The sequence below is a fragment of the Anabrus simplex genome, chromosome 9 (genome assembly GCF_040414725.1).
Source record: "Anabrus simplex isolate iqAnaSimp1 chromosome 9, ASM4041472v1, whole genome shotgun sequence".
Taxonomy (NCBI): Eukaryota; Metazoa; Arthropoda; class Insecta; order Orthoptera; family Tettigoniidae; genus Anabrus; species Anabrus simplex.
This window is the reverse complement of record NC_090273.1, coordinates 143985548-145138980: the sequence shown is the minus strand read 5'-3', so window position 1 is coordinate 145138980 and position 1153433 is coordinate 143985548. Positions and strand designations below refer to the sequence as shown.

The 1153433-nt window shown below is 39.4% G+C and overlaps 4 protein-coding genes and 1 non-coding gene across 8 annotated transcripts; 3 read left to right on the top strand and 2 right to left on the bottom strand.

Annotated features, from left to right (window-relative positions):
* The first annotated feature begins 9242 nt into the window (after positions 1-9242).
* LOC136880971 (uncharacterized) lies at positions 9243-212220 on the top strand. Of its 3 annotated transcripts, none has more exons than XM_067153539.2 (4): positions 9243-9748; positions 121193-122035; positions 163373-163501; positions 211864-212220. In XM_067153539.2, the coding sequence occupies exons 1-3, from the start codon at positions 9569-9571 to the stop codon at positions 163460-163462; spliced, it is 1113 nt and encodes a 370-aa protein (XP_067009640.2). In that variant the 5' UTR covers positions 9243-9568; the 3' UTR covers positions 163463-163501; positions 211864-212220. The 3 variants fall into 3 exon arrangements, with proteins under 3 accessions (XP_067009640.2, XP_068085393.1, XP_067009639.2); XM_067153538.2 differs by having other exon boundaries at positions 9245-9748; positions 121193-122151; XM_068229292.1 differs by lacking the exon at positions 163373-163501 and having other exon boundaries at positions 121193-122151.
* A 169258-nt stretch (positions 212221-381478) lies between these two features.
* Positions 381479-928033, top strand: mv (lysosomal-trafficking regulator mauve). Its single transcript, XM_068229176.1, has 44 exons — positions 381479-381875; positions 390905-390990; positions 395434-395599; positions 403327-406087; positions 444314-444427; positions 454189-454355; positions 489024-489358; positions 490890-491137; positions 502214-502323; positions 508059-508293; positions 519858-520111; positions 523255-523357; positions 546533-546684; positions 561642-562001; positions 563143-563221; positions 586310-586506; positions 596756-596929; positions 620372-620677; positions 644783-645062; positions 657032-657159; positions 661627-661998; positions 673802-674047; positions 688121-688440; positions 693044-693245; positions 703103-703307; positions 711790-712014; positions 719316-719620; positions 740441-740661; positions 750970-751191; positions 760129-760241; positions 773671-773897; positions 789827-789979; positions 801064-801308; positions 817660-817726; positions 820399-820549; positions 834471-834611; positions 856075-856292; positions 856371-856532; positions 861709-861901; positions 883254-883390; positions 887465-887703; positions 895765-896016; positions 911654-911725; positions 916022-928033. Exons 1-44 carry the CDS (start codon positions 381807-381809, stop codon positions 916149-916151), a joined length of 11142 nt encoding a protein of 3713 aa, XP_068085277.1. The 5' UTR covers positions 381479-381806; the 3' UTR covers positions 916152-928033.
* On the bottom strand, positions 531634-531707 carry TRNAS-CGA (transfer RNA serine (anticodon CGA)). The gene has a single exon. It is a non-coding gene; the product is annotated as a tRNA-Ser (tRNA).
* Positions 928034-949502: 21469 nt separating the features above from the next.
* LOC136880965 (carbohydrate sulfotransferase 11) lies at positions 949503-1008391 on the bottom strand. The gene is made up of 6 exons (XM_067153523.1): positions 1008374-1008391; positions 987673-987894; positions 976872-977020; positions 968554-968725; positions 962287-962558; positions 949503-949845 (listed from the first exon to the last, which is right to left on the bottom strand). Exons 2-6 carry the CDS (start codon positions 987868-987870, stop codon positions 949512-949514), a joined length of 1125 nt encoding a protein of 374 aa, XP_067009624.1. The 5' UTR covers positions 987871-987894; positions 1008374-1008391; the 3' UTR covers positions 949503-949511.
* Positions 1008392-1020755: 12364 nt separating this feature from the next.
* On the top strand, positions 1020756-1044508 carry LOC136881103 (F-box/LRR-repeat protein 20). Of its 2 annotated transcripts, none has more exons than XM_067153733.2 (3): positions 1020756-1020965; positions 1025373-1025516; positions 1043061-1044508. In XM_067153733.2, the coding sequence occupies exons 2-3, from the start codon at positions 1025487-1025489 to the stop codon at positions 1044504-1044506; spliced, it is 1476 nt and encodes a 491-aa protein (XP_067009834.2). In that variant the 5' UTR covers positions 1020756-1020965; positions 1025373-1025486; the 3' UTR covers positions 1044507-1044508. The 2 variants fall into 2 exon arrangements, with proteins under 2 accessions (XP_067009834.2, XP_067009833.2); XM_067153732.2 differs by having other exon boundaries at positions 1020756-1021268.
* Positions 1044509-1153433: the final 108925 nt, after the last annotated feature.

Sequence of the window (1153433 nt, the reverse complement as noted above, 5' to 3'; positions counted from 1 at the left end):
ATTCTTCTTTCACCAGAATGAAAACTCCCCCTCCCACCTTTCCTATCCTATCTCTACGATACACTCTCCAGTGCCGTGAGAAAATTTCTGCATCCATTATATCATTTCTCTGCCATGATTCAACTCCTATTACAATATCTGGTAAATATATATCTATTAAATTACTTAATTCTATTCCTTTCTTTACAATACTTCTACAGTTCAACACTAACAATTTTATGTCATCCCTACTTGATTTCCAGTTCCCTGTTCCCTTATCACCGCTCCCTAGGCCATCCCGTTTCCCTGAATGTACCTCCCTATTACCCTTCCAAACAAATTTCCTAACTTATACGAACCACTGCGGTTTAAATGAAGGCCATCCGAGCGCAGATCCCTATCTCCTACCCACCCATTAGGATCTAGAAATTTCACTCCCAGTTTCCCACATACCCACTCCATAGTCTCATTTAAATCCCCAATCACCCTCCAGTCAGTATCCCTCCTACACAGTATTCCACTAATAACAATCTCCGCTTTCTTAAACTCCACCCGTGCTGCATTTACCAGATCCCACACATCTCCAACTATGTTGGTACTTATATCAGCTTGTTGGTACCAACGTGAAACACTACCACCTTCTCCTTCCCCTCCTCCCTCTCTTCTACTTTCCTCAACATCTGCCTCAACCTAATTCCTGGATAACATTCTACCCTGGTTCCCTTTCCTCCACACACTTTCCCCGCGTGTCTAACGATGGAATCCTCCATGACCAGAGCCTCAACGCTACCCACCTCATTTGATCCCCTCCCCTCCTGGTCAGCCCTATCTTTCCTGATAGCTGCAGAAGCTACTTCCTCCTCCCTTTTCTCCTTCCCATGACCCTGTTCCACCTGTCTTTTCCTATCCTCTACTCTACATTTCCCCTTCCTACCTTTTCCCTTCCTCCTACTTCCACACATCTCAGCAACTGTTCCCTGTCCCTCATCTTCCCTCTGTTGTTCTACCTGGAGTGACTCGTACCGATTTCGCACAAACACCTGTCCTGAATTCTGATCCTAAATAGAGCCCTTAGCCTGCAATCTCCTTCCCCTTAGAACATTAGACCACCTGTCTTCTACAACTCCTCCCTTTCCTTCCCCTCCCTCTTGTACACCTACTGTAACCTGTACATTGTTTGAGGGAGTCCTATCTTCCTTCCTGTCTTCTGTGAGAATCCTAATTATCTCCCTCAATTTTTCCAACTCCTCCCTCACACCCCTCAATGCCTCACCACACCCACAATAAGTACACTCGCGCTCCTTAGCCATTCTTTACGGGGGGAAAATTATAAATTAAAAAAATAAAGTATTTTATTTGCAAAAAAATAAATGAACGGAGGGATATATTGTCTGGGATAGTACACAACAATAAGGTGATTAATATAGGACTACACTACAATACTACTTAGTCGTGCTCTATTTTTTTTATCCTACAACCCCTAACAGGATAAAAACTGCTGTTAATTACTGAATATCGAAAATAATACACAAGAACTACACAATTCCAAACTGCAATTAAGCCTATCCTAATTTCAACAATATTTTAGTAAGAGTTTCTACGGATACCTCTACTACACCAGTACTACACAAATATTTTACAATAATAAAATAAGCACACTAAATTCTAATAGGATATTACTCATATACTACTGTACAGTACACTACAGTAATTTTTAAACTACTTTCAGACGTATCCTAATCACGATACCGGTACCGTACCGTATGTCACTACTAAGCCCAACAGAAATGAAATTTGCAAGAACTACTGTACTCAAAGATTACCAACGAAGCTAAATGCTTAGACAAATTATTATTAGTATTAGGGTCTAATAGATACACACGAAAGATAACACACGAATATAGCAGGCAAGATACGGCACTATCTAAATGTACTGTATCTATACTACAATGTATCTACACTACACTACATTGCGTTTCGTTAAATGCTGAAGTATCAAAAGGATTGCCGTACACGAAGAAAAACACGAATATAACTGGCAAGATACTATCTAATATATTATACCTTATCTTCACTACAATTCTACTGAAATGTGGTTATGTGATTATTACAGCTGGTGGATTACTATTATTTTCCCTACTCCACGGGACGGAGAAAAAAAAGTGTCCTTAATTAGGCCTACTGAAAAATACGAGGTTGTCTACAATAATTTCTCAAATATTTCTATCAAAACTACTACTACTACTACTCCAGGGACTTGAACTGCAATTACTGGGATATATGAACTTTATTATTATTAGCTAACCGCTCATAAATACTGAAAGATCGAAGGAGCGAAATATAAATTACGGATACTAACTACCTACTCAGAAGTACAAATGAATGGAATACAAGGTCAGCTGATTTTTATTTATATTTACTTGACTACACTACACCCTTTGTTCACGACTGTAGCCAACAATGCAATATTTGAATATGAGGAGTGGCAATAATCAATAACAATACGACTGTTAACTATTACCGTGTAATCTCTTTAACTTCTTTTTAAATGGAAGTTTACAGGCGTATCGTATTTTTTAATGTAGTAAATTATTACCTTCGCGATAGTTTGAACGTATATCTATACGAAATACCGGAGAAGTTGCTGCAGAAGTTACGGTATTATTCCTTATGATAATCTGCCTTTGTAAGTACAACCAACGAACCTACAGATATTTACAAATATTTTTAAAGTTAATATTGTTACCTAAAGTATTACCTAAACCTAAATTCGAAACAAGGTGCACCTAGCTAGCCTACTTAACCTAGAAAACGTAATTTACTGAAGACCAACTGAATTACTTGTTACAAAATTTAAATAATTATTACTACTCCCAATTTCTACCAACAAGCACTAAACACCACTATACAAACAGCACTAAATGAATCAGATATACACAAAATTAAGCTATTTCAATAGGTTTTCACTACTTTATCACTACAATAATGCAAGAGCTCTCTCAACAGCCAACCGTTCTCAAGCGCATCCAACAATAATGAAACCATTGTGCCTAAAGAGATGGCCAATTAATTGGTCTCTTCTCTTTCTTATTGTTGCTAAAAAGGATCCTTTTTCACCTATTCGTCTAAGATTTTCTTCATTGGTGAGATTTTTGCCCATGAGATCTTTTCCATCCTCCTCTAGCACCACATCTCAAATGCTTCCAGACGTTTCTTATCACCTGCACTAATAGTCCACGTTTCTGAACCATACAAGGCCACACTCCAGACAAAGCACTTAATAAATCTCTTCTTGGTCTCCACATTTAAATTCCTTGATGTATGTAGTATCCTTTTCTTGTAAAAAGCAATCTTTGCTTGGGAAATTCTGCTCTTTATGTCGACTGAACTTTTGCCATCTGGAGCGATTTTACTTCCTAAGTAGGTAAAGACATTTACTTGTCTTAGTTGTATATCATTAATTCTGATGTCGACTGCAATATGCTGGCGGTTGCATACCATAATTTCGGTATTTTTTGTATTAATTTTCATGTTATATTTATCTCTCAATATCTTATTCATTCTTATTAATGCACTTTGTAGTTTTTCTTCGTTCTCCTCTATGATAACTATGTCATCAGCAAATCTTATCATTTTGATTTCTACTCCATTTATCTTTATCCCTTCCATATTCTCTTTACATTCCTCAATGCCTTTCTCAATATACAGGTTGAACAGCAATGGTGACAAATTACATCCCTGCCGTACCACTTTCTTTATTTAAGCCTCCCATGGTTCACCATTTATGTTTATGATGCCTCTTTGGTTGTTATAGAGTTCATATACTATTCGTCCATCTCTAAAATCTAGACCAACACTAGTCATAATCTTCATTAACATATTCCAGTTCACATTATCAAAAGCTTTTTTCTAAATCCACGAATGCAATGAACAAAGTTTTCTAACGTCTAGCATTTTGTCTATAACCTGTCGTGACGTTAGAATAGCTTCTCGTGTGCCTCTATTTCGTCTAAATCCAAACTGATCTTCAGCCAAACGTGGTTCAATTTTATTGCTTATTCGGTTATGTATTATTCTTCTCAATATTTTTGACATGTGCGTCAATAGACTCAAAGTGCGATGTTCTTCACATTTTAGAGTTCAAGGTTTCTTTGGTATAGGGATTATGAGAGACTTTTTAAAATCTTCTGAAATATAGCTGTAAATAATTGTTGTAATGATGGCAAGCTGGACACAAATTGTTGGTTTGAAGTGATAGGCCTATTGTTTGTTGTGATTGTAATTGCACAGGAACAAGCATTTCAAATATCTGTGAAACATTAGGGTTAGAAAGATACTGTCTGTAGTTTACATGAAAAGGAATGGAATGAAATGGCGTATGGCTTTTAGTGCCGGGAGCGTCCGAGGAGGACAAGTTCGGCTCGCCAGGTGCAGGTTTTATGATCTGACACCCGTAGGCGACCTGCGCGTCCTGATGAGGATGAAATGATGAACACGACACAAATACCCAGCCCCCGTGCCAGCGAAATTAACCAATTATGGTTAAAATTCCTGACCCTGCCGGGAATCGAACCCGGGACCACTGTGACCAAAGGCCAGCACGCTAACTATTTAGCCATAGTGCCGGACACATGAAAAGGAAATTTTCATAAACATCATACATTTCATGTTCCTTTTCTTACTTGTTTTGAAAGACAGTTATTCACTTTCTTTGGGAGGTTTCCTATTATATGTCAAGGACTTGGGTGGATTAGGGACGTTGAAAATTGGGATGGAATTCCACTTGAGCAGTTTTCGTCCATCTGCCCCCTTTAGTTCATTTTGCGATTCTTAAAAATGATGCTAGATAAAAATACATAATAAGACCTATACATATAAAACATCGTTCATATAAACATATTATTATTCAGGAATAATACGAATGTATAACTTCACTAAACTCGCACAAGACGGAATTATCTGTAGGTTGCCATTTGTCACGTCTACAGTTTTGTACCCGCGGAGCTCTCCTTTGCTTATCTCTCGGGAAGCGAAAACACACTAATTCAGTCAGTTGTCTTATTTTGACAATTTGGTGCGGCGCAGTATCCCATTTTCTTTCAAAATAAAAGTAATAACTCACATCCTTACATCGAGGACGCCCACATAACATTGATATTTAAGACCCAATATGGCCGCCACCGCAAAGGATTGTGGTAGCGTGACCAGACCTCCCTAGACCGACCTTGAGTCAGAACGATTAGCAGTTGAAAGCAATATTGCGTAGGCACGACGCACTGTATAATACTGTTTGCTTATGAATTGAGTATTGTTATTAAATGTAGTCAGCATCATGCCAGGCTGTTTTCTGTCAGAATATAAATCTTAAGGTTTAAGTTACATCAATCCTAAGGTTTTCTAAAGATGAATACAAAGTTCGCGATGCAGCTTTTTGTAAGTTCAATTGCGATAGGTCTGGCATTTTTATAGAGCACCTAGTCTGCATGGCTTCGAAAATAGAGAAGTACTTGAAATATTTACACGTGATAAGAGCAACATTTCCGATGCTATTTATTTTTCTCATCTCCTTTTGTGTCGGCATATATGGGCTGTACGCAAGGCTGTACGTTGTCGTGAGCCTAAGGACTCGGCAGGCTGAGGATTATGGGTTCGGATTTTCGGGAGTTCGATCTTTAACAAGATTACCTTTTCACACTCACATTCTTCCCTTCACGTGTATTGAATAGAAAGACGTGCATTACATATACACAACTAAGAAACATAAAACCCTTTATACTCTTGGTTAGATAGTCCTTTTCAAGTCTTTGATCAACCAATTACATTGCATCACCTAATACAATAAGATCGTACCGTACAAGCTTGGTAGTTACTGAGCTTTTGGATTGAAGATTTCTTCACTCTTCGGCGTCGTCTGGTCTCTTGAATTCTTTTCTGAGCCAACGATTTCGTAGTCGCGTTGAATGATGTGATGTTTGGCTCACGCGGACGTGTAGCTTGAGGATTCGAATACAACACCCTCGAACTCCGTCGTCGACCAGGTTAGTCTTTCTCCCAAACAGTTTTTTTTTTTTTTTTTTTTTTTTGCTAGGGGCTTTACGTCGCACCGACACAGATAGGTCTTATGGCGACGATGGGATAGGAAAGGCCTAGGAGTTGGAAGGAAGCGGCCGTGGCCTTAATTAAGGTACAGCCCCAGCATTTGCCTGGTGTGAAAATGGGAAACCACGGAAAACCATTTTCAGGGCTGCCGATAGTGGGATTCGAACCTACTATCTCCCGGATGCAAGCTCACAGCCGCACGCCTCTACGCGCACGGCCAACTCGCCCGGTCCAAACAGTTCTGACCACTAGGTTAGGTTTACTGATAGGAAAGGTTCGCTATGATGCTCAGCCTTCCTGTCAAACAGTTCGATGTTTGTGTTATTGCAGCTCAAGTCTTTATACATTAGCAACCTGATAATTATGCTGTACACAGTGTTTCCCTCACTGCCTCGCGGAACTCGTTACAGTTTCTAGACGGTTTGCTAAGCCACACTCAACTGATCCTGCGGCTCACTGCTACGTGGATAACCTACAAGTTCTGAACTATTCTGTCTTACAACCACACACAATACTTGTATGAAGCTAGACAGTTTTTCTTTCTCGTGGCGCTCAGCCGCTCAAACACGTTGCTTTCACGGCGGTCCAACAGATTCCCTCTTGTGGCGCTCAGCCACAAACACACAAGTTGCTACAACGGTGGTCAGTCAGATTCTCCCCAATCTCCGAAATATCATTCCCTATATCTTACGCTCCGACGTTTCTCGAATCTTTTCCCTCTCTACTCCCGTAGAATAAGACGTTTTTAAGCCTGACTGGTTCACGAGCTTCTCCCACTAACCGAAGGGGAGTGTTATAGAATTCACTCGAACAATTTTGCTTGTTGCTGCGTAAACAATCTACGCGATATTTGCTTCGATTTGCTTCTAGAAATACTTACAGAACTTCTTTTGCGTTCTCTGATTTACACTGACGCCGTGTAGCTGACTATTGCACAACGTTACACACTTGTGTTACACCAACTTGCTTCAAGTAAAACTTATATGAAGTCTTATGCTTTGAATACCTATAACTCTCTTCCACTTAATTAAATTATCATTTAATATTTAAAACACTATAACTCCTTGCCACTGTTACATGATCATATTAATCTTATATCAGTACTCAATATCCTTAGTCTCGGAGGTCGCGGATTCGAGACTCGCTCGATTCCGTTCGCTCGGCACTGAGACATGAAAGGGGCGCGTCGCGACGCGCGGTCGTGACAACGTACCATGAAAGGAATTATTTCCGTGGTGGATACAGACGAGTTTCGGATTTAAAAATGGATGTAAGAATATAAAACCTGTTATAAATTAGTTTTTTCCTTTGATTACATGTAAATTGGTTTTACCATAACCTGCGAATTATGAAATAATGTGAAGATATATATATTTGGTTATCTATAAGCACTCGGTTTCCATATATTGTGAGCAGTTGCAATGGCATTAAGAACAGACTATATGGCAAAATCATCATAGGCCTAATCAATTTTTCAGCCAGTAGGCCTAATTTAGGGTACCTAAGCGTAAACAAAGTAATATAATTTAGGCTCTTTCCCTAAGTCTTTAGGCTTTTTCAATCGTGAAATTACCAGCGTTTCGCCCCAGTGTATCAGTGGGCTCATCAGTTGGATTGCTACACTTTTCCAAGACGCTGGCACTAGCGCGCCGTTGGGACACCACTGCCAGCCTCCTATGTAGGACAGTGCAGTGACGGTGCACTAGGGGAAGCATGTGCCTCCACTTAGTCAAAGTATGGCGGTTCCACAAGTAACATGCGTGTCCTGACCTGTGTTTGAAGACCAGTAAATCGCTTGTAGTGACATCTGTCCCTTAGAGTTAAATCTATTTCCATCAGAGAGTTCGTAAGTTCTGAGAGCTGGCGGATGATTTGAACAACAGCTGGACGGGCCTAATTCATGGTTCAAGTATTAGTAATAGTAGTAGTATTAGTAGCAGTAGTAGTACTAGTAGTCGTAGTAGTAGTACTGTAGTAATACTACTACTAGTAGTAGTAGTCGTAGTAGTAGTAGTAGCAGTAGTAGTACTAGTACTATAAAAGCCGTTGTCATCGTTGTCACGAATTTCTGCGCTCCTTATAATATAATCCTTGCCGAAGTTTGGAATCACACTACATCACCGTAATAATTTGTTTTTCGGTACCATAATCTTCAGATCGTTGCCTAAATAATGAGCTAATCCTTTATTTATTTATTTATTTATTTATTTAAACTCCAAGGTTGGTTTTTCCCTCGGACTCAGCAAGGAATCCCACCTCTACCACCTCAAGGGCAGTGTCCTGGAGCGTGAAACTTTGGATCGGGGGATACAACCGACAAGGAGGACCACTACCTCACCCACGTGGCCACACCTGCTATGCTGAACAGGGGCCTTGAGGGGGATGAGAAAATAGGAAGGGAAGGAAAAGAAACAGAGAAGGAAACGGCCGTGGTTTAAGTTAGGTACCATCCTGGCATTTGCCTGGAGGAGAAGTGGGAAACCACGGGAAACCATTTCGTGGCAGAGCCGAGAATCGAAGCCGGGTCGACAAGGATGGCAGCTAATAGCGTTAACCGTTATGCTACGGAGCTTATATTTTCGTGGAAATGTATAATTACTCGCTTGTAACATAAAAAGCAACCCTTTTCGAAAGATAGTAGAACGTTACTTTTACTTTTAATTCTTCTTTTTGGTCTTTTTTCCAGTTACCGGGAGTAGGCTTTAATGTGGATTAAGCCCAGTTTTCCAGCCGGATGCGCTATGTGGATGGAGAGGTATATTCATCATTGTATGTTTCTGTGGTGGTTGGTACTGTGATTTTGTATGTTGATGTGTATTAAGATGATCGCAAACGGGGGTCGAACTCGGACCCTCTGAAGCGAAAGCCACTATGCTGACAATTCAGCCTGGGAGCCGGACGTTACTTTCACTTTCAATTAAGAAATAAAATTCAGGAGGGGTCCATACAATAAAATTCTAAACGGTTTTAGGTGAATTCTTTATACCCACTGTGACCCGAACCATCATCGTTAATATATTGCTATATTGTTTATCTCTTGTCGGGCGGTCTCTGTGATGTTAGTTGCAGAACCAATTGAGCTACAGCAAAGATCTGACCCTTCCCGTTCCCCTCTCTCCTCGTCCCGCTTCTGTCGTCCACACTATTTTGATTTACGCAACTATGATACAATTGTGCAAGTAGACTTCAGTATGATACCATAAAAGAAATGACCGGCTAGTGGATGCTGGTGAGAGAAATACGTTCTGGTTCTTAAACCCTATGCAGAGAATAGTAGCAACAACCAAGAAACCAACCAGCCCGTAATGTATTAGAGTCGGCAAACTTCAAAGGTCAGCCCGAGGAGACAGCACGGTTAAGAAAGAGAAAACATCCCGGTCTGAAACACAGGCAGCACACACGCACAGTCGGAAGTGGGTTGACTAGCAAGACACATGCAGATGAAACATAAAAAAGAGCAATCTTGTGGTGTTCGGTGTTATACGTGAAGATGAAAGTAAAGACTTGTTTCTATCCCTCCATTAAACTTGGAGTACTCCTGTTAATATCATCGTGCTGCGGTCGCGAGGTGACACACGTCGGTGTTCAGAAGAGTAATATCGCCGAAGTGACCACGGGACCTTTCGATGGAGAAAACCGGACTCGGAAGTTGGAGTCGAGTCAACATAATGTAAGTGTTCCGAAAAATGTTTTGCATTCTTAAAACTATCTATAAGTAATGGTCTTCAGTTTGAGTAAGAATAAAGTCTAAATTAATAGGGTACATAATAAGGCAAAATCATTTCATCTCTTGTGTACTAGAAGGGGTCCACCTCTGTGGTGTAGGGGTTAGTGTGATTAACTGCCAACCCCGGAGGCCCGGATTCGATTCCCGATTCTGCCACGAAATTTTGAAAAGTGGTACGAGGGCTGAAACGGAGTCCACTCAGTCTCGGGAGGTCAACTGAGTAGAGGAGGGTTCGATTCCCATACCAGCCATCCTCGAAGTGGTTTTCCGTGGTTTCCCACTTCTCCTGCAGGCAAATGCCGGGATGGTACCTAACTTAAGACCACGGCCGCTTCCTTCCCTGTTCCTTGTCAATCCCTTCCAATCTTCCCATCCCCTCACAAGGCCCCTGTTCAGCATAGCAGGTAAGGCCGACTGGACGAGGTACTTGTCCTTCTTATCAGTTGTATACCCCCGATCCAAAGTCTCATGCTCCAGGACACTGCCATTGAAGCGGTAGAGTTGAGATTCCTCGCCGAGTCCGAGGGAAAACAACAACCCTGGAGGGTAAACGGATTAAGAAAGAAAGAAAGAAAGAAAGAAGTATACTACAAGGGAAAGTTGTGAGTAAAAAGGGAAGAGGGCGGCCAAGACTTTTGTACATGAAGCAATTTAGTCAATGAATTGCAGTTAGTATGACGAGCTGAAATTCCTAGTTAGTAACGTGGTTACAGCGATAAGGCTTAGCCTTCAGAAGTAGATGATGAACAAATGAGAATAAATTAAACATCAGTATGGGTAAAAATGTATTGGGTAAAATGTATTGGCGTGCTCAGTTCACCCGTTGCCGTGTCAGAAGTCGAAGAATTTAGAAACAAGATTTCACTTCTACAGAGGCAAATCGCCCTGCGGTTCACTCAGACTACAATACACATAAGAACCAGGTTAATTTCTTGGGCAAAGGTGGCCAGTCGTAGAGCTAACGACTCAACTCCAGTCAGTGCCGAAGTTACGGTTAGTGCAAAACTTTACCTTCCATTCTTACAAATTTACTTCATGGCCTGTTTGGAGATGACTTTGGTGTGTAAAGTGTCTATCCGTTACTCCAAGCCGCAACCTGTTCAATACAGGAATAATAATAATAATAATAATAATAATAATAATAATAATAATAATAATAATAATAATAATCCTGTGACCTTACGTATCGTTTTCTAAGCATTTCGATTTGACCTCATGTCAATGCGTGTCAATTTCGAGGTTTCATTTTTCTCTACTAGACGGCAGTGAAACGAATCTATGACGGGCAGTCAATGGCTGACTTTTAATTAATTATGTCGTCCTCCTCTTCCTCTCGAAATAATTAGTATTAATCAAAATCCTGCGACAACGTAAATGAAAATGTAAAATTAGGCCTATGTTGTTATAACAGATGACAAAAGTAGGGGCCAATATTTTGGATAGACTGCCACGGCTAAGCTGGATAAATTATACAAGTTGTTATAAATTACCGATCAGCCCCGTGGTATAGGGTTAGCGCGACTGTCTCTTAACTGGAGGCCTACGCTTTCGATTCCCGGCCTCAGCTGGAACGAGGTTCACTCAGCAGTGGACCTGAACATGAAAGCCAAGCAATATGCTGAAGAGTCGACACGGTGACCAGGCCATCTGGTTGGGCAGTAGAAGTTTTGGTATGTATGAGCTGTTTCGAGTTTGTTTTGTTATACATTATTGAGGTAGTTCTTTGAATTCCATTGGTTCTTGAGAACCACTGCCTTCGCAATATACAGGCCGTACTGTAGGAAGCGTGCCAAGCCTATCAGCTGAGGGATTGAGGAGAACTGAGCGAATGTTATGAGTTGTACTTGGGAATTTGATACATAAGGACTGGGAGCATTCTTTGGGTAACTGTAGCTTTTGAATAACAGACCTTTATTTTGAAGTATATCGCATGCTTGTTCTCCTAATTTATCACATCAAGATTTACGTAAACAGCTGTTCTTAAGATAATGAGACCTCAGTTTAGGCTAGGTATGTTATCTTCATGTGGTAAGTAATACACAGTACATTCAAGGGACATCATACTTCTCTTGGAATTTATTAACTGAATTGTTACCGTATAGCACGTTTTTGTGAAAATATGAATATAATGTGCTGCGAGTTTAAATACAGTGAGTGAAAGTTCACAATTGCGACTATGCTAAGAAGTACGTACCACGACAAAAATACGACTATACAAGTAATTTGAATTTCCTTCGAATGAGGGCAGAATACATTTATGAAAGACGAAAATCCCAATCGAGAATGTAACTGTTACGAAGAATACAGGAGTAGGCTATGTTTCACTCATTTTCCCGAGAGGATGGTGCGTTCTACTTTTGACTTTCTTCTTGTTATACAGATTTATAGCAGTGCGTATTATTATTTATACGGAACAAGCATAAAAGTAACATAGATGCTCATTAACCAAGTGAACGTAGTGAACGTACATGAGTGTTATTTCTTTAGGTAAAATTCAGAACGCGCGCTTTTTCTCCCAAAAATCAATGTAAAACCCAGTCTAAAAATGTATAAATAAATGCTGTTTATAGAACCTAACCTTCTATTAAATGATTTTGGCAATATTATACATATATTTTAAAATTAAAACTAAGTAGATAACATGCAAGTGTTAGAAGCAATGCAAGGTAATTCCTCGACAAATCCCGTGAAGCAAGTATATGAGATCGATAAGATCTTGCTGGTCAGCGCTTTATCATTTGCGTAAACTTGGTTTATTCCTAAAGAAAAAATATGCAAATGCTTGTGCGGAAGAAAGTAACTCAGAAACGTCTTTGAAGGATAGTGCCAGAAGTTCCAAGAAAAACTCCAACGAAAGTCGTTGTATTTATGGCCATCTATAGGTATGGTGGTGTGGTGGTGATTATTGTTTTGAGAGGAAGTACAACTAGGCAACAATCCTCTATATAACACTAATCCGAGAGAAAGGCGGTAGAGTCATTTTTATTAGTAGTAGTAGTAATACCATATTGTACATTCGTTGTCTCCATATTTGTATTGAAAACCTACGACCTGTTTTCCAGTCTTTGACCGGGTCAGCGATGTAATGAATGAACCATATATAGGTTGTTAAGTACGACGGGGTCGCCACTCCAAAAGTGATTTATTAATGACTGATAGATGCAATGAAATGAGAATGGAGAGTGTTGCTGGAATGAAAGATGACAGGGAAAACCGGAGTACCCGGAGAAAAACCTCTTTATTTTGAAGTACACTGACTGAGCAAATGCCATGGGATAGCGGAGCACTGATGCGCGGGCGTGCTGTCTGCGCACCACACGCCCCCTATGCCAGCGGCAGTTGTATAGGAGACCTTGTGAGCAGTGGCTGTGCATGTGACAGGTGTAACATGGAACGTCGTCGTGAGCTGACACCGTTCGAACGGGGTAGGTTGGTCGGTGCCCGACGGATGGGAAGTGCGATTTCGGAAGTGGTGCGGGAATTCGGCTTCACACGATCAACTGTGTCCAGGGTCTATCGTGAATGGTTGAATGCGTCCACAACAGACGAACGACCGGCCGTCCAGCAATCCTCGATGACCGTGACCAGCGACATCTGAGACGGATTGTCAATAGTGACAGACGGGCAACCGTGCAACAAATCACGGCTCAATTCTACACAGCCCGTGCTAGACACGTCTCCCAGTGGACAATCCGTCGGAACATGGGTTCTATGGGGTACGGGAGCCGGCGCCGCACACGGGTGCTACTGTTAATCCAACGTCATCGGGCACAACGACGCGCATTTGGTCGTCAGTCACCAGGGATGGACACTGAAACAATGGCTTAACGTGATATGGTCGGATGAATCACGATTTCAACTGCACCATGCCGATGGGAGGCACCGTGTATGGCGCAGACCACATGAAGCGATGGATCCCGCCTGCCTCGAAGGTGTGGTGTCTCTGTTATAGTCTGGGGTACATTTTCCTGGTATGGAATGGGCCCCCTAGTTGTTCTGGAAGAGACTTTGAATGGTACGCGGTATGTTGAGCTGCTCGGAGACCATCTCCACCCATTTTTGGCCTTCCAGCGCTAGACGGTTCTGCGGTGTTTCAAGATGATAACGCGCCGCCACATCGCCCCGCGTCGCCCGGGAATGGTTCCTGGAACATGCAGCGGAGGTCCAACGGCTGCCAAGGCCACCCAGGAGCCCCGATATGAGCCCTATCGAGCATATCTGGGATGTCCTGGAACGCAGGCTCCGTGCCATGGATCCTGCACCCACGAACAGTCCAACATTGGCGGCCGCTCTGCAAACGATTTGGTGTCAGCTGCGTCCAGAGGACTACCAGGGACTTGTCGACTCACTTCCACGGCGTCTCACTGCAGTTCGCAGGGCCAGAGGATGCCCCACACGTTATTAGGTGACTATCCCATGACATTTGCTAAGTCAGTGTATATCGCATGCTTGTTCTCCTAATTTATCACATCAAGATTTACGTAAACAGCTGTTCTTAAGATAATGAGACCTCAGTTTAGGTTAGGTATGTTATCTTATGTGATGTACATTCAAGGGACATCATACTTCTCTTGGAATTTATTAACTGAATTGTTACCGTATAGCACGTTTTTGTGGAAATATGAATATTATAATGTGCTGCGAGTTTAAATACAGTGAGTGAAAGTTCACAATTGCTACTATGCTAAGAAGTACGTACCACGACAAAAATACAACTATACAAATAATTTGAATTTCCTTCGTATGAGGGCAGAATACATTTATGAAAGACGAAAATCCCAACCGAGAATATGACTGTTACGAAGAATACAGGAGTAGGCTATGTTTCACTCATTTTTCTGAGCGGATGGTGAGTTCTACTTTTGACTTTCTTCTTGTTATACAGATTTATAGCCTTCTTGTTATACAGATTTATAGCAGTTATGAAGAATACAGGAGTAGACTATGTTTCACTAATTTTCCCGAGCGGATGGTGAGTTCTACTTTCGACTTTCTTCCTGTTATACAGATTTATAGCAGTGCGTTTTATTATTTATACAGAACAAGCATAAAAGTAACATAGATGGTCATTAACAAAGTGAACCGCTTTAACCAGCACAAATCTCACATAGAGTAACCGGGATTTGAACCACGGTATCCAGCGGTGAGAGGCCGGCGCGCTGCCGTCTGGGCCTCGGAGGCAATCCATATTTGTATTAATGCATAATATTTATTTGTTGGATGCATTGATGAGTAAAGTAATCGTTATGCTTTCACCGTGTGGATCACACTTTAAACCTACTTCTAAAATTACATAGCCCTAACTTACAAGATATGAAACGACCACAGATGTCAATGATCTCACCTGTTATATTAATGCAACATTTATGAATAATTCGTGACTAAAAGGCACAGACGTATCCTGTGCTTGCATTGCGTGGGTCGGGCCACAGACTTATAGATTTAAGGCTAGTACACACCAAGCGACAAAGTCGCGGAACACGTGTATCGCGACAAGTCCCAGGGATGTCCTGCGACATTTTTTCCGTGTTTGGGACTGTCGCGATACAAAAGTTGCATGTCGCAGGTCTCCCATTCGAAATGGGATACATGATACAAGTGTTGCGCAACATGATGTAGTCTGGACGTGTCGCCAGACAAAGTCCCGGGACACACCGATGCCAGTGTGCAGATAGCCGCCACGTGTTGGTGTTGTGTTTCGTGTTCTGTTGTTTTGCGATGGAAACTACTCTAAAAATCATTGAGGATTTACACACCCTCCCTTGTCTTTGGGATGTTATGTCTACCGAGTATTAAAACAGAGACAAAAGGAGAGAAGCAATGGAGTCTCTGGCTAAAATATTCACTATGTCCATTCACGAGATGGAGAAAAAGATTCACAACATTAAATCACAATTTAGGCGAGAGCACAAAAAACTTACGGAACCAAAAAAGTGGCTCTTCCCCCAAGAAGTTAAACTGGTTTGGTTACCAGCCTTTAATCTTTTTACTGCAAGGGATGGAATCGAGAGGAAGCAGAAGCACTGAAAGGAAATGTCGTATGGCTTTTAGTGCCGGGATATCCCAGGACGGGTTCGGCTCGCCAGGTGCAGGTCTTTCTATTTGACTCCCGTAGGCGACCTGCGCGTCTTGATGAGGATGAAATGATGATGAAGACAACACATGCACCCCCACCCCCGACCCGGCCGGGAATCGAACCCGGGACCCTCTGAACCGAAGGCCGGTACGCTGACCGTTCAGCCAACGAGTCGGACAGCACGTTCACATTTAGCAACACTTATTACAAAATAGGTAATGTTCGAACAACTGAAATAAATTTTATAAGAATAAAAAAATAATTTATATTCCTATACAAATATAATGTAAATATCATAACGGCGCTTTCATAGATTGTTTTGCCATGGTTACACTCCTCCTGGAGACATTAAATAATCTCTAAATTCATCTCTAATGTTATGCACTTGGGTGAGTGCACGTACAGGCATGTTTTGTAAAGTTATAAACCACCTTCTAATTCAGATCTCCATTGTCCCTGTATCAAATTACCATCTGGATCTTCCAGATCAAATGATCCTGGAGGAGTATAAAAGCTTCTTGATTCAGAATTACTCCTTAAAAAGTTTTGTATGTCAATGATAGTTAAAACCACTGCTTCCACTTTATCAGGGTAAAGAGCAATAGGTTTCCAGAGTACTCTAAATTTGGAACTTATAATACGAAATATATTTTCAATAATTCGTCGCACTCTAGATAACCTGTAATTAAAAATCATTTCTGCTGGTGACACACACAATCGACCGGGATAAGGTTTCATTACATGGGTGGTTAATGCAAAATGCGACAAATACATACGGGACAGAGGTCGACCTACTTGGCAAAGCTTTTTCTGGGGGGATATTTAATTTATTTTCTACCATTTTCTTATAAAGAGATGTAGATTTAAAAAGACCGCCATCCGATATTCGGCCTTGACACCCTACATCTGCATATATAAAGTTGTAATTGGCATCACCAATTCCAAAAAGCACTATACTGAAATTTCCTTTGTAATTATAATACATGCTGCCACTATTTTCTGGGGCCACATTCTGAACGTGTTTGCCGTCCATACTACCTACACAGTGAGGAAAATTCCATCTTGCTGAGAATTTCCCCGCTACTTCTGTCCATTCAGATTCAGTTTTTGGGATCTGAAAATCAAGAAGCACATTGCAATACAATAAAATCAAATATAATAAAAGAACAATAACAATAAATTATTACAAAATAAAATAAAATAAATTGAAATAACTTGTTTGTCACCAGGAGGTCAACAACGATGAGGAAGAACAAGGAGATCAAGCAGCAGAAGAAACTGTTCACCTCAAAAATAATTTAGAAGTCCACCGATACCCAAAAGAAAGAAGAACAGCGTTGAGCAAAACTACATCGCGAAGGAAACTGTTAACTGCATGAAAACATTAACAGAGGCGGTTACTCGAAGAGATGAATTTTCGGTTTACTGTGAGCATATTGCTTATAAACTAAGAAACTGCGGAAAGAGTCCAGTGGAAATTTCATTAACTCAGCTTGAAATCGATGATATAATAATTGAATTGCAAATGGGAAAGTAAAGCACAGACCAGTCAACTTGGGCAACGCTGGACGTTTTAACCCATCCAATCAATAGTTCCATCATCAACAACCCGTAGCATAAATAGCAACCACTCAGTCTATTCGGGTTCCTTTTTCACCATCTTCTGAAAGTGCCCCTACTCCAGATTCAGATGCGATGGGACAAGACTAAACAATAGACACTTTTTAATCGCTTTTAAATGATGAAATACAACTAAACTTGTTACCAATATTGCGTAAGTTGGCAGACATATTTCATTGATTATCATGTTAATTAATTATTATGTTCAGCATTGTTTTTCATTAGCGCGGACAGAATTGAGTTAATTTATTGGTACCAATATTGTGTTATTTTGGATACATATTTGCTTCATTATTAAATACAAATAAATTACGTATATAGCAGGTGAATAAATTTTTTATTATATCTTACCATTACAATTCCTTTTAGAGAAGTAATCACGGCCTCGCAGACTTCTGGAACGATACGTGAAATAGCTTGTTTTGAAATTTGAAAGGTATACATTAAGCTGGTAAAAGATTCACCACTAGCAAGGAACCGCAAAGTGACAGCACAGCTAGCCTCACAGAAGCTGGAATGGTATCCCGAAATACAGTCTGATTGTTTGATATCTTTCCTCCAACCATTTGCAAAAGGATTTCAAAATCGGTGGAGTTCATCATTAAAAAATTACGATATTCCATGCCATCTTCTAATTTCAATTTTTCAAGATTAATGCCGACGGCAATGCCTCCCGAAAAAAGGCTTCTCCTCCAGTACCGCTTACGTTTTCGTTTTTTCTTTATAAGGACAATAAGTAGGTTAAGCGCAAATTAAAAGCACATAAAGCAATTTCTTGCTCCATTTCGCGCCGATTCCTGTCGTGCAACTGGCTCTATAGGTGTGGACGCGGGACATTGCGATGTCCCGCAACTTTGTCGCTAGGTTTGTACTAGCCTTTAGACTGGCAATGGGTAACAGGATTCTGAAGTCGGAAGCGTGCGGCCGCCGCCATCTCACGTCACTGCACTACCCCGATGCATTAATGTAAAATAGTAGTCGAAACGAGAATATTGGACAGGAGATTATTAAAATAATTAAAATCACATCGAAATAATAACAACACTGATTAATTAGACCTATTATGCCCCTTATTTTACTGTTAAAAAAGAAAGATTGGTATATCAATTTACCAGTGTTTAAAAATAACCAACCTGTTTTAGACCGATCATTGGTCAAATCTGTTTTCATTCAACTCTCCTACAGCATGACTTACACGTATTTTCAGGTTTTTTCGTTTGTCCAAACCTTGTCCCGTTTCTCTATGGGGTTGGGTATGAGGTGAGATGAACCTGTCGTGGCGAGTTTTTATGGTAGGATACCATTCCTGACGCCAACGTCAGCAGAGGAGTTAATGAGATTAAATGAATCACGTGATATGCGATACTAGGAAGGGAGAGGGTGAAACCCTGTGCCGGAACATAGCCTACTCCTGTCGATTAGCACATATGGGTCTGCTCACGGTTTAACGTTTCCATCCGACGGACGAATCACCATCAACAGCGTCGTCACTCCATATGAGTAGCCTATTGCGGAGGGGTTTGGAATGTAATCAAAGCTTTTGTCACGCAATTTAGTGATTATAAATTATATACCACCACCTTTCCTACCCTGCCGGCCAACATTCTGATGGTGAAATTATACTAGTAAGGCGATAAATGTGCGTGTCCTTTGAGTTTAAGTCTAAAGTATGAGAACTTAAAAAAGTTACATACAACTAAGCTGTGACTTCATTTGGTAGGTTCCGTTTCATAACTGAGCTTAAACCATTACATGTATTCCCTCCGAAATACATCTCAGTAAGTTTGCACACATAAATATATTTCGTAGGAACATAGAGATTACCTCTATTCTAGAAAAAAATGAATGGATGAGGATTTTCTAATAATAATGTTATTTATTTTTCGTCCTACTAAATACTTTTACGGTTTTCGGAGACGCCGAGGTGCCTGAATTTTGCACCGCAAGAGTTTTACGTGTCAGCAAATGTACCGATACGAGGCTGACATATCTGAATACCGGTACCTTTAAAATACCACGGACCGAGCTCGATAGCTGCAGTCACTTAAGTGCGGCCAGTATCCAGTATTCGGAAGATAGAGGGTTCGAATCCCACTGTCGGCAGCCCTGAAAATGGTTTTCCGTAGTTTCCCATTTTCACACCAGGAAAATGCTGGGGATGTACCTTAATTAAGGCCACGGCCGCTTCCTTCCCAGTCCTAGCCCTTTCCTATCCCATCGTCGCCATAAGACCTATCTGTGTCGGTGCGACGTAAAGCAAATAGCAAAAAAAAAAAAAAAAAAGAAAAAAGAAAAATACCACGAGACTAAGCCAGGATCAAACCTGTCAAGACGGGGTCAGAAGGCCAGCGCCTCAACCATCTGAGTCACTCCGCCCGGCTAAGGATTTTCTTTTTGTACAACAGCTTCCTTACATGTATCACATTGTAGAGAACTAGCTAACATCTTTACCACAAATCCTGAGATATATTCAATAATATTCTGTGATAATAAACCTAACACCCTATTTCGATTGATGCAAGCTTACCAATCATTCCACTCTAATTTTAACAGTAATTTTGATATCATCCTTTTAATGTATCTTTAAAGATTAGAAGAGACCGAGACCGCTGTTATTCAATTACTAATACCAGCAAAACAAAAACTTAACTTGTAACCAAATGTTGTAGTAACATTATTATTATTATTATTATTATTATTATTATTATTATTATTATTATTATTATTATTATTATTATTATTATTATTATTATTATTATTATTATTATTATTAGGCCCTATGCCGCACTCCATCACAAGGGGGGTAACGCCAACAAATATACACCGGAAGGAAGTGAATTAGGCATCCTTAATTGTAAACTGAACTGCATTATTAAGTAGGCAACCAGTGTACATGAGCACACGTACGCCACTTATCGGTGTATTTAAACTCCTATTCCTTCCTTATTCTTTCTTCGTGAATAGGAAAAAGCACACCCAAACTCTACACGTCTACACAGTAGTTTGTACATAAAAGCACCATAAAACAAAATTGCACGTTACAAAGTAACTTGCATGTTTACAGTGAATCTGTAGTGGCGTAAGATGGCGGCGGCCGCAAGTTTCCGGCTTCACTAGCACCAATGCTACGAGATACTGCGCTGCCTGTCTATTTACTGTAATCTGTGGGTCGGACGGAGGAAACAGTTCGCCCCTTTGCTTGACGTCATCTGAGGTACAGTACACGAAGGCCGTGCTGAGAACCAAGCTTTAGAAATGATTTTACGTAGTTTCTCTCAAAGGAACAAAACTTCAAATTATGACCGCCTTCGATCTCGAACATGAATCTGTTACCCCTGCGAAGGTATTTTCACATAGGTATTCCACCATGACAACAGATGCAGATACCGACCGACCGACCTAAATGAAGTACAATATAAACAGCCCTTTTCGAAGTCAAATAAACAAAGCATTCTTTGGAAACGAGTAGGTATGAGACCTTGCCACAAGCAACGTAATAAGCGGTAACCAAAAAGAATGTGAAGCGTACCGGATCAGGATTCGCATCTGCCTTTCTTATTCTATCATATACTGGCTTCTCAGTAATCATGGGATGGGTTTTTTCCAGAGCTCAGGACACGAACGGCAGTTTACGGCCTATTCGGAACCTGTTCCTAGTCTTCATATACACTTCCTTTTCTAACTGAAGTGTTATTCACATTTGTGATCGTTTTAAGAGTTCACTGAAGTTTCAAATATTGAATTATCATTAGCGCTAGCGATTTCTGCGGTCTTACTTTGTACTAGGAAGCTGTGAACACTTACAAGAATGCTTGCTAGGGCTGGAGTCAAATCGAATCGTCCATTCACTGCCAGCCCGGACGGGTGACCTACACCTTGCTACTTCAGCCAAGCTTTCCATACAATGCTTCGCATTTGGAATGCATGGCTATCCACCTTTAATGTAATGAAAAATGTTAATCCACAGCCTGTTTCCAGTCATTCGACCGGGACAAGAATGGAATGAATGAAGCCCCCATCTAGCTGCGAGGATAGGAATTGTACCGGCTGTTGAAGCCAGTCGCACTCCTCGGGGCAATGATTAGTGACTGACAAATTAAATGATATTGGAGAGTATTAATGGAATGAAAGATGGCAGCGTAAACCTGAGTACCCGGAGAAAAACCTGTCCCGCCTCCACTTTGTCCAGCCTCACAATATAATATCCTTTTTAATATCTCCGCTTCATATCTTACCAGCGTTCATTTTCCATTCTGCCCATTGGCGGCTCGTGCTGAATTGTGTTGGTGGTTCTGCACTGTAACGCTCCTCAATCCATTACAGGAACCGTAATAGACAAATCTAAATTCATACTGCATACGGTAAGTGCCAACTGAGCTCGTGTGCATTCGTCCTCCAACCCCGCAGAAACACCTAATGTATGCCCATGTATCTCCATGTCCTATCAGATTTGAAGTTCCCGCAAATGTACTGCAAAAATACAGATAAACGTACATCTCAATTTGTAAGACTTCCTGATTTCGACTGACTTTGATTATAATTATAAACAGTTGACTTGTACAAAAAACTGTTAGAAAGGTACAAAGAATAAGGCATTTCTTCCCTTTATAGAATATTCGAAAATAATTTACTTAAGTTCCGAGACCTGAATTCAACACTTAATGAAGAGGGAAATCGTCATCTGATGATACTAACGTTCCTATTTTAATTTTTATGACTACCTAACTTCGAAGAATTCACCTTCATCTGTAGCATTAAGCATAAGAGAGGGCCGTGAACTCTAACTTCGCCACATACAAGGGCATAAAATAAATAAATAAATAAATAAATAAATAAATAAATAAATAAATAAATAAATAAATAAATAAATAAATAAATAAGCCAATTACGGAGAAACATCTTCATGATTACATGCAGAATTTTCATTCAGGTATTTCACGTAGTTATTTTCATCGCTTGTCTCATCTAGCCAGCTGTATTACGAAGAGTGAAAGCCTACCTACTGAAACCTTAGTCGAAAAAATGTCTATTGAAATACTGTAATTGTTCGCCACAGCGCGATCTAATAGCAAAATGCCAACCCGGAGCAATGACATTTCAATACAAATCGTCAATTCAGGTTTAAAGGCCTTCCTTTCCTTTCACATCCTGCTAGGCAAGGTCGTCCCAAAGAGAGTGATAATCCAACAGTGGAGAGGATGTGATTTACGGGCGCGCGCCTCTTTAACTACAACTTTGGCGGCCAAGTAAGCTCCTACGAATCCATCCTAAAGTGCTGTCCAAGCAAGGTTCCCAGATCACTACTAATTGAATGGGTATCGATCTTTGGTTCAATAACAACACACGGTATGAAGCATTGGATCGCTCGTCGCTTTATATCTTTCATTCTGGTGGTTCCGCAGCTCTACATATAGTATTGCGAAACCGCGCCTGATCCAACCACAATGGATCACTTCGCGCAACCTATTTACTAGCTCTCATAAGCGACAAATGGCACGCAACAAAGAGTATGTCTGTGGAATCTTGGCGAGAAAATACGAGTATATCGTCGTTGCGCCTCGAAATACCGTTATGTGACAATGTTGAGAGGGAATATACCGACCCGCAGCACGTAGCTTCTATCGAATTCTTTTCATGGCTGTGAGAGCAAAATACAGCTGAGGTATGCATGATGCCGAGTGATGACAGTCGGAGCACGACTAGCGCACTTATCATTGTTATGAGAGGTGCTGCTCGTCGAGCCAGTCGTGCTACAATAGCAATTTCTCGCTCAGTGAAGAAAGCAAATATTCCGCGTTATGTCTTGTACGCCTCGTTATACCGCCGCCATCGGCATTTTCGATATTCCTGTGACCGCACAAACTTTAGTGGTACTGTTTGAGGATTAACTGATAGACATTACAACAACAAGAAAGTCCACGATAATTAAGAAAGGCTTCCTGCCAAGCGATGAGTGAACAAGCACCTTTCAAGTACCGAATATTTATCAACAGGGACCTGACCTAATTCTAGAGCCCAAAGTAGAGTAATTAGTTGGCTAATCGATCCGCAACAACTCAAGGTAAATGTACGGCAGTAAGTAAACTCGATGCGGTCTAGTGGTTACGGGTGACAGCCCAATATTAGCGGCTTCAAAAATAATGCTTTTTTCGTGCTTTTCCATTTTCACACTTTAATTAAGGCGCTGGCCGCTTCCGTCCCAGCCCTAGCTCTGTGACGCTAAACCAATAGCAAATGAAAAAGGAACTCTATAGGGTGCTAACTTTTCACCAAGTTGGCCCGGATTGGATTTCTAGTTCTGCTACGAATTTAAGAATGGTTTGAAGGACTGGAACGGTGTGAACTTAGCCTCAGGCATAAGTGGTTTTGCGTCATTTCCCACTTCAACACTATTTCAGCCAAATGCCGGGATGGTACATAAGATAAAAGCCACGACCGTTTCCTTCTTGGCTCTAGCTCCAGTTAATCACACATACAGACACGGGTTACTACATAGAATTTTATACACATTAAGGCCGGGCGCAAACACAGCCGCTAGCCATCGGCACCGGTGATTGCTACAAACTGTGTTTTGCATTTTGTACGCATTTACGCATTTTTAATAGACCCAACGCAGACAAGGCGTTCGTAGTAGTCAATTCGGACCACTCGCTACGGCACTGGCGGTGTCTTGCTACTAGTGGTTGCGTTCGACCACCGTTTATGGCTGCCACGGCCAGTGGATCCCCAGGTGGCATCAAAGCTAGCAGAAGGGTCTTTGAAGCACCGTCTTACCCATTCTCCGACCTTACAGGCCCACCCTCGAAGTCTCGCAGGGGGACTTCTCGAAACAAGCGGTTATACTAAACTATGTGGCCAAAAGTCTTCGGACACCCCTAGTTCGTTCCAAACAAGCCAGTCATACAACTAATAGCGTGTAGGACCTCTTTTTGCAACTATGATATCGTTCAATCTTTGTGGAAAGCTTTCCACTAAGGTCTGACACACTGAAGGTGGTATTTGTTTCCATTCTTCCTAACGCATAGTAAACAGTTGTCGGGTCGTTGGGTGAATTGATCTGGTACGTAACCGACGCTCTAGTTCACGGGTATCAAAGCTCGCCCGCCGTAAGCGCAGTGCCCGTACTAGAAATACGCGTAAGTCTCTTCTCCTCAGTCGACTTGTACTTCCCCAGGTTGTTGACTCAGGGCTGTGATAGGCTCCAGTTACCTGCAAAGGCTGCGGCATAAGGATTGACACAGTAATTTGTTAATGTGTGTTTGTACCTGTGTATTTTTGTATCGACAAGGTTGCTTGAAGAAATGCTACTTTCATCGTGACCGCGCGCGCGCGCGCGCGTGTGTGTGTTTTGCTACAGTAGCGATACAGTAGCGGCATAATATTCTGTATTATTCTGCTTCATAATTGTTCGTAAGAGAGTTGTGCATGTTAGGCCCCTGACAATAAATGCCTTTTATTGTATATTTTAATGCTTATGACAACCTTTAAAGTAATTATTTATTTTCCTGTTACACGGTGATTTCAAAGCATGTTGTTTCGCGCATTGTATACAAACGCCATGTTGCACACTTTTAATTATGTACGTCCTTATATGAAAGAATACATAGCCGCCTACATGTAATGCACGGAGTACTTTAGTTACGAACGCGTAATGTCCACCCCTCCAGGCTTGCACTATTAGATAACATCATGAACTAGCGCTCGTAACAGCTGTTTCTCGTGCACGCAGGGCTGTCAGCTCATTATTAAGATGTTCGATGACGTTCATGTCGGGGCTTTCTCCAGCCCAGTCGATCACACCAAACCGATTTTCTTCGAACCACGATGCAGTGGTCTTTATTTTACGGACTGGAGCATTGTTATGCCGATACTGAAAAGATCCGATTCGAAACTGTTGCTACAGTGTGGAAACCATGCAATTGTCTAGAATGGTTTCAGAAATACCAGCGTTCATATTGTCTTCGCCCAGAACTAACGGTCCGAGCACATACCAAGAAAAATAGCGCCAGACCATCGCACCATCTTCACCGAATGTTACTGTCACTACACCATACTCAGATAAATACCGCTGGCCAGGTGGTGGTGGTAGTGATTAATGTTTTAGGAAGTACAACTAGGCACCCATGCATCCGCCAGGTCCACATACCCCTATCTGAGAGCCACACCTGCTGTGTCTCATCACTCCATGGACCAATGACAGCGTTGTTTGCATCGCTCTAAGTGACGTCGCGCTTTCATTCTTGTGATCAGTGGCTTCCGAGCAGCAAGTTCGAATTCTATCTTCTCTCGACGGATCGTCTTGTCACTGATCTCTGTCCCTGACCTGTAACGGAAATCCTCTGCAATAGTTGACAAGGATGTCTGACGATTGGAACGTACAGTACGCCTAGGCCCGTTACACAGCGAAGCGGACCTCCGCTCTTAGCGACACACACGCGGACATGATAACGTTGTACTCACATGAACACAAATGGAGTCCCGACATGAACAATCAACACTGTCCCACTCCAGTACCGAAAAGGAGGGGAAGGGAGTGAACGGGTAGTGCTGAAGGCGCAGTGTGTGTATTGCTATACATCCACTACTGTGCCCATTTCAATCACGACAAAGTGTTGTAGCGGGATGTCTACCTGCAGCAATGCGTTACGCGAGGAGTGAGAGGACACCGTTCTTTGATTATATCGGGACACCGTTTCTGTGCATGAGTGTACGTATGAAAGCTTACACAGCGAAACGGAGTTAACGCGACGGATGGGAGCTCTCCGCGCCTCCACTCGTCGGCTATGGGTCACATGATTTCAGTGCGTTAAATTGAAGCGTGCAAAGCTAGGCGGGCTCCGCATCACGGAGTTATCACTTGTAATAAACAATATAATATTATAGGCTACCATTCGACTTATTTAAAAACTGCTCAAGTTTGTGTTTATGTATACGATAATGAAAGGCTAAAAGGTATAGTGCCTATACTCCGTACGGCTCTACTTCTAAATTGACGTTTTAGCAGATTTTGGCTCTGTCTGGTGGTTATGCGCTGAAGCATAGACATCCAACCAATCCCAAGCTGCCATTCATACCGATTTATATCGGCAGAGCACGATCTCGAAACTTAGTTGCCAACTCTAATATTTACATTCGCCACGTGGTTAACCTATCTCGCTCAGCGTGTTTGGTATTCGGTACGGTTCGCATCTTTTGCATTTTCCTTCAATATTTAGGGCGTTTTTCATATTGTTGGAGGGTTCCAGCGACTCTGAGATCAGTAGAGTGTTCCTTTGTAGGCCATAACCTCCTTTCTGTGCCAGTCATTAGCCGTTAATGATGTGTTATTTCCTCATTCTCTTTTATTGTTAATAATATATTCTCTTATAGTGCCAGATATTGTTAGAAAGTGTAGTTCTTGTGAATTTGTTTTCAATCCATATTCATTCGTTTTTCTGAGTACTGTATTACAGTTTAAAAGGGCTGTTTATCGCGGTCATATTGCATCAGCTGTTCTCGCAGGCGTAGCGCGCTGGCAACAGAGGGAAGGCGATGCTCATTTGTTTCGCGAAACTTCTATTTAGAAGTAAGGCCGTGCGGAGTATATAATAAGTTTATATATTCTTTTTCTTCTCGTCCTGTTTTAAATCGCTATTAAGCTAACAGACGTCATTAAAATTAAATTGCTTTTGTAGAAACAAGAACTTACTGTAAAGTAACAGCTAGGCGCTCCACATGACATACTGAAATTCTATATACGTCACAACATCCTAATTTTTGAGGTCCAATCGTCGCAATCAACTCATCGAACGATCGAACAGATATGCTGAAGTAGTTTGGAAACTTGCTTTCATCTGCACGTAAGTCTGTGTCGAGAGATGTAAAAGCACCCTTCATTGTTGGTTGTATCCAAACACGTCTCCTCATATTTTGTGATAGATCGTAAGCAGATACTACTTCAGTATGTAATGCGTTCATTTTGAAGTACTAGATCAGACTGACATCCGTTAACCGCTTCGCTGTGAAAGACAAATCAACCGTCGTCCACCGTGCTACGTTCGCGGTAACGCGTAGGCCTGAAAGAGTTCAGCGCTTCCCAGCAGTTAATTTCTTACGTCTACCAGAGCGATGATTGGGTTCAGTACTTCCCTGACGTTTCCACTTCATAATGACATCGCTGTCCGGCTCCATGGCTAAATGGTTAGCGTGCTGGCCTTTGGTCACAGGGGTCTCGGGTTCGATTCCCGGCAGGGTCGGGAATTTTAACCGTAATTGGTTAATTCCTCTGGCACTGTTGTCTACATCATCATTTCATCCTCATCACGACGTGCAGGTTCTTACGGGCGTCAAATCAAAAGACCTGCACCTGATGAGCCGAAGTCCTCGGACACATCCCGGCACTAAAAGCCATACGCCATTTCATTTCAATGACATCGCTAACAGTGGACTCCCGTGAAATCTCTGTGCAGAAGTCCGGCTCCATGACAGGGTTAGCGTGCTGGCCTTTGGTCACAGGGGCCCCGGGTTCGATTACCGGCAGGGTCGGGAATTATAACCATCATTGGTTAATTTCCCTGGCACGGGGGCTGGGTGTATGTGTTGTCTTCATCATCATTTCATCCTCATCACGACGCGCAGGTCGTTTGCGGGCGTCAGACCAAAAGATCTGCATCTGGTGAGCCGAAGTCCTCGGACACATCCCGGCACTAAAAGCCATATGCCATTTCATTTCTGTGAAGAAGTGCCCGAACGTGTGGGCTCCTACAATCATACCCCCGTTCGAACTCACTCAGTTCTTTACGCTGGAAAAAAAAATGAAATGGCTTGTGGCCTTTAGTGCCGTAATTGTCCGAGGACAAGTTCGGCTCGCCAGATGAAGGTCCTGTGTACTTTTATTTAAGTCCGTGTATTGGTTAGAGTACTTAGTTCGTGCGTGTTTTAGCATGTCTCAGTGTAGTTCGGAAAAAACAAGTGGCAAGAAAGTGACTCTGGGATCAGTGGAGTGTTCTCTTTGTAGGCCATAACCTCCTTCCTTTGCGAGCCAATAGCGGTGAGTGATATTTTTTTTTTTTTTTTTTTTGCAAGTTGCTTTACCGACACGTCGACGATGGACAGGAAAGGGCTAGGAATGGGAAGGAAGCGGCCGTGGCCTTATTTAAGGTACAGCCCCAGCATTTGCCTGGTGTGAAAATTACCATCTTCAGGGCTACCGACAATGGGATTCAAACCCACTATCTCCCAGATTCAAGTTCACAGTTGCGCACCCCTAACCGTACGGCCAACTTGCCCGGTGCGCTCCTGGTCTTGTCTGCTCAAAGTGTGAGAACGCGCTCTGTTTGGAGTGCTTTGTACCATTTCATACACATTGATATTGCTCTGTAATTGCAATGGTGGCAAAGTAAGTAGCCACCATCCACATATTTAGCCACCCCTCCAACTATATATATGTTTAGTAAAAAACGAACACATAATCCATTCTAAAAGCATTCCCGATCCATAAATCACAAAACACAAAAAGTAGTTTTGTGATGAAGAACAGGTTTCTTGTCCTATAAAGGGTTAAAGAATGTTAAGGGACAAACTGAAGTGTTCCGCCATAAGTCAAAGACTGCTGGCTGGAGATCCAATGGCGTTGGCGAATGTAGCAGCCACTCGTATCCTCCACGCCATCCCTAGCTTCTCAATACGGCCGGCAACCCAGTCAGGTTGTTGTACTAAGCGTTACCCGGCAATTCATTGAATGTTGTCAAACTCATCCGGAAATACTTCAAACTAGTGGACATGTGCTGTTCTGCAGCACTGCTTACAAATAGGCCAAATAACCCGTCTTGATATGCCTGTCGTAGTCATATTGTTTTGCCTGCCCTTTTCAATAGTTTTATGAACATTTAATTCCGGTACATAATAAATAATTTATTCGTAATTTAGTTTATATCACTCCTTTCCATACAATATTGTTTGTGCTTCGACCTTTCGGCCGTATCTGCATCTTAACATTTTCGAACGATCTTGTCCGAGATTGTCCAACATACAATTAGCCGTGGCTGAATACTGGCTCGGATAAGTAGAATACCCACTCTTTCAAGCGTTTGTTCCTGCGTTTTATTAATGGTCATACAGAAGGCTTGTCGACTTGATACCTTCCCGTCTGTATGTACGCAGACTGTTTTCTCTTGCCAGCATGTTAGTTATTAGGAACGTTCTGCATTTCTGTTGAGTATATTCAGAACCTGGGGAAGATCAGAGAATCAAATAGTATCAGCAGAGAATAATATTCTTCCAACATAAGAGGAAGTGTATAATCTCTCTGGCATTATCATTAATTAAAATGTTAGTCGCTTAGCAACCTGCTAAGTACAGAATGTATTGCGGGTTAGGGTAAGCCTTCGCCTGCAATTATTGGGGTGTCATTTAATGATTTGATCTTAAATATAAATATATTTCCGTTGATTTTTCAAGAAATGCAAGGATTTGTCTGTACTATGTTCGTGTTCGCGGTGGCTAGTGCCTCCGTCAGCGCCCAGCCCAAGTTCACGGGGCTGATGATCTCAAGCTCGTAGGATGAAGCAACAAGAACAAAACTATATACTGCCGATAACGCAATCGTCTTTTAGGTGGGATGACACTCATCACTCAGGGACTGTTACTTTATCATATTAATGAGGGCATGGCTTCAAAGAAGAGAAGATTCTATCAATAACAGATAAGTGCTCGATATGAATTAATATTTCCTCTCGTGACATCTGGGAACAAGCTACAGCGGCGTCTTTCATCTGCCATGTGTAATGAATTTCGAAATGATAAACAACCGTAAAACAACATGTCATTTGATGTGACCCCATGACATGGTCTTCCTTTAAGCAGCACGTCCGCCGCTACTTCACGATAAACACACACATATTGATGTCTTCGCTCTCCTGGTATTCTACGTTAACACGAATTCTTGGATTATCTATAAGATCCTCTTTTTCTCTCTGAAGTATATTTGTTATTAACATTATCGGGGGTTTGTATATCAATAAGTTATTATTAATTAATGTACCTTAGAAAGTGTACAGAATATTGAAAATAACTTAAATTTCTACGTAATAAAAATTATATTACTTCGTCTGATACTCTGTCCGAGGTTACAGAATTAATAAAAGCCTCGGAAAAACCGACCGGCACAGAATCGAAATTGGATAACGAACGATATTGAACCGGGAGGCAGAGAGAGAGGAATAACTTACTGATGATGATGCTTGTTGTTTAAAGAGGCCTAACATCTACGTCATCGGCCCCTAATTGTATGAAATGTAATGGCAATTTAAAAGTCCAAAACTCATCCACTGACCAGAATTCAAAACGTGATGATGAACGAAAGAATATTAATTTAAAATAATCAGCGGATCCAGCTCACATTGATGAAAGTTACAAATCATTCCAAAATTTCCACTGACTAGAATTAAAAAAAGACGATGAACAATGATTATGAATTTTAAACAGTGGATTCAAAACGCAATGGCCCACCTTCCCAAAAACGATCTTAAAACAATAGCGTATACTGACCGAGGAACTGCTTCCAAAGCACAATCCTGAATCGAAGATGCTTGTTGTCTAAAGGGGTCCAAAATCCAGGTCAACAGCTCCTCATAATGGTATTTATCGCTAGGAAAGTAAGAACCATGGTATTTATCATGTAGCGGCACTAAGCATAAGTAACGTAGACTTACGGTGTTCAACACATTGCGGTACTACTCATAGACAATGTAATACGCACAGGTAATGCAGACCTATGGTGTTTCTCACATTACGGCGCCACTCATAGGCAACGTAAACCCATGGTGTTCCTCACATAGTAGGTACTAATCATACGCAAGGCTGACCCACGGTGTCGCTCACATAGTGGCACTAATCACAGGCAACGCCCAGACCTGGTGTTTCTCACAATGCTACTAATCACAGACACCTTCAGCCATGGTGTTCCGCATATAGTGGAACATTTTTTTTTCCAAGTTGCTTTACGTCGCACCGACACAGATAGGTCTTATGACGACGATGGGACAGGGAGGGGTTAGGAGTGGGAAGGAAGCTTTTTTTTTTTTTTTGCTAGTTGCTTTACGTAGAGCACCGACACAGATAGGTCTTACGCCGACGATGGGATAGGAAAGGCCTAGGAGTTGGAAGGAAGCGGCCGTGGCCTTAATTAAGGTACAGCCCCAGCATTTACCTGGTGTGAAAATGGGAAACCACGGAAAACCATCTTCAGGGCTGCCGACAGTGGGGTTCGAACCCATTATCTCCCGAATACTGGATACTGGCCGCACTTAAGCGACTGCAGTTATCGACTCTATATAGGGTCAAGTCTTGTAAAACGGCTATATTTCGTTCTTTCAAATCTATCGGCTTCCTATCTGGTGAGGAACCCGACAGTGTGTGTTAAAAGCATTGGCATACTTTTTCGGCTTCCAGAAGTTACTGTTTGGGGAACCCCGAGGGGGTGCCTAGTGTAGTGCCAGTACTGGTGCGCATTAGTTACGCTCCTCTGCTGGCCTGTTGTGAAAAATAAGTATAAGAATAATAAATTTATAGTTGTGATAATAATAATAATAATAATAATAATAATAATAATAATAATAATAATAGGTGAGAGTGATATCTGTATCGTAATTACGGTAAAGTGAGTATTGGATTAAAGTAACTTTCGCGACCGTTTCTGACCATGTCTAGATGTTAAATAATATTTCTAAATTGTTTTGTGCCAGCGACAAGAGTAGGGCCCGGGTGGTCACCCATCCAAACCCTAACAACGCCCGGTGTTACGGTATTTTAACCGGGCCTTGCCGCTGGATTGTTTACTAGAATATAGTTATATTCATGTGTATCGGATGTTAGTGATAATTTAAATTTAGAAATGGCAGCATTTGAAATTCCAGCTTTTGTGAAATTCCCGCCTCAGCTTCCGGATTGTTTCCAGTGCTTCGTTGAAGGTTGTGGTGTTTCGGTTTTGTGAGGTTGTGCTTGTTTACATTGAGAGTTTGGCTATATTAGGATGTAGGCCCTACGTAGTAGGTTGACTGTTGATGAGCAGGACCATTTTTTGAGGAAGTGAGAGTTCTCTTGGCTCTTCGCCTGGACTTGGTGGGGTTGGTTCCTTTTGGGTGGGTCTTGAGCTTGAGGGGGTGGGTATTGAGTGCATTGGTCTGAGTTGGGTCAGGAGCAGGTTCCGTAATAATTGAAGTAAGGTGTTTGTGTCTGAGGTAGGTGGGGCAAATGGGGTAGTGACTGGTCGTGGGTTCGGTTGCAGAGGGGGTGGAAGTGGAAGACTGAGTAGTGGGGGTGAGTAGTATAATTGGATGGTTCGGCCGCCTCCTCCCGCGGGAAATTTGAATTCTGGCGGGAAATTTGAATTTTGGCGGGAGATTTGAATTTTGGCGCGAGATTTGAATTTGTAAACAAAACCACGTGCTTTTTGACAGCTGTCATCGACAACAACGCATCGCTAACCTCACTGCTGCCATCTTGACGGACCTAAACCTTAGTGGTACCAACTTAACCTAACTAGCGCGTGGTAAACAAAGCCACGTGCTTTTTGACAGCTGTCATCTGCCATCTTTAAACTACAGAGCACTGTGCTGCCCTCTTTATCGTAGTAGATGAAAAATTCGTCACCTGTCATCGGCAGTGCTGCCACCTTGGCGGGCCTAAACCTTAGTGCTACCAACTTAACCTCACTAGCGTGAGATAAACAAAGCCACGTGCAGCTGACATCCGCCATCTTTAATCCAGAGAGCACAGTGCTGCCCTCTTTAGCTACTTACCTTTGAAATGTGGTACGTCACAGCTGTCATCCGCCATCTTGCATCCGAAACCTCAGTGCTGCACTCTTTAGCTGAAATGTAGTGGCGGCAAATTCTTTATGCTCTTGTTTGGAAACAAAGCCACGTGCAGCTGTCATCCGCCATCTTTAATCTAGAGAGCACAGTGCTGCCCTCTTTAGCTACTTACCTTTGAAATGTGGTACGTCACAGCTGTCATCGGCCATCTTGCATCGCAAACCTCAGTGCTGCACTCTTTAGCTAGATACCTTTGAAATGTAGTGGCGGCAAATTCCACGTGCTCTTGTTTGGAAACAAAGCCACGTGCAGCTGTCATCCGCCATCTTTAATCCAGAGAGCACCATGCTGCCCTCTATAGCTACTTACCTTTGAAATGTGGTACATCACAGCTGTCATCCACCATCTTGCATCGCAAACCTCAGTGCTGCACTCTTTAGCTAGATACCTTTGAAATGTAAAGGCGGCAATTTGAAAAATTCCTTATGCTCATGTTTGGAAACAAACCTATGCGCGTTTTTTTTTGTCAGCTATCATCCGCCATCTTTAATCCAGAGAGCGCCGTGCTGCCCTCTATGTGGTGGTGGTAAATTCTACACGCTTTACAAACCCATGTGCTTTTCTGACAGCTGTCAACCGCCAGAGAGCACCGTGCTGCCCTCTTTGTGCCGGTGACAAATTCCACATGCTTTTTGACAGCTGTCATCCGCCATCTTGCATCACAAACCTCAGTGCTGTACTCTTTAGCTAGATACCTTTGAAATGTGGTGGCGGCAAATTCCACGTGCTCTTGTTTAGTAAACAAAGCCACGTGCTTTTTTGACAGCTGTCGTCCGCCATCTTTAATCAATAGAGCACTGTGCTGCGGGTAATTTCGTCAGATACAAGGCTCCTTATGAGACACCCTAGGGATGCTTGCGCAAGATGGTGGTTGCTCTTATGAGGCGGCTTAAGGATCCTTGCACAAGATGGCTAGAGACGCCCTAAGGATCTTGCGCAAGATGGCGGACGCAAGATGGCGGTTATACATAGCTCCTTATGAGACAGCCAGTACTCGATACAACATGTGATCAGAACATTGATTGATGTGTTCAGAACACAAAATAAGTGATCAAGACTAGAATCGAACACTGTACTCGATGTCGTTAACTTCAACATGTGATTAAAACATTGTTTGGTGTGTTCAGAACACTACATAAGTAGAATCGAACGCTGTACAACATGTTAGGGGATACCTTTGTTCTAAGAAGATCAGATTGAAACATAACAAGACTAGAATAGAACACTGCACTCGATGTCGTTAACCTTAACATGTGAACAGAACATTGATTGATGTGTTCAGATCACTAAACAAGTAGAACCGAACACTGTACAACATGTTAGTGGATACCTTTGTTCTAGGCAAATTAGATTGAAACATAACAAGACTAGAATCGAACACTGCACTCGATGCAACATGTGATCAGAACATTGATTGATGTGTTCAGATCACTAAACAAGTAGAACCGAACACTGTACAACATGTTAGGGGATACCTTTGTTCTAGGAAAATTAGATTGAAACATAAGACTAGAATCGAACACTGCACCCGATGTCGTTAACCTTAACATGTGATCCGATACAACATGTTAGGGGATACCTTTGTTCTAAGAAAGTAGTATAATACAGGGATTCTGCCGCCTCCTCCCGCGGGAAATTTGAATTATGGCGGGAAATTTGAATTTTGGGGGAAATTTGAATTTTGGCGGGAGATTTGAATTTTGGCGCGAGATTTGAATTTGTAAACAAAGCCACGTGCTTTTTGACAGCTGTCATCGACAACAACGCATCGCTAACCTCACTGCTGCCATCTTAACGGGCCTAAACCTCAGTGGTACCAACTTAACCTAACTAGCGTGAGGTAAACAAAGCCACGTGCTTTTTGACAGACAACAACGCATCGCTAACCTCAGTACTGCCATCTTGACGGGCCTAAACCTTAGTGGTACCAACTTAACCTAACTAGCGCGAGGTAAACAAAGCCACGTGCTTTTTGACAGCCACGTGCTTTTTTGACAGCTGTCATCCGCCATCTTTAAACCACAGAGCACTGTGCTGCCCTCTTTATCGTAGTAGATGTAAAATTCGTCACCTGTCATCGGCAGTGCTGCCATCCTGGCTGGCCTAAACCTTAGTGCTACCAACTTAACCTCACTAGCGTGAGATAAACAAATCCACGTGCAGCTGTCATCCGCCATCTTTAATCCAGAGAGCATCGTGCTGCCCTCTTTAGCTACTTACCTTTGAAATGTGGTACGTCACAGCTGTCATCCGCCATCTTGCATCGCAAACCTCAGTGCTGCACTCTTTAGTTTGAAATGTGGTGGCGGTAAATTCCACGTGCTCTTGTTTGGAAACAAAGCCACGTGCAGCTGTCATCCGCCATCTTTAATCCATAGAGCACCGTGCTGCCCTCTTTAGCTACTTACCTTTGAAATGTGGTACGTCACAGTTGTCATCCGCCATCTTGCATCGCAAACCTCAGTGCTGCACTCTTTAGTTTGAAATGTAGTGGCGGCAAATTCCACGTGCTCTTGTTTGGAAACAAAGCCACGTGCAGCTGTCATCCGCCATCTTTAATCCAGAGAGCACCGTGCTGCCCTCTTTAGCTACTTACCTTTGAAATGTGGTACGTCACAGCTGTCATCCGCCATCTTGCATCGCAAACCTCAGTGCTGCACTCTTTAGTTTGAAATGTAGTGATGGCAAATTCCACGTGCTCTTGTTTGGAAACAAACCTATGCGCTTTTTTGTCAGCTATCATCCGCCATCTTTAATCCAGAGAGCACCGTGCTGCCCTCTTTAGCTACTTACCTTTGAAATGTGGTACGTCACAGCTGTCATCCGCCATCTTGCATCGCAAACCTCAGTGCTGCACTCTTTAGCTAGATACCTTTGAAATGTAGTGGCGGCAAATTCCACGTGCTCTTGTTTGGAAACAAAGCCACGTGCAGCTGTCATCCGCCATCTTTAATCCAGAGAGCACCGTGCTGCCCTCTTTAGCTACTTACCTTTGAAATGTGGTACGTCACAGCTGTCATCCGCCATCTTGCATCGCAAACCTCAGTGCTACACTCTTTAGTTTGAAATGTAGTGACGGCAAATTCCACGTGCTCTTGTTTGGAACCAAACCTATGCGCTTTTTTGTCAGCTATCTTCCGCCATCTTTAATCTAGAGAGCACCGTGCTGCCCTCTATGTGGTGGTGGTAAATTCTACACGCTTTACAAACCCATGTGCTTTTCTGACAGCTGTCAACCGCCAGAGAGCACCGTGCTGCCCTCTTTATGCCGGTGGCAAATTCTACATGCTTTTTGACAGCTGTCATCCGCAAGAGAGCACCGTGCTGCCATCTTTAGCTAGATACCTTTGAAATGTGGTGGCGGCAAATTCCACGTGCTCTTGTTTAGTAAACAAAGCCACGTGCTTTTTTGACAGCTATCATCCGCCATCTTTAATCAATAGAGCACTGTGCTGCTATCATGCGGGTAATTTCGTTAGCCGTCATCCACCATCTTTAATCTACAGAGCACCGTGCTGCTCTCTGTAGTAGCGGGCAATTTGAAAAGTTCTGTTACTTGTCATCCGTCATCTTTAATCAACTGCTATCTTTAGCTACATACATTTAACATGCGGTGGCGGATAATTAAAACTTCCGTTAGCTATCATCCGCCATCTTTATTCAACAGAACATCGTGCTGCTATCTCTAGCTACATACATTTAACATGTGGTGACGGCAATTTGAAATTCTATCTAGATGCCATCTTTAATCAACAGAGCACCGTGCTGCTATCCCTTTGAATTGTGGTGACGGATAATTTGAAATTCCGTTAGCTATCATCATTAAACATTAGTGAACATTGAAAATTTATTGAACATAACAGGCGACATCGCCCCTATACATGTTCACATACAGAGAAAAGGAAAAATAAACAATAGAGAATACAAATTTACTAACTACCGCAATAATAATAATAATAATAATAATAATAATAATAATAATAATAATAAACCACTCAGATCACCAAAAAAAGAAATAGAAGAGAAAATTATCGTATCCCCTGGGCATGTCATAAGGCTCGTTTGGACACTCCGGAAACGTGAAACCCTTAAAGTAGAGCCACCACAGCAGTCATCCTCAGAGCCTCGTGCCATGCCCCTCATTCCGTAGAATTAACACCCCAGAATCAAGAGAGTAAAACTAAAAAAGAGAATCATAGTAATAATAATAATGAAAGTAATAATAATAGTAATAATAATAATCTATGTATAAGAGTATTATTCGTAACAGTCGTTTGCTGTAGCAGTCTCTTATTCAATATTCAAGCATGCTCATCAAGTGTCCTTATTTCGTTCTGCACTTTCGTCACTTTATTGTTACTGACCTACACCTAATCAATACTGCAAACAACACCACTCAGCATTTCAACACTTGCATTCCCACCAACTCTAACACAAACAGAAAGACCTTGCCTTCATGTAATCCCATATCATTACCCAACTCCCCATACTCAACTAAGTACACAACTCCTATCTTCCCTAGCTCATTTGAATCTTATCATACTATCCCCTTCCCTTATATACCCACTCTTCCCATATACATACAAAACTATTCCACCCCCCTACTCCCTTGTCCAACCTCTACTCAGCCTCCTTAATAATACTCTCGCAGGCCTTTTTTGCCGCGCATAAATATCTGTTCAATTCACCCCCTTTTTCCCACTGCTTTATAATCCATCTCAAGATTGCTTTCTCATCCCCCCTTCCCAATATTTTCCGATGCTCTTCACTCAATAATCCATGTCTTATCTCCCTCGTTTCCTCGCAATCTCTTAGCAAATGAAATTCATCATTTCCTGCTCCACAAAGTATACATCTTGTCTTATCCCTCCCCTGCATCCAACCTGTATTCCTTGGCAAACCTAACAACCACCACATCATTCCATATCGTTTTGACCTATCAACGTATCTAATATTCAACCCTGCTATCTCCTCTATATTCGTCAAAACCTTTAACGAATTTCTCAGTCTGCTTTCCCCTAATAATTTCTGCCTATGGATATCTCTAATCCTCCTTTCCAGTATCTTCATCCCTCTAACTTCTGTCTTCGACCATACCTCCCCCCACAGATGTCCTACTCCTATCATCTCCACATATCCCTTTATTTTTTCTAGCCAGCCCCCCCTATACATGCTCTTACATTGCTGTTCATACGCTGCCTGCACTATCTTCCCTCCTTCCTGTCTTTTTAAATTCATCCAGTATCTCACTATTCTTTTTACCCCCTCTGGTTCCATATCCTCCCCACACATTAGTTCCGCCCCTGCATTTGCTGTGCACCTCGGTAAGCCTATTACTAACTTAGCAAAACTACTAACAATCCTTCTTAGTTCCTCTCTTTTCTCATCCAGCCCCCAAACTTCTGCGCCGTACAATACCCTCCCAAAAATTACCGACCTTAACACTAGCCTCAGGGTTTTGTAGCTGATACCCGGATATTTGGTTAGCATGTTTCTGACTGAGGCTAGGGCTGCCAATCCCCTATTTTTCGCCCTTCTGATCTGGTCAATCCATTAAACATTAGTGCATTCGCTAACCTAACCTCTCATCTACTATCTTGAAGGAGATTATACGACACCTCCTCTACCTCCTGCTCTTCCTCCTCCTCCTCCCACCCTACCACCTCCGCCTCCTCCTCTGTCAAGGCATAACTTTATCGAACACGCATCGCGAAGGCAAGAGTGTGCAGCGATATGCATGTTTAGACTTGCGGATTACGAAAGAAACATAACAAGACTTGCATCGAACCCTGCACTCGATGTCGTTAACTTCAACATGTGATTAAAACATTGTCTGGTGTGTTCAGAACACTACATAAGTAGAATCAAACGCTGTACAACATGTTAGGGGATACCTTTGTTCTAAGAAGATCAGATTGAAACATAACAAGACTAGAATTGAACACTGCACTCGATGTCGTTAACCTTAACATGTGATCAGAACATTGATTGATGTGTTCAGATCACTAAACAAGTAGAACCGAACACTGTACAACATGTTAGGGGATACCTTTGTTCTAAGAAAATTAGATTGCAAAATAACAAGACTAGAACCGAACACTGCACAACATGTTAGGGGATACCTTTGTTCTAAGAAGATCAGATTGAAACATAACAAGACTAGAATTGAACACTGCACTCGATACAACATGTGATCAGAACATTGATTGATGTGTTCAGATCACTAAACAAGTAGAACCGAACACTGTACAACATGTTAGGAGATACCTTTGTTCTAAGAAGATCAGATTGAAACATAACAAGACTAGAATCGAACACTGCACTCGATGTCGTTAACCTCAACATGTGATCCGATACAACATGTTAGGGGATACCTTTGTTCTAAGAAAATTAGATTGAAACATAGCAAGACTAGAATCGAACACTGTAAGAACATTGTTTGATGTGTTCAGAGCAAAAGTACAACTTCAATGATTTACCTAGAGTAAAACACACACTGTGCACATATCGCATAGCTATCTCGCCTATCACTTGCCTAGTATGAAAATCAAAAACACACTGTGCACATATCGCATAGCTAACTCGGCAACACTTCAAATGATTTGCTTAGTACGAAAATAAAAAAATCTATACCGCGTAGCTAACTCGTTCATCACACTGCTAAGACGCTTAGTAATAGCAAATACACTGATATATGTCATACGAAAATCAAGAAAGCATACTGCGTAGCCAACTCGCTCGGGTCACTCGCTTAGTAATTGCAACACGACTAGAACACTGATACACACACGGATAAGAATGTTCCGAGATACTACATACTTACATGTTTTCTTTAAAAAAATATTGGGGGGTGAAAGATCATAAATTATACGTACACATGTTGTCTCCTCCAAGTTGTAAGACGAAATAGACGCAGTACTGCGAGTTTCCGCTCTAGCTAGCGAACGGAAGTAGCATGATATCTCAGCAAAAAAAAATACGCGTGAGCTTGCAAGTCAGACACAACGATGGATACCGCGATTCAAATCCTGGCAACTTATGCCGTCAGGAAGGGCATCCGGCGAGCATCTAGCTGTAAATCCCCGATTCTCGTGTTAGAAATTGTAAAACAGTTTCTTAATCCGAGTTCTTTGACGTCACGAAGGGCAGCTGGTCGAAAACAATAGTGTATGATGTAAGAGGCTAGATACTGCTAGTTTTGTGTCAGGAAGGGCAACTAGTCTTAAAACAAATTCTTGCGATTTAAAATCTTAGTTTTGCGTCAGGAAGGGCATCCGGCTGTAAAACAATAGTTCATGATACAGTGATTTAAAATCTAAGAAGTGCATCTAGCTGTAAAACCCCGATTCTTGTGTTAGAAAGGGCAAGTAGTTGTAAAACAGATTCTTAATCCGAGTTCTTTGACGTCAGGAAGGGCAACCGGTCGAAAACAATAGTGTGTGATGTAAGAGGCTAGATACTACAAGTTTTGCGTCAGGAAGGGCAACTAGTCTTAAAACAAATTCTTGCGATTTAAAATCTTAGTTTTGCGTCAGGAAGGGTAACCGGTTGTAAAACTATGGTGTATGATCTAAGAGGCGGGGTGTGCAAAAAAGCCAGCATTAAGTAAGGGCTGTTGATAGGGGGCGTTAAACCTTGTGCAGACTCCTTCGAAAATGATTTTGAGTACAAGGCGTTGATGGTGATTCATCTGTCACATGGAGGCAATAAGCCTTGTGCAGGCTTCTTCGGTAGGAGTAGGCTATGTGCCGGTACCGGGACATAGTTATAATACCCGCTACAACAAATTTATCGCGTATACTACGATTTAAAATCCTAGTCAGGAAGGGTAACCGGTCGTAAAACTATAGTGTATGATCTAAGAGGCGGGGTGTGCAAAAAAGCTAGCATTAAGTAAGGGCTGTTGATAGGGGGCGTTAAACCTTGTGCAGACTCCTTCGAAAATGATTTTGAGTACAAGACGTTAATGGTGATTCATCTGTCGGATGGAGGTAATAAGCCTTGTGCAGGCTTCTTCGGTAGGAGTAGGCTATGTGCCGGTACCAGGACATCTAGTTATAAAACCCGCTATAACAAATTTATCGCGTATACTGTGATTTAAAATCCTAGTCAGGAAGGGCAACCGGTCGTAAAACTATGGTGTATGATCTAAGAGGCGGGGTGTGCAAAAAAAGCCAGCATTAAGTAAGGGCTGTTGATAGGGGGCGTTAAACCTTGTGCAGACTCCTTCGAAAATGATTTTGAGTACAAGACGTTGATGGTGATTCATCTGTCGGATGGAGGCAATAAGCCTTGTGCAGGCTTCTTCGGTAGGAGTAGGCTATGTGCCGGTACCGGGATATCTAGTTATAAAACCCGCTACAACAAATTTATCGCGTATACTGCGATTTAAAATCCTTGTCAGGAAGGGTAACCGGTCGTAAAACTATGGTGTATGATCTAAGAGGCGGGTGTATATGCCAGCACTGTGTGTTTTAACCTCTCCGTACAATCATGATAATTTATGTTAGGAGCTTACACGGTGAGTTACAAGTCGCTCATCAGCACACCGCGTCTTCGTTCAAGGTTACACAAGCCGGAAGATACGTGTACAATTTCAGCTAACACATGCATTCCGCGCCTCGCTCTGAATGACTGCGCCGATACAACTTCAAACATAGTGTTCTATGTAGTAGAACAGAAAATGTAACCCATAACCCGTTCCTAAAGCTTAAAACTGTAAATGTTTGAAGCTCCTGTTTTTACAGCTAGATGTGGTTCCTAACGTAGCAGGACCGGGATTAAAAATATGTTTTAAAGCCGAGTGCCTCCTCCTGACGCAGGAGTTTAAATCGCAAGAATTCGTTTTACGACCGGTTGCCCTTCCTGACGCAAAACTAAGATTTTAAATCGCAAGAATTTGTTTTAAGACTAGTTGCCCTTCCTGACACAAAACTAGCAGTATCTAGCCTCTTACATCATATACTATTGTTTTCGACCGGTCGCCCTTCCTGACGTTAAAGAACTCGGATTAAGAATCTGTTTTACAACTTCTAACACGAGAATCGGGGATTTACAGCTAGATGCTCTTCTTAGATTTTAAATCGCTGTATCACGAACTATTGTTTTACAGCTGGATGCCCTTGCTGACGCAAAACTAAGATTTTAAATCGCAAGAATTTGTTTTAAGACTAGTTGCCCTTCCTGACACAAAACTAGCAGTATCTAGCCTCTTACATCATATACTATTGTTTTCGACCGGTTGCCCTTCCTGACGTCAAAGAACTCGGATTAAGAAACTGTTTTACAACTTCTAACACGAGAATCGGTGATTTACAGCTAGATGCTCTTCTTAGATTTTAAATCGCTGTATCACGAACTATTGTTTTGCAGCCGGATGCCCTTCCTGACGCAAAACTAAGATTTTAAATCGCAATAATTTTCATTAAGAATACTTGCCCTTCCTGACACAAAACTAGCAGTATCTAGCCTCTTACATCATACACTATTGTTTTCGACCGGTTGCCCTTCCTGACGTCAAAAAACTCGGATTAAGAAACTTTTTACAACTTCTAACACGAGAATCGGGGATTTACAGCTAGATGCTCTTCTTAGATTTTAAATCGCTGTATCACGAACTATTGTTTTGCAGCCGGATGCCCTTCCTGACGCAAAACTAAGATTTTAAATCGCAAGAATTTGTTTTAAGACTAGTTGCCCTTCCTGACACAAAACTAGCAGTATCTCGCCTCTTACATCATACACTATCGTTTTCGACCGGTTGCCCTTCCTGACGTCAAAGAACTCGGATTAAGAATCTGTTTTACAACTTCTAACACGAGAATCGGGGATTTACAGCTAGATGCTCTTCTTAGATTTTAAATCGCTGTATCACGAACTATTGTTTTACAGCCGGATGCCCTTCCTGACGCACAACTAAGATTTTAAATCGCAATAATTTGTTTTAAGACTAGTTGCCCTTCCTGACACAAAACTAGCAGTATCTAGCCTCTTACATCATACACTATTGTTTTCGACCGGTTGCCCTTCCTGACGTCAAAGAACTCAGATTAAGAATCTGTTTTACAACTTCTAACACGAGAATCGGGGATTTACAGCTAGATACTCTTCTTAGATTTTAAATCGCTGTATCACGAACTATTGTTTTACAGCCGGATGCCCTTCCTGACGCACAACTAAGATTTTAAATCGCAAGAATTTGTTTTGAGACTAGTAGCCCTTCCTGACGCAAAACTAGCAGTATCTAGCCTCTTACATCATATACTATTGTTTTCGACCGGTTGCCCTTCCTGACGTCAAAGAACTCGGATTAAGAAACTGTTTTACAACTTCTAACACGAGAATCGGGGATTTAAAGCTAGATGCTCTTCTTAGATTTTAAATCGCTGTATCACGAACTATTGTTTTACAGCCGGATGCCCTTCCTGACGCAAAACTAAGATTTTAAATCGCAAGAATTTGTTTTAAGACTAGTTGCCCTTCCTGACGCAAAACTGGTAGTATCTAGCCTCTTACATCAAACACTATTGTTTTCGACCGGTTTCCCTTCCTGACGTCAAAGAACTCGGATTAAGAATCTGTTTTACAACTTCTAACACGAGAATCGGGGATTTACAGCTAGATGCACTTCTTAGATTTTAAATCGCTGTATCGTGAACTATTGTTTTACAGCCGGATGCCCTTCCTGACGCAAAACTAAGATTTTAAATCGCAAGAATTTGTTTTAAGACTAGTTGCCCTTCCTGACGCAAAACTAACAGTATCTAGCCTCTTACATCATACACTATTGTTTTCGACCGGTTGCCCTTCCTGACGTCAAGGAACTCGGATTAAGAATCTGTTTTACAACTTCTAACACGAGAATCGGGGTTTTACAGCTAGATGCTCTTCTTAGATTTTAAATCGCTGTATCGTGAACTATTGTTTTACAGCCGGATGCCCTTCCTGACGCAAAACTAAGATTTTAAATCGCAAGAATTTGTTTTAAGACTAGTTGCCCTTCCTGACGAAAAACTGGCAGTATCTAGCCTCTTACATCATACGCTATTGTTTTCGACCGGTTGCCCTTCCTGACGTCAAAGAACTAGGATTAAGAATGTTTTACAACAAGTTGCTCTTTCTAACATGAGAATCGGGGATTTACAGCTAGATGCTCACCGGATGCCCTTCCTGATAGCATAAGTTGCCAGGATTTGAATCGCGGTATCCATCATTTTGTCTGACTTGCATGTATGCAAGCTCACGCGTATTTTTTTTTTTTTTTTTTTTTTTGCTGAGATATCATGCTACTTCCGTTCGCCAGCTATAGCGGAAACTCGCAGTACTGCGTCTATTTCGTCTTACAACTTGGAGGAGACAACATGTGTACATATAATTTATGATCTTTCACCCCCAAATTTTTTTTTAAAAAAAAACATGTATGTATGTAGTATCTCGCAACATTCTTATCCGTGTGTGTATCAGTGTTCTAGTCGTGTTGCAATTACTAAGCGAGTGACTCGAGCGAGTTGGCTACGCAGTGTGCTTTCTTGATTTTCGTATGACATATATCAGTGTATTTGCTATTGCTAAGCGTCTTAGCAGTGCGATGAACGAGTTAGCTACGGGGTATAGATTGTTTTTTATTTTCGTACTAAGCAAATCATTTGAAGTGTTGCCGAGTTAGCTATGCGATATGTGCACAGTGTGTTTTTGATTTTCATACTAGGCAAGTGATAGGCGAGACAGCTATGCGATATGTGCACAGTGTGTGTTTTACACTAGGTATATCATTGAAGTTGTACTTTTGCTCTGAACACATCAAACAATGTTCTTACAGTGTTCGATTCTAGTCTTGCTATGCTTCAATCTAATTTTCTTAGAACAAAGGTATCCCCTAACATGTTGTATCGGATCACATGTTAAGATTAACGACATCGAGTGCAGTGTTCGATTCTAGTCTTGTTATGTTTCAATCTAATTTTCTTAGAACAAAGGTATCCCCTAACATGTTGTACAGTGTTCGGTTCTACTTGTTTAGTGATCTGAACACATCAATCAATGTTCTGATCACATGTTGCATCGAGTGCAGTGTTCAATTCTAGTCTTGTTATGTTTCAATCTGATCTTCTTAGAACAAAGGTATCCCCTAACATGTTGTACAGTGTTCGGTTCTACTTGTTTGGTGATCTGAACACATCAATCAATGTTCTGATCACATGTTAAGGTTAACGACATCGAGTCCTGTGTTCAATTCTAGTCTTTTTATGTTTCAATCTGATCTTCTTAGAACAAAGGTATCCCCTAACGTGTTGTACAGTGTTCGGTTCTACTTGTTTAGTGATCTGAACACATCAATCAATGTTCTGATCACATGTTAAGGTTAACGACATCGAGTGCAGTGTTCGATTCTAGTCTTTTTATGTTTCAAACTAATTTTCTTAGAACAAAGGTATCACCTAACATGTTGTACAGTGTTCGGTTCTACTTGTTTAGTGATCTGAACACATCAATCAATGTTCCGTTCACATGTTAAGGTTAACGACATCGAGTGCAGTGTTCAATTCTAGTCTTGTTATGTTTCAATCTGATCTTCTTAGAACAAAGGTATCCCCTAACATGTTGTACAGCGTTTGATTCTACTTATGTAGTGTTCTGAACACACCAAACAATGTTTTAATCACATGTTGAAGTTAACGACGTCGAGTACAGTGTTCGATTCTAGTCTTGATCACTTATTTTGTGTTCTGAACACATCAATCAATGTTCTGATCACATGTTGTATCGAGTACTGGCTGTCTCATAAGGAGCTATGTATAACCGCCATCTTGCGTCCGCCATCTTGCGCAAGATCCTTAGGGCGTCTCTAGCCATCTTGTGCAAGGATCCTTAAGCCGCCTCATAAGAGCAACCACCATCTTGCGCAAGCATCCCTAGGGTGTCTCATAAGGAGCCTTGTATCTGACGAAATTACCCGCAGCACAATGCTCTATTGATTAAAGATGGCGGACGACAGCTGTCAAAAAAGCACGTGGCTTTGTTTACTAAACAAGAGCACGTGGAATTTGCCCCCACCACATTTCAAAGGTATCTAGCTAAAGAGTACAGCACTGAGGTTTGTGATGCAAGATGGCGGATGACAGCTGTCAAAAAGCATGTGGAATTTGTCACCGGCACAAAGAGGGCAGCACGGTGCTCTCTGGCGGTTGACAGCTGTCAGAAAAGCACATGGGTTTGTAAAGCGTGTAGAATTTACCACCACCACCACATAGAGGGCAGCACGGCGCTCTCTGGATTAAAGATGGCGGATGATAGCTGACAAAAAAAAGCGCATAGGTTTGTTTCCAAACATGAGCATAAAGAATTTTTCAAATTGCCGCCACTACATTTCAAAGGTATCTAGCTAAAGAGTGCAGCACTGAGGTTTGCGATGCAAGATGGCGGATGACAGCTGTGATGTACCACATTTCAAAGGTAAGTAGCTATAGAGGGCAGCACGGTGCTCTCTGTATTAAAGATGGCGGATGACAGCTGCACGTGGCTTTGTTTCCAAACAAGAGCACGTGGAATTTGCCGCCACTACATTTCAAAGGTATCTAGCTAAAGAGTGCAGCACTGAGGTTTGCGATGCAAGATGGCGGATGACAGCTGTGACGTACCACATTTCAAAGGTAAGTAGCTAAAGAAGGCAGCACTGTGCTCTCTAGATTAAAGATGGCGGATGACAGCTGCACGTGGCTTTGTTTCCAACCAAGAGCATAAAGAATTTGCTGCCACTACATTTCAGCTAAAGAGTGCAGCACTGAGGTTTCGGATGCAAGATGGCGGATGACAGCTGTTACGTACCACATTTCAAAGGTAAGTAGCTAAAGAGGGCAGCACTGTGCTCTCTGGATTAAAGATGGCGGATGTCAGCTGCACGTGGCTTTGTTTATCTCACGCTAGTGAGGTTAAGTTGGTAGCACTAAGGTTTAGGGCCGCCAAGATGGCAGCACTGCCGATGACAGGTGACGAATTTTCATCTACTACGATAAAGAGGGCAGCACAGTGCTCTGTAGTTTAAAGATGGCGGATGACAGCTGTCCAAAAAGCACGTGGCTTTGTTTACCACGCGCTAATTAGGTTAAGTTGGTACCACTAAGGTTTAGGTCCGTCAAGATGGCAGTACTGAGGTTAGCGATGCGTTGTTGTCTGTCAAAAAGCACGTGGCTGTCAAAAAACACGCGGCTTTGTTTATCTCGCGCTAGTTAGGTTAAATTGGTACTACTGAGGTTTAGGCCCATCAAGATGGCAGTACTAAGGTTAGCGATGCATTGTTGTCTGTCAAAAAGCACGTGGCTGTCAAAAAACACGTGGCTTTGTTTACCTCACGCTAGTTAGGTTAAGTTGGCACTACTGAGGTTTAGGCCCGTCAAAATGGCAGCAGTGAGGTTAGCGATGCGTTGTTGTCGATGACAGCTGTCAAAAAGCACGTGGCTTTGTTTACAAATTCAAATCTCGCGCCAAAATTCAAATCTCCCGCAAAATTCAAATTTCCCGCCAGAATTCAAATTTCCCGCGGGAGGAGGCGGCCGAACCATCCAATTATACTACTGGGGTGGTGCTGGATTGGCGTGTAAGTGGCGTGACTGTTTGTAATGTGCTTTAATTGCTTCTTTGATAAAGGGGCAGCCAGGAAACGAAGCGGCGTGGCTGCCGTGGCAGTTGGCGCACTTCGCCTGGTCCCGTGGTACCTTGCAATCTGTGTGGCGGTGGGCACCGCCACACCTATTACAGCGGGTGACATCAGAGCAAGAGGCTGCTGCGTGATTTAATTTTAAGCAATTAAAACACTGTGTGATGAGGGATGTGCGTGTGAGTGGGTTTGATTCTGAGGTGGTGTTTTGTGTGTGCGTGGTCGCGGAGCAGGTTTTTTACGCCTGCTCCCCGTCTGTGTGTGTGTCCGTGTGGGTTGGTCTGGGATTGGGTGGATTGCGTGGTTGGCGGTGGTGGGGGTGGTAGGGGGTTGGTTTAGGAGCTGGCGTGATTTACCTCTGTATAGATTTCGGTAGTGAAGTTTGAAGTTGACTGATAGCGGACTGGATTGATCAGAATAGGTGTGGGTAGGCCGGCGGCTTGGATGGTTTCTAGGATGGTGGCAGTGAATTTGTTTTTCCTAGGTGTGATCATGAGTAATTTATTGTGCGATTCTTCTATTACTGCAAGGAGGTCTTCTAGGATAAGCTGTAGGGACTGTGGTGTGTCTCATGAGGGGTACTGGAACCGGAATATGGAGCGGTAGGATTATAACGTCACATTTTTCGGCTTCCCATATGTCCGTTTGGACACCCCCGAGGGGGTGCTTAGTGCGGTGCCAGTACCGGTGCGCAATGTTGCGCTCCTCATCTGGCCTGTTGTAGAAAATAAAGTATAATAATAATAAATTTATAGATGCTGATAATACTACTACTACTACTACTACTACTAATAATAATAATAATAATAATAATAATAATAATAATAATAATAATAATAATAATAAATATGCAAGCGAATGTCTGGCATTAAACTATAATTTAGATAAACTAGAAATACTAGAAAGGCGAATCATGAGGAAAATATTAGGCCCACAAAACACAGCAGAAGGTTGGAAATTACGAAGTAATGCTGAAATATATCAAAAAAATAGAAAATATATCAGATGTAATGAGGAAAAGGAGACTTATGTTTTTTGGACATTTATATCGAATGCAAGATAGTAGATTAACCAGTAAGATTTTCAGATATTTGTGGGGTAAGAAATCAACGACAAGCTGGGTCAATGAAGTAAGAAAGGATTTAGAAAAAACAATATAACAACAGAAATAAATAATAGAGAAGGCTTTCGGGAATAGGTATTGAAAATAGAAGGATTCCAAGGTAGGAAAGTAAAAAAGACTGGTTCAAAGTGGTCTGAAGACAGAAAGAAGAAACATAGTGAACAGATGAAAGCGAGCTGGAAGAAAAGGAAAGAACAAAGAAGAAGGAATTGAAATTGGCACGTGGTCCTCTGGTGGCCCATTCGAAAGTAGAAGAAGAATAAAATAGTGAGATTGTTTACTGTATTGTGAGTTTTGTTAATGGTGAATATGGTAAGAACGCAACATTATTCGTTGTGTGCCACGGCTGTTTTAGGAGGATATCTAAAATTTTTACGGACCAGCGAAAGGGGCCGAGCCTGACCACGCCCGATGTTACTTAACTGTATCGGGCCCTGTCGCTGGATTGTTTACTGGAATATATTTATATTATCGCGTATCAGGTGTTGTTAATACGTAAATTGTCTCCATAATAGAATTTAGGTGGGTTTTGAAAGCAGCATTTATTGAGGTGCACCCGCCGCGGGGTCCGGTTTCTGGTGTTATGAGAAGAGGTAATTTACTGGCTAAGAAGGTACTTGACTAGGAAGTGAGTTTACTTGGCTTGGCAGAGGAATGCATACTTGGTGGGGTAAGATGGGTTGTTTAAGAGTGCGGGGTCTCGGCTACTCGCTCCACATAGGGGGGCCCCGCCGGAAAAGTCGAAATTTAGTGGAAGGTTAAATTTTGTGAGGAGTGGTTGAAATTGGAGGTTTTGTGGTCGGGACGGGGGGGGGGGGGGGGGGTGGCCCGGGAGGGATGACCCTTCGGAGGGAGGCACTGTACCCGGCATCACGAACGCGACGCATTGGTCGCGACGCCAGCCAGCTACCTACCCCACCGGGTGCCATCTGGCACCCTTCACGGGGGGGGGGGCTCCGATTGGGAACGCAAAGCTTCCACCCACGCTATGGAATCGCGACGCATCGGCCACAACGATGGAGTAGTTGAAGAGCACGCCCGCACGGGATACCGCCATCATCATCATCATCATCATCATCATCATCATCATCATCATCAAGCAGTCATTTCATTCCCACCACAAGAGGGTGGGAGGGCCATCAGCTCAACAAGGAGCTCTTCGGCCATATGGAAAGACAATAAACAGTAAAACTGAAACGGAGAAGGCATGTGTAGTACACACCGAAAAGGGAAGATAGTAAGTGAAATGGCGCAGGGAAAACCGTGGCAACAAGCCGGGAGGGAGGAGCCGCAAAGCACCCGATCGAGCGAACCCCCGCAAACACCAGCGGGAAGAGGGACGAGAAATTTATTTACAGAGCAAAGCATCTCGGGCGCGCATTACAGAAAAGTAAAGATGGTACAGAGAGAGTGAGTGATACAAACATGACAGAGAACTACGAAAGAAAGTGTTACAGAGTGTGAGGCGGGGCAGGTTGTGGGTACGGTGGGACAGCAGTGAAAGGAAGACACGAGGGGTAAGATTGGAGGAGGAGATAATAGAGAGTGGTGGTGATATTGGTGACGGAGGTGGCAAGTAGACGGAGAAGTTCTAGAAAGGAAAGAGGCGGTGGGCTGGAAGGTGGGTGCGGAACAGGAGGGTAAATAGCATGCGACGGGCGGTCGGGTGGCGGTGGTGGGCGAGAACGAGGAGAGGGGGGACGGGAAGGTGATCGCACGGCGCGGGGGGGGGGGAGCGAGAAGGCTCCACACGATAAGTCCGCCGGTGAGGATGGACGCCGTTGTTGAGCAAACGGTGGACGTCTTCATTGGTGGGGAGCTGAAGGCGAACCATGTACGTCGGCCCATTGACGTTGACGCCTGCCTGGTGGAGGTCGAGCAGGATGTCTTGCTCAGTAATAGCAGGGTCAACGCCACGAAGAACACAGCTGAAGGATGTAGGCGGGTGATGTGCCGTAGTAGCGCCAGGCTCTCGAACGGAGGCTGGCTGAGTGACGTTGGTACTTTCCACGGAGTCGGCAGGGGGCCGGTGGGGACTCATAAGAGTCGTAGATATAGAGGAGACGGTGGGAGATATCAACGGAGAGGAATGACTAGACGTAAGAGTGGGGGTGGAAGAAGACGGGGAAAGATGAACGGAAGCAGTGACGGTAGTGGTAGTAATAGTAAGAGGAGGGGAGAGATGATGGACGGGAGTCGAGAGGGGAGCAGCGGTAGAAATAGGGAGGGGGGACGGTACAGAAAGAGGGAAGTCAGGATCAGAGGCCAGGTGCTGTAAAATATGGGCAGGAGTAGGAAGAACTTGATGCGGGACATGAGAGATCAGTAAGTCGCCACGAAGCAGGGCCAAAGATGCCAGTTGCGGATCGCGAAGGAAGACCACAATATCAGGAGAAGGCTGGCCAGAGAAAGCATCCTGGAGACGAAGTACCACTCGAACGTCGGCCCCGTTGTCACGAAGCCACTGGCGAATTGCTGCAGGGGAAGAGGCAGTGTCCACATTCTTCACGATACAGGAGGAAGACATGGTGGAGAGGCGACAACCAACTAGGCGTCTGCCCGTTTGCTTGTTCTTGGGCCGGCTGAGGATGCGAAGAGATGAGTGCCACCCATCCGAAAAAATATGTGGACATACGAAGAGATCGATGGAGTATGACCGCCATCCGATCCGATCCGACGTAAGTTATTTCATTCCCGCCACAACAGTGGCAGGCGGGCCGTCAGCTGAACGAGCAGCTCTTTGGCCATAGAAGAAGAAAAGAAGAAATTATGTTAACAGGAAGTATGTGTCGTACATACTAAAAAGGAAAGGTACACAGAAATGGCGCAGAGGATAAGCAACCACAAGGAAACCCCCACGGAGAGAACCACCATCACACGCGCCATGGATCGAACCCCCACTGGTCGCTCGTGTAGTGAAAGATTGCATAGAAAGAAGGGCAAGCCAACCCGGACAAATACCAGAGGGAGGAGCGAAAGGAAGTGAGTTTACAAAAACGCAGGGTATCTCGGGCGCGCATTACAGAAAAACTCTACATGGTATGCGAAACATGTTACAGCACGGGGTGTGGAAGAAGACTGGGGTGCGAGAGAACATTGGAAGACGGAAAAGGATAATATTGCATGAGAAGGTAGTAAAGCGTGGTGGTCATGTTAGTGACTGAGGTGGCATAAAGACGAAGAAGGTCTAGGATCTGGAGAGGAGGGAGGACAAAAATGGGGGGCGAAGCGGTGAGAGTAACAGGGGGCGCCGGGGGGGAGGCGAGACAAACGGTAAGGGAGGAACAGAGGGTTGAGGAGACTGCGGACGAGGGCGTGGCGAGGAGCGAGAAGGCTCCACACGATACCCCCGCCGACGAAAACGGATACCATTGGCGATGAGTTGGTCGAGGTCCGCATCAGAGGAAAGTTGCAGGCGCACCATGAAGGTCGGTCCAGCGTCGTTGAAAATGCGGATCGCCCGACGAGCGGAGACGCCATTCCGATGCAATTCCTGGAGCAAGTCCCGTTCGGTGACACCAGGGTCGAGCCCACGGATGACACAACTCGTAAGGGGAGCGGAGACGTCTGCACTGCCAGAAGAGACTGGGGAAGCTGTGATCGGGGAGTCCGTAGAATGGGTGGAGGACGAAGTCAGAGGTGGAAAATCAGGGTCATTATCGCGGACAACGAGAGAGTAAGAAGAGGGCTGTTGGTGTGCGGAAGTAGCTGCAGATCGATCAGCGACAAGAACCTGAATAGAGGGATCAGGAGGTACGATAGGGTGCGGGGTAGACATAATAGGAGAAGGGTGACTGATTGTGGTAAGAACGGTGGAAGTAGTCAAAGTAAGAGTAGCAGCAGTGGTGAAGGAGGAAGTAGTAGGAGTAGTGGTGGTGGTAGTAGTGGAAGTGGGAGGAGAAGACGGGCCGGTTTTGGGCGGGAAACTAGAGTGAACGGCGACAGGGGGGACGGGAAGATGACGAAGATCCCGGAGTAACTCCTCAGGAGCGGGGACCACGTTATAGCGACGACCCTTGAAAGCGAAGCCATTGGAGATCAAGCAGGATGCTTCATGTGAGTCGCGGTAGAGGAGCAAAACATCTGGTGAAAGTTGCCCCGAGCGCCGGTCCTGAAGGCGGATGACATCCGAAAGCGATGAGATAGGAGGATCACCAGTAATGTGTTGATAAATGAAGGACTCGGAGAGGGATGTGTCGACGCCCTTGATCAGAACAGCATACATAATGAGAAGGAGGGCGACATCCAACGAGGCGTCTGTCCAATTATTATTGATTGGCCCGGCTGAGATGGGTAAGTGTAGAGAGCCACCCAGCCGCAAAAAGAAGAGGCGTGACAATAGTACGACGATGGATGGCCGCCATCATCAGGGAACCAGTAGGGGGAGGTCGCGTCTGCTATTGTCATATGTCTGTTTAGTGCTTTTCTACGAGAGATTATATAACATACACATTCTAAAGGTAAGTGTGACGAAGCCATTTTTATGTTTCGTGTTCGTGAAATATAATTCACTGTAGCAGTGCGAGTTTTAAATTATAAAATGTGAACATTGCCTGTTAAAGCATGGTCTTCAGTGAAGAGAAGCGTAGTTCGTTACGGTAGATTAGTGCTACCATCTTTGAGATAGGTCGTGAATTATTTGGAAGTGTATGGTCTTGTAACACGGCCAGCAACCTGACAGCTGCAGCAACGATGCCCTACGCCGTCTGTACCAAGGAAGAAAAACACAGGCAGAAGACAAAAAGCAACAATATTGACTTCCCCACAACACATAAGAGAACGAAGAGAAAAGAAAATGGCGAAAATGAACCCGAAAGCGAAAAATGGATCCGCACGAAACACTGATGATAGCAGGTGTGGATATTATGATGGACTCTTCAGCGAAGACCACGACGGGCAAATCTGGGTGTGTTGTGTGAAGTACACTGTGTGGTGTCATGAGAAATGTGCAAATGCACATTGTGTAAAAGATTTTGTGTGTGAAAAGTGTACATAAACAGAATTTTCCATGGACGGCCATCTTCTAATAGGCCGTTTTGCAATGCTCGTAAATAAGTTGAAGTAAATTCATCTATAATACAGTTGTTTTGAATTCCTGCATGCTAAACATTTAGTAGTTATGTACCTTTCATTTCCACTTTAATTTGTCTGTGTACTCCTTTTCACCTTCAAATAAAATATACGAATATACTTTGGTGGCCGTATTTGAGAACCTGACTCTATAGTGGAACTAATCACGGATACTGTAAAACCCATACTGATTCACGCTCTGTTGCTACTAATCACAAACCTATTGTGTACCTACCTAACGTAGTGGTACTACAGTAGAATTCCATTAGTCCGGCATCCAACAGTCCGGAACGGCCGATGGTCCGGCATCATTCCAGGATTTTTAAATATTATTATCTCTCAATAATTATCTCTCGTGAACAAATTGATGTATTATTTGTCGAAATCAATCGAAGTGTATTTTTTTATTATTTCCAAGTTAACTGTGCAAATGTATCTGATAAAATCCATTTGTTATGCATTGACTCACTTAAATATCTCTACAGTATCTCTGGAAATATTCAGCCTAGAAGGCTGTGTGTATACTAAATACTAAACAGGATCAGGACAGGTCATGGAAAGTGCAGGGATTCTCTCTACAAGTGGAACTTTGTACCATCTCCAGAATGTGACTGTGGAGCCCCTCGCCAGACTATTCCCCACATTGTAAGCGAGTGTCAACTGCGGGCTTATCCAGGTAGTTTGGAAGACTTCCTATCTCCAACAGCGGAAGCACTACAGTGGATTGAAAAGTCAGACATTCAGATATAACACTAATGCCTGAAGTGAAGCAATGTTTTTGTTATTGTGTATATATTGTATATTATGTATATAATTTCCTTGTCATACGCTAATAATAATAATAATAATAATAATAATAATAATAAATACTATCTGCGCACTTTTTAGCGATAGATTTACACCGTAGTGCTGAATCGGTCGACTTCGGTTATCTTCGAGATTCGTATTGGCAACCTATGAAACACAAACTAAGAATCGCTTATCATCGCTGTGCGACATCTGGCGTACACTTTACGTACTCGTACTGTTGTTGTTTACACAGCAAAGCCAAACTATAGAATTCATGCTAGGAACACGTTTCGCATCGGGAAATATTATATAGTATTATATATTGTGTGTGTGACACAGTTGTTGGCGTTAAGATAATAAAGGTTTAGAAAATTCATATCGATCGATCATATTATCGATTCAATTCAGATTTCACTTCCATTCAGTTGGCAGTATTTACGGAACCAGCAGTGCTCCCTTCTTACTCCACACCGAGTAAAAAAATCTAGCACTAAAAATTGCGCGTACAGTACTACATACATACATACATACATACATACATTATCATTATAGACTGTTATGCCTTTCAGCGTTCAGTCTGCAAGCCTCTGAGAATTTACTAAACGTCGCCACAATCCTCGATTTGCAACTAGTGCTGTAGCCTCATTTAGTTCTATACCTCTTATCTTTAAATCGTTAGAAACCGAGTCTAACCATCGTCGTCTTGGTCTCCCTATACTTCTCTTACCCCCCATAGCAGAGTCCATTATTCTCCTAGGTAACCTATCCTCCTCCATTCGCCTCACATGACCCCACCATCGAAGCCGGTTTATGCGTACAGCTTCATCCACCGAGTTCATTCCTAAATTAGCCTTTATCTCCTCATTCCGAGTACCCTCCTACCACTGTTCCCATCTGTTTGTACCGGCAATCATTCTTGCTACTTTCATGTCTGTTACTTCTAACTTATGAATAAGATATCCTGAGTCCACCCAGCTTTCGCTCCCGTAAAGCAAAGTTGGTCTGAAAACAGACCGATGTAAGGATAGTTCCGTCTGGGAGCTGACTTCCTTCTTACAGAACACTGCTGATCGCAACTGCGAGCTCACTGCATTAGCTTTACTACACCTTGATTCAATCTCACTTACTATATTACCATCCTGGGAGGACACACAACCTAAATACTTGAAATTATCGACCTGTTCTAGTTTTGTATCACCAATCTGACATTCAATTCTGTTGAATTTCTTACCTACTGACATCAATTTAGTCTTCGAGAGGCTAATTTTCATACCATACTCATTGCACCTATTTTCAAGTTCCAAGATATTAGACTTGCAGGCTTTCGGCACAGTCTGCCATTAAGACCAAGTCGTCAGCATAGGCCAAACTGCTTACTACATTTCCACCTAACTGAATCCCTCCCTGCCATTTTATACCTATCAGCAGATGATCCATGTAAACGACGAACAGCAAAGGTGAAAGATTACAGCCTTGTCTAACCACTGTAAGTACCTTGAACCAAGAACTCATTCTACCATCAATTCTCCCTGAAGCCCAATTGTAAACATAAATGCCTTTGATTGATTTTAATAATCTACCTTTAATTCCACATTCCCCCAGTATGGCGAACATCTTTTCCCTCAGTACCCTGTCATATGCTTTCTCTAGGTTTACGAAACATAAACACAACTGCCTATTCCTATTGTAGCATATTTCAATTACCTGGCGCATACTGAAAATCTGATCCTGACAGCCCCTCTGTGGTCTGAAACCACACTGGTTTTCATCCAACTTCCTCTCAAATACTCATCGCACCCTCCCTTCCAAGATGCCAGTGAATACTTTGCCTGGTATACTAATCAGTGAGATACCTCGATAGTTGTTGCAATCCTTCCTGTTCCCTTGCTTATAGATAGGTGCAATTACTGCTTTTGTCCAATCTGAAGGTACCTTACCAACACTCCATACTAATCTTATTACTCTATGAAGCCATTTCATTCCTGCCTTCCAACTATACTTCACCATTTTATTTCATCTATTCCTGCTGCTTTATGACAATGGAGTTTATTTTCCATCCTTTCCACTTCCTCCAGCGTAATTTCACCAACATTATTTTCCTCCTCCCCATGAGCTTGGCTGTTCGCCACACCACCAGGAAGATTTCCTTTTACGTTGAGAAGATGTTCAAAATATTCCCTCCACCTCTCCAGTGTTTCCCTGGGATCTATTACGAGTTCACCTGAATTACTCAAAACACTGTTCATTTCCTTTTTCCCTCCCTTCATTTCTTCATTACTGTCCAGAAAGGTTTCCCTGCTGCTTGACCTAGCTTTTCCAGGTTATTAGCAAAATCTTCCCACGACTTCTTTTTGGATTCAACAACAGACTATTTGTTTCGCTCTGTTTCTTTCATCTACGCACAATTCCCTGTCTGCCTCGGCCCTTGTTTGGAGCCATTTCTGATGAGCCATCTTTTTACGTTTACAAGCTGCTCTCACTTCTTCATTCCACCAAGATGTTCGCCTTTTCCCATCTTTACACGCAGTTGTTCCTAGGCATTCCCTTGCTATTTCTACTACAGCATCCCTGTATGCCACCCATTCACTTTCTATATCCTGAACCTGCTTACTGTCTACAGTTCGAAACTTCTCACTAATCATATCCATGTACTTTTGTCTAATTTCCTCGTCCTGGAGATTTTCTACCCTTATTCGTTGCAGACAGATTTCACTTTCTCTACCCTAGGCCTAGAGATACTTAGTTCACCACAGATCAGATAGTGGTCTGTATCATCGAAAAATCCGCGGAAAACTCGTACATTCCTAACAGATTTCCTGAATTCAAAGTCTGTTAAGATATAGTCTATTATGGATCTGGTACCCCTAGCCTCCCATGTGTAGCGGTGAATAGCCTTATGCTTGAAGAATGTCTTTGTAACTGCTAAACCCATACTAGCACAGAAGTCCAGCAAACGCTTCCCATTCCCATTAGCTTCCATATCTTCCCCACATTTACCAATCACCCTTTTGTATCCTTCAGTTCTATTCCCAACTCTCGCATTGAAATCGCCCATTAGCACTATTCTATCCTTGCTGTTGACCCTGACCACGATGTCACTCAATGCTTCATAAAACTTGTCAACTTCATCCTCATCTGCACCCTCACATGGTGAATACACGGACACAATTCTTGTCCTAATTCCTCCAATTGACAAATCTACCCACATCATTCGCTCATTTACGTGCCTAACAGAAACTATGTTGCGTGCAATGGTATTCCTGATAAAGAGCCCTACCCCAGACTCTGCCCTTCCCTTTCTAACACCCGTCAAGTACACTTTATAATCTCCTATCTCTTCCTCGTTATCTCCCCTTACCCGAATATCACTTACTCCTAGCACATCCAGATGCATCCTCTTTGCTGACTCAGCCAATTCTACCTTCTTTCTTCCATAAGCCCCATTAATATTGATAGCTCCCCATCGAATTCCATTTCGTTCGCCAAGTTGTTTCCAAGGAGTCCCTCGCCTGTCAAATGGGAGTGGGACTCCATTACTTCCATAGGTCCGAGGCTTGCTTAAAATGTTCTGAGCTCGGTAAATTCATGAAGCAGGATGCTACCCTACTTGCACATAGTCTAAGTGAGGATCTCTCCTCTAACGGGTTATGGACCACTGGTGAATTGTATAGTCCTAGCCGCCTGACCACGAGGAGGGCCACGACTCAGAATATGTCCGAGATGCCCACTCCCATTCCATAGCAACTGGTATCCCGACTCTCAGGACCACTTACTAGGCCACTAAGCCGTTGCCCATGGTTCACGAACTAGGACGTGACTACAGTAACCCACAAACATGAACCATGCGTACAGTACCAAGTACTGGAAAATTGAATGTATGGGCCACGTTCAAAAACGGATGGGAACATGCCTTCAAAAACTGAAGCGGACAGAACGAAAAGAGAAGTTGTAGATGGAAAGACTCTAGATGGTAGAAGAAGACATACAGATAAAAATATCGATGAACTCCGGCATTATTATGGAATGGTAATAAGAAACAACACTTTTGAAAAGAGGAGTGTGTTATTAAACTAATGATTCTGCTGATCAACATTTTACTGCAAAACGCCGTGTTACAGCTGTTTTCGCTGTACGCCATAACCTACATCGTAGTAAGAGGAACCGCCCGATAGTCCGGCATTTTCGGTAATCCGGCACCGGGCCGGTGCCGAACGCGCCGGACTATCGGACTTCTACTGTACTCGCAAGTAAAGGCAACCCACGGTGTTCCTCGCGTAATGATACTAATTACAAGTAGTCTCACGGTTCTTATTCAGTCATCCCTTGGTCGCACCTTTTAGTCGCCTCTTACGACAGGCAGGGGATACCATAGGTGTATTAACCTCTGAGGTTAATGTTTAGAATAATACAAACCGAACGAGTGGCTACGCGGTTTGCGTCATACAGCAGTCAGCTTACATTCGGAAGATAGTGGGTTCGAACCCCACTGTCGGCGGCCCTGAAGATGGTTTTCTGTGCTTTCCCCATTTTCACACCACGTATCTTAATTAAAGCCACGCTTGCGTCCTTCCGACTCCTAGCCCATCTCCGCCATAAGACGTATCTGTGTCGGTGCGACGTAAAGCAATTCTCTAGAATAGAAGAAACCTAAAGATTGTCATTAGGGCCGTTAGTTTCCTTTAACGTTGTCATCTTTAGGCTTATCAGTCCACAGACCCATGTCCATGCCTGCCTATCCAGTGCTAACATTTCCAGTTTTACATCGTTATCAAGGCCTACATCTACTCTATTGATTCCCTTTATAATTATTCAAATATAAGCGGAAATCCTGTTGGCAATTTAAGGATCATATTTATATACACTAAGTTGCTGTGTTCATCGCTGACGAGTCAGTATTTTGTAGAATTGCCGAAAACTTATCTTCATATATATCACAGCCAGCCCCTTGGTTTATCAAGACCGAAGACCGTGTGTCTATCTCCACCCACAAGTCTTCAATACCAGAAAATCATGACCGGAAACCTTTATATTTTGCAAGCTCACACTCGGCTATGCGATAGGAAACGGCCAGGACTTGCAAGGTAAGCAGCTGTAGCATTATAACAGATTTTGCCTGGTGTGAAAAGGAGAAACCATCTCCAGGTTTGCCGATGTGAGATTCTCCTCAAACTAGTTTATGAAATTTTGTGTTGCTTCTAGATGTCTTGAACAAGGCTCCACACCGCTGGCTGCGCAGAAGCGTGTGACTGGGGAAGATATGTCCATGCGCGTACCGCCATGTTGCGGGCACTCCACAACTCGCTGTGGAGACCGTAGTATGTAATTCATGCATTAACTTACATTTCGCACATATGAAAACACCTACCCTAGTAAATTAATGACAGCCTACACAGACTATCATGTACACACGCAATAAATATACATAATATCAAGATTGCGATAAAATTAAAAAATACTTATGTATAAAAACTGAACACATTTTGCATTGTACTGAACAATCTACACAAATCCTTTGGATAGCGTATAAGTGGCCCACATAAAAGAAAATTTAAAAATAAGAAAACCTTTAGCAGACTGAATAAGAAGACTGAAAAATACACCACTAAAAAAAATGCATAACTCCTATTTGAAATTCAGTCCCCGAAAACAGAAAAAAAGCAGTATATAGGCCTAGCGGTACTTAAACATAATCATGTCGCTCATTTTAATATAAGGGTCATGTTTGTAACTGATATGTTTGAACATTCGGAACAGATACATGTAATTGAAACCTAGGCTCTACACTTTAGCTTTATTGAGAATACGAAGGCATGTTCAAATGACAGCGGTCTACAACTTAAGTACGATTACATATCGCGAGAGAAAATTGTCCGTCTCTCAGCAGAATGGAGAACACATTAGTTAAATATTTACAAACTCCTGTACCGATAACAATAATCTTCAGTATCAACAAAAAGAAACCTGTGAAATAAAATATTTATATGAACGGTAGGCCTACATAGCTTATAATTCCTCTCTGATAAGTCATTACAGCAAATTTTACTCAAGTCTCTGCACACTTTGTTTAAAAAGCACATAACTGCGAAAATCTTTATAAAATATTAGATACATTTATCATTTTCTGAATATGAAATACCGGCTCCGCGGTGTAGGGGTAGCGTGCCTACCACTTACTCGGAGGACCCGGGATCAGTCCCCACCCAGGTTAGAGAATTTTACCTGGATCTTAGGGCTAGTTCGAGGTACACTCAGCCTACGTGATTGCAAATGTGGAGCTATCTGCGGGTGAGATAGCGTCCCCGGTCTAGAAAGCCAAGAATAAGTCCGAGATGATTCGTCGTGCTGACCACATAACACCTCGTAATGTGCAGGCCTTCAGGCTGAGCAGCTCTCGCTTGGTAGGCCATGGCCTTTAGGTTTGGTTTGGTTTATATATGACATAACGTAATGGTATGAGTAGAACTTAAATTATCATTTCTGTGTGATTTGGATTTAGGAGAACTTAAGATATAAGTTACGACACCAATAAATCATTTTTCAGATAACTGATGATAATTTGAAGCAATACCTTACCCTAATATTAAAAAGGTTTTATCAAGCTATATCAGTCATATCTTACGGATTCTAGGCCCAAGTTTACCAAATTTGTAAAACCGGTACACAGTCTGTACGAAAAATATGTGTGCTTTTTCAGAACAGCTGTTTAGTTCTAAAAAGTTATCCCCGATGAATTGGAAAGAGGCGAAGAGGGAAAAGAGGAAGCCTAAAAATTCTAAATTTAATGTCCATACGTTGTCTGAATCAACCACCTTGTAACCTGTTTAGTTTTCTAATATGGTCATTGAAAGTCATTTTATAACAGTTCAATTTTTACTCACATGTGAAAAGAAATACCAGATCCCTTCTGATAGCGATCTGTTCAAATAAAGGTTGCACACGAATTCACCCTGGTGAATACGGTACCTTTCCATTCCATGCGTAAGGCCTAACTTAATTCCATTTAATATTCCCGAAAAATTTAACTAGTGTGTCGTACAAGTTCTCACATTCCTTGACGATATTTGACAATATAGTATCGCTCCGTCACATATAATACTACAACAGATCCACTAACAGACATGACTCAAAACGAAAACATGCAAGGGACAGTAAACATTACCACCTGCTAACCATGCATTCGAAGCTGAAGCGCCCGCAACATGGCGATGCGCGAATGTGTTCAATATTCCGCATAGCTTCAGCGCGCTATGTGAGTCTAGATAAGTAATATTAAAGTCTTTGGTCTTGAATGCCTTTAAATGACTTCTCAGTAGGCCTATTGCTACCGAGTTCAAATGCTGAAGGTAAAACTTTACTAACGGGTGTGTGAAAGAGAGGTTAATATGGGATGACAGAATGGACACAATCAAACACCTGGATTACAACGAAGAAAGGACTTTCAACTTCCCAGTGGACTAATGGCATTAAAATGAAGTGCAATGTGATAGCAGTCCGAAGTGTTCCCGGTAGAAACCAAGAAAACCGTTGCCGTCACTGCAACGAGATAGAAACTCTCCCTCATGCTCTTGGTTTCTGCTCGAAAGGGGAACTATTGAGAAATAAGAGGCACCGGGTCAGGAGCAGAACTTCTCAAAAAGTCTGGCAGATTTTAAGTCTTTGAAGAAGTGCACTGTATATCTAGCGATGGATCCAGTAAACGTGCAGACATTGTCCCGATTGACAGGAAGAGAAACATCGGCGTGGTTATTGATCCAACAATAAGGTTTGAGAGTAACAGTTCACAGGCCAAAGAAGTTGATTCTGAAAAGAAGAGACACTACGAACCCTGTTTTAAGTACCTTGAAGAAAAGTATCACATGTCCGCCAGTTGCTGGGAAGTAGTTGGGTTACTCTTCGGTGCGCAACGATCTGTCACAAAATTTTCAATGAATTTCTTCCTTCGTTCTGGTATTCCCGTTTCGTATATAAAATATATTTGTTTAGATGTTTTACGAGATTCATTGGCAATGGTAAATCATCATTGGTACGGTATGTATAAAGAAAAATAAAATTTTCCTGATCGGGCATAGCTGTAAAGCTACAACAGGGGAAATTCAAAATTATATATTATCCCAAGATAAATAGTGCGAAAATTATTATCTATTTGATGCTGTTACCGTGCGGTACCCCTTGTTCTAGGGCAGCTATCCCTTGTGGATTCTCTCCGTATCTTTTAGTCACACTGTTACTATAAGCAGGGCCACCCAAAAATGGAGAGGTGGGGGAGGCGTTTGCAGAGGGAGGGGTTTGTAGAAGGGAGGCTATATTTCAAGAGTCCAGGAAGTTTAATGGAAGCCCAATAAAATATGTCTGCTAAAATAATTCGCGTATTTAGCCTAATATTTCATTTCATCACATGTATCATAACATGATCCTTAACCTCTATTTAATCGTTTTAAAGAATGCTAAACCAGATAGTTACCGAATTATTTATTTCTTGTCTTGCCAATTAGTGTAGCTTCCGCTCAATCCGCTGAGAGAAGTGTCAGTAAATCGTCCCTCATAATGAATTATGTAAGAACCATTTAGAATATGAGAAACCAAAGTCTTTACGGTATCTGTTTTGTCCATAGAATATAAATTTGGCATCAGACGTATTCTCAGACGTTATGTACCTGCCGAAATGAGAAAATTCAGAATGCCGCCATATCGAATATTTAATACCACATCAACATGCCATTAGATGGGAATCCTCTATTCAAAATCTGCAAATGGGACAGCGCAAAATATTCACGATTCTCAGATGTATGAAGTTATCATCACAACCCTATGCAAGTCATATGGAGACAGAGTTCTGCATTTGGTAGATAAGAGATTAGTAAGACTCCACCCCAAGGTAATCGGTGTAGGAGTGTTAATAAATCACTAAAAATAATTCGCAAAGGTTACAGTATCAGTTAGGTCTACAAATAATGGCCTCAAAAATGTAAATGAATACAATTACTATGGATTATCCTAATCTAAAGCACCTAACTATATATTATTATTTCTTATTAAATTCACTAGCATTCTTGTAACTATCGAATAGCCTTGATGAAAATTGACTGGGATGTGGTTTCGGATCGAACCAGTTTCCTACGTGGACTTTTGAATTTAATATGGAACTTTCCCCGATTTAAAACTGTAAACCAAGCCAAACCCCATGGCGCAACAGCCCCGAAGGACCACGGCCTGCCAAGCGACCGCTGCTCAGCCCGAAGGCCTGCAGATTACGACCTGTCGTGTGGTCAGCACGACGGATCCTCTCGGTCGTTTTTCTTGGCTTTCTAGACGGGGTTTAAATGAAAAGGTCAAGGGAAAAAACAGATGTCAACTTTTTGTCGTAATCGAGTTAGCGGTGATATTTTGGGCATCGGACCAAGCTTAATTCGGTTTATTACAATTCGAACTTCAGTTATTCAAAGCATACGATTTTGTAACATTTTATTTGTTTATATAGTAGCATTTTGCAATTAAAATTTCGTTTTTCTAAGTTCTGAAGGAAGTTGATTTACCTGTTCTTTTCCACCGACCCTGCAATTACTCAGTTGTCTTACAAACAATCCCAATCACAAGTGCCTTCATTCTATGGAGAGAAATATGAGCTGTTTCGGTATGAACCTGCTACGTCACGCTATAAAGCGCATTTACTTTCCGGTTGCTAACTCTTAATTTGTCTACATTGGCGTAGGGGTGGGGGTGGCTGCCGAGCTTGAGCTTAAAAAGGAGCCGCCGGAGATGGGGAGAGGGAGGCCACACACCACGCCAGGGGATAAAGAACTGCGCAGCAGGGTAAATCTTAGGACCGGAAGGACTGGTTCCTGGGTGGCCAATTTAGCCACTACATGACTAGATCTGGTCATTTCGACTATCGATATTAACATACATACATACATTATCATTATAGACCGTTATGCCTTTCAGCATTCAGTCTGCAAGCCTCAGTGAAATTTCTAAACGTAGCCACAATCCTCTATTTGCAACCAGTGCTGTGGCCTCATTTAGTTCTATACCCCTTATCTTTAAATCGTTTGAAACTGAGTTTAACCATCGTCGTCTTGGTCTCCCTCTACTTCTCTTACCCTCCATAACAGAGTCCATTATTCTCCTAGTTAACCTATCCTCCTCCGTTCGCCTCACATGACCCCACCACCGAAGCCGGTCTGTACGTACAGCTTCATCCATTGAGTTCATTCCTCAATTAGCCTTTATCTCCTCATTCCGAGTACCCTCCTACCATTGTTCCCACCTGTTTGTACCAGCAATCATTCTCGCTACTTTCATGTCTGTTTAACTTATGAATAAGATATCCTCAGTCCACCCAGCTTTCGCTCCCGTAAAGCAAAGTTGGTCTGAAAACAGACCGATGTAAAGATAGTTTCTTCTTAGAGATGACTTCCTTCGTACAGAATGCTGTTGATCGCAACTGCGAGTTCACTGCATTAGCTTTACTGCACCTTGATTCAATCTCACTATATTACCATTCTGGGAGAACACACAACCTAAATACTTGAAATTATTTACCAGTTCTAGCTTTGTATCACCAATCTGACGTTCATTTCTGTCGGATTTCTTACCTACTGACATCAATTTAGTCTTCGAAAGGCTAATTTTCATACCATACTCATTGCACCTACGAGTATTTTCAAGTTCCAAGATATTAGACTACAGGCTTTCGGCACAATCTGCCATTAAGACCAAATCGTCAGCATAGGCTAGACTGCTTACTACATTTCCACCTAAATGAATCCCTCCCTGCCATTTTATACCTTTCAAGCAGATGATCCATGTAAACTACGAACAGCAAAGGTGAAAGATTACAGCCTTGTCTAACCCATGTAAGTACTCTGAACCAAGAACTCATTCTACCATCAAATCTCCCTGAAGCCCAATTGTAAAAATAAATGCCTTTGATTGATTTTAATAATCTACCTTTAATTCCACATTCCCCCAGTATGGCGAACATCTTTTCCCTCAGTATCCTGTCATATGCTTTCTCTAGGTTTACGAAACATAAACACAACTGTCTATTCCTATTGTAGCATATTTCAGTTACCTGGCGCATACTGAAAATCTGATCCTGACAGCCCCTCTGTGGTCTGAAACCACACTGGTTTTCATCCAACTTCCTCTCAAATACTCATCGCACCCTCCCTTCCAAGATGCCAGTGAATACTTTGCCTGGTATACTAATCAGTGAGATACCTCGATAGTTGTTGCAATCCTTCCTGTTCCCTTGCTTATAGATAGGTGCAATTACTGCTTTTGTCCAATCTGAAGGTACCTTACCAACACTCCATACTAATCTTATTACTCTATGAAGCCATTTCATTCCTGCCTTCCAACTATACTTCACCATTTTATTTCATCTATTCCTGCTGCTTTATGACAATGGAGTTTATTTTCCATCCTTTCCACTTCCTCCAGCGTAATTTCACCAACATTATTTTCCTCCTCCCCATGAGCTTGGCTGTTCGCCACACCACCAGGAAGATTTCCTTTTACGTTGAGAAGATGTTCAAAATATTCCCTCCACCTCTCCAGTGATTCCCTGGAATCTATTACGAGTTCACCTGAATTACTCAAAACACTGTTCATTTCCTTTTTCCCTCCCTTCATTTCTTCATTACTGTCCAGAAAGTTTTCCCTGCTGCTTGACCTAGCTTTTCCAGGTTATTAGCAAAATCTTCCCACGACTTCTTTTTGGATTCAACAACAGACTATTTGTTTCGCTCTGTTTCTTTCATCTACGCACAATTCCGTCTGCCTCGGCCCTTGTTTGGAGATATTTCTGATAAGCCATCTTTTTACGTTTACAAGCTGCTCTCACTTCTTCATTCCACCAAGATGTTCGCCTTTTCCCATCTTTACACGCAGTTGTTCCTAGGCATTCCCTTGCTGTTTATACTACAGCATCCCTGTATGCCACCCATTCTCTTTCTATATCCTGAACCTGCTTACTGTCTACAGTTCGAAACTACTCACTAATCATACCCATGTACTTTTGTCTAATTTCCTCGTCGTGGAGATTTTCTATCCTTATTCGTTTGCAGACAGACTTCACTTTCTCTATCCTAGGCCTAGAAATACTTAGTTCACTACAGATTTTTCGATGATACGGACCACTATCTGATCTGTAGTGAACTACCGGTATTAAGTTAGCCATCATTTTTTTGAAAAAAAAAAACACTAGTGCCATTTTGGCCGCTTTGTTTTCGTTACTCGGCCATTTCTAGTAATATTTACTCTAGACGTTCCAACGTGATTTTCAGTGTAGTAATAGGTTTTAATATTTCTAGTTTTGGCATTTTGTTAACTAATTATTATGTTAATGATAAACGTAATTGAACATCTCTGTTTCATAGGCTAAATAACCACCACAATTTCCGATTCGTCTCCGTTGGTTGATTGAGAATGAAATGAAAAATTCCAGTATTTCACATGACACCAAGCAGAATACTAGAGAAAGTGTATACATTTTTTAAAATAGTCGAAGAAGTTGAAAATTGGGTGTCTAACAACTTCGAAATCCTCTGAAAAATATCATTAGGCCTACTCAGTGAAGTTTTGAAAAAAAAGTTTAAGACCCTGTCACAGACTTAGCTTTTGAGGTTTGAAAGGAATGATGACCAAGATACAAATTATTGGAAATAGGTCCTCCAGACTGAATTTCGAATAAATTTAATCAATACAAAGATGCTGCAGTAGAAAATATGTATTTAGAATGGTCTCGTTTGCTCTTTCGTCTTTAACTTTGCCTCATTCAAATACAGAAGTCGAGCGTGTGTTCAGTCAGGTTAACATCGTACAAAACGTACTAATAAACAAGAGCTTAACGTTGAAAAAATAAACATAGGACATACATAACCATTTTGTTCAAGAATTCGTGTTCTCCTATCACAATTAAACTGTGTTTACTGAAATATCTTTCAGCATCTACACGCAGAACTGCTTGGGCTAACTCTGGATGTCTGAGGTTAACAGCCAACAGTCCAAGGAAGCAGAAACCCCTCGGTTCGAGTTTCTTTGAAGAATAAGTAGAAGAAAAAGACACTAATAAAGTTTTATTTGGAAAATCGCCGGTTTCGTATTTATAACGCATTTTAGTAAAATGTTTGCATTTTTGAGTAAATTTTGCATTTTATCTCGTACACAAAGCACATTACAAGAGTTTGGAAGGTCGTAGGAATTAAAATACACTCATGTCCATATAAAAGCAGAACACCATGGAAGACTAGAGACAGGAAGTTCATATTCACAGGACATTTTCATTAGTATGTTCTACAGAAAATACTAGCATTTCAGCATGTGTCCTGTTGTCTAGTAGGCATTGGGTCCTCCATTGTCACTGACAACTTTTTCTCCATGCGTGATGGCGTCGACGCATATGAGGCGCGAATGGCGTCCTGGGGGTATAGCCATCCATGCTGCATTCACCTGGTCCATCTTTGGTGGGTGGCACTGGATCACAGCGCCGCACCCGTCGTTTCACCATATCCCACACATTTTCGATTGGCGACAAGTCCGGTGATCGGGCGGGCCAGGGCAACAGTCTGACATCCTGTGACAACAAAAAGGCACGTGTTCGTGCAGCAACATGTGGTCGCGCATTGTCCTGCTGAAATATGGCATCTGGGGTGTCGTTCAGAAAGGGTATGGCTACGGGGTCTCAGGATGTCATTCACGTAGGCCAAACTGGTCACAGTGCCCTGGACACGTACCAACTGTGATTTGTGGTTGTACTGAATAGCACCCCACACCATAAGGCCTGGAGTTGGCGCTGTATGTCTTGTGCGAATGCAGTCAATGTGATGCCTCTCCCCCTGTCTGCGGCGAACCAAAATGCGGCCATCATTTCTAAACAAACATAACCTAGATTCGTCCGAAAACACTATCTGCTGCCATTCCTGTCCCCAGTGACGTTGTTCTATACACCATTGCAGTCTACCATGTTTATGCACATTAGTCAAAGGTAGGCGGAGAATTGGACGACGCGTCGGTACTCCAGACCGTAATTAACGACAACGGATGCTCACTCTTGATAGTGTACGATGTGTTGCACTGTTGCGCCAGAGCCAAGGAGGACGCAGATCTGTCCTGCAATGCCATTCGGATGAGGTGTCGATCTTCTCGGGGGGTGGTCTGTGTAGTACGACCAGACCGATCTCGTCGCGTTCTACGGCCTTCTGTGAACCATTCTGTACACACCCGTTGCATTGCCGACAAACTTCGTCCCACACGAGCAGCAATTTTCCGGATGGATGAATCACGTTCTCTCATGTCAAACGCACTAATTTGACGGTACGGTTCTCGCATACGTCTACCAGGCATCCTGCACGTCTGCTGAAGTCACACTGATCCACTACCTTCGGTTTATATCGACAACGAGAGTCGCAGGCACATTTTACCAGTCGGTGGTGGTGCGCCGAGATATAGATGTGAACCTTGAACCTGAGGGTCGACATGGTTCAAATGCTAATCGTTTCTTCAGAACATACCTACCAATGCACATGTTCTATCTCTAGTCTTTCAAGGTGTTCTGGCTTTTATGAACATGAGTGTACAAACGTACAAACCTTTATAAATTCTTCTTCCTGGCATTCTTCCTATCTTATTTAGGGTCAGCCTTTTTTTCTTTTTTTTTTTTTTTTTCGCCTTCCATTTTGTCCAGTCCTTAGCGTCGGCAGGATGAACACCTGCAGCTCACATGTCCTCCCACACGCAGGCCATCCATCCCTTTTTAATGTCGGCCTCGAGGCCGTCGGCCATCTGGGCTGAAAGTGCTCGCTTCGCGATATATTCTGCATCACCTCTGGCCAAGTGACCATACCCCGCCGATCTTGCCTCTTTCATTTTGTCGGGAATCGGAGCAACTCTAAAGGTCATTATACACGTTCCGGACTACCTGTCAAATTCGCCTGTACAGGCGCACCTGTGCAAGTCTATCTGAATACCCCCACGCGAGCACACGCTCAGGTGTACCTGTGTTGGTTGCAGTACGCCATGGCATCTACGGATGACGATGTTTTAGATCTAGTGGGCTTATTATTAACAACAAATTGCTTCAAACGCAAAAGAAAGCGCACATTGTGGTGCAAGGAGTGGTTGAAGAAAAGAAACATCTATTCGCATGTTAACCTGTTAAGCGGAATGAAGGTGGTTCCAAAAGACTAGTCTATATATATAAAATAAGAGTTTTGTCTGTACATTGCTCAAAATTTAAAAAGGATGGTATTTCTGTCCATAGTAACAAGAAAATGCATTTTTTAACTTTGCGTAATGTCTGTCTGTCTATCTGTCTGCCTGCCTGTCTGTCTGTCTGTCTGTCTGTCTGTCTGTCTGTCTGTCTGTCTGTCTGTCTGTCTGTCTGTCTGTATGTATGTATGTATGTACACGCATCACGAGAAAACGGCTGAAGAGAATTTAATGAAAATCGGTATGTAAAGTCCGGGAATAAGTCGCTACAATCTAGGCCATAATTAATCTTTTTCACTCTGAGAGAAATGGTAATTTAGGGGAAGGCCTAAAATTTAATTCTCAAATATTTATGTTATTAGCGGTCCTATCTTAATGAAAACCGGTATGTAAAGTTCTAAAATAAGTCGCTACAATATAAACTATAAATAATCTTAATCACTCTGAAAGAAATGGTAGTTTAGGGGAAGGCATACAATTTTATTCGCAAATATTTATGTTATTAATGGTCCTATCTTAGTCCGACTCGTTGGCCGAATGATCAGCGTACTGACCTTCGGTTCAGAGGGTCCCGGGTTCGATTCCCGGCCGGGTCGGGGATTTTAATCGCTTCTGATTAATTCTTCTGGCTCGGGGACTGGGTGTTTGTGTCCGTCCCAACACTCGCCTCTTCATATTCACACAACACACTACACTACCAACCACCACAGAAACACGCAATAGTGATTACATCCATCCATAGAGGGTTGGCGTCAGGAAGGGCATCCGGCCGTAAAACAGGGCCAAATCCACATGTGCGACATAGATCGCACCCGCGACCCCACAGGTGTGGGAAAAGCGGTAGGAAAAGAAGAATTAGTGGTCCTATCTTAATTAAAATAGGTACGCTACAGTCTACGCCGTAAATAATCTTATTCACGCTGAGAGAAATGGTAGTTTAGGGGAAGGCCTAAAATTTAATTCTGAAATATTTATTAGTTGTCCCATCGTAAATAAAATCGGTATGCACAGTCGGGGAATACGTCGCTACAATTTAGGCCATAAATAACTTTATTCACGCTGAGCGAAATTGTAGTTTAAGGGAAGGCCCAAAATTTAATTCTCGAATATTTGTGCTGTTAGTGGTCTTACTGACAATTACTATATAAATAAAGTGACATAGTATTGAATTTCCGATCATTTATGTCTTATGCATTTTGACCGTACCGGCTATGATAACGGAGATATTCATGAATATGGATTTTTGTTGCTAAGATCATATCAGCGCCGTCACGAGAAAATGGGTAAACAGAATTTAATGGAAATCGGTATGTAAAGTCGGGGAATAAGGAACTACAGTCTACGCTATAATTAATTTTATAAGACGCCTTATATTACAGAGTCGAAATAGAACTGAATGTGAAGGCCTAAAATACAGAAAGCTCATAACATTGATCAACAATAACATTACATTGACCATTGTTTGTTGTGAGTTGCTTTGTGTCTCTGTTGCCATTCATCTCCGATAGATGGGATTACTGCTGTATACCGAGTTTTTTTTTAATTTGCTCTACGTCGCGCCGACACAGATAGGACTCATGGCGACGATGGGATACGAAAGGGCTAGGAGTGGGAAGGAAGCCGCCCCTACGTTAATTACGTTACAGCCCCTGGTGTGAAAATTGGAGACCACGGAAAACCAGGGCTGTCGACAGTGGAGTTCGAACCCACTACCTCCCGGATCCAAGCTCACAGCTATGTGCTCCTAACCGCACAGCCAACTCACCCGGTCGTACCGAGTATAACAGCCTGCCTGAAAATTGGCGGGAAGTAGATGAGGAGTTCGATAAATTTCTGATACTACTGATACATAACAAACTGGTTCATCATAGCATTCGAGCTATTCAATTCCTACTCTGAGGCACTGATTGGAATGAGCAGTGTGCATATTTAACGGAATAATGGCAGAGAAGTGTTCACGGCTGCCTGCGGTCTGGTCATTGCAGCACTGGAACTTTGGACTGTTAGATCGGCACCGTAGTACTGTTCGTTAAAAGTGAGAAAATGTGCGGTTTATTAATTTGATCGAGTATTTTATATAACATTGCTTTTAATCACTACATTCCTTCTGACTACTTCAGGTAGGAAAACCACAAAGACAGTCTTTCTGAGAATCCCGTAGCGAAGCACGGGTACATCAGCTAGTATAATTATATGCGTATGAATGAAGAAACGTACTTGAAGCTCTTTTCTTTTCACCGCACGAAAGAATGACTGCAACTTTACGATATTTGGCTATTTGCCTACGCAGACTGAAATGTACTCGTTTAATTTCACCTCAGGCTCTCTCCACCATTATACCAGAGACATGTGATGCTACATACGAAGTTCTACATAAGGATTATCTAAAAAATCTTGCATATGCTGGATCCCTTTACAGACGATTGCTCTTAATTTTTTACAAGCAAGGTTCACTATGGTACATTTCTATGAATTCTTCGATGCACTGTTTGATATTGGCTCTCGACGCCATTGCGGTTGTTAACTTGCATGACAACTTGGCGCCTTTCTCTGCACTCGAACCTGAACTGAGATGACGCTACACACTCTCCGGTTTGCCTGCGCATGTAAAACTGGACAGGGGTGCCGAATGCTTTTTCGATTGTGTTCCGCAGCCTGTTTACCACGGGCGGCCGTACCTTATGTGCTGAAGTGCTGCAGCACATTGCCTATTTGAAAAATAAATTACTTTAAAAATATGATCTGCAATCATATACAGTGCATTGAAAAAGACGTCAGCCAAAGAACAGGAAATTATTCAACTCTCCTCACAACCAGGTAGCTAGATAATCGTGTTCTCCACGCCGGGTGGCTGTGCTGGGCTGTGCGATCACAGCTCAGCGAGAATTTCTAAGCTTTTTGCCAGAAAGCAAGAACTCTGCCTTCTGCGCATGCATGCCCAACTTTTCTAATAGGCTGTGGAAACAACAGCCAAGACCGCCAAGACATCACTTCACAGCGATTCTTCGTTCGACCACAGAGAGGCAGCACTAGTCACACTTGCATTACGACCGAAATGAGAACGTGGCAGGTGGTACCCTCTTGACTCAGCGATAGCATTTAAGAGGGGATCGCTCACAGCAAACGGGAAAACAAAATACTGTACAGCTGTCCCCGCCAGGTATTTTAATACCAAATAGGATAGAATACTCCCAACTTATCTATTCCTTAGTCACATTTGGAATCGAACTATAAAAATTGTACTTTTTATGTTGTCAAAATGAGGGCATGATACTGTGAATTTCTTTAATTAAAAATGTCTAGTTTATAAATGTCACTATAAAAACATAACATGTAATTTTGCATTACGACGTTGCTGGTTTTATTTCAATGATTTTGGTAACACTGGGAAGATCTGTTTTTGCGCGCTCACACCAAGTGTTTGAGTTCGTGAATATTTTGCCATTGCAGGTGTTATTGTGTGTTTAACTACACAGTTTTATAGTTTTTTTAATGATGAATTTGTATATGTGTTGGGGTTGTTTGCGCGTTTGTTCAGTGTGGAAATCTCAGTGGAGAGTCTCCTCAAAGCCGCATACTGGTATGTTTCTAAATATTTTTATTTTTTGGAGTGGGGATGGGTTACAGCACACCACTGATTTTCTGCACCAGCCGCCACTGCTGTTCACGTGACAATAACTGCGCAGTATTATCATCCATACGCTCCGGCAGACCTGCATAGGTGTGCCTGTACAGGCGAACCTGACAGGTAAACCGAAACGTGTGTAGCGGCCTTAAGAGTGATCCTGACATCTTCGCTCTTAGTGTGGTCTTGTCGCGTGACTCCCAGCGCCCATCTAAGCATGCGCATCTGCGTTACGTGCAGTGCCTGCTCGTGTCTTTTTGTAGCAGGCTGACATTCCGCACCCTACAGGATCACTGGACGAAAGACTGTGCGGTAGATCTTTGATTTGAGAGACAGCGTGATCATGCGGTCACAAAGGACGCCCGTGACCTGGCGTCACTTCAACCAGGCGCCGTTAACTCGTCCTAGAACATCTGTGAGTGTGTCATCGTCAACAGTCACGCAGGGGAGTCAAGGTAACGGAACGCAGGTATCTTCGGTAGTGAAATTTCGTGTGACGAATATTGTGCCATTTGTCTGGATGCCGCACGCCATGTAGGCCTATTCTGTTTTTCCGAGTTTTAGCCGCAATCCAAATATTCCCAGTCTTGTTTTCCACTCACTGGGTAACCAATTCATTAATCCGTACAGGCCTTTATAAACATTTCACGCAGTTTCTTTATTGTAAAAAATCAGCACCCCTATAGATGGGCTGTTGCAGTGCGTTGCTGCACACACAAAGGTCGTGTATTGCCACTGGGTAAAAGCAAAATATATTTGTAGATATTTTAATCAGCGTTCAAGTCACATTTTCTTTCAAAGTGACAAAGTACAACATTTTGTGAACGGTGTCAACATATGTACCGGTACTTCCGAAGCGGTGTAGAGATATTTCGACTTTCCTACCCACGAAAGATATCCGACCGTTACAGGCCTACACTCAGTAAATGCTCAAGGAGTCTATTTTACAGCAAACAACACCTGAGAAGAGGAAAGACACCTTTTCTGATGCTGCTTTCTATCACTTGTGTGATGTGCAATATTTAATATTGTGTTTTCCGCTATTTTTTTACTTACCTTCTACTGTCCGGCTCATGTACAGTATCTGCCTTTCTCCATTCAAACTACTGTCACTTGCTCCCTCCGATTACATACTGGCCGCCATACTGAATGATCAGCTGACTCTCGCCCCTTCTCTCTCCATGACGTCAATTCTCCGACGTGTTTATTCGTCTCCCCTACATTCTAGAATGACTTTGTGGCATATAAACACACGCTACCTTTTCTGATGGGAGGTTGAATCAGAGTATGATTGTAAGTGGCTGCTCGAGCATAAAGGACTTCATCGGAGAGAGCTGGTTCTCTCCTTCAAAATCTTCGTTTGTTTTCGTCGGGTGAGATATATTTATATAAGACATAATCTTCACTCTGAGATCATTTCTAGGGAATAGGGGGAGTGATTGGCACGAAAGACCATGATTGTGTTATGGACAGTTGGAATTCACTCACCGGGCAGAACCAATTAAGTCATTTATGTTAACGCAGATTACTGGAATCTTCAAGTGTAGAACTCATAACCTCCGTATAGATTGAATTACTTGTGATAGTACATATATCACTCCCCCGAATTATATGTAGAAGTTAGAGATATTATTGTTAGTATTCGATTTATTATTATTATTATTATTATTATTATTATTATTATTATTATTATCAGTATTTCATTTGTATATTTTGCCATTTATATTGGTAAGCTGGAAGATATCCACATATGTAGGTATGAGTAATTTGTTTTGCACGAGTGGGAAAACATTGCTTTAGTAACTCTGGTCATTTGAATGAGTCATATGGCTACCCCAGTGTGTGTTGTGATGTACTTGTGTCAGGGAATTCCATTTGTCATGTATATATCCCAGCCTGATGAGATGAGCTTGTTGTACCAGGGAAAGTTTGGTGATTCATGAAAACTCCCCAGAGCTTGTTATTGTCTTGGGAGGAAGAAGTAGTTCAGAGCAAGGTCTTGAGAAGAGGTTCACTCATGATTGGTGGGCAAGCACCAATCCAGACGTCTCATCTGAGAGGAGGGGGATGTTGATGAGCTGTTGGATGTTGCATTTGTTGGAGAAGCGAGATCTTGGTTTCAAGTTTACAGACAGGGTATTTCGAGTTTGGAGGAATTTAGGGAGAAGTTTAGTTCTAAATTTTGGAGTGAAGCTATTCAGGGAAGGGAAAGAGATCGCGTGCTATTTGGCAAGTATAAACCTCAGGAAGGTGTATCTATGACGGAGTATTTCTTAGCGCATGTTCTGATCAGCCAGAATATTGAAGGTCTAGCATCGGAGAGAGATACAGTCCGCCAGATGTTGAGGCATTTTCCTGAGAAGGTCGGATTAGCTGCATGCATGCAGAATATTGTTACGATCAAGGAATTAGAGCAGCTGTTAGAGAGGTTTGATGCTTTGGAAGGGCAGGGGAGGACTAGGCAAAGTGAAGGTAAGAATTACGGGGATAATGGGAGACAAGGTAATCAGCTAGGAGGAGATAGGAATAATCAGAATTTCAGTCATTCTAGGCAAGGGAATCAGGGTGGTAATTCCGGAAGGGGAAACAGACAGTCTAATCAAGGGGGTAATCACCAGGAATATTATGGCAGAAGTCCTAATCAAGGGGAATCAGAAAGTAGGGGGCGTACGGATCAGAGACCTCCAGATCAAGTGCAGAGACATGATAATAGTGAACAGTCCATGTCAAGTAATTTAAACCGGAATCGGACTTCTTAGTTGGGTCAGATAGGCAGTCCGATACCGAAATTCCTATTCACGTGATGAAACAGGTAAGTTATGATTTAGACGTGAAAGAGGAATTATTGTATGGCCATGTGTTTTGTGTTCAGGGAGATTTTGAGAATAGGGGGCGTGATGAAAGTAAGAAAGATGTGTCGGATGTCTTACTTTGTGCTAGTGGTGATGGTAATAGCGGTGTTGCGATCGATAATCTTGTGGAAGTTTCTGAAATTGAAAGTGAAGTTTTTTGTGAAGTTGATGAAGGTTGTTTTGTGAGTGAAAAGTGTTCACGGAGTATACATCATGAGGATGTTTTTGTTGATTTAAGTGTACGTGAGGAGAGTAAAGTTAGGTCCATTATGTGTGAAAATGGTGACTTTGAGATTAATGAAACTTCTGATAAGAGAGTCGAAAGTAGCAGTGTTGTTGGCATGAAAGTGGTGCAAGTGGGAGCTGATATGGAAGGTGGTGACGGTGGACTAATTGTTGGGTCATTAAGTGGTAATGATAGCAACATTAAAGTGTATTATGGTAAGAATTTCAGTAATAGAGTGAGCGTGTGTGAGAATGGAAGTGTGCGTGAGATGAAAGAAAGTCTATCCAAGCGAGTGCGTAATGTTTTATTTAATCCTGAGAGATGTGTGAATAATGTGAACGACGTGCTGAGTGATAGCGATGTGGAATGTGTGAAAAAGTATGTGATTTGTTTGCTTGCATTAATTATGAGTTTGTGGAAGAGTAAACGTAGTGAGATTCCCGCGCATTTCAGAAAGAGGGATTTCTTGGTTATGAATGTTCCGAATGAAAGCTTGTATGATTCTTGTGTGACCGAATGGGATGAATGTTTGTGTGTGAGATAGAGTGTATTCCAGACGTAGTTAGTTTTATTACGGTACGCATTCCTCGCTTATCGATGCCAATGTTAAGCTTATGTATAGTGTTTTTTCATTTAGATCAGGGTCCGTATACTATGGACAGTAGAATAGGCAAGTGTGCTTATAGGCTCCTAACCGCTGAAAATAAGGTCCTTGGGACATTTAATATCTATAGCCTTCGCAGATATAAGAGATAGGATCTGCACCTTGGATGTATATATTATCAATTTTGAGTTAAGCGTACTGTAGTAAGAAGGGATTGTGTTCAATGCTATATGAAACAATCGGAGTTGTGTGTATATAGCCATATTATTATTATTATTGTTTGGACAAATTGTATTTCGTGTGTGCGAATACAATGCAGTAGACGCAATGTATATATCATTATTACAGTAAATTATGTGTTCAGTTATGCCATTATAAGGTTATGTATGAAGTTCTGTTTTATGGTGAATCATAATATGTGATATCATCGATTCACCAAGGGGGCGTTATGTGATAGTACATATATCACTCCCCCGAATTATATGTAGAAGTTAGAGATATTATTGTTAGTATTCGATTTATTATTATTATTATTATTATTATTATCAGTATTTCATTTGTATATTTTGCCATTTATATTGGTAAGCTGGAAGATATCCACATATGTAGGTATGAGTAATTTGTTTTGCACGAGTGGGAAAACATTGTTTTAGTAACTCTGGTAATTTGAATGAGTCATATGGCTACCCCAGTGTGTGTTGTGATGTACTTGTGTCAGGGAATTCCATTTGTCATGTATATATCCCAGCCTGATGAGATGAGCTTGTTGTTGTACCAGGGAAAGTTTGGTGATTCATGAAAACTCCCCAGAGCTTGTTATTGTCTTGGGAGGAAGAAGTAGTTCAGAGCAAGGTCTTGAGAAGAGGTTCACTCATGATTGGTGGGCAAGCACCAATCCAGACGTCTCATCTGAGAGGAGGGGGATGTTGATGTCTATAAAGGTTGGTGATACGGCGGCAACCAGGAGATTGTATGAGAGATTGTAAGGAACATTGTAAGGGTGATTGTGAAGGTGATTGTATAGGAACGAGAAGGAAGATAACTACAACTACAACTGACGGACTGTACGGGAAGGAAGTGGTGCTGAGACACGGTACTGGATTGACACGGCTGCAATGGACTGGACTTCAAACGTTCGTGGAGCGTAGTATTGGTATGTTTGTGGAAAGTGGCTGATTGTGGAGAGTGCTCGCGCATTAAGTATTGTAGCACTTGTGGCGGCCTAGCATTATATGTTGGTGAAAGCTATCTCAGACTTTCCATAAATTTATATGTTGAGGATCGACAGACGTGTGTATATATCTTTACAACAAGTGTTAAAATATATGAACACAGTAGTACAAGGTACAGTATCTGTGTGATGTGATAACTGCCGATTATGAGAATCAGTAAGTCGAATTGATAGAGACAGTGAAGGGTATTTATCTTCATACATGTACATTGTTCATCGGACTATTTACAAATGGTAACTTAGTTCTCGCTTTCGTTTTCCCACGATTTTCATTATTATTGTTGTTGTTGTAAATATGGAGTCTTCCAGCAATATTTATGTGTGTATTATATGTATAATGTTGTATGTTGATGAGGTGCTCATGCACGGAATTTGTTAAGAATATAGTTAGCTATTTTAGAATCAGTGTTATTGATGAACCTAGGTGTAGTTCCTACCTAATTAGTCGTTTTCAGGAGGTTAGGTAAGGCCTGCAGCAGATGTAACAGTACGCAGCATTATGTACACGCCCTGGGATATAAAGTTTATCATGCTCTTATCCAAATTCGAGGGATCCATTCTGGTGAACTCTGGCGCCCATACTACGGACATTTCGGTTAATTATGCTTATTAATTTTATTAAGTTTTTTAGTAATATTATTCATGATTTTATTTATTTATTTATTATCATCATAATAGTTACATACTATTACTCTCCATGTTGTGTGGTTTTCGGGTTCGTTTCTTGCCCTTTATCCCCACCTTTCTTTATTCAAGTTTGTAATATTTGTATAGGTTAATATAGGTATGATCCCTTACAAAGTTTTCTTGTAATGTTATGTGTATCAGACGAAAATTAGGTTGTGTATGTTCACTCTCGTTGTTTAACCTCTCTATAACAGACGGATTGACGTAAATTATTATCTCTTATTAATCCCTTAAAGTATGTTGTATCATAACCTGACTCTATTTTGTGTGGACACGATTATTTGCTTACTTTATTGAGAAAACGTACTTAACTGTGGGTTGTTAATATTTATTTTCATCTTTTCAGTTTACTAATGCTATTATGTCTTTCTCTTGGCGAAACGACTTATTATATTAATAAACTATTTTTATGTGATCTTTGAGGAATGAAATGTGTAAAGATTGAAATGGTAAGATCAATATCACGACTTTCGAAATTATTGGCTCGTTAAGGTTTCCCACTTTTAATTGAGTCAACATCCACTTGGGTAAACCTTTCTTCAGGTTAGAGAACTACTAACTAATTTGTCACAAAATTTACTTGTAACACAGTTAAGTATTTAGGCTATATTTTCCATGTTGTAAAGATGTTGTTATTTTCCGCTGGATGGAAATGTATATATTTGAGTAAGTGAGAATGAATTGAAAGTGCTACTTGCTTTGACTTATCCCAACCTTTCCTGTTATTTCACTATGATACCGAAATTCTCCAATAGTTTGGCCTACGCCTACTGTTATAAATGTTCTTGTATTTCACAGCGCATGCATTTGTGAGGATTTATTCCCGTTGGAATTTGGGTTATGCTGCCGAACCCTCTTGTATGAATCTTATTTTATTCTATTCAAATTACTCTGATCTTTGTACATATTTTTTCTATCGGCGCTCATATGCTTGGTAAATAATGAAATGGCGTATGACTTAGTGCCGGGAGTGTCCGAGTACAAGTTCGGCTTGCCAGGTGTAGGTCTTTTGAATTGACGCTCGTAGGCAACCTGCGCGTCGTTATGAGGAAGAAATGATGATGAAGACGACACTTATACCCAGCCCTCCTGCCAGCGGAATTAACCAATTATGGTTAAAATTCCCGACCCTGCCGGGGATCGAATACGGGACTCCTGTGACCAAAGACCAGCACGCTAACCATTTAGCCGTGGAGCCGGATATACGAGTGGTAGTAACAGAAAAGAAAGAACGATAACGTTACACTTGCCGTCGAAGTTGAGAAAATTATTCGCAATCATTTTAGTGTTCTGTCATTGTCTCGACCCTCCGTATTCCGGAAAACATTTAACGAAATTTTTATCAGACCTTCTTGATATTGTGGAACACATTTTAAGAAAACGTTGAAGATATTCTTCATAGAGAACGTCGTCGATTCAATTAACTTCACATATTTGACAGCGAAATTCAATCAAGGTTTCGTTGAATTAGAAGATAAGTTTACGGGAATAAGTGAGAAACGTTAGGTTGATTTCAGACTGTGGTCACCAACCCGCAATCAGCAAAATGCCAGCGAATCATACCAGACTACTTATGAGACCAAAGAAATGTTGCATTACTTGCACGATAATCTGCGTAAATTGGATCCTGATTAGTGACAGGTATTCCGCTTGATTATTGATAACATTGATAATAGGCCTAATTGCGGCAAAGTATTTTTATTGATTTTCCTGTCAGGACTAGAAGTACTTCTGATGAAGTACTGGTCTGGTCAACATTATTTTGGCCGTTGTATCTCCTCTGCGGCGACTGTGTTGAATATGTCTCTTCGACAAGGCAGTGAGTGTTCCATCCGTAAAAACGGCCCTCTCGGAAAATGAATCCTAGAAAGCATATTTATAATGAGGGATGAATGCACGATGATTCACCGGACCAGATCGAAGTCATCGACCGAACCTTAAAATATCTAAACTGTTGTAATATACTAATCGGTGACGTCACGTTTATGTGGGATTTTTTCTTTTCTTGGAGACTTCTGGCAAACCCTACCAGTCATCACGAACGGAACTCTGGCAGACGCTGCCAAAGCATATCTTAAATCATCTTGTGTATGAGAACAAACATGAGCGTACACCTTGGTAGAGTTGATCCCGATCAGGGATGAAAATGAAAATGAAAATCCACAGCCTGTTTCCATTCATTCTATCGGGTCAGGAGTGGAATGAATTAAACCCCCATCTAGCGGCGAGGATAGGAATTGCGCCGGCTGCCGAAGCCTGTCGCACTCCTCTGGGGCATCGCCCTCTACTATGGCTGCGCTAATACGCCTTCTCATTCACCCCGTCGCACATGCAAACGAGCGAATACGGCATAGTTACCCGTTCAGGCGTTTGGAGCGCTGAGAAGTGACATTAGTCTGCTTGACGAGACTAGCTCAGTAATCATTGCTAAGAGTGTTGGTGTAATTTAGCTTGTGTTTACCTTATTTGGTTTGTTTCTTTGGTCGTGAACCGTTTTAATATTTGTGCACATAATATGGTTTACTACTGTGTACCTTTATTTAAGAACAAAAGCAGATCAGGGAATGGGATTCCGTTCCATGAATTTCCTTTGAATTGACAATAACGTCAAGAATGGCTAAATGTTATTTCAAGAAAGGATTTCTCGCCGAATTTCAATTCGAGATCATCGAAACTATAATATGTTCTCCATGACCATTTGGCCATTTATAATTTTGTATGCTTCTGATTATTAATTGACTTGATGAACTGAACTTATACATTTAAGACAAACACAAACACCCAGCCCCCGAGCCGGAGATTTTAACCAGACGAAGTTAAAATCCCCGACCCGGCCGGAAATCGAACCCGGAACCCCTGTGACCAAAGGCCAGCACGCTAACCATTTAGCCATGGAGCCGGACATTCAATAGTGACTCCATAGAGAGAGTTTTTAGCGCTCTGCGGCAAATGTCAGGCACCAATAATATGCTGAATGCTAGAGCTTTCATCTTCAGTCTCAACCGATTTCTGAAGACGGGAATCTTGGCTATTCCTGCAAGCAGTAACGTGGAAGTGGAGCCTGGCACTTCTGTGATTGTAAATGCTGAAAATAATCTTCCAAACTCGCCCCAAAGTCAGCACAGTGCAGTGCATTTACCACTTATATCCTTGAGGATCTGCACAAGTCCCCTGATAAGTTACTTCTATACTTACGCCGGTAGCTAATGTTTTAAATGTATTGTTCTTCATTATTGCTCTGATACACGATTTAAAATCCCACGGTTCCCTCTTTCTGCTCTGTGCTACTTTTCTAGGAAGTTAGCATATTTGTCGTACAGTATATAGGAGGTTCTGTTGATCAGAAAACACTCCTGGAAGCCAAGTGTGCTAGCTGCTTGATTCTTTTTGACAAGACGAAGGTGTTGATCGGTGCTAATGGATCAGTATCCATCTTATTTACTGCTGTGGGTTTTGGAAGTTATCGGTATTCATTATTTTGTATTGAAAGCACAACTATGTGTGCACAAAAGTCCTGGTGCTTCTATGTGTGACTTTTTAGCGCATTCCCTTAACTTCAGCTGTCTTGAAATCGGACATTCACAGTTATTGAGTGAAGTTATTATTTGAGTGTATGCTCCTGTATTCTTAAATAACATAGCCACATCAACAACCGAGATCTCTAAAAGGACCGAAATATCTGAACTCTAGAACGCGAAACCTTCAAACAGAAAGGCATTGCGTATGTAGGTCCAAAATAGAGAGGTGCGTAAAATTATTTATTTCCTATAGTATTTACTACTGTTAACATTATTTTGTATGGAATTTTTGCTACGGAGAGACAAGCACCTCACTGAACTTCTTTATAAAGGTGTAGGTGTGATTTAAATACGTTTATTGAGGGATTGGTAGTACATTTAAACAGAAGTATAAAAAAATACTTTACGTGTATTGTAATGAACAGTCGTGTTTCAATGCCAGTGATACGACGCTCGGCGGTTAAAATGGAAAGTAGGCCCGTATGGCCCATCCTGCTGCATTAGGAAGGCGTATTAGCGCAGTCATAGTAGAGGGCGAGTCTGGATCAATGATTCATGACTGACAGATGAAATATTGGAGAGTGTTGATATAATGAAAGATGGCTGTACCCGGAGAAAAAAATCTGTCTCGCCTCCGCTTTGTCCAGCACAAATCACACATGGAGCCACCGGAATTTGAACCACGGAACCCAGCAGTGAAAGCCGCGTGTTGCCGCCTGAGCCACGGAGGCTCCACGTGGATGACAATATGTCAAATGAATATATCGTCGTTGAGCCTGCGAAAACCGCTATGTGAACTATTTCACAGCTTAGAACTTGGTTCAATATTATGCGACTTATGTCACAGAATTCTCGCTCTTGATAACATATAATATACGTTGCGGGTCAGTATTTCTCTCACATTATCACATAGCGATTTTTCCAGGCTCGACGACCCATATAAACATTACAAGTAAAATAAATAATGTATCTCTTTTTGTGACAGTACAGTGTCAAAGTAAAACTCGTACAGCAACCATCAAGAGGAAACAAATGCAAGCAAATGAAAGAACAACTTCTCATTCCTACTCAGTCGTGCTCCTTTGAAGACGTGCTTCATTCTAGGAGGGAATTCCTCATTTACAACTATCAGCAACTGTCGAAGTTCCGTAAGTGAACGTGAGCTAATCACCGACCGTTATCGTCAGAAATATATTCAAAATAAATTACTACATTGGTGGACAGATCTCATTCCACTGTACGAGATATCATAAAGCGATTTAAAGAACGCAAAACAATCATAAGCAAACCAAAAATGAGCTCTAAAAATCGTTAGTAATAGGGATGATTCAACAATGCAAAGACTGATCCAAAATGATTCGAACCTAAGTTGGCTTTAGGGGCTAAAAAGTGTGTAGACAAGAAATATAATCCTGAAACAGTGAGAAATATGTTGAGAAAACACAACCGGCACGGCCGAGTATCTAGGAAATCTTTCACTATTGGTGACGTTAACCAAATACAGTCGTTAACTTAAGCAGAAGAGAGGAATATAGTATCGAGAGACAGAAGAGAAGCTATGATCGTCGACATGGAGCGCGACTGCTGAGCCAACTCCCTATGGAAACAGGGTCAAATCGTCAATCAGCATGAAGCTTCAAGATGGTACGTCGTAAGGACAGATACAGGAGGTGAACAGGCCTTCCTTCACCCCTTACGGAAGTCGTACTCTGATTCTACCTCAGAAAACACTTGGAATCTACCAGAGGAAACAACTCAACCGCCAAATGAAGAGCAAATGGAGAACACACAGACCAGCGACGACTCCCGACCTATGACGGTGTCATCTCTACGACCCAGCAGCTAGTTAACCCTAGCGCCAAAGGTCTCCGACCGGGCGAGTTGGCCGTGCGGTTAGGAGCGCGCAGCTGTGAGCTTGCATCCGGGATATAGGGGTTCGAATCCCACTGTCGGCAGCCCTGAAGATGGTTTTCCATGGTTTCCCATTTTCACACCAGACAAATGCTGGGGCTGTACCTTAATCAAGGCCACGGCCGCTTCCTTCCAACACCTAGCCCTTTCCTATCCCATCGTCGTCATAAGACCTGTGTCGGTGCGATGTAAAGCCACTAGCGAAAAAAAGGTCTCCGAAGAAGTACTCGGGAGTGGAGACCCGTCCAGCGCCTTGATCTAAAGAGGCGAAATGTATAGTGACGCCACATCAGTTTGCCGAGCTATTGTCTCTTTGGAATGAAAATAATTGCTAGTACTGTAATATGTTAAGATGCTAATGTTTAGAAAAATACAGGTTGTTCATTAATGTTTGATTGGGTATTCAACCCAAGCACATTACAAGAAGAACAGAGTTTGCTGTGCAGCAAATAAACAAGGACTTTCAATTTTGGAAAACGGTTCTTTTTAATGATGAATGCAAGATAAACCTCTTTTATTCAGAGAGGGAGTTCATTGAGAGTACCATGGACCAGAATGTAAACGTAAGCATTTTAACAAAGAATGCGAATCCTAGGCGCGGAAATTAGGGATAAATAACACAGTCATATTTTATCAGGGCAATGATCCTAAACATAACGGCCTGGCTTCTTTACAACTGCCCCAAGGTGTTCGAAACCCCGCTCTAGTCACCAGACATAAATGTAACAGATATCCATGGTCTGAGGGGAGAGTTAAAGTTCACCAGCACTCTATATGGAATGCAGAATACTTGAAGAAAACAATACTGGAGGGATGGTCGAAGATTCTTGCATCTTACTGTGAACATTTGGTCAAATCTATACCAAAAAGATTGAAGAAAAGTATCAAAAATAAAGTTTTCTTCTAAAAATATTAACACATTTAAATTGGAGCCTACCTTCAATACTTACTTTAGCAAAATGTAATTTTACTTGTTGTAATCAGAGTGGGTACGGATTTTATTTTGAAACAGAAAACGTTCCACTGAAACAAAACATTTCTCTTTTCTAGTCTTGTTCCAAGAAATGAATCTGAAATATGAAAGTGAGTATTGTAAAATATAAACTTTACATAATTTACTGAGTGTAGGCTAAATACACTAGTTTGGTAGTTCACTGTACGAGTTTTATTTTAAGCCACTGTAGCTCTATTGGTCAGAAAATGTGGAAAGTTATGAAGACTCCAGCGGAGTAGATTGCTGGTGTTTGTCCTTATATCGCAAATCTATTGCAGAAATCACACCACTGGCTATGCGAAAGAGTGATCCTTTCACCACGTAACACATTCCCCGGCTGGATAAACAAAATTTTGGAGATGTTCGATGATGAGTCACGTGAATAAAGTTCGTAGACACTATAGTAACCCCAAAGATGCTGTACACTATCCGCAAGACTCCCTGCTCCCTTATACAGCGTGCATTCCGCCATACAACCTCAAACAACAGGGAGGAACTTAATTATGCAGATACGCAACCTGAATCCATCCAACTTGGTGTAATGGGACCAGGTTGAGTTGCTGACCGCTTGTCCCTTAACACCTTTGAAAGGTAATAATGGCGCGTGCCTGGACTTACAGAAACACGTTATTACCAAGCTGGCCCTTGACAGCTCACTTCCGCAGAAAAGCCATGTTTATAGACGCATTTTAAAAAATCTCGCTTCCACAATGAACCTAATTTCCTAAAAAGTTATAAAAACACTAAATAGAATTAAAACACTAGCGTACTACGTTGGATACTATATAGGATAAACAGAAGTCTTTGCGTAAGGGAAAATATATTTGACAACACTGCTTGTTTCGAGTAAGCCCACCTGTGTCACTTAGAGGGTGGATAGGATCTTATTTCAACCTTCTGCTCGCTTCGATGTCGGCTGGGGAGTGGGGATGCAATGGCCATGACGATTATGAAAGTGTTGCTCAACATCACTGAAGCAACCATCCTTATTGGATCAGCAACAGGAGAGCTCGCCTACAAACCTCGCATCTCAATGTCGCCAGCACAAATCACAGGGTCAAACCTTGAAGAATGTAGGAATATATTAATTTTGCGTTTCGAATGTTTTCCATATGGATAATATTGTACATGAGACTTTCGAGAACTGGAAGCGCATAAAATTAATTTCTGTTAATGCCCAATTTAAATAAAACAAAAAAAAATAATTTGTGCAGCGGTACAGCAACCTTATCTTCGCGCAATCATCACTATATCTTAAAAGATCGATCTAAGATACAAGTTACCGGGCGAGTTGGCCGTGCGCGTAGAGGCGCGCGGCTGTGAGCTTGCATCCGGGAGATAGTAGGTTCGAATCCCACTATCGGCAGCCCTGAAAATGGTTTTCCGTGGTTTCCCATTTTCACACCAGGCAAATGCTGGGGCTGTACCTTAATTAAGGACACGGCCGCTTCCTTCCAACTCCTAGGCCTTTCCTATCCCATCGTCGCCATAAGACCTATCTGTGTCGGTGCGACGTAAAGCCCCTAGCAAAAAAAAAAAGATACAAGTTAATCTCCATCATCCTCACCTCTTTTGCATGCTAATAAAATATTCTGTATTCTCAGTACTTCAGTTTGTCCATCTCTCATATATACACGTTCCAAACAATTCCCTCCCAGCAAATTCCTGTACCATTTCTTGAAGATTCATATAAAATTATCAGATACTCATTGAACGAACTTATCGCTGATATGTCCGGAAACATGCTATACAATTCTAGGGAATTCAAGGGACTAGGACTATTGTGTTCATGTTGGAAGGCAGTACTTCAGCGCTTTAATGTCTTTAGAGTACCGTACTCGTTAATTCCAGAGATCCTTACATGTTAAATACAAGGGAACCAAAAGAAGACAACCTAACTGTTCGAAAAGACCTCATTTAACACCAAATGACAGCGTGTTCACCAGGAACGACGGGTTTTTTAGACTCCGAGAAAATAAGAACGAAGATGAAAGAGGTCGAATTTAATAAGTGGTGTGACCTCCCACAGAAAAGGAAAGGAAACGAAATGAAAGGAAAACAAAGGAAAAGAACCATGGATAATAATCGTCCGCTGCCACAACGCGGCAACACGTCTTTGGTCACTGCTCTTGTGGCGAAGCCCTACGAAATACAGCACATCATAAAATACGATCCGCCATTGTTCAAGCGATAAGGAACTCGAGTTTTACTGTCTCCGAGGAGGTTTATGATCTCTCTGTTTCAGGCAACACCCGTCAAATTAATATCATAGCCTTTAAGGATAATAAAAAGATCTTCATAAGGAATCCGACGATCAGTTTTGAAAAACAATCTCATGAAGTTCACGAGGATAAGAAAGCAACATATGAAGCAACCATCCCGTTCTATCGACAAAAGTACCAGTTGGATAACATCGATGTCATTGGAATAATGGTTGACGCTAGAGGAACTATTCCTCTCCTTTTCGTCAAGTTCTGCAAGTCATTTAACCTCGATCAGACATTAATAAGAGACGGTGCAGTGACTGCCTTGAAATATTCAAACCAAATCCTGAAGAATCGTATCTCCGAAACTTTTTAACGAAACCACATAGACTGTCACTTAATTTTCTTAAACCAATATTTATGTAATCAACTCATCACAATTACTTTTAAATTTTCTCTTGTTTTACTGTATACTGTCCTCAGATGCCATCTTCAGCTGGGCAAAGCTAACATAAATAAATAAATAAATAAATAAATAAATAAATAAATAAATAAATAAATAAATAAATAAATAAATAAATAATATCGAATTACTACATTACAACGCATTTTAAATTTCACCCCAGTAAACCTGCTGGCAATAACTATTTGTTTACAAGGTTGACTTTAACTCGCGCGAATCGCGACGCAGGACGAAATTAAAAGTATCCCATACATTATAAGCTGTCAAACCATAAGGATTTTGTAACACAAGTACATTAATAAAAAGTAATATTCACCATAGTTTACTTACCGCAAAGCCGGCCCGAGTCATTAGAGAGCTGCATCACTGAAAGCATACAACGAAATACTGTATTACTTCAAACACTCGGAAGCTCTACATGTCCTTAGTCATAAATTACAATACCAACTCACACAACAGCTATTTTACAGCACGGTAAATCGCTCGTTATTTGTAGTTGTGGCTAAATGACTAAATGATTATGATGATGATGATGATGATGATGATGCCATAGGAAACATATTACAACAGTTAGTTAGGAATGCATTCGCACTTTACCAATACTAACATCCCCTGGATAACTTGAAAGGATAGTCAGCTTTTCAATTCCCTGCAACTGGTTCGAATTCTAGCAGTTGTCGGTTTTGTTACTAGCCCAAGTCACGGCTTGAAAGTGGAGGTCTCGCCCACACATGCTAGAGAGCCATCCATGGTTCCTCCACATAGGTGATACGGTGGTTAAGGTGAAGTGGGGCTGGTGACTGAAGTGAAGGCTCACTGCGGGGTGCTGGAACCAACACATCACTTTGCTCTACGTAGCCCGGACGAGCCGCGGGTTGGGGAAGGGGCGATCCCAACCTAGGGGGAAAGTCATGGCTGTGAACTCAGTCATGATAATGCCAAGTGGAGACCACGTGAGTAGGCCTACTGAAGATGGGAACAAACCTGGCTAGATTCAGGCCAGAGGCGGACCGCTCGATGGACGACTGAAGGGCGTGGTCTCTGCTACGGAGAGCCTGAGGACAATGTCTGGCTGTATGCCTCACCACGGATGGTGAGAACGACGCTCAGGACCCTAGAACCCTATGATTGATTGAAATATGGATGCCTATAAAGAACCAACTTCAAAAACTTCGACATCAAGGGAAGCCATGGAAGCTCCAGTAGAGCAGATCCGGGAGCAAGCCCAAGATGAAAAAATGGAGACAGAAGTCCCAATTGGACAGGCTATCACCGACTCGGAACAAGAAATGGAAACAGAAGCTCCAGTTGAGCAGACTGCTACCACAAACAAACCAGGAACGTCCGTAGAGACACAACTGAGATTTCTGCATCGAAAATCAACATTTCATATCGACAGACCACCTCGCAACAGTGCATATTACAAGGAAAGGAAGAGAGCGAAGAAGGAAGCCAAAATAGCGGCTGAAACTTGGACGGAGAAGAAGCCAAGGGACAGGGATCGGCGAGAGACTATCCCTCCGACAACGCTCAAAAGGCCAAGGTCGGGGGATAGTACGCCATCAAGTTCGGCTACAAAACCGTCCGCCAAGAAACAGAAAGAGACGGTCATGTCCTTTTCTGGAAAGACTAACTTCAATCAAGGTAGCAATAATACCTAAAACCTTTCCAGACGGGAAACTGAAGGAGGAAGACGTGAAGGAACATTCATCTGCTCTGATAGCGCACGTGAAACCGCTGTTGGACGGATGCCTTCCAGGCTTCCTCGAGTCTCCAAGGCTGGAAAGTGGAGCAATGGTACTGATCTGTGCAAATCCAGAAACTAAAAGCTGGCTGGAACAGACAGTGGCCAATTGCAACCCTTGGAAAGGGGAGAATTTGGAGGTGGCAGAAGCCAAGAAGGTGCTGAATACTATAAAGGTCATCACCAAGTTTCCTCGTCCATTTAACAAGATGAAGATTGATGATGTGCTTGTCAGGATACATCAGAATAACGCCAAACTTCTGACGAAAGAGTGGAGAGTGCTGAATGCAACAACTACTGATGACACAGGAAGGACAATTGTTTTGGCCCTTAATGAAAGAGATTTTGAAGAGCTCAAGAAGAAAGGCCTTAAGGCCAAACTTGAACTTGGGCAGATCAAATTTCAAGTAATTAAGGGAAAAACAAAACCTAGCGTTGGCAAGGATGGTACTGAAATTTCTACAGGCCAACCTACAACATAAAAAACCAGCTGTTGCAAATTTCGCCAGGAAGTTCAAGTCCGAGGCTATCGATGTGGCTCTTATACAAGAGCCATGGGTAGTTAAGGGCAGAGTAGCTGGACAGGTGGAACCTGGAGCTAAGCTAATGTACGATACTACATCGAATGTGCCTAGAACATAATTACTTGTGAGCAGAAAACTAAAATGCCTTCTGTTGCAGGAACATTGTTCGAAGGATTTAGTGGCGACCAAGATAAAACTTGGAAATTGGGAAGGTCCCAAAGAAATAACCATAGGCTCTGCATACTTTCCATACGACTCAACTAATCTGCCCATATCAGAAGAATTTGAGAACCTAATTTGCAACGCAAAGAGGAAAGGCGAACACCTAGTCCTTGGAGCAGACGCAAATTCACACCACACGGCATGGGGCAGCACGAACTGCAATGCAAGAGGCGAGTCTTTACTAGAGTTTATTATTGGGGCAGAGTTGACAATACTAAACCTAGGAAACAAGCCTACATTTATAAATACAAATCGTATGGAGGTAATACTCGTAGATATTACACTAAGCACTACGCATATTGCAAATTTTATTAATTCCACCAGCACATCCAATTTGCAATAGATGCGAGACTATGTGGGATTGAGATGTACAGAGACCCAAAAAGAACTAACTGGGATAGATACAGAGAAGTTCTAGGGAAGGCTGTACAAGAAATTCCAACTAACGTCAGAGGACAGACAGAACTGAATGAGGCAGTGGAACTATTAGAAGAGGCCATTATAGACTCATTCCATGACAACTGTCCTCTCAAAGAAAAACACCCAAAAAAAGTACGGTGAAGGAACAATAAACCAGCCAAAATGAAAAAAAGAGGTTAGGATATTGTATAGAATATCATCTAGAAATGGTATGTGGGACGTATACCATAGGAAACTCACTGAGTATAACCTAGAGATACGGAAAGTAAAAATAAAATCTTTGAGACTGTTCTGAGAGAAAGTGGAATCACACACTAAAACAGAAAGGCTCCAGAAGGTTCTGAAAGCAACCCATATAAATCAGGTGAGGACACTGGAGAAACCAGATGGGTCGTTTATTCAGGCGGGGAAGGACACGGTGGAGATGCTAATGGCGTGTCACTTTCCTGAGGCTGAGGAGATGGCAGAAGAAGAAACGGTTGGAACAGAGACCAGAGCTCGAAGAGCAGACTGGAACTGTGCCAAAAGAATAATAAAACACAACTACGTAAAATGGGCAATCGACACGTTTCACCCTATAAAGGCTCCGGGGCCAGATGAGATATTTGCGATACTCCTATAGGAAGGAGGGGAGATACTCGTCAATGCCCTGACGGAGCTCTTCAAAGCTAGTCCAGCTTTAGGGTATGTGCCGAAATCATGGTCTGAAGCTAAAGCAGTATTCATACCTAAACCTCAAAGGGCAAACTATGCCCAAGCCAAAGCATACAGACCATTATATTTAACCTCCTTCATGCTGAAAGCAATGGAGAAAATTCTGAATGAATATATCAGACGAACGGTGCAACTGAACTCAACGTTACATGAAAATCAATTTTCATATAGACCTGGCAGATCCACTGAAGTAGCACTCCACCAGTTGGTTTGTAAACTAGAGGGAAGCCTAGAATATAAAGAAATTGCACTGGCGGCATTTCTAGATATAGAAGGAGCCTTCAGCAATACAAGCTATGACTATGATCAAAGCATGGGAAAAGAGCAAGGTGACTAAAACCGTCGTCAAATGGATTAAATCCATGTTAGACGGAAGGAAGATAAAAGCAACCCTGTTTGAAGAAACGCTGACGATTAAGGCCACCCGAGGCTGTGCTCAGGGCGGAGTTCTTTCGCCTTTGCTGTGGAACCTCTTGGTGAACAAAATCATAGCTATGCTCAACGAACATGGTTTTTATACACAAGGATACGCAGATGACCTAGTGATTGTGGTACGAGGTAAGGTGATGCGTGTTATCCAGGACCTCATGCAAAGATCACTTAACCTTGTTGAGAACTTGTGTCGGGAAGAACAATTATCAGTAAACCCGAACAAGGTAACTCTGGTCCCTTTTACAAGAAGGAGAAAATCAGAGGGAAAGAGATCACTAAAGCTATTTGGACAAGATATATATATATATATATATGGAAGAACAGGCACTGCACCTAGGTGTAGTGTTAGATAAAAATCTAACCTGGAATCCACATATAGAAAGGAACATAACCCGGGCCAAGAACTTGCTGTATGCATGTAAAAGAGCCGTTGGGAAGACATGGGGCCTAAGGCCATCAGTGGTAATGTGGATATACACAATGATCATTAGAGCGTTGATGGCCTATGCTGCAATCTGGTGGCAGAAAGTAAGTCAAGGAAAAGTCGGCAGTAGATTCGATAGCCTACAGAGAATGGCATGCATAGCCATAATTGGAGCTATGAGAACTACGCCGACAGAAGCCTTGAATACTTTACTAGACCTCCCATCACTATGCAATTTCATAAAAGGACAGGCTAGAATGAGTTCATATAGATTGGCACAATCAGAGTGCTGGAAGGCACAAAGACCCAATCTAGGACACTGTAAAATTAACAGAGTAATAACAGAGGATGTTCTACACATGCCTTCTGATCATATGACACCAAAGAACGACTTTGAAAAACCGTTTTAGACCTAGATATTAAAAAAAAAGACTGGGATATCAACAAATGGAATACTGAAAAGAAGATATAGCGTGGTGGACTGATGGCTCAAAGACTGTGAATGGCACAGGAGGGATCAACGGGGGAAGGCCTGAGAGATCAGTCCAGATGAGCCTGGGCAGACACACTACAGTCTTTCAAGCTGAAATGATAGCTATCACACATGTCTTGAAGAAAATCTGAAAACGAGCTATAGGAATAAGAACATTTCCAATTTTACGGACAGCCAGGCGGCCATTAAGGGACTAAAGGCAGTCCGGATAATATCCAGAATTGTATGGTATTGCCACTCACTTCTCCTGAAGCTCTCAAATTACAACATTGTCAAAATAATATGGGTACCAGGGCATGCAGGTATAGAAGGAAATGAAAAGGCAGATTAACTGGCCAGGAAAGAGGCAGAAACACATTTTGTAGGCCCAGAACCTGTATGCGGGATGTCCTATTGAAAGGTTGCAAAGGAACTGATAAAAGGACCAAATAAGAAGCATACCAAAGAACTGTTAAAACTCAGCAGAGAAAATATAATATGGGTAGTAGGACTTTTGACAGGACACTGCCATCTGAAAAAACACCTACGTAGAACTGGAGTAATAAGAAACAATATACATTACGTAGGAAATGCAATGAAGCAGAGGAATCAGCTGAACACATACATTTCGAATGTGAGGCGCTGGGTAGAATCAGACTCTCGACTCTAGGAATACCAGGTGAAGAGAGAAAAAATCCAAGAAGACCCAATAAGAACAAAGCTTTGTGAAGGAAGCAGGTATATCTAGGTGGGAATGAAGGAAAAACATGGTAGCAAAAGATCTTAGAGGTCGACGTTAATTAGGAACTAATATTTTGAGGCCCCATGAAGAAAAGCAGAAGAAGGAGAAGAAGAAGTTGTCGGTGATAATTTGTAGGAAAAGATTTTCCTTTGATTCACTCTCTGTCCCTGCATGCTTATAATCGTGCGGCAAGAGTATGATATGAACAGCTCGTTAGGTGAACACGAAATATCGGTAGCCAAAGAGTTTGACCCATTACACGGCAAGATCGGTAGATGCAGGGTAGGTCTCGGCCCATAAGTGGCCACGGCTGGTCCATGGTCCGAGAGCTCTGCACTCCGACCGGCCAACCGAGCAGAAGAGCGGCGGCCACGGTTCTACCGTGGCTCTACACCTCTGCATTCGGGAGACGGAACAGGGCTGAACTTCACGGGTGGCCCAAACCGTCGGCTGTCCTGAGAATGGTTTTCCGTGTTTTTCCATTCTCCTGCACTAAGGCGAATGCCAGACAGTTCCTAGTATAGGCCACGACCGCCAACCCCCTCACCTTCTCCGAGCATCTCCTTCACCGCAACAAATCTCCCGGCCTGAGGGACGGCGTCACCGTCTAAGAGGCCCGCCTTCCCCTTCAGGGGAGGAATGAAAACGTTTTAGTAGTAGTGGTACACGGCAATCTTAAGCGCAATTAATGGGGAGTACCGCTCAATTGGGGATGACCAGTGCGAGTCTCGTCTAGATTCCCGTCACATGGACTGACTGATACATCGTCGCCGAGTCAAAACTACTGGATATAAAGAAATGAAATTTTAGGGATACATTTATATTAGAGTGTAGGTGCTCAATAAGGGAGGATATTTGGATATTCCGTTGCGAATAGGGTGGAAAGGGGGGAGAGTGAATTGTTTAAACGAGCATATCTATATCTCAAAAACTTATAAGTTTGCAGACGCAAAAATTGCTATTTTGTATCTCCTTTAAAAATAAAGAAACGCGTATTTTTTTTGTTTCCAGAAAATTCTCTTAAGGGGGTGAAAAGTGGAAAATTGGTTGAATACATTTTATGAGAATACCTATAATTCAAAAACTGAAGATATCACAGACTTGAAAATTGGTATTTGGAATCTCCCTTAAAAATAAAGAAAAAGTAAAAAATAAAAATATCCCCTTAAGAGAGATGACAAAAGGTGAAAAAGGGGTTGAATATCTTTTATGGGGATACTTATAATTCAAAACTGAAGAGGTTATAAACATGACAATTATTGGTATTTCGAATCTCCTTCAAAAATAAGGAAACACTTTTATTTTGGAAAATCCAATTAATGGGGGGTGAAGAGGAGTGACAAAGGGGGGTGAATTAAAAATACTATATCTACTGTATATTTCAGAAACGTACATTGTTATACATGCGAAAATTGGTATTTGGAATCTCCTGTAAAAGCAAAGAAAAATACAGTAGATGATTTATTTTCGGAAAATCCTCTGAAGGGGAACTAAAAAGGGGGTGAATTTTTAAAATAACTGCAGAACATCTCATAAAAATTAACATGTTACGGACGTGAAAAGTGGTATTTTAATCTCTTTTTAAAATAAAGAAACATGAATTTTTGTTTTTAGAAAAAAACACTTAAGTGGGGTGGAAGGAACTTAAAAAGGGATTTGAATTATTATTATTAGGGTAGTAATATCTCAAAAACTGAAGATGTTACAGATGTGAAAATCGTTGTATGGAGTCTCCTTTAAAAATAAAGAAATACGCATTTCTTTGTTTTCGGAAAGTAGAATTGGGGGGGGGGGTTGAAAGAATTGAAAAATTAGTTGAATTCTTTTTGTTGAATTATTTGTATGAGAATACTTATATCTAAAAAACTAAAGATGTTGCAGACGTGAAAACTGGTATTTGGAATCGCTTTTAAAAATAAGGAAACACACATTTTGGGGGGTAAATCAACTTAACTGGGGCTAGGGGGTGAAAAAGGAGTTGAATTATATTTATGAGGATACTTATATCTCAAAAACTGAAGATGTTGCAGACATGAACATTTGTATTTGGAATCTTCTTCCAAAGCAAAGAGACACGTATTCTTTTCCTTTCGGAAAATCCACTAAAGATGGCGAAAATAATTGAAAAAGAGGGTGAACCTTTAAAATGTGTACTGGTATATCTACAATATATGTCAAAACTTAACATGTCATAGACAAAAAAATTGGTGTTTGGAAAGCCCTTTAAAAATACAGGAACATGTATGGTTTTGTTTGTGGAAAAGGCACTTAACGGGGGTAAAAGGAAGTAAAAAGTGAGTTGAATTGTTTTTTATCAGGATATTTATATCGCAAAAACTGAAGATGTTACAGATGCGAAAACTGGTTTTTGGAATCTACTTTAAAAATAAAGAAGCATGTATATTTTTGTTAGAAAAATCCACTTAGGAGGGTGTGGGGTTGGGGGATGTTATGATAAAGGGGTTAAATTCTTTTTATGGGGATACTCATATCTCAGAACTGAAGATGTTACAGATGTGGAAATAGATAATTAGAATCTCTTTTAAAAGTAAAGAAACATGTTGTTTTTTTCGGCTTGAGAGAAGACTGTTTCTCACATGTACAGTTCTGTGTCGCATGGTCATCTTAGCCCCAAAAGGCAATACCACAAACATTTTCTGGGGTTAATGAAACTCAATTTTTCGGCGAGTTTTTATACTTTAGGGAATTTCAGACAATATCTTAGTACTATGCCTCTGCTGGTGTTTACAGTGCACTATGTATTCTGGTATGGGCCAGAACAATTTTGTTACTTTCATTGACCTGTCTCAGTCTCATTCTTGGCTTTGACAATATGAAAATGACTGAGGTATGAGTGTTGCTAGTAATGCTATTCCTTATGCAGCCAATCCCTGCTATGTATGGTGTGAAAATATTGCTCATAAGGTCGGTTGGTGCATGCATTTCAGTGGGCTTGGCAGACTGATATGTAATGGCAACCTCTGGCTCGGTGAGGAAAACAACGGAAACTACCTCACTCTTCATTTCCCTAGTACGCCTCTTCAGTGATGCCTATGCCATCTATGACAGTTAATGGTGAAGCTGTTGAGGATTCAACCAGCCTTCGGGCTGAGGACTGAACAACAGCAGTACCGAGGAACGATTACTTTTAACAAATTTCGAAATCCACGCGAGCTAAGCCGCGGGTAAACTGCTAGTTTTTAGTAATGATTTGTCAGATGAGATTAACAGATTTATAAAAACTGTAAGACAGCAGTCTACAAACTTATTTTTTAAGCAGTTAAGCCAACATTAAAATATATATATAAATCTGCAAGCATAGGTAAATACCGTATAAGTCAGAAAATCGTTGGAAATAATTTCATATACGATAAATGTGTAAAGTAGTGCCCAACTGTACGATTTTATTTGACAAAGCCGTCAGTATATTTCTTCAGAATGATGTGATCAGTTTTGGCAAAGTAAATAACCTACTTCGCACAATAATTCGCCATAAGTTTACAAGTCCCAAATCAACAATACCGTCATCTTTCAACACATCATTTGGGCCTATCCGTAAATAGGCTATAAACCGTCATTGCTTTGTGCTGTGATGGCTTACACTACAAAGAAGGGTGTTGAATTCCGAATAACTTTTGAGCATAAAAAAACTCGAGATAAGTTAATTCTTCTTCTTCCTTTAGGCCTGCTGTGGACCACGTTATGTCAATCGTATCCATCCTTGAGCTTTAATTCTTCCCCGGTATTCCCGCATTCGCTTTCTGTGAGCCCCCTTTCTTTCATTATTCATCAGTTCACTTTTTTCTTTACGTCGCACAGACACAGATAGGTCTTATGGTGACGATGGGATAGGAAAGGCCTAGGAATGGGAAGGAAGCGGCCATGGCCTGGTGTGAAAATGGGAAACCACGGAAAACCATCTTCAGGGCTGCCGACAGTGGGGTTCGAACCCACTCTCTCCCGATTACTGGATACTGGCCGCACTTAAGCGACTGCATCGAGCTCGGTGGTTCACTTCTTGCCTGTTTTCAACTTTTCTTGGAATGGCTACAATGCTTGAAGTTTCTTCTGGACAGGAACACGTTCCTGGATGTCTTCATGTGTGTTTCCTATATCCCGAAGGCCTTTTTTCCTATTTCTCTAAACCAGGGTCCTTTTGGTTTTCTTGTTTATAAAGTAGGAAAATAATAATAATGTTATTGGCATTACAGTCGTCTTTGAGTCAGCAAGGAGTGCGGATGTGCTGAGTTGAGTGCGATTGGGAGCTGTCACTGTGGAATGGAAAGTAGAAAGGAGAGAAGAGTGAAGCTAAATGGTCCTCATACCGAGGTGGTGCAGCCCTTTTCAGGCACACCCCCAATGAAGGTGAGCTGCATGTGCCATTTCAACCACATAGCAGTCCTCCTGCCATTCTTAAATTTCTGGCAGTACCGGGAATCGATCCCGGGCCCCCGAGGACGGCAGCTAAAAATACTAACCGTTACGCTACGGAGGCGGACAAGGTAAATGAAAAAAAAGGGGGATGTTGGCTGCTCTACTGGTGGCGGCGGTGGTGGCTGTGCTGGTTCAGGTCCAGTGGGTTCCATTGGATGGGAAGAGTTCAAAACGATAAGAGAGATGATAAGATAGGCATGTTAGACGGAGCAAATAAGAGGAATGTTTCGAGAATTATCTAAGGAGTTTAAGGACTTAAAGTTGACTATTAAGGAAGATGTGAGGAAGATAATGGAGGAGGAAGGGTGTAATAAAGATGAGCTGGATCTATTGAAGCAGAAGGTAAGAAGTTTGGAGCAAGACCTGAGAGAGACGAAACGATTAGTAGAGAGGGGTGAGCAAGAAAGTGTGAGGAAGAATATTTTCATATATGGTGTGCAAGAAGAAGAAAAAGAGACTGAAGTGATGGAAGTGGTTCAGAATAGGATGAAGATCAACTTTAGTGAAGTTGATATAGACGATGTGCACCGTGAGGGGAAGTTAAGGGAAGGAGGCCCATCAGAGTGAAAATATTATCTACATTGATGGCGGACATTGTGATAAGGAATGCGAGTAATTTAAAAGGCGGGTGTGAATAAGAAGGGAGATGAGCAGGGAAGCCATCAAGGAGAACAGAATCTTGAGTAGGCATTTAAGGGAGGCAAAAAGGCAAGGCCTTAAAGCATATATTATATTAGAGGGAAACAGCTGGTTGCTGGGGACGGCAGATGGTCACGTATACGGGTAGTGGGCCGGCTAAAGAAACTGGATGAAGAACATCAACAGCAGCAGAAGGTGAGCCCGACGGCAGAGGGAGAAGTGACGAAGGGCACACGCAGAAGTGGCAATGAAGTAGAGGACAGTGATATTACGGAAGTGAGCGAAGTCCACAGCACACCAAGATCGGGAAGTGGAGAACTGCTGAATAGTAGTGTCAGCAAACAGATGGTCGGGAATGCAGAGACCTTGGTGAGCCGGGACAGCGCAGAGGTGAGTGAAGAAAGAAGAATGTCACGAGTGGTGCACAGTGAAGTGAAAGGGGTGAGAGAAGACAATAGGAGACAGCGTATTGATTCAACCTCACCGAGCCGGGCTGAGTGGCTCGGACGGTTGAGGCGCTGGCCTTCTGAGCCCAATTTGGCAGGTTCGATCCTGGCTCAGTCCGGTGGTATTTGAAGGTGCTCAAATACGTCAGCCTCGTGTCGGTAGATTTACTGGCACGTAAAAGAACTCCTGCGGGACAAAATTCCGGCACCTCGGCGTCTCCGAAAACCGTAAAAGAGTAGTTAGTGGGACGTAAAACAAATATCATCATCATCATCATCATCATCAACCTCACCGAGTAAAGGGAATACAGAAAGTAAAATGGGGAGGAGACAGTCGCAAAATAAGGGAAGATAAATAAGTTTGAAAGATTAATCGGGAGGGAAAAATGCTCAGGTACGGAGAAAGGAAAGGAGGAGGAGAAGAAGAAAGAAAACGAAGAGGAGAGAGATGGTGAAGGCTTGCATGGAAGGGGTGGAAGTGGAGAAACACAGGATCGGAGAAGGGATGGGGAGGAAATAAATAACTAGATATGACGATAGGGTTGTGGAATATTGAGGGGTTGATGGGAAAGCTAGAGAACAAAGAAATTGAGGAATTAGTAAAGGAGTTTGAGATAATTGCCTTAGTGGAGACGTGGGTAGGGAAAGGTGTAGAAATTGAATGGGACGGGTATAGAGTAGTCAACGTGATAAGAAAAAAAATGGGGAGGATGGGAAGAAACCCAGGCGGGATAGCAGTTTTAATAAAAGATGACATAGCGGGGAGGGTAGAGAGGATATAGAGTGAGGTAGAGAGGGTGGTGTGGTTTAGAATTACAATGGGAAGTGACGCAAAGGAGGCAATTTGTCTGGCTCTATGTATATAATTATCCTAAGGATTCAGTTTATGCGATTTTTTTTTAGAATCTGAAGAAATAAACAAAATTAAGGGGCTGTGTGTGGAAGATGGAATGATTTTAATGGGGGATTGGAATGCCAGGGTGAGCAATAGAGTAACAGATTATGGGAGAGAGGATACCGAAGTGAGAGGGTACAGAAGGAGGAGTAAAGACAAAGGTACAAATAGTTATGGAGTAACGTAGTTAGAGTTATGTGCTATAGAAAATGTATATATTTTAAACGGGAGGATGAAGGGAGATAGCAAGGGGGAACTGACGTACATCACATAGAATAGAGGGAGTGTAGTAGATATAGGAGTAAGCACGGAGACTGCGTTAAGGAGAATGATAAGTTTTGAGGTGGCAGAAGGTGGGGCAACAGAAAACGTGCCCATTAAGATAAAACTAAGAGGTGAGGATGATGAAGGGAGGAGAGAGCTAGGAAAAAGGGAGAGGAATAAGGAGGGATGGAAGTATATCTGGAATGATACTACGAAAGAGAAAATGAGATTAGAGCTAAAAGAGAGGGGAGATATTTTAAGGGTAGAAATTGAAAGAGCATTGGAAGGAAATGACATGGATAAGGTTCTAAAATTAATTGAACTCCCAGTATGGAGGGTGGAAAAGAAAGTGAAGATAAGAGAAGGGAGAAATAATAACAGAGACACGGGGTGGTTTGATGAAGACTGTAGGAGGACACGAGAGGTTGTAATGACAGCTCTAGCGGAGTTTAAGAAGGAAGGGAACAAGAAAACAGGCAGGAATATTGTGAATTAAGAAGAGATTACAAGAAGTTACTGAATGAGAAAAAGGCTGGAAAGAGGCGGAAGCAGAAAGAATAAACGGATATTGCAAAGAGAAGGTATTTGAGTGAATTTGGGAGTCTATAAATAAGATAAAGAGAACGAGACCAATTGGGAAGGAAACAGATATAGTTGAAAATGATTGGATAAGATAGTTTAGAAGTCTTTTGGGAGGAGATAACTAGCATGGGGAAATGGACAAGACATATATCGTAAGAGAACTAGAAGTAGGAATACAGATACTAGATGAGAAGATAAGCCAGGAAGTAAATAGGGTGTTAAGTAAGGCAAGAACAAATGCAGCAGGTGGTGTGAACGGTATTACGAAGAGGGTATGGAAGGAAGTAGGGGCAAATGAACCGATGTTGAAGGTGATGGTTATTTATTTTAAGAGGATGTTGGAAACGGCGAAATTTCTTAGTGAGTGGAGAAAAGGGGTATTATGTCCAATTTATAAGAATAACGGGGTTAGAAGTGATCTTAATAATTATAGAGGAATAACATCCTTGACTCGTTGTCGAAGGTGTATACAGGGATCTTAGCCAATATGATTAAAAATTGGGCAGAGCAGTATGGGAGGATATCGGAGTTATCAGAATGGGTTTAGGAAAGGGAGGAACACGGTGGATAATGTATGGATTTTGGATACTTTGATTACGAAGTATGTGAGAATAGCAGGGATGAGATTATACTCGTATGTATCAGCGATTGATTTAGAAAAAGCCTTTGATGCAGTGAGTCGGGAGACGCTATTTACTAGATTAAGGCAGATAGGACTGCCGAAGAAAACGAGGGCGGCAATAGAAGGAATATACGAGAAAGTGCTGGTGATGATTAAATTACAGGGGCGAGGGTTGAGAAAGAGTACTCAGTCGAAGAGGGGAGTAAGACAAGGTTGTAAGCTGTCACCTATATTACTTTTATTGTTTATAAATAATATTTTAGAGAGACATGGAGGAGAGAGTTGGCAATGTCCTTGGATAGGGAAGCGGGAGGTATCGCGCCTGCTATTTGCAGATGATCCATTGATCTTGGCACTAACAGCAAGTGGGTTGGAAAGAGGGTTAGATGAGGTTGTTGAATATACTAGAAGATTGTCACTTAGAGTAAATGTAAGGAAGACGCAGATAATGGTATGTAGGAAAAGGAGAGCTAGGAAAGTAAAGAAAGTTTGGATGGTAGAGCAGGAAGAAATGAGACCTGGGAAAAAATTGAGTGCTTAGGTGTAATAATTAGTAATAACGGATCATGGAAAGATCAATGTAGGAGGGCCAAATTAAAGAAAAGGGGATACTTGCAGCAGTAGGGATATTAGAAAATAAATTCCCAGGTATAAAGTACAAAATTCAAAAAATGGTGTTCCGATCACTGGTAAAAGGCAAAATGTTATTTGGGGTAGAAGTATGAGGATTGGAGGAGGGTAGGAAGGAACTAAACCAAGTGGTGAAGAAACTTAGTAAGATTATGATGGGTGTTCCAGACTGTACTGCAAATGTGGGAGCTAGATTAGTATGTAAAGAATCGATGGAAATTACAATAGCTAAGAGGGTGATTAAGTATTGGATACGATTAGAAGAAGGGAACGGAGGAGAATTACTTCAAGAGGTGTATAAGTTCCAGAAAAGTATGGAGAACGAAGGATACTGGGTGTATAAGTGTAAAAATTTATAAAATTTAGGGTTAGGGGAGTTAGGGTGTACGGGAAGGGGGAGGAAAGAATGGGCATGGAAAAGGGTAAAAGGGAGAGTATCATTTATAGAAAGACAGGGTTTAATAATGGAATGTAAGGAGAGAGATTCACTATCAGTATTAAACAAATTGGTGGAAACAACGAACCCGAACACCGAATTTGAGGGCAGAAGGGATAAAAGAGGTCTATTAGAGTAAATTAGTATGTTGTAATCTACAGTATATATTTAAAGAGTTTACTAAAAACAGATATGGCGATTCTGTCCGTCCGTTCTACTGGACCGATATGCTTCATTTTCGTTTTATTCTCTCCGGAATTACCTGCCGGTGAGTAATGAGACAGTTATAGTTCAGCCAACTATGAGTACTCATGAAATCAAATTATTAAATGATCACTCCAATAATTGCAGGCGAAGGCTTACCCTAACCAGCAATACATTCTCTATTTAGCAGGTTTCTAAGCGACCAACGCTTTCATTAATATTCTGATACATGTTATTTTCATCCTTAGTAATGTCACTGCATGCAGCCATGTTTGATTACTAGGGAGCGGATTTTTATGTGCTAAAATGTGAAAAATATTTCTTTTTTATGTGCTGAAAAACTTTTAAAAATGTGATAAAAATTGAAATTATTTTCCTTTAAATATCACATAACTACTCGCGCTCAAGAAGTAAATAAGTATAATGTTTTGTATTAGAATATTGTGCTACCAAACGTGCTCCTTAAGGCAAAATGATGTCTGTGTATGGAAACGTGCTGTATGGTATATTAATTTTTGATATTCCAGAGTAGATATTACGAATGGTTTTTTTTAAAGGTAATGATTTGCTTAAATATGGCAAAAGCAACCTATCATCTTTGAAAAAATAGTACCAGTTCGTACTCACCCATCACACGCTGGAATATTAGTTGCTAGTAGTAGTCTCAGAATTGCAGTGAACAACAAAGGTCACCTCCAAATTGTCCATCACAAATGCATGCCGATTATCTCTAAAGAACGCCTTATACTGCGAAAACGATCGCTCCACATCACAGGAAGTCAGACGAGCATAGTTAAAGAGAGGAATGTCACCAACAATAACGCCATCAATTTCGGCAACATGAGCACCCTCTAATACATTAGAAATTTGGCACATTGTTTGAAATCCTCTGTTTTTCCTGAACAAATTTTGATATTTGACCTTTAACAGTCCCTGTACCTGCGAAGCCGGGAGTGAATCTAATTTATTTTCAACAGCGCGCACTGCCTTCACTGTTTCGGACAACAGGTTAGTGGATTTTTCAAGTGTTTTACACAAGAAGCTTAGATTGGCAGATATAAACGCCAAGTCATTTTTCAAAGAGCTGTCTTTTAGTATCTCTTGAAGCATCTCAATTGACGACGCGTCGTTTTTATCTAGCACGTTCACAACGGATGCAAAACTTTCGAAATTGTCTGCGTAGTATACCACAGCGCTAAGCCAGGTACCCCACCGCGTAACAATAGGCAGAGAACGAAGCGCAAGATCCGGGCTTTTCTCTTTAAAGAGATCGATTCTTGAGGGTGCTTTTACGAAGACTTTTTTGCCATTAGACACTAATTTATCCACTTGAGGATACTGAGCCCGCAGAGTTTCACATAACCTGTGTAGAGCATGAACAACGCAAGTTACGTGTATCATTTTCGGAAAGCTCACAGAAAGGCCTTCGGCTGCCTTTTTCATGTAAGCTGCACTGTCAGTAAGGAAAAGCAATACATGGTCGTATTTTATACCTTTTGAATAAAGTAAGTGCATGACTTCATTGAATAACCTACCTACAGTGACGTGGTTTGCAACAAGCATTTCTTTACACGCTAGCAAATAAGAATGTTCGCAAGCAGTTTTGTCATTCTTCAACACACCAACTACAACATTTCCTACTTTTCTGCCACTTGAATCAGTGGTTCCGTCAATGCTCACCCACAGTTTTTCGCTATCACATACTGCCCGAATTCTCCGTAAATTTTCTTCGTAACATTTTGGGAGATAGTTTTTCCTTAATGTGGATTCGTCTAGAGGCTCAAAATTAATGTACTTTGTTAGGAAATTTCTCAGTCTCGGATTATTTATTTTACCAAGAGCAATGTCGGCGCAAACAAATGCTCTGCACACATCTAAATAATACTGGGAATTTTTAGATGGGCCTGCATTTGAAGTAGCTGGTTCAGCTATTAGTAACTGTCGCGAACACACACGCGAAGCAACCGCAGTATGCTTATTTCCAGAAAAATGCTGGATTACTTGAGAACGTTGATCTGCACGTACTGTTTTACCACACGGTTGGCAAAATAATACTTTTCCATCGGTAGTGAAAATGCTTTTAAATTCCACTACATATTGTTGAAGACGCGACCTTGTACTCGACTTCTCTTTTGACATTATTTTGCAGGTTACGACACACGCATTTACGGTGAATCACTGTTTCAATAAAAAGAATAGCAGCGGACACTGAAGGAAATATTTCTTATAAATCCATACAAAATCACACGACCACGGGAATGATATATGGACCCGAACACCTAACCTTACTCTTAGGAGTGACGAAATTCCACTACCTAATGGTGGGGCAATATTCTTCCGAGTCTCCCATGTCGTAACGGAATTACGTCACCTTATCTCTCCGTGATTGCCTTTCGCTGATATTCTATAAACAAAACCCGAGAGGACTGACTCATAAAGAGTTGGAATGACATCATGCAAGGAAACATCTTGTGCAGCAAATCAAATCGCTGTCTAAATGTAACGACGTAGCCAGTGACCAGCAAGTTTTAGAACTTATGGAGGGAAGTCCATAAATAGCCGAAACATTCAGATACATTGCGTTAAATACACTGTTAAAAACAATACCGTAATCGTAAAATGAAAATATGAGCACTGTTTTATAACACAGAAGCATTTTAAATTTTATTGATATTGGCGATTTATGTGCTTATTATAGATTTTCTTAAAATATGTATTTACATAAAAAATTGTGAAAATATGTGTTTTTATGTGAAATAAGATTCAGTTTTTACACTTGGGGATGCACAATAGGAATAACGAACTTCGTAACTTGCGTTAAAACTTACGCAAAAAAAATATATGTAATTACATAAAAATCCGCTCCCTATTGATTACTACCTATCAAGCCAAATAATATACACTTCCTAAGATCTCGGAAGAATACTATTCCCTGCTAGATACTCTTTGATTCTCTAACCTTTCCCAGCTTCCAAACATATTCAACAGATGGCAGAGCGTTCCTATTAACTATCACGCTGCTAAGTGAAAAAATTTACGTACTAACAGACCGCATCATTACATACGCCTTAGACATTATCTGGGAACACCTATCGAAGGATAACTTAGGTACACTAGAAAGAGTGAAGGTTATGTATTGAACCCATGACCTTTGTGCCCTAAGAACATTATGCATAATGTAACAAACTAAAAGTTGGATTCTTGATAGCATGGATTTGACACGTGACGAGGGGGTGATTACCTTCGGTCCCACGCTCTGGGGTACGTGACGTCAACCACACGTGTCGACGGCGGAAGAATCTCAAGTCATTTTTATGAACTATTTCAAAGCGCGTGTACATGGCGTGACCACGCCAAGTCAAAAAAATATAGTGCCTATCACAGGAGGTCAATCATCTCACAAATCGAACCCGTAAAAATTTTAAATGTCCGTGAACACTACCGCCAGAAATGTAGCAAGCATGTAGTCACTTTCAAAACTCTTGAAATTGCAGTTTAGGTAAGTCAGAAAATTTATAGAAATTTTCTTGGCGGCAAAGGGAGAGATCCGAAGAGAGGGGGTAACTGCTATAAATATGAAGGGACGCCATGACGAAGCTCCTTCTCCGGCATTTGTGATACAAAGCGGACGAAAAATTGTTGAGCTGCTCTGCGAAATCAAACCAACGAAAGTAGACTGAGTTCAACTGCAGATTTTAGCCATTGCGGCTAAGTCTTGACTCCATGAGGAGATAGTTTTCTTGAGTGAAATAATTGTACCAGATAGGACGGTCAAAGTACTGAATAAATTCTAATGTGATTAAGTAATTCGTGTGCGTAAATAACTATAGTCCATCGTGTGCACTCAACAAACAAGTGAAGGGTATTTTCTTTTTTTTATGCTTTATTCCAGGAAACCTGAAGAAAATTAATAATGAACTGTGAAGCTATGAATGTAAAAATGGCTAAATAAAATGCCAGGGTCACAGGTGAGCCCTATGACGAATACTGGCGTGACGACATGAGGTAGGTGACTTTCCATCTTACTACCTCTTATATCTTGTCTCGTGATTTCTTGTATTTGAATGGGGATATGTGACGCAGTGGTCACCCCTACTAAGTTTTGTAAGTGTGAGAATACGACTAAAAGAGTCATTTGTTTTATTTTCCGCTTGGATAAAATTTTGAAGTCTTGCGAGGGCCGTATAATGTTGTAAAAGTTATTGCATAGGGTTCCGAAGTGATATCACGTCCAATGTAGATCGTCATCCGTGTGAGTGTACTGCCCATATTTTGTGATGTCAAATTAAGATGTTCATTCGACGTAAAATTCTTCTATCTGCAATTTGACGTTAATAATAATAATCCGTGGTCACTCATTTTCAATCGAGTGGAAGCGCGCTGTCGGGTGAGAACCTAGGGTGATGAATTTGGTCATGGAGAGAAACGTTTTTTTTATTTAATGCCCATTTTAAACTGTGTCTGTTTCAGTCATTTTTCGTAAAAATCAAGTTATTAAATACGATATCATTTATGCGAAGATATTAGACGTCGGGATTTCTAGTGAGGATTTTATTCCAGTTCTTTGTCGATGATAATTGTGGAGCTGGGAAACAGAGGTTAGTTTTGTGAATCAGGTTGGACCTGTCATTGAAGCCGGGACACGGAAGCCCGAGGAATGTTTTATATGAGTTGAGATGAGATGTGCGAATCAGGTTAGAGTCCTGTCATTTGAAGCCGGGACATGATAGCCCGAGGAATATTTTATAATGTTTGGAATGGAAAGAAATTCATAGAAATCCATAGCGGTATCAATTGGCGACGCGTATAATTAGTGTGGGCATCTTGAAGCATAACCTGTGCATTTTGTTGGTTAGAATATCGTATTTGTTTAATTATGTCGGCAGAGTTTAAAGGGAGCATTTTGAGAAGTCAGTCAACTGTGAATAAACCAGGTGTTTCCTGTAACTGCCAAGCGAGCTTGGGGGATGAGAGGCCTCAGCTATGATAGCGGGAAAGGAGTGGAGTTGAGATTGTACTGTAATTCTCGGCCAGGGGAAACGTTAAAATGCTGGATTTAGTTGAAATTCATAGCCGGTAATGATCTGAGTATTGTGAAATACTGTAATTGGGGATGTAATGAACTTTTGAAATCACGAACTTTGAGTATAAGGAACAGAGTAACCTAATTCAGGGTTGTCCAAAATATAGAGCGATGGTCGTGATGATCGGTTTGTCTGTGAGGGGTGTGCAAAATTCATAATGGTAATGACGAGATATGACATCGTAATTATATGGCGAGTTGTTTGGTTTGTACGTAGATTATTAGGATATCCAAGTGTTAATAACGGTTAGGACTAGGTTAGATTTTTAAGCATATCACGAGACAGGATATATATAGCTGGACATGAATTATGTAAAATTCTTTTCCAGCCAGATAAACATCGCAATATTGAACTCACATCACAGCTGCGTAGAAATTTGTGAAGAAACCAGAGTCCGCGGAGATAAAATTTGTTGTTCGTTAATATTTCGTTAAATCATTTAAATTTATTTAATTATTAAATTCAGTGAAACCGCATTTGAAATAACTTTAATCAAGCGAATAACTTGGAGATGCATTCTGGAAATTTTAGTTTGTTTTCTGGGGAAGGTTAACATGTAAAGTAACGATTAAGGGGACATATCCGAAGGAAATGGATTTTACTGCCACAAAGTTTGTGAGCATTGCTATTGTTGTAATTATTGAACTTTGATTGATTGAGCAGTGAATGTGCTGGGGATAGTAAAGTGGAACTTTGGTCATAAACCGACGTAACTTAATTGTGTTTAGCCTTCAGCCTAGAAACTTGGATGGTCAGGGGGTCATCAACCTCAGTGACTTAGATTAGGGCCATATGCCATTGTAGCATCATTTCCTTGCGGTCATCATCCACAATGACTTTAAAGTAACTTAGAAGAGTAGATGTCGGTCCATGACATAGACGCAGGTCACATCGATTCAATTAAGGGTCCATGCCGTAGAACCACTGTGTGGCACACACCGATTGGACGGCCTTAATTATTCCCAGAGTCCAGAGTTCGTGTTACGAGGGCTGGACCATAACGAATCACTATGATGGTACATGTGGTCTCACATGGAAGCCGAATTTTAGGATTTCCAGACTTTCCTTTCTTAAATGATTAATAATTGAGACAATGGTTTCTAGTAAGAATGCCCGTCAGGCAGTTACGTTAAAGTCTCACACCAGTGTTCTGACATTTATGTAAAATGATTGTGGTGTCCAGTGGACACAATTGACTATGACACCGTTGACATAGTAAATTACTTCAGATTTTCCTGAATAAATAGGAATCTTTTAAACAGACCTTTCATTCCAGTAGATAGATTAGAATTACTGAACCCTACCTTTACCTCAGCAAGTGACGAAGAACCCGATACGACCCAAGAGACAGATCTCATGAACTTTGCTGATAGGTAAGGAAGGTAGGTATCCCTCAATATGGACCTAAAGGGTTCAGTATCTTAAAAAGTTCTCTGCCTGGCAAAAAAATGCTCCTTCGAGACTAACCTATGAGTTCACAAGATAACCGTTTCATATAGAAGAACTGAGATTAAAAATACCATTGCCTTCTACGACACAGTACAATGTTTACATTAAGAACTGAAGGATAAAACAGCGAATATATGGATATATTTTTTACCAAACAGACGACATGATGACATCAGAATGGATGAATTCTGACTACGAACTGAGGCGTACCACAACGTGCTTCTTATTAAATGTTCATAAAACCATTGAAAATGGCATGCAAAACTATGACAAGCATATCAAGGCGAGTTTTATGACCTATTTATAACGAATGCTGCGGAGCGGCACGGGTCCTCTAGTTTATATTGTACCAGGAACGCTGGTCCAAGTCGGAGTCCCCACCAATTGAACTCGAACAACGCACCGTGCGCTAGCTCACAGCGGACTGCAGCAGCAGGCAGAGTGCGACGTGGAACGTGTGACTTCACATACCACCTTATCTTGTCACAGCTGGATTACGTCAGCCGGTAGAACATACGAAACGTTCTATTGCTAGTAACTTTTTTGTGTTAAGGTAAAATTAGAGCACAACATAATCGTGTTAACCAATTTTACGTCCCCATTTTCACCAAGTTTGAAGAGAGTCCGACCAGAATGGAGGGAGATATTCAACAGAATACAATAACTTAAATTCCCACGAGGGCCAGTGACCTCTCGATCACGGACGTATAATCTTTGTCTCAGCTCCAAGTTTTTTGCTCGGCCGGGTGGCTAACATCCTTATCTCTCTACCTCGCCGACCTCAAGAAACCAAATAGGCTGACACCGCGTTGGGAGTCGGCCTCCCCAACAATGTACACCTGTCTCATTCCCGATGTTGATCTGGCCCTCTCTGAAGATGACATCTTCACCGACCTTCGCACAGCAGGCGTCCCAGTCCATGATGTCGTCAGGCTGGTGGACGGCACTACACCCTTATCATCAACGACGGCTCTACTATATCTACGCCGCGAGGACGACATGCTCCGCCTCCAAGACACCGGTGCGACTCTTCACAACAGATTCTACCCAGTGGTAGCTACTCCTCAGACCATCCTCGATCAACTCTTCGCAGACTCCTCTATTCCTTCCGTCGTCAATGCATCTCAACCCAGGACAACGCCCTCTTTTTCTACTTACCCCACCACTACCACCACTACTACCACTACAACGTCCGCCTCTACCCCTTTCCATATCCCAGTTACAACAGTCACGACTTGTCACCCTTCGCCTCCCCTGTCATCATCTCTCTCCCTTTCTCTGACCCCGGGCCAACATAGTCCCCAACAACTTCCTGCCCCCCCCCCCAATTGGATTCAACAACAGCAACATCGCCATCGCTTTCGTCATCGTTTCAAGAAGACGCAGCAGCAGTAGTAACGTCATCACCGTCAACGCAACCCCCTACATCTTACCACGGTATGCCCAGCTGTGTGATCCGCGGCATAGACCCTTCCATTTCTAGCCAGGACATTCTCCGTAAACTTCACACCGCAGGAATTCCCGCCCGTCGTGCATTTAGAATACAGACCAGCTCCGGTCCAATATACATGGTACGACTTCATCTTCCGACTACAGACGACGTCCGAAACCTTATTGCCTCCGGCGCCTACATATATCGTCATCGCTACAGAGTGGAGCCTTCCCGTTCCCCACCTCAACCAGCTCGCTATCCTCCTAACAACTCCTACCGCCGCCCCCGGCCAGCCCCTCCTCCTATTCCACCCCCTCAACCCGTTGGTTCAGCCCCTCCTCCAACTAGTTTCTTCCCTCCACCATTTCCGACACTAGAAATTTTTCGACTTCTCACCACTTCCCTTCGGAATATCACAGCTACTCTCCACCTCCTAACACTTCATCTACAACCTGGAACTCTCCTATAACCTTCACACCACGCACTTCTCACCTCTCATTTTCTTTACACACCTCCTTACTCATCTCCTCAACCCCGTCCAATCTCCTGGCCAGAGAGAGGGCGTTATCCTTTAGATGGCATGCCCCATCTTTCAGGGTGGGGAATGAAAACTCTTCAAGCAAGCAGGTAAAAATCAGTCAAGTACCACAGTCGACACCGGACGGTCGGCTTGTGGCATAATTCGTCGCAAAACTACGGTTTCACCGAATGTCAAGTGTTGATGAAGTTCTTCGTACTTAGAAAACTTTAACTCCACGGTAACATAAATTGGCCTTATAAATTTTCAGTGTTATCCATTAGCGAGTGATAAAACTCTTCAATATGAACTTGAACAGTGTAATTTAACATGGGTTCATTTCCAACTGACTAATCATATCTTTAATACAAGTTATGTGTTTCTGGGAAGTGTATTATTTTCTACCCAATGCTTAGGTTTCAAAGTGATTGATATATTTCGTTAAATAACCGAGTGCTTACATTTCAAATTCATCATAAAATTTATTCGAGTGATAGACTTCGAACAATGCATTAAAACCTAAGTTTTCATCGAGTGATCGAAATGTTTTGACAAAGTATAACATTATAGTTGAACTTAGGATTCCTCGAGTGATAGACGATTGAGAGAGTACACTGAATGTCTCACTGAACTTGTATTTTCGCGAAGTGGAGATTATTTCTCACATACTTCCTATACATTCCGTAGGTTCTTAGCTACGAACAGTATATTTGAACTTGTGCTTCTGTAAACAGTATTTAATTTTCGTGCAGTCGAACCAAGGACAGCCTATAAACGGACTCAACTCCATTTGTGTTACGATATTCTTTGTGATTAACTAAAGTGAATGAGGCTAATTTCACAGGATTAATGCTTTCGTTGCTAATTATTGAAGTGATTACCTTCAAATTTGTAAGATATTGTGTAAACTTATGAATAATCACCGAGTGATAAACTTTTATTTTGCCAAGTATCGCGTTATTTGTATTCCTTCCTAAGTCGATTCCAGTGACATTCGACAGTGAAAATTACACAATTACACAGTTTTCTGAGTGGCTATTATATTACGAATTCGATTCTATTTGACATTCGACTCAGTCTACTAACATTTCCAAAAACAATGTCGAGCTGCGTGTACAATTTTAGTGACAGTCTACCGCATTCAATCTCTTCCAAGTGGTTAATTTCAGAACACGAGTCAGATTTGATTAACATTCTGTCGAGTGAAATTCATTAATTAATTCTTTGATTGCACGATCTGTAAGTTTTGCAGATCATTCTGAGGCCATTCCCATAATAATTTTCATCTGGGCAGAAGCTGTTTGTATAACTCAAACACGTCCAGGGCGCAAGTGCGGAGTACATAAGCTCGACCAACACTCATATCACGTGAACTTCCAGACCACCCAGAATTTCTAGAACGTCTAGACCATCCAGTATTTCTAGAACTTCCAGATCATCCAGACCATCTAGACCTCCATCGAAAAGCGTCCCAGGGTCAAACGAGAACCGCAGCCGGACCACAACGAACTTTGCCAGCCCAGGGCGAAGAGAAGGCATATCCAGTATATCTTCTCTTTTTGCTGTTAATAAATTCATCAGCTCTCTTTGAATTCCATTATACGTATTTTAAGTAAACCTCTCTCTCTCTCTCTCTCTCTCTCTCTCTCTCTGTAACACTTCAGATACGCACACGCCCTGCGTGGGTCTTATGCTCTTCTAGCCACCAAGTGCAAAAGTTACGGTTACAATATACAGTATTAAAAAGGTTTACTGAAAACAGCTTTGTCCAGTTCGTCCGTCCGTCCATCCGTTCTACTGGACCGAATTTTTAAATTATTTTTTATTCTCTCCAGAATTACCTGGTCAGGCATTGGTGGGTCTCTAAGTTCAGTCAGCTTTGAGTAATCCTAAAATGGTATTTTTAATCGCAGTTCTTCTTGTGAGCTCATAGGTTAGTCTCGAAGGAGCATTTTTTGCCAGACAGAAAACTTTTTAAGATTCATGGCCTTCACTCTTTCTAGTGTACCTAAAATGGCCATTCTATTAATAGCAGGAGAAGGCTCACCCTGGTCCGCAATGCATCTGTACTTAGCGGGTTGCAATCAGTTAAGGCGCAATTTATTTACGTAAAGATAACTGCGAAGCTAGACGATTAAAATGACGGCGACTATAGGCAAATCTGCAATATTTCAACCAAACTTGGTACACATATGAATTTATACTACCAGTATTTGGATAGAAATACTGTGGGAGTAAGACACACCTAGCACCCCTAGGGGTAGAGTGGTGAAGGAGTGACCTAAAAACATAATCGAAAACGACCTATATTGGTGTTGAATTGATAGTTTTAAGGGGTCGCTGAGAATAGTGACACTCCAGATGACATTTCGTTCCTAGTTCAGCCACCATGGCCATGGGGGTGAGAAGGGGTAAAGAAGAAAATGTCCAAAATTACCGAGATTGTGTGTGTGTGTGTGTGTTTTCCCAGCACAATTTTCAACCAAGCTTAGTACACATATGACCTACTATTTGGGGAAAAATACTCTGGAGTCAAGACAACCCTGCACCCCTATGTTTGGGGGCTGGGAGGGACTGACATGAAGAAAACATCGAACACGATCAATATTAGTGTTGAATCCACAGTTTCTGGGGTCGCTGAGATTAATAGTCACACTCCAGATGGCATTTAATTTCAAGTACAGCCACCACTGTCATGGTGAAAAAGAAAAATGTCCAAAATTACCGAGATTATGGATGTATGTGTGTATATTCCATCAAAGCTCAACCACACTTGGTACGCGTATGACTTGCTATCTGGAGAAAATTACTGTGAGAGTAAGACATCCGTAACACCCTTATGGTTGGGGGTGGGAGGGTGTGAAATTTTAAAATCATCGAAAGCGGCCAATGTTGGTTTCGAATCCACACTTTTCTGGATTGCTGAGAATAATAGTGACACTCTGGATCCATTTAAGCTTCCATCGGTCGGCAAGGGTGGGGAGGGGGTTAAAACGGGTAAAAATGTCCAAAATAGCCGATATTATGGGCGTATGTGTATATGTTCCAGCATAGCTCTCGATCAAACTTCGTAAACATATTACTTACTCTCTGGAGAAAAATACTGTGGAGGTAAGACCCCTACGGTTGGGGGTTGAGAGGGAGTGACATGTAATACTAATCGAAAACGACCAATATTAGCATCGAATCCATGCTGAGATGAATAGTGACATTCCGGATGCCGTTTAAGTCTCCATCGATATGGGGGGCGAGAGGAGGTAAAAAATAAAATGTACAAACTTTTTTTTTTTTTGCTAGGGGCTTTACGTCGCACCGACACAGATAGGTCTTATAGCGACGATGGGATGGGAAAGGCCTAGGAGTTGGAAGGAAGCGGCCGTGGCCTTAATTAAGGTACAGCCCCAGCATTTGCCTGGTGTGAAAATGGGAAACCACGGAAAACCATCTTCAGGGCTGCCGATAGTGGGATTCGAACCTACTATCTCCCGGATGCAAGCTCACAGCCGCGCGCCTCTACACGCACGGCCAACTCGCCCGGTAAATGTACAAACTGACGGAGATTATAAATGAATACGTGAATGTTCCAGCATAGCACTCAACCAAACTTGGTACACATATGACTTACTATCTGGGAGGAAATACTGTGGGGGTAAGACGCCCCCTAGTACCCCTACGATGAGGTCTGGGAGGGAGTGACATGCGAAACTAATCGAAAACGGCCAATATTAGTGTGAAATCCATAAATGTTGGGCTCGCTGAGATGAATTGTGAAACTCTGGACACCGTTTGAGTCCAAGTTCAGCCAGCATTGGCATGCGGGTCAGAGGATGTGGAAAAGAAAATGTCCAAAATGACCGATATTAGTGTTGAACCCACAGTTTTCGGGGTCGCTACGCTGATTGGTGACAGCCCCATTGACAGTTGAAATCGTGTACATCATCTCTATAGCGCAACGCGTAAATACGTACAGTTATCACTTAATTTTATTCTTTATTTGAAATTATCAATTACTTCCCAGAAAATCTGGGCTGCCACAAAGACAAAATCCCACGCAAAAAATCTCAAATTGAACATACACTGACTGACAGAGCAAATGCAACACCAAGAAGGAGTGGTCAGAACTTTATGCCAATTGCAGGGTAGACTGACGTCACTGAGGTATGCTCATGATGTGAAATGCGCCGCTGTGCTGCGCACGTAGCGAACGATAAATGGGACACGGCGTTGGCGAATGGCCCACTTCGTACCGTGATTTCTCAGCCGACAGTCATTGTAGAACGTGTTGTCGTGTGCCACAGGACACGTGTATAGCTAAGAATGCCAGGCCGCCGTCAACGGAGGCATTTCCAGCAGACAGACGACTTTACGAGGGGTATGGTGATCGGGCTGAGAAGGGCAGGTTGGTCGCTTCGTCAAATCGCAGCCGATACCCATAGGGATGTGTCCACGGTGCAGCGCCTGTGGCGAAGATGGTTGGCGCAGGGACATGTGGCACGTGCGAGGGGTCCAGGCGCAGCCCGAGTGACGTCAGCACGCGAGGATCGGCGCATCCGCCGCCAAGCGGTGGCAGCCCCGCATGCCACGTCAACCGCCATTCTTCAGCATGTGCAAGACACCCTGGCTGTTCCAATATCGACCAGAACAATTTCCCGTCGATTGGTTGAAGGAGGCCTGCACTCCCGGCGTCCGCTCAGAAGACTACCATTGACTCCACAGCATAGACGTGCACGCCTGGCATGGTGCCGGGCTAGAGCGACTTGGATGAGGGAATGGCGGAACGTCGTGTTCTCCGATGAGTCACGCTTCTGTTCTGTCAGTGATAGTCACCGCAGACGAGTGTAGCGTCGGCGTAGAGAAAGGTCAAATCCGGCAGTAACTGTGGAGCGCCCTACCGCTAGACAACGCGGCATCATGGTTTGGGGCGCTATTGCGTATGATTCCACGTCACCTCTAGTACGTATTCAAGGCACGTTAAATGCCCACCGCTACGTGCAGCATGTGCTGCGGCCGGTGGCACTCCCGTACCTTCAGGGGCTGCCCAATGCTCTGTTTCAGCAGGATAATGCCCGCCCACATACTGCTCGTATCTCCCAACAGGCTCTACGGGGTGTACAGATGCTTCCGTGGCCAGCGTACTCTCCGGATCTCTCACCAATCGAACACGTGTGGGATCTCATTGGACGCCGTTTGCAAACTCTGCCCCAGCCTCGTACGGACGACCAACTGTGGCAAATGGTTGACAGAGAATGGAGAACCATCCCTCAGGACACCATCCGCACTCTTATTGACTCTGTACCTCGACGTGTTTCTGCGTGCATCGCCGCTTGCGGTGGTCCTACATCCTACTGAGTCAATGCCGTGCGCATTGTGTAACCTGCATATCGGTTTGAAATAAACATCAATTATTCGTCCGTGCCGTCTCTGTTTTTTCCCCAACTTTCATCCCTTTCGAAGCACTCCTTCTTGGTGTTGCATTTGCTCTGTCAGTCAGTGTATATACATACCGTACTTCATTATAGACCGTTATGCCTTTCAGCGTTCAGTCTGCAAGCCTCTATGAATTTACTAAACGCCGCCACAATCCTCTATTTGTAACTATCGTTGGGCCTACGAGAGTTGAAGTCTGACATTTGAGCGGCGAAAGCAGTAACTACGAAGTACGCTGCGTTGTCATAATTACCTGAATCTGCGGCATATCAACCTTTCGTACAGGCTGTTGGCGTAATGCAATTCAATAAACTTTGACCCGTTCCTAAGCTCGTGCTAATAATTACGGCATTTAAGACAGAATACGTCATTGCCGATAAATATGAGATTTTATATTCACTAAACTGAAAATAAATAAATGCATATGTTAAATGCACTGTACAACTAGCCACTGATTAACTTACAAAAAGAAACCTAACAACGAAAATAATATTCAGGAAACAAACACGTCAATAATTGCATAAACCAGCAACAACTCACACAGTACCGCTTCGAATAATATCACAAAAGCGACTGAGAGCAAGCCAAGCCACGTAGCCTATGTGGCGACAGCTTCCTTAAATGTGACATCTCTGTTATCGTTACCATAGCATCAGACCATTTTCGAACAGGGCTAATAAACTTTTTCTCGCCGGTGGCACTAAGGTCAGACTTCAACTTTCGTGGGCCCATCTATAGTTCTGTGGCCTCGTTTAATTCTATGCCTCTCATCTTTCAATCGTTAGAAACTGAATCTAACCATCGTCGTTTTGGACTCCCTCTACTTATCTTACCCTCCATAACAGAGTATATTATTCTCCTAGGTAATCTACCCTCCTCCATTCATCTCACATGACCCCACCGCCGAAGCCGGTTTATGCGCACAGCTTCATCCTTCGAGTTCATTCCTAACTTAGCTTTTATCTCCTCATTCCGAGTACCCTCCTGCCATTGTTCCCACATGTTTGTAACAGCAATCATTCTGTCTGTCACTTCGAACTTATGAATAAGATATCCTGAGTCCACCCAGCTTGCACTCCCGTTGAGCAAAGTTGATCTGAAAACAGACCGATGTAAAGATAGTTTCGTTCGGGAGATGGCTTCCTTCTTACGGAATACTGTTGGTCGCAACTGCGAGCTCATTACCTTAGCTTTACTGCACCTTGATTCAATCTCACTTACTATACTACCTTCCTGAGAGAACCCACATCCTAAATACTTGAAATTATCTACCTGTTCCAGCTTTGTATCCCCAATGTGACGTTGAATTATCTTGGTAGTGACTCCCAACTTTAAATTAAACATACAACAATAAGTTTAAAATTACAAAATAGTTCGTAAAATACCAATCACAATAAACAAATCTACAAAAATTTACTTCACATATTATTGATTAACAGAAAATACAAATCCTAAAATTAAACACTGAGAATAGTACGCGGACAGCGCATGGAGCAATATTTCATATAAGACCTATTTATAACAATGCCGCGGAGCAGCACGGGTTTTCTAGTAATTATAAATACATTCTAAATAGTTACGTAATACTGTAGCTGAGTGTGTTACATTAAGACTATGAATTCTACGACGTCACAGCGCTTCAATATGTCATTTGTTCATGTAACAGTTTTGTGTGTGTGTGTGTGTGTGTGTGTGTGTGTGTGTGTGTGTGTGTGTGTGTGTGTGTGTGTGTGTGTGTGTGTGTGTGTGTGTGTGTGTATTTTTCTGGCAATAATCGTATTAATTAATGTACTGCTAATTTTACTCTTAATTTGCTTAAAAGCAATTATTATCTTCCATTTAGGACAAACAATATAATGAAATTTCATGGATACGATTCGTTCACTTACTCCAAAAATGTATCTTATTCTTAAAATTGACCCGTTTTTGAAATGTAAATTTCAGTGATGTTTTCAAAATAAAATCAATAAAAACTCAGTCGAATGGATTGCAATGTAATATCTAAATGAAGTCAAAAGAGGGGTTTCATGATGATTTTAAAGGAAAATAACGTATGGCACACTAGACAGTAAAAAGTGATAAACAAGACATTAACTGGCACACTAGCTGGAAACGGTTTGCCATCCCTGTACTATACAAACAGGATATCATTATACTCCGCAGTGTATGATCACAAGGTTCGTGAATTCCAAATAATATTATACATGCTTTTATAGAACAGCAATGATAAACACATAGCAAATTGTAATTAGCAAAAAAGAAACCTAGAAAAACCGACAAACATACGCTATAATTCAATATGAAAACAAAGTTAAAAAATGAGAAATGATCTAAAGACCAGAAAAGAAACATGAAAAGTACAGGTGATGATGCAGGATGCTCAAATAGTCCTTGATTACATCGGCTGTGATGTCTTCCACAATGCTATGCCTAATTCCACATTCCTTCAAGATGTCCCAAGTATATTTGGTCGCACTACATCCGCTACTCGACAGCAGTTCGTCTGGTCGTATGCTGTAGTGCTGGCTGAGGTTCATAAATGTGTCTCTTCTCGGTGTCAAATTCTGCGGCCTGATCTGTATCATTTTCAAAGCATATCGTATGGTCTAGGACCACAGCCGTGCATGTCAGCTTTCCTTGTAGATCTGGTGAAGATACACAGTGGACTTCTTCATAAACTTGCCACGTCAGTTTGCGTAATGCGTTGAATTTATGGTATCGGATATTTCTTTGCAGTGCTCCATTTCAACAGATAGATACTCAGCACGTGTGCAAGAGTTTCGATCTCGCCACAGCCTGGTGGCGGCAGCAAGTTGTAGCCTATTCTAGCATCCGCCAGGGACTGTACGAACCGCCGAGATGTTGGCAGACATGTTAAGTGCATTCGTCCACTCTGACGAAGAAATAATTTTGCGATTATTCACCCACTGGTTTGTTTTGGGACAGTCAGCATACACAGCAACTCCTTTTCCTCTCGGCGAGTGTGAACACCATGTGTTTCCCTAAGAACCTTTCATTAAACAATGTTTTTAAAACTAAATTGTGTGATAAGTGTGCGCGGAAGTATTGCAAATGTTTTTCGGAATGTTCTCTACCATAATTATGTCCAGGCTTTGTTTGAACAGTGGCACGCAATTGGTTTCGTCTTAAACAGCAAAAATGCATTATAAAAAGAAGGTCTTAACTGACGAAAAACTTGAAGATATGTAAACCAGACTTCAGATTATCCCTCATAAAACATCTGGCTATTAAAACAGGAGTATGGTATCTCGCTCACCTCAGTGCTGAGAAGACTGAAAATTTAATTTTGACATAGCTTACTTCTAGCCTTATATTGTCCACCATATGTAGCAGTGATCGGTTTGTAAGAGATGGAGGGAATTAAGCTAAGCCTTGTAATAAAGGACTCAGATTTAAATGATATGAGTTGAAAATTTGTTTTAGAATTTAAGAATTAATGAGACTATTGAGGCCAAATTTAAGAACTAAATGATTTAGTCATATGAGAGGATAGATTTCAATGCTAGGAGTGTGTAATATATATTAAAATAATATATTATTTAACCAGTGCATAACAATGAACCATTTATGTTCCTTTATAAGAGCAAAAATAGCAATCTCCAAAATTTACCAGCAAACCTGGCAATCTCCGAATTTTAATTGTAATTTTCCGAACTACTGAGCAATGCATTAGCCTCTATTTATGTCCGAAGGTTTATAATATATTTTCGGATAGAAGTACATATTTTTAATTGAAAATGAGCATGTACTATACCTGATATAATTTTTGGCTTATATCTCAAAAGATACAAAAGTGGAGATTGCTAAGTTTACTATTAGACCCCTCATGTATGCATTTAAGTTTTCTTATAAATGTTAGATCAGTTAATATGTTAACATTTTACCACTTCTTTTCCAGCATACTCAATTGCTGACCATGAGGGATGATAACAGTCAAAATAACATGCAGAGGAATACTTCCACGCCTTCACAAACTACAAGACCAGACCTGCACAGTCACCATAACCGCAATAACAACCGAAGGCGAGGTGGGAAAAGTAGGCAGCGTGGTAAAGGAAGAAATAGAAACAAAGATAAAACGAACAGCAACGACCTCCATAGGAATCATAACCATTTTATCCGAAATCTTGAGAAACAAGCGTTAGTGCGAAACAGAACGCTCGAACTTCTTGGGGGACACCTAAACAACATTTTAGGAGCAAACATCAACAAAATGCAAACTTCCACCGAAGCTATAATGTCAAGTTATTCAAATACAACAGTAGAACTAATTGATAAGTTTAATTCCTCTTTGAAAGAAGTGAATATTATCTCTGTTGGAAGCCAAAAGCATGGGATGGTTGAGTTTCTGGATCCTGGACGAAATTACCAGTACGATTATGAATTTGGAACTCTTCCGGGGTTAAATCCAAGTGATATGAATAGTGGATTTCTACAGGATAATGTAAAAGATTCATCTGTAAGTAATGGATTAACTTATGCAGAAGAAGCAAATTCTCTAGATGAGTCATTAAAATCTGCCATTGTCAACGTTGTGAGCCTGTTAAATGATAAAGAAATTGAAAGTACTCCAATGGATGATCCTTGTGAGAGATGGATGGAATGTAAAGATAAACTGCAGAGGGCTTTCCTAAATTCCCCTGATGCACTGCCATCTTGCCCATGTCAATATCCGAGTTCTATATTTTATGATGATAAAATATGGGACAAGAATCAGAAGAAACACTTTCGATGGAAAGATGTAAGTGGAGCAGCAGAAAGGCTGGATGTTTACAAACCAGGAGCAAAATTTTGTATCCGTTCATTGCTGGCTCAGGGCAGTTCTTCATTAGCTTCCCAACATTGTTGTTATGACAGGTGATATTTATATTATGTTTTATTTCCATTTTCTTGGTGTTCTCTCCACAAAAGATGTTAAATATCTTAAAGGTGCATGAGAAAGTAGTTAAGAATCAAACCAATTCATTTTTTAATAATTATGTTTTTATGTTGTTTTACTGAGCATGCTATGCTTACATGTGAGAATCTCATGTCTGTGGATTTATTATTATACTAGCAAGATATCCGTGCTTCACTACGGTTTTAAACTGAAAGTTATTATTCAAAGTTTTACATTTTGGAGAGTCCGCTGTCAGTTGAGCCTGTAAAATACGTCCTCAGTTCGTACGTCAAACAATTTTGGGGGAATGATTGTTTATTTTCTGATTTAACACTCATTTGAACCCCATACGGAAGAATTTGAATGTTTTAAACCCTATCTTCTAGTATGTAAAAGGACCAACCTGTGAAATTTTGATTTTGTACGTCGAACAGTAATGGAGGAATGAATACTTTATTAAGGAGTGAATGTTTTTAAATATTTATTTACATCTAGGGTATAGAAGACCACCCTTCGTACCTGAAATGGTTTCGGAAGAATGGATATTGTGTTTTTGAGTCTCAACCACCACCTAAACCACTTAGGGGAGAAATATTTTTAAGTACCTATACGATACTTTACACCTAGGACATAAAAGAAGACCCTTCTCGTATAATTACAACTTTGTACGTCAAACGGTTTTGGAGGGATGAATAATTGTGTTTACGGAGCTAACCTCATTTAACACTTTAGGGGTGTAACGTAAAAAATGTTTCCTGTTTCACACCTAGGATTTAAAATATATACCGCTATTTGGAATGTTGTCTTCATACGTTAAACCGTTTCGGAAGAAGGAACTAATACATTTATTTTCGGATCTTAACCTCCAATTAACTCCCCGAGCGGTTAAATTTGTTCGGATCTTTACCTCCAATTAACTCTCCGAGCGGTTAAATTTATTTCACACCTTCTGTTATTTAACACCTAGGATATTTGAAATTTTAATTTCATAATTAAAACGGTTTCATATAAATGCATATTTTCGCCATCATTCCTCACCCTCGCCCCCCTGTCAAAAACCCCTTAGGGGTCTACTGTTTTAAGTCCACTTCTTTTTTCAACTCCTTTTAAGCCCCTTAAGTTAATTCCCCTCTCCCTCCCCTGCCACAAAATACGTGTGCCTTTATTTTTAAAGGAGCTTCCAAATACCAGTTTCCACGTCCGTAACATCCTTCGCTTTCGAGGTATATATAAGTAACCTCAAACAAAGAATTCAACTCATTTTTCAATTCAATTATCCCCCCTCCCCTTAATTGGATTTTCCGAAATCATAGGAATACGGTGCGTGTTTATTTTTAAAGGAGATTTCAAATACAAATTTTCATGCCAGTAACTTCATCAGTTTTTGAAATATAAGTATCCTCATAAAAATAAATCATCCCACTTTTCAGGCCTTCTTACAACTCCCATCCCTTAAGTGTTTTTTTCGAAACAAAAAATACGCGTTGCTTTATTTAAATATTAAAAATACCAATTTTCACGTCAGTAATATGTTAAGTTTTTGAGATATACTGTATACATGCTCATTTTAAAAATTCACCCCTTTTAACACTTCCCCGTAAGTGGATGTTCCGAAAAGAAATTATGCGTGTTCCTTTACTTTTACATAAGATTCCAAATACCAGTTTTTACGTCTGTAACATGTTATATTTTTTAGATATATTGTAGATATACTCAGTTCAAAATTCATTTCCTTTGTCACTCCTGTTTAACCCCTCTTAAGTAGATTTTCCAAAAACAAAAAATACATGTTTCTTTATTTTTAAAGGGGATTCCAAATGCCAATTTTCATGGCTGTAACATCTTCAGAGTTTGAGATTTAAGTATCCTCAAAAATGGTATTCAACCCCTTTTTCACCTTATGTTCACCCCTCACCCCATAAAAGGATTTTTCGAAAACATAAAATATGTGTTTCCTTATTTTTAAAGAAGATTCCAAATACCAATATTTACGTCTTTAAACTTTTAAGTTTTTGAGATATAGATTCACCCATTTTTAAAATTCACCCCCGTTTTCACCCCCTTAGCGACGGAATATCCAAATATCTTCTCTTAGTGAGCACCTACATTGAAATATAAATGTAATCTTCAAAATTTCATTTCTTTATGTCCAGTAGCTTTGGCTCGGCAATGGTCGGTCGGTCAGTCAGTCAGTCAGTCAGTCAGTCAGTCAGTCAGGACATGTTATTTTATACATATAGATTAGTGAACCTTATTCAGGGCAAAATTAACATCTCATAAACTATCAGCAGGTAAAGGGACATTACATTCTAATTCACAATACAGAAACTTCCTAACCTGCCAGTTTTGCACTTTGATATGGTACAAAGACTTTTTCTGAGATTTAAGAGAACGATAAAATTCTTAACCAAGGGTGTCATCTTCTAACAGAAAATAAATATAGTATTAAGAATATAAAAATATTCTTCTAGGAAATTTCTGCATCAGACGTCTTGCACAGAAAGCAGGAGTCGCTAACTTTTCAGCCTGTAAAACAATTCAAGTTTTATTATTGAAACTTTGTGTTCATAGTCCAAGAATTACAGCAATGCAAGTACCTATTGTGAAATTTCTGTAATTGGATTTGGCAGAACATTATTGATGGTATTGTCAATCCACAATTAATATATTTTTCAGACTAAGCACGGTTTCATTTACACCGAATAATAATAAGTACTACACAGAAGCAAACGTGTTGATGTATCCACCTTACAGTCTCAACCTCTCAGTCCCTTGCTTATCCTGAATTAAGAAACTTGATCAGGTCAGTGATTTTCAATATTTGGTGCCAGCTGCAATGAGTTGCAATACCAGAACATAGTTGGTGTGAGTGCTTCAAGAAATGGTTCCAGAGGATGGAGCAATGTATTCAGTGCCAAAGGAATACTCTGAAAAGTTGTGACAACAAAACTTCTTTGAGACTCTAACTTATTGAGTATCTTAAAATGTATCTAGTGATCGTTGTACATTAGTGTACCATCATTTTAAAGGAGGTTTTTGCTCAGTTTCACAATGACCTTTCTTTTGACCTTATTATTTCTTGGCTGGAAGACAGAATTGTGTCTTTGCTACATTCATTTTTAATTGAGTTTGACTGTATAACCTTGCAGGTTTACCAAAGTAGAACCAGTCTAATTTTTAAAATGTTTTTGGGTCATAATTGCCTTTACTGAGCATCTTTATATATTAGAAACTCATGACTGTGGATTCATTACAATACTAGCTGTAATACCCATCATTGACAGGATAATTACTTAGTATGTGCACGATCATATGTTTGTCTACCCCTCCTATCGTTCCCCCAGATTTTGAGACACATTGGCGGGAATGCATCTACCTGTCAGAGGCACATTGTGACGTACTAAGCTTCCTTACTCTCTGCGGCACTTTGCACTTCCACATTCTTTAGCATTATTGCTGATATTGATTTGATCTCTTCCTTCCCAACTAAAAGAATGCCATGTATTTATTATTATTAAAAAACTACTGGCAGATGTATAAAGCCTGTAAAACGTTGCCGGAATGATCTCCATAGCAAGTCTCTTAATAGCTTATAGAGTTAGTTACCTGCTATTGAACTTACACTTTCACACGACTGCCACTGATATTCCCTTTAACTGCTGCTCTATTGGAAAAAGGTATAGAACAAAAAATCACTATGAGCTATTTTCATGTAAAAGAGATCCATCGAGTTTTATATTTATGTTTTTTGCTATGGGCTTTACGTCGCACCGACACAGATAGGTCTTATGGCGACGATGGGATAGGAAAGGCCTAGTAGTTGGAAGGAAGCGGCCGTGGCCTTAATTAAGGTACAGCCCCAGCATTTGCCTGGTGTGAAAATGGGAAACCACGGAAAACCTTTTTCGGGGCTGCCGATAGTGGGATTCGAACCTACTATCTCCCGGATGCAAGCTCACAGCCGCGCGCCTCTACGCGCACGGCCAACTCGCCCGGTAGTTTTATATTTAAAGCCCTTCCTTGAAGCACTCCTCCTGCCGAATTTTTTTTAACAACTTATAGCTAAGGTCATACTCAAACTTATTTTAAACCGAGTACCAAATTTTATTTGAATCTACACATCTGCTTTTCCAATTATGCTGTAAAGAGACACAGACGAATATTAAACTGAATTTGACATAGTGAAACGAGAATGCCCTGTCAGCATTCGCCGTTCATGTATTTCGGAGAACGCGCTAACGCCCATATGTGTGGATTTAAAACGAGCGCCGAGCGCGCAGGTACCATGGGTGACAGCGTGCAAGTGATCGCTCGCTGCAGAGTACCAGCCAAGGCCAAATAACATCACGACCGAATGTTCCATTCGCTTCGATGTCATTATATCACGAACGGGATGTCCGATCGTGTTTTGAAGAACGTCACCTTGTAGGCCTGGATAACAAATACTTCTGCCCAAAATTTTAATGAAAATCGGCAGGATGGCCGATTTATAAAATTTCAAAGCAGCTTATATCTTCAGGAGCTCGCCAGCCCCATAGTAGTTAGTGTGTGTGTGTGTGATTCAATCAATCAATCAATCAATCAATCAATCAATACAGATCTGCATTTAGAGCAGTCGCCCAGGTGGCAGATTCCCTATCTGTTGTTTTCCTAGCCTTTTCCTAAATGATTTCAAAGAAATTGGAAATTTATTGAACATCTCCCTTGGTAAGTTATTCCAATCCCTAACTCCACTTCCTATAAATGAATATTTGCTCCAGTTTGTCCTCTTGAATTCCAACTTCATCTTCATATTGTGATCTTTCCTGCTTTTATAAACGCCACTCAAACTTATTCGTCTACTAATGTCATTCCACGCCATCTCTCCGCTGTCAGCTCGGAACATACCACCTCTCTCAATTCTACCCAGCCCAAACTTTGCAACATTTTTGTAACGCTACTCTCTTGTCGGAAATCACCCAGAACAAATCGAGCTGCTTTTCTTTGGATTTTTTCCAATTCTTGAATCAGGTAATCCTGGTGAGGGTCCCATACATTGGAACCATACTCTAGTTGGGGTCTTACCAGAGACTTATATGCACTCCCCTTTACATCCTTACTACAACCCCTAAACACCCTCATAACCATGTGCAGAGATCTGTACCCTTTATTTACAATCTCATTTATGTGATTACCCCAATGAAGATCTTTCCTTATATTAACACCTAGATACTTACAATGATCCCCAACAAGAACTTTCACCCCATCAACGCAGTAATTAAAACTGAGAGGACTTTTTCTATTTGTGAAACTCACAACCTGACTTTTAACCCCGTTTATCAACATACCATTGCCTGCTGTCCATCTCACAACATTTTCGAGGTCACGTTGCAGTTGTTAAGAATCTTGTAAATTATTTATTACTCTATACAGAATAACATCATCCGCAAAAAGCCTTACCTCCGAATTCACTCCTTTACTCATATCATTTATACGAGGTAGCTCAAGAACGCCGTACTTTCTACTTGCAAATGTCCCGCATGCACAAATGATGAATGGGATGTCAACCGACTGATTTTCACAGGCGCACTACTGCCAGCGGTTAGGTTACGTCAGAATATGAAGAGATAAGAACAAGCCTGTCGCTCACAGCATGCTACTCAGCGTTACAGGTCTAATGCGCCCCTTGCAATAGTAAACATCGTTTTCCACCGCATATTTCTAGGCTGGTGTATGGTACAGCCACACTGCATTTGCTGTCAGCATATCGGCAATGGGTAGTGTGTTCAGCAGCGACAAATACACAGACATTATTTTAATCTGGACAACCTGGTCAGAATGCAGCCGAAGCTCCATACAGACGTAGGCCGATGCCCCCTACACACGTATTTCACCGAACAGTATTAGGTTTTGTTTCATACAAGCAACTCTATTATCGAGTGGAATGTCTACACGTGCATAAATTAATACGTTATTAAATTTCCTTGTCTGCATCTTTGGCGTGTTTACAAACAGTAGCGGTGATTAGGGGGTGGGGCGAGGAGAGACAGTAGCACCCTCCCCCAACTTTTTGGAGTAAACGTTACATTTTGTCCACTTTAGCCAGCTGGAACTAGGAGTTATTAAAAAAAACGCTATTTGTACAAGCCTTGTTGTCTTATCTGCGAATTATTTCCTTTATTTTCTTTAATGATTAACATAATTATTGGTGGAAATACACACAAAATGCCGTTCGTCGCGGCTAACCGATTTGTATAGCGCTGCGGCAAGTAGTGGAGACTTTGCATGTGCTGTGAGGAAGGGTAGTAGGGGTACATGTTTTTTTGTTTTTTTTTACAAGGTCGTGGACACTGATTTATAATTCACCCGCTTGCCGCGCGTATCCGTCAGTCCGGCAGTCTCGTTTAGTGTCTGTTGGTTTCTTAGTGTGTATTAAAATACTAAATGATTTTAATTGCATAAGCATTCCGTACTTCTATTTAATTGCACGGGGCGAGCAGGCCGTGGGGTAAGGGGCGCGCAGCTGTGAGATTACACGCGGGAGATAGTGGTTTCGAATCCTACAGTCGGCAGGCCTGAAAATGGTTTTCCGTGGTTTCCCATTTTTGCACCAGGCAAGTGCTAGGACTGTACCTTAATTAAGGCCACGGCCTCTTCCTTACCACGCGTAGCCCTTTCCTGTCTCATCGTCGCCATAAGTTGTATCTGTGTCGTACGACGTAAAGCAAATTCTTCTTCTTCTTAATCTGCTTACCGTCCAGGGTTGATTTTTCCTCGGACTCAGCGAGGGATCCCACCTCTACTGTCTCAAGGTCAGTGCCCTGGAGGGTGAGACATTGGGTCGGTATACAAGTGGGGACGATGACCAGTACCTCGTCCAGGCGGCCTCACCTGCTTTGCTGAACAGGGGCCTTGGTGGGGGGATGGGCAGTTTGGAAGGGTTAGACAACTAAGAGGGAAGGAATTGGCCGTGGCCTTAAGTTAGGGACCATCCCGGCGTTTGCCTGGAGGAGAAGTGGGAAACCACGGAAAACCACTTCGAGGAGGGTCGAGGTGGCAATCGAACCACCTCTACCCAGTCGACCTCCCGAGGCTAAGTAGACCCCGTTCCAGCCCTCGTACCACTTTTCAGAATATCGAGACAGAGCCGGGAATCGAACCCGGGCCTCCCGGGGTGGCAGATAATCACACAAACCACTACACCACAGAGACGGACGTAAAGCCAATTGTAAAATAAATTCAATTGTAATTGTAATTTCAACGGGAGATAATATCAATTTTCCTTTCGCTGGGCTAAATTATTTGTTTTGTGTTATGTCATTAAGTACGGAAAATCTATTTAACCTGCCCCGTGGTTTGTTTGTGAGATCTGGTGAAAATTTTAGTATAAAGCATTTAATCACAATCTCAAAAGGCATTATTACAAATAAACCACGGGGCAGGTTAGTTACATTTACATAATAAATAACATAACACAAACGAAATAATTTATTCCGGTGAAAGTAAAGTTGGTATTATCTCCCGTTGAAATTAAACTAAATATTTTTTTTACAATTTACTTTACGTCGCAGCGATACAGAAAGGACTTATGGCAACGATGAAACAGGAAAGGGCTACGCGTGGAAAGGAAGAGGCCGTGGCCTTAATTAAGGTACAGCCCCAGCACTTGCCTGGTGTGAAAATGGAAGACCATGGAAATCCATCTTCAGGGCTGCCGACAGTGGGATTCGAAACCACTATCTCCAGGGTGCAAGCTCACATTTGCGCGCCCCTAACCACACGACCAGCTCGCCCGGTAGAATTAAATAGAAATACGGCATGATTATGCAATTAAAAATTATTTTGTATTTGAATACACACTAAGAAACTAATTGGCTCTAAAAGAAAGTGCCAGACTGACGGATGCGCGCGGCAAGCGGGTGAATTATAACTCAGTGTCCACGACTTTTTCAAGAAAATATATACCCCTCCTAACCTTCCTCACAGCACATGCAAAGTCTCCACTACCTGCCGTAGCGCTATACAAATCGTTTAGCCGCGACGAACGGCATTTTGTGCGTATTTCCGCCAATAATTATGTTAATAATGAAAGAAAATAAAGGAAATAATTAGCAGATAAGACAACAAGGCTTGTACAAATAGCTTTCTTTAAAATAATTCCTAGTTCTACGTGGCTAAAGTGGAAAAAATGTAATGTTTACTCCAAAATGCTGGGGAAGGGTGCCCTGTCCCTCCTCGCCCCACCCCTTAATCACCGCTACTGTTTGTAAACACGCCAAAGATGCAGAACAGGAAATTTAATAACTTTTTAATTTATAAACGTGTAGAAATTCCACTCGATAATAGAGTTGCTTGTATGAAATAAAACCTAATACTGTTCGGTGAAAAACGTGTGTAGGGGGCATTGGCTTACGTCTGTTTGGAGCTTCGGCTGCATTCCGACCAGGTTGTCCAGTTTAAAATAATGTCTGTGTATTTGTCTCTGTTGAACACACTATCCATTGCCGATATGCTGACAGCAAATACAGTGCGGTTGTACCATACACCAGCCTAGAAATATGCGGTGGAAAACGATGTTTACTAATGCAAGGGGTGCATTAGACCTGTAACGCTGAGTAGCATGCTGTGAACGACAGGCTTGTTCTTATCTCTTCATATTCTGACGCAACCTACCCGCTGGCAGCAGTGCGCCTGTGAAAATCAGTTGGCAGACACCCCATTCGTCATTTGTGCATGCGGGACATTTTTATGGAGAAAGTACGGCGTTCTTGAGCCACCTGGTATATATAAGAAAATATAAAGGTCCGATAATATTGCCTTGAGGAATTCCCCTCTTAATTATTACAGGGTCAGATAAAGCTTCACCTACTCTAATTCTCTTAGATCTATTTTCTAGAAATATAGCAACCCATTCAGTCACTCTTTCGTCTAGTCCAATTGCACTCATTTTTGCCAGTAGTCTCCCATGATCCACCCTATCAAATGCTTTAGACAGGTCAATCGCGATACAGTCCATTTGACCTCCAGAATCCAAGATATCTGCTATATCTTGCTGAAATCCTACAAGTTGAGCTTCAGTGGAATAACCTTTCCTAAAACTGAACTGCCTTCTATCGAACCAGTTATTAATTTCACAAACATGTCTAATATAATCAGAAAGAATGCCTTCCCAAAGCTTACATACAACGCATGTCAAACTTACTGGCCTGTAATTTTCAGCTTTATGTTTATCACCCTTTCCTTTATACACAGGGGCTACAATAGCAACTCTCCATTCATCTGGTGTAGCTCCTCCAACCAAACAATAATCAAATAAGTACCTCAGATATGGTACTATATCCCAACCCATTGTCTTTAGTATATCCCCAGAAATCTGATCAATTCCAGCCGCTTTTCTAGTTTTCAACTTTTGTATCTTATTGTAAATGGCATTGTTATCATATGTATATTTGAATACTTCCTTGGCCTTAATCTCCTCCTCTATCTCGACATTTTCCTTGTAACCAACAATCTTTACATACTGCTGACTGAATACTTCTGCCTTTTGAAGATCCTCACATACACACTCCCCTTGTTCATTAATTATTCCTGGAACGTCCTTTTTGGAACCTGTTTCTGCCTTAAAATACCTATACATACCCTTCCATATTTCACTAAAATTTGTATGACTGCCAATTGTGTTTGCCATCATGTTATCCTTAGCTGCCTTCTTTGCTAGATTCAATTTTCTAGTAAGTTCCTTCAATTTCTCCTTACTTCCACAGCCATTTCTAACTCTATTTCATTCCAGTCTGCACCTCCTTCTTAGTCTCTTTATTTCTCTATTATAATAAGGTGGGTATTTACCATTCCTTACCTCCCTTAAAGGTACAAACTTGTTTTTGCATTCCTCAACAATTTCTTTAAACCCATCCCAGAGTCTGTTTACATTTTTATTTACCGTTTTCCACCGATCATAGTTACTTTTTAGAAACTGCCTCATGCCTGCTTTATCAGCCATATGGTACTGCCTAATAGTCCTACTTTTAAGACCTTCCTTGCTATCACATTTATTTTTGACTACGACAAAAACAGCTTCATGATCACTAAGACCATCTATTACTTCAGTTTCCCTATAGAGCTCATCTGGATTTATCAGCACCACATCCAGGATATTTTTCCCTCTGGTTGGTTCCATCACTTTCTGAATCAGCTGTCCTTCCCATTTTAACTTATTTGCCATTTGTTGGTCATGCTTCCTGTCGTTCGCATTTCCTTCCCAATTGACATCTGGCAAATTCAGATCTCCCGCTTCAATCACATTCCTTTCCATTTCGTTTCCCACATAGCCGACTATCCTATCAAATAATTCCGAATCCGCGTCAGTGCTACCCTTTCCCGGTCTGTACACTCCTAATATATCAAGTTGCCTATTATATATTTAGAAGTGAGCCTTACACCTAGAATTTCACGTGTCTCATCTTTAACTTTTTCGTAGCTTACAAATTCTTCTTTCACCAGAATGAATACTCCCCCTCCCACCATTCCAATGTCCGACTCGTTGGCTGAATGGTCAGCGTACTGGCCTTCGGTTCAGAGGGTCCCGGGTTCGATTCCCGGCCGGGTCGGGGATTTTAACCTTCATTGGTTAATTCCAATGGCCCGAGGGCTGGGTGTTTGTGCTGTTCCCAACATCCCTGCAACTCACACACTACACATAACACTATCCTCCACCACAATAACACGCAGTTACCTACAAATGGCAGATGCCGCCCACCCTCATCGGAGGGTCTGCCTTACAAGGGCTGCACTCGGCTAGAAATAGCCACACGAAATTAAAATTAACCATTCCAATCCTATCTCTACGATACACACTCCACTGCCGTGAGAAAATTTCTGCATCCATTATATCATTTCTCAGCCATGATTCAACTCCTATTACAATATCTGGTAAATATATATCTATTAAATTACTTAATTCTATTCCTTTCTTTACAATACTTCTACAGTTCAACACTAACAATTTTATGTCATCCCCACTTGATTTCCAGTTCCCTGTTCCCTTATCACCGCTCCCTAGGCCACCCTGTTTCCCTGAATGTACCTCCCTGTTACCCTTCCAAACAAATTTCCTAACTTATACGTACCACTGCGGTTTAAGTGAAGGCCATCTGAGCGCAGATCCCTATCTCCTACCCACCCGTTAGGATCTAGAAATTTCACTCCCAATTTCCCACATACCCACTCCATAGTCTCATTTAAATCCCCAATCACCCTCCAGTCAGTATCCCTCCTACACAGTATTCCACTAATAACAATCTCCGCTTTCTTAAACTCCACCCGTGCTGCATTTACCAGATACCACACATCTCCAACTATGTTGGTACTTATATCAGCTTGTTGGTACCAACGTGAAACACTACCACCTTCTCCTTCCCCTCCTCCCTCTCTTCTACTTTCCTCAACATCTGCCTCAACCTAATTCCTGGATAACATTCTACCCTGGTTCCCTTTCCTCCACACACTTTCCCCGCGTGTCTAACGATGGAATCCTCCATGACCAGAGCCTCAACGCTACCCACCTCATTTGATCCCCTCCCCTCCTGGTCAGCCCTATCTTTCCTGATAGCTGCAGAAGCTACTTCCTCCTCCCTTTTCTCCTTCCCATGACCCTGTTCCACCTGTCTTTTCCTATCCTCTACTCTACATTTCCCCTTCCTACCTTCCTACCTTTTCCCTTCCTCCTACTTCCACACATCTCAGCAACAGTTCCCTGTCCCTCATCTTCCCTCTGTTGTTCTACCTGGAGTGACTCGTACCGATTTCGCACAAACACCTGTCCTGAATTCTGATCCTAAATAGAGCCCTTAGCCTGCAATCTCCTTCCCCTTAGAACATTAGACCACCTGTCTTCTACAACTCCCCCCTTTCCTTCCCCTCCCTCTTGTACAGCTATTGTAACCTGTACATTGTTTGAGGGAGTCCTATCTTCCTTCCTGTCTTCTGTGAGAATCCTAATTATCTCCCTCAAACTCTCCAACTCTACCTCATACCCCTCAATGCCTCGCCACACCCACAGTTCGTACACTCGCGCTCCTTAGCCATTCTTACGGACAAAAAATGAAAAAAAAAATGAAAATGAAAATAAAAATAAAATAACTTATTTGAACAAAATAAAAGAACGGAGGGATATATTGTCTGGGATAGTACTCAAAGATCACACAACAATACGGTAATTAATATACGACTACACTACAATACTACTTAGTCGTACTCTATTTTTTATCCTACAACCCCTAACAGGATAAAAACTGATGTTAATTACTGAATATCGAAAGTAATACACAAGAACTACACAATTCCAAACTGCAATTAAGCCTATCCTAATTACAACAACAGAATTTTAGTAAGAGTTTCTACGGATACCTCTACTACACCAGTACTACACAACTATTTTACAATAATAAAATAAGCACAGTAAATTCTAAATTACTCGTATACTACTGTACAGTACACTACAGTATTTTTAAACTACTTTCAGACGTATCCTAATTACGATACCGGTACGGTATGTCACTACTAAGCACAAACAGAAATGAAATTTGCAAGAACTACTGTACTCAAAGATTACCAACAAAGCTAAATGCTTAGACAAATTATATTAGTACTACGCTCTAATAGATACACACGAAAGATAACACACGAATATAGCAGGCAAGATACGGCACTATCTAAATGTAGGCTACTGTATCTATACTACAGTGTATCTACACTACAATCTTCAGCTGAAGTGTGGTTATATGAACTTTTACCGCTGGTGGATTAGTATTATTTCCCCTACTACGCGGGGCGGAGAATAAAAGTGTCCTTAAATGCTGAGAATAAGAGGTTGCCTACTATAATTTCTGTCAAAACCACGCCGGGGGCTACTACTACACTACAATACTACAGGTACTTAGTTGTACGAATTTTTTTTCTACAACACCCTAACAGAATGAAAATTGCTGTTAATTACTGAAAACCGAAAGTAATACACAAGAATTAGGTCTACACAATTCTAAACTGCAGTTAAGTCTGCCCTAATTACTGCAACAGAATTCTAGTAAGAGAGTTAATACAGATACCACAGATACTATAGATACTACAGATACTATACTACAAAAATAGTCACAGTAATAGAATAACCGCACTAATTTATAATAAAATACCTACTATAATACACTACAATGATTTTAAACTACGTTCAGACGTAACCTAATTATAATACAACAGGTTATTACTAAGCACAATCTGAAATGGAAACTACAATTAAAGTCTGAAATTCGCAAGACTACTCAATAGAATAATCACTTTAAATCCTAATAAGTCACTACAATACACTACAACAGTTTTTAAACTACGTTCAGACGTATCCTGATTACAATAGGTTATTAATAAGCACAAATAGAAATGAAAATTGCAATTAGGCCTAAAGTTTGAAATTCGCAAGAACTACCGTACTCAGGGATTACCAACAAAGTTAAGCGCGTAGACAGAAGATTATTTCTTTAGGGTATAACTTATCCTATTGTGCTCTAATAGAAATGAAACCTTGCGTTTGGTTAAATGCTTAAGTATCGAAAGGATTGCCGTACACAAAGAAAAACACGAATATAACAGGCAAGATACTATCTAATATGCCTTATGTTCACTACAATTCTCAACTGAAACGTGCTTATGTGATTATTACAGCTGGTGGATAACTATTATTTTCCTTACTCCACGGGACGGAAAATAAAAGTGTTCTTAATTAGGCCTACTGAAAAATACGAGGTTGTCTACAATAATTTCTCAAAAATATTTCTGTCGAAACTACTCCTACTACTCCAGGGACTTGAATTTCAATTACTGGAATATATGAACTTTATTATTATTATCTAACCGCTCATAAATACTGAAGATCGAGGGAGCGCAATATAAATTACGGATACTTTAACTACCTACTCAGAACTACAAGTGGTTGGAATACAAGATCAGCTGATTTTTATTTATATTTACTTGACTACACTATACACTCTTTGTTCACGGCTGTAGCCAACAATGCAATATTTGAATATGAAGAGCGACAATAATCAATAACAATACAACGACTGTTAACTATTACCGTGTAATCTCTTTAACTTCTTTTTAAATCGAAGTTTACAGGCGTATCGTGTTTTTTAATGTAGTAAATTATTACCTTCGCGATATTTTGAACGGATATCTATACGAAATACCGGGTACCGGAGAAGTTGCGGCAGAAGTTACGGTACTATTCCTTATGATAATCTGCCTTTGTAAGTATTATACCAACGAACCTACAGATATTTACATTTATATTTATTTCGTCGCGTGCCAGCTGCCACGCTGTGTGGGCCAGTATTTTCGTCTTGTGAATTTCGTACTGCAGAGAGTAATCGCTGTCTCGTAGATATTTTTGACAACTGTGTTATTATAAGAGTGTAAAGGGCTTAGTGCGTAAAGACTGTGCCTTAGTGAAACATTGTTTCCTCTTCGAGAGACTGTGTTAAGTTATTTCGTGAAACTGTGCCCTAGTGAAAGTACATTTCTTTCCGAAGACTGTGTTAATTCACTCGTGAAATACTGTGCTAACATTTCTTTTCATAAGACTGTGCTGACCTTTATTTTCAAAGACAGTGTTAATTCACTTCGTGAAAACTGTGCTAACATTTCTTTTCATAAGACTGTGCCGACATTTCTTTTCAAAGACTGTGCTAATTCACTTCGTGAAATACTGTGCTAACATTTCTTTTCATAAGACTGTGTTAATTCCCCTCGCGAAATACTGTGTCTACATTTATTGTCGAGAGATTGTGTTAATCTACTTGTAAAACTGTGCCCCAGTGGAGAATTTATTTCTGAGAGACTGTGTGATTTTTGATTAAGGCTGTGTCTTAATGGAACTTCGTTCTTTTTCGCGAGACTGCGTGTTAAGTGTCATAAACCGTTTCTTTACTGTCTTCATACAAACTTTAATATATTTCCACGCGCGCGCGCGCGCGTGTGTGTGTGTGTGTGTGTGTGTGTGTGAGAGAGAGAGAGAGAAAGATCATTGCATTTGCTTCTCTGTATTCATTACAAACAGTACGAAAGACTGTCCGTAGGACTCAATATATTTCTCCTCTTCACACTGAGATTAAGTGAACTAGTATACAGTTGAATCTCAGAAAGTTCCAGATTATTTTTTCGTTGTCTATTACTTCGAGTTCGCCAGGGACTATTTCATGAACAGTGTTAATTTCTATTATTTTCACAGAACTGTGATTTTGAACCCATTTTTTAAAAGTAATGTGCGTCCAGCACCATTTACAGTGGAACTTGTTCAGTTAATAAACAGTGTCTCGCCACAACTTGCAGTGCAGTGCGGTAGAGAAGTGTCGTACCAGATTCTATTGACATTCTGTGCGAACCTCTTACATTTCTCTACTCCCTTCATGGGACTTTAGTGGAATACAAAGATAATCAAATATTCCACGCTGCACTATCACCAGACGACTGACCCCAGGTTCGAGTCATCTTTAACATCGAGGGTCGATAACCGCCGTGGGATGACGTGGTACCTTGGAGGGAGGTGAGGAGTTAAGCGACGTGGGACGACGCCGACGCACGACAACTTTTCCACATCTTTCAGGACACTCAAACCATTCATATGTAAAGGTGATATAATTTATATGTTTTCTTGAATAAAATGCAAGTTCCACTTTAAAATGAACTTATTGCACTACCCTTCCCTCTTATACTCTCTGAGCTGGACCGTACACGCCCTGGCGTCAATCCATGCTCTCCACTAAGCTAAAGTACGGGCGTTCCTGTTTCAATAGATCATTACAATCACGTCAGTATTCTTGTCAGAATGCAGTATTAACTGACTGGAATGTTGCGTTTAAAAGCACTGTTATCATATGAAATCATATGCTCGATTAATTAAATTTTAGGCCTACCATTTCACCCAGTGTAAATAAAATTATTTATAGGCTGGTTTGTTGTGCCTTATTCCACGAATTTAAATATCGATTTTCATTCAATTTTTCGGTCATTTTCCGTGGCTTGGCACGGATATGGACTAAGCAAAAAAGTCTAAATTAATGAATATCTCTATTATCATAGCTGCTATGGTAAAACTGTATGAGACATAAAAAACTCATCTTCATTTGTGAGTCCGTAGGTGACTATACATCCCAATACGGGTGGCACACAATTTGCCACAGAGATGACAGGCAGTTCCAGGTGGAGCAGCCATTTTCTCCTATTTTGTTCTTTTTCCTTTCTTCGTTGCCTCTTACCGTTCACTATTCGCCTACGGTTTTCTTCAAAAGGTAGTGTGCTGCGATGAACTAATGATCTCCAAAATGAACGGTTGAGGGCTAAGGTTAACATCAATGTGGCATATCTTCACGTTAGCCTTAATTACATCCTTAAATAGTTTCCTCTGACCTCCCAAACAACGTTTACCCACTGTTAACTCAGTAAAACACTTGCTTGGAAATGCAATTATCAGGCATGCATATTACATGCCCTGTCCATTGTAGCTGACGTCTTAAAACCACGGCACATATACTGGTGGTATGCGCCCCTTCAAGTACGCTGACATTTATGCGTCTATCTTACCAGGTTATATGCATAATTCTCCTTAAACATCGCTGGTGATATTGTTCCAACTTTTTAATATGCCATCTGTAGCACGTCCAGGATTCAGATCCATATAGTAAGCTGGGAACTACAACTGAATTGTATACGAGGATCTTTGCTGCAACATTGACATCATTGACTGTCAAATACTCGGGATCGCAGTTTGCCAAAAGATGCTCCAGACGGTTGATTCTAAATTGGATTTCCAAATCTATATATGTACTTGATAAGAGGATGCTGCCAAGGTAAGGAAAGGAGTTTACTACTCGAAGGCTCACTCCGTCTATGGAGACACTGATCTATGTCCTTCTCCAAGGGCTGGTTGAAAGAGAATCTGTGTCTTACTGGTATTCATTCTGAGACCAATCCTTCTGTATGCAGTTGAAAAAGGCATTCAGGATTTACACTAGTTCTTCTTCAGACTGAGATACAACTGCATTATCCTCAGCATACTGTAACTCAACTAATGCTATAGAAAGTGTATGAGCCTTCGCCCTTAAGACAGTTCAAATTGAACACTTTCCCATCCGGTCAATAACTGGTCTGCATTCCTGGAGAAAGGGCGTCCTTGACTATAGCTGCATAAAAGCAGGTATATATAATGAGAATAAAGTGGAGGCAATCACAAAGCCTTGCTTAACACCAGTATTGATATGAAATGGCTCTCCAACAAAGTTGGTACCGTAAAAACTGCCATCATTCCAGTGTAAAATAGTTTAAAGATGTAAATAAATTTCTGTGAAAAATCATACAATCTTAAAATCTTCCACAAAATATCACAGAATACAGAATCAAATGTCTTAGTGGTATCAATGAAGGCAATTCCTTCTATTTTCCTCTCTGCATTTTTTTCTTAAGCTAATGAGCTGTGAATATCATATCCGTGGTTCCACTAGAAGGCCTGGAGGCACACTGGCTCTCTGGTAGTATTTCCTCCACTGAAATGGTGTATGAGTTGAAGTGCCAGGAGTGTCCAAGGACATGTTCAGCTCACCAGATGCAGGTCTTTTGATTTTGACTCCCATAGGCGACCTGCGCATTATTATAAGGATGAAATGATTATGAAGACGACACATACACCCAGCCCCGTGCCAGCGAAATTAACCGATGATGGTTAAAATTCCCGACCCTGCCGGGAATCGAACCCGGGACCCCTGTGACCAATGACCAGTACGCTAACCATTTAGCCATGGAGCCTTTCCTCCACTAAGGGTAGTATACGATTTGCCAAAATTCGAGCAATAACCTTTCGCAAGGAAGACAGTAATGATACTCCCTAACAGTTATTACAGTTTGTTCGATCACCTTTCTTACATATTAGAATTATACTCTAAGACTATCTCTGAAATCGGGAATTATTTCTTCAGTGTTCCAAATGATAACAATCAGGTCATGTATGTGTCTTATGAGTTCCCTATCACCTTCTATGAGAGCTTCTGCAGGTATTGTGTCGCCTTGCTTCGTTAACCGAATGCTTCACTTCATCCAGTGTTGGTAGGAAGCCAAGTGGTGGTGGTGGTGATTTTTATTTTAAAGCCGGGCTGAGTGGCTCAGACGGTTAAGGCGCTGGCCTTCTAACCCCAACTTGGCAGGTTCGATCCTGGCTCAGTCCGGTGGTATTTGAAGGTGCTCAAATACGACAGCCCCGTGTCGGTAGATTTACTGGCACGTTAAAGAACTCCTGCGGAACTAAATTCCGGCACCTCGGCGTCTCCGAAGACCTTAAAAAGTAGTTAGTGGGACGTAAAGCAAATAACATTATTTATTATTTTATTTTAAGAGGAAGTAACTTACAACGAGGTAATCATCCTTTCTGAACACATTTGTGGAAAAGAAATTTTAAATTAAAAACAAAATGTTATTCAACGGAGGAATTTTCCTAGTTCTTCTTTGATGGGTGCTTTTTCGTTGTTCCTCAACAACTGATTCCTCATTCAAGAGACCTTCTAAATGCTCTGTCCATATATTCATGATAGAGCACTAATCACCGAGCTCGATAGCTGCAGTCGCTTAAGTGTGGCCAGTATCCAGTATTCGGTAGATAGTGGGTTCGAAACCCACTGTCGGCAGCACTGAAGATGGTTTTCCGTGGTTTCCGTAACTTAATTAAGGCCACGGATGCTTCCTTCCCACTCCTAGCCCTTTCCTCTCCCATCGTCGCCATAATACCTATCTGTGTCGGTGCGACTTAAAGCAACTTACAAAAAAAAAAGCACTAATCTTTTAGAAGTGTACTCCTATCACTGTACTAGAGTGTATTTCTACCAAAGGTGGTGGGACCATAAACTGCTTTCGTGGCTTGGAAGAATTGCCGCGAATCTTTGTCTGCTAGATATTGCAGCTCTTTTGCTTATGTTGTCCACCATGCATTCTTGAGCATTCTTCTTTGGATATCTGCTTTGGCAAGACAAAAGGCTTCTTCCTGGTGAGACAGGTTCATGTGTTTTCGCCACACTTGCAAGGCTTTTCTCTTCTCTGAGATCAATGCTTCAATCTCATCATTTTCATCACCCTCATCGGAGGGTCTGCCTTACAAGGGCTGCACTCGGCTACGAATAGCCACACGAAATTATTATCATTTTCATCAAACCAATCCTGATGTTTTTCAGTCTTATAACCCATTGTTTCTTTTCAAGCATCCCGAATAGTGGTCTTCAGACTCTCCCAGTGTTGTGTTTGGTTTTAAAGCAATTCTTTTGGCGAAAAATGATGTTAGTAATTGTTAAATCATGTTCAGCACATTTTGAGAGGAGTCGAATACCATTACAGTTTTCACTGCTAATTCAATGCTGTCCTTTCCCACTCTGGCATTAAAATCTCCAACTAAGATTATTTTGTCTTGTTGATTAATGTTTGACAGGATGCCATCCAGATCTGAATAACATGATTCTTTGATGTCATCATCAGAATCTAGTGTGGGGGCATATGTGCTGAACACCGTGGCATGTTGATTGGCATTTAACCGAAGTCTTAATCTCATAAGGCGTTCATTATGTCCAGTGGGAAGCTCTGAGTGTTCCTTGAGAAGATTATTCTTGATAGCAAAGCTTACTCCATGTAATCGGTGTTCATTGGTAGCTTTCCTCTTCCAGAAGAAGCTGTAACCTGCACCTTGTTCATTCAACTGACCTTCATCACCAAGACGGGTTTCCTCGAGTGTTGCAATGTCGATGTTATATCTTCTTAATTCCCTACCCACTACAGCTGTTCTCCTTTCATGTCTCTCAGTTGCGGGGTCAGCATTGAGTGTTCTTACAATCCATGTTGCAAAATATAATTTATTATTTGTTCGACCGCATAAAGGTGATACTGTACCATCGGATGCGGCTATCCGATTCAGTAATATTAGTGGCTGACTACGTTTAGGGCACCTTTTCTACTCCCTTTCCCATGTGAGGTGAGCAGATTAGATCCTAAATAGGACTGCTCAGACATAGATTCAGCAACCGAATTGCTCAACAGCCACAACCCTAAGCAAGACGATTGATCACATATCTACCGCCTACATCCCAAGTTATCACTAGAGGCTTCAGGCCATCACAATCCTGCCCCTGTTGCAACTTCTTGAGCACCGCAGGACTTTTGGAAGAAGTCATAAGTTGTTGGAAGACTGCTGTATGTGAATTCTTTTAGAGTGAAGTGTTGCTGCACATCAACAAACGCACCTTACTTTATGACTAGGAAGTATGTTAAAAGGCAAGTAAATACAAAACGATTGAAGGATTCCTAATCACTGAAGCCTTCATCCGCCACTCCAGTCGAGTAAGGACACCCTGTCCGAATGACTGGTCCGCCGTTGAGGACTTTCTATGCCGTTGACCACATGTAGTCCATCCGCCTTTAGAAGAAGTTTCCCACTCCAAGGTCAAGAGAGTGCCCTAACCACTACCAGCTCTCGGTGGCATGATAGCGGGGGACTCCTTATTCCGGAAGTCATTCGGTTGCCAGAGCCTCACGTTTGAGTAGACATTTGAGTAGAACCCCTTACAATATTACATTATATATACGTGTATAATAGAAAGGTGTATGGCAATGGACTGTAAATAAATGATAAAAACAAGTATATCATGAAACAAAATAAACAATAATAAACATATAAACAAAGAGCATAAACGAAGAATATAACATTTCCACAAGTGCATTAAAAGGCATAACTGTAGACGGGCAGACAGGAACCCAGTGTCAATTGAGCACTGAATATAAAAAATACCCCTATAGACCTAATTTTTATTCCTTTGCTGTGGAATAGCTATGTTACTTGTCTGATCAGTCATTACCACGTCCGGCTCCATGGCTAAATGGTTAACATGCTGGCCTTTGGTCCAGAGGGTCCCGCATTCGATTCCCGGCCGGGTCGAAGATTTTAACCTTAAATGGTTAATTCCTTTGGCCCGGGGACTGGGTGTTTGTGCTATCCCCAACATCCATGCAACTCACACACCACACATAACACTATCCTCGACCACAATAACACGCAGTTACCTACTCATGGCAGAAGCCACCCACCTTCATCAGAGGGTCTGCCTTACAAGGGCTGCGCTTGGCTAGAAATAGCCACGTGAAATTATTATTATTATAGTCATTACAAATAGCAAATGAGAGAGCTGATATTTTTTGACATCTGTAGTGAAGTCACAGGAGCTAATTCCAAGTCAAGGGACATAACAGTTCAAGTACTTCAAAGCACTGTTAGCAATTGTTCGAAGGCTGTAAATGCAGAATACGGACTGCAAACTCTTTTGCTGCCGATAAAGATATAAATATTATAAACTATTTGGAATGCAACATAAAACTACAGGACCACCAAGTTTAAGTTGTACACCAATTTGGATATTTAGGAAGCGTAATGGCTAGTAATAATAGAGTTGAAACAGAAATAACTAGAGCCCGGATTTCCATGCACAATCAAATTTCAAAATATGCATGCATTCATGCACTATCATTTGGCAAAGCATGCACAATAATGAAATATCAAAATTCAGTTCATTTTGAAACATTGTACAACTACTACCGTAATTTCTCCAAATTGTCTTGATTTAACCTCATCCATTTATCTGTCAGCATATTCTTAAACACAGAGAATGATCTTTCTACGTCTCAAGAAGTGACAGGTGCATAGGCTACTTAAATGAAGATACTCTGGGCCAAAGTGAGAACAAATTGTACATCTTTTGCATTTTCACCACAATATGTCTTATATAAGCTTGACGAATTCGAAGTTAGGATTTGAACGGATCACTTTGTTTGACCTACCGTAACTTATCTCTAAGTGCCGCAGCTACTTCTCCGTGCGGTGATTGCAGACACTTTTGAATGTCTTCAATAACTGGTGACGACTGACTGCTGCGATAACAAAGACGTGTGACGAGTGAGAGTTCCGGGTACCGTACGAAATTCCAGGATAACAACGGAAGATGGTTTAGTGTAAAACCAAGGTTTGTAAGCTGCTATCTCAGTACCACGGTGTCACAGAAGTGTGATACAAGTTTTGTTTTGTTCGTTTCAGATAGACGAACAAATGAGCCGTCAATGAGTAATGCACAATGTAAGGTTCAATTTAAAGCAATGTATAACTTGGACACCTTATTCTGAAGAATTGCAGAAATCGACGTGACTTCGGCTTACGTCAATGTTTACTCAAACAACAGATAAGAAAATGCATAGTTAATTGGATTATAGGACCTCTACAGTATGTACTAATTCTGATTGTAATATAGGATGCCAGGAATTTCTCTTCGTGTCTCAGTTGTAGACATAGGCTACTGTATAACGTGGAAAAATGATCCCAAATTCCGCACACCGACATTCATACAAGGCGCTATCATGCAAGTTACGATTATATATGCGCCAAAATCAGAAGAAAAGTAATATTTGCAATATTAAACGTCCAAATATTCGCTATTAAATCCGAAATCTTCAAAATATGCAATATGCATGAATTTTCTCCTAAAAAGGCCAAAACATGCAAACATGCAGGGAAAAAGAACGCTTATTTGGAATCGTTAAGCCATAAAACGAATATTTACAAAGTTTGAGAGGTGTAAACATTTTATTTAAAAACATGCATTTGCATGGAAATCCGGGGGCTCTAGAAATAACAAACAGAGGAACCAAAGGCTCTAACTTTTACAGTATCGTTAGACACCTACCATGGGATGAGAAGGTCCCACAAAGAACAAAAATGATCTTGTACAAGTCATATTTCATACCCATCCTTACATATTCTCTGGAAACCTGCACACTAACACTAACATCAAAGGATTGTAGTAGGATTCAAGCCTGTGAAATGAAATTTCTTAGAACTGTCCTCCAAAAGACAGAACTTGATCACATGAAAAATGATCCAACCTAGGTCTAAATTAATCGATGGAGGAAAGACTTAGGTCATCTAGACTTAAATGGTTTGGGCATATTAAACAAATGAATAGCACAAGGTTACTATGTGCTTATTTGGAAAAGAGGATAACAGGAAGAAGACCAGCTGGAAGACTAAGAAGAAGATGGATGGACCACCCAAGAGAAGGCGTAGAGAAAAGAGGATGGAATTGGGAATCTGTCATGGTCAACAAAATCTTTTTTTGAATAAGCAACTTTGGAAGATGCTCATTTTCAAACACCCTACCCGGCTCGCTGGAAGGGCAAACTGATGATAATGATTATAATCTATTTGAATTTTATCAGGCAAATCAGCAGCCCTTACCAATATTTTGTTCTGCAGCCCAATAAACATGAGAGATCGTCATGAGGTCAATATTTCTCTGCTAACATCCTACATGGTACTAATACACTGTAAACACATCCTGCAAACAATTTTGAACATTATTTTAATTTTAGTATAACTTCCTTTCAATAAATTGTCGTATCTCAATCTACCGTGTAACTACCAGTAAGTTAAGATATCATGTCAGGTGACCGGGTATAAGAAAACGTGAAATTAACACTTCAAATTATTACACAGAGATTTGGTGAGCATACAAAACAGTAAACTGGAGGAGTAACATCGTCTAAGGCATGCTTAATACAAGTCCCACTCACAGCTGTGGCATTGCACATGTAGTCTAACGCTAGCCTACCAGTTAGTATTGATAGTTCAAATCCTACATCGCATGAAAATTTTTACATCAATATGAAGCCTCAATGTTTAAAAACAGGCCTGTGAGTGCCATATGCAAGCAGTAAAATGCCAATATTATTGATTTTTGTGCACTGCGCATAGGGCACTGCTATATGGTCAGAATGAAGTCGCTTCAGTCATTTGCCATGTATTCCATCGACAAATACATTGACATGATCCTTATCTATGGGGAAGCAAGAGAATTTGTTGCAGGCACTACATCTGTATCAGGAATGGTATCCAGACAGACGTTTACGAACAACAGGGGTACTTCACTCTAAGAATAGACTGTAATGTCTGGGGAGAATGAAGCAGCTGTTCAGACCCAGATCACAATAACCCAAATACAAGCACACAAGCAACTGCACAACAGGTGAACATCAGCCAGACTTTCGTACTGCAAATACCGGTACTGCATGCACATGAGTATCACCCCTACCATTACAGTTAAACCAAAAGCTCCACAGGCAGTATTTCGAAGCTCAAATTAATTTCTGTCAATGGCAGTTAGGAAATCTGGAAAATGATACAGCATTCCTGTTCAAAATACTGTTCTTGGACGAATCGCAATACCACAATAATGGTACCATCAACCGTCACAGCATGCATGCACTGGTGCAACATGTGGCTATCAAGTCAGGAGTGAATGTAAGGTGCAGAATCTTGAGTGATTACCTTATTGGACCATATTTCTTTGAGGGCTATTTAACAGAATCTTCTTCTTTATTCATGTCAGAAGTACCAACTATACAGTACATACAGATATTTAAAAAGCATGATATCTACATTCCTACTGTACAAAAATACAGGTCTATTATACAAACAATCACAGATAAAGCAACAATTCAAGAGCTAGATGATTCTTGCCCAGTATTGGGCGATGTGACTGGAAAGAGACTGTGGATTTTCATTGGGCGATGACAATAGCTTTGGGGGAGGCTGCAATCAAGTCTTTTGTAGTGCACATTGAAGGACATAAAACACACTGACGTAGATGTTGGATCGTCTGCTGTTCTCCACAATCACAAAGCGATGAATTGCTTGAGGAACCCTACTTCCGCAAATTTACTTTCATTCTGCCGACTTCTGTACAGAGTCTGTTAAGGGCTTTCCAGATTGTCCACTCCTCCTGGTGTCCACATGGAAGACTTTCCCTTCAGCTCTGTTCAATTGGAAAGGTGGTTGATTCTTTCTTTCCACATTTTGATCCTAGCATTCTCTGCTTTCCTCTCAAGCTTAACATGTGCAGAGAAAACGTTTTCTAGATTTTAGCCTCTGTGTGGCTGGGTGGTATCCATAGAGAGGATGTGCATCTGAAGTAGATGATTGGAGCCTTTCTTTGTTAGCTGCTACCTCCCTACGAATCTCACCAGGAGCAATACCAGCTAAAAGTAGGATCTTCTCAATGGGTGTAGATTTCAAGCATCCAGTAATGATCCTGCAACTTTCGTTGAGAGTGATGTCGACCTGCTTCATATGGGCTGACCTGTACCAAACCAGGGTGGCATATTCTCCTGCAGAGTAGCACAGAGCTAGAGCTAAAGCTGATGTTCTAATTGTTTATGGTTGTGTTTCCCACCTTGCTCCTGACAATTTGCATAGAATGTTGATTCTAGCAGCTATCTTTTCTTTTAAGTTTTGGCAATGTTTCTTATATGTTAATGTGTGATCCAGCATAACTCCCAGGTACTTTGGTATAAAACAGTGTTCCAATAAGTTCCCTTTCCATCGTACTTTGAGTTTCTGAGAGGCCTGTGTATACTGCAGATGGAATGCACAATTTTGAGTCTTAGCTGGATTTCGTTTCAATTGGTTTTTCTCATAATAGGTACCTAGCTCTTCTGATGCAGCAGATAAAGAGATCTCTGCTTCATTAAAGGTATCAGTTTGCGTAAAAAGTGCAAGGTCTTCGGCATAGATAAAGCTTTTAGTATTTTCTGGTAATAGCTAGTAATTAGTGTAAATGTTGAAAAGAATAGGAGCCAGTACACTGCCTTGAGGTAGTACATTCCTTTGATTTTTCCATCTGCTTCGGCATCCTTGGAATTCAACAAAAAAACAAGAGAAGACGATTTCCCAGGAGAGTAGCTATCATCTTGGTTACCTTAATGTCTGTAATCGATATATATATAATAACATGTCCTGACTGACTGACCAGCCGATTCATCATTGCCGAGCCATACTGCTGGACATAAAGAAATGAAATTTTTGGAATACATTTATATTAGAGTGTAGGTGGAAAGAAGTGAATAAGAAGTTGAATTCTTTTTATGAGGATACTTACATCTCAAAAACTGAAGATGTTACAGATGTTCAAATTGATATTTGGAATCTGCTTTAAAAATAAAGAAATGTGTATTTGTTTTTGGAAAATCCAATTAGGTGGGAGTGGGGGATACTTATATCTAAAAACATATGTAACAGATGTGGAAATAGGTATTTCTAATCTCTTTTAAAAATAAATAATTTTTTTATATTTTTTTACTTGAGAGACGACTACTTCTCACATGTACAGTTCTATGTGGCATGGTCATCTAGGCCCCAAAAGGCAATGACACAAACGTGTTTCACTAAGAGTTTCTGGGGTAAATGAAACTCAATTTTTTGGTGATTTTTATATACTTTAGGGATTTTCAGATAATGTCTCAGTACAGTACCGAGGAACGATTACTTTAATCAAATTACGAAATCCATGTGATTGAAGCCACGGGTAACTGCTAGTCATTCTATAAAGCTTGTGTAATAACATCCTGTGATTAACTGTATCGTAGGCAACTGAGAGATACACAAAAGCCACCCCAGTAATCTTCTCCATTTCAAACCCGTCCTCAGTGTGCTGGGTTAGATGCAAAATCTATTTATTTATTTATTTATTTATTTATTTATTTATTTATTTATTCACGAAGCACAAGATACAGCTACACTGAGCAAATTTCACTTGCACTGTCAACAGACTGTTTAACAAACGTAAACTTTCATAATAAAATATAACAAACATAACAAGATCAGGTACACATCCTACTAATAACTGTCCAATTCGAAAACCATGAGAATGTCCATGTTCATAGCCAAGTCGTCGTGGGTCAAAATGGCGGTATAATCCCTTCACATCAACTTATCTTTAAGATACTAATTACACACCTCTCGAATACACTTTTATTTGATGCTATATCAAGCTCTTGTCTCCTATTAATATTGTTAAAGAGTGTTGGGAGGCGGATTAGGAAAGATCGTTGAAGTATTGAGTGCTGAGTGTGGGGAATGTGGAGAAGGTCTATGGTTCTGGTGGAGCGGGAAGGAACGCGGAGAGAGAATAGAGAAACAAGATGTTCCGAGCGGTAATGTCCATTTAAGATCTCGTGGAGGAAACTCAGGTCAGCTACCTGTCGCCTGATGTGCAGCGGTGACACATTAATTGCCATTAATACCTGCTGCGTAGACAGATTTCTGAGCTTGGGGTTTCTGTTCCTTACAATTGCAGCAAAGAAGGACACTGCTCTGTCTAACTGCTTAGTATTGGAGGGGGCGGCTGTTGTCCAAATCGGAGAGCAGTAGTTTAAGAGAGGTTGAACGATCGTGAGGAAGAAATGACGAAGAGCAATGGGGTCAGAAATTTCTGTGAAGCGATAGAGAATGCCTAGTAATTTCATAGCCTTGGTTGTATATGTTTCTATACGGGTCTTAAATTGTAATTTTGTATCGAATATTACACCTAGGTCACGCTGTTGCGTAACCACTGTGATGGGCTTGTCGAGTAGGTAATATGATGTCGGTAGAGGAGATTTACGCAGTGTTATGGTCATGTGGCTGCATTTCTGTGGATTGGGGATAAGTTTCCAAGTACGGCACCAGTTCGAGAGGGCATTAAGTGAGGACTGTAGCAGAGCTGCATCTGCTGGATTCCTGATCTCCCTAAATATCTTGCAGTCGTCAGCAAAGAGTAGGGTATTCGCTGTTTCGTTGAGTTCGGACGGCAGATCGTCCATAAACAAAGAAAACAGCAAGGGGCCAAGAGTACTGCCTTGTGGGACACCGGAGGTGACTGGTAACCATGAGGATGAAGTGCCTGATATTACCACTCTCTGCCAACGGTTATGTAGGAAGCCAGCAAGAAGGGTCAGAAAACTGCCATGTATATTAAATCGTTCAGAGAGTTTATGGAGCAACAGAGTATGGTCAACAGAATCGAAAGCTTTCGAAATGTCTATGTAGCAGATATCCAGCTGTGATTTAGCTGCAATGGCGTATGATGCAAAGCTATGCAGAGTGGCCAGGTTTGTTAGACAAGAGCCACCTGGTAGAAAACCATGCTGCTTGGTTGAGATATACGGCAAAGTGAATGCGAGGAGACGCTGGTGTATAATTTTTTCAAAGATAAAGGATAGTGTGGGGAGAATAGAGATTGGTCGGTAAGGTGAAACATTAAATTTGTTGCCTGATTTGAGAAGTGGAACAATATTTGCCTGTTTCCAGGTAATAGGAAAATAGCCCGCGGCAAAACATCTGTTAAATAATTTAGAGAGAGGGACGCAAAGAGTGCTGGCAGTATTTTTTAGGAAAAGAGGACCTATAGTGTCGGCACCGGTAGCTTTGTTGGTACGAAGAGTTTGAAGAAGGTTATGAACTTCACTTGGTGTGGTAGTTATGCTTGATAGGGTTCTGTTTGAAGCTGTACCAACGGGAGGGATTAGGACTTGGTCAACTACTCCCATTAAGTGACTGAGCAACATTCTTTCCATTATTTTGTATAGGTGGCAGAGTAAGGAGATTGGTCTGAAATTTTTGGGGTCCGAATTTTCCTTTTCAGGTTTCAGAAATGCGATCACTCTAGATTTTCTCCATATTTTTGGAATTTTCAGGGAAGTAAAACAGTTGTTGAAGAAGTTCAAAAGCCATGCCTGTATGGTTGAACTGAACTGTTTAATTTGTTCTACTGTGATATCATCTAATCCTGCCACTTTTCCATTTATGCTGCATTGAATCGCTTTCTGTAATTCTGTTATTTCAAATGACCGGGATAGGTTTCTGGACTTCATTACCTCATTTTTTTTAGGATATTATCTTCTATTTTCCTTATTGGATGATATGTTTTCACATTGATGACAGGTTGATTTGTGATTTGGTTTGCCGTAACATTTGCATGGACTGGTCCCTTGGTTGGATCATCGCTAAGTCATTTGAGAAGTTTCCAAGCCTTTCAGCTATCCCTTGACATGTCTGTTTCCTCCATAAGTTTGATCCAAGCATCTTTCTTTGCCTCTGCAATTGAGGAAAGCAGTGTCCTTCTAACTGAGATAGTGTCTTTACTTAGTGGATCTTCCTGAAACAGTGAAATACTGTACATGTGTTCATTTGAGCAGCTGTGTCTGTAGTTAGACCTTGTATATAGATAACTCTGCATTCTCGTGGTATGGAAGCGTGGGAAGCTTCCTTCACAGCTTCAACAAACTGATCATAAAACTCTGGTTTTGGATGGATATCTGATATTATTTTATCAAGAGCTGAGCTGAACTTCTGCACAGTCTGCTTTTTTAAAATTATACCTTCTTCAAAATGGAATTTTTATTGGTTGAATTGCTGAGAAAAGTTGGCACATTATGGGCTGATGCTGGGTATTTGGGATGGGATTGCACATTGATTTCACACATTGCAGTGCCACGTGTTCACTCACAAATATCAGGTCTGGGTTGAAGCCTCATTGCCATCTACTGTTGTTAAAGGACAAGGTAGTTTGGGGTCATGAATAAGTTGTATTTGGAAGTCATCAGCCCATTCTAACACAGCCTCTCTGTTATTATTATCATCTGTATATCCCCATGTACTGTTATGGCTGTTGAAGTCTCCAACCACAAAGACTGTCTTTTTCTTGTAGCAGTTATCTGGAGTTTTAAAGGAGAAATCTACATTTATGGTTTGTAGACACACCCAAAATGGTGCAGTTACTGAGTTCCACAGTTATTATCTCAATTTGATTTTCGGTGGTGGCTGCAACAGACAAAATTTGTAAATCTGGTTTGGCAAAAAACAGCGCTGCCAATACTGTATGTGCAGAATCTCGACCATGAGTCTCAATTCCCACTATTTTTGGTCGTCATACTTGCTCATCCCTGTGAGTTTCCTGAAGGCATAATATATCATATTCGTACATTTGACAAAGCTAATATAATATTCCTTCTTTAGATGGAGATAAGCCTTCAAAATTTACAGATATAATGGTTAGTGTTGGTCTTGATAAAGACCGTTCTGAATCTAGCGATTGGGTCATGCTGACTGGTAGAATCACACAATCAGCACTTTCTATGCCATAAACTCCCACTTCTGTTGGAGGATGAGCCACTTGCGGGTCATTTAACGGCATGGTTTCATCCGGATGGAGCTCCACCTTATTGGACATCAGTTGTCCATAACCATCTGAATGAGTCACAGTCAGGAAAATGGGTAGGAAGAGGAAGACCTGTCTCTTGGCTCACCAGGTCGCCAGATTTAGCGCCATTAGATTTCTTCTTGTGGAGGCATTTGAAACAAGCTGTTTACACCAAGCAGCCAGAAAATTTCGAGCACCAAAACTTGCAGATCAATAACACCAGCTATACTATAGGTAGTGCACTAGAATATCCATTCAGTGGCACAAGCATAAACCAAGCAAGTCATCACTTCAAACATTTGCTAACATAACTAACCACAGTCAGTGCAGTTTCGTTCTCCCCGGCAACCTATTCCGTATTCATCTGACCCTAATGACATATCAGCCCTTCTTTCATTCACTGAAAATGTGCATGTATGTTCAGAGATGATTAAAACTAAATAAATCACATGTTAGACTGGCACACACCATATCATTCATCTTTCTCCCACCATCTACGCTACACTGCACTATGGCACAATGCATGAAGAATACTGCTCATGTGATAGTTTTAACATGGTTGCAATTTTTTAATGTTTCTTTTAATTTGTTTACAGTTTGCTTTATGTTGCATCAGCACAGATAGGTCTTATGGAGATGATGGAATAGGAAAGCACTAGAGTACGATGAAAGCAACTGTAGTCTTAGTTAAGGTACAGCACAAGCATTTGCCTCGTGTGAACATGGGAAACCACAGAAAAGCATCTTCAGTGCTGGCGACAGTGGAGTTCAAACCCACTACCTCCCAAATGCAAGCTGATGGCTACATGAGATAAACCATGCAGCTACTTGCTCAGTACGGTTTTAGTGTCCACTTTGTGTTTCACAAAAGTTTCATTTACATATCAGACCATATAGAGAGCACACTCATGGTTTCCATTACTAAAAGTCTGTGAACATAATGGCGATAAAACTGATAGTAATGTGCAATAGTGTTGGCTACTGAATGCATGATTTGAAGCAGTGTATTGATTCATTCAAGTGTCCGAGTGAATCGATTCACAGGAGCGACGAGCTCACGGCACACGATTCAGCTTACTCCCAGCAGACAGTGCTGAGTGGCGCACTCACTGGACGTTGACGGGGAGCCGAGCTTCCGCTGCAGCGAGACAGTGAATCATGGCACATCGAAAGAATCGTGAACGAGCATGGCTCAGTGAGACACAAGATACACACGGCTCCTTATCGGCACACTGGACACTACATGTTATAATTCTCATATTTAGGTCCGTATTGAAATGTACAATGAAGTCAAATAAATATTAAAATTTATTTATTCCACCTGTTCAATACATAAAAAAGATAATGAATTAAATAAAATTATAGGGACATGTTTTGCCCTTTAATTATGGGCATCTTCAGCCTTAATCTCAAACTGAAAGTTGATTAATCAGGTACCTGATTGTAATTAACTTACATATGAATGTGAAGGAAATGTTGGAAATGTGCGAAATGGTTGACAATAGTTATGAAATTCTTAATATCAGGCCTTAATAAAGTCTAAAATACAAATATTCGTAAAATTATACACTTTCTTGAATGTAGTTAAGAAATTCTTGAAATGATGCCTTAATAAAGTTTAAAATACAAGTAGTCATGAGTTTATACACTAGAGGAAACTTTCGGATCTTAAACAGATTGAATGTCACTATAATAATCACATCAAGTGGAGTTTATAATAAATGTGAAGTGATAAAACTGTAGTTTTCTAGAAGCATGAGAGAAGAAGAGTGCTTGAAGGTAAGTTGCTGGGTTAAATGTTAGCAGGAAGGAACGGCTGTAGTCGCTTGTGTAGAGTCGTAAGGGAAGTTTGGATTGAAGTCTCTCTATTAACGTTGAAATTGGTTGACGTAAAGAAGATTCGGAGATAGTTAAAGGGCGAAACATGTCCCTATAATTTTAGTTAATCCATTATCTTTTTTTATGTATTGAACAGGTGGAATAAATAAACTTTAATATTTATTTGACTACACTGGACATTGGCGGAGAGCCGAGCTTCCGCTGCAGCGAGACATACAGTGAGCCATGCACACCAAAAGAATCGTGAATGAGCAGGGCGAGACACAAGATACACATGGCTCCTTATCAGCACACTGGACACTGACGGAGAGCCAACCTTCCACTGCAGCGAGACATACAGTGAGCCATGGTATACTGAAAGAATCGTATACTATAATGGACTCTCGAGCTCAGCTCATTTGAAAATAATACCCACTTGCATTCACTGTCCCCTTCTTACAGGGAGGTTTAAATAATAGATGGATTTATTTGCAGTGTTAAAAATGTAGTCAAAACATAATTCTGAAGTAGCTAGTAAGTAGGTAGGCTATTAGGTTATACTATTTATTAGTTTAATGAATCTTAGTATTATAACTTAGTTGACATTTGACAATTAAATTCAACTCTAGCCTGCCTTATGACTATGAGCCATGTTCATGACTATTCAAAAGTACCTTTTTATATTGGGAAGAACGGCTCAGTATTCTTTCAGTTCATATGTCACATTGTTGCACAAGACTTCAATCATATGTTGACAGTAAGTGAGCCGACTGACACAATAACTTAACCAACAATATGTTGAATCAGAAAACCAGCGGGCTACTGTACATCTCGGGTAGCCTATACAAAATATGACGATTTTAAAAAATCCTCAGCTGATAGAAAAATACGAATTTTCGAAAATGACTGAGCGAGTTGGATATGTGGTTAGTATCGCGTAGCTATGCACTTGCATTCGGGGGATGGTGGGTTCGAATCCCACCGTCAGCAGACGTTAAGATGGTTTTCCATAGTTTCCCCATTTTCACACCAGGAAATGCTGGGACTGTACCTTAATTAAGGCCATGGCTGCTACCTTCCTAATCCTAGACCTTTCCCATCCTGCGTCGCCGGAAACCTTCGATGTATTAGAGTGACTAGCATTTTTTCTAAGAAAGGAGTACATAGTATGAAGACCAGATGGCAGCTGCGAGCACTGAATGCTGTTGCTGCTGTCTCACCAGTACATACTACACAGATGCAGTAGGAGTGGCGACTAATGGGCCGTGAATCGGATCACTGTATCGATTCAGTAACGTGAAGGGAATCAAATGAATCGATTCAGTAAAATGAATCTAATGTCCCATCACTAATGTGCAAGCAAAAATGAACAATGTTATGCTTAAGAGGAATGCTGAAGAAATGATTTCCATTTTGAAGTCAATTGTTGAGACCCCCAATAAAGTACAGAAAGATTTATGCTGTACATCTCCGAATGCAACAGATTGATGTGACCCAAGATGAAGATATTAAGAAGAAATCCATAAACAGATATAACATGACTTAAACTTCTTGCTTACATGCTTGACCGAAAGCAAATCAGTAACACTGAACTGCTGCTACTTTAAGTGAAGATAAGAAATTAGGACTTGATTTTGAAAGTTCTGAATATAAATCTACTGTAGTTCTCTGCTACCACTGATAGTGAAGTCCCAGGTGCAGCCCCCACCAGTTTAAGAATCACTTTTTAGTGGATCTGCAGTGTCACAGGTGTCAGCTTATGAATGGTGGAAGAACCAGAAAGGTACAATGAAAAATGTTTAAACTATTATATTCCCCATTATCATCTTGTGATGAGGTATATATCAGAGAACTGTTCACATAACAAGCACATGCAGAGCTAGAATACAGATAGCTTTTCTTCTTTGGTTTACTTCATTCAAAGCTTTGAAACAGACTGGGAACTAAAAAGGCCTCTAAATAAATGTAATGACATAAATATGTCTTACAGTTGGGGGTCATACAAAAATCTGTGTAACGAAATGGTGTCATGTTACAAAAAGTGCGACACAATGTTACCTAGCAACAGTATCTCGAGAGCTGCACAGGCCATGGATCTGTATTAAAAAAGCTACACAGGCCGTCTTCGTTAAGGCCACTAACGACCGCGAGATCTCAACTGTTTGTCTTCTTGCTTCAGTCAAGTTGGGACTTCTTCTTGATGAACATATCTAAGTTTGTGTCTGAGTGGTGCTCGGAGTTGAATGTCTGTTTCTGTAATTCCATACATTGAAAGGTCCTTATCAATGTCCACCAAACAAGGAGGAATTGTTTTGAGATCATTATTAACAGAAAAATGCACAAATCTGCATTATATAGATTGTTGAATACTTTAGTCTTTGCTATAATCACACATAAATTTATGGTTGTTTTGACATCTTGTGATGAGGTATATATCACAGAACTGTTCACATAGCAAGCACATGCAGTTTTCATTGGGTCATGATAAAACATATTCTTGCATATTTTATGGTGGTACCTGTGCACTGCTAGTTTTATTACCATGTGTCTTATTCTCTGGTTGGCATTGGTCCAGTTCTGATCCAACCTGAATTTCTTCTCTTCGCTAGGTACGGTTGCTCTTTGTGGACAGCAGCAGTAGTTTCGTCCTCAGTCCCTCAATGAGAAAAGGTTCCTGCACCAATTCGTATGTTAGGCGGGAGCGCATGTATTTTGAGATTCCCATTACAGTTTTCAAGAATTTTGCTTTAACTACTTCAATGGCGGCCAGATCTATATTTATCAATTTTTCCCATATAAGGTGTATCCCATACGTGGCAAGATCTTTATGTCGAAGAGGTGCATAGCTGTTTTTAAGGATAGATATTGTAAATTATCAATGGTGTTTTTTTTTTTTTTTTTTTTTTTTTGCAGCTATCGAGCTTGGTAAATTATCAATGTCATCTGTACGTCCTGATAGTCTGTAAGGTAATTTCCAGGTATTTAAATGAATTTACTATTTCAACTTTGTCCTCTTTATACTGTAGGTTGTCTTCTGCTGCTGTGCATCTGCCTGTTTGGAAAAGCAACTGTAGGGTTTTTGTCCAGTTCATTTTCAGGCTGTTATTTCCAGCCCATTCTATCAGCACTGAGAAGGCACACTAGAGTTCTTCTTTGTTTGGTGTTCGTAGGACCATGTTGTCTGCATACATGTAGATCACTACATCCTTCGATCTGAAGAACCTGTTTTGATTTGTTGATATTATTAAGTGTAGAATGAAGGTTATTGGTGTTGGCTTGATGTCTCCATTTAGTAGTATGTAGAGGACAAGACAAATAGAATGTGTCAGACAATGGCAATATATACATGTTGAAGGGAATTCTTTAGTAAGTATTATTGAGTGAATGAACTTAGTATGTCCAGTTCTGAGATGAGTGTGTCGGTGTTGCATTTTGTATTACTAATTGATCAGATTTAATAGTGTAGGTACAGCTAATGTTTAACATTATCATCATCATCATCATCATCTGCATTTTCCAGCTGTTGGCCAGGTCTGCTTGGAACAGAAGCCTCTCCTTCTCCTCTTGTCTTCCCACCACTTCTCCCTAATCACTCTTGCCCAGTCCTCTCCTCTTCTCTGTAAGCACTCTTCCACTCCTTTCATTCACCTGTCTCTTGGTCTTCCTCTTGGTCGTTTACCTGTTACAGTAGAGTCTCGATTATCCGACCTAAACGGGACCTGGAGTACGTCGGATCACCGGATAATACAGAATAACTTTGAAAATGAACTAAAATAAACAGGAAGGCTATACTGTATTACTATGTTTTACGGGACTCTATTTATTGACTTATCATTTCGATTGTACAGTAGTTGCAGTATTGAACGAAAACATTTCAAATGTCTTGCGAAAAGTAACTTCTCAACAATGTCTGCTTGCCTGCTGATTCACGTTTTCTTGGTGCGAGATCCCACCATCGACGATAATCCTTCACTGTGAGTCATTTTCTCCTTTTGTTCTGCAATGCCTCGTTCTTCTTCTTCATCATCGTCATTTTCGTTAGCATTCACAAAACCAATAATATCAGGGTCAGTTAGTTCAAACAGCTGATCTCGTGCACACCACTTATTCACATCTTGAGTCGTAGCATCCTCACAGCCAGGAATGCAATTCTGTATTGTTTTTCCCACCAATCAAGCCACCCAGGGCTGGCAGTAAAAATAGGGTCCCCTTCATTAAACTCCCTCTGGAAATACACCGCCACTTATTACAGAATGGAGCAAGATATTGACAGGCCTTTTTCCCGGTTTTGAGCGAACCAAAGAAATAGTGCTTCACTTACTTTTTCGTACTTACATTCTTCATTGTTTTTCTAATTTTCAATGCATCACTTGTTGCTCTGGTAGAGCACCACTTTTCAATTTCTTCCCTCTTATGTTTCCAGTCTTCCACTGTAACACCTCCAACACCATAATCTGAAGCAACTTTTTGAAGAGTTTCCCCTTTGTCCAGTCTTTTTAACCCACTCAACTTGTCTTCCACAGAAACAATCACGTTCTTCGGTTTACTCGCCATACTCACAGAGGATATAAAAACTATAACTCCGCACCCAAGCAATACTACACTGAACAATGACTGAAAACTCACTGCAACTGTCCTTGAGAAAAACCTGGTCCTACCGCATGACTGCAAGTGCTTGTCCCACGGTCGCATCCTCCACACCAGGTGTCCCAGAATTGCCTCCACCTAAAGTTCAAATTAAGCCTACTAGTGTCAGATAACACGGAATGTCGGATAAGCGAAGGTCGGTTGAGCGAGACTACTGTATTTCCATTTCATGCATCCTCCTCGGTATCCTTTCCTCTTACATGTAATAAATATCATTTTTTGTCCGTATTGATGATATCTGATTAGAATAATAACAGTAAGTTATTTATTAAATTGACCACCTAATCAATACAATAAGTCATTGTCTTGGATGATTTACATTGATCTATTAACTAAAAAATTTTCAGCCTCAAATTAATAAGCATTCCCACCTCCTCTACAGCTAATACACTCCCCTCCCTTCGCCTCACAGCTAGTACCTGTAATTCAAATGCAACCAATAAACCCATAGTCACACCCACTCTAATATCGCTCCCTCCAATGGCTTCTCACCGATACAACACGCACAGTAATACACTCTCCTCCTTCTCTCCCACCAATAACAGCTCCCCTCCAAGTACTACGAACAAGCCAATAATCACGCCTCCGCAAACAGTTCCCCCTCTAACACAAACCTACAGCTACAACACTCGTAGTAAGAAGTCTACAGTTGTCAATACACTTAATACACGATCTCCGTTAAACTTTTTAAAAATTCTTTTCACACAATTAATACCTTGTTTCTGGTTTCCTTTTACACATTCAACTGTCAATAAACTCATATTCTTGACAACATTTTAACATCGCTTCAAATTGAGATGGTCCACTGAGGTCCAATTTTAACACTGTTATTCTACAACTTTTTATCTTCTCATCAATGTGTTCTACATATCAACCACATGCCTATGACTTTCGCCTTTTGTCTCCTAGAAAGGAATATAGTGATCTCTTGACCAGCCTTCAACATTATTTTCTCAATATTAAATATGACTGATCGTCATTCTCGTCAGAGTCTAATTATAACCGCCAATCACTCAACTTAATTTTACAGCAATCTTACTACCTGTTCATCACAATCTGTTGCTTTGTCCATTTTACTTGTAATAGCAGCCTTTTAATGTCAATAATTTTATTACTTTCACCTTTGTAATTCTTCACATTGTAAAAAAAAAAAAATTTAACCAACATTGTTATTTTTAATATTAATTTTAGTTTAAGTCACTTCAAGATTTTTTAAATTAATTTCATATTATATGTTAATCAAGTGCTATTTTTATTCCGAGATTAAGACAATGGCTGATGATGCCTTCATACTAGGCGAAACATGTACCATTTTTAGTTAATAGATCAATGCAAATCATCCAAGACAATGACTTATTGTATTGATTAGGTGGTCAATTTAATAAATAACTTACTGTTATTATTCTAATCCTTTCCTCTGTCATTCTCTTCATGTGTCCATACCATCTAAGTCTAGATGCCTCTATCCTATTCTGTAGTGGCTCTTCTTTTACTATATCTCGAACCTTCTCATTTCTCATCTTATCCCGTCTTGTCACTCCTACCCTGCTTCTCAGAAATTTCATTTCACTTGCCTGCATTCTATTCACAGCTCTCTGCCTCATTACCCATGTCTCAGCTGCATACGTCAGAATAGGTATATAGTACATCCTGTATATCACCGGTTTGCTTCTCTGAGGGACATCCTTGCTCCAAACCAGGCTTCTGACACTTTTCAGGAATGCTCCTGCTTGTCTTCCACGCTCGATTATTTCCTTATCATTATTTCCACTTTCCTCTATGATACTTCCTAAGTACTTGAAACACTCTACCTTCCTTAAGCTGTTCCCCTCCAAGCATTATCCCTCTCGTAGGTCTCTCCTTCTTTCTAGTTGTGATCACTATCTCGCTCTTTTGGGTATTAAATTTAATTTCATATTGTTCCACCTCATGTACCCAAGCATCTAACTGTTCCTGGATATCCTCTTCCTTTTCTCCCCAGACTAACATGTCATCTGCAAACATCATCATTTTCATTTTTCCTTCTCCAATTTTCCTTGCCACTTTTGTCATTATATTGTCCATTATTAATACGAAGAGCAAAGGTGACACAGCACTTCCTTGTTTTAATCCACCTTTTTGCTCAAACCAGCCTGATCTCTCTCCTCCTATTTTCACACAACTGACACTCCCATTGTACATCTCCTTCATCCCTTCTATGGTCTGTTCCTTGACACCTTTTCTCTGTAAGGCTCCCCATACCTTGTTTCTACACACATGGTCATAAGCTTTCTCAAAGTCCATGAAGGCCATCACAACATCCTTATCCCCATTCATAAAGACGCTCTTGTAGTTGCCTTACTGCGAATATAAGGTCTACTGTGAACCTTCCTGATCTGAAACCATACTGCTCTTCTCTTAACTTTTCTTCCACCCTCTTTCTGATTCTATTCTCCAGAATCTCCTCAAACACCTTTGCACAGTGGCATATCAATGTGACTCCCCTATAGTTCTTAAGCTCTTTTATAATCCCCTTCTTGAAAATGGGCATGATTACCCCCTTCTTCCAATCTTCAGGGTTCTTCCTTTCCTTCCATACTACTTTCAACACACGATAAAGCCAATGTTTCCCTAACTCTCCTGTTGCCTTCACCATCTCAATACTCACTTCATCTAACCCTGGGGCTTTCTCTCCTTTCATCTTGTCCAGTGCTAGCTCCACTTCTGCCCATGTTAAGTCTTTTTCTTCTTCCATATTTCTTACTTCCTTCCTGCTTCTACTTTCCTTCTCAGTGCATCCTTGTGGGTTTAGTAAATCTTCAAAATACTCCTTCCGCATTTCTTTGAGTTTCTCCATTTCCTGCACTTCATTTACATTTTTGTCTATCATTATAACATCTTCTCTCTTGCCTTTCCTCTTACTCTTGACCATTCCATACAGTACTTTTTTATCTCCTTTGCTATCCTCTTCCATCATGTTTGTCCACTTTTCCATCCATTTTTTCCTCTCCTCTGTTACAACCTTTTTAGCTTCTTCCTTTTTTGTCTTATATTCTTGTCTTGTCTCCGTTGTCCTCTGTTGAAACCACACTCTGAAAGCTTTATTCTTCTCCCTGACAGCTGTTTTGACACTGTCGTTCCATTATGGGGTCTCCTTGCACTGACACTAGTTCTCCCACAAACTTCCTCTGCAGTTTTTACTAGTGTCCTCTTGAACCTTTCCCGTTCCTCCTCTCCTGTTTTTGTATCATCTGTTGGTACGTTCATTCTTATTTTTTCCTGGTATTCTTCCTTGGTTTCCTTTTCCTTCAGTTTCCATATTTTGATACGTCTTTCTTGCTTCTCTGTTCTCTTCCTTTCCGTCATTGTTCTCAGTCTCATTGCCAGTAGTCTGTGGTAACTATCTAGGGCCTCTGATGGTATTACCCTTACATCTATAACATTCCTCTTTATTTCCCAGTCGTAGATCATGTAATCTACAATGGCTATCCTAGACCAGTCACTGCGATACCACGTTATGTTATGGCTTTCTCTCTTTTAGAACCACGAGTTCCCGACCATCATCCCATTTCTTTTGCACAAATCCAATAGTCTTTCTCCTTCCTTATTCCTATCTCCCCATCCTTCTGCTCCAAGCACGTTCTCATAACCCTTCCTTTTCACGCCTACATGGGCATTCAAGTCCCCCATTACCATGTTATTTTGTCCATTCAATTTTCTCTCCAATTCTTCATCAAAGTCATCTTTATCTTGTTGAGTGCATCCTGCTTGTGGAGCATACACTTGTACAATTTCCCAGGTTTTTCCTTTGACTGTTATTTTGACTTTTATCAACCTGTCACTTATCCCATTTACTACCTCTTTCAATACATTTCTTACTACCACTCCTACTCCATTTCGCTTTCCCTCATCATTTCCTATCCAGTACTACCAGAAACCATTCCGCAGCTCTCTCTTACCCTCACCCCTCCACTTAGTCTCTGCCAGCCCTAGTACATCCAGTTTCTTCTTTCCATCATGTGTACAATCTTTTCTACTTTTCCAATCAATGTTTGTATATTCAGTGTGCCAATTCGTAATCCTGTTCCTCGCCAGGGTCGTCATCTGTTACATCCGCCCGGCTTATCGTTCCTCGTTTCCTTGAAAACGAGTTAATATCCATCACCAGCTTGCTAGGCCTGTCGTGACTTCACCAGAGCCCCGTTAGCTGCCATCTTTTTCAGGATTATACTATTTTCAATTTCATTCAATCTTGTAACAGGCTTACATTGAATGTCATTTTGCATCACCAGTATATTAATATCAAAAAGAAGGCTCAATTTCTTTACCGTACATTATCAATGCCCAAAAAACAAGGTAATTCAAACCAAACAAATTTTGTAACTAAACAACATAGCTTTTTTTTTTTTTCCAACCCTGGTACCACTCACACTGAGGTGATACATTGCATCGCTCTATTTATTGAAAGTAGAAGAATAGTTAGACCATGATTTGTTAAACTTGATTATAATGGGTGAAAGAAGCAAAAAAAAAAAAAAAAAAAAATTCAATTACTAATATCAATTTTGGCATTGTAATTGAGATATAGGAGTCATATATGATTATATCCCAACATACTTATAGACTTTCATGCTATTACTATCACTATCAGATTTCAGATGTTACTAACTCGAGGCTACGCTGCTGGCACCCCGTACTTCGTAAGTCCAGAAGTATCAGCTTCTCTGCACGAACGAGTTGATATTCTGCCATGGAAACTTTGTAAAGGAGATTTCACAAGGTAAGTAATGCTCAGAGGGCAGATTTTGGCATATCTGCATGTTTTGTTTGTTTTAAGATACAATATGCCCATCATAAATAAAGGTGATTCATACCATTTGAAATCAACTGGGTAAGTTTTATAGTGCATGTAAATGCATGTGTATTGAATACGCAAATATTCTTGACATACATGCATATAAATACATAATTGTAGTTTTTTTTTTTTTTTTTTTTTGATTCGTTGTGCCCAGCTGTGGAGCGCGTTTGAACTTATTTTCCACAATGTTTCTTCTTCTTTTCTTCCCAATATCTCTTCATTTTTTCACTGTGTTCCTTTCTGCGTGTTTCTGTCCAGCCTGTATTTTTTCTTGTTGGTTTCTCTGCAAATTTATGTTTTTATTATTATTATTTATATATATAAAATAACTTGTCCTGACTGACTGAATGATTCATCATCGTCGAGCCAAAACTACTGGACATAAAGAAATAAAATTTTGGGGATACATTCATATTAACATGTAGGTGCTCGCTAAGGGAGGATTTTTGGATATTCCGTTGCTAAGGGGGTGAAAAGGGGGGATGAATTTTTAAAATGAAGATATCTATATCTCAAAAACTTAAAAGTTTACAGATGTAAAAATTGGTATATGGAATCTCCTTTAAAAATAAATAAACATGTATTTTCTGTTTTTGGAAAATCCCATTAAGGGAAGTGAAAAAAGGGGAAAGGGGTTGAACACCTTTTGTGAGGAGACTTATATCTCAAAAACTGAAGATGTTACAGACATGAAAATTGAAATTTGGAATCTCGTTTGAAAATAAAAAAACACGTATTTTTGTATTTTTGGATAATCTGATGAATAGGGGGTGAACAGGAGTGACAGACAGGGTGAATTTAAAAAAAAACTATATCTGCAAATTATCACAGACCCATAACATATTACAGATCTGAAAACTGTATTTGGGATTTCCTGTAAAAGTAAAGAAATATAAATATTTTTTTCAGAAAATCCACTTAAAGGGAACTGAAAAAGGAGGTAAATTTTTAAATTTTTTTTTTTTTTTTTTTTGCTAGTTGCTTTACGTCGTACCAACACAGATAGGTCTTATGGCGACGAAGGGACAGGAAAGGTCTAGGAATGGGAAGGAAGCAGCCGTGGCCTTAATTATGGTACGGCCCCAGCATTTGCCTGGTGCGAAAATGGAAAGCTACAGAAAACCATTTTCAGGGCTGACAACAGTGGAGTTCAAACCCACTATCTCCCAGATGCGAGCTCACAGCTGTACGCTCCTAATCGCACGGCCAACTCGCCTGGTAATTTTTTTTAAAACTAGTGTATCTACAGTATATCTGAAAAACTTTACATGTTGTTGCAGATGTGAAAACTGGTATTTGGAATCTCCCTTAAAAATAAGAAAATACGCATTCTTTGGTTTTCGGGAAAAACCCTTAACGGGGAAGGGGGGGATGAAAGAATTGATCGATTACTTTAATTATTTGTATGAGAAATGTATATATACTTTAATTATTTGTATGAGAAATGTATATATATACAAAAAAATATAAATATGTTACAAACGTGAAAACTGGTATTTGGAATCTCTTTTAGAAATAAAGAAACACGCATTTGGTGGGTGAATCAACTTGGTAGGGGGAGGGGGATGAAAACGGATGAATTCCTTTTATGAGGATATATACACTAGAATCCCGTTAATCCGAAAGTCTGGTTAATCAGAACTGTTCAATTTTTTTAAAAAAATTCTCCTTATTGAAATGAAAGAACATTATAGAATGAAGATTTCCTTGCATTTTACTAGTCATATTTTACTAGAATAACTTAATGTAAACATAATTACACATCATAAACCATCAATCACCGCTTATCTTTTCGAAGTCTGTTAGTTTCTTTTGCCATAGTGATTGGAACCTACTCGAAGATGCAGTGTTAAACCAGCGTCTCATAAACATCACATCAGTGGGTGTAGCAGCGGAGTGTTGCTCGACGTAGCGTACGGCAGGTTCTAAGGCGGCCGTGGCATCTGAATGTGACACTAGTTGTTCATTGTGGTCTTCTTCGTCGTCACTCTTCCTCATCAACTCCAGATTCTTTCTCCACCATAGCTACAATTCCTTGGTTTGTTTGTAATTGATGACAGTCAGCTTCCATCCACTCGCTAATGTCATTTTCACTGTCGTTTCCTCGTCTACAGGTTCTTAAATACCCTACTGTAATTTTGTATTTTGTTAATGTAACTGCTAAAGAATGGACATTTCAAATTACACTATGTACTGTACTGTATTGTAGAAACTATTTTCTGCAGACGGTTGAGGCGCTGGCCTTCTGACCCCAACTTGACAGGTTTGATCCTGGCTCAGTCCGGTGGTATCTGAAGGTGCTCAAATATGTCATCCTCGTGTAAGTAGATTTACTGGCACATAAAAGAACTCCTGTGGGAGAAAATCCTGGCACCTAGGCAACTCCAGAAACCATAAAAGTAGTTAGCGGGACGTAAAAGCAATAACATTATTATTAGAAAATGTTTTCCGGTTAATCCGAAAATTTCGTAATCCGAACAGGCTCCGGTCCCAATTAGTTCAGATTAACGAGACTCTACTGTATATCTCAAAAACTGATGATGTTACAGTTGTGATAATTGGTATTTCAAAGCTCTTTTAAAGACCCGGGTACTGTTAGTTTTTGGAAAGTTCACTTGAGTGGAGAGTGTGAAAGGAAGTAAAAAAATTAAATTCTTTTTCTGGAGAAACTTATATCTGAAAACTGAAAGTTACAGACGTGGAAATTGGTATTTGAAATCTCCTTTTTGAAAACAAAGAAACATGCATTTTTTGGGTAAGGGGAACCAATTTAACGGGCGGGGACGGAGTGAAAAAGGAGTTGAATTCTTTTCATGAGGATACTTATATCTCAAAATCCGAAGATGTTACAGACATGAAAATTGTATTTGGAATTTTCTGTCAAAGTAAAGAAACACGTAATCTTTTGTCTTTGGAAAATCCACTTAAGGGGGGTGAATTAATTGAAAAATTAGTTGAATACTTTCTATGAGGATACTTATAGCTCCAAAACTAAAGATGTTACAGATGTGAAAATTAGTATTTTGAATCTTCTTTAAAAATAAAGAAACACATATTTTGGGAGAGAAAATCAACTTAGGGGCGGAGGCAGTGAAAAGCAGTTTAATTCCTTTTTATGAGGATACATATACCACAAAACTGAAGACATTACAGTCATGATAATTGGCATTTGGAAGCTCCTTTATAAATAAATAAACAAGTTTTTTTTTTGGTTTTGTTTTGAAAATTTGCTTAAGGGGGAGGGTGAAAGGAAGTGAAAAAATGTATTTAATTCTTTTTATGGAGAAACTTATATCTCAGAAACTTAAGGTTACACACGTGAAAATTTGTCTTTGGAATCACCTTAAAAAAATTAAGAAACATGCATTTTTTGGAGGGAGAATCAACTTAACGGGCTGGGGTGAAAAAGGAGTTCAATTCCTTTTTATGAGGATACATATATCTCAAAAACTGAAGATGTTATGGACATGAACATTTGTATTTGGAATCTTCATTCAAAGTAAAGAAACACAAGTTCTTTTGTCTTCGCATAATCCACTTAAGGGTGGTAAATTAATTGAAAAATGAGTTGAATTCTTTGTGTGAGGATTCTTATATCTCAAAAACTAAAAATGTTAAAGATGTGAAAATTGGTAATTGGAATCTCCTTTAAAAATAAAGAAACACACACTTTTGGCGATTGGGGAGGGGGAGGTGGGGGGAGGGGGATCAACTTAACAGGTAGAAAGGGGGTGAAAAAGGAGTTGAATTACTTTTATGAGTATACTTATATCTCAAAAACTGAAGATGTTACAGACGTGAAAATTAATATTTTGAATCTCCTTTAAAAATGAAGAACCACGCATTAGTTCTTTTTTTGTTTGTTTGGAAAATCGATGTGAGGGGTGTGGGGTTGAAAATAAGTAAATAAGGAGTTGAAATATGTTTTAGGGATACTTTATCTTAAAAACTGAAGATGTAACAGACATGAAAATTGGTATTTGGAATCTCCTTTAAAAATAAAGAAACATGTATTTTTGTTTTTGGAAAATACACTTAGATGGGAGTGGGTGTGGGGGAAGGACTGATCAAGGGGTTGAATTCTTTTTATGGGGATACTTATGTATATCTCAAAAACTGAAGATGTTACAGATGTGGGAATAGGTATTTGGAATCTCCTTTAAAAATAAAAAAACATGTATACCATTGCATGCAACATAGTTTTTGTTAGGTAAATTTAATCACTATAGTATACTTTGTCTTGTAGGTTGGCAACTGTGTAAAATATGTACATTATTAAATACAAGGATCATATAATATACAAGATGTCGGAAAGCTTAGTGCACATTTATTTCATGGTCCTCGCAGCCCGGATGAACTTGCCACAAACTCCTACAATCCACCGTCCTATATAAGGTAATTAATGCAACCATTGGATTACAGTCACTTAAGTAAAAAACTTCATGATTCTGATCGAATTCAAACGAATATTAGATGTTTGACCAAGTTAACCTAGCACAACCCTTCGCCCAAAGTCACAACTTTTCAAGGAACTCACAGCTACGTTATGGTACAACTAGCGCTACCTTTCGCCCAAAGTCATAACTTCTTGCAAGGTCCACAACCGTCCACTGCTACAACTACCCTGGCCAGTACCATCTACTGACAACTTCACGAACTTTATAAAATCTAGTTATTAGTTCCCACTTACTCCTCCGTTCATCCAGAAAGTTACGTGTTTCCTCAGAATAATTATTATCCAAATCTTACTCATTTTATAGCACCACTATATTCTATAAATATGGAAGAGTCCAACAAACGAACATTAACATTAACCAAAAGGAGAACAACCTTGAAGGCTTGTGTAACTCGCATTCAACACTTCGTTGAGTTGGAAATAAATTCTGCCGATATCAACCTCATTCAGGTTAAATTAAACAGACTGCTCTCCACCAACGAAGAATTCAAGCAAATTCAAAGCCAACTAGAGTCGTATGATGAAGAAAATGAGGAATCTAACATGATATACCGAGAAGAATTCGAAGACACAATCAACTTGCTGGAGGCTAAATTAAGGAAGGCCATTAATCTACAAAACATGTCAGGTAATGTTGAAGTGCTCACTCAGTCATCACATGATATGCCTAGAAATATCAAATTACCGAAAATAAATCTCCCTACCTTTAATGGGTCTCTAATTACCTGGCTGCATTTCAAAGACACGTTTGAAGGCCTGGTGGTCAACAATAATGACCTATTAAACATAGAGAAGTTCCACTATTTGCTCTCCTCTCTGAAAGGCGAAGCCAAGGACACCATAAGAAATATTAGCATTTCTGACGCCAACTTTCAAGTAGCCTACAACATTCTGGTCAATCGTTATCATTCACCCAAATTAATTGCAGCTGAACACATTAGGCAAATTACGGAAACTTCACATAAAATAGGTTCAACGGAGAGTGAAATACGCAAGCTGATCAATGTATTCAAGGGCAGTATAGATGCTCTTAATGCCCTAAACGCCCAATCAAGTATCCTAGATTTACTTCTTAATGAACTCCTACTCTCTCGGCTAGACAAAAAACTAAGGTTAGAATTTGGAAAGGAGCATTCTCTTTCCGATGCAGTTAAATTCGAGGAGCTCATTAGCTTCTTGGAGAGACGCTGTCAGACACTACAACTCTGTTCTTTTACCCAACCACCTGCAGTCAGTCTTAACAATTATCCAAAATCAGCGCCACGCTTGATAACACAACAACAATCATACATCTCGACAGCAGAGAGATGTTACATCTGCTCAGACGAGCACAGACTGTATAAATGCCCTGATTTCCTCAATTTGAGTTCTGATGAAAGGTTCAAATTGATCAAAGATAGCAAGCACTGCAGTAACTGCCTTAGTCCATCACACACTTGGAAAGCATGCAGATCCAGTACCGCATGTAAGGTATGCAAGAAATACCACCACACGTTGCTACACCAAAACGATCAGAATGAGGAAAAAACTAACATAAACAACACTATAGCACAAAACCCACAGGGTAACGACACACTTCAATCGTCGTATCAATCTCTCAGAAGTACTCCAAACACTCAGATTCTTCTAAGCACAGTCATGGTTAAAATCAAGGACTCAAACGGAAGATATCATCGCATGCGAGACGTATTAGACAGCGGCTCCCAAAGCAACTTCATATCCGAGCAGGCAGTAGAACAACTTAAACTTAAGAGAAGAACGACCGTTATATCCCTGAAAGCATTCGGTGAACTGACATCCGAAGCTGATTCATCAGTAAACGTAGAAGTGCACTCGACGATCAGTGACTTTCATTTCAATATGGAATGTATAGTACTATCTAGGATAACTGGCAATATCCCTGCATCAAACATCGACCTCAAGGAATGGAATATCCCAAAGGATATCATCCTCGCTGATCCAGATTTCCACCTCCCTCAAGGTATTCACTTACTAATCGGAGCCCAGTTCTTTTTGCATCTCATGAAGGAGGGGAGGAAATTTCGCTCAGGATACCCAACACTGCAGAACACTCAGCTAGGATGGATTCTAAGCGGGGAGTATCCACAGCAAATGAATGAAGGAAAAGACAATGGGCAAAGATCTAATTCATTCTTCATTAGGTCTGACCTCAGTCTTAAGAATCAAATACAACGATTCTGGTCCATAGAGGAAATAAGTCGTGAAATTAGTTCACCAGAGCATGCGGAATGTGATAAAAAATTCATCGATACTACCTTAAGGGATGAGAGTGGAAGATATGTAGTAGAACTACCCATGAGAAAGGAAATTGACCTAGGAAGCTCAGAGGAGATTGCAAGACAACGCTTTCATTTCCTGGAAGGAAAATCGCAAGTGCAAAGCAACCTTCGTCAAGATTATGTCGAGTTTATGAGGGAATATGAAGCACTTGGACACATGGTCGAACTTCAACCAAATTCCACACTAAGACTACCTTCCTCATCACGCGGTTCACAAGCATTCGAGCAGTACTACCAAAGCCTCTACAAGAACCGACAATGGCGCGGCACTAAATGACATTTTAATGGTAGGACCAACAGTACAAGACAACTTATGCTCATTGGTCATGAGGTTTCGTATGCATAGAATAGCCTTTACAGCTGACACAGAGAAAATGTACCGAAAAGTAAGAGTGCACCCAAAACATCAACCCCTGCAATGCGTATTATGGCGAGAAAGCCCTCAGGACAAACTAAAAGTCTACGCCCTCACTACCGTCACGTATGGCACATCATCAGCAGCTTACTTAGCTACAAGATGCCTGGTACAGCTGGCTACGGATGAAGCAACCAGATTCCCTCGAGCGGCTTCAGTCCTTCGCCATGATTTTTATGCGGATGATTGCATCTCAGGAACAGATACTTTGGATGAAGCTCTAAGGTTGTGAATCGAACTTCAAGACCTTCTTCAGCTTGGAGGATTTCCGCTGAGAAAGTGGTGCACAAATAGCCCAGAACTCCTTGAATCAATCCCAGAGAACTTACGAGAATATAAGCATTCATTGACTGACGGTGAGAGCAGCGTAGTAAAAATGTTGGGTTTAACGTGGCACCCTTCAACAGACCAATTTCAAATCAACTGTAGCCTGAAGCCATATCAATCGATCTCAAGGGAATCCAAGTGCTCAAAACGTATGGTGCTGCCCATAATATCATTAATATTTGACCCACTATGGCTGATAACTCCCGTAGTTGTTCTCTTCAAAGTCTTCATGCAACGCCTGTGGCAAGAAGGTTCAGGATGGGATGATCAACTGCTCGGGAATTTGCTCGATACCTGGACTGACCTATGTCAACAAATATCACTACTTAATAATTTCAAAATTCCGAGACTGGCCCTCAGTGAAGGAATAGGAAAGAATGTCGAGATACATGGCTTCTGCGATGCTTCAAAGACTGCTTACGGAGCTACCGTATACATAAGTTCTGTCAACCACAAAGCCGAGGTTCTCACCAGACTTCTTTGTGCAAAATCAAGGGTTACACCTCTAAAACAGATTTCAATCCCCCGTCTCGAATTATGTGGTGCCTTTATTTTGGCTCGCCTCATCAAGGAAACGCTTGAAACTCTACGCACTACCCCCGATGGTGTATTACTTTGGACTGATTCAGCAATCGTATTAGCTTGGTTATACGCATGTCCTACAAAATGGAAAACATTCGTGGCAAACAGGGTGGCAGAAATTCAAGACACTGTACCAGCCTCCCATTAGCGTCATGTTGGATCACTGGACAATCCTGCAGATCTTGCATCACGAGGAGTACAGCCACTGCTTCTTCAAGACAGTGCACTATGGTGGGAAGGCTCCAGCTGGCTGCGTCTAGACCCTGCATTATGGCCATCACAATCAGGATGCGACACCTCGAAGATCCCTGACCAAAGAATTATAACATCACTTATTGTCATAAAACACGACGATACATTCCTGAATAGATTTCATCCTTAAACAGATTACTCAGAACAGTTGGTCAGTGTCTCAGATTCTCTTCCAACTGCAAGAAAACTCGCAGTGAGCATAATACATCACCACTGAAACCACAAGAGGTAAATAAGGCCTTTAGGGTCTGTATCAAACTCGTACAATCGGTCTCTTATCAAAGAGAAATACTCTGCCTCAAACAAGATAAAGCTGTTGATACGTCCTATCAACAAGTTGTGTATATTTCCAGAAACAAGCTGGGACTGATCATCAAACTACAAAACGCTTGAACATTATCAACGTATTGTTATAAAAATCGTGTTTGCCCTATTTTTGACTAGTGCATTTTTGTGTGCATATGTTTCATTTTATTATTTATCTGTAAAAGGCCAATGCCTTTTGGTGGGGCAGTATGTTAGGTAAATTTAATCACTATAGTATACTTTGTCTTGTAGGTTGGCAGCTGTGTAAAATATGTACATTATTAAATATACGAGATGTCGGAAAGCTTAGTGCACATTTATTTCAGTTTTTGTTAGGCACATAAATGAACGAATGATGTGGGTAGATTTGTCAATGGGAGGAATTAGAGCTAGAATTGTCTCCGTGTTTTCAACATGTGAGGGTGCAGATGAGGATGAAGTTGACTAGTTTTATGAAGCATTGAGTGACATTGTGGTCAGGGTCAACAGCAAGGGTAGAATAGTGCTAATGGGCGATTTCAATGCGAGAGTTGGGAATAGAACTGAAGGATACGAAAGGGTGATTGGTAAATGTGGGGAAGATATGGAAGCTAATGGGAATGGGAAGCGTTTGCTGGACTTCTGTGCTAGTATGAGTTTAGCAGTTACGAATACATTCTTCAAGCATAAGGCTATTCACTGCTACACATGGGAGCCTAGAGATACCAGATCCATAATAGACTATATCCTAACTGACTTCGAATTCAAGAAACCTGTTAGGAATGTACGAGTTTTCTGGGGATTTTTCAATGGTACAGACCACTATCTGATCTGTAGTGAACTAAGTATCTCTAGACCTAGGGTAGAGAAAGCGAAATCTGTCTGCAAATGAATAAGGGTAGAAAATCTCCAGGATGAGGAAATTAGACAGAAGTACATGGATATGATTAGTGAGAAGTTTCAAACAGTAGAGAGTAAGCAGGTTCAGGATATAGAAAGTGAATGGGTGGCATACAGGGATGCTGTATTAGAAACAAAAAAGGAATGCCTAAGAACAACTGTGTGTAAAGATGGGAAAAGGCAAACAACTTGATGGAATGATGAAGTGAGAGCAGCTTGTAAATGTAAAAAGAAGGCTTATCAGAAATGGCTCCAAACAAGGGCCGAAGCAGACAGGGATATGTACGTAGATGAAAGAAACAGAGTGAAACAAATAGTTGTTGGATCCAAAAAGAAGTCGTGGGAAGATTTTGGTAATAACCTGGAAAGGCAAGGTCAAGCAGCAGGGAAATATTTCTGGACAGTAATAAAGAATCTCAAGAAGGGAGGGAAAAAGGAAATGAACAGCGTTTTGAGTAATTCAGGTGAACTCATAATAGATCCCAGGGAATCACTGGAGAGGTGGAGGGAATATTTTGAACATCTTCTCAATGTAAAAGGAAATCATCCTGGTGGTGTTGCGAACAGCCAAGCTCATGGGGAGGAGGAAAATGATGTTGGTGAAATTACGCTCGAGGAAGTGGAAAGGATGGTAAATAAACTCCATTGTCATAAAGCAGCAGGAATAGATGAAAATAGACCTGAAATGGTGAAGTATAGTGGGAAGGCAGGGATGAAATGGCTCTGTAGAGTATTAAGATTAGCATGGAGTGTTGGTAAGGTACCTTCAGATTGGACAAAAGCAGTAATTGCACCTATCTATAAGCAAGGGAACAGGAAGGATTGCAACAACTATCGAGGTATCTCATTGATTAGTGTACCAGGCAAAGTATGCACTAGCATCTTGGAAGGAGGGTGCGATGAGTTGTTGAGAGGAAGTTGGATGAAAACCAGTGTGGTTTCAGACCACAGAGAGGCTGTCAGGATCAGATTTTCAGTATGTGCCAGGTAATTGAAAAATGCTACAATAGGAATAGACAGTTGTGTTTATGTTTCGTAGATCTAGAGAAAGCACATAACAGGTTACCAAGGGAAAGATGTTCGCTATACTGGGGGACTATGGAATTAAAGGTAGATTATTAAAATCAGTCAAAGGCATTTATGTTGACAATTGGGCTTCGGTGAGAATTGATGGTAGAATGAGCTCTTGGTTCAGGGTACTTACAGGGGTTAGACAAGGCTGTAATCTTTCACCTTTGCTGTTCGTAGTTTACATGGATCATCTGCTGAAAGGTATAAAATGGCAGGGAGGGATTTAGTTAGGTGGAAATGTAGTAAGCAGTCTGACCTATGCTGACGACTTGGTCTCAGTGGCAGATTGTGCCGAAAGCCTGCAGTCTAATATCTTGGAACTTGAAAATATGTGCAATGAGTATGGTATGAAAATTAGCCTCTCGAAGACTAAATTGATGTCAGTAGGTAAGAAATTCAATAGAATTGAATTTCAGATTGGTGATACAAAGCTAGAACAGGTCGATAATTTCAAGTATTTAGGTTGTGTGTTCTCCCAGGATGGTAATATAGTAAGTGAGATTGAATCAAGGTGTAGTAAAGCTAATGCAGTGAGCTCGCAGTTGTGATCAGCAGTATTCTGTAAGAAGGAAGTCAGCTCCCAGACTAAACTATCTTTACATCAGTCTGTTTTCAGACCAACTTTGCTTTACGGGAGCGAAAGCTGGGTGGACTCAGGATATCTCATTCATAAGTTAGAAGTAACAGACATGAAAGTAGCAAGATTGATTGCTGGAACAAACCGGTGGGAACAATGGTAGGAGGGTACTTGGAATAAGGAGATAGAGGCTAATTTAGGAATGAACTCGATGGATGAAGCTGTACGCATAAACCAGCTTCGGTGGTGGGTTCATGTGAGGCGATTGGAGGAGGATAGGTTACCCAGGAGAATAATGGACTCTGTTATGGAGGGTAAGAGAAGTAGAGGTAGACGAAGACGACGATGGTTAGACACAGTTTCTAACAATTTAAAGATAAGAGGTATAGAACTAAATGAGGCCCTAACACTAGTTGCAAATCAAGGATTGTGACGACGTTTAGTAAATTCACAGAGGCTTGCAGACTGAACGCTGAAAGGCATAACTGTCTGTAATGATAATGTATGTATTTATTTTTTCGACTTGAGAGACGACTGTTTCTCATATGTACAGTTCTATGTCGCATGGTTGACTTAGCCCCAAAAGGTAATACCACGAACATGGTTTACAAAGAATTTCTGGGGTAAATAAAACTCAATTTTTGGGTGAGTTTTTATAATTTAGGAATTTTCAGATAATGTCTTAGTACAATGCCGAGGAACGATTACTTTGATCAAATTACAAAATCCACGTGAGCGAAGCTGCGGGTAATTGCTAGTTTTGTATAAAACAATATATATACTGATCTTCAAATCAGTACAACGATGCAAAGAAAAGAGTATGTAAAAAATTCCATTTGCTGCTGGAAGCATTTTTCAGTGCATTGTTGTTGATAGTCGACGATATTAACAAGAGCTTGACAATAGGTTAATTCCTGGGGGCAAAGGCAGCCGGGCATAGAGCCAACCACTCTACCCCACCAAGTGCCAAGATTATGCATAGTGGAGGCCTTTACCTTCCACCCCTCCAAGGGCCTTCATGGCCTGTACGTAGATGACGTTGCTTTGACAATAAGTATTTTTTCTGGTGGCGTTTTGGTAATACCAATATAAATGGTCCATTATTGGACATTATAAATTTTCCAGCTAACTCATTCCCGATTGCCAGCGTTTCGCCCCAGTGTGCTAAGTTGGGCTCATCAGTTGGACTTAGCACACCCACCAAGATGCATGGCTAGTGCATACCGTGGAGGCCACTGCGTAGGCTACTTGGAGCCACCAGCAGTGCCAATGCACTATTAACATGATGCCTGCCTGGCCATCAGATGATGTAGATGTTGATTCGTATAGGAAACCTGAAATATTTGTCCTGAATGAGTAAATTTATAATACCAATATACCAATATCTGATGGTGTTTTGTTATTCGGTGTGGATGTTGGAATCATCATAGAAAAATAATGTTTTACGACACCTGAGGTAGTAGACAGGATGCTTGGCAAGGACCAACCTGCCTGTCTCAAAAAAGGTATTCTTACTTATATAGAAGAATTAAAACAGAGACAGTCTGAAACTAAATAATGCCACCATTTCCCTTGTTCCTATGATCTTGTCACTAACAGGACCTAACAAATCCAGATCAATGGTCTTGTCCAAACCAACAGTTTGTAACTCTAACCTACCTTTCATCTTAGCCATTCATCTTTCGTTTTAGCCAGTATCTGTGGATAATGCGGCGACATTGGCAAGCCTGTTCAGTGCACTGCGAGACCGTCAGAGCCACTGCTATGTTGGATTTATAAACTTTTATCTCTTTGTTGTATGAAGACCAGTAACCACTAGAAATCATGCCAAAAGAAAAAGCAAATACAAGTATGCTACTTCAGCAGTGGATATTTGGAGAACTGACTTTGTATATACAGGAAAAACAAGTAATTTGAGTGCTTATATTCCTGATTTTTAGTGCATTGGTGCCAGCACATTTCACCATTTTTAGCACATCAGAATCCACCCTCTAGTAATAATTATTAGTCCTTCTTTCATTATTTATCTATTTATTCTAGAAATTAAACCAAGATGAGATAAAAACAATTTTAAGAAAAATCCTCTATTTCAAATATGTACCAAAATGAACACACCAATTATTTTTACAAGGTTGGCATTTACTTATAATCTTAGAGATCTATTACATTGTTTGTTATGAACTTCCGAGCCAAGAAACAAAAGGATGCCTTGCCATCTGCTACTTACTACTTTTAAAAAGTCACTTAAAAGACAAGATGCATTTGTCAGCATCCTCCTACCTTGCAATTTAAAATGCTTCAATTAATGAAGTACAGTACAATACAACCCTAAACATTAACAAAACACAAATTCCCATTAACAATAAATTTGCTTAAGTGCAGTTGTTATTCATGAGTCCAAATGTTCAAGAACTTTTACTTTTTGACTGCTAATAGAATATTGCTCTTTCTCAAGTCCTTTGCATCACTAGTGGAACAGTAGCGTAGCCAGGATTTCAGTTTGGGGGGGGAGGCATTATTTTGTTAGGTGTCCAGACTTCCAAAGGTTAGGTGGTATAGAATACCTAAAAAGGAAATGAGTGTCCTTGGATCCAAGTAAGAGTGGTGGATTCATGCAAACTCCAGAAGCTGATAATAATATACATTATACACAAAAGGCTTCATAAAAGTACATTAGTTAAAACTCCTGGGCTGTCTGGACTCCTTGGACAACACCCCCCCACCAGGCTCTGTTATTCCCATCCCAACATAACTGCAGATTTTTATTTATTCCAAGTATCAGTAAAATGAATGCAAGAATAAATAGTTTGAGTAAAGATGCAATATTCTGGCTTAGAAAAATATGGTAATAATAATAGTTTTGTGTTGCTATTTATAGCCGAGTGCAACCCTTTTAAGGCATACCCTCCGATGAGAGTGGGCAGCATCTGCCATGTGTAGGTAACTGCGTGTTATGTGTGATGTGTGCGAGTTGCAGGAATGTTGGGGACAGCATAAACACCCAGCCCCCGGGTTACTGGTATTAACCAATGAAGGTTAAAATTCCCGTCCCAGCCGGGAATAGATCCGGGACCCTCTGAATTGAAGGCCATTCATCCAACGAGTCGGACAATAAATACGGCAATATTATAATAATAATGGTCATGTGATAAGCTTTAAAGAAGTGACATTTTATACGAATAACGCGGTGAAGAAATACTATGGGTATAGATATTTTGTTAGTTGGTAAAGAAAAATACACGTCACAACATACTGTATGCTAGTAGGGTTTATCATGTCCTATTAGTTTCCCTTGGAAGCTTGCGACACAGAATATAGAAGTATAAAGTTACAGTTTTGTGATGCTAATATTCGTATGTGTAATTTTTATTAACGTACCAGAAACCAACGACATGGAGCTGTTGCCATTTCAACACCGTTTTAAGGACCACCGACCCAAGCCGGGATTTGAATCTGCGAACTCGGACTCGGAAGGACAGCGACTCAACCGACTGAGCCACATCAAAAGGAGGCATTTGTGATTATTGTTATAAATAGATGCAGTTAGCATTTTTGCAAAGGTTTTATGAGATTCATTTATTAAGGCGTACGTTTTCCAACTGCCCTAAATGCACGAGACCGGATGGAAGAACTAGCTGGAAGCTAAAGAGCCTTGCAGGGATGTCACTTCCTTCTCTGTTTACTTTTCCAAACAAAACTCCATGACATAACAGCCCTGAAGGGCCATCGCCTACCAAGCGACCACTGTTCAGCCCAAAGGCCTGCAGATTATGAGGTGTCGTGTGGTCAGCACGACGAATCCTCCCACCGTTATTCTTGGCTTTCTAGACTGGGGCCGCCATCTCACCATCAGATAGCTTCTCAATTATAAGCACGTGGGCTGAGTGTACCTTGAACCAACCCTCTGATCCAGGTAAAAATCTCTGACCTGGCCAGTTACTGAACCCGGGGCCTCAGGTAAGAGGTAGGCAGGCTACCCCTTCACCGCGAGGCCGGCTGTTTACTTTTAGGTCTCCTTATTTTAGAATTCGACTTAAGGCATCCTGTATTCGATTTCCGGCACTGGCAGAGTCAAGAAAGGCATGGAATGGGGAAGATACAGCCTTGTTTGTGGGTGTAATAGAGTTGGCCTTGAGTCTCCCATAATCGAAATACCTACGACCTGGAAGGTAGTCACCTTCACGGGGCATAGTACCAAAGTGGTTCCTTTTTTAAGAAGACAAATTAAATGAAGATTCTACTTCCTCATAAACGAAGAGCGATATTATCAATTTTACAAACAGTTTTAATAATGCAGCCGGTTTATGTTAAGAGTACAGAAGCTATGATTTCTATTGTTGGATATAATTACATGGCAACAATCAAAACCATCAATATCTACTGAAGATCCGTCACCGCACTCGGTACAACCGGGTGAGTTGGCCGTGAGGTTAGGGGCGCACAGCTGTGAGCTTGCATTCGGGAGATTGTATTCGAATACCACTGTTGGCAGCCCTAAAGATGATTTTCCATGGTTTCCCATTTTCACACTAGGCAAATGCTGGGACTGTACCTTAATTAAGCTGACGAAAAATCGATATTTTGTACATTTTGGTGAAATTTTTATGACTGAAATTGAAAGGATTGAGTTTCTTTTTTCTTGTCACGAAATTATTCTACTGAATTCAAAGAATTCATCACTGTAATAATGCTTTGTTATCCAATTGTAATTTAACATTTAAATCCCATTTTTCTCCCATAATATTCTGCCAAATGTAAGAAAATTTGTGTGGTATATGTATCACAGCTATATTAAAAACCTGCATGTGAAATTTTTGATTGCAGAATTTTTCAAATAGTAGGGATTTTTAAGTCTAAAATTTTAGAACGTAAAAATTACACAAACTTTACAACGATATATCTCCCTATATAAATTATGTACAGAAAAATCAATACGTAGTACTTTTAAAAGACATTATCTACCTAATTACGAATTTACATTAACATGTTCATTAAATTTCATGAAGAAAATGGAATTTAAAATGTCAAAAGAAAAATTTATTTTGGAAAAACTATTAATTGTATATGAAAAAAACTTTGTGATATCTCTACTTTTATGTAGGTGATATTCCCACAAAGTTTCGTGAAAATCCATGCTTTAGGTAAAAATATATTTCTATCTCTGGCCTTAAGGCCACGGCTGCTTCCTTCCTACTCCTAGCCCTTTCCTTTCCCATCATCATCATAAGGCCTCTGATGCAACGTAAAGTAAATTCTAAATAAAAAGTAAAAATCTTTTCATAACCCCTTCCAAGGAAAAGTTGTATCCACGCTACTGGCCTGAAATTATTTTGTGGGTACGCCACTGCATCCACTCACCATTTACGGTACAAGATAAGCCCGAAGAATGGTCGGATACTCAAAATACACCACCATAAATGATGTGGTTATGGTTCAAAAGTACTAAACAAAGGTAAGGGATGGAATCTAGTGTTTTAAGTAGAATCCGAATCAATAGAATGTGACTTGACTTCCCATTTGAAAAATGTTTCAGGCATCGACTGTGATTCAAGCCTTGGCCACCTTGATGATAAGATAGAACCATTGGAACTGAGTTATCACACCTGCTAATAACAAAATAGTTACCCGCACTTTTGATGGTGCCATTTGAAGTTCCAATCAGTCCCCAGGCATTTGACAAATATATAGGCCTACCTATAGAACTTAGGCACGCATCTGTGATCTGTCTTGTTACTGTTAGAATAAAAAAAACTTTTCATAACTTACCGAGGATGCGCATAGCTTGGCTTCTTTTTGACAAAACGGTCCATCTTAAAAAAAAGTTACTTATATGGCACAAAATGAGGAACTAACATGTAGCTCGCAATCCTGTCACAGTCTTCCCAACGCTGCAACTTAAACACAGAACATCTCTCAACCACGGTACAACCCCAGGATCCTAGGATATTGTTGTTTCCTGGAACCGATGTGAAAAAGCTGATATGATGTTGTAAGCTTGCAACTGTTTCTGACAGTGGCACCCGTCATATCGGTGGTCACGTTCCAGCCCCCTACTGAGTAATCCCTTGCTAATTGCCCTTTTCCTCATCTCTTGATATTTGTCAACACACAGTTATATTCCCAATACTGAGGCCTATACAGGTAAATATCCCTGTGCATGACAATCCTAAGTGGTTTCCCTTCATTCAAGCAGTACAAATATGGAGAATTATGTGGCCCTACTGAGTCTTGCTAGTAGATTCTTTGTCGCTACGTTAATTTTACATTTCGGCGTAAGTTTTAAGGTTTTTGTACCGTACGTAAAACAACAGCTGACCCTTGCTCTAGTTTCTGGAAACATTTTGGTGGGGGCCCCCTTGGCTACGCCAGCGAGAGGAAATTTCCAAAGGATCCAATCTTTGCAGTGGTCGGATTCTTTCTGTGTTTGATATCTTCACTCGGGCCACTCCCGATATTCCATCTGCCCCCGGGTACAAATCCAAGATAATTCCCAGATGTCAGCTGATATGCTTTATTGTGTCATCTCCTATCAATACAATGTCCCCTACACTGATGACATGTTCTTTCCTTTGATCTCTGTGGCCAGGTATTCAGTTCTGAACCTGCTCCTTAGATCTTGTCTTAACTTCTCAAGATATCTCCACCACTGTCAGCAGCATCCAAGTATGGAATTTTGCTACAAGAAATACTCTGAAGGAAAACAGCTCAAGTCAGCAGAATTAGCTCATCCATATCTTCCATTACAAACAAAAATGGTCCAGAATTTATGATGGCTTTGCAGTCACATAAAATTGTGAATAGCTCTTCATACTGTAAACAAGCCTGACCAAAGTTTTGATGCAGAAGTTCCTTCACAGTTATAACCGTCCTCTCCCACCATCCAACAGTAAGTGGATTAAACTTCCATGAGATTTGTTTGATAGTGGCAGAGTCCACAGTTTCCTGACCAGATGGTCAAGACTCTCCTTCAACGAGCTCTAAACCTCCTCAGTGCCGGGATGAAAGTTGCCATGGACGTGAATTAGATTAACTCAAGATGCACAGCATGGTATACAGCACAAGTTAATAAGACAGTCCATGCCTTCTATCCCAATTTTAAGAATAGTGGTACTGCATAGTCTACTCCAGTTACTTCACATGGCTTGGAAGGCCAAACTCTGTCTTTTGATAATTACACCCAATGAAACAAACTGAGGAGAGAATGTGGTATATCTTTACTCTGTATTATTCTTATTCTATTCTTTCATTTTATACTGTTATTTTCTTTATCCTACTCCTTGGTAAAACTTTAATCGTTTTGAATATTGAATCCTATTGTGTAGCCTTTTTTCAAATAAAATTCATGATAAACCTTAAAAGAAAGATTTATTACTTTATAAGAATGTCCCTTCTTGTGGATACCAATCTATCAGTCACCACTAATCTGTGTTTAGTGCTTTCACCCAGGTGGCTATTTCCTATCAGTTGCTTACCTCACCCTTTTTTTTAATGATTTCAAAGAAGTTGGAAATCTACGGAAATCTCCCTTGGTAAATTGTTACAATCTCTAATTCCTCCTCCTATGAATGAATATCTGTCCCAATCTGTCCTCTTGAATAAAAACTTTATCTTCATATTATAATCCTTCTTGAAGAGTTTGTAGTAGATTGTACGTACAGGAACTTGATTACACAGACTCTCACCAACACAATCAAAATTAAAATTCGTGGATTAGATTTCAGAAACGTTCAATATAAAGATGGATCAGACAAGGGGATGGACTTTCTCCACTTCTTTTCTATTATATTTTAGAAAAGGTCATTAGAGAATGGAGAAAAGTGCTGAAAAAGAAGAAGGTAATGAAGATTGGTTTTTGTTAGGCCCCAAACTTAAAGGAGTATATGTTGACTGCCTGGCTTTCACAGATTTTTTGCCAAGAATATCCATTTGGCAATCAGGAAGATGAGCCATCTTAAAGTAACAGCAGAGGAAGTAGAAAAGCAAATCTCCTTTAAGAAGACATACTACATGATGCGCCACAGTGGATGAAAACTGACCATGGAGAGATGGGAAGATTGCATGTAATAATGTTAGAGCTTAGCTTGAATAGGTTGACCACTTCAATAAACTTACTTGTTTCATATTTAAGATTGGAAGAGTCAAAAAGTTTAACTACCTGGGTGAAGTAATTCAAGAGAATGGCCTAGAACAAGAAGCGACCAGTATCTGGATCTGGAAATTAGAGCAAAACTAAAAACCTCTATAAGAAGAAAATGTTAAGTATAGGAGACAAACTATAACATTACAGCACGGTTGTTAGACCAGAAGGTTGGTATGCTTCGGAGACTCTATGCATGTATTGAAAATAACAAATCAACCAGTTACTTAAAAGAGAACGCAGGCTACTATGAAGGATTTGGGCAACAGATGAGTTGACGAGTAGGTTTGATTAAGGTCCGGCAAAGAGGTATACAGCAAGATAGAACCAATAACAACAGCAATTTAAAAAAGAAGACTGCTGTTCTGTGGGCACATTTCCTGTATGAATAACAAGTGGCTCATGAAGAAAATCTGGAATATTGTGAATCCAAAGGCATTCAAATTAAGATGGTTCCAAGTGTATGAGCAAGATCTGCGATAGATAAGACACTGTGGAGGATGAAATCAATGATCGGAATAGTTTCGTGTGGATTGTGAAAAATCATCATGGCTTTATGGTGGAGTCAGAATCCAGAAGACAGAGAAGAGTGAAAGAAAGCGCTGATTGATGGGCTCAGGAAATACTGGCAGGACGTCAATGCCAGCAAACGAACAGGATCAGTGCTGCTTTCCTTTGGATCTTTTCCAGTACTTGAATAAAGTAATCCTAGGAAGGGTCCCATACACTGGAACCCTAATCTAATTGAGGTCATACCATTGATTTATAAGCCCTCTCCTTTACATCCTTAACAACCCCTAAATACCGTCATAACCATATCAAGAAATTTCTTACCATTATTTACAACCTCATTAAAGTGATTATCCCAATGACCTCCATGAGGCACATTCACAGCCAGGCTGAGTGGCCCTGTACATCGAATTATTCAGCAGTATAAACAGACTGGCTAGATTTCACCCAAGTAAAAGGGAAACTATGACAGGAAAAATAAAACTATGGGAACTGGTGAGTGTTTTCCTCTCAGAAGAATCAAATTAAACCCCTAATCATGGTATTAAAAATGTTACAATACCATGGATGGTTTATTAATTGTTTAGAGAAATGATAAGCAAGATTTTAATGAAGATAATAAGAATAGTTTTTCTTTTAAGAATAGGAAAAGTCTTTTAGACTATAACAAAGTTGAACTGTTGGCAATTTAGTATTCATTTTTTTATGTGAATGTTCATTTCTATGTAAATTATGTGTGTCTAGACAAACAAAGACCATGATTGATTATATAATCATAGAGAAAGAATACCGGAAGAACCTTTCAGATGTTACAGCCATGCCTGAAGAAGCCTTTAGTGGAGATCATAGAGTTGTGATAGGAAAATTGAAAGATTGGAAAACCTCCATTAAGAAGAGAGAGAAGAATTAAAGTACCTATGGAAGTTGAAGAAGAAAAGCATACAAGTAGAATTTCAAAGGGAAATAATATCCTTGGTACCCAGGACAGAGATGGGGAATGTTAAAGATGAATGGAAAAGCTTTAACCCTCAACTGGTGACGTATTCCGGAAGGAACATAACTGGTGGCATGGTGTCTGAGAGATGTCTATAATTTGAGCATTTTTAATGGAATCACATTTCATTAAGGCGAGGTTTATTCATTTTATATTGAAAAGGCATATCTTGACGAATGGTTTAACACATTTTATTACCAACTCCATTGCACCAAAAAAATTTAAAAAATCTGAATCCAAGTGTATGTCACTTTATGAAGAAGAAATCTAGGTTACAACTTAGATTGCATCATCGTCCGTCATATACATACGAATGGCTCAAAAACTACTTTCCTACACAGACTGAAACATAATCATTTCAGAAAACTTAAGTTTATCACACATTCACTGAAACTACAAAAACCTGCAATGCACTAATTTTTGCACTTTCAAAATACTCAAAAATATTACAAATATTTGTAATTTGTCTTATTTGATTTCTTTTTCGTCCAATACACACCCGAATCACATAGTTTGCATGTGTTCACTAATCAAGAAAATACATATAGGGTCTATCTTTTTCTGAACCCTTTGGAGCAAAATTGGCCTAAGTGTTCAAATTAAGAAGTGATCAATAGACATGCCATACATATCTTGTGAAACTTCGTAAACGAACAGAAATATTACTTTTGATAACTGGTTTACATTGCAGAAATATCTTCATTGTTTGATTTGAAAGAAGCAGTGTAGAGAAGTATAACTAAAAGAGCTTCAAATTCCATGTCAACAGTGTCGTCAATTTCGGAACGATCCATGCGTTTGTATTTCTGTCTCATATTCTGCATTTTGACATTAGTCTATTGAACTATAAGTTGCACCATCTCCCTGGAAAATATAAAATCCCAGGCAGTTTTAGGTTCTATTTGATTGCCAATTCTTGCTTGAGCACGTAACGCAGGTAACCGAATTATGTTGTGACTTGGGGTGCGTACATTTCTAGTAGGTTCTTTAGAGGACCATTTATAACAGTTTTTTTTACCATAGTAATAATGCTGTTCTGTGCATTCTTGATCTTCACCTTCACTACCTGTGCCTTCTTCCGAGTCAGTACAATGATCACTTTCAATAGCAAAGTCACTGTCCACACCATTTTCAACATCACTAAATTCTGTATCTAACCACTGTGCTACCTGATATTCAAGCCTTAAAGGTCGAGATGGACTAGCACGGTCTGCCATCGTTGAATTACGAACAAAAATTAACAACTTAAGAATCCACACATTAAAATGTTACACAACTGGTGACGTGGTGTCTACGAAGCCACTTCGAAACTTGTCTACACTTTGAGGAGAGAACGATAATACTGAGGGCGAATCTCTAATGATGAAACGTTTGTTGTCAGAGAGATAAGAAGGTACTGCAAACCAAAAGTCTCACTTCCGATTGTCTGCTTAGGGGTGTACATGTATCTCCTACAAGGAGTCTGTCAGACACCACGTCACCAGTTGAGGGTTAAGGAAGCTCTGGTTGGATGTGCAGAAAAGGTATGCGGTAGAACATCAGGAAATGTGAAAGACAGTGAGATACACTGGTAGAATGATAGGGTAAAGATTAAATTGAAGGAAAAGAAAATGGCATGGAAAGCATGGAAAACATCTAAGACTGAAGAAAGTAGAAAATATGTGGAGACAAAGAATTTGACCAAGAAAGTAGTGGAGGAAGAAAAGAGGAAAAGCGGGGTCTTATTCGCACAGAAATTGAGAGATGATATGCAGGGCAGCAAGAAATTACTGTTCAGTATTTTAAGAAACAAAAAGAGAGATCAAGTAAACACCTGATTTGTGAAGGATTAGGGCAGTATAATATTAACAAAGCCAGAAGAAATAAGAAATAGATGGAGAGAGTATTTTCAGAAGTTGCTGAACATGAGAACTAATGAGTCATTCAATGGACGGCCAGGAAAGGCAATTAGTGGATGAAAAAATGGATAAGAAAATTACAATGAATGAAATTGAAATGGCAGTAAGAAAGATGAAGAAAGGATAAACTGCTGGAATAGATGAAATTTCAGTGGCGATGATAAAGTCAGCTGGAGCTGTAGGCCTGCAAAGGACATATCAAATTCTCAGGATTGTCTAGAGAATAAGGAGGTCCCTGAGGATTGGCAAAAAGGAATAATCATCCCAATTTTCTAGAAAGGCGATAAGAAAGTATTGAAGAAACTATAGGAGAAGTACTCTGATATCCCATGTTGCTAGGATAATGGAGAGGATACTGGAAAATAGGATAAGGTTGAGGGTTGAAAATCAGATACAGGGAAATCAGTTTGTTTTCAGAAGTGAGACAACTACGAGTAATGGAAAAGCAGTGGGAGTATGGGAATGATACGGTGGTGATTCATTGACGTTGAAAAGGCATATGACAGTGTCCCCAGGACTAAAGTTTGGGACAGTCTGGTGCAAAAAAGGAATTGGACAGGGATTAATAAAAATGAACATGGCAATGTACAAGGAATGTCGTAGTTGTGTAAAAACACAAGTTGGCAGGACAAGTTGGCTCAAAATCACTAGTGGGTTGAGACAGGGAAGTGTTCTACCACTAGCAGCATATGGAGGAAGAGAAATGAACATCAAGTTATTTTCAGAGGAGAAGAGAAGAGGACATGAAAGTTCAAGAACAGTTGGATGTGGGGAATGGGAAGATTGAAGAATGTGGATTGAAAATAAGTGTAGAAAAGAGCAAAACTCTTGTTATGACTAGAGGGGAGAAAGAAGGGAAAGGTCAGATCAGACTTGCAGACAAGCCCCTGGAAGTAGTGGAGACGTTCAAATACCTGGGGAGTGAATTAATGGAGAATGCTCGACTGGATGCTGAGATTAGTAAGAGGAATCAAGCTGGAAGCTGTTTCTGTCATAGTGTAAGAAACATGTTATGGGACAAAGATGTGCCAATGCAAGCAAAGGAAACTATGTACAAGATGTATTGTGTACCCATGACAACTTACGAAGCAGAAACTTGGACAATTACAAAGAAGGATGAGAGTCCAATACAGGAAGCCGAAATGAAGTTCTTGAGGAGTATTATACAGAAGAGTAGAAGAGACAAAATAAGGAATGAGAGAATCTGGGAAGAAATTGGAGTGGAAAAAATGAATGATAGAACAGAGAAGATATTACATGTGATAAAAAATTCATTTTTTGGTCCGTATTGAAAATATTTGTATTAAATAACACTTGTATGTTTTATTATGCATCCACCTATTCAATACAATACAATTTTAAAAATTGTCCTTATCAAAACTGTTGACACGAAATTAGTATATTAGATGGTACAGGTTTCGCCTATCAATAGTAGGCATCATCAGCCATATTTTTCACCTTAGGATAGATCAGGCACCTGATTGGAAATAATTTTTGAATGCTGTTAAAAACTATGTCATTTAAAATGTATTGGAGATTGTTAAACAACTATTACAATATAAAATGTAGTATGCTGTTGCTTGACAATATTTGTGATAATATTGGAGTATAAAAACATGACAGTTATTTGAGGATTATGACATATTAAAAGATATTACAATGAAGATAAAAATCAGAAAACACATTCCATTTAGGTGTCAGATGGCGTATAAAACAGGCATGAGGGAGTTTAAAAGAAGTAACTATGATCGGTGGAATACGGTAAATAAAAATGTAAATAGACTCTGGGATGAGTTTAAAGCAATTATTGAGGAATGTGAAAATAAATTTGTAACTTTAAAGGTGGTAAGAAATGGTAATGATCCACTATATTATAACAGAGAAGTAAAGAGACTAAGAAGGAGGTGCAGGTTAGATAGAAATAGAGTTTGAAATGGCTGTGGAAGTGAGGAGAAATTGGAGGAACTTACTAGGAAATTGAATCTAGCAAAGAAGTCAGCTAAGGATAACACTATGGCAAGCATAATGGGTGGTCATACAAATTTTAGTGAAAAATGGAAGAGTATGTATAGGTACTTTAAGACAGAAACAAGTTCCAAGAAGGACATTCCAGGAATCATTAATGAACATGGGGAGTGTGTATGCAAGGATCTTCAAAAAGCAGATGTATTCAGTCAGCAGTATGTAAAGATTGTTGGTTAAAAAGATAATGTCCAGATAGAGGAGGTGACTAACACTAAAGAAGTATTAAAATTTACCTATGATAACAATGACATTTACAGTAGGATACAAAAGTTGAAAACTAGAAAAGCAGCTGGAATTGATAAGATTTCTAGGGATATACTAAAAAGAATGGGTTGGGATATAGTACCATATCTGAAGTACTTATTTGATTATTGCTTGCATGAAGGAGCTATACCAAATGAATGCAGAGTTGCTCTAGTAGCCCCTGTGTATAAAGGAAAGGGTGATAGACATAAAGCTGAAAATTACAGGCCAGTCAGTTTGACATGCATTGCATATAGGCTTTGGGAAAGCATTCTTTCTGATTATATTAGACATGTTTGCAAAATTAATAACTGGTTTGATAAAAGGCAGTTTGGGTTTAGGAAAGGTTATACTGGTACCACTGAAGCTCTACTTGTAGGATTCCAACAAGGTATAGCAGATATTCTGGATTAAGGAGATCAATTGACCTATCTAAGGCATTTGATAGGGTAGATAATGGGAGACTAGTGGCAAAAATGAGTGCAGTTGGACTAGACAAAAGAGTGACTGAATGGGTGGCTAAATTTCTAGAAAATAGATCTCAGAGAATAAGAGTAGGCAAAGCTTTATCTTGTCCCTGTAATATTTAAGAGGGGAATTCCTCAAGGCAGTATTATTGGACCTTTATGTTTCCTTATATATGTCAATGATATGAGTAAAGAAGTGGAATCAGAGATAAGGCTTTTTACAGATGATGTTATTCTGTATAGAGTAATAAATAACTTACCTCGATAAGGTTGTTAAATGGACAGTAGACAATGGTATGATGATAAACGGAGTTAAAAGTCAGGTTGTGAGTTTCACAAATAGGAAAAGTCCTCTCAGTTTTAATTACTGCATTGATGGGGTGAAAGTTCCTTTTGGGGATCATTGTAAGTACCTAGGTGTTAATACTGTATAAGGAAAGATCTTCTTTGGGGTAATCACATAAATATGATTGTAAATAAAGGGTACAGATCTCTGTACATGGTTATGAGGGTATTTAGGGGTTGTAGTAAGGATGTAAAAGAGGGGCATATCAGTGTCTGGTAAAATTCCAACTAGAGTATGGATCCAGCATATGGGATCCTCACCAGGATTGCTTGATTCAAGAACTGGAAAAAATCCGAAGAAAAGCAGCTCGATTTGTTCTGGGTGATTTCTGACAAAAGAGTAGTGTTACAAAAATGTTGCAAAGTTTGAGCTGGGAAGACTTGGAAGAAAGGTGAAAAGCTGCCTGACTAAGTGGTATGTTACACGTTACAATTCTCATTTTGGTCCGTATTGAAATGTAAGTGAATACACACAACTGATCACCATCATAATATTCAAAGGGACATTACACCACACATTCCTCAGTAGTAGGCCTAAAAGTCAACATCCAGGCTCTAATCTACATAAAACCTGAGCGTTCCCTTTCGACTATCAATATAAGAAGCCACAGGCACACCTTCAAGCTAAGATAAATACGGCTACACACAGTCGAGAACCCTTCCTCGTTTCTATAACGAACTTTAAGAAGACTGTTGATTCATCTAATCATACGAGATTAACAACCTTAACAACTTCAACAGCCTAACAGTTTTACATTCTTACTTTACCTCCACTAAGAGTGATCTCAAACACATTTCTACATCATTATCTAAAGATTAAGCTTTTCATGTTCTTTAACAATTTACGCCCTCAACCATTATGGGGCACCTTTAACCAGGTTCCATTTAACACACCAAAAAAGTATTCATATAGAGCTTTTAACATACAACTTGATATCACAGTTTTAGCCATGGACATTCTTAAAAGTTATAAATATGGACTGATAGTGAATTTTTTAAATTATTTTATTGTGAGTGTTGTAACAACAATCATCCTACTCTTTCATCTTTTAGACGTATTTTAGTACATAAATGTTAAACAAGTACCAACAACAAGTATCCTCAACTTGATGATATGTACCTTTTCTCTTCAAAACTTCAATTAAGAACAATCAGGATCCTGATTTTTATCCTACAGGTATGAGTTTAAGGCTGATGATGCCCATATAATGGGCAAAACATGTCCCTGTAATTAAGATGTCAAAATAAAATTCTTAATCACAAAAACTCACTTTGTATTGAATAGGTGGAAATTAATAAACACTTGTAACATTCTTTGTCTTAAGTGGTATGTTCCGAACTGTCAGAGGAGAGATGGCATGGAATGACATCAGTAGTCGAATAAGTTTGAGTGGTGTCTTTAAAAGTAGGAAAGATTACGATATGAAGATAAAGCTGGAATTCAAGAGGACAAATTGGGGCAAATATTTGTTTATAGGAAGGGGAGTTAGGGATTGGAACAACTTACCAAGGGAGATGTTCAATAAATCTCCCATTTCTTTGAAATCTTTTAAGAAAAGGCTAGGAAAACAACAGATAGGGAATCTGCCACCTGGGTGACTGCCCTAAATGCAGATCAGTAGTGACTGATTGATTGATTCAAAGGACATTGTTGTGACCTTTGTAGATTTTAAAAAGGCCTTTGCCTTGGTTGATACAGAAACCATAGATAAAACCATTTGTGAATTTGGAGTGAAAACTATATTGGCAAACCAAACCCGTGAAACACTTACCGGTACAATTTCAAAGGTGAAATTTATGGGTGAGATATCAAAACCTATTGCGATAAATTCAGGTGTACAGCAAAGTGACGGTTTCACACCTTCTATTCAACTGTGTTCTAGAGAAAATTGTAAGAATTTGGAATGTAAAGCTTAACAATATAACATTTTGCCAGTAAATTTGAGGAGAAAAAACAAAGGCATTGAAATAAATTTCCTAGCATTTGCAGACAATTATGCTATATTGTCAGAAAACCTAACAAGTGCAACAACACAAATCAATCTCTTGGAAGAAATATCCAACAAGACAGGTTTAAGATTCTCTGTAGAAAAAACAAAATTTATTACAAACATCAAGAACGCTCCAAAATTTTTGGCAACATATATTGGTTCAGTGAAAAGAGTAACAAAATTCAAATGTCTGGGAGATATAATTCAAGAAAATAGTTTAGACAAATCTGCAATAGAAGAAAAGGCACACAAGATGGAAAGAGCATTTGGTATCACAAAGAATTTTTATAATAAAAAGTGTCTATCTTAAAATAAGGCACTACACTACATTGGTGAAACCAGAATGCCTGGTACTAAACTACAGATTAGATAAACTTGAGGTACTAGAAAGGAGAATCGTGAGAAAAATCTTAGGCCCTGTGAAAACAGAAGTATGGAAATTAAGATCTAATGATGAAATATACAGGAACAAAGAAAACATAACAGAAACCATAAGAAAAAGGAGATTGAAATTTTTTGGACATATTTACAGAATGGATGATTCCAGATTAACAAAAAGGATTTTCAAGTACCTTTGGGACAAAAAGGTAACAACTACTGTATCTGGATTCTTTTTTTTTTTTTGCTAGTTGCTTTACGTCGCACCAACACAGATAGGTCTTATGGCGACGATGGGACAGGAAAAGGGTAGGAGTGGGAAGGAAGCGGCCGTGGCCTTAATGAAGGTACAGCCCCAGCATTTGCCTGGTGTGAAAATAAGAAACCATGGAAAACCATTTTCAGGGCTGCCGACAGTGGGGTTCGAACCTACTATCTCCCGAATACTGGATACTGACCGCACTTAACCGACTGCAGCTATCGAGCTCAGTGTATATGGATTCAAGAAGTACAGAAAGATTTAGAAAGAAATAATATAAGAGAAGAAGAAGAAACTATGGACAAAGAGACTTTTAGAAAGTATGGAAGGATTTCAAGGAAGATTGAACAAGAAACCTGGTGTGAAGTGGTCCAAGAACAGAAAGAAACAGCATAGTGAAAGGACGAAAGAATATTGGAAGGAACAGAAGAGAAAACAACAAAGTATGAAGAATTGAACTGAAAGTGGCACATAGTCCTTAGCAGGACTCATCGAAAGGAAGAAGAATACTGTTTGCATTAAGGAACTATAGCAAATGAATAAAATAAATATTGGCATGTGGACTCCAAAGAGGCTTCAGAGTTGACACTGTATAGATGACCTGCATTTCTATAAGGATGGGGCCCTGTCTATTATGAATTCTAGTGATGAAGACAGCATACACACCCAACCCCCAAGCCATCTGAATTAACCAATCAAGACCAAAATCCCCGCATGGCCAGGAATCAAAACCAGGACCACTTAAACCAAAGGCCAGCACACAAACCATTTAGCCATGGAGTCAGACAGCAAATGAATGGAAAATTGCTATAGTTCCTCACTGTACAAAGGAAAGGGTAATAAACATAAAGCAGATAACTAAAGGCCAGTAAGCTTTATTTGTATTATTTGAAAGCTCTGGGAAAGCATTCTTTCTGATTATATTATACACATTTGCAAAAATTGCCTACTAACTGTTTCGATAGAAGGCAGTTTAAGTGAACGAAAGGTTATTCCAGTGAAGCTCAACTTGTAGGATTCCTGCATGATATAACAGATATTGTAGATTTAGGAGGTCAAATGGACTGTATCGCTATTGACCTATCCAAGACTTTTGATAGAGTAGATCTTGAGAGACTACTGACATAAATGAGGGTTATTGGACTAGACAAAAGAAAACAGAACTCAGAATCAGAATAGGTGAATCATTATCTGATCCTATAGTCATTAAGAGGGTGGTTCTACAAGGTAGTAACGGTATTATTGGACCTTTTCTTTCTTCTGTGGTGTTCAATCCTAAGATTGGTTTGTAGTGGCTTCCCATGAAATCCGGTCTTTGGCTAGTCTCTTCAAGTCCTAGTAATTATCACAATCCTTGTCATGAATGATTTGTTTTATAAATCCTAGTGATGGTGTACCTCCACAATTCTTTCCTTCCACACTGCCCTCCAGTATTGTTTGCAGAAGACTTTCATGCCTCAAGGTATGTCCAATCCAATTGTCTCTTCAGTGAGTAAGCATATTCCATAAATATGGCTTTTCTCCAGTCCTTTTCAGCATTTCTTCATTAGTGATTTTGTCCACCCAATGAATTTTCAGTATTTTCCTGTAGCACCCTATTTCACAGGCTACTATACGTTTCCTATCAGCCAAGCAAGGAGTCCAGGTTTCACTATCATACAACAGTATGCTCAACACATACAGTATATCTTCACAAGATGTTTCCTGAGGTTCATACTAATGTTTTTGCATGTAAAAAGCTTCCCTTTTTTTGTTGAACGCTATTTGGGCTTGGTTAATTCGGCTGACTATTTCTCTTCTACTTCTTCCATCTGCTATTATTTTGCTACCAAAATAAATGAACTCCTGTACATTTGTCAACTGTTCTCCATTTAAAGTATAACGAGGAGGTTCATACTGCCGGCTACAAAGAAGGAATTTGTTGAAGGTGGATTCCATTTCTGCTAATGTATAATTCATATCATCTTCGTTTTCTGCCAGGATTGCGATATCATCTGCAAAGCGAAGCATCGTAATTCTTTCTCCTTGAATCTTAAGATCTCCAGTCATCAGCAAATTATCATTTACTTCATCTATTGCTTTTTGGATGTATTCATTAAAAAGAATTGGTGAGAGTGAACAACCTTGCCGGACTGCTTGCTTAATGTTGGCCACTGTTGTGGAATCTCCACATCGTATAACAGCTATCTCATCTTCATACAATTTTCAAATTGTCCTCTTGTCCTTGTACTTCAGCATGAATAGTTTATCCCACTCAACCTTATCAAATGCCTTCTCCAGGTCTACAAATCCAAAGAATGTAGTCGTTTAGTAGTCGTTTCTCTATAATCATTCTTAAAGCTAGGATTGTTTCTTGAGTCCCTCTACCCTTTTAAAGTTACAAACTTCATAATTGTTCTGTATTGAACTGAGAAAAAAAGTGTTGATATTTCTACGTACATCCTTTTGACTGTGAATAACGTTTTATATTTGTTAAGTGTGTTTATAATTGTTCATGATTTAGTCCTTTTGCCCTGTTCTCTTAATCAGCTGATAATGACACTTTAAAGTGTCGAAACCAGTCCCAAAGTTAACATATTGTAACTTTATATTGGTACAACCTAATAACAGTGTATTGAAAAGTGGAACCTCTATACTTTCTTTTTAGTATTGTGTCCCTCTACCCTTCCTAAATCCAAATTGATTTTCTGTCAATGCAACTCCACTTTTCCTCCAATGCGTTTCAAGATAATGCTGGTGAGTATTTTAAAGGCACGGGTTACAAAGCTCAGTGTGCGGTACTGGTCACCCATCTATTTTCAGATGATTTCTTTGGAATGGTCACTATGACACACTTCCTAAAGTCCGATGGGATATGCCCCGTGTTATGCATTTCACAAATCAGGTCAAATAGAGCTTTCTTCACATTGTCTCCAGTGGCTTTTCCCAGCTCTGCTGGTATATCATCAACCCCAGAGGTATTTCTGTTTTTCAGCCTTTCCATTGCTTGATTGAATTCATCCAAGAGCATTTCATCTCCCTCATCTTTATCTACTAGCTTGAGGGGAAAGCAGAGAATGCTAGAGTCACAATGTGGAAAGAAGGAATCCACCACCTTTCCAACTGGATAGAGCCGAAGGAAAGTCTTCCATGTGGACACCAGGAGAAGTGGACAGTATGGAAAACCCTTAACAGACTCCGCACGGAAGTCGGCAGAACAAAAGTAAATTTGCGGAAGTGGGGCTTCTCAAGTAATTCATCACTTTGTGATTGCGGAGAGCAGCAGACGGTCCAACATCTATGTCAGTGTGTTTTATGTCCTTCAATGTGCACTATGAAAGACTTGATTGCAGCCTCCCCCAACGCTATTGACGTCGCCCAATACTGGGCAAGCATCATCTAGCTCTCGAATATTGTTGCTCTATCTGTGATTGTATAATAGACTTATATATTTGTATAGTAGGAATGTAGATATCTTGTTGCTTTTTGTTAAATTTCTGTAAGTAAAGTTGATACTTCTGACACGAATAAAGAAGAAGATCTACTAGCTCTTAATTTTCTAGTATTTCACAAGGGGTATGTTTTCCTCCATATACATTTTCAATGTATTCTTTCCATTTTGAGGCAATTTCAGAATCTTCACACACCAGTTCTCCATCATTTGCCTTCAGTCCATTGCAAATCCTCTTGTCCCCAAAGAACCTTTTGACTTCCTTAAACGCTGTCTCATATTTATGATTCTTAACCTGTTAAATGGGGAGCGCGCGATACGGTAACTCCGTTCTGGAGGGGACGAATTTTCGTAACTCGAAAATTAATCAAATAAATTCAAGAAACCATGCAAATTTTGAAATACTTGATAATAAAATGCTACGTATATCCTAATTCTAATATAGAAAGTGATTTTTCGCCTATTTGTTAATATTTGTGAGTGTTTTAGTTTTGGAGCAAAAACGACCTAAGTCTCGTACTAACCTCTGTATATTACGAATATAAATTTCTTTTCGGAATATCTATATTTTCATACTAATTTCAGTAAAATTAAAAGCCTATACACTGCAAATACACTTTATCATTAACTAATCTACAATTTCTGAAATAAATACCGCAGTTGAGAGAAATACATTTCATGCAGTGTTTGCAATCGCAGTAATAAATTGAGAATAAGTACTTACAGTGGTAGCCTGGTTCTAATCGTCTTCTCACAATAATTACTTCTTTATCGAAATGAATTTACACATCAGGACTGATTTCACTAATTATATTATATACACTAGTCACACAGTTTACATCTCACGCACTGTTTTTACAAATCTTGCATGTGATAAGCACGGAAACATGGAGCTTCACAGAGAGCGACATCGCAGTCACTGCACCTGTAGATTGTTTCACGTCTCTCTCTTTTCGCCAGACACACCACGCACCTCTTCACACCATGCTGCCTTATTCCCGATGGTGGATTCACATCAGAAAAATGCCTACCGCTGAATCTTTCTGTGGGAGCAGTGGGAAGTGGTCTAACTGAAAGGACAGGCATTGCTTCAGCGGGTGTTGAACCTGTGTACTTTTCGTGGATTTTATCGATGAGATGAATTCTGAACTGCAGGTGATTGCATTTTCCTCCATGTTGCCGGAAAATGATGAATGAATTGAATACCACGAGGTCCAGAAGATGCCGGAAAATTTTCTGGTAAGATTTCTTCATTCGCTTCCTTGCTGTGGAGTACGTAATGACGTACTGATCGGAAAGATCAACTCCCCCCATAGAATCATTGTAGACTATGCAAACTACAGGTTTCTCTTTGGTTTTGTCCTTTCCTCTGATAGGGACAGTTTGCAGTTCAGCATCGTGGATACTCCTGAACATGCAAACATCTCTCTTGTCCTTCCATTTTAGAACCATGAGTTTCTTTCGATAAGCAGCTGTTACCTCTCCTTTCTTCGGCTTTTTACTCATAAGTTCCTTAGGGAGATTTTTCCGTTTGGTTCTTACTGTACCCACTGCGTCAGTATCGAGGTCATTTAGCAGATCGTATAATTCAGGGCTGCTGTAGTAGTTGTCCATTCCTATCAGGTATCCTTGTTTCAGTAGATTATCTGCCAGAGTACACACAATTCTCGTCGGCTTGGAAGACTGTGATAGATCAATGCCATGGACTTCACTGTTGAGTTCTGTTGATTTTCCAGTGTACCACAACATATTCCACACGTAACCCGTTTTCGCTTCGCAAATTTTGTAAGATTCCGTTCCGAACCGGGACCTTTTCTTTGGAATGTATACCTTCCAACCAAGGCGGCCTTTCCATAGAAGAAGGCTTTCGTCTATGGACAACTGGTCATCCAGGATGTAAGCCTGTTGAAACATTTTCACAAAGTGATCGAAGACTGGCTTTACGTTGTATAGTTTAGGAGACATCTGCCCATAGTATACCTCATTGTCAGAAAAATGGAGAAATTTCAAGAGAAGGAAAAAATTCCTTTCTGTCATGATCTCTGTTGTAACCAAGGTTGAGATTTACAAAACACAACTTCTTTATTCACTTCAAATGCGAAATACACTATTTACACAAATAAAACTGAAATTTAACTTGAAGCAAAATGAATTAGGAATCTTGAGAAAGAGTCTATCTTTTGTACACTATATACAAGTTTGCAGTATTTACATCCACTACTATCTCGAAAAGATAGTCCTTGTGATATGAAAGTTGATAGTCGAAAACTATCAGAAGTACTGACATAAATGTTTTGGAAAGTCCTTCCTTGCTGAGTTCATAAAAGCAAGTTCAATGTTGGAAGAATTCTTACTTAGCGAAACCAAGGGAGCTTGCATTAATTAGGGAAATATAACGGTATGTAATAGTATGACTGGATATGGGCAGCGGAATAGGCAAGAGGAGCGGTGACCAGAGGTGAGACCTCGTACTGCCAGAAATTCAGTCCACCTGGCCGAAGCACATTTTCAAGAGGAGTAGCCTCCGTGCTCGACGTAGGGTGTATTCTGGAGCTGGACACCGGGGCAAGTGGGCATCTGGACAGGCTGGGAGTTCCTCTTTATAGTACACACACGACGGTCCAGGCACGCGCACTGAGGGCTGCGCGTCGAGGCTAGAAGAATGACACACTGGCGCGCGTGTAGCTGGCTGGCGGAGCGAGAAGGGAGCGCCGGACATACAACACCCTCCCCTCCTAAATACGCCGGTACGGCGTGAAGCGGCGGCGGCGCTGGCGGCGGCTGCGATGCTGGGCCGGAGCTGCTGATGTCTCTGTTGGATTGTCCGGAGCTGGGACCGGGCGGAGTGGCGCTGTCTCGTCCTGAAAGGAACCCATGGTTATTAAATGGTCTAAAGCTCATTCAGCAATAGATTTATCTGGCTGAGCAATAGAATCAATAGCTGGACATGGGCGGTAGCGCAGACGTATCTGGTCTTGATGGCAGCAGATACGTTTCTCCGTAGTCTGTATTTCGTAGAGACGATGACCCAAAGATCTGCAGATGACTCCAGGTATCCAGAGTGGGTTTGACCTGAATGTCCGGGTGTAGACCTTGTCGTTGACTGAGAACTTCGTTGGTGAGGTCTGAGACTGGGCCGGAAGAGGCTGCAACAGAGAAAGTAAAGTTCTGTGAGGTCGTCCATGGAGCTTCTGTGCAGGAGTGATATTATCAGCGCCGGGCAGAGTTCTGTAGTTGCTTAAGAGTTGGAGCAATGCTTGGTCTTTAGTTAAGCCTGAAGAGACAGCTTTTTTCATACTTCTCTTAAATGTTTGTACAAAGCGTTCAGCCTCACCATTAGATTGAGGGTGAAAAGGCGGTGCTAGGATATGACTAATGCCATTATATGTACAAAATTTCTTAAAAGCAGTAGCTGTAAATTGAGGTCCGTTGTCCGAAATGAGTACTTGAGGTAAGCCTTCTGTAGTAAATATTTTCTGTAGAGCACGAATGGTAGCTTCGGTCGTAGTAGTCGAATGCATATCCACTACATATGGAAAGTGCGATAGTGAATCAATGACTATTAACCACATGGAATTGAGGAAAGGACCTGCAAAATCGATGTGAACTCGTTCCCATGGAGTAGTAGCAGGAGGCCATGAAGCTAGATCAGAAGACGGGGCGTTCTGATTCAGTTGACATTGTTCACAATGACGGATGAGCTTTTCGATGGCGGCATCAATACCGGGCCAGTAGCAGTGTTGACGTGCTAGTTGCTTCGTTCGGGATATACCCCAATGGCTTTGGTGTAATAATTCGAGAACTTGTTTCTGTAGGCTAAGTGGGATAACCACTCGGAAGATGGTGCCTGCTTCTAGGAGTACGACTCCAGCACGAGTCGTGAGACGATGCTGCATACGATGATAAGGTGCAAGGTGGGCAGGAAGATTGCTCTGAAGAGGCCAACCGTTGCGGATGTAAGTACGCACAGTAGCAAGTGTACTGTCCTTATCCGTAGCTTTAGCTATGCAGGTAGCATCAATAGGAAAACTGGATACAGTATCTTCAAGTTCTATGTCCAACTGAAGACATTCAGATTCTTGAGAATCGAAGGCAGTATCAGGACCAACTGGTAAGCGTGAGAGGGCATCAGCATTACAATGCTGGGATGTGGCTCGATAGACAATCTGATAGGAATAATCAGAAAGGAACATGGACCATCTTTGAAGCTTTCTGAGGGAATTCTCAGGGATCTTATTACCAGGATGGAATAAGTGTACGAGAGGCTTATGATCAGTAATGATCAGGAAATGGTTGCCATAGAGATATTCATTGAAACGGCGAATACCAAAGATGATGGCTAAAGCTTCTTTCTCTATCTGTGAGTATCAACGTTGATGGTCATTAAGTGTTTTCGAAGCGAAAGCGATGGGGCGTTCCCGTCCATGACGATCCTTCTGGGAGAGAACGGCACCGACACCGTAGTCTGAAGCGTCAGTAGCGAGCGTGATGAGCTTGTCGGGCTGAAAATGAGTGAGTTGTATAGCTTGAATTAAGGCGTTGTTGATGGTTTTCCATGCCTGTTGGCAGTGCGGAGTCCATTGAAATTTAACACCTTTTTTACGTAGAGCGTTTAATGGAGCTGCCACTGTAGCGAAGCGGGGAATGAACTTATTATAGTAGTTCGCTTTGCCTATGAAGGACTGGAGCTGCTTGAGGTTCTGAGGTGCTGGCATGTTGACGATAGCTGAGACATTCTGTGCACTAGGGCGAAATCCAGTCTTATCAAGTATATGTCCTAGGTAGTGAACTTGAGGCTGAAAGAATGTACATTTAGCGAGATTCGCTCGTAGGCCATTGTCTTTCAATTTCTGGAGAAGGAGGCGTAGATTGTTTAGATGTTCCTGATGATCTTTTCCAGTAACAATAATATCATCCAGGTAGTTAGCACAACCTGGAATGGAGGCAGTGAGTTGAGCTAAATAGTGCTGAAAAATAGCCGCTGAGGATGAAACACCGAATGGGAGCCGCTGGAGCTGGAGCAGTCCGAGAGGAGTGTTGAGTGTTAGAAATTTCTTAGAGTCTTCGTCTAAAAGTAGCTGGAGATATGCTTCTTTAAGATCGACTCGAGAGAAGAATTGTCCACCAGCGAGACGACTGAATAAGTCTTCTGGACGTGGAATAGGAAAGATATCTGTGTCGAGTTGTGCGTTGACTGTAGATCGAAAATCGCCACAAAGTCGAACATTACCATCAGGTTTCTTGATTACCACTAGTGGAGTAGCCCATTGACTAGAAGTAACTGGTACCACAATGCCAGTTTGTATCCATCTTTCTAATTCTTTCGTGACCGGGTCTTGAAGTGCTAGGGGTACTGGACGTGCTTTGAGGAAGCGAGGCTTAGCTCCGGATTTCAGCTGTACGTGAGCTGTATAGTCTTTTGCTGTTCCGAGTTGAGAGTCAAAGACTTCAGGAAACTGCTTTAGGAGATCGGTAACGTCAGAAGTAGGATGCAATGCAGATACAACGTTAATGTTGTCATGTATCTGGAAACCAAATAAGTTAAATAGATCCATGCCCATAATGTTGGATGCAGTGTAGTTGTTAACTACGAGAAGAGGAATGGCCTTCTGAATTCCTTTATAACTAGCCTGAAGCTGGATTTGACCTTTAATGTCAATTTTCTTTTTGTTAAACGTCACAAGCTGGATGTCAGCTGGAGAGCATGAAGGGGAACCTAAGTCATGGTAGGTAGCCAGGTTAATAATAGAGACAGGTGATCCAGTGTCTAATTGAAAATCGACAGATCGAGTAGAGAATGAGAGAGGAACGATGATCTTGTGAGAATTCCTTGTGGGAAGAATAAGATTGATCTGATCAACTTCCATGTCTTGGCGGGGCTGTATATGCTTCGGGCATGCTGCAGGAGTCTTAGCAGGGCGGAGCGAACTCTGACATACAGTCTTAATGTGTCCAAGTTTATTACATCGTTCACAAGTGGCTTTGAAAAAACGACAGTCACGACGTTCATGATGCTTGAAACAGCCTCGGCAGGAAGGCAGGAGTTTCGAGGTGCTTTTAGAATTGGGCTTCCTTGTAGCATTACGAGAGCGAACCTAGCGATAATGCTTGGTAGAGAGCGCCTTATCTGGACGGTTCACTGTAGCAGAGGACTTGCGGGCCTGAGTCGAGACTTGAGCAACTTCGTGTGGAGAAGCTATGGCTGCGGCAGTCTTGGTAGTAAGCTCATAAACCGTAGCAATACGCTGGACGTCTTCTAAAGAAGGGTTACTCTGCTTAACAGCGTCAAAACGTATCTTGTCCTCAGGAGTATGTAAAATTACCATGTCCCGAATGAGAGAATCAGTGTAGGGTGAACCACAACCGTCCTTGGAGCATATGAACTGGCAGGGTTTAGCTAGACCACGCAATTCAGTTATCCATTCAGTATATGTCTGATGGGGTTGCTTTCTGCTCTGAAAAAATTTATAGCGAGCAGCCACTATGTGAGGAGCTTTGGCATAATGTTCAGTGAGACGGGCCAGGAGCTGTGCGAATGGTACCTCAGAAAGGTTTTCTTCTGGACCTAATTTACGTAGTAATTCACACGTAGCATTGCCAACCGAACTAAGAAATAGTGCTCGGCGGCGTTGATCATCTGTGACAGAATGGCAGATGAAATGCTGTTGTAAGCGTGCTAAATAAACTGACCATTCTTCCTTAGCCGGATCAAAAGCAGAGAACGGAGGAATAGCTGATGGCTGTGTAGAGACAGAAATAGCTTGAATAGCCTGAATTAATGCTGCCTGTTGTTGTTGCATAAACTGTTGTTGTTGCTGCTGTAAGGCTTGGAATACCGTAGCGAGTTGCTCAGCTGTAGCCATTGCGAGATGCGTGCAATAAAGAGCAAGGAGAGCTGTGTGTCAGAACTGGTTGTAGGCGCGACCTTGACCGGTATATGCTGGGAGTGAGAGAGAGAGCAAGCAAACACGCTGGAGCGTGCCACACAGGTGGAGCGCACGACAGAGAGCTGTGGAATGTCTGTTGAGTGGGCGACACACTGAGCACTGATTGACTTTGTCGCCAATGTCTAAGTGTATGAGGGCACTGAGTTTGCTGTACCTCGTTGTGAAAGAGTGGATGAATTGCAAGTTATTATCCTGTCGCCACAGAGTTGGTGACTGGGGCCGATGAATTGGAGTGTTTGTTGCGTTCTTTTTTTTTTACCTCGTCGCCATAGAGTTGTGTTGTAACCAAGGTTGAGATTTACAAAACACAACTTCTTTATTCACTTCAAATGCGAAATACACTATTTACACAAATAAAACTGAAATTTAACTTGAAGCAAAATGAATTAGGAATCTTGAGAAAGAGTCTATCTTTTGTACACTATATACAAGTTTGCAGTATTTACATCCACTACTATCTCGAAAAGATAGTCCTTGTGATATGAAAGTTGATAGTCGAAAACTATCAGAAGTACTGACATAAATGTTTTGGAAAGTCCTTCCTTGCTGAGTTCATAAAAGCAAGTTCAATGTTGGAAGAATTCTTACTTAGCGAAACCAAGGGAGCTTGCATTAATTAGGGAAATATAACGGTATGTAATAGTATGACTGGATATGGGCAGCGGAATAGGCAAGAGGAGCGGTGACCAGAGGTGAGACCTCGTACTGCCAGAAATTCAGTCCACCTGGCCGAAGCACATTTTCAAGAGGAGTAGCCTCCGTGCTCGACGTATGGTGTATTCTGGAGCTGGACACCGGGGCAAGTGGGCATCTGGACAGGCTGGGAGTTCCTCTTTATAGTACACACACGACGGTCCAGGCACGCGCACTGAGGGCTGCGCGTCGAGGCTAGAAGAATGACACACTGGCGCGCGTGTAGCTGGCTGGCGGAACGAGAAGGGAGCGCCGGACATACAACAATCTCGTAAAATATGGGCGTGGCCAGTAACTTGTTACAAAAAAATAATGCCCCATTGTAGGTTTGTGGATAATCCCTTGAAGAAGCAAAAGTCCGAATAAAAGTTTTATTTCATCCTTATTTGTAGGTATCCATTCTTTGTTCCTACTCCTCCGTGTCATTTTGTGCACCAGTGTTTTCCCACTAATTTTATGTTGTGCATAAATATTAGTTTGCTCAGCAATATACTTGTACCGGGTGGTACACCTCCACGCCGCTAATTCAAACTTTGCGCCAGTTGAAACTCCTCTACTGGAGGAAGTCTGAACTTTATCTACTGCGTAAATTTTCAAGTTTCCCAGAAGATGTCACTACTTGTAAAATTTGAAGTTTCTGAACTGGGTCGTTTTCGATGTATTTTTGTTTTGCCTGTAGTAAGAAGTGTGGACATTCTCTTCCAGATGGCACTACTGAAGAAATACAATTATGCACCCTAGTGCGAAGTGAAAGAACTATGTTTTTGAAGAAATTTTGTGTTTATAAGTTTGTTCTTTGTTAAATTTCTTTCAGTTATTGTTTATGTTGGCAATATGAACCCCTTCCTTCCGCCAGGTTTGAATTTAGCCAATCCCGAATTTCTTTAATTAATTTATGACCAATCAGGTTTATCTTCTTCAACTTGGATATGTTGCTTAACACTAACCAATAAAATTCTTGTGGGAGGGTGTTCTCATTCCTGAAACGCCTCAAACTTTCCCCGAGGGTATTTAAACTGCTGATTTTCGGGTCTCCGCGCCACTTCAGTAACATCTTTCAGTGTGTAAAGTACTTAGCAGGGGGCGGGAAGCGCCTCTTTCTTCGGGCAGTAGTTCAACCATAAGGTAATGGCCTTTTAATAACTTCTTTTCTTGCTAGCTCAGCAGTTTAACTCTCGGGGCAGGTCCGAAGCCTTTACCATGTAACTTTCCCTTAAAATGTAAAGACACTCGGTATCAATTCTTTCTGTTTAAACTATAAATTGGGATAGAGAGTGCTTAACCCTCTCGAGCTCCCACTCATATTGCTTCGAGGTGAACTTATTTTCTCAACCGTTTCGTCTAGCGTAATGTAAATTGTCTCCTCATATAAGTCACCTCTTTAGTATGGGATTAGCCCTTGTATTAACGGCCTAGTGCCAAATAGGTTTTAAACAAAATGTATTAGGAGTGCAGCTTCGCCTCCTTTCAAATTGGTATTGTCGAGGCTATGTAATATTTCTGTTTCTTTACTTGATAGGCCTCAGTAGGTTGGGTATTTTTACCCCTGTTTTCATGTCCTTGGAGGACAACTTGAATGTGAAGTTTGGTGTGGCCTTTGATAGGCTTAAATTTTGAGAGCGAGTTGCTCTTTCTTGAAAATTGAGTTGTTGTATGCCTCGAGGAGGCTTTACCTTGTAACTGGGAGCAAGTGCTTCTGAACATAATTGGGGTCTTCTGCCCCTTTGTCGAATCTTGTTTTTTTTTTGGGGGGGTAAAGTTGGGCTAATTGCTCAAGAATTGTGAGTCCGGGGCTCGAAGCCCAAATCTTGTGAATACTGTAAGTGTACATTTGTTACCTTGCTACTCTGTACCTGCCATTCTTGTTATTTCTTGATTTTGCTAAGAAAATATAACCTTGTTAAATTTTATCTTAACTTTAATTTCGTATTTTGAGACCTGTTCGCCCCCGCACCTTCTTTCACCTCTGCTGTTCCACAGATACCTCGGAACAATACTAACAGATAGTATCGTCCACAAACAGTTCGTAAATATCCTCTGGAGTCTTTACATCCAAAAACTGACCTTTTACTCCAGGAATGAACTTAGCTGGAAATCTACTCCTTTTCTGTCCATCTTCTACCCACGTAATAGGCCCTGACATATCACTGCAGTTTGAATCTGCCTGTATCTCCCCATCGTCACTGTCGTCACCCGAGGTGTCACTTTCGAACCCACGACCATTCGCTGTGATAGAATGCTGTCCTGTACCACTTCTGCCTCCTTCTCCACAGAACGAATTATCTTCAATATCTGAATGGAAGTCACTGAAGTCATCGTCCTCGTCGCTAAACTCCAACATTTCGTGTACAAGTGAACGCAAGCTGTCATCACGTAATTCTTCAACTCGATGGCGTTTAGAAGACATAATTATGACTGAAAAGTACTCTCATGAAACAACAGAAGTGCAACGCATCTATACGTTCAAATTCACCTCTCCCCGTAATTACAGTACTCCTTTTCACACTGATACACTATACAGTTCCCAGTCTCATAAAACACTAAAGCATTCGAGTAAGCACATAGCAAGAACGCAGCTGATTAGCCTAGTTCCCGTACGAGGCGAACACGTAGCACGCTTTTACACGGAAGCGAATTATGTTGAATGACATACAGCTCTCTCTGATATGTTTCTGTTAAGCGGAAGTACTTACTAAAAATACCACTTGATGACAGGGGCATGCAGATAACGAGGACTGAATTTCATAACTATGGCTAAGCTGAGAGTCGAGGAAAAAAATAAAATAGCAGCCTACGACTGAAGTCGCTCTCCCCACCTGGCTGGTTATTTCCTCGAGCGACTTAAGTCGCGCTCCCCAGTATACGGATTAACTAGTTCTTCTACTTCCATGCATTGCAATTCCAGAAATGTTTCTCTGGCTGCCTTCGTCTCTCGATTTCGTTTCTCAGTTTTCTGTATTGTTGTTGTCCTTCAGTCGCAGAGTTCTTGTGTCTATCTTCTCAATTATTTCATTAGTTATCCAGGCCTTCCTGTTCTGTGCTTTCAGCTTTCCCACAACATCTGTTGCTGCTGTTAGAACACTTCCCTTACAAGCATTCTACTTATTCTCTATACTTCCTACGTCTTTTGCTGATATTTCTGCCAGATGTTCATCTGTCTTCTTAAAATCTATAGCATTGTTTTGATCTCTGAGAGCTTCAGTATTTCATTTTTGACTGATCTTCCTTTACAGTTTCTTCAGTTTCAGTTGACATTCACTTAAAACGATGTTGTGGTTGCTACCAATATTGGACCAGGGCAGCTTCAACAGTCCTTCAGCTGTGTCTTAAATCGCTACTTTACAAAAATGTAATTGATTTGAAATTGATTCTCACCACCTGGCATTGTCCAAGTATAATGTCTTCGTGCATGGTGTTGAAATAATGTATTTGCAACTACCAGCTGATTGTAAACACAGAATTCCAGTAAACAGTTTCCTCGATCATTCCGTGTGCCAAGTCCAAATTGGCCCACAACAATTCCACCTTTAGCCTCTCCAATAACAGCATTTGAGTCTCCAAGGATTATCAGATTTTCATCTCCTTTAACACCTTTGATTAATCCTGTCAGATCATCGTACACTCTTTCCACTTCTTCATCTTCGTGGGCAGTGGTTGGCATGTAGACTTTAATGATCACGGTGTACCTTGGTTTAATATCTAACTAGCTGATGTACCCGTGCTTCGCTACGGGATTCTCAGAAAGACTGACTTGGTGATTTTCCTAACTGAATTCAACATAGGTCATTACAAAAACGTCAGTAGGAATGTAGCGATTGAAAGCAATGCCATCATATAAATTCCTCGCTCAAATGAAAAACCGCACACTTTCTTACTTTCAACAAACAGTACTACGGTTACAAGTTTTGGTTCCGTATTGAAGTTGACGTATGTCTCAAATATTGTAATAATATTTGAGACACAGTACTACGGTGCCGATCTAAGAGTCCAAAGTTCCAGAGCTGGAATAACCAGGTCGCAGACTGCCGTGAACACTCCTCTGACATTATTCCGTTAAATATGCACACTACTCATTCCAATCAGTGCCTCAGAGTAGGGATTGAATAGCTCGAATACTATGATGAACCAGTGTGTTACGTACCAGATATATCAGAAAATGTATGAACCAGAGGAATGGCATGCTAAAGAAGAAAGTTATCTTACTCCCCAGCTACTTCCCGCCAATATACAGGCAGGCTGTTACAGTCGGTACGACCAGGCGAGTTGCCCGTGTGGTTAGGGGCGCGCAGCTGTGAGCTTGCATCCGGGAGATAGTGGATTCGAACCCCTCTGCCGGCAACACTGAAGATGGTATTCTGTGGTTTCCGATTTTCACACCAGTCACACCAGGCTGTACCTTAAAACAAAGGCCGCTTCCTTCACACCACTATTCATTTCCTATCCCATCGTCGCCATATGACCTACCTGTGTCGGTGCGACGTCAAGCAAATTAAAAAAACTCGGTACGCTGCAGTAATCCTATCTATCGGGGATGAGAGGAAACAGAAGACAAAAAGCACATCACAACAAACAATGGTCAATGTAATGTTATTGTTGATAAAGTTTATGAGCTTTCTATATTGCAGGCCTTCACATTAGTTTTCTTTCGACTCTATGTTATTAGAGGTGTCTTACAAAATTATTTATATCGTAGACTGTAGTTCCTTATTCTCAGACTTTACATACCGATTTTCACTAAATCCTGTTTACCCATTTTCTCGTGACTCGGCGCTGATATGGACTTCGTAACAAAAATACAAATTTATGAATATATCTGATTATATGCGGTACGGTAACAATGTATAAGACATAAGTGATCGGAAATTTAATAACTCCTTACATAACTACTACTAACTTACGACATAACTAAAGTTATGTTAGTTATGTAGTATTTATCGATACGACCACTAATAACAAAAATAACTTATTTGAGAATTACATTTCAGGCCTTCCCTTAAACTGCCATTTCACTCAACGTGAATAAAATAATTTGTAGCCTACATTGCAGTGGTTCATCACCCGACATTACATTCCGATTTTCATTAAATTCTCTTCAGCCGTTTTCTATTGATGCGTATACAGACAGACAGACAGACAGACAGACAGACAGACAGACAGACAGACAGACAGACAGACAGACAGACAGACAGACAGACAGACAGAGAGACAGACAGACAGACAGACAGACAGACCATTTTCTTTTAGTATTTACAGAAAACCCACACAAACTGTAGCCACAATACGAAATGATTCGATACACCCCTCAGCTCACAAATGCGCATCTTATAACAGCTTGGTGAATCGCGCTTTAAACATACCAATGTCCAAACAAAACTTGGACAAGGAACTAAATATCATTCGAGCCATGGCTAAAGCCAACGGTTTTAAAGAGAATTTCATAGAACGAATAATAAACAAATTCAAATATCGCCCTCATACGAGCCTGATGAAAAATAAACCAGAAGCTAAGGAAATCGCAACCTTCACGTTTAATAAAGATGTACATAGAATTACAAATATTTTCAAGAAACGTAACATCAGGATCGCATTCAAGACAGATAATAGAAGTACAACAGTTTTACATAATGCTTCAGTTGTCAACAAAATCAACCCATATTCTAAATCAGGGGTATATAGATTTGAATGTAATGACTGTTCAAGCGGATACATAGGACAAACTGGGCGCAGCTTCAGCGTCAGATATCAGGAACACCTTAACGCTATAAAATATCACAGATTCTCAGCGGTAGGTCAACATATTCATGAGTACAAACATAAGTTCACAGACATTGATAAAGACCTCGAGATCATGGAAATACTTTCTAAAGGACAGAAGCTTGACATTACTGAAGCAGGTCTAATACACATTGACCAATACTATAACGCTAACCTTAATCTAAATGAAATTTCGGAAAAACCCAAGGTACTGTTTGACATTTTGATTCTATTACTTAACAAGCTAAAAATTCCAGAAAATTCAAATGCGTTCCAAATGCTACGTAACAACTTTGCGTACTATTGTCTTCGTCCACAACGCCCCCCAGACCCTCTCCCAAAAGTTTATGTTTCTAGAAACATCCCCTTTGCCGCCCCTACTTCTCCTTCACTAGCGCTGCGTCACACAGCACAAGATACTAGCACACACACTCATCACGCGGTAGCCGTCACGTGAAGTACACAGCTGTAGAGGTGAGTCAACCGTATCAACAGTTAGATTTAATCAGCTTCTTTATCAATTTTCTCGCTTTTTAATATTGGGTTTCATCATTGCAGGGTTCCCATTGAACTGAGAAGATAATTCCGTATAACAACTGTAGGACAAATTACAGTTCCAACCACGCACAAAGCAATAAAAATACGAAGTTTTAGTACTTAACAAATATAAGAAGACGGCTCATTTTTCAACAATCATATATAATGAATTTCATCCAACAAAAACAGATAATATACAAAGGAAATGAACATTTTTAACATCAAATAGACTACATGCAATTTTAATTCCTCAATTTTAAGTGTGCATTCTAATTAGACAGCACGAGAGCACAGGATTTCAGACATTAAAGAATGTTTAAGACAAATCATCAACCAGATGAAAAAAAAAAAAAAATTTAGAATTATGACTTACAAGAATTTTCTTGTTACATATTAGGGAAATTTAATATAACATAATAGATGTTTAGGATTTAATCAATAAATATTCTGTTGTAAATATGTATGAATTAATTATGACAATATTTTGTTTAATATTTAATATTTATATCGCCAAGTTTTTTCACATTTTCTAAATCAGCTGATGATGGTGACTTAATAGAGCACCGAAACATGTACTGTAATAATAAATAATGTTGTAAATATCATCCAACAACATTGTATTAGTATTGAAAAGGTGGAACTTGATAGACTTAAATTATTGTGAAATAGGATGGTTGCACGATGGGTCAAAGAGTTTTGTGCGCGTCGGAATGAGACTGCAGATTTCCACTGCACAGGTTAGTCGTCCATTCCTTAAGATCGGATTGACACCATGAGTGGTCTCATTTCCATAGACCATTGATCGACTGTCCGAGAATTATCCGTAGAGGTTGTTCTCAGTCATCAAACGGTGTGGCACATACTGACGAAATGTCTTAACATGAGGAAAATTTCATCCCATTGGGTTTCACATCAACTCATCAACGTACAGAAATGGCACTGGTATGCAATGGCTGACATCCACCTGGACAGATACCGCAAAGAAGGAGACGCATTTCTGCAGCATATTGTTGCTATTGATGAGACGTGCCTGAATTAAAGCATCAATCTAATGAATGCCGTCTCCCAGGTTAGCCACATCCACAGAAATTTTGACAGAAATCCTGTCGGATGAAGCTTCTGCTGATTGTGGCATACAACTACAAGGGTGTTATTCTTACGCATGTTCTGCCTGAAGCACAAACCATCAACAGTGACTACTATTTCCAATTTCTGGAGCGACATCTGTGTCCATCTATGTGGCGCAAACATCCATGTTTATTGTGAGATGATTGCCCTATTGTGTTGCGTGACAACGCATGTTGTCATGTCGCAAACAATGTCAAGTTCTTATTGCAACGGTGGCATTGGAACACCCTCCGTACTCACCAGACATAAGTCCTTGTGACTTCGACCTGTTTCCGTAGTTGAAGGAACCCCTCTGATGCCGCCGATTTCCTGACATGGCATCAACAGAAAATGCCTTGCCAGCGGTCCACAATGGCTTCCCAACATTTGGCAAAAGGTAATAGACTTTGTGGGTGACTGCATTGAAGGAATGTAATGCAGTTGTACTTGTCAGTTCATTAAGTACTGCATTGTATCAACATTGCAACTACTACTTTATTTACAGCCCTTCTATGTAGAAGAGGATATGAGTAAAGAACTGGAAGGTCGGTAGATGCAGAGTGGGTCTCAGCCCATCAGTGGCCACGATTGATCCGTGGTCCAGCAGCTCTGCACTCTGACCGGCCAACCGAGCAGAGGAGTGGTGGCCACGGCTCTACGCCTCTGCACTCCGGAGACGGGACAGGGCTGGACCTCACGGCTAGCCCCAACCGTCGGCTGTCCTGAGAATGGTTTTCCGTGGTTTCCCATTCTCCTGCACTAAGGCGAATACCGACACAGTTCCTAGTATAGGCCACGGCCGCCGACTCCCTCACCTTCTCCAAGCAACTCCTTCACCGTCACCGCCTAAGAGGCCCGTCTGCCCCTTCAGGGGAGGAATGAAAACATTATTAGCAGTAGTATTAGAACTGGAATCACAGATAATAGATCTGATAATAACAGATGTTATACTGTATAGAGTAATAGATAAGTTACAGGTTTGTGAGCAACTGCATAAAGACCTCGACAAAGTCGTGATATTGACAGCAGACAATGGTATGATGGTAAACAAGGTGAAAAGTCGGTTGTAGGTTATTTACTGTGTGGATGTGGTAAAAAGTACTAACAACAATGTTACTGCTTTTACATACCACTGACTACTTTGTACATTTTCTGAGATGCTGAGGTGCCAGAATTTTGCCCCGCAGGATGTCTTTTATGTGCCGGTAAATTTGCCGGCATGAGGCTGATGTATTTTCTTATCTTCAAATACCGTCAAATTGAGTCAGGATCGAACCTGCCAACCTGGACTCAGAAATCCAAAACAAAATTTAGCGGTTATCTCCCTTTGTGTCATATGAGTATAGTGCACACTTTCTTAATGTTGTATCTCCAGTGTCCTAACTTTCAACTTTTCCATTTCAGGTTTAACACAGTGAGGCCACCAAACAATGATAACAAATGTGCTGAAAATCCTCAAGATGAAGAGTTCCATAAACAAGTAGAAAGTTCAAAATATTATTAAATATCAAAAGTGTATACATTAAGTGGACAATTGAAATGTTCATGATTTCCAGAGAAGAAAATTCTGAACCAGTACTAAGACAATAATATTGGCACTGTTACATGCATATATGTAATTATAAATGATATCTAATGTTATCTGATTAGGTTCCGTATTCCACAATGTGAAAGAATATAAACATAATTTTACTGGAGATGAGAAAAACTGTTTTTGTATCAAATAGGCCTAACTTATACAGAGTGATGGTGGTTTTCGAAATGATCCCATTTTTGTTTTCACTGTTTTCTTATCAAATAGGCTTAACTTATATAGAGTGATGGTAGTTTTCGAAATGATCCCATTTCTGTCTGATAGCAGATAGGAAAATGCAATTGCTTTCTAAAGTTGAAGTAACTCTGGGAGATTCACTTACCAACATTTGCCAATGATGTTCTTTGTTACGCATCAACTGTTTCCTCAGGTTTGCTTGTTGTTTCACCATACTTTCATTCAAAATGCAGTGTTTAGTGAAAAATTATTGGATTACAAAGTCCACCATAGCCATGCAGAGGGAATTTACAAGAGAGTATGGAGTGCATGGATTTCATTGCTAGTAGCAGTCCTCCTAGAGAGACAGGATACTGGCAATAGTGAGAAAGTTGGAAGCAGCTGGGTCTGACAAGCATTGCACATTTGGTTTGGCAGACATGGTAAAAGATGATCAGACTTGTTTGCTTCGGTCTCCTAGTAAATCATTACATCGTCTATCCCAGGAAGTGGGGTATTAATATTCCATATGTCAAAGAACGACCAAGTAAAGAAACTGAAGCCATACAAGATGACTGCCATTCACAAGTTGCAGGAGCCAGATAACGGAAAATGAGTCAGTTATTGCACATGGTTCTTGGATTTTACTGCACAGCTACCAGGAATTCCGAACATCATATGGTTCACAGATGAGGCCTGGTTCCATTTGACTGTTTACATGAATTTTCAAAATACCTGCATGTGAGCCACACACAACCCAGATAGTATTCATCAAAGATTCCTCCCCCATAGAAGGTTAGAGTTTGGTAATCAGTCTCAGCAAACCAAAATAGTGGGGTCATTCTTCTTCTTCTTCTCGGATATGATGAACACAGACCGGTACAAGGACACCTTCCTGCAATTTCCTGAGCAACTAGACAACATTGAGCTAACTCAGAGTCTCTCGCTCTGATCAGAAGCTTCTTTGAGGACAGAGTAATCTCTAAGAAACTGTGACTGCCAAAATTACTCAACTTAATAAGACCAGTTTACTTCTTGTAGGGTTATCTCATGGATAAAGTGTATCAAAATTGACCACAAACAATTGAAGATTTGACGACCATTATCATGACCGAAATCAATGGAACAGACAAGGAAATGTTACAGTGACCTGCCAAAAGAATGGAGTGACAGGTATGGCTGTGTCTACAGGAAGATGGCGGACATTTCCAACATCTGCTGTGGTAGTAAGTGAATTTCCCATAGTTTCTTCAAATTTGGAATGTAGTTGCATCTTCCTACCTGCTACCAGACAGAAATGGGGTCTTTTATATATATCGTCCTGTATTATTAATATGAAAATTTGATACTTGAATACCTACCATGTGTCTTCGACTTCCTAACAAAGAACTCCTTATTCTTCAAAATATGAGATGATGTATGGTGAATTCAAATACCATAAATGTTACTTACTGCAGGATGGTCTTCCTTTATTTAGACAGATTTGAATGACTATAGTTGTTTATGTTCAAAGATTAAGAGGATTGGATTTTTTTGCAGGAAGTCTGGGAAGACACTGATTTAGAGCACTAGAATAATTTGTTTCCAGCTTGCTGCAAACTATTTAACATATTTAATTATGAGATGAAAATTATTTCTAAAGTTATTAATGAGATAACTGTCTCATAACATTTCACAAGTAAGTACATGATTCAGGTAATGATAAATGTTTCACATAGAATTTTGCAGTGTTAAGCCACTAAAGAGAGAATAGAGCATAACTAATTCACAGTAACAATCAAAATCAGTAACCTTAAGAGCATCTTCAATTTGTGCACTGCTAGTGGTAGTTGTTTGCATACAGTTATCAGTCGATCATCATTGATCTGCATTTAGGACTAGTGCCCAGATTGCAAATTCCCTATCAATTGCTTACCTAGGCCTTTTTTTAAATGATTTCAAAGAACTCGAAAATTTATCAAACATTTCCCTTGATAAATTGTTCCATTCCCTAATTCCTCTTCCTATAAATGAATATTTGCCCTGTCCTGATTTCCAACTTTGTCTTCATCATATCAATGGCCCACTCCAGTCGCCCAGGTGCGGTTAACAAGCCTCCTCCACTCCTTTCTGTCCTTTCACTCTTCTTGCTCCATTACTTCCGCCACATCCAATCCAGCTTCTCTAATTTCCTTCTAAATCTGTTCCATCCACCTTCTTCGCGGTCTTCCAACTGGTATTAAAATTATAAAATCCTTTTAATAACAACCACCTACTCAATACATTATATTACTCATTGAATTATAAAATAATAATTATAAAATAATAATAATAATAAAATAATAATAATAATAAAATAATAATATAAAATAATAATTTTAATATATTGTCCTCAATACGGTTCTATTATGAGATTAATTACATGTAACTTCCAACTGGTCTCTTTCCCTTAACCTCTCTTTCCAATTCCCTTCTTGCTACTCGTTCCTTTCCCATGTCCGAACCATCTCAGTCTTGCTCTCTGTATCTTCTGTACTAACGGTTCTATATTTAGCTCTTCTCTCATTTTAATATTATGAATTCTATCTCTTCTTGTCTTTTTAACAGATGTTCTTAAAAATTTCATTTCTACTGCTTGGATCTTACTATCTGTTATTAATTTCAGGGTTGATTTCATTACTTCCATTAATAATGCTACCCAGATACATAAACTGTTCTACATTCTCTAATTGTTTCCATCTATGTTCACTTGGCTTCTCTTTTTCTCTTTTCCACAGTGTATGACTACAGTTTCCTTTTTACTAATTACCATTCCAAACTCCTTCAGATTTTCATGCCAAATGTCCAGTCTCCTTTGTACTTCCTTTTCTCCCTTTCCCTAAATCACCACATCATCTGCAAATACCAAAGCATTCACTTCATCACTACTGATACTCTGTTTTACATGTTTTATGATTTCATCCATCAATATAATAAACAATAATGACGACAGTGCACTTCCTTGCTTGAGACCTTTCTTTGTATAAAATGTTTCAGAGTCACCACTCCCAACTTGCACACTGCTTTTACTCTCATGATACAACATTTTAATCTTGTTAATTAATGATTTTGGTACATTCATTTTCCGCAGACATTCCCATACATGTTTTCTCTTAACTGTATCATAAGCATTTTCCAAATCCAAAAATACAAAGATAATTTCCTTGTTTTCTTATTATCGTTCGACTGTAAATATCAAGTCTATTGTTGATCTATTCAGTCTAAAGCCATATTGTTCTTCCTCTAACTGTGTTTCTATTATATCCCTCAGTCTTTTGTCTATGACTTTCTCCATTATTTTAGCCCATGTGATAATACGGTTATACCTCTATAATTGTCACATTTCTTCCTAATTCCTTTTTTGAACAATGGTACAATGCTTCCTTGTTGCCAATTTTCAGGTATCCTTTCATCTTTCCATATGGCATTGAGGGCTCGGTATAGCCACTGTAGTCCACTGCTTCCTGCTGCCTTAATCATATCAGCACTGAATTCGTCTTTTCCACTTGCTTTACCTTTGGTCATTGCTTTCACTGCCCTTTCAAATTCCAACCATGTTATCGGGTTCTCTTCTTTTTCTCCATCTATTATTTCCATTTTCTTACCTCCTTCTTCCTCCGAGCAGTCATCTTCATTATAAAGTTTTTCGAAATATTTTGCCATCACCTTCTGAAGACCCTTTTTGTCATGTACTATGGATCCATCTTCTCTCTCTAATGCCTTGATATTTTCTTGATTTATTCTTTTTGATTTTATTACTCTGTATAATAGTTTTGAATTTCCCCGACTATCTTGCTCAATTCTGTTCTTAAACTCTCCCCAACATTTCTCCTTTTCTTCCTCGATACTCTTCCTTACTTGTAGTTTCAATCTTTTGTATTCCACATGTAACCTTTCTATCTTATTCTCATCCCTATGATATGTTTTTCTTTTATTTTCCTTATCCATTTCTTTCTTCACCTTGTTCCTTTCCTTTTTTATTTTTATTTTGTCTGTCCACCACCGTGTCTCCTTTTCCTTAACCTCTGCTTTTGTTTTCCTGCATACCTCAATTGCTGCTTCCACAAATATCTGTCTTAAATTGTCTCACTCTTCTCCACTTCGTATTTCCGTGTTAGACAACTTCCTTTTTACACAATCTTGGAATGCCATTCTTTTATCCTCCTCCTCCAATTCTCAAATCCTGATCTTTGGTTTCTTCTCCAGTACAATTTTAGGGACTTTTACTTGTTTTAATTCCACAATTAATAATCTATGATCACCTTCCATATTTTCACAGGGATTATCTTCGTATTCATGACGTATCTTTTTCATTCTCGGTCTGTTATTATAAAATCGATGAGTGTTCCATACTGTCCATCTCAACTATATCAGCTGATCTTATGGCTATTCCTCTTCATAAATCATGTGTTCTTTATTATCAGGTTATTTCTGATACAAAAGTCCAACAGTTTCTCTCCATCTTCATTTCTATTGCCATACCCATGTGGGCCCAGAACATTCTCATATCCCATTCTGTCAGTTCTCACCATGGGCATTCATATCTCCCATTATCATGATCCAATCTCCACCAATATGTGTTTCCAGTTCATTGAGGAAATCTTTTTCTTCCAAGCTACATCCTGTCTGTGGAGCATACACCTGTACTATCTTCAGTAGTTCCTTGTTTACATGTATGTGCATTATTATAATTCTTTCATTCACATACTCAACTTCAGCTATTGGTTCAACATTCTGATTCACTATAAATCCCACTCCATTTCTTTTCTCCTTACTGTTACCCATCCAGTACCAGGTGTACCCCTCTCTTAGTTTCTTAATTCCTTTCCCTTTCCATTTTACTTAATCCCAGGATGTCGAGTTGAATGTTCCAAATCGGGTTTTGTTCTCTGATCTAACACTTGCACGAACATCAGCATTACCATCATACTGTGCAACTGTAGCCAGAGACTTGTCAATTCCACTTCCATTTTAAAACTTCCATCCGAGGCTTGTATTATAGTTGAAAGCAAGTACAAGTTTACTCATCCGCTGACCTGCTAAGCCTAACACATCTGAGAAATTTCTTTTGGGGTTTACCCCCTTTGCCTTTAAAGATCCCTCTTCCCCAGAGAGGATGGGTTGCCTCATCCACGATCTTTGCCATTTTGAAGGTCTCCTTCTCTGCCTAAGATGTTGTTAAGGTCTTCACCCGTAACCCTGGGCATGGGTTCCATGTTATACACCGTGAGACTAGATCCCTGCCTGAACTTAGCTCTCCTTCACACCGGGCTACTGATGTGGAGGATACCCACCCCCGCAACGTGGATGCGCCAGACAAGAATTACTCAAGTGAAGGATAGGGAAGGTGACCGTAACTCCCTTGAGCTGGGTTAATGGTTGTGTATGATGCCACAACCAATGTCTTCCTATGATCATATATTTCCTACCTTCAAAAAGAGGTCCTGGGAGACCCTACATGTCTTGGCTGGAGAATCTTCAACAGTGGTTTGGATTGACAACCATTTTACTATTCTGCGCAGCCAAGAACAGAACTTTGATAGCCAGAACAATTGCTAACATCCAATGATGGATACACACTAGAAGAAGAAGACCGTGTAAACACAATGGTGTTGGGGTTGAAAAAGAACAAGACTTGACCAAGGAAAGTTAGGTAAGAAAAATGAAAGCGAGTGGAGGCAATGCTACTCTCAGCTAGAGGCCCTACAATTGCTAGTACTCTAATGCCAATGATGGACCCTAGGATTCATAATCATCATTATTATTCAGGACCATCTCCATGGATCATCATATTTTTAATATTATTTCATTCCTTTCCTTTACTTGGCAAATTCTGTTTCCCTTTGTCCATCCATCACTTCCTTGGTCCAGTATTCTCCGTATCTCTCTCCAGCCATGTACTTGCTATTCTCTAGTAATCCAGTCTTTTAACATGTCTTAACCATTTAACTGTAATAAGAAGTTCCTCAACTTTGATATCATCCCAAAATTTTTATTTCTGATTGTGTTCCATCTTGTTTTCTGGTCTACCATGCTTAGAAACTACTTCACTGTACTTTAGAGAGTACTTCTGGTTCTTTTTGATATGGTAAATGCTTCAATTCTTGTTCTTGTACATGTTTTGTTTGCTTTAGATGGTATCCAGTTACCCCACAGATATCTTATTTGTTCCCCCTTCTGTATTCTGTTTCTGATTTACTTTTCTACACTGTTGTGTTAAAATAGTATGCTCCTGAGAGATATGAAGTGTCTCACTTCTGGTTTTCTTCTTTTTTGTCCTTTCCAGCAATGTTGACAGTTTCTTATGCCTTGTGATTGACATTACAGTACTATTGTTTTGAGCTGTTCATTCCATTCACCCAACATATGTTGTACTTCTTCTGTGTTTCCCCAAAACTACATCATTTCCAAAGGCTATAGCAATAAGTTCTTTCTCATTGTGTTTTACATTTTGCATTTTTTCTTGTATTATCAGTACTATTATGAAGAGTTCTAGTAATAACACACTGCCTAGTTGAACTTGCTTTGTTGTGATATAGATTTTGATTCCCGTAGGGAATATTGGAAGTATTCTTTCGTTGTCCCACAAGGCAGTAGGGGACAGTGCATGAATGGGACATTTTGGAAATATAACCTTTTTCTTTTACTGGTTTTGAATATTAATTTGAATTTAAATTCTCTTGCAAATTCAGTGTTCCAAACTTCTCCATTTACCTCACTTGGCACAGGGAACACCTTCACTACATTTTTCTGTGGCACATTCATGATGTCTGTCTCTTGTTGGTAGTGGAACTGGGAAGATCCAGATTTCCACGACAGAAATTGCACTTGTAACTCTTTTTCTTTTATGGACATTATTTTTCCATAACTCTTCATCTCAAATTTTACGAGGACAAAATAACCTTCCCTTACTTCTGCCAGGTTAGGTAATTCCTCTTCATCTTCTGAGGAAGATAATACAGTTGAACCTGCTTTATACATAGCTCTGTTCTGTGTAATTCGTATTTGTACGTAATTTCCTTTAGGACCTGGCAAAATGTAATTTAAAAACATGTTAATTAAACCTTATTTATACGTAATTCACTGTTATACGTATTAAGTGTCAGTGAAATATAACTGAGTTTTGCATAATTATAATGAGCACGTGCTTTTTAAAAAGAAACTACTGTATTTACGAAGTTTCCTCTTTGTCGGCGTAGGCGGAAGTAGAGCGGTCGGGTTTCGGTGCTGAAACAGAACACAAAGAGTTTCGCAGAGTGACATTGTTGACCCTTACTTACTGGCGGCTTAACAAAGGCCAACCGAGCGAGTCCCCCTCTATCTCTATCTCGCGCCTCCTCTACCTTCGTCGTTTTTTACCTTCACAATGCCACCAAAGATTAAGATACATTACAAGCAAAGTGGGCAGTTTCGGTGCAGAAACAAAAGAAAATACAGTAAATTTGTTTGAATATGAGAATTTATTTAATGGGAACAACGGAGAAGTAAAATGTCCATGGTGCCAGTATCTGGTGTTTACTGTTGAACAGTAGTTTTGCCATTCAGTTGCTTTTGATTAGCCATGGAGAACAGAATGACAGGAAAAGTTATACCCTAGATGAAAAAGTAAAATTTATACGAGAAGTGGACGCTAATCCACACAAAACAAAAACTGAAATTGCTTCAGACTTAGCGACTGCTTATACCACGCTATGTACAGTCATCAGTAAAAGAAACGCTATTTTGGACGAGTTCATAAAACTGGGTTCAAAATCAGCAAAGCGCAGCCGTCAGCAAAAGCGGGCTGCAGCTCTACCAATTAGTGGTAACATGCTGAAAGCAAAGGCGATAGATATAGCTAAAATGATGAGTATCACTGCTGATTTCAAGGCTTCAACAGGATGGTTGCAAGGATTTAAAGATCATCATGGAATCACAGGGAGAACAATTTGCAGTGACTCAAAAGCTGTGGACGACGTCACGGTGCAACACTGGAAAGAAGAGATTCAGCCTCCAAAAATCTACAATTGTGATGAGACCGGCCTATTCTACATTCTCCTTCCTAATAAAACATTAGTTGAAAAAGGTGGCTCATGCCATGGAGGGAAGAAAAGTAAAATTCATGTAACAGTACTTCTCACCACAAATGCAGATAGATCTGACAAATTTCCTCCACTTGTGATAGGAAAATCGAAGAATCTGAGACGTTTTAAGGATGATATACTAACAATTTGTTGGTTGTTTTGATCCACCTTTCCAATACAAATTAGTTTGTGTTGTTAGGTCATAATGTTACAACACTAATTTATCGGGACATGTTTCGCTTTATTCACAAGCATCATCAGCCTATACAATTGTCTCAAGGTTTGTCATATTTGGATTGTTATTATAAATTTCATTACATTGAATGTAAATCTAATTTCAGTGATAACAATATTTAAAACATAGGAATAATATACATATTAAAAATTATGACAATATGATTTGCAATGTTAAAATGGAGTAACTCTTAATTCTAAAACACATTGACGTCCAAAACACAGTTTTTACAATTTGAAAATTTGGCTAAAAATTGTTTGCAATGTTAAAATAAAATTGATTCAACTATAATTTGGCATTAAAATTTGAGTCATAAATATAAATATTGGATGTTAATATATAGGAGCAATAGTTTCAAAAGTGCATTGGTTTCTAGAATACAGTAACATTTCAGTATTGAGAATTTTAGTTAAGAATTGTGCTCTCTAAATAATGTTATTTAAAAAGACTGTAATTTTGCATCATGCGTGATTAGAGTCATGATGATAATCTAGAATTGAAGTCTTGGGTTCGTTGGAGAATGGTTTCTAGATTTGATGAGGCTTGCTGCTGCAGTTTGGCAATTTGATCAGAGGAAGTATTGACTTATTTAATTCTTGTTTGTAGCAACCAGACTCTCCATTGGAAGTTGATTGTTTTAGTAAGTTATGGTTAAAAGGGGCTTCAATCCAAATTTTGAGTATCTGATTTTGTTTCTTTCGAGATATAGAATGGAAGAAGCATCCCTTTGTCTGCTGCTACAGAATCTTGTGGACCTTATTGCGTTACTGTGACTATTGTCTGTTGTGGTTCTAGTGTTATCATAGCTTAGTTCAATACGGGTCTAATCATGAGATTAGTTACATGTAACATTTTAAGGATGCGGAAACAAAACCTACAGAATATGAATCCAACAGAAATTATTGGATGACTATGCTTCTAATGGAACAGTGGTTGAAAAAACTGGACATTAAAATGAAAAAGAAACAGAAGAAGATCCTTCTTCTTATGGATTGATGTGCAGCACATCCACCTCAAATCGTTCTGGAGAATGTCCAAGTGGATTTTTTCCCTCCTAACTGTACCAGTGTTCTACAACCACTTCATTTGGGCATCATTGCAAATTTCAAAGTGCATTATAAAAAAATGCCAGTTCAACATTTAATGAAATGAAATGAACCTCTCTCCATTAATTTGCTACAAGCCGTGGACTTTATTTCGGCTGCCTGGAAGCAGGTGTCATCCTCCACAATCGGCAATTGTTTCCACAAAGCTGGTGTCTTACTAGAAGAGGTTGCCTCTAATGATGATTATGGGGACAAAGTTTTGTCTGGCAATGAGCTAACGCTACCGGAGGGTGTAGAATTCGATACTTTGTGCATTTCGATGATAATCTGGCTTTATGTGGAGAACTACCGGTTGAAGATATTATTGCTGATGTATAACAACAACGCGGTGGTGATGGACCATCTACAAGCGATAGTGACAGTGATGGAGATAACGACTTGAATCTTGAAACACTTGAACTGAGTGCAGTGTTAAGTGCAACCAATGTGTGTAGGCATTACATCAGTGTGAAAAATTGTAGTGAAAATGCTTTGAATTCATTACTGAGTTTGCAAAAGGAGGTTTATACTCTTAATGCAAGACTCTCTCTTAATGTATTTATTATTTGCAAGGATTTACACATGTAGGTCTATTCCAATGGTTTTTCAGTAAATATGTGATGTATTGCATAAATCTGATTTCTAAGTAATTCTTAGTTACAAGTAGTTTTTTTCTCTTACTCTTGATATACGTATAAGTCAGGTTTAACTGTATACTGAATTCTGGCCTAGACTCCTTCAGAAAGTACACTCTTTTACTACTGGAATCATCATCCTCTTTGATTTCTTTTTAGGATTATTCGCTATGCTACTTCTAGGCTTGTTTGGTACAGACCACCTGCAGCGTTTTATATTTTTTTATTTTTCAGGGAAATCAGTAATAACCGAAGAAGACTTTTTTTTCACAATTTTGTTTTACATTACACCATTCTTATGGCAACAATGGGATAGGAGAGGACTAGGATGGGGAAGGAAGCAACTGTGGCTTTAATTAAGGCACAGCCCCAACATTTACCTGATGTGAAAATGGGAAGCCATGGAATACCATCTTCAGGGTTACCAAGAGAGGAGTTCAAACCCACTATCTCCCAAATGTAAGCTGACAGCTACGTGCCCCAAACCTAGCAGCTACTCACGCCGTCATTTTCTTTTTTAAGCTGACACAGACATTCTTCCTTGATTCCACTTTTGGATATGGTTTGATATCTTCTGGCATTACTGTTATTGATTTATTTGAAGATACAGAACAATTTGGAGTGTCATCTTGTTGGTCGCACTTTCTGTGACTCGCTGTGAGTAGGGACTGAGTATCTGTAGCCATTGTGAAGAGGTGCTTGGAGATTCAAGTGATCCAACTGTATGTCTGTTGGTAACAAAAGAAGGTAGAAAATCCTCTACCAAAAAGTTTATCGTAGTATAATGATGTAATAAAATATACTGATACTATCACTGTCTACTCGTATATTTACGTATCATACATTATTACACACACACATACACTAATTCACAATTGATCCCCTGAATGGTATCAACACACGGCTGACTCGACTTGCTCCACATCTCTCAAAACCAAACAAGTTGACAACTCGATCAAACCTGACGGTACTGCTATTTATACACATTTCTGACTAAGTTTCCAGATAATTCTGGGTTTGTCGCAACATCTTATTACATACCACAATATATCCAGAAAGTTCTACAATTAATTTACAGATATCCAGTAGCACAGACAGACTCAGCTGATTTGGAGGGGGGTGTTATAGTTATAAAATCATGATAGAACACAATGAAGATGCTTGTATGCGTGTGGTGCGTGCATGCAAGACTTGTCATTATAAGGACACTGTTACAAGTGAATTATGTTGATATTCAGATTGCAGTACACTACAAAATCTTACATTAAAATTGTTACGGAGTATTGTGGATGTGCAGAGGTGAAAGAAGGTGCTGGGATGAACAGGTCTCAATCTACGAAATTAAAGTTAATTTAAAATTTAACAAGGTTATATTTTCTTTTCAAGATTAAGAAATAACAAATATCACAGGTACTCAGTAGCCGAAACACAAATCGTGAATGTACAATTACAGAGTTACAGGATTTGGGCTCCGAGAGCCAGACACACAATTCTTGAGCTATAAGCCCAACCTTACGATATACAGGATTCAACAAAGGGGCAGAAGACCCCAATCATGCCCAGGAGCACTTGCTCCCAATTACACAGTAAAGCCTCCTCGAGGCACACAGAAACAGATTTTAAGAAAGAGCAACCCGCTCTTAAGTTCAAGCCTATCAAAGGCCACACCAAACTCCACGTTCAAGCTGTCCTCCAAGGACATATACACAGGGGTAAAAATACCCAACCTACTGAGGCCTATTCAGTGAAGAAACAGAAATATTACATGGCCTCCACAATACCAACTTGAGAGGAGGCGAAACTGCACTCCAAATACGCCTTATTAAAACCTACTTGGCGCTAGGCCTCTAATGCAAGGGCTGATCCCATACTAAAGAGGTGACTTATAGAAGGAGACAATTTACATTACGTTAAGGAAGAAACGGTTGTGAAAATAAGTTCACCTCAACGCAATATGAGTGGGAGCTCGAGAGGGTTAAGCACTCTCTATCCCAATATGTAGTTTAAAAAGATAGAATTGATACCAAGTGTCTTTACATTTTAGGGGAAAGTTACATGGTAAAAAGGCTTCGGACCTGCCCCGAGAGTTAAACTGCTGAGCTAGCAAAAAAGGAAGTTATTAAAAGGCCATTACCTGGTGGTTGAACTGCTGCCCGAAGAAAGAGGCGCTACCCGCCCCCTGCTACGTACTTTACACACTGATAGATGTTACTGAAGTGGCCTGGAGACCCGAAAATCAGCAGTTTATATACCCTCGTGGAAAGTTCGAGGCGTTTCAAGAATGAGAACACCCGCCCACAAGCCTTTTATTGGATAATGGCAAAAACTACTACACTAGACGAAGAAGAAACACCTTATTGGTGGAAAATTAATTACAGAAATTCCTTATTGGTCAAATTCAAAGCTAGTGGAAAGAAAGGGTTAATATTGCCAACTTAAACAATGACTGAAAGAAATTTAACAAAGAACAAACTTATGAACCCAAAATTTCTCCAAAAAAAAGTTCCTTCACTTCGCACTAGGGTGCACAATTGTAGTTCTAAGGTAGTGTCCTCTAGAAGAGAATGTTCACACTTCTTGCTACAGATAAAACAAAAATGAATCGAAACTGACATAGTTCAGAACACTTCAAAATTTATAGTAAGGACATCTTCTGAGAAACTTGAGAATTAACACTGTAGTTAAAGTTCAGGCTTCCTCCAGTAGAGGAGTTTCAACTGGCGCAAGGTTTGAATTAGCGGCGTGGAGGTGTACCACCCGGTACAAAAATACAGAACAAGAACAATAGGATGAAGGTCAACAGTTTTACATCGAATGGTATGTTTAGTTTACAATCTAAAATTCAACTTTCGAGGCTTCTTAGAAAATGCATTCAACAGATCTGTTGATTCTATTAACCAACATCAAACAAAAGAACCCTCAGCTTGTTCGGTTCACTCTGCTCGCTTCGGCTCATCCCAATCTTCCCCGACAACATGAAACCAAGGGCAAGCATCTGCTTGGATGGATGTCAAACTGCCATTAACACATACAATAAGTAGCTGCAGTCAGGCTTGTCGAATGAGTTTAGTCTTTCGTTAATGCCGGAAATGCAATCCAATTAAAACATGTCGTCGGCCGCTACTCATTTCCGAGAATACGTTTTTCTCCTGCAGTTCCTCCTAAAGTCTGTTGGCTCTATGGAGATGTCGCTGATGACTGATCAAGCTAATATTTGCATGAAACATGGGGCCACACAAGTCACATCTAAGGGTGGTGGAGGACGTGGTTGTATCTGACGTAGTTTCTGCTTTTCATGTGTTTCAATTTCTTGTCTGCGACATGCCTGCTCAAAAAGTGAGACGCCTTCTGCAGTAGTCCTCGGACACTTCCAGCACTAAAAGCCATACGGCATTTTATTATGTCTGGAGTTTCTAAAGGTTCATTACTGAGATCTTTGTGTATTCTCCTATCTGTTAATGATCTACCATCACAAATTAATTCAAGCAACTAAGCAACTACCTGCTCTATGCTGATGAGCTTTAAGTTTACAGGGTAATTGAAACCCTAAGTCAGATATAAATAATATTACTGACTGGCATGAAAAGTGGCATTTAATCCTAAATATTTCAAAATATAAATATTTCATTATATCCTTCACAAGAAAATTGGAAGTTTTTATGTTCAGGTATTATATAAAGGGTCAAGAAGTGAAGCATGTTACCAAAATTAATTATCTTGGTGTTCTTTTTAGTAATCAAAATTTTTTTTTAATGAACTTGTGTTAAATATTGTCAATAAGGCATTTAAAGTGTTAGGCTTCCTAAAAAGAAATTCCAAGAGTTTTAAATTCATTGTCTCATTGAAAACCCTGTATTTCCCACTCAAACCGTAATAGAGTCTAGAGTACTGCTCTGGACCCCTTCACAGCAATACTTAATTAATGCATTAGAAGGGGTGCAGATCAGATTCTCAAAACAGATCAGTACAAAGTGTTTGTGTGCCAAGCTGTCATCGATAGATAATGACTTGTTTTCTGCAAAGATGCATATTGAGCCACTTAGAACCTGGCGCAGGTATGTTAATGCACATTTCATACACAAGTGTATCAGTAATTTACCAGATTATCCTAATTCACTCTAGTTGCTACCAATTCATGTTCCCTCCTATATCACCAGACAGACTGTCACATTTCAATTACCCAAGTGCAGAAGTAAATGACATAGGAACTCTTGGTTTATGCAGGCCCTAAAATCAATTTATAGAAGGCAAAAACATTCAGTCAGCACTATGTAAAGATAGTTGACATAAGGATAATGCTGAGGTAGAGGAGGTGACTAATACTACCAAAGTACTGAAATTTGCCTATCGTAAGTTACCGTACCTCATGAAAGATTACTGACTACCAAACCAGTTACCAGTAGTAATTTTTCAATCGTGTCTAATATAATCAGAAAGAAGGTTTTCAAGAGATTACAAACAACACATGTCAAGCTGACTGGCCTGTAATTATCTGCTTTATGTTTGTCACCCTTTCCCTTGTACACCGGGGCTATGATAACTCTCCATTCATTTTGGTATTCCTCCTTCGTGCAAACAGTAATCAAATAAGTATTTCAGATATGGCAATATGGCCATATATATCTCCAGAAACCTTATCAAACCCCACTGCTTTTCTACCTTTCAACTTTTGTATCTTTATGTAAATGTCTTTATTATTATCATAGGTATATTTCAGTAATATGCCAGAATTAATTATCTCCTCTATCTGTACATTATCTTTATATCCAGCTACCTTTACATACTGCTGACTGAAAACTTATACCTTCAGTAAGTCCTCACATATAGGCCTACACGCCCCTTGTTCCTTAATGATCCCTGGAATGTCCTTCTTGGGGCGTGTTTCTGCCTTTTATACATATCCTTTCATTGCTCGGTGAAATTAATAATAATGTTATTTGGTTTATGTCCCACTAACTACTTTTACTGTTTTTGGATATGCCGAGGTGCCGGAATTTTGTCCTGCAGGAGTTATTTTACGTGCCAATAAATTTACAAACATGATGCTGACATATTTGAACACCTTCAAATACCAGCGGACTGAGGCAGATTTGAACCTGCCAAGTTGGGGTCAGAAGGCTAGCGCTGCCTCAACCGTCTGAGCCATTCAGCCCGGCCAAACGCTGAAATTCATGACTGCCAATTATTTTTACCATTATGTCATCCTTAGCTGATTTTTCTGCTAAATTCAACTTCACAGTAAGCTACTTCAGTCTCTCCTTACCCCTGCAACCAGTCCTAACTCAATGCTTAAATGTACAATATGTATATTGCTATTAAGCATATTAGCATGTTTCCATGTGGAGGAAAGTATTCACTATTGTGTGTTTCTGTGATGGTCGGTAGTGTGGTATGTTCTATGAAAACGAAGATGTGTATTGATATGAACACAAGCACCCAACTGCCAGTCTATAGGAAAGTACCAGACGCGGCTAAAATCCCCAGCTCGGCCGAGAATCGAAAGTGAAGCCTGTCAGTTGATTAGGCTATATTTTCTTGCATTCAATCAATTAATTTCTGTGTGTATTCTTGAAAGTGAAGAACAAGCGTAAATTATAACTAAATCTTGTGACATTTTCGCTAAACAAAAAAAATCATTGCAGGTAAGGGTAAAGACAAAACACTGTGTAGATTAAATAACGTCGTAGTTCCAGTGTGACAAAATGCAAATTCACATGTTCCATAAAGATAACATAATGAATGAACAGCCCTAAAGAAACGTTAAATGTAAAGGCAACGGTAGCCGATAACGGGAAAATAGGGAAGTAGATTATCAGTACCAGGTCAAAAACATGCACAGTTCCGGTCTGATGCTCCAAAGCGAAGTTCTGAAATAAGTAATTGCCGTCCAAACCGAAACTTACCCCCAAAAAGCCACGCTACGCTCCTTATAAACGCTGAGAGTAACCCTGAACCCTGAGCCGATGGGTTACTGAGGCCTACCATAGACCAAGGCTGATAACCTACTGTGTACGCACATGCCTAACCCTTTATTCGGTAAGCAAAACAATCAGCTTACCTTGTAAATAGTACGTCGTGAACAACTCCTAGGTATATTTCACATTTTGACTGTAATCATGCACTGTTATCCTACATTCACAGCACAAATCCACCGCCATACGCTTCGAAACTTGCGTTACCCAGCATGCATTACGATTTATCTTGCCAATGGTGTGAAACCACCGCCGTCTCGATCCTCTTATACTGCCTGCTCCATGCCACTAGTTTGTTGTTGTTGCTAGTTGCTTTACGTCGCACCGACACGGATAGGTCTTATGGCGACGAGCCACTAGTTTAACCGTTGCCTACGAGATATAAAAGGCCGGGAAGTGGACCGATAGAAATGCGGGTCGCAAGTAGTTTTACGAACGTCCGCTAGAGGTCTCGACATCTTGCTATGCTGCTCGCGCGAAATACATTCAATTAATAGTACATGTTGGTTTCTAAAGACGTAAAAATCTACAAATAATGAAGTTAGGACCACCTAAATGTGATTTTGAGTGGTTGGATGTAAAGTAAAGCACATTTAAGTGGTATTTGGAATTATTTTAGGCGAAGTCAAGTGCGATTATTAATAAAAATAATACATTAAAAATGACTTACCATGATCACTGCTCGTATCACTCACATTTTTAAGATCTTCCAACTTAAAGGCTTTGTCCTGAAGTTCTTTCGCAAGTCATGAGCATCTGTAATTAATTGTATGAGCTTCATTGTCGAGTATTGGTTTTAAAAGTTTTGTAGGTAATGAGAGTTGCAGTCAGTACTCTCTGATCACACTCGTCACATTTGAATGCCTCAATGAATTTTGGAACAAAAATAACGTGAAGTTTTTAAAACTAAATTCGTATTTCCCAGATAACGTAATGAGTGACGCGTAAAATTCAACATATTTTACAGGAAGTAAACAAATTCTTTTGAGGGGTAGTGTAATACTCCACGATCTTTCATCCTAATGAGGCACATCAATGGACTGTCAGTAGTGGCCGAGGATATCTGTCCCAAGCATGATTGACAGTTGGGAATTTTCTTCCGCAACTCGTACGAGATAACCACATATCATAGCCAAGGAAGACAACTCCAGAGTGACAGGTTTTTCTGAAAAGGTGTGGTGTCATTCTTAATATCAATAGCATCTAAGATGCGGTTAGGAGCGCGCAGCTGTGAGTTTGCATTGGGGAGATAGTGGGTTCGAATCCTACTGTCGGCAGCCCTGAAGATGGTTTTCCGTGGTTTTTCATTTTCACACCAGGCAAATTCTGTGGCTGTACCTTAATTAAGGCCACGGCCGATTCCTTCACATTCCTAACCCTTTCCTATCCCATCGTCGCCATAAGACTTATCTGTGTCGGTGCGACGTAAAAAACCAATAGCAAAAAAAACTTCCAGATATTTTAGGCCTATTAAAAAAAATAGTACATCTGAAAGAAAATAGAATAATCGCGAATTGATTAGTTAGCTTACCTTCGAGCGTCTCATCAAGTATCCCTATTTCCAGAACTGTTGCTGATCATGATTACGATCATAGTGTACTCTGGGCTTGATAGCCATTTCATCTATGATAAGGGATCCTAACGTTTCCTCCACGCATGTCAAATTCATGGCTTCGTAATGGAGGTTTCCTTCAATGAGGTGGTGGTGGTGGTGGTGGTGGTGGTGGTGATTATTGTTTAAGGGGAAGTACAACTGGGCAACCGTCCTATATAACACTAATCTGAGGGAAAAAATGAACGGATCCGACACTTCAAAAAGTGAAGATATCGGCCAAAGGAAGACAAGGACCACGTGAAAATGAAAGGATCCCTAGGCCTGGGGAACCTAATACCGTGGGGGTTGAAAAAAACAAGAGTTGACCAAGAGGAGTCGGATAGGATAGATGAAAGTGAGGAGCCTAGCAGAAGTAAGTGGAAGCAATGCCAGGATTCAGCCAAGGTTCCCGTGGTCGCTAACCCACGCTCCAAAGTTCAGAGCCTCTGGGGCCCCTTTTAGTCACCTCTTACGATAGGCTGTGGATAGCGTGGGTGTTATTCTACCGCCCCCACCCACAGGGGGATCTTTAATGAGGAGTGTTATTCTAGTTTTCTTCGATTCGAAAAGCCAGCATAGGCCTAATTGGTGTATTTTGATGCGGTAGTCGGAAGCAGTGAAGTGATCTAATGAATCTGTAACCCTTAATCTGAAGGCTCAATATTTAAAATGTAAATTACAGACTCTGGATGACGTCCCAGGCGACCAAAGCGAACCTAATTTGCCCCCTTACCCCCGTCCGGATGTAGCAATTATCCACTTTTCCTATAAAACTGGATCGGCTGGAAATGATTGAAAACTCCAATTATTCTTTTTTTTTTTTTTTTTTTTTTTTTTACGAATTGGACTTGCAGTACGATATACCATATTTTATAGAGTATATGAAATGTACTTCGAGTTCATTTGAAGACTAACTGTAAGTGAAATCTATAAGTAAACGTATTAAAAACACTTTTCTCCATATGTTAGTACACTACAGCACATGAAAACTATAGCAAGATGTCGAGACATCTGGCGGCGGTACTACGAACCTGGTTGTGGACGGTTTTTATGCTCAGAACTAGCGCACACTTCCCGGCCTTATATATCTCGTAGGCAACGGTTTAACACAGGAAGGCGCGACTACCAATATTTCTCCAAGTCGCCGTAAGAGTGCAGCAGTAGACGCACAATCTTCGCTGTCAGTGTGGGTGTAGCACTGTGTTATTGCTGCATGAATGTGTGTGAAAACCTGAGTAAATGAGTCTGGTCACTTCCGTTTGTACAAGAGATATTTTGTATAGAACTGTGAAATGAATTAATCATGTTATGCTTATAGATATTTCAAAAGAGATTTTAAGGTGTTGGTACTTGTTTCTTTCCGTTCGTGCAAGGTATATTTTTCGTAGAACTGAAATTTCAGATTCGTTCTCCGAAATATTCAACTGTTGTGTACCATTTTTCCAATCTCTGCAAGGTGGTTTGCAGCCAGAAAAGATACGACTCCATGAAATACCGTATAGAAGGGAATTAAGAGAAAAGCGCCTGTCGCCTTTATCTAGTCAAGGACCTAATTAAGGAAGTAATTGGACATCCTCAGATTACTCCCGCATCTGTGCCTTTTCACCTTATTTCAGAAGGTGATGGAGCCTCCGCGGCTCAGGCGGCAGTGCGCCGGCCTCTCACCGCTGGGTTCTGTGGTTCAAATCCCGGTCACTCCATTGAGATTTGTGCTGGACAAAGCGGAGGCGCGACAAGTTTTTCTTCGAATACTCCGGTTTTCCCTGTCATATTTAATTCCATCAACACTCTCGAATATTATTTCATTTCATCTGTCATTCATAAATCATTGCCCCGGAGGAATGCGACAGGCTTCGGCAGCCGGCACAATTCCTATCCTCGCTGCTAGATGGTGCTTCATTCATTCCATTCCTGCCCCGGTCGAATGACTGGAAACAGGTTGAGGATTTTTTCCAGAATGTGATTAAAGACGTGGAGGATAGTGGATTCCTTGTGATAAGAATTGTGACGGACAATCACATTTTGGACAACCTCAGATATCCAGACGATAATATTCCAATCAAACTAGAAACAGAAAATCAGATCCTAATTTGCGGGCACTAGGTTCATGTTGTTGAAGAGAGGATGGAGTGTGACATTTATGTCAGCAACATCTCACTGCCTAGACACCACTAAATGGAACTGATTATGCATCAGGACACGGGAGGAGTTTGATACCCAAAACCTTGTTTTGTTGCTCTGGTGGAGCATCTGCAGGAGTTCGTTTAAGCTGCTGTGCTCTATTGGCGAAGTCCTTCGAACGTACGAGCGTAATACGAGGACTTGCGACGTCTTCCCTTTCAGAATACCGGCCGAGTTGGCCGTGCGGTTAGGAGTGTACAGCTGTGAGCTTGCATCCGGGAGATAGTGGGTTCGAACCCCACTGTCGGCAGCCCTGAAGATGTTTTTCCGTGGTTTCTCATTTTCACACCAGGCAAATGCTGGGGCTGTACCTTAATTAAGGCCACGGCCGCTTCCTTCCCATTCCTAGGCCTTTCCTAACCCATCGTCGCCATAAGACCTGTCTATGTCAGTGCGACGTAAAACAAATAGCAAACAAACCTTTCCGAATGTGTTTTGTTTCAGTGTGAGGTCAAAGAACATCAGCAAACTGTTAGTTATATTATCCTAACCAAGTTCGCAAGACCTCTTACGGTATTTAGGGTATTGCGTTGGCAAGAACAGAAAAATCTTTAAATTGTGCATGAAGAGGCCTTCTGCGACTTCATACAGGTAATGTTGCCGATATTTAATATTACTGATGTAATTTACCAGCTTCAGTGAAAATATGACCATACTGCATGGTGTTTAGTAGTCTGTCGTCATTAGAATAAGTCTGCCATCTAGCGGAGAAATTTTGTCGCAGCGTAGCCGCAAAAAGGCTCGCATAGAGCAGGCAGTATAGGAGGATCGAGACGGCGGTGTGTGCACTCGTAAAATACCTAATGTGTACTATCGTTGCCTACGAGATACACAAGGCCGGAAAATACAGCACACTAGACTCGTCTTCGAGATACTTCCGGCAAGTGCCGCTAGAGTTCTCTTTACTGTTCTGTCTCGCCCGCTCATTGCAACACGTTCGAATACGAAAAACTATAAAAATTCATTAAAACTAGTAATTTCAGAAGGCAGTAAACAGATATGAGATCAAAGATAGACCAAGAGCAATTGTTTGACATATTTTCTACAACGTATTTCTTACAATATGCTTAAACGTAAGAAGCAGATAAATCTGATAGCGAGTTTGTCACTTCTTACCGATTACTTTAATTGTGCCTCAGAGTATCCGATAAGCGGATCGAAATTGCGGTCATAAATAACTTTGGGTTTAATCGTCCTTTCACCAATTATCAGCGATCCAATCTTTTCCTCCGCACATCTGATATTTTGACATTCGTATTGATGCCGCTGTTTGGTGAGCGATGTTATGCCCGTTACGCAAATATTTAGCGTCGTTTCACCGTATTTCTCTTTTTTCTTCTCGTAAAATTAAATTTGTGTTCGCCTCTGTGATGTAGTGGTTAGTGTGATTAGCTGTCACCCCCGGAGGTCCGGGTAAGATTCCCGGCCCTGCCACGAAATCTGAAAAGTGGTACGAGGGCTGGAACGGGGTCCACTCAGCCTCGGGAGGTCAACTGAGTAGAGGTGGGTTCGATTCCCACCTCAGCCATCTTCGAAGTGACTTTCCGTGGTTTCCCACTTCTCCTCCAGGCAAATGCCAGGATAGTACCTAACTTAAGGCCACGGCCGCTTCCTTCTCTCTTCTCTTCCTGTCCTTTCCAATATTCCCATCCCTCCACAAGGCCTCTGTTCAGCATAGCAGGTGAGGCTGCCTGGGCGAGGTAGTGGTCATCCTCCCCAGCTGTATCCCCCGACCCAAAGTCTGGTGCTCCAGGACACTGCCCTTGAGGTGGTAGAGGTGGGATCCCTCACAGAGTCCGAAGGATACACCGACCCTGGAGGGTAAACGGATGAAGAAAGAAAAAGAAAATTAAATTCGTTCTAACAGGAATAAAGCTCCTAAATGACCAATTTTAGCATGCTTTTCAATTTGGTTTGCTTTTTGGTCAAGTTCAGATACCTTAAAACTTTTTTTCTGATTTCATTACCCGTATCCTACTTCTCAATTTACAGATTATTTTCTGTAATCTGGTATTTAATTTTCTCATCCGTATATTTTTTTAGATTTAACAGAGATACTCGTAGACTTTCCTTGATATAGAAACGAGACTTTTACTCCTTTTTCGTTTCTGGCTGACGTATGAAGATATGGTATGTTCATCGTTATCTGAATCGGAACTTTTACTAAATTTTGATGACAATACATCATTTTTGGAAGCTGGACGCTTCCTGCGTTTGACATTTTCCTGTTTGTGAACATGATACACAATGAAAACAGAAGGAAGTTTAATTGATGTGCTTACACTGAAATCTGTTTTATGAGAAGAATTGCTAGGCACCTAAAGAGATCCTACTATATAGTTTGCTTCCATTTCTCCCTTAAACCGCACTCGGAAGGGAAGCTATGGAACGTCAATTTTCATGCTTTTTTAGTGTCATCCGAAATACAGAGAGGTACAGAACAGTGCACCTTCTTCTCAGCCAAGAACAGAACGGAAACCTGCCATCTAGCGGCCAAACCGTGAATACGGTCGGGCCGCTTTTTCAGCGACAAATTAGTAGCTATGTCCCGGCCTTGTATATCTCGTAGGCAACGGTACTATACGACGCTACAAAATAGCGACGTTGGCGATACTTCCTCCATGACAAGCATGATACCCGTTTTGCGGTTTACATGTCATCAGGATAATATTTGAGAATGTCCTAAAATGGCCAAGAGAGATGATCAAAAGCATTCAAAAGAACATCTCTGTTCAGGCATTTTTTTAAAAATAAGATATATGAGGCATCCATTTCCAAAGGGTTCTTCGTCCACCTGTATGAAAAATTCATGTTATGGTATCAATGGCTCCTGCTCGATCTGCATCCGATGGCTGCTTATAATGCCTGCTCATTCCATATTTAAACGTGTAACACGATTTACAAACAGTCTGCCGCTAGATGGCAGCTTCAGACGTACCCAGTTATTGCGTGAATACAACTAGATTAGCATATAAGCAAAATTTAAAATCTGAAAGTAATAGAAAAATGAAAGAATTTTACGTATAAAGTAGTGCTCTAGAGAGTTATAGCTTCAGGACTTTTCGAGAAAGAGATTTCGACGAACAAGAAAACCTGGAAACTTTGTATGGTACTTCCCTACATTACTAAGTAGAGGTTTCACGAATTTGGCCACCACAGTTTCTGACACAAGTTCCTGGTGCTTATTGTCACTAAAACACTTTAAAATGTTACACTGGCACAAAGAAGATAGAACATAGGTTTTTATAGTCTGGAGCAGACTTGCAGATTTCTTGCAGTACGGTAGAGCCACCTCAACAAATTTCTGTAGCCCCATAATTAGGCCAATAAATCATTGCTAGGGATAGCGCAGGTCTCCTCTATTCCGACTGTCTGATTAAGTTCATCAAAGGGGGTGTATTAACTGAGGTGGAAACGTTATTCAAGCACGTGCTGCTTTCTGTTTTTTCTTCGATTACAGGCACTAATTAACCACACACTAATGCCTGGGAAGCAGTCTCCAAGGTGACACACACTGACTCAGGGGGCTCACGAACATCTTCCGGTAAATCAAGTTCATACTCCGGGAGCAAAACTGGTTCTGTTTCGTCAAGTCCGGGAGAGGATACTAAGGCAGAACATTTTGAATTTTGCTTGTGGATAACGTTAGCGCCATCGGTGGACATTAAAATACCGGATTTCAGAATTACCTATATGGAATTCTGAGCAGCCCGGGAGTCAGTCATATCATGGCACCCTCCTCCCATTCTTACAGCACTAAACATGGCTTCAACTAGATCTTCTGAAAAGGCCCGTGTCAGCAAATAAAAAATCCATTCTGTAGAAGATGAACAATGTACGAAGAAGTAGATAAAGTAGTAAAAATAATATCTTCATGTGTTTCTTTGGTAAGTCCCTTTTTATTGTGAGCTTTGAACGCTTCTTGTATTTCTTCAAGATGTTGACAGAAATCGTCTTTCAGCCTCTGGAGAAGCTCGTCTGCTGGAGAAAAGAACATCATTTTGTCCGGATTATTTTTCCTCAAGTGCTGTGTTTTATCACTGGTGTCATGGTCACTGAAGAATTTATACACAGATTTCATAAATCGTACGGTAGGTCCAGCCTCCGAAAAAAAAACTCTTGCCGTTAGGCGCGATGATTTTTCCATTAGGAACTGCAAAGCTGCCGTGACTGGCGGTGAGAACACTTGCACAGCATAGAGTACATTCATATTTTCAAAAGAACTTGGTTCGACGTGCTTCCTCGTTAAATTCCGGACCGGTTTCACTACGAGATTCTTCTGAAGACGATACAGTTCCTTTAAGAAAGATGAAGTGATAATGCCGTCCTTATATACCATATCATGCCCAAGAAACTGAGATCTGATGTTTTTAATAATAAGACAATAATCGAAAGACAAACATAGTTGTCCCATGGCGTTGCATCTGTCAAGGAACTCGGAAGCAGTGGGTTAATCACTCGCTCTTCTCAAATAATCTGATTATAGAAATTGAAGCGAAATTACAAAACCGGACGGATAATCTGACGATGACCTTTGGTATGAAGAGGATACCGAAAATTGGTTTCAGGAATGTGAGGAGCTTGAGGGAGAAAAGCAGACTAAAACAAGTGACACGGAAAATGAAGAACTACGGGCTGGACATTCTGGGATTGAGTGAGGTGAGGTGGCCAGGATTTGGCGAGATACAGACAACAGATGGAATTACATTTCTATATTCTGGTGGTGAGGACGAAGAGCACAGGGATGGAGTGGGGTTGCTGCTCAGTAGAAATGCAATGAGAAGTCTTATGGAGTGGAAGCCAATTTCCAGTAGGCTATTGACTGCTAGATTCAAGACCAAGATCAGGAATGTGACCATTATCCAATGCTATGCACCTACAGAACAATCGGAGTTGGAAAGAAAGGAAGAATTCTACCAAATGTTGCGAGATGCCACAATGAAAAAAAGTAAGAAGGATATTCTGATAGTTATGGGAGACTTCAATGCGAAGGTTGGCTCAAAAAATGAAGGATTGGAACATATCATGGGTATACACGGTCTTGGCGAGATGAATGAAAATGGGGAAAAGTTTACGGAATATTGCGCCAGCCAAGACTTGGTGATAGGTGGCACGGTGTTCCCGCATAGGCGGTGTCATAAGGTCACGTGGGTGTCTCCTGATCAAGTCACGGAAAATCAAATTGATCACATTGCGGTGAGCAGGAGGTTCAGAAGGAGTTTGGAAGATGTTAGGAACAAGAGAGGGGCGGAAATTGGCAGTGACCATCATCTTGTTGTCGCCAACTTCCGTATAAAGATCGTGGCAGTCCACCAGAAGTTCAACACTCGGCACAAGAAGTTTGATGTTGGTAAGCTAAAGAATCAGCAGACTTTGGAACAATTTCCACTGAAACTTAGCAACAGATTCCAGGTGTTGGATTCCGAGATAGAGAAGGATGTGGAGACTGTATGGAACGAGGTGAAGAACATCTTTGTGGAAACAAGTGAGAAGCAGCTCGGGTACAAAAACTACGTGCGGAAGGAATGGATATCTGATCAGACCTGGGACAAGATAAATTCAATCAGTACTGATCTGCATTGAGGGCAGTCGCCCAGGTGGCAGATTCCCTATCTGTTGCTTTCCTAGCCTTTTCCTAAATGATTTCAAAGAAATTGGAAATTTATTGAACATCTCCCTTGGTAAGTTATTCCAATCCCTAACTCCCCTTCCTATAAATGAATATTTGCCCCAGTTTGTCCTCTTGAATTCCAACTTTATCTTCATATTGTGATCTTTCCTACTTTTATAAACGCCATTCAAACTTATTCGTCTACTAATATCATTCCACGCTATCTCTCCGCTGACAGCTCGGAACATACCACTTAGTCGAGCAGCTCTTCTTCTTTCTCTCAATTCTTCCCAGCCCAAACATTGCAACATTTTTGTAACGCTACTCTTTTGTCGGAAATCACTCAGAACAAATCCAGCTGCTTTTATTTGGATTTTTTCCAGTTCTTGAATCAGGTAATCCTGGTGAGGGTCCCATACACTGGAACCATACTCTAGTTGGGGTCTTACCAGAGACTTATATGCACTCTCCTTTACATCCTTACTACAACCCCTAAACACCCTCATAACCATGTGCAGAGATCGGTACCCTTTATTTACAATCCCATTTATGTGATTACCCCAATGAAGATCTTTCCTTATATTAACACCTAGATACTTACAATGATCCCCAAAAGGAACTTTCACCCCATCAACGCAGTAATTAAAACTGAGAGGACTTTTCCTATTTGTGAAACTCACAACCTGACTTTTAACCCCGTTTATCAACATACCATTGCCTGCTGTCCATCTCACAACATTTTCGAGGTCACGTTGCAGTTGCTCACAATCTTGTAACTTATTTATCACTCTATAGAGAATAACATCATCCGCAAAAAGCCTTACCTCCGATTCCACTCCTTTACTCATATCATTTATATATATAAGAAAACATAAAGGTCCGATAACACTGCCCTGAGGAACTCCCCTCTCAACTATTACAGGGTCAGACAAAGCTTCACCTACTCTAACTCTCTGAGATCTATTTTCTAGAAATATAGCAACCCATTCAGTCACTCTTTTGTCTAGTCCAATTGCACTCATTTTTGCCAGTAGTCTCCCATGATCCACCCTATCAAATGCTTTAGACAGGTCAATCGCGATACAGTCCATTTTACCTCCAGAATCCAAGATATCTGCTATATCTTGCTGGAATCCTACAAGTTGAGCTTCAGTGGAAAACCCTTTCCTAAAACCGAATTGCCTTCTATCGAACCAGTTATTAATTTCACAAACATGTCTAATATAATCAGAAAGAATGCCTTCCCAAAGCTTACATACAATGCATGTCAAACTTACTGGCCTGTAATTTTCAGGTTTATGTCTATCACCCTTTCCTTTATACACAGGGGCTACTATAGCAACTCTCCATTCATCTGGTATAGCTTCTCCGACCAAACAATAATCAAATAAGTACTTCAGATATGGTACTATATCCCAACCCATTGTCTTTAGTATATCCCCAGAAATCTGATCAATTCCAGCCGCTTTTCTAGGTTTCAACTTTTGTATCTTATTGTAAATGTCATTGTTATCATAGGTAAATTTTATTACTTCTTTGGCCTTAGTCTCCTCCTCTACAGTATCTCGACATTATCCTTGTAACAAACAATCTTTACATACTGCTGACTGAATACTTCTGCCTTTTGAAGATCCTCACATACACACTCCCCTTGTTCATTAATTATTCCTGGGATGTCCTTCTTGGAACCTGTTTCTGCCTTAAAATACCTATACATACCCTTCCATTTTTCACTAAAATTTGTATGACTGCAAATTATGCTTGCCATCATGTTATCCTTAGCTGCCTTCTTTGCTAGATTCAATTTTCTAGTAAGTTCCTTCAATTTCTCCTTACTTCCACAGCCATTTCTAACTCTATTTCTTTCCAGTCTGCACCTCCTTCTTAGTCTCTTTATTTCTCTATTATAATAAGGTGGGTCTTTACCATTCCTTACCACCCTTAAAGGTACAAACCTGTTTTTACATTCCTCAACAATTTCTTTAAACCCATCCCAGAGTCTGTTTACATTTTTATTTACCGTTTTCCACCGATCATAGTGGAAAATTATAGGAAGGAGATAAAGGCCAAACTAAATATATGCAAATCTAGACAGCAGAAGGCTCAAACACCAGCTGAGTATTCAGTAGCAGATAAGGAAGTAAAGAGGAGTGTGCGAAAGGATCACAGGAAGTGGATTGATGAGCAGGCAGAGAAAGCAGAACAGGCAGCAAAAAGGGGTGATATAAAGGAGCTTTATGGTATCACAAAGATGCTTTCGAAGAAAGGTTTTAATAAAACTAGGCCCGTGAAGAGCAAGACAGGCGAGATCCTCACTACGTGCGAACAGCAGCTGAGTAGATGGAGGGAACACTTTGCGGAGGTTTTTAATAGAGATGTGGGACTGGAAAATGAGCAGAAAGGAGAAGAAGGTGAGGAAGAAGCAGAAGGTGATCCAGGCATCGGCCTTGACTCTCCAACCCAGGGTGAGATACGGACAGCATTGAAGCAAATGAAAAATGGGAAGGCACCAGGTCTGGACAACATTCCAGTGGAAATACTGAAAGCAGACCTTGATACTACAATCAAATTGCTGCACCCACTGCTGGAGAAGATATGGAAAGAGGAAAAAATACCGACCGACTGGAAGAAGGGGCTGATAGTCAAGTTACCGAAAAAAGGGGACACAACAAATTGCAACAACTGGAGGGGTATCACCTTGCTCTCCATTCCAAGCAAAGTGCTGTCTCGAGTCATCCTGAATCGCATAAAGGATTCAATAGAAAGAAGACTTCGAAAGGAACAGGCGGGATTTCGACAACATCGCAGCTGTGTGGATCTCATCAATACACTTCGGATCATCATAGAACAGAGTGTGGAATGGCGGAGTATCCTCTACCTCGCATTCTTGGACTTTGAGAAAGCCTTTGATTCTGTAAATCAAAGAATTATGTGGAAGGCCCTCAAGGAATACAGAATTCCATCAAAGATTATCAACATCATGAAAGAGATGTACGAAGGGTATGTGTGCCAGGTTCTTCATGAAGGGAAACTAACAGAAAAGATAAACGTCAAGTCTGGAGTGAGACAGGGGTGTGTTCTTTCTCCCACTCTGTTCCTGCTGGACTTAGACAGTGTGATGAAGAAGGTAATAGGAGGACGGAAGAGGGGTGTTCAATGGGGGATGAGAGACAGGCTTGAAGATCTTGACTTCGCAGACGACATTTGCCTTATGGCGCAGCGGTACCGGGACATAGAAGATAAACTGAGTAGGTTGCAGAAGGAAGCAGAATGTGCAGGTCTCATGATCAACACAAATAAGACCAAAGAGATGAGGATAAATTCGGATATCATCACCAACTTGACAGTAAATGGAGAGGAAATTGAGCGAGTTGAATCCTTCCTCTACCTTGGAAGTATAGTTACAACGGATGGGGGAGCAGAGGAAGATGTTCGAAGCCGTATCCGGAAAGCAAATGGTGCGTTTGTCCAGCTCTATCCCGTGTGGAAGAATAGAAATATCTCCAGGAAGACTAAGCTTCGCCTCTTCAACAGCAATGTAAAGTCGATTCTTCTATACGGCTGTGAAACATGAAAAGTTACAAAACAGGTCAATAACCAGCTACAGGTGTTCATAAATAGATGTCTGCGTCGCATAACAAATGTGAGCTGGCCAGATATAATCTCTAATGAAGATCTTTGGACCATGACCAATCAGCAGCCGATTGACATCCAGATCAAGGAGAGGAAATGGCGCTGGATCGGCCACACATTAAGGAAGCCGGATGGAGCTGTTGAGAGGGCAGTGCTGGACTGGAACCCTCAAGGCACCAGAAAGCGAGGTCGGCCAAAGAAGACCTGGAAGAGGACGATCGAAAAGGAAATTGCAGAGGTTGAAAAGACCTGGAGCGAAGTGAAGGGAATGGCCAGGAACCGTACTGTGTGGAGAAATTTCGCCAAGGCCCTATGCTCCAGAGGGAGCAACAGGAAATAAGTCAAAGTAAGGCATGGCGTTGCATGGATGAACTACACACGACTTTAATTCCCCATCACCAAATTTCTTAAACATTGAAGTATTTCTTCTATGATTGTCCGTACCGGGCGAGTTGGCCGTGCGCGTAGAGGCGTGCGGGTGTGAGCTTGCATCCGGGAGATAGTAGGTTCGAATCCCACTATCGGCAGCCCTGAAGATGGTTTTCCGTGGTTTCCCATTTTCACACCAGGCAAATGCTGGGGCTGTACCTTAATTAAGGCCACGGCCGTTCCTTCCAACTCCTAGGCCTTTCCTTTCCCATCGTCGCCATAAGACCTATCTGTGTCGGTGCGACGTAAAGCCCCTAGCAAAAAAAAAAATGATTGTCCGTCACAAGACGAATAACATAGAAATCACATTCTTCGACAGCTTTCAAAACCTGCTGAACCAGGAGGAAAAGCTCATGTCCTTGTAATGCCTTCACCATGAAGTAGGCAGCCGGAATTGTACATTTCTTCGTCAACCCATGAATCACAAAGCACAACAATTTGCTGGAGATTTAAGGGTTTGTTCCAATCTCTTCGTTATAGACTTCATCTGCTTCGACCAGTCCATAGAATCTGTCCTCTTCTTCATTATATAGCAGCCGCTCTTTAATTGCCATTTCGTCGCAAATAAGGGAACAAACTTTCTCTAGATCATTCAAATTATTTGTTTCTGCTTGCAGTTTTTCCTTTTTTAGTGGCGAAATACCAGCTCCACACTTCACCGTCCCTAGATACCTGTCTAATGTACTACGCGGTGACAGTATTAATTTTGATCTCCGCCCATACTCGTAACCTTTCGGAGAAGCAATCCGCCAACAAATACAATGCCGTATAGTTTCTTCATACCATACTGGGCGCAGTTTCTGAAAGTTATTCAATTGATCTTGAAGATAAATGGCCTTTTCAACACCCTCACCTGCACCTTTCTTTATAATGTTTAGTGGTTTGAATTGTGTATTACAATCTTCGAGCTATTTACTTGATAGATGTAATTTTTCTTCCATATCTACTATTTTCTTCTTCATTCTGAATATCGCAACACGAAGCCTTTTATTTGTTCTCTTTAGATTTTCCATGCTTCTGTCATCCAACATATCAACTTGACAACCAACGTCACACGGTTCGTTGTTACTAGTATTTAGGCCTACCTTTGTATCCGTAAACGGAGAGTCGACTGGAAAGAGAAAGAGAGAGAACGTGACATAGTTTAGATATAACTGTAAAACCGAAACAACTAAATAGGTCCTACTTGCGTATTGAATAATAATAATAATAATAATAATAATAATAATAATAATAATAATAATAATAATAATAATAATAATAATAATGGTGCATGGCATCTGTGTAGGGTTGGTGGTGTCCTAATGAGGATAAAATGAATGGCAAAGACGTCATAAACTCACAGTCCCCAAGCCAGGGGTATTAACAGTATGAGGAGGTTGATTCTGAAAATTGATCCGGAGCCATCGGACCGAAGGCAAGCATTCTGTCCATTTAGCCACAAAGCCGGACTTTAATTTGCTAAACCTATCGTCTCCACTGATCAAGGGTTGAACAATGGCAGCAGCAGAGGCCAGGGCAATAGCTTGTGAAGCAGATTCCACAACACAGCAGGCTGCTTCTCCGTTGGCTATTGGCTGCAGGTCAAAACGCTGAGGGCTTGACGTTCACTAAACCTACCATCGAAAAGGGTAACCTAAGTCTACAGGTAGCCCACGTCTTGATCCCAGCACAATCAATTAATCAATCAATCAATCAATCAATCAATCAATCAATCACCACTGATCTTCATTTAGGGTAGTCGTCCAAGTGGCACATCCCCTAGTCTTTTCTTAAATAATTGCAAATAATTTGGAAATTTATTGAACATCTCCCTTGGTAAATTATTCCAATCCCTAACACCTCTTCCTATAAACGAATATTTGCCCCAATTTTTCCTCTTGAATTCCAACTTTATCTTCATACTTCTTTCCTACTTTTAAAAACACCACTCAAGCTTATTCACATACCACATAGTCGAGCATCTCGTCTCCTTACTCCCAAGTCTTCCCAGTCCAAAGTTTGTAACATTTTCGTAACATTACACCTTTGTCGGAAAACACCCATAACAAACCGTGCTATTTTCCTTTGAATTATTTCCAATTCTTGTATCAAATTGTCCTGGTAAGGATCCCATACACTGGGGTCTTGCCAAAGACTTACACGCCCTCTCCTTACATCCTTACTACACCTAAATACCCTCATAACGGTGTGGAAAAAAATTGTAACCTTTCTTGACAACCTCTTTAATATGACTTTCGCAATATACTTTGCCCTGTACTATTCCTTAGTATCTAGTTAAATAATCAGCAGTAACAACGTTGATATTACGGGGAATTATCCCCAGAAGACCAGAGATGAATGCTAGTCGAGATGTGATGCTCGCCATGTGAGTTATTTCTCTTCTACCAGACGTAAAGTTTGTAAGAACTTTAATATACAGTACTTTAACTTGCCTTATGCGTGAGGGCAGTAGAATAACACCCACAATATCTCCTGCCTGTCGCAAAGGCGAGTAAAAGGGGCTTCAGTGACTCTTAACTTGGGAGCGTGGTTTGGCGACCACGGAGTCTTTAGCTGAGCCCTGGCATTGCTTGTGCCAGGCTCCTCACTTTCATCTGTCCTACCCAACCTCAGTTGATCAATTCTTGTTCATTACAGACCCCGACGGTATTAGGTCACGAGGCCTAGGGAGTCTTTCATGTTCATGCCCTTAGTAGACTTTGTCTTTCTTTGACCGATTCCTTCCTTTTTGAATTGTCGGATCCCTTCTATCCCCCCCCCACCCCCACTCTGATTAGTGTCATCGGAGGATTATTGCCCAGTTGTACATTCTCTTAAAACAACATTCACCACCACCGCTGTGACAACAATGGGGCGGCACCACATTCTCTATGCGGTCCGTCCTCAATGTTATAAGTGACGGCTGCAATAATATCCGACTTTGAAGGGGGTATGCGAAGTAGCTCCTTTGGGAAGAGCTTTCGCATTACTGGCCATCCGCATGGGCGTTTGCAAGACTACTTTTTTCTTTATTCTTTCTCGACCGCGCGTCAAATTTTTTAATATTTTATTATCTTCCCCATTTTCTACCTTGAAAGCCTTGCAGGCGGCCATGGACCGGGGGTGACAGTGGCTCTTGAGCGGCAGTGGTCTAGCGCCGGGGATGTCTTGGTACGACCGCGACAGAGTAACCAGTGCCGAAAGGAGATATGGGATTGCCTGGTGGGTTTAGGGAGGTTTCTCATAACTTCTCCTTTACGGAGGGGTGGAAGTAGCTGGCAGAAGACTAGCCTTTGCACCTCAAGTTATTCTGTACTCTTGTACTAGGCTATGTTCCTGCGTTAGTACTCGCTTGTCGGTCATTTGTCCAAACAGGTAGGTCACCACCGGCTGTGAGGCGGGGCGGAGCCTCACGGCACCCCCCCCCCCCGCCGGCCAAAAAAAAAAAAGGCACATACTAGCACAGCTCTATTCGCTTTATCTCACCTAGAAAAAGGGCAAACCTTGTCGAGCTGGGCTCAGCGATGACCGAATAGGCTTCCAGTGATTTCCATCTCTTCGGATCGTTGATGGAGCACGAGGATGAACGTCATGACGTGGCTTCAGAAACTGAAAGCAGATTTCAGTCTTGCCAACATCGATGTCATGATGTAGAGGAACAAGAGGTTGGATAAGAATAGTGAGTATGTTGAATAACAATGTGTACTACTATGTATTCTTTTATCTGCCTGTAAAATAAAGTTTATCCGTGCAAGATCTTGTTTCCTTATTTTTTTAAAGGTACATTGCACTTATAACACATGGTGCCCGCCATCGTTGAAGGGTCTGCCTTACAAAGGCTGCACCACTCTTAGTAATAAGCCATACAAAATACACCCTGGGGTGTACAAAATTTTTTGTACTTGCGGCAAGGTATACAATGGCCAAACATTCCGGTTCCATTGGTAGGCCTACTCGTATCAAGGAATACCAACGTCTCAACCAGCCAGACAAATCAGCAATAGCTGAGCGCACCCTATCAACAGGTCATGATGTCGCGTTCCAAGATGTTCGACTACAACTAACATGTTTTAATTCCTTCCTTGAAGAAGGAGGTGAGCCTCTTAGACGGCCACGCCGTCTCCCAGACCAGGAGATGCTTGGAGAAAGTGAGGGGGTAGGCGTTCGTTGCCTTTACTAGGAACTGTCTCGGCATTCACCTTAGTGCATGAGAATGGAAAACCACGGAAAACAATTTTCAAGACAGCTGAAGGTGGGGACCAGATCCTCTCCGTCTCCCGCATTCATAGGCGTAGAGACGTGGCCATCCCTCCTCTGCTCAGTTGGCCGGTCGGAGTGCAGAGCTGTAAGACCACGGACCAGCCGTGGCCATTTGTGGGCCCAGACTCACCCTGCATCGGCCGACCAGATATTCGAGCTCTTACCCACACTAAACACTACAGGTCTGGGATTATACGGGAAACTGTGGAAATACGTAAAAATCCTGACAATTTCAACAGGGACACACTCTGTCACTTAAGTACATACGTGGTTGCCAACCATTAAGGATTTTTATAGGCAGTTCTTTTCCCTGTCCTTTCACTATTATTAATTCTTTAAGATTTTTTCCAAATTCGTATTCTCCTCATCACGAGATGGTTCACACTGCGCACAGGGAGCCATCTAGTGGCGAACGAGAGTACCACTTACACAACGGTAAAGCATTCTTAAGTTAAAGCGATTAAAACCTCCATTCATTTTTAGAGAAGTCTTGCTCGTAAACAGACGAGATTATCTTTTGAAGACGCAGAACAAAGTTCTCTGTAAAAAAAAAAAAAAAAGAAGCTTATTATAGTATCTACATACAGACTATTATTATCTATGTAATGTCATCGTCATTCATTGTGCAAAATTTGAATCACCAGTATACTGTATTTCAAGGAAAGTGTGTGTTTGGGGGTTACTTACACTAATGCCTGTATTTCATGTACATCATCCTTTAATTGGTCAGTTTCATTTGTAAATGGTCTGAAGGAATGCAGTTTATCAAGTTCTATTGACTCAAGGGGAAGTAGGCTATAACTGGGCAACCACCCTAGGCAAAATTTGAAATGTTCCAACAATGCTTAGAATGAATGTATTGTCCAAAGAAATATAAGCACCATAAAGGGCTTGACAATGAAAGACTCCCCAGGCCTCGGAAGCCTAACCCCGTCGGGACAGAAAAAGATCAAGAGTTGACCAAGGGAGGTCGGATAAGAAATATGAAAGCGAGTAGCCTGACACAAATAACTCGAAGCAATGTCATGTTACAAAAATTAAAGCCTCTGGGACCCCTTTTAGTCGCCTTTTACGGCAGACTAGACATATCGTGAGTGTATTCTACCGGCCCCACCCACAGGGGGAAAGTAACATTATTATTGCTATTATTATTCCAGTCCTATTACTAAATTCATTAGTCAGCCCGTACCGTAGTTAGATCTAGTTTTACGGCTGAATATCCTTCCTGACGCCAACGCTGTGTGGTGGGACGTCATCAGTATTACGTGTTTCTGTGGTGGATGGTAGTGTGATGTGTTCAGTGCGTATGAAGATAATAATAATAATAATAATAATAATAATAATAATAATAATAATAATAATAATAATAATAATAATAATAATAGCATCTGCCACATTGTGAGAAAGTTTCTAGGAACGATTTTTCCTCTGACTTACGCCAAACAGCACGAAGTTCCAGGCCGCAGTTCCAGTAATACTGAAGAACAGATTCCCAAAATGGGGAGATAAGAAGTTGTTTAGCGACATCATCTGTGCATGTTTATTGTATAAATGTATATGTTGTAATTATTTCTGTTGTAAAAATTTGTAGATATATGTACCTATACTTTCATAGTCAAGGGGTGACTCCTTGCTTAGGCCGAGTCAGCCCATTATGTTACCGGCACAAGCCGAGCCTTCCTAAATTAATGTAATAATAATAATAATAATAATAATAATAATAATAATAATAATAATACCGGGCGAGCTGGCCGTGCGCGTAGAGGCGCGCGGCCGTGAGCTTGCATCCGGGAGATAGCAGGTTCGAATCCCACTATCGGCAGACCTGAAAATGGTTTTCCGTGGTTTCCCATTTTCACACCAGGCAAATGCTGGGGCTATACCTTAATTAAGGCCACGGCCGCTTCCTTCCAACTCCTAGGCCTTTCCTATCCCATCGTCGCCACAAGACCTATCTGTGTCGGTGCGACGTAAAGCCCCTAGCAAAAATAATAATAATAATAATAATAATAATAATAATAATAATAATAATAATAATAATAATAATAATAATAATAATAATAATAATAATAATAATAATAATAATAATAATAATAATAATAATAATACCATGGGTTCCCCGGGTATTTAAACTACGCGCCTTCTCTAAGGTCATCTATGCCAACGAACTTGAACTTGTAAACTCCCAAAGAATTTCGTCTTCTACAGTTAGATGGCTCTAACATCGATTTCCTAGCTCACTCTCACGCACTAAAAACGAACCTAGAACTTAGGAAATTTCAATTTTGTTATTAGTAAACCTTTTTCTGCCCCATCGATGGTATCTTTACCTTGTCGTGGTGGTGGGGCTTGTGTGGTCAAAAGATCCTGAGAGCTATGCCGGCGGTAGCTTAGCTACTGGTAGGGCCTCCCTTGCCGGACAGGTCGAAGGTGATGATCCAGACTAAAAGGGATACCCTGGTCCTCCAGGTTGGGGGTTGGGCATAGGGTTGACAACTCTATCCCATTAAAAAATAAAATAAAAAAAACTGTTGAGAAGCCGCAAAGAGTAAGAACAAACCGGACGGATAAAATTGACAAACGACCTAGGCGAGGAAATGGTTATGGATTAGTATTAGCGACTTGGAATGTGAGAAGCCTACTCCAGCCAGGGAAAAGCAGAAAACTAGAAGAGGAACTAAGAAAGTATAATGTTGGAATTGCTGCTCTACAAGAAATTAGATGGCGGGAAATTGAGATGTCGATTTACAGGATTATACTTTAATCAACAGTGGGAATGGCGATAACATCTGTGGAACAGGCTTTATGATATCTAAACAACTGAAGCATACCTTAATGTCTTACAAGGCAGTAAATGAAAGAATCTGTATCATGAGAATCAGGGGCCGCTTCTTCAATTATACACTTATAAGCGTACACGCACCTACGGAAGAAAAGGAGGATGAACTAAAGGATAAGTTTTATGAAGAACTAGAGAAACAGTACGATGAGGCACCTAGACATGACATTAAAATAGTAATTGGGGACTTCAATGCAAAAGTGGGACAAGAGGAAGAATTTAGACCCACAATAGGAGCACAGAGTTTACATTTGGAAAGTAACAACAATGGGTTACGGCTTATTGACTTAGCTACAGCAAAGGATATGGTAATCAGTAGCACTACATTTGAGCATAAGAGAATTCATAAAGAAACTTGGGAGGCACCAGATGGGAACACCAAGAATCAAATCGACCACATACTGATTGATAAAAGACATGCGTCAGATGTACAAGATGTGCGTACTTATAGAGGTGCAGATATAGATTCAGACCACTATTTGGTGAAAGCTAAATTGAAACAAAAGCTTGCGGTAAGAGTCAGAGGTAAAGCAGAAAGGAGGAAAGGATTTAACCAAGAACAACTTAATGATGATGCAAGGAGAAAGGAGTATGAAAGACAGGTTGAAGAAGGTTTGAAAAACCATAAAAATGCAGTAACAGTGGATGAATCATGGCGGGTGATTAAAGAAGCCATCACAAATGCAGCCCAGGAGGTACTAGGAGAAAGAAAGAAACAGCCAAAGAAGGATTGGTATGATGAGGAAGTAAAGATAGCCTTGGAGAAAAGAAATAGAGCAAGGATGATATATATGCAACGGGCAACAAGAGCTACTCACCAAACGTATGTGGAATGTAGAAGGGTAGCCAAGAATCTTTGTAGAAAAAAAAAAGAGAAATGGAAAAAGATCTGATAAAAGAGATGCAACAAGATTATGAGCATAAGAGAAGTAGAAAGTTTTATAGAAACGTAAAGCAGAGGAAAAGTGGATTTCAACCAAGAGTAAGCTGCATACAAAATGAGGATGGGCAACTAATTGGAAATACCCAGGAAATATTAGATAGATGGGCGGAATATTTTGAGGAGGTCTTGAATCCAGTTAAAATACAAAATGAAGAATATGAATTAGAATTGCCAAATAGTGAATCTAATGAAGATGAATCTGAGGAATGCAATAGTGAACCACCCACTTTGGAGGAAGTAAAAGGTGTCCTCTTATCGATGAAGAATAATAAGTCACCAGGAGAAGATGGAATAACAGCTGAGTTGTTAAAATATGGTGGAACGGTATTGATACAAGCATTGTATAAGCTGATACTGGAAATCTGGCGAACAGAGAAATTACCAGAAGAATGGGAAACAGCTTTGGTGTACCCAATTCTTAAGAAGGGAAATAAATTGAAATGTGAAAATTACAGAGGGATATCTCTGCTTTGCATAGGCTACAAGATCTGTAGCATAATAATAGCTAAGCGTCTAACACACAAAGCAGAGCAGGATCTTGGAGAATATCAGTGTGGATTTCGTGCAAACCGTTCAACAATAGATCATATCTTTACAATGAGGATCATCCTGGAGAGGTGCTATGAATATAACATACCACTGTATCAACTGTACGTTGATTTTAAACAAGCGTACGATTCAGTGCAAAGAGGAAAACTACTCATCGAAATGAAAGCCCTTGGTTATCCTGGGAAGCTGATTAGGTTGGTAAAAACAGCTTTGAGTGGAAGTAAATCTAAGGTATGCGTACAAGGGAAAGTATCGCGAACCTTCGACGTAAAAGTGGGTTTGAGGCAAGGAGATCCAATGTCTGCTGTCCTCTTCAATATTGCTTTAGAAACAGCTGTGCGTACCATCACTGAAAATCGTGAAAGGAACATATATCATAGACTAATTCAAATATTGGCATATGCAGATGATGTGGCCATTATTTCTCGTACAAAGAATGCACTTCTCGAAACCTATGAAGAATTGGAGAGGGGAGCACAGCAAATTGGCCTGGTAGTGAATAACAACAAAACTAAGTTCCTAGTGAGTTCCAGATCTAGTCAACCTCCAAATGCACTTAGGTGTGGAGATAAGTGTTTTGAAAGGGTACAGGAATTTAGATATCTAGGCTCTCTGATTACTTCACAAAATGAAACAAAAAAGGAAATAAATTCTAGACTGGCTGCAGGAAATCGATGCTATGCTGCCTTAATTCCAACATTAAGAAATAAACAAATATCCAGGAAAGCTAAGTTGACCATTTATAAGACTGTCATTAGACCCGTGGTTACATATGGAGCTGAGACCTGGGTATTAAATAAAACAGAAGAATATAGGTTAATGACATGGGAAAGAAAGGTATTGAGGAAGATTTTTGGGCCAGTTAAAACTGCACTGGGATGGTGTATTAGATCTAATCAGGAGCTTAGAGACCTGTACCAAGAGCAGGATATAGTATCTTTCATGAAGACTGCTAGAGTGCGTTGGCTAGGACATGTCCATCGAACGGAGACTACAAGAGAACCTAAGAAAGTGCTGGAGGGGCATCCAGGTGGAAGACGATGTAGAGGTAGACCAAGAAAGCGATGGATAGAAGAGGTGGAGGCTGATCTACGTACCATGGGAGTCCGGAGATGGAGGACCAAGGCAATCGACAGAGAACTTTGGAAGAAGATTGTTGCGGAGACCAAGGTTCTGCAAGGACCGTAGCGTCAAGGAGTAAGTAAGTAAGTAAACCTTTTTCTGAAGACTGTTTTTTTAAATGTACCGAAGTTGTCAACACTTCAGCTGGTTCCTCCTCTACTGTAATCTAAGTATCAGATGCTTGTAAATATGTTCCCTAGCCAATCAAAATCGGGGTTGTGTACAGGAATCCAGTCTATCAGCAAAGTGTAGTTCAATTTAATCGGGAAGGTTCCCCTTACAGAACTACATAAGCAGGGCACTTTAGGGCCGTCTTATCTGAATTGCTCCAGTGCCTGGGAGTGTGACTTGACAGAGGCCTAGGAAGCAGAGGTACGGCCTGCTTGAAAAATATCCATCGATAAAAGTTAATGGCAGAATTTTCGTAAAAATGTGATAGCGCCTGCGGGTAGATTGAGGGGAAGGTTTTAGCCGTTTTCTTTTAATGTCATTTTGTGAACTGGTGGTTTAAATGTAGGATTTTGGACGAAGTCTGAGGACTCTGTTTCTATTCCCTACCGGGAAAATGTAATGTAAGGGAAATAAGGATGATGACCCTCTGCCGTCTCCCATTCAATCTTGCAATTGGGTGACTAAAGTTTTCAAACTCTGCATTTTGTCAATCTCGTCTTGGCTTTAAAGGTTCCTCCTTTAGTCACCATCTTGTAGTATGGGATTAACCTCTGTATCTTTGTGCCGTAAGCCCACTTAGTTTTTTCGTAATTTCTGTAAGGATTGATGGAGTTTCGCCTCCTTGCCTTTTGTTAATGGCCAGTTATGTGCATCCTTTTCTCTTTTACTCTTAAGGCCATGTAGTATGGGTAATTATGCCCCTGTTTATCCTGTGTTATCCATAAGGCAACTGTTCTTCGTTGCAGCTCAAAACGCTTAAAAGGCTTGACATTCACTAAACCAACCATCGCAAAGGGGTAACCTAAGTCTATTGGTAGCCCACGTCTTGGACACAGCATACGCCACTGACGCTAACAATTGCAAAACTTCATACATTTTACAATAATTCATGTGCTGAAGAAGCCTTGAAAGTGAAGTATGAATACTTCAGGAATATTTTTGTAAAGGAATATAACCTGAGTTTTGAATCACCTGCTGTAGATGCCTGTTCAAAGTGTTTGCAATATGAGGAAAGATGCAAGTCCAATAAACTGGATAGAGATCTTTAAATTGATTTTGAGTGTCATAAAATGCGTGCTAATGCTTTTTTTTTCACTCTTGAAAACAGATGTAGAGAAAACCATCATATTTTCCTTCGACTGCCAGAAAAATCTGTTTCTTCCTGGGTTACCTGACCAAGCCACATACTACTCGCGACAATTGTACAATATTACAATATGTGAGGGCACATCTACACTTGGACAGAAGCAGATAGTCATAAAGGTTCATGCGAAATTGCCTCTGCGGTATATCATCCACTTAGAACATTATGAAGTAATACGGTTGTTTGCTGATGGTTGCGGGGGACAAAATAAAAATACAATTATGATAGGGATGCTGATGAAAGGTACAATGCCCCCCTCAACATTCGTGAGATACATCTTCCCAGTTCCCGGACATTCATTCATTCCACCCGACTGTGTGTTTGGGCGCATTGAACAAGAACTTAAGAAAATGAACACAATATGCAAACCTGAACAGTACTATAGTGTCTTTGAGAATAATGGGACTGTCCTGAAGATAGGTAGGGACTTCTACGTGTACAATTGGAAAGCAGCAACAGGAGAAATTTTGAAGAAACCTAACCAGTGGCACTTTCAATTTGCTGTAAGCAAGAGATTTATTATCACTCGAGGAAGGACACCGAATGGAGATATTCTTGTTCGAGGAGAGCATATATACAACACAGATCTGGGTGTAGGGCGGAAGGTTACAAAGCCGAATAAAAAGGTAGCAGACATTGATCCACAGCAGGTCAATATTGGAATTCCGGTGAAGCAAACTAAAAAAGAGGATATCAAGAGGTTACTTCAACTTCATTATTGTGAAGATTGGCATACCGTACCTGATTTGCTTTTCTACAAAGAAATCATCTCATCAAATTGCGCTAGAGACAATTCAAACGTATCAGAGGACGAAAATGATGGAGGACTGATGAAAGATGTTGCTGATTCAGCTTAATAATTGTGGATATGTTGGTTTCTAAACAGCAATGTAATCTATTTTCAAGTCTTATGAATAAATTAGCTAACATTACATCAAGAATAATTGTTATTCTTATCGTTAAAAATAGTAATTTTAATTCATACAGAAACGAAGTCTCCCTTGTCCGTTTCATACTGTTCCAGAATGTCCCTTGTCCATCTTGCAGTTCCAAATCGTTAGGTTCTATAAGCTGTGATCCTTCCAAAAGGCTTCCATGATCAATAGTGAAAGGTGTGCAAAATATTATGAGCATACAATAAGCAGTATCTGAAAAACATTTTTCGCGTTTTCCCAACAATTTCACTTCTTGGACAAGGAACGCTTTGGAAATGGACGCCTCATAAGCTCTTTCTGACTTAGGCAGATGTATGGAAATTAAAGGGTCTGTTAATATTTCTTCAAACGTGCGAAAATTTGCTAGTGATGGCTGTGGATATTATTTTCAGAGGAAGTAAAACTGGCAACCATTCTCTCTTATCACTAATCAGGGAGACAGTGAAAGAGCTATGGCACTTCTAAACATGACGGTATGGACAAAAGGAAGGAAAGGGCCATGAAGGGCGTGAAAATGAAATATTCCTATGCCTCGCCAATTTAACATTGTCGGAAGAGAACAAGAGTTGTCCAAGCAAAGCCAGATAGGAAAGATGAAAGTGAAGAAGATATTACAAGTGGAAACAATGTCAAACTTAGCTAAGGGCCGCGTTGTAGCCTTCCCTCGCTTCCAAACTAGGAGTCTCTGGGAGACCCTCTTTAATCGCCTCTTACAAAAATCAAGGAATATTGCGGATGAATTCTACCGCCCCCAACCATGGAAGGGAGATATCTAATAAATAAGGGTAAGTACCACAAAGAGCATGAAAATAAAGGACATGTTAGGAGTTGAATGAAAGTTTAATTGCAGCCAATGGCCATATAAATACAAATACATACTGCACATTGGAAGTCCCATTCTGCCAAACAAAACTTTGTCAATGATTCATGCCTCTTTCTCTGGGAAACGGTATGATACCGTATATAGCCTACCACATGGCTCCCCGCAACGAGAGCATACAGCCTGAATCTGGATGATGAAACATTCATCTTCTGCATTACTTAATGTATAGGGGGAACCATGCACCGCGAATGTAGTCATTGTGTGCCGCAACTCGTAATTTGTTCGTTTCTAGTCTAACGAGATCATCGCATCAGTGGAAAAGAAGTCGTTCGAGATTTCCGCCCTCTTTACCGATATATCTTGCCGGGCACTCGGGTAGCTGGAAGCGACTGGAAGATGCAGCATAAACCGTAGCTCCTTTGTGTAGACTAATTACCTGGCTAGCACATAAATACAAGACGGAATGGCGGGAATTTTGATAAGCAAAGGGCCTTTTTGAGAAAAGTTGGTTTTACCCTTTCCATGTCTAATAATAATTGTCTCTTTGTGAGATGTGTCCAAATGCTTCCTAGAGCATATGTAACGACGGGTGATATCTTTACACTGAACAGCTTAATAGCTGTTTCGAGGGAAAATTTGCTGATCTGCTTTATGTCATTCATTGATTGTATTGCTGCAATTACCTTGTCTTTAACCCAGTGGCGGTTCGTGGGGTTCAAAATACATGGGAGTAGTATAATTGGATGGTTCTGCCGCCTCCTCCTCCTCGCGCGGCGCGGGAAATTTGAATTCTGGCGGGAAATTTGAATTTTGGCAGGAGATTTGAATTTGTAAACAAAGCCACATGCTTTTTGACAGCTGTCATCGACAACAACGCATCGCTAACCTCACTGCTGCCATCTTGACGGGCCTAAACCTCACTAGTGCCAACTTAACCTAACTAGCGTGAGGTAAACAAAGCCACGTGTTTTTGACAGCCACGTGCTTTTTGACAGACAACAACGCATCGCTAACCTCAGTACTGCCATCTTGACGGGCCTAAACCTCAGTAGTGCCAACTTAACCTAACTAGCGCGAGATAAACAAATCCACGTGCTTTTTGACAGCCACGTGCTTTTTGACAGATTTGTAAACAAAGCCACGTGCTTTTTGACAGACAACAACGCATCGCTAACCTCAGTACTGCCATCTTGACGGGCCTAAACCTCAGTAGTGCCAACTTAACCTAACTAGTGCGAGGTAAACAAAGCCACGTGTTTTTTTGACAGCCACGTGCTTTTTTTACAGCTGTCATCCGCCATCTTTAAACCACAAAGCACTGTGCTGCCCTCTTTAGATGCAAAATTCATCACCTGTCATCCGCAGTGCTGCCGGTCTAAACCTTAGTGCTACCAACTTAACCTAACTAGCGCGAGGTAAACAAAGCCACATGTTTTTTGACAGCTGTCATCTGCCATCTTTAATCTATAGAGCACAGTGCTGCCCTCTTTAGCTACTTACCTTTGAAATGTGGTGGCGGATAATTTGAAAAATGCTTTTTGTCAGCAGCCATCTTTGTGCACCATGCTGCCCTCTTTAGCTAGATACCTGTGGTGGCAGGCAATTCCACATGACAGCAGCCATCTTTAATCAAGAGAGCACTGTGCTGCCATCTTTAGCTAGATACCTTTGAAATGTGGTGGCGGCAAATTGAAAAATTTCACGTGCTCTTGTTTGGAAACAAACTCACGTGCTTTTTTGACAGCTACCATCCGCCATCTTTAATCAACAGAGCATAGTGCTGCCCTCTTTAGTTTGAAATGTGGTGGCGGTAAATTCCACGTGCTCTTGTTTGGAAACAAAGCCATGTGCTTTTTTGACAGCTGTCATCCGCCATCTTTAATCAACAGAGCACCGTGCTGCGGGCAATTTCGTCAGCTGTCATCCGCCATCTTTAAACACCGTGCTGCCCTCTTTATGGCTACTACCTTAAGCACGTAGTAGCGGGCAATTTGAAAAGCTCTGTTAGCTATCATCCGCCATCTTTAATCAAGAGAGCACCGTGCTGCCATCTTTAGCTAGATACCTTTTTAATGTGGTGGCGGCAAATTGAAAAATTTCACGTGCTCTTGTTTGGAAACAAACGCACGTGCTTTTTTGACAGCTATCATCCGCCATCTTTAATCAACAGAGCATAGTGCTGCCCTCTTTAGTTTGAAATGTGATGGCGGCAAATTCCACGTGCTCTTGTTTGGAAACAAAGCCATGTGCAGCTGTAATCCGCCATCTTTAATCCAGAGAGCACCGTGCTGCCCTCTTTATCGTAGTAGATGTAAATTCGTCACCTGTCATCCGCAGTGCTGCCATCTTTAGGTAGATACCTTTGAAATGTGGTGGTGGATAATTTAAAAAGAGAAATTCTACAGCAGCCCTCTCTCGACGCTAATTGCATAAGATGGCCGCTATACATGACTCCTTAAGGGTGCTTACGCAAGATGGCTGCTATACACAGGTTCTTATGGGACTCCCTTTGGATGCTTGCGCAAGATGGCAGTTATACATGGCTCCTTATGAGATGCCCTAGGGATGCTTGCTCAAGATAGCGACTGCTCTTATGGGACGGCTTAAGTGTCCTTGCACAAGATGGCTTGAGACGCCCTAAGGATGCTTGCGCAAGATGGCGGACACAAGATGGCGGCTATACACATCTCCTTATGAGACGCTTTAAGGGTGCTTGCGCAAGATGGTTGCTACTCTTATGAAGAAAGCTAGCTTAGAGGCTAACGTGTCGTGCTAGTTCGATTCATTAAATTTAGGGCTTAAATGCAAAATGTTAAATATATCGAAAACGGTGCACCGTAGAGCAAAACGGACAAAAGTTTTCTGCCTAATACCTAGGTTCGCAGTATGAGGAACAAGAAAACCATAGTCTAATGATGGGATCAACGGTTCGGTTCCCACTTAGGCCCTTTGACATTTGCTCTGTTTTAGCTTGTATTGAAGCGAGTCTTCGTAACATGATCAGGTCTAACTATGGTAGAGAGTATAACGTACCGTGCTGGTTCGATTCATTAAATTTGGAGGCTTAAATGCAAAATGTTAAATATCTCGAAAACGGTGCATCGTAGAGCAAAACGGACAAAATTTTTCCGCCTAATACGTAGGTTCGTAGTATCAGGAACAAGAAAAAACATAGTCTAATGATGAGATCAACGGTTCGATTCTTACTTAAGCCCTTTGGCATTGGCAGCTATCTATTTCTACAAGATGGTGGCTGCTCTTATGAGACACAAGATGCCTTGAGACGTCCTAGGGATGCTTACGCAAGATGACGGACACAAAATGGTGACTATACATAGCTCCTTATGAGACAGCCTAGGGGTGCTCGCACAAGATGGCAGCTACTCTTATGAAGAAAGCTAGCTTAGAGGCTACTGCGCAAGATAACAGCTGCTGTTATGCATGTGGTGGAGGGAAATTTGAAATTCTATGTGCTTAATCAACAGAGCACCCTGCTACCCTCTTTAGCTGAAATGTGGTGGTGGATAATTTGAAAAATTCTTTTGACAGCTATCATCCTTAAACAATGGCGACTATACATAGGCTGTTAAGGCCTTATCATTCTCCTCCTCCTCCTCCTTCTCTACCTCCTCCTCCGCCTCTTATGTCAAGGCATAGCTTTATATCGAACAAGTTTAAACCTGCATCGCGAAGGCAAGCGTGTGCAGCGATAACATTATTATGCATGTTTAGACTTTCGAAACATAAGAAGAGTAGAATCAAACGCTGTACTCGATACGACATGTGATCAGAACATTGAGTGATGCGTTCAGAAAACAAAATAAGTGATCAAGACTAGAATCGAACACTGTACTCAATACATCATGTGTTTAGAATATGTCAGGGGATACCCTTGTTCTAAGAAGATAAGATTGAAACATAACAAGACTAGAATAGAACACTGTAATCGATGTTGCTAACTTCAACATGTGATCAGAACATTGATTGATGTGTTCAGAACACAAAATAAGTGATCATGACTAGAATCGAACACTGTACTCGATACAACATGTGATCAGAACATTGACCGATGTGTTCAGAACACAAAATAAGTGATCAAGACTAGAATCGAACACTGTACTCAATACAACATGTGTTTAGAACATGTTAGGGGTACCCGTGTTCTAAGAAGATCAGAATGAAACATAACAAGACTAGAATCGAACACTGTAATCGATGTTGTTAACCTCAACATATGATCAGAACATTGTTTGATGTGTTCAGAGCAAAAGTACAATTTTGATGATTTGCTTAGTGTAAAATCAAAAACTATGGAAACACACTGTGCACATATCGCATAGCTAACTCGCTCAGTAAGCAATATTGCAAAACTACAACTTCAATGATTTGCCAAGTGTAAAAATAAAAAAAAACACTGTACCCATACTGCGCAGCTAACTCGCTCGGTAAACGATATAGCCAAAGTATAACTTCAAATTATTTACCTTCCATCATTCGTCTTGTGTGAAAATCAGTCGAACAAGTTATCGCATAAACATGTAACATGAAATATCAGTCAATCTGTTGGCATGGGTTACAAGCATGTAGCTTATGCGGGAAGTAAAATTAAACAGAACGCTAGTGCTATAAGAAATACTCTGCTTACATTTAAGTCCCTAGCTGTTGAACAAGTTATTACATAAATATGTAACATGAAATATCGGTTCGGAAACATATTGTTTCAAGGATGAAAGGACTCTTCCTCCTCCTTACCGCAGATTCCTTGTAGGGCTAAGGGGCTAATGGGCTAAAGGCCTAATGGGCAAAAGGGCTAAAGGGCTAATGGGCTAAAGGGCTAAAGGGCTGAAGGAGCAACAACCTCATCGATCGCTATCAGCAAGAACGCTTGTACTTTGTTAAGTGTAGAAAATTAATCTTTATTTGTAAATGGTTTCATGTTCAGAACAAGGAATGGAACCTAGGGGTTACGTCTTACCTAATAAAATCCCCGAGGTGAGATGAGTTACGTTTTTCGAACTAGTGTTTGGAACACTGAACTTTTCAAGATGATAGCAGAGAGTTTAGCAATGTTCTGTTGTTGGATTATAAATTCCGCGCTACAACATGCATAAGGTGACAGCCTTGAGGTTTACTGCCGTAAAGATGACAAGAGTGAGGTTAACAATGTTCCGTTGTTGGATTTTAAATTCCGCGCTATAACATGCATAAGGTGGCAGCCTTGAGGTTTACCGCCGTAAAGATGGCAGCAGTGAGGTTAGCGACGCTCTATTGTCCTTCAAAGTGAGGTTAGGGTTCGTCAAGAAGACAGCTGTCAAAAAAGCACGGGACTATGTTTACCAAACAAGAGCACGTGGTCGTGACGTCACGGTCACGTAATCAATCCTTAGCTCGACGTCGTTAAGAGCAGCATTAGGATTAGCTATGCTCAAAAGTCTTGGGGACAGAGCAGCAGTATGAATTGCCATGTTTCAAAGTGTGTACACATCACCTATCGATTTTACATGCATCGACCATCGAACTAAACTTCATCCGCTAGATCGTGCTGCTATCTTAGCATAACCTATACCCATAAAATTAAAGTACAATGAATAGCCATGATTCAAAGCGTGTACACATCACCTATCGATTTTGCACACATCGACTCTCGTACTAAACTTCTTCCGCTAGATTGTGCTGCTATCTTAGCATAACTTATACACATGAACTTAAAGTACAAAGAATAGCCACGTTTCAAAGCGTGTACACATTACTTATTGATTTTGCATGCATCGAATCTCGTACTGAACTTCTTCCGCTAGATTGTGCTGCTAACTTAGCATAACCTATACCCATGAACTTAAAGTACAATGAATAGTCATGTTTCAAAGCGTGTACACATCAACTATCGAATTTGCATGTATCAACTCCCGTACTAAACTTCTGCAGGTAGATTGTGCTGCTACCTTAGCATAACTAAGACGCATGAACTTAAAGTACAAAGAATAGCTATGTCTCAAACCGTGTACACGTTACCTATCGATTTTGCAAGCATCGACTCTCGTACTAAACTTCTTCAGCTAGATTGTGCTGCTATCTTAGCATGTCCTTAAGGTACAAAGAATAGCCATGTTTCAAAGCGTGTACATATTACCTATCGATTTTGCATGCATCAAATATCGTACTAAATTTCTTCCGCTAGATTGTGCTGCTATCTTAGCATAACCTATACCCATGAACTAAAAGTACAATGAATAGTCATGTTTCAAAGCATGTACGCATCAACTATCGATTTTGCATGTATCGACTCTCGTACAAAACCTCTTCAGGTAGATTGCGCTTCTATCTTAGTATAACTAAGACGCATGAACTTAAGGTACAAAGAATAGCTATGTTTCAAAGCGTGTGCACATCACCTATCGATTTTGCATTCATCGACTCTCGTACTATACTTCTTACGCTAGACTGTGCTGGTATCTTAGCCTAACCTATACGCATGAACTTAAAGTACGAAGAATAACCATGTTTTAAAGCGTGTACACATTACTTATTGATTTTGCATGCATCAAATATCGTACTAAACTTCTTCCGCTAGGATGTGCTGCTATCTTAGCATAACCTGTACGCATGAACTTAAAGTACAAAGAATAGCCTTGTTTCAAAGCGTGTACACATTACCTAAAGATTTTGCACGAAACGACTATCATACTAAACTTTTTCCACTAGATTGTGCTAAAATCGTGTAAGTGTGCTGCTACCTTGGCAAAACCTATCGATTTTACATGCATCGACTATCGTACTAGACTTCTTCCGCTAGAGCATGTAGCAATCGCTTTTGTGTATCCCCGACCCATGTGCACGAACTTAAAGCACAAAGAAGAGCTATGTTAGTAGTATAATAAGCGGGTTCTGCGGCCGCCGCCGCCGCCCGCCTCCTCCTCCTCCGCCGCCTCCGCCGCCCGCGGGAAATTTGAATTTTGGCGCGAAATTTGAATTTTGGCGGGAGATTTGAATTTGTAAACAAAGCCACGTGCTTTTTGACAGCTGTCATCGAAAACAACGCATCGCAAACCTCACTGCTGCCATCTTGACGGGCCTAAACCTCACTAGTACCAACTTAACCTAACTAGCGTGAGGTAAACAAAGCCACGTGTTTTTGACAGCCACGTGCTTTTTGACAGACATCAACGCATCGCTAACCTCAGTACTGCCATCTTGACGGGCCTAAACCTCAGTAGTGCCAACTTAACCTAACTAGCGCGAGGTAAACAAAGCCACGTGCTTTTTGACAGCCACGTGCTTTTTGACAGATTTGTAAACAAAGCCACGTGCTTTTTGACAGACAACAACGCATCGCTAACCTCAGTACTGCCATCTTGACGGGCCTAAACCTTAGTGGTACCAACTTAACCTAACTAGCATGAGATAAACAAAGCCACGTGCTTTTTGACAGCCACGTGCTTTTTGACAGCCACGTGCTTTTTGACAGATTTGTAAACAAAGCCACGTGCTTTTTGACAGCTGTCATCGACAACAACGCATCGCTAACCTCAGTACTGCCATCTTGACGGGCCTAAACCTCAGTAGTACCAACTTAACCTAACTAGCGCGAGATAAACAAAGCCACGTGCTTTTTGACAGCCACGTGATTTTTGACAGCTGTCATCCGCCATCTTTAAACTACAGAGCACCGTGCTGCCCTCTTTCATCACCTGTCATCGGCAGTGCTACCATCTTGACGGGCCTAAACCTTAGTGCTACCAACTTAACCTCACTAGCTCGAGATAAACAAATCCACGTGCTTTTTGACAGCCACGTGCTTTTTTGGTAGCTGTCATCCGCCATCTTTAATCTATAGAGCACAGTGCTGCCCTCTTTAGCTACTCACCTCTGAAATGTGGTGGCGGATAATTTGAAAAATGCTTTTCGACAAGCAGCCATCTTTAATCCAGAGAGAACAGTGCTGCCCTCTATGTGGTGGCGGCAAATTGAAAAATTCGACGTGCTCTTGTTTGAAAACAAACTCACGTGCTTTTTTGGACAGCTGTCATCTGCCATCTTTAATCTATAGAGCACAGTGCTGCCCTCTTTAGTTTGAAATGTGGTGGTGGTAAATTCCACGTGCTCTTGTTTGGAAACAAAGCCACGTGCAGCTGTCATCCGCCATCTTTAATCAACAGAGCACTGTGCTAGTGTCATGCGGGCAATTTCATCACCTGTCATCCGCCATCTTTAATCCACAGAACACCGTCCTGCCCTCTTTATGGCTACTACCTTAAGCACGTAGTAGCGGGCAATTTGAAAAGTTCTGTTAGCTATCATCCGCCATCTTTAATCAAGCTAGATACCTTTGAAATGTGGTGGCGGCAAATTGAAAAATTCCACGTGCTCTTGTTTGGAAACAAACTCACGTGCTTTTTCGACAGCTACCATCCACCATCTTTAATCAACAGAGCATAGTGCTGCCCTCTTTAGTTTGAAATGTGATGGCGGCAAATTCCACGTGCTCTTGTTTGGTAAACATAGCCATGCGCTTTTTTGACAGCTGTCATCCGCCATCTTTAATACAGAGAGCACCGTGCTGCCCTCTTTAGATGTAAATTCGTCACCTGTCATCCGCAGTGCTGCCATCTTTAGGTAGATACCTTTGAAATGTGGTGGCGGATAATTTAAAAAGAGAAATTCTACAGCAGCCCTCTCTCGACGCTAATTGCATAAGATGGCGGCTATACATGACTCCTTAAGGGTGCTTACGCAAGGTGGCTGCTATACACAGGTTCTTATGAGACGCCCTTGGGATGCTTGCGCAAGATGGCAGTTATACATGGCTCCTTATGAGATGCCCTAGGGATGCTTGCGCAAGATAGCGGCTGCTCTTATGGGACGGCTTAAGGGTCCTTGCACAAGATGGCTTGAGACGCACTAAGGATGCTTGCGCAAGATGGCGGACACAAGATGGCGGACACAAGATGGCGGCTATACATAACTCCTTATGAGACGCTTTAAGGGTGCTTGCGCAAGATGGTTGCTACTCTTGTGAAGAATGCTAGCTTAGAGGCTAACGTGTCGTGATAGTTCGATTCATTAAATTTAGGGCTTAAATGCAAAATGTTAAATATATCGAAAACGGTGCACCGTAGAGCAAAACGGACAAAATTTTTCTGCCTAATACCTAGGTTCGCAGTATGAGGAACAAGAAAATCATAGTCTAATGATGGGATCAACGGTTCGGTTCCTACTTAGACCCTTTGGCATTTGCTCTGTTTTAGCTTGTATTGAAGCGAGTCTTCGTAACGTGATCAGGTCTAGCTATGGTAGAGAGTATAACGTACCGTGCAGGTTCGATTCATTAAATTTGGAGGCTTAAATGCAAAATGTTAAATATCTCGAAAACGATGCATCGTAGAGCAAAACGGACAAAATTTTTCCGCCTAATACGTAGGTTCATAGTATCAGGAACAAGAAAAAACATAGTCTAATGATGAGAGCAACGGTCCGATTCCTACTTAAGCCCTTTGGCATTCGCAGCTATCTATTTCTACAAGATGGTGGCTGCTCTTATGAGAAACAAGATGCCTTGAGACGTCCTAGGGATGCTTACGCAAGATGGCAGACATAAAATGGTGACTATACATAGCTCCTTATGAGACGGCCTAGGGGTGCTCGCACAAGATGGCGGCTACTCTTATGAAGAAAGCTAGCTTAGAGGCTACTGCGCAAGATAACAGCTGCTGTTATGCATGTGGTGGAGGGCAATTTGAAATTCTATGTGCTTAATCAACAGAGCAGCCTGCTGCCCTCTTTAGCCGAAATGTGGTGGTGGATAATTTGAAAAATTCTTTTGACAGCTATCATCTTTAAACAATGGCGAATATACATAGGCTGTTAAGGCCTTATCATTCTCCTCCTCCTCCTCCTCCTCCTCCTCCTCCTCCCCTTCCTCCTCCTCCTTCTCTACCTCCTCCTCCGCCTCTTATGTCAAGGCATAGCTTTATATCGAACAATTTTAAACCTGCATCGCGAAGGCAAGCGTGTGCAGCGATAACATTATTGTGCATGTTTAGACTTTCGAAACATAAGAAGAGTAGAATCAAACGCTGTACTCGATACGACATGTGATCAGAACATTCATTGATGCGTTCAGAAAACAAAATAAGTGATCAAGACTAGAATCGAACGATGTACTCAATACATCATGTGTTTAGAATATGTCAGGGGATACGCTTGTTCTAAGAAGATCAGATTGAAACATAACAAGACTAGAATAGAACACTGTAATCGATGTTGTTAACTTCAACATGTGATCAGAACATTGATTGATGTGTTCAGAACACAAAATAAGTGATCATGACTAGAATCGAACACTGTACTCGATACAACATGTGATCAGAACATTGATCGATGTGTTCAGAACACGAAATAAGTGATCAAGACTAGAATCGAACACTGTACTCAATACAACATGTGTTTAGAACATGTTAGGGGGTACCCTTGTTCTGAGAAGATCAGAATGAAACATAACAAGACTATAATCGAACACTGTAATCGATGTTGTTAACCTCAACATATGATCAGAACATTGTTTGATGTGTTCAGAGCAAAAGTACAATTTTGATGATTTGCTTAGTGTAAAATCAAAAACTATGGAAACACACTGTGCACATATCGCGTAGCTAACTCGCTCAGTAAGCAATATTGCTAAACTACAACTTCAATGATTTGCATAGTGTAAAAATAAAAAACACACTGTACCCATACTGCGCAGCTAACTCGCTCGGTAAACGATATAGCCAAAGTATAACTTCAAATTATTTACCTTCCATCATTCGTCTTGTGTGTAAAAATCAGTCGAACAAGTTATCGCATAAACATGGCTGAAAAAAAATCGTGATAGGGTATGGAACCCAGAGGTTACATCTTATCAGAAGGGCAAAAAGGATGAAAGGACTCTTCCTCCTCCTTACCGCACATTCCTTGAAGGGCTAATTGGCTGAAGGGCTAATGGGCAAAAGGGCTAAAGGGCTAATGGGCTAAAGGGCTAATGGGCTAAAGGGCTAAAGGAGCAACAACCTCGTCGATCACTATCAACAAGAACGCTTGCACTTTGTTAAGTGTAGAAAATTAATCTTTATTTGTAAATGGTTTCATGTTCAGAACAAGGAATGGAACCTAGGGGTTACGTCTTACGTGATAAAATCCCCGAGGTGCGATGAGTTACGTTTTTCGAACTAGTGTTTGGAACACTGAACTTTTCAAGATGATAGCAGAGAGTTTAGCAATGTTCTGTTGTTGGATTTTAAATTCCGCGCTACAACATGCATAAGGTGGTAGCCTTGAGGTTTACCGCCGTAAAGATGGCAAGAGTGAGGTTAACAATGTTCTGTTGTTGGATTTTAAATTCCGCGCTATAACATGCATAAGGTGGCAGCCTTGATGTTTACCGCCGTAAAGATGGCAGCAGTGAGGTTAGCGACGCTCTATTGTCCTTCAAAGTGAGGTTAGGGTTCGTCAAGAAGACAGCTGTTAAAAAAGCACGTGGCTATGTTTACCAAACAAGAGCACGTGGTCGTGACGTCACGGTCACGTAGTATGTTGCCTCAGCATGTAAAATTCAATGTCTACACCTACGTAGTTAACACTCTGCTATGTTCACAAGATTTTTTACACATAACTATTCTTTATGCTTTAAGTTCATGCACGTAGGCTATGCTAAGATAGCAGTACAAACACATGCGAACTTTGTACATTCTAATGGAATAAGTTTAGTACTGTGTGCATCATGGATACATGATGTGTGCACGCATTTAATCTTGACTATACGTAATGCTGCTGCTTTGTTTACAAGATTTTTATACATTGCTATTCTTTATGCTTTAAGTTCGTGCACGCACAAGCGATACTCGTACGCTCTAGCAGGAGAAGTTTAGTATGATATTCGATACATACATTATCGATAGGTGATGTGTACACGCTTTAGAACATAGCTCATCTTTATGCTTTAAGTTCGTGCACATGGGTTAGGGATACACGAAAGCGATTGCTACATGCTCTAGCGGAAGAAGTCTAGTACAATAGTCGATGCATGTAAAATCGATAGGTTATGCTAAGATAGCAGCACACTTACATGATTTTAGCACAATCTAGTGGAAAAAGTTTAGCATGATAGTCGTTTCGTGCAAAATCATTAGGTAATGTGTAAACGCTTTGAAACAAGGCTATTCTTTGTACTTTAAGTTCATGCGTACAGGTTATGCTAAGATAGCAGCACAATCTAGCGGAAGAAGTTTAGTACGATATTTGATGCATGCAAAATCGATAGGTGACGTGTACACGCTTTGAAGCATGGCTCTTCTTTGTACTTTAAGTTCATGGGTATAAGTTATGCTAAGATACCAGCACAATCTAGCGGAAGAAGTTTAGTACGAGATTCGATGCATGCAAAATCGATAGGTGATGTGTACACACTTTGAAACATAGCTATTCTTTGTACTTTAAGTTCATGTGTATGAGTTATGCTAAGATAGCAGCACAACCTAGCGGAAGAAGTTTTGTACGAGAGTCGATACATGCAAAGTCGATAGGTAATGTGTACACGCTTTGAAACAGCTATTCTTTGTACCTTAAAGTCATGCGTATAGGTTATGCTAAGATAGCAGCACAATCTAGCGGAAGAAGTTTAGTACGATATTCGATACATACATTATCGATAGGTAATGTGTACACGCTTTGAAACAAGGCTATTCTTTGTACTTTAAGTTCATGCATCTTAGTTATGCTTGCGATAGTCGATGCATGTAAAATCGATAGGTTATGCTAAGATAGCAGCACGCTTACACGATTTTAGCACAATCTAGTGGAAGAAGTTTAGTACGAGAGTCGATGCTTGCAAAATCATTAGGTAATGTGTACACGCTTTGAAACAAGGCTATTCTTTGTACTTTAAGTTCATGCGTCTTAGTTATGCTAAGATAGCAGCACAATCTACCTGAAGAAGTTTTGTACGAGAGTCGATACATGCAAAATCGATAGTTGATGCGTACACGCTTTGAAATATGACTATTCATTGTACTTTAAGTTCATGGGTATAGGTTATGCTAAGATAGCAGCACAATCTAGCGGAAGAAATTTAGTACGAGATTCGATGAATGCAAAATCAATAAGTAATGTGTACACGCTTTGAAACATGGCTATTCTTCGTACTTTAAGTTCATGTGTATAAGTTATGCTAAGATAGCAGCACAACCTAGCGGAAGAAGTTTAGTACGATATTTGTTGCATGCAAAGTCGATAGGTAATGTGTACACGCTTTGAAACATGGCTATTCTTTGTACCTTAAGGTCATGCGTATAGGTTACGCTAAGATAGCAGCACAATCTAGCGGAAGAAGTTTAGTACGAGAGTCGATGCTTGCAAAATCGATAGGTAATGTGTACACGTTTTGAGACATAGCTATTCTCTGTTCTTTAAGTTCATGCGTCTTAGTTATGCTGAGATAGCAGCACAATCTACCTGCAGAAGTTTAGTATGAGAGTCGATACATGCAAATTCGATAGTTGATGTGTACACGCTTTGAAACATGACTATTCATTGTACTTTAAGTTCATGGGTATAGGTTATGCTAAGTTAGCAGCACAATCTCGCGGAAGAAATTTAGTACGATATTTGATGCATGCAAAATCAATAAGTAATGTGTACACGCTTTGAAACATGGCTATTCTTTGTACTTTAAGTTCATGTGTATAAGTTATGCTAAGATAGCAGCACAACCTAGCGGAAGAAGTTTAGTACGATATTTGTTGCATGCAAAGTCGATAGGTAATGTGTACACGCTTTGAAACATGGCTATTCTTTGTACCTTAAGGTCACGCGTATAGGTTATGCTAAGATAGCAGCACAATCTAGCGGAAGAAGTTTAGTACGAGAGTCGATGTGTGCAAAATCGATAGTTGATGTGTACACGCTTTGAAACGTGGCTATTCATTGTACTTTAATTTTATGGGTATAGGTTATACTAAGATAGCAGCACGATCTAGCGGATGAAGTTTAGTTCGATGGTCGGTGCATGTAAAATCGATAGGTCATGTGTACACGCTTTGAAACATAGCAATTCATACTGCTGCTCTGTTCCCAAGACTTTTAAGCATAGCTAACCCTAATACTGCTCTTAACGACGTCGAGCTAAGGATTGATTACGTGACCGTGACGTCACAGCCACGTGCTCTTTTTGGTAAACATAGCCACGTGCTTTTTTGACAGCTGTCTTCTTGACGAACCCTAACCTCACTTTGAAGGACAATAGAGCGTCGCTAACCTCACTGCTGCCATCTTTACGGCGGTAAACCTCAAGGCTCCCACCTTATGCATGTTATAGCGCGGAATTTAAAATCCAACAACAGAACATTGTTAACCTCACTCTTGCCATCTTTACGGCGGTAAACCTCAAGGCTACCACCTTATGCATGTTGTAGCGCGGAATTTAAAATCCAACAACAGAACATTGCTAAACTCTCTGCTATCATCTTGAAAAGTTCAGTGTTCCAAACACTAGTTCGAAAAACGTAACTTATCGCACCTCGGGGATTTTATTACGTAAGACGTAACCCCTAGGTTCCATTCCTTGTTCTGAACATGAAACCATTTACAAATAAAGATTAATTTTCTACACTTAACAAAGTGCAAGCGTTCTTGTTGATAGTGATCGACGAGGTTGTTGCTCCTTTAGCCCTTTAGCCCATTAGCCCTTTAGCCCATTAGCCCTTTAGCCCTTTTGCCCATTAGCCCTTCAGCCAATTAGCCCTTCAAGGAATGTGCGGTAAGGAGGAGGAAGAGTCCTTTCATCCTTTTTGCCCTTCTGATAAGATGTAACCCCTGGGTTCCATACCCTATCACGATTTTTTTAGCCATGTTTATGCGATAACTTGTTCGACTGATTTTTACACACAAGACGAATGATGGAAGGTAAATAATTTGAAGTTATACTTTGGCTATATCGTTTACCGAGCGAGTTAGCTGCGCAGTATGGGTACAGTGTGTTTTTGATTTTTACACTATGCAAATCATTGAAGTTGTAGTTTTGCAATATTGCTTACTGAGCGAGAGTAGAGTATCTAGAAGAATTCTGGACCAGCGCTGCGAGAGAAGAATTCTGGACCAGCGGCAGCCACTGCGCATGCCCCGTGCGCTTCACTCCCTGAAGGGGCCTCTCATTTGGCAAGGCACGTGCGGGGGGCGCCTCTCGGTGTCAAGGCTACACACAAGTGTGGAATGTCGCTCCTTGCGGTGGCTTACTACTGCTATGCTTAGGGTGGGTGGGTGTGATAGGTGACATCACTTGTTTTGGTGCGTAATTGAGTATCTTTTTACTGAAAGGTATTGTAAGAGCAAAACAAGTTCACTATTAACCTCACTCTTCTAGTAGAAATTTAAAAAAAGATCCTCTATTGAGTGTAATAAAACTGCTTAGCTCAATTATAGAAAAAATATTCTACCCTACTTGCCTATGTGATTACCTCTTGAATTGTTTATGTTGGTGACAGGAAAGACATTTTGACAAAAATCATCATGTTAGATATGGTACTAAATTTATATATTTTTTTGCAGAGTTCTTTTTACTTGTTAGGGTGCATGTAGGAAATGTTAACTACACTTACCCAGAGGTCTTTATGTAAGAGGTAAATATTTCTTGAAAGGCAAGGTTCTGTGAGTAGATTTGCTTCTAAAAGTTATTTGCTGGAGTTCCTCTCACTGCTCAAGGTGAGACAGCTACATGTTAAATAATTGCAGCAACTGGATTCGCTTGACAAGGTTACTTGCTGCCCAAAAGGTGAACAGGATATGAGATTTTTTTGTAAAAAAGAATCGCTCCTCTCCTCCTGCTTTGGTCTGTTGAAGGTTAGCGAGTAACAACTCTAGCCAACTGGTTGGTGATGAGTGAAGGACAACACAAAAGTGCTTAGTTTAATTAAATAATAAAAATATTTTTCATGACTACTTACCTTTAATTATTTTTTCAACAGGATGCACATCTAGCTGTAATTCTTGACGATAGATACACGCATTGTTTACTAACCTTACATCAATAAATGTCATCTATGAAATATCATTGTACTAGGTAAAAAACAAATTTAAAAAAAAACTCGGATAAAGTCTGAAATCAGAGGTTGATTAGACATTCCGTTGTTACGAACGCGATAGTATGAATTTTTACATACGGAATAAAACAAAAACATCTCACCATTTTTGTTGGATACGTCGGCAACTGTGTATACTCATCGAGGTCAAACAGCTCATACATGAGAGTGTCATGTCTGTGATTTCTTATTATCTTTGTCCAAGATGGCTAACACAAAAAAAAATGCATTATGATCTCTGAACTAATAAATTAGTTAGGCAAACACATGATGTGCTATCTCATCAAAAATTATATCGAATATATATGTTTAGCCCGGAAGATGAAATAATAAATCGTCTAATGAATCGGTTAGGGGCGCGTGAATTCACCGCAAAGAACAACAGCAAAGAACTTCAGTGGACAAAGACATCAAACACGACAGTGTTTTAACAAAACAAAAGAACGTGCTGCCACGTAGCTGAAATATTGGTTGAAAAACTGTAAAGCATGGTTTCTTTTTAAATAAAATATTACGAATTATTTCTTAATCAACCTCTGAATTGAGACAGTGTGTGAGTGAAAGCTATAATTTGTCACACCTACACAGGTTGGTGATTTGAGGATAGAAAAAATAAAATCTGGTAAAGGATTCAAGGTTATAGCATTTGGATGGTGTAAAAACAAAAAAATATGTGTATGCATATATAGGTTAGGATGAATTATTCAAGCAACTCGAATAATAAGTGGAACATCACACTGTTTTATTTACCCGTTAGTTCAAAATACATGATTAAATTCTTTCTTACATGCTTCACAGTCTTTAATCATTGGATTCGCTCCGTCAAAACCATCAACTTCATCCTGTCCTCTGTAGCAATAATGTCTGACACATGGGCTGCAGACTGCTATTTCCAGTTTTGCTTTTACATAGTAGGGTAGTTTCTCCCATGCTTCATCTAAATCTTTAGCGGCATATGTTGAGAGAAACCCAGATGGTAAATAGCGAATTAGATGTTGTGGCATTCGAAGTAAACTGCCATGTGTATAGTATGATGTAATAGCCTCACTTACTAATGAGAAATATATTGTACGTAAAGGATCAGGTTTAATACTTGGTGTACAAAGTTCACATTTACACTGGATGTTACGGTTTCTCTTCTCACCAAACTCATTCTTTACTTGTCGCTCCATGACTGATGACACGCACACACTGTTGCCAACAAAGACAATACCTTAATATTTATTCACACACTTTTTTAAATAGTGTGCTACAGTTTACGTTACGTCACACTGACATGGTGTATACTCCAGTTAGCTTTAAAGTACACTTCTCTTAGCAGTTACCTAGTGTTAAAATAGCGAACTAGAGAGAATAATTTTATGATTGCCAACGAGGAGGATCGAACTTGTACTCATCTAGATGTGAGCGAATTCACTTGCTTTATATAAAAATTTTAATGCTAGGTGTAAGATAATCTCACATTATATTACCAGACGCAACTTTATTGTGTGTAAAATTATTATTTTGTAGACATATGTTTGAAGCAGAACATTCCTTTGTAGTGTATATCTATCCCGGATGTTTTCTGCAAGCAGCTTTCGCATAAACCGGTTAACGCCTTACTTCTTTCGCGGTCATTGCTGGTCATGGTCGTGCTTTGACCACGGTTTCATCAAGGCTACAAAAAAAGAGGATGCGTGAACTCAAGTCCGGATCGCTACGCAGCTTACTAGCAGATGTTGTATCCAGGCAGGTTTTTTGAAACTAGTTGTTTTTTTCAAATTACATATCACCGTTAGAACAGGTATATATACTGCGATCGCTTGCTGTAGGTACGTTACAGTTTCAAACTGCCTTCGAAATGCCGTCCGTCCAAGAAACTCTCTTTGAAAAGCTTCTAGCGCTGCGGGAAATAGTTAGATTAATGGAAATGTGTGAGATAAATAATATAGTGGAAGTACAGGGCTCATTTGAAAGAGCGATTGTAAACAGAATCCGACATATGACTAACGAAGAGTTTCGGCTTCTCGTTAGGCTGCATACACGTATTTTGTTACGGCGCGAAAGCCCGAACTTCAATATATTATTTATCCACAAATTTAGTTTCTTTTCCTGCAACGCGATGTTAGCAGAACTAAGAGAGCTAATGGACGATCACGGAAGTGATGGCGATATTTTTGGTGAGTTTTAACTTTTTTCTAAATTTCAAGACTTCGTCTATTGTCGGATTGCGAAAGATTTTAATCTTACATTAACTTTTTCTTTCTATATAGGAGAAGATTAAGAAGTGAGCCTGGAGGAGGAGGAGAATTTAATTTATTTGAACTGTTATAGGTGAGTGCAAAAATATATTTTATTTATCTTGCTTTCTTTTCTGCTCTTAGGAAGATAAACTAATCAAATATAATTTTTTTACGTCGCACTAACACAGATACGTAAAGGAGTAGGAAAAAGGATTGAATTTAATATTAAAAAATTACAAGAGGTTATCTTTAGTTAAATTTTGTTTATTATAATTTATTAAGATACATGTTACACAAATGTTTCGAATTAATTATGCAGAGTTGAGGTGGAAATATCTTCTTGCTTGAGGTAATGTCCAACGTTGTCATCAACAAAACAAACAGCACAGTTTCTTGAGCAAGGGAAGTCTGCAACAATAGAGAGAGGACACTATAAGATGGTAAATCTATCAGACATTAGAGTAAAAAATTAAAAATATATTATACTAGCGTACTTACTATTGATTTTTTAGAATACATATTCCTTCGGAATCCATGAATTATGCGTGGCGTCGAATCCTAGCCACGATACGAAAACTTTGTCGTTCTTTCTTTTTAAAATTTTATCAATGAGGTATATTTTAGGATGTTTTGTCTTCTGCAGTTCTTGTTCATAGAACGCACCAAATATTGGTTTATTTTGATAGTCGTGAAGCAAGTAAGTTCTCGGTGATGTTTCTTTTACTTTTCTTACAGTAAATAATTCATTACTCCAATTAGGAGTATAGCCCTTTGTAAAATATCGCTTAATTTTACTTATTCGTACTGTGTCACCTACTTTAAATTTTGGTGGATAAGGTGACTTCTTTTTCTTCATTTCCCGTAATTTGTACACAGTAGCAAGTTGTTGTAGATTGTTTGTGACGTCTATAGGTTTCATACCAATCGTACGATGTTTTCGATTATTATATTCATCTAATAGTTTTGGTAGCATGCGAAGCCAGTGGTATGATCCGCACGCCGAGAATTTCCTCCACATCCACTGCTTCAGTGTTCGATTGAAGCGTTCAACTACGCTTGCCTTCAAGCTGCTCCCTGTCGAATAGTGCTTAATTTTTCTTATTGTAATCCACTGTTGAAAAATCTTATTATAAAATTCTTTTCCCCTGTCAGTTTGCAGATGTTTTGGATAGCGTTTACATTTTGAATAGATGCGTTCCATATTCTCCACTACTTCGTTTCCTGTTTTTGTTTTAAGTGGAACTGCCCAGGCATATTTTGAATAAACATCAATAACAGTTAACATGTATTTATATCCACTATTAACTTTCGAAAACAGAGACATATCAACAAGATCCGCTTGATGTAAATCATCTCTCCCCCGGCTAATAACGCTCCGTCTTTCAAAATTCTTTCGCACTGGAGCGTGGAGTTCTTTCGCTATTTCTTCTCTGATATTGTTCATAAAGTATAGGTAAAAGAATTCGTTCTGTGTCGTCTATTCGTTTCTTGAATCGCAGTCGATCTATAGCCAGTTGTTGCCAGTTGCTTCTTCTGTCTTCACATCCAATTTCATAGATTACTGAAATATCCTTTGAGAATCTAACCGCTTTAAATATATTTGCGAACGGAAGTTCGTCCCACCGCGCAGTGTTCATTTATTCGATGTACCTCGACTTTCGAAGTTCTTCTTCGATTGACAAGATTTCGTTTTCGTGTGACGAATGACCAGCACTTCTAGATGCTATTAACTTTTTCAATCTCTCCACTAGACTGTTTGGATCATTCCAGTGAACTAATTCGATCTTCTTTCTTTGTTCATTTTTCCACTTGGCTACTTTTGATCCTCTTCCTGTACGTTTGTATTTGTGTACACTTACAAATTTTGGTGTGCTCCTTCCTTTTTTCACTTTTGCATCTTCTACTAATGGCTTGATAATTTTTTGAAATTTGAGCGATTTCGTGCCTCTCATTGGCTTGCCTGCGTCATACTGTTTCCTGTGCACGTTAGTGTAATTTAATATATGACTGTAAGCTGACAGATCCTTATCATCATACAACTGTGCGTCCGGATCTTTCTGAAATATTAATTCAAGGAGACCTTCAGTTAAAGGATAGTTAAAATTGTCACTTATAAGATTGTTATCGCGAAACAGTACTTTTTTCTCCCTAAATAGTGTTCTCCATGAACTACTCGAACCCCGAATATTCTATCAACTTTGTGTCTCAATTGTGGGTTAAGATAATTTTGCAGGAGAGTTGTAACCTTTCTGTCCAGAGTTTCTTCTTCTTCTTCTTCCGATTCTTCTTCTGCCTCATCACTTATATAACTATTTAATTTTCGATTTTTCTTTGCAATTAATCCATTCGAGTTAACTGTAAGCTGCTGTAGTTTATTTAATGGTGCAGTTATTGGTTTAAATGTTTCTTCTAACCTTAGTTGGTTTAAAGCCATATCTGCTTTAAGAGAGTTATATTTTTTTTACATCTTTTCTTAATTTTGCTAGTCTATCCTTTACACGACTTTTTTCCACTATGTTCGCCTGCATTTTTTAAACTGAAGCGTAACGTCTATTGTTTTACTCATATATAGTATATTCAAAGAGTATATGGAGCGGAAGATCGTTAGTATTCCATTGTTCTGGGTCTTTTAGGCGGAATTGAATTTCATCACCTTCCTTTACAGCAATTGGTGTACCTACTTCTAATTCGATTGGATTGTTCACGTGATTAATCATCGCATATACCAGAGAACCACGTGTACTTGTTAACGGTGTAAGTGTACCCGTGTAGGGAAGCTTATACATAAGACGACAGTTTTGTAGCATATATATTGGTGACTGATTTGACGGTAGACTCTTAATTTGAAAAAGAGCTTTTCTTGGTTTTTTGTGCAGTTCCTTTTTCATCACTTCAAACTCTTCTTTTGCAGTAGCAAACGTTTCTAAATACTGTTTGTTAACAACATCTTGCTCGTGGATAGGTGAATCAACATTTGTAATTCGTTTGTTCTTCATATTTAATTCTCCGTTAGATTCTACTGGTAGAGAATTTTTCTGAAGTTTAGATATGACAAGTTTTAACTCGTCAACTTCTCTCCGCGCAGCTGCATACTGTTCTACAAAGACTTTATTTGCAACATCTTTCTCATTTAACGGATTATGTACGTTAGTAATTCGCTTATTTTCCATACTCAAAGTACCACCCACATCAACGTTTAGTTTCTGTTGATTGCTTATTTCATTCTTCAGTTTTTCGAGTTCTTCACGCGCTGCTGAATGTTTGTCTAGGTATGCTTTATTAATCGCATCCGTCGAATGAATAGGTTTACCGATGTTTGTTACTCGTTTATTTTGCATATCTATCGATCCATCGTCATTCACTTGTAGTAGTCTACCTTTTGTATGCTTTTCTAAAAATAAAAGCGAAATTGCATCTTGTTCCTCTTCAGGATCTGCCACACCCGATATTCTCTTGTTGTTCATGTTGAGGTTATTGTCAGTTACAGGAAGGTGATCATCCACAATATCACGTAAAAGAGAATCACCATATTCTATGCGTGCAGAAACGTCGTTAACTCGTTTCTCTAAATTTCTCTGCACATGGCTAGTGTGCGTACGCATTGTGTCAAGCGAAACTGCTTCGTTTCCATTCATCGCTGGAGCTATTCCTTTCAGCCTTTTGTTCTTAAAATCAACTGCATCCTCTTCTAGTTCACATATGTCATGTATTTCATTTTTAAGATCTAAAATGTCACGTTGTATTTCTTCTTTATTAATACTGTCCTTAACGGTTTTTAACACATAATTTTTATTACAAGCATCCTCCATGTTTATAGGATTGCCAACGTTCTTTAAACGTTTACCATGAATACTTAAGTTTCCGTCAGATGTTGATGTTACGTAATTTGTATTAACCATCATTTTTCATCTACATATGATTTAGTAGCAATATCATGACGTGATGATGGTCGCGTTACATACACGTTACTGGTTCTGTTGTTTGATGCCATCGTGATGTTCTTTCTCTACACAACAATTCGAAAATGAGTTCGTTAATGTATACACTCTCGTATTTATATCACATAAAATATATCGAATCCATTTCGATATCGAACTTTGCTTATTTCGCTATCCTTATCGATAACGAGAAAGCTGAATTTCGACTGTGACCAACAACGATAACATAAATCAGTGAACTGGTTGTAACTCATATCGGTGTTCACGTGATCGTCGTAGACATGCCGAAGATTTCTTGCATCTTGTTTAAACAGAATAATGAAATTAGCGTTGTCTCTAATAAGTTGTTTAGGAATGCAGGAATAGGTCTGACATAAGTAAAAAACATCCACGATATGGTGTCGACCTCTACTAAAGTAGTCTTTCATGTGCTGCTGTTTGTCGCTTGCTACATCGTCAAAAATAAACACGGAATTTCTTTGAGCTTTTTCTGGCGGTATTACTTGCTCACGATCAGAGTAAAACTCGCATTTTATTTCTTTAATAGATTTTAAAAGCTTCTCTAGCTCAATATATTTCTTCTGCGACAATGATTTTGAGTAAACATACACATTCTCAAAACGTAACCCGTTCGGTTGCAATAACAAATTAATCATTACATTAGTCTTCCCTGCATTCGATGGTCCGCATATGAGACAGCGTATTGTGTCCGGCACCAGTTTACTATGTTTATTTTTCTTTCCTACTGAACGTTTTGTGTCGTTCAGATTTGCAACAGGTAAAGATATCGATTGTTTTATTGTCTTCACCATCACTTTCTTTTGATGATGATAATTTTCAACGATCGAGGGCACAGTGGATTTCTTTTTTCTCAAAGTTATTGTTGATTACTAAATAAACACGAACTTTTTTTACCTTCTGTTTTACTTATCTAGTTCCAAAATGGTTCGTGCATCACACTACACGTAGTATTAAGAAGTGCTGGAAGAGCTGTCCTGTTATAGTGATCTAATACTATGTTGCCAACTTCACAACCTCTCATATACCGACAAGAAGGCGACCATTTTCTATGTTCTGTTAACGGATCATCATCTTTATCCCACGAAAATAATTCGATTCCGCAAAAAATACATTTAACTGCATCTAGGTATCCCGTGAAGTAAAATCCAGCTTTAGCTAAACTTAAGGGGTCTATCCACGGTACACACCATCTAGCGAAAGTCCTTATCCGATCTACCTCAGATTTTAAATTTAACGGACGAGGAATGTACGCCATGTCGCTGTAAAATGAGGAGAGCAGAAAAATATCTCTCTTATATATATCTTTCTACCTTTCAGAAAAAAAAGAAAAAAAATAAACTTACATACATTTTTAGTACTCAACAGTTGCACATCGTGTAAAAATGTAATTCGTATATAACAACACACTTGATAGCAGGAGCTCTTATTTGAGTATGCTGCGTCGAAGACGCAACGTTGTAGCAGCTCCATGTAAACGAGTAGGGAAAGGAGGAATAATAGGCAAAGTTCTTAATAAAGCTATAGATAATTTACCAGTAGAATTGCACATACCAGGTTATGAATTCTGTGGACCTGGGACAAAGTTAGAAAAACGACTTAAGCGTGGTGATCAAGGAATAAATCCATTAGATAAGGCATGTAAAGAACACGATATCACTTACGCTACATACAAAGACCAGAACAGAAGGAAAGAAGCAGATGAAATCTTAGCCTCTAAGGCTTGGTCTCGTGTAAACTCTCAGGACGCATCATTAGGAGAAAGAGCAGCTGCACTAGCAGTTACGGGTATTATGAAAGCGAAAACTAAAGTAGGTGGTGGTAGACGAAGAAGAAAATAAAAAAACAACGAAGAGAACGAGTAAAACCAAAAAAAAAACAACATGCTGTAAAAAAAAGAAAGGTGGTTTTCTTCCTCTCCTTCCGATATTTGCAGCCTTGTCGGGCTTGGGCGGTCTAGCAAGTGGAGCTGCGGGCATAGCATCGGCTGTAAACAAGGCGAAAGCCGCACAGGAAGAATTAAAAGAAATGAAGCGCCACAATCGAATGCTAGAAGCGATGCGTGGGAAAGGGCTTTCTACTCGAAACAAAGGAAAGGGCATTTACTTAAATCCTCCAGCATACAAAAGATAATGGAAGGTCTGCCGAATAGAGCATTAACTAACATAGATCTGTATCGTTATGCATATCGTTTAAAAATTCCCTACTTCAGAGGTGTGTTTATGCGAGATACGTTACCGAAAATTTCTCGTAAAAATGAGAGTTGTATTTTGAATTTAGATCCGATAAGTAAATCTGGTTCGCACTGGGTTGCGTTCAGTAAACGAGGTGCGTATGTCTACTACTTCGATAGTTTTGGTAATTTACGTCCCCCTAAAGAGGTATTAGAATATTTAAGAAACTGTTACATTCGATATAATTTTCATTCTTATCAAACTTTTAATTCATCAATTTGTGGTCATCTGTGTTTACTATTTTTATACTGTATAAATAAAGCAAGACCTTAGTATTTGTGTTCAGTGTGCACGATGCCGTATGAAAGACGGATTACACTCGAGGGTAGAGGCTCGAAGATTGATGTAGTATTAGAAACTCCGATTTATTTGAATAGAGCTTCTTTCTATGAAATAGGTCTTGCCGCACTATTTACATCTAATAGTATTCGACATGTCACTAGTAAAAATAATAAGTTTGCTATATATTTGAATGGTAAAAAAATTCTTTTGAGTGTAGCAGAAGGCATTTATGAATTCGAAGATCTTGTTGCAAAAATAGAAAGTTTGCTAACTATTAAAAATGTGAAACTATTTCTGCGGGAGTACACTCCAAAACTTAGTTTTTTATCTCGACTATTAACAACAAACCTACTATGCATTCTCCGTTTGACATTGATTTCAATGTACCGAACAGTGTTTGCACTAGCTTAGGTTATCTGTTAAATGTATATGAGAAATATGCTAACCATGAATCACAGCTGAATGAAATAGGTAACGTAATCGTTAATAGCACAAATAACCAGATTGGTATTAAAATGAAGGGAGACAAAACAACTGTACTCACATTACCGGAAGGTAGTTACACTTTTTCGGAAATAGGAGCTCTAGTTCAAGAAGCAATAATTAACAACTTTCCTATTCTCGAAGAGGAGAATGACCCTCTAGATGGAGATAGTAAACTTATTACTATTACTTACGAAAAGACCCATCTTCGCTGTAAAATGTCCTCCAACCTAGACGTAGACTTTGATGTTTCCGATTCAATTGCTGATTTGTTAGGATTTTCACGCCGAAAATATGATGCTAATAAATTACATATTTCAGGAGAGATTATTAAAATTAATAACGTGAACTCGATTCGTGTATGTTGTAATCTCGTGTTAGGTTCCGGTTCCTACCTCAACGGTAAACAAACACATTCGTTATACAATTTTAAACCGCTTGTTCCAGCAGGCTATCCTATCGTAGTTCAACCGTCAACTATAAGCTTCTTACCGGTAAACACTAGTGTTATTCAACATATATCCGTTGTACTCGAAGATCAGTTCGAAAACCCAATCGACTTACAAAATGAGGATGTAACAGTAGAGTTAATTATTCGTCCAGTAAAAATACAGTAATCATATATAACATAAAGCGTACATTTATGTACTATCATTCGAGTAAGGAACAGTTGAACAACAACATCATGGTAGTAATTTACAACAACCAGTCAAAAAACCGAGGATTAAAAGAGGAAGCAGCTAGAGTAGTAAAATATAGAGTAAAGCTAAAAAAACAATCTCATCGTGTACGCGACAAGAAAAAATTAACCACAAACAATAAAGACTTTTTACAATCGCTAGGCTACCGACTACTATAAGTTCTATTTCTCCTACAGAAACTACTTTACTCTCTTTTCGTGTGCGTAATCAAGGTAACATCACTCTCTTTTTGTGTGAAATCACTTTACAATGCTACTGACTACCCCCCTAGGATAAAGCATATAAATTCTAATTCTCTACCAAAAACTACTTTAGTCTCTTTTTGTGTACAATCACGCTAACATCAAGGAGAAATATGTTCAACGTAACGGACAAAGTTATATTTGACAACAGCGTTGCTAGGCGGGAAGTAAGGAGCTATCATCCATATGCTGGCACGAAATATGAAAACAACGATGAAATTCGAGTTCCTGTACACAACCAAGAACATATATTTTTACCCTCTGAAGCTGATGTTCACATCGAAGGTGAAATAGTTAGATCAAGCGCAGATAATACACCATCAGCTACAGCCGTTCCCGATCAAAACTTTGCAGCAAATCTCTTCGATGAAATGCGTATTGAATTGAATGGGAAAGAGATTGAAAGAACACGACGTGTAGGCACAACTAGTGCTATAAAAACTTTCGCCTCTTATTCTAAAAATGAAATGTTAGCGCTGCAAAATGCTGGCTATTTTCTATCAATTTCTACACCACCAAACGAAGCTAATATTGCCCACGCAACTACAAAGCTGTTCCATGCAATTATCCCACTGAGTCTTCTTTGTGGATTATTTGAAGACTACAGGAAACCATTCATAAACTGTAAACTTGAATTTATCTTTATTCGTTCTAGAGATGACAAATGTGCACTGTTTTCAGCCAACGCGGAAGATACAGCTAAGGTCAAAGTACGAAAAATGTATATAAAGCTACCAACTCTAATACTGTCCGACGAGGAAGAAGTTAAACGCATAAAGTTAATCCAAAAAAATCCTTCTATTCCTGTAGCATTTCGATCGTGGAGTTATCACGAGTTACCTACTATTCCAAATTCAACGAAAATTAATTGGACTGTTATGACTACGTCACAAATAGAAAAACCGAGAGTTTTTATGCTTGCTTTCCAAACCGATCGTAAGAAAATTAATGTTTCTTCTTCTCTGTTCGATCACTGTAATATTCGATCCGTTGGCGTATTCTTAAATTCAAACTTTTATCCCTATGAAAAGGCTGTAGCTAATTTTAACAATGGTGACTACAGTGAATTGTATGATATGTTCATCAAGTTTCGTAATGCGTACTATCAGCTTGATGATAATCGTTCCGAACCGAACATATCACGAAGTGAATTTCACTCGCATTGTCCTATTGTTGTTGTTAATTGCATGGAACAGGTTGAATCGATAAAATCTTCTTCTGTAGATGTTCGCGTTGAAATTGAAACGAACGAACCTATTCCAGCCAACACTACTCTGCATTGCATTATTATTCATGATCGCATAATAAATTATAAACCACTAACGAATGAAGTATTTTTCTTCCAATAATCTTGCGCGAGTTTTTCTTCCTTTTTTTCCTTGCTAATAGTGTATATAAACGAGAGAGTGAAGATTCTCTGCTTCAGTTCTTCGATATCAAGCACACCATGAGTGCAAAACCCGGAGGAGTGATAGTTGAGATTCAGAGGTTACCTACTGGAGGTTACGAGATAGCCTGTTGTAATATAGATTCGTCTACAACTGTGTTATCTACTGCTCTATTAGGTATGAGTGTACCTAATTTAGATTTCACGCTTACGTCGTTTTTCAATCTTCTCAGTGAACAACAATACCAATATCTGGTTGTGTGCAACTGTGTTAATGAGTTACGTCTATTAGCACTGCAAGAGTATCCTCGTACATGCATAATTGACTTGAACACTATAGAAGGTGTACCTGATTTAAGAACAATGCGTAACGAGTGTTTCCCTGTTGACTGTCCGCGCCATTTACCACATGTTGCAAGACATTCAGGCAGCTGTGCTATGTTCAACGTTCACGCAGTTCATAGTTGGCTAAAATCGACAGATGGTGTGATGAGAATAGTGTGTTCAGTGATAAACAAATTTAAGAAAGAAGGTGTGAGCAGATTCAATAAATTTGAGTGGGCTTTCTTCCCTGAAAACATATTATCTATTTACGAACAACATCAGTTAAGTGCGCTCTGGCAGTATCTACCAGATCATCTGAAGGCGAACTTACACCAGGCTTGTCAGGATTCAGGAGCTAACAACAACGACATCGTCCGAGCTTGATATCAGCTACTAATACATCAATTATTAAGGTGAAAAAAATATAGATATAATACCATCCTTTTTTCCTTGGTTGTTTTTTCGGTTTTATTCTGCTTCTAACTAATTTATTTATTTTTTCTCCTCTGCAGGTGTCTCCTCATAGTGGGATCAACAACAACAACAACAACAACAACAACGACGTCTGAGCTTGATATTAGTTACTATTTCATCAATTATTAAGGTAAAGAAAAAAATAGTTTCCTTTTTGTTTTCTTGCTTGCTTTTTCTGTTTTATGCTGCTATCAACTAATTTTTCTTTCTTTTTTTCCCCTCTGCAGGACTCTCCTCTGGTGGCGGTAGAAGATTCAGTCTCTGCAGATCTCTCCTCGTGGTTGCAGTTACAAATTCAATCAGAAGTTTATATTTTGAAAAACCTCTGTAGTTTCCTATTCAATAAACTTGATTGTAAAAAAGAAATATGTTCTCTTTTTTTTCATTCTCCTACTCCTACTTTAGTTAAGAGTACAAGGAATAAAAGGAGAGGCTGCGCAGGATAGTTTGAAAGAAAATCAACTTTTTGATCATCTAGTGTAGAGTTTTTATTTTTTTCGAAAAAGAAAAAAAGATTAAATAAAGGTTTACAATGCACTTTAATATATAAATGATAGAAAATTAACTTACAGTACAATACTAGTTAGTACAATAGTATACAATGTACTTAAACAGCGAGTGTAATTCTATAAGATTCCTTTTTTTCATAATTAAATAAATATAATAGTATGCAATGTACTTTAAAAGTATAAATACAGTACAATACATTGAATAAAAGAATCAGCGAGTGAAATGTTTATCTAGTTTGAAATTCTATAAGCTTACATTTTTTTTCATTAATTAATTACAGAATGAAACAAAAGTTTCTCTAAAATAAAAATGATTAAAGTAATCATAGGAGCTTCTCCTCTTATTACTTAATATTCACCTTCAGAGAAAATTACATTATTTTACATACAGAGGGGTAAACTGATGACAAAGTGGAGGAGGTGTTCACAAAAAAAGCAAACCTACTTTGCAAGATAGCTATACATTAGTTATACTTCTTTTCTCTGCAAGACTGTAATGTCCAAATGGTAATGTATTAATTTTGTTATCTGTGATGTAACTTTTGTCATCATTAGCTGTGAGTGCTAGTTTGTATTGACGAACCGTGAACACAGAATGAGAATTGGAAGTAATGCACACTTGTAGTTTGGTCACTTGTTCACCTTCATACAGACAACGTCTATACTGATCAATTGTAAGGTGATCGACAACATTTTTTTTGACACCCTTAGCTTTACATGTAGGTTTCTCTTTTTCACACAACTTAATAGCATACATCTTTGGTCTCAAACCTACAAATTCTTCAACAATACTTCCACCGTTTTCATCCTTCATCAAACCTATTTCACCTGAATTTTTTCTTTCAATTTGGAAAGGATTATTTTCATCATAATTTCCTGTATCGAACAAAACTGAATTTTCCTTCATAAACTCATATATATCAAATGAAAAATTGTATATTAAACTGTCGGTGTCAGTGTAGAGTAGTTGTGAGTTTGATTCTGTGTTTCTCAAAATAACGTTGTAGTGAAAATCGTTCATTTTCATTTTTGACAAATCTAAAATTGTAGCACCGAGGTAAACCGGTTGATTGTGATGAATTTGAAGTTTCTTCATTTCGATAACCATACACTGTTCGTCTACTATAATACGACTTTTGAAGTTTGCTCTTGAGATCAACGTACCAGCACCATAACGTCCCTTCCACTGTGTGACCCATCTGACGTCGCGCAGCTTCCTTACGTTCATTAATGAACGACCAAAAATTGCGTTATTCATTAATTTATAGAAACTTTTCTCGAACTCATTTTTTGCTAACTTTTGTTTCTCTGCGTTCAAATCAATGTAGCATTTTAACCATGCGCTCTGATTAAACTGAATCGCTCTGTAAATGTGAGCTACTTTCATACCTAATTCTACACACTGTTTTAATAGCCTATAATGAAGAACATACCGTTCCTTGTTGTAAAGAGTGCTCATTAGTTTCGTAGATTTTTCAGGACACAATGGATAATCGGCATGTTTATCATGAAGTTCTAGCGGGTAGATTAAATCAACTTCTACCATAAACCCAACATCTGCTTCATCTCCTACATTCATAATGTCTAAATTCTCAACGTTTTCGACCCAGTGAAAGCCGCCCGTTGGAAGAAACTGTTGCATAGCGAATCCATACAAATTGTTCACGTCAAAGTACATTATGTATGATTCCGGTTTGGACTCATCGTATGTTAACATGTACTTGTTATTTGCTACTGCATGCCGCGTAACGCATTGCACATTACCACCGCGTATGGAGCGTTCGAAAAACTGCAGCATGTCGATATCCTGAAGTAATTCTAGCTGGACAGCTGTTATTTTCTTCATAGCACTCCATGCCATAGACGGTACCGTGTAGAAATGAGCGGCATCAATACCATATGTCTCTTTTCCACTCAATCTAAAGTTTTCAAATACATCGGCCAAGAGTAAAGTATCGATTTTCAAGTAAAGATCAGAATATTCACCCAACGATTTACAGTTAAACTTATTCCAAATAAGCTGAGCAAACGCGTAGTTTTCTTCCGAAACAGTTTCACCCTTTAAAGAGCTAAAGAATGAACTCCTTGACGGTAAACTAGTGTCGTCTAACACCTCCATACTAGTAACATATTCGTATGGAAATATCCCTTTCCGAGAAGCGAGTTTAAACTGTAAATCATCGGTGAAATACCGTCTCGTTACAAGCTTTGACTCGTCACTAAGTAATAGCGACATTTTGTCCAGCGAAAAAGGAATAAAGTTGTAAGTGTCTATAAATCTTAGTTCAACACACTGTCTTTGGTTATAACGTATAAAGTTTGAAAATCCTTTGTATCGTTCCATGTTCACTGCTAATAGTTTAATGTTCGTTCTGAGATTTGTCACAACATCCCCTCCCTTCCTATGCAGTTCTCTAATTATGAAATGACCATCATAGGCTGTCAAATTATGGAATGCTACCGGCAAGATAGAAATTTTACGATACTGTAAGTTACACAATTGATGTGCTGATCCCCTGTAAACACCCGTTAAATGACAATGATCGCGAACTTTAATTTCATTATCTGCAATTTCCTTCTCACATATGTGACATAATGTAGACGAAAGAAATTCATTTTCTTGCTCAACAGTTAATGCTAACATTGGTTTCGTATCAAAATAATAGGGCGCAAGCGTGTCCACCAAGTTATACATCTCATCTACGAACCATTTTACACAATCACTACCTCGATAGAGTTTGAAAGAGCACAAATCTCTGTCAAAACTACAGTGTAAATAATATGCTACGCTGTATGGCACATGTTCGTGAATTGGAGTTGAATGTGAGGTGACATCACTTGGAAAAAAAGTAGACACAGGTTTCAGTATGCATTCTGTGTCAGCATACACAATAAAAGGCACTGGCTCTTTAACCTTATACTCGGTAAAGTACACTAGCCGTTCGCTATCCGAAGGCATTATACTTTTGTCCACCGGAAATTGTATACAGTTATTAGTATGCAAAGCTAATTTTTCCTTATTAGAAAAGTAAGACAAACACCGTCTGCAAATATAAATTCTATTATGGTTCTTCGTAAGAGATGAGCGCACAAGACGTGGAAGATTCTTAATCAAACAAAAGTGATACTTCTCACTGTCGCCAATCTGAAGCATTAGAAGATCTAGGATCTTTTCACACGTTTTATGTGAAATGTACAAAGGTACAAGAGTAAACTCTTTTTTGTCATCATTCCGTCCTATGCACACCCAGTTGTTCTCGTCATACTGCGCTCCGAATACATTCACGGAGATTTCGTTTTGATCTTCAAATTTTCTCATGTATCTCATTTCCATCGGGATTGGTATGTCTTTTAAATTTAAAATTGCATTATAATGTGGATAAGAAGAAATGCGATCTACATGATGTTTAGCTGGAACTAAGCCAGCAACTACACTCCACGCAAAGCAAGCATCTCGTGTGTTCCGCAGATTAATAACTGCTTTCTTGTTTCGAATTGCTGTAGGCAACGTTAGACTAGTTGGCGACTTGCCCACGTGAAAACCTACATTTTTATTAATGTTTATCCGCAATTCGCGAATTCGTAGCAGAGACCATCCCGAATCACGAGCCTCGAACTCTGATAATTTTTTCAGAATCGGTCTCGTTACATGTTCGTTGTACCATTCTCTTAAATTAGTACCTTCAGTAATTTCTGCGTTCCTTGAATGAAAATAATTTTTATCGATTTTATCGTGAAGGACATGTTGTGTGCAGAGAACGGTATTTACTTTTAATGCTTGTGTCTTGAGTGCTTCCTTCACGTATTTATTAAACCACACGTAAGATTTATCTAGGAACTCTTCGGGGAGTAAGAAATCATTGTTAACATTTACCACCGCTAGTGTGTACACTCTGCGCCGAAAAGCTTCCTCGATTTGTTTACACTGGAAAGCAGACAAATCTTCTATCTGAAAAGTTAGTCCATTAACAGCGCGAGCGTGAAAATAAATTTCTAACATCTGATTACGCATTTCCTCTAGCTCGTTAAGATTTTCAATCAGCTTGAACTGAGCTGCTTCTCGCTCGTCGCTAGGTTCGAACCGATATGAAATTAGTATTGATCCATTTACCTCCCTCATAAACGCGCGAATGCGTTCAAACGCTCTATCAAAATGAGTTTGCATTCTACCCGCATCTTCATCTGTCTGTAAATTAATGTCTAGTTTCCTACGTTTGCTGCTCGAAGGATACTCCATGACTACAAAAAAAATTACGATTTGGTGCTAAATTTTTCAGCAATCTCAAGACAAGTCCAGCAGTTGCTGTAGCAACGACTTATCAAGAATGTACAATCCGTCATTACACAGTATAACCATCGAGCTAGGTCACTACCTTCTGCATCGTGTGAACAGTGTACAGCTTCGCTAGGAAACTCCTCCTGAAGCTTCCCTAGCAATGTATTACGGTAATAGGAAACGTTATTTGAATTTTGTGACGAAAAGGAAAATTCAATTTTATAAATTTCTTCGAATGTATTATAGCCAAGAAATAGTAGAAAATGTTCATTACTTGAAAGTTCACTCAAAAGAAATCGCACTACAGCAGCTGTCACTTCCTGCTGGCTTTCATAAGCTTTACTCAGGTTCGTCACATATACTGTATAATTAAAAAGAGAACCCCCTCTGTTCCATAGTTCAATACAATTAGCACTCACTTCTTGTTCTTGTTGTGCGCTCAGTTGTCCCGCTTCATCTTCAACAGGCTGTGAAGTAGCGACCACATCCTCCTCTCGATGTACTTGAAGACGACGACTCTGTATGCTTGGATATGCTTGATGTTCAGTTCCTGGTTTAATCTCAACTTTCTTCCACTTCATCATATTACCACCTCGGACCTGAAAAGAAACACCACATACTATTTTCAATTAACAAAACAATTATGCGAATACGGCGGAAAAAAATTACATTAAGAACGAAAATACTCTCTGCATACTTACTTAGTTAAAATAGATGTCGTAACTGATGACATTCTACTGTAGGAAGCACACTTGATGGTAGCCCCTCTCCATGCCTCTGTACATCATTTTCAAGTTGTTTTTTAAAGAATTTATTTCTTCTATTTCTTCTGCTGTAGGTTTTGAGAATTGCGCCGGCAGGAAAACACTCACAGTCTCCTCATCTTCCCCTTCTATATCAACGATTATTTTCCTCCCAAATCTTGTTTCTACCGCTCTCAGCGCTTTAACCTTAAATGGATGGTTAAGTTGCAACTCATTTAACTTTCTATTTTGAAATTGTGGTGCCTTGGCAATTTTGTTTAATTTCATTAACATATCCATTCTGTTGAAACTGCTATATCTTTTTTAAAATTAACAAACTAAATAAACTTACACTTACTGAAGAGGAAAGAAAAGTAGTAGTAGTAGAGAACTCTTCCCACTAGATGATAGTTTTCATGTTGCGCTCTGCTCCTTAAATACTCCCTGCCACCACCTTCACTCCTCACCAGTAGGCTGGACTTGTCACTAGTTCACCTTCACTCAAAATTACAACCTACAATAAACATCCTGTTCGTGACAGAGATAACCTTCAACAAGTTAGAAAGCGGATCTTGCCTAGTAACAGCTGCACTGTAGCACTCCTTAGTGTTTCCCCCTCACCCTTCTAGTAAGAGAGGAGTGAGGGATCATTTTTTTTTTACATAAACTATCATCCTGTTCAGCTTTCACCAGCAAGTGACCTATTAAAGCAAATCCAGTTGCCACATAGTTACTGTACCTTGGCCACAAGAGTAACCTTTCAAGAAAATTAATTACCTCTTACATAAAGACCTCTGAGTGTGTTGTCCTCATTCTACATGTGGTTGACCCCCTTAGCCAGTGAAAGCTACTCCAGCAAAATCCAGTCACAGCACCTTGCCCCCCACACCTTTCAAGAATTAATTACCTCTCACATTAAGACCTTGCAGCATGTGTAGTTAACATTCCACACACGCCTTGCCAAGTGAGAGGCCCCTTCAGGGAGTGAAGCGCACGGGGCATGCGCAGTGGCTGCCGCTGGTCCAGAATTCTTCTCTCGCAGCGCTGGTCCAGAATTCTTCTAGATACTCTACTAGCGAGTTAGCTATGCGATATGTGCACAGTGTGTTTCCATAGTTTTTGATTTTACACTAAGCAAATCATCAAAATTGTACTTTTGCTCTGAACACATCAAACAATGTTCTGATCATATGTTGAGGTTAACAACATCGATTACAGTGTTCGATTCTAGTCTTGTTATGTTTCATTCTGATCTTCTTAGAACAAGGGTACCCCCTAACATGTTCTAAACACATGTTGTATTGATTACAGTGTTCGATTCTAGTCTTGATCACTTATTTCGTGTTCTGAACACATCGATCAATGTTCTGATCACATGTTGTATCGAGTACAGTGTTCGATTCTAGTCATGATCACTTATTTTGTGTTCTGAACACATCAATCAATGTTCTGATCACATGTTGAAGTTAACAACATCGATTACAGTGTTCTATTCTAGTCTTGTTATGTTTCAATCTGATCTTCTTAGAACAAGCGTATCCCCTGACATATTCTAAACACATGATGTATTGAGTACATCGTTCGATTCTAGTCTTGATCACTTATTTTGTTTTCTGAACGCATCAATCAATGTTCTGATCACATGTCGTATCGAGTACAGCGTTTGATTCTACTCTTCTTATGTTTCGAAAGTCTAAACATGCACAATAATGTTATCGCTGCACACGCTTGCCTTCGCGATGCAGGTTTAAACTTGTTCGATATAAAGCTATGCCTTGACATAAGAGGCGGAGGAGGAGGTAGAGAAGGAGGAGGAGGAGGGGGAGGAGGAGGAGGAGGAGGAGGAGGAGGAGGAGGAGAATGATAAGGCCTTAACAGCCTATGTATATTCGCCATTGTTTAAAGATGATAGCTGTCAAAAGAATTTTTCAAATTATCCACCACCACATTTCGGCTAAAGAGGGCAGCAGGCTGCTCTGTTGATTAAGCACATAGAATTTCAAATTGCCCTCCACCACATGCATAACAGCAGCTGTTATCTTGCGCAGTAGCCTCTAAGCTAGCTTTCTTCATAAGAGTAGCCGCCATCTTGTGCGAGCACCCCTAGGCCGTCTCATAAGGAGCTATGTATAGTCACCATTTTATGTCTGCCATCTTGCGTAAGCATCCCTAGGACGTCTCAAGGCATCTTGTTTCTCATAAGAGCAGCCACCATCTTGTAGAAATAGATAGCTGCGAATGCCAAAGGGCTTAAGTAGGAATCGGACCGTTGATCTCATCATTAGACTATGTTTTTTCTTGTTCCTGATACTATGAACCTACGTATTAGGCGGAAAAATTTTGTCCGTTTTGCTCTACGATGCATCGTTTTCGAGATATTTAACATTTTGCATTTAAGCCTCCAAATTTAATGAATCGAACCTGCACGGTACGTTATACTCTCTACCATAGCTAGACCTGATCATGTTACGAAGACTCGCTTCAATACAAGCTAAAACAGAGCAAATGCCAAAGGGTCTAAGTAGGAACCGAACCGTTGATCCCATCATTAGACTATGATTTTCTTGTTCCTCATACTGCGAACCTAGGTATTAGGCAGAAAAATTTTGTCCGTTTTGCTCTACGGTGCACCGTTTTCGATATATTTAACATTTTGCATTTAAGCCCTAAATTTAATGAATCGAACTATCACGACACGTTAGCCTCTAAGCTAGCATTCTTCATAAGAGTAGCAACCATCTTGCGCAAGCACCCTTAAAGCGTCTCATAAGGAGTTATGTATAGCCGCCATCTTGTGTCCGCCATCTTGCGCAAGCATCCTTAGGGCGTCTCAAGCCATCTTGTGCAAGGACCCTTAAGCCGTCCCATAAGAGCAGCCGCTATCTTGCGCAAGCATCCCTAGGGCATCTCATAAGGAGCCATGTATAACTGCCATCTTGCGCAAGCATCCCAAGGGCGTCTCATAAGAACCTGTGTATAGCAGCCATCTTGCGTAAGCACCCTTAAGGAGTCATGTATAGCGGCCATCTTATCCAATTAGCGTCGAGAGAGGGCTGCTGCAGAATTTTTCTTTTTAAATTATCCGCCACCACATTTCAAAGGTATCTACCTAAAGATGGCAGCACTGCGGATGACAGGTGACGAATTTACATCTAAAGAGGGTAGCACGTGCTCTCTGTATTAATGATGGCGGATGACAGCTGTCAAAAAAGCGCATGGCTATGTTTACCAAACAAGAGCACGTGGAATTTACAGCCATCACATTTCAAACTAAAGAGGGCAGCACTATGCTCTGTTGATTAAAGATGGTGGATGGTAGCTGTCGAAAAAGCACGTGAGTTTGTTTCCAAACAAGAGCACGTGGAATTTTTCAATTTGCCGCCACCACATTTCAAAGGTATCTAGCTTGATTAAAGATGGCGGATGATAGCTAACAGAACTTTTCAAATTGCCCGCTACTACGCGCTTAAGGTAGTAGCCATAAAGAGGGCAGCACGGTGTTCTGTGGATTAAGATGGCGGATGACAGGTGATGAAATTGCCCGCATGATACTAGCACAGTGCTCTGTTGATTAAAGATGGCGGATGACAGCTGCACGTGGCTTTGTTTCCAAACAAGAGCACGTGGAATTTACCACCACCACATTTCAAACCAAAGAGGGCAGCACTGTGCTCTATAGATTAAAGATGGCAGATGACAGCTGTCAAAAAAGCACGTGAGTTTGTTTTCAAACAAGAGCACGTGGAATTTTTCAATTTGCCGCCACCACATAGAGGGCAGCACTGTTCTCTCTGGATTAAAGATGGCTGCTTGTCGAAAAGCATTTTTCAAATTATCCGCCACCACATTTCAAAGGTGAGTAGCTAAAGAGGGCAGCACTGTGCTCTATAGATTAAAGATGGCTGATGACAGCTATCAAAAAAGCACGTGGCTGTCAAAGATCCCGTGGATTTGTTTATCTCGAGCTAGTGAGGTTAAGTTGGTAGCACTAAGGTTTAGGCCCGTCAAGATGGTAGCACTGCCGATGACAGGTGATGAAAGAGGGCAGCACGGTGCTCTGTAGTTTAAAGATGGCGGATGACAGCTGTCAAAAAGCACGTGGCTGTCAAAAAGCACGTGGCTTTGTTTATCTCGCGCTAGTTAGGTTAAGTTGGTACTACTGAGGTTTAGGCCCGTCAAGATGGCAGTACTGAGGTTAGCGATGCGTTGTTGTCGATGACAGCTGTCAAAAAGCATGTGGCTTTGTTTACAAATCTGTCAAAGAGCACGTGGCTGTCAAAAAGCACGTGGCTTTGTTTACCTCATGCTAGTTAGGTTAAGTTGGTACCACTAAGGTTTAGGCCCGTCAAGATGGCAGTACTGAGGTTAGCGATGCGTTGTTGTCTGTCAAAAAGCACGTGGCTTTGTTTACAAATCTGTCAAAAAGCACGTAGCTGTCAAAAAGCACGCGGCTTTGTTTACCTCGCGCTAGTTAGGTTAAGTTGGCACTACTGAGGTTTAGGCCCGTCAAGATGGCAGTACTGAGGTTAGCGATGCGTTGTTGTCTGTCAAAAAGCACGTGGCTGTCAAAAACACGTGGCTTTGTTTACCTCACGCTAGTTAGGTTAAGTTGGTACTAGTGAGGTTTAGGCCCGTCAAGCTGGCAGCAGTGAGCTTAGCGATGCGTTGTTTTCGATGACAGCTGTCAAAAAGCACGTGGCTTTGTTTACAATTTCAAATCTCCCGCCAAAATTCAAATTTCGCGCCAAAATTCAAATTTCCCGCGGGCGGCGGCGGAGGCGGCGGAGGAGGAGGAGGCGGCGGCGGCCGCAGAACCCGCTTATTATACTACTTATGTTCTAAAGCGTGTACACATCACCCACAGATAATGTATCGAATATCGTACTAAACTTCTCCTGCCAGAGCGTACGACTATCGCTTGTGTGTGCACGAACTTAAAGCATAAAGAATAGCAATGTATAAAAATCTTGTAAACAAAGCAGCAGCATTAAGTATAGCCATGTTTAAATGCGTGTACACATCATGTATCTATGATGCACGCAGTACTAAACATATTCCATTAGAATGTACAAAGTTCGCATGTGTTTGTGCTGCTATCTTAGCATAGCCTATGTGCATGAACTTAAAGCATAAAGAATAGTTATGTGTAAAAAATCTTGTGAACACAGCAGAATGTTTACTACGTAGGTGTAGACATTGAACTTTGCATGCTGAGGCAGCATACTACGTGACCGTGACGTCACGACAACGTGCTCTTGTTTGGTAAACATAGCCACGTGCTTTTTTGACAGCTGTCTTCTTGACGAACCCTAACCTCACTTTGAAGGACAATAGAGCGTCGCTAACCTCACTGCTGCCATCTTTACGGCGGTAAACCTCAAGGCTGCCACCTTATGCATGTTACAGCGCGGAATTTAAAATCCAACAACGGAACATTGTTAACCTCACTCTTGTCATCTTTACGGCAGTAAACCTCAAGGCTGTCACCTTATGCATGTTGTAGCGCGGAATTTATAATCCAACAACAGAACATTGCTAAACTCTCTGCTATCATCTTGAAAAGTTCAGTGTTCCAAACACTAGTTCGAAAAACGTAGCTCATCGCACCTCGGGGATTTTATTAGGTAAGACGTAACCCCTAGGTTCCATTCCTTGTTCTGTACATGAAACCATTCACAAATAAAGATTAATTTTCTACACTTAACAAAGTACAAGCGTTCTTGCTGATAGCGATCGATGAGGTTGTTGCTCCTTCAGCCCTTTAGCCCTTTATCCCTTTAGCCCATTAGCCCATTAGCCCTTTAGCCCTTTTGCCCATTAGCCCTTCAGCCAATTAGCCCTTCAAGGAATGTGCGGTAAGGAGGAGGAAGAGTCCTTTCATCCTTGAAACAATATGTTTCCGAACCGATATTTCATGTTACATATTTATGTAATAACTTGTTCAACAGCTAGGGACTTCAATGTAAGCAGAGAATTTCTTATAGCACTAGTGTTCTGTTTAATTTTACTTCCCGCATAAGCTACATGCTTGTAACCCATGCCAACAGATTGACTGATATTTCATGTTACATGTTTATGCGATAACTTGTTCGACTGATTTTCACACAAGACGAATGATGGAAGGTAAATAATTTGAAGTTATACTTTGGCTATATCGTTTACCGAGCGAGTTAGCTGCGCAGTATGGGTACACTTATTTTTACACTTGGCAAATCATTGAAGTTGTAGTTTTGCAATATTGCTTACTGAGCGAGTTAGCTATGCGATATGTGCACAGTGTGTTTCCATAGTTTTTGATTTTACACTAAACAAATCATCAAAATTGTACTTTTGCTCTGAACACATCAAACAATGTTCTGATCATATGTTGAGGTTAACAACATCGATTACAGTGTTCGATTCTAGTCTTGTTATGTTTCATTCTGATCTTCTTAGAACACGGGTACCCCTAACATGTTCTGATCACATGTTGTATCGAGTACAGTGTTCGATTCTAGTCATGATCACTTATTTTGTGTTCTGAACACATCAATCAATGTTCTGATCACATGTTGAAGTTAGCAACATCGATTACAGTGTTCTATTCTAGTCTTGTTATGTTTCAATCTTATCTTCTTAGAACAAGGGTATCCCCTGACATATTCTAAACACATGATGTATTGAGTACAGTGTTCGATTCTAGTCTTGATCACTTATTTTGTTTTCTGAACGCATCAATCAATGTTCTGATCACATGTCGTATCGAGTACAGCGTTTGATTCTACTCTTCTTATGTTTCGAAAGTCTAAACATGCATAATAATGTTATCGCTGCACACGCTTGCCTTCGCGATGCAGGTTTAAACTTGTTCGATATAAAGCTATGCCTTGACATAAGAGGCGGAGGAGGAGGTAGAGAAGGAGGAGGAGGAGGAGGAGGAGGAGGAGAATGATAAGGCCTTAACAGCCTATGTATAGTCGCCATTGTTTAAAGATGATAGCTGTCAAAAGAATTTTTCAAATTATCCACCACCACATTTCAGCTAAAGAGGGTAGCAGGGTGCTCTGTTGATTAAGCACATAGAATTTCAAATTTCCCTCCACCACATGCATAACAGCAGCTGTTATCTTGCGCAGTAGCCTCTAAGCTAGCTTTCTTCATAAGAGTAGCTGCCATCTTGTGCGAGCACCCCTAGGCTGTCTCATAAGGAGCTATGTATAGTCACCATTTTGTGTCCGTCATCTTGCGTAAGCATCCCTAGGACGTCTCAAGGCATCTTGTGTCTCATAAGAGCAGCCACCATCTTGTAGAAATAGATAGCTGCCAATGCCAAAGGGCTTAAGTAAGAATCGAACCGTTGATCTCATCATTAGACTATGTTTTTTCTTGTTCCTGATACTACGAACCTACGTATTAGGCGGAAAAATTTTGTCCGTTTTGCTCTACGATGCACCGTTTTCGAGATATTTAACATTTTGCATTTAAGCCTCCAAATTTAAAGAATCGAACCTGTACGGTACGTTATACTCTCTACCATAGTTAGACCTGATCATGTTACGAAGACTCGCTTCAATACAAGCTAAAACAGAGCAAATGTCAAAGGGCCTAAGTAGGAACCGAACCGTTGATCCCATCATTAGACTATGGTTTTCTTGTTCCTCATACTGCGAACCTAGGTATTAGGCAGAAAACTTTTGTCCGTTTTGCTCTACGGTGCACCGTTTTCGATATATTTAACATTTTGCATTTAAGCCCTAAATTTAATGAATCGAACTAGCACGACACGTTAGCCTCTAAGCTAGCTTTCTTCATAAGAGTAGCAACCATCTTGCGCAAGCACCCTTAAAGCGTCTCATAAGGAGTTGTGTATAGCCGCCATCTTGTGTCCGCCATCTTGCGCAAGCTTCCTTAGGGCGTCTCAAGCCATCTTGTGCAAGGACACTTAAGCCGTCCCATAAGAGCAGTCGCTATCTTGAGCAAGCATCCCTAGGGCATCTCATAAGGAGCCATCTTGCGCAAGCATCCCAAGGGAGTCTCATAAGAACCTGTGTATAGCAGCCATCTTGCGTAAGCACCCTTAAGGAGTCATGTATAGTCGCCATCATATGCAATTAGCGTCGAGAGAGGGCTGCTGTAGAATTTCTCTTTTTAAATTATCCACCACCACATTTCAAAGGTATCTAGCTAAAGATGGCAGCACTGCGGATGACAGGTGACGAATTTACATCTACTACGATAAAGAGGGCAGCACGGTGCTCTCTGGATTAAAGATGGCGGATGACAGCTGCACATGGCTTTGTTTCCAAACAAGAGCACGTTGAATTTGCCGCCACCACATTTCAAACTAAAGAGGGCAGCACTATGCTCTGTTGATTAAAGATGGCGGATGATAGCTGTCAAAAAAGCACGTGCGTTTGTTTCCAAACAAGAGCACGTGAAATTTTTCAATTTGCCGCCACCACATTAAAAAGGTATCTAGCTAAAGATGGCAGCACGGTGCTCTCTTGATTAAAGATGGCGGATGATAGCTAACAGAACTTTTCAAATTGCCCGCTACTACGTGCTTAAGGTAGTAGCCATAAAGAGGGCAGCACGGTGTTTAAAGATGGCGGATGACAGCTGACGAAATTGCCCGCAGCACGGTGCTCTGTTGATTAAAGATGGCGGATGACAGCTGTCAAAAAAGCACATGGCTTTGTTTCCAAACAAGAGCACGTGGAATTTACCGCCACCACATTTCAAACTAAAGAGGGCAGCACTATGCTCTGTTGATTAAAGATGGCGGATGGTAGCTGTCAAAAAAGCACGTGAGTTTGTTTCCAAACAAGAGCACGTGAAATTTTTCAATTTGCCGCCACCACATTTCAAAGGTATCTAGCTAAAGATGGCAGCACAGTGCTCTCTTGATTAAAGATGGCTGCTGTCATGTGGAATTGCCTGCCACCACAGGTATCTAGCTAAAGAGGGCAGCATGGTGCACAAAGATGGCTGCTGTCAAAAAGCATTTTTCAAATTATCCGCCACCACATTTCAAAGGTAAGTAGCTAAAGAGGGCAGCACTGTGCTCTATAGATTAAAGATGGCGGATGACAGCTGTCAAAAACCACGTGGCTTTGTTTACCTCGCGCTAGTTAGGTTAAGTTGGTAGCACTAAGGTTTAGACCCGGCAGCACTGCGGATGACAGGTGATGAATTTTGCATCTAAAGAGGGCAGCACAGTGCTTTGTGGTTTAAAGATGGCGGATGACAGCTGTCAAAAAAAGCACGTGGCTGTCAAAAAACACGTGGCTTTGTTTACCTCGCACTAGTTAGGTTAAGTTGGCACTACTGAGGTTTAGGCCCGTCATGATGGCAGTACTGAGGTTAGCGATGCGTTGTTGTCTGTCAAAAAGCACGTGGCTTTGTTTACAAATCTGTCAAAAAGCACGTGGCTGTCAAAAAGCACGTGGATTTGTTTATCTCGCGCTAGTTAGGTTAAGTTGGCACTACTGAGGTTTAGGCCCGTCAAGATGGCAGTACTGAGGTTAGCGATGCGTTGTTGTCTGTCAAAAAGCACGTGGCTATCAAAAAACACGTGGCTTTGTTTACCTCACGCTAGTTAGGTTAAGTTGGCACTAGTGAGGTTTAGGCCCGGCAAGATGGCAGCCGTGAGGTTAGCGATGCGTTGTTGTCGATGACAGCTGTCAAAAAGCACGTGGCTTTGTTTACAAATTCAAATCTCCCGCCAAAATTCAAATCTCCCGCCAAAATTCAAATTTCCCGCCAGAATTCAAATTTCCCGCGCCGCGCGAGGAGGAGGAGGCGGCAGAACCATCCAATTATACTACTCATGGGGCACAATGTTTTAGGTCTTATAGAGAAATAGTGGAGTTAGTTAATTGACAATCAGACATCCAATCCCACTTTTGTACATATTTTTAAAGGTCCTATTGTACGTTCTATTTTTTATCCTCAAATACCTGAAAAGAAGCATACCAGGACCGTAATAAATGGAGGCACATCGTTTTTAAACATCCTATCCGGCTCGCTGGAAGGAATTCATGATGATGATGATACAGAGTTCGGGTCGTGGTGGAGCTAACTCCTAGGTGACAAATACATATATTCTATTCTATTCTATTCTATTCTATTCTATTCTATTCTATTCTATTCTATTCTATTCTATTCTATTCTATTCTATTCTATTCTATCGTAAGTATAATAATCAATCCTCGTAATTTAGAGTTCTAGTTTGTAAATATCTCACCAGATTCAATACACTTAAGTTACTATAACGGACAAATCACACACAGAAACAGGTGAATATTCATAAAACAAACTTGTCTAAAATGCATCGAATAAGTACATGCACCAAAACAGCATATTAGAATGAACAGTAACCATCTCTTTACTTCCTGGTTATCAGTTGTGTTTGGGACAGGCTGGCCAATTGCGTGGAAAACTGACAAGCACGAAACGAATATCTGCTAAATTATTTTATCATAAATGAAAAGAAATGGTTCTATGCCTCTAAAAGAAGTTCTCTTTTTGTTACATCTAAAGCCATCTGTTTTCAGTTTCGGCTCTAATAACTGTTAGGTTCTTCGGTCTGCCGAAACTAACTACATAAATGTCATAAAAATGTCGTGCAACCTGACCGCAGTAAGATCGGTTCCCGGCAGAACTTTCAGCTCAACCCGTTGCCATCAAAACGAGACCGAAACGTTTGGACATGTGCTGGGGTTCTGCAGGAGCACCGAATGATTGCGTAACAGTCGTCACCATCGAGTAAGGACATCAATAGACAGCGCGATCTCCTTACGATGAATTTTCCAGAGGTGCACGAAGAAGTTCACTGCGTCTCTACCGAAGACTCAATGAGAAGAGTGAACATCATAGCCATCAATAACAAAGATAATGAAGTGATGGTGTTAGATCCTACCGTTCGAGAGGAACTTGCAACAAGCCCGGGATATTAATCTGAAAAACAAGCGATTTACACACCATGTCTGCCATATCTATCAGCCAAATATAATATTCCTCTTGGTCAGAGGTCTCCTGTTTGGATCCAGAGGTACCCTTCGAAGAACACAGCCACTGTCCTTCAAAATTTTAAAATTCCTTTTTACGACATAGAGAAAATCTTATTAGATCATAAGAGATTCTCTGCAGATTATACAGTTTCATTCATACTTGAAATCGCGTTCTCCTTACGATGAATTTTCCAGAAAAGATACGATTTTATTATTATAATTACATACTGTAAGTTATGTATACCGGACCTTTATCGTCACCCTCACTGGAGGACGGATTATTATTTTTTTAATAAATTTTACTACTACTTTTATACTTACTACATTTATAAAATACCTGAGAAAGAAAACATATTGTGACAGTACTAGAAAAAGAAACAACTAATTCTAATTAATTCTATTTTAACTAAGTTGTTTCTTTTTCAAGTATAGCCTAATACTGTTACTTTTTCAGGTTGGCCTATCGTAGTTTATAAATTTTCTTCCTTTCTTAATCCGTTTACCGTCCAGGGTTGGTTTTCCCTCGAACTCAGCGACGGATCCCACCTCTACCGCCACAAGGGCAGTGTCCTGGTCCGGGATACAACTGGAGAAGAGGGCCAGTACCTCGCCCGGGTGGCCTCACCTGCTATGCTGAACATGGGCCTTGTGGGGGATCGGAGGATTGGAAGAGATAGGCAAGGAAGAGGGAAGGAAGCGACCATGGCCTTAAGTTATGTACCATCTCGGCATTTGCACGGAGAAGCCGGAAACCACGGAAAAACCACTTCGAGGGTGGCTGAAGTGGGAATCGAACCCCTCTACTCCGTTGACCTGCCGAGCCTGAGTGGACCCCGTTCCAATCCTCATATCACTTTTTCAAATTTCGTGGCAAAGTCGTGAATTGAATCTGGGCGGTGGTGGTGGCGGAGATTATCGTTTTAAGAGGAAGTACAACTAGACAACCATCCTCTATATAACACTAATCGGAGAGAAAAAATGGAAGGTATCGGACACTTCGAAAATGAAGGTATCGGCCAAAGAAAGGCAACGACCACAAAGGGCGTGAAAATGAAAGACTCCCTAGGTCTCGAATACTCTAACACCGTCGGGGTCAGAAAAGAACAAGAGTTGACCAACGGAGGTCCTCTAGGTTATGTGAAAGTGAGGAGCCTGGCACAAGTAAGTGGAAGCAATGGCCCCGTGGTCACCAAACCACGTTCCCTAGTTAAGAGCCCTAAGGCTCCTTTTAGTGCCTCGTACGACAGGCAGGGGACACTCTACCGCTCCCACCCATACGGGGATGGCGAATGAAAGAGGAAGTCCACAACTTCAATACAATTGCTATGATGCCAAATTTCTTGCAATACACCAAAAAAGTAGCGTAACGCATGAAAGCTACAAAAAAAGCATCTTTTTTAAAAGAAAAATAACGTCATAAACACGTGGTTTTTCAAATCCTTCATTGATTGTAGGGTACGTGACCGTGAGACCTAATGGTAGAACCGCGCCTGCTTTGACGTGTAGGGTAAGGGTAAATACATTGCCCTGGCTTTGGCATGTTACGCTTAGATATCTAAACTTTGTCACGATAGATACATGACGAGACATGTATAGAAATACTGCTTGATGTCTACCTCTTCTAAAGCACGTCGACACGGTTTTTCCCTCGTTTAGAAGGAGTTTATGTATTTCCGCCCAGTCTGCCAGTTGACTGAAGGTGGTGATTATTGTTTTATGAGGAAGTACAAGTAGCAACTCTCCTCTATACAACTCTCATCAGAGAGAAACGGAAGGGATCCGACACTTCAAAAAATGAAGATATCGGCCAAAGAAAGACAAGGACCACGAAAGGCGTAAAAATGAAAGACTACCTATAGCTCATTCCACGTTAAGAAAACAGTATTGCTCTTATGGACCTAGAAGGAGTGAACACATCCCCTCTGAGACATCCATAATTTCTCATGATTAAGGGATATTATACTGTACTTTGTAATGCATTATGAAATATAGATAAAAAGGATGATGTATTTTTGCGCGTGAGTTATTAAAATAACTACATAACATTTTCTTTTTCATAAATACATTTATAGGGAGGAAGCACAATAGCGGGAAGAGCCATCGCTTCGTTGCCTTCCTTCATTTCCTTCTTCTGTGCTGCTCTGGTACAAGCCTCGCGTAGTCCCTCACTCTGTGAATCGCCGATAGCTCACTTCTACAGAGAAGTCATCTGCAGTAATTATTTGTTGCGTGTGTGTTTTTAGGCTTTAAATCAGTGCGTAATTGTCTTGTGTTGAGTGAGAGTTATACGATAAGCCTACGTGTGTGATTTCTTTCTTTAACAGTAATACTGTGATCTTTTGTGTAGTCATCTACAGTATTTATATAATGCGTCTGTTTTCTAGCCTCTATGGCCTCGAAAAAAATATTAAATGCAATTAAATGCATCCCTCACCCCTCGAGCCCATAACAATTATTTGTCTAATTTCTCCCCGAATTTGCCTTACACTTCAATGTTGTGGTTTTTAATGTGCCATAGTTTACCTCTGATTCTGTACAAACCAAAAATAGCCTCTGTAAACCCCCCATCCCCTTTAGTTCATAAAAATAATGTGTAGCTTAATTTCTTCTGCTTTCTGTCTTGAACTTAAATACTGAATTTCACAAATTTATGTGCCACCGTTCTCCCGTGATGGCGTTGAGCAGAGCCGTTCGATATGGCAACCCTGTTGTCATAAGAGCAATACCGTTTTCTTAACATGGAATGAGTTATAGGTCTCGAGTGCTCTAATACCATCGGGGTCGGAAAAGAACAAGAGTTGATCAAGCGAGGTCTGACAAGATAGATGAAAGTGAGGAGCCTGGCACAAGTAAGTGAAGGAATATCAGGACGCAGCTGAGGGTCTTGATGTCGCCAACCAACGCTCCCTATTTAAGAGTCCCTGGGGCCCTTTTAGTCGCCTCTTACGACAAGGAGAAGATACCGCGAGTGTTACTCTACAGTCCCCGGGCCGATGGTCCAGCTGTTAGGCCACTTTAAACAACAAACTTCATCATCATCATCAGCATCATCATCAACAACAGTCCCCACCTACAGAGGGAGTTGTTTGAAAGATGCTTGAAGCGTTTCCGCGACGTTGACGTTAACACCATATCACCCACGTAGATATACTGCACATTTTACAGCTTTATCGGATTTTCCGAGTACACGGACTGGAAAACATCTGATGTGTCTATTATGAATAAAAAGGGACTCATAAGGTCGCCTGCAGGTCACGGATATTCTGTCTTACAGGTTTCGAGTGATAGTAGCTTTCACTGATATCAACAAATTTGTCGTTTAGAATGTCCCTAATGATCCTGCGTAGAAAACTATGATCATCGACCAGAGTTTCTAATTTATCTACGATTATATTTCTGTTGATCGGTGGCGAAGCGTGCTAGTAACCACTGTTACCACTGGTAACAGTTTGAAAATATAAACATCGAATATTCTTTAATATTAATATTTAATAGTTTTGTTTCTTCGCCTGGACGTGTTGCGAGAACTATTGCAGCAGTCTGCCACCGTCAAAGCTGAGAGAGAGAGGCTGTTATCACTCCATGCAGTGGTTACGCTTTGAATCTCTTGTAACAGCTAGGCTAGTATTGCTGCGCCTGCGCCAAGCAAGGACCCTTTCCTCTCGACACTGTGATGTAGAATATTACGTTGTCCGCTCGTGTTACCACAGTGGGAAGTGGAAACAAAAGCTTATAACGTCGGTGCTGAGCTGTTCCGTCCGTTCGTTCCACCGCGCTCAACATGCATTGTTATATTATTGTGTTATTGTTTTTTTATTATAATACGATGTGACTTATCTTGTTAAATGTGAATTTATATTTAATTTATGTTAGATAAGTATAGCCTATAGGACTGCACAGCGTATTAAACATTAGAATGAGTGCTGTCACTTCCACCTCAAAAATAAGTGAGTTGGCGGGCCCAGAATGTTCATGTATAAGAAAGAGCAAGCTTAATGAACACGCCATTTTCGTTGAGAACTTTTAAAGACAAGAAAAACATAATTAAAAAAGGTAGACCCACGCCTTCACTTAAAAATGTATTCAAGGAATCGAAAAGAACAGTACGATATCTTTATGACTCGTGGTAGGCTACATAAATCTGGATTGGTTATGTGGTTGTGCAAAAATGAATAAACTGTACTGTTGGCCATGTATTCTATTTTCCTCAGAAAATAATGCTTGGAATAAAGACGGTGTGGAGAATTTAGATAGTTCCAGAGTATTAAAGAGGCGCCATGAGGTGTCTCAGGCACACATCAAAGCTGTTGCCCATATGATTCAGTTCGAAAGGTCCAGAATAGAGTTATTTTTGAGTACAGCTTACAGAAAGAAAATTGATGAGCATAATAAGCTAGTAAAAATAACAGATATATTGTCAGCACTTTAATAGATACTATGTGTTTTCTTTCAAAGCAAAGATTACCTTCCAAGGGTCATCGAGAAACTGAAGAATCCGATAACAGAGGTAATTACAGGCAGTTATTAGCATTAATTGCTAAGAAAGATGACGTATTTCGGCACCACTTAGAAACATCTACAGTTTCCTCAGGACTTTCATCCGATATACAAATTTATATTATTGAAGCCATAGCTACTTTTATGACCAGCGGAATTAAAGACGAGGTTAAGAAAGCAAACTTTATTTCCGTTAATTTGGATGAAGTACAGACGTTTCTAACAGAGCACAACTCTCGACTGTATATAGATATGTTAGTCCCGAAGGCGAAATTCAAGAGAGATTTTTGAGATTCAATGATGTAAGCGGTGACCATTCTGCTGTTTCTCTCTCTCTAAATATCTCTTTGAAGTGTTACACGAATTTCAGTTTGGTGAAAAGTTAGTAGCAGAAACATTTGATGGTGCAGCAGTGATGGCAGGACAGCACATTGGGTTGCAGAAGTTAGTCAGGGATAAATACGACCAGACTATATTTGTTCACTGCTACGGTCATATGCTCAACTTGGTATTACAGCAATCTGTTAACCACATCAAAGAATGCGAAGTATTTTTTTCAAACCTTGTTCGGGTTATCAAGGTTTTTTCATCATCCCCTAAAAGGGCCGTTGCTCTTAACAAAGTAATACAGAGACGATTACCAACAGCAGCGCCTACCCGATGGATATATGCTGGTAGGATCGTTGAAGTTGTGTCCTCTCTCTATACAGATCTCATTGAATTCTTCAGAGAAATGAAAGATAACGCAGACGAATGGGACGGTGTAACGAGAATTCAAGGTAAGGGTTACTATGTTACCCTGCAAGACTTTGATTTCTATTTCCTATTAAATTGATTTGCTGAAGTGCTTCCTCAATCTGATGTTCCGTATCAGATCTTTCAGAAGAAAATATATGATATTGCCTTCTGCTGCAAAGAGAAACAATTTAAAGCGTTTTTGCAGACAATTGCAAGATTACACTCAAAAGCGCCAGAGAATTGATTTTATAGGAACTAAGAAAACATCGTATCTCCGATTGTATTTGGAAATAATTGACATATCCGTACAACTATCAGATTCCTTCAGTTAGTTGATATTGACCAGTTTAAAAATTTCGCGAAGGAGTTCCCTAGCAGTGCATATCATGGACGAAATGTTGACTGGATGAAACTTAAAAATGAACTGTCTGTCCTCTACACGGAGACGGACCTTGTGAAAATTAATGCATGTGACTTCTAGCAATATTTTCACACCAGTGGTCTAAAAAAATCATATCCAGAAGCAACGAAATTGATTGACCTCATTCTCACTATCCCGGCAACTAGCGCTTCCGCTGAAAGAAGCTTCTCGGCCTTTAAAAGGATACACACCTTCCAAAGAAATTCACAAGTAGAGGACAGGCTCTCTGCACTTGTTTGATTGCGACTGAGAAGAAATTTCTGAGTGACATAATGAAGAGGCCTAATTTCTACGATGCTGTGATAGATATTTTTGATGCCACAACATGCCGTCGTTTCGAGCTGAAGTACAATTAGGAAATATTGAGGTAAACCTTGAAGGTCCGTTAGAAATTAATTTTAAACTTTAGGTGTTCAATATATTATATGCCATTTCATCATTTTCATATGATGTTATCTTATACAAAAGTAATATCAATTATCAAGTCTTTCTCTTTTATGAAATGACATCTGTACCGCTCATAAAAATGCTGCGGTGCGAGCGACAATATACTCTCAGAAGGAGAAGGAGTGTGGTAAAGCTTTTCAAAACGTCACGCGTCGCCACTGCTAATGATAGTATCAATTACAGTATCGAATGCTTTTGTGAAGTCAATGAAGATGGCTTGTAGTTTTCCGTTGTGCCTTGACAGGGCTGTGTCTATATCTTCCTGAAGAAGCTGTATAGCCTGAAGAGTGGACCTACTCCATCTACAGCCAAGTTATTCTTCCGTAAAAAGTTCAGTCAGTATTTTGAACGGTGTACATTCTAGTGCGATTCTTCTATAATTGTTAGGGTCCCCAAAATTTCAGCATTATAACACTAGATTTTATCCAGTTTTTTCGGAATGCTTACTGATTTCATGCATTGGTAGGAAAGGTCTGTTAATAAACCCACCAATGCTGGGGCTAATGCCTTACGAGCTCATTGAAATTCACGTCACGGCTACATGCTTTATTATTTTTGTAATTATATATGGCAGTTCCTACTTCTTCCGAGAAAAGCTCTGATGGTTCAAGCAATTTATAGGTTGTGCATGGATTCGCTATTGGACAGATATTCCTCACCTGCAGTATTCCAGCGAGATGCCTCTCCCATACGTCCATCGATATATGTTTAGAAAATCTCGGTTGCAGGGGGTTTAATGCCTTGAATGGGTTCTTCTTCGCATTATCCACTAATTCCCCTTCCCCATCTGCTTGGTGGCTCTTCTAGCATTGTTCACTATCTCCTTATATATTCTCCTCGTCCTAGCATGTTCCTGTAAGTTTGAATCTGAAGGAGTAGCTAAGGTATGTGCAGATGTTTTAACGCTTCTTTCCGAGATGTGTAGCACGTCTCATTAAACCATGGTTTAGATGTTCTTTGAACTAAAGATACCAGGGTTGTGGCACTATTTATTAGTGTTTCTAGTGTGGCCGTTGCCTCGTTCATTTTCCGTTCATTTAGGGCTACACTCACTCTGATTTTATCATCCATTATCAGCAGCAAATCTAATATCGTCGGCATAGGAAAAGAACAAGAGATGACCAAGGGAGGTCGGATATGAAAGTGACAATCCTGGCACACGTAAGTAGAAGTAATGCCCCGTGCTCGCAAACCGAAGCTCCCAAGTTAAGAGCTCATGGAGTTCTCTTTTAGGGATGTATTCTCTCACCCGTCGCCCACGGAAGAAGATTGTCTTATCCTCGTAACATTACTCGTAGGAGAAAAAGTGAAGAAGGAAGAATGAAGCTATCGGCTTGAGGAAGAGACGAGCCATAATAAAAAGGGAAGAAACATGAAGAACGAGAAAATTATGGATCTCCTAAGCGTAACACACTTCATACAATTCGCATCGGGAGGAAGCTGGACAGAAGTAGACTTAATATAAGACAATACCAGACCCCTCTAAGTCCTCATGAACACCATGCCACGTCTCACACGTTATTAGTCTAGGCGTCAGACATATGGTAAATAGGCAGGCAGAGCTCTATCTCGTAGTATTGGTGCTAGCGAAGCCGAAAGGTTGCGCCCGCCGCCATCTTACGTCACTACGGATTCACTGTAACATGCAAGTTATTGCGCAAAGTGAAGATTTGGTTTCTGTTGCTTTGTTCACATTTCGAATCAAGCTTTTTTACTATGTGGTAAAATGTTGAATACCTGTGTTGTGTTTGAGTGTAACTTTTCCTGTTCGCAAAGAAAGAAGTAAGGAAATACATCGATAACTGGCTTACATGTGCTGGTTAGCACTTGTTGCTAATCTACTGGTACTGTTAATGATGGCTAATTATGACGGAGGCAGAGACCACCTACCTCTGACTTACTTGTTCATGTGTGCAAATTTACTGACAAGGGGCATTAAGGTAGCCGCTCACGGATTACTTCCTATACTTCCACTGTAGTATGTGAATGTGTCTCCTCGAATATGAATGTCCCAAAGGCATTCTTGTGGAAATCGGCATTAATAAATTTCATGTGCCTTATAAAACACTGTGGAGTAGCAAGCGAGAGGTAGTTCAGTGGGTAGCGCCGGAGTCGAGGGAACAATGGTTCAAATCCAGCCGCGTGCATAGGTTTTTTTCTTGTCCTTCTTATGATTCATTCTGCCCATATTCGATGTAAGAATATTTGTAAAGGTTCAAAAGTTGAATAAAAAATGAAAAATTTTGGGTAGGAAATGAAATGTTTAATTTTGCTTTGATATGGAAAAGACAAATATGTTCAACACCCTTCCTTCCTTCCTTCCTTCCTTCCTTCCTTCCTTCCTTTCTTTCTTTCTTAGTTCGTTTACCGTCCAGGGTTGGCTTCTCCCTCGGACTCAGCAAGAGATCTCACCTCTACCACTCAAGAGCAGTATAGCACACCTATCCCCCGGTCCCCGCACCTGACCGACATTCAGCAGCAAGCAGCGCATGTGCGGGGAGGGGAGAGTGACGCAGCGCTTGGACTGCAATATCAGTCTCTGATGCTTTGCTCTCAGAAATACGTGTGACGTTTTTTCTCACTGCTTTCAAGTTTTGTAAATGGAACTTTGTGTCGGATGCTTAGATTATAATGTGTTTGAGATTTCTATCGTTCTCATTTGTGATTTGGGCTTCACCGATAGCCTTAGTAGTCCTCAGTATACGCCACTGCTGGTGTGTTCTTCTGACTCATGATCACAATGTGATAGTCTGGAGCAGATATTCCACTAGATTGTTTAAAGCAACAATTACCACTACCTGATGTGTCTATCCGACTCATGATCACAAGATGATGGCCTGGAGCAGATATCCCATTGGATTGTTTAAAGCAACAATTACCATTACCTGGTGTGTTCGTCTGACTCATGATCACAAGAAGCAGATATCCCATTGGATTGTTTAAAGCAACAATTACCACTACCTGGTGTGTCTGATTCATGATCACAAGGTGATAGCCTGGAGCAGATATCCCATTGACATTGTTTAAAGCAACAATTACCACTACCTGGTGTGTCCGTCTGACTCATGATCACAAAGTGAAAGCCTGGAGCAGATATTTATTTATTTATTTATTTATTTATTTATTTATTTATTTATTTATTTATTTATTTATTTATTTATTTATTTATTTATTTATTTATTTATTTATTTATTTATTTATTAGCTGAAGTACCCGTGCTTCGCGACGGGATTCTCAGAAAGACTGACTTGGTGGTTTTCCTAACTGAATTCAACAAAGATCATTACGAAAACGTCAGTAGGAATGTAGCGATTGAAAGCAATGTTATCATATAAAATACTCGATCAAATGAAAAACCGCACCCTTTCTCACTTTCAACGAACAGTAATACAGTGCCGATCTAACAGTCCAAAGATCCAGAGCTGGAATAACCAGGTCGCAGACTGCCGTGAACACTCTTCTGTCATTATTCCGTTAAATATGCACACTACACATTCCAATCAGTGCCTCAGAGTAGGGATTGAATAGCTCGAATGCTATGATGAACCAGTGTGTTACGTACCAGTAATATCAGAAAATGTGTGAACCAGAGGAATGGCATGCTAAAGAAGAAAGTTATTTAACTCCCCAGCTACTTCCCTCCAATATGCAGGCAGGCTGTTGACACTCGGTACGACCAGGCGAGTTGTCCGTGTGGTTAGGGGCGCGCAGCTGTGAGCTTGCATCCGGGAGTTAGTGGATTCGAACTCCACTGTCGGCATCCCTGAAGATGGTATTCCGTGGTTTCCCATTTTCACACCAGGCTGTACCTTAATTAAAGCCAAGACCGCTTCCTTCACAGAACTATTCCTTTCCTATCCCATCGTCGGCATAAGACTTACCTGTGTCAGTGCGACGTAAAGCAAATTAAAATTACCCTCGGTACGTTGCAGTAATCTTATCTATCGGGGATGAGTGGAAACAGAGGACAAAAAGCACATCACCGGGCGAGTTGGCCGTGCGCATAAAGGCGCGCGGCTGTGAGCTTGCATCCGGGAGATAGTAGGTTCGAATCCCACTATCGGCAGCCCTGAAGATGGTTTTCCGTGGTTTCCCATTTTCACACCAGGCAAATGCTGGGGTTGTACCTTAATTAAGGCCACGGCCGCTTCCTTCCAACTCCTAGGCCTTTCCTATCCCATCGTCGCCATAAGACCTTTCTGTGTTGGTGCGACGTAAAGCCCATAGCAAAAGAGAAAAAAAAAAGCACATCACAACAAACAATGGTCAATGTTTGTTTTATTGTTGAGAAAGTTTATGAGCTTTCTGTATTGCAGGCTTTCACATAAGTTTTCTTTCGACTCTGTGATATTAAGGCGTCTTACAAAATTATTTATGTCGTAGACTGTAGTTCCTTATTCTCAGATTGTACATACCGATTTTCACTAAATTCTGTTTACCCATTTTCTTGTAACTCGGCGGTGATATGGACTTAGTACCAAAAATCCAAATTCATGAATATCTCTGTGATTATACGCGGTACGGTAACAATGTATAAGACGTAAGTGATCGGAAATCTAATTACTTCTTACATAACTATTACTAACTTACGACATAACTAAAGTTATGTTAGTTATGTAGTATTTATCAATACGACCACAAATAACATAAATAACTTACTTGAGAATTGCATTTCAGGCCTTCCCCTAAACTACCATTTCACTCAGCGTGCATAAAATAATTTGCAGCCTAGATTGTAGTGGTTCATCACCCGACTTTACATACCGATTTTCCTTAAATTCTCTTCAGCCGTTTTCTCGCGATGCGTGTACATACATACATACATACATACAGACAGACAGACAGAAATTACGGAAAAGTAAAAAATGCATTTCCTTGTTACTGTGGACATGATCGATACAGAAATACTACTCTTTTCAAACTCTGAAAAATGTACAGATAAAACTCTTATTTTATATATAGATTACAATTCAGGCCTTCCCCTAACTACCATTTCACTCAGTCTGAATAAAATTATTGATGGCCTACGTTATAGCACTTATTCCCCGACTTTGCATACCAATTTTTGTGAAGATACGACCACTAATATAATAAATATTTGAGAATTAAACTTTATGCCTTCCCTAAACTACCATTTTTCTCAGCGTGAATACAATTACAGTTTGTATATCCTATATTGTAGCGACTTATTTTCCGTCTCTGTCTACCGATTTCCATTAAGATACGACCACTAATAGCATAATTATTTGAAAATAAAATTTTCGGCATTCCCCTAAACTGCGTCAGCGTGAATACAATTATTTATAGCCTAGATTATATCGACTTATTACCCTGACTTTGCATACCGATTTTAATTAAGACACGACCACTAATAAAATAAATATTTGAGAATTACATTTAAGGCCTTCCCCTAAACTACCAATTCACTCAGCGTGAATCAAATAATTTATCGCCTAGATTGTAGTGGTTCATCACCCGACTTTACATACCGATTTTCATTAAATTCTCTTCAGCCGTTTTCTCGTGATGCGTGTACAGACAGACAGACAGACAGACAGACAGACAGACAGACAGACAGACAGACAGACAGACAGACAGACAGACAGACAGACAGACAGACAGACAGACAGACATTACGGAAAAGTAAAAAATGAATTTCCTTGTTACTGTGGACATGACCGATACAGAAATACCATTCTTTTCAAATTCTGAGCAATGTACAAACAAAACTCTTATTTTATATATTGTCCCCTTCTCCGGGGTCGCTCAGTCGGCAAAACGAGAGTCCCAAAAGGGTGGACCGTTCGCAGGGCCGATTTTGCTATTAAGGGACAATTTCATAGAGTTTATATTTTCAGGACCCTTGGTGACTGGATAGGTGACACAATATAAATGAAAATCAGGGCAAATAACAACAACGTTTATTAAAACATAACGGAAACTCAGTCTGGACAAATGCATGAAAGAAAAAAAAAAATTTAAATACAATGTGATTTTGCAACAAAAGAAATATCTCAATCTTTAATGGCTTGTGAATAAATGAACACGACTATAAGTCCTCGCATGCTTCTGGAGTTAGATTCCATTGCTTCTTCAATGAAACTCCACCCAATATTTTACTCTGCAACATCGAATGAACCACAAAATTAGCAAAGCTGTCATTTTCCGTTATAACTCATGTTTAGTCATTTACAGGTAAAATAATTTCATACATTTTGAAGAAAAATTACTATTAGCTCAGCATTTACTTGTTCGAGGAAATCTCTTGAAAATTCATTCACTCTACCTGTGAAAATCCTCTAACTCATCTTGTCATCATAAAATTCCTTTACAATTTCATTTTAGTGTTGGGAAATATTTTTACAATTTCTTTGGCATAACTCCCTCTCTCTCGTAGACTACGCTTGACTGTATTCTTTCCTTACTCTATTTAACTTTTCTAAATTACCTAGCATTTCATGGATGGATAGAGCATCATGAGATCCTACACGGAATCAACAACAACAACAATGCTTCACAGTCACAAAAAAAAAATATACAAGATAAGTTTCCTTGGAATGATATAAGTAAATGACATCAAACAACCCAATTCTACCAACTGGTTAAGTAAATTTTTATCACACAATGAATCTGTAATATTTATTATTATTATTATCATCTAGTCATTTGTCTCGTCTTCCTCTTGAGTTTTATTGAAGATCCTTACAATCATCTGACCAGAATAAAAACTCGCTCATGACTGTAGTTATGATGATACAGAAAGCCAAATTTCTCTCTCGAAGAATAACTATCACCATCATCAGTGATAAGAGCTCACGAGCCTCGAAAACATCTAATAACGATTAAGTCATGTATTATTCATTTCAGTTGTTGAGCCAGAAATAGACCTATTATTAGTCACTAAATTCGTACATCCTCATAAATCATTATCGCCATAATCATTCATTACAATCACTGTGACTCATAATACCTTTTAGGCCCGACATGCACCCTAGTAGTCCCATGTCGTCCATTAATGGTGAACTCCATTATCACAATGACCATACAAGTTTAATCTCAACAACTTTTACATTATCCGACCTTTACTATTATTAGCATTATTATTATTATTATCCTATAATGGCTCCTAGATCGTTCTCTCGAAGAATATTTCTCACATTCGTCGTTCACTTTCCCTTCTACCATCAATCACTACACATGACTAACAGGGTTTTAAAACTACGATTTAATTATAGTGTACTCCTACATCTAATCATATCTTCATTTACTATTTTTATGAGTTTAATTTATTCTTATTATTATTATTATTATCATCATGATTGTTAGTAGGCCTTACTCCCTTAAAGTCACTTTCGAAGATCATAATCACTCACTCTTGTCGACTCAAGAACAACTGGGATTATTCATCATCACGTCCAAAATAAAACTATCATTATTCCAAGGAAATGCAAAGATAGAACAATATTGAAATCACAAATCAACGAAGTAAGGAACGCTCTCCCATCACCATTAAATACAAATTACTAAGGAAACTACTTTACTCTACGCAAGAATACAATCTAGTCATCTACTAAAAGAGAAGAAATTTTACAAGGGTACTCATATTTCCGGTGAGAATCCTTGGCGTCGGGATGCTGCTCCAGGCGACGACATCTCTTGCCTCATCTATGGTGGTTTACGGATGTACAAAGTCATCGCGTTGGCGTGCACTCTGGAATTTAGTTCCTCATGACTGTAGCTCTATTCAGCGTCTTCCTTTTATTCCAGCAAAGTCCCAGAAAATCTCTCGATTTCCCTCTTGATCGCCGCATGTCGACAACTTGGTTTCCTCGGAGATAGCTGAAACTAAAATATTCTATTAGCACAGGGATCCACACTAGCTATAACTCACTAAGTTATTTACAACACTTAACTTGGCGCAACGATGTACTTCAGGTCCATTATTACTATAAGCTTCGTCTTCTGAACACATTCATTAAGTTACGATGCGCCTTAGGCTGACAAATAATAGGGCTGAATATTATGATGATTAAATAAAGGTTAGATTTCCTCTCGTCTATCCACTTGAGATCGTGACTTCCTTTCATAATGTCCAATGGAACATTCCTAAAGCTTCTATGGCAAGAATCGGCTTTAATGAGCACGCTGACTGTCTGTGGTTTAACATTTTCCACCCGGGAGAATGCATGACTGTAATAAGCTCGCTGGATACTGCGTTGAGCTAACAATGAATTACACTGGCATTCAAGTAATGTAATGATCGTGCCCTACAAGGATTACACTAGTATTCACGTCGTCTGAAAATATTCTTCTTTCCCGTAGAGAATACACGGTTCGACTTCTCGTAAGAAAACCACTGTCCGACGTGCTCTTGAAAACTGTTCTGGCCGTCGTCTCGTAAAATTTCTCCTGAACTGTTCTGTCGTTCATACACAAGAACTTCCTTCGACTTTTCCAGAACAATCCTAATATTTCCAGCACTTTCCTCAATTTCTATTGGCTGGTAATCGACCTGCGCCATAGCTCGTCCTTGACCGCTACGAGTGGATTTTATGAGAACATTTCTCCTCCCCTCTGTCGTCTGCTGGTGTCATGACGTAACTGCGCTCTGGTCACCCTCGATCAGCTGTTGACCTAGTTTCGGCCGGCTCGCTCTCGCACAACTATGTCACAGCTGGTACACGCGCACTCGTAAGCAATGCTCCGTAATAAATATTCCCAGCTTTCCCAAATTAACTGAGGTACCATTTAGACGGGTACATAATCCCCCTTGGTTGATTTAGGATTTAATTAGCAGATTAAATCATAACAACTCAATTCACTTTCTAAATGTACACGGAAAATGTGCACCATAACAGCTCCTTTTCAAGATTAATTTCTAGGATTTCTCCGGGACTGCTGATAGACACGTAAATTCCCAGCATTATAAATAGCTCTAAAGTGTCCATCAAAGCTCTCTACCTGGTATGCGTTGTTCCCCAAGTCTTTAATTACTCTGTAAGGTCCAACATATAAAGGTGCGAACTTCGCGTAGAATTTTTCAACAGGACTTGAAATAGCGGGTTTACGGAGTAATACGTACTCTCCAACATTTAAGGGACGATGAAATCGTTTCTTATGTACTCTCCTCCGTCTTCTGTTGGCATGATCTACAAGGTTTTCTCTCGCTTGGAGAATTACTTCCGCATGAGTAGGACGTCTTTGATCCAGGTGGGGAATTACGTTGTCCCAAGTTCGGACGGGATATTGATTGAAGTGAATGACTGGGGGAATTAATTTCGTCGCCTCATGCACTGTGTTATTTACCACGTCCATCATTATTGGTAACACTGCGATCCACCTATCGTGTCTGTTTTTACAATAAATTCTGCAAAATTTTGAAATCTCTTGCATCACCCGCTCAGCGGGATTACTGGCTGGATTTCGGATCGAACTCATGGTGTGCTTGATCCCCATTTCAGATAAGCCTCGTCGGAACTCTTCAGCCGTGAATTGCGATCCGTGGTCAGTCAGCAAGACTTTGGGTTTCCCCATCATAGGAATTATGCTTTTCTTTAATCTCCATAGGATCGATTTTGTGTTCGCCTTCTGAATTGGAAAAAGGGTTAGAAATTTCGAAAACACATCTATGGTTACAATTACGAATTTATGTTTAAATCTACTGGCTGGAATCGGGCCAAATATGTCCATTGCGAATAAGCTTAGTGGTCTCTCTGGAATAATAGGAATAGGTTTTTGCTTAGCAAAGTGTGAGTTGGCTTTCGTTCTCTGACACGTATCACAGGTGCGTATAATTTCACGTACATTCTGGCGGAGTTTATCCCAAGTGAAGGTTTCTTGGATAGTTGCTACAGTTTTATCGAGTCCTGCATGACCCGTAATTCTGTGCACATGCCATACTAAGTCTTCTCGAATTTTCATGGGCACCACGGCCTTTAAATTGACCCTCATGGGGTCCACGAATTGACATAACATGCCCCCTTGGTTAAGATATCGTTTAGCTTTTCGCCTCAGCATTTTGTATCCGGGATCACCCGGTTCGATCTTTCCAGACAAATAATCAATCAAAGGCCTTAAAGTAGCATCTCTTTTCTGCATCTGTGGAAAATATCGTAATTTTCGTAGGAGCTCCCGGTCATCCGGAATTAGCTCGATCCAATAAACCTCGACATCTTCTTCCGGATTACGGCTCAAATAGTCTGCTAACACATTCTGTTTTCCCGGGCAATGCTCGACTTGGATATCAAACTGCTGGACAAAGAGTGTCCATCTCATTACCCTTTCGCTACTCATTGTGGTGCGCGTCATAAACGTCAAGGCATGGTGATCTGTTCGGATCAGTATGGGGAACCCATAAATTATTTTTTTCCATTGCGTCAAAGCGTAAACAATTGCTAACATTTCTAATTCCGTTATAGTGTATCCTTTCTCATTAGGTCGTAATTTCCTGCTTGCAAACGAAATAAAGTCTTTCACGTCCGGTTTCTCTGGATTTTCTTGAAATAGGACTGCTCCCACTCCAACCTTTGAGGCGTCCGTCTGAATAATGAACGGTCGTTCGAAGTTGGGGTAGCTAAGCTTAACATTGTTCCTTAGCATTTCCTTGGTCTGGATGAAAGCTTGTTCTTCAACTTCCGACCATTTCCACTTCTGGTTCTTTTTCAATAATTCCTGCAATGGCGAGATCGTTCTCGTATAACCCGGGCAAAAATTCGCGTAAAACTGACACATGCCTAGGAATTGACGTACGTGTTTTATCCTTCGTGGACGTGGAAAATCACAAATAGCGGTCACCTTGACCATTCGCCAATATTTCGGGTATTTCTTCATTCAAAAATTGACGTTTTTTTTTTCACACCTTGACTCATTCCGGGCTGGCAGACGGTCTCCTCCTCTCCTTTCCGTCTTTTTTTTTCTTCCTGAAATGCGAGGGATTCTGCGCCTGTTACGTCGGGATCTGTATTTTGATTCAAAATAGCTCTTCTCCATATTTCACCTCCGTCTGTTTTCTCCTTGAGTTCCCGGACATGTTCTTTGTTTTCATCAACTGTCCCCCTTGGTTGATAAAACCGATAATAATTCCTTCTTTTCTCGGCGGCATATTTTATTCCTCGGGAAGTTCGGCCAAAATATCGATCTCTTCCTCTTGATCCCATCGAATACGGTCGAAATCCATGGAAGCCCCTCTGTAATCTCTGCTCATCCCAAGCTCGCTCCGTTCGGACCTTTCTTTAGTTTGTACCTCTTTATTTTTCTGTGGAACCACCGTCCTTTCTTTCTCAACATAAGTCGAATTGATTTCCTGACTCAAGGCTCGAGTATTACGGGTATGATCCCTAGACGTCATATCTAGCTGTCTTAATACTCTTTCCAGCTCTATAGCTGTTCGGATGTTCGATGCTATTAATATTCTTTGTACGTCCGGCGGTAGCTGTCGAATGATGACTCGGCATAATTCTTCCTCTGGAAGTGGGTCGTCCAATTCTCGAATTTTCCGGATCTGATTTGCGGCAAACTCGGAAAATTTCGTAGGCAGCGTCGAAGCATATCGACGAGCATACCATTCCGTCCTTAAATTGTGCTGAATATCTGTGTTCCAAAATTTATCGAAAAATGCGACTTTAAATCCTTCGAAATCATCGAAACTGTACCGGAATGCCATAAACCACGTGTGAGCTGACGAATCTAGGTATTTTTCCGTCACTCGTAATTGTCGTTCAGGAGTAATGTCATTATCTTTAAAATATTCTTGTAGGTCCTTAATAAAAGTTTTAGGTGTAGGTCCGTTTTGATTGTTGAACTTTCGGGGTTGATTGTCCTGTAGACGTATAATATTCACAATCTGCGGCCTGTTCCCTTTATCGTCCATTTGATTTAAAGATGCGGTATTATTCTTAGCTCGACCGGAAGTTTTTATCTCCTGTGCTGCATTAGGAGTCGAACAAATGAATCCTGCTTTAAACTGTTGCTCCATTTGTGATTGCCTTTCAATTACGGACGCAGTCACAACTCGTGTGCTGTCACTATGCAATCGCAACGTTTGTAGTTCCGTTGTCATATTTGATATTTCGTCTGACATCCCCTTTATTTTATCCTCCATTTGTCCTACTAACCCACGGGACGCAAGAAGTTCGTGTTCCACCTTGGATACAACTTCTCCGATAGCTTTCTTATTGTCATTTACAGCTGTTTTCAGACCTTCTACTTCACCAGTAATGACTTCTTTGCTCATCTGAATTTCCTGTCTGACCCCCTTGTCGACCTGAATTATACTATCACATACTTCCTTAAATCGTTTAGTCCACCTCAATTGCACATCGGTCGTATTTTCCTTATGCGATTGTATTTGGTTGCTAAGCTCAGAAATTTTCCTTTCCACCTCAGTCTTCTGTGTGATCATATTATCCATAATTGATTTCTTGAGCGTGCCTAGCCTCTCAGTAAACTCCTGCGCTACGCTAGCTATCGAGTTTGTAACCGTTCGTTCAATCTCTTGTTTCAACTTCGCCTGACTATCTTTAAAATCACGCGACATCACTTTAATTTCTTGGGTTAACCTAGTCTGGTTGTCTTTGAACTCACGTGACATCTGTGCTTGACTCTCCTTAAACTCAGTTCTAATAGAATCAACACTAGCCTTAGTTTCCGCTCTCATTTCGGATTGATTACGTTCAAGTCTTTCAATACTAGCCTTATTCTCAGCTCCCAATTTCTCAGCGCTGGCTCTCATCTCCGCTATCATCCGAGCTAAAGTATCCAAATCCATTACAATTCATAAGCATTGTGCTCGCCAACAACGATGAACCTGTACATCTTTGCCCCATTTGCCTAAATTTCACCGGAAATTGCCAAAGAATTTGTAAAATACAAAGTATGAACTCAACAAGCATGCTCTCCGTACTGTAACAAATAGACCTATACCGAAGCAATGTCCAGCTGTATTATGTCATTACCAACCTTGGTATCTCTATCCATTTAATTGTCACCATTTAACTGAATGAAAATTACCATCTCCTTGCTTTTGCGCCACCATAGTGTTCGCCGAAACAACAAGATCGTAAATATAACAACAACAACAAAAATATGCCCTGGAAATAACTCACCAAAACGATCAATGCCTAAGCAATGAGGGTTTTGGTTGCCCCACGCTGGGCGCCAATGAAATATGTCCCCTTCTCCGGGGTCGCTCAGTCGGCAAAACGAGAGTCCCAAAAGGGTGGACCGTTCGCAGGGCCGGTTTTGCTATTAAGGGACAATTTCATAGAGTTTATATTTTCAGGACCCTTGGTGACTGGATAGGTGACACAATATAAATGAAAATCAGGGCAAATAACAACAACGTTTATTAAAACATAACGGAAACTCAGTCTGGACAAATGCATGAAAGAAAAAAATATTTTTTAAATACAATGTGATTTTGCAACAAAAGAAATATCTCAATCTTTAATGGCTTGTGAATAAATGAACACGACTATAAGTCCTCGCATGCTTCTGGAGTTAGATTCCATTGCTTCTTCAATGAAACTCCACCCAATATTTTACTCTGCAACATCGAATGAACCACAAAATTAGCAAAGCTGTCATTTTCCGTTATAACTCATGTTTAGTCATTTACAGGTAAAATAATTTCATACATTTTGAAGAAAAATTACTATTAGCTCAGCATTTACTTGTTCGAGGAAATCTCTTGAAAATTCATTCACTCTACCTGTGAAAATCCTCTAACTCATCTTGTCATCATAAAATTCCTTTACAATTTCATTTTAGTGTTGGGAAATATTTTACAATTTCTTTGGCATAACTCCCTCTCTCTCGTAGACTACGCTTGACTGTATTCTTTCCTTACTCTATTTAACTTTTCTAAATTACCTAGCATTTCATGGATGGATAGAGCATCATGAGATCCTACACGGAATCAACAACAACAACAACAATGCTTCACAGTCACAAAAAAAAAATATACAAGATAAGTTTCCTTGGAATGATATAAGTAAATGACATCAAACAACCCAATTCTACCAACTGGTTAAGTAAATTTTTATCACACAATGAATCTGTAATATTTATTATTATTATTATCATCTAGTCATTTGTCTCGTCTTCCTCTTGAGTTTTATTGAAGATCCTTACAATCATCTGACCAGAATAAAAACTCGCTCATGACTGTAGTTATGATGATACAGAAAGCCAAATTTCTCTCTCGAAGAATAACTATCACCATCATCAGTGATAAGAGCTCACGAGCCTCGAAAACATCTAATAACGATTAAGTCATGTATTATTCATTTCAGTTGTTGAGCCAGAAATAGACCTATTATTAGTCACTAAATTCGTACATCCTCATAAATCATTATCGCCATAATCATTCATTACAATCACTGTGACTCATAATACCTTTTAGGCCCGACATGCACCCTAGTAGTCCCATGTCGTCCATTAATGGCGAACTCCATTATCACAATGACCATACAAGTTTAATCTCAACAACTTTTACATTATCCGACCTTTACTATTATTAGCATTATTATTATTATTATCCTATAATGGCTCCTAGATCGTTCTCTCGAAGAATATTTCTCACATTCGTCGTTCACTTTCCCTTCTACCATCAATCACTACACATGACTAACAGGGTTTTAAAACTACGATTTAATTATAGTGTACTCCTACATCTAATCATATCTTCATTTACTATTTTTATGAGTTTAATTTATTCTTATTATTATTATTATTATCATCATGATTGTTAGTAGGCCTTACTCCCTTAAAGTCACTTTCGAAGATCATAATCACTCACTCTTGTCGACTCAAGAACAACTGGGATTATTCATCATCACGTCCAAAATAAAACTATCATTATTCCAAGGAAATGCAAAGATAGAACAATATTGAAATCACAAATCAACGAAGTAAGGAACGCTCTCCCATCACCATTAAATACAAATTACTAAGGAAACTACTTTACTCTACGCAAGAATACAATCTAGTCATCTACTAAAAGAGAAGAAATTTTACAAGGGTACTCATATTTCCGGTGAGAATCCTTGGCGTCGGGATGCTGCTCCAGGCGACGACATCTCTTGCCTCATCTATGGTGGTTTACGGATGTACAAAGTCATCGCGTTGGCGTGCACTCTGGAATTTAGTTCCTCATGACTGTAGCTCTATTCAGCGTCTTCCTTTTATTCCAGCAAAGTCCCAGAAAATCTCTCGATTTCCCTCTTGATCGCCGCATGTCGACAACTTGGTTTCCTCGGAGATAGCTGAAACTAAAATATTCTATTAGCACAGGGATCCACACTAGCTATAACTCACTAAGTTATTTACAACACTTAACTTGGCGCAACGATGTACTTCAGGTCCATTATTACTATAAGCTTCGTCTTCTGAACACATTCATTAAGTTACGATGCGCCTTAGGCTGACAAATAATAGGGCTGAATATTATGATGATTAAATAAAGGTTAGATTTCCTCTCGTCTATCCACTTGAGATCGTGACTTCCTTTCATAATGTCCAATGGAACATTCCTAAAGCTTCTATGGCAAGAATCGGCTTTAATGAGCACGCTGACTGTCTGTGGTTTAACATTTTCCACCCGGGAGAATGCATGACTGTAATAAGCTCGCTGGATACTGCGTTGAGCTAACAATGAATTACACTGGCATTCAAGTAATGTAATGATCGTGCCCTACAAGGATTACACTAGTATTCACGTCGTCTGAAAATATTCTTCTTTCCCGTAGAGAATACACGGTTCGACTTCTCGTAAGAAAACCACTGTCCGACGTGCTCTTGAAAACTGTTCTGGCCGTCGTCTCGTAAAATTTCTCCTGAACTGTTCTGTCGTTCATACACAAGAACTTCCTTCGACTTTTCCAGAACAATCCTAATATTTCCAGCACTTTCCTCAATTTCTATTGGCTGGTAATCGACCTGCGCCATAGCTCGTCCTTGACCGCTACGAGTGGATTTTATGAGAACATTTCTCCTCCCCTCTGTCGTCTGCTGGTGTCATGACGTAACTGCGCTCTGGTCACCCTCGATCAGCTGTTGACCTAGTTTCGGCCGGCTCGCTCTCGCACAACTATGTCACAGCTGGTACACGCGCACTCGTAAGCAATGCTCCGTAATAAATATTCCCAGCTTTCCCAAATTAACTGAGGTACCATTTAGACGGGTACAATATATAGATTTATTTATTTATTATAGAATGTCCCAGTGAGCTAGTGGCTCAAGGAGGAACTGACCTTTACAATCACAGCTTGGCAGCCCTTAGTTTCATTTAACAGATAAGGCATAGGCCTACATATATAACAAGTAATATTTTACAAATATTGATTTACATCATAACATCATTATTAACATGGAAAAAAGAAGATATTAAAAAATAAACTAAACTTAGGTAGAAAATAGGTACACAGTGGTTATCGATTTATCACCAACATACTGTTCAAGGAAGTACCTGCGTACTTCTTTTTTAAATCTGTACAACTTATTGATTTGTTTCAGTTTTGGAGGTAGATTGTTAAAGGCTGTGTTTGCTGAATAAGAAATGCTTTTAACACCATATTTGGTAGTGTTAGGGGAATCTTTGTAAATCTGGTTTGCTGATCTTGTGTTATGGGTGTGAATGTCTTTGCAATATCGTAATTCTGTATTAACAGAAATCATATTATTTTTATACCTGAACATAAATAATGCTTGAGAGTATTTAATCTGGCATTGTACTGGTAATATGTTTGTTTCCTGAAAAACTTCCACAAATGGTTTTAGTAAATCATATCCATACTGAACCCATAATTCTACGATTAAAAATAAATCCAAATATTTATTTCAGCTACAAACAACTTTTTTGAGAGTAGCCATGTTTTATTTCAAGAGCCTCGCTCCCTCATGGGAACGAACTCACCGTACCAAGCGAGCCACGAGCTCGTGAAATGCCAGGATACTTCGGTTGACCTCGAGTACCGAATAATTTATCTATTTCGGAAAATCCTTCATAACGAGAGATATTTGGCGACATAGTAAATCCAGGAATAAAGAATATAGATTATTAATAAACCTTACGTGAAGATAGAATCCCCAGGGTAAATATAAATGCAGTTAAGCCTGGAGGAACGTTGGCGTCCTACTCGCGGATTTGCGACACGTGTCAAGGCCAATTGCTGAAGAAAGAACGTGAAACTACATGTCAGAAATAAATTCATTAGGCCCGTTTCAAGTATGGGAAAAATATAAAATTAACACCTTGATGAATTATAAATCTGTCTGAAATTATGGAATAAATTTCAAGAAAATTGGTCCAGTGGATGTGGAATTAGCAGATTGCACCAACGAGCTTCATAGTGAGGATGGCGTCATCTCAGAGGGTACATAAGAAATCCCCTCCACCTACTTCTTTTCATTCTATCTGATGGCCTGGATGGTGAAACCCACGTCCGTTCGTCTGCAAGAAAGTGGGGGGGTTTTGTTCCCAAAATCACTTGTTATATATTCGTGTCAATGGTTCAAGTAGAATATTAAATGGAAGGTGATAGAAATTTTCCTGAGCTTCCGCCGATGAAAACTGTGAAGGCTTAGATACATGTTAAAAATTTGTAGCTGAGATTCTCCCCGTATTACAATTGTGTGTGTTTGATATTGTCAAAGGGAGTCTGGAAGCTACCCTTTGAGGGCTGATTTTTGTTATCTATTTGAAACACCTGGACAGCATTAGGGTGGACGAAAGCAGAGTTCTGGGAAAACAGTGGCAGTTGCCAGTTGAGAAGGATGTTCGTCGCATGTTAAACGCGAAGAAAGTGCGTCATTTGCGGTGTTAATCGATACCATGTGTAAAATCTGTTTAGTTTAAGTTATATATATATATATAAGAAGATGACATCTGTTGTAGCCAAGATCGGGTAAATAAGACGGCAGCTGGCTAAATGTGGCCGGAATCTCCAGGATGACTACGATTACAGGTCTGTGTATATACACTGACTGACAGTGACAATGCAACACCAAGGAGGAGTGGTTCGAAAGGGATGAAAGTTGGGGGAAAAACAGAGACGGCACGGACGAATAATTGATGTTTATTTCAAACCGATATGCAGGTTACACAATGCGCACGGCATCGACTCAGTAGGATGTAGGACCACCGCGAGCGGCGATGCACACAGAAACACATCGAGGTACAGAGTCAATAAGAGTGCGGATGGTGTCCTGAGGGATGGTTCTCCATTCTCTGTCAACCATTTGCCACAGTTGGTCGTCCGTACGAGGCTGGGGCAGAGTTTGCAAACGGCGTCCAATGAGATCCCACACGTGTTCGATTGGTGAGAGATCCGGAGAGTACGCTGGCCACGGAAGCATCTGTACACCTCGTAGAGCCTGTTGGGAGATGCGAGCAGTGTGTGGGCGGGCATTATCCTGCTGAAACAGAGCATTGGGCAGCCCCTGAAGGTACGGGAGTGCCACCGGCCGCAGCACATGCTGCACGTAGCGGTGGGCATTTAACGTGCCTTGAATACGCACTAGAGGTGACGTGGAATCATACGCAATAGCGCCCCAAACCATGATGCCGCGTTGTCTAGCGGTAGGGCGCTCCACAGTTACTGCCGGATTTGACCTTTCTCCACGCCGACGCCACACTCGTCTGCGGTGACTATCACTGACAGAACAGAAGCGTGACTCATCGGAGAACACGACGTTCCGCCATTCCCTCATCCAAGTCGCTCTAGCCCGGCACCATGCCAGGCATGCACATCTATGCTGTGGAGTCAATGGTAGTCTTCTGAGCGGACGCCGGGAGTGCAGGCCTCCTTCAACCAATCGACGGGAAATTGTTCTGGTCGATATTGGAACAGCCAGGGTGTCTTGCACATGCTGAAGAATGGCGGTTGACGTGGCGTGCGGGGCTGCACCCGCTTGGCGGCGGATGCGCCGATCCTCGCGTGCTGACGTCACTCGGGCTGCGCCTGGACCCCTCACACGTGCCACATGTCCCCGCGCCAACCATCTTCGCCACAGGCGCTGCACCGTGGGCACATCCCTATGGGTATCGGCTGCGATTTGACGAAGCGACCAACCTGCCCTTTTCAGCCCGATCACCATACCCCTCGTAAAGTCGTCTGTCTGCTGGAAATGCCTCCGTTGACGGCAGCCTGGCATTCTTAGCTATACACGTGTCCTGTGGCACACGACAACACGTTCTACAATGACCGTCGGCTGAGAAATCACGGTACGAAGTGGGCCATTCGCCAACGCCGTGTCCCATTTATCGTTCGCTACGTGCGCAGCACAGCGGCGCATTTCACATCATGAGCATACCTCAGTGACATCAGTCTACCCTGCAATTGGCATAAAGTTCTGACCACTCCTTCTTGGTGTTGCATTTGCTGTGTCAGTCAGTGTATTTTGCATTAATGTTGTAGTATAGAATTTGTTTGTCCCAATAACATTTCCAGTGCTGTGTCGAATTAATATTTAATAATGATCAGGTGAATGTGTTATATTTCTGGTCGTCGTGTTTAGCTCTTCAGGGCAATAAAATTCACGTCGAGAAACTGTAAAAATGTGAAGTTTAAGCAATGTGTTAACATTCTTTGAGATAGTGTTCAAACTGAGTAAAGTTAGAAAGGTAACAACGATGATATAGGGCCGATGACCTCGATGTTAGGCCCCTTTAAACAACAAGCATCATCAAGCAACAATAATATAGTTGTGGTGAATGCCTTAATTTCGAATATCGCATGAGTTCAGAAAATTTTTGTCGAAATAATAATAATAATAATAATAATAATAATAATAATAATAATAATAATAATAATAATATTTACAGCAGGATAAATTTTTCTTTGTTAAACGTGTATTTAACAGATGTGTTCAGTAAAACTTGCGTTCATCCCGAAATTCAGTGGAGTCTGATTAAGTTCTATTTATTCGTGGGAAGGTAATTTTGTGACATCATGTATGTCGGTGATATTGGAAATCACGGTGTGTTATTGTATTCTTGACGTCCGAAAGTTGTAGTAAAATGTATGAATAGATCGTTATAAAATTGTTCGTCACGGGAGGTTTGAGGTTTGAAAAAGTTTGGAAACAGAAAGAAATGGATTGTGCCAGAATGATATGTTGAGAGAATACTAGTATAGATGTTGAAGGCATAGGAAGCCTGTATTTCATATGTGATGCCGCCATGAGAGGCGATGAAGATGAATTTTTGAGACAGGATATATTTGTTGATGGCGAAGAATTTTTGAGACACGCTATATTTGTTGATGGCGAAGAATTTTTGAGACATGTTGTATATTAAATGTGATATTTCTGAGGCAGGCTGTAGTGAGATTCCGCTAACAATCCGAAACAGCTGACCGGGTGAAGGTTGGTTCGAAATGAGTGCTCTGTGACGCACATTATGATTTCAAGTTAAGATCTCACAGTGAAAACAATTTCTGTAGAAGATTGTAGCTCTTGGCAGTTAAGTCCAAGTGACGATTTATGTAAAGTCAGCATAATGAATATTATAGTATGCGACCTCAAGGGTATAAGAGCATTCTGAATACACGGTTGGTGTTATTTGTCTGTTATAACAGATTTTCATTCAGTAAATTTCATAATATTACGAGACGATAATTATCATTAATTCGGAAACATTGTGGGATGATATATTGGACGTTATTAAAGCGATAGTTTGGTTATGTAGATTCATTGAATTTCGCTTCACTGGATAGTTTATGGATATGAATGTTTGGAATAGTGAGATGGTAGACGATTTTGGGCTCACCTTAGAATTTTAGTGTGGATATTTGCGATGGTGATGATTACTGTTTTGGCAATATTCACGTAATGTTAGATGTGTGCTGAAATTCATTATTATCTTTTCAAACTTCATTGCGTATGTCAAGATCGTGTTTGAGTTGCGGATTGTTTGCCACGCGTTATTTATTTTCAATTCCACATTTTATTGACAAGATAGGGACTTCGTTGCATTTTCAAACTTGCGTTCATTCAGTGGCAAGATTCGTTTCATTGTGTGCTATAGTTTCGACAAGGTTTCCAGCTAAATATCAAAGAATGTGTTTGAAGTTACGATTTTTGCCTGACATTCTAGAGGATGCATAGACGTCCCAGTTTCCGCTCGACGATAGATTAGGACGTCACATGTTATCATAGGAGTATACTGATGATATGACGTCCCAGTTTACGCTCGACGATAGATTTAGGAAGGTGTGTGTGTACATAGATGTTAGTGTTAGGGTGTGTAGACACTAGGTAGGCCAGACGATAGGTTTAGGGTGTCGTCTGTATATATTCAAGTCTTAGATTAGGTATTTTTGCGAAGTGACTTGAACGATGGTGGTGTCTTCAGTAGTGTATGCAATGCGAAGAGTGTTAGCGAAGTAATATTGAGGCCATGTTTGACACAGTCCTCACCAGCTGGAAGGTGGAACCACTAGTGGCATGAACGTGAGGGTTGTCCAATATTGGATACTGAGCTAACGGAGATTGAGTATTTACTGCTGTTTGCCATGCGCGTTTGAGTTCATTGAACTTCCGTATTTTATTTTAGTTACGGACTTAATTGTTTTGTCGTTCGGACGTCAGATTGCTTTGTTAGTGTGCGTGTTGACACTCAGCTTATTTATGTACGACTTGAGTTACGAATGCGAGTTCGATTCTTCGTCTGGGAATATATTTTATTTTCAATTTTTCGTCCTTTAATTTTTATAATAGTTGATTGTGGTCGATCAATAACTTTGTTGTTAGTTTGTTGGGACAAACAATAAGTAGATGGATCTGTAATGGTGGTCATTGTTGTAAAGGAAAGAATTCCCTAGAGTGGTTTGGTATTTTTTATTTATTATACCATGTGGACTTGTAATTTTATTAAACTTAACGTAACTGTTTATAACCTGAAAGTTGGTTTCATATGAATAGTTTTCAAGTGATTTACCACTTTTTCTTTAACTTCATTGTTTGGCATTTCTTCTAAATGCATGAGGAATAAGTGTTTCCTGCATTTCGCAGTTTTGTTCCTTCAGAACGACGTGACGTTTGATCATCTCGGATCGAGTTGTTGTTGGTTCATTCTGAACAGCTGTTTGGGTGATGCACGTTTCAGCATCGGGATTATTCTATAACTTTAGAGTGTCACGAGATGGCAATACATGGTGGAATTTTATTTTAATTATGACTGCTGCTGTTAACTTGTAGTGAACACCATGCATTCCAGTAGTATCTCGCAACCTATCCAAAGCAACTGATAGTCAGTTTGGTTCGATTAAGGGTCCACTCGGCGGGTGTTCCCATATCCGACAAGGTATTTAACTGGTGGATAACCTTAATTAAAAGTAAATCTGGAATTCTACTTGTTGAAGGTCAAATTTTCCACGGATCGTGTGGATTCATGCTCAGTTATCGTTTGGACCAATAGGTGCCCGATTTTCAGGGTTTCTGTTCATTTTTCTAGTTTTCGCTGTCCACTGATCTGTGATATTTCTACTCTTCTCCGAAGAAAGTTATTCGATAAATGTAACTAATAGAACTTACGTAATGATATGTGACTCTGTTTGAAACCTTAAATAATTAATTTTTGATGAATGATTATATAAAAATATTTTTTTTGTATTTAATTAATTCAATAAAAGTTAGTAAGCACATATGGATGGATGAAAACCATAACGGTATAAGCAACATTTTGGTCATTCAGAGAAAAAGGCATTTACACATCTTAACACTCATATAAAGCATGCTATTTGTATTTATACCACCCATCACTAGGGCGCAGAATATTACCACTCTCACTTGTATCTCTTTGCAGGTGAAAGGATACATCCTCCCGGAGTTACATCCTGCACTTAACTCATTTTTCTAAATAGTGTCACTTGTTCCGTTATGGTTTTCATACATTCATATTTGCTCCTCAAGTAGTTAGGCTATCTTCTGAACCCCATCGTTTGGTTCAGATCGTGACCGAAATATTCCCGCTACGACCCTAAGATTTAAGAGTTCGATATTGCTCTACTGCATCAGCTGTGACCGACCAACGATGGAATGGTAAGTTAAAGGGTTCAGGGAGCCAGGGAGGTATAGCGAACTTACAGGCTAGTTTTAAGAAACACCTCAGTGACCCTCTCAGTGTTAGTCAGGGTTCTATCTTGTGAGAAGTTAAATTTCAACATGATCATTAAATATCTGCCTAACTTGATTTAAGTGATAAACAATGCACGCAAATATAAAATTTCCTACCTTACATCAAGAATTTATCTCATTAACAACAACACGAACTATACCAACTTTAACCTACGTGCTATGTTAGCCACTAAAATTTGGGCAAATTAATGTCACACAAATCAACCTTGAGAAATAAATTGTCGCCGCATCTTGTCAATGTCAAAACATTGGACAGTACAAGATCGAGTCCTAGTTTGTAATAAGCCAGTTAGAAATCAACAAGTACCTTCTAAATAACCCCACGTTGGGCGCCAATTAGCATATCCCCTATTTCCCGGGCAGGTTCAGCCGGTGAACGAGGGTCTTAGAGGTGGACCGCTCCTTAAATGGCGTCGCTTACTTTTAGAGGCTGTTAATGGGACAAGGACTGGAGACAATTTAATAAAAGCAATTCTATAACAAAGGCTTGATATTTATTGCTAATAGCACATTTTAAAAACACAATATTGAACAAAATACATAAAATTTCGGTATTACAAATGCAATGAAACCCTAACCTTCTTATAGTGATGAAGAAAGTAATAATTTATGGATGGCAGGACGGAGTCCGAAAGCTAATAAGAACTGGATGATTAATCAGGACGGTACTTTTGGTACGTCACAATTAAAACATGTTCTCTCCTTTGCTAATGAGTTTAGACGTATTATAATCGACGCAAAACAAGAACTCTGATCCGTGGAAGATATGAAATTGCAAATTACAGAGGGAAAGCACAAGTTTAATCCCGGCTTCATCGCTCGAAAAACAAAATTTGTTATAGAAACGCATGTCCGCGGAAATGAAAGCATCAACACGTCTGATAAATCAAGGGCCAAACATACTTAACCCTTCTAACTCAACTAACCCGTGTACTGGAAATAATGCTAGCTCTAATCAATTGAACTGGACAGGACAGACGGAGATAGTTAACCTAATTAGTCTCTAGTAAGACCCCAACTAGAGTATGGTTCAGTGTTATGGGACCCTCGCCAGGATTACCTGATTCAAGAACCAAAGAAAAGCAGCTCGATTTGTTCTGGGTGATTTACGACAAAAGAGTAGCGTTACAAAAATGTTGCAAAGTTTGGGCTGGGAAGAACTCGGAGAAAGAAGATGAGCTGCTCCACTAAGTGGTATGTTCCGAGCTATCAGCGGAGAGATGGCGTGGAATGACATTAGTAGACGAATAAGTTTGAGTGACGTCTTTAAAAGTAGGAAAGATCACAATATGAAGATAAAGTTGGAATTCAAGAGGACAAACTGGGGCAAATATTTATTCATAGGAAGGTGTTTTAGGGATTGGAATAACTTACCAAATTTCCAGTTTCTTTGAAATCATTTAAGAAAAGGCTAGGAAAACAACAGATAGGGAATCTGCCACCTGGGCGACTGCCCTAAATGCAGATCAGTATTGATTGATTGAACTACCACCTGTTCCCCACGTGCCGTCTCTCGTCAGAGATAACAAATGTAGTTAAAGCTCCTCACTCGTAATTTATATGGGGCCTCATGTAATGACTTTAGGTCTCTGATTCCTTATGACACAAAAGGTCACAGGTTTAGTAACACACTGGTTCATCATAGCATTCCAGCTATTCATTCCCTAAACTGAGTCACTGATTAGAATAAGCAGTGTGCACATTTAATGGAATAATGGTAGAGAATTGTTCACGGCTGTCTACAGCCTGGTCATTCCAGCACTGAAAATGTAGACTGTTAGATCGGCAGCGTAGTACTGTTCGTTAAAAGTGGGAAAATGTGCGATTTTTCATTATTGGTCGAGTATTTTGTATGATAACATTGCTTTTAATTCCTACTGACGTCATTGTAATGTTGACTTCAGTTGGGAAAACCACAAAGACAGTCTTTCCGAAAATTCCGTAGCGAAAGCACGAGTGCCAGTGGCGGTTCGTGCATGAAAGGCTTTTGGGCTTCGCCCCGCCGCCTTTTCTAAAACATTTAACGGCATTTCACTCTGTGATTGATTACATAAAGAGATGGGCAAATACAGCTTGGACCGCCCCACCCCTTCAGGGTGTGGAATGAAATCTTGAAGAGAAAAAAATAAATGTAGCGAAGTCGAACTTATGTGGAGTAATAATAATAATAATAATAATAATAATAATAATCGTATGGCCTCAGCTACCGTGTGCAGACATTTCAATTTGACGCCATCTGGCTGTCTGCTCGTCAATTTCGACGTTCCGTTTTACTCTAGGCCCCCACTAGATGGCTAGATTATTATTATTATTATTATTATTATTATTATTATTATTATTATTATTATTATTATTATTATTATTATTATTATTATTATTATTTATATAAAGTATCGTGGTGCTGGTCAGTGAGGGAGGCGAAAGAGATGGCGGCACAGCCCCGCCAGAGTAAAATGTTACGAACCGCCACTGAAAACACTAATCAGAAGGAAAGCATTGAACAGGTCCGACACTTCTACACATTAAGGTACCGACAAAAGAATGGGAAGGGCTGCGAAGGACGTGAAAATGAATGACTCCTTAGACTTAAAAACCCTAATACCGCCGGGGTCGGAAAAGAACAAGTGTTTAACCAAAGAAGATCGGATAGGAAAGATGAAGGCGAGGAGCTTGACACAAGTGGAAGCAATGCCAAACCACGCTCCCAAGTTGAGAGCGCCTAGCTCCCCTTTTAGTCACCTCTTAAGGTCTAGTAGAAGACTACCGTACCATGTTAGCAAAATAAGGTTTTCAAACTAACGTTTTAATATAGCCTTTATTATACTGTATATATACGTGTACATGAAAATGTGGATTTCTTATATTTCACCTTAAATTACATTATATTAGGCTTCATTTATGTCAAATTAACCCGAGAACGGTCGCGATGGCTCACTATGACCTGCCCTTATTTCCGTTAGCCCCACTTCCAACAATGGTGATACTGCAGCCCTCCGAGTCTCACTAACTTTCAAACCTTCATTCCTCTAAAAACCGCAGTGATTACCAATCAGTCTAGTGATGGCAAAACTTTTCAGAATATCGATATATCAGTTTTCGATACATCAGTATTAAAATATCTATGTCACTGTTATATCAGTCTTCAAAATATCGATATATCACCGATATATCCTTTTTTAAAATATTGATGCTAATATCCATTATTGTAAGCCTAGTTTTACATTTAACACTATGATTAAAGAATTCATTAGGTTTAATAAGTATCGCCACAGATCATAAAGCAATGACTAAGTAACATGCCTTTTTCACTTCATGTACAGCCGAAAGATGTTATGATACATAGAAAAACAGTATATATGCAATGTGTCTAGTAACGAGCTAAAAACTTCACCGTAAAACCATATGAAAAAGTACAAACGTATAATTTGTGTACAAAGTGCATCTAATAAATATCAGAGCTCTATAAAATAAAATAAAATAAAATAAAAACATTTTCTCCCCAACGCCTTCTTCTTCTTCTTCTTCTTCATCTTCTTCAACACTACAGTTCCATTTGCTAGTGAGAAAAGCATGTTGACGGTCTTAGGTCTAGTCCAATACCTCTTAGGTAAGCCATTAAATAAAAGCAGCTTGGATAACAGTTTGCCACTTAATAGGTTTCTCTTTTCCGTGATGGTGTTACCGGCCTTTGAAAACAGTATCTCGGCTGGGACAGAGGTCGCTACAATGCTCAGCTTTTGCCTAGCTAACGTGTAAAACCAAATACAGCAGAGACAATACGCGACACTGAGCGAGATATCGAAGGACAGCTATTGGAGCTCTCTCTAGCGAGTAGACCTGAAAACTACTGATTCTATCATAAGAGCACGTGTATTTTTGTGTGAAGTTTTTGGTGTTATTTATGCGTTTTCAGTGGGTTGACATAATTAAATAGTAGCGTGTATCATTCCTTGATATCTCCTCTCAACAAGAGGGGAAAGGTATGTGCTGTGTTTGGCTGCAATAACTGTAAAATAGAGAAGAATGCGCGGTCGTTCTTCAGGTTCCCTCGTGACAAGAAAATGTAAGTAATATTGTGTTTGCATATAATTATATTCTTTCAGTGACAGAGATCTTGATAGTACTTCATAATCTTCTGACCTGCTCGACCCATATTTTAACTGGCTGAAAATATAATACGCATATTTTATTGTACAGTGCAGCAGTTAATCTTCAATACCGATGTGTTGTTGTAGGTGTGATCTGTGGGTTTTGAAATGTCACAGAAGTGATTTGGATAAGGTGTGCAAGAAAGAAGGGACGTTACGCTTATATAAGAATTATAAGATATGTTCAGATCATTTCCAAGCCAGCGACTTTAAAAATCCTCAACTATACAGCCAAGGATATGTTACATTTTTACTCTAATTGAACGTAAATATTCCTCAAAGCATCACTATCGACAACATTTTTATACTTTTCTTTCTTTTATCCCTCTTCTCAGATTAAAGCCGGAATTTTATGTTTTCTTTCTGTTAGTAGGCTTTATGTTAAGAAGAAAATTGTCCAGCTATAAATGGTAATTCATTGCATTATATGTGTAAGGAATGTACCGATATTTTTATTGACAAGTGTCTTAATGTGATGATACAATGTTTTTAAATGAGAAAAAAGACAAATCCAACCGTAAGAGTTCAGGCAGGAATGCTAAAGCTAAAAAGTAATGCATAAATGAAAGATCAAGCCATTTCACAGCAGTCCATTTCACATCTTGTTTATATGTCTAATTTCAGTCTTTGAATAATAACCTTTTAAATAATTCTTCATTCATTTATCCAGAATTGCTTTGGCAACTTCGAAGTTAATATCTCAATAACACATTCTTTCTAGACGTAACTTATTTATCCATTTCCGTATATACATTTCCATTGATATTTGAATTTAGCGCGATTTTTTCAGGTCAAGTCACTAGGAGCGCCACCGTCGAATTATCTCCCACTTTAGCAAGGCTAAATCCGTAAGTGTCACGTATTGTCTCTACTGTATTTGGTAAAACTTAGGATAATCTGTTTCAGGTCTTCCCACAGCTCGAACGGATTCGCCCTGTGATTTACTGCCACGGGCGTTGCCATGTACAGGCCTATCTCTGACTGTGACTCCAGTGAGGATTCTGGTGTTGCCATTTTTATTGTTGACTAGCTAATGTACCCGTGCTTCGCTACGGGATTCTCAGAAAGATTGACTTTGTGGATTTCCCAACTGAAGTCAACATAGGTCATTACAAAAACGTCAGTAGGAATGTAGCGATTAAAAGCAATGTTATCACATAAAATATTCAATCAAATTAAAAACTGCACATTTTCTAACTTACGGTGCCGATCTAACAGTCCAAAGTTCCAGAGCTGGAATGACCAGGCCGCAGAATGCCGTGAACACTTCTCGGCCATTATTTCATTAAATATGCACACATCTTATTCCAATCAGTGCCTCGGAGTAGTGACTGAATAGCTCGAATGCTATGATGAACCAGTGTGTTACGTACCAGTAGTATCGGAAAATTTATGAAACGGAGGAATGGCACGCTAAAGAAGACAGTTACCTAACTCCCCGGCTACTTCCCGCCAATATTTAGGCAGGCTGTAACACTCGTACGACTGAGCGAGTTGACCGTGTGGTTAGGGGCGCGCAACTGTGAGCTTGCATCCGGGAGATAGTGGATTCGAAATCCCCACTATCGGCAGCCCTGAAGATGTTATTCCGTGGATTCCCTTCCATTTTCACACCAGGCAAATGCTGGGGCAGTACCCTAATTAAGGCTAAGGCCACATCCTTCATACTCATAGCCCTTTCCTATCCCATCGTCGCCATAAGACCTAACTGTGTCGGTGCGACGTAAGACAAATTTTTAAAAAATACACGGTGCGCAGGAGTAATCTTATCTATCGGAGATGAGTGGCAACAGAAGACAAAACACATCACAACAAACAATGGTCAATGTAATGTTATTGTTGATCAATTTTATGAGCTTTCCATATTGTAGGCCTTCGCACTTAGTTTTCTTTCGACTCTGTGATATTAGAGCGTCTTATAAAATTATTTATAGCGTGGACTGTAGTTCGGTATTCTCCGACTTTACATACCGATTTTCATTATATCCTGTTTACCCATTTTCACGTTATTCGGTGCTGATAAGGACTTAGTAACAAAAGTCCAAATTCATGAATTTCTCTGATCATAGCCTGTATGGTAACAATGTATAAGACATAAATGATCAGAAATATAATACCACATAACTTTTATGTAGTATACATCGATACGACCAATAATAACATAATTATTTGGGAATTAATTTTAGACTTACTCCTAACCTACCACTTCATTCAGCGTGAATAAAATTATTTATGGCCTAGATTTAGCGACTTATTCCCCGACTTTGCATACCGATTTTCATTACAATAGGACCACTAATAACGTAACTATTTGAGAATTCCACTGTAGGCCTTCCCCTAAACTATCATCTTTCTTAGCATGAATGCAATTATTTATGGCCTAGATTGTAAAGACTTATTCCTCGACTTCCCCTACCGAATTTCGTTAAGACACGACCATTAACAACAAATATTTGAGAATTAAATTTTAGGCCTTCCCCTAAACTACCATTTCACTCAGCGTGAGTAAAATTACTTATGGTCTAGATTATAGCGACTTAATCCCGACTTTGTATACCGATTTTCATTAAGATGACCACTAATAACATAAATATTTAACAATAAAATTTTAGGCCTTCCCCTAAACTACCATTTCAGTCAGCGTAAATAAATTTGTTATAGCCTAGATTGTAGAGACTTATTAACAAACTTTGTATACCGATTTCATTAAAATATCTTCAGAAGTTTTCTCGTGATATGTGTACATACATACATACATACATACATACTGTAACCGTAAAAGCTTAATTTGCCGACTAGCTCTACATAAGACTCGGCCCAGGTGGTGACCGGTCACTATCTGAATGGTTACAGGTGAGAGGGAAGCAAATACGTATAATGGAGCAATAACTGTTTTTTAAAAAGTTTATTCGTGAAAGAAAATCAGGTTTCAACATCACCTCAGCTCTTCAGTTGTAATGGATACCTCTCCCTGGGGTGGAATTGACTCTGATGCATTGCGGGTCAGAAAGTCTACTTATGGTGCCACCATCTTCCGAGCTGGTCTTGAACCTCTGGAAGGATCTGAGTGTCTCGAAGTCCGGATGGTCGAGGAGCAACTGTAGTTTTAGTTGTAATGTGGCACTGGACAGGAAATAGACCCTAAGTAACTGGCCTGCACAGAGTAGATAATGGTTAGTAGTGGTCTACACATTTGACTTCACGGTGGGATCCACTAATAAACACAGTTATTGCTGATGAACTGAACTCAAAATTACATCTGTAAGGTCTCAACCACGGAAATAAATAAGTCACTTTATCAAACTTAGAGATGAAAATTTCGGTGGAATCGTGACGTAGGAAATACAACATTCCACACAGTTCAAGTCCGAATTAGAAACAAATGAAATCAAAGAATTTATTCTGGGAGGAATTTACTCCCGCTCTCGATAAATGAAGAAACACTGTCTTTTGTAGAACCGTCCTGGGTTCGATACGAGAAATATTAACTATATCAGTTATTTAACCACAGTCTTAAGGCTGGAAATAAATCTTAAGTTCAATGGCATTGTTAATTTCAACTACCTGTGTCAGTAGCTTGTAAAAAAACGTATAGTATCACTGTCACTAAATTCAATCACCTGTACTGAATTACGTCTTACTATCGGCACAGGTTTATCACTCGTTAGGACCAAAGACAAAATTATGTACAGTCGAAGTTTCTCGAACGACAAGGTTCTCTCACCATTAGCAGTCAGTGTGAAGTTTAAATACTGTCACTAAATTCAATCACCTGTACTGAATTACGTCTTACTATCGGCACAGGTTTATCACTCGTTAGGACCAAAGACAAAATTATGTACAATCGAAGTTTCTCGAACGACAAGGTTCTCTCACCATTAGCAGTCAATGTGAAGTTTAAATACTGTCATTCAATTTTTATCATCACTGGTAATTTAAACTTTAAATTACATTTAAGTGCTTGGTAACGTAGTATCGTACTAATTCAAATTGCACTGTTCCTGTAAAGAGTTACACGCCTAAATTGTTCACGTCTTAACTTGTACACAACTCCTATTACCACACGCAAATCACACTGTAATTTTTCTAAGTCTTGGAGATGCGTTCGTAGAATCAAAGTCCACTGATGCGCGAACTTGAACTCCCATCGGAAAGTCGAACTGGGGACGAGCATCACGGTGACAGCAGGACCAACAGCCAATCGACCGGCCTCGACTGTGGTACAAGGTACACTGATCTGACGAGCGAAATGCTCGCCTATTTATCCAGTGTTCCCTGGGCGTCGTGAATACCAATATCTGTCGTATCGTTAATCGGATTTCCATAAAATTTAGGGGTTATAACTATAAAAATCAGGCTATGCATTGATGTTGTTCATTTTTAATACCATTAATCTGTCTGAAAGAAATTAATGATGGAAGGGAATGGAACATTCCACCTGACGTAACACGACTCTAGAACATGTTACTCAGTCGTGACGTTTCACTTCCGCTACGCGCAGCTGACATGGCCGCAGGGGAACGAGTTTGGCGGGTAGCATAACTCCGCATTTATCGGGACTTTTAACGAGAACCATGTTACGGGTATAATACATACATACATACTGCCCACTTTATTCCCGGTCGACTCAGCCAGAGAGCGAAAGTCCCAGATGTGGACCGTTCGCTGTCAGGCTTTGCTTACTTTAAAAAGGCAGGAAAGATAAAAGACTGACGACAATAACAAAAAGAACATTTAAAACAACAGGTTTAACATTTATTTAAAATTAGCACTGAAACACAAATTTAACAAATTTTAACAAACAAATCTTGATGGATTTTTACTCAAATTTCTTCTCTTCAAGTTGCGTGAGATATAACACCATCGTTATCCCCTCATATCGAACCTTGAATTTAACTGAAATACATAATAATTATTTACTAGCCTACATCCGGCTTAAATAAAGAAATTAAATTATGCTGGGAGAATCTCCTCTTAATAATGATGGGATTATTGACAATTTATAAGAAAATTAATAATCAGTGAGCTTTCCATAGCTCGAAAATTTCATCTATGCCATCCTAGGCTATCCTAGATTATCTTATACTTTCATGTGTTATCGTAATAGCATCTACATTCACACAAAGAAACTTCATGTTTTCTGAAGAATATAATTAGTTGTGGCGTCATTAATTTCACAAAATAATCTGTCAGAAATATGATAACAGTTTCTTGTGTGTAAGTCATGTTGTTACCGAATATTTACGGAAATTTGAATATTATTAATTATTATTATTATTATATTATTATTAAGAGGCTGATTGTTTATAAAAAAAGCTTATGTATTTGAACAATTCCGGTGGTGATAAGGTGATTGTCCTCACGTTCTTCTCAGAACTTTTATTTATATTTTCACTTACCTGTGGGTATGTTTATAGTTTGTGTAGATGGGTCGTATGTGCTGTGTGCTTGGATGTAAGTCCAATTATATGACAAAAACTTTAGTCTTCAGATTTCCAAAAGACCTAGTATTAGGATAAATTGGTCAGGTGCATTCATGGGGAAAACTTCGAAGCAAGTTGTGTGCATTAATCGTTCGCTATCAAATGGGAAGATATAATAGGTGTTATCCAGTTCGGGCGCCACGCAAACTTCTGAAGTTACCTGATGGCGACCATCCTAGCATTCTCCCCAATCAGATAACGTACCTAACTACAAAATGAATCAGTCCCGGAAATATCCGAAAAATCGTTGACTCAGAGTTACGGCTGAGATATGAAATTTTTTAAAAGGGTGCAAGAATGATGTAATTGAATCTTTTTAGTGTTTTGCAACGGTCGTACGTAACGAAATCTAACCCCATTTCTCGTGAGTTCAAGTGAAGTGAATTGTGGCGAGATGAAATTTTGTTCGAGAAATGCATTTGTTTGCATGCTTTACGAAATGGGCTGCGGTTAATGATGTTTTATGGTATTTCATGTAAGGTTAATAATGTTATCCGTTGACATCTACTTATCTTATTTGCTGTCCGGAGTTTCATAAGTAAAATATTTTGATAGTGTGTGTGTTTTTCAACCTGGCGTTGATAAAATAATTCTCCCTCCGTTATTTTCACTCTGAAATTACAGTCCATTTAAACGATAACGATGTTTTTGGTGCATAATTATTCATATTTTGAGTTAATGAGTTGCATTTCATGACGTTTGAATTGTGATGTTTTCTTTAGGTGACTCAGAATAACCATAGGCTACACAATCTTACTCTTAACCTCTCATGTCGCCCCCTGATGTCCGCCATGTTTCTTGTGGGTTACGGTCTAATGGAATTGTAGTTAGTCTTGTTCCATCTCAGCCTCGGATTCTGAAGATGATGGTTGCGGTGATTCTTCTGACAGGGTAGCGAAACGTTTCATACTGTGATTTAGGGCTCTTGGGGCTGCCATTGGGCCCAAGAAGTGGATATTTTTAAATCTAGGGCTAGAAAATGCGCTTGCTCTCGTTCTTTAAACCTAGTATCAAATTATTTGAGAATGCTAGTTTCAAGCTTATTCCAATGAGTTCTTTCGGTGATGAAGAAGAGCTTGACTGCAACGAGCAATTCAACAGTGGAATAGCCATACTGGTTGTCACATAGCTCTCTCCTGAAATTAAGCTACCCTTGTTAAACGTTCCAAGTAAGACAACATGTTTTTTACTTCTCTGGCATCTTCTAATTCTACTGCAGACCACATTGGTGGAGAATCTGGTCGGCTTAATAGAACGCTGCTTACAATGTTGGACAGAAGCAGAAATCGTTCAATCATGTACTATGTAGAATTCCAGCGTGTCCTGATGTCAAGAAGTAATTTAAGCACTTCTCCTTCAGAAATTCCTCTCATTTTTGTACTCTTCAGAATCAATCAAAATTTACTGACCGCTTGATGTATTTATCAATTTCTCTTATCTTTTGTATGGTTTCATGTAGCCCCTCATTGTTACGGATAGCAGATTCTGCTAATAAATTTATGGAATGAGTCAAACATCTCATGTGCTTATTTCTCTCAAATAGATGTCCGGCTCCATGGCTAAATGGTTAGCGTGCTGGCCTTTGGTCACAGGGATCCCGTTCTCAATTCCCGTCAGGGTCTGGAATTTTAACCTTAATTGGTAAATTTCGCTGGCACGGGAACTGGGTGTATGTGTCGTCTTCTTCATCATTTCATCCTCATCACAACGCGCAGGTCGCCTACGGGAGTCAAATCGAAGGACCTAGCTGCCTCTGTGGATCCGTGGAAGAGTGTTGGCCTCCGGATCCCAAAATAGCGGGTTTAAACCCGCAGAGGTAGTCGGATTTTTGAAGGGCGGAAAAAAGTCCATTCGACACTCCATGTCGTACGATGTCGGCATGTAAAAGATCTCTGGTTATACATTTGGTATTTGCCCGACAAAATTAATTAAATCTCAGCCATAGACGCCCAAGAGAGATCCGGTTTACTCTGTCTGCCATCTAGCAGACCTAGAGTGAAACGGAACGTCGAAATTGACGAGCAGACAGCCAGATGGCGTCAAATCGAAATGTCTGCACACGGTAGCTGAGGCCATACGATTATTATTATTATTATTATTATTATTATTATTATTATTATTATTATTATTATTATTATTATTATTGTTAGTATTATTATTATTATTAATCGAAAGACCTGCACCTGGCGACCCGAACATTCCCTGGGACACTCCCGGCACTAAAAGCCATACGCCATTTCATTTTTTTCCCAAATAGATCACCCACTGCGTTCACCATTGCTGATTCATTGTCTGTAACAACACACGACACCTTATCTATGGGGATATCCCTCTCATTTAACGCGGAGAAAATTTGGTTGGTCAAGTAAACAGCAATATGGGTTGATGTAACTGAAACACACCGAGTGCGATTGTTTCGACTGAAGACTCTTCAATGAAATGAACCAAACATCCGTTGTAATTCTAAAGTACCATATTCCATGTGTTTGGTCATCTTCTTAAAATTGGAGCTTAGCAAATAATAATTTTGTTAATCAGGCTCTTCACAGTGTTTCTGGTGGACACTTTATAGAGAGGAGTTGCTTCCTTCAAAAGACGTTGGAATCCTTCTCCTTCAACGACCGACAAAAACATCCTATCTTTGCAAATAAAGTATAGAAGTCATTCAGTGATGTTACAATGCCGCGGAATCACCCTCTGTAACAAAACCAGAAAAGTATTGCTACAGAGAACATAAGGGTGAACTTAAAATAGACAACTAACGGCTCTTTAAAAATGGGTCTATTTCTTGTTTAATAGGTCTAAACATAAATAAATTATTTATAAAACACGGTAATCTCGTATATGGTTTAAAATGTAGCTTCGTAGCTATAATAAGGGCCAAGGTGTTTAGTAAAACTAACCTGAAAATGTCTCCTAATGATTGCCGGATAGGTGTAGACGTACTCGGTGATGACAACTCAGCGTTGGACACCGATGTAGTGGATGTGTAGCGAACTTCCCAGTAGCAGTTTGCAGTGATGATACAGACACAGACGCTGGTAAGTATGTTGTAGGAGGGGTTTCAGCCTCACCAGGTTTAAAGAGCGATTTACTGCTCCCTGCCATTGACTTAAGCATTCCTCTTGTGCTTGAAGTTCCTTTAACAGCCGATGTATACAGTAGGCCTATCTCATGTTTCAATGTATGTATTGTGCCCTTTTCACACGAGCACTTACCACCACGTAGACTCTCTTCTCAGAATGGACCGTCCGGCAATTCTTCGTACAAAGGCAGATAGGGGTGCAAACAACAAACTAAGGATCAAGCTAGCTACTAAATTACGTAACCCAAGACCGAAAGAAGTTTGAACAAAGGGTTTATTAAATAAAATGAAATTAAATTTAGGGTATTTAAAAATGCAAAAAATTACACTGAAACAAATCGGTACAGGACTATAATACTATAAATCGAGAGAAAAATATGAACTCAAATAATTTTACACTCTTAAAATCTGACTTAGCAAAACTGAACATTTAAGTTACATTTTCATCTCTGCACAACACCTAGTTGTCTAAGCGAATTCCAAGCACGGATGAAAGAACAAAGTAAATAATGAAAACCGCAATGAAATGGGATAAATGTTGGTGCAACAACACACCAAATACAACACAAGTTACATAGAACTCAGGACTCCAAATTAGTCCTGCTGGAGATTTGTAATTATTACATGAATAAACATGTGGCCTACATTTATAATTACCATGAACACACATTGCGAAATAAATACCATTTCTCTTCTCTGCTTTTAACTACACTCAACATTTAAATGGCTGCAAGTCGCCTATAATGGCAGTCTTTATTTTAACAACACAACAATGTTCTATACCAAATTATCTCCCATGATAAAATTCTAATTCATACACTGTGATCGCACTGGATTTAATTTTTATCAGAAAAGAAATTACATTCGTTGTCAGAGGTCAACTGAAACCTTCATATACGTGAGAATTACATTAATAATCCCTGATTACCTCTACCACATTTAGTGCCAATCACAATGGCATTACCTCTCACACTCTCTAGTCATATTTGTGGCATTTACTTACACTATTAACCTGATACAGAATCGTTTAATTAACATGATTTAGCTTCACGTTATAAATGCTTGACTGTGACGTTTATCAATTTAATATCATATGCTTTGCGTTGCCACGGCTTTAGCCTTTGGTAAAGAACAATGCTGATATTTATTAGACTGCGAACACTAGGTTGTCCTTTATCTTACCCAAACATCTACAAGAATACAGCGCACTTCAAACAATAGTATTTACAAATGTTTACATAACACTCAGAATAGTGTTAGCCAGCCAGCCAGCCAAATACTTGCTGGTTCATGCGTCCATGAACGTACGATTTGTTGGTAATTTTTACTATTTTCGGTACCTCTCTTATTTGTCTGAATTTATGTTATATGTTGTTCTTACCTTAATTGTTTCGGTCTGGTTACTTTTCGTTAGTTTATTATAAGTTCCCTTCGACGTGCAATCATGTCACAGGTTATACGAACACTGCTTGTCTATATTCTTTCCCTTCTTCGCTGCCTTAAGTCATTCTTCTTTGCTTGTTGATTGGTTGCATCACCTTGACATGACTGTTTGCGTCATCGGCAATTTAATTTCTAATTGGTACCGAAAGTGTATTCCTCCGCGCTTTTCTGTCTTTTCATTGGTCATTTTTGTTATTTGTTTTAAGCCTTTGTTATATTCATTAATTGGAAATTTTTAATATATTCTTTCTGGACTCCATTTCCCTCACTATTTTGTATTTTTGTTAAGATTTTCATGTACTGGTTTGTAATTATTTTCGTTAGTCTTACAGCACTATATTGCGTCCTATCTGGAAACTTCTACAGCGCTATTTAAGGGATACCTCAGTCCAGTTCTACAGGAATGCAGCCCTCACTCTCAACAAGATTCACTGTAATCGCTGCTCCACGGCAGTCTGAATGGGCTCTTTCCGTCCAGGCTGAATTTCGCCGCACACACTGAAGCCGGCAGATTGTTGACATGTGTCTCGCTTCACCTTGCTAAAGGCCGTATACCCCGGGTCTGGCTTGCTTATTCGATCTGCGGCATGTCAAGACGAGGGCTATTTCTGCACTACTGAAGCTGGCATGACCGGCGCGTTTAAGTTTCTATGGAATTATAGTTATTATAGCCTGGACTTTGTACTTTGCACAAAGCTGCGATCCAAACTCATGAATTTTGTACTACTTTAGGCCAGCCATGTCTATTTCTCGAAGACGACTATTTTATGCAGCTGGTTTGCCTTTCAAGATTTTCAATAGCACTGCAGTGCGGGGCTCTTTAATTGCTGGTCTCATATTTGGAAACCATTTATTTTAATCATCACTTCCTTGTGGATAATTTGGCGCTGTAAAATCTTACTTAAATTTAGAATCTTTATTATTTTGTTGGTCTTGAAGACCACTTTTTCATAATTCTTGATAGCTATAATATCTAGTCATGACTGTTTAAGTAAATATCGGTCTAGCTTGGACTAGCCTTCAAAATTAATATATGTAATTATTTCAGATACTCAGAATTTTCGTCCGATTTCATAAGACAGCAGTCTTATTTATATGTATTACCTTGTGCACATCCGGTGGCCCTTTTTCGGCTCATGGATCTGTGGACACTGTTCTGATCTTAAAACTTAGTTATTGCTAATGTTCAAAATCATTCGAATTTTTGTTGTTTGAGTCATCAGTCTATAGACTGATATGATGCAGTCCTCCATGCCACCCTATCCTGAGCTAACCTTTTAATTTCTACGTAACTATTGCATTCTGCATCTGCTCTAAGCTGCTTGTCATATTCATACCTTGGTCTACCCCTACCGTTCTTACCACATACACTTCCTTCAAACACCAACTGAACAAGTCCTGGGTGTCTTAAGATGTGTCCTATCATTCTATCTCTTTTTCTCGTCAAATTTAGCCAAATCGATCTCTTCTCACCAATTCGATTCAGTATCTCTTCATTCGTGATTCGATCTATCCATCTCACCTTCAGCATTCTTCTGTAACACCACATTTCAAAAGCTTCTATTCTCTTTCTTTCTGAGCTAGTTAACGTCCATGTTTCACTTCCATACAATGCCACACTCCACACGAAAGTCTTCAAAAACATCTTTCTAATTCAGATATCAATGTTTGAAGTGAGCAAATTTCTTTTCTTAAGAAAGCTCTTCCTTGCTTGTGCTAGTCTGCATTTTATGTCCTCCTTGCTTCTGCCATCGTTAGTTATTTTACTACCCAAGTAACAATATTCATCTACTTCCTTTAAGACTTCATTTCCTAATCTAATATTTCCTACATCACCGGCCTTCGTTCGACTGCACTCCATTACATTTGTTTTGGGCTTATTTATTTTCGTCTTGTACTCCTTACCCAAGATTTCGTCCATACCATTCACCAACTTCTCAAGATCTTCTGCAGTCTCAGATAAAATAACAATATCATCGGCAAATCTCAAGGTTATGATTTCCTCTCCTTGGACTGTGATTCCCTTTCCAAATTTCTCTTTGATTTCCTTTGCTGTCTGTTCTATGTAAACATTGAAAAGGAGGGGGACAAACAGCAGCCTTGCCTAACTCCTTTCTGGATTGCTCCTTCTTTTTCAAAGCCCTCGATTCTTATCACTGCAGGCTGATTTTTATACAGATTGTTGATAATTCTTCGTTCTCGGTATCTGATCCCTATCATCTTCAGAATCTTAAATATCTTCGTCCAATCAACATTATCGAATGCCTTTTCTAGATCTACGAATGCCATGTACGTGGGCTTGTCCTTCTTGATTCGCTCCTCTAAGATCAGACGTAAAGTCAGGATTGCTTCACGTGTTCCTACATTTCTTCTGAAGCCAAATTGATCTTCTCCCAACTCAGCTTCAACTTGTTTTTCTATTCTTCTGTAAATAATACGTGTTAAAATTTTGCAGGCATGAGGTATTAAACTAATGGTGCGGTAGTTTTCACACCTGTCAGCACCGGCTTTCTTGGGAATAGGTATAACAACATTGTGCCGAAAATCGGATGGGACTTCTCCTGTCTCATACATCTTGCACACTAAATGGAATAACATTGCCATGCTGGTTTCTCCTAAGGCAGTCAGTAATTCAGAGGGAATGTCATCAATTCCAGGTGCCTTGTTCCTATTCAGGTCACTCACAGCTCTGTCACTCTCTGACCTCAAAATTGGGTCTCCCACTTCATCAGCATCAACAGCCTCTTCATGTTCCAGAACCAAATTATGTACATCTTTACTTGGATACAAGTGTTGGATATGCTCCTGCCGTCTTTCTGCTTTGTCTTCTTTCCCTAGAAGTGGCTTTCCTTCTGAGCTCTTAATATTCATACACCTAGATTTCCTTTCTTCATAGGTTTCCTTGATTTTCCTGAATGAAGCTTCTACCTTTCCCAGGACCATACAGCCTTCGACATCCTTGCACTTCTCCTTCAGCCATTCTTCCTTAGCTACCTTGCACTGTCTATCCACTTGATTCTTTAATCGCCTGTATTCTTTTCTGCCCTCTTCATTTCTAGCATTCTTGTATTTTCGTCATTCATCAATCAGGTCTAGTATCTCCTGAGTTATCCACTGATTCTTAGTTGATCTTTCTTCCTTCCTAACATTTCTTCATGACTAACCATTCTTCCTCTATAGTGTTTCCTTCAGCCTTTTAATTTAGTCCTTGTGCAACATGTTCCTTGAAACAATCCCTCACACTCTTTTCTTTCAACTTGTCTAGATCCCATCTTCTTGCATTCTTTCCTTTCTTCAATTACTTCAACTTCAGGTGGCATTTCATGACCAACAAGTTGTGGTCAGAGTCCACGTCTGCTCCTGGGAAAGTTTTGCAATCCAACACCTGGTTTCTGAATCGCTGCCTAATCATAATGAAGTCTATTTGATACCTTCCAGTGTCTCCAGGTCTCGTCCACGTGTACAGCCGTCGTTTGTGGTGTTTGAACCAAGTATTGGCAAGGACTAAATTATGATCAGTGCAGAATTCAACCAGCCGACTTCCTCTTTCGTTCCTTTGTCCCAATCCAAATTCTCCTACCGTATTACCTTCTCTTCCCTTGCCTACCACTGCATTCCACTCTCCCATCACAATTAGATTCTCGTCACCTTTGACATATTGTATTAAATCTTCTATCTCCTCATATATTCTTTCGATTTTCTCATCTTCCGCTAAATTAGTAGGCATATAGACCTGCACTATTGTGGTGGGCATTGGTTTGGTGTCTATCTTGACGACAATAATTCCTTCACTGTGCTGGTCGTAGTAGCTTACCCGCTGCCCTAATTTCTTATTCATTATTAAACCAACTCCTGCATTTCCCTTGTTTGATTTTGTGTTGATAATTCGGTAGTCGCCTGACCAAAAATCCTGTTCTTCCTGCTCAACGTACTTCACTTATACCAACTACATCTAACTTTAGTCTATCCATCTCCCTTTTCAGATTCTCTAACCTACCACAACGATTCAAACTTCTAACATTCCATGCTCCGACTCGCAGAATGTCAGTATCCATCTTCCTGATGATCGCCCCCTCTCGTGTAGTCCCCACCCGGAGATCTGAATGGGGGACTAGTTTACCTCCGGAATATTTTACCCGGGAGGAAGCCATCATCAGTACATTATTCATACAGAGAGAGCTGCATGTCCTCGGGAGGTAGTTACGGCTGTTGCTTTCAGCCATGAAGCAGTATCAACACAGCTAAGCCATGTTGAGTATTATTACAAGGCCGTATCAGTAATCAACTAAACTGCCGCCCTTGCAACTACCGAAAGGCTGCTACCCCCCCCTTTCAATGAACCATTCGTTAGTCTAGTCTCTCAACAGTACCCATCCGATATGGTTGCACCTGCGGCTCGGCTATCTGCTTCATTGGGACACGCAAGCCTCCCCACAGCGGCAAGGTCACATGGTTCGCAGAGGATGCATTCGAATTACTTTTTTTGAAATTCTAATAAATGTTGTAACTGCTGATCCCTCTATTTCTCATTTCCCGAGAAACTTGGAAATTCTCTCCGGCCGTTCCTTGTTTTCTCCACTTGCAATGAAACTTATTTACAAAACTTGAAATTCACGACCTTCCTACCTGATTTATTTAATCAAGCCCGTTAATTCAAAACAAATCTAAGTAGCACAATTTCCTGCGCGAAATTTACGTTACATTTTATAAATGGAATTGTTCATTATATGTTTAGGTCTACAAGATCCATTATCCACCTTATTTTTATTTTCAACAACATGAGTTACCCTCGTTAATTTAAATACAAAGTTATTTTCGTCATTTTAAAATGTTCGCCCGCGGTTGCGAAGTTATTATTATTATTATTATTATTATTATTATTATTATTATTATTATTATTATTATTATTATTATTATTATTATTATTATTATTATTATTATTATAGACATGCGGAGTTACTACTGTCGGCAATCACTCCTCTACTTGTTATACATGAACCAAATTACCACATATAATTAGTTTATGTCTCAACAGAAAGTCCTATTCCTTCTCATCTCTTACTTCACACTTCACATTTCATACTGTTCCGCTGTTATTCACTATTCTTCCACGAGCGCGTTATATCAATTATTTCCTTATTATCCCGATTCACTATTTGCCTCTGTAACATCTCTCTTTTACCGTAGATTCTCATCATTTACTTGGTCCAATTCTCTGGACTACTATTATATTCCTCGTGATTCTTATACACGTGTACGGCCTTCATCAGACTCTACTCTTAACTCCCTTATATATATCTCATCAGTCGTCTCCTATCATATGAGACCAAATTCATTATTCATTATTCCCTCGAATAACTTTATATTCGTGATCACATATTCTTGGCTTTTGATTAGGAACTTATTATCACCTGTACCTTATTTAATATTGTATTTTGCGAATTAAAGAGGAGCTTGCTTATGAACAAATGCCTCACATCTATTTGTCATTATCTTGATTGCCTTCACACTAGTTACTCGCCTCTTTGATTCAAACATGCATATAATAGTAGTAAATTTATAAAATGAAATTAGACATGATTTATGATTGTTGTTATTATTATTATCATCATTATTATCATGATTATTATTAATATCATATTATATTATTACACTATTATTATTATTATTATTATTATTATTATTATTATTATTATTATTATTATTATTATTATTATTAAGGTATGCACATTTTAGCTATGTTTATTGATTTCTCAAAGGCATTTGATTCAATTTCCCATGAAAAATAATTGCAGCCTTAAGCAAAATTGGGGTAAGAGGAACACCACTAAAAGTTTTTGAAAGTTATCTGACTGACCGAACGTATAGGGTAAAAATTGATAATATACATGGAGAAATAACTTCTATTAAAAGAGGTGTTCCACAAGGAAGTATCCTAGGACCCATTTTGTATATTATTTTTGTCAATGATATAAGCTCATGTTTTAAAAACTGTAAATATCTCATGTATGGAGATGATAACCTAATTGTATCAGTACACAAAAGTGGCAGAGAAGCATTTACAAATGGAGTACAACTACGTTCAAGAATGCTGCCATGATAAGGGTCTAATAATTAACACTTCAAAAACAAAAGACTTGTACATTACTACGCCAAAAATGCAAAGAGAAAACATTAAAATAACAAGCCATTCAGTTCAGTGCATTCATGATGGTGAACAAAAATCATGCAATTGTGACTATGAAATAGAGGAAATTGATTACATGAAATATTTAGGTATAATAATAGATAGATATTTTTCATGGAAGCAACATATTAATAAATTGTGTGAAAGACTGAGGCTAAGCTTGTTCAAAATGCAAATGGTTAAGTATATAATACCTCATGATAGCTTAAAAATGGTTTATCATTCAATTGTTGAGTCACTTGTATCATATGGTGTAAGTGTATGGAGATCAGCTTCTGTTACAGTCATAAACATGGTACAAATGTTACAAAATCGTATTGTCAAAGCATTATTTTGGTATGAAAACAGAGGAATATTTAGCTTAAGTGAGGATATGTTAACAGGGATGTACCAGAAGGAAAGGTTCTTGAGAGTTAAACAACTTAATATGTACAACATAATTAAAGAAAATTACTGGAAGCCTCAATATAGAATTGTAAATGAACACACACATGGAACAAGACTGAGGCATATAAATTATTTTCAGGTCATGAGGTACTACAACAAATATGGATCCAGAACACTGCAAGTTGTAGTTCCTAAATTTTTGAACAAGTTGCCCTCAGAATTGACACACTTGAAAACCAAATATCAACAAAAAAACATGTGAAACTATGGATCATAGATAATAAAATTACAGTTTAAATATTTGTTCATGAATGGAAAATGTACCAAAGACTTATCTATTTTGAGTGATACTTTCAGGGATTAAGAAAAACTCACGCCACAGGACAAAATTACAATGCTAATGTAAATATACATACCTTATTAATGTTGTAAACAGTAAGTATTGCAACATTGTATACAAATGTGAAACAACTACACCGGCAGATAAGCACATCAAGTGCTTTTCAGGTGTAAATAATTGCAAAGATAATGTATAATATCCTGCTGCATATTTGCAAATGTATTTTAGATAAGTTATAAATAAGTATAAATAAATAAGTTATTATTATCATTATTATTATTGTTACGGAGTTATCCGTGGAATGCAGAGGTGAAAGAAGGTGCGGGCTGGAATGGGTCTAACTACAAGTCCGAAAGATGAATTAAAATTTCAATAAAGGTTATATTTTCAATAGACAACAAGATTTAACAAATTTTCACTAGGCCCTACGTGAAATAACGATTAAAAACACAGGTACAATGATAACTTTACAAACGACAGCACAAGCTTCGGGGTCTTTACAAGTTCTGGCTTCGAGCCTCAGTTACACAATCCTTGAGCTACAAGCCCAACTTTACCAATGTACACACATTTATTAAAAGGGCAGAAAACCCCAACTTTTAACCTCAAGCCTCCCAGAGGCATTTTTCAAACACAAGAAAGAGCTGACCCGCTCTCAGTTTTTCAAGCCTATTAAAGGCAATACCAAACTTTTACACATGATTGCCATCAAGGCACAACTTATAATGAAACAGGGGTATCTAGTACCCAGCCTACTGGGCCTAAATAGAAAATTAACAGGTTAACTTAAATTCCCCTAAACGCAAAAAGAATGGAAGCGTGTACTTGCACTCCTACACGAAACACTTGTTAAAACCTAAGGGGCACTAGGCCGATTAAACAGGGGCTATTCCCACACTAGGGAGGTGACTCGTATAAGAAAATTTTAATACATTAAGAGTAGAAAATCAGTTATGAAAACGTAGTCACCTCAAATCAAAAATAAAGGGGAGCCCGAGAGGGTAAAGCACTCACCCGTGGGAGAATCTTCCTCGCTAACTATGTTTACCAGAGAGGATTGGTCGGTTTTGGGGGTAGTCGATCCAGATAACAATTGGCTAACCTTACTGGACAATTTAGAAAGGTTTTCGAGAAGAGCACTAGCCTCCTTCCCTTGAATGTCATTTAACCCTCTCATGCATGGTGTCCTCATATGAGGACATCCGAATATTTAGGCATTATTTATTCCCTGGAGTTTCCAAAGACGGATGTAAAGTTATTAAAAGATTATTTTAGGTTGCTAAGAGTGGAAAACATCAGTTTTAAAAAGAACCAGTTGGTGGCAGCATTTAATTGGCATCATTGAAAACATGATATTCAGGGTTCGCCATTTTGTGAGAAGTCATCCTAGTTTCCAATTGTTTTGAGCTGTTCCTATCTTGAAAATGCCCAAGGTAAGTGTGTGGTTCTTCATTTTTTGTATTCTACTACCATTACCAATATAATTTAGCTTATTCTGGTTTATAGTCTTTACACAATATTGATATAATATGGGCGTCCACATATGAGGACATCATGCAACAAACTACCATGTGCTATTTTGGAGGTTAGCTTGTATTCTCAACTGCTTCAGCCAATATTTATTTTCCAGGATTCTCCAAATGGTTTGTAATGTTATCAGATGAGCGAGTGATGTTTGTAGGACAAGATTATAGTAGTTTACAATATTCCCACCAGATAGCAGCATTTAAATGATTGCATGAAATAATCAGTGTTCGTGTTTCTCCAGCGTCAAACAACATACGACATTTACTTTGAGCTGTTTCACTGTGAAGATGTCTCAGGCAGGTTTGCAACTTACAATTTTAAAGAATGTATTAAAATTGTAAACAACCAAACCAAACCCCATGGAACCAGAGCCCTTGAAGGGCCCTGGCCCACCAAGCGACCGCCGCTCAGCCCGAAGGCCTGCAGATTACGAGGTGTTGTGTGATCAGCACAACGAATCATCTCGGCCTCCACTCCTGGCTTTCTAGACTGGGGTCGCTATCTCACCGTCAGATAGCTCCTTAATTCTAATCACATAGGCTGAGTGGACCTCGAACCAGCCCTCAGGTCCGGGTAAAAATCCCTAACCTGGCGGTAAATCGAACCCGGGGTCTCCGGGTACGAGGCAGGCACACTACCCCTACACCACGGGGCCGGCCATTAAAATTGTAACAGCAATTATTATGAGAAATGACTGCATAACCTCAGTGTAAGATCTGTGCTGACGTGCCTCTTATCACAGTATTTCTCAGGATACTTACCCTATGCTAAATGCCACAGTTTTAAATGCTTGGTTACTATGGAAAATGGACTGTAAGACCCCTATGGACCTGCTCGAGTTCAAGAGTAGAGTGGCAACAGGACTTGTCTTCAGTGGTGAGGCAGAAGAAGCACCATGGAAGAGGAGATGGCGATGCACAAATTGCCCATCACTACCACTCAAGAAACAGGCTACACATACTGTGCCTGCTGAAAAGAGGATGGATGGAGTACTACACTATCCGCAGAAAACAGAGGCTAGAAATGCTAACAGGTGCCGTGACAAAAATTGTGCAAGTGAACCCAGTATATTTGTGGAAAATGTAATGTACCGGTATCACTACGTCCAGAGTGCTTTCAGAGTTTCCATACCATTGCCTGAAATATGAACATGTGAAGTACATCAGTTACATATAAATGCCCCAGTAGCACCAGTGTAATTTCGCTGTACTCATACAATTTCCTCAGGTGCAAAACGTTCTTGTAAATACTAGTATAATAAACCAAAGTAGTAAATTTATGACTTGTTGACATTATTCCACTAAATGCATGACGTCCTCATATGAGGACATCAAATTCCCGCCAAGTATGGCAACTTAGTTTTGTGTTTTATGTTTGTATCATCTAATAGGGTTATTTTAACCAGGAAAATCGCATTACAATATTTTTAATTTAATTTTTCTTAAATTCATGCATGAGAGGGTTAACTTAAGAGACAATAGATCAGTAACCTATTGTAAAAATGGAACAATTTAGCTTGTACACGTTTAAGTTGATTTGGGGATGGATCACCCACTTCAAAAAAACTAACTACGGATGCTAGCTCAGTAATGTGGTCAGTGATTGTGGAGAGAGCCTCATCAATATCCTTCTCTCCCAAGGTAGGGATATTAATCGGCAAATCAAGTGAATCCTTAAGTTTGTTGGTGTCTACCGCAACCGTGCCTCCAGATTGAACATTTGTAATGGTTAATTCATAAATTAAATCCTCCTTGCGCAAGTAACCGGGATGGAGGACTTCGCGAGAGCCGGACATGATGACAGAACTTAATAAATTTAGAAAACCGAAAAAAAATCCAGCGACTGAGAAAATTGTTCGAGTTCAAAACAAAAGCAATGTTTAGCCGTCAAAAGGGGCTTAAATGAGACCCATTCAACCACGCTCTGCTACCACTTGTTACGGAGTTATCCATGGAATGCAGAGGTGAAAGAAGGTGCGAGCTGGAATGGGTCTAACTACAAGTCCGAAAGATGAATTAAAATTTCAATAAAGGTTATACTTTCAATAGGCAACAAGATTTAACAAATTTTCACTAGGCCCTAGGTGAAATAACGATAAAAAAACACAGGTACAATGATAACTTTACAACCGACAGCACAAGCTTCGGGGTCTTTACAAGTTCTGGCTTCGAGCTACTAGCCCAACTTTACAAAGGTACACTCGTTTATTAAAAGGGCAGAAAACCCCAACTTTTAACCTCAAGCCTCCCAGAGGCACTTTTCAAAAACAAGAAAGAGCTGACCCGCTCTCAATTTTTCAAGCCTATTAAAGGCAATACCAGACTTTTACACATGATTGCCATCAAGGCACAACTTATAATGAAACAGTGGTATCTAGTACCCAGCCTACTGGGCCTAAATAGAAAATTAACAGGTTAACTTAAATTCCCCTAAACGCAAAAAGAATGGAAGCGTGTACTTGCACTCCTACATGAAACACTTGTTAAAACCTAAGGGGCACTAGGCCGATTAAACAGGGGCTATTCCCACACTAGGGAGGTGACTCGTATAAGAAAATTTTAATACATTAAGAGTAGAAAATCAGTTATGAAAACGTAGTCACCTCAAATCAAAAATGAAGGGGAGCCCGAGAGGGTAAAGCACTCTCTATCCCCGATTTACAGTTAAACTAATAAGAAAATTTTACATAAGCCGGCACTAAGTTACATTTTTAGACAGGTAGGTTACATTGAAAAGGTTTCGGACCTTCCCCGAGGGCTAAACTGCTGACCTAGCAAGAAACGGCCATTACCTTTGTTGAAGAGCTGCTGCCCGAAGGAAGAGGCGCTACCGCCCTCTGCTGTACTTCCATACACTAAGCTAGATGTTGTTGAAGTGGCCGAGAGCCAGGAAAATCGGCAGTTTTTATACTCTCGGGGAAGATTCGAGGCCTTTCATGAATAATTAAGACACATCCACAGTCGTTTATTGGGTAGCTTACAGTTACACATCAAAATTGGAGAAGAAAGACACAATTGGTTGAAAATTAATGACATAAATTATTGATTGGCTAACTTCAAAACTGGCGGAAAGAAAAGATTTATATTGCCAACCCACAAATGAAAGAACGAAATTTAGTTATAGGAAAACTTATGAGTATAAAATATCTTCAAGAAAAGTTCCATCACTTCGCACCAGGGTGTATGATCATAGTTTTTGGTAGAGACATCTATCAGAGAATGTCCACACTTCTTGATAATTAGTAAACAAAAGCAATTCGAAATTAACACAGTGACATCTTCTGAGAAACTGTTGAGATAATTCAGTTTTTAAAGTTCCGAGTTTCTGCTGTAGGGGAGTACTTTAAGGCGGAAAATTCAAAAGTGTGGCGTAGAGGTGTACCAACCGGTACAATTATTATTATTATTATTATTATTATTATTATTATTATTATTATTATTATTATATCAAGTCGGTTACTGATCGCTATTTCACCGAGCTCGATAGCTGCAGTCGCTTAAGTGCGGCCAGTATCCAGTATTCGGGAGATAGTAGGTTCGAACCCCACTGTCGCCAGCCCTGAAAATTGTTTTCCGTGGTTTCCCATTTTCACACCAGGCAAATGCTGGGGCTGTACGTTAATTAAGGCCACGGCCACTTCCTTCCCACTCCTAGCCCTTTCCTGTCCCATCGTCGCCATTAAGAACTATCTGTGTCGGTGCGACGTAAAACAACTAGCAAAAAAACAAATCGCTATTTCCTAATTATCACCGCGTCGTCCACACTCAAATTGGATTGATTAGGCTACCACAATGTTTTACTGACACTTAGTCCCCTTATTATTATTATAGAACAATTATTATTATTATTACCAGGGTAACACACAGCGAAAATCAAGTCTATTATTATTATTATTATTATTATTATTATTATTATTATTATTATTATTATTATTATTCATCTACATTGAAGGCAATTTACACACATGCAATGCCACTTTACCTCGGAAAATTTTAAGCACTAGTATCATATTATTATTACTTATATTATTGCCATTCATTATTATTGTTGTCATTATTATTATTATTAAAGTCCGAGCTTACAACATCCGGGTCCCGATCGCAAACCCGACTGTCCTAATCTCATCAATATGATCTGATTTTTACCACCAACGTCTCTCATAACTATATACTATTACTGTCGGTATATTACGTGCGTGAAATCAATCTAACAGCTACACTTCTTAAGATCTAAACTAAACGGACACGTCTTGTTCTAGTCTTACATTTACATAAATTATAAGTTCAACATTTCTTTACCTTGGATCTGACGGCTGCATACTGCGTCCTGTGATCCCCGTTACATGATATTTATTCCATGGCGAATTCCATTATTGCGTCGTAATCAGCGAGACACACGTCACTAATCTTCCCTTTAATATTATGTAGCACCCGCATTATTTCTTGCTTAACATTTCTTGGCGTGTTACCTTAAAACATACCTTATTCACTAACATACACTCACACATGAAAAATAAAATCACCACCTGTATCCGGAAGTGGCCTACTTATATATTAGCTACACTTCGATCAGCTGGGCGGCGTTTCTTGTTACGTCTACTACACGCGAACTTTTTCTTGAGCCTGATTTTTACGGGGTGAGGGGTAAGGAGGGAGCGCTGACGGTTCCTGTTATACTGCCAACTGGATGGAAATGAAATCTGAATTGAATCGATAATATGATCGATCGATATGAATTTTCTAAACATTTATTATCTTACGCCAACAACTCTGTCACACATACATTATTTAACATTATATAACATGTTTCGATGCGAATCTTGTTCCTAGCAGTACTAGTTCGTAAAGTGTACGCCAGATATCGCACAGCGATGCATATTTGTGTTTCAAAGGTTGCCAATATGGATTTCGAAGATAACCGAGGTCTACCGATTCAGCACTAGAGACCTCAGGGCTCAAGAAAAGGTTCGCGTATAGTACGTTACTCCTATGGAATGTTTGTCAAAAAAAACACCCGTGTCCTTCAGCTGCTTCTCTCCCCTGCGGCAACTCGACCTTGGCCGACTGTCCTTGCACTCTCCTACCTGGAACCGACTACCTCTTTCGTCTCTAGTCCATATAGTAGTTCATTCAGTCTTATTTACAGAGTCTTCCTAAAATGTTGTTTCACTGCGGCATTCCAATATGATCAACTCCCAGCCTGACGTTTACCGTTAATAACACAATTGTCTCGGCTTCCTAATTCACAACGAGCAGAACTATTAGTGTCCCCAATGTTTGCGAATTCTGCTTAGCACGTTCGACTTAAATATCATGAATTATTGAAATATTGACTATACAATAGCAAAAAAAAAAAAAAAAATAAAAAAAATAAATAAAAAAAACCATTCTCTCCGTGACGATTGACATAGCCTGTTCCAATCACATTTGTGCGATCTAACACTATTAAATTCTTCTTCGAGAATAATACTGCACACTGCAATATACTTTGTACTAATGTTCGCCTAGTTCATTTTGAAATTGATTGAATCTAGAAAATTGTTTATGTCGGAAGCCAACACTTACCTCGACCGGCACTAATCTTCACTGACGTTCACAGGCAAGCTACCGTGTAACTTCCGCGTCTCAACTCAAAAGAGTGATTACAAGTACCGGCGGGAAATACTGACAGGAACTGACCCTACCACGGCTTCTGCGGCTCCTTTTGGGCATTTCCTCCGTCACGCCCCTAGCTACCCTGAAAAAGGGGAGGCGGACGAATATTTATATCACTTCTAGGAGCATTATTTAAATGTCCGTCACTCAGTTCCCTACTAAAACAATTGTGGTAACTCCAAAATTTGGTACAGTTCCATTTCTTCACTTTATCATGGAAAACGATCATACACTTCTCTCGAATTTCGTAAATGTCATTGGCGTTATGTTGATAGGCGGATGTACACAAATTTAGCGCCATGTGGGTATGCTCTTCGGACTAATCCATTCCGCTATACTTACGAAGTAGTTGCTGATTATTAATTAATTGCAAGATATTTATCACCAAGATAACCACAAAAATTTTAAATAATTTATCCAAGATGCGGGCACACAACTTCAACTGTACCTTAACTCACACTCTTGTCCCCCTGTGCATAGGGACGGTAGAATAACACACACGGTATCCGCTGCCTGTCATAAGAGGTGACTGAAAGGGGCCCCAAGGGCTCTGAATTTTGGAGCGTGGGTTAGCAACCACGGGGCCCTTAGCTGAGTCCTGGCATTGCTTCCACTTACTTGTGTCAGGCTCCTCACTTTCATCTATTCTATCCGATCTTCCTTGTCAACTCTCGTTCTTTTTCGACCCCGACGGTATTACGTATGGAGGCCTAGGGAGTATTGCATTTTTACGCCCTTCGTGGCCCTTGTCTTCCTTTGGCCGATACCATTTCTCGAAATGTCTACCCCTTCCTTTTTCTCTCTGATTAGTGTTATATAGAGAGGATGGTTGCCCAGTAGTACTTCCTCTTAAAACAATAATCACCACCACCTCACACTCTTGAAAAGACTGGCAAATAGGTTCATCTGGTCATGGCGGTTATTTCTCCTAAATTCTGTGATTGGCTGAATTTTCCTGAGGCTGTAGTAACAAGGACTGAACCACTTACGGGGTGTCTGGCATACTCCTTCTCATGTTCGGGGATCCTCGTCCTTCAAAATAAAGGTGCGGTCGCTCTCTGTCCCGCATTCCTGCTCACTGTGGGAAAGTCTTCACAGAAGGTTTCACTCGGCGGTGAAATATATATATTTTTAGACTATGTTTATGACCATGGGCTCATCTCGTACGCGACTGAAAGCAATTGAGAGGATTTCCTCTGGCTCCACAAGTCTCTTCGTTGCAAAACCTGGGAGTCTCTACTGCGAATGTTCAGTAATCAGTTTCATGTATGAAATTTAATGAATCAATATGCATTATCCATAGGCTATTTGCATAATGGGTGCAGTAGGTCTCTTCAAATGAGTCTCATATTTGTGGCATTGCCGGAATTTTCGAAATTTTGGCACACGTATTACACTTAACTTCAGTTTTATTGATTTTTGTGAAATAGGCCTATCTCTACATATCACTTTTATTTGGAGTCATTTATAAAACTACTTGTTTAAAACTGTATACCACTAATATATATAAACGTATGAATCACTTAAAGCAACACTATGAAGTATGAACAGCACTAATCGCCAACAATATTCCGCATCTTTCCCGTACCACACTGACAACCAACGAGCAAGAATGAAGACCTGTCTAGGGAGGTCTGGTCACGCTACCACAATCCTTTGCGGTGGCGGCCATATTGGGTCTCATATATCGCTGTTATGTGGGCGTGCCCGATGTAATGATGTGAGTTCTTACTTGTATTTTGAAGGAAAACGGGATACTGCGCCGCACCAAATTGTCAAAATAAGACGACTGATGGAATTTGAGTGTTTCGCTTCCCGAGAGATAAGCAAAGGAGAGCTCAGTGGGTACAAAACTGTAGGCGTGACAAATGGCAACCTACAGATAATTGCTTCTTGTACGAGGTTAGTGAAGTTATACATTCGTATTATTCCTGAATAATAGTATGTTTATATGAACGATGTTTATATTTATCGGGCCTTATTATGTATTTTCTTCTAGCATCATTTTGAAGAATCGCAATTTGAACTAAAGAGGGCAGATGGACGGAAACTACTCACGTGGAATTCCATCCCAACAATTTTCAACGCCCCTTTTCCACCTAAGTCTTTGACATATAATAGGAAATCTCCCAAAGAAAGAGAATTGTCTTTCAAAACAAGCAAGAAAATTAACAGGAAATGTGTAATAGTAGTACTGATGTTTATGAAAATTTCCTTTTCATGGCTAAATGGTTAGTGTGCTGGCCTTTGGTCACAGGGGTCCCAGGTTCGATTCCCGGCAGGTTCAGGAATTTAACCGTAATTGGACCATTTCGCTGGCACAGGGGCTGGGTGTATGTGTCGTCTTCATCTTCATTTCATCCTCATCACGACGCGCAGGTCGCCTACAGGAGTCAGATCAAAAGACCTGCACCTGGCGAGCCGAACTTGTCCTCAGACGCTCCTGGCACTAAAAGCCAAACGCCATTTCATTCCATTCCTTTTCATATAAACTACAGACAGTATCATTCTAACCCTACATGCAACGTAGAAATATTTCACAGATATTTGAAATGCTTGTTCCTGTTCATTTACCAATTATAATCATAACAAACAATAGACCTCTCACTTCAAACCAACAATTTATGTCCAGATGGCCATCATTACAACAATTTCATTGATAATAGCAGTCTTATACTGTACTGTAGTTATTATTTACAGCTAAATTTCAGTCATCTTATATGCTCTATAGAGTACATTATATGGCTGGACAAATACTTAGAGATCACAAAACTCGCTTCACTCGCACTAACCAACTACTGTAATTTAATGTACCGTAGCCTAACATAATATCCTAATGTAATCCCTAAAATAGCCTAACCTAGGTTAACTCAACTTAATAGTGAATGAATTCCTATTTCTTATGGAATCGTGTCTACCAATGGCTTTAATTTTCTTAACCATTATTATTATTATTATTATTATTATTATTATTATTATTATTATTATTATTATTATTATTATTATTATTATTATTATATGCATGAATATTAGGAGTCAGCTAAGAACCCCGTGGTCGCCAACCCACGCTCCCTAGTTAGGAGCACCTGATGCCCCTTTCAGTCGCCTCTTATGACAGGCAGGGAATACCGTGGGTGTTGTTCTATTGCCCCCACCCATGGGAGGAAATCTATTTTGGGTTGTGACTACGAGGCCCTTAGCTGAATCTTGACATTGCTTTCAGTATTCTAGCCTATCCGACCTATCCTGGTCAACACTTGTTCATTTCCGACCGCGACGGCATTAGCGCATTCGAGGCCTACGAAGTTTTTCATTTCCACGCACTTTGTGGCTTTCATCTTTCTTTTGCCGATACCTTCATTTTTCGAATTGTTGGTCCTCTTCCATTTGTTTTCTTCTGATTAGTGTTTATAGAGGATGGTTGTCCAGTTGTACTTCCTCTGAAAACAATAATCACCACCACCACTTTGTACTGTATAGCTGCATGGGTTATCAATAAACTAGTTAAGAGTAGCTAAGAACATCACTCTTGTTGCATATGTGAAGAATATTTTTGCCTTAGAACCCAAAGAAATACCACATCAATGGATAACAACAGTTACCATACATAATTTAATGCACTCAACTCGAGAGGCATTCAGTTTTGTCAACCTTTTAGAAACGCAGTATCGGAAAATACTTTTTTTAATAAAGAAAACGCTGAAGGTAATTTATTACAACCGTCGTTTAGTTCTTTAAGTACAGTACTTCAAGTTCAGTATTTCATGTACCGGTAATCATAATATGACACAGGTATTGTACAAATTTCTATGTTTCTATCAATAAGATTACGTATTTGACAGATGATATTAATAAGAAACACAGTAAGACCAAGTTGTAAGGAAGTAAAAGAGAAGAACATGAACTTTTCTGTTGATTCTTGTTTCTCAAGAAAATAAAAAAAAAGAATTTCAGGTTCTGTTAATTATCTTCCTATTCAAATAGCTGTGGATGTATTCATATCATTTAAGTGTTATACAGTTATATATACATGACCAGTAGATGCCGAATTAAATTCATTATGAAAAATAGTTGGTATTTTGTTTTTATTTCAATGTACGGTAGCGAAATCCTCTAAATTCGAATACACATGCCTTTGGTTACGCTCGCTTAAAGACCCAATATGGCGGCTCCATAAGTAGCATTCGTGACTTGACCTCCCTAGACAGACCTTGGGCTATCATGGCTGCTACAGGGCTGTGGGTGGTGCCAAGGCGAAATAGCGAATCATAGCTTAAGCGCCATTCATATAATTTCTTCCGCTTACGGTGCGTTACTTTTAATAGATTAGATCGAATAAATAATGCTCTCTACGCGTGTGGCATGCAATTGCATGTAGAGAAAACACAAAGAATATATATCATATTTCAAATAAGATTTTTTAAAAACTGAAGTACACAGTTTTGGGCGATTAGCAGTAGGCCTATTACGTTGCCTGTGTAGCACAATCTAGCACGTGTACATTAGGCCTACTTTTATTTTCTTGTAGGAACTGACCAAACGGCCAAACACGCAAAACGGTATCCTGCCTGACTGAGTGGCTCAGACGGTAGAGCGCTGGCTTTCTGAGCCCAAGTTGGCATATTTGGTATTTGAAGGTGCTCAGATACGTCACCCTTATGTCAGTAGACTGTAGATTTACCGGCCCGTAAGGGAACTCCAGCGGGACAAATCTCCTGCACTTGAGCTTCTCCGAAAACCGTACTAAGTAGTTGGTAGGACGAAAAACCAATAACACTATTTATTATTACATTGTATCCTACAGAGCACATTTCCCCAGCATTTTGAAAATAGTAAAGTGAACGACGATGATACAAGACGCTTGCTGTCCAACGCCACACCTACAATATTTGGAATTTCCTAGTCACCTCATCCCCTCTGCCAACGATACGGAGTAATATAAGGACTTTCAGTCCTACATCGCCTCTACTACTGAGCGAGTTGGCTACGTGGTTCGGTTTATATGGCTCTTAGCTTGCATTCGGGATATAGTGAGTTCTATTCCCAGTGCCGACATGTCTCATGGCTGGTTTTCCGTGGTTCCCATTTCCACATCAGGCAAATACGGGGGCTGCTGTGCCTTAATTAATGCCACTGCCACTTCCTTCGCAGTTCCAGCCTTATTCTATCTCATCGTAGCGATAAAACGTGTCTGAGTGGCTCCCATAGGCAAATAAAAACACGGCGTTGCCATAATCTTCTTCCAAAAATATCGAAGTGAATTGTTCAGGAATGTTAACTTGTGTGATTTAAGAACATTAACACAAGACGGACTGTTCTCTTTTTCAACAATTATTTCAAATTGTTTATTCTACAAATTCTTGTTCTGATTTTAATTTTAATATTAGCTGATGTACCCGTGCTTCGCTACGGGATTCTCAGAAAGACTGATTTTGTGGATTTCCTAACTAAAGTCAACATAGGTCATCACAAAAACGTCAGTAGGAATGTAGGGATTAAAAGCAATGTTATCATATAAAATATTCGATCAAATGAAAAACAGCACATTTTCTCACGTTTAACGAACAGTACTACAGTGCCGATCTAACAGAGCTGGAATGAAAAGGGCGCAGGCTGCCGTGAACACTCCTGTGCTATTGTTCCGTGAAGTATGCAAAGTGCTCATTCCAATCAATGCCCCAGAGTAGGGATTGAATAGCTGGAATGCTATTATGAACCAGTGTGTTACGTACCAGTAGTATCAGAAAATTTATGAACCAGAGGAATGGCATGCTAAAGAAGAAAGTTGTCCAACTCCCCAGCTACTTCCCGCCAATATTCAGGCAGGCTGTTACACTCGGTACGACCGGGCAAGTTGGCCGTGTGGTTAGGGGCACGCTGCTGTGAGCTTGCAACGGGAGATAGGGGATTCGAACTCCACTGTCGACAGCCCTGAAGGTGATATTCCGCGGTTTCCCATTTTCACACCAGGCAAATGCTGGAGCTGTCCCTTATTTAAGGCCACGGCTGCTTCCTTCACATTCCTAGCCCTTTCCTATCCCATCGTCACCGTAGGAACTATCTGCGTCGGTGCGACGTAAAGCGAATCAAAAAATACTCGGTACGCAGCAGTAATCCTATCTATCGGAGATGAGTGGCAACACAAGACACAAAGTACATCACAACAAACAATGGTCAATTTAATGTTATTGTTGACCAATTTTATGAGCTTTCTATACTGTAGGCCTTCACATTTAGTTTTCTTTCGACTCTGTGATATTAGGACGCCTTATAAAATTATTTATAGCGTAGAGTGTAGTTCCTTATTCTCCGACTTTATATACCGATTTTCATTATATTCTGCTTACCCATGTTCTCGTGACTCGGCGCTGATATGGACTTAGTAACAAAAATACAAATTCACGAATATATCTGTGATCATAGTCGGTAAAAATGAATAAGACATAAATGATAGGAAATTTAATACCGGTACTATATAACTTTAGTTATGTACGACCGCGCAACTATTTATCGATACGACCACCGATTTTCATTAAGATAGGACCACTAATAACATAAATATTTGAGAATTAAATTTTAGGCCTTCCCCTAAACTACCATTTCTATAAGCGTGAATACAATTATTTACAGTCTAGATCGTAGCAACTTATTTCCCGATTTTGGGTACCAATTTTCATTAAGATATTACCACTAATGACAAAATACATTTGAGATTTTTTTTTTTTTTTTTTTTTTTTTTTTGCTAGTTGCTTTACGTCGCACCGACACAGACAGGTCTCATGGCGACGATGGGACAAGGAAGGGCTAGGAGTTGGAAGGAAGCGGTCGTGGCCTTAATTAAGGTACAGCCCCAGCATTTGACTGGTGTGAAAATGGGAAACCACGGAAAACCATCTTCAAGGCTGCCGATAGTGGGGTTCGAACCTACTATCTCCCGAATACTGGCCGCACTTAAGCGACTGCAGCTATCGAGCTCGGTAATTAAATTTTAGGCCTTCCCCTAAACTACCATTTCTTACCGGGTGAATACAATTATTTGTGGGCTAGATTATATCGACTTATTATCCCGACTTTGCATACCGGTTTTCATTAAGATACGACCACTAATAACAAACATTTTAGAATTCAATTTTTCGTAAAGTATTATTAGTTTTTACGTCCTAATAACTACTTTTTCGGATAAGCCGAGGTGCCGGAATGTTGTCCCGCAGGAGTTCTTTTACGTGCCAGTAAATCTACTGACACGAGGCTGAGGGATTTGAGCACCTTCAAATACCAACGTACTGAGCCAGGATCGAACCTGCCAAGTTGCTTAGTGTCCGGCTCCTTGGCTGAATGATCAGCGTGTTGGCCTTTGGTTCAGAGGGCCCCGGATTCGACCGGGTTGAGAATTTTAACCGGGTACCGTAGTCGACAGTTAATTCCTCTGGATAACCTTCTTCATCTACACACAACAGAACATAGGCTACTACAAACCTCCACAGAAACACGCCATAGTAAATACATCACTCCACCTACTGTTGGCGTCGTCAGGAAGGGTATCCGGTCGTAAAATTAGGCTAAATCGATACAAAATGCCAAATTCAGGTAACTGGGAAGAGACCAGGATTTATTATTAATATTATTATTAAAGTTATTTGAATTATTTCTCGGTGTTGTTACATTACTTTGTTCAAGGTTTCCTGTTCTATATTTTCAATCCCTGTAAGTAGGTCTAAATTTGTTTAATGGCAATGCGTTGTGATTTGTTTTGTAATTAGGCCCACTGGAAATGCGCTAATTTTCTTTCTTTATACAATATGTAAGTATATACAGTAGCTTGTATCTTGTATTTTTAATGTCCTTTCAAACAGACACTATGCATCTTTGAGTGCTTCCCTAATAAAGAAAACTGTGAAACGATATTTATTCCCGCAGCCTCTGTGCTTGCTTCATCACACGCCCACTCGATTTGATCGCTTACAATATGGCGGACGTGGCTTTTAAGTAGATTAAAATATGGCGGTCAAATAGCCACTCCTATTTCTAGCTCGTTGCTGACAACAATGACAACGTAGTTAACGATTGGGCGTGCTGTGGGTGGCCTGTGATGGCTGGCGGCTTTATTGACTTACAAAGTATGCAAGGTATACAGTGATATTATTTACCACTGGCGTAGCCAGGGGGGGGGCCCAGGGGGGCCGGGCCCCCCCCAAAATATTTCCTGAAACTAGAGCGAGGATCAGCCGTTGTTTTACGTACGGTACGAACAACTTAAAAACGTACGCCGAAATGTTAAATTAACGTAGCGACAAGAATCTAATAGTAGGGCTCAATAGGGACATACATAATTCTCCATATTTGTACTGCTTGAATGAAAGGAAGACACTTAGGATTGTGATGCGCGAGGATATTTTCCTGTAGAGGCCTCAGTATTGGGAATGAAACCGTGTATTGACAAATGTCAAGACATGAAGAAAGGGCCAATTAGCAAGGGATTACTCAGTAGATGGCCGGAACGTGACCACCGAGATTCGGGGGCCACGTCCAGAAACAGCTGCAAGCTTACAACATCGTGTCAGCTTTTGCAGATCGGTTCCAGGAAACAACAATGTCCTAGGGATCCTCGGGTTGCACCGTGGTTGAGAGATGTGCTGTGTTTGAGTTGCAGCGTTGGGAAGACTGACAGGATTGTGATCTGCACGTTAGTTCCTCATTTTGTGCCATATAAGTAACATTTTTTGAAGAGGGACCGTTTTGTCACTGAAAAGCCAACACTATGTGCATCCTCGGTAAGTTATGAAAAAGGTTTTTTTTAAAATTCTTACAGTGCCAAGACAATCGCGGATGCGTGCCTAAGTTCGATAGGGAGGCCTATATATTTTGTCAAATGCCCGGGGACTGATTGGAACCTCAAATGGCACCATCAAAAGTGCAGGTAAATAATTTATAATTGGCGGGCATGATAACTCCGTTCCAATGCTTCCATCTTCTCATCAGGACGGCCCAGGCTTGAATCGCAGTCGATACATGAAACATTTTTAAAATGGGTAGTCACGTTCTACTGATACGGATTCTACTTAAAACACTAGATCCCGTCCCTTACCTTTCTTTATACTTTTGAGTCAGAATCGCATCATTTATGGTGGTGGATTTTGAGTATCCAACCATTCTTCGGACTTACCTTGTACCTTAAATGGTGAGTGGATGCAGTGGCGTACCCACAAAATAATTTCAGTGGGTGGGGTGTAAGTCCAGGCCAGTAGTGTGGATACAACTATCCCTTGAAAGGGGTTGTGAAAAGATTTTTTATTTAGAATTTGCTTTACGTCGCACCGTAGGTCTTCAATGGCGATGATGGGAAAGGAAAGGGCTGAGAGTGGGAAGAAGCGGCCGTGGCCTTAATTAAGGCACAGCCCCAGCATTTGCCTGGTGTGAAAATTGGAAACCACAGAAAACCATATTTAGGGCTGCCGACAGAGGTGTTTGAACCCACTATCTCCCGGATGCAAGCACACAGCTGTGCGCCCCTACCTGCACGGCCAACTCGCCCGGTGAATATGAAAAGAAAGCCGGTCCTACCGAGTGCGGTGACGGATCTTCAGTAGATATTGTTGGTTTTGATTGTTACCATGTACAATCATAGCTTTTGTACTTTTAACATAAACCGGCTGCATTATTGAAACTGTTCGTAAAATTGAAAATATCGTTCTTCGTTTGTGAGGAAGTAGAATCTTCATTTAATTTGTCTTCTTAAAAAAAAGGAACCACTTTGGTACTACACCCCGTGAAGGTGACTACCTTCCAGGCCGTATATATTTCGATTACGAGAGACTCAAGGAAAACTCTACTGCACCCAAAAACAAGCCTGTATCCTCCCCATCCCATGCCTTTCTTAACTCTGTCAGTGCCGGGAATCGAATGCAGGATGTCTTAAGTCAAATTCGAAAACAAGGAGACCTAAAAGTACCAGCCGGCCCCACAGTGTACGGGTAGCGTGCCTGCCTCTTACCGGAGGCCCCGGGTTCTATTCCCAGCCAGGTCAGGGACTTTTACCTGGATCTGAGGGCTGGTTCGAGGTACACTCAGCCCACGTGTTTATAATTGAGGAGCTATCTAACGGTGAGATGGCGGCCCCGGTCTAGAAAGCCAGGAATAACAGCGGAGAGGATTCGTTGTGCTGAGCACACAACACTTCGTAATCTGCAGGCCTCCGGGCCGAACAGCCATCGCTTGGTAGGCGATGGCGCTTCGGGGCTGTTACGTCATGGAGTTTAGTTTGGAAAAGTGAATAGAGAAGGAAGCGACACCCCTGTATGGTTCCTTAGCTTCCAGCTAGTTCTTCTGTCCGGCTTCGTGCGTTTAGGACAGTAAAAAAACGTACGCCTTTATAAATGCTCCTCATAAAACCTTTGTAAAAATACTGGCTGCATCTATTTATAACAATAATCACAAACGCCTCCCTTTCATGTGACTCAGTTGGTTGAGTCGCTGTTCTTCTGAGTCTGAGTTCGCAGGTTCAAATCCCGTATTGGATCGGTAACCCTTAAAACGGTGTTAAAATGGCAACAGCTGAGTGTCGTTGATTTCTGGCACGTTAATAAAAGTTGTAGATACGAATATTAGCGTTACGAAACTCTTAACTTTATACTAGGTACTATATTCTGTATCCCAGACTTGCGTGGAAAAGTAATTAACAATTTACTTTACGTCACACCGACACAGATAGGTCTTATGGCGACGTCGGGATAGGAAATGCCTAGGAGTGGGAAGGAAGCGGCCGTGGCCTTAATTAAGGTACGGCCCCAGCATTTGCTTGGTGTGAACATGGGAAACCACGGGAAAACATTTTCAGGGCTGCCGACAGTGGGGTTCGAATCCACTATCTCCCGGATGCAAGCTCACAGCTGCGTGGCCCTAAACGCGTTGGGAACTAACAGGACAAGGTAAACCCTACATAGCATTTGTTGTAACGTGTATTTTTCTTTTCCAACTAACAAAATATCTATACCCTTACGCTTTACATTATTTATTTATTTATTTATTTATTTATTTATTTATTTATTTATTTATTTATTTATTTATTTATTTATTTATTTATTTATTTATTTATTTATTTATTTACCGGGCGAGTTGGCCGTGCGCGTAGAGGCGCGTGGCTGTGAGCTTGCATCCGGGAGATAGTAGGTTCGAATCCCACTATCGGCAGCCCTGAAGATGGTTTTCCGTGGTTTCCCATTTTCACACCAGGCAAATGCTGGGGCTGTACCTTAATTAAGGCCACGGCCGCTTCCTTCCAACTCCTAGGCCTTTCCTATCCTATCGTCGCCATAAGACCTATCTGTGTCGGTGCGACGTAAAGCCCCTAGCAAAAAAATTATTTATTTATTTATTTATTTATTTATTTATTTATTTATTATTTATTTATTTATTTATTTATTTATTTATTTATTTATTTATTTATTATTTATTTATTTATTTATTTATTTATTTATTTATTAGTGCCTTCAGTACAGTGGCGAAGTTAGGGCTCCAGGCCCTCTTGTACACTTAACCACATACTAATCAAAATCTTAAATAAAATACTGAAATTCTTAAAATAGTTAAAACTACATAAATTAATAGAATTTAAAATAAATTTAAATAAATTACTTACTAAATATTCGCTGGTGGGGTCATGTGAGCCGAATGGAGGAGGATAGGTTACCTAGGAGAATAATGGACTCTGCTATGGAGGGTAAAAGAAGTAGAGGTAGACCAAGACGACGATGGTTAGACTCGGTTTCTAATGATTTAAAGATAAGAGGTATAGAACAAAATGAGGCCACAACACTAGTTGCAAATCGAGGATTGTGGCGACGTTTAGTAAATTCACAGAGGCTTGCAGACTGAACGCTGAAAGGCATAACAGTCTATAATGAGAATGTATGTATGTAAATTAATATTAGAACTAATTAATATTAAAAACTCTTAAACATGGCTATTCCTCAGGAACGCACACATTCATACTTCAACCATTCAGTCAGCTGTCCTCAGCAGGTAGTCTCGGCAGGTGACCTTAAATCGTGATTTAAAAAAGTTAGTTTCTCTGACCTGAACTGGCAGGGAATTCCATAATCTGGCGACAGTCACCACAAATGATCTAATAATTTTATTTGTGCGGTGCAGTGAAATAGAAAGAATGGATCTAGAACGTGTATTTAAGTTGTGAAATGATGATAAAAAGACGAATTTAGAAGACATATACATTGGCTGACTTTCAGCTACCACTCTGATCACCATCGTTAAAGTGTGCAGCTGGCGACGTTTATCAGACCTCAGCCATGAGACAGCCTGATAGTATGGGGTGATATGAAAATCGTACGGTACTCGATATTGTAAATAAATCGCAGGCAGGAATTCAGTGCTCGTTGAAGTGTAAGTGTTTCTTCTCTCGTCATGTAAACTAAAACAACGTCACAATAATCAAGAATAGGGAGAATGAGTGTCTGTATTAGTTTGGCCTGTAGCTCAAATGGAATTACATTCCTCTGTCGTTTAAGAGGGTGAAGTACTCCAAAAATCTTTTTACGTATTTCTTTCGTTTGATCAGACCAATCAACTGTTACATTCATCATTACGCCGGGATTTTTAACCGTTTTACTGTAGGGAATAATGTTACCATTCAGTAGGATAGGCGGGATTGCGACATTGTTTGAGAAGCTCAGTAATTTTCGTGATCCAATTATAATTGTCCGAGTTTTTTTTTTTTTTTGCAGTTTAGTATAAGAGAGCTTCGTTGTGCATATACACTGAGTCGTCGGAGGTCCCTGTTAATATTTTGTCTTGCAGTGTCGATATAGCCTATTTAAAGATCGTCAGCACAGAGGTCATGTGTGTTATTTCCTGTCACAGATGGTATGTCATTGATATAAATACAGAAACTTAGGGGCCGTAGAATACTGCCCTGTGGGGCAACACTAAGTTTCATTTTCCATTTAGAGGCCTTGTCGTTTACTGTTACACGCTGTTGACGGTTACTCATAATGTTATGTATAAAAGTAATAGGAATATCACATACACCTGTAGTCTTTGATTTTATCTAGTACAAAGCCTTTTAACCTGATTTTCTGTGACACTGTGAAATGTGAATGGCGGATTGGCTGGAGGGGAGGGCGGTGAGTCGGTGTAGTTAATTTGGGTAGGTTGAATATTTATTCTACTAAAGTAATCGTTCAGTTCGTCAAGTGGAATGTCGGGAGTTGTCTGTCTCTGTTGATGTTTTCCTATTCCCAGAGCTCTAAGTTGGTCCCATGCGTGATTAGAATTTATGTTGTTAGCTGAAATCCGAAAATATATGCATTTTTTAAAAATTTCTGATTAACTGCTTTGTGTGATTTCTTAAGATGCGGTTAGATTTGAAGTCTGTGTCATCTAGGGTTTGTTTATAATGTCGAAATAACGAGTCATGGTGGGCCATCATTCTCTTGCCTTCATCATCTAGCCATGGACAAGAAGGACGAGAAACCTGTATTCGACGCGCGCGCAAGCGCGCGCGTGTGTGTTTGTGTGTGTATCTTTGCCGCATTATTTGTATAAAATGTCACTTCTTTATTGCTTATCACATGACCATTATTATTATAACATTACCGTATTTGTTCTAAACCAGAATATTGCATCCTTACTCAAAGTGTTTATTCTTGCATTCATTTCACTTCTACGCGGAATATATGAAATGCTGCAGTTATGTTGGGATGGGAGTAACAGAGGTAGCCGAGGGACCGGGGCTTGTCGTCCAAGGAGTCCAGACACCCCAGGAGTTTTAACGAAAGTTCCTTTATTGAGCATTTTATATATAATGTGCATTAATATTAGCTTCCGGAGTCCGACTCATTGGCTGAATGATCAGTGTTGAGGCCTTCGGTTCAGACGGTTCCGGGTTCGATTCCCGGCTGGGTCGGGGATTTTAATCGCTTCTGAATAATTATTCTGGCTTGGGACTGGGTGTTTGTCCCAACATATTCATATTCAGACAACATACTACATTACCAACCACCAAATAAACACACAACACTGATCACATCCCTCTATATAGGGTTGGCGTCGGGAAGGACATCCGGCCGTAAAACAGGGCCAAATCCACATGTGCGACACATTTCGCACCCGCGACCCCACAGATGTGGGAAAAGTGGGGAAGAAGAAGAAGGAAATTACTATTAGCCTCCGGAATCCGCACGAATCCACCACTCTTACTTGGATCCAAGGACACTCATTTCCTTTTTCGGTATTCTACACCACCTAAACTATGGAAGTTTGGACACCTATCTAAATAAAATTCTGGATGAATGGGCCCCCCCCAAACTGAAATCCTGGCTACGCTACTGTTATTTACTGAAGTGAACTGAGAAATAAAAATTCAAATTTATTAACTGTAGCATGCAAATATTGAAAGAGCCAGAAAAAGAATCAAATCGTAGCCTAAAGCAAATACAGTAGAGATAATACGCGACACTTACGGATTTCGCCTTGCTAAAATGGGAGACAATTCGACGGTGGCGCTCCTAGTGACTTGACCTGAAAAAATCGCGCTAAATTCAAACATCAATGGAAATGCATGTACGGAAATAGATAAATAAATTACGCCTAGAAATAAAGTGTTATTGAGATATTAACTTCGAAGTTGCTAAAGCAATTCTGGATAAATGAATGAAACGGTTATCATTCAAAGACTGAAATTAGACATATAAACAAGAAGTGAAATGGACTGCTGTGAAATGGCTTTATCTTCCATTTATGCATTACTTTTTTGGCTTTAGCATTCCTGCCTGAACTCTTACGGTTGAATTTGCCATCCATCCATCCATCCATCCATCCATCCATCCATCCATCCATCCATCCATCCATCCATCCATCCATCCATCCGTCCGTCCGTCCGTCCGTCCGTCCGTCCGTCCGTCCATCCCTCCATCCGTCCATCCATCCATCCGTCCATCCATCCATCCATCCATCCATCCATCCATCCATCCATCCATCCATCCATCCATGTGGGAAAAGTGGTGGAAGAAGTTATCCACCGCGACCACATTAACGTGCACCAATTTTACACGTCGGAGCGATCTGATATTGATGCTTGACCATGCAATGACTTAAAAGTACATCCTGTGAACGTTTTGGAACTGCAATGACTACTACGCTGACGACGGCACTCTCGAAGACGTACGTTTTGAGTGACAAGTTTTGAAAAGACAAGAAAAAGACAACTTAATCTCAAAAACGTGCAATGTAATCATGGCAATATAGACAAGAAGTAAACCTGTAAGTTGAGCAGGAAAAATCACACAGTTAGGCAGTTAGTGCCAATAGCCACAGCATGCTCACCTTCCAGACTCCGGTAGGATACAATCAATTCAGACCTCTTAGGAGGCGTAACACATTAAATTACTTAATTACATTTAAGAGGAAGTACTATTCGGTAACCATTCTCTATTAACATTAATCAGAAGGGAAGTGTGATGATGATTATTGTTTTAAGAGGAATTACAACTAGGCAACCACCCTCTATTAACCTTAATCAGAAGGAAAAAGGAAAGAGGTCCGACACTTCGAAAAATGAAAAAGTCGGCAAAAGAAAGAGAAGGGTCACGAAGGGCGTGAAAATGAAAGATTCCCTGGGCCTCACAAACCTAATACAATCGGGGTTAGAAGAGAACAAGAGTTGACGCAGGGAGGTCTGACGGGAGAGGAAAGTGAGAAGCCTTGCACAATGTCAGACTCAGCCAGACTCAGCTAAGGAAACAGTGGTTGCAAAACCACGCTCCCAAATTCAGAGACCCTGGCTCCACTTTTAGTCGCATCTCACGACAGGTAGGGGATACCGTGGATGTGTTTTACCACCATCTCCATCAACAGAGGATCAGAAGTGAAAAAAAGTCCAACACTTCGAGAAATGAAGGATTAGGCAAAAGAAATGGAGCAAACTCAGAACTGTCGGCGTCGGAAAAGAACAAGAGGAATAATGTTACTGTTTTTGAACATCCCACTAACTACTTTTGATAGTTTTCTGAGACGCCGAGCTGTCGGAAGTTTGTCCCGCAGAAGTTCTTTTACATGACAGTAAATTTACTGACACGAGGCCGACGTATTTGAGCCCCTTCAAATACCATCAGACTGAGCCAGGATCGAACCTGCCAAGTTGGGGTCAGAGGCCAGCCTTTCAACCATCTGAGTCACTCAGCCGGGCAGGACAAGATGTTATCATGGGAGGCCAAATAGGAAAGATGAAAGTAAGGAGACTGGCACAATTGGAAGCAATGCACACTCAGCGAAGGGAACCACGGTCGCCAACCCACGCCTCCTAGTTGAAAGAGTCTGTTCCCCTTTTAGTCGCCTCTCACGGCGGGTAGGGGAGACTGGATGTATACTACCGCCCCCACTTACAGCGGTAAATCACGTAAGTATAAGAATACCGGTAACAGGCCTACTATCTGTGCTCCGCAGAAATTCTATCAGAATGTTATTCGAGTTGTTTATAATAAAGTTTTATTGCTGCCAATGGCCATATGTAAATTTTCTACTCTTTACTATATTCATGTAAGGACTTTTCTCTTTTGCTACACTTATTGAAGTGGTATCGTTCACATATTTTCTAACAGAGTTTGCACACGCATTCGTCGCTTGGATCGTGATATATCCCTTTTACGCATAGCTTATGATGGAAACCATGTACAGCCAGCCTGTTGATAGCACTGCGCATGTTCTTATTTGGGCCCATCCAGTCTCTGTTTGTCATAGCAACCGTCACGTAGAACTCCGGCCAGATTTCTTCTCTTTTGCTTAACCTCAGATTTAGGTGAGCAGTGGCTTGGGGTGTCGATGGCACAGAAAGATATCTAAGGTCCTCGATAAGGAAAGGCTCCTGAGCTAGTTCATAAGCTAGTCTAGATGGAGATGTCTTAGAAATACCTAATATTCTTTTCAGAAAGGTAGCTTTCACTTTTTCAAGGGTAGTTAGGTCAGATGTTGATAATTTGTCCCAGATTAAATCTATGCCATATGTCAGAATGGGTAAAATCTTTGCATGAAAAAGTTTCATTGCCGAGCCTATTGATATTTTGGTTGGGTCTTGTATATCGTAAATTCCTCTTATTGCTGCTGATACTCTTTCCCTCACATGTATTTTGAACGAGGATCCTGACGTTTGTAGTGTGATGCCGAGGTAGCGAAAATTATTTACTGTGGTTAAATCTACCCCTGCATATGAAATTCTATCTGTCGCTGCTATTCTTCCTCCTTTTCTGAAGACCATACAGACTGTCTTGTTCTTGTTAACCTGGAAGTCGTTTGTTTCGGCCCATTCCTGTAGTCTATCTACTGCGATCTGAAGGTCTTCTCTGTTTCTCGATCCTATTATCATGTCATCTGCGTAGGCATACAGCACTGTTGGCAAATTATCTGTTATTCTTGTGATGTCTGTTGTAGCTACGTTAAAAAGCGTAGGGCTAATAGGGTCTCCTTGTAACACACCGTTTGTTTGAGTGATGGGGGAAGAGAGTGATACTCCATCATCTATTCTCACGCTATTGTAGGCTAGAAGGTTATTTATTACAATCTTAAGTTCGTTGTCTGCTCCAATTATACCGTCTAATTTTTCCATTAATTTTGATCTGTTGAGCATGTCAAAGGCCTTGCTAAAGTCAATAAATATAGCATAAAATTTTCCTTTTGGGTGCCTAAGTGCTTCTTGCACCTCATCTAGTAAATTAGCGACAGCTTGTAGAGTTCCTTTGCCTTTCCTGAAACCGAATTGTTCTTCTGGGAGATGATCATCTATTAGTTCGTTAAGTTTTTGATTAATGATTTTTGTATATACTTTTATGATGTTCTCTAGCGCTATCCCTCTATACGAGTTTTCATCATCAGGTTCTCCTTTTCCCTTGTATAACATTTTTATGTAGGACGTCCTCCAACTTTCTGGGATTCTACCTGTTCCTAGACATTTATTGAATAGCTTGGTCCAATAAGGTGCTAGCAGTTGTAGAGAGTCTTTTAGATTCTCGGTGTAAATTCCATCCGGACCGGCTGCTTTGTATTTTTTAGTGTCTTGAATTGTTCTCGTCACTTCATCTATTGTTATTTCTAGATTTTTTGTCGAACATTTTGCGACATCTAGTGCTAATGTTCGTCTTCCTGTATTTAGTACATTATTAAAGTGGGTTTCCCATTTATTCATGTTTATTTGATTCGATGGATTCACCCTTTTTCTCAAGCTACAAAAGGATCTCTTAAAGCTTCTTGGGCTTTCTGTTGTGCCTGCATTTCGGTATAGTTGTTCCTTTTCGTTTTCAGTAATTGTTTATAGTTTCTTCGTTGTATCGCGTACGCTTGTAAGGTGATTACAGTTTTAAGTCTTCTGGCTATATGTAGTAAGTTGAGCGTTTTTCTTCTTGTTTATCGCGTGCTCAATTTCGCTACCTGATAAACACTACTTTACTACAGACTTTTCTATTACATTATGTTGAATTAAGTAAGAAATGTCGAGATCAGAATGTGATAATTGAACAACAGGGCGGCGCTGTTTAAGCGGATGATCTGTCATTTTGTGCATGATGCTCTTGAACACACTCACTGGGAGCACGGGGACGTATTTCTGTGACGGAAAAGAGCGTTCCAACCTTAAAATTGCAGTACAGCGTAGATGGAGCGCGCTGTTGCGAAATCGACTCGTGAAGATCAAGCTCGAGTGTGACTCAAACAGAGCGTCACAGTTCCACATTTTTCGTTTGTAATTTTGTAATTTTAAGTTCTTTCATTCATAAATTAATATTTGTAGGATGGTAAAACAAATACAACATACCTTAATCACTGTCGACGTACACATTGGACGTACACCTTCTATCATTTCTGCAAGGCCTGATGCTCCCGCTTTTGATGAACCGGGTTCGAGAGATGAACTTGAGGATGATCGGGACGATGAAGAAAGTCTTATTAAAAACTTTTCGTTGTCGACATCGTCCTGTAGTTCGTCTGCTTTCCACAAATCTCGTTCATTTTTCTTTACTTCGTCCACGTAATTTGCCCAATTGTCTTATGTTCTTATACGCAGCGGTTATTAAATTTTCCATATCATTTTTCTTGAATGATACGTTATGATACCGGATGTAGTTTTTCACCTGGGACCACACCATCTCAATAGGGTTTAACTCGCAGTGATAAGGCGGGAGACGTAGAATCTGCAGACCTGCCGCTTTTGCCATTCATCTATTCTCTGCTTATCATACAGAGCCATATGCTGAGAAGCGATGTGCAACAATTCTCACTTGAGCATCCCGTTCTCAATAGATATTTGTTTTTTACGTAACCATTCTACGATGTCATCTTTTCGCCAAGAAGCCACCCGCAAAGGTTCCAACTTACGGGGGGAATGATAAGCGGCATTATCCAGCACGAGAAGTGTTCGGCATCAGTTGTTCCGAAAACCACTTCTCATAAATTTCACCAGTCATTTCCTCGTGGGCATCCACCGTGCTTTTCTTCTTCTTCTTCCCCTTCTTAATCTGTTTACCCTCCAGGGTTGGCTTTTACCCTCGGGCTCAGCGAGGGATCCCAACTCTACCGCCTCAAGGGCAGTGTCCTGAAGCTTCAGACTCTGGGTCGGGGGATACAACTGGGGAGGATGACCAGTAACTCGCCCAGGCGGCCTCACCTGCTATGCTGAACAGGGGCCTTGCGGGGGGATGGGAAGACTGGAAGGGATAGACAAGGAAGAGGGAAGGAAGCGGCCGTAGCCTTAAGTTAGGTACCATCCCGGCATTTGCCTAGAGGAGAAGTGGGAAACCACGGAAAACCACTTCCAGGATGGCTGAGGTGGACGAACCCACCTCTACTCAGTTGACCTTTCGAGGCTGAGTGGACCCCGTTCCAGCCCTCGTACCACTTTTCAAATTTCGTGGCAGAGCCGGGAATCGAACCCGGGCCTCCGGGGGTGGCAGCTAATCTCACTAACCACTACACCACAGAGGTGGACCACAGTGTTTTTATGGCATAAAAATGTTAGTTCAGCATTTGGAACAAAACTATGTTCATTACCCGCGTGGACTAAGGAAAATCACAGTCCTCGGCTTTTCGGTGGCCTAAGTCCCGAACTCACCCCTTCAATGGCGGCCTGCCGTACACTTTTCACTGTCGTATCTTTCCATTCTTTTGTCACTGTCTGCCCAATATTTACCCACGATTCATCTGTGTGAATTATAGCTTTATTTTGTGCCCTCAAACGTTTTATCTCCCTGAGATATCTGTGCCTCCAATTAATAATTTCATCGGTTTCATTGAAATCTGCTTTATTACCCCGTCTTAAATAACGGAAGCCTATATCATGTAAGAAGCGATACAACGTAGTTTTGGAAAATCGTGGCAAAGAATCTTCTCCATTTACCCGACTCAAAATCACGTTCAATGTCGGTGGTATGTTACCAAATAAATGAGAGTGAACAACTCGACGCACTCCACTTCGCACAATTTCATCATATTTAATTTTCCTTGCATTTTTCAGCCGTCCTTCTTCTTCTTTTTTTTTTTTTTTTTTTTTTGCGGGAGTTCGCAAAGGACCATGTGTGTGTTCCTTTCTTATAGCATAGATTGTTCTTTCGGAACAACCTGTAGCTTTAACTGTTTCACTGACTGCGCTGCTCACATTCATAGTCTTTAAAAAAATAATCCAGGACACTCATTATAATATTGCGTTCTTTTCCCCTGCGTTTACCACCGGAGCGTTCCTTTTTAATTTGGCGATCCCTTGTACATCCTTCTGCACTTTTTCTTCGAACTAAGAAGCTCCCGCACGAGCACGAGCACGAACTGACAACTACACAGACTACACAAACACAACCCATTTGTCCTCAAAAACTATACATTTACCACTGATCTTGTCCGGCTCCAGGGCTAAATGGTTAGCGTGCTGGCCTTTGGTCCATAGGGCCCCGGGTTCGATTCCCGGCCGAGTCGGGGACTTTAACCTTCATTGGTTAATTTCAATGGCTTCAGAGGCCACACACCATTAAATACGATATATATATATCACTGATCTTTATTTAATCAATCTTATAACACTGATTAAATGAACACCACTGCACACGTCTGTCAGTATATTTAAAAGCTCAGCCAGCCGAGTCACTCGTGAAACGTAAACAAACGAGACGTTCTCCCTGTCATAAATTAAGAGATAACGAGATAACGACTTGAGGTATGATTTAAAAATAACTTCCATATCCGAAGACCGTTTGCTTTGCTTTAACCACGCCATGATCCTTCTGCACTTCGAAATTAGAACCCCATGCACGAGCACGAACTCATGAACCACACAAACGAAATACACTTTCCCTCAAGAATTGTACATATGCCACTGATATGTATTTAATCACTATTCTGCCCTCCTAAGCCAAAAAGACGTAACTGACAATTTTTCACATTTTGAGTTATAGATATATATGTATATGTTTTGAACCATGGGGAATCCAAAAAACTAAGCCAAAAAGTCGTATCTCCGCTAGTTCATGAGATACAGAGCTATCGGGTTGCCGTATCTACACCTAATTTGCAAGGTTACTAAGGCAAATAGCAGTAACTTACACATTCTACAGAAGAAAGCAGTATCTACATGTAGTTACTGCTTTCTGGCTTAGCACATGTAAGTTACTGCTTTCTTCCTTAGCTATTTCTTCTATATGATTCCACTTACGTATTTGGTACCAATGATGCCAGAGAGTCGACGCAAGTTCTGGGAAAACTTGCCACTATGTGACGTACCTGACTTACTTTTAGAATGTGATGATTAGCTTAGTTTAAAGAACCCATTTTAAGCTTTAAATATTTGAGTTAAGAGGTTTATTGTTGCAGATATGTAAGTGGTCTGTTCACTATGAATAAAATAAGATACATTTCCAAATGTGATATTTGTTATTATCCAGAATATGTTACTGCCCTTAGATTCTGCCATGACAACTCCTTCAAAATATGAAGGCAAAAAGCAGTAAGTGTAAGTTACTGCCTTTTCCCTTAAAAAGTAATATTCCAATATATTTAGTGCATACAGGAGAAAAGCAGTAAGTGCATTTACTGCCTTTTGGCTTAGTAAATACACCAATCAAAAGCAGTAATTGTAAATTCAACTGTGAAAGATGCCAGATGTTCCCAAAGCAAACCATAAAATTGATTTTAAAACTAACAAATAGGTATATATAGCAAAATAATTTTGGTAATGTGACATTTCTAACATAAAAAATCTTTCAAAATGTTAAACACTTAAATATCTGGGTTCCATGTTGAATGCAGTTACGTCTTTTTGGCTTAGGAGGGCAGTATTATACATACTACTGACGAAATGAGCACTGCACTGCATGCGACTGTCTGGAAATGTTAAAAGCGCATGTTTGGGAGATCACTACCGGTACTTCAGCCAGCCAGACAGACAGCCGAGTCACGCGCGAAACAAAAATTCAAGGAGATATTCTTCCTGTCACAAATTCAGAACTAAGCAAGATAAGAACTTCGGGATTGTTTTAAAAATAACTTCCATATCTGAAGACTAGAGGCGGCAAACTATCGATAGTAATCGCCATCGATATTTTCCGGTAGTATGAGCTCTACTATCGATAGTTTTCAAAAAGTGATACGAATCTTATCATTATGCCTGAAAATACAGTAGAACAGTTAATGAACACCATCCACAAAAAATAGTAGAAAGCACAACTATTTCATGCTGTGTAATTTCTGAAATTCATATCGAAATCACTCATAATTCTCTTCAGTGGCACGTCCGAGACAATCTCGGGCTGCACGCACTTGCCCATAACGTGACCGCCCGCGAAATTCTCGTTCAGCTGCAGTGTTCATTTTGCGATCGCCCGACATATTCTCGGGTATTGTTATAACTTTGGAAACATGTTTTACAGCATTCTCAACAGATGGCAGGAGAGTTTTCAATTGCTTTCATGCAGTCTTTGACCTAAAATATGCCTTATCTCCTCTCGCCTACATACAATCTTTGACAACTTATAAATCTCATTTTTTAGTCTCGTATTGGCATCAACTCAACTAAGGTTAGGCACTGAAGTCGTAGGTACACAGAGATTCTTAAATGCACACCTATGAATTGGAACAAATTCCACACCAATTAACTGCAAACAGCTGTACAATTTCTGTTAGAGCGAAAAATAAGCCATCAAGCTACTATCAATAATAGGCAACCGACCATCGATGTCCGACGATAGTGGTCGCTATCGATAACTATCGATAGTTTTCCGCCTCTACTATATTGGCGTTCTGTGCTGAAGACCATTTGCCTCGCTTTGACCCCACATGCAAATTCAATAGGAAAAACGCTGGCCAGCGACTGACCTTTTCGTGCCTGCACATAAAATTTCCTGTACATGACTGAAAATAAACGCATATACTGCATTTTGTTATCATTTAAATTTAAAAATAAACTTATCTACATCGAGCTGAAACGTTTCTTTACCAGTGAAAGAAATAGGAAAATAATGAATATAAAATAGGAGTTATGCGCCTTGAAATTCTGTACATAACACGATATTCACCCATTTTAACCGATAACATTCTGATTTACGGATATTTGGCAAACCCGCTGCATTAGAGTAGAGCAGCGCTACTCGCAAATCATGGGAGAAGGAAAGACGGAACTATCCCATTACTGCAGTTCGGTACTACATTTTAAGGTTGGAACGCTCTAAGCTATACAAGCTAGTATGGTAGGTACTGTTAGTAGATTATTTGTCATAAGCGATTTAAAACAAAATTCATTTAATTCATTTAATTTTCAAGACACGTAGCTTAACGACTCATTTCATCAACATAAATACCACTGTAATGTACTATACCTTATTCTTGTAACAATTTAATATTATTTTAATGCAGTGAGTTATTTTCTAGTTCTTTGATGCCACCTTTAACGCTTGGTCCTGTAGTTGAAGAATACGTAAAACTGGAGCCATCTCCCAAATGCAATCCGTTTAATAAATTATTTCGAGCTATATCGAAACGATGGAAATCTTGAGTAGTGATGAACAATCCTTCTTCAAGTGCCACCATGTCTATGAGGCATGTAAATAACGGCAATGGTTTAGCATCCTGAAATACATTCCGTGAATTAATTTTTGTGGTTATGTTTTATGTAGGTATCGTTTTATGAGTACCATTACAAAATAAATAATATACATGAATACTTTCATTAGGCCTACTGAGCACGAATGAATGACAACAAAATACCAACCGGATGATCTTACCATAGTCACGCGGTGGCGGTACAGCAGATCCTCCTCATATACTGGATTGTTTAGAGGATACAATATTCAATATCCTATTCTGTGGTCTATATTTCAAAATACATTTTTAAACAATCGTCCTCATTTTGTCACGGAGTATCTATGAGACCATACGAAAAATGATGTGGAAATGTGGAAGAAATTCAGCGATGGTCGGCTAGATAGCAGCACATTCTAAAACTGACAGCAATGACAGTGTGACCGAGAATTACGATCGCATGTTAAAGAAACAGTCTACAACTTACATAAACTTTCTTAAAATCTGGAGTCAGTCTGTCGTTAATGTTCGCGGTCATTGTCGTAATACTTTGGATATTTGGTAGGTTGCATTATGAGATAGATTTCTTCAAGATACGAAGAGTTTCACGTCATGTTTACGTGTACTGTCAGGAATTCATAATTTGCATATTACAGGTGGGATGCCGCCTAGGAATGAAAACAGTGTTACGTAACCTTGTTGTGGGTTGGTGATTGATTCGCATGGTTTGGTGTTTATAATTAATTATTAGACACGGGAACATTTTGTGGGATTAGTTTTCATTTCCTCTGTTTGCTCTCTGTTGTATTTCTCGTCAGTGATTATTTCATCACTTTCAGATAACCCAGTGGAAATGTGAAGTTAAACTGGAAGGAAACTGAACTGGAACAGTTAATATGACTGCTCCAAGCAAAATTCAACAACTATGGGAATTTTTCATTCAAGCCGAGCATTCTTCATACGAGGTAATTTGTATGATGGTAATTTGTTTTAATAGATAAGTGCTTAGGTCAAGTTGAGTGTATTTTCTGTACTGTAGTATTACAGATACCAGTGTAGTTCCATGGGGGTATTCTTGATTAATAACAGTCCATCAAAACTTTCACCACTGATTTCTACCTACTAAGAGAAAGCTTGTAAACTGAGCACAGATTAGAAGTGTTACTGCATCATAGGTTGCAATTAGTAGAACCTTCATCATCATAACATGTAACTAATGTTTAACAGTTCCAAATATATTTATTTTCACTTGTTTCTTTGGACCATGATAAGAAAAATTGTGGTTACAGTGTGTAGCCTACTTTTGAAGAGTGATAGAGAAATTTTCTTAAGTCTTATGAGTGCATTCTACACAATTCTTGTCACTCGGGAGCTTAGGGCTGCTATGAAACTCTTCTCCAAGGTACAGTTACCTCTTCACTCCACGCCAGATCTTTTCCAGTACCATGCCTTCGTTGATTGACCTCTTCCTGGTCTACTTAGGACGACCTTATTTCTTGTGCTGTAACCTTGAGGTTTCCAATCCAATGCTGCCTTTTCATTAGTTTCATCCAGTTTCCTCTGTGTACGTCCAGTACTGTGCCATTTGTATCTTCTATATTCCTGTATATGTCCTCATTTAGGCTGAACATATTTTTCTGGTTAAAAAAAAAAAAAAAAACTTTGATTAAACTTCAGTGAAGTACTTAACCAAACATTTGTTTACCTGGATATACTAGATATACTAGATATACTAATAATAGGCCTAAATTGTAATGCAGCCATTTAAATCCCATGCAGATTTATTGGGTAGAAAAATCTATGTCACACCAAAAATTCAGAATACTCTTTCTGCAAGGAAAAAAAAAAAAAAAAGAAAAAAGAAAAAAGAAGACAGCCCGAAAGGCTTACACAGGTGCACAAGGACGTAGTATAAGAGGGTTTCAAGGAGAAAGAGATACAGGACTGAACAACATTTAGGATAGAAGGTTGTGAGAAAGAGGGATGCATCCAAAAAGCCTCTGACCAAACCATATAACATTTTGGTGGAAGAGCGAGAAAGGAGAAGCCAAAGATTTAAGGATCTTTGGTGAGAGTGTAAAGGGAAAGGCATTAGTCTGCGTGATAGAAACACAAGTGGATTGTATAAACGTGGTCCACAGATGGTTGTAGCAATGAATGAAAAATTTTTATTTTTTTTTTTTTTGCTAGGGGCTTTACGTCGCACCGACACAGATAGGTCTTATGGCGACGATGGGATAGGAAAGGCCTAGGAGTTGGAAGGAAGCGGCCGTGGCCTTAATTAAGGTACAGCCCCAGCATTTGCCTGGTGTGAAAATGGGAAACCACGGAAAACCATCTTCAGGGCTGCCGATAGTGGGATTCGAACCTACTATCTCCCGGATGCGAATGAAAAATATAACAGCCTTCGTATGTTTACTGTGGTGCATAGAATATTGTGAATTACTGAATCACTACTGACTTACAACACAAAATAAATGGCAATAATTTTGCAGGCTCATGAATATTGTTTTCAGTGTTACGGAGATTTTAGAATTTGAATAACCGAGATCAATAGCTGCAGTCGCTTAAGTGTGGCCAGTATTCGGGAGATAGTGGGTTCGAACCCCACTGTCAGCAGCCCTGAAAATGGTTTTCCGACATTTCCCATTTTCACCCAGGCAAATGCTGGGGCTGTACCTTAATTAGGGCCACAGCTGCTTCCTTCCCACTCCTAGCCACTTCCTGTCCCATCATCGCCATAAGACATATCTGTGCTGGTGCGACGTAAAGCAAATCGCAATAATAGCCTATAGAATTTGAGTGTTTTTACTTACTGACTAGTACTGTTACAGTTTAGGCCCACGTATTTGGAAACACTTCTAAACATAAACTCTGTTCACGTTTACTTACCGGTATGCCTATTGAGTGAGTCTTTTAAGATGAGGGAGAGGGGGTAAACAAATTATATTGCTAGGGGTATTCTGGAAATTGTATTTTGTATTGGAAAGTAATGCTGTGGCTGTGGGGACCGGTAGCAAATTAATTTCCACCTCATTGCTCTAGCATTGGGTGAAATACTCTTGTGATACCCTATTGACCGGTGAAAATTAATATTCTTCTAACGCTCTTCAGTTCTGTGCTGCTGGTAATGATAAAATTAAATAATTGGGGAAATATATTATGCATTTTAGTTCTCCATTAAAAATTGGGACAATTAAGTATCACACGTGTTTTCTACAGTCATTTGTGTTGGATATTGTTTTCAGTACTTACCATAATAAGCATTTGCTACAATTATGTGAGAACTGGGACTATCCCAGCAAAACATGTGGTCATTGTATTACTTTGTTGATAGTGGCAGCCAGTGACTTGATGTGTAGGCTGTTAAATATTTTCAGTTGCAATAATTTACAATACAGTACAGACTTTACAGACTTGCCACTTTAAAAAAAATGTGCAAAAATTACCACTATGCCAAGTGGTAGTCCAGTTACGATGCCTTTTGAGTTGACAAATATTTTAAATATGTTACTGCTTGAAAAAGAAAGTATGGGACTTGTCTATTTGAAGAAGAAATCCGTTCTATCTGTACAGACAGCAAATTTGTCAAAACCGAGGAGTCTTGACATCACAACTGCACAGCGAGCCATGTTCATCACCAATATAAATGGTCCATTATAGGACATCATAAATTTTCCAGCTAACTCATTCATGGTTGCCAACATTTCGCCCGAGTGTGTTAAGTTGGGCTCATCAGTTGGTAAATAGCACACCTACCAAGACGTATGGCTAGTGCATACCATGGAGGCCACTGCGTAGGCTACTTGGAGCCACTGGCAGTGCCAATGCTGTATGGGAGACTTTGTCTCATTACCAAGAATTTATGCCTGCCTGGCCACCAGATGATATAGATGTTGATTCCCATAGTGAACCTTAAATATTTGTCCCAAATAAGAAAATTTATAATACCAATTTCAAGTTTTACAAAATGCGGTGCTCAGTTTGGCATGGCATTGCTGTATTGGGTGCCTTGAAGTATTTTGTGCCAAGTTGATAAAGTAAATTGAACTAAAAGGTAGTGATTTTTTGGGTGGAGTATGGCTATGGGTGGAGCTGTTGGGTATACCTGTCATAATACTTAGTGCAAGTGAAGCTACACCTCCAAATTTTCCCCTGCATCTACACATCAGTTTTCTAAACTCCCGTAGGAGAGACGAGGTACTGCTAAGAAGACTGGTACAGGTCGACATATATGCCCTCCACTGTTAATAAGGGAATTTATTAATAAGTTCCCGTATACTTCCTCTTTCCAAAAGATTTCAAACGACCCATTTTTCAATACGTCAATGCAAAATCGCAATGATTATAATACTACAACGATGTTTAGTAACCACTCGTAACATAAACAAGGAATGATAGCTGTGAGCTTGCATTTGGCGATCGGTGGGTTCGAACCCCTACGGTCAGCAGCCCTGACGACTGTTTTCCATGGTTTCTTATTTTCACACCAGGCAAATGCTGCAGCTATACGTTAATTAAGGCCACGGCTGCTTCCTTCTCACTCCTAGCCCTTTCCTATCCCATCATCGCCATAAGACCTATCTGTGGCGACGTAAAGCAACTTGTAAAAAAAAAAAAAAGAGAGAGAGAGAGAGAGAGAGAGCAAACAACATAATGTGAAAGTAAATAGTTCCGGTACATTTTTTAGATCACTGAACTCGATAGCTGCAGTCGCTTAAGTGCTGCCATTATCCAGTATTCGGGAGATAGTGGGTTCGAACCCCACTGTCGACAGCCCTGAATATGGTTTTCCGTGGTTTCCCATTTTCACACCAGGCAAATGCTGAGGCTGTACCTTAATTACGGCCATGGCCGCTTCCTTCCCACTCCTAGCCCTTTCCTATCCCATCGTTGCCATAAGACCTATCTGTGTCAGTGCGACGTAAAACCAGTTGCAAAAAAATAGATCAGAGCTGATTGTTTGAGTAGCTCTCTCCGCAGTTTGGTGCTATGGGAGCCATGCTGGGTAGTAACAGATTCTTAAGGAAAAGGGATTATGTTCAGCTCAATCAAGCCAATAAGTGGTGAATGGTGGTGTAGCGGGCCAGAAACAATCAGAATATATTGGAATCAAGTGTCTTTATTTCATTATTATGATACTGTGTGTGCATCGCTAACTATCTGGCCAATATCACTGTGTTTCGAGTAGATACTATCAAAAGCCATCTCAAGTCATATATCAGCAATACGATCTATGCCTGGGAGAAGCTGATAAACAACTATTTGTTGACAACCTGGTTGTGTAGCAGCTGAGACACTTGGTCACGTGCGAGAATTTTGCGCAAAGGGGGAGTTACTTCTTAACACTTGTCACCACCACTTAGTCTTTCATCTCTATCCCTCTATAAATCTGATTGAGAAGTGTATGAAAAAGTATATTATGTCACTGAAGAGCATGCTCATGTATTCCTCACCTAAGTGAGATATACTGTATAATAATTAATAATTTCTTGGGGCTAATTCTAGCCAGGTGCAGGCCCTTGTAAGGCAGACCCTCCAATGAGGTAGGCGGCATCTGCCATGTGTAGGTAACTGTGTGTTACTGTGGTAGAGGATAGTGTTGTGTGTGCTGTGTGAGCTGCAGGGATGTTCGGGACAGCACAAACGCCCAGTCCCCGAGCCATTGGAATTAACTATTGGAGGTTAAAATCTCCGACTTGGCCAGGAATCTAAACCGGGACCTCTGAACCAAAGGCCAGTACGCTGACCATTCAGCCAACGAGTCGGACAGATATACGGTACAACTTGCCTATTAATGGATGGGAGGCCAAAGGCTTGGTGTTTGGAGCTCGCTGAAGTTGTTTCAGTTTTAGTAGCTGTTATTTGGTGCCTTTGAGCATTCCAGAATGCAATAAAAATAAATAAAAAAATTACATGCAGGTTTTAAGAAACCACATGTTTCCAAGACATACCAATAAAATTTGCCATAACCACTTTGAGAATATTGAGAAACAGGAAGGCTGTGACTGAGCAAGAGGAAAAACTCTCTGTTATACCTACATATTATACGAGAAATAAATATTTTGGTCAGTGGGCCCCACCACACCAGTCAATACCCCTTTGTGTGTGTATTATTTTAAGACCACTTCTTATTTAAAATCTAACATATAAGGGGCACAAATCATGTGAAAGAAGTCAAACTGTTTGAGAGAAATTAATATTTTTATTATCAGGTCTCATCCCTCCCCCTACATCAAAACCCCTTAGGGTGTATTGTTTCTAGACCACTTATTATTTCAAATCTAAACGTATATAGGATCAACCATCGTGTGAAATGTCAGCCTTGTACAGTATGTCAAATAGTTTCAGACAAATGAATATTTTTGTCATCAGGCCCCACCTCGTGTCAGAATCCCCTAAGGATGTATTGTTTTAAGACCACGTCTTATTTAAACTCTAAAACATATAGGAGGATCCATCATGAGAAACTTCAACCTTATATGTCAATCGGTTTTGGAGAAATTAATATTTTCATTTCTCGAGTATTAAGCCCCATTTAATCCTTAAGAGCTGTATTGTTTCTAAACTTGTCCTTTTTAACATCTAGTGCATAAAGGAGAAGCCATCCTCGATGTGGTTTTCTGTGGTTTCTCACTTCTTTTCCAGGCAGATGCCGGGATGCTACCTGACTTAAGGCCACAGCCGCTTCCTTCCCACTCCTTGCCTATTCCTTCCATCCCCCACAAGACCCCTGTGCAGCATAGCAGGTGAAGCCACCTGGGTGAGGCACTGGTCCTATTCCCCAGTTGTATCCCCACCAATTGTTCCATGCCCCAGGACACTGCCCTTGAGTGGTAGAGGTGGGATCCCTCGCAGAGTCTGAGGGGGGGAAAACCAACCCTGGATGGTAAACTGATTAAATAATAACAATAATAGTAACAATAATAATAATAACAATAATATAGAGGAGAAATTATTGAGTGAAATTTCAACTTTATCCGGTGAACAGTTTTGGTGGAATGAATATTTTGGTTTTCAGGCTTTTACCACAGTTTCATCCCCCCAGGGATGGAATTTTTTGAAACCCTTCCTTAGTGAACACCTACACTGTAAAGGAAATGTGTACCCAAAATTTCATTTCTTTATGTGCAGTAGTTTGGCCTGGGCGTTGATTGACAGTCGTTCAGGACATTGCCTTTTATATATGTGACCATTACCTTTATCTGCTTTTGTTATGATATTTTTAAAAATTTTGATTTGAATTTAGATACCAGTACTGTATTTTAGTTGATACTGCATTCTTTTAATTCCTTTAATCTGTTTATTTTTTATTATTTCAATTGCATTTGCAACTAAATGTCAGACGGTTTTTTTTTTATCTATTAACATATTTTCTGAATTGCTATGTCAGTTTTGGGTTACGAGTTGTTTCAGGATGGGTTTCTCAAACTTTTGTTTAAAATTGTATTTTGGACCAAATTTTATCAAGTTCATTTCTGATGCAGTTAGTGCTATTGATTACTTGCCAGTTAACCTTAACCATTATTGTAGCGACAGCTGTGTTGCACAACATCACAGTGCTAACTAGAGATGAACTTCCTCCAGATTACTTACCATTATACCAGTACAAAGGGGAAATAGGAGTGAAAGGATGGAAAATCATCCCATTTACTAACTAGTTCAATTAACAACTCGTTTTTGAAGGACGAAAAATTAGAACTATGACTCCGTTTCACTTCACGCGCCATGTTTAACAGCTGTACTCAAACAAAAGGGCATCGGAGCATGTTGTAAAACAGCATGTTCGAACCACTGCCTCCTTGATTCGCACCAGTTCTCAATGTTGGGAGAGTTAACAGTCGATTAGTTAACATTTCACAGGAAAAGTTTGATGAAATGCAAGAAACCTAACAAGATGTTACATTTTTTAACTCAGTATTAACTAACTACTTGTTAGTATATATTTAACGTGTGTTGATGAAACCAGGCCGTAATTTGTTTTGAATAGTATTCTGTTTCTTCTCAAGTTTCCTTCTCACTTACTCATGACCTTGCAGTCTAAAGTAATTCCATTCTACATGACTAAATAAATATATTCATTAAACTTAAGTGAAGATGAATGATTCTTCAAGTGAAGATGAATGATTCTTCATTTAAATGTTCTTTCTTTGAACATATGTATAGCTTTATCATTTTATGATTATTATGGGTCAAGTCGCTTTGCAACTGCATGCTTTTACTTTTGTCAACCCCTAATGTTATTCCCGGAGGCACATAGGGATACATTCTTCCTACTGTCAGCGAGTTGTGACGCTCTTGCTTCATGGTCCTCTGTTGCCCTTTTCAGTTTCATCTCCTTTGCATTATTGCTGCTCTTGATTTGAACTCTTCCGTCTGGCATAAAAACCATCTTCAGAAATATCAAAAAAGTACAGACAGATGTGCAAGGCCTTAAAAAAGTTACCTGGATAATCTCCATAGTAACATGCCACAGAGTTAGTTATTGGACTTGAACTTTCACTCAACCACCACTGATAATTTCCATTATTTTTCACTGTTTCAGAAATTGGTATAGAACAACATAGTTTATAAATTATGTTCTAACCTAAATAAATTTTGTCATGAGCAGTTTGTGTGTAAAACCAACCATAAAAGAGGTTCATAGAGTTTTATGCCCCTTCCTGATGAATATATTTTAATAATTGCTTGCTAGGATCCCACCTGCCATTATCCTAAACTTAAATACTAAGTTTCATTAAAATAAAAATATCCATTTTTCTCATGATACTCTGACCGACAAACAGACAAAAATTAAACTGAATCTGACATAGGTCATTATTTGTCCTATCCAATAAAAAATAAAGCATTGGGTTAATATAAAAAATGCAGTTGGAGAGAGGATGTTTATATATTCTTCTTCTGCTTTTATCCTGGCTCAGTCCGGTGGTTCAAATACGTCAGCCTCGTGTCGGTAGATTTACTGGCACGTAAAAGAACTCCTGCGGGACTAAATTATGGCACCTCGGCGTCTCCGAAAACCGTCAAAGAAGTTAGTGGGACGTAAAAGAAATATTATTATTATTATTCTGCTTTTATGACCTCAGTCAACTTCAGTCAGTCATTTTCTGGTCAATGAAACTGGTTTTACGTCCCAGTAAGTACGTTTATGGTTTTCAGAGAACTGGTCATCTTCTTCGATAGTTTATATATAGGCTATATACATATATATATATATATATATATACACACACACAATGATTTTATTTATAACTGAGCAAGTGGTTGCACGATATGGGTCATGTAGCTGTCAGCTTGCATTCGGGACATGCTGGGTTTGAACCCTGCTGTTGGCAGCCCTGAAGATGGTATACTGTGGTTTCCCCAATTTCACACCAGGTAAATGCTGGGGCTGTACCTTAATCAAGGCTGTGGTGTTTAATAAATTAAACAACTTTCTTTCATGGGAAAAACCTCTTGACAGCTGATGTCTAGAAGGTGTAATTTCTTTAATGACATTACTTTTTTTTTTTTAACTTCTCACCTATTATAAACTTCCTTAACTGTCCTTATTGTCAGCTAACTATTATATAAGATTTATTCCAGTATATCCTCCTGTTCAATACAATTATTAATTAATTTAATAGTGAAAATAACTGAGTTCAGAATTACAGTGTTAATACTGCTTTAACAGGGTGAGTTGGCCATGCGGTTAGGGTTGCGCAGCTGTGACCTTGCATCTGGGAGATAATGGGTTCGAACCCCACTGTCGGCAGCCCTGAAGATGGTTTTCTGTGGTTTCCCATTTTCACATCAGGCAAATGCTGGGGCTGTACCTTAATTAAGGCCATGGCCGCTTCCTTCCCACTCCTAGGCCTTTCCTGCCGCATCGTCACCATAAGACGTATCTGTGTCAATGCGACGTAAAGCAAATAGAAAAAAAAATATTGCTTTCCCCACATATATGCTTCTATCAAATGAATCATTTTTGACCTAAAATTGTTTTCTTTTACAGAAATCATCTTGGCTAGATGTCTTCCTGGCAGAGTTCTTAGCACAAGTACATGAGGGAAATGATGTTGAAGATATTCTGTCATTTTGGTGAGCAAATTTTGTGTAATTTCATAATTAAGCAAAGTAGTAATTCAGCATTGTTATAACAGTTAAGAATCTAAAACATCTTTGCCACCACAGCCGTAGAGACTAACGAACTAAGCTGTAGAAAGAGGAGGAGAGCTAAAACAGTGTTGTCAGAAATGGCCGCTAGTGAGCTTTGCCTTCGCTTTGCCATGAGTATGTACCCATAGCCCTTCTTATCACTAGCCCGGTCAGTCTTCTTGCCACACCAGGTGTAAGACTGCAATGAGTAGTGGAGGTTAACACTGTTTGAATAATGTTTGCTTGTTACACTCACTAATGAGAATGTGATTTGCTTCCTACTACTTATTGCTGTTTGTTTTTTATTTATTTATTTTATGGTCAACATAGTACCACTCCAGTCAATTATACAAAGAAAATTTTTCTTTTCTATGCTTCCAGTATTTCTTCATCTTCTCAGGTGCCAACATCCTTTCCTTGGTTGAGAATACGGTACCTTTTGTCCTTTTCTTCTTCTTGTTTCGTATAGGCCAGCTAAGGACCACGACATTCAACTATTGCATTTTGGAATGGGCTTTGATGTTTGCCCAGTAGTTGCGCATCCTCAGGCTGTGTTGCTCCTTCCTCTCCTTTGTCCAAAGGGTGCCAGTCTTCTTTGTTGGTAATCTGTCCTGGAACTTCTTATGTTTAAGCATCTTCCTGAGTGCTGTACGATCCTTTAAGATTCCTTCTGTTATTCCCAGTTCCTGTAGATCTTTATTCACTTCCATCAACCATGGTGACTTGGTCTTCCTATTTTGCCAGTAGCTGAGAATCCGGTTGGTCAACCTGGTAGGATGCATCCTGTAGACGTGCCCATAGAATGCTAGGCGTCTCTTCCTTGCTACATTCGTTACTCTTTCACAGTACTTGTAGATCTCTTGGTTAGGCCATCTTTTATAACTGTCCCCTTCCTTGACTGGCCCCAGTATCTTCCTCATTATCTTTCTTTCCTGGATTTCAAGTTTTTCCATGAGTCCCTTCCTGTTGAATGTTAAACATTCTGAAGCATATAAAGCTTCAGGGCGGATGACTGTCTGGTAGTGCTTCACCTTAGTATTACGAGAGAGACGCTTTTTATTATACGTATTCTTCGTCAGTTGGTAAGCCATTTCAAGCCTGTTAACTCGAGTTGACAAAGCTGTTCCTTCAGAGAGATTGGATTCCAACCATTCTTCCAAGTACTTAAACCTGTTGGTTTTCCTGATCTCTCCTTGTTCCAGATGCAACGTACAAGGAGATTCACCAATGTTCGTGATGAATTGTGTTTTTTCGAGAGACACATGTAGCCCAACCTTTGCTGCTTGTTGTCTGAGAACATTTAGTTGTTTCACTGAAGTTTCTATTGAATTAGATATCAGGGCCAGATCATCGGCATACGCCAGACAGTCAACATTGAGCTCATGGCGCTTATGTCCCAAATAAATGCCACTTAGAATCTCCATTCTAGCTAACTCCTTTCGCCACTCTCTTATTACTTTCTCCAAGGCACAGTTAAAGAGGAGAGGGGACAGACCATCTCCCTGTCTCACTCCTGATTTAATTTCAAAACTTTCTGATATGACTCCTCTGAACTTTACTCGTGACCTGGTGTTGCTTAAAGTCTGTTTGATTAGGTTATGGGCCTTCTCATCAAGTCCTAGTTCCTCCAAAATCTTCATAAGAGTAGGTCTGTCTACTGAGTCATACGCCTTTGTAAAGTCGACGAAAATGACAACATATTTCTTACCGGCCATTTTTGCTTGATGTATTACTGATTGCGGATTGAGTATCTGTTCTGTACAAGAGCGTCCTTTTCTAAATCCTGCCTGGTACTCTCCTAATTGTGGGTCTAGTTGAGGTTCGGCTCTATTTAATAAGGCTTTAGAGAAAATTTTGTATGTGACGGGTACCAATGAGATTCCTCGATAATTATTGATGTCAGTCAAGTCTCCTTTCTTGTGCAAGGGATTAATTTTAGTTTGTTGTCTCACATGTGAGTCGTTGAGAATCCTAATTTTGTATGTTTTGTTCTTGAGATCATTTAGTGTAATTTGGAGTTCATTAATATCATCCTTAATTTCTATGATCCATTTAATCCTGGTATTGCTATTCCATAATTTTTCTACTAATTCTAGTTTCTGGTGTTCTGATAAGATGTCCAGTAAATAAGATGTACTTCTTTCTAATTGTGTCCAATACTGGTTCGATTTCCTTATAAACTATGTTATTTGAGGCTAACTTTCATTGGCCATTAACATATTGCTGTAATTTTAATAATAATACTAATGAATCAGATATGATAACATTTATTTTTATATATATTATATAAATTAAAAAATTAGTGTATAGGTCCACCTAGTCAATACTTATAAGTTTATTTACAAATCAAAGTTGTAAAAGCATCTTATTAAAATTACTTTAGGACCTACATGTTTCGGCCGCATTAGGCCATCTTCAGCTGTCTAGAATTAATCCAAAACTAATATACTATAAAGTCCGGCCCCGCAGTGTAGGGGGCAACGTGTCTGCCTGTCACCCAGCGGCCCCGGGTTCGATTTCTGGCCTGGTCGGGTTTTTAATTATTGTAAATGATTAATATCCCTGGCCTGGGTGTTTGTGTCGTCCTTAACATTTCTTTGCTTACATTCAACATTTACAGTTCCGCAGTTTCCAAATACACGCAGGTTCTTAACATATGGTGCAAGTAGGGGCAAAAGATTTTTCTAGGTTGACGACACGAACAAATAGCATTTAAAAAACTAAAATTCACAAAACATGGATAAAATTTACACTCATATGATATATGGTATTTATTTAAAGAGTATATGTTGAATTAACATTCGATGAAGAAATCGCTAGCTTTAATGTGATTTAGTACAGTTCTATGTAAAATGATGATGATGAAATTAAAAGTTTCTTCTATCCTTAAAATTCACTTCATGTAAAAATAATGTCAGCCAATTCAGTAAACCTGTTGTTCCACTTAACACAAACACTTTTGAATTATTGTGGATTTACAATAATGCAGATCAAATTGATTCCAACCCAATAGTCTGGCTGGCCTTCAAATTTATTTTCTTGAAAATAACATAAATGTTTTACTGAACCAAATTAGCCCTATCTGTATTGAAAATAACATCCAGAACCAACACAATCCATTGAAAATAACACAATCACGTAACCATCCGCTTTCACTCCCAGCATGACAGTGAGCTGCATTTTTACTGTGCTTGCCGCTGTGACAGGCTTTTCCTTTTTTAAGTGAAAATTTGGTTTGGCAGGAGGCTGTAGAACATCCACATCCACATGGTAAATGTTGCATAGTTCATAAGCTTTCAGCAACTACTGAAGCCTAAGTTCTTTCCAGGTCTGAACAGTCTCTTCGCTTACACTGTTCCCGTGATATATCCTTGTTCACAATATTGTACCCTTTCTAAATTGGTCTATTGAATCGTTTGATGCTGTGCAGTATTCAATCCCCAGCTTGTTTGTCATTTTGAGAGCCTTTTCTCTCAGCATTACACCACTGAAGAGAACATTTGCCGCTCGTGCTGAAGAAAATAATTTCTTCTGGCTCATCATATTTAGGATATTTGACATATTTTCTCTTCTTCGCATGTGGATCGCACTTGGAAGCTCTTCGCTGGGATTGTGTTTGTCTGTCATTCACTATAGTGTTTTTTGTCGATATGGAGATGCCGGGTTTCTTAGCATGCAGAATACAAGTTCCTTTTAATGAATCTACTTTCTCCAAAATGCACATCATTTTGTCAGTTCTCCATACTTGAAATAACTTTGCACAGTATTTCAGGGTACGAAATACACAAATTTCTTTCCATGGACTGATCGAAGACTATCATCCAGGACGATGTATGAAGGTTTACACAACAGTGAGACAACAAAAGTGTCTATCATGAGGCGAGAGCGTCATCCTGGTCAGCTTAATTTGTTACCACAGTAAAGTAGCGCGCACTCAGTGTTCATTTGTTTCCGAAACCAATCCAGTGGTAGTCAACTGTTGCATCCATCCCCTGCCCGTTGAGTAACTGAGATAATCTCTTAACCCCTGAAGCAGTGTTGACGTGCAGAAATTTATACTTTTACAGTCCACACCTACTCACACCAGTTCTTAAAATTGTCATGAATCATGTGAAATTTGAATTGACACGTATGTAAGTAGTGGGTAAAAATTACGTTATGAGCACATGAAAATTGAAGGAAGTGAAGGAAAATGGTGTAAATAGCAGGAAAACATAAATTCCAGGAACGTGAAAGAGGTGTTTTACTGTATTTACAATTTGTCAGGTCCTATAATGTGGATTGCGTATCTTAAGACCAAAAATAAACTTGAGGTCTGATATTTCAGGTATTGTGTTCCCACTGACTGTAGCAAGTAGTGTAAATTATTATAATTTTTTGCCCTAGTTTGGTGGGTGGCGTGGCCACATTGATCGGGTGTGAACTACTTGCTGATGTGCATCAGATCTGCTCTCAACCAGGAGATGGTGAGGACTTAACACCTCTTCGTCATCACCTGTTGCGTGGTCGAGGTTGGCGCTGCCTTGCAGCTCTTCATTGTCTTGGAGTACAGGTAAATAATACTCCTTATTTCCATTCTCTCTATTTTGATGGTATGAATTAATTTCATTTAAGAATTGTGGATTTTTGAAACCAGAAAATTTCATACATTGTGTAGCCTATTATCCTGTTTAATGTGCTGAAAAAGATCTCTGATGTATCCATTAGGTGTCAACCGATAATATTCTACCTCTTGACAGAGTTCAGCTACTTGAGGTGTTGGTGAGGTCTGACTACAAAATCTGAATTATAAAAGTTATGCTTAAGAAAAAGAGGTGCGTCAACTCTTACTACTTCCATTCAATAACTGAGGGGAAATGCTATTCTCCTCCAGCTGCTCCTGGTCCTTCTCTGATTATTCTTGTATGAAATGTTATTTCCTTTTGTCTTCAAAGTAACTTGTGTCTGGATGTTTGGATTCTATTGAAAAGTTTATAGTGTGGCAAAGGAAACATAAATTCTGGGAACGTAAAAGAGGAGTTTTACTGTATTAACAGTTTGTCAGGTCCTATACTGCAGATTGCATATCTTAAGACCAAAAATAAACAATTGTTACTCTGAATTGTGGTGGAGCTGTTGAGGATCCAACCAGCCTTTGGGCTGAGGACTGAACGTACATACCTGGTGAATTTAATTTTCCACTCTATGAAAGCTTGCCTAAATTTTGTGTTTGGCTGATATGACATGGTGATGGTGGTGGTGATTCTTCTTCTTCTTTTTTAAAAACATTATTTATGTGGAGCATTTTAGTCAGTTATATACATTAAAGTCTAATAGTATTAAATAAAGTCAGCTTTTCAGCTTCTTCTTCTGCTCTCAAAACTTCTTCATCCTATCAGACCTGGCTGTCCTTTGATTGGTATACTTACTTGGTTCAGCTGTTAGAGTTTGAATCGTAAGTGTTTTTTTCTTTAGCATCCGCTTCTCTTCTATGCCTTCAATTTGGAGCATTGATAAATTTAATTCTTCTAAATCATTCGTGATCTCTGTGAACCTAGTGTTTTTTGTTTTATTTTTCCAGAAGTTACTAAATAACTGCTTCACTAGTCGGGTTTCTGGCAGTTTGAATACATGACAAAAAGAAAGCAATTCTCCTCCGCATTGTATCTATTATTGATTCGCTTTCATGGTGTACCACTTTGTTAGGTAATAATCTTCATTGGCCATTCACTTGGTGTTTCTTATTGATGGTTGTCCTGATGATTCTTCTTGATTCTTCTATCTACTTTCTCCAATTTATCAATTTGATTTAGTGTTCTACTTGAAGAGTGTTTCACTAGCATAAGTTGCTTTGGGTTTTACAACTGTATTGTAATGTTCAAATTTAGCATTCATGGAGAGAGAGAGAGACTCTTTTTTTAAGTTGGCCAGGTGATTCGCTGTGCTGTTTTCAGTTTAGATGTTCTGCTGTTGATCCATGTTTTCTCTTTTGTGTTCCAGGTTATAATTTCCCCAAGATATTTTAACTTATTCAGAATCTTAATTTGTTTGCCATTGTCTAGGTGAATGGCTGGTGTTTCAATTTAGAAGGTTGGCATCATTTCAGTCTTTTCAAACAAGATTTTTAGTCCGATTTTTGCAGCAACTCGAATTCTTCAATTTGAAATTTAGCTTCTTCCACACTACTTGCTAGCAATGGAAGATCGTCTGCGAATGCTAGGCAATTAAGTTTAATATTTCTGCCGATCTGAATGTTTGAATGACATTTCTTTACCCATTCTTGCACGACTTTCTCCAGGGCACAGTTAAGCAATAATGACAAGAGTCCATCTCCCTGTCAAAGTCCAGTGTGGGTTTCAAATGGCTCAGACAATTCACCTTTTAAAGTTGACTTTCGACTTAGTAGTATTAAGAGTGATTCCAATAAGATTGATAACTTTTTGGTGTAAACCAAATTCTTTAAGGACTTTCAGTAGTGACTCACAATGAATACTTTCATAAGCTTTTTTGAAATCAACAAAAGTGGTGATTAATCTCTTGTTCCGAACTCTATGGTGTTTCATGATCCACTTAAAACTGATGATTTGATTGGGACAGCTTCGTCCTGGTCGAAATCCTCCCTGATATTCTCCCAGTTCCTGGTAAAGTTGTTCCTGAGTTCTTGTATACAATATATAATTTTAGATAAAATCTTATAAGTAACATGAAGCAGAGATATACCCTGATAATTACTGGGATCTGATCTAATACTGTTTTTGTGCAGTGGCTGGGTTATTGCTCTAGTCCATTCCTCAGGCATTTCTTCAGTATTTCAGATGGCTATGATACGTTTTTGTAAATTTTGAAGGGTTTGTTTATTTGCATTCTTCCATAGTTCTGCTACCAGTTGATTCTCCTGCTTTGTAGTTCTTGAGGGAATTTATTGCTTTGATCACTGTTACTGCACATATTGCATTAACAATTATAACTAAGTAATTATATCATTTCTTTGTGTTTTTAAATTTACAGTATTGTAATATTTCATTAAAATCATGTATTTGTTGATGAAGTTGTGGATAGAGTGCAGCACCTCGCTGGCGGGACAGTTTTTCTGGCGCCAGGGACTAGCGGGAGGCGCGAGTGAGAAGGGCGAGAGACATGCCGCGAGTAACATGTTGATACAACAGATCATGAAATTATATAATTGCACAACACTGCTAACATTTTTAAGTTCAGCCAAATCATTGGCACAATTTTAGTTACGTCCTTTTCAAGTGTAAATAATATTTCTAGTGTTTTTAGTTTCAATGCTTACCTCGTTTGTGAATGTATATGTACAGGCAGTACATACAGTAATTAGTTCACGCTTAACAGAATAAATCAGTGACTTGTGTGCTCTTTATTTTTTTACAGAACCTAATTTTCTTAATGACATTTAAGTGATCCTCCGAAAGTGTACTTTATTATGTGATTATTATATGCGACCGCCAGAGGTAAGGTTAGATCGTGAACATACAGTAGTTTAATCTCGGTCAAACATTTTGGTCCTCCGGGCCGGATCTTCGAGCTTTCCTTCTTATGTGACAATGTACATAGTGCATTTAAAGTGACTGGATTATGACGATAATACTGTGTGATGTATCGTGGTGCAGTTTATGACGGAAATCACCACAAGGCTGATTTATGCGCAATCTCACGCCGCTAAATCAGAGCTACCAACTGTGCCTGTCAAACCTTCCACGCTGTGGAACATACAACCTGTGGACTGTTGGCAGTAGCAACCCTTAGTCATGTCAAGTTGGCTCCTTGATGACAGCAACTATTTCATACATCTTACAAGGTCAGATCCAATTCATATCTTTATTCCTAACCTTTCATTATGGCAGAGGAGAGTATTAAAATTCTAATACCGGGCAAGTTGGCCGTGCAGTTAGGGGCGGCGGCTGTGAGCTTGCATCTGGGAGATAGTGGGTTCGAACCCCACTGTCGGCAGCCTTGAAGATGGTTTTCCGTGGTTTCCCATTTTCTCACCAGGCAAATGCTGGGGCCGGACCTTAAGTAAGGCCATGGCCGCTTCCTTCCCATTCCTGGACCTTTCCTATCCCATCGTCGCCATAAGACCTATCACACTTCGTAAAACATCACGTAGTATCGTAGTAAAAATAAGTTCCAATCAATCAAGCACAAATAGTTTTCAAGACTATTTCCATTTTTTATTCTGTTGTTCTACTTTGAATTCACTTTATATATACTACACTGAAGAAAATGGAAATTGCAACACCCAGAAGGAGTGGTGCTACATTGCTGCAATTGAACATGCAGGACGAGTGTTTGGTTCTGATTCGATGATTACACATTCAGGTCCCTCTGACCGCAAGTTTGGACAACAATCAATACAGGATGTGCCCACCACGAGCTGCAATACATTGATGAATTCGTTGAGCCATGGAGTCAATAAGGCCCTGGATCGCTTCCTGAGGAATTGTGGCCCATGCTTGCTGCACAGCATGGGTCAGTTGTTCCAGAGTTGTGGGTGGCTGATGACGGTTGGCCAGTTGTCGACCCATCATGTCCCACACATGCTCAATAGGACTGAGGTCCGGGGATCTGGCCTAAGGTTGTGATGTCGTGGAGAGCTTCTCTGGAGATGCGTGCAGTGTGAACCCGGGCATTGTCCTGCTGAAACATCCCATTAGCAATGTTCGCCACCATAGGGACAACCACTGGATTGAGTACCCTATCAACGTACTGTCGAGCAGTTGTAGTGCCCTCAACAAGCACTAATTGTGATTTCACATTAAAGCCAAGAACTCCCCAGACCATAATGCTTGGTGTTGGCCCTGTGTGCCTCTCGACAATAAGATCTGGGCGGCCCCTCTCCCCGGTACGTTGGCGCACACGATTCCGGCGATCACTGCGGGCAAGACAGAAGCGCGATTCATCACTAAAGATGACCCTATGCCATTCGTCGACCCACGTCGATCTTTCTCGACACCAGGCCAGCTTTACACGTCGCTGTTGTGGGGTCACTGGAACACCTTCTGCAGGGACACGGACTCATAAGCCAGCTTCACGCAGGCGATTACCAACTGTTTGCTGTGTAACGTGGGGTGCCACAGCTGCTCGAATTTGTGCTGCTGTTGCATGGGGTTCCATCCAAGCCATCTGAATGACGCGGCGATCCTCTCTCACAGTTGTCTGTCGCGCTGGGCCTGTGCCAGGTCTACGAGTGTGGGTACCTTCATTTGACCACTGCTGCCATACACGTTGTACCGTAGATGCCTGTCGGCCAACACGTGCAGCGACAGTCCTTAGCGATAATCCAGCCTCACACAGCCCAATTATCCGAGCCCTCTCAAACGGCGACAGTTGTCGATAGCGTGCTCTTCTCTGTTGTCGAGGCATGTTTGACAGAGAACACTTCACTGCACAGACTGAAAGTCAACTACGCTACACCAGAGTCCTTGTACTGGAGTTTATTCCTCCATGACCAATCACGTGGGGAGAACTGTAGCAACAATCCAATGGGTCTGAAACTTTGATCGTTTACATACCCATATGGCATCGTTCCATATCTTGAAAATCAATACAAACGACTGATGCCTTCATGGTGTTGCAATTTCCATTTTCTTAAGTGTATATTTGAGCAAACTGGTTTGCATATGTTTTTATTAGTTTGTTGCAAAAGACCCACAAGTCTTTGACTTGTTGAAAAATAAGGATGGATAAATAGACAGTTTACTTTTTAACACAGTTCATTATTATTAATATGATTTTAAATGTGATGAAGTTGATGTTGATAAACTTATATGATTGCCAATTTTTCTAAAAACGTCTGTTCACCTTATGACGCAGTGTAGCGTTGAAACTAGTACTGAATGAAACATAATATGTTATAATTACATCTACACAACAAAATTGTAAGGTATTGAATAAGGTGGACCCAAAAACTTGTAACAAAACGTTGTAATCTTAGTTCAGTATGGGCAAACAATGAAGTTTATTCATCGTAGATATGTTAAACGTTTGGCACTTTCTTCTTTAGATTAGTTCAGTTTGTTCTCTCCATTGTTTCCTTATATGCTTCTTGGTCTTTTCCCTATAACCTTCAGTTCAAGCATAGACTTTGAGATACTCATCCCCCGTCCCCTTTCTTTTCACGTGCCTTAACCACCACAGTCTCAACCATTCTACGCTCTGTCCTTTTCCGCATATACCTACTGTTCCTTGTATTACTGTACTTCTTGCTCAGTCCTGTCTTGTTTTGGCCAGCATATGCCTGGTTTTAACTGTTCTCTGGTTTGGCCATTACCCAAGTTTCATCCTTGGATGGTAAGGTTGGTAGAAAGAATTTCTTGTACATGATTTTCTTGCATCGCATTGGTATTTCCCTACTCCATAACAGTCCTCTTCGCACTGGTAAAACCCTACAACTAACTACACTGCTTATCTCCTGTGTCATTCTTGCATCTTCTGATACACATTCCCAAGTTATTGCAATGTTCTTACTATCTCTCGTGGTTCCCCCTGAACTGTTATACCACCTCTTTCATTTCTTTTCCTTGTGAACTGTAATTAAGGTCAAGCATAGACTTTGAGAGACTCATCCTCCACCCCCTTTCTTTTCACATGCCTGTACCACGACAGTCTCAACCATTCTACACTCTGTCCTATTCTGCATACACCTACTGTTCCTCATATTACTGTATTTCTTTTCTTTCACAGGCATTATCAAGAAAGTAGCATGAATGACCAAAAAGTGAAAGAAAATTTTCTGCTTGAGGTTGCTTTCGGTTCTGTGATAAATGAATCTCAGAGGATGGTCAGAAAATAAGAAAATATCTCATGATTCGGCTTCTTGTGACTTCTATCTCTGATGCAGATGTGTCGCATAGGGAATGCTAGGGTTTAATTTTTATGAATTGTTATTCAAACAAGTCTTGATTATCCATTGAATGGGTTGTTGCCAGCCCACAGATTAATACGAAATTAAACATAAGCATGAAGAAGAAAACACTACACAACTGGTTACCACAAAATGTAAAGAAGGGACATTGAACTAAATAAGACATGTCACTGTGTATACAAATTTATGAAACTTGCATGAATGATAATGCCCCAAAGCACTAGAATCATTCACTATGAAAGATTAAAAAAAATTTTTTTTTTTGCTATTGGCTTTACGTCGCACCGACACAGATATGTCTTATGGCGACGATGGGACAGGAAAGGGCTAGGACTGGGAAGGAAGCAGCCGTGGTCTTAATTAAGGTACAGCCCCAGCATTTGCCTGGTGTGAAAATGGGAAACCACGGAAAACTATCTTCAGGGCTGCCGACAGTGGGGTTCGAACCTACTATCTCCCGAATACTGGATACTGGCCGCACTTAAGCGACTGCAGCTATCGAGCTCGGTAAATAAAATATTAAAGAGCTACCAACAGTTTAATTTTGTCACTTCAAAGAATTTTAAATCTTGCTGAAATAGTCCATTAAACACTGTGTTTGACAGATTTCTCTTTCTTACAAATGTCAGAACAGAGTCAGTGTAACAGTAACTTTTAACAAGTTGTAAATAATCCAGAAATCTTCTCTAGATATTTTTTTTTTTTTGTCGCCACACCGACACAGATAGGTCTTACAGCAATGAGGGGACAGGGAGGGGCTAGGAGAGGGAAGGAAGTTGCCATGGCCTTAATTAAGTTACAGACCCAGCATTTGCCTGGTGTGAAAATGGGAAACCATGGAAAACCATCTTCAGGGCTGCCGACAGTGGGGTTCGAACCCACTATCTCCCGAATACTGGACACTGGCCGCACTTAAGCGACTGCAGCTATTGAGCTCAACCTCAAGATAATTAAGGGCGGCTTCATGTAAAACTATTTATTCGTTGTTTCATTCTCCCGTTCACCACCACTGCTGTTGTCACTTCCATATTGTAGTTACTTAACAGTTCTTTCTTTTTCTAATTGTTCAATTATTTTCTGTGTTTTTTCAGTACCAAGAACTCTTTTACGCTTCAGTTTTCACATTTTTATTAACAGTACCTCACACTGCGTACCTATGATGTTCTACAGCAAACTGGGTATAATACACGCAGTGCTGTATCATGTCACTTTCCATGGAGAATAGAGTAGAGGAGAGTAGACTGTAAACTTAGTCTACTAGTAACTTATACAATACATTGCAAGGAAGGAAAAAAATTGCCATAGTTAGTCCACACACCAGTTAATCTGCACCTGGAAAATCAAGGATTGACTGTTTTACTTTAATTAGTGTATGAATATTTGTTCACTCATACATGTTTTTATTTCTTTTCCAGAACCTGTCGTGTGGACGTGAACTAGCAAGTTTACTCATCTCTCTCTACCCAGTTTGTCTTCAAACACCAAATAGATCAAGAAATGTCTTCAAGAATCCATATATCTTGAATAAGAAATCTAGGAACATTGAAGATATCTTCAAAACTAAGACTCCTTTGAAACATAAGTTTCGTACCCAGTCACATTCTCATAACTTAAATCTCTGTCCACCTACTAGAGTTGAATTTAACAGAAGTTTCAGTAATTCCTCAACAAGTCGTCCCAGAAGATTGAAGGCCTCTGTCAATAGTGATGGCGGAAGAGCTAACGGAGAAGTTACGAGTGAATCTGAACAACCAGGAGAAGATTTCGATACTCTACCTGGTAAAGCCAGTACTCTTAAGATCCGACTTGATCCTATGGATTTTGATTACTTCACTTCAGTTGTACGTAGCGAGGATGAAGCACGTCTGGATAGTCACAATTATACTCCTCTCAAAAGAGAAGGCCGTGACAAGAAGAAAGAAGTAAAGAAATTCCCTGATGATTTTAAGGATGAGCGTGTTCAATCGGTATTGAAAAGTGAGATTTGTAATTATGAATTCTTTCAATTGGTCATCCAGTTACTGCAGAGTCTTTGTGCCAATGAGTTGAGTGTGTCTTCTGATAATGCTCATCAGATTACTGTTCAGGCAATTAATTTTGCTCTGGAAAATCTCTGTTCTTTACAGTTTGGTTCTGCTCCAACTGAAGCATTTACATTCACTGAAGTTGCAGAATTAAAATGTGCTATGACTCAGCTATTGTTGACTGCTCTGGAGAAGGTATTAATGCACCCAGATGTTACAATGACTGTTATCCGTAATGGCATGCTACCCGTCACACTGAAGGTTTTAGAAGATGCCATATGTAAGATGTCTGCAGCTGTTAAAGTTGCTGAAGAAGAGGAGACATCATCTGCTGGTAGTTTATTAAGTAATGCACCTGTCATTCCAATTTCTCAAGAAGAAGCATGCAAGATACAGGAGTTTATATTTGGCACAATGTATGGAATTGTAACTTTCATATATTGTCTTTTACTGCAAAGATGTACTGTGGACAAATTTCGTGATTTTCTAGAGCTGTTTCAGTTATTTTCTGACAGTCACAATGGTCGATTAGTGGAAAAGACTGTTACTGTCATCCTCTCTATGCCCCATGTGGAACCTAAGGTATCGAAATCAAGAGCTAAGAAAGTCATTGATCTTGTTGGTCAGCTGATAGCTGCGCTGAAGAAAGTTCGGAGCGAAATAATTCATTCCCACCAGTGTCGTCGAGTGAGGCACAAACAGTGCATTAATGGTGTGGGCTTGGCTACACACCACCATCATGACTTATTTGGTACTGTATTTAGCACGTCCATTGTAGGCCCCAACATTCACCAGGCTTGCTGTATATCCACACTTTTCATGATCCTGGTCCGTTTATTAAACACACGTAGTGTAGATATTGAATCTCGGGTCATTAAAGTGATGATGATGTGTGGGACGTGCTGCTGCTTTCCTGCGAGAAACTTAATGACTACACTGGTTGAAGTTTTGAAAAGAGGTGGAAGTCACTGTAGGACACAGATTTTTACATTACTTGAGAAAAGAATATATTCTGAACTTGGAGCTGTTGTAACTCAAGACAGTAAAATCACTTGCATCATCTGTAACAAAAACACGGATAATGCAAAGTTAACAATCCCTGAAGAAATATGGTATGAAACTGCACCCAAAAGAAATATTACAAAAGACTTTCAGTCGGGAAGAAATACTCCAAAGAGTGACAGTGAGAAACTAACTTCAATTTCATCACTAGAAAATGGTGGAGTGAGGAATTCTTGGAGTTGTTTTGAGCTGTATCATGATCTCTTACAATCCTCCGATGTGAAACTGTGTCATTCCCTTACCTCACACCTTCTTAAAGTCTCTCCACGTTGCACAGCAAGTGTTAAATATGAACTACTCTTCAAAGTTTTCTACCCAACGTTTTGTGCTGCTAAGATCCAGTTTTTATCTCAAGGGGACGATGTCTCCAAGTTCACGGTACTTTCTTGCCTTTCTATTTTTTCGTCTCTTCTGGGCAGTATCACATTTGCCGAACAATTTATTTCTCAAGACGGATTAAATCACATTCTAGATCTTATTTCATTAACTCCTTTCTCTAAGTTATGTTGCTCAGTGCTCGAGATGGCTGCTATCATTGAAATGTGGAAACTAGAATGTGATGCGAAGTACCTTGGGCTTCCAGTAAATGATAAGCTGTTGGACAGCCTAAAGAAACTCCCATCCTTATGCATGTTGCAAGATGCTGTTGGGACATCCACAAGGTTAATTTTGTCCATTTTGGACAAATATTCTAGCGATAAAAAACGTAGCAACTTGATAATGCCATCCGATATTGGTGAACTTACAACCGAAGATCCAATTGAAATGAATGATAATACTATTATATCTTCAACACCAATTGAAGGTGATATGAATATGAATGTTAAAGCAGAAACAAATGAAATTCAAGTACAAAGGATAGAAGCAGGTGAAGAAGAGTTCAGTTCTGGCGACAAAGTGCCCGCCAAGGAACGAGAGAGTTACCGCCAACTTCTTGCGAATGTGTGTGTGTTTTGGCGTTCCTGTGCCAATCTAGCAGTATATAGCCCTCAGTATCGCCAACATTTGGCTTGTGAGCCTGTTAGTAAGGACGGCTACCGGCTGATGTCCACAGCTCTCAAACGGATAGTTCAAGGAAATTTCCTTACAGGTGAGTTATATTCATAAATATTTTGAAACAGTATATGAATAGAGATCTGTGAACATCATTTACTAGTAAATATTTTGCTTTATTTTATACCAGACCCCCTCAACTATTGAGGCTGCCCTCATGGACGGAGTATATTAAAGCTTTGTATCAAGACATGGATAATTAAAAATGGGTGTTAAATTCCACATTTGCTCATGTATTTCACTCCCTTGCATATTTTTCCATAGCTTTCTGGTGAAGTATTTTGGAATTTTAAAAATTTTACTCAAGTAATTTTTCCTGTTGTCATAGGGTTCAAATAATGAACCCTTATTGTAAAAGTGACTCGTCCATGAAATACGATATAATTGTTAGTTGCCATGTTTTCAAGATCAGAAACTTACAGTAGGCTGAGGACATACAGTATATATAATGAGTGCGATGATATGCATTCAGTATAGGATGACACGGATAGCTGCGATAAGTGATTTGGGGTATGTACGTTATATTTTACAGCAAATGCAGTACCATTACAGCAATATCATTAAACACATTTTTTGTTTTGTAGGGAATACAATACCAGTAACGCATAATAATAACAGATGGTCTTGGAAAGGTAGTAATGCTGAAAGAGAGACAGTTATCATACACCGGGCTGTAGAGTTTCAGAAATTGATTTCCATATTTCCTTGTTGAATTTCTGCTTTCTGAGATAGAATTGTCACTTAATTTTCCCTTCGTGATTTATGTTTCGTAAAATTAGTAAAAGGAGGGGAGAAATACTCTAGTAAATATGGTAATACTATGAACACAACAGCTTAGAACAGGCCATGACAAATATTTTTAAATCTAGGAGCCATCCCTCAGACCTGGGTGCCAGGTAATTTTTTTAGTACTCGCATCGTTAACATACTGGCGTCTAGTCTTCTGAAATATAAAACATGGTAGTAATAGCAATAGGCCCTAGGTATTGCAATTTTATAGTTTTATACACTAAAACAGATTAGCACAAGATGTAAAGACAGGACATTGAACTAAATAAGACATGTCACTGTGTATACAAATTTATGAAACTAGCCAGTGTATTGTTGTATGTAATATATAAGTAATAATAATAACAACATAAACGTTTCCACCTTTTCAATACTACAATATATTCACAAAATTACAAATTACACGGTACTAGTTTCGACCCATCTAGGGGTCATCATCAGCCGTATTGGAGCAAAGATCATTTGTGGCGAAATCCTAAGAAAATGTTATTTTAAAGAATAACAAGTGAAATGAGATGTTATGGTAATAGTTAATAATACAAGGAATATACATACTAAGAGGTTTTTAACAAAGAATAAAGTATAAATGGGGTGTTGTAAAAATTGTAATCATGGAAATCAGTAAGTTCTTGTATTGAAATGAAATATGGCTTAGGAAGAGGGCTTAAGGTGGGGCTGAAGGGTGCGGGAGAAAGTGTAACTGTCTTGGAAAAGTACCTTTGATTAAATTTAGGATTGAGTTTAGGTTGGCTGCATTATTGTTTCTGAGGAAAGTGATAAATAGATCGAAGAGTACTTATATTTTGATACTGTTCTAAGAAATTTGTAAAATGTGAATAGCAAAGCATACCTGCCAACTTTTGAAAAGGGCTATCAATAAAACTCACGCGCGACAAAAAATCTAACGATTTTCGACATACCCCGGCTTCACAATTAAGTATTTATTTATTTTCCACCTAGTCGATACAATGATTGCTAAAGGCAATTTAATGGTTAAAAGTGGTACATGTTTCGTATATTATCAACATCTTCAGCCACATAACACCGTTTAGATGAAAAATATATAAATTGACAAAGTAATGCTTTAGAGGAAATTTCCTTGAAATTAACATAAGATTGACAATCTTGACCCCGGCTTGACGAAAATAATAATACTTCTGGGCTACAAAATACAATAATTAATGCTTTAAACAGGATACTTCAATGCAATCATATCTACTTACATCATTGGGCAATGATCTGTAGAGGAAAATAACAATTAAGAAGAAATCCATGTTTAACACCAGCAGACGTGGTGAATATTAGTTTGGAGCATAGGGCCTACATAACAGTACTTCCTTGATAAATTAAGCACATATGCGATAACTGAAAAAGGCTTTACACAATAAAACTCGTTTAACGTAACACAGGCAAGAAATAATATAATACACACTGCAAATCACACGCTGGTTCGACCTGAAAGTCATAGTTGTGGCCTTTTTAGCTTCCTGCAAAAAGTCTTTAGAACATGTTTTGCCATAACAGGGACCAGAACTCATGGTCTTCAAAATAGAAATAGACTCCAGAGATTCATTGGACATGGATGATCTGAACTCTGTTCTGATTTTCTTCACAAGGCTGAAATCAGGTTCACATTCTGCATTGCTATGGGGTATGGTGAGAATATACAGCATTACTCTAGAAATTCGGTTATACTTAAGAAGTCCATCGGCTCCACAAATTTTTGATATTTGTGCCCAAATGGAATCGCTTGCAGAATTGTGATTTGCAACCAAAGTGTCATCAACCTGAACTCATTCACCACCTCATCTGTAGTTTCATTCTCTTCCTTGCATAACATGATAGGAAACCTTTCCAAGAAAAAAGAAATGAATGGAAGAAAACTGTGCATCTTATATTCTGTCTAACCTAGCAACTTGAGCATGCTTTAACATATCATCTTTGGGTGGAAACTTGTTGATGATGTAGTCTCAGGCAGTACCAAAGTAGTTTCTCACTGATGAAAAGAAAAGGGATTTATCTGTATCCTGGAGATCATTCACTATGTTAAAAGTCTGAATGCCAATAACTAACTCATCATCACTTAAATCGTTGCGTCCACCATGTGCGATATTAATATCACACCCACATACCGTGCAAAAGGCAAATTTTCTTCATTTTAATATGCTCGTAAAATCAACAGAATATGATTCATGATAATCTACAATCGGAATATAGCGTATGGAAATGTCCGAGAACAAACTGAAACTTCAAAAGGAACCTGGACCACCGAACGTCACATAAAATTATAACATAAACACTCAAGGCAGTCAAACACTTCATTAAAACATGTCAAAGCACGCAAAGTCTTAAACAATTAAATGAACACGACACTAACCTCGCGAACAAAGAATATGCACATGGTAAAAAACATACACACACGTGGAACTAATGTAATTATTATTATTATTATTATTATTATTATTATTTACAACTTAATGGGCTTCGCTAACAGCGATATACCCAGTCACTGGAACAAATGTAATTATAGTAGTCCAATGAATACAGGAAACTGCAAAGCACGAAGTTATAACACAAAAACTCGAACACTTCACAAAACAATGATAACCTAAAGGTTTTAGTATGCACGGAAAATCAATAGAATATGGTTCTTTAAATGTCTGGAAGTACTGTTCGTAAACAAAGAACAACACTCGCGTAGTCAAAGAATATAGGTTAAATCACAACAAGCGAACAGAGCGGAACAAAGAATTTGCGGAGCAGAGCCTGTCGACACCTAAGATTCACACGGAAGAACTGTTACCCCGGGCCCCGGTTTTAAATTCAGTTCCAATAACGACACAAACATCGAAACATCACAGGGTTAAAAATACCAATCATATCAAAGAATGAGTTATTGACTATCATGTACTTGCCTTCAACCAAGACCGAGCGTGTTTTAACCCACGCAAACAATCGATTGTACGGAAGTGGAGCGATTATCGAATGTTGTTTCAAATTTTTGTCCGCGAAGTCGTAAAATGACACCGTCCATCTGTAAAACCGCAAAATGCTGCAAATTCCGTAAATTTTACGGATGAACCGTAAAAGTTGGCAGGTATGGCAAAGTGAATATTGTCATCAACACCACCAAATTGTATAATTCCTTTGTATATATTAGTCTGACATGTTAAAGGATTAATAAGTTTGAGGTTAAACCTACCTATCTAAAAAAAGATGATACAAGGAACAATCCATACTTTACAAGACATCGTATTGCGCCTTTTGTATCCATGCACATTGCACATGAAGGTAGAAGTGTGAGCTCTCCCCTAGTTCATCGGTTCCTCTGCTAGGCTGCTCTTCCAGCAGTAAGTGAGCTTGAGCTTATAAGTCAGCATACAAATAAACGGCAATTATTGCATGCAAAATATTATGCTTTTGATTACCATTCTAGAAGTCAGATGTCAGATAGTTTAGATAGCTTCCGGATAGACTTTCTGGTCTTGGAAGATTTCAGTTCCTTTCTCATTCGTCTTGTTACAAAATAAAATCGACACTTCGTACAGTGTAACACAAGTTTAGAAATAATGGCCGCAACATGATCATCGCAGCATCCTAATTCTTTCAAATTAATAGTGATACTGTGCAAACTGTCCAAACACTCGTAAAATATATCGCCCCGTAGACTATGTTCACAGGAAAGTTTTTGTTCCACTACACTTTCAACTTGTGCGAACACATTACAAACTGCTCTTGAAGGATGGGTAAGGAAAGTGCTGTCAGTACTGTATTTATTGCTTTAGTCCTTAGTAAATGTGAGGGCTGCGGCAAGTATTTGTTCTGTAGGCTCTCCATGAAGCAGGCTGACACATTTATGACATTTTGTGACCTTGGATACCTTGCGTATTATATATCCTCCTAGATAATAAATAAAACACTCCTTTGAAAGACTGTGGCTATCACTGTTAATTAGACCTAAATTGTTCTCCCAGTCCGGTAAGAGGTCATCCATTTTCTCAGTGAAGTCTAGTGCTTGCCTTATTTTATTTTGTACATTTTCTACTATTGCATTATTTGCCTCTTCTCTCTTCTTAGCCTGTGTTCTCATTTGAATGACGAATTAAGTCTTTATCAGTTCCAATTTGGGCTCACAATTACTACCTGATGGCAGGGCAAGTTTGGTTGGGATATCAATAGATTGCAACATGTGTCAATTCAGAAAATCTATTGTTGAAGGGTGGTTGTCACAACGTAACACGTTCAGTACCTGCTTCTGAGCGGGACACTTGAATGCCTGGACCAGCCATTTTCATGCCCGGCCCTCTTAACGTGCATCACTTAATACAATTTACAATTACTCCTCAACTATAAATATTAGAAAAATGATACTTTGTGCTTACCTCTAGTAAATATTTAGGGTGTGATATTTGATGTCACGTGTTTCAATATACGTCTAGTTTTATACAGCCAATCTGTATTTTCGGCATAATGATTACTGTCACCGAAGTGAAGAAATGATAAAATGAAGGAAGCGTATTCGGAACATTGTATTAGAAAATATCGGAGTATGAAAAACAGCGTCTTCGGTCCAGTACATTTTTATATCAGGATTTTCGACTAATCGGTTTCCACAATTGCATGATCGAATATTTGAGAAAAGGCCGGGGCACCGCACTTATCACTTGACTCGCGTATAGATTGGTCTGCTTACACACATACTGATAAAATTCGTCATTCATGAAAATACTCACCTAACTCGAAATATCCTGCTTATTTTCTATTTGTACGTTTATACCTGAATTCTCTGTAAATGGTGGAACGGGTGGACAATTACTAGGATGATATGTATCTGGCACTTCACTTTTCTCTATATGCCTATTGGATTCAGGAATCAGAATTTCCTCGTCACTCTCACTTTCACTATCTATTTCTAGAATAAGTTCATCACCAGAATAATAATTGTGAACAATATCCGTAAGAAACTTTGTTTTATAAGTCATTATACTACACTCGGTTAGAACGACACTCACTGCATTGGAATCTCAAGTACCGTCTTGACGCGCGAGGAAGTGCTGAGATATTCCCGCTAAAACAGCTAAGATAAACATGAGCCCACTCAACGCGAGGGTTATCTCAAAAGGGTCAACCACCTTCCTGCTACAACCAGTAACGCTGACTAAGGTGTAAGAATGCATAGATGACGAATATAAACAGCATTGCTTCGCGCAGAACATTAAACGTCTTACGCCGTCTACGGCCCACCGCATAGGAGCAAGCTTAAACATCTTACGCCGTCCACAGGCCGCAATGAGTTAATGAGCTTAGTATACCAAAGTGCCGTTCTAGTGGATCTTGATTAAATTTGGCTGTGAGCACATATCGGTATCCATTATTCCTTAAATACTCGGACACCTGTATAGTGCTTTCAATTGTTACTCTTAGGACCGGTTGTTTATACAATCGGGCCTTAGGGATTCAAGAGTTCTTTCTGAAGCAAAAGTATTATTCTTCCCACTGAGGTTATCTCTCCATTTTATTAAGATTTGATGCCCAATTGAATCTTTATAAACAACCCCTGCTGGTGTAGAAGTGTTTAATATTATTAGGATATTTAATTCCCTAGTGAACGTTTCTGTCGGTTCACTGTCTTCAAATCTCTGAGTTTATCTGTTTTTGTTTAATTGTTTCATGAAATATTGTACCAATTGGGGAATTTATGAGGGACAGTGCCAGTTTTCAGTTTCCGTCTATCTCTAGGAATTACATAAAATGAGCTTCATGGTCCGTACCGCACTTAAACAGATTCACAACGAAGTATTTTTTATTTTCCACCTTGTCAATACAATATATTGCTTAAGTCAACTTATTGGTTAAAAGTGATACATGTTTCATATATTATCAATATTTTCAGCCACATAACATTTTTTAGATGAAACATTCATATATTGTCAATCTTCTTATGTTAATTTTACCGGGTGAGTTGGCCGTGCAGTTAGGAGCGCGCAGCTGTGAGCTCGCATCCGGGAGATAGTGGGTTCGAACCCCACTGTCGGCAGCCCTGAAGATGGTTTTCCGTGGTTTCCCATTTTCACACCAGCCAAATGCTGGGGCTGTACCTTAATTAAGGCCACGGCCGTTTCCTTCCCATTCCTAGGCCTTTCCTAGGCCATAAGACCTATCTGTAAAGCAACTAGCAAAAAAAAAAAAAAGTTAATGTTTTAAGGACCCTTGCTCTAAAACATTGATACTTTGTCAATATATAAATGTTTCATCTAAACAGTGTTATGTGGCTGAAGATGTTGATAATATACGAAACATTTACCACTTTTAATCAATAAATTGCCTTAAGTAATTTTGTGTATCGACAAGGTGGAAAATAAAAAATACTTAGTTGTGAATCTATCTCTAGGAATTTCTACCTGTTTGCCTTGTATTGCAAATGAATCTGATTTAACAATAAATTCATCAGAAAAATGTTAATCGCACACATAACACTTACCAGAAACCGTTTTGTCCTTTCTGGAAATCGCCTTTTCACATTTTGAAAATTCTGCTTCATTTTTAGGGGTTTGAAGAAGTGTTCACCTTTCGTAGTTTTATAGCCAGACTTACAGCCTGGAACAAAGCAAGTAGGCATTTTTTCCTCCTCGGTATGTGTGCAAGTTTTATAAACTTAGCACTATATTTACACTTAATAAATGAATACCATCACCAAATCACACGCTCTTCACTTTCACTTAACAATAATGCAAAAGACTTCAGCTTTTGCCTTCACAGAACAACACTACCGAACATAACCATATTACTACTAGAGATACCAACCCTCAGATAGTAACGGTGCTAACCCTAGCGGACGATTCATCGCAGTCCCTACAGGGAACAACTGAAGAGCTCACACTTTCTCTTCCACTCTTTATGGTAGGAGCTTCATGTGCTGTCAACATACAGAAATAAATTCTATGAGAGTACTTTCTATTTCACTTTATACAATAACAGCTCTGTTAAAATAATCAACTTAGTAGCAATTTAGTAGCAAAAGAGATTCATTGTAGACTTCAGCTGGTTTTCCACGTGGGTCTGTTCTCTCGGTCCATCCCTTGTTGTCTCAGAAGCCAATCATATTGATTCTCCAAGTGCTGCTGCCATCTGAGATTTCATGTATTTCCTCAAAGACAGAATAATTTTTCTTCTGCAGGGCTTCGGCAATCCGTGAATGTACTTATTGGTGTTCGGCGTTGCACAGGGTTTCTCCATCTAGTGTGCTTAGAGTAAAACAGAACGTCGAAATTGACGAGCAGACAGCCAGATGGCATCAACTTGAAATGTCTGCATATGGTAGCTGAGGCCATACAATTATTATTATTATTATTATTATTATTATTATTATTATTATTATTATTATTATTATTATTATTATTATTATTATTAATTTTTTTTTTTTTTTTTGCTAGTTGCTTTACGTTGCACCGACACAGATAGTCTTATAGCGACGATGGGACAGGAAAGAGCTAGGAGTGGGAAGGAAGCGGCCGTGGCCTTAATTAAGGTACAGCCCCAGCATTTGCCTAGTGTGAAAATGGGAAACCACGGAAAACCATCTTCAGGGCTGCCGACAGTGGGGTTCGAACCTACTGTCTCCCGAATACTGGATATTGGCCACACTTAAGCGACTGCAGCTATCGAGCTCGGTTATTATTATTATTATTATTATTATTATTATTATTATTATTATTATTATTATTATTATTTCTCCATGTGAGCAATGTCTTAAGACATGACTACGGGACAGTGTCTACAGTGAGCACCATTGCACCATCTTGAGATCTGCCCAGAATTATGTTTACAGTGCTCAGGTTCTCTGACATTTTAATCACTGCCTTCCATTCACTGTTTGCTCGCCTCCAAAGCTTGACCGTTAGCTTTATTAGCTGTTGTTCTCAAAGGCCTGGGTTCAATTTCCAGTACTGTCAGAAATTTAAGAATGGTATAAGGGCTGGCAATGTGGTTAAAAAAAAAAAAATGGTACATGCTGCTCACCTCAATTGGCGGCGTGCTTGAAAAGACCTGCACCACCTCGGTATGAGGACACAAGTTAAGTTATTCACCACTTTTCAAGCACTCGGATTTAGTTACCCAGGAGTTGGCAGTAGTACATTTTTTGTACACTATCACCCCTTTGTCCTCTGAGGAAGTGATTATTAGGTTTTGAATTCCTGCTCATGGAGTTGTCATAAATTTCCAGATATTGGAGTCTTCATCGTCCTGCTGATATCGCCATTTGCTCTAATATTGAGCTGGTTCAGGTACTGCTGTATCTCAGAATCACAGTTCCTCAGGATGTACGGATTGTTGACATTTTCTGGCTTCTATTAGGCCAAGAAACATTATTTTATAGTAATGCCATTCTTGTATTTTTAGTTTTTATTGTTGAAACTTGACTATCAGAATATTCTATGTGATTTAAAACTTGAACATTTGGTTTAGGAAATGCTGAACACTAATGTTGACTATCATTATTCATTTAGTTGCAAATGGAAATAGTAATTTTACTGTGAATCTGAAGTCAAACACCGTTTGTGGAGTTGGAGAACAAGTGGTTTCTAGGTAAATTTTACTCTTGTTTGCTGTCAGCATTGCCAAACATTTGAAAAGTCAGATTTATTGGTAGAAATGCACTGCAGCTAGAATTTATAAACAATACACTCAAATAAACATCAGGCCAACTTCAAACACTCAATTCCCCAGATAAATTTTACAAACTGCGCAATCAACAATATCTATTTAACCTCTTAACATGAAAGCCTGAATATACTCGGGGTTTTATATATTTATATAAAATAAAATCACTCAATTCCCCAGATAAATTTTACAAACTGCCAATCAACAATATCTATTTAACCTCTTAACATGAAAGCCTGAATATACTCGGGGTTTTATACATTTATATAAAATAAAATCCCGAGTATACTCGGGAATGTCGCTCATTGATCGGTACCTAATTTAAAAAGCCCGAATATACTCGTTTCTTGTTGTTTCTCATTATTTCTGCCAGATGTTTATGAAATTATTACTTTAGGGTCCTATTTTTGCCAACAGATGTCTGAGTCAACCATAGTGGATGTCGGTGACTCAGGCAGTTCATTTTTGCAGCTTTCCCGTATTTATTGCTATCTAAGTGTACTTTGTCTGTTAGGTGAAAATGGAGAGTGAAGAAGAGTTTGACTTTGAGTTTAGTGAGTCTGATAGTTCTGAAGAAGTTTTTGAGGACAGTTCAGAAGAAGAAAGTGGTAGTTCTAGTTCATCTGATTGTAATATTGCAAGTGCCAGACAGTGGTGTGCGAAATTGATAGTTCCGGAACACTACCACCTGCCCCACCACGTTTTCCTTTCAAGGCTAATCCTGAAATACATTTCCAGCCATGTTGTGAGAATGTTATGCACTATATTAGTCAGTTCATAGACGATGATTTTATAGATATTTTGGTGACTGAGACTAACAGATATGCAAGACAGACTAATGCTCCAGAATGGAAGGACACAACAATTGATGAAATGTATATTTTTATCGCGCTGACAATACTGCAAAGCATTGTAAAGAAACCTACATATCAAATGTATTGGTCCAAGGCACCTATACTAGCTACACCCATATTTTGTCAACTTCTTCCTTTTCGAAGATTTCTTAACTTGAAGAGGTACCTACATTTTTCGGACAATAGTACATATGTTGCAGAAAATCATCCACAACCTAAACTAAACAAAATATGGCCTATCCTGAATCACATGTCTATTAAATTTGGAACTGTGTGTACTCCGGAAAGGGATGTGACAATTGACGAAAGCTTGTTGTTGTATAAAGGACGATTGGGCTGGGTCCAATATCTGCCTCTCGAGAGCCAGATTTGGTATCAAAACATTCATGCTGTGTGAGTCAGCTACAGGTTATGTTTGGTCCCTGATGATATACACGGGAAAAGGCTCTAAATTTGATGATGACTACAAACATCTACCCACGTTATCACAAGTTATTATGACACTGATGAAACCCCTGCTGAATAACGGGTACTGTCTAACTGTGTATAACTATTACAGTTCTCCCCAACTGGCCGACATTCTGATTACCAATCGCACAGATATGTTAGGCACTGTGTGCCCCAATAGAGCAGATATGCCTCCAAATTTCCAGAGCACGAAACTCAAGAAGGGCGAGATTGCAGCATTCCAGCGAGGTAAACTGACTGCAATAAAATAGAAAGACAAGAGAGATGTCTGCATCCTATCTACCATCCATAATGCAGAAATGGAAAGACGCGGAGGACAGAAAAAGGAAGTTGTGAAACCTAAATCTGTGTTCGCGTATAACGAAACAATGGGGGGTGTTGATAAAGTAGAACAACACACTGCTACTAACCCCCTGCCACGGAAGAGAGGCAAAAAGTTTTATAAGAGGATATTTTTTCACCTCTTGGAACTAGCAGTATGGAATGCTTTTGTCCTCTTCAAAAAACATGGAGGAAGGACGAATGCTCTTGACTTTCGTGTGGCTGTCGTTGAGAAAATGATTGCATAACATCATAGAGAGGAATTTTCTCTGAAAGCAGCAGGTCGTCCCTCAACAAAGGTAACCCCAATGCGACTTATTGGCCGCCATTTTCCTTCAGTGATTCCTCCGACAGATAAGAAGCAAAACCCAACAGGGATGTGCAGGATTTGTATCAGTGTGCGCGATGCTTGAGGGAAGAAGGCACGGAGGGAATCCAGGTATATGTGTAAGGAGTGCGATGTAGCATTGTGTGTTGATCCTTGTTTTAGGGCATTTCACACAGCCACAAACATATGAACAGGATTGAGTGTCATGTTGTATTACTTGCCATCTGTTTAGTGTTGTGTTATTTATTTTAGAACCCGTAAAAAATATCACGAGTATACTCTGGATTTTAAAACAGGAATTTTTCAGTGGCTTATATTTCATTGTTAAGTTCAAAAAATGTATTTTCATTGTTACCACTGTCATTAGTTTTCAATAAATAGCCCATTTTAACAATAAAAATTAGGTAAAAAAAGATCACAATTTTGTAAATAATTGGTATGTTAAGAGGTTAAAATAAAATCACGTCTGTTAAAGTTTCATGCAAACCATGTGTTGAGCTAGTTGGGAACACCCATATTCTGTGCCTACCACCTGTCGCATCAGTCAAGAACTGACGAGTGTGGATCTGTATATTTCCAAAAACTATATTCTACTCTGCTGGATCATTTAATAATTTCTGAAAAAACTATTAAAAGCTTTTCATTTCAGTTATGTACATCTTATTGCAGGGTATTTCTTGTAAAGATTGTTTTTATATTTTATCAAAGTAGTTGTAGACGATATACACACAGTCTTGCACTTGGAGTATAAAATAATGATTGTAATACCACATCCTACAGCCTTTCCTAACCCATACTCCCTCCCAATATCTCCACCTGCAGCATACAGTGGCGGTCACAATAATAGAGCCACCTCCATTGACGGGATTAAGAACTAGGATATCTATTATTTCGCAAAATCTCCATGAGTGCCGTGTTGTTAGTCCCTTTTAGACAACATCAGGGAAGAGGTCGCTGCTATCTGTAGTCGTGCGAAAGGAAGCGTTTGAGCTAGACACGTGAAAAGAGGCATAAAGGTAAGAATCTTATGGGTCAAAATAATAGAGCCATTTTACAGAAGTTCCATTCAAATTGATGTTTTGCAGTTGTTTTGGGGGCTAGCGATATTATTTGTCTACAAACCTCCACTCAATATTATTTTGTATGTAAATTGATGTTTGGTTTTGTTTACATTCTTCTAGATGGGCAGAGCAAAGCATACAAGTGATGATGAGCGTATAGTAATGTTCCAGATGTTCAAAAGTGGGATGTCCATGAATCAAATAGCCAAAGATTTACACGTTTCGCGAAAACGAGTCCAGAACGCCATTAGACTGGCAAAACAAACAAAGTCTCAGGTGGAGAACAGGGGGCGACCTCGTGTAACTACTCTTCGCGTAGACAGACTCATCACTAGGGAAGTAAAGAAAGACCCATTTTCGTCAACACCCCACTGAAAGCCATTTTGTTTAGCGACAAAAATGATGTTCAACCATCAACCTCAACGATTCAAAGACGACTGAGATCCGCAAAATTGAACGGGCACATTGCGAGACAGAAGCCACATGTTTCAAAAGCTAATGTTCGGAAAAGGTTGGCCTTCACCCGGAGAAATAAACAAAAATCTAATATTTGGTGGAGGAACATCCTTTGGTCCAATGAATCCAAGTATAATAGGTTTGCCTCAGACGGAAAAGTCTATGTGCGCCGCCCACCAAACCAGGAATTTAATCCCAAGTACACTTTAAAAACTGAAATACGGTGGTGGAAGTGTTATGGTATGGGGATGTTTTACGTGGTACGGCATTGGTCCAATACACCGTATCAACGGCATAATGAACACAGAAATGTACAAAGACATCTTGGCAAATGTAATGCTGCCTTATGCTGAAGAGGAAATGCCCCTGAAATGGAAATTTCAGCACAATAACGATCCAAAGCATACTGCAAGGATCATAAGGCAGTTTTTTCAAGATCACCACATCGAACTATTAGAGTGGCCACCTCAATCCCGTGACGCATCACCCATTGAGAACTTATGGGAGATCGTAGACAAGAGAATTGACCGCTCAAAAGCTACATCTTTAGATAAACTTAGGGAAGAAATCCAGAGCGCCTGGTATGCGATCAGCAGCGATGAATGCAGGCGTTTCGTCGATTCTATGGGTAAGAGGTGCAGGGCAATCCTCAAAAATAAGGGTTACCCCATGAAGTACTAATGCACTCCTATGCAAAAACGACTGTTCCTGTAAATTTCATAAGACTGAGATCTAGTACAAAATATTTGTGTCAATTGGCTCTACTTTTTTGACCCTGTGGTCTGGTATTCTTTTGAATATTATTGATTAGTTTGAGTTGTGTTATCCATATAACTGACTGTGGTACAATGTGACTCTGTTGTAATGGTTCCTGTACAACGTAAAATTTTGTTTCCATCATAGTTCAGACATGTCTAGTAATAAATTTGCACTTTATTCCAAACCTTTGCCAGGTGGCTCTATTATTTTGACCACCACTGTATCTCACAAACATACACTACCACTCATTAATTTCAATACACCGTGGTATTTCAGATTTACAACTCAAATCAAACGTTATTTCTCACAAAAGATAATTATATTAACTTACACATATATAATACAATTACAATCATTATATTTTACTTTCATTAAAGTATCCTCCTTTGGATTTAATGACTGCCTCACAAACTCGAGGTATGCGGTCAATCAGTTTTTGTAGGTATCGTGAATCTATATGATTCCGCCCATCCTTAACAATATTCCAGAGATGTTCCATGCTGTATATATTAACTTCCCTGATACGTCTGTCCACTTCATCCCAGACCATTTCAATGGGTTTACAATTGGGGCTTTGGGACGGCCATACCATATCTTTCAGTACTTTCTGTTTTTCCTTTGATGCAATCTAGTTCGTACAGTATGCCGACCGATGTTTTGGGTCGTTATCCTGTTGTAAGGTGAACCCTTTCCCTATTAAGCGCAATCTTCCCGGTATTGCATGATACTGAGGTATGCTTGTGGTACTGCTTCTGATACACACATCCTTCAATTTTCACAATGTCGCCAACTCCACCTCCGGCAAAACTTCCCCAAAACCATTATAGAACCTCCACCGTGTTTACCTGTAGATAGAACGCACTGCTGGACTACCCTTTCCCCTACGATTCGGTGAACAAATATTCTCCGTCTGGTTCCAAAAATCTCGAACTTCGATTCATCAGTGAATAACACCTTTGTCCACCCTTCCGATGTCCAATTACGATGTTTTCTAGCCCATTCAAGTCTCGTCTGTTTATGTACGGGCCTTAGAAGAGGTTTTCTCTCTGACACATCATTTCAAGCCGGCTTCAATCAGTCTCCTTTTTACTGTTGCAACAGATATTGTTGTCGTGTTCATTTCTACCAATTCTGCATGAATTTGGGGCGCTGTTTTGAATCTTCTCTTACTGGTAATTCTGATATATTTTCATCACTTTTAGTTGTTTTACGAGGTCGTCATAGTCGTGGTATGTCCTTATTGCTAACTGTTGTCTTCTGGCGGTGAAGGGTGTATAGACACACTACACTGTTTCGCAATCTGTGGAATAGATAAACCTGCTTGGCTAAGTGCTACAATTGTAGCACGTTTTTCTGTGGATATCTCCACTCGTGGAGCCATACTAGCGATGTGCACACTTCAACTGTCACGAAGGAACTGACATGCAAGGAACCACATGTTATGTATCGTAGCAATGCTTGCCGTTCGCTGCAGATATCACTTCACTACAGGGAACAACACAGGTGCACCAAATGCGGCATCTGTCGGGAAATAGGTAAACAAACATATCCGATAGGTACATAACGTTTATGTACACAACATTGTTTATTGGATACTATTGTATCTCGATGATCACAAACAAAAAATCATGGCATGTGTACAACTGTTGTACTATTCCTTTGCTTCCTCAACCGTACCCATGGTATTAGACCTTATCTACAGAGAACTAGATGTCAATTATTGGGTGTATTGAAATTAATGAGCGGTACTTTGAAAAGTACTCCAGGTCATAGGATATGGACATTTCAAGAACTACCTATAGGCGTACTAAAGACATTTATGGTCCTTCACCTGCACCATCCTCAATTTCCATCACGCCACTCACTCCCAGTACTGGAGACGACTTTCGTCACTACCCAGACGACGCAGTTCCCCCAGCTAGCCCATCACATACCAAGGCAGATCTCTAAGCAACCAGACAGAGTAGCAGGAGATTCTAGCCACACACTATGAGAGGCAATTCAATTCGAACATGGATGTACACATTGGCATCACAGACATGGAACTCTTATAACACCATCCGAACATCACCCTTACTCACTCCCTCCCCCATTCATACCGTTACAGATCACACACTCAGTTCTCATTCAGTTCAACCAAAATTGTATGTATTAATTATTTTTTTTTGTATTTCATAAGTTCTCTTTACTCGTTGATATGGTGTATTTGGACACAATACTCCCTCTTCAAATTGTAAAACAAAAGATAGTGTCATATAGTGTTATTCTTTGATCTAACCACTGATGAAGGGAATGGTTGAGATTTCCTGAAACATTTATGGTTTAATAAATGGATTTTCTTTCATTTAATGAGTGTATTGATCGAGGCGGATTCAAATAAACTATTTTAAATATTTATATTATACATACAGATCACACACTCGACACTCATATTATGGACAAGGTACAGATAGCAAAAAATTAAAAAACTGTTTAATAAATGTCAGAAATGTAGATGTCCATTAAAAGAATTTAAAAATAGTGAACGATAAAATATAATTGTTACGGAGTAATCCATGGTAGTTAGAGGTGAAAGAAGGTGCGGGTGTGAACGGGTCTCAAGCTACAAAATTAGAGTTCATGTAAAATTTAACGAGGTTATATTTTCTTTATAAAATCAAAAAAATAATAAGCATGACAGGTACAGAGTAGCAAGGCCACTATTCGAGAATGTACAATTACAGAGTTACCGGATGGGCTCCGAGAGCCAAACCCACAATACTTGAACAATTAGCCCAATTTTACAATATACAGGGATTCAACAAAGGGGCAGAAGACCCCAATCATGCCCAGGAGCACTTGCTCCAAAATTACACAGTAAAGCCTGCTCGAGGCACACAGAAATCAAATTTCAAAAGAGCAATACGCTCTCAATGTTCTGGCCTATAAAAGACCACACCAAACTTGACTTTCAAGCTGTCCTCTAAGGACATAAACACAGGGGTAAGATACCCAACCTACTGAGGCCTATTAAATGAGAAAAGATTAATTACATGGCCTCTAAAATACCAATTTGAGAGGAGGCGAACTGCACTCCAAATGCATTTGTTTTAAAACCTAATCTGGCTCTAGGCCGCTAATGCAAGGGCTAATCCCATACTACAGAGGTGACTTTGGAAAAGAACAATTTACATTACATTAAGGAAGAATCGGTTGTGAGAAATAAGTTCACCTCAACACAATATGAGTGGGAGCTCGAGAGGGTTAAACACTTTCTATCCCAATATGTAGCTTAAAGGATAGAATAAATACAAGGTATCTTTACATTTTAGGGAAAGTTACATGGTGGAAACGCTTCGGACCCGCCCCGAGAGCTAAACTGCTGAGCTAGCAAGAAAAGAAGTTATTATACGGCCATTACCTTATTGTTGAACTGCTGCCCGAAGAAAGAGGCGCTTCCCGCCCCCTGCTAAGTACTTTACACACTAAAAGATGGAACAGAAGTGGCCCAGAGACCCCAAAATCAGCAGTTTATATACTCTCGCGGAAGGTTCGAGGCGTTTCAGGGAAGAAAACACCCGCCCACAGTCACTTTATTGGCTAGGGTACAGCAACATATCCCCTTTGGAGAAGATACACCTGATTGGTTAGAAATTAATTTTAAAAATTCGGGATTGGCTAAATACAAAACAAGGGGAAAGAAAGGGGTATACAGCCAACTTAAACAATAGCAGAAAGAAATTTAACAAGAAACAAACTTTTGAAATAAAAATTTCTCCAAAAAACAGTTCTTTCACTTCGCACTAGGGTGCACTATTGTTGATCTTCAGTAGTGTCCTCTAGAAGAGAAAGTTCACACTTCTTACAATAGGGAAACAAAAATGCGTCGAAAACGACCCAGTTCAGAAACTACAACATTTCCCAGTAGTGACATCTTCTGAGAAACTTGAAAATTAATACCGTAGATAAAGTTCAGACTTCCTCCAGCAGAGGAGTTTCAATTGGCGCAAATTTTAAATAAGCGGCGTGGAGGTGTACCGCCCGGTACAGACCTCCCCCCCCCAAAAGTTCCTCCAAGGGGTAACACAGAAGAACATAAACTTTTGTTTGAAAATAAGGTCCAAGTTATGATGTTGATATGGAGATTAATTGCAGAAGCATTTATAAAAATTTCCTAAATTTGGTTTGATCCAGTTTCAAAATACTTGTAGTAACTGTTGAAGTAATGTCTTTATGTTTGTAGGAATTTAATTCAGAAGAAAAACTTTTAATACTTGAAAGTGAAGAAAAATTTTCTAAGTCCACCAGATATTGCAGTAGAATTCCCAAGTGTAGTAATTGCTGATAGTAAATGTCCATGTAGTTGATTAAATTGGTTGGCCAGACCGGCCGCTGCAGCTTGTGTCCAGAGGAGGCCGCTCGGACCCCTCAAGTACCCTGAGATACCGCTCGCCCGCACTATGAGAGGAGTAGTGGTGTTGAAGCTCGCCGCGCCCGCGGTGAACATATACAGGCTGCGGGTCAGTAGCAGGTCGTGCGCCGCACATCAGCCTTGGCCGGGAGGAGGGCTCCGGCTCGCCGTGCACATGTCGTCCTCGCTGGAGTAGAGGGGGCCCTTCCTCTATCCCAGTCGCGGCACGGCGCCGCGCGGTTGCGAGGGCACTGAAACATTAAAGCTAGGCGGCAGAATGTGTTGGACCATCATCATTTTTTGAGGGCACAGGCTTTGTGGAGAGGTTGAGGGGCCAGCGGCGTGCAGATATCCATGGCATTTAATAAGCCACTGTGTAGTGTGGAGCAGGAGACGGGAGCGTGGTAATGGCCGTGGCAAGGACAGGATGGCAGTTTAACGGTTCGGGGCAGGTTTTACAAAAATGCTTACATATAAAACAAAATATTATAGAAGGGGCAGAAAGCCATAAAAGTGAAACTCAAAAAAAAATATATAACCTTCATATTCCTTTCAAGATTATATGAAGCAAGTTAGCACAGAAATTATACAGGTTTCACTTGCGACAGGTGAACCCTAAATATCCTCTCGGTGGCTGGATTGCTTAATAACAACGTAACCGGCGTAAGGAAATTGAGAATTATGCACGGCCCATGAAATCTGGGGGCAAGCTTGCCCGCGGGAACAAAATTCTTGACCATCACTTGGTCGCCTACCTTCAAATTGGTGGGTCTCCGTCCACGATCATATCTTTCCCTAACCTTTTCATGAGACACTTTAAGATTGGCTTTAGCCTTCTTCCAAAGGTCTTTAATGTTGTCCGGGTCTATTGTCTCGGGTAGAATGTCACTCAGAGACCAGAGGTTAGAGAGAGGCGTGTTGGGAACAAACTTGAACATCAAAGAAACTGGAGTAAACTTGTGAGATTCATGGACCGCCGAATTCAAAGCAAAAGCTAACCAATGCAGGGACGTGTCCCACCTGGAATGATCTTCATGATGATAAGCAATAAGCGCGGACCTGAGATTACGATTAACCCGTTCAGCCAGAGATGGTTGAGGATAATAAGCAGAAGTAGTTACATGAGAGATGGACAAGTCAAAACAGAATTTACGAAAAAGATTTGATGTGAACGCCTTAGCATTATCAGACACAATATATTGGCACGGACCAAAAGAAGCAAAAATAGAATTTAGGCAAGTAATAGTGGACTGAGCGGTAGCCAGCTTAGTCGGAAATAACCAGGAAAATCTTGTAAAACCATCTACGCATACAAGGATGAACTTGTTAGCATTTCCCTTCGACTGGGGGAAGGGTCCTACATAATCAATATACAGGCGTTCCATGGGGCGCGACGCTTGATGAGAAGACAAAAGGCCTACCTTGGTGGACATGGTTGGTTTACTAAGCAAACAGGATTTACAAGCCTTTACTAGTTCACGGATTTCACCGTCCATACCCTTCCAGATGAACATTTCACGAATCTTCTCACGAGTTTTAAAGATGCCTAGATGCCCTCCTAATGGGGTTTCATGATAATACTTGAAGATCATAGGTACAAGAACCGCTGGAACGACAACCTTCATCATTTTATCATGCCTTGATGGGCAACATAAAACACCATTCCTCAGAACATAAGGGACGACATGTTCCCCAGAAGAAAGGGTTTCCATTATCGGAGCCAGCGTCGGATCTTCACGTTGGTATTTCTCGATATCCCTAAAGAGCATGGGAGCATCTGTTAAGATGGCATTAACATCAGATAGTATGGACTCGGGAGGTGATGAACAATCGACCGGTTCATGGGTCTCAACGTCGTTGGAAAACATACGGCTGAGTCCATCAGCGATAACATTTTCGGTACCTCGGATATGCCTGACATCGAATTGGAAGGCAGAAATACGGATGGCCCAACGGGCTATACGACCAGTACGACGCGGCCTACCTAAGACCCAGCTTAAGGCTTGATTATCTGTCTCCAGGTCGAATTTGACATGTTCCAGATAGAGACGGAACTTTTCTAAGGCAAATAAGACTGCCAAACCTTCGAGCTCATAGATGGAATACTTGGCTTCTTGAGCCGACAAGGTCCTAGATGCATAGGCGATGGGTCGCCTCCCTAGTTCAGTCTCTTGAAGAAGGACTGCAGCTACTGCTGACGATGACGCGTCGGTTTGGACGATGAATTTCTTTGAGAAATCAGGCATAGCAAGGACAGGGGCATTACAGAGAGCTAATTTAAGATCTTCAAAAGCGGCTTGTTGAGAAGGTCCCCACTCGAATTTGATGCCTTTCCTACGAAGAAGGTTCAAGGGCGCCGCTCTATTAGCGAAGTTAGGAATGAACTTCCTGAAGAAATTCACCATACCAATGAACCTGGCGATACCTTTGATGTCCTTGGGAGGTTTAAAATCACGGATGGCCTGTGTTCTAGAATGATCGACTGCAACACCATCGGGTGACACAATATGCCCTAGGAATGACATAGAGGGCTTAGCAAAGGCAACCTTGGACAACTTGACAGTTAACCCAGCCTTACGAAGGCGATTGAGAACTTCTCGCAGATGATCTAGATGTTCTTCAAAGGTCTCCGAAAATACGACGACATCATCCAAGTAGTGATACAAGTACTCAAATTTGATGTCGGAGAAGACCCTATCTAGCAGCCTAGTGAGTACAGCTGCTCCCGTGGGGAGCCCGAAAGGCACGCGGTTGTATTTGTATAAATTCCAGTCCGTGGCAAACGCTGTAAGATGTTTAGACTCTTCCACAAGGGGAATTTGATTGTAGGCCTGATTCAGGTCCAAGATAGTAAAGAACTTGGCCTTACGAAACCATGAAAAACAAGAATGAAGGTCAGGAAGGGGCACAGATTGTAACACCACCTTCCGATTGAGAGCCCTATAAGCAATGACAGGCCTGAAGCCACCTTGGGGTTTCGGGACTAGGAAAATAGGCGAAGAATACGCCGACTTAGAGGGCCTAATAATACCATCCTTCAACATCTGATCGATGATTTCTTTCAGAGCCTTCATTTTTGGTGGAGATAGCCTATATGGTGGAAAACGGACAGGAATCGAATCCGTGACCTCAATTTTGTATTCGATAAGGTCAGTAACACCAAGAGTATCAGAGAACACCTCTGGAAACGACTGACACAACTTACGAATACTATCAGCCTGCTCCTCAGGTAGATGTCTAAGGTCTAACAACATCTCATCCTGGGTAGGCGAAATAGATGAACATGATGCAGAATTACATTTTAACAAGGGGATTTTACAATTGGAAGCGAATTTGAATGTGCACGATTTACTCTGAAGATCGAGCACAAGACCAGTGTGAGAAATGAAGTCCGCTCCCAATATGATGGGGCAAGACAAGTGCTTAGCCACAAACAGTTTGATTTTCCATGTAAATTTAAAAATACGAATTTTGACCTGTACAGAACCTAGAATTTCTAATGGAGATGAATTAGCCGAAACATATTGAACAGTAGATGAGCCATAGTCAGGTAGTTTACAAACAGATTTCAATTTTGAATACCATTGGTCCGAAATAATTGAACAAACACTGCCTGAATCTAATAGAGCGGTTATAGGCTCGTTATTTAACTCAATCTTAAGAAAAGGAACAGGTGCGGGGGAATCCGCCGCAATCCTAAGACACTCTTTGGGGCATTCAAAAGATGGATTTGCAGATTGAACGTTCCCTGAATTTTCGACCAGTTTACCAGGGGCTGAGCCTCGGGAAGGGGGATAAGTCGACTCAGCCGAAGCCCCTAGTCACATTTTATTATTGGCATTGGTGGAATTTGCACCAGAAGTTGAGCGGGAGGGGGTGCTATTTGAATTTGGGCAATTCTTGGCGATATGTGAGAAAGCCCCACATTTAAAACAGCCTTGTGATGAGCCAGCTCCATTATTTGCCCTACTAGATTTGATCAATGGACACTTGTTCCGAAGATGGTCAGGCGACCCGCAAGCGTAACATTTACGAGGTGTGACTGATCGGTGAGGTGGAGGCCGAGTATTACTAAAAGAAGGCAGGGGTTCTTTCGCGACACGCAAGGAATCGGCGTATCTAACTCCTTCCGCTGAGACAGCCAATGCTTCAAGTTCAGAGAAGGTTTGCAGGCACGCCGCAAAACACAAATATGACCTATAGGATGGTGAAATTCCTTCTACAATAGCCTGTACAATCTGATCTTCAGGAAAATGAAGAGCAAACACCCTAGTATAAAACTTAATGTCTTGTATGAAATCAGCCAGATTTTCATCCAATCTCTGTACTCGATAATAGTACTTCTGAATCAGAGATGACCTCGCGCGGGCAGGAATAAAATTTGCAAGCAAGTGTGCATGAAAATCTTCAATAGATGACTGTTCAGCTATGGCTCTTACTATTTTGTCAGAGAGAATACCAATTGCATAAGGATAGATGATTTGCAAAATTTGACATGGAGAAAGAGAAAAAACAAGGGCATGATCCTGAAATTCAACTAAAAACCTTAAGAAAGAAATAACTTCACTGATGGTGTTGACAGAAAACTTCCAGATACCTCTGAGCAACATTGCAAATGGATGAGGCAAACTGCTGAACCCAGGTGACATAGTCGGTAAAGGTTTAAGTGGCAAAGAAGTTAATTCAGAACGAACATTATTCAATGAGTTACGGCGTTCAGACTCGTTGTCCAATGGGGCAGAGATAGTTTGAGCATCAACGGTTATCCTATTGACTCCTCCCTTAGGAGGCTCTTCCTCGCTACCTGCATTCATCGTGGTGGGTTGATCGATTTTGGGAGGAACTTCCCCAGTTAACAATTGGGTAACCTTACTGGATAATTCAGAAATATTTTCAAGCAACATACTAGCTTCCTTCCTCTGAACGTCATTCAACTTCAGAGACAACAGATCGTTAACTCTATTTGAAAAATGATATAGCCTGGCTTGCACACGCTTAATTTGATTAGGAGAAGGATCATTTTCGTCAAAAAAACTAACTACAGATGCTAGCCCAGTAGTATTCTCGGTGATCATGGAAAGAGAGTCGTCAATTTCTTTCTCTCCCAAAGTGGGGATGGAAATGGGCAAATCAAGGGACTCTCTAAGCTTGTTTGTGTCCACCGCAACCGTGCCTCCAGATTGCACATTTCTAATAGTTAATTCATAGATCAACTCCTCCTTGCGCAAATAGTTAAGATGGAGAACATCGCGAGGGCCGGGCATGATGACAGAACAATTTTGAAAAAATCAAAAAAATCCAGCAGCTGAGCAAATTGTTAGAGTTCGGAACAAAACAATGTTTAGCCGTCAAAAGGGGCTAAATTGAGACCCATTCAACCACGCTCTGCTACCACTTGTTACGGAGTATTCCGTGGTAGTTAGAGGTGAAAGAAGGTGCGGGTGTGAACGGGTCTCAAGCTACGAAATTAGAGTTCTTGTAAAATTTAACGAGGTTATATTTTCTTTATAAAATCAAAAAAATAACAAGCATGGCAGGTACAGAGTAGCAAGGCCACTATTCGAGAATGTACAATTACAGAGTTACCGGATGGGCTCCGAGAGCCAAACCCACAATACTTGAACAATTAGCCCAATTTTACAATATACAGGAATTCAACAAAGGGGCAGAAGACCCCAATCATGCCCAGGAGCACTTGCTCCAAAATTACACAGTAAAGCCTGCTCGAGGCACACAGAAATCAAATTTCAAAAGAGCAATACGCTCTCAATGTTCTGGCCTATAAAAGACCACACCAAACTTGACTTTCAAGCTGTCCTCTAAGGACATAAACACAGGGGTAAGATACCCAACCTACTGAGGCCTATTAAATGAGAAAAGATTAATTACATGGCCTCTAAAATACCAATTTGAGAGGAGGCGAACTGCACTCCAAATGCATTTGTTTTAAAACCTAATCTGGCTCTAGGCCGCTAATGCAAGGGCTAATCCCATACTACAGAGGTGACTTTGGAAAAGAACAATTTACATTACATTAAGGAAGAATCGGTTGTGAGAAATAAGTTCACCTCAACACAATATGAGTGGGAGCTCGAGAGGGTTAAACACTCTCTATCCCAATATGTAGCTTAAAGGATAGAATAAATACAAGGTATCTTTACATTTTAGGGAAAGTTACATGGTGGAAACGCTTCGGACCCGCCCCGAGAGCTAAACTGCTGAGCTAGCAAGAAAAGAAGTTATTATACGGCCATTACCTTATTGTTGAACTGCTGCCCGAAGAAAGAGGCGCTTCCCGCCCCCTGCTAAGTACTTTACACATAAAAGATGGAACAGAAGTGGCCCAGAGACCCCAAAATCAGCAGTTTATATACTCTCGCGGAAGGTTCGAGGCGTTTCAGGGAAGAAAACACCCGCCTACAATCACTTTATTGGCTAGGGTACAGCAACATATCCCCTTTGGAGAAGATACACCTGATTGGTTAGAAATTAATTTTAAAAATTCGGGATTGGCTAAATACAAAACAAGGGGAAAGAAAGGGGTATACAGCCAACTTAAACAATAGCAGAAAGAAATTTAACAAGAAACAAACTTTTGAAATAAAAATTTCTCCAAAAAACAGTTCTTTCACTTCGCACTAGGGTGCACTATTGTTGATCTTCAGTAGTGTCCTCTAGAAGAGAAAGTTCACACTTCTTACAATAGGGAAACAAAAATGCGTCGAAAACGACCCAGTTCAGAAACTACAACATTTCCCAGTAGTGACATCTTCTGAGAAACTTGAAAATTAATACCGTAGATAAAGTTCAGACTTCCTCCAGCAGAGGAGTTTCAATTGGTGCAAAGTTTAAATAAGCGGCGTGGAGGTGTACCGCCCAGTACAATAATAAACAAAAGTTAAAAATTCCACTGTGTGTGAATCAGTGTCTGTCTACCAAAATGTATTCCCATCAGTAGCTGTCCCCACGTGTATGTCCAACCCTTTTATCTCGTTTCTCTACGGGGTCAGGTATGAAGTGAGGTGAATCTTCGCAGCAAGTTTTTATGATCGGCTGCCCTTCGTGACGTCACACTCATCAGAGGAGTTAATGAGATGAAATGAATGACGTGATGTATGATAGTAGGAAGGGAGAGGGTGAAACCAGGTGCCAGCACATAGCCTACTCCTGTCAAATAGCACCAAGAATTCTGCTCAAACTTAACATCTCCATCTGATGGATGAATCACCATCCGAAGCGTCATATACCCTCACTCCATACAAATACTGGGGAGAGTTTTGTAATTGAATTCAGGCTTTTGGCACTCAATCTAGTGATTAGAAATTGTATACCACCACCTCTCCTACCCCGCCTGCCAACATTCTGTTGGTGACATTTTTTCGACCAACGGGATTAGAACCGTCTAACCATGGTGTCAGACCATGCAGATCATGCTACCAGGGAGGCTGGTGACTGTCCCAACATGTGTCTAGAAAATATCAAATAGCCCCAAGGGAAAGTTTATACATACATACATATATATATATATGTGAATCATTGTTCATATATTATTCTATAATTGTGGTTGTCCATGTATATAACTCAGTAAAGGTAAATTCTTAGCCAGGAATCCAATATTCCCATCCCTACTCTCAACCCTGAAATCCAATTTCAACCTAGCTTGTTCCTCCTCATCTCTTCAATCCTGCTGCATCTCAATCACCACTTGATCTGCATTTAGGGCAGTCGCCTAGGTGGCAGATTTCCCATCTGTTTTCCTAGCTTTTTCTTAAATGATTGCAAAGAAATTGGAAATTTATTGAACATTTCCCTTGGTAAGTTATTCCAATCTGTAACTCCCCTACCTATAAAGGAATATTTGCCCCAATTTGTCCTCTTGAATTCCAACTTTATCTTCATATTGTGATCTTTCCTACTTTTAAAGATGCCTCTCACACTTATTCGTCTACTAATGTCATTCCACGCCATCTCTCCACTGATAGCTTGGAACATACCGCTTATGTTAAAGATGTTGATTCCTTTAGGGAACCTGAAATATTTGTTCCGATTGAGTAAATTTATAATACCAATATAGTTGGCCCGTTATTGGACATTATAAATTTTCCAGCTAACTCATTCCTGGTTGCCAGCGTTTGTTATTTACCAATTGATGAGCCCAACTTAGCACACTGGGGCGAAACGCTGGCAATCAGAAATGAGTTAGCTGGAAGATTTATAATGTCCAATAATGTACCAACTACTGTATATTGGTATTATAACATACCGCTTAGTTGAGCAGCTCGTTTCCTTTCTCCCAAGTCTTCCCCACCCAAATTTAGCAACATTTTTGTAATGCTACTCTCCTGACCAGAGAGAAGGTATAATTCTAGGTGGCCATCCCCATACCAGCGCACATAGATTCACTCTCTCCCTCTCTCAAACATTTGAATATGGTAAGAAATTACGAGTAAAATTAAGCTCTCTTGGGCGTCTCTAGCTGAGTTTTAATTAATTTTGTCAGGTGAACACCAAATATGTCACCAAAGAGCTTTTGCAAGCCGACAACGTACAACATGGTGTGTCAAATAGACTTTGCCCTTCAAAAATCTGACTATCTCTTAGGACATTAAATCAATAAAGGGAAACTTCCACCTGCTGATACTAATTACTTGTAGACCATGTTTCATTCCTTAGGAACATCTTCAGCTACATTACACTGCTAAGGTGAAATTACATAGAATTTTCATCTTCTCAAAAAAAAAAAAAATCTTAAAATAGTACCTTTGTTGTGCTTAAAACAAAACTAATTAAAAAAAAAAAAGACAAAAAGAATTAAAATGTGTTGGGAGGGTTCAGTGGGGCGGTGCAATAGGAAGGGAAGATGGATCTACTTACCTGTGTTCTAACCTAATTTAAAACAATTTCCTATTCATTTAAATAGGTATTAACATCTTGGCTGGATGGTCAGTGTACTGGCCTTCGGTTCAGAGGGTCCTGGGTTCGATTCCCGGCCGGTTCGGCGATTTTAACCTTAATTGGTTAATTCCAGTGGCACGGGGGCTGAGTGTATGTGTTGTCTTCATCATCATTTCATCCTCATCATGACGCGCAGGTCGCCTACGGGAAAATAGAAAGACCTGCACTTGGCGAGCCGAACCCGTTCTGGGATATCCCGGCACTAAAAGCCATACGACATTTCAACATCTTTTAGTAAGTATATAGCACTTTTTTTCAAATGTGATGTGTGTTTTTTTTCTTAGTTCAAATTTAAACGAGTTTTTGGAAAGGACTTTCATGTCGATGTTACGTCTTAAATTTAAAAGCAGTTCTCTTCAGCTGCACTTCTTTTCCAAAATGAGTATTGTCAGTTGATTTAATTTGGTGAAAATGGGTCTCTTGAAATTTTGTTTGTTAAGTACCTAGACCCCTCCAAGAACACAGTACGTTGCCATCATAATAAGACTTTGGGGAAGCTTTTTCATAACATCAATGAGACACCAATCAGCTTCAGAGGATCCCTTAATAAACCAAAACTCAAGAGACCCATTTTCACCAAATTAAATCAAATGACAATACTCATGTTGGAAAAGAAGAGCAGCTGAAGAGAACAGTTCTTTAAATTTAAGACGTTACATTGACTCAAAGTCCTTTCCAAAAACTTGTTTAAAAAAGAACAACTAAGAAAAACATACATGTCACAGTGCTGTATACTATCAAATTTTTAACATTTATTTAATAGGAAATTGTTTTAAATTAGGTTAGAACATAAGTAGATCCATCTTCCCTTCCCACATATTTTAACTTTTTAAATTAGTTTTGTTTTAAGCACAACAAAGGTACTATTTTAAGGTGTTTTCTTTTTTAGAAGAAAATTCTATGTAATTTCACCTAAGCAGTGTTATGTAGCTGAATATGTTCCTAAGGAATGAAACATGTTCTACAAATAATTAATTTGCTTAAAGTAAATATACAGTATCGTACAGATGGAAGTTTACTTTTATTGATTTAACGTAAATAAGATTTGATATGGGAAATGAAGCTGATTTCTTGCAAATACCTCTTAGAATTCAGAGGTCTACAATGCCACTGATTCACTGATTAAAACAGTGCTACATTCAGCTTCGAATGTGATATAATGGGAAAACAGTTTTAGTAGAAAAAGAATTGTGTTCTATTGAGTGTGAGCTCACATATTTATGTTACATAAATGATATAGTATTAATTCATTATCCCTTCTGTGACGGCTTATGAGCTTCAAGCACTGAAGAATCCAATGAATAGGCTGAAGGAATTTCATAAATACTGTGTTATTTACTTTTCCTTTCTTGTTTTCCATATCTGTAATTATATTCTTTGTGTCTTTATGATGCTGACACTTATTTTGTATTAAATTAATGTATTTTGTATTACCATCGCGATAAGTATAGCAGTTTAGTCAACTTTTCTAGGATACCACAAAATGTAAAGAAAGTATTGAGTTAAAAAAATATGTATTCCAATATTAATTTTTCTCACCATAATATATGTAACAAAAGCACTTATTTTACTCAGCGAGTTGGGTGTGTGGTTAGGGGTGCACAACTGTGAGCTTGCATTCGGAAGATAGTGAGTTCAAACCCCACTGTTGGCAGCCCTGAAGATGGTTTTCTATGACTTCCCATTTTCACACCAGGCAAATGCTGGGTTGTACCTTAGTCTATGACCGCTTCCTTCCCACTCTTAGCCCTTTCCTGTCCCATCGTCGCCATGAGACCTATCTGTGTTGGTGTGATTTAAAGTCAATTGTAAAATTAAAAAGAATTAAAAAACTTTTTTTCTCAAGATTAATCTTTAGTGTGATAGCTAGCTCACTTTTGCACTGAACCCTCTCAATTTTCTGATTATCTGCCCTTTTTATTTCCATTGTCATATCTTTACTTCCATATTTAGAGCAATATTTATTTATATATGATAGCTGTTATGGCCAGGAGCCTGACCAAATTTTCCAGAGTTTACAGGTTGAGATTTTCAGTGCTATAAACAAGATACTGAATTGTTTACACAGGCAGTAGCCTAGTAACAGGAAGCCACAAACAACATCACTGATTAAACATTGATGCAGCTTGTGTGCAACTGGTTGGAAGTGTGACTATGGATGGTAAATATTGATGAAGTAGTAGTTTTATTGATCTGATTAAGATTTTAATCTATAAAGTTCACTTGGTGATGAAACAAAAAAAGTGGTGAAAACAAGTGTGCTCTTAAGTTTTTTGCAGTATAAAAGTGTAGTAGGCAGAATTGAATTCCAAAGTGAAGCATGGGTAAGTATTGTCGTAAGAAGTAAATTTAGATCACCTTAGTCATCGCCATCATCATCATCATCATCATCATCATCATCATCATCAATATCCCACTCCAGCCACCCGGGTGTATTTTAATATTTATTTGTTCTCTTATTCTATCTCTGTCAGAGGTTTCCAATTTGTAAGGGCTCGAGGGCCACATTGGAAATCTTAAGCAAGATTGAGGGCCGCATTTTAATAATAGGTGTAATTTTCGTAAAATTTTGCAAATAGAACAGAGGTACCGGTGTGAAATAATATGCATAGTTCAACAATTTTATAAAAAAGTGAAATTAAAAATAAAGTGTTATACCCAGGGAAATTGAATTTGAAAGGAGAGCACCCAACAATGTCAGTTCCTTTGAGTTAATATTTGATAAATTACATACATACATACATTATCATTATAGACCGTTATGCTTTTTAGCGTTCAGTCTGCAAGCCTCTGTGAATTTACTAAACGTCACCACAATCCTTTATTTGCAACTAGTGTTGTGGCTGCATTTAGTTCTATATCTCTTATCTTTAAATTGTTAGAAACTGAGTCTAACCATTGTCATCGTGGTCTCCCTCTACTCCTCTTACCCTCCATAACAGATTCCATTATTCTCCTAGGTAACCTATCCTCCTCCATTCGTCTCACATGACTCCACCACTGAAGCTGGTTTATGTGTACAGCTTCATCCATCGAGTTCATTCCTAACTTAGCATTTATCTCCTCGTTCCAAGTACCCTCCTGCCATTGTTCCTGCCTGTTTGTACCAGCAATCATTCTCGCTACTTTCATGTCTGTTACTTCTAACTTATGAATAAGATATCCTGAGTCAAACCAGCTTTTGCTCCCGTAAAGCAAAATTGGTCTGAAAACAGAGCGATGTGAAGGAAGTTTCGTCCGGGAGCTGACTTCCTTCTTACAGAATACTGTTGTTCGCAACTGCGAGCTCACTGCATTAGCTTTACTACAATTTGATTCAATCTCACTTACTATATTACCATCCTGGGGGAACAAAGAACCTGAATACTTAAAGTTTTCTACCTGTTCCAGCTTTTTATCACCAATCTGACATTCAGTTCTGTTGAATTTCTTACATGCTGACATCAATTTAGTCTTCGAGAGGCTAATTTTCATACCATACTCATTGGACCTATTTTCAAGTTCCAAGATATTAGACTGCAGGCTTTCGGCACAATCTGCCATCAAGACCAAGTTGTCAGCGTAGGCCAGACTACTTACTACATTTCCACCTAATTGAATCCCTCCCTGCTACTTTATACCTTTCAGCAGATGATCCATGTAAACTACAAACAGCAAAGGTGAAAGATTACAGCCTTGTCTAACCCCTGTAAGTACCTTGAACAAAGAACTCATTCTACCATCAATTCTCACTGCAGCCCAATTGTCAACATAAATGCCTTTGATTGATTTCAATAATCTACCCTTAATTCCATAGTCCCCCAGTATGGCGAACATCCTTTCTCTCGGTATCTTTTCATAGGCTTTCTCTAGATCATCGAAACATAAATACAACTGCCTATTCCTCTCGTAAGATTTTTCAGTTACCTGGTGCATACTGAAAATCTGATCCTGACAGCTCCTCTGTGGTCTGAAACCACACTGGTTTTCATCCAACTTCCTCTCAACGACTGATTGCACCCTCCCTTCCAAGATGCCAGTGAATACTTTGCCTAGTACAGAGGTGCCAACTATTATGGGTTGTCCACAATAATTATGGATTTCACCTCACGATTACCAAATTACGGTCAAAGGAAAAATTATTACGGAAAAGCTGACATTATCGTGAAAAAAATAATTTTAAACGGTAAAAAAGGAAGAAGGAAAAATTTCATTCCTTTCGAGCCTTTCTCCTAAATCGTCCTCTTTTCAATGCTTGTGAGTTGGCAATGATACTTATTCGATCGTGACTTCCTTTGCTACCCACAAACGCTGTAAAATTAATTGTGAATGAAGGAGCTCAGGCGCTGCCCTTCTCCACTTTAAAACCTTCAGTAATGTTGTATTTGCTGTGTTAAGTGTACCTGGAAAGAAGTAAGGCCTACATTAAGCATATCTGCACTGGAATCGCTTATGGTTCAGAGGACGAAAATGCCATCACTGTGTGAAAGATTCTTGAAGAAAATGTACATTGAAAAGCAGTTGCTGCGTGAGAAACAAGCTACAAGGAATGTTTTATCCCAGAACTAACAGGTTGTGTGCAAAAAGTTATTTTGTCATATGACATACTTTTGAATAGATTGCTAGAGGGAACACCACCATGAAGATTTCCTTTTACGTTGAGAAGATTTTCAAAGTATTCCCTCCACCTGTCCAGTGATTCACTGGGATCTGTTATGAGTTCACCTGAATTACTCAAAACACTGTTCATTTCCTTTTTCTCTCCCTTCCTAAGTATCTTTATTACTGTCCAAAAAGGTTTTCATGCTGCTTGACCTAGCCTTTCCAGGTTATTACCAAAATCTTCCCATGACTTCTTTTTGGATTCAACAACTATTTGTTTTGCTCTGTTTCTTTCATCTAGGTACAATTCCCTGTCTGCATCAGTCCTTGTCTGGAGCAATTTCTGATAAGCCTTCTTTTTACGTTTACAAGCTGCTCTCACTTCATCATTCCACCAAGATGTTCGCTTTTTCCCATCTTTACACACAGTCGTTCTTAGGCATTCCCCTGCTGTTTCTACTACGGCATCCCTGTATGCCACCCTTTCTCTTTCTATATCCTGAACCTGCTTACTGTCCACAGTTCGAAACTTCTCACTAATCATATCCATGTACTTCTGTCTAATTTCCTCATCCTGGAGATTTTCTACCCTTATTCGTTTGCAGACAGATTTCACTTCTCTCCCCTAGGCCTAGAGATACTTAGTTCGCTACAGATCAGATGGTGGTCTGCATCATCGAAAAATCCCAAAAAAAACCCGTACATTCCTAACAGACTTCCTGAATTCAAAGTCAGTTAAGATATAGTCTATTATGGATCTTGTATCCCTAGCCTCCCATGTGTAGCTAAACGTATTCATAACTGCTAAACCCATACTAGCACAGAAGTCCAGCAAACGTTTCCCATTCCCATTAGCTTCCGTATCTTCCCCACATTTACCAATCACCCTTTAGTATCCTTCAGTTCTTTTTCCAACTCTTGCATTGAAATTGCCCATTAACACTATCCTATCCTTGCTGTTCACCCTGATTATGATGTCACTCAATGCTTCATAAAACTTGTCAACTTCATCCTCATCTTCACCGTCACATGGCGAATACACGGAGGCAATTCTAGTCCTAATTCCTCCAACTGCCAAATCTACCCACATAATTTGCTTATTTACGTGCCGAACAGAAACTATGTTGGGTGCAATAGTATTCCTGATAAACAGTCCTACCCCATACTCTGCACTTCCCTTTTTAACACCTGTCAAGTACACTCTATAATCTTCTATCTCTTCCTCGTTATCTCCCCTTACCCGAATATCACTTACTCCTAGTACATCCAGATGCATCCTCTTTGCTGACTCAGCCAGTTCTACTTTCTTTCTTTCTTCCATAAGCCCCATTAATATTGATAGCTCCCCATCAAATTCCATTTTGTTCGCCAAGTTTTTTCCAAGGAGTCCCTCGCCTGTCAAATGGGAGTGTGATTCCGTTACTCCCATAGGTCCGAGGCTTGCTTAAAATATTCTGAGCTCGCAAAATTCATGAAGCAGAATGCTACACTACTTGCACATAGTCCAAGTAAGGATCTCTCCTTTAACGAGTTAGGGACCACGGTGGATTGTATAGCCCTGGCTGCCTGAGCACAAGGAGGGCTACGACTCAGAATATGTCCGAGATTCCCACTTCCACTCCATAGCAACTGGTATCCCGACTCTCAGGACCACTTACTAGGCCACTCAGCCGTTGCCCATGGTTCACGAACTGGGACGTGACTGCAGTAACCAACACCATGAACCATTGACAAATGACAAAAAGGTAAAAAATAAATTGAAATTAATAATGTAGTCAAAATAAAAATAAAACTTAAAGGAGGACAATTTAGTGGAAGTAGTGTGAAGGGAACAATGATCCACAGTGTAAGATCTAAAAATCAGAGCACTGGGCGAGTTGGCCGTGCGGTTAGGAGCGCGCAGCTGTGAATTTGCGTACGGGAGATAGTGGGTTCGAAGCCCACTGTCAGCAGCCCTGAAGATGGTTTTCTGTGATTTTACATTTTCACACTAGCAAATGCTGGGGCTGCACCTTAATTAAGGCCACGTCCGCTTCCTTCCCATTCCTAAGCCTTTCCCATCCCTTCGTCACCGTAAGACCTATCTGTGTCGATGCATCATAAAGCAATTAGCAAAAAAAGACAGAGCAATGTACTTCAATGAGTACTTCCCTGAAAATGTCTTTGAGGTGCAGCACTGTGTACCAGCCAGTTCTACCATTGAGAGAAGAACGGAGAATTGAAGCCGCTTCTTACACCAATTCACAATTAAGTATTTATTTTCCACCTAGTCGATACAATGATTGCTTAAGGCAATTTTTAATGGTCAAAAGTGGTACATGTTTCGTATATTATCAACATCTTCAGCCACATAACACTGTTTAGATGAAAAATGTATAAAATTGACAAAGTAATACTTTTTCATCTAAACAGTGTTATGTGGCTGAAGATGTTGATAATATACGAAACATGTACCACTTTTGACCATTAAAAATTGCCTTAAGCAATCATTGTATCGACTAGGTGGAAAATAAATACTTAATTGTGAATCTATTGAAGTGCGATACGGACCATGAAGCTGATTTTATGTAATCTTACACCAATGGCAATTAAAATTCTTAGTATTCATTGCATGCTATATTGCATAAAATGTCCGTAGTGAGGTTGGCATGGATCCCGTGGCCATTTTTATAATGGTTAAGATCTAGCATTGGCATTTGTGAGGGGTCATTTTCTGGCAAAGTTTGGATTTGAGAACGGAATGTCAAAGTTAATGCGACTGTCATCAACTTTAATAGGGCAAAAGCATTGAATCATTGTCACTTTTAAGAGTTTTTGAGCAAATAGTGTGATGTGGATCAATGTGATGTGGGTTATTAATGGGCATTGACGAGCAGAGAGAAGGTCTTATAACAGTCCTCGACTTGAGGAGTGAAATACAGCAGTTCGTACAAATCAAGGGGACACTGATAGTGAAATTCAACCATCCAAAGTGGTTGACAGACATCTCATTATACCGTATGAGTAACCTGTCTACATAGCTGCAATTTAAAGATCAACTGTTGTACCCTCATAATGGCCAAACAGGTAGAAATTTTAATGTCTGTTTGCAAGAATATGCTAATGCTAAAAAGCACAATAGATTGTCAGCTATGAGTGAACAGGTCAGAATTTCATCATCAGTTCACATCCATTGACAGTTCGGCTCCATGGTTAAATGTTAGTGTGCTAGCCTTTGGTCCAGAAGGTCCTGGGTTCGATTCCCGGATGGATCGGAGATTTTAACCTTAAATGGTTAATTTGCTTGGCTCGGGGACTGGGTGTTTGTGGTGTCTCCAATATCCCTGCAACTCGCACATAACACTATCCTCCACCACAGTAACACGCAGTTACGAACATATGGCAGATGCTGCTCAGCCTTACAAGGGCTGCATTCAGCTAGAAATAACTACACGAAATTATTATTATTATCATCCATTGACAGCGATTTATTGATTCTCCATGGAGAAAATAAGGGCAAATGAAAGTATTTTCATCCATTTAGATAAAAAGATTAACCCTATTTTCATTTTAAATTAAATTACTGAACAGAGTAACGTTCTTTTCAAGATGTTAAAAATCTCCCTACCATGATTTCCCCCTCCCTCCTCCCTTGCCACAGTTAACAGCTGACCTGCTTGGCAGTCTTATCAGTTTCATGTTGTGCTGCATTCTTTTGTTTTCTGTATTGACAACACATTTCTTTTTCATTTTTTCTAATTGTCAATTTCTAAAGAATTTTCTACATGATTATTTTTTTATGCAATCTTACCAGTTGATACATATGTAACATTGTTCACAATTTTCTTACGTCAGAACTTCGGGAATAAGTGCTTGTGTATGTTCTTCTGTATGATTATTTTTGGTTATGTTTATTAACAATGCAACAAGATAAATATTTGAAGATTAATCTCGTATAGGACTTTCAGTGTTGTGTTTTAGAACATTCTATAAACTTTATATTTTATTTAGCAGTTGAGGCAGACACGATTTATATTTGATTTTCAAGGCTGAGGAAGGCCCAATGGGGCTGAAACATGTACCTGTTATGTGATTTTACTTAAAGTTTCCTTTAAGACCCTTTTATTGTATTGACCAACATGGACTAATTATTTTTTCTTCATTATACACTCAGTATGTAACAACTCAAATATGATATTCTTAAATTGCAACCAATTCTTTGTCCGTTTTCTATACAGACCACTCGTTCCCTCATCTGAGTGGTCTAGAGCCATGCTGGCCTGCTTATAGCTGTCCATAGTTCCTTCACTCACACTCATCATTCTGATTTCTGAGTGTTTGTTCCAAAGATCAGTTTTACAGCAGTGCTAACTGAGTCTTGTAGTGTAAGGTGTATATATATTTACAGTATTTATTTCTGGTTTAATTGTCTTGCAGTGTTGTCATTTATGTCAAGAACAGTTGTCTTACTGCTGGTTTGCACCTTTTAAACCTAACTATAGTAATGGTTTCATATTTTTGAGGATGGAGATGAACCATTCACTTAAGTGGACCCAAATGTGGACATCTCTTTGGATGCTTCTTGATAAAGTCTAGTCTGGGCAAAGTACCATAAAATACAGACAGTCCCCTCTACACTGCCGAGTATTACACTGCAAATCCGAGGTCTTAATTGCAAGTGTCTCACATGTCTGCTGTGGTTAGAGAAATCAAACATCAGCATCAAACACAAGGTGATGTCCTGAATGAAGATTTTTCGATTTAGAAATACAAATAAATAGATTATTATTTATTTTCTGTATATAATCTTACTGCGAACAAGGGAAACTAGGTGCGTTCTCTCTTCCTGTCACACCCCTCTACAAGTCTTCACCTTTACCCCACTCGCGATTCCATCATGCAGTCCTCACTGAAACAGCAGCAGTTGCATCCGGGAGATAGTAGGTTCGAATCCCACTATCGGCAGCCCTGAAGATGGTTTTCCGTGGTTTCCCATTTTCACACCAGGCAAATGCTGGGGCTGTACCTTAATTAAGGCCACGGCCGCTTCCTTCCAACTCCTAGGCCTTTCCTATCCCATCGTCGCCATAAGACCTATCTGTGTCGGTGCGACGTAAAGCCGCTAGCAAAAAAAAAAAAAACAACAACCCAGCAGCAGTGAGTATAATGTATCTAGAATTATGGCAGCTGCATTTGTTCGCACAGATTCTCCTTCGTGATTGTCTCTTGGTTCGCAGTACTGCATATTCATGTCTTGTATCTGCACAGAACAAGGTCAGTCTACCTGCTGTTTTTTTACCACCAGTGCAGGGAATCATTCAACTAGTCCACTTCTTGAAAATGGTATTGGCAGGGTGGAGATTAGTCACTGTGGCAAAATTGAAGATCTTTTTCCGTGTCAGACTTCTCCGAGTCCACGTAAGTTGCTACAGAAGAGTAACAGGTCTTCCACAGGACAAATAAGATGGAATCATATGGTTAATTTCAAAATTGCACTCTGTCCATTTCTTTGCAGTCCGTTAAATGGGAAGAGAAAAATGATCCTATATTTTATGTTTTATTCGCTCTTCATTGTTCAGGACATTTTACGTTTAAAATCCTTCCCAGAAGAGGATGAAATGGTAACTGTATTAAAATAACATCAAAAATGTGTAAGGGATTTTCTGCATGTACTAAATAGTAATCCTTGAGCTTATGCTCAGTTGACTCTTCTTCTGTTAATCAAACAGTCCTTTCATTCCAGCTTAAAACGAGGACACTGGAATACTAATCATTCATTCAGTATTGCCCAATATACACACCATGTAAAAATTGATATCATAGTGCAATTTCTGTTATGGTCCAGTTCCCTGGCTGAATGGTCATCGTAGTGGTCATTGGTTCAGAGGGCCCTGGGTTTAATTCCCAGCCGAGCTGTATGTTTTAAAACTGTGAATGGGAGCTGGGTATTTGTGTTTGTTGTAATACACATATTTTCATTTCATACAACATACCACACATTTCCAACCACCACAGAAACATGCAATGGTGAATACATCCCTCTGCACGGATTGTGTCAGAAAGGGCAGCCGGCCGTAAAACTGGGTTTAATCCACATTAATGTTGACCCCAAGTATTGTAATAAGGCCCAGAAAAATAATAATAAGCATAATTTTTTGTTTGTTTGTTACTTTTGCCACCATTCTTGTAGAAAGATTCCATGTTAAAGAGAAAAGAAAAGAATTTTATATTATATTGATGATTCAATTTTAAGCATTTGTATCTAGGTCTTCAACTTGAAAGTTCAGCATGTACTTGGGGTAGAGTATATATAGGTCATTGATCATATTCTTGCATGTCTCGTCTCTTGTACTTACAAGGAGAATAATAAAACTTAGATTTCCACCTATTCAACACTTAAAAATGCCTTTTAATAGACTTTCAATACGGGAGAAAAAATGAGGATAGTCTCTTGTACTTACAGCGTGAAAGTGATTTTATGATCGCTGTGACATGATATATAAGTTTCACGACCAATTGCAATTGAGCAATTTGATGCAATCTTCTGTTATAATGAAGGAATGAAGTTTCATTTTTGTTGTTTTGTTGCTTTGTGACTGAGTGATTTTTGAAAAATGTATTTTTCTGTATGCGACTGTCATATTTGAAATACTCTTTTCAGATGATCACCCTGAAGAAAATCAGATTCGTGGATCTGAGAGCTATCTGTACTTGAGACTTATTGAAGCTACATTGACAGTCAACCTTGCTGCTCCGACAGTACTCGATGAGTCAGGTACTTATCATTATTTTCTTTGTTAATATAACAACATCTGTGTATTACAGAAATTTATTGGTGGTTCATAGGCCAGGTTTACTCCTGCAATTCTGTAGACCTTTCCTTTCTCACAAAATTATTGATTTGAATTTGACTCACTTATGTTCATATAAAGCTCATGTAATCATCTAATTTCCTGTAGTGAACAACGAATAGTTTTCCTGCAAAAAGTGCATAATATTGTGGATTTACTTGTAAAACCATTTAATCTATTTCTTAATTTAATATATTGTTTATCTACATGATAGATGTTTTTTTCAATTTTTATTGCAAAACTCTAGGGAATATATTTTATGCAAGGAAAAAAATTTGTAACGAAAAGATTAGACATATTAAAACATGCACCATCTCAAATGTACAATTTTTTGGCAATTTGCTTTACGTCACACTGACACAGAGAGGTCTAATGGTGACAATGTGATGTGTGGGAAGGGAGCTTTTTATGTTCTGCTGATAATTGAACAGGAGTATTTTTTTGCCACCAAGCCATTATTACGCACTATACTACACAAGAGACAGGCACTAACTCGTCCACTCGCGAACACCGCTAGGGGTATACTATTTAGTTACAACATGTGTTCATGTAGCGCCATTTGTAAATATATTACGGGAAGCAAGCAGTGAGCAGAATAGAGCTCCCTGTATCAAGGAAGTGAAGTGATAAAAACAACCGCTTATGCCTTCCTTGGTATAACAGACAATACTGGCGTTCCCTTATCATCCACTAATGTAATTTTTGACATGAATGCGCCTAACACGGAAAGATTAAAAGTCACAAAAGCACAACCTCACATGTGAAAAAAAGTACGAGCATGCAGTTACCTTGAAACTGGCTTATGGTAAAACTGACTGTTCTCGCCGTTCAAACCACTAGTACTTGCAGTAGATTAGTGGTATTTCAAATGCCATACATTTGAAATCAAAATACAAACATTATTCACAAACTGACACACTATAAAGCAGTTTCTGACCGGACGAGTTGGCCATGTGGTTAGGGCCGCACAGCTGTGAGCTTGCGTCCGGGAGATAGTAGGTTCGAACCCCACTCTTGGCAGCCCTGAAGATGGTTTTCTGTGGTTTCCCATTTTCACACCAGGCAAATGCTGGGGCTGTACTTTAATTAAGGCCTCATCCGCTTCCTTCCCACTCCTAGGCCTTTCCTATTCCATCGTCGCCATAAGACCTATCTGTGTCAGTCTAACGTAAAGCAACTTGTTAAAAAAGGCAGTTTTTTGCTTCAAATAATGGAAAACCATGTCTGTTAGAACTACATTGTTGAAACTCTCTGCTCATCCATGTGTTCCCCTTTTTTTCTGATTACTGCTCGACAAGTACATGGTATTTAAGAACATTTTATTTAAAGTGTCCACCTAATCAATACACATCACTTCACAAGTGAAAATACATGTAATTTTAATGTCTGAGCGTAATACGGTACATGTTTCGTCTTACTGGAAGACTTCTTCAGCCGTAGTATCTTACTAAAAATAATAACTTAAAAGTAAAATCACTATTTAATACATTTCATACTATTGAGTACATTGACTTGTCTTCCGAGGAATCTTTAGAAAATGTCTGTGCGAGTTTGTTTTGGTTAGTAAGTAACCTTTATTTTTCTCCCAATCTTATAGTTTTACAATCTAATCGATCTCAATGGAGAAAAATAGAAACCAACAATTAGAAAAAACCAAGCAAAACTAGGAAAAATTACAAGCAAAAACAATAGAACCAAGACAACATTAGACAATACACTGTAAGGTACAGTAATACTCCACACTAGTGGACACAACAGAACTGGACAAAAAACAAAACAAAAAAACACCGGCATCGCCGCAAACTATACTGAATACAAAACAAAAATACAAAATAATGTCCTCATGGCAACATGAGGTTAACTACCTCACTTCCTTGGTACGTGATGGCATGTGTAACTCAATCTCTCCTGACCTAGCATATTGCCTATGCTAGGATGCCTTCTTCTGGTGACACATGCCATCACCTTTCCCCTTTCCCCACTGCTAGTTAACGCTCTACTTGTGCCATGATAAACCACTACCTGGTTCGTTCTCCTCTTGACACAACTGAGAATTTGCCTTTAAGGTGGCTGTACATCTGTTTCTAATTCTGTCAAAAACCTACACAAATTACCGGCATACTTCCATTCAGATACTAACCACCTCAAAAGCTTATCTCCATTGCATGGGTGAGCAATGCACTTCCAACTGCTGTTCATTAAACACCCGCCTCTCTTCAGTCGTTTCTTTACATACTGTCAGCAAATGAGAGTCCTTTCTCTCGTCACCACATAATACACGTAACGTATTTACTTTTAATTTTGTCCAACCGTTATTCATATATACACCTAAAAACCACCAAAATAAACCTCTTCTCACTGTCCTATTTACATTTACCACTCTCAAATTCACCATAGTACTCAGAAGGGCAAGAGCAAGTCGGGAGCTCGTTCAAACAATAAAACTCCGGAAGATCTTTTACCTTGGCCACATCCTTAGAAATGACCGTTACCTCATCTTACAGCAGATTGTACAAGGCAAAATACAGGGTCGAAGAGGTGTCGGGAGGAGGCGAACATCATGGCTTGGAAACATCAAAGAATGGACTGGAATTCACAGTGTTGAAAGACTTTTCCACCTAGCTAGAGATCGTTCTGCATTCGCCACAGTGATCGCCAACGTTAGGGGGACCTGATACGGTACTATGAAGAAGAAGAAGAAATTCACCATCTGATTAACCCTCAGAAATAATTTTAGGGTAGCCCTCTTCCTACATTCGGCTACCAGCTCTTGTTCAGCAATATCTCTCGTCCTCTTAATCACGTGTTCCCAATACGTACCCCTACTCCTCCTCCATTCAATATTATAAAACTCACCTAATCCCAGTCTATCTAAAGCATTCTTCACCTTGTCCACCTAGTAATCCCCATGTTTGTTTTGGTTACATTCTACAAAATTTCTTAAGAACATTTTAAAATGCACACTTAAAAGAACAACTAGAGTACAATCATTCTTCGTAAAAACTTTGTTAAAAACAGTTAGTGGCTGATTGTAGCTAAATTTGAGTTTGTGTTTGTTGTTGATCTGTAGTTCAGGAGGTGGAAGAGAAAAGGAACCTCACTGACTGTTGGTTTTGTCAAATTGTCTGAGCACCAGAAGTTTTCGAAAATAATTTTTTTTTTTCTATTGGCTTTACGTCGAACCGACATAGATAGGTCTTATGGCGATGATGGGACTGGGAAGGAAGCGGCTGTGGCCTTAATTAAGGTACAGCCCCAGCATTTGCCTGGTGTGAAAATGGGAAACCATGGAAAACCATCTTCAGGGCTGCCGACAGTGGGGTTTGAACCACCTATCTCCTGAATACGGATACTGGCCGCACTTAAGCGACTGCAGCTATCGAGCTCGGTGAAAAGAAATCTGGTCAATAACAAGGTCCTGTTTGTACTCCTTCCTATGGCTGGCCACCTCCCGATCTAAGCAGAACAATATTCCAAGTAATAGTACAGATATTAGTATTTGCTCTGTTCATAGAATACCGAGCTCGATAGCTGCAGTCACTTAAGTGCGACCAGTATCCAGTATTCGGGAGATAGTGGGTTCGAACCCTGCTGTCGGCAGCCCTGAGGATGGTTTTCCGTGATTTTCTATTTTCACTCCAGACAAATGCTGGGGCTGTACCTTAATTAAGGCCGCGGCTGCTTCCTTCCCACTCCTAGCCCTTTCCTTTCCCATCCACGTGCCCCTCTTTTTCTCTGATTACCGCTCGACAAGTACATGGCATTAAGAACTTTATTTTATTTAAAGTGTCCACCTAATCAATACACATCACTTCACAAGTGAGTTTCACAAATAGGAAAAGTCCTCTCAGTTTTAATCACTGCATTGATAGCTGCCTCTGTGGACCAGTGGTCGAGTGTTGGCCTCCGGATCCCAAGATAGCGTGTTCAAACCCGGCAGAGGTAGTCGGATTTTTGAAGGGCGGAAAAAGTCCATTCCACACTCCATGTTGTAAGATGTTGGCATGTAAAAGATCTCTGGTGACACATTTGGTGTTTACCCGACAAAATTAATTAAAATCTCAGCCATAGATGCCAAAGAGAGTTTCGGTTTACTCGGTCTGCCATCTTGCGGGCCTAGAGTAAAACGGAACGTCGAAGTTGACGAGCAGACAGCCACATGGCGTCAAATTGAAATATCTGCACACGGTAGCTGAGGCCATACGATTATTATTATTTACTGCGTTGATGGGGGTGAAAGTTCCTTTTGGGGATCATTGTAAGTACCTAGGTGTTAATGTAAGGAAATATCTTCATTGGGGTAATCACATAAATATGATTGTAAATAAAGGGTACAGATCTCTGCGCATAGTTATGAGGGTATTTAGGGGTTGTAGCAAGGATTTAAAGGAGAGGGCATACAAGTCTCTGGTAAGACCCCAACTAGAGTATGTTTCCAGTGTATGGGACCCTCACCAGGATTACTTGATTCAAGAACCGGACAAAATCCAAAGAAAAGCAGCTCGATTTGTTCTGGGTGATTTCCGACAAAGAGTAGCATTACAAAAATGTTGCAAAGTTTGGGCTGGGAAGACTTGGGAGAAAGGAGACGAGCTGCTCGACTAAGGATAATTTAATAAAACCACCTATTCAATACATTCCACGTTTAATGTGGTTTGAATCTACAAGAATTTATATAGACTTATCAGGTACACATTTCACCCTTTTTGGATATCTTCAGCCTGTGGACAACCTTAAGTTCAAGGTCCGGGACCTTATTTAACCATATATGGTATGAAATATGAACGTTGATGTTACTCGGTGATAACCTCTTAAAATTAACATGTCATAACGATATTGTGAACAACACATAAAAGTGAGTGACGTAAATTGATGGTGTTATTAACACAATTAAAACTTATCAGTCGTATTCTATCTAATTTTTAAAAATGTCAAAAATTAAAATGGATTTTCTTCATCTAATATGAGTCTTAGGTAAAGAGTATATTCATCCGGGGGCTCGTTTGACCCACATATATCGTTTACTTCTACTTGATGAAACCACTGTTGAAATGTGTTGTCAACCACAAGTGGAGACTTAAAACCGATTGTTATATGTACTGCATATGATTGTTTAATACTACATTAAATTTTATTGTGAGTGAAAATATAAGCGTCTTGGTTTCCTGTCATATGTAATGACAATGAATTGTGATGAATACTATCTTAGGCTGCTTCTTGGTTTTTAGGCTGCTGCATAATTGGGAAGGAACATCCTAGGTACTTAAATGCAGTCTTGTATGAATAATCATTCCCATTTATATGTTACTTGGCCTTGGGATGGATCTTCTGTAATGAGGTAAAAAAGAAAGAAATTTTAATTGATGATTTAGAGCACGCGTTGTGACAAAAAACCATTAAAATAATACCCCATAAATGTAAAGTGACTTACTCGTTCAATTCATACTAGGTGGATCTGTCTGTTCTGGCAGCGCCTGCTTGACTAACTTTTATACTCCTGGTGTTAAATCGATGCGGTAATGGAGGGGCGAGGCGTGGAGGGAGAGGGGGGGGTAGGCTGGTCTTTGGAGATATGTGCTATTGCTGGAGGGGAGTTTCTACAGTAGAAGCGGCATAGGCGGGCTTAACGTTTGTCATGGTGGGTGAAACATTTGAGTGTGGAGATTTAAATAAATGAGGTATTTTGTTCTGATTTGAATTTACGATATAAATTAATTTAGATGTTAATCCGTACAAAGGATTTTTAATTTCATTGACATCATTAAGATTTTAATTTTTATTATAGGCCTGGTCCAAAAAAAAGTGTAAATTTTCCAGTTCGTTCATTAATTTCCCTTTACCTATACGTCTAATGATAGTAAGATCTTTCTCTATAGATGTAAAGCGATGTCCCATTTCTCTCATATGCTAGCTCATCGCTGAGTACTTGTTATGTTTTTGAGCATTATAATGTTCTAACAGTTCCGCCAAACAGTTGTCATAGATAGCCTAGACGTCACTGAAGAGGCATACTAGGGAAATGAGGAGTGAGGAAGTTTCCCGTTGCTTTCCTCGCCGAGCCAGAAGTTGCTATTACATATCAGTCTGCCAAGCCCACTGAAATGCATGCACCAGCCGACCCTATGAATGACATTTTCACACTTCATATCGGACTGGCTGCATACTGGCATCACACATCAGTGGCGGCTGGTGGTTTAAAAGTTCAGTGGTGCACAATTTTTACCAATGATATAATATGATTACAGGCTAATTTTCAAATCTAGATACATCAACAATACTTTTTTATTATTAAAAATAAAACAAACATTTTACATTTCTATTTTCAGGAATATTACTACAACGCATTCACATTTTTTCATTTAAAAACTCTTTTACCATTGAAATGAAACACTTTGAGGTAGCCTAATTCCGGTATTGAAAAGATATCCTTTTGTAATGTATCTGGTTTCGAAATTAAACGTCGCGTGGGCCTACCCATTCGTTTCACCTCGGATTTTCATCGGCAGTCCGTTGCAGAAACGGCCTAGACATTAAAGACTGCACCGAATTCATGATCTGGCAAAATACCACTAACTGATAAAAACGCACAATAATAAAAACACACATGCTGACACGAATGTTTACACAATGAAATCAATAAGCTACTTACCTTGTACACACATAAGAAAACTCACGACTATACTGAAAGAAATGGCGGTGTTTATTTTCAAATTTAGAGCCATTAATTATATATCCAGCCACGACCGACTTGATGCGTCGCTCTAGCCGTCCTGCTCTAGCTAGCTCCTTACGGAGCGCAGCGAGGGATCCAACCGGCCGTGATCCAGCAGATGAACTTCCATCCGGTGTCGCTAGATGACACTCCTGTTCTATAACAGAATCTCACATTGAATAGCAACGGTCTCTAGCGACTTTGCTAGTAGTCGGTTACGTAGGAGCACGGCCGATTTGATGCTTCGCTCTAGCTAGCTCCTTAGCGCAGCGAGAGATCCAGTCGGCTGTGGTAGGAGCAATATATTAGAAGCCACGCCTATCTTTTCCTCTCGCAGCACACCCCTCTAGCAGCCATAAAGCACACTTCTAGCAGCCCCGCGCATCCCTCGAGCAGCCCAGGTTGACTTCCCGCTGCAAACTTTTCGGCTCCTGCAGTGAACATCTAAGAGTACCGGGTTGTAAAGTACCCTGTAGTCAATATTTGCTCTTTCAAGCTCTTGAAAGGTTTGTCTTGTTGAATGAAAATACAGTAGTTGAGTAATCCAAATTATAAAACTTTACCTAAAATAAACATAAAAATTTAATGGGGGTAGCGCAAACCTGCAACCTTATGGAGAAACCGCCCCTGTCACACACACCTCGGTCACTTTCATATTCTCAAAGCCAAGAATGAGACTGAGACAGGTCATTGAGAGTAACAGATTTATTCTAGCCCATACCAGAAGACGTAGTGCAGTGAAAACACCACATCTTGCCAGCAAACTTGCCAGCAAAGGTACAGCCACATAAAAAGAATGGCTCCTGACAGAACTCCATGTACATACTTTGATCACACTAACCCAGGAAAAAGACAGCAAGGAAGGCCTTGAGAGTCCGACTCGTTGGCTGAATGGTCAGCGTACTGGCCTTCGGTTCAGAGGGTCCCGGGTTCGATTCCCGGCCGGATCGGGGATTTTAACCTTCATTGGTTAATTCCAATGGCTCGGGGGCTGGGTGTATGCGCTGTCCTCAACATCCCTGCAACTCACATACCACACATAACACTATCCTCCACCACAATAACACGCAGTTACCTACACATGGCAGATGCTGCCCACCCTCATTGGAGGGTCTGTCTTACAAGGGCTGCACCCGGCTAGAAATAGCCACACGAAAAAAAAAAGAAAAAAAAAAGAAAAGAAAAAATAGGCCTTGAGAGATTGCTGAAAAAAAAAACATGAGAGATTTTGCCAGGAGAGATGAGCAGCAAGAATTAGAATTACAATAAAATTGTGGTCAGAGAGAACAGATTCAAAAAGGTTCAGCTTTCTGGAGCTGATAAACAATGATTATGATGAAATTGTACTCAGGATGTTACTTGACCTCTCTAGCCCTAGTTTTACCATCAAATGAGAGGAAATTGATGTTCCTGAGATGACTGTCTTTATTCCTTGACTTAAGCTTTTTAAACCTGAAAGTTGTACTGATCTGGATATTAAATGCAGAACGAGGTCCTTTTGGGATATAAAGTTATTAGTAAGCTCAGAAACTAGCCTGATTTACCTATCAGTATTTAGTAGGTTCATTGACTAAATGTTTCTTTGTAAGATTGCAGTCATGTATTGAAACTTTTAATATTTAGGAACAAATAATAACGCAAATAGGCTATATGCTTTTTGTTAAGAAGGAAGTTATTTTTTCTAGTGTCAGCTTGAGTTTTCAGCCTGTCGAACACAGTATATACAAATGATCAGTTCTCTTACCAGACATTCAATGTCAAACACAGAGAGACAAATAGAGTACCACTCAAATTTTATGTACAATAGATAGTTTAGCTAGATTTTACAACTTCTTCTTCATATTAACAATATAATATAAAATGTATAGAATCTTAGAAGACTCTGGTCTTCTGGTTTTATACTTAAAAGAGAATAAATTACAATTGTTATAAAATATATAACAATACAAAAGTGGAAAGGATTAAAATGTAAAAAGTAGGCTAGTTGTTGGTGGTTAGTCTTCTCCTCTAATCAACAATCAAGTAAATGTGTTCTTTTCAGTGGTGCTGTTAATTCTAATAAAATCTGTGAACATTTCAGTTTCTTTTATCACTAATCTAATACTTAACTCTGAACCCGTTCAGCTGTTGCTGTGCACGTTGAGCAAGTTAAGTGGTAGCTTTCCAGTTCTCTTATTGACGTAAGATGTTTATTTTGTGATAGAGCTCTGGTGTGTTATTGTACATATTGAAGTTTCTAATCTTGGTATGTTGTGGAACCTTGATTACTGCCGAACAGATGTTAAAGTGGTGACAGAGGGAGGGAGCCTTGCATAATAAGATCAGTAGGAGATTATACTTACGTCAGTGAGACAACATGATGTCCATGTGTTGGTAATTACTCATACACTTGTGGAGAATGTGCTACTGCAGTGAAGTGTCTGCTGAATATAGGAAAGATTGAGTGGTAACATGTGGCCTCTTTATTGGTAGAGTTGATTTTTTGTTTTGTTAAAAGAACATTTCAAAATTTACTGAATGTTACTTGAAGTTAGTTTTGTGTGAATGTTGCTTGTGTCGTGAGCCTTGCAACAGAGCCGAGGAGTGAAGTACAGTCTATATCTCTTACAAAGAATGGGATATGTATGTGTTGTTGAGTGAATTTTAAAAATGGAAGAGTTTAGGTGAATAGATTTGGATTAGTATGTTCCTTTCAAACCTTTTTGTCTTCACTAAGAGCTTAGCAGAATATAGACAAGTGTTAGTTGAAAAACTAAAGATTTCAGTAGTATTTTTTGAGCATGGTGCGTGTAGAAATGGTAAACCGTCTATGCTGTATATTAGCCGAGCTGTTGGCAATGTGTGATTCGAGCAGAACTTGTTGTATGCTAGCTGATCTGACGGTGATGAGTGAGGAGGTTATTCACATCATGCGATGTGTGTTGCCTCTTGTGTGTGATGGACTAGTAACAGGTGTGCATTGTGCGTTGGCAGACCTACCTGTGTCATGTGAAGAGGTGGTGAAAAACCTGGAGAAGATCCTGTTGAGCGTGGACTTGAACCACAACGTGAACGTGAGGCATCTCTGCGAAGTGTTACTCCGTTGTGCTGTTGCTGAATGTTGTCAAGAGCAGGTCATGCCTCCCAATCGGAAACCCAAGGTATGATCATTCACATTAATAACTATCATAAGTACACTGTTATTTAGATAGAAAAGCTGCTAGAAGTCACTGTAATCATTGTGATATTTTTCCTTTGTTTTGGGGCTTCTGTTAACAAAGGGTTTTAGTTTTATGACTAGGTAACACATCGAAGGAATAATTTGAATAAGTGAAATTTCATTTCCTTACCTTCTGTAAGTATAATATTTTTTTCTTATGCCATATCCTTATCAGATGTCAGCTGTCTCAGGTCGATTTGGTATTTTTTCTTCTCAGGCGACACATATGGTGTTTACTTGATAAAATAAATCAGCCATACCTTGTCCAGTAGAAATCTGTTTCTCTGCCATCTAGTGAAAACGAAATGTCAGAACTGACATGTAGGCAGCCGAGATGGCATCAAATTAAAATACCTGCACCAGTAGCTGAGGCCATATTATTATTATTATTATTATTATTATTATGTGATCTTCATCTTCTTATCTCATTACTAGTGATGTGCGCGAATGACGCTTGGAATCGCGAGAATCGGTTCCTACGACTCCAAGGCCGCTTTCAATGTTACATGCGAGGAATCGGTTCCGTGATGACATCACCAGAGTGTGATGGGGACACTTCCTAAAGTGAGTCGTCCGTTTATAACAGAGGCAAATTCAAGGGTGCATTTAAATTGGTTGTTTTGAATGAATTATGCCACATAATAATGAAATAACAATTTAACCTGGTAGTCTGGAAATATTACACATTTCGACACTGGGTGTAGCAATCGATGCTGTTATTTATGCTTATAATGTATTTTACTTCTGAATATCCCTAGTATAAGCATATAAAGTCTATGGAATTAAGTCACATCTATATGTATATATAAAATAACATGTCCTGACTGACTGACTGACTGACTGACTGACTGACTGACTGACTGACTGACTGACTGACTGACTGACTGATTCATCATCGCTGAAATGAAATTTTGGGGATAGATTTATATTGCAGTGTAGGTGCTCACTAAGGAAGGATTTTTAGATATTCTGTCGCAAAGGGGATGAATTTTTAAAATTAGTATATCTGTATCTCAAAAACTGAACAGTTGAACATTGGTATTTGAAATCTCCTTTTAAAAAAATAAAGAAATACATATTTCCTTTTTTTCTCAGAAAATCCACTTAAGGGAGGTAAAAATAAGTGAAAAGTGGTTTGAATCCTTATTATGAGGATATATCTTAAAAACTGAAGATGTTACAGAGGTGAAAATTGGTACTTGAAATCTCCTTTAAAAATAAGGAAACGCATATTTTTTTTGTTTTCGGAACATTCACTTAAGGGATAAAAGAATTGAAAAAGTGGGTGAAATTTTATAATGAGTATATCTACAGTATATCTGATAAAATTAACATTTTACAGACATGAAACATTGGTTTTGGAATCTCCTTTAAAAATAAAGAGACGTGTATTTTTGTTTATGGAAAATCCACTTGGAGGGGGCGGTGGTGTGTGTAAAGAAGTGAAGAACGATTTCAATTATTTTTATGAGGATACGTATATATCAAAAACTGAAGATGTTACAAACGTTGAAATAGGTATTTGCAGTCTCCTTTAAAAATAAAAAACCACATTTTTTTGTGTTTCTGACTTGAATAATAATAATAATAATAATAATAATAATAATAATAATAATAATAATAATAATAATGTTATTTGTTTTACGTCCCACTAACTACTTTTTAAGGTCTTCGGAGACGCCGAGGTGCCGGAATTTAGTCCCGCAGGAGTTCTTTTACGTGCCAGTAAATCTACCGACACGGGGCTGTGGTATTTGATCACCTTCAAATACCACCGGACTGAGCCAGGATCGAACCTGCCAAGTTGGGGTTAGAAGGCCAGCGCCTTAACCGTCTGAGCCACTCAGCCCGGCTTTTTGACTTGAGAGAGGACTGTTACTCACATGTAGAGTTCTATGTCGCATGTTTCAGAGTTAGCTCTGCCAGTAGCCTGGTCATCTTAGCCCCAAAAGGCAATGCCACAAACGTGATATACAAAGAGGTTCTGGGTTAAATGAAAGTAAATTTTTCGGTCAGTTTTTATACTTTAGTGATTTTTAGATAATGTCTTAGTGCAGTACCGAGGAACAATTACTATTATCAAATTACAAAATCCATGCGTGTGAAGCCGCAGGTAACAGCTAGTTTGTAATAAGTACACAACTTGTTTTGTAATGTACCTGTCTATCAATACATCATACTGATCATACTTGGTTCAAACACCACACACGACGGCTGTATACGTGGACGAGACCTGGAGACACTGGGAGGTATCAAATAGACTTCATTATGATTAGGCAGAGATTCAGAAACCAGGTGTTGGATTGCAAAACTTTCCCAGGAGCAGACGTGGACTCTGACCACAACTTTTTGGTCATGAAATGCCATCTGAAGTTGAAGAAATTGAAGAAAGGAAAGAATGCAAAAAGATGGGATCTAGACAAGTTGAAAGAAAAGAATGTGAGGGATTGTTTCAAGGAACATGTTGCACAAGGACTAAATGAAAAGGCTGAAGGAAACACTACAGAGGAAGAGTGGAGAGTCATGAAAAATGAAGTCAGTAGGGCTGCTGAAGAAATGTTAGGAAGGAAGAAAAGATCAACTAAGAATCAGTGGATAACTCAGGAGATACTAGACCTGATTGATGAACGACGAAAATACAAGAATGCTAGAAATGAAGAGGGTAGAAAAGAATACAGGCGATTAAAGAATGAAGTGGATAGAAAGTGCAAGGCAGCTAAGGAAGAATGGCTGAAGGAGAAATGCAAGGATGTCGAAGGCTGTATGGTCCTGGGAAAGGTAGATGCTGCATACAGGAAAATCAAGGAAACCTTTGGAGAAAGGAAATCTAGGTGTATGAATATTAAGAGCTCAGATGGAAAACCACTCGTACGGAAAGGAGACAAAGCAGAAAGATGGCAGGAGCATATCCAACAGTTGTATCAAGGTAAAGATGTAGATAATTTGGTTCTGGAACATGAAGAGGCTGTTGATGCTGATGAAAAGGGAGACCCAATTTTGAGGTCAGAGTTTGACAGAGCTGTGAGTGACCTCAATAGGAACAAGGCACCTGGAATTGATGACATTCCCTCTGAATTACTGACTGCCTTAGGAGAAACCAGCATGGCAAGGTTATTTCATTTAGTCTGCAAGATGTATGAGACAGGAGAAGTCCCATCCGATTTTCAGCAGAATGTTGTTATACCTATTCCCAAGAAAGCCGGTGCTGACAGGTGTGAAAACTACCGCACCATTAGTTTAGTATCTCATGCCTGCAAAATTTTAACACGTATTATTTACAGAAGAATGGAAAAACAAGTTGAAGCTGAGTTGGGAGAAGATCAATTTGGCTTCAGAAGAAATGTAGGAACACGTGAAGCTATCCTGACTTTACGTCTGATCTTAGAGGATCGAATCAAGAAGGACAAGCCCACGTACATAGCATTTGTAGATCTAGAAAAGGCATTCGATAATGTTGATTGGACCAAGCTATTTATGATACTGAAGATGATAGGGATCAGATACCGAGAACGAAGAATTATCTACAATCTGTATAAAAATCAGTCTGCAGTGATAAGAATCGAGGGCTTTGAAAAAGAAGCAGCAATCCAGAAAGGAGTGAGGCAAGGCTGCAGTTTGTCCCCTCTCCTTTTCAATGTTTACATAGAACAGGCAGTAAAGGAAATCAAAGAGAAATTTGGAAAGGGAATCACAGTCCAAGGAGAGGAAATCAAAACCTTGAGATTTGCCGATGATATTGTTATTTTATCTGAGACTGCAGAAGATCTCGAGAAGTTGCTGAATGGTATGGATGAAGTCTTGGGTAAGGAGTACAAGATGAAAATAAATAAGTCCAAAACAAAAGTAATGGAGTGCAGTCGAACGAAGGCAGGTGATGCAGGAAATATTAGATTAGGAAATGAAGTCTTAAAGGAAGTAGATGAATATTGTTACTTGGGTAGTAAAATAACTAACAATGGCAGAAGTAAGGAGGACATAAAATGCAGACTAGCACAAGCAAGGAAGAGCTTTCTTAAGAAAAGAAATTTGCTCACTTCAAACATTGATATCGGAATTCGAAAGATGTTTTTGAAGACTTTTGTGTGGAGCGTGGCATTGTATGGAAGTGAAACATGGACGATAACTGGCTCAGAAAGAAAGAGAATAGAAGCTTTTGAAATGTGGTGTTACAGAAGAATGCTGAAGGTGAGATGGATAGATCGAATCACGAATGAAGAGATACTGAATCGAATTGGTGAGAGGAGATCGATTTGGCTAAATTTGACGAGAAGAAGAGATAGAATGATAGGACACATCTTAAGACACCCAGGACTTGTTCAGTTGGTTTTTGAAGGAAGTGTAGGGGGTAAGAACGGTAGGGGTAGACCAAGATATGAATATGACAAGCAGATTAGAGCAGATGTAGGATGCAATAGTTACGTAGAAATGAAAAGGTTAGCACAGGATAGGGTGGCATGGAGGGCTGCATCAAACCAGTCTATGGACTGATGACTCAAACAACAACAACAACATCAATACATTTGTCCGGCTCCATGGCTAAATGGTTAGCGAGCTGGCCTTTGGTCACAGGAGTCCCGGGTTCGATTCCCGGCAGGGTCATGAATTTAATTGGTTAATTTTGCTGGCACAGGGGCTAGGTGTATGTGTCGTCTTCATCATCATTTCATCATCATCATCATCATCATCATCATAGAGCGCAGGTCGCCTACGGGAGTCAATTCAAAAGACCTGCATCTGGCGAGCCGAACTTGTCCTCGGACACTCCTGGCACTAAAAGCCATACGCCATTTCATTTTTTCAATACATTTAATTTGCAACGAACATTTCATACTAATACTAAATAATATTATGAGAGACTGTTAGAATTACTGCCAGCTCCGCGGTTAAGATATAGTGTGCCTGCCTCTTACTCGGAGGTCCTGGGTTTGATTCCTGGCCAGGTCAGGGATTTTTACCTGTATCTGAGGGCTGTTTCGAGGTGCACTCAGCCTATGTGATTACAGTCGAGGAGCTATCTGACGATTAGATGGCGGCCTCAGTCTAGAAAGCCAAGAATAACGGCAGAGAGGATTCATCGTGCTGACCACATGACACCTCGCAGTCTGCAGGCCTTCGTGCTGAGAAGCGGTCGCTTGGTAGGCCATGGGCCTTTGAGATTGTTGTGCCATTGGTTTGGTTTGGTTAGAATTATTATTTCTGTTTTCATCACTGCTTAACACTAGCTAAGGTTGTCCCTTAAATACAATTGTATTTTGTTGAAATAGTAGTATTATATTATGTCATAATCCCTGTACAAGTTTTGATTTATTGATAATCCATACAATTTTATTAGTTTCAAACAGAGAATCATATATTCTGATCAAATTACTGTCGCATTAAAGTATAGAACTCCAGGACACTATAATAAGAGCAGGCACAGCTTTTGGAGTGACATGATTATAAAACAAAACATACTGACATTACAGAACACATTTATGCTGCACGTGTTTATGTATCCACATCATGGTGCTACTAGTTGCTAAGAATCGGGTACCCAGGATGGTATCAACTCTTCGTAATTCCAGTCGCAACCCATCACTACTCATTACATCTTAGAGTGTCATTCCCTTATTTTGCTGTTAGATCTTCTTTAATTTTGTCCAGCCTCCTCCTGGGAACCATGGTGTAATAAATAAGCAACGAGAATAGCAATGATAAATGTTTATATCCATGAAGCTAACATAATGTTAGGCTGTGGTTTGCCAAGCGTGGTGGAAGTACCTCAGCCTACACCTTATAGTGAATTTAAGTAACATACCAGTTGAATGTGGCAAGAACTGGCCTAGTTTGGAAACTGAAGCTCCTTGTACAAGTAATACAATAAAACCTCGTTAAGACGTTTCTGCAGGGAACAACAAAAATTAACGTGTTAAGCGAGAAAACGTACTATAAAATATACGGATAAAACCTATCCAACAGGGATATGGAAACACTAGATATGCTTTTTTTCCCAACATGAAAGCTTTTTACTTTGTGTATCCGTGGGTACAGTGAATACTATGAAGGGCATACTAAATTGTTTTACACTTTACTTTATCCTACCCAAATGAAGTACATTACACATCAGTTGTAAAGTCCACTTTCTCATCATAATCTCCTTGTAACTGTATGCACTTTTGCCATCGATGTGTCAGTCTCTCCAGATCTTCCTGAAATCATTCTTTCAGAGTGCTGCGTACCCATGCCTTAACAGCTGTGTCCAGTTCTACAAAATCCACAAAACGGCGACCACGCAGAGGTTTCTTCAAGTTCCCGAACATGTATAATATAACTATTTATAATAGTTTATTTAAATCCGCCTTGATCAATACACTCATTAAATGAAAGAAACACTATTTATTAAACCATACGTTGTTTCGGGAAATCTCAACCATTCCCTTCATCAGTGGTTGGATCAAATAATAACACAATATGACACAATCTTTTGTTTTACAAATTTGAAGGAGTATTGTGTCCCAATACATCATATCAAAGTGTAAAGAGAACTTGTGAAACATTATACAAATGATCAATACATACAATTTTGGTTGAACTGAATGAGAATACTATATAAAATTTAGGATCTTCAAGTTTTCTTCTTTTCTTCTTCTTTTTGTTCCTTAAATGATTATATGCTAGCCTAAACAGTGGGTTATCTTCTGTACTTTTCTCATTTAAACTTGATTCAGAATTATATTTTTGTGTAAGGTAAATTTCTAAATTTTCCAAAACATTCATCAGTTTTCCCTTTTTGGTCGAATGTAATAATTTCATGTCATTGGAAATGTCTGTAAATTTATGATTCATTTCAACCATATGTTCTCCCATTGCCGAATATCTTTTATGTTTGACCGCATTAACGTGTTCTTTGTACCTTATAGCCAAACTTCTTCCGGACTGTCCTGTGTATCGTTGTTTACATGTTTGGCATGTTAATTTGTAAATTCCTGACTTATTAAATTTTAGCCAGTTGATAAGAGTGCTTATTTCGAAAAGTTAAACTTAAACTCTTATCAACTGGCTAAAATTTTCAGGAAAAAGAACATCAATGTCACAAACAAAACGGATAATAATACTAATAAGATAATTTTCAGTTCAGATAAAATAGGGAATAAATGTATATTTAATAAGTCAGGAATTTACAAATTAACATGCCAAACATGTAAACAACGATACATAGGACAGTCAAATCAAATCAAAATCAAAATCTCTTTATTTGCAAATGAGGTGTCTACCTCGGTGGCAAATGGTACACTAAAATACATTATTGTCAAGCACTAATGTTAAATTAACAAGAGAAGAAAATTTTCCTATAATACAATATTATACAATTTACGCTAACAATGTTTTCTATTAAACACACAGCTCATCCTTAATAAATTTATAATGTTTACAAAATTCTACTTATAATATCTCCTGTACTACTTACAAATATAGTCAACTGATATACAGTATGTGGAATTACTTCAAATGATACTATACAACTGGTATAAGATTAATATTTACATTGCATTTATTTATTTACTTTTTTTTTTTTTTACCCGTTCTGGATCCTAAGTAGCATAATGAACTGCTGTGTCTTAACCAGAGCCCCTTTTGCCACCACTTTTCAGAGTTCCTGAAGGGCCTTCACAGCTACCGTAGCGGTCGCAGGGCCCTCGAAGTCTCCACTGTACTTCACCCCTACAGGCAGTCTCCTACTTTGGCTGTCCAAACTCCTTAGACCAGGGGATAGAATTAATTTATTCACACACATTTTTTAAAATTTACAATAACCTGCACTGGTCAAATGCCCTCTAACACTTCATTTATTTTCTCTGTTGCTGTTTATACTCTTCTTGAATATCTGTACAGATTTTGGAAAAGGATCAAACACTACCCCTGGTAAACTGTTCCACTCCTTCACACCCTTCCCAATGAATGAAAATTTACCCTAATCGCTTCTGCTAAAATTCCTTCTAATTTTATATTTGTGGTCAGTCCTGCCGATATAATTATTTTGCAACTGAAGCCTCTCACGGATATCTCCCCATGCTTCTTCTCCTGTATAGGCTCTATATAATCCTATAAGTCTAGTTTTCTCCCTTCTCTTACTTAAAGTTTCCCACCCAAGTTCCTTTAACATTTCTGATACACTACTCTTTCTCCTGAAATCCCCTGTTACAAATCTTGCTGCTTTCCTCTGCACACTATCTATTTCTTTTATTAGGTATTCTTGGTGAGGATCCCAAACACTGTTTGCATATTCCAATAATGGACGAACCATACTCAAGTAACTTTTTTCTTTTAATTCTTTGTTGCATCCTTTAAGTAGCCTCATTATGACATGTAACGATCTGTATGCTTTTCCAACAATGTCATCAATATGATCCTTCCAGTGCAAATTACTTTCAAATCTCACACCTAAGTATTTGCACTTGCCATCTTTTGGGATAACTACCTCATCCAAAGTATATTCAAATTCATTTTTAAAGCTCCTGTTTGTAAAAGTTGTAACAGTTGATTTGCCTCCATTAACCTTCATATTATTTTCTTCAACCTATTGTTGGATACTTTCAAGGTCCCTTTGTAATTCTGAACAATCCTCAATGTTGTTTATTTCCCTATAAACAATTATGTCATCTGCATACAATCTTATTTTTGATGTTATATTGTTTCCTAAATCATTTGCGTATATTAAGAAAAGTAACGGACCGATTATACTACCCTGTGCAATTCCCTTCCAAACTTTCTCTTCCTGAGATACATTATTTCCTACTTTGACTTTCTGAACCCTTGAATTTAGAAATGTTTTTATCCAACGTGTAACCCTTATGTCCAATCCTATTCCCTCCAATTTCTTTAATAATTATGTTCCACTCTATCAAAGGCTTTGGAAAGATCTATGGCTATGCAATCTAACTGGCCTCCTGAATCTAACTGATCTGATATGTACTGCTGAAATCCCACCGGTTGTGCCTCAAAAGAAAATTTCTTTCTAAATCCATACTGGCTCCTTATGAACCAATTTTTATCATCACATATCCCTCTGATGTACTTCGATATTAAACTCTCCAGTATTTTACAAACTATACTGGTCAGGCTGATTGGTCTGTAGTTCTCTGGTTTCCTTTTATCACCCTTTCCTTTATAAATTGGTATTATTATAGATTCCTTCCATTCCTTTGGTATTACACTATTATTTATAACATAATCAAAGAGAAATTTTAAATAAGGCACTATGTACCATCCCATTGTCTTTAATACCTCCCCAGTAATTTGATCACTTCCTGCTGCTTTTCCTTGCTGAAGCAATTGGATTTCTCTGAAAATATCTTCGTTTGTGAATGAGAAGCTTCTTGTTTCCCTCTGTCTCTCTCCCTCTCTATCTTCTGTTTCGGTTTCCAACTCTTGACAATCATCTACTGAATCTCTAAATTCCGTACTAAATAGGTTTGCTTTCTCAGTATCTGTTAAATAGTGTTCACCCCCTTCTCCCACCATTGTAGGAATTTGGATTCCTTTTCTTTTTTGATTCCTGATATATGAATACAGCTTTTTCCATTTCCCTTTGTGGTCATTACCCTCTTGAAGTATGCCATTCATATAATTCTCTTATGCTTCCTTTTTCACTCTATTCAGTTCCCTCATTAGTTGTTTTCTAGTTTCTCTACTCTCCCTACCCTCTTTGATTTTCCTGTTTACTATTCTACATTTTCTTTTTAATTTTCTTATTTCCCTTTTATAATAAACAGGGTCTGAGGTCATTTTACCCTTCTTAACAGGTACAAATCTCTTCTCTCCTTCCCAAATAATTCCTTTAAATTTAGCCCAAAGTGTATCCACGTTACTCCCTTCACTTATTCAACAACTGAATTGTGATTTAAGGTAAGTCCCAAATTCATCAACTTTAGTTTTTCTGTACAATTTCTTGTCTTGTGTAACCCTCTTATTAAGCCTTTTTGGTACGAGTCCTACATCCATTATTACAGCCTTATGGTCTCCTATTCCTTCAATTACCTCAGTTTTATCAACAATTTCCCATGGTTTAACCAAGAATACATCTAGTATGTTATTGAGACGAGTCGGTTCTTGTACTACTTGTGTAAATCCTCCCTCCCAAATTAACTTATTTGCCAGTTTCTGTTCATGGGCTTCACTTGCAGCTCCTTTCCATTCAACTTCAGGCAAATTTAGATCTTCCCCAATTATTACCATATCATTATTATTGTTTTTGCGTGTATAATCTATTATTTTCTCAAAGATTTCCATGTCTCTTTCCTCTATTCCAGGCCTGTATGTTCCTATAATTCCCACCTCCTTCATATTATCACAAACTAATTTTATCCCTAATATTTCATCCCTTTGATCGGTAAACCATTCATGTGAACAGTAAGTTTCTTTCACCAGTCCGGAAGAAGTTTGGCTGTAAGGTACAAAGAACACGTTAATGCGGTCAAACATAAAAGATATTCGGCAATGGGAGAACATATGGTTGAAATGAATCATAAATTTACAGACATTTCCAATGACATGAAATTATTACATTCGACCAAAATGGGAAAACTGATGAATGTTTTGGAAAATTTAGAAATTTACCTTACACAAAAATGTAATTCTGAATCAAGTTTAAATGAGAAAAGTACAGAAGATAACCCACTGTTTAGGCTAGCATATAATCATTTAAGGAACAAAAAGAAGAAAAGAAGAAAAACTTGAAGATCCTAAATTTTATATAGTATTCTCATTCAGTTCAACCAAAATTGTATGTATTGATCATTTTTATAATATTTCATAAGTTCTCTTTACTCTTTGATATGATGTATTGGGACACAATACTCCTTCAAATTTGTAAATCAGAAGATTGTGTCATATTGTGTTATTCTTTAATCTAACCACTGATGAAGGGAATGGTTGAGATTTCCCGAAACAACGTATGGTTTAATAAATAGTGTTTCTTTCATTTAATGAGTGTATTGATCAAGGCGGATTTAAATAAACTATTATAAATAGTTATATTATACATTCAGACCAATCAGTACGGACCAAACACAATAGTAACCTATCATGGTTAAGTTTATTAACAGTGTTCCCGAACAGGCGATAATCACTGTTCGACATTTCTTTGGTGGTGGACTGCCCCTATGCTTCCATTGCATTGATTGTTGTTTCGTTCGTGGCTCATGGTAATGCAGCCATGTCTCATCACCAGTCACAAGCCTAGCTATGAAGTTGGCTGGATCTTGATTATGGCGTTGCAAAAGTTCTCTGCACACGTCCACTCGCCTCTGCTTTTTGTCTACAGACAAGAGTCTAGGCACCCATGTGGATGACACCTTCCCCAACTGTAAGTGGCCGTGCATGATCTGCTGCAGGGTGTTTCAGCTAATTCCCGTGGCTGCCTCCATTTCTGTAAATGTGATGCATTTGTTTCCTTTGATGGCCTGTTCGACCCAGGCAATGTTGGCTGGTGTTGACACTGTCAGCTTCCTTCCAGAACTGGTTCCCTTGTCCACCGATGTGCACCCTTTTTTCCAACCTCCCACCCAGTTGTAAGCTGTTTTCTGTGAAGGCGCATGTTCTCCACAGACTGCCACCAAACGCCGATGAATTTCTGCAGTGGTCACGCCTTCATTCCATAGGAACCAAGTCGTATAGCGATGTCCCTGATGGTTGCTTTCCATGTTGTCTGCTCCTATGCTGACAGTGTTGTTATGGAATGGCTATGACGAGTGCATTCGTTGGCCCCTGTGCGTGTGCTGCTACCAAACGGTGTAACAAGACACTAGTTACACGTCACCACCTTCAAAAGTGAAATGTGAACCATACTGGACGTACAAAAAATAAGGTATCGTATATCTACCATTTCTCAAGATGAGAGGAAAGTATTAAAAGGTGTGAAAAACATGAGAGAACAAATATGAAAACCTTTTCTGCTGGGGCTTATAAAATAACAAGTGCACTGAACGGTGTGAGAAACGCCAAACAACAAAAATGAAAACATATGCACGGGGGCCAATAAAAATATCCTATTATTGCAGATCACACTCTTTCTAAGACAAATGTGAGTAGAAGCCTTTTATTTCAGAGCAGTGGGTTATAAAACATTATTTTATGGTCACACTCTTAGACAGGGAATTGGAGTTTATACTAGGCCATATGTGACTGTGACAGAATGACTTTTGCCGCCATTTGGAAAACTTCGACCAAGTCGAATAGATTGAGTCGAAACTCAAAGGTGCGAGTTCAACATTCACGACCTCTGCGCGCTTAAAGATGCGGATGCAAGTCCACTTTCTGAAAGATTTTAATTTTTTCTTCATTAGAAAGGAATTTCACTTTTTCCATATCCATACCTAGGCTATCACAAGACAAATATGCACCACGCTAGTCAATTTCACATGATTATGTTCTTAGTCCAGATATAGGCTATTGTATCATGCGAAAAATCTTCATTGTACCACTCAACACAAAATAAATTTCTAACTTCTGAATGGAATACTAGCACAAATAGACTCACTTTTTCCGTAATCACGCAACTGGCAACGGCTCTTATCAGAGTTGGAAATCACGTTTGCTTCACAATGGATGACAATATTTTTAGGGCTAGGGAAAATTTGATGGTGCTAAGCGGTAATAGCGAAAATTCGTGACATGATAAGGGAGGTATTTTTATATAGATTTAAATACGATAAGAATCGGGACTTCGAATTTACAACGTGCTAAGCGGGGAAAACGTGTTAATGAGGAATGCACTAACGAGGTTTCACTGTATTTGTGAAATGTGGGACTTGAACCACTGAGCCTGAAATTAAATGCCGAGTTTCATCAACATATGTGCCACAGTTTTCCGTGATGCTGTTGAGCAGAGCCGTTCGATATGGCAAACTTGTTGTCATAAGAGCAATACTGTTTTCTTAACATGGAATGACCTATAGAGTGCTTACCCTCAAAGAGAGCAGGAACTGCCCGTGTGAGTGAGGCTCACAGTCCACATGGCCAAACTGTAGGACGATTCACGAGGAAAGACAACATGCTGTCACATGCTCTCGCTGAGGAAACGACAATTGTGGTGAAACAGGAAATGGGCAAGTATAACATGTGACCAATAGGGATGCAGGGTTTACTTTCCGTAACAAAGTTTCTAGAAGGCTCGATACAAAATTGTGGCAATATCTCGACGTGGCATTCAGGCAGTTCGAAAAGAACATTATATAATTTTGAATGTTTGTCCCTGAAATGGCCATGTGGTTAGGGGCGTACTGCTGTGAGCTTGCATTTGGGAGATAGTGGGTTCGAATTCCTGTCGGCAGCCCTGAAGATGGTTTTCCATGATATCCCATTTTCACACCAGGCAAATGCTGGGGCTCTACCTTAACTATGGTCGGTTGCTTCCTTCCCATCCCTATCCCTTTCCTATCCTATTGTCGCCATAAGACGTATCTGTGTCGGTGCTACATAAAGCAACTTGTAAAAAAGAAAGTTTGTTCCAGAACAGTAAGATGATTAACAACAAACACAAATAACACCCAGCACAGTTGGTACACTGCCTTCTATTTCCTTTCCTAAATAATGGTATAATTAGCCCCTTTCTTCCAGTCATCTGGTATTTTATCTTTCTGTATTGCTCTCTGTGATTGGTAGAGCCACTGCGTACCATATATTCCTGCTGCTTGTATCGTATCTGCTGACAATCCATCTGCTCCATTTCCTCATTTCATCAGTTTCAGGACACTTTCTGATTCTGCCCATATAATAGGAATCTCTCTGACCTCAGGTTCATCAAACTCTGGATCATCATCATCATCATCATCATCATTATTATTATATTATTATTTCGTATGGCAAAACACGGATACATTATAAGTACATATAAATACATATTTCTTAAATAAGTATGTGATTTACAAGTCAGCATTCAAAACTTAATGTCCAGACTTTTCAGCCAGTTCACTGCTTCTGTAGAGGCACTATGTAATTCTTTAATGGATCCATTGAATCTTCTTTTTGGGCAGTCCATAACAACGTGCTGGATGGTCTGAGGCATATTATCACAGTCGCAGAATGGGTCTTCAGATTTTCCCCACTTGTGAAGCCAGAATTTACACCTTCCATGGTTTGTTCTGATTCTGTTTAGAGATGTCCATTCCCTTCTCAGTAAGTTGAAACCTGGAGGAGCTCTACAAGGATGGTGGATTAAACCCAGGTGGTCAGGATTTGAAGAGGTCCATTCTTCGCGCCAGATCTCATCAGCATCAAAATGTGTTTCCAGGAGCTTCTCGCCTAATTTCCATGATGGGTTTCTGGACTTTAATCTCTTCGGTTTCTGAGGGTTGCAGTCCTGATGTAAGGGCAGTTGAGGGTTACTGCAACATTTCTGCTATTCTCTTACTAGAGCCAGTTCTCTTTGTATGTGAGGGGGATGGATGTTGGATAAAACGGGTAACCATTTTAGGGGTGTCGATTTGATGGTGCCTGATATTGTCCTCATGGTATCATTCAGTTGTGTATCAACTTTTGAAGTATATACACTGTTAAGCCACACAAGGCAGCAGTATTCTGCAACTGGATAGATCAAGGCAAGAGCTGATGTTCGTACTACTGTCGCATTTGCTCCCCATCCTGTTCCACTGAGCTTGTGTAATATGTTGTTCCTTGTGTTTATCTTGGCTGCAGTGTTAGAGGGATGTTGCTACCGGGCGAGTTGGCCGTGCGCGTAGAGGCGCGCGGCTGTGAGCTTGCATCCGGGAGATAGTAGGTTCGAATCCCACTATCGGCAGCCCTGAAAATGGTTTTCCGTGGTTTCCCATTTTCACACCAGGCAAATGCTGGGGCTGTACCTTAATTAAGGCCACGGCCGCTTCCTTCCAACTCCTAGGCCTTTCCTATCCCATCGTCGCCATAAGACCTATCTGTGTCGGTGCGACGTAAAGCCCGTAGCAAACAAAAAAAAAGAGATGTTGCTTATATGAAAGTGTCCGATTCATTGTGACGCCCAGATACTTTGAATGTGGGTTATACTTAAGTTTTTGGCCTTTGAATTCGACTTGAGGTACATAGTTGGCTTTTTGGTTGTCTAGGTGGAAGCAGCTTTCTTCAGTTTTGTTCAAGTTAGGATTGAGTCGCCAAGTACTGAAATATTTGTTCAGGTTATGGAGTTCCTTTGTGAGTGGAATTTCTGCTGTTTTGAAGTCACTCGATTGGGCAGCCAGAGCTATGTCATCTGCATATATGAATTTCCTGGAAGTAGTTTCTGGAAGATCTGCAGTATAGATGCTGAATAGTAGAGGAGCAAGAACTGATCCCTGGGGTAAACCATCGTTTAGTATATAGGGCTTACTCTTATTGCCGTTTAAATGTATTTCGAACGTTCTATTGCATAGCATTTTGTTCAGCAATGTTCCAAGGTTCTTACAGGGAATGATCTTCAAGAATTTCAAAATCATCCCTTGTCGCCATACGGTGTCATAAGCTGATGTCAAGTCCACAAAAAAAGCAGCGATTGTCTTCTTCTTGTCTTAAAATCCGTTCTCAGTGTGACTGGTGAGTGCCAAGACCTGGTCACAGCAGCTTTGGTTAGGTCGGAATCCTGCTTGTTCAGTTGGTATGCATTGGAAGGCTGTGGTTGAGATTCTGTTGTAAATCATTCTCTCCACTAACTTTTAGCAAATACTTAAGAGTGCTATTGGTCTATAATCTTCAGGACTATCTTCACTTTGTCTGGGCTTTAGAATGGCAACTATTTTAGTTCTCTTAAGCAAAGATGGAAGCCTACCATTTCTTAAGATGTCATTAAAGAACATAAGTAACCAGTGTAGGGTTCTAGGTCCACAATGTTTCAGGAATTCTGGATATATCCCATCCACTCCTGCTGCTTTGCCTGGTTTTATTTCTTTTAGAGCTGTTGAGATTTCTGCAGTTGTGAATTCCCCTGAGAACTGGGGGGTTGATTCAGTCGAGGATGGTCTAGTTTTTAGCTCTTTCTTGAGTTTTTTTGATTCATCTTTATTGACATTTTCTGGTATTTTGGACAGTTTGATGATTCTTTTAGCTACATCTACTGGAGATACCTCTGAGCTCTTATTAATATATTTGGGAGTACAACTACCAAGTTTTCTAAGAAGAGTCCATGCTTTTCTGCTTGAGTGTTGGAAATTCATGCTTGCTGTCATTGAGTTCCATTTATCTTTTCTGGCAGAATCTAGGCTTTGCAATAGTTCATCAGCGACTTCTGTTCTGTTGCTGATTTGGTATTCTTTGTACAGCTCATCACATCTTCTATTCCATCTGGGGATATATTCTTTTCTAAATCCTCTGGGAATGTGTTTCTTTGCTATGGAGCATGTTAAACTAACAAATTGCTTATAGTTGTCCAGTTTGGGTGGAATCCACTGGATATTGTGATCCAACTCCTTAGTAAACGCTTCCCAGTTTGCTCTTTCAAAATTCCAGCGAGGTACAGGTGTTGATCTTATTATTGGGCCTTCAATGCCAATTTTTAGAAGAATTGGTCTATGCTGACTTCAGGGAAAATTGTTCAGTACTTTCCTGCTGCATTGTAAAGGTCTTCCGTGCTCGTCCCTTGAAACAAAACAGAGGTCTGGGTTGGTGTCCTTCTTCCATCTTCCTTAGTGAAAGGAGCCTCTCTCTTTTGCATCGTACACAAGGAAAACATCTTCTGTTTCAGACCATTCTAACACACCAAGGCCATCTGAATTAGTATCTCCATACCCCCAGGAAGTACTCCTACTGTTGAAATCTCCCATGATGACTGCCGGATGATTTACATTCTCGATGGGTTCATTACACCAAGGTTGAGATAGTGGTTTATAAATGTTTACTATTTCCAAGTCTGCAACTTTAATCCTGGTGGTGAAAATGTTATCAGAGCTGATGTCAAGAATTTTTACTTGCTCAATATTATTTCGAATGTGCGTAGAGATGCCATAGGTTTTATGGAAGGTAGCTGCAACAAGATTGAATCCTGGTAGTTTACATCTGGAGTGAAGTTGGTTCTCATTCTCACAATGTGTTTCTTGAAGTAGTACAACATCTATATGGTTGTCGTTAAGCAGTTTTAAGAGGTAGTCACTTTTGGATCGCCTTATACCCTCAACATTCAGTTGTAGGACCTTCAAAGTGGGCCCTATGTCCTTTGTTTGGCTCTGAAAAGAGCCATTTTGATTGGAATAATTTTCCGTAATTATAGTCGAAGCTAAATGTATCCTCTATTTGCTGGGATATCCGTTAAGCAGAGCTTAAGGTCCAGCAGCCAATTTCGTTGCTTACTTAGCACCACCCAGGAGACACGTGTAGGGTAATTTAAGGTTATACCTACGGACGTAAAGCAACGCTTGTCTCCCAATAATAATAATAATAATAATAATAATAATAATAATAATAATAATAATTTCTTCTTCTTCTTCTTCTTCTTCTTCAGCAACTTGTGAGTATAAGTCTTCATCTTCCTTCATACCTCTCATAGTTTCAAGTATTGCAAACATTTCATTACACTCATGACCTGCAGATTTATGTACATGTGGCTCTGGATTACCTTCACTTAGCTGCAGACCATCTATACGAATACCGGATACCTCTTTTCTAAGTGTCATGGTCTTCAACGTGCAGTTTAAAAATGAACCCCTCTAAATCCCAAGCAATACTTCTAGGCTATCCCAAGCTCCTATCCAAAATTAACCATGTGGATCTTCCCCCCATTATCATTTGTGGCAGTTGGACAACTTGGATGAAAACATGTCCTGAATTGCTCATATTTCTAATGTAATGAAATCAGTATTTTCTTCTCTTCACTCTCTGAACGGGTTAAATTTAATTTTTCTAGATAATCTAAAAAGAACAGTGGTCAAAGCATTTATTTTGCCTGATTTAGATTACTGCGATGTTACGTACAGGGACACGGGTGTGACCCTACAAAACAAACTACAGTGAGGGCAGGACACATCTGTACACTACATATGCAATCTAAGGTACTTTGACCATGTTTCGCTGTAATTTACATGCTTATCTTGGCCACATCAAAGCGTGCGACATACTTACCACTCCATACGCATCCGTCATAAAATACTAAGCACCGGGCGAGTTGGGCGTGCGGTTAGGGTCGCGCAGCTGTGAGCTTGCATCCGGGAGATAGTGGGTTCAAACCCCACTGTCAGCAGCCCTGAAGATGGTTTTCTGTGGTTTCCCATTTTCACACCAGGTAAATGCTGGAGCTGTACCTTAAGGCCACGCCGCTTCCTTCCCATTCCTAGGCTTTCCTATCCCATCGTCGCCATAAGACCTATCGGTGTCAGTGCAATGTAAAGCAAATAGCAAGGGAAAGAAATACTAAGCACTTCACAACCCACCTACCTGAGAAATTCCTTCAATTACCTCTCCTCACACCATTACAGATATACCCAGGCACGTAACACCACCCTTCTTGCATTACCAACTCACAGAACTACCACATTGACCAATTACTTCGTTTCTGCATCTCTTGAATGAAACAAAATTCCTGAGAATATCAGGGGTATAAAAAGTGGAAATGCATTCAAAGCAACTGTTCATGGGTTGTTGTGAAACTGAATGACTAATTATAAAACCGTATTAATCAAAGTATTTCTCTTTTATATCCTCGTAATGTAACTCGCTGACTTTTGTTAAATTCATGTGTAATCATGGTTTAAATAGGTGTGTTTCTTTTTGTTATATTACCGAGCTCTATAGCTGCAGTCGCTTAAGAGCGGCCAGTATCCAGTATTCGGGAGATAGTAGGTTCGAACCCCACTGTCACCAGCCCTTAAAATTGTTTTCCGTGGTTTCCCATTTTCACACCAGGCAAATGCTGGGGCTGTACCTTAATTAAGGCCACAGCCGATTCCTTCCCACTCCTAGCCCTTTCCTGTCCCGTCGTCACCATAAGATGTATCTATGTTGGTGCGACGTAAAACAACTAGCAAAAAAAAAAAATTCTTATACTCGTAGTTTATTTAATTATAAACATCATTTATTATAATTTATAAACAATTTAGTTATTAATTAGTTACTTAATTGCTTATTAATTAATATCATTTCTGTTTTACACACACGTGTGTGTGTGTGTGTGTGTGCGTGCGCGCGCGCGTATAACTGTTAAATTCATACTTAATAACTCAAATTGCTTTATTTACTTTTTGTAACTTTTTAGTTTAGTTATAAACAATCACACACTTTAATTATTTACTTAATTGCTTATTTTATATTGCTTATAAATTATTATAATTTCTATTTTATCTATATATATAAAATAACATGTCCTGACGGATTCATTATCGCTGAGCCGAAACTACTGGGCATAAAGAAATGAATGGGGATACATTTATATTAGGGTGTAGGTGCTCACTAAGGGAGGATTTTTGGATATTCCATCGTTAAGGGGGTGAAAAGGAGGGTGAATTTTTAAATGAGGATATCTATATCTCAAAAACTTAAAAGTTTACACATGTAAAAATTGGTATTTAGAATCTCCTTTAAAAATAAACACGTATTTTTTGTTTTTGTAAAATCCCATTAAGAGGGCGTGAAAAGAGGGGGAAAAGGGGTTGAACACCTTTTATGAGGAAAATAAAGAAAACGCGTATTTTTGTGTTTTTGGATAATCCAATGAATAGGCGGTGAACAGGAGTGACAATGGGTGAATTTTTAAAAAGACTATATCTGAAAATTATCTCAGACACAACAAATTACAGACTTGAAAAGTGCTATTTGGAATTTCCTGTAAATGTAAAGAAACATAAAATTTTTTTTTTCTTCAGAAAATCTACTTAAGGCGAACTGAAAAAGGGGGTGAATTTTTTAAATGAGCATATCTACAGTATATCTCAAAAACTTAACATGTTGCAGGCGTGAAAATTGGTATTTGGAATATCTTTTAAAAATAAGGAAACACGTATTCTTTTGTTTTTGGAAAAAACCCGTAATGGTGCGTGAAAGATTTGAAAAATTAGTTGAATTATTTGTATGAGAATATATATATGTGTTGTTGTTGTTTGTTGTGTTTGAGTCATCAGTCCATAGACTGGTTTGATGCAGCTCTCCATGCCACCCTATCCTGTGCTAACCTTTTAATTTCTACATAACTAATGCATCCTACATCTGCTCTAATCTGCTTGTCATATTCATACCTTGGTCTACCCCTACCGTTCTTACCACCTACACTTCCTTAAAAAACCAACTGAACAAGTCCTGGGTGTCTTAAGATGTGTCCTATCATTCTATCTCTTTTTTCTCGTCAAATTTTGCCAAATCGATCTCCTTTCACTAATTCGATTCAGTATCTCTTCATTCGTGAATCGATCCATCCATCTCACCTTCAACATTCTTCTGTAAAACCACATTTCAAAAGCTTCTATTCTCTTTCTTTCTGAGCTAGTTATCGTCCATGTCTCACTTCCATACAATGCCACGCTCCAGACGAAAGTCTTCAAAAACATCTTTCTGATTCCGATATCAATGTTTGAAATGAGCAAATTTATTTTCTTAAGAAAGCTCTTCCTTGCTTGTGCTAGTCTGCATTTTATGTCCTCCTTACTTCTGCCATCGTTAGATATTTTACTATCCAAGTAACAATATTAATCTACTTCCTTTAAGACTTCATTTCCTAATCTAATGTTTCCTACATCACCTGCCTTCGTTCGACTGCATTCCATTACTTTCCTTTTGGACTTATTTATTTTCATCTGGTACTCCTTACCCAAGACTTCATCCATACCATTCAGCAACTTCTCGAGATCTTCTGCAGTCTCAGATAAAATAACAATATCATCGGCAAATCTCAAGGTTTTGATTTTCTCTCCTTGGACTGGGATTCCCTTTCCAAATTTCTCTTTGATTTCGTTTACTGCCTGTTCTGTGTAAACATTGAAAAGGAGAGATGTTAAACTGCAACCTTGCCTCACTCCTTTCTGGATTGCTGCTTCTTTTTCAAAGCCCTCGATTCTTATCACTGCAGACTGATTTTTATACAGATTGTAGATAATTCTTCATTCTCGGTATCTGATCCCTATCATCTTCAAAATCATAAATAGCTTGTTCCAATCCACATTATCGAATGCCTTTTCTAGATCTACGAATGCCATATACGTGGGCTTGTCCTTCTTGATTCGATCCTCTAAGATCAGACGTAAAGTCAGGATTGCTTCACGTGTTCCTACATTTCTTCTGAAGCCAAATTGATCTTCTCCCAACTCAGCTTCAACTTGTTTTTCCATTCTTCTGTAAATAATACATGTTAAAATTTTGCAGACATGAGATACTAAGCTAATGGTGCGGTAGTTTTCACACCTGTCAGCACCGGCTTTCTCGGGAATAGATATAACAACATTCTGCCGAAAATTGGATGGGACTTCTGTCTCTTACATCTTGCACACTAAATGAAATAACCTTGCCGTGCTGGTTTCTCCTAAGGCAGTCAGTAATTCAGAGCGAATGTCATCAATTCCAGGTGCCTTGTTCCTATTTAGGTCACTCACAGCTCTGTCAAACTCTGACCTCAAAATTGGGTCTCCCATTTCATCAGCATCAACAGCCTCTTCATGTTCCAGAACCAAATTATCTACATCTTTACCTTGATACAACTGTTGGATATGGTCCTGCCACCTTTCTGCTTTGTCTTCTTTCCCTAGAAGTGGCTTTCCATCAGAGCTCCTAACATTCATACACCTAGATTTCCTTTCTCCAAAGGTTTCCTTGATTTTCCTGTATGCAGCATCTACCTTTCCCAGGACCATACAGCCTTCGACATCCTTGCACTTCTCCTTCAGCCATTCTTCCTTAGCTACCTTGCACTTTCTATCCACTTGATTCTTTAATCGCCTGTATTCTTTTCTGCCCTCTTCATTTCTAGCATTCTTGTATTTTCGTCGTTCATCAATTAGGTCTAGTATCTCCTGAGTTATCCACTGATTCTTAGTTGATCTTTTCTTCCTTCCTAACATTTCTTCAGCAGCCCTACTGACTTCATTTTTCATGACTCTCCACTTCTCCTCTATAGTGTTTCCTTCAGCCTTTTCATTTAGTCCTTGCGCAACATGTTCCTTGAAACAATCCTTCACTCTTTTCTTTCAACTTGTCTAGATCCCTGTTCCTTGAAACAATCCCTCACACCTTTTTCTTTCAACTTGTCTAGATCCCATCTTTTTGCATTCTTTCCTTTCTTCAGTTTCTTCAACTTCAGATGGCATTTCATGATCAACAAGTCGTGGTCAGAGTCCACGTCTGCTCCTGGGAAAGTTTTGCAATCCAACACCTGGTTTCTGAATCTCTGCCTAATCATAATGAAGTCTATTTGATACCTTCCAGTGTCTCCAGGTCTCGTCCACGTATACAGCCGTCGTTAGTGGTGTTTTGAACCAAGTATTGGCAAGGACTAAATTATGATCAGTGCAGAATTCAACCAGCCGACTTCCTCTTTCGTTCCTTTGTCCCAATCCAAATTCTCCTACTGTACTACCTTCTCTTCCTTGGCCTACCACTGCATTCCAGTCTCCCATCACAATTAGATTCTCGTCACCATTTACATATTGTATTAAATCTTCTATCTCCTCATATCTTCTTTCGATTTCTTCATCATCTGCTGAACTGGTAGGCATATAGACCTGCACTATTTTGGTGGGCATTGCTTTGGTGTCTATCTTGACGACAATAATTCTTTCACTATGCTGGTCGTAGTAGCTTACCCGCTGCCCTATTTTCTTATTCATTATTAAACCACCTCCTGCATTTCCCCTGTTTGATTTTGTGTTGATAATTCGGTAGTCACCTGACCAAAAATCTTGTTCTTCCTGTCAACGTACTTCACTTATACCAACTAGTTTAACTTTAGTCTATCCATCTCCCTTTTCAGATTCTTTAACCTACCACAACGTTTCAAACTTCTAACATTCCACGCTCCGACTCGTAGAATGTCAGTATCCTTCTTCCTGATGATCACCCCCTCTCGTGTAGTCCCCACCCGGACATCCGAATGGGGGACTAGTTTACCTCCGGAATATTTTACCCGGGAGGAAGCTATCATCAGTACACCATTCATACAGAGAGAGCTGCATGTCCTCGGGAGGTAGTTACGGCTGTAGTTTGCTGTTGCTTTCGGCCGTGTAGCAGTATCAACACAGCTAAGCCATGTTGAGTATTATTACAAGGCCGTATCAGTCAATCATCTAGACTGCCGCCCTTGCGACTACCGAAAGGCTGCTACCGCCCTTTCGATGAACTATTCGTTAGTCTGGTCTCTCAACAGATACCCATCCGATATGGTTGCACCTGTGGCTCGGCTATCTGCATCATTGGGACATGCAAGCCTCCCCATCGCGGCAAGGTCACATGTTTCGCTTCTAAAGAAGTTAGAAACGTGCAAAGTACTGAGCTCGATAGCTGCAGTTGCGTAAGTGTGGCCAGTTACCAGTATTACATGTGATAAAATTAAATTCTGGGTCCGTATTGAAAGTATTTGTATAAATAACGGTAGTATGTTTTTATTATTCTCCCACCTCTTCAATACAATACAATCTTAAAAGTTAGGACTTTGTCCTTATCAAAATATTAACATAAAATTAATACAGTGAATACAATGAAATTCCCTTTGATCACTGAGATGTTAAAGTTATGTTGAGGGCTTTAGAGCAATATAAAATGTGGTATACTATTACTTAACAATATTTGTGTTAATATTTGAGTTTAAAAATATATAACATAGGTGGTTGGTTCTTGATATTAAAAGATGTTACAATAAAGATGAAAAACAGAAAGTACATTCCATATAATTGTCAAATGATGAATTTCATCACACACTTGGCTACCCACCGATTGACAACAACGTTCCCTTTCGACTAGTACGCTCACCTCAACAACAAACTCTTGCCACAAATACTGCATTAAAGAAGATGATCTAATGACGTCTACACAAACTTCAATATAGCCTATTGCACCAGCATTCCAACTAATATTATCTTAAAAAGAACCAGACCATATGAAAATTCTCCAAATTTATAAGCATATACCGGTAAATGAAAATCAATACTTATTAACTACAAGAACCAACGACCATTACCAAGGCTCAACTTTCCTCAAGTTTTTAACACGGAGAATGTTGCACTTAATGTTCCAACAGTCAGATATCGTGATGCTCCAATTCCAAAACTAATTATATAGACTAATCGAGCATAGCACTCGCAGCAAATGCACAAATTTATGAGAATATATGATGGCTTGAACAGAAGCAAGAAGTGCCATATCCTGAAAGGTTATGGGAAGCTAAGTCCGAGCAAATAATAAAATGTCATTGCTCACGAAGTGTCCTGGGTGCATTACGATAATAAGGTGTGACCAGGACGCAGCATGGCGAGATGTTGAGCCCTACGCATGCACACACACACACACACACACACACACACACCTGGACTGAGGAAGGGATGGAACGTCTCAGTATATATAGGGCATGTGGAAGGTTTTGGAGACATACAAACATATTCGAGAAAGTCGGCAGAAGATGACGTATTTGTGACGTGACGATGATGCGGTGAGCGAAGAGACAGAGGCATGCGGCATTCAGTAATATGACAGGCAACAGTGCAAGGAAGGTTTTGGTAGTATGGCGGCGTTGCAGAAATGCAAAGAGGGGAAGAATTCTACCTAATCAGTACTTGTTTATCATTGTTATTAAAAATACAGCAGTGGTTTTGACCCTAGCCTCAGCTGGACATACATATACATACAACACATCATGCAATTGCAAACATTACCATATCTAAAGAGGAATATCATGTGACGGTAACATGTCAGGTTGTACTCATGAGTAGGGCATTTGTCAAATTAGAAGTTAAGTATATATTGTCATTAAAAACGCAATAGCTTGAATTGTAATATGAGTTACATGAGTTGAGGGGCGTTAGCCCGAGACGAACATGGAGCCGTACACAACGTGCTCCCAAACCATATACAACCTCAAGACCAGAATAGCAGTAAGTACACATAGATTCTCTTACTTGACTTAAGACATTCCTTCAGTATATTAGTATCACTCACATCTTTCACAGATAATCTTTACACTATCACACAACTACAAAAATGAAGGAGCCACCACTCTGGTTTAATGCCATATAACATTACTTAATACCGCACAGGACATCATGACTCATCTTATAATGCAAACAACTGGATTTTATATACGGCAAGCTGCAATTTCTACACTTCCGCCCAAGCCTCAACTGAATCCACACTACTTCAATATTTTGCCTTTTAGAGATGTAAAGTGTTTTTTTTTTACCCTTCATGTACATATGGTGACAAAAATCTTTTAAATGTGATATTGGTATTTTAAAGTGTAATTCATATTACAATTCAAGCTATTGAGTTTTTAATACAATGTACAGTTGTGGACAACTAGACTTAATGATAGCAGTCAAACTAAAGAATTAATAAACAGTGCAAGCCATAAACTCAAACATTCACAAGCATGAAAGTGTTTTACGCATATGTTGTTTTATTTTATGAATATTTGTAAGTTAGTTTTAAGTTTAGGAATATTCACTTCTCATAGATGCGCATTCACGCATGACAACATATACTGTACTTAACTTCCAATTTGACGAATGCCCTACTCATGAGTACAACCTGACATGTTACTGTCACATGATATTCTTCTTTAGATATGGTAATGTTTGCAATTGCATGAGTGTTATATGTATATTATAACCTTTCAATGGTCTCTAGGTCGAGTATGGAGGAGTCATTGAAAGTTATGATAAGAATAGATCAACAGAAACTGTGCAGAAGTACATGTCCAGCAGGAATATGTCCAATCTATACGTCCAACTATGTACATAAACCGAAATAACTCGCTCATTTAAGAGGAAATTTAATGGAATAAAATCAGGAGAAATTCATAAGCTCAGAACCCCGTGGTATTCGGATGATTGAGTTAAGAAAACATGAATTGGGATACAAATAGAGACCAGCAAATAAAAGATCACATCAACAGCTGTGAAGAAATTAAATCTCATATGTAACATTCAGGTCCAGTAACATCACACGGCGGAGGCCATGGAACGGTTTGGAATAGTACAAGTTTAATCATCAAGAAGGCGTGTGCGGAGTAATGGATTGTATGCATTAAGAAGATGAATGAATGGCAGAATGTGTTCCTTTGCGTATTTTCTTGAATGAAGAGAGCGACTGTGTTAGACAAAATGTTCCTCAAATGTCAAAAACAGATGTAAGAGAGATTACAGCATAGTAGTTTTAGTAGGAATCATGAAATGCGAACTGAAGTATTATTGTAACATTATAAAAATAGATTTTGTTTTTATGACAATGAATGAGAAAAACATCGAAGAAGGTTGACTGAAGAACAGCTCTGGTACACTTTGAGAAGGAATTGATGAAATTATAAGGAATTGAATGATAATTTAAGGTTTAAAGAGCTCGACAACATATTGCATAATAGTAATATACGAAAGGCGAGTGTCGTAAACAAAATTGAGATTTTTAAATCTATTTGCACTGTATTAATATCATTTGTACAAGTTTCAGATTGGAAGGACGACGGACCTGGTTTATCATTAACGTGAATCCAAGCAAGGCAATGGTGTGAGCTTAAATCAAGTCTAGTGTCTTGATGGGTCCGAGTTCATATTATTATTATTATTATTATTATTATTATTATTATTATTATTATTATTATTATTATTATTATTATTATTAGCGTATGATGTGTACATAACAATCAAAATATATAAACATAATACAAAATATACAAATATACAGGTTGGTGACAGCATCAGGACTTCACTTTTATATTTTAATATCCAAATTTTTAATCCAAGTAATCACTTCTGGTGTTACTTCAAGAAATTCCTCCACAGAACCAGGAAATGCACGTAGGGGGCACTCTTGAACTATGTGCTTGATAGACTGCGCTTGAGCACCATAGTCACGGCAGGGAGAATCTACCCATCCCCATAGATGTAAGGCTGCGCCGGTCCTCCCAGCACAACATCTGATCCTGTTCAGGGTTGACCAAACAGCACGGGGCAAACTGAAGCCAGCCAGTTTCATGCTGGGGTTGAAGATATCACATAAGCCACTTGGAGACGACATCCTCCACTTTTCTCTCCAGGCAACCCTGGGATTGAACTGAGGACATGACAGGTCCAAAGCTGTCTTCCATGCTGGTTTTGTTGATTTCAGCCTAGTTGTAGTGTGCTGCTTTATATCTTGATATATAGGAAGGGCCTCATTCTTTACTATTCTGTACCATAAGCCAGTAAGTGCTTGTTGTCTCCTTATATGAGGGGGAGAGATATTGTAAAGGACAGGTAACAATTGCACTGGAGTTGAATACAGCATGCCGGATACAATACGCATAGCCTGGCGAAGTTCGATATCAATTAGATTGCAGTGAGAGCTATTTAACCATATTCCGGCACAATACTCAGCTGTAGAATACACTATGGCCAAGGTGGTAGTTCGCAAAGTATTGGCATCAGCTCCCCATGAAGTTCCAGCTAACTTGCTCAGCAGATTATTTCTGACAGGATATGAAAATGAATGTCCAGGGCTACAGCAACCAAGAAGATGGAATGAACACCAGAGTCGTCAATGATAAGTACCCATAGATCATTGTCTTCCTTTATTCTATCTGTAGAGAGCTTATAGTAGTATTAGAATTTTAACCATGTTAATCAGGTGACCTTAAGGGTATACAGTAAGTGCGGCCAGTATCCAGTATTCGGGAGATAGTAGGTTCGAACCCCACTGTCGGCAGCCCTGAAAATGGTTTTCCGCGGTTTCCCATTTTCACACCAGGCAAATGCTGGGGCTGTACCTTAATTAAGGCCACGGCCGCTTCCTTCCCACTCCTAGTCCTTCCCTGTCCCATCGTCGCCATAAGACTTATCTGTGTCGGTGCGACGCAAAAAAAAAAAAAAAAAAAAAAAAAAAAAAAAAAAAGGTATACAGCTTTGGTAATATTTTTATGGAATTTCCTGATATTGTTTAAATGTTTGTAAGAGTCTGTTCGTAAATAAGGTAATATTAAGTGCTGCATATGTAATTCTAGTGAGTGATTATATGTAATTAACATGTCAATGTCGAGATCTTCTATAGAATGATTTGTCTCGCATAATAATTTAGTGAAGTGTGATTATGCTGTCGGGGGTAAGGTACAGTAAATGTTAGGGTCGTCGAGTATATTATGGTGATGTAATGTGATTATTATGATAATGTGGTTTGTTGAGATTGATGCTACGGTAATGTAGTGGGTCTTCGAGAATGTCAATGAACCTAGATTGGTTGGTTTAAATGAGATGTTCATTATACAATATTTAAGGATTTCAGATAGGCAAGCGATATGATGTGATGATAGTATTTCAGAAGGTATCCCGGAGATATTAAATGTCGAGCGTGTGGAAATAATCGAAATATGAATTTATGATACGGAATTTATGATATGGAACAATTAAAAGAGTACAGAAGTTTAAATATCTGGGGGAATGGATAACCCCAACAGGACTACCAGGAATAGCATTACAGGAAAGGGCAAGAAAGATGGAAGCAGCATACCAGTTATGTCGAAATGTCTACAATAAAAAATCAGTTTCATTCACTGCAAAAATCAGACATTACAACACTGTCATCAAACCAGAAGTCTATATGCAATCGAATGTATTCCACTGAACAGGAAGGGCTTACTAGAAAACATTGAAAAGACAGAAAGGAAGATCTTGAGGAAGATACTAGGGCCCAGGAAAGTGGGTCAAGAATTTAGACTGCGACCAAATGAGGAACTATACAAAAGGACCGAAAAAATTACAACATCCTTCAAGAAGAGAAGACTCTGCTTCTACGGACACATTAAAAGAATGCCACCAGAGAGAACAGCCAAGCGAATTCTGGAATACATGGAGAACAGGAAGACACAAACTAGCTGGCTTAAAGGGGTCAAGGAGGATATCGAGGAAAATAATATATCACGGCAGGTAGTATACAACAGGCAGGAATACAGAAAAATCATCAACAAAATTAAGGAATTCCAAGATCAAAGTAGCAAAAAACAGACTGGCAACAACTGGTCACGAGAACGTAAAGAAGCCCACTCCGAAAGGATGAAGAAGTACTGGGCCGATCGAAAGAGGAAGAACCGTAAACGAATGATGCTTAACGTGGTCCATAGTAGACCCATTCGAAAACAAGAAGAAGAAGAAGATACGGCATGACGGTAAGATGATTGTATTAATGGGTGAATTTGAGAGGATCTTCAATAAATGACGTCAGTAAACAGTGAGATGTGTTGTTTAAGAGGTTAATGTCACCTATTGCAGTATGTTAGCATTCAGAGTAGTTGCTTGTAGTAGTTGATTTTTTTTAGGCAGTAGTGTTACAGGAAATCTTTGGAGGAGAGCAGATGCAGTGTGGACATCCCAATATTACCGTTTACATGGAGTATGTCAGTAGTTAGATGTTGTTTATTTTAGGTACGGTGAAGCTGAAGGTTCCAGATTCGTGTTATCATCACCATGTTTGATTTATTTATTGGATTTATTTGGTCACTTTGGCTGATTAACAGATGATTACATTATCATGCAATGATAGGAAGACTGGATCGTTGGGAATATTTTAAGTTGTATGTTGGCTAGATAGATAGATAGTTAGATGATCAAAACAGATAGAATATGGGAAGGCAGACTGGGGCTGATATGTGGCACAGATGAATGAACAAAGTGAATGTTTCAAAATTAATTATTTTATGATTGGCGGATTTTTCAAAGAACTATTAAATAATTCATGATTCGTGGTCAAGACTTGAGAAATGTTATGACAAATTTATTTATGCATTTTGATTTGATTTGTTTATTTATCATCAATAGAGTTATTGATTCTCCAATTACAGATGATATAATACATTCAAATAATATTAACAGGACTTAGTACTACCACTAATTATAACTAAGCAATATATAATATATACATATTTACAAAACACATCAGGAAGGGAAAAAAGACATGAAAACAGAAAGGTGTTTATACATTTGAAATGACCGAAAGAAGGAAGGAAGTATAACATTCAGTTACTCAATGGGCAGAACAAGATACAAGGAACACTCTGTCTATGAAGCGTCCATAAGATGTCTGCGAATTTCACTAGCTGACGAGTGAAATATATCCACTATCCCGCTAATTTCGTTCAGGGATCTTAGGGCCTGTATAAACCAAGAGCTCCGGTGTGATACCATTCTGCACCTGGGTAAGTGAAAGGTGACAGCCTGTCGGGTATTGCGGGAAGGAACATGAATTGGTAGCAACTGGAGTAAGTTGGGACAGTCAAGGAAATTACTGATACATTTGTGTATGAAACGTGCGTTGACATACCTGCGCCTAGTCCTAAGCGACTCAATACACATGTTTGTACAAAACAAATCATAATCTGTCAATGACAGCTTGTTACCAAAACACTTTTTACTGATCCATTTTGAGAATCTGATTTGTACTCACTCTAAGGCATTAACTAAGTATTGCTGTGAGGGAATCCACACTTCAGAGCAGTACTCTAGACTAGATCGTATAAGCGAAAAATACAGGGTTTTCAATGGGGCAACAGATTTAAAACTCTTGCAATTTCTTTTGAGGAAGCCTAACGTTTTAAATGCCTTGTTAACGATATTTAACACATGTTAAGTAGATAAATTTCATAATTCGTCACCGAATAACGTGGATACGAATTTTAATAAATTGTAAGTTAACACATGCTCATTGAAAGATAGACCATTTTGATTACTAAAGATAATACCAAGATCGTTAATTTTATTAACACGCTTTACTTCTTGATCCCGTACATGATAATTGAATACATTAACTTGCATTTTTCTTGTGAAGGATATTGCACTGCACTTTGAAATATTTAGGGTTAAATGCCACTTTTTGCACCAATCACTAATATTATTTATATCAGACTGTAACAATTCACAGTCACTTATCTTTTCAATTATCCTGTAGATTTTAAGGTCATCAGCATAGAGCAGGTAGTTGCTTGAATGGATTTGTGATGGCAGATCATTAACAAATAGAAGGAAACATAAAGGTCCCAGTAGTGAACCTTGTGGGACGTCAGACATAGGCTGATAAGGGCGAGAAATGATACCCTCGTATTTTACTGAATACCTTCTTTCGTAAAGATAGCATTTAAACCATTCAAGCAAGCTTCGATGAATGCCATATGCTGACAACTTACTTGGAAAAGTCCGTGTACATGGCATCAACCTTCTTGCAATTGTCCAGAGCGCTAGATACGAAGTGGGAGTACACAGCAATTGGTGGTAGTTGAGCGTTTTTGGACAAAACCATGCTGGTTAATATTAATTAAACCACTGACTGCACTGTACACTGCTTTGTATACGACTCTTTCCGCTACTTTGGAAATGAGTGAAAGAAGAACTACTGGTCTGTAATTGACAAATAAAGATCTGTCACCTTTCTTAAAAACTGGAATAACATATCCTTTCTTCCATTCGGACGAAAAATTGCCTGTACGAAGAGACCAGTTGATTATCGTGGCTAGTGGAGTTGCCAGCTCCTCAGCACACACACGTAACACAATTCCTGGAATTTGATCTGGACCACAAGACTTCTTCATATCCATCGACTTCAAGATGTTGCAGACTTCCGATGCCAAAGTTACTACTGATGATAAATTCATTTCCCCGAATTGTTCAGTGTGAGAATTACAGGGAACACTGGGTGGATGGAATGTTTTGAAAGTGTCAGCAAAGTTATCCAGAATTTCTTTCAATGAGCTAATTTCCTTGTCTTCATTAATATCATAGATGGTAGCCGCCTATATTTTGATTTGCAATTAATAAATTTCCAAAATCTTTGTGTATGTCTGATAATATCTTCCTCAACAGACCCGACATAATCCCTGTACTTTCTCCGCTGTATTTGTTCGTATTCCTTTCTTAGCGCCGCGAATTCGATGTAATCTGAAGGAAGTAAAGACCTTGCAGCTCGTTTCCTTGCTCTTTCCTTCGCCCGCATTTTGTCCGTAAGTTCGGAATCGTACCAAGAGGGAAGATGCCTAGTCTTCATTATGCGGGAAGGTACGGTGTCCTTAAGAGCGCTGTGCAGTAAGTCATAAAACAAGAGTCAACTGCGGCATCGAGAGATGGACAGGCATCAGATAAATGTTCATAATAATGTTAATGGAAACCAACAAAGGTTAATTAATGTGATATCGGTATTCTCCCTCATGTTGTCTATTTGAATGATTATTATTTCTTTTATGAATAGTTAATTAAAGTGGAATATCCTTCCAAAATTATATTGCGATCTTCTCATTTCATAAATTATGATTTAATAGCCTTAGGTAGTTGGGTAGGACGTAGAATTTACTCTATGTTTTTGAGCCTGACGTTGAATGAAAGGGATATATAATCGGTACTCGCCGAATGACCATGCCTGTGAGTGGAATTTCTTGCAAACCGTTGACACTAGCTGAGGTTTAATTGAAAACAAAATATATTACTATGAACCACCCACATCCATGAACAGTTATAATATGAATGTCCAGTTGAGGATGACCCGCTAGGGTTGAAACCGGTTCTGTATTTTTAATAACAATAATAAACCAGTATTGATTAGGTGGAATTCTTCTCCTCCTTGCATTTGTGTGAATCATCAATACGGATATGAAGCTCATAAATTACGAAGGCGATGCAGAAGTTGATGACAGAGGTAAATGAAGTAGCATGTAGACTTTTGGGGGAATGTTACAACCGTAATCCTTATAATGATGATGATGGTGATGATGATTATGATAACTGCTGTATCGTGTACAACAGTATGAAGGCATGAGCTTGAATGAGCTTGAACTGTGCTACTTGCCTTCAGAAACAGCCAGCTGCTGTGTCAAATGAACCCGTCCTCACTGGTCCATCTGCTCATTCTTGGCTAATTTATTGTATTTTCTAAATGTTTTCAGGGATGATATCTTGAAAACTATTCATTTGAAATTCTTCCCATTAAAAAAAAAAAAAAAAAAAAAAAAAACCTTTTCGTTGTCATTAAATTACTCGCCTACAGGTTATGTTGTCTTCATGAAGTGTGTCAGGTTTTTGCAATAATTGTGTTAACACGTTACTGTTCTGTAAACAGTTAACCTCATGACATACTTGGACAGACACATCTGTCCGTGCACACGGACTACCTATAGAAGCATATTTACGGTTACTGAGCATGCGAGGTCTGTTCTGTAAGTTTTAAAATGTAACCAACAGATGTCAGGAACTACCTGAACTTCATTTTTATATCATAAACAGTAACTAGCTCCTGGAATAAGAAAAATAAAATGCACCTCACCACGTGTTATTTGTAAACAAATATAGCAGCGGCCTGAAATGGAGCAGATGGTGTTATTCATGATTGGCTTGAGAATATTGATGTTGAAATTCACTACAAAAGAACCAGCGCCAGCAGATAATTCAAGATTTACAAAAGGTACACCAACATCCACGCGTTAGGAACGGCAGTAATGAATAGAATTGGGAACTTCAAGAGAGAACTCACCTGATCTTTCATTCCAGTTGCCTCCTCTGTTGATTGCTACAACGTGGGATGAGAGTTTGTCTGAACTTAATGATGTCACATGTAAGCCAGTTTGTGAAATTCACTCCTTGGTAAAGGGAAGATAATCCTACAGAATTGTAAGTTGTCAATGAATTTCTAACCCCACAGTTCTGGGATCATGTAACAAAAGAAACCAATGCTTATATCTGTAAATATCTTACAACTTTGCCATATTCCCCTCACGCTGGTAATATTCCCTTTACGCCTCAGGGTCAATATATTGGCAACTACCAATCAAAGTGGCTACAACTCAGAAGAAATTAGAGCTGTCCAGGCAATGCAGAGTGGTACCACACAGAGACTCTGCAAGGATACCTCATTAGAGTACCTCAAATGAGAGATTGCTTTTCATGTGGACATCTATTTTTTAAGTGTTGCATATATGAGAGGACTTCTCTGAACCATAAATATATGGTAGAATGCAAAAAATAAGCTGTTTTATATGTGTGTAACATCTGTATATATATATTAGTTTGCATTTCCTTAAAATAACTGAAAAATAAATAGTATGTAGGGGCACAATTTTTTCCTAATATTTGGTAGTTCAAAGGGTTAAGACAGAAACCATGAAAATAGGTGAGGTATCTGTTGGAGATAGACATATGCTTCCAGTTACTTTTTTATAAATCTAGTTCAGATCTGGCAGTTATTTGAGTATGCCAGGGCTTTTAAGATTTGAGGTCAAACTTTTCTTGCAAACTTGATCTACATTTTATTTTATTACATATGCCTCATTTTAGTTATCTTTACAGTATATTGCATAATACTTAAGATACTTAAGATAAGAATGTGCCTGAACATACACCAGATTTCATTGAAATGTCTCAAGCCATTTGTGAGTTTTCAGCAGAACAGACCTACAGACAAACATTGCTCCCGCATACAGTTTTATTGTATAATAGATTTACTCTAATTCTGAAGTAACCAAACAAGAGAGAACTCACCTGATCTTTCATTCCAGTTGCCTCCTCTGTTGATTGCTACAACGTGGGATGAGAGTTTGTCTGATGCTGAGGAAGACCTGGATACGAATGAGCTGAGTGAAGAGTGCAGCTCTTTGGACGACACCTACATTACTGCTGATGAAGGCTATGAGGCAGATATTGAGCTGTTAGATGGCCACCGAATGGCTGGCCCAGCTGATGACTCTAGTTCTACGGCTGGAATATATCCCCCCACTATGGACAGTAAGTCTGGTGGAGGTTCAGCATGGAGTGATTATGGCAAAAATCACAACATTGTTCATCCCAGCTTGTGCACTCTGGTCATTGAATTGATAGTTCATCTTAATCAAAGGTATGTTGGTTTTATTCGATAAAATACAAGGTGTTCGGAAAGTCACTCTGAATTTAAAACAAATACTGGAAATGATGTCCATGAACGGGTATACAAGTCTGAATCTGCTTAATTTTTATTGGAAAACACTTTCCACAGAACTGCTTGTGATATATTTCTTAATACCAATATAATGGGTCCGTTATTGGACAGAATAAATTTTTCAGGCCAACTCATTTCTGCTGCCAGTGCTTCGCCCCAGTGTGCCAATTTTAGCTCATCAGTTGGTAAATAGTACTTCTACCATGATGCATGGCTAGTGCATACTGTATCCATGTCATCTGATAGCCTGGCAAGCTTCAGTTTATGTAGAAGAGACAAAGTCTCTCATAGTACATTGGCACTGCCGGTAGCTTCATATAGCTACTGGCAGTGCCAATGGCCTCCACAGTATGGTAGAAGTGCTATTTGCCAACTGACGAGCCTAAATCGGCACAGTGGGGCAAAACGCTGGCAACAGGAATGAGTTAACCTGAAAAATTTCATGTGTCCATAACAGACCCATTATATTGGTATCATAAATTTACTCATTCAGGACAGATAATTCAGGTTCCCTGAAGGAATCTATATCAATATCATATATTTCTTATGTAAGCAGTTTTAATGTCACTATGCTCCCCATAGATAAGAATTGTAATTCACAGTAAAAGATTCATTTTTTATAATCCACATCTTTAAATTCTTACACCAGGCGTGCATCTGTGAGCTTTCATTTGGGAGATAGTGGGTTCGAACCCCACCATCGGCAGCCCTGAAGATGATATTCCGTGGTGTCCCATTTTCACACCAGGCAAATGCTGGGAATATTCCTTAATTAAGGCCACGACCACTTCTTTCCCACTCCTAGCCTTTTCCCATCCCATCATCGCCATAAGACCTATCTGTGTCGGTGCGACGTAAAACACATTGTAAAAAAAAATTATTACGTAACTATTACTTTGAATTGAAACATATTCATTGTTTTCCAAACAGCTTTATACGCTGTTGCAAGCCCAATGTCTTCCCTTGTGTTAACGTGTGCAGTGATTTTGATATGCTGCGCTTCACAAAGTCTGAAATGTTCAGCAGCTTCTCTTCATTTAGTATAGGTGACCTTCCACTTCATTCATCAGCTAACACTGACCCTACCTCTCAGAATTTCTCAATAAGTCAATGAAGTGCATTGCAATAAGGTACAGTATGTTTCTAGGAATTTTTCAGCAAATGCCTTCTGTGTATTTATCGCCTTGTCAAAAGATGTGTTCAACAAGAACAATAAACAATCATGTCTACCAATATGTCTTACAGTAAGATTCTAGAAAAACCTTCATTTGATTCAAACTTACAACTTAATCTACAATTGTTGTTTAAGTACAGACTTTCCAAATGCTCTGTATTATAGGATCCCAAACCAAATATTTTTCAGCTTTCCATTGTAAACTTAGTATTTAGTATGTGTGAGAAGAAATGTTCCATATTACCTTCTTGTAATGTACATTTCCCTTATTTCTAGGTATTATGAAAGTTCTCCTAAGGCAAATGACAACAGAACGAAGGAAATCAATGGCAACGATACCATGTGGTCTCAGAAGCCCGATGAGGCTCTACACCTACAGAACATGGTCCACTGTATTCAGCGTTTGGTGGCTCTGTGTAGAGACAATCCACAAAACTGTGTAGTACTGGCAAAGAACAGTGTAATAACCAAATTGTTGGAGGGATTTTCTGACTGCCTGGCCACAACGGATCTCAAACTAGCAGGTTTGATAATGTCTTTGTGCATTTAGTAAAGTGCAATTGCAGGGCTTGTTTGGCTCCTGAAGCAAATATTTACCCTCCACTAGTTAGTTTGAGCTCTCATAGCTATCCTATTTCATTATTTCTGCCAGACCTTCACTAATACCGTGGCAGTTCAACACACCAGGTCCCGACCATCCTGATAATCATCTTATCTTTCTTGTATGGCAGTACTCAAGGTTGAAGTCTGCTGTTTTGCCAAATCATTTTATATATGGTAGAACCTTGTTAATTCAAGGTGGGTGGGGGCACCTCAGATTTGGAATAACTTGGAAAATTGTAAACCATAAAATCAACAACAGTTAACTCTTTCCGGTCTAGGCCGAAATTACGTTCAGGACGCGCTGCGTGCATAGCCCGTAGTAAGGTTTGACAATTCGTTAAAAATCGAGAACGAGCTATGCACGCATTCTGGTGGTTACATCCTGTTTCCTAATGTATTAGTTATGAGAATATTTAAGCAGATGGCAGTATTATATGTCTAAGTCAGAGAATTTACGATATATTTGAACAGCATGCATCAGTAGATGTTGTCACTCAGTGAGCTCTAAGACATGGCTTCTCGCAGCAAACATGTGCTTGACGAAAGTGATATTTTCGATATTTTATGATATATTATAAGTTTATGTGCAAATGAACATATTATTGACATATGAATTCAAAACAACTTCTTGCTTTTCATTATGATTGGAGTTCGTTTTACGGCCTAGCTCATGTTCCGCGTATTTCATATTTGCACGAATAGATAAGATTGTCTACATATTAGTAAAGTTGTCTATTTAGAAGACTGTATTTTCTCTTTCTCAGAAGTCTTTTGTGGTAAATGGAACAATTTTTTTTACAATTGAGTAACTTTTAACAAAATTGATCAATTAAAATAAAATTTCGTAATAGCTCTCATTTTCATTATTGTAATTATTACTATTATTATTATTATTATTATTATTATTATTATTGAAAAATTATTATTATTTTTATATCGTACTTATTATCGTTGTTGTTTTGTAATTGCAATGCACATTTTATATTAGTGAAATAGGGTAAATATTACTATATTTCAGAAAAATGTACTTGCTTCCTTATCCGTCAGACCTTTCCTCCATTCGCAAAACATGGTATAATACATAAACAGTTTTAAAATCTCAAGTAATAGTTGACAGGATACAAAGAGCGCTTTTGAAAATTAGATGCTCAAACAAGCACAAAGAAAAAAGAATCATGCCAATATCTCCTACAGGTACAGAGATATAATGTTTTAAAGATCCTTAAATGCCCAGTCCAGAACGTTTGTTAGGGATATTAAGGCCCAGACTGGAATGGGTTAAAGCTAAGGCCATTTATTGTAATTTATTACAGTGTTATGGCTTTAATTAAGTTTACTTTTTGAAAATGTCCTTAACTGACTTCTGTTTGTGAATGTTGCATCGTTTCCTTGCAGCAGTCGCTTGATAAGCAGTGTGTCTGTGGGAATTGCCTCTGTTCTACGGAGCATAGTGCTACCTCCAAAGCAGCAAGACCCTCACTATGAGACATCTCCTGTAAATTTTGTTCCTCATCCTCTTCTTTTGGTTCACTCATTTCAACGATTGATGCATCTGCAAGTTCGAACTATTCAGTGCTCTTACCGGGCGAGTTGGCCGTGCGCGTAGAGGCGCGCGGCTGTGAGCTTGCATCCGGGAGATAGTAGGTTCGAATCCCACTATCGGCAGCCCTGAAGATGGTTTTCCGTGGTTTCCCATTTTCACACCAGGCAAATGCTGGGGCTGTACCTTAATTAAGGCCACGGCCGCTTCCTTCCAACTCCTAGGCCTTTCCTATCCCATCGTCTCCATAAGACCTATCTGTGTCGGTGCGACGTAAAGCCCCTAGCAAAAAAAAAAAAAAAAAAAAAAAAATTTCAGTGCTCTTAATTGATACTATAACTTTGATTTCATTAGCATCTTTACATCTTGGAAACTGTGAAATTAAGATTTGACAAGCTTCGTGCGTCATCATCGCCGTTGATGTTACAGAACTTCTTATAGTCTTCTTTGACGATTTTGCAAATGTCTCTGGCTTTACATTATCCCATGATTCCGTTAACCCATGTGCACGTGGCCGCCATGTACACTGACATCGCTAGGAATCCACCATCTTTCAAGGGTGTTGCATGCTTTCAATTAAAACAGTGCTGTGGGTGATCTACTGCTAATATTATCATGGTACCTGTTTTATATTATTCAGAAATGCCATGCGATTCATCCCAATACACTAACTGAACAATAAGTAGAACTAAGTGGATCAGATTTATCGGCAGTTTCATTGTTCGTCAAATGTAAATACAGTATTTATTCAGTTCAAGTGAACCTAGCCAAGGCATGACAGTTCTAAAATATTGTGTATCAACACTTATGCCTTTGCACCAGTAACTGTGAATTGTAAGCTTCTGTATTAATCCCATTAGAACGCAAAGAGCAATATTGACACGTATCTCATGCAAATTCATCGGTACTGGCATACCTATTGGTTTCATCTGCAGTGTACTGACTGCCTGAAAATGAATTCCCTACTTACATTTTCAAAAACTTCACTGGTGGGGCACACTCCACTTATTCCTGAAAAGGTATGAATAACTAGAATATTCTGTTCACGTATCCAGTTTCACTCAATATGCTGTTCACCAGGCGAGTTGGCCGTGGGGTTAGGGCCACGCAGCTGTGAGCTTGCATGGGTTCGAACCCCACTGTTGGCAGCCCTGAAGATGGTTTTCCGTGGTTTCCCATTTTCACACCAGGCAAATGCTGCGGCTGTACCTTAATTAAGGCCACGACCGCTTCCTTCCCATTCCTAGGCTTTTCCTATTCTATCGTCTCCATAAGACCTATCTGTGTCGGTGTGACGTAAAGCAAATTGCGAAGAAAAATATGCTGTTCACCCTTTTCGCTAACATTGCTTTCACTATTACTTTCACTACGGACGATTCATGTGATAATACATGCACAGGGTCACAAGGAACTTCCCCCTCACTATTACTGCTGAAATCAAACCTAAAACATCTAGCAAACTTAGAATTTCATTATTACTAAGCATTTCCCACTCATGCATTCTTACCTTACCCACATTCACCCTATTCATTGTTTCTAACTTAATTTTACCCATAAATAGATGAGGTAGGATGATAAAATATCCTAAGACCAGCCATTTAGACCGCTGAATGAGGCTTCTTATGCTGTTGTTGTTTGAGTCATCAGTCCATAGACTGGTTTGATGCAGCTTGCATGCCACCCTATCCTGTGCTAACCTTTTCATTTCTACATAACTATTGCATCCTACATCTGCTCTAATCTGCTTGTCATATTCATACCTTGGTCTACCCCTACTGTTCTTACCACCTACACTTGCTTCAAAAACCAACTGAACAAGCCCAGGGTGTCTGAAGATGCGTCCTATCATTCTATCTCTTCTTCTCATCAAATTTATTCAAATCGATGTTCTCTCACCAGTTCGATTCAGTATCTCTTCATTCGGGATTCGGGATCAATCCATCTCACTTTCAGCCTTCTTCTGTAACACCACATTTCAAAAGCTTCTATTCTCTTTCTTTCTGAGCTAGTTATCGTCCACGTTTCACTTCCATACAATGCCACGCTCCACAGGAAAGTCTTCAAAAACATCTTTCTAATTCCTATATCAGTGTTTGAAGTGAGCAAATTTCTTTTCTTAAGAAAGCTCTTCCTTGCTTATGCTAATCTGCATTTTATGTCCCCTTTACTTCTGCCATCGTTACTTATTTTACTACCCAAGTAACAATATTCATCTACTTTCTTTAAGACTTAATTTCCTAATTCAATATTTCCTGCATCGGTTCGACTGCACTCGATTACTTTTGTTTTGGACTTATTTATTTTCATCTTGTACTCCTTACCCAACTGGAGCCTCCGTGGCTCAGACAGCAGCGCATCGGCCTTTTACCACTGGATACCGTGGTTCAAATCCCACTCACTCCATGTGAGATTTGTGCTGGACAAAGTGGAGGCAGGACAGGCTTTTCTCCGGGTACTCCAGTTTTCCCTGTCATCTTTCATTCCAGCAACACTCTCCATTATCATTTCATAGCATTTATCAGTCATTAATAAATCACCTTGGGAGTGGCGACCCCATTGTAATAACAGCCTATATATGTTTCATTCATTACATCCCTGACCCGGTCAAAGACTGGAAAACAGGTTGTAGGTTTTCATTTTCACTCCTTACCCAAGACTTCGTCCATACCATTCAGCAGCTTCTCGAGAACTTCCGCATTCTCAGATAAAATAACAATATCATCGACAAATCTCAAGGTTTTGATTTCCTCTCCTTGGATTGTGATTCCCTTTCCAAATTCCTCTTTGATTTCCTTTACTGCCTGTTCTATGTAAACATTGAAAAGGAGGGTGGACAAACTGCAGCCTTGCCTCGCTCCTTTCTGGAATGCTGCTTCTTTATCAAAGCCCTCGATTCTTATGACTACAGACTGATTTTTATACAGATTGTAGATAATTCTTCGTTCTCGGTATATGATCCAAATCACCTTCAGAATCTTAAATGGCTTGATCCAATCCACATTATCGAATGCCTTTTCTAGATCTACGAATGCCATGTACATGGGCTTGTCGTTCTTGATTCGATGCTTTAAGATCAGACGTAAAGTCAGGATTGCTTCACGTGTTCCTACATTTCTTCTGAAGCCCAATTGATCTTCTCCCAACTCAGCTTCAACTTGTCTTTCCATTCTGCTTATAAATAATGAAAACCGACAACCTGTTTTCCAGTCATTGACCGGGTCAGGGATGAAATGAACGAACCATATATAGGCTATTAGTACGATGGGGTCGCCACTCCCAAAGTGATTTATTAATGACTGATAGATGCTACAAAATGACAATGGAGAGTGTTGCTGGAATGAAAGATGACGGGGAAAACCGGAGTACCCAGAGAAAAACCTGTCCCGCCTCCGCTTTGTCCAACACAAATCTCACATGGAGTGACCGGGATTTGAACCACAGTATCCAGCGGTGAGAGGCTGACGCAATGCCGTCTGAGCCATGGAGGCTCTATAAATAATACGTGTTAAAATTTTGCAGGCATGAGATACTAAACTAACAGTGCGGTAGTCCTGTCGGCCCCGGCTTTCTTGGGAATAGGTATAACAACATTCTGCTGAAAATCGGATGGGACTTCTCCTGTCTCATACATCTTACACACTAAATAGAATAACTTTGCCATGCTGGTTTCTCCTAAGGCAGTCAGTAATTCAGAGGGAATGTCATCAATTCCAGGTCCCTTGTTCCTATTTAGGTCGCTCGCGGCTCTGTCAAACTCTGACCTCAAAATTGGGTCTCCCATTTCATCAGCATCAACAGCCTCTTCTTGTTCCAGAACCAATTTATCTACATCTTTATCTTGATACAATTGTTGGATATGTTCTTGCCATCTTTCTGCTTTGTCTTCTTTCCCTAGAAGTGGCTTTCCTTCTGAGCTCTTAATATTCATACACCTAGATTTCCTTTCTCCAAAAGTTTCCTTGATTTTCCTGTATGCAGCATCTACCTTTCCCAGGACCATACAACCTTCGACATCCTTGCACTTCTCCTTCATCCTTTCTTCCTTAGCTACCTTGCACCTTCTATCCACTTGATTGTTCAGTCGCCTATATTCTTTTCTACCCTTTTCATTTCTAGCATTCTTGTATTTTCGTCGTTCATCAATGCTACAATCCGTTTATCGATATGATATATTGTTTAGCAGCAGTTAATCTGTAAATGAAGGTTTGCGATATTGTAAACATGCATATACTTCGTATGTTGACCTATATATACTGTATTCATTGACTTCGATTTGTTGTGATGTTGTAAGGGTGTGTTTGCCATTCTTCTTCTTCTTCTTCTTTTATGACCACATAGGATCACTTTAGTCAGTCCGTCGTTCAGGTCTCTTTGAAGGGATTGTTCGGGCTTTGCGGTCCTCCCAGTACTTCTTCAGACGCTCCGATCTTCGTGCCCTTTCCTCAGTTGAAAATGTGCGTGTTGTTGGTTTGTTTTGTGTAAGGGTAAAGCGGAGGTTTGTATTCTTGAGTTTTGTATTCAATTTTATCTTATTTTTGGTGTCTTCTGTTGTAAGGCCTATTTCCTTCAGATCCTCTCTTACTTCTCTGATCCATTTACATCCTGTTGTGGTATTTTTTGAGACGAGATTGTGTTGTACTAGTTGTTTCAGAAGTCTCGAGTCCTGCATCCTCATGATATGTCCAAAGAATCCTAGTCTCCTCTTACGCATAGTATCTGTAATGGGTTCTAGCTCTTTGTACACGACTTTGTTAGGTATTAACCGCCACTGTCCATCTTTCTGATATTTTTTGTTGATACAGGTTCTTCCAATCCTCCTTTCAATTTTCTGAAGTCTGTCAGTCTTTGATTGTTTATTCAGGTAAAAGAGTGTTTCTGCTGCATATGTAGCTTCCGGTTTTATAACTGTGTTGTAGTGTTTTATTTTTGTATTTATTGATAGACATTTCTTTTTGTAGATATCCCATGTTAATTTTTGTGCTTTAGCTAATCTATTTGTTCTTACTTGGATTGAGATTTTTTCATTTAAGTTATGTGTTATTACTTCTCCAAGATATTTAAACTGAGTTACTATTTTGATTTTATTACCATTTATGGTGACTTCTTTTAGCTGTGTTGGTTTTTGGGGCATAATTTCTGTTTTTTCAAATGATATTTTGAGGCCAATTTTATTTGCAATGTTTTGAAGTTCTGATATCTGGGTTTTTGCTTCTTTTATGTCCACTGCTAGTAATGCTAAATCGTCAGCAAAACCCAGACAATTTGTTTTGATTTTTCGGCCAATCTTTATTTTGGGGGGACATTTTCTAAACCATTCCCTCATTACCATTTCTAGAGCACAGTTAAATAATAGTGGTGAGAGCCCATCTCCCTGCCGTAGTCCAGTTTTAATTTCAAATGTCCCTGATGTTTCACCCCTAAACTTCACTTTTGACTTGGTATTGGTGAGAGTCAATTTTATCATGTTTATTAATTTGGGGTGTAGTCCAAGGTGTCTTAAAATTTTAAACAGAGATTCTCTATGGATGCAATCATAAGCTTTCTTGAAATCTACAAATGTTATCACCATATCTCTGTTTCTTCTCCTGTTATAGTCCATTATCAACTTAAGACTCATGATCTGATCAGGACAGCTCCTCCAGGGTCTGCAACCTCCTTGATATTCTCCTAGTTCTTTCTCAAGTTGTAAACTTATCCTATTAAGGATGATTATTGAAAATATTTTGTATGTTATGTCTAGGAGAGAGATTCCCCTGTAGTTATTAGGGTCGGTTTTGTCCCCTTTTTTGTGCAGAGGATGAATGAGGGCTGTTGTCCAGTGTTCTGGTAGTTCTTCTTTAATCCAGATAGAGACAAGTTGTTGATGGAGGGCAACTTTTGCTGAGGTTCCTGCATATTTCCAGATTTCCGCAAAGGTCTGATCTTCTCCTGGCGCTTTGTAGTTTTTTAATTTATTCAGAGCTTGGTAGACTTCCTTTATTGTGGGGGGATTGATGTTTTCTGGTGATGTTTTTATCGGGGTGTTGGTGTCCAAATGAAGGAGTTCTGTAGGTTCCTCACAATTTAAAAGCTTGTTGAAATGTTTAGCCAGAATTTCTGCATTGTCTTTATTGTTATGGGCCAGCTTACCATCTTCATCCTTCATCAGTAGGGTCGGGGGTTCATATTTTTGGAGCTGCTTTCTGAAGGTTTTGTAGTAGTCCCTTGATTTAGTTTTACTGAACTGTTCTTCAATTAACTGCAGGGTGTCCTTATGATGTTGTGACTCTCAGCAGTAGGGCATCTGCTATTGTAATCATTACTCTTCACATCGACTTTGACCGGCAGTAGGAATGGGATCCTTCTCCAACTCCTTTGTAACTAGCATTAGTAAGGAGGGACTACCATTGTAATTAATAATTTCCTTCTCGATTTGACTGGCAGAAGACAAGGGAGCATGCAATTTTGTTCAAAACTCCCCTAACTGATTGTGTTTGGGGGTAGGCAAGTGTGCCCACCATTATAAAGAAATTCACCCATATAAAATGTGACTGCCATTAGGCATATTAGCCTGCTGTTATAATGGAAACTCACCAACTCGGTGTGACTGACATTAAGAAAAGGGGTTTGTCATAATGAAACAATACAACTCAGTTTTGACTGGCAGTAGGAAAGGGTGCCTGCCATTGTTATGAAAACTCCCCAAATCGATTGTGACCACACAGTAGGTAATGTGGCCTCCCATTATAATGAAAACTTCCGTACTCGATTGTGAATGGCAGTAGGCAAGTGAGCCTGTTGTTATCATCACAACACCACAACTCTCACTTTACGTTGGAAACAATGTATGGAACCTCCCTCTGCTGTTTATGGATAATGCTAAGAGACATGCAATTTTTAAAAATCTTATTCATTGCATGTACAGTAATTTACTTTGATATCCGTGTACAATGTAGAATACCGTACCAAAGTACGGGTACATTTGCTAGTCATTAATTAAAACATCATATTTCTAAATACAGTATCACTAAAATTAATCTACTAAATATCTGCAGTTTTACATTCATTAATGATTATTTGGTTTTACATTATTTGTGAAATCTATTTTCTGTGGGGTTTTTTAATAGACTGTTTTAAATAGCCTCTGATTTCAAAATGTCTCTGATTTTGAGCTGGAATATAAATGAGTTATCATAAGTACACTTCGTAATGTTTGGGGATGAGTATCCCAATTTCTTCCTGGCAGTTTCCAGAGGAGAGTCCGGCTCCATGGCTAAATGGTTAGTATGCTGGCCTTTGGTCACAGGGGTCCCGGGTTCGATTCCCGGCAGGGTCAGGAATTTTAAACATCATTGGTTAATTTCACTGGCATGGGGACTGGGTGTATGTGTCGTCTTCATCATCATTTCATCCTCATCACGATGTGCAGGTCGTCTACGGGTGTCAAATCAAAAGACCTGCACCTGGCGAGCCGAACATGTCCTTGGACACTCCCGGCACTAAAAGCCATATACCATTTCATTTCATTTCCAGAGGAGAATGTTCTTGGAGGAGGCCTTCTGCATTAGCTTAAAGCAGAGCAGAGAGTAATGTAACACCTAGATATCTGGGGTGGAAACAATGATCTGGTACGATCCCTTGCCAGAATACTTTTGAATTTCCATCAGCCTGCGTATGTTCCAAATAAAAGCCACGTACTTGAGTCTTTCTAAGATTTGTTATGAGCTGATCCCTCTCATAGCATGGACCAAGCTGGTCTGAGTCGTATGTAAGCATGTACTCTGTCTTTGAACTGATGAGAATGAACAGTAAGGGCAAGGTCATCAGCATAGTTAAACCTTGTGTTTGGTCGTTTCAGTAAGATGGGAACCGATATACTTGCCTGGGGCAAGCTATTCCTTGTCTGTGGAAATTAGCGAAGAGCCAGCGGTTATGGAACTTTGCTATCACCCTAGTTAACCTATAGTTGTTAGTTAGATTGTAAAGTTTATGTACAGTATTTCTTTGAATCCAAGACAACCCCCACTATTTCCTTCAAAAAAATTAAATTGGGCTTAAAAAGTGGTTCGTGAAATCATAATTTTATTTATAGCAAATTTTAATTTAATTTGAGAAAAAAAATAAGCACAAAAAAAAAAAAACACACATAAGTATCTTGTAAATCCTACCAACTTCCCTAATAATTTTCATTAGGGGTATCTGATACTGCCTTTGAATGTTCTGGGAATTCCTATTTATGAGCCCGCATTCGTATTGTATCTTGTGTTATGGCCATTTTACCCTTGCGTTTTTTGTGCACAGACCTCACAATTTCACCTTTGACTTCTGTAAAGCGTCCTTGTTGTGGGCCACTGAATGAATTTTTTATCCAATACGCATTTTTAAGCTGTCTTTGAAATAATGCTAACATCAAGCATTGGTTTTGGTTATGCCATATTTTCTTGTGGCTACACAATTATTCTTCATTTCGACGTGTTAACTTAAAATTGACATCATAATATCAATGAGAACCCGTTGAAAATTTGCCACTAATACCCATTCCACGTGCCTCTACAATACGACGATCCATTGCGAAAATATTTCTGCTGTCTATAAAATGGTTACTTTTACTAAGCGTCAGGTACAGTAAATGCTTTATAACTTTGTCACTGAGTAACCGTGACCTTTCTAAGAATTCTAAGGGTCGCATCCTTGCTATTCTAATTCGGCTCAGAAGTACAGTACGGTACATTAAGTTTGACCTTGCAATTAGCTCAAGAGAGTAGGCCTAATGTTTTAAGCCATTCTGTGGTTTGAGAAGCATTTTTGTAGAGGCTAGTAGAATGTCATTCTGTGACGTTACACTGAGGCATTGCCGCAGTTAGCGATGGATAATAAAGACACGGACGTTGAAGGGGGACCGGGGGGGGGGAGCAGCGTGGTTGCTGTGGTAGCTACCAGTGGTGTTCATTACTGTTCCGTCGCAAATGCAATGTGACCTGTGATTTTTCACATGAAATTCCGAGCTGTAAAACACCGCCTTGGATTTGGAGAAATACGGTAATAGCACTCTGTGATTTACATTGTCATATACAGGTGAGAGATCAACAATGGCTACAACTGCGAGGGAATTACAGGAAGTTTTTTATTTACAATAAGCTTGCATTTGGGAGATGGTGGGTTCAATAACACTGGCGGCAGTCCTGAAGATTGTTTTCCGTGGTTTCCCATTTTCACTCCAGTCAAATGCTGGGGCTGTACCTTAATTAAGGCCACAGCCGCTACCTTCCCAATCCTGGCCCTTTCCCATCCTTGTATTGCCAAAAACTTTCAATGTGTTAGTGCAACTTTAAACCACTAGCAGAAAAAAGGAAGTTGTTTTTCTGTCGTGTAACTTATGCCCTACAGCTTATGTAGTTTTAAATATTTAATCTGAATTTGTGCCATATGACTTTGGTTAATGAAGGTTCTTAGTTGAGTTTCTTTCCTTCCCTTATAGAGCTTCAGAGGATAGTATTGGAACTCGTGGCTTTACTTGCTAAACATAGCATCACTCCACAAGAGTTGGCATTGTACCTCAGCTTCTTCAAAGAAAAGGATCCGCCTCTTGTAAGTACATATTAATATTTTGCTTAAATATTTCATTTTTTTAATTCAGTTAGACTGGAGCGATGAATAGTAAACATTCTTTAGCCTCCAACTTGTCATTAAATTTTACATGTCTTTTCACACACATCATGTGCTTTCTTTGGTATGGGGATGATAAAATTAATTTTAAAATCAGACAACTCTTTTCTTGTTTCAAACATCTTGCATGCTGTACCAGCAAGAATTGAAAGTATTCATGCTGTCTAGGCTTTTTTCCTTTTTGTTATACCAGTTAGGCTCTTCAATCTGCCGAAACTAAACGTATAAACTACTCTATGGTAACAGTATTACACCTACAAATGGAACAGCTTAATTAAAATAGAATGACACATTTTGTTCTTGAAAGAACATCATCAGATTCTATCAAATCACACCCAAACATTTATGTTTATTTTTGTTTAAATACAGTAAAACTTTGTTTATACATTTTCCAGGGAACCGAAGGAAAAAAAGTAAGTGTGTAAAACGCTTAAATGAAATTCTGTAAATGAAGCCGAGTTATATTCTAAAGTATATATGGCTGTATGAAAGAATATAAACACAAAAGAAATGCACGCACATAAAAAATGCAAAGAGAGGGAAAAGAATCACTTAAAGGAATAAAATAGTCTGTTATCTTGGTTTGTTTTTAGTTGGCTGCAGCCACGGCATGAACAGTATTCTCAAACCGGTACAATTCAGCCATCATTTCCTCAAAAACGTTATGGCACATCACAAAATGTTTGATAGTCCGTAGAGCATTGACAGTATATAGAAATATTTATTTCTATATAGTGATACCAATCAATACGGATATGAAGCTTATAAATAATAATAGAGCATTGACAGTGTCGTTAAAGTTCACTGATGTATGCTGCGTCTCTTCGTTATTGTCGTCGTCTTGATTACAGTTCTCACTCAGACCTCTTTGTGTGTCTTCAGCAATCTCAGAGGTAGTCATAGCTTCTGCATTGACAAGGTTTGTGTCAACATTTACGTAATCATCGAAGGATGCCTCCTCTTTCAGTTTCCTCCATTTGCTGTCATTATCACGAGCATCACCATTATCATCGATTATATTACAATCATCTTCAGATACCACCAAATCCAGCTTTTCGGAAACAATTTTGAACTATAAGTAACGGTGCCATGACGCTTCGATGTAACGCATTGCCTATCAGAGGAAAAGAAAATGGCATATATTATTTTATTGGTTTTAATTTGTTTGAAGAATGATTATTATAACAACAACTCAGAGAATCTTGTCTTTCAGGGCTGCTTCACACTAGGCGACCAGAATAGACTAGAGTAGTTCATATGAATTCTGTGTCGCCAAGCGGTAGCCCGTCGTGCTACTTAGCCGCCTTGCCTGGCCTACTGCCACTTTTCATCGTCATCTCTTCTCTTGATATTGTTGAAAAGAAAGAAGGAAAGAGAGAGTCGTAGGTTTCATTCACATCCTATGTTGAAAGATCATTTGGAAAAAGGACTTTTGTATACATATTTGATTATTGTATTTATGTGATGACCAGCTTTATGTCAAAGAAACCTTTTGATGAACTCTTCAAAAGTGTGAAAGAAGATATTATGGGAATGGTTACCAAGTTGAGAAAAGCAAAACCACCTAAAGAAAACTTAGCCTTAACTTTGAGGTAGTTGAACTGAGATTGTCATTAGTTGAGTCCACGCATTTCTCTTCTCTCTATTGCTACATTCATCACATTTTAAGTTCCAGATGATTGAATAATTTGTATAATAAAATCTTCCGTGTTTATTCGGTCCACTTGTCTAGATATATCATTCTGAATATTTTTCTTCTTCTACTGCGTTTCCCACAGTGGTGGGATTGCGGGTGTGAACTGTGTTGCCCGTGTGAATCTGGCCCTGTTTTTACGGCCGAAAGCCCTGCCTGATGCCAACCCTGTATGGAATGATGTGTTCACTATAGCGGTTAGTAGTGTGATGTGTTATGTGAATATGAAAAGGAGAGTGTGGGGACAAACACAAACCATACCGTACACAGTTAAAATTTCTGGCTCCACTGGGAATTGAACATGAGGCACTCTAAACTGAAGGCCAGTAGGTTGACCATTTAGCCAAGGAGCCAGACATCATTCATATTGAGTATAATTTGTTTTATTTAGTACAGTTTAGTGAAGGAACACAAAATGCACAGTGACACGGAAGGGAGTTCTGAACAGAACGCAGCAGAAGAATTTGAAGACCCCAGTGCACAGCAATGGTTTACCAGCTGTCGCCAGTCGGGGTTGCGAAATCTGCCTCAGCTGTCGGTAGCAGGAGTGAACTACTTCAAGGTCAGTTGCTGAGACAGAGTAGCTGTGTGTAAAGAGCTCCATTTAAAATAATGTTTCACAAGCACGGACGGCTGGTAGCTGATTCCTGTCGTCTAGTGTGAAATGGTGCTTAATGCATGGTACTGCGTGAACATGAATAAACATGAATAAACATACAAAAAGAAGAAATAGCTGAGAGAAATCTTACCTGTAATATGTTGATCTTTATTTTGTCCTCTCCGACGTTTACACATCTGATTGCATGCTGCACCAGCATCTTACGATAATGCAACTTCAAGTTGCGTATCACTCCAAGATTGAGCGGGTGCAGCTCGCTCGTGCAATTTGCAGGGGAAAATTCCAGTCACATTCTTCAGATAAGATGTAATGGGAGGATGTGCTGGGCATCGATCCATGAACAGTAAAATCTTGTGACCTTTTGCTCTCATTTTTGCACCACGCTTCGAAGCCAGTCCTCAAAAACCTTTGTAGACCCCCAGGATTTCTTATTGCTGGTGTACTTTGTGAGGAGCGTAGCAAAGTTTTAAAAACAACAGAACAGAACTGTACGCGTTGTTTGCTTTGTTTCCTGCCGTGACATTTTCCCCCTTTGAATGCCATTAAAAGGAGGAAGAAACATGTCTGGTGGAACGATGAGTGCGATATGGCAATTCAAACAAGGCACAAAGCAGGTTTAAATGATCAACAAAGAAAAACTGACGAATCCAGAGCAGAACTAATGCTAGAAGACAAGCGGCTAAAGAAATTCAAAGAATTAAATGGAATCATCAGAATGAAATGCTCAGAACAATAGATGAGTCATTCAAGCAACATAAAACAAGGGATTATTACAAGACGTTTAAACAGGATCAGTCTAAGTATACTCCACCAACACTTACGCTGAGAAATGAAAATGGGAAAATGGCACATAACAACCAAGACAATGCAAATATCTTGGCAGTCTACTTAAAAAAAATTACTCAACTGCGAAGACCCAAGAGAATATCTGTAGTTTGACCCTAAACTAAAAACAAAACACTACTGGAAAAGGTTTTACCACCAACATATGAGGAAGTGATCAAAGCCATTAACTTTTTCAAGAACTATAAAGCAGCAGGAGAAAATCAGTTGGTTGCAGAATTATGGAAGAATGCCAATGATCAAACTCTCCGAAACTTGCATAAATGTCAGATTTAAAAATAAGGTTTAGGATGTTGTGGAACACACCCGATATCAAAGAATGCGATGCGTTGTTTAAGCGGAAGTTCAATACTGAGAGTTCTAAGAGTTATTACAGACCATGGTTGTTTGATTTTGTTGTCATGCCATGGTTTATCAGCGTTTTAGGTTAGTTGCGTCACCATTTTACCTCAAATCTTTTCCTCTCGAACGGCCTGTCATGGCGTAAATGGCGGGAAGCATGAAATATGGCAAACGTAAATTTGAGGATTTTAGTACATTGTGAGCAAAGGAAATCTCAGGGGACCAACAAAAAATGTTGTAAAAGATGGGAAAACATAAAAGGCACGAACATAAATGCGGGGTAATACTGTATTAGAGTAAATTTTGTAACCTGAGTTGAGTATACTTAGCCCTCTGTAATTTCCACAATCTTTCACACTGCCCTTCTTACGAAGAGGAATAATTATAGCATTTTGCCAATTTTCTGGTGGTCTGTTGCCATTCCAAATTGAATTGATGAATTTGAGAAATCTTTGCTTGAAGATGTCACTAGAGTACTTGAATAGTTCTGCATTTATTAAGTCTTCCTCAGATGCTTTCCACTTCTGTGATTTCTGTGTACTAGCTCCAATTCTTTGAGTGTAAAGGTTTCCGAAGACTTGTGGAGTGATGTTGACAGGAGAAATGGCTCAATATTTGAACCCTTCCAAAGGTTCTGAAAATATGTGAGCCACTCTGTTAGAGGTATTTATTGCATTATTGTGTATATCTTAAATTTACATCATTATTCAGTTTCTGGAGTATTTTAATAGGTCTGTGGTTGTGGTCTTGTTATATCAGTCTCCAGGTGTGAAACAAAGTTTTCCCAACTCTTTCTGTGCTTTTTATGCACTTCCCTTTTTGCTATTGCTCTCTTGTGGTGATACTCTGTTTTATCTTCCAATTTACTGGATGACAAAAATTTTTTATAAGCATTTCTTTTGTCTGAAATAACTTTTTCAATTTCTTCATCCCAGATTCTTACACCCTTTTTTCTCTGCCATTTTTTTCTTAACTCCCAAACTCTGAATAGCAGACTGCTTTAAAATTGAACACAGATTAGACCACTCCGTTTCCATGTTGTCACTAACTGGTGTCATCTGTGTAAGATTATTAAGTCTGTTCTGGTACAGCCATTTTATACTGTGGTCTCATAATAGGTTAACCTTGTAAGAAGTTTTGATTTCTTGTGTGTTTGTTTCTCCTATACCATCTAGGCTAAGAAGAGTAGGTGTTACTAATAGAAGGGGTCAGTTTCCAGTTCAGGGCCTCGATAGACTCTTGTATCCAAGACTAAACCTGCCAATTTACCATTACAAATTACTGTATATAATCAATAATTGATTTCTGATTTCTTGCAGACCATGTGTACATGTGGCTGTCTTTGTGTGGCAACATTGTGTTCGTGGAGAACGTAAGATAGAAGTGTAAAAATCGTGTAAGTGAAAGACGTATAAATGAAATAACTCGCTGTAATACATATAGGCTTTTGTCGGGACCACTGAGAAAAGTATACATGTGAAACGTATAAAAGAAGTTTTACTGTACTTAGGAACTTGGAATCTGGAACTTATCTTAATGATGTCTTCCTTCGTCTCTACTCCAGTATTTACGGCGAAGTGAAAATCTTCATATTGTGTTTCTTTTATCCTCTTTAGTTAGTCCTTGTGAAACAAATTCTCATTTACGTTTTCTTTGAGAATTTCATTAGGCATCATTTCGTCTTGGTTTCTCAATTTGAAGATGGGTGGACATCGCCAGTCCTCCCATTCTTCTGATGGTCATTTGATTTTCAATGTATTCACATCATCATTGATTTGGTTAATGAAATGCATTTTGGGCCTGTCTCTTCGTTTTCTTCCCCTCCTCTTTCCCATCCACGTCACTAACCATTTTCCAGTTTTAATAGCTCCATCCAGAGAGTTCTCTTTTCTCCACCTCTGGTAAGCGTATCCTCACTAGTAATATTTTTCCGCCTAGGGTATTCTTTTCATTTATCTCAAACATCCTAGCCCAAATGCCTCTAATCTTCTATTTTCATTTTTGCCAATGGTTCTTGTTTCTGAGCTAAAAAGAGCAAAATAAACACTAAATCATGTGATTTATAGATAGAATTACGTACATTTCTTGTTAGGCAGAAATATCAGATTTTTTTACGATCTGTAATTATATTAATGATTATGTTGTGTGTGTGTGTTTTAGGATGCCTTGTTGGGACCTCTTTCTTCCTTGGTGACAGCCAGTCGACCACAGCCCAACTATATCCTGTGTTTCCCTGTTGAGCCTGGTGGTGATGTGCAAAATGGCAGAGTTATAAACTGTGAGGGACAGTGGCTCTTTCTCAGTCTTGCTGCTTCTCAAAGCTCTGATTGTCCCATTGGTGAGGATCGCGCTGGGAGTTTAGCTAATTCACTCAATCATCAACACGTGGAGGCTGGTGAGTGTATTTGTTAGATTTGTTACTTTTTAAGAAACTATGGCAGCAACATGGATAAAATGAAACTTGGATAAGTATACTATCATCCAGATTTCAGCCCATCAGCTTTTTGTCATTACTTTATGGTTGACTGAGTACATGGAGAGTGGACCCCAGATAGATGACACTTCAACATTGACGAAGAAGAACTCGAGAACACCACATATTTCAAGTACCTTGGCTCAGTCATTACTGTAGTTACGACAGTGATATCCTCCCAGACGTCTATATCAGTGTCAATGGATGAAATGGTTATTGGAATCCTTTGTGATTGATGGATGCCTAAACATTTCATTGTAAATATCTATATGACTGTCGTTCACCCAGTTGCCCTCTCTGGAACAGAATGCTGGCGAGCAACATCAAAACATGAACAGACTCTCCATCTAAAGAAAATGCGGTTAATTTATTCGACTTTTGGGCTGTCACAATGGGATCATGTAAGGAACAAAAGTGTCCATCAGCAAATGCGCATTGCACTGAATGTGGAGAAAATGAGGCTGACAAGACTCAGATGATTCAGACACTGGGTGAGAAACTCCACAAATTCAGTTATCAGCACAGCACTCCAACTCAACCACAGTGGATTTGGATCTCTTGGAAGGCCAGAGAAGCAATGGATGGAACACTAAATGAAGTCTTGAAGGCGGCGAATGTCACCCTTGAAAATGCTACGTGAACCATAATCGATAACAAAGATAATGCTAGTGTGTGTACCGTGTAATCAATCAAGAATAATACGTAGAAAGAGAAAGATGTTATTTGAGACTCTGAAGTTTGCATCAAGACTTTAAAGGAAGTACTCCTTATCCATCCTTCAGTAAGGATACAGTCTACTGCATTAAAGATGTTAATTGCCATTTGGTGAGAGTTAAAATAGAAGATAATGGAAACTTTTGTTAGATTGCTTAAGTAAGTATAATTAGTGGTAACTTTCTTCAGCTTATCCCAGTTATTTTTGGGATCACTAGAGCCACCTAGGCTCATTTTTGTTTTGGCCGGGCGTTTAAGACCGGATGCCCTTCCTGGCGTCACATAAATCTACAGATGAAAATCTCGACCCAGAATCGACCAGGATTCGAACCTCAACCTTCCGGGTGGGAAGCCAGCAGCTAAGCCCCCATTAAGTATAATTAGTGGTGTTGTTGAGTCATCAGTCCATAGACTGGTTTGCTGCAGCTCTGCATGCCACCCTATCCTGTGCTAACCTTTTCATTTCTACGTAACTACTGCATCCTACATCTGCTCTAATCTGCTTGTCATATTCATACCTTGGTCTACCCCTACTGTTCTTACACCTACACTTCCTTCAAAAACCAACTGAACAAGTCCTGGGTGTCTTAAGATGTGTCCTATCATTCTATCTCTTCTTCTCGTCAAATTTAGCAAAGTGATGAAAATCATTTTTTGTCCGTATTTAAAGTTTCGTAAAATATATAGGAAAATCGTTGTCAGTAACTGACACAACAAGTCAAACGGGCCAGCAATGCCATAGAATCAACTAATCAACAACATTATTTCAACAGCCCCATCAAACTCCCACAACATTCGTCAATAATATAAAATTTCCAATATCAACGTTTTAAAATATAATGTCAATCAGTTATGAAAACAACAGCCATTCAACCTTCGTGTCAAAATCTTATCAACGTAGAGATTAACAGCTCATCATCATCTCTACAAACTTACTCAGATGACTCAAAATAAATTTAAGCCAACTTTAAACTTCGTGTCAACACAATCTCGCTGAACCAACCTATAAATAACCTATGAACTGTTGACCATTGAACATTACGGGCAATTATACGCTGACGTCAATAACAATTGCCCAGCTTTTGGAATGTTTTTCCTTTACATTTTGTATTCATTAATGTAATCTCATCATATTCATTTTCTATATGTTTACATCTTATTTTGCTTATGCTTCAAACTCTGACTACGGCCTTAAGCCATCAACTGTCACTTATAATTATGATACCCTCCATTTTTAAGTGTACCACCTAAAGGACATACTATTTTAATATCATTTAAATGTATTGTGTATTTTCAATGAAATGATTTTATATGCTTTCCAGTATGTATTTGAAATCTAATATTGACTAAGGCTTCAAGCCATCATCTGTACTATTGTACCATCTAATGACGTCCTATTCATCAAGTGAACTACACATGAGTTCATCATTATATTAGATTTTTAGTTGTTTCATGAACATTTTTATAATAGCTCTAGAATGTTTGAAATGTTGTCTGACAAAAGTAATAAGGTTTTGATTAGTGGCTGAAGATGCCTCACAGTAAGAGTTGAAACATGTCTCACATTTGAAAAATGTTTTAACATAAATGCCAACATCTTGTATTGTATTGAATAGGTGGAAATAAAACATTTTTAAAAATATTTTCCTATGTTTTTAAAATTTAGCCAAATTGATCTCCTCTCACCAATTCGATTCAGTATCTCTTCATTCGTGATTCGATCTATCCATCTCACCTTCAGCCTTCTTCTGTAACACCACATTTCAAAAGCTTCTATTCTCTTTCTTTCTGAGCTAGTTATTGTTCATGTTTCACTTCCATACAATGCCACGCTCCACACGAAAGTCTTCAAAAACATCTTTCTAATTCCGATATCAATGTTTGAAGTGAGCAAATTTCTTTTCTTAAGAAAGCTCTCCCTTGCTTGTGCTAATCTGCATTTTATGTCCTCCTTATTTCTGCTATTGTTAGTTATTTTACTACCCAAGTAAAAATGTATCACAGCTATATTAAGAAACCTGCGTATGGAATTTTTGATTGCAGAAGTTTTTCAAGTAGTAGAGATTTTTAAGTCCTAAATTTTAGAACGTAAAAATTACACAAACTTTAGTACAATACATCTCCTTATATAAATTATGTACAGAAAAATTGATACATAGTGCTTTTAAAAGACGTATTATCTACCTAATTACTAATTTACATTAACATGTTAATCAAATTTCATGAAAAAATATAATTAAAAATTTCAAAAAATTCAAAAAGGTTCTTTTGTAAAAACTATTAATTGTATATGAATGGAATTTTTGCGATAACTCTACTTTTATGTAGGTGACATTCCCACAAAGTTTCAGGAAAATTCACGCGTTAGGTAAAAATATATTTTTATCTCCGGAGTGTCACCTTAACAAAGTTCCTCTTTGTTATCCACACCCTGTTTCCAGTTTCAACTGGGTCAGGAATGGAATGTGTGAAGGTCCCATCTAGCGGTGAAGATAGGAATTGTGCTGGCTGCTGAAGCCTATTGCACTCCTCTGAGACAATGATTAATGACTGACAGGATAAATGAAATGTTATTGGAGAGTGTTGCTGGAATGAATGATGACAGGGAAAACCAGAGTACCCAGAAAAAAACATGTCTTGCCTCCACTTTGTCCAGTACAAATCTCACGTGGGGTGACAGGGATTTGAACCACGGAACCTAGCAGTGAGAGGGTGGTGCGCTGCCGCCTGAGCCATGGAGGCTCAACACAGTTCCTCTTACAGAGTTAGTTATTGGACGTGCACCACTAATGATGATTTTCACACTAATCCACACTTAGTGTGAATATTTTTCTAGGAAATTTAATACTGTATGTATGCTTCTTTTTTTATACTACTAAAGTTTATCTGTGATTTTGTTTTTCATAGGATAAAACATGCACATATCAATCTGCTAGATATAGCAACAAAATGTAGATGAATCTTAATTCAGAAAATTGAATTCTAAGTAAGCTTTATTGTCTCTATCTTTTAATAGAACTAACAATTCAGACAGCGTATTCACTTCTAAGGCTCCTGGATGCGCAGTTTTTCCAACATATTCTACTTTATTTAAAAATTACCTACTTGGCAAGCTAAATTAACAGTCTATAATAATCTGGAAGATGTGGATGGGAACGCAGACGAAGAATACACCCACGGTATGACTAAAAGAGGCGACCAAGGGATGATTGAAATAGAACCTTGAAACTGCTTGTGATTAGTACCATCACGCAGGGAACACCATGAGTCACCTTTACTTGCGAGTAGTACCACTATGTTAGGTATGCAATAGGTTTGTGATTAGTAGCAGCAGAGAGTGGTTCACTGTGGGTTTACAGTACCTGTGATAAGTACCACTATACGCAAAACACCACGGGCTTATGTTGCCTGTGATTAGTACCATTTTGTGAGAAACACCACGGGTCTGGGCGTTGCCTGTGATTAGTACCACTATATGAGCGACACCATGGGTCTGTGTTGCCTGTGATTAGTACCCACTATGTGAGGAACACCACGGGATAGTATGAGTCCCTGTGATTAGTACACCTTGTTGAGGAACACCATAGGTTTGCGTTGCCTATGAGTGGCACCGTAATGTAAGAAACACCATAGGTCAGCGTTACCTGTGCGATGTACATTACTTACGAGTAGTACCATAATGTGTGGAGAATTGTGAGTCTGAGTTACTTATGATTAATACGCTACATGAGAAATACTGTGGTTCTACTTTAGTAGCGATGAGTACTATTATGAGGGGCCATTGACCTGGATTTTGGACCCCTTTAGACAACAATCATCATCGATTCAGGATTGTGCTTTGAAAGCAGTACTTTAGTCAGTAATACTATTGTCTTCTTCTTCTTCTTCTTCTCCTTTAGAATAACCCACTTGGAGGGTATGATGAATCAACTTTGGTTACTTTTCATTGTGTTAGATTTCCTTTGCTTTCAAATTTCCTTCATCCTTCGAGAGTGCCTTTCCTTCTTTTCTTGAGTCCACTTTCTTCTAGTTGTTGGTTTCTTCTGCTCCTGAAATGCTGCCTTTTGAACTGCTCTCTAAAAAGTGTTCTGTTTTTGATTGTATCTGTTTTAATTCCAGCATTTTTCATGTCTCTCAATTCCAATGAACTACTGTACCAGTAAAAGAGCCCGACTCTCAGATTAAATTTGATAGGGGCATGAAATAGAAATCTCAGGGCAAAACTGGATTAATTGTAGCTAGGGCTCGGTACAGGAGGTAGGGTCCTATCTACAGAAAAACTTTGACTCTGATTGTATAAGAGTTTATTCAAATTTGTCATGAATTTGCACATCACCTCTAAGTAGAATCGGACTGTCTTCCTCGTATTCCAATAGTATGGCTTGGGTTCTCCAGTTCACCAAGCCAAGCTGGTTGAAGCATGTTCCAGAAGATTCCAGGGATTCCAGGGACTCCAGATACTCCAGACAGAGGCAGCTGGACTGTCTGGATTGACGGCAAGTAGAGATGTCTCGAACTCTGAGGCCCGGGTTGAACCCCGATGATCCAGGCGATGTTGTAGATAGTCACGTACTACCTCAGCCCAATGAGACTGAGAGGATTGATGTTCCCAAGGTCACTAGTAGCACTGAGTCCATGAACACCTTGGATGATCAACTTATAAGCAGAGATCTTGATAATTGTACATCAAGACTTCCAACGCTCCTAAAATGATATGAATGGTATTAATAATTTTAGAGTTCATCACTAGGAAAATCTTCGTCTCGGAATAACGTTTGGCAATGAAAAAATACAAGTCCCTTCTTGTGAAATTATAGTTAAACTCAAAGTTCATTACTGGCGAAGGTGCAAGTCTTTGCCTAAACTCGAACAAAAAAAAAAAACACAAGTCCATTCACTTGGAAGTCTGAATATATTTAAAGTTATTCACTGGTGAAATTCATAAAGTCTTTGAGTGACCACTGACGAAAACACAAGTCCATTCACATAAATAAATTCACTGACGAAATTTATAAGTCTTTTAAACCAACACTGGCAAATGTACAAGTCTTTGAGTAAATGCAAGTGAAATCCTAACTTTGTTCAAAGCCGTTGGAAAGTTAAAGTTCATCACTGGCAATGTTAATCAATTACTGTCTATTAGAAGAATGATTTCCTCAACATTTGCAAATATTCCACGTAAAAAACACAAGTCCATTTTACGAACACTTAGGAAAGTTCCAATCTCATTTACGTGTAAATAATATAAGTCCGTTCAGTGAACACTTAGAAAAATTCCAACTTCGAAGATATGTAAATAACACAAGTCCCTTCAGTTAACACTTAGAAAAATTCCAACTTCGAAGACACATAAATAATGTTCAGTGAACACTTAGAAGAATTCGGGTCTCGAACCCATGGAAATAATACAAGTCCATTTAGTTAACACTTAGAAAAATTCCAACTTCGACGACACGTAAATAATACAAGTCCCTTCAATGAACACTTGTAAATATTCCAAGTTCAATTACAAAGACTTAGAAAAATTTCTACCACACTCGAAGTCTTATGAGTCCACTTTATAAAACTTGGAAGAATCGTTTTCCCACACTTGTATAATGACAGAGTTCCACGATGATAGTAGCAGCAAGAGTGTCCTCGCTGACTACTCAGCTGAGACTGTGTGAATAGGCTACAGTAGGTTCCCTTTTTATTCAATCCGGGATGTCTACGTCATAATACGGTTTGATTGAATATCTCCCGAATCCCTCGATGGATTTGCTTGAAACTCGAGCATTGGGACGTTTAGGTGATCCCAAACAAGATGACATATCGCTCGACTCGCTAGCACAATTATTATAGAAATTTCCAAATTTTCTCCATCGAACTCACTAGAACAAGTGACGTGGAATCCAGAAAATACCAGTCAAGGCTGGTAACACGTGTTGAGACGAGCGGGCGGCCTAGCTAGCCCCTGTGGCTACGTCACAGCTCACAGTTGTCATACACTTCGCTAGCTGGTCCTCGCTGTTGGTAAACAAACCATCCGCGCTGGGAACATTACGCGTGGTAAATAAACGTAACTTATGCTCAAAAAATACTTATGTACAGGTCGTAACCGGTACACTACGTGGGTTTAAATTTGTAACTATTCAGAAGGTTGAAGATGCGCTTGGTTACCAACAAATTGTAGTCCTCTTTTCCTCATTATGCCAGTTAGTTTTTCAATTTTCAAATATAGCTCTCTGTTTGGTCTTAACCTGTATTCTTGCATTGTTATTTCATTTAGCTCCCAGTATTTTTCTCAAAATTCTTCTTTCAACCTTCTCTAGTTTTTTGAGATCTCCAGTTCTTGTTAGTTTAAGTGTTTCTGCCTCATATAAATTTTCAGGTCTGACTACTGTTGGCTAGTGTCTCAATTTTGTGTTCCAGGATAAGGATTTTTTGTTATATACATTTTTTGTCATGTGAAACATCCATTCCATTTTGTGCACTCTAGTTTCTAAAGCTGTTTGTTCTTTTGTGTCATTCGTTATCCACTTTCCTAAGTAATAAAGCAATTTTGTTGTACATATTGGTTGTCATGAATTGTCATATTTTGCGGGGCATCACTGATGTTTGTCATGAACTTTGTTTTTTCAAATGAAATTTGTAGTCCTATTTTAGCTGCTTGTTTTTGTAATTCTCTGATTTGTTCTTGAGAGCATTATCCAGTGAGTCAGTAATTAACGCCATGCATGGGTGCCCATATGACAGTTTGTTGACCTGGGGGTATGTATTATTTTTAATATTTTGGAAGATGAATGGCGACTTGTATTCCGCGGTAGAATAACACCCACGGTATCCCCTGTCTGTTGGTGGGGGGCGGTACTACCACTTCTACATAATATTGACTTCTAAATCATTTTCTTGAAATGAAAACACCTGACTACATCAGATTTTTTCCTTTCCCTGAGAGGTGGGGGGGGGGGGGTGGCGGCCTGCCTTGCTCCTCCCCCGGGCAAGGGCACCCTTGACGCCATGTCATCTGTGAAAGCTAGACAATCTACAATGATCTTATTTGGATTTCTTCCTAGTTGAACACCTTTAGTATTGATGGCTTTCCTCCATTCTCGAACTATCTTCTCTAATGCGCAGTTGAAAAGCAGAGGTGAGAAACCATCTCCCTGTCTTATACCTGACTTTATTTCAAAAGGTTTTGAGAGTTCGTCCCTAAATTTTACTTTGGATGTTGTGTTTGTTAACATTGATTTATTTATTTCAGTTCTTTTATTATCGAGTCTTAATTCCTTTATAATGTCAGTTAGTGCATTTCTGTCAATTGAATCGTAAGCTTTCTTAAAATCCACAAAAGTAATTACGTATTTCAAATTCCTGATTTTTCCTCATTTCTGTTATGTTCTTTAAGTTTAATATCTGTTCGGGACATGACTTTCTCTTCCTAAATCCTACTTGATACTCTCCTAGCACCATGGACAGGATCTTGTAGGTTACTAGCAAAAGGGAGATTCCCCTATAGTTGTTAGGATCTGTTTTCTTCCCATTTTTATGTAGTGGATGTATTAGTGCAAATGTCCATTCTGATGGTAAACGGTTTGTTTCCTAAATTTCTTTGATGATTTCTGTTAAACACAGTACATATTGTCACTAGAGTATTTCCATAATTCAGCAATGATATTGTCTTCTCCAGATGCTTTGTTATTTTTAAGTTCTTTTATGATTTCTTTTTTTCTTCTGTTGTTGGTGGCTTTGAGTCTGGTGGTATTGGGATTGTGTTATCAAAATTAAATTTCTCTTTTGGTGCATCACAGTTACATAGTTCTTCAAAGTATTCTGCAATTTTCAGTGTTATTTCATGCTGTTTTCTGAGTTTTTGGGTCTGTGAAAAGTAAACCTGGTGGAGTGTATTTCTTTAAGCTAGTTTTGAAGATTTTGTAAAAGTTCCTTGTGTTGTTCTGTTTGAAGTTTGATTCATTTTATGTTAGTTGGTCTTTCGTATGTTGCATTTTGATCTTTTTGAGGCCTTTTGATGCAAGCCTTCGGGCTTCTTTAAGGTCGTTCCTATTCTTATCATTTTGATTTGCATTCCAGATGTTCCATTGGTCAAAAGGGACGTCAATCTGAAAATCTTGAAATGTTGATATATTATCCTTTTTCACAATCTTGAAGTGATGGTGCGTCCCTTTGACTGCTACTATAATGCCTTGCGGTGCTTGTTACATTATAGCAAATTTCAATACGGGTCTAAACATGAGAATAGTTACATGTAATAATTTTTGTGTGTCGAACGTTTTGGGTTTATATTGACTCTTTCTTCTATATTATATTGGCCTAATTTGGAATTTAGCGATAGATAGATAGATAGATAGATAGATAGATAGATAGATAGTGGTCTGAATCCAAATCTGCACTCTTAGCAACTTTTACATTAAGCATCTCTGGTACAGACTGTCTGCTTATAGCAACATGGTCAAGTTGTTTCTCCTCACAGATTGAATTTGGAGATACCCATGTAGTTTGTTTCCCAAGAAGTTTTTTGAAGAATGTAGATTTTAGGACTATGTCATGCTCTCTGCATAGACTAATGAGTCTTTCTCCATTTGCGTTAGTTCTTTTGTGTGCAAGGAATTTGCCTACTATGGATCGATGATGATGATGATGATCTTTGCCGATTTGAGCATTAAAATCTTCAAGTAGAATTATTGTATTTTTGGATGGAATTTTATCCAGAGTGTTCGAGTTCTTGCCAAAAAATTTCAGTTTGTTCTTTCTGCGTTCTATTTTTCTCATTTGTTGGTGCATGTGTATTTACAATAGTGTGAACTTTGTTTACTGACTTAAAGGTTAGTGTTGAAAGTCTTTTGCTAATGGAATTAAATTCTATTATTGAGTTTCATATGTTTTGGTTTACAGTGAACCCTGTTCCAAATTGTGGTACATTCTTCATTACTCTTTTTCTGGGCTTTCCCTTGAATATTCTGAATCCTTCTGAATGAAAGTGGTGTTCGTCAGTATATCTTGTTTCTTGAAGGGCTGTTATCAAAACATTTTTTTTTTTCTTTATAAAATTTATTAAAGTCTTGAGCTTTCCTGTTTTCAGAAGTGAATTTACATTAAAGGTAGCCACATAATTTATGCTTTTGTGTTTAATTTTGCATCTTCCTTGCTTAAGACAGGTTTCAGGATGCTCCGACTCATCCTCTGCACATTGTTGTAGGCCCCCAGAATCGAAATGCCTACTTTTCATTTTCTTGGAAGTGGGAGACTGTTTACTTCCTGGGGTAAAATCTCTTAAAAAGTGCGTATCCATTGTTGATTGATTGTTAGGTTAGGGGAACAAGTTCCCTAAAGACGAGGTTGTTAGCTCCGAGGAAGGGTTTTCAGCCGCACCTTTGGTGAACAGACGCTGACCACATATCCGTTTATTCAAGACAGACGCGAAGTGGATTTTTCTTGAGTTGCCTCTTACGCTAGTTCTGTCATACCGAGACCTGTTCTCTCTGCCTTCACTACCGTTGAGGTCTTCACTGTAATCCCAGCAAGGAACCCTTACAAGGTGCTATTATCGGGCCAAGTGAACCTTGGTTTTTAATGAGGTTTTAATATAGCTTCTGGGGAGGTGGAACATTGTGGGTTGGATTCACTGATTGTTTTAAGTTAATAATCATTCTTGATTGTCATCTTTTTGAATTCTAGTCAGTGGATTGATTTTGGAATTATTTTTAACTTTTGTATTGTGAGTTGGATCTGCTGATTATTTTAAATTCATATTCATTCATTCTTCATCATCACATTTTGAATTCTGGTCATTGGATGAATTTTGGACTTTTAAATTGTCATTACATTTCATCTCATTTCGTCCCATTATAGGCCGATGACCTGGATGTTAAGCCACTTTAAACAACAAGCATCATCATCATCATCATCATCAATCTGGAAGAAATAAGCTTTCTCTTGAAATCGAGGTTCCTGAGTTTAGCCTCCATATACAATAAAGATAATAATAATAATAATAATAATAATAATAATAATAATAATAATAATAATAATAATAATAATAATAATAATAATAATAATAACAAAAACAACAACAACAACAACAATTGTATGGCCTCACCTATCATGTGCAGGCATTGTAATTTGATGCCATTTGGCTGTCTGCTCGTCAGTTTCGATATTCCGTTTTACTCTAGGCCTACTAGATGGCAGACTTTTAATGAATTTTGTCTGTTAAACACCAAATGTGTCACCAGATATCTTTATCATGCTTACATTGTACGACATGGAGTGTTTAATGGACTTTTTTCCAGGCCTTAAAAAATCTGAGTACCTCTGCTGGGTTTGAATCCGCTATCTTGGGATCTGGGGGCCGACACTGTACCACTGATCCACAGAGGCAGCTAAAAAACTCTCAGCGTACTTTCTTTGTAATACTAATGTAGATGTAGAGACGTAATTAGGGAAAATATCTTCTCCCAGCAAATGCGTTGTTAACATTGTAATGTACTTGTGGCATCCTTCCTTCCTCTTCTGTTCATTTTTTTTTCTTTTTTCTTGATGTTTTTACTCCATCTCTATTCAGTATACTGTAATGATGATGATGATGATGATGATGCTTGTTGTTTTAAGGGGCCTAACATCGAAGGTCATCGGCCCCATTATACTGTATTAGTGAGTGATATATTTGCTTATCTAATCCTTCTGTATTTCCAGATGACCAGTTTTTTATTTATATCTCAATTTGTTTTCAATAGATTTTTTTTTTTTTTTTTTTTTTTACAATGTTTAAATAGGTGTTCAGACCTGCTGGTCAAGCTGTGCCCTATCTCTACCTATTAACCAAGATCTGGGCTGGTCTATGTGGCTACATGGCTTCTCTATGGCATTATGGCTTCGTGTGGAGCGTGGCAGCAATACTGGTGGTTCTGGCCTTGTGCGCACAGCTTCCTACCCCAGTTCTCTGCTCTCTGACAGTACTAGTGGCTCCATCTCTGATTGGGGTATTGCTTCAGACCACTGGAACAAGGAAAGTAAGTATGCTAATGAAGTATGAGAAATGTTTTATCCTCATTGTAGTTGTTTCCCTTGTCCAACTACCAATTTGTGGCCAGGCTATCCCTACTCTTGCCTGCAAACTTCCTTTAAATTGACACTTGTTTCCTCAGTTATTGTTCAGCCTGTTCCAGCGACACCTGTCTTGAATTTTCTCCTTAGAATGAAGGCCGATTTGTGGGTGGTTGAGTGCATTCCTAGGTTGTGAATGGAGGAATGGTCATCATGTACTATCATTAGATGTTAATAATCAGTTTCACCAAAAGCAGTTGCTAACAGGCAGCAGCAGATTTGAGCTGTGATTTATTTTATTTATTTACTATGTATTTATTTATTTATTTATTTATTTATTTATTTATTTATTTATTTATTTATTTATTTATTTATTTATTTATTTATTTATTTATTTATTTATTTATTTATTTATTTATTTATTTATTTATTTATTTATTTATTTTATTATCATATGACTTTACAGATACAATACATTTATATGTATATGATTTTGGAAATCAAACTACAGTGATACCTCATTACTGCATTCCTCATTAACACATTTTCCTGCTTAGCACATCGTAAATTCGAAGTCCTGATTCTCATTGTATTAAATCTATATAAAAATACCTCATTTATCGCATCACAATTTTGCTATTACCGCTTAGTACAATCGCATTTTTCCTAGCCCTGAAAGTGTTATTTGTTTCCCTTGTGGAAGGAACGTGATTTCTAACTCGGGTAAGAGCCCTCGCTGCAGTTGCATGATCCGGGGAAAAGGCTTTAATTCCTGAACTTCACAGGATAAGCTGCACCTTCGGAGAGCAAGCCGTTAGCCTCAGAAATGCTCAGTTTTGCTTGCCAGTTAGCAGTGAGACTGCGGAATAACACATACATTGAACCTGTTTATGCTTGTATTTTGCATTCCATTCAGAAGTTAGAAATGCATTTCGTGTTCAGTAGTACAGTGAAGGGTAGCGAATATTTGTCATATTGTGATAGCCTACATCTGGATTAGGAACATAATTGTGTGAAGTTGACCTACGCGATGCATATTTGTCTTGTGATAGCATCAATTTTTGAAAATGAGACAAAATCTCTCATAGTGCATTGGCACTGCTGGTGGCTCCAAGTAGCCTACGCAGTGGCCTCCACGGTATGCACTAGCCATGCGTCTTGGTAAGTGTGCTGTATACCAACTGATGAGCCCAACTTAGTATACTGGGGCGAAATGCTGACAACCAGGAATTAGTTAGCTGGAAAATTTACGGAAAAAATCGTGAAATGCCTTACAAATGAAGACAGAATTAAAATCTGTCAGCAAGTGGACTGGCATTTGCATCTTTAAGCACACAGAGTTAGCTTGAATGTTGAAACTCGCACCTTTCAGTTTCGACTCAATCACTCGATTACATAAAATCAGCTTCATGGTTCGTATCGCACTTCAATAGATTCACAACTAAGTATTTATTTATTTTCCGCCTAGTTGATACAATGATTGCTTAAGGCAATTTAATGGTTAAAAGTGGTACATGTTTCGTATGTTATCAACATCTTCAGCCACATAACACTGTTTAGATGAAAAATACATAAATTGACAAAGTAATGCTTTAGAGGAAGTGTCCTTAAAATTATCATAAGATTGACAACATTAAAACAAACAAAAAACTCAAGAGAAAATATATAAATTATTTCTACAATTGAAAGCAGTCGTCAAGGAAACACTTGTACAATATTCCATAGAGAATATGTCCTAATGAATGTTCTTTTCTTAATAATTCATGAAAAAAGGTCAGTTTATAAATTAAAAATTATACAATTTATAAGTAATTGTCGAAATGAAGAAATCCAGATATCACAATGTGGTTCTTATTATTAATGCAGATGAAAATATTACTGATTCTTAGTTGTCAATTCTTATTAAGCCTGCTTTCCTTTGGAACAATAACTCCTGTCATTCTTTCACAGTCTTGTGTCTGGTGTAATACTGATGATGCTTTCTTCCTTGCTCTTGCACCTGAGGAGGTGGAGGAGCAGGGGATATAGGTGTGTCAAGAACCTCCTTGCTGTTGCCTATAGCTTCAACTGAGGAGGAATAAATTGTAGGGCTGTCTGTAGGTGGAGAAATTCCAATTTTTTTTTCGTGGTCTTTCTCAAGCATTTTCAAATATACTAGAATTTGATAATATAATGGATTCTTATATTCTACAGCCTCATTAAGGTTATCATTTTTCTTTACAAGTTGGTCTAAATGAATGTATAGATCTTCATGTGTGTTCATTTAGCTGACCTTTTTTAATTTTTTTATGATGGTCAGGTCTTGTTCTATGTTGGTAAATTTATGACCTGTGGCAGTCATGTGTGATCCCATGGCTGAGAATCTTCTATGTTTTTCAGCATTCACATGTTCTAAATATCTTACTTTAAAATTGCGGCCAGATTGTCCTATGTATGTATTCTTGCACTCAAAGCATGTGAGTTTATATATTCCCGAATCAAAAAATTTATATTTTTCCGAGAGATTTATTGTATTATGGTTGAAAATACTATGTTTCATGTTGTTATTGGTGGAAAATGCAATTTTGAAATTTTTTCTCTTAAATAAATTTGTTATTACGTGGATGTTTGGATTATTATATGTGAACTTGATGTATTTCTCAGTTCTGGTTCAGCCAGTTCTTTAATGTCTCGATAAGGTCGTTAAGAATGCTTCTCGAGGTCTTCCCCTCGGTTTTCTACCTTCAACTCATTCTTCCAACTGAGCTGAGTAGGTCAGGTGGTAGAGCACTGGACTGCTGGTGGGTTTGATGCCAGCTCAGTTCGATTGCTAATTTAGATTGTTGCTTCTCTGAAAATTTATTAAATTATTTTATTAATAGTAGCTTTTTCAGCCACTTTGCTTACTCCCTGGTTGGGTCATGGATGGTCTGCATGTGTGTTGAACCTGTGGATTTGGTTCAGTTGAATAGGAATAAGACTGTTGTATTTTGTGAATGTTATATTTTTCCTGTACAGAAGAGAAGGAAAGGCAAGGTTTATGTGTGATAGATCATGAACAAATTTGAGGAATTTAGTTTGATGAGCTGTAGAAAATCGTATTTATTTTAAGAAAATCATATTTTACTTTTTCTAGGCTGTCAACAGAGTGTAGCAGGTGTGAAGCCTGTTTCCACCAGTAGTGCTTTGCATATATTTTCAATTGGATATGAAACTCTTGTCCTGGAGATGTGGTCAGATCCATGTGCTGGTAAGTTTTTTTTTTCACATTAATTTTGTAATGTTCATAATTAATTTTAATTTGTTTGCATTAAAAAGGCTTTTATGAATTATTTATTAACTCAGTGTAAATTTGGGGCAGATAATCTAGTTATTCCGCACCACTTAAAAGTTATTCACCACCTTGATGAAAATTTCATACAGGCTCTTTCGTATACCGTGGTCAGTATTTCCATCATCATAATCTCCACAGCTCAAAGTTTGGTAGGCAACATTGGTTCAGCCAGTTCTTTGATGTCTCGATAAGGTCGTTAAGAATGCTTCTCGAGGTCTTCCCCTCGGTTTTCTACCTTCAACTCATTCTTCCAACTGAGCTGAGTAGGTCAGGTGGTAGAGCACTGGACTGCTGGTGGGTTTGATGCCAGCTCAGTCCGGTAGAATTTGAAGGTGCTCAGATACGTCAGATGCATGTTGGTAGAATTACCAGCATGTAAACCTTTGGCACTTCGACATTCCCAAAAGATTTAAAAGTAGTTAGTAGGGACAAAGTTAGCTTACTTCTTAGATCTGAAATAGCAAAGAGGTTATAAGTCAGTAGAATAAACAAGAGGGAATTCAAGCTGGCGGTGATCATGGGTAAACTATCACTCTACGGAAAATCGAGTGGAATTAATATATAATATCGTAAATTTGTAATAATTGTATTATGAAATATCCCTTGGTATAGAATTTATTTTAAAAAAACTAAATGTAGAAACAGTGAATGACGAGCTTCGGATAAGAACATTTATAACATTTTAATTTATTAAAGCGATACAGCTGTTACTGATCTTAAGAAGAAAGTCTACAGTTTTAATCAAGGAAAAATCACAGAAATATGTAGTGATTGAAAGGATTTTGACATAGATGAAAATGAAAATGCATAATTGATTGCATCTCAAGGATTTATAACCTGACACTTTTCAAAATTATTATCATGCTTAGTAAGTACATATCTACAAAAAATAAGAAAAGAAGAAGAAAATTCATGGGTTCTTATGATGTTTATAGAAAGGAAGTGGTCACCGTGTAGGAGCGGACTAGTTAATACCTGGCAGTAGGTCATAAAATGCATCTGGGAGTAGTGACCCCATCTTAATGATAGCCTAAAATGTTTAATATGGTTCAAACTCTGAAAATGCTAGGATGTCTTCGGTAGGAGAAGCGCAGTTTTCTGACGAGCATCACATTGTATCCAGATAGGGACAGTTAACATTCTAACCCTGACGGACAAAACTGAGGAGCTAGTGGAGTTTATGAAAGAGAAGGACATAGCTATCCTAGGTCCCAGTGAAACAAAATGGAAAGGAAAGGGGGAAAGAAAACTAAAAGAAGGATACAGACTGTTTTACAGTGGAGGACAGGAGACAGGAAATGGAGTAGGGATGATGATAAGAAAGGATGTATGTGGAGGAGGTGAAGAAGATAAATGACAGGATGATCACAGGAAAAATAAAATTCGAGACGGGGACAAAAGATCTGTTTCAAGTGTACGGTCCGCAAACAGGGAATAAAGAAGAATCCTTAGAAGAATTCCTTGAAGATGTGGAAAAATATATAGAGGATAAGAAAATAGTAATAATGGGACACCTAAATGCTCAAGTGGAAAAAGACAGACAAGGAAGGGATGAGAATTTGGGATCATACGGTTATGGAAGTAAGAACCTGGAAGGGGATGTTTCAATGGACTTCTGTCAGCGTAACCGATTAATTATAGGGATTACGTGGTTCAGGAAGAAAAATAGTCAGAAGATAACAAGGTATGGATGGGGAGATAGAAGAACGAAAACTCTGATAGACTATATACTAGTGGAAAAAGGACATCGGAAAGAGCTAGTGGATGTTACAGCCATGCCAGAAGAAGCCTTTGGGGGTGATCATAGAGCAGTGGTGGCAAAATTAAGAGTGGGAAAGGTCATTAAACTGCCAGAGAAAAGAGAAAGAAAGATTAAGGTCTGGAGATTAAAGGAAAAGGAGGTTGGAGAAGAGTTTAAGAAAGATTTGAGAGTACACATACCAAGGACAATTATCAGCGAGGTGGAACAAGAATGGGAAAATTTTAAGAGGGCATTTGTAAGTAGTGCAGAGAAAACCTGTGGAAGAAAATCAGGAAAAGTAAGGGAAAAGGCAACAAAATGGTGGAATGATAGAGTGAAGGAAAAGGTAAAAGAGAAGAAGAAAACTTGGAAGGAATGGAAAACAAAAAAGAGTGAAGAAAGTAAAATAAAATATATAGAAGCAAAAAGAGATTGCAAGAAAGTAATTGCAGAGGAAAAGAAGACAATCTGGGAAGAAGTCACCCAGGAAATCAGGGAGGATTTAAATTGTGGGGAAAAAATTATTATTTGTAGTTGTAAAAAAAAATAGAAGGAATGAAAAGGTGAACACTGGATTCATAAAAAACTAAGAAGGAGAAATACTGACTAAACCAGAAGAGATAACGAACAGATGGAAGGAATATTTCAGCGAGCTACTAAAGGTGAGACATCAGATAAGTGGAGAAATTACACAAGCCGTGGTTTCCCATTTTCACACCAGGCAAATGCTGGGGCTGTACCTTAATTAAGGCCACGGCCGCTTCCTTCCAACTCCTAGGCCTTTCCTATCCCATCGTCGCCATAAGACCTATCTGTGTCGGTGCGACGTAAAGACCCTAGCAAAAAAAAAAAAAAAAATTACACAAGCAAACAAAATTGAGGAGATTAAAATAAAAGAAGAATCAGACATTACTATGGCTGAAGTGGAATGGGCAGTTAGTAAAATGAAGATGGGGAAAAGCTGTGGGAATAGATGAAGTGTCGATAGAAATGATCAAAGCAGCGGGACCAGTGGGATTGCAACAGACATACAGACTTCCCAGATGTGTGTGGAGAGAGAAGAAAGTTCCTGAAGACTGGAAAAAGGGGATAATATTACCAATATTCAAGAAAGGAGATAGGAAGATATGTGGTAACTACCGAGGAATCACAATCATCCCACATATTGCCAAAGTAATGGAAAGAATACTAGAAAAAAGAATTAGAGTAAAGGTAAAAAGCCAAATAGAAGGACAAAGGCAGGTCAACGGTGGAACCCATTTTCATCCTGAGACAAAATATGGGGAAAAGTTGGGAATATGGGAAAGATATGATAATGACCTTTATCGATTTGGAGAAGGCTTATGATAGCATCCCTAGAACTAATTTTGGGAATGCCTAATAAATAGAGGGATTGCAAGGAATTGAGAAACATGATAAATGCAATGTACAAAGATTGCTACAGTAGTGTGAAGACTACAGTCGTGGCATCAGAATGGTTTAGAATTGAGAATGGTCTAAAACAAGGAAGTATGTTGTCACCCTTAGTTCTTAATGGTGATGGATGACACCATGAAGGCAGCAATGAAAGATAACAGTACGAAGAAGATGAAAGTGATGTTGTTTGCAGATGATGTGGGGATTTAGGCCGCGTGCACACCGAGCGCGCTTCGCATCGTGTGTCGCATGTAGCGTGAAATGCTATGCATAGCGCAAGGCGTGCTTGCTGTTCACACCAAAAACTCTACGCCGTGCTCTCGTCTTAGTTTGGTACGAGGTGTTTTAGGGTGGTCACAAACTAATGCCGTTATCCAAGTACACTAGAAATAGTTTACTGATGGATAACAGGTACTTAAAATTTAAAATAAAAAGAATCGAAAGTGGGTTCATGAATTTAATGAAGAACGAATTACGGTACTTTCAGAGAATTCCATCGTTCGCACAGAGATGCAAGACTTTATCGCTATAAATTTTATGATTACTTAAGAATGACAAAAAATACCTTTGACCTTCCAAACCCTGCAACTGAAATGTGGCGTCAAGTAGCAGACAAGAATTGGGAGAAATTCAATTTTCCGAATTATCTAGGAGCACCGTGCAGCAAACACGTGGAAATTAAATTTCCGGCTAAATCACGCTCTTTATATAATAATTATAAATAGTAGTTTGCAATATTGTTACAATTAGCATACACAATTAATCATAGTAACAAAAGTGGAGTAAATGTGTGACAAATATAATTAATAAACAGAAATATTTACTTCCAAGGCCACTACTAGCCTGCAGAGTGATATTCTTCATGTTACCACCCTCCATTGGCAAAATTATAAACCGATATGACAGAGTCTGGGAGATTCTATGCATTTTTTCACAAAGTGTCCGGCTACATGGCTAAATGGTTACCGTACTGGCCTTTGGTCACAGAGTCCCGGGCTTGATTCCCGGCAGAGTTGGGAATTGTAATCATAATTAGTAAATTGCATTGGCATGGGGGCTGGGTGTATGTGTGTATTTATAATCATTTCATCCTCATCATGATGCAGGTCATCTACGGGCGTCAATTCAAAAGACCTGCACCTGGCAAGCCGAACTTCTCCTCGGACACTTCCGACACTAAAATCCATACCCAATTTCATCCTGTCACAATGTTAAGCCCAGTAAAGTGTGACAGTAGAAGTAATATTACTGTATATGTTTACTGTAGGAATGCGATACAACTGTTGTAGATACTTAAGTACACTAATTTTGCAAAACAGTTACATTTTTATAGTTTTTGTGTCTTGGGTTCCATATTTCTTCTCTTTGAAACACTGCATGAATAATTTCTTCTTCCATAGATTCAGAACCAGCTAGGTAACGCTAAGCAATTAACCAACACTGCGCTTTGTCTGGCGCTTCGCTTAGCTGTAAGATAGGCGTTCAGCGCAGGAGAGCGCGGGCGGTGTGAACACCTGGATTACGAACAAAGCACTGGTTATGCTTAGCGTGACGCTTAGCGTTGAGCAACACGCGACACACTATGCGAAGCGTGCTCGGTGTGCACGCGGCCTTAGGGTGAGGATGAAGTGGAGGTTCAAGAACAGTTAGACGCAACAAATAAAAATATTGAAAAATGGTGATTGAAGATAAATGTGGAGAAGAGTAAAACAGTGGTGATGAGTAGAGGTGAGAAAGAAGGAAAAGGAATTATCAAAGTGGGAGATAAGAAATTGGAAGTAGTAAAACACTTCAAGTACTTGGGAAGTGTACTGTCTGAAGATGGAAGAATAGATTTGGAAATTAACTGAAGAGTACAACTAGGGAGTGCTTTCTATCAACAGGTAAGAGGACTAGTATGGAACAAGGATATACCAATGAAGGCTAAAGAAGTTATGTATATAAAGCTTTTTATGTACCTATAATGACATATGCAGCAGAAACATGGACAATGACTCAGAGGGATGAGAACAGAGTACAAGCAGCTGAAATGATATTCTTGAGAAGTATGGTACAAAAAAACAAGGAGAGACAGAGTAAGAAACGAAGATATACAGAAAGAACTGGGAGTACAGAAATTAAAGGACAAACTGGAGCAACACAGATTGAAATGGTTTGGACATATAAAACGAATGAATGAAGTAAGACTACCAAGACGAGCACTGGATGGACGGATGACAGGGAAGGGAGGACTAGGAAGACCAAGAATGCGGTGGATGGACTTGGTGAGGAGTAGCATTAGAAAACGAAACATGGTTTGGAACATCTTGCTGGAAGAACCGGTGTCAGCTGGAAATGGGATGATGATGATGATGATGATGATGATGATGATGATGATGATTAGGGCTCGGAAGTTCATGCATTTGCATGTTTTCTCTTCGGGGTTAAAAATTAATGCTTATACATTATGTGCACAAATTACGGAATTTGCAGTCATTTGACATGCTTTTATGGTGCATATAACTGCATATTTTCATGATTTTGATAACTGCATCATATTTTAATATTTTAGCGCTTATATGGCATATTTTAATCAATTTAATGGTTTTTACAGTATTTTTAATCAGCTTTCTTCATCTGGTTGATATTGGCAGTATTGTTGCGCATGATGACGCAACTTGTCATGTGGTAAGGAGTTATAATGTCACGCAGTGAATCCCCTGTTTCTACTTAGCTGTCGACTGGCTGTCCATTGAGTCGTGTAACGGTGTTGTGAACTGGTTGTGACCAAACTATGTTTCGTGTATCAAGTGTCCGTTGAAAAGTTCTTTAAATGCCAAAAATATGAGCAACTCCGAGTTGTAGATCAACTGATTTACAGAAGGAGTTTTCAGGTGACTTAATATCTACAGATTCAAATAGTTCAACACATAACCACAGCAAAACATAAGGAGAATTGAACTAGCAAACTCGCAAATAAAGAGCCTGTTCAAAAACAACTATTAAGGTGTTTAGGAAGTAGGATTAGTGAATTTTCTTACGACTTGTGCCAAGCACTTTTAGCTCCTGATATTCCCTTGTATAAAATTAATAACCCCACATTAAAACATTTTCTTGCCAAATACACTCGACAACATGTGCCTGAAGCAAGTACATTGCGTAAGACTTACGTAGGACATTATTACAATAACATATTGTCAAATTTGCAAATTGAATTAGCGGATTAGTTTGTGTGGTTGTCTGTTGATGAAACCACTGATTCTGAGGGCCAATTTATTGCTAATGTAATTGTGGGTGCCTTGAATAAGAAACAAAAGACTCAGTACCATATTTTCTTAATGTGTGTGATTTGCCAGCCACTAACAATGTAACTGTAACACATTGTGTGATGGACTCATTGAAATTATTATGGCCATTTAGAATTAAATACGACCGGCTACTTTTATTCGTTACCGATGCTGGTACTTATATGTTAAAATCAGGACAAACACTGAAAGGCATTTTTCCTAACTTAATTCATATAACTTGTTTGGCACATGCTCTTAATCACATTGCTGAGACAATACGCAATTCTTTCCCATTGATAGATCAATTTGTGGCCTGTTCAAAGAAAATTTTTGTTAAATCTCCTTCAAGTGTCAAGTTGTTTAGATCAACAGCACCCAAATTCCCACTTCCTCGTGCGCCAGTGTTAACATGATGGGGAACATGGCGGGATGCAGCTTAGTATTATGCTCAGCACATAGAACTATTCAAAGAGGTTGTCAATTCATTGGACTCGAATGAAGCTGCATCAATACAAACAGTACAAAATATTGTGTCAGGCATTGAGTTAGAGGAGAATCTTGTTTTTATAAATGCCCATTGTTCTTTCTTGCAAACTGCCACAACGTCACTCGAAGCTGTAGGATCTCCCTTAAAAGGAAATACTTACTGTTTTCGAAAAAACGATATCCAATCTAAATTCTGTTCCTGGTAGTATAGGACAAAAAGTGAAAGAAAAATAAATTTTGTAACTTCAAAAAATCCTGGTTATAAACAGTTGTGCGATATTCGAGACATTCTTGAAGGAAAACTGTCTCTCACATGAATAGACTTGCCTCTTTCTGTGGAGCAGTTATCATCATTTAAATATACCCCAAAAACATATTGTGATGTGGAAAGAAGTTTTTCACGTTACAAAAGTGTTTTGCGAGACAGACAATGTTTTTCAGTTGAAAATTTGTGCAAAGTGATGGTTGTGAACTGCAATTCATCACTCAGCATTGACAGCGGGACCATTTCTTCTTCAACCTCCAAGGAATAAATGTGAGTTTATTATTATCAATACTAACCTGACTTGTCTACTGCCATTTTTTCATTTTAATAGTGCATATTTATCGGCATATTTTCAAGTTTTTAAGAGCATATTTGCATGCATATTTCTTCGTTCTTTTGGGAATGAACTTCCGAGCCTTAATGATGATGATGAGTAGGGCGTAAAGCCAATATTATTATTATTACATTTTTCCAGTAGCGTGATGTATCAGTTGGGAGTGTCTTATCTGGTGGCTGATAAGTTTATTTTTCATTTTCAAAAACCAATCAATCAATCAATACTGATCTGCATTTAGGGCAGTTGCCCAGGTGGCAGGTTCCTTATCTGTTGTTTTCCGAGCCTTTTCCTAAATGATTTCAAAGAAATTGGAAATGTATTGACCATCTCCCTTGGTAAGTTATTCCACTCCCTAACTCCCCTTCCTGTAAATGAATATTTGCCCCAGTTTGTCCTCTTGAATTCCAACTTTATCTTCATATTGTGATCTTTCCTGCTTTTATAAACGCCACTCAAACTTATTCGTCTACTAATGTCATTCCTTGCCATCTCTCCGCTGAAAGCTCGGAACATACCACTTTGTATCACAAGTAGATCTTCAATACGGACAAGGAAAATGAATGAATATTGAATTTTCACGACCGCATTGTAATCGAAAGCGGCTTTCAACCTATTAGGTCGTGTTACGTACATTTAGTACGTGTTGAAGAGATGTTAAGTACAGAACAAAAATGGCCAACCAGACACCAGTGGGATCCGAACCCACAACCTCCCGATTTCGCGTCGGTTGCTCTACCAACTGAGCTATGGTGGCCTAGGCCATCTTTGTTCTGTTGGAAAGGATCTAAGCTACAGGTCTGGTACTACTACCATCACACTGTAGAGTGTGTCTGGTGTCTGGTGTCTGGTTGGCCATTTTTGTTCTGTACTTAACATCTCTTCAACACGTACTAAATGTACGTAACACGACCTAATAGGTTGAAAGCCGCTTTCGATTACAATGCGGTCGTGAAAATTCAATATTCATTGACTTGGCGCTCAACGGGCAACTTAAACGCACTCTACAGTGTGATGGTAGTAGTACCAGACCTGTAGTTTTGATCCTTTCCAACAGAACAAAGATGGCCTAGGCCACCATAGCTCAATTGGTAGAGCAACCGACGCGAAATCGGGAGGTTGTGGGTTCGGATCCCACTGGTGTCTGGTTGGCCATTTTTGTTCTGTACTTAACATCTCTTCAACACGTACTAAATGTATGTAACACGACCTAATAGGTTGAAAGCCGCTTTCGAAGGAAAATGAAGTTTATAACCTGCAACATACCACTTAGTCGAGCAGCCCTCCTTCTTTCTCTCAGTTCTACCCAGCCCAAACTTTGCAACATTTTTGTAACGCTACTCTTTTGTTGGAAATCACCCAGAACAAATGGAGCTGCTTTTCTTTGGATTTTTTCCAGTTCTTGAATCAGGTAATCCTGGTGAGGGTCCCATACACTGGAACTATACTCTAGTTGGGGTCTTACCAGAGACTTATATGCCCTCTACTTTACATCCTTACTACAACCCCTAAACACCCTCATAACCATGTGCAGAGATTGTACCCTTTATTTATAATCCCATTTATGTGATTACCCCAATGAAGATCTTTCCTTATATTAACACCTAGATACTTACAATGATCCCCAAAAGGAACTTTCACCTCATCAACGCAGTAATTAAAACTGAGAGGACTTTTCCTATTTGTGAAACTCACAACCTGACTTTTAAACCCGTTTATCAACATACCATTGCCTGCTGTCCATCTCACAACATTTTCGAGGTCACGTTGCAGTTCTTCACAATCTTGTAACTTATTTATTACTCTATACAGAATAACATCATCCGCAAAAAGCCTTACCTCTGATTCCACTCCTTTACTCATATCATTTATATATATAAGAACACATAAAGGTCCGATAATACTGCCTTAAAGAATTCCCCTCTTAATTATTACAGGGTCAGATAAAGCTTCACCTACTCTAATTCTCTGAGATCTATTTTCTAGAAATATAGCAACCCATTCAGTCACTCTTTTGTCTAGTCCAATTGCACTCATTTTTGCCAGTAGTCTCCCATGATCCACCCTATCAAATGCTTTAGACAGGTCAATCGCAATACAGTCCATTTGACCTCGTGAATCCAAGATATCTGCTATATCTTGCTGGAATCCTACAAGTTGAGCTTCAGTGGAATAACCTTTCCTTAAAACGAGCTGCCTTCTATCGAACCAGTTATTAATTTTACAAACATGTCTAATATAATCAGAAAGAATGCCTTCATAAAGCTTACATACAATGCATGTCAAACTTACTGGCCTGTAATTTTCAGCTTTATGTCTATCGCCCTTTCCTTTATACACAGGGGCTACTATAGCAACTCTCCAGTCATCTGGTATAGCTCCTCCGACCAAACAATAATCAAATAAGTACTTCAGATATGGTACTATAACCCAACCCATTGTCTTTAATATATCCCCAGAAATCTTATCAATTCCAGCCACTTTTCTAGTTTTCAACTTTTGTATTTTATTATAAATGTCATTGTTATCAATGTAATTTTTAATACTTCTTTAGCCTCTATCTGGAGATTATCCTTATAACCAACAATCTTTACATACTGCTGACTGAATACTTCTGCCTTTTGAAGATCCTCACATACACAAAAGGCAGAAATATTTTCTCAATGACATCAATAGGGACATGAGAGCTGACAAGGTCGTACTGCTTGAGACGACAGCCTTCTAACGAGTATGTTTGTTTGAGCCTGTATCCTTTCTTTTCACGTGATATTTTATTTTATTTTGTTTCACCTGTTCATTCCTTCTTTTTCCCATTGCAGATGATGCACATTCATTATCCCCTTATTGACGGTCTCACTACGTCGAGCAACACGGATTTCCACCTTTAAAGAAATGACTAGCAAATTTTATGTTGACAAGAAGAGTTTTTAGACAAGAGAATTTTTCTACCTCAACCTTCGCCTCGTGTTTTTAATATGTTAATCATGATCATTATCTTTTAATTCCAGATATTTTTCAGTGTTTTTATTTGTTTGCATATACATGTAACATTTTAGCTTCTACTGAAGATGGCCTTTAGATAGGCTGAAACATGTTTAGACATTATCCCATGTAATATAAACAAGGAAGAGAGTATAAGGCTTTTTTATTTGTAAAGTGACATCAACAAGGCTGTACCTCTCTTGTATTAGAGATAGCAGTTCTTCATTACTTTTCCTTTATTTCCGATTTATTGGGAGCATACAACGCTAGCACATCTCCAATGCTTTCAGTCTTTATAAGGGTCCATGTTTCTGAGGGGTATATACATGTTTTTATAAATCTCTTCTGTGTAAGTGACAAGGTTTTAGATTTCAGTAGACTTAGTATTTGATAAATGCTTGTTTTGCTTGTGTTGTCCTTACAATAATAGTTAAATATTTAATGTCCGTCTTTTCAATACAAATTATAAATGATATACATTTATATTAACATTCAGGGTCTAGTTTCGACCTAAATCGTAGGTCATCATCAGCCATGAAGCAAATTATACAAAAGTATTGAATAAAATAAACAATGTAACGACACACTAATATTAAAAATGATATGTACATACCATATGAGAAATAAGGAAATGTTCAAGATTTTCGTTGCACTATGTTAAGGAGATCCTTTTAATAGAGGTTCCTAAAATGCTGGATTGCTGCTCTATGTTAAAAAGTGGTTTTTCATAGATATTCATAAAATGCTGGTCCCGGTTCACGCATAGAAATGTGATTGAAGTTGGCTCTCCATAAAAGCCGCAGTCCGTTGAAAGTTCAAGTGATCCAAAACCAAGGTGTCTTCTTAAGATATCAAAATGTTTGAGTTGTGTACACAAAACAATATGCATTCAGTTCACGTGAATGCGATGCGTGATGTTGAAAAGGCTCTTCTATATAAAGAGTCTTACTTTTTAAGAGTTGCTTTTAATAGAGGTTCGTAAAATATATTAAAACCTGGTTTTGATAGATAATCGTAAAGCGTAGGTTGCAGTTAACGCATAGAAATGTGTTCGAAGCTGGCATTTTAAACACGTAGTCTCTTCAAAGTTTAACTGAGCCAAAATCAAGGTGTCTTCTTATGATATTAAAATATTTGGGTTATGTACACAAAAAGCTATACATTCAGTTCATGTGAATGCGATGAATGATGATAGTAAGGTTCTTCTGTTTGAAGAATTTTGAATGATGATGATTGTTGCACATGGAGGTCCAAATACATTAGTAGTATCTATAAGGTGGTGGGATTTTGCAGTTCAGTGCGGACCGTAAATATTTTATTTGTGTAGATGATGGTTAAGAATAAAAAGAGTTATGATAGGGGGAATATAATAAATGACATGTTGTATGGGAATCACCTCGTGCTGCAACGTGTAGATTGAAGTTGGATGTGAATAAAGGTTGAGGAGAGGAATGTATGAGGTTCTACCAACGTCTTTAGGGAGAGGTGCGGGGAGGGAAAAAGATGAAGAGAGCGGGGTAGCAATGGAAAGGAAAGGAGGATTAAGGAGGGGCCGATGGATGCGGGAATATTGGTGATTGCCTAAGTAAGGTAATGCGAATAGAACGAAAAATCGGACTTTGACTGCTAGATAAAGTGTCTCTGAAAGTTTGAATGAGCAGGTCAAATAAAAGTTTGGTTTTTCAGAAATGTCATTCAGATTGTAATTTGGATTAAAATATTGGTCTAAATGTATGAAGCAGTTTTCAGTTACGTTAAGGAGAAGTCCTTTATGCGTAATTTTGAGGATTTCCATATCCTGATTAATGTCAGTAAACTTGTGATTGTAGTCGTGCATGTGTTGTCCAACTGCTGAAAATTTGTTATACAGTAGAAGTCCGTGATAGCGAGAATTCATAACAGCGAAAAATTTACTTGTTATAACGGATTGTCGTTATATCCGATTGTTCGTAAAAGTCAAAGGGAAACCCATACATATTAAAATTGATATGAAACGGCAATCCAGTTTGTTGAAAACTTGCATATTCGCGGATGTTATCCACACTACGGCTTACTCATTTGTTATTTTATGAAATCCGATACTGCGTGAAAGTATATGTTTCATTTCATACATACATTATCATTATAGACTGTTATGCCTTTCACCGTTCAGTCTGCAAGCCTCTGAGAATTTACTAAACGTCGCCACAATCCTCGATTTGCAACTAGTGTTGTGGCCTCATTTAGTTCTATACCTCTTATCTTTAAATCGTTAGAAACCGAGTCTAACCATCGTCGTCTTGGTCTCTCTCTACTTCTCTTACCCTCCATAGCAGAGTCCATTATTCTCCTAGGTAACCTATCCTCCTCCATTCGCCTCACATGACCACACCACCGAAGCCGGTTTATGTGTACAGCTACATCCATCGAGTTCATTCCTAACTTAGCATTTATATCCTCATTCCAAGCACCCTCCTACCATTGTTCCCACCTGTTTGTACCAGCAATCATTCTTGCTACTTTCATGTCTGTTACTTCTAACTTATAAATAAGATATCCTGAGTCCACCCAGCTTTCGCTCCCGTAAAACAAAGTTGGTCTGAAAACACACCGATGTTAAGATAGTTTCGTCTGGGAGCTGACTTCCTTCTTACAGAATACTGCTGATCGCAACTGCGAGCTCACTGCATTAGCTTTAGTACACCTTGATTCAATCTCACTTACTATATTACCATCCTGGGAGAACATACAACCTAAATACTTGAAATTATCGACCTGTTCTAGCTTTGTATCATCAATCCGACATCCAATTCTGTTGAATTTCTTACCTACTGACATCAATTTAGTCTTCGAGAGCTAATTTTCATACCATACTCATTACACCTATTTTCAAGTTGCAAGATATTAGACTGCGGGCTTTCGGCACAATCTGCCATTAAGACCAAGTCGTCAGCATAGGCCAAACTGCTTACTACATTTCCACCTAACTGAATCCGTCCCTGAATCGTTCAGCAGATGATCCATGTAAACTACGAACAGCAAAGCCTTGTCTAACCCCTGTAAGTACCCTGAACCAAGAACTCATTCTACCATCAATTCTCACTGAAGCCCAATTGTCAACATAAATGCTCTTGATTGATTTTAATAATCTACCTTTAATTCCATAGTCCCCCAGTACAGTGAACATCTTTTCCCTCAGTACCCTGTCATATGCTTTCTCTAGATCTATGAAACATAAACACAACTGTCTATTCCTATTGTAGCATTTTTCAGTTACCCGGCGCATACTGAAAATCTGATCCTGACAGCCTCTCTGTGGTCTGAAACCACACTGGTTTTCATCCAACTTCCTCTCAACGACTGATCGCACCCTCGCTTCCAAGATGCCAGTGAATACTTTGCGTGGTATACTAATCCAAGAGATACTTCGATAGTTGTTGCAATCCTTCCTGTTCCCTTGCTTATAGATAGGTGTAATTACTGCTTTTGTTCAATCTGAAGGTACCTTACCAACACTCCATGTTCATTTTATTAATGAAGCCATTTTATCCCTGCCTTCCCACTATACTTCACGATTTCAGGTCTAATTTCATCTATTCCTGCTGCCTTATGACAATGGAGTTTATTTACCATCATCTCCACTTCCTCAAGCATAATTTCACCAACATCATTTTCCTCCTCCCCATGAGCTTGGCTGTTTGCAACACCATCATGATGATTTCCTTTTACATTGAGAAGATGTTCAAAATATTCCCTCCACCTCTCCAGTGATTCCCTGGGATCTATTATAAGTTCACCTGAATTACTCAAAACACTGTTCATTTCCTTTTCCCCTCCATTCCTAAGATTCTTTATTACTGTCCAGAAAGGTTTTCCTGCTGCTTGACCTAGCCTTTCCAGGTTATTACCAAAATCTTCCCATGACTTCTTTTTGGATTCAACAACTATTTGTTTCGCTCTGTTTCTTTCATCTACGTACAAATCCCTGTCTGCCTCGGCCCTTGTTTGGAGCCATTTCTGATAAGCCTTCTTTTTATGTTTACAGGCTGCTCTCACTTCATCATTCCACCAAGATGTTCGCCTTTTCCCATCTTTACACACAGTTGTTCCTAGGCATTCCCTTGCTGTTTCTACTACAGCATCCCTGTATGCCACCCATTCACTTTCTATATCCTGAACCTGCTTACTGTCTACTGTTCGAAACTTCTCACTAATCATATCCATGTACTTCTGTCTAATTTCCTCGTCCTGGAGATTTTCTACCCTTATTCCTTTGCAGACAGATTTCACTTTCTCTACCCTAGGCCTAGAGATACTTAGTTCACTACAGATCAGATGGTGGTCTGTATTATCGAAAAATCCGCAAAAAACTCGTACATTCCTAACAGATTTTCTGAATTCAAAGTCTGTTAAGAAATGGTCTATTATGGATCTGGTACCCCTAGCCTCCCATGTGTAACGGTGAACAGCCTTATGCTTGAAGAATGTATTCATAACAGTTAAACCCATACTAGCACAGAAGTCCAGTGAACGCTTCCCATTCGCATTAGCTTCCATATCTTCCCCACATTTACCAATCACCCTTTTGTATACTTTAGTTCTATTCCCAACTTTTGCATTGAAATCGCCTATTAGCACTATTCTATCCTTGCTGTTGACCCTGACCACTATGTCGCTCAATGCTTCATAAAACTTGTCAACTTCATCCTCATATTCACCCTCACATGGTGAATACACGGAGACAATTCTAGTCCTAATTCCTCCAACTGACAAATCTACCCACATCATTCGCTCATTTACATTTCTAACAGAAACTATGTTGCGTGCAATGTTATTCCTGATAAAGAGCCCTACGCCAGACTCTGCCCTTCCCTTTCTAACACCCGTCAAGTACACTTTATAATCATCTCTTCCTCGTTATCTCCCCTTACCCAAATATCACTTACTCCTAGCACATCCAGATGCATCCTCTTTGCTGACTCAGCCAGTTCTACCTCCTTTCTTCCATAAGCCCCATTAATATTGAGAGCTCCCCATCAAATTCCATTTCGTTCACCAAGTTTTTTCGAAGGAGTCCCTCGCCTGTCAAATGGGAGTGGGACTCCATTACTCCCATAGGTCCAAGGCTTGCTTAAAGTGTTCTGAGCTTGGTAAATTCATGAAGCAGGATGCTACCCTACTTGCACATAGTCCAAGTGAGGATCTCTCCTCTAACAGGTTATGGACCACCGGTGAATTGTATAGTCCCAGCCGTCTGAGCACAAGGAGGGCCATGACTTAGAATATGTCCGAGATGCCCACTCCCATTTCGTAGCAACTGGTATCCCGACTCTCAGGACCACTTACTAGGCCACTGAGCCGTTGCCCGTGGTTCACGAACTAGGACGTGACTACAGTAACCCACAAACATGAACCATGTTTCATTCTGAAAAAAATTACGATATCACTCCAGAGGCCTCTGTGGCAAACGTTTCAGTTTTCTTCTTCAATCAGTGTCACCTAACCTAACCATAGGTGTATGCATCGTGAAAACATTTTAAGCGCACTTAGAGAAATTATGACCACCTTGCTACGAATTTACATGGGAATATTCCGAAATGTAACTAGACGCAAGAAAATATGAACTAACCTCTGAAATCAGTGATGTACTCTGTCATATCTTGAGATTAATCACATTCTTACTCAATTTCAGCATATAACATTAAAATTAAGCATTCGTTTGGTTCAGCCTTTATTTCTAAGAAGTTAACAACTGCTATCGGCCACGTCATATACGCATTTATTACAAAAACGTGTTATCCTCTTTCATTTTGAATTTTCTTTTAGAGAACAGCAGTCGCCGGGTATTACTAATCGACTCAGACATCGCTTTAGAATGTCGACGAGATCGCTCGCGAGTGTACATAGCTGGCTCTTCAGAAATGTATGCGCGTGTGTTTTGTATTCATGAATCGTTCAAGACGAATATTTTCGCACTACAAGATGTGTGGTTAAGGTTATTTTTAATATGTATAACTTTCCCTGTTTTCATCTCCTTGTAAGATGTGTATTGTTTAATTTCCTGTTGTGTATGTTTATCAGGAACTCAAGGGAGACTTCATTAGTTAGTCAGATCATAGAAAGAATGATGATCTCTTCTCAGAAGAACTCTTAAGGTTTCACCTTACTTTTTCCTGCCCGCTGGCTCTTTAGAAGTGTGTGTGCGCGCGTTTTGTATTCAGGAATCATTCAAGGCAAATATTTTCGCACTGCAAGTTATGTGGTTAAGCTTATTTTTAATATGTATAACTTGCCTTCTCAACGATGCATGTGTTTCTACATTCGTCCCTGTTTTTATCTCCTCGTAAGATGTGTATTATTTAATGCAACACCTTGTATTAAAAAACTGGATTATATGAAGGAGTTATATCATGTTCAAAATCATGCTTTCACGTCTCTGCACAATATTTAAAATAAAAATTTTACCGTTGGTCTTTAGAGCTATTGTTGAGAGTGAAGGAGAATTTCCTGTTGTGTATGTTTATCAGGAACTCAAAGGAGACTTCATTAGTTAGTCGGAACATAGAAAAAATGAGGAACTCTTCTCAGAAGAACTCTTAAGGTTTCACTTTACTTTGTCCTGCCTGCTGGCTCTCCAGAAATGTGTGCGCGTGTGTTTTTTTATATTCAGGAATCATTCAAGAAGAACACTTTCGCACTGCAAGATATGTGGTTAAGGTTATTTTTAATATGTATAACTTTTGTTTTCTCAACGATTCATTTGTTTCTATATTCGTCCCTGTTTTTATCTCCTTATAAGATGTGTATTGTTTAATGTAACGCCTTGTGTAATATAAATGCCTACATCTTGCCTATTTCCCACATTTTGGCTGATAATGACGCAAACACAGCGTCGAAACTAGTTCCAAGTGCAAATACATGTTATAAATAAATATAACATTTTTGTATTGAAAAGGTGGACCGTTTTAAGTTTTTCCTAACATCACAACTGCTATCGACCACGTTATTTATGTATTTCTTATGAAAACATGTTCTCTTCTTTCTTTCTTTCTTTCTTTCTTTCTTTCTTTATGGAACAGCAGTCAACGAGTATTACTAATCGACTCCAACATCGCCCTCAAATTTTGACGAGATAGCTTGCAAGTGCACATAGTGAAAAAACGATACCGAAGGTCGCATTTTGTGGCAAACGCTTCAGCTTTTTTATTCAAACAGTGCCAGCTAACCTAACTTAACCTCATATGTACCATGAAAACATATATCAGCGCCAGTAGGAAAGTGGATAACCTTCTCACTATAAATTTGCATGATAATAGCCTTTCCGAAATTTAACCCAACACGAGAAAATATAAACTAACCTCTGAAATCTGCTATATCTAGAGGTGTATGCCATTCTTACTTAACTGCAGTATTTAGCATTAAAATTAAGCAATCGTTTTCTTCAGTCTTTATTTTTAACGAGTTAACAACTTCTCAATTAAAAATAGGAGAGGATTTCCACCAATCAATACTTATTTATTGCATATATTAAACTACAGGACCGGTTTCGACCTCATATACGAGGTCATCTTCAGCTGAACCATACATACATATTTATATAATGAAGCTTTGATTAAGATTGTGTTGTTAAAGGAATGCTATATGATGATGATGTACATTTAGTCACATACAAATGGGGCACGTCTTAGCGTGAACTGGCGTATATGTCATTCTGTATAATATTGCAACTGTATGTCTAAAATATTATGTTGAAGGTCTTAAAATTAGTGTATAAAATATGTCTTTGCTTAAACTAACTTATATATGTACAAGATAAATACAATCGCAGAGCTGAACATATTTTAGTTGAATTTCATCCATACATTTGGCACCTTTTTAAAATTGAAAATGTTTTATCCCACATATTCACAGGAAGACAAAACTTTTTACCCATGCAATTTTACAAACTCCAAGAATAGCAGCTGAAGTGTACAACTGTAAATAAGACTTAAATACGGAAGTTAGTCCATGTATTGACCAACAAGCAAGAACGAATGTTCATGTGCATGAAGTGTTTTTATATATTGTATTTATCTTGTGTATATATATGTTAGTTTAAGCAAAGACATATTTTATACACTAATTTTAAGACCTTCAACATAATATTTTAGACATACAGTTGCAATATTATACAGAATGACATATACGCCAGTTCACGCTAAGACGTGCCCCATTTGTATGTGACTAAATGTACATCATCATCATATAGCATTCCTTTAACAACACAATCTTAATCAATTCTTCATTATATAAATATATATGTATGGTTCAGCTGAAGATGGCCTCGTATATGAGGTCGAAACCGGTCCTGTAGTTTAATATATGCAATAAATAAGTATTGATTGGTGGAAATCCTCTCCTATTTTTAATTGTGCAATTCGTCAATACGGAAATGAAGATTATAGATTACGTTAACAACTTCTATCGCACATGTTATTTACGCACTTATTACGAAAACATGTTCTCCTCTTTCATCTCTATTTTTATTTACAGAACAGCAGTCGACAGATATTACTAATCAACTCCGACATTGCTTCGAATGTCGAGCTTGCTAGTGGACATAGCGAGGAAATGATACTGAAGATGATTGATTGCATGAAATATAATGGCTAGGTGCACAAATATTGGTAAAATCCCTCCTAATAACGGATGCATCGGTGATAAGGCTCTCACTGTAACTGAAGGATAATATACAGTTTAATATAGGGATTTTGAAGGGACATAATAAAAAAAATCTGATGTTATAGCAGGGTTCTCGTTATATGCCATACTTGCTATAGCGGACTTCTACTGTATTTCAGAGCATTGACATGTTCTAAGTACTGTATATTAAAACTCCTTCCAGTCTGGCCAACATAAGAAAAAATTACAGCTGTTGCATTTTATTCTATATACTCCTGATTTTGAAAAATTAGTTTTATTAATAGAAGTAGAGTTATGTAAGATTGTTGCATTATTATTAGTTTTAAAGGCTATTTTTACATAATTATTTTTAAAAAATCAGTGATTTCAGAAATATCTTTATTGAACATGAAAGTAGAAAATAAAGAAACATTATGTTTTTCTTTTTTCAAAGTGCTGTATTTATTAATTATTCTTTCAATGAAAAAATTATTGTATCCATTAACTTTTGGAAACATACGAATGTTGTTTAACTCTTTTTTTTTTTGAGATCTCCTTTGGACATTGGCACAGTAAATCCTCTATAAACCATGCTATTGTACGCCGCTCGTTTATGGATTTGGGGGTGTGAAGAATCTTGACGAATTGTAGAAGCTGTTCAAGTAGGTTTTCTGAAAATTTTGTATTTAAGGGAACCTGTATGTCTAATGATAGTCAAGTCTAAAAGATGCATTTGATGTTCATTTTCAGATTCAGGTGTAAATTTAATGCGTGGGTCAATGTTGTTGAGGTTAAAAAGAGTGGTATCAGCGTCTTTTATGTTCTCGTCTATAATTACCAAAGTGTCGTCCACATATATCTAGCCCAAAAGTTATTATTGATAATAATTTTGTATGTTCAAAAAAATCCAAGTAAATTTCTGCTAGGATACCAGAGGTCGGCAATCCCATAGCTAACCCTTCTTGCTGATAGATAACATTATCAAAAATAAAATAGTTATTATTCACAACCAATTCTAGGATAGACATAAAATCTTGTATTTCTAAAATACTTAGATGGCTGTATTGCTTATGTTGCTTTTTATGTAAGGGTATCATTTAGAAGTTGGAATACTAGGATTCATATTTGTAATGTTGAACGAGTGAAGGGAAATTATTAGGTTGGATTTTAAATTTATTTCATTTCTCTATCAATCTGTAGTGTTTTTAATGGATTTTTTGGATAGAAAATTATAATTTCTTAAAAACTTTTGAATGAATTGAGAAGTTTTATAAAGAGAGCTTGGTCTATAATTGATGATCGGGCGAATGGGGATATCTGTTTAGTGTATTTTAGGAAGGGCTTTAGCAGTGCAAAGGCTTGGGTCCATAGTAATTAATTTTGTTTTTTCTTGATCTGTTAAAAGAACGAAATATTCTTTAAAATTTGCTTAAGTAGGCATTGGATTCTTTGAGTAGGGTCCTTTTTAACTGCAGGAAACGAACTGCCTGTAAAGAAATTTTTAGTTTTATCTAAAAAATTCATTTTTATCCATTAAAATGGTAGTGCTACCCTTGTCTGCTTTTGTGACAATAAGATTATTATCCGCAATCTTCTTTTAAAGTGCACGTACTCGTTTCTGTTCAGTGAATGATTATTATTATTATTATTATTATTATGATTAGGGTGGTTACTATTATAAATTTGGTTGAGAATGTTATTCAATTTTTGTTTTACTTCAAATCTCATTTCTTCCTGCTTTTCTGTTGGCAATTTACTGATAGCTAGTTCAGATTCCAAAATCATGGTAGTAGTGGTGTTAAGTATGTTAAGATTAGGCCAGTTATCTTTAGGACCTTTGGCTAGAATCAAATTTTCATCGTCATTCAAAGGTACTTTGGATAAATTTATAATTGGTGGATGAAAAATATTGGTTGTGTTATTGATATTCCTATTTTTATTGTTATGGTTATTGTTAGATTTAGAGTTCTTTAGTGTGTTTAGTTTCTTCTCTAGAGTTTCTTGCTTCTTAGCTAATATAGTGAATAGTCTATTGTCAACCTTGTTTGAAATAAATTCCATTGAGTACTTGAAAGTAAATTTGCAGCTATGAGGTGAGTTTCATACAGCCTATGATTTAAAAGTGATTTTTTTCTTGTATAGAAATTTAATCTTATTCGTTCCACTTTGGGTCTTTGCGAATTGTGGATAACGTCAATATCTATTCAAATTACCTTTGAGAAAATTAGGTGTCAAATTAAATTTAATACATTGCTTAACTCTTTCCGGTCTAACTGTGAGCATAGCTCGCAGTGGCCGAAATTACGCTCAGACTGCGCTGCGGGCATAGCCCGTTGTAAGGTTTGACTTTTCGCTAAAAATCGAGAACGAGCTATGCACGCATTCTGGTGGTTTCATCGTGTTTCTTCATGTATTAGTTACGAGAGTATTTAAGCAGATGGCAGTATTATGTGCCTAAGTCAGAGAATTTACGATATTTTCCATCAACATGCATCTGTAGATGTTTTCACTCAGTGAACTCTAAGACATGGCTTCTCGCGGCAAACAGGTGCTTGACGAAAGTTACATTTTCGATATTTTATGATATATAATAAGTTTATGTGCAAATGAACATATTATTGACATGAATTTGAAACAACTTCTTGCTTTTCATTATGATTGGAGTTCATTTTACGGCGTAGCGCATGTTCTCGCGTATTTCAAATTTGCGTGAATACGTAATATTGTCTACATATTAGTAAAGTTGTCTGTTTAGAAGACTGTATTTTCTCTTTCTCAGAAGTCTTTTGTAGTAAATGGAACAATATTTTTACATTTGAGTAACTTGACAAAATTTATCAATTAAAATAAAATTTCATAAGAACTCCCATTTTCATTATTGTAATTATTATTATTATTATTATTATTATTATTATTATTATTGAAAAATTATTATTTTATATCGTACTCATTATTGTTGTTGTTTTCTAATTGCAATGCACATTTTATATTAGCAAAATAGGGTAAATATAACAGTATTTCAGAAAACTGTACTTCCTTAGTTATCCGTCAGAATTATTTTCCATTCACAAAACATGGCATAATATATAAACAATTTTTAAATCTCAAGTGGATAGTTGGCATAATACATACAGCATTTTTGAAAACTAGATGCTCAAACAAGTACAATGAAAAAAAGACTCATGCATATATCTCCTACAGGAACAGAGATATAATGTTTTAAATATCCTTAAAAATGCCCAGTCCAGAACGTTTGTTAGGGATATTAAGGCCCAGACTGGAATGGGTTAAGAAACTCGATATCTTTGCCTAATTTGGCTATTTTACTTTTAAACCTAAGTATAAATAGACTTTACATTTTGCCTGGTTGGCCGCATAATCGAAAGGTAAGAATTTGATGATTATTGGTCCGTATTGACATGTGAATTACAGTAATAGTTAAATACTTAATATTTAATATCCACCTTTTCAATACAAATTATGAATGATATACATTTATAATAACTAGTTTTGTCCTGCTTGCAAGGATCCTTGGCTGAATGGGCCGGATAGTGGCCTTTGGTTCAGAGGACCCTGGGTTAGATTCGCAGCCGAGTTAAGAATTTTTTGATCTTCAGTGGTTCATTTCCTTGGCTGGGGAACTAGATGTTCCTTGCAACTCACATACCACATACAACACTATCCTCCACCATAATAACACGCAGTTTCCCGTACGCGGCAGATACCGCCCACCCTCATCAGATGGTTGCACCAGGTTACCTGTAACCACAGAAAATTATTATAATCTTTTTACATCTTCCATATGATGTTATGAAGCTACCTAGAATAAGCAAACAACTTTATTGCTGCAACTTATCACCTTCTAACGAGATGTCAGCCTTCTGCTTATGATTATGAGTGCATTTTCATTACTTTTGTTGCATAAATTGTATAACTGCAGAACAGTGTATTTCTTGCTCAGATACCCTCACTTTGAAGCTGACAAGGCCAGATCCGAAAGGCAGCGAGACATTTTGTGAATCCATTGTAGAGAACTGTCTGTCTGCTGGGCAGTGGCACCATCTTGCTGTCAGTGTGCGTGACTTCATGCAGAACAGGAAGGTTGTCATTGAGGTAAGGTGTTACCAACTACTACATATTTTCTTGCTTACTTGTTCCTTTGGTAAACAAACTTTTTCTCCAGGGGCTCTTAACCTCATGGCCATGAATTTTCTAACTGAGGCAAGTATTTCAAATAGACTTTCAGCTCATTAGTTCATGTTGACAAGGTGATAGAGGTAGAGTGTGAGGAGTCAGAATTCTAGAGTGAAATCACTATGGAAGAGGTGGAAGCTGTTGTTAAATTAATGTAAGAGGGAAAAGCAGCAGGATTGGATGAATTGTGTGTAGAAACGATAAAATCAGCAGAGCCCGTTGGTCTGCAATGACTGTATAGGCTATTTAGATTGGTACCAAATGACTAAATTAAAGGAGTAATAATATCTATATTTAACCCTTTTACTTTCATAGTTGAGTGATAATTCAAAATTACAGAATGGAAATAAGCATGGAAAAGAATAAGACAATGGTGGTGACCAGAGGAGAAAGGGAAGGGGAATTATAAAAATAAAAGGACAGAACCTTGAAATTGTGGAGAGTTTCAAGCATTTGGGAAGAGAACTGAAGCAGGATACAGGGCTGAACATTGAGATCAGTAAAATGATTCAACAGGGAAATGCATTCTATCAAAGTGTGAGAAACCTGGTGTAATACCAATATAAATGGTCTGTTATTAGACATTATAAATTTTCTAGCTAACTCATTCCTGGTTACCAGGTTTCATACATCTATATCATCTGATGGCCAGGGAGGCATCAATATTGGGTAATGAGTAGGGACCTGAAAAATTAGCATCTATTTACAAAGTTAAAATAATCACATGCTATTATTAATTGTAACGATTCCAAGTTTATGAAGTGCAATTATTGTCCTCGGTTCACACACAATACAAATTCATTGTTCAAATGAAATCATTGACAGTACTTCGGCATTGCTTTTTTTTTTTTTTTTTTTTTTTGAAATTGCTCTGTCTGTCTGTAACCACTGTGTTGTAATGAGACAACACACGCTCGCTATCTACATTGTTCGTTGGGGTCCACAACAACTCAAGACAGTATTTAGCAAATATGCTGAACTCTGTCTGAACTGCAGTTAATGCAACCATGGCATCACTTTTTCACTTTCTTTCATCTGGGTTTGAATCGGATGTTTCAGAGAACAGTAACCAGACCAGAAATCATTTCGTGAGAGATCTGGTACTCCAAACAATTTCTCAAGCTCATCTAATTTATCATTATTATTCAAAATTATATTTTTTGGATACAAAGCTTGAGAAATTGACACAAAATGCTTATGGTTGGGGTCTTTAGCTTCAATGTGGCTAGCTTGCACTGTGAAGAATGAGCAGCTCTGACAAATGTGTCCCTATATGCAGCCTGCTGTAGAAGAGTGAGCTTATCAAAGCATCATTAGTTGCCGCAGAAAAATTCCCCTTACAAATTAAGGTAAAAGTGGCGTCAAGGTTATGCAGTTTGGGGTAAAGGAGATGAGAAGTAGGATACAGAGACCCTTCAAGTTCAGTAAGGAGGTCAACCAATCCAGCTGCATGATCTGCAAAAACCATGTGGGAGTGAAGCCTGTTCACTTCTCGGTCACTCAGATCAGTCAGGTACTTAATACCACAGTTGTTGATGTCTTTCGTGTCAGACATCTTGAAAAATGTAGAAGACAGCCTGAAACCAGCTATTACATCGGGTTATGACAGGTGCAGGAAAAAGCTTTGCTTCCATTGAAACACCATACTTTGAGAATTGTAAATAATTATATTTTCGCTTTCGTGTTTTCAAAAATGCAGACTTTACTATCACAATCACATGATTTAAATCTGTTATCACTGCGACCCAACTATTACCAACCAAGCTGATCTTATGTGCCCAGCACTGTACATGCATTAAATTATTCCCTATGACCACACTTAATGTTTCATAACACCTGGTCATGTACGGGGCACTGTCACTAACAAACACTTTAACTGCATCATATGGTACACTATAACTGCGCACAGCTTCTGAAACAGCATAAGAGCAGTTCGTAGCATTTCCTGCATCCAGATAGTTCACAGAAACAATGTGCAGCTCTCTTTTCGATCCAACTGGGACTTGGAATATGATGATAAAAACACAACTGCCCATTCTATCTGTAGTTTCATCACATAGTATGTTGATGTTCTTCCCCTCTAGAACCTCTGCTGTTTTTTTCTGGTGGTCAGATGCAACTTATAGAAAGGAAGAAAGACCTCATATTATAAGAAAATAATTTAAAATTACTGGATCAACTGGGTACGGGTAAGATAGTTTGATATGGAAATCACACTCAAATTCAGTTCCTTCAATTTTGCACGTGGTTTTGGTGTCCTAATACCTAAACCGTACCCGATCAATGAAATTGAAACTTACCCGGTAAATATACTTCATGTAGAGTTCTCACACATAGCAGCTCTTCACTTGAAAACTCAGTAATCCAGGCTCTTTGCTCTTTGCTTTCCAGCTTTTCCAGAGGTATATTTGCTTTGGCAAATACTTCAACTGTGCATTTCGAGAAGTTATCTTTGGAAATTTTTTGTCATTTACAACTATCTAACTGTGTAAGCACAGAAGATTGCTTTCTCTGAGACGTGCTAGCAGCAGGGGTTGAACTTTCGTTATCGCGTTGCTTACCCACGTGTTTTTCAGATTTAACATGTTTCACAATGCTATCATTTTTTCCCCATCCAACTCGGCAATTACAATAGTTGCAAAACACTGTTGCTGAATCTGTGGCATATAAACCATCCTTTGCAAATTACTGAGCCCTTTCGTGTACAGTTTTTGTCATGCGCCCCATAACCTGAATGATCGCTCGACTTTCTACTCTTCACTAGTTCCAATTTTGAACAACAGGAAAACAACGCTGCGTCTATCTCGTTATTTCCGTGACACTATTTACATTTCGATAATAATCGATACAGATCTCATTCCCCTTGCTATTCGCATTGTAAATATCGATTAAAGTCGGCAAGCAGCAATCGATCGGCTACTTTTCTTCATCGATCGGAATGGTTGAAAGATTTATGCATCATATTTTGAGCATTTCTGACGATTTTGCTGAAATATCTTATTTTTGCCAGTAAAATAGCACATTTTTGCAGAATTCGCACCTAAATTGCATATTCATACTAATTTCACATTTTGAGTCACAATTAACATTTTGTTGCACATCTATTTATGCGTAAAAATGATTTTATTCCACATTAGAATTACCGTAGGCATGGATTCAGTACAAGATTAAAAAATTTGCATTTATCGCAAATGCGATTCTTTTCAGGTCCCTAGTAATGAGACATAGTCTTTCGTAGTGCATTGGCACTGCCGGTGCCTCCAAGTAGCCTATGCATTGGCCTCCACAGTATGCACTAGCCATGCGTCTTGGTGAGTGTGCTATTTACCAACTGATGAGCCCAACTTAGTACACTGGGTTGAAACACTGGCAACCAGAAATGAGTTTGCTGGAAAATTGATAATGTCCAATAATGGACCATTTATATTGGTATTATAAATTTACTCATTCCGGACAAATATTTCATACATCTATATCATCTGATGGCCAGGCAGGCATCAATTTCTGGTAATGAGACCAAGTCTCTCATAGTGCATTGGCACTGCCGGTGGCTGCAAATAGCCTACGCAGCGGCATCTATGGTATGCACTAGCCATGTGTCTTGGTGGGTGTGCTATTCACCAACTGATGAGGCTAACTTAGCTCACTGGGGCAAAACCCTGGGAACCAGGAATGAGTTTGCTGTAAAATGTATAATGTCCAATAATGGACCATTTATATTGGTATTATAAATTTACTAATTCGGGACAAATATTTCATACAACATCTATATCATCTGATGGCCAAGCAGACATCAATTTTTGGTAATGAAACAAAGTCTCTCATAGTGCATTGGCACTGCCGCTGGTTCCAAGTAGCCTACGTAGTGGCCTCCACGCTATGCACTAACCATGCGTCTTGGTGGGTGTGCTATTTTACCAACTGATGAGCCCAACTTAGCACACTGGGGCAAAACGCTGGCAACCAGGAATGAGTTAACTGGAAAATGTATAATGTCCGATAACAGACCATTTATATTGGTATTATAAATTTACTCATTCGGGACAAATATTTCATACAACATCTATCTCAAACCTGGTGTAGACGAAGAAAGTACCAATGATGTGTAAAGAGGTGATGTGTAAGATGTACTCCTGTGCAGTACTGAGATATGCAGCAGAGACCTAGACACTGACAAAAAGGCAGGAGAATAAAATCCAGGCCAGTGAAATGAAGTATGATAGGAAAGACGGGAAAGGGCAGAGTAAGAAATGAAAACTTCAGGAAGGAACTCTGAGTGCAAAAGCTTTTCAACAGAATGGAGAGGGATAAACTTAGATGGTTTGGACATATCATGTGGATGCCGAAGTGAATGGTGGAGACCCAGATAGGAGGAGGGAGGGCAAGAGAGAGATACAGACTAAGGTGGTTGAAAACAATCATGAATAGTATAATTATAAGAAACCTGTTTACTATAAAGTCGTACATTCATATCTATTTCCACCCACACCTTGAGGCACCCCAGTGAAACTCTAATGGGGCTTTCGGTTCCAATCTGTAGCTAGCTTCAGGTGGTTCCAGTCATCTTTTTAAATCATGCTGCAGGTCATTCACAGCATGTAGATATCATATTTTTGCGAATAATCCCTCTAAATTTTTTTAAAAAATTTGAGGCACGAAATTGGGGTGCAGGTTTTATTTGTGTCAAGGTTGGCAACACACTCCTGGTTCACATAGTTTTTGATGTTGGGTGTACACTTATGTTTTTTGTAACTGCAGATGGAAGAAAACTGCCCTCATATGTCATATTTAAATGGAAAACAATTCAGACTTTTAATTCAAAACTGCATTTACATTTAAAAAAATAGTTTTTCCAGAGTAATTGAAATTTGAATTTTCTCAGCGTCACGATAGAATGCGTCTTCTGGAACGTTCAGGGGTAGGTTTCCACACTTTAACTCGGTTCTGTGTGTCTACAGTGTGTTTCATATTTGCTAGGTTTGAGTGAAATCGTAATTCATTACTATTCAGCATTTTAAAGAATGCCACAATATTATATAGCAGGCTGTGTGCGAAGAAACAGAATCCGCGAACACTGGCGATGCCAACAGTTGGCAAGATACAAAGAATCTTCTGATCTTGCAACGCGACCCCGAGATGAGGAGCAATGACGTTACGTTCAATAAACGCCATAGGGCTACGTAAACAACAAAGGAGGGAAGCACAGATCAAAAATATAACATACAGACACTCAGATATATAACTTACCCAGCCACAACTAGAAGCAAAGAAATCTGCACTGAAAACCCACCCCATTTAAAAAGAAAGAGGCTTTGATCTAAGGGAAATACTGAGCAGACAGGGCATCAAAGCAGAACACCAGTCTTCTTCTTTTTCTACCGCTTTTCCCACGCCTGTGAGGTCGTGAGTGCACTCTGTGTCACATGTGGATGTGGCCCTGTTTTACAGCCAGATGCCCTTCCTGACGCCAACCCTATCTGGAGGGATGTAATCACTATTGCTTGTTTCTGTGGTGATTGGTAGTTTATTATGTTGTCTGAATATGAAGAGGAAAGTGTTGGGACAAACATGTGACGATTATTGAACTATGCCTCTGATCATATCTCCGCTATGTAGTCCCCGGGTCAGAAGAATGAATCAGACGTGATCAAAATCCCCGGCCTGGCCAGGAATCGAACCCGGGATCCTCTGAACCGAAGGCCCAGCGCTGACAATTCAGCCAATGAGTCGGACCAAAGGAGAACACCAGTATACATATATATTCCACGTTGTTCCATCTTAAGCGATGGGTCGGCAAACGAGGCTTCTCCACCAGTTGCGGTCCCTGGACTTCTCTCCTTCTTCAATGCTTTCCAAAGTATGTCCTCTCTGTTGAATGTCAATCTTCACCATGTCCTTGTACCCGAGTCTTGGTCGCCCTCTTGGTCTTTTGTCTTAGATCGTACATTTTTTGGGTAATATGTTATCACCCATGCGTCGCATATGTCCATACCATCTCAGTCGCTGCACTGTTATTTTGTCCTGGAGTCTTACAACTTGAGCCTGCTTGCGGATTTCCTTATTACGGACTCTGTCCCTCCGTGTTTTTCCGATCATGCTATGGACAAATTTCATTTCTGCTGCCTGGATTCTACTAACATCTTTGTTTCTCATGGTCCATGTTTCGCAACCATAGGTCAGGATTGGTACGTAATAAGTTTCATATATGACTCTCTTACATTTTGTTGATATTTTCTTGTTCCATATTATGTCTTTAACTATTTAAATAAAATTATAATTGAATTTGTAATAAATTACATTAAACCGAGCTCGATAGCTGTAGTCGCTTAAGTGTGCCCAGTATCCAGTATTCGGGAGATAGTAGGTTCGAATCCCACTGTCGGCAGCCCTGAAAATGGTTTTCCATGGTTTCCCATGTTCACACCAGGCAAATGCTGGGGCTGTACCTTAATTAAGGCCACAGCCGATTCCTTCCCACTCCTAGCCCTTTCCTGTCCCATCGTCACCATAAGATGTATCTATGTTGGTGCGACGTAAAACAACTAGCAAAAAAAAATTTCTTATACTCGTAGTTTATTTAATTATAAACATTATCATTTATTATAATTTACATACCGATCCAGAGTTTAATTAATCTTTTTCTTTTTCATATGCATTGTTTTACATGTTTTTACGGCTGACGATGACCTGGACTAGGGTCGAAACCGGTCCCATTTATTTTTACTATTAAATAAAATGTAATCACTACATTTCTTTCCTATGTATTGAATAGGTTGAACCTCTTTCAATTATTTATTTTTAACATTAATATTACATGACCAAGAGAAATATTTTAAAATGTAGTACTTACATGAGTAGCGAGATATCCCTTAGCAACTTACCGGAATCGACCCACATATTGGTAAACACTCAAAAAAGAAACGTTTAAACTAATTGAAAATATTACATACTAAGGTTACATTTGAACATTCAAAAACAAAATAATTTAATCCCTAAACGGTATATTATACTACATTTCATCTGACCCCAGTCGGATTGTCCTTCATCTTAGAAGATGAAAGCAGAGACATGGCTTCAATACGTCTACACTCGACCAGTCTCAGCTGCAGACAGTCTCATTCCTAAGAAGTTAGCGTTAGTGTCTGGCGATAGCTGTGCTGTCTGGTGATAGATTCCGTACACATGACTTGCAATATAGTTCATTGATAGATGTCGTCAGAGTTCGCTCAGCCGTCTCACACACAGCACATGTGGGCAACCACGAAGGAATGTTTCACAATAAACTCAAAGATGATATGCCAGCATAGGCTCATTTGACATGATCAAAAGAAAATATTGATAGTGTCCAATCCATATTAGCATTTAAGGTTAGCCGTTTTTATATTTAGCTTATGGCCCATACAATCAAGTTGAGTTCAGAAATAAATTATATACATATTTACATAACAAGAAAACAATGAACAAGAAAAGGCTCCCTACAACTGTAGGTCAAGATCATTGATCCACTGTATTGCATCTGGAGTTGCCATCAGAAAATCTACTTTGCTGCCTGTGTATGCCCGCGTTTCACACTCTCTGACAATATGATGTATGGTTTGTCGTGCAGCTCCACAGTCACACGCAGGTGTCAGCAACTTGTTCCATTTAAACAACATGTCTCTGCATCTACCATGGCCTGTTCTTATTCTGTTCAGAGCAGACCATGTTTTACGTGGTAGTTGGAATCCACTTGGAAGTTTGGCATTCGAGAACATACTGTGCAGGTGCATCTCCGTTGCTGCTTCCCACCATCTGTTTCACTCTGTAGTTGGGTTGTAGCCTCTAGCAACCATGTCTAAGGCGTTACGTAAAGTTGGATGGTGTGAACGTAATCTGTTTTGGTTGATAGTTCGTAGATCTTCATGTACAGGTAGATCGTGGTTCCTTAAGATTTTATTGAATTCCTCCAGTACTGGAGCACAGTACTCAGCACTTGAATACACCAAGCCTAAAGCTGAAGTCCGTAAAACGCTTGCCGAAGAACTCCAGGTAGTTCCACAAAGCTTATGAATGATGTTGTTACGTGTTTTCAGTTTCTATGCAGAGCCCAGCAGATGTTGCTTGTAGGATAGTGTTCGATCCAAGGTTACTCCAAGATATTTTGGGTGCCAGTTGTGGTGAAGTATCCTGCCATAGAAACTTACATTCACTTTAGTATTTGCTAAGTGATTGTTTAAATGGAAACAAGACACCTCCGTTTTATTTGTGTTGGGCTTAAGTCTCCAGTTCCTGAAGTAAGTTTCCAAAATGGACAAATCCCTTGTTAACATCTCTTCAGTTCTCTCCCAGTTCTTTGTGTTGCACAGCTAATGCTATATCATCAGCGTAGCAGAATTTCCGTGATGTAACTTCAGGAAGATCAGATATATATATAAGCTGAACAGGAGTGGCGATAGGACTGAACGATATCCAATCTAAATTCTGTTCCTGGTATTATCTCCCTTAAAAGGAAATACTTACTGTTTTCGAAAAAACATACGTGTAGCATTTTCCATTTGCATTTAGATTTATAAAGAACCAACGCTTAAAAACAGTTTGAGCTAAAAAAAAACCACTGAAGTCCGGCTTCATGGCTAAATGGTTAGTGTGCTGGCTTTGGACACAGGGGTCCTGGGTTCAATTCCCGGCAGGGTCAGGAATTTTAAGCATCATTGGTTAATTTGTCTGGCACGGGGGCTGGGTGTATGTGTCGTCTTCATAATCATTTCATCCTCATCATGACGCGCAGGTCGCCTAAGGGCATCAAATCGAAAGACCTGCACCTGGCGAGCCAAACATGTCCTCGGGCACTCCTGGCACTAAAAGCCATACACCATTTCAACCCACTGATAAGTGAAAAATTGAGGTTCTACAAACTTTTTTTACATACGAATGAAAAAACTCAGCACTGAGGTACCAAACAGTCAACTGCTAACTCAGCACTCAAAAGGTTAAACTTCCTTCTCAGTGTAGAAATATGCTGAAAGAACTTCCTTTCGTCAACTCTGTTTGTTTTCTTCTATGTTAGCACAAATATTGTTATAGTACTGCTTTTTGTCTTAACTAACTGTTTTTTAAATTCTCTTTTTTGATTTCTCATAAACTCCCTCTTTTTCTGTATTTTGGTCTCCTTCCTCCTTTTACCTATTTCTACAGTTTTCAGTGACATCCAGCATGATTTCCTTTTTTTCTCAACTACTGATAATCTGTGGTTGCATTCATCCTTCACAATATCCTTAATTTCACACTGTAATTCCTTTGGCTCCTGGTCAGGGATGCTAAATACTTCAAAATGTTTTCTAATGGATGTTTCAAAAGCTTCTGGAATTATTTCTAGTTTTTATTTGGGGAGAATTTACATTTTTAAAATCATAAACTGTAGATCATTATCCAGGGTGTCCACCCATATGGAAAACATGGAAAACAGGGAAATGTCAGGGAATTCAATAAATAACGGGAAAACCTGGAAATGTCAGGGAATTCAGGAAAAATTCTGGAAATTCATTCTTCTGCCAGATCCATGTAATATAAACACAATTTTCAGTTTTTATAACAATACTCTAGGGCATGTCTTTTATGCCAGGAATAAATCGTAATGAAAAGTTAATAAAGTGTGATCTCGAATGTGAAGTAAGCAATAATATCAATAGCTATATGATAGATTGATCGAATTTTCAATGTTTTGATCTGCTTACTATTGAATATTCTGTGTTGTTGAGGAATGGCGAGCTTGATGAATTTGGCCTGTATTGCATTCTCAGTTTTTCTAATCGCTTAGATGCATGGCTTCCACAACAATATATGCATATAGACAAAATTTCACAACCCAACGGATGACTGTTTGTTTACTATATAATGACTTGTGTGATAGTTACTACCTCGTAAAATGTAAAAACAGACACAAAACACTGACTGAATGCAGAAAAGTGTGAAATTCTCTTAAATACTCATTCGAGTGCTCATGATCACTACTACTACTACTACTACTACTACTACTACTACTACTACTACTACTACTACTACTACTACTACTACTACTACTACTACTACTACTACTACTACTACTACTACTACTACTACTACTACTACTACTACTACTACTACTACTACTACTACTACTACTACTACTACTACTACTACTACTACTACTACTACTACTACTACTACTACTACTACTACTACTACTACTACTACTACTACTACTACTACTACTACTACTACTACTACTACTACTACTACTACTACTACTACTACTACTACTACTACTACTACTACTACTACTACTACTACTACATGCGCTGACGTAGGTAAGCCTTATGTAAATGTGTGGTGCATCGTAACACCATTTGGGCTGCGCTACGTTGAGTTTCCAACCTGTCTTTCGTGTGAGGGGTTCGGAAGTTTTGAGGCACGACTAGTAGCTTGTAATATCATGTGAAATTTTGTGAATACAGAACAAGATTTAAAATAGTGACATCACATTGTGAGATGAAGGTTACCGGGCGAGTTGGCCGTGCGGTTAGGAGCGCGCAGCTGTGAGCTCGCATTCAGGAGATAGTGAGTTCGAATCCCACTGTCGGCAGCCCTGAAGATGGTTTTCCGTGGTTTCTCATTTTCACTCCAGGCAAATGCTGGGGCTGTACCTTAAGACCACAGCTGCTTCCTTCCCATTCCTAGGAATTTCCTGTCCCATCGTCGCCATAAGACCTATCTGTGTCGGTGCAACATTAAAAAAAAAGAATGAAGGTTGTTTGTTGGTTAAGAGATTTTGAGTTTGTGAAGTATGTTTGTATGTATTCAGTCTTGATCCCGCCAATCCCAAGCTGCCATTCATATCGATTTATATCGGTTGAGTGCAATTTCGAAACCTGGCTGACAATTGTATTGTCTATATCATCATGTGGTTAAGCTACCTCACTCTGTGTGTGTGGTATAGGTTTAATAGTGTTCACGATAATAATAATAATAATAGTGTTCACTGTAGATGGAATTGTATTTACATCCGTGTGTTGGTTAGTGTATATTTAGTCTATCATACCTCAGTAGAGTCCATGAATGACAAGTGGCAAGAATGTGACTCAGCAAAAATTGGCACCGTGGTCTCGATCAGCCATATAACATCCTTCCTATGCCAGTCATTAGTCGCGAATAATTTATTTCTTTTATTCTTATTAATAATGTTTGTCGGATATTGTTAGAAAGTGCATGCAATATCTTAGAAGGATTTGCGAATTTGTTTTCACTAGTGATTTTTGTAGTACGGTATTACATTTTACGAGGGCTGTGTGCCGCAGTTATATTGCATCAGCTGTTGTTGAAGCAGTAGTGTGCTGGCAGCACAGATGAGGTAATGCTCACAGGTTTTACGAACTGTCAGTTTAGAAGAAAGCTGTGCGGAATTTAGGACTGTTTAAAAGATCTTTCTTCTTTTTTGCAGGTAACAATATCTTCATCAAAGCCAAGGGAAACCTTGTTTAATGAAAGGTGGCTGCTTGATGGTATTTTCAGGACATGGTTGAAATCCATGCCTCAAGACAAATTTTCAGCATATTGCATAATATGTAAAAACATCATTTACTGTTAGGAAGATGGGGAAGCGAGCATTAAAAAGTCACATGGGAGGAAAGATCATGCCAGTAGTGTCAAGACCGGGCGAGTTGGCCGTGCGCGTAGAGGCGCGCGGCTGTGAGCTTGCATCCGGGAGATAGTAGGTTCGAATCCCACTATCGGCAGCCCTGAAAATGGTTTTCCGTGGTTTCCCATTTTCACACCAGGCAAATGCTGGGGCTGTACCTTAATTAAGGCCACGGCCGCTTCCTTCCAACTCCTAGACCTTTCCTATCCCATCGTCGCCATAAGACCTATCTGTGTCGGCGCGACGTAAAGCCCCTAGCAAAAAAAAAAAAAAAAAAAAAGTAGTGTCAAGTTCAGCCAGTTCTCGTCATCCCTTTCAAGTTATTTTAAAAAGGAACATTTGGATAGTGAAGTAACAAGAAACTTAAACTCAGTAGATAATACCTGGCCACGCTCAAGTTGCCCTCTGCCTGCCACAGCTACCACAACGAACTTTATCACATATGACTCCACTTCTTCTTCCATTAAAGAAGGTTCACCAGAGACGAGATGTCTACAGAATTATTTTTCAAGAGAGCAAGTAACCAAAGCTGAGATTATATGGTGCATGCATACTGTCTTGCAACACCATTCTTTACGTGCCAGTGAAGCTAGTGTACGTTTGTTTCCAGTTATGTTTCCAGACTCTGAAACAACTTCGAAAGTTCAACTGCACAGAACAAAAGTTGCGTATAGAATCACTCATGGTTTAGCTCTCTATTTCCATAAACAAGTTCTTGAGTAAGTGCACACATTTCACCGTTGGGTTTGACGAGTCACTGAATAAAGTTTCTCAGATGGACCAAATGGATCTTGTAGTTCATAGTTTCAATCCTGATACTAATGAAGTATGCACTTCTTGATTCCATGCTTCGTGGTCACACTCTACCTCCTCAAATTTGTTACATGGTTTTTTTTTGTAAGCACAGCAAGGACTCTATCTAAAAAAAACTTACAAATTTCAATGGAGAGTCCAAATGTTAATAAAAAGTTCCTTCAGAATTTTGGTAATTTATTAAATGATCAGGCGAAGAAGATCACTGGGCTACCACTTCAGGTCATACTAACGAAATGTGAAAACCGCTCTGGATGGAGACATCTTGTCAAGGTTGCAACAAGGAAATGATGGAGTTATGAGGTCATGACGCTCAGTAATGAGCACAACGACTAATGATGATGATTAAATGATGATATAGATGCTCCTATTTTGTTGAACATTGGATCGTGTGGCTTCCATACTGTGCACAATTCATATAAAATGGCAGTAAAAGAAATCCTAAAAGTATCAAACAGATCTTCCATTTGCATCACTCCTTTATGAATCTTTTATTGATGATAAATGTCATGACAAGGTTTGTTAAGTCTGAGTTGCTGCAGTCTTCAGAAAATGTCTAAAACGAATTTAGACGTAAAGAAAATCTTCTGCCTGCATCTAAAATTTACATAGGTTCTGCGCTAAACCAGCACTTCATGGCACTCCTGGATTAAATGATAGAGATGTGTTAGTGTTTCACACAGATTGTCTAAGAGGAATGGTAGCTTTATGCCAGAAGTTACTGGAAAGGTCACCGCTGGCATATCATAATCATCATCATCTGCAGTTTCCAGCTGTTGGCTGGGTCTGCTCACCGCTGGCATATAAACTGACTAAATGAATTTCTTGTTTCGATCTAAGTGTAGCCAAGTAGCCTGTAAGCAGCAGGCTGCTAAGGATAGCTTTAAATGCGTTTGTTGAAAACAAATGGATCTCGGGTAATGAAGCCGATCATGTACAGAGGGGGTTCACTTCTGTTTGTGAGAATGATACTTTGAATGAAGAAGTGAATTCTTTGACTTCTAAAGATGAGAGGTTAGATCATTTTTGGCTTCGCACTGTTTTTCCAACAGTAAATTTGAAAACAGTAAAGTGGGCTTCATTTCTCAAAATGATACTAATATTGTTTCATGGAAATGCTTCACTTGAACGTGGTTTTCCTTTTAATAAAGAAATTATAGTCGAGAACATGCTACAAGTATCCCTTGTAGCACAAAGAATAATATATGATGCTATCCCATACCCTGGTGGAATTGAAAATGTCTCCATTAATAAGAACAGGAGTGCTCATGCTTTGTATGTTCAAAATTCAAAGAAGATACGTTAAGCATTGGAAGTAGAAGATTCTTTGCAAAAAAAAAAAAAAAAAAAAAAAAAAAAAAAAAAAAAAAAAAAAAAAAAAAAATTATAATAATAATAATAATAATAATAATAATAATAATAATAATAATAATAATAATAAGAGAAAGGCCGCTTTGTTGCTGAAAGAATTAGAAGAAAAGAAGCGGAGGGTGATGGCAGAAGCTCGACAGTCGTTGGTGGCTATGAAGAAATTTCTTCGCTGAAGCAGTAATGGTAGTACATTAAGAAAAAAACTTAAAGTAAATTTAATTCGACTAAATTAAACTTCCAAATTTTGAAATTTAATATGAACATTAATTGCTTTTTTTTAATGTATTTTAATATTACTGATACTTCCTGTATAATTTTGTTTTTTGTCATTTTGTGTCAGGGAATTTTTAAATCTGGATTTGGTGGACACCCTGTTATCAGTTGTCATGTATCCATTTCAAGATATTTTACAGGAAGTTACATGGAGAACAGTGCCAAGGAAGAAATGAAGGTATAATACAGAGTGCTCAGGAACATTTAACTTGGATTTTAAGCTTCTCGATAAGACTTTCGAGCAAAGAAGCTGTTTTATTTCAATAAAAAAAGAGTCCAAATTACCAAGAAACACAAAAATCTGATATTCAACCAATTTTATATAAACTGACTAGGCTTAGTCATTTCTTAAGATAGCTGTGAGCTCACACCCGGTAGATAGTGGGTTCGAACCCCACTTTTGGCAGCCCTGAAAATGGTTTTCCATGGTTTCCTATTTTCACACCAGGCAAATGCTAGGGCTGTACCTTGATTAAGGCCACGGCCACTTCCTTCCCATTCCTAGGCCTTTCCTGTCCCATTGTCGCCATAAGACCTATCTGTGTCGGTGCGACGTAAAGCAAATAGCAAATAGCATTTCTTAAGAAATTAATGTCAAGCTCTCTCATGTATATTATACCAGAATCATGCCTTGGTAAATACTTCCTTGTTTCAAACTTTGTCTTGTCTTCTTTGATATCACTGTCATTACTCTGTGTGAATGTAAGAAAATCTGTATAATGGCTATGAAGAAAATTATTTGTTTATAAATAATTTTTGTTATCAGGTCACTCTTTTAATTAATGGATGGCGTGAAGTGAAGGTCCTCATGACCTACAGCGGACTGCTTGTGCGGAAGTCACGAGCAACGTGCCTACTGCTCGGCCATTCAGTGTCTGGTGGACAGCCAAAACCATCTGGCTCGTGGTACTTTGGAAATGTGATGTTATTCCGTTGCCCTGTGTTCACAAAGGAGCGTGCTGTTTATCTGGTGGGCCTTGGACCCAATTTTACTAACTTGACAGATTGTGAGGTTGATCGAGTCAGCCCCAATTTCACCTCCGTGTTTGGTCCAAAAACACTTTTTAGTGGCATTGACTGGGAGACTATTCTGGATGGCAAGAAGGGGAACTTGAAAGAACTGCAGGTAAGTTTTTATATGACCGTATTGCATGTCAGTTTAGGGCCCAAAATAAAAATAGAAACATAACTAAGACACAAAGGTAAATTGTATTCTGAATATACTTGTGTTGAAGCTAGTTGTAAAACTAGTTAACAAAACTAATTAATTTTGGTAATTAATGTTTTTGTGTGAAAACGGAGAAACAGTGGCAGGAAGGTGCCATGTGACGAAATCTACATATTTAATTTCATAAGCTGCTTCCCGGCTTTGCAAATTGTGAGAAAACATTTGAATAAATTTCAGTGAGCGACACCTCATTTTAAAGCATACAGTCCAGAAGGTTCTGTGAAAAATAGTAGTTTTTATAGTTTGCCAATTTTCCTAAATCATTTTCTTATTTTCTCAAAGTAGTTCCAAGGTCTTCTGTTAGGTACTGTGGGGCAGCTGGTATCATCGCTACTAGCTCTATACCTAGTAGGAGAAATGCCATTTTGAAGCAGCAGCGTGTTAACGTACTGTTAAGACAGTAGCGGAAGTTACTATGAGCTAGTGGCTTGAAACTTTGCCGTTACGAATACTTTCACAATATAAAATTGAATATGCTAATCAACATGCTGCCGTATCTGCTTTGGGACATCTCAGAAAACACATCTGATACAACAGAGACTAACTATGCAAGAGTTTCAGTGGCAACAACTAGATTGCAGAGACCAACTGCATTTCTGCGCTTGGAGCCATGATTTTTTTTGAAATGTTATTTTTGGCAGCATTTTGCTGCTTTAAGCCACTAGTATAATTTAAATCAGTTTAATAATATAGAATTTTAATAATCACAAAAAAGAATTAAATAAGTTGTGGAGTTAACAGTTTTAGAGGATTATTTCCATTATTATTAAAGTGTTTAGAGTAAATAGGCTGAGTGGAAAACATGTCAAATGCTGATGTTCTTAATCAAGTGCATGAGAAGTGACAGGTTTAAAAACCTTACAAAGAAAGGGCACTTAAAATGGTTCAGTCATAGAATTTGTCGCAGTGTTTAATTTTTGTCTGTGTCCCCATTTTACTCCCTAGCTTCCTGTCTTGTTTGTTCTCTTTCTGTTTGGTAACTGTGTTACACATGATACATATATTATTCAGTACATGGGTCTTTATCCTTCTGTTTTAGGATAATCTATTGCTAACTTACTCAGCACAGCAGCCTCATGTAGTAAACTTATATCCCCAAGTTGTTAGTAATCCTGGAGGTAAGTGGAGATCAAAATATTTGTTTGTAAACTTTCATATTTAGGTTACATGAATTTAATTAGCATGATGACGTGTGTTAACCATATTATATGGAATTACTGTATATGTAACTTGGGACATGATAGCCAAGTGGCATAGTCAGTGCTTCTGACCTAGGCAGCCGTGGTGAGAATCCTGACCAGTGAATGTGGGATTTTGAATCAAAAAGTCATGTCCCTGTAGTTTGGTTCTTTTGTAATACTGGAGGCCCGATAGCTATGATCTCCACGTCAACAGTCGTGTAAATAAGCATGCTTGCCTGTTTTTTAATTTGATTTTTTCGCAGCTGATAGAAAATATTCTGCAATATGTGGAGAGCTCATCTGCTGCTTTTTTTTAATTCTTTAATTATTATTATTATTATTATTATTATTATTATTATTTTTTTTTTTTTTCAAAGAAAAATGGCTGGAAAATATACAGCTTCATGAAATATTGAGATAGTTGCTTATGAACTCATCCCAGATCTTGTATTCAAGTAGTTGAAGAAATGTGACTCAACTGGTAGCTTGTTAAACCAATTCAGAGGCAGATTTCCATTGAGTTTAACCCATGTCTGCCCAAATAATTTTTCTGTGCAATACTACAATATACTTCATTAGGCCAGTTGTTTGTAATCTAACTGAATGGGTTATAAATAGGGCTCGGATATTTAAGACCTAAAAATAGCCGAAATAAGCAAACAAATATGACCTCAAAAATGATTAAATATGACCTCAAAAGTGATGAAATATGACCCAAATGATTAATCAAAATATGATCAATTTAAAATAAATCATGAATCGAAATGGCAATTCCTCTGATACATTTTTGTTAACTAAATTCTTTATTCTTACTTTAATATTAGTTTTCTGAACATGCATGTGCAGCAATCAGTCTATTATCCTTGATTCACTTATCAAACTTTTGTGAATACATACCTACAGAGTACTAAGTTCACTAAGATTATCAGATTACACAACATTTTAAAATCAAAACATGTTTGCACCCTGTATTGGTGGTTTGAAATAAGAGAAATCACACAACATTCTAAAAAGTCAAAACATGTTTGCACCCTGCATGTGTGGTTTGAAATACGAGAAAACTAGAAATCAATCTATTTTTTAAAAATAGAAAATTTTGGAACGTTTAAGTCCAGATTTCATTAACATTATTGAAACGCGTTAAAGTTGAAATTGATCACCAAGGAACGAATTACGTAGATGTCTTTCAGTACATTATGGTAGGGCGTCAGAGCCTATAGTGCAAACTCGCATACCGTTTTTCATTCTTCTCCGCAGATGGAATTGAAGTATATGACAAGATTCATCTTCAAAGCATCAGGCGCGAAAGACCTCTGATTATCACTTAACACATTCTTGTAAGAAGAGAAGCTCCTTTCTACGTCACAAGATGTTATTGGTGCATATTTAAATAATGTTAAATCACCGCTGTCGAGTATGCACTCATCTTGAAGTGTACTGGTACCTTCTCCTCTAAGAACATCACCAAATACAGTAGAGACAATACGCGACACTTACAGCTTTAGCCTTGTTAAAATGGGAGACAATTCGATGGTGGCGCTTCTAGTGACTTGTTACAAGTAACTATTCTCACTAAATTCATCATATTGCTTCAACAAAATGTGTACATTTCTTAAGTCACCCATATTTTGTTCAGTGCTTGATAACACATTGACATTCCAAATGGGGTAACTTGGAACACAACCAGCCACACTCATATGCATATGAATTTTCCTTAATTAAATCACTGGGAATGTCTTTACAGTTTTCTGAAAAGGCACAGCTTACAGTTAGTGAGGGTAGATACAAGGGAGACTGTATATTTTCTAAATCTGATTTAAGTAGAAGCAATGTACTGGCATCTAATGAACAATTACTGTCTTCTGAAGGGTGCAATAATTGATTTGTCATGACTAACTCAGAGCAGATCTAAATTTGCTTGAATCAGGGGTTACATTATTCCGACCTTTACCCCGAATTACAGAGAATACATTTTCTATGCAATCTCGAGTAAGCCGTCTTGTCAGAAGCTAGGAAAACTCATACTATTCCTTAATTCTATCCACAATAATTTCAAAGCGGCTATATTTTCAACCCATCCCTTAATACAATGCGGATTATTTGGCTGATTGTTAGCAACAGTAATTTGTCTTTAAATATTCTGTGATTTCATTTAAATATGTTAGGTGCTTTCTTTCATCATTTAATGCACATCGGAATTCCTTTGCATTGTATTTCTGGGATGAGTTGAAAATATCAAATAGAATGTCCATTTTCTCAATAAAGTTGGCAGTAAGCCATTTACATTGGTCATAATCCCACAACTGACAGAATGACTTAGTACATGGGCTGCAAGACACACTCTCATTGGACTAAATGGAGGTAGTTCAATACATTTCTTGCTTAGTTTAGGGGCTAATCGGGGTTTCATAGTTGTAGCCTTATTATAAAACTCAACAATATGACTCCATGAACACTTACCATCAGCACACTCAAAGTCATACTTTTTGAAATGATTTCTTACAGATTGGAGCAAGTGTGGAGTGTCGTGAAAGAAATAGACTTTATTACCAAGGTCCTCAATAAATGGCTTTCTTCACTGAGGCCAAACAAGGATCTCATTTTAAGATTATTACTTCCCTGGTCACAAGCAACCACCTTGGGTATAAATCCTGTTTCTCTCACTTTCTTTAAGACATCTGAAACTATGTCCTTTAAACAGTCTCCAGGTGTACTATCTTTACTTAGGAAATATCCTATAATTTGTTTAAAATTTAATTTTAGTCCTACCATTGCCTGATTGGCATGTTCAAGACGATTGTTTCTATGACATGCATGCTCTCCCAAATTAACAAAACCATCAAATTCATCTGCCCTGGCATCATATGTGATATTGTCTTGAAGGGACATTTCATCAAACACCACAGAAACTACACGCTCTGAGACACTTAAATTCTCAGCTTTCACTTTCATCAACGATAATACATTCCTGTTGATGCCAGGACACATCCAAATTCTGCAGCCACCTCTGAATTGACCTAATTGTAGGAAGACAACATAACCTCCTCAGTCATCATCAGTCACTACTGATCTGCATTTAGGGCAGTCGCTCAGGTGGCAGATTCCCTATCTGTTGTTTTCCTAGCCTTTTCTTAAATGATTGCAAAGAAATTGAAAATTTATTGAACATCTCCCTCGGTAAGTTATTCCAATCCCTAACTCCCCTACCTATAAACGAATATTTGCCCCAATTTGTCCTCTTGAATTCCAACTTTATCTTCATATTGTGATCTTTCTTACTGTTAAAGACACCATCCAAACTTATTCGTCTACTGATGTCCTCCCACGCCATCTCTCCACTGACATCTCGGAACATACCACTTACAGTTAAAATTGAAATAATAAATAAAGAGGTTCAACCTATTCAATACAAAAGAATAAGAAATGCAGTGATTACATTCTTATTTAATAATAAGTAAAAGTGGTACCGGTTTCGACCCTAGTCCAGGTCATCATCAGCCGATTAAAACATGAAAAACAATGCATAGGAAAAAGAAAATAAAAGATCAAGTTCACTCCGGATCAGTAGAAGAGGCGATATAAAAATGACGGGGGTAGACACTGCAAAATTCAGAAGAAGTAAAATATAAGTCACTTAAAAGAAACAGTGCGTAATTTTCTGAACGGCAGTATGGCACACGCAGTGTTAGGCAAAGTCTTATAATCATAATAGACTAGCTTCATTTCCGTATTGATTGCTACTACAACGTAAAAATAATTTAGAAGCCTCCGCCTTATCAATACAATATTTATTTACTATAATGCAGTAAATGCAGTAATAATAATGAATTTTCTGCATTATAGTAAATAAATATTGTGTTGATAAGGTGGAGGCTTCTAAATTATTTTTATGTTACAGTCTTATAATGTTTATGAAAAGCGGAGAACGGTTAAATGAGCTAGCTTGTATACACTGTCAGGCACAAAGCCATAAGACAATCGAACACATATGAAGATCCATAATCGTGCTGAAGCTGAAGATGAGTAGATCAATTGAAGTAACTTGCCAGCTCCCGGTGATCAGCGCGATATATTCAACATCAGGCACTTTGGTTTCAAACACCAACGTAAAATGAAGAATAGCTTAATGATCCAGTATTTGCTTCGGTTGTGGGAATGTAACTATATATAGATACATACCACTTAGTCGAGCAGCTCGTCTCCTTTCTCCCAAGTCTTCCCAGCCCAAACTTTGCAACATTTTTGTAACGCTACTCTTTTGTCGGAAATCGCCCAGAACAAATTGAGCTGCTTTTCTTTGAATTTTTTCCAGTTCCTGAATCAAGTAATCCTGGTAAGGGTCCCATACACTGGAACCATACTCAAGTTGAGGTCTCACCAGAGACAAATATGCTCTCTCCTTTACATCCTTACTACAACCCCTAAATACTCTCATAACCATGTGCAGAGATTTGTACCCTTTATTTACAATCATATTTATGTGATTACCCCAATGAAGATCTTTCCTTATATTTATACCTAGGTATTTACAATGATCCCCAAAGGGAACTTTCACCCCATCAATGCAGTAATTAAAACTGAGAGGACTTTTCGTATTTGTGAAACTCACAACCTGACTTTTATCCCCATGTATCATCATACCATTGCCTACTGTCCATCTCACAACATTATCAAGGTCATTTTGCAGTTGCTCACAATCTTGTAACTTATTTATTACTCTGTACAGAATAACATCATCTGTGAAAAGCCTTATCTCTGGTTCCACTTCTTTACACATATCATTGATATGTATAAGAAAACATAAAGGTCAAATAATACTGCCTTGAGGAATTCCCCTCTTAATTTTTACAGGGACAGATAAAGCTTCACCTACTCTAATTCTCGGAGTTCTATTTTCTAGAAACAGAGCCAGCCATTCAGTCACTCTTTTGTCAAGTCCAGTTGCACTCATTTTCGCCAGTAGTCTCTCATGATGTACCCTATCAAATGCTTTAGATAAGTCAATTGCAATACAGTCCAATTGACCTCCTGAATCCTGGATATCTGCTATATCTTGCTGTAATCCTACAAGTTGGGCTTCAGTGGAAAAACCTTTCCTAAACCCAAACTGCCTTCTATCAAACCAGTTATTAATTTTGCAAACATGTCTTATATAATCAGAAAGAATGCTTTCCCAATGCTTACATACAATGCATGTCAAACTGACTGGCCTGTAATTTTCAGCTTTATGCCTATCACCCTTTCCTTTATATACAGGGGCTACTATAGCAACTCTCCATTCATTTGGTAAAGTTCCTTCATGCAACCAAAAATCAAACAAGTACTTCAGATATGGTACTATATCCCAACCCATTGTCTTTAGTATATCCCTTATCAATTCCAGCTGCTTTTCTAGTTTTCAACTTTTGTATCTTACTGTAAATGTCATTGCTGTCATAGGTAAATTTTAATACTTCTTTAGTATTAGTCACCTCCTCTATCTGGACATTATCCTTGTAACCAACAATCTTTACATACTGCTGACTGAATACTTCTGCCTTTTGAAGATCCTCAGCATCTTATATGCACTTGCAGAACAATAATAAATTGCTAGTGCAACAGTTTTGTAATTTTCAATATATCGCCTACCTTTCTTCTTACGACCAGTGTGTATTAGTTGGCTTTTAAAAAACATCTGTGACACTGAGCTAGAATTTCCTAAATACTCAACTAGATCAGATTTCGATTTAACTTTACTATTGTGCAGATGAGTAATTTGAGCCTTTAATTTAGAAACCAAAGCATTTCTTTTAGAGATAATTTTTTGATCTTTACGCAGTTTTTCTTTCAGGAGTTTTATTTTTATTTTTTTGGATACTATTCTGTTTAGAGAGTCCTGCATTTTGCAGAATAGCTGGTGATTCTACACGAATATTTTCGTCTGCTTCTGATTTTTCATCGTCCTGTCTTCTTCTCTTGGAAGGACTGCCTCTTTTGGAAGGGGCGGTGGCAATTGTTGTTTTAACTTTTGGGAGATTCTGGGTTGGTACAGATCCCGGCTTTAATCTGAGAAGAGGGATAAAAGAAAGAAGTATGAAAATGTTGTTTATAGTGATTCTTTGAGGAATATTTACGTACAATTAGAGTAAAAATGTAACATACCCTTAGCTGTATTGTCGAGGATTTCTAAAGTCGCTGGCCTGGAAATGATCTGAACTGATCTTATAATTCTTATATAAGCGTAACGTCCCTTCTTTCTTGTACACCTTATCCAAATCACTTCTGTGACATTTCAAAACCCACTGATCACACCTACAACAACACATCAGTATTGAAGGTTAACTGCTGCACTATACAATGAAATATGCGTATTATATTTTAAGCCAGTTAAAATATTACTTACATTTTCTTGTCACGTGGAAACCGGAAGAAAGCACGCGCATTCTTCTCTACTTCATAGTTACTGCAGCCATACACAGCACATACCTTTCACCTCATGTTGAGAGGAGATATCAAGGAATGACACATGCTACTATTTAATTATGTCAACTCACTGAAAACGCATTAATAACACCAAAAACTTCACACACAAATACACGTGCTCTTATGACAGAATCAGTAGTTCTCAGGTCTATCCGCTAGAGAGAGAGAGCTCTAATAGCTGTCCCTTGATATCTCGCTAAGTGCTGTGTATTGCCTCTACTGTATTTGACATCACTTATCTTGCACACACGCTGAAAACCATCATTTTGATTAAGCACATTTTTGAAGTTTCTGTTTTGCACTGTCACAAACTATTCCATGTGATTGTTGTACTGAAAGTTCAACACTTCCCACAATGTCAACACTTGTATGAATTTCTAAGCCAGCAGATTCTAAATGAGTAATTGTACTCGATATAATTCCAAAGTTCGACTTAATATATGCCAGACTTTCTGACATACTGTTGGAAAACAATTTCTGCGCAATCTTGACAGATGAGGCATCATCTTCGTTGAAGCCGTTAACAATGTTTTTGATAGTGGAGTAGTTTTTGCAATAATACGCGGCAGCATCGAGCCACGTCCCCCTCCTAGTAAGAACTGGCTGTGGAGGAAGTGGTGTCAAAGGAGCTAACTCCTTGAAAATCACAACCCGCAGTGATGCTTTCAAAAAAAATTTTTGACGTTAGATATTAATTTATCGACTTCAGGAAAATTTCCACAAATTTCTTCTGCCACCCTATGCAGAGCATGCACAAGGCAAGTGACGTGAATCATTCTTGGATAAAACAGCTTGAGGCCTTCAGCAGCTTTCACCATGTATGGAGCAGCATCAGTAACAAAAAGAAGAATGTTTTTTCGCTTAATTTCATCCTTCCACAAAATTGTTTGTGCATTATCAAAAAGAATTGCAATCGTTGAATGATTTGCTCTCAATAAAACTTCTGAGATTAGTAGAATAAGATCGCCAGGACGATCAGCACAGAGTGTTCCAGTAATTACATTCCCTATATATCTACCTGTAGTGTCCGTCATTTCATCAATAGATATCCAAATCTTATTGTCTGCTACACTGTGTCGTATTCAATTTAGAGTATCTTCATAGCAATGCGATAAATTTTTTTTCCCGCAGTTTTCATTCTGTAGGAACAGATATTTTAGTGTATTTCCCCAGGAAATTCTTGAAATGGGGATTGTTCACCTTGTTTAGAGGAATGTTTGCAGACACCATCATCTCACAAAGTTCCTTTGAAAAATCCAAACATCTGTCCATCACTGAAGATGTAACAGCCTTATCGAATATCAACTGCTGCCTCTTGTTATCAACATGTTGTTTGACATTGCTGCTGTGTTTTGCCGTGTTACAATGTTGTTGCACATTAAAACATTTTTCAGCCACAACTTTCACTTCACACAACTTGCAAAATAGAACTAAACCAACTGTACAGAAATATTCTTCTCCAAATTCCTTAACAAAGCATCGTAACTAAACACTAGTAGAAGACTTTTCCTTAGGCATACTGGAATGTGTGCTGAGATACAATTTACTGTAAACTGATGCTTGTGTAAGTGAAAGGAGGTTGAGGTTCTAATATCTGAACAAAGACAAGTGAGCGATTACCAGAAGTAATTAGCTCACTGCTGGGACGGAATTTTCCAGATTATTTCTGTCTCTACCTGGGAGACCGAGTTGCCGAGTACAGTGGGTTGGTTAGGGTGAGGTCTATGACCTTCATTGTATACAAAGGGTATTCCACTTGTATCAACAGCATGATACCGAGAAGCAGTTTTGTGAACACTAGTTCGCATTCAGTAAGTTGAAGATGATTTTGCACACCTACAGCTGTCGTCATACCGCCGAAATATGGCGTTTCTACTAAAATAGCTCAAAATATGACCTTATCGCGAAAGATAGTCAAAATATGCATTTATATGACAAATGAAAATATCTTAATTGTGACGATAATCACCTGATTTGCACCGAAATCCAATCAGATAAGAAAATTGACTTTTCCTAAACATCCGAGCCCTAGTTATAATGTTTCCAGGTTTCAGAGAGAGATAAAAGAATTTTATTCGTCTGACCATGTATACAGCTGACCACAAGGGTTCAGAATAGCTACAAAATTATTACAAATTTTAATAAATATCAGTTCTAACTAAGTGAAACATTCTCAACTACTAGGAATACGAAAGGTGATGCAAAATTTTTCCGGAGATTTTCCATGTCTTCATACATCAACAGTGAGCATTGATGGGTAGGGTAAAAAAGATCTTCAATGAAGGTACAGTTCTTTTCATTTTAAACTCGAGGATACTTTCATACTCAATCTTTCTGCATTAGAGCACAAAGTGGCACAAGATCGAATATATGTTGTAACTATCTACTATGTGAAGCTGAGCAGATCTAGATTCTCCTCTTTGCACGTTGGGGTAAAATGGTTAAGTTGCCATGCATTGTTCATAGAGACATTCAGAAGGAACACAATTAGAAGCTAGTATCATTTCTTGTTTTTGATGCTGATGCAGTAAAAAGATTAATTTTGATCCAATCGATCGACGGCTCTATGTGCATGTTGCATAAAATTATTTTTGCTGGCTGAATTACTATTATGTACTTCTTTTCAGCATTACTCCATCTTCTGATATGTCCTACAGGTGCCACACCAAACACGGTTGAGGCTACTGTAACAATATTATTATCATTGTAGCGTACAAGCGTGTGCCTGAGCTATGTTCTGTTAGCTGGAGGTAACTACCACATTTCTCTTTTTTTCCAGAGATGAATCTCAGGAAGTGGAGCATTTTCCACTCAATTCTGGCATACAGTACCTTCATGGCCTTTTTCCTGCAGCTTTTCCAACAACCAAAAGGATGGAAAATAGTTATCAAAGAACAAGCTGAGTTGAGTACCTTCTGGTAGTTCTGAAATTAGTTCCGTAGCAACTGAACCACCTACTCCTAATTCTGGTATTGTGTTTCCAGTAGCTGCTCCTTGGTAAGGTTCTCGTTGAACTAGATACCCGAGAAAAGTCGATAGAGCCCAGACTGTATACCCAAAATGCATCAGTTTGCTATGAATGTGTTGCTTGGCGCAGTGTCTTCCAAAATAGGGAACAGTTGTCTCGTCCACAGAAAGATGTGTTTCACCAAGATAATACAGTAGTCAGTGTTTGTTTAGTATTATCCAAACACGGCAATTTTTTCTAAAACGGTCATTACACTCTAATTTCACTTTGTCACAAAAATTTAAATATCTGTGAGAATTTCTTCAAATCAATTGTGCGACATTGCTGTGCTTACCCCAACGTAATCTACATCTTCAGTGGTTTCCCAGTACATTGTTATCATGGGTATCACATTGTAACTGGAAAGAAACAATATTGCAAAGAATAGCCAAGTTCAGTTTTGTCCATTGAAAATGAAGTATTATCTTTTATAACAGAGTACTGAACTGTGCTCTGAACTATATAATCAAGTTTTTAAATTTATTTTTAGAAGAAGGAAGTCATATTTTATCAGTATCCACTCAAATAAAACTTTAAAGCCTTTTAATCTGTTAAAAGTGATTTGTTAGTGTCTGAAGAGGTTCTAGTAGAACGAAACATGTCATTCTTTGTTAATTTTTTTTCTTTTTTACTGGTATGTTGCAGTGTTATGTGTTACAGTTTGTATTTCAACAGACTGAAATGCTTTAAAGTTGCATAATTAAGTATCTCATCATCACAGAACAGTTTATTCAATTGGGTTGTAGAGTACTCATTGTTTAGAAAGTTTGGTTGAGTAAGCTCTTTGCTGTCTTTTTCACAGTGACATGCTTTTCTCACACACGCTGTTTTGGTTTTACTTTCCTGTAATTAGATGTGCTTGGCCCTGTCTGGGTAGTATTTTTTTGTTTCTTACATTTGGGTTTCCATCATCGGAATACTTCAAAGATGTACACGGTACTGGACTAGCTGCTTCTTCACTAATATTACTCTTCATTTTCACACCATCTGCACATGGATTGTAACATTTTCAATTAGTTCTGTAAATGGTAGTTGAGCACCAGTCCAAGGCTGATTTTTAAATGTTCCGAGCAAGTTGACCGTGCAGTTAGGAGCACACAACTGTGAGCTTGCATTCCGGAGATAGTGTGTTCAAACCCCACTGTCGACAGCCCTGAAGATGGTTTTCCGTGGTTTCCCTTTTCCACACGAGGCGAATGCTGGGGCTGTACCTTAATTAAGGCCCAGCCTACTTTCTTCCCACTGCTAGCCCTTTCTATCCCATCATCGCCATAACACCTATGTGTATCGGTGCAACGTAAAGCCAATTTAAAAAACAACTCTTTATATCCTCACACTGCACATCACTATTCCTCCTGTCATTGTGAAAATTATTTACAAGTGGTTCTAAATATACATTAACATCTAGGATGTGTTCTGGTTTCTGCAGGATATTAACGATCTACTCGACAGTCAATCTGAGAAGAATAAATGAAAACTCTACTTCAGAACTGAGGCAATTCCATTCGCACCTACCGTCGACTGTGAAACTTTTGTGCTCTGCTAGAGAAAAACAATTATCAATACACCACTATTAAAAATCTGTTGAATGCATGTTTGTTTCATTATTACATTTAACTTACAGTCCGATTTTACTTCTTTCCCCCCCCCCCCCCTACTTGTTTTACGTCGCACTGACACAGATACACACATAGGTCTTATGGCGACGATGGGATAGGAAAGGCCTAGGGATAGGAAGGAAGCGGCCGTGGCCTTAATTAAGGTACAGCCCCAGCATTTGCCTGGTGTGAAAATGGGAAACCACGGAAAACCATCTTCAGGGCTGCCGACAGTGGGGTTCGAACCCACTATCTCCCGAATACTGGATACTGGCCACACTGCAGCTATCGAGCTCGGTTCTGATTTTACTAATAAAATTAACAATTTATTAACAAAAGTACTCTCTGTGACAAAAGCATCATCCTCTCAGCTGCTTACGGAACATCATTTCACACTAGTCACTCGATAAGATGCAAAACTGAATCTCTTTCTTTATCATATTGTGCGGTAAGTGTCGAACAACGAACTGTAAACAATGTGCCTCAAAGATGGTCTTCCTGTTTACCAATATAAGATCAACAATATTTAATGTTCATGTCGACATATGTCTAAAGTGGGGAGATATGGGTTAAATCAAAATTAAAGTTACATCTCTGAGGATGCACTGAGGAGATTGGTACCATGAGCTGTTAACAAGCTGCTCTGCTGTTTTTTGTGCTCTTTGTACGATGGCTGGGCAAGATTTTATGGAACCTAATTTACAAAAGTGGGCAGCACTTCCTGCTCTTAATTCGTCCTCTCCTGTCTGATCTCCCTTCTCTCCTGGCCCAGATGTTATGGGTTTATCAAGTAGTAGGGAGTCTTTCCATTCTCATGCACTTTCATTGCATTTTCGTTTCTTGTGCTGATACCCTCATTTCTGTTTCTGATTGGTTTTAACACATTGGTGACCATGTCTTAAGGTGGCATATGGTCAGGCAGACCACCATATTTTGAAGGTATTTAAAAAATTGTAGAAAATAGTAGGTAGGTTGCAATTGTAACATCATCAAAAAATGAAAAGTGTCTATTCTACAGATTAATAAGTTGCATTAAGATCTGTTGAATACTTTTCACATTAACATTTTCCAATGGTATGCCTTTTGCAACAACAACAAAAAAAGTCTGACAACAAAGTCTTGCACATAATGAGCTTGAATGTGGAACAGTTCGAAGCATTCAGGGACACAAAGTGCTACGAAACACACTGGACACTACCAGCATGTCTCTTTTCTGGTTACTTTCCCATTTTCCAATTTTCTTTTATCTGCACAGACTTTGCAAGTGTATCCAAATCACCAGGAGTACCCAGCAAATGTTAATCATTCCCTGCCTTTGAATTATCATCGCTTGTGTTACTTCGTTCTAAAATAAAAAATACTACATTACTAATTTATATCTGAATGAATCCCCAGTCGTATGAAGATGATGAAACGTTAGCTAAATAAACTACAAATTGCAAAATCAAACCTGGGTAGAATATGATTGAATAGGTTATAAATACCTTCATCACTAACATGAAGTTTGAAATCAGGGTCTACATCTGAATTATCTCCCTCTTCTTCTGAACCACTGTCATCAAAAATCTCTTCTAACATCTCTACAATTCCACTTTCATTCAATGATCCACTCATGATAGCAGAAACAAATCATATTCTAAACACTGTGCACAATGTAAACAAAACTCTGAAAGCACGCGCCTTGAGCAGCTGGAAGCATGTAGTGTAGAAGCGAACACATGCAAAAATAAGCTGCCATAAGTTCGAGAAAACGATGACAGAGGACACGAGCGCACGGTATAGCTGTTATAAAAGTTCTACAAAGTGGTATATATAGTTTCTGCCCGATTCTCGTTCTGGCTGTGTTGACATGCTCGGGCTCCAATATGTTAAGAGTACTTGTACATCCTCCTGAAAAAATAGCTAGCATCACCACCACTACTACTACCACTGGAATGATAATCCCTCCTTAAAACAAAGGCCTCCACACAATTAAACATTCAACAGTCCATCAATATCAATTTGAAAGTCATCATGTATTAGGTGTCATCATCATCATCATCATCACCATCATCATCATCATCAACGTCCCGCTCCACTTGCCCGGGTGTGGTTAACAAGCCTCCTCCACTCCTTTCTGTCCTTCCACTTTTCCTGCTCCATTACTTCCGCCACATCCAATCCAGCTTCTTTAATGTCCTTCCAAATCTGATCCATCCACCTTCTTCTCGGTCTTCCAACTGGTCTCTTTCCCTTAACTTCTCTTTCCAATTCCCTTCTTGCTACCCGTTCCTTTCCCATTCTGTTTACATGTCTGAACCATCTCAGTCTTTCTTTCTGTATCTTCTGTACTAACGGTTCTATATTTAGCTCTTCTCTCATTTTAATATTTTGAATTCTATCTCTTCTTGTCTTTTTAACTGATGTTCTTAAAATTTTCATTTCCTCTGCTTGGATCTTACTCTCTTATCAGTTACCAGCGTTTCTAGTCCGTATGTTACAATTGGTATGAAATACTGTTTATATAATGTTAATTTTGTTCTCTTGGGTACTTTGTCATCCCATAAAAGCTCTTTGACTTGATAAAATGTTGTACCTTTACTTAGTCTATTATTAATTTCAGGGTTGATTTCATTACTTCCATTACTAAAGCTACCCAGATATGTAAACTGTTCTACATTTTCTAACCGTTCTCCGTCTATGTTCACTTGGCTTCTCTTTTTCTCTTTTCCACAGTGCATGACTACAGTTTTCTTTTTACTAATTACCATTGCAAAATCCTTCAGATTTTCATTCCAAATGTCCAGTCTCCTTTGTACTTCCTTTTCTCCCTTTCACCAAATCACCACATCATCTGCAAATACCAAAGCATTCACTTCATCACTACTGATACTCAGTTTTACACGTTTTATGATTTCATCCAACAATATAATAAACAATAATGGCGACAGTGCACTTCCTTGCTTGAGACTTTTTTTTTTTTTGTATAAAATGTTTCAGACACACCACTCGTACACTGCTTTTACTCTCATGATACAACATTTTTATCTTGTTAATTAATTATTTTGGTACATTCCTTTTCAGTAGGCATTCCCACACATAATTTCTCAACTGTATCATAACCTTTTTCCAAATCCAAAAATACAAATATGATTTCCTTGTTCCTTTCCAGATGTTTTTCCCTTATCATTTGCACTGTAAATATCAAGTCTATTGTTGATGTATTTGGTCTAAAGCCATATTGTTCTTCCTCTGTGTTTCTGTTATATCCCTCAGTCTTTTGTGTATGACTTTCTCCATTATTGTTAGTCCATGTGATAATAGGGTTATACCTCTATAATTTTCATACATACATACATACATACATACATACATACATACATACATACATACATACATACATTATCATTATAGACTGTTATGCCTTTCAGCGTTCAGTCTGCAAGCCTCTGAGAATTTACTGAACGTCGCCACAATCCTCGATTTGCAACTAGTGTTGTGGCCTCATTTAGTTCTATACCCCTTATCTTTAAATCGTTAGAAACACAGCCTAACCATCGTCGTCTTGGTCTCCCTCTATTTCTCTTACCCTACATAACAGAGTCCATTATTCTCCTAGGTAACCTATCCTCCTCCATTCGCCTCACATAACCCCACCACCGAAGCCGGTTTATGCGTACAGCTTCATCCATCGAGTTCATTCCTAAATTAACCTTTATCTCCTCATTCCGAGTTCCCTCCTGCCATTGTTCCCACCTGTTTGTACCAGCAATCATTCTTGCTACTTTCATGTCTGTTACTTCTAACTTATGAATAAGATATCCTGAGTCCACCCAGCTTTCGCTCTCATAAAGCAAAGTTGGTCTGAAAACAGACCGATGTAAAGATAGTTTCGTCTGGGAGCTGACTTCCTTCTTACAGAATACTGCTGATCGCAACTGCGAGCTCACTGCATTAGCTTTACTACACCTTGATTCAATCTCACTTACTATATTACCATCCTAGGAAAACACACAACCTAAATACTTGAAATTATCGACCTGTTCTAGCTTTGTATCACCAATCTGACATTCGATTCTGTTGGATTTCTTACCTACTGACATCAATTTCGTCTTCGAGAGGCTAATTTTCATACCATACTCATTGCACCTATTTTCAAGTTCCAAGATGTTAGACTGCAGGCTTTCGGCACAGTCTGCCATTAAGACCAAGTCGTTAGCATAGGCCAGGCTGCTTACTACATTTCCACCTAACTGAATCCCTCCCTGCAATTTTATACCTTTCAGCATATGATCCATGTAAACTACAAACAGCAAAGGTGAAAGATTACAGCCTTGTCTAACTCCTGTAAGTACCCTGAACCAAGATCTCATTCTACCATCAATTCTCACTGAAGCCCAATTGTCAACATAAATGCCTTTGATTGATTTTAATAATCTACCTTTAATTCCATAGTCCCCCAGTATGGCGAACATCTTTTCCCTCGGTACCCTGTCATATGCTTTCTCTAGATCTACGAAACATAAACACAACTGCCTATTCCTCTCGTAGCATTTTTCAGTTACCTGGCGCATACTGAAAATCTGATCCTGACAGCCTCTCTGTGGTCTGAAACCACACTGGTTTTCATCCAACTTCCTCTCAACAACTGATCGCACCCTCCCTTCCAAGATGCCTGTGAATACTTTGCCTGGTATACTAATCAATGAGATACCTCGATAGTTGTTGCAATCCTTCCTGTTCCCTTGCTTATAGATAGGTGCAATAACTGCTTTTGTCCAATCTGAAGGTACCTTACCAACACTCCACGCTAATTTGACTACTCTATGAAGCCATTTCATCCCTGCCTTCCCACTATACTTCACGATTTCAGGTCTAATTTCATCTATTCCTGCTGCCTTATGACAATGGAGTTTATTTACTATCCTTTCCACTTCCTCAAGCATAATTTCACCAACATCATTTTCCTCCTCCCCATGAGCTTGACTGTTTGCAACACCACAATGATGATTTCCTTTTACATTGAGAAGATGTTCAAAATATTCCCTCCACCTTTCCAGTGATTCCCTGGGATCTGTTATGAGTTCACCTGAATTACTCAAAACACTGTTCATTTCCTTTTTCCCTCCCTTCCTAATATTCTTTATTACTGTCCAGAAAGGTTTCCCTGCTGCTTGACCTAGCCTTTCCAGGTTATTACCAAAATCTTCCCATGACTTCTTTTTGGATTCAACAACTATTTGTTTCGCTCTGTTTCTTTTATCTACGTACAAATCCCTGTCTGCCTCGGCCCTTGTTTGGAGCCATTTCTGATAAGCCTTCTTTTTACGTTTACAGGCTGCTCTCACTTCATCATTCCACCAAGATGTTCGCCTTTTCCCATCTTTACACCCAGTTGTTCCTAGGCATTTCCTTGCTGTTTCTGCTACAGCATCCCTGTATGCCACCCATTCACTTTCTATATCCTGAACCTGCTTACTGTCTACTGTTCGAAACTTCTCACTAATCATATCCATGTACTTCTGTCTAATTTCCTCGTCCTGGAGATTTTCTACCCTTATTCGTTTGCAGACAGATTTCACTTTCTCTACCGTAGGCCTAGAGATACTTAGTTCACTACCGATCAGATAATGGTCTGTATCATCGAAAAATCCCCGAAAAACTCGTACATTCCTAAAAGATTTTCTGAATTCAAAGTCTGTTAAGATATAGTCTATTATGGATCTGGTACCCCTAGCCTCCCATGTGTAGCGGTGAATAGCCTTATGCTTGAAGAATGTATTCGTAACAGCTAAACCCATACTAGTACAGAAGTCCAGCAAACGCTTCCCATTCCCATTAGCTTCCATATCTTCCCCACATTTACCAATCACCCTTTCGTATCCTTCAGTTCTATTCCCAACTCTCGCATTGAAATCGCCCATTAGCACTATTCTATCCTTGCTGTTGACCCTGTCCACGATGTCACTCAATGCTTCATAAAACTTGTCAACTTCATCCTCATGTGCACCCTCACATGGTGAATACACGGACACAATTCTTGTCCTAATTCCTCCCACTGACAAATCTACCCACATAATTCGCTCACTTGCGTGCCTAACAGAAACTATGTTGCGTGCAATGGTATTCCTGATAAAGAGCCCTATCCCAGACTCCGCCCTTCCCTTTCTAACACCCGTCAAGTACACTTTATAATCTCCTATCTCTTCCTCCTTATCTCCCCTTACCCGAATATCACTTACTCCTAGCACATCCAGATGCATCCTCTTTGCTGACTCAGCAAGTTCTACCTTCTTTCTTCCATAAGCCCCATTAATATTGATAGCTCCCCATCGAATTCCATTTCGTTCGCCAAGTTGTTTCCAAGGAGTCCCTCGCCTGTCAAATGGGAGTGGGACTCCATTGCTCTCATAGGTCCGAGGCTTGCTTAAAGTGTTCTGAGCTCGGTAAATTCATGAAGCAGGATGCTGCCCTACTTGCACATAGTCCAAGTGAGGATCTCTCCTCTAACGGGTTATGGACCACCGGTGAATTGTGTAGTCCTAGTCGCCTGAGCACGAGGATGGCCACGACTCAGAATATGTCCGAGATGCCCACTCCCATTCCATAGCAACTGGTATCCCGACTCTCAGGACCACTTACTAGGCCACTCAGCCGTTGCCCATGGTTCACGAACTAGGACGTGACTACAGTGACCCACAAACATGAACCATATGTTTCTTCCTATTTCCTTTTTTGAACAGGGGTACAATGTTTCCTTGCTGCCAATCTTCAGGTATCCTTTCATCCTTCCATAGGGCATTGAGGGCTCTGTATAGCCACTGTAGTTCAATGCTTCTTGCTGCCTTAATCATATTAGCATTGAATTCTTCTTTTCCACTTGCTTTACCTTTGGTCAATGCTTTCACTGTCCTTTCAAGTTTCAACCATGTATTAGGTGTCTACCTCCATAATATAATGGTTAGAGCTGTTAGCTGCCATCCTGGGAGAACTGGGTTCGATTCCCAGTACTGCCAGAGATTTAAGAATGGCAGGAGAACTGGTATATGGTTGAAATGGTACATGCAGCTAACCTCCATTGGGGGTGTGCCTGAAAAGAGCTACACCACCTTAAGACGAGGACACAAGCTTACCTTACTATCTCGTATGAAGTTTCTTTCTAATGGGTGTTACTTGATGTCTATTAATAAAATCTGTGCTACTTTGTTATTAGAACTGGGTGAATTTTTGTTGTTATATATGAATCCTCTAGATTCAAAATCCTCTATATCCACTTGTATAAATTGTTCAGGAAGTGACTTTTTCTTTGACAGGTTATTCTTGAAATGGTATTGGACAATTTGTGTTATCTAAACATTCAAAGAGGATCCAGAAGCAATTATAAGTTATAAAAAATACATTAAGAGATATTAATATGCAGTAAAATCAGTGTTAAATATGAATGTAGGGGGTTTTGAATCTCAAATACTAACATAGGGGATTTTGAAACTCATAATCATGAATACTACTGGATATGGAGCATTTTGAAACTAACTCACTTTACTTCAGCTGTTGTCACGAAAATGATGTTAAACAATATAAGATCACTGAATCACATTTTATACAACTGTTTTGCATTCTTGGCCTAGTAATCATGAATACGAACTTATAAATCACAGTCAACAATGTAACTTTAAGCACTTCAATAATACTTGAATCGCTAAACATTATTCACCTTTCTCGCTTTTGCCTAGACCTTTTCAAAGTATCCACCTGCCGCAAACTTTTTCACCCTCTTCCTAGAGTTGCTTTAGCAACAAGAAAAGTTTCGTCCCTCATTTTTCAATAAATGATGCCAAGGAAATGGACAATAAATAGCTTTCTCCTTAATGCACTAGGAAGCCCCCTACTATCAGAGTAACGCATATTGCCAACATACTGCTTTAGAATTCTCCTGTCCGTGGTAGAAAGAACGGGCAACTTGTCCTTTCTCCAGTGATTAAGCCTGTTACTTTAATCAAAATCCCCGTGAATACGTTCAAATTATCCTCTGACAATCGTACTGTTTTGTCTGCATTCGGGTCCATTAATATACGAAAATCTGTAGTTAAGAGAAGATCGCAAGAGTTGGCTGCACTGCTAAACAAGTGACGTCATTCTTATTCCTCAGTATATCTGAAATTTCTCATTGGTTGATACACATACAGGCTTTTGAACGTAACTGGTAGTGGATATAGAGGATTTTGAATTTAACAGTGATTTTCAAGTAGCTCGTTCTAAGTAACTTAGCAAGTTTTGAGACTCAGAGGTTCACGAACCAATCGAACTCATCCTTAGAAATCCACTGCTATGTTTAGCTCAATTTCAAAAAATATGGTCGTTAGGGGGTTTTGAATCTAGAGGATTCATATGTAATATTGATTATGTGGAAAGCAAACCTTCTTTGACAAAATCAAGAACTTAATGGGAGGGAGACAGGAAGGACCAGTTTTAAATTGTACAGTATGGCATAGCAGAGGTGCCAACTATTACGGATCGTTCGTAATTATTATGGATTTCACCTCACGATTACGGAGTTACGGTCAAAGGGGAAATTATTACGGAAAACCTGACATTATTACGAAAAAATAATTTTCGACGGAAACAAAAGAAAAGGAAAAATATTGAGTCCTTTTGAGCCTTTTTCCTAAATTGTCTTTATTTCAATGCTTGTGAGTTGGCAACGATACTTATTCGATCGTGGCTTCCTTTTGCTACCCATAAGCGTTGTAAAATTAATTGTGAATGAAGGAGCTCAGGCGCTGCTCTTCTCCACTACAAATCCTTCAGTAATATATTTGCTGCGTTAAGTGTACCTGACAGTTGACAGAAAGATTGGAAAATAAGTGAGGCCTACATTAAGCACTTCTGCACTTGTATCGCTTATGGTTCAGAAAACGAAAATGTCATCACAGTCGGAAGGATGCTTCAAGAAAAACTTCACTGAAAAGCAGCTGCTGCGTGAGAAACAAGCTACAAGGAATGTTTTATCACAGAACCAACAGGTTGTGTGCAAATGTTATTGTGTAATATGATATACTTTTGGATAGATTGCTAGAGGGAAGGGCAAAAGGGGTGTCATTATCAAGAAGGAAGGAGTATGTTTAGGGCTTGACTCAAAATTTTTCTCGGGGGCGGAGGGCGATTACTGATAATCCATTTCAAAGTTGGCACCTCTGGCATAGCTTAATCTTTAATGAAGAAGTACTGGGGGAGAAATTGACAAAGGATGATTGTGCTACAGATTCAGCAAAAAATTATGAATATGTACATATATTAATGCAAAAATCTCCTTCTGTGGATCAGTGGTAATGGGTTAGCCTCCAGATTCCTAGATCACGGGTTTGAAACCGGCAGAGGTGGTCGGATTTTTCAGCGGCAGAAAATAGTTCGTTCAGCACTCCATGTTGGAATGTAAAAGATCTGTGGTGACACATTTGGTGTTTACCCAACAAAATTGATCAAAGTTCAGTCATAGATTGCCCTACAGAGATCTAGGTTACTCTGCCATCATCATCATCATCATCATCATCATCATCATCATCATCATCATCATCATCTGTAGTTTCTAGCTGTTGGCCGGGTCTGCTTGGAACATAAGCCTTTCCATCTCCTCTTGTCTTCCCACCACTTCTCCCTAGTCACTCTTGCCCAGTCCTCCTCTTCTCTGTACACACTCTTCCTCTCCTTTTATCCACTTGTCTCTTGGTCTTCTTCTTAGGTGTTTATCTGTTATCTCCATTTCGTGCATCCTCCTCGGTATCCTCTCCTCTGTCGTTCTCTTCATGTGTCCATACCATCTAAGTCTAGATGCCTCTATTCTTTTCTGCAGTGGCTCTTCTTTTACTATATCTTGAACCTTCTCATTTCTCATCTTATCCCATCTTGTCACTCCTATCCTGCTTCTCAGAAATTTCATTTCACTTGCCTGTATTCTTTTCATGGCTCTCTGCCTCATTACCCAAGTCTCAGCTGCATACGTCAGAATAGGTACATAGTACATCCTGTATATCACCGTTTTGCTTCTCTGAAGGACATCCTTGCTCCAAACCAGGCTTCTGACACTTTTCATGAATGCTCCTGCTTGTCTTCCACGCTCAATTATTTCCTTCTCATTTCTTCCACTTCCCTCTATGATACTTCCCAAGTACTTGAACTCTCCACCTTCCTAAGCTGTTCTCCTCCAAGCATTATCTCTCTCATAGGTCTCTCCTTCTTTCTAGTTGTGATCACTATCTCGCTCTTTTGGGCATTACATTTCATTCCATATTGTTCCACCTCCTCTACCCAAGCATCTAACTTTTCCTGGATATCCTCTTACTTTTCTCCCCAGACTAACAGGTCATCTGCAAACATCATCACTTTCATTTTTCCTTCTCCAATTTTCCTTGCCACTTTTGTCATTATCTCGTCCATTGTTACTACGAAGAGCAAAGGTGACAGAGCACTTCCTTGTTTTAATCCACCTTTTTGCTCAAACCAGCCTTCTCTCTCCTCCTATTTTCACACAACTGACACTCCCATTGTACATCTCTTTCACTCTTTCTACGGTCTGTTCCTTGACACTTCTTTTCTGTAAGGCTTCCCATACGTTGTTTCTACACACATCTCAGACACCCTTGCACAGTGGCACTCTTTTCTGTTTCCCTTCTTGAAAATGGGTATGTTTACCCCCTTCTTCCAATCTTCAGGGGTCTTCTTTTCCTTCCATACTACCTTCAACACACAATAAAGCCACTGTTTCCCTACCTCTCCTGTTGCCTTCACCATCTCAATACTCACTTTATAAATACCGGGCTTATCCTCCTTTCATCTTGTCCAGTGCTAGCTCCACTTCTGCCCATATTAAGTCTTTTTCCATATTTCTTACTTCCTCCCTGCTTCTACTTTCCTCCCCGGTGCCTCCTTCTGGGTTTAGTAAATCTTCAAAATACTCCGTCCACATTTCTTTGAGTTTCTCCATTTCCTGCACTTCATTTCCATTTTTATCTATCGTTGTAACATCTTCCCTCCTGCCTTTCCTCTTACTCTTGACCATTCCATACAGTACTTTTTTACTTCCTTTACTATCCTCTTCCATCATGTTCGTCTACTTTTCCATTCATTTTTCTTCTCCTCTGTTACAACCTTTTTAGCTTCTTCCTTTTTGGCCTTATATTCTTGTGTTGTCTCCGTTGTCCTCTGTTGAAACCACACCCTGAAAGCTTTATTCTTCTCCCTAACTGCTGCTTCAATTCTGTTGTACCACCATGGGGTCTCCTTGGATCTTTTCCTGGCACTAGTTCTCCCACAAACTTTCTTTGCCGTTTTTTACTAGTGTCCTCTTGAACCTTTCCCATTCCTCCTCTCCTGTTTGTGTATCATCTGTTGGTAAGTTCAGTCTTATTTTTTCCTGGTATTCTTCCTTGGTTTCCTTTTCCTTTAGTTTCCATATTTTGATATGTCTTTCTTGCTTCTCTGTTCTCTTTCTTTCCGTCATTGTTTTCAGTTTCATTACCAGTAGTTTGTGGTCACTACCTAGGGCCTCTGATGGTATTACCCTTACATCTGTAACATTCCTACTCTGCCATCTGGAACATTAATTGATGCAAAGGCAGCCTAAAGGGCATCAGATTAAAATGTCTGCACAAAGTAGCCAAGACAATTATTAACATTAACAGTGCAAAAATGTAAAAAATTGACATAAGTTGGTTTGCGTTCTGCGCCTTCAGTATGATGTGTAAAAAAAAATGTGGTGTGAAATCTGTCAAAGATATTTGGAAAACTACAAAAATGTGAACATATTGTCAAGAATTTTTGTGAAGTTATTTCACGTTTAATTTGCTACCTTCCTCTTATAGGACTTCAGCAAAGTGGTTTTTATTTTGGGGGGAATTAACCCTTGAGAGGTTGCACAAATAGGAGTTGCTCATTATCTTTAGTGTATTCATCGTGGTATATGGTAAGTTCTGTTTGTTGTAGCTGCCATGGTCGGATCGTTATTTCCTGGCCAACCAGGATTCAGAGTTGTTACAATGGACCAGCGGGCAAGCCAGCAGCTTCCATTAACTGTATCTCCTACTATATTTGCTGCTCTCAACACTCAACAGTACCAGGGCCTAGTAGCAGCTGCATCTATCCTAGGGGGCACTCCAGTGTTTCTGTTTCTTTTCGCTAGAGTAAGTTTGTAAACCAATATGTATTAAATTCCTGTCTTAATGGATGAATAATAGTCTTGTACTCCTTTTTTATTGGAACAGTTTACATTCTTGTTATGTTTTGTAGTCCCAATGTGTACCAGGTTTGAAGGTTGATATTTGGGACACTTGCCAAGGACTGCTTGCTTTGGCATTGAACCACATCAGGTGCTGTTGAACTGTTTGAGCACAAGCATTGCAAATGTGCAGAGTCTTAATGACTGAAATTCAGTCCCATTGTCCACTGTGGACACATGTTTTGTACTAGAAGTGGTTTGTTCAGTCATAAGTATAAAAACAAACAGCATTGAGTGCAAATGGACTGTAAGCAGGAGAAATTGTATACCCGTACTTGGAAACAAGTAATGGCTGCTGCTTCCAATATTGTGTAGTGTTATATCTAATAAAATGTGCACAAGCACTCAGAGAAATTTAGGAAACCTTAACTGATTTTCAGAAAACTTGAAGAGGGTCAAATATGATGATGTTCCAAAAAATTCCAATAATGTAAAGCAAAGTGGTTTGTTTTTATGAATATTAACCCTTGAGATGTTATGCAAGGACAACTCACTCAAGATGTTGTGCATTGTCTTTCAAATCAGATTCCAGCTTAGGGATTTTTGAAGTAGTCCATCACATTTAAACTTTGTGATTTATGTAGAATTTAAATGTGTATATGCACATTCATTTTCTCCCTCTATTTTTCAAAACAAGAAGTTTTTAAAACAATTACTTCTGAAGATGTCAATCAAAAAACATTAATTTCAATGACAAACCCTTATAAAAATTTAGTATAATGAACATCAGCCAAATTTAATTGTAAACTGTTATGCTATTCAGAATAAGTAGATTAAAATAATTTTTTTAACCATTTAGAAAGATTTTTCTCATTACCTTAATGGATAAAATTATTTAAAAAGCTGATGCCAAAAAGTGCGTATACCAGATGGAATTTAAAGGCACGATGCATAAACACTATATTCACATACTGGAGTGTGGAGGACAGTAACAAGTGTGTGGTGGACCGTGAAAACCTTTTGAAGGATTCATATTTTCTTCAGTTATTTGAGAGTTTTAGTAAAATAATGCCACACTATGATTGTTTGATTTCCTATCTACCAAATTGCAGCATGGAGAAAATGACAATATGAATTCCTGTCAAAGCAATTCTTATTTCAAATTGCCTGAAATTCTCTTGACTGTAACCATCTTCGAATTAATAGCACAGAAATCACTGGAAATGATACATCATGTTTGAGTCAAAAATGTGTTCAACTGGACACTAACAGGAAGCATGTTTGTGATATCTTTATTATTTTAACAACTATTTGATGATGTTGGAATTCAAGGGAAAATAAGTAGACTTTATGTTTAGCATGATTACTACAAATCATTAGACATAGCTAGCACCTGAAGAACCCAAAGATTATTGCAGTCTGTCAGTATTGGATTATAGTTCTTAATTATACCTTCTTTTAATAGTTACTATGAAAAATAACGGATATATTTATCACATGTTTGACTAGTCTGCCATGGGCTCTGCAATACTCGGTCAATTCCCTTCACCTCTACACCACTTGACAAACCTTCCCTTGTACTTCTTCAGTTTACCTCACTCCCTGCTGACAGGTATGTTCCTAGATTATGTGCCGGCCTGCCGTAGAGAAGTTCTGCAAGGAGTCTAAAAAGAAAACATTATCCTCCACAGGTATGTGCATGCTAAAAATATCTACCCTAGTTTTGAAATAAAAAATATAATTGGTGTAATGATACAATTTTATGTTATATAATTGTGTTTTGCATTGTGTTAAACTTTATTAACTAGGACTAGGAAGGTATTATCTGTTATGTGGATGTCTAAAGGTGGGGGAGGGGCAACAATTGCCCTAATTTTTCTTTTAATTGAATTCATTTGGAAATAAACTAATTTGATGGTATATTACTGCTACACGAAATAACCAAACAAAGGAACTGACAAGTAAATTGCTGGAAGAAATCATTGATGGGTGTGAAATTCACTATATGTTGTGTTGATCTTCAAACCTGTCTTGGGGCAATGGTAATATTATTGCCCCAGTACTCTAGTGTCCAGCTCCATGGCTAAATGGTTAGCGTGCTGCCCTTTGATCCACGGGGTCCTATGATCTGTTTCTGGCTGGGGTCTGGGATTTTAACCTTCATTAGCTAATTCCTGTGGCTTGGGGCCTGGGTCTGTCTTCAGTATTAGAATTCATCAGAGATAGGACCGCATTCTCACAAATGTCAGGTTGTCTATAAGGCATCTCAAAAGACCTGCACTAGGCCCCTGCAGAGTCCACACATCATTTAAAAAAAAGTAACTTACTCTAGTGACCTAATTTAAAAAAGTTTTGGAGATAATCCTCAGCCTGTTTCCAGTCATTCGACCAGATCAGGAATGGGATGAATGAAGCTCTCATCTAGCAGTGAGGATAGAAATTGTGCCGGCTGCTGAAGCCTGTTGTACTCTGGGTAATGATTAATGACTGGTAGAGAAATGAAATGATATTGGAGAGTGTTGTTGGCATGAACAATGACAGGGAATGCCGTAGTACCCAAAGATAAACCTATCCTACCTTCACTTTTTCCAGCACAAATCTTGCATGGACTGACTGGAATTTGAACCATGTAACCCAGCAACAAGAGGCCGGCGCACTGCTGCCTGAGCCACGGAGGCTTCATTTTGAGATGATGCTACCTTGTATTGAAACAGATCATACCCTATCAAATGGAATGCAACATAGGCAGATGACCTAGATGTTAGGCCCCTTTAAACAAAAAGCATCATCAATGGAAATTTATCTTTTAACATTATTCTTTTTTTTTCTTTTCTTTTTAAACCTTTAATGCCCTGTGACATTCAGTAAAATTCTTCATACTGCCATGGCTGCATTGCGTCATTTGGAAGATGGCAGTATAGTGATGGAAACTGAAGAGACACTTGATCTAAAAGTACTGGCAGAAGTCATTGGAAAAATTATTCAGTGAATGGCAATAGATAAGAGTTCCTTGAAAGTAGTTTTATTTTCTAGTAAAATGTTTGGGTTTAAAAAAAAAAAAAAAAAAGTGATTTCCATGTTATAAGAAATTTGGTGGTGTTATTACATGTTGACTCATCTCATACCTATTGCAGATGAAATAATAAGCATTTACTTACTGAACTTTTAATGCTTTACGTACATATACACTGACTGACAAAAAAAAAAGTCAAGCGCCTTAAGGAGAGGAGGAAATGAAATGAAACAAAACTGTTGAGAGTTTGTGATTTTATTTCAGTGATTTCAAAATCAAGTGAAATGTACAACTAAGTTGTCAGTACCAGCACATTGCTGGTCCATTGTCAGTATGATGTTGCACCATCCTCGGGCCTGGTTGCATCCAGTGATTCTGTTAGGAAGATTGTCATACAGGTGTCGTAGCCCTTCCTGAGAGAAGTTGGCCCACAAATGTTGTAACTTGCTCTCAGTGTTCTAGCTGGTCTCACACGTTCTGTTGGGGACAGATGGAGGGATCTTGGTGACCAAGGTCATCATGCAGGCAGTTTATAGACATATGTATCATTTGTCCTGTTGCGTTGTCCTCTTGAAAGATGGTACCAGGATACCATCCCACGAGAGGCAATACATATGCTGGGTTGAGTAGCTCAAGATGATAGAGTGCTGGCCTTCTGACTTCAAATTGGCAGGTTCGAGCCTGGCTCAGTCCGGTGATATTTGAAGGTGCTCAAATATGCCAGCCCTTTGTCAATAGATTTACCGACACGTAAAAGAACTACTGTGGGACAAAATTCTGACACCTTGGCGTCTCCAAAAACTGTAATAGTAGTCAGTGGGATATAAGACCAATAACAAAGAAAAGGTAACATGTGAGAATGTAGGATGTGTGTGACGTACTGTTGTGCCGTCAGAGTTCCCTGAATCACTAGCAGAGGTGACCTGAAGTCATACCCGATGCCCCCCCCCCCCCCACACACACACACACCATGACACCCGAAGTAACACTGATGTGTGTCTCCAGAACATTGGCATAATATGCTCGCCTCCTCTTGGCCTTCTTGAAATCAGCAGAAGTCAGTACAAGTGGTTTGTTGCAAAGAAATGTGATTTTAAATATTCTCCTTTTTAGTTTATTTTAGTTTTTTAACAATTTGCATTATGTTGCACCGACACAGGTAGTTCTTTTCGTGAGCAATGAGTTTCATTCTGAATGCGTTTTGACAAACTGATCACAATCAAAGGTAGTAAAGGTCCATGTATTCAATACAATTAATTTGATGTTTCTATGTTTTATGAATAGTGGTCCTAGTTTCAACCTCTTACGTTAGGTCATCTTCAGCCATATATACCAAAATGGAAACAATATCAAGGCTAAAACAGTCACCAAATATAAAACCAAACTTGGCATGTCTTAAATTTGTAGTTTAACGTGTTCAAAAGCACATAAGTTTTAACCATGCTGATATCAATTGAGTGAATACAAAGTCTGATGCGGCTTGTGTTACAACTTCTTCTTATTATTCTTCTTCGTCTTCTCCTCCTTCTAGAGGCGCCCTTCTCGTAGCGGAGGTTGGCGGTACATATAGCCAGCTCTGAATGTGATGTTGTAGCATGGAAAGCATCTTCTGAAGTGCAATTATCCCCACATTAGAATGACTAAAATATTATTCATAAAATTGTGTACCTGAATGTGAAACAATGCTGTTAAAAATGAGATGAAAGAAACACATTAAAACTTACTATCTATAATTATGCTAAAATTGTGGCAGTTTTTCTTGTATTTTCTTCTTGATTCTTGACTGGACTGCAGGACAGTTGATCAAACATATATATGAGAGGTGCCTAAATTAAAGCTAGTTGTTCCTTAGTGTGTAGGTGATATATACATTTTTGAGTTATTGTGGTGTACAGAATACAAAATAAATATATTCAATCTGGTGTCTACAATATCATCATTTAATAATAGTCCTCTCCTTCTGGCACCCATATGAAGGGAGTTCCTGTGTTGGGCGGTGAATCATTGACCATCCACTTCTCCCTGAAAACACATGAGATGAGCGGTGCTTCTGGGGTACTCCTTAGATCTTTGCCCTGATCCACTTTGATGTTTCATATTGATTGTGATAGTTCTTATGGCAACAATGGGATGTGAAAAGGCTAGGAGTGAGAAGGAAGTGACCGTGGACTTAATTAAGGTATAGCCCCAGCATTTGCGTCTTGTAAAAATGGAAAACGATCTTCAAGGCTGCTGGCGGTGCTGTTCGAACCCAGTATCTCCCAAATGCAAGCTGACAGCTACGTGACCCAGTGCATGCAGCCATTCTCTTCTCTCTGTTTTATTTATTACAGTCAAACATGCTCAAAAACGGAACTTGAATAAAGCGGAAACTTGTCCACTACGGAATACTTTCTTGGTTCCACTGAAGTAAAACTGAATTTTCTGTTGAACCATTTGGTATTTCAAACCATACTATTATTAGGCGGTCTTTCGTTGTGGCGAGCCCATCGTAATAATAGTGCATGAAGTATCAAAGTTGATCAGGGTAAAGATCTAAGGAGTATCCCAGGAGCTCTCTTGATAAGGCTTCTGGGATAAGGGGACTATTATTAAATGATGATATTACAGTCACCAGATTGAATATATTTATTTTGTATTCTGTACACCAACTATGTGCTGTAATTACAGTAACATTTCAGATTCAAAGTTGCATTAACTTGAATTATAATAATTATAATTAAGTAAATTAAATTTTGAGAAATGTTTGTGTTATGTATTATCACTGCCTTCGTAATACACAGGCCGTACTGTAGAAAGCACACCAAGCTGATCAATTGAGGCAGGCTAAGCGAACGTTACAAATTGTACTTGTGAATGTAATCCATAAGGACTAGGGGCAATCTTAGGATAATTTTGACCGTTGAGAGACAAAAATGTATATTTAAGTATATTGCGTGTTTTTTCTTTAAATTTATCACATCAGGATTTACGTAAACAGCTGTTAAGATAACGAAATGAAACCTCATAGTTTAGGTTTGGCATGTTATCTTCTCATGGTGAGTAATGTAAATTCAAGGGACGTAATACTTCTTGTGTAATTTACTCATTTCATTGTTATCGTATACCACATTTTTGTGGAAATATAATGCGCTACAAATTTGAATACAGTCTGTAAAATTTTTTATTTGCCACAATGATAAGAACGTGTGCGTACCATGGTGAAAATATAACTATAAAAGTAAATATACATAAATATTTTAATTTTCTTCGTATGGGGGCAGGTTACCTTAATGTAAAACAAAAATCCCAACCGAAAAAATACCTGTTACAAAGAATAAAGGTGTATGTTTCACTCATTTTCCAGAGCTGATGATGAGTTCTGCTTTTGACTTTCTTGTTACACAGATTTACAGCAGAGCGTTTTATTGTTGGTACAGAACAAGTATAAAAGTGGACAATAACCAATGGCACCTACGTATGGTTATTTCTTGGGCCCGTAATGTTGAGTACGCGCTGCCTTTTCTCCCCAAAATTAATGCGAGTAAAACCGTTCATTACATACTATCCACTTCATTCCGTATCGATGTTGTAATCAAATAAGAATTAAATAAAAACTTTTCCACCTGATCGATACTTTTATTATTTAACCTTAGGCTAAATTATGTCATTAAAAACTGCAGTACATGTTTCAATTGCTTGGCAATCATCATCAGCTGCTTATCTTATTAGCTTAGGTGAAAGAACATAAAAACATTTGATAATTAAAATTTTTTGGTAAAGACACTTAATGGTGAGGGAGGGTGGAGGGGGGGGAGGGGGATGTTAAAATTAGATATACAAATTAAAAAGCTATTTCTAAACTAAAATCTTCCTAAACTTCCTTCTATGGCACTACATTCGTTCTTCATTAGTTTCAGCTCTGTTTCATTCAATGCACAGTTCAGTTCACTTGTCTTGATTGTGTGTTGTCCTTCATTTTTCTAGATCATTCTTATTGTCCGCTAGAAGAATTTATGCTATAAGATAAGCAGCTGATGATGATTGCCAAGCAATTGAAACATGTACTGCACTTTTTAATGACATAATTTAGCCTAAGGTTAAATAATAAAAGTATCGATCAGGTGGAAAAGTTTTTATTTAATTCTTATTTGTTTAAAAACCATTCCTCGGCAGTTTCCGTGAATGTGGGAAGTAACTAATAGATCTGGCTGATCAGAGCACTAATATTTGGGAAAACATGGGCTATTCCTAAACCAAAAAATGACACAAAATGTATAGAAGAAAGGATATCAAGAAAGTCTTGAAGGATAGTGCCAGAAGTGTCAACAACAACAACAACAACAAAAAAAAAACCAAGAAAGCTACTGCATTTATGGCCATCTAGAGGTATGGAAGTAAAGTTTATTATTGCACGTTTATTTTCTCCATATTTGTATTAATGCATAATAATTATTTGTTGGGCACATTGACAAGTAAAACACTAAAGCTCTGACCGCGTAGATCGCACTTCAAACCTACTTCTCCCAAAATTTAATAGACCTGACTTACGAGTTATGATGCGATTACAGGTTTTAGTGATCTCAGCTATAATATTAATACAACATTTATAAGTATTTCACAATTACAAAAGGTACAGATGCATCATGTCCTTGCATTACACGGGTCGGACGGAGGAAACAGTTCGCCTCTTTGTGTGACATCATCGGAGGTACAGTACGGCCTGTACATCACGAAGGCAGTGGTATTATTCATCTTAAAATCCAATAACCAGGCAAGTTGGCCGTGCGGTTAGGGGCACGCGGCTGTGAGCTCACATCTGGGAGATAGTGGGTTCGAAGCCCACTGTCGGCAGCACTGAAGATGGTTTTCCGTGGTTTCCCATTTTCACACCAGGCAAATGCTGGGGCTGTTCCTTAATTAATGCCATGGCAGCTTTCTTCCCACTCCTAGACCTTTCATGTCCCATCGTCGCCATAAGACCTATCTGTGTTGGTGAGACGTAAAGCAAATTGCAGAAAGAAAAAAAAGTCCTCTATTCTGTGCGACAAGTCAGGTAAGATTTCCATTTTCAGTTTTTCTTTGTGGAATACAAAGTTTTCATATCCTATAACCATGGTTTTTAAGTGAGTGCAGTAAATATGGTATATCATCACCCCAGAAATACTGTATTAAAGGTTTTAATGCAGTATTTCTGGGGTGATGATGTACCTATTCTCTTCCACTTCTTGCTATGATAGTGTCATTGCAATTAGTGGAAAACCACTTGCAAGGATATCAGCTTAACAAATTTGAGCTGTTTCTGGTGTTATCATTATTTTTATTGTCACTATCATGAGGTATGTACACTGACTGAGCAAATGTCATGGGATAGCGGAGCACTAATGCGCAGGTGCGTTGTCTGCGTACCACACGCCCCCTGTGCCAGCGGCAGTTGTATAGGAGACCTTGTGAGCAGTGGCTGTGCATGTGACAGGTGTAACATGGAACGTCATCGTGAGCTGACACTGTTCGAACGGAGTATGATGGTCGGTGCCCGACGGATGGGAAGTGCGATTTCGGAAGTGGTGCAGGAATTCGGCTTCACACGATCAACCGTGTCCAGGGTGTATCGTGAATGCTTGAATGCGGGTGTCACCATCCACAACAGACGAACGACCGGCCACCCAGCCACCCTCGATGACCATGACCGGCGACATCTGAGACTGATTGTCAATAGTGACAGGCGGGCAAGCGTGCAACAAATCACGGCTCAATTCAACACAGGCCATGCTAGACACGTCTCCCAGTAGACAATCTGTAGGAACATGGGTTCTATGGGGTATGGGAGCCAGCACCGCACATGGGTGCTACTGTTAACCCAACGTCATCGGGCACAATGATGCGCATTTGCACCAGGGATGGATGCTGGAACAATGGCGTAACGTGATATGGTCAGACGAATCACGATTTCAACTGCACCATGCCAATGGGAGGCACCGTGTATGGCACAGACCACATGAAGCGATGGATCCTGCCTGCCTCGAAGGTGTGGTCCAGGGCACTGGTGTCTTTGTTATGGTCTGGGGTGCATTTTCCTGGTATGGAATGGGCCCCCTAGTTGTTCTGGAAGAGACTTTGAATGGTACGTGGTATGTTGAGCTGCTCGGAGACCATCTCCACCCATTTTTGGCCTTCCAGCTCCCAGACGGTTCTGCGGTGTTTCAAGATGATAACGCGCCGCCACATCGCTCCCACGTTGCCCTGGAATGGTTCCAGGAACATGCAGCGGAGGTCCAACAACTGCCATGGCCACCCAGGAACCCCTATATGAACCCTATCGAGCATATCTGGGATGTCCTGGAACGCAGGCTCTGTGTCGTGGATCCTGCACCCGCGAACAGACCAGCATTGGCAGCTGGTCTGCAAATGATTTGGTGTCAGCTGCGTCCAGAGGACTACCAGGGACTTGTCGACTCACTTTCACAGCGTCTCACTGCAGTTCGCAGGGCCAGAATTAGGTGACTATCCCATGACATTTGCTAAGTCAGTGTACATCATAATGTTCTTCCAGATCACTTTTATTATCTATATCACTTCAATTTACCATAGATATTATCTTTCGTACAGAGCCCCTGTGGCTCAGGTGGCAGCGCACCGGCCTCTCACCGCTGGGTTCCGTGGTTCAAATCCTGGTCACTCCATGTGATATTTGTGCTGGATAACGCGGAGGCGGGACAGGCTTTTCTCCAGGTACTCCGGTTTTCCTTGTCATCTTTCATCCCAGCAACACTCTCCATTCCATCTGTCGTTCATTAATCATTGCCCCAGAGGATTGCGACAGGCTTTGGCAGCCGATTGGTAGAACAAAGATGTGAGCAACTTTTGTAACCTACGTTCCTAGACGTTCTAGGTTTGAGGTCCAGAGGATGGGGTCTGCCTTACAGCCTGTTATATGCCAACAGCTGCTTGTGATTCCTTAATATATAATCTGATAAAGTGGAAACCAAGTAATTAACATTATACTCTGAAAGCCTGATTTAAAGCACCATCTTTTAATTTTTTTATTTTAATGTCCGTCCGTTCCCTGCCCCCCAAAGATAATTTTGTGCTGTGCTTGAGGTAAGATCTATTTATAATTGTTTATCTCTTGGCAAATACTGAATGATGATTTTAATGCACATGTGGTACTAAAAAATAAAATAATATAAATAGGTAATCCATAGTGATGAATTTGTTTCAGGTTGTGGAGCTACGAGCTAATCAGGAAGCTCAAGCTAAAGCTCTATATCTTTTGCTAAAGCTTGTACAAGCTGACAGTGAACTGTTCTCACAGTTTGTCAACCAGGATTGTCACAAATTGTTGCTTAAAGTTCTGTCATCTCCTCGTTGCATTGCAGGTCATCATATTCTCAAGGTAAGGAAGACTAATGGTGTATGTGTAATGTACCTGTCTGTTTATTATGGGTAATCTCAGAAGCTACTTCACTAACTAAGATGGAGATTTTATCAGTGGATATTATATTCTGAGAAAGTTTTAAGCTACTTATCTTGACATAGTGTATTTTTGGGAAGTTGCTCAAACTGACTAGATCGTCGCCATAAGACCTATCTGTGTCGGTGCGACGTAAAGCCCATAGCAAAAAAAAAAAAAAAAAAAAAAAAAAAAAAAAAAAAAAAAAAAAAAAACTGACTAGAATTTCATAGTAGCACGATAGGCATGAACCTTATGGACCTGGAACCAGGGCGGCAAATTTATGGGGCAGCAAAAATTAAAAGCTCTGATAGTTTGAAAACAACATTTTAGAATGCGCGCACTTTTGTAGTATTCAGAAGCGAAAGCTCTGACATGAATAACGGAATTTTCGATCCACTTATGTGGAAGCTGTCGGTAATATTATTATGAATACCACCACAGTTAAATTCTTCTTTGTTCGTATCAGCCTACTAGAGACCACGTTATTTCAGCTGTCTTCTCTGGGCTTTGATCTTTGCCCAGTACTCCTTCATTCATTGCTCTTTTCTTTCCTCCGTCCACGTCCTTCCCTTCTTCAACTTTGGCCTTTCTTGAAAACCCTGGTGATCTTTTAGTTTCCTCCTGAGTGGATTACGTTCTTGTATATCTTCATAAGTGAGCCCCATCTCCTGTAGCTCCCTTTCCACCTCCTTGAACCAAGTTGGCTGGGTCTTCTTGTCTTTAAAATAGGTAAAGATCTGGTTTGATAATCGTGTGGGTTTCATTCTTAGCAAGTGATCAGAAAGTTCATTCTCTTTGTCCGTATGACATCGGAGATCTTCTGGACATATTCATCTTTGTCCTTAATTGGGCCAAGAATTTTCCTTAAAAATATTTTCTTTCTTTCTTTCTTTCTTTCTTTCTTTCTTTCTTTCTTTCTTTCTTTAATTTCCAGGTTTTCTGTCATGCCTTTCTTATTCATAGCAAGGTATTCCACTGCATACAAAGCCTCTGCTCTTATGACAGTACATAATGTCTGAGTTTTGCATTCAAGGATATGGACTTTGTTGTAAACGGTCAGTTGATAAGCCATTTCCATTTTATTCATGCGCAACATTGAAGCTTCTTTTTCCGAGATGTTTGGTCCTATACAGTTGCCAAGATATTTAAACTTATCTGTCCGTTTGTTTGCCCCGTGGTTTACTTTTAGCTCTCTTGGTGCTGGCTTGATGTTAGTTATGAATTGTGTTTTCTCCAAAGAGATCTGGAGGCCTGCTTTTTCCACCTGTGCCTTGAGGTGATTAATTTGCTTTGTAGCCATGTCTAAAGAATCAGATAAAATTGCTAGATCATCTGCAAAAGCTAGGCAATCAGTTGAAAGGTTCATGTTCTTGTAACCCAATCTCACACCATTTTGGAGCCCATCGTTGTTAATTCCTTTGTGCCACTCACAGATGACGTGTTCAAGGACGCAATTGAAGAGCAGTGGTGAGAGCCCATCTGCCTGCCTAACTCTTGTCTTTAATCTTGAACGTGTCTGAAATTTCCCCTCTGAACTTAACTCTGGAGGTTGTGTTAGCTAGGGTCTGTTCGATGATTGCCCTGGTTTTGTCCTCCAAGCCAAATTCCTTTAGGACTTGAATAAGAGTGATTCTATCAGTCGAATCATAGACCTTCTTGAAATCGATGAAGGTCACCACAAATTTCTTGTTCCTTAGTTTCAGATGTGAGAGGATAGATTTCAGATTCATAATTGAATTATTATTATTATTATTATTATTATTATTATTATTATTATTATTATTATTATTATTATTATTATTACCATGTTTTTGTGGTAGTTAGAGGTGAAAGAAGGTGCGGGGTGGTGAACAGGTCTCAAGCTACGAAAGTAAAATTAATTTAAAATTTAACAAGGTTATATTTTCTTTTCAAACTCAGAAATAACAAGAATGGCAGGTACAGAGTAGCAAGGCAACAAAGAGCAACAATAGTATTTACAAGTTTTGGGCTTCGGGCCCCGAACTTCCAATTCTCGAGCAGTTAGCCCGAATTTACATGTACATAAGGTTTAGCAAAGGGGCAGAAAACCCCAATCATGCCCAGGAGCACTTGCTCCGAATTACACAGTAATACCTCCTAGAGGCACGCAGAAACAAATTGCAAAAGAGCGATCCACTCTCAAAGTTTTAAGCCTATCACAAGGCCACACCTAACTCTACTTTCAAGCTGTCCTCTAAGGACGTAAGCACAGGGGTAAAATTCCCAACCTACTGAGGTCTATTAAGCGATAAAAGGATAATTACATGACCTCAAAAATACCAAGTTGAGAGGAGGCGAACTGCACTCCTAATACATTTGCTTTTAAAACCTAATCTGGCTCTAGGCCACAAATGCAAGGGCTAATCCCATACTAAAGAGGTGACTTTAGAAAGAAACAAATTTACATAATGCTAAGGAAGAATAGGTTGAGAAAATAAGTTCACCTCAAAACAATATGAGTGGGAGCTCGAGAGGGTTAAGCACTCTCTATCCCAATATGTAGTTTAAAAGATAGAATAGATACAAGTTTCTTTACATTTTAAGGAAGGTTACATAATGGAAAAACTTCGGACCCGCCCCGAGAGTTAAACTGCTGAGCAAGCAAGAAAAGAAGTAATTAATCGGCCATTACCTGGTTGTTGACTGCCGCCGAAGAAAGAGGCGCTTCCCGCCCCCTGCTATGTACTTTACACACCAAAAGATGGAACAGAAGTGGCGCAGAGACCCTAAAATCAGCAGTTTATATACTCTCGCGGAAAGTTCGAGGCGTTTTAGGAAGGAAAACACCCGCCCACAATCTTTTATTGGTGGTTAAAGAAAACCCCTACACAAGATGAAGAAGAAACACATCATTGGTGGAAAATTAATTTAAGAAATTCGGGATTGGCTAAATTCAAAACAAGGGGAAAGAAAGGGTTAATATTGCCAACTTAAACAATGACTGAAAGAATTTTAGCAAAGAGCAAACTTTTGAAATTAAATTTTCTCCAAAAAAAAACAGTTCTTTCACTCCGCACTAGGGTGCACTATTGTTGATCTTCAGTAGTGTCCTCTAGAAGAGAAAGTTCACACTTCTTACTACAAGCAAAACAAAAATACGTCGAAAATGACACAGTTCAAAAACTCCAAATTTCCAGGTAGTGACATCTTCTGAGAAAGTAGAAAATTAATACCGTAGATAAAGTTCAGACTTCCTCCAGCAGAGGAGTTTCAACTGGCGCAAATTTTAAATAAGCGGCATGGAGGTGTACCGCCCGGTACAATTATTATTGTTATTGTTGTTATTATTATTATTATTATTATTGTTATTATTATTATTATTATTATTATTTTATTTTATTTTATTTTTTTATTATTCATTATTCCCAACTAAAAAGGGCATGTGAACTTATTTAGTACAACATTTCTTCTTGTCTTCCCAGAATCTCTTCTTCATTTTGCTATGCTTCTTTTTGCATTCTTCTGTCCATCCTGTAGCTTGTCTTTCAGGTTGAACAGCAAATTTGTGTTTGTTTATGAGATTTCTGAATTTCTTTCTGTCTTGCAAGATTTCTTCATTTATACCAGTTTCCTGAAGATCTTTGTTTATTTCTGTAAGGTAGTTGTGTGATTTTTTAGAGATACTCTAAGATATAGTATTTTTTTGTTAGCCTATTATTATCCATCCTGATCAGGTGACCATAGAATTTTAATCTTCTTTTTCTAATGGTGTCTGTGATTTTTTTTTTCTGTTACTTTATAGATTTCCTGTGATTTCTTTTTTATCGAAATACCATTTTCACATTTAGGTCCTAGAATTTTCCTGAGAATTTTCCTCCTTTTTTTCAACATTTTTTATTTGTGTTCTGCCACCAATTATCAGTTTCTGATGTATAAATCGCAACTGTGACAACTTTGTTGTAGTGTCATAATTTTGCGTTTTGGGATATAGACTTTTGTTGCATCTGCTCCAGACAATTGTGCATGCTTTTTGTAATTTTGTTATTCTTTCTTTGTTTGCTTGCTGATCTATCCCCTTTTGGTTGTACAATTTCTCCTAGGTATTTGAATTTATCTACTTGGAATATTTTCCCATATCTAGTGAATAGAGGATGGTTGTTAAATCCTGATTTTGTACCTTCCATATACTTTGTCTTTTCATATGATTTTTGCAGACCTTAACCTTTTCTTGTTTGTTAGAGAGGATTGCCAAGTCATCTACAAAGGTGAGGCAATCAAGGTGAATTTTGTTTTTGAGAAGTCTACTAATATTGATCCCTTTAGTTTCATTTTTCCATTCTCAAACCACTTTTCCCTGAACTAGATTGAATAGTAGTAGTGATAATCCATCGCCTTGTCTGACCCCTGTTGTAATTTCGAATGGCTCTGAAATTTCTCCTAAAAATTTAACTTTCGCTGTTGTGCCTGTTAGTTTGCTTGATCAATTCCCTTGTTTTTCTGTCCACTTGAAATTCCTCAAGTATGTTGAATAGAGTCTGTCAGTCTATTGAATCATAAGCGTTTTTGAAGTCAACAAAGGTAATTATTATTTTGTTTTACGAATTTGTAAAATAGTTTTTAGGTTTAAGATTTGTTCTGGGCATGATCTTCCTTTTCAAAACCCTGCCTGGTATTCTCCAATGAGGTGGTCGGTTTGTTTTAATCTATTCAGTAGGGCTTTAGAGAAAATTTTATAGATGACTGATAGTAAGGAAATCCCTGTGTAATTGTTTATATCATACTAGCTGATGTACCCGTGCTTCTTTACGGGATTCTCAGAAAGACTGACTTTGTGGTTTTCCTAACTGAAATCAACATAAGTCATTACAAAAACGTAAGTATGAATGTAGCTATTAAAAGCAATGCTATCATATAAAATACTCGATCAAATGGAAAGCCGCACGTTTTATCACTTTTAACGAACAGTGCTGCAGTTAGATTGCGGTGCCAATCTAATAGTCCAAAGTTCCAGAGCTGGGATACCAGGCCTCAGATTGCCATGAACACTCATCCGCCACTACTCCGCTAAATATGCACACTGTTCATTCCAATCAGTGCCACAGAGTAGGGATTGAATAACCCAAATGCTATGATGATCCAGTGTGTTACGTACCAGTAGTATCAGAAAATTTAGAAACCAGGGGAATGGCATTCTAAAGAAGAAAGTTATCTAACTCTCCAGCTACTTCCCACCAATATTCAGGCAGGCTGTTACACTCTGTACAACTGGGCGAGTTGACCGTGTGGTTCGCGGTGCGCAGCTGTGAGCTTGCATCCGAGAGATAGTGGATTCGAACTCTATTGTCGGCAGCACTGAAGATGGTACTCCGTGGTTTCCCACTTTCACACCAGTCAAATGCTGGGCCTGTACCTTAATTAAGGCCTAAGGCACTCATAGCCTTTCCTATCCCATCGTCGCCATAAAACCTATCTATGTCATTGCGACGTAAATCAAATAAAAAATACTCTGTACGCAGCAGTAATCCTATCTACCGGAGATGAGGGGCAACAGAAGACACAAAGCACATCACGACAAACAATGGTCAGTGTAATGTTATTGTTGATCAATGTTATGAGCTTTCTGTATTGTAGGCCTTCACATTTAGTTTTCTTTCGACACTGTGATTTGTATAATATTTAATACCATAAACTGTAGTTTCTTATTCTCCGACTTTACATACCAATTTTCATTAAATACTGTTTACCCATTTTCTCGTTACTCGGCGCTGATATGGACTTAGTAACAAAAATCCAAATTCATTAATGTCTTTGTGATCATTGCCAGTATGGTAACAATGTATAAGACATGAATAATAGGAAATTTAATACTATATAACCTTAGTTATGTAGCATTCATCAATTACACCTCTAACAAGAAATATTTGAGAATTACATTTTAGGCCTTCCCTTAAACTACCATTTTACTCATACATACATACATACATACATACATACATACATACATACATACATTATCATTATAGACTGTTATGCCTTTCAGCGTTCAGTCTGCAAGCCTCTGAGAATTTACTAAACGTCGCCACAATCCTCGATTTGCAACTAGTGTTGTGGCCTCATTTAGTTCTATACCTCTTATCTTTAAATCGTTAGAAACCAAGTCTAACCATCATCGTCTTGGTCTCCCTCTACTTCTCTTACCCTCCATAACAGAGTCCATTATTCTCCTAGGTAACCTATCCTCCTCCATTCGTCTCGCATGACCCCACCACCGAAGCCGGTTTATGCGTACAGCTTCATCCATCGAGTTCATTCCTAAATTAGCCTTTATCTCCTCATTTCGAGTACCCTCCTGCCATTGTTCCCACCTGTTTGTACCGGAAATCATTCTTGCTACTTTCATGTCTGTTACTTCTAACTTATGAATAAGATATACTGAGTCCACCCAGCTTTTGCTCCCGCAAAGCAAAGTTGGTCTGAAAACAGACCGATGTAAAGATAGTTTCGTCTGGGAGCTGACTTCCTTCTTACAGAATATTGCTGATCGCAACTGCGAGCTCACTGCATTAGCTTTACTACACCTTGATTCAATCTCACTTACTATATTACCATCCTGGGAGAACACACAACCTAAATACTTGAAATTATCGATTCCGTTCTAGCTTTGTATCACCAATCTGACATTCAGTTCTGTTAAATTTCTTACCTACTGACATCAATTTCGTCTTCGAGAGGCTAATTTTCATACCATACTCATTGCACCTATTTTCAAGTTCCAAGATATTAGACTGCAGGCTTTCGGCACAGTCTGCCATTAAGACCAAGTCGTCAGCATAGGCCAAACTGCTTACTACATTTCCACCTAACTGAATCCCTCCCTGCCATTTTATACCTTTCAGCAGATGATCCATGTAAAGTATGAACAGCAAAGGTGAAAGATTACAGCCTTATCTATCTCCTGTAAGTACCCTGAACCAAGAACTCATTCTACCATCAATTCTCACCGAAGCCCAATTTTCAACATAAATGCCTTTGATTGATTTTAATAATCTACCTTTAATTCCATAGTCCCCCAGTATGGCGAACATCTTTTCCCTCGGTACCCTGTCATATGCTTTCTCTACATCTACGAAACATAAACACAACTGCCTATTCCTCTCGTAGCATACTGAAAATCTGATCCTGACAGCCTCCTGTGGTCTGAAACCACATAGGTTTTCATCCAACTTCCTCTCAATGACTGATCGCACCCTCCATTCCAAGATGCCAATGAATACTTTGCCTGGTATACTAATCAATGAGATACCTCGATAGTTGTTCCAATCCTTCCTGTTTCCTTGCTTGTAGATAGGTGCAATTACTGCTTTTGTCCAATCTGAAGGTACCTTATCAACACCCCACGCTAATTTTACTAGTCTATGAAGCCATTTCATCCCTGCCTTCCCACTATACTTCACCATTTCAGGTCTAATTTCATCTATTCCTGCTGCCTTATGACAATGGAGTTTATTTACCATCCTTTCCACTTCCTCAAGCATAATTTCACCAACATCATTTTCCTCCTCCCCATGAGCTTGGCTGTTTGCAACACCACCAGGATGATTTTCTTTTACATTAAGATGATGTTCAAAATATTCCCTCCACCTCTCCAGTGATTCCCTGGGATCTGTTATAAGTTCACCTGAATTACTCAAAACACTGTTCATTTCCTTTTTCCCTCCATTCCTAAGATTCTTTATTACTGTCCAGAAAGGTTTCCCTGCTGCTTGACCTAGCCTTTCCAGGTTATTACCAAAATCTTCCCATGACTTCTTTTTGGATTCAACAACTATTTGTTTCGCTCTGTTTCTTTCATCTGCGTACCAATCCCTGTCTGCCTCGGCCCTTGTTTGGAGCCATTTCTGATAAGCCTTCTTTTTACGTTTACAGGCTGCTCTCACTTCATCATTCCACCAAGATGTTTGCCTTTTCCCATCTTTACACACCGTTGTTCCTAGGCATTCCCTTGCTGTTTCTACTACAGCATCCCTGTATGCCACCCATTCACTTTCTATATCGTGAACCTGCTTACTGTCTACTGTTCGAAACTTCTCACTAATCATATCCATGTACTTCTGTCTAACTTCCTCGTCCTGGAGATTTTCTACCCTTATTCGTTTGCAGACAGATTTCACTTTCTCTACCCTAGGCCTAGAGATACTTAGTTCACTACAGATCAGATAGTGGTCTGTATCATCGAAAAATCCGCGAAAAACTCGTACATTCCTAACAGATTTCCTGAATTCAAAGTCTGTTAAGATATAGTCTATTATGGATCTGGTACCCCTAGCCTCCCATGTGTAGCGGTGAATACCCTTATGCTTGAAGAATGTATTCGTAAGAGCTAAACCCATACTAGCAAGAAGTCCAGCAAACGCTTCCCATTCCCATTAGCTTCCATATCTTCCCCACATTTAACAATCACCCTTTTGTATCCTTCAGTTCTATTACCAACTCTCGCATTGAAATCGCCCTTTGGCACTATTCTATCCTTGCTGTTGACCCTGACCACGATGTCACTCAATGCTTCATAAAACTTGTCAACTTCATCCTCATTTGAACCCTCACATGGTGAATACACGGACACAATTCTTGTCTTACTTCCTCCCACTGACAAATCTACCCACATCATTCGCTCATTTACGTGCCTAACAGAAACTATATTGCGTTCATTGGTATTCCTGATAAAGAGCCCTACCCCAGACTCTGCCCTTCCCTTTCTAACACCCGTCAAGTACACCTTATAATCTCCTATCTCTTCCTCATTATCTCCCCTTACCCGAATATCACTTACTCCTAGCACATCCAGATGCATCCTCTTTGCTGACTCAGCCAGTTCTACCTTCTTTCTTCCATAAGCCCCATTAATATTGATAGCTCCCCATCAAATTCCATTTTGTTCGCCAAGTTGTTTCCAAGGAGTCCCTCGCCTGTCAAATGGGAGTGGTACTCCATTACTCCCATAGGTCCGAGGCTTGCTTAAAGTGTTCTGAGCTCGGTAAATTCATGAAGCAGGATGCTCCCCTACTTGCACATAGTCCAAGTGAGGATCTCTCCTCTAACGGGTTATGGACCACCGGTGAATTGTATAGTCCTAGCCGCCTGAGCTCAAGGATGGCTACGACTCGGAATATGTCCGAGATGCCCACTTCCATTCCATAGCAACTGGTATCCCGACTCTCAGGACCACTTACTAGGCCATTCAGCCGTTGCCCATGGTTCACGAACTAGGACGTGACTTCAGTAACCCACAAACATGAACCATCGTACTCAGTGTGAATAAAATAATTTACAGCCTAGACTATAGCGACTTATTTCCTGACTTTGCATACCGATTTTCATCAAGATAGGAATACTAATAACAATATTTGAGAATTAAATTTTAGGCCTACCCCTAAACTACCATTTTTCTCAGCGTGAATACAATTATTGATAGCCTAGATTGTAGCAACTTATTCCCCAACTTTGCATACCCATTTTCTTTAAAATACGACCACTAATAACATAAATAGTTGAGAATTCAATTTTTGGTCTTCCCCTAAACTACCATTTCACTCAGCGTGAATAAAATTATTTATAGCCTAGATTATAGAGGCTCATCCCCCGACTTCACATACCGATTTTCATTCAATTCTCTTCAACCGTTTTCTCGTGATGCGTGTACATACATACAGACAGACAGAAATTACGGTAAAGTAAAAAGTGCATTTTCTTGTTACTATGGACATGACCGATACAGAAATACCATTGTTTTCAAATTCTGAGCAATGTACAGACAAAACTCTTATTTTATATATATAGATTTATCCCCTTTCTTGTGGAGTGGGTGAATTAGTGCAAATTTCCAGTCTTCTGGAATTTTCTCAGTATTCCAAATGTTCTGTATGATTTCTTGAATTGCATAAGCCATTTTCTCACCACCTGTTTTCAACATTTCAGCAATTATTCCATCTTCTCATGGTGCTGTATTATCTTTCAGTTCTTGAATTATTTGCTTGATTTCTTCTAGAGTGTGAGGTTCTGAATCTGGATTTGGTGTAGGTTTCTCAAAGGTTAATTGGTTTTGTGGACTTTTGTAATTTAATAGACTTTTAAAGTAGTCTGCAAGAAGTTTGCAGTTTTCTTTAGTTATTTGTTTCTATTGATTCGTCTGGACGTTTGAAAAAAATACTGGGCGCTTGGTAATTTTGGAGTTGTTTCAAATTCTTGTAGTAGTTTCTACAGTTGTTTTTATGGAAGTCTTCGTCTTTTCCTTCAGGCGGGTTAAGTCTTGTTTTCATTTTTCTGCTCTAATAATTTTAGAAGTTTCCTTCTGTATTATAATAAATTCTTGCCATTTGATTTCAGATTTATGAGAGTTCCATACTTGCCATGGTTAATTCGTGTTGTCACGTGTCATTCCACCATCTCTGTTTCCGTTTTGTAGGTGGCGTGCCAATTTTCTGGGATGCCTTGCATACTATATTTTTTAGATTATTCCAGTCTGAGAGGACATTTGATGGTAAATTTGCAAGGGAACTATTGGAATTTCATTTGAAAAATTCTGGGTCAATTTTTGGCGTTTTCAATGTTCTCTTTTTGGACCTGTTAGGCTGAAACTTCACTTTTACTAAGGACAAGTAATGATCTGAATCCATAATTCCTTTTTTGACTTGATCATTCATGACTTCTTTTTTGTTTTGTCTGGTGATGACTACATGATCAATTTGAAATTCGCCTAGATATTGATTAGGGGATCTCCAGGTCATTTTATTTCTGGGTAGGGCCAAGAAGTGTGTTGACATTGGTTTTAGCTCAAAGATTGTGCAGAAGTCTGTTAATCTTTCTCCATTTCAGTTTGTTCTGTTATGTGCTGGATATAATCCTACTATGCTCCTAAATTTCTTTTCTTTACCAGTTTGTATGTTGAAGTCTCCTAACAGTATTTTGACATGGTGTTTTGGTAACTTATTTGAGACTTCCTCCAGCAATTCCCAGAATTCATCTACTTTACGTGGATCTTTCCAATTCTGATTATTTGTGGGAGCATGGGCATTGATTAATGTGTGTGCTTTGGTTCCCAATTTGATTGAAAGGCGTGAGATTCTTTCAGAAGGAGACTTGAAATTGAATACGCAATTGGTAAGGCTTTCCTTGACTGCAAAGGCTGTGCCGAACTGCAGTGGAGTTTTGGGGAAGGATATTGTTGGCTTCCCTCTATAAATTCTGTAGTTCCCCAATTCCATGTGATCTTCGTCTGCATATTGAGTTTCTTTTATTGCAAGAATTTCAATATCAAATTCGTCCAATATGTCTGTTAGTTGTTTTAATTTGCCAGTTTTAAGTAATGTGTTGATGTTTAAAGTAGCTATGGAGTACTGGATTATGCCAAAGCCAGTCTGCTATAGCAGAACATTTCTACAGTACAGACCATGAAATCCTCTTTGACCAGGCGAAGGTCATCGTGCCTGTAAAAGACTTCTATGCTCGACTAGTAAGGGAAGCCATAGAGATACAGCTATGCCCCAAATAACATCAACAGGGAAGACGGTTTCAAATACATGGAGACCTGTACTGCAGAAATACATGCATAACACCACCATGGCACAGCGGGACGAACTCAAGAAACTGTCAACAGAGGGCGGCGAATCACAGTGCGATGATCCTTGAATCCAATTGGTGGGGTAGGCCGTGGATAGTACGGTCATGACTTCCACATTTCTTCGAATTTCTTTGTTCACTGTCGGAGGCAGAACTTCACATGCCCTGATGAAAGGCCATTGCAATTTGACTGAAAGCTCAGCTTCATTAAATAAATAATTTAGAGGCTTTAATCCAGTATTCATTTATTTCTTTAGGTTAATACAACGAGCCATGAAAACCTACGTTCATTACTGAGCTATGAAGTGTTTTCGCTTTGGTGGAAGAGATTTGAGAAACTCTAATTCATTTCCACGTGATGTTCTTGGTCCCCCAGAATCCGATGACCGAGATAAACTAGTACTTCTATTAGGGCCCAAGGTAACTGGTTTGTCAACTGACATTTCCATCACCGGGCAAGTTGGCCGTGCATTTTGGGGGGGGGGGGGGCGCGGCTGTGAGCTTGCATCGGGAGATAGTGGGTTTGAATCGGCAGTCCTGAAGTTGGTTTTCTGTGGTTTCCCATTTTCACACCAGGCAAATGCTGGGGCTGTACCTTAATTAAGGCCACGGCTGCTTCCTTCCGACTCCTAGTCCTTTTCTATCCATTCGTCGCCATAAGACCTATCTGTGTTGGTGCGACGTAAAGCCATTAGCAAAAAAATAAATTAAAATTTCCATCCTACTGACAAGTTGAATCAAAGTCTGTCTCAGGGGTACAGCTAAGGTATTGAGCCTTAGAGGTTGCCTCAAGGTGTTTCCTGGCTGTTTAAGCCAATCCTCCTTCTTTATCTGGGTTGGGACCAGCAGCAGCAACCACGGAACTACTCAGTCCACCCAGTGGCAACTGCAGGCGGAATCATTAATAATATAATATAAAATAATATGAGTCTAGCCTAAGCAAGCAACAGGAACAGACGTGCCGTGTTGAGTGTGCCGGTCTAGTGGAGTTGAGTATGAGAGGGGAGTAAATGTAACAAAGGCTTTTCAGTCTGTCAAACACACAGCAAATACAATGTAAATTAAAACACTATAAACATATCTGTAAAACACACACTAACATACAAAGAACGGCATGTTTCATTCTACAAGAACATCCTCAGATTCTATCAAATCACTTAAAAACAAGCTTATATACGTACAGTATTGTTTACGTAGCGTAAACTTGTCAATGATAGAGATAACATGACACAGTAATGATAAAAATAAAATATATACAATTATTAATATAATGAAAAACTTACGTATTTATCTAGACTGCCGATGTTAAGTCCGTTGTCACCAAACACTATTTCAGGACTGTCCTGTTCATTGTAATGGTAGGCCCACCTTGCCTACCGTCGGTCACAATCAGGTTGGGGAGTTTTCATTATAATGGCAGACACTCACTCTCTGCCTGCCTTTATAGATTCTCAGAAAGACTCTCTTAGTGGTTTTCCCAACTGAAATGAACATGGGTCATTACAATGACGTCGGTAGGAATGGTGCGATTAAAACATTTCAGGACTGTCCTGAAATAGTGTTTGGTGACAACGGACTTAACATCGGCAGTCTAGATAAATACACAAGTTTTTCATTATATTAATAATTGTATATATTTTATTTTTATCATTACTGTTTCATGTTATCTCTATCACTGACAAGTTTACGCTACGTAAACAATACTGTACATATATAAGCTTGTTTATAAGTGATTTGATAGAATCTGAGGATGTTCTTGTAGAACGAAACATGCCATTCTTTGTGTTAGTGTGTGTTTTACAGATATGTTTATAGTGTTTTCATTTACATTGTATCTGCTGTGTGTTTGACAGACTGAAAAGTCTTTGTTACATTTAACTAAGTCAACACTGGAAAACATGGCTTCATTTTTAATAAACAAAAAAAAGAGAGGGGGGGAGGGGGGGTAGATGAGGCAAGTGGTGTGTGACAAGGAAGATGATTGGGATAGAGCAATATCGGGCCGTTATCGGAATATGGCAGGGAAGATTGAAGAAGGGAATAGTCAAAAGAAATGAAAGCAAGATGGAGATGGGATTGAAGGGTGAGATGTTGCTGATGGCAGTGGTGGTCACTGTACTGTTGATTATAGGGGGTGTGGAAGTAAATCCAGGCTCACGGAGCAGTGGCAACATAAGCTGGAAGGACGTAAAAGTAATAAGGAAGGTGGTAAAAGAGGTAGTGGAGGAGCTCTGCCTGTTTGATCAGTTAAAGAGCAAGTGAAGGAGCACGAAAAGAAGAGACAGTGGATCCAGGAAAATACAAAAGAAACCAAGGAAAAAATGGATAACAGTGAGAGATAAATAGTATCACTAAAGGAAAAATTAATAAATATAGAAGAGGAGGTGTTGAACCTGAAGAAAGAAATCACAGCCAACAGTAATGAACGTAGGACGAAATATTTATGGAAGAAAAGGCAGAAGCTAACGTGGACATTATTTATAAAGTGGTAGATTTCGTTTGAAATAAAATGAAAATTAACTTTAGTGGGGTCTATATAGATGATGTGGAGAGAGTAGGTAAGGTGAGGGGCGCTGACCTATAAAAGTGATGTTGCTATCCATATTGGTGGTAGACAGCCCTGTTCCCGGCCACATTCTAACTACCTCCAAGCTGGAGTGCATGCATTCAAATAAACTGTCAGAACTTCACTAGCTTTTGAAGGACTACTGTGTTTTTTTTTCTAGTGCCCTTCCTGAATAGTTGTTGAAATGCGGGGTATTTCTTGAAATCTATTTCGGCTCATAGTTTTCGGAAATATGGGTTTTTTGTCGGGGTATCGGTTGGCCAGTAATCTTTCAGACATGATTTCTTCACCTGCCCTATCAGTATACACAGAGCAATATTTTTTAATTTACCTGCTAGTGACATTGGTCCACGTTATTGTTTTAGGGGATACTTTATGAGAATGTGAATTCTGCTCATATTATAAGTTTGTCTGTTCAGCTACATACTTAAAAAATTCCTCACCAAACATAAGTCCTGCTACTTGTCCTATGTTTTCAGATTCATTAGGCCATACCTTTATACCAGGAGCACCTTCAAAATCCTCTAGCCTAGGTTCACTGTTGTCCATAACCCAGTTGTCAAAAAACACTACATTATTTACAATATTTAGAATATTTACACCCGTAACACAATTATCAGACTCGTTCTGCGCTACGCGAGTTCCACACCTTCAAGATAAGGCTATATCCTCGTCGTCACTTGAAGCATTTCCATTAGAAGGTATTTCATCATCGAACTCTAAATATTCAGCATCACTTAGATATTCGGAGCCTGCATCTGCACATAATTCGCGAATAATTTCATCTTTGTCTAAGCACATGTGATCCCTGGGCACAGCCATCTTGCATGGCTCTTCGAACTTTGTAAATATGTTGTCAAGAAATGCAAAAAAAATCTATGATATGAAGAATACTCAAAAAGAATACTATTGATTGTGTAGAACCGTACATAACAGAGTTCTATCACCCTTGACCTCCAAATAGTTTCCGTATATCTCAAAAGATAGCACTAAAGTTCAGTCTGCTGCTAACACGAGATAACTCAGGACCGGTCCGCAACGCTTGGCTAGGCAAACATGAGTTTTCTCGGGACCGGTCCACATTGTGTTAATTGTAGTCGAAATAGGAGTGATTAAGTTTTAGATAAGTAAATTTGGAAAGGAGATTTGTATTGTACGTGGTGATATAATTAATGTGGAGTGCAGTTTATTAGTAAGTAAAGGTGTTAATGTGTATTGTACGTGATGGTATAATTAAGGTGGAGTCCGGCTTGGTATAATTTAAAGTGGAAAGGAGCAGTGATTGTGAAGTGTGATTTTATGTTCTAGTGGCATGTAAAAGATGATGGTATTTGCTATTTGTATTTGAAAGGAATAGTGAAGATAAGAGAGAGTATGAATAAATGAGTGCTTAAAGAGCGAGGAGAAGGGCGGCAGTGAAGTATGGTTGGCAAATTGAGGTATGAATAGGCTGAGTTGGCGATGTGAGATTGGAAAGTATGATGGTAATTCTATATTAATTGTATTTGAAACGATTAGTGAATTGAGTGCAGTTAAGATTATTAGGGTTGGCTGTAAGGTGTTGGAAGTTTGGTTTTAGAGTGATTAGAGCTATTTGAATTATAAGTGATGATTAAGAGATGGGTATGATGAGATTGAAGTGGTGGTGGTCAAGAAGGAGTAAATAAGAAGAAGAGTGATGAAAGGTAGTAAAGTTTGGTTTGGTAAATATAATTTAAAGTGGAAAGGAGCAGTGGTTGTGAAGTATTTTTTCATGTTTTATGTTTCAGTGGTATATAAACGATGATGGTATTGGTTATTTATATTTGTAAGGAATAGTGAATAGTGAAGGTAAGAGAGAGTATGACTAAATGAGTGATTAAAGAGTGAGGAAAAAGGAGGCAGTGAATATGTTAATTATATTTGAAGTGGCAATTAAGGTAATTTTGAGTGATGGTTCCTATGAGTGAAGGTTGCTATGAGTGAGCAAAGAGTGAAGAAAAAGAGAGACAGTGAATTATGGTTAGATAATGTTAATTGTATTTGAAATGATTAGTGAATTGAGTGTAATTAAGGTGATTTGGAAGAGGGATTAGTTGATAAGGTGGATGAGAATTTGAAATGAGGAGTGAATTTAATGTGGAGTTTGTTTGGGTCTGTAATTTTATGCTATTTGTACTTAAATGAAGGTAAAAGTGCTTAGGTGGTGGGATGTTTAAGAAGGGAGGCTGTAAGATTAAGAGGCTGATTGACGTGAAAGGAAAGTGTGAAGGTAATTTTGAGTGATGGTTGCTATGAGGAATTATATGTTGGAACGAGAAGAGTTTATTTTGGAGATGTAGTTAGGTAATGACGTTTAGTAACGAGGAATTAGTTCATGTTGAAAATGCAACATGAGGAGAATGTAGCACACCAACACGACGGATGATGTAATGCCAAGGCTGGGTTAGCAACCTGAGTAGGTCATCAGAGAGAACAGTATAGGGCGTGGAATGTGCTAGTTTGCGAGTCCTGCTGGAAGAGACATGAAGGTTTTTAAAATTTAATGTGCCGTCTGCCAATGTGTTTTTTTTTTACCCTATTTTATTGTTTGTTGTTTATTCTGTTGCCGTATTGCCATGGTCATTGGATCCCCAACAAGGAGTTGACCGTGGACCATAGGACAGTGTCTGTTCTTTATTTTATGTTAATTTATTCTGGCTTATAGGTTGGACATTGTTATTTTTCTCATTAAACAGATCAATTGGGTAATTTACTGCAGGTTAGTGGGACATAAAACAAATAACATTAATTTACTGTAGATCTGGAGGAAAATAATGAAGATACTCAACATCTTAATATAAAATAATATATCATTATTAATAACTGTATTAATGTTTGGTATTTTACCTTGGAGGCTGTATTACCGTATTCATTATATTAAAATAATAGTAATTGCAATTTTGTCTTATCAAGTTTAAGTGGGGAGTGGGGACAAAATTATTTTGGCCCAGACGCGTTGCAGTAGTAAAATTTGGCCCTGATGATTAGTATTTTTTTTATTTATTTTTTATAATGTTATTTGCTTTACGTCTCACTAACTACTTTTACGGTCTTCGGAGACGCCGAGGTGCCGGAATTTAGTCCCGCAGGAGTTCTTTTACGTGCCAGTAAATCTACCGACATGAGGCTGTCGTATTCGAGCACCTTCAAATACCACCGGACTGAGCCAGGATCGAACCTGCCAAGTTGGGGTCAGAAGGCCAGCGCCTTAACCGTCTGAGCCACTCAGCCCGGCTGATGATTAGTATACATGTAATGAATGGGAAACTACTAAAAACATATTTCTTTCTCTGCTGTGGTACTGTGAATATGATCTGTGGTAAATAATGTAGTCTTAACCCAGTTTTACTACTGGATGCCCTTCCTGTTGCTATCTCTATGTGGAGGAATATATTCAACTATTAAATGTTTCTAAAGTCATATATAGAAGGATATAAACATAATCAAGAACACATCATAATCATAGAACCCCTCCAGCATGCTGGGTAGGGTGGTATTGAACAAGCCTTCGCCGTTGTTATCTGTCCAGAAATGCCTTCTCTTTCACCACTGATTCCCAAATCCCTCCTCTTCTCTCTACATCATCTCTCAGTTGGTGTAGCTATCTCTTCCTAGGTCTTCCCACTGACCTTCAATCATGCCATGTTAGTCTCAAAGTCCTTGGCTTCTCTTCTATCGAGTCTACTTCCAGTTCCTTTCTGATGTCATTGTTCTTTACAGGGTCCTTGTGTGTTTTTTTGGAGGGTGGTTGATAGTAACTTCATTTCATTTGCTTGCAATCAAGAACACATAATAGAGTCAATACAATGACTGGTCAGTGTGAAAAGAGGGAGCAAGAGAAAGAGGAGAAAGGACAGACAAGGACAAGAACAATCTCCACATCTTCAAATAGATGGACTTTCACCTTATCAGCCCCAAGTGAGCTCATTTCTGCTTCATACCACCATCAGGAGGGTGGGCTTCTACACTCCACTCATTGAGGGACATTCTTGATATAGCTCAGTCTTGTAGTGGGATAAGAGGATAAACACAGCAAAAAAAGGAATAGACAAGTAGCTGAAATTGAATACAGATGATAAAATGGTTAGGAACACAAGAGGAGAAATGATTCCAAATGGGTCAGTATGGGAGTTCATCTACAGTGAGTGATGAGATAGCGGGAGGCAGATAAGCTGGGCGCGCCTGCCGACACAACTCACTGTATTTGAAGACAGCAGTTTATAGGGAGAGCGATTTTTTTCTGTGCTTCCATGTTTGTTGTTGTTTCTTCCCACGCTCTTCCCTGCCCTTATGTTTATCCTATTATCTGTTACTATTCATGTTTCCTTGCTATGTATGGTACTTGTTTGTTACATCCACATGTATCTCTGGGGGTTGATTGTGTGCTGTGTTGTGTGTATTGAGAGAAACACAATCCCCATTCCCTGAGCGATGAGAAATAACCATTCCGTGCTAAAATCCGCATCCCAGTTGGAACCATCTGAACCAAAGGTTGCTATGCTGAACTTTCAGCCTAGAAACTGGACATCTGCATAAAGTACTATTATGAATCAAAGAAGAAAACTTGGATGAAGAATAAGAACATGGACAAAGAACACGATGGATGATAGGTCATTGAGATAAATGTAAGAGATGGAAGTGACAAAGAGTTTTGTACAAATGTTAAAAGAGAAGGGACATAGAAAAAATATGGAACATATCCTATGCTATATCTCTTATGTTATATTGAAGACTTCAAAGGAAATCCTTGTATCTGTGTAATTTGTAATGCAATAGAGTCAGGTTGATGGAGGAAAAGAGACAAAGACAGAATACAAGTCAGTGATATGGAGTTTCTGAGAAGAGGAATTGTTATGACAATAATAATAATAATGGCGCGTGTCCTCCGGAGAGGCCTGGTGCGGGTCTGTTTCTTGTAGAGGCCTGTTAGGCGACCTGCATGTCTGTGAAGATGAGGGCCCTACTTAGGATGATTTCTAATGCTAAATACACCTCTCACACCCAGCCCCCAAGCCATTGGAATTAACCAATTAAGGTTAAAATCCCTGACCAGGTCGGGAATTGAACCCAGGACTCTCTGGACCAAAGGCCAGCACGCTTACCATTTAGCCATGGAGCTGGACGTTATGACGATGGTAGAAATAGGGGTGTTGTTGTTTTTTTTTTTTTAAATGCTATTTGTTCGGGGCGTCGACCTATAGAGATCTTTTGCCCCTACTTGCACCATGTGACATGAACCTCCGTGTAATTGGAATGGAGAAAGTGTAGTGTGTTGAATGTGAGGAAAGGAACATTAAGGATGACACAAACACCCAGTCCCCAGGCCAGCGATATTAATCATTTACAGTTAAAAAGTCCTGACTCAGCCAGGAATTGAACCCGGGGTTGCCAGGTGACAGGCGGGCGCGTTGCCCCCTACACCGCGGGGCAGGACTAGAAATGGATAAGAGAAGGAATAAAGGAAAGAAGACCCATACAAGACAGAATAGGAGTCAAGATTACAGGTCTCGTAAACCCATGAGGAGAATGGATGAAGGAGGAACCCAAGAAAGAAGTAAATATGAAAATGAAAGAAGCAAAAGAAGGCTGATATCTATAGGAGGAGGAGGAGAAATTGGGGCATCAGAAGAGAAAGAAAAAGCCTGGGAGTAGAAATCATAGGTGAGGCGTGTGTTCTTAACACTCTTGTTGATTTTCTCAAGTATAATTTCTATCATATGAAGTGAATTTCATTTTGGTCCATCACTGTCACTATCAACAAGGTTGAGAAGGCCCACCTATTCAATACTGTATCATCATCATCATCATCATCATCATCGATTTTCCGCTCCAGCAAGCCGGGTGTGGGTGTTTACGAGCCTCTTCCAGTTCGTCCTGTCCATCCACAGCTGATGTTCTACCTTTTGCTTCCAATTTACAGCACGTTTGGCAAGGTCTTTGAAAATCTGCTTTTCCCAACTATCACAAGGCCTCCCTCCGGGCCTCTTACCAACAACATTCCTTTCATAGTGTGCTCTTGGGATCCTAATTGGAGCCATCCTTCTGATATGTCCATACCATCGTAATCTGCTTAATTCTGATGTTTTCAACAGGCTCCTGTCCAATCCAAGTTGTTGCGAATACAGTATTTCATTCCTTATTTTGTCTCCTTGTCTTTTGGAGACATGACCGAAGCAACTTCATTTCAGTAGCCTGTAGGTGACTTTGTGCAGGTCTAGTCAACTTTGCTGCTTCCAGTCCGTATTTAGAATTGGTACAAGATATGTTTTGTACAGCATGAGCTTGCAAGGTTATGGAAATGAGTCATCCCAAAGTAATTAATGAACAGAGTGGTAGAAATTTGATGTAGCTTGTATTGCCTATTTCTTGGTTTATGGTATTGTCAGAAGAAACAAAGCTCCCAAGTATTTGAAGTTATTGATAATGTCTACTTCTTCATTTTGCACTCACAGGTTCAGGATTTCGACTCACCACTAAACTGACGGTTTTAATTTGGCTGATGATCGTTCCCATTCTTTCAAATATTCTTGCCAAAGATCTAGTTTAGCTTGAACTTCTGCTTCTGTCTCGCCCCATAGCGTAACATCATCAGCAAATACAAGTGCATTTGTTGTCTGATCCTTCATTTTCACTACTTTTGTAACCTCCTCCATTATAGTAATGAAGAGAAGTGGTGATAGACAACTTGCTTGTTGGACTCTGCTTTTGGTTTCAAAACAGTTTGACCTGCCTCCTTGAATTTGCACACAGCTCTTAGTCTCTTGATATAGTTGTTTTAATATCAATATAGTATCAATATATCAATATCAATATATTATAATAACGAACCAAATATATTGGTAGTATTTTACTCATTCAGAACAAATATTTCAGGTTCCGTATGGGTAACAATATCTTCATAATAGTTGTTTTACTCGAGCTATAACCACATCTGGCACTTCTTTATGTCTCAAGCATTCCCATATGTGCTTACGTGGTACATGATCACATGCGTTCTCAATATCCAAGAATACAACTTTAACTGTTCTATTATATCCCAGTATTTTTCAAAGAACATTCTTGTCAAAAAAAAAAAAAAAAAAGAAAAAAAAAAGAGGTCTAGCGTTGATCTGTTAACTCTAAATCCATGGTGTTCTTCCCAAGTTTAGGTTCAACAAATTTTCTGATTTTTCTCTCCAGGATGGTCTCATATAAATTTTAACTCATGGGATAGAAAGGTTATGCCTCTATAGTTGTTACACTTCTTTCGGTCACCTTGCCTCCAGTCACTGGGGATTTCATTTTCTTCCCAAATTTTATTTAGTACTCTGTTCAACTCTCTCACTGCTAGGTTCCAGGGTTTAAATTCCGGTCACTTCATGTGAGATTTGTGCTGGACAAAGCAGAGGCGGGACAGGTTTTTCTCCGGGTACTCCGGTTTCCCGTGTCGTCTTTCATTCCAGCAACACTCTCCACTATCATTTCATCTGTCAGTTATTAATCATTGCTTCAGAGGAGTACGACAGGTTTCGTCAGCCGGCACAATTTCTATCCTCACCGCAAGATACGGGCTTCATTCCGTCCCTGACCCAGTCACTGACTGGAAAACAGGTTGTAAGTTTTCATTTTCACTCTGTTCAACCATTGTATTCCAGGTTTTCCAGGTGCTTTGATCATGTCTACACTGAACTCATCCAGTCCTGCAGACTTGTTGTTTTTCATTTTACATATTGCTGTTTCCACTTCCAGTCAGGTCAAACTTTGTACATTATAATTTATAGGGTTTAGAGGGTCATCTTGTGTGTCGTCCGTTGTATTACAGTTCAGCAATGATTGAAATATCTACTGAACTCGTGTAATATTTCATTTTCATTTCTAGTTACTTGTCCGTTTGGAAACTCTACTGTGTTGATAGTACTGTTATAATTTATTTTATTTTTAACAATGCTATACAGGAGCTTCCTGTGTTCGTCATGCTCTATTATATTGGCAAGATCTTCTTTGCATTTCCGTTTCTCAATGTCAACTATTCTCTTGAACTGTAATCTCTTTTCTCTGTAAAATGATAATTTATCCTCGATTTCACTTGGATTTCCTCGCTCTCTGGCATGGTACAAAGCTCTTCTTGCGCCATTTCTAGCTTTGACAGCAGCTTTTACATCCTCATTCCACCACTGTTTCGACCCTTGTATTGGGTCATCTTCAGCCTTAAATTATAGTCCACCAGGTGAGTTGGCCGTGCGGTTAGGAGTGTGCAGCTGTGAGCTCACATCCGGGAGATAGTGGGTTCGAACCCCACTGTCGGCAGCTCTGAAGATGGTTTTCCGTGGTTTCCCGTTTTCACACCAGGCAAATGCTGGGGCTGTATCTTAATTAAGGCCACGGCCGCTTCCTTCCCATTCCTAGGCCTTTTCCGTCCTATTGTCGCCATAAGACCTATCTGTGTCGATGCGACGTAAAACAACTAGCAAAAAATATTTATAGTCCCGATGTGTTTGTTTGTGTGTCCAACTCGTCCCTTTTCTCTACAAGGTCGAGTATGAGGTGAGATGAATCTGTTGTGGCAGGTTTTTATGATCAGATGCCCTTCCTGCTGTCAACCTTATCAGAGCAGTTAATAAGATGAAATGAAGGAAGGGAGAGAGTGAAACCTGGTGCCAACACATAGCCTACTCCTGTTGAATAGCACCAAAGGGTCTGCTCAAGGCTTAACGTCCCCATCCGATGGACAAATCACCATTAACAGCATCGTATGCTCTCACACCATATGAGCACTGCAGAGAGGTTTGGAATTTAATCCAGGCTTTTGGCACCCAGTCTAGTGATTAGAAATTGTATACTACCACCTCATAGTCCCGATGTAATAAATAATAATTAATATATTATACACAGTATTGAATAGGCGGACCTTCTCATCTTTGTTGATAGTTAAAATTTCTGTCAATGTGTTGTTACATGAAACGTCACTGCTTTTCATCTGTTTCTGAAGTATAGAATGTTTATCACCAAAATACCAAAATAACTTCAACACTACATCGGGATGCCTCTTAGGTACTATATAAGACTCATTTAATAGAGATTTATATAGCTGAATGGTAAGCATCTTGAACCGAATTTAACACTGATGATGTTTATTATTAGTTTTGCCTTTATGTATGTTTTGTTTGAAATTTCACGTAATTTTCTTAACATAGGGCAGTAATGCTAATAGTAATGAAACGATAATGATATTATTTCAGGCTGTGCTGGACACCTGCTGTGACAAACCTGTTCTTCAGTATCACCCTGGACCTCGCAAGTTTCATATTGCTCACCAGTCGGACGCCATTATTGTTAATTCTTTCTTGTTGTCGACTATCGTGGGATCCTGGCGGGATTGGGAAAGAGCAGGCGAGGACCGGCTCTTTGATGAAGGAGGCGGTGTATTGGGCACCTTGTTCCGTACTCTGCACGTATTACTTAGAGATGATCATCCATTTCGAGAGTTCAATGCCACACAACTCAACAGAGTCCATATGGTTGAAGCTTTACTTCTCTTCTGCAAGGTGGGACATCGTTCATAATATTTTTTGTAATATCTAAAGCCATCTCTTTTCAGTTTCAACTCAGTTAATTTATAACTGTTGCTAATAATTTATCGTCGGCAGTTACTCGTTTCCAAGTTTACAGATTTCCTGGCTAATAGTTCACTTCAATTTACAGCAGTTTGTGTTTAAACTTCCGGTGAATTTACAGGCCAATTCTTGCGTAGAACATACGTCCACACATCGTGCAGCTGAGGGCCGGGGGAGGTCTTGGCTGGGTTTGGCGAAGTTTGCGTTTTTGTCGCTTAATATCTTCATGCCTGCGGCGTTCTTGTTCAAAGTGTTGAATTGAGACACAGACACTTTGCCGCCAAAGAAAACGGTCCTTGGCAAGTGTTTCCCAGGTTTGTGAGTTTATTTCTGCCATCTTTAAGGTTTGTTTCAGTTGGTCTCTGAAACGTCTCGGGGGGGGGGTTGCAACCCGTGGTCTTAAACCAGAGCTAAGTTCACCATAGAGGATCTGGCGCGGTAGTCTGGTGTCATTCATATGGCGCACATGTCCTGCTCATCTGACGCGATGGACAATGACAATGCTTCTACACTCTTAGCACATGTTTTCTTGAACTTCAACATTAGAGACTTAGTTTCCCACTTGATGTTCATGATGAAGCATAGTTTTGCTGGTGAAAGCACTCCAGCTTTTTGATGTCACGGTGGTATAAGGTCCACATTTCACAGCCATAGAGAAGTGTAGAGATGACTATAGCCTGGTACCAATACCAAGCTAAGAATTTATAAACCACCTGAAAAAGAAAACATATCATAACAGTATTATACCTGAAGAAGAAATAACTACTGTGGTTGATAATGCACAAGCGTGGCACATTTTACTCCGTTGAATAGAGTACATGCATTTCAAAATCCTATTTCATATACTTCCATATGAAAGTCACAATCTGCAGTGGAAAATTCTTTCTTAAGCCAAATAATAATGATAAATATAAAGTAATACTGCCTATGAATATTGAATTTCACAATCACATTATTTTCTTAATGTAGTTTCGTGCATGGTGTTTCAAAATTAGCACAACAAAAATAAAAACAAATTAATTTTGTACAGTTTTTGGTACCCTTTTCTCAGAAAATACTTTTAGAGGTCAGAGTTTTCATTTCATGTTGCAAACAATGTAGTTTTATAGAATGAATGGAAGGATATTGATAAAAATCTTAATTTTCAACATTTTAAAAGTTCAAAGAATGAACTGCTGGTAATGACACGAAACAAGAACCGAGAGTATAATGGCATGACATTAGGAAGGGAGCAGTTGAAAAGAGCTGAAAGCTTTAAATACCTGGGAAGTGTAATTGAAGAAAATGGGGGAAAGAGGATGGAAATCCATGAAAGAGGAAGGTTTGCAAATGGATTCTTTAAGAGTGTGGGAGCATTGATATGGGACAGGGATGTACCACAGGAAAGTAAAGAAATTATCTGCAAGACTTATTTTGTGTCAATTTTGACTTACAGATCAGAAACGTGAGTGGTGAAAGAGAGGGATAAAAGTACAATACCAGCAGTGGAAATGAAGTTTCAGAGGTGTCGAGTAAATTTAACAAGAATGGACAGGGTAAGAAATGAGACAGTTCGAGAGATGGTAAATGAGGTCCCCTACAAAAAAAGATAGAAAAATCAAGACTGCAGTGGTATAGACATGTTAAGAGAATGGGAGAAGAGAGGATACCAAGAAAGATGTTTAAAATGTAGTTGAAGGGAAGGAGACTCAGAGGAAGACTGAGAGACAGATGGCTGAAAGATGTAAAGAAGAGCATCGAGGTGAGAGGAGGGAACTGGACAAGAGTGAGAGAAGAGAAGTGGTGGATGGACAGAAAACGATGGAGAGGCTTATGTTCTAAGCAGACCCAGCCTGTGGTTGGAAACTGCTCCAGGTGATGATGAAGATGATGATGCATTTTCTGAACAAAAAAAAAAAAGTTTATTAATATTTTAACGGCTCATGTCATTTATCGGAAAAGTAACACTATCATTTTAACATTTCAGGAAAAGCTTGAATTCTTTGATGAGAATTGTGTAATATAAGTGCACCCAACTAGTGGACTGTGCATGTTAAAATTATTCACATTCTTATATTTTGTAAAGCGAGGTTCTTTCTGTATATTACTGGCAATGTATTTCAGTCTGGAAAAGAAAACTTTGATTTTGAAATTTAAAAATGCAAAATATGTCATTTATGTTTGTTAATGTTTTGATAGCCCAGCTGTATGATCTTTATATGTCAGTAAAAAATTGAGGCCTGTGAACATCATTGAATAGGAACACATAATAAGATAAACAGAAGGGGTAATTCTAAAAAATAAAACCCTATATATCTTTAACCCTTTACGGGCAGAAGAAAGGTCGAAGGACAATTACAAGAAGATAAAAGAATTCAACAGGGAAAAGCATTCTACCAGTGTGGGTAACTTGGTGTGGAGGAAGGAAGTATCAATGAAGTGTAAAGAGGTGATGTATGCACTACTACCCAATACTGTGATATTCAGCAGAGACCTGGACACTGACAAAAGACAGGAGAATAATATCCAGGCCAGTGAAATTAAATTTTTAAGAAGTATGATAGGAAAGGCAAAGGGCAGAAGAGTAAGAAAATGTCAGGAAGGAAATCAGAGTGGAAAAGCTTTAACCCTCGAACCGATAGTTGAAATAGCTCTAACTGGTGGGTGTGCACCACACATTTGCAGTACCTGATGTATGTCACTATGACAGATGTATTATTTACAGAATTTGCACATATAATGCACCAAAACATTCAGCATGAAGTGGACTGTTTGAAAAGTGGTTTGTATTTATCCTCAATTTAATATTTCTAATTTTCTACCCCTTTTAATGCCCCCTCAAAACATCAAATATCTTTTACTTACACATCAAATATAAATGACTAATCAGTTTTTCTGAAACTTTTCAAAATATATATACATTTTGTAGTGAAAAGCATGCAGATTTTTAGTGAATAGTGTTAATACTTTAGGAATAATTCAATAAAAAGTATGGTAGTTGATAAGAGTTCTAACCAGTGAGTGTTCATAACCTACCTCAGGTAGCACAACACTTATCCATTCTGCTGCAGTGGGCCTTGAATTTACAGATGCATTTAATTCTATTACAATAGCTTCATCATTTAAATCCAAAAGTGTAGCCATCATGTGTGCACAACACACAGTAAACAACAAAAGCAAGTCACAACAAAATCAACATGTGTTTCAAAGCTGTATGAATTGCGACCTTCATTTATTTCAAAGATATCACATGTAAATAGATGTAATTAACACCGAAACATTCTACATTCCAAGGAGAAAACATGCCTGATGAATGCTGCCTTCTAACTGAAATATTCACAACTTCCTCTAGCTGTATTTACTGGTAAAGTAGACCTGCCAATCTATGATCAGCGGCGGTTGAGATAGGCGCAAACCTGCCGATCTACCGTCAGCTACCGGTCGAGGGTTAAGACAGAAGCAGATAATGGGAACTTCAGATAGGAAGAGTGAGACCAAGAGGGAGACCCAGACTTGAAAACTATCAAGAATAATATAATTAGAAGAAACCTGGATTAGAACACAGTTAAGGAACAACGGTAGATGGAAAGTTACAATAAACATCCCAACCGGCAGGAGCTGGGCTAGGGAAATGGAACTGGGCGAGTTGGCCGTGGGCGTAGAGGCGCGCGGCTGTGAGCTTGCATCCGGGAGATAGTAGGTTCGAATCCCACTATCGGCAGCCCTGAAAATAGTTTTCCGTGGTTTCCCATTTTCACACCAGGCAAATGCTGGGGCTGTACCTTAATTAAGGCCACGGCCGTTTCCTTCCAACTCCTAGGCCTTTCCCATCCCATCGTCGCCATAAGACCTATCTGTGTCGGTGCAACGTAAAGCCCCTAGCAAAAAAAAAAAGAAGGGAAATGGATGATGATGATGATGATGATGAGTTCTGGGTAAATGATAGTTCCGGGAACAATCAATCGAGGTTCCACTGTATTGTTAGCAGTTTTAGGTATAATACAAACTAATTTTCCTCCTTTTCGAATGTCTCTGTTGGTTTAGACTTTTTCCAAAAAATTACCTCTCAATACTGTTCTAATTTTTGCTGGGCCATATTCAAGTAGGACGTGGTTTGTCAGACTGGTTTGAAACAAAGGGAGGAGTGCAGCAGGGCAGCTCATTGTCACCACTTCTATTTATTATTGTGATGGATGCAGTAATGAAATCTGTTAAAAGGAAAGAACATGGAGATATCAAAGCCTTCACTTTTGCAGATGATGTTGCAATCTGGTGTGACTCAGAAGAGGAATTGGGAGAGAGAATGCAAAGCTGGAATGAGGAGTTTAAGAAATATGGTTTAAACATCAGTAAGACCAAGACGGTGGTGATGAAAGTGTATGGGGAAGGAGCAGAATCAATAGTCATGTTAACCCCTCAGCGTCGCAGCCATTTAAATAGCTTCCTACCCCGCGGCCGGATGAGATTTCAACTACGCGCGACTGAAATACATCGATTCACTTAAAGCGTTACTACAAGTATAAGAGTAGCCCGATTTTCACGAAATTTGGAATTCCTTATGACAGAACTATGTACATGCAGATAATTACATAATTGTTTCACATTTCCTTAGTAATTTAGTTCCGTGTGATAGAGTTCGAAGCACTCTTTGAGACAGGGGCTCAAGTCACACTCCTGGCAGCAGTACACTGACGTCTTCTTTTCGCCGTGTTTTGAACACAGGATAGAGAATTTAGCAATCAGAATTCACCGTTGAAAACTTCTCTTTGACCTGTATAATTATCTATAGTCTCCTACACGAAATTTCCAAGTACTGTTTCCTCCTCATCGTCACTCTCATCATTTACCACTGTTACACCATCTATTTCATTATCACTGCTGCTTATACTGTCACTACTACTTCCGACTAAACTGTCATCTGAATTATACAATATTTCAAGCACGTTACTGTCAGTCATACCACGGCTGAGCGCGGCGCGTCACACAGACTGATGAAGCTGCAGCGAGGCCGAAAGCAGCAGTACAAAACTGAATGAGGGGAATAACATTTATGACGAAACAAACCAACTCGATACATATTTCAGATAAAAGGTCCAGACATCGCCTTTCAAACGAGATATATACAATGAACAACTGGTTCTCGTATCGTATGACAGAAAGCAGCACTAACTGATGCCTACACAGAGCGCTCGTGGAGAGTTACGAAAATATTACAAGCTGAGAAATAAAGACAAATATAATAAATAAACCGCACTCCCAATGTACGAATAGAACAAAGAACATCACACAAAAAGACAAACTTCTCAGATCATCATTTCCTTATTTTATTCTGTGGGAAAGAATGAAGCAAACGGACTTTAAAAAAGCAAGAGATTAGTGCTCAGACTTATTTGACAAATAATTATCCTTGCAAAAACAACTACATTATAACGATTTTTCAATTCTTATTTACAACACTGATAAACCCGAAAATGTCTTCTTGGAAACCAAACAATTTGCATATCAGTAACTCCAAAACTCTTTGCGCTATAGCCGTAAATGTGAAACCATGTATGGGTCTATACCACGTATAGAGGTCGGCGGCTACGGAAGAAAAGAGGGTCTATACCACGATTAGAGGTCGGCGCTGAGGGGTTAAATGAAGCCCAACTGGACAGCGTTCCAGTTTTTAAATACTTGGGTAGCATTTTATCAAATGACAACCTAGCAAAACATGAGGTGAACAACCGAATCAGTAAGGCAACACAATTTTACCACCAGGTAAGACACCTGCTGTGGGATGAGCAAATACCTATGAAAACAAAAATGACACTGTACAAGTCTTATTATACACCATTTCTTACATACAGTCTCAAAACCACAACACTGACCAGTAGAGATAATTCCAAATTCCAGGCAGCTGAAATGAAATTCCTACGCACTATGATCCAGAAAACCAGGAAAGACAAGATTAGGAATGAGAAAATTAGAGAAGAAGTAGGAATAGATGATTCTCTTCTCAATAAGATTCAGATATCAAGACTGAAGTGGTTTGGTCACATGAAGAGGGTGCCATTTAACAGAACTGCAAGGAAGGAATTTGACAGAAAAATAGAAGGAAGACGATGTGTGGGAAGGCCACGAAGGAAATGGATAGATTTAGTTAAGAACGATGTACTGCTGAGAGGTTATGATTGGGACAAGTTGGTGGAGGAGGACTGGTACAAGGACAGGATGAGATGGAGGAGGCTCATATACCACACCCAGGAAACTGGAGATGGTTTAGGGTGATGATGAGAGACTTGCCACAAAAATGGGGTGTGAGGGGAGGGGGTGGCCTTCTAAGCCAACTTGGCAGGTTCAATCCTGGCTCAGTCCAGTAGTATTTGAAGGGGCTCATGTCAGTAACTTTACTGGCACGAAAAAAAAATCTCCTTCATGACAAAATTCTGGCACCTCGGCATCTTCGAAAACCGTATAAAAGTGGTTGGTTGGACATAAATCCAATAACATTAACCTTAAATTGGGGAAGTGGGAAGAAGCTGGCATAAGTAACGAAAAATGTACTATGGCATGAGTCTACAACACGGTTGGTCAAACTGGCAGATTGCTGCAAAATTAGGGATTTCTGAATTTAATATTCACCATGCTTTGAAGTGTAGACAAGAGCCTCTTATAATATCCAGACATAAATCTCAAGAGACTTCAGTGGGTCAGGCAACTGAAGGATCTTCAAAGAAAGGATGAATCTGGCATAGGTCTCCCCCAAGTGTCCTCATGGTGGTCTTGTCAGAATTATTTAGTATTTTATTTCACTGAAGCAGGAAATAGAGTAGCCACAATGGACATCTTTATAAACACAAGAATGCCACACATCAGCAGATACAGTCTGATTGTACTTCGTCATGTTCCTTTTCACCTTTGCAATATTACTGTATGTAATCCTTTGGCCATTTAACATATTTGATAGTGTTTTTATGAAACTAAAACTACGGGGATTGTGAATCTTCCTTCTATATACAGTAAAACCTCATTAAGACATTTTTGCAGGTGACAACAAAAATGATCGTGTGAAGCGAGAAAACGTACTACTGAATATACGAATAAAAACTATCCAACAAGCATATGGAAACACTAAATATGATAGACATTATATAGGCTTTTGGGCTTATGCCGTGTCAAGAAAATAAGGTGAAATTCTTTACATTTCGCAGAGAACTATGCTCTGCATCATCAGGGATCTCGACTGTCCTCGAGAAAGGCTTCTAAAACATTGAGCTTTGTATTTAGACGTTACCCCATAGAAGTGGAAATGGTACATTCATTCGTCACCACATGGCTCCTCGGCTGCGGTACAGCGCTAGCGTTCGAAGCGGAAGCTGACAGAACTATCAGAATCAGTCTGAGAGGGTCACATAACATAACAGGCATACACACATATGAAGGTATGACATTGGCACAAGTCTGGATTGAAACATCTGGCGATGAGGAACGTACGAATTTGGAAAACACCAAAACGAAGTAACAATAGTGAAGGGACAGGGAAGGGAACTACCTATGTAAAACCTTAATGGCTGGCTTCTTTCTGTGAACTTTACAGGTATCCTCCCCATAGATATTATTTTTTCCGACACAAGAGTGTTTCTGCAGGTACAGTGAAAACTATATCTACCATTTCCAAAGATGAGAGGAAAGTATTAAAAGGTATGAAAAACACGAGAGAACAAATATGAAAACCTTTACTGCTGGGGCTTATAAAATAACAAGTGCACTGAAAGATGTGAAAAACACCAAACAACAAATATGAAAACATATGCACGGGGGCCAATAAAAATATCCAAGTATTAGGCCTATTGCAGATCACACACCTTCTTTTATTTCGGAGCAGTGGCTTATTAAACATTATTTTCTAGTCACACTCTTAGACAATGATTTGAAGGTTACACTTGACCATGTGCAGCCGGGAGGAATCAGGACGAATGACTTTGACCACCATTTTGAAAACTTTGATCAAGTCGAATGATTGAGTTGAAACTCAAAGGTGCGAGTTCAACATTCGTGACCTGTGCGCACTTAAAGATGCGCTTGCCAGTCCACTTTCTGAAAGATTTCAATTTTGTCTTCATTCGTAAGGAATTTCACGACTTTTTCTTTATCCGTAATTAGGCTATCACAGATATGGACCACGCTAGTCAATTTCACACGATTATGTTCCTAATCCAGATATAGGCTACTGTATCATGCGACAAAACTTCTCTGTACCGCTCAACACACAATACATTTCTAACTTCTGAATGTAATATAAAATACAGTACAAGCACAGATAGGCTCACTTTTTCTGTAATCACACAACTGTGGTGATGGCTCTTACCCGAGTTGTAAATCACGTTTCTTTCACAAGGGATGACAAATAACATTTTCAGGGCTAAGGGAAATGTGATCCTACTTATATTAAGCAGTAACAGTGAAAATTCGTGATGCGATAGGTACTGTTTATATGTTCTTAATCCAGTTATAGGCTACTGTATCACGTGACAAATATTCACTACACTTCACTGCACCACTCAACAACACAAAATAAATCTCTAACTTCTGAAATTAATGCGAAATACAAGCACAAATAGACTCACTGTGTTGTTCAACAATCTTGCTGCTAACCGGCAAGCAAAACTGAACATTCCTGAGGCTAACGGCTTACTCCCCAAACGTGCAACTTATCCTGTGAAGTTCAGGATTTAAAGGCTTTTTTTCATAATCATGCAACTGTGGCGACAGATCTTACGCGAATTGGAAATCACGTTTGTTTCCCAAGGGATGGCAAATAACATTTTGAGGGCTAGGAAAAATGTGATCGTATTAAGCGGTAATAGCAAAAATTTGTGATGCGGTAAGTGAGGTATTTTTATATAGATGTAATACGATGAGAATTGAGTCTTCAAATTTACGACGTTCTAAGCGAGAAAACATGTTAATGAGGAACGCACTAACAAGGTTTCACTGTATTTAGGAAGTTACAGACATATAACTTCATTATTTTGAGGTATTATATTTATAGTTTAAAAAGTTATTTGCAAGAAAATGCCAATGTAGTTAAACATTTTTGTTTGGACTGTACTATCTACACGGTCAGACATTCTACTTGCATTATGACAGAAACCTATATACAGTTTAATGCCACTGTCGGCAGCCCTGAAGATGATTTTTCGTGGTTGCCCATTTTCACACCACGCAAATGTTGGGACTGTACCTCAGTAAAGGCCACAGCCACTTCCTTCACATTCCTAGGCCTTTCCTGTTCCATTGATGCCATAAGACCTGTCCGTAGTGGTGCGATGTAAAGCAAATTGTTAAAATAAACATAGAGGTGTGGCCCCAGGGGCTCTGAAATTTGGAGCGTGGATTGGTGACCATGGGGCCCTTAGCTGAGTCCTGGCATTGCTTCCACTTGTGCCAGGCTCCTCACTTTCATCTGTCCTATCCGACCTTCCTTGGTCAACTCTTGTTCTTTTCCGACCCCGACGCTATTAGGTTTCCGAGGAGTAGGGAGTCTTTCATTTTCATGCCATTCATGGCCCTTGTCTTTCTTTGGCAGATACCTTAATTTTTTGAGGTGTCGGGTCCCTTCATTTTTTTCTCCTCAGGGCTAACAACCTTGAGTAGACAAACCGTCACCCACTAGGGTGGCCTCATCTACATACTCGTTGGACTCAACATGAAAGGAAACATTAATACAAAGAATACCCCAGGTGGTAACAGATCCACCCCCACTTGTGATGGGGCAAGCAGGTCATCGGATTCTGGGGAGCCTGCACCTTCATGTACTCCACCATGCAAACAACATCAGAAAAGAAAGAGAAATATCACCTACTTGGCTACAGTGAACATCAGCTCGTTGCTAAAGACTGGTAAACTTAAACAGACTCTAGACGTGCTGAACAAATTAACATCAAGATTGCAGCACTACAAGAAACACGATTCACGGACGAAGATGCATTTGAATCCCAAGGATACAGAATGTACAAGTGGAAACCGGGCATCAGGGTGATGAAGACAGTCCCACATCTTGGCACTGGCTTTGCTGTTCATCATAGCATGATTGATCACATAATAGGGTTCACTTCACCTAATGGTAGGACCTCCTCAATATCTTTGAGGTTCCGCAATAGGGCATATACCATAATGAACTTCCATGCACCCACAAACGACACAAATAAAAATGACCTGGAAGCAGTTGAACAATACTGGAGCATTCTAGAAGAAGCCCTATACAAGATCCCACATCATCATACCACCATACTGATGAGTGATTTCAATGCACAGGTAGGAAAGGAGAAAAAATATCGCGGGATAGTGGGCCTCTACCCAGCCCATAAGAGGACAAATAAGAACAGAGAACGTCTTATAGACCTTTGTGACAAATATGGTCTTGTTTTAAAATCAACTGCCTTCAAACACCTGCCTAGGAAGGCGAAGAAATGGAAGAGCCCAAATCCACTACTAGGTGAATTCCAGATAGACCATGTGGCCATGGACAAAAAGCATCACAATGAGATTCAGAATGTCAAGGTGCTAAGGGGTGCTAACTTGGACTCGGACCATTACCTATCTCTGGTAAAAACCATCCTACAACCACTGAGAAGGCCACCGAATGTCGGCAGAAAGGCTAAAATACCGAAGTTCAACATCCTTCGACTTAGTGATGAAGACTGTGATTTCAAAGTCGCTCTGAAAGAAAACACACAGAAGCAAGGGTGGCCCAACCTACAAAAAGCTCTACTGGACGCTGCTCAGAAGACCATGCCTGCCTCATCCAACAAACGAAATCATCCATGGTGGACCACTACATGTAACCATGCTATAGAAGATAGACGCAGAGCCTGGGTCACGTGGAACCAATGCAAAAATGAGGCTAACTACCAGGCCTTCCTTACTCAAAGGAAAATAACTGCCAGTATAGTACGACAGGCTAAGAGGAACCATAACAAGGCTCTAATACAACAGGCGGAAGAGGACTTGCACAGACACAACTCAAGAGATTTCTACAGGGAACTCAGAAAACAGATAACGAAGTACACAGCTCCTCCCTCCCTTCATCTTCGTCGACCTGATGGGAAACTTCAGTTCAACAACAAGGATTGTACCGATACTCTTGCAGGGTATTTCAAACAGCTCCTCAATGCAGAGGAACCTAAAGAGAGACTCGCATTCTCTGAGCCTCTTTCTAGAAACCGAGACTCCACACCACCAACCATTGAAGAAATAAGGGAGATTATCAAGAGCCTAAAGAACAAGGCCTCAGGTGAAGACGGTATAGTAGCGGAGATGTGGAAACATGCTGACGAACAATCTATACAGAGCATCCATCAGATCATAGAGGATATTTGGGCAACGGAGACCTTACCTGAGGAATGGACCTCAGCAGTGATCCATCCTCTACACAAGAAAGGTAGCAAGATTGACCTCGACAACTACAGAGACATCTCTCTAATATCGGTTACATACAAGATCTTTTCTAAAGCCCTGCAAACCAGAGTGGTCAGTCAACTGGATTCCCAATTAGATGAATATCAGGCCGCTTTTTGCGCAAATAGATCTTGCACAGAGCAAATACAGAACCTCAAGACAATCCTGAGGTACAAGAATTATGGCGGACACAAATGGGTAGTCATACTAGTGGACTTCCAGAAGGCATATGATTCAATAGATAGGCAGACACTCTTCTCCACCTTATGGGAATTAGGCCTGGATGAGAAGACCACCAGACTAATCCAGGCTACACTCAAGAACACCACCTCCAAAGTAAAGTTTAGAGGTGAGCTCTCAGAGAGTTTCTCTATCCAAACGGGAGTTAGACAAGGTGATGGAATTTTTTGCATTCTCTTTAATTGCATTCTAGAGAAGATTATCAGGGAATGGACTGCCACATTACCTCCAGGAAGTGGACTGAAAATTGGCTACAAGAAAGATAATCTCGGTGTACCTTGCCTGGCCTTTGCTGACGACCTCATCTTATTAGCCAACAACATAGAAGAAGCTACTTACCAGCTACAGAGCCTCTATACCATAGCAGCTAAAACGGCTTGAGTGTCAATATAAAGAAAACTGAGTTTATGACTAACATAAAAGGAGTCCAACATACTATGCCATTGGAAAACACCACCATTTATAAAGTTCCTGCAGTAAAGTACCTAGGGGAGTGGATTTCAGCAACCAAGAATGAGACATTAGCAATAGATACCAGATGCACCAAGTTGGAAAGGATCTACCATACCTGTAAGAGCATCTATACATCCAAGCACCTCTCTAAGAACCTTAAACTCCAACATTACAATTCAGTAGTAAGACCGTCCATACTGTACGCCTCTGAGTGTCTTCTGATAAACAGAAAAGGTCCACTGAGGAAGCTAGAGCTCAAGGAATGAAAAATATTAAGGAGGATTTTAGGACCAATAAGAGAAGGGTATGGTACCTACAGGATAAGGCACAACAATGAGATCTATGATCTTCAAGAAGACATAGTTACATCCATGAGGAAGAGGCGATTGACTTTCTATGGGCATTTGACTCATATGAGTACTTACAGACTTACCAGCAAGATCTTTACCACAGGCAGAGGGAAAGCGTCCAAAAATAAATGGATTACCACAGTGAATCGACTTAGAACAGCTGGGGATTTCAGAACAAACCATACAGGATCGTGTATTATTCCAGCAGTTGACCTTTCAAGGTGTCTTTCCAGAGTCTCTCACCAGCAGACAGAGTACAGGCACCACCCAACCGAAGTGGACCGAGGAAAGCAAACAAGCACACAGCCAGAAGATGAAAGCTTTCTGGGCGAAGAAAACAGAATTTCCTTACAAGGAGTTGAAACGAGCCCCATGGTCCTCAGTAGGCCCAGATGACAAGAAGAAGAAACATAGAGGTGTGTCGAGGTGTTCATGATATACTGTATAGTGAGTATTATTGATGCGAATATTATGCCAGGTGTTGTTGAAGATGAGCTAGACAATGTTAGTGATATTGATTTCAGCTTTGGTAGTGTGATTTAGAAAACAGTATTGGAGAAGCTGTTAATTCAAGTGGCAAAAAGTGAAGGTGATGAATAGTTATGTTCCTCTAGGGTCGATTGAGGAGTCAGATATTTGGAGCGCAGGCAACAAAGGCCCAAATATAAAACCTCATAGATACACTGATAGAATGGCAGATGTTCAAACACACAGAGAACTAACTGAAGTGGACTTCCTTATGTACAACAGCGTGGGCTGGATACACAATGGAGAAGTTGATCTAAAATTCACTTATTGTGTATAAATTCCCGTTGTGCTTACTGTATTTATCGCACCATTGGAGATGATTGGTTTATTTTAGGTTTAAATGTAACTTTAAAGCTCTTCAGTCTGTTGAACACATAGATTAAATACTGTTCTAATGAAGACGAGATGGAAGAAGCCAACGATGGAGAGTGCAACAACAGTGGAGATGAAATTTACATAATGGACAAGTATATACAATATTATACAAAAGAAAAAAAAAAACCTGCAAAGAATACATGGTACTAAGTAGGGAACAATTATACATCGTATCTAAATTATTTATCCACTGCGCTAGGAATACTGAGACATCAGCAAAGTCTTTCCAGTCTCCGCCATAAGCACGCAGAGGGCATTCGACCATTATATGATTCATGGTCTGGACCAATGCACCACAATAACATGCTGGAGAGTCCCTGAGCTCCACTGGTGAAGGGAGAATGCAGATCTTCCACAATTAGTGCGAAACCTGTTCAGCGATGACCACGTTCTTCTTGGCAAACTGAAACCAGCTGGGGCATGATTTGGATTAAAGAGGCTTGGCCACTCCGGAGCTGTACAAAACCATTGCTCTTTCCATTCCTCTTTTAAATTGAAACCAGCATCCATTAGATTCTTAGCTTGTTTCATTGGTGGCTAATGGGATTTTAGCCTTTGTCTCCAGAGATCTGCAACATCCCTGTGGATGGGTAGAGTTTGATTGGACATGATCTTATCATATTCTTGAAAAAGGGCTCTTGAACGTCACAGGCTTGGTGGAGCAATGTGGGACAGGACTGGCAGCCAATGCGTTGCAGTAGGCTTCAGAGTACCAGAAATGATACGCACGGTGGTGTTAAGTTGTACATCGACTTTCTTCACGTGGCAATTGTTAAGCCATACTGAAGAGCAGTATTCAGCTGCAGAATACATGAGGCCAAGTGCAGTACGTCGTAATGTGTCTGCTGAAGCACCCCATGAAGTTCCATACAATTTAACTAGAATATTATTGCGTGATCTCAACTTAGATCCGAGGTTTTCAAGATGCTTTCTATAAGATAGGGTTCGGTCAAGCGTTACCCCGAGGTACTTTGGGTTAGGATTGTGCTTTAGCACTGAGCCATTGAAGCATACTTAGAGTTTTATATCAGCCAACTTGTTGTGGAGGTGGAAGCAAGCAGATTCTGTCTTATTCATGCTGGGTTGTAGTCTCCAATTTTGGAAGTAAGAGCTAAGTGTATTCAGGTCAGATGTCAGCATGGCCTCAGCATGGCTGAAATCTGGATGTTGAATGGCAATGGCTAGGTCGTCTGCATAAGAGAATTTTACTGGTTTTGTCTCAGGAATATCCGATATGTAGAGATTGAATAGAAGAGGTGCCAATACTGATCCCTGGGGAAGGCCAGTTTTTAGTTTTCTAAGACGACTAATGTCATCATACATGACGACACGAAAGAGCCTTTTGGTCAGCATATTGTTGATCAGTGTGGTAACAGTTTTGCAAGGGATAACTCGCTGCAGCTTCAACATCAATCCTTGCCTCCACACAGTACCATATGCAGCCTTTAGATCTACAAACACCGAGCTCGATAGCTGCAGTCGCTTAAGTGCGTCCAGTATCCAGTAATCGGGAGATCGTGGGTTCGAGCCCCACTGTCGGCAGCCCTGAAGATGGTTTTCCGTGGTTTCCCATTTTCACACCAGGCAAATGCCGGGGCTGTACCTTAATTAAGGCCACGGCCGCTTCCTTCCACTTCCTAGGCCTTTCCCATCCCATCGTCGCCATAAGACATATCTGTGTCGGTGCGACGTAAAACAAATAGCAAAAAAAAAAAAAAAAAAGATCTACAAAGACTGCAGATGTTTTAGTACCCCTTTGAAAACCAGCCTCAATGTTAGTTGTTAGTGCTAGCACCTGGTCAACACAGCTTCAGTTCTGCCTGAATCCAGCTTGCTGTACTGGAATCACTTCATTAATGGCCGAACGAATCCTATTGTACACAAGTCTCTCAAGGAGGTTATAGCAAGCACTCAGCAATGCTATTGGTCGGTAGCTATTGACTTGGTCTTCCGGTTTACCGGGTTTCAGAATTGCAATGATCTTGCTTACCCGGAATTCATATGGCAGATTTCCAGACGATAAGATATTAGAGTAGAATTTAGCCAACCAGTGCTTTGTGTTTGGACCCCTATGTATCAAAAACTCAGGAAATGTCCAATCAAAGCCAGCAGCTTTACCAGGTTTGAGGCTTTTAATAGCAGTATCTACTTCCAGATGTGAAAATGGTTCCGAGTATATAGGGTTCTCCTGCAAGTTGCTTTTCTGTTGTTTGAGCAACTTCTTTATTTGGACGGTATGTTTCTTATCAGAGGGTGCTCGTGACATATTAACAATATGTTCAGCTACTAGGTTGGGGGTGATGCAACCATTTCTCTTGTGGCAGGTTCTGCTTCCTGAGAAGACTCCAGGCTTTTCTGCTGGACTGTTTGAAGTCCATAGTCTCCACTTGTGCTGTCGAGACTGTAACAGAGCACTCTCCACCCTGTAGAGTGTCTCACAAGTTTCATTCCATCCAGGGATATACTCTTTCTGCAGCCCTCTTGGAATATATTTCTTTGCAATTGAGATAATAAGTCCAGCAAAACGTTCGTAGTTAGACTGAATAGGCAGTATGAATCGGACACATTTGTCAAGATCTTCTGAAAAGCAATCCCACTTGGCTTTATTGAAATTCCAGCGTGGTCGAGGTGTGCTTTTAACCAAAGGTATTTGTATTCCTGTAGTTATCATGACAGGTCTGTGTTGACTGTGGGGAAAGTTTTCCGTTACTTTCCTTGTAGTAGACAGGACAATACCATTTACATCTTCAGTGACAAAGCAAAGATCAAGATTGTATTCTCTCTTCCAGTGGGCTGACTTAAAGGTTCCTCTATCTTTCACATCAAAAACCAAGTGTAGATATTAGCTTCAGCCCAGGTGACTAGTTGAGAGCCACATTCATCTGTATCATCATATTTCCAGTTCGGATGATGACTATTGAAATCTCCGACATATATTGCTGGATGAGAAGCACTTTATTTGGCCAAGCCACAGATGGTGGTTTATACACATTTACCACTTTGGTGCCAGATATGTCAACTGTTACCACGTGAACATCGTCAGTCACCATTGCTGAAATGAGCCGAACATCTCGTAGATTCGAACGAGCATAGGTTGCTGCCCCATACATCTGGTGGTAGGTTGCCCCAATAGCAATATAACCAGGGATCTTTCCTCTCGATCTTAGCTGTTCCTCAGTCACAGTATGAGTTTCTTGAATAGTCAGTAAATTGATGTAATTTTCAAGAAGGATTCTAGAAAGATGTTCACTCTTCGATCTGGGTATGCGTTTGATGTTTATTTGGCATATTCGTAAAGAAGGTCCTAGTATCTTTGCAGGTTGGTCCTGAGAAGGACCATTTGCAGAAGTTCTCTCCGAGTCCATTTGGCCAGGAGATCAACGACTGTTGATAGTTTGGCCACCAATGTGTTGCTCGCTTAGCACCATCCGGGGAACATGTGCAGGGCAATATGGAGGTATATCCTGCGGACGTGAGCAACATTCATTCCCTAGTGCCAATGGATCCATGTGTTACTTGCGAGAAGATATTTAACAGAAGATATGATTTGAAGCGTCATCTGCTAACTCACGCAGCAGATAGGCTACACCGTTGTAAAATCTGCAGGAAGGCGTTCTCCCAATCAAGTCATCTCAAAGCCCAAATCTTCATTCATCCAACGAGTAAACAGTTTGAATGTACAATTTGTGAAGTACTTTCAAATTGCCTTCAGTTCCTCAAAGTCATACTAGTCCGCACCCTGAGAGCAGGCCATCCCATTGTACAATTTGCCAGCAAACCTTCAGAACAACATCTCTTCTAAGGCGACATCACGATAAGCATACTCAAACCAGGTCTTTCTCTTGTTCAGTTTGTGAGAATTCCTTCTGGAATTCAGCATATCGCAGTAAACACAACATTATGCATAGCGATAATAAACCATTCAAGATAATTCAAGAATTGAGTGCAGTGCAAGCACTATTGATTTCATAATGTCTATACCATGATTTGTCATACCATTAAACTTTGACACTCCGCTTAACCACCGTCCCCATTCAGAACGGAGACTGATTTAGAGACAAGAAATAAATGCCTTCACTGTGATAAAACCTCTTCTCATAAAGGCTTGCTTGTCCACAGGGGGAAGAAACATAAGGATAGGTCAAGCCAGAAAGAGAATCAATACTATGCCCCAACGGAACGACCTACTACCTCTACGGGCTCCACGGGAATATTCTCTTTATTAGGAAGAAATTTTAGACCACAATATAAATATTCAGACTCTGAGACAGAAAGTGAAGATGTACAGGATGAACAAAACGAGGAGAATATGAAGAGACCGTAAGATAATTCCAATACACGAAGAACCCAATGCCCTCACTGCGGTGGATATTTTCAAGGATCAAGAGATGTAAACATTCACATTAGTCGCTCTCATCCGCAAATACATCGAACTACCTTGTTAACCAACTTCAGTCAATGCATATCCCAATCAGAAGATGATATTATTCCCATTGAGCATCAATATCTTGTTCAAGAGGAGACTATTTTCCAGTCAGAATTAAAGGAATAGAAGAATAGATTCATTCAGTTCTCCAGTGAAAACGATTCTGAGTTTGACACACTTGTGTGGGAGTTGTCAGAATTTCTGAGTAAATCTATCCATCTCTTACCTGGTCCAAAACACCCTGCTACGAAATATTACGAAGCTAGGAGAAAACAATGTCTTGGACATCAAGGTAAATCACATAGCAAGTCCTTGAATCCACAACATGTGACCAAAGAGAGAGCGCCAAGAAAGAAAATGTAAATATGACTATCAGTTCACTCAGTTTCAGTTCTAAAATCAGCGAAGGAAAGCCGTGCGGAGGGTACTGAATCCAAAATCCGAATCTTGCAGCATTGATATTTCCAAAATATCTGCCACTTACTCCGATCTACTGCCTACTATTATTTCTTGATGGATACAGTACTTTTGCATCCATCTCTTGGCACAGGCCAGAGTAAAGTGTAGCTTCCACCGAAGTCCCAGTCAACATCCATGGCTGTGACAATATGGAAGCTGCTGGTGTATGGGTAGTGCTGAGTACTGACATTCAGAGCACGACTAGTTCATCTGAGCGTTATGAAAGGTGTTGCTCATAGGGTCAGTCTTGCTGCAATAGTACTTTCTGGTCCAGTGAGGAAAGCAGTGACAAACTACCTCACTCCTCATCTTGCCTAGTACGCCTCATTTTCGTGCTACCATTGGTTTTTGCGGTTTCCTTATAACCGCATAACCCTTGGTGGTGCTATTTGAAGATCCAACCAGCCTCTGGGCTGATGACCTAACAGACAACAGACTCCAATCTATTTTCCAATGAAAAGTCCAATATAAGGCATGATTACTGCTCCAAAATCAGTGTCGTAGACCATGTGGAGCTAGATGAAACATACAGCCCCAGAATCACGAAAGAAGAAATGTCCGCAGCAACACGTTGAGTCGCAGTAGATAACCGCTCCTGGTCCTGACCGTGTCTTATAGTACATGTCATCAGGGATGATACGGTATGCAAAATCATAGCAATCATTGCGACTCGAATGCTTTCAACAGGCAAAATACCCCAATGTCTAAAGAATGCTAGAACAGTGTTGATACATAAGAAAGGTAATGTCGAATGTCTGTCAAACTGGAGGCCAGTAATGATCCGTTCGGTAATTAGACGTGTCATTGAAAGGGTATTAGATCAGCATTTGCGCTCCTTTGTAATTTTCAGTGAACACCAAAGAGGCTTTAACAACCAGCCAGGATGCCTTATAAATACTTCCATTCTCAGAGGACTCCTCAAGACAGCAAAGACAGATAAGCAAGATGTTACCGTGATTTTTTTAGACATATCAAAAGCCTTTGACAATATCGGACATCAGCACCTAAATCTAACACTAGCTGCCGAGCCACTTCCATCTAAACTGAAGAAACTATACTCCGCACGGCCTTACTTCTAAATTGAAGTTTCGCAAAACAAATGAGCATCGCCTTCCTTCTGTTGCCAGCGCGCTACGCCTGCGAGAACAGCTGATGCAATATGACCGCGGTAAACAGCCCTTTTAAATTGTAAAACAGTACTCAGAAAAACGAATGAATATGGATTGAAAGCAAATTCACAAGAACTACACTTTCTAACAATATCTGGCACTATAAGAGAATATATTATTAACAATAAAAGAGAATGAGGAAATAACACATCATTAACGGCTAATGGCTGGCACAGAAAGGAGGTTATGGCCTACAAAGGGAACACTCTACTGATCTCAGAGTCACTGGAACCCTCCAACAATATGAAAAACACACTAAATATTGAAGGAAAATGCAAAAGATCGCGAACCGTACCGAATACCAAACACGCTGAGCGAGATAGGTTAACCACGTGGCGAATGTAAATATTAGAGTTGGCAACTAAGTTTCGAGATCGTGCTTTGCCGATATAAATCGATATGAATGGCAGCTTGGGATTGGTTGGATGTCTATGCTTCAGCGCATAACCACCAGACAGAGCCAAAATCTGCTAAAACGTCAATTTAGAAGTAGAGCCGTACGGAGTATAGTCATCAATCTACAGACTGACAATACAACACAGATCAAAACTACTAAGGGTTAAAACGAAGCCAATTTGCTTGCTAAGAGGACTTCTGCAGGGATCACCATTATCGCTAGCGTTGTATAACCTGGCCACAGATTTCATTTTTTATGAGATAACAGAAGAAAACCTACTACAAGCATATGGCAAATCAGTTTCTGCAGAATTGCCCCCTCTTAATATTATAGGTTTTACCGATGACACAGTCATTACATGTAATAAATATCATTTTTGGTCCGTATTGATGATATTAGATTGAAATAATAACATTAAGTTATTTATTAGACCACCTAATCAATACAAAATCGTCTTGGATGATTTACATAAATTTGTTGGCAAAAATAAGGAAGTAGCTTTCGAGTTGACACGCATTGCTATCACATCGTTCCAGGGAATCGGTCTACAGATAAATGCCAACAAATGTGTGGGCATATGTATTGAAAAGGGGAAACTCGTGGACGGAGTGCTTGATATTCACGACAATTTTAAGATCAGTACTGTTAAAGAAAGAGAAGAAATTCGATATTTCGGCGTCACTTTTAACGAAACACACAGCTTTGATGCAAACTCTTCTCTAAAAACTTTGCACAAGAAGTTAGTTGCACTTACAGCCTCACCTTTGTTAAAGGCAGATCAAAAGTTCATTGTTTTGAACAAAGCAGTCAGCCCTTCTGTCGTATATGCTTTTCAGACCGCCGAAATCAGACAAATACCGCTTGGCTTCCTGAAAACCGCCGACAAAATGGTAAAGAGCACCCTAAAGGAAATTCTGCAATTACCCATGGATACACCCGATAGTGCTCTGTATTCTGATGTAAGATTCAAAGACCTCGGACTTTTCAAAGCGACTGGGAAGTACATCTGCAACAAATAAGCACATGCAATGCTCTTCGCCGAGCCAGCAATAGCTACGTTTTAAAGATGCGTGATCTGACTTCTGGAACAGCGCATTGTCTACAGACCCTCATCATCACAGATATTAACTAATTCTCCAGTAAAGGCAGTGACCTTCTAAATCCAAGAAAAATCCACCAAAAACTAAGAAATCATGAAATGGCAACTTGGTGCTCTTTGCCTCAGAAGGGGATCGGTGTAGAGTTATATAAAGAGTACACTCCAGCCAATAATTGGATCAGGCATCACCAGGGACTTTCTTGTAGCGAATTGCGAGAGGCAATCAAGACATCAAATGTTTCTGCAGTATGAACTATTCCTAGCGGAAGTCAGGATGGAAACCTCTGTAGCAGATGTGTCAGAGAGAAAGAAACACTGGCTCACGTTCTGGGCTCTTGCCCTTATGGCGAAGTACTGAGAAACTCGCGTCACCACAAGATAAGATCACTGATCGCAGAAGAACTCCGTAGCAAAAACTTCCGTGTACAGGAAGAAGTCGACGGTTTGTCTACAGCAGGGATTACCAGATGAATTGACATAATTGCCTTTAAAGGTAATGACAAGAAAGGCTTCATTATCGATCCGACCATCCGATTCAAGCACCATGTCGGCCAGTCTGCTGAAGTTCATCTTGAAAAGCAGAACATGTACGCACCCACCATCCCGTTCTACAAAGATAAATACCAGCTGAATGAAGTAGAGTTATCGGCCTAATGGTTGGTGCTCATGGCACAATACCTGCCTTGTTCATGAAATTCTGGAAGAAGTTTGATCTGCCTATGAACAGCATTGAAAGAATAGTTACCACCGCCATACGCGGATCAGTACACATCCTGAAATCTCACCAGTTCGGACCTCCATAATTTAAAAAATCCGTATCACCGCTATATTTCTGTATAATAAAACATTCTCTGTCCTGATATGCTTTACTCTGTCCAATGTGCCAACCCATAATTGCGGGAAGTCATTGATTCGTTGAATAAATATATTATACTACAGCATACCTGTAAAAAAAATTAAAAAAAAACCACCACGTTTTAAACAAGGGATAAAAGTACTTCTCATACCATATCCTCATTGGATGTCGGCTTTCATCAGGGTGATCTGGTTCTTGTTTTCATCAACTCAGAAAAGAGTGGGGGTACTGAGCCCGAACCATTCTCGTAGATTCCGTAGCCAAGATATTCTCCTGCTTCCCCTACTTCTCCTTCCTTCAATTTTACCTTTAAAGACAAGCTAAAGGAGTCTATATTTATCATTTCAAATGATATGGCCAAACTACTCAAGTTTCTTCTTTTTATTGTTGTGTATGACCTCTAGCTCTTTGTTCAAGCGTGTGAGTACTTCAGTGTTACGTATTCTGTCAACCCATGATATACTGAGCTGGTGTCGGTAACACCATATCTTAAAAGATCAAAGTTTTTTGGTAGTGTTCTCTGTTAGGATCTAAGTCTCAGCACCATAAAATAAGACAGAAAATATATAACACCGAAGTAAACGGAGACAGAGAATTATCTTAAAGTCCCTGTTACAGAGAAGTTCGCTCATTCTTTTGAATGGAAGACTTGCCTGTTCAGTTCGGTAAAAGTAATAAACTTCATTGTTAGGTTCCGTATTGAGTTGAGACTATGCTTAAAGTAAATACAAAATTTTAATATTCCACCTTCTCAATACTAAAAAATCATTTGATGTTTTTACAAAAACATTACAATGATATTAAAAGGTAGTAGTTTCGGTCCACTGTGGACCATCATCAGCCTAGTCAAATTACAACAGTAAAAGACATAGTGATAAAAATAGTGTGGAGAAATGAGAGAGGATCTAGAAGGATGGGATGGTGGTGGAATGACAGATAAAAGTGAAAAACCGTATTTGCGAATAAAAAGTAACCGAAGTGTTCACAATGACAAGTAAAATCTTGTGAAGTCACGTAAAAACGTTACGTGAAAACGCCGAAACTTCTGACGAGGTCAGGCAGAGTTCCTCGATAGATAGCAACTTCGTACTCTTTAGATCCTAAAAATTACTAACACTCGTAATGAACACTTGGCAAGGATTTACAGAACACAGCTAAGTTCGTTCACTGTCCTTCTTTTTATTTTTATTTATCTAAAGAGTACGAAGTTGCTATCTATCGAGGAACTCTGCCTGACCTCGTCAGAAGTTTCGGCGTTTTCACGTAACGTTTTTACATGACTTCACAAGATTTTACTTGTCATTGTGAACACTTCTGTTACTTATCATTATTCGCAAATACGGTTTTTCACTTTTATCTGTCATTCCACCACCATCCCATCCTTGTAGATCCTCTCTCATTTCTCCACACTATTTTTATCACTATGTCTTTTACTGTTGTAATTTGGCTAGGCTGATGATGGTCCACAGTGGACCGAAACTAGTACCTTTTAATATCATTGTAATGTTTTTGTAAAAATATCAAATGATTTTTTTAGTATTGAGAAGGTGGAATATTAAAATTTTGTATTTACTTTAAGCATGTTCAATTCGGGACCTAATTTCAACAGCGTTGTTCCAGTTGTGATCAGATACACTGCCGAGCTACTTAAATCGTTGAACTTGCTCCAGTGATGTGACAGCTATTGTCACGTTAAGAGGTTGAATGACATGTTTGCTTAGATCTTTTACGTGTTTAAACGTAGATCTGCTGCAGCACTGTGTTCAACCACACAGTTTAGTAATGTCTGCAGATCTTCAGCACTTGTTGCAAGCAGAACAGTATCATCTGCATATCGCCGATTGTTTATTGTGATTCCATTAACAACGATGCCGTCCCATTTTCCTTCTAGTGCTTCACAAAATACCCTTTCAGAGTAAATATTGAACAGGAGTGGAGGTAGAACACAGCCTTGCCTCACTCCTTGCTTTATTTCAATAGCATAGGTGTTTGTGCTGTCAACCACAAAAATACACACTATTTAACAATGTGGTTTTTATTTTTACAGGTTTGTTGTACTATAATATCTATATTTAACCTGTGTGTTCAAAAGACTGAAGAATTTTTAAGTTACATTTAACTGAGTGGACACAGGAAAGGAAAGTATGGCTTCCTTCTTAGCAAATTATTTTAGGTTTGAATTGGTTCGTGTTATAACAAAATTTTATGTCAATTTGAATAACGGTATTCAAAGAGTTAATTTTTTTTTTTGTTCTATGAACAGGAAAGATTTCTCTATGAAGAGTCGCTGCAGCTTCATTCTTCAGTATGCTGTTCTTTAGTGGAATTAATTCGTTCTCTAATGGGTGCACCTCCGGAATTCTCTCACGTTGTGGCTGTAACAGACTTCCTGGTTCTTCTGCACCAGGCCAGTTCGACGTACATTACGCATGTGCGGCCAAGCTTCTATTTCTTGCTGTCCCACTCTCCACCAAGCAGCCCAGCAGTATCGACTAACAACAAATCTATAGTGTCACGCAGCAGTTCGGCCCAGGAGAAACTAGGTATGAAAGTAAATTGTTACATTTTAAGTTCTCTCTAATTCTTATTATGTCCTTTTACACTTCATGCACTGTCTGCCAGATATCGAAATAATAGTAAGATGGAAAGTTGTTGTTGTTGTTGTTGTTGTTGTTGTTGTTGTTGTTGTTGTTGTTGTCGTCGTCGTCAGTCCTTGGACTGGTTTGATGCTGCTATCGAAACTACCCTAGCCTGTGCTAATCTTTTCATTATGTAATTACTGGATCTACTCTAATCTGTTTTGTCATATTCATGCCTTGGTCTACCCGTAATGCTCTTACTGCCTACACTTCCCTGGGTGTCTCAAAATCTGCCCTATGCAGACCTGTCAACAATTATGGATATTCCATAGTTTGTACGGATTTTGTGCTAATATTATGGTTAAGGGCATATTTATTATGGAAAATAATTTTTTTTCCCCCACAGATACAATCATGATTTAAAATTTTTTATTATCCCCCCACAGGTACATTAATAGGAGATTATCACACAAAGTGTCTTAGATTAACCTTTTAAGTGCTGAGTTACCAGTTAACTGTTTGGTACCTCAATGCTGAGTTTTTCATTTGTATGTAAAATTTTTTGTAGAAGTCTCAATTTTTTACTTATCAGTGGGGTGATTGCCTTCAAATGTTTATAAATGTTGGTTCTTTATAAATCTAAATGCAAATGGAAAAGCCTACACTTATGTTAAGTATTATTTTGAGAGAAAACAAAATTACACTTTTGTGCCTATGCATTCATTATCTTTATACAAAGTAAAGGGCCCAAAATAATAATATTTCCTAAAATCTGTACGCAACTTATACATGTAACTTCTTAGAAGTACACAAGTTGTTATTTTAAAATATTTTCTAAACCTGGAATGTGGTGATAGTTCATTGTTTTGTTTTTGGTTGTTTGTGATACCGATTTGTTCAACCATCTGCACCAACGCCACTGGCACAAAAGTTTTTAATCAATCAATGATTTTCGGGTTGTCATCAAACACTACTTGGCTCTCAGAGTCTGTCACAGTTACTTGAAAATCTGGTGGAGAAAAGTAATCTGTCTACCACGAAAATAGTGATAAAATAGCTTTTGAACTCACCGTGTTTTTCTTATTTCGTTCAGAAGGAGGCTCTGTTTCTTTCTCACATACAATATTTTCGGCACTCTCTGTATCACTCTCACTTTCAAAATCGCTTAACAATTCATTAAAATCGTCCTCTCCATCATCATTTTCTGCTGTGCTTAATAGCTGAAAGGCTCTTTGATCCGAAATAACATCGCTGCAATTAGATTGTTGTTCTGCCATGTTTGTTTACATCACAGATGAAATCCACAGATGTCTACAAAAGGCTCTGTAAGTTACTTCGCGAAGGTAAAATCTGTGATCAATTAGTTCTACATAATGCTCAACAGATGGCAGAACTTGTTAGAGATCAAATTGGCACTCGAGTGTGAACTGGGAAACAAAAAAAATTACTCGCACACCGTCTATATACGGGTGTAGCAGTGCTGGACCGGCCACGTCAGCCCGTCTATAGGCAGGCATAGCACTCATCAGGTTAACAATTGTGAAACATAATGGTGGTGGTGCAGAATGCTTAACGAGTCTTTGATAATGCTTATTATGATGTTGTTGAGTGTATTTCTCGCGATACCTAACTCTACATGTTACAAATCTCATGTTATGGTCCATATTGAAATGTACTTAGTCAAATAATAATAATAATACTAGATTATAAATTCCACCTGTTCAATACACAAGAGTTTTTTAAATTTAAATTTAAGAAGTAGTTCTTAACATATTAGATATAGGGACATATTTCACCCGTAATGAGGGCACCATCAGCCTAAAAATCTCATGCCTGAAAGAAAGATAGATAGATCAGGATCTTGATTGTTCTTATACCTAAATAAGAGGATACTGTTTAAGGTACAAATGTGTATAAAATGACTGGCAAGTAGAATATAGTATAGTTCCGTTTTTCTGAGTTTCGACTTGACAGTTAGCCGGAAGTCAGCCGGTGGTGCCAAATTGCCACGAATACAAACAGCTGATTTACGATACACAACACGAACAGAAATGTAAATACTGGAATATAAGTCCATAATCGGTTATTCTTTGTAGCAACATACATGATTCACGTAAGATCAATAATGCACAACACATTTAGGATAAGGCTACAAGATAAAAATATGTCAGTGCTCGAACAGATAAACCGTGAGAAAATTAAATTAAATTTCTACTTACCATGTAGAAGATCTCGCGTTGCTGTTAGATTCAGTTTCCCGTAACAAAGGAAATGTCCGAAGGGCTTTCTTCTCTTGGGAGCTTCATCCTTAAACGTAGGCGTCGACATGACAGAACATCAAATTCACACACGGGCCTAAAATTAACCTACTATATAACTACCGAATGAAATGTTAAACTAAGCTACTATATAAAATATATATAAAATACACACTATTTACTAGAATATAATGCGCTATACTGTTAAAAATACTAAACAATACATTTATAAACTCTACACTGCAAAATATAAACAAACAACAACGTAGCACAAAGACACACAAAGACCACGAAAAGAACTGAGTACAATACAACATGCAGCTGATAGCACGTGGTTACAGTAAACAGCAAATCGACAACGCTGCTAACTGCAACTGGAGTCTAACGCGCTCTATTGGAGCGATCAGCTGTCTGTGATTGGCTGTTGATTAATTCACTTACCCTCCGCCAAAAGGCAGCGCTCAAACGTCAAGTCGAAACTCATAATAACTGAACTATAGTTATTAGTACTCTTATGACAAAGTCTTACAATCAATCCTTATCGTAGATCTTTACGAATGTCTTGTTTTTTAAATGTGGTAACAAGTAGTTAGTTAAAAGTTCAAAAAGAATATGTAAATTGCTGCGTTGAAATAAAATTTGGTAAATATTGTGCCTTATTCCTTACGCCATCTCCAATAAACTTTTTATGATAAGATTTAATTCTTAATTTACTAGATCTCTTTGTATTGAATAGGTGGATATTAAAAATAACATACTTTGTATTAAAGAAACTTGCCGCGCAATGTTCATGGTGCACATGACATGGCCAGTGCGTGCCAACCTCTCAAAGAAATAAAAAAATAAGAATGTTATATTGTCTTTGTCAGAGAGAAAATGGTATTTACTTGCAGTTAGGGATACCATGGATCTCCACCATTCATACCAAAGTCATCTGTTGCGTTAAACCTGAACAAGCATTATTTAAAAACCGGCCTTTACGGCATCCGATCTGATCAGATCACGGCAGTTTTACGATTCACGGAGGATCGGATCTTGTCAGCCATTGGGTTAATATCTTCAAAAACTAGTTTTGTCTACATGTTCTGTAACATGTGGTGTTGTGATCCTTCTGTATCCAATGGTGATAGAGATGATCGCACATGACACATTTCGTCCCCCCTCTGGCAAACTAACGAATGTGCAAATTGTCAAAAAATTAGGAGAGCTGAAAGAAGTTGTGATTACTCATGTCAAAATCAATGTTTATATTTCATGATTGGTTTTATGTGTTAGTCATACAGTTATGAGTTTCACTGTGGTCCGTATTTACAACTGATCACTATAAAAGTTAGTCATACAGAACGAGCTGCAGATGTGAGACTTTGTCAGAGGGTAGACATTATGCAAGAATGGTCCGTATTTATAACTGATTACTATATAAGGGTATGGTATTGAATAGGTGGACCTTTCTCTACCCTTTGATAGTCAGTCATACAGAACGAGCTGCAGATGTGAGACTTTGTCAGAGGGTAGACATTATGCAAGAAATAAAATCTAGACCAAAACTTTAGTACTACAAGTTCCCTATTTCATCACTTTTGCTAGTTTGCCATAGTGGGGATGATTTATTCTACGAAACATGGATAAAATGGGGAAAAAAGGCAAATAAAAAACCATTAACAAATTTCTTTGTCAGTAGTGGTGAAAAGAGTGTACAAATGCAGAGTTGCTTTTTACATAATTTCTTGTAGAACATAATGTTGTTCCGTTTGCAGTTTCTGACCATGCAGGGAATTTGTACAAAGAAATGTTTCCATATTCTAAAACTGTCCCAAAGTATGTTTGTAGCAGAAGAAACACTTCAGCACTAGTAAATTTTATGGCTAATAACACAAAACAAGACATAGATCGATATATGCAAAACGTGCTAATTTCCTTAGCTACTGATGCCAGTTATGATGCCAACGATGTCAAGCTTTATCCTTTGGTTGTTTTATTTTATAATCTAGAACAGGGTCAGGTGTGGACACTTTACTTTTATCCTTAGCAGAGAATATTCATAATAGAGGTCCAGTTAATGGTGAGTTTTCCTTCTCTAGATATTCCTTGGGATTTTTTTTAATACGTTGCACTAACACATCAAAGATTTTTGGCGATGGAAGGATGGGAAAGGATTGGGAAGGTATCAGCTGTGGCCTTAATTAAGGTACAGCCCCAGCACTTAACAAGTGTGAAAATGGAAAACCGTGGAGAACCACCCTCAGTGCTGCTGACAATGGGATTAAACCCCTTAACTCCCCAATGTAAGCTCACATCGCTGCAACCCTCACCGCACAGTCAACTCACTTGGTTTTATAGCTGTTGTTCCCAACAATGCCAACACAGTAATTGGCAGCAGTAATGGCTTTGTCAATAATATCAGAGACAAACTGTCTTCTGTTTCAGAACAGAGATGTTCATGCCGTCACTGCTCGAAAAGCTTGTACTTATTTGCCAGTTCAACTTTTCTATTACCCAGAAAAAGTTTCAAAAGATTTCAAAAGTTTATCAAGAGATCTGTGTTGCTAAACCTAGCAAGATTTTTAAGTATGTAAGTACACGTTGTCTAATGTTTTGCAAGGGAAAATGAGAAAAAAGAAGTGTTCACAAACCAGTTTGAAACATTGAGAACCAGGCGATTTGGCTGTGCGGTTAGGGACACGCATCTGTGCATTTGCATGCAGGAGATAGTGGGTTTGAACCCCACTGTCGGCAGCCCTGAAGATGGTTTTCCGTGCTTTCCCTTTTCACACCAGGCAAATGCTGGCTGGGGCTGTACCTTAATTAAGGCCACGGCTGCTTCCTTCCTACTCCTAGGCCTTTCCTATCTCTTCGTCACCATAAGACATATCTGTGTTGGTGCGATGTAAAACAAATTGTAGGGAAAAAGAAACAGTGACGGCTTTCTTTCTTGATCCCATGATAAAGTCATGCTTTTACTTTCTTCAGAGTGTACTGCTAATTTTTTATAATGTACTTTTGTGTTTACAACAAGGTGCTCCAGTTCTCTGTGTGTTGAGAACTAAACAGACTTGCTGGTAAGGTTTATTAAACCATTTTGTGTACAAGCATAAGTTGCTTTAGTTACTGAAGGGGAATTTGAAAATGGAAAGCACCAAAAAGGATATGAGGTTTTGGTGATTGGTGCTAAGTGTAGGGTTTATTTGTAAGAAGAAGAATTAAGTTGTAGTAATGTGCAGGAGCTTCATTCCTGTATTGGAGAGTTTTAAACGTAAATAATTTTTCCTTGTTTTATGATTAAGCTAAAGCCCAAAGGCTTATTACCATGTCTACAACTTTGGGCTGTGAAAGCATCAGTCTTAACATGCAGTGATTGCTACTCATTTACATTTGGGACATAGTGTTTCATTTTCATCTATAGAATATTTGATCAACAGATTTTGCAAAATATAAGAAATTCAGAACATAAAAATCAAACCAAACCCCATGGCACAACAGCCCCATGGCTTATCAAGTGACCGCTGCTCAGTCCAAAGGCCTGCAGATTACGAGGTGTCGTGTGGTCAGAACCTGATCTCGGAGTCATTTGCTTGCAACTTGTCTTTCCCGAACTACACTGAGACATGTTATACACAGACGAACTAGATATACAAGCTAACACATGGATGTAAATAAAACTACAAAAACTACAGCTACAATAAAGTATTAAACCTATAAATAACCATAGGCTGTTGTACTAACTTATGCTTATATCATATGAAATAATCTCCATGTTTGGTCTGTAATGAAGAACAATTACAATAGGTTGGAAAAGAATGTCCACCTACTCAATACATATTTTGTTATCAATGATGCTTTCACGGCCCATGCTTGTAGACGTGATGTGGGCTTTTGGGCTTATGCCATATCAAGAAAACGGTGTTCTATCTCCAAAAGATTGATGGTAGTGAATTAAGTAAATGTCTGCATTTTTGTGAACATATCCCTTTAATCCATATAATCACTTATAAAAAGAATGAGTGCAGGGTATTTTATACTCCTCACATTTAATACAATAGAAGTTCGTTATAGCGAATATTCATAACAGCGAAAAATTTACTCGCTATAGGGGATTGTCGTTATACCCGATTTTTGTATAAAAGTCAGAAAAACCCCCATACACATTAATCTGATATGAAACGGTAATCATTTTGTTCAAAACTTGAGTTTCCACGGATGATATCCACACTACGGCTTACTTGTTTGTTATTTTTCGTGAAAGTGTGTGTTTAATTTCATTCTGAAAAAATTATAGTACCCTATTTCTCTGAATCCAAGGCGAACCCCACTTTTCCTTCAAAAAATATAAATCAGGCTCAAAAAGTGCTTTGTAAAATCATAAGAATGCCTTTGTTGTACAGTACGCATTTTTAGACACCGAACATTGGCTTTCATTATGCTTTATTTTTTTGGTATAACACCGAAGAGAACCCGTTGAAAATTTGCCGCCAATACCTGTTCCATGCGTCTCTACAATACCGCGATCCATCAGGAAAATATTCTTGCTGTCTATAAAACTGTTACAGTATTTTTACTCAGCGTCAGATATAACTGGCTACCACTACACGCGCGTCTCACTTGCCGGGTTCGGTTACAGCAGAGCTTTGATCTCAAGGGTTCTGAAATCGGCACATAATCGGGCGTCTTTTAAGAAAAAAAGATGTAAAAGGAACTGCCTACCTACCTTACATACCTAACACAACGGATCGTATTGCTAAAATCTTAACGTGGGTACCATGTACGAACTGTTTTTGGAACACCAGTTAAGATTAGGCAACTCCTGCGACCAACTAAGGATAGTTTGCCTAAATTGCAACAACCTGGTATCTACAGAGTTCCCTGTACTTGTGGCAAGGTTTATATTGAGCAGACTTCGAGAACGGTGTGTACTCGCATCAAAGAACATACCAGATGTATCAGACTCAACCAACCTGATAAATCAGCTGTTGCTGATCATGCCTTAACACCTGGTCATGATGTCTTGTTCCAAGAAGTGGATGTTCTTGCCTGTATAAAGCAATATCGCCCAAGAATTATCAGGGAGGCAGTTGAAATACGTAAACACCCAGATAATTTCAACTGCGATACAGGTTACAACCTCAGTGAATCATGGCTACCTATTATCAGAACCATTAGAGAGTAATGCTTTGCTGTTACTATTCATTGTCTCTAGCATGGGGCAAAAATGGCGTCCCTTTTACATCTTTGGGCACTATTGAAGCTTCCTTGTTGCTTTCTCCTAGCAACCATCAATACGTCGTTTCTCTTCTCTTTTGTCTCCTGATGAAGAAAGGCAAGGTTCCTTTCGAAACGTTGCGTGTGTTTACAATTATTTACACGGCATAAGCCCAAAAATATAACTCATGAATAGTTACATGGGCCGTGGAAGTCTAAATGATAATATTAGAAACCTCTATGGGGAGGATATTTTTCGATCGATGTCTAAATTTAGTAGATTACGACGCAGGAAGGTGTGTCTTATTTCCTCTCTCACTTTTCTCTTAAGATGCCGGGACCATGATATACTACCAAATTTTGTTATGTTGAAGCATACCTTTAGAACACCAAAAGCTGTGAGAATCTATCGTCGTACTAGCAAGGCGTTATTGATAGAGAGGATACAGCAGACTCGTAAGGAGTTGGATTCAATCTCGAGTGAATTGCTACAGCTGCATCTACACCTCTCGAACTTCGTAAATGAGGAAATATGGAAGGTTTTTGATCGTATTACTGCAGTGCAAGCCAACAGCATACTAGATCAGGTTAGGGGCAGGCATATTTTCAAATATGAAAGGTTATGTCAGATGCAGAAACCACATGCCATTAGACATGATTCCAACAAAATTGTCGTAAATTTGTCCAGTATGCCTTTGAATGAAACCCAACAGGCAGTTCTCGCCAAAGGTCTCAACTTTGCTGTAGCGCCTAGAAGAATTCCAATTGAGGAACTTATTACATCTATAGAATCCTCGGTACATAACCTCACACCTGAAGCGGCTGAGGAAGTTAGACAAGAATGTACCAGAGTTCTCAAGACCGCTAATCTATCTAAGTCCAACTTAAAACAAGGCGAAATCCGGGTGCTAAAAGATCTAAGGGACAATTCTGATGTAATCTTTCTCCCCGCTGACAAGGGTAACGCGACAGTGGTGATGGATAAAGATGAATATGACAACAAGATCTTGTCTTTGTTAGCATCCTATATACAGGATTAACAGTTGTGATCCCACAACTCGCTGCTCAAATGTGACCATCAAATTGGTCAAGCAATCTTCTATTCCAGAAGATGCAGCAAAGAGTCTCCTTCCAGGGGATGCTATTCATCCGAGACTGTCTGGGCTTCCCAAAATACATAAGGAGGATGTTCCTCTTAGGCCTATTGTCAGTACGATTGGTTCCCCGACATATGCCCTTTCGAAATATTTAGGTAGTCTTCTTCAACCACACCTGGGTAACACCCCTTCATATATTAAGGATTCCACACACTTCATTGAGAAGTTAAAAACTATATCACTTCAGCCAGGCGACATCTTGGCGAGTCTCGACGTGGTGTCTCTGTTTACGAGAGTACCTGTTGATGGTGTTATAACTCTCATTAATGATATTTTTACTGAAGAGATCGCAAGGCTTTTCTAACATTACATGACCTCCTCCTACTTTCTATGGAATGGGAAATATTACGAAGAGACAGATGGTGTGGCCATGGGAAGTCCTCTCTCTCCTGTTGTGGCCAATTTCTTCATGGAAAACTTCGAAGAGAAAGCTTTGTCGTCGGCACCTTGCAAACCGAAGATCTGGTGGCGATATGTGGATGATACGTTCGTCGTATGGACAGAAGGTGAAGATAATCTTGGTCACTTTCTGGATCACCTTAATCGCCAGCACCCTTCCTTTTGTTTCACCTTGGAAATGGAATCTGACGGCAAGTTACCATTTTTAGATGTTCTCGTCACCAAGAAAGAAGATGGATCTTTAGGACACAGCTTGTATCGTAAGCCTACACACACCAATAGATATCTCCACGCAGATTCTCACCATCACCCTGCCCAGAAACATGGTATCCTTACAACTCTGACTACCAGGGCCAGGAGGATTTGTGAAGCATCAGATCTACAAGAGGAAATTAACACCTTGAGAACCACCTTCGAGAGCAACGGTTACAGCAGAGCTTTGATCTCAAGGGTTCTGAAATCGGCACATAATCGGACGTCTGTTAAGAAAAAAGATGTAAAAGGAACTACTTACCTACCTTACATACATAACACGACGGATCGTATTGCTAAAATCTTACGAAGTGCCATGTACGAACTGTTTTTGGAACTCCTGCGACCAACTAAGGATAGTTTGCTTAAATTGCAACAACCTGGTATCTACAGAGTTCCCTGTACTTGTGGCAAGGTTTATATTGGGCAGACTTCGAGAACGGTGTGTACTCGCATCAAAGAACATACCAGATGTATCAGACTCAACCAACCTGATAAATCAGCTGTTGCTGATCATGCCTTAACACCTGGTCATGATGTCTTGTTCCATGAAATGGATGTTCTTGCCCGTATAAAGCAATATTGCCCAAGAATTATCAGGGAGGCGGTTGAAATACGTAAACACCCAGATAATTTCAACTGCGATACAGGTTACAACCTCAGTGAATCATGGCTACCTATTATCAGAACCATTAGAGAGTAATGCTTTGCTGTTACTATTCATTGTCTCTAGCATGGGGCAAAAATGGTGTCCCTTTTACATCTTTGGGCACCATTTGAAGCTTCCTTGTTGCTTTCTCCTAGCAACCATCAATACGTCGTTTCTCTTCTCTTTTGTCTCCTGATGAAGAAAGGCAAGGTTCCTTTCGAAACGTTGAGTGTGTTTACAATTATTTACATGGCATAAGCCCAAAAATATAACTCATGAATAGTTACATGGGCCGTGAAAGTCTAAATGATAAGACTTAATTTTATTTATTATCAAATTATAATTCACCCCATGTAGATGCAAACCTTGTGGACACCCACAACAAACATTATATCTGTAGGTTCACTTGTTTCTGAGAAAATTGTACGTGCGAGGAACTTAAATACCATGCACTCATTCTTTTTTTTTTTTTTAATTTTAGTGACTGTGAGTTAGTGAGCCTCCGTGGCTCAGGCGGCAGCACGCCGGCCTCTCACCTCTGGGTTCCTTGGTTCAAATCCCGGTCACTCCAAGTGAGATTTGTGCTGGACAACGCGGGACAGGTTTTTCTCCGGGTACTCCGGGTTTCCCTGTCATCTTACATTCCAGCAACACTCTCCATTATCATTTCATTTCACCTGTCAGGTGTGCGCATTTCACTTAAGGAATAGAGAAGCTCGGCGGGAACTGGACATTATATGGCAAGGCAAACGACTAGAATATTGTCCAACACCTGTGTATCTAGGTGTTACTCTTGACTGAACACTGTCCTTCAAGAAACATTGGCACAACACCAGGCTGAAAGTTAGTTCATGGAACAATATTTTGAGAAAGCTCACAGCCACCACCTAGGGAGCAAGCCCTCACGTCCTGAGAACCTCTGCTCTTGCTTTGTGTGTGTCCGCTGCAGAGTACGCTTCACCTGTGTGGAGTGCATCTACTCACACCAAGGAGGTTGACATTGCAATCAACAAGACCGTACGTATCTTGTCGGGATGTCTGAAGCCAACCCCAGTTGACAAACTCTACCCGATTGTTGGAATCTCCCCCCACTATCAGAAGGGCTGTTGCTGCTGATGCAGAGAGGACAAAGCAGACTAATGATTCTCGCCACCCACTGCATGATCACCAGGCTGTAGTCTGTCGACTGAAGTCGAGAAAGAGCTTCATCACCAGGACTCAACCACTGGTAGAAACACCTGAGTCTACCAGGTGGAAGAGCATGCTGCCACCTGATACTCCTGAAAAGGAAGAGCTAGCTCCAGGAAATGACCTGCCCTACCCTATTTGGAGACCACTTAATCGTCTTAGGGTGGGCGTACCTCTTTGCAAGACCAACATGCAAAAATGGGCCATACTTCCAGCTGATGGAGACGCATCCTGCGAGTGTGGTGTAACACAAGATCCGAACCACCTGCTCATCTGTCCCCTACTAGAACATCCCTGCACTACACAGGACCTGATTGAGGCGAACAACAAGGCCATCGGAGTTGCTACATTTTGGAAATGCTGACCGGACACGGAATGATGATGATGACCTGTCATTCATTAATCATTGCCCCAAAGGAGTGCGACAGGCTTTGGCAGCCGGCACAGTTCCTATCCTCGCCGCTTCATGGGGGCTTCATTCATTCCATTCCTGACCCGGTCGAATGACTGGAAACAGGCTGTGGATTTTCATTTTCATGTCTGTGAGTTAATGTTCACAAAAAGCTTTTTATGGAGGCAATGACTGTAGGTGGGAAGTTGAATCCATCTATAATTTTCATTTCATTTTCTGAAGTTGAAGACGTAACTTGGGAGTATCTTCTTCTGTAGAATATGAAATCTCTTGCGCTATATCCAAACTTAGAGAAGGAGACCTAACTCAGCTTGTCTAGTGTATGATGCTTGTTTGGTGTATATATATTTATTATCAACACCTTATTACTAATAATATATTATCATGATTCTAATCCCTATTTTAACGAGAGTCTCTTACAGTTTTATTCCAGCTAGGAGATGCTGAATCGAATGGAAAGATTAACAATAGGAATTCAAAAGACACCAAAGATAATTTTGCTCAACCAGTTGATCCACAAAAGTTGAATAAAGCCCTTACTAATCTTCAGGTAAGTTTCATTCATTATCAGTCAGTCAAATTAATCATCACTGACCTGCATTTGGGTCTGTCAACAAGGCAGCAGATTCACTATCAGTTAATGTTTACCTAGATTTTTCTTAAATTATTTCAAGAAACTTAGAGAAATTATTCAAATATTTCCCTTGATAAATTACTCCAATTCCTAATTTTCTTCCTATAAAAGATTAAGTTGTTTGTCCCAATTTCTCCTTATGAATTCCAACTTGATCTTCATATTATGATCTATCATTCCATGTCAGCGCTTTACTGACAGCTCAGAACATACTGCTTTGTCAAGCAGCTTGTCTTTTTTACTCCCAAGTCTTCCCAGCCCAAAATTTGCAACATTTTCATAACACAACTCTTTTGCTGGAAATCACCCAGAACCTTTGGATCTTTTTCATTTCTTGTATGTAGTAATACTCTAACCATACTCTAATTGGGGTCTTACCCTTTAAACTTCTTTTTCTTCTTATTCTTCTTCTTCTTCTTATTCTTATTATTATTATTATTATTATTATTATTATTATTATTATTATTATTATTATTATTATTATTATTATTCTCCTCCTCCTCCTTCTTCTTCTTTATCCATTCCCTTTTCCAGATTCTCTCTGGGTAGGGTAGTGTACCAAAGCCCTCCACCTTACTCGATCTTTCCACCATTCCTCTTCTGTACTTTGCTATCAACTCCTCTATTTGCTATACAGTCCACAAGAGAGTTCCTCCATCTCATTCTAGGCCGTCCCCTAGGCCTCTTTCCAGTCTCTGTATCTACGAATGTTCTCTTTGGTATTCTCTCTCCTGGCATTTTCATCATGTGTCCAAACCATTTTAGCTTTGCTATATCAATCTCTTCTTGAAGTTTACACACTTCCACGCTTCTTCTTATTTCCTTATTTCCTCATTTCATACTCTATCTCCTCTTGTCTTTCCCTGTATGCTCCTCAAGAACCTCATTTCAGCTGCTTGTATCTTACTTGATTCTGCTTAGTCAACGTCCAGGCTGCTGAAGTATAGGTCAGTATAGGTTTACAGTAAGATGAGTATAAAACCTTCTTGCACTTCATTGGCACATCTTTGTTCCATACAATGTCTCTCACACACTGGTAGAAACTTGCAGACTGCAGTATTCTTAAATCAGTTTCTCCATCCAAATTTCCATCTTGTGACATCACGCTGCCCAAATATTTAACATTTTTCACTACTTCAAGAGATTCATTTCCTGTTTTTATCACTCCCCTGTTACCTCTCGTCATGATCAAAGTCTTGCTTTTTGCAGTACTAACCTTCATTCCAAAATTTCTTATCTCATTCCATAAATCATCATCTCCTTGATATTGTGTAGAATCCTATCCATGATGATAATGAAGAGTAAGGAAGACAATACACTTCCCTGTCTTGAGCCTGTCTCAACTCTGAATTATTCAGTTTGACCCACTTAGGTTCTAACACAGCTTTCGCAATTGTGATACAATGCCATTACCATCTGCATTGTTTCATTCCCAATCTGTGCCTCTGTCAATGTTTTCCATGCCAGATTCCTTTGGACACTGTCATATTCCTTTTCAGTATCTAGAAACGTTACTACCATATCCTTTCCATATTCCCAATACCTTTCCATCATTTGACGCAATGTACTGTAAATATTGGGTCAAATGTGGACCTGCCTCTTCTGAATCCATACTGGTGTTCTGCCAATTTTCCCTCTACTCTGTCTCTTGTTCATTTATCCATGATTCTTTCAAGGATCTGAGCTGTATGGGGTAGTCACTCCTCTGTAATTTTCACATTGCTTCCTGTCTCCTTTCTTGAAAATTGGTATAATGGCCCCTTTCGTCCACTCTTTTGGAACATTCTTTTCTCTCCATATCACTCTGAAGAGTCTATACAACTACTGTAAACCAACTGCTCCTGCTGCTATTATCATTTCTATGGTAACCTCGTCAATTCCAGCTGCCTTGCCTCGTTTCATTCTTTCAGTGGCCCACTCAATCTCTGCCATGGTTACCTCGTTTTCCTTATCTTCCATCTACACTAAATCTGGTTCTTCAATTTCTCCTTGTACCAAGGTATTTTGTACATTGTAAAGCTGTTCAAAGTATTTTCCCCACCTCTGCTTCTGTGTCATCACTTCCTCCTGTTCATGTTTAATGAAGTTAGCACCTTCACCTGGGTTTTTCTTCTTTTTAACCCACTGGAATAAGATCTTTTTGTTTCTGGTTGTATCTTCTTGCAGAGATTCAGTGAATTTTTGCCAGCATTTCTTTTTCTCTTCTTGAACCACCTTGGAGCACTCCTTCTTGCAGTGCCTGTATTCTATTTTTTGCATTCTGTTCCGTTTCTCAGCCATCTTTTCCAAGCTTGTTTCTTCCTTTTAACTGTATCTTTTACATTGTCATTCCACTAGGGCATTTCTTGATCTTTCTTCATTCCTGATACTCTTCCACAGATCTTTTCTGCAGACTCCACCATGATTGTTTTTAAGTATGCCCATTCTTCTTTGACCCCTCCATTGTCTTCCTTAGGTATACTTGTTTTAATGTGTGTCTGGAACTCTTCATTTATTTCCTTCCCGTGCAGTTTCCACACCCTTAGCTTGCTCTGTCTAAACTCAGTCATACCGGGCGAGTTGGCCGTGCAGATAGAGGCGCGCAGCTGTGAGCTCGCATCCGGTAGATAGTGGGTTCAAACCCCACTGTCGGCAGCCCTGAAGATGGTTTTCCGTGGTTTCCCATTTTCACACCAGGCAAATGCTTGGGCTGTACCTTAAGGCCATGGCCGGTTCCTTCCCATTCCTAGGCCTTTCCTGTCCCATCATTGCCATAAGACCTCTCTGTGTTGGTGTGACGTAAAGCAAAAAAAAAAAAAAAAAAAAAAAAAATCTGTCATCTTTTTTTTATCTTTCCCATTTTAACTTAGCTATCACAACTCTGTGATCTCCTTCAAAAGATTCACCTGGGAGGGCTGTTACATCTACCAATATTTTCCTGTTACCTTTCTCGACCAAAATGTAATCTATCAGAGTTTTGATTTTGTTATCCCAACTATATCTTGTTATCTTTTGACTATTTTTCTTTTGAAACCATGTGTTACCAATGATCAGCTCATTTCTTCTACGAAAGTCTACCAAAATATCTCCAGCATTGTTTCTCTTCCCATATCTCAACGGACCTATAATCTCTTCATCTCCTTTTCTTTCCCGACCTACTTGGGCATTCATGTCTCCTGTGATCACAATTTGTTTGTCCTGTATATGGCCTTCCAGATATTCAAGGTATTCCTCTAGATCTGTATCTGTATTTCCTGTTTGTGGAGCATACTCTTGAATTATATCTGTAACACCAGTTTCAAGTCTCAATCTGACCTTAATCAACCTGTTATTTATGTTTTCGCCGGGCTGAGTGGCTCAGACGGTTAAGGCGCTGGCCTTCTAACCCCAACTTGGCAGGTTCGATCCTGGCTCAGTCCGGTGGTATTTGAAGGTGCTCAAATACGACAGCCCCATGTCGGTAGATTTACTGGCACGCAAAAGAACTCCTGCGGGACTAAATTCCGGCACCTCGGCGTCTCCGAAGACCTTAAGAAGTAGTTAGTGGGACGTAAAGCAAATAACATTATTATTTATGTTTTCCATAAATTCTAGGTATTCCTTTAAGTCTTTTGTAATTATGAGACCTACACCATTTCTGACTTCTCTTCCTCCCTTAAACCCCTACTACAAACCTTAATAAACTGCCATAATCATTATAAAGAGATCTAGACCTTCATTTACAATCTCGTGAATATGATTACCCCAATGAAGATCTTTCCCTGTATTATACAGTGATCCTCATAAGGTACTTTCACCCCATCAGCATAATAATTAAGACTGAGTGGACTTTTTCTCATGGTGAAATTTTCAATCTGAGTTTCATCCTGTTTATCATCATACCACTGTCTGCTGTCCATCTCAGAACACTGTTGAGGTCTTTTTGCAGTCACTCACAATCCTGTAACTGATTTACTACTATATGCAGCATAACATCATCCGCAAAAAGTCTTATCAGTGATTCCAAATCTTTACTTATATCATTAATGTACAAAAAGAAAACATAAAGGTCCCATATTATTGCGTTGCAGGATCCCTCTCTTAATCATTACAGGATCAGATAATACTTTACCTTCTCTAATTCTCTGAGATCTGTTTTATAGAAATGTAGCCACCCAATCAACCACTCCTTTGTCTGGACCAGTAGCCGTTATTTTCTTCAGTATCTTCCCTGATACACCCGATCAAAGGCCTTTGACATAGTTTCCCATTTTCACAGCAGGCAAATGCTGGGGCTGTACCTTAATTAAGGCCATGACTGCTACCTTCCCAACCCTATTACTCTCATCTTTGTGCCACCGGAAACCTTTCAAGTTATAGCTGTTGATAAGATCTTGATATTACAACGTATTCTTTTCTTTTCAGATAAAGCAGAGTTCTGGGGATACTACGCTCAGTCCAGAATGTAATAATACTCACCAGAAGGAAAATCGCAGTGCTTCACTTCCTATGGACAGTAACAAAGTTGATGATCTGGCCATTGATTCTGGTATTGCTGGTAGCTATAAGGAAACAAACAGTGCGAGTGAACAGGATATAATCCGTAAACCTTCTGTGCAGAGCAGCCTTTGTAGTGAAATATCTAATAACAAACTTATGGCCAGGGCAGAGACCATCAACAACATGTGTGTCGTGAATAGTGAGGATGTCACTAAAAAATGGAACAAGGAGGAAGGGAAAAAATTAATTGAAGAAATTGGAGGCTATGAGAAATTTACTATGGAGACTGAGGAAGTGGTAAGTGTCTTCTGTCAACCTCCCTCTGAAAACTGCAGTATATTGGGAAGGTTGTAATGGTCCTTAAAACTAAAATGACTGTGCAGAGCGATAGTGTGTTTTTACCATCAACTGTATTTATAGTTTACTTGGGTTTGAGTTTTTTACAAACGTGCTCAAACCCACAGCCCTCTAGCACGTTGAACTGCTCTCTAACACAGTCTCTCACAGCTCGTTCTCGCTGCTAGAGGAGTTCACTTCACAACTCGCTACTTTTCATATAATTAAAACTATCGTACTCCTTGCTGATGCACTGCCTCACATCCATCAACTGCCCCGTGCTCACTTGCAATTGATTCAAGACTGATTTGTGCTTCAAATTTCACTCTTTGTATGGGCCTGTGAAAATTTCTCCAGAAAGCCCCCAGTTTCTGCTTCCAAATTATTCTGAGCCCCTGTTCATTGCTAGCCAGCTTCCAGCAACTGTGCAGGAGTTTCCTTATCGCATACCTTAACAATTTGCTTGTGGTGTTATTTTGCTCACTGCTGGCCCGCCCAAAATATCACTGCTTTGCTGGCATTGTAGCCTCTCGCTCACACCTTCCGCACTCTCAGCCGTCATTGTAACAAATTTCATTGATCTGTCTTGTCCTTGGCTTGGACAATATGAAAGTGACTGAGGTATAAGCAGTGCTAGTAATGCCATTGTTGTTGTTTTATATATATATATAATTCGCTGGGGCCATCAAGGACCACGTTAAGTCTTGTTGCATTTGACACTGAACTTGGCCTTCTTTAGAGCCCAAATTTCCCTCATTCTTTGTGAGTGGGCCTGCTCTGTCCAAGGGGCACCGTGTCTTCTCTTCGGCTGCTCGTCTCGGTTTAGCCCGTTCGTCAATATTTTCTTGCGGAAGAGATCTCTGTTAAGGGCGTCTTCAGCTGAGATATGTAGCATTTGCAGGTCTTCTTTGGTATTTCTAAACCAGGGAATTGTGGTTTTGGGGTTTGAATCAAAAAACTGAAAGATTTCTTTAGTTAACTTTCTTCCGTCCATTCTTTTCAGATGACCGTAAAATCGTGCCCGTCTTTTTCTGATTGTGTCGGTAATTTTTTCTATTTTGCTGTAGACTTCCTTGTTGGATCTCTTTTGATGGATTCCATTTCTGTACTTTGTTCCCAAGATTCCTCTCACAATTTTGCGTTCTCTTTTCTCCAGTTCTTCAAGGAGTCCTTTGTTGGCATTTAGAGACAGGGTTTCGGCTGCATATAGAACTACTGGCTTCAGAACTGTTTCATAGTGACGTATCTTGGTGTTTTGGGAAAGGCATTTTTTGTTGTAGATTGTGCGGGATGTTTGGTAGGCTATTTCTAGTTTGTGTACTCGCTCCTGAAGTGCTTCTTTGTCCAGTCCATTTTTCATGATGATCTCACCCAGGTATTTGAATTTGTCTACTTGGGTGATGTCCCCGTATTTTGTATGGAGTTTTGGTGGAGCCTCTTTGATGTTAGTCATTACTTCTGTTTTCTCAAACGATATCTGCAAACCAGTTTGTTCAGCAATTTCCTTTAAAATTTCAACTTGAGTTCTAGCGGTTTCTATGTCGTTTGAGAGAACAGCAATATCATCGGCAAATGCTAAGCAGTCTGTTGCGATCCCCTTGGATTTGGTTCCTATTCTCAGTGGACTGTAGTTGGTTTCCTGTAATCTCACCCGCCAGGTTCTGATGATCTTTTCAAGAACACAGTTGAAGAGTATCGGGGATAGCCCATCACCTTGTCGGACTCCTGTTTTGATGTCAAAGGAATGCGAGAGACATCCGTGGATCTTCACCTTGGATTTTGTATCGGTCAGGGTGGCTCTAATTAATGCCAGCAGTTTCAAATCAACTCCAAATTCATTTAAGATTTTTAGCAGGACTTCCCGGTCAATGGAGTCGTACGCTTTCTTGAAGTCCACAAAGGCAGACACGTACTGCTTGGACCTTAGTGTACAATATCTGATGATCGTTTTGAGATTTTGGATCTGTTCAGCTGTTGAGCGACTTTTTCTGAACCCTCCTTGGTATTCACCTATTTGATGTTCGACTTGTGCTTCCAAACGCTCCAGGATGGCAAGTGATAGAATTTTGTAAGTCACGGGTAGCAAAGATATTCCTCTGTAGTTGTTGATGTTCTTCATGCTGCCTTTTTTGTGTAATGATGGATCAAAGCTATTTTCCAATCTTCGGGTAGGGTCTCCTTGTTCCAAATTTCTTCTATTTGCTTTTGCAAGATATTATTATTATTATTATTATTATTATTATTATTATTATTATTATTATTATTATTATTATTATTATTATTATTATTATTATTATTATTATTGGCCACATTGGACCACTTGAGTCTTCCATGTACACTTTTTTCTTTGAAGGTTGTACTGTTTGATTCTTTGATTCTTCTTATCTGCCCAGTACTTCATCATTCGTTCTGATCGCAGTGTTCTTAATTTGTCCGAAATCTCTACAGGCCTTCTTTGCATCATTTCGGTTGAAAATTCTTAAGAAGGGTGGTAACTTTATTCTTGTTCTCTGCATCTGTAATTTTGAGTCCAACTGTTTTGTGATCCTCTTAAATTTCCTTAATCCAATGCCCTCCTGTCTTCTTTCCCAGATTTCTCATCACTAGTTGTTGTAAAACCCTGTTTTCTGGTAATCGTAAGATGTGAAAGAAATAAGAGATTCTTTTCTTCTTCATCGTGCTGGTAACTGGGTAACTCTCTCGATAGTTGGTTTCATTGGGGAGGATTGTACAGACTCCTTCAACCTGATACTTTTTATTTATGTAAGTTCTAATAATTCTTCTTTCAGGTTTGAGGAGCTGATCAGTTCTTCTTTCATTTTAAATTTTGAACAAGGTTTTGCAAGCGTAAGTGGCTTCGGGTAAAGTTACAGTTTTGTATGTTGGATCTTAGTGTCTGTTGACAAGCATTTGATGTTATAAGTTGACCAGGTTAAAAATTGTGCTTTTTTTTCATTTTGTTGGTTCTATTTATCCATGTTGCTTTCTTGCTTAACTTGAGCATAATGATTTCTCCAAGGTATTTAATTTGTAGGACTACATGCTTTTTTTCATTTTGTTGGTTCTAGTTATCCATGTTGCTTTCTTGCTTAAGTTGAGCATAATGATTTCTCCAAAGTATTTAATTTGTAGGACTACATTAATTTTTTGATCATTTGTGATGACTTTGTTTATGTCAAGGGGTTTCATTGGCAAGATCTCAGTTTTCTCAAAGGATATTTGTAATCCTATTTTTAATGCAATTTTCTGGAGACTGGTGATCTGAGTACGGACTTCTTCGATGTCAAGGGCTAAAAGAGCTAGATTGTCTGCAAACCCTAGGCAGTTTGTCCTTGTTGAGGGATTTGCTCCAATTTTGATTTTAGGTGGGTTTTTTTTTAAGTTAGTTCAATAATTTTCGTTAATTTGGGATGAAAGCCATATGATCTAAGGATTTTTAAGAGAGTATGTGTATACTATCATAAGCCTTTTTGAAATCTATGAATGAAATAAACAGCTGTTTATTTCTGTATTTGTAATATTTCATTATTAGTTTCAGGCTGAGAATTTGGTCTGGTCAACTTCTGTATTGGCGAAATCCTCCTTCGTATTCTCCAAGTTGTGGTTCCAGACTGTTTTTTTATCGTATTGTAAATTATGCGGGAGAAAATTTTGTAAGTGCAGTCCAAATGGGTTATTCATCTGTGATTGTTTGGATTAGTTTTATCTCCTTTTTTGAATAATGGATGGATTACGCCTGAGGTCCGGTGTTCGGGGATTTTCTCTGTGATCCACATTTTGACTAGATGCTGATGTAAATTTATGATTGCTGGTTTCCCTGTATTTTTCCAGTTTTCTGCAAAGACTAGGTCTTCACCACATGCCTTACAATTTTTTAGTTCCTTAATTGCAAATTCTACCTCATTGATAGTTGGAGGATCTATTAGACCTGGGGTGGTTAAAACTGGTGTGTCAGTATTTACTTCCAGCGTTTCCAGTGGGTCATCACAATTTAAAAGTTTATTGAATGTCTCTGCGAGGATCTCTGCATTTTCTTGATTCATCATCATTGTGCAGTTCCAGTTTCCTGGTTACTGCTAATGAGCCTCTTCCACTTCTTCCTGTCCATATACAAATTGTCATGGAGAACATCATCCACTGTCCATCCGCTGGCAACTAGATCAACCTTGATCATATCCATCCATTGGGTTTTAGGTCTTCCTGCAGGTCTTTTCTCCTCCACCTGTCTTTCCAAATTTATTCTGGCTGTTCTTGTAGGCTCCATCTTTATCACATGCCCATACCACCATGGTCTGGATGTTCCAATTCTAATAGGGATGTGTTTATTCCGGCTTCTTTCGTCATCTCCTCATTACTTAACTTGTCCATCTTGATCTTCTGGATGGTGGATCTGATGCTTGCAGTCTTGATGAATCTCTTTTTGTGAGGGTGCATGCTGCAATACCATAGGTCAATATTGGTATGAAATAGCTGTTAAACATCATCAATTCGGCCGTTTTTGGAATCATGTCATCCCATAAAAATGTTCTTGCTTGTTGGTAGAATTTGGATCCCTTTTGCACCCTGTTTGTAATTTCCTTTCTGACCAGATTATCACTGGAGATTACACTTCCAAGGTAAGGAAAACTATCCACACACGCTCTAGCTGGTGGTCTCCTAGCTTTACACTTGCTGGACACTCTTCTCTGTTGACTGCCATCACCACTGTCTTGGCCTTGCTGATGTTGAGGTTATATTCCTGGAACCGGGATTTCCATACATTGAGTCTGGTCTGTACTTCCTTTTCCTTGATGTTCTTCATTATATTGTCCATAACAGTGATGAAGAGTAGTGGGGACAGTGCACTCCTTGCTGAACTCCACTCTTGGTCTCAAACCATGATGATCGACCTTCCCCAATTTGTACACAGCTAGTACAGTCTTTGTACATCTGAATTTTCTTGATTACTATGGGCTAACCTTCCTGATTTATCTCACAATATTAATATTGGGGGCTCATAATTTTTAAGGTATTCACGAATGGTTTTATAATAATCTTGTGTTCGTTTTTTGTTAAAACGCTCCTCTATCCTTTGTAAGGTATTTTTAAGATGTTTGGTTTGTCTGATGATTTTATGTGTTGACTTTCTTTGTTTTATTAGTTCTAAATTTGATTTGTCTGATTTTTGGGCTTGATGATTTATCCAAGCTTGGTGTCTTCTCTCAATTGCCTGGTCACATTCTTCATCACACCATTTGTGTTTTTTCCTAGGATTTGTTGGAGCTAACTCTTCTGCTATCGATTTTAGTTTGGTGGTGAGTTCTTCTGATGTATTAGTGTTGACAGATGCTTCTCCTGTTTTCCTATAGTACTCCCTATTATTTATTAAGGTGGTAGAGTCAATTTTTTTTCTATTTTTATTTGGAAGTCTTTTGTTAACCCTTGGAGTTAATTTTATTTTGATCGCAACAGCGTAGTGATCTGACCCTGAGTCGTCCCTCCTTAGGACTTTGACATTGTAGATTTCACGATGGTAAAATTTATCCATGCAAACGTGGACCAGTTGCCATTCATTTCAGGAATCAGGTTGTTTGCAAGTTTTTAACTAGTAAGGTTTCCTTTTAAAATATGTTGATTTTGAGATAAGATTGTGGTTTCTGCATTGCATAATCCAACCACTCTTTGACCGTTTTGATTCATCATCTTATGTGCTGGCCATTTTCCAATGATATGTCGGTACCTTCTTTCTTGTCCCAGTTGTGCATTGAAATTGCCAAGGAGAATTTTAACGTGTGATGAAGGTATGTTAATTGAAGTTTGATCTAGGAGATCCCAGAATTTTTGAGCTTCTGCTTTATCCTTTAATGTGTTATTTTTCTGATGAGTGGGAGCATGTACATTGATAATTTTGTAGAATTTTTTTGCAGAATTAGTGTTGCAAGTCTCGGGGTTTTAGATTTAAATTCCACAATTGAATCTATGATTTTGAGATTTATTAGAAATCCATTACCAAACTGCAGATAGTTTTTCATCATTCGTTTTCCAGGGATTCCTTTATGCAGTCGGTACCTTGTGATTCTATTGGGCCTTGATCACTATTCCTTATTTCTTGAAGGGCCATGATTAGAATTTTATGTTTGTCCATGATGTCAGTGACAATCTTTAATTTTCCAATTTGCCACAAAGAGTTAACATTGTGTGTCGAGAAGAAAGAGATTTGTTTATGTTTAATTCTTTGAAGTTTTTTGTGTAGATGCTGGCTGTTGAGTTTTCAGATGCTCCGATCCATCATAATCTTCCGAATGACAGCCCACCACATCCAAATACTGCCTTTTCTGCAATATATGATTACAGTCGGTAGAATTCTTCTTCAAAAGACTTTTCGTGGTAGAAGGTGTCACCTTGAGATGAGGATAAATCCTTCAGAAACAATTTTAAATGTTATTTGGAAAGGTGAAGATGAGAGATGAAGGATGATTTTATGAAATTATGAAGAAGGCTTTCTGCCTTATTTCATCTAAGTTGTTCAGGACTGGGAGTAAGCATTTCCTCCATATCCCACAAACATTATGGTTTTCCCGCTAATATTCAGGTAGCTGATTGCAGTGGTTTCCCACTGGGCGATGGGTTTGCCACATCCCTATGCCTATTTATTTATTTTTCTTAAATTGTACATGTACAATCGGTGGTGGATAGAGAAACAGCAAACCCCACATACACGGAAGTGTGCCTCCATCCCCACATGTTTGTTTACATAAACTCTACTGAATATTTACATATGTGTAGACAATTTCAAATTTACCTATTTACATTCCGAATACTGTACTCTTACAATAGTAATTGATTGATTAAGACCTAGTCACCCTCACTCATACCCCTGTGTACACGCTCATTCACAACCACTCCCACACGTGCGCACATACACATTCGCCCACATTCAACTGTACTTGCACACATCATTCTTGGAATTCTAATTTATACAAGTTATATACATCACATATGGATTGATATTTAGATATACATTTTCATTACTGTGCGCAGGAAGTGAGGAAGAGGAAGCAGTTTTACCTCAGATGGTAGAAGATTCCAGAGATGAGCAGACCGTGCGTAAAATTTATTGCAGAAATGCAAGGAAGATATGGCTACCAAAATAACGTAGGATGGAAATAAAAAGCAGTTATACAGTATTTTTAAGAATAGAAGAACTCAAAATGAATCTATCCAATCTGTAGAACTTCCTAATGGTGACGTGACTAGGGATAAGACCAAAATATTACAGGATTTCCAAAGGCAATTTGAAACTTTGCTGAACTGTTATGAAAATGTCACTCCATTAGACTACGAACCTTATGATTTTGACAGTACAAATACCACTAGTCTGACATGGTTGGAAGTAGATACAGCAATATCTAAGCTGAAAAACAACACATCATCTGGATCAGATGAATTAAGTGTTGAGATGATCAAAGCACTAGGAGAGATTGGACAACAGTGGATGTACAGGGTACTAAATAGAATCTGGAAAGAGAATGTAATACCCAATGACTGGAAGCAAGGAGTCATCATCCCATTGTTGAAAAAAGGTGATAGAAAGAAATGTACCAACTACAGAGGTATAACTCTGCTGTCACATGCCCCCAAAATCTACGAATCCATCCTTCAGAGCAGGATTAGAAAATATGTTGAACCTACACTTGAGGAGGAACAATATGTATTTAGACCTCATAGATCAACTATAGACCTCATTTTTGCCACCAGAATGCTCTATGAGAAGTATTGGGAGAAAGGTAAAACACTTATAACTGTTTTCTGGGCATCGGACCATGTACCATACAGGCATTTATGGGAATGTTTGAGACATAAGAAAGTGCCCGATGACATCATAGCACGGGTACAACAATTATATGATGAAACCAAGTGTTGTGTCCAGGTGCAGGATGGAATGTCAGGTTGGTTTGAAACGAAGTGTACCGGGCGAGTTGGCCGTGCGCGTAGAGGCGCGCGGCTGTGAGCTTGCATCCGGGAGATAGTAGGTTCGAATCCCACTATCGGCAGCCCTGAAGATGGTTTTCCGTGGTTTTCCATTTTCACACCAGGCAAATGCTGGGGCTGTACCTTAATTAAGGCCACAGCCGCTTCCTTCCAACTCCTAGGCCTTTCCTATCCCATCGTCACCATAAGACCTATCTGTGTCGGTGCGACGTAAAGCCCCCTAGCAAAAAAAGAAACGAAGTGTGGAGTCCACCAAGGGAGTTGTCTTTCACCACTTTTCTTCATAATCATAATAGATGTGAAGTTTTGAAAGCGGTTAAAAGAAAGGATCCAACAACTAATGCCCTGGTTTTGCTGATGATGTAATGGTATGGGGTAAGACAGAAGCGGAAGTACAAACTAAGCTAGATCTCTGGCATGAAGCTTTTACAATCTTAGGTCTCAAAAACAGCAGAACGAAGACAGACAATACCATACATCAAGAGATTGGCAACAGAATACAGAAGGCTTCCAAATGCTATCACGCTGTATGTCAAATACTTTGAGATGAAACATTTCCGTTAGTTTCCAAGATCAGCTTGTACTAAATATATCTAGTACCTATATTGACATATGGCCTGGAAGCAGCAATACTTACTGGACCAACAAAGAGTCATCTTCAGGCAACAGAAATGAAGTTCCTCTGTTCTTGATACAAAAAACAAAAATTGATAAAATAAGGAATGTGTATAACTGGCAACAGCTTGGATTGGAAAGAAGCTTGCTGGAGACTCTAGAAGTGAAGAGATTACAATAGTATGGTCACATGAAAAGAATGAACCCTCACAGGACTCCTCGAACATACTTTGACCACAATGTTCCTGGGAAGAGACCAAGAGGAGGACCTTGTGATATTTGGGAAAAACAGATATTGAAGGACCTTGAAATTAGAGATGTGAACTGGCGTCACATATATGAGCAGCATCTGTAGATGGATAGGACAAACTGGAGGAGGCTCGTACACAACCGCACCCAGCTTGCTGGAGCGAAGAAATGATGATGATGATGATGATGATGATTAACATTTATACACATTTTATTTAACATTATGTTAATTATTTGGGGATATTAGGTCGTGTAATATTAAATACCAGCTGATGCGTTTCGATCCTGCGACCAGGATCATCTTCAGAGCAGTAACAAAGCATAATGGCAACTGTCACTCCATACTAACCAGACTCAAGATAGAGAGACCCTGTTAAAAATATAGTTCATTCCAGGGTCTTCAGAGTCACGGAGAAAGATGTTGACGAGTTAACTATGGAGGGTAGCCATGACCTACTCAGTATATAGTTGTCATCTTTGTTGAAATTATTCGGGCATTGAGCGATTTTTATCGCCTCACGAATGGTTCTTGGAATAAAATGTTTCTTTTTACAAATGACAGAAGTTGCATCAAAAATTATTTGATGGTCATTATTTATGCCATGTTCTGCCACAGCAGACTTCTCTGGCTGGCAAAGACGTAAGTGCCTGTGATGTTCTTTAACCCTTGTTGCTACTTTCCTACATAAACCGATCCACAGGAGCAATGAATCATATATATTCCAGCACAGTTTAAACCAATAGGATCTTTGACAGATCACAAACAATTGCCTATGATGATATTAGGCTTCAAAATGGTCTTGATAATGTGCTTTCTGAGAATATTGCCAATCCTATCCGTGACAGATTGTACGTATGGCAAGAAGGCCAGACTCAAAGGACGAGAATCATGTGACAATCTGTCTTTTGGCTTAGGATGTAGCACTTTGTCAGTCTGTTTCCTTGTTCAATAGCCATTGCTCAGAAATGTTCTGGTCAGGAACACAAGTTCACCATTTAATTTATCCTCCTCACAAACTTCCCTCGCTCAGCTGATTAGGGTGTTAAGCACAGCATGCTTTTGGCAAGGATAGTGATGAGAGGACCCATGAAGGTATCTATTAGTATGGTTAGGTTTACGGTAAACTGAATGACCTAAAGTTCCATCTGATTTCTTTGAAACCAAAACATCCAAGAATGGCAAATATCCTCCACGTTGTCTCCATAGTAAATTTTTATGTTTGGATTTATGCTATTCAAGTGATCAAAAAATATGGATAATTCATGTTCACCGTGGGGCCAGATAACAAATGTATCATTGACATATCTCAACCAGATGGAAAGCTTGAGCATGCAAGATTGAAGACAACGCTCTTCAAAATCTTGCATATAGAAATTAGCGATGACTCGTGCCAGCAGAGATCCCATGGCAACCCCATCCATTTGTTCGTATATTGTAGCATAAAACCTGAAATATGTAGTGGTGAGGACAAGGTGAAACAGATTAACAATGTAACCAGGAAAGATTTTATCCAACAGAGACAAGGTGTCCATGATTGGAACCCTAGTGAACAGAGACACAATATCAAAACTGACTAGAATATCACCAGGAGAAACATGCAGATTGGATAAAATGCCAATAAACTGCAATGAATTCCTGATGGATGCCAGCTTACCTATGTACGGCTTGAGAAGTTCTCCAAGGTATTTGGCCAGGTTGTATGTAGGGGAACCTATACTGTTAACAATAGGTCTAAGGAGAACTCCGTCTTTATGGATCTTAGGAAGGCCATAAAGTCGGGGAACTGTAAAAGCCTGCTGTCGGAAACCATGAGAAACATCATTCGGAATCGAGCTAGCTTTAAGAAGAGACGCTGTTTTATTTACATCACACCACAGAGCTTTACTATCAAGGTCCGATTGAAATTTTACCAGATCATCATCATTTTTCATGGCTCTGTAAATGACTGTGCCATGGTGGAATTTACACAATCCGGTAAGTTGAGAGCATAAATCGTGTACAGGAGCAGCCCTATCACACTACCCTGAATTACTCCAGAAGTAATGGCAGCAGTTTACCCTGAATGCCATAGTTGTTAAGTTTTAACAGAAGTCTTCGATGTGACACCTGGTCAGAAGCTTTGCTCCAGTCCAGAGTCACACAGTCTATATGTGAGACATCCGTCTGCTCCAAAGAGAACTGTCAGTCATCAATGACTTTTGTTAAAAGTGTTGTGCAGGATTTCTGAGGAATGAAGCCATGTTGGTTTGAGTTCAACAGGTTTCTCTCCTTGAGAAAATCCAACATTTATTTAACAAATAGATGTTCCACAGATTTACAGACCCCTGATGTTTTCAAAACTGGGCAGTAATCATCTGTGTTCTCCTTGTCTCCATCTTTGAAAACTGGGACTACGTTGTCTTCTTTCCATGCCACAGGGACAGTCCTGCTGTATATTATATAGCCAGTCCTGTGATAACGTTGGTCGGTTCGTGCATCAGGCCGATGACCTAGATGTTTAACAAGCATCAAGATTCATGCGTGCATTTCAGTGACCTTGGCAGACTGATATGCAACAGCAACGACTGGCTCTGTAGTATGCCAATATGGTAATTTACATTCACTAGGGCAATGTGGGTATTATTTAAATGGTATGAATACAGCAAAATGGTAATCTTGGAAAAACTTCTCTTACTTCTGTAGTTCAGCACAAAATTTACATGCATGCAGTCAAGATCTGAACCCAGAATGGAGCAGTGAGGCAGTTGGGCCTTTAGTCAATGGAGGAGTTATTGAACTCTAGAGAACTGCATAATTAGCCTCTATTTTCTACTGAACTGAAATAATAATATATCATCCTCTTCCTCCTTCATTGTCAGTTTAAAGTATACAGTCTTATTCTTTGACAATCTCATTGGATATGGGTAAATGTGATGTTCATTGTTTCAGGACCTCAACAGCTCGTGGTTGGATGAAGATACGAACACTCCACTTCCAGTCAGTGATGGGGAGAAGTGGAACAGCAATAGTTCTCAGTGCTTGGTGGTCGAGGGACTTCTCTTGTTACTGCGAGACACACTGCTGGTGTTACCAGACAACATGGCACACCAAGTGCTCAACCATGTTGTACGAGCGGAGTCTCTTCTAGTGATGTCTAACCATGCTGATCCTCGTGTTCGTACAGCTGTTGTCAAGGTGAGTGGTTTATATTGTATACAATTTGGTATGATTTACCGTATTTACTTGCATATTTTTATAATTTTTATTGGTGGTGGGGGTACCTCTCTTGAAATAAGAGTGTGTAAATAATGTAAGAAAAACATACTTATTACATTATGTCATAGAGAGAGATAGGAACCACAAAGGAACACATAAAAAGAACAACACAATGGCAGGTCAGTGTGGGAATACAAAACAACAGACAAGATCAAACATGAAAACACAAAAGGACAAGGACAATCTCCACATGTTCATATACTTTATGTACGTACATATGTACCAGGTCTCGCATATAAACTAAGACCAAACGCATGTTGTTTGTACTCTGTGCTATGGCAGCTGCCTCAGGCAAACTTATGTCTCATGTGGCCGCCCTTCTTTAAGCATGTATACGATCTTATATGAAATTTTACCTTATAAAAGATGATGGAGGTGTCATCCTTCCTGAGTTATACAAGCATTGTATCTGGTAACCACATTCTGACTGACACGAGTGAGTTCTGTTTCCTTGCAGTTCCTCCAATGTGTGAGGATTTGTTCGATACACTTTTTCCTCCAATTTACCCCACAAGTAAAAATCACTGTTAGATCTGGAGAACAAGGGGGAAATAGACCAGCACTGATCACTGTCTGCAAACACTTCCGAGGGGAATCTTCTGCTGTATGAGCAGGGGCTGAATCATGTTGAAACTACCCATGCGATTTTTCTTCTTCCGTTAACTGATCAAAGAATGGCGTCAAAATGTCATCTTGGCACCTCTCTGCATTTACTGTCATCTCAAAAAAAAAAATTTAAAAATAGGCCCAATTATTCATCTTGCACTAAAAGCACACCAAACACCAATGTTCCTACATAATGAGGGACTTCATAAACACCATTAGTATTTTTTGCACACCAATAGTGAGAGTTATGATTGTTCACAGGACCATTAAGATGAAACCAGAAGTTTTACGTACGAAAATACGCTGTTGCTATGATAACTGTCTCACCATGTTAACAGCTGAGATTCAGACCTGCGACTCATGCTTGTGAGGTCGAACACGTGCAGGCTGCTTGTGCGTGCTCCCATTCTGCAGCTTACGTATCAGAGAGTAAAAACGTCACTCTGACAGTCTTAGTTTATGTGTGAGACCGTGTATGTCCAACCTTCTTCCCGTTTCTCTACAGGGTCAGGTATGGATTGAGATGAATCTTCGTTTTGTGACCAGATGCCCTTCCTGATATTACCCTCATTAATGAGACGAAATTAGTGACGTTATATATGATAGGAAGGGAGAGCACATAGCCTACCCCTCTCGAATAGCATCAGCGGGTCTGCTAAAGACTTAACATCCCCATCCAAAGATCGAATTACCATCAACGGCGTCTTACGCCCTTGCTCCATATAAACATTGCGGATTGGTTTGAAATTGAATTTAGGTTTTTGGCATGCATTCTAGTGATTAGAAATATACCACCACTTCTCCTATCCTGCCAATCAACATTCTAATGGCGGAATATTTTTTGACCAAGAGGACTCAATCCGGTTAACCACGGTGTCAGACCATATAGACTTGATGTCTTAACCATTAAGGCCATCATGTGGGGTCACTTCTTCATTCACTGCTGTCTTAAGATAGATAGACTCTCTCCTTATCAATCCCAGTTCTTCTACATTCATCCCTTCTCAGTCCCTGATGAGCTTCATCACTATAAAATGATGATTTTTTTAAATTTTTTGCTATCAGAATGGCTTCAGCTAAAGAATGTGGTTAAAAAAGGCCAAATATCTTCAAAGGGATTAGGTGAGCTATTAAAAATTCCACAAAAAGACTGTTTATGTTTTACACAATTATTTTTCCACCAAGAGTGCTGCTTTACATATTAATCATCACTGGTTGTCTTTAATTATTTTTAACATTGATACATTTACACAACAAGATGGTACTGTCTCCAACATTCCAGAAGTAATTCATTAAGTGCCCAACATGTGTCTTTTCAAAAAGACTCATTTCCATTTTTATTTGTCACCTTTTCAAGATGTACATTTTTATATGAAATCTTTTGTCAGTTTTAGAATTAGTTTATGTTTACATCATGGGATCTTTTCCATTCTGTTCCATTCATTGTTTTAGGGCCGAATTCATAGTCAGCACTTATACATAAGTGGAACCCTTAAGTAATAAGGGATCACTTATAATAAGTATTCACTTATATGAGTTTACATTTCATAGACAGCACTTATAGAGCACACTCAATGATACAGTAAGTATCACTGGAGATGTGGCAATGCTGTATATTATGCCCATGCTTCCTGGATCGTGTAGTTCTGGCTACCGAATAGTGGAATGATCTATTGTGTTTTGTTTATCGAAGGACATCGCGCGTACGCGCGCGAAATTTTTGAGGTTAAAAGATCGTCTATATTGTATTTGAATATCAGAATGGATAACAAAACAGTGAGCTGAGACGACACCTGGAAGAACTTGTGTCGAAGTACATGCACATAACATAGAACAAGCAGACCGACGCAGTTTCTCATCAGAATATGAATGACGTGGGAAAAACTTGTTGTAGACAATGCAAAGTACGAAAATGCCCAGAGTCTAATTTTCTTCTTAATATAATATGTTTATACTTATCCAGGTACTCGAACCTATACAAATATTCATCCAAATGTAGAATATCTAGCCTTACAACGCTTTTAATGATTTGACAAATATATCCGTAGCCGTTACGTTGTAATAGGCCTAACTACTTCCCCAATAAAATGTAAATAGTATGTTTTGATGTGCGATGCCATGATTTCAGAAACTTCTAATGTATACCGGCAAACGACTGGTTGACTAACCTGATATAATTAACACAAATCAACCTTAAAATAAATGGTAGTAGTGCAACATGTTCTTTTTTCTTATAACCCAGTGTAGTTCTTTACTATTCCATAGGCCTACACTCTTGGTAACTTATGAACTTGTAACACATTTCCAGTTAATTAAGCGAAATTCCGGTAATGATGATGGTGATGATAATAATATTAATAATAATAATAATAATAATAATAATAATAATAATAATAATAATAATAATAATAATGACCTGAAATTAACATGTGGCATAAAATCTCAAAACATCTTCATTAATGGTGAGATAGTGAGTCCTCTAGAGGTTATGTTCACTCTCTCAATCAAAGGAACAAGAATATTCATAACTCTCACTTTACTAAAACGAAACCTTCTTTAAATTGTTGGTCACATATTTCGACGGGATTTTCCATCTCTACTTTGTGCACGGAAAGTATTCTGTGAATAAAATGCAACATATTCAGCAAAATCATCCTCCATCTTGCTGCAACATAAGTGAGTCACTTAAGTGTGTGTGGGAGGTCCACTTACAGTAATAAGTGGGACACTTAAGTAGGTAATATGAAATGAAACCTGGCTTATAAGGGACACTTATGTATAAGTGCTGTTTATGAATTCTGCCCTTAATGTGTGTCTAAAGAAGGCCTAAATATTAACCAAAACATACCAAAGTTTTTAATCATGACCTTTTAAGTGTTTTAAATATATATTGAATTGTATCAACTAAGATGGATTTTTAATTTCTCCTTTTTTAAGGGAATTTTGTGTATCCAAACCCTTTTTCATTTTTTCCTTACTGGAATTTTTTTGTTGACTTCTGTTGTTATGTTGTACACATTGTCACAGGTCAGCTTTTGGCAGCAATTCAGTGTTGAGTTATAGCAAAATATTGGATTTGTCTTAAAGGTTTTAACTAACCCAAACATTTTAAAATGTGAAAATTACTCAAGGAAATAAACAACTAAAATAGGCTCTTTAAAATTGTGATGCAAACCTTACGCGAGAACAAAAATTACTTGAGTAAATACAGAACTAATTTTTCTCTAAAACACTCCAATGGTAGAGGAAATTCAAGTGACTGCTCTTGACAGTGGAGGAAAATTTTAATAGTCAGCTCATTGAAATAAGGCTGAAGTATAGTGTACTAAGTCTCATAATCTGTCGTGATTTTTTCCTCTCTCCAAATTTTGAGGAGTGTAGTGTCTTCTGCTGGTGACTGGCAGTGCGGGCAAGCTCCGTAGTCAGTACACTGCTGTGGGTGCCAATGGACACCAGACAATGTTTACGACATGCTTCCATTCTTTGTGGTTGTCAGCTAAGACCTGGAGTCACTGATGCTTTAATCCTCAGCCAGGTTTTCTTTGGGGCCATTGTCGCAAGAGGAATTGGTTCAGCCACAAACCTACTACGATGGCGTAGCATGGGGAGAGGTGATGCTCCCACGTGGCGCGTCCCAGGAGGCGGACTTGAGGGAAATAAAATACCTCTCGCGGACCAAACACACTACCCCGTGCAGGTGAGGGACGCACATGTAGAATACACATGCGGTATCCCCTGCCTGTCGTAAGAGGCGACTAAAAGGGGCCTAAGGGGCTCTCAACTTGGGAGCGTGGATTGGCGACCACGGGGCCATTAGCTGAGTCTTGGCATTGCTTCCACTTACTTGTGCCAGGCTCCTTACTTTCGTCTATCCTATCTTACCTCCCTTGGTAAATTCTTGTTCTTTTCTGACCCCGACGGTATAAGAGCATTCGAGGCCTAGGGAGTCTTTCATTTTCACGCCCTGTGTGGCCCTTGCCTTTCTTCGTCCGTTACTTCATTTTTCGAAGTGATGGATCCCTTCTTTCTTCTTTTTTCTCTCTCTTTACCCCCTGTGGGTGGGGGACGCAGACAAATAATACACCCACGGTATCCCCTGCCTGTCAAGAGAGGCGACTAAAAGTGGCGACCAAGGGATGATTGAATTAGAACCATGAAACTACTTTTGATCCGTACCATCCTGCAAGGAACACCATGGGTTGCCTGTACTTGCGAGTAGTACCACTAAATTAGGTACGAAATAGGTTTGTGATTAGTAGCAGTGAAGAGGCTGGCCTGGGGGTTTCCAGTACCCGTGTGTCGTACCCATGTGAGCAACACCACGGGTCTGGGCGTAGTCTGTGAGTTGTACCACTATATGAGCGGCACCGTGGGTCTGCGTTGCCTGTGATTAGTACCCACTATGTGAGGAACATCACAGGATAGTGCGAGTACCTGTGGTTAGTACACCTAGGTGAGGAACCTTATTGGTTTGCGTTGGCTATGAGTGGCACCATTGTGTGAGAAACAGCATAGGTCTGCGTTCCCTGTACGAAGTGCAATACTTGTGAGTAATACCATCTTGTGTGGAACACCGTGAGTCTTCGCTATTTTTGATTAGTACCCCAACATGACAAATACCATGGTTCTACTTGACTCGTGACATGTACCATTCTGTGGGGCCTTAGATGTGGATTTTGCACCCCTTTAGACATCAAGCATCATTGTGCTTTATAAGTGGTCCCTTGGTCAGTAATACTATTATTTACGATCTTTTTTTGAGTCTGATCCACTGTTTTTTTTTGTTTGTTTGTTTGTTCACGTCCATCCATTCATTCTTCATGACTTTTTATTTTATTTTGGTCAGTGGATGAATTTGAACTTTTTGTTATTTCATTTTGTACCATTAGGGGCCGATGACCTCGATGTTAGGCCCCTTTAGACAACAAGCATCATCATCATCATCATCATCGAATTGGTTCAGTAGACGAGTGGTGGTCATTTTTCAACAAACATGACTGAAAATTGCTAGTTTTAGTGTATTCTTCAATGGGTGTCTGGTGATTGCATCTTTGACAAATTACTTCTTTTCGACGCAGTCACATCAGGAAATCCTCGTTATCTGACGCAGCATTGAATTTTTAATAAATATCTCGAGCTTGAGGAGTAAATGTAAAATCTACAGTTCTGATCCTGTAAATTTTAACATATGTTCTTTAAATCAGCATGTGTACCATTTTTTGTGTTAAATTCTTTCGGTGAGATATAGGAGCACTCATGGATAGACTGATCACAGTTTTAGGAAGGTGAGGGACACAGGAACTGTGTGAGTCTAGTGTATAATGCAAATAATGTGCACAGGTTCACCAAACATTAGTTTGCATAGGTGTAATAGATGGTGGGATACAGTTTTAATGCAGAATAATTATTAGGAAAGGAAGAAAATAAGTTTCCTTAATGTTTTTGGCATCACATTCCAGTAACTAGTTTACAGTTTTCAAAGACACCTTCTTTGACGTGATGTTTTTCCATAGATGTAGGGTCTGCTTTTCAGATCGATAACTCTTTGGAATGGTGTTTTTTTAACTTGTAATTGTGCCCTCCAGATGTTTTTTGAGTGTCATATTGTAGTATCTCGACATACAATTGCTTTATATGGACATTATCAAGAAAATGGACATTGGAATCCATAGATTATGCCTAATAATTTAATCATTCAATTGACGTATAATCTCTGCCAGATTATTTTATTGACTAATTGTTTTAAAAGTTACTTATTGGTCTCGATCTTGCCAGTTTGTATATTTTTTATTTGTCACTGGCTGAGGATGACCTCGACCCGGAATTCTTGTGATCACGATTGTACCTAAAATATTTCAATATTTCAGATTCCCTATGGGAATCAACATCTATATCATCAAAACTAGTACACTCGAAATCTTCAGTATATTGTGGCCAGAAATATTGATTTCAGGCAAGAAATCAGTGCAGCCCTCAGAACCACCCAGTACCTGCTTACACACACTCTCTCATTGGTCATATCTATCAGACGCATTCAACACATGCACACATCTGAAGAGTGAGGGGGAGGTGGAGAAAATGAACTACAAGGATATTTAGCTTGACCGAAACACGCGCGTAGGGGATGGTACTTGCTCCCCGCCTGCCCACACGTCCCACTGGCTCAACAGTGAAGGGAGAGGGGAATGAAGGGAGGAACCACACGGCTCCTTCAAGGCAACAGGCGTAATGTGTATGTCAACTCATTGAGGGTCAGATTCTTCAGTTTCTTTTTAATTCTTGTGTGCAAAGTCTTGCTGAAATGTTAGCAGTCTCGACTATGACTTTATTATTAAATGGCATCATGCTCAATTCCTTTAAGAAAGAACCTTATTTTCGTCAATATAGGCCCTGTTAACTACTACTACTACTACTACTACTACTACTACTTGTTATCTTCAAAAACCAAAGTAAAAATAACCTGGCAATTAATAATTATGATCATCAGAGACGCAAGGCCGTTTGGAAAACTGTTCCTATGAAGTTACTGTCAGTGCTGATCAAACAATTAAATGCCATATATTGGGGTGGGATTACATTGTGCACACTTCATTGCAATTAAATTACAGTTAATTAAGTGTTTTCCTTGATTAGGAAAAGCTAATATAGCCAGAATGTTTAACCATAGAAATATCTTAATCAGTTCCCGAAAAAATGGAATTGGAAGTGACCTCTGAGTGTGCAATGTCGCAAGCCACACTTCCTGGAAGACGAACACATGTGACGTTGCCTTGGTTACTTCTCCTTCATCCTCAGAGTTGGTCAAAATCTTCGCCCAAACGTTACCTGTTCCTTTTCCACCCGGAATTCTTGTGATCGCGATTGTACCTAAAATATAATATCTACTTATTGATATTGAACTTCAATGAATTATCGAGAATTTTGTCAATACGGATTAACTCTGTAGTTTATATCTTATGAAGCATGATTTTACATGACCGTACTTAAAGTTCGGATCAAGCTGAATGATTTTCATGTTCATGACTCGTGTCTCGTCTTTTGCAGAGGCACTTGTCTTGGATGGTGAAGTTGTAGGCATGGTATGCAATGGTACCAGTTGCTGTTTTCAGGACATGGCCATATCACGTCAGGCTTCCCTCCCACATTTCTCCTGAATGGGAACAACTTCTGTCTTCTACTAAATTATTGCCTTTGGTTAAATAATTAACCCTTTTGATGCCAGGCTGTAAGAATGGCAAGACAATTTTAATGAAAATGCACACACTAAGGTAAAACATTCTCCTACTTATATTTTTGTAGGTTGTTTGTTTTTTTTCCATAGCACACAGTTGAATCTACACGTGACCCACGGGTGGTGCTAAACGAGTAACAGCGTTAAAGGTGATATAAAATATGCCCAGAAACATAACAAGTAACGGTTCTTTTCAGAACCATCAAACTAGAGGTGAGAAACACCCAGTCCGCATTATGCAACTTAATATTGAAGGCATAAATTCTGCCAAATGCGAGTATGTGCTAAAATAACTGCATGACCTTAACATTGATGTTCTCAACATTCGAGAAACCCATACCAGTGTAGAGGACGAACATCCGGTTATACACTGGTCGAAGCTATCCACCATCCACAATATGGAATAGCCACTTACGTGAAGTCAAGTTTCAATGGAGTGCAAGTAATTGGTTGCACTGCATGTAGAATACACCCGTGGTATCCCCTGCCTGTCGTAAGAGGCGAATAAAAGGGGCCCAAGGGGCTCTCAACTTGGGAGTGTGGATTGGCGACCACGCGGCCCTTAGCTGAGTCTTGGCATTGCTTCCACTTACTTGTGCCAGGCTCCTCACTTTCGTCTATCCTATCTGACCTCCCTTGGTAAATTCTTGTTCTTTTCTGACCCCGACAGTATAAGAGCATTTGAGGCCTAGGGAGTCTTTCATTTTCATGCCCTGTGTGGCCCTTGCCTTTCTTCGTCCGTTACTTCATTTTTCGAAGTGACAGATCCTTTCCTTCTTCTTTTTTCTCTCTCTTTACCCCCTGTGGGTGGGGGACGCAGATGAATAATACACCCACGGTATCCCCTGCCTGTCCTGAGAGGCGACTAAAAGTGGCGACCAAATGATGATTGAATTAGAACCCTGAAACTACTTTTGATTCGTACCATCATGCGGGGAACACCATGGGTTGCCTGTACTTGCAAGTAGTACCACTAAATTAGGTATGAAATAGGTTTGTGGTTAGTAGCAGTAAAGAGGCTGGCCTGGGGGTTTCCAGTACCTGTGCGTCGTACCCATGTGAGCAACACCACAGGTCTGGGCGTAGCCTGTGAGTTGTACCGCTATATGAGCGGCACCGTGGGTCTGCGTTGCCTGTGATTAGTACCCACTATGTGAGGAACACCACAGGATAGGAAAATTCTAAATTCCCATGGAGGGAATTAGATATTTTTCACCAATAGAGCTTGTCAAAAACATATCAGATGTAAGACTTTTCAGGCGTTTGCTCTATTAACCAGCATTTCATCTTAGGTCTGACACTAGACTCGTCAGTGGGATGTGTCAGACCCTACCCACTGATGCTGGGTGTATACAGGTGAGCTTATCCGAAGCCTATTTATGAGGCACAGTCTGATAACTACATACAGGAGATAAATCTCCACAATGGAATTATTGCCCGCCTAGCAATTCCGAATGGAAAATTCTAAATTCCCATGGAGGGAATTAAGATATTTTTCACCAATAGAGCATGTCAAAAACATATCAGTTGTAAGGCTTTTCAGGCGTTTGCTCTATTAACCAGCATTTCATCTTAGGTCTGACACTAGACTCGTCGGAGTGGGATGTGTCAGACCCTACCCACTCCATGGGAAGTTAGAATTTTCCATTCGGAATTGCTAGGCGGGCAATAATTCCACTATGGAGATTTATCTCCCGTATGCAGTTATCAGACTGTGCCTCATAAATAGGCTTCTGATAAGCTCACCTGCATACACCCAGCGTCAGTGAGTAGGGTCTGACACATCCCACTCCGACGAGTCTAGTGTCAGACCTAAGATGAAACACTGGTTAATAGAGCAAACGCCTGAAAAGCCTTACATCTGATACCACAGGATAGTGCGAGTACCTGCGGTTAGTACACCTAGGTGGGGAACCTTATCGGTATGCGTTGGCTACGAGTGGCTCCATTGTGTGAGAAACAGCATAGGTCTGCGTTCCCTGTATGAAGTGCAATACTTGTGAGTAGTACCATCTTGTGTGGAACACCGTGAGTCTTCACTATTTTTGATTAGTACCCCAACATGACAAATACCATGGTTCTACTTTACTCGCGACATGTACCATTCTGTGGGGCCTTAGATGTGGATTTTGCACCCCTTTAGACATCAAGCATCAATGTGCTTTATAAGTGGTCCCTTGGTCAGTAATACTATTATTTACAATCTTTTTTTGAGTCTGACCCACTGTTTTTTTGTTTGTTTGTTCATGTCCATCCATTCATTCTTCATTACATTTTTTAATTTTATTTTGGTCAGTGGATGAATTTGAACTTTTTGTTATTTCATTTTGTACCATTAGGGGCCGATGACCTCGATGTTAGGCCCCTTTAAACAACAAGCATCGTCGTCATCAATTGGTTGCACTGAAGATGGCTACATTTACACTATAGCAATTCAGATAAATGACTTAAAAATTGTCAATCTGCACAAGCCTCCGTGTGTGAATTGGGCTCCTACAGCACTGCCGGCTTTTGATCACCCTTGTATATACACTGGAGACTTCTCCAGCCATCACACAAACTGGCAGTATGAAACCGTGGATGCGAATGGGGAGTTTCTACTTCTATGGGCAGAAACAAACAATATGCATTTGGTTTTTGATGTAAAAGACAAGGGAACCTTCTATTCCGTACGCTGGAACAAGGATTACAACCCAGACTTGACATTCGTGTTTAAAGATCAACTCGACCAACCACTCGACACCACTTGCATTGTTCTGTCCAACTTCCCAAACAGTCAACACCGACCAGCTATGGTGGAAATCGGTTTGAAAATTCCCCTTGTAAACTCAGTGCCCTTACCCAGATGGAACTTTCAACAAGCCAACTGGGATGAATTCACAAAAGACCTTGACTCCAGTCTAGCTGCGGAAAATCGTCAGCCGACAGCAAATAACTACGATGAATTTTTTAAACTAGTTATCAAAGTTGGTAAGTTCAGCATTCCTAGAGGTTACAGAAAGGAATATGTACCTGGATGGAATGAAGATATTGAGGCTTTATACCAAGAATACCAAAGTTCTGGAAATCAAACAGTGCGCTCACAGCTACTCTACTCTTTAAATAAGAACAGACAAGAGAAATGGGAAGCTACACTCAAAGAAATGAACTTTGCAAAGTCAAGCAGGAAAGCTTGGAGAATCTTGAATGGGCTAACTGGCAAGCAACACCCCAAAAAGCCGCATCCTAAACTGAGTTCTGACATTATTGCCAACAGGATCGTAGACCTTACAAGGACAAAGAGGGACAAGAATCATACCAGAATAGTAAAATGTAACCTTTCTACACTCAAGTGCAGTGCCCCAAGAAACCAGCCGCTTTCCAGACCCTTTTCCACAGTTGAGCTATAAAATGCAATTAAACAACTGAAAATCGGCAAGGCTGCTGGTCCCAACAATATCTATAATGAATTTATTAAGAACGTGGGCCGCATTGTATAAACTGGCTCACTTCTCTCTTCACTTACAAACTCCAAGAGAACAGATTGCCCATACAATTCAAACTGTCAAAAGTTAGGGCCATTCTCAAACCTGGCAAACCTGAGGACAGCCCTGAGTTATCGACCAATAGCACTGCTTAGTTGCATATTTAAGCTTCTTGAACAAATCCTCCTAACAAGAATAGCTCCATTCATTGAAGCTGTTACTCCTCCTTAACAAGCTGGATTCAGACATGGACGCAGCTGCAACGATCAAGTTCTTGTTCTAACTACACGTATCAAAGCTGGTTTTCAAGGACAACTAAAATCAACAGCTGTTTTCATCAACTTGACAGGTGCATATGACACTGTCTGATGACAGGGACTGATCTACAAACTACTGCAAGTTGTACCAAGTCGAGAAATTGTGAATCTAATATCTAGCATGCTTAGTGAAAGACGATTCAAAGTATTTCTAGGCATCACTAAAAGCCACTAACAAAAACTAAATAATGGTCTACCACAGGGATCTGTTTTAACACCATTGCTATTCAATTTGTACATTCATGATTTACCAACCACAACATAACTAAGTTCATATATGCTGATGACATCGCACTGGTAGCACAGAGTAATAACTTTGAAGATGGTGAACAAATTCTTATGGAGGACCTCAAGAAGATGTCAACTTTCTTTAAGACCTGGAGATTCATCGCCAGCACAACAAAAACTTAAATCTCTTGTTTCCATGTAGCGAATCGTCCTGCAAACTACAAACCAAGAGTTCTGCTCAATGGACGAAAGCTGAGGTGCAATCCTTTCCCAAAATATCTTGGAGTCACTTTAGATAGAACCCTGAACTTCAAAGAGCACATCACTAAGCTTTCTCCTAAAGTCGCCACACGAAACAACATACTGCATAAGCTCTGTGGTACCTCCTGGGGAGCCTCTGCTGATTGTCTATGTTTAACTGGCTTCAGCCTTGTCTACTCGGCCTCTGAGTACTATGCTCCTGTCTGGTTGGAAAGTGTACATGTGAAGAGGTAGACACAAAATTGAATGATACATTACGTTGCATTACTGGTACCATCAAATCAACTCCATGTCACCGGTTACCTGTTCCGAGTCACATCCCTCCACCTCACTTAAGGCAGAAGCAAGCTCTACTAAGGGAAGCTAAGAAAATCTTTGCATCGCCCTCTTTGCCACTGCACCAAGAATTCTGTCATCCGACAATGCACTCCAATCAAGAAGACCAGCAAGTATCAGTGCAGGGCAACTCATTGCAGATGGATTTGACCTAAATGAAAGCTGGAAGCATGAGTGGTCAACAAAAACATTGGGAACAAGTGTCCACTATCTTGATCCCACAAAGAAGCCAAACGGTTTTGACCTACTGAGGAACCTCTGGTGCTTCATCAACAGGTTAAGGACTGGACATGGTTGTTGCAATTATTTCAAGTACAAGTGGGGTTGGATCAGTTCACTGATGTGTGATTGTCACCTGGAAGAACAGATGGTTGAGCACCTGGTCCAACGCTGTCCTCTTCATTTGTACCCTGACACTCCTGACGATTTGTTCGTTCTCACTCCCAGTTTAACTGAATGGCTGAGAAGGATGGACTTCAGAGTTTGATTTTGCCTTGTATAAAATCACCATACGATTAAATAAATTATTTTTTGAAAAGTTATATTTAAAAATTTATCATAGGTATGATATCTTTGTGGGAATATTCACCTAATTTTGAATTTTAAAAACTAAAGTTTTATGCAATTCTTGATAGTACTTTTTGATAATGACAGATTTTTACAAAATTATGCACACACAGGTTAAATACATAACCTCTTCTTTACTTTGAACACTTGTCAGTCGATAAATTAGTCTTTAACGAATCACTCAGTGTTGAAACATTGTGTACTTTAATCATCTTTCATTTACTTATCCATCTCTACACTATTGGAGGTAAATAAACAAACGTACAAACAAGCGAGATAAAAAGTGACGTGAAGCGGCAGAGCGCAGGGCTACCTCACACGAAACATACAGTGCGTCGATAGAAAGCTTTTATAAAATTTCACTGATATAGATATTGCATATTATTGATATTTCCAGAGAGTAAACACTTCAATCTTACCAACGGTATTACTTATGCAGGAATTGACGATACAGGTGAAAGTAAAACGTGGCCGACAGATCGGGCCCCGGCATTTTTCTCAGCAACTCACATGGCCGATAAATCGGCCGCCTGGCACTATAGGAGTTAAGGAGAAAAATTCCAAGAGTCAGCACAATATGTGCATCTACACGTGGTGTGTAGAGGACACTGCACACTTTTGGTGATTAGCCAGTGCTCTGCCCTGCACGTCACCTCCAGATGGACCAGAATGTAATTCACCTGTGATTTAAAGTGGACCAGCACAGGACTCCTGTAACTGTTTTCTTTCTAAGTCATTCTGCACACACTTCTCCATGCACTTCCTGATTAATACCTCCTTTGTCTGCAGGCCAGTAAAGCTGCCAACAGAAGGCTAGTGTGATTGTGCCCTTTCAGATACCATTGGACTGAGCTGAAATTGAACGTGCCAGCTCTGCATCACCATAGCGTCCATGTTAGACTGATTCAATTGTTGCTGTATTAATTGCTATGCCTATGTTTGTATTTGCTTTCTTGATTATAAAGAGTTATTTACCTTTCAGGTTCTGTCAGCATATCTACAGAGGTCTACAGATGAGGAAATTAACAAATTTCTGAAGATAAAGGGCTTCTATCAACTGGCTAATCAGCTGAGCCAGTTCCCTGCCACTCTTGAGCTAGTGGAAGCGTGCGTAGCTCTAGTAACCCGATGTAGCGTCAGCCTGGAGGAACAGTGCGAGATGACTTCTTTAGCTGAACTGTCTTTCCTGCAAACAAACAGCTTCCCTCCTCTTTTGGCTTTATTACCTCGATCTGTGCACGATACTGTGCTCAGTCATAATCTCATTCTATTCCTCCGTGAAGTTTTCACTAAGGTGAGCATGTAGTTTTTGTTTTTGGTACGTAGTTTATTTCAAAAGAAAATGGATTGGAAATAACTCCTTTTATAATGGCATTCAGAGGATGGAGTAATATTAATAATCTTGAATGTGAATGTAATATATAACTTTTTATGGAGGCAATATTCTGAAATATAGTATAAGTCCACTATAGCAAGTATGGTATATAGAGAGAACCCAGTTATGACATTGTTTTTCCTGTCCCATGAAAATTCCTGTATTGTATTGTGTGTTATCCTTTGGTTACAGCAGGAACCCTATCACTAAGGCATGAACGATTAAGCATGCCCCCCCATTATCGACATTCATGTACTCCACTGATTATATTGAATGTGATTGATCATCTTCGGTATTATTTTCTCTCTATGTCCCCTAGTGAGCTCTTGTCGTCAACATTCGAAGGTGATGTCGGAGTTGATTAGTAATAACTGTCAACTGGTGTTCTGTAAAAAAAAAAAAAAAAAAAAAATTGAAATGAAATGAAAGAGAACATGTTTTCATAATAAATGTGTATATAATATGGCCAGTAGCAGTTGTTAACTCGTTAGAAATAAAGGCTGAAGTAAACGGTCACTTAGTTTTCATGTTGAAATTAAGTAAGAATATGATACACCTCAAGATATGGTAGAGTGCATCACTGATTTCGGAGGTTAGTTTATATTTTCTCATGTCTGGTTAAATTCTGGAAAGGCTATTCCCATGTAAATTTACAGCGAGAAGGTTATCATTTCTCTCCTGGCACTTGAAATATGTTTTATGGTACATACACAGTTAAGTAATTTTACGTGATGCTGTTTGAATAAGAAAACTGGAACGTTTGTCACAGAAGCCTCTGAAATGATACTACAATTTTTCAGAATGAAACTGTACGAGTTCACTTAATATCAGAATTTGAAAAATTACTAACGAGTAAGCCATAGTGTGAATGTTAACCACAAAAAATGTAAGTTTTGAACAAACTGATTGTGTTTCATACCAATTTTAATATGTGTGGGGTTTTATTCTGATGTTTATGAAAAACGAGTAAATTTTTCGCCGTTATGAATTCTCACTGTAATGGACTTCTACTGTATATTAATCTTTCCAGGAGGACAGACCATAATGTATAATACGCGAACCTTTTCTTGATACGAAGTTTTACGGGGTGAGGATGAGGAGCAAGGAGGGAGCTCTCCCAATTCCAGTTATACTGCCAACTGAATGGAAATTAAATCTGCTTGAATCAATAATAGATCCTGGCTCAGTCCTGTGGTATTTGAAGGTGCTCAAATACGACAGTCTCGTGTCGGTAGATTTACTGGCACGTAAAAGAACTCCTGCAGGACTAAAATCCGGCACCTCGGCGTCTCCGAAGACCTGAAAAAAGTAGTTAGTGGGATGTAAAACAAATAACATTATTATTATTATTATTATTATTATTATTATTATTATTATTATTATTATTATTATGAGGGCAAGAGGGAAGACAAGCGAGATGAAATTTTTGAGAAGCAGAATAGGATTTTAAAAAGTATGTCTTAGATACTGATGTAAACACACAAAATCAGTGTTTTATCTGACTGAAACTGAAACTTACTCATGATGAAAACACAGACACATAAATAATTTGCTTCCAACCCCGAACTGACAATGTGGCCCTCTACATCCTACTGACTACTCCTGTTTTTCTGTTAGGTTTTTAGGAATGTGAAGTATTTCATCATATCAGGAATGAGAAGGTAAGAGAACTAGTGCAAGTGGAACCATTGCAGGATAGGATAGAGGAATCAAGATGGTATGGACTTGTGAAAAGAATGGAGAAGAAGAGAATACCCAGGGAAATGCCGGTGAGGGGAGTGGAAGGCAGGAGACTAAGAGGAAGACCAGGAGACAGATGGCAGAAAGGAGTGAAGTAGGGGTGAAGAAAACTAGGGAGGACTGGACCAAAGTGACGACAGAGAGATGGTGGGTAGAAGACATAATAAGACAATGAAGAAGCTTGAGTTCTGAAGAAACCCAGCCAGTGGCTGGAAGCTGTGCACGACGATGATTTCCCAATCACTTTAATGAAATAGTCATTAATGGTTCGACGAGATACTACATTACATTGATAAAAATGGAACAAAATTTACTCAACACAAATATGTACAAAATTAATTTAAACATATTTTTAATTCTAAATTTAATGTATTCATTAGTTGAGAATGAATATTTTAACAGTGCTGAATTAATTGAAATGCTTCAGGTCATTCCCAGAGTTTTATCTGTGTTTAAACTGAAACTAACTCATGATGAAAAGTACACACACACACACTCTCTCTCTCTCTCTCTCTCTCTCTCTCTCTCTCTCTCACATTAAATTTTCTGGAAATAATTTTTGTGTGATTGAAACAGACTTTCAACGTATTAGGTCGTGTTACGTACATGTAGTACGTGTTGAAGAGATGTTAAGTACAGTGGGAGAAAGGAGAAAAGGAAGAATTGTCACTCTGTTGTTTCCAGATCCTTGCCACTTCCACAGCCAGAGGAGTATATTCATCGACCTTCTCCCTGTATTTCTGTTTCATATTGCGGTCATTCGGGATAGCGATGTCAATGAGATATGTGTGTTGATTCTTTTTGTCTGTTAATGTTATGTCTGGTCTGTTGCGTGGAGTTTTTTTTATCTGTTTGTATCGTTCAATCTCAGTCGAGTTTAAAATTTTCACTTTCTAGTACTCTTAGTGGAAATTATTTGTAGTAAGGCACTCTGTTCTGGATCAAAGATCGGGTCAGGGCAATTTCTTGGTGTATAACTTTGGCTACATCATCATCATCATTTTTTTTTATGCACCCCCCTTGGAGCACTTTTATCAATCATATACATTAAAGTCTAATAGTATTAAGTAGAGTCAAGTTTTGAGCTTCTTCTTCTTCTGCTCCCAAAACTTCTTCATCCTCTCGGACCTGGCTGCCCTTTGGTTGTCAGTAATGGTGTGCTTCCTTTGTTCAAATGTTATGAGTTGGAATCGCAAATGTTTGTTCCTTAGAATCCCCTTTTCTTCTCTGCCTTCAGTTTGGAGCATTGAATAAATTTAACCCTTAGCACTCACGCGGCGGACCATGCCCGACAACGAGAATATCCCACATAGATCCTATGTCGGGCAATCCCAGACGTGATTTTCTTCCCTATATAACTCCAGGCCGATGACCTTCGATGTTAGGCCCCTTACAACAACAAGCATCAGCATCATCACCTATATCACTCCTTTGTCGGGTTATGCACATATGAATTACAGGTAGAGTAAGCTACTGCCATCTTTTGACAACAATTTGAAGCCATGTATATCTACAATCTCTTTGAAATCAGCCATTGTGCGCATTCTTTGAAGACCATGTGAGTTCGTAAACAGACGTTGTTTAGCAACATGGAGTCGTTCAAGCAGCATGAGAAGGAGATAGTCAGACTTTTAGATGAAAGTGACATTGATTTCAGCGATAGTGAGAATGATTTTCAATTAAGTGGTGAGGAAGATATTGCGGAACTAGATTGTGTTCGTGAGTAGAGTGATGAAGATCCCGACAATGAGAAAAGTATGCTAAATGGCAGTGCCGATACTTCTACTGATGTATGGAGGAAATACCTTGAAACGGACTTGGACTCCAAAAGAACGTCAGGTTATAAGCCACCGCAAGGTACTAAACCTAACAGTGAACTTGACTTTTTCCAATTATTCTTGATTGACGAGTTATTGCCGGAGATTGTGCGCGAGACTAACCAGTATGCCATGTAGACACATGTAGGAGGTCATGGATAGATGTTACTCTTCCTGAATTCAAAGCACTTTTAGGCATAATCCTAAATATTTCAATGAACAGTAAGCCTGAATTACGACGTGAGACAGCGTTTTTCTGCAGTACTTGCAGAAGTTCTACACAATGCACAATTACAGACAAAAAGTGGCTGTCTGAGTTAATTTCAGGTGTAAAAATGCTGAACATTGCACCTGAATATTGTATTGTACTTGGTATTATATTTATTTTGTGTTTGCTTTAGTTGATTTTTATAAATATCCTGTCCATATGTTTGTGCTGTGTGTTCTTTGTTTTATTTTTCCAGAAGTAACTAAATAAATGCTTCACTGGTCGGGTTTCTGGCAGTTTGAATACATGACAATAAAAGGCAATTCTCCTTTTCTGCATTGTATCTGTTATTGATTCACTTTCACGAGATACCACTTCATTAGGTAATAATCTCCATTGGCCATCAACTTGGTGTTTCTTATTGATGATTGTCCTGATGATTCTTCTATCTACTTTCTGCAGTTTATCGGTTGTTGATTTAGTGTTCAATTTGAAAAGTGTTTCACTAGAATAATTTGCTTCGGATTTTACAACTGTATTGTAATGTCAAAATTTAGCATTCATGGAGAGAGATTTTCTTGTAAGTTGGCCAGGTGATTCGCTGTGGTGTTTTCAGTTTAGATGTTCTGCTGTCTATCAATGTTTTCTCGTTTGTGATGCCTGTTTGTGCAACATAGTAAATTTTTAAGATTGATATGTTCTGTTTTCTGACTTTTTCTAATGCATATTGTGTGGTTGTTTTCTTTTACATTTTCAGTCTCTGAGATCACAGTCAATACGATCTCTTCTCGATTGTGGACTTCTCGAGTCCCTGGAGCGAACGCTTATGGCTGTGGCGCATTTACCTCCAGAACCAAGTGATCTGTGTGGTATCACTGAGCAAGACTTGCTTATTGGTGATTTACACGTCTTCCTAGTCACCATAGTAGGCCAGGTGCTTCATACGGCTGGTGCTCATCACATGCAGGTAATTTTTGTCTTTAACAGAATGTATTTTGTAATACAGGAAAGAAATAGATATGAAGGATAAGTACTTCAAACAGATTGTGAAGATGTCTATGGATTGGTTTACCGAACAAGTTAGCTGCATGACTTGGGCCATGTAGTTGTTAGCTTTGGTTTGAGCCCCTCCGTTGGCAGCCTTCCTTTGTTTCCCATTTACACACCTTAATTCAGGCCATAGTCGCTTCCTTCCCTATCCTGTTCGTATCCTATACCACCATTGCCATAAGACCTGTCCGAGTTGCTGAATGTAAAACCAAGAGAGAGAATGAGAAAGGGGGGAGGAAAAAGGAATTTATTGTGTTAGATGTGGCTTATACCGAGTGATTAGATATGCTTTACTCCGGCAAATATGGTGTTTTTCTTCCCAGCCTTTAACAAGCTCATGGACATACAAGGATTGGAATGGATGAGAGAGTTCGCCTACTTGAAGCTGTGGTCCTTTTGTATTTTCATGTTTTTTCTTCTTTCTGTTCCCCTCTCGTCCTATACTGACCTGTCATTGTGCATTGTATTTATCTTATGTGTTCCATTTCATGTGCTATCTCCTTATGAATGACTTCACATGCATTTGTTTGTTCCTTTGGATTAATTATAATTTTCTGTTTAGTTGTTATTCAGAAAACTGAAGTACTAGATGTGTTAGACACTTTCAGATTACCTTGCAGAAATACATATACTGGTAATACTCTACAAGCTCAGTGAACATTGTACAGAAAGAATGTTTCAAATATATATCAACATATCTGATTAATTACTGTTACTCTTTCCTGTGGGTTGTGTACTAAAGCATACTGGACTCGCATGTTGTCTCCTGCGGTTTGTATAGTAGAGCGTATTCAAGTTTCAGTCTTCCTCTGCCATCTATACATACAAAAATGTGGTTCATCAGACCACGTTATGTTCCACCAGTCAGCTACTGTCCACGTTCGATGATTTCTAGCCCATTGAAGATGTGCAACTTTATGTGCTTGTGTGAGCAATGGCCTCTTGTGAGGTGACAGACTCCAAATGCTAATTGCATGTAGTTCCCGTCGCAATGTTCTCTCGCTAACAGGTTGGGATGGATCTTCATTCAATGACTGCAGCAACTTCTGTCTGGTTCAGCAACTCCTGTCTGGTTTGGGAGCGATTTTGATTCACAAGCCGTGAAACGCATCTCCGGTCCCTCTCAGTCATGTTTCGTGGCCACGTGTAGTACACCGCTGCTTGTGGACACGTTGAACATTCCGCTGCAAAACACCAACAAATCTAGCAATTTCACGCACCATATGACCACGGACACAGCCAAACACGATTGCCCCCTTTTGCCACCCTGTCACATCCTGCCACACTGTCCGCTTGAAACATCAGTGTCTCACTGATCATTACTGCCTTATGCTCACGTATAGGCAGTGCACATGCAGTTGAGCACACGACTCGTTCGCTCTGCCATCTGTGCGTGCGCACTAGGGTGACTAATTTTTTGTCTGGTGAGCTTACTTTGAAGAATAATTATCTAGCACAGTTTCTAGGCACTGGCTCGGACGGTTTGGAACATAAACCTCTCTCTTCTCAGCAGAGCGCTTCTCCCCCTTCAGCCATGTCTGTCAGTCTTCCATCTCTGGTATCCTAGAGTTCTCCTTTCTACCATCTTAGCCAACAACTCTCTGTTCTCTCTGGAAAGAGTTCCTCATTCAGCATTTCTTTCGCCTTCTCTCTTTTCTTGTAACTCCTATTCTCTTCTTCTGTCCAGTCATTTCAGTTGCAAGTCATCTAATAACATCATTGCCTTCATCTTCTCTTCCCCTCTCATTCCTTCTTCATCTGGTGCGATCCCTACATAAAAGTTTGACGACCATATTGGAATATTTTTTTACCTATCTTATGTTTCCCGTATCAGAGTTGCTGTATAATTAGTCTGTATTTGTCATTTCAGAAGGTGAGATTGAAATAACCTGTTTTCCTGCGTTTTGCGAGGGTCAAGACTTAACTTGATATTCTGGCATGACAGAGTGCCTCCTCATTGCTGACGTGGTGTATCGTGGTACATCCATATTTCAGAGGTCTGTCAGTTCACTGACAAAGCCTTTATTGTCTCTTTCGACACCATAAAGCTATAACAAGTTAAAAACTTGAATATTTGTCCGTACTGACAATGAGAGTACAAAGCCGTACCGGTAATACACAACATTTTCAATCAATCGCCACTGATCTGCGTTTAGGGCTGTCACCCAGGTGACATTCCCTATCAGATGTTTACCTAGCCTTTTCTTAAACAGTCACTTCGCAGATGTGTCTGGTTCTAGGACCATTCTTATTTCCTGGCTATGAAGTGGGAGGCAGAACACCATCATCTGAGTTTTAACACTCAAGCTTCAGAGGATTATAACATGTCCTTTACAGAGTGGGAACACCACAGGGCCTTGGCGCTTTTCATGGACATGGCTCCCAGACCAGATAATGTCCATAACCACATGTTGAAGCACCTCAGCAAGGATATCCTCTTCTTCTTGGGGTATTCAACCGAATCTGGATAGAGGGTGAGTTTCCACCATGGTGACAAGAGGAAGTACTAATTCCTCTCCTCAAGCCTGACAAAGACCTTAAGTGTGCAGGAAGTTACAGGCCTACAGACTTTCTTGTCTCACTGTCTGTGTAAACTATTTGAGAGGATGGTGAATCGCCGACTTGTGTGGTGTATGGAGAAAATAGGACTTTTTTCGAGTACCCATGTGGTTTTTGAGCTGCCTGCTCCACCACTGACCACTTGGTTCGTCTGGAGAGTTCTATCCAGGGCGTATTTCTCCAGAAACAGCATTTGATGGCTGTTTTCTTTGATTTAGAAAAGGGCTATGACACCACGTGGCGATATGGCATCCTTTCAATCCTGCATCAGTGGAGATTCCGAGGTAACTTGCCAAGTTTTATTGCAAATTTTTGTCCCTCCGTCTATTCTGTGTTCGAGTACGGAGTGCATTCTCAAAATCATGTTCAGGAAAATGGAGTCCCACAGGGATTATTCTCAATGTTGCTCTGTTCGCGATTGTCATAAATGGTATTGCCGCCACTGCTGGTTCAGCAGTAATGCCGTCGCTATATGTAGACAATTTTGTTCTGCATTGTAACTTACAAAGTGTGGTAATCACAAAGTGGCAATTACAGCAAGCTATTAGAAGAGTTTAACTGTGAACCTTAGAACATGGCTTTCGGTTTTCAAATGCAAAGACCTCTGTTGTTCATTTCTGCCAGAAGCGCACTCTTCACAAGCAGTCAGCAGACCTTGTCATCTGTTTTATGAGGGACAGTGGCCTAATTTATCACATATACAAGTGTATTTTCTATTTGTCTTTAGTTTTTTATTGTTAACTAAATTTTATTACTTTGGCTCTGTTTTAGTTAGTCTTTGTGTACTTTAATGTGGGTTTTATTTCTTTTAATTTGAATGATATATAATTTTTATTATTTTTATTATTATTTTTATATATACTATATTTTACCTGCATCAGTTAAAAACCAAATGTGCTAAGAAACTGAATATTTTGAATATTCGTAGTGGCACTAGTTCGAGTACAATTTTATAGGAAACATATTTTATCCAGGTTAGACTACGGCTGTGCGGCGTATGGATCAGTAAGGCAAAGCGTCCTTATAAAACTGAATAGCATCCACCACAGCAGAGTTAGGTTTGCAACAGGAGCATTCTGAACAAGCCCTATTGCTAGCCTGCTCGCTGAATCTGGTGTGCTGCCTTTATACCTGAGGCACCAACAATACTATTGTCCTGTGCTGTACGAGTTTGCGACAGATGCCACTTCACCCAGGCTGTCCCTGCGTATTCCACAATGGACATCGTCGGCTGTACGCTGCTTATCCACAAGCAAAGCAGCCAGTTGGTGTACACTTGGATAGCAGTCACAGATGTTTAATGTACCTTCAGTTCCTTGTCTTGTTAGACGACCTAGTAAGGTACCTTCATGGTTAATATGACGACCTAAAATAATCCTTGATCTGCAGTCCTGCCAAAGAGAGAACATGAACTCCTACATATATCGGAGATTCTTCCTGAGAGTTATTGGCCGGGGTCCAGATTCAGTAGTTGTTTACATGGATGGTTCGAGAGCAGAAGCAAAAGTAAGCTGTGCATTTGTTGTCAACAATAACAGATTTCCTTTTCCTCTACCAGAAACTTGTAGTGTGTACACAGCAGAGCTCTGTGCTAGCACTTTCTTCTGTATACCGACTCCTTGAGCTTCTTACAATCTGTTGATGCATGTTTCTCTTGTCACTCACTGGTGTAGCGGATCCCGGACCTACTGGCTGGGTGTTGGAGTGCAAGCACCAGAATTACAATCTTGTGGCTCCCAAGCCACATGGTTATAGCAGGAAACGAGTTAGCTCATAGGGCTGCCAAAGGGGTGATCATATTGCCCCCAGTTCCAGCCAGTGATATTTGTTCTCAGCTGAGATATTTGGTTATGTCCCGTTGGGAGGTGGAGAAGCCCCCTGGTATGCACTTGCGGCAGTCATCTTACCGTCGTACACATCCTTACTGAATGCATGGACCTGGCCAATCTGTGCCGTAGTCTAAAATTTCTGAGTACCCTTGCCCACATCCTACGAGAAGACGAACAGTCAGCAGACCTTGTCATCTGTTTTTAATGAGGGACAGTAACCTAATTTATCACATATACAAATGTATTTTCTATTTGTCTTTAGTTTTTTATTGTTAACTACATTTTATTACATTGGCTCTGTTTTAGTTAGTCTTTGTGTATTTTAGTGTATGTGTGTTTTTTTTTCTTTACTTTTAATTTGAATGATATATACAATTTGACTTCAAGGGCAATCCCTTATTCTATTTAAATCTTTTTTTCTTTTTATCATTGTATAATTGTGAATTAGATCCACTGATTATTTTAAATTCATAATCTTTTTTTTTCATTATCATTTACTTTAAATTCTAGTCAGTGCGTACATTTTAAAATGCCAATTATAATTAATTTTTTTTCACCTTGTACCATTCAAGGCCAGTGACCTAGATGTTAGGCCCCTTTAAAACAAGCATCATCATCATCATCATAAACCTTGACTTAAATAATTCCAAAGTTGAAAATTTATCAAAATCTCCTGTGGTAAATTATTCCAATCTTTAATTATGCTATAAATTAATATTACCGGGAGAGTTGGCCATGCGGTGAGGGGCGCGCAGCTGTGAACTTGCATCCAGCAGATAGTGGGTTCGAACTCCACTGTCGGCAGCCCTGAAGATGGTTTTCCGTGGTTTCCCATTTTCACACCAGGCAGATTCTGGTGCTGTAGCTTAATTAAGGCCACGGCCACTTCCTTCCCACTCCTAGCCCTTTCCTATCCCATCGTCACCATAAGACCTATCACTGTCAGTGCAACTAGAAAAAAAAATTATATTTGCCCTCTTGAATTCCAACGCTATATTCATATTATGGTCTTTCCTACTTGTAAAAGCTCCATTCAAGCCTATTTGTCTACTAAAGTTATTCTCTGCCAGCTCTCCACTGAGAGCTCGAAACTCGTCCACCCAGCGGCCTCCGGATCCCAAGATAGCGGGTTCAAACCCGGCAGAGGTAGTCGGATTTTTGAAGGGCGGAAAAAAGTCCATTCGACACTCCATGTCGTACGATGTCGGCATGTAAAAGATCTCTGGTGACACATTTGGTGTTTACCCAACAAAATTAATTAAATCTCAGCCATAGACGCCCAAGAGAGTTTCGGTTTACTCGGTCTGCCATCTATTGGGGGCCTAGAGTAAAACGGAACGTCGAAATTGATGAGCAGACAGCCAGATGGCGTCAAATTGAAATGTCTGCACACGGTAGCTGAGGCCATACGATTATTATTATTATTATTATTATTATTATTATTATTATTATTATTATTATTATTACTTAATTTTGTTGTTGGAATCGCCCGGAACAAATCGTGCTGCTTTCCTTTGGATCTTCTTCCAGTTCTTGAATCAAGTAATCACCCTGATTTTTTACCCCATTTACGATCAAATTATGCTGTCTATCTCACAATTCATCAGTGAGTTTTGAATTGGAGATCACAGTTACTCTCTAGATGTAATTTCAGAAAACCACTTCTTGCACTGTCGATTCTGGTTTTGATTTCTTCATCCAGATCTCATCTTTTTAATGGTGTTCCTGGTGATTTTCTATTTTCAGATTACCATAAAAAATTCCTGAATCTATATTTTAAGGCTCCTTACATCGTTGATCTTGTCCAAAAGGAATTAAAGATCTAAATTGTCAGCAAGTATCATGGTGCCATCTTTATTGTGGATGGTACTTATTTGCTTCTGATTAATCTCAACCCCTTTATCAAATTCATCGAGGGCATTTTGAAAAAAATAAAAGCTGAAGTAAAAAGCATTGGTCAACAGTTTCTCACACATTTTATATCATTTTCTCTTCACTCACGTTCTTCCCAATTTTGGTGTGAATTGTTTGGTTCCAGTACAGTTTCTTGATGATTTTCACATCTTTGTCAATCCCAATATGTTCCAGGTGACATACAAACAGAGATGCCACCTTTCAAGAAAGGCAATTCGTAATGCAGCCACTAAGGCACCGGGGGAGGGGGTCGTAGAATTTTTTTTTTTTTTTTCGAGCTTGTGGTTCTTGTTTGATAAACGTTCACTGGTGAAAAGCTTTTTCTTTTGATATCATATGCATCCTCTGCACTAACAGAGCACTTAACAGTTCGGAGTTCATATTAGCGCAGAATTCAGTCTTGTTCTTCCTCATCATGCACGTCTGAAAAATCGCGGCTACCCACACTACAAAACACGTGTGAATTAGATTTTGATGAATGCAGTAAACAGGGCCTTTCTTTTGAGTATTCCTCCCTAAATTTTTGAACTATTTTTGGTTCATTACTAGCGTCACTAGTCACGGTAACGTAATCACACGTATTTTCTTGCACAAGAAATCGCTTCATTATTTCAAACCTTTCGCATTTCATAACACACGATTACCATATATCCTAGAAGAGCAATATATGTACATATGGCAACTAAAATCGCAATAAATACTTCTTCTACAGTCACGCGCACAGAATTCACAATTAAACGGAGTTTGTCACCACTTTGCAGCCAAAACAAAGACAAAAGAATTCGCATACTTGCATGTAAGTCTGATCATGTGATGAACAAAGACAACAATTCCGCAAGATATACCGGTTCACAGGTGCTTATATTTCCGTTACTGGAAGCACACACTGCGTTCGACGCGAGAAAACTCAAAATATTCTTAATCGAGGGACAGGAAAGGGGTATAAATGATTACTGAGAAATTTGGAAATAATATTCTGAGAATTTAAGTTGTAATGGCATTCCTTGTGTATCTTTTTGAACACTTCATACACTTAGATTTAAAAATCAACAAAAAATCGTAATGTGTTGTGTGATTCGTAAAGGTGTAATTACGATGGGTAATTCGTAATTATTACGATTGAATCATAATAGTTGGCATCTCTGTACAAGGATATCATGAGTCTTAACATTGTCAAAAGCTTTTTCATAATCAGTGTTGTTGGTCAAGAGATTTTTGAAGTAATATCTGCTATTGCCATTATTATGTTGTCCATTACAGAAGGAAGTACCAATGAAGTTTAAAGAGGTGATGTATAAGATGTACTTCTGTGCAATACTGAGATACCCAGCAAAGACCTGGACACAGAAAAAAAGACTGGAGCATAAAATCCAGGCCAATGAAATGAAATTTTTATGAAGTATGATAGGAAAGACGGGAAAGGACAGAGTAAGAAATGAGGTTGTCAGGAAGGAAATCGGAGTGGAAAAGCTTTTCGACGGAATGTAGAGGGATGAACTTACATGTTTTGGATATGTTGAGAGGATGGAAGAGGGAAGAATGCCAAAGCGGATGATGGAAACCCAGAGAGAAGTAAGGAGGGCAAGAGGGAGACCCAGACTAAGGTACTTTTTAAGGGTACAATCAATGTTTAATTAGTGTCCAGCTGGCATTTGTAATACGCACATCAAGCCTCACCTCTCTGGGGCAGGCGAGGAACGAATATTCAACTATGGCACAACCTTTCTCCTTTTGTGTGCTTACAGTGAAATATTTTGCCTGCCTCATAACCTCTTTAACTAAGAATTATTAACAATACATCATCACGCCAAGATAAGAACAATTCGATCCAAACTTTCAGTGGAACTATTGTGTGTGTCATCAATTTTATCTTCAATTCAACAGAACAAAAAGGCAATTGAGCTTCAGCATTTTAAGGACATTCTTCAAATTTTATCATTTATTTTAACTTGACATATTCGGTAACCCAAATCGTATTTTAATGTGTATTTGTGACCTTGTCTATTTTACTTATAAGTATTTTTGGCTGATGTCCAAAAAGGAGGACAGAACATGTAAAATAATAAGTGAGTTATTCCACCTTTTCAATACAAATTAAATATTGTTTATTAAATAAACATTTAATGGGACTAGTTTTGACGTATTTAAAGGTCATCTTGAGCCATATCACGAGTAGAATAAAGTATTTGAAACACAGTTGTTTTAAAGATGGTCTTAAAATATATAAGTCTCACACTATGAAAAATTGTTTATAGAATTTCCTGAAAACACATTTGTTGTAAGAAATTATACAAGAAGAAGAAGTCTTAAAATATTCTTCGTAGTATTCAAGAACGTAGATACAATTCAAAATTTACAGTCTTGATGAGATGTAGAAATGGGCATATATGCATAGTATTGTTGTGGTAGAGGAGAAGTCGTCTTATGATATTCTTCTTATCGCTGTGAAGCCTAGATACACTTTAAAATCATTCATAATCTTGATGAGATGTAGAATTGAGCATATATGCAAAGTATTGTCTTAATAAAATGTGAGTTGAACAAATATATATTATATTTTATATTATATTATTATTTTATTATTTATTATTATTACATTATTTTATTTGGTTTAATCAAAGTTCAGTACGGACCCATAAAATGAAATTAATTTATTTAGACGAAACGTCCCGACACTTTTAATATCACCCTAATTAAACATACTTTTTTAGTATTGTACTGGTGGAACCTTTGATTGTACCCTTAAACAGTATACTATCGACAATATGGGGTTTTGCAGTGAAATTCATTTTATGCAATAATTTTATGCCATACTAAGGTGGTTGAAAACATTGAAGAATAGTGTAATTACAAGAAACCTGGAGTTGTATAGAGGAAGATGGAAAGGTGCCACAAACATCTCACCCAGCGGGAGCTGAATGAAGAAAATTGATGATGATGATGATAATGACGACGACGACGACCTGCTATCACCATTATTACCTCATCTATTGCAGAATACATATTTACAGAATGTATGACCATATAAATGGTCACTCCATGTGAAATTTGTGCTGGACAAAGCGGAGGTGAGACAGGTTTTTCTCTGGGTACTCCGGTTATCCCTGTCATCTTTCATTCCAGCAACACTCTCCAATAATCATCATCATCATTATCATCTGCAGTTTCCAGCTGTTGGCCGAGTCTGCTTCAACACTCTCCAATATCATTTCACATTTCATCTGTCAGTCATTAATCATTGCCCCAGAGGAGTGTGACAGGCTTCGGCAGCTGGCACAATTCATATCTTCGCCGCTAGACCTGGTCAAATGACTGAAAACAGGCTGTGGATTTTTCATGACCATATAAATATATTTATTTGTTTTGTAGTATTTTTCAGAGTAGTACAAAGAAAATATCTGTTTCTGAACCCTCAAAGACATAGGAGGAACATTTGCAGGAAATTACTTTTACCAGAATGCTCTCTTTGTAGGTGATAAGTGACATGCAGCTACAACTTGGCTTTATTGAGAAGATGGAGCGGTCTAGTTGTGGGGTTCACTCTCACTGTGTGACTGTGGCTCGTGATACACAATGCATCATCTTAGACGGAGCCCTGGACATTTTGCAGGACAAAATTTCTACACTGCAACAACCAGGCTCGAAGCTTCGTAACACATCTTCATTTCTATCATCAGGTGAGTTGTTTTTATCGTGGAGAACTGAGTTACTTCCCTGTTTTTAATAGGTTTGTGTAAAGTAGCATGATTATTTAGTGTACTCTTCTGTGTGTATCCTGTATTCCTCATCTCAGTGAACCCATTCTGGGAGAAATACTGGTAACTTGGCTTCATTCCTAAGAATGGCTGTTCACTTAACATCAAGAGGAAAGTAATGTACACTTGTGTTCTGCCCATTCTCACACACTTGTAGAAGTGTGTAACCGCGCTACTTGGAGCGCGTACATAAATAAAAATAATAACAAATGTTACCGCAGTTCGGGACAATTACGGTTACCATAAATAATAATAATAATAATAATAATAATAATAATAATTAATCGGAATAAGGAGGTACAAATATGACGCAGTGGCGGAAAATTCATATAAACCAAATACAGGGAACACTTACAGGTCTAAAAATGACAACTAAGACAGGAAGTGGAACGTGCTGGGAAGCCCTACTGAGGTCCATGGAAACGTATGACGTTATGGGGGAGAAAAGACTTATAAGAAACACCCTCTAGCTCAACTATATTAAAAATGACAAAATTTTACAAATACAGTTCCATGACACGGAAACAAGACATACTTAAGTAACTTAACATACAATTTGATTTAACGAAGAAGGTGATGCTACATTAAAGGTATAGTTTAAACCGAAAGTATTTAATGGATAAAAGAATAGAAACTACGGCAATTGGAACCTAGGGTAAACTCGGACTCATCAAATAAAACTTTTAAGATGACGTTAAGCGAAGAAATAATGAAACTCAAAAGGAATTAAACTAAATGAAACGAAACCGGAAAACATTGAGAATAACATTGCAAAAACACTGAAATAACACTTACTTCGGAAAGGCAGGAGTTCCCGAGGGTAGCCCTCGAGCACGAACGCTCGCTAGGGCGGTCGGATGGAAAAGACCCTGAGCTCACGCATCATTTTTCCCAAGCCAGCAAGAAGACCGGAAATGGCCCGATTACAATCAACCAATAAGATCAAACTTACCCTAGATTCCTGGACCTTTTTGCCAATAGGAAATCTCGTTACCATATATGGTAATTTTAACATCGTTAGCAATTGCACAAGTTCTGGAACATTACGATTACAACACCCAAAATTTCATCATAGGAAACCACACGTGTGGTACAGGTACAGGATGCTCCAAAATAAATCACCTTACAAATTTTACAACAGATTACATAAAAACTACATTTAAAAAAATCACTTCAAAACACTTTTGCATGTTGAAATGTTCATACAGTTCAATGTTTCTTGATGTTTCCATAATTAAAAAAAAATTTACAAACATATTTCAGTTACACAAAATTCCAGTAGAGTCCAGAGTTGCAAAAAAAATTAAATCCTTCAGACAAATAAAAAAAATTAAAATTTACATTTCCAAAAACACAGTAGTTTCAGTTCTCCGTCCCACCAACCGGTGACATTCTCCTCCTCCCAAAGTCGAGCTCTGCTCGACAAAAAAAATTTACCAAAAATAACAAAATCTAAATGAACTTAAAATGGAAGGCTTAATGGAGATCAGAATATTTTCACAACGCCACAAATTGCACCACACCACAATTTCTTATCATCGTTCTCTTCAGGAACGTCCATACAGGCAAAAACCAGTAGAGCGTTGGTATCGCTGTCAAACGAAGTCGTTGACCGCGGCCGTTGCCAACGTCTCCATCCTAATTGCAGTCCAACCATTGCTCACATACAGCCTCAGCACAGCCCACCCAACTTAGTGAACAGGTCCATAACTGGCGAAGGCAGATGGCACAGCACAGACTACTGTCACCATTAAACACCTTTCCATTCCACCATCAGACATTAGTGGCCAATAGGTGCGTTGCAGACTCCAAATAGATATCCCAGGTTGAAATGTCAGTGGCATCACAGTAACTGGAACATAAACATACGCAGCAGAAATTTGGAACTGAAGAACTTAGGCCACTGGCCTGAACTATTGATGACTTTAAGAGGAGCCTTGAGTTTCGAGGGTGGGGTTTTTGTGTTTTTTCAATAACAATTACAAGCCTCCTTAGGGAGATTCCCTCTCATGTTTCTGGGAAACCCCAGCCCTCCTGGCAAGTGCTATTTCAGAATTTCAAAATTTAGGAAAATTAAAAAACTAAAAGAAAATTTGCCAGAGTTTACCCCAGTGCCAAAACATTATAAAATCCCTAACTAATCATCAATAAACTTCTAAACTTACCCCAACAGACATTACATTAAATTATATCTAATATGATTATACATAACCCTTCCCATTACAACTAAAGTAACTTAACTATATTAACTACAAAACCCAAAAAATAGTGTGCGCCAATTAAAATTTGCTTACAACTAATTCCTTATAACTACCAAATTAAGTTACCGTGTGCGTTCTTAATCACCCAACATGAAGGAACAGAACGAAACAAATGAAAGGAAGAATTTAGAATGTTACAAGGGAACTCAAAACCGAGAAATAATTAATTACGTTAGCTTGCAACCACTTCCAATGAATTGAGGATTGTAAGTCACTATTTATTTACCCTGTCATGTACTCATGAAATTTTTACATAGATAGACTCACATTACGTATTACGTGTCACACCAGTCAAATTAAGGCGCAATAAAGCCAGGAATACCAAATGAAAATCATATTACAGACAGGAACTCAAAAATGAAAAATAAAAGCGATGCAAGAGTGCACAAGCAGACATCCAACTCACTGATATAAGAAATAAAAAAGGTACAAGTACAACCTCTATACCAGAGATTACCAGATAACCGCACGACACACAAGACTACCAAGCTTATCTGTCCTTCGACATACACACAAATAATATCAAACCACCAAAACAAGTGCGACGATCCCTGAATCAGCATAACCAACGAATGGTAAAAGGCACGGACGACCTCAATACTGACTCTCATCACATGACATACAAACACAGTACACATACATATATATACACACACACACACACACACACACACACACACACACAAACACCCGTGCGATGACACATCAAGAAGTACCCACAAAATAAAAGGACAGAACATCAGAACATGACCTCAAGTACCCTTGAACTTAATCACACGACAATGAGACTCTTAGGGCCAATATTGTACTCCTAGAAGAGGAACGGCCTCTCAGCACCTTAACCCTAAGTCTCAGTACACACACACATATGCCTACCAAAGGCACAATTATATACAACAATCGTAGAACAGATACAGCACAGCTACAAATTTAGAACCGTACTCAGTCTACAGAATCCCATACTTCTACAAATTGAGTACATAAATTTGGAAGACACGAACCCGTAATGCAAGAAATTTTAACATTGATAAAATCGAACAAGACAAAACAATCAGGAAAATTAACTAAAAGGCTTAGCTAAATCACGATACCTTCAAAATTTTGCTAGTGACAAATTTAAAATAACAGAAATAAAATCTCGACAACCTGCAGACCTACTAAGAATTAACTAATTTATAGCTCAGCGTAAGGACACCAAAATGAACATTTGCAGAAAATCTTCCTAGTATTCATTCTACAATAACAAGGGACATCATTTTCCATCTAGGCACCTAATACCAAAAAAAAGATTACGAGGAATCTCATACCAGATACACTAGATTTCCAACATGTCACGAGCACAAGTGCAGATCCGTAACCCGTCAAATTTGCCCAAAATGAGCCTCAGCATTACCTGGTCTAAAAATATGGTGAACACGTGTCACCCTATGAGCCTATCCAAGTCCTCATAGAACCCTCCCTAGCAAATATAGGAATACACGGGTAAATAAATATACGTGACAAGGAAACCGACACTTACACGATGGAAAAGCACAAGACAAACTAGGAAACTTTCGTAATTTAGCAGCTAATTGGGAAACAGTCACCAAAATAGTCCCATACCTACTTGGAAACGAACCCAGATCCAGCAAAAGACCAAAAACAACACAACATGACCGGAAATTTAAGTACATACAGAGCTACAACATGACGTAAAAATTACCTTTAAAAGATCACACACGTGGAATACTGCCAAATATAACATACGAGGTGACAAGAAGCAAAATTTTGAAAATAATTTGCCGAAACACGAGATTTACAAACAGGAAAACACTCGAAGAAATAGACGAAAATTCACAACATAACCTTAAAATTGTTGCCGAAAATTTACCAAAAGAGAAATTACAGAAAAACTAAGGAAACTCCGTGCTAAAATTCAATCAGAACACAATGATCACTCTGACAATTCACACCACAATTTACGTATCTGGAAGAAGAAAAAGATGATGATTACGACACGAGAAACTTTTATAAGATTGAATTGAGCGCTCATAATCTCGGAAGTTAGTCAAGCAATCATCTGTTTTCAACACAATACGCAACTCAGCTGTTTGGGAGATAACTTAAGTACAGTACTTAGCATAATTTAATGACATAGCCTAAAGCCACAAGTAATCCCACGGGTGTTACGATGAAAACACACGAATCGAAAAAAAAAAAAACTTGACATAATCAAACATATTGAAATTTATCAAAGAAGACTTTCGGAAGGCGAACACAGCACACGACATGTGAAGATATCACTTTACTAAAAAAAAACGTGGTCAAGTGAAATCTTGCCACACAGAAAAATTTATTGAAACTAACGAAACCAAAAACTTGTTACAAATAGTGACGCACTATTTCCTCCAACCGTTAATTACAAGAGAAAAACAGTACCGTAACACAAGACTGCACATCGCGGAACGAAAACACGTGGTGAGATGAACTCGCGCAAGAATCACGAAAACAAAAGCGGGAATTAAGAACACACACGGAACACATACAACCTATATTCAAACTTAAAAAATTTAAAATTAATTTTAGAAAAGTTAGCCGAGGATGATCATTGTAAGCCTTCGCTCCTTTCCATAACACACGCTCTGATATCAAATGTAACCGCGCTACTTGGAGCGCGTACATAAATAAAAATAATAACAAATGTTACCGCAGTTCGGGACAATTACGGTTACCATAAATAATAATAATAATAATAATAATAATAATAATTAATCGGAATAAGGAGGTACAAATATGACGCAGTGGCGGAAAATTCATATAAATCAAATACAGGGAACACTTACAGGTCTAAAAATGACAACTAAGACAGGAAGTGGAACGTGCTGGGAAGCCCTACTGAGGTCCATGGAAACGTATGACGTTATGGGGGAGAAAAGACTTATAAGAAACACCCTCTAGCTCAACTATATTAAAAATGACAAAATTTTACAAATACAGTTCCATGACACGGAAACAAGACATACTTAAGTAACTTAACATACAATTTGATTTAACGAAGAAGGTGATGCTACATTAAAGGTATAGTTTAAACCGAAAGTATTTAATGGATAAAAGAATAGAAACTACGGCAATTGGAACCTAGGGTAAACTCGGACTCATCAAATAAAACTTTTAAGATGACGTTAAGCGAAGAAATAATGAAACTCAAAAGGAATTAAACTAAATGAAACGAAACCGGAAAACATTGAGAATAACATTGCAAAAACACTGAAATAACACTTACTTCGGAAAGGCAGGAGTTCCCGAGGGTAGCCCTCGAGCACGAACGCTCGCTAGGGCGGTCGGATGGAAAAGACCCTGAGCTCACGCATCATTTTTCCCAAGCCAGCAAGAAGACCGGAAATGGCCCGATTACAATCAACCAATAAGATCAAACTTACCCTAGATTCCTGGACCTTTTTGCCAATAGGAAATCTCGTTACCATATATGGTAATTTTAACATCGTTAGCAATTGCACAAGTTCTGGAACATTACGATTACAACACCCAAAATTTCATCATAGGAAACCACACGTGTGGTACAGGTACAGGATGCTCCAAAATAAATCACCTTACAAATTTTACAACAGATTACATAAAAACTACATTTAAAAAAATCACTTCAAAACACTTTTGCATGTTGAAATGTTCATACAGTTCAATGTTTCTTGATGTTTCCATAATTAAAAAAAAAATTTACAAACATATTTCAGTTACACAAAATTCCAGTAGAGTCCAGAGTTGCAAAAAAAATTAAATCCTTCAGACAAATAAAAAAAATTAAAATTTACATTTCCAAAAACACAGTAGTTTCAGTTCTCCGTCCCACCAACCGGTGACAAAGTGAACGTCTGGGATCCTTAAATATCAGACATTTGTTTAATATAAAATAATGTTCCCTGGCTGGTAGTGGTGATTATTGTTTCAAGAGGAACTACAGTACAACTAGCCAACCATCCTCTATTAACACTAATCAGAGGGGAAAAATGGAAGTGATCTGACACTTCGAAAAATGAAGGTATGGGCCAAAGAAAGACAAGGGCCATGAAGGGCGTGAAAATGAAAGACTCCTTAGGCCTCGAATATTCTAATACCATCGGGATCGGAAAAGAACAAGAGTCAACCAAGGGAGGTCCGATAGGATGGATGAAAGTGAGGAGCCTGGCACAAGTAAGTGGAAGCAATGCCAGGACTCAGCTAAGGGCCCCATGGTTGTCAACCCACACTCCCAAGTTAAGAGACCCTCAGGCCCCTTTTACGACAGGCAGGAGATGTATAAAATGAGGCTGGTCCAAGAAGCTGGGCTGGGTAATACCAAGATCTGATCTCCCAAAATAGGAGAGGCAGTAACATAGTGGTATCCTGAACGTAGACAGCAGAAAAGAGGACTTCCACTATAGCAATGCAAAGTACGGGACCATTGTGGATTAGAACATCCCAATACAGAAGAGCCTGGAATATGTCAAGGGAGACTTTTGCTCCAGGAGGGGATTGAAGAGTCAAAAATGACCCCTCTATGAGTTTGGATGCTACTACCTTCCCGATGAAGCTGGGGAAGAGAGTCATTAGCTAAGAATGGAGAGTCTTTACATACTTATAGCTGATCTGCATTTAGGACGGTCACCCAGGTGGCAGATTCCCCATCAGTTGTTTACCTACGTCTTTTCATAAATAATTTCAAAGAAGTTGGAAGTTCTGTGAAGGCATCATTGAATGAGGGTGTACCATAGAGTTTGTATTTTCTTTTTCATGGTAGTCTTTCTTTCTCCTCTTTGTTGGTCACTGTACCCTCACTTACCTTTCATTCATCTGTCATGTATGTTCTCACCAAAAGCACAGAATAATAAGCATACAGAAAGGAAACTGTGCTCCAGTCCATGTGCCATAATTCTAGTGCACATGACCAGTGTCCGCCATATTAAAAGAGATTAAACTGCCGTTATACCTAACTTTGATTAGTTTAAGAGCTATAGTATGTACATTCAAATTTTTTTTTCCCCCCTCCAAAATCTTCCTAAACTCGGAGGCTGCCTAAGACAAAGAATACACAAAAACAATTTTATTCAAATATAAAACAAAGTAAATTATGTCTCAGTATGGTGAATGTAAGTGGTGTCCGATTATCAAAAGACCCCTGAGTGCTTTCAGCTCCCATTCGATGAACTCCTTGGAGCTGGTGTTAAAAGTCTCCATCAGCTCTATTGTCGACAGTGAGTGTTTGTAAGAAGAAATGCAGCTGACGGTGCTCAGCACCTAATTGCAAAACTTATCCCAGGTCATTGCTTTGGAAATAACATTTTCCACTGAGTGCAAAAATATGTATCCTAACGTGCACATTTTTTTGCTTTTGAGCCCCAACTTCACACCCTCAATTCATACCAACTCGACCCTCTAGGGGGGTTCTGGGAATTTAAAAATTATTTAGGGATCTTGGTGGTATCAGGTTCTGTGGTATCAAGTTTTAAGTTTCTAGATTACCTGGAAGTACCTCAACTGATGTCTTCCTCGCATTTACTCAGTTTCAATATGGCGCCCAGGGCTGGGTTTGGCCTGCTGCTGATCCATTCTGTATGTTTCCTATTCTTTGCCAAAAGTCTGGCCGGAGCATTTGCTGTAGTAATGGAATAGTGGCTATACTATACATTTTTTTAAATAATTTGCTTTACGTCGCATCAACACAGATATTATGGCAGCAACGGTATAGGAAAAGACTAGGAGTTGGAAGGAAGTGTGCATGGCCTTAATGAAGGTACAGCCTGGTGTGAAAATTGGAAACCACGGAAAACTATCTTCAGGGCTGCCGACAGTGAGGCTCGAATCCACTGTCTCCCGAATGCAAGCTCACCACTGCGCGCCCCTAACCGCATGGCCAACTCGCTTGGTATATGTACTATAAGCTACACTTCCCTCGATCTCATTCTCTTTTTTTTTTTTGATAGCTATTCCAGATTTTTTTTCCATAGATTTGTTATGCACTGCGTTCCCAGCATATCCCTCTAAATGTTCATTATTATTTTGTGATATTACCAATTGAATTTATATACTGAAAAGGACTTTAAAGAGAGGTGTGATAGTGCAAGTAGTTATTTCATGTCAACTTAATCTGGATTGTTCTCATTTTCTAGTTTTATCTGCAAATTATGATGACCAGTTCTACCAGACAAACTATGAACACAAATCTGCAGCCCGAGGAGGACACACATCATCTTCTAGCTCTAGCAGTTTTTCAAGTATTCACAGCTCATTTAATGCCAGAACCAATCTGCAGTCAAAAGAAGTTCCTCGCAGTGAAATAAATGAAAGGCTAAAGAATATTATTACCAAGGCAGTGGATTTCCTTACCAATGTTGGTAAGTACTGTGAAGTAATTGACATGTACAATATATTCACTCTTTCATTCATGGAAGAAGTTCAACTCTTTCAGATCATAATTCCATCCCAGGGATAGCAAATGTTATATTCAAAATGAACTTTCAACCTATTAGGTAGTGTTCCGTACATATAGAATGTGTTGAAGAAATGTTGAGTACAGAACAAAAAATGCCTACCGGACACCAGTGGGATCCGAACCCACCGTCTACCATCATATTCCAGGTTCTTCTGTATTGGGCTGTTCTCATCCACAATGGTTGAAAGCCCATTTCAATCACAATGCGGTCATGAAAATTCAACATACATACATACATACATTATCATTATAGACTGTTATGCCTTTCAGCGTTCAGTCTGCAAGCCTCTGTGAATTTACTAAACGTCGCCACAATCCTCGATTTGCAACTAGTGTTGTGGCCTCATTTAGTTCTATACCTCTTATCTTTAAATCGTTAGAAACTGAGTCTAACCATCGTCGTCTTGGTCTACCTCTACTTCTCTTACCCTCCATAGCAGAGTCCATTATTCTCCTAGGTAACCTATCCTCTTCCATTCACCTCACATGACCCCACCATCGAAGCTGGTTTATGCGTACAGCTTCATCCATCGAGTTCATTCCTAAATTAGCCTTTATCTCCTCATTCCGAGTACCATCCTGCCATTGTTCCCACCTGTTTGTACCAGCAATCATTCTTGCTACTTTCATGTCTGTTACTTCTAACCTATGAATAGGATATCCTGAGTCCACCCAGCTTTCGCTCCCGTAAAGCAAAGTTGGTCTGAAAACAGACCGATGTAAAGATAGTTTCATCTGGGAACTGACATCCTTCTTACAGAATACTGTTGATCGCAACTGTGAGCTCACTGCATTAGCTTTACTACACCTTGATTCAATCTCACTTACTATATTACCATCCTGGGAGAACACACAACCTAAATACTAGAAATTATCAACCTGTTCTAGCTTTGTCTCACCAATCTGACATTCAATTCTGTTGAATTTCTTACCTACTGACATCGATTTAGTTTTCGAGAGACTAATTTTCATACCGAGCTCGATAGCTGCAGTCGCTTAAGTGCGGCCAGTATCCAGTATTCGGGAGATAGTAGGTTCGAACCCCACTGTCGGCAGCCCTGAAAATGGTTTTCCGTGGTTTCCCATTTTCACACCAGGCAAATGCTGGGGCTGTACCTTAATTAAGGCCACGGCCGCTTCCTTCCCACTCCTAGCCCTTTCCTGTCCCATCGTCGCCGTAAGACCTATCTGTGTCAGTGCGACGTAAAACAACAACAACAACAACTAATTTTCATACCATACTCATTGCACCTATTTTCAAGTTCCAAGGTATTACACTGCAGGCTTTCGGCACAGTCTGCCATTAAGACCAAGTCGTCAGCATAGGCCAGACTGCTTACTACATTTCCACCTAACTGAATCCCTCCCTGCCATTTTATACCTTTCAGCAGATGATCCATGTAAACTACGAACAGCAAAGGTGAAAGATTACAGCCTTGTCTAACCCCTGTAAGTACCCTGAACCAAGAACTCATTCTACCATCAATTCTCACTGAAACCCAATTGTCAACATAAATGCCTTTGATTGATTTTAATAATCTACCTTTAATTCCATAGTCCCCCAGTATGGTGAACATCTTTTCCCTTGGTACCCTGTCATATGCTTTCTCTTGATCTACGAAACATAAGCACAACTGCCTATTCCTCTCGTAGCATTTTTCAATTACTTGGCGCATACTGAAAATCTGATCCTGACATCCTCTCTGTGGTCTGAAGCCACACTGGTTTTCATCCAACTTCCTCTCAACAACTGATCGCACCCTCCCTTCTAAGATGGCAGTGAATACTTTGCCTGGTATACTAATCAATGAGATACCTCGATAGTTGTTGCAATCCTTCCTGTTCCCTTGCTTATAGATAGGTGCAATTACTGCTTTTGTCCAATCTGAAGGTACCTTACCAACACTCCATGCTAATTTTACTACTCTATGAAGCCATTTCATGCCTGCCTTCCCACTATACTTCAGCATTTCTGGTCTAATTTCATCTATTCCTGCTGCCTTATGACAATGGAGTTTATTTTCCATCCTCCCCACTTCCTCAAGCATAATTTCACAAAAATCATCTTCCTCCTCCCCATGAGCTTGGCTGTTCGCAACACCACCAGGATGATTTCCTTTTACATTGAGAAGATGTTCAAAATATTCCCTCCACCTCTCCAGTGATTCCCTGGGATCTATTATGAGATCACCTGACTTACTCAATACACTGTTCATTTCCTATTTCCTTCCCTTCCTAAGATTCTTTATTACTGTCCGGAAAGGTTTCCCTGCTGCATGACCTAGCCTTTCCAGGTTGTTACCAAAATCTTTTCATGACTTCTTTTTGGATTCAATAACGATTTGTTTCGCTCTGTTTCTTTCATCTACGTTCAAATCCCTCTCTGCCTCGGCCCTTGTTTGGAGCCATTTCTGATAAGCCTTCTTTTTACGTTTACAAGTTGCTCTCACTTCATCATTCCACCAAGATGTTCGCCTTTTCCCATCTTTACACACAGTTGTTCCTAGGATGTTCGCCTTTTCCCATCTTTACACACAGTTGTTCCTAGGCATTCCCTTGCTGTTTCTACTACAGCATCCCTGTATGCCACCCATTCACTTTCTATATCCTGAACCTGCTTACTGTCAACTGTTCGAAACTTCTCACTAATCATATCCATGTAATTCTGTCTAATTTCCTCGTCCTGGAGATTTTCTACCCTTATTCGTTTGCAGACAGATTTCACTTTCTATACCCTAGGCCTAGAGATACTTAGTTCACTACAGATCAGATAATGGTCTGTATCATCTAAAAATCCGCAGAAAATTTGTACATTCCTAAAAGATTTCCTGAATTTGATGTCTGTTAAGATATAGTCTATTATGGATCTGGTACCCCTAGCCTCCCATGTGTAGCGGTGAATAGCCTTATGCTTGAAGAATGTATTCGTAAGAGCTAAACCCATACTAGCACAGAAGTCCAGCAAATGCTTCCCATTCCCATTAGCTTCCATATCTTCCCCACATTTACCAATCACCCTTTCGTATCCTTCAGTTCTATTCCCAACTCTCGCATTGAAATCACCCATTAGCACTATTCTATCCTTGCTGTTGACCCTGACCACAACGTCACTCAATGCTTCATAAAACTTGTCAACTTCATCCTCATGTGCACCCTCACATGGTGAATACACGGACACAATTCTAGTCCTAATTCCTCCAACTGACAAATCTGGCCAGATCATTCACTCATTTACGTGCCTAACAGAAACTATGTTGCATGCAATGGTATTCCTGATAAAGAGCCCTACCCCAGGATCTGCCCTTCTCTTTCTAACACCCGTTAAGTACACTTTATAATCTCCTATCTCTTCCTCATTATCTCCCCTTACCCGAATATCACTTACTCCTAGCACATCCAAATGCATCCTCTTTGCTGACTCAGCCAGTTCTACTTTCTTTCTTCCATAAGCCCCATTAATATTGATAGCTCCCCATCGAATTCCATTTCGTTCGCAAAGTTGTTTCCAAGGAGTCCCTCGCCTGTCAAATGGGAGTGGGACTCCGTTACTCCCATAGGTCCGAGGCTTGCTTAAAATGTTCTGAGCTTGGTAAATTCATAAGCAGGATGCTACCCTACTTGCACATAGTCCAAGTGAGGATCTCACCTCTAACGGGTTATGGACCACCGGTGAATTGTATAGTCCTAGCCGCCTGAGCACAAGGAGGGATAGGACTCAGAATATCTCCGAGATGCCCACTCCCATTCCATAGCAACTGGTATCCCGGCTCTCAGGACCACTTACTAGGCCACTCAGCCGTTGCCCATAGTTCACGAACTAGGACGTGACTACAGTAACCCACAAACATGAACCATATGAAAATTCAATATAATCTTATATTTTTAATTATATTTGACATCCTAAAATGACACAAGATGGAAAATATTTAAAAATAAAAATAGATTTCTTATTTTTGTTAACACTTACATTATGCCTCTAACCACCAACAACCACTTATGGCAATATATTATTCAGAAGATAAGTTATATCCAGGATGAGTATCTGTTCTGTAACATTATATAACATTTAATTTTTTTAAAGCATATCTAACCAGGGTTACTAGGGATGAAGTAGTCCGTATAGATAGCAAGTACCCTACCCTACACTAACCTAACTTAAAAGTGTTGGAAGCAGTAAAAATCCTTTTTAGTGAGAAGCTCCTTTAGACGGATACTATACCTCTAATAGCTAAAGTTGGTGTATGACACCTAGGGTTGGAGGGAGGAGCATTGCACGTGGCATTTCACGATGTTGCCACATTCCATCATTCCTTTCTCTTACCCCTCGCTTCCGGCTCACTTCTTCCCTCATTCATTCTGACCGCTGTGATCTGTTGTAGACTACCTGGCCAGGTGGTGTCGTCCCATTTGCGATCGCCCTTATCAGTGACATACAGTCAGGTTGCTATGAGGAAATTCCTTACTGAAGAAATGGTACAGGAAGACATCCCTCAAGTAACTGGCGAAACTGGGATTCTTACGAATCATATGTTGAAACTTATTAAATTACTTATATTTACCTTTTGAGACTGATGCGTCTATATCGGAACTGACAGAGAATAAACAGGACTCAAATAAACCTTTTATTTAGAGGTACCAGATGGTTTGGGTGTAAAGGCAGTTAAATTAGTTTTAAGAAGTAGGACAAAAGATGGGCATATTAAAACTGTTGAATTTTACACTTTCCGATTTCAAAACAAAGGATTTTGCTGTAACACTTAACTTCTTCGACCCTTTTTGAAGCAATTGTAGCTCATCTCATTCTTAACAATTAACTTACACTTTCTTATACAGTAAGGGACAATATTAATATTAATGCTTACATAATGCTCATACTGTTCAAATATTCATACTGAGACGTTAAGTAAGCAGCTGCTCAAAATATAATGAGCCTACTTTCCTCTGTCTGTATGTATGTCTAGCCCTCAGTCTCGTTTCTTGATACCCGGTCGGGATGAGATGAGATAAACTTATACAGCATATTTCTACGGCCGGATGCCCTTTCTGGCACCAACCTCAGTTGAGGAGCTAATGAAGATGAAATGCGTTATGGTGAATGAAATTGGGTAAGGGGTGCGAGGACTCAGCTCTGGCCTATGGATAGGAACTGTACCAGCATTTGCCTGGAAGTGAAAATATTAAACAACAGAAAATTATTCTCAGAACAGCCGACGGTGGGATTCGAACCCACGTGTTTCCCGAATGCAGAGCATGGCTCCATAGCCAACGTGCAACCACTCAGCCTACTTTCACCTATATAGATAAAATTATAATTTTTGTCTGTACGCTCGGATTAGATGTACAAGATTCCAGAACTTAAATGTTAAGAAAATGTTTAGATTAAAATAAGTTGTAAAAAATTATAATTCTGTAATGATAGCATGAAAAGATTATATTGCATTCGGAAAATAGTGGGTTCGAATCCCACTGTCGGTAGCCCTGAAGAAGATTTTCCATGGTTTCCTACTTTCACAAGCAAATGCTGGGGCTGTACCTTAATTAAGGCCATGTCTGTTTCCTTCCCACTCCAAGCCCTTTCCTATCCCATTGTCGCCATAAGACCTGTCTTTGTCGCTGCGACGTAAATCCAGCGGTAAAACAAACATGTCACCAAACATCCCTGACTTTTCCATAAATTTCTGTAAGAGTATCCATTATATAAAGAATAAGGCTTGCCTTTCTTCGTCTCATTGACCTACATGTCGTAAGTAAACACACAGTTAGCATAACAACGAAAGCTACGTCAACGATGGATGTCTACAGCTGGAATAATTACAGTATGTTAAAAGTATAGACTAATATTATCTCATGAAACTGTCAAGAGATAGGGTACGGATTGGGAGAATCCTTATCACACAGTTGTGTGGAGTACACCCTAATTAGCAGTCCCCTTGCTGCATTGACATTGGAAAACCCTGACAGGCTGCTGATAATTTTACAGTGATTGCAAATGGGACATGAACTGGTCTTTCTTCACATTCTTGTTTTCCACTGTAATGGGAGTGATTGCAAATGGGACAAATTTTGCTTTGATCGCATATGGGACACAACCGGTCAGACTGTGACTGATTTGGTCTCATGTTCCGTTATTTTTAACAGGGACCGGCCTGATAAGCTCAAGCAGTAGAGCGCTGGCCTTCTGATCCCAACTTAGCAGGTTCGATCCTGGCTCAGTCCGGTGGTACAGTTAGATACTTACTAACGGCCACTCACACCAAACTGCTTGCAACAAGATGTAACTCAGAAGTGAAGTGAGAGGTTTGGCAACTCCCAGCAAGACAAGCTGACCAGAAGATTTATCTCCATGGCAACCACACTCACCCCACCCTCGTTTCCATGGCAACCATACCCCCACTACCTTTATCCCGCCACGGCAGGCAGTAAACGGACCTCCCTCTTAAGAAATGTCAGACGCCAACTTTAGTTATTAGAGGTATAGTGCCCCAATAGAAGAAATGTGACTGATATCTAGCATGCATCTTCTGTTCTCCAGGTTAGGGGCAGCCTCATTGAAACCTGGCTGTTGGGTATAAAATTCCTTTGGGTGTGGTTAGTCCACCATAATAATAAAGTGTCAGAGTGGATCAGGAGCATGGGAGGGTGAAATGGAGGTTAGTGATCCACTGCCCAATCTGCTTCCTGAGAAGGATGACGGAAGAAGGAGATTTGTCTGTAATTCAAAGAGGGTGCAATTGCATTACTTGTTTTACTTTTGGCCATATTTTCAATCTTATCTTAATTTATTCTCCTGCTTTTACCAAGTCTTAGTAGATGGCACTATTTTCGTAAAATGAGAAATACATGGTGTTAAAAAATTATGGTATAAGTTAACCATGTGGTTTCTGCAGTAACTCTTATTGAAGACATACACTTAGTCTGCTGTTCTTTGTCTTTACTCTTAACAAAATCAGTTCAATGATGAACAGTATATTAGAGTAACAGTTTTGTTGTGTTGAAAACTTGCCCTAGTGGAAGGGTCACTTCTTAGATAGTTTGATCTTCTGTTAAAAAAGAATCACATTACATCCTTCTGTGGTTACACTTTAAATTAAGGCTTTTCAAGATTTCTCATGCGATATTCTTATGATTGTAGTTTGTGATACTCATTTTATGTTTATTTATATATCTCTGCTGTTTTCTCAAGTTGGTTTGCTCTGATTTCAGAGCTAGAGGACGGCCGTAGCCCAGTAACTAGTGCAATTGAGCATAATTTCACCAGGAGACTGTTTTCAGTCCTACTACAAGGACTGACGTCTGTGTTGGAGAAAAGGTCATCAGGCCAGCGGTCTGCATGGAGTGGTGTGATGTGGGCTATAAGAGAAACATTAAGGGTTCAGTGTGCCAATTTAACTGTGTGGCTCTTGTCACCTGTGCAGCCCATTAAGATGAGACTGTTTGTTGTCCACACGCTGAGATCCGAACAACATTGCAAGGAACTTGTAACAGCCGTGCTTCATACACATCCACAGGTTAGTTTTGATTATAGCAAAGATGCAGTATTTTTCCATCTCATTCCTTCAGATATCTCTCTTCAGTTTACCAAGTGAGTAGGCTATGGGATATGGGCTGTGTAGCAGGAGGTGTCTGTATTTGAATCCTACCATCATCAGCACATTTGAGATCAGTGGCATGGTTAGTAAAAATTATGTTTACTTATTCATTCATTCATTCATTCATTCATTCATTCATTCATTCATTCATTCATTCATTCATGTTTCATTGAGGCCCCTTAGATCACATCGTTCCTTACTGGAGTGAGCTTAGTCCAGTATTCATTCATCTCTGCACTGTGGGTTCCTTACCTTTCCTGAGTCCACTTCACTCCCACTCCAGGACACAATGTTTTAGCTGTCAGTGACTGGAGAGTCTTAGATGTTCTGATCAGCATTCTAAATTTAACCCTGTTGAATATATCCTTGGGATTTTTTTTAAATTCTAGGTCTTTTCAAACCAGTTTTGTCCATTTAGCCTTTGTCCCCTTCCCTCTAGAAATGGTATTGAAGATTTTCGAGGTCAGTCTCTTGTTGTCCATTCTGACTGTGTGACTGTAGAAGATAAGTCTCCTTTTTCTCATGGCTGATGTTATGCTCTAAATGCCGGTAAAGCTCATTGTCATGCCTGATTCTGTATTCACCTCTCTTGTTAATGGGGCCCATGATTTTTCTCAGGATCTTTCGTTCTTTCAGTTCCAAATTCCTGAGTTGTCCCTTTTTGACCATGATATTCTGAGGCATACAGTTCTGAAGGTCTTACTACGGTTTCATAGTGTTGAAGTTTGAGGCAAAGGGAAAGGGATTTGGACTTGTAAATGTTCTCTCCAGTTTGGTATACCTGGCTTTCATGGCTAGATCCTCACTAACATTCTATGTTATTTATTCTCCGAGGTATTTGTAGGTGTTAGTTTTCTTAATTACTGTATCCGCATGTGGGATTGAGTTGGGTGCATCTCTGTAGTTGTGATGAACTCTGTTTTGTTAATGGCAATCCTCAACCCTACTTTAGCTGCTGTTTGAATGTGGGAGGAGACTTGGTGTGTAGCTTCCTCCATACTTGATGCTAGGAGTGTGATGTTATCTGCGAAGACCAGGCAGTTGATGTTTAATTTGTTCTTCTTGAAACCGATTATCAACCCCGAGTTCCCTGATAAGAGTTTTTGTCCATTTACAAATGACTTTCCCTAGCATGCAGATGAAAAGAATAGGGGATAAACCATCCCCTTGCCTAACACCTGTTCTGATATCAAAGCTTTTTGATAGTTCCCCTCTGAATTTTACCTTTGACTTGGTGTTTGTCAAAGTAGTCTTTACAAGATTCGGTGTCTTATTATCTAGTTTCAAATTCAACAAGGGTCTGAAAGAGAGATTGTCTATCTATGGAATCATAAGATTTCTGGAAGGCAGCAAAAATTGCCACAAAGGGAGAAGAGCTCATATTCTTGTCACTGAGAATAGTTTTGAGGTTCAGGATCTGTTCTGCTCATGATCTTGATTTCCTGAATCTGGCTTGATACTGAGCCACACCTTCCCTAACTAAAGGACACACACAGTGAATCACGACCATCGTAGGGAAACAAATTTACCATGGATCCCCGATCAGGAAGGGCGAAATACATAGCCCTGAGCTGAAAACGTTATTCTCCTCAAACAATCAAAGCTAATAACTAACACTACTACGAGTAAAAATCCGTATAAATGATAGATGAGAATTTATTGTAATGTAATGTAAATCAAAGGGATTAATTAGATGAAATAACCAGAAACAATAACAAGGTAATACATACATATTCGGCATCAGCCCAAAAGATAATCGTACCAAGGTCTCGTGACCTCATCTTTTCTTACATGCATAGGGCACAGTTACTCTTGAGATGATAGCATTTATTCCACCACTGACCTCGCTACTAAAAACTGCGAGCTGAATATCATTAACTCAATCTTTATTCAATCTTTCCTTCGGCGAGGAATAGAAATGCAATTTCAAGCGTGGGAGTCATTTTCAATATCCACCCTTTTTTTTTAACAATCCCCTCTCATATCGATTCCCACACACCAAGGAGCAGATAAAATATAAAAGTGATTAAATCAGAAAACTGCCGGACCAAGGAAATAATCCACGAGGGGCAAAGACAATGCTCCATGGAGCAATGAACGCAAAGCAAAACAATAACAGAAAACATGGACCTGCACACGGCCATGAAAGAAATAAACCAACATGGCGAGCTCCAGGTCGTAAACAACAGGATGCACACCATACAAAATAAAGACATCGCACCCAGGAGAAAAGAGGCGCGATAGGGAACAAATAGGCATAAATTCAACAGACCGATATGTCATCTTGGCACTCAGCTCATTCATCTACACATTCATTCAATCACGCGATCCTTTTGCCCCCAAAGGCAAATAATTCCGGCAGATTGGTGTGAGTAAATAAAATCAAGGCAACTCGTGGAGTGCAGTTCAACATTTCATCAATAAGGTCTCACGTCAGTAGTAGATATATAGCCCACCTAGGGCAAATGACAGTAGGACGTTTGTGACCCCACGGTCACGCGTAGATCCATCACCTACATACTGCGTACGGCTAGAATAGACCTGGCCGACACACAGACCATACCTCCAAATAATGGCAAAATGTTTCATCGAGAAATTCATTTAAAATAATCAGAGACCAGATTTTGACGCACCACAATCACCTACACAACTCATACACATGCCATTCTCGCTTCGAGTACCGAGATGGACTTCGGTTGGCCATAATAAAAAGAAAGATAATACATCAAATAAATTTAAAACGTTACATTACCGTCAATATCATTCATCGAAGCATGCAAATGATGCAGTAGTTTTGCATAGTTTTAAACTTATAAAACCACCATAAGAAAAGCAAAAACGCCGCTCCTGTGTGTGTGTGACACATCTCTTCTTTCCCCAGCATAAACAGCCCCAACATTACTTCAAGGAGAAGATATTAAAAAGGTCTCGCCGAGAAAAGATCCTTCACGCTCGCGACAGAGGGAGCTGTCCTCTGTCGACAGAAGGTTGAAATACAATAACTATAGGAACAGCCAGATATCACTCTTGGAGACATCGGTATAATCACATTAAAAACCATGCTAAATTAGCATGTTTCAATACTCTCCAATGCAGGAATCCAATTGAGCTTCTAATCTTAGAGAAGTATCTTGGAAAAGATCTTGTATTTCATAGAGAGGACTGAGATTCCTCTGTAGCTGTTTAAATCAGACTTGCCTCCCTTGTGCAGAGGGTGCATGATAGCCAAGGTCCAATCACTAGGTAGTTTTTCTGTTATCCAGATGTCAGATATAATCTCATGAATACATTGAATGGAATCGTCTGCATATTTCCACAATTCAGCAATGATACCATCTTCACCCGCTGCTTTGTTGGACTTTAGCTTGGAAATGACTTTCCTTATCTCCTCCTTCATTGGTGGGAGGGAATTTAGGTTAGGAACATACTTTATTTTAAAGAGTATTTTCTCTCTGGGTTCCTCTCAATTGAGGAGGTTGTTGAAATATTCTGCTAGGGCAGATATGCAATTCACATTGTTCATGTTCATCTTCCCATTCTGATTTCCAGAGGTGAAGTGTAGGGGATGAGTACGGGGTTGTTTGAGCCCTGAGGGTTTGGTAGAGGTTTCTCGTGTTGTTCCTTTGAAAGTCTTTTTTCCGCCTGTTTGATAATGTCCTTATTGTATTGCCTCTTAGCGTTTCTGATGATTCTGGTGGTGGATTTCCCGGTTGTTAAGAAGTGTTTGTGATTAGAATTGCTCTTGTTACTGTTCCACTTGAGCCATGCTTGCCTTCTCTCTATAATTGCATTGTCACACGCCGTGGTCACCAAGGATGTTTGTTTCTTCTGGTTGATGGGGTGGTTTTTGTAGCTGCATCTAATATTGCATTTGCAGTTGTGGCCAATCCTCCTCCTCCTTATTATCAGCTAAGGCCTTGGTGAAGTCATCATTATCTTTCAGCATGGTTACATTGAATCTTGGAATTTTCGACTTTCTGTAGATTGCATCTCTATGCCTCGTGAGAGGAATGAAATTAATTTTGACCATAGACAAGTAGTGGTCTGGTTGATTTATTTATGTATCTATCTCTTTATTTATTTATTTGCCCACATTAGGTAATTTTATAAAATAGGGTTTCTCAGTTTCCTGTCTGCTCAGTACTTCTGTGAGATCTTTTCTTTCTTCACTTGAAATCACCCATTCCATTGTCCATCTGTTGATCTTTGTTTGTAGTTTGGTTTCCTTGTCTGTGAGTTTGATTTTGACCAGTTTGTTTTTTAAATCTTCTATTATAATATGTATTTCCCTCATTTCTTCCGTGATTTCTGTAATCCATCTAATGTTGCTCTTACTGTTCCATAATTGTTTCTATAATTCTCCTGATGATCCTCTTTTCTGATGTCCTGAGTAGATATCTTAAAAATGAGATTTGTTTCTTCCTGATTATACTCATTACTGGTTCCATTTCCATGTAGACTGTTTCATTAGAAATTAGTTTCTAGCTCCAGTATCCATTTTCTTGGTAGTTCTTGTTTATCCACGTTCTCATTATCTTGAGTATCCTGTTTCTGTAGTGTAAGTTGTTTTGAAAAATGGTTTCTCTTGCATATTTTATATTAGTTGGTATCTGTTTTATATTGTTTTACTTTTGTGGCTATTGAGAGGCCTTTTTTATTGTTTGTTTATTTATTCTGTTATGTCATGTTGGCTTTTCGTTGAGGTTATATGTTACTACTAGCTTGTGTGCCTGTGCTCCACTGCAGAATTCTACAATGTATATGAAATTCAAGGTAAAGTAATATACATGTTGTAAGATTTTATTACATTGCATTGCTCTTAGCGTTAACTGAGAACCACCACGGGGAGGTACCATACGTTGCTTCTCATTTTAAGGCTAAGTTTGGGGGGGGGGTTTTCATTATAATGGCAGGCCCCCATTTCTTACTGCCAGTCACAATCGAGTTGGGGAATTTTCATTATAATGGCAGGCCGCTGTTTCCTACTGCCAGTCATAATGGAGTGCAGGTGTTTTCATTATAATGGCAGGCTCCTGTTTCCTACGCCAGTCACAATGAAATTGGGGTGTTTTCATTAGAATGGCAGGCCCCTACCTACTCCCAGTCACACTCAACCTGGGGTGTTTTCATTACAATGGCAGGCCCCTATTTCCTACTGCCAGTCACAATTTAGTTGGGGAGTTTTCATTATAATGGGAGGCTCCCTTCCCTACTGCCAGTCACAACCGAGTTCGAGTGTTTTCATTATAATGGCAGGCCCCATTGCCTACAGCTAGTCACACTGGACTAGAGTTCTCATAATGGCAGGCTCGCTTGCCTACAGCTAGTCACAGTTGAATTCTACTTCCATTTAAATTATGTTATCGAAGGTTAAGGTGGTGATTGTTGTTGTTGTTGTTGAAGTTAGACTGTTTTATAAAACTTCCTTGTAAACTACATTTTTTCATCACCCCTGTGGCTGCAGATTCGCAAGGCTGTTAGGAGAGCTTACACGTGAACGGCCTACATATAAATGGCCATGAGAAAGACAATCGTTTCCATAAATCCATACTGGCAACTTTTAAAGACTGCCCCTGAGCTTTGTTTATTGTCATTGCAAAGCATACTTTAGTGGGACCCTACAATTTGTGGCGTACCGACAATCGAACACTTCGGCAGCGAAATAAATGAAGTGCCATATCGCAAGCACTCGGTGTTGACCATCAGCACCACCACATGAAAGTTCCGTGATAATCCCAGTGCTTAAAAGCACAATGAGGAAGGGAGAGACATGACAAAATGAACAAACATGGGCTCTGGGTGGAACCAGGGACCCAAGGTCCAACAGAGGAGTGGATCTTACACAAGCAAGAAGTAGAACACTTCAGTTTAAATAACACAAAACCATTTCACAGTTTTTAAAATATGACCAGAATTTGATGAAAGAAAAGAGCAGTGGTTGGACAGTGATAAAATTTAAGAATTAAAAGAACATAAACTTCATTAAAACAGAAGAAAAAATTGAAAATATGTTAATTCATTAATTTACTGTGCCTACCTGGTGGCAATGATCATTAAGGCATCAAGTCTATGTGGTCTGACACCGTGGTTAGCCGGTTTGAGTCCCGTTGGTCAGAGTGATGAGACTAAGTGTTGGTAATGCACATCAAACTCTCCTGCAAGTATATGCACTGCAGACAGGATGTACCACAGAAGAGAAAGAGCAATTCCTTATCGAACTTGAGGAACAAATAACAGAGGAGAACACAATCATTATGGGTGATCTGAATGCCCAAGTTGGTAAAGAAAGACTAGACTGTGAAAACATCGTTGGCCCCCATGGCTATGTTAACAGAAACTCTGAAGGAGAGAACCTGATTGATTTCTGTGTGCGAAACAACTTAATCATCCAGAACACATGGTATCAGAAATCGGACAGCCATAAAATAAGATACAGCTGGGATGGAAAGCTCAAGACTACGATTGACTTCATCATCACTGATAGAAAAGCGAGTCAGTATGTTACGGATGTTAAAGTCATATCCAGCGAGTGCCTAGATAGCGACCATCGGCTATTAATCGCTTACCTAAAAGATGTTCATGTGCCCAAAATTAAACAAAAGAAAATGCCAAAGATTAAGATGGCTGTTGAAAGACATGGAGAAGAAAGGAAACTATGAAGCAAGGATAACAGCTAAATTACCCAAAACTGAGAAAGGGGGAGTAGAAGAAGAATGGTTCTTATTCAAAGAAACCCTTGTAAAAGAAGCCACGGAAATTTGTGGAAAACCAAGTGCCACACCAAAAGAGAAGGAAACACCTTGGTGGAATGACCGAGTGAAGACAGCAGTAAAAGATAGAAATATACTAAAAAGAAAATTAGACCTCGAAAAACAGAAAAACATGATAGACGAAATGAATTAGATATTGAACATCTAGCACAGGAATACTGGAAAAAGAAACTGGCTGTAAAAAGACTGATCCAGGAAGAAAAGGAAAAGTGCTGGGATAACTTTACTACAAGGACAGAGGAAGACTGTCAAGGAAGTAGGAAACTACTATACAAAATAGTAAACAGTAAAAGAAATGAAAATATAAACATCCTTGCACTGGAAACAGATGATGGTAGCTTAATACAAACAAAGGAAGGGATCAGGGATGAAATGAAGAAATACTTCAACATGCTGTTAAATGGAGATGGGGGCAACACCACCACCAATGATTGTAGTGTAGATGAAGCCAAAAACAACAAATACCCATTAACATGGCTTGAGGTAGAAACAGCACTAAAGAGCATGCGAAATGGGAAGTCCCCAGGCTTTGATGATCTCAGCTCAGACATGATAAAGGCAGCTGGAATACCAGGCTTGAATTGGCTATATAGAGTGTTATCAGTGATTTGGGAAAGTAACAAAATTCCAGAAGATTGGAATAAAGGAGTCATCATCCCGCTGTTCAAAAAAGGGCAACCGACGGAAATGTGGAAATTACAGAGGCATCACGCTGTTATCACATTCACTGAAGCTGCTAGAAAAGATCATAGAAACAAGACTTAGGAAGATAGTGGAACCTTTGCTTGAGAAAGAACAACACGGGTTCAGGAAAGGTCGAAGTACTGTGGATCTTATCTTTGCAGTAAAGATGCTGACAGAAAAGTACTGGGAATATGGAAGAAATCTTGTGATTGCATTTGTGGACATTGAAAAAGCATATGATAGTGGTCCTCGAAACAACATATGGGAATGTCTGGAAGATCTAAAGGTGCCCAAGTACTTAATTGACAAAGTTAAGATGCTATACTACAGCTGTGTCCAGATAGGCAACGGATGATCAGAATGGTTTGAAACAAAGAGAGGTGTCCAACAAGGAAGTGCTTTGTCACCACTCCTGTTCGTAATAGTAATGGACAAGGTCATCAAATCTATCAAGAAAATGGACAGTGAACCAAACGCCCTGGTATTTGCTGATGTGCTTTTATGGGGAGAGACAGAAGCTGAAGTTCAGAAGAAACTTAATGAATGGAACAACACATTCAAAAATTTTGGACTGAAGATGAGCAAAACAAAGACAGTGGAAATGACCATCAACAGGGAAGGAACAAGCTCAGATATATTTCTGGAAGGAGCAAAAATCGAATCAGCTTCCCACTTCAAGTACCTCGGAAGCACAATATCGAAAGACAACACTGTTAGGCAGGAAATACTCAGCAGGACACAGAAAGCATCGAACTTCTACAGTCAAGTCAGAAATCTCCACTGGGACTGCAAAATACCACAGAAAGCGAAAACAATCATGTACCACACTTACTTCGTACCAATCCTCACGTACGGTTTAGAGACATGTACCCTACTAAACAAAGACTTCAGTAGAATCCAAGCAACTGAAATGAGATTCATTAGAACCATAAACCAAACAACCAGAAAGGACAAGATCAGAAATGAAGTGAATAGGAAAGTAGCTAGTATTGAGGTTCCTATTATCAGTGTCATAAAGAAATGCAGACTTCAGTGGTATGGGCACGTAATGAGAATGAACAGGGAAAGACCTGCCAGAAAATATTTCGACCTTAATCTCGTAGGAAGAAGACCACAGGGAAGACCAAGAAAATGTTGGATAGAGACTGTAAGATCAGATGTGGAAGAGAGAGGATACTAATGGGAGGATGTACTGGATCAGAAGATGTATGAAGACAGAAGGAGATGGCGAGCGCTTGTACACCACACCCGGGAAACTGGAGTTGGGAAATGATGATGATGATGATGTTGATGATGATGATGATGATGGTCAGAGAAATTTCACCCTCAGAATGTTGGCCGCTAGGGTAGAAGAGGAGGTGGAATACAGTTTCTAATCACTGGATTACATGCCAAAAGCGTAGATTCAATTCCAAACCTCTCCACAGTATTCATGTAGAGTGAGGACATATGATGCTGTTGATGGGGGCTTTTCTGTTGGATGGGGACGTAAAGCTTTGAGCAGAACCCTTGGTGTCATTCTACAGGAGTGGACTATGTTGCCGACACTCTCTTCATCACATCATCATCATCATCCCTCATCCAGACATGCAAGTCATCAAGTAGAAAGAGACATGTACCTTTCTCCTACTTCCTTCTGTTCTTCTGTATATTATTATTTGCAGATAAGCCCATTAGGACAATGCAGAGTACTTAGAGGCGTCCGTTTACCTTCCTTTGTGCCCATATTTCTTCTTTCTTTTACTGTATGCTTCCTTTCTGTCTTCAGACCAAGTTGTTCCAGTCTTATTCTGTGGTCTTCCCTCTTGGTCAGCTTGCCATTTTTGAATTTTGGATCTGAAGATCGAGTTCTGGACATCTGGTGGTGTAATTCCTGCCTGTTTCAGATCAGTTTTGATTTTGCCAATCCATTTCATAGATCAAATGCAAGGCTTTTCAGGCGTTTGCTCTGTTAACCTCCATGGGAATTTAGAATTTTCCAATCCATTTCATCGTGTCTGTTTTAGCTTTACTCTTATTTACATAGAATTTGACTTTGTTTTGTAAGTCTGTCTGGGTTCATCCTTTTAATGACTCCATAGAATCTTAACCTGGGTTTTCTAATGTCGCTGTGAATATCAGTGTGCTGTTTGATTTCCTGTCTGTATTGTCAGTCAGTGAGTTTTGGGCTTAGAATTTTTCTTATGATTTTGCGTTCCTTTTTCTCAGTGTTTTCATTGTCTGCTTTCCTGTTCAAAATTAACGTTTCTGATACATAAAGACATTCTGGCAGGAGTTCCTTTTTGATATTTTGGGTTAGTTGATGTGCAGTTTCCATCTTTTGGCATCTAATTTCATCGGCTTGTCCGGCTCCATGGCTAAATGGTTAGCGTGCTGGCCTTTGGTCACAGGGGTCTCGGGTTCGATTCCCGGTAGGGTCGGGAATTTCAACCATCATTGGTTAATTTCACTAGCAAGGGGGCTGGGTGTATGTGTCGTCTTCATCATCATTTCATCCTCATCACAAAGCGCAGGTCGCCTACGGGCATAAAATCAAAATACCTGCACCTGGCGAGCCGAACATGTCCTTAAACACTCCTGACACTAAAAGCCATACACCATTTCATTTCATTTCATTTCATTGGCTTTTGTTTAGAATCTATTTTCCCGAGTTGTTTCACCAGGATATTTAAATTGTGATACTCGTTTAATTTTGCCATAGTTTGCCTCCATAAGTTTTGGTGTTTGTTTGTTTGTTTGTTTGTTTGTTTGTTTGTTTGTTTGTTTGTTTGTTTGTTTGTTTGTTTGTTTGTTTGTTTGTTTGTTTGTTTGTTTGTTTGTTTGTTTGTTGCAGGTCACATATTCTGTCTGTTCAAAAGATATCTGGAGGCTGACTTCTGCAATTTCTTTCAGGAGTTCAATCTAGTTTTGAGCTGTTGAAATGTTTCGCGTTAAGGTTGCTAGGTCGTCTGCAAATGCTATGCTGCAATCCATTGCTACTTTTTCTCTGCCTAAAGCTTGGTGAATTCTGGCGATTCATTTCTGTTTGCACTGCAATTGAAGCGTAAAGGAGAGAGTCCATCTCCTTGTCTTACTCCCGTTTTGATTTCAAAGGGATCTGAGATTTCCTCCTTGAATTTAACCTTGGACTTCATGTCTGTCAGTTTCTGTTTTATGACTTGCAGGTGCTTTCATATCTAAACCTTTTTCTCTCAATATTTGAACGAATCATAGGCTTTTTTGAAATCAACAAATGTGCAGACTAAATTTTTGGTACAAATTTTGTGATGCTTTAGATTCAAGATTTGCTCTAGACACGATCGGCCTGATCTGATTCCTTCCTCATATTCTCTGATTTGTGGTTCTAGTTGTAGTGCTGTATTGAGAAGACACTGGAATAGAATTTTGTATGCAACTGATACTAGTGAGATTCCTCTGTAGTTGTTTACATCTATTCTGTCTTCCTCCTTGTGTAGTGGGTGAATTGATGCATTTTCATGTCATCTGGAATTTGTTCTGTTTGCCAAATGTCTTGCATGATTTTGATGATTTATTTTCTGGTGCTTGGGCCTGCAGATTTGAAGATTTCAGCTTTGATTCCATCTTCACCCGATGCTTTATTGTTTTTAATTTTTTAGATCTATCTTGCGATTTCTTCTTCATCTGGTGGTAATGAATTTGGATTGGTACTTTTAGGTTCTTGCGGTGAAAATCTTTGTGTTGGTTTCGGGCAGTTTAGCGATTCTTTAAAATATTTGACGAGTTCCTTGCAGTTTTCGTGGTTGTTCAGTGCCATTGTCCATATTTTTTTCTTGAAGCAGGGTTTTTTGTTGTCAGTATCCTGTAAGCTTAGTTTTGAAGTTTTTGTAGAATTTGTGGGTGTTGTGTCTTTCAAAGTCTTTCTCTATTTGAAATAGTTTATGCTTTTTGAATTTCCTTTTGGTCTGTCTGATTAATTGAGCTGTCTCTTTCCTCACTGCCAGGAATGTTTTGTAGTTATTCTTTGTCTTCTTTCTGTTTCAATTGTTGTATGCATTATGTCGAGATTGGATTGCTTGTTCACATTCCTCATTCCACCAAGGGTGCCCTTTCCTTTACTGCATAGGAATTAGTGTTTGTGCTGTTATACTGAGTTTGCTTTTGAATTGTTAGATGGTTGTATCCTACTGGTGGCAAATTTTTTCAAATCAAAATCTCTTTATTTGCAAATGAGGTGTCTACCTCGGTGGCAAATGGTACACTAAAATACATTATTGTCAAGCACTAAATATTAAATTAACAAGAGAAGAAAATTTTCCTATAATACAATATTATACAATTTACGCTAACAATGTTTTCTATTAAACACACAGCTCATCCTTAATAAATTTATATTGTTTACAAAATTCTACTTATAATATCTCCTGTACTACTTACAAATATAGTCAACTGATATACAGTATGTGGAATTACTTCAAATTATACTATACAACTGGTATAAGATTAATATTTACATTGCATTTATTTACTTATTTACTTCCCCCCCCCCCCCGTTCTGGAACCTAAGTAGCATAACGACCAGTTTTTATCATCACACATCCCTCTGATGTACTTTGATATTAAACTCTCCAGTATTTTACAAACTCTACTGGTCAGGCTGATTGGTCTGTAGTTCTCTGGTTTCCTTTTATCACCCTTTCCATTATACGGTAAATTGGTATTATTATAGATTCCTTCCATTCCTTTGGTATTACATTATTATTTATGACATAGTCAAAGAGAAATTTTAAATAAGGCACTATGTGCCACCCCATTGTCTTTATCACCTCCCCAGTAATTTGATCACTTCCTGCTGCTTTTCCTTGCTGAAGCAGTTGGATTTCTCTGAAAATATCTTCATTTGTGAATGAGAAGCTTCTTGTTTCCCTCTGTGTCTCTCCCTCTGTATCTTCTGTTTCGGTTTCCAACTCCTGACAATCATCTACTGAATCTCTGAATTCCCCACTAAAGAGGTTCGCTTTCTCAGTATCTGTTAAATAGTGTTCACCCCCTTCTCCCACCATTGTAGGAATTTGGATTCCTTTTCCTTTTTGATTCCTGATATATGAATACAGCTTTTTCCATTTCCCTTTGTGGTCATTACGCTCTTTAAGAATGCCATTCATATAATTCTCTTTTGCTTCCTTTTTCACTCTATTCAGTTCCCTCATTAGCTGTTTTCTACTTTCTCTACTCTCCCTACCTTCTTTGATTTTCCTGTTTACTATTCTACATTTTCTTTTTAATTTTCTTATTTCCCTTGTATAATAAACAGGGTCTGAGGTCATTTTACCCTTCTTAACAGGTACAAATCTCTTATCTCCTTCCCAAATGATTCCTTTGAATTTAGCCCAAAGTGTATCCACATTACTCCCTTCACTTATCCAACAACTGAATTGTGATTTAAGGTAAGTCCCAAATTCATCAACTTTAGTTTTTCTGTACAATTTCTTGTCTTGTGTGACCCTCTTATTAAGCCTTTTTGGTACCAGTCCTACATCTATTATTACAGCCTTATGGTCACCTATTCCTTCTATTACCTCAGTTTTATCAACAATTTCCCCTGGTTTAACCAAGAATACATCTAGTAAGTTATTGAGACGAGTCGGTTCTTGTACTACTTGTGTAAATCCTCCCTCCCAAATTAACTTATTTGCCAGTTTCTGTTCATGGGCTTCACTTGCAGCTCCATTCAATTCAACCTCAGCAAGTTTAGATCTCCCCCAATTATTACCACATCATTATTATTGTTTCTATGAGTATAATCTATTATTTTCTCAAATATTTCCATGTCTCTTTCCTCTCTTCCAGGCCTGTATGTTCCTATAATTCCCACCTCCTTCATATTATCACAAATTAATTTTATCCCTAATATTTCATCCCTTTCATTGGTAAACCATTCATGTGAACAATAAGTTTCCTTCACCAGAATAAACACCCCCCCCCCCTCCCTTTTTATCTCCTTGGTCTCTACGATAGACTGTGTACCCTTCTGGAAATACTTCTCTATTACCCACCCCTTCTCTCAATCACGATTCTACTCCTATCACCACATCAGTCTCATAAGATTCCATCAATGTACCGAATTTTAATTGTTTATTTACTACACTCTGACAGTTTACCAAGAGCAATCTCAGACCCCCTTCCTCCCTAAAACTTGACTGTTGCAATTGGGTAACTTGAAATTCCTTACTTTCCTGAGTTTCATTTTCTAGTTGGCTGAGCCAGCTTGAAGTACAGCTGGCTCTTTCTACTAGTTTTCCTGGTCAGTATTATAACTCAAGGGAGTTGCCTTTTTTACAGTACATATCTTATGATTAATAAAATCTAGAACAATATTTGCTATCTTTCGTTTACCTGAATTGTTTAGATGAAGGCCATGCTTTGTGTAACAGTGTCTCTCGAAACTGCTGCTATCAATTACCTGTGTATTATGAAAATGTTTACAAATTTTAACCACATCTGTATTAACTTTGTCCACTTCAATGTTCACACACGAGTCTCTAATCAAATCATGCCTGTGGGGCACGTTCACTACAAAGATGTTAGTGTAAGTCAGCTTACCTAGTGTACATTTAAGTTCAGAAATAACATTCTTAGCGTCGTTGTGAGCTACGTCGTTCGTCCCACCGATGATCACTACTGCATCACGACTTCCGAGATTTCTTGCTGTCTGCTCCGTGTTTTCCAATACCTTCTTCATTGGGGCCCCAGGATAGATGACTGCCGATGCTGCAATACCACTTTCTCCGCAATTCCCCTCGCCTGGCTATCACCAAATATAAGAATGGTCGACACTTTCGCTGGTGCACTGTGTGGGATTTTAGGCCTAACTTTGCCGCTTCTCGTAACGGATTTTGCGTTATACGTTTGACTGCTTCCTATACAGATACCTTGCGTATCGCTTACTTCCCTCAGGGCTGAAAATCTATTTTTGGTGTCAATTACAAAGTTGTCCTTATTAAACTGTACACTTTTCCTCCTAGAATCTGAAGCAACTTGACACCACACGCTAGAATTCACGGAGCCACCTGTGTTCTGAGTGTTTACTGGTACCGGTACTTTTGATTCCAGTAAACGTACCTTCTCCTTTAAAATCTCATTCTCCGCTGTTAATGCTTGTAAATCCTGTTGCAATAAAGAGAGAATTACAAGTACATTATCATTACCTCCATCCTCCAAGGAATGAGACGCCAGCGATTTGTTGACCGTTGTAGGCCTAGGTTTGTTACCGCTATTCAAATTGCTCTCGCCACAGCTAACACAAGTCCAAGTATCTTCATTTTTAGCAAAACCAGCACTACATATACACTCAAAATGGTACCAAATTAAACACTTTTCACACTGGATACCATTCTTCACTCGCTTCTTGTTTACACCACACTTATTCCCGATCGGTATTGAAGGTTAACTGATGCACTATAGAATAAAATATGCGCATTACATTTTATGCCAGTTAAAATATTGGTCGAGCAGATCAGAAGATTATGAAGTACTATAAAACTCTCTGTCACTGGAAGAATATATATGCAATCACAATATTACTTACATGTTCTTGTCACGAGGGAACCTGAAGAACAACCGCGCATTTTTCTCTACTTCGTAATTACTGCAGCCAAACACAGCACATACCTTTCCCCTCATGTTGAGAGGAGATATCAAGGAATGACACACGCTACTATTTAATTACGTCAACTCACTGAAAACGCATAAATAACACCAAAAACTTCACACAAAAATACACGTGCTCTTATGAGAGAATCAGTACTGTTTAGGTCTATCCGCTAGAGTGAGCTCCAATAGCTGTCCCTCGATATCTCGCTCAGTGTCGCGTATTATCTCTACTGTATTTGATTCTACTAACATCTTTATTTCTCATGGTCCATGTTTCGCAACCATAGGTCAGGATTGGTACGTAATAGGTTTCATTTATGACTCTCTTACATTTTGTTGGTATTCTCTTGTTCCATATTATTTCTTTAACTATTTTGTAAAAGTTGCTACCTGCCTGAATTCTGTGGGAAATTTCCTTGTCTATAGAACCAGTATCAGAGATAACACTTCCAAGATATTTGAATTGATGGTTCATCTGTAGCTGTTTTCCCTCCATTTCAATATGTCCCACTGGTTGTCTGTATCTTTTCATGACCATAACCTCGCTGTTCTCTTGGCTGAAGATGAGTCCATATTCTTTAGCAGCTTCTGTCCAGGATTTTATTTGTTCTTGAAGGTCTTCTGTAGAGTCTCCCCACAAGCATATATCGTCAGCAAACAAGATAACTTTCATTTTCTTACCTCCAATGGTTTGGTGAACTTTTCTCTGAATCTTGTTTATCACAGTGATGAAAAGAAGAGGAGACAAAACACCACCCTGTCTGAACCCAGATTTTATATCAAAGGTTTCGGTCATTCTTACAGGTGGTTTGACTTTACTTCAGGTATCTTCATACAAATTCTTGATCCTGTGTATCATGTCATCCTGTATTCCAGTTTTCTTCAGTGTTTTCCACTCCTTCTCTTTGTTCACAGTATCAGATGCTTTCTTGATATCCAGAAAGGCTAACCACAAATCTCGGTTGTGTTCGTAGTATTTTTCCATTAGCTGATGGATGGTAAAGATTAGATCAATTGTTGACCTCCCCTTCCTGAATCCATACTGTTCTTCGAAGAGGTTCTCTTCAATAAGGGGTCTGATTTTACACTCTATAATTCTTTCATTAAGTTTACCAACTTGTGATGTTAAAGTGATGCCTCTATAGTTGAAACATTTCTTTCTATCTCCTTTCTTGAAACTTGGAATTATGATGCCTGTTTTCCAATCAGCTGGTATGTCCCCTTCTTTCCAGATCTTACAAAAGAATCTATAGATCCAATGTTTTCCAGAAATGCTCATAGGCTTGATCATTTCTCCATTAATTTCATCAGCACCAGCTGATTTTCCAGTTTTGATGTATTTCCAGGTATATTCTAAATCACTCCATGTTAAGTCTAATCTGTTGTCAGAGGCAGACTTTTATGAGATAGTACTGTTTTTTTGTGTAGGCTACATGCAGTTCACATTTAGCAATTCATCAAAGTAAGTCCTCCAAGTCTCTTTAATCTTATCATCTTCAGTTATCAGATTTTCATTATCATCTCTTAGGTATTTGGAGTGTTCTTCATCTCTTTTTTCTATTTTTTATCATCCCATATAACATTTTCTTATTACCATTAACATCCTCTTTCAATTCAGCACTCCACTTGTTCAACCACTTTTCTCATTCTTGTGTAACAACTTGTTTTGTTTGTTTTTTAGTTAACTCTGTATAGTTCCTTATTATGGTCAGACCGGTCCTTAAAATATTTTCTAAACATGTTGTTCTTGTTCAGGACAGCAGTTCTTGTTCTGTCATTCCACCATGGAGTTTCCTTCCATCTTCTTGTGCCACTGGTTCGTCCACATACCTTCTCAGTTATCATTAATAGATTTTCTTTCAGATCCTTCCATTCCTCCTCAGCTGTTCTTTCATCTGTCTTTGGTAGTACTGTTTGGAGGTTTTCTTAGAATTCTATTATTCTATCATTGTCTTCAGCTTCCAAGTCTTGAGTTTCTTTACATGTGTGGTTCTTACTTCTTTTAACTTGTTAAACTTGAAGTATCCAATGAGGAGTCTATGATCACTTTCTAGGGAGACACTAGGAATCACTTTTCCGTCTTACAGTCCATTTTGTAGTTGTTTCTTGATCAAAAAGTAATCTATAAGGGATTCACTTTTTCCATCCCATCCATATTTTCTGACCTTGTGGATTTTTTGTTTTTGATACCATGAGTCCCCTATTACAAGGTTGTTCCTCAGACAGAGATCAAGGATTCTAGTTCCTTCTGGGTTTCGTGGACCCCATGCATGTGCTCCTAGAATACTTTCATATCCATCTCTCACAGTCCTTATCCCCCATGATAGTCGTTCCATCTCCTCTTATTCTTTCCGCTATGTCTTCTTCAAAATGTTCTTTTTCTTTATCTTCACAACCAGTCTGTGGTGCATAGAACTGAATGATGTTGATGTAAGAATCCAGTTTTAGCATTATGTGACGAATCCGATCAGAAACGTATTTTACTTCTACTACATGATCTTTTGTTTGATGATCCATAACAACACAAAATCCAATTTTTGTTTGATCTCCTCCTGACCAGAATAAATGATAATCCTCTCTGAGTTCCTTTGATCCTTTTCCTTTCCACTTGGTTTCACTGAGTCCAGGTATGTTTATGTTCCTTGTTTTCATTAAGTCTACGCATTCCTCTATTTTGCCAGTTAGCGTCAGAATGTTTAGCGTGGCAATTTTGATTACAGTCTCATATTAAGTTTTGTGTGTTCTCCTCTTTGATTGTGTTGGAGTATCGGGTATTGAACCATCATTAACAACATTACCAAGGAGGGAACTGGAGTCATTATTCTGGTGATTACAATATTTCCATCCGAGGCCTCGTTTAGTTTTGAAAGCAATTCCAAATTATTCAGAAGTTTACTTGCTGGGCCTATCACTTCCAAAGATTTTTCTGTCAGGGTTATCTCCCTTAGCCTTTAATAGTCTCCTATCAACCTGCAAGGCAGCAGGCCCTGAGTCAGTTCTCAGGGATCAGATATTGCCTCCTCCGCCAGTTCCACCGTACCAGTGATTTTCACTTCTGCCTTCACTGCCGTTGAGGTTTTCACCCATATCCCTGGGCATGGGTTCTACATTATACCCCACGGGACTGGGTCCACGACTGAACTCGGCCATCCTGTCACTCCGGCCTACTGAAAAGTAGGGTGCCCCCCCACGACGTGGATGCGTCAGACAGGAATTACTCAAGTGGAGGAATAGGGAAGGTGATCCTATCTCCCTTGAGCCGAGTTAATGGTTGTGTATGGTGCCACAACCAAAGGCAGTAGGCTAATTATAAGCTATAAATTTCATTTTCGTTCTGTATTGAAGTGCAGTTATAGTTTCAGCTCTTGGTGGCCATCTTCAGCCAAAATAAAATTAAGCAAATTATGTGATAACTAAAACATATGTATACAAGACAAAGACAATGTTGCAGGAATAATTGTTGTGTATGTTGGGTATTCAGCCCGAAGGCTGGTTTGATCCTCTACAGCTCCGCCAACAGCTGTCATAAATAGCCTAGGCGTCACTGAAGAGGCGTACTAGGGAAACGAGGAGCGAGGTAGTTTCCCGTTGTTTTCCTCACCGAGCCAGCTGTTGCTATTACATATCAGTCTGCCAAGCTCACTGAAATGCATGCACCAACCGACCCTTTGAGTGATATTTTCACACCATTCATAACAGGGACTGGCTGCATAAGCAATGGTATTAATAGCATCACTTGTACCTCAGTCACTTTCATATTGTCAAAGCCAAGGATGAGACTGAGACAGGTCAATGAAAGTAACAAATTTGATATAGCCCATACCAGAAGACATAGTGCACTGTAAACACTACATCTTGCCAGCAAAGGCTAGCAGGAATAATTGTATTTTTATGTTGCAGGAATAATTATAACATAAAAATACATATAAAACAAAAATAAGGTTGTGATCTTCATGTCATAATATGATGTCTTTAAGTAGAGTAAGGACCTCAGGCAATGAAGTAAATCTCTATAGTGAAATCTACAGTATATCTAATGTCTGATGTGGAACACACACTGACATGTTGGAGGAAGCAGGCAGATCATGGAAACAAACACTGACCTGTACAATAATAAATAATAATAATAATAATAATAATAATAATAATAATAATAATAATAATAATCGTACAACAAGTCAGTGCTTGTTTTCATGACCTGCCTGCTTCCTCCAACATGTCAGTGTGTGTTCCACATCAGACATTATTATTCCTCTAACACTGTCTTTGTCTTGTATACATATGTTTAAGTTATCACATAATCTGTTCAATTTAATTATTTAATTTTAATTTGGGTGAAGATTGCCACTAAGTGGCTGAAACTAGTCCCAAGACTAATGTAATATTATGCACCTGGCGAGCCGAACATGTCCTCGGACATTCCCGGCACTAAAAGCCATATGCCATTTCATTTCATTTGTAATATTATTTACTTGATATATTGTATTGAAAATACAGTTTATTTCTTATAGGAGTAGGCTCTGCACTGGCAACAGATTTCATCCTCTCCCTTACTATCATATATCACGTCATTCATTTCATCACATAAACTCTTCTGATGAGGTTGACGTCATGAAGGGTATCCGGTAATAAAAACACGCTGTGGAGATTCATCTCGCTTCATACCTGACCCTGTAGAGAAACAGGGCAGCACACATTATTTTATTAACTATCTGACTTATTAACTATCACCCTTATTATCTAAATATATGGCCTGATTCCACTTGAAAACCAGATCAGGAATGGTAATGGTAATGATGCCCCACATAGTTCCAAGTATTTGAATTGCGCCGGCTGGAGAGGTCTGTCACGCAATTATTGAGGAATAAGCAAAATAATTAAAGCAAAGAGTAAAACCATGGTGGTGACAAGGAAACGGTCAGAAAGAAGTATAGTAAAGTTAAACAACGAGATTCTAGAAGTAGTTGCCGCCTTCAGGTACTTGGGATATGTAGTGTCACCAGAAAGGACTATAACACAAGAAATCAGTAACAGGGTGAACATTTTTCCAGAGCATAAGGGATACAGTAAGGAATGAAAAGGTCCCACAGCGATGCAAAGATCTTTTGTATAAGACCTATTTTATCCCTGTTCTGACAATAATAATAATAATAATAATAATAATAATAATAATAATTGTATGGCCTCAGCTACCGTGTGCAAGCATTCTTACATATGAAGCAGAAACATACATCCAGGGAGAAAAGTAGGATTCAGGGAGTGGAAATGAAGTATATTAGAAGCATGCTCGGAATGACGATGGTCAATGTTCAATGTTGAGTGTTTTAGCTCAACATGAAGGAACATTTTATCTCTTCATTATAATCATCCTCATCATCATCATCAGTGTTTTTATTTCATTTATGCCAATTTGTGCATCTTTTTTTTAGCTGAAGATTTTCCACATTAGGAATGAAACATGTACTTTTTAAAATAATTTAACTAGATTTTAAGCTGGAATATGTTTTATAATTACATAGACTAGCAATAAAATACAAATAAGTATTGGAAGGTGGGATTCTTCCTTCAACCTAACCTTAGTTGAGTTGATGCCAATACGAGACAGAAATGAGATTTATAAGTTGTTCATTTTGACTCTGCATGCTATTTTATCAAAATGATTGTGTGCTTGTAGATCGAGCAGAAGTTCACTCTGTTTCTGTGGGAATTGCTACACAGTGAGGCTTATTCTTTGTCCCCCTTGGATATACGAGCCTGTGAAGAACTCCAGGCTCATCTACAACCGTGTGGTGTGCTGGAAGAAGCAGCATTGCCAGAAGAAGTCAGATTGTTGCTGGAGGATAGGGAACGGCAGCGTGTTACTTGGGAGAAGCAGAATGAGAGTGCTACTTCCAGGTGAGATAGACTCCCCAAAACATGAATAGAGCTATGTTATGGTAAAATTGTACAAAAATTATTTGACATATCGTGGCATAATATATGGTTCTTGTGCCGATGATAACTGCTATGTGATAAGATAATATTTTTAGAGAAATGCTGACTCGCAGCACATATATTATGAAGTGCGAGAATTCTTTGATGATAGTTGCACAATATTGAACCTTAGGTGACATAATCTTACCGGGAAAGATAAAGCAGGATTTTAAAAACATGATTGAGTCAGGTTGTATGCGGGACCATGTATAATCCAGGAGAACATTGATTCCGTGAATGGAATAACATTATAACATAAACAGCATTAACTGGCTGATTAACTGTTAAAATTTTTAAATCAGAGCATGCACATTAATGGCACTACAGAAAGCAGAATTGATATCATTTCGTTATTTTTCTTTTTAAACATGTAACGTGTTCTTGTAGAGCATAGTTTCTAATTTCTATATTGATTTTTGAAATGAAATACAGCTGATGAACACACATACGCTTATTCAGTTCTTCTTCCGGGTTGAACCACGTTATAGTTTTCTGTACATTCCGCAAAATTTGCCAACGTTTTGAATGCATTACAGTATTCTTTGTCAAGGTGAACGAAATACCCCTATTCGATCGAAGGTAATCAGTCTCGCAGGCTCTAATTGACTTTTCATCTCAGAATTTATTTATTTATTTATTTGTTTGTTTGTTTATTTATTTATTTTTATTTATTTATTTTTATTTATTTATTTATTTATTTATTTATTTATTTATTTATTTAATTAATTAATTAATTAATTAAAGTGCCAGGAGTCTCCAAAGACATGTTCAGCTCATGTGGTACAAATCCATAGACAACCTGGATATGGGATGATGATAATGAGGTGGAAAGAGGGTGAAACTCACCAGTGTCAGCACGTAGCCTACTCCTGTTGAATAATGCTCGAAGTTCTTGGTCTCCATCCGATAGACGAATCACCATCAATAGCATCATATCTAACGATATCTAACGACAATCTAATAGTATGTATAACTTTAGAAGAATTAGAACTAACCTTGGAGAAACTTAGGAATGGTAAAGTACCTGTCAAAGATGCAATAAATTCTGAACTGTTCAAATACTCAAGTGAACCTTTTAAACAAAGATTCCTCAGTTCTCTAAATCGAATTTGAAATGGAGACAACCCACCAGAAAGCTGGCCAAAAGCAAGTTTTCCCTATTCAAAAAAAAAAAAAAAAAAAAGTTGATGTAAAAAATTGTGAAAATTGCAGAGGAATTAGTGTTGTAAAGTCAGGATATAAAATTTATGCAAATATCATTAAGAAAAGTTGCAGAGACATTATGAAGATAAAATGGTGAACTAACAACAAAGTTTCCGAAAAGGCCGCTCATGTGCTGATGCGTATTTCACTATGAAGATATTAATAGAAAAAACACGTTGCATTTATAGACATTAAAATGGTTTTGAAATTTTAAATAAAGATAATAAAGAGAATGTTTCTTCTATATAAGTGTATTTGAGTATGTATACTCCTGATTGTGAGTATTTATTTTCATTAAGAGAATTGGGTATTGAAGAGTATTTTGGCATTAATATTAGTGGTTTGAACATTGTGTTGAAATTTTGTTTTCTTAAAATGTTGGTGATTTGGTAAATATTGTTATTGTAGGTGAAGTTGATCTATTCTTTTTCTTTCACTTGTGATTCTTTCTTTGGAGTAGTGGAAGTTTTGTTTTTTATTTTGCTAATGATTTTGTGGACATACTCTTTGCCGTATCTGTTGTTTATTGCAGTAGTGTATATGGTATTGATTTCTTTCTTGTAGTCCCTATTTGAGTGAGTGGTATATTGAGTGCTCTGTGAATCATACTGTAAAAGGCTTCTTCTTTTTTTTTTTTAAGCGCCTGGGCATGTTGAATCCTTTTATATGATGTGGATTGTTTGTGTGGGCATTATATATAATTACGTTAAATGTGAAAGCTTCGTTGTTTCTTTTGATCTTAAGGTCTAAAAAAATGAATTATTCTGTTTATTTCTGGTTCATTTGTGAACTTTATTTGGGAAGTTGTGGAGTTGAGTAGTTCTAATAATGTTTCACAGTTTGTAATTCTTTGATCTATGATGCTGAATATATTTCGTCCACATATCTGGTCCAGTAATAAATGCCATTAATGTTACTGAGCATTTGAATATTTCAGCTAGTGTTCCTGAGGTGGGGAAACCCATGGGTAATCTTTTCTGTTGGAATTTTATTGGAGGTAAAATAATTGTTGTCGAAAATGAATTTTAATAAATTTAGGAATTCCTCTATTTTGAGCTTGTTTAAGTTATTTTGTTTTTTCAACTTTTTTAAATCTAGATTCATAGTTTCAGAATTTCATGGTAATGTATTTGGTCAGTTCATGCTCGTTGAAAGTGAAGTTGAGTTCTTAAAAAAAAAAAAAGAACATGTTTTGAATTCTCTTAGTGGTATCTTTATTGATTTAAAATAAAGTTATTGTCTGAAGAGATTGCTCTGTTTTGTTTATGTAATCATCTTTTGTCATCAAAACTGTTGTGTACCAAGCTCAAATAGCTGCAGTCGCTTAAGTGCGGCCAGTATTCAGTATTCAGTTGATAGTGGGTTCAAACCCAACCATCGGCAGCCCTGAAGATGGTTTTCTGTGGTTTCCCATTTTCACACCAGGCAAATGCTGGGGCTGTACCTTAATTAACCCTAGACCGGGCACGCCAATTTCCGTCACACTATTTAATTTTTAACAACCAGTTATGTTCTAAGTCATTTACAGGCTTCCAATCGCATAAACATTTCATTTAACGGCGTTTTATCTTTTATTTCAATGTTATTCTCCAAATAAAATTAAAAACTTGTATTAGTGATTAATATGAATTTACTTAAAATGAATAATCATGATCACGTGAACTAATTGTGATAGGGACATTGTTTGATTGTTCTTGTAAAGGATATCTTATTTCGATTTCGTCATTTAAATTTTTTTCTTTATTGAAATGCTGGTCTAAATGGATATAGATATTTTCTAATTCTGTCATTAATTTTCCTTTTTCTACATTTTTGATAATTTTGGGGTCTTTATCTATAGTTGTAAAATGGTGGCCCATTTAAATGAGTTAAGCAGTAGATACATAATTCAGTTAAAGTAATAGTCATATTTTAATATTTGCACAATTATACAATAAAATGATCTGATGTAATAGCAAAAAAAGACTGGATAAAAATTAAGCTTTGTTGCCATGTCCAAGAAATCTTTTACACGTTACCTCCTGAGCAATGCCATTGTTTCACTGCGGTTCGCAAATTTAGCATTGCGTTCACGGCTGTAATTCACTTCCTCCCGCTTCCTAGAAATGTACAAATTAGTCCAGTATAATAGTTCATCGACCATCTCAGCATTTATCAACTGCATTAAACAGTCAGTTTCTGTTCATACCTTCCTCGCTTCCCCTTCCGGTCCTGGCTTTTACCCTCGAAGTAAGTTTTGAAAAGTCCGCCGTGGACCACATTGTTCCTTCATCTCTCCCGAAAAGATCTCTTCATAGATCTCACTGTCCGCTTTGGCCTCCTGTTCAGTGCAAGTGACTAATCTCATGTTTTAATCCGTATTGAAATGTGTTATTTGTAATAACAAAGTTTTTATTCTAATCCACCTGTTCAATACATTATAATGTTGTCACATTTAAAATATCTCATTAATTGACAAGTTATTTGTGGGACATGTTTCGCTCCCTTACAGAGCATCATCAGCCAGATCTGAATCTCGAAGAATGGTTATGTTCGAAAACAATGACTCCAGAACTATTTAAACATTTTTTCACAAACTTAAATCTACTCTATTAGAATATCATAAAATACATAAAACTTGATCATGCCTTAATAACATGGGCTTAGTAGGAGATATACATTAAAATTGTAGTAGAATGAGTTATTCTAAAATACTTAAAACAAGTAGCATGTTTAACATCTTTGAAATAGGTGAAATTCAATCTTAAGAACTAAATTTGAAAGTTTCGTTGTAATGACATTTGCTAAAAAAGTTCTATATCCTTTAAGGATAAGAGTCTATAAAGATTCAAAGATCTCGTCGATTTGATATTGAACTTGTGACTGGATCAACCAAATCTGAATCTCGAAGAATGGTTACGTTTGTAAACAATGACTCAAGAACTATTAAACAATTATTTCATAAACTCAAACTTAATTTACTAGAGTATCATAAAATCCAGAATCTTTGGTGACATGTCTTAATAACTTGGGTTTAGTAGGAGAGACACATTAAAATTGTGGTAGAATAAGTTGTTCTAAAATACTTAAAACAAGTAACATGTCTAACATATTAGAAAGACTTGAAATTCAATTTTAAGAACTAAATTTGATTTTTTTTTTTTCAATGAGGTCTGGTGAAAGTTTTATATCCCTTAAGGTTAAGAGTCTATAAAGATTCAAAAATCTCGTCGATTTTATAATTGTACTTGTAACAGGATAATATTGATCTTCATGAAATTTAAATACTTGTTGTCATTTGACCACAGCAAGTGCTGTTGAATAAATAGCTCTTGTTGATGTCGGTGACCATACGTTGAAATTGCAGATTTAAAAAGGTATGATTATCTTGTTGTAATTCTGTAACGAGAAAAGGAATCTTGTAAGTAATCGGAAGTTGTGTTGCTAGTTAATTGCGTACTTCTTGAACTTTACTTATCCCTCCAACAGTCGTTTGACAGTTTGGTGTTAACTAAGGTTTATGGCGACCGCTTGCTGTTCCGCGTCTACTCCTTGTGTTGTATGAGTGAGGTGGTAGGAGTTGAGGGGAAGGGGTAGGGGTAGGAGGAGAACTGTTAGTAGGTGTGGTTTTGGAAGGGGAATGTCTAGTATGGTTGCAGGGAGGGGTTGTGTTCTTTAATGTTCCATGATTATTATTTGTTTTGGGAATGAAAACTTTGGCGAAACTGCTTTTTTCTAGATTAAGCGTTTGTAAAAGTTTAGGTAATTGTTCGTGTAAAGGATTTCTTATTTCGATTTTGTCATTTAAATTTTTTCTTTATTGAAATGCTGGTCTAAATGGATATAGATATTTTCTAATTCTGTCATTAATTTTCCTTTTTCTACATTTTTGATAATTTTGGGGTCTTTTTCTATAGTTGTAAAATGGTGGCCTGATTCTCTTATGTGAGCACTCATCGCAGAATGTTTGTTGTGTTTTGCAGCGTTCAGTACACTGTTATGATCCTGATCCGATACGTTTATAATTTCCTCCTCCCCATCCAAAAAATCTAAAGCAGAGTCCTCTATTTCAAAATGTTAGGTATGTCTTTATCATTGATAAAATGAAACCTAAAATAGAAATATACATGTAATTACACCTGACTTTGCCTAATTATCCAAAAAGTGCAGGGGAAAGGACATTTTAAAGAAATAAATTTTACTTACATAACCAGGCACGCAGTTGACTTTGTCAATCAGCTTCGGGTTCCAAGAGTTCACTCGAAATAATTACACGCGTATCACTTCCACTGTTGTCAAAACTCGACTGAAATGAAGATCAAGAGTGAGAGCAAAGGTATTAGCTGCGAGGTGGTGAAAGACTGACAGTTCTAGGAATTACGGCGTAAAATAGCGTGCTGGTTGACAAAAACAACCAGCGCGCCCAGTCTAGGGTTAAGGCCACGGCCGCTTCCTACCCACTCCTAGCCCTTTCCTGTCCCATCGTCGCTATAAGACATATCTGTGTTGGTGCAACGTAAAGCAACTGTAAAGAAAAACCTGTTGTATTACCTTTATATAATTGGTTATTATTATATTATTATTTTTGATCTTTTGTTTTAATTTGGTTGGAATACTGGCACCCGTGATTAGTACACATATGTGAGGAGCATCATTGGTTTGCGTTGCCTGTGAGTGGTGCCATTATGTGAGAAACACCATAGGTCTGCGTTACCTGTGCAACGTACCATACTTGTGAGTAGTATCATAATGTGTGGAACACCATGAGTCTACGCTACTTTTGATTAGTACCGCAGCATGACAAATACTATGGTTCTACTTTACTAGCAATAAGTATCATTATGAGGGGCCGTTGACCTGGATTTTGGACCCCTTTAGACATCAAGCATCATCATTTTAAGAATGTGCTTTAGAAAAGCAGTCCCTTGGTCAATAATACTATTGTTTTAAGATATTTTCTGGGAAGGTGGGGGATTGCAGGTCGGATCCACTGATTGTCTTAAATTCATATTCATCCATGCATTCTTCATCATCATGTTTTGAATTCTGGGCAGTGGATGATTTTAGACTTTTAAATTGTCATTACATTTCGTCTCATTTTGTTCTGTTAGGGGCCGATGACCTAGATGTTAGGCCCCTTTAAACAACAAGCATCATCATCATCAAATCTCATTTCTTCTTGTTTGTTTGTGGGTAGTTTGTTCATTGCCAATTCAGTTTTTGCTATTGTGATTTTGAAGTAGTTTAAATTGGGAATATTCGGCCAGGTATGTTTTGGTCCTTTGCTTAAAACTACACCATGCCCCAATCCAAGTAGGCATTCGTATAAGTTCCTGTTAGCTCCTCAGGGTAAGATATTAACCTCGTCCATCGGAGGTTCTGTCGAAGAGTAAAGGCATGTCCACTAAAAATATTATTCAACCCCCAAACTCTGCCAGTGGACTTCATCATTCGTCATATTTCATGAATAATGCCTGTCATTAATGGACATATTACCTTACAGCTACATATCTTTACGTATATTTCAAAATAAAAACTCAGAAATAATCTTTACACTAATTTATTAGCATGCTAACTTTGGGTAAAATAAAATAAAATTGAAATACTTCTTGTAGAGAAAAGAAAATGGATATTCGATAATTAACCATCTTACGTGCAGTGATTCATGCTGTTAACATAGCTGAAATGGGGTCTTCTGTATTCATACATACACTATTTGCCAATAAATGCTTCATTGAATTAATTAAATCCATCATTTGCCTTCCTAACTTATGATGCAGTCCAAGCAACGAAAAGCTAAAGTTTAACCATGTCGTTAACATGAATAATAACATTCAATGTTCCAAACTGCTTAATAAAATTGATAATTGGTCATGGGGTTATTTTTTACAAGGTCAGTTCCTTTATTTTTATTGGGATATGGAGGATTCTTCATATTTGGGGCCTCGTATGTAACTTATGAGATGCGAGATATTCAACAGTTTCCTTATTGTGGCTATAGACTGTTACCACACTCTAAAATATCATTGTAATTAGAAATATTGACTATACATTGCTATATCAACTCGTTCACGACAGTGGAAATCATATATATGGTCAATCAGTGCTTTTCATAAATCTATCGAGATATTGTGCCAATCATTTATATATGTCCTACGATTAATTATGAATAATCTCATTTCATATATCGCTATGCCAATAATTCAACGTAATTTAATTCCTCAATCTACTGTTTATTTGGGAGACATTTACTCTCTGTACGACAATAATTCTTAATGTCCCTACATCTACACCAATAAGTATCTGAAACTCGATAACTATACATAATCTGTTATATGTCACAAATCGATATTAAATCAGCTGGACTGTTGCTCTATGTTCATCTCAACATGACCTAACCTTATAACCTTAATTTCATTTATCATGCATTACCAATATCTATCATATGAATCCGTAACAACTACTTCCTTCATATAACCTTGCGACGAAACAAACATTACATCTCAATACTCTCATTGCCACATATCTCATATCTACCGCTTCTTATTAATCCTTCTGAATATATATAATCTCATTTTGCTTCCTTTAAATATCATCTTTGTTACGGTCGATACTCCCTCGACGATATATTCTCAATAATAAACACATATTTCCTAGTATGATCCATTTCTTCGTATTAATAAAGTAATTACGGTCATGTCTGTCGATTTGGTTTCCTCAAAAACTAGACTATACTCTGCAATTCATGTATTCTTCTCAATATCTCCCAGTTCATAGCTAACTAAACTTTCCATGTAGATTGGTACATTGAAATCGATGTACACACATCACATATGTTGACATAACCCTATCATTTCATGTTTGAGTATACCTGTTACTTAAATTGGCACATACTCGCTGTTAAATGCTTAGGATCTACCACTAACATTCACAATTTGGCACATATAATTCATTTATAGGTAATATTCCACCGATTTAAATTTACTACTAATATTTTAATATAGGAAGCTTATCTCATATCTCGTCTTGTCTCCGGCAGCTGCTGGCTTCTGCTTGCGTGCTATGCCATCTCTGTGTAGTTAGATTCTACCTCCGGACACATCACGGCTGGTTTCTCGGCATTGCAGTATTGATCTTCGTTATGGTGGCCTGGACAATCTTCCTCCCATCAGTTTAGGTGGCTCTGATCATATTGCAGGTGTCCATGAAAGAAGAAAACGATATTATATGGGCAGAATAAATAACTGATTCCTTCATCTTAAGCCTTTTAACAGATATGAATAAATGCTAGTGATTTATATCTCGAAACTGCACCTTTATATATATTCAAACGCTGCTTATTCTTATTAAATATATCTTTTTCTTCAGGTTGACTGCTGCTTCTAGTTATTATTTCAGACATTCTTGACTATAATCAGTCACTTATAGTACAAGAATTCGCCCTTTCTCGTTTTCTTGCAACGGCCTGTATATTCCTTTTCTCCAATATTTTAAAATTGAAAGGTACTCAATTCTCCACGACTTGATTTAGTCTTTAGCTACGTATGATTAAATCCTTCACAAATATTTATATTTTTTCTTCAAAGTTCTCTTTCTGTTCGCTGAATAACAACCTCTTCTTGGTTCCAAGTGGATTATCTTTTTCAAAGCGATCTTCTTTCTCAAGGTATTAAGAATTAATTGATTTCAATTATTTTTCAAAACAATAGTTGTTCCATCTTGAAACTCCTTTTTTTTTTTTTTTTTTTTTTGTTAGGGGCTTTACGTCGCACCGACACAGGTAGGTCTTATGGCGACGATGGGATAGGAAAGGCCTAGGAGTTGGAAGGAAGCGGCCGTGGCTTTATTAAGGTACAGCCCCAGCATTTGCCTGGTGTGAAAATGGGAAACCACGGAAAACCATCTTCAGGGCTGCCGATAGTGGGATTCGAACCTACTATCTCCCGGATGCAAGCTCACAGCCGCGCGCCTCTACGTGCACGGCCAACTCGCCCGGTGAAACTCCTTTTAGATGGTCTTTTCTGACTCTCCGCCTTCTAACTGAGATTGATTTGCACCTCGGTGATACTTCATATGTGTTTGTACTGCGCGAAGCTGCCACGCGCCATTTTTGTCCACTACTTTTGTGTGCGCACAATCGCCTCGACTGTAACATAATGGTACAGAACATGGTCTTCTATCTCATTGAGGGATAAATTTGTTAAGGTGGGTGCAAAATGTAGGTAGTGTTGTCATGTGGTGTTTTGAAATCGTTAATAGCTCTACTGGGCGGTCGGTTGGTTGATTGGTAGTGATTCTACAATGAATCCCATACTTATGAGGCTAAAAGCAGTGAAGTTTCAAGATGTATATTGTATAGATTATATAGAAATTTTATTTTACTTTTGATGTGTATTGTATTTAATGTATTGAACATTTGGAATGTTTTGGTTTTGAGATTAGCAAATTCTTCGTGTTACATTATCTTTTAAGCGTTGTTTCTTCCATCTTCCATCCTCGTAACTTATCCAGAAAATCTTGGTTATTTCTCTCTATTCTCTCAAGAAACATCAGCCGGGCTGAGTGCCTGGTTTTCTGACCCCAACATGGCAAGTTCGATCCTGGCTCAGTCCAATGGTAGTTGAAAGTGCTCAGATACGTCAGCCTCGTGTCGGTAGATTTACTGGCACATAAAAGAACTCATGCAGGACTAAATTCTGGCACCACGGCATCTCTGGAAACCATAAAAGAATAGTTAGGGGGCGTAAAGCCAGTAATATTATTATTATTATTATTATTATTATTATTATTATTATTATTATTATGAAATATCAAAGTTTTCTAGCAAAATATCTCATTTTACATTATATAAATCAAAAGGCTATCATGTTTATTGTTCTGGATTATGAAAATACAATCGAAGTTTCAGTTTTATTCATTCTCTGTCTTTCATAAACCCTTGAATTATTTTTTCTTTTTTTATTATCTGTTTTGTCATAAACTATTCACTCATTTGTATTGAGCTTTTGTTTTTGTTTTTTTTACTAATATTATGTTTCTCTTTTTCAGGAGTGTATATAAATTTGAAGGCCTCATGAAAGCAATAGCCGAATCTGCAATGAATATCACTCGTACCGTGGTTGAAGCTCAAAATAGCGAGCGAAAGGTATTCATGGAGCACATTAAAATGGCCTACAGTGAGAATGTCCAGATCCGGATAAAATGGCAGAAGATTTTGCAGCAATTGACACACGAGAGAGCTGTGTGGTTCTTTCCAGAGTCATACTCCAGGTACTTGAACATTGTACCGTTAAGGAAATTTATTGTTGTATTGTAATGCAGTTGTGTGTTTTAAATGGAGGAGTTTGAGCAAATTTTAATATTTATGATGATCAAGTGATGCAGTATAGTGACGAGAGCTTGTGTAGAACTCGATTACATTCCGATAGATCAGAAGCAAAAGTACATAGGAACAGATTCTCATCTACTAGCAAGTCCATGTGCCACACCTTGAGGGAACATCGGTGAAACATTCTCAAACTTCATGTTTTGACTTGTAGCAGATGTATTAACAGTATGTGGCCATATTTGGAGTCACAAATATACATTTTAAATACAACACATTCTGTCTCCTCCATGTACTATCTGTGTTTGACAGTTTCTGTTAACCTATTTATTTATTTACTTATTTATTTATTTATTTATTTATTTATTTATTTATTTATTTATTTATTTATTTTGTTTGTTTGTTTGTTTGTTTGTTTGTTTGTTTGTTTGTTTGTTTGTTTGTTTGTTTGTTTGTTTGTTTGCTTGCTTGCTTGCTTGCTTGCTTGCTTGCTTGCTTGCTTGCTTGCTTATTCTGTGCAGCTTAAAATTACCCATTTCACTGAAATTTAAAACTCCGCCCATAAGTAAAATTCCTGTGGGATTTCTTTAGTTGTTTTCAAGTTCGCGAACCGTGAGCAACAGGTAATAACTGAATGTCAATTTCATCAGCTGGAAGGCTGGTGGAATCCTAGGATGGCATTACCATATGTTATGCAGTTATAGGAAGACCTCGAAAACCAATGGCAATGCTAAAATGAGGTGTACTAGACAAGATGAGGAGTGTATTAGATTGCCATTGTTTACATCACTGGAACAAATGTGTTGTTTCAGCACGATTGACCTTATGAGTAACACTTTTTGTAACGCTCAGATGCACTGGCCACTGAATTGAATGTCATTACTCAGGAGCGCAGCTTCCATACTGTCACAGCCGGAAATCAGACTGAGACTTCAGTGGAAGCTACATTTTACTCTGGCCTGTGCCACGACAAAGATGAAAAAAAAATACTGCATCATTATGCTGTGGGACCTTTCCTAAAAATAGTTTACTACTGAACTTTTTTTTTCTGTAATATCCGAAGCCAATTTCTTTTCAGTTTTGTCTCAGTTAATTTATAACTGTTAGGCTCTTTGGTCTGCTGAAACTTATTTTGAATAAAATTTATAACTATCTGAAAAAGAAACCCTTTAATTAGAAAAGGATGACTTGTTTCGTTCTTGAAAGAACATCAGATTCTATCAAATCATGCTCAAATATATGAGGGTAATCCCAAAAATATGGTTTCCTATTGTTTTATAAATACAGAACTCTGTTAGTGTGGCTGTTGGTCACAATATGTGAAGAGTGTTTCCCGCGCTCGCATATAAACATGCGCATGCCGCACTGAGGCACTCAGTCTTGGCTTGGCAGCGGTTGAGAATGGAGCTCCCGTTGTATGTTACCGCCAAGTGCGAAGTGCACGCAGTTATTCGATTTTTGAACACAAAAGATACTGAACCGATTGAAATCCATCGCCATTTGACGGAAGTGTATGGCTAGTCATGCTTGGATGTCAAAAATATTCGTAAGTGGCGTAGAGAGTTTGCAGCCAGTTGGACTGAAATTCAGGACGATCAAAGGCGCAGGAGACCGTCAATTTCCATCGAGACAGTTTTGAAGGTTGAGTAAATCATGCATGAAGATCGGCGTATCACCCTGGATGATCTCTACACTTTGGTTCCTGAGGTTTCCCGAAGCGCCGCTCACAGAATTTTAGCAGAAAAATTGAAATACTGGAAGGTGTGCGCAAGATGTGTGCCACGCATGCTGACTGAAGACCACATGCGGCAACGAGTTCATTCTTCCCACACATTTCTTCAACGCTTTGCAGCCGAACAGGACAACTTTTTGGACTAAATTGTCACGGGTGACTAAACCTGGGCATTCCACTTAACACCTGAGACCAAGCAACAATCACACCAGTGGTGGTATCCCTCTTTGCCAAAGTCGCAGAAATTCAAGCAAACACAATCTACCGGTTGGTTGACTTTATGCCCGCTGGGACCACAATTAGTACTGACAGGTACTGTGAGACCCTGAAAAACCTCAGACAGGCAATTCAGAACCGGAGAAGAGGAATGTTGAGCAAGGGCGTAAACATTCTCCATGACAACGCTCGCCCACACGTCGCCCGGCAAACCGTTGCTCTCCTGCAACAGTTTCAGTGGAACATCATTACCCACCCACCCTATAGTCCCGACTTGGCGCCCAGTGACTATATCACTTGTTCTCTAAGTTGAAAGAACAGTCAGCTGGAAAGTATTCAACACCGATGACGAGGTGAAAGATGAGGTTCACAACCTTCTGAACAGCACGGCGGCGAACTGGTATGACATGGGCATATGAAAACTGCCACAGCATCTACAAAAATGCATCGACCAAAATGGTGATTATGTAGAAAAATAAGCTAAACAAGCTGTAAAATGATGTAAACCATTGTTGAAATAAACAGGTCTATGTATTTATAAAAAAATAGGAGACCTTATTTTTGGGATTACCTTCATATTTAGAATATACAGTATGTTGAATAATTATTCACTGAATTTTACAGACTAATATTAGCGTTGTTCACTATTTTGATACCTGGTAAAAAAAAAAAAAAAAAAAAAAAATTGAAACATAATGAAATGAATTTTAGTTTCATTAAATTAACCCTTGGAGGTCAAGCGGGGTACATTTAGTCCCCCAACCACATTTTTCAAAGATATTTAACAACAGAATGATATCTGTGCACCAGTATTTTTAGTAGCTTACTTTAAATTATTGTGGAATGTCGTAATAATATACTATTGTCGCGGCCACCAAATTAGGCGGGTGAGGAAAAATGCGCTGTCGTCAGATATGGGAACGGCAAAGTGACAGATGGTCGAGAGTCGCTTACCTCCGAGCACGGATTGGCAACGCTGATCGTGCAGTGCTGTCTAGTTGAAGCCCATCCGCTCCAGGCCACCTTACCCGAGTCATTCCCTGTCATGCAGCTGTTGAGCTTGCATCGTAAGTGCAGTTAAAATGGATAGTGAATGTGAATTGATTTGGGATCAAGTCAAGAGAGAAGTGGCAGAGAGGACCAAGACATTCAAAATAAAGGACGTAGAAAAATCCATGTCAGAAGCCATAGACCGTGTGACTGCTGCAGATTGGGAAAAGTGCTTCAATCGCACGGAAAATCTTCAATCAGACGATTGGGCCAAGGAAATAGTAAGGGACGAAAGAATGGAGCCATTCATCATCAGTGTAAATGACGACTCGACAGATAGTGAGATGTGTGATGACAGTGACTAAGAAATCTTAGACTGCCTTGAAGCTAGGAACCGATTCTTAATTCATTGTAAATTAATGTTAGCCTATTCTTTAAAGTAGTTCTTTTTCCATATTACTCACTACAGTATACAGTATTCAAATATTTAAAGTTATAATGTAATAAAACTGATACGGATTAATATGTAATCCGAAAGTATTTACGGCGTCCTGCAGCCTGTGCTGGCGCGCGCGCCCCGAACTGCCTCAGCCAGCGACATTTACATGATCGCTTTCCAGGCCATTTTCCAGGAAAACTACAAAACTCACGGAAATATGTTTCAGATAAAAAATATAAGTCAGGCAGTTTTTTACATTTTTCCCACAGACAAAATTTTATTGGCTGAAGAAATAAAAACTTGGCCGCTTACTGAAATTTTCAATACATGATTCTACGGATTTAAATTTACACGCTCAAGATTTATTTTTAATAGTTATCTGAAGTGGTTTATATGGAAAATAGTTCTACCACTGAAATCAGCAGTCTGAAGCTTGTAGTATAATTTCTTTTGAAACATTATATGAAGTAACATCAGGAGCTTGAGAGAGAACAACTTGCCTCGCGCTCCGAAATGATGTGTTCAGTTAGACATTTCTTCGCCAGTTGCTACATAACCTTGGCAACAGCGTAATTCCGCGGACCCGCCTAATTTGGTGACCGCGACAATAGGTTCATATGAAGTAGTATATTCTTTTCTGAACGGATTTTTCTTCTGGGGTCCAGAATGTACCCCACTGGGCACTCTATGAAATTCCTTTTCATGACTATTTTTCGGTACTCTATGGTAATATTGTTGCAGGGAAGTTGGCAGTACTGATATTCACTGTGTTGAACTTGTAACTTTTAGTAGAGTTGACGACAATGGACCTATAACACTTACTGACAATGAAATAGAAGCACATCTTTATCAGTAAGATGAATCTTTTTCAGAAGAAGATTGTATTGAAAAAGTAGAAGATAGTGACACCCTCAGTGCAACTGATAATAATTCTAGTAATAACAATGATGATGAGGATACATTCCTTCCTCATGGTCAATTTATATGGTCCAAGAAAGCACCATGTGCTTCAAGACAACCTGCTGCTTATATACTCAAATGTCCACCTGGTCTAACCAGAAAATTACAGAATTTTGAGTCTATACCAGACTGTTTCTTTGCATACTAACGAAGAAGGTGAAAGGTTAGTCGATGTAAGAAGTGAAACTTTGTTCCTACAGATAATGTTGAAATGAAAGGCTCTCTTCGGAATATTGCTTGTGGCAGGAGCTTTTAGAGACATTCGCAAGGATATAGACGAAATGTGGACAACAGACGAGACGGGATATTTACACTGCAACAATGTCCAAGGCTTTGCTGATAAATCTACAAGGGAAGAAAGGAGGCGTGAAAACAAACTAGCAGCTCTACAGGATGTGTGTAATAAATTTGCTAGAAACTGTGTGGAGTATTTTGAGCCTGGTGCCTATTGTCACAGTTGATGAACAATTGATGTCATTTCAAGGAAGATGCCCTTTCAGAGTTTACATGAAATCTAAACCTCAGAGATACAGAACAAAAGTGTGGGTGTTAGCTGATGCGAAGTATCATTACACTGTAAACTTTCAAGTGTATCTGGGGAAAGTTAGTTCACAACCTGAGAAAGGGCAAGGAAAAAGAGTTGTTCTTGATGTGGTTCATCACATGTACGGATCAGGGCATGGCATAACAGTAGACAATTTCTTCACAGACTTGGATCTGGTACAGAAGCTTCTTCAGCATAAACTGACTTTAACAGGTAGAATGTGAAAAAACAAGAAAGACATACCCGTGGAGCTGGTTAGTAACAAAATGCCAGAGAAATCTCTGTTTGCATTCACTGACACTATGACTAGTTTCATATGTACCTAAACCAAAGTAATGTGTGATTCTCCTGTCAACACAACACCATGATGCCACAATACTAGAGAACCATGAGAAAAGAATTTCTGAAATTAATGCTCACTGTAACAAAACAAAGGGTGGAGATTGTACGAAGGTACACATGTTGCAGAACAACCCGAAGATCTTTTTATGAATATTCTGGATACAGTAGCTCTGAACGCATATGGTCTATTCATGTTCGCTAAAGCTGATTGAATGAGTGGAAGAAATGTCAGAAGACTATGGTTTTTGATTGAACTCTCTTGTGAAGCCACTGATTGAGTGATGCATCATTGAAAATCCAAATCTCCATACCCATATTATAAGAGCTGCTGCAACATTTTGGGTAAAACGGCAACAGCAGATGGAGCTAAAGGAGCCAACTGGGAGAAAACACAGGAGATGCACATCTTGTCCAAGAACCAAGGATACAAAGACTGACTTCACGTGCTCAGTGTGCCACAAGTGGGTCTGCAAAGAACATGCAAGGATAACAGTTAGCTTCAAGAGTGAGAACTGTTGAAAATGAGGACTGAACTGAAATATGGTGTGTCACAACATTCTGAAATGTAAATGTAAAGTTTGCTTCATGTGTTTCAAACGAGAACTGAACAGAAATGTACCAATACTTAATCTGTATTTGTACTGTGTATTTTTTAACATTTTTTTCATTTTTACTTGTTCAGCTTGCAATATGTTTTGTGTAAATTCATCAAGATATTAATAGTGTCTGTAGAAATGACTGTGAGTGTTCATGAAGTGCACTGATTATAAAATATGTGTATAACTAAAAATAACTTCGGGTCCATATTGTACCCCACTTGGTGGGTGTGAAAATGCTTGGCCCTGCAAGGGTTAACTCTCAAACATTGATATATATGTAAAATGTAATTACATAAAATCTGTATGTGTTACAGCAAAACTGTTGTATTTTCAAAATGAGCACATCTTTTTCCATATGACCCATATGTTTTCAACAAACCCAGGAAATCATTGCAGGCTAGTGTATTTAAAAACTGAGGTAGACCAATAGATGTGAGCAACCAAACCAAATCAAACCCTCCTGGTGCAGCAGCCCAAAGGCCTGTCGTGGTTGACACAACGAATCCTCTTGGCTGTTATTTCTAGACTGGGGTCACTATCTCGCTGTCAGTTGTAATCACATAGGCTGAGTGAACCATGGACTAGCCCTCATATCCAGGTAAAAAATCTCTGGCCAGGAATTGAACCTCAGGCCTCTGGGTTAGAGGCAGGCATGCTATACCGCATAAGCAACCACAGGCCTAAAAATTTCCTCTAGGTACTCCTCCATTATCAATGCGTCAATCAGCATAATATTTTCATCATCTGAAATGTTGCCATTAATGCTTTCATGGCCCGTACTTATAGACATGATACTATATAGGCTTTTGGGCTTATGCTGTGTCAAGAAAATAAGGTGAAATTCTTAACGTTTCGCAGAAAACTGTGCTCTGTGTCCTCGGAAGAAATCTCGACTGACCACAAGAAAGGCTTCTTAAACAATGACACTTTGAATTGGATGTTATAATAGAAGTGGAAATGGTACACTCATTCGCCACCAGATGGCCCCCAGGACAGGACACAATGCTAACGTTCGAAGCGGAAGCTGACCGAACCATCACAATAAGACTAAGCGGTTCACATAACGTGTTTGCGTAACATATGACATAGACAGGTGTATGATATAGACACAAGCCTGGAATGAAACATCTGGCGACGAGGAACGTGCGAATTTAGAAAACACTGAGATGAAATAACAATAGTGAAGGGACAAAGTGTCATTGTTTAAGAAACCTTTCTCTTTGTCAGTCGAGATTTCTTCTGAGGACGCAGAGCACAGTTTTCTGCGAAACGTTAAGAATTTCACCTTATTTTCATGACACGACATAAGCCCAAAATACCAATATAGTGGTCCGTTATTAGACATTATAAATTTTCCAGCTAACTCAATCCTGGTACCAGCATTTCGCCGCCGTGTGCTAGGTTGGGCTCATCAGTTGGTACCTAGCACACCTACCAAGACGCTGACTAGTGCATACCATGAAGGCCACTGCGTAGGACAAATAATTCAGATTCCCTTGGGAATCAACATCTATAACATCTGATGGCCAAGCAGGCATCAATTTTTGGAAATGAGACAGTCTCTCATGGTGCATTGGGACTGCCAGTGGCTTCAAGTAGCCCACGCAGCCCACTTGTCAATTAATGAAGATATTTTAAATGTGACAACATTATAATGTATTGAACAGGTTGATCAGAATAAAAACTTTGTTATTACAAATAATTCCAAAAGCCTATACAGTATCACATCTGAAATGTTGTCTGCTACTATTTTGTCGAAAGCATTCTTTATTTCCTCAGAATTATTAAGCATTTTATGCTGCAAATAATACAGGGAGCAAGCTATGTTCACACTTTTGAAACAAGATCTGAAAGTTTCCAGCAAGTGATATTCGATCTCAGCTGAGACATTTGCTTATGTCCTATTGGGAGATGGAGTGGCAGGCCACTCCACTTCCAAATAAGCTGAGAGTGATAAAAGGTATGGAGGACTTCCCTTCGGGCTTCTCGGAGGGAAGCAGTGGTATTATGTCGTCTTCGGATCGGCCACGGTATAGTAACACACTCCTATTTCCTGAAAGGGGAACTCCCTCTGGTGTGTACTTGCGGCAATCATCTTACCGTGGTACACATCCTTACGGAGTGCATGGACCTGGTCAATCTGCTCCTGAGTACCATCTCCCTCATCCTGCGAGATGACGAGCAGTCAGCAGACCTCATTATCCATTTTATGAGGGATAGTAGTGTTTTTTATCGTGTGTAATAATGTCCTTTGTCTTAGTGTATTTGTGTTAACTGGGCTTTTATCCCATTGACTCTATTTTAGTTCGTGTTTGCATATTTTAATGTGTTATTTTAACTTTCAACTTGAATTATATATATATCTGTACTAACAGGCAATGCCTTATTCCATTGTCACCTGTATTTTCTATCATTTTATTAGAAAATAAGGCATTGCGAATTAGATCCACTGATTGTTTTAATCTCATAATCATTTATCATCACCATTTATTTTAAACTCTAGTTAGTGGATACATTTTAAAATTTTAATTATCTCATGTCGTCCATCTCATACCATTAGGGGCCGATGACCTCAGATGTTAGGCCCCTTTAAACAACAAGCATCATCATCATCATCAGATCTGAAAGTTTGATTATAGGATGTATTGAAAAGGATACAATTATTTCTAAAGTATCAAATCTGAGTACAGAAATCGATCAGTCAATGCTTCATTGATTGATATAGCAAGTTTCTGTGCAGTGGATGCCATAAATGGGTAATATAAGCAACTATTGGAACCATTGTTCTAAAACATCTGTAGACATACTTGACGCTACATCTGCAGACATGCTTGATGCTTGCCTGCACACTCCGACATTACATTGGAAGCTGATCACTGAAAGTTAACATGATCGATCATTACGATTTTAATTTATTCTTCTCATAATGGTCACACCCTATATTTTTTGTCTTGGAAAAAAATATTAAAAATTCAACAATAATGCTTGTGCATTTCTATGACCATTTTCTGTCTTTGTAATAATAATGATGTGGTTTTTTTTGTTTCTCCGTTCTTTTAGATCATGGCAGTTGGATTCTACTGAGGGTCCAGGTCGAGTGCGGAATAGACTTCAGAGGTGCCATCTTGGTGTAAAGAGGAAATACTTGATCCCCTGTGCCCAGAAAAAGTTGGGTAAGTTTATCAAGACATACACTCACATTGACTGAGCAAGTTGGCTATGGGGTGCAGGTTATATAGCTGCGAGATTGCATCAAGAAATAGTGGGTCTTAACCCGGCATTCACAGAGTTGAAGACTATTTTCTGTGATTGCCCCATTTTTGCAAAAATACAGTCCCAGGGCTGCTACCATCCCAATCCTAGCCCTTTTGCATCCATGCGTTGCTGAAAACAAGTATATGATGATTTTTTTTCTTTTTTTTTTCTTTCTAACGGTAGATTTTGGGTTTATTCCATTAATCTTCTGGTATATCAATACAGAATAATAATAATTAAATTAATGTCATATGGTCCACCTTTTTCAATACTATATTATGCAGTATTATTGAATTACAGTGGAACTTTGATTATCCATTCTCGAAATATGCATTTTCCCGGACTATGCGTTCAAATTACGTGGTCCCGCAAGCATCGTAATTAAATCACGTTGTAAAATCCTGCCTTATCCGTTCCTCGAAGAAACAATTTCCTGGATCAACCGTCCAGAAATTTCAGTCTCATCAATGCTAAATCCTCGATTAATCATTTTTTAGTAAACTGTACCTCACGAAAGGACGGCTATGAAATACTTTGGATCTTGGCGTTAACGCCCTGTCATTGCGATGATTAGAGCAAGTACTGTACTGGAAAAGCAATCGGCGGTGAACTTGCATAAGGGACCATCTTAGCATCGCATTCGGGTGGTATTTAGAGAATCGTGGAAATCATAAAGCAGAGAGGGGCTACAACAAATTGTAAGGAGACACGGCACATTTCGACGGCTCTGCTTGAAGATGGAATGAGCTTCATCAAATGTGCACTTATAAAACGTCCACATTACATCCAGGATTAGATGTTAATATTTTTTATTTTTTTCCATCGTACTGCCGAACAGGTTTTCGGCACTCTCTTCAGGGCACTGTAGAGAAACTGGGCTTTCGGGCAGGAATCGAAACTGCTCCCTCTTAACAAAAATTTAGTATTTTAATATTATCGTACACGATTATGTTAGCAAAACCAGAACAGATGTTGCACCTTACATTAAAAAGGAAACCCATGGGAGGTTTTGGGATTGCCTATTACTGTTTTGGTCCTAATGTAAGACTGGGAATTCCACGTTTTTGTTTTAAAATGCCAAAAACCGCAGTCGTTTTATTTGCGCATGTTAAATGGTTTGTATCATTTCCAACTCATACTGACATGTGCAGCGAGCGCGCTTTCCAGATGACCTCAAGGTCACGAATAACCATAATTTCTGAAGTTTTTATGATTTTATTTCTCTTTCCAATTTGATTGGATTAGTGACGGGCAGAATTGAATATAATGCATTTGAGAATTTTGAGAATCGATACTTACATTCAAAACCATGTTTTCGAGTTCAACATAACCTTTAAAAGTCAACGTAGGCCTAAGATTTCCAGAAACTGACTATGAACAGTATACTGGAGACCAAATTACAATGAAAGTTTAAGAAAAGAAGGGTTTTTGCCATCATTTCAGGCACTTTTGTGTCTAATGTACTTTATTTTATTAGATGAGAGAATTAAAAACTACTCGTGGTCGATTGTCATTTGGCTTGGCGTTATTAGATTTTTCGAAGAGTTTGGCTAATCAAAATTATTGAACTGAAATACGTTTTCACGGGAAACTGACAAAGATTCCCCTGTAAAATTGAATGTGAGGTACCTATCAAGATTTTGAACTCGCATACCAGTAATTAATGCGATTTCGTGGTCTAACATGCCTGCCTCTCATCCAGAGGGCCCGAGTTCGATTCCGACCAGGTCAGGCAATTTTACCTTGATATAAGGGCTGGTTCCAGGTCCACTCAGCCTACGTGATTAGTGATTACCTTTAATTGAGGAGCTATCTAATGGTCAGATGGTGACTCCGATCTAGAAAACCAGGAATATCACCCGAGCGGATTTGTCACACTGACCATGCGTCACCTCGTAATCTGCAGTAATCTGCAGGCCTTCAGGCTGAGGAGCGGTCGCTTGGCAGGCAAAGTCCCATTTTATATATATATATATTTATTGTATGGTTGTACAAGTACACAAAAGTTTACAAATAATCAAATGGAAATATCCACATTTGACAACCATTCCAGAGCATATGGTGTCACTAGGTGTAGAGTCTTCAGACCACTGTCAGTTGCATGAAATGGGCACTCTTGAACAATGTGTTGTATGGTTTGGTCCTCCACTCCACAGTCACAGGCAGTAGATGTACAGAAACCCCATTTCATTAAGGTGTGACCACACCTCCCTTGACCCGTTCTAATGCGGTTCAGCTTCGACCAGGTTTGGTGTGGTAGTTAGAATCCCTCTACCTTCTTTGTAGGATCTTAAACCAGGTGAGCATTGTTGGGTGGATGTTCGTTCCAACGTGGTAGGTGTGACCACACCTCCCTTGACCCGTTCTAATGCGGTTCAGCTTCGACCAGGTTTGGTGTGGTAGTTAGAATCCCTCTACCTTCTTTGTAGGATCATAAACCAGGTGAGCATTGTTGGGTGGATGTTCGTTCCAACGTGGTGGCTTGCGTGATTTCAAACGTGTTGTTGGTGGATCTTGCAGGACATCATACAACAGAGAGTTCTTATGAGTGGTAATCTTCTCGAGCAAGCTTACCTTAGCTGCTTTCCTCCTTAGATCTTGCGGAGCGATATTAGCTAGGACTGGTAGCCACTGTGTGGGAGTAGATCTAACAGTACCAGTGATAACCCTCATGGTATCATTGAGTTGCACATCAATCTTAGTGGAATGAGCGCTGTTTTCCCATACAGGGGCACAATATTCACCAGCAGAATACACAAGAGCGAGTGCAGCAGAACGTAGAGTAATAGTGTCTGCACCCCAGCTGCTTCCGGCAATCTTTCGGAGTAGATTCACTCTTGAGCCAAGTTTCCTCGATAACTTGATGCACTGTTGTTTGAATGCCAAGGACCGATCCAGAGTGATCCCAAGATATATTGGATTGTAGTTATGAGGTACTTCGATTCCGTCAAAAGTCACATGCACCTTCCTTTGGGCTTCTTTATTATTTAGATGGAATGCAGTAACCTCAGTCTTGTTTCAAAGTCCCATTAGGGCTGTAGTTTGGTTTGGTTTAGGAGTTTTTGTAACATTATAATTATCATTTTTCTGATGTTTAGCCAAATTGTTGATGGTTTTAATTCATTCCCGGATTTTCCGTTTTCCCCTGTTGTACGTTTTATTTTCATGGTCCCCCAAAAAATGGAGAATCGAGGTTCCACTGTACATTACTAAACTAGGGACTAGTTTCGTCCTTGGCTGGCCATCTTCATCCTTAATGTAATACATCTAATAACTAAACAAATGTAAAAACACACAACTGACATGAAAACTAATGTAGAAACACACAATTAACTTAAAATCTGGGATGAAATAAGTGTAAAATCTGAAAAATAAATTTGGCTCTAAATTCTTAGCATCTGGAGTGTGCTCATCATCCAGACTCTTTCTTGTATTGATATTCATAGAATTGTTGGTTCCATCACTGCTAATCATTACAATTTCAATTGCAAAACGGGAACTGGTAAATGTTGATTCTGTAGTCAGATCATCAATCACCAAATCTACTTGAGTGGTGTTAGCAGTATGCAGGCCACTGGATGCCACTGTAAATAACCACCAGCTGATGCAGAACTGCTAGATGGTGTTTCCACATCGACCAACGTCAATAAAATGTTCCCGTTGTTAAAATCATGCTGCATACTGCTAACACCACTCAAGTAATTCAATAATATTGCATAATATAGTATTGAAAAAGGTGGACCATAGTGCCACTTTCTTAAAATGGAGAAAATTAAGGTTAAAGTTTAGTCACTACCATAATTCACAGACAAAGATTACAGAGACTACAACATTTGCATATTGTAGTTAATAGACCCATTAATCAGTACAAAACAAAATACAGTAGAAGTCCGCTGTAGTGAGTACAGCATATAACGAGAACTCCGTTATAGCGACGACTTTTTTCTGTCCCTTCAAAATTCCTATATTAAACTCTGTATCATCCTTCGGTTACAGCGAGAACCCTATCACTGGCGCATCCGTTATTACGAGCGATTAAGCATGCGCGATTTTTTCTGTTACCGATATTTATGCACCCCCAGCAATGATATTGCTTGTGAGCGATTACCTTCGGCATCGTTTCCGCGTTATGTGCACTAGCGATTTCTCTCGTTGACATTCGAAGGCGATGTCGGAGTCGATTAGTAATATCCGTCGACAGCTGTTCCGTAAAGAAAACTTTAAATGAAAGAGAACATATTTTCGTAATAAATGCGTAAATAACGTGTCCAATAACAGTTATAACTCGTTAAAAATTAAGGCTGACTAAACGACCCCTTAATTTTGAGGCTAAATACTGCAATTAAGTAAGAATGGGATACACCTCGAGATATGGCAGAGTGCTTAATTAATTTCAGTGGTTAGTTTATATTTTGTCGCGTCTGGTTAAATTACGGAAAGGCTAATATGAAAATTTATAGCGAGAAAGGTATAATTTCTCTACTGGTGCTTGAAGTGTGTTTTCATCATACGTATAATATGGTTAAGTTAGGATACGTGACGCTGTTTGAATAAGAAAACTGAAATGTTTGCAACAAAATGTGATCGTTCATCTTCGGTACGGTGTAGTTTTCTCACTTTGTGCATTTGCGAGCTCTCTCGTTGACATTCAAAGGCGATGTTGGAGTTGATTTGTAATACCCATCGACTGCTCTTCTCTAAAGAAAATTCGAAATGAAAGAGGATAACATGTTTTCGTAATAAATGCATAAATAACGTGGCCGGTAGCAGTTGTTAACTCGTTAAAAATGAAGACTGAATAAACGATATCTTAATTTTAATGTTATATACGAAAATTAAGAATATGATACACCTCAAGATGTAGCAGAGTACATCACTGATTTCAGAGGATATTTCATATCTTCTTGCGTCTAGTTACGGCTATTTACATGTAAATTTTTCGCGAGGAGGTTATTTCTCTACATGCGTTTCAAATATGTTTTCATGATAGGCTACATATATGGTTAAGTTAGGTGACGCGAAGAAAGCTGAGATGTTTGCCACAGAAATCTCTGGAGTGATACCGTATTTCTCCAAATCCAAGACTTTTTTTTTTTCTCAGAATCTCATGCGAAAACTCAAGGGTTGTTGCATTCGCGGCCTAACAGTAAGTTAATGGATACCACTGGCACTACCGCAGTTACCACACTGCTTCTTTTCACACGCGCACAGAACTCGTTGACAATAAACGACCGTCTCTTTACTACACATTGCTAGCCGCGACAACCGGTTGTACAGTGCCTGTGTGTTTCTCAAATCCGCAGAATGGTTTCAAAACATGCAACCTTTCGAATTCTTAGAAAAGCCATGGCTATTCGGTGGCAGAGTCATAACGCGTCTATTGTACTTGATGCTTAGTAAAATTAAGGTTTATAGATAGCAGGAATATTTTCGTGATGGATAGTCTTATTGTAAAGATACGTGGAAAAGGTATTGCCGGCAAATTTTCAGTGGGTTCTAGTCGATATTATGATTCCAATTTTAAGTTAATGTTTATTAAACACTCGGAAATGTAGAATAATTGTGCAGCCGCAAGAAAATACGGCATAGGCCTAACTAAAGCCAATATTTGGCGTTAGAGTGAAGACAAAGAGCTAAAAAAATGCGTACTGTACAAAAAATGCATTCAGTGGTCCGCAACAAGGACGCTTTAAAGATGTCGAAGATGAAATTGTGAGGTATGTGCACGAAAAACATAAGGGCGGTATGGCCATACCATGGTGCAATAAACTCGTTCGTTGACTTTCAACGTTCGCGATTAGGCCTATACATCGCTAGCCGCTGAATTTGGCCGAACCCAACAAGCGAGACGTGTGTGTAGCGGTGTTATATCTGACGCTGCGTAAAAGTAACAGTTTTATAAACAGCAAAAATAATTTCCTGATAGATCGTTGTATAGTAGAGATGCATGGAATAGGTATTGCCGGAAAATTTTCACTGAGTTCTCTTCGGTATTATGATGCCAATGTTAAGTTAATGGTCCTTAAACCCACGGAAATAAAGAATAATTGTGCAGCCGCCAAAAAACAAAAATACGGCGTGTTGAAAGTCAATGTTCGGCATCTAAAAATGCGTAGACCTACTGTACAACAAGGCATTCATTTGATTTTACAAACTTCTTTTTGAGCCTGATTTAAATTTCTTGAAGGAAAAAGTGGGGTTCATCTTGGATTCGGAGAAATATGGTACTATACTTTTTCAGAATGAAATTAATACTTTCACGTAGTATTGGATTACAAAAAATAACAAACTGATTGCCGTTTCATACCGATTTTAAAGTGCATGAAGGGTTTTCCGACTTTTATACAAAATTGAATAAAACAACAATCTTTTATAGCGAGTAAATTTTTCACTGTTATGAATTCTCGCTATAACGGACTTCTACAGTACAAAGATTATCTGGCATTTGAATACAAATAAAAAGTAAATGAATACCATCATTTTTTCACTGGAATGTATTTGGTCCACTATGGCTCTAAACGGAAAGTATGAATTTGAGCAATACGCCAGTGGACCAACTCCACATGGCACTGTAAGGTACTTCATTTTGACGTAGCTACATCACAATATTGCAAATACTGAAAAAAGTTATGATTAAATAGTGGAATGATTGGAAACATGGGAATTAAATCATCATATTTAGCTTTTTCCAGCTTAATGGGTGCTCTTTAAGCAGGACTCAGTTCCCATGGTGAAAGTACTGAAGTTGTTACCTTTACAAATGGCCTGCACTTGTAAGAAGGTGAAATATCGAGGATTTTCCATTCTTCCATATCACTGAGAGTGTACCTGAACTTAATCGTAAGAGGTTCATCAGACTGGAAGCGAAGCCACCTAATTTTGAGCCACTGAACCTTATCCCCATCTACTGTTTCCTTACGAATCACAAACTTTTTGAGAGCTCCCTAATGTTCACAAAATCTTTCTGTTCCATTTTTTTTTTTTTTTTTTTTTTCCCACACTAAAGGGCTTATTTTGCCTACATTCCTCAACTAAGGTCAGATTATCTTCTGCTGTAAACAGTGATTTTTCCTTAAATTTTGAAGTTTCAGTGGCACTAGAAATCTCTGTCATTAGGCAAATATGAATGGTTAGATTGTAGGAACTTAGGATTAATAATTAAAAATTGGGAATAATGAACTAATGTGGCCCACAAAGCTGCAATATACTGATTCCTATTCTGGCCACCACAAGTGTCTGAATGGGCTGTTAAATGATTTGCTTTTGTGCTGATGTTCTTCAGGTAATACAGAATACATGAACATACTTCTGTTGTATCCCTTTGTGCTGTATCTTTATCTCACATGTACATGTACCCTTTATAATTCTCACAGTTTTGTATTCCTACATTATAAACCTAAAACGTCCTCTTATAAAAGTAAACGCCCTTTCTTTTCTCCGAATTTGTATCACTTTATATTCTCCTCATGGCCGATGTCTGTCATGATATTACGTGTATCGCGTGACTCAGAGAAAGCGAAGTGTTGGTCGTAAGGACTTGGCCCACTATGGCACTACCTCCAGCAGCCAGTTCAATTTGGTTGATATTTTGTAACCCTGTAGCACATGAATGGAAAGACGTGGAGATAGCCCAGTGGAAGAGATAATACCTGAGTCAGAAATGAACTGCTAGATGGTATTAACTCAATTTCGACGGTTGGTGGATTTGGCCCACTATGGTTCTCAGCCCTTCAATTATTATTGTGATCACAATTCAATACGGATCAAAACCATGAGGTTTATATCCTATGATATCAATACAGCTCGGCAGGTTGTTGAGCTGCTGACAGATCTGGTGTCTTTTTGGCATATCAGGAGATAATCCTTATCTATTGTAGAATTATGTTTTTCACTTATTTTACTTATCTTAGAGGACCGAATTTAGAAAGACAAACTCATGTACATGGCGTTCATAGATGTAGAAAAAGCATTCAGTAATGTTGATTGGACCAAGCTGTTTGAGATTCTGAAGGTGATCAGGATCAGATACCGAGAAAGGAGAATTAACTACAATCTATACAAAAATCAGTCTGCAGTGATAAGAATTGAGAGCTTTGAAAAAGAAGCAGTATTCCAGGAAGGAATGAGGCAAGGCGGCAGTTTGTCCCCTCTCCGTTTCATTGTTTACATAGAACAGGCAATAAAGGAAATCAGAGGAATCTGGAAAGGGTATCAGAGTTCAGGAGAGGAAATCAAAACCCTGAGATATGCTGATGATGTTATTTTATCTGATTCTGCAAAAGTTATGGAGAAATTGCTGAATGGTATGGACAGAGTCTTGGGGAAGGAATACAAGATGAAAATAAATGAGTCCAAAACAAAAGTAATGGAGTGCAGTCGAACAAAGGCAGGTGATGCAGGAAACATTAGATTAGGAAATGAAGTCTTAAAGGAAGTAGATGACAATATCACTTGGGTAGTAAAATAACTAATGATGGCAGAAGTAAGGAGGACATAAAATGCAGACTAGCATAAGCAAGGAAGCCTTTTCTTAAGAAAAAAAATTTGTTCACCTTGAACGTTAATATAAGAATTAGAAAGATGTTTTTGAAGACTTTTGTCTGGAGCGTGGCATTGTATGGAAGTGAAATATGGATGATAACTAGCTCAGAAAGAAAGAAGATAGAAGCTTTTGAAATGTGGTGTTACAGAAGAATGCTCAAGGAGAGATGGGTAGATAAAATAACGAATGAAGAGATACTGAATTGAGTTGGTGAGAGAAGATCAGTTTGGCTAAATTTGACTAGAAGAAGGGATAGCATGATAGCACATCTTAAGACACCCAGGTCTTGTACAGTTAGTTCTTGAGGAAAGTGTAGGTGGTAAGAACGGTAGGGTTAGACCAGGGTACGAATATGATAAGCAGATTAGAGCAGATATAGGATGTAGTAGTTATTGACACAGGTTTTGTAGAGAAAGAAAATGAAATTATTATTATTATTATTATTATTATTATTATTATTATTATTATTATTATTATTATTATTGAATATTTGTAATGTTGTGTTTTTCATTATCGTTGGGTGATATTTTGTAACATTGAAAATTGTAAAGAGTTGTTTTCATTTATGTTGAGTGATCTTTCGTAATGTTGTGAAATGTCTATTCTAGAAAAACACTCTACGTCTTTAATGTTGTGAAACATAAACATCGATTCTAGAAAGACGTACTACGTCTTTAAGAGTTTGATGAAGATTATTGATAAGTATTTGCGTTTGAGAAGAAAACATCAATTTTGATTGGTGAGTCTGAGTGGTGGGAGGTGAGCTTCTGTGCTCTGATTGGTTACCTGATGATCTTACCGGGGCCAGCTTCGCCCTCCTTGAGACAGTGAGAGACCGGGCGAGTTGGCCGTGCACGTAGAGGCGCACGGCTGTGAGCTTGCATCCGGGAGATAGTAGGTTCGAATCCCACTATCGGCAGCCCTGAAGATGCTTTTCCATGGTTTCCCATTTTCACACCAGGCAAATGCTGGGGCTGTACTTAATTAAGGCCACGGCCGCTTCCTTCCGACTCCTAGGCCTTTCCTATCCCATCGTCGCCATAAGACCTATCTGTGTTGGTGCGACGTAAAGCCCCTAGCAAAAAAAAAAAAAAAAACAGTGAGAAAAACTTTCGTCGTCTTTTGCTTCTAACCTGTCCAGCGAGTCAGACGTACTTCGGCGATCGTTCCGTCCATGATGGGCTGCCTTAGGGTAAGCGCTACTAGTTTCTTTTCCACCTTAATTTAACTCAACATTTTTTTTTTCTTTTCACATAGGAGTTTACCCCTACACGCCCAGACTCACCACTCAATTATTAAAATGCCTTAGCTTTTCAGCTGGGCCTGCCTGTTTGATTTTGGAGGCATTCCCCTTTCTTTAAGTTGGTAAACTGTAGAATTAAATGATTCATTGTATTTCCCTCCAGGGTGGCCTCCAGTAACTTTATGTCTCTTGTTGCACGCTGGTTTTTCCTCTGCCCCGCTGCGGTGTGGGAGTAAGTTGAACTGGCCTCTGCATCAAGTTTAAGTTTTTCTGATTTCCCCCTTGTTTCAATTATGTGGCACGATTGACTGAAAACGTCGTTAACTTTCACTTAATATTGTATTTCTTATATCATGTGTTTCCTTATTACCCTTAATCGTGTTTTGGAAGTTGGCGTTATGTTAGTGTATATCTTTACCTTAGCCACTTGGATTTAAAGGAATAGCCCATAGCACATTGCATCTGATTTTGTTTTCAGATATTGTAACTTGATTTTGTATTGATGAAATTTATTCAAATTTTATTTTGGTGTAACTGTTATGTTGGGTAAATAATATCATAGATCAAGGGATCACCGTTTATTTTTCTTAAAATCCGCAACCCACGTATCCCCATGGCCCTGGTAAGGTGTTCCACACCCGTTCCACATCCGTTATTATTATAGTCGTCACATTGTCCAATCTGATGTTCATTTGTTTCCTTCTCAGCGCAGTTTCAGCTGGTGTTTTGTTTTGTCTTACAACTGCCCCAAGTCCATGTGATATAAGCATTATTATTATTATTATTATTATTATTATTATTATTATTATTATTATTATTATTATTATTATTATTATTATATACTGGCCAGGTCAGGAATTTTACCTGGTTCTGAGGGCTGGTTTGAGGTCCACTCAGCCTGCATGATTAGAATTGAGAAACTGTCTCACAATGAGATAGCAGCCCTGGTCTAGAAATCCAAGATTAACATAATAATAATAATAATAATAATAATAATATATAATTCACTGGGGCCATCAAGGACCACGTTAAGTCTTGTTGCATTTGGCACTAAACTTGACCTTCTTTAGAGCCCAAATTTCCCTCATTCTTTGTGAGTGGGCCTGCTTACTCTCCTCTGTCCAAGGGACCTCTGTTAAGGGCATCTTCTGCTGAGATATGTAGCATTTGCAGGTCTTCTTTGGTATTTCTAAACCAGGGAATTGTGGTTTTGGGATTTGAATCAAAAGAAGTGAAAGATCTCTTTAGTTAACTTTCTTCCGTCCATTCTTTTCAGATGACCGTAAAATTGTGCCCGCCTTTTTCAGATTGTGTGAGTATTTCTCTATTTTGCTGTAGACTTCTTCGTTGGATCTCTTTTGATGGATTCCATTTCTATACTTTCATCCCAAGATTCCTCTCACAATTTTGCGCTCTTTTTTCTCCAGTTCTTCAAGGAGTCCTTTGTTGGCATTTAGAGACAGGGTTTTGGCTGCATATAGAACTACTGGCTTCAGAACTATTATTATTATTATTATTATTATTATTATTATTATTATTATTATTATTATTATTATTATTATTATTATTATTATTATTATTATTTTTATTTAGCCAGTTACAAGTTACGTATTGAACTAGAAGCCGGTTACAGTTATGTAGAAATGAAAAGGTTAGCACAAGATAGAGTGACATGGAGAGGTGTACTAAACCAGTCTATGGACTGATGACTCAAAGAACAACAACTTATTGTGCAGAAACTGCTGTTAAAAATTTTGAATCTATGAAGATTGCCATAAGACAGTCCTGACCAGTATTAAAACAAAAATGTGTTGCTGCTTCTTTCCTTGCTGTACTTTGGTTGATTTTCCAAGTGGACTCTATATGTTTTCATTGTAGCAGTTGTAGCTATACTTGCTTCCTGGATGGTGCTAAATGAACAACTGTGCTGGCAAATCTGAATTGCCTGCATATGTAAAACCACTAAAAAAAACAACAACAGGAAAACCTTCACCTATTGCCTGTATGTATTACAATGAGTATTTTTTTCTTCCTTTTATAAGTAATGAAATAATATTATAAAGGACAGTACTTTTGCTACAATTTCCAACATTTATTATACTTACTAGCATAGCTCAACTAGTAATTTTCCACCTTTTCATTTGTTACTGCACACAGTGTTCATAATGCTCTCAAAATGGTAAACATGCTGGGGATTGAAGACTTCACAGCCACAAACGTCTGAATAGACTGATTTAAAAACAGTACAATATAGTGTACAAAGTTATATCTGAGGAATCAAGTATGCAGAAACAAGAAAGAAAGTTTTTTCAGTTGACCAAAATGTACATATTTTGGAGAAAGTGGATTCAATATATTTTCTATAAGAAAATTGTGTAATAATTTGTTAGTCAATATAGAACAATTATGAAGTTCATTACTTGTTAGTACGGGATAGTTCACTTATTTTCCTAATTGTAAAAGTACTATAAAACCTCTCTTTTACATTCCCGGAATTTACTTTCCCTGCCATTTAACCGCCGGCCCCGTGGTATAGGGGTAGCATGCCTGCCTCTTACCCAGAGGCCCCGGGTTCGATTCCTGGCCAGGTCAGGAATTGTACCTGGATCTGAGGGCTGGTTTGAGGTCCACTTAGCCTGCGTGATTAGAATTGAGAAACTATCTCACAATGAGATAGCAGCCCTGGTCTAGAAGTCCAAGATTAACGGCCGAGAGGATTCGTCGTGCAGACCTTCGCGCTGAGCTGCAGTCGCTTGGTAGGCCAAGCCCCTTCAAGGGCTATCGTGCCATGGGGTTGGCTGGTTGGTTATTTCACCATTTACACCATTCTTTTAAACACTCTTCAATTTTAAAATCTCAGGAATTTTCCTATGGTCATAGTGCAGTTTTTATTTATGCATGCAGCATTTCATATCTTGCGATATACAAGAATATTAAGGAGAGAGAGTGGTGGGGGTGGGGGTGTTACTCATGGGTGGAATAGGGGTGCTGCAGTTGACTACCGCTGGATTGGTTTCAGAAACAAATTAATACTGTGTGTGCTGTACTTCACTGCAGTAACAAATGCATCACACTCTCGCCTCACTATTATTGCTTGCTGTCTCTCTGTTGTGCAAACTTCCAGACGCATCTTGTGAGATCGTCTTTGATCGGTGCACAGAAAGTTATTTGTATCGTTCATACTCTTAAACATTTTGGAGAAATCAAGTCTTATATATAGAGAGAGAGAAAGAGAGAGAGAGAAAAACAAGAAAAACGGTCACTTCATTCTCATTTGTTACCCTTTTCTATCCCTATGTGTGTCGGTGTGACGTAAAGCAAATCTTTTTAAAAAACATTAAAACATCTCTGCATAACAGTTTGCCTTCAGGAGAGCTGTCATTAATTCCAGGTAATTTCAGGTATTTGTAGGTGAGTAAAATCCACTTTCCTCAATTTACACCATTTTTCTGCATTCCTTTGGAAAGTATCAAAACAGAGTTTTATTGTATATCAAATCCTGCCTTATTTTAATTTGCCATTTTCACTCTTACTATGATTGTTTGGGAATTCATGTTAACAGATGCAGTGACAAGTGCAGATCCTCTATCCTTCTTATTTGAGAAGGATAATCAGTCATCTGTGTCGACGGTACTGATCGAGCGACTCCACACCAATGAGAAGATCCAGCACATGTGCACTGCTAGAGTCATAACTCCTGCTAACGAAGTACCTGGCGAGCTGCTCATCGGTGAGAGCTGTCTGTATTTTGTGGCAGATGATAGTGTACTGGGAACAGATCTGTCTGAGGTAAGGCATTTTGACTTTCACAGTTGTTAGAAATGTATTGCTGTAAATGTCAAGGATATTGTGGTGTGAAACATTATATGAAACTGGAACTATATGTTTCCTTCCTTAAAGAACAGTTTAGGGCAAGATCTACATTGCACAGCGTTGTTTGTATCCTAAGAGAGAGTGATTGTGTATTACATATATGCATACATACAGTATACGAACAAACAGCAAACAGTACTGAATATCACCAGAAACCTGACGCTCGGACAGCAACGGGTGCAGCTAGATAGATCTACAGCCCACACAGCAAGGGGTTCACATACCCATCTGCAACGACTTCAGAGATTGCGTGAATTCCTACTCCCCAGATCTCACGTCCAGATGACCCACCTGGGAATTTTCCCAAATTACAAGAGAAGATACAGTCATTTTGTGTATCCTTGCGGCAACTTGTGATTATCAACAGGAGCATTATGAACAAGGCGTGAGATGTGAGGGTGCACATTTTGAACACATGCTGTACCAACGCTGTTAGATTAATGTCGCTGTGCCAGGCTGAGTGGCTCAGACGGTTGAGGCGCTGGCCTCTGTCCCCAGCTTGGCAGATTCGATCTTGGCTCAGTCCGGTGGTATTTGAAGGTGCTCAAATGTGTCAGCCTCGTGTTGTTAGATTTACTGGCACATAAAAGAACTCCTGCGGGACTAAATTCTGGCACCTCGGCGTCTCCAAAAACCGTAAAAGTAGTTTGTGGGACATAAAGCAAATAACATTATTATTTTTATTATTATTATTATTATTATTATTATTATTATTATTATTATTATTATTATTATATGCGTTAGGCCCTCTAAGGAGCACATAGAACCATTAGTTAGCATTCTTCTTCTTCTTTCTCTTACCCTCCCAAAACTTCTTCATCCTCGCACTGTGAGTCTGTCGTCTTTCTTGAGTCCATGCCTCCTGGAGTTTCAAGTTTCTTGTACATTGTCTGGCTGCAAAGCTGTGCAAGTTAATTTCGTGTCTAAATGTAGCCCGTGTAGTTGTCAGTGGGTCAACGCCGACTTCTGCGAGATCTTTTTGGGCATCAGCAAGCCACCGTACTTTATTTTGTCGGGTTCCGCTGATAATGAGGAAGATTTTCTTCGTCAGTCGCGAGTCGTTCATTCGTGCTAGAAGTCCGTAGAATTGCATACGTCTTTTCCGGGCGATTGAAGTGAATCTTTCGGTCAGCGAGTAGAGTTCTTCTGAGCTTTTTCGCATCCATATTCCATCTTGGAACTTTGGTCCAAATATTTTCCTAAGTATTTGCCGTTCCATTTTCTCGATGTCATTGATATTGATGGTCAGTGTTGATGTTTCAATCGCGTAGAGTGCTTCAGGAAGAACTACTGTATGGTAGTGACGCAGCTTGGCTTGGATGGAAAGGGATTTCTTATTGTAGATATTCCAGGTGACTGTGTAGGCTTTACGTAATTTTTCGGCACGGGTTTTGTTGGCTATCCTGTCGTTACCAGTGCTTCCGATAATTTCACCTAAGTACTTGAAATGTTTAACTCGTGTGATATTGCCATATTTGGTCCCAAGTGATTCCACACTGGTGTTCTTGGAGTCCATGTATTGTGTTTTCTCATATGATATTTGGAGGCCAGTCTTAATAGCAATCTCATGCAGATTCTCAAGAGCGCTTCTGGCTTCCTCGGGAGTGCGGGTGATTATTGCTAGGTCGTCAGCAAAGGCAAGACACTTAATATTGATTCGCTTATCTCTCGTCCCCATATTTATCTCGTGTACTTCTTTCTCCCATGTTCTAACGATCTTATCTAGTACAAGATTAAACAGCAGTGGAGATAATCCATCACCCTGCCTCACGCCTGTTCTTATCTCAAATGATTCGGAGATTTCGCCCATGAATTTCACTTTAGAAGTTGTGTTAGTTAAAGTCTGTTGGATTAACTTTGTTATTTTGTTGTCAAAACCATATTCATGAAGTACATCTAATAGGGTGGCACGGTCAGTCGAGTCGTAAGCTTTTTTAAAGTCAACAAAAGTGACCACTGTTCGAATTGATTGGCGATGTTGGAGAATCATCTTGAGGTTCCAGATCTGTTCTGCACACGATCGGTGAGGTCTGAAGCCCGCCTGGTATTCTCCAATCTTCCATTCTATCTGTTGTTCTAATCTGGTACGGAGAGCACGAGAGAATACTTTGTAAGCAATTGAGAGGAGAGAGATACCTCGGTAATTGTTCGGATCTGTCTTGTCACCCTTTTTGTGTAGAGGATGAATCAAAGCAGCTGTCCACTCTGCAGGAATGATTTCGCTCTCCCATATATCCGCAATGATGGCTTGTAATCGGTCAATAATGACCTCACCTCCGATCCTGAGCATCTCGGCAGTTACACCATCTTCCCCTGGTGCTTTGTTGTTTTTCAGATTTAATACAATATTCTGTATCTCATCATGTGTTGGTGGAAGTGAGTCATGGTTTGGGGTTGATATGCTGAATTGCAGTTTTTCGGCAGGAGGTTCACAGTTATGTAATGCCTCAAAGTACTGCTTTAAGATGTCACAGTTGGCTTTTGTATTCGGCTCAAGTGTTCCATCGATGCGACGAAAACAAATACTAGGGGGTTTGTAGTTAGTCCGTTCTTCTCTAAAAGTTCTATAGAAATTTCGAGTGTTGTTCCTTTTGAAATCGTAATCGATTTCCGACAATCTATTTGGGTGGTAGGTACGTTTAACTCGTCTAATAGTTTTGGCTGTTCGCTTCTGTATTTCTATGAAGTTACTCCAATTTTCTGGTGTTTGGTGACTATGCCAATTCTTCCAGGCTTGCATGCGGGATTCCAGAGCTCTATCGCAATCGGCAGTCCACCACCTGTGTTTACGTTTACGTGGAGGTTGGCCAAGTTTCTTCGCTGAGTCTTGAATGGTTGCAAGAAGGGTGTCCCATGTTTCTGTGTTAGTCTGCATTGATTCCATGAATTCCTGTGCGTGATCTTTTAAGTATTCTGGATCAATGCGTGGTATTTTAGGTTTCTGATAACTTTTCCGGTTAGGTCTGAAGCGGACTCTGATTTGTGAAAGATGGTGGTCGGACTCTACGCAACCCTTGCGAACTCTCACATTCATGATTTCTGGAGAGTATTTTCTTGTGATGGCTACGTGATCAATCTGGTATTCACCTATGTAGTTGATTGGTGATTTCCAAGTGGTCATTTTCCACGGAGGTTTCTTAAAGTGTGTGGACATTATTTGGAGGTTAGCCATTCTACATATGTTGATTAGGCGATGTCCATTGGAATTAGTATTCTTGTGTGCTGAAAAGCACCCAATGATGCTTCTGTATTCTCGTTCCCTGCTGATTTGTGCATTAAAGTCCCCAAGGAGAATTTTAACGTGATGCTGAGGTATCTTAGCAAGTGCTCGTTCAAGTTGCAACCAGAACTTCTCAATTTTGTTTTTGTCAGTTTCACTGTTCACCGGAGCGTGTGCATTAACCAGTGTGTTGTCTTTGTTAGCACATTTAACCGTGAGTAGAGAGAGACGTTCCGAAGGTGATGTAAAATTTATCACCGAGTTCTGTATGCTGTTATGTACTTGGAATGCAGTGCCCAAAATATGTAAATTACTATTTGCGAGTTTCGTTGCAGGCCTCCCCTTATATATTCGATATCCACCTGAATCAAAGTGATCGTAATCACGAAATCGCGTTTCTTGAACTGCAAGAATAAGAATTCTAAACTTGTCACAGGTATCAGTCACAATCTTGAGTTTGCCTGTTTTAGCCAGAGTCTGTACGTTGAGTGTGCCAATGAACTGCATTCTCTTGGGTTTCAGAAGTTTTAGGAAGCTCCGACTCTTCCCTGCATGATGTCCTGGTCCCCCAGAATCCGAATGACCAGGTTCGCCTTTAATCTTAGCAGTGCAGGCCTGAGGTAGTTGCTCTGTCACTTGTGTTTCCATCATGCTAAGTTCGTGGTTGATGTTAGCTGGTGGGCGTGAGCCCGGGACGGATGAATCATTCATTCATTATTATTATTATTATTATTATTATTATTATTATTATTATTATTATTATTGTTATTGTTATTATTATTAAATGTCACCGTTGACACATTACATGCTATAATGACATATCTCATGTTCAGAGCATATTTGTAAAATATCATTACTGTTTGTTTTGCTGCATGTTGTTCATACATACATACGCAGCAGATTAGTGGTATTTTAAATGACATAGCAAAGTACAAACATAGACAGCCATTAGACACAAACTGACAAAATATAAAGCAATTTATGCTTCAGATAATAAAAGACAATGTATTTTACAGCTACACTGCTCAAACTGTGTTCATTTGTATGGCATTCTTCTAGTTAGTTTTCCAGCACCTATGTGGTTATGAGTTCCCTATGCTTGCAAGTGGCATTTCCAGAGATCTTTACAACTGTTGACAGAAGATTGTTTTTCCTTGCAGTCAATTTCATCCCACGACAACTTGATGGGTGGTGAATCGATCTACTGAAGAGGTCAAATCATTACTTGTAGAATTCCTGCTGATTCTTTGTTTTTTACATACTTCTTGCACAGTTTTGACATTATTGTGGATTGTTTTCCTGCAGCTGAACAAACCCTTTTCCAGTAAGTTGAGTTCCAGATAGTATCGCATTGCTCAGTAGAATGCAATAGTACTGGTCGTTCTTCAAGATACCTTCCAGTCTCACCAAGTCCCCTGCTTTATTGTTACCTATACAACTCCAAGTCATGCTGGTACCATTCCCATGCTTCACAGTTGGTGTAAAGTGATCTTTTAACATTTTTTCTCCTGGATGACTGTAGACATACCAACGGTCTCAAGTTTTGACTCATCAGTCCATAGCACACGTTTCCATTGGTCAGTGATCCAATCCTTGTATTGTCTGGTCTACTGATGCCTCTGAGATTAATGCTTGCATGTTAAAAGAAGCTTTTTGACAGATACCTGTCCACACAACCCAACATCATATAAACTATATTTCTCAGTTAACAGTGACACTGGTTGTTCTCTAGTTGTGTTGATTTCAGCTTAAAGTTTCTGTTACGTTTGCTTAAGATCACAGTGTGTTTATCTTCAGCAGCAGATGTTCTTTTAGGACATCCACTACATGCTTGAACTTTGTGAGTGCCTGTGCAGGGTGAACACCAATTCAGAAATCCCTCATTTTGAAGCAATCTGCTGGTTTGACCAACTGACTGTGCTCCTCTCTCTCTTTTTTCCTTTCTCCAGAAAATCTCTATCCTGCAAAAATTGGAGCAGCACTAAAGAGAAGTAACTTTCGGAAAACAGTTTGAACCAACAAAGACATCAAGAAAGCAGGGGAATTAGTTTGTACTTTAGCTAACAATAGATTATTTCAACAACAAAGCCTTTTAAGGTTTGTAAATTCTTTGTTATAGCAGTATAATGAATCCAGGCTGATATTTGGTGCACACAGGACAAAGATTATATTACTCTCCAGGTACCTACATAATACCTAAATAATAATTAAATATATTTTAGTCTGCAATAGATCAGAATTGACAAATTCCTGCAGCAAGAAGCAGATCAGAAAACCAATAACTCAAGTATCAGTTTCAAGAATATATGAAGAATTTCAGAGGCTAGTTTAAAGGTTCGCGCGCGCGCGCGCGCGCGCACACACACACTCTCTCTCTCTCTCTCTCTCTCTCTCTCTTTCTTCTCCTCAGAAATTTTTATCAGCTGAATGGCAGTAAAAAATGAATATGCTAAAATTTCAATTTATTCCCCTCAGTGTATTAACAATAAGATCAGACAGGCAAACATTAACTGCAAAATATAACTATTTTAGTGTTATTGTCACGAACAAGACATAACAGAGTATTTCAAATTCTAGTGTTCTACTGCTCATTTTTTCTTTTTTTACAAGTTGCTTTATATCACACCGACACAGATTGGTCTTATGGCAATGATGGGATAGGAAGGGGCTAGGAGTGCGAAGGAAGTGGTCGTGGCATTACGTAAGGTACAGCCCCAGCATTTGCCTGGTGTAAAAATGGGAAACCACGGAAAACCATGTTCAGGGCTGCTGACAGCCTGGTTCGACTCCTACTCGTTCATAATCATGTAACACCGGGGCTTACCACTCGGTTGCTGTGAAGTGTCATACGGGTTTGTGATGTCATGCAGAATCGAATGCTCGCATGTGATTCCACTTTAATCCAGACACTGCTTGAGCACTACACTACGTGACAGTCAAGCTAAAAAGTTAACCACTCCAGTCGCCCGGGTGTGGTTAACAAGCCTCCCCCACTCATTTCTTTCCTTCCACTTTTACTGCTCCATTACTTCCGCTACATCCAATCCAGATTCTCTAATGTCCTTCCGAATCTGATCCATCCACCTTCTTCTCGGTCTTCCAACTGGTCTCTCTCCCTTAACTTCTCTTTCCAATCCCTTCTTGTTACTCATTCCTTTCCCATTCTTTTTACATGTCCGAACCATCTGTCTTGATTTCTGTATGTTCTGTACTAACGGTTCTATATTTAGCTCATCTCTGATTTTAATATTTTGAATTTTATCTCTTCTTGTCTTTTTAACCAATGTTGTTAAAAATTTCATTTCTACTGCTTGGATCTTACTATCTTCTCTCTTATCAGTTACCAGTGGTTCTAGTCCGTATGTTACAATTGGTATGAAATACTGTTTATATAATGTTAATTTCGTTCTCCTGGGTACTTTGTCACCCCATAAAAGCTCTCTGACTTGCTGATAAAATGTAGTACCTTTACTTAGTCTGTTATTAATTTCAGGATTGATTTCATTACTTCCATTAATAATGCTACCCAGACATGTAAACTGTTCTACATTCTCTAACCGTTCTCCGATAATGTTCACTTGGTTTCTCTTTTTCTCTTTTCCACAGTGCATGACTACAGGTTTCTTTTTACTAATTATCATTCCAAACTCCTTCAGATTTTCATCCCAAATATCCAGTCTCCTTTGTACTTCCTTTTCTCCCTTTCCCCAAATCATCACATCATCTGCAAATACCAAAGCATTCACTTCATCACTACTGATACTCTGTTTTACACATTTTATGATTTAATCCATCAATATAATAAACAATAATGGCGAAAGAACACTTCATTGCTTGAGACCATTTTTTGTATGAAATGTTTCAGAGTCACCACTCCCCACTTGTACACGTTTTACTCTCATGATACAAATTTTGATCTTGTTAATTAATGATTTTGGTACATTTCTTTGCAATAGGCATTCCCATACATGTTTTCTCCTAACTGTATCATAAGCTTTTTCCAAATCCAAAAATACGAAGATGATTTCCTTGTTCCTTTCTACATGTTTTTCCATTGTCATTCGCATTGTAAATATCAAGTCTATTGTTGATCTATTTGGTCTAAAGCCATATTGTTCTTCCTCTAACTGTGTTTTTATTATATCCCTCAGTCTTTTGTCTGTGACTTTCTCCATTATTTTTAGCCCATGTGATAATAGAGTTATACGTCTATAATTTTCACATTTCTTCCTATTTCCTTTTTTGAACGGTGGTACAATGCTTCCTTGTTGCCTGTCTTCAGGTATCCTTTCATCCTTCTGTATGGCATTGAGGGCTCTGTATAGTCACTGTAGTCCAATGCTTCCTGCTGCCTTAATCATATCAGCATTGAATTCGTCTTTTCCAGTTGCTTTACGTTTGGTCATTGCTTTCACTGCTCTTTCAAGTTCCAACCATTCTTCCTCCGAGCAGTCATCCTCATTATAAAGTTTTTCAAAATACTTTGCCATCACCTTCTGAAGACCCTTTGGATCCATCTTCCCTCCCTAATGCCTTAATTTTTTCTTATTTCTTTTCGATTTTATTACTCTGTATAATAGTTTCTGGTTTCCTTGACTATCTTGCTCAATTTTGTTGGTAAACTCTCCCCAACATTTCTCCTTTTCTTCCTTGATACTCCTCTTTACTTGTAGTTTCAATCTTTTGTATTCCACATGTAACCTTTCTATCTTATTCTCACCCATCTGATACATTTGTTTGCCTTTCCTTATCCATTTCTTTCTTCACCTTGTTCCTTTCTTTTATTTCTGTTTTTGTTTTGTCTGTACCACCGTGTCTCCTTTCCCTTAACCTTTGCTTTTATTTTCCTGCATACCTGTTGCTGCTTCCACAAATGTCTGTCTTAAATTGGCCCACTCTTCTTCTCCACTTCGTATTTCCGTGTTAGGCAACTTCCTTTTTATACTATCTTGGAATTCCATTCTTTTATTCTCCTCCTCCAATTCCCAAATCCTGATCTTTGGTTTCTTCTTCAATACAATTTTAGGGAATTTTACTTGTTTTAATTCCACAGTCAATAATCTATGATCACCTTCTATACTTTCCCTAGGGATCTTCGTATTCATGACGTATCTTCCCCATTCTCGGTCTATTATTATAAAATCGATGAATGTTCCATATTGTCCATCCCAACTATATTGGCTGATCTTGTGGCTATTTCTCTTCATAAACCACGCGTTGTTTATTATTTGGTTATTTCTGATACAAAAGTCCAACAGTTTCTCTCCATCTTCATTTCTATCGCCATACCCATGTGGACCCAGAACATTCTCATATTCCATTCTATCAGTTCCCACATGAGCATTCAAATCTCCCATTATCATGATCCCATCTCCAACAATATGTGTTTCCAGTTCATTGAGGAACTTCTTTTCTTCCACGCTACATCCTACACCTGTATTATCTTCAGTAGGTCCTTTTTTACATGTATGTGCATTATTATAATCCTTTCATTTACATACTCAACTTCAGCTATTGGTTCGACATTCTGATTCATTACAAATCCCACTCCATTTCTTTTCTCTTTACTGTTACCCATCCAGTACAAGGTGTACCCCTTTCTTAGTTTCTTCATTCCTTTCCCTTTCCATTTTACTTCACTTAATCCCAGGATGTTGAATTTTCGTCTCTCCATAAGGTCAATTAATTCATTTCCCTTCCCATTCATTGTTAAAATATTTATTGTTCCAAATAGGGTTTTGTTCTCTGATCTGACACGTGCACAAACATCAGGATTACCATCATACTGTGCAGCTGTAGTCAGAGACTTCTCAATTCCATTTCCATTTTTAAACTTCCATCCGAGGTTTGTATTGTAGTTGAAAGCAAGTACAAATTTACTCATCTGCTGACCTGCTAAGCCTAACAGGATTTTCTTTCGGGGCTTACTCCCTTAGCCTTTGAAGATCCCTCTTCTCCATAAGACAGTGGTTTCCTCTTCTAATTTTCCCCAGAGAGGATGGGTTGCCTCATCCACCATCTTCGCCATTCCAAAGGTCTCCTTCTCTGCCTAAGATGCTGTTAAGGTCTTCAGCCGTAACCCTGGGCATGGGTTCCACGTTATACCCCATGAGACTGGGTCCCTGCCTGAACTTAGCTCTCCTTCACACCGGCCTACTGATGTGGAGAATACCCACCCCCGCAATGTGGATGCGCCAGACAAGAATTACTCAAGTGAAGGATAGGGAAGATGACCCTCTCCCTTGAGCCAGGTTAATGGTTGTGTATGATGCAACAACCAATGGCATGCTGGTAATAATGTTTTATCATGTAAATAAACAGTTTTACAGTATGTACATTTTAATTTGGAGCACCCAGTGATTCAGATATGTATGAATATGATGTAACTAGCAGTTACCTAGGTTATGTTAGCCAGGCAGCCTGTAAAAACTGCAGGGTCTAGGGAAAACACTGATACATTGCGCCATTTTTCATGGCACCTTATTCATTACTCGTGTTCTGGTTCATGCTCGAACCTGTATATCTGTCTTTTACTTAATAATTCAGTCACTCTACAAAGCTCAATATTTCTGAGTTTTGTCGTTAGATGGCAGTGCTACGCCATCTTTAATTTCCAGGCCTCGCTTTCTATCGAAATGAAGTAATCATGGTTACTCCTTTTTTTTTTCTAATGGGTTCGCGAGGAGAAACAACAAGATGGACTTCATACTAAACGAGGCCGCTTTTCTGACCTATCGGAAGGTTTTTAGCAAATTTAAACCATGATTGTCCCTATCTGACCATTTTATTGTTCTTTTATATCTCTCAGGTACGTGCATTTATGCTTTATCCTTTGGTTCATACTGTTCTGTCCTTGTGTGTGTGTGTGTGTGTGTGTGTGTGTGTGTGTGTGTGTGTGTGTGTGTGTGTGTGTGTGTGTGTGTGTGTGTGTGTGTGTGTGTGTGTGTGTGTGTGTGTGTGTGTGTGTGTGTGTGTGTGTGTGTGTGTGTGTGTGTGTGTGTGTGTGTGTGTGTGTGTGTGTGTGTGTGTGTGTGTGTGTGTGTGTGTGTGTGTGTGTGTGTGTGTGTGTGTGTGTGTGTGTGCGCGCGCGGTCCCAGTGCTTCGTATTTATGTGCCTCTCTACATTTATCCTTTTATTACACGAGTGTTGGCCATTCGTGTCAGAACCTGTAAAATTGGATCTGTATGAATTGTGACCTTGTACACCTTGTGTGTCATAGTTTACCTATCGCATGAACCTTGTGTTCGATGCTTCTCGTTCCTACGGAATACTGCGTCCCTTATATCGAGGCAGTCTGATTTTGTGGCCCGGCTTGGTGGGGAAACCGTTGTAAGGTGAAATTACCCTTTGGACAGACCGATGGCCTCAAGCCACATGTTTTTTTTTTTTTTTTGGGGGGTGGTTGGTTGTGCGTGCGTGAGGGTTATGTGTATGGACTGGACGAAGCAGAAAGCCGCACCATTTTACAGTATGTATATTTTGCCCTTATTAATTCATGTGATGTCTCTGTATTGCCCTTTCATTTATGCTCATACCTGACCAGGCCTGTATTTGACTTATTTTTTATTCCTATAGCCGTTATTTTATTTCTCTTTCCCCGTTTCCTTTTTCTTTTTCTTCTGCGATACTTGACTTATGGTGTGCGCATCTCGTGGCTTCCAACCATGGAGGTTTATAACTAATTTGCTCGGTCCCCTTGTCCGTTTTGATGCATGTTTTTTATTCCGTTCTGATGGGTCGTCTAATGAAAGGTATAATTAACTGGGAGAAAAAATATAAGTAAATGAACATCGACCGTGTAGGCGTTTTGGGAAAAAATTGGAAAATTTTCCGGCAATACCTGTTCCACATATCTTTACTATATGACGATCCATCACGAAAATATTCCTGCTGTTTATAAAAAATTTTACTAAGTGTCAGGTACAACGATTGCGTTATAACTCTGCCACTGATAGCCGTGGCCTTTCTAAGAATTTGAAGGCTCACATGTTTTGATGCCATTCTGCAGATTTGAGAAACGTTTTTGTAGAGGATAATAGAATGTCATTCTATCTTCACCATTTTCCGAGATCCAGTGACGTTACACATAGGCACTGTACGACCGGTCGCCGTGGCTAGCGATGTAGGCCTATGATAAAGAGGCGGTCGTTTATTGTCAACGAGTTTTGTGTGTGCGTCCGCGCGGGGGTTACTGCGGTAGTTGCCAGTGGTGTTCATTACTATCAGGCCGCGAATGCAAAACGACCCTTGATTTTTCACACGAGATTCTGAGGAAAAAACGTCGTCTTGTATTCGAAGAAATATGGTATCATTCCATGGGCTTCTGTGGCAAACATTTCAGTTTTCTTTTTCAAACGGCATCACCTAACCTAACCGTATATGCATCATGGAAACCTATTTGAAACGCATGTAGAGAAATGATAACCTCCTCGCTAAAACTTGACATGGGAATAGCTTTCCGAAATTTAACTAGACGCGAGAAAATATAAACTATCCTCTGAAATCAGTGATAGTACCCTGCCATATCTTGAGGTGTATCACTTTCTTACTTAATTTCAGTATACGGTATACCATTAAAATTAAAAGATCTTTTATTTCAGCCTTTATTATGAAAACATGTTCTCTTTCATTTTCCTTGCGGAAGAGTAGTCGGCGGGTATTACTAATCAATTCCGACATTGCCTTCGAATGTTGACGACAGAACTCGCTGGTGGGCATAGCGAGAAAAAGATACGGTACCGAAGATGATCGATCGCATGCAGTATAATGACTGGGTGCATAAATATCGGCAACGGAAAGAATCGAGCGCGCATAATCGCTCGTAATAACGGATGCGTCAGTGATAGGGTTCTCGCTGTAACCGAAGGATAATACACAGTTTAATATAGGAATTTCGAAGGGACGGACAAAAGTTATCGTTATAACGGGGTTCTCGTTATATGCCGTACTCGCTATAGCAGACTTCTACTGTATTTCTTTTTAACATTTTCCTTTCAATATCCTTCTTCACATGTTTCGTTGATTAATTTTCTCTCCTTAATTTACTTTTTCAATAACCTTGGGATTTGTGTGCTAATTTCCATTTGATTCATAGTAGCGTTAGTGCTTTGGTATCATTACTATTATCAAGGGACTGATCTCCAGTTCGAGGCTTATATGTTGTGGCCTTTCCCTGTCGCAATTGCCGGCCCTCATATTATTTAGTGTTCTCATTTCCTCATGTTTCCCGTGTTACTTCTCCATTGTCCCTTTTACCGGGATACTGGTGGGGGTATCAGCTCAACATACATTCATTGTAGATTCTTATGTCTTTCAGCATTCAGTCTACAAGCCCATGGGAACTACCCAGGTGCCTCCACAATCGTCTATTTTTAGTTAGCTCTGTGACTGTATTCTTCCACATGTTTTATCACTGAATCATAGTACCCATTGTTGCCTTGGTCTCCTACTTCTCCTACCCTCTGTGGCCAAATCCATTATTCTCCCAGGTAACCTATCTTCCTCTGTTTGCCCTACCTGACTCCACCAATAAAGCTGGTTTATGGTACAGATTCACCCATCATCTTCATATTCTAAAATTTAAACCTTGTCGCTGCAGCTAAGCTATCTTGAGCCAGTCTTCTCAACGAAACATAGGTTTTGCATTTCGTTCTCAGAAGCAGATTCTTCCTCAGGTGTTCTTACTTCATTGATGCCACAGAATATGGCCTGTAAGTTGTATTTCCTTGTTTCAATTTCAGTGACCCAGACTCTGTTTTGGTATTGCTCTTCACTTCAGTCCGACTCATCCTCTGCACTCTCCCTCCAGATCCACATTTCAACTCCCTCTAACCTTTTCTTTTCCTGTTCTCATAATGTCCAGCTTCCACAACCATACAGAAGCATGCTCCATATTAAGATCTTCTGAGTTTGAATGCTTTTATGTTTGTTGGCCAACAGATGCTCTTTGTCTTTGAAGGCTCTTTTTGCCATTGCTCTCCCGTGACTTCTGGTGGACTCTCGTTTTCATTCGTAATTAGGGTTCCAAGGTAGAAAATTGTTTCACACGTGCCAGTTTCAGTGTTTATTATACTGGAATTGCATAATGTTGTGCTGTTTCTTTTCTTTGCATTCATTTTTCCTTAAGTTTTTCTTAGTATGTTGAGTATTCTCTGTGTATCTTTGTCTGTTTCTGCCAGTGTGGCAATGTCATCAACGAATCTTATGGAATGTATTTGTTTACAAGGTTGAACAATGCACCAATGGGAAAGTTAATCAACAAGAATGACTTAATATTCCAAATTTTTATCCGATGAGCACTAATGAATGATATCAACAATATGTTTCCAACATTCATGCTTCAACCTTAAAACATAACCATGCTTCTTTCTAAAGGAATATTTAAACAGATTCAAACCCTAACATGATTGACTTTAACCAAGGTTCCGGTTTTGTAACAATTCTTACGACTTAGGCGACTATAACAGTTGAAGAAACCCCAACTCATGCTGTGATCAATCTCTAGTTAATACAATTGGAGAAACCCCAATTCACGCTGTGATCAATCCAATCTACAATTTGGATGTCTAGTCATTATAAAATAAATTAATTCATTGTTCATAAATTCTGGTAAAGTTAATGTACATATTGTAAACTATGTAAAAAGCATAAGACCATTGTATTTAGTATTAAGTTAAGTTTAAGTTCCAATGTTTATAGTTTTAATTCTTGACCTTAAGATTAGTATTAGGCTGAAGATGCCCATAACTAAGGCGAAACATGTCCCTAACTGGTGTTTATAATTCATGTAGAATTGAATCACTAACAAATATATTTGTATTGAATAGGTGGACACAATAATTTTAATCTTGAAAGAGTTTTACTTAAGTATTTGTTTACTATTAATTTTGGTCCCAGCTGTTTTCTCTTTCATGACTGTGATGGCTTCTTTTTAAAGAGAGAATGGACAGCCTGGTCTTACTCCTCTTCTTATTTTGCATTTTGCTTCATTCCATTGATTTCAAAATCAGTGTTCTGCATTCTCTATAAATTTAGTAAGAGGCATCTATCCTTCCAACTTATTCTTTCCTGTTCTCAAGTTTTCTATAGAATTTTAATGCTGGAATCACTTGCCTGGCACTTCTTCCTTACCGAAATACTAACTGCTCCTTATTGATAAAGTGTTCTAACTTTCGATTAATTACTGTATATTCTTGATGTTGAGCAAGGTTTTTGAACCATGGGACAAGAGGATAATCTGATTAGTCTGCAGCATTTCTCTTTTTCGGTAGTGCAACCGTTCTGCTTGTAATTAAGTCGGGAGGAACTATGCCTTTTTTATAGCAATCTGACACCAGTTGAAAAAGATGATGTTCCATATCACCTGAATACTTTAGAAGTTCAGCCTGGAATGTTGTCTGGACAGTGTGTTTTCTTTTCCCGGAGGTTATGTAGTGCTGCATTAACACAGAAGGTGTTTCTGCAGTATTCTATCTCGTGCTTTTCTTGATTGTAGGTGGTAGTATTCCTTACATCATTTCCATCGTATAAGTCTTCATTGTATTCTTTCCAGCGATCACAGACTTCTTCAAAGTTAAACAGGATAAGTAGGTCTGAGATATTGGAATATGCCTTTTCCACTTTGCCTCTGATCATGTCCTCTTCTATAATTTCACTTGTCTCCTTCAACCAGCTTTTCACTTCATAACTTTCTTTGTGATCTGATTTCTTTGTACCTTTTTGTATTCTCTACTTTCCTATTTTTGTTTCTTTCATCAATAAGGTTCATGATTTCATGAGTCATCCATGGCTTCCTCAGCTCAAACTGTCTCTTTCCCAGCACTTGTTCAGTAGCCCCAGTTATTCCATTCTTTATTTCTTCCCATTTTACACTGCTGTGAAGAGATTCTGCTACCTGATTAGTTTTCTTTTTGTATATCTGTTGTATATCAGTGTTCTTCAAACTCTGGGTGTTCCACTTCTGTTGGATTGATTTCATATTCTTCTTAAACTTAATGTGACGCTTGGCTCATACAAAATTGTGGTTGCTGTCCGCATCATAAAGAACATTGACTCAAAATCACCCCACAGCCAATTCAAACTTTCTACAGATACACACATCTCATTTGATTGAACATTTTGTACGAGATTCTAGAATTTTACCTCCGTGTGAAACTGTTTATTTTGCCATTCACTAAATATGGTCCTTAAATATATATAATCATCATCAACTGCAACTCATATCCGAGTAAACATGTTCTGAAGAAGTTTACATTTTCACACTCACAATGCTTTGTTAATATATTTGATGTGACTTAGTAGCCCAATCTTGGCATGAAACATATATCCACACAAATCACACGGAATGGTTGGAAAAGAAAAGAAGGGGCAGTGATTTTAGAAATGTGTGTGTTCTAGACTTTGTTCTAATTTAGCTAATTTGACCATCAAATACTATTTAGATTGTAAGAAACCAATGATTGCAGCACTGAACAACATTACATGACTTCTGGGAATGTCAACTATGCTTTTTTTGTTGCATGCTATTTGTTTTGGTACACATGTGCATTTTCTACTACCTGTTATTGAAAGTAATACAAATAAAGAAAATATTTGTAAAGATGTTTTGCATATTTTTCTTGATAGGTTACTGCAGGCAGCTTGGATGTGTCTTCAACAGCTTGGCACTTCGAAAACGTGAAGGAAATCCACAATCGCAGGTTTCAGCTACAAGATCGAGCTCTAGAGATCTTCCTCCTTAATGGCAAGACTTATCTTGTTGCTTTTCAAACATCCAAGGTGAGTTTTCTTACTACAAACATTACTGACTATATCTTGTTTTGCACATGCAGACATCTTAACAAGACACAATCTTGAAAAAATAGAGGTCTTTCATGTTTGCCCTAGTAAGTGTTTGTGTTCATCAGATGAATTTCGTTTCACAAATCAACATGAAAATGAGAATCTATGGTCTGCAAGATCAAGTTACAAGTTAAAAGAAAAAAATGTGATTTAAATTCTGCTCTCTGTAGTGTTATGAATGTGCATGCTTTGATTAAATAAAATTAACAGTTAATCAGCCAGTCGGTACTATTTATTTACATAAAAATATTTCAGAAATATTTTTTATGTATGGTTCATATTTGTGGGTTAATGTAGTCACGTCCTAGTTCGTGAACCATGGGCAATGGCTGAGTGGCCTAGTAAGTGGTCCTGAGAGTCGGGATACCAGTTGCTATGGAATGGGAGTGGGCATCTCGGACATATTCTGAGTCATGGCCCTCCTTGTGCTCAGGCGGCTAGGACTATACAATTCACCGGTGGTCCATAACCCGTTAGAGGAGAGATCCTCACTTGGACTATGTGCAAGTAGGGTAGCATCCTGCTTCATGAATTTACCAAGCTCAGAACATTTTAAGCAAGCCTCGGACTTATGGGAGTAATGGAGTCCCACTCCCATTTGACAGGCGAGGGACTCCTTGGAAACAACTTGGTAAACGAAATGGAATTCGATGGGGAGCTATCAATATTAATGGAGCTTATGGAAGAAAGAAGGTAGAACTGGCTGAGTCAGCAAAGAAGGTGCATCTGGATGTGCTAGGAGTAAGTGATATTCGGGTAAGGGGAGATAACGAGGAAGAGATAGGAGATAATAAAGTGTACTTGACGGGTGTTAGAAAGGGAAGGGCTTTTTATCAGGAATACCATTGCACGCAACATAGTTTCTGTTAGACATGTAAATGAGCGAATGATGTGGGTAGATTTGTCAGTTATAGGAATTAAGACTAGAATTGTGTACTTGTATTCACCATGTGTGAGTGCAGATGAGGATGAAGTTGACAAGTTTTATGAAGCATTGAGTGACATCGTCGTCAGGGTCAACAGCAAGGATAGAATAGTGCTAATGGGTGATTTCAATGCGAGAGTTGGTAATAGAACTGAAGGATACGAAAGGGTGATTGGTAAATGTGGGGAAGATATGGAAGCTAATGGGAATGGGAAGCGTTTGCTGGACTTCTGTGCTAGTATGGGTTTAGCTCTTACGAATACATTCTTCAAGCATAAGGCTATTCACCACTACACACGGAAGGCTAGGGGTACCAGATCCATAATAGACTATATATCTTAACAGACTTTGAATTCAGGAAATCTGTTAGGAATATAAGAGTTTTTCGTGGATTTTTCGATGATGCAGACCACTATCTGATCTGTAGTGAACTAAGTATCTCTATGCCTAGGGTAGAGAAAGTGAAATCTGTCTGCAAACATATAAGGGTAGAAAATCTCCAGGACGAAGAAATTAGACAGAAGTACATGGATATGATTAGTAAGAAGTTTCGAGCAGTAGACAGTAAGCAGGTTCAGGATATAGAAAGTGAATGGGTGGCATACAGGGATGCTGTAGTAGAAACAGCAAGGGAATGCCTAGGAACAACTGTGTGTAAAGGTGGGAAAAGGCGAACATCTTGGTGGAATGATGAAATGAGAGCAGCCTGTAAACGTAAAAAGGATTATCAGAAATGGCTCCAAACAAGGGCCGAGGCTGCCAGGGATTTGTACGTAGATAAAAGAAACAGAGCAAAACAAATAGTTGTTGAATCCAAAAAGAAGTCATGGGAAGGTTTTAGTAATAACCTGGAAAGGCTAGGTCAAGCAGCAAGGAAACCTTTCTGGACAGTAATAAAGAATCTTAGGAAGGGAGGGAAAAAGGAAATGAACAGTGTTTTGAGTAATTCAGGTGAACTCATAATAGATCCCAGGGAATCACTGGAGAGGTGGAGGGAATATTTTGAACATCTTCTCAATGTAAAAGGAAATCATCCTGGTGGTGTTTCAAACAGCCAAGCTCATGGGGAGGAGGAAAATGATGTTGATGAAATTATGCTTGAGGAAGTGGAAAGGATGGTAAATAAACTCCATTGTCATAAGGCAGCAGGAATAGATGAAATTAGACCAGAAATGGTGAAGTATAGTGGGAAGGCAGGGATGAAATGGCATCATAGAGTAGTAAAATTAGCATGGAGTGTTGGTAAGGTATCTTCAGATTGGACAAAAGCAGTAACTGCACCTATCTATAAGCAAGGGAACAGGAAGGATTGCAACAACTATTGAGGTATCTCATTTATTAGTATACCAGGCAAGTATTCACTGGCATCTTGGAAGGGAGGGTGCGATCAGTTATTGAGAGGTAGTTGGATGAAAACCAGTGTGGTTTCAGACCACAGAGAGGCTGTCAGGATCAGATTTTCAGTATGCGCCAGGTAATTGAAAAATACTACGAGAGGAATAGGCAGTTGTGTTTATGTTTCGTAGATCTAGATAAAGCATATGACAGGGTACCGAGGAAAAAGATGTTCACTATACTGGGGGACTATGGAATTAAAGGTAGATTATTAAAATCAATCAAAGGCATTTATGTTGACAATTGGCCTTCAGTGAGAATTGATGGTAGAATGAGTTCTTGGTTCAGGGTACTTACAGGGGTTAGACAAGGCTGTAATCTTTCACCTTTGCTGTTCATAGTTTACATGGATCATCTGCTGAATGGTATAAAATGGCAGGGAGGGATTCAGTTAGGTGGAAATGTAGTAATTAGTTTGGCCTATGCTGACGACTTGGTCTTAATGGCAGATTGTGCCGAAAGCCTGCAGTCTAATATCTTGGAACTTGAAAATAGGTGCAATGAGTATGGTATGAAAATTAGCCTCTCGAAGACTAAATTGATGTCAGTAGGTAAGAAATTCAACAGAATTGAATGTCAGATTGGTTATACAAAGCTAGAACAGGTCGATAATTTCTAGTATTTAGGTTGTGTGTTCTCCCAGGATGGTAATATAGTAAGTGAGATTGAATCAAGGTGTAGTAAAGCTAATGCAGTGAGCTCGCAGCTGCGATCAACAGTATTCTGTAAGAAGGAAGTCGGCTCCCAGACAAAACTATCTTTACATCGGTCTGTTTTCAGACCATCTTTGCTTTACGGGAGTGAAAGCTGGGTGGACTAAGGATATCTTATTCATAACTTAGAAGTAACAGACATGAAAGTAGTGAGAATGATTGCTGGTACAAACAGGTGGGAACAATGGCAGGAGGGTACTCGGAATGAGGAGATAAAGGCTGATTTAGGAATGAACTTGATAGATGAAGCTGTACGCATAAACCGGCTTCGGTGGTGGGTTCATGTAAGGCGAATGGAGGAGGATAGGTTACCTAGCAGTATAATGGACTCGGCTATGGACGGTAAGAGAAGTAGAGGGAGACCAAGACGACGATGGTTAGACTCGGTTTCTAATGATTTGAAGATAAGAGGTATAGAACGAAATGAGGCCACAACACTAGTTGCGAATCGAGGATTGTGGCGACGTTTAGTAAATTCACAGAGGCTTGCAGACTGAACGCTGAAAGGCATAACAATCTATAATGATAATGTATGTATGTATGTATGTATGTATGTATGTATGTTATTTTTATGTGAAATAAAATTTCATATGCAGATTACAGTATTCAAGTTCGGAATTTCTATCGTGGTTACAGTCTTTTATCTATAAGCAAAAGGAATATTTATTTCCATAAAAATCCGTTTCCTATAATTAATCACCATAACTTTCAAGGTGACTAAGAATTACACAGCAGAAAATCAATCAATCAATACTGATCTGCATTTAGGGCAGTCGCCCAGGTGGCAGATTCCCTATCTGTTGCTTTCCTAGCCTTTTCTGAAATGATTTCAAAGAAATTGGAAGTTTATTGAACATCTCCCTTGGTAAGTTATTCCAATCCCTAACTCCCCTTCCTATAAATGAATATTTTCCCCAGTTTGTCCTCTTGAATTCCAACTTTATCTTCATATTGTGATCTTTCCTACTTTTATAAACGCCATTCAAACCTATTCGTCTACTAATGTCATTCCACGCCATCTCTCCGCTGACAGCTCGAAACATACCACTTACAAGTAACTATTCTCATTTTGGTTCCGTATTGAAGTTGACGTATGTCTCAAGTATTATTACAATATTATAAGTCCACCTGTTCAATACAATACAATATGATCCACTATTTCATATGGTCAAATGTTTTTTATACATAATACATAAAAGTCAAAGGTACATGTTTCACCCTCCTTACGGGCATCATCAGCCTATATCAATCTTAAAAAATAATACATATAATTATATATAATAATATATATATTATAATATATATTATATATATATATATATATTATATATTATATATTATATAATATATATTATATAATAATTATAGGTTAAAATGTTGAAAATGGTTTCGTAAAACATTATACAATAACATCTAAAACAACGATAATGCACCAAAGTATGTTAAAAGAGAGTGAAATTAACAGTTTGAAGATTAAAACGTGATTAAACATGAAATTTTGAGAGTCTAAAACTAAAATGGATCCATATTTTTATAATATCATTAAGACTGTGAAGGCCTTGAGTATAAAAACAATCATCAAAGGGGGATGTTTCTTCAATTCCCAAGTTGAATCCAAGGTGGTAAAATCACTTTCAGTTATTTAAAACGGAAGTGTGAATGTAATAAACAAGTTTAAAATGTATATGATAGGGATATCTGAAAGTCAAGAAGAAAATGGAACTTCTGTAGAGGCGATGCTTGTGATAAAACGTATGTCAAAGCTAGCGGAGTTCGGAAATTATGGTAGTCGAATTAACAGTCAAGCTAGCGTTGCTGTAACAACCTGACGTACTTAATACGCTCCGTACGAAAAATCCTGAACATTTCTTCCAACAAATGTTTCAACGGAATTATATATCAACTTGACTATCTTTTAGGTCCATTCGACTACCATAATTTCCGAACTCCGCTAGCTTTGACATACGTTTTATCACAAGCATCGCCTCTACAGAAGTTCCATTTTCTTCTTGACTTTCAGATATCCCTATCATATACATTTTAAACTTGTTTATTACATTCACACTTCCGTTTTAAATAACTGAAAGTGATTTTACCACCTTGGATTCAACTTGGGAATTGAAGAAACATCCCCCTTTGATGATTGTTTTTATACTCAAGGCCTTCACAGTCTTAATGATATTATAAAAATATGGATCCATTTTAGTTTTAGACTCTCAAAATTTCATGTTTAATCACGTTTTAATCTTCAAACTGTTAATTTCACTCTCTTTTAACATACTTTGGTGCATTATCGTTGTTTTAGATGTTATTGTATAATGTTTTACTCGTCGCCATAAGACCTATCTGTGTCGGTGCGACGTAAAGCCCCTAGCAAAAAAAAAAAAAAAAAAAAAAAAATAATGTTTTACGAAACCATTTTCAACATTTTAACCTATAATTTATAAGTATATGTATTATTTTTTAAGATTGATATAGGCTGATGATGCCCGTAAGGAGGGTGAAACATGTACCTTTGACTTTCATGTATTATGTATAAAAAACATTTGACCATATGAAATAGTGGATCATATTGTATTGTATTGAACAGGTGGACTTATAATATTGTAATAATACTTGAGACATACATACCACTTAGTCGAGCAGCTCTTCTTCTTTCTCTCAATTCTTCCCAACCCAAACATCGCAACATTTTTGTAACGCTACTCTTTTGTCGGAAATCACCCAGAACAAATCGAGCTGCTTTTCTTTGGATTTTTTCCAGTTCTTGAATCAGGTAATCCTGGTGAGGGTCCCATACACTGGAACCATACTCTAGTTGGGGTCTTACCAGAGAGTTATATGCACTCTCCTTTACATCCTTACTACAACCCCTAAACACCCTCATAACCATGTGCAGAGATCGGTACCCTTTATTTACAATCCCATTTATGTGATTACCCCAGTGAAGATCTTTCCTTATATTAACACCTAGATACTTACAATGATCCCCAAAAGGAACTGTAGTTTTTAGGCTATTAGGCAGGGAACAAAGGCTTAGGTTTTGCCATTTATACATGCAGAGACCAAAATAGGTTTAAAAAATGTTGAATGCATAACCAAAACTTAATACTTAATTGGAACACCATACATGCGCTGAAAAAGAAACTTCCAGATCCATACTGACATGAAGAAATCTAAACGATACATAGTTTGTTTGTTTTATACTAAAAATAGAATTTGAAATAGTACCTTTTACTGGGTATCTATGGAGGTTACCATACCACACTGATAATAACAAAATAACTCACTGAAGTATAACATCATTAGAGATATTTCACAGAGAGTAACAATTTCCAGAATATTAACGTAGATACAAAACTGGGCTAGTGCTCCATTCGAGCACCATAAAATTTCAAGGAAATATGCACCATAAAATTGCAAGGGAATATAAATGAATTCATTAATGCCCAGATTGAAAAAACTTCACACCATTTTGGCATTGCTTCCTGACTCTTCAGTATCATTGATGGTTATGAATTTCATGTTTTTGGTCCGTATTGAACAATATATAAGTAATAATAATAATAATAACTTAAATGTTTCCACCTTTTCAATACAATATATTCACAAAATTACAAAATTATACGGTACTAGTTTCGACCCATCTAGGGGTCATCATCAGCCGTATTGGAGCAAAGATCATTTGTGGCGAAATCCTAAGACAATATTATTTTAAAGAATAACAAGTGAAATGAGATGTTATGGTAATAGTTAATAATACAAGGAATATACATAATCAGAGGTTTTTAACAAAGAATAAAGTATAAATGGGGTGTTGTAAAAATTATAATCATGGAAATCAGTAAGTTCTTGTATTGAAATGAAATATGGCTTAGGAAGAGGGCTTAAGGTGGGGCTGAAGGGTGCGGGAGAAAGTGTAATTGTCTTGGAAAAGTACTTTTGATTAAATTTAGGATTGAGTTTAGGTTGGCTGCATTATTGTTTCTGAGGAAAGTGATAAATAGATCGAAGAGTATGTTGGGTTTCTCAGAGATTTCATTGAGATTGTGACTGGCATTAAAGTATTGGTCTAGGTGTATGTAGTAATTTTCCATTATGTTCAGTAAAGGGCCCTTGTTTGCTAATACGAGGATGTCCATGTCTTGTTCAATATTGGTGAAATTATGGTTATAATCTTGCATGTGTTGGCCGATGGCTGAAAACTTGTTGTATTTTATTGCGTTAGTGTGCTCGTGGTATCTGATAATGAAGTTTCTCCCGGTTTGCCCGATGTAGAAAAACTAAACAAGTTCAATTTGCAACCGGATCACTCCATCCACTCTTTCGATATTGTACACATGTACCCAAGCATACAAGTATCAAAATTAATTCCGATAATTATAAACAAAACAAAAACAGCCACTTAAGCAAACTAGAGATACAAGACTTTATCACAATATTAAAACTTATCATCGACAATAACTTCTTCACTTTTGACAATGTCATATATCAACAAAATGGTTTGGCAATGGGGTCACCGGCCTCAGGTATCTTAGCAGAAATATACCTGGACTTCCTCGAATACACCAAAATTGACAACGAATTCGAAAACATTCTCTTTTGGGCCAGATATGTCGACGATGTCTTTGTAATCATGAATGAGAAATCAATTAACGCACCCACCACCCTCTTAAGACTCAACAATATTGATCCTCATATCAAATTCACACTAGAATCCGAATCAAATCAAAAAATCAACTTTCTAGATTTAACCATCACTAGAAACTCAGATTCTTTCAGTTATAAAATTTTCAGAAAACCCACTCAAACAGCCTCCACCATTCGCCAAGATTCAGTGCACCCCCAGTCCCACAAACGAGCCACATACAACAGCCTAGTTCACCGAGCCTTCAGCATACCTATGTCCAATAAAGATCTAAAAAACGAACTCAACACAATCCGCGGAATCGCAAAATTCAACGGCTTCAGCAATCATTTTATAGAAAGGATAATCAATAAACACAAACATCGCCCAAAAACTACCCTCAAAAAAGAAATAACCAAACCTCTAACATTTTCCACCTTCACGTTCAACAATGATATCTACAAGTTAACCAACATCTTTAAGAAACAAGGCGTTAAAATAGCCTTCAAAACCAACAATAAGAACATGAATGTTTTATACAATACTTCACACATCAACAAGACCAGCAGTTTTTTAAAATCAGGAGTTTATAGGATCAAATGTACCACCTGTAAAAAAACCTACATCGGGCAAACCGGGAGAAACTTCATTATCAGATACCACGAGCACACTAACGCAATAAAATACAACAAGTTTTCAGCCATCGGCCAACACATGCAAGATTATAACCATAATTTCACCAATATTGAACAAGACATGGACATCCTCGTATTAGCAAACAAGGGCCCTTTACTGAACATAATGGAAAATTACTACATACACCTAGACCAATACTTTAATGCCAGTCACAATCTCAATGAAATCTCTGAGAAACCCAACATACTCTTCGATCTATTTATCACTTTCCTCAGAAACAATAATGCAGCCAACCTAAACTCAATCCTAAATTTAATCAAAAGTACTTTTCCAAGACAATTACACTTTCTCCCGCACCCTTCAGCCCCACCTTAAGCCCTCTTCCTAAGCCATATTTCATTTCAATACAAGAACTTACTGATTTCCATGATTATAATTTTTACAACACCCCATTTATACTTTATTCTTTGTTAAAAACCTCTGATTATGTATATTCCTTGTATTATTAACTATTACCATAACATCTCATTTCACTTGTTATTCTTTAAAATAATATTGTCTTAGGATTTCGCCACAAATGATCTTTGCTCCAATACGGCTGATGATGACCCCTAGATGGGTCGAAACTAGTACCGTATAATTTTGTAATTTTGTGAATATATTGTATTGAAAAGGTGGAAACATTTAAGTTATTATTATTATTATTACTTCTTCAGTATCATCCACGATCACAAACAGCACACAGATTATGAGGCTACTTGAGTTAGTGGAGCCTCCAGATCAAGTTTCCATTCATTATTTAATGTCCAATTACTATACTTATTCAGATTTCCAGATACTGAAGTGAAGTAGAATATGTCATTCACTCCTTAAATTAGTGTAAGTGCGGCCAGTATCCAGTATTCGGGAGGTAGTGGGTTCAAACACTGTCAGCAGCCCTGAAGATGGTTTTCTATGGTTTCCCATTTTCACCAGGCTATACCTTAATTGAGGCTGCTCCCTTCCCACTCCTAGCCCTTTCCTGTCCCATCGTCACCATAAGACCTATCTGCTTCAGTGTGACGTAAAGCAACTTGTAAAAAAAAAAAAATTAGCATAAATGTTGTTGCCTCTTCAGATGAGTAGTTTCAAAGGAAAAATTATGTTTTGTTACATCACAGTTTCTTGACTGATGTGTCATGTGCAGTAATTACCTAGTGCATGTACGTGGACAGGAGATGGACAATACTTGAGTTGCAAGCCAAAATAGACATTGAAAAACAAACCATCAGAATTTTACAGGAAGATCATTATCTGCATAAAATTGCATCACGATACGTGCCTTGTGCACTCACTGATGGGGGCCGATGACCTTCGATGTTAGGCCCCTTAAAACAACAAGCATCACTCACTGATGTGCAAAAGTGGACACAGTATGCCTATGCAGGAAGGTGAGCAAATGCTAGAGAGAACAGTGACCCTGGATGAATTTTGGTCCAGAGCATATGAACCAGTGCTCAAACACTGGCGACATGCAGGATCACCATGAAGACAGAAGTTCTGGCAAAACCTTTCTCTCATGAAGCTGATGGTCATTGTGGCTTATGGCGTCTGAGGCGTGATTACATGTCACTTTGTTCCACATGGCTCAGTGGCATCAGTAACATTCCTGCAGAGACAGTTACATCATGCCATTAGGGAAAAAACACCCGGATCTGTCATCCTTCTCCATGAAAACACGAGACCGCATGCAGCAGAGGCTGTATGGAGGACTGGTACTGGAACACTTGCCGTACTCATCATACCTATCTTTGTGCGATTTTGACCTCATCCCCAAAGTGAGAGAGGGTTTGGCTCACACTGTGAAACATGACATTGCAAAATTCACTCATGGTGAGGCAACTGGTATCTGATGTCTCCCATATGTTGTGGGCAATGTAGGGGACTACTTTGAGAATACACATTATGTAACACAAGGATTTCCTCGCTTTATAGCCTGCTCTGCATTACTCATACGCTCCCCACAGCCATCTTATTTGTCTGGTAAATCCCGCGTTTGTGTTATAAAAAATGGTTGCCGTGACTAATGGCCCAACTCTCGTACAACTTTTGCTTGTATTGTACTTTTTTCCTGCATGAATATTCTCTACATCTTCAATAACATAAAGCTTTTCTTTAACTGTGAACTTGCACTTGCAACGATGGCACATGATTCACACCTCTCTTCTAACTAGGTAACTGACACCGTGCGCAACGCTGAAGTATAATAGTATCTAGATATTTTGAGGGTGGTAGTTTTCCTTGTACCTTACTATGTGCACACCTGTATTTTTGGTACTCACTTTCAAAAATAAATTAGTGGAGTACTCACATCATTTTACAGTTCCAGTTTCCCAGAGTATTGTTAGAATACTCACGTATAATCATCCATATTCTTCTACAGATGGGTTTACTACATAATTTGTACCAAAGTTGTTACTTTTCATTTTTAATGTTTTTGTATTTAATAACAGACTCTTAAAAGCAGATAGAGCTGTAAAATGTATGGAGATTTGTTTCTAAGATAGTGAACATACTGAAAATGACAGCAGTGAAAGATTTTTCATTCCCCTAATTGTACGTCAAATTTTTTTGGTACAAAAATTGGTATGGAGGAGCCAAGTTTTTATCTATTAATAATCTGTGAGGTTTCTAAAATCTCTGTTGCATTTCCTCTCTTGAAATGGTGTATGTCTCATTTCCCTAGGATCGTGACACTTTTGTGTTGGAGCTTTCACAGTGCCATCTACCTAACCGTGTGGCCGGTGACAATCTCAGTGATGCAGTTCAGATGTGGCGAGAAGGACTTATAACAAACTGGGAGTACCTCACACAGTTGAACAAAATGGCAGGCCGTTCCTACAATGATTTGATGCAATATCCAGTATTTCCATTTGTGCTGGCAGATTATACCAGTCAAACATTGGATTTATTGTCTCCGCAGTCATACAGGTAAGTTTTATTAATTTATTACCTACCGGGCGAGTTGGCCGTGCGGTTAAAGACACGCGGCTGTGAGCTTACATCCGGGAGATAGTGGGTTCGAATCCCACTGTCGACAACCCTGAAAATGGTTTTCCGTGGTTTCCCATTTTCACACCAGGCAAATGTACCTTAATTAAGGCCACGGCCGCTTCCTTCCAACTCCTGGGCCTTTCCTATCCCATCATCGCCATAAGACCTATCTGTGTTGGTGTGATGTAAAGCAAATTGTGAAAATATAGTTATATATATTTAAATACTCAAAATTGAAAGATAGATATGAAGATATGAAAATGCAGGGAAGGTGGTGGCTTTACTGGGTACAAAACGGTATGATGGAAATTAAATGTCCTGGAGGCAAACTATACATCATGTTTCCCTCTGTCATATCTGTCTCAGTCGGCTCTTAGTCATTTTCTATGAAACACTTTACATTTTATTATAATTATCAAAGTATTGACAAGGTGGGAAAGTGTTTCATAGAAATTGAATATAAGTCAATACAGACAAGATTGAACCAACGTGGTTAAAATAATCGATCAGCTTTTAACACAATAAAACCAGGTAGCACCTATATTGATAACCACATGCCTTTGGGCAAGTTAGCTGCAACAGAAAGTGCAGCAGAAGAAGAATGCATATAAGATATTGCTAGTGCAGAAAACCAACAACAGTTATGCCAATACATGGAGAGAATCCTGGAAAGCTGTAGCAATATCAAGAGCAGCTCACTTCCAAGAATTCTATAATCAGCTCAGTTCTGCGGAGGGTGAAAATATCTACCAACTGAGTGAAGCACGGAGAGAGCACCACATGGTATAGCCCATTACGTGTGTGTGAAGGAAGAAGGCTACTGAAGTATCACATCATTTTGAAACATTTGCATGAACACTTCGACAAGATCTCCATTGTTGAATTCCCACACCTGCCAATTCTTGCTGAAGCAATTCCTCATATTAATGTGCAGGAGACTGAGGAAGAAACTAAAGAAATGAAGGACATGAAAGCTCCAGGAACTGATGGAATTCCAGCAGACTTCTGGAAGCTCTAAGAACTCCAGAGCACAGAATAGATTGGCTGGCAACCATATTTAATGCAATTATGGGTACTGGTCACATACCACTCTCTCAGTTCCAGTTTTCAATAACAAAGCTGATCCAGCAGAGTGCTCCTATTATATTATTGCATTTGCCTTCTGTCACACAGAATGAAAATCTTCTAAAGGTTTTTCGATAAACTTTGTCATGACATTATACTAGGTTTCTTCTTTCTTTATTTATTCGTGTCAGAAGTATCAACCTTACTTACAGATATTAAAAAAACAACACGATATCTACATTCCTACTATACAAATATACAGGTCTATTATACAGTCACAGTATTAAAAAAACAACATGATATCTACATTCCTACTATATAAATATGCAAGTTTATTATACAGTCACAGATAAAGCAACAGTTCAAGAGCTAGATAATTCTTGCCCAGTATTGGGCGACGTCAATAGCATTGGGGGAGGCTGCAATCAAGTCTTTCATGGTGCACATTGAAGGACATAAAACACACTGGCATAGATGTTGGATCGTCTGCTGCTCTCCGCAATCACAAAGTGATGAATCGCTTGAGAAACCCCACTTCCGCAAATTTACTTTTGTTCTGCCGACTTTTGTGCGGAGTCTGTTAAGGGCTTTCCATACTGTCCACTTCTCCTGGTGTCCACATGGAAGACTTTCCTTCGGCTCTATCCAGTGGAAAGGTGGTTGAATCTTTCTTTCCACATTTTGACCCTAGGATTCTCTGCTTTCCCCTCAAGGTTAACTGATGTGTGGAAAAAAGATTTTAGCCTCTGTGTGGCTGGGTGGTATCCATAGAGAGGGTGTGCTTCTGAAGAAAATGTTTGGTGCCTTTCTTTGTTAGCTGCTACCTCCCTACGAATCTCACCAGGAGCAATACCAGCTAAAAGTTGGAGCTTGTCAACGGGTGTAGGTTTCAAACATCCAGTAATGATCCTGCAAGCTTCCACCGTCCTTCAGTTGTGGCAGATGGAGACGCGGATACAAAGCACAGACCAATTAAGTGTCAGGTGTTCTCAGCAGTTCGACCTCAAATAATACCTTTTCGAAGAAGGTACAATTTTCAGAAAGCTGACTGGGATAACTTCACCGAGAATCTGGATGAAACGATCTTGAACATTGATCCAAGTCCAGAATCATATGATAAGTTCACTGATGCTATCAAGAAATGTTCACGCAAGTCAATCCCACTTGGTTGCAGAACACAGTACATACAAGGTTTAGATCCTTGTGTAGTAAAAGATCTGGAAAAGTACATTTTGCTTTTTGAAGCGGATCTTTTTAGTGAAGAAACAATACAGGCTGGAATAAACTGATAGAGACTGTTGGTAAATTGAAAAAGGGACGTCGGATTAATTTGATGGAAGAATTGGATATGTCGCAGAGCAGCATGAAAGCCTGGAGACTACTAAAACGTTTGAATAATGACCCCACCAGGGCATCTGTTTATTATAATGTATCCCCAAATTAAATCGCCCATCTGCTCTTGTTGAATGGCAAAGTTAAATGCAGAGCTAGACCACCAACATTTCTAAGGAACATTGAAGATGAAACCTGTGAAATATCCAAACCTTTTGCTTTTGGAGAACTGGAAAACACCATCAAGATGTGTAAGAACAGAAAAGCTCCTGGTCTAGATGACATTCTTATAGAGCAAATTAAACATTTTGGAAATGCTGCCAAAGAACGGATTCTTCAATAACTGCCTGGAGCGTTGTCACATTCCAAAAATCTCGAGGAAGGCTAGAGTAGTTGCTATCCTTAAACCTGGCAAGGACCCTAATGACCCTAAGAACTTTCGACCAATCTCCCTTTTGTGTCACCTCTACAAAATCTTTGAAAGAATGCTTCTTAATCATCTTGCACCATCTGTGGAGCCTTTGTTAATCCCAGAGCAAGCTGGTTTTAGGCCAGGCATAAACTGTACTGCAGAAGTAGTAAACCTAACACAGTACATAAAAGATGGTTTTCAATTCCAAAAAATCACAAGAGTAGCGTTTGTAGACCTTTCTTGTGCCTATGACACCATACAACATGAAATCATGTTACAAAAACTGTACAGCCTTACAAAGGATTTCAAGCTTACCAGAATTGCTGCTGCCTTTTTACAGAACCAACAATTCTTTGTTGAATTTCAGGGTCAGCGAAGTCGATGGAGAACGCAAAAGAATGGTCTTCCTCAAAGAAGTGGGCTAGCTCCCTTATTTTTCAATATATATACCAACGACCAGCCACATCCACCTCATACTGAAAGCTTCCTATACGCTGATGATCTGGCCTTGGCTACTCGGAGTGAATGCTTTGAAAGAGTAGAAAACAATCTCACTTCAGCATTGGATATTTTGTCTCACTACTATGAGACCAATAATCTCAAACCAAATCCATCAAAAACTCAAGTATGTGCTTTCCATCTGAAGAACAAACAAGCCTCAAGGAAGCTGCAAGTGAATTGGAAGGACAAAGTCCTAGACCATAATAACACACCGAAATACTTGGGTGTTACTTTGGATCGTTCTCTAACTTACAGGGAGCACTGTTCATACATCAAGGCAAAGGTCTCCTCTCAGAACTCCCTCCTCTGTAAAGTGACAGGTTCAGAGTGGGGTACTCACCCTCATACGGTAAGGACAACAGCCTTAGCACTTTGTTACTCAGCAGGGGAGTATGCTAGTCCCGTTTGGTATAAATCTACACATGCGAGAAAGGTCGATGTCACCCTGAATGAAACATGCAGACATATTACAGGATGTCGGAAACCAACACCAACAGACAAACTGTACTCCCTTGCAGGAATAGCCCCTCCTGAGATCAGATGTGAAGAAGCTGCAAATGTTGAGAGGTTAAGGGCTTCTACCAGCTCAGCCTATGCCCTACATGGACACAAACTACCACCAACTCGATTGAAGTCCAGGAACAGTTTTATGCACTCCTCATCCCCCACTAGTGCAGATGCAAGGAGGGCCAGACTTCTACTCTGGAATCAGAAGATCCCTTTTCATCCAAAACGCTTGAAATTGGAGGAAAAGCTTCCCCTGGTCATGAAGAAACCTGGACTACAGGGAAGGCACTGAACAGACTAAGAGCAGACGTTGGAAGATCAAAGGACAATATGAAGAAATAGGGCCTCCTGAAGGGGGATCAGACCCTATGTGAATGCGGCGTGGTACAAACGACAAGGCACCTTATTAATTGCCCTCTATGCCCTGTTAAATGCACAGAACTTGATCTGGCACTGGTCAGTATCAGTGCTGTTAATGTGGCCAAATTCTGGGTCAATATTTTGTAAATAACTGTTTAATTTTATGTAATATTGTAATTTCATATATTTTATCTAATTTGCATTGGTAATCTATATTGTGCTACTGACACAAATAAATAAATAAATAAATAAATAAATGATCCTGCAGCTTTCGTTTAGAGTGATGTCGACCTGCTTTGTATGAGCTGACCTGTACCAAACCGGGGAGGCATATTCTCATGCAGAGTAGCATAGAGCTAGAGCTGATGTTCTGATTGTTCGTGGTTGTGCTCCTCAACTTGTTCCTGATAATTTTCGTAGGATGTTGTTTCTAGCAGCTATCTTTTGTTTTAAGTTTTGGCAATGTTTCTTATAAATGTTAATGTGCGATCCAGCATAACTCCGAGGTACTTTAGTGTAAAGCAGTGTTCCAGTAAGTTCCCTTTCCATAGTACTTTGCGTTTCTGAGAGGCCTGTGCATGCCGCAGATGGAACACACAGATTTGAGTCTTAGCTGGATTTGGATTGAGTTGGTTTTTCTCATAATAGGTACCTAGCTCTTCTAATGCAGCAGTTAGAGATCTCTGCTTCATCAAAGGTATCAGTTTGAGCAGTAAGTGCAAGGTTATCAGCATAGATAAAGCTTTTAGTATTTTCTGGTAATGGTTGGTCATTAGTGTAGATGTTGAAAAGAATAGGAGCCAGTACATTGCCTTCCTTTGATTTGATTTCTCCATCTGCTTCGGCGTCCATGGAATTCAACAAAAAAGCGACAATTTTCCAGGAGAGTAGCTATCATCTTAGTTACCTTGATGTCTGTAATCATTCTATAAAGTTTGTGTAATAGTATCCTGTGATTTACTATACCGTAGGCAGCTGAGAGATCCACAAAAGCCACACCAGTGATCTTCCTCGTTTCAAACCCATCCTCAGTGTGCTGGGTTAGATGTAAAATCTGTACTGTGCAACTCTTTCCTGGGCAGAAGCCACATTGCTGAGGGATTAGGACATTGTATACTACTGCCATTAAGTGATTGAGCAACATTCTTTCCATTATTTTGTACAGGTGGCAGAGTAAGGAGATTGGTCTGAAATTTTTGGAGTCCGAAGGTTCCTTTCCAGGTTCCAGAAATGCAATCACCCTGGATTTTTTCCATATTTTTGGAATTTTTAGTGAAGTAAAAGAGTTGTTGAAGAAGTTTAAAAGCCATGCCTGTGTGGTTGAACTGAAGTGTTTTATCTGTTCTATTATGATATCATCTAATCCCGCCACTTTTCCATTTTTGCTACATTGAATCGCTTTCTGTAGTTCCGTTATTTCAAATGACCGGGATAGGTTTCTGGACTTCATTACCTCGTTTTTTAGGATATTATGTTCCATTTTCATTATTGTGTGATTTGTTTTCCCATTGATGACAAGTTGATTTGCGATTTGGTTTGCCGTAACATTTGCATGGACTGGTCCCTTGGTTGTATTGTTGCTGAGTCGTTTGAGAAGCTTCCAAGCCTTTCGGCTATCCCTTGACATGTCTGTTTCCTCCATGAGTTTGATCCAAGTATCTTTCTTTGCCTCTGCAATTGAGGAAAACAGTTTCCTTCCAGCTGAGATAGTGTCTTTACTTAGTGGATCTTCCTGAAACAGTAAAATATACCATATGTGTTCATTTGAGCAGCTGTATCTGATGTTAGACCTTGTATATAGTTAACTCTGCATCCTCGTGGTATGGAAACGCAGGAAGCTTCCTTCACAGCTCCAACAAACTGATCATAAAACTCTGGTGTTGGGTGGATATCTGATATTATTTTATCAAGAGTTGAGCTGAACTTCTGCCAGTCTGCTTTTTTAAAATTATGTCTTCTTCGAAACGGAACCTTTATTGGTTGAATTGCTGAGAAAAGTTGACATATTATGGGCCGATGCTGGTTATTTGGAATGGGATTGCACATTGATTTCACACTTTGCTGTGCCACGTGTTCACTCACAAATATCGGGTCTGGGTTGAAGCCTCGTCACCATCTACTGCTGTTGAAGGATGGAGGTAGTTTGGGGTCATAAATAAGTTGTAATTGGAAATCATCAGCCCATTCTAAAACAGCTTCTCCATTATTATTATTATTATTATTATTATTATTATTATTATTGTTATTGTTATTATCATCATCATCTGTATATCCCCATGCACTGTTATGGCTGTTGAAGTCTCCAACCACAAAGTTTGTTTTTTGCTTGTAGTAGTTATCTGGACTTAAAGGGTGTGAAGCTTAATCACCACGCCTGCTTCAATGACGGATTGGTGATCCTCCCGCACTGATTGGCTCGCCGACCCAGTTTCCCGCTGGGGTTGGGTACCCAAACCTTGCACTGGGTTGCTCGGCTTAACAGGGGCACCTCTTGTAGGTTGTGTGTTAAGTCAAATGATGAATGACAGTAAGGTTAATAAATTCTCCAGAGGTAAAATATTCCCACAATCGGATCTCCGGGTGGGAGCAGCTTTGTTGTCTCAGAAACAAAGATCTATGACAAAGAAACCATAATATTCAATGTCTGTACCTATAACTATCGCTCTTTGCTAGGTAATGACAGACTAGAAGAGATTGAAGAAGAACTTGGGAAGATCAATTGGAGTATTGTTGGTCTAAGTGAAATACGTCGGAAAGGAGAAGACTCTCCTCTTAAAATCGGATAATTCATTTTATTTCTGTGGCGAGCCAGAAGTAAAACTGAATGGAGTTGGGTTTCTAGTAAACAGGAACATCACTGACAAGATATCGGTACTAGAAGGAGTATCCAGCAGAATAGCTCGACTGGTTCTGAATGTGTCAAAAAGGTACAAAGTGCAGATTGTACAAGTTTATGCTCCCACTTCAAGCCATTCAGATGAAGAAGTTGAGTCCTTTTATGAGAGCCTTGAAAAAATCTGTGAAAAAGGAAGAGATTGTCATTTCCAACCGATCATTAGTGATTTTAATGCAAAAATCGGCACCTATAAACTTGGTGATTCAGTGGTGGGCAACTACGGGATTGATGACAGGAACGACCGAGGTGAGAGACTAGTCCAATTTGCAGAATATACCAACATACCAATAATGAACACATTCTTCAAAAAGCATCCTAACCGAAAATGGACTTCAGTGTTAAAAACGAGATAGACTTTATTCTGTCAAATACGCCTCATACTGTGAAAGACGTCTCGGTTTTAAACACGTTCAATACTGGCAGTGATCACCAACTTGTAAGAGCAAGAATTGAAATCGATGTAATAGATGAAAGAAAAAAACTCTTAAAAAGGAAGAGAAACGTAATCAATCTCAAAATTTAGAAGAAAACAAAGTAAAATTCCAAAAAGTCATCCAAAGAAAGTTTCAGGTAACAAAGGAAGAAGACCTAGCACAAATGTTAGTTGTAAGTGCACAAGAAGTAGGTGGCTTATGTAAGAATAACAACCAACCAAATAAATTCAGTGACAAAACCAAAGACCTCCTACGGAGGAGAAGAGAAATGAAAATTCAAACTGATCGGGACATATTAGAATATTCTGAGCTATGTAAGACCTTAAGAAGAGAAATGAAAGCTGATATACGGAAGTTCAACAAAAAAACCTTAAGAACAAGGGTAGAGAACAAGACAAGTTTAAAGGCAGCTAAACGTAAGCTCACAATTGGTAAAAAACAGATCATAGCAATTGATGGAGACAATGGTCGAATTACTGAAAAGGAGGAGATTTTGAATTTTATCACAGACTTTTATAGCAGTCTGTATAGCAAAACAAAGGAAATTTCTATAGCACCTGACCTAAAAAATGTAACTAAAGTTCCAGATATACTTCCTTTGGAAGTCAGATATTCTACAGACAACATGAAGAAAGGAACTGTTGCCGGTGACGACGATCTTTCTGTTGATATTCTGAAGCTTACATGTGATGAAACAGTAAACCACTTGGCTAAAATCTTCACTTCTTGTTTACACAATGCTTCAATCCCAGCATCATGGAATAAAGCAAAAGATAGTATTATTTCATAAAAAGGAAGTATTCACAATATCCAAAACTATCGCCCTATAAGCTTACTCTCTGTTTTGTACAAACTTTTTATGAAGATCTTGTTACACAGAATCAGCTCTACCCTTGACTCAGCACAGCCAGTTGAACAAGCAGGATTCCGCAGCAGCTTTAGTACAATGGACCACATTCTGACTCTGTGTGAAGTGATTAGCAGAGCAAATGAATGCCAGATGCCTCTGTGCATAGCCTTTGTTGATTTTGAAAAGGCATTTGATTCAATCAGCCATTCAGCTATCTTACAAGCCTTAGACGAGCAGGGAGTTGAGGTGGCTTACATCAGAGTTCTCAACAACATCTACAAGTCCTCTTCAGCCTTTGTTAATGTCAGTGAAGCAACTCCAGAATTCCCTATCGGTGTTAAACAAGGAGTTGGCAATGGCGAAGTTAAATTGGGAAGGAAAGGTATAAGGATCAATGGCAGAAAGTTTAATAACTTAAGATTTGCTGATGACATTGCATTACTGGCAAATGACAATGATGAACTCCAGACATGAGTTACTGATCTTGCCACGGAATGTGAGTCAGTCGGCTTGAAGATGAACCTTTCCAAAACAAAAGTCATGTCCAACAAGTGGGTCACAGCAGGAAGTGTGAACATCAACAACATACCGTTAGAGAAGGTCAATGAATATATCTATCTGGGCCAGTTGATGAATATGAAAGGTGATATAAGACCAGAAATTTTTCGACGCATTAAGCTAGGATGTCAGGCATATGGAAGAAACTCAACTGTCTTCAGATCAAATATGCCAGTAAATCTGAAGAAAATAGTTTATGATCTGTGCATTCTACCTGTGCTGACTTACGGCTGTGAGACCTGGACACTGAACGAATTTACGAAAGGGAAACTTAAGACAGCGCAGAGAGGCATGGAAAGGTCAATGCTGGGTTTTACAAGGAAAGATAAGAAGAGAGCAGATGACATCAGATCAATCACTAAAGTTAATGACATTCTTGAGAGAATAGCCACCTTAAAATGGCAATAGGCTGGACATATTGTTCGAAGGGAAGGTGACAGATGGACGAAACTAGTGTTAGAATGGAGTCCAAGAGATCATCAAAGGCCTAGAGGAAGACCGCCAGACAGATGGGACAAAGACATCAAGAGAATAGCTGGTGCTACCTGGCAGAGAACTGCTCGAGACCGTTCTACCTGGAGAGTTCTGTTAAAGACCTACCTGAGTTCACGACTTAGAGGCCACATCATGTAATGATAGAATTGGCTGATGATGATGAGTTATCTGGAATTTTGACGGAGAAGTCTACATTTGGTGGTTTGTAGACACCCGAAATGGTGCAGTTACTGAGTTACACAGTTATTATCTCGATTTGATTTTCAGTGGTGGCTGCAACAGACAAAATTTGTAAATTTGGTTTGGCAAAAACAGAGCTGTATACTGTCTGTGGGGAATCTCGGCCACAAGTCTCATTTTTTTCCTATCATATACACAAGCCTCATTCCCGCTATTTTTGGTTGCCGTAGTTGCTCATCCCTGTGAGTTTCCTGAAGGCATAATACATCACATTTGTACATTTGACAGAGCTGATATAGCATTCCTTCTTTAAATGGAGATAAACCCTTCAATATTTACAGATATAATGGTTAGCGTTGGTCTTGATAAAGACCGTTCTGAATATAGTGATTAGGTCATATTGACTGGTAGATACTTCTGGAATGCTGACGTTCAGTTCAGTACAGTTAGAATTTCAAATTCAAAATATTTTATGTGAGCAGAGAATCTCATGTATATTTTTTTAAGCCTGTAGTACACTTTGTGTAAGGTGTTATAAAAACCAACTGTTTATAAAAGTTTTAGGAAAGCTTTTGGATGTAGGTTTTCATTGACTTTATAAGTTAGTACATTTTCAAACATTGGCTTGTAACAGACCAACCTAAAACCACCTTTACCACCACCATCCACCCATAAAACTGAATCTTCCTAGTTTAAGGTTACTTTTTTTTTTAATTTTCAAAAATGAAAATCTGGCACGGATGTCAGCTCTACACTACATTGCTGGTACTTTTACTGTTGTTGTTTCTGCTGCTATTCTCAAAATTCTTGCTAATATTAAAATGTTACCTCTATATTAGCTTCCGCTGTGAATCAGCCTGGCCAGCCTGTGGATCGCAAGATCACAAGTTCAAACCTGGCAGAAATAGTTGGATGTGTGAAGGATAGACATTCATTCTATGTCAGCACGTAAAGGGTCTCCGGTGGCATCTTTGTCGTTTACCTGACTGAATTTAAAAACTCAGCCATAGATGGCCTAGCAGGGATTTTTTTAACTCTGCCATCTATGGTAGAGTAAAACAGAACTTTGAAATTGACCTGCTGGCAGCCTAAATGGCATCAAATGAAAATATTTACACACCATAGCTGAGGCCAGTCTATTATTATTATTATTATTATTATTATTATTATTATTATTATTATTATTATTATTATTATTATTATTATTATTATCATCATCATCATCACAAGATTCGTTAAGAAGTTAAGTCTATATGACCTGACAAGTAGTTAGCCGCTTCAAGTCCCGTTGGTGGAAAAAAAAAAATCACCATCAGAATTTTGGCCAGCAGGGTAGGATAGGTGGTGGTATAGAATTTCTAATCATTAGATTTTGTGCCAAAAACCTGGATTCAATTCCAAACCTCTCCTCATGTGGAGTGAGGTCTATGATGCTGTTGATGGTAATTCATCCATTGGATGGGAAGTTTAAGCTTTGAGCAGCTCCCTTCGTATTATTCGACAGGAGTAGGCTTTGTGCCAACATCAATTTTCACCCTCTCCCTACCTCATTATCACAAATCATCCCACACTCAGAGGCGTACTCGCACATGAGCATCAAATGCTTCCAGCACTAAAAGCCATACAATAAATAAAATAAACTACAAGTTTGAAATAAATTGTTCTGGTAAACTACATATTTTTCTGTAATATATGTCCTGTTTTGAAGCAAGCTTTGCTGTAAATTCCTGACATGTCATTAAAAATTTTGCGATAACAATAAACACTTATTTGACTTTATTAATGCATAATCTTGACAAAACCCTCTCAACAAGATCATTACTCTCCGGCAAACAGAATCAGATTTTTGCAGCCGAATTGTATGGGACCATTTTCTCCTTGAAATGTAAAACAAACACGAAAATCACTCCATGTTGCACTATATTGTCGATGACAGTCGTCTGATCTTATGGACAATAATAAAATAAATCACATTTGATGATGAGGTCACCTTCAGAATTTATTAAAGCTAAGGACACTCTGGGAACAGTTTTTAACTAGAGAAGAAAAGTATGAATTTGGGGTTCTATCTCCAGGAAACAGGAACATCCGGTAACCTTATTCTGTGAGGGCTGGTAATAAAGTAGTGGCAACATTTGCATAAATACAAAACTATTTATTGTAGAACCACCTCCATTAGACACTCCTCTTGTTGACCTCCAATTTCACTGTGTCTATCCATCAATTTATTGGCCTCCCTACCGGCCTCTCCCCTTTCACTTCTTGGTCAAAGTACAGTAGAAGTCCGTTATAGCGAGAATTCATAACGGCGAAAAATTTCCTCGCTATAACGGATTGTCGTTATATCCAAATTTTGTATAAAAGTCGGAAAACCCTTCATGCACTTTAAAATCGATATGAAAAGGCAATCAGTTTGTTTAAAACTTGCGTTTCCGCAGATAATATCCACACTACGGCTTACTTGTTTGTTATTTTTCGTAATCCGATACTACGTGAAAGTGTATGTTTAATTTCATTCTGAAAAAAATATAGTACCGTATTTCTCCGAATCCAAGATGAACCCCACTTTTTCCTTCAAAAAATTTAAATCAGGCTCAAAAAGAAGTTTTATAAAATCATATGAATGCCTTGTTGTACAGTAGGCCTACGCATTTTTAGACGCCGAACATTGACTTTCGTCAAGCCGTATTCCTTTTTTTCCTTTTGCGGCTGCACAATTATTCTTTATTTCCGCGGGTTTAAGTACCATTAACTTAACATTGGCATCATAATACCAAAGAGAACTCGCTGAAAATTTTCCGGCAGTACCTATTCCATGCTTCTCTACAACGATCCATCAGGAAATTATTCTTGCTGTCTATAAAACTATTACTTTTACGCAGCGTCAGATATAACCGGCTACCGCTACACGCATGTCTCGCTTGTCGGGTTCGGCCAAATTCAGCGGCTAGCAATGTATAGGGCTAATCCCGAACGTTGAAAGTCAACGAACGAGTTTATTGCGCCACGGTATGGCCATTCCGTCCTTGCGTTTTTCGTGCACATACCTCACAATTTCATCTTCGACTTCTTTAAGGCGTCCTTGTTGCGGACCACTGAATGCATTTTTGTACAGTACGCATTTTTTTTAGCTCTTTGTCTTCACGCTAACGCCAACTATTGGCTTTAGTTAGGCCTATGCCGTATTTTCTTGAGGCTGTGCAATTATTCTACATTTTTGAGTGTTTAATAAACATTAACTTAAAATTGGCATAATATCGACTAGAACCCATTGAAAATTTGTTGGCAATACCTTTTCCACGTATCTTTACAATACGACTATCCATCACGAAAATATTCCTGCTGTCTATAAACCTTAATTTTACTAAGCGTCAAGTACAATAGACACGTTATGACTCTGCCACTGAGTAGCCATGGCTCTTCTAAGAATTCGAAGGGTCGCATGTTTTGATGCCATTCTGCAGATTTGAGAAACACACAGGCACTGTACAATCGGTTGTCGCGGCTAGCGATGTGTAGTAAAGAGGCGGTCGTTTATTGTCAACGAGTTCTGTGCACGTGTGAAAAGAAGCAGCGTAGTTACCGCGGTAGTTGCCATTGGTATCCATTAACTTACTGTTAGGCCGCGAGGCCCACGAATGCAACAACCCTTGAGTTTTCGCATGAGATTCTGAGAAAAAAAGGTCTTGGATTAGGAGAAATACGGCATCACTCCAGAGATTTCAGTGGCAAACACCTCAGCTTTCTTCTTCAAACAGCGTCACTTAACCTAACCGTATATGTAGCCTATGTTGTTAGTCCTCAGCCCGAAGGCTGGTTGGATCCTCAACAGCTCTGCCATCAGCTTTCATAAATGGCCTAGGCATCACTGAAGATGCGTACTAGGGAAATGAGGAGTGAGATAGTTTCCCGTTGCTTTCCTCACCGAGCCAGAAGTTGCTATTACACATCAGTCTGCCAAGCCCACTGAAATGCATGCACCAACTGACCCTATGAGCAACATTTTCACACCATTCATAGCAGGGACTGGTTGCATAAGGAATGGCATTACTAGTATCACTCATACCTCAGTCACTTTCATCTTGTCAAAGCCAAAGATAAAGCTGAGACAGATCAATGAAAGTAACAATATTGGTCTAGCCCGTACCAGAAGACATAGTGCACTGTAAACACTACGTCCTGCCAGCAAAGGCATATGTAGCCTATCATGAAAACATATTTGAAACGCATGTAGAGAAATAACCTCCTCGCGAAAAATGTACATGTAAATAGCCGTAAGTAGACGCGAGAAGATATGAAATATCCTCTGAAATCAGTGATGTACTCTGCCATATCTTGAGGTGTACCGCATTCTTACTTAATTTCTGTATATAACATTAAAATTTAGATATCGTTTACTTCAGTCTTTATTTTTAACGAATTAACAACTGCTATCGGCCACGTTATTTATGCATTTATTACGAAAACGCGTTTTCCTCTTTCATTTCAAATTTTCTTTAGAGAACAGCAGTCGATGGGTATTCCCTACTAATCAATTCCAACATCGCCTTTGAATGTCAACGAGAAAGCTCGCAAATGCACAAAGTGAGAAAACTATGCCGTACCGAAGATGATCGATCGCATTTTGTTGCAGACGTTTCAGTTTTCTTATTCAAACAGCGTCACGTATCCTAACATAACCGTACTATACGTATGATGAAAACACACTTCAAGCGCCAGTAGAGAAATTATACCTTTCTCGCTATAAATTTTCATAATAGCCTTTCCGTAATTTAACCAGACGCGACAAAATATAAACTAACCTCTGAAATCAATTAAGCACTCTGCCATATCTCAAGGTGTATCCCATTTTTATTTAATTGCAGTATTTAGCCTCAAAATTAAGCGGTCGTTTAGTCAGCCTTAATTTTTAACGAGTTAACAACCGTTATCGGACACGTTATTTACACATTTATTACGAAAATATGTTCTCTTTCGTTTTGAATTTTCTTTACGGAACAGCTGTTGACGGATATTACTAATCGACCCCGACATCGCCTTCGAATGTCGACGAGAGAAATTGCTAGTCCACATATCGCGGAAACGATGCCGAAGGCAATCGATCGCATACAATATCATCGCTGGGGTGCATAAATATCGGTAACGGAAAAAATCGCACGTGCTTAATCGCTCGTAATAACGGATGCGCCAGTGAGAGGGTTCTCGCTGTAACCGAAGGACGATACACAGTTTAATATAGGAATTTTGAAGGGACAGAAAGAAGTCATCGCTATAACGGAGTTCTCGTTATATGCCATACTCGCTATAACGGACTTCTACTGTAATTCCTTGCTGTTCTCATTCTGTCCATCTTCATAACATGTCCAAACCATTGTAGCCTGTGTCTTCCTAAAATCTTGGTAACAGATATTTTGATGCCAGCCTCCTTCCTGATTACTTCATTTCTAATCTAGTCCTTCCTGGTCTTTTGGTTCATTGTTCTGATAAATTTCATTTCTGTTGACTGGATTTTACTGTTAGCCTTGTTATGAAGGGTACATGTTTGGAGTCCATATATGTGAAAATTGGAATGATGTAGGTATGAAACATGGTCATTTTTGCTTTCTGGAGTATTTTATCATCCCAGAGAAGATTTCTCACTTGTAAATAAAATTGAGAAGCTTTTGCAGTCCTATTAAGTATTTCTCAGTTTATTGTGTTATCTTTTGATATTATACTTCCAAGGTATTTGAAGTTAGAAACAGATTGTAACAAAGTTCCCTCCAGGAAAATGTTGAGAACTGTGCCTTTCCTGTTGATAGTTATTTCAACAGTTCTTGTTTTACTGATGTTTAGTCCATATTCTTTAAACTTGCCTTTCTAAAGATGTAGTTTCTCCTGTATTTCTGCTTCATTTTCTCACCAGATCAGAACATCATCTGCAAATATTAGAGTGTCAGGCACTTTGCAATGTTCTTTAAAAGATTTTATGATCCAGGCCATCGTAGTGATGAACAGGAGTGGTGTCAAGGTGCTTCCTTACTGGACTCCTCTTTTGGTTCCAAACCAATCTGATCTTCAATCCCCTACTTGGACACAGCTAAAGCATTTTGGATGAAAAATCTTTACTTTATCAGTCAGGAAGTTTAGGACACCTATACCTTCTAGGCATTCTCAGATTATCTCCCTAGGCACAGTGTCGTAGGTCTTTTCGATGTCCATAAAAACCACCAGTAAGTTATCATATTCCCAGTGCTTCTCTGGTAGCTGTGCAACATGGTGCACCTATTGCCTTATGTGTGGTAGGTGCAGGATATCAGTCGCAGTGTCGCCTTTGTTGATGTCCGCAATGGAGCACTGCCGCTTTAAAGTATGGCACCTCAATTATGAAAACATTTCCCTTGGAGAGCTTCTTTTAGTTCAGAGAACAGACCGAAGTTACTGGGACTCGTGTCCGGTGAACAGGGTGGGTTCTCCACGACCTCCCAACAGTTCCCTCACAGGCGCAGCATTTTCACAGTGGTCATTGTCGTGTAGGACAATAAGTGGACGTGTTTGTAAAAGAGGCACTTTGCTGCACAGTGCTGGACTATATAGTAATTATATTTTGAAAATGAACAAAAAGCATAATTTTATTTAATGAATATATATGATATGCATACATGTTTGTGTATTTTTTGGGCTTAAAATATAATTGCATTTCTTATTATTAATTACAGGAACTTCAAACGGCCAATGGCAGTTCAAGATAAGAAGAATGAACAGCATTATATCAATAATTACAATGTGAGTAAATATCCTGATCCTTCAGCTAGAACTTAACAAATTCAGAAATTAATTTTGGGTGGAGACTGTTGCGTACTGTGCTAATAATGAGTTTTGTTGATTTTCTCATTCCTGTCTAATGATATTCATTTGTTTGATTTTTCATGTATGTCCGTCTATATGTATGAAATTGTCCTTCTGTCTATACATTTTGAATTTTTGGCTACTCCTTTGTTTTAATCTGGGAAGCATTCATAAAACAGCTCAGTATAAGCAGCAGACTAAAAAGTCCTAACAAGCCACATGTCATTGCTGTCAGAAACTCTGATTACATTCATCGTCGCTGTCTTACTGAACTGAAAAATACAGCCTTTGCAAAGAGAACTGTTCAACAGCTAAGAAAACATTTGAGATATCAAGAATATCTAAATTGGTCTGCTTGCCCTCAAAAAGGCAGGGGGGTGGAATTGTACTGCGAGAAAATTGCTGCAAATTCACAGGTGGTGAAAGAGGAAGGCATCTGCAGCTCTGAATGGAGAGACATGTTAAAGATAACAGCTGTGGTTGCACCATTATGTTCTCTTCGTGGGCGCTTATCCGGTACAGGCCACTACAGGCCTGGTGAGTATGAAACCCTTCCACACATACTGGATAAGTATTCAGGATGAGGGCTTCTGAGAATCAAGCGACATAACACCGTCCATGAGATGGTAGCCGATGCTCTTCGACCCACAGGATTTTATGAGACACTGCCTTGTAGACAATGCTAGCCATCTCCTTAATTAACATTATTGCGACTGACTAATCAAAATCTGTGGCAAAATTCATTGATCCAACACTTTGGTTTGAAGAGTTAGCTGCACAATTACCTGAAGCTGATAAGGAGAAGAGAGAGGTATGAGCCAGCCATACCATACTTTCTAGGCAAGTACAATCTACAGAGCATCCAGGTGACTGGTCTCGCTATTGATGCACAAGATACAATCCCAGAATTTTTCGTTGACTGGAGAGGACAACAAACTCAAAAAAAAAAAATAATAATACACAACAAAATTGTCATCAATGTTATAAAAAATTATGTTGCAATCCTATGCAATAATTTGTCTGGTGTTCAGGATATGTGAATTTGGAATAACATCTTTATCTTGAAATATTATCCAAGATATTCTATGGAGGTCCTTAATTCATAACCCGACCCATAAGGTTGGAAATGGGAAATGAAGAAGATTCTGTGTCATTATGGCAAGACTGATTGTGGCTTTTTTTTTTTTTTTTTTTTTTTTTTTTTTTTTTTTTTTTTTTTTTTTTTTTTAAATGATCGGTTCCACCTTCATTTTCATGACTGTGGATGTATCATGCTAAATGTTCCAGAGTGATTAGCATAAAAGTTAGTGTCTGAGTAGAAGATATACCGGAAATAAAACTAAGCTACAAATTAGTACAATATTTCTAAATACTGTAGATGGGCTGGGGGCACTGAGGTTTTTTATTTAATTATTTAATTTAAGTTTTTATTTAATTTTCTGTTACATCATCTGTAATTGGGACATCCTGTAGGTGATAAATAAATATATTTTATTTCTAATTTTAGCATATATTTTCACAATACCTAATTTTTGGAAAAATATTTTTCATGACTAAATTTCTAGGAAAAATATCATATTGGCCCGAAAATAAGACCTTACCCTTAATTTTCTGTTACATCATCTGTAATTGGGACATCCTGTAGGTGATAAATAAATATATTCTATTTCTAATTTTAGCATATATTTTCACAATACCTAATTTTTGGAAAAATATTTTTCATGACTAAATTTCTAGGAAAAATATCATATTGGCCCGAAAATAAGACCTTACCCATTTTCTGCATTTGAAGCAATTATAAAACAGTGTAAACAAAGGAATATAATTATATGGAAGAGAGAGAGAAATGATTAATATGCAGTACTTCTAAACCATTTCATATTTCAGTAATAATTTTACTAATACAGGAAGTCTAGTATGGAAAAATGAACAAAAACTTATTTTTAAATATTATGAGATTTTTAAACACTTGGAATGAGAATTGGTGTATTGTAATTTTGCCCAGATAATGACCATTTTAAGTAATTTTAAATAATTCCAAAGGCAACAACACTGTTTTTTGAGTCAATAATCGTCAGTAATGATCTCACTTGCTGATTAGCAAATAAGTCTATGACCCTTTTGTGACAGTATGAAAAAAAAAAGACCTTACATTACAGATGTTAAGGTGCACCCATACCAGTCAAGATGAAAGAGGCAAAGCTACACTGGTATAGACAATGGCTAGAGCTGATGCAAGACCCAAAGAATGAAGTAGCATTGATAGGATTGCTTGAACGAGGATATGAGAAGTGTAAGCATTCGCCCTGTTGTCAACCAGAGACGGATGATGTGGAGGGCAAGATGCAGAAACGGCAAACCCCGCACCTTGATGGGAATGAAAAGAAACTAATTACCTCAATCATCTTGATAAAGAATACTGAATTGAATTGGAAATTCCCCCAAACAAAAAACGTAATAGTAATTTAGCAAACCATGGAAACTTCATCTGACTTATGCTGAAAGAATTGTACCTTCTCCAAATGCTCTCCTTTATTTGACTATTCTAAAAATATAATTTTTTAATCAGAAGTATAATCTCTTTACTAATTTGTTTCTTTATGTTACAGTACCTGAAGCAGGAACTAATGGAGGGACAACGATTGGTCACATTAAATTACGAGCCATATCATTATGGTTCACATTATTCCAACTCTGGAACCGTTCTTCACTTCCTAGTGCGTTTGCCTCCATTCACGCGCATGTTCCTTACATACCAAGGTACAGTCAAAATACAATATTAGTTTTATTTTTTGGTGTAATATATTTGACCCTAGGCCTGTTACAAAGCTAGAAGAGTACATGGGGGTGAGGGGGTAGGGAAGGAGGAAAATTGACTTGCTGAAGTCAATTACAGTAGAACCTTGATGCATCATTCTCAGAACTGCCATTTTCCCGTAATCATCGTTCAGTTTATTCATTCCCAAAAATCTTCCATATAACCCTTTCCCACGGACTATCTTTGACTCACTGTCTGGCAAAACCTAGAGTAATAATTTGCTTGTCGGGTACAGTTGTGGAAAAGCCACTTAAGATATCGCTTTCAAATTTTGGAACAATGGAAAGTACACTATAGTTATTCTAAAATGATACAATGAGATCACCTGATTACACGCAGAAACCCCCCGTTCAGTATGGTAGATCAAGAAGCATCCAATATGGTGCATAATGTTAAATTGCTTGTTTTTAAAGTCAGTCTGAATTGCTCGGTCTGATGGGGCTCTTATTTCCTTGGTAATGCAGAGAACGCAGGAATTCACCCTGAATGCTCCAATTTATTTCATTTTCGGGATCTGTCAGATGAAGATTTTTAGATAGAAAGTCATACTTCCTCTCGGACATACAAATTATAAAAAAAATTTCACTGGATGGGATTAGAAGATAAACTGACATTAGTTGGAATATTATGTAATTACATAGAGGCCCATAGTCCCACAGAGAATTAACTGGAGGATTAAAATTGGTAATTATGTTTTGTACAAGTAGGCCTAATATTTTAAAAGCAGACGGTACCTGAATGAACATTTCCTGTCCTGTGCCGTTCAAATTCCCTTAGTTTCATCTTCTGTCCCAACTGCATCCCACACCATTTTTATTATCATACCTACAACTTCAAACTCACTACCATTGCATTCATCAATATATTAATCTTATGTGTAACAAGTATCCTCTGCACTCAACTGGTTATGTGCAGCCATGTTGCTGCAGTGTGTTTACATTCAGTGAGCTGTCTGTTATATCTATGAAAACATATAAAAGAACACTTTATTTTGGGAATCCGTGCATGCCAGTTGTATCTAGGAAGCGTAGGGAATTCACTGGTTCCAAGAAGTTATATGTTTAGTAGACAGATGGCAGAGGAAATCTGTTTGCAAGTCAAGAACGCTTTACTACACAACCCGCAAAAAAAGAGATAAACCAAAATTAAATTTCCCCACAACTATTGTTTTATCGCATCGATTGTAAATTTTTAAAAAAAATTGTCCTCGAACACAATTTTCCCGCCCAAATCGATCGTACATAAGGATTTAAAGAGACAGGTCAATACTTTAGCTACTCTACTATATAATAGCGGCAACCTGTTAGGCGAGAATGTATAAGCAATTCCGAGTTTCTAGTCTTGAACAAGGATCTTGTAGGCAGGGGTACTGTGCGTAGGTTATTCACGCGCAACCTCACTACGAGGCTCATGGCGCCAACACTTCTCCTCGATCCACTAACCAACCCCTGGAAGTAGTATTATGTACAAGAATTAAAATGGAAGCACTGTAAAACTCAAATTTGCCACCATGTTCTGTGTTGCTAATGACTGGCTAGGGCTGCCACCTTCGTTGAAAATCAAACTTTGTTCATGGAACATAATTGGATTTTTCAACCGGACTCTGCTTCAGTATACAAGGCCAAGACTACCCAAGAATTGTTGCAATCAAATGTTCCCAGCTCACTTCCATTGCTGATTGGTCATCTGGTGGTCCAAATATCAGTTTTTAGATCACAAATTGTGGTCAGTACTTGAGAAAATGATCTGCAAGAAGAGTCGTCTTGATATTGACAGCCTGTAAAGAGCCTTTAAGACTGATGTAGCCAGTTTTCCCATTATCATTCATGTCACAATCGAAGCGTGGCTAGGAAGATTAAAATCCAATGTTTGAGAAGAAGTTGGACATTAGTACACCTAAAGGGCCGATTGCAGAAACGGTAATAATAATAACTTAAATGTTTCCACCTTTTCAATACAATATATTCACAAGATTACAAAATTATACGGTACTAGTTTCGACCCATCTAGGGGTCATCATCAGCCGTATTGGAGCAAAGATCATTTGTGGCGAAATCCTAAGACAATATTATTTTAAAGAATAACCAACCCCTGGAAGTAGTATTATGTACAAGAATTAAAATGGAAGCACTGTAAAACTCAAATTTGCCACCATGTTCTGTGTTGCTAATGACTATTTTAAAGAATAACCTTCTTTAAAATAATATTGTCTTAGGATTTCGCCACAAATGATCTTTGCTCCAATACGGCTGATGATGAACCCTAGATGGGTCGAAACTAGTACCGTATAATTTTGTAATCTTGTGAATATATTGTATTGAAAAGGTGGAAACATTTAAGTTATTATTATTACTTATATATTGTTCAATACGGACCAAAAACATGAAATTCATAACCATCAATGCAGAAACGGTGTTAAGACTATGTTTACGACTAAACAATGCCTAAGTATGGCTGCCGCATTGCAGAGACGTTGTTTATCACTTAGACATGTCTAAAACTGACGTTCAACCGGCCATGTTTAAACACTGCCAAGAACACTGTTCAACCTCCAATGAGAGGAGCGAATCACAATCAGAGGTTATGCACCATGAAACATGTAAATTTGTATTATCATGTTGAGACGATTCCGGGAAGAAAGGTTAGTCCGACGGCCTCGCTGTGGGTCGCCCGCTATGAAATCCCAGCAATTCATTTGAAATGCACGGGGCGGTAGAGCTTAAAATAATATTTTGCTTTTCAAGAGACTTGTTTCTTGAGACTGACAAACGGAGACTGATAACCTAAGAACTTAAATCTAGTATGTACTTTTTGGTTTCATTCACTCGTCATTCACTCTTACATTCATTCGAATCAACTGTATGTACTCTGGAGGAATTTACGGTAGGCTGTTTTAAATGTCCTAGACGAGCAAGACTTTTTAATATCTTCTGGGATCGTATTCCATAACCTCGAAGCAGAGACCAGGAATGAATGGCTGTAGGTATTTGTTCGATGCGGTGCTATTTCAAGTAGTGATCCGGAACGAGTGTTAATTTCGTGGAACGAAGAAAGAGGCCTAAAATTGGACGATAGATAGATGGGGCTGTTTGAAGAAAGCAACTGATAGACGGGGGTCATTTGGTGCGTTTTTCTACAGTCATTTAAACGTAGCCATCCCAACTTTTTGTAGTATGGTGTTATATGTGCATCATGTCGAAGCTGGAAGGCATATCGAATGCAAGAGTTCTGTACACGTTGTAGCTTTGTTGCTTGTTCACAGGTTAGGTCAGTCAATAAACTATCACAGTAGTCAGAGATTGGAAATAGAAGTGTTTGTATGAGTTTTAATTTAAGATCCAGTGGGAGAACATTTTTATGACACTTCAAAGGATAAATAGATGCATGTACTTTTCTGCACACATTAGTTATATGCTCATTCCAGGTCAGAATCTCATTTAAGGTGACCCCAAGGTTTGTAACAATCTTGGAGTATGGCACTTCGGTATCATCAATGGTAATTGGAGGAGGATTGTGATTACTATTTAGAGCACATAGTAATTTTTTGTGTCCAATTATTATGCTTTGGGTCTTTCGTGGGTTGATGAGTAAGGCATTGTTCCTGGCATACGTTGTGAGTCATCGTAGGTCTGTATTCATATGCTGGATCGCTTCACTACGTTCTTACTACTCTCATTTAAGGCTATAGACTGTTCGTAGAAATAGACTACATAGTAACATCAATTTTAGTACACTCAGACTGTAACATACTAATATTCAGTTAACTTACTTTAGCCTTATATTTGAATAAGTTTTCCTTTAAACTAGTTGTAGATATATTCTTTAGGTTATAAGTTGATATATTTTTTTGTTGTTATCCACTCTCTATTTATCCTATAATTTTTCATCAGTAGTAACCTTAATTAATTGTATTATTGTAATTCCTTATCTGACTTACATATCTCAATAACAGTAATTGATTACAATGATATTTTAGATTAATACTGTAAAAATAAAAAAATGTATGTGGTTAAGTGTAAGAGAGGACCAAGAGCCCTAACTTCGCCACTTAATAAAGACACAAATACAAATACTTCTCCCGGTACGTTTCTGCCATGTCAAATTCCTTGGCGTCATCTTCTGCTGTCGTTTCTTTGACACCCCTAAGTGCTTGAACCTTTTCATCCAAAGATAACATCCGCATTGCCTTATCTTTTAAAATACGGAAGTATGTCAACATTTCTTCCGCATCTACGACTGCTTTAGATATTTTTGTTTGAAACTCACCATGTGCTCTCGTAAATAGTCTACGTATTTGTGATCTTTCCTTATTATACTGTTTAAGCTCCTCCATCTTAACTACGTCCTGCCACGGTCGCCAGAAAATGTTCCATAATAATAAATTTGGAGCTTAATCTATAAGGAAATAATTTATTGCACAGGAATATTTTCTAACACCCTTATTTTTAAACAAAACTTCCAATATACCAAAAAAAAAAACCTTCACCTTGCACACTTCACGACTGTCATCTTTTTTGAAACAAAACTTAAGGGAGGGCTGTCATGTTACCAACCACTACAAACACATAACAGGATAGAAATCAAAATTCTCTTAACAGGTAATGCTGAGTAGTTGGCAACAACGAAAACCAAGTCATTTCATATAGTGTCGTTCAACAGCATCCTTTTCACTATGTGAATCAATAATGTATCATCTTTACACAGATAGTTAACAATATCCTGGATTTTGTTCAAGTTTCTGGCATAGTATAAAGCTGCAGAGAGCCATGAGTCCCATCTCGTTAATACTGGCTGCAGGTTTAATGCGAGTTCAGGAGCAATTTCTTTGAACAACTGAATTCTGGAAATATCTTTTCTGCATTTGATATCAAAGCATATATAGTACTTCTGGGAATAGTCCATATATTTCTTCACAAATTCCACGTAAGCAATGCATGTTTTAGGCATGTCACATGAAACATGTTGGGGAAAATGACTAAGAACCGTACAAGCTTTCCTCATGTAGACTACAGCATCAGAAGTAAGAAAGAACACATTCTCTTCAAAATCAAAATCTCTTTATTTGCAAATGAGGTGTCTACCTCGGTGGCAAATGGTACACTAAAATACATTATTGTCAAGCACTAAATATTAAATTAACAAGAGAAGAAAATTTTCCTATAATACAATATTATACAATTTACGCTAACAATGTTTTCTATTAAACACACAGCTCATCCTTAATAAATTTATATTGTTTACAAAATTCTAATTATAATATCTCCTGTACTACTTACAAATATAGTCAACTGATATACAGTATGTGGAATTGCTTCAAATGATACTATAAAACTGGTATAACATTAATATTTACATTGCATTTATTTATTTACTATTTTTTTTTTTTACCCGTTCTGGATCCTAAGTAGCACAACGACCTGCTGCGTCTTAACCAGAGCCCCTTTTGCCACCACTTTTCAGAGTTCCTGAAGGGCCTTCACAGCTACCGTAGCGGTCCTAGGGCCCTCGAAGTCCCCACTGTACTTCACCCCTATAGGCAGTCCCCTACTTTGGCTGTCCAAACTCCTTAGACCAGGGGATGGAATTAATTTATTCACACACATTTTTTTTTTTATTGACAATAACCTGCACCGGTCGAATGCCCTCTAACACTTCATTTATTTTCTCTGTTGCTGTTTATTCTCTTCTTGAATATCTGTACAGATTTTGGAAAAGGATCAAACACTACCCCTGGTAAACTGTTCCACTCCTTCACACCCTTCCCAATGAATGAAAATTTACCCCAATCGCTTCTGCTAAAATTCCTTCTAATTTTATATTTGTGGTCAGTCCTGCCGATATAATTATTTTCCAACTGAAGCCTCTCTTGGATATCTCCCCATGCTTCTTCTCCTGTATGGGCTCTATATAATCCTATAAGTCTAGTTTTCTCCCTTCTCTTACTTTAAGTTTCCCACCCAAGTTCCTTTAACATTTCTGATACACTACTCTTTCTCCTGAAATCCCCTGTTACAAATCTTGCTGCTTTCCTCTGCACACTATCTATTTCTTTTATTAGGTATTCTTGGTAAGGATCCCAAACACTGTTTGCATATTCCAATAATGGACGAACCATACTCAAGTAACTTTTTTCTTTTAATTCTTTGTTGCATCCTTTAAGTAGCCTCATTATGACATGTAATGATCTGTATGCTTTCCCAACAATGTCATCAATATGACCCTTCCAGTGCAAATTACTTTCAAATCTCACACCTAAGTATTTGCACTTGCCATCTTTTGGGATAACTACCTCATCCAAAGTATATTCAAATTCAGTTTTAAAGCTCCTGTTTGTAAAAGTTGTAACAGTTGATTTGCCTCCATTAACCTTCATATTATTTTCTTCAACCCATTGTTGGATACTTTCAAGGTCCCTTTGTAATTCTGAACAATCCTCATTGTTGTTTATTTCTCTATAAACAATTATGTCATCTGCATACAATCTTATTTTTGATGTTATATTGTTCCCTAAATCATTTGCGTATATTAAGAAAAGTAACGGACCGATTCTACTACCCTGTGCAATTCCCTTCCAAACTTTCTCTTCCTGCGATACATTATTTCCTACTTTGACTTTCTGAACCCTTGAATTTAGAAATGTTTTTATCCAACGTGTAACCCTTACGTCCAATCCTATTCCCTCCAATTTCTTTAATAATATTCCATGTTCCACTCTATCAAAGGCTTTGGAAAGATCTATGGCTATGCAATCTAACTGACCTCCTGAATCCAACTGATCTGATATGTCCTGCTGAAATCCCACCAGTTGTGCCTCACAAGAAAATTTCTTTCTAAATCCATACTGGCTCCTCATGAACCAATTTTTATCATCACATATCCCTCTGATGTACTTCGATATTAAACTCTCCAGAATTTCACAAACTATACTGGTCAGGCTGATTGGTCTGTAGTTCTCTGGTTTCCTTTTATCACCCTTTCCTTTATAAATTGGTATTATTATAGATTCCTTCCATTCCTTTGGTATTACACTATTATTTATGACATAGTCAAAGAGAAATTTTAAATAAGGCACTATGTACCACCCCATTGTCTTTAATACCTCCCCAGTAATTTGATCACTTCCTGCAGCTTTTCCTTGCTGAAGCAGTTGGATTTCTCTGAAAATATCTTCGTTTGTGAATGAGAAGCTTCTTGTTTCCCTCTGTCTCTCTCCCTCTCTATCTTCTGTTTCGGTTTCCAGCTCTTGACAATCATCTACTGAATCTCTAAATTCCCTACTAAATAGGTTTGCTTTCTCAGTATCTGTTAAATAGTGTTCACCCCCTTCTCCCACCATTGTAGGAATTTGGACTCCTTTTCCTTTTTGATTCCTGATATATGAATACAGCTTTTTCCATTTCCCTTTGTGGTCATTACCCTCTTGAAGTATGCCATTCATATAATTCTCTTTTGCTTCCTTTTTCACTCTATTCAGTTCCCTCATTAGCTGTTTTCTAGTTTCTCTACTCTCCCTACCCTCTTTGATTTTCCTGTTTACTATTCTACATTTTCTTTTTAATTTTCTTATTTCCCTTGTATAATAAACAGGGTCTGAGGTCATTTTACCCTTCTTAACAGGTACAAATCTCTTCTCTCCTTCCCAAATAATTCCTTTAAATTTAGCCCAAAGTGTATCCACGTTACTCCCTTCACTTATCCAACAACTGAATTGTGATTTAAGGTAAGTCCCAAATTCATCAACTTTAGTATTTCTGTACAATTTCTTGTCTTGTGTAACCCTCTTATTAAGCCTTTTTGGTACGAGTCCTACATCCATTATTACAGCCTTATGGTCTCCTATTCCTTCAATTACCTCAGTTTTATCAACAATTTCCCATGGTTTAACCAAGAATACATCTAGTAAGTTATTGAGACGAGTCGGTTCTTGTACTACTTGTGTAAATCCTCCCTCCCAAATTAACTTATTTGCCAGTTTCTGTTCATGGGCTTCACTTGCAGCTCCTTTCCATTCAACTTCAGGCAAATTTAGATCTCCCCCAATTATTACCATATCATTATTATTGTTTTTATGAGTATAATCTATTATTTTTTCAAAGATTTCCATGTCTCTTTCCTCTCTTCCAGGCCTGTATGTTCCTATAATTCCCACCTCCTTCATATTATCACAAACTAATTTTATCCCTAATATTTCATCCCTTTCATCGGTAAACCATTCATGTGAACAGTAAGTTTCCTTCACCAGAATAAACACCCCCCCCCTCCCTTTTTATCTCCTCGGTCTCTACGATAGACTGTGTACCCTTCTGGAAATACTTCTCTTGTTTAAGTACATCTGGCCATAGTGCATTCAGTGCTGAGGTGAACACTTGAGCTATGATTGAACACTGTTTTTTCTCCCTAATTCTTCACATGAAAGCAGATATATTTATTTTATAGTCCATTCACAATGAACCTGACACAGAAATCTGTACTTTCTTCGGCAGTTATCCATATTTTCTTCCCATGTACTGCTTTCCTACTTCTGTTAAATTGTATCTGTATAACAAACATTCACATACTTCTTATGCAAGGTGCTTTCACTTGGAACTTTCTCTTAAGTGTACTTGTGCAAGAAATTTTTCAAATTTGTATTTTCTATTTTCTTTAAAGGAATACTGGCAACAATAAATGCTTTGCACATCTAATGAAAATTTTGACTTTTGTTTGGAGATTGTATATGAAAAGATGAGAGATGATTTTGGCACACTTGTTTGACCCAGAACCAAAATATGTAGCTGTGAAACATGCTATTTTTAACAGTCCCTGATATTTGACATGCTTTGTAAAATAAGATAGTCATCATTAAAAAGTACATCACCAAATTCTTGTACATAATCATTCAGTTTGTTTTTTAATCCTGCCAGTTCTTTTGACATGGTGAAGTAGGAAATGTTAACAAGAAACACTTAACACTCTTGAACCACTTATTCATCTTCCATGGATGACAAAGGCAGACTGAGGTAATGAGCTACTGAAGGGAGAGGCTGTCCCTTCAGAACCACCCACAACCCAGCATTCATACGTGTTTGCACTTAACATAGTTTATCCCTAGAACTGCTGCAGGTTTATCTGTCAAATGCTGCAGTTATTTTCCTCAATATACACCATGAAAATAAAACCATGCCAGTAATCACATATTAATCCTAATAAATCCATGTTATACACCAATAGAAAACTGAAAGACCAATCTATATGAATATGGTGATACAAATAATAAAAAATATCACTATTTCTATCGTAATATACATTGTTTTAACAAAGGGAATTATTGAAGTATTTTGCTCTAAGAAAATAATTTCTGAAAATTTATTCCTGAAACATTATACAGTGGAACCTCGATTCTCCGTTTTGGGCGGGACCACAGAAAAAAATGTACAACATGGGAAAACGGAAAATCCGGGAACGAATGAACCATCAACAATTTGGCTAAACATCACAAAAAAGAAATATGTATACTTATAATCTTACAAACACCCCTAAACCAAACCAAACCAAACCAAACCAAACTATAGCCCCAATGGGCCTTCTGCCTACCAAGCGACTGCCCTCGTTCCGAAGGCCTGGAGATTACGAGGTGACGCATGGTCAGTGTGACGAATCTTCTCGGCCATTATTCCTGACTCTCTAGACTGGGGTCGCCATCTCACCATTAAATAGCTCCTCAATTAAAGGTAATCGTAGAATGAGTGAACCTGGAACCAGCCCTCATATCCAAGTAAAAATGCCTGACCTGGCCGGTAATCGAACCCGGGTTCTCCGGGTGAGAGGCAGGCAAGTTAGACCGCGGGGCCAGCTTCAAACATTAATTTCCGGTACGCGACTTAAAAATCTAGAAACTTTACATTTAGTTTTACCGGGGAAACTTTGCCAGTTTCCTCTGAAGACTTCTTTCAGTTCAGCAACTTTGATCAGCCAAACTCTTCAAAAAAATCTAATACCCGTAATGCCAAGCCAAACAACAATTGACCACAAGTAGTTTTTAATTCTCTAATCTAATAAAATAAAGCACATTACACACAAAAGCGCCCAACATGATGGTGAAATCCGTTTTTTCTTTATCTTCCATTGTAATTTGACGCCGGTATACTGTTCATAGTCAGTTTATGGAAATCTTGTACCGCGTAAATTAGGCCTACATTGACTTTTAAAGGTTATGTTGAACTCGGGAATATGGTTTCAAATGTAAGTATTGATCCTCAAGTTCTTGAATGCATAATATTCAATTCTGCTCGTCACTAATCACAATCAAATTGGAAAGAGAAAAAATTATCATCCAAAATTACAATTATTCGCGACTTTGAGCTCATCTGGAAAGCGCGCTCACTGTACAAGTCAGTACGAGTGCGAATTTATACAAAGTTTTTAAATGTAACATGCGCATATAAAACGGCTGCGGTTTTTATAACATTTTCCAAAAAACGTGAAATTCCCAGTCTTATATTGGGGCGAAAACAGTAAAAGGCAATCCCAAAACCTCCCATGGATGTATGTATGTAAGGTGCAACATGTATTCTGGTCTCGATGACATAATCGTACGGTATACGATAATAATAAAATACTAAATTCTAAATACTAAATAAAATACTAATTCACTGCCCTGAGGGAAATGCCAAAAACCTGTTCGGCAATACACTCGAAAAAAGTAAAAAAAAATTAACATAAACATCTAACCCTGGACATAATGTAGACGTTTTGAAAGTACGAACATTTGATGAAACTTGTTCCGGCCTCATGTAGAGCTGTCTCCTTCCAATTGTTGTAAACACTCTCTGCTTTAGGATTTCTGAGGATTCTCTAAGCAATACCACCCGAAGTTCACCGCCGATTGCTTTTCCAGTACAGTACTTTCTCAAATTAGCGCAATGATTGGACGTTAACACCAAGATCAATAAGTATGCCGTAGCTGCTCTTTCGTGAGATACAGTTTCTTGGAAAACGCATGATCGAGGGTTTAGCGTTGATGGGACTGAAATTTCTGGACGGTTGATCCGGGAAATCGTTTCTCCGAGGAACAGATAATGCGGGATTTTTACAACATGATTTAATTAGGATGCTTGCGGGACACGTAATTTGAACGAATAATATGGGAAAACGTAGTTTCTGGGAACAAATAATCGAGGCACTACTGTATTCTGAAACACACAGTTGTGTTTTTACATATTTCCCCACAGTTCACTTTTCATTTCGAATGCTAAGTAAAACGTGATATTTTTTTCTCGAAACGGATTTTGAGTTCTTTTCATGAATTTCAAACCTACAGTTTGTCTTTGTTTTCTTAGGTCAGTTTCTTTTTTTCCAGTGTTGAAATCGAAGTCCTTATAACAGTCTACACAAATATCAACAGTTCACACTTATCCCTTCACTGGTTTCTTCAAATATTGATGTACTGCCAATAATAACATAAACCTGCGCCGACTTGAACATCATTCTGGTTATCAGAATTTTCCATTACTTCCAAGGCACCTTGTACTTTGCTGTCACTTTCACTACTTACAGAAATAATTTCCTTGTAATCAACATGGGCTGATATGCATAGGCACTATTGAAGTTGAACCATCTGAATTTAGTCTGTAAAATGGATAATACAAATCAAATTAAGGTTGAAAAACGGTGACTAACAGGAACAATATTTAGATAAACTTATGAAGAACGAAAAATTAACTTACGTTTCGTGGCCCGTATTCTCTGACTACAGAGTCCAGCTCTTGACTGACTTTCTTCCGCAGCCAGGTGATACAACCAGGCCACGAAACGTAAGTTAATTTTTCGGTCTTCATAACTTTATCTAAATATTGTTCCTCTTTGTCATCATTTTTCAACCTTAATTTGATTTGTATTATCCATTTTACAGACTAAATTCAGGCAGTGCAACTTCAATAGTGCCTATGTATATCAGCCCATGTCGAAATACGAACAACTAAGGCAACAGTTATAAAGATACCAGTTGAATCACACCAAAAGACAACAAAACATTGAAACAGAAAGACCTCCAGCTCAAGACTGTTTTAACGATCAACACTTCAGCTTTTTTAACTTACATCATGTTTTTAAAAATCTTTTTAATCAACATTTCATTTTTGTGTGTTTCCGATGTTTTTAATTCAGTTTACATGTCTTCCTGAGGATGACCCAATGCCTGGTCAAAACATGTCCTATTTATATGTAAAGTTTCATCGTAATTGGACGTAAAATAATATATACATTGACTAGTAGGATTCTTACAATTTTGTAAGAAGTTCAGCCTATCTAAAGGCTATCCTCAGTAGAAGCTCAAATATTACATTTATGCAAAGAAATAAAAACACTGATGAAGTATGTGGAATTAAAATACAGTGATCATGATTGACATATTTAAAACATGTTGAAGTAGAAAAATCCTCTCGTCTAAAAACTCATTTGGTTGACATATAACTTGCTAATCCTTTTAAAAAGTGGAACACTGTGTTGTGCAGTGTAGTGAGACCATAAAAAAAAGGGAATAATAAGTGTGCATCATCTGTAATGGGAAAAAAAGAGAATGGATGAAACAAAAAACCAAAAATGTCACGTGAAAAGAAAAGGCTCATTCAACTTACTCATTAAAAGGTTGTCATTTAAAATGGTACGACCTTGTCGGTCTCCTGTCACATTGACACTAAGCTTATGTGTAGAATATGATGTTCAAAAATATTGTTTACTGTACATATCAACAATTTCAGTGCAATTTGTAAAGTAATTTCAAAGGTCGAGTAAATAGGCATTTATGGTCACTATACACAGAAATAGGCTAAGTTCATTTTGCAATATATGTAATAATAAAGATCAAACAAATTGCCTAACATGTATTTTCTGGTTATAAAAACGTGTAACAATCACATATAGGGAGAGAACTAGTGATGAGAAATCTTGGAAAGAAGACAGGAGGGCAATGGATCTACAAAATTCAGCAAGATCTCAAAGCAGTTCGACTCAATATTAGCAGAAGCAGAGAACAAAAATAAAATTGACACCCTTCTGAAGACTCAAATTTTTGGCAGAAATGACACATAGAAGGACTATAGCAATTTCAGAAGAGTTGAGAAAATTACAATCAGAACAAATGAAAAAGTACTGAGCAGATCACAAGGAGATCTCCTTCAAGGAGAAAGTGAGTGTGGAACGACTCAAGTGGTCCAATGTGGCCAATAATGTTAATAATAATAATAATATAGAGATATAGAGCAAGAAAAGGAACACATAATAGAATGAACACAATGGCAGGTCAGTGTGAAGAGGGAGCAACAGAGAGAGGACACAAGGACAAATATGAAAAGATAAAAGGACAACTACAATCACATTTTCATACAATGCCATCGTTAAACAGATAAACTCTCCCCTCTTCAATCCCAGTTCTTCTGCATCAGTCCCTGACAAGCTCGATCCTGCTCCCCGGCTTCATCAGGAAGGCGGGCATTAACACTCACTGATGAGCCATCTTGACAGATCTTAGTCTCCATGTGGGAAGTGAAGGATAAAAAGAAAGCTGGATAAGTACAGAAAAAGATTCCAATACTTATATTACCGCCTTGAGATCCTTTTCTCGTTTTGTATTTGTCCTGTATTCCTAATTAGGAGCAGAACATTGTGTTCGTCCAATTATGTGTTCCTTTTCTTGTTCCTATCTGTCTATTTATGACACTTCATTTGACGCATGTTTATTCCTTCCCAATACTTACAATATGTAGCAGTGTTGATAGACTGGGTATTTCTTCTGTGGAATTTTTATAGTGTCTCACTATATCCAAAGTATGATGATGTATGTTTTTATTGTGATTTATCTTGATGACAATATCTCTCTCTGTCTAGATAATAACTTTGACCTGCCAGATCGGACTTTCCACTCGCTGTACACAACATGGAGGCTCACAAGTTCCGACTCCACTACAGATGTCAAGGAGTTAATTCCAGAATTTTTCTTCCTGCCAGAGTTTCTACTTAATTCAGAAGGTAATTCACGTTTAACTCAAAGTACCAAAATTTGTGGATATTACAGAATGTGAAATTTTCATGTCTGTGTTATTTGTCAAGGTGAAATAACTGAAAAGTTGGCTACGCTAGGGATTGAAACTGGAATTCTCTGCTTTACAGACAGATGCCTCAACTAATTTTGCAAGGACTGTCAACACACAACACTCAGCTCATTAATTTGAAGTATTTGGTGCACTCTCGTAGAGATCAGAGTATTTGGGCTTGAGTAATTAGGGCTGTCACATTTTCTGCTTTCATCTTGTGGCAAACACTTAAGATAACCTTTCATTTGTACTAATCTGGATTCTCTATAGAAATGAAATTATAATTTTGTCTCTATGGTTCAGACTTTTGCCTCACACTTTTTTTTTTTCTTGGATTAAGCAAAAAGTAGGTTCAGTGCAGTTTTTGCCTGTATGCCACTCTGTTTGTTTATATCAACATCACCGGTAAACAGCTGAACAGAATTTCTAGAAACATCTGTCTTTAAATTCAGGGATAGACTATATCTTGTTTGAGTGGTGTAGCAACTCTAGGGGGATCAAGACAGGAAATTTCATGTTTCTCTGTTAATATTAGTAGTATTGAAAAATTGTGCATAATAAAAGTAATTTCCGATCATTTATGTCTCATATTTTCCCATACAGGCTATGATAACAGAGATAATCACAAATAAAACCAAGTCCATTACTGTCATGGAAATATTGAAGGCTTTATCTGTCTAATTATCATCATTATCATGATTGTTCTTATAAGATGCAAAACTGTGTAACCAATAGACCATATTGATCACAAAGATATTGAATATGGTCATCAAAATCAGAAGAAAAGTGTGAATAATATAATTATTATTTACATTTTATGGCCTTCATTGTACTACTCTAGCCAACTTTATACAAAGAATTTTTCAGTTTCCTGTCAGCCCAGTACTTCTTCATTTTCTCGGATCTTATCTTTCTTTCTTCATCGGAAATCACCCTTCCTATTGTCTGCTATCCTATTCTCTGCTTGTTGATTCTGGTTTCCAGTCTGGTTTGTTTTTGAGTTTCCTGATTTTGTCGGTTTTGTTTCTTAGATCTTCCACTGTAATTTGTAGTTCATCCATATCTTCGTTGATTTCTGTAATCCACTTAATGTTGCTCTTACTATTCCATAATTTTTCTATCATTCTCCTGATGATGCACATTCTAATGTTTCTTCTCTCTATCTTCTTGAGTATTTTGTCTATTTGTGCAGTGTTAGTTGTTTTGAAGAAGGTTTCACTTGCGTATGTTATTTCTGGTTGAGTGACTGTTTTGTAGTGTTTTAATTTTGTTGCTATTGACAGGCCCTTTTTGTTGTATGTATTCTTGGTGACATATTGTGCTCTGATCAGTTTATTTATTCTGTTATGCCATGTTGGCTTTTCATCAAGGTTATATGTTACCATTTCTCCCAGATATTTAAATTTATCTACAATTTTGATTTCTTGGTTTCCTGTGGCAATTTTGTGTATGAGTGGTGGGTCCGTTAACATGTTTACTGTCCTTTCAAAAGATATTCGAAGACCAAATTTCTGTGCTATTTCCTGTAGTGATATACCATATTTACTCGTGTATTAGACTCCCTTGCATGTTAGATACCCCTGGCTTATCAAGATAAAAAAATGAAAAAAATAAATCTCTCATACAAGACCTCCCAACATAATTCATCAGAGAAGAACAACACTTTTGCTTTGAAGCAGTTTACTGCAGCTCTGATGACATAGCACAAATTTATGAATAGTTTCATCCGTACGACCCACATAATGAATACACACATCGAAGTCATGCGGTACATCTGTGTTTTGTAGTTAAGAAATGTCCGTCTCCATAGCATAGGCCTACTGCAGCTGTGATGATGTTGCACGCCAAATAGGTGTATAGTTTCATGTGCGACCCGCGCATTGCAGACAAACATCAGTCATACTCTATGTCTGTGTTTTGTAGTTAAGAATGTCCGCCAGCGTAATGGTTAGCACAATTAGATGCCGTTCTCGGGAGTCTTGAGTTCAATTACCGGTACCGTACTGCCAGGGATTTACAAATGACAGGAAGGTTGATATGCGGTAAAAATGGTACATGTAACTCCTTTCCACTGGAGGCATGTCTAAAAAGAGCTGCACCACCTCGGGATGAGGAAACAAGTTTACTTTAGGTGAGAAATATTAATATAGCAGGCGAGATCATTAACAAAGTGATCCTGTAATATCTCGTAACTCGGGCCAATATAGGTATTTTTTGGAGAGAAGTTGGTTTAAAACGTGATATAAAGTACCCAAATAATTATTGTTTTATTCACCAACGTACCTAATAATAATAATAATAATAATAATAATAATAATAATAATAATAATAATAATGCTTCGCATTTGCAGATGATATAGTCTAAGTACCTAGGAGAGATTTTGACTCCAAACATGAATGAGAAAGCAGCAATTCAAGAATGTGCAAGAAAGATGGAAACTGCGTTTAGATTACGTCAGATCACCTACAAATCTAAGTCACTCTCCTACCGGGCCAAATTCAAGCACTACAGCACAATAGTCAAATCTGAATGTTTATACGCAGCTGAGACAATAGCCAGGAAGGGACTCTCAGATTTGGAAATGAAAGAAAGGAGGTTCCTTAGAAAGATTCTTGGACCCATAAAATTATCAGACAAGTTTACGTTTCGCATGAGACCAAACAGAGAACTATACCAACAATTTGAAAACATCGCCACCACAATGAAAAAGAGGAGATTGACGTTCTACGGACATATTAAAAGGATGGGATCGGAGAGACTCGCCAACAGGATCCTGACCTTCCAGGAGAACAGGAAGACACAAGTCCCATGGGTAAAAGAAGTCCACCGAGATTTAGAAAAATTTGGGATCACGGCAGAAGATATAACAAACAGAAAAATCTTCAGGCAGAGAGTTGCAGAGGTGAAGGACCTACCTGATGTGAAAACGAGCACGAGCAATCCAACGGATGAAGGAATACTGGCAAAAGAGGAAGGAGAACTTGAGAAGTTGGCTGAAACGAAAAGAAGAAGAAGAAGAATGAATAATGAATGAAGAAGTACTGGGTTGACAGGAATCTGAAAAATTCTTTATATAAAGTTGGCTAGAGTGGTCCAGTGAAGGTCATAAAATGTAAATAAATAAATAAATTAATTAATTAATAATAATAATAATGGCGTGCACAAACGAGACTTTTTCAGGAAAACATTGTGACTTTTGGGACTTTCCAGGATGTGAAGTGGACAGCTGGTGCAAAGTGGTTGGATGAACACCGTGCTCGACACAGCAAGCTAATGAAAATCTACTGGATCAATCGAAAACTGTGTAAATGCCAGAATGTACTGTATATTGAAACTTACCATGGTCCCTAGTTGGCCGATAGCAAATAATAAATAAATAAATTATGAATAATAATAATAATAATAATAATAATAATAATAATAATAATAATGATTTTATGTTTCCGCTTACTTTTAACGTTTTTTGGAGATGCCAAACAAAACATACTAGGGTATGTGTTAATAAAAAATGGAGACAACGAACATACAAAATTAAACATCATGATGATAAAACGCCTTACCACCACACCTGTAGATATCCATAAATGCGGCAAACTTTCCTGTTATGTATTTTTATTCTTTTCATCGTGGAACTTTTGGCACTATCCGGGTGATAGCATACCTAACCTAAACAATGTGGTCTCTCTTATCTTACTTATAGTTATGAATTTCATTGGTTCCGTATTGAAGTGGGATTACAACAAAATTAAATTCTTTTCAAGGTCCACCTATTCAATACAATGACGTTTTATTGTGATTCAATCACATGTCAAATAGTCAAATGGTACCAGTTTCGGCATCTATGTGCCATCATCAGCCTTGGGTACAAATTAAAACAAGATATACATTCCTAAAACATCTAAAACACATTTTAACACATTATAAAATAACATACAATTAATGTGGTGATACATGAAATACGATAAAATTATGATACAATTGGTATGATATGAAATTCTTAAAATTCCGGCTGTTCGTTACATAATTCAGTCTGTGTGCATCCGGGTGAATTTTTACAGTTGTATGCTGTCTATGTGAATGACATTTGTTCCTTTTGATATTAGGTGGTTCCAGGGAAGTTTACTTTGATCATGTAAGATCGCGATGTATTTAGAGATGACTTCCCACTTCAATTTGAACCTGAAGAAGAAATTAGCTAAGTTAGATGTTGGAAGCAATGTATGGAAGTTACTGGAAACATTAGAATCGTTAAATGATGATTGACTCACCTTGAGCAGCATGTGAACGTGTTGTTATGGGCCTAAAAATCAAAGTTGCAAAATTAGGCAAAGATATCAATTTCCTGAAGCAATGTATTACACATGATTTAACACCTAATTTTTTGAAAGGAACAATTAAAAAACATCGTTACGCACCACATTTGATCAAAACTCAACAAAAAACGAACAAGATTTGGCTGAAAAACGAAATTTGTTTTTTACATAAGAAAAAATCCTTCTTAAATAATAAATTGTATGAAACTCACCTTGAAGCAGCTCATCTGCTTTCTATAGCACAATGGAACATATTTCAAAGTCAAATTGACAATAAATTGTTTGATATTCTTTCGCAAAAACAGCTTACTTTAGATAGAAAATTAAACATTTTAAAAAAGAAGAAACAAACGTTTTCACTTGAAAATCAACCTAAAGAAATCAATTTGACAAAAAATATAATTGAGAAATTTCATCCCCCTGTAGTTAACCTTTCCAATGTAAACTTTAATAAAGAAGAAATCGCCATTTTATCAAAAGGCCCTAACCAAAACTGGCCTAACATGAATAAAATAAACATAATGACTAACATGATTATAGAATCAGAAGCTACAATAAACAAAATGCCTTTGGAGAAACAAGACGAAATTAGATTCGAAATAAAAAGAAAACTAGATAGGATAGGCACAGTTGAAAACGTAAGTAGGAAAACTATTTCCATTAACGCTAATGACGACAAATTTACCTCTGAACACAAGCAAATCAGAGAACTTAAAAGTAAAATAAAACATAATGACTTAATAATTACAAAGGCAGATAAAGGTAAAGCTACTGTCTTAATGAATAAAACTGATTATGTATCCAAAACTAAAGAATTTTTCAACAACAACACATTTAAAATAATCAAGAAAGATCCTACCCAAAAAATCCAGAGGCAACTAAAGCAAACTTTAAAGAACTTAACATTTCTTTTTACAGACCATGAAAAATCTAAACTGATAACCATGAATCCAGGCCTTCCTACAGTTAAAGCCCTTCCGAAAATTCACAAACCTAATATTCCTATCCGACCCATTATCAACTACAGACCCAGTCCACTCTACAAAGCATCCCAATTCATTCAAAATTTTCTAACAAAAAATTATCACTTTCTCTCCAACAAATCCATTAAAAACACTACTGAACTGATTGAGAAATTAAAGGTATTAAACCTACAACCTAACCACTCCCTCCACTCCTTTGACATAGAAAATATGTACCCGAGCATACCAATTTCTAAACTTCCAAAAATCATTGAAAATAATCTAAATAAATATAGTTCTCTTAGCAAACTAGAAATACAAGATTTCATTCAGCTTCTAGACCTGGTCATCAATAATAATTTCTTTGTTTTCGACAAAATTATATATCAACAGAATGGACTGGCGATGGGATCACCTTCATCAGGAATTTTGGCTAATATTTATTTAGATAACTTAGAACATACAAAAATCAATAATAACAACTTTCCAAATATTCTCATGTGGGCTAGATATGTGGACGACACATTCGTCATTATGGATGAATCAATCAAGAACGCGGAATCCACTCTTCAAGACTTGAATAATATTGACCCATACATTAAATTCACACTAGAATCAGAAACCAATAAAGCAATCAATTTTCTAGATATAACTATCATTAGAAATACATCTGGCCTGTCTTACAAAATATACAGGAAACCTACACAAACTGCTAACACTATACACAAAGATTCCATACATCCCATAATGCACAAACGTGCAGCATACAATAGCATGGTATATCGAGCTTTCGCCATACCCATGGCAAAGAAAGATCTTAATAATGAACTTAATACCATAAGGGCAATTGCTAAGTTCAATGGGTACAACAGGCAGTTTATAGAATAAATAATAAACAAATATAGGTACCGGCCTAAAACTAAACTCATAAAAGAAAAAGAAAAAACTCATATTTCAACCACCTTCACTTATAATAATGACGTCCACAAAATCACCAACCTTTTCAGAAAACATAACGTAAGAATTTTATTCAAAACTAACAATAGAACTTCCGAAATTTTACACAACTCTGCATCAATCAATACCCCCAGTATCTACTCCAAATCTGGAATATATAGACTAAAATGCAATGAATGCAGCAGCTCCTACATAGGTCAAACAGGACGCAATTTTATGATTAGATATTCGGAACACGTCAACGCGATGAGACACAATAAGTTCTCCGCCATGGGTGTACATATGCACGACACTAATCACAAATTTACCGACATTGAACAAGATATGGAGGTTCTTCAAACAGTAAACAAGGGACCCACAATGAATATCATTGAAAGTTGTTACATCAACTGCGACCAATATTTTAACCCCAATTATAATTTAAATGAGATTTACGAGAAACCCAATATTCTTTTTGATCTTTTAATCGATTGGCTTAAAAATACCAAACTATCGAAAAACAGTTCGATTTTCCAAGTAATCAGGAATACACACTCCCGTCAATTACCCCCACTACCCCATCCTTCCGCCCCGCCTTAGTTCCATTCCCCCGCAAGCGCTCCGCCTCCTTCCTTCCCCTCGCCTTCCCCTAGCCTCCTTTACCGTTGCTCACACACTTCGCCCGGCTCCGTCTGTGTAACAACACGTTCACATGCTGCTCAAGGTGAGTCAATCATCATTTAACGATTCTAATGTTTCCAGTAACTTCCATACATTGCTTCCAACATCTAACTTAGCTAATTTCTTCTTCAGGTTCAAATTGAAGTGGGAAGTCATCTCTAAATACATCGCGATCTTACATGATCAAAGTAAACTTCCCTGGAACCACCTAATATCAAAAGGAACAAATGTCATTCACATAGACAGCATACAACTGTAAAAATTCACCCGGATGCACACAGACTGAATTATGTAACGAACAGCCGGAATTTTAAGAATTTTATATCATACCAATTGTATCATAATTTTATCGTATTTCATGTATCACCACATTAATTGTATGTTATTTTATAATGTGTTAAAATGTGTTTTAGATGTTTTAGGAATGTATATCTTGTTTTAATTTGTACCCAAGGCTGATGATGGCACATAGATGCCGAAACTGGTACCATTTGACTATTTGACATGTGATTGAATCACAATAAAACGTCATTGTATTGAATAGGTGGACCTTGAAAAGAATTTAATTTTGTTGCTCTCTTATCTTATTTACAGCTGTTCAGGTAGATCCTGATATGATAAATGTAGAGAACAAGCATGAAATATACTTATAAAATAAGGGTCTGGCTTTCAACATCCGCAGTTATCAAAAGAATGCTTCCAGTCACTATGTATTACATTCAGAAGTATAACTCGTAACAAACGCTAGTTATCAGCTGGTGATTTGGCACATGCTCCACACAACTTTATTCGAAAGGAGTGGCTTCTGCTACACATACACCAACTGGGAATATCAAAGACCATCTCCAGTAACCATTTGAGAATAGATTCACACTGTTTGGACTCTAGTCTAGAACAAAACTATTTTTGAAAGGTTTAAAAAGATGGGACCTCGAATGCTCTTGATTGCAATGCATAGTTGACGAGATGACAGTGAAGATGACGTCACTTGGAATGAAGATACGCCGGTTTACTCAGGCTTACTGTGTGGTAGGCCTACTGCTCAACTCACAGAGACAAATGACTGGCTATTTAGTTATATTGTATCAATATTGCATAATATGATCGATCCCCTTATTCCTTTTTTCTACAGGATCGAGTATGAAGGGCGACATATCTTCGTAGTGAGTTTTTACGACTGTATGCCCTTCCTGACGTCTACCTCATCAGAGGAATTAATGAGATGTAACGAATGACGTGATATAAGAGTAATCAAAACTGACTATATTTACTTTTATATACAGGCCGAGGCCTAGAACTTGTGTTCTCCATTTATTGACTTTTTACATTTAGAAATACTGCCGTCCTTCGAAAATAGCCAGTATAACTCAAATACATTCATAAGTTTGTTAAAGAATAGTGTAGAATGTTTACATGTACTATTTATAGCCTAGAAGTCATGTGTTCACTGCACAAAATTTAGGTTATTGCATATTGGACCCCCATTTACATTTTTTGGCTGTAAAAGTGGGGAAAAAGAGTAAGTTGTTGCCTGGTTTCCTGAATATTGTTGGACAAGAGAGCAAGGTCATCAGCAAATCCTAGGCATTTTAAACTTATATTGACTTTGGGTCTTCCAATTCGGATGTTCCTTGAGTTAATCTTGTACCATTCCCTCATTATATATTGCAAGGTACAGTTGAACAGCAGTGGTGACAAGCAATCTCCTTGTCTTAAACCTGTTTTTATGATGAATGGCTCAGAGAATTCCCCTCTGAACTTTACTTTTGATTTGGTGTTGGTTAAGGTGAGTTCTATCAATTTGATTAATTTTGGATGGAGCCCGAAATTTCTTAAATTTTTAACACTGAAGGTCTATGGATACAGTCATGTGCTTTTTTAAAGTCCACAAAGGTTATTGGAAGAGGTTTGTTTTGTTTCTTGTAATATGCTATGGCTAATTTTAAAGTGATGATTTGTTCTGCACAGCTTCTCCAAGGTCTGAAGCCTCCTTGGTATTCACCTAATTCTTCCTCTAGTTGCTCTTTGATTCTCCTGTATACGATTCTGGAGAAAATCGTGCATGTGCAGTCTAAGAGAGAGATACCTCTGTAATTATCTGGATTGCTTTTTATCTCCTTTTTTTGTGGTGTGGGTGGATTATGGCTGTAGTCCAATGTTCGGGGAACTTTTCTTTTATCCAGATTTTTGTTACGGCCATGTGTAAAGTTGTTCGAACTGTATTACTGGCATATTTCCACATTTCTGCGAAAACTTGGTCTTATAATTTTTCAACTCTCTGAATGCTGTTTCCACCTCTTGGATTGTTGGGGGCTTTATGAGTTCAGGCGGGGTCTTGATGGGTGTGTTTGGATTAATTGCACTTCCTGGGGTTCTTAACAATTCAAATGTTTAATGTATATTTTTTGCCATGATTTCGGCATTTTCCTTTCATTATGTGTCGTTTCACTATCCTCACTTCTCAGCATTAACGTGGGAGGGGCAGATTTTTGTAGTTGTCTTCCAAACATTTTGTAAAAGTCTCTGGAATTTGATTTTGTGGTAATTTTCTTCTATTGAGTCGATTAGATCTTTCTGTGATTGTCTCTTGGTTTGCCTGATAATTTGTGTAAACTTTTTCCTGATATTTTTGAGGTTGGTGTTTAAAATTTCAACCATGCCTGATGTCTTTCTTCATGAAATTTGTCACATTCTGAAGTCCACCATGCATGTCTTTTGAAAAATGAAAATCCACAGCCCGTTTCCAGTCATTTGACCGGGTCAGAAATGGAATGAAGCCCCCTTCTAGCAGTGAGGATGGGAATTGTGCCGGCTGCCAAGGGCCAGGCATGTCTTTTATGTAGGTTCAATGGGGCTAAATTTTCAGCTTTTTGCCTGAGAATTGGAACCAGTTCTTCTACGAAGGTCGGTCAAATATAAACAGGATTTTTGTTCCTGAATATCAACAGTTTGTAGGACTGGCTCCGCGCTTCTGCTATGCTTAAGCGGGACCATTAGGATTGGGGAGAGCATGCTGTTAAATATTTCTCACCGTTTCGTCAGTAACACTCATGATGTCGGGGCAACAGGTGCACCCTTCCACTGTGCAACGCATAATTATAAAATTTCTTGCTCGTGAAGGAGTTACAGTGGTGGGAATTTGCCAGAGAATGACTGCACAGTTCAGTGATCAAACATTGTCAAGGGCACGTGTAAGGAATGGCGGAGGAAAGAGGAGACAGCACCAGTGAAAGCGAAGACTCGACTGTCAGCTGGCAAGGTTCTTGCAACCGTTTTTTCTATAGGCGAGGCATTTTTCTGATTGATTTTTTTTTTTTTATGAACGTCGCACGATCAATGTTACTTACTACTGCGAGCTGTTGAACAAGGCGAGGGTTGCATAATGCCACAAAAGACGAGACCAGCCGATTCGACAGTGCGTGGCCCCATACTGTAGCTCAAACTGTCTCCAACCTACAGGAAACGCATCGGACTACACTTGATCATCCTCCTTACAGCCCAGTCGTATCGCCCTGCGATTTCCATTTATTTAGACCGCTTAAAGAAGCTGTAGGAGGGCAACAATTTGAAGATGACTAGAGTGTGACTGGCTGGTGACACGACCCTGTTCTTTTTACAGTGAGGGCATCAAAAAGCTGCCCATACGCTGGGACAAATGCATTTCCAAAGCAGGAAACTATGTGGAAAAATAAATTAACTGATAATTGCCTTGTGTTTTTAAATAAATGAATTTAAATAAAAAATAAAATCCTGTTTATATTTGATCCACCCTTGTAAGTTATTGGTCAGTTTTATGTTTTGTGTGACTTCTCTCTATTTATCATTTCTAATTAATTGGTGTGGATCAGAGTTCCTCTTTTGTTTATTGCATATTTTTTTCCTTTGTTTCCTTTTTATGGTGTGAACTTAATTTTGATTTTGACTATATAATGATCTGAACCTGTATCTACTCCTCTTAATACTTTAACATTGTAGACTTCTCTGTGGAAGAATTTGTCCATAAATACATGATCCAGCTGCCATTCCCCTTTTCTCCAATCAAGATGTTTCCAATTTTTAAGTTTGTTTGGCCTCCTTTTGAAGTATGTGGACTTTAAGATCAGTTTGTGTTCTCTGCAGAGTTCAAAAAGTCTTTGACCATTCTTATTTGTATGTTTATGTGGAAGCCATTTCCCAATGATATCTCGGTAATTCTTTTCTCTTCCGAGTTGGGCATTGAAGTCCCCTAACAGGATCTTAACATTGTTAATATTTACTCGGTTTACTATTTGGTCATAGAGATCCCAAAACTTTTCCATTTCTTTCCTAGTCTTTGTTAGAAAATTCTTTCATTAATACAGGCATGGGCATTTATGATGGTATAAATTTTGCTGGATGCTTTTAAACTCAAAGTTGCAATTCTAGGTGAGATGGCTTGAAAACCAATTATCATATCTATTATTTTCACATTGACTATAAACCCAGTTCCAAATTGGGGACATTGTTTCATAACACTTAGTCCAGATTTCCCATTGTAAATTCTGTAGCCTTGAGATTTGAACGGTTCTTCTGTAGTATTTCTCATCTCCTAGAGTCCTGCTACTAAAATTTTCTGTTTATCTAATTTGTCTGTCAAGTTCTTTAGTTTTCCTGCTTTAAGTAGAGAATTAATATTATGAGTTGCAATGTAGTTGATCTGATCTTGTTCAGTCCTGTTCTTATGTGCTGGCATAAGAGTGGGTGATTACCAACGCTCTGACTTGTTGACGCCTTCTTGGTGGCTACCCACCGAATCCGATGTAGCCTTCTCCTGCTATCTTGGACAGGATGATGGAATTTTTTTCCTAAAAGAACTTTCCATGGTTGACTTTCGAAGGTAGTTAACCTTGGGCGGAACAAGCTCCGATTTACAACTACAGTTGTTTACCGCAGAGGGAAAACCCCAGATGTTCAGGGTTCTGGGTTGGCATTTCCTCCTAACCCAATGATGTATGGTTTTCCCGCCAATACTCGGGTAGCTGATTACAGTGGTTTCCCATTGGGCGATGGGGTCGCCACTTCCCTACGCAAAGAATAATAACAATAATAATAATCATCATCATCATCATCATCATCATCATCATCATCCTTTCATGTATTAGTCCTATAGAAGAACTGTTACGGTCTATACAAAAGATTTGCATTTTTATGCCATATCTTCCTGGAGGGTCCCAGAGATCTCTTACCACCTGGGCAGTAGTTTATGACTGCTTTGGAGATCCTGCTTCTGTCCATCCTGTTTAGCTGTTCTAGCCAATTTCTCTGGTATTCATAGATGTGTTGCAATATAGGTCTGCTTTTAAGATCATTCAGCACTTCTGTATTTCTTTCGTGTTCCCACTTAGTGACTCCTGCTGTTCGCCGCATGTATTTCATTTCAGTTGTAGTTATTCTTCTCTCATCACATTTACTCAGGGTCTTCACTTTACTTCCTTAGCAAAGTACAGGCCTTGCCAAGGTTTTATAGATTCTTGTACGGGTGTGTTTTTGAACTAATGATGGTCTAAAAACTGTATTGATGATTCCAAACATGTGTTGAATTTGGAGATTTTCTCGGGTATGTCCAGTTGGAAAGACAGTTTGTAGCAGAGGTATTTAAATTCATTTACTCTTTCCAAAATGTTGTTATTTAAAGCAGATCTTGCTTCTTACTAGTTCCTTGCCACAGAAAGCCATTATCTTAGTTTCCTCAGGGGATATTTCCATTGAGTACTTTTCTGAGACTAGGTTTAGGTTATGCATTGAAACGCTGTAAATCATCTTCTAAGGTGGCGACCAGCACTAAGTCATCTGCAAATAATATTGCGTCCAGCTGGAACCATGTCTTGTTTCTCTAAATTGTCATATGAGAGCATTCATATAGATTATGAATAGGGGAGGGGAAAGACCGCAACCCTGTCTTACTCCTGTGTTCATTGTTTTCCAATCTGATAATAATTTATTGTTGACCTTTACGGAAATCAGGTTATGTTTGTAAAGATTACTTATGTTCTGTACCATCTATTGTGGGTTGTGATTGGATATAAAAATATTAAGTAAGGTATTGCAGTTTACTTTGTCCAACTCATTGGCTGAATGGTCAGCATTGAGGCCTTCGGTTCAGAGGGTCCCATGTTCGATTCCGGGCTGGGTCAGGAATTTTAATCACGTGTGATTAATTCTTCTGGCTCGGGGACTGGGTGTTTGTGTTTGTTCCAACACTTTCATCTTCATATTCAGACAACACACTACACTACCAACCACCACAGAAACACGCAGTAATGAGTACTAGGGCCCGGATATTTAAAAATGCGTATGCAAATGCATATTTTGAACGTTAGTGCATATACAGGTATATTTTTCTTTTATGTGTGATCGATTATTTAAGATTTCTGAATGAAATGACAAATCTAATGAACTCTATACGTTGTACATCCCTTGGCAACACGAGAAGCCTTCCCCTGATCAAGGAAAGGGCTTTCAGTGTCGCAATACAAGCCAGTAGACGGATAATGACCCATTTCACAACAGCAATTTCCTTCTTTCTGGCATTCCTTTATCCGTATAGTAGCCTCCCAAGGGTTGCTTAAACAAGTGCATTCATCTGTTAAATTGCTGGGCCTGTTCCACGAATGAACTTCGCAACTTTTCAACTTTGCACTTTTCACTTTTCAATTCTTGCAAAGTGCAAAGTCTTTCTGTTCCACCATGATCTAGGTTGTACTTTTCAATTTTTTCGCAAAGTGAAAAGTCTTTGCGAATGAGTGATCCGATCGAGTTTATTCCATGAGCAAACTGTATAGGCCTAATACTCCGATACTTTTCGCGGCGAACTTGATGGTATAATTGTGGTACCGTTAAAGTATTTTATCATGGGAAAGAAAGGTTATTACAAGAAGCTGGCTGTGATGGAAGTTGTCAAGGAGAAACATGACATCCTTTTTTTGGCAACATTAAAAATAACCTCTCAAATGATGACAAACATCAATGTTAACAAGAGTACCGGCAACACATCCACACACAGAAGGAAATTCACCCTTCATTAGAAATCCCGTCGCTATATTATGTGAAACCAAATTCTACGTCGAGAAACTAGTGTACATACTTGTTAATTAACAGATAAAAAAAGAATCGTCTCTTCGCAAGATTTATGAAAACTTTTCACTTCATTTCTTTGCACTTTGCATTTCTGTACCAATGGAGGAACATAACAGGCTTGAAAAGTGAAAAGATTCCTAACTTTGCACTTTTCACTTTTCACTTTGCAAGCTAAATCTGAAGAGTGATGGTGGAACAAAATCTGTACTGAAAAGTGCAAAGTGAAAAGTTGCAAAGTTCGTTCATGGAATATTCCCCTGGTCTATTGCAGTGTTTTACCAGATTAAACTGTAAAAATGCCTAAAGCTCTAGGTCTTTTTAATTAAACAGTGGATATCAGGCAATAGTGACTATACAAGTGACGGTGATGTAGTATACTGTCAAGTATGCAACAAGAGCGTAAAATGTGATAAAAAGTTTGAAATTGAATAGCATTCGAAAACAACTTTACATCTCAGATCAAATGAGCAGAGTAAGAATACGCAAAATCTGCTTTTAACTGACGTGAAAACACAGTGTGAAGTTAGTACATTTTCCGCTGATATTTCTAAAGCTTTTATATGCAGCAGCATTCCACTGCATAAATTGAATAATCCACATCTACGCTTGTTTCTTGAAAAGTATTGTGCTAATCAAAGGATACCAGATGAATCTACCCTTGGGAAGAACTATTTATTTTCATTGCACGCTTCTGTCGTTGATTCGATACGATCTGACATAGGAGGGGACAGGTCTGGATATCGGTAGATGAAAGAACCGATTCATATGGTCGATACATTGCGAACTTCATAGTGGGTAAATTATGTCCGGAAGAACATAATGAGCAAACCTCATTTACTTTCGTACCAAGTGCTAGAAAAAACCTACCACGCTACAGTTGAAAGATTTGTTTAAGATTCCCTGCGACTTCTGCGGCCTAGTGAATCGCAGAGCGATTGTTACAAAATGCACCGTTTAGTCACAGATACAGCTTCGTATACATTGAAAGCTGGTCAGTCCCTTTAAATATTTTTCCCAAATCTCATCCATGTCAAATGTTTGACCCATGGATTGCATCATATTGCAGAAGAGATACGTACCCTCTTTCCATCTGTCAACAAAGCAATTTCAAGTGGAAAAAAGCTAAAAGCATCAGCTTGTGTACAGTTGTACAAAACTCATCTGCCTCAGGTTTCTCTTCCGACGGAACCTGTTCTCAGGGGAACTTGGTTAGCCACAGTATTGTTCTACCAGGAGTACTTTAATGAAGTAAAAGATGTAGTAAAAACTATTGATAGTCATACTGTGTGTGTTTGTGAAGCAAAGTGCTCATTTGAATCTGAAACTGTATATAAAGGTATTCTTCACTTTTGAAGGCGATTAAGGGCCTAGAAACTCGTGATGCACCTCTGCACGAGTCCCTTCAGTTAATTCAAAACACCATTAGTTCTTTAAAGGGTGTCCCTGGTGTAACTGGAGAAAAGTTAAAAGGAAACTCGGTGCGTTGTTGGACTCAAACCCAGGACTGAAGAAGATTCAACCCATAAACAACTACATAAGTGGAATCGGGCAGTCTTTGCCAGAAGAATGTTGTGAGTAGTCAATGCCAGTGTACTCGTATTGCCCAGTTACGTCTGTCGATGTAGAACGATCATTTTCAGCGTATAAATTATTTCTGTCCGACAACAGAAAGTCGTTAACCCCTGAAAACAGTGAAAAACTCTAGATAACCTACTGCCATGGATCATTTTGCACAGAATGAAACATGTTTTTCAGTTTAATACTAAGTTAAAAATAAATAATACATTTGGTAAGTGTATTTTGTTTTATTTTTAGTGCATATTTTCGTGCATATTTTCACATTTTTAGTGCATATGAATCCAGGCCCTAGTGATTATATCCCTCCATATAGGGTTGGCATTAGGAAGGGCATCTGGCCATTAAACAGGGCCAAATCCACATGTGTGATGCAGTTCACACCTGCGACACCACATATGTGGGAAAAAGTGGTAGAAGAAGAAGAAGTATTGCAGTTTACTATGTCAAAAGCTTTTTTGAAGTCCACAAAGGCAGATTGTGTTTCTACATTAAATTCCCTGTATTTTTCTAGAAGGATTTTCATTGTGAAATAGCCATCGCAGCAAGATCTTCCCTTTCTGAAGCCAACTTGTTCCTCTCCCAGATTCTCATATTGTTTGTATAGTTTATTTTTAATGATGTTGGCATATACAGTATTTTATAACCAGAATTTAATAAACATATTATGCATTCCAGTTTTCAGGTGGGTCTTCTCCTTTCCAAATTCTATTTAGGAACTGGGTGAATCTTTCTTGGAAAGATTCGCTTGAATATTTGCATAACTCCAAATTTAAGCCATCTTCTCCAGGTGTTTTATTGCACTTCAATATTTTCAGGACTCCAACTAGTTCTGCCATTGTAATGCGTTCAATGTGTGGATTGTCTAAGTGAAGTTTCTGAATAGGTGAGATATTCTGTGACCATAAATTTTGAAAGTGATTTGACCAAGTATTGCAGGAGGTTGTGTTGATCTTGAGTGTGTCTTTAGTTTTCCTATTTACATTTTTCAAATTATTGTAAGTCTGTGGTTGAGGTCTGGTTATGTCATTTTCTAAATGGGATACAAATTCTTCCTAGTTCCTCCTAACATATTTGTGCACTTCTTTCTATGCAATTGCTTGCTTTCTGTGGTATTCTATTTTATCTTCGTCTTTCTTGGTACATAAGAAATTCCTGTAGGCCTTCTGTTTGTCTTTGATAATTCCTTTGATGTTTTCATCCCAAATTCTGAGTCCTCTGTTCCTCTGCCATTTCGTTTTGGTGCCAAGGCTCTCTTTGGCTGCTTGTTTTAAGATGGTTGTTAGGTGTTTCCATTCCTCTTCAACATTTTCTACCATTATAGTTGATTGGGTTAATTCAGCTAGTTGTTGTTGGTAGAGACATCTAATACTAGGATCATGAAGAAGTTGCACTTTGTAGAGAGAGGTTGTATTTGATTTTGTTGGTTTTTTCGTCTTGCTGTGCCATCGAAGTTTTATTCTAATGGGACAAATTAATAGGTGTTTCTAATTCTGTTTCTAATTCTGGGCCTCGAAAAACTCTTGTATCTAAAACCATCTCTGCTAGTTAGGTATTTGGAAATAGCATAAGCTAGTATTGATCTCGTGCTTCTTGGCTCCCATGTGTATTTATGGCTGTCTCTGTGATTGAAAAAAATATTCATTACCTTTAACTGATTGTAAGTGGAGAAGTCAATTAATATAATCCCGTTGTTCTTCCAGACTTATTCACTAGATGTGTCAATTGACTGTCCTACTTTCGCACTACCAACTCTTGCATTGAAGTCACCCATCAATAAGAGATAATCATTCCTATTAATTTTATTCAAAACCTGTTGCAGTTTGTTGTAGAAATCTTCATTTTTGTCTTCTTCACCTTTTACTGGGGCATACACTCCAATTACAGACAGGTATCCCCTAGATATTTTCGGACGTATCTCTATTATTTGTTCATTACAGAAGTGTAATCTGTAATGGCAAATTTAAACTGTTTATGTATCATAATCATTATTCCTGCTTGTGCTCTATTTTCGGAAGTTATGCCAGCGTAAAACTGTAGGTAATTTTGTGTCTGTTTTGTACCTTATCACTTCTTTTTGGTCCCTGATATTACGGTGATTGAGATTTCTTTTTTTGCCAAAATGTCATCTGGCTGTTCCTCTTTATGAGCTATACCTCGTACATTCCATGTTGCAAACTTCAGGATGTTTTCTTTCTTCCACTCATTAGCCTTATTCATACTGTAATACTTCTGTTCAGTCTCAAGTGTAGAAGGATTCCAAGGACGCTTCGACTCATCCTTATTGCAAATGTTGGGACTCCCCAGAACCCTTGGTTCCGATGCATTGCATAACGCAATGATGGATTTCTCTTTCGAGCTACCACCTGGGATAGTGCTTTCTTTAAGCAGTTTTTCCATTCTGCAATTGTATCTTAGTTAGACGTGAAAGCAAGGAAATGTCTCCCCAACTAGTTGCTGGCAAGGAGGAGGTAAGTTCAGTGGTGGGTCTGTCACCTTTCAGCTTCTGCAACAGCTGCATGGTACTGCATTTCCTCAGTACTGAGATGGAATGGTTATACTGCCATGACTCGGTCCCCAGAGCCTCGTTTGTAAAGGCAGGTTACTGTACCACGGGCAAGTGAGGTTGAGATTTGTGTAGGAGAGGTTATGAAATGCACATCACTACCCCTTACAGACCTTAATAATAATAATAATAATAATAATAATAATAATAATAATAATAATAATAATAATAATATTAACTTAATGCCATATTTCTGTTTACTGTGTTCTTGTCTTGTAAGACCTGTGCATGTTCAGGACTCATCCCAATTCGTGCATGTGTTTTTTGTTATAGATGCAATCTTATTTTACATGGAATTAAAATAGACAGACTCTCGCCTCGTTATCACAATTCTTCCACATCCATTTGCTGAAGATGGCTGTACATGAAGATGTGGAGATTGTTCTAGGGAGTTTTCATGTTTTTTCTTATATCCTCTTTCCAATGCCTCCTCTTCCCACATTGGCCTATCATTGTATTATCATATTTCCTGGCATAATCGTCACATTCTTTTGGCCTATTTTCTTTTAAAAAGGGCAAGATGTGACGATTATCCAAAGAAGAATTTGAGCTGAAATGAAAACAAGTGCATAATTTGTAATACACATGTTATTATTCAACTTATTGACAACAAAACTATTCATAGAAACACCAGAATCTATAAATCATATCAGATCCTGTTAATAAATTCATTTTAGGATCAAGCCGTCCATCTCCGATAATTCTTCTGCGACAGTCATCTTGCCAATCTAAAAGGAAGTGAACAAGTGTCTTACCATTTTGTATTGGCAGTTGTTTATATCATTGTAGTTAAAATTTGAGAATGCCCAATGGAATATATTACAGTGGAAACTTACCAGATTCAATCATTAGTGCCTGAGGGATCTACTTTTGAGAGAGAGAATCCACAAGGGATAGCTGCCCTATAACAACGGGTACTGTACGGTAACAGCATCAAGTAGATAATAATTTTGGCACTGTTTATCTTAGGATAAAATGAGCTTATATATATATTGTTTTGAATTTCCCCCCTTTTTTTTTAAATAGTGGAAGCCATTTCTTTTCTGTTTCAACATAATTAATTTATAACTGTGAGATTTTTAAGTCTTTCGAATCTACTGTTATTAAATATTCTCTTTTCCAGGTATTTTCCAAGTTCATTTTATCTTGAATTTGTTTTAAGAGACTGAAGAACTTCACAGTTATAGACGAGGGATCTGCACTGCACCCTACTGCCCTCACTACCATCCTACCACAGGGTGCCGTCCTCATAACCATCTGTAGCATGGGAATTTTTTTTTTTTTTTTTTTTTTTTTTTTTTTTTTTCCAAGAGGAATAAGTTTCCAACTTCTTATCACCCATAAGCACACAACTTTCAGTGATGGCCATTTTATATTGCTGCCAGGCATCATTGCATGATTTTCACTAAACCCCCATTCTTTACAAAGCTGATGTAAATGGTCTTTAAGTGGCTTATTGACACGCATCCAGAGCTGCAGAATGGATTTTTCATGAAGAAGATCCTTCACTTCAGTCACCGGATGATCTTGGACACTGTCCAGGAGAAGCATACCTGACTATTTCAGCAATGCTCCTGGTTGTCTGTCTCCTGACTGTCTTTAGTGAGTCCGGCATCAGGTTCACATCCATCCGTCCCTTGGGTTTCACACACTCATGTATGCCTCGAGGGAACTTAATGCCCTTCAGTGTAGTTTTTGTATTAGAAATAATATATGCTTGCATCTTTCTCCCATCTGCAGTAATGGCAAGCATTGTTGTACAGCATAGTTTCTCATTACTGTTTTTTTTTTCAAGGTGCTTAATGTTGCACCAACGCAGATAGGTCTTATAGCAACAATGGGGTAGGAAAGGGCTAGGGGTGGGAAGGAAGCGATCGTGGCCTTAATTAAGGTTCATCCCCAGCATTTGCCTGTTGTGAAAATGGTAAACCACAAAAATCCATCTTCAGGTCTCCCGGCAATGGGGTTCGAACCCACTGTCTCATGAATGCAAGTTCACGGCTGCGCGCTCCTGACCACACAGCCAACTCGCTTGGTTCTGTTGATTTTAATTGAATACTGGAAGGGTCTCTTCCTGTGATAGTTCTACTGTGAGGCATATCAAACCAAACCGGTGTCTGAGCAGCACTGCTAATTTGGGGCATTATTGTAACATAAAGCGGTGGAAGGCGTAAACTTCCTCTGTATAAACCAATGTCAATTTCTGGTATATAAATTTAGTTGTCCTTCTCCGCACAGACAGGCCATATCGCTGCATGAAGCTGCTAACCTGTCCACGATTTGCCTGAAATATTTTTTTCCTTGTAGTGGCATTGCACTGAGCCGTTTTGCATCCCTTCATTTGCACCATATCATGGGTCACATTTCAGCCATCGTTGTGTACTTGCTGAACATAATCAAAGACTGCTTGGTCTGTCTGCAGAAAATTGCCAATTTTAGGACCTCTAAACACGTCTGTTTTATAAATTATCTTTCAATTTCTGGCAGTCTCGAACTAACTTCTCGTTAACTGAAAACTTACCCTGCGGAGCTCAATTCCCATGTTGTTCTGCATGTACTATCGCTGTCAGCTTGTGTCCTGCTGTGTAATTTTTATACCTTCCCATAATACAAAAGCATATCACTAAACTCACAGAAAATATCGCATGCACACAGACTGCCTAGATACCGTTCCATCGTTGTTAAGAAAATTACTGAAACTGTCACGCTAGAGGACCAAAGTGCCATTCCATGAATCGCCTGTGCTTTGCACCCATTGCACTGGTGGTAGCAACAAGTAAGAAATGATTGCTGATTGAGTGATTGCACACACTGGTCGTTCCCAGCAACTTGTGTTGGTGGATACTTAAAAACATTGCTTGAGCTTCCAGCAGTGTGACATCATTTGCTGCATGAAGCTACCTCACATAATAATATGATCATGGGATACAACGATTATGCTATGAAACTTAATGCACTGATTTAGGATTGGGAAGAACAGTGCAACGAATATGCCACGAATTGGAATAATGTATGTTCCTATTCATGTTCCTGTCTTTCTATACATAACTTGATATGCACTTCTTTCTCTCTTTCCATTACTCACTCTTATCTGAGGAGAATCCTATCTTAATTTTGTGAAACTAAAACAAAGCTTATAGTGTGGTGTATTCTTAAGTACTGTAGAGGGCTAGTTGAAAGTAGAATATATAAACCCCACCCTAAATTTCTCTCTTTTATATAATGTTCTAAATATTTAAATGTTTTGTTTTGTTCTGTTCTGTGCCCAGGCTTTAATTTTGGTGTTCGTCAGAATGGAGAACGTGTACATCATGTAGCTTTGCCTCCGTGGTGTAAAGGAGATCCTCGCTATTTCATATTGGTTCACCGGCAAGCTCTCGAATCCGATTATGTTCGTGAAAACTTGCCACATTGGATTGACCTCGTGTTTGGATACAAGCAGACTGGCAAGATGGCTGTTGACGCCATCAATGTCTTCCATCCTGCAGTTAGTATCTACTCTTTTCTCTCCACTTTAATTATATGGTGTCGTTCTAAGTAAGTAAATAACATTTTCTTGGTTCAGACGTACTATGGCTTCAATGTGGAGGCTATCGAGGATCCCTTGGAACGAATAGCTTGGGAGACCATGGTGAAGACTTATGGCCAAACTCCTCGACAGTTATTCCGGTCGGCACATCCCATGGTGGTGCAGTCCTTATCATCTCGTACTGCCTTGCAGTCTGTGGTAAGTATCTATTGACATGTATTTAACACATTGCTGACCGGATGCTTGAGCTTGTCACATACCCTGTGGACCGGACATCTTTCTACTAAGCATACTAGGGTGCACTTGATTGTAAAAATGTACATAAATATTAAACCAGTCAAGATTTTATCTTTAAAGTTGGTATGAGTTCTCAACCAATGTCCCTAGTAGTACTTCAACATATCTAAGATAAGCAAGCAAATGCGTGTTAATTCAACAACACATCAGTAATGTTTACATCGTTGTCGTCGTCAGAGTCACTTGAATAAATAAGCACACTAGGTAAATTACGGCGTGTAGAGGCTTGAATATCACTATCACTCTCACATTCAGTTTCCACTAATTCATTATCACTATATCCATTTGAACGATCATCGGCATATAATTCTTATCGTCGTCAGCTAACACCGTATTCCGTGAGCGCTCCATCTTGTCATTGACTGAACCGGCAGAAAGGAAGTCGACGTTCCGAAACTAAATCAAAGAATAAAAGAGACTGTGAATAAAAGAAAAGTGGCAGATATACATCTACGATTTATTCTACTTAATGTGCAAGTTCGAAATAGTTCAATATATGGTCGAGGGATGTCGCAGAAAGACCGAAAACAATGTCATGAATAAAACCGAGATTTTTTGGGGCCCGTCACCCATGTGTTAATGTGGAAAGGCAGGGATGCCAAGAGACAATACAATATTGAACTAAATATTTCCTTCAAACAGGGATCATAAGAAAATGTACCTACTCAGAAGAAGATAGTCGAGCCAGTATTTTTTAAACAAATTTTCATAATAACATTGAGTGAATATTGCTTGGTAAATAACAAAACAATATGTACACATACCTTCATTACAGAAGCAGCTTTGGAGAAAAGAAAACTCATGATGTTCTTTGCCTCAGATAGGAAAGCATTTCAATTTTTTTTTTCTTTTAGAATACACACCAGACAGTCGATGGCTAGCAAAACTTAATGGCGTCACTAGAAGCAAATGGAAGGAAGTTATTCACTACTAATGTTTGCCCTGTGCGTGCTCTTCCAGACAGGTCTCAGACTGAAACTCACTGTCGGCATTGCCAGAGTGAGGAAGAAATCTTTGTACACATTCTCGAAGCCTGACCTCACCACAGGATCAGATCAGTAATAGCATCATAGAAAATACAGAGTGGAAGAAGAGGTTCAAGACTTAGTTGAGAGCAGGTCATCGAGACATAATGGCATGTTTGTTATTCAGGAGGGCACAACTAATGGTTTAATATTGACCTTGCCATCAGAATGGAAATGAGTGAACACCAGCTCACAGAAGAACATGAAGAAAAGTGTGAAATCTACAACTTAACCATCCTATACTGTCAAGAAAATATAGTTTATACTTATTTAAATTAAAACTATAGGTTTAACGATTGCTGTTTGAGTGTCAATAACCATGAGATTTGTCAGTTTCTGTAAGAAGTTTGACTGGAAATACTTTGATTAAATGAAGAGAGTCTATATGCCGGAAAAGGTTCGGACTATCCTTGGGAACCATTTATATAGCTGATGTGAAGTTCATGAGGCATTATTATCTACAAACGAGATTTAAGGATTTTTTATTGTGGTTTTAATATACCGTATTTTCTTGCGTAATTAATGCACTTTTTTTAGGAAAAATACAAGCGAAAACTTCGGATGCGTAAATTATTCAAGGAATTTGGATATTAAAAAAATTCTTTACAATATATTTGAATGATACATAAAATATAATGTACACACAATTGGTTCAACTCATTTTCGGTTATCGTTATTTGGGCTTAAAATTCCGGCGTGAGACTCTTTTTCTGAAATGTCAAAAAAAGGGTACATGAGTTAAGTTGGACACATGGGTTTGAAGTACCAACACTGGAAAACATTCTTCCCGTTATGAGCTGGCAATACGACCTGTGAACTAATAAAAGTACAATTCATGTAAGTCCATAATAATGACATACCGGCAAGAAAGAAAACTGTCTAACACAAGAAGGGCCGGTCATCGAAGGAGGGACCCTGCTAGATTTCCCCAAACCTTTCATATCTAATCTTATACGAGTGTCGTGTCCATCCATCCTTTTTCATTGACACGAACATGAAAATTTTACTTTAGGCATTGTTTTTCGTTTTAGAACAACGTAAGGTGCAAGCTTGTTACAGCAAGCATTGCAGTACATCGTCGATTTTGCTTCCGGCAGTGCGTACGATAATACTCGATCTTGACTCGATGTCCCTTATCGATTGTTCGACTTTGTAGCATATGGAAAGTTATTGATGTCTGTTCTGAGGTTCTTATTCAAGAGAGAAAATATTCCTTCACATTACACTTATCAATGACAAAGCTATTAAAATCAGTTACCTTTTTGGTTGAAATCGTTCGGCATTTTTTGGCATACCGGTAATATTGTTCTTCATCGGCTAACCTTCAAATCCGAGACGCTGATTCCACGTGCAGCAGCTATTTCTCATCCTTTAAAATACACCATTTCGCAAGAAACAGCATATCCAACGTTGTGTAACGAAATTATATATTTAAGCAGATCTTCCGCTGCTTTTTGGTCCGCGAAATGCTCTGCGAGGCTTGTTGGTCACTTTAAGTGCATTTCTCTGTTACCACGATAGTGCACGTTGCATTCGGACATAGAATACTTACGGCTCTATGCCCGTATGTTTCGGCGTAACTGATCACCGCGAGTTTATGTGATGCAGTATTACTCAAATTTGTGCTCTCTGTGGACTAACAGACAGTTCTGAAATAGCAGAAAACGCATGTCCCATACCTGAAACACTCGTAAAATACTTTTGTACCAGACTGGAATAGAGCGTCACTAGTCACTTCTGCACTGACTCTCTCACTGTACTAATGCGGTGGTATTTCCAACCGGCTGATAACAGCACGTTGCCCAGTATTTGGAATGCCCGGTTTTGCAATAGAAAGGTTGCTACCTGAGTAATTGACATATTTATTTCAAAACACATCCGGAGCTGCATAATGGATGTTCGAAGAAGTCAATTACATGAACATTTCTTTTTCTCCACTTTGGGCCCTAAAATACTGAGATGCATAAATTAAATGTGACCGTTACTTCAGCGGCTACACTAAACAACACTAAACACAGTAAAGCGAGGAAAGCAAGTGCAATTACACAGTACCAAAAACCACTACACACTCAGTGAAACATCAGCTGAAACTACGGGTATCTCCGCCGATAACAACATTAGTAAATATCAGTAGGGCCAACTAGATGACAATAAACCAGGAAGGTGGGAAGGAGCTGGGAACCTACCGAGGGCATGGATATGGCTTAGGTTGCAGTTTCAGAAATAATCAACCGTGATCCTTCATTTTCAAAATACTATTTACAAATGGACTTTACAAATAAATTCCGAACAAATTCCGCCATGCGGAATGTACCGACACATAAAGATAGTAAAATACAACCTACATGTTCTGCTAAGACACACCAATTATTAATACACGTTCCTTGACAATAGCTTCCTATAAGTTCAAAGATTCAAACAAACTATACATCTAGTTACAAATGCAGTTGTACAATGCAATTTAGTAGATAAGAAGGAACGTAATACGCTATTACAATTTACAGTGAAGTTAAACGTACTTTTCAAAAACTTTGGTGAATATCAAGTGACATGGAACTACCAGAGGCAAAACCCCAAGGTAAATATATTAAACTACAATTTACATATTTAGCAAAACAAGGAATGGGGAATGCCTCGAAAACAACCAGGCAAGCCCAGCTGAAAAGCTAAGGCATCATAAATAATTAAGTAGCAAATCTAGGTGAGTTTAGGGCAGACTCCTATATGAAAAAGCAAGCGAACATTACAGGAAATTTAAGCTGGAACGGAAATCAAGAGTGCTTACCCCTAAATGGCCCATCCCGGTAGCGAGACGACGTCAAAACTTCGGACAACCAGACAGACGGCTCACAGACCACAGACAGACCACGAATGCTGCCTCGTTCTTTTTAAAAGGGGAACTCTGGCCTTGGAGTGGCCAATCAGAAAGCAGGGGCCCTCCTATCACCACCCAGATTCACCAATCACAACTCCTACTTCAGTCGCGAACTTTAAATAATTTTCTCGAATACACACGATCGCGAATCTTCCATTTCCAGAACAGTCAGAAAATACTTTCTAGAATACATAACCAACAAAAGACAACACACCCTGTTCAAAAATTCATGTAACAACTTTCTGGATACTTCCAGTAAATATAGAACCGAAATCTACTATTTACAAATACCATATGTTACCAAAATATTACACTGTACAGGTTAGGTCATTATAGGGAATACAAATAAAACATTCTATCACCACACTTCAGATCATACAGTAAATACTACGGAAGGTTTACAAATAAAGTCTAAACACTTTCCACTACAAGTACATTCTCCACCTGTGACAGGAAGGCTGCTACCTGAGTAATTGACATATTTATTTCAAAACACATCCGGAGCTGCATAATGGATGTTCGAACAAGGACATTTCTTTTTCTCCACTTTGGGCCCTAAAATACTGAGATGCATAAATTATGTAAGAAAACATGGTATTTGTAATAATCTAAATGAATGATATTTAAAGCTTATTATTTTTTACTTGTAAATGTGCTTTTAAAGGATCTTTTCTTATCTTAACTTACATAATTCTTTGGAAACATTATAAAAATCTTATGCAAAGTGTAGAAGTTAAATGACTCTTGACAGTAACATCTGTTCATCATGCACTGAAATCAGTTAATGAACATCCTGCTGAATTATACTGTTGATAACTTTGCTCTGGAACACACATTAGAATAAACACAATGATAGTTCAGTATGTGAAGAGGGAACATCTGAGAGAAAGGGAAGGACACACATGAAAACAGAAAAGGAGCTTGTTTGTACTGGTTTCATCAGATCAGACATTAACAGCCTTTACTTATCTTCAGTCTTAAGAAGAAGAGCAGGATAAAAATAAAGCTGAATAAACAAAAAGATAAAGGTGAATACAGGTAGTAAAAGTCTTGAAACATAGCACATACACAGAAAGAGGAAAGAAGCTCACTCTATCAGTGTAAATATTGAAAGAACTTCATTTCGTATTAGAATTTAAATTTCTCTTTCTGTAGTCTTTGTTTAATATTTTTACAGCGAGAAGTCATCCCTACTGTTAAGGGACTGCGTTGGGGCAGCTATGTAGGTTCTCCTGCTGATTCTGATCCAGTCGTGGTGTGGAAACACCAGCATCGCAATCCAGTAGCTACGCTGGTACCTCTTCTAACCAATGATGTGTTTGGCCTGGCACCACAAACATCTTTATTGCTGTGCTATAGCAAGGAGAAAGGTAATATATTCTGTGGTTTGTTTCACAGCTGTATGTGTCGTATTTCTTAGTGTGTAATGCATCCACATGAAGCTGTTATATTCTTGATTTTTGAACATTATAAAGTTTCTAGATAGTTATATTACTTTAAATTTAGTTATTTGTTTATAATTTATGGGAGTGTGGTTTCTTTGTTTTGCAAACAATGAAAAAGGTATCTTCATATTTCATTGTTCCAGCAAGCAAAAGCCAAAGCTTGTGTTTGAGCTGCCTCAACAGATTGCGAGACTTGAGAACTTGGCTGAGGCTAGGTGATTTCCAGATTGGATTTTTGCCTTTATTTCAATTCCACATGATGCTTAGTCCCGGAAAACTGTTCGGAAGCATTTGAACTCACTGACTCTTTTAAAGAATCGATCACCAAATTATAGCATTTCTATTCTTTTTTTCCCCCCCGCCAGTCATTTCCATTGCCCATCTGTCTCAGATCTTCATATAGTCTTCACTCCACCTTTTACTCGGTCTGTTTGTTTGTCTCTTCCCACAGAGGACAAAACCGACCACTTTCACAGGTCATGTATTTGTAGTTATTTCTGAAATGTGCCCTGTCCACATGACATAAATGAAATGTTTACTTCACATGCAGGTTATAATGTGTGATCCAGCTCATGATTATACTGTATCTGCTACTCCTTTGTCATCGTGTCCTTTATCACTCCATAGGTCTTCCATAAAAGTTTCTGTAGAAGATTAGACTGTTGTAATCCTGTTTCTGGTCACTACAGGTCTTGTGCCTATGTAAGACAAAAGACAGGATTAATGTACCATATTATATAGCTTGTATACAATATTAAATAGAAAGAAGGATCCACCTTTCAATACCGTACTCTGTTATTAAGTTGAACCAAACAGAAGTTACAACCTGTTCATTTGGGACGTGTTTCAACACATTTGAAGTGTCATCATCAGCCAATTAGCAAAACAGTGCAAAAATTAAGTCGTAAAGTTCTAAAAACACATAACGCAATCATCACTGACAAAAAATTAACACTATTTCGTGCCGAAGCAATTCCCGTTGATGTTCATAACACAGTGATCACAGTCAAAAGAGTAAAAATAACACCACTATTTTGTGCTGAAACAAATCCAGTTGAAGTTCATAAGCAGGTCTGGTACAATCCTGTTATGCCGCATTCGCATATGAAGATGTATGACATTAATAACGAGTTAAAGGATTTGTTCTTATATGAAAACTTGAAGGATAACTCATTATGAAATTGAACTTGTGATATGCAGTTGTGTATAGTTGTTGCTAGGCAGGTCTTGTAGGCATTTGTTTCTCCGGCTGAAAAGTAATTGAAGTCTTAGGAAAACAGTGTAGGACTTAATTTTGACAATTCAAAGCGGATATATAAATTTTCAAAATAATTTAAATCATTAAAAAGATTTATATGTTGTTGTTGTTTTTTTTCTAGTGGCTTTACGTCGTACCGACACAGATAGGTCTTATGGCGACGATGGGACAGGAAAGGGCTAGGAGTGGGAAGGAAGCGGCTGTGGCCTTAATTAAGGTACAGCCCCAGCATTTGCCTGGTGTGAAAATGGGAAACCACGGAAAACCATTTTCAGGGCTGCCGACAGTGTTAAAAAGAATAAAACCAAATGAAAATATATAAAAAATAGGAAGGAATTTTAAAAGAAATTACAATTTGAGGCTCAACTCGAACAGCTTGCCGTGGTGATTGATAAATGAATGAGAGATGATAAATAGAGAAAAGGGTGGGGAATAATGAGTGCTTATTAGAGGGTGGAAAGGAAAGGAAAAAATGGGGGGGAGGGTAATCTAAGGAGGATCATGGGGCTGTTGCAGAAGGGGCAAGTAGCATGAGAGGGTATTGTGTAAATTGTAAAAGATGATCGCTTACTTGTTGACTTGAGGTTATTTAAAATGGAGATGAGAAAATCGAAAAGGGCGTTAGGCTTCTCAGAAATATCATTCAGGTTAAAGTTTGGATTGAAAAACTGGTCGAGGTGTATAAAACAGTTTTCAGTGATGCCTAGGGGAGGGCCTTTGTTTAGAGTGTTGAGAATTTCAATATCTTAGTCTATTGTAGTGAATATATGTTTTGTGTCATGTATATGTTGCCCACACCACTAAAAAAGAAACCAAAACGCAATAAACGAAAGAGGAACTTTGATCCACACCAATTAATTATGAATGATAAATATAGAGAAGTCACACAAAACATAAAACTGACAGATAACTTAGAAGAACTGGTTCCAATTCTCAGGCAACAAGCTGAAAATTTAGCCCTATTGAACACACGTAAAAGACAAGCCTGGTGGAACTCGGAATGTGACAAAATTCATGACGAAAGACATCAGGCATGGTTAAAATTTCAAACATACAAAACAGAAGAAAGTGCAACCAACCTCAAAAATATTAGGTAAAAATTCACACAAATTATCAGGCAAACCAAGAGACAATCGCAGAAAGATCTAATCAACTCAATAGAAGAAAACTACCACAAAACCTATTCCAGAGACTTTTACAAAATGTTTGGAAGACAAGTACAAAAATTTGCCCCACCCACATTAATGCTGAAAAGTGAGGATGGAAAAACGACACATAATGACAAAGAAAATGCCGAAATCATGGCAAAAGCCTTCATTAAACTTTTGAATTGTGAAGAACCCCAGGAACTTTTAGCAGTTAATACAGACACACCCATCAAAACCCTGCCTGAACTCATAAACCCCCCAACAATCCAAGAGGTGGAAACAGCACTCAAAGAGTTGAAAAATTATAAGGCTTGCGGAGAAGACCAAGTTTTCGCAGAAATGTGGAAATATGCCAGTGATACAGTTCGAACATCCTTACACATGGCCCAAACAAAAATCTGGATAACAGAAAAGTTCCCCGAACATTGGACCACAGCCATAATCCACCCACTCCACAAAAAAGGAGATAAAAGCAATCCAGATAATTACAGAGGTATCTCTCTCTTAGACTGCACATACAAGATTTTCTCCAGAATCCTATACAGGAGGATCAGAGAGCAACTAGAGGAAGAATTAGGTGAATACCAAAGAGGCTTCAGACCTTGGAGAAGCTGTGCAGAACAAATCATCACTTTAAAATTAGCCATAGCATATTATCAAGAAGCTAAACAAACCTCTTGCAATAACCTTCGTGGACTTTAAAAAAGCTTACGACTGTATCCATACACCTTCAATGTTGAAAATTTTAAGAAATTTTGGGCTCCATCCAAAATTAATCAAATTGATTGAACTCACCTTAACCAACACTAAATCAAAAGTAAAGTTCAGAGGGGAATTCTCTGAGCCATTCATCATAAAAACAGGCTTAAGACAAGGAGATTGCTTGTCACCACTGCTGTTCAACTGTACCTTGGAATATATAATGAGGGAATGGTACAAGAGTAACCCAAAGAACATCCAAATTGGAAGACCAAAGTCAATATAAGTTTAAATTGCCTAGGTTTTGCTGATGACCTTGTTCTCTTCTCCAACAATATTCAGAAAACCAGACAAGTTATATCACTACAGGAAATAGCACAGAAAATTGATCTTGGAATATCTTTTGAAAAGACAGTAATCATGTTTACTGACCCGTCTGTCTGTCAGGTCAACAGCCCAGGGGCTGGTTGGATCCTCAAATAGCACCACCAAAGGTTATGTGGTTATAAGGAAACCCCAAAAACAAATGGCAGCACCAAAATGAGGCGTACTAGGCAAGATGAGGAGTGAGGTAGTTTGCCATTGCTTTCCTCGCTGGGTCAGAAAGTACTATTGCAGCACGACTGACCCTGTGAGCAGCACCTTTCATAACACTCAGATGCACTAGTCGTGCTCTGAATGTCATTACTCAGCACTACCCATACCCCAGCAGCTTCCATATTGTCACAGCCATGGATGTGACTGGGACTTCGGTGGAAGCTACACTTTACTCTGGCCTATGCTAAGAGATGGATGCAAAAGTACTGTATCCATCAAGAAATGACAGCAGGCAGGTTTACTGACCCACCACTCATAAACAAAATTGCCATAGGAAACCAAGAAATCAAAATTGTACATAAATTTAAATATCTGGGAGAAATCATAACATATAACCTCAATGAAAAGCCAGCATGGCATAACAGAATAAATAAACTGACCAGAGCACAATATGTCACCAAGAATACCTACAACAAAAAGGGCCTATCAATAGCAACAAAATTAAAACATTACAAAACAGTCACTCAACCAGTAATAACATACGCAAGCGAAACCATCTTCAAAACAACTAACACTGCACAAATAGGCAAAATACTCAAGATAGAGAGAAGAATCGTTAGAACGTACATCAACAAATCATACCAAAAAGATGGACACTGGAGAGTAGCTTCTAATGAAACAGTCTACAAGGAAATAGAACCAGAAATGAGCACAATCAGGAAGAAACGCATTTCATTTTTTGGACATCTAATCAGGACACCAGAGAACAGGATCATCAGGAGAATAATAGAAAAATTATGGAATAGTAAGTGCAACATTAAGTGGATTACAGAAATCAAGGAAGATATGGATGAACTACAAATTACAGTGGAAGTTCTAAGAAACAAAACTGACAAAATCAAGAAACTCACAGACAAACAAACCAGACTGCAAATCAGAATCAACAAACAGACAATAGGAAGGGTGATTTCCATCCATTTGAACGATCATCGGCATATAATTCTTCTAAAATATCATTGTCAGCTAACACCGTATTCTGTGGGTGCTCCATCTTGTCATTGACTGAACCGGCAGAAAGAAAGTCGACGTTTCGAAACTAAATCAAAGAATTAAAAAAGGCCGTGAATAAAAGAAGAGTGGCAGATATACATCTACGATTTATTCCACTCAATGTGCAAGTCCGAAATAGTTCAATATATGGTCAAGAGATGTCACAGGAAGACCGGAAACAATGTCGTGAATAAAACCAAGATTTCTCGGGGCCTGTCACCTACCGCTGGCGAGCGTACTGCGAGAGTTCTTTCGGGGCCTGTCACCCATGTGTTAAAACAGTATACGCCTGACTAAGAAAATACACTTGTTTTATTTAAGGAATTGTGGAGTTATGTAATAATTCAAGGTTTCTTTTATTAGTTCGAAAAGAAATCATGGTATTGTGTTTTTTGAAGACATTAGCAATACTGTAGGCATTTATGTTGAATGTGAATGTGGAGTAAGCAGCTGGTATAGGATTATCTTTTAAGAGTGTTGTTTTAGGATGGTGTTTAAATTGGTTAAAAATTTGTTCAATAAAATATCTATTATAAACATTAAATTTGGCGATGGAGCGGATGATATTTAGTTCTCTATTTAAGTTATCCTTTGATAGCAGAATTTTGAAAGCACGGTTAACCCTTCTGTCGTACGAGGCAGGTTTATGTGTCTGTGGATGAAAAGAGTCTTGTTTTATGGTATTAGCTGCATGTGTTGGTTTTCTATAAATCATATATGATAATGAGGAAGGTAATTGCTTATTGTTATATCTAGAAAATTAATTGATTTGTTTGATTCTGTTTCAAGAATGAATTTAATATGTGGATCAATTTTATTGAGGTTATTAAGAGTAGCTGCTGCATTAATAACTCTATCCTCTAGGATCACAAATGTGTCATCTACAGTAAAACTTTGTTAATTCAAAGTTGTTGGGACGCAAAAATCGGACTTTGAATTACATGATTTCGAATTAACTGCCAACACATACTTTGGAAATGCCAACACTTGCGGCATCACAATATATTCTAAGACCCTTTACTACATGCAAATTAACCTTGTGTCACAGTTTAAAGCTCTCAAATGCCATGAAAAAAGCTATTTCCGAAATGTATCCAACAAGGTGCATTTACAGTATTCAAATAATGCACTTAGATAACTCACCAGCAAACATAACCTCACACAATAAAATCAAAAGAAAGAAAACGTGATTCAAAGACGAGGAGAAATCTATACTGGCTCCCCTGTGCAAGTGCTTTATTCATTGGATTACTGTACTGTATGCATTTTAGATGCCTTGTGCTTGCACATAAAGTACCCGATGCCCTTATCGAACTTTCCTATGAAGAGGGAAGAAAGTTTCTCATTTCTGTCCACATTACAACAACAGTACAGTGACTATACTTGTACGATTTCCCGCCATGGCACTTCTGAGACTCGTTGATGCATTCAATCACCTTGATTCTCAGTTTAAACTTTTCAAATGCCATGGAAAACACTATTTAAGAAATGTATCCAACAAGGTGCATTTACGTAGGTGCTTTGAAAAGTTCTCGGAATGTACTAGAATTAAGTATCTTACCTCGGTGGAACTGCTTTTATTTTTCAACATAGTCACCCTGTAGACTAATGAATTTGGTCCATTGATGTTCCAATGCCTTGATCCCATCTCGAAAATGAGATTCCTCCAGGCCTGCAAAATACCTCTCCAATTCGGCTGTCAGTTCTTCCCTTGTAGAAAATCTCCGTCCACCGAGGAAAATTTTCAGCTTGGGGAATAGATGAAAGTCTGATGGTGCCAAATCAGGTGAATAAGGTGTATGTGGCAACAGTTCATACCCCAGTTCATGAAGTTTTGCCATGGCAATAACACTTGTGTGCGGCGGAGCGTTGTCCTGATGAAAGATGACCTTTTTCCTTGCCAAACCAGGCCTTGTTTCGCGTATCTTTTCCTGTAGTTGGTCTAGGAGGTTTGCATAGTATTGCGCCCTAATTGTTTGGCCAGTAGGAAGATAATCTATCAGCAGAATGCCTTTTGCATCCCAGAAAACTGAGGCCATGACCTTTCTGGCCGAACGCACTGCCTTTGCTTTCTTTGGTGGTGATGAATCGGCATGTTTCCACTGCTTTGACTGCTGTTTTGTCTCTGGGGTATAGTAGTGGACCCAAGTTTCATCTGGAGTCACAAACCGGCGTAAAAAATCTTGTTGGTTGCACTGAAAACGGGCCAAACTTTGTTCGGACATTTCCAATCTGGTGCGTTTATTGTCCAGTGTCAAGAGCTGCGGCATCCATCTTGCGGATAATTTTTTCATACCCAATTCTTCGGTTAAAATATAATATACCCATTCAGAAGACATCCCTACAGCTTCAGCAATCTCCCGCCCTTTCAGTCGATGATCCTCCATGACCATTTTATGCACTTTTGCGATAAATTCTGGGGTTGTAACACTTTTTGGCCGTCCACTACACGGATCATCATCCAAGCTCTCCCGACCAAATTTAAACTTGCTGGTCCACTTGGCAACAGTTGAAAATGAAGGAGCAGAGTCCGCCAGTGTGTTCTGAAAGTCGGCATGAATTTCCTTTGCTTTCATACCTTTCTTTACAAAGTATTTAATCAGTGCTCGAATCTCAGTTTTTTCCATTGTCACAAATCACTACGCGGGAACAACAACAAGGAGTCGTCACTACCACACTCCTGCAGCTAGAGCACCGACGCGCCTCGTGTTCACTCACAAAGGATGTGTGATTATTGCGCGGGAACCTCGTTGCTCTAGCACTGACATCTAGCGGTGATTCTGAGAACTTTTTAAACCGTCCTCGTACATTATTCAAATAATGCAGTTGTATAAAACAATGGTAAACATAACCTCACGCACCGAAAGGAAGAAAAAAATTCAAAAACGAGGAAAAATTATGCTGGCTCCTCTGTGCAAATGCTTTATCTTTTGGATTACTGTACTTGTTGTATGTCCGGCGCTCCCTTTCTCGCTCCGCCGGCCAGCTGCACGCGCGCCTGTGTATCATTCTGCTAGCTTCGACGCGCAGCCCTCAGTGCGCGTGCCTGACCATCGAGTGTACTATAAATAGGAGCTCCCTGCCTGCTCAATTGCCCACTTACCCTGGTGTCCAGCTCCAGAATACACCCTACGTCGAGCACGGAGGCTACTCCTCTTGAAAATGTGCTTCGACCAGGTGGACTGAATTTCTGGCAGTACGAGGTTTCACCTCTGGTCACCGCTCCCTTACCTGTTTCCGCTGCCTATGTTCCGTAATTCTTTTACAAGCCATTTTCCTTCCCTAAGTTATGCAAGCTCCCTTAGTTTCGCTAGGTGGAATTTCTTCAATCAATTGAACTTGCTTTTTAGGAATTCAGGCACTTCAACAGACAAGGACTCTCAAAGACATTCATGTTAGTGTGCCAGATAGTTCTCGACTATCAACGTGTCAATTCACAAAGACTATCTTTTCAAGATAGAAGTGTATATAAAGACTGTAAACCTGTACATATTGTATAAAGACAGACTTTTCTCAAGATTCAATATTCTTTTTTGCTTCAAAATAAATTTCAGTTATTTGTGTAAATATCATAAAGTGAAGCAATAAAAGTTGTGTTTTGTAAACTTCAACCTTGGTTACAACACAACTCTATGGCGACGAGGTAAAAACGCAACCACCTACAATTCTTCGACACCAGTTGCCAACTCTATGGCGACGAGGTAAAAAAGCACCAACCTACAATTCTTCGACCCCAGTTGCCAACTCTATGTGACGAGGTAAAAAGCAACAAACTACACGTCATCAGCCCCAATCGCCAACTCTATAGCGAAGAGGTAAACACGACACTACAATTCAACAGGCCCAGTTGTCAACTCTACGGCGACGTGCTAAACAACAACGACACTCCAACCAGTTCTGACACACAGCTTACCTTACTCTTTCTTGCACGCATCTCGCAATGGCTACTGCGGAACAACTCGCTACGGTCTTCCAAGCCTTACAGCAACAACAACAACAGTTTATGCAACAACAACAGGCAGCATTAATTCAGGCTATTCAAGCTATTTCTGTCTCTACACAGCCATCAGCTATTCCTCCGTTCTCTGCTTTTGATCCGGCTAAGGAAGAATGGTCAGTTTATTTAGCCCGTTTACAACAGCATTTCATCTGCCATTCTGTCACAGATGATCAACGCCGCCGCGCACTATTTCTTAGTTCGGTTGGCAATGCTACGTGTGAATTACTCCGTAAATTAAGTCCAGAAGAACACTTATCTGAGGTACCCTTCACGCAGCTCTTGGCCCGTCTCACGGAACACTATGCCAAAGCTCCTCACATAGTGGCTGCTCGCTATAAATTTTTTCAGAGCAGAAAGCAACCCCATCAGACACATACTGACTGGATAACGGAATTGCGTGGTCTAGCTAAACCCTGCCAGTTCATCTGCTCCAAGGACGGTTGTGGTTCATCCTACACTGATTCTCTCATTCGGGACATGATAATTTTACATACTCCTGAAGACAAAATACGTTTTGACGCTGTCAAGCAGAGTAACCCTTCTTTAGAAGACGTCCAGCGTATTGCTACGGTTTATGAGCTTACTACCAAGACTGCCGCAGCCATAGCTTCTCCACACGAAGTTGCACAAGTCTCGCCTCAGGCCCGCAAGTCCTCTGCTACAGTGAACCGTACGGATAAGGCGCTCTCCACCAAGCATTCTCGCCAGGTTCCCTCTCGCAATGCTACACGGACGCCCAATTCTAAAAGCACCTCGAAACTCCTGCCTTCCTGCCGAGGTTGTTTCAAGCATCATGAACGTCGTGACTGTCGTTTTTTCAAAGCTACTTGTGAACGATGTAATAAACTTGGACACATTAAGACTGTCTGTCAAAGTTCGCTCCGCCCTGCTAAGACTACTGCAGCACGCCGGAAGCATATACAGCCCCGCCAAGACATGGAAGTTGATCAGATCAATCTTATTCTTCCCACAAAGGATTCTCACAAAATCATCATTCCTCTCTCATTCTCTGAGCGATCTGTCGATTTTCAATTAGATACTGGATCACCTGTCTCTATTATTAACCTGACTACCTACCACGACTTAGGTTCACCTTCATGCTCTCCAGCTGACATCCAGCTCGTGACATTTAACAAGAAGAAAATTGACATCAAAGGTCAAATCAAGCTTCAGGCTAGTTATAAAAGAATTCAGAAGGCCATTCCTCTTCTCGTAGTTAACAACTACACTGCATCAAACATTATGGGCATGGATCTATTTAACTTATTTGGTTTCCAGATACATGACAACATTAACGTCGTATCTACATTGCATCCTACTTCTGACGTTACCGCTCTCCTAGCGCAGTTTCCTGAAGTCTTCGACTCTCAGCTCGGAACAGCCAAAGACTATACAGCTCATATACAGCTGAAATCCGGAGCTAAGCCTCGCTTCCTCAAAGCACGTCCAGTACCCCTAGCACTTCAAGACCAGGTCACGAAAGAATTAGAAAGATGGATACAAACTGGAATTGTTGTACCAGTTACTTCTAGTCAATGGGCTACTCCACTCGTGGTAATCAAGAAACCTGATGGTAATGTTCGACTTTGTGGCGATTTTCGATCTACAGTCAACGCACAACTCGACACAGATATCTTTCCTATTCCACGTCCAGAAGACTTATTCCGTCGTCTCTCTGGTGGACAATTCTTCTCTCGAGTTGATCTTAAAGAAGCATATCTCCAGCTACTTTTAGATGAAGAATCTAAGAAATTTCTCACACTCAACACTCCTCTCGGACTGCTCCAGCTCCAGCGGCTCCCATTCGGTGTTTCATCCTCAGCGGCTATTTTTCAGCGCTATTTGGCTCAACTCACCGCCTCCATTCCCGGTTGTGCTAACTACCTGGATGATATTATTGTTACTGGAAAAGATCATCAGGAACATCTAACCAATCTACGCCTCCTTCTCCAGACATTGAAAGACAATGGCCTACGAGCGAATCTCGCTAAATGTACCTTCTTTCAGCCTCAAGTTCACTACCTAGGACATATACTTGATAAGAATGGAATTCGTCCTAGTACACAGAATGTCTCAGCGATAGTAAACATGCCAGCACCTCAGAACCTCAAGCAGCTTCAATCCTTCATAGGCAAAGCGAACTATTATAATAAGTTCATTCCACGCTTCGCTACAGTGGCAGCTCCATTAAACGCTCTACGTAAAAAAGGTGTTAAGTTTCAGTGGACTCCGCAATGCCAACAGGCATGGAAAACAATCAACAAAGCCTTAATTCACGCTGTACAACTAACTCATTTTCAGCCCGACAAGATCATCACGCTAGCTACTGACGCTTCAGACTACGGTGTCGGTGCCGTTCTCTCCCAGAAGGATCGTCATGGACAAGAACGCCCCATCGCCTTCGCTTCGAAAACACTTAATGACCATCAACGTCGATACTCACAGATAGAGAAAGAAGCTTTAGCCATCATCTTTGGTATTCGCCGTTTCAATGAATATCTCTATGGCAACCATTTCCTGATCATTACCGATCATAAGCCTCTCGTACACTTATTCCATCCTGGTACTAAGATTCCAGAGAATTCCCTCAGAAAGCTTCAAAGATGGTCCATGTTCCTTTCTGATTATTCCTATCAGATTGTATATCGAGCCACATCCCAGCATTGTAATGCTGATGCCCTCTCCCGCTTACCCGTTGGTCCTGATACTGCCTTCGATTCTCAAGAATCTGAATGTCTTCAGTTGGACATAGAACTTGAAGATACTGTATCCAGTTTTCCTATTGATGCTACCTGCATAGCTAAAGCTACGGATAAGGACAGTACACTTGCTACAGTACGTACTTACATCCGCAACGGTTGGCCTCTTCAGAGCACACTTCCTGCCCACCTGGCACCTTATCATCGTATGCAGCATCGTCTCACGACTCGTGCCGGAGTTGTATTACTAGAAGCAGGCACCATCTTCCGAGTGGTTATCCCACTTAGCCTACAGAAACAAGTTCTCGGATTATTACACCAAAGCCATTGGGGTATCTCCAGAACAAAGCAACTAGCCCGTCAACACTGCTACTGGCCCGGTATTGATGCCGCCATCGAAAAGCTAATACGTCATTGTGAGCAATGTCAAACGAATCAGAACGCCCCGTCTTCTGATCTTGCTTCATGGCCTCCTGCTACTACTCCATGGGAACGAGTTCACATCGATTTCGCAGGTCCTTTCCTCAATTCCATGTGGTTAATAGTCATCGATTCACTGTCAAACTTTCCATATGTCGTGGATATGCATTCGACTACTACCACCGAAGCTACCATTCGTGCTCTCCAGAAAATCTTTACTACAGAAGGTTTACCGCAAGTACTCATTTCAGACAACGGACCTCAATTTACAGCTACTGCTTTTCAGAACTTTTGTACACATAATGGCATTCGTCATATCCTAGCACCACCTTTTCACCCTCAATCTAATGGTGAAGCTGAACGCTTCGTACAAACATTTAAACGAAGTATGAAGAAAGCTGTCTCTTCAGGCTTAACTAAAGACCAAGCCTTGCTCCAACTCTTAAACAACTACAGAACCCTACCCGGCGCTGATAATATCACTCCTGCACAGAAGCTCCATGGACGACCTCACAGAACTTTACTTTCTCTGTTACAGCCTCTTCCGGCCCAGCATAAGACATCACCAACGAAGTTCTCCCTCAACGACAAGGTCTACACCAGGATATTCAAATCCAACCCACTCTGGATACCTGGAGTCATCTGCAGATCTTTGGGTCATCGTCTATACGAGATACGGACTACGGAGAAACGTATCTGCCGCCATCAAGATCAGATACGTCTGCGCTACCGCCCCTGTCCAGCTATTGATGCTATTGCTAAACCTGATAAATCTATTGCTGAACGCGCTTTAGATCATTTAATAACAATGGGTTCCTTTCAGGACGAGACAGCGCCACTCCGCCCAGTTCCAGCTCCGGACAATACAACAGAGACATCAGCAGCTCCGCCCCAGCATCGCAGTCGCCGCCAGCGCCGCCGCCGTTTCACGCCGTACCGGCGTATTTAGGAGGGGAGGGTGTTGTATGTCCGGCGCTCCCTTTCTCGCTCCGCCGGCCAGCTGCACGCGCGCCTGTGTATCATTCTGCTAGCTTCGACGCGCAGCCCTCAGTGCGCGTGCCTGACCATCGAGTGTACTATAAATAGGAGCTCCCTGCCTGCTCAATTGCCCACTTACCCTGGTGTCCAGCTCCAGAATACACCCTACGTCGAGCACGGAGGCTACTCCTCTTGAAAATGTGCTTCGACCAGGTGGACTGAATTTCTGGCAGTACGAGGTTTCACCTCTGGTCACCGCTCCCTTACCTGTTTCCGCTGCCTATGTTCCGTAATTCTTTTACAAGCCATTTTCCTTCCCTAAGTTATGCAAGCTCCCTTAGTTTCGCTAGGTGGAATTTCTTCAATCAATTGAACTTGCTTTTTAGGAATTCAGGCACTTCAACAGACAAGGACTCTCAAAGACATTCATGTTAGTGTGCCAGATAGTTCTCGACTATCAACGTGTCAATTCACAAAGACTATCTTTTCAAGATAGAAGTGTATATAAAGACTGTAAACCTGTACATATTGTATAAAGACAGACTTTTCTCAAGATTCAATATTCTTTTTTGCTTCAAAATAAATTTCAGTTATTTGTGTAAATATCATAAAGTGAAGCAATAAAAGTTGTGTTTTGTAAACTTCAACCTTGGTTACAACAGTACTGTTTGCATTTTTAGGTGCCTTGTACTGGCATGGAAAGTGCCTGACGCCCTTAACATTGTGGCTTTTCAAACTTTCCTATGATGGGGGAAGGAAGTCTCTCCCTTCCGTGTGCAGTGTGCACTGCATAGCAACACAGTACACTTCCCGGCTGGAAATTCTCTCCTTTATAACCATAAGTCTGTTTGACCTCAGCATTTAAAAAAATTAAACAAACAAAAATTGCAGTTTCTATATTGTTTGGTGCGAACGAATTGGTTATAGGCTATAAGCTATGCTTTTTCGCCAACTGTCGGCATCGCCAGAGTTTGCAGATATATAAATATGTACATTTTCTGCCGTCATATCCCCTTAATATCACATCACACAAAATGCAGTTTTTTATTTTGTAGATTAAAATCTACAAAACTTTGGTAGAAACACCTGTCGGAATAGTTACAAATGTATTTTTCAGCTTTGTTTTTCATTGTTTACATGGATCTACAACACAAGGAATAAAAGAATGGGTCTACTTTGATGCCCTCAGTAGGCCTATATGTTATGTTACGATTCCGCTCGAACATAGCAGATATGAAGCACACTGTAGACACACCGAAGTAAGTGGAAGTGCGTAAAGTTACCCCAGCACGTTCCTGAAGATGCGTTCTTTCATGATGCGGCGAAATTTGAATTTAAATTATTCTGTAAAATACTTTTTTTTTTTCTTTTCAAAATGTAGGCAGTTTTGAATTAAAAGTCTGAATTTCAGTAACAGAACCGACATTGTTCTTCGAATTAAACTATTAAAATAACATGCAAAACCATACCTCATGCTTCCGGGTTGCTTCGAATTAGGCGAGATTTTGAATTAACCGATTTTGATTTATCAAGGTTCTACTGTACATATCTAGCCCAAAATAATACGTTATTAAAGTCATCGTTGTCAATTGTTTCTAAAAAGTCTAGGAATATTTTCGCTAGGATCCCTGAGGCTAGAGAACCCATAGCCAAACCATCTTGTTGATAAATTATATTGTCGAAGATGAAGTTGTTGTTAACTACTAATTTTAAAGATGGTCATAAAATCATTAATTTCAAGTTTGCTTAAGCAAACATCGCAATTCTTCTGATTGTTCAAGAACACAAATAAAAGTCAACAAGATTTGGTTAATCAACGAAATTAAATTCCTTTATAAGAAGAAATCTTTCCTGAACAATCGTCTTTATGATTCTCACCTCGAAGCAACTCGCCTACTATCAAGCGCTCAATGGGACTTATTTCAAACCCATGTAGACGATAAGTTTTTCATTACACTTTCCGAAAAGCAATCAACTTTAGACAGAAAGCTCAACAATCTCAAAAACATCTCTGTGACAAGAAAACCTTTTACTAAATTATCTAAAGAACCGAAAAATCACGACAATAATTTGTAAGTTCCATCCCCCTGTTGTCACCTTATCCAAAACAATCCTAGATGATAATGACAACTTAATCCTATCAAAAGGCCCTAAACATAACTGGCGTGACTTAAATAAAAGTAACATTGTATTTAATATAATCACTGAATCTGAATTAGCTATCAATAAAATGCCGTTAGAATTAGGCCTACAAGATGAAATTAGACTTGACGTAAAAAAAAAATAAGATTTACACCCCTAACGATAATAGCAATACTATTCCCTTCACTGAATGTAAATACATTCATAACCTTAAAAAGAAAATTAAAGATCATAACCTCATTATCACAAAAGCAAAGGTAGTAAAGATAGTACAGTAGTAATGGATAAAGTTGATTACATCGAAAAAACCAAAAATTTCTTCAGTAATAATTTCTTTTCTATAATAAAGGAAGATCCTACTCAATAGATTCAACGTCTCCTTAAACAAACCCTAAAGAACTCTTCTTTCTTATTTATTCAACATGAGAAAACGAGATTATTAAGTATGAATCCAGGCCTGCCAACCGCAAAATCTCTCCCTAATATTCATAAGACTGACGTCCCCATTCGACCAATTATTAATTACAGGCCCAGCCCACTTTACAAATTAGCACAATTCATTCAAAAATTTATTAAGAATAATTACAAATTTTTATCAAATAAGTCTGTAAAAACACCATAGAACTAGTTGAGAAATTAAATAACTTTAAAATTCAACCACACCATTCTCTACACTCTTTCGATATTGTCAATAGTAACCCAGCATTAATATTTTTTTTTTTTAATTTCCTATTATTGAGAAGAATTTAAACACATATAGTTGCTTAAGCAAACTTGAAATTAATGATTTTATGTCCATCTTAAAATTAGTAGTTATCGTCCGTCGGTCGGTCAGTCGGTGCAGTGCAATGTAAAGCCAGTAGTAAAAAAAAAAAATTTTAGTAGTTAATAACAACTTCTTCATCTTCAACATTATAATTTATCAAAGTTGTTGGGACGCAAAAATCGGACTTTGAATTACATGATTTTGAATTAACTGCCAACACATACTTCGGAAATGCCAACGCTTGCGGCATCACAATATATTCTAAGACCCTTTACTACATGCAGTTAACCTTGTGTCACAGTTTAAAGCTCTCAAATGCCATGAAAAAAACTATTTCCAAAATGTATCCAACAAGGTGCATTTACAGTATTCAAATAATGCACTTAGATAACTCACCAGCAAATAACTCACGCAATAAAATAAAATAAAAAAAGAAAATGTGATTCAAAGATGAGGAGAAATCTATACTGGCTCCCCTACATCTACATATCTGGCCCAAAATAATATGTTTTGAAAGTCATCGTTGTTATGAATGAAATTGTGTTCTAAAAAGTCTAGGTATATTTCCGCCAGGATCCGTGATGCTGGAGAACCCATAGCCAAACCATCTTGTTGTTCATATTAGAACAAGTCCCGTAACTCGTTATTAATGTCATACATCTTCATATGTGAATATGGCATAACAGGATTGTACTAGACCTGCTTATGAACTTCAACTGGATTTGTTTCAGCACAAAATAGTGGTGTTCTTTTTAGTCTTTTGACTGTGATCACTGTGTTACGAACTTCAACTGGAATTGCTTCGGCATGAAATAGTATTAATTTTTTGTCTATGATCATTGTCTTATGTGTTTTTAGATCTTTATGACTTAATTTTTGCACTGCTTTGCTAATTGGCTGATGAGATGAGACTTCAAATGTGTTGAAACCGGTCCCAAATGAACAGGTTGTCACTTCTATTTGGTTCAGCTTAATAACAGAGTATGGTATTGAAAGGTAGATCCTTCCTTCTGTTTCATATTGTATATTTCTCTATTCAGTACCGAACAATAATGAAATTTTTAACTTTAAATTATATAGCTCGGTTTAAGCTGTCTCGACAGGCTGCGTGACTTGAGAAGTTGACTGAGGCTAGAGTTACAGTGATTCCTGGCTTGGATTCATGCCTGTTTCTCAGTTTCACATGATGCTTGCTCCATAAAAACTGCTGCCAAGTATTTGAACTCATAGACTACTTTGAAGGATCCGCCACCAAATGACAGCATCTGGAGTTGTATCTATGTACCAGCTTCTCTCCAGCTTAGCAGAAGGTTTACAAATAGCCTGACCTTGCTCGCTGAAATCTCTATACTAATGTGTTGATAGCTTCAAATGTCTTCTTCTCCATGTTTTTTTTTTCCCTACTCATATTTCAAAATCATGAAGCAGTAGGGTAGTATGAGGTCTCATGCAGAAGGCACCACTGCTAGGACTGTTAAAATTCAGGCTGTTTGGGTGGGGGGTGGGGGGAGTAATTATTCACCATTATTTGCCATTAACCAGCAGTGTAAATATTTTGATATACAGCCTGGCCTATGTGATGAATTCCTAACTCCTTGAAGGAGTACGCCCAGCACTGGCTCACTGCTTGGGCAGTTCGGTGTACAATGAACCTTTGGCACAGCAAAACGTTTGAACCTTCACATCTCGTGAACCAGTCAACCTAGATACTCATTCCTTGTGTAGTTTCAGTCTTCGAAGTTGTGCCTTTCCTGCCACCTATAGATAATCATGTGAATTTGATCGAAGACAGATTGTACATGCCTTTTTCTGAACTGCTCTAAATGTAAAAGACACCATAGTCGGTTACTTTTATGTATTGTAGGAAGCATAAAGTAAGGTAAGCTTGTTAGGTAGAGTAATTTGCCAGGCTGAGTGGCTCAGATTGTTGAGGCACTGGCCTTCTGACCCCACCTTGGCAGGTTTGATGCAGTCCAGTGGTATTTAAATGTGCTCATGTCGATAGATTTACTGGCAGGTAAAAGAACTGCTACAGACTAAATTCTGGCATCTCAGTGTCTCCGAAAACCATTTTAAAAAAAGTAGTTAGTAGGATGTAAAACAAATAACATCATAATCATTAAGTAGAGTAATTTCTCTCAGTCTACTGAGGAAAACCTGGTATTTCACAGTAACTGGACCATCCCGTGCTATTACAAATGATGAAGTTTATATCTTATATAGAACTAATGAAAATAACTGTTCTGACTGTGATTAGAATAACAGAGTAATTATTGTTATATCCAAAGGGAATTAGCACTCCAGGAAGGCAAAGATGCTAATAATTTGTCTGTAGATCCAGCAATAGAAACTACTATGTCAAGCTTGTGGTAGATGTGGCACGACATAAACAGTCTAAATACTACAAGCAAAATTGCTTTCACAGGTCAACTGGGGGCACAATAGGACTTCGATAGTGACAATTATTTTATTGATCTAAATATAGACTAGATGAACAGTTACACCAAGGGGAGAATAAAATAATGATTCTGGTGTAATGTCGAGGTTACACATTAGGAATTTGAAAACAGTAAAGGGGGAGGAAATTTATATGTTTCTGGGACATTTAATGTTTTGATCAAGATTGCCTTTCGGTTATTTATGGTTATTCCTAGTTTACTTGGGAGATGAAACAGGACATTTAATGACTGTAGGGAGAATTTCCTTTGATGCAAAGAAAACCATAAGAAAAGACTCAGTGTACCGGTGTCTTAACTGCAAAGTTAGACTTCATGTGGAATTATATTTTAAGGATTTGCACAAAATGCTGGACCTGTAGTAAGCAGACTGAGAAGAAACTCTATTGTATATTGTGTAAATTAGTGTGTGATCTCATGAATAAGTTTTATGCCTGAGTAGAAAGTTTACGTAAACATTTGTATTTACACCTCTGCCACATAGAAATTAGTCATTGGATCTCATGGTATACTGCACTGTGGCATGACCTAAAGAGTATAAAGTTGTCTTGAAAATTGTGTTATATCTGTCAGTTCTTGAGTTGTAAGATGTTTTGTGGAATACTTATGGAATGATTAGTCACAGTCAACTGATCAGCATGGCATTCAAATATTGGCTCAAAGGGTTATTGCACACTGACCTGCAAATAAGAAAATACAAGCAATCTGGTCCTCGTCTTTGATGGTTACCCAACGTATTTTTACCTCTTTACTTAGGATTTTGCTTTTGGTTTTCAGGTCATCTTCTTAGCATCAGATTTCATTTGCTGTAATGATGCAATCCTTTAACTTGGAGTTATAAGAGGCAGATTTCAGATGTTCAGTCAATGTAAATTTAAACATGATCATCTTTTTGTTCTGAACAAAGATCCTAAATTACTGCCATGACTCATTCAATCCAAATAAACTTTTTAATGAAACAGTATATTGTATGTCAAATGTACTAACCGAACAAGTGGCTGTGCAGTTTGGATCATGTAGCTATCAGCTTGCATTTGGGAGATAGTGGGTTCAAACCCCACTATTGGCAGCCCTGGAGATGGTTTTCCATGGTTTCCCATTTTAACAATTTTCCTAAATGATTTCAAAGAAATTGGAAATTTATTGAACATCTCCCTTGGTAAGTTATTCCAATCCCTAACTCCCCTTCCTATAAATGAATATTTGCCCCAGTTTGTCCTCTTGAATTCCAACTTTATCTTCATATTGTGATCTTTCCTACTTTTATAAACGTCATTCAAACTTATTCGTCTACTAATGTCATTCCACGCCATCTCTCCGCTGACAGCTCGGAACATACCACTTAGTCGAGCAGCTCTTCTTCTTTCTCTCAATTCTTCCCAACCCAAACATTGCAACATTTTTGTAATGCTACTCTTTTGTCGGAAATCACCCCGAACAAATCGAGCTGCTTTTCTTTGTATTTTTTCCAGTTCTTGAATCAGGTAATCCTGGTGAGGGTCCCATACACTCATACATTCTTTCCCATACATTCTTTTCAAGACTTTAATAATTATCTTTAACAAACGTAAGAAAGCTAAAACTTATCCTGCATCTCACAACTTTCCCCACTAAATTCCTCCCATCCTTTCCCTCCTCCTCCTCCTCCTTCTCCCCCTTCCTTTGTTCTCCTCCGCTGACAACTAACCTAATCCAATAGTCTGGCAGATCCTGCTGTAGCGCACACTTCATTTTAGCATACATTCTATGTTCAATCTTCAACAAGTAATAAGACATTTTTTTGTACCTTGGCATGGTTTTTACTTGCTCATTTTCCTTTTCCTTATCTTTATATTCTTATTTTCCTTTCTTTTCATATTTTAATAGAACGTCTTACCAGTTATCACGTCAAATTCTCCAATTAATGTTCCGTGTTGACTTCAAAAAGGAAAACCTTGTTTTAGACCATTATTCTTCCACCAAGTGTGCTGCTTTACATATTAATCATTAGTGGTTGTTTTTAATTTTTTTAACATTGATAGATTTACACTGCAAGAATATATTGTCTTCAGCATTCCAGAAGCGATTCATTAAGTGCCAAGGCATATGTTTTTTTTTTAAAAAAGACAGATTTCCATTTTTATTTCTCACCTTTCATCAAGATGGACATTTTTATATGAACATTTTTGTGTCAATTTCTCAATTAGTTCCAGTTTGTGTCATATGTTGTTTTTTTTCTTTTTCATTCATTGTTACGTGGCTGAAGAAGGCCTAACTATGTACCAAAGTTTTTAATCATGACCTCTTAAGTGATTTTAGTATATGAGGGGCAGTCAAATGGAAACCGAACACCCGCTGCAGTGTGACCATGGAATGGTTTTATTCAAAAGTAATTGCCAAAACCGTTAATACATTATCCCATTGAGAGATGATACGTCAATTCCAGTTTTGTAGAAAGAGGTGATGGATCCACAACTGCACTCACTCTTGCACTCCCTCGTCCAAATGAAACAGACTTCCACAAATGTCTTTCTTCAGGTCACCAAAAATATGAAAATCACAAGGTGACAGATCCGAGCTATGCGGAGGATGTTGAAGTGTTTTCCAACCAAATCGCTGAAGTGTAGTCTTTGCCAGATTGGAAGTATGGGAGCGAACATTATCATGCAATAGGACGACTCCATCCTACAGCATTCCAGTGCGTTTTGACTTTATGGTGCATCGCAGTTTCTGCAAAGTGTCTTCATAGCGCTGCATCACCAGCAAACTAACCACACTTCTCTGCTCTTCTTTGCTTGCCTCCATTTCTACAGCTGGAACAACACACTAGAGCAGTCTGCGCACCAACAAAGAAATAACTCAACAAGTGTGTGCACCTGTAAATCGTCACTACAGTTCTCCTACCACAGTGATGGCAGTATCGATACATAAGAACATTGGTGCCACCTTTCGTGCGGAATGTATATTATGGTGGGTGTTCGGTTTTCATTTGACTGCCCCTTAAATATTGAATTGTATTGAGCAAGGTGGATTTTTAATTTCTCCCTTTTTAAGGGAATTTTTTGTTTTAAACATTGTCAATACGGAACATTATAAATATGAGGTTCATAAACTGTAATGTTGAAATATTGAAATAATTTTTCAGGTCTCAGTATGGTAAATACCACATCTGTGTTGGGTGCAGCATTGGTCACTTGGGGTCATTCTGACTCTATCGTTCGAGTCAAACTGAAGAAGGAGCAACCTCCGTGGCCCATCATCAGGTCATCAGGCCTCGATCCAGTGAGTGAAGTATAATAATGCATGGAATTTATAGTTTTTTATTTGAAGAAGAGTATTTCGGAGAAGTTCAAATACTATATTGAATTAATGTTACAATATCAGCAGTATTTTATCATTTAGAGGTATTATTGTAGAAGACAGGACAGAAAAATGATACACTACTATTGCCATAATCATGTATAGTAATATAGAAACACATGTAATAGGATCAATTATTATTATTGAAAAAACGCGCACATGCTGTGCAGAATACCATTACATTACATTTACATTACATTTCTTTGCTATAAGCTACGATGGATTTCTGTCTATTCCTGCATTTTACAATATGGTATCTATCACAGAATTCCAAGCACAACTCACACACACACATTCGTCATTTGGTTCATGAAATAATTTGTTGCAGCACACCTTGTGGTGGAAACCATGGATCGCCAATCTCATCGTCACTTGTCGCATGTCATGATTAGCTTCCATCCAGGTCCTGTCTTGCATAGCAGATATTGCATAGAAGTCCTCCGGTATGTTGTTTTTCTTCTCATACAGATCTTGTATAAGCTGTTTGAAGCTGGTACTAGCTGGAAGTATGAGCTCGCATCTCAGATCCTCTGTTAAGAAGATCTCCCTGGTAAGCTCATACACTAGTCTCGATCTTGCATTCTGCGGGACTCCTAAAATTCTCTTCAGGTATCTAGCCTTTACTCGCTCCAATTCTTCCAGCTGTTTGTACGTGAGGTATTCTCCCACTAATTCTAGGCCATACGTCAGAACAGGTAGTATCTTTAACCTAAACAGGTCCATAGCAGTGCTAATCGATAGTTGTGTGATGTTTCTGATTTCATTCATAGCCCTAGTGGCCACCACTGCTCTAGATCTTATATGTAAACTGAAACTCTTTCCCATTGTTTGAATTGTGATACCTAGATATTTAAAATTGTTAGCCCTCTCGAGTAGTTTGCCATTGCATTTGATGTTCTCTGCTTCAGTGAGTCTTCCTCCTTTCCTAAATACTACCAATTCCGTCTTCTCTTCGTTTATCTGGATATCGTTTCTCTTTGCCCATTCACATAGTGTGTTTAGCGATACTTGCAGTTTATCTATATCTGTCGCTGCGATGGCCATGTGCTTGTTCCTGCCATTCCTTTGGTGACATTGTTCGTGAGAACATTAAACAGGATAGGGCTGAGTGGATCGCCTTGGAGGACACCGTTCGTCTGTGACAGCCAGTCAGATATGCCTATTCCATCATCTATCTGTATGTAGTTTTCTGCCAGTATATTCGATATCAGGGTCGTTGTGCTCGTTCTTCCAATTAGTTCCTCTAGTTTATCTATTAATACCTTTCTGTTGACCATATCGAAGGCTTTTGAGTAATCAACAAAAACCTCATATAGTTTTCCTTTTGGTCTTTCTATCGTCTGTTTTATTGTTCCAACAGGTTTTCTTCTGCCAGAGTCGTGGACCTTCCCTTTCTAAAACCAAACTGTTCCTATGGTAGAAGGGGTTCTAGCTTCTCTGCCAGCCTTTTGGCGAGGATTCCTGTTAGGAGTTTCAGTAATGTAGATTCCAGCGCTATTCCTCTATACGCGTTTGGGTTCTCTGTGTCTCTTTTTCCCTTGTATAATAGTTTGATTGTTGACTTTCTCCATTCGTCTGGTATACTTCCTAATTCTAAACATTTATTTAGAAAGGAGGTCCATATCAGTAGGTATTCTTGTGCTGTCTGCTTTAAGTGTTCACTTCTTATTCCATCTACTCCTGGTACTCTGTTATTCTTCATTTTTTGTATTGCTTTCGCAATTTCATCCGTGGTGAAGATCTCATCAGCTTGTGGAGTCATAGGTGTCTTAATCATGGGTCTTGTTTCTTTTGAGCAAATTACTATTCTCATATGATCTATCCATGTTTCCATAGGTATGTTGGGCTGTATTTTCTGCCCTTTTGGCCTCAGAGCTCGGTAGGGGTCTTCTTCTGCCTCCTCTACCATTTTCTTATGTTCTTCTTCCAGGTGTTGCTTTTTCTTCTTTTTTATTAGGTCCTTGTATTTCCTTCATTCTCGTTGGTATTCTTCGGTGGTTGCACTTGCCATTTGTCCTGTAGTTTTATGTAGTGTTTTCAGTGTCAATTTTCTTTGTTCATAACATTCTCTGTCGAACCATGGCCTCGCCTTCCTATTTGAATCTTGTGTGGTGGCCCCACTTATTATAGTTGATTATCAATATTTCCTGCTCTTATTGCTCTTTCAACCTTATCTTTTTCTTTCATTTTCCCTTTAATTTTTTTCCATGTCCAGGATCTTGCCAAATGTTATATTTCGTCTTTCTTCTAATTTGCTACTTCTACCGTTTTCTATATTTAATTGTACTGGAATGTGTTTACAGATGACTGCTGCTTCTTTTTTCACTGTGGTGGCAAGGTGTTTCGATCTAAAGCCCTTTGTGATTATTAGGTCTCTTGTGCTAGCTCCGTTATGCCCTATGTATGTCCAGTCCTCCTGTCTGTTGTGTATTGTAAAGCCTTCGTTAGATATTCCATTACTTCTTTGCATTTTCTATCTTGCCTATTTATTGCGCAATTCAGATCTCCCGCAATGATTATCTTATCCATACTTCTACTGTGATCCAAGGCCATCCCTAGTTTATCTATTATGTCTGTCGCGGTGTGATCTGGATTAAAGTAGACTGCTACTATAACTCCAATTCTTGTCCTGACAACCAGCATGTTTTCTTCTCTTAATAGTAGTTTGATGGGGGCCAGTTGTGGTTTGATGATGCATAGCACACCGCCCGCTGGTCTTCCTCTTCTCATACACTGTATCGCATAGGCATGAAAATTGTAGAATTCTGGGATGTTCAGTTCTGTGTCCTCTTTTACCATTGTCTCTGTGAGTACTCCAATGTCATAATCAGCCATGATATTTCTCGAGAGCAGGCTGAAGACTCCCCTCAGGCCTTCTACATTGGCCAATCTCAGGATTGTGCTGTGAAACCAACAATATGGTAATAATAATAATAATAATAATAATAATAATAATAATAATAATAATAATAATAATAATAATAATAGGATAAATATGACTACAGGTCAGCATTTAAAGAGGAAGCAATAGATAAGGAGACCAGGTCAAACATGAAAATATAAAATACAAGGACGATCTCCACATCTTCAAATAGATGGGCTCTCTCCTTATCAATCCCTCTTCTTCTACATCTATGATTTCTCGGTCCCTGATGAGCTTACTTCTTCCGAGCTTCATCAAGAGGGTGTACTTCAACTTTGAATGGAAATGTTAGCTTGATGAGACACTTCTCAAACAGCTTCAAGATTTTAGACATGTTACCAGACTACATTAATCTTTGCAGTAAATGTACAATTTAACATGCAAATCAATATTTCATTTTTCAAAAGGATTTCTTAAATGTTGGTAGGTTCTCTGAAGACATTTTGAAGGAAGGGAAGATCTGCAAACTCCGATCCTGTTCTCATTATTTACAGAGTTACACCAATTTGTAAGTTGTGGCAATAACTCTGCTTTGATATTTCTGTAAGTGGACAGGTCTTTATTAACTGTTTTGATATTATGTGTGTTTGCCTTTTGTTGCAGAATGATTTGCCCAGCTCCATATATATTTAGAGGCTGTTAGTTACATGTCACTTAACATTTACTGTAACAACATTCTGTTAGTGGGGATGCCTTCCAAACTATGCATGAGACAAACATGAAAACACAAAATACAATTGTATGTTTCCTCCGAGCCAGGTGTAGGGTTGCAAAGTACAGTTGAGAGGGCCAGGGCCTGAATTTAATTGATATATAAGAACAGACTGATACTATAAGATACAAAAGATAGAAATTGCTATATGAAACACCTGAAAGAAGATGCTTGGGCTTGATGTCACAGCCAATCTCTCTTGCACCAAAATTGCTTCTCTGTATTTTGTGTTGCATTTCTGAATTGTAGGTCCAACTAGGTTCATCCGATGTTCAAAGTCTGTTGGATTCAAGCAGTTGAAATTTTTGTTGGAGTCCTATAAACATTAAAGAGTGAATATCTGTTTGTTATATGTTTTCAGATCTGTATTTGTGCCAGTATGCCAGACTGCAACCAGTTGTGGATAGGACATTTGTCAGGGAAACTGGTAGTATACGAGTACAAATTTGATCCTAGTCGTGGTTTACTGGAGTTCCGAAATGAACCTGTCACACTTCTGGGTCATACTGGCACTATCCATAGCCTCTATATCTGTCGCAGTTTCAGCATTGTCGTGAGCGGCAGTGAGGATGGTACTGCTATTGCGTGGGATCTGAACAAGTAAGTATTAAAAATTCACTTTATCAAAAATGATTGAGACTGGAACCAGTAGAGTTGAGCAGGCACTTTACATGAATCTGTAACACACCATGACATTAACCCCTTTGCTTACTATATAAACATGTGCTCTGAACCTTTGATTTACCATTCAATTTTGATGCAAATGAGGTTCATACATGGCTGTATTTAAATATTAATATCTCCGCAATTATTTGCTCAAATCATGTGAAACTGGTACACAAATACTCAGAAGTAAACAGACCCCCACTATGGTTCCGGTCTAGGATTCTACCATCTCGTTAAGGCAACCTGGGTTCAATTCTTGGTATTGACTATAGTTTAGAAATACAAGGAATCTTGGAACAGCGTTAAGCATGTGTTGTGAAGACAATTAGAGAGCTGCTGCGAGTAGTAGCACGTAACAAAGAACCAAACTGCATTTTCAGGTCACAAGCCGGGCAGCAGTCACCTTGTTCTCCAAAGGCCAATGCAGTACAAATAACTATTTCAATGAAATTTGCTACATTGCAGCAAAAAAATATACTGTAGGAAATAAACTCGCCTAGTAATGCATATCTGTTTCTCTCATCACACACGCTTTGCCAAAAGTCATCACCGAGAACTTGATCTAGAATCCTTTTAGCCGTAAGTTCAATGTTTGAAAAAATAGGGCTTACCCCAGGAATTCCTGAAAATTGCACTTTTGTAGGAATATCTTGTAATGGACACGTAGATTTCCACTTCCACTCTTCTACTTTCTGTTTGTTTGTTTTTTTTTTATGTTTTTTATTATTATTAATTATATACAGTCGTATCAGCACACACTTTATTAATAAATTAATAAAATAACTACATCAGCACTGTTAATAAGAAATGGCTTTGATATTTTATAATGATTATAATTTTTGTTAAGGTGCTCAGGAACGTTTACAGTCGCAATATTTACGTCTGTTTCATCACTCGTATCATTATCAATGACTTCACTAAGCACAGATAAGGTGTCTTCATCACTACATTCACTAGTAGAGCTTTCAGGTATATCATAATCTTTATCACAGTCACTGTCTAGTAAGATATCCACAACTTCCCGCTCAGTTATAGCTTTGTGCGTGATTATCTTTACTGACTGAATATTTGTGACAACAGCTGTTCAGCTATCTTCAAATACAGTGGTTATTCACCAAATACAGTAGAATTCCATTAGTCCGGAACACCCAATGGTCCAGCACCATTCCAGGATTTTTTTTTTTTTACGTTTGTGACAGTTAAAGCGCATGGTGTGGTTCGAAACCACCCGGAAGTGTCCACTACGCATCTGCTATTGTTAGACACAATCGGCATTGTTGGCTGTCACCATACACATGTTCAGTTCATTGTTTTGAGCGAGCACTTTTCACTACAGTATTTTTTCTTGCGATCTAGGATCCATATTACAGTAGTGCAGTAGTATAGTGAACATACATATCAAAGTGCCCTGTGGAAGTTTTCTTGGTATTTAAGCAGTAACAATGTTCTCAAAACCGAAACCTCCAAGTTCAAATCAGGAGAGAAATGTAAGCACGTAACTCTGATCATCATCCAGAAACTGGAAATCATCAAACGCCTGGAGAAAGGTGAGAATAGAAATATTTTGTTGAATGAATTTAATATTGGCTCATCAACCATTTATGACATAAAAAAACAAAAAGATGAACTAATGAAATTTGCTTCTCAATCGGTAACAATTGAAAAATTGGCTTCCAGACAAACATTAAAAAGAACAAAACTGGAACAATTAGATAGCTAAGAAACTTTAAGAATTCGAAGACTTGATGTAACCAGAGAGACACTTTCAGCAAATCAAGATTCAGCAGAAAAATACAAAGACGAGTTTGAAGAAATAATCGCAGTTAATAATCTAACAGCTGATCAGATTTACAATGCTGATGAAACAGGCCTACTATGGCGGTGCTTACCAACATCTACTCTAACTGCGTGAGGTGAAAAGGCTGCTAAAGGGTTTTAAAAAAAAAAAAAAAAAAAAAAAAAAAAAGATTGACAGTTTTGCTATGTGCTAATGCGTTTGGAAGCCACCTAATAACTCCTTTTGTAATTGGTAAATCTAGAAAACCTCGAGCATTTAAAAATGTTACGAACTTGCCTGTTCGTTATGACACTCAGTCAAATGCGTGGATGACCGCCACCCTATTCAAAGACTGGTTCTTTCATCATTTTGTGTTACAAGTCAAAGAAAGCTTCAAAAACCGTGGTCTATCAGAAGACAGCAAAGCCGTCCTTTTGGACAACTGTAAAGCACATCCACCAGTAGCTGAGTTAGTTTCTGGAAATATATTTGCTACACTTCTGCCGCCTAATGTTACGTCACTGATTCAGCCAATGGATCAAGGGGTAATCCAGAATTTTAAATGTTTTTATAGGAGTTCTTTCGTTCGCAACCTGTTAAACGCTGAGTGTGATGTAACTGAATTTCAAAAAGAGTTTAATGTACAAGATGCCATCTATGCTGTCGCACTGTCCTGGAGTCAAGTAAAAAAAGTTACTTTATAACGGTGCTGGGGAAAACTTGGCGAACTGCAGATCCTACATTTGATTCAACACCACAGACTGTTGAGGAGGAACAACATCCCAAATCAGTGTCTAAAGTTTTGGATGTTGTAAGAAGTGTAACCAACAACTATCCTTTGGATAACGTATCTAAAGAGGAACTCGCGGAGTGGATTCAAATGGATAACAATGAACCTACCGAGCAGGAGCTAACCGATGAGGACATTATCCAAAGTGTATTAAACCCTCAACCTATACACAATCTTGAAGAGTGTGACACAGATGAGGAAACCAAAGAAAAGGAGAGAATCAGCTGAGCAGAAGCTGCAGAGTCCCTAAATAAATTCATCACTTTTGCTGAGTGTAATACTGATTATAATGCCACTGAACTTATTACATATCATCAGAAATAATTTTTTAAGTCACAATAAAATATTGTACAGTTCATGTATGTAAACTGTATGTGTTGAATGAAAATTTGGTGCTGCCCTAATTTTGAGCTAAAGTTATTAAACTAATGATTCTGCTGATCAACATTTTACTGCAAAATGCTGTGTTACAGCTGTTTTCATTGTACGGCTTAACCTATATTGTAGTAAGAGGTACCGCCTGATAATCCAGCATTTTCAATAATTTGGCACCGGGCTGGTCCAGAACTTGCCGGACTATTGGACTTCGACTGTACAACGATTAGAGACTTCCTTGTAATATAAAGAAGCATTTTAATGCCATCTGTTGAAGTAATAATCAATTACATCACTGTTTCGTCAATACCACAGGGCACTGCATTGCCCCGTCGATTCGGCGGCTATGTAAGTCGAGTCTAAGGTAGCGCACCCTGTCGATTCGATGGTTAGGTAAGCCAAGGGGTTAACATTATTCCCTAATTGCTGCTTATAATTCAAGAATTCCTTCTCCAATTCCAGAAATGTTTATAATATATGATCTTGAAAGCTCTTTCTGATTATTTACCATTCATCTTGTGTTTCCCAACACTGCACTTGTCCCTCAACAGTTCAACTCTCATTTTCCTCCCCATATACAGTACTCAGTCAACTATAAGTTTTGTTCCTTGTTTGCAGAGGAAGCTATAATATGTTAGGTTTGCACCCTTGCTGTGGTATTTGCAAGCTCCTAGAACGGAAGGAGAAGAAGAGTTGCTGCACAATCAACATGGAATGGGGCGTGGAAGAGAACTAAATCACTGTAATACAAGTGAAACTAGACTCCAGTGGAGGTTTTTGGCTTAGTGTAAAGAATAAGGAAGTTTGTGTTTCAACATTACAATGACATGGTAAGACTTCCTCTGTTGATGATAGTGCTGGAAGCAAAGACATCACCAACTCTCAGCATTGTCACCGAGAGAATTCAAAGAAATCTGCTTCGTAAGCAATGAATAGTCATAGGAAATGAAAGAATTGTGCGCACACTGTGTTGAAGCTTTGGTGTACAGTAGAATATGTCACTTGTGTTAGCAGAATGTAGGTTAAGAGGGTTGTGTTTTGGCTTGCAAATGTTATGAAATCGCACTATTTCCGATCTCCATCGACTCACCTATGTCGTCTTGAGTGTTTTAGGTCTTGCTGGTCTCCAGAAGCTCAACGAGAGCAGTAGAGGTACTCAACTGCCTTGGCTTTCATATGTGGAAACTTGCCATAAACAATATCTTGCATCATTAAAGAAGACTTTAAACTTGGAGCGTACTGAAGAAGCACAGGACGGTGACTGACAGTAGCTTTACATCAGATAAGAGACTGTTAAAGAAACACAACTGGCAGTCCATCTCAAATTCTTTTTTCTGGACAAAAAAATTGTTGCTGTGAAAGAAAAACTGAACAACCAGAATGATTGAATGTATGCTTGCAATTCTCTGGAAGTCACTACCACTTCCCAAAAATGGAAAGAGGTCTCCAACCAGCCGAATGATGAGCAGCACATAACTACATTTCTGTGAAAGAGGGGCACAAGCATCATTCTGGAAAAGGTTGTGCAGTCCTTAAGCCCTATTCTGTTCGTAGCACTGGATATTCCAGCAGGACTCGGTGCCTGGCCCACAAGGTCATGTCGACTCAGCACTAGTCGGAGTGCACCGTACCTGAGTTCGGTGCTGCTTATCGAAGCTCTGACATTAATCCACTGGACTTTTTGTTTATGGAATGTTATAGAGAATGTTATATTACCTGCTGTAATACCCATCAAAGTATCGATTCTTTAAAAGCAGATTTGGTGAAAGCAGCAGCCTTAGTAGTGGTGTGTTTCAGCGATACATAAGTGGCTGGATTGCTTTCAGAAATGTATTTTGAAGTGAAGTTTGTCACAGAAGTTGTTACAAGACTCCAGTAATGAATAAATAACATTCATGCCCTTGTTTTAGTTGTCATTTCTCTTTACACTAGCCTTCTTTGTATGAGGGACACAACTTATGGGATGACTAGATAGATTTACAGTTTATAAATTTCATTATAATGATCCGTATTGACTTTGATACAGTTTTGGTTTAGAGGCAGTTTCCACCTTTCAATACTGTTTTATTATTATTATTCTGCATTACATAGGACTAACACTTAGCTTAACTTCTATTTTAGGTCATGTTTCATCTAACATGCAAGACATCTTCAGCCAAAAATGCATGCAAAAAATGACAAAGTATGTTGGACACTGATACAATGTTTGTTTAAATGTCAAAAATGCTTTCTAACAACTTAAATTCCTTAAAAACACATTATACACTGCTAAAATGCTTGGCTAAGTGTTCTTCTTCTTCTGCACACACTGAGTACGGTTATGTACCAGTGCCCTCCACTTCGTTCTGTCTTTCCACCATTCAGTCACTGTGCTGCTGTCCACGCCTCTTGCTTTGATGCTCTCCACTACAGAGTCTGTCTGTCTCCTTTGAGGTTGTTCTCTGGATCTCTTTCCAGTAATCATTTTCTTGAAAGCCTTCTTCAGAATCCACTCGTTTTGCATTCACATCATGTTTCTAAACCTGCTTAGCTTTGCTCTATCAGTCCTTTCTTCCAGTGTATGAATACAGACTTTTCCATATCCTCTTCTTATTCTGTCCTGCCTAGTCTTGTATGCCCTCTAGAACTTATTATTATTATTATTATTATTATTATTATTATTATTATTATTATTATTATTATTATTATTATTATTATTATTATTGTTGTTGTTGTTGTTGTTGTTGTTGTTGTTGTTGTTGTTGTTGTTGTTGTTGTTGTTGTTGTTGTTGTTGTTGTTGTTGTTGTTGTTGTTGTTGTTTCCAATGAGGCCTGCTAAGGACCATGAGCCAATTTCAGTTCAGTTCTTCATACTTTGTTGTTTTCTCTTCCCCTCCTTCCAATATTCTTTCATCCTTTCACTATGCTGTTTCTTTCTGTCCTCGGACCACTTCGCACCAGGCTTGTTGCATCTTCCTTGGAATCTTTCCATACTTACTACCCTCTTTCTAAAAATTTCTCTGTCAGCAATTTCTTCTTCTCTTATTTATTTCTAAATCTTTCTTTATTTCTTGAGTCCAGCTAGTTGTTGCCTTTTTATCCCAAAGGTACTTGAAAATCCTTTTTGTTAATCTGGAATCGTCCATTCTGTAAATATGTCCAAAAAATTGCAATCTCCTTTTCCTTATAGTTTCTGTTATGTTTTCTATGTTCCTGTGTATTTCATCATTAGATCTTAATTTCCATACTTACATTGTTTTCACAGGGCCTAAGATTTTTCTCATGATTCTTCTTTGTAGTACCTCAAGTTTATGTAATCTATAGTTTAGTACCAGGCATTTACTTGCATGTAAGCATTCCGGTTTCACCAATGTAGTGTAGTTCCTTATTTTAAGATTTTTAGATAGACACTTCATTTATACTGCTCTTCTTTCTCTCAGTCAAGGTCTCAGTTGCCTTGTTGCAAGTATGACACAATTTAGGCTGCTTCTGTATCAATTTCAACTTTCTATTTTATACTCTGTCAGATAAGAGATACACCAAAATTCTGTTGGGCAGGTGATGGCCAAGTTTCAGTTTATTTGGTTGAGAAAACACCAGATTTATCTCCAAAGAAAGATCTTTTACATATTGACATTGTTTGGCGTGGTGAGCCAAATGGACTTCCAAAGGTACTTAAAAAAATCTGACTTCCTAGGCTGGATTTCAATCTACATTCTTGGGATCCAGACTCCGACATTACATCACCGATCCACAGAGGATAATAGGAAATAGATTTATAAACTAGAAATGAAATTACTGAGCTGAGTGGCTCGGATGTTGAGCGCTGGCCTTCTGAGCCCAAATTAGTGGGGTCGATCATGTGTCAGTCTGGTAGAATTTGAAGGTACTCATATGCTGTCCTTGTGTCTTGTGAGGATTGTGTTGACTCAGATGAATATTTTTCTTCTCCATCTGAAGACAAAAAGAGTGATAATTGTCCCTCAATCGTGATCTTGTCCTGCTAAGACAGTTTGAATTTAGCTTCTCTTTTCAGTGACTTTGAATGTTGTATTATGTTATTTCCTATGTTTTTTGTGTTCATAGTAACTGTAATATTTAACCCTGCTGTTTTTAATTATCGATATGCCAATATAAGGCTTCTAGTGTACTGTATTCTGTCCATGGAGGCAGCCCGAATAGTTGAGGGAGCCTGGTATTGAGTAAAATATTATCAGTGTACTTGTGTATACTAATATTAGTGGAGAGTAATCGTGGGAAACATTCAACTGATTCCAGTAATTATTCTTTCTTTCAGATTAGTATAGGCCTTGCGTAATTATGCTGGCTTATCTGAGGAGCAGGTAGTTAAAAAAATAAATAAAGCAGATCAGAACACACTGTTACAACACGGAGCTCACCTAGTGTACTTAGATTTCAATCTGTTTACAAGAAAGTTAGTATGCAGATTCTTCCTTTCACCAACAGTTTTCTGGAAAAAACTACTTTTCTGCTTTATCCTATTAGTCTTATTGGAAAGGAAATGTATTTGCTTGCAGGATTTAGGATTAATTTTCCGTTTTGTATAAAAAATATGCATTATCTTTGTAGTTTATTGTTTTAAGAGAAAGTATAACTGGGCAGCCATAACTCTTAATGATTTGCCAGAAAAGTGCACTTTTACATGTTAAAGGAGCATTTAGAACATGCTGCCCAGTATGATACAGCTGGGTGGTTGGGTGAAAATCAAAATTTGTATTTATTAGAGATGTAAGCCCAACAATCATATACTTATTCACTATGCGAGAGGTAGAAAGCGGCAGCAGTCGAAGAAAATGTGGACCTATCCAAAGAAAATGTACACCTACTGTAGGGCAGTAAAAGGAGAATGCACTGCCTAATATGTTACAAGAACTGGTTCCAGGAAAGGCTAAGGAGAGAGATGAAATATAACTTTAACAGAGAGAATGATCAGGGTTAAATTGTTATTGTTACTGACAGTGCACAAATCTAATTAAGTCTAAGTTAGCTGCAGGAACTGCTAGTCTTATTATATAATGTACTATTTTATTTTTGATAATTGCTTTATTTACAGCTTGTCCTACGTACGGTCCATACCTTGTGTTGGTACAGCCATTCGATTAGTCTCTGTCAGTGAGACAATTGGTGATATTGCTACCGTGAGCAACTCCGACTCGGGCAGTTCGCTGAGGCTCTATACCATCAATACCGCTCTGGTGGGAAATGTGAGCACGAAGGTTCCTATCACAGCAATCTGCTTCTCCTCTGCTCCTGAAGGTGTCTCGGTGAATGTGGTAGCCACAGGGCTTTCAACTGGCACAATCAGGTAGGTGCCTTTAGTCTGTAACACAGCATATCAAATACAAAATCAAAAGATTTATAGATAAACACAGTAGTAAAACCTCGTTAAGACATTTTTGCAGGGGATAACAGAAAAGAACGTGTTAAGCGAGAAAACATACTACTGAATATACGAATAAAAACTATCCAGGGATACGGATACACTAGATACGATTTTTTTCCAACGTAGGGCATAAATGTCATGTATCTGCGGGTACAGTGAAAACTAGATCTACCATTTCTAAAGATGAGAGGATAGTATTTAAAAGTGGTGAAAAACTCGAGGGAACAAATATGAAAACCTTTTCCGCTGTGGCTTATAAAATAACAAGTGCAGTGAAACGTGTGAAAAACACCAAACACAAATACGAAAACGTGCACGGGGGCCAATAAAAATATCAAAGTATTATTTCAGAGCAGTGGGTTATTAAACATTATTTTCTGGTCATGCTCTTAGACAATGAATTGCAGATTACACTCGAGACTTGACCATGTGTGACTGGGAGGAATTACTTTGGCCACCATTTTGAATAAACTTTGACGAACTCCAGTGATCGAGTCGAAACTCGAAGATACAAGTTCAATATTTGCAACCTCTGCATGCTTTAAGGTGCGGACGCTAGTCCATTTTCTGACAGATCCTTCATTGGCAAGGAATTTCACGACTCTTTCTGTATCCATACCTAGGCTAGCGTATCATGCAACAAATATTTGCTATACTTCTCTGTGCCACTCAACACAAAATAAATTTCTAAATTCTGAATGGAATGTGAAATATACGTACAAATAGACTCACTGTGCATATCTGCCAACTTTCCCGATTTTCGACAGTTTTTCCCGCCTCCCGAATATTCTATTATTTCTCCTAATTTTAGCTTATTTTTTGGCGAACTTCAAACATTTGTTTTCAAATCCCGCTGTTTCAGCTTTTGTACGCCAGTGGCCGGAAGTCCTTTGCTCATTGACCGCTTTCAAACGAAATATCGGCATTTATTAATGCGCGAAATGTGCGATGTTTATTGAAACCTGTATATCGATTGTCAATCTCTCATTCTCGCGTGTTATTTTCGTGTTCGTTCACATCAGTCTAGACGATTCTAGAGGCTAGTCGTTGTATACGGAGTCATGTTTAGTAATTTAGTGACAGAATTTCAATGACTTTTCTAGAGATTTTAGGAGCCATTTGGAGACAATTCTGACTAATTTTAATTTATCTCGATATAAAAAGATGGGAAAAAGCGAACATCTTGGTGGAATGATGAAGTGAGGGCAGCCTGTAAACGTAAAAAGAAGGCTTATCAGAAATGGCTCCAAACAAGGGCCAAGGCAGACAGGGATTGGTACGTAGATGAAAGAAACAGACCGAAACAAATAGTTGTTGAATCCAAAAAGAAGTCATGGGAAGATTTTGGTAATAACCTGGAAAGGCTAGGTCAAGCAGCAGGGAAACCTTTCTGGACAGTAATAAAGAATCTTAAGAAGGGAGGGAAAAAGGAAATGAACAGTGTTTTGAGTAATTCAGGTGAACTCATAATAGATCCCAGGGAATCACTGGAGAGGTGGAGGGAATATTTTGAACATCTTCTCAATGTAAAAGGAAATCATCATGGTGGTGTGGCGAACAGCCAAGCTCATGGGGAGGAGGAAAATGATGTTGGTGAAATTATGCTTGAGGAAGTGGAAAGGATAGTAAATAAACTCCATTGTCATAAGGCAGCAGGAATAGATGAAATTAGACCTGAAATGGTGAAGTATAGTGGGAAGGCAGGGATGAAATGGCTTCATAGAGTAGTAAAATTAGCGTGGAGTGTTGGTAAGGTACCTTCAGATTGGACAAAAGCAGTAATTGCACCTATGTATAAGCAAGGGAACAGGAAGGATTGCAACAACTATCGAGGTATCTCATTGATTAGTATACCAGGCAAAGTATTCACTGGCATCCTGGAAGGGAGGGTGCGATCAGTCGTTGAGAGAAAGTTGGATGAAAACCAGTGTGGTTTCAGACCACAGAGAGGCTGTCAGGATCAGATTTTCAGTATGCGCCAGGTGATTGAAAAATGCTACGAGAAGAATAGGCAGTTGTGTTTATGTTTCGTAGATCTAGAGAAAGCATATGACAGGGTACCGAGGGAAAAGATGTTCGCCATACTGGGGGACTATGGAATTAAAGGTAGATTATTAGAATCAATCAAAGGCATTTATGTTAACAATTGGGCTTCAGTGAGAATTGATGGTAGAATGAGTTCTTGGTTCAGGGTACTTACAGGGATTAGACAAGGCTGTAATCTTTCACCTTTGCTGTTCGTAGTTTACATGGATCATCTGCTGAAAGGTATAAAATGGCAGGGAGGGATTCAGTTAGGTGGAAATGTAGTAAGCAGTTTGGCCTATGCTGACGACTTGGTCTTAATGGCAGACTGTGCCGAAAGCCTGCAGTCTAATATCTTGGAACTTGAAAATAGGTGCAATGAGTATGGTATGAAAATTAGCCTCTCGAAGACTAAATTGATGTCAGTAGGTAAGAAATTCAACAGAATTGAATGTCAGATTGGTGATACAAAGCTAGAACAGGTCGATAATTTCAAGTATTTAGGTTGTGTGTTCTCCCAAGATGGTAATATAGTAAGTGAGATTGAATCAATGTGTAGTAAAGCTAATGCAGTGAGCTCGCAGTTGCGATCAGCAGTATTCTGTAAGAAGGAAGTCAGCTCCCAGACGAAACTATCTTTACATCGGTCTGTTTTCAGACCAACTTTGCTTTACGGGAGTGAAAGCTGGGTGGACTCAGAATATCTTATAAGTTAGAAGTAACAGACATGAAAGTAGCAAGAATGATTGCTGGTACAAACAGGTGGGAACAATGGCAGGAGGGTACTCGGAATGAGGAGATAAAGGCTAATTTAGGAATGACCTCGATGGGTGAAGCTGTACGCATAAACCGGCTTCGGTGGTGAGGTCATGTGAGGCGAATGGAGGAGGATAGGTTACCCAGGAGAATAATAGACTCTGTTATGGAGGGTAAGAGAAGTAGAGGGAGACCAAGACGACGATGGTTAGACTCAGTTTCTAACGATTTAAAGATAAGAGGTATAGAACTAAATGAGGCCATAACTCTAGTTGCAAATCGAGGATTGTGGCGACGTTTAGTAAATTCGCAGAGGCTTGCAGACTGAACGCTGAAAGGCATAACAGTCTATAATGATAATGTATGTATATGTATGTATGTAAAATGAATAAGAGTTTTGTCTGCACATTGCTCAGAATTTTTAAAAAAATTATATTTCCGTACCGGCCGTGACCATAGCGACAAGGGCAAATGCAAGTTTTAATTTTCCGTAATGTCTGTCTGTCTGTCTGTCTGTCTGTCTGTCTGTCTGTCTGTCTGTCTGTCTGTCTGTCTGTCTGTCTGTCTGTCTGTACACCCATCACGAGAAAACGGCCGAAGAGAATTGAATGAAAATCGGTATATAAAGTCGGGGAATAAGCCACTGCAATCTAGGCCATAAATAATTTTATTCACGCTGAGTGAAATGGTAGTTTAGGGGAAGGCCTAAATGTAATTCTCAAATATTTATGTTTTTATTGGCCCTGTTGATAAATACTACATAACTAAAATTATATATTATTAAATTTCATATCGTTTATGTCTTATACATTTTTACCGTACCGGCTATGATAAGAGATATTAATGAATTTGGATTATTGTTGTTAAGTCCGTATAAGCGCCAGGGTATGAGAAAATGGGAGAACAGAATTTAATGAAAATTGGTATGTTAAGTCGGGGAATAAGAAACTACAGTCTATGCTATACATAATTTTATTCACCCTGTTCGAAATGGTAGTTTAGGGGAAGGTGCCAGAAATTTAATTTTTAATTACCTATCTTATTGACATAACAAAAGTTACAGAGAATACAATTTCTGATTATTTATGTCTTATTCATTTTTACTGTATGTACTGACTAAAATTAAATTAAATTGTGAGGATGATCATAAGAATGAGAAAAAAAAGTCATGTAGGAACGATCGCCTGAATAATAACACAAGAGGGAGTCATGAAAGAAAGGACGACTCACTTTACATTAGATGCTCTAGTCGGAAGAAAACTAAATGTGAAGTCCTGCAGTATAGAAAGCTCATCAAATTGATCAACAATAACATTGCATTGGTCATTGTTTGTTGTGATGTGCTTTGTGTATTCTTCTGCCATTTATCTCTGATAGATGGGATTACTGCTGCGTACCGGTATTGAGTATAACAGCCTGCCTGAATATTGGCGGGAAGTAACAGGGAAGTTAGATCTCACTCTTCTTTAGCATGCTATTCCTCTGGTTCATAAATTTTCTGATACTACTGGTACGTAACACACTGGATCATCATAGTATTCCAGCTATTCAATCCCTACTCTGGGGTGGGTAGATAGATAGATAGATAGATAGATAGATAAATGTCTTTATTGGCGTAGTTAAGGCCATGGCCTTCTCTTACACTAAATTGGAATGAGCAGTGTGCACATCTAAACGGAATAATTACACAGGAGTGTTCGCGGCTGTTTGCGTCCTGGTCATTCTAGCTCGGGAACTTTGAACTGTTAGATCGACACCGTATTATTTTCGTTAAAAGTAAGAAAATGTGCTGTTTTTCATTTTTTCGAATATTCCATATGACAGCATTGCTTTTAATCGTAACATTCGTACTGACGTCATTGTAATGACCTATGTTGACACTTCAGTTGGGAAAACTGTAAGGACAGGCTTTCCGAGAATTCCGTAGCAAAGCACGGGTACATCAGCTAGTTATTTGATACAGATAGCATTGCGCTTTGCATAATCGCACGGAAGCTTGATCAATCTATGCATTTGCTAAGTAATGGCATCTAAGTGCACGACTGATTCACACGTGTGGAGCATGAATTCATGCTATTTTTTGAAATATTATCTGAGACCGATCATCTCATTCACATACTTCCTGTGAGGGAATAGAGATGTGTAATTTTTAGCCTTGTAGCCTCGTATAGCAACAGTCGGGCTTTGAGACAATAAGTGTTATAAATATATCATAGTACTGTACTGTGCTAGACGTAGAATAAGCAGTTTTACCCAATATTGTATCTCCTGATTTCTCCTGATTTTTCCTGATTTTCATATCAAAGTCTCCAGATTTTTGTTTTTGTAAACTTGGCAGGTATGACTGTGTTATTCAGCAATCTTGCTACTAACCGGCAAGCAAAACTGAACATTCCTGAGGCTAATGGCTTGCTCCTCAAAGGTGCAACTTATCCTGTGAAGTTCAGGAATGAAAGGCCTTTTTCCATAATCACACAACTGTGGCGACGGCTCTTATCCAAGTTGAAAATCACGTTTCTTTCACAAGTGATGACAAATAACATTTTCAGGGCTAGGAAAAAGTGATCATACGAAGCAGTAATAGCGAAAATTCGTGGTGTGATAAGCGAGGTATTTTTATATTGATTTAATGCAATGAGAATCGGGACTTTGAATTTACGACGCGCTAAGCAGGAAAACGCGTTAATGAGGAACGCACTAATGAGATTTCACAGTAATAGGTCAACATTGGAAGAGGAGAAAAGGACAAATATGTAAACACAAAAGGATAAGGACAGTGCATGCACTGTCGTCTTTAAATAGGCTCTCTCTTCATCAATCCCACTTGTTCAACATCCATTCGTTCTGAGTCCCCAGCCAGCTCATTCCAATTTCCCTGCTTCAATACTCTCAACAGATCTGCAGTCTTCATGTGGGAAGTCTAGTATAAGGAGAAATCTGGTATCTAAAGACATGCAGTTAGTTACTCTCTTAAATTACGTATAGGTACAGTATTTAGGAACATATATTTTAATCTGGGTGAAATTGGTGAAATTTGTTAAGACCTAATAAGTGTGGTTCTGGTGAACATACTGTTCAAGATATTCACAAAAACAATCGTGGCGAGAGTCAGAGAAGAAATAGATGAGTATCTACCAGAAAATCAATTCGGATTCAGGAAAGGAAGATCAGCTATTAACGCCATACAATTACTACTCAATAACATATGGGAAGTCCTTGAAAAAAGAGAAAAGTTTTACGTAGTGTATATAGACTTCACAAAAGCATTCGACCTCATAAATTGAGAACTTGTGACCCAGAAGCTGGAAGAAGCCCTCAACAGAAACAATCTGTGGACTAAAACCATAAAAATGATACTACAATGGAACAAAATAAGAATCTCTGACTATATATCTCTCTCAGAACCGATACTTCAAACAAACGGGGTATTTCAGGGTGACCCAATTAGCCCATTACTTTTCATCCTGGCAGCAGAAGAAATAATGAGAATAATTCATAAGGAAGATGTAGTATCATACGCCTATGCCGATGATATAGTGATCGGATCAAGAGACATCACAAAACTACAAAAAGTGATAAAAGATATGGAGGAATGGTGCTACGAACATAAGTTTGAAATTAATACATCAAAAACAAAAATGATGGTATTTAGGCAAGGTGGAAAGATCCCAGCAATGGCAGAAATCTTCATAAAGAGGCAGAAAGTAGCCATAGTAAACGACTTCAAGTACCTTGGCATTACTCTGCAAACAAGTGCCAAATGCTTTACAAAGCATGTAACAGAGAAAGCAATACAGGCGGTACGGGCGATGCACGAAATCAGCTACATCAGATCACTCAGCCTAGAGATGGCGATGGCACTATTTAGATCAAAAATCGTGCCTATACTAACATATGGGATAGAAATCATATGGCTGTACCTCACAGAAAACAACCTATCCTCTCTAGAAAGAGTAAAAGCTCTATACATAAAAAGAGCGATCGGTGTATCCAATACTACAAGATCAAGACTCGTCTACCTCCTAGCGCGAGAATCCTTCCTCATTGAAGACTTCAGAACACACCTGACTCTACCCAACACCAGAGCATCAGAAAATCTCGTAGCAACACTCAGCAAAAAAATAGAAGACATTCCTTCAGAATTCTTTGGAACTGGGGCCATGATAGACTGGACATGGACAACATCCAACTTCGAGATGGGGCACGTATTCACAAGACTGGCAGTACATGGTTTCCACCATCTAATTTGTACCAACACCTCATACCATGAACCGACAGAGACATGTAAGTGCAAACTATGTGAATACATGTGTGAATGTTACCACGTAGAACTCTGCATCGTAAGAACAAAAACAATTAAAGAATATGCAATCCAAGGCGCAAGCATGCGAGTACAGTGTATATAAATGTATTATTTTTCTCTCTTTCTGTATGGCTATTTGGCTGCAATAAATATATTAATTAATTAAATAAACAAATGGAACTTGCTGGCAGATGTGATCCCTTAGCAAACCACACCCATGTGTGATTGGATCGAGTAGCTTATTTGGGGGTTTGTATTAGAAGCTTTCTACTCACTGTGTGTTTCAGTGAACAGTGTGTTATTAACACATTGACTGAAGTGTTCTCCTGTTAAGGTGGCACTAACTGAAGTTTTGATGAAGAGAAACACAGTGCCTCGGATTCACACTAAGACCAGTTTTAAATTTTTTTATAATATAAATTCCTGGAAAACCATTAAAGATATCAAAATTGTTGTTAAATTTTCCTGACTATTTTCAATGGCCATTTCCATCAACTTTCATTTTCAATAGGAATAAGGTATATTATCTCAAACTACATCAGTCATTATTTTTAAATGTTGTTGAGCGTTAGGGAAAGGTACCCCAGTATCGGATGGCACTCAGTATCGGACAGTATCAGTTTGGGGTTTCCAGTACAATGTTGCAGCAACTTTTGTACAGGTAGTAACAGGTTTCTTCTAGGGAGGCTTGAGAGGGACCATTGTATTAACGTGAACCGAGAAGTGAACATGTGTTAGAAAATTTCCTGTGTTTGACCTACTTCTGCCTGCTCTAGGATAATCTTGTGAACCTGTTACTACAATACTGGTGAGTGAAATATAATTTCCAGCATTATTTATTAGTTACCATATGTTAATGTAAGAGTATGGAGGATGGCACTGCTTTCCTTTACACGTGTTATGTATGGTGATTTTTTTCAGTTTTTCGTGTAAGGAACTCAGTATCGGACAAGCTTGCAGCACCGGGTATCAGATAAAGATATTTGTAGGTTCATTGCCGATTCTTAAAATACTTTCCTTTGTTGCAGATAAATATGGGAAAGAAAAGAGGAAATTGGACGGAGGAGAACGTGAAATTAGCTGTTAAGGAAGTAAGATGGGATAAATTGAGCATTAGGGAAGCACGTGAGCAGGTTAGCATCCCTAAAAGCATGGGGGTAGAAATGAAACCTGATATGGGTACATATTACGTTTTCTTAAGTGGAAGACAAAACTTTATATAACGATGTGAAAGTGTTAGACAGCCTTTTAATGCCACTAAGTAGGAATGAATTTTTGAAATTGGTTTTTCAGTACGCAGAGAAGTTGAAATTAAAACATCAGTTTAATAAAGCAAAGAGCATGGCGAGCAAACTATTTTATTATTCATTTATGAAAAGGCATCCAGATCTGAGCTTGAGATCAGCTGAATCCACCAACCTACAGCGAGTGAAAGGCTTCATCAAGGAGCAAGTGGATACATTTTTTGACAAGCTCACTGAGTTAATGTTTCGATATTTATTTCATCCTTTGAGGATTTTCAACACTGACGAGACTGGCATTTCAGTTGTGCACAAGAATCAGTTGAAGGTGTTATCGGTGAAAGGGAAGAAACAAGTTGGCAAGCTAACTTCCGGGGAAAGGGGGGAAAACATTACTGTTCTACTCACCATAAATGCCTCAGGTGACAATTTTGTCCCTCCATTGTATTTCCCCAGAGTGAGAATAGACAATGATCTGACGAAGGATGCACCTATGGGCAGTGTATTTGATGCCGATTCGAGCATGTGGATAACTAAAGATGGATTCCTAAATTGGATGTAATGTTTTGTTTTAAGAGTGAACCCAAGTGAAAAGAATTCAGTGTTACTTATTGTTGATGGCCATTCTAGCCACAAAGATTTGGATGTTATTCTGTTTGCTCTATACCACAACATCCACATGCTGAGTTTGCCACCTCACACAACTAACAGGTTTCAACCTCTTGACTAAGTGATCATGAAGCCATTCAAGAATGCCTTCAACAAGGCTTGTTCCATGTGGATGAGGAAGTATCCCAATCTGAAAATTACGCTGAAATATATTTCAGGGCTGGTTGGCTCTGCATTTACCAAGGTGTGCAAAATAAAGCTTGTTCAGTCAGCATTTCCCTGTTGTGGCATCTATCCCCTGAACCAGAACATCTTCAGCGACTTAGATTTCTTCATGTCCTTGAAAAAGTTGTCACCACCAACAACTGTTAAAATTCCTTCCAGTAGCCAGCTTCCTTCGATTCAGATGTCATCTGAAGCACAACAAAATACTACAACATTCAGTCCTTCAGTCCTTCCATGGCCTCTAGGAGTGACGATTCAGATGGGCTTAATCAAAACAAATCTCCAAGTTTCAAGTCTACTTCAGGAACTTAGTCCTCTTCCAAGTAAGACTATTGAAAATTTAAACATGAGAAAAGGCGTGGAGACCAGAGTGAAGTTCTAATCCTCACCCCTTTCAAACAAAGGCTTGAAGAAAGACAACAAAACTCAGTCATAGGATATAAACTTTATGGTTCTGATCCGTATTGAATTGTAATCACAATATAATTATTAAATTAATGTCGTAATTAACTAGGAACCAGTTTCGGCCGAGGCTGGCCATCTTCAGCCTTATTGTAAAACATCTAATAACTAAACAAATGTACATGGACACAATTGACATAAAAGAAATTAAACAAATATATACAAATTGACATTAAAAACTGGGAAGAAATTATGAGTAAATTTAAAATAACTACGCTCTAAATTCTTGCATATCATTATTGAGAACTCTTTCATGCATTAATATTCACAGAACTGTTAGTTCTAACACTACTAATCTTTACTAATTCAAGATTTGTAGATGACACCAGAGTAATTATGGATGAGAGCATTACAAACGCAGCTACCACCCTCATTAATCTAAATAACATTGACCCACACATAAAATTCCCACTTGAATCTGAAATTGAACGGAAAATACATTTTTTTTAGACCTAACTATTATCAGGCACCCAAGCTACTTAAGATATAAGATTTTCAGCAAACCCACCCAAACAGTCACTACAATCCGTCGAGATTCTTTATACCCACAAATTTGCAAACGAGCAGCATACAACAGCATGGTATACCTAGCCTTCAGTGTTCCAATGTCTAAAAGAGACCTCAAAAATGAGTTGAACACTATTCGTAATGTAGCTAAATCAAATAGATACAAGAGTTTCTTTACAGAAAAAATAATCAGTAAATATAAATACCACCCTTCTACCACTTTGAAAAAAGATGAGAAAAACAACTCCTCCCGTTCTATCTTTACCTTCAATGAACAAATCTACGAAGTCACCAACATCTTTAAAAAGCACGATGTAAAGGTAGTTTTCAAAACAAACAATACGAACGCACAAGTCTTATATAATGCCACATCCATAAACAAGTTTAATAGTTATTCAAAATCGGGAGTATACAGGATCATTTGCAACAGTTGTAATTCATCTTACATCGGACAGACCGGGAGGAATTTTAATATAAGGTACTCAGAATGTGTCAGTGCCCTGAAATACAATAAATTTTCAGCTGTAGGTCAGCATATGCACGACTATAATCACAAATTCACTAACATAAAACAAGATATGGAAATTCTCAAAATCATCAACAAAAGACCCCTCCTTAACATTACCGAAAGCTGCTTCATACATTTAGATCAATATTTCAACCCAAATCATCATCTTACTGAAATTTCAGTAAAGCCAAATATCCTGTTTGACCTTCTAATACCCATTTTCAGAAATGTCAAACCAACAAGTCATAATTCGGTTTTTCATAATATTCACAGCACCTTTCCTCAGCAGCCGTCCTTTTTCCCACATACTTCAGCCCCACCTTAATTCCTCCCTTCCCCTCCCCCCCTTTCCTTCACGACCTCTCGCCTTGCCCCAACCCTCTCCCGTTGCCCCGCCTCTCCCTCCTGCCCACCCCTTCCTTTTCCTTTGAATCTCACAACAGTTAGTTTGAAGCACACACACATAACCTATGCCATCTAACTAACACACTCTTTCCTTCAATTCATTAATTTAATTTTATCTCATTTATTCAGGTAACTTCATGGGCACCGAAATGAATTGCAAATTTTATACCAGACACAATGTATCTGTTTTAACCACATCTATATGTGCCATCCTGACAATGTCCAACAACATTTCAGCATGATTTAACAAGCACCACGAGAGCATCTCATTTTATTACGTTGATTGATGTTGAAACTCCATTTAGCAGTTCTGCGTCAGCTGGTGGTTATTTACAGTGGCGTCCAATGTCTTGCATACGGCTAACACCACTCAAGTAGTTTTGGTGATTGACTACGGGATCAAATTTACCAGTTCCTGTTTACAATTGAATTAGTAATGATTAAGCAGTGTTAGAACTAACAGTTCTGTGAATATTAATACATGAAAGACCGGGCGAGTTGGCCGTGCGCATAGAGGCGCGCGGCTGTGAGCTTGCATCCGGGAGATAGTAGGTTCGAATCCCACTATCGGCAGCCCTGAAAATGGTTTTCCGTGGTTTCCCATTTTCACACCAGGCAAATGCTGGGGCTGTACCTTAATTAAGGCCACGGCCGCTTCCTTCTCCTAGGTCTTTCCCATCCCATCGTCGCCATAAGACCTATCTGTGTCGGTGCGACGTAAAGCCCCTAGCAAAAAAAAAAAAAAAAAAAAAAATACATGAAAGAGTTCTCGATGATGAGCATACTCAAGATGCAAGAATTTAGAACCTAGTTATTTTAAATTTACTCATAATTTCATCCCAGTTTTTAATGTCACTTTGTATATATTTTGCATTTGTTTTATGTCAGTTGTGTGCATGTACATTTGTTTAGTTATTAGATGTTTTACATTAAGGCGGAAAATGGCCAGCCCTGGCAAAAACTAGTCCCTAGTTAATGTAATTTTGAATATTTCATATTATAGTATTGAAAGGTGGACCATTACGACATTAATTTAATAATTATATTGTGATTACAATTCAGTACGGATCAGAACCATGAAGTTCATATGCTATGATTACGTAGCCAACCAGGCAAAACAGAAAGCCTATTTATATTTAGGTCTTAAATTCAAGATAGCCAAATTAGGCAAAGACATCTAATTTCTCAAACAGTGTATCGCTCACAATTTGACACAGCTTTCTTAAAAGCAAATCTAAAAATCATTGATATTTTCAAATTACTAAAACCCAAGCTAGAACAAATAAGATTTGGCTGAGAGGCGAGATCAAATATTTGTACAAAAAAAAGTCCTTTCTTAATCATAGATTATACGAGACTCACCTAGAAACTACATGTTTACTTTTGAATGCTCACTGGAACCTATTTCAAGCCCAAGTTGACAATAGATTATCTATTGAATTATCGAAAAAAGAAACCCTAGATAAAAAGCTGCATACGTTAATGAACTCTAAACTCAACAACAACCATGCTAAAGAAACCAACACCGGGCGAGTTGGCCATGCGGTTAAAGGCGCGCAGCTGTGAGCTCGCATCCGGGATACAGTCCACATTAAAATTTTTGGATTTTTACTTGACAGTAGCCTTCTGAAATAATGAAAATAGACTAATTTAAAAAAACTTCATAGGATGTTCCAATTGTGTACAGGTTGCATCATACAAAAAAAACAAATGTTTTAAAAATATTCAAACGATTATGTTCAAATTACAGGCAAAACAATCTAATGATGGTTGTTGAGATGCTAAAAAACAATATATAAAATTGGGCCGCGAGGGAAATTATTTCCACAGTACAATGACCCCCACCCTTGTACGATTTCCCGGCTGGCACTACTCTCCTTTAAAACAATTAAGTCCGTTTGGGCTTGGCGTTTAAAAAAAAAAAAAAAAAGTACAGTTCCTTTGGCATTGACAATATTGTTTGGGGTGTACGAATTGATTATATGAGGTCACGCTTTTTTGCCAACTGTCAGCATCACCAGTGTTTGCAGATTTTGCTTGTCCACACACTGCCTGTTACATGATACAAAAGAATTACAATTTTACTCCAACTTAGCAAATATGAAGCACACTGTACACACACCGAAGCTACTCCAGTATGTTCTGGAAGACAACGTTCTATCATGACGCGGATATATTTTGGATTTAAATTACTCTGTAAAATACTTTTTTTTTTTTAATGTAAAGGCAGTTTTGAATTAAAAGTCTGAATTTCGGAAATGGGACCGACATTGTTCTTCGAATTACGAATTATCTATATTTTGAATTAAACAATTGACATAACATACAAAACCGTACCTCATGTTTCCGGGAACAAGAGCTTCTTCGAATTAGGCGGGAGTTTGAATTAACCGATTTCGGATCATCAAGGTTCTACTGCATGTGGTTATGTCAGGGAGTTGTCGTAGGGCCTCACACTCATAATCTTGGCGGTCATGACGACTATGGTGGATCTTTGCTAGCGGGAAGAATGGTGAAATGTGGGTTACAGTCGAACCTGCCATAACGGACAGCCTTATTCAGCGGACACCTCCCTTTACGGACAATTTTCCTCGGAACCGATTTTATTTTACATAAGACAAGTGTTAAATTGGCCTCATTTAAGCGGACACCTTGAACTCCAGACAGTGGACAGCGCCATTTGTCCCGTCCACTTGACTTAAGCGGACATTTTACACATTGCAGGACAATTTATAACGCCGGACCACATGCCATTCTTTCTTTTAAAACCATTCTTCAGTCATAAGGAAATCCCTTTTGAATGTTTGTACTATTTCGAGTGCGAGATGAGAGAGTGTACATCAGAATGCAGTTCTACCTAGTGGTGTATAGGCCTATTCCGAGAATTCTAATTGCCCAGAAATGCTGCCATAGATTGTTGACTCACAAGTTACCTGGGGATTTTCGTCCCTTCTTGCATCATTCTATTCATAACTCGGATTGTCGCTGATAAGGTCGAGCTCAGGTAGTCAACTTGAGAAGGAAAATACAGTACAGGCGCTAATTAGTGAGACAGAAATACCATAGCAGTTCAGTTGTCTTCATTAGTCTTACAAAAGGACCATTTTGAATAAAACTTTTTATCGTTTTACGGAGCCCGAATCAGGAACGAAAAGTGACGATGGCGGTGAGGCAGAAGAAGAACAAGAAGTTCTGGCAATGAAGCATGGACAAAATATGCTTAAACAGATAAAGAATTTGTGTATCGCGCTGTAACACAGGTACAGCGAGAACACTATGGAACCATTTAACAGACTTTATTCTGTTTTCGAGAATATCGCAATTAAGAAAACCTGTGCTAAATTTACACAGGCGAAGCTTCACGATTACTTCACGAAGCTGTAATGTTTGTAAATGATGTAAAATCACTTATAATAACTCTCTATGAAATACTAACATGGAAATGACTTAGAATAATAAAAATAAAGATATGTATGCTTATATTTAAGGTGGATGTTCTTTGCCGTTAATAAAATGTTCGATTATTTTTACAAACTTATTTTAGCGGACACCTCTCGTAACGGACATTTTTCCTCAGAACCGACGGTGTCCGCAGAAGGGAGGTTCGACTGTATCTTGTAGTCCCTTCAAAGCATGGAATTCGTGTTTCATAAGGTTGTGTTGGGTAGAGGAATTTGAGGTCAAATAGACTGGAAATTAGATGCTCTTTGAAGGGGATGTTCAGATGGTAAGGGTTGAGGTTCAGTACTGGATGGGATCTTGAAGCGAGTGTCCTCTGTTAAGGAACACTCGGTGTAGTACTCACCAGCACACACCATACTTTGACAAACTTATCTATTACTGAGCAGGTTGGCCTCATAGTTTGGGTCATGTAGCTGTGAACTTGCATTCGGGAGATGATGGTTCAAACCATATTGTTGGCAGCCCTCAAGATGCTTTTCCATGGTTTTCTATCTTCATACCAGGCAAATACTGGGGGACTGTACCTTAATTAGGGCCTGGTCATTGTCTTTCCAGTCCTAACCCTTTCGGATTCCATCATCTCCACAAGATCTTCTGTGTTGGTGCGACATAAAACGTGTAGCAAAAAAGTTACCTATAAAGATCCCCATGCTCCTCATTCTCAGATTTAATTGTGCAACAGTCAGACAGAAAATGTCATTCTTTTATTTCAAATTTATATTTATAGGCTATATTAGTTTATTTTTTCTGTCCACATGGTGTAGGGGTAGCATGCCTACCTCTTACCAGGTTGCCCCAGGTTCGATTCCCGGCGAGGTCGGATTTTTACCTGTATTTGGGGGCTGGTTTGAGGTTCAATCAGTCAGCTTGATTACAGTTGAGGAGCTATTGGTGGTGAGATAGTGGCCCCCAGTCTAGAAAGCCAATTAAAACAGCAGAGGCCTTTTGTCTGAGCAGTGGGTTGTTTAGTAGGCCAAAGCCCTTTTGGGCCGTTGCACATAAGCTTTGGTTTTGTTTTTTATTAGTTTACTTTATTCCCATTTTCCTTTCTTTCAGGTTATGGAGCACATGGGACTTGACTCTTGTTCGTGAAATAACATCCAGTTTTCTTACCCGTCCAATTATAAGGTACGTAGGGGTATAACTTGATAATATATCATTCTTTTGTTTTTTAAATTGTATGATTGATTTTCATAAGGTACATACAGAACTCAGTTACACTTAATTGTCAGCAGTCCTTGATCTGGTCTGGTGCAGGTCTCCAATCCATCTCACCTTGCTCCATCCCTTCCCACTCTTCCAGTTAATCCCTCCAGATTCAACCTGCTAGTCTCTTGTATTGAGCCAGGCCAGCTCTTCATGCTCACCTACGTCATCGCACATATTGCCCTGACATGACTTTCCCTGCCACCTTCTGAGAAGATATCATAATCGTTGAGTTGTTAATGCAGTTCTCCACACCACCCTCATTCAATGACTCAGAATACACTACTACAGGCCTTTTCTACATCAATGAGAGTCATTGTTAGATCCTCTCCATATTCACAATCTGTCTTGTGAAATTACATGGTTATTAACATGAAATCAACTGGGGGTCAAGCAGACATAGGGCTAACCATGAGTAAGAAAATACAAAGATGGCTAAACTATGGGCAGCATAGTGAGTGAATTATAATTGTCATGGTAGATACCAAACCTCTGCCTACCATAATAATACAGGTGTTTGTGCCCATCAGCAGTGCAGATGATGATGAAATCGAGGAAGTGTATAAAAAGATAGAAGAGGTCAGGCAATATGTAAAAAGGGGAAGACAACTTTACTGTGAAGCAAGATTGTAATGCAATTGTATGAGAAGGAGGTGAGGAAAATTGAAGAAGGAAAGGAATGATAGACAAATGAGACTTATAGAATTTTGCTCCAGTCATAACCTAATCCTTGCAAACACTTGGTTCAAGAAACATAAAAGTTATCTGTATACATGGAAGGTTCCGTGAGACACTGAAAGATATCAGAATGTCAGAATATCAGAACGAATGTCATGTACACTCAATCGCATAAAAATTGGCCAAAAAAAGAAATATTTAATTTTATGCATTCTTGAAACATGAGGATATTCATAAAGGGTGGCTAGTCGCTGGCCAAAGAAAGCGTACTTTGAACCTACCACCTGCACAATATGTTCATTCTATTTCAAACTACAGAGGATTTTCTTTAAAGTGATCTTCTGCTACAGCCAATTTATGTAGGGTTAAGTGTACATGGGTTTGTCCTTAAATTTGATCATCTAAGATCAGACATAAAGTCAGGATTCCTTCACATGTTCCAGCATTTCTTCTGAAGCCAAACTGATCTTCTCCCAACTTGGCTTCAACCTGTAACCCAAGAAAGTGGCCCTGTGGTTAGGGTCACTGCTGTGAGCTTGCATTCGGGAGACAGCAGGTTCGAACCCCACTGTTGACAGTCCTGAAGATGATTTTCTGTTTTTTCCCATTTTCACACCGGTCAAATGCTGGAGCTGTACCTTAATTAAGGCCACAGCGGCTTCCTTCCCTCTCTCTGCCCTTTCCCATCCCATCATTGCCATAAGACCTGTCTCTGTCAGTGCAATGTAAAACAAATTGTGAAAAAAGTTTCAATTTGTCTTTCCATTGTTCTGTAAATAATACATGTTAAAATTTTGCAAGCTTGAGATACTAAACTCATGATGCAGTACTTTTCACTCTTGTCAGCACTTGTTTTCTTGGGAATAGGTATGACACCATTCTGTCTAAAATCAGATGGCACTTCTCCTGCATCATACATCGTACATACCTCGCCATGCTGGTTTCTTAAAGTTAAAAACTTTTTATTACCACCTATTCAATACAAAAATAATGCACTCAATTATTTATAAAATTTTTGTATTGAATAGGTGGTAATAAAAAGTTTTTAACTTTAATACATTATCTTCAATACGGTCTAATTATGAGATATATCACATGTAATGCTGGTTTCTCCTAAGGCAGTCAGTAATTCTGAGGGTATGTCATCATTTCCCAGGTGCCTCTCTCCTATTTAAGTCTATCAAAGCTCTGTCAAAACTGGGTCTCTTATTTCATAGGCATTAACAGCCTCTTCTTGGTCCAGAATCTTATCACCTACTTCTTTCCCTTTCATCCCTGTCATCTGTCTGCCTTATTTCCTTTCTCCAAAGATGTCCTTGATTTTCCTACATGCAGCATCTAACTTTCCTACAACCATACAACCTTCAGCATCCTTGCACTTTGCTTTCTGCCATTCTTCCTTATCTGTTCTATGCTTTCTATCTACTTCATTCTTTTCTGGCCTTCTCATATTTTGCATTTCTGTTCTTTCACTGTTCATCAGTCAAGTTTAGTATCTCCTGAGTTATCTACTGATTCTTACTTGATCTTGCCCTACTGATCTCATTCTTCACGACTGTCCACTCTTCATCTATTGTGTTTTCTTCAACATTTTTGTTTAGTTTTTGTGCTGCATGTCCATTGAAACAGTACTTCACTCTCTTTTCTTTCAACTTGTCTAGATCCCATCTCGTTGCATTCCTTCCTTTCTTCAATTTCTTCAACTTCAGATGGCATTTCATGACCACCAAGTTATGTGGTCAGAGTCCATGTATATGCTTCTGCGAAGGTTTTGCAATCCAGCACCTGGTTCCTGAATCTCTGCATAATCATGACTAAGTCTGTTTGATACCTTCCAGTATCTTCAGATCTTGTCCACACATACAGCCATCATTGATGCTGTTTAAACCAAGTATTACCAAGGTCTAAATTATGGTCCTTCCAAAATTCAACCAGTTGACTTCCTCTTTCATTCCTCTGTTGCAGTCTGAATTCTCCTACTGCATTCAGTCTCCTATCACAGATTATCATCTCCTTTTACATATTGTATTAAATCTTCTATCTCTTCATATTGTCGTTGCACCTCGAAATACCGTTATGTGACAATGTTGTCGGTGAAATATTGATCCACAGCACATGTATCACTTAGAAAGAAAATTCCTTGATGTAGTTCATACTACTGAACTTTAGATGACAGAACCTTTTTGGTCAGAGTTCTAAGCTGAAATATGATCACGTAATGGTTCTTCTAGGTGCAACAACGATATATTCTTTTGATTTCTTCTTCACGTGCTGAACTAGTAGGCACAAAGATCTGCACTATAGTGGAGGACATTGGCTTGCTGTCTATCTTGATGACCTATTCTCTTATTCATTATTAAGCCAACTCCTTTTGATTTTGTGTTGATAATTCTGTAGTTCCCTGACCAAAATTCCTGGTCTTCATCTGGGAAGGAGCCAGTGCGAAGGGTGTAAGGAAGACTCCAAAATTTCTAAATCTGACTTCATTATGAACTCTCTTACTTTCTTAGATATATGAATAGTTCATAAGTGTTACCAGTGTCTTTCAGTAACAGTCTTCATACACAGTGGTGAGGAGGCATGTGCGTCCCAATGAAGCAGGTAGCCAAGTGTAGGTGCAACCATAACAGATGGGTATCTGTTGAGAGACCATACTAACAAATGTTTCATCAAAAGAGGGATAGCAGCCTCTTAGAAGGTGCAAGGGTGGCAGTCTGGACAACTGACTGATATGGCCTTGTAATAATATTTAACATTGCTTAGCTGACAGCAGTGGCAATCTACAGCCGTAATTAACTCTGGAGGAAATGTAGCTCACCCCCTCTCTATGAATGAATGGTGTGCTGATGACGACTTCCTACTGGGTAAAATATTCTGGAGGTAAAATAGCCCCCATTCGGATCTCTGGTTGGGGACTGCACAACAGGCGGCAATCATCAGAAAGTTGAATACTGACATTTTGTGAATCGGAGTGGGGAATGTTAGAAGTTTGAATCGTTGTGGAAGGTTAGAGAATCTGGAAAGGGAAATGAATGAACTAAAGTTAGATGTAGCTTGTATAAGTAAAATATGCTGCCAAGCAGAAAATTATAAAGAATGGAAATGCTGACCCCTCATTGTTGGAAAAGGCTTACTTAAAGAAGCAGAAGAAGAAGAAGGTTGCTTGATCAATCAGTCAATCTATCTATCTATTTATTTATTTATTTATTTATTTATTTATTTATTTATTTATTTATTTATTTATTTATTTATTTATTTATTTATACAACGAAACAAAATACTTTTTTGAGCTGTATGTAAACTAATCTACAAGGAAATAGAAAAGGAGTTTCAATATAGAAATTAAAGACAAACTAAAATTTAACTGAAAGCGTTACAGTACGTAGTAATAAAGACACTAAAATGGATTCCTTACTACCTGAAGACTACTTGTATGTGACATTACTGTTTTTCACAAATTTGTTTTAGCAATCCCCTCCTTGCTTACTTCTTGAATGCTTCCACATGTTATTAATGATCTCCATTTCTTTGCTTGCACAGCCTGACATATTCGCAAGACTCTCAACATTTGTATGCTTCAGCATCTGATGGTATAGTCATCATCTGGGAAGGAGCCGGTGCGAAGGGTGTAAGCAAGACACCAAAATTCCTAAACCTGACTTCATTATGAGCACTCTTACTTTCTTTGCATTAGATGTATGAATAGTTCACAAGTGTTACTGGTGTCTTTCAGTAACAGTCTTCATACACAGGCCATTTGTGAAAATGTTTAGTTGTAGTTCGTTATTACTTGTGCAGATTCGTGCAATCCGGTTAGCTGGTCTTCATTACCTTGAAGAAAAGTTTTGATTAATTAATGAGATCAGCTACATGGTACCTAATTGAACAGTTTTATTGCTGATGGGCACGAAAATTTATCTTCAATGTATTGCATGTTTTTATTGTGCTAAATCCTGTGAAGAATTAATCTATTTTTGTCTCTATCTTCTTACTCTACAACTCTATTGGGATGTAATTTTTCATGTGATATGTGATTTATAAAAACAATTATGGTCAATTAAGTGTTAGGGTTGTATAGTCCATTCTATTTTCAATTTACCCTTAATGCTGCATGTGCCATAGTAATTCAGGGTCTACATTTAATTTATCATGAAAGTCAGAAGAGAACATCAATGTATTTCTTAAATGTGTTGAAAGCACGTTGCTTGTAAATTATTTAAGACTATGATCGAAGAGGAATCTGTTTACTATGTAAAAACTTCAATTTTGAACATCAATTTTTATTTTTTATTTTATTTTTTACATTGTGTATAGCATATTAAGTTGACCAAGTTATTCTATAAAAATATTGTTTTTATTCTTGTAGAATTGTAAATATTTCTGTTATTTTTTGTGTACTTATTGTAGATACTGTTAGAAAATCAGTTTGTATGACAAGTTGATCTGTTACAATAGCCGATTTATTATATTGTTAGGATTAGTGATTGTTGTAACATTTTTATTATGTATAGTTCATTTCCTATTTTAAATAACTTTTAAAGTGAGGAACTATAATGATACAAACTATTCACTAGTCAGATGAGTCTTATCATTATTAGAGCCCGGATTGCTGTGCACCTGTCAAATAGTAAAACATGTACGAAAAATATACACCACAATATGCAAAGGCGAATGAACAGAAATCAAGTAAATTATTTGGTGTTTTTTTTTTTGGATCTTACCTTGTTTCGGACTGTTACGGTATAGGTATAAGGAAAGTTGTCCCGAGATTTTCTCGTGTGAAATTCCTACGTTTGCCTGTGAAGAATGTTTTATATGATTGAAAATGTCCTTTTTACATTGCATGATGTCACAGGTACATGTGAAAAACAACACACTATCTTCTTCAGGGAATTTCTCTTCAGTTTTTCACCAGATAGCATTTTGCTAATTTGACAGATTGTTTTGTATCCAGGATTTTTATTTATTACGTGACTAAGCTTATCGAATGCTATTTTAGTGGTATTGTGATTTTCTGAAGAAAGTAGATCTGCATAATTTTGTTTTGCAAGAAATATGGGTATTTGCCTGTTACACAGTCACATGCTGCTTTGTTAGGTTTTTATTTTATACCTTATTGATTGCACAGATTTTATTAATTATTTACTAGTAGTTAGCTGATGACATAAAGGGGGACAAATAACTTAGTACAACAGTTACGAGTAAATTTTTCGTTAAAAATTTTAAAAATGTATTTTCCTCTAGGATATGCATTTATATGTGCTATCAAACACTGATCAACTTGTCTGTGAAGGTGTGATGTACAAAATATAATTGTCATTACTGCATAGCTTTAAGTATTAAAAAGTAAGTACATTTCACTTACAAATCCGGGCTCTAATCATTACAAACATTAAGAATGTCACTATAGAAACATTGTTATAGCTTTAAAGTTACTTTTTAAATATTTTTAAGAACAGCATGTGTTTTATGATACATTGTCTTGGTTCAGTTGCTTTGTGATTTTCCAAGCCACCAGGTTGTCATTAATGGCTTTAGGATAATCCAGAATCCCAGCATATTTTCATAAGTGTTTTTACAATTATATTTATTAACATAAGAAAAGTGGGGTTGTTGGATTTGCTCATCTTAATGTGAAAATGTGTGAACTTGAATGGAATTACATTCCTTGGCTATGTGATGAGAAAAATAATATTTAATTATTCTCTGAAATGAGGGTGAAGAAACAAGGACTTGTGAGCAAAGAAGTAAACAAATGTATGTGTGTATGTATGTTTTGTTTTCACCTTCAGTTTTTTCCATTTATTTCCATAAGAATTTTTCTTACATGCTGTAGAACTGCATATATTATGCTGTAAATTATTTTTCATTCTAGTCTATAGTCTCTGTATCTTAACCCCCTTCAGTCCAGTGTGCTGTGCATTTCAATGCAGTTTTTACTACCTTAATGTGTAGGCCTAATTGTTTTCTGAAGGAAAAAAAAATGACATAGAAAATTCAAAATTTTATTATCATTTTAGTAGGTTACGTTTTGGTATCTTGTACAGTAGAAGCCCAATAGTTCAAGGTTCCGTGTAATTCAAGCTGGTCTTATGAAGTACAGCACACAGGAAAACCCCATTTTTACATTTCTCAAAAGTATGGGGTTTTTTGTTTACAATGTACATATACATGGCCCCCAGACCACTACTGCAGATTGACAGATACCTTTAGGCTGTTTCTTTGAAGAGTCTGCATGCTGCTGCTTTGTTCGTTCCTTCACTAATTGAGGCCATGCTTCCGCCAGATTTACGACTTCCTATCAGAAAAATATCCCCCATCCAGCTACAGCTGTCACCAAAAATTAATTGGAGATGGACAAACAGTAGTTTAACCTGTACATTACTCATAACTTTGAACGATATTTCAAGAGTAGAATATTAGTGAACCCACTGAAGACAAGTGTACCAGTGATCACCCACACCAAGGGTTTGGTATTGCATTACATCGAGCTGCAAGCAAAAGCTGTGTTTCTTAAAGGTAACACTATATTGCAGTTCAGAAACAAGGCTCTATTTTAAAACAAAAGACGGTGGGCAATTTCTTTAAAATTTAAATTCATATTTCTTTTAAACTTGGTAATATTATTCCGTATCTAACGCAGGTTTGTGCTGTGTTGTTTGTACTCATTAAACATTTACTGATGCAGTACTCTTTGATATGTTCTTATTTCCATGTAATTCGAAGTAGTGTCATGCAGTTAGCACGAATAACTAAGACACTACTATAATAAGATTTGATATTACGATTATACACAACAGATACCACAAAGTTTTACTACACAGTCAGTAGCAGTAACTTCACACTGCAGTTTTATGCGAGGCATGTCCAGAAAGTAAAGATACAAAACCTATATGCATTCACAAAATGTTTAATCATCATATCTTCCACTGTAAATAAATTACTGGTGTATACCTGAATTTCCATCTTGGTTGTTGTCCTAATCGAGGAAATTATTTACTCGGGTAGTAGCTTGGATATTCCAGAATCATAGAAGTCTCCTGTCTGCCTATTCACCTCAACCACAACCGTGTCTTGACTTATTCTTGAAACTCATCACTGTTGAATCATTATCCAAGGTGTTTCTTTGGTAAAGAATGAAATTAATATCGCTGAGCGCAATACTGTAAATCCCTAACCGTCATGTGTTCATCAACAATATCAGTCCTGCCTCCAGAGAATTTTTGACAACACTTTGTCTTTTCATAATTTTCCCGTGAGCACTGACATTTGCCAGTAAATTTCTGCAGGATGCAATGGAGCGCTCTTCACATTTGGTAGAATTCTGGATCAGTGTAATCATTTCCAACACATGTTACTCAAACAAGACTAGGAGTACCACTGCTGGATGAACTCAAGCAGTAGGATACATCCACAGTATGTAGTACACATTTACCCTTCACTCTACATGTAATTATATTGTTATATTCCAGACATGCTTCGTATGTTACAAAATAAATAAAATTTGTCCCCTTACCTTGCTGAGCTGAGTGTTGGCCATTGTGTTATAGTTCTGTATTATACAGTGTAGATGGCTGCAGTAGTGCCACAGTTCGGTCTGTCTGATGTCTGGAGGTCTCTAAATGATTTCTACAACCAAATACAAGTCTCATGCATGGTGGGTCTGAAGGGGGTCAGCTCATTCTCTCACTTTAGTGTACTGAATATTGTGCTACACATTTCAGTATTTTTATCTCTTACCTTTAACTACTGTGTATGTATATTCCAGCAGTTGTTATATTTACTAGGTGTACTGCCATTAACTTGTGTAGATTTGTGCGATTTTATGCTTTTTAATAGACATTATACAAAGTGGTCCACTTAAGATTTTCACCTCAAATATCTTCGGACTATTTGAAGGTGGTGGTAAAGTGCTTTTCACTTAGGTGAATAAATGAAGAGCACATGCAAAAGCAAACGATGTCTCGTGCCATTATACTCATTTCTGTCAAATACACAGTTGGCCGTAAAGATGCAATGATTTCCACAGTTAGACATGTAGTACTATGTCAGGTGCTCTTAACCTGTAGGTCGAGAAGACACACCTCGGATTGATATCTCTGGGGAGAGTGAACATTCAAACAGTCTCTAATATTTCTAAGTCCCTGCGGTGGCAAATTTGAAAACATGCATACTTCATTGCTACATGTCTGACTGGAAATAGAATGTGACTGCCTACAAAAAGCTATGTACGTGAGGGGAGTACTGTAGTTTTGTTTTTAAAAATCAGCTCGCCACATCTTTTCATGTGCCCCTTATTGTTACTGCTTCAACTAGTCTCAAGATATTCGAGTTAAAACTTAAGTGGGCCACCCTGTGTTCCTTAGTATTTTTTATATTATTTATTGCAAACAAAATGTATAGTATAATGAATATGCAATGAAAGGGACAGTTGACAGGTTATACAGTTCATTTAATGTAGTAAACATAGTTTTAAATTCTGTTATTCTTCATATATATATGACTAAAAAATGTTCTGAGAACAAACTGTCTTCAGCTTCATGTAAATAGTTACTGCGTGTGGTAGAATCTCTCATTCCATATAATTAACACTTTTTAATTTAGGTGTAGTTTTCAGTACTTTAAATGTAGTGAAAATAATATTGTATTTCAAATGAATTATCTTTTATGGAAAGGAACTAATTTTTAATGTGAAGGAACTCACAATTTTATTTTGTTATTTTGTGTAAGATACATATTTCTTGCACTTACTTAGTGACAGTATTTTTTATAGAAGTTTTTATATTTTAATTGATTAGTGGAAACATTTCTGTCTACCTGAATCACCTGAATGATGTTAAGGGTTGTATCATTGAAGGGATGCACAGCAGGAAGGGAACATTTCAGGCAGCTAAAGATATCCTGGGAGTTGTTAATGTACCACATGATTCAAATACATTCAGCTCAGTAAGATGGGTTATCCAAAGTAACAGGTCTTTTGGAGAAGGAGATTTTCAGTCCAGACTCCTGATGTGTCAGCAATCTCTCTACTTTACCTGTGTAATGGGACTGTCTACTGTAAAACTAAAAGCCTCGAGTAATGGAATGAAGAAAAATGTAAATAAACAGTGCAATTTCATTACTATGTAGTACCATTTATTTACAGTATATATTCCAAATTCCCACCCTCTTGTTCTGTACAAAGCTGTTTTAAGCCTTTCTTGCACCCTTGATACCTTCTTGCCCTAATACTTCCAACAAAGTCATCCTTTCTGTTAGGAATGTAGCTTCAATCACCATATTTATTACCATTCAATTGTTTTCACATTGATTATATGTACCAACACAGGTATTCACATAAGTAAGTAAAAATTTCCCTAACACTTGTCAGGTAATGTTGCATAACTTATGTCATGCAATGTAGCCATTCAAAAACAAATCCATTTCTTTAACTTTCCCCAAACACTAACAGCATATCCACTCATCATTACTAAAGCACCCTTGCTCCATTCAATAACAAACGGTATGCAATGGGACTGTTAACTAATTTTCTGCTGTGAATGAACTCATGATGTCAACAATATGTATGTATGTATGTATGTATGTATGTACGTATGTATGTATGTATGTATGTATGTATGTCATGCACAGTGTTTTAGGTGTCATAGAAAGAATGTGAAACATTTGCCTTTAGTAAGAGTGGACAGTCTTGCTGCACAGATCACCTGTTACTTACTGAGCTGTATGTATCTGAGGTATATACTACATTAGCATTTTATTAAGTTTTTTTTAGTAAAATCTTTGAGACAGAACTTCTTAGGGCTATATCATCTTATTTCTGTAGTTTGTGTTCATTCTTGCTTTGTTTGCATTTCTACCTTTTGCAGTTGCTTTTTATTACCTTCTTTACTATAGCATAGTCAAATTTGCATTTATTTCCTCAGAGAGAAACTTACTGGTATTCTCATTTTTGTAATTTCTTCGTCTGCTTCTCTGTTCTTGTAGATTTTAGTCTTGACATCCTCATTTCTTACTCTGTCCTTTTATGTCTTTCCAATCATTTGTTAAAAATGTAATCTCACTGGGCTGCAGTGAACTGTGTTAGCTGTAGTCTATACATGAATCAAACAATTGCACAGTGGCAGCACTATTGCATTACCTGATGACAGATTCTTGTTGCTGGTCCTTTCTCTTTACTCTGTCATTGCAAGTAATGTCTGTAAATGATTTTAAAACATTCCTGTTTCCATCACACTCACTGGCCCAGTACGGTTTTAAAACTAGAGAAGGATTGTGTGTCATAAAGGTTAATAATATAAGCTTTACACTATCTGTCATGATAATCAGCCCTAGTTGGATAAGAACTTATCCTGATCATACTTGTGAGACTATGAATCAAGGAATGTTGAATGGTTTTCATCAGTCTGGCATCTGTTATTGTATCCCTTTGTATCCCTTTCAGTTTACTATCAATAGACTCAACCTGCTGCAGAACTGATACATATCACAGTATTGCCAAGCACGTAGTTATCCTGGGACTTTTGACTCTTGGTCATGGAACTTTGTGTGTATTTTAAGTTTTAATGTGTATTTTGACATAGAATTCTTCTCTAGTTTTGGAACCGTACCGGGCTGGTGAGTGTTATGGAAACATGAACGTTTTAAAATCATTTCCAGAAAATGACAATGTTCAGTATCTCATGGTAAACAGGAAGGGCCAGCAACAAGAATCTGTCATCAGGTAATGCAATAGTGCTCCCAATGTACAGTTGTTTGATTCATGTATAGACTACAGCTAACACAGTTCAGATAGTGAACATTCAAGACCTGTTGTGCAAAAAGTGCAAACAAATTTCTTTCTTTCTTTCTTTCTTTCTTTCTTTCTTTCTTTCTTTCTTTCTTTCTTTCTTTCTTTCTTTAATGAAATACTGCAACATACAACTTCAAAATTATTGAAAACACATTCAGGAGAATAGGATGGCTTATCAGAATTCCAAAATGTCAAAAAAATCACCAATGCTGAGCATCAAAAGATTTCTCAAAGAGTGTCTCAAAGTCGAGAAAAATTATTGTCACGAGTCAAGTCCTATACTATTAGAGCCCCAGCTGAGCACATTTACTGCCCGAATGGCAGAAAATGATTTGAAACTCAGTCTTGAAAATTGTAAATTTGTTTAAAATACATACATCTTCATTATAGACTGTTATGCCTTTCTGCATTCAGTCTGCAAGCCCCTGTGAATTTACTACATGCTTCCACAATCCTCTATTTGTAACCAGTTCTGTAGCCTCATTTAGTTCCATTCCTCTCTAGTTTAAATCATTAGAAAGTGACTCTGCCGGGCTGAGTGGCTCAGACGGTTAAGGCGCTGGCCTTCTGACCCCAACTTGGCAGGTTTGATCCTGGCTCAGTCCGGTGGTATTTGAAGGTGCTCAAATACGTCAGCCTCGTGTCGGTAGATTTACTGGCACGTAAAAGAACTCCTCCGGGACTAAATTCCGGCACCTCGGCGTCTCCGAAAACCGTAAAAGAGTAGTTAGTGGGACGTAAAACAAATAACATTATTATTATTATAGAAAGTGACTCTAACCATCGTTGTCGTGGTCTCCCTCTGTGTCTCTTGCCTTCCATGAATGAGTCCATTATTCTTCTAGGTAACCTATCCTCCTCCATTCACCTCAAATGACCCCACCATCAAAGCCAGTATCCATCTAATCTATGCCTAACTTCGACTTACCTCCTCATTCTGAGTACTCTACTGCCGTTGTTCCCACCTGCAATCATTTTCACTACTTCCATGTCTGTTACTTGTAACTTTATGAATAAGATATCCTGAGTCTGCCCAGCTTTTGCTCCCATACAGCAAAGTTGGTCTGAAAACAGACTGGTGTAAAGATAGTTTCATCCAGGATTGTATCTTACAGCATACTGTTGATCGCAAAGAAATAAAATGACACCCATAAAATTTCAAACGCTTAGTGGCTAGGTCCTTGATTTCAACAATACCTATCACATCGTACGTGTCCTATGTCAAAACTTGCAGCCATGACCTCGACACACCCCCATTTGAATTTTTTAAGAAACGAAACAGAAAAGGGAAAGTGGCTATTGTATTTATAATTCACAGCCTTTTTATTACATACCGAAATCAAAACCATTGTAATGGTTTTATTATTCTGAGCTGAACTCGAAACAGATAACAGAGCATCTTATTGAGGTAAGCAGCTTCAGGAAACCAAATAAACATGAGTAGAGAGTGTAGTGCTCCTCAAATTGTGCAGTGTTGGAGGGGAGGGAAAGGGCATGCATTGTCCTTCAGCCACTAAGAACAACTTTTATTCTCATCATAATGGGCAAATATTTCACTTCAAAGTCCTATCTTCATAGCATCAGACCATCTACAAAGTCTTCAGATCACACCTACCCTTCATTTTCCCGTACTTGTTGAACCATTTGCCTGCCACAAGTGTGAGAATCCCCTTTTCTTTCTGTTAACTAAAAGAAGCCTTCTACAATATAACTCACCAAATGGTTGTAACTGGCGATCAGTACACGGATGCCTCAATTTCTGTCCACCCACAGAGTCTCTAATTTTCTTGTGCAGGTTGAAATTATCCCATAATACTTTGTAGGCATCCAATGTTCTTTAGTGACTTGGGCCTTGACTGTTATTCCATACCTATGCTGGTCTTGTTTCTTCTGTTCCCATCTCTCATCCATGAGAATTTTGTTCGTACAGTTTTGCTTCTTTTTTTCTCCTTCATGCTTAGCCGTATGTTGTCTTCTGTTGTGACAACCACTTGCTTCATACCAGCCCACAGATGCTGTAAGATCACTCCCGCCCCTTTCATGGACCTCAGTGTCTTTCATTTTGTTCACTGTACGACTGATATATCCTCATTTTACTGACCACCAAGTTGTGGTCTGAACCTACATCAGTCTAACAATATGTTTTGATTGATTGGAAACTATTGTTGAATCCCTAGATGACCAAAATACAGTCAGTCTGGTTTCTTATGATATTACCGTCTGTGTCTTGGGGTGACTTCCAAGTGTAGAGGCACCCTGGTGGTAACTTGAAGAAGGTGAAGACAAGTAGATTTTCCTCTTGACAGAATTCAACAAAACAAATTCCCCTCCTGTTCTATTGTCCCAGCCGGGCTGAGTGGCTCAGACGGTTAAGGCGCTGGCCTTCTAACCCCAACTTGGCAGGTTCGATCCTGGCGCAGTCCGGTGGTATTTGAAGGTGCTCAAATACGACAGCCCCGTGTCGGTAGATTTACTGGCACGTTAAAGAACTCCTGCGGGACTAAATTCCGACATCTCGGCGTCTCCGAAGACCTTAAAAAATAGTTAGTGGGACGTAAAGCAAATAACATTATTATTATTATTATTATTATTATTATTATTATTATTATTATTATTATTATTATTATTATTATCTATTGTCCCAGCCCTAGTCTCTGACTGCCTCCCCCACTTTACATTGAAATTTCCCATGATTATGTTCAGGTCTTGTTTATTCGTCAGATGCATTGCTTCCTTTGTCTCATCAAAGAGTTGTTCTACTTCATCATAGTAATCGTCTGAAGTTGATGTGTAGACCTGAATGATGTTGACACTGACAGGACTACCTTGTAACTGTAGCAGTGAGACACGGTCTCGACATGATAAAGGCAACTCCCATCCTGTGGTCAGGGTCATTGTTTGTACAGTAATACACCCTATAGTCATTGGACACACATGAACCCCAGCCTGGCTATCTCGTCTCACTTTGCATTCCCTTTATTTCTTGCATGGCATTGCTGATTTTACCTGATTCTTACCTAGTTTGAACATTCCATATTGCAGTCTTAATGGCTGATGCTGACCCTCTGACCATCAAAGGTCTGCCAGGGACTGAGAGTCATGCTTGTGTTGTTCTTGGCCATAAGGAACAGATAATGTAGTAAATAGATCGATGCTTTCTCGGCCCGTAATTGTAGACATGATAAGCTTTTGTGCTTTTGTCTTGTCAAGAGAACAATGTGAAATTCTGTATTTTCACACGTAAAGGGGTAGGAGTAGGTCCCTATTCAATACGCATATAGAACATTCATTGGGACTAGTTTCGGCCTTAATTTTGAGTTCATCCTCAGCCATTACATTAAAACCATAATTAAAAATAAACATCTAAAAATATTGTGAGAAAAAACACTTTAAAATCTTGAGTATTTGTTGTCAGTTATGAGCAATAAAACATTGTCCCACATCCGAGAGATGGTGGGTTCGAACCCCACTGTCGGCAGCCCTGAAGATGGTTTTCTGTGGTTTCCCATTTTCACACCGGGCAAATGCTGAGGTTGTACCTTAATTAAGGCCACAGCCGCTTCCTTCCCATTCCTAGGTCTTTCCTGTCCCACCGTTGCCATAAGACCTATCTGTGTCGGTGCGACATAAAATAAATAGCAAAAAAAAAAACTATCCATCCTTTCATTGCTTTCTGGGTTCTTGTGATGAATGTAGAAACATTGTCCAGCTGATTGGCACGAACTTCAGTAAGGATCAGTATGAAATTTATTACATATGAGAACTTTTTTCTGCGTCTTCAGAAGAAAATCTTGTCTGTTCACAAGGAAGACTTCTCTGATAATGAAGTTTGGAATTTAAGAATGCTTGTCTATAGTAAGTAGTACTCTCATTCATCACCAGATGGCTCACTGGCCTTGCTTTATACTTAGCATTGAACATCTTAATGGGAGCTAAGATAGTGTCATCACCTGCCCACAAGCTTATCATCATGCTACAAAATGTAGTGTTGCCTTCCATTTCACAGCACAATTCCCATTCCGCTGATTCACTGTCACTATCTGATCTTGAGCCCTTTTAGCATGCGAGGTCCTCCTCAATCTCAAGCTATTATTGATGAAATTACTGCCCTCCATAAAGATGAGTTCCAGTGGAATTTAATCCAGTGAGGGACCATCACCATACCTAAAGGGGTTCATCCAGCCAAAACCGGTGGCCCCTTAGGGGGGTTGACTAATTTCCCCACTGCCTGAGATTCGATGTAGTGTCGCTGGTTGGAGAGTGTACTCTGTTACCACAGCAGTTTATTCTGGCCAGACAGTGTCGCAATCCTTTTACTCAATTTTTTACCCATAGCATTTGTTGATGAGGAGTGGGTCCCAGATCTCCACATTGAATAGTTCATCTACTGCTTCATAAGTTGTACTTTTTGCTGGTTAACCCATAGCAACTGATGGTGAGGAGCATTTGAAATGCTACACTTGTCTTATGTCCCTAATCCATTTTAAATAGTGAAATGTTTCTGTATCTTTCTCTAGTGTCCTAGCCTTTAGTTGATATTCTCCTGCTGTTCTGTTCTCTCAGTTAAACAACCTTTAAAATGTGATTACTAGAGAGGACATACTCATGTTATGCTCTTGATGTGACTGATATTAAACTCGCTGTAATTCATCCTCTAAAGTACTTTTTTCTTGTATGTACCATTATGTCATAGTGCCAGTCTAGTAAATGCCTGCATCTTGTGTATTAAATATTTATTAAAATGAAGTCTTTATAAGATTAAATTTGCTGTTGTGTCGTTTTCTTAAATCATCCTTAAATACAGTATAACGTAGATCAGTGCCAGACACACAGTCGCCATGCCACGGGCATTGGATCCCCACCCAGCAGCCTTTGACTTGTCCCTTAACACCTTTAAAATATGTTAACGGCTATGGAAATTGTTGACTTCCGCAGAAAGACATCTGGGCTTCGATAATAAACTTAAATGCAGTTACATAAGGTTCCAAAAGTACTAAAGATAACTAAAACAGGTACATACTGCCTTAGGTGCTTTGCGGAGGAGGAGAGAGGCATCGCTTGGGTGGGTAAGACCCGCATTCACTTTGATGTGGGCTGGGAATCCAGTGGTCATGAGAACCATATCCAGAGAGAAAACCAGTGAAACCTGTATCTGTTTTAACTGGACCATGTAAAATGCAACGTCACTTGCCTCTGTTATTAGCATTTCATAATATTTAGCCTATTGTGCTTACTGATTAGTTCAGTAATGTTTGGTGATCTTACCTAACGTGTAATTGTATTATCAAACCATTATTGTTGAGCAAGATAACTTACTGTTGAATGTTACTTGTGCAAGGAGATGAGATGATGCTAGTAAACAAATATGGGTAAAAGATTTCAAGTTCACTTGTTTTTTTTTTTTCTTTTCTTTTTTTTTTAAGTTGTTGATGTTGGTTGCATTCATAGTAAACTGCCCTGATAAATACTGGAAATTCTCTCTTTACATTGCTTATCTTCAGGGATGGACTGATAATATATAAAATTGATAAATAGGGGGACCATAAGTTTAATTGCTAACCTTGAAGATTTGAGAGTTCAGAAAATTCTTGGTAACTGACTCTTCAACCTTCTGCAAAACAATAATTTATACAGTATTTTTATAATTGCTCTCCTCCATGCTGAGAGTCAAGATGATAACCCACTTTCTCTTTCAAAGCCAGACACAAATGGTCGCAGGTGAGCTTCAGCACAACTTGGTTTAAAAGTACCTCGAAAACCAGTTGCTTAGTCTAAGCCAAATTTTGTGATAGTATGTAATGCCCATATTTCTGTTTCCCATAAAGTTTTATGTTGTTGCAGACAAGAGTCATAATAAATATGTACTTATTTGTTCACATGCTGATATTTGGGTTCTTTACTGTGTTCTATCAAGGAAGCATCAGTACCTTGAGGGAGTTATTTAATTTTAAATATTATGTACAGTATTTACCAGCAGAATAGATGCAATTTTATGCATAGAAAAGTTTGTAATGAAGAAATTAATTACTCGCTCGATCACTCACTCACTCACTCCTCGGCATTACAGTCCTTGTAGAACTTTGGTCTCGTCAATCACTTTCTTCCATTGAACTCTTATCATGAGCTTTGGTCCTCCATCTCCTGACCACCCCCCCCACACGGTCTGCCTTTTCCTTCTTTGTGGATTCTTAACAAGGATTTTTTAAGGGGAAGAGGTATCAGCCCTTTGCCCAACCCCCAACCTGGAGGACCAGGGTATCCCATTTAGTCTGGATCATGACCTTCAACCTGTCCAACTTAGGAGGCCCTACCAATAGCTAAGTTACTGCCAGCATAGCACTCAGGATCATTTGACCATGCAATCCCTGCCATCATACCTTGATGAGGAACAAAGAAATGAGACATTTTAAAACATGCATGGTCTCAAATATGAAAGAATCTATATCACTAAACCAGTAGCAATGGGCTTGCTACTAACCGATCTATGAATAAGTAACAGGTGTGTAACTTAATGCAACTAAAGACAGAAGGAAATAAAGTACTGTATTGGTGAAACAATACATTACTAGCATTTTATTCCTATTAACATGCAGAGGGGTGCCTAGCAATGCCTTGAGCAGACCCCTTGATGCTGTTCGCCAGGAATAGGCTATTAACATGCAGAGGGGTGCCTAGCCGCGGCAGTAAGGGCAGTCTCGATTCACCTGGAAGGATGCGAGTTCAATTCCCCGTCAGGAAGCTGAAGCGGCACATGGCCCTGCACCAAAAGTAAATACCAGGTTAACTCCTGGAATCAAAGGCACTGAGCATTTGAGCAAATAAAAGTACAGTTATTTAAATAATTATGGTTCAGGGGTAGCATCTTTGCCTCACACCTGGAATCCCCAGCTTCGATTCCCGGTCAGTCCAAAGATTTATTTTCTGGACTGAAGACTGAAAAGGGCTTGCACAGTCTCGTTATTTTTATTTATTTATCTTATGGCTTTTAGTGCTGGAAGCCCACCTGGTGACCATAATCGTTAAGACGTTGAAATCTAAATGGTCTGACACTGATTAGTTCAAGTCTCGTTGATCGAAAAGGAATCACCATCAAATTGTTGGCCGGCAGGGTAGGGAAGGTGGTGGTGTACAATTTTTAATCACTGGATTGCGTGCCAAAAGCCTGGATTAAATTTCAAACCTCTCTGCAGTGCTCATTTGGAGTGGGGGCATGTGACACTGTTGAATGGTGATTCATCCATCGGATGGAAATGTTAAGCCTTGAGCAGACCCCTTGATGCTGTTCGCCAGGAATAGGCTATGTGCTGGCACCAGGTTTCACCCTCTCCCTTCCTTTCATATATCACCTCATTCATTTCGTCTCACTAACTCCTCTGATCAGGTTGACATCAGGAAGGGCATCTGATCATAAAAACCCACCCCGGGAGATTCATCTCACCCAACCCCACAGAGAAACGGGACAAAGGTTGGACAAACAAAACGGCTTTTAGTGCTGGGAGTGTCCGAGGACATGTTCGTCCCATGGGTGACCTGCGCATTCGGGTGTGAGATGATGATGATAAGGAGGTATGGATAGGGTCGAATAACACAAGTAAAGTTGTGAGAGTTTTGTTCCTACATTGTGATGAAAACAGCAATTCTAGATTTTCATTTTTTATTATTTTGACATATCTGTACATGTTCTGCTCCTCATTACATTTCATAATCTGAATATATTATCAATATAATTATCAGAGACTGTGAAGTAATATCAGGTGGTGGTGGTGGTGGTGGTGGTGGTGGTTTAAAGAGTCAACCATCGTTAAAGTAATGTCTGTGCTTCCAGTCACTGACATAGAGGATTGGAAAGCGCAGGCCATGTAGTCAGAATGGATAGGCCCAGAATACTTACAAAACAAAGACACCTCCGTACAGGCCATGAAGGCCCTTGGAGGAGCAGAAGGTAAAGGCTTCCACCATTGTTAACCGCGGCACGTGATGGGGTAGAGTGGTTAGCTCTGCGCCCAGCCGCCTTTGCCCCCAGGAATTAACCTGGTACTCATTTTTTGTGTAGGCTGAGTGAACCTCAGGGCCATATGCACCTCCGGGAGTGGAAATCTCGTTTCTTAAATTTTATGACTTCCTGACGGGGATTCGAACCCACATCCTTCCAGGCGAACCGAGCACGCCTTTACCGCCTTGGCCAGGCAGCCCCTCCAGGATACCTACTCCTAATATAAATCAACCCTGTGTCTTTATAAATGGTCATATTCTTTTTTGTACCAAGTGTGCTGTCCTCATTCGTCTGCAAGCTAAGTTGTGTACTCTTTCGTTCCTGCATCTGTTAAGAGAATGAAAAACTACTGTACATTAAGTTTGGTTCATCCTTCATATTCAGGTGGTTCATCTGATTTTAAGTCATATTAACATAGAAATTTGATTGGACAATTCTATGTTATAGGACACATTCCATTACACTAGAAATATTTTTGAACATTAGATTGTAGAATGTAATATCAATAAGGAGAAATGAGGAATGGCCATTATTACCCAAATCAAATGTAATATCACATTTTGCTATGAATACAATTCATTAAAGCTTTAAATACGACATTTTAATAAATCTTTGTAATGCAGGTGTAGAAAACTATGTGCATTGTATGTTGTAACTTGGTTGAATATTTATCTTGTTACTGAGTTGTTGTATGTATGGTAATGTTTTGTTTTATTATTCCATAAGTGTTAAATTCCAGCATTTCACTGTTCCTTCAAGATTCAGTGAATGGCAAAGAATGCGAGTCAGTATTTTTCCTATACTACAGAAAACTCATTTCATCCATGATACATGTCTCACAAAATACTAACATAAATATAGATAAGTCTTTACTAATCTGCAGATATCTATAAGAATATTTATATTGTATCAATCACTCAGTTACATGGGTTTGGTGGTGGTGCGTACTCGAAATGTTTAATGCTATATCCGGTCATTTACTGCTACACTTGCCCTAGATACTTGGCCCTGTTAAAAACCTTGGTTAATGCATGTTGCTTTATTCAAAACTATATTGATGCATTGCTTCATTATAAAATAATAAAGGGGCCGATGACCTTCGATGTTAGGCCCCTTAAAACAACAAGCATCATCATCATAAAATACTAAAGTACTTATGTTCCTGAATTTTTTATTAATATTAGTTTTTTGATGGAGAAAATCTCATATGAAAGGCACGCTAGGTGAGTGGCACAGTCACCAGCTTCTCGCAAAGGTGGCTGCGGTCTCAATCCCGACCAATGCATGTGGAATTTTTAAAATGAAAAGTGATGTCCTTGTTGTTCAGATTCAACGTAAAACTGGAGGTTCCAAGCCTACAGTCACTGCTGCTTGCTTGAGAAAATCTCATTGCATGAAACCTAATTGTACACTTCAGTGCACTATGAACTTTCAAATGTAATCTGTGGATCAGTGGGTAGAGTATCTGGTTGTACATCATAGGTTCAAAATGGTGAAGTAATAGGATGTTTGAAGAGTGGAAAACTACCTGTATGTGGAAGATCTCTGGCGCCACATTTAGTTATTTTATCATGATTAAACAACTTAATTAACAACAGAGTGTGAGAGAATATGTTTTTCAGTTAAAATTAATCAAAATTTTCCTCTCTTCTCTGTACTCATCTCCACTGAGTCCTTCCTTGTGGTCTCTTTCTCTGTAAATACTTCCTTCTCATCATGTATCCCTATAATTTCAGCTTGTTTGTTTGTATCATGTTCCTCTTTCTAATCTCTCAGTTCCTGATTCTGATGACTTCTTGTTATTTTAACTGGGTATGTACCCTTTCTGCCTTACTGAGACATTCTAGAAGGAACAATGAAAAAACTGGAACTTTCTAACAGAATACAGCATTTTTTTTAATTTTATCTGATTCTTAAGCTTATTGCTCATGGTCAAATCTTTGGTAAAAACAAAACTATGAAGTTTTTACAAACATTTATGCCTATTGGAAAATATAGAAGAAAATATTTTCCAAGCTTGTAGGCCATCAGGGGACCCTTTAAAATGCTGGACGCTGGGAACTATAAACTCAGTTTGACCCCTGCCAACAAGTCCAGAAAATAATTTCTTCTAAATTTAGTTGGATCCTTTCACAGCCCGTATTAATAGACGTGATAATCTTTTAGGATTTTGCTGTGTGCAAGAAATGAACAGAGAGCCTCCATGGCTCAGGCGGCAGCATGCCGGCCTCTCACCGCTGGGTTCCGTGGTTCAAATCCTGGTCACTCCATGTGAAATTTGTGCTGGACAAAGTGGAGGCGGGACAGGTTTTTCTCCAGGTACTCTGGTTTTACCTGTTATCATTCATTCCAGCAACACTCTCCAATAGCATTTCATTTCATCTGTCGGTCATTAATCGTTGCCTCAGGGGAGTGCGACAGGCTTTGGCAGCCGGCACAGTTCCTATCCTCGCTGCTAGATGGGGGTTTCATTCATTCCATCCCTGACCCGGTCGAATGAGTGGAAACAGGCTGTGGATTTTCATTTTCCCAAAAACAAACCGTACTAATTCTGTATGTCCCATCTGGTATCCTTTACAATACAGTAAAAAGTTGGATTGCGAGCAACTTGGTCTGCAAGTGTTTTACAAAACGACTCAAAATTTTAAATTAATTTTAACTTGATAAATGAGTGACTTTTTGCGTTACGAGTGGTACAGATATCTCTCCTGAGCATCACGTAACCACAACTAAGATTGGTTTGCCTCTCTCCTTTCCCTCATGCTGTGGCATTGTGGGTAATCTTCTCCCATGCTAGAGTTCAATTAGCACATCTCACTCATATAGTCAACACCCATGCGAGCATATACGTACCATACTGTTTTCTATAGCATTGTAATCACGAGTGTGCATAAAGCATTTCCTATTTTGTGTCTAGGTGTAGTGACTGTTATTTAGAAACTTTGCTACAGCAATGGGCCCCATGAGGAAATAGGTTTTAAGAGGAAGACAGAAATAAGGTGAGAAAATGGTTTTCCGTGGTTGTACCTTAATTAAGGCCTTGGTTGCTTCCTTCCGAATCCTAGCCCGTTCCTATCCCATTGTCACCATAAGACCTATCTTTGCCAGTGCGTCGTAAAGCAAATTGTATGAATGAGAAATAAGGAGGAGATAATTACAGTGAAAGTTAAAAAGAAAATCATCAAGAAATGGCCTACAAACAAGGTATGCATGTGCCCGATAATGCGAGATTTTACACAAAGCCTACATCAACTACTTCCACAATATTAAAGAAGATCTAAAAGGTGTGGATGCAGAAACATTGATTGTGAGAGTATGAAAGCAACGGCCAAGTGTTCTAGAAGATGTGGAAAATTGCTTCTTGTGTGGATCTTTTTATATCGATACATATTTTTGTGGTTGTGAAACGAATCGTCTGCATTTCAGTTATTTCTTAAGAAAAAGTCCTCTTTCATATATGAGTGCTTTGGATAACAAGCACTTGCAGAACAAATTATGCTCTCAATCCAAGGCTTTACTCTATACCAACAGTGTAGTGAATTTCGAGTTCCAGCTGTTTTTGTTAGAGAAGTCGTAGGCATGGGAAGGTGTGTTTCTCTTCTGAGGATACAGAGCAAAGTCTTTGCAAATGGTAGAGAATTCCTACTGTTATTTCTTAGAGGATCGAATCAAGAAGGACAAGCCCACGTACATGGCAATCGTAGATCTAGAAAAGGCATTCGATAATGTTGATTGGACCAAATACAGTAGAGACAATACGCGACACTTACGGATTTAGTCTTGTTAAAATGGGAGACAATTCGACGGTGGCGCTCCTAGTGACTTGACCTGAAAAAATTGCGCTAAATTCAAATATCAATGGAAATGTATATACGGAAATGGATAAATAAATTACGTCTAGAAAGAAAGTGTTATTGAGATATTAACTTAGAAGTTGCTAAAGCAATTCTGGATAAATGAATGAAGAATTATTTAAAAGGTGATTATTCAAAGACTGAAACTAGACATACAAACAAGATGTGAAATAGACTGCTGTGAAATGGCTTGATCTTTCATTTATGCATTACTTTTTTAGCTTTAGCATTCTTGCCTGAACTCTTACGGTTGGATTTGTCTTTTTTCTCATTTAAAAATATTGTATCATCACATTAAGACACTTGTCAATAAAAATATTGGCACATTCCTTACACATATGATGCAATGAATTAACATTTAATAGCTGGACAATTTTCCTCTTAACATGAAGCCTACTAACAGAAAGAAAATCTATAAAATCCTGACTTTAATCTGAGAAGAGGGATAAAAGAAAGAAAAGTATGAAAATGTTGTCGATAGTGATGCTTTGAGGAATATTTACGTACAATTAGAGTAAAAATGTAACATGCCCTTGGCTGTATAGTCGAGGATTTTTAAAGTCGCTGGCCTGCAGATGATCTGAACAGATCTTATAATTCTTCTATAAGCGTAACGTCCCTTCTTTCTTGTACACCTTATCCAAATCACTTATGTGACATTTCAAAACCCATAGATCACACCTACAACACATCGGTATTGAAGGTTAACTGCTGCACTATACAATAAAATATGCGTATTACATTTTAAGCCAGTTAAAATATGGGTCGAGCAGGTCAGAAGATTATGAAGTACTATAAAGATCTCTGTCACTGGAAGAATATATATGCAAACACAATATTACTTACATTTTCTTGTCACGAGGGAACCTGAAGAACGACTGCGCATTCTTCTCTACTTCATAGTAACTACAGCCAAACACAGCACATACCTTTCCCCTCATGTTGAGAGGAGATATCAAGGAATGACACATGCTACTATTTAATTATGTCAACTCACTGAAAACGAATAAATAACACCAAAAACTTCACACAAAAATACACGTGCTCTTATGACAGAATCAGTAGTTTTCAGGTCTACTCGCTAGAGGGAGCTCCAATAGCTGTCCCTCGATATCTCGCTCAGTGTCGCGTATTGTCTCTATTGTATTTGATTGGACCAAGCTATTTAAGATTCTGAAGGTGATTGGGATCAGATACCGAGAACGAAGAATTATCTACAATCTGTATAAAAATCAGTCTGCAGTGATAAGAATCGAGGGCTTTGAAAAAGAAGCAGCAGTCCAGAAGGGAGTGAGGCAAGGCTGCAGCTTGTCCCCCCTCCTTTTCAATGTTTACATAGAACAGGCAGTAAAGGAAATCAAAGAGGAATTTGGAAAGGGAATCACAATCCAACGAGAGGAAATCAAAACCTTGAGATTTGCCGATGATGTTCTTATTTTATCTGACCCTGCAGAAGATCTCGAGAAGCTACTGAATGGTATGGACGAAGTGTTGGGTAAGGAGTACAAGATGAAAATAAATAAGTCCAAAACAAAAGTAATGGAGTGCAGTCGAACGGATGCAGGAAATATTAAATTAGGAAATGAAGTCTTAAAGGGAAGTAGATGAATATTGTTACTTGGGTAGTAAAATAACTAATGATGGCAGAAGTACGGGGGACATAAAATGCAGATTAGCACAAACAAGGAAGAGCTTTCTTAAGAAAAGAAATTTGCTCACTTCAAACATTGATATAGGAATTAGAAAGATGATTTTGAAGGCTTTCATGTGGAGCGTGGCATTGTATGGAAGTGAAACATGGACGATAACTAGCTCAGAAAGAAAGAGAATAGAAGCTTTTGAAATGTGGTGTTACAGAAGAATGCTGAAGGTGAGGTGGATAGATCAAATCACAAATGAAGAGATACTGAATCGAATTGGCAAGAGGAGATCGATTTGGCTAAATTTGACGAGAAGAGATAGAATGATAGGACACATCTTAAGACGCCCAGGACGTGTTCATTTGGTTTTTGAAGGAAGTGTAGGTGGTAAGAACAGTAGAGGTAGACCAAGGTATGAATATGACAAGCAGATTAGAGCAGATGTAGAATGCAGTATTTACGTAGAAATGAAAAGGTTAGCACAGGGTAGGGAGGCATGGAGAGCTGCATCAAACATATGTGGACTGATGACTCAAACACACAACACATTTCGTAGCGTGCCAAAATCCCAAAAGATGATGATGTCTAATTTCTTCTATATTCAAGACTCAGGTTGTCAAATCCTTATTGCTTATTGCTCATTGTAAAACTAACAGAGATCAGTGGGGTTTTTTTTTTAATCCTTTGATCTGCTAGCTCAGTGATTCCCAAACTTTTGGCACACCCGGCCCCTTTTTCCAACAGTTACAATTGTATAAATCGGGTACAATCTGATTTTTATATTCATTTTTGCAAAAGTTAGTACTTCATGTAGGGAATGAAACTGTTCAGCAACAATAAGAATGTAGTGACCCTCACATAAGGGGCGGGCGGGACCATTTCTGGGGTATCCGATGAACCTGTATATGCCCGAGAAGTTTCATTTTTTTAAGGTCCCTTTCTTATAATAATGTTTCTAACACTCATTTCATGCCGTTAGTTCTCTCTTCAATTTCTAAATCACTTACAAGTATTAAATTTCAGTTAATGATGTTTTCCAGACACTTCTTTATTTGTGCTTTTACTTCATGTTTTTCAACTATGTTACAGGATATCAACTTTTGTAAACTGCTTGTATCATAAATAATAAAAGATTACAAGAAATAGTACTACCCTCTACTGGGTCTTTGTTTAGCGAGATTATGGGAGACAGGTAATATTTTATCTCATCTTATGTAGAGAGAAAAAGTTCAGCAACAATAAGGATATAATGGTTATTTAATGTCAAAAAAACACCAATATAGAAAAGTCTGCATGCAGTTCAATCTTATAATCATTACAGTTAGCCAGTTTACTGCACCTTTGATAGAAAATTCTTCTTTTAAGCATCATCCCATAATGGTGTAGGGTCCGCTATTTTTATTTTGGAATGCCAAATTGCACAATTGTGTGCATCTTCAGGGCAAAGGTCAGCAATTTTTCAAGTCAGCATTCCAGCATTGGTTTGCCAAGAAATATGATCATCAACTTGGACGTGAGAGATGACGCTGACTTCAGTGTTCTGGAGTCATTTCTCTAATGGTCCCAATGCTCATCTGCTTTTGTATTGTGTCCTTGAGTACATGGTTTAGCAGGTTGACCCCCCTCCCCCCCTCCGTGAACAGCGAGCCATGTGGAGATGGTGCTTGGCAGATTTGGTGGTTGACCAGCATCCAGCACTATATAACGTGACTGGGTGAATCATTGTCTAATAGATTTTGGAATTCAGTCCAATCAGCCCTTCCTTGTCACACAAAACAGATATAACGTCTTTCATGTTAACAGAAAATATATAAGATGATAAAATGACAACAGAATTAACACTATCCCATGGGAACTCATTTATTTACCGTTCAAAGAAATGTTAAGTTTATGAGAATGTTCTCATTTTATCATTTCTAACTACTGAGTAGACATGAGGCAGTATCCTCAGTGCAGCGCCCGTAGAAGCTGCAGCGCATACTTTGGGAATCACTGAACTAGCTTCTATTCCATTTGAAAAAACCAGTTGCTTGAAAAAGTCAGTCAGGTCAGAAGAAGATGGTGAAACTTGGTTATTAAGATAGGCTGGTGTATGTTTTTCTGAGAAACTGACTGAAAACCAAAATATTTGTTTATATGCAGTTGAATCCATGTTTACTAGAATAGGAATTCAAGAAGAGAGGCAGGAAGCATTGAATATTGTGCATGGTATGGTTGAATAGGTGACATGGCAAGAGCTACACAATCTCAACATCAGATTTGAACAAATGTTATATTGTGTACAATTCTATTTCAAAAGGAATGTATGTATTTAACAAAAGCTTAAGTCATGAGCAAGAAGCTTGAATAGTAGACATCATGAGGAAACTTTGCTCTTGATGCTATTCCAGTAATGTAGATTTGTACGCCCAGTATACAGCTTCTTTGCTTCTGAACACATCACATGCATACGCTTCTCCCAGTTCCTACACAATTGCCTTTCATTTTAGTGGAAAAATATCAAATTAAAGCACACTTTTTGATAGATATTTTTCAGCATACAGTGATTAAAGTTGTATTTCTGTATATCATTACACAATTTATATGAATGCTGACTTGTCTTCTGTTAGCCATCCAAAGTAAGTTGGCATCAGTGGCATAGCAGACACACTTGCAGTGAACACCAAAACCATAATACCAGAGCTCTCCTTTTGTTTGGACCTGAGTGTCCTAGGTATATTTATAAGAAATGGCTTTTGCTTTCTATCTCCCACTCTGCAGATGTGTGCATTAACAAGTTCCACTAGGACCGTCAACACACAGGAGAGAGAAATTTAGTTCTTAGTGGAGACATCTGCGAGGCAGTTGACCATCCTTTTGGAATCAGTCAGTGCACCTGTCTAAAGATGAGATTTTAATCCTGAAGGCAGTCATGTTTTTCAGCTCTTGTCATATTGTTGTTCTGAACAATCTACCTTCCATAGTTCAGATTGTGCATAAATCATTATTTGAAAAATGTTGGTTTCAGTTTGCATCTTACAGTTGTTGAGACTCCTGAACTCCATTATCCCTACCTGATGCTTCCCCCTCAACTCTTATTTAATTTTTGCAGCATGAATAGCTGTAGGAAATGAGTACCATAAAACAATCTTAACACAAAATCTAATTGTATAACATGAAAAAAAAATATTGACAACTATAACTTAAAATTAGTTAAATGGGAATTTGGATAAATCAACATAATCATATTTTCATCCACACCATGTGTACTGAGGAGCATTACTGCTTCCTATCTTATCGTCACTCTCACTACTTTCACGTTTACTGTATTGTGTATTAATAAATTGTCAAAGTCATTAGTTAGTTCATTAAAATCACTTTCACTGTCCTGCAATTGTACTAAAATCCTTTAGAGTAGTGATGGGCAACGCTCTCGCGAAAATCTCGAGACCGATCCTCCTGTAGTGCAAGCTGTGCGACGTACCAATAACTACGACTGTAAAATTGATAGTATATCATTGGCAGTTATTGCGTGAAATAACGTTCTCGTTCATATGAAAATGTGTGAGCCAATACGTTTTGTCAAAAGCCTGGAAAAGTACTGCATGATCAACTATGAAACCCTTAATACCATTAACGAAAGTGAAAACAGAATGTCGGTATCTTAAACTGTTCACGACTTATTTGGGGTGGACATCTTAGCTAAATAACCATGCATAAATTGTGAATAACTGTAGATAGGATGTACACCTACTTGGATACGAGAGACGTACATTATTTGAACCTGAAACGGGGAAGATGTACTTTGCTACATATGCAACCCCCATTACACATGAGTGGAATGTGTAATCTAAAATGCCCGAGTTTGCTCCAATTCATTCAGCAGGGTTGATGGGCAACGTTCTTGAGACCGATTCTCGTGTGCTGCGAACTGTGTGACGTCCCAGTAACTACGAGTGTAAGCTTGATACTTATCATCAGCAGTTCCCATATGGAAACGGGGGTGACAACAAATTTTGTCAAAAGCCTAGGAAAGAACTGCATGTTGAACTATGAGCTCCTTAATACCATTAACGAAGGTGAAGACAGAATGCCAGTATCTTAAACTGTTCACGAGTTATATCAGGTGGACTTCTTAGATGAATAACCCGTATAATTTGTTAATAACTGTTATTAGGATGTAAACATACCTGGATGCCTCACAGTTGTTGTCGGCAGGGTAGCTTCTTGTGATTCAGACCGGGCCAGAGCTGTTCTGTGACTATTCCTCTTCATTTATACTATGTGTTTTTAAGTATCGGATCATCCCAGAAGTATTTCTGCCGATGTATTTTACTTCTTTTGAATAAGCAACACAGCAGGCTGTGCTATGTGACATCTATTCACAATAACAGACATCCACGACTTAAGTTGCGTTTCAGACATCATCTTCAAGTTGTCGCATACAACTAGACACAATTTCACATTGCACCGTCATATACCGAAGTACCGTACCTAACTATGACGCAAATACTGTACAACATTGTAAGGAATTATTTCCTACGTCACCAAAATATCGGTAAACACAAGGAGTGGTCCTATGTTATTGAATGTGGGATCTGATAACGATGTACCTACCTGTCGAAAGAAATGGAGCAAACTGAAGCATTTTAGATTACACATTCCACTCGTGCGTAATGGTTGCATATGCAACAAGGTACATCTTGCCTTGTCTCGAGTTCGAATAATGCACGCCTTTAGTATCCAGGTACGTGTACCTACCAGTGCATACAATGCCAGAATGCGTATCCTTTATAATTATGTTATAATGCGTCAAAATAGATCTCGGTAGAAATCAACGCCCTAGTCTCTTGTTGACACGTATTTACGAAATTGAGAAGACCCGTAGTTGGCTATTCGCATTCTCGGCACAAACAACATTCAGCTCTGACTACCTGTAGGCCTACGACACGCTGCACGCCGCACAATGCGGGGACAGCGGTCTCGAGATCTCTCGAAATTTCTCGAAATTTCTCGCGAGAAATAGTGCCTGCGCTAGTCTCGAGAAATCTCGAGACCTCGTCTCAGACTGTCCATCACTACTTTAGAGAAAGCAAAATCATGTTGTAACAAATTCTTGGAATGAGAGTTACTGAGCCCATGAATTATCATAAAGCAAGAAAAGTGTTCTCGTGTATTCCATTATATGGCTCCACAATAAGTAAACATAGCATAGTCAGTATAGGAGCCTGAAAGTTCCAGCTGTGTAGGTGTCGAGTGGGACCGGACATCAGAGCAGATGGCTAATTTCAATGTCGAAGCCACTAAACGAAGAAGTGCAAAAGTTTATAAATTTGTTACAGAGAAGATGCAATATTTTGATTTGCTATTTACATTTTGTAAGTGAACATTATGATAGACAAGTGGTATAGTCAATGTATTCTTACCAAGGGGGCCATTGTTGACAATCCCTTCCAATACTTGTGGGATTTTTGGCATGAAAATTCACATCCCTGCACTTCCTGTTCCATGTCAAACTGGAGGTTTTGTGGCTCTGATCACAAGTTTATTTTGTAAGATGATTTGATTGCAAACTGAAATTAAACAGACTTTTAAATTTGGATTCTGGGTGCATGTTTACTGGCTTCTAACCAAGATGGATGTGGTTTGAATCCTAGCAAATGCACGTGGGATTTCTGAAGTGAAAAGTCACAGCTCTGTGGTTTGGAGTCCATGTAAAACTGGCTGTGATCTTGATATTAACAGTTACGTAAAGTTACGAGCTTCCTAGTGTTTGTATCATAGCCAGTATCATTCGAAGGAGATGTGCAAAAGGAAATATGAGAACTGTAAACGGACGTTTAAAAAAGCAACAACAAGAGCAGCAATGTATACAATCAGAGGCATCTTTTTTTTTTCATTATATACTAAGTACATTGGTTTAGCAAAAGGACGGAAATGACAAGTGATAAGTCATGTGTAGGAAGACAGGAACATGAAAAGAAAAATATATAAAAATGTCTTTTCCATTTTTGTGTGTTTATCCAACTTTCTTCTCATTCTACACTTCCTATATCAAGACTGAAGATGGTGCCACAGTGAGTGTTCAAGCTGGGAAACGGGCTGAGAAGACCTGGGATCGTTGAGGAGAGAGCCCAGTTAGTTGAAGACAGTAATGTATGAAGATGTAGGGACTGTCCTTCCCTTTGGTTTTCTTTCATGTTTGTCCTTGACTCCTCTCTATATTTTTCCTTCTTCCAATGCAGATCTGTTATTGTGTGTATCCTATTTAGTATGTGTTCCTATTCATGTTAATATCTTTCTACACATGATTTTAAGTATCTAATTTGTAAGCCAAGATACAAGACAAAAAGCATAGGTCAAGTACTTTTTTGATATGTTCCATCCAAAGAAGACTTACTCGTCAGTTAATTATTTACCAATTCTTTCTTCTATTACCTTATTACTTGATGAAATTTGTATCAAAATATTTACTCTTCTGTTACTTGTGCACAGGTTATCAGAAATTAAAGTTATGGCCATACTCTAGGCTGTTAGGAAGTGTGCTATGCCACTGATAAGGTTGAAGTTTTACTCTCGCCATAAAAGAGACGTTTTAATTAAAAGGTAACTATTTTTTATTATATTTACATTTTCAACTTCAATCATTAGACTGATTATAAGAGAAAAACTTGCTCTACATATGTATTATCAGGGAGCTGCAATTTGTTTGAATGAAACAAGAATATTTCAAGATGCATGGTTGTTACTATGACGTGTGTTATTGTTTCTTGTTGAAAATATAATAAAGGATATATGTTTAATGTGAACTTTGTAGTCATTTTGTACGCCTTCTCTGTGTCCATCTAGCGAGTATGATCTTTGATCTTACATTCAATATATAAGACTTTATTCCACCCAGTCGATACTTTTTATCTTACCTTTGGCAGATTTAATTTACAAATAGTACATGTTTTGTTTAGTTTGACTAAACATCATCAGCTAAACTTTTTTTTATGGTTTAGGTGGAAAGTCATAAAAGTACAGAGACATACTGTGAATCTTGAAACAATCTCTAACATATTAAAAAATTAAAGGTTGAACCTTTGAGCAATGAAGATACTGATTCCTCTTGCAACCTACCTCTGCAAGTGTGGGTTTTCAGCAGTGGCTGTCATAAACACAGATCAAGACTGTGTGTAAAGAATGAAATGAGAGTAGCTGTATCTAAATTAGAGCCAAGATTTGACAAGCAAGCTTACATTTCATACTGATAACATTTTAACATTGTATGGAAGTGAAACATGGACGATAACTAGCTCAGAAAGAAAGAGAATAGAAGCTTTTGAAATGTGGTGTTACAGAAGAATGCTGAAGGTGAGATGGATAGATCGAATCACGAATGAAGAGATACTGAATCAAATTGGTGAGAGGAGATCGATTTGGCTAAATTTGACGAAAAGAAGAGATAAAATGATAGGACACATCTTAAGACACCCAGGACTTGTTCAGTTGGTTTTTGAAGGAAGTGTAGGTGGTAAGAACGGTAGGGGTAGACCAAGGTATGAATATGACAAGCAGATTAGAGCAGATGTAGGATGCAATAGTTACGTAGAAATGAAAAGGTTAGCACAGGATAGAGTGGCATGGAGAGCTGCATCAAACCAGTCTATGGACTGATGACTCAAACAACAACATTTTCTGAGGTGAAATGTACTTTATTCATAATGTTTTATTTTTTATAATTTTCTTCTAATTTTTATTTTCAAAAATATTAGAAAGAGAAGAACTTTCATTATCTGTTCTGTTTCTTATAACTTAGTAAAGATTTTTCATACTGCAGTTGGTGTGTACAAGGTTTTTTTTGTTTGTTAGCATATTTTTTACAGATTCTTGGAGTAAATGTCAAAATATTGATCGTTTTTACTGGGTATTTCACAGGGGGGCTGTAGAAATAATCTTGTTGGTCAGGGAAGCCATAAAGTTAAAAACCACTGGTCTAAAGAATTGTACTTTAGGTCTTTCTCTCTTGCCTTGTATCATTTTTTAAATGAATTAACACTTTTATAAAAGCCAAATAGCCATTAAAAAACAGGTATAATACACTAAAATTGTGCACTTATGCTTTGTTTTTCATAGTCTTTAATTGATTTTGTTCTTTTGCTGCAGAATTCTAACTGGTAGCGTTCACTCGTGTCCACATAGTTGACATTCGCACGTCTCTATTGGTTTATGGTAAGATGTGTTGATACAAATAATATGGTGAATACCATGTACTACCAATCTTGTTAACATGTGCCTCGTCTCGCAATTGGATGCTGTCCATGTCCGATCTATCATGGCCCCATTTCCATATAATTCTGGAGGTATATCTTTTTTTTTTTTTGTGACGTTAGTAGATTTTCTGAGGCCCTAGAGTTGGGTGAAGGCAAAAGTGTTCTGAGATTTTCAATAAGGAATGATTCTCGTACAAGGAGGTAAACGAATCGTGATCTTGTAGTCTTTGATACTCCGATCGCTCTTCTGATGAATGAGAGCTTTTACACTTTCTAATGCTGATAGGACTGGGCGAGTTGGCCATGCGGTTAGGGGCATGCAGTTGCAAGCTTGCATCCAGGAGATATTGGGTTTGAACCCCACTGTCGGCAGCCCTGAAGATGGTTTTCCATGGTTTCCCATGTTCACACCAAGCAAATGCTGGGGCTGTACCTTAATTAAGGCCACGGATGCTTCCTTCCCACTCCTAGCCCTTTCCTGATCATCGCCGTAAGACCTATCGTGTTGATGTGACGTAAAGCAATTTGCAAAAAAAAAAAAAAAAAAAAAAAAAAAAAGTGGGGGGGGGGGCACTGCAGTGTGAGAAACACCATAGGTCTGTGTTACATGTGCACATTACATTACCTGTGAGTAGTACCATAATGTGTGGAATACCGCAAGTCTACGCTACTTTTGATTAGGACCGCAACATGACAAATACCATGGTTCTACTTTCCTAGCGATAAGTACCATTATGACGGGCCGATGACCTGGGTTTTGGACCCCTTTAGACTACAAGCATCATCGATTTAGTATTTTGCATTAAAATACTGTTGTTTAACGCTAGTTTCTGGGAATGTGGGGCATTGCAGGTCGGATCCAATGATTGTTTTAAATTCATATCCATCCATTCATTCTTCGTCCTCACGTTTTGAATTCTGGTCAGTGGAGGATTTTGGACTTTTAAATTGCCATTACATTTCGTCTCATTTCGTACCATAGATCTTAGGCCCCTTTAAACATCAAGCATCATCATCATTGAAACAGATTGTAAAATAAAATGAATAAAAAGTGTGCTGATAAGTTCTTTTCTGTGAGGTATGTCCACACGATTTCTATCCCATACATTAGAATAAGCATGATTTTAGTTCTGAATAGCACCGTTGCTGTATCTAAGCTGAGGATTGTGATGTAGCATGTCTCATGCTTTGCTCGTATCACTTGCGTTGTTTTCTCTGTCTCATGCTTTGTGAAGCATTTAACACTTGTTTGCAGCATGATGCCTGGGTTGTTGTTATTGGCATATGGCAACAAGTTAGATATGTATATAAGTACATAATATTTACAAACATATATAGACAAGAAACATGTTTCTTGGGAGCAGGTTTTAGTTATAGCAGAATGTCCAGTTGGGTGATCCACTGTATGGCTTCCTCTGTTGGTACAAAAAGGTCACTCAGGCTACCTGTGTAGGATCGTCGTATACATTCACTTGTAAAGGGCACCCCTGCATCGTCCACGATTTGTTCTCACCCGATTCAGAGTGGACCAAAGCTTACGCAGTAGATGATGTCCACCAGGAAGATGTTCATCAGAAAAGATGATGTGTAAGGAACTGCCTGTGGCAATTTTCCAGCGACTTCTCCATACTTCAAAAGGGTGGAAATTCTCATCAGCCAATGTGACAGCATCACGCAAAGATGGATGACATGACTTGAGCCTCGTTACCTTGAGAGCGGGAATATCATCCACAACAGGCAGTTGAGGGTTCATTTCTATCTTCTTGTACTCTCGAATGAGAGCATTTGATCTTCTTAAATCAGGCGGCATTATACCTGACAGAACTGGGAGTCAATAAAGGGGTGTGGACTGCATAGTACCAGATATTAACCGCATGCTGGCATGCCTGGGTATTTAAAGTATTTTACGGTGGTTATTTTCGTCCTCTTGATGAAAATTTCTGCCGAAGCTGGAGCCTTCCCTCCTTGTCTAAACACCATAATTTCTGCATTTAAAATGTTACCAGGTGTATGCAAAAGTCTTTTCCGGTTTCACTAAGAGATGGCGCCAGCAAACAGTATGGAGCGTATGAATTTGACACAAATCAGTTTGTTCATCTGACATACCAAACACTAGCTCTGTGTTGTATTGTTCAGTGATCATGTTGACAATTTGTGCCTGAAAAATATCATTTGTGGCATGCATTTTTTTTCTTATTTAATCAAAATAAAATGCAATGGAAGTCATCATTTGCTGGTAGAAACATATGGTGAACATGCTCCATCAATTAGAATATGTGAGACATGGTTTTGACAATTTTAACATGGTGATTTCAATGTGAAAGACAGTGCACACTCTGGACTCAAACTCAACAACAATTGGCAGAAGCATTAAATGTGTCACAAGAAACAATCAGCAGACATTTACGAGCAATGGGGGAGATCAGTAAACTCGGTAAATAGGTCCCACCACACGAGTTGACTGAATGGCAAATGGAAAATTGCAAAGTTACTTGTGAAATGCTGCTTCAACACCACATAAGAAAATAATTTCTGTACCGAATTGTGACAAGTGACGAAAAATGAATTTATTTTGAAAACCTGAAGCAGAGAAAATCGTGGCCATCACCTGGCAAAGCCGGTCCTTCAACACCAAGACCAAATCGCTTCGGCAAGAAGACCATGCTTTGTGTCTGGTGAGCCCAGAGCGGTATTGTGTATTATGAACTCTTGAAGCCTGGCGATACCGTTAATGCACAACGCTATTGCCAACAAATGATTAAATCATGTATTGATCGAAAGACAACCAGAATGGTCCGGAAGACATGGCAAAGTGATTTTGTTACACGACAATGCACCGTCTCGCACAGCAAAACCAGTGAAAAACACCTTGAAATAAATCACTTGAATAGGACATCCTCCGCACGCGCCGAACTCTCCCGACCTGGCGCCATCTGACTATCACCTCCAGATGCTCGCAGAGCAGCACTTCAGCAATTTTGAGGAAGTTGGAAAATGGCTCAACGAATGGTTTGCCACAAAATACAAGCCATTTTCTGGCATGGTATTCATAACTTACCTGAAAGATGTGTAGAAGCCGATGGCCAATATTTTAAATAAACAAAAAATTAATTTCCCTTGAAAATTATGTGTTTTATTTACCACAGAACCAGCAAAAACCTGCATACACCTGGTAATTTCAAACTTGTGCTTGGAGCACCATTCTTCCATGTCATTTATTGTGTTTTGGAGTGCCATTCTTTTTTCATTACAGTTAACTATAAAACTATTGTGCCTGTAGAAATGGCCAATTATTTTCACCTATTTTCCTAAGAATTTCTTTATTTGTGAGTTTTGCTCCCCATGAGATATTTTCCATCCTCCCCCAGCACCTCATCACTGTGTATCCTTAATTCTAATATCATCAGCATACCTCATCAGTTTGACTTCCATATCACCGGGCGAGTTAGCCGTGCGGTTAGGGGCACGCGGCTGTGAGCTTGCATCCGGGGGATAGTGGGTTCAAATCCCACTGTCGGCAGCCCTGAGGATGGTTTTCCATGGTCTCTCATTTTCACACCAGGCACATGCTAGGGCTGTACCTTAATTAAGGCCATGGCTACTTCCTTCCAACTCCTAGCCCTTTCCTATCCCATTGTCGCCAAAAGACCTATCTGTGTCGGTGCGATGTAAAGCCACTAGCAAAAAAAAAAAAAAAAAAAAAAAGACGACTTCCATATCCGTCTTACTTTTATTGAACTAACTTGCTGTTGTACCCATTGTTGATATTTACATTTCTGTTGATCCCTCATGTTGTTGCTGACATTCTGAGGCTCATAGGTAGATAGCTCCTCTCTGTTAGCAGCTTATCGTGATGTACTCATTTCCTGACTCTCTGTGACCCTTTGAAGTATAATCGCCAGGCTGAGTGGCTCAGACGGTTGAGGTGCTGGCATTCTGACCCCAACTTGGCAGATTTGATCCTGGCACATAAAAGAACTCCTGCGGGACTAAATTCCAGAACCTCGGCATCTCCAAACACTGTAAAGGCCATTAGTGGGCCTTAGAGTCAATAACATTATTACTATTATTAAAGTTTAATCATCTTTTTTTGTTTTCTTGTTTTGCCTTTTATCTCTTCCTTCTGGTATAAAGAAGGATGATTTTATTTATATAGACAGATAAAAAGTGAAGACAATATCTTATAAAATCTTCAGAAAAATATGCATGGTTCATAAGAGAGCTCATAGCTGAACCATCTTCAACATTTATAACATAAGTTTGTATTTTACTACAATGTCAAATTCCTCATATTTTTTTTTTCTTTCAGAAACTTGGAAACCCTAGTTAAATCTCTCCAAAGTCACTCCTAAGTACTTGGAAAAAGTGCTATATTATAATGCCTGATTTCAGAAATTAGGAATAACATATAATTTTTATATTTGACACTTGCATGTTAAAATTGGCAGTCACTGGGTAAAAGGAAATATGGAAAGAAATGTTGGGATCCATTGGAAAGAAAAATATACTTTAATTACTTGTCATTTATTTGTGGCATATTCCAGATATTTATCAACTTTATAATTAAATAATTCAAAATCAAGTTTGTACTTATTATACAACCTATGTACTTGCTCAGTCGAGAGTTGAGAGAAATAACGTTTAGTAACGAGTGTATTATTCATAGTGCGATGTAACCAGCGGGGCTTGATCAAGTTCTGGAGGTTAGCAGAATGTATCACGTAAACCTGATCTTGTTGCAGAGTTTCCACTTTGGCTATGATGTCGTATTTCAGCAGACAAGGTGTGCAGTAGAGATAGTATGGAATCCAATGGTCATCTGCGTAATTTGACAGGTCTGTGTCCAGGAGGTATCTGAAACATTCCCACAGCGAGCAAGGTTTGAATTGCAAACAGCCACCTCAAGTGTTTACAAACAGTCTTTATAAACATGCTCTTTAGGCCTTAACAATCATACAATTTACACCAAACTCCAAGTTTTAAGGGAACCTATCATCTAGGAGGAGAATTTTGGGGATGCAAAATAGCACTCTGCCCCCCTAAGATCATTTTTGGGGGTGCAGAAAACACCTTGCCCCCACAAAGTCAGCGCCACTGCAATTTACAGTGTTTCTCCCTGAAGTTATAAAAACCAAAGGCAGGCGAAAATATTTCTCTTAGTGCACTGCCGCAGCATTGTGTCCTACAAAGGCAGCTTGCGGTGATGTCTCAATGGCAGACTATCTGTCAGCAGCTTCCTGTACCCCCCAAAGATGATCTTAGAGGGCAGAGTGCTATTTTGCCCCACCAGAAATTCTCCTATATGTTAAGTTCCCTTTAAACGTGGAGTTTGGTAGTTTTCGGAGGTTGTTAAGGCGTTAAATCTGGAGAAGGTGGTAGATGATTTTATATCAAGAAATGATATTAGGAAGCGGGCATTCCCTCAGAGAACTATTTCCCAATGGAGACTGCTCAGGCGGTACATCTGGTGGTAGAGCTTTTCACATTTCTGGATAGTAAATGAAGAAACATTTTCTGGCCTTGTGTCAGTAGGTAACCACATAGTGCAGTCCAATTTAGTTATAGACACATTTTCTTATCTCTGTTTAAATCAGTTTAATGATATCCCAAATTTTCTGAATCACTTTCTTGATTTGGTTTTCAGTTACTCCAGTTCCATTGAAGTAAAATCTAGTAATGAAAGTATTGTTCCCATTGATAGACACCACCCAGCATTAGAGATTTCTTTACCTATAAATGAGCTATACAATTCCTTACCTGCTGATAATTTTTATTTTGACTTTTTAAATGGTGTCTATAATGGACTAAATTATTACCTGTCACAGTTCATCTGGAAGGTGATGTTTCAGAATGTATCATTTGATAAAACAGTAGAAACCTTATATTTAGTACTACATTATGACATCGAATTTTACATCCCTATACAGAATTTTAAGACTCCCAAATTCCCAAAGTGGTATAATCATAAATTGAAGTTACTGATTATTGAAAAGAAGAAAGCACACGAGCGGTACAAAATATCAGGTCTCAATAGTGATTATCAGCACTTCTCGAAATTAAGAAATGAATGCAAGTCTGAATCCAAATCTTGCTATACAAACTGTCTCCAACTATGAACAAAGTATTACTTCCTATCCACAGAAATTCTGGCAATATCTAAGTTCTAAAAGGTCATGTAATAATATTCCTTCAACAGTGCATCTTAATGAAGTTACAGCAGATAATGGAGAGAACATTGTCAATCCTTTTGCTAAACACTTTTCATTTGTTTATTCTTCTTATCAGAATAGTAATAGTATGTCATATGATTATCCTTTCTCTGTCAATCTATCAGTTATAAACATTAGTAAGGTAGAAATTTACAACAAACTGATATCTCTGGAATTAAAGAAAACTGTAGGACCTGATAGTGTTTCAACTTACCTGCTCAAGTACTGCTCATTTATTTTATGTCAAGCACTCTTTTATCTGTTCAACTTATCATTAAACCAAGGTGTTTTCCCAGAGGAATGGAGGAAAGGATTTGTTAGTCCAGTTTTCAAAAATGGTGATAAAACTGACATAAAACAGTATAGACCAGTTACAATTTCTTCTCATATTTCCAAAATTTTTGACTCAATAATTCTTGACAAGATCACACCTCTCTTTAGAAACATCATCATGGATTCTTTTCAGGACGGTCAACCTGTAGCAATCTTCTTTTATTCTGTTTGTTCCTCTTGGTTGCAATAGAGAACCACTCTCAGGTGGACTGCATTTACACAGACTTCTGAAAAGCTTTTGACACTGTTGACCATGATATCTTGCTGCAAAAACTAACAGGTTATGGAATTAATGGGCCTCACCTCTCCTGGTTTGAATCGTATTTTAAAAATCACCTGCAGATTGTTAAAATAAGGAACCATTTTTATGCACCTATTATTGTTACCAGTGGAGTTCCTCAAGGGTCTCACCTTGTGCCCTTACATTTTACTCTCTATCATAAATGACATTAAAAATATACTTAAGAATTCTGAATTGCTTTTGTTTGCTGGCAATGGAAAAATATTTATGCATATGAATTGTCCACTTGATTGTTTAAAACTTCAAGATTTACATCATCTGGAAAAGTACAGTATTCGAAATGGGTTGAAACTAAATCATGAAAAAATGTAAAAATAATATTGTTTTTTTAAAACAAGAAGAAAATATCAATTCAGTACAAATTTTGTAATAAAAACATTCTAACTCCTGTTTCACAGTTATAACCTATCATTTAATGAACATTTGAAAATATTTGTAAGAAATCATTACAAAGACTGGGTTGCATTACTACATATTCCAGGGAATTTTCAAACTTAGCTATCTATCGATTGCTGTATGTATCTATGCTACGCCCTATATTAGAATACTGTACACCTGTATGGAACCCTTCTGATCAGACCTCTATCCATAGATTAGATTCAGTACAACATAAATGTCTTTGTTTATATTCATTTAGAGCAGGATTCTCATATGAAAATGTTGATTTTACAGCCCTACAACATTCTTTAAATCTGCATAGTCTGTCACAACGCCGTGAATTCCTGGATACACTTTTCATTTTTAAATTGCTTCACTCCTTGGTGAATTGCCCACAGCTCCTTAAAAAAAATTAACCTACACATACCAGACAGACGCATGAGGTTTAAGAATACACTGTCTACAAAGTGGCATAGAACTAACTATGCATTCAATGGGGCAATTGAATGAATGTCAAGATTTCTAAACAAAGTGATCCTTTCTCTGTCAATCTGTCAGTTATAAACATTAGTAAGGTAGAAATTTACAACAAACTGATATCTCTGGAATTAAAGAAAACTGTAAATTTAGAAATCACTTACATAGTCTCCAGTAATGACTATTACTTTCCTGTGCTTACTTGTAATATAACCTGTGTATTGTATCTGTACATCTTTTTCTTCTTATATTCCACTGACCTCTCTTTTTAGTGTGTTTTGTTTTGTTTATTTTTCTCTGTTGTGTGAAAAATGGTACTACCGTTAATAAAGTATTATTATGAAATGCACAATATACAGTAATAAGACATTTATTAAGAAAATGTATTTATGAAGCAAGTTCTACTTTTTGACTTGTGATTATTTTTATAGCATCATACATAAAACATTCCTTCATAATATTTATTTATAAATCAAGTTCTGTTTTTCTGTTTACTTGTGAATATTACTGAAAGCTCCATACATAAGACTTGTTCAAAATTGTATTTGGGAAATAAGCTCCATTATTGTTCTGTTTGTTTGTGAATATTGTTATGATATAGAATGTTTGCATTATTAGTTGTTCCTCTTTTCACGTGCCTGTGTCCATGTTAAACATGCCCCCCGCCCACCCATAATTACCCCAGGTCAGCGCGCAAGTTGTGTGGTTAGGGGTGCACAGCTATGAGCTTGCATTTGGAAGATAGTGGGTTCAAACCCCACTGTTGGCAGCCCTGAAGATGGTTTTCTGTGGTTTCTCATTTTTACACCAGGCCTTCATGTAGACCATCGCCACTTCCTTCCCACTCCTGGTCCTTTCCTATCTGATCATCACCATAATACCTATCTGTGTCAGTGCGACATAAAGTCAAATGTAAAAAACAAAACATTAAGGGAGACCTGGAAACAACCAGAAAACTATTTTGACCTGACCTTAGAAAATTAGAAACTTCAACTGGATAGGTACATTACAAAATGTATGTTCAGTCCTCAGCCCTGAGGCTGGTTTGATCCTCAACAGCTCTGCCATCAGCTGTCATAGATGGCCTACGCAGCACTGAAGAGGCGTGCTAAGGAAATGAAGAGTGAGGTAGTTTCCCGTTCCTTTCCTCACTGAGCCAGAAGTTGCTAATTTGTCTGCCAAGCCCACTGAAATGTATGCACCAACTGACCCTATGAGCAACATTTTCACACCATTCATAGCAGGGACTGGCTGTATAAGGAATGGTATTACTAGCATCGCTCATACCTCAGTCACTTTCATATTGTCAAAGCCAAGGGTAAGACTGAGACAGATCAATGAAAGTAACAAAATTGTTCCAGCCCATACCAGAAGACATAGTGCACGGAAAACACTTGGTCCTGCCAGCAAAGGCATACATTATCTGCTTCATATTTCAAATTTGACTTGGCTGCGCTAACAAAATCTGGACTTCATTTAAAAAAGTTACTAACCTCTTTACAAGAATAATGGAAATTTACGACTTGTAAGATATGGAGCCTTCTTTTTCTTCAAGTGAAAAGCCAAGGGTAAGACTGAGACAGATCAATGAAAGTAACAAAATTGTTCCAGCCCATACCAGAAGACATAGTGCACGGAAAACACTTGGTCCTGCCAGCAAAGGCATACATTGTCTGCTTCATATTTCAAATTTGACTTGGCTGCGCTAACAAAATCTGGACTTCGTTTTAAAAAGTTACTAACCTCTTTACAAGAATAATGGAAATTTACAACTTGTAAGATATGGAGCCTTCTTTTTCTTCGAGTGAAAATTCTGCTGTTTATCACTTTTGCATGTTTCCTTACTCATGATGATTTTTAGATTAATTACCTGTGTTAACGGAAGCTCACTAACACAACAATCGCACATCGAAAGTTAATCAGAATATATTGAAAGTGTGAAATTTGCTACCAATTATTGATAAAATTTACAGTTTTATTCTTACGTTACATTACACGTTATAAACTTCATATTAGAGCCCGTATTGTCAAAGTATCAACTTGTGAAAATTTGGATTATATAATTCCAGCTTTACAATACTGCAAGTGTCTTTATTAAAAAGACTACATTAAATAACATTCATGATACATGTTTCGTCCTCTTATGGGACATCTTCAGTCACAAATACAAAACATTAAAAATAAGGTGAGGACACGTTGAATTGAGTAGATAAAATGTCTTAGTATCATGTGACGCGGCGTGGTGGCGTCTTGTCAATCAATATTAAAATGGTGCGGCGTGAACATGATGTGAAACATGAAGTCCAATAAAATCATAAGTTAAAAATGTTGTTCAAAACGTCAAATTGTCAATTATAAAACACAGTAAGTGGCTGTGCGAATAAAATTATGTGCCTATTGTACAAAAACAGTGTTGAGGTGATGCCACATTACAACAGCTTTCTTGATTAGGAGGTGGAGTTATACTGGTGATACAAGTTGAAACTGATAGTGTGTTGACAATAGGGGCCTAAAAAAAAAAAGATATATGAATGAACTAAAGAAATAAAATTCAATTGAAATGTAAACTAAGTGCCCATCCGGTCACTCACCTCCTTGCCCGTCCTACATCGACCACTCCACCTCAAGTGCTAAAGCTAACTGAGTGACGTCCATGAAGGTCATTGAGGACTGACCGTGAGGGGAGTTTGATGTAAGGGGAGAGGTGTGAGGTAAAGCATTACTCACGCGCCTTCGTGAAAAGAATTTCTTGATTAACTCCTCGACAAGTATATTAATGTCCTCCGATATCTCATTAAGATTATAAATCGGGTTGCATTTTTGATCAATATTTATAAAAATGTTTTCTAAAATATTCAATAAATTACCTTTCTTACATAAATGGAGAATTTGAAGGTCTTGTTGTATGCCCGTGAATGAATGATTAGTATCGTCCATATGAGAACCGAATGTTGAGAATCTGCCGTACTTTGACGCATTAACATGTTCACCATACCTTATATTAAAATTGCGGCCTGTTTGTCCGATATAACTGGCGGAACACTGCTGGCACTTTAATTTGTAAACACCTGATTTCTGAAATTTGCTACTGCCGCTGTTGATAGTGTGTTGATTGAAGAAAAGATGAGCGTTGTTATTGGTTGTTTTAAAAGAAACTTTCATATTAAGTTTCTTGAAAACATTCGTGATATCGTATATTTTATTGTGACTATAGGTAAAAAGGGCGTAACTATCTTCTTTCTTTTTGGTATCCTTAGTTAATGTGGAAAATGATTTTTTCTCAATTTTGCTAATAATTTTATCCACAAATTGCCTGTTGAACCCGTTTCTTTTTGCTATAAAATAAATAGTATCCAACTCACTTTTACAATCTGCTTCTGACATGGGTATATTATAAGCTCTATAAATCATACTGTAAAAGGAAGCCCTCTTATGTGCTGCAGGGTGTACGGAATTTTGTCTAATTACGTTTGCCGTTTGAGTGGGTTTCCTGAATATTTTAAACCTAAGATTATTAGAGTCATTAATAATTGTTATGTCAAGAAAATTTAATGCTTTATTATTTTCACTTTCGAAAGAAAATTTAATCTGCGAGTCCATATTGTTTAATTGTTCTAATACCTCCTGTCCATTAGTAATGCTATGGTCTATTACAGCAAACGTATCATCCACGTATCTCAACCAGCTTATTATACCTTTAATGTTGTTAATTTTGCTCTTTTCAAGAAAATCCATATAAATTTCCGCCATAATTCCCGAAGCTGGGGCTCCCATAGGAAGACCTTGCTGTTTATATATTTGGCCATTGAAAGTAAAGTAATTATTAGCGACGACGAACTCCAAAATATTAATGAAATCGGCTATCTCTTGCCTACTCAAATTGCTATATTTAAGTAGATTATTCTTTACAAGAGTTATTGTTTTTGATACTGGAATATTCGAGAACATATTTTTGACGTCAAATGAATACATCTTATAGTTTGATTGCATGTTTAAATCTTTAATACGATCGCAAAATTCTTTGGAATTCTTAATAGACCTATTACCCTCAAATTTATAATGTTTTTTTAGAAAATTGTGTATAAATCTAGACGTCTTATATATAGGGCTATTTCTGAAATTAATGATGGGTCTTATATGTATATTATCTTTATGCACCTTTGGTAGTGCCCTAGCCGTCGGAATACTCAGGTTCATATTAATAAGTTTTTGAGACTCCCTTTCATTAAGGATGAAAGAAGATTGTTTAAGAAGTTTCTTTAAGTTTCTCTGGATGATATTCGTCGGATCTTTTTTCATAATTTTGAATGAATTCTCTACGAAAAAGGTTTCGGTTTTCTGTATGTATGATTCTTTATTCATAATGACCATTGCATTCCCCTTGTCTGCCTTAGTCACAATCAAACCATTCTCCTTAATTTTCTGTTTCAATGAAGCTATTGTTTGGTTATGACGTTTAGAAAATCTATCTTTATTATTATTTATTAAATTCGAAAGTTTTTTCTTTATATTAAATCTCGTCTCTGTTTGGTTCTCTATCGGTAACTTTTGTATTGCACTTTCGTCACTCAGTTAGCTTTAGCACTTGAGGTGGAGTGGTCGATGTAGGACGGGCAAGGAGGTGAGTGACCGGATGGGCACTTAGTTTACATTTCAATTGAATTTTATTTCTTTAGTTCATTCATATATCTTTTTCTTTTTAGGCCCCTATTGTCAACACACTATCAGTTTCAACTTGTATCACCAGTATAACTCCACCTCCTAATCAAGAAAGCTGTTGTAATGTGGCATCACCTCAACACTGTTTTTTGTACAATAGGCACATAATTTTATTCGCACAGCCACTTACTGTGTTTTATAATTGACAATTCGACGTTTTGAACAACATTTTTAACTTATGATTTTATTGGACTTCATGTTTCACATCATGTTCACACCGCACCATTTTAATATTGATTGACAAGACGCCACCACGCCGCGTCACATGATACTAAGACTTTTTATCTACTCAATTCAACGTGTCCTCGCCTTATTTTTAATGTTTTGTATCATGAATGTTATTTAATGTAGTCTTTTTAATAAAGACACTTGCAGTATTGTAAATGTGGAATTATATAATCCAAATTTTCACAAGTTCTTACGTTACAGTTCAGGTATTTTTTGCATGATTTAAAAAATGTAGAAAAAGTTTTTGGAGAATTGTTTTTTAATACATGGGACTTGAAAAAATAAGGCTGATACATGGGAAAACTCAGGAAATATGGGAGATCTGACTACCATAGAAATGTGGGATAAGAAAAATCTGGATAAATACAGGAAAAATGGAAGAAGCAAACAGATAGATGAATATTAGGAGCACAGGATGAAGACAAAAGAAGATGAACCGGATTTAAATCTACACTCTGTAATTACGTATGGAGTTCCTAACTCAAACTGGCAAATGTTCATATGGAAGAGAAATGGCCGTTTCAATTATAAATGATATTATCCTGCAACGCCATGTTATGGACGTGTTAAACAGCAAAATAAAGAATATGTTGGGAGGAGGATGTTGGAGGTGAAGCCACCAGAGAACAACCAAAAAGATGACAGTGTAATGGAATATTTGACAAAGAGGCTTCAGAGAGGAGAGGGATCTGCACCATAGACCCTGCATAAATGGGAATAATAAGCTGATGATAAGATAAGAATGTACAGGAAGAATTTCTGGAGAGACTGAAACAACAAATTCCAGTTACTGAAGTAGGAAATGCTGAAGATGAAAGGTCCAACTTCAAAAGGGCGTTTGTAAGTGGGGCAGAGTGTGCCTGTGGAGGAACATTGATGAGGGTGAATGAAAAGGAGACACCATGATGGAATGAGAAAGTGAGAGAAGCAGTGAAAGAAGAGAAGAAAGCATGGCAAGAATGGAACAGAGATAAAAAAGAAGAAAGGAAAAGGAAGTATCTTGATAATAAAAGGAAGTGTAAGAAATTGGTAAGAGAAGAAAAGTTGGGAAGAATTTACACAAAAGATGGAAACAGATGGAGCAGGCAGTAACAGAATGCTGTATGGAATTATCCGAAGTAGTAGGAAGGAAAGAGTTTATACAAAGCTGATTAAAGAAGAAGGTGGAGAGTTGATGACAGGTGCAGAACAAATAAAGAGAAGATGGAAGGAGTATTTTGATAAACTGCTGAATGTGAGAAATTGTGCAGAGGAGAAAATGACTCAACAGTAGAAGATGATATAACAATGTTAGAGATGGAATTAGCAGTTCATAAAATAAAAATGGGGAAGACACCAGGGCATTGTAATGATAAATGCTGCTAGACCTGTCGGACTACAATTGATGTTTTTTTGCTACTTGCTTTACGTCGCACCGACACAGACAGGTCTTATGGCGACGATGGGACGGGGAAGGGCTAGGAGTGGGAAGGAAGCGGCCGTGGCCTTAATTAAGGTACAGCCCCAGCATTTGCCTGGTGTGAAAATGGGAAACCACGGAAAACCATTACAATTGATGTATCAGATCGTTAAAGTGCATATGGAAACAGAAACGTGTACCAGAAGACTAAGGAAAGAGAATAATAATACCAGAGGGGGCACAAAAAACTGTGTGATAACTATAGGAGAATCACACTCTTATCACAGGTGGAAAAAAATACTGGAAAGGATATTAGAGAGGAGAACGAGAAGAAAAGTATGGCTTTAGAAGTGGAATATCTATGGTGGATCCAATCTTCATCATGAGGCAATTAATGGAAAAGAATTGGGAATATGGAAGGTATCTGGTCATGACATTCATAGATCTAACAAAGGCATATGATAGTGTTCCCAGGGAGAAGATTTGGGAAACCAGGGTCAAAAAGAGACTGGGTACACAAACTGTACAAATGGTGTAAGCAGTGTACAACTAATGCGTCAGCAGCGTACAGAGTCCAATTGGAAAGACGGATTGGTTTAGAAATGAAAGTGGACCAAGACAGGGGAGTGTGCTGTCAGCTCTTTTGTTTCTAATGGTTATGGATCGAATTGTAACAGAGGCAAAGGAAGCATATGGGAATAGGGAGATGAAGTGTAGATGATATTGTGGTCTGGGGAACAAACAGCAAAGAAGTACAAGAATAACTTGATGCATTGAACAGGAAAACTGAAAAGTATGGTATAAGGGAAAGGCATTGTAAAATTTGATGGTCAAAGCCTTGAAATTGTTGAGAGTTTCAAATACCTAGGGAGTGAATTAATGAATAATACAAGGCCGGACATGGAAATTAGCAAGAGGGTACAACAGGGCGATGGCCTTGTCTGGAATAAGGAAGTGTAAAGAGATAATGTACTAAATGTATTGTGCACTCATATTGACTTGTGTTGTGTAGCTGAGACCTGGGCAATGACAAGTAGAGAGCAGAGTAGAATTCAAGCCAGTCCGTCCCTGCGGTGTAGGGGGCAACGCGTCCGCCTGTCACCCGGCCGGGTCAGAGGGTTTTAATAGTAAATGATTAATATCCCTGGCCTGGGGGGTGGGTGTTTATGTCATCCTTAATGTTCCTTTCCTTACATTCAACACTCTACACTTCCCCAATTAAAATTACACGCAGGTACATATCATATGGTGCAACTAGTGGCGAAAGATCTACAGAGGTCAATGCCATGAACAAATAGCATTTAAAAAAAAAGAAGAATTCAAGCGAGGGAAATGAAATACCTAAGAAGTATGATAGGAAAGACAAGGAACGCCAGAGTGAGAAACGAAGATGTGAGAAAGGAGATCGGAATGGGAAACCTAAATTAGAGAATTGATAGGAGAAAACCAAGATGGTTTGGACATGTAAAGGATTTGGAGGTGTAAAAGAATACCAAAACAGATGATCGGGATGAACTTCAGAGGAAAGAGAGCGAGAGGGAGACATAGAACAAGGTGGATCGATTCCATAAAGAGGAGTGCAAGAAGAAGAAACCTGGACTGGGACAGAAATGATGGATGAGGAATGGAGGAAGGTGGAGAAGTGCAATAAATGCCCCGAGCTGGCAGGAGCTGGATAAGTGGAAAGGATGATCCTTTCAAGTCCATAACAAAAGTCTGAAAAAATTAATGAAGGTCTGATAAGGTCAAGAAACTCCTTCCTCCATGCAGAGATATAATACTTGAATTTATCTACATTTATAAAACTGAACAAATTATGAAAATGGTGTGTAAATTTTAGTGGGGGTGCTTTTCTATGTTTTTATATACACAGGGTGATTTATATAAATCTGTACCATTTTTATAGCTTCTGATTCATTAAGAGTGAACATCTGTTATCAGTTCTGCATTACAGAGTAACCAAGAGAATAATTATGTGTGAGTAAATGCTAGAAAAGTCTTTCACTTGCACCCAGCCAACTGTACATCATATTGTGTGATGTTCTCTAGGAGTTCAGGAAGATTCTCAAATCTATTCCTGTATACTCTGTCCTTACGGTAGCCCCAGAGGCTAGGCCAGGTGAACTGGGAGAGACTGATTTTAACTGTAATTTAATTGCAAATATTGAAGTATTCAGGATCTTTATTGTTTTTATGCAGAAGAGCAAATTGCTGAGTACCAAGAAGCTCAGTCTCAGAGAAGAAGTCTGCATGCATTTGTCTGGACAGTTCTTCCGTATGCCTCAGAAAACTCGACGATGAGCAAGACTGATGTCAAACACCTTGAGGCTTTTGAAATGTGGTGTTTCCAGCAAATTATGAAAATTACATCGAGGAATGCTGAAGGTGAAATGGATAGATTGAGTCACTATTGAAGAGATACTAAATCAAATTGGTGAGAGGAGATCTATTTGGCTAAATTTGGCAAGAAAAGAGATAGAACGATAGGACACCCAGAGTTCGTTCAGTTGATTTTTGAGGAAAGTAAGAATGGTAGGGGTAAACCAAGGTATGAATATGAGAAGAAGACTAGAGCAGATGTAGGATGTAGTAGTTACATAGAAATGAAAAGGTTAGCACAGGATAGGATGGCATGGAAAGCGCATCAGACCAGTCTATGGACTGATGGCTCAAACAACAACAACCTGGAGAGATAAGATGGCAAAGAGTGAAATTATTTACATCATTCCCATATAATAACAACTGTTGCTAAGAGTTTTATTGATGGCAAATGGCCTTGCGGAAGACGAAGGACATTGGTACAAGAGCAGCTAAGTAGCAACAAAGAGACATTAAATCAGTTTTTGACAACAGACCAGTCTTTGGACTGAATACTTAATGATGATGAGACCTTTTCAAACGTGACACTAACAGCGCTTCACCCCAGTGTGGTCATCTATTGCCTCATCTGGTGACTAGTGTGCCACATGAGCTCCCTACTACACTGGAGCGAAATGCTGGTAATTTCAAGTCTATAAAGAGCTTCAATACTTTACATTTTTGAAATCTCTTTCCCTCATAACTTCTAAACTATGTGGTATATCTTAATGATTCTTTTCCTGCTATGACCAGGTTGCAACATATAACAGTCCCCTTACGAATAAGGAGTGCAGAGTCATCAGTGCAGAATTACAAGAATTATACATTGAAAAATGATTGAAAATTATTATTAAAAAGTATTGAAAAATTATGTCAAAATTGCAAAACCTTACCTCACAAACTCATTGAATGTAGGTTCCACTCCTGCTGGTCTGGGCTGATTTGGATTCCACAAGTACTGGTCTGGTCTCAGTAAAGTTTCTGTTTTAGTATCATTGCCACCAGGTCTATACTTTGCCACTATACGCCGCCCATATTTGCGGTAGTAATGTACTGTTCCATGCTCTTGTCCTGCCTGCATGTTTTCCAGTTTATCCCGATAAGCAGAAAGTAGTCGCTCAAAAGGGTGTCGGACTACCAGCAACTTGAGTGTGTTCTGGAAAGCCTGTAATATAGAATGGTTTCCTTACAATTTACAAGGAAGACATCAAATAATTACAACACAGTACTTCTTACGTAGACAGATTTTCTAACTTTATGTTCTCCTAGCTTCAACTTATCAGCCATGTAGGTGGTCAGTCTGTTATGGAGTAGACTATACAGCCAGTGACTCAACACCGAGTGTTGGGTGGCAGTAAATAACTCAACTCCCTAAAGAGCCAATGGCTTTGGGCAAATGAGCTCCATTTGTAAATTATGAACAGTACATTATTTTTTCTGCAAGTGATAAGATTCAAGTATCTTGGCTGGACGATCACTGATGATGGCCTACTTGTCAAAGAGATCAATGTAAGGATATCTGCAGCCTGGATGAAATGGAGAATAACAACCGGTGTCACTTGCGACCAGAGGATGAAAGAGTCTCGTATCAAAAATCTATTGTATTGTCATCCGACCTGTTGCACTGTATGGTTGCGAATGTTGGCCAACTACGACTAAGACAAAGCATCAACTGGGTGTCATGGAGACTAAGATGCTGAGGTGGGCAGCTGGTGTCACTAAACTGGATTGCATCTCCAATGAATCCATCAGGGAGAAATTTGGCATTGCAATAATAAAAGGAAAAATGAGAGTTGTCTACGATAGTTTGGACATGTATTGAGGGCAGAAGCCAACACTGTCGTGAATCATAATCTATTAGCTTCACGTCCTGTATTGATAATTCCAATGATCACAAGTATAAAGGTTGGACTTTCCACCTAATCAATACTATTATTTACTATATGGTACTTAAAACATTTTACATTACAGTATTGGTTTTGACCCTATGAATGGGTCATCTTAAAAAATCAGAATGAGTCTGACATTGAACAGTTATACATAATAAATGACAATGATGATGTAATTAAAAGTTTCTTTTGTTCCTTAAAATTTGTTTCTTGTAAAAATATTGACAGTTAATTCATTAAAACTATTGTTCCAGTTCATATGAACTTCTATAATGTTAGAGTTTACAAATGTAGCTTAAATTAATTTTAATGCCAGCCAGACCATTGACTGGAAATGAACTGCCATCAGGTCACGTTGCACATCATGAAATCTAGAAGGAAAGCAAACAATTACTAAGATGAATATTAAAACGAGGGAAGCAAGATGTAGGGAAAGAAAAACCATGTAGATAAAAATGCAGAAAAACACACATAAAACTCACTTTCAACAGCTCTGTATTTGCATCATTCTGACTTCATCATACTACATCAAGCGACTCTTTCACCTAACTATGTTTCAGCATGCACCTATTTTAATTTAAAAGTATATCATATGAATGGAGCCTCCGTGGCATAGGTGGCTGTGCGCTGGCTTCTCACCGCTGGGTTCTGTAGTTCAAATCCCGGTCACTCCATGTGAGATTTGTGCTGGACAAAGCGGAGGCAGGACAGGTTTCTCTGGGTACTCCTGTTCTCCCTGTCATATTTCATTCCAGCAACACACTCCAATATCATTTAATTTCATCTGTCATTTAATCATTGCCCCCAGAGGAGTGCGACAGCCTTTGTCAGTCGGCACAACTCTTATCCTCGCCGTTAGATGGGAGCTTCGTTCATTCCATTCCTGACCCGGTCAAATGACTGGAAACAGGCTGTGGATTTTCATTTTCATTTCATCTTATGAATGTACATTTTACAAGTTAAAGTTATTTTAGACAGCTGAAGACGGCCTAATGCGACTGAAACATGTACTGTTTTTCTAATGACGTGATGTTTTTACAACTTTACAACTTTACAACTTATATTGTATTGACTAGGTAGAACCAGTATTGTAGTTGGTATAGTTAGTATAGGAGGAAAGATAATGAAGATAAAGTTGGAATTCAAGAGGATTAATTGCAGCAATTATTATTTGTTTATACAAAGAGGAGTTAGGAATTGGATTAATTTACCACAGGAGAAGTTTGATAAACTTCCAAGTTCTTTGAAATCATTTAAGAAAAGACAAGGAAACAATTGATAGGGAATCTGCCACCTGAGCGACTGCCCTCAGTAGTGATTGATATTTTGATAAGGACAAACTTTTTAAAAATGTTATAACTTTGGAAATATTTGTTCTAGTTAGAGAAAATCAAATGCATTTTTATCTAGAGCCATAGTACACACCTACTAACTTAGGACTATCAGTTGGGTGTTTCCTTACAACCTTAATTATTTGAACCATATCACACATAACAACTTGGCCGTTTTTAACGGCCAGATGCCCCTCCACGCCAACTTTACGTGAAGGGATGTGTTCACAATTGAGTGTTTCTGTGGTGGTTCATAGTGTAATGTGTTGTGTGTGTATTGAGCCCTTATTGAAATGCTCATTTAATTAATCAGTCATTTATTCAAATGTACAGAGAATATTTCATTTTTATAAGTACTAATAACTGGCAGGAAGCATCTACATTCAGCAGCACATGTCGCAATTTCTGCAGGGAGCTTGGAGCTCAGGTTTGTTTGCTCACCAGCTAAGTTTGGAAGGTGGAATTTCGACATGATGCACACAAAGTCGAACAAGGGAACAATAGAACTCCAACGGACAACATTTCGAATGCCCGGGCGAGAGGCTAGGGTCGCTTGTGAGAGATGTTTGAAGTAAGCGTCAGGTACGCGATGTGTTGAGCCAATGAAACGATAGAGCCACCGTCGATATGGCTAGGCATTGGTCTAGGGAAGAGATGACCTCAATCGAGGTATGACGGCGTCTTCGAGGACGAGTTAATAGAAACAATTACCGCGGCAGTTAGTTACCCTATTATTCGGCGAGATTCTGTGCAGGTAACATCGTAAGAAGTTTTTCTTCTTGCTAGTTGCTTTACGTCGCACCGACACAGATAGGTCTTATGGCGACGATAGGACAGGGAAGGCTGGGAGTGGGAAGGAAGCGGCCGTGGCCTTAATTAAGGTACAGCCCCGGCATTTGCCTGGTGTGAAAATGGGAAACCACGGAAAACCATCTTCAGGGCTGCCGACAGTGGGGTTCGAACCTATCCGAATACTGGATACTGGTAAGAAGTTTTTGTTTATGTGAGTGATCGTGTGAGAAATTGAAAACTTTTGATGGAAGACGCTCAGTCTGCATTTAATCTATTCAAGTTTTCTAATACTGGGAGAATGGCATTTAACTTACGATTACCAAAGGGAGAGAACAGTTCCATTTAATCATTTCAAAATGTATAGTAGCCTGCCTGGGTAAATAGTTTTCCGAGGGCATAAACTTTACAATTTCCAGTCCAGCCTTTTATAAATGGGAAATATTTGACCTAGTTACGGGAGTAGATAAGAGAAGCGGTTCCGCTACTGAATGGGAACTGGTTTCACGATCAGTGGTATTTACTCCCGGCTGTAGTATTCTAGTAACTGGCAGGTTGATCTTGACCTAGTTTCTACATCGTGAATGAGGGGATGTTTTAGATGACATCCGGAAGCAGAAGCAGCAACGAAATATACAACATCACCTTTCTACCCCTCGATGGAGACAAAAGGACTGATCCAAGTCTTTTCTGAAGGCAGCATCATCATCGGTACGGCTGGCTAAAAACAAGATGGGGTCAGCTGTCTCCTGAAGACGGGCGGCCATAAGTCAACAAAACAGATGAGTACAGAGTTTTAATGTAATTATGTGAGTTTGAACGTGTTTAATGTTGCAAAAGGAGATAGGTTAGTTTGATATTTAATTTCAGTAGATGTAGCTTTGTTTGGAAGGACTACGTCCTATTTAAAGTAAATGATAGGAAGCTTGTTAATGTAAATATAATTGTAACATAAATGTGGACCGTTTGCATGAGGTCGCAGCTTGATTTCTTACATTTTATTCTGATTTATTTAGTTGAGTGGTTAGCGTCATTTCTTTTACGAGTCAGTTTCTTATTTTAGCCTCATATATATTTTGATTTGTTTTGCTTTGATATTTGAGACGCAGTGTACGTCTCGGGGCTTAATTGTAAATGTAAATAAGGATTCAAATTAAAGTCACGAAGGACTAGATTAAAGTATTATTAATGGGAGCTCAAAGTGTACGGAAACATGCCGTCATGTTTTCTGGGATTTATTGCACGATGTGTGAATGAGAGTGTGTAAGATGGTGGAGTGTGGATCTACGAAGTTGTTAGCGTCATCTTCACAACTAGTTTGTATATCTAGGTGGTAAATTAGTAACTGGTTCACGAGTTCCACGAACGCTGTTTCGTACTTCAAGTTCCGAATATTAGAATAAAATTTCTGTAAAATTTATTATTATTATTAATTTATTATTATTATTATCAATACGAGTCTCTTGCGATGTAGGATTGAGATATTTCAGTAACTTTCCGAGGTTCAGACATGATCGATTGTCAATGTAGCAAATTCTTAGTTTCCGTTTAACATATTTATTACAGAGTTGGCCACTTTATTATTCATGTTTACTTTGAGCGTGAGTGCTTTGATTTGTGACCAGCGCGGTCGTGTTTCTTTTCATGTGAGCGAATGTTAGACGACATCCTTCATATCTCTTCAGTTTTTATGCAACTTTAGGACATGAGATGTTATTTGTGTGATTTTGAGTAAGAAGACGCGTTCCTCATCTGAAAGGCCTGTATTTTCTTGATTATGTGACTTGCCTCGGGTAGACTGTTGAGCAGCATGTGTAAAGGGTTGGACCCTGTGGTTTTGGTATTGCTGCTTTATTTTGGGAGACGTGGATCTCCACTTTGAGTCATTCTGCCGTGTGTTGGCGAGGGTGATATGTTGTCTACCGAGGAGAGTTTCATTTGAGCGGCCTATACTTCGTGATTTTATTGTTTCTGTCCATGTCTCTACGGTTGTTTCAGATGATGAGAGTTTTATATCACGACGTTTTGTTTGGATTTTCTTTTAATGATATAACCGCGCTGAGGAATATTTGTGTCACGTAATTTCATTTCAGGAATCCACGTTGATTTGTGCGTGATATTGTAAAGTCCACCAGTTTATTGATTTTGTGTTATGTCATTCTTTTTCAGGAACCTGTGTTGAATAGGAAGTGTTGCTTAACGTGTAATTATGTTTCCTTTTATTTCCATTGAGGATTTGAGTGGATGCGAGTTGCGTGAATGCCGCATGCTTTTCTTCGTGAGCCCTGGAAAATATGATATCATGTTTTTGTTTCTTTGAATGTATATTTTGCCATTTATGTGATTTTGAATTTTTTGTGTGGTTCCCATCCACATTGTTTGTTATGCTCATGAGATAGCTCATGGTTTGAGATCTATATATTTTGAGTGTAGGATGTTTTACCACTCAGCGTGTCATATATATTGTACAGTTAGGTTTGTTTTGTCCCCTCCCCCTTTGCGCATTAGATCACGTCTTTTCTTAAGGTTAGGGACCCCACTGCAATGTCAAGTGTGCAGAAATGGGGAACGTACTCATCTACAGTTAAAAGTGTTAACAAAAAGTAAAGCCAGGAGCGTGGTGTGAGCACGCAAGACCATGTGTTAAAATTATTGAAACTTCAAGATTTGATTTGATTTGATATGTTAAGTATGTGTGTCGGCATACATTGTAAATTTGTATTATATTCTGATTCTCAAGATGGACTTTATCGAGCTAAAGAAAAAGCAACAATCTGAGTCGTGTAAAATCTGGATTATTTGATACTTTTGCTTTATTTGTAGTTTTAATTGACCTCACCGTGTCCGTATTTAGTTATATGTTCCTCATCAAGATCCAGGGTTTATGTATTTTTAGGGCATTACTTTTATCATAGTTCGGACTGAGCACGCCTGGGATCAGCTGACTAGTCTGGGGCAAATTACCTTGATGGTAGAAACGGGGACAGTATGAAGAACAAACACAAACACCCAGTCCCTGAGTCATACGCAACCGAAATCCATACCCCAGCCAGGAATCAAACCTGTAGGCCTCGATGCTGACCATTCAGCCAAGGAGCTGGACACTGGCAGGTTGAAATATCACTTGAAAATGAAACTGTAAATCGTATACCTCTTCAGCCTCTGCATACTCCAGCTCAGGATAAACTACACGAGCAAGTTCACTCAGTTGTTTCTTGGTCGAAGCTAAGTCACTCTCTGAATAGCCTCCCAGCAGGCAGAGGTTGTACAACCAGGTGGTGGAGGCAGCTTTGTAGAGAGGACACCATGACAGCTTGTGTACCCTACCAGAAAATACAATATTTTATAAATACTAATTTATATATTTATTTATTAGTTGGCAAAGCATATGTTGGTACAGTCAAGATCAATTATATACTTTGAATAATAACTAATTTTTATTACACTTTCCTTTTAACAAATTAAAAAAGATCAAGGACCACTTTACAATCAACTCCAGAATCTAAGAAAAAAATATAATTAATCTCACTATTTTCCCTAAGAAGCTACATACATACTAACTTAGTCTCTGGTTCCTAAAGCTCATGCCAGTCATTATAAGTCTTACAGGGTGTCTTGGATGGCAGCCACCTTATGTCCAACTACTCCCCTTCCAGTAACTAAGTTACAAAAAGATTTCAAGATACTTGGAAGGAAAACGGATAACACGTCCTGAATGAGTAACTCTTTTATCTTGATCCAGAGCCACATTCTTTGATGTCAGTTGTGTCTGATCCTCACTTGAGGTTCTTGATGATGATTGAGATGTGGCTGGGACACCTTCCACTGGAGCATCAGGCAAAATGTATGCTGGTTTCAGTCTGTCGTTGGAGATTTTTACCTCTTTGTTCTTGATTGCAAGGGCAAAATATTTATATGATTTCTTGTTTACCCTATATGATCCCTTGTAAGGTTTTTCAAGTGATGACTTGATCTTCTCTGACGAAAATAAACCTGGAACTGTGAAGATCTATATGTACAAATGATGTGTCTCAATTTTTATGACTGCCTTTCACTGGTTTTAATCTTGCTATTTGTTGTTGTAGCTTACTGACAAAAGATGGAGATTCTTTTTGGTGTGTTGAATCATCAAAGAAATTACCAGGTAGTCTGATTGTTGAGCCATAAACCATTAGGGCAATAGAACAGTTTGTTTCTTCTTTAACAACACATCTTAGTCCTTGCCTCTGGATCAGGGTCCTGCACATATATTATAAAGTTCACAGAAAAGGTAAAAAAATGAATAAAGCTATCATACATTATTTACAGCGATTACAATATTTACTATCTCAGATCTAATGAGTTTAAAGGTTTGACTGTATCAGATGTCACCAACAGGAAATCAATCCATTCCCCTTAAACAACACTCCATTACAATGCGCTGGATGGTTTGGTCATTGGGGAGACAGAATTTTGTCCCACTTGAATAAAGTCCCAGCACAGACTGTTATTAGTCCAGATCCCGTTCAGATCAGAGTGGCGCAGATTTTCCTTGGTAAATTAAAAATCTAGAGCAGGCATTCTTGCTGAATTCAGAAAAGACCACAGCTTGGGACTAGCTTTTGTGGGATCAAAATGGTTCACCGGGCTTGACAGATTAGTGGATGCCTGGATTTAACCCTATTTCTTTGTAGAATAGGAATATCCTCATGGATAGGCAAATAATAGTGGCGTGTGGCCTCCGCAGAAGCCTTGTACAGGTCTTTCAAGTTGATGCCCCCGAGTCATCGGAATGAACCAATAAAGGTAAAAATCTCCGACCCGGATGGGAATCGAACCCGGGACCCCTGGACCAAATGCCAGCAGGCTAACCATTCAATGATGGACCAAACACGATAGGCAAATTAGAACTGGCCATTATCTTAACATTACCTAAAGGTGCAAATTAAAAGAGAAGACCTCTTCGTGTAATTCGACAGGAGTAGGCTATGCTCTGACACTATGCTCTATCTCATCATCATCCACTATACAACACATTACATTGGACACCCAAACACAAACATTCACATTATGATCTTAGCCTCGGAGGCAAGGAGTAACTTACTCCTTCACCGAAGATGGTGTGCAAAAATAAATGAAGATCATAAACTGTCCATCGTCACATCCAAGTGACTCATATCGAAGTGCCTGAATAATAGAACACACACATTTTTTCACAGAATTGAGACTGAAAGAGATATTTTTTCACAACCGCTTGTCATGTTAATTCGGTGGTGCGGCTGCTCAGCATTAATTTAATGTCACCCTGTATGGGTGAGTTTTCTGTGTGGATCGTTTATTGTATAGATTGACAATTTTTCCATCCTGTTCAAGTACAACAGCAAAAGATCTGAAAGCAGTCATTTTTCATTTTATCACATATAATTTTTACAGTGTCAGCAAGTTTTTACCAAGTCAGCATCAACTAACAGAAGCTGCTTGATAAAGCTTCTGGTAGGAACTTAACTGTTCCAGGAAGCAATGTGTGTGTGCGTGCACAACCCTGTCCATAACTTCACATGAACAAAAAATGCAATAATGAGGAAAATGAAAACAGAAATGAAATATAGTTATCTCCATGCACTGTTTCTTGAATTATGCTGGAAACTATACATCAAGTAATTCTGTGGCATGGTCAAAAATGGCCAATATAATTTTTTATCAAAATTTGGATAGTAACAGACACAAAAATGGTTTATCCTGGCCCACAACATATTAAAGGGTCAATATTTCTTATAAATATTAAGTGAACAGTTAACATTTAATTAAATAAGTCCCTTGCCAATAATGTTAGAATTTTAATGAATATGATAGAAAAATGCAGTATTTAATCAGTTTATTTCCACAAAGAAAGTAAGTTTTTACAAAATGAGTTGTTGAAAAAAGAAATTGGAAAATTATAAAGCAAAACTTCAAATGCTTATAGCTTGAAAACACAACGTTTGATACTGGCCCTTTTAAAGCCAAACCACAGAATTAATTAAACTACTTTCATATTTTCCCCATTAAATTATGCCATATAGTAGTATCCTTCATTGGTGACTAGCCTTGGAAGTACTTCCCCCATCTATTATTACAACACTCCCAATGCCATTTCCACTTATGGAAGCAGTCCTGGTAGGTGTGCAGTTCTACCTGTGATTTCTGTTTGACCTTTTCAGTTGGCTGAAATCATTATCCTTACAGGATGAATTTCAATTTGGAGAATAGGTCAGGTGAGTAGGGAGGATGGGGAAGCACAATATTATCTTAATGTACATCAAAAAATCAGGAATCAACAACAAAGAGTGAACCGGCAAGTTGACGTGATGGAGGTTCCAGAAATTGTTTCTCCACGAATATGGTCTTTTCTTCTTGACATTTTCCCTCAAACAATTAAGACTTAGAGACAATACTAGCAGTTTTCTGTTTGATCCTCAGGTAGAAATTCACAGTGCGCAACTCCATTTAATTAAGAACAAACTGTCAACAACACTTTCATGTTTGACCTGTCCTGCCATGTTTTCTGCAGTCTTCATAAATTTTTCCATACTGCTGTGAGTCTCCATACACATTTTCCCCAGCCTGAATCAGAAGCAATGTTGATATGATGCTGATAATATTTAGACATCTTGACAAGTCCTCTAAAGAATTTTTTTTTTTTTTTAATAAGCCTCATATATATATATATATATATATATATATATATGATATAGTGATTGTAAAATGTTCCAAATGAGAAAAATAATTTCATATCCCTGTTATACAGGATGTCCAGAAACTGCTGTGTAAGAACACCAGTACATGAATTAGTAGAGTATTCCAAGTCCACTTATTTCATTTAAAATTTTTCCAAGTGTTACGATGCATGAGATTTGTCTGTTAAATTTGAGCATCTGGTAAAATTGCTTTAGAAGTGTGGCTCAGGTTGCAAAATTATCAAAATCATGTGGGAAAGGGAGACTCCCTCCCCATTATCGACAATATTATCTTAAAACACTTGAGAAAGAGAGAAGAATCATTAGAACGTGCATCAACAAATCATACCAAAAAGATGGACACTGGAGAGTAGCTTCTACTGAAATAGTCTACAAGGAAATAGAACCAGTAATGAGCACAATCAGGAAGAAACACATTTCATTTTTTGGACATCTAATCAGGATACCAGAGAACGGGATCATCAGGAGAATAATAGAAAAAGTGGATTACAGAAATCAAAGAAAGAAGATATGGATGAACTACAAATTACAAATTACCTAAGAAACAAAACTGACAAAATCAGGAAACTCACAGACAAACAAACCAGACTGCAAACCAGGATCAACAAACAAAGAATAGGAAAGCAGACAATAGAAAGGGTGATTTCTGATGAAGAAAGAATGATAAGATCCGAGAGAATGAAGAACTACTGGGCTGACAGGAAACTGAAAAATTCTTTGTGTAAAGTTGGCTAGAGAGGTCCAATGAAGGCCATAAAATGTAAATAATAATAATAATAATAATAATAATAATAATAATAATAATGAAATGGAATGGTATGGCATATGGCTTTTAGTATTATTGTTTATGAATTTCATTTTCCGTATTGAGAGATTCAATGTATAGACAAGAAATGTGTTTTTCCACCATCTGAGGACAAGTTCGGCTCACCAGATGAAGGTCTTTTCGTGTGCCTCCCGTAGGCGACCTGCGCATCGTGATGAGGATGAAATGATGATGAAGACGACATATACACCCAGCCCCCATGCCAGCAAAATTAACCAATTATGGTTAAAATTTGCAACCCTGCCAGGAATTAAACCTGGGACCCCTGTGACCAAGGCCAGCATGCTAACCATTTAGCCACGGAGCCAGAAATAATAATAATAATAATAATAATAATAATAATAATAATAATAATAATAATAATAATAATACCAGAGGTACACCAACTCCGTACATTCAAACTAAGCACCTTTTAGAAGGCTATCTATAATATAAGCAGGGAAACTCATTTCAGAAGAAGTTTGAAGGTTTATCTCCAGATGTCTCTACTGTCAAGTTATGTGCTCCCTCTGGGGAGAGGATGGACAATTAATTTTCAAGAGAAAGTTTGTAGTCATTAGTTGGTAAAACTGAAGTGTTTGCAGATTGCTTTTGGCGTTCTAAGGTTATCAGCACTTCTATTTCTTTCTGCCGGTGTAAAATGTTAACCAATAAGGAATTTTTGAAATTTATTTAGTCAACCAATCAAATTTGGGGCTGTGTTCAGGACTTTGGCCCAGAGAATTCTGGAACCTTCCTCTCTGCTATAAAAGCTGGGACCTTTCGGGCCATGTTGTCTCGCGATCTCTCCAGTCCAGCAGTAGAGTGTGTTCATAGAGGAGGCAGAGGTCACACCCCGCCCATCTCTGGAAGGCCCTCCAGCTCAAGGTAATGGCAGACATCTTTTAATAATGTAATAGTCTCTGAAAGCTAACTCGAGGGGAAGGTCTCAAAATTCTTTCTTTATATGATCTTGCTATGTAAATTTTCAATCTGGTTTAAGATCTTAATCTAATCTAGGGAATAATGAGTGGGAACCCTCTTGTATTCCCCAGTTTGGTCTTGAGGTGACTATGATTTCGTAAACTTTAAAATTTATCTTTTCTTTGTAATTTAAAACCTTCTCTCCCTCTAGTCACATCCGTAGTATAGGCTTAGCCTGTGTAAATTAGGGCCTGCAGGGTTTTAGGTATTTTCAACTGAATTTCAGAGGAGTGCAAGTGTTCGCCTCTTAACGTTTTTATTTGGCCAATAACTTTCACCTTTTCTTTTTCACTAAGGCCAGCCATGTAGAATGGGTACTTACTGCCTCTGTTAAAGTTTACTACGATTATTAATTTCCTATTTAATTGTAAATTAGACTGTTGAGCGGATTTTGTTTTTGTAAAAGCTAGATTGTGCCTTGGAGAGGCTTGAATCTTGTAAATTTTGGAGCTCAGTCTACTGAAAGGAGCAAAGGTGCCCTTGTAAATTTGTATCTTGGGAGCTTCAAGCTCATTTTGTTGAATCGTTGTTGTCTGGTTGTTCTAAGCTTTTCTGATATTTTTTCTCGAGCTCATGAGTTAACCTTTGTCCTATTGTTATTTGTTATTGTTTAACAAAGTTTAAAATCTAAAAATAAACACTAAAACCCAGGAAAGAAAAAAATTGCAAATTTTAGAGTTTTAAATTGAAATTTGATCTTTTCTCTATCCACGCATTCATGCCTGCATCTTCTTACACCTTTGTAAACCACAGTATCCCCGTAATAATAATAATAATAATAATAATAATAATAATAATAATAATAATAATAATAATAATAATAATAATAATACATTATTATTATAATATTAATATAATAATATAATATAATATTAATAATGAAATGAAATGGTGTATGGCTTTTAGTGCCGGGAGTGTCCGAGGACAAGTTCGGCTCGCCAGGTGCAGGTCTTTTTATTTGACTTCCGTAGGCGACCTGCGCGTCGTGATGAGGATGAAATGATGATGAAGACAACACATACACCCAGCCCCTGTGCCAGCGAAATTAACCAATGATGGTTAAAATTCCCGACCCTGCCGGGAATCGAACCCGGGACCCCTGTGGCCAAAGGCCAGCACGCTAACCATTTAGCCATGGAGCCGGACAATAATAATATAATATATATATATATTATTATTGTTGTTATTGTTATTATCATTGTTATTATTATTATTACCGAATAGAGTGGCCATGGATGTTAGCCTGCTATGGCTATGGAGCCAAGGTCTGCATTCGGCAGATGAGAGGGTTTGAACTCCACCGTCGACTGTCCTGACAATGGGTTTCTGTGGTTTCTTATTTTCATTTCCAAGCAAATGTTCCTCTTAATAGGCCACAGCCAACTTCTTCCACCTTCTTACCCAATGTCATTCATCATCATTTATTTCATCTTCATTAGCTCCTCTACCGAGGTTGGTGTCAGGAAGGGCATCCAGCCATAAGAATGTGGCGGCGGTGTTACTTGAATGTTGTGCACCAGTACGGTTGAACTGTGCCCATGTCCTACTTAATAATACTATGCGTATTATGGTCTACACCCAGCATCTGGCTGCCTGTCCTAAGTCACATACCACCATCAAATCTTGGAAGAAAAAAAGCATTGATTAGGGAATACAATAAAATCTTAGCAAATCCTGGACTTCCACTGCATCCTGATATTCCTGACCTCAGAATCAACAGACTTCATCCAAGACATCCTCCTCTCATAGTTGGAAATAATCCCACCAGATTTAACATCGTTGATTCCTGGAGAAGAGCATGGCTTCAAAATGCTTGAGAAGCATGTTGGCTATTACCTTGCATTTCTGAGATTGTCTCTAGGTTTGATCTGCCTCGCAAGGTATGGACAACACACAATCGGTTGGGAACAGGGTATGGAAGATGTGGAGAGTCACTCTTCAAGTGGGGAGTACAATCCTCACCCGCATGTGAATGCGACGCACCAGGGAGAAATAGAGCTTACAGGGGAGAGTATGAGGAATTCCTGATGGCAACCCAGAATTCCATCCGATACATCCAAGAACTAGATGTTTGTTATAGTGATGAATGTAATTATGTTTCTCAGATTGTAGCCAAAAAGCCATATGCTAAATAAATAAATAAATAAATAAATAAATAAATAAATAAATAAATAAATAAATAAATAAATAAATAAATAAATTTGTATATCTGACATTACTGAAAGTATCAATAGTATCAGTAGTCATTAAAGAAAGAAATTGTATCTGTTTTAGTGGATACCAATGTGCAACTTTCCAATTTGTAAAGAGAAATTAGAATAAAATGTTAACTTAAATAAGTAAAATAAAATGTGCAAAACTTTTTTTAAATTTTTAGTAAAAAATATTTTTGGGGTCTGCCTGGCAGCCATGATTGTTAAGGTACAAGGTCTGTGGTTAACCAGTTTGAGTCCTGGAGTTTGTAGAAAATGTGATCATCAAAATGTTGGCCAGCAGAGTAGGAAAGGTGGTGGTAGACAATTTCTAATCATTAGATTGCCTGGATTCAATTCCAAACCTCTCCACAATGTTCATATGGAGTGGGAATATATGACGCTCTTGGTGATTCATCTATCGGATGGCGAGGTTAAGCCTTGAGCATACTGTTTGTTGTTATTCGACAGGAGCATACTATGTGCTGGCACAAAGTTTCACCCTCTCCTTTCCTAATACCACATCATGTCATTCATTTCGTTCTCGCTATGGAGATTCATCTCGCTTCATAACTGATCCCGTAGAGAAACGAGACAAGTAGCAATGTGATGTTGCCAGATTCTCACATGTAACAGCCAATTCTGACACATCAAAACACTTGATAAAAATTTTACTGAGAAAAATAGAATAGTCCACAAATGCAGCTGTTTGTCGACTTAAATAGTACATTCTGGACACCCTGTAAACTTGCTGGTATTTAAGGTCACTTACTTGTCTATGTAGAAGACACTGTACTGTGGGGTAGGTGGGTGCTTTATTTGTGATGGCACAGCTGACTGTCGGTAGAGACCCAAGTTGTATTTTCTACACACTTCCTCAATCCTCTGTAAGCGAGTAGCACTTTCTGCTTCGGCATTCATCTGTTCAAACATTATGTACCTCTCATAAGTTCTGTGACTATGCAAATAAATATGAATACAGACAAACCTCTATATCATGATTTGTCAGTGTGACATAAATCCAATTGTCAAAAAAGTCATGATTTATTTTCAGACAAAAAAATAAATTTCACGTGCTGAAAATTTGAGTTATGCCCATGTGTACTAATTTGGTTAAAATCTGAAATTTTTGTATCAAACTTATACATATTGTATTTGTCTACTAAGTAACTGAAAGGAACAAACAAGTGTCAAGTCATGTAGAATAAGAACATATAATAGAATGAACAATGTTGGAAGAGGGAGCAACAGAAAGAAGAGAGTAGAACTCCATTTATACCACCATTTTTAAATAGCATAAAATCATGGATTGAATAAGTCTGGGATGAAAACACAAAAGCCATCTTCAGATACAGTAAAACCTGCCTCTAGCAGAACCTTTATGAACCAGAAAACTGTCCATATTGGAAAATTTAAAATGTGAGTTTACCTCTTTTTAGCAGAGCCTGCCTGATGTGGAAACAGAAGGAAATTTTGCTACAGATTATTTTCTCTTGTAGTAGCTGTATCTTCTCTCACTGATCCGAGTTCTATCTCAATATCTTCTCTTCCCCCAGAGAACTTCTTTCTGCTTTCTATTTTAACACGTTGACCACCAGGACACAGAACAAGAAATGTCCCAGTGGCCAAAACTTTCTTTCCACCTATGGCCAAGATACCGACTGCTACAAACTCTCGAACAGTGTAGTTATGGTAATGTCAGTGCAGAATATTACATGGCCATTGATCTAGAAGCTAAGTCAGAGGAGGCATTAGAAAATGTCTAAGAGTTTGTCACCCGTCACCTCCAAGAAAAGGAACAGAAATTTATAGCAAAAAAGATGAGGATGAAGACAATGAAGAAGATGGTTTATGTAACGTGAAGTCCTACCAATATGCCGTAAATAACATTCACTCTATTTCACTAACGAAAAATGACACGGAATTGTGCAATATTATTTGCCGAGCTTGTATTTTAACTGAGATAGTTGTGTCCAGCGTACAATTCTGGATTACTTGAAGAAGTAAATGACAGTACTGTACAGTATTACCGTTGATGTTATTTCTATCAAACATGCAATTTGTATTATATTAGTGTATGTACATAGACTCTGATTACTACCTTTCACTTGTCAAGATTAATATGCAACCCTTTAGGGAAACACCAAATCTCCAAAGTAGTCATAAGATACCCAGGTTCAACACTCTGCGACTGCGCAATGAGGATTGTGATTTTCAGGATACCTTCAGGAAGAACACAGAGAAAGAAGGATGGCCTGCCTTACAAAAGGCCTTGCTGGATGCCACTCAAGAAACTATCTCTGCCTCATCAACCAAAGGCAAACACCCATGGCGGAGTACAAAGTGTGATGAGGTTATAGAAGAAAGGCATAAAGCCTGGACTAGGTGGAACCAACATAAAATTGAAGCCAATTATGAAGCCTTCCTCATGCAAAAAAAAAAAAGCTACAGCTAACACCATCTGCAGTGCCAAGAGAAATTACCTCAGGAGCCTAATGCAACAGGCTGAAAATAATTTTCAGAGAAACAACTCAAGAGACCTGTTCAAAGGATTTAAGAAGCAAACGACCCAGTACACAGCTCCTACCCTCATTCTCCACGGACCAGATGGAAACTTCAACTGAACAATAAAGACTGCACCAAAACTCTTGCAGATTATTTCCAGAAGCTACTAAACGTGGAGGAACCTAAAGAAAAGCTTATTTTCCATGAGCCTTCACACAGGAACCCTGATTCTCAACCACCTATGAGAGAAGAAATAATGGACATCATTGGTGGTCTCAAGAACAACAAGTCTTCAGGTGAAGACGGCATAGTTGCCAAGATGGGGAAACATGAAGATCACCAGTCTTTGGAGAGCATCCATCAAATCATAAAGGACATATGGACAACAGAGTCCCTACCAGAAGGATGGACGTCTGCCGTGATTCATTCCCTTCACAAGAAGGGAAGTATGACAGACCTCAACAATTATAGAGGTATTTCCATGTTAATAATAAAATTGCAAAATAATAATAAAATAATAATAATAAAATTACAAAATTACCTACAAGATCCTCTCTGTAGCCCTGCTCAATAGAGTCACCACACAGCTAGACTCACAGTTAGGTGAATACCAAGCTGGTTTCCGTAAGACTAGATCTTGTCCAGAACAGATACACAATCTTAAGACAGTTCTCAATTACAAAAGCTGAGGTGGACATCCCTGAGTGGTGGTCCTAGTAGATTTTCAGAAAGCTTATGACTCTGTGGACAGAGACACCCTTTTCTCCATACTATGGGAATTTGGTCTGGATGGGAAGACCCTACGATTAGTTCAAGCCACTCTGAGGAACACGACGTCCAAGGTCAGGTTCAGAGGTGAACTATCTGAAAGATTTCCAATCAGAACAGGAGTTAGACAGGGTGATGGTCTCTCCTGCATTCTCTTCAAATGTGTCCTGGAAAAGATCATTAGGGAATGGAGAACGATGCTACCACCGGGAGCTGGACTGAAGCTTGGGTACAAGAGAGACAACCTCATTGTCCCGTGCCTAGCCTTTGCCAATGACCTCATTCGACTGGCAAACAATATAGAAGAGGCTACCTACAACTTACAGAGTCTTTATAGTGTAGCGGTTAAGACTGGCCTGAAGATCAGCATCCAGAAGACTGAATTTATGACCAATATCAAGGAGGCCCCTTCTACAATTCCTCTCACAGATGCTACCATACGAAAAGTACCTGCAGTTAAGTACTTGGGAGAATGGATCTCTGTGAATCAGAGCGAGAACCTAGCCATAGGTGCCAGATGTATCAAGTTTGAAAGGGCTTATCACTCGTGTTGTAGTATCTATTCATCTAAATGCCTCTCCAAGAACCTCAAACTCAGACACTATAACTTGGTCATCAAACCATCTGTTCTGTATGCTTCCAAGTGCCTTGTAATGGCTAGGAAGGGCCCACTCAGAAAGCTGGAGTTAAAAGAGGGGAAGATCCTGAGGAGGATATTAGGGCCAATCGGAGAGGAAGGAGGCACTTACAGAATCCGCCATAATGATGAACTGTATGAACACCAGGAGGACATCCTCTCGTCTATAAGGAAAAGGCGCCTGATTTTTTATGGCCACTTGGCCCGTCTGGATTCTGAAAGACTCACCAACAGGATATTCACAGTAACAGGAAGATGCAAGGCTTCTAAGAACAAATGGATCATGTCAGTTAAGTCGGAAATGGAACAACTAGATATCCCACTGGGACAAACTCATGACCGACTACTGTTCCATTTAAATCTAAGAATTTCATTTTTGTCCGTATTGAACTGAGAATGGAAGATAGGAAACTTAAAAGGGTCCACCTTTTCAATACAAAAATGTTATAGTTTATTTACAACATATATTTACACTTGGAACTAGTTTTGACGGTTTGGCGTCATCTTCAGCCAAAATGTGGGAAATAGGCTAGCATGTAGACATTTATATTACACAAGGCGTTTCATTAAACAATACACATCTTACGAGGAGATAAAAACAGGGACGAATATAGAAACGAATGAATCGTTGAGAAAGCAAAAGTTATACATATTAAAAATAACCTTAACCACACATCTTGCAGTGCGAAAATATTTGCCTTGAATGATTCCTGAATACAAAACGCACGCTCACACACTTCTGAAGAGCCAGCAGGCAGGAAAAAGTAAGGTGAAACCTTAAGAGTTCTTCTGAGAAGAGTTCATCATTTTTTCTATGTTCCGACTAACTAATGAAGTCTCCCTTGAGTTCCTGATAAACATACACAACAGGAAATTCTCCTTCACTCTCAACAATAGCTATAGAGACCAACGGTAAATTGTATTTTAAATACTGTGCAGAGACGTGAAAGCACGATCTTGAACATCTTGAACCACCTTTGAAAGACTCTCTCTATATTACATAGCTTCATTAACACAACCATTCTGTAGATGCACAAAATAATCTTGTAATCTTCACAGGTCCGGTATTCAGCTCGACAAGAATATAAAATTGGTATTAAGGAATACGTTTTCTGAGAGTTTGGAGGTTGACTGTGCCAGTATTTGTGGTGTATTGTTGCAGCGTTACGTGTAGGGTGGGGGCAGGTTTCTATGATGTTTATTGCGGGACATAAGGCGGTAAAGCTATGGCGCAAGATGAAGAGGAACAGAGCGTGTTGGATAGTTTAGGTCTGGGGAGCGGCCATTGTTGGATTAGGAGGGGAGAGGGAAGGAGCGGTAGGGGTGGAGGAGTGGAAGGAGGGGAAATATGGAGGGTGATGTGGTGAAAGTGTGTGGTGTGACAAAGTATTATGCATAATGTGAAAGACAGATCTGTTTTTCGGGATATTCATGTTTTTGAAAAATTCAATGAGAAAGTCGAATAGGATCTTTGGTTTCTCTGAGATATCATTTAAGTTTAGGTTGGGATTGAAATATTGGTCTAAATGAATATAGAGGTTTTCAGTGACGTCTAGGAAAGAACCTTTGTTTAGAATATCTAATACCTCAAGATCTTGATTTATTTCAGTAAAGTTGTGCTTAAATTCTTTTATATGTAGGCCGACCGTGGAAAAACGGTTGTGTTTTATGGCATTGACATGTTCTGCATATCTGATTTTAAAGCTGCAGCCTTTATATTACACAGAAATATGGCCGCTCCCCAGACCCAAACTATCCAACACGCTCTGTTCCTCTTCATCTCGCGCCATAGCTTTACCGCCTTATATCCCGCAATAAACATCATAGAAACCTGCCCCCACCCTACACGTAACGCTGCAACAATACACCACAAATACTGGCACAGTCAACCTCCAAACTCTCAGAAAACGTATTCCTTAATACAAATTTTATATTCTTGTCGAGCTAAATACCGGACCTGTGAAGATTACAAGATTATTTTGTGCATCTACAGAATGGTGGTGTTAATGAAGCTATGTAATATAGAGAGAGACTTTCAAAGGTGGTTAAATGAAGAAGTTATATCATGTTCAAGATCATGCTTTCACGTCTCTGCACAGTATTTAAAATACAATTTACCGTTGGTCTTTATAGCTATTGTTGAGAGTGAAGGAGAATTTCCTGTTGTGTATGTTTATCAGGAACTCAAGGGAGACTTCATTAGTTAGTCGGAACATAGAAAAAATGATGAACTCTTCTCAGAAGAACTCTTAAGGTTTCACTTTGCTTTTTCCTGCCTGCTGGCTCTTCAGAAGTGTGTGCGCGTGTGTTTTGTATTCAGGAATCATTCAAGGCAAATATTTTCGCACTGCAAGATGTGTGGTTAAGGTTATTTTTAATATGTATAACTTTTGCTTTCTCAACGATTCATTTGTTTCTATATTCGTCCCTGTTTTTATCACCTCGTAAGATGTGTATTGTTTAATGTAACACCTTGTGTAAAAAAAAAAAAATTGGGTTAAATGAAGAAGTTATATCATGTTCAAGATCATGCTTTCACGTCTCTGCACAATATTTAAAATGCAATTTACCGTTGGTCTTTATATCTATTGTTGAGAGTGAAGGAGAATTTCCTGTTGTGTATGTTTATCAGGAACTCAAGGGAGACTTCATTAGTTAGTCGGAACATAGAAAATAGATGAACTCTTCTCAGAAGAACTCTTAAGGTTTCACTTTGCTTTTTCCTGCCTGCTGGCTCTTCAGAAATGTGTGCGCGTGCGTTTTGTATTCAGGAATCATTCAAGGCGAATATTTTCGCACTGCAAGATGTGTGGTTAAGGTTATTTTTAATATGTATAACTTTTGCTTTCGCAACGATTCATTCGTTTCTATATTCATCCCTGTTTTTATCTCCTCATAAGATGTGTATTGTTTAATGTAACGCCTTGTGTAATATAAATGTCTACATGCTAGCCTATTTCCCACATTTTGGCTGAAGATGACGCCAAACAGCGTCGAAACTAGTTCCAAGTGTAAATATATGTTGTAAATAAACTATAACATTTTTGTATTGAAAAGGTGGACCCTTTTAAGTTTCCTATCTACCATCCTCGACTACTGTTCCATCAAGCCATCCATCACAGAGTTTTCCCAACATCCCTTACAAGTAAGAAGACTACAGGAACTAAGTGGACCAAGGAGAGAAAGCTGGCTTGTAGTCAGCAAATGAAGGAGTGTTGGAAGAAGAAGAAAGCAATAACTTTACCGAAGAGTAGATACGAGCCCCGTGGTCCTCAGTAGGCCTAAACGACAAAGAAAAAGTGTATGTACTGTTCACTGTGCGGAAGTTCTAAGCAAGAACAGATTTGTGTTAGAGCTGATGAACTAGTGTATATACTGTATGTGTGTGTGATTAGAGGCATTATTATACCTACTACTACTACACAATCTATATATATAAAATAAGAGTTTTGTCTGTACATTGCTCAGAATTTGAAAATAATGGTATTTCTGTATCGGTCATGTCCATAGTAACAAGAAAATGCACTTTTTACTTTTCCGTAATTTCTGTCTGTCTGTCTGTCTGTCTGTCTGTCTGTCTGTCTGTCTGTCTGTCTGTCTGTCTGTCTGTCTGTCTGTCTGTCTGTCTGTCTGTCTGTCTGTCTGTCTGTCTGTCTGTCTGTCTGTCTGTCTGTACACGCATCACGAGAAAACGGTTGAAGAGAATTTAATGAAAATCGGTATGTGAAGTTGGTGGATGAGCCTCTACAATCTAGGCTATCAATCATTTTACTCACGCTGAATGAAATGGTAGTTTAGGGGAAGGTTTAAAATTTAAATCTCAACTATTTATGTTATTAGTGGTCTAATGAAAATCGGTATGTGAAGTCAGGGGATGAGCCTCTACAATCTAGGCTATAACTCATTTTAATCACGCTGAGCGAAATGGTAGTTTAGGGAAAGGCCTAAATTTGAATTCTCAACTATTTATGTTATTAGTGGTCATATTTTAAAGAAAATGGGTATGCAAAGTTGGGAAACAAGTTGCTACAATCTAGGCTATCAATAATTGTATTCACGCTGAGAAAATGGTAGTTTAGGGGAAGGCCTAAAATTTAATTCTCAAATATTGTTGTTATTAGTAGTCCTATCTTGATGAAAATCGGTATGCAAAGTCAGGAAATAAGTCTCTATAGTCTAGGCTGTAAATTATTTTATTCACACTGAGTGAAATGGTAGTTTAGGGGAAGGCCTAAAATGTAATTCTCAAATATTTCTTATTAGAGGTGTAATCGATGAATGCTACATAACTAAGGTTATATAGTATTAAATTTCCTATTACTAATGTCTTATACATTGTTACCGTACTGGCTATGATCACAAAGATATTCATGAATTTGGATTTTTGTTACTAAGTCCATATCAGCGCCAAGTAACGAGAAAATGGGTAAAAAGTATTTAATGAAAATCGGTATGTAAAGTCAGAGAATAAGAAACTACAGTTTATGGTATAAAATATTTTACAAATCACAGAGTCGAAAGAAAACTAAATGTGAAAGTCTACAATATAGAAAGCTCATAACATTGATCAACAATAACATTACATTGACCATGGTTTGTCGGATGTGCTTTGTGTCTTCTGTTGCCCCTCATTTCCGGTAGATAGGATTACTGCTGCGTACAGAGTATTTTTTATTTGATTTACGTCGCACCGACATAGATAGGTTTTATAGCGACGATGGGATAGGAAAGGGCTAGGAGTGCCTTAGGCCTTAATTAAGGTACAGGCCCAGCATTTGACTGGTGTGAAAGTGGGAAACCACGGAATACCATCTTCAGCGCTGCCGACAATGGGGTTCGAATCCACTATCTCTCGGATGGAAGCTCACAGCTGCGCACCGCTAACCACACGGTCAACTCGCCCAGTCGTACAGAGTGTAACAGCCTGTCTGAATATTGATGGGAAGTAGCTGGGGAGTTAGATAACTTTCTTCTTTAGCATGCCATTCCCCTGGTTTATAAATTTTCTGATACTACTGGTACGTAACACACTGGATCATCATAGCATTCAAGCTATTCAATCCCTACTCTGAGGCACTGATTGGAATGAAGAGTGTGCATATTTAGCGGAATAATGGCAGATGAGTGTTCATGGCAATCTGCGGCCTGGTCATCCCAGCTCTGGAACTTTGGACTATTAGATTGGCACCGCAATCTAACCGCAGCACTGTTCGTTAAAAGTGATAAAACCTGCGGATTTCCATTTGATCGAGTATTTTATATGATAGCATTGGTTTTAATCGCTACATTCATACTTATGTTTTTGTAATGACCTATGTTGATTTTAGGTTAGGAAAACCACAAAGTCAGTCTTTCTGAGAATCCCGTAGCGAAGCACGGGTACATCAGCTAGTATCATATAAATGTACAATATTCCTAGATTATCTAACGGAGGTATGCACTTATGATTTTTATGTTATTTTTTAACCATCTTTATGAACTGGAGTTCTCTATACAGCAGAAAAATGTCCAGTCTCTTGGGTTTCTGCTGAGTACAGGTTTGACTGTATTTAAAACATTTCTGCCTGAAATATTCTTGACAGAGTGGAAGGATAAAGATTCACAGAATACAATGCCTTACAGGATTTGGCTAGCTTTCTTTCAGGATTGGATTTTCTGATGAGCAGCATTGTAAATTGCTCAATACGGTAGAGTGAGCTTGTATTTCACTGTTTCTGGCAAACGTTTCCTCTCATGACTGCACAATGGACAGAGGAAAGAAATAGGTTAACTAAAAAATCAGTAAATGGAATGCTTCAAATGCAGTATAATATGAAAACATGTAACTTGTAGTCATTTTTAAGCTCATTCAAAAATCAAATGAAGTTCTTTTCTTCTGCCCCTTAACCAAAACCAAACCAAACCCCATGGAGTGACCACTGCTTAGTCTGAAGAGGCCTGCAGATTACGAAGTGAGTCATAATCCTCTCAGCCATTATTCTTGGCTTTCTAGACTGGGACTGTTTTCTCGCCATTAGATAGCTATTCATTTGTTGCTCTCACGTAGACTGAGTAAACCCTGAACCAGCCCTTAGATCCAGCTAAAAATCCCTAATCTGTCCAAGAATTGAGTGAGTTGACTGTGCAGTTAAGGTCGCATAACTGTGAGCTTGCATTTGGGAGATGGAGGATACGAATCTCACTGTCTGCAGTCCTGAAGATGGTTCTTCGTGGTTTTCCCATTTTCACACCAGACCTTAAGTAATGCCTCAACCGCTACGTTCCCATTCCTAGGCCTTTCTCATCCTTGCATCAATGAAAACTTTCACTGTGTTTGTGCAACGTTAAACCACCAGTAAAAAAGGAAAAAGCATTCAAAAATAAAATATAAAGAATTTCCTTTCTCATAAATATCTTATAATTTATGTTCCTTCATTGTATTGGTAACCTTCTGTTGAATTGGTTAATAACAATTAGATGACAACTTCTACTTCCCTTAGGCCTACACTACCACCCCCACATGCTGCACACAGTTTATGACCCATGATATGAATGCATCTTATTAATTAGGATGCCATTGTGAAAAGTTGAGCAATACAAAAATGGAGAAGTTTTTAAAATGCTATAAAATATCAACTGTACATAGGAAAGTCGAGTTGTGTATCCTCACATATAGGGCAAGAGTTTACACATCCAGCAATAAGAATGGTTCTCAAAAATATTGGAGATTACGATGAGGAATCAACTCACTTCTCGAGGGTTCTGTTCCGGACACCAGTCTACTTTAGGAGCACATAGCGAACACTTGTGTTAACCAGTTTAAATGAAACAAAAGCCAAACACACATTTAAAGAGTTATAACATTGCTCCAATATAATAACTGAGATGCTATTACAAAAGATTGGAGCAAATCTTTGTCAAGGCATGATGCCAAATTTTTACAAGCACAATTTCAGGAAACAGCAATTAGAAGAAAGAACAAATCGTGATGATTCCAAGAAGGTGTCACTTCCCAGTGACAAACACAGAGCAAAAAAAAAACCATAAGCATCTTTGTGCAATGTCAGCATTTCTCGTATTTCTCGTACCATCTGAGGTTTGAACAGAGTGGTGAGGTGACTATTCGCCCAGTCATTCATGATACTGCTGCCACCCAAATAAGACGATCGAATGTAGCAATTACTTTCACTAGTGACTTTGTGTATGGAATAACTTTTGTTTTTACAAGTTGCTACACGTCACATCGACACTGACAGATCTTATGGCAACGATGGGGTAGGAAAAGGCTAGGAGTGGGTAGGAAGCAGCCATTGCCTTAATTAAGGTACAGCCTCAGCATTTGCCTAGTGTGAAAATGAGAAACCACGGAGAACAATTTTCAGGGCTGCCAACAGTGGGGTTTGACCCCACTATCAACACTATAATAAAAAAACTACTGTGTTGTAACAAATATGCATTAAAACTGGAACAAAAGTAACACTGGGATAGTGAAATAAAACGCAGGATATTGATACTACTATCTTCGTTTTAACTCTCCCTATTCACACAATGTGCTCACGTTTAAGAAAATGTGTGGCCATGTCCCGGCACAACCTATCTAATTTTTTTTTTCTTTGAAAGTTGGTAACCCTAGTACCACCACCATAGATATTGAAATGCCATGCATTGATGTAAGGGTTCTTACAATCATTTTTCGGACTTCTGACTCTGGAACGCTGAGATTCTTTACTTCTGTTCTTTCTGATGTTTTCTGGACTTGTGGTTCTGGATCGTTGGGACCCTTTTCTTCTGAAGATGGCAGATCTTGTTTTTGGATTTTTATTAACAAGACTAATGTCAGAAGAAGTCCAACCGCCACAATACGTCTCCATCGATTTCGCATGGTTATATTCGTCAGTAGTTTGAGCTGTTTACACAAAAACAATGCATGAAATAAATATTAAGCCATTATATCAATCAGTGCCTTGGTACAATAATTATAATTAATTTTAAAAACAAATCACTACTAATTTTTAACATTTGTAACAGTCAGTATTGTGACCGTATGTCTTAAGCCACGATCACATGATAGCAAGCATTCCATGGTAGAAAGGGGCAATTGGAAAATCCGCACCAAGATAGTGAGAAGAAACGGACAGCCAGCAATTGAGATACTGTTAGGAGTAGACACTGCGGTGATGCTTTACACTGGAAAAGTTGAAGAAATGAAATGTAGGCTCACCGCAGCGGAAACTCATCTAGGATGGATTATGATGCGACGAATGAAAAAGGGACTCAGGCAACCTAACCATACTGTGATGTTAACCACCATGCTGATACAAACCAATAATTTACCACAGCTATGGAAATTGGATGTTTTAGGGATTCTTGATCTTTGTGAAAATCAGACCAAGAATGAGGAGGAAGCAGTGGTTATGAAGTACCTTGAAAAAAGTGCGAAGAGGGACTCCAAGGGGTGCTATAAAATTAGTCTACCTTGGTTACACGGTAGAGAAAATTTACCACATAACAGGATCCTTGCTGAGAAAATATTACTGTCTAAACTTCCAAACTCAGCACTAGATTACAATCAGGTACTGAAGGGCTGGCTGGAAGAATAAAAAACTTGAAGAAGGGTCAAGAAAAGTAGAGGATTGTTCAGTACATTACCTGCCCCATAGAGAAGTGTTTAAGGAAAACTGTACAACCAAGTTCACCGCCTTCTTGATTCACAACATTGCTGCTTCTCCAGACACAACATCCTCCCACCTTTGATTTGAGTGATCGTAGCACGTTTTGAACAGACACTCCTTAACTACTACAATTGTTAAAATATGTCCATTGTTGCATCTACCACATCGGTAAATGCTTCAAGTAAGTTCCATAATTGAATTTCAAACTGTTAAGTCAGCATAGTAAATGCATAATAAGTAAACATTATACCGGTACCACTAGATATTCGGATCGTAATGGAACTGAGCGTGTTACAATGTATGTTGAAACTTTATGTCAGTTAGTATTTGTGGTGCTGTCTCTTAGTTTACTGAAGAGTTCTGAACTGAACGTATTGACCAGCCATGGTAACAAATGGTAACCCAAGCAAGATGAACCAAGGATCACTGATGACCATTACGGTTAATCAGATGTTCAATTTTTGTTCTTGAAACCTGAGTTAATATGAAAAATTGGCATAATAAAATATATTTTTGCCGGACACCAGAAAAATATGTCCAGAATATCATGTTGGACAGCGCTGTGTCTAAAGATTTGTTTCCTATCGACACAACGCTCAGAATATTTTAGCCTGAGTTAATAATAATATCTGGGGTCGGCAGTTTGCATAGACTTTAGCCCAGTTTTACGACAGAATGGTCTTCCTGACGCCTCCCTATGTGGAGGGATGTTTTCACTATTGCCTGTTTCTGTGGTGATTTGTAGTGAGATTTGTATTATGATGAAGACAAACACCCAAAATCCCTGACCCGACTGCTAATCAAACCCGGACCCCTCCAAACTGGAGGCCACTGCGCTGACCATTCAGCCAAGGAGCCAAACAACATTATTATTATTATTATTATTATTATTATTATTATTATTATTATTATTATTATTATTATTATTATTATTATTTGCAATCAGAGTCCAAAAGGCTTTACAATTTTGGATTCCCCCTATGAGTGAGGGCGCTAGAATAACACCCATGATATCCCCTGCCTGTCGTAACCCAGGGGCTTTTAACTTCGGAGTGTGGGTTGGCGTCTAGGGGACCCTTAGCTGAGTCTTGACGTTGCTTCCACTTACTGATGCCAGGTTCCTCACTTTCATCTATCCCATCTGACCTACCTTGGTCAATTCTTGTTGTTTTCCAATATCAAGGCCCAGGGAGTCTTTCATTTTCACACCTTTATTGACCCTCGCCTTTCTTTGACCGATATCTTCATTTTTCGAAGTGACCGACCAATTCCATGTTTTCCCTCTGATTAGTGTTAATAGAAAATGGTTGCCTAGTTGTACTTCTTCTTAAAACAACAGACCCCAATCACCGCTACCTCCTAGACATGTAGCTTCTGAGGGATACAACGCTGCCGACAAAACAACTATCTTGTAATACCGAAGTTTCACATTACCCTATATCACTCTTTTATTGGAGTGATTCTATGCTACTTTATTATTATTACTAGCAAGATACCCGTGCTTCGCTACGGTATTATAATGAAATTTATAATTGAATGCTTAACGTTTTATATATAATCCGCCAAAATTCGCGATCTAAATCGTTTTCTGAGAGAATCCGCCAAAATTCGTGATCTGACTCGCTTTCTGGGATATTACGGCAAAATTCCGCCCATTTTTCAATCTTTCTTTCCAGCAATCGATTTCGTACTTCCCGGGGTAGGTCCAGATATTCCACCCGGTCCGTTGGGTCTCTAAACCTTTGCCATTATTTCCTTTAAGCATTTTTAATATGGATCAATCCTTTAGGAGATCCGGCGTGGTGTCGTCTTAGGTGCCTTGGTGGTACTGAACCCGCGGCCGGACTGCAGTCGTAGTCATTACCGGGCTAGGACCCGTTTCCGCACATTTTGACGACGGTCCAGAACATTATTATTATTATTATTATTATTATTATTATTATTATTATTATTATTATTATTATTATTATTATTATTATTATTTCGTCGCCATAAGACCTATCTGTGTCGGTGCGACGTAAAGCCCCTAGCAAAAAATATATTATTATTATTATTATTATTATTATTATTATTATTATTATTATTATTATTATTATTATTATTATTATTATTATTATTATTATTATTATTATTATTATTATTACGGGGTTACCCGTGGACCAGCAGAGGTGAAAGAAGGTGCCGGGGGGAAATGGGTCTAACTACTAAATCAAAGTTAATTTAAAATTTTAACAAAGGTTTTTTTTAATTTCAACAATCAACAACAAAATGTTAACAACTTTTTACTTAGTGAGATAACAATGATATATCAGGTACCATGACAAGATTTAGACCAAGCAAGAAAACCCAAACTTTAGTGACTGATTAGTAACCCGGGCTTCCAGCCCCTCACTTTACATTACCTGAGCTCTCAGCTCAACTTTATAAAAGATTACAATTTTACACAAAGGGCAGAAATCCCCTAATACCTGGAGCACTTGCTCCCAAAATTGCAATATCAGGCCTCCCAGAGGCAATTTTACAACACTTGAAAAAGAGCTCACGTGCTCTCAGTTCTCAAGCCTATTCCAGGCAACACAATATGAAAATCTAATAATCACTGACCTTACAAGGTACTATTTACAAATAGCCATCTTATTACACAGAGGTATCTAGTACCCAACCTACGGGGCCTTAGTGAAAAAGAACAGGTTCAATAAACGGCCCGAGTACAACTGGAATGGAGTAAAAAATTGAGCTCCCCCCCAAAAATTTAAAAACCTATAGGGCACTTGGCCAACAAAACAGGGGCTAATCCCAACCTACTGAGGTAATGCGCATGCAGATAACTTCAATACATTGCAGAAACAAATGCGGTACCTCAAACCAAGATGAAAGGGAACTCAAAAGGGTATATCACTCTCTATCCCCGGATTACAGTTAAAGATTTATGAAATTTTTCATGAGCCGAACGGAGAATTACATTTTAAGGAAGTTGGTTACAAAGTTAAAGTTTCGAACCTTTCCCTCAGGTTAAACTGCGGAGCTAGCAAAAATGAAGATGCTAAGTGGTCATAGCTTGTCGGAGTACTGCTGCCTGATGAAAAGAGGCGCCTCCCGCCTCCTGCTTGACACACACACACTTAGTTAGATGTTGATCTTATGGCCAAGAGACGTGAAAATCCGCAGTTTATAAACCCTCGGGGAACGTTCGAGACCTTTCATGAATAATCAAACCACACCCTCTCAATTTTATTGGGCAATTCAAATTTTACACTCAAAGTCGAAGAAGAAATCCAGGATTGGTTGGAAATTAATTACAAAAATTAGGGATTGGCTGGATTCAAAGCTGGCGGAAAGAAAAGATAAATATTGCCAACCCAAAAATAAATGAACATCAATAAAAAAACTTATGAATTCAAAACTTCTTCAAAAAAGTTTTTTTCACTTCGCACCAGGGTGCATGATCATAGTTTTCTAGCAGTGACATCTATGAGAGAATGTCCAAACTTCTTGATGAACGGAAAACAAAACAAGTTGAAATAATCACAGTACTGGAAATTTCACAATAACGGTAGTGACATCTTCTGCGAAAAAGGTTTAAATAGGTCTAGTTTCAAGTTCAGTGTTTCTCCTGTAGAAGAGTTCTTTTAGGCGCAAATGTGCGGCGTAGAGGTGTACCTCCCGGTACTATTATTATTATTATTATTATTATTATTATTATTATTATTATTATTATTATTATTATTATTATTATTATTAGGTCATCAGCCCAGAGGCTAGATGGATCCTCAAATAGCACCACCAAAGGTTATGCGGTTATAAGGAAACCCCAAAAATCAATGGCAGCACCAAAATGAGGCATACTAGGCAAGATGAGGAGTGAGGTAGTTTGCCATTGTTTTCCTCATTGGGTCATAAAGTACTATTGCAGCACGACTGACCCTATGAGCAGCACCTTTCATAACACTCAGATGCACTAGTCGTGCTCTGAATGTCATTACTCAGCACTACCCATACCCCAGCAACATCCATATTGTCACAGTCATGGATGAGACTGGGACTTCGGTGGAAGCTACACTTTACTCTGGCCTTATTATTATTATTATTATTATTATTATTATTATTATTATTATTATTATTATTATTATTATTATTATTATTATTATTATTGATGGTCTGGAACCCACAGCAAAAAATTCAAGACCGCTGGTAAATTACACCTGCAGCCTTTGTCATTGCTAACAATGTGACCAGCACGATCGGTGTTTGTAGGCAAGTGCACGAGATTTTTAGCGACACGAATCATATACTTCCGTACATTATTGACCTTATTATAAAGGTGAACAATTGCACGGTCAATTTCATTCCTATCGTTTATTTCAAATGTGTTTACATTTTTATTTATATGCCAGGAGAATCTACTGTAATCTAATATTATTTTCTCCAAAGGAAAAGATGGTTCTTGAAAACGAACCCAGGAAAGATTAAAAATGATCGGTTTATGATCAGAATAAGTACATTATGAACAGTAAAATCAATTGGTCTCAACTCCTTTTTCATCCCACCGCCGTTAAGTTGATTTACCCCCCCCCCCCCCCCAAAAAAAAAGGCGTGTTTCCTTATGTTTAAAGGAGATTCCAAATACCAATGTTCACGTCTGTTACCTTCAGTTCTGAGATATAAGTATCCCCATAAAAGAATTAACTTTTTTTACTTCCTTTCATCCCCTTCCCCGAAGTGAATTTTCTGGCAAAAAATACTTGTTTCTTTAATAGTAAAGGATCTTCTAAATACCAATTATCACGACTCTAACATCTTCAGTTTTTGAGATATGTGTCCTCATAAAAGGAATTCAACTCCTTTTCACCCCCGCCCCAAGATAATTTCCCTCCAAAACGCTTTTTTCTTTGTTTTTAAAAGAGATCCAAATACCAATTATCACGTCTGTACATCTTTAATTTTTATTAGATGCAAGTATCTTCATACAATTAATTCATTTAATTTTTCAATTCTTTCCTTCCCCCTTCATTGGATTTTCCGAGAATACGTGTTTCTTTAATTTTAAACCAGACTCCGAGTACCAATTTTCACGTCTGCAAAATCTTTCATTTTTGAGATAATAGTATCCTCATACAAATAATCCAACTAATTTTTCAATTCCCCCCCCCCCCTTTTAGGTGGATTTCCGAAAACAAAAAAATACGTATTCCTTTATTTTTAAAGGAGATTCCAAATACCAATTTTCAGGTCTGTAATATCTTTGTTTCTGAGATATAAGTATCCCCATTCAAGGCATTCAGCCCACTTTTCACCATTTTCACCCCTCCTATTGGGATTTTCCGAAAAAGTACGTGTTTCTTTATTTTTAAAGGGGATTCTAAATACCAATTTTTACATCTGTAAACTTTAAAAGTTTTGAGAGATATATATATACACCCATTTAAAAAATTCACCCCTTGTCACCCCCACCCATTAACTGGATTTTCCAAAAACAAAAAATACGTGTTTCTTTATTTTTAAAGGAGATCCCCAATACCAATTTTCAGGTCTGTAATATCTTCATTTTCTGAGATATAAGTATCCTCATTAAAGACATTCAACCCATTTTTCACCCCTTTTCACCCCTCCTATTGAATTTTCCGAAAACAAAAGATTACGTGTTTCTTTATTTTTAAAGAAGATTCTAAACACCAATTTTTACACCTGTGAACTTTCGAAGTTTTGAGATATAGATACACTCATTTTAAACATTTACCCCCGTTTCACCCTCCCATTAATTAGATTTTCAAAAAGAACAAAAAATACTCGTTTCTTTGTTTTTAAAGGAGATCCCAAATAGCAATTTTCAGGTCTGTAACATCTTCATTTTCTGAGATATAAGTATCCTCATTAAAGGCATTCAACCCTTTTTTCACCCTTTTTCAGCCCTCCTATTGGGATTTTCCGAAAACTAAAAAATACATGTTTCCTTATTTTTAAAGAAGATTCTAAATACCCATTTTTAAATCTGTAAACTTTGAAAGTTTTAAGATATAGATACACTCATTTTAAAATTTCACCCCCCTTTTCACCCCTTTAGCGACGGGATATCCAAAAATCCTCTCTTAGCGAGCACCCACATGTTAATATGAATGTATCCCCAAAATTTCATTTCTATATGTCCAGTAGTTTTGGCTCGGTGATGATGAATCAGTCAGTCAGTCAGGACAAGTTATTTTATATACATAGATTATTATTATTATTATTATTATTATTATTATTATTATTATTATTATTGCCGGCCCCGTGGTGTAGGGTAGCGTGCCTGCCTCTTAACCGGAGGCCCCGGGTTCGATTTCCGGCCAGGTCAGGGATTTTTACCTGGACCTGAGGGCTGGTTCGAGGTTCACTCAGCCTACGTGATTAGAATTGAGGAGCTATCTGACGGTGAGATAGCGGCCCCGGCCTAGAAAGCCAAGAATAACGGCCGAGAGGGTTCGTCGTGCTGACCACACGACACCTCGTAATCTACAGGCCTTCGGGCTGAGCAGCGGCCGCTTGGTAGGCCAAGGCCCTTCAAGGGCTGTAGTGCCATGGGGTTTGGTTTTGGTTTATTATTATTATTATCATTATTATTATTATTATTATTATTATTATTATTATTATTATTATTATTATTATTATTATTATTATTATTATTATTATTGTACCGGGCGGTACACCCCCGCTCCGCTAATTCAAACTTTGCGCCAGTTGATACTCCTCTACTGGAGGAAACCTGAACTTTAACTACCATGTTAATTCTCAAGCTTATCAGAAGATGTCACTACTTGTAAATTTTGTAATGTTCTGAACTATGTCAATTTCGATTCAATGTTGTTTTCTCTGTAGCAAGAAGTGTGAACATTCTCTTCTAGAGGACACTACTTACGAACTACAACTGTGCACTCTAGTGCAAAGTGAAGGAACTTTTCTTTGAAGAAATTTTTTAATCATAAGTTTGTTCTTTATTAAATTTCTTTCTGCCATTGTTTAAGTTGGCAAGTTCCGCCAGTTTTGAATTTGACCAATAAGGAATTTCTGTAATTAATTTTCCACCAATAAGGTGTTTCTTCTTCGTCTAGTGTAGTAGTTTTTGCCATTATCCAATAAAATGCTTGTGGGCGGGTGTTATCATTCACGAAACGCCTCGAACTTTCCACGAGGGTATATAAACTGCTGATTTTCGGGTCTCCGGGCCACTTCAGTAACACCTATCATTGTGTAAATTATGTAGCAGGGGGCGGGAAGCGCCTCTTTCTTCGGGCAGCAGTTCACCCACCAGGTAATGGCCTTTTAATAACTCCTTTTCTTGCTAGCTCAGCAGTTTAACTCTCGGGGCAGGTTCGAAGCCTTTTACCATGTAACTTTCCTCTAAATGTAAAGACACTTGGTATCAATTCTATCTTTTTAAACTACAAATTGGGATAGAGAGTGCTTAACCCTCTCGAGCTCCCACTCCTATTGTTTTGAGGTGACTTTATTTTCACAACCGTTTCTTCCTTAATGTAATGTAAATTGTCTTCTTATATAAGTCACCTCTTTAGTATGGGATTAGCCCTTGCATTAGCGGCCTAGTGCCACGTAGGTTTTAGTAAAGTGTATTAGGAGTGCAAGTTACGCCTCCTTTCAAGTTAATATTTTGGAGGCCATGATATTGCCCTGTTTCTTCACTGAATAGGCCTCAGTAGGTTGGGTATTTTTACCCCTGTGTGTACGTCCTTGGAGGACAGCTTGAACGTGGAGTTTGGTGTGGCCTTTGACAGGCTTGAACTTTGAGAGCGGGTTGCTCTTCCCAAAAAAATGTTTCTGTGTGCCTCGAGGAGGCTTTACTGTGTAATTGGGAGTAAGTGCTCCCGGGCATGATAGGGGTTTTCTCCCCCTTTGTTGAATCTTGTATATGTGGGTATAGTTGGGCTTATTGCTCAAGGATTGTAAGTCCGGGTTTCGAAGCCCAAATCCTGTAACCTCGGTAATTGTACATTCTTCATTTATTATTACGCTACTATGTACCTGTTATATCTGTTAATTATTGATCTTGAAAAGAAAATATAACCTTGTTAAATTTTATCTTAACTTTAATTCCGCATTTTGAGACCTGTTCACCCCAGCACCTTCTTTCACCTCTACCTACCACGAAAAACTCCGTAACAAGTGGTAGCAGAGCGTGGTTGAATGGGTCTCAAATTAGCCCCTTTTGACGGCTAAATATTGCTTGGCTCTCGAACTCTAACAATTTTCTCTGTCGCTGGACTTTTCCTTTTCTTTGTTCAAAATTGTTAAATTTTGTCATCATGCCCGGCCCTCGCGAAGTCCTCCATCTCAACTATTTGCGCAAGGAGGAGTTGATCTATGAATTAACTATTAGAAATGTGCAATCTGGAGGCACGGTTGCGGTAGACACCAATAAGCTTAGAGAGTCCCTTGATTTGCCGATTACCATCCCAACTTTGGGAGAGAAAGAAATTGACGACTCTCTCTCCACGATTACTGACAATACTACTGAGCTGGCATCTTTAATTACCTTTTTTGAAGAAAATGACCTGTCTCCTAATCAAATTAAACGTGTGCAAGCCAGGCTATTTCATTTTTCTAATAGAGTTAACGATCTATTGTCTCCGAAGTTGAGTGACATTCAGAGGAAGGAAGCTAGCGTCGTTCTTGAAAAACTTTCTGAATTGTCCAGTAAGGTTACCCAATTGTTAACTGGGGAATTTCCTCCCAAAACCGACCAACCTGCTACGATAAACGTAGTTAAAGAGGAAGAGTCTTCCAAAGGAGAAGGAAATAGGAAAGCTGATGGAGCGCAACAAATCTCTGCCCCATGAGACAACGAATCCGAGCATCGTACCTCGCTGAACAATGTACGTTCTGAATTAGCTTCTTCGCCACTTAAACCTCTACCTACTATGTCACCAGGGTTCAGTAGTTTGCCGCATCCATTAGCAATGTTGCTTAGAGGTATCTCTAAGTTTTCGGTTAACTCTACAAGTGACGTAATTGCATTTTTACGGTTTTTAGTTGAGTTTCAGGACCATGTTTTTTTTTCTCTTTCTCCGTGTCAAATTTTGCAGATAATTTATCCCTATGCAATTGGTGTTCTCTCGGACAAAATTGTTAGAGCAATAGCTGAACAGTCATCTATTGAAGATTTTCATGCACACCTTTTTGCAAATTTCATTCCTGCTCGTGCGAGGTCATCTCTGATTCAGAAGTACTATTATCGAGTACAGAGATTGGATGAAAATCTTGCTGATTACATACAAGACATTAAATTCTATACCAGGGTGTTTGCTCTTCATTTTCCTGAAGATAAAATTGTTCAGGCTATTGTAGAAGGTATTTCTCCACCTTACCGATCATACTTGTGTTTTGCGTCGCGTCCGCAAACTTTCCCTGAGCTAGAAGCTATGGCTGTATCGGCCGAAGGAGTTAGATACGCCGATTCCTTGCGTGTCGCGAAAGAACCCCCTCCTTCTTTTAGTAATCCTCGGCCTCCACCTCGCCGACCAGTCACACCCCGTAAATGTTATGCTTGCGGGTCGCCTGACCATCTTCGCAATAAATGTCCATTGATCAAATCGAGTAAGACAAATAGTGGAGCAGGTTCATCACAAGGCTGTTTTAAATGCGGCGCGTTCTCCCATATTGCCAAGAACTGCCCTAATACCAACAGCACCCCCTCTTGCTCAACTTCGGGTGCAACTTCCAACAACAATCAAAAGTGACTAGTGGCTTCGGCTGAGTCGACTAATCCATCTTCCCGAGGCTCAGCCCCTGGTAAACAGGTCGAAAATTCAGGGAAAACTCAGTCTTCAAATTTATCTTTTGAATGCCCCAGAGAATGTCTTAGGATTGCGGCGGATCCCCCCGCACCTGTGCCCTTCCTCAAAATTGAATTAAATAATGAGCCTGTAACAGCTCTATTAGACTCTGGCAGTGTTTGTTCTATCATTTCGGCTGAATGGTATTCGAAATTGAAATCTGTTTGTAGACTTCCTACTATTGCTCATCTTCAGTTCAATATGTTTCGGCTAATTCTTCTCCGTTAGAGATTTTAGGCTCCTTAAATGTCAAAATTCGTATTTCTAAATTTCCTTGGAAAATTAGATTGTTTGTGGCAAAACATTTGTCTTGCCCCATTATATTGGGAGCTGATTTTATTTCTCACACTGGTCTAGTGCTCGACCTTAGTCGTGCACATTCAAATTTGCCTCTAATTGTAAAATTCCTTTGTTAAAGTGTAGTTCTGTATCATGTTCATCTATTTCGCCTACCCAGGATGAGATGTTGTTAGATCTTAGACATCTACCTGAGGAGCAGGCTGATAGTATTCGTAAGTTGTGTCAGTCGTTTCCAGAGGTGTTCTCTGATACTCTTGGTGTTACTGACCTTATTGAATACAAGATTGAGGTTACGGATTCGATTCCTGTCCGTTTTCCACCTTATAGGCTATCTCCACCTAAAATGAAGGCATTGAAAGAAATCATCGATCAAATGTTAAAGGACGGTATTATTCGGTCCTCTAAGTCGGCGTATTCTTCGCCTATTTTCCTAGTCCCGAAACCCCAAGGTAGCTTCAGGCCTGTAATTGATTATAGGGCTCTCAATCGGAAGGTGGTGTTACAATATGTGCTCCTTCCTGACCTTCATTCTTGTTTTTCATGGTTTCGTAAAGCTAAGTTCTTTACCATCTTGGATCTGAATCAGGCCTATAATCAAATTCCTCTGGCTGAAGAATCTAAACATCTTACAGCGTTTGCCACGGATTGGAATCTGTATGAATACAACCGCGTGCCTTTCGGGCTCCCCACGGGTGCCGCTGTGCTTACGAGGCTACTAGACAGGGTCTTCTCCGACATCAAATTCGAGTACTTGTACCACTATCTTGATGATGTCGTCGTCTTTTCGGAGACTTTTGAAGAACATCTAGATCATCTAAAGGAAGTTCTCGATCGCCTTCGTAAGGCTGGGCTAACTGTGAAGTTGTCCAAGGTAGCTTTCGCTAAGCCTTCCATGTCATTCCTAGGGCATATTGTCTCGCCCGATGGTGTTGCTGTCGATCACTCTAGAACACAGGCCATCCGTGATTTTAAACCTCCCAAGGACATCAAAGGTATTGCCAGGTTCATTGGTATGGTGAATTTCTTCAGGAAGTTCTTGGAAGTTCTTCGCTAATAGAGCGGCGCCCTTGAACCTTCTTCGTAGGAAAGGCATCAAGTTCGAGTGGGGGCCTTCGCAACAAGCCGCTTTTGAAGACCTGAAATTAGCTCTTTGTAATGCCCCTGTCCTTGCTATGCCCGATTTCTCGAAGAAATTCATCGTCCAAACCGACGCGTCGTCGTCGGCGGTAGCTGCAGTCCTTCTTCAAGAGACTGAACTAGGGAGGCGACCCATCGCCTATGCCTCTAGGACTCTATCGGCTCAAGAAGCCAAGTATTCCATCTATGAGCTCGAAGGGTTGGCAGTCTTATTTGCCTTAGAAAAGTTCCGTCTCTATCTGGAACATGTCAAATTCTACTTGGAGACTGATAATCAAGCCCTAAGCTGGGTCTTAGGTAGGCCGCGTCGTACTGGTCGTATAGCCCGGTGGGCCATCCGAATTTCTGCCTTCCAATTTGACGTGAGACACATTCGAGGTACTGAAAATGTTTTGGCGGACGGACTAAGCCGTATGTATTCGAATGAGGTAGAGATCCCTGAACAGGTTGATAGTTCTTCACCTCCCGAGTCCAGACCTCCTGAGGTTAACGCCATCTTAACAGATGCTCCCATGCTCTTTAGGGATATTGAGAAATATCAACGTGAAGATCCGACGCTGGCTCCGATAATGGAAACACTTTCTTCTGGGGAACACGTCGTCCCTTATGTACTGAGGAATGGTGTTTTATGTTGCCCTTCGAGGCATGATAAGATGATGAAAGTTGTCGTTCCAGCTGTTCTTGTACCTATGATCTTCAAGTACTATCATGAGACCCCATTAGGGGGGCATCTAGGCATCTTTAAAACTCGTGAAAAGATTCGTGAAAGGTTCATCTGGAAAGGTATGGACGGTGAAATCCGTGAACTAGTAAAGGCTTGTAAATCTTGTTTGCTTAGTAAACCAACCATGTCCACCAAGGTAGGCCTTTTGTCTTCTCATCAAGCGTCGCGCCGAATGGAACGCCTGTATATTGATTATGTAGGACCCTTCCCCCAGTCAAAGGGAAATGCCAACAAGTTCATCTTTGTATGTGTAGATGGTTTTACTAGATTTTCCTGGTTATATCCGACTAAGCTGGCTACCGCTCAGTCCACCATTACTTGTTTAAATTCAATCTTTGCTTCTTTTGGTCCGTGTCAATATATTGTGTCTGACAATGCCAAGACTTTCACATCTAATCTATTTCGTAAATTCTGTTTTGATCTGTCCATATCTCATGTGACTACTTCTGCTTATTATCCCCAACCATCTCTTGCCGAAAGAGTCAATCGTAATCTCAGGTCGGCCCTTATTGCCTATCATCACGACGATCATTTTAGGTGGGACACGTCCTTGCATTGGTTCGCTTTTGCTTTGAATTCGGCGGTTCATGAATCCCATAAATTTACTCCAGCTTCGTTGATGTTCAAGTTTGTTCCCAACTCGCCGCTCTCTAATAAAAACCTATAAATATCAAAATTATTGCTACAATAAACAAAAATATTCTACCTGAGACAATAGATCCAGATAATATTAAAGATCTTTGGAAGAAGGCTAAAGCCAATCTTAAAGTGTCTCATGAAAAGGTTAAGGAAAGATATGATCGTGGACGGAGACCCACCCATTTGAAGGTAGGTGACCAGGTGATGGTCAAATATTTTGTTCCCGCGGGCAAGCTTGCCCCCAGATTTCATGGGCCGTGTATTATTCTCGATTTCCTTACTCCCGTTACCTTATTGTTAAGTAATCCAGCCACCGAGAGGATATTTAGGGTTCACCTGTCGCAGGTGAAATCTGTATAATTTCTGTGCTAACTTGCTTCATATGATTTTGAAAGAAATATGAAGGTTATATTTTTTTTGAGGGGTTTCACTTTTAAGGCCTTCTGCCCTTTCAATAATGTTCTTTATATTTAAGCATTCATTGTAAAAACCTTCCCCGACCAGTTAAACTGCCGTCCTGTCCTTACCATGGTCATTACCATGCTCCCGTCTCCTGCTCAACTACAAACAGTGGCTAATTGGGATGAAATAAATATTTCAACGCCGCTGGCCCCTCTGTTCCACCACCAAGACTGTACCCTAAAATCATTCTGGTCAAAACAAAATTCTGCCGCCGAGCTTTAATGTTTCAGTGCCCCCGCAGCCGCGCGGCGCCGTACCGCCACTGAGGTGGGGTTAGGGCCCGCTCTACTCCAGTGAGGTCAACCGGCGTACGGCGAGCCGGAGCCATCCCCCCGGCCAAGGCTGATGTGCGGCGCACAACCTGCAACTTGCCCGCGGCCTGTATACGTTCACCGCGGGTGCGGCGTGCTTCAACACCACTACTCCTCTCATGGTGCGGGCGAGCGGTATCTCAGGGTACTTGAGGGGTCCGAGCGGCCTCCCCTGGACAAGCAGTGGCGCCTGGTCTGGCCGTCAAAGTCATCAGCAACAAATGTACTTAATCTGCTACATGGACATTTCATTACTACATTTTTGGATTCAACGACAATATCTGGTGGACTTAGAAAGTTTTTCTTCACTTTCAAGAATTTAAAGTTTTTCCTTTGAATTCAACTTCTACAAGCATAAAGACATTCCTTCAAAAGTTCCTACACAGAATTTTGAAACTGGATCCAATCATTTAAGAAAATTTGGTTGTAAATACTTCTGCAATTAACTTCTATATCAACATCATAACTTGGACCTTATTCTAAAACAAAAGTTTATGTTCTTCTGTGTTACCCCTCGGAGGGACTTTTGGGGGGGGGGAGGTCTGTACCGGGCGGTACACCCCCGCTCCGCTAATTCAAACTTTGCGCCAGTTGATACTCCTCTACTGGAGGAAACCTGAACTTTAACTACCATGTTAATTCTCAAGCTTATCAGAAGATGTCACTACTTGTAAATTTTGTAATGTTCTGAACTATGTCAATTTCGATTCAATGTTGTTTTCTCTGTAGCAAGAAGTGAGAACATTCTCTTCTAGAGGACACTACTTACGAACTACAACTGTGCACTCTAGTGCAAAGTGAAGGAACTTTTCTTTGAAGAAATTTTTTAGTCATAAGTTTGTTCTTTATTAAATTTCTTTCTGCCATTGTTTAAGTTGGCAAGTTCCGCCAGTTTTGAATTTGACCAATAAGGAATTTCTGTAATTAATTTTCCACCAATAAGGTGTTTCTTCTTCGTCTAGTGTAGTAGTTTTTGCCATTATCCAATAAAATGCTTGTGGGCGGGTGTTATCATTCACGAAACGCCTCGAACTTTCCACGAGGGTATATAAACTGCTGATTTTCGGGTCTCCGGGCCACTTCAGTAACACCTATCATTGTGTAAATTATGTAGCAGGGGGCGGGAAGCGCCTCTTTCTTCGGGCAGCAGTTCACCCACCAGGTAATGGCCTTTTAATAACTTCTTTTCTTGCTAGCTCAGCAGTTTAACTCTCGGGGCAGGTTCGAAGCCTTTTACCATGTAACTTTCCTCTAAATGTAAAGACACTTGGTATCAATTCTATCTTTTTAAACTACAAATTGGGATAGAGAGTGCTTAACCCTCTCGAGCTCCCACTCCTATTGTTTTGAGGTGACTTTATTTTCACAACCGTTTCTTCCTTAATGTAATGTAAATTGTCTTCTTATATAAGTCACCTCTTTAGTATGGGATTAGCCCTTGCATTAGCGGCCTAGTGCCACGTAGGTTTTAGTAAAGTGTATTAGGAGTGCAAGTTACGCCTCCTTTCAAGTTAATATTTTGGAGGCCATGATATTGCCCTGTTTCTTCACTGAATAGGCCTCAGTAGGTTGGGTATTTTTACCCCTGTGTGTACGTCCTTGGAGGACAGCTTGAACGTGGAGTTTGGTGTGGCCTTTGACAGGCTTGAACTTTGAGAGCGGGTTGCTCTTCCCAAAAAAATGTTTCTGTGTGCCTCGAGGAGGCTTTACTGTGTAATTGGGAGTAAGTGCTCCCGGGCATGATAGGGGTTTTCTCCCTCTTTGTTGAATCTTGTATATATGGGTATAGTTGGGCTTATTGCTCAAGGATTGTAAGTCCGGGTTTCGAAGCCCAAATCCTGTAACCTCGGTAATTGTACATTCTTCATTTATTATTATGCTACTATGTACCTGTTATATCTGTTAATTATTGATCTTGAAAAGAAAATATAACCTTGTTAAATTTTATCTTAACTTTAATTTCGCATTTTGAGACCTGTTCACCCCAGCACCTTCTTTCACCTCTACCTACCACGAAAAACTCCGTAACAATTATTATTATTGTTGTTGTTGTTGTTCTTGTTGTTATTATTCAGAATCAGTTCGGAACGCCAAGGACTGTTTGTGGTATAGTGAGGGTGAGGGTGAGGGAAAGGGTGCGGGCAGATGGTTATCTACGAATTGGCCAATGTTATGAGAGATACCGCATTTAGTAAACTATTATTGCCATACCAAACAAATACTCTGTGGGTCAGATGTCGTGTAGTATGGGTCGAAGACAGGAATGCTAAAATAGACGCCACTTTCGTATGCCTTTGCCGCCAACGTGTGCTAATGAATAGCGTATTTTGAGCACAGACTTGCAAACAATTGTGCATTCCTAGTGCCATCTGTAGAACATCTGTTCCGAAGGAAACGCTGGATCCTTCACATGTTACTCCACGAATCTCTTGACGATACGGTTGCCATAATTCTCTTCCACAAGTATATGTGACAAAAATCGGAGGGTTATTGGTATAACAGCTTTATTTAAAGAAAATATAATATTAAAAGAAGTTCACAGTCAATACAGCCATTTATCACACTGTGGTAGTTGTATTCACAACAGTTAATGTTTCTTTTGTTTTACATGTAGGCTTCGTAGCACTTTTTACTGGACCTTGTCGCTGCGAACACTGCGAATAATTGCATGAGAAGTGTTTCCACAGAGCAGAATTTAACAGCAGAGGTTTATGACCCTGCCATGTACATGACGAACCCTAAAATGGTTTGTGTTACCGGTACTCTTGTAACAACTGACTTGACCCACACGCGGTCTTTACAAGTGCGACGAAATATGTTCTTCATGCACGATGGAGCTCTTCCACAGTTCAGTGTTAATGTTCGTCGCATTCTAAATAGAAGAACAAATAAGCATGGTAAGTTTGTCCCTTGAGCCTGGGAGGAAGAATAGTCAGCAACAATGCCGGCCCATACATTGACAGAAAATATTCGCTGATGCCGTCCTTCAACAGTTGCGTGAGGATTCACGTCAGCAGGTGACTGCAAGTTTACAATCTAATCACGTTGAAAACGACGCTTCATCGGTGAACAGCACAGCTGCACTAAAATCAAGGTTGACACAGACAATGTTGAATAAACCATTCGCAGAAATGTACTCATGAGGAAAATCAGCTTTCGATAATGCCTGCGGACTGGTATGGATACAGTAGGTTCTCGTATACCACTCGCCAGACAGTTATGCGGTCAGCCTTACTTGTTGCAGATATATGTATATATTCATTTTTTTTTTTTTTTTTGGCCAAGGTCATGGACACTGAGGTATGATTCACCCGGCTACCACGCGCATTCGTCAATATGGCAATCTCTTTAGTGTCTGTTAATTTTTTAGTGTGTAGTCTAATATTAAATGATTTTAATTGTATAATAACGCCGTATTTCTATTTAATTGTAATAAATGCGTAGTATTGTTCCTTTGGAGAAAGTTTTTGTGTAGTATTGAATCAAAATCTTAAAAAAAAAAAAACTATTATTACCACACTTACATAGGTAAACTGTCAACCTTTACCTCTTTGTCGAAATTCGCTCAGAGAGCACCAAAAACTTACCATTTTGTAGCTTGCTTCTTAAATTTTGATGTATATAACCACCCAGCTCCACCCCCGTCCGCTATATCCCACAAACCCGGGTACTGTTTGTTTTCTGTATATTCCCCCCCCCCCCCCCCCGCACTTTTAATTCCCAATCGCTGCTACTGCTTGTAGAGATTGTTTTAGATGGCGATTATGGCAACAATGACATTTTAGAAAATGAATCCGAGTTCGATGATAGTGATAGCAATAGTGAAAGTTACTGAAGTGAGCAGAATATTGAAAAAAGTGAGAGTGAAAATCCTGCGCCAGGTTCTTCCAAACGCGCGCGACCGATGACACAAAAGAACCGTAGTGATTGGAAATTGGAGACAAAAGATGATAATCCTGATATATATCCATTTCGTGGATACATCGGTGTTTCAGAAATACTTGCGAAAATGGTCTGTCCACCGTCCGAAATTGCGATGTTTTTAGAGCACACGAATCCGCTCTTTATGAAATTACTGTATTTCAAATGAAACATTTGTACCACAGCTAGCAGACACGCAAGGAATAAATAATGAGTAAGTCATCACCTTCAAAGGCATGAATGCGAAATTTGAGTGAAATATCTGCATTAGTTTTTATTATATGTATGTTTTTGTGTGGCAGGTACGCTCACACTACGGGCGGCAAATTAAATCAGATTCCACAGTCAACAATATGGCCCTTTATTGTGACTTGAAGGGTTCGTAAGCCTTCGGTAGATGCAGAGTGGGTCTCGACCCATAAGTGGTCACGGCATGTCCGTGGTCCAACAGCCCTGCACTCCGACGGCCCAGCATTTGTCTGGTGTGAAAATGGGAAACCACGGAAAACCATCTTCAGGGCTGCCGACAGTGGGGTTCGAATCCACTATCTCCCAAATGCAAGCGACCCTAACTGCACAGCCAACTCACTCGATTCTTGGCCAGATTGGGGAATTTTAACTGGATCTCAGTAAGTATATAAACAAAGGGATTATTCATTAGTGTACTATATACAAATAATGTTAAATATGTTTTATTTAACTGGCTCCGTGGTTCAACGGATGAACTGCCAACCATACACTACTTAGATGTTCAAACTTAACTTTAATTGTTGTTTTTTTTTTTTTTAATAACTACGGGACTTTTGCTATTTGCTTAACGTCGCACCGACACCGATAGGTCTTATGGCGACGATGGGACAGGAAAGGCCGCGGAATGGGAAGGAAGCGGCCGTGGCCTTAATTAATGTACAGCCCCAGCATTTGCCTGGTGTAAAAATGGGAAACCACGGAAAACCATCTTCAGGGCTGCCGAACTCACTGTCTCCCGGAAACGAGCTCACAGCTGCGCACCCCTAACCGCACAGCTAACTGGCCCGGTAACTACTGGTCTATACTCTGCAAACGATATCGAAGTTTCGGTTATAATAATTTATTCAATTACAAAAAATGGAACAAAATTAAATTAAAAAAAAACTGTTCAAATGAAGTTTGAAAAATCAAACAGCACAACTGATTGAGCGCTGTTTTCTCATACAGGGGCACAATATTCACCAGCAGAATACACAAGAGCGAGTGCAGAAGAACGTAGAGTATTAGCTGATGTGTGAGTCTCCACTATTTGCTGGGGCGCTGAAAAATCGACTGGCTGCGTCGAATGACTTTTTGTATGTACTTCCGCTAGTATTTTTAAAAAATAAATTAAATAAATTAAAGGAAATAATTATGTAATAGACAACACAGTTCGTATACCTTCTTTTCTTAGTATATTCCTAGTTGTAGGCGTCTATTTTTTTTTTAAATATATTTGTCCGGGGCGTCGACCTATAGAGATCTTTTGCCCCTACTTGCACCGTATGATATGAACCTGCGTGTAATTGGAATTGCGGAATGTAGAGTGTTGAATGTGAGGAAAGGAACTTAAAGGACGACACAAACACCCAGTCCCCAGGCCAGAGATATGAATCATTTACAATTAAAAACCCCTGACCCGGCCGGGAATCGAACCCGGGGCCGCCGGTTGACAGGTTGACGCGTTGTCCCCTACATCGCGGGGCTGGACTTTAGGTGCCTAAAATGGAATACCTTCCCCCCCCCCACAAATTGGGGAGGCGACCGCCCCCCCTCCCCCGATAACACTTAGACTTCTTATCACTGTCACAGGTACAAGAATATTAAAGCCGGATGTAGTTCCTTCATAGAAGGTGATGAGCCGTATATGGGAAACTGTGTGTTATTGTTGTGGAGGGCCGTGTTGTGTGTGTGTGTGTGTGTGTGTGTGTGTGTGTGTGCGTGCGCGCGCGTGCGTTGCTGGAACCACTCCTACTGAAATGTTTTCATTGGGAGGTGGGCCTCTTAGACGGCAACGCCGTCTCTCAGGCCGGGAGATTTGTTACGGTGAAGGAGATGGAGAAGGTGAGGGGGTTGGTGGCCGTGGCCTATACTAGGAACTATCCCGGCATTCGCCTTAGTGCAGGAGAATGGAAAACCTTGGAAAACCATTCTCAGGGTACCCGAGGGTTGGGGCCAGCCGTGAGGTCCAGCCCTGTCCCGTCTCCCGAATGCAAAGGCGTAGAGCCACGGGAGAGCCGTGACCACCCCTCCTCTGCTCGGTTGGCCGGTCGGAGTGCAGAGCTGTTGGACCACGGACCAGCCGTGGCCACCTGGGGGGCGAGACGCACTCTGCATCCACCGACGTGTGTTGCAGGAATGTTGGGGACAGCACAAATTCACTAACCAATCGTTTACGATTAAAATCCCACGACTCAGCCGGGAATCGAAAATATCACACAATAATCACCATGACGTTTGCTGTCTTAGTCACATACGAACACTCTACACTTAACATATTAACACAGGTTTATCAGATGACAAATATACACCATGGCCCATGTTATCCGTAAGCCTTAAAATAAAGCAATAATAACAAAAAAGAACCCAAAGCGGGCAAAACTCACCGACTCAAATGTACCTGTTTGAAGACTGGAGTCAAGCTTATCTTATCAGCACGATACGTCCATATCTTGCGCACGTCGTCTTGTTTTTAACTCTTTAATTCAAAAACTATCCAGTAAACAGTGACAAATTATACGGCAAGTGAAGTTCTTCAACGAATTTCCTATTCAACATCTGTCGCGCCAGTGTTATTAGCGATGCTCCACCGGCAGTGATATGTCAACATCGCCTAATGACACATGGCCGTGTTTTTCAGTATTTAGGGAGCACAGCGCAGCAGTTTAAAAGCCCGACTGGGTTCCACACATGCACACGCCCCAGTACCTTAACCTCATGTTATGCTCAGGTAGTTCTCCGCTTCTTGCTGGCCTTGAAGCTCGGTCTCCTCCCGTTAGGAGACTCCTACGACTCGTCAGACGCGGTCAAGCGCGAGGTTATCCAGCCAGACCTGTTATTCGCAAGTACAGAGTACAGAGCTGTTGTACCCGTCGTTTATGGGTTAGTTTTTGTAATCTAGCGGATGCGAATGGTACCAGAGCGCACCTCATCAAACAACAATCACTGTAATATTATTTATTATCGACTAAAATATTGTTCATTTCATTTCACGTTAGGTCATGTAGGTTTGGAATTTTTAATTTGTTTATCGCAGGTGGAACGCAAAAAGTGTCCGTTTATAAACATGTTTCGACCATTCTGTCTCAAAAACCCGTTATCTGATGGAATCCATATTTTAACACAACATTGGACTGTTTTATACATTATTTTTCTTTCTTTCTTTCTTTCTTTCTTTCTTTCTTTCTTTCTTTCTTAATCTGTTTTCCGTCCAGGGTTGGTCTTACCCTCGGACTAAGTGAGGGATCCCACCTCAAGAGCAGTGTCCTGGAGCGTGAGACTTTGGGTCAAGTAGATACAACTGGGGATGAGGACCAGTACTTCGCCCAGGCTGCCTCCCTGCTGTGGGGGATGGGAAGATTGGAAGGGATAGACAAGGAAGAGGGAATGAATCAGCCGTGAACTTAAGTTAGGTACCATCCCGGCATTTGCTTGTGTTCCCGGAATTCTCTGGAACGCAGAGGCGAAAGAAGGTGCGGGCATGAATGGGTGGATATAGAAAAGATGGAAGATTAATTTAAAACTTTAACATTTGAGATGTATTTCTTTTCTTTTTTCTTTTTTTTTTTTTCAAAACTTGCACTTTGCTAAGCAAATAACAAAAGTCAGATACAAGGTCTAACTCGTGAGCTTGAGTAACAATATTAGAAAAATCAGATAACAACCATTTAACAACCTGTGCTTGAAGTTCCCACAACCCACACTCAAAGAGACGGAGCTCCCAATATTTACACCAGTGGAAAGAGCGTCTTTGCTCTACACAGTTACTCTTTATGAGCCTATTCTATAAAATTTCAAGTTCCAGGCCTATTAAGGCACCTACCTACACTTAACAAAACCAAACAGTAGATACTGCCTTATTTGCTCATCCGTCTGATTTACCAAGACACTAAATGAAGGGGGGAAAAATACAAGCTGACTTTAACAGGGGTAACAAGTACCCATTCTACGTGGCCTTATTTAAAAACCAAAAGGTTAAAATTACTGGCCTAAAATCAAAATGTTAGGAGGCGAACACTTGCACTCTTTTGGAATTCACCAGAACATCATTAAAACCCTATGTGGCCCGAAGTTACAGAGGCTACGGAGGTGACTAGATGGGGGGAAAGTTTACAAAATTAAGAGATGGATTTTAAAGATTACAAAATCATAGTCACCTCAATATCAAGTTGAAAGGAAATACAAGTTCGGTTAAGTTCTTTAGACTTGTTGGAGAATTTACATTGAGAAAAATGTTACTTACGAAAGAAATTTGAAACCTTCCCCTCGAGCTAGCTTTCAAAGACTATTACATGGTTAAACAGAGTCTGCCGTTACCTTGAGCTGGTGGTTCTCCCGAAGATGGACGAGGCAGCCCTTCCCGATGCTCCGTTACAAACACACTCTAGACTGGAGCGATCACAAAGACAACAGTCAGAGCCATCTCATTGGAGCAGACAGGGCCTGCTCCGTGAGGATTTTAGCCCATCGACCACTATTTCAGGTCTCGAGTGCTTTTTCTTGGTGTACGTATGTCTTCCTGCTGCTTGACGTATTCGGAGGTGGTGGCAATCTTCTTTCCATCTTCATGACTGGGCAGGATATGCCCTGGGCCCCGAGGGGCAATTGTAGGAAAGAGAAGAGAAGAGGAAGAAATAAATTATGTCAGGACGAAGTGAGAGGAGCTGTTCTTAGGTGGGGATGTTAGGTGGGCAAGGCAGGTGGATGGCGGTCACCCATCCACTTATTGACCACGGCTGATGTTGCTGCAGCACTTCACATTGCTACGCAAGAGTTTAGTGCTTCAGGAGTGGTGAGGAGGATCATGAAGAATGAGCTTGGTACAATTGGCAGTCTGGACAGGGTTAATTGACGTATTTGACGAGGAGTTGTCTGGTGGGCATGGAGGGAGGGTTGAGGGAGGTGAGAAGTCTGATAAGGAGCAGGTAAAGACAACATGGATTTTTTTCGGGGGGGGGGGCGAAGCCCGCTCCCCCCGCGTGACCAACGACTCAATCTACATGGCCTCCGACATGCTATTATTTCTAAGAAGAAGAAAGAGATAGCAGGGAGGAGTGGGAAGTGATACAAGGAGTATCTGCCGGTTTCCGAGTCAGACTCGCTACCACGGCAAGAGTTTGTGTTAGGTATATGGTATTGAAGTATGGTATTGAAGGGTCAGGGAAAAACCACATAGGCAGAAAGAAGAAAGAGCCTCCATGTAAAACCTGACATCTTTTGATAGCACATGCAAGGATGTGGGCTGGAGAAAGACCAGAGGTTGTGTTAGTTAGGAACAGGTAACATGCACAAAACATAAACCAATTCCTTGCCATTCCATCGTCTGGGGATCAGTCGTCTGGGCACTGCTGTGACTAGCACGGTCCTTGTCGGCTGCGGAGCCATGCGTCAAGTACCACTAGGGCCTGTCGCACAGCTCCACCTCCTTGGGGTACCTCGTACCCAGTCTCCGATCCCGGAGAGTGAGGCCAAGCCCGCCGAGGCGGGGGCCTCCTGGAAGGGGGTGGGTCATGGCGCCGGGCCTCCCTCCTCTCTGCCCGCGCCATGGCCCTGTAGACTGGGCAACTGCGGTGGGAGGCCCGATGGCCTCCCGCGCAATTGGCGCACACCGGCGCCTCCTTAAGTGTTGCGCAGGCCGTGTAGTAGTGATCACCACCGCAGCGGTTGCACTTCACTTGGAGTCCACATCTAACTTGACGGTGGCCCCACCTCAAACAGCGGAAACACTGGAAGAGCTGCTGAGGGGGGCGTTTTAGTCTCACCTGTCTGCCGCTACCCGCTGAGGTCCTCTCCTGATTGGCTCCTCGGTTGACTGCTGTCCTGGGAGCAGTCTTGGGTTGCGGCTGGGCGGTCCTCTTCTGATGAGCCAGCGTCGCCTTCTGGTTCCTGGTGCGGCGTCGTCTTCTTCTTCTTCCCTGGGGCTGCTTCTCGGCTGGCGGGGAGGCCTCGTCCTGGTGGCCCTCCTCCCGACCTGGTGACCCCGGGGTGACTGGTGGTTCCGCTGCGTTGCCATCTGCTTCTTCCTTCTGGGTGGCGGCGGCGGCGTCGGTCGGTGCTAACACTCGACTGCGTTCCCTGTCCTGTGGGGCGCACATCGAGGTCTGCATCTCGAACGACATGTTGACTGGTAGGGCTTGGACGGCGGCCTCAGCACGCCAAGGGGCGTCCTTGTCCACTGCCGTGCTGCTATCCACCATCACGGGCGCTCTCCTGGTTTGCGCCCGGGTTACAGGCCCCTCCTGGTAGGCCTGCGTCTGCGACCACTTCGCCTTGGTAGGTGGTCGACGATCCTGGATGGCGGCCTTGTTGGTCTGCGTGTACTTCGTAAAGTACCGCATTCCAACTGAAGTCGCGCCGTCGCGGCGCTCGGGAGCGCCGCCGTCGTCCTCGGTCCTTGGCTCCGTCTGCGTGGCTGCCTCCTGGTAGCCCGAGACGTCCACGTGCTCCTTGAGTCCTGGTAGTCGGACTACTTGGTGCTGCTGGGACGCCAGCTCTTCGTATCTCCTGAGGCTGGTTGCATCCCTAGGGCGGATGATGACCGCACAGCCAGGGATCACCTCGCTGATGATCTCGAAGAGCGACTCTCCGATGAACTCCGCGATGGCTTTAAGGAGGTCGATTATATAAATCGTCTCCTCGTAGGTGTGCTTCCCCCATCGGTTGTACACCAACAGCGCCGGGCGTCGGAGATCGGGGGCGTCCACAGCTATGAGCGCCGCTTGTAGTTTCGCTACGGATCTCCCGCAGTCGTAGTCGGCCGGTCTCGCTGGAACAGTTAGCTTCTCCATCCTGGTCCTCCTGAAAATAAAGCTCCTGAAAGAGAAATAGCGAGCACTGAAAAGTGCTCAGCTCTGACAAATGCTCTTTCGAAGATGTACTAATAAGTACAAGAGCCTGGCTGATACTTGAAAAGTAAAGAGCGCCTGGCAAGGAGAGAGAGAGAGCGCAGCGAGAGGCACGTACGTCCTTTCACTTCGGCAGTCACCTCGTCCTTAGACAACATGGATTTTTTTTTTTCTTCGGGGGGGCCCCCGAAGCCCGCTCCCCCCGCGTGACCAACGACTCAATCTACATGGCCTCCGACATGCTATTATTTCTAAGAAGAAGAAAGAGATAGCAGGGAGGAGTGGGAAGTGATACAAGGAGTATCTGCCGGTTTCCGAGTCAGACTCGCTACCACGGCAAGAGTTTGTGTTAGGTATATGGTATTGAAGTATGGTATTGAAGGGTCAGGGAAAAACCACATAGGCAGAAAGAAGAAAGAGCCTACATGTAAAACCTGACATCTTGTGATAGCACATGCAAGGATGTGGGCTGGAAAAAGACCAGAGGTTGTGTTAGTTAGGAACAGGTAACATGCACAAAACATAAACCAATTCCTCGCCATTCCATCGCCTGGGGATCAGTCCGTCTGGGCACTGCTGGGACTAGCGCGGTCCTTGCCGGCTGCGGAGCCATGCGTCAAGTACCACTAGGGCCTGTCGCACAGCTCCACCTCCTTGGGGTACCTCGTACCCAGTCTCCGATCCCGGAGAATGAGGCCAAGCCCGCCGAGGCGGGGGCCTCCTGGAATGGGGTGGGTCATGGCGCCGGGCCTCCCTCCTCTCTGCCCGCGCCATGGCCCTGTAGACTGGGCAACTGCGGTGGGAGGCCGGGTGGCCCCCCGCGCAATTGGCGCACACCGGCGCCTCCTTAAGTGTTGCGCAGGCCGTGTAGTGGTGATCACCACCACAGCGGTTGCACTTCACTTGGAGTCCACAGCTAACTTGACGGTGGTCCCACCTCAGACAGCGGAAACACTGCAAGAGCTGCTGAGGGGGACGTTTGACTCTCACCTGACTGCCGCTACCCGCTGAGGTCCTCTCCTGATTGGCTCCTCGGTTGACTGCTATCCTGGGAGCAGTCCTGGGTTGCGGCTTGGCGGTCCTCTCCTGGTGAGCCAGCGACGCCTTCTGCTTCCTGGTGCGGCGTCGTCTTCTTCTTCTTCCCGGGGGTTGCTTCTCGGCGGGGGAAGAGGCCTCGTCCTGGTGGCCCTCCTCCCGGCCTGGTGACCCCAGGGTAGCTGGTGGTTCCGCTGCGTCGCCGTCTTCTTCCTTCTCCTGGCTGGCGGCGGCGGCGTCGGTCGCTGCTAACGCTTGACTGCGTTCCCTGTCCTGTGGGGCGCACATCGAGGTCTGCAGCTCGACAGACGTGCTGTCAGGCTGGGCCTGGACAGCAACCTCAGAACGCCAGGGGGCGTCCTCCTCCACAGAAGTCGCACAGTCGCGACGCCAGGGGGCGTCATGCCCCACCTCCGTGGTGGCCGGCTGGGTGGCCAGGACTAGGTCGGTATTAACCGCCCTATTCCTTAGCCTCCTCGGCGTCTCCCTGGTCTCCGTCGCGGCCCTGACTGCGCCGGTGTTCATCCCTGGCACTCCGTCCCTCCCTGGTAGACGGATGACCTGGAACAGAGAAGAAAGCTCCCTCTCTGCGTCGCGCATCCGCTCCTGGTCGTGATGCCTGATGATGAGGCCTCCTGGTAGGAAGCTCTCGACGGCCATGGTTGTCGAGATGATCCTGCCTCCTCGGCGAGGGCGCCGCATTCTGTCCAGGACGAGGCCCCGTTCAGAAGTTACAGGGCGCCCCGGCCTGTAGTACACGAGCAGCGCTTCGTGCGCCGGGTCGGTGTAGCCTTCGGAGAAGAAGAAGCCGTTAGGGGGGTCACACCCGTCCCTGTAAGGCTCCGTCTCCACCTCGATCTCCGGGTCCTCCTGTGGCAGCTCCGGCTCGGGTGCCGGGGTCTCCGGCACAGGTTCCAGCGTCTGCGGCTCCGTGTTGCTCTCCGGTGTCGGTGTCATGCCGGTGAAGAGATCTCGGAGCAAGTGCCCGATCGCCACCGCCCGTTCCTGGGTCGTCATCGTATCCGCCTGGTTGTCCATCCTGGTCCTCCTGTAACAAACTCTGAAAGAGAAAGAGCGAGCACTGAGAAGTGCTCAGCTCAGACAATGCTCGTTCGAAGATGTACTAACAAGTACAGCTGCCTGACTAGTACTGGGAAAGTACAGAGCGCCTGGCAAGGAGAGAGAGAGCGAGCGGGAGGAACACGTCCTTCCACTACGGCTGTCGAACTCGTCCTTCAATCGAACTCGTCCTGGACCGAACGGTCCCAGCTTTTATAGCGGAGAGGAAGGTTCCAGATTTCTCTGGGCCAAGGCCCTGACACATCCACAATTTTCATTGGACAATCAAATAAATATCAAAAACTCTGATTGGTTACTGAAATAAATGTACAACATTTCTTATTAGCTGAAATATTAAGTTGGCGGGAAGAGATAGAAGAGTTGATAACTTTTGAATACCAAAAACAATCAATAAACAATTCAGTTTAGGAAACCTTGACACACAAAATTACTTCAAAAATGAATGGTTCATCCTCGCATCAGAGGGAGTACCAAGTTTGAGAGTAGAGATGTCTGTCGACAAACGTTCGAACTTCTTCCACTAGCAGTTTCAAACTTAAGCTGACGTACCCTTGCTTCGCTACGGAATTCTAGACTAGATTGTATACCGAATTGTAGGTTAGGTAGAGTACACGTTGTCAAAACTCTTATTTTATATATATAGATATAAATTTAACAGATAACGTAACAAACAGTTAATTACAACTCTGTGCTTAATATGAGGCATATCAAGTAGATATAAATAAAGAAATAAACATACAAATGAATAAATACATACAATAAGTATTAATGCATATGGACAAACGTACCGTATTCCATAATGTGATCATTGACGAAACGAAATCTAGTGCTTTGAAATGTGCCTAAACTCATATAATGTCAAACATTTAATTTATAACTATGTGGTAAGGAGTTAAAAGAAAAATCTGTTAAGGTAACATCAGTAATGGAAATAAGTAAAGTATACAAATGAACCCAATTCATCTTGTGGCAAGCATTAAAATCAAGACACAACACGTTGTGCACAGACAGTATGGGAAGTACCGCTAGTGTTCTGTATTGCATGGAACAGGTGTTATATAGGAGGAATTTCCATTCAGAAATATCAGAGTTTCAGCTCGTTTTGCAGAAAGCGACGACCTTCGGTCTGAAAGAATTTGTCCAGCACATGAAAACACCTCCTATGCGGGCACAGATGTAGCAGGTACGGTACGCTAAGGTAAGCAAGAGCAAGTTCACTTAAGGGTCAATGAATATTGAAATTTCACGATCGCATTGTAATCGAAATCGACTTTCAACCTATTAGGTCGTGTTACGTACATTTGGTACGTGTTGAAGAGATGTTAAGTACAGAAAACAATGGCCAACCGGACACCAGTGGGATCCGAACCCACAACCTCCCGACGTCGCGTTGGTAGCTCTACCAATTGAGCTATGGTGGCCTAGTTCTCTTTTGTTCTGTTGGAAAGGATCTAAGGGACAGCTCTGGCTCTAACCTCTTATAACCCTCAGTGACTGCATGTCTTCGCATACAAATGTAGCCAAACTCCTTTGAAACTTTTTTTTTCCTGCACTGTCTCATCTAAACGTAAGAATGGAATTACTTTCACGATGTACAACTATATTTGTACCATGTCCTTACGATGCGCCCTCTTTAAGTGATTCCATACATTTGACGTTCCTCCACCTATACAATAGATTTGATTACAAATTTTACAAGTAGCGGATTGTCTGCCTGGACTGCTAGTAAAATACTGCCATGCTTGGGAGGACTGTCATGGCATTATTGCTTCTTTCTATTACATATATCGGTAGACAATATAGCGCAACAACTTTAAACATATATATATACACACACACAGGGTTATGCACCTAACATGTTACACGGAAATAACTTCTAAACCATTAAAGATATCAGCATTCTGTTTTTATATTCGTAAATGGTACGCAGGGCCTTGTAAAATAACGTGCTACTTAGTCGCATGGGGTGATTAACAACCGAGATATTGATACTAACTCCATATTTTTTTAATGGAACGGCATAAATTCATACAGCTGATTTAAAAGTTCATCTGCGTATAAGTTCAAATATGTAAGTATTTTCAAAATCGGGCAATGGCTGTGAGCTTGCATCCGGGAGATAGTAGGTTCGAATCCCACTATCGGCAGTCCTGAAAATGGTTTTCCGTGGTTTCCCATTTTCACACCAGGCAAATGCTGGGGCTGTACCTTAATTAAGGCCACGGCCGCTTCCTTCCAACTCCTAGGCCTTTCCTATCCCATCGTCGCCATAAGACCTATCTGTGTCGGTGCGACGTAAAGCCCCTAGAAAAAAAAATCGGACAATTACTTTTTTGAGATATAAATAAGAACAGCATGTGCTGTTTTGCATGCCGCATTAGACGGCGTGAAGTCGGAACATATTGAGGCGCAAGCAGTTTCCTGGGAGTGAGTTCAGCCACAGAATGGATACCACGCATGTAAGAACCTCGTACACATGTGATGGGTTTGCAAAGTGTGTATGACAGACGAACACATGACAGGACAGAAAGGGTTGATGTGTTTAAAAGGAATAAAATAAGTACTTTGGCTTTAAAGGAACATAACGAAAGCTATAATTGTCACTGGTTTTAGTGCACAGTTCATACTACTCTATGGGTGGCGTGCACCAACCATATGAGTTGAGAAATAAACATAACACAAAAAGGTCTTTCATCGACGTCTCTCAAGTGGACAACACAACTCGTCGCCGAAGACTCTCCTGCTATTTTTGATCGGCCGGGTGGCTACACATCTTTAATATCCGCTCGCGCCGAGTCAACAAAGCATATAGGCCGACTCCTCGTTGGACGTTTGCCTCCCTAATACCTTAACACCATGCCTACAACCACAATCACCACCACCATAGCCTTCTGTTATCACACCTACTCTTCCCATTCCCTCACCACTACTACATCATCCCATCCATCGCTTGTTATGTCTACCTTCCTCCCCGACTCCCAGCGCATCTACCGACTGTCTACGCCAACTCCATCTTCAGCCGCACCAGCAGCAGCCAGTCAACCTTCGTTGCCACCATCCACAGTGTCACCAGCAACAGCCCGCCAACCTCCGTTACCGCCATCAACAGTGTTACCACCATCTTCAACCGCACCTGCAGCAGCCGCCAACCGCTCAACGCCATCGACATTAACTCCACCCGCACTGTTCAGTTGCGTCGTTCGCGGCGTCGACCCCCTCATCTTGCCAGCGGAAGTTCACCATCAACTTCGTCGTCAAGGCATACCCATCTGGAGGGCGTTTCGCATCTTTAACGCCCACGGCCCCACCTATCTAATCCGTCTCCAGCTCATCAGCGCAGCAGCAGTTGACCACCTCATCTCCCATGGTGTCAATCTCTACGGCCGTCGCCATAATGTTAAACCTTCTCGTTCTCTTCCCCACGCTCGAAATCCTCAATCCACATCTCGTCGTCCCACCCGGCTCGATCATCCTCCTTTTCACCGTACACAACACGTCAGTCCACTTACCTCCTTTGTTCATATCTCACTCCCCTCACCTATACTAGACCATCTAAGACAACTCACGACTGTCCTTTCCCACATAGCTTCTACACTACACCACCTTATTTCCTCTCTCAACTTCTATCTCGATGCTCCTGTATAAATCCTCACTTCCTTTCATCTCCCCAGCCAAGCTAACTCCTAACATCTCCTCAACCAAGAGACCCTCATCACTTCTCCACCTAATATCGATTCGCATTACCCACCTTCTTCATTTCTCACACCTCCCAGGCAAATACCGGATAGGTACCTTTGTGATAGGCCACACCCGACTTCCTTTCCAAATCCTTCCCATTCCCATCCGTGAGAAAAAACGCTAAACTAAGCGTAACTTATTACATGTCAAAACAAAACAATACAACTTGATTCTCCTTTCCCCGTTGTGTGTTCGTCAGTTATACAATAACGTTGCACACCCAGGGTATGTTACGGTACATCACATTATGTTTACAGCACATGCCTGGTATCCGTTCTGTGGCTGGAATCAAGGCCAGAAAGCAGCTTGCGCCTCAATATGTCCTTGCCCGACTTCACGCCGTCTAATGCGGCAGCAAAACCGCGCATGCTGTTCTTATTTATATCTCAGAAAGTAATTGTCCGATTTTGAAAATACTTACATATTTGAACTTGGACGTAGTTGATCTTTTAGGCCAGCTGTATGAATTTGTGCCGTTCTATGTAAAATATGGAGTTAGTATCAATATATCGGTTATTTATCACCCCATGAGACTAAGTAGCACGTTATTTTACAAGGCCCAGGGTACCATTTACGAATATGGAAACAGAATGCCGATATCTTTAATGGTTTAGAAGTTATTTCTGTGTAACATGTTAGGTGTATAATAAGGAAACACAAATAGAACAGACGTCTCAGTCTGGAGTCTGAACAACAGCACCTTGGTGTTGCGAGTGTAGCCTGGCTGGAAGATCTACTAAAGCACCCGCAGCGCTATACGGTGTATTCGAGTTGATTCGGTGCTCCGCTGTGACGTCACGTAAACCTGAAAAACCGAGTTACTCTACAGTTGTCCGACTCGTTGGCTGAATGGTCAGCGTACTGGCCTTCGGTTCAGAGGGTCCCGGGTTCGAATCCCGGTAACCTTCATTGGTTAATTCAAATGGCCCGGGGGCTGGGTGTTTGTGCTGTCCCCAACATCCCTGCAACTCACACACCACACATAACACTATCCTCCACCACAATAACACGCAGTTACCTACACAGGGCAGATGCCGCCCACCCTCGTCGGAGGGTCTGCCTTACAAGGGCTGCACTCGGCTAGAAATAGCCACACGAAATTATATATTATTATACTCTACAGTTCTACTCGCTCCGTCCCCACCACTACTTGCTACTATCCCACTATCCCAGGTCGTTTACACGATGCTAGTAGCCCTATCTGCTCTACTCGCCTCGCTACTCTACCCGTGAAAACAAGCCTACTATAAAAAAACTACTCTACTCTACTTGCTACTTTGCTACTATCCCAGTCGTTTAAAAACACGATGCTACTAGCTCTACTACCTACTCTACTCGCTTCGCTACTCTATCCGTGTAATTAATCAAACCTTAAACCGCGATATTGTAGAAAAAAAAGAAAAAACGGAACCTTCGCTACAATTTAATGGGTCTGTGGAACCAAATGAGAAAAAAACCCACAATGTTCCGGGCAAAACCGTAAATCAGTCAGGTGTGCTGCAGTACCGTATACACAACGGCGACAACATAAAACGGCCAGCATATACAAAGAGAACAAGCTTGTTACTATTTAAAGTTAATGCCAGCACAGTTCAACATCCTCAGATCCCCTTTAAGTCATTTCTGCAGTTGACGGTACAGTATGTCATTCGTCATTGTACGCCAGTCTGAACACTTTTTCACCTCATGCCGCAGAATAAACAGTCGTCTCATGCCAATTTCTTTCAAAGAGAGCAACTTCTTCGCCAATGAATACGTACCGGTAGCAGAATATTTTTTCTCACTGTTTATTTACGACTACTATTCGGCACTCCCGGAAGCCCGAACTTCAAGGTCGTTTACCAGCTGATGGAAAGGGGAGGGAAGCAAGGCAGAATTTATTTGGAGTTTCGGAGTGGGAGAGCCTGGGAACAGAGTTGGTCGAGTTAAGATAGAGGGTATGATGGTTTGGTTCAGTTCAAGAACTGAACAAGGGGAAGAGACTAGAAATATAGCTCATTGCGATGGGCTGAAATGCGCAGTTGCTTCTTTCAAACGAGTGGTTCCCTATTATACAAATTTGTAAGTAGCGCTTTGAAGTTGCTTACTACTGAGTAGTTCGTTATTGTGTACCTCGCGTGTGAAATGTGAATGTGTACAAAAGCCTTGGTCAGTTCAGATAGTCTGTCTCCGTAATGTTGACAGTTGCTTTTTTTCGCGATTTGCAATATTTAGCTGAATGTTTTGTGTTCTTCATGGTCGCGAGAAGTGCGAGCAGTAGGCCTATGTTATAATTGATAATGATCTGTGCGCAGTATGTGACATATGGCTTTGTTACTGAAGATTAAACTGCTTTTCTGTGGATCCTCATGGCTAATTATTGAGGTAGGCCTATAGTGCAGTCTGTTTTATTAAAAGAAATGACATGAACTGTTTCTCGGTTCATGTGTTGTCATACCATTAATGTTATGTTCGCTGCCTACGAGATATGACTGATCACGTAGGCAACGTTATATTTGTCATTGTTATGTGATGACAGTTACTGTACATAACCTCACTTTTTCTTATGTAGGCCTATTTTGTAATCTACTACTCAAGTCTTTTTCTTGCTTTATTTTGTTTTTTGTCTGGTTTAGTCTGTATCCCCGTACTAAGAGACTGAATTGGGGGGTACTGGTAACAAAGCTGATTAATACATTCTTAAAAACATACAACAGGCCATGAAGGGCTGTCACTGGCTCTTATTTGGTTAATCATTCTCTGGACACATCAATGTAGATGTGTAGTCTAATTTTACAATTTCAGGTGTTTGAAGTCTTGTAGAATTTGGTCTACATGCTCCATTCATCTCTTTTTAGCATTATAGAGTTTTCATAAAAAACACAATTGTTATGCAGTTGATTTTTTTGTTTTATATTATCAATTATTTATTGTAACATTAGAGAAATTTAGAATATGGTTAGAAATAATTTCACAGTCACAAATTATAAATCAGAGTATTTCCAATTGCTTTTTCATTTGCAGTTCACACTGAAACGAAAACTTTGTTGGCTATTTTGTAAACGTAGGATCATAGCTATGAAAACATGTTACAACTGCTTGGACGAAGTTACAGCTCCAAAATTACTACAGCTAGTGCCAAATCAAGCCATATAGAAACATGAATGGAGCACATAACAGGACGAAGACAATGACGCTCTTGCTTGTTGCTTGTAGTTATAGGGACGTAACATCTTGGTCATCGGCCCAAAGATAAAGACAATGACAGGTCAGCATCTCTCTATCTCTTTCTCTCTCTCTCTCCCCCCTCCCTTTTGATGAAATTGGGGAGCAGAAACAAGCTCTTTGGGGACTGAGAAGAAATAGATGTGGAAGATTTGAAGTTAATGAGGAGAAAACGTATCTATTGGAAGACATTAGTGTATGAATATTCGGAAATTATCTTTATTCCTTTTTGTTTCATATTTGTCCTGGTCTTGTTTTCTACTGCCCTCTCTCCTGGAGTGGACCTCTTATTCTTTTTGCCGTATTGAGTGTTCCATTCATGTTTCTATCTTTCTTTATAGGTCTCAGTTTGCTAGTAATGGATTATGATACCCAGTATATTATGCTTTGCATTACATTGTGTATGACCATAAGACGTTAATATACTGGGTGGTCCACCAGCCCCTTGCAATCCAGTTTTATGCATCGTTCACATTTACTACAGTTCTGATAGACATCGGTCCCTCTCCCGAATACCAATATAATACCATTATAAATGGTCCGTTATTGGACATTATACATTTTCCAGCTAACTCATTCCTGGTTGCCAGCGTTTCGCCCTCCTGTGCTAGGTTGGGCTCATCAGTTGGTACCTAGCACCCCTACCAAGACGCTGGCTAGTGCATACCGTGAAGGCCACTGCGTAGGCTACTTGGAGCCACCGGCAGTGCCAATGCACTATGAGAGACTTTGTCTCTTTACCAAAAATTGATGCCTATGCAGTGGCCTCCATGGTATGCACTAGGCAGCGTCTTGGTAGGCGTGCTAGGTACCAACTGATGAGCCCAACCTAGCACACAAGGGCGAAATGCTTGCAACCAGGAATGAGTTAGCTGGAAAATTTATAATGTCCAATAATGGACCATTTATATTGGTATTATAAATTTACTCATTCGGGACAAATTTTTCAGATTCCCTATGGTAATCAAAATCTATATCACCCTCTCCCTAAACCAGGGTAATATAACGAGATGTGTGTTTACGTGCTAGAAGACAGCAGGAATCGTGAGCATCACTATTAATTCATTATGGGTATCGTGAATGAACCCATAAAACAAGTACAAATACGCAGAACATGTGCTTTAAAACAGGAGGTGGACACACAGACCGGGGCACGGTACTTTATAGGCTGGGAAGGGGGCACTGGACGTCAAGTGTTGCAGTAGCTCACACGCAAGCAGGCTGAGAGATATGTGATAGTGGACAGTGCTCGAGGTAGGAGGTTCGAATCCCACATAAGAACTTTAACAGCCAGTTGCCTGGGATGTGGTAAGGTTGCATACTCGATAGCTTCCAAGGACTGATTTGTTTATTTGACCCTGTAAAAGACCTTGTGTAGTGTAGCATTGGATATGGTGCTGTGTTGGACGAGGATGTGGAGGTGATAATCTGTGGCCAGTATTGGCTGGGAGGTGGACTGAACAATATACTATGCAAGTTGACCGTGCGGTTGTACAGAAGTGTGCTAGCAAGCTAAATTAACCGTGATCGCGCGAGTTGGCTGTGCGGTTAGGGTCGCACAGGTGTAAGCTTGCATTCGGGAGATAGTGGGTCGAACCCCACAGTTGGCAGCCCTAAAGATGGTTTTCAGTGGTTTCCCATTGTCACACTATGCAAATGCTGGACCTGTTGCCTATTTAAGGCCACGGCCGCTTCCTTTCTGCTCCTAGCCCTTTTCTAACCCATCGTCGCTGTAAGACCTATCTCTGTTGGTGTGACGTAAGCAAATTGTAAAAAGTAATACCTGTTGCTCGTCACCATTGAATTTATATGTGTAGAAAGAAGAGGATTGTGGACGAACGTGAAGGAAAATGAAAACATAGGACTGTTGACAGACTCTGCGAAGACTTTTCTTCCTCTACTAAGAGAAGGTAGTTCTGACTCTCGCTAGGAACTCTTCAATCCTGGAACTGACAACTTTCAAAACATACGTGATGATTATGGGATTGCTTCTAGCCCCACAGTCTATGGTTAACCAGCCTACCCGTTACTGGGAGGTGAAGGTATGCAATACTCTGTCAGCATGAAGTACACAATTTAGGAATGTGAATCTTAGAAATCTTACCTTGTATAACAAGTAGGAGAGAGTTAGTGGTGATGGTTATTGTTTTAAGAGGAACAATGATGGATTTAACTAGGGGCGCTGTTTACTAACGCATGCTCCCAAGTTATGAGCCCCTTTATTAGTCACCTTTTCATCAGGCAGGGGATAAGTGGATGTATTCTACCACCTCCATCCACAGGGAGACATACAAGAGAGAGAGAGATTGTCTATGGTTGTAACCCACCTATCAGCCCCTCGAATTATATTTACTTCTATAGCAAGATATTGAGCCACTGCTATTGACTGAAATTAATTAAATATCATACTTGTCATTCCCAGAATTCAACCTGGATGGATTTCATTACCAAGTAGGCTTACTGAACGGTAAAAGCTCCTTTTCTTTTAGCAAGATTATTGGTCTGATACTGAACAGTCTGACCATGCGTTGCCTCGCAATAGGCTGAACAGGTGTCGCTTGGTAGGTCAAGTAAACCGTTCTGTATGCTTGGAAATATCCTTGGGATAGAAATCCATTTAGCAGCCTGCAGGTGCTGACACTGCTTTCTCTGTGCACTCCACTGTCTCATAGCATTGACCTTTCATTGTCAATCAGAGGGGACTGTAGGCAGGACGTGGCAGAAACTACCCCACCACCTCGGTGAGCTGAACACAGTGAGGGCAAACATTAATGTGTTGAAGAATGGGTGTTAAGTGCACAATGCATGATAGATCTTTTGTGGACATAATGGTGAGCTTTTAAAGTTTTTCCGAGTTTAATAAATTCAACCAAATTCACCTTTCTGCATTCCATAACTTACCCTGTGGACAACACTGTATTTGCTTTCTTTTTTTGTGAACAGATTCTTTTGATGCCATTCCATGCTCTGCCATCTTTTTTTTATGGCTCATGATGGAATGAATGAAATTGGAAGGGTTTGGGTTTGAATCTCACTGTTGGCCATTTTTGTTCTGTAGTTAACATCTCTTCAATATGTAGCCTACTGAACATGACCTAATATGTTGAAAGTGTACCTTCGACTGCAATCTGGTCTTAAAAATTAAATATTCAGTATACTGATTTTGGTAATGATGCTTCTGTCCTCCATTGTAAGTATATTGTTTATAAAATATTTGCTTTAGGTCATCTTTTTACCGAATGGTGTTAATTATTTATGTTCTAGGTCATTCAGTATGGATAGTCCTGGAACCTAATAACAGAAAATAATGGCAGTTCAAAATCGACTGTTGATATTTTTGGACAACTGGAACTAAATGAATTGTGGTATTCTGCAGTGATGATGGAGACTCTAACAATGGCAACAATTGTAAGTTTAATTTTAAGTAATATTAAACAACTTTCCTTATTTCCATTTGTGTGTGGTCTTCCTCCATGATCCTTCCTCCAATGATATTGAAAGTTGTAGTTATTGGCTTTGTGTTCCACTAGCTACAGTGAAGGTTTCTGTAGACATTGTGTGCCAGAAAATTTACCGACATGAGGCTAGTGTATTTGAGCATCTTTAAATATAAAACCAGAGAGACCAAGCAAGTTGGCCGTGCAGTTAGGATCACACAGCTGTGAGCTTGTATTCGAGAGGTAGTGGGTTCGAACCCCACTGTCTCCAGCTCTGAAGATGGTGTTCCGTAGTTTCCCATTTTCACACCAGGCAAATGCTGGCTGGGGCTGTACCTTAATTAAGGCTACGGCCGCTTCCTTCGCATTCCCAGCTCTTTCCTATCCCATCGTCGTCACTTGAAATAAGACTTGTAATAAGACCTATCTTTCGGTGCAACGTAAAGCAACTAGAAAAAAAAAAGAGTCAAAATCAAACTCTTCATTTAGGCTGAGTACTGTCAAAGCCACTCAGCGTAGCTAGAAGAATGCTGGACATTTCCGTGTATTGTAAATAACTACTGTATAACCCATTTGATAAATCACAGCTTGTGGACACCTGCAGGAACATTCTTTTTTACTTCAGTTGCTATCACTTGAAGGTGATTCTACATTGCACAGTAGCACAGGCAAGGTAGTGGGGGATGTGCCATCTCATTGCAGACTGTACACAAGATAGGCCACCAGTGTGTGTATTGGTACAGTCTGTATTAAAGTATCTGGTGCTGACTCACACAACCTGCAAATTCAACACTGCTAACACTTGAAGTACTTCATATGGAAATATATAGCCTTCCTTAATGATGTGTGCAAACTAGAGTAACCCACAAAATGACTCGCTTTGCTGTATTTAACTGTGTTGGTAATGGGTAGTTTTGCCAAAGTGTTATTCACCGTCTAGGGAACAATGACATCACCTTAGAGAAACATATCGATGGATGTTATACGTTCTCAGAGCAGGAAAATAATTTATAACATGCTAAAATTTATGAACAAGTGAACACGGAAGACCTGATATATGAAGTTGAAAATATCCCACAATTTGGAACGCTTCAGTCGATGAGTATGGAAACAAAGGTGAAGGGCATGGCATATTGAGGTTCTTCCCCCAAGTTTGATGACAAAACACCAGCAAAGAGAAACTAGATAGGTAAGAGTTTTCCTTATATTTTACATACCGTTTGTTAATTTGTTACAAGAAAACTCAATTTAGCAAGACAATTCTGTAAATTATAGAGTAGGCTATATTCAGAAAATAGTATTTCATTCATTATTTGCTTCAATTATTTTTACTGTAGTGATAAGTTTTAATCATGTTGGAGATGTAGATGGTAAACAAGATAGCAATAGAAAGATAAAAGATCACTACTTAATTAGTGTTATTAAAAAGAGTCCATTGGGAAATAAAAAATGATGAAACACATGTAAAGTACAATTGTATTTTTGGTTTCCATCTATGATCTGTATAGTACTGTAGACACAGTACTTATGTCTCTGAATACGATCCATTTGCCATGAAACTGCACCTTCCTCACTAACAAAGTAGGCAAACTTGTCTCGTAAATTGCTGGCAAGCCTTTATGTAAGTCTTGAAGCAGGGTCCATTTCGAACAATCCATCTACTGTCAAAGTATCTTCGATTTGAACACCATCCCTCTCTCACACAAAATTATGCAAACCACATCACACTTTCATTATGTTCTCTATTAGTGTGGTGTCAAACATTCAGTGGTCTATGGAAAATACACCATTTATTTGCAAGTATTGTTGTGACCGTAAGGGATGTACAACAGGCTGAGGACTTGGGTTCGGAGTTCTGGGAGCATATAATCAGATTGGCAATTTGATTAATAATTATATTCTAAAAACCCAGAATATTCACACAATGATATATACAATAATACATACAACACAAAATCTCTGACATCAATTACCCTTCTTGACTTCAGGTCTCTGTGAAAGTCTTTAAGTCTTGTTCCTAGTACACACAAGAATACTTATAATACATATATTTACTGTTGAATACTTAACTACGGAGTATAGCTGATTCTTGTACAGCTGACGTCTTCACTCTTCTCTTCTTGTCTTCTCCTCTTCTGCATAGGTATCCCTGGAACTCGTTACTCTTCACGGCGACGTGAATTCTTCCAATTACAATTGAGCTGCTAGTCTATAAGCTGATATACTAACACCTACTTTGACAATTGCTGTGTGGAGAATCTTTGTGATTGTTCAGCAACAAATCACACTCAGTTCAAGAGCCTGATACCCCTCTATCTTACTATCACTTTACTGCGTACTGCGACTGAATGCTAAGTCTACCAGCACTCCAACAGTTCTCCCTAATTAACTATTCACTCTTCTGCGCATACTGCCTGTCGTCGAAAAGCCTCCTTCGAGGGATGAAAGTCAAAAAGCCTCCTTCGAGGGATTACAGTCAAAAAGCCTCCTTCGAGGTCCGTGAGTCAAAAAGCCCTCTTGTTTACAAGTTACCAAGTCTTATAGTTTCTTCTATTCTTTCTCGAATAATCCCACTGATTCATATACCACCACCACAAGTCACTAGTTCACGTCATGACTGCACTGTTCTCCGATTGGTTCTCTGGCATAGAACCACCCAGTCACGTTGCATTACACACATTGTTCCAGAACACTTTGGAAACTGTTTCTACGACTCTTACACGTGACTCTGTATATTTCCAACCCAAAAGAAGTGCGTATTCTAACTTGCACAATGTTTCACAATATTAAGACACAAAGCTCTTGGCTTACGAGCTCCCAAAGCAACATCGAATGTTCTAAGTCCTTCCTTGAAATAGTCTGTTTTTTCTCTTATTATTATTACTACTGTCATTTATGAATTGTGAGTTCTGAATATACACAAACTTTCCTATAATTTCCCTTCATATATACATGCGTTCATATGCCTGCTACTTTTCAAATCACAGGCCTTCTACCCTGGAGTTCGCGGATTCGAATCCCAATTGAACCCGTTCGCTCTCTCGTTAATACGCGGAAGGCGCGTCGTGAGCCGCCGTTCACGACAGTATTCCAAAGGTACATTCAATGTACCTGTGTGCCCTTGAAAGTCTGTAATTAAAGACGCGTTTCTTTACACTCAGAAAAGTGCCCGCATATGGTCACAGTATATTACAGGAAAGACCAAATCCCTTATCAGCTACAAATACAAAGGGTTGACTCATCAAATCCTGTGTACAACCTCTGTGGTGGAGGAATGTTCAGGGTCCGTTTTCAAGTCCCTTAAAGAACACTGTATCTTTAAACACAATTGAGTCTGATGACTTTCTATATGCACCTATATCGATGAACACAAACTTGTATGACATGTCACACAAAGCAATTAGCAGAAGAGAAAAAAGTTTTTGTAATTATAGTACAAGGAGCCACTGTGTTCAGGCTTGACAGCTTTTATATGTTTGCCATCTAGTGCTCCCAGGCAGTGTGGGAAATTCGTCCTTTGGTAAAACTGAGCTGCAGTCTGTAACCAGAATCTGTTACTTCAGGAAAACAGATTGGCTTCACTCGCTCTCAGAGAGCTTTGCAGACTTGTCGTATTATACAAGCATATATTGTAACATACATGTAAGTTATGCAGGGTGCAAAATCAGAAAGAAATGGTGGGGGGAGAAGGATCATATGGCTTAATTACTAATGTTTATTTCAGGCAGTACCCAGCGGGGGAGGGGGTATATAATTCCCCTGTAAGTAAATTACCCCCCCCCCCCAGAAAAATGTAACTTTTAGATTTTTTGTATGAATTCTGTTGTTATAACAAGGATGATAAATATTGGAAAGTTATTCCCTATGATTTCTATATTATATATATTAATTGCTGATGTTTTTATGAAAATATGTACAGTAAAAACATGAATTTCAGCAATATGTACTTTACATTTTCCTCATTATTTTATAATTAAAGAATTCCACTCATCCCCCACCCAGGGCAATTTTAGTGAGGGGGCGAACCTTTAAAATAAAACCCTCCCTTCTGCCCCCCCCCCCCTCACTGTTTTGCACCCTGCATGTACGTCATTGGAATCAGCTGATACAACACACACACGAGCGCTTTTATCTAAGTAGTTTAGCAAACCCACTGCACGTATATAGCTTTGTCGTGTCCGCCCCAGTTCGAGCTCAGGACTCACTCTTCCGAGGATCGAACTCGTGACCGGGAACGTGGGAGGAATGGTGTCGCCGAGACATGCGTTGATGTTATGGGGAAATTATGAGTTAATATTTATAACTATGTATGGCAGTGAGGCCAAGGTATTATAATAATAATAATGGGAAAAGATTTAAGGTAAAATTAAGAACCATATAGGTCTTAAGAGTTTTGAAGGCTCACAAATGTAAAAAGCAACAAGTTGTGCATTTAGAAGAATGGCTTGGTCGAAGTAGGGTGAGTCAAAAAGCAGGAAGCTGCACCCTGCTGAAATGCGTAGTACGTCTCCAGAAAAGGTGGAAAGTAGGTGAATGGAAAGAGGCGTTTTCGTTTTGGGGTGTCTGAAGACAGTTACCATAGGAAGAGAACTTCGATTGCCTTCTAGAAGGAGGGCGTAATGTAGAGAGGGTATAAAACAGGGATACACACCCTAGTCGAGGCTTTTTGGAACAATACAATTCTACTAGGAGTGCGAGCGGAAGCTCTGTCTGTCAGGTCTCCGATAATAATAATAATAATAATAATAATAATAATAATAATAATAAGGTTCGAGTCTGGACTTAGAATACTCACTACTGAATTTCGACCATGCCAAGTCTTCAATGTTATTGATATTCGAGGTTGAGAAGAAGCTTGTAAATACTGTATATAATTCTATATATTCATCGGTCTACAATTAAAGAAGGTTTTTGGGAAGCAGAGGACTTCGTCTCTTTACACGTAGCAAATCTCCCAAGCCCATTGAAGTAAAACTCCCTACCGCTCGGGGAAACAATCTGATTATTCATCACTACTCGTTGTGGCAAAACCTGTGTCACGACAGCGTAAATGTATTTTTTTCAGCTGCTGTTATTCAGAAGAAGTGGAAGAGTATTCGCAGCTGCTGTACCAGAGAACTTCAGAGAAAGAACGAGAAAAGTGGTTCAGGAGTAAGTGAGCGGAAGCAGTATGTATATTTCAAAACCTTACTTTTCTTGGAAACGGTGTCGAAAAGGACCTCAAGTAGCATGGGCGATGGAGATGTTACAAACTCTACTGTAGAAAATGAAGATGCAGATATGATAGGGCTGGGTATCCAAAAATCAGATGACGAGTCTGAGAATGTCAGCTGTAGGCAGTCGAAGAAAGGGAAGACCAAAACACGAGATGATGAACTGCTTGAAGTTCTTAAAATTATTCACGAAAGTGGTACATCAGATGAGAATGATGAGGATAGTGTGTTCCTGCTTTCTCTCGTATCAGAAATGCATAAGGTTCCTGGTGAAAGAAAGCTGCCACTAAAAAGTAGCTATTTCTCGAGGTCAGGGAATATACCTACAATGACAACAGTCAATATCATACCAAGGACTACCCAGGTATACAGGATATCCACAACCAAGCACACATTATTCTGGCCAGTATCCAGCATTTTTGGCAAGTCACAATCTTCTACTGAATTGTCCCCCTCAGATCTACAATACCTCTCTAAAATACCCAAATTCTGCATCTACGATGGAAACCATAACATCACTGGCATCTTCTGAAGGCCAGATGAGTGATTTTGTGCATTTTGATAACTAATTTGACTGGGTAAAGTAGATGTAATTTTGTTATGGTTATAATACATTAATGCATTAAAATGGACAAGGCACAACATGGTTCTGTTCCTTTTGTTAATTCAAAATGGCCAATAATTGTGAGAACAAGACTATTATTGGAAATTATGCCTTACCTCGAAGTTACAGCTAGCTTCTCTTCCGGTGAAATACTTTTCCTCATCATTCTGTCAATTCCTATAATATCGGTTGTTATATAACTCAGAAGTTTGTCAAATTATGATTTAGATACCTGGAAGTAATTAAAAAACTTCCTTTCGTCAGCACATAGATTGGTAAACAAAGTGTGGTAAAAACCACTCTCCAGTCTTCCTGAGAGCATAGGATGCACTTGCATTGCTCTTGCCCTATGTTTATTTCTCTTTTTCTTTTGGATTAGTAAAGTAAGCAGAAGCAGTTCCTCACTCGTAGATACCATTTTATCGACTGGCAATGGGGAGTTTAAGACCTGTTTTCCGTACAGGCGATCGGCTGCTGCCACTAGTTGCCTAGTAGTAAAGTTGTAAATAGTACATTTATCACACCGAGGCATGTCCTCACTTAGGCCTATTTCAGGAGAAGAAATTGAGGAACTTTTGGATTGCTTTGAAGATGTAAGTGACTCTAATTTTAGTGAAAGTGATGATTATGATGTTTCTGAGTCTTCAGATACATCGAAAGTTTCTCTGCACTGGGCATACCTTCCTGCCTTGCGATAAGAACTTTGCTGCAAGCGAGGTAAAAAGAAGAGTTTTGAAAGTGTGCATTCCATTTTTAAAATATTTCCTGTTGTAACTGTTAGGTTCTTCACCCTGTCAAAACTAATCTATGAATAACTACCAGATAAAGGAACAATTCAAAATAAATGGCATGTTTTGTTCTTGAAAGAACGTCATCAGATTCTATGAAAACACATTTGAAAATATTTAAAAATGGATCTTGAAATTTGGTCCTCATCTTAATGAAGTCCTCACTTCTCTCCAGTCCAGCATAGAATGTAATTATCACAAAAAGTGTATCATCCTTTTTAGTGGAAGTATGCGATTGCAGATGCATTTGTAACCAGAACATTTTCAATAGTTGAAATGGAAAACAAAGACTTCTAAAACTTTGGCCAGATTGAACGTGTGATGGTGAAAGTTACTGAAGTTAGTGTATGTGGTTAAAATTCAGTCAGACTGTTTGGCTGAATGGTCAGCATGAGGCCTTTGGTTCAGAGTATCTCAGGTTTGATTCCTGGTCAGGTCAGCGATTTTAACCGTGTCTGATAAGTTAGTCTGTCTTGGGGACTGAGTGTTTGTTATTTTCCCATCGTTTTCCATATTCAGACAACACACCTCACTACCAACCACCACAGGAACATGCAATAGTGTTTACATTCCTCCATAGGGTTGGGTCAGAAACGGCTTCCGGTCGTAAAAAAGGGCCAAATTCACATTTGCCACACATTTTGCACCGCAGCCCCACAGGCCTGGGGAAAAGCTGTAGGAAAAGATGATGATGATGATGATGATGATGATGATGATGATGTGGTTGAAATTCACCAGAGACGAACCTCTTGGGATACTGGTTTGAAAATCACACAACTTTTGACTACTTTCAAATAGAGAAAGGGAATGCACAATATTAGCTACCACATCTATCGGGACATTTATGATACATGTACTCTGATGTTCTTCTCATTAAAAAAAAAAAAGGGAAAGAAGGAGGACCTTGGAAGACATGGCAAAGTATCTTGATGCAGAATATCACAGTATTCACTGAGAGTTGCCCACTGACTAATAAACTCCATCTGAAACATACTCATTGTGATAAATGTCTACCATACTATGAGTATTTGTACATTTCTGTTAATTTTATTCCATCATTTAATGATTTTTCATGGTGATTTTGAATGTTAGGGTGTGCCAGGATACTTGCTGATGTTATTTGAGATGCGTAATGAAACGTGATTATGGATTTACTTAAATGATTATTTCTTATTCATGTTTTATTTCAGTGATAACTGTATTTGAGTGTGTTGTTTTAAGGAAAGATTTCAGATCAGTTATAATCTTCAACTGATCCTCAGATAATGGTAAGTTACGTGAATGTAAAACTTTAATATTATATCAAATTTTACCACAAAAAATAGTGTCGATTGTAATCTTATTACTGCTTTCCTGTTGTGTTGGAGAATGAACTTGTGCGTAATAAGTGTCTACATGTGCAGGCGTATCGAAGCTCTCCAGCCTTTTCAAGCTCAATTGTGTAAACAACTGCAAGGTATCACGAGTGTGGAGGAAATCCAGAATAAGTGCACTTCACAGACCAGGAAAAGCTACAGACCCATTTCATTGCTGTGTCATCTACAGGGTGGCACACAAAATGTCATACATTGAAAATGGTTTATAAAATGTGTCCTTTTGTGAACAGAAACCTTATTTCATGCGTGATTCAACAGACAGCAGCACGTCACTCATGCTTCCAGATATACAGTACGACTGACAAAGGGAGGTTGACATGTGAAGAGAAGGTGAAAACATTGTCGTTTGATGCGAAAGCAAAGAGAGTAGGAAAGGTTTTGTGTTTGTTTTGGTATCCGGTGGCCTTCCTGCCAGCAGACGGTGTAAAGACTGGCAGTATCATGGAGAGAAAACCCATGAAGCCGGTCTGCTCACCAGAAAATATTGCGGCTGTGGCTCGGAATCCATCCAAATCCACCGGAACTGCCTGTGTTCAGCTGGACATCTCTCATCAGTCAATTCAGAGAATACTGCAGCCTGAGCTTGATCTTTTCCCATACAAAATGACACCAGTTCATAAACTAATAATGGCGCATGACAACCAGCAGCGAGTACAGTTTGCTGTGTGGGCTATTGCAGAAGGTGAACCCAACTGTACAACACATGGTTCAGTGATGAGGTATACAGTACTGTTTTTCAATGGTTCTCTGAACAAACAGTGCCTGGTTTTTGCCAAAGGAACAGCCTGATATTGTGCATGAGGTTGAAAATCATGGTGTGAAAGTGTGTACGGGCAGCAATATTGTGTCATGGAATTATTGGGCCAGTTTTTCTTCAGTGACACAGTCAATAGTGTGCGTTACATGGACATGTTGCAAAACAGTTTTCTTTCACAACTCTTTGCAACAAGACTACCATACATACATACATACATACATACATACATTATCATTATAGACTGTTATGCCTTTCAGCGTTCAGTCTGCAAGCCTCTGTGAATTTACTAAACGTCGCCACAATCCTCGATTTGCAACTAGTGTTGCGGCCTCATTTAGTTCTATCCCTCTTATCTTTAAATCATTAGAAACCGAGTCTAACCATCGTCGTCTTGGTCTCCCTCTACTTCTCTTACCCTCCATAACAGAGTCCATTATTCTCCTAGGTAACCTACCTCCTCCATTCGCCTCGCATGACCCCACCACCAAAGCCGGTTTATGCGTACAGCTTCATCCATCGAGTTCATTCCTAAATTAGCCTTTATCTCCTCATTCTGAGTACCCTCCTGCCATTGTTCCCACCTGTTTGTACCAGCAATCATTCTTGCTACTTTCATGTCTGTTACTTCTAACTTATGAATAAGATATCCTGAGTCCACCCAGCTTTCGTTCCCGTAAAGCAAAGTTGGTCTGTAAACAGACCGATGTAAGGATAGTTTCGTCTGGGAGCTGACTTCCTTCTTACAGAATACTGCTGATCGCAACTGCGAGCTCACTGCATTAGCTTTACTACACCTTGATTCAATCTCACTATATTACCATCCTGCGAGAACACACAACCTAAATGCTTGAAATTATCGACCTGTTCTAGCTTTGTGTCACCAATCTGACATTCAATTCTGTTGAATTTTTTACCTACTGACATCAATTTAGTCTTCGAAAGGCTAATTTTCATACCATACTCATTGCACCTATTTTCAAGTTCCAAGATGTTAGACTGCAGGCTTTCGGCACAGTCTGCCATTAAGACCAAGACTACCAATAGAGACAAAATTGTTCATGCAAGATGTAGCTTGTCTGCGCACAGCAAATGATGATCTGGACTTCCTACATGAACATTTCAGGCCCATGTGATATTCCACCGATATCTTGGAACATTTTCAGTTCGACTCAATCTGGTCACCATATAGCCCCGATTTTAATCTGTGTGGCTTCTTCCTGTGGAGTATTTGAAGGAGATAATCTACTGACACAAACAATAAACAAGCGGCCGTTCTGACCTTTTTCCAAGTGTTGAGCAAGAAGGTGTGTCGTAGAGTGGTCACAAACATGCATGTTCGTCTCAAAGTTGCTGTACGCCGAGAACATGTGCTGCATACTAATCATGCACATTTCATTGAGTGTTGTAATGCCATTTTTTAAATTAAATGTGTTGTAATTAAATATTCTATAAACAATTTCCAGTGCATGACATTTCGTGTGCCACCCTGTATATGTCACAAATCATACATCTGACTCAGTGCATTGAATAGTTCTGAGAACTGGAAAATCACAGAGGGTGGCATTCATCGATTTAACTGCGGCATATGGCATATAATAGTTTCAGGTTTCGTATTGACGATAATGATCAGAAGATGTATCTGTTTGTCTACCTATTCAATACTTTTATAAATGTAATAATCTCTTTCGATTATTTTACATGGATATTAGTACATGTTTCCGCTCTTTTGAGCCATCCTCAGCCACTAAATCTTCACAGTTGGTTAAGGTATAGAATGCATAACCTGTGTGTTGTACATGGTAAAAATATTTAGACCTACTTAAAATTAACATCTTAAAACATTGAAGTACATGAATGAGTAAACCCTGAATGCACTTGAAAGGAATGTTATACAAACATGATGTAAAGTAATTTTTCTTTTAATCACTTTTTAATCAATAGTTTACATTGTAGACATGATTATAAGCTTTTGGGCTTTTGCCGTGTCAGAAAAAAAGGTGAACTTATTTGTTTTGTAGAGAACTTTGCTCCGCATCTTCAGAAGAAAATATTTTTGTTTTCTTTACATCTCCAACTCTGTTCCATTCTTCTATCCTGTCAGTCTTTCATTGGACATAATTCTATTTTTCATCTTATTCTTTTTTTTTTTCCTACCACATGATCTGATGACCTTGCTGTTTCCTTCCTAACGCACATTTGAGAGAACAGAAACATCTTATTTGGAGCTAAGATGATGTAGTCATCTCCGATCGGAAGGCTAGCTCATAGTGAGCCATCTAGTGACAAACGAGAGTACCACTTACTATAGACCAACTGTAAAGTATTCATAAATTCAAACCTTCATTGCTCGTGACCAGACGAGATTTTCTTCTGAAGTTGCGGAGCAAAGTTCTCTGTGAGACGTAAAGATTTTCACCTTGTTTCTGGCTCTGCAAAAGCCCAGAAGCTTATTATGTCTACAATTACGAGCCTTGAAAGCATCAGTCTAAATAGTTTGCATTGCTTCTGATATAAATAAATAAACCTGATTACAGTGATGCAGGTTTTTTTTTTTTAAGAATTGGCTTTACGTCGCACCGACACAGACAGTTCTTACGACGGCGATGGGATAGGAAAGGCCTAGGAGTGTGAAGGAAGCAGCCGTGGCCTTAACTAAGGTAAAGCCCCAGCATTTGCGTGGTGTGAAAATTGGAAACCATGGAAGATCATCTTCAGGGCTGCCGACAGTGGGACTCGAAGCCACTATCTCCCGAATGGAAGCTCACAGCTGCACGCCCGTAACCACACGACCAACTCGCCCGGTCAAGGTTAATTTAGTTTGCTAGCACACTTCTGTACAGCTTCCATTGATCACAACAGCTAACTCACTGCATGGGATCTGCTACGGCTTGACTTATTATACAGAGGTTGTTTCGTAAGTCATGACAACTGAAAGTACATTGTTTGCCAGGCTGAGTGGATCAGACGGTTGAGGCGCTGGCCTTCTGACCCCAACTTGACAGATTTGATCCTGACTCAGTCTGGTGGTATTTTAAGATGCTCAGATATGTCAGCCTCATGTCAGTAGATTTACTGGCACGTAAAAGAACTCCTGCGGGACTAAGTTCCGGCGCATTGGTGTCCATAAACCATCAAAATGTAGTTGGTGGGACTTAATAACATTATTATTAATTACATTACGTTGTTTGAAAACCTGTGCCACACAATACTGAATGCCACCAACAGACGGTGTCTGTGTACATTGGTGATAACAATACACAGAACTGTTAGTGGGCTGCCATCCTGAAAATTGCTTCTCTTCATGGCAGAAATGCTCGTCAGTGTCATGTGGAGCTAAGTGAAGCGATTAATGATAGGTTTTGCCTTTATCAGACTGTTGAGGCTTTCCAATATAAATAAATAACAACTGTTGAACTGTTGCAGAGTGGTTGTCCTGTGTCTGCACCAACACAGGGGTGTCGGTGATTAACAAAGACAGGTGTTTGTTCGATTGTGCAGGAATTATCCACACATCTGAGAGTCGAGTGTGTTCAGAGTTTTACAACAGGACTTGCAGATGTTGAAGATTTGTGTACATTATGAAACAATGATTTCTGTAGATTTATCTTCCGATTGCTCCTTGCTTGTTGCTCTTGTATGACGACCCGACTTGGTGCTAGCACTGAGAAGCTCATTCCATTGACCTTCAAACACACAAAGTGGATTTAACTTACATCACTGCTGATTCTGTATTGGAAGACGTAACACAGTTCTTACGACTTCTGAAACGATCCTATTACCATCATCCTAGGAGATCACTCATATCTTTACCGCAATATCTAAAATCTTCACCCTGTTCTTTTTTTGTATCATTCAATCCTCATTTTTTTCTTATTGACCTAAATTTAATTGTGAAAATGCTTATATTCATGCTACATTTGGCTCACTGGTATTGACGTTCTACGATATTTGTGTGCAGCTTTTGGAGACTACTTTTAGAGCCTTGTTAGCTTTCATATTAACTCTTACAGTGCCAAGATGCCGATGCATCGACACTTACATTCTGAAATCAGATCAAAAATTAGATGTATGGCTTTTCAGGCGTTTGCTCTATTAACCAGCATTTCGCCTTAGGTCTGACACGAGTCGTCAGAGTGGGATGTGTCAGACCCTACCCACTGATGCCGGGGTGTATGCAGGTGATTTTTGATCTGATTTTTTATATGCTCTATTGGTGGAAAAATATCTAATTCCCTCCATTGGAATTTAGAATTTCCACTTACATTCTGTACGAAAAATGCCAGGATGCCGATTCGATCGGCATCCTCTTATAAGTGGTGTAGTTATGCAGTAAGGCGCTAGATTGTGCCACAAATCAATTGGTAAGAAGGTAGAATGTTTGTAATTCCTTATGTTATTAGATGGCACTGACATACCTTCATTTTTGCTAGTTTACTCATCCATTGTTAGTGTATGGTCTGTGAGCGCTTGACGTCTATGATCCAATATGGCACCCTCCTTGTTTTTTTATGCTCACGTGTTGTGATTTTTTTTCAACAATTTTACGTTCTAATTGACGCATTTGAGTTATTTATCATAATATATTAAGTTTATTATTGTTTCTACTGTAGTTATAGTTACTTAGCAATTTATTTAGGCCGTTGTAAAGTTGTAAATAGTACATTTTATCACAAGAAGGCATGTCCTCACGTAGGCCTATTTCGAGAGAAGAAATTGAGGAACTCTTGGATTGCTTTGAAGATGTGACTCTAATTTTAGTGAAAGTAATGATTATGATGTTTCTGAGTCTTCAGATAGTGCACCAGAGAATGATGGAGCTGTGCCATTGGCTAATGGGCTTACAACAGCTCCTGCAATGTCAAAGAGTGATAGTGACAGTGCTAATGAAAATGACAGTGACAGTGAATTAGACGATTCTTGGACTGAATGCATATTCCCAGAAATTAATGTTGTCCATCCCCACCATTTTTATGAAATCCCAGGCCCAAAACATGTACTTCAACCTGATGGTCCACCCATAGAATATTTCAGTCTGTTCTTTAAACTTTCATTCCTGACACTATTAGTAACAGAGACTAACAGATATGCTTCACAATCTATAAAGAAATATCAGAATAAACTTTCACCCATATCAAGGACATCCAGCTGACACAACACTACAGTTGAAGAAACGAAAGCTTTCTTGGCTTGCATACTGAACATGGTACTGAACAAAAAAAACTACAATTGCTTCATTCTCCCGAAGTTCACCTTGGGTTAGGCACATGTTTGTCAGAAATAGATTTCAGCTTCTGTTGAAATTCTTTCATGTTGCAGACAGTAGAGGCCTTGCTGCTCTAATGAAGCAAATTATGATACCTGTGGAAAATTCCAGCCTGTTGTTGACCATGCCAATCGAGTTTCAAGGTACCATTTCACTCCACATCAGCAAGTATCTGTTGATGAAAGTTTGGTGGGGACAAAGAATCACACAACACTCATGCAGTACCTGCCAAATAAACACCACCACAGGTGGGGCATAAAACTTTGGATGATATGTGATTCAGTAGAGAATTACTGCTTAGGATTTTATGTGTACAGAGGTGCAAAATGTAAAAAAGATGAAGACAATTTTGCAAAGCATGGTTTAGGGTACTGTGTCGTATGGCACCTGCTCACTGTAGGTAATTATTTACAGAAAGCATACCGTGTGTTTATTGACAATTTCTTTATGTCAGTGCCATTAGTGAAGGATTTGTATAAAATAGGGACATTCATAACAGGAACTGGGCGATGAAACAGAAGTTTGGTGTTGGGGATAGAAAATACTTGAAGTCAGGGCCTATGTTAGTTATGGCTATAGGGAAAAGAAGAGTCAAAGGATTCCTGTCCTACTGACTAGTGAAGGTAGGGCTGCTGATAAAACTTTCACAACTAAGTACCATGGTCAACAAAAAGAAATTACAAAACCAGAAGTGGTGTGTAATTATAAATAAATACATGGGGGGGAATTGATACTAGTGATGTTGTACACATACCTTGATGAGAGGAAAACTGTAAAATATTGGAAGAAGGTAACTTTCAACATTACACAAGGAAAAGTTTGGAGGAGCTCGACGCCCCATGTCAAGACTGGCCTATATATTGAGACTTTAGGAAGTGAGTGGTTTGAACATAAGCAGTCTGATGTGGTTTCACCTGGCAGCGTGAGTGATGTAAATGGAAGTACCGGTACTTCTACTAAAGTGCAAAAACTTCCTAAAAAAACGGAGCCTAACACACACTCTCTCTCTCTCTCTCTCTCTCTCTCTCTCTCTCTCTCTCTAGTAGGCTTGATAGTATATCATCAGCAGTTCTCATATAGAAACGTGTGGTGTGTGAAATCAAAAAGGCGTACATCAAGAACAATGTGTCGCAAATGTAGCAAAGGCCTGCATCTAGATTGTTCTCCAAAATATAAGTTTGGTATGATCACATGAAGTTTATCATGAAATTCTGGTGGAGGATTTTGTAATAAATTAGGCTGTTTAAATTCATTTTATTATGGATATCAATTGATTTTGTATGTTTTTCTTATCTGCTGAACTGTTCTGGGGTAACTAATAATGCTACTAGGCACAGTTCTCTCAAATGATCGCTATTACTCTCCTAAATTCATAAAATATTAAATTTTTGACAGGTTACACTGTTGGTGTCTTTCTCTCTACAAGTTCCGTGTTTTGGGGAATTAATTCATAAATTGGAAAGTAGGCCTGCTTTAACAATATAAATTGGTATATATGATCCCAGATAAGAGTTAAGATTAATTATCTTCACTTAATCACTTTGCATTTAGTGTACAATGTGCTAATTCATTTCAGATCATGTTTTTCCTTTTTTTAAATAACAAAATAATTATTTTTTTGCGCACGGTATTCTATTATTTTAAGTTTTTAAGTTAATATAAGTTTAGTATGATCCACTGATCTCTATACATGGATCGCTGATGGCAGGTCTCCGCTGCAGGAGAAAGTACGCCAAGTTGAACGCGTACCCAACCTCGAGCTCTCCTTATGGGGAAGCAATGATAATATAGTCAATTTTAAGTCGCAATTAATGGCGCATTGGAATAATTAAAAATATAGAGACATGTTCACTCAAAGCATAAGGACATTGGGATCACTGACATGTCATTCCGAGGTCAGTAAATCTCCGGGATAGCAATAAAAATTAGTGTATAATAACGGCCGGCAAATATTAACTTAGGTGCTGAATACATGCAATTAGCGATCAGTAACACAATACGAGTGAAAACCACGTCTCTGCACAATATTTAAAAATGAAATTTACCGTTGGTCTTTATAGCTACTGTTGAGAGTGAAGGAGATTTTCCTATTGTGTATGTTTATCATGAACTCAAGGGAGACTTCATTAGTTAGTCTGAACATAGAAAAATGATGAACTCTTCTCAGAAGAACTCTTAAGGTTTCACTTTACTTTTTCCTGCCTGCTGGCTCTTCAGAAATGTGTGCGCGTGTGTTTTGTATTCAGGAATCATTCAAGACAAATATTTTTGCACTGCAAGATGTGTGGTTAAGGTTATTTTTAATATGTATAACTTTTGCTTTCTCAACGATTCATTTGTTTCTATATTCGTCCCTGTTTTTATCTCCCTGTAAGATGTGTATTGTTTAATGTAACGCCTTGTGTAATATAAATGCCTACATGCTGGCCTATTTCCCACATTTTGGCTGATGATGACGCCAAACAGCGTCGAAACTAGTTCCAAGTGCAAATACATGTTATAAATAAACTATAACATTTTTGTATTGAAAAGGTGGACCCTTCTAAGTTTTCCTATCTTCCATTTTCAGTTCAATACGGACAAAAATGAAATTCTTAGTTTTAAAAGAAAGATCCATATACGCCGTGAACACCAGGCTGAGAAAATAGAGACTTATCTCAATCCTCTTAACTGCTTTGAGTCAGGCTGAGTGGCTCAGTCAATAGAATTCTAGCTTTCTGTTGGCAGGTTTGATCCCGGCTCAGTCTATTGGTGTTTGAAGATGCTCCTGCGGGACAAAATTCGTGATGTTGGAAAGTAAGGCATGTACTAAGTCATGACAAAGGGTGAGGGATAGAGGAGTAATACGTCTTTAAAGAACCTCACCAGGCAAGTTTGCCGTGTGGTTAGGGGCGCACAGTTGTGAGCTTGCATCCGGGAGATAGTGGGTTCGAACCTTACTGTCAGCAGCTCTGACGATGGTTTTGTGTTGTTTCCCATTTTCACACCAGGCAAGTGCTGGGGCTGTACCCTATTTAAGACCACAACCACTTCCTTCCCACTCCTAGCCGTTTCCTATCCCATCATTGACATAAGACTTTGTAATGTAAAGCAAGTTGTAAAAAAAAAAAAAAAAAAAAGCCCATGGTCCAGGTGGCTCAGCGGGTAGTACCTCAGTAAAGGCCCCCTATAGTCCAAGAAAATGTTATGAAATGAGCATATAATGTTAGTATTGAGCAATAATACATGTTGCACATGACCTCTTGACACCTCCTTGGTACTTCCTTCTTCCAGATCAAGTTTCTTATACTGGTAAATTGCATTTCCGTGTTGTATCCGTTTAATCATCTTCATGTCCAATCCAGCATTAGTTCACTTCCCAAGTTCTTAAAGCTTTCCACAATTTCAAGATCTTTTTATAGTACTATCACCTTCTCTTTGTTAATAAAAGATTATTCATCTATTTGTGTGCTATCCTGTAGAATTTGTCCGTAAAAGTCTGTATGAAAGTAATGAAATTTGTCTTCTCTTTCAGGACGAAGAAATTAGGTCAAGTGATGAGGCACAAAATTTCACTGCAGTTCTTCCAGAAGAATTGCTAGTAGAAATATTTTCATACCTGAGTTTTGAAGACTTGATTAATTCAGTGCAGTTTGTTAGTTCTCATTGGAGGGAAGTGTCGTATGATCCTCATCTGTGGAGGGAGAGGGTCTACTATCCTAAGCAGCAGGACACTGATAAACAGATCATAGAGATCTTGAAGAAGACACCAAAGTTGCGGATTTTCATTGCTGATCAGCGACCTGTTCATTCTTCAGTGCTGTATACTTTGATAGATAATTGTTCTGATCTTCGGACACTTATTTTGTGTCGTCACCAGAAACTTAGTTTTCGACTTATTAAGAAATTAGTGCAACAGTGCCCTAATATTGAACAACTCTTCCTCCCTAACAGAATTTTAAACGAAGCAAAGCTAGCTCAGGCTATTGGACAGTTCAGTAAATTGAGAAATCTGTCTGGTGTTGTTTTAGTCGATCCTAGAACATCAGCTTTTCTAAAACCAATAGCGGATGGCTGCCCTAATCTTCAGCATGTGGATCTTACGAGTATGGTGTGCACCTTCAGTGATCTTAGTTATCTGTTATACAAGAAAAGAGAGAAACTTCATACTTTAGGTTTAAAATTGTTTAGTAAAGAAGGCAAGTGTACTCTTCCGTTACTAGCACATTGCCAAGCTTTAAAAACCCTTCATTTAGACTCGTACGGTTCTCTAATGGTGGATGTGGGATTTGACTCGCTACAGAACTTATCCACTTTAACCACGTTATGTTTACAATACTTAGAAGGTACAGATTTAAATATCATATTAAAACTTTTTGAAAATATGGCTATGTCCCAGCTGATTGAACTCAGTATTATGTACTATGAAAATTATGAAGACAGACTGGCTGATGTTATTATTACCAACTGTCCTAGGCTCAGGAGATTCCAACTTGTGCAGTGCACCAACCTGAGCGATCAGAGTCTCGAAAATTTCTGTCACCTTCGCGATCTGCAATCTGTCCATCTGGATACTACAGACATTACAAGTATTGGTATAGAGTACCTCAGTAACTGCAGAGAATTGAGGACCTTGGCCTTAGTGTGTTGCGAGAAACTTCAAGAATCCTCCATGGCTCTTATGGTGAACTTCGAGAACCTACAAGAGTTAACGTTGGATTATTGCAACATTAAAGGGTTGCCATTGGACCTGATACCTTCAAAACTCAAGCATTTACAACTTCTTAGTATTAGGTGCTGCCTCAATAAAGACAGGGAAGCTGTTAAGCAACTTCTTAAAGAAATGCCTCATCTAATTGTCACAGATGGTATGAATGAATGTGAACAAGAAATGATTGGATTTAGGCACGAAATGTCTGGTGATAGTAATCTTGGTTTTATGATAGAAGATGCTCCCTACTTCTATGAAATACTAAATTGAAGTTGTTCACATTTTTTATCATGAGTGTATATACTTTAAATCGCCATCGCTTTTCACAAATTCAGAAATAAAATAATCTTGGTATCTGCTTTTTCCCTGGAGACTTCAATCAGACTAAAAGCTGTAAATTTTTGTACTGCTAGTTGTGTAATATTTATGACATAATTACAAATGTTCTCTTATACAGTATTTATTTTTAATAATGACTTAGAAACCATCAGTAATGTGACGATGATGAATATTCTAATATTCATCCTTCATTCTTTAGAGTCTTTTTTTCATGAAACATTACTGCTGTGTTCCTTAATTTGTGACTTATGGTAAAAATGTTGAGTGGATGGAATATTTTTTGATCGCTAACTAACCACTCTCATGTTCCCTAGATGACTTTGTGATTATCCTTTATTATCTAATAAAATATGCATAAAATAAAATACTTAATCACCACATGTTGTGGTACCACTTTGTGATTGTTATTCTTATTAAGTTAAATCTGATTAAAATCAAATACTTAATCGTTGCACTTTATGGTGCCACTTTGTGCTTACCCTCGGGTTTTCACATAAAATATTACTGTTCGGCAATCACCTTGTAATTAACCAGAAATTCTAATACTTTAATTGGTGGTGGGCGCCAGCTACAAATAAATGTAACAAGTATAGAGCGAGACTCTTGAATATCTCCAGGGTATGGGGTAATAGCTTACGTGACAGCATAACCTAGAATAGGATATTGTTTGGTTCCAAACTAGAATTTTAAATAAGTACACATCATTCTTTTTACAACATCTCAATACAAATTATAAAATATCACTCTCTTTAAATTTCAGAGTTTTATATTATAATTTCAGTATTGCAGCAAATCTCACTATTTCGTTTCAAAATTTAAGAATATAATTTGTTTAGTATCAAGTGCAGTTAATTGTTTTATTTCATGGTAAAACAGGTAATCCCAAATTCTAGTTGGGACCCAAACAACAATATCTTTTTTCCAGGACCTATTCTAGGTTATTCTGTCAAATAAGCTATTACCCCATACCCTGGAGATATTCAAGAGTCTCGCTCTATGATTGTTACATTTATTTGTAGCTAGTGCCCATTACCAATTAAAGTGTTAGAATTTCCGGTTATTGTATGTGTAATCAATCAGTTTATTACAAGGTATTTGCCCAAAAGTAGGGCACATTTTATGTGGAAACCCGAGGGTAAGCACAAAGTGGCACCACGTAGTGCGGCGATTAAGTATTTTATTTTATGCATCTTATATTATAGTAATAACCACAAAGTGTCACCACAACATTGGGGCTCAAATAATTCAGAACTTGTTCTGAATAACAGCATACCCTAGGTTGATTTTGGGGAGAATATGCACAACTAAGCCAAATGAATTATAACCGGTAAATTTTGAGGAGTGTAATTTTGTGTTACATATTTGTATTATGGGGGCATGTCAAGGGAAGTGAAAGGGGAAATCAATTTGAGATCGCGTACTATTATTAGAGAACCAAAGATGGACGAGGATGACGATATCAAGTCGCGTAACGAGGTTATTGCTTCTAAGGAAATCCAAGGTGACGTTCAGAATAGGGAGTTGATGGCCACGATCGAAGGTTCTGAAGTCAGTCAGAAAATTGCAGAAGTTGAAAAGCACACTGAAACTCAAAAGGAAGTCGCGGGGGGATGAATTTAGATCTTTTTAATTTGCTGATGTCCAAAATGACCGAGCTCAGCGAAAATGGTAATAAACAGGTTAACTCTATAAGTAGCAAAATGGAAGAAGTAATTGGTAGTAGCAACAAAAATTGTAAACAGGTCAATAGTAAAATAGTGTGATCAATAATAAAATAGATGGCTTAAGTGAGTGACTAAATATTGAAAGGGATACTAAGATATTAAAGGTAATTGATCAAATATATAAGTTCGATAAAGAGTGAGCTGAAATGGAGTTGAATTGGAGCAATCTTCATACTCAGATCGAGGAAGTCAAGGGAACATGCACAGAGAACAGTAACAACATCGTACAGTTAAATAGTAAGATTTCTAGTAGTCGGGAAGAAATTCACGAGATGGTAGAGAAAAGATTAGACAAGATCCACAATACAGTTCGGCAAGATACGAGGGAATATGTCAGTAGAGTAGAACAAGTTGAAAGAAAAATTGGGGAAGTCAGTGAACTACGGAACAAACAGGAAACTTTGTCACAGATGGTGACAGATAAAGAAGAAAAATTACAGGAAGAATTGAGGATAATAAAAGAGAATGCTGAGAGAGTAGTGGAAGAAAAAGTTTTGTATTGCCAGAGGGTACAATGGCAAGAATTTAGAGAATGTCAGACTGCAGAAGAAGTTGTAGTAACGAGTAGTTTATTCAGTAGGGACCAAGATTTACTTAAGTTTTCTGGAAAACAGTTAAATCCTATGGAATTTGTAAAACTAGTCGAGAAAAGATTTTCAAGTAAGTTGAGGGACAATATTATTCAATGGGAATACGTGTTGGAGATCTTGTCCAATGCCTTCATCGGTGAAAGTAAAACATGGTTTCAAGTCTACCGGAATACTATGTCAAATGTAGGGGAATTTAAACAGAAGTTCATTGACAAATTTTGGAATGAGAACGTACGTCACAAAAGGGAACGTATTATGTTTGGTAGGTACAGACGACAGGAGGGAGTGTCTATGACTGAGTATTTTCTGGCACATGTGGTCATATGGAAGAACCTTAACAGTGTTGGGTCAGAAGTGGATATAGTGAGGATTATGTTGAAGCACTATTCCGAGAGGATTCTGGAAGCTGCCTGCTTGCAAAAAGTCAGCACTATAAAAGAAATGGAAGTCTTATTAGACAGTTTTGAGGCTCTAAATAGTAGTGTAGGTGGTAACTGACCGCAAAATAGAGCAACATAGGGAGGGGGAAACATGTCAGAGAATGATCAGAGGAGGGGTAATATATGATCAGCAGAGGACTAGTAGAAATTTTAATGATGATAGGGGTCAGCAGAGGTATCAGGGACAACCTGGAGAAGGGAGGCAAAACTTTATAGGGCAAAGTGATGGGAAGCATGAGAATTTGAGTTATCGGAGATAATCTGGGCGGAATAACCAGAGAGAATAATAGGCCGAATACTAATGTTAGCCAGAAGTCGCCACAAAAACTCTGTTGTACTAACAGTGATATCTCAAATAATACTCACTCTCACCTGGTTGTTCTTAGAAAGCCACATTTATTGTGTTAACTGGTATACTTTTAATACTGCTCAAGAAAAGACTGGTGCTGATGAAATAGTACTGAATGAATTATTATTTGCCTCAAAATAATAAAATTTAATGACTGTGTTATAAACATACAAACACAACTTGGTTGTATTAATAAGATTCTCATACATATTTCTTTGAAGTTGTTTATGTCTAATATGTACCTGATGGATGTGATGCACTCATCAATATTTTATTAATAAAATGTTACTTTGGGAAGAATGTGCATTAGATGATTGACTTATGGTACACTATATTCAAGTATTATCATGATACATCATGACAAACCAGTTTTTGAAATATTGATACTATATCCAGAAGGTAAGTGAATATTTACTATTTTCAACGTCTAGTTACACTATAAAAAATTAAATTGCAATAGCAAGAAGGAATTGTGCATTTCTATGGATGTTGGAGGTATGGAATGTAAAACTATGCTGGTTTCGCATCAATTGGATTGCTTATATAGCAATTCCTGTATGATTGTTACCAGAAGTACCATCGTCAGTATGAAGAACATGCCGCAAATTAGTTGACTTGTCATGTATATGACAGAGAAGAGCACTGTTTCAACTACTGTCACAGTTTGAGCGGGCAGTGCTCAGATAATTTGTCTTTGTAACGGTGAATATCCCTGCAGAAGGGAATTCCCCCTCAAGAGTGTCAAGGCTGGACTCCAGAAACTCCACAATCTCGTAAACTCACTTGAATCAACCTTAGTGCTGTGCTCTCTGCTGTAAACATTTCTGTCTCGAAAAGCAGATCTCCGAACTGCTTCAAAGGAATACTTGCATTTCTTGACCACAGATTTCCGCATAACCAAGCGAGTTGATGTAGCTGTGAGCTTTCATTCAGGAGATGGTGGGTTCCAGTCCCACCAGTGGCAGCCCTGAAGATAGTTTTGTGTTTCCCAAATTTTCACCTTTCCCACTCTTGTGTTATCGATGTCACATTGAGCCTTTCAAATTTCTCTCACCCACACCAATTTTCTTGGATTACTTTTTCAAAATCATTCTCCTAATTTTCATAATAAAGATATTGAAATTACATTTTGCATGCTTATGTAGTTTCTAGTAGAATACAAACTGCAGTAGAATTATTCCCTTTCCGTTCATTGTTTATTTTTAAACATATTTCATGCAGAAAATCCAAACAAAAATTTTCTTGGAAATATCTTGCCACAGAAGTATATACCTAACATGCAGGTTTTAATCATTTATAGATTACTTGTAGCCATAACACTAGTGATTACAGTTAAGAAAGAATGCTTGAATTTTTTTGTAAATTATCTGAGAGATGGCTAAATAATACACATTACACAGCCGCCGTTTTTAATAGATGATTTTCATGCATGGAAGGTGATATTTAAAAACTGTACCCGAACCTGTATTAAAAAATGTAAATTTTTCCTTTGTGAGAAGCTAATGATCATGAATATGTCCTTCAATAGGTGAAACTCAAACATTGATAATGAAAGATTTCTTTACATCTTTCACAGAGATGGGTACAGAGGTTTCTTTTTTTTTACAAATCTACAGCCTGTGCACCTCTCATGGTTTATAAGCAAAACAACAATTTCAGATGACTGCCAACCATACTGAGATTACTGAATATATATTAGACCTCATTCAGATACGAAACCAATATAAGAAGGTAAACACAGCACGAAGGCAAAAGAAGTATGGATGAAGGAAATTACGCAATCTATGACGTACAGTGTGGCACACGATAAGTCACCTGATTTGTTTCATGAATAACACATTTGTTATTGACAAGATTTGTAATTTATTGATGTAGAAGTAAAGAATACAACCTAATGAATCACATGTTCAATATGACTGCCGTTTTGGTTTACAACTTGTTCAAGTCGCACACGTGCATTTGTGACGACACCGACAAATCTTCTGGAATGGCGCGGCATGACTCAACAATGGTGGCCCTAAGTTGCACTGCATTTTCGGGTTTTCTGTGGTACACCTTCTCGTTAAGGAACCCCCAAAGGAAGAAGTCACATGGGTTAATGTCCGGGCTGTGAAGCGGCCACATTCCTCCTCCATAACGTTCTGAAGTCTTCCGTGTAGGAAATCAAGTACAACGTTGGCATTTTGGGGGCGTGCTCCATTCTGCATTAACCATTGTGTCTGCAATGGAAGACCTGTGGCCATGAGTTGAGGAAAGAACTGGTTACGCCCCCGGCGTAGTTTTGACAGAAATTATTGTAGACAACCGCTTATTTTTCACATTTAAAGACACTTTTATTCTCCGTCCCGCGTAGTAGGGAAATAATAGTAATCCATCAGCGGTAAAACTTCATATAACCACATTTCAGCTGAGAAGTGTAGTGTAGATACAGTATATTTAGATAGTACCGTATCTTTCCTGCTATATTCGTGTGTATCTATTAGAGCATAGTACTAATAATAACCTATCTAAGCATTTACCTTTGTTCGTAATCTTTGAGAACAGTAGTTCTTGTAAATTTCAAACTTGCAATTTTCATTTCTGTTTGTGCTTAGTAGTGACAAACTGTACCGGTATTGCAATTATAGAATACCGTACGCCTGAACGTAGTTTAAACTTATTCTAGTGTACTGTACAGTAGTATACGAGTACTGTAATATCTTATTAGAATTTAGTATGCTTATTTTATTATAGTAAAATATTTGTGTAGTACCGGTATAGTAGAGGTATCCGTAGTAATTCTCTTACTACAGTATATTTAGATAGTGCCGTATCTTGCCTGCTATATTCGTGTGTTATCTTTCGTGTGTACTAATAATAATCTGTCTAAGCATTTAGCTTTGTTGGTCATCTTTGAGTACAGTAGTTCTTGCAAGTTTCATTTCTGTTTGTGCTTAGTAGTGGCATACGGTACCGGAATTGTAATTAGGACACGTCTGAACGTATTGTAGTGTACTGTACAGTAGTGTACGAGTAATATCCTATTAGAATTTAGTGTGCTTATTTTATTAGTGTAAAATATTTGTGTAGTGCTGGTGTAGTAGAAGTATCCATAGAAACTCTTCCTAAAATTCTGTTGTTGTAATTAGGATAGGCTTAATTGCAGTTTGGATTGTGTAGTTCTTGGGTATTCCTTTCGGTATTCAGTAATTAACAGCAGTTTTTATCCTGTTAGAGGTTGTAGGATAAAAATAGAGTACGACTAAGTAGTATTGTATTGTAGTCGTATATTAATTACCGGAACCTTATTGTCGTGTGATCTTTGAGTAGACCCAGACAACATATCCCTCCATTCATTTTTTTTCACATAAGTTATTTTATTTTCATTTTTCCGTAATGAATGGCTAAGGAGTGCAAGTGTACGAACTGTGGGTGTGGCTAGGTATTGAGGGGTATGAGACAGGAGTTAGAGAGTTTGAGGGAGATGATTAGGATTAGGATTCTCACAGAAGACAGGACTCCCTTAAACAATGTACTGGTTACAGTAGGTGTACAAGGGGAAGGAAAGGGGGGAGTTGTAGAAGATAGGTGGTCTAATGTTCTAAGGGGAAGGACATTGCAGGCTAAGGGCTCTATTCAGGATCAGAATTCAGGACAGGTGTCTGTGCAAAATCGTTACGAGTCACTCCAGGTAGAACAAGGGAGGGAAGATGAGGGACAGGGAACCGTTGCTGAGATGTGTGGAAGAAGAAGGAAGGGAAAAGGTAGGAAAGGGAAATGTACAGTAGAGGATAGGAAAAGACAGGTGGAACAGGGTCATGGGAAGGAGAAAAGGGAGGAGGAAGTAGCTTCTGCAGCTATCAGGAAAGATAGGGCTGACCAGGAGGAGAGGGGAGAAATGAGGTGGGTAGGGTTGAGGCTCTGGTCATGGGGGTTCCATCGTTAGACACGTGAAGAAAGTGTGTGGAGGAAAGGGAACCAGGGTAGAGTGTTATCCAGGAATTAGGTTGAGGCAGATGTTGAAGAAAGTAGAAGAGAGGGAGGGGAGTAAGGAGAAGGTGGTTGTGTTTCACATTCGTACCAACAACGTAAGGCAAGCTGATATAAGTACCAACATAGTTGGAGATGTGTGGGATCTGGTAAATGCAGCAAGGTTGAAGTTTAAGAAAGCGGAGATTGTTATCAGTTGAATACTCTGTAGGAGGGATACCTGACTAGAGGGTGATTGGGGATTTAAATGAGACTATGGAGTGGGTATGTGGGAAACTGGGAGTGAAATTTCTAGATCCTAATGGGTGGATAGGAGATAGGAATCTACGCTCAGATGGCCTTCACTTAAACTGCAGTGGTACGTATAAGTTAGGAAATTTGTTTGGAAGGGTAATAGGGAGGTACATTCAGGGAAACGGGGTGGCCTAGGGAGCGGTGATAAGAGACCAGGGAATTGGAAATCAAGTAGGGATGACATAAAAATGTTAGTGTTGAACTGTAGAAGTATTGTAAAGAAAGGAATAGAATTAGGTAATTTAATATATATATATTTACCAGATATTGTAATAGGAGTTGAATCATGGCTGAGAAATGATATAATGGCTGCAGAAATTTTCTCACGGAACTGGAGTGTGTATCGTAGATATTGTAATTTTGGAGCATGTTTTAGTCGCTTCCTTCCAACTCCTAGGCCTTTCCTCTCCCATCGCCGCCATGGGATCTGTCTGTGTTGGTGCGACGTAAAGCAGCTAGCAGCATTTAAAAAAACTGACTGATCATGAATAAAAATCATGAAATAATAGGTATATGTCCAGGATTTGACTGTAAATAATGTAGATAAATTTTCGTGTACCTATTGTGTGAATGTTGTAGTTGGTGATATTTTTCTGATATAAATTGTGGACATTGTGCTTTAATCTGGTCATGAGTTCATCACGATGATTCAGATTATTTCAGCGTTGTCTGTTGTTGATCTATTTTTCTGTGGAAGTGTTTATTGAAATCACGTTAACTTAACGATAAGATTTAGGTTTTTATAGATCGAATTAAGATGAGTAAGGTCATCTACTTTGAAGGCAAAAGCAATGACTAAACAATTAATGATCAAATAAGCATTGACTAAATAATTAATGATTAAATAATTAAATGATTCAAGGAGTTGATAATACGACGATTCTATAGTTGAGTGAGTCGATGATGTGGAAAGCTGATATGCTTGTAAATTTAGATTGGAATTGTCTAAATCGACGACAATAGGTGCGGATCTGGAGAGGAATGCAGAGGATAAGTTGGACTGAAATAAAGAGCAATACCAAAGTCTTTAGAGAGATATGAGACAAACTTAATCTGATAACTGAAATTGAAAAATGAGGCAAATATTCATTTATAGGAAGGGGAGTTAGGGATTGGAATAACTTACCAAGGGAGACGTTCAATAAATTTCCAATTTCTTTGAAATCATTTAGGAAAAGGCTAGGAAAGCAACAGATAGGGAATCTGCCACCTGGGCGACTGCCCTAAATGCAGATCAGTATTGATTGATTGATATTGACAGGATAGGAATGGTGGGAGGGGGAGTATTCATTCTGGTGAAATACGAATTTGTAAGCTACGAAAAGGTTAAGGATGAAAAATATGAAATTCTAGGTGTAAGGCTCACTTCTAAAGATAATAGGCAACTTGATATATTTGGAGTGAACAGACCGGGAAAGGGTAGCGCTGGCATGGATTCAGAATTATTTGATAAGGTAATCAGCTATGTGGAAAACGACATGGAAAGGAATGTGATTGTAGCGGGAGATCTGAATTTACCAGATGTCTATTGGGAAGGAAATGCGAACGACAGGAAGCATGATCAACAAATGACAAATAAGTTACAGTAATATGGGAAGGACAGCTGATTCAGAAAGTGATGGAACCAACGAGAGGGAAAAATATCCTGGATGTGGTGCTGGTAAAACCAGATGAGCTCTATAGAGAAATCGAAGTAAAAGATGGTATTAGTGATCACGGAGCAGTTTTTGTCGTAGTTAAAAATAAATATGATAGAAAGAAAGGTCTTAAAAGTAGGACTATTAGGCAGTACCATATGGCTGATAAAGCAGGCATGAGGCAGTTTCTAAAAAGTAACTATGATAGGTGGAAAACGGTAAATAAAAACGTAAACAGATTCTGGGATGGGTTTAAAGCAATTGTTGAGTAATGTGAAAACAGGTTTATACCTTTAAGGTTGGTAAGGAATGGTAAAGATCCACCTTATTATAATAGAGAAATAAAAGGACTAAGAAGAAGGTGCAGACTGGAAAGAAAGAGTTAGGAATGGCTGTGGAAGTAAAGAGAAATTGAAGGAACTTACTAGAATCTGGCAAAGAAGGCAGCTAAGGATAACATGATGGCAAGCATAATTGGCAGTCATACAAATATTAGTGAAAAATGGAAGAGTATGTTTAGGTATTTAAAGGCAGAAACAGGTTCCAAGAAGGACATTCCAGGAATAATTAATGAACAAGGGAAGTGTGTATGTGAGGATCTTCAAAAGGCAGAATTATTCAGTCAGCAGTATGCAAAGATTGTTGGTTACAAGGATAATGTCCAAATACAGGAGGAGACTAATGCTAAAGAAGTATTAAAATTTACATATGATAACAATGACATTTACAATAAGATACAGAAGTTGAAAACTAGAAAAGCGGCTGGAATTGATAAGATTTTAGGGGATATACTAAAGACAATGGGTTGGGATATAGTACCATATCTGAAGTACATATTTGATTATTGTTTGGTTGAAGGAGCTATACCAAATGAATGGAGAGTTGCTATAGTAGCCCCTGTGTGTAAAGGTAAGGGTGACAGCTGAAAACTACAGGCCAGTAAGTTTGACATGCGTTGCATGTAAGCTTTGGGAAGGCATTCTTTCTGATTATATTAGACATGTTTGCAAAATTAATAATTGGTTTGACAGAAGGCAGTTTGGGTTTAGGAAAGGTTATTCCACTGAAGCCCAACTTGTAGGATTCCAGCAAGATATAGCCGATATCCTGGATTCAGAAGGTCAGTTTTACTGTATTGCGATTGACTTATCTAAGGCAATTGATAGGGTAGATCATAGGAAACTACTGGCAAAAATGAGTGCAATTGGACTTGACAAAAGAGTGACTGAATGGGTGGCTCTGTTTCTAGAAAATAGAACTCAGAGAATTAGAGTAGGTGAAGCTTTATCTGACCCTGTAATAATTAAGAGGGTAATTCTTCAAGGCAGTATCATTGGACCTTTGTTTTCTTATATATATAAATGATATGGGTAAAGGAGTGGAATCAGAGGTAAGGCTTTTTGCGGATGATGTTATTCTGTATAGAGTAATAAATAAGTTAAAAGATTGTCAGCAAATACAACGTGGCCTCGATAATGTTGTGAGATGGACAGCAGGCCATGGTATGTTGATAAACGGGGTTAAAAGTCAGGTTGTGAGTTTCACAAATAGGAAAAGTCCTCTCAGTTTTAATTACTGCGTTGATGGGGTGAAAGTTCATTTTGGGGATCATTGTAAGTATCTAGGTGTTAATATAAGGAAAGATATTCATTGGGGGAATCACATAAATGGGATTGTAAATAAAGGGTACAGATCTCTGCACATGGTTATGAGGGTGTTTAGGGGATGTAGTAAGAATGTAAAGGAGAGGGCATATAAGTATCTGGTAAGACCCGAACTAGAGTATGGTTCCAATGTATGGGACCCTCACCAGGATTACCTGATTCAAGAATTGGAAAAAATCCAAAGAAAAGCAGCCTGATTTGTTCTGGGTGATTTCCGACAAAAGAGTAGCGTTACAAAAATGTTGAAAAGTTTGGGTTGGGAAGAATTGGCAGAAAGAAAACGAGCTGCTCAACTAAGTGGTATGTTCCGAGCTGTCAGCGGAGAGATGGCGTGGAATGATATTAGTAGACGAATAAGTTTGAGTGGCGTTTATAAAAGTAGGAAAGATCACAATATGAAGATAAAGTTGGAATTCAAGAGGACAAACTGGGGTAAATATTCATTTATAGGAAGGGGAGTTAGGGATTGGAATAACTTACCAAGGGAGATGTTCAATAAATTTCCAATTTCTTTGAAATCATTTAGGAAAAGGCTAGGAAAACAACAGATAGGGAATCTGCCATCTGGGCGACTGCCGTAAATGGCGATCAGTATTGATTGATGTTTAAATAGCGTTCACCGGTCACTGTAGCATCGAAGAAAAACGGACTGATGGTTCCATGGCTTGACATCGCGACCCACACGCATACTTCCTTCCCCGTAGGTGGCTTTCATGTTGATTATTCGCGGAGGTTCACGTGCCAAAAAAACCGAACGTTCTGTTTGTTCAGAACACCGTTCACGTAAAAATAAGTTTCGTCCGAAAACCATGTGTTGTGTAGCACTGCCTCTTGGTCTTGCTCGATTGTCCACCTTGCAGACTGTAGTCTCCGCTCCTTATCTCTCACAGTACGCTTATGCGCCACAGTCATCTTGTATGGATACAAGAGAAGCTCGGATTGAATAATTCTTAGTACAGATCGGCGTGAAATTCCCAACTCCGCACTGCCTCTTCTTGTTGATTTACACGGACTACGAGTCAAAGCCACTCGAACTGCTTCAATGTTTTGCGGCGAACGTCCGGTATGTGCATGTGGCAGCTTACACTCCAAAACAGATCCAGTACCTGCAATTTTGTGATGTAATCTGCGTATTGTCTGCGGACTTGGAGCCCACTGTGTGCCGAAATGAGCACGAAACCTTCTCTGTGTCAATATAACACTGTTTGTCGCCGCGAACAGTAACACAGTCTTCGTCTTTTTGCGACGGTCAACTGTCCATTGCCCGCCATCGCGGCAAACTGAAACGGCGGACTCAAAACGGAAGTGATAAACTCCCAATGACATCTGGACTAATTTCCATGAACTGCACGAAATTGAGCGCACAACTGGGAACATGCATCATTTTCAAAATTATTTTTTTGAAAAGTACACCAATGAAATAGTACGTAAACGTATAACATTGTGGTATGTTGCCTTGTTTTCTACCATTAAAAAAATATTTATTAGTGCCTTTCCGCAAGGGGAGTGAAACGGCCTCTGACGTAAGCGGCGCGCTGTGACGTCACGATCCAGTAGCGCATGCAGCTCTACCAGCCGTTGTGCATCTAGCCGTTGCTAAAAGCCGAATGTTTATTATTCGTGATCGCGAATAACTTCGAAATGACAGAAGAAAGGTTCAAAACAGCACAGTCAGACAATCTACCATGTGTAGATGTCATCATTCTTGGAAAATGTGACTTTTGTGGCCGCAGAAATTCGCGGATAACAAGCAAGTTTGTAAGTGGCGTCTTTTATATACGTGCAATGTACTGCAACCCATAGTATTAGGATAACAACGAACCTGGATAGATATCACATCACTTTCAACATTTCCTTCTAGCCAGTTTCCACTATTACAGAATAACATTACATTTTCGGGCTTTCAGCATTAGTAAAGTAAGAAATCGGATTTCAGCACTAACATAAACATATAGGTAGCATTATAGTACCAGTCCGCTTCTGTGGTGTAGTGGTTAATGTGTGCCACTCACGGAGGCCCGGTTTCGATTCCCGGCTCTGCCATGAAAATTGAAAACAAATAGTACGAGGGCTAGAACGGGGTCTACTCAGCCTCGGGAGGTCAACTGAGTAGAAGGATTTCGAATCCCACCTCAACCATCCTCGAAGTGGTTTTTCGTATTTTCCCACTTCTCCAGACACCTAAGGGCACGGCCGTTTCCTTCCCTCTTCCTTGTCTATCCCTTCCGATCCTCCCATCCTCCAACAAGGCCCCTGTTGAGCATAGCAGGTGAGGCCGCCTGGGCGAGGTAATGGCCCTCCTCACCAGTTTCATCACCATACCCAAAGTCTCACGTTCCAGGACACTGCCCTTGAAGTGGTAGGGGTGAAATGCCTCGCTGAGTCCGAGAAAAAACCAACCCTGAAGGATAAACTGCTTAAGAAAGAAAGAAAGAAAGAAAGATCATAGTACTATAGGGCTATAATCTATCATTCCCAAAAAATATATATATTTATGGTTGGGACAGCTGGCCTACCCACTTTCGGGCCCATGAAAGAGAAACATTAAATATGTTTGTGGAGGGAAAAAGTTAAACATGATAAAGATAAATATGACTTCATCTAGTTTTCACAAGTCGGGCTGAGTGGTTCAGACGGTTGAGGTGCTGGCCTTCTGACCCCAACTTCGCAGGTTCGATCCTGGTTCAGTCCGGTGGTAGTTGAAGGTGCTCAAATACGTCAGCCTCATGTCGGTATATTTACTGACACGTAAAAGAATTCCTGCAGGACTAAATTCCTGCACATCGGCGTCTCCGAAAATCGTAGAAGTAGTTAGCGGAGCGTAAAGCCAATGACATTAATTACATTTGGCTTTTAACAAGCTGAGCATATCAGGCAAGAAAAGTGTCCTGGTGACATTTTAGTCGTTCAATACAGGAATGTCTTTGGGTGCTGTGACTTTTACTTTTTTTTTTTTTTTTTTTTTTTTTTTTGCTGTTTGCTTTACGTCACACCGTCACATATAGGTCTTATGGCGACGATGGAACAGGAAAGGCCTAGGAATGGGAACGAAGCGGCCGTGGCCTTAGGTACAGCCTCAGCATTTGCCTGGTGTGAAAATGGGAAACCACGGAAAACCATCTTCAGGGCTGCCGGCAGTGGGGTTCAAAACCCACTATCTCCCGGATGCAAGCTCACAGCTGCGCGCTCCTAACCGCACGGCCAACTCGCGCGGTATTTTTACCCTTCGATTTATTGATTTGGCTTGTATAACCTAAAACTTAGGCTAAGTTGGATAATATTTTAAACACCTACTTCACTATTTTCACCTGTGTGCAATTATGTTATTTATTTCATTAATATTATGATAATTATTATTATTGAGCATTGTTAACTTATAAGACCCCAACAGACAAGCATTGGTTTTGTGCAGAGTTATACTGTACATTTGTTAAATTCACGTTGTTTCCTTTCATGATGTACACGCCTATTCTTTGTTACATTATAGAGTATTTAGATACATATAGCCTACATTTCTTTACCAATTAAGTTCTTCAATAAAGACATACGTAACTGTCGCATGCCAAGATAAATTGGTAGAATTAGAGCTGTCAAAATGGTTCATAACCCCTTTGATTTATTATCTTGACATGGATCACCCAAAACATAGGTTAGGTCTGGAGAATACTTTAATAATCTGCCTTAATTAATGCACTGTTTATTACTTTCATATTCCAAGATGTAATTGAAGCATTTAAATAAAGCATCATACATTAAAATTTAAAGTTTTACCACTAGAACAGCTGACATGGAAAAGTGATTGAAAATTCAAACAAATTCATCTTACGTTAAAATCTTCAAAAAAATAAACTGTAGACTTTTCCGATATATCACCAGCATTTCTCCGGCTCGCCAAAATCCATTTCTCCCTAGTTTTAGCGTCTTTGGAACATTTATAAACAATTTATTTGGGATGGTATGCGATGTGCTATTGCACATCGGAACTCTACACCATTTATAAGTTTTCTGCCTCACTGTCTGCGCAGGATTAATTTTAAGTCTAAAATATACCACTCAGATTATTATCCAATGTATAGACCTCGAATTTAACCATACCAGACAGTAACGTAAAGTAGAAATACGCGAAGTGTATCCTGCTTCTCACAGCACACTATGTGTTATTTCGTCTGCTAATTCAGTCAATCTGTACGATGACGTCAGACCAATGAGATCGCGTACTTGCGTCACGTGACAGTTTCGTACATTTATTTAGAGTTTTATCATGTTTGGAGTTATTATTTGTATATTCTGATCACATTTTTGAATTCTGCATGAAATTTTGAATCAGATTAGCATATGTTTTATTAAAACCCCGGATCATGCATGTTCCCTATTTGAAAGCTATTGCCCCAATAGTATGCTTGTAGGATCAAGATTCACTCGGGTGACTTATCGTGCGCCACCCTGTAATAGGAGGAAGAACGGATAGAGCATATGGCATGATCAAATCAATATAAACCCAATACAATTCGTTCAGTTATAAAGGATAAGAATGGGCAACTACTTAGTGAAGATATTACAGAATGCTGGAAGGAATATCTTGAAGACCTTTACTGGGATGAAGAAGTAATGGCAATTCCAGACTATCTTGAACCTGAACAGATGGTGGAAGAAGACAATATAGACCCAATAATCGCATGGCAAGAATTTGATCTAGCACTAAAACGAAGGACAAGGAAGAAACCAGACCAGGTGACATACCAGCAGAACTTCTCCAGGGAACAGGAGAAAGAATGAAACAACAACTGTATAATATCATTGCAAGATGCAATTACCATGGCAAAATTCCTGGAGACTTTACTGAAAGTAGGACAGTGTCTTACAACACTAACACTGCTATTGTACGCATCCAAAATTATGCTTAATGTAATTAAGAACAGGATTCAAAAGAAAATTGAACAATATACATCGCAGGATCAGTTTTGTTTTACAGCAGGGAAGGGAACAAGAGAAGCTCTCCTAGCATTAAGAACTGTTATAGAAAGAAGACTGAGTGTTAACAGGAAAACATACATTGCATTTGTGGATATAGAGAAAGCCTTTGAAAAAATAAAGTGGAAGCAACTCTTTAGGAACGTGAAGAATATAGGACTGGACTGGAGAGACAGGAGACTCATTTTACTCCTGTACAAAAATCAAAGCACAACAATAGAAATTAATGGTAATGTTAAGGCAGCATCCATTAGAAGAGGAGTGAGACAAGGTTGTGCGCTATCCCCATTTTTGTTCAACATGTTCATTGTGGAGGCCATATCAAAACTTTAGCAAAAACCAAAGGAATTAAAATTAACTGACAAGAAATCCATTGTGTAAGGTTTACCGATGATATGGCTTAATTGCGGATTCTAAGAGGGAAATAAGTAAAATGCTATGCGTTTTAACATCAACACTACAAGAATCAAAACTGAAACTGAACACCTCAAAAACAAAAGTATTAGTTGTCAAGAAATTAACTGAGGAGATACCAATAAACATTAAGATAGGTGATGAAACTGTACAACAAGTAGCAGGTGCACCACAGAAATCAGGAGGTGGATTGCTCTAGCTAAGCAAGCCTTCAATAACAAGAAACAGCTTCTGACAAGCAGGAACATTAAAATTAGGAAAGAATTTGCCAAAATGTGTGGAGTGTTTTGTTGTATGGTTGCAAAACATGGGCTTTAGCACAACAGGAAGCAATGGAAATGTGGATATGGAGGAGGATGCTGAAAATTAGTTGGACAGAGAAAGAGTCAGACAAGAGAGTCCTTAAGGAAATAGATGAACCAAGGGAATTGATCAACACTGTAGAAAAGAGGAAAACCTAATTCCTTGGCCACACACTTCGACATAACACATTCCTCACAACCATGCTGAAAGGATAAGTTCTGAGTAAGAAGGGCAGAGGAAGGCCGAGCAAGAAGTATCTGGAATTCGTGATGGACAGGCTGATTTTGAAAAAATATGTTGACCTGAAACGCTCAGCAGAGGAGAGAGAAATGTGGTTGAAGGGACAAGGCCTTGCCTTTAGGATATGAATGAATGCCATCCATAAGACTTAACCTAAACAGGAGGCTGTGGATCTCGTATTTATGCGGATCTACAGCCCATGCACCTTTCCAGGTCACTGTTGCTAAGATAAACATTGTGCGATGCCACTTCCGTTACACATTTCGTCACGTCAGGCAAATTTTCGAACGACCCCCTCAGCCCTAAGACATTCACGTCCAAAAAACGGAACAAATGGGGTAGATATATACGCTGACTGAGCAAATGTCATGGGATAGCAGAGCACTGATGCGCAGGTGTGTTGTCTGCGCACCACACGCGCCCTGTGCCAGCGGCAGTTGTATAGGAGTCCTTGTGAGCAGTGGCTGTGCATGTCACAGGTGTAACATGGAACGTCGTCGTGAGCTGACACCGTTCGAAGGGGTATGGTCGTCGGTGCCCGACGGATGGAAAGTGCGATTTCGGAAGTGGTGCGGGAATTCAGCTTCACACGATCAACCGTGTCCAGTGTGTATCATGAGTGGTTGAATGCGGGTGTCACCGTCTACAACAGACGAACGACTGGCCGTCCAGCCACCATCGATGACCGTGACCGACGACATCTGAGACGGATTGTCAATAGTGACAGACGGGCAACCGTGCAACAAATAACGGCTCAATTCAAAACAGGCCGTACTAGACACGTCTCCCAGTGGACAATCCGTGGGAGCATGGGTTCCATGGGGTATGGGAGCTGGCGCCGCACACGGGTGCCACTGTTAACCCAACGTAATCGGGCACAACGACGCGCATTTGTCGCCAGTCACTGGACACTGGGACAATGGCGTAACGTGATATGGTCGGACGAATCACGACTTCAACTGCACCATGCCGATGGGAGGCAACGTGTATGGCGCAGACCACATGAAGCGATGGATCCCGCCTGCCTCGAAGGTGTGGTCCAGGGCGCTGGTGTCTCTGTTATGGTCTGGGGTGCATTTTCCTGGTATGGAATGGGCCCGCTAGATGTTCTGGAAGAGACGTTGAATGGTACGCGGTATGTTGAGCTGCTCGGAGACCATCTCCACCCATTGTTGGCCTTCCAGCGCCCGGACGGTTCTGCGGTGTTTCAAGATGATAACGCGGCGCCACATAGCTTCCACGTCGCCCGAGAATGGTTCCAGGAACATGCAGCGGAGGTCCAAAGACTGCCATGGCCACCCAGGAGCTCCGATATGAACCCTATCGAGCATATCTGGGATGTCCTGGAACGCAGGCTCCGTGCCATGGATCCTGCGACCGCGAACAGACCAGTATTGGCGGCCGCTCTTCAAACGATTTGGTGTCAGCTGCGTCCAGAGGACTACCAGGGACTTGTCGACTCACATCCACGGCGTCTCACTGCAGTTCACAGAGCCAGAGGGGACCCCACACGCTATTAGGTGACTATCCCATGACATTTGCTAAGTCAGTGTACACTGATCAGCCAGAACATCATAACCACCTACCTAATAGCCGGTATGTCCACCTTTCGCACGGGTAACAGCGGCGACGCTTCTTGGCATGGAAGCAATGATGCCTTGGTAGGTCGTTAGAGGAAGTTGTCGCCACATCTGCACACTCAAGTCAGTGCAGTGAGCTCTGACGCCACGTTCAATCACATCCCAAATGTTCGATAGCGTTAAGATCTGGCGAGTTGGAGGAGCACCACATCAATTGCAACTCATCACTATGTTCCTCGAACCACTCCATCACTCTCCTGGCCTTGTTACATGGCATATAATCTTGTTAAAAATGCCACTGCCGTTGTGAAACATGATCCTGTTGAAGGGGAGTACATGGTCTGCAACCAGTGTATGATACTTCTCGCCCATAATGGTGCCTTGCACGAGCTCCACTGGACCCATGGGTGCCCACGTGAATGCTCTCCAGAGCATAACTGAGCCGCCGCCAGCTTCTCTCCGTCCCCCAGTACAGGTTTCAAGGAACTGTTCCCCTGGATGACGACGGATTGGCACACTCCCATCGGCATGACGAAGAAGGTATTTGGATTCATCAGACCATACAACGCTCTGGCACTGCGCCAAAGTCCAGTGATGATTGTCACGTGCCCATTTCAGTCGTAGTTGCCGATGTCGTGGTGTTAACATTGTCACATGCATGGGTCGTCGGCTGCTGAGGTTCATCCTTAGGTGTTTTCGGTGCACTGTGTGTTCAGACACATTTGTACACTGCCTAGAATTGAAATCTGATGTTAGTTCCACAACAGTTCGCCTCCTGTTCTGTTTTACCAGTCTGCCCAGCCTACGACGTCTGACATCTGTAATGAGGGGTGGCCGCCTAACTGTCGACGTTCGGACATGGTTTCGCCACTTTTTGAAGACACTCACCACAGCACTCCTCGAAAACCCGACAAGTCGTGCAGTTTCCGAAATGCTCGTGCCGAGCCTCCAGGCCATCACAATCTGCTCTCGGTCAAACTCAGATAGATCGTGCGCCTTCACCGTTATGCACACGGACACCATGCTCACTGATACTATATGCACCGTGCGTGTGTCTGACTAGCAGTCATTCCTCGCCAGGTGACGCTGCTATCGCCTCGACGGATTTATATCGATAATAGGTAGGTGGTCATAATGTTCTCGCTGATCAGTGTGTATGGGCATATTGGGAAAGCATTGGGCGTTCGCAACTCAACATTTTATTTCACGGGGCCGGTGATCTAGATGTTAGGGCCCTTTAAACAAAAGCACCATGATTTCATTTCAGTGACGCAGTAAAAAAGTGAAATGTGTCCTGTTTTTCGGGTGTACGTTTCCACCTAAACCACGAGCAAAAAAGTGCTGTGTATTGGATAACCTTTGATAATATTCTGCTCAAAAAGTTAGAGACACATGATATTTGATCAATTGTAGCATTTAATAAGTTAGTGTGTAAACCATGAATTTTGTTTTATCTGTTTCGACATTCCTTACATTGTTGCAGAAAGTCAGGACTATTCGTGCAGTGACTGTAAAGCTTCATGTGACTAGACCTGTTGTACCAGTGGCGTGGAAACGTTTCAGAGAAACAGGATGGATTACGCTGTAGGCGTTCAGCGAAAAACTACGTTCAGAGAGGGCATGCATTTGGTCAGTTGCGCTCTGGTTCGGCTCTGGAGCACCAAAATTATCTGCGGGCAGTAAATGGTGCAACTGACAGTGACCAAACCGTTCTAAACAGACTGCAGGAGTCACGAACGCCTCTGTGATTAGCGCTTCGTCACTGGAGAGATCGACTAAGATATGTGCATGGGAACTGGCAGCTTCGACACTGGAGCAATGTGGTGGACGTCGCTGTGGAGAGTGGTATACAGAGGCAGCAGCCCAGGAAGTGGACAAGTTCAGAGCAGGATCTGTCATGGTTTGGGGGTGGCATCACTCTCGGCGGCCGTACGGACCTTGTGATGATCAGACACAAACGTACGGCTGCTAGGTATATAGAGGATATTGTGTTCGATCATGTAATGCCCATTGCACTGGTTATGGTTTCCCAGCTTGTGCTGCAACAATACAATGCAAACAAGCGCATACAGCAGCCGCCACCTGGGCTTCCTCGAGGAACTCCAGATTCAAACCATGGAATAGCTCGTTATGAATCCCGACCTCAGTCCCTTCGAACACTTCTGCATGGTAGACACGACAGCTCGGATCACACCATACGTCAACAGATCGTATCTTAAGTCTCCTCAGCCCATAATTTGGCATATCTTCTTAACCCTCGACACTTCTATTATGTCGGAAATGATTCTGCTTTCCGTTCGATCTTTTCCCGTTCTCGAATCAGGTAACGCTGTTGAGAGTCCCATACACTTAAACCATGCTCTAATTGGAGTCTTACCACTGACTTATGTCCCTACTAGTTCGACAAGTTCGGCAGCGTCCAAGAGCCCCGCAGGCACTTGAAGAACTTCCAGATGCTTTGGTCGAAGTATGTGAGAACATCCCCCACGCGGAGATGGGTCGACTGATCAGAAAGTACAGTATGCCTCGTTGATACGCGGCAATCGTGCAGTCAAATGGAGACTATACTGGATGCTGAAGGGCCTCTGCCTTAGTTTGAGCCAGTTCTGGATGTTGATTCCACTTTGGTTTATGACAATTCCTGCTTGCCGTATCCATGTGTACCATGCGACGCAAACAAACTGCGTATTCATGATAGATGAAGATTTGAACTGTTTGGTAATGCGTAATATACCACTGTATACCTAACTTGTACAGCAAGTTTAGTTGTCAAAATCTTGTCCCTCTTGTTTTTGCAGCATGTTTAGTATAACTCTTTATATGCTAGAAGAAATGCTGTGGAACATTTGCTAGAAGAAATGCTGTGGAACTTAACTGAGTTCAGGAAGTCTTCGAAAACAGACGAACTATTATTTTAATTCGATGAAAAATGAGTGTAGTCATTCATTTGACTTATGCTTTTACATTTTTTATTTAAAATGTGTATTTAACTAAATTCAGAACTACCGTACTTGTACGGAAAGAGGAATGAAGAATAGAACGTCGTTTTCACTTTATTTTCTAGGACTAATGAAAAATATTCCCAGGCTCGTGATATTGTTTCGGTTGTCATCAGTGTGCACTACAAATTTTACATTCAATAAATTATGTGCAGAAGGGCGCAAATCTTTCTCATCCACTACAAATCAAAGGATGAGGCTCCCAACTCTTGTTGTCCGTCTCGTGAACTGACCGGGGTGAAACAGATATATTAAGCTGTACATGTACGCAGTAGCGCCGATTAGCGGCGGCGAAGGGGCGCAATCCCCCCACTTTGTAGAGTAAAAATTACATTTTTATTCTATTTCAGCTGGCTGTAACTAGGAATTATTAAAAACAGTAATTTGTACAAGCCATGTTGTCCTATCAGCTAATTCCTTCCTTTATTTAATTTAATTATTAACAAAATTATTAGCGAAAATACGCACAAAATGTCGTTCGTCGCGACTAACCGATTTGTATAGCGCGACAGCAAGTAGTGGAGACTTTGCACGTGCTATGAGGAAGGGTAGCAGGTCATGGACACTGAGGTGTGTTTCAGCCGCTTCCTGCACGCACTCGTGAGCGTGACAGTCTCTTTAGTGTCTTAGTTTCTTAGTGTGTAGTCAAATATTAAATTATTTGTAATTATTCTTAATTGTAAAATCATGCCGTACGTCTACTTAATTGTAATACATATGTAATATTGTTCCTTTGGTGAAAGTTTTATTGTATGGAATTGAATCAAAATCTCAAACTATTATTAGTGATCTTAAGTTGGTAAACTCTAAACCTTTACCTCTCTGTCGAAATTCGCTCAGGAACATCGACAAACTTACAATTTTGTAGTTTTTCATCCCTCAGATCGAGGTAAAAATATCTGGCCTGGCTAGGAATCGAACTCGGGGCCTCCGATTAAGGGGCAGGCACGCTACATAGACCTCCAGAGGAACATATATTGTGTTTCCAGGAAACAGTCTAGCCATGAACCGTGTACAAATGTTGAATAGCATTCGACCCATGATCAACAAATTATTTGCTTTAAATATGTGTCAGCTGCTCGTACGCCAAACTGAACTTCCCCGTCACCATCATGATATATCCAGTTCCAAAAACCCAGTTCAGTGAATTCCCGTTCTTATTTAGACGGCAGCGTCATGCGCATTTAAGAAAAGCCAGGAGTCCTGGCTTGTGGACAGGAGCGGCGAGTGGGTATTAGGAGGGGGGGGGCAAAATTGCACAGACCACAAAAAGTATTCGGGTTTTTGGGATATAGCGGGCTCGAGAGGTGTGTGTGTGTGTGTATATATGTGTATATCAAAACTTATACTCCAGACGGTTTTACTTCTAAATTGACATTTTGGCCGATTGTGGCTCTGTCTGGTGCTTATACGCTGAAACATGGATATCCAACCAATCCCAAGCTGCCATTCATTTCGACTTATATCGGCAGAGTGCGATATCGAAGCCTAGTTGCCAACTCTAATATTTATTTATTTGTACATTATTATATTTCTCCAGATCTATATTATTTTCTATCTTGATGATCCTTAATTGAGAAAAATCGCATTGTTCAACCTAGGTATATTCCTTCAACTTCTTATACTCTCCTAAAAACAATAATAATAATAACAAAAAACCTAATAGGAATAGTGAGCCCTTCAGGCAGTGCTAACTGCGAGGTCGGGTCTGGTGATCACCAGATATTTGGTGCAAACCAGAAAATCGCAAGGCTGCTCACGATAACAGTAATACCATGGATTAATAGGGGCGATAGCTCCCACCGGCCGTGCTAACAGCCGGTTACAGCCTAGTGAATACCAGCTAATTTAGCGATTGACATAGGAACGTGAGGCAGCTCACGAACCACTCCGTCTCTCCCCCAGAGAGGCCTATGATCTGCCTCCTCTGCCCTGAGTGTGTCAACAAACCCAAAGTTTAAACGACTATCCCCAATGCTATTGGAATCCCGTAAAGCCTAACTTGTTCTACTGAGGTTTGCTGACACCCTCATAACTTACGTCACCTGCTGTGTATGTGTGCAACTTCCTCTAGCATTTCAATATGACCACTTCTTTGTCCTGGTTGTATCAGCATGTCTAGCATTACATTGTACATTACATGCTGAAACCACCATAACATTTCGTTTACACATTCGCTTCACCACACCAACTCTTAATCATCCTCCACATTAGCTTATACCACCACTTCTTTCTCCTGGAGTAATTACCATACAATATCTATAGTTTAGATAACCTCACATAGGCCACTAAATCTTCCTCTTACAAATAACAATATGTTTCCACCATTCTCACATTACAATTACTATTCACATCAACCCACCTATTGCCAACTAAGTAAACTTTCCAGCTCACTCACGTTCAACACCATTTCATTCCGAATATAGATATCAACAACCACTCATATCATATCAAGCTCACTAGACATTACAATTACAAATAGCGTACTATCCCTTAAATTCCATGCCACAGACACTTATGTTGCCATTCCCATCTCTTATACCATATCAACATCACTGCACTTTCAACAATCACCTGTTAATTTATGCCAACGTCACCCTCCAACTACCTTCCAGTTAACCTTCATTATGTTACCAGTCACATCATCCACCGACTTCCTTTTTACAATCGCTCTCTTACCTTATACCAACCATACTATGAGAACTCTATGGCCAACCTCCCAGATACAATAACAGCGCCTATCATTACTCACTCATCTTGCTCTTTAAATCCCACCCCATCCACCTTTTATTCATCATCACGCTTTTCTTTTCACCCATCATAACAAACCATCAAAAACCATCTTACCATTCTATATACATCATAACAGCAATACAAACAAAATGCATACCACCATCAACCATCTTTAGCCCTAAATTACTTACTAGCTTTACTTAGATTTTGACTCCTAGTTACTATACCTTCCTCTCTTTTATCTCTCTTCTCCCATAAATCTTTTAGGCTCCTACTTCTCTCTTTATGTAGAACCTTACTTATATTGACTTTCTCACTCTTATTAACTTTCTCACTCTGCACAACACATTCACACACATTTGGACTTAAACAGCCCTCCCCACCGGACTCTCATCTTAATTCACTGTTCACCTCTCTCCACACATCACGCTCCTGATTCATGCATATTTCTCTACCTAGTTCCCTGGCCCACATTTTCCTTTTCTCACTGTCAGACCAAAACTCGTCGAAACTTTGTTGCCTTCTCTTTCTTTCCTCCGCACTCAATTCCACATTAAGATCACTCAACTCACTGTTTTCCTTGTTCGCATTGGTTCTTGGACTTGCCTTTTCATAATGCCAGTCTTCACCGGCACTCGTTTCAACCTGTTTTAAGTACTCTTCCAAAGACTGAAGTTTCGGCACCGTCCAATTACGGGTCCACTTACCATTGGACACCACCAGTGACTGACCCTTAATATGTGCCCGCAGACTTTGCATTCTTGCCCTAACCATATGTTTCTTCAGGAGTTTAACATTTTTATTCCCCTCTCTTCCCAAGTCCGGCTTAATCCATATTTTTTCCTTCTGTAAGTTTCCGGCGTTTCTGATTACTATGCCCGCCATTAGTGATGATAGCAGCGTCACCTTTATAGGTCTGTGCCCCCTCATCTGCCTACCCTCTCAACGTCGTCTATATCTACCTCACTAAAGTTAATTTTTTTTTTTTTTGTATGACATCTACCACCTTATAGATAATGTCCACTTTTGCTTCTCCCTTATCTTCTTTTAGACCGTACATAAATATGGTTTTCTTCCTCCGTTCTTGATTGTGGGCTGCTATTTCTTTCTTCAAATATATTACCTCCTCTTCCATATGTTTTGTTTTCTCCCTTAGCAATACTATTTCTCCCTCACTTTTTTCCACTCTTCCATTAACTTCGTTCGAATCCTCGTCTTCTCGTGTTCCTTGACTTGCTCTTGAATCATCTGCTTTAACTGTTCAAACGGGCAGAGTTCCTCAACTACCTCCTTTACTACTTTCTTTATCACCTCTATGTTCTCCTAATTCATGTTTCCACTGCTCTGTGGGCCTGGATTCACTTCCATCCCCCCCCCCCCCAATCACTAAGAGCACCGAGACCACCGCTACCACCAATAACATCTCACCGTTCAATCCCAGTTCCACACTCCCTTCCTTGCTTCTGGTTGTATTCTTCTTCATTTTTCCCTGCCATCTATTTATGACGGCCCAATATTGTTCTACGCCGATCATCTTCCTTGTCACACGCAACTCGCCCCGTCGGCTCCCCACTCTTGCTCCGCTCACCCGGCACACTTCACACAGCACGACCGTTCGTTCCGCTTACCTAGGCTCGACTGACTCTAATATTTACATTCACCACGTGGTTAACCTATCTCGCTCAGCGTCTATGGAATTCGGTACGCTTCGCGAGCTTTTGAATTCTTCTTCCGTAATTAGTATTTTTCATGTTAGTCTTTATTTCTCTGGTATAGTACAGTATAAGCGTAGTTTACAGTTTAGCATAGCATAAGTTAGTACAATACAGGTTTAGTAGTTCAGTGTATAAATAGCTATAGTTTTATTTACGTCCGTGTATTGGTTAGTGTACTTTGTGCGTATTTAGCATGTCCCAGTGAAGTTCGGAAGAGACAAGTGGCAAGAATGTGACTGTGAGATCAATGGACTCTTACCTTTGTAGGCCATCCTTCCTGTGTCAGATAAGACCGACTACAACCTATCAGACCTTAATACAGAATCCAACATGTTGGAAACATAGGGCTCAATGTCTGGTATGGGGCGCAGGTGGGCATTAATTCCTAATGATATAACTAACACCGATAACGTTATAATCTTCGTAAATAAGAATTAGTATATGAAATATAAATCATGTTTCCATAGTTAGAAAACATGAAACGCTTTAAAATACTACTGTATACCAAAATCGAAACACGTATTTGACTAACTTAAACAACCCTACACCAGTTGATTTGACAATGACAAAATGTAAGTAATAATAATAATAATAATAATAATAATAATAATAATAATAATAATAATAATAATAATAATAATCGTATGGCGTTAGCTACCGTGTGCAGACATTTCGATTTGACGCCATCTGGCTGTCTGCTCGTCAATTTCGACGTTCCGTTTTACTCTAGGTCCGCTAGATGGCAGACAGAGTAAACCGGATCTCTCTTGGGCGTCTATGGCTGAGATTTAATTAATTTTGTCGGGTAAATACCAAATGTATCACCAGAGATCTTTTACACGCCGACATCGTACGACATGGAGTGTCGAATGGACTTTTTTCCGCCCTTCAAAAATCCGACTACCTCTGCCGGGTTTGAACCCGCTATCTTGGGATTCGGAGGCCGACACTCTACCACGGATCCACAGAGGCAGTTATGTAAGTAATTAATATTCGTTGGCAAAACAACAATAACACATTACAAGGAAAAACGGAAATAATCCGTAACAGTGAAATGAGATATTATACTCAGTAAATAAGACATTCAGCAAGCAAGACTACCTACTTTATATATGCACATGACTCGCTAACATAACCCTACAACCCATGCACTTGAAAATGACAAAAATGTAACCAAAATTCGTTGGTAAAACACAACAACGCACACACAACACATTACAAGAAAACCACCCATAACACTGAAATGGCATACCATTCTCAGTAAATAAGAAATTCAGCAACCTGGACTACTGTACCTACTTTAAAAATGCACATGACTCACTAACATAACCCTACAGCCAGTACACTTGAAAATGACAAAATTAAACCAACATTCGTTGGTAAATCACATCAATGGACAACATATTACAAGAAAAACACAAATTACACAGGATAATGAAACAACTTCTTCTTCTTCTTTTCTCCTACCGCTTTTCGCACACCTGTGGGGTCGCGGGTGCGAACTGCGTCGCACATGTGGATTTAGCCCTGTTTTACGGCCGGATACCCTTCCTGACGCCAACCCTATATGGAGGGTTGTAATCACTATTGCGTGTTTCTGTGGTGGTTGGTCGTGTAGTGTGTTACGTGAATATGAAGAGGAGAGTGTTGGGACGGACATAAACACCCAGTCCCCGAGCCAGAAGAATGAATCATAAGTGACTAAAATCCCCGACCCGGCCGGGAATCGAACCCGGGACCCTCTGAACCGAAGGCCGAATGAGTCGAACAGGATAATGAAACAACATTCTCGACAAATACACATTCACCAGCCCAGTCCTACTCGAAATATACAATTAGAAGTATATTTATAAGAAAATCATAATTATTGATAAAATATTTGCCAACACCTTATTGGACTTTTAATCATCGTTTTCAACTTAACGCTGCACTGACACTCATCATTAAGGTTACACACACTACTATCAATTAACTGAAATCCTAAAACTACCAGTGCCTCTCTTTGATTCTGTAACTTAAGAAATTCTGGTTTGTAACTGTCACTAATTAACACCTGGAAAAGTCTGAACACGTTACAACACAAGGACATGACCATCAATGGTGGACACTTCAAACCATCTCTCTTCACTAGATTAAAATACATCACTTCCCTGTCACTATCCACAAGCAGTTCATTTTCAGTCTACAATATTTCAACACAGATATGACACTTTTTACATATATTTCAAATAATAGTCTTCCGTTATGATGAAAACTCCCCAACTTGATTATGACTGATGGTAGGCAAGAGTCTTCACATGAGAAAAGACGTTTGGTGACCTCCCCGTCGCGTTTCTGGGGTAACGTTAAGAGCTATACCATTCAATACAATCTTACAACGTGTACACTACCTAACCTAGAATTCTGTATACAATGTAGAATTCCGCAGCGAAGCACGGGTACATCAGCTAGTATAAAATATTTTAGTATTGACTCCACACTAAGAAACTAACAGACATTAAAGAGACTGCCAGACTGACGAATGCGCGCGGGAAGCGGGTGAATTATACTTCGGTGTCCATAACATAGACAAAAAAAAAAAAAAAAAAAAAAAACCTGCTTGCTGTGGTGCTATACAAATCGGTTAGCCGCGACGAACGACATCTTGTACGTATTTCTGCTAAGAATTTTGTGAATAATTAAAGAAAATAAAGGTAATAATTAGCTGAGAAGACAAGATTTGTACAAATTGCTTATTTTAATAATTGATATAATTCCTAGTTTCAGCCGGGAAAAAGTGAATAAAAATGTAATGTTTTCTCCACAAAGTGGGGGCAACTGTCCCCCCCCTTCCCCTCCCCCGTCCCCTAATCGCCGCTACTGCTTGTGGAAGTCTCGTGCCTTCGTTCAGTATCTTCCGCTTTTCGCGCGCCGTGGTTTACTTGGCATTTCTGTCCTTTCCGACGCCAAACCTAGGTACCGTACTGTATGCGGAGTGTTGCATTCACTACTGTATGGTTTGTTGTGCGGTGACTTGTGTGTATTAACCGGGCACGAGGCTTCAACACTGACCAATGTAATGCTAACGTATGGTAACTTTTATATCTAATAATAAAATGTCCTTTTCTTAAAAGTACTTTTGCTCTAGCCTATAACGTTTTATGAGAGTATCTATCCCATTTATTTGAATTAAGGACGGAACTCGACTTTCCAGGTATTCACGTCATCAGTCATGTTTTGATAGAAATGTTAAGATACATGTACTGTATACCGTATTTGTAGAATATCATATATGTGCACTTATGAATAGGCTTAAATCTTACGATGAAAACTAAGCAGGGCCGATGAATTTAGATGTTAGGCCCCCTCAAACAACAAGCGAAAACCAAGCACCCTTCTGATGACGTAGAATCCAAGCCACAAGTACGTGACTTAATATTGAAAATATCAGCACCATGACTGGAATTCGAGCCACAGTTGGCTGTACCTGTGTCCACTGCTTGAGAGCTGAGCCATTTGATTGATTGATTGATTGATTGATTGATTGATTGATTGATTGATTGATTGATTGATTGATTGATTGATTGATTGATTGGAATGTACATCCATGACCAGGAGATCATCCATCTGAGATAAATAAGCGTGATTGGCCCATGACATTCAGACTGTGTTTGTTGAAACACTTCAAAGAGGAAAAGGAAAATTGATTTCGTCTTGGACAGACGCCCAGTTGGAAGGTCGGCAGTAATTCCCGCCCAGGCATTGGACGCGTGCTCGTAAAGGATGATGTCCCCATGGTTTGATCTTGGCAAGACGCCTTGGCACATCAGAAGGTCTTTTACCACAGTTTGTTTACACGTCAACAAAATGTAGATGCCGGTACTTCGACAATAACTATTTAGAGGAACCCGGAAGATAAAATTGCACTTGTTGAACAATGTGCATGAAATGTCTTCCGTATATAAATACTATCTGTAAAGTTCATAATTATGCCTCATACTTTGTATCTCGGATTAGGTATTAAAAAAAGTCGAAACGAGGTTCATTTACATTTTTGTATGTCCTAACAGAATGCCTGGAAATCCTTTAACATTAGATGTACGTTAGTGATGGGCAATGCTCTCACTCTAAACTCTCGAGAATGAAGTCGCAGATTTCGAGAACGATTCTCCTGTGCTGAGAACTGTGCGACATCCCAGTAACTACGAGAGTAGGCTTGATAGTATATCATCAGCAGTTCTCATATAGAAACGTGTGTGTGTGTGTGTGTGTGTGTGTGTGTGTGTGTGTGTGTGTGTGTGTGTGTGTGTGTGTGTGTGTGTGTGTGTGTGTGTGTGTGTGTGTGTGTGTGTGTGTGTGTGTGTGTGTGTGTGTGTGTGTGTGTGTGTGTGTGTGTGTGTGTGTGTGTGTGTGTGTGTGTGTGTGTGTGTGTGTGTGTGTGTGTGTGTGTGTGTGTGTGTGTGTGTGTGTAAAATACTGCATGTTTAAGTATGAGCTCCTTAATACAATTAACGAAAGTCAAAACAGAAAGTCACTATTTTAAACGGTTCACGAGTTACTTGAGGTGGACATCTTAGCTGAATAACCTGTATCATTTGTTCATAACTGTAGATAAGGTGTACACGATACCTCGAAATTGTCGTCAGCGTAGCTTCTTGTGATGCAGACCGGGTCGGAGATGTTGTCTTATGATTCCCTTTTAATATAATGTGTTTTTAAGTGCGGGATCATCCCAGAAGTATTTCTGCTGACGTATTTGACTTCTTTTGAACAAACAAGACAGCGGACTATGCTATGTGACATCCACACCCAGGACTTATGTGCGTTCCGGAGATCGTCTTAAAGTTGTCGCGTACAATTAGACACGATTACACATTGCATCGTCATATACCGAAATACCTAATTATGACGTAAATAGTCCGGCTCCATGGCTAAATGGTTAGCGTGCTGCCCTTTGGTCACACGGGTCCCGGATTCGATTCCCAGCAGGGTCGGGAATTTTAACCATAATCGATTAATTCCGCTGGCACGGGGGCTGGGTGTATGTGTCGTCTTGATCATCATTTCATCCCCATCACGACGCGCGGGTCGCGTACGGGCGTCAAATCAAAAGACCTGCACCTGGCGAGCCGAACTTGTCCTCGGACACTCCCGGCACTAAAACCATACGCCATTTCATTTCATGACGCGAATACTCTATAACATTGTAAGGAATTACTTCCTTCGTCACCATAATGTCGGCAAACACAAGCGCAGGCTCTGATAAATTGAGTGATACTTGGCCTACTCATTCGTGCACTTACGAATTACTATTATTCAGGGGCGGTGCGTGAAATTGTTGCAGTTTTGCGCGACTCCCAATAATTTTACACTTCATTTGTAGTCTTCTTTTTAAAGTTTAATAAACCGCCTCTGTGGTGTACTGGTTAGTGTGATTAGCTGCCACACCCGGAGGCCCGGGTTCAATTTCCGGCTCTGCCACGAAATTTGAAAAATGGTACGAGGGCTGAAACCGGGTCCACTCAGCCTCGGGAGGTCAACTGTATAGAGGGGGATTTGATTCTCTCCTCAGCCATTCTGGAAGTGGTTTTCCGCTTTTCCCCACTTCTCCTCCAGGCAAATGCCGGGATGGTACCTAACTTAAGGCCACGCCCGCTTCCTTCTCTCTTCCTTGTCTATCTTTTCCAATCTTCCCACCCTCCCACAAGGCCTCTGTTCAGCATAGCAGGTGAGGCAGTCTGGGGAAAGTACTGGGCCTCTTCTCCAGTTGTATCCCCGGACCCAAAGTCTCACGCTCCAGGACACTGCCCTTGAGGCGGTGGAGGTGGGATCCTTCGCTGAATCCGAGCGAAAACCAACCCTGCAGGGTAAACGGATTAAGAAAGAAAGAAAGAAAGAAAGAATAAAGCTAGCATATATTCTACTAGGTAAACTATGTTAAAATCGACCATCTTTGGTCGTTCGATGTATTAATGCTTCGTAACGGACCGACAAACGCTGCCGGCTTCGAATCAAACTCAGGGGGTTTGCTTTCCTACGGCAACTCCCAAGCGGTAAGCCCAAGCCTGTACGTAGAATCAGGTAACACGCTCGCTAATATCGGTCCTTGGGGGTTGCACGAGAACAAGCAAACTCTCTATCTAGAAACAACTCCAAATGTCTCCATTAGTTTGCACCGCTCTGCGGAGATGACTGCTTTCTCTTCTTTTTCTCTCCTTGTTTTCATGATTTTTTTCTGTTTAAGGACGACACACACACCCAGTCCCCGGGCCAGGGGAAATAACCAATTAAGGTTAAAATCCCCGACCCAGCCGGGAATCGAATCCGGGGCCCCTTGAACCAAAGGCCAGCACGCTAACCATTTAGCCATGGATCCGGACCATCTCTCGCAACGGTAATTTCTTTTGCACGCTTCTACGGTACGCCATACCGGTCCAGCCACAATATTACCAGCATTTTGCATCAATGAATAAAAAAATAAAGGAGGGCACATTTTTGATTCACGTGAGGTAGGAATAACTATAGTTATATTGTATAATTAGCATCTTATTTCCTCCAGATATATTTCAGTTTTAATTGGAATACAGTTCGTTACTTAACGATAATAAGTTTCTCATATAAAAATGTGACATTGAAAATTTTGGTGCAACACCCAGCTTCAGATAACACCAGTCGCTACTGTTATTCTTTATGTATGTATGTATGTATGTATGTATGTATGTATGTATGTATGTATTTATTTATTTATTTATTTATTTATTTATTTATTTATTTATTTATTTATTTATTTATTTATTTATTCGTTCGTTCGTTCGTTCGTTTATTTATACAAGTTAAGCTGCGCACAAATTGAGTAACATTGTAAAAGCAACAAATAATTTACAAGACGGAATAATTAAATACAAAAAGTCAAGGTAAAACATAAAGTAAAAATCGAGGGAGATATGTGCAATACAGAACAATAGAAAGGAAAAAGTACAAAAACACAGAAATGATGTAAAATATAAGTAAATACATAAATTAGCAAATGAAAACTAAACTAGGATCTCCAGTTGTTGCAAGCATTGAATAGCCGTTGCTGAAGCTGTCAGGAGGTCGTCGATAGGCTCTATGTGGGCATCTGAAGGTGATGTGTCGCATTGTCTGGAATTCTTCACCACAGTCACAGCCTGGAGAAGGTCCCAAGAATGCATCGCAGAGCCACTTATTCCATGCCCATTGCGCACTCTGTTTAGCGGGACCCATATACTCCGCGGGAGATGAAATCCGGGCGGGGGTACATAGGGTCAAAGATCGATCTCCATTCGTCGGGTGCCTTAGCAGTCAATTCTTCATTCCAAGTTCGCAGTCCGCAGAAGTGGTTTTTTTTTTTTTCATCAGTTTTTCAGCCAGCAGCAGGGGAGGGTGTCTGGATTTCAGTCGGGTTGAAGCGATTCTTTGGATACCTTGATGAGTTGGAAGTGATTATTATTATTATTATTATTATTATTATTATTATTATTATTATTATTATTATTATTATTATTATTATTATGCGGTTTGAAGGAAGACCAGAGCTCTTATTATTATGTTTTTTTTTCTGAACTGACCACTTTTTTTCTTTGCCTGAAGTTTCCTGTTCCTTCAGTACTCCCTCATATGGGCGTTATCGCTATGCTGTTTCTTCTGTTCATCCGTCCAGGCTCTTCAAGTCTTTGTAGTTCTTTCGACTTATTATTATTATTATTATTATTATTATTATTATTATTATTATTATTATTATTATTAATTCTTCCTTTCTATTTCGTATCATTTACGTTTCATTTCTTTTTTTACCGCACGTCGAGTAATAAAGGAGATACAGTATTCGTGAATTACATTTTTCACAAATTTCCAAATATCTTGTGCAATATTAATTCTATCTAAAACAGTGAATAACAAAACAAACAAACAATTGACTTTCACTCTTTTATTTCTGATAACATTGAAATACACTAACGGAGATGTTGACTAATTTCGAAATTTCGATTTAGTCCATCGCTGACATGTCCCTCTTGATCAGGAAGATAACTATCAAAATCGCAAGGGAAAAAAGTGAAGGAAAGATCTCTTGAAGAATGAAGGAATCATAAGGCTGAGAGCACTGGCCCGGATTGCTCTAATTTCACTGAGCGAGAAGAAAAGAGTCCGCCTCTGTGGTGTAGTGGTTAGTGTGATTAGCTGCCACCCCCGGAGGCCCGGGTTCGATTCCCGGACCTGCCACGAAACTTGAAAAGTCGTACGAGGGCTGGAACGGGGTCCACTCAGCCTCGGGAGATCAACTGAGTAGAGGTGGCTTCGATTCCCACCTCAGCCATCCTGGAAGTGGTTTTCCGTGGTTTCCCACTTCTCCTCCAGGCAAATGCCGGGATGGTACGTAACTTAAGGCCACGGCCGCTTCCTTCCCTCTTCCCTGTCTATCCCTTCCAGTCTTCCCATCCCCGACCAAGGCCCCTGTTTAGCATAGCAGGTGAGGCCGCCTGAGCGAGGTACTGTTCATCCTCCCCAGTTATATCCCCCGACCCAGAGTCTGAAGCTCCAGGACACTGCCCTTGAGGCGGTAGAGATGGGATCCCTCGCTGAGTCCGAGAAAAAAACCAACCCTGGAGGGTAAACAGATTAAGAAAGAATATGATGAACTACAATGTCCCATGTCCATAAAACTTATCAACAATAACATTACATTTATTATTATTATTATTATTATTATTATTATTATTATTATTATTATTATTATTATTATTTAATCTCCAAAGTGCTGTGAACCCTATTTTACCATAAGGTATGTTAGGGTTGTAGTTTATACAAAATATACAATTTCTCTGATAAAATTCAGAATTCATAAACAGCAAAATAGACATGAACAGAAATGGAAAAATAAAAGTATGATATATACAATCCTTAATACTAAGAGTACCGTACTAATATTTAAAAATACCAGACATACAATATATATATACAGTATATACAATACATATGTTAAGCAGCTAATAAAGCAGACAGTATCAAATTATATATGTTTAAATACATAGTCAATAAATTCTGAAAACTGAGAAGTGCAGCATTTTTATAAAATATGAAATTTAGTGGTTTTTGAAAATAGCAACTGCAAGTTAACAAATGCATCTTAAGTTCAAAACGTGCTCTCTCAAAAGCAGGACAGTTGAACAGAATGTGTTCTACAGTTTGAATGTCTTCAGTGCAGAAGCACAGTGAGCCATTTTGTGTTGGAATTTTGAATCGCTCGAAGTAAGCATTGAATTTACCATGACCTGATAGCACTTGAGTTAAATGAAAGTTGCACACTATATATTTACATCCCAGCCTACTATATACATTTGGAAAAAACAGGTCTTTGGTTACTGAGCCATTCTTACTTGCTAACCACAGTTCATTCCAGCGAGAGAGCATTTCATCCTTTACGGTTCTTTTGACAAAAGAAAATGGGCATTTAGTATAACTCTCTGACAAGTTAGAATTACAAGCTTCTTTGGCCAATTGGTCAGCTCTTTCGTTCACTTTTATGGCGGAATGACCTCGCACCCAACCGAAACATATATGTTTATTGTACTTTGATATATTCTCTCTTACATGTACTGCCAAATTGTGTAAGTTATATTTATCTTTTATGGAGTTCAGCGCCGCTTGTGAGTCACTGAGTATAGTCGCACACGTATTTTTGTTTCTGTACCACTCGACTGCTTTCAGTATTGCAAGCAGCTCGGCTTGAAACACGGAACAGTATTCCTTTAGTTTTATTTTTTCAGAATGAACTTCGTCTTCTCCCTCATATGCCACGAAGGCGCAGCCCACTAGCGTTCTGTTGCTGGAAATCTGTGTACATTGAATGGCTGTAATCTCTGGTACATGGTTGGTCAAATACAGATCTCATATAGTCTGCTGGATGTCCGGCGGCAGTATGATGTGCAGGAAGTTCAAGTTCCACTCCTTCCAAATCCCGAGGATGTATTCTGTTCTTACAGTTGACAGAAGTTGACATGCTGAGTCCTGTGAGATGCAGAGGTTCTATACCAGAAATAATAAGGGCAGCGTCTGTCGATATTGTACGGTAAGCGCGTGTGATGCGTAACACGAAACCTCTTTGAATTTGAGACAATTTCTGTTGCGCCCATTTTTTATGCAGAACATGTTCGAAAGCAGTGACACAATAAAGCACCATTGGTTCAACAGCTCCACGATATACAATCTTCAAACTTTCCGAGTTTAGTCCCCAGGTGGGTCGTGCTACCATTGTCAGGCTCCTATACAATTTGGCTGCTTTAATTTTCAAATGTTGAAAATGCAGTCTAAATAAAAGTTTTCTGTCTAAAATTATTCCTAGATATGTCCTGCTATCTACAACATCTAATTTTTGGCCGTCTAGTTTAACCACCGGTGTCTCAAATTTCCTTTTCTTGGTGACTAGCATAGCAACAGTCTTAGATGCGTTGAATTTCAATTTGTTGTTCTGTCCCCACCTTAGAAGTATGTCGAGTGCTTCATTTGCTGCAGATGTTAATGTATTTGTTGTTCTACCCCTAACTAGTAGGAATACATCATCTGCATAAGCAGTTAGCGAACAATTATCGGGAAGCTTCTGTTGAAGAATGTCATCATAGAGTATGTTCCAGAGACCCGGGCTACAAGCAGAGCCTTGTGGGCATCCTCGATCTACGTTTCTTGTCACAGTTGTGCCACAAATGGTCAGGTGCACTTTTCTATTTGTGAAGTAATTTTGCATTAGCCTATAAATGTTTTTTGGACAACCCTTCACTTTCAGCTGATGCAACACTTTAGGCCACCAAGCAAAGTTGAAAGCGCCGGAGATATCTAATGATACTAGTAGTCCGAATTATTTGCAATCGTAGACAGATTTCATCCATTGTGTCACCTTATGTACTGCATCCTCCGTAGATTTTGACGGCATAAACCCAAATTGGTTTTCATGTAAACTGTTCTTCATCGCGAAGTTGAACATTACTCTATTAATTGTGAGTTTCTCTAAGACTTTTCCTAACACAGGGAGTAGGCTTATTGGGCGTAGACAATTGGCTGTATATTTATTTTGCTTTCCGTGTTTAGGGATCACTTTTATCGTGGCCTCCTTCCAACAGTCTGGAAAAACACAAAGTTCTAAACATTTATTGAACAGTTTTAGGAGAAAGTCAGGACAGGCACTATGAATATGTTTCACAATGTTTGCAGATATGGCATCAATTCCTGGGGCTCTCTTATCATCTAACTTCGAGATCACATGATTAACTTCTTCCATGCTAAAAGGTTTTTCATCTTCTGGTGCAAGCATGGTTTCCTTTCGAAGTGTAGCCTGCCTTTCATTATCAGCATCGTCTCTGGGAAAAAATGTCTCTGCTAGGGCGTTTGCAGTTTCTAATAGTGTTGTCGTGAATCTACTGCCAGTGTCAATAGTATGCAGAGTAGTGTTGAGGTTCCCTGTTTTTCGACATACTTTATAAATTTTCCCCCAGGGGTTTCTAGTTGATTCCGAGAAGCAGAACTGTTTCCAGCTATTTAATTTAGTTTGCATAATTGTCTTTCTATATAGTTCTCTGATAATTTTATGCGAGGCTTCATATGCAAGCTTGAGAGTGTCACATGTGCATCTTTTGTATCTTCTCTGAGCTGCTAAGAAGCGATTTCGGAGTGCTGTAAGTTGAGATGTCCACCAGTAGTTCTTTGGGTGGTTGTGTGACAGTTTGGGAAGGTGGGAGTTGCACAGATTTACAATATGTTTTGTGATATCTTGCGTAAAGTTGTTTAACTCTTGTTCAGTCGAGATAGCCTCCAATTTCTCAATTGAATTTTGGAGAACTCGTTTGGCAGATAATTCAAAATGGAGCCACTTCACATTTTGAGTTTTGAATTTGCGTGTATGATAAACGTTTGCAGGAATAACCGGAGGACATCTTGTATCGCTAATTTCGGTTTTAATTAGCCCATGACCAGTCGTTGGGTCTTTGTTAATCCAATCAGAAACAAATGGAAAGAGCCTAGCACTGCAGGTGGTGATATCAATGAAGCTCTCGGAGTTACCACGGCGATAGGTTGGCCTAGTTCCGTCATTTAGTATATGAAGACGATGTGTACAACAAAACTCATAGAACTTCTTTCCCTTTTCATCTGAAATGGAGCTCCCCCATGCTTGGTGTTTTGCATTTATATCTCCTAGTAACAGTAACTGACTGCCGTTTAGTGACTTACAGATCAGATCTAAATTACACAAAGCATTGTCAAAGTCACAATCTGGATCGAGGTATACATTACTCACATATAGGGTTGTGCTCAGCCAACTCACACACACTACAACACAGTCATGGCAACAGAACTGGACCAACTTCAAAACATTGGAATAATTTGTAGCTATTGCAGCTCTTACTCTGTGCTCCGATGGATCAGCAGAATGAATGTTCAAATTTGTGCCTAATCCCTTAACAGCATTATTTTTACTATTACATTTACATTTACATTACATTTACTATTGTTAGCTGAAGCATCTCCGCTAGGTGGCGATGTGCTGCTTCACAGTGTAACATTTTCCATTTCCACTAATGTATACAGAGTGACGCCGGACTCCACCCACAAATTTTCCGAGGTTGTTCAGGGATACCCTCCTCGGTGGCTTGCATTTTTTTTTTTTTTACAAGTTGCTTTACGTCGCACCGACACAGATAGGTCTTATGGGGACAATGGGACAGGAAAGGGCTAAGAGTGGGAATGAAGCAGACGTGGCCTTAATTAACGGCTGGTGTGAACATGGGAAAACCATCTTCCGAAAGCCACTGTCTCCTGAATACTGGATACTGGTCGCACTTGAAGTATAACAGAGTAATGTTACGAATGAAACTCGATCTGTTTTACCAGCAAAGCAAAGTCATCTCCGTACAGGCCATGAAGGCCCTTGGAGGGGTGGAAGGTAAAGGCTTCCACTATTCTTAACCTCGGCACTTGATGGGGTAGAGTGGTTAGCTCTACGCCCGGCCGCCTTTGCCCCCAGGAGTTAACCTGGTACTCATTTTTGGTGTAGGCTGAGTGAACCTCAGGCTCATAATTACCTCCGGAAGTGGAATCTCGTTTCTTAAATTTTACGACTTCCTGACGGGAATTCGAACCCACGTCCTTCTGGGCGAACCAAGCACGCCTTTGGCGCCTCGGCCAGGCAGCCCCTCGATCTGTTTTACTACTCTAATTTATTTCAGGATGACCCAATAAATGAGCACACTTCTAATTAACCACACTCACTAATTACCAAGTCTCTCTCTTCCTTACGGCGCAGCAGGCGGTCCGGCTCGTTGCTATGTCTGCGGACGCTTAGTCCTTACTTTCACTTCCCCAAGTCCAGTCACCTCATACAGCAGCTGTGTGTAACCACTGGATCTGAACAGAGGGCTATGACTGTTCATTGGTTCGACTCCATAAACAGTCCAGTAATTCACACAGTCACATGCAGTGAACAACTAAACAGCTCAACAGTATTCAACAGCAGGACGATACTCACAACAGCGAACATTGACCCTCACACTCGCTACGCCGAGCCTCAGTCCACACGAAAACACTGTATAGTCTCCCGTTCCGTCGTCTCCAACCCACCCACTAACTGGTCTCTCCGACCATAGAGTTAGTAAATGATACACTAGAGGTGCATTGGCGCCACCGTCTACGAGAGAATCATTGTAGCGAGCGGAGCATGTTGAAATCGCAGCTGTTTGGCAAATAGCTCACTCCGCTGTACTCATCAATGTAAATAGGGAACTTTTAAAACAGTGGGGATATTGATATAGTTTAAAATTCTTACATGGAAACATTATCAGAGACTGCAGTATACTTGCGATGCTTCTCTCCAGTACAAAAAAAAATGCCCAAAAAGCATAAATACAGGAGAAATGCGTGATAAAAGAGGACAGTGTTCAAATGCAGTTAAGTAAGACAAAATCAATTTACTGTTCATATTAAATCTTTTAACAGCATCCGTTTAGAAGGAGGGCACGTATATTTCGCTATTGTTTGTATAAATGACCAGGAATTTGGTATGATTCCGCCCAACGACCGGAAATGTCCTCTCTCGTACGAAGCGGATGAACGAGTTTTTAGGCCTAAAAGCGTTGGCGAGACTTTCGGGTTTAGTAGACAAAATATTATCATCGCCGGTTTAGACTCTAACTTTCTGAACCCAAGTTGGCAGGTTCGAGCCTGGCTCAGTCCAGGATTACCTGAAGGTGCTCAGATATGTCAGCCTCTTGTAGACAGATTTAACGGTACATGAAAGAACTCCCGTGGGAAAAAATCGTCTCCGAAAACCGTTGAAGTACTTAGTGGGACGTAAGGCCATTATTATTATTATTATTATTATTATTATTATTATTATTATTATTATTATTATTATTATTATTATTATTATTATTATTATTATTATTATTATTATTATTATTATGCCTTTCAAATTTATTCAAATTAATCAGCAAAGTGTTCACGGTAATAGTCAATGATTTCTGTGACGTGAACAATATTATCTCAAGTAATCAAATGGGAACACGCAACCGATGTCAAGGCGCTAAGGAACAAGCACTTATAAGCAAAACCATAAACGAAAAGTACAATAATAAATTGTGTACTGCTTGGGTGGACATTCAGAAAGCATATGATTCGTTGTCACATGAATACTTAATTGAATGCCTACGGAAGATACATATGCCAGAAAACATCATTAAATTTGTCAATAGAACACTTGACAAACAGAGAACAACATTAATATGTGGAAATAAAGTGGTCGGTGACGTGAAAATAAATAGAGGAATATTACAAGGAGATGCTCTATCACCCAAGTTGTTCGTAATTGCTATGGAATCGTTAAGCAGAATTTTAAATAAGAACTGCGAGAAGATCCAAGCAGATGAACATGGAAGAATTGAGTGCAACCACCTCATTTTCATCGATGACATTAAATTGTTCGCCAAAGATGTGCAGACATTGAACGAGCTGAGCCAGTGGACGAATCAATGTCTCAACAACATGGGTTTTACAATCAATCAGCAAAAGTCAGCGAACAATATCAATTCGAACCATATCTTTGGAGAGAAGGTAAATTACGTGGAAGGATACAAATACCTAGGAATATTAGAAGACTCGAGAAATGTAATTAAACCCGAGAATAAAGTTATCATAGCCAACAAGATCGAATCACGGGTAACAAATGAATGCCAAACAAAGTTGAACGCGAGAAACCTGTTTGCAGCAATAAATGAGTATGCGTTATCAACTATTAACTATTATATTGGCCTGATCCCGTACGAGCACGAAGAATTTAACAACATTGATCTGAAGGTGAGAGGAATCTTGAGAGAGCATAATATCGTCAGAACAGCAGGTAATATGGAACGACTGTACCTGAAAAGACATGAGTTAGGAAGAGGACTACAAAATATTTCTGAGAAGGCCGAATTGATTTTACTAGAACTATGTAAATATTTGGCAACAAACACAAGAACGAAGTTTATCGCAGAAAGTGAAAGAAGAAATGCAACCCATCTTGGACTCATTGAAGAACATTTGAAACGGAAGTACCTAATTGAGGAAGGAAACGATGTCACGGTAAAAGTAGTTAAGCAGAAACAAAAACAGATGCGAATGGATCGAATCATGGCTAAGTCAATGCATTCCACATTGTTCCGTGAACAACAGGAGAAATTTGTTGACGTAAAACAGTCATCGTTATGGCTAATGAGGGGGAATATATCTCCACAGGAAGAAGGAATGTTTTGTAAGATACAAGACAGAAACATCTTCTTTAGTCATGGGAGTATAATCCAGAGGTGCCCACACTGCAACCAGGGCAATAAGACACTAGATCACCTGGCAACACAATGTGGACGAATGCTTAATTTGGACTACAAGAAACGCCACAATGATATTGTCAGATGCTTGCATTTCATGTTCACCAAAAAGTATGGGTTGAATAACTCTAAGAAAATAAAGAACTATAAAGTTGAAAATGTCATATCCAATCAGCGAATTAGAATAAAGTCAGACGTCATCATACAGACTGAGCTTCGCATTGAACACAATAAACCGGATCTGATGATACATGACCTTGTAAAGAACGAAATCCTATTAATTGAAGTTGGAATCACAAACAAAAATATCCTAAAACAGACTGAAACCACTAAAGGAAGAAAGTACGAGATGCTAGCCAACGAACTCTCACTTATGTACAATGGGGCCAAGGTGACGATGGTCCCTGTGGTAATAACATGGGACGGGCTAGTTACCAACTTGTTCAAGAAGCACATGGACAAATTGGAAGTGAGCAAACAGCTACAGGCCTACCTACAGACCATTGTACTAAAAAGAACATGTGAGAGTGTGCTAATCGACTTCAGACGAGGCAACTTGGATAACGAGTTGTGGACGGAGGACTTGCAAACAATGATGGACCAGATGGAGGCGGTTCTGGTACCGTAAATGGTGTGCAAGAAGTGTGTATACAAATGCGTAGAATCATTGGATGTAACATGGACTTAAAAACTAATTGAATAAATTTATTATTATTATTATTATTATTATTATTATTATTATTATTATTATTATTATCGATGTTTTCTAAACGTGATTATAAGTGGAAATATGACACTCGGTTGTGGTTTCAGCCTATTATGGAGTTTTTATTTATCTTTTCCTGAAATGTATGATTTGCTTTAAGATTTGAACTTGTAAAACGATTTCCGTTAATGGAAATGGGGAGTGGTAAATTATATGATTAAAGAGAACTGAAAAAATGCAATATTTTTTACAATTTGCTTTACATCGCATCGATACAGATAGGCCTTATGGCGATGATGGGATAGGAAGGGACTAGGAGTGGGAAGGAAGCACCCGTGAGCTTAATTAAGGTATAGCCCAGCATTTGCCTGGTGTGAAAATGGGAAAGCACGGAAAACCATCTTCGGGGCTGCCGACAGTGGGGTTTGAACCCACTATTTCCCGAAAACAAGCTTACAGCTGCGCGGCCCTAACCTCACGGCCAACTCGCTCGGTCAATAATTTAGTGTGCTTGTATATAGTCCTATATGAAGTTTAAGGGAATAATATTGACAAAAGCAAAGGATGTTCACATGGTGTTGCAAATCTAGTCTCTAAATTATTGTAAAATCTGGTAAGGTATGATTGGGGACTGCTACACGTATTGTACGAAGGGAAAGCAGCAAACTGTATATACACACAACACATATTTAATAGCTTTTAATAAGCCCATTAAAAATACACACAAAACATGAAAAACGGACCACAATTCCATGCTATCATGCACATCTTTTCTTATTTTCTTTGTTTGTGCCAATTCGCTTTACGTCGCACCGACACACATAGGTCTTACGATGACTATGGGACAGGAAAGTGCTGGGAGTGGGAAGGAAACGACTGTGGCCTGAATTAAGGTACAGCCCTGGCATTAGCCTGGTGCAAAAATTGGAAACCATCTTCAGGGCTGCCGACAATGAGGTTCAAACCCATTATCTGCTGAATGCAAGCTGACAGCTACGTGACCTAAAGACTGCAGCCACTCGCTCAGTATCGTGCATATGATTTTTGTGGATATTCGCTTTCAAAGGCATGACCATTCAGTCATCCCTTATATTTCGTAAAACATTAACTTTAGTCTTCAAGGTAGGATCCAAACAACCTCATTCACGCCGACAGCGGAATCAGTCGCGAAGTCAGCCCAAGCAGGGCAATTCACATGACATGGCAACTGGGGTTCCAATGCCAAGCAGAGCAGGCAGGATCTGTCGTCCCGACGTCCCTTACGTCGTCCACCATTACGATCTGAGCACTACTGAGCACGTTTCAACCTGCCAGGAACGGGCAAATTGTGGATTGGCGACGAATCACAGTTCTCTTTGGATACAGATGATAGCCGAATTCGAGTCTGGAGACATCCTGGCCAGCACAGTGACGCACCGCCCCAACGAGCAGTGTCATGGCGTGGAGTGTCATTTCCTACGATTCCCGCTCCCCAATGGAAAGGAACAACGATGGCGCGGTGGAACGTCCAGGATATTCTGCCACTGTGTGTGCTTCCCTTCCTGATTCAGTTCGATAATCCATTTTTCCAGCAGAATAATGCCCGGCCTCATACAGTACGGGTATTTCTGGCCTGCCTTCGTGATCTGAAAATGCTTCCTTGGCCAGTAAGGTCTCCTGACCTCTCGTCCCTCTACTTGGTTCCGTCACTTTCTGAGTCAGCTGTCCTTCCCATATTAGCTTCCTTTCTTTCGCATTTTCTTCCCAATTGACATTTGGTAAATTAAGAACCCCCGCTACAATCGCATTCCTTTCCATGTCGTTTCCCACATAGCTGATTATCTTATCAAATAATTCTGAATCCGTGTCAGCACTACCCTTTCCCGGTCTGTACACTCCAAGGACATCAAGTTGCCTATTATCTTTAGAAGTGATCCTTACAACTAGAATTTCATGTTTCTCATCTTTAACTTTTTCGTAGCTTGCAAATTCTTTTTCCACCAGAATGAATACTCCCCCTTCCACCATTCCTATCCTATCTCTACGATACACTCTCCAGTTCCGTGAGAAAATTTCTGCATCCATTATATCATTTCTCAGCCAGGATTCAGCTCCTATTACAATACTTCGTAAATATATTTATCTGTCATATCCTAAGGATATGGCAAGCTGGGGACTGAAAAGGGTTCTAAAATGCACTATACTCTACAATGATAACACCAAGTTAAGGTGGCTAATGCCAAGAATTATTATATTAATTTGCTCAAATTAATTCACTGTACAATTATATACAATTATATACAACTCTTGAACGTTACTTTGATCTTGAGTTTAGGGAACTACCTATTCTACTCAACAATCTCGTCTAGCTAATAAGTCCTTGGTTCCCTAATTAGTTCATTTATTACCAGATAATACTTATCTTCCGAGAGGATTAAGTCTTCCACGACGTCTTCTCTCTTGAAGCCTGAATTTCACTTTCACAATTTATCACACGCAGGTATCTGGTTCCCTTCACAATACCCAAGAGATGCAGTTCTGAAAAGTCTTTGTGTTACTGTCCTTGTGACTCCCTAGTGTTGACCTCACGGAGTGTACTGGAACCTGCCGCTCCGTGGTTACCTCTTCCCAACTATGTGGTCCAAATCTCGTACAGTTCGTTTCCCTGCTCGACTCTATGGTGGGCTCATCTGAGCCTCCAGAATTATGATTTCCCTTGAGTTCCTCCGAGTAGTTGAGTGACTATTAACTGGGCTCCTCCAAAGACCTTCACTCGTAATAATGAACAGTCAGTAGCTTTTACCACTCCCCCTGTAATTTAAGTCCTTTCTAGCGGTAAAGCTTAAAATGTTTCAATTGCCGATCAATATACCTGTACGTTTCCCTGGTCGCATATATCCTTAATGACTTCCCGTTTGATTTAGCTGAATTATAAGTTTGCTGGTGTGTCCCTTTACCCTAACACTCTATTACTGGAGTGTTTAAACTTATTGGCACAACGCCTACAATCCCTATTACCAATGCTGGTAATTCTGAGTTGAACTTTTCTAAAGTTCTATTCGCGACCTGATCGGCTTATTGTCCCCACCAGACTTCCAGCTTAACTTCCCAACTACCTCTTCTGACTGTGAGCTATGAACTAACTGATTACCTCTCTGAGTTCTCCCTTAAGTTAATTCTGTATTTCGCTGTTGCTATGCTCAGCCGAACTTTGAACCCTGTATACTTCTGATTTGTCTTATTCTCATTGGTTGGCAGCATCCCTTCCCTGAGGGAATTCTCAACCTTCTCAATTGTTCCAGAAGGTCGAACCTCGGAATTGTCCCTGTACTACGTGCGGTTCAAGCTGTGCTCTGTCATTCCCTTGACCATTTACATACCGCGATAAGGAATGACCAATATCCTGTGTTTGTTCAAACATTTCACCACTGCCTGAAAGCTTCTACTGCTCAGAACTGCATCTCCTTAATAATTCCCAATGTATATTTATATCTCATTTTCTTACACATATAATTATTTCCTCTTGATGCCTTAAGTTCGATTTTATTTTCTGACTCAAGATTTCTTATCTCTACTTTTATTTCTGCAATGTGAGGTCGCGGTTCGAATTTATTTTCGAACCGCTTGCTCACGAATTATGATATGCGGGAGTGCCTGATCAGCGATACGACATATCTATTAAGTTACTTAATTCTATTCCTTTCACGTCCAGGATATTTTTCCCTCTAGTTGGTTCTGTCACTTTCTGGGTCAGCTGTCCTTCCCATATTAGCTTCCTGTACATGGTGCTGACAAAACCAGATGAGCTCTATAGAGAAACCGAAGTAATAGATGGCATTAGTGATCGAAAAGCTGTTTTTGTCGTAGTTAAAATAAATGTGATAGAAAGGAAGATTTTAAAAGTAGGACTATTAGGCAGTACCATATGGCTGATAAAGCAGGCATGAGGCAGTTTTTAAAAAGTAATTATCATCGGTGAAAAACGGTAAATAAGAATGTAAACAGACTCTGGGATGGGTTTAAAGCAACTGTTGAGAAATGTGAAAACAGGTTTGTACCTTTAAAGGTGGTAAGGAATGGTAAAGACCCACCTTATTATAATAGAGAAATAAAGAGACTAAGAAGGAGGTGCAGGTTGGAAAGAAATAGAGTTAGAAATGGCTGTGGAAGTAAGGAGAAATTGAAAGAACTTACTAGGAAATTGAATCTAGCAAAGAAGGCAACTAAGGATAACATGATGGCAAGCATAATTGGCAGTCATACAAATTTTACTGAAAAATGGAAGGGTATGTAAAGGTATTTTAAGGCAGAAGCAGGTTCCAGAAAGGACATTCCAGGAATAATTAATGAACAAGGAGAGTGTGTATGTGAGGATCTTCAAAAGGCAGAAGTATTCAGTCAGCAGTATGTAAATATTGTCGGTTACAAGGAAAATGTCCAGATAGAGGAGATGACTAATGCTAAAGAAGTATTAAAATTTACATATGATAACAATGACATTTACAATAAGATACAACATTTGAAAACTTGAAAAGCGGCTGGAATTGATAAGATTTCTGAGGATATACTGGGTTGGGATATAGTACCATATCTAAAGTACTTATTTGATTATTGTTTGGTTGAAGGAGCTATACCAAATGAATGGAGAGTTGCTATAGTAGCCCCTGTATATAAAGGAAAGGGTGATAGACATAAAGCTGAAAATTACAGGCCAGTAAGTTTGAGATGCGTTGCATGTAAGCTTTGGGAAGGCTTTCTTTCTGATTACATTAGACATGTTTGCGATATTAATAACTGGTCCGATAGAAGGCAATTCGGTTTTAGGAAAGGGGAGTTAGGGATTGGAATAACTTACCGTTGGAGATGTTCAATAAATTTCTAATGTCATTGAAATCATTTAAGAAAAGGCTAGGAAAACAACAGATAGGGAATCTGCCACCTGGGCGACTGTCCTAAATGCAGATCAGTATTGATTGATTGATTGATTGATTGATTGATTGATTGATTGATTGATTGATTGATTGATTGATTGATTGATTGATTGATTGATTGATTGATTGATTGATTGATTGATTGATTGATTGATAACTAATCGTGGTAAATATTCATTCATAGAAAGAGGAATTCGGGAATGGAATAGTTTCCACTTTCTTCAAAATCATTTACAAGAAGACTATGTAAACAACTGATAGGGAATCTGCTACCTGGGCGACAGTCCTATATGCTATATTAATCATAACATCACTTTCTAGAAGAATATAAAACATATAAAGCATTTTCCTAGTAGACATGATATTGTGATTAAACATTTCAATGAAATATATTATTATCAGAAGAACGTACCAAAAGAGGCATGCAGATTAATACAACGCTAATGATGAAAATAAAAAAGGTTCGTCATAATGAAGACCTCGCACACCTTGTATTATGAGCTCAGCGCGTTAGCCATTACGCTACGAGAAAGCTTGGTGTAATTGAGATACATACACTAACTTATACCTGGTGTCTGAAAACTGAAAAAGTAGAAAATTAAAGCCAATTTGAAATGATTTCCAAATAGGTTTTGATGTTATATCCTTTTAGAGTTTCTTTGCGAAAGCTTGACGTATAAAATGTGTTCCCTACGCTACCAATGCGAGAGGCTGGTGTGACCGTTGCAACTCAAGGGAAGCATTAATGTTCAAAATCCTGCAATACAATATCGATCACTGTTACAGCATCATGCTTTTTTCAGTATACTAAGCTAATTTAAGTTGTATGTTACCAGAAATACAGCTAATAATGTTCAGCTCTCAGAACTTGCCCGTCTTATTGGGCCCTCGAAGTGGCCGAAAAATTACGCGCCGGGTAACTACGATTTATGCTGCCGATAGCGCTTCCTGGGATTGGTCGAACGGAAACATCCTTTTACGCGGAGGGCAAGTTACGCGCTACTTTACCAGTAGGTGGTTGAACCGGCCCTTAGTCTCACAAAATTCCGCGCGCTCCCGCACTTATCCCACACTTTCCCACTCGGTTCCTCGCTTATCATACTCGATCGGTAATTCCTGGCACTCACCCACTCAGTCCCACATTCTCTCTCACTCCCTACTTGAACACTTATCCCACACTCAGTTCCGCTATCCCACTCACCAAGCATTTACCCAGGGATGTTAGTGCCTGACCCAGTCAACTCGTCGTAAGGCACCTCTTGGTTTCTGCGGCATGTTCCCGACCTGGAAGGTACAGCTTTTACCAGTCTCTCAAGGATCGCGTCGTGTCGTCTCGTATTCCACAGCCTAGCGGCTGTGACTACAAAGGAGCGGTTGTAAGCCCTGGGACCTGTTCCACGAACGAACTTTGCAACTTTTCAACTTTGCACTTTTCACTTTTCAATTGTTGCAAGGTGCAAGGTCTTTCTGTTCGACCATGATCTAGGTTGTACTTTTCAATTTCTTCGCAAAGTGAAAAGTCTTTCGGAATGAGTGATCCGATCAGGATCAAGTTTATTCCATGAGCAAACTCTATAGGCCTAATGCTCTATGATTTTAATGCTTTATTTTTCGCGGCGAACTTGACGGTATGATTGTGGTACCGTTAGTTTAAAGTTTGTCCCATACATTTTTGTTACACTCTGTATAGGCCTACACGCCAGTGATTACGAAGTAATGTGTGATGAAAAGGTTAGCCTACTATCATCTCCCGACAAGCGCGTGGACGCTTACTAGATGCAAATTGTGGTCAATGAATATGATAACTGATACTGTGCAAGTAAGTAAAAATGAAATGGCGTATGGCCTTTAGTACCGGGAGTGTCCGAGGACATGTTCGACTCGTCAGATGCAGGTCTTTCGATTTGACTTCCGTGGGCGGTCGCGCGTCGTGATGAGGATGAAATGATGATGAGGACAGCACATACACCCAGCCCCCGTGCCAGAGAAATTAACCAATGCTGGTTAAAATTACCGACCCTGCCGGGAATCGAACCCGGGACCCTCTGAACCGAAGGAGAGTACGCTGACCATTCAGCCAACGAGTCGGACTGCAAGTAAGTTATATCAGTAGATAAGAAACCTAAGAGATTCCAATGTGAGCTTGGGAATACAGAGCTGAAACAGGTAGATTATTTCAGGTATTTAAGATGTGTATTCGCCCAGGATGGTAAATCAGTGGTGACATCTGACTTCTGGTTAACGGGATGTAACCGGAACAATTGCAAATATCAACACAAACAGACCGCCATTCCAAACACATTTTTCAAGAGAAAACAACAAACGAGGCCAACAGAAAAGTGTATTTAAGATCTCACATCCACTAATCCAATGGTCTGTTTCATAAATATTTCTGAGCACACGACTTAAGTTATATAGTCACATTCAGAGTTGGTTGCGGTTGTCCTTCATTTACAATTCTGCTTTTCGACGTAAAAGAAAGTATACTACATGGTTCTCTTAATAATCGTTCAATTACACAATGGTTAGAATTCAATTCGGATTGCGTGGCAGAAACGCGAGACCCTGGCGCTCCTACATCCAAGCCTGCTGAACCACGCTCGGATTGGTGTGATGTCATTTAAAAATCGCATCATTCTCGCATTTTCTTTGTTTGATATTTACACTATAAGCACACGAAACTGAATCATTTATATTACAAAAGCACACATTTGTCATATATCATCATTTATAGCACAATAAAAGAACCACTCACAAGTAAGAACTCCAGTATTTCACGAATAGCAAATAAATCCCGGCCACACGCGATAAGTTACAGGATTCCACATTGCACCGCCATCTTGACGGATGTGGCTGTTCGTCCCGTAGTCCAACCGCATTGAAGAGGTCAACAAACTACAAGAGCCCAGTGCTCGTGCTGCCATCTCTCGAGTAGTTTGGCAACTAGTCGCAATCACTAGCCAGCGATGCTCGTTTCATCTATCTCTGAGTATCGATAACTGTGCGTTTGAATTTAATATAACTTCCATCAACATATGAACAATTAATATTTGTATTTCTTTGAAAATACAAGGGCTGTAACACCAATCGTATGTATGGGAAATTCGCCACTGATGGTTGTTCCGGGGTATTGTGTGGAACGCAGAGCTGAAAGAAGGTGCGGGCTTGAATGGGTGAATCTTTGATGTCTTTCTTTTGATTTCTTTTCAGAAATAAAATTTTGGGAAAATAGGGTTACAGAACTACTTAGATCATGGACAAAGTAGGTAACATCAAAAAACATATGCATTAGGAACCTGGGCTTGTCGCTCTTTAAATTGTCAATTTAACAAGAGCACTAAGGCATCGTCACTAATACATTCAAAGAGAAAGACCTTCCAATTTTCTTTTACAGGGTATCAATTATCAAGAACAATTTTGCTCCAAAATGTTACACTTTACAGACTTCCAAAGGCAACCAGTTTACATTACCGGAAAGAACCTTATATGGTCTAGAAATTGTACCGAGGAGACTGCGCTCCCAAACTCTTACAGCCTTTAAATTTTACACTTGCACAATATCTTTGCAATTTCTGGCCTCTCTAGGCAAAACCTACATTCTACAAGACCTTATTGGTAGTCTTTTAAGTTTACGTGAAAGAAATATTACAGGGGTATGGTGTACCCATTCTACCGGGTCTTTGTGGAAAACAACAGGTTCAATTACTGGCAGAAAACTCAAAATGTATGGAGGCGTACACTTGTGCTCCTTGAAACCCTACTTGGGCTTGTGGCCCGATGACGCAGAGGCTAATCCCAAAATACTGAGGTGACTAGATGGACAAGTTAATTTACAATTTACAAGAGAAAAACAGTTACAAAATCGTAGTCACCTGAAGATTAATAAATTAAAGAGGAATTAGAAAGGGTAACGCACTCTCTATCCCTGGTTTTCAGTTAAGTACTTTTGACTTGCTTGAGCTTTTACATGAGAAGAAAGAAAGTTTACATTTTAGGAAATTGACTATTACATAGTTAAAGATAGAAACCTTCCCCTCGAATCAGCTTGCAGAGTTAACTACAGAGAAAAATGGTGGCCATTACCTTAGCTGATGTTCTGCCTGCCGAAGAATGAGGCCTCGTCTCCTCTCTTATACCACACACAATCAATAGCACGACTATCAATAAGAAAAATTAGCTCGAAAAGACGTCAACTCTTATACCCGAGAGGAAGGTTCGAGAAGGTTCAGGAATAAAACCAGACATACACACACCCTCATTTCTATTGGACAGTCGAAAAGTTACAAGAAGCCTATGATTGGCAGAAAAATACATACACAAAATTTTCTATTGGTTGAGATCCCAAGTTGTCGGTATAAGTAAGAAGTGTTGCAAACCTTGAAGTATCAAAAAATGAAAGGTCAATTCAGTTCAGAAAATCTATGAACACAAAATTTCCTTAAATCCCTAGTTATTCCACTTTGCATCAGAGACATCTATGGAGAAAAGTCCAAACTTCTTGGAATAGTTGTTGAAAACTGTGATACACCCCCAAGAAAAGACGTCCAATCAGTTTAGGAAACCTAAAAATAACACATTACTCTATCACTTTAGTAGTGACATCTTTTGGTTAACGTCACAACTACGTGCACTAGTTGTTTCAATTTTTATGTGATAGATAGCGTTCTTCCAGGCGCAGGTTGAGGTGCACCTCGTTTCATCTCTCTCTCAGTATCGATAACTGTGCGTTTGAATTTTATATAACTTCCATCAAAATATGAACAATTAATATTTGTTTTTCGTTGAAAATACAAGGGATGTAACACATCATTCGCATGTATGGGAAATTCTCCACTGATGATAATATAGTAAGTGAGACTGAATCAATGTGCAACAAAGCTAATGCAGTGAGCTCGGAGTTGCGATCAACAATATTCTGTAAGAAGGAAGTCAGCTCCCGGTCGAACGTATCCTTACACCCGCCTGTTTTCAGACCAGCTTTGCTTTACAGGAGTAAATGCTGGGTGGACACAGGATATCTTATTCATAAGTTAAAAGTAACAGACATGCAAGTTGCGAGAATTCTTGCTGGTACAAACAGGTGGGAACAATGGCAGGAGAGTACTCGGAATGATGAGATACAAATGAATTCGATGGATGAAGCTGTACACATAAACCGGCTTGGTGGTGAGGTCGTGTGAGGCGAATGGAGGATGATGGGTTACCTAGGAGAATAATGGACTTGGTCATGGACGGCAAGAGCAGTAGAGGGAGACCTCGACAACGATGGCTATACTCAGTATATAATGATTTAAAGATAAGAAATATTGAACTAAACGAGGCCACACACTTTGTTACGGAGTTTAGTAAATTCACAGAGGCTTGCAGAATGAATGCAAAAACCGAAAGAGTTGGCCGTACGGTTAGGGAATCCCACTGTCGGCAACCCTGAAGATGGTTTTCCGTGGTTTCCCCACTTTCATACCAGGCAAATGCTGGGACTGTACCTTAACTAATACCACGACCGCTTCTTTCCCACTCCTAGCCCTTTTCTATCCCCTTCGTTGCCACAATACCTGTGTCCGTGGGGACTTAAAGCCAGTCGTAATTAAAAAATGAACGCTGAAAGCACAACAGTCTATAATGAAGATTATTATTTCTTTCTTAATCCGTTTACCCTCCAGGGTTGGTTTTTCCCTCGGACTCAGCGAGGGATCCCACCTCTACCGCCTCAAGGGCAGTTTCCTCGAGCATGACACTTTGGGTCGGGGATACAATGGGTAGGATGACCAGTACCTCATCCAGGCGGTCTCACCTGCTATGCTGAACAGGGGCCTTGTGGGGGATGGGAAGATTGGAAGGGATGGACAATGAAGCGGCCGTGGCCGTAAGTTAGGTACCGTCCCGGCATTTGCCTGGAGGAGAAGTGTGAAACCAAGGAAAACCACTTCGAGGATGGCTGAGGTGGGAATCGAACCCCCCTCTACTCATTTGACCTCCCGAGGCTGAGTGAACACCGATCCAGCGCTCGTACCACTGTTCAAATTTCGTGGCAGAGCCGGGAATCGAACCTGGGCCACCGGGGATGGCAGCTAATCACGCTAACCTCTACACCATAGAGGTATGATTATTATTTGTTAAGGTGTCTGACTGTCTGAAGACTTTGAACCAAACGTACTCTTTCAAGGGATAAGTTTAATTTCCGGCCGATCAGCTGCTTGTAGATTTGTGTATTTTAAGCTTGTAGGAGGAGGAGAGTTTGTTTCTCTGCCAAACGTTTATTGGCTCTGAACGCACGTGTCAACGAGGTTTATTTATTTGGAGCTCTATTTATAGACTTATCGCATATCTTGGTATGGAAGGTCTGGGGGACACCCTGGCTGAGCTTTGTGTGGTCCAACAACCGCACGACCTTAAAGTTATGTCTGGCGGACTTCATGGATCCTACTTGCTGCCAAGATCGCAGTTTGGAAAACTTCAAATAGCATTAAATGTCTTACACGTAGGCACTTCCTGTGAGCGTCTGGCGAAGTCATATCCCGCTGTGGGGGGAGGGAAGGTTTAGTACACAACCTGCCCGTCAGAAGAGGCGGCTGAAGAGAAACTTCCATCTTGGGAGGGAGGGCTGGTGACACTGCACTATACTATAGACAATACTGGACACTTCCGTATTCTCTCGTACTAAACTGAGAGACATGTTGACAGTGGCGCACCTGGCGGCCGGACCTTAAACATCAGGCGGAAAAATGGACACTACAATAGTTCCATGTTAAAACTGATAGAAATAATTATTTCGTTTGGTCCGAATCCTTGGTTGAATGGTCAGCGTTGAGGTCTTCAGTTCAGAACGTCCCGGATTCAATTCCCGGCCGAATCGGTGATTTTAATCGCGCCTAATTGTCTGACTCGTTGGCTGAACGGTCAGCGTACTGGCCTTAGGTTCAGAGGGTCCCGGGCTCGATTCCCGGCCGGGTAGGGGATTTTAACCTTAATTGGTTAATTCCTACTGCACGGGGGCTGGGTGTATGTGTTGTCTTCATCATCATTTCATCCTCATCACGACGGGCAGGTCACCTACGGGAGTCAAATAGAAAGACCTGCACTTTGGCGAGCCGACCCCGTCCTGGGATATCCCGGCACTGAAAGCCATACGACATTTCATTTCATCGCGCCTAATTAATTCTTCTGACTCGGGGACTGGGTGTTTGTTCCAACACGTTTCACTTCATATTCAAACAACACACTACACTTCCAACCACCACCACACAAACATGCAATAATGATAACTATTTCTCGAACGTTTAGGTCCTTAAATGACTTTTTAGCTGCCTAAAGTAGACTCTCAAATAGGTTCTAAAATATGTTTAGGCAGCTTCAATTGTATGTATAGGAAGCAATTACAATGTTTATTTTGATAAATTAATATTTACTCGTTAGGGTTAAATATAAAAATGTTTCATTCACCTCTTTGCTGCAAACCTCACATAATACGTATAATTTTACCATCCGATGTGAAATGGGAAAACTCCTGCATCCGCCTTTTTTTTTTTTTTTTTTTTTTTTTACTAAAGACGACTTGCAACCTGACATTTTGGCATAATTCATAGTGTATTGTGCACTACTCACTCAGTTTCGAGGCCGTCCCGCTAGGTGCGCTGGCAATCAATGTCTTGCGATATCTCGCGAAGTGTCACGTATTCTCTATTGACGTCAGAAAAGTTGGATGGCGCAGCCACGCGGTAGATTGTTGAAGCTGCAACATAGTGACTGGTGAGGTATATTTACATGGCGAAGCATTGACGTCGTGATGGAAACAGAAAGAAAGTTGTCTAATTTGAGGAGGTACTGCTCTGTATAAGGTTGCAAATCGTATAAAACGGATGCGAAATCTGGTCACTACTTTCCTGTACAAAAAGTTCAGAGAGAAAGATGAGTTTCCGCGCTGTCAATTGGAAAACGCGTTGTGCGATACATGACAGTGCGCGGTCTGCATTCTCGTGAAGACGACTTCTTTCCACAGCGTAGGTACCGGTACTGTTTATTGTACTCATTGATAGTTATTATCTCTAATTTGTATTCACAAAGATTTAGCTACATCAAAAATACTGATAAACTTGTAGCCTAATACTTCTGTGCCGCACATAGAATGTAATCCGCTCTTTGTAAACTTCTTCATATGTGTAACAGCAGACAGTAAATTAACTATCTACATGTGAGTAATATCTTTAACTGATAGTAATTAAGCACTGAATTTAAATTGCCTATATAATACTTCTATCAATGAAAGAAAATATATAGTATTTTGCCGTCATAAATTAGCTTTTTTTGCTATTTGTTTTACGTTACACCGAGACAGAGAGGTCTTATGGCGACGATGTGACGGGAAAGGTCTAGGAATGGGAAGGAAGCGGCCGTGGCCTTAATTAAGGTACAGTCCCAGCATTTGCCTGGTGAGAAAATGGGATACCACGGAAAACCATCTTCAGGGCTGCCGACAGTGGGGTTCGAACCCACTATCTCCCGGATGCGAGCTCACAGCTGCACGCTCCTAACCGCACGGCCAACTCGCCCGGTCATCATAAATTAGAAGCCATAACCTAATTATTTGGTAGAATTGGACAAACCAAGTATTCTTTAACCCCAAACAGCTGTGACTGTAGAGGTTATAGTACTCTTAAATTATAATTTTCCAACTTTGCTCTGCATATTCTGTAGGTAGTTATAATTTTTTTATACTTATTATTGTCGGTTCTAAGTTCTAACTTTTGTGCTGATGGTAAAAATGGAAGAACATTTAAGTTTATGTGGGCTGTTCCAACACAAGCCTGTATAAAGCCTAGGATTTATTTGCTTTACATTTACTTAGTAGAATTATTATTTTCTTTCTTCCCCAAGATTACAGTTTACAAAACAGGTAACTCCCCCGTCACCTGGCTAAGAAATTACTCCATAACCTCTAATAGTGGAAAATTACAGTAGCTTAACTGTTAAGGTGGATCAGCGTGTCAACGGTAACATTTCTCTGACAAACCCGCTTTAAATATACAGTTGCACTTCACATTTTCACCCCCTTGTTCAAGACAACATTAACTTTGTGCGGTTTTGAATCGATGTGGGATGATTGTAAACACAACCAGTTTCATCTTCTGTTTCAAACTTTTTACCTACACATATCAAGTAATTACGCTTGAATATCTCTTCCCCTTCCACTAATGGACGCATGAAATCTCCGACAACTCTCAACAGTTGCGCATACGACACCAAAGACATTTTGAACACCTAATAAATCCTACAGACGCCCACCCGATCACAGTCGTGTTTACATCCCGTCACTATCTCGCCGCCATATTCGAAACAGCTGACGGTAAGCTCCTCCCCCGTTTCGGACGTCAATAGTGTATTTGCTTGTACCAGACACCTTCCTTTCTGATCTCGCCTTGTCAGCTCTTGTTTTCTTCCTACTCCATAACTATTTGATTTCGCACCCTGACACCCTTCGTTAGTAGCGGCGATTGGGAGTTAGAAGTGGGGGGAGGCACAAAACCTTACAGTCAACAAAAAGTACCCGGGTTTAAGGTCTGTATCGCAGGGGGGGGGGGGCGAGGACATAAAAAAAATTAAAAATAGCTACAAATTGATAAGTTTTCTAATGCTGTCTGAACGAATTTCGACAGCGACGTAAAGGTTGAGTCTACCAAATTTTGTGCGGTACTCTCCGACTCCGTGGCTAAATGCTTAACGCGCTCGCCTTTAGTCACAGGGGTCCCGTGATTGATTCCCGGCAGCGTCGGGAATGTTAACCATCATTGGTTAATTTCTCTGGCACGGGGGCTGGGTGTATGTGTCGTCTTCATCATCATTTCATCCTCAACACGACGCACAGGTCGCCTATGGGCGTCAAATCAAAAGACCTGCAGCTGGCGAGCCGAACATGTCCTCGGACACTCCTGGCACTAAAAGCCATACGCCATTTTCATTTTTTTTTTTCAGTGTGGTACTAATATATATAGTATTTATTTATTTCCTCCAGATCGTACAGTAATTAAACCAGTCGATCCTTACAGAGAACACATTAAACTCCAACCCAAGCAATATTGCATCAAACACAACAAAACCCATATAAGCTAACAAACAGAATAAGATAAATTAGAATGTAATAATCGTCCCCACGGCATAATGGCCCTCGGCCAAGCCCTATTGGAGATGATCGCCATGGCTATTGGTACAAAACTAACATAATAAGCCCAAAGTTAAATTACTATTAAACACAAAATAGCGACACAACATAAACAAGGCAACAATTAAGAAATGGCAAAACGAAACAACATGCAAGCTCCTATTCGGAGAACACGGCAAAACGGCAACACGGTATAAAGACGGTAAATACCTTCGACAAAACAAAACACAAAAAAAAATAAAGAAAATAGCACACCGGCACTGTGTGGAGGTTCATAACCTTCCACCATCCTGTTGTGTCAGCAATACCCTCCTCTCACGTCACACGTCTGAGTAGGCAGCCACTGTCATTGAGCTGTGTTACAATATCGACGACCTGTCTGCTTACTCATGCCTCTCTCTGCAGTTCCAAGCTGCTGCAACAACACATCGTTCCTTCTGTCTGCTGAGTTGTGCAAACCTAAGTTACAATATTCTACTTATCGCTTCAAAGATCATGTTCCACTGTCTCACTGTTATGAACTATACTTTGAACAACACATATTCTACACTCGCTATGTCTTATTTTTACAATTATCCAGTTACTTGTCCATTCTCACCTTCCAATTTGGTCACACACATTTTTAAGTGCGTTACTAATAGTACCGGTACTATTGTCGCGGCCACGAAATTAGGCGGGTCAGAGAAATTCCGCTGTTGCCAAGGTTATGTAGCAACTGGCGAAGAAATGTCTAACTGAACACATCATTTCGGAGCGCGAGGCAAGTTGTTCTCTCTCAAGCTCCTGATGTTACTTCATACAATGTTTCGATACAAATTATACTACAAGCTTCAGAGAAGACTGATGATTCCAGTAACTATTTTCCATATAAACCAAATAAACAACTTTCATCAAAGGGACAATAATTAGACATGTACTACAATAAAATAGAAGTACGCCGTGATTATACAATTATTAGGGCTCTGATATAAAAATGCATATACGCATATGCAAATGCATATTTTAACGTTAGTGTATATTTTGAACGTTAGTGCATATACAGGCATATTTGATGTATGATGAATATCTAAGATTTCTGAATGAAATGAAATATCTAATGAACTCTATATGTTGTATATGCCTTGGCAACACGAGAAGTCTTCCCTGATCAAAGAAAGGCTTTCAGTGTCGTAATGCAAGCAGGTAGATAGATAATGACCCATTCCACAACAGCTATTCCCTTCCTCTGACATTCCTTCCTTCTTACAGTAGCCTCCCAAGGTTTGCTTAAACAAGTGCGTTCATCTGTTTACTTGCTGTTCGTATATTGCAATGTTTCACCACATTAAACTGTAAAAATGTGTAAAGATAAGAGCTCCACGTCTTTTTTAATTAAACAGTGGATATCGGGGGTCTACGTTGCTCGCGTCCGTAGGTTTAACCTGAAAGTACCCTACAAGTGATCCCTGGGTGGTGCTAATGGAGCAACGACGAACAGGCGACCAGACGTAAAGTTTTACCTCCTGGTCTAGATACAGTACAGTGGATATCAGGCAAATGCGACCATACAAATGACGGTGATGTAGTGTACTGTCAAGTGTGCGACAAGAGTGCAAAATGCAATTAAAGTTTCAAACTGAACAGCATTCGAAAACAACTTCACATCTCAGATTAAAAGAACTGAGTAAGAATACGCAATAGCTACTATTAACCGACGTGAAAACACGGTGTGAAGTTATTATATTTTCCGATGATATTTGCAAAGCTTTCGTATGCAGTACCGGGCGAGTTGGTCGTGCGGTTAGAGGCGCGCGGCTGTGAGCTTGCACCAGGGTGATAGTGGGTTCGAATCCCACTGTCGGTAGCCCTGAAGATGGTTTTCCATAGTTTCCCATTTTCACATCAGGCAAGTGCTAGGGTTGTACCTTAATTAAGGCCAGGGCCGCTTCCTTCCAACCCCCAGGCTTTTCCTATCCCATCGTCGCCACAAGACCTATCTGTGTCGGTGCGACGTAAAGCCACTAGCAAAAAAATTTGTATGCAGAAACATTGCGCTACATAAATTGAATAATACAAATCTGCGCTCATTTCTTGAAATTATTGTGCTAATCAAATCATACCAGATGAACATGCCCTTAGGAAAAACTACGTTTTACTTTCACTGCACGCTTATGTCGTCAATTCGTTACAATATGACATAAGAGAGAACTGTGTCTGGATATAGGTAGATGAAACAACCAATGCATGTGGTCGATACATTGCTAAGTTCACAGTGGGTAAATTATGTCCGGAAGAATCCGACAAACCTCATCTACTTTCGTGCAAAGTGTTAAGAAAAACCAACCACGCTACAGTTGCAAGATTTTTTTAATGATTCACTGCAACGTCTGCGGCCTGGTGAATCGCGGAGTGATTGTTACAAAGTGCTCCCTTTATTCATAGATGCAGCTTCGTATATGCTGAAAGCTGGTCATTCCCCTCGAGTATTTTTTCCAAATCTCACACATGTCATATGTGTGGCACATGGATTGCATCGTATTGCGGAGCAAGTACGTACCCTCTTTCTATCTGTCAACAAAGTACAGTAGTTTCAAATGGGAAACAACTGTTCGTAAGAGCACCGGCCCGTGTACAGTTGTGCAACACTCATCTGTTTCAGGTTTCTCTTCCGCCGGAACCTGTTCTCACAAGAAGGGGAACTTGCAGTGGCGGAGCGTGCTATTATCCACTGTTACCACTGGTACCAGTTTGAAAATATAAAAATCAAATATTCTTTAATATTAATATGTAATATTTTTGTTTCTTCGCCTGGACGTGTCGCAAGAACTCTACTGCAGCAGTTTGCCAACGTCAAAGCTGAGCGAGAGGCTGTTACGACTCCATGCAGTGGTTACGCTTTGAATCTCTTCTAACAGCTAGGCGAGAACTACTGCGCCTGCGCCAAGCAAGACCCCTCTCCCTTCGATACTGAGATGTATCCTACTACATTTCCCGGTCGTGTTACCACTGTGGAAAGCGGAAACAAAAGCTCATAGCGTCAGTGCTGAGTCGCTCTGCCCGTTCGTTCCGCCGCGCTCAACAGTGTATTTTTATGTAATATTATTATTGCTTTCTATTATAATACGATGTGACTCTTCTTGTAAAAGTGTGCATTTATATGAGGTGTCTAGTATCAAACATGCTCTTTTTGTTTGCTATTTGCTTTACGTCGCACCGCACAGGTAGGTCTTATGGCGACGATGGGACAGCAAAGGCCTAGGAATGAGAAGGAAGCGGCCATGGCCTCAATTAAGGTACAGCCCCAGCATTTGCCTGGTGTAAAATGGGAAACCACGGAAAACCAGAGCTGCTGACAGTGGGGTTCGAAAGCACTATCTCCCGGATGCGAGCTCACAGGTGCGCGCTCCTAACCGCACGGCCAACTCGCCCGGTGTATCAAACATGGACAAAAGCCATTTTTGTTAATTTTTCAGTAGAGCCACATTTTTGTTTCTCTATGTTAACCTCCCGATACGAGTGTGAAAATTTTTGTGTGCCACATTGCCAGTCCTATGAACAAGAAAACCATGGTCGACACTTAAGAATTTCATTCTAAGGCAATGTAAAACAGGTTCAAATATGACCATGTCCATTTTTTATACAAACATCCATGTAATTGTCCACTTTTGAAACAAACTATCCCAATATTTTGAAACAAAAGTGCAGGATGACACGAAAGTAAACATCTGTTTCAAAATAAATAAAATGAACATATGAAAGAAATAAGGTTATACTTATCATTTGTTAACAATTTTAAGATTAATTTCAGTTCTTGCTTCACTGTATTTCTGGGCAAATAACTTCTAGTTCATCACACGGATCTTCAAAAACTGTACCTGGAGGTACACCTCAACTCCGCACATTTAAAAGAAGCGCCTTAAGGAACGCCATCTCTCATACAAATCTGGAAACAGCTAGTGTATGAAGTTGGGACATTAATCGGAAGATGTCACTCATAAACAACAGAGTATTGTGTTATTTTAATGTTTCCTAAACTGGCTGGATTTATTTTTGTTTTGGTGTACAGCAAGAAGTTCGGTCTTTTCTCCATAGGTGTCATTACAAACACTGAAATAATGCACTTGATGCAAGTTAGAAAAATTAGTGATTTAAAGTTGTTTTGTGTTCATAAGTTTTCACAGCTAAACTAACTTTCATTTATTTCAATATTTCAAGGTTTGCAACACTTCCTTCTCATTCCGCCAGCTTATGAATCTGACCAATCAGAAATTTCCTGTAATTATTTTTCAGCCAATAATAGGCTTCTTGTACCTTTTGGATTATCCAATAAAAATGAGAGGGTGTGTCCGGATTTAGTCCACAGCCTTCTCGAACCCTCCTTACGGGTATATAAGGGTATATAAGCTGCGGCTTTTTCAAGCTACCTTGTCTTATTGATCGTCGAATTTCTGAGTGTGTGTGTTGAGAGAGGAGGCGAGGCGCCTCATTCTTCGGCAGGCAGAACATCAGCCCAGACAATGGCCACCAGTTTTCTATCTCTGTAGATATCTCCGCAAGCTCGTCCGAGGGGAAGTTTCTAATTTTTAACTATCTAACCATCGGTTTTCTAAAATGTAAACCTCGTCTTGTAATGTAAAATTTCATAAAGTCTTAAACTGTAAATCGGGGATAGAGAGTGGGTTACCCTCTCGAGTTCCCCTTCAATTTATCTGGAAGTGACTACGATTTTGTAACTGTTTCTCTTTCTGTAAAATATTAAATTAACCTTTCATTCTAGTCACCTCAGTAGCTTGGGATTAGCCTCTGAATCACCGGGCCGCGAGCCCAATTAGGGTTTTATACTTGGTTTTCTAGGAGCGCAAGTGTACGCCTCCATGCATTTTGTGTTTAGGCCAATAGTTTAACCTGTTCTTCCTCTTCACGAAGGCCCAGTAGTTTGGGTAATATATACCCCTGTGTAAATAAATTGTAAATGGTAGGTTGGCCCTAGAGAGGCCAGAAATTGTAAGATTTTTGTGTAATGTTGCCTTGAGTAGGCTGTAAGAAATTGGGAGCGCAGTCTCGTTGGTTAAATTTGGAGAGCACGTAAGTTCTTTTTCTGGTATTTATGTAATATTGTGTGGGGCCTTTGGAAGGCCGTAATTGTAATAGTTGGAGCAAAGTGCTCTGGAATCTGGTGTCGAAGTAAACGCTATATTGGCGACATTGTAAAGTTGTAAATTAGGGGCTTGAAGGCCAAAAATGTTAAATTCCATATTCTAGGGTTTTCTATTTTATATCAAAATTGTCATTGTACCTGATACACTGTTGTTAAGTTTGATTTTCTGAAAAGAAATATAACCTTTATTTAAAGTTTTAAATTAATTTTTGATATCGTAGTTATACCCATTCAAGCCCACACATTCTTTCACCTCTTCCTGTTCCACGGAAACACCGGTAGCAAAAACAATCACATTCATAATCATTAACAGCTTGTACATTTTCACTACGAATGTTATTATTGATGGCTTCGACATGCCATTTAAGGGAGGCGTTTAATTTTCACTCTTTTCCAAAGCGCTCAGCTAGTAATTTGTCAACATCTGTAAGTTTCTGTGGGTTTACATTCACGCCAATGTCAACAGGTAAAGGACTCATTAACATTAGACTTGCCTGTCCTGCCTTTGTAATCTTACGCCAAACACCTGTGTTCAAATAGTAGCCTACCTCACATTTAACTACAAAATTGCCTCTTTTCGTGCAACTGAGTACAATTTTTTTACACTGTGAAATCTTGAAATGAAGTTGACTAGCAAATTTCAGATAAACCTGCGATTATTCATTCCAATTCAGCGGTTCCCAGGTTTGTCCAATCACTTTCACTGTGCCGTGCCTTTTGAACACCTCATGATATTCATCTGGACTTATTGTAGTCGTCATTTTCTTTATGTCTTTCTCAATGAGTCCAAAAATTCAATCTGAGGGCAGATATCAGTGTCCAATAACTGGGAATATGAGTTTTAATTTCTTTACCTCATTCTACAGCCACGTATAAAAAGACACTTTGTCAGGGCGCAGTTTGATTTGAGATGTGCCTGTTACAACAGACAGATTGTAACAGTAGAGTTGTGTGGAATAATAAGCCGACTGATCACTTAATTTTGGAGAAACAAGGTTCTTTTGGCAATCATAGGACATTGAAAAGCAGTCCTCCCCTTTTCCTTCAGATGTCGATAAAAATTATCTGCTTGTTTTTTTGTAAATAGCTCTCTTCAACATTAAGGATTATCATTCCTCTCCATTCTTTTCAAACTTAATACATTGCTCTAATTCCAAGCATGCAGTGTACTCATCTGTGCTTGGAGAAGAAAATCTAAAATTAAACCTGTTATTAAAAATGTGCCGAAAGTAAGCTTCCTTTACATGCAGTTCCACTTCTCTACCTTCATTATACATACGCAAGTTCAGGTGGACACTCCAAAACATTGTCTTCCATATTAAACGAAAATATTTTCCCAAATACTTATGTTATAAGTAAAACGCTGAAAAAATTAAGACTAAATTTCCAAGCAAGCACCGACAAGAGAATGTAACAAATGGTCGCCATGATAGTTTGATGTCACTTGTAGCAATCTGATTAGCTGAAACGGTGAAGTCCGTTTTTGACAGAAACTGCGTTTGGAGGTGTCCGATTATGAAAGAAACTGCATATTTCTATATTGAAAATTAAGTACAAATGTTTATTTATGAAAGACATGGTCCACTAATTCAGAGACAGCATTAAGAATACTATAATAATCGATTATTAACTCAATTTAATATAGGTATCGCATGTCCGTGTTCGATATTAGGCACCTCATATATACTTTATGTTAGGTAAGGGTAGCCTATAGTACTGCACAACGTATTAAACATTAAAATGAGTGCTGTCACTTCCACCTCGAAAATAAGTGAGTTGGCGGGCCCAGAATATTCATGTATAATAGAAAGCTTAATGAATACGCCACTTTCGTTAAAAACTTTTGAAGAAAAGAAAAAAAAGTAATTGAAAAATGTAGTCAAGCAATCGAAAAGACAGTGCGCTGTTTTCATGACTCGTGGTACATAGATATGTATTGGTTACGTGGTTGTGTAAAAATGAATAAACTGTACTGTTGGCCATGTGTTCTATTTTCTCAGGAAATATAGGTTGGATTAAAGACGTTTTGGACAATTTATATAGTTTCAGAGTTTTAAAGAGACGCTATGAAGTGTCTCGAGCACACCTCAACGCTGTTACCGATAAATTCAGTTCGGAAGGTCCAGATTAGAATACAGCTCACAGAAAGAAAATTAACGAGCGTAATGAGCTGGTAAAAAGTAACAGATATTATCAGCCCTGTAATAGATACTGTGTTTTTTCTTTCAAAGAAAGGATTACCTTTCAGTGGTCACCGAGAAACTGAAGAATCTGATAGCAGAGGTAATTACAGGGAGTAGCATTAATATGCTAAGAAAGATGATATTTTGGCACAACTTAGAAACATCTACAGTGTTCTCAGGACTTTCACCTGACACTCAGAATGGTATTATAGGCGTCAAAGCTACTTTTATGACCAGCGAAATTAAAGACGAGGTTAAGAAAGCAAACTTTATTTCCGTTATTTTGGATGAAAGTACAGACGTTTCTAGCAGAGCACATCTTTTGACTGTATTTAGATATTGTGCCATGTCACTGTCCTAAGATTATAATTCAGTGGAGATAAGATGGTCACAATTGCCGATATCAAATTTAAACATAACATAACATCAAAGAGATGCGATATAGCGGGAGATCGGAATAGTAAAGATCAGCATGGCAGTGGCTGAGACAAAACAAGACTCAGAATTGTTAAACACTATACTATTGCAAAATGATAAATGAACAAGCGATTTTAAAGAGCGGACTTGCTAATTTGAAGAGGCTAGAAACGCATATATAAATTCAAGCTGAGATGACGGCAACGAAAGACCACATATCCCAGAGCATGCTGATGACCAGCGGCAGAATGTGAACGCCAAACCCGAGCCGCAGATGTCGAGGCAGACATAATCCAGTCCCGGAGCCGAAGGAAAAAGAGAAGTTTTCATTAAAGTAAGGTAAATACGTGTTATAAATTCCAATGTAGTCATCTTAATTGTTCGTGAATAGATGTTAGATCGTTATTATCTTCGAGATGATTCAATTATGTTAGATTCTCGCGAAATAATTTTATATTTGTGTCAAAATATATGGATATATGTAGTCATGTTAAAGATGTAACCAATCCTAGTTAGGGAGTGTGAAGTAAATTATACATTATTGCCATTGCTGTGAAATCAAAGAATATTGGAAGGTTATACTATGTGAATTGTGAAGTGTATATTGGTAGAATATTTAAGTTTATATGTGAAGTGATGATTGATATTTTGGAACATAAAGGTTGGATGGTGCCATGAGAAGTTAGAGTAGGATAATATATGGATATGAGAATAATTCGAAGTCACGATGAGAATAGATGTGAAGATATTTAATTAATGAAGTGAATAATTGGGAATGAAATGATTGTAAGCGTCAAGATGAGGTACATATGAGAATTATTGGAAAGAAATTGAAGAGATATGATATGATATATGAGAGGAAAGTGATATTGTAAAGGTATATGTGCATAATGAAGGATAGAGAGATTGGATATATGTTGTTATGTTGATAAAGAAGAAAATGATTGTTTTTGAAGAGAAAGATGAGGATATACGATGCAGTTCAGGATCATTTATATTCGTGATACCATGATGATATTTCATTGACAAGAAATCCATATTCTACGATAGTGACAACATGTTGAAATAGTTATAATGATATGGCATATGTAGATCATCGCAATGAATCTTTCTAAGAAGTGTTAACCTAGTATCTCTATCATAAAGTTGTATTTTCCTTAAAAATGAGCATGGCATACATCGAGTCACATGCATAGGCATTATTATATCCTTATAAATAATTCCAGGAGGTTAGATCATTTCTAGAATCTTCATGAAAGATATCCCTTACATATTTTAATAAATGACACATGGTAATGTGTTAGCATTCAGACACTTGTGTGTGAATATGTTTCATTAGTTACATTTTTGGTCAAATTGAATCGAAGATTAATGCGAAAAATTGTATATGTATATTGATAAGTGATGTTAGAAGTTAAGATGAATAATTAGCATATGTTTTTCTAACCAGATATACTATCTTTTTCCTAACGCGTATAAATAATTTGATAATCCTACAACAAACGAAGCCTAATTCTCATCCTAATTTACCGCGTGAAGAAAAGTGAAATATGATGCTGATAAAAACTAAATAAGTTAACATTATCCTATTCTCTCCAAGTTGATTTGTAATTAATTTAAAGAAACTTTAACTTTGATTTATGTACATTTTCATAATTTGATAGTTGATGTGAAGATGATACACGAGTTCATTTCGAATTTTAACCATTTTTATTGTACATAATTAACATAATTTTCATCAACATTCACAATTACTACATCAAAACAGATTTAACTCTGTGTTATGTGTATATACTGTAAATACTCTGTAATCAATTCCTGTACGTCTGCAACGTTTGTGTTATGTAATTGTAAATAATCTGAAATCTATTCTTGTACTTCAGCAACTCTTATGTAAATGAAAATTCTCCATAATCCATTCTTGTACCTTTGCAACTTTCATGTTACGTAAATGTAAATACAGTCAGAAATAATTCTCTGTAATCCTCATATTGATGATGTACATATTTTATATATTGTATGTGTTTATATGTTCAACCATTTACTAATTATCTTATATACACAAACTATATTTTGATGTGTAAGTGCCCGCCAGTACGTAATGTCCTGTACAATTCCTATGTATGAGCCTGCAGGCTCGTTGGAATTAATTGAAATAAATGAATGAATGAATGAATGAATGAATGAATGAATGAATGAATGAATGAATAATATGAGAATCATTTTCCTTAGATTTCATTTACTTTTCTCAATTATTAAGACTTTGAATAAATGATTATGATTAAGGTATATTGGGATTCCTATTCATCAATTAGCTTAACCATTTTAATATATTTAGACTTAAAGAGTATTATACAGTATATATATCTTCTTGAGGAAACCAACGATTCGTAGGATGAAGACTTCCATCATTAAGGTAATGCACTCGTCGAAAAGATCTTCTCACCTTTCTCAGAACTCACGTTAAAAATATTAATCGTCGCGCCCTGAGTGTATGCTGACCTGGATGTCTTTCGTGACCCGCCCTGGACGCAGGAATGGTGCAATATGTTAGTGCCGAAGGCGAAATTCAAGAGCTTCTTGAGATTCGGTGATGTAAACGGTGACCGTTCTGCTGTTTCTCTCTCTAAACATCTCTTTGGAATGTTACAAGAATTTCAGTGTGGTGAAAAGTTAGTAGCAGAGACATTTGATGGCGCAGCAGTGACTCGTAGTACATAGATCTGGATTGGTTATGTGGTTGGGCATAAACGAACAAACAGTACTGTTGAGAATGTATTCTATTTTCCTCAGAAAGAAAAATCTCATCCTATGACCCCGGTTACACATTATTGTGCTAAGAAATTATATATGACATCAACTCATGCTTGGAATAAAGACAGTGTGGACGATTTAGATAGATAGGCCACCATAGCTCAATTGGTAGAGCAACCGACGCGAAATCGGGAGGTTATGGGTTGTGAGTTTCACAAATAGGAAAAGTCCTCTCAGTTTTAATTACTGCGTTGATGGGGTGAAAGTTCCTTTTGGGGATCATTGTAAGTATCTAGGTGTAAATATAAGGAAAGATCTTCATTGGGGTAATCACATAAATGGGATTGTAAATAAAGGGTACAGATCTCTGCACATGGTTATGAGGGTGTTTAGGGGTTGTAGTAAGGATGTAAAGGAGAGTGCATATAAGTCTCTGGTAAGACCCCAACTAGAGTATGGTTCCAGTGTATGGGACCCTCACCAGGATTACCTGATTCAAGAACTGGAAAAAATCCAAAGAAAAGCAGCTCAATTTGTTCTGGGTGATTTCCGACAAAAGAGTAGCGTTACAAAAATGTTGCAATGTTTGGGTTGGGAAGAATTGAGAGAAAGAAGAAGAGCTGCTCGACTAAGTGGTATGTTCTGAGCTGTCAGCGGAGAGATGGCGTGGAATGACATTAGTAGACGAATAAGTTTGAATGGCGTTTATAAAAGTAGGAAAGATCACAATATGAAGATAAAGTTGGAATTCAAGAGGACAAACTGGGGCAAATATTCATTTATAGGAAGGGGAGTTAGGTATTGGAATAACTTACCAAGGGAGATGTTCAATAAATTTCCAATTTCTTTGAAATCATTTAGGAAAAGGCTAGGAAAGCAACAGATAGGGAATCTGCCACCTGGGTGACTGCCCTAAATGCAGATCAGTATTTATTGATTGATTGATTGATTGATTGATTGATTGATTGATTGATTGATTGATTGATTGATTGATTGATTGATTGATTGATTGATTGATTGATTGATTGATTGATTGATTGATTGATTGATTGATTGATTGATTGATTGATTGATTGATTGATTGATTGATTGATTGATTGATTGATTGATTGATTGATTGATTGATTGATTGATTGATTGATTGATTGATTGATTGATTGATTGATTGATTGATTGATTGATTGATTGATTGATTGATTGATTGATTGATTGATTGATTGATTGATTGATTGATTGATTGATTGATTGATTGATTGATTGATTGATTGATTGATTGATTGATTGATTGATTGATTGATTGATTGATTGATTGATTGATTGATTGATTGATTGATTGATTGATTGATTGATTGATTGATTGATTGATTGATTGATTGATTGATTGATTGATTGATTGATTGATTGATTGATTGATTGATTGATTGATTGATTGATTGATTGATTGATTGATTGATTGATTGATTGATTGATTGATTGATTGATTGATTGATTGATTGATTGATTGATTGATTGATTGATTGATTGATTGATTGATTGATTGATTGATTGATTGATTGATTGATTGATTGATTGATTGATTGATTGATTGATTGATTGATTGATTGATTGATTGATTGATTGATTGATTGATTGATTGATTGATTGATTGATTGATTGATTGATTGATTGATTGATTGATTGATTGATTGATTGATTGATTGATTGATTGATTGATTGATTGATTGATTGATTGATTGATTGATTGATTGATTGATTGATTGATTGATTGATTGATTGATTGATTGATTGATTGATTGATTGATTGATTGATTGATTGATTGATTGATTGATTGATTGATTGATTGATTGATTGATTGATTGATTGATTGATTGATTGATTGATTGATTGATTGATTGATTGATTGATTGATTGATTGATTGATTGATTGATTGATTGATTGATTGATTGATTGATTGATTGATTGATTGATTGATTGATTGATATACTCTCAGAAGGAATGTGGTAACACTTTTCAAAACTTGGATTATCCGCAGTATCCTTCTACCAGGAGAAATTTAATCAAGTGAAAGATGTAGTTAGAAGTCTTGATGATAGTCATACTGCGTGTGTTCGTGAAGCAAAGTGTGTATTTGAATCTGAAACTGTATATAAAGATGTCAGTTTCATCTATGTGCATTATTCGTTAATTTCGAAGACGATTAAGAGCCTAGAAACTCGTTGTGCACTCCTACACAGATCTCTTCAGTTCATTCAAAACACCATCAGTTCTTTAAATGGTATCCATGGTGACACTTGAAAAAAAGTTTAAAAAAGTAAACTCAGTGCGGTGTTGTACTCAAACTCAGGACTGAAGAAAATCCAATCCATAAGCTACTACATAGGTGGACTCAGGCAGTCTTTGCCAGAAGAATATTCCGAGCAGTCAGTGCCAGTGTACAAGTATTTCATACTTACGTCCGTCGACGTAGAACGATCATTTTCAGCGTATAAATTAATTATGTCCGACAACAAAAAGTCATTGACCCCTGAAAACATTGAAAAACTGTTGATAACCTACTGCCATGCATCATTTTTAAGGAATGAAACATGTTTGTCAATTTAACACTGAGTTAAAATTAAATAATGCATTTGGTAAATGTATTTTGTTTTATTTTTAGTGCATATTTTCGTGCATATTTTCAATATTTTAGTACATATCTGCATGCATATTTTTGAAGTTTTTAGTGCATATGAATCATTTAGTATTTGACTACACACTTCGAAAGTAACAGACACAATTACTGACTGAGACTGCCAGGTTGATGAATGCGCGCGACAAGACGGTAAATCATACCTGTGCCCATGACCTTGGCAAAAAATATACCCTTTCCTCACAGCATATACCACACGCTGCTGCGCTGCATGGATCGGTTAGCCGCACTGATCTCTATACATGGATGGCTGGTAGCTTGGGTAGCAGTAAGCCGAATAGAAGATGACTGGCGTAGTAAGATGGCAGCGAGCGCACGTTGCAGTAGACAACGAGGAGCGCGCATGCTTTGTTCATGCTCAGTTCAGTGACGCCAGGCCTCTTGATTGTAGTTCAGCGGGTGTTCTGTGCTGTGTTATTACAATACCCCACACATTTACAAAGGAATTAAGATGAAATACATCAATGAGAAATCACTAGTTTAGATATTTCACTCGCTGAATTGAAACCACATGTTACTTCTGCATGTTAGTAAAATATAAACAAACAAGGGAGCCATGCTTGTACTACTACAATCAACACAAATACGAATTCCTAAATGTAAATAATACAAATACATAATATATTTAAACTATAAAAGTATACGTGTGTGGCAGATATAAATTGAGTACTATTTAGAAGAGGTACAATATTCTCTCCGTCAGTTCAAGTTACAATATTTCCTAACATAACGTAATTGAATTGATTACGTAGTAAACAAGTGACTGTCAGCATGCCGAAGTGTACTTCTACGGCAAATACGCCGCGAAATACTTGAATATCCAGCGAAAAACACACAGTAAACTATCATTATGCCGGTACAGGAGACGGGTGTAGTTCTGGGCTTTTAAATGTCTGCGGGCTCATATTAAATGGCTTCTACAAACTTTAAACAAGCCGGAATTACTAAAATAAAAACATTTTCTGAAAGAGGAAGAATAGGGCTATTTTTGTATGAATAAAAAGAAAAACCGAGTTTTTGGCTCAAAATACGAAAAATTCAGTCATACCTACCCTTAAGAATGCATAATTTAGTGGCATACATGTATAAAATTTACAGCAAAGTTTCCAGAAGCTGTTTTCACTCCTATTGTATTACCGATCGCTAATTGCATGTATTCAGCACCTAAGTTAATATTTGTCGGCCGTTATTATACACTCATTTTTATTGCTATCCCGGAGTTTTACTGACCTCGGAATGACTTGTCGGTGTTCCCAATGTCCTTATGCTTTGAGTGAACATGTCTCTATATTTTTAATTATTCCAATGCGCCATTAATTGCGGTTTAAAATTGATTATATTATCATTGCTCCCCCATAAGGAGAGCTCTAGGATGGGTACACCAACATGGCGAACCGCGCACTCAACTTGGCGTACTTTCTCCTGCAGCGGAGAGCTGGCATCAGCGATCCATGTAGAGAGATCAGTGGTTAGCCGCAACGAAAGACATTTTGTGCGTATTTCCGCTAAATATATTTCTTAATAATTAAAGAAATTAAAGGAAGAAATTAGCTGAAAAATCAATAGGGATTGTACAAATTGCTGTTTTATAATTTATAGTTTCGGGCGATTTTTAATAACTCTTAGCTTATTCAGTCTCTCGAAACCTAAAAAGTCAGTTGTCTAAAATGGAATTAAAATGTATTCTTTTCTCCAGAAAGTTGGGGGATTCCCCCACTAATCGCCGCTACTTCCTTTCGCGCCCCTTTCCTTTCACTTCATCTGGCAGTCTGAACACTTCCCTGACTATTCATTCATTCATTCATTCGGGAAGTTTTTATTCCCTTTTTTAATATATTGGGCAAATAATCCCATATTCCCAATCTTCTTAAATAATTTTACTATCCCCTCCCCCATCTGACAGTATTTAGAGATCGGGCCAGCTAGGAAGACATCCGGTGAGGGGAAGTGTGCGAGTGAGAAAGCAGAGCCGTGGGAGCGAGAACGCTGACTTCCCCTTCTCGCTCAGTGTTGTGGCGACGTACAGTTGACCCGAAATATTTGTTATAACTGACATGTAACACTTTGCAGATTTTTAGTTAGTGGAATTCTCTTCCAGCTGTAAATTACAGACATACCTAGCCGAAATGAATTTATTTACAAATGTTACAGATGATAGATAGGTTTAAGGAGTTAGAACTAAATTTAACCTCTTATTATAGTAGCTGTGAAAATCGTTTTCGAGTATCAACTTGCGTAGTCATTATTTTAAATTATAATTTAATGTAAAATTAACTTTACGACGATGTAGATGCACAGTGTAGAATATGGTTTGCTATAACAGTAGGCTTCATAACCTGAGCCACATCATATAAAATAAGTCGATAATAATAATAATAATAATAATAATCATAATAATAATAATAATAATAATAATAATAATAATAATAATAATAATAATAATAATAATAATCATATACGTCAAGCATGAAACACACTATAAGAAAATTGAAAAACTCTCAGATACTATGCGAAAAAGGAGGATAATTTTTGCGATCATCTTCTCCTCAGAATGAACTCTAATAGATTACCCGAACAAATCTTTGACTTCTTCCGTAACCGCAAAACAAAACCGAACTGGTTCAAAGAAACTGAAAAAGACTTGGTAGAATTAAAAATTACAGAAAATTCACTATTCGGTCTAACAGCTAAAGTAATAACTAAAGAAGAAAATATAAGGTTCCAGAACAAATCTACATTAAAAGCGAATTTCTGTCTAGCGAGTTTCTCTACGTCATTAATAGTGAAGGTGACGTTGTGAGAAGCTACCCTGTTCTTCACTTCTGCCCACATTATTTCAATACTGTTGAATTCAGGGTGATATGGGGGCAGTCGAAGGACTGAGTGCCCGTAATGTTCCATAAGTTCATCTAGGACGTAGGTTTTGTGTACCGGCTTGTGCAATTTGAAAAGCTCATAAAGCTCGTGTTTGTACATCGTATCACGGTGTGGAATGTTCCTATTCACTAGCCAGGAGATCGTCACTTTCCGTGAACTGGAGGTTGGAGCACGATCTACTTCCTTGTTGTGATATGAGGCGTTGTCAATCACGAGAACACTGCGAGGTGGAAGATTATGAATAAGCATATCTTTCACACACTTAAAAAAATTGTCACTATTCATGTCATCGCGGTAGGTAGTCGCCACTCTTGGTGCCAGACTTCCAGATTAGCAGACAGTTCTCGATGAAGCTTATTTCCCCGCCAGCATGTACAACTATAAATCATTTTTCCTTTTGACATGGGCGCTGATATACCGGATATTGAATCATCAGACCAGCCTTTGCTGGATACATGGGGCGTATGTATATACGTTTCATCCGTGTACACTATAGGCCTATCTTCCACCCGATACTGGGCAATATTTTTTCAAATAAACAAAGCTTTTGTATTTTATGTCATGCTTTTCCATTAGGATGCGCTTATTAGTGTTGGTTTTTTCCAAAGATATCCTAATGATCGAAGGATTCGCTTGACACTGGTATTGGATCCTTTGAACTTTAAGTCTTTCTCTAACTTTGCACGAATATTTGAAACTGTAGGTAAACATTTTTCAACTAAATAAAAATTGTTAACAATACGACGTACGGCACCTTCGTCAAAGTCGTCCAGTCCAGTAACGTTCTTTGTGCGCATTCTTTTTCGTTTGGCGTTTCAAACAGACTGTCCATAGGTTTTCCTAATTCTATCGCTTTTCGTTTTTCGCTGTTAATCCGTGCCACAGAACTTTCTGACACTCCAACAGCTGCTGCTACTCTATCTTGCACTTTCTTACAATCAGTCACGAACTTTTTTCCACTGCCTCCCTTTCCATAAAGTCTATAACGTTCGAGATTGCTGCACGAGTCTGACTCTTTAGCACCTTACGATGCAGGCTACTTTTAACACCTTCCATACTGTCACAGATAGGCCTAACGTACACCACCACTAATCACAGTTACTACACAATGAGAAATAACAAAGCAGCGCGCGTCAGCTGAGTGTAAACTTATGCACTGAACTGCCCTTGTAGCAGGAGCTCTGTTAGGAGGTGATGCGCTACGCTGGATCGTCCAAAGAGCACATGCGCGACCAGACGTCTTCCTACATGGCCCGATCTCTACTTATTTCTTTCCAAAATTCATTGCTATTACCATTTCTTCCCATCCCCGCCGATCTCCTCCTCAGTTTACCTATCACCCACTGAACTTCTTCTACTGTAAAATCCGTATCTAGTTCATTATACTTACTTCCATATTACACCATATGACCTGCCTCCTTTCCTTATACCCCCATTCATCTCTTCCTCCTGATAACTCGCTAAAATATGTCACCCACTGATCATAATAAATAATCGTTTCTTCGTGTCTCTTCCCTCCTTTATTAATTATATTCATTCTCCCCCATATTCTTTCTGTTTGACTCATCCTGCATTCCCTATTTATTATGTCTGATCGTTCCTTCACCCATGGCTTCTTCCTCTCAGCAATTTTAAATTTGTACTCTTTCCTTAATCTGCAAAAGACTTCTCGTTCTTTGTTCCCTTCTTTTACTCTATAATCTTTCAACGCTCTCATCACTACTCTTCTAAAGCCTCACATTCCTTGTTATACCACCCTCCACCTTCCATTTTTTTTCCTTCTACTGGCTATAACTGCCCGTGCCACCCTCTTTATTGAATATTCTATTAGCTCCAGTGCTCTATCTATGTTATTTTCCTCCAAAGCTCTTTCCCATCCACTTCTAATTAATTGTATCTCATTTTCCATAAGGTCGTCTAGTTCCCGTTTTTGTGTTCTCTGTCCATTTATATTTAGTATAGCCGCTACCCCTCTCTGAGGACCTTCATCTGTCTCCCTCCTTTAATTCCTCTCTTTTCACTATTCTCACCCATACCGGTGCATGATGCGACTCTACCCAATCACTTACCCCTATACTTTTTTATTTTCTCTAACATGTCTTCCGAACTCATTAAGTCAATAACACTCCCCCCTGTTCAGTAATATAAATCATTTCACCTTCTCTGTCCCCCACCCAACAACCATTTAAGATGAAAATTTCCCTACTTTGCAGAATTCCAGGAGTTTTCCACCATAACTATTAGAATAGAATAGAATAGAATAGAATAGAATAGAATAGAATAGAATAGAATAGAATAGAATAGAATAGAATACTCACGTCTCCCAGTTCCGGATCGCTGGAACTCGGGAGAGAGAATTCGTTTATTGCAATTCATTAAATTCGATACATGACTTACATTTCCCTTTCACAATGATTTGATTATTACCAAACTAAATATAATTTATTTTGTCCTAGACGTTAACAATATTATATAGTCTAGGACAACATGTATCTTCCCATTCCTTAGCTTACTTAATACAGCAATTTCTGTATTACTGCATTTAAAATAGAAAGGTAGAATTAACATGGCAAAATTAAAATGAAATAAGGCAGTACGGCACACTGGCACCCCTGGCGCAGGGCCACCCATATGGAGGACAGTACCCTCCTTCACCTCACCTGACTTACACAGCAACCTCTCTTGACACGATCCACTACCACTTGTCGTACAGTTATCATGTTACATTACTGCTGAGTTTGTGTCTTACATTATCTTCATGTTTCTACTTTGTGCATTGTTCTGTTTTCATGTTACCTCTCATTACTCACTATACCATCATTACCGTACCTAACTTCTTGACATATTACCAAACCCGTAGTTTATCAAGTATGCGTTACTAGCTCCCTTTACGTCTCTCTTTCAATCACACTCTGCTTATACTAACCATAATCACATATCAATTTTAACCATCATCCTACTTATTACCAACTAAATACATTTATCATGCTTGGCCGCCCAACTTTACCAACTGAACATCTACCCACCCTAATCTCACAATGATTTCGACTGTTCTACTCAATTACTATACCGGTATACCATCAACTTGCTCACATTCAATTATCCAACCATCTTTGACCCTTCTCACTCTTATCAACAATCACTCAAAATACCAACTCATATAATTCAAGTCTACTTGTCTATCATCACACCCATCAAAATCACATTTAATAACTATATAATTCCCTTCTGTCCCCCAATTTCTACACATACATTAAATTATTTAACCATCTTTGGCCACACTCACTCTTAGCTACAATTACTCAAATACCGACACACACCAACAGATCAATCTCTTGTACCAATAACAACTCCACTCCGTCACCTTCCACCTTATATATGACTAGCTGATGGACCCGTGCATCGCTACGCGATTCTCAGAAAGACTGATTTTGTGGTTTTCCTAACTGAAGTCAACATCGGTCATTACAAAAACGTCAGTAGGAATGTAGCGATCAAAAGCAATGTTATAAAAATACTCGAACAAATGCCAAACCGCACATTTTATCACTTTTAACGAACAGTACTACGGTGCCGATCTAACAGTCCAAAGTTCACAGTTGGAATGACCAGGCCGCAGACAGCCGTGAACACTCCTCTGCAATTACTGCGTTAAATATGGACACTGCTCATTTCAATCAGTGCCTCAGAGTAGGGACTGAATAGCTCGAATGCTATGATGAACCACTGTGTTACGTACCAGTAGTTTAAGAAAATTTACGAACCAGAGGAATGGCATGCTAAAGAAGAAATGTATCTAACTCTCCACCTACTTCCCGTCAATATTCAGGTAGGCTGTTACACTCTGTACGACCGAGCGAGTTGTCCGTGTGGTTAGGGGCGCCCAGCTGTGAGCTTGCATCCGGGAGATAGTGGATTCGAACCCCAATGTCGGCAGAGCTGAAGATGGTATTCCGCGGTTTCCCACTTTCACACCAGGAAAATGCTGGGACTGTACATTAATTAATTAAGGCCAATGCCGCTTCCTTCACACTCCTAGCCCTTTCCTATCCCATCGTAGTCATAAGACCTATTTGTGTCGGTGCGGCGTAAAGCAAATTAAAAATATACTCGGTACGCAGCAGTAATCCTGTCTACCGGAGAAGAGTGCCAACAGAAGACACAAAGCACATAACAACAATGCTCAATGTAATGTTATTGTTGATCATTGTTATGAGCTTTCTATATTGTAGGCCTTCACATTTAGTTTTCTTTCGACACTGTGATTTGTAAAATTATTTATGGCGTAGGCTGTAGTTCCATATTCACAGACTTTACATAGGCCTTCCCCTAACTACCATTTCACACAGGGTGAATACAATTATTTATGGCCTAGATTGTAGCGGCTTATTCCCCGACTTTGCATACCGATTTTCATTGAATTCTCTTCAGCCGTTTTCTCGTGATGCGTGTACAGACAGACAGACAGACAGACAGACAGAAATTGCGGAAAATTAAAAAATGCATTTTATTGTTACTGTTACTGTTTACGACCCAGAAGAATGACATGCTAAAGAAGAAATGTATCTAACTTTTATATATATATATATTTACAAACACTTCCAATTATAGTTCAAATCTACTCAAGTATAATCAGACCTCAAAATCATCCTTAATCATTAAATTCCTTGTACATCTCAAAAAAGAAACCATTAACAAGCACACTCCGCCACCTATTAATTTCTACATACTCTTTACAAACCGGACCATCTTTCATAATTTATAATCATTCGACATATCACTTCAGATAACACCCGGCCAACTCCACTCTCCTTGCAGCTCAATCCTTAAATCTGCTTAACTATAATCACCCCTAAGAAATCGCACTTCACAACTAAATTCACTATACATTTTAAATCCATTTCACCCTACATATCAAATCATCACAGTCACTATAACTTACTCATTTTTACCAATCGAACCATCTTACTTTACATCAGTTCCTCTACATACTAACAGTAACAGTACTTTTAGTTAGTGCTAATCTCTTTTCATTTCTTTCTGCCACATGTTTCTTAAAATACAGAAGAACTTAGCTACTTTTCCTGGGGTGCTCCATTCTTTATTTAACAATTTTGCTATTGTATAAAATTCCTTCTCTTTTTCTACTTTTAATTTATATTTATCACCAAAATATTTAGTTCTCAGTGCATTATTTCCCTTACATGTTCTCAATAGCTGAACCTCTTCCATTATATCTCCACATAATAAACAAAGATTGTCATTATTGTTCTCTCTCAGTCCATTATTTTTGTATATCCCCATTAGCCACCACACCACACCACACCACACCTCTTAGTTCTCTATTTGGGAGTCTTTCTTTTCTTATTGACATATTTTGAATAATAACACAAAATTCTGTTAGTATTCTTTTGATTTCACATTCTGCCCTAATTATCTGTTTTTCTATGTCCCTCACTCTGATCGTTAATTTCCGTATGAATCTCTTCTCTTTACTGTTCATCTCCCTCTCCCATTCCTATTCTGTCTAGCATATTTTCACTTTCGAGACCCAATAATCATCATCTAGGTGTTTCATCTGGTGTTAGTATGCTAGGTTCAATATTTCTCTCCCCTCTCCATATTGTACTACTTTCCTGCTTATATCTGCCAGGATGCTGATATCTTCATACCCAATGTTTCTGCACCATACATTGATCTTGATATCGCAAGAGCATTAAAAACATTTTTGTGTAGCTTGTATTCCATATTTGGCATCTTCCTCTCTAAAGACCTTATACTTGATAGGGCGGCCAGTCCTCAATATGGCACGTCTTATTTGTTCCACATCCCGTTCGATGTTATTATGATTCCTAGATATTCTAATTTATTTAAAACTTCTAATTCTACACCTTCTAACCATCAGCGCCTTTCGTTTTTCTTTAATTTTTTCCTCTTTTACAGACCATTACTTTTGTTTTCTTAATATTTATTTTTAAATTCCATGTACTGCAGTATTCGGCCATTTTCTTGAGACTATTTTGCATACCGACTGTCGTTATTGAGGGCAGAAGGATGTCGTCTGCGAAGACTAGGCCAGGAATTTCTTTGTTGTTTAAGCAAGGGCTTGTCCTATCTTCCTTCCCCTGACAGTCCATTACATCATTAATAACAAGTAAAAACAAAATTGGTGATAATTTACATCCCTGCTTAAGTCCAATATTCGAGTGTATCCTGCCTACTGTTAGATCTTCCTTAACTTTGATCGAGCATATCACTTCTGCATACAATTCTTTTATGGCTTTAATCATTTTATTTGACATCCTATTCCAGCCAGCTTTGCAACTACAGCCCGTCTGCTAACCGAATCGAAGGCTTTTTGCAGATCTATTGCTGCCATATATAATCTACCACCTTTCCTCCTTATGTATTTATCTGTTATTTTAATTATAAATACATTGTCTGTAGTTCTCATTCCTTTCCTGAATCCTGATTGGTACACCGAAAGGATAGAGTAATCTTCTGCCCATTTCATAATTCTTTTTGCTAAAATACCGGTGTAAATCTTACTGAGTGTATCCAGCAAAGTAATACCCCTATAGTTGTTTGTATTCGATCTTTCCCCCTTTCTTTTATATATCGGGCAAATTACTCCTTTTTGCCACCATCTTGGGATTTTTCTGCCATCAAAGATTTTGTTAAATATTTTAGTTATTATTTCTAGCATGTGGCTGGTATTCCCTATCTCTTTCCTAAATTCATACGTAATTCCATTGGCAGCATCTGATTTTCCTCCCTTCCCTTTTTACAATGTATCTAGCACCTCATCTGTGGTTATTATATCATCTAGTACAGGCAGAGTAAACTCCACATGTTTCAGTATACCAGTCTCATATTTCTTCCTTTCCCATGTGTCTTTACTCCCTAATAGCCCCTTAAAATACGTTAGCCACTCCTCATCGCCTATGCTTACTTGATTACAGCTTTTATAATCTTTACATACACTGACTGACAGAGCAAATGCAACACCAAGGAGGAGTGGTTCGAAAGGGATGAAAGTTGGGGAAAAAACAGAGTCGGCACGGACGAATAATTGATGTTTATTTCAAACCGATATGCAGGTTACACAATGCGCACGGCATCGACTCAGTAGGATGTAGGACCACCGCGAGCGGCGATGCACGCAGAAACACGTCGAGGTACAGAGTCAATAAGAGTGCGGATGGTGTCCTGAGGGATGGTTCTCCATTCTCTGTCAACCATTTGCCACAGTTGGTCGTCCGTACGAGGCTGGGGCAGAGTTTGCAAACGGCGTCCAATGAGATCCCACACGTGTTCGATTGGTGAGAGATCCGGAGGGTACGCTGGCCACGGAAGCATCTGTACACCTCGTAGAGCCTGTTGGGAGATGCGAGCAGTGTGTGGGCGGGCATTATCCTGCTGAAACAGAGCATTGGGCAGCCCCTGAAGGTACGGGAGTGCCACCGGCCGCAGCACATGCTGCACGTAGCGGTGGGCATTTAACGTGCCTTGAATACGCACTAGAGGTGACGTGGAATCATACGCAATAGCGCCCCAAACCATGATGCCGCGTTGTCTAGCGGTAGGGCGCTCCACAGTTACTGCCGGATTTGACCTTTCTCCACGCCGACGCCACACTCGTCTGCGGTGACTATCACTGACAGAACAGAAGCGTGACTCATCGGAGAACACGACGTTCCGCCATTCTCTCATCCAAGTCGCTCTAGCCCGGCACCATGCCAGGCGTGCACGTCTATGCTGCGGAGTCAATGGTATTCTTCTGAGTGGACGCCGGGAGTGCAGGCCTCCTTCAACCAATCGACGGGAAATTGTTCTGGTCGATATTGGAACAGCCAGGGTGTCTTGCACATGCTGAAGAATGGCGGTTGACGTGGCGTGCGGGGCTGCCACCGCTTGGCGGCGGATGCGCCGATCCTCGCGTGCTGACGTCACTCGGGCTGCGCCTGGACCCCTCGCACGTGCCACATGTCCCTGCGCCAACCATCTTCGCCACAGGCGCTGCACCGTGGACACATCCCTATGGGTATCGGCTGCGATTTGACGAAGCGACCAACTTGCCCTTCTCAGCCCGATCACCATACCCCTCGTAAAGTCGTCTGTCTGCTGGAAATGCCTCCGTTGACGGCGGCCTGGCATTCTTAGCTATACACGTGTCCTGTGGCACACGACAACACGTTCTACAATGACTGTCGGCTGAGAAATCACGGTACGAAGTGGACCATTCGCCAACGCCGTGTCCCATTTATCGTTCGCTACGTGCGCAGCACAGCGGTGCATTTCACATCATGAGCATACCTCAGTGACGTCAGTCTACCCTGCAATTGGCATAAAGTTCTGACCACTCCTTCTTGGTGTTGCATTTGCTCTGTCAGTCAGTGTATTATGCTAATTCTTTTCCATACTTTCTTAGTTCCATTTTCTTTACAGTACTTAGGTAATAATTTTGCCTCTTTAGCCTGCCAGTTCCTTTTGTTTTTGCTCATTAAATCTTTTATTCCTTCCTCTTTTTACAAAAATCTGCTCGTAAATCCTGAGATCCCTCTTTTCGGTACATTTTCAATGCCTTCATCACTTGATTTTTCTTTTCTTTATACTCATCAGTATACCATATGTTGAGAATTTAAATTGTTTTGAATTGTGTAGTATTTTTACTGTCATTTTTTTGGTTGTGTATCATGTCATGGCGACTCGTGGACCAATGAAGTGAATTAGTGTCGTTGCGTAAGTCTGTAATCTATCACGATTATGTGTTGTTATTGAGTTTAAACATTAAATATATTGAATCTATGGAGTCAGATCGAGTTTATTACGACACCATACGTTTTATTTATATTGCCTTTTCTTAAACACAACCATTTTTACCAGCTACCTCTATTGATCTTTCAAGCATTCTTATTACTTCATCTATGTTATTATCCTCTATTATATACACAATACCTATATTCAAAATTTCAAAAATTTTACCCTTATAGTAGTCCCTAAATTCAGCTCTCTCTTCCTCACTCCACCTGTATCTTACTAATTTTCTCTGTTCATAGTTAAAATGTTTTCCTTCTTGTTTACCTTCGTCTCTCAGTAATCGAATAGCAACTGGGAAATGATGAGACGCTGTACAATTTTTTACCTGAATGTCCTTAACATAAGTTAAAGCTTCCCTAGATGCCACCACCAAGTTTATAACACTCCCTCCTGACTCAACTGTGTATGTTAAGTTTCCTGATTCGTCCCTCGACCAGCCTCCACTCAAAATGTATAATTCCTCTATCGCACACATTTCCAATAATTTCTCTCCATTTTTGTTACACTCTTTGTCTTTGCTTCTCCTTCTTTCTATTAATATTTCATCAATTTCTTTATCGTATAATGGATTGTTTATGCCAACCCTTGCATTGAAATCACCCATTATAATTATTCCCGCTTCTTCATTTCCTAATTTAATCTGGTTAACAACATCAATAAACTCTTCAAAGAAGTTTTTCTTCTCAAACGGGGACCCCGATGGATGGTTGTAACCAAAACCAATGAAAAACTTCCACTCTGATTTCCTTTCTTTACATTTACCCAAATCATTTCTTCACATCCCGATTCTCATATCTCTACCTGCTTGCATATTTCGTCTTTTACGATCACTGTTATCCCTCCCGGGTAATGCCCTTTCAGACTCCTTTTATGTTTCGTTCTACTCCAGACCTTAAATCCCGGAATTTGCACATTGTGGCCAGGAGGTAGCCAAGTCTCTACTATCCCATTAATCTCACTATCTCGCATTAGATCTATAAATTCATCATTTCCCAGTTTGCTCAATATACCCTCGATATTTATTAATCCCACGATCCAGTCTAGTTATTTGTTCGTGGGTATATCTGATGTCACAAAGGCCTTACTTCTCATCATTCGTGCTTTTTCTAACTGTATAATGGATCCACTTGGGGAGCTAACTATTTCCTCTTCCAAACCCCTAGATTCCTCAGGCCTTGTCAACCCTTTTTTTTTGCCCAAATGTCTTTCAAATTTAGCGCTGGCTTACGTTTCTTTTCTTCTCTTCTCCCTGGGTTGTCTTGCCTCCTAGGGAACACCTCTTCTTCTTGAGTTGATTTTCTGAGGTGATGATACCTGGTTTCGGGCACCGCGTCATCCAGTTCACTGTCCGTGCTTTGTTGATTGCCACACACACCTGCTGACTCGGATCTGTTGTCGTCACTCCCTAGTCCACTGGCCTTCCGCATAGCCGACACATCAAGGTAATGCTCCAGCTCATGTAGCTGACTAACAGTCCATATCCAGCTCCAAGAATCTACCGCTGTTATAAGCCTGTTTCCACGGATAAATGCTTTTAGCCCCGAATGCCGCGCCTTTCCTTGATGAAAACGTAATGTTCGCATATTTTCCATTTCTCCTTTGTCCAATTCTTTTCTAACCCACATTTTGGTGCCTTTAAAGCTCTTCGCACTATCCAAAATTGTTCGAGCTTTCAAACTAGATACCATACATACTTTCACTGGTCTTCTTCCCATATTCTTTCCTAATCTAAAGGCATTATCGATATCGCTCTCGTTGCACTCGACCTTCAAATTCTCCCTGATTAAAGAAAGTATTCTGTCTAACATATCATTAATAAAGTTCTCTTTTCCTGTTTCTACCAGCCCGTAGATTATTATGTTTATCTTCCTTCCTTCCTTCCTTCCTTCCTTCCTTCCTTCTCTCGTGTCTTATTCTTTTCTTCGAGGTTCCTTAACCTTTCTTCTATCTCCATAACTTTTGTCATATTTTCATCTATCTCGTTTTTGTTCTGCAATACGCTCTCTTTGATATCCTTGAGTTCTGTTTGTATGAAGGTCTTCAAATCCTTCAATTCACTTTCTTCTTCCGTTAACATTTCCTTGGTCTTCTCCGCTTGTCATTCTTGCATGACGTCCTTGAGCTTCTCACTATCTTCCCATGACAGCCCAGGGCCAGGATTTAACTCCACTCCACCGATCACTACTAGCGCCATCACCACCACTAAAAAAATACTATTTGCTTGATGTTGAAACTGTTTTTCACCATTTGAGTTGATTTCACTTTCTATCTGCCCTGCCATCTGACAATAGCACACCCGTATTGATCAACTGAGACTCCCATGTTCGCACACTCCCATACTTTTCACGCGCTCAGCAGTACGTCCCTTCACCTCCCAAGCTGAATTGCAACTGTAGAAGCTACTTCCTCCTCCCTTTTCTCCTTCCCATGACCCTGTTCCACCTGTCTTTTCCTATCCTCTACATTTCCCTTTCCTACCTTTTCCCTTCCTCCTACTTCCACACATCTTAGCAACAGTTTCCTGTTCCTCATCTTCCCTCTGTTGCTCTACCTGGAGTGGTTCGTATCGATTTTGCACAGACACTTGTCCTGAATTCTGATCCTGAATAGAGCCCTTAGCCTGCAGTCTCCTTCCCCTTAGGGTAGACCACCTGTCTTCTACAACTCCCCCTTTCCTTCCTCTCAGTTTTGTACACCTACTGTGACCTGTACATTGTTTGAGGGAGGCCTATCTTCCTTCTATGGGTGGTCGGACAAAGGACTTGTATGTTTGGAGGAGGGAGGATTTGAGACCCCACCATGTGCCGGCCCGGTGGCGCACTAATCGGGCACGGATAGCCGTCTTGTATTCGAGGTGTTGAAAGGGGCGGCGAAAGGTTAGTGCTGGTCAAAAAAGATGCCGAGGTATTTTAGGGTGGGTTGGGTGCGGATGCGGGTGTCCCAGACATAGAGTTTGAAGCGGTCGCGATTGCGGGTGGTGCTGGATTTACCGCGGTTGCGGCGGAAGAGGATAGCTTGGGTTTTATTGGGGTTTTGTTTGAGGTGCCACCGGTCACACCAGGAGAGAAAAGTGTCGAGGTAAGGTTGGATGGTTCAGTTGAAGGTTTGTACTGGGTATAGGGGGTACCAAGATTGCTGTACCATCTGCGAACTGTAGGAGTTGGGTGGGAGCAGAGGGTTGAGGAATATCTGCTACGAAGAGGACAAAGAGAAACGGGGAGAGGGGTGATCCCTGAGGGACTCCTAGAATGAGAGAAAAGGGTGGTGAGAATCGGTTGTTTATGGATATCTGGGTAGTGAGGCTGGTTAGGTATGAGGATATCAGGCGGTTGTAGGAGATGGGAAAGGCAAAGAACCTTAGATAAAGAGGAGCGCGGGGTGCCAGACAGAGTCGAAAGCTAGTTGGAAGTCGAAGGTGATTAGGAACGTAGGAACGGGCGCGGTTAAAGTTATTGGATGTGGTTTGGATGAGACGGAGGAGTTGGTCTTCAGTGGAAAGTTTGGTCCGGAAGCCGAATGTGATGTGGGGGTAGGAGATGGTTGGATTGCAGGTGTGAGTGGAGGTGGCAATCCAGGATATTATCCAGGATTTTGGCTAAGACTGCGATCAGGGTTATGGGACGGCATGGATCGAATTTGGAAGGGGTTTACCAGATGGTTTTCCAGGAGATGGGATAAAATCCTGTGTGAAGGATGAAGGTGTAGAGGTCGGCCAGTAGGGTGAGGAGTGATAGCGGTGTATGTCTGACGTGGAGGTAGCGGGTTTTGTCGGGTGCGGTGGCTGTGTTATGAGATTTGGACAGGACTGATTTGATTTCAGTTGGTGTGATGGGAGTGTTAAGGGACTGGTGGGAGAGTATGTGGTTGTTTGAGGGGAGAAGGCTAATGAAAGATATAGTGGGGTATCGCCAATGTTGAAGTCGGAGTCGAGGCGGGTGTTAAAGCGGTGTGAGAAGTGGCGAGCGAAGATTTCCAATTTCTCCTCGGCGTTGGCTGGAGCTACGCCACCCTTGTGTTCAATTCTTGCGTCTCTTATACACTGAAGTCGCGGAGACGGAAGCTGTTTCATTCCTCTCAATAACTTTCTTAATCCCTGGTGGATTTTAATGAAACTTGGTAGTACTGGAGGTATTAAAATGGGGTGTACGGCGATGTTACTCTTCGCCCGCCACTTCTTCCACCGCTTTATCACCCACCTCGACTCCGACTTCGACATTGGCGATACCCCCACTCTATCTTTCATTATCATCCTCCCCCACTCACCCCCTCAAACAACCACACCCTCTCCCACCACCCCCTTAACGCCCCTATCACACCAACCGAAATCCAGTCAGAGTACCACAATTAATATACGAGTTATTAAGGGTAGAAGGTATGGAAAATTGTGTGAATGACGTAACTTAGCGTTGGCCAGTTGGAGCTGGCTCCTACGTCAGTCGCCACTTGTTCGCTGTAGGCTGTTCGCTTGGCGGCGCGTATTTTAATGTTTGAAATACTTCAAACCCAAATTCTAGATCAGCGTTTCTGGTACAATGTACAGCGTGTATCAGAACTATGCCGATAAAACAATCGGGGATGCTCTTCGTGTTGTGTTAAGAACTATGGTGCAATTGGATTGGCGGAGAATTTTGTTTTCGAGAAAATTAAGTCACTTTGTTAGTTCCGGGCGCGCGATTCAAATTGACGAAATCCCCGCATGTTCTATGCCAGAGGACAAACCGCTGCCGTGCTTCACGGTAAATAAGGGGAGGGAGGGGAAGTGGGGTGTCTGATGGAGACAGAGATAATGCACAAATTCGCTCGTTCGACTCGCACAGGATTGTGCATGTCTCTTACAGGCAATACCCACAGTTCGTTTACTACACAGCCGTAACTGCACAGAGTACAGTACAAGGACACATTGTAAATAAGAAACACCAGATCGTTTCTCCTCTCGTCTGTTGGTCGCAATATGCTCGAAGATGCCACGCTGCCGCCCCACGACTGTGTATTTTTTCACTCACGACATTGAAAATGGAATGAAATAGTGAACGAAGGAAACAATACGCCCAATGGTTTGATTACAGTATCAATCAATCACTACTGATCTGCATTTAGGGCAGTCGCCCAGGTGGCAGATTCCATTTCTGTTGTTTTCCTAGCCTTTTCTTAAATGATTTCAAAGAAATTGGAAATGTACTGAACATCTCCCTTGGTAAGTTATTTCAATCCCTATCTTCTCTTCTTATAAATGAATATTTTCCCCAACTTGTCCTCTTGAATCCCAACTTTATCTTCATATTGTGATCTTTCCTACTTTTAAAGACGCCACCCAAACTTATTCGTCTACTAATGTCATTCCACGCCATCTCTCCGCTGACAGGTCGGACCATACCACTTAGTCGAGCAGCTCGTCTCCTTTCTCCCAAGTCTTCCCAGCCCAAACATTGCAACATTTTTGTAACGCTACTCTTTTGTCGGAAATCACCCAGAACAAATCGAGCTGCTTTTCTTTGGATTTTTTTCCAGTTCTTGAATCAAATAATCCTGGTGAGGGTCCCATACACTGGAACCATACTCTAGTTGGGGTCTTGCCAGAGACTTATATGCCCTCTCCTTTACATCCTTACTACAACCCCTAAACACCCTCATAACCATGAGCAGAGATCTGTACCGTTTATTTACAATCCGATTTATGTGATTACCCCAATGAAGATCTTTCCTTATATTAACACCTAGATACGTACAATGATCCCAAAAGGAACTTTCACACTATGAACGCAGTAATTAAAACTGAGAGGACTTTTCCTATTTCACCCCCTCCTACTTCGATGCACTCACAATGGTGTAGTAGTAACCTTTGGACTCTGTTCAAGATGTGTGGTGTGTCACGAACGACCTGGAACGCTTCCTGTATTATTGGTACAAGTTCATCTTCTCTTTCTGCGGGATTCGCATAGAAGTCAATTTGTGCAGAACAAACCGTACACTCCCTACTGGGGCTGGGAAGTGACTATGCGAAACGAACGGGAAACTTGTGCATTCACACGGAACATTACCTCTGCCTCCCACTTCCCATTTCCCTTCCCTTCCCTCCTGAGTCGCACAGTAAGAAGCAGTGGATGTATCTCTGGCATAGCAAATACGTTAAGTTCGTCAACTAGAATCGCGCACCCGGAAGTAATAATAATTTTGTGTGGCTATTTCTAGCCGAGTGTAGCCCTTGTAAGGCAGACCCTCCGATGAGGGTGGGCGGCATCTGCCATGTGTAGGTAACTGCGTGTTATTGTGGTGGAGGATAGTGTTATGTGTGGTGTGTGAGTTGCATGGATGTTGGGGACAGCACAAACACCCAGCCCTCGGGTCACTGGAATTAACCAATGAAAGTTAAAATCCCAGACCCGGCCGGGAATCGAACCCGGGACCCTCTGAACCGAAGGCCAGTACGCTGACCATTCAGCCAAAGAGTCGGACACCCGGAAGTAACAAAGTGACTTGATTTTCTGGAAAATAAAAAATCTCTGCTAATCCAATTGCACCATACTTCTTAACGTAACACGAAGAGCATCCCGGATTGTGACACCCACCGGGCGAGCTGGCAGTGCGCGTAGCTTGCATCCGGGAGATAGTAGCTTCGAATCCCACTATCGGCAGCCCTGAAAATGGTTTTCCGTGGTTTCCCATTTTCACACCAGGCAAATGCTGGGGCTGTACCTTAATTAAGGCCACGGCCGCTTCCTTCCAACTCCTAGGCCTTTCCTATCCCATCGTCGCCATAAGACCTATCTGTGTCGGTGCGATGTAAAGCCCCTAGCAAAAAAAAAAAAAAAAAGTTGTGACACCCTGCATATGAAACGAAAAGGTGGTCAACTTCCAAGAAATTGTCAGTTAGTTTAATTGTTATTAGCGGAAGAGTCTGTGAAGTGTGCCACAACCTACGATACGTTGGCAACATAACAGCCAACAAATACAAAGAAAACGAGGTTGATGCTATTTGGAGCTAACAGTTCAACATCCTTAGATCACCTTTAAGACTATTGTCTGCAGTTGACAGAACGTCAGTCTTAATATGCTTCACATCTCATGCCATCGAATATGGAGCAGATTTTTTTTCTCACTGTTTATTTAAAACTACTATTCGGCATGGATGGGGAGTTTCTTGGAATCCCGAACTTCAAGGTCGTTTAACAGCTGATGGAAAGGGGAAGGAAGAACTTATTTCGAGTACGGTATTTCAATGGCAGACAGCACATACTTTACAACTAATGATATGCGCGAATGACGCCTAGAATCGCGAAAATCGGTTCCTACGACTCCGAGGTCGCACTCAATGAAGCATGCGAGGAATCGGTTCCGCGATGACGTCACCAGACTGTGCTTTTTGATTGCCATGAGTGTATTAGGCCACATTATAATGAAATAACAATTTAACCTGGTAGTCTGGAAATAACATGACGCATTTCGACACTGGGCGTAGCAATCGACGGTATTATTTATGGGTATACTGTATTCTACTTCTAATCTGGTTTTCAAAATATCGCTAGTATGTGTGTATAAAGTCTGTGGAATTACATTTCCAATATGTACACAACTTGTTTGGTAGCGTACCTGTCTTCCGTTACATTTAATTTGCAATGAACATTTCATACTACTAATACATATTATTATGAGAAGCTGTTAGAATTACTATTTTTGTCTTTATGACTGCTTAACACTAGCTAAGTCTCTTCACTGCAGTTATATTTTGATAAAATAGTAATATTATATTCGGTCATAATCCCCGTACAAGTTTTTATTTATTGACGATCCATACAATTTGATTAGTTTCAAACAGATAATCATATATTCTGATCAAATTACAGTTGTATTATAGTATATAACTCCAGGACACTATAATGAGTGCAGGCATGGCTTGCAGCGTGACCTAGTTATAAAACAAAACAAACATCGTGCTGCACGTGTTTACATATCTGCATGATAGATGGTGCTACTAGTTCGTCGGAATAGATTACGGAATCGGTTACCGAGCTCAATAGCTGCAGTCGCTTAAGTGCGGCCAGTCTCCGGTAGGTAGTAGGTTCGAATCCCACTGTCGGCAGCTCTGAAAATGTTTTTCCGTTGTTTCCCATTTTCACACCAGGCAAATGCTGGGGTTGTACCTTAATTAAGGCCACGGCCGCTTCCTTCCTACTCCTAGCCCTTTCCTGTCCCATCGTCGCCATGAGACCTATCTGTATCGGTGCGACGTAAAGCAACTAGCAAAAAAACAGAATCGGGTACCCGATTCCCAAGGCATATAGAATCGACTCTTCACTGGTGATGGGTAGTCTGAGGCGAGTTCGAGATTTCTCGAAATTTCTCGAGACTAGGACAGACACTATTTCTCTCGAGAAATTTCGAGAGATCTCGAGAGCGTTGTCCCCCCGCATTGTGCGGTGAGCAGCGTGTCGTAGGCCTACAGGTAGCCTGAGCTTAATGTTGTTCGTGCCGAGTATGCGAATAGCCAACTACGGGCCTTCTCCATGCTGTCAATACGTGTCAAAAAGCGGCTGGGGCGTTCATTTGTTTCATTTCTACCGAGGTCTGTTTAACATAATTATAAGGATAAAGCATTCTGGCATTGTATGCAGCAGTGAGTACACGAATGAGGAGGCTAAGTACAAAAACTGACAGCTACTGTAGCTGGATACTAGAGACGTGCATTATTCGAACTCGAGACGGGACAAGATGCGCCTTACTGCATATGCAACCACTTTTACGCTTGAGTGGAACGTGTAATCTAAAATGCTTGAGTTTCCTCCAGTGCTTTCGACAGGTAGGTGTACATCGTTATCAGACCCCACATTTAACATCACATGACCACTGTTTGTGTTTCCCGAAATTTTGGTGACGAAGGAAATAATTCCTTACAATGTTATATAGTATTCATGTCATAATTTGGTACTTCGGTATATGACGGTGCAATGCGTCATCGTGTCTAATTGTACGCGACAGCTTTAAGACGATGTCCGAAAGGCAACGTAACTCCACTTAGTGGAGAAAACATTACATTTGTATTCCATTTTAGCCGGTTGAAACTGGTAATTATTTTTTAAAAGCAATGTATTCAAGCCCTGTTGTCTTTTCAGCTCTTACTCTATTTTCTTAAATTATTACAAAAGTTTCGGCGGAAATGTGCATAAAATGTCGTTTTTCGCGGCTAACCGATTTGTATAACGCCACAGCAAGTAGTGGACACGTGCTGTGAGGAAGGATAGCAGGTCATGGACACTGAGGTATGGTTCACCCGCTTGCTGCGCGCATTCGTCAGTCTCGCAGTCTCTTTAGTGTCTCTTAGTTTCTTAGTGTATAGTCAATTAATAAATTATTTTCATTGTTTCGTTAAACCTTACTTCTATTTAGTTGTAATACACGTGTAATTGTACCTTTGATGTGAAAGTTTTATTGTATGGTATTGAATTAAAATCTCAAAACTCTTATTGCCGCACTTAAGTTCGTAAACTGTTACCTCTCTGTTGAAATTCGCTCAGAGAGCTTCAAAAACTTACAATTTTGTAGGGGTTATTTTTCACTTTTATGCCCCCCCCCCCCCATCGCATTATCCCACAATCCCGGGTACTTGTAGTCTGTGCAGTTTTTTGCCCCCTCACTTCTAATTTCCAATCGTCGCTACTGCTCCATTTAAATCCCCAATCACCTTCCAGTTAGTATTCCTCCTACACAGCATTCCACTCATAACAATCTCCGTTTCCTTAAATTTCACCCGTGCTGCATTTACCAGGTCCCACACATCCCCAACTATGTCGGTACTTATATCTGCTTGCATTACATATTTACACAAATTACACATTTATTACAATTAAAAATAAGTACGGTGTTATTATATATAGTTAGTATATATAGTATATACAGGGTCTTTTTCATGGCCTGCTCCGTGTGTCAGGAGATCACGCACGGAAGGCGAAAGTGCGGCCGGGTGATTCATTTGCCGAGAGATATATTGCTTTATGGCCGGCTAAGATGATCTAATGCGGTACGGTAACGATAACCATTGCTTCACACACAGCATTGGTAGCGTGTTCAATGTGTTCGCTTTAAAATAGCGTAGTTTCTGTAGGAATACTAATCGTGTGTTTAACGAGTGATGTATACAGTAGAACAGCGTGTATTCATTGTGTTGTGCTATGCGAAGCATTCTTCTTACAGAATGCCGCTTTCGATTAATTCACAAATTTCCTGGAATCCTCCCTCCCCATAGGAGTACGGTACGTAGATTAGTAAAGAAGTTCCGCACCACCGGGTCCATTCTTAACAAGAAATCACGCACGAGACGAACCGTTTTAACAGAGGAAAAGCTTGACGAAATAGGAGCTCTCTTGGAAAGAACTCCAACAAAATCCCTGTCGCGTCTCGCCGTACAAGCCAATGTGCCATTACCTTCTGCCCACAAAGCAACAAAACTGTTAAAAGAAAAACCGTTCAAACCCACCCCTGCCCAATATTTAAGAGGACCTGACAGTTTCGCTAGGATTCGGTATTGTGACTGGTTGCTTCAGTCAGTTCACGATGGGTATATTGACCCAGAACTTTTATTGTATAGTGATGAAGCATGGCTATACTTAAGTGGCTATGTAAATGTCAAAACAATCGCTACTGATGTGCAGAAAATCCCCACCAGCCGCAGTCCGTCCACTTCATGATGTAAAAATAGGAGTTTGGTGCGCAATAAGTGCTCGCAGAATTATAGGACCTATATTTTTCCGCGAAACAATAAATGCTGATCGATATATAGACCTCATCCTCAGACCATTCTTTCAAGAGCTGACGGAAGAAGGGAAGAAGAAAGGAGTAATGGTTACTTCATGCAAAATAATGCGACGGCACACACTGCTAATCGGTCTATGGAGGTAATACGGGAAGTTTTCGAAGATCGTGTGGTTAATTATCCCCTAGATCTCCTGATTTAAATCCTTGTGATTATCACCTGTGAAGGATGCTGAAGGGAAAAGTTTATGTGAACAATCCTCACACAAGAGAAGAACCACAAGAGAACATTACACAAGTTATTTCGAACATCACACGAGCTGAGATTCGTCAAGTGTCTGCAAACCTATTTACGAGGTGTCAGGCGTGTTTGACAGCTGAGGGACAACATTTTGAACATCAAATGTAATGCCAGGTAGGTTTTACACTAATAGTTTCACTAGAAATGAATTTCTATAAGTGTGAATTGCCGTGAGTAGTGGGGAGGAAAAGCGCGCATTATACCGGCTAGCGACCGAGTGTGCCGTGCTGTGAGTTGTGCTGCCGAGCATGGTAAATAAAAGACCAGGAGAATGTTGGGACAAATGTAAATAACCAATCCCCAAGCCAGAAGATTTAATCACACGCGATTAAAATCCCCACCCGGCCGGGAATCGAACCCGGGACGCTCCGAACCGAAAGCCTCAACACTGATCATTCAGCCAAGGAGTCGAACAGTACCGTATATGAAGATCATTCAACTGTTGATTTTTAAAATTTTATTTTTCTCAGCTGACTGGTGCACTTCTATTCAAGTTCTAAGATTGACTGCAGGTCTTTTAAACTTTGTTTTTGGTCTCTAGCCTAATTTTACAACCTTAATAATAATAATAATAATAATAATAATAATAATAATAATAATAATAATTTCTATGGCCACATCTGTAGAATGGACGACACTAGATATGCAAAAAAAACTGCTTGGTATATTTAAATCAAAGAAGGTCAAAATAAGCTGGTTAGAGGAAATAAAGCAGGACTTAAAAGAAATGAATATCACATATCATCAGGGATCGCAAGGCTTTTGGGAATCTGGTTGCAAAGCACACGTTCACGGAAAAGGCTAAAAGAACCACAGGGAAGCAATGGACGGAAGAACGCAAGAAACAGCATAGCGAGTTCATGAAGAGATTTTGGGAGGAGAAGAAAGGAAAACAATCATCAAGTTAACAAGTTCCAACGCGCCCTGTAAACGGCACTGATCTCTATACATGGATCGCTGATGGCAGCTCTCCGCTGCAGGAGAAAGTACGCCAAGTTGAGCGCGCGGTTCGCTATGTTGGTGTACCCATCCTAGAGCAATTAATGGCGAGTTGGAATAATTAAAAATATAGGGACATGTTCACTCAAAGCATAAGGACATTGGGATCACTGACACGTCGTTCCGAGGTCAGTAAATCTCCGGGATAGCAATAAAAATGAGTGTATAATAACGGCCGAATAATATTAACTTAGGTGCTGAATGCATGCAATTAGCGATCGGTAACACAATACGAGTGAAAATCAGTTTCTGGAAACATTGCTGTAAATTGTATACATGTATGTCACGAAATTATGCATTCTTAAAATGATGTACCTATAAACGTAGCTCACTATACAGGCCTAGATTCGACATACCATAATCGGTGTTTGATAATGAATTCCTGTTTCCTGTTTCTATGAAATAACGCGCAGTTTATCAAATTAAAATATAATTGAAGCAAATGTACACATTCATAAAACCAGCAAATATTCAAAACTTGTCAATATATCACATTACCTGCAGCTTAATTTATTATTACAGACCTCTTTAATTAAATTCAGCTACCAAAGCAATATTGATGGTCATCATCAGAAATATGTAACACCCGTTAAATGAACCCCAAATACCACAACTAGTATAATGGGATAGCCTAAAACACCCACCACACTTTGCCTTCTCCCACCACTCCAGTGTCTGAAACCCATAATTATTACTGATGTAAATAAGGTCTAGAATTCCTCCAGACTTCATTTTCTAAGATTGTTATAAGGTCACGTCAATTATTTCATCAAAACTGTCAGTTTAATTATGACAAATAAATAAAAATATAAGTAAATCTTTACTTGCAGTTAATGTTCAGTAAAATTGAAAACAGTTGGCTATACATCACTTCTAAGGCGTGCAGTTTGTCCATTTTTATCTAAACAGTCTTCCTCAAAGTGATGGGAGCAGAGAACAGCTGTTTTAGAAGGCTCCCAAGTCTCCCGCCTGATACTCCTAATCCATGATCTTAGATGTTCGGGTTTCGAGAAAGGAAACCTAGAAAAATTGCCATTTTGCTCCCAGAATATGCGAAATAAGATACAATAACCTAAAACTCAAAACACTACCCTAGGAAGATTATTATGTACAGTATAAAACTCACCGATGAAATTATTTCTCCTTCTGCTGATCGTTTCTGTTTGTATATCCATAAGCTGAACACTGCGGTATGTTAATAGCCGGTAGGATGTTTCTTCATTCGGATTTCACATAAATACATGCACATTTAAATTTAATTTTGTAATTTACAAGCAGTGTCCGCCTCTGTGGTGTAGTGATTAGTGTGATTAGCTGCCACCCCCAGAGGCCCGGGTTCGATTCCCGGCTCTGCCACGAAATTTGGAAAGTGGTATGAGGATTGGAACGGGGTCCACTCAGCCTCGGAAGGTCAACTGAGTAGAGGGGGTTCGATTCCCTCCTCAGCCATCGTGGAAGTGGTTTTCCGTGGTTTCCCACTTCTCCTCCAGGCAAATGACGGGATGGTACCTAACTTAAGGCCAAGGCCGCTTCCTTCCCTCTTCCTTGTCTCCATCCCTTCCAAACTTCCCATCCCCCAACAAAGCCCCTGTTCAGCATAGCAGGTGAAGCCGCCTGTGCGAGGTACTGGTCATACTCCCCAGTTGTATCCCCGACCGAAAGTCTGAATCTCCAGGACACTGCCCTTGAGGCGGTAGAGGTGGGATCCCTCGCTGAGTCCGAGGGAAAAACCAACCCTGGAGGATAAACAGATTACGAACGAACGAATTTACAAGCATACTACAAGGCAACGAACCTAAATTCATAAAATACACTACTATTTCTTTTAAATAACACAGCACAGAACACCCGTGGAACTACAATCAAGGGGGTTGGCGTCACTGAACTAAGCATAAACAAAGCAAGCGCGCTGCTCGTGGTCTATTCAATGGGTCTACTGCACCGTGCGCTCGCTGCCATCTTACTACACCAGACATCTTCTATTCGGCTTACTGCTACCCAAGCCACCAGCCATCCATGTATAGAGATCAGTGGTAAACGGGCATAACAAAGAAAGAAGAAGAAGAATTTGCTACTTGCTTTACGTCGCACCGACACAAATAGGTCTTATGGCAACAATGGGAGAAGAAAGGCCTGGGAATGGGAAGGAAGCGGCCATGGCCTTAATTAAGGTACAGTCCCAGCATTTGCCTGGTGTGAAAATCCGAAACCCCGGAAAACCATCTTCAGGGCTGCCGAACCCACTATCTCCCGGATGCAAGCTCACAGCTGTGCACTCCTAACCGCACGGCCAACTCGCTCGGTAATAATAATAATAATAATAATAATAATAATAATAATAATAATATTCTGGGATGAAAAACTGGCCACTGGTGCGCAATGGACAGAAGAACGTCGTGCTAAACACAGTGAGCTAATGAAGACGACGTGGATCAAGAGAAAAATTAACAAATGCCAGAATGTACAGTAAAGTGAGGCTTATCATGATCCCTAGTTGGCTGATTAACAAAGTTGAATGAATGAATAATTACAATTATAATTGTATGGCATCACCTAGCATGCGCAAGCATTTTAATTTAACGCCATCTGGCTGCTTGCTTGTCAATTTCGACATTCCATTTTCCTCTCGGCCCACTAGATGGTAGAGTAAACAGGACCTCTCTAGGCTGAGTTTTGAATAAATTTTGTTGGATTAACACCAAATATGTTACCAGAGATCTTTCTCCCGGCAAAATCTTACGAGTTGGAGTGTCCAATTGACTTTCTTTTGGCACTTCAATAATCTTGAGATCCGGAGGTCGATCCTGCTGTGAATGGGGGTGGTAGAATAACACCCACGGTATCCCTGCCTGTCTTAAGAGGCAACTAAAAGGGTTCTCAGGGGCTCTGAAATGGGGACCATAGGTTGATGACCACAGGGCCCATAGCTGAGTCCTGGCATTGCTCCACTAATTTGTGCCCAGCTCCTCACTTTCATCTAACCTATCTGACCTCCCTTGGTCAACTCTTTTTCTTTCCCAACCCCAATGGTATTAGGTTGCAAATCCTAGGAAGTCTTTCGTTTTCACGCCCTTTGACCGATATCTTCGTTTTTTGAAGTGTCGGATCCCTTCCATTTTTGCTCTCTGATTAGTGTTATATGAAGGATGGTTGCCTAGTTGCACTTCCTCTTAAAACAATAATCACCACCATTCTGGAGGCTGACACTCTACCACTGATCCACAGAGGGAGCTTTTACAACCTTATTGTCATCTTAAATAAAATGTTACTCTTTGATTGATTCCCACTCTACCATTTTATGCTTTTCGGTAAAGGATCCATATACATTGTGAACATCTAGGCTGAAAGAATCCTCTTAACTGCTTTGAGCCAGACTGAGTGGATTGCTAGCTTTCTGAGGCCATTTTGGCAGCTAGGTTTGATCAGTTCAATCCAGTGGTATTGGAAGGTGTTCAAATGTGCCAGGCTCCTGTCGATAGATCGATAGATTTACCATCACATTACAGAATTCCTGCGCGATAAAATTTCTGACCTTGGGAAGCCAGCCTTTGCCTGTCACAAGCCAGGACAAAGGGTGAGTGATAGAGCAGTAACAGCTCTTAGTCCAGCTGATCTAGCCTCCTTGTCATTCTAGTCCCAAGAAAATATTAAGAAATGAGCACATAATATTGGTATAGGGCCAGTGGCAGCGATAAGGACCCCACGGGCCCATAGCTTGTGAGAGGCCCATGACTGTTTCTTACGTAACTCAGTAGCTGAAGAGTATTGATAAAGCTACAGCACACAACACGGTATTATTTGTATTGCAGAGCTCCTTTCGTCAATAGGAGTATGGTAGTTATTTCTGAAAGAATGTAGGTTTCCCAACCTCTTCCAATAATAACCATCTCTTGCAGCCACTCACAACAATCAACAAGAATTTTGAAGTAATTAGCCAGTTCTGACAACAAGTAGTCAGCGTAAATGCGATAACCAAGACAGCCTCCTTATCTAAACTTTAAATACTTAAGTTTTGAGTCGGATTATAACTCTCGGCAGTCAGTGTAGCTAAGTAGGTTGTAAATTATTTGGTCCTAGGAATGAGATTATTTCGTAATATTGTGACTTACTGTTCATTGCAATAATATACAACCTTGTACTATGAAATAAACTTGTAACTTTCCTTATCGGGAAACAAGGGGCCTATTTTCAATTATTGGTGGGGGAACTTCTTAGTGCCGCTATTGTACAGGGCAATAATACCAAAGACATTATAGAACAAGACTTTACATCACTCTACATCTGCTAGATGGCAGCACCATCAATCCTCCATTTCTGTTACAGTGCCTTGACATATCTTTGGTAGATACCTATAAAATGATACATTAAGTCAGATGAGGCCACTCCAGTCATCTTCAGTATGCTCTGTAATGGAGTAACATCAGAGCGCAATTACAGATGGTGTTGCCATCTTGGGGACATGGAATGATAACATAGCTCTGTTCTGTCTTGTTTTATAATGATGTCCATCTTGGTACTTCCTTCTTCCAGAGCAATTTCCTCGCACTCTGGTAAACTGCATTTCCCTGTTGTATCCATTTACTGATTTCCATCTTGCCTCCTTCACCATTTTTTTCTTCCATAATACAGTACGGTACTTGAAACTTTCCAAAGCTTCTAGATCATTTCCCTTTCTTTTGGTTATGAAAACATTAAATGTTTTGTTTATTTCTTTGCTACTCTGTAGATTTTCTCTCAAAAATCCTTATGAAGATAACAACATATGTTTTCTCTTTCAGGATGAAGATACAGTTTTACGTCAAGTGTTGAGGAGGAAAATTTTACTGCAATTCTTCCGGAAGAGTCACTAGTAAAAGTATTTCCATACGTCAGTTTTGAAGACTTCATTAATCCAATGCAGTTTGTAATTTCTCATTGGAGGGAAGTGTCGTATCATCCTCATCTGTGGAGGTAGAAGGTCTAGTATCCTAAATTGCATACTGATTACGTACATCAGTGAGATCTTAAAGAAAACGCCAAAGTTATATTTTTTAAATTGCCGATTAGTGACCATTTTCATTCTGTCATGATGTATACCTTAGTAGAGAATTATTGTGATCTTCGGACACTTATTTCATGTCAACATCAGGAACTTAGTCTCGAACTTATAAGAAAATTAGTGCAACAGTGCCCTAATATTGAACAACTTTTCCTCCATGACATACCGTAATTTAAACGAAGCAGAATGAAGTGTTGGGGTTCTACCCTGAGTAAGAACTACAGTCCAACACATTTTAGGGCTTGGGTTCGGTGACTCCCTTGTGTACAGGGGTTCACCCAAAGAGCGAGTGTAAAACAGTGAGTTATTACACACCAATGAATTCTGTAACTACTATCCTTGTTACAATCACCACCACAACCACAACCATCACCACCACTGCCGCTGCCAGTACCAGCAGTAGTAACATCACCCTGACAAACACCACATTAGCTCATCTCTCTGCAACTGTGTGTTCTTCTGAAGATCTACCACCACCTGTATCACGCCATCTACTCATTCCTCCTCCCCAATACACAGAGACTCCAGCCGAGTACAATATAAACATATTCATCCTCAATAGGCCCCAGAAAATGAGCATCCCTTAAGGAGATTAGCAGTCAACATCACTCCAGCAGGTTTCAATCACGAATCACCAGCAGCTAGTGAATTTACTGCAGCAGCAAGTTCCAACCCAGGATCGCAACCAATGGACGCAGCAGCAATCAACACCGCTTCAGCCACCAAATTTCCTCCTCTGTCAAAAGCACCCCGCCTAATAAATAATGTCCGATTCATCCAACCATGCCCTCAAGGAACGCATAGCTTCCTTCTCTGGAACCCAGCCCCCGAATTCCGATCCTCTCAGGCCATCTTCCGCACTCATCATCATTTCAGTATGAAACGAAAGGAGATTGCCGACATTCGACCAACCTCAAATGGTTACATTATCAAAGTCAATGGCGAGGAGGTGGCCACAAGTTAGTCAACTCCATAGGAGCAACTCAACTAGGTCCATCCATCCCTTTTTAACAGCTTTCACAACCCCGCACCGAAACTCCTCCATCACCCCCTGAGTGATCAGGGGAGTCGACCTAGACCTCACCAATGACATCACTCTTTATGAATTAAATGTGGAGAACCTCCCTGCACGGAAGGTATTCCGAATAAGAAACGCGTCTGGGCCGACCTTCATGGTCCGCATTCTGCTTCCAACCGCCTCCGACATCGACCCCCTGTTGAAATATGTTTCAATATTCAAACAGCACTACATAATCAAACCATCTAAGGCCCCTCCACCCCAACCAATTGACTGTGAGTACTGTCTATCGTACAATCAGCACAGCACCGCTCAATGCCGGGCACAACAACCAGTCTGTGGGCACTGTACCCAAGCACCCCACACCAACCAGTGTCCCAAAACCCAGGTCCCACCCCTCTGTAAAACCTGCGGTGAAGGCCATCCTACATACTCCCACCTATGCAAAGCCCGACCCCCATACCCCTGAAAATTGTCCAGATCTAGTAGACCCTGTCCGAACCATTGACCCATCTACCCCACCAGCCTCCTTCCAATTCGTCCCAACATCCATCGAAGACATTGTATGCTTTTTCACCCTTTCACTTCTCAAAATCTTTCCAAAACCACCATCCGGTCGTCCTCACCCCCCTGCAGGCAGCAACCAACCAAGCTCTCAACCTTCATTTCCAGACAACCCACACCAGGTTATATACCCATTTTCAATTCAACAGCCTCGAGGCCCTTGTATGATGGATAGCACACTCAACAGAAGAAGACCTTCCCTCGCAATCTCTATTATTTTTCTTAACATCCAATCCTTCTCCTCCAAACGCCCCCACCTTTAGACCCTTCTTCAAAAATACCCTGCCGAAAACATCCTATTTAATGAAACTATGCTCCACCGCAACCAGCCTGCTCACCTACCTGCTTTCACACTCCATAAATCAGACCACCCAGATGGTGTTGGTCATAGGGGTGCAGGCAGAGCCACCCACCCATCTCTCCTGATTAGTATCCACATCCCATCATACCCCTTTTCATTTCCAGAATCCATTATTGCAACCAATTGTCCTAGATTCCAAATATTACACCTCAGAAAAATTTATATCTGATCCTGAACACCCTTACCCACCACATTACTTAACTACCTTCACACAACATTCCACCATTTTCTTGTTCTAGCAGACCTCAATCTCCATGGCAGATCAAACACCGAACTCCACTACTTTGACATATTTCTTCATAGCACAGATGCTTTATTTATTCCACTCCCAGGACCTTCCCACCCTTCCTCACAAACCACCCCTGATGCCATTATTGCCCATACATCCCTCATAAACTTCCTAAAAGTTACATTCCTCCCCAGCATAGGCAGCGATCACCTCCCAGTCTTAATCAAAATCCCTACGTATGGCTCCCGTCCTAATTCCCCTCCTCCACGACCCATCATTATTTCACCAAAGCCAATTGGTCAGGAAACCAAGATTACATCTCCAAATCCCTATCATAACCACCTCCTGCTCCCACCAATGCCAATTCCGTAGAAACCATAGCTCAATTCATACATACCACAATAACCACCGCTTACGCATCCCATACATCCACCTCCCACTATACTTCCCACTAACCTCAACTTCCACCTAAATTCCGTCACCTGCAGAAACTGTCCCAATCTTATCTAACAGAATATTCCAGATCCCGAGATCCTTACTTCTTCCGCCTCCATCGTCACAACATTTGAACCATCAACAGCCATCTAAAGGCTTATCACCGAAGATCGTGGTCTCAAACCTTTACTGCCCTCAATTCCCAGCATCCATCCCCTTCCACTTTCTGGCAAAAGCTTTCCTCCCTCCTTGGCCAAAATCGCATTCATTCCTACCCCATCCTCCATAACAGAAAGTCCCCAACGAACACCACAGAAAAACTGGAGATCTTCTTCTCACACTTCCAACAACGCTTCACTCCTTCCATCTATCACCTCTATTCCCAAACCGATACTATATTCTATCAAAACCTACTTTCTTTCCCTTCTCTACTATCCTCCTCTGAACATAACCTTACACCCCAATCACAGCCACTGACATTTCAAGCGCCTTATCTTGCACACGACACTGCTCCTGGTCCACTACTGCCACATCCGTCAAGCCCCAGAAGAACTCTTACATAAGAGCATCACATCAGGAAGTGCTATCGAATGTTGTAGCAAGAAAACACCTTCCATTAGAAACTATCCTCTTGGTCAACACCGATGCAAACAGTCAAAGCAGCTCCAGAACACCTACATCAAGGAAACTAAACATGGAAAAATTACGCAACGTAGGCAAAGAAGGAATAATGAACATTATCAAATCTAGAAACATAGACACCACACTAACACTGATCGAGAACCACATCAAGAATGTCACTTCTAAAATTCCTCAGAATACAAGTAAAGGAAAACCATGGTTTACCACCGACTGCTACAATAAGAGGAAGGAGATGCTAGCAGCATTACATGAGATAAAAAGGGCACGAACACAGATAGCACTAGAGGCATATGCCAAGAAAAGAAGATACTATAAGGAGGTAGTAAAAAGAGCAAAGGAAAACTATCAACAACTGAAAGAAGCTTGATTAGTCCAGGAGGCTGAGATAATAAACCCATTCTCAGCCCTGAATCCCAGGCGACCCAAATTCCCGAAGGACATCCCGATGGAAAGGTGAATTCAGTACCTTAACACAACCCTGCAAGCAAGAGATACCAGACCTACTCAGGACAACGGCCCTTCCCAAATGGCAGTACCAATCATGGCAGAAGAAGTCTTAACCGAGATCAACAGCTGCAAAGGAAAGAAAGCATGTGGACCGGACAGTATTCACTATGAGCACCTGAAAGAAGCAGCCCCACTGTTGAAAGAACTATGGGCAGAACTCATGAACGAATGCCTACTTCAAGGCCGCATACCATCAAACTGGAGGAAATCAACTTTGAAGATGCTATACAAAGGAAAGGGTAATACAGGAGACCTGAATTCCTACCAAGGTATTGCTTTAGAAAACACCACCTTCAAGATCTTCACCAAGATACTCACTAGGAGACTCACCAAATTAGTTGACAATAAGATCCCTGAAGAGCAGTTTGGCTTCTGAAAAGGAAGAAACACTCTACAAGCCATCAATTGCCTACTAACCGATGTAGAAGACGCGCTGAGATAGGCGAGAGGAAAGCTATACACTGTGTTTGTCGACTACACAAAGGCGTTTGACCTAGTGAACAGAAGTACTTTAATCAGGAAGCTTGAAAACATGATTGGAAAGGAGCACTACCTTATGAGGATAATAATGAACATCCTCCACAAGAATATCCTGCGAATAGTCGACAGTATAGTCCAATCGGAACCAATAGAGCAAACAAATAGTGTACTTCAGGGAGACCCCTTGAGCCCACTACTGTTCAGCATCGCTACAGCCAATGTCATAGAAGCCATTCACCTCGAGGGAGTGACGACATGTATCTATGCGAGCGATGTGGTTGTGGCATCACCATCGAAGGAAACCCTACAATCGTCCATTGATAAACTTGCCACATGGGCTCAGCAAAACGAAATGACGATAAATTGCACCAAGACAGAAATGCTAGCATTCCGTAAAGGTGGGAAGCTATCCACAAAAGATAAAATACTAATGGGAGGTAAACCACTGCCTACCATAAATCATTTCAATTACCTAGGAGTAATACTACAAATGCAAGCGAACATCTTCAAACGACACGTGTAACGGACTCTTCACCTCACCGGCAACTACTGTTATCAACCTCGCCACGCACATAACCTTTTTCTACAATTAATATGGACTTACCTTCATCTGGATACACACCGCATTTTCTCTTCAACTGGAATTTACATACTTATGTGGATTTGCACACATCATACCTTGCACGAACTCTGCCTTATCCACCTTTCCGACCGACGATAAACTAACCTCCCTTTCACTGCCTGACGTCATGTGACATCGTCCGCTTTGTCACGCATGCTCCACTAACTTCTGGAATATTCCAGACATATGTCTCATTATTCCACACTATAAATACCCGGCCTTCCTCTGAATGTGTGGGGGATGAGGAAGGAAAATCGCCTCTCCACGCAAGGTCTCTTTTTGTTCGGCCGGGTGATTCCACACCTCTACTATTTCACCCCGCCGATCCCAAACACGCATAACGGCCTGACACCTAGTTGGAAGTCGGCCTCCCACCATGTATACCTGTGTCATCGAAGAAGTCAGCCTTGCTCTCTCCAACGACGACATCCAGACTGCCCTCCGCGGGACCGGCGTCCATAGCGCCTCACGGCTCTATGATGGCCCCGACCCATCTCCCGATGTACTTCTGTATTTTGCCTTTGAAGACGACCGCAATCGCCTACAAGCAACCGGAGCGCTCCTCCATGGCTACCGATACCGAGCGACCTCTACTCCATCATATATATTAGCCCAGCTGCCAGAAGATGAACCTACTACGCCTGTTACAACTGCTTCGCCCGTCGTAACCTCACCCCCTCCTCCATCGCCACCGTTGTTCCCTAGTCATACCAACCCTGTTACCACCACAACTACTACCACCACCGTCACCACCACCACTGCATCCACCTCCCCAACCCACCCTACCACCACTACAACTCTATCCCATCCTTTACCCCTTATGATGTCTACACTCCCTAACCCTCCCACCACTGATCAACCAAGACCTCAGTGTATAACCTCCCAGCCACCTGCCGAGCGAACAAACACTGGGACTTCAACAAACATGGCCAATTCACCATCACCACCACCGTCGCCCAACCGTACTCATAACTACAGCTGTGTTGCTTGCGGGCTGGACCCAAGTATTCCTACTGACATCATCGCTACTCACCTCCGTCAGCAAGGACTGCCCGTACAACGAGCACTTCGGATACACAACGCTGATGGTCCAACGTTTTTAGTTCGCCTCCACCTGCCGACGCCCGAAGACGTGAACCAACTCATCACTCATGGGATCAAGCTATATGACCGTCACCATCGTGTGGAACCCTCCCGTTCGCCTCCCCAACCTTCGACCCGATTTACCTTTCCTCGTCGCCGACCCCGGCCGGACCCTCCTCCTGTTTACCCATCTCCACCAGTTTGTCCTCCCCTTCCTCCGACTGGTTTCATCCCCCCAACAATCCCAACGTTTGAACTCCTTCGACTTCTCCTCACTTCACTTAATCACATGACAGCCAGCCTTCATCTCTTTACCTTGCACCTTTACTCCAGCACTTCCTTCTACACTTCATCTCTCCCCCTTGCACACCCCCTTATCCCTCACACCCTTTCGTAAATCATATATGTTTTATGTATCATGTACTTATGACTTAAATAAAGCAATTGTGTAATACCCAGGCATAGGCACAATTCCTCTCCCATCTCCTAACTCTCCACATCCTTTACCCACCTCCTTCTTCCATCACATCTCCCCAACCCGCCCGCATCTCTTGGCCAGAGAGAGGGCGACACCCTCTAGGTGGCCCGCCCCACCCCTTCAGGGTGGGGAATGAAAGCATTGAAGCAGCAGCAGCTGAATGTGTTGAGATGGACTTTGGGCTGTGTGGAGGGAGGAACCTTTAACATCATCTCCGTCTTTAGCGACATGTGCCCTGGACTCTCCATTTTTGGGCAGAACTACTTGGTTCAAGATGAGGTATGACAAACTAAAAATGTCCTTATTGTAAATAATGCTGTGTTGCATGTGGAGCTATTTTATTTGCAAATTTTGACTGGGAGCAGTGCATTTCCAGGCCGAGATTTTACTTGCATTTTCAATTTCAAAGCCTCTATTGACTATCCAGTGACTGTTTGCTTTCAAAATGTGCGTGTGGTATATCCGCAACTCTGCGACTCCTATACACACTTGTGGTTAATGCTTCACCATGTATGTTTTGGTACACTTGGAGACTGTTTCATTATTGTATACAGTGACTTAAGCCAGTAGGACAATCTTTATTTGTGCCTATTTTCGGGTGTTAATTGAAGAGGTGGCAACTTTCACATGACATTAGACTTTGCTTTGTAGACTTCATGTTGGTATACTTCAATCTGGTAACTGCGAACATTCTTTCTTATTCTCGTTGTTCAACATTTTTCTTTAAACTGTATTCATCCCCTTTTCGTCCATCCCTTTCCTCTCCTGGCCCCTTTTCTTATTTGCTTTCATTTTCTTGAATATTTTACTCTTGATGTAACTATTTGTATTAATTCTGGTTGGGAAAATTCCGTATTCGTACTGACTTCTATTCTTCTAATATTGTAAGAGTTTGATTTGATTTTTCTAATATATGTATATTTCCAAATTTTGTCTTGGTTTCTCTTCTATTTTCACCTGTCCCTTATTTCTCCTGCCATTTTCTTTTAGTTTTTTTTGAATATTATCTAGCATCGTTTCCACTGCGCTATCTGTGTTTATTCTGGAATGTTTATTTGAAGAACCCTTTTTACCACGGCCTCAATTCTCAATTTGGCATTTTTTTCATCGCGTAAATTTATTCCCTACTGTTTGTAAGCTCTCGGTGTCACCGATACTTTGGATTTCCCTTGGCTGGATTTATGAATAAATATATTCATATATGCATATACCCCCATTGAGGGGTTTTACACATGGTAGCAGAGTATAAAGTCGCAGTTTACTACCACTCTAAATCTTCACCCTGTTACTGCCTTAGTTCTTTTGTTTCTTTCTTCTGAGGTTTAGTGGTTTTTCTCGCTAGACTTTGCTTTTCTTTTTGTCATCTCTTTCAACATGGCTTATTTTTCTGATAATTTTTCTCCTTATACTTCAGACACTTCAGACATTTCGTTTGATCCCCATTTCAATTTTTCGGATCCAAATCCTTTTACTAATAGGGCCTATGTCTTATAATCCTTTTCTCCCTTGTAATTCTGATCTTACTTCCACGTCTAGTACTCTTACTACTACTGTTTCTTCTAGTTCATCCTCTGAACCTTTACCAACCCCGCCTCAACCTAACACTCCTCTCTATCCTGATCTTTCTCTTTTTACTGCCGAATCCAAACTTCCACTTAATCAAGCACCTCCGCCTTCTCCCCATAAAACTCAACCAGCACAGCATTATTCTCCCGATTTGCGCACTCCACCACCATCCCCTTCTCAGCAATATTTTTATGAATCTCCATATCATCACAACCCTTCTTCACATCAACCACTTAATTTCCATATTTTGACTAAATGTCTCGATCAGGTACCCCTCATTCAGTCTACTGATCCTGATACTTTGACACAGTGGCTTTTTTTAGTTCGCAAATTTCTACAGATGGACTTGGCTCCATTTTCCCAATTGCTTTCGTTGCTTTATCCAAAAACCTCTGGTCATCTTAGTAATTTTTGGCTCCAGTATATGAAGTCTTCTCATGATTGGGCTCATTTTCGCTCGGTTTTACATACTTATTTTCTGCCTTATGAAATTAGACAACAGCTGAGTAACAAATATATCAGACGTCATCAACGTCCAGAGGAATCAGCTTACGATTATCTTGACTCCATTATTGGCTATTCTGATGTGTTAGCTATTGCTCAACATCCCCAGGAAATTATTTCTCTTATTCGATTTTATGCCTCTCCAGCTTTCCGCCAAATCATCAATCCCTTTACGCCACCCACTACTATTCCTCAGCTTTACCACATTGCTCAACTAGATATTCTAAATACCCGTAGCAATTTTTCTTATTATTCGTCTACCCCACCTCCCCGGTTTAACACATCAACAACTCGCATGCCTTCTACCACTCGTTCACCTTCTCAGAGTGATATTTCTCGCCTTCGCTGTTATCGGTGTCAGGCTATGGGGCACCTCGCACGAAATTGTACCAATTCTACCTTGGGAAACTTCAATTCCCGTCGTCAGTAGGCAGCTCACGACCTCTTGGGCAAAATCTGCCTTATGTTTCCTCAACTTTCTCGCCTGCTACTAAATCACAGTCGTATACTCTTGTACAGTTACATAACATTCCCTCCTTAGCCTTCTTAGACTCAGGTTCTGCAATTTCCCTTATCAGTTTCTCCTTTTTTCAGCAACTTTTACAAACGCATCCGCATCTTCAATTGCGCCCTTCTACCATCAGATGTCTTTCCATATCTCAGCACACTCTTGAAATCATGGGTCACCTAAAACTTAATGTTAAAATTTCCCAATTTTCTTGGCCGTTTGAATTTCAAGTGGTTAATAATTGTTCACTTCCTGTTATTCTGGGATATGATTTTTTTGCTCATACTGGCCTTATTTATAATACTGCTATGGCCTCTATCTCTTTCTTTTTCAATCCGCATGTTCAAATCCCTTTGGTAGACCCCCTCGATTTCCCTATGAACCATGTATTCAGTCATCAGCATATTTATGCCACTGCTCCCCAACTAGATGCAATTGAGGCCTTGAAATCTGAATTTGCCGATGTTATCACAGATACTTTAGGCTCCGTTGTTAATTATCAGGCTCACATTGATTTACTTGATGAAACACCTGTTCGTTCGTCTCCTTACCATCTTAGCCCTCCTCGGATGGCCAAAATGGATGACATTATTGACAAAATGCTTCTGGATGGTACCATTGTCCCATCTTCTTCCAATTATGCCTCTCCGGCCTTTCTTGTCGAC

Bases quoted from the DNA above. Each gene is read 5' to 3' on its own strand.
- LOC136880971 (XM_067153538.2), top strand. From the start codon at position 9,569: ATGAAAGTAAAGACTTGTTTCTATCCCTCCATTAAACTTGGAGTACTC. The intron at 122,152-163,372 runs GTGATATTTATA...TATCACTATCAG, and splicing joins CAACATTGTTGTTATGACAG to ATTTCAGATGTTACTAACTC. The intron at 163,502-211,863 runs GTAAGTAATGCT...TTTCCATTTCAG, and splicing joins TGTAAAGGAGATTTCACAAG to GTTTAACACAGTGAGGCCAC.
- mv (XM_068229176.1), top strand. From the start codon at position 381,807: ATGACTGCTCCAAGCAAAATTCAACAACTATGGGAATTTTTCATTCAA. The intron at 703,308-711,789 runs GTGAGTTGTTTT...CTCATTTTCTAG, and splicing joins ATCTTCATTTCTATCATCAG to TTTTATCTGCAAATTATGAT. The intron at 834,612-856,074 runs GTAATTCACGTT...TTCTGTGCCCAG, and splicing joins GTTTCTACTTAATTCAGAAG to GCTTTAATTTTGGTGTTCGT.
- LOC136880965 (XM_067153523.1), bottom strand. From the start codon at position 987,870: ATGCGAAATCGATGGAGACGTATTGTGGCGGTTGGACTTCTTCTGACA. The intron at 977,021-987,672 runs GTAAGAACCCTT...ATGTTTGAACAG, and splicing joins CAGAAGTCCGAAAAATGATT to ATGAATGCCGAAGCAGAAAG. The intron at 962,559-968,553 runs GTATACGATTTA...TCTATATTACAG, and splicing joins AGTATGCAGAGGCTGAAGAG to GCTTTCCAGAACACACTCAA.
- LOC136881103 (XM_067153733.2), top strand. From the start codon at position 1,025,487: ATGATGGAGACTCTAACAATGGCAACAATT. The intron at 1,025,517-1,043,060 runs GTAAGTTTAATT...CTTCTCTTTCAG, and splicing joins CTCTAACAATGGCAACAATT to GACGAAGAAATTAGGTCAAG.